A 1,153,433-nucleotide genomic window follows, 5' to 3' on the forward strand; every position below is an offset into this window, starting at 1 on the left:
CTTTTTCTTCTTCTTCTTCGTCTCCGCCTTTACCATGTTTATATGGTGTCGGCGTTCCCATCTTCAATTCTTTACCTCCACTTTATCCTTGGCGTCGTCCTATTTCCCACACCCTCTCCCTCAAATCATTTGGCATGGTCGTTCTTCCATCTGATCTTGTATCTTGCTCTCTTCCTGCTACTTCTATCTTTCTAATTCTTTCCGCACATAGTTGACGTCTCTTTGTTCTATCTGTTCAAACAATCTCAGCCTACATCCTTGAATTTTTTTACTCAAGCTTCTCCACTTCTCCACTTTAAATCTATGTGTCTCTTATATAACTGCTTATCGCTATCTATTACCTTTTTACTTTTTTTTTTCAATGGCGAAAGAGTTCAACGTTATGAGATGGAATCTATTCTTGGCATACCGAATCGATTAAAAATACTTTTCACTATCTATTACCATTTTTTATATGATAACTGTCGACAGACGGACGGACGGACACACAGGCGGACGTAGCCTTTCTATAAGGCTTCTAATACTATGCATAGCATACACTAGAAATCTAAAACTGTAGCTGTAATGGCATAGAAGCAAAGGAAAACGACAATCATGAATCATTATACAAATGCCCCGCTGTTACGTCATTTCACATGTATAACAATAATTGTTATACTCCTGTTTTTCATGTCTTCGAATCGGTTTAGTGTATTATATTGTTGTCAACGGCATTATGATCTCTACATCTTTTGAAAACCATCTACGTGTGATTGGATATGCCATTTATCTCAGTATATTTTTCAAAATTAAGCTTTTGAAAAGAAAATTCAATCCCTCGTATGTTTGTTCCCAATCGCTTTTGAAATACGCCATATCATGATCACAATATTTGGCACTAAGGTACTTCTCATTTGCACTGCACCCCCCGTCTCACTTGCATTATAAATGATGAAGAAGTCTCCAAAATTTTGATGTTTGTGATATTGTAGCATCCTTAGTTTCTAACACTGAATAGTGAATATAGTAATTTAAGTTTTTGTTTAATATGTAGATTTCAAGTGTCATCATCGGACGTAGTGGCATTTGAATCTTATGTTTCATTGGTAATACGATTAATATGGTGTATTGTAGAGTATATCAAATGATCTTCTACTGTAGATATGTGTATTGTGCAAGCTTTTTAGCATTTTACATGTATTAGATAAAACGTTACACGAGTGATTCAAGATAAATGGTTCATCCCATAAATATACAGATAGGCTCTATACCGGATGTTCTAAAAATGGCGCCTACGGACTACACATTGCTATTTTACAAATCAACATAGAGCGAAAAATTTATATAATTGTATATCTTTCGGATCCTGGTCTGGAGACGCGAATTGACTATGTGGCAAAGTCGCAAATAAACAACCACAGAGAAGATATACCAATCCATCAAATAGTTACATCGATTCTTTCCAGATGGCAGTTAAGTTGGTAGACTTATTAACGTAACAATCTATGTAACTGGTTAATGGATTCGTAGGGCAATGCTAATGGTTCCAAGTTAATCTGCAACGTTGCCACGTAGTGAAATTCTGATTTCCCATAGCAACTGAAGGAGGCCTTGGAGGTTATACCATCATATAGCATTTTTGCTTTATTTTGACCTGATTGCACTCTGTTGTCCATGGGCCCAATTTTAGAACAGCCTATTAGAACATAAGTGGATTAGGATAAGATGTTAAAATTTTCGAAAAATTCACAGTTATTTTATTAAATAATTTTAATTTTATCTTTATCAAATTTAATAATAATAATAATAATAATAATAATAATAATAATAATAATAATAATAATAATAATAATAATAATAATAATAATAATAATAATAATACATTTCATATTTCTCTTGAAAGTTAGGAAGAAAAACATTCGCATTTTTACACAAATTCAATTTTGAACATTAGAAATAGTTTCTAACGCTTACCAAATTTCTTTCACTATTAATCAAAATCTAAGGAAAGAGGGAATGAACACACATTAATTAAACATTTCTGTACTTGTTTTAATAATTGCAATATTGTACTACAATAGTAGTCAATTGTATACTACTGTAGGTACTTTGTATTTTTAGTACACATTAATAGATACATAGTTCAATAAACGTAGATACTAAGGTGTAAATAAAAAACTTGCTTAAAATCTTAAAATTGTTTATAAGAGAACTTAAAAGAAATTATACATGTATATTAAATTAACATTAAAATATGTCATATAGGCCTACTAAAAGGTTTCAAAAATATTTGTAGATCTTCAAATAAACAACTGAATTTTTCTCATAATGCACCGCAGATAACATAAACGATATGTAGTCATGTAGAAAAGGTGTAACGTCATGTAGAAAAGGTGTAAGGTCTACACAAAAAGTTATGGTGTAACGTCAAAACAAAAATGCATTTTTTATTTTTACAATGTTTGATTGAGTTTAATGGATGTTATCTGTGTAAAATTTGTAACTTTATGTTATTTTATAAACTGTCTAGTAAATAAATAAATACAACTTGTAACCAAAGGATTTTAAATTTTAATGTGTACGTTACAAGACGTTCAAGAAATAGTAGTACTCTATAAGGTTTTTAAATTCAGTCAAAATTTCAGTTTATCTCCAATAAAACTGAAGATACGATGGTGTCAAAGGGGAAAAAATATTTATTTGCTAGTTAAGTTGTTAATAATCTCCAATTTAATACTGAAGCCTTGTTTTTCATACTTCTGATGATAAGTTCTCGTAGTAATGTTTCATAAGTAAGGATTATAGTCTACGCTATTTTAATTTATTTAAAAGAAACGAAGAGTATCACAAAGAAAATGTTCATACAAATTGAAAATTATCATTCATTTGTTTACAAACACAGGCTACGAAATAGTCCTTCAATGTTTATCAGTACGCCTATCATATTCCGAACTTTTTTTTCTGTCACTTTCATACGTAGCACTTGTTTCTAGAATTATCTACTTCACTATTTTGATCATTGTTGTAAAACAACATTCCATGTCGTCATTCCACAGTCTCCATTTGATGTTGTATTGCCTCTGTAATAAATAAATAAATAAAAATGAAGGTTGTTAGGCTAGCAACTACAACACTTTCTGACCTACTAGGTGCAAATCTACAATCATTTGCTTAGAAATATGGTAATTTCTTAATCCCGTTACATTCTTGTCTAAGAACAATTGCTAACCTTTAATCAATGTATGCTTCAAGGCAAACTCCAAAAATAGATAAGTAACAGCAGAAAATACGGCTTGCTTTCATTTGTACAGAGTGGCGCCGAGCCACTTTCTCAGGAGTTCGCACTGTTCTTGGAATTTCATGTTGGACACCCAACATACTACCAGTCTCTTCAAACTTCTTCACCCAAGCCAATAGGATATTCCGATGTCGACCAACATTAAAGTTTCGTCTAAGGCATACCACTCACTGGCAACTTTCTGTCGTCAACTATCTTGTTACCCTGGCTAAATGCATGGAGTCTTATGGGAATCCGCTCACTGAGGAGACGGCGACAGAAAAGTTGCTAAGGTGTCGCCAAACAGGGCAACAGCTCGGCAACGGAACAGTTGCGCAACAACTAAAAATGCATTGAGTCTTACGGGAGTCCGATCACTGAGCCGACAGCGACAGAAAAGTTGCCGAGATCCTCCAAGCAGGGAGATTTTTTTAAAAAAATGTTTTTTATAAGTTGTTTTTTCGCACAACAGTTCGTTCCGTGTGCAGCTCGTGAAAAGAAGTGTTTGTAATAGAAGCTAATATGTCTTTAATTAGCGATGAAGGTAATGAAAAATTAATTGAGGAAATAGGGAAACGCACAGCGTTATATCTATAAAAGAAAGTTTGCAAGGATATTCATATATAAATGTAAAGAAGAAATTGTGGGAGGAAGTGTTTTTCGCTGTTATAAGAAAGTGGGATGAGCTTCGAGGGATAATTGCGTAAATCACTTGTGTAAAATCTTCCCTTTGCAATGTGTTACTGTATATAGGATGCACCAAGTATTTCTTTATTTCTTTTTTCTTCTTTAAATTCACCATTAGTAGCCAAGCAATATCACATACTTCGAAGTCCTTCGTATTGTGTCCAATCTCGCCAAATTATATCAAATGTCCAGCAACTTTTCTGTTGCCGTCGCCAGTGAGCGAGGGTGTGGCAACAAAACTGTTTTGTCTCCGTGAAGTAGCTGACTGTAGGCGACAGCGACGAGATAGTTGTGCAACAGTTTTGTTGCCAGTGAGCGGTAGGTCTAAAATAACGTTGCACTTCTGGCACATACTTACGTTAGTTTCGTAATTACTACGAACTGAGGTAGCACGATTTTTATACTCAAATGCTCCATTGCGACTGACCATAAACGGCGTTTTTTCTTTTTTCGGTTCCCACCCCGCCAACGAATATATGTTATTACGCCTGCGCAATATTCAAGTTTCAAATCTGTCCGTCGGCTCGGCGCCCCCTATTGTTACTGTACTTTCCTTCACTTTTACAAATTGTGAGAATCTACAAATCATGGAATGTTAAATTATTGTAGTGAACACTTGTGGTTTTAAATTTTATATATCTTACCCCATGACAGGGATGTCTTTAGAAAAATGGAATGAGACGTTATTTGCAAGATCGTGATTGTCCGAAGGACAACTTGCCCAAGTTTTCTAAATGCCATTCAACACTTAGTGAGTTATATCAACAAAGAGCTATACTGCAATACTTACTTAATCATAGTCACTGTTATGAGTACCATTGGAATAAGTAAGTAAATGATGATAATATACAAATACATAATCAAATGATAATAATATTAATTCAACTTATACTAATCATAGTACCAGTTGTTAAATGATTGAGTAACACCACTGATCTTAGGCAAAGTAAGCGTATGTTCTTAAGGATATTTGAGATTAAAAGAAATTTTATCTAGAAAACGGAAGCAGAAATGTCTACCAGATATTACCCCTCAGGACTCCAAATTGGCAATACAAGTTGAATCATATCTCATTAAAGTATAAAGCATGACAATTACCTTTTCAATGTATTGTTGCTTAACTTAAAGTGTCATGTATTTGATATTATAACATTTGGCAAATAGCTTACTAAAAATGATATGAAACTAGTAGCTATTTTGCTCAGATATATATTTTCAAAAGTGCATGAACAAACTTAAATAAATGTAAAAAAAAAAAAAAAAAAAAAAAAAAAAAAAACTATCGCAACTTAGAAGATACATTCTGAAGTTTTTGTACCTTAGACGCGTCATTCAGTAATAAAATGCACATATTGTACGGGTAAAACCGGGTACTTCAAGAAAATGGTTATTCAGAAAAATCGAACATTTTGGACCCGAACCGGTTACATTAAAGTTTTAAAACTTCAGAATTTTGCTTTAGAGCAAGTTTAAAATTTAAACCTAACTAAATACACATAAGTACGAGATTTCATGATAAAAATTTCTGTGTAGCTCTAATATTACAAACATTCAGACGTTATCACTTACCGCAGGATACCTTCTGGAAATCCTAAGGTTGTATGCATAACTTTGCTGAGTGCTCGCTTGGATTGGGCAGGTCGTATAAAGACATGCGTCGTCACTCATACCAGCCAATGGTAAATCTCTGAAGCTTGCCCAATATGCTTTTGAATTTGCAGTTGTTGCAGCAACATCTTTAAAATATAACAAAATACACTTCAGTTTATGCTTTATAAAATATTTTCAGAAAAGAAAAAGAAAGAAAGAAATGAAAAAGAAGACTGTAGGCATTAATATATTTAAATTACAACAAAACTTTGTTGGGAAGCAGTCGTGGTGTTCTAAGTGTTAATTTATGAACTAGGTTTCATTTGGTAATGCAAACGCTTAAATTTTATTGTAATGTGTCAGGTATGAAGGAAAAGTACTGAATTTCACTGAAAATTTTACACATAGCATACGAAGTACGCATCTGACGTTGATGCAATAAAACATGGCATTTCATCTGAAACTTTCTTATCGTCTGAACTGCTTACGATTGAAATCGGGGTTGAGTTCACCCTATTACATCCTAAAAATAGTCACTACTACAATTGTGATATATATATATATTGCTCGCATTTTAAGTTGAAGGGATGACTTTTACCCTGATTTAAATTGTATATAGCAGCTTCGGTTTCTTTTTATGAAACCGTTTTGATAGCGTTTGTTTTGTTTTGTTTGAGACTTGACACTTCTTATTTCTTTTGTGGTTTGAATTAGTCAGAGACAAGAAGTCCAAAGTGACTCTCACCTTTAAAAATGTATATTGAACTGTGATATGACCTTTCTGAAAAGATCATTAAACGTTGCATGAAATTTCCAAGGAGTCCATTGCGTGTACTAGAGATGACGAACAGACAATTTTAAAGACATTTTCCAGGGTAACTTTTGTTTCAAAAGTCCAATTACAATTTTAAAAATCCGTATATTTTTCTTTGTGTGTTAGATATAGTCTTAAGGAGAGTATCTATACCTTCGGATTGAAATTGTTGAAAGGTAAACTGATAAAAATTTTCAACTAAAAAAAAAAAAAAAAATCGGTCACAAATGAAATAGGCCATCGGGTAACTTGGTTCACGACTCTTGTCCGGGTCATCCCTCTGTGTGTCGCTTCTCAGAGCTGGACAAACTCGATAAACCAGACCCCTCCCCTCCGGAAACCTAGAAGCAGGCAGAACTTGAGTTCTGCAGCATTATTGCGAAATTTTATAGTGGATTCATGATGCCCACTACTTGAGCTCGAATATTCATTTGTTTGATTTTAAGTGTGATGTTTCTTAATTAAGGTACAATCCGCAGCAAAAGACCTGCAACATGAGCATGTAAGTTTATTGTGAAACGACGAAGTCTTTTGCTTCAAAATAAGGGTGCAGAGTAGGACGCCGAGGTTTCTCCTGGCGCGATTCGTGTCACTTACACGTTGTGTTGATTCCCTGCGCTGTTAGCCGTAGTTTCACAATAAACTTACACGCTCATGTTGCAGTTTTCTTTTTTTTCTTCTTTTTTTTCTTCTTTTTTTTCTGCGGACTTTATCATGTCAAATATTTCAAATACAATTTAATGTTTATTTGTTTTCTCGTACAGAAAAATAATACAGTGATATTTGAACATAGCATATACAAAAATATTAAACCTTGACGATCTCTCATAAGAAAAAAATATGTAGATTATCATTTCTGTGATTCTGACGTGTTTATATTTTATTAACCCTTATAGTTATCTTTCAGTGCAATGCTTTGACGTACACAGATACAAGCAACCAGCGAGAAAGAAAACTATAGATTTAGTGAGAGAAAAAACAAACACACATACACACACACAGAGAGAGAAGAGAATTATGTTAATATAATTGCATTAGTCGCCTCACAATAATCTACAAATGTATGACGACGTTTTGTCATCTCCGGGTCTGTCCGGGTCATAGATCTTTTCAGGTCACTGGGTTTGATTGGCTCTTGATCTCGAAGTTCGAAGTTCATGACCGGTTCCATGCTACTACAGTTTATAGCATCACTAATAGCAGGAATCATAAAATTAATCATCTTTCTATCTATAAGTAATTAGTTAGGAAACAAAAACTTTCAAAGAGCTTCATCTGGTTCAGAACGACTAAATTCCTTCGAGATTTATTAAGTCTACAGTATTGAGCTGAGTTTTGTGTGTGTGTGTGTGTGTTTTTTTTTTTTTTTTTTTCTGAAACACCGATGTTATGAACGACAGAACCTACTATTCATGTGAATTTTGAACTAAGATCAGCCTTTAAATTCGGTGCAGTTTAGGGTACGCAGACCATCACGTAAGATCAACTCTCACAGTATAAGCAATTCCCAATAACATTATCTCGCCTACAGAGAGCTAGATTACAAGAAACACCATGCTTCGGTCTTTTGAATGACACAAGGATGTAAATACTAATAACTTTCATGATCAAGAAAGCAGAATAAGTGAAATTATGTTAAGAGAAGAAAACGTAATTATATTTTAGTATTTAACATTTTTGTTTCTGTATTTCATTAGTATTGAAGACAAAATTAATGCTATCTTTCAATAAGAAAGGCCCAAAAAAGGTAAATTATTCTGAAGAAGACATTTATACTGAATTTTGATTTATTGCCATTTTACTGTAAGATTTTGTAAGTTATTCCTTTGCCCCGCTAAAACAGGATTCTTTAGATTACAAAAATGATTTTCTGAAAGTGCAAACTATACAATGTAAGCTATAAAACTGTGTTTTTCTCTATAAACATAATTTAACACTTGAAGAAAATATTTTTGTCATTATCTTCACAAACTTATCACTGTTTATATTATTATGAGCTATTTCATATGGAAAACTATATATATATATATATATATATATATATATATATATATATATATATATATATATATATATATATATATATATATATATATATATCTTAAGGGTCCATTTTAATTTATGTGTGAGTCAAACATCGAGGTTACCTGAGAGAATCAATTGGTAATTTACTATCAGTGAATTCAATAGAGATCTTTGTGTGCATTTTGGCATGGAAATATGTGAAAATATGCCATAGTATGATCAACGCGAGAGAATTTCTTACCGAAAACAAATCGGTTTCGAATTAGATCATCCTGCTTATTCACGCAACTTAGCCCCACTGTGATGTCTCTCTGTTCCCAGAATCAATGATTTCTCTCAAGTAACGGTAATGACATCGTTAATATCCCTATAATGTGATAGAGGAGTTTAATCGCATTAAGCGTTGCATTGTGGCACTACTAAGACAACAGCATACAGGTTGTTTCAAGACAACACTGACAACGTTCGAGAGGTGATTCCTGACACCAAGATAAGACAAAAACTAGAGACTAACCTCGGTGCACAAATACTTCCATTCGGAGTTACAGGCTGCCAAAAACATTACCAAAAAAAGAAAAAAGAAAAGAAAAGAAATTTAAATGTCCATAGCTCCAAAACTACCGAAGTCAGGTCAAAACTTCATTGAGGAACTAATATGTGCGCTATTCAAAAATACATGTTTCAGAATCCTAATAGGTACTCGCGCAACAATTTTTATAGAGGGAGTTTGGCTACAGGCATATAATTTGAAGTACTTACCAACTGCCCCTATAAAAATTGTTGCGGTAGTACAGCAGGATTTTGAAACTTAGATATTTGGATAGGGGACATACTAGCTCCTAAGTGAAGTCTTGACCTGACTACGGTAGATCCAATAGTTTTGGTACTATGGACCTTTAAAATTCATCTTTTCATATTTTCGGTAGCCTATATCTTCGACAAGAAGCATTTGTGTACCCAGGTTGATCTATACTTTTTGTCTTATCTTGGTGTCAGGCAGTGCCGGATTTACGTATAAGCTAAACAAGCTATAGCTTAGGGCCCCACTCACTTGGGTACTCACAAAATTTAAAGAAAAACTTATTGTAATATATTTTCCAAATAACAAGAAAAAGCAAATAAGATAAAACGCACATACAACAATGGTGTGTTGTATTGTTATGTACCGGTACTAGACTTTTATGAAGCAAGTAATTGGGCTCAATTTCTCAGCCCTACTTCTAATGAGAACCCTCTTATTCAGCCCCGCTTATAATGGAGGCCCCGTTTCTCAGCCCTACTTGTAATGGGTCCTTGTTTCCATTTAGATATTCATTAGGTCCATAAATTAGCATATAACATATATTCAAACCTAAAAAACGGCGACATTTTGTAGCTGAGAAAGAAAGCTTGACGTATAAAGGCCCATTTCAATAGCTTAGGGCCCATCAAACCTAAGTCCGGCACTGGTGTCAGAAATCACCTCCTTGTCGGTGTTGTTTTGAATCACCCTGTACAGTGTGGTTAATGAGACATAGCTCAAAATTACTATTAACCCTTAAGCATTAATGCTTATTTAACTACAATAGTGTCCCTAAATGGGGGATACATCAATCGATAGAGTTGAGCATGACGCCGAGCTCAACAGTAGTTTTCAAGAAAATCGGCAAAAATGGATTTCTATGACAGCTAAAAAGTATGTCGTTAATTGCTAGCAATAGTTGATATATATTGCTAAACCGGTGCTAAACTGGTAGTCGTTAAATCAACCACCTGTCATAATAAGTAGTCGTTTCAGTAACAGTTGCCAAATAACTATTTTTACCAACACAAAATTCTTTCTTATTAATGGGGCATGACTCTTATGACGGATAATAAAGTATGACATAAATTATTTATAAGTGGTTACGAGGAGCGAAATACAGGATGACCCAAAAGTAGGTATACACCCCTGCATTGATCAATTATAACATTCTAGCTTATGAATTTACTTGCTTCGGCTGCTCCGAGCTTAAGGTGTAAGTGAAAAGACATTAAGAACAAGTAATAAAGAAACTAGGTGTACCTGTTTGATAACAATAAGAAATGATATGAAATACAGTAAGCAGATCAGTACGGGACTGTATGCCTACTCTTGGTCCACCCTGTATAGTCTGCGACGAAAAGAAACATAGTGAACACAGCAGAAAGCAGACGGCAGCATTTTTACTCATAAATGTTGACAGAAAATGTATATGCTCACAAAACTACCTATATGAAAGCTTACAGATAACACGTTTTTCATTACGTAGTAAAAATGGTAAATATAAAGTTTTGATCGTAGCTGTAAAAAAATAAATAAATAAAAAACTAAAGCTAATTCTCAATATGAGTAACTTTGACATTGAGGTGGCTGTGACACCTTTGCTAAGTCATTGTTCTTAACAAATTAAATTTCGCTGGCTACTGACAAATATTATAGTTATTAATTATTAGTATCTCAATAGCTTGTCCTAGGGTGATAGTAATATGGTATATATACAAAGATCACTGTGGCTCTGCTCTACTATAGGGTTCCTTCATTCATTCACCTAGTTCTGTAAGAACGCCAAGATGTTATTTTTACATCGCTCAACACCTTCTATGTCAAATCGGTTACAGTAGGCCTGTGTTACCGGACCACTAAAGTTGAAATTAAATGCTAAAGTGTTTAACATTGAGCTGTTTTAACACTATCATTTTTGCTGTAACAATAACGCGCATATGCTTATAAATTAATAATAAATAAATACAATGAGTATTTTGAACTGTTTATGAGTTGTTTCCTTATATTTTTGCTAAAAAGTCCTACCTGGAGTGTATAAAAATTCAATACTGGCTGATCTTCCCCTTTTGATTTTGCATGGCTCATTATTTGCAGCTTCAGTACAAGGAGTAATGCTCACTTGCGAGATACTGCAATTCCTTGGAGTTTCACCTGTATACACAAAAAGAAAAGATATAATATGAGCGTTAATACAGAATAACTACCATAAAGTAATTAACGTTGACAATTATATCATATACGTAGATATGTTCCCATTTGATCTGTCCTACGAGAATGTAAAAAGAAAAAAAAATATTTAATACCTGTACTTCGGAGACAAATGAAGCATTATCCTGAATATCGCTGTATGGGTATGCCACCTTTTGGAATTTACTGACTTAGACCTACTAGTGGGATCACTAACATGTAGTGAAAGGCTCGTTTGTTCATTGTCCAAGATATGTCAGTAGTATACTGGCAAACTACCGGAGCATTGCTGTATATCAAGCATACTACAGCTTTCATCGTTTTAAACTGATTTTGTGTGAAATGCTACTGTAAAAACATGCATACGAAGCTACAGACAAATATGTACAGTAACTGTTACACTTGTAGTTCAAGTAAATAATTTTAAACTACCTACAGAACAGCAGAATATCGAAAAATAAAATTTCAAACTTAATAAAGAAATAGGCTTATAAACATGCATGTCTATTTTTATTGGCCTGAAGGCAGGGCCATGCCGTGGGTGGGGAGTTGAGCGGGGCGACGACCCCGGGCGTCGAAGTAAGGGGTGCGAAAAATTCGGGAGAGAAAAGGAAAAAGATAGGAAAAATTGCTTGGAATATACGTATGGGGGCGCCGTCGTATACTCTCGCCCCGGGCGCTGATTTTCCACGGCACGGCCCTGCCTGAAGCTCAGAATTATCGTTGATTTGGGTCACTTGTCATGTAGTGTAGGTTTAAGGTGGGGAACAATCAACGGATTCAGTAAATTCGGTTTCCGGTAGACTTGAAGAACTCCATGCATATTTAGGCATTCCTTGTAGATATATCGTTTTCAAAAGCGTCTTTGGCATTGGATTCCGGGGTTCAATTCCCTGTAGGAGCACGTGCGATTCAGATTCAACGTTAAACAGTAGGTATACGTCTTAATCCTGAAAGTAAATAGTCGAATTAATTACTCATTTGTTTCTAGAAACGGTCGAAATCGAAAAAAAAAAAATATTTAAATTTCAGTACGTCATGAAAGTAACATTCCCTATTTTACAAGTTAATAAACGTTATAAATATACAAGAAATGGAGTTGGTTAACTTTTCCTCATTAGTTAAGAATATGTAGGTTTGATATCAATTTCAAATTACACTCTTAATGAGTATTATGTTAAGGGGTATGTAACAGAATCATTTTTATAGTCAATTAAGAAATTAAAATTGAAGAAGTAGGATGAGCATTGTTGGGAACATCAACTGTTTTCTACTTCTTGAACAGCTTTCATTCTTTGTGTTGAGTAAAGTACCGGTACCGGTATTTTACATTAAGTCAAATAATTCTGTATACAACACATATATTGGATATATGAATATGCAATTCATTGTGTGTGTGTGTGTTTTTTTCCCCTCTGAACTTAAAGAATACGTTCAAAGTGAAAAATCAGCAGAGGCTTCAAAGCCTGGAAGGGGTTTCCTGCCATTGCAGATGTGATTTTCCTTTGGAGCCGCCACTGCTGCTGGAGCATGGAAAGGATTACCACAGTGAACTCCTGATCCCGTAATCGTAGCTTACCATCATTGATACTTTGTACTGTGATCTACTCCAATGAGTTCATGCAGCACTTCAAGACAACAGGCAGAATAAATGACACATGACATCATCATCCACATGGATATCATCAGATCACATGTGGCATATTACATGTATAGAGTTGTAAATAAAAGAAAGACGTTTTTTAAAAACGCTTTTTTTTGTAGAAAAAAATACACAAATCGCCGCTTTACTTCTAAAATAAGATCTTTTTCCTTAGAAATGTGAAATATTGCATGTAAAAACAAACAGAAAACAAAATCATGCTTAGAATGTGCAGAGTTAGTTTGCACAATAAAGATATATTTTTTGAGCACATTTTAACAAACAAATAGTAGTGCCACGTGAAGGAGTTTGATTTGTATGGCGTGACATTATCTCAATTGATTTTGAAACAGAAAGTGGCAAATTTTCTTTTTTCACCTCTTCCGGTTTTAGTAGAAAAATTAGAATACACATGCAATATGTTGTTGGGACCTTAATTGATCGCAGAAAACCACACTCGCTAGATATTGGTGTTTTTACTCTAGAGTGATCAACGTTAATACTAGAACGTTCTGATTTCTTCCATGTCTGGCTTGAATAGAGAATTGAGAGAAGATGGTTAGCTATTCTTAAAACGCTAAATCGATTCCCATTAAAAAGAAAAAAAAAAAAAGCTTCTCGTTATCTCCTTTCGTTTTTGCTTTATATACTTAGATCAACATTGAACCTGGAAGTTGTAATGAATCTCTGTCACTTTCAGTTTCAGCAGAGAGTTAAGGTATGGAGATGGAGGAACACCATCTCTTGGAATGCTTAATCGATTGCGTCTTGCGATCGATTACTGGTTTTGCTCTATAAAGGCGCATTTTCATGGAAGCGTCCCTTGCGTTCTTTGCTTGTGATGTGGCCGAATAGCCAATTGAGAAAGTTGTTTAAGTACGGTTCTACGTACAACTTTCTGATGGTTACACATAGAAATCGTAAGCAACGAACGCAAGGGATACTTGCATAAAAATCCATCCTAACAATAAACGTAAAAACCGGAAATGGTTGTTTTCTACCATTTCCGATTTGGATATCACTTCCATGAAGAACTCGATTTCTAACTTTGAACCCTCTATATCCTGGCCAAAATTGATGGCCATCATTCAAGATTTCTGCCACACGGAGACTGCAGCCGGATAATGATTATGCCCTGCAAGAGCTGTTCCAAGAAGTCCGCATCTCACCATTGACTCTCATATCATGTGATGTAAAATATTGTAAATGATATAGTTGGGACAAAATAATGTCAACTTGTCCAAACAACCTTCAAGTAGTGTTTATGCTAAGCGTTAATTTGTAAAGAAACAATGTAATTATTGTACTTAAAAGAAAAGTTAGAAAAAGTATTTTTAAAAAAGAAAAGAAACGGTTTTTTTTTTATTGAAAGAAAACTCTTTTAACACTAAGCAAACATGACAACTGTAGTCAATCAGCAGCTTCAATAGGAAATTCTTCCTCATCCGGCGTATTTAGCAGAGGTGGCTCCTACGGATTATTATTATTATTATTATTATTATTATTATTATTATTATTATTATTATTATTATTATTATTATTATTATTTACTGTCCCTGCGTATTATAACTTCTACGTATCCAACCCACCGATTCTTTTTTTCCGTAAAGGGATTCAACAACAGCCTTAAAGTTGGAAACAGATTCTGAACAATGCGGGGAAGTACATTAGTGATCCATTGTCTGATTAATTGAACGTTCAAACAAGAAATGTATTCATTTCTTCCAAATAGCACAAACTAATCCATCAACTCAATATATGTAGCAAATGAAATAAGTAGCGGGTTCCTGTTAAAGGTAATAATAGCAAATAAAAATCACTATGAGCTGACAATGCATCCACAAACTCAAAAGCACCGGATAACCAGTTTAAGCTCTTCATGTCTTCTTGCCAGGGAGTTTTTAGCAGTTAGTGGTTTATTCTGTGAAATTCAGTATGTTCTAATGGTAGATACTGCATGATTATTGAAAATATTTCAACTGCAAGGCCAAAATATATATTTGTTATTCGATCTACACTACTATATTCAGATCTAATACAGGCACGTAGCCAGGATTTCGTGAAGGGAAGGGGGTCCGTGACATGAAATACTGTGGTCATCACACCAGGGGCTCGATTATTCTAAACTATTTTACTGGAACATATACTGGTTCGTTTAGCCAGGATTTCGTAATGGGGGGGGGGGGGGGGAGAGACGTGACATGAAACACTGAAGGCCCGATCAATCTAAACTACTTTACAATCAACATATATTGCTTTGTTAGGACAATAAAATGAGGATATGTTACTAAGTATTTTAATAACAAACTACGAAGAAATCTCGACTAAAATAATAAAAAAAATGATTGATTGATTGAAAATGAATGATTGAATGATTGATTGAAAATGAATGATTGAATGATTGATTGAAAATGATTTTACAATATTTACGTTCTTCCTCTGATCATTCAAATATAACAATTTTCCTTTCATTACGATCTCAACTATTATAAAAAGTGCATATTCACTATTATAAAAAGTACACTCATGTCCAAAATGATTGTCGAATATCTATGACTGTCTTCTTGTAAGAATATAATTTGATAATGATTTTGCAGGGTACTTTTAATACTGATACCATGTGTATAATCGGGAAATGTATAGACCCTATTTGTGGTAAATTTCATAGAAAAAGAATTATATATACGAAAATTAGAGTGAGTAAAATGAAATGTTGCTAAATGAACAAGAAAGTTTTATTTTTTTATTGTTCTTATTTACTGATCTTTTGACAAAATTTGTCATTTACATGTCTTTGCCGATTACACACATACTAACATTGTAAGAAATACAGGGCGAATTCTTTATCAAATTATACTCCTACAGCAACATATTTATAGACTTGCGACAATAATTTTGGACATGAGTGTACAAACTCAATAATGTCTTGTAAAATATTTTACAATATCTGCGTTCCTTTCTCTGTTGAATCAAATGTTAACAGAATTTTCTTTTTACATAATTTTTTGTTTTTATTATTCCTTCAACTATTGTCTGTTCCAAATGACAGGTTAAAGGAGTAGTAGAAAATGTTTTTGAAACAACATGTTTGATACTGCAAGGATGCAATGACGAAAAATTATGATCAAAAATGTCCACGCTGTTACACAACCGGCATTATGCTTTGAGAAGCTTGAAATCTCCCTGACTAGTAGCAGAAATTCTAAGAATTTCGTAACTTCCGGAAATTTCAAATCCCATGACTCTTCCAGGATATCCCACTCACCTCGCCACCATGTATTGCAAGTAATACAAATTTCTTCATAAGAAAGAGTAACCAAAAGCTTTCTGTAGTTCTTTTTTTAAATTTTTAACGCCGATTCTTCTTTTTTCATTTCATTTCGTTTTATCCTTTCTTAATTTTTTTCATTTCTTGTCTCGAAGGGGGGATCCGGACCCCCCCCCCCCTTGGCTACGTGCCTGTCTAATAGAGATGCTCGTACAATACCAGACTGAAAAGTGTCTAGTTGAAGAATGCAAACACACTAATAAATTAAATGAATTGCTTTACGTTGTGAGTACATAAATTATCACTTTTCTAATTGGTCATTATTAGCATTTTACTGCATTCTTAACTTTCTTATGGGACGTTTTAATGCATCATTTATTCATTTTTCACATATTTCTACAATATTATTAGATTTAACGGGAAGAAAAGTGTTCAGAGACGAAGAATATGCCAATCGATGCGTTTCTTTGAGGTAAATTTCTTATTTTGTGTACTTATCCAATACCAAGCTTCTTAAGAACACAACCTATTATTAATCAAGGTTGTCTTTGAACCACGATTGGGACTTGAATCTGATGCAGTTGGGGCAAGTACACAGACCATAATCCAATATCAACTGTCACAGTATATCTCGTTCCCCACAATAGTATCACGGTTCCAACACAGCTTGATCACAAGATCAGAATGTGTGAATCAGGAATTTTGTTGCTGATAAGGTTATTATGATTTTCTGACTTATAAACTAAAGTTTCAGTACATAGAACTCGACCTCGAAATTACTGGTACTGAAGGACAAAAAAAATAATTTTGCATTTAGTACGTGTACACTTCAAATCAGTATAGAATACCAAAAGTTCAGGTCACCTCTAAGGGTCATCAATTTCTTTTTTATCAAGATACTTTCCTGTATACAGTGACCTGCTCAAGAACACCACTATTTATCAAAATAATAACAGAGCAAAGCAAAGTTACTTCGTAGTCGTTTTTATCAAGGTCACAAAGTAAGTTCAACTTCCTTTAGATTAAAGAAACTAAAATACGAAGGTTATCTGAGATAGTTGATGTTTATGGAGCAATTCTATAGAATTGCATTTAATAATAAGAATTACTTAATACTGCATAGAAGTCTTTTGTTTATATAATCTCATGTTAAATGTTTATTATTTTTTTTTTCAGTTTTATAGATAAGGCTGAAGGAGGAAAATTTACAGAGAAATAGGAAGATTGTTTTCCACAAGTTTTCCACGAAAATAAACAGGAATATTTTTTGTCCTAAGCAGTAAGACGCAATATTTTCCTTCCATATTGAATCTGAACTTGTTTTCACACCAGTGACGACGCTAGGTTTGATTTCTTTGCGGGAATGGGGGAAACAGAGGAACAAAGATTTTTGGGCGAGTACTTTTGAATACCGGAAAAGGTTATTTTTATATCATTTGATTTGCATTACAACATGTCCAGGGGACAGGGGTAGCCATTGGAAAGGCGCTCGACCTCTTTGATCCGTTTTACACAGATACATCATATGTACGTAATAAATCTGTCTATGATCATAATAATTTATAATGAAATATAGGGTGCCCAAAAATAGGTATATAGTCCCGTACTGTTCGGCTCATGACATTTTATATCATTTACTTATTATTATCCATACAGGTTAACTTTATTTCTTCGTTATTTGTTCTTAATTTTTTTTTTTCACTTCTACTTAAAGCTCGTAACAGACCGAAGCAAATAAATGCATTATCTTAATAAATTAAAATGTCATAATTGATCGATGCTGGTCTGTATACCTACTTTTGGACCACCCTGTATATTTCGTGTGTAATAAATTAATTCAATGAAAGAAACTAATTTGGAAATTATTATTGTCGTAAAATATTGGTATTACTTGTTCATGGAGATGTCTTAATTAGAAGTATTTCATCACTTGACACCAGTTGCTGCAATTTTAGAATGTTCATGGACCAACATCTTCCATTGATTAAGTAATTGATAGGTGCTGTAATACTTCTTCTATTAGAGTTATCTGTGAGATAAGATTGGAAGATGTCTTGTCTCGAAAAATTGCCGCGAAAGTGACGTGTCGTCTCGGAAAGTATTAGTTCTATTGGAAGAGATGTCTCGTATCGGAAAATCTTGAAAGTGATGTTCGTCTCGGAATGTATTTCTGTCTATATTGGGAGAACTATATCTCGTCTTGTGTCTCGTCATGAAAATTCCGTATCATCTCGTCTCGTGTGTCTTGTGGATAATCCTGAATAAGAGACGTACGCAGGAATTTATTTCGGGAGGGGTCCAAGATTCCGGGGTGGTCCAAATTCAATATGAGGATAAATTATATTAAAATTTGTAAAATGACTCCTAAAATTATACCAAATTTACAAAGGATTTCGGCAGGGGGGATTTGGACAAATAGGCTCAACCCCTGCGTACATTCCTGATCCTAATTATGTACTTTCTTCTGTTACACCATAATTACGTAAACAATGATGCCAACAGTTCTGAACATGTGTTTCGAACTAAATTGGGATTTAAATCCAGTGTAGCTGGTGAATGCACAGACCACTATGGAAGAAAACCTCACACAGAACAGAGAGGGGCATTCCCCATCACTCTATATCTCCTCCAACAGAGATAGATTAGAGGAGCACACAACAAGTCTCGGCTGGTCGTCAACTAGTTTCTTCCGTTTAGACAAAAGATTTAATTAATAACCCTTGTCAAGCGCTCTCCTTTCGCCCACCTGATTATTTCATATATAGGCCTACTGGGCATTTCGAAATAATATTGACACCATTTCGAAGATAAACCCAAATAAGGCCAGAAGTGTAGACGAATGTGGGGGTACAAATGCTTACTTTCGTGACTATGGCCAACCGAAAATTTGTCGGAAAATGTGAAATCATCAGTAATAAGAGAATGAAATGTTGGATCAACCTCGGGTTATCTTTTGTCGTAAGTACCATTAATTAATACAAAATTGCATGTAATGTAATGGTGGCGTAAGGCGCGGACTCAAAGAACCCACCCCCTGCGTACGCTCTTGGTCCATGGAGCAAATACCGGATCCGTAGATGAAGAACTCTAGCAGGGTAAAAATATTTTGACACTCTTCCCACGTAAATCGCCACATTTTGCATAACTTTAGAGAAAAGGAATTACTATATATGTGGTATCGATTTTCACTGGTGACTGAACCAAGACTTATATAATAATAATAATAATAATAATAATAATAATAATAATAATAATAATAATAATAATAATAATAATAATAATAATAATAATAATAATAATAATAATAATAATAATAATAATAATAATAATAATCATAATAATAATAATCATAATAATAATAATAATAATACAAAATTTTGGTTCGCAGTTTCTTTACTCTTTCTAGAAGAGATATTTAATTCAACTGAAGTCAACGATAACTTACTATATAACTAATGAATCAGTAGAGATAAAGCTTTTTGTTTTACTACGATACGTGTGCAAGTTCTTATGCTTTCCAAGACGGAAAATTATTTTTTTTTTCTTTTCTTTTTTTTTCATCTTAAAGAAAAAGTCCAATGTTCTAATGTGAGCATAACATTATAATTTTAACATCACTTTAGTCATTGTCCTGAATTTGTACATTTGCCTGCAAACTTGGATCAAGTTTCCGAAAATTACTTAAAACTGAAAGTCAGTTTTTACGAGTATCTTTCACTGTTAGTCGTTTTTGTTAGAAATCTGCTTTGTTTTGCTATTTTAAATGAATATACCTAGATTCAAATTATAGAGGAAAAAATATCACATGGGGAACTTAAAAAGTGTTTTACTTTGCAAGAGAATTGACGTCATTAGAAACAAAGAGAAAGGGGCTTTTTTTGTTTGTTTCTTTCTTTGATTTTTTCTCTCTTTGATAGTCAAATATATTTGAAGACCTCTGCTAACCTTACGATAGAGACTGATGACGTCATTTATCTAACATGACTCAGCTTCTTCCGCAGTATAGATCAGAATGTTTTATTTAATGTTACAAGGAACTAGGATGATCATACTTCTCGATTGATCGGGATTGTCCTGTTTTGAACTCAAAATGTTGTCCCGAATTAATATATATATATATATATATATATATATATATATATATATATATATATATATATATATATATATATATATATATATATATATATATATATATATATATATATATATATATATATATATATATATATATATATATATATATATATATATATATATATATATATATTTTGATACAAAAATATTTAGCACTATAAAACACCATTATTTTTTGTTGTAATATAATTATTACGTAACACTGCTTTATTATGATTTCAACTATACAATAAACACTATTTTGTTCCACACTTTCATTTTGAAGTACTGATGAAAACGAAATTGAATGTTTCAGTTATACGTCTTATGAGTATGCCCTGTAGACCAAAGAAGATGGTGATTATGACAAATTAATAGGGATGCGCACGACACGAGACGAGACAGAATTTTCCCGGCAATTTCACAGCTCTTCCAATAGAGAAATATACATTTTTCGAGTCGAGACAACTTTTACGGCACATTTTCGAGACAAGACAGCCTCAAATCTTGTCTCGTGCGCATCCCTAGAAATAAATGAAAAAGTGGAATGAAGAAAGTGGGAGGAAATGGGAAAAACCCAAGGAAACCTACTCACACGTTTTGTCCACTACAAAACCCACTTGGCCCAAGCTAGGGTCGAACCAGGATCGCTACGCACCAGATCGCTACTAGTGAGATCATTTTGAAGCACTATTGCAGTGTGAAATTATTAATTTGTTTAAGAATAAGCTTTCGCTGCAACCGTTTTTGATTTTCGGGGTCCCACTTTCAGTTGTAGAAATTATGATCATCATGAACAAATTTAAATAGCTGTGTGTAAATTTCAGTAATGTATATGACTACTGAATCTAAGTTTAGCTTACTGTAATGTCGCAAGGTTTATACTGGTTAAAGTTTGGAACTAGCTCATAAACATGAATTCTACTCTAGGCCAAGATAATATTCAACATATTACTTGAGGTTCTTCCAGCTCTCGATTCGATGCACTTAATTTGGAGCACAAATGTCATGGTTAATTGGTTGAGTTAGGTTTGAGCACCACTTTCAGAAGCAAGGCTATATGAGAAATGGACCTATACAGTATAACGTGGGGTCTGAACCACATGAGCTCCCGCCAAGAATCGAACCCAGGTCGAAAGTGCGTCCTCAAATTATATAGCCACGAGGGAGCTCACACAAATGCCATATAACTAAATATTTTCTTTATTTATTTCTGAAATCTAACAATTCGCACACATTTCTTTTGTATTTCTGAAAACATGATAGTAAAAATGTCTGATAGCTCTATTTGAGTTTACATTTTTAAGTGCTCATCCGATCCGCGCCCCAATCATCAAATCATTTTGGAAGTAAGTCTGGCCAGCAGTCGTTCTGGGCCTGGATTTATGAGTCTTACTGGGACCCCCCCCCCTCAAAAAAAAAAAAAACTAGCATGACTTCAACCATCTTCTTTCTTTCAATCATTTAGAAAGTATAAGTGTAGGGTCTACAGAATTTGGCTGTTGCTACAACATTAAGGATGACACGGTGACTTACTGATTGAGCGCTTACCATCTGGTGCAAGGAGTTCCTGGTTCCATAACAAATCACGTGATCTTGTGGTGGACAACTCCGTGTCCGTGGATTTTCTCGGAATTCTCTCGTTTCCTCGCACATTTTCATGCCACAAATTATTTTACAATCAACCACTTTCATTAATCATCTGCCTCCTATAGCCCATAGGGCATAGTTCTGAGACGTATAACTAAAAATTTATTTTCATTTTTTGCCCTGTTAAAGAAAAGAAAAAGTTCTTACTTACCATCTGTAGGACAATCATGGAATTGCACAACTTCTGCCGTTACCATACACAAAAGGGCAAATAGAAAAAATGCGAAATGAAGTAAGTAGCTCATTTTTCTCCTTCGGTGTTGTTAGACCTAAGAATGAAACTCAAATAAACGTTATTTCGTCTCGACTTGATAATTTAGGCTTTGCACGCGCTACTCCCAGAGACCTTGGTCAAGGGTTATCAACGATATGAAGCCTTATTGGCAAGGAGCCCATGGACAAATTGTCTCAAGTGCTGCTGCCTTCTTCGCACAGTATAACTACAACTTAACTTCTTTAATAAGTGAATGAACAAAATAAATGATTATTTATCCTGCAGGAATCTTATCGAAAAGTGAATTGCTCACATCCTGTTTTTACCAATTTTTTGCAGATACTATCATCAAAGCCAAAACTATAAACAACAACAATTCTCTTTTAGCATGTTTGTTCTGTTATAACAATTTATCAATACACCTTTAGGGGGAGGGGAGGAGCATAAGTATTTTTGATGAAGAACCAATACAAAAAGGGAATCAACCGTTTAAAATTTTATGCTTGTTTTCCAAAACGCAAAAGTTCCAAAATACAAGTAAAAGAACATATAGTATATATACTGTATAGGCTATATTTAGACGGGTGTTTTGTGTCATGTCCAGGGAAACAACTAGGACAAAATGTATCTCACTCACTCTAATAGACATTTTTCTGTGAAAAAGGAAAAGTATTGATTTATCATAATCCAGTTCTTGGATTTTCATATATATTAGGATAATGTGATGTGATATGTGCTTAGGATGTGATAAGTATTTCCTTGCCGAAAATCAAATGGACTTTTAAATATCTTAAATCACTCCAGTAGCGTAGCCAGGATGTGTGTTTTGGGGGGGGGGCAAGTGCTGTTATAGGTATTAGTTGACCAGGATAGCAGTGCGGTTTTGGGAGGATGGCGCTGCTGTTGCGTTTACATCAGTTTCTTGGCAGGCGCGGCGGGACAGGGGAGCGGAGAGTTTCATTCTGCAATGTATCCAACGGTTTTTAAAAGTAGCAGTTTGGCTGTTATGCATAGCATAATCTCTTTCCGCTTAATAAAGAACGCCGTAAGTTATGTGATTGAAGTGAACCATTCCTGCAGTGATTCAGATGTATTGTGAATAGTTATATGTGAATGGAAATTACCAATTTAAGAACAATATAGCACAATTAACAATTCAGTGAACTTCTACCGTGTATTAAGCAGATTGTATAAAAATTGATTACGTTTTATTCGATGTCATTATAAAACAGGAGCAGGCCGTAAAACGCTGCTCGCTAGTTTGTTCGCAAGTTAATATGGAGGGTGTAATTTTGTTGTAGTTGTTTTTTTGCTTGTTACTTAAGATGCTCTGCAAATAACTTCAACAACTTTTGAAACTGTTTGTCTTAACTTGAGCCAGGGGCGGATCCAGGCTGAATGTTTGGTTGGCGGCCGTTCGAAGTCAAATCAAGGTAACAGTGTATCGCAAAAAAAAAAGAAAAAAAAAGAAAAAAAAGAAAAAAAGAAAAAGTAAAACAACTTTAGAAAAGGAGTAGTAGTTATTGTGTGCAATTTCTAGAACAGAAATGGCCACCTGTGATTTCGAAGGTGGACATTTTTTTGAGCAAGAACGCCAATGTAAGTAATTTCTTGCAATTTATTGCTTTATTTGACTTCTGCAACGTAAAACAAAAAAAAAGTAGGCCTACCTATTTTAAGTTTTATTATACACTTATAATACAAAGGTGAAAATTCTTAGGTTGTATTTTTAAAATAAAAAAAATATCTTATTCTGGAAGGAGGGGCAATCGTCCCGATCGCCCCGCCCCTGGATCCGTCCCTGACTTGAGCATATGCGTGAAGTGGTTTATTACGAAGAGGGCAAAAAGAACTGTGATAGATTGATTACAAGTAATCCGGTTAGAAACACTGCTGCTTGCATTTTAGTTCCAAAACCGGCCGCCCGCACTCGTTCGCTGGTCAGGTAATACATATAGAAACATTACAAACAAAAAATATATAAACATAAAAATATATAAAAAAAATTACAAACGTCAAAGTACCAAAGTATCTACATTGTCGGACCTCTTTGGGGGGGGCGGCCCCTCTGGGCCCCCCTTCCCTACGCCACTGAATCACTCAGATGATATCTTCCTTGTCAATCTTTCCTCCAATGTTTTCAGAGACACACCCGGCCATCTATCCTCAGAAGCTCACAATGGCCTATTTTTTTAAAAAATACAATCTTCACATTTTTTTTTGTGTGTGTGTGTGTGTGTAACAAGAATGGTGGTAACGTTGCTGCATGGCGGTATCTTCATTATGCATTTGCATCACAGAAATAGATTTTTATTTTATTTTATATGTATATAAAATTAAATCAGCATTGCTTCGTTACACGTATTTTTTGAAATGTCGTAACCACGAACATTCATAAGGCCTAATGCACTTTAGGTCCCTAGGCACTAAACAAAAATACGTTAGTTTTAATGCTATTATTAGTTTTCTAGAGATGCTGTACGTTGTTGAAGCAAGCGATCCTCAATTCTCGTTCTCACTAACTTGAACCCCGAATCATACAAGTAGGATAAGTCTTTAATGTTAAATAATACACGCGTTATGTTTAACAAAAATCAGAATATTCTTACGACATTCTCAGGGTGGGAAGTTCTTTATTTACAAACAAGAGAGGAGGGCAGATTCATTCTCTTATTAGTTCCATTCCAGTCCCATCAGTATAGCAAATAATCATAAATCGGATGATGTTAGTTCTATTTACAACAGGCACGTACATAACACACACACACATGCCTCAATATGTGAAAACATGATTCATATTAAATCATAGTGTGTGTGTGTGTGTGTATTGGGGGAGAATAGCTTCTCAGTTTTCACAGACTTCAACTCCAAGCAATAAGAATTATGTAAGGAGAGCTCCTCCGTGGCTCTCCTTACATAAACGGTTAGTGTACGCGCCTTTGGCGCGGGAGACCCGGGTTCGATTCCCGGCGGGAGTTCATGTGGTTCGGATTCCACGTTAACCAGTAGGTCCACGTCTCATATAGCCTCGCTGCTGAAAAGGGACGTTAAACTCAAAATCAACTCAACTCAAGAATTATGTAAGGAGTCCCTCAATAGACTTAACATACGCCATAATGTACCAAAACGGAATAACTAATACGTACATAATCGTTGAACATAGTTTTTCAGCGGGGGGAGAAGGGTTGGGAGAAAGACAGAAAAGTTCTCCCGTTGTCGATCGATTTTCGTGCAGTGTAGATGATTGTGAAGTTTCACAAAATATGACCATATTGTATTAATTTTTTTTTGAATAGTTATCCTGGAACACTTTTTTAAAAAATAAAAGGAGAGGTATTCATTATTCATCCCCGGCAGTTTTCAATTTCAAGAAGTGAGTACTGTGAGAAAGCCTCAAAGAAGACGTTCAAATCCTAACAACATCGAATATTTTTTTTATGAAAGTTAGCATGGAACATTTCAAAATAAATCGGGGGAGGGGGTATAATCAATCATTTATCCTTTTGCAATGTTAGATCTATCCAGATGAGATGAATCGGAATTCTTAAACAATATATTCGTCAATTTGTATCGAAATCAAAAACCCTTTCAAAATAAAATTTTCGTTGGTCATATTTCTTAAATTTGAGGAAGGGAATTCACTCTTTTATTATTGACAGATCATTGAATCCCCCTTAGAAAACTATACAAAAGAAAACTGTTTTGTCAAAATCGGATAATTTTGGGGTAAATTATTCTGTAAAATGTTTTGTATGCAAATGTTCAAACTTGCAACTTGGGCACGATTTTACTCCTTTATTCTTCATGTATTTCAACCGCAAATAATAGAGATATTTCTGTGTGTTGAAGGAAGACACACACCAACTTTAGTTAGAATCAGTGAAGTTTCACGGAAGTTAACGTGAAACAATCGGACCCACAGATGGACAGGCACACAAATACCAATCGAATCGAATGGTAAAAATTGCAAGATTTGACACCAACAAACAAACTGAAAAGTAATCTAATAAAAGAATTGTAAACAGAGCAGTAAACACCCTGTTTCTTACAGCTATTGCAATATTTTGTTGATGAACATCGAACCATTGCCAATAAAATATTTTCCGTATAAATCTTTGATCCTAATCACTGAAATTTATTCTATCCATAGAAATTCATGAGAACGTTATAAACTTTTTCATTTTTAGTCCTCTCAAACAATCTAAGAAAAAAAATACTCACTTCGCCATTAATTATATTCAAACACCCAGAAATGTTTTCTAGAGAAACCCATTAAAATGTGTCCCCAATGGCTAATATTACTGCATTTAAGTTTTGATAATTGACAAGATAATAATAATAATAATAATAATAATAATAATAATAATAATAATAATAATAATAATAATAATAATAATAATAATAATCAAATAATAATAATAATAATAATAATAATAATAATAATAATAATAATAATAATAATAATAATAATAATAATAATAATAATAATAATAATAATAATAATAATAAACAGTGACGTTAAACCCTATTTTAGAAAATCAACAAATAAGTTTCATGTAAGGCATGTCTTTTCGAAACATCAACAAACTGACGTTATGGCAAATTTTGTTACTAGTATTTCGAAATATACGAAGAAGAATCAAATAAAAACCGAAAATGATTTTTTCCACTATTTTGCTACGGGGAGAATGTTTGTTGTACACTATTTTTCCACATAGTTCTCACCCAGTTCAATGGACTTTTTACGCCATTGAATAGCAATTGCTTCGATATCGCGTAAGAAAAATTCTTATTGTTAACGCTGTAGCCACTCGTGCACACCGATTGGACGTATTCATAAGACATGAACTTCTGCCATCCAAGGTGCTCGTTTAATGTGGAAATTTGATGGTGCTAAATCTGGCCAATATGGTGGATGTGGGAGGTACTTGAAGCGTAGTTGTCGATAATTTTCATGATTGTACGGGAATAATGAAGACATACGTTATCACGTTGAATCAAAACACCTGAACTCAGCAATCACCTACATTACTGGCTTCATATAGTTTTTGAGAGGGTCATTGTACAAGGTGGAGCATGAAAAACCGGCCCGGCACGCCACGAGTATATACACAAATACATACAAAGCGCGAAGTTTGGTTAGTGAACTGCACTTACTTCACTTACTTCCTTTATTTACTGAAGTGTTCTTGTGATTTTGTCTTGTCTTTTACAGTAGATGCTGAAAAGACCACCTTGTTTTTCAATGCATTTTTGTGGGCGCATTAACATGTTATTATACACTTTGCGCAACTCTACACCATCAATTGCCAAAATCTCATTACGAATATTGCCCTTCAAGTCTTCTAATGTTTTGGGATTATTTACGTATACAAGTATAGGTTTCCCTTTAGATTACCCCACAGATAAAAGTCACAAGTATCAACTTAACTAAAATCAAATCAAAAGTCACAAGTGGTTAGGTCCGGCGAACGCGGCGGCCACAATCCTTTGCTGACAGTCCATTCTTCTGTGAATCTTTCATGAATTCGTGTTAGTGACTAAGTGAAGTGTGACAGGTCGCCCCATCCTCTTGAAAGAAGGCATAGGAACGTTCATAGGGTGTCAACTGCGCGTAAAATTCCTCAAATATTCGCATATGACATCACTGTTTACTGTTGTTTCAAAAAACATGGGACCCACAATCCGACTTACTGACACAGCACTGATCGTTAAGAGATTCCTCATGAATTTTATGAAGATTGGTTGTTGACCAGTATCTGCTGTTTTGGGTGTTTACATACCGTGTCAGATAGAACCAGGCTTCATCATTCGCAAAATACAGCTTTGAGTCCAACATTCCATTATAAACCACTTCAAATGACCACATGCAGCAATTCACATGTTTTTGCTTATTCCTCTCCTTCAGTTCTTGGACACATGTCACTTTGTACTGCTTCGTCCGTAGATCTTTTAAGACACGTTGACAAGACCTATGCGAAATGTTTACTTGTTGCGGTAATTCCCTTTGGATTCTGGATAATTCTTGCTTGAATATCCGTGATAACAGCAGGTGTACGAACAGACGGAGCTCGTATCCGCACTGCACCTGTAGTGCGCCATTTCTTCACCAAATCCTGTATACTCCTCTTTACCGGAACGGAAACGCCAGGAAACTTCCTTACAAAAATGTTCTGAGTTTCTTTAAATGAACCGGTAGACACGTACGCCTCCATTATTGCGATTCTTTCTTGTAGAGAATACATCTCGCTGCGTTGTCGCAACAGTAGACAATAAAAAGTTGTCGCAACAATAGATCAATAGACGATAATGCGCAGCCTGCCTGTCTGAGGTGGGCCGGTTTTTCGTGCGCCACCCGATAGGTAATACTAGTCACTGTGGTAGGTGAAGATATGTAGTGTTTCAGAATAGGACCATTCTTATCCCAGAATACAGTCAATATGGCTTTCCCTGCAGAGGGCTGGCTACGTTTCGGTGAAGACGAAAGTCGCCATTCTTCGCTTGCACTCTTGCCTTCAGTTCAAAATAGTGCTCCCAACTTTCATCCTCGGTGACAATGCGAACTAGAAATCCTCATTCTTCTCTTCATAAAGCCTCAGCAGCTCTTGACATGTGTCAGCCCGACGATCTTTCAATTCATGCGTCAGCTATCGAGGAACCCACCTGATAGAGACTTTATGTAGCGTTCGTCATGCACTATGTGTTGTCCTGAACTGAAGCTCATATTCAGTAAGAAAATCATTTCAGAAAGTGTGATATGCCGATTTTCCTGAGTAAGTCGATCTGCTGCGGCTATGGACTCCTCTATGAGAACTCGTTGAGCCTGATCTGTACGGGAGCATCAGTTAACAAAATCGTACCTTCTGTGAATTTCTTGCATCACTCGTAGACTTGCTGGTGTGACAGATGACGTCCCCATACTTCGTCTTTATTCTCCGATAAATATCAACCAGTTTCACACCTTCACTCCATAAAAGTCGAATAACTCCACACTGTTCCTTCTTAGTGGAGTTGGTGCAACAGAATAGTGGTGCCACCATATTGAATCAGCTGTTATTCAGCTCCAGCCCCATCTACCGAGACTGACAAAATCAACAGAATTTCTTTTTCAAAGCCGCTTAAGTATTTTTCCGGTATTTTTAAAAATGTTTCCTTTAAGGCCTATTTCTCAACAGTAACATACAAAACTCACGTACATTGTGTCATATTATATATATATTGATCCCGTCGACAAGTAATATTTTCGGGATCGCTGTCTCAGCGCTAGAACATTCACATCTAGTGCTTGGGATCTCTGGTTCGATCCCAGGTCGCGTCAAGTGAACTTTGTGGTAGATGTAGAGTGTCAAAAGTTAGGAATCAAGTTTATTGAGGGAGGTGATATCCAAACCGGAAGTGGTAAAAATCAACCATTTCCGGTTATATTGATCATTATTGGGCATAAAACGGTATCTAAATTTTAGCAGTTCGGTTTTAGCGAAAAGTTGTTTCCTGAAATCGATTAAGCATTCGAACGATACATTTCAACTCCATCCTTAATTCTACTAAAACTGGGCATGATAGAAATCTGCTACAACTTCCGGTTTCAGTACATATTCACATAGAGCATAAGTGATAGGTAGGGCCCGGATAATTATGTACTAAAAACAATGAAAATATGTACATATATATGTACATAAAATCTCCATAATATGTAATAAAACCCTTCCAAAAGAGCAAAATATGTAAAATGAAAATACCAGCATTTTCTATTACGTTTTCTACATTTGATGTGGTAAATACAATATTTATTCAATTACAATGTTTACTACCTGTTACTTTTCCAGCATGATCTCCGCAACACTAAGAAACAGAATGTGTTTCAAATTTTCAATCAGAAAACTTATCTTGTTATCGCGTATAAAAGAGTTTCTATGCACTAAATGGTCGTTTCACTTCACACAAAGTCTTGCTGCATATTTATACTTTCAGAAATCATCCAAAGGTCGTTCAACTGTACATTACGGGAGAATTCTAGAACATTGGCCCGCCCACCTGTACAACAGATAGTAACCTACCCTAACATAGCCTATCCTCTCTAATCTCTAATTAATCTTAATTAACCTTATTTAGGAAGGAATTTTTACGAAAACTTTGTTTATGCCATTGTACATCTAATGAGCGTCCAGCGTTATAGAACCTTCCCGTACATTACACACTCAAAACATTTTAGTAAAAAATATCGTGAAGAACAAAATATTCTCAATTAATTTTTTCACTATTTCAACAGTCGATCTCCGTAACAGTAAGGAACGAAAATGTGTTTAAAATTTTCAAACACAAAACCTCTCCTGGTATCACGCAACAGAGCTTTTTATTGACTGAACGATCGTTCAACATTACACGAATTAATTGGTGCATACTTAAACTTGCACAAATCAGAAGGTGCGTGCTCAATAGCCACGACATGGATTTAGCTTCACTTAACACTCCACTAATAACATAGATTGTCTTATAGCCTGGATTTTTCTTCAAAACGAAAGCTATCTTCTTATTCAATGCATTCCCAACCGGTCCTTTCACACCTACCAGAGAAACAACTGTTGAGCGAACAATTTCAAGATTGTCTGAAAGGCTAGATGATGATTTCTCCAAGGATTAAATAGTACTACTGAGACATGAAAAATTGCTCTGAATGTAGGAAATATCATGCTTCAACTTCCCGTCATCAAACATTTGTTTCGCTATTTCTATGGAAGATGCATCTCCAGAATCAAAATGTAACACTTGTTTCACTGCATCAAAGTTCGTAACATAGTAACACACAGCATCAATCTACCTTCCCCACCTCGTTAGTACCGTCTGAGGAGGAAGAGTTAGTTCAGGGAACAGTTCTTTAAATTTCTCAACTCTACTGGGATCCTTCAAAAATACCTTCTTTGTATTTGAAATTAATGCATCCACTTGTGAAAATCTAGAACGAACAAATTTTGCAACACGATGAAATGCGTGGGCAAGACAAGTTAAATGTAACAGCTTCGGATACAATACTTGCAAAGCTTCTGCAGCTTTGCACGTGTACGGTGCTGCATCAGTCACTAGAAGGAAGACATTGTTATGCTTGATACCATCAGGCCACAAAAGTCCCATAGCATCATTAAAGAGTTTTGCAATGGCTTGATGGTTGCATCGCGGGAACAAATCACTAGTTAACAGGATAGGCTAGCTGACTTCATTATCTTTCAACAAACCTATTCCAACATTACCAACATGTCGCCCCTCTACATCAGTTGTTTCGTCAATTGACACCCAAATAGAACCATCATCGCTTTCCTCACGAATCGAGTTCATTGTGTCCACATATAAATCAGGCACGTAATGCTTTCTGATTGTAGATTCATCTGGAACTGTTTCGTGTGTGTATTGTTGCAGAAATTCATGAAGAACTGTATTGTTTAGTTTCAAAATAGGGGTATCAGCACATACCTTAGCACTGCACAGATCACTTGAAAACTGAGACTTCCGTGGCCCTGGACTACTTTGAGCTTGAGATTCAGTTACTAGCAACTGCTTTTGTAGTTTAGGTTTTGAAACTCGGGTCTGATGGCGTAATATGGATATGTGTTGCACAACTTGGGAATGTTGAGCGCATGAGACACCCTTCTCACAAACCTGGCAATAAAGCACTTTTCCATCTGTGGAAAAATGCTCAAACTCTTCCGTGAAATGCTTAAGTCTTATTGACAACGAGGTTTTGTCCTTTGGCATCTTGGAAACAGGATTTGCTGACAGCACAGGAGATTAAATATTAATAAAATAGCTCACACTTTCCCTACGGCATGCGTTGTGGCGGCAGGCGCTTCACTTTTGTAAATCAAGAGTTCAGTGTTATCAATTGCGTGAATGCAAACTTCCCCATCTGATTTTATATTTTTCGCTGAAGGAAAATATTAGTGGGGCGAGTTTGCGACAAAAACACGATAGGCAATCGTAAAGCCGCGTCGCGATAGTAATTCGATTGAATTATTAATTTCACGTAAGGATGTGAGCGCTACTGCCGCGACCGAGAGTGTACGATTGCTAATCAAATCAGGTTGTGTCCAACTCTCTCTACCAATCCGCCAAACTACGCTTCAATACTATTTTAAAAGGGTGAAACGCAGTGAAACAATAAATAAATAAGTAAATAAATAAAAATTAAAAATTAAAAATAAAGCAAGCACTTTAAATTCAAAGAGAAGCGACTGTTTTCTTCTTTTCAAAGTCTATTGTTGAACAGTTTCTGTACGAAAAATCCCTATAAAACATAAAAATCCCAAGAAATATGTAAAATTATGTGGTCATCAGTAAAATATGTAATTATATGTACATAAATGTAAAATATGTAAATATATGTACTTTCAAATGGGTGTTTTTAGGCACTATGGGTCACAAATGACATTATTACCCTGATTTGGTATAAAAATATAACCCCCACAAAAATATGTAATTAAATAATTATCCGGGCCCTAGTGATAGGATAAGAGATAGCGAGAACCGTTTCCAGACTATGCCAGAAGCGGTATCGAGAAGCAGTTTCCTGGAATCGATTAAGCATTCCAAGAATAGGTTCCATATCCTCCGTTAACCCTATATTCAAACAGAAGTGGTAGAAATGAATAATTTCGGGCTCCAGTTCAACGTTGATCACCACAGAACAAAAGAAAAAAGAAAGAAAGAAAAAGAAAGAAAGAAAATTGATAGGAAAACACAGCTATTAAAATCAATTCTGTGTTTGAAATAAACGTACCATAACCATCCTTAACACCCTACCAAAATCGGCCGTGGTTCTAATTTACAAGTACTTCCGGTTTCAATATTGATTTCTGTAGAGCAAAAGCGGTAAGATATAAGCGAGAAACTTTTAAAGAATCGATTGAGTGTCCAAAGACTCGATTCCATCTTGTTCATTGCGTTCTCCGGGTTCAATGTTGATAGCTATAGAACAGATACTATAGATAACTATACATAACTAGTAGATAGCGACAAATGATGTCTACCCGTATTACTCTGCTAATCGGAAGTGATAAATTTACTTGTACTTCCGGTTTCAACGTTGATAGTCATACAAAAAAAAAAAAAAAAAACTATAATAGATAGTGCGGCAAGCGATATTTTGGAATATATTCAACGTGTAAAGAAAATATACTATATTTATCCGTATTATCCGTAACATTCTACTAAAATGGTAGACATTTACCAGTATTTTCGGTTTCAATGTTGATTTATATAGAACAGAAACGTTAAGAGATATGAGGAGGGATATTTTGTTACCAATTTGACGTCCCAAGAATAGGTTTCGCCTCCTTCATTATCCCTTTATCTAAGCTGAAAGTGGTAGAAATCAACCAATTCCGGTTTCAACACTGATAGTCATAGAACAAAGACGGTAAAAGATAGTGCAATTGATTTATTCTTAAGAAAATAATCAATCTTCTGTATTTCTCTACTAATGTAAGAATAGAAGAGGCAGTAATTTACTACATAAGAGGTTACATCTTTCACTAGCCCTTTCTTCAGCTGGAAGTTATAGATATGTTTCAATATTAAATTCGTATAGTTTGGGAGTCTATGATAGTTTTACAACTGTGAAATGAAACTAACTTGTTTTGAAATCGATTTAGCGTTCTTTTAAAATAGGAATCATCTTCACTATTAATCCTCTATTAAAACCTGAAGTGCCAGAGATGAATCACTTTCAGTTTTAAAGTTAATCGCTATAGAGTAAACAATAATAATAACATATAGCGAGTAGGATTTTTCTGCAATCAATTAAGCGTCCCATGAATTAATCTATCTTCACTCTAATCTTTTTAAAACCAGAAGTGATTGAAATCCACTACCACTTCCGGGTTCAATAATAATTGAGAAAATAGCAGGCCATGAACCGAATTCTCACCCATAGTGTACACATGACACTGTTTTGTTTGTTTCCTTTTAGGTACTTTACTTCATACTATGGTATAGCAAATGTATATTTGTATTGGTCAGTTAATTTAAGAATCATTCATAAAACAACATGATGGACATATAGCCTATAGCGATGTTCCCTGGTGACTGTAAGTTACTGTGAGCCCCCTCGTGGTTAAGCGGTTAGCGTACGCGCCTTTGGCGTGGCAGACCCGGGCACAGATCAACATACCCTAACGAGCCGGGTTCGGTTCCCGGCGGGAACTCATGTGGTTCGGATTCCACGTTAATCAGTAGGTCCACGTCTCATATAGCCTCGCTGCTAAAAGGGACGATAAACTAAAATCAACTCAACTGTAAGTTACTGTATAACAAAGTAAAAATAAGAGTACTATGCTCCTTGACTGTTTTTGTACACTCGATAGCCGAAGGAGCCAATGATGACCCTTCTGATGTCAAACGCATGTATAGCACATGACGAATGAGTGATTGAATCTTTTTCTTCTCCCTTCATTTGTGTCTAGAGAAGCTTTATTGACATTTGTTATGTGTTTATTCAGGAATAGTGTCAAGGGAATGAGAAAAGTACTGTCCCAACCACGTCTCTCATTTAGGGGCGCCATTTCAGACTTCGCTTGAGGGGGACAAGAGGACCACCGACATAAGATTTTCACGTTTTGTACTAGTATATTAGTAGACAATATATTAAAGTATATGTATTCCTTAAACTCTTGGGGGGGGGGCAATTGTCCCCTCCTGCCCCCTAAATGACGCCTCTGCTCTCATTACAGAGAGGTCTTTTATTTTCGATTCACAAGCAAAACTTCGGGTGGCAGGAAAATATATATATATACGTATATTATTTTATTCTTTGATCTTATTCAGTATGTCGAAATAGGTGCTCAAGCAAATTTTCGCAACTCAATTCGACTGCTCTTCGTTTGGCAGAAAACAACATATTTAAAACTTCTGCCTTTTATACTAAGTAAGAGTTTCAACTTCTGACAAAATCGTACACGTTTACTCAAATGCTAGCTCTAATTAAAGTAGAAATATGAATATAAATTAAAGTAGAAGTATACTTCCTTTCAATTGCATTTAAGTCTACTTGTCTTTGGTATAAGTTTGAAAACTACGTATCTAAAACAGGGAAAGTTTTGAAAATTTTCCAACAAAAATGTTCGCTTCCTAATTTTATTCGTTTATTACTTGGCGAAAATGACTCGAAGACGCAAAAGAGGTGAGGCTCAACCACAGATTTAATATATGAACTACATGTTGCATAAAAGCCTGAGCCCAAGGTTCGTATATACACTACAGGTTGCGCCAGCCCAATCGTTGGATGTGTGACGTCACCGGGTAAGCAGAAGCGAGTGTTTTCTTGGCTCAGTGATGCCAGTCTTTTAACAGCAAAATTCCCGTCCAAAGCCACAAAATTTCCCGATGGGATGCAAAATTTCCCGCTAACCTAAATAGATATAGTTTTCATCTAGTAGTTAACAATTTTAAAAAAATACCGCTTTAGACGGACTATGATGTACAATGGAATTCATTCTCGTAGTATAAAAAGGTATTATAGTTATGCATGATAAGGTAAAAAACAAATTTTTAAAAAAATACTGTGTACACTTTTTTGTAACGAACACTATGCCATTCTTTATGGCTTGGAAGAGAATGCTATGTTCAGGAAAGCCAGAATTAATTCAGTTGTTTTGGCCTAAAGATTTTTGTGTTGCAGCACATTGCCTGTTCCGTCACCAAAAAAGCAGCAAAAAGGTTGTATATGAATGAGGTTGTAGAAATGAATGGAATGATTATTCACAGTTACTTCTGTCTCATTTCCCTCCTTTATTGCTATTCCCAAATAAATCTTATTTTCATGGTTCCTTTCTTGTTTAGTAAATACGTATGAATCTACATTCTATTTATTAGTCCGATGCTTAAATTTCTTCTAATTCAGTTAATTTTCGAGTAACTTTTGTAAGTTTGGGGCACTGATTAAGAATAAATAGTCCATCATAAAAGTGTTTGGCTATTGTTTAGCTTTGGGGGGGGGGGCAGGTTTTTAATTGACTTTTTTGCGATTTTCTATTAACATTCGGTTAGATTAGCTTAATAACATTTAATTCATTTAATATTGCCGAGCGAGCGTTAGCGAGTAAAGGCGGGTTAGAGTCTCGCACGGCACATTGTTTTCAGTCTTCGATAGTGTTGGCCCCCCATTACTAAACAGTTACCAAATGTTAGGTTTTACAGTTAAAATGAGAGAGTACATATTAACGAGGGTTCTGTAGGATATTTAATTCCCAAGGAATTTTTCAGTGTAGGAAACTTCTAATTTATATTTAGAAATGCGAAAATATTACGCACTCTAACCTATTTTGATTTTATGCAACATCAAGTGTTTTTCGCTACCCTCATTTTGGCTCTCACCTTCAGCTATTGATGCCTCTGCCTCTTGCGAACAAAACCCTGTGCTAACTTGTGGGTCCCATGCTGTGCTCCTGCTCTGAATCGGTTAAATATCATCCTCGCTTTTAATGGGCACCTATCGTAAGATGCTTTTCCTGCAGTCTCTTTTTAAATGATATTCGTCCGATGCGTGGTTACACCTTAGAGGTCTTCACTACTGCGTAATTAAACTACCGCTAATTTTAGAGTTTTTCTGTAATATCCTCAAAATAAATAAAAAATACCCGAAAAGTAGAAACGTAGTAAACTAAACAATACGATTTTGTGTGTGATATCGTTATCACAACTCATCTATCTGCTTTCGATTTGCAACTGTAAATAGATTTAACAGTTTTTGTGGGTTATGTAAATAGCGGCATACCAAAAACAGATAGTGAATTGTAGTAAAAGTATCACATGCACAATTGTATTGTCTAGTTCACTACGTTTCTGCTTTTCGAATATATTTATTAGTTTTGAAGATATTATAGAAAAACTAAAATTAGCGGTAGTTTAATTTCGCTGAAGTGAAGACCCTTAAAGAAAGTCCTCGTAAAGTGAATCTGCACTCATGAATGCAACTCCTACAATAAGAAACAATTTTTAAGGCATTACGAATTAATTTCGTAAAGAAATAACTACATATAACAAGATAGCACATGATCATTCCATACACATCATATACAGGCATATTGTCAATCTGTACGCAATAATCTGAGCATGCGCCAAAGTAATAACATGCCAGAACGTCTTAAGAAATCTTTTAAATCAAGAAAAGTGAAAAAAAAGTTTGCTTTTTTTAAAAAAAAAAAAAAGTCACGGAATATTCTCAATCTACGCCAATTTTGGGAAGTCGCCTGTGGTACTTAGCCCTAATATTCTTTAATTTTATAGTTATACAAAACAGATTAATGCTAGTATGCATCAAAATAATGTCAATTGCTTTCCGTGTCCACATACTCAATTTTAGTGCCACCTCATTGCGATTTTCGTTTGTTTTCTTTGATATAATGTTGGGTAGAAATAGAACAAGTTCTAATTTAGAGGTGTCAAATGTTGTAGCCAACCCAAAAGTTGCATACAACTTGGTATCATAAATGTTCAAATTCCACTTTGATGAAATATTTGATACAATATATGATGGAATATTTGTTCGTCTATGGTGTATTTGAAAAAGTTGAGAATGTCTCCATTTCCCGTTTCCAGCCTATTTTAAAGAAAAATTCCCGCATTCCCGCCAGTGCTCAGAATTTCGCATTTTACGGGAAATTTCCCACAATCTGGCATTACTGGCTTGGCTGTGCTTACCTCATGACGTCACACGGTGTTCGTCATAGTTCGTAATCTCAGTTTGCGGCGCCCCCCTGCCTGAGCCAATGACAAACAAATTTTTTCTTGTATTAATATCACGGTCAGAGATGCCAACCACACCACATTCTTCGCACGGATATCTTTGATCGTTGACCTCATTCAGTATCAATTTGCGTCAACGTAACACAAAATAAGAAATCCGTTCAGAAATTAACGATTAAATTATCAATTAATTGTTAATTATTAATTTAATCAATTAAATTTGCCGGAGTTAATTTTCAACTCATAATAGTTAAAAGAAACCCGTTAATTTTTCTCGAAAACCATGTAAAATGCATAGACTGCAAGACTTCTTTTGTAGATTATTTAAAAAATTTCACAGTTGATTCTACAACGGAAGTGAATTAACGAAGGCTTCTTTTCTCTAAATTGTCCCAAGTCGTAGTCAACATAGCAGTTATAATTGCTTGTTACATTCCTTGCATTCAGTGGCTGTTAGCAAATTTTGTGAAGGACGTTACAGATCGATTATACAATGTCATATATAGATACAATTACTATTACATTTAAAAATTCTATTCCATGGAAAACTAACAGCTATACAAAAATACTACGTATGTAAATAAACAATAAATATATTTATTGACGTTTTGTCACTTTTATGACATTTTAATTTTATTTTTATTATTATCAATTTAAATTGAAAATAGTAACTTTTTTGATTACCAGTTAATTTTCCCACATCTTTAATTTTATCTATTAAATTTTATATGAGCTTTCACATTTCACAACAATCCTAAAAATTGTTATTTTTAATTGCAATTTATTAATTTTAATTTTAATTTAACTGTTTTTCCTTAGATCAATTTTTAATTTAATCAATTATATTTCCTTTAAATTAATTTTTATTTTTAATCCGTTAAGTTTTACGTTAAGTCCTCCAATTATGGATTTATAATACAATAATTTTTGATGATGATGATATATTATTATTATTATTATTATTATTATTATTATTATTATTATTATTATTATTATTATTATTATTATTATTATTATTATTATTAAAATTTATGCTTGGGTTAGATATTTAGTATACCGTATACCGTAATATACGAGGGATGATCAGAAAGTAAGGTGCAGTGAAACATGAATATATTATATTTCATACAACCAATACAGCCAACAGGTAGTACGTACATTAGTCTCCATATCGGTTGAAGTACTTGTCGCATCGTGAGATGAGTTTGAAGAATCTCTCCTGGTAAAGTCTTGTCCTTGCGTGTTAATCCACTTTGTCACGAAGTATTTCACCTCCTCGTTTGAAGCGACGGCCTCCTAGGTGCTTCTTCCAGTTTGGGAACAATTGAAAGTCGCTTGTAGCGAAGTCCGGCCGCCTTTAGGGAGGATGGTCGATGGTGTCGCAAGGAAACTGTCCCAACGGGGTCGGCCATTGTTCTCCCCGCCGGTAACGTTTTCTCTACCAGCCGCAAACTTTCGACACCATTTTGCGGTATGCTGACGAGATATTACAGTCTTTCCGTAATACTCTACCAGCTGCTGGTGAATTTCAACCGCAGTTACATGTTTCGCCCGCAGAAATCGAATAACTGAGCAGACTTCTTTGCGAGACCAGTTTTCCAAATGAGTAGCCATTTGTGTGTTTATCTGCCAGGCCCGTATTCACAGGGGGTCTAGGGGGGTCGCCCCCCCTAAACTTTTGCTGACCCCCTAAAATTTTCACGGTAGGCTTGCAAATGAACTATAATATGGTGATGAACTACAATTATGGTTGAATCGGGCCCTCCTAACTTCAGCCGGCCTCCCTTTTTTGGGGGGCTGGCTACGGGCCTGTTACCTGCAACTAGCGCCGTAGGTGGTAGGTAGCTGAAATTCTGCACAGTTGCCAACTACATGTATTTAAATTCCAACATACTCCTCCTTCCTCTATAATAGACAAAACTCCAGAAATATCGGCCTTATAACCTTAGTTTCTGCTTCTTCGTTGAAATTAAATATATGATCATATTAAAACCAGTGCCATAATTACTACAAACTTAGTTGGCAATTTTGTTATATCCCTAGTAATGGCGGTCCTCAATTTGGGACTTTTTGGGGGGTTTCTTCCGCCACTATAGAATGCTAGGGACTAGGACATACCCATTACATTTGAAAGATACAATGGAAATGTTGCGTTCATTCCTGACTACCGTTTCCTGACTTTGTTTGTCATAACTTGTTTTTTTGTTTGTTTGTTTGTTTGTTTTGTTTTTAATATATGCATTAAAAATCTGATATTTGTCTAAATAACAGCGTGAATGTTACATTTTGTATTTCTGATGGGAAATTAAATCCTACTTCCACTCACTGCCTCTCCCGTACTCTACCCGGCCAATTTGCACGAAAATAGACAATAAAGTTGAAACATTTTTTAAAGCACTATTAAAGGTACAAATACCGCTACTTAACTTATAGGATGTCTTTATCACATAAAATGTTATAACCTAATTGATTTAAGTGTCACAGAGACATTGTAGCCAAATAATAACCTCATACATTATAATGCTGGGATTTTCAGTAACAAATTTTCAAAATACTATTTCTAGAATAATATATATCAAAAGACAGTAACTGCAATTCAAATGTCGCGTATAAATGATTATTATGAATATAATATTAGCTTCCACTTTGCTAAATTCAATTTTCCACTTTTTCATAACAAGTGAGAACATCCTTTTTTTTTTTTTTTTCAGATACTACTAAAGCAATTAACAATATTTACACAGTATGTTTGAAATGGAACGTGGTATGTATAGTTTCTGTTTCGTTTGTCTCAGAGGTAAAAGCGGACCTGAAAAGGTAGGAGGACGTCACGCCAAGGGTGTCTCTGGCGGGGGGACAGGGGGACGCGTTGCCCCGCAAACATTTTGAGTACGAGATAAATGGATCAATGAAAGTATTTAGATCTATATGGAAGAAGTAAAAACATAGGCAGAACAAATTAAAGTTATGTTTGTTCTTAAACATTAGCTTAATGTGATCAGAATGTCTGCCTGACGTGTCACTTTCAAAGAAGGATTTTTTAAAATTACGCTTCTTGATTAGTCTAAGTAGTCTCGGCTGCAAGCACGCAATTTTTTCATTGCTTAACCAGCAACAATTGGTTTCCATGACGAAAGGAGACCGGAGAAGGGAAGGGAAGGTTGTATAGAAAGTTTATCTCCGAATTAAGAAGGGAAATCTACAAAGTCAGGGAACATACAATAGAAGCGAAGGTGACAAAAGAAATTTAAAAAAGATAGAGAAATTTGAGTATTATATATGAGAGTAAATTTCATTCGAATACTGTAGAAGGGCAGCAAGGGACAACTACTATGACAATATAGAAACTAAAGATAGAAATGAGTGTTTAATGAGCGAAGTGAGTTTGTGAGAGATGGAAATAATACATTGAGAAGCCGGATGACAGCAAAAATAAGCTGTACATTTTAGACATTAAAACGGAAAACGAAGTAAACGAGGATGGTTCATTGGACAAGTTCAAAAACATACTGCGAAATGAAGAAATTATATGAGGACTATAAAACTACACTGCTGCAAATGCGTTTAAGAACACTGAGCAAGAATTCACCGGTAGGAATATCAAGGTGAAGAAATTACCTAAGAACAATATTATATATAAACATTTTTTTTTTTCGGCAAAATGGGAAAAAAAATGGTGAATTGTGTTGCTACAGATAGAAAGAGCGGATGCCATTAGTAAAGTAGATTCCAGTTTACTCATAATTTTGACGTAACTTTAGTTGGAGTCTACTTGCATTCTAGTCGTCCCCGTCTCCCCCCCCCCAATTTTAACATATCAGAGATGCCCATGCGGTCACGCCGTCCCCCGTATCTATCTTTGCCCATTGTAATTTTCTAGGAAGTGGAGGGACGCCTTAGATATTGTATTGGAAGCGGAGGAACGGCGTCCACCCGCGTTCCCCCTCACTTTTACCCTGGTTTGTCTCCGAAGAATGTTGTTACGGTATAAGCGAGTAAAATCAGGAAACATTTCTGTCGGGAAATTTTCAAAACTTCCCTGTTTTGGATGTAGACTATTCGAATGAAACATATATTCTACCGAAGGAAAGGCTATTTAATTGTGATTTAATTGAGACATAACTGGTATTTCTACTTTAATTAGAGTTTGAGTTATATGCGTTTAAGTAAAAGTCTAAGCAGGGATGTATCCATGGGGAGCGAATAGGAACCCGATCCCCTAACCGACTTCCTGCCCTCCAAATGGAGTTCGGCTGTTAGGTGTTTATTTAAACATTTTTCCTAATGCAAATGACAAACTCCTATAAAAGAACAAATAGTAGTGCCCATTATTCACTCTAAATGAATATAACATCGGAAATTTGAATATTGTAAAAAAAAAAAAAATGTCCCAATTTTCCCTTTCAGATGCGGAATTGTCGAAAACGTTGCAATGCATATTTACTGATTTTTAAAATTATTTGTTTATATATTGAACTTCACGCCTCAAACTGAAGCGAATAACCATCAATTTCTGAATAAACCATTTTAAGCATTTTTAGAATACAGAATCGAAAACTTTTAATACTGGAAGTTGTCCCCTTTAAGAGCCGAAATTTTAAAAAGCCTGAAACACATTTTCGATCAATTGCAATTGAAATTTTATGTGCCAGACCTCTTACCTCCAATTTAAGTGAAAACTCATGAAACGTGTTTAGATAAGTACCATATTATATCCAATCACATAGAAAGATTTCGATGGAAGTAAAGATCATAATGTCGTTCACAGCAATTTGATATCTCAAACCGTTCTGGAGATATGATAAACATTGTTAAAGTTTGTAACACAGCTTAAAATAACAATCGAGAACTTATTGGAATTACAGCTACCAAAAACTCCTGTTATAATGTTCTAAAAGCAAAGAGAAGAAATACACATTAGTATACAAAAAGTTTCTCCAAATACGTTGTATTGCAATCTCTACCCATGTTTTTTCATATCTCCGGAATAGTTTGAGATATAAAATTTCTGTAAACAGAATTATGATCTTTATGTCTTTTGAAAACTATGTATTTGATTAGACATGATACATACTGTCTAAGTACTTTTTCCAAATCAACCTATTCGAAAAAAGTCAAAATTTCAATTCTTTGTAAGTTTGTTCCTATTCATTCAAAATATATCATGTCATAATCATAGTGTTTGGCACTAAGGTACTTTGATGCGCATTGCACCGTCCGTTTCATTTGCACTTTTACTGTGTAAAATCCTCTAAAATTTGGATATTAGTGAAATTGTTGCGTCTTTGGTTGGCGACACTGACTAATAAGTATGACATTGTTAGTTTTCGTTTAATATGTAGATTTGAAATTACCAACACTGTATATCCAGTGATATTGCAGAGTATGTCAAACAATACCGTCGTATCAATATTTGCATTGTATAAAATTTCAGCGATTTTTATCAATTAGTTTATAAGTTACAAAGATGTTCATGTGGTTCTGATCCAACGTCAAGTTGTAGAGTAGCTCCGTCCGTAGAGTTCCTCCGTCTCATATTGCTGCTGACAGTGGTGCCCCCCCCTCATGTCCATGACGCACCCCCCTCAATTGTCTATCCGTAGGTGTTCTTCCATGAAAAAAAATCTTTTCGATTAATTTTTACACCCCCTCAAACATATTTATATAGATTTTTAACCCCCCCAAATATTTCAATGACGCAATTTGCGTCATAACCCCCCTTGTGGGCACCCCTGCTGCTGAAAGGGACGCTAAACTAAAATCCAACCAACCAACCATAAATATAATATGTAAAATCAAATACATAGAGATGATCAAGATTCAGACTGGATAAGGTGGTAAAATTTCGTCATAATTCCCTCAGAAACTCATTCTGACGTACTTGCGTCACGCTTTGAATGCATTTCTCAGTTTAATCAATGACCATGTTAAAATTCTAGATTTGACAGGTATTAGAGTACTGTACGAAGATGGACGTGAAAGAACTTAAAACGTAAAAACTCGAAATTAATTGACAATTGTATTTGTATTTATAAATGTTTTAATATTAATAGAATCAACAAAAGTTGTTTCGACACAGTACAAAAACCAGTTGAGAATGCTCCAAGAGCATTGCCAGAACGAACTTAAAAAGAATAGAGATGGAGCGGGAAGGATGACTGTGGTTGTTAATACATGTAAATCTTTTTATCCGCACTTTCTTCTCTTTGTCGCAAAATATCATCTATGACTTACAGTTCTCGAGATATGGCTCCTTAAATCTCCCGAAATTCGAACTTTTTTGGCCAATATCTGTGGAACAGTGGCCAGTTGACTAGTGGCTACCGGTTACTGTTTGGCACCAAAATATTTACCATTTTCTTAGGCATTGATAAATATCAATATGATCTCTCTGTATGATTTACGGTTCCCGAGATATAGCTCCTTAAATCTCTGGAAATCGGCCATTTTTTGGCCAATATCTCGGGAACGGTAAGAGTGACGAGAAAAAATTTCATCGTCACTTCCTCATTGTCAGATAGTTTTGGTGCTCTATCGAATGAAGGGCTCAAAATTGAAAAAAAAAAAAAAAAAAAAAAAACGTAAATAACAGACACACAGACAGAAAATTCAGTAACGAACTTTTTAAGATCGTTGAAAATTAAATAACATTCTTTCATATCGTGTTTAATTAGTGTAAGTTGACCGAGTTTATGCTATCAACAATTTATACATGAATTCATGGTCAAACAAGAGGCAATAACTACTTTGCACCCGATGACATTGCAATATGGAAGACAGTTCAATGACAAAAGTCTTATCTAAACCGATTAAAATAAAGATTGGGTGTTATTTCAAACGAAAGAAGTCTCAATGTTTTCGAATGTACAGAAGGTACAGTACTCAATGTCTGACTTATGAAGATTAAGGAGAGAAATAATGCTTCATTATTTTTAGCTAAAATTGTTAGGTTGAGCGATGTATTACGAAAAATATTCTTATGTTTTAAAAACAAACTCAATTTCTTTTTTATGGGGTTAGCACTATAGAATACAAATTATATTTACAGCAGGGAATAAATTCATGCACAGACCAAGGGGATGAGCTCCCACAAAAATTTATAGGAAGAGCAATTTTACCGTCACCAAATCGTTCAGTTGAACGCCACCTGTCTGAAATATTTAGGGATGTAATGGGACTACCTAGGTATATGGCAGAATGCCGCGTGCATTATCCTCCTAATACTTTATAATCTAACGTATAGCATATTCACCTTAAATTTACGATAGAACAAGCATATATGGAAATATTTATATATAGGGTTGCCATACGTCCGTATTTTGTACGGACTGTTTATATTTCTGGGTCCGTGTCCGTATCGTACCAAGCATGAAATAGGAAAATGTCCGTATTTGACAGTTTTTGGAGCTGTCCGAAAATTTCCGAGTCGGGAATCGCTAAAATCTCGGGCAAAAAGAATTGTTTCCATCATAGGGTATATAACTTATGTATATTACAGTTACTATATACTATTAGTAAAGTAGGTTATGTTTTTAAAAAATATCTCATTTTTCTATTCCAGCGTTTCTTTTGGATAGATTTAATATATGTAATTTAATGGCATGATTTCTTATATGTGTGTTAATAAAAAAAATATAAAACATATTAGTTTCCAATAGTGTTTTAAGTATTGCAGTAAACAATTCTGTGATAACTTATAAAGGTGATTTTTTATGTAAGAAATTTCAAAATATTTGATGGGGCAGCGTATCTTTGATGGGTCGTCATTTTAAGGCTTGTCCGTATTTTGGATCAAAAAATTATGGCAACCCTATATATATATATATCGCGCTTACTTACTTTCGTATAGGCCTATGCTTCTTCTGTCGTAAATTTTATACGTTAGACTATAAAATATTACATTGATAATATACGCCACATTCTCCCGCATAGTCCTATTACATCCCCGAATATATACTAACGGTCGAGCGTATACCTATCAAAACTTCTAGTGTTACATCACCGGAAATATTTATATATAAAAATAATTTCAACTGCATCATACACTTATGAAATGTGACTAATCTAATTAGTAGGTCTCTATTGGTTGCTTTCTTCAGTTGTCTCCCGCCATACGTTCCACATATATATAGTCAGGGATGCCCATACGCAAGTTTTAGTGCACAGTTTTAGAGTTGTGCATGTCAGGTTAAGTCCCTGTGATTATTGGAGGAGGGGGAAATTTTCATTGGAAATGGTACAAGCAAATTGGAGAATAGTAAATTTGTGGGAGAAAAGTCAACTAGGGACCAGAATAGTAAATTTTGTAGGTTTCATGCAAGCCCTTGTAGCACACCCTCTATCCAGTATTCATTTAATATTTAATTCATTAAGACCCATTATTAAATTAGGGCTATATGATTTAAGCCACCCTGTCACATCGAAATTAAACCTGGACGAGCCCTAACTCCCTCCAACCACCACACTGATAACATTAGAATTTAAGCCTTGATTTACTCATAATAACACGGATGATAAATAAGAGGCCATTGTAAACAAGTTTCATCTCTAACGACCTATCTACATCACCAGCACTCCTCCATATGCGGACAACTTGAAAAATTTCTGAACATTAAATGACTTATCCGGTTGATTAATCAAATGTCTAACTTCAAGTAACGCTTTACCCGGCTACATAACAAACTACATTAATTCCATTTTAGCTCGCGTCAAGTGAACTTTGTGGTGGACAAACACTGTGTGCGTGGGTTTTCTCCGGATTCTCCTGTTTCCTCCCACTTTCTTCATTCCACTATTTCATTCATTTCTCATCATCACCGTCCCGACATAATCGTGGGACGTAAAACTTAAGATTTCATTTCATTTCATAATTTCATTTTATTATTATTTGTGATGTAACGCAAATTGGATAAACATAGGACAGTATCCACTAAAGGCTTTTTTTTTTTTCTAATGGGGTTAAAGTAAGGCTTCCTTGACCAATAGTGTTAAGTAATAACAGTATTAAATGAAGTTGTTCCTTTGTTTCTTCATTTTTCTTTTATTTCTATTTTAATTGCGATCATCTATGACAGCTCTCAGTTAGTCATTCGTCTATCATGTCTTACTAGTTAGTGATAAAATTATAATACACTGCATCAAATAGAGCCAAACTATGAACTACGTGCTGTGCATTCTTCTGCACGGTACGTTTTCAATTCAAATTTCAAGCACTGACAGCATTCTTATCTGTTGAACATAACTTTGACTTCAGCCATTGAAACCATAAACATCATTTAAGAAAAGTATTGGGTCCATCTTTGAAACTAATATTTCAAAGTTTATATAATTAGTTTTTATTTTTACCCTTAAAGACTTGATTAAGAAAATAATAAAGATAGATTAATATGGTCTTCCGATAATAAGGTTTAATACATCAAAGTATGGCATCTCAAATGTCTGGGCCAGCACAGATAATGAATGGGCTAGGTAGTACACAATATGGATTGCCCAATCTACCTAGCCCTAATTTTGAGTTGAACTATCTAATGGCAGCGTGTTTCTTTTTGTTCCTACACCGATCTGTTGTCTGAGGATGTTCAACTTCTGATGCCTGCATCCGCTTTGCGACAGATGTTTTGATTTGCATTTTCCGGCAATTGAATAGTCACCCGGTTTCCTCGATCTAGCTATGAAGGATTTTGACAGTACGGACAGTACTCTTGTATATATAAAGTAGGCGTGGTTATTTCAAAGATCGCATCATCGACACTTGCACCAGAATCTCTTACTAATTGCATCCTATGAACAATTTTGCAGGAATAAGACTTTAGAGTTCGACAGAGTGGACAGCACTTTGATCACATCCTTTAAACATGAATGGTTGTGAGTAAATCGTGTCTTGTGTGTAGGAAAAACAAAAGAAAGACGGTTAAATCTTGCAATCAAGATTTAAGGATGTTATAAAATAGAGGATCTGCCCATACAACAAAATCGTGAAGCCATACGTCCACACCTACTCTGCCCGCTCCGCGCCACTAAGATCGCAATGTTTCGAGCCAACAAACATGGCGGAAACGAGAGTAGCCAATCAGACGTACCAGCTCAGACGATACTCAGTTGTTTTCCGGCTTCACCGAGTTCATAGGATTAAGATATGTATGGGCAGATCCTGTATTTTATAATATCCTTGCTTGCAATGGCTGACTATAATAGATCGGTAAAATAGCATTTATAACAGAGCAGAAATGTACATTCTCAATAATATTACCCACCAGAAAACAAATTTCAATTTTTGTTGGTAGCATTAGTTCACCCAAGCGATAAATCTCAAATATTGTTTTATTGAACTCCCTCGTGGCTAAGCTGTTAGCATACGCGCCCTTTGGCATGGGAGAACTGTGTTCGATTCCTGGCAAAGTTTAATGTGGTTCGGATTCCACGAGAAGCTGTTGGTCCACGTCTCATATAGCCATCCATTATAAATACTTCTATGATAAATATTTTTTAAATGTTATATCTCATCCTTCGTGGATCTCTCGTGACGTGGAAGGCTTCTAGTAACTTCTAGATGACATTAAGAGAAAGATCAAGGCGTACATTTTGTACACAAATCTACAAAACAAGATGCAGAAATTTAAAGACGAGAAGAAAAATATTTCCAAGAATCGAGACGAGACGGGAATTCGACTAAAATTTACAAGACGAGACGAGAAAATCTTATACCTTGTCTCGTGGGCAATACTAGATCTCAAGTCGTGGGAGCTCCCTGGTTCTTCGATCCCAGCTCATGCCAAGTGGCTTCGTGGGTTTATTCGGGAGTTTTCCTGTATCCTTCCACTTTTATCATTCCATCAATTCACTCATTCTCATCATCATCGTCTGTCTCTTTCAGTCTACATGGCATAACCATGAGACATAACACTGAGACTACCCTTCAAATCGTGAGAGAGTTTCCTATCAAAAATTACGGTTGTCAATAAAAATTAAATTCAAGATGACGGACTTCAAGATGGCGACCATAATCACCATAAGCTGTACAACAGTTTCCTCCAACCCCAAATTGCCGTTGCTAAAATTACATTTCTTTCTTTTTTTTTTTCTTTTTTTTTTTTTTTTTTTTTTAAATTACGGATGTCTGCTTTAGGACGACCATTGAACAGCTCGGACGAACATAAGCTAATGGTAAGCGCCACTTCTTGTGAAATTGAGTTATGAGGTGCAATGAGTAGTGATCGAACCACAGAAGAATAGGTAGTTGAATTAATTTCGGAAATGTACCTGCAGATGGCAGGGTTAGCTTGTTTGGTATGAGATGAGTCACTGCATTGAATTACATGGGAATTGTCAACCATCTTTTCCAGTTTACTCGAAATTTAGAAAATGTGACATACCATTATGTTCACCCTAGCCGATAATTTATATATAAGAAACCCTTACATTACTCTGGTCCTATTAAAATATGTAAGCTATATATACTCGTATATAGGCCTACACTACAATATTTGTAATATAAGTACTGCTTGATTGCCTTAAGTTTAAAAATAACCTAAACAAACTCAAACCAATCCAAAACTTACCATTTTAATAATTATTGACAATCAAATTGCGTCATAAGCTTAAAATATTTCTGCGTACAAATGATGACCTTTTAGAATTATTTTCTTCTGATAAGTAATGCTGCTTCACGGCTATTTCTTCAAGAACACAATGATACAACTGGATTTTTCTCACTGAACTTAGTTTAAAGATAGGCAGATGATAGGTCAAAGGTTTTCTGTACTTGTAGCTGATTAGAAAAAAAAATCTCTTTCAGATAGTAATAAAGTAAGGACCTTTGTGCTAATCTTAATGAAAGCGGTTTGTGTAATTTAATATGATGCAATGATCGAATTTAGACATTGAGTACGATTTATTTTTCTGTACATCGACGCAAATGTAACTTGGCACACAGTGTAAATGCAATGAGTCCGAAGCCAATGATAAATAATATGTAAATGATTCCACGACTTCATTGACGAATTGATAATGGTAACCTGCACTTTCTTCTACACTAATCTCTTAAACTTTGCATTTTGGTGATTCCTGAAAGCAAGGGAGCATGGTGTGAAAATCCAATATGGATAAATTTTCATATGTAGTTTCCGAGAAAATCGATAAAGGGTAAATTTTATAGCGCGAAAAGGTCTACCGTTCGTTGTCAATTAAGAATTGATACTTTTAATTGTGTTGTTCAATAATTCATTAAAAAAAAAAAAAACGGTGATTTCATAGGCCACATTGGAATATGGCCAGATGCAAAAAAAAAAAAAAAGAATATTTGCATATTTCAACAGAAAAATAAATAATAACTAAAGGAACAAACAATGTACGTTACCTGTAAAAATTGCATTACCCACTCCATACACGCTTTACATCAAGCTAAGTTGTATTGAATTAGGACTGGCCTCAAGTTTCAAAGTTCAAAAGGGCAAAGCACACACTTTTTCTGTTAATTGAAAAATTACCAAAAAAAAAAAAAAAAAAAAAAAAAAAAAAAAAAAAAAAAAAAAAAAAACACGCTTTTCTCAGAGACAGAAAGTCAGCCAGCTATGATAGCAATCGGAACAGTAAAAGTATTACAATATAATCTATTCACTCAAATATATGTTACGAGGATTATCTCGTATACTTGTAGGGTATATAAAATTTCTTAACATTTCTCTCCTTCTCTTGTCACACATGATTATTAGTCTAATTATGATTTTAATAAATGGAGTAATTAACGAGAAAACAGTTTGAGCTTCAATCATTTTCCATAAAAATTAAACAGAATAATCTTAAAACTGATAATCGGTAGACAATATAAATGGAAGAAGGAAAAAAACATAATATATGATAATTATTATCATTTAATTTAGAAGAATGAGAGAAAAGAGCATTTATAAGGAAAATAATAAGAAAGTAAGGAAAATTCAGGGATTTAATGCTGACAGTTTTATCAAAACTATGTATCTTTGATAAAATGGTCAGCATTAAATCCTTCATTTTTCCTCACACACGCTAACACAGAAACAAAAAGCTAAGAGATTGTCTTCGTAAGATTAAAGAGATTGTAAGTATGTTTAGGAACAAGAATTCAGGATGCATTAATGTTAAAAAAAAAAAAAAAAGTGAAAAGTTTAAAATAAGTTATGATTAGGAGTCAAGAGTGATGGAATCAAGGGCATACCCACGAGGGGGTCCACCGGGTTTGGACCCCCCCCCCCAAGACATTCTAAGTCAATATACATGCTTACACTTTCTTAATAAAAATATACTTGTTTAGCAGAGAAATTGATGTAGTATGAAGATTTGATCTTACACTTCATCTGTAATCTTTCTCTTTTTATAAAAAACAATCTAGTTCTGTCATTTTTTCCCTGGAAATATAGGTGGAAGTGCTCTGGTCGTCGTTTTGGGTGCAGATTAATGCGCGTTCAATACTACATAGACATTCTACATAGTGACTTATAATACTGGACCATCCCCAAACCTTGCACCCCTCCCTACAAATATTTCTGGGTGCGCAGTCTGGATGGAATATATATATATATATATATATATATATATATATATATATATATATATATATATATATAAAAGATTTGGTTAAAAGGGTTAAGATGGTTAAAAAAAGATTTGTAGCATTTACTGTATGAGAAAGACCTCTTCTAGTGGCTTTCAAGCAATAATTTTCATTGATAGGATATAACTTAAAGATGGATCATTTTTATAGTTAGCATTTGTTACCATATCTTTTCACAGCAACTGTTCAACAAAATTTTGCACATGAAACTTTATATTAATTAAACAAGTTATTAACTTTAGAAAACATATATATATATTTGCACATACACAAATATCTCAATATAATTTTACATGTATAAACTTTTTTCTTTTTTAAAAAAAAAGGTATAGAATAATACAAATCTGATGTATATACAAGGTTAATGAATATGTAAAAAATATCGTACAGATGAGAACATTTGCTATGAAAGCAAATGCGTTTTGAGTGCAATAAATAATATGCACATAATTATATATATATGTAATACATTACATACATACAAAATGAAATGCGTACGTACATATCACTTCGCTAGATCCTTATAAGTATTAAATGCTTTTGATCATCGTAAATGAGTTATACTTTTATCAAGTTAGCATCGCCTTTTATTTTCTCCCACCATTTGAATTGTGCAACACATAAAATAAAATCTACATAATGTAGATTTCATTGTGCAAAAGTAAGTGCTGTTTATTCAAGATTTTAAACTGTAAGTGCATTTTTACATTTTTTTAAATAATATTTTTTTCTATAATTTTGATCTACCGTTTTGTGTATACGTTTAACTTTGCATCAGAAACATTCTAATCTAATTTCCCCTTAACATTCTTTGGTTTAACTGTAGAAGCAGAGCCGGTCTAACAGCTACAGAATTAATCAAAACTACTACTGAATTATTTACAAATTTTATGAAGTTATTTTGCTGACACATATCTATTATCCTTCCTTCCTTTCTCTCTCAAGAAAATCAATATCAAACCGTAAGGAATTTGATAATGTAAATTCCATGTTTCATTTCCTCACGTGATCAAGCAGGAAGAAAAGTACAAATTCGATTCAACTGATTTAATTCTAAGTGGTTATATTGCTTTTTTCTATTTCATCTTTCCTTTTCTTCCGCTGAAGGAGGAACCGTACCCTGCAACTCTGTTTTAAACGTTACTGAGCAAGCAGAACTGCTGTGTGTGTGTGTGTTTGTGTTGATTAGTCAATCAGTGCGCTTTTTACTTTATTGTCTAATGAAAAAAAAAGAAAGAAAAAAACTTGTTTTTTGAAAAAGGAAAGAAGATATGAAGCTAGATTCAACATGCAGTATCATCAAGCTCTATTTTAAAACAACGTGTTTGTTTTGCCTTTTTCTTCCCGCTGGAGGAGGAAAGCAGAAGGATGAATTAGGAAAAATTCGGTATAACCATATCTTAATATATTCTAACCATTATCTCTCGAAGGGCTCAATTTCATCAAAGAAGTAGGCCAACGTATAACACACCTTACTGGTGACAAGCGGGCTACTACTTTTCTGATACAACGTATCAGCATAGCAGTTCAGCGAGGAAATGTGGCTTCCATTTTAGGTACATTACCTCCTGGAAAATTATTAGAAGAAGTTTTTCTTTTATAACTAACTGTTCAAAATTCTAACCATAACTATAAAATATGAATAAATACGGAACGTGGATAATATTACGAACACAACCAAAACTTTTTGTTATTAACATTTTGGTAACCTAAAAATATATTATTTTTTTATCACTGGGTTATTTAACTGGTTTCCTACAACAAATTTACCATGTTGATTAAAATTTTAGCAGTTCACATATTATATAAAGTACTATTTGGTCGTTCCCATCCTACTTTCCCATAAAAGAATACATATTAAATTTTGAATATATATATCAAAAATTTCTATTACATAAAGTTATGGCACAACTACAGAGTGGATTTAACGGACTTTTTGTTTTCTGAAAAATACTTAACTTAAGTATCAGGGAGGAACAAAATGAGATATTTAATCTTCAGACATTAAAAGCCTAATTACAATGAGAACGCGCTTCGTCAAGACAACGGTTATTTCAGAAGTGGAGAGCAACGACTATAATTGAATAATTTACAAAGCATTTAGTAATTATACCAAAAGTAAATATTTTTTTGCTAATTTGGTGCTAATAATATTTCAAACGAAAGAAAAAAAAGTAAATTATAAGCCTAATTGCACTATCTTTCTTATAAATCAATAATCAAAAGTTATCAGATTATAATGAATATCGTAATTCACGAAGGTAACTTGAAATTCTTAATTATTTGTTCGCCAAAATATGATTTAAAGAAATAATCAGTAAATGTACTTAACATTAACGTTCTTGCTTCAGATACTTAAAACATTACTTTGTACCTTGTTTTACGAATATTTTCCAGATTTGAATCCATTTTTTTTACTTAATTTCAAACAGCTCAAAGTATTCAGTAAATGGTATATAAATAAGAATGAAGCATCGATACGAATAAGACTAAACTTGCCGGAATCGGGTACATTGTCTAATATATAGCTTAGTATGGGTTGATCCTTTTAAATACTAGAAAACTTTTTTGTCGATTTCTAAAGCAAATTCTCAACTCGACGGTATTACTAGATATACATGTTTCGATTAAAAGATCTATAATTATTTTTGCGAGAAAAAAGTGTTCTCTTATTATTTCAATTATAAAAGGAATAAATTTGGATGGTATAAAGTAAAATAATGAAGTCCTTTTTTAAAAGGAGTTTTAGAATAGTTACAGATAAAATGTTAATATAATTTACACGAAAAATAATATAGTGTGTAAATTCAATTAAGTTAAAGAAAACTAGATACTCTTATTTACTTCCGTATATGAAAATGGAACAATAAATCCTGCAGTGGAATTGAAAACAATTAGTTACCCCAGAAATGAGTAAAAGTATTACCACATAACACAAAAAAGGTACATTGTTAATTAATATGTACCTAACGTAACCGACCACTTTTACTTAAACTCTGTAAGATCCTTTACTCGTAAGAAAGTTATGAATTATTTCTTTATTTGAAAGAAAATTTCTAGCCATATTCAAGACAAAAAGGAGTAGTTTCATGATTTGTCGGGGGTTCTTTGCGAATATGCATAATTTAAACTTTCTGCGATGAAATTTGCTTTGTGCAAAATAACTCCATTTTCATCTTTCAATTTTTTGGATTTAATAAGGCACAATTTTAAAATTTACACCACGCATTCGTTTCTTTCAAATACTTTGCAAACCATGTTCACAATTGAATAAATAATACTACATATAACTAAAACCAAATTTTAAATTCAGCACTACAATAAACTGCACTTAATAACCACGCGACTAAATTTTACTAACAAAAAAAATACACAAACACGCATCCAACTTTGTAACTTCATACAAAGCGACGGTATTTGGCAACAGTGAGCAATAGCTAACACAGACAAACCTATCTATTATTATTATTGTCTACACAAATTAAAATTTCATTTTCACTTGCTCCACACATCTTCATTTTCACTTTATACATAATTTTACAAAAAAAGTTTTAATTATATGATCTATACATAACTTTATGGTTATTTACATTTTATTTACAAAACACTTAAAAAGTACAGAGGCAGTGAGGAATGCCATCAAAGATAGGTTTACTTCAACTTCTATACTATATACACATTATATCTCTCTTGGCGGGCTAATGCTTGAGCTTCTTGCAGTATTCGTAGGCGAGGCCCCATTGGAATGCCCATCTTCTGAAGTCGTTCTTCCGTCAAATACGGCAGCTCCATAAGACCCACCTTCTCCTGATCAAATGCATTAACGTATTTCTGAAACAAGAAAAGAAAAGGAATATTAAAAATAACTATTCAAGTAAAACATTAAATATGAAATTCCTTCTAATTCTTAAATACCACTTAAAATATCAAACGAACCATTCAAAAGAGAAACAGATAATCACAATTACTTAATTGTTAAGGGGAGTGATGCAATAATTCATTCATTTTCGTCAATTAAACCGGGTAATTTGTAGTACTCAAAATAAACTAACAAATGGTTTTGAAATCACATTTCTCGCAATCAAGAAGATTTGCTAGTATTTTGTATAAATTCTTCAACTGATAAACAAGGAGTTGAAAGATGTGCAAAAAAAGCCAAAAACAGAGTTAAGGAACAGGTAATGAAACATTAGGTTTTGGGGTAAAGATGCTTCCGGCCATTACTGAGGGTTTCTATTACAAATATTTTAATTAATTATATTACTACTACAGTCTTCTTACTACTACGTTATTATCACCACTTATAACTATCTCTTTCGCGGAAGTCATGATAAATAGTAGAGAAATAGTTTGAGTCTTAATAATTTCTTATAACACTTATTCGATCATACAGTACATAAATCTGATATCATAGTTTTGCAACTGAAAATAATATGACTACATCTTCTACAAGAAAACAATAGATATTTTGTTCAAATTAATACAGGGAGTTTATAAATTTGTTGTACAAAACCAACATTTTAATTGTGAAGTAAAAAGAAAAGTGCTGATACATCCGAACTCTCATTTCATTTACTCCTACAAAATCAAAAGAAAGCTTTTCCTTTCGTGTAGGTTATGATTGAAAATGGGTTTATACAGTATTGTGGAGCGGAAAGTGTGACAGATATTGGAGCTGAACCCATTATCGTGGAGAATGTATTGATCGATAATTGCTCGGGAGATTTTATATGTAAAATGATTGATAAAGTTGGAGTAATGGATAGCCAGTAAATTTAAATAACTGTGGCGGTATAAAAGGTGTAGTACTCAGTACAGAGGTGATATATAGTATAAAGCGATGAGCTCGTATTACTTTGATACAGGCCCGTATCCAGGGGGTCTAGGGGGACCGGGTCCCCCCTAAATTTTTGCTGGCCCCCTAAAAGTTTTACAGTAGGCTTGCAAAAGAACTATAATATGGTGATGAACTATCATATGGTTGGATCGCCCCCCCTAACTTCAGCCGCGTCCTCCCTAAGTTTTTGGGCTGGCTACGGGCCTGCTTTGATATAATAGTAGTTTCGAGTTAGAAGAAAGATTTGGTAATGAATGTTCCACGTGAGGGCGTTGGTATTAAAAGGAGATTGTAAGGAAGATTTGTACATTTGTTAATTTTCGCCTAATGTCGTTTAGGCGAAGTTAGTTCTATTTAGTTATTCTGAACATCCTCATTTGGTTTATTTGGATATTTTAGACAGCGACTGTTTCGTGTTAATAGATTAAATTGTTTGCTAACCTACACCTTCACGCATGAGCGTCGGTGTACCCCATAAAATTGAACTGATCTTGAAATTTACAATTACAATGTAGTCCTACAGAGAAGAACTCATAAACATTAAATCGAATGACCGTGATTGCCGGATTTTTTTTGTGTATTTATTTTAAGATTAAAGTAAGTAGTAACCTCACAGCTTGTGATATACGCCATCCAGTGAGTGTGTTATGAACTAACGACTAGGCAGAATAAAAATTCAAGGTATACTGCATTCAAGAATGTTATTACAAAATTCTATGCGTTTTCATTCCCTTCACAAGTTATAAAATTCCTATATTTATGGTATCATAGTGGAATTATGAAATTATTAACAAGATTTCAATGTTCATTTGATGATGCATGGTAATCTTTTAAGTATTCGAATCGTCAAAAATCGAAAACTGAAGTAAAACTGTTCAAGAGGACCCATTTACAAAGTCAATGAATAAACAATCCATAGTTGAAGGTGGTGAGCTTACGACAACTTACCTCATAACCCAGCTTCTTAAGGAAAAATTGAAGAAGCGGAGGCTCATCTCCAAAAAATTTCGTCAGTTTTTTTACTCGACTTGGATTAGCAAAGGAAGGTAAAGCAGCTGCAAAATTATCCCATTCTGCAGATCCTCTCATAGCGTTTAGTCTTGGTACTGATTGAGAACGCATTGGGTTGTTTCGAAGTTGAGCAAGTTCGCTTCGAATGCTTTCCACTTCCTGCAAAAGAAAGAAAAACGTTAAGTTTATCAGCATAAAACGTAAACAATTATGAACTTATTGATGAAGTGAGGAGGAATCAATGATGTCGAAAACTAGCTCATACCATAAGGAACGAACTTTTGATATTTCGATTATAAGGTAAATGTTCATTTTCTGAACCGAAGAAGCAACCTATACTGTCTTTTACATGAAAGGGAGCATTGTAGTACCAACGGAATTAACTATTGACAGAAAATATTTCTCATACGCATGTGAAAATTGGCAGAAAATATATGTAAACATAAGAGGAGAGGCTCGAGGAATTAATTTTATTTACTTCTTAGATACATGCAATTATTTCTTATATCAAATCTAAACTGGTAACATGTTAATCTTAGGTTTTGATGAGTAGTGATTTGATACCGTAAATAGGAGTAAGTTTGAGAGACAAATCTTACCTAACAAATACCAAATGAAGTAGCTGGGCTATGATTATTAATCCAGAGAATGCTAAAAAAAAATCTAAGAGAGTGCATTTTTGATACTTTTCAGATCAAGGCCATTCTCTATCTGTTCGATGTAGCGATAGCATTTTGACTACAATGAATATTGTTGTAAATTCAATATGATATATTTTTAACGTGTCAAAACAAAAAAACTACAGCTAATAGAGCTTTAATTTGAAAGTTGTTTTGGGAAAGAAGTTTGGATAGAGGCGGGGTAAATATTAACGAAACACGCAAGAATCATGGAATAGGCGAAAAGTGGTATGATATTAGCTATATATGTATATCTTATGCGATAGCCCAACCAACAATTAGCCAGTTCAGTGTTGTTCTGTTGTGATAACAATGATATGTATAGAAGTTTAATTGTACTTTAATAAATGAGTTTTAAAGGAGATTAAATCAAGTCATTGGGTTATAAGAAGTTTATTGTTATCTCCTAGAGATGTTTATACGTGGCATTCAGTCATAAAAGAGGTTTAAAAATGTAATGAATCAGAATATGGTTAGACTTAAATAATTTACGTTTTAATATAACTAAATCTACTTGTGCTTCATATATTCTATCAAGAACTAAAAATCTACATTGAAAGGATACTACAGCAAGTATTTTCTTACGCCAACCATGACCAGATGAAACTATATCAATTTACAATTCCATACTTCAGTTTGTTATACCGGGTGTGTATCAGAAGTCCGGGGTCATAGGCCAACTCCATTATGAGTAAAGACACGAAAAAATAGAAAGAAAAAGTGTTGGAAATAGCGGTTTTCAATCTAAATTGACGGAATTATTCCAACTTCACCAGCCGTTTGGGCTTCTCACTTATAAGGCACCTTATGTTAACCTTTCGTAAGTGTGGCACGGTCTCAGATTAAGGGTGTTGTTCATTTGTTGTTTATTATTTTTTTTTCTTTGGAACAGGTGGCGGGAGTTGAACCTCTTTGTATTTTTTAATGTCAATAATTGAAATGATCATAGTTGTATGTTGATAAAGGTCATAGTAATATAATACAACCATACTTAGCTTTAGTAACGAGAAAGAATTCATAGGAGAACAAAAGAGAAAAAACGGTCTCTGAGACCAGCCACACTAAAGGTGTTAAAGAAATTCACCACACTTACGAAGGGTTAAATTAAAAAGCAACGTTATCAACTCAGCAGGCTGTTTTCTTGCGTCCTCACCACAGCAAAAATACAGCATTATTGGGAAACCAATTCGAGGTATTCTAGGTATCCTCACCTAACTATGTGCACGTTCTCCGTGTCGCTTTTGCGTGCCCTCACGTTCTCCTACAGATTACACAATGTTACTGAATATAGTGTTATTCTGTTCCGTTTCTATTTGGTTTGTTTGTCTGTGTTCCAGATTTATTTGTATAGAACTTGAATGGAACTTCTATTGCGAATCCGTCTGGTGCTTAAACAACCGCGAACTATAGGAAAAAACATTAATTTTAGTATCACGAGATTATAATGATTTATTAGTTGGAGATATCTCTTGGAAAAAAGATTTTAATCCGGAATTTAAATTAAATTACGGGAACGGAAATCGAAGAGAAACAGAATAAACGAGGTGTGAATTTGTAAAAGTAAGCATTAATCCCTACTGTCACTTACGATATTTCAGTTGAGTTTCAATATATAATTTTATACAGTATAGGAAATGAAATTCAACGCACATGTTATGGTCAAATAGCCAGAAAGAATACAATAATTTTATGTAGGTAAAATCTTATAAGACAGAAGAGAAGTACAAACCTGGATCATCACATGCTGCGTTCTCATTTCAGAAGATAAGTGAGCCACACTACGAGCGAGAGTGACAACATGCGACTCCAACCTTTGAAACCTCTTGTTAATACCCTGGAAAGAGAACAAACGTAAGCTCTCAATATTCTAAGTAACGATGCTGCTTCCTAATCTAAAATACAGAACAAAAAGCATTGCAACAGGAAAGTGAAATTTTGACGGCCTGCGTTCTGACACGAATACATTTTCTGAAAAATTAAAATACAGAAATAATAAGAGAAATGTTAAAAGTATAATCTCATCGGAATAAAATGAGCACCTAATCAGCAAGCATTTACAGGAATTGTAGTGAGGCCTACTGTATTTATGTCCGAAGACACCGTCACTTAAAAAGACTGTTTATTCTACTTCTGAATTAGTAATATTGTTCTTTGGAATCACAAACGATTTATATTTCATATTACATACACATGTAAACTAGATTAAATGGTACCTTGATATCTTTCACTTTTTTCCGTTCATCTTGTCTTCGTTTGTCCCTCACTGGGCGACTGCTCACAGAGCTTGGTAAAGAGGACATACTTCCATACAGGCGTCTCTTGTTTATTTTAGGATCCGATGGTTGATATCTACTGCCATGTTTTTTCACTCCCAGAAGCTTCAACACCTGGCACAAGAGAAGAAACAAAACTACAATTATTAAGGAAGGTGTACGTACAAAGCTCTGAATTTAAAGTAAATCCTTTTTATTTTTTAAATAAAAAGCTTAATTTTTATAAATACATTTAATCGGATATATATCAGATCAGTTGGATAATTGGATATGAAATACTTAAGTAATGTTCATTTCTTAAGACAGAAGTTTTACAGAGTTGCAATTACACCAATTTTTATTCAGCAATTGGAAGATAAACCAAGATTCGATAAAGATTTATTTTTGTTTAACTGAGTCGCAAAATAGCAAACAGCATAATCGGTACAAATAACGTAAAATAGTCTTATCAAGTTAACGTACCAAATAGTTCATGCACAGTAATCCTTGAAGTTGAAGTGTGCAGGCCTACTTTCAAAGTCAATGCACTATTTAAGGAAATGAACAACAATAGCAAAATTTCGTTTGCAAAAGCAATATAAGCTTTTAAATAAATTTTATCTCCGAACATTTTGGCACTAATTCTGTAATATCATTAAGAAGTTGGCGGTAAATTAAGTATAAGAGATTTTGCTGCAAATCTATATATCTATGCAGGCATGTAGCAACCTATCTATTCCTTTTCATTTTTAATGGCATATTTCCTTGCTCTTTTTCGAACCTGATATCAAAAACCTTTTTTCATGCATTTTTTTTGGCACCGAGAATGGAGTGACAAAGTATAGAGTTATTGTTTCATATCTTCAATTTATAAATACCCCTTTTGGGAACAAGTAATTTCCCAACTTTGATTCATGGAATTTTAGAAAGGCCTGATTACATATGTATATATCTATACAGAAAATAATATCATTGGGTAGTGTGCTCCCATTAAGTAAATTAATTATTATTTACCTCAGAATACATATTCTCCAATCCTTCCAGCTGTTTCCTAATGGCATGGGCATCTGTGGTATCAATGGTAGTACTGAGATCATCGTCGCTGGTATTTTCTGTTTGGCCATCAAGCATGGATTCCAAATCAAGGCCCGTCGTTGTTGATGTAATATCACCGTTGTCAAGACCATCTCGTAAACTACTAAACGATGGCAATGAGTCTACAACAAGAAAGAGTTCATTCAGCAACACGACACAACTAAAGACATATTTCAAATATTTGTATGTAAGAATCATGTTAATCTTACAAATGAGTCACACCTGTCAATTCCAAAGAAAATTGGTCACCTTACACAACTGGCCACTCACAGAATTGATTACATACATTTGATTTCACAAAAGCATGGGGAACTTAAGAAGGTGGTCAACTTATAGCTTTTATTCTAAACGTTTATTCCACATTTACTGCTTGGAAAAATCACAGCTCTACTAACTTTCCAAATGTTTACGCTTCGTATGATATACTAATAAGTTTATACGTTAAGACTTTATGCCTGACACTATTTAAGGGTTCTGCAATCTGTTGGAACATTTACTTTTTTTTTTTTTTTTTTAAATCGCACCTTTCATATTTTTGTAAAACCTAATTTTTAGAGAGTAAATTCGAAAATTCTGTTGAGAGCTCACATTGATACCATCGTCATTGCAGGACTTAATGTGTTAATATTATCACACTTTCTTTTTCTTTTATCGAATTTGTGCATACTTCCAGTGTGTGTCACTCATTTTATTAAATTATCTTTTTAAATCTAATTTATATTATTTAGCAACATATTCGCTAAACTAGTTTAAATTATGTACTGCAATATATGGGTTTTCTACAGCCAAAACAATTCATCATGAAATATACGTATTCCAGTACAGAGGGAGTTTAGACTAGTTTAGTGAGATTTATAAAGGTTATTTAAAAAATGGAGTGTTACAAACTTGAAGTATCCCAGAGTCTTGTGAAAAAAAAGTCTAGTTATCTTAGCATTAAGGCCAACTGCGGTAATGGTTCCATTGAGCGCTCGAATGATTTAGCGAATTATTCTGAAAAATTATAACTTACCATATACTTTCGGAATAATACCAATAAGTAGAAAACTTTAAATAAAGTTGAATCAAGCCTGCATTTATAGTCAGATTTTTAATTACCCACACATATAATGAATAAAGTAAAACTGGGTAAACAATGGAATGGAGTTTTATAGATGGAAGTTGAAGAACTATGGGGACGTCTGGTAAAATTATAGTGGAAGCAGAAGCCAGGGGCGGATCCAGGACGGACTTCTGGGGGGGGGGGGGTAATACTGCTACTTAGAGCTACTTTTAAGAGTTCCAAACTCTGGAACGGGCTTTATTAATATATAAAATAAGAAAACTTCCTCTTCTGGGGAGGGGGAAGCGATGGCTCCAATCGCACCCTCTGGATCCGCCTCTGGCAGAAGCAGTGGATTTTAGTAGCACGTCGTGGAAGTAAACCCCTGAAATATATATAATGAGGACAAAAGAAGTTAAATTCATTACTATTTAAAAAAATATGCTATACATTTTCCCAGTACCGCAGGGAAGAGTTTGCTTAGGGGCCGGTCTCCTCCTCTCTAAAACTGAAACAATATATTTCATCCCTACAAAGGAACTGGACTAGTTCATTAGAGTTTAACATTTCTTTCAGCACCAAGGCTATATGAATCCAAATACTACTTAGGTTTGTATCCGAGGCAAGCGCATCTCCCAGGAATCGAAGAAGGAACCACACGCATTCCATTCCGCCAAAAAGGGCTACATCCTTACCAAGGAATAATAGTTCATTCACTATCATCATCTTAAAGGTTACACATAAAGGTTATACAGAGTGTCCCAGAAAGAAATAGCGCCCTTTTGGGAGGTAAAAGGGAGGTGATTCTACGCAAAATAGTTTGTGTGACAATGTGTCCTATTCTCAACATTTTGAGAGCTACAGGTTGTGAACAATTTTTAACCTTATGTTGTTTATTGTTTATTGTCATTCTATAGTTATTTTACAAGGGTGAGACGTAGCGTATTTGAATGGTGGTGAAATGGCCTTTCCAACGGTATGTAGCATGTGCAATGGTGTCTTGAGAATAGAAGTTATTTAGGAAAACTTTGGAATCGGTGTTGCCATTCACTACTATCTTTAAATAATCCTAAAATATTTAATTGTTCCGAATTTCCCTTCTAAAGACACCGCTGCCACATGCTGCATTTCACCTCCATTCAAATGCGCTATGTGTCACCTCTGTAAAATAACTATAGGATGAACAATAAACAACATAGGGTCAAAAATGGTTCACAGACTGTAACTCTCAAACTGTTGAGAATACTACACATGGTCATATGAATCATTTTGCTTAGAAGGACCATTCTTATCATCTCTTAAAGGAACTCTTCCTGGGGCACTCTGTATACAGTTGGAACAAAATAATTCCAAAGTGGGAAAAATTAAAAAATAAATAAAAACGTAATCACAAAAAAAACCTTATAAACCCTTTCGCTAAAATGCTTTTTTAGATAGGAAGAGTAAAAATACAAATAAAATAAATATAAACTTAAAGAATAGAGAAAAGATGAAAAGAGTGCGAGTGAGGGCAATGCAACAATAGACCCTGCATTCCAACATGACACCCATCTCAATCTCGACGCTTCAACCTCGATTTCCCTTTCTCTTCTGGTCCCAAAGAAACATTTCACTACATTACTGTATATTTCCCACTACTTATTGAGAAAAAAAAAACAACTTAAATTTGACTCGAAATATTACTATTCCTTGACATTGTCTTAAACACGCATATAACCTGATATTTCCGTTGCATATGATGTATAATGCCATTTATATACTATATAATGTATATACACATCAAATGTCGTTTATTAATTGTACCTATAGAGATAAATTAACATAACTAGCATTAATAAAACAAAACTGCCCAAAGCATATTAATAATACTCGTGTAATAGTTTCGGTAACGTGCCTGATGAAGGTTATGTTACATTGCCGAAACTGTTACACGTGTATTATTAATATATATTTGGTGCTTTGGTCCATTTTGTTTCATTAATACTGTGAGTATTTTCAAAGCTATAATGATCAAGATACAAGTTAATATAACTATTTCATAGGTCAGGACCAAAAAGACAAATTATAAGTAGGAACTTACTCAATGGAATTTTATTTTTATTTGTCATTTGATCCTTCTTTGTATTTGGTTTCTGTTTTTCCGTCATCCCACTAAGCATTTTTCTGCTACTCCAACTGCGGTTATTATTTTGATTAGTAGTCGTATTTCCTCTCATGTGAGGCTTCCCTGCTTGAGGTGGTAGTTTCCCACTCGCTTTGGCTCCTTGATGCATTGCTTCCAGGAGATCAGGTTTATTTACATATGAAGGCAAGCTATTATTAAAGAAATTGAGATAGGACACATTTAAGTAATTAATTTTACTTATTATAACACTCAAATTGTGATTCAGCTTCAGTTTTCTGAAACTACAATATTTTTTTAAGTATATAAAACAGTATATTTTGTTTACTTGAGAAATGTTAAGTATAATTATCAGGACTTTTACACATAAATGCTTCCACCTGATATGAAACATTAGGAAAGTTCGTAAAAATGACAAAAATTTACTGAAAAATGTTCTTCAAAATGCCTAGGTAGATTAGCGTCAAATAATATTTTAATGTAGATACAAAGACATGGTTACAAATTCCATTTTGTTCACTACACGTTTTAGTATCATTTTAACGAGTCATGATAGAATATTATTATTTTCTTGCACTTTAAAGTAAATTTATTTAACTGTTGAGAGTTACAAATGTCACTCACCTGGTTCCAAGCTTGTACGATCGTATCTTTGGTGAAGCACATGGAGACACTGTTGGTGACCCCCCAGGAGACAAAGGAGGTAGGGGTGGGGTCATGGACATACTTTCACTGACTGTAGAGTTCGCGACATTACTTGGAGTTCCATGAATTGCTCCCCCTGGTAAAACTTTCGGATCCAAGATTTGGCGAAGTTCACTCTCTACGATATCTACCCATTCAGAATCATTTCCTGGTGAAATACACAGAAACTCATCAGTGGCAAGAAACAAGATGTACCCATTATAAATACATGTAATAGTATAGGTGAAATATCTATATGTATTATAAATATATATATTGTATTTATAGATAAAATAAGTACGTTATATTATGAATGGAGAGAATTACCTGGGTCGGGGGGAAAACGAATGAGAGGGTCTTAGAAATGGTGGGGAACAAAATAACAATTTTAGATATTATTAAGAAGAGGAAGAGAAACTGATTGGGACATTGACTAAGAAGGAACTGTATCATGACGGCCGTGCTAGAGGGTATGGTGGCAGGAAAGAGAGGGAGGAGACGATGGAGACTACAATTAATGGAAGATATCAAAACAGAAAAATCGTACGTGAAGACAAAGAGGTTAGCAGAAGACCATGGAGCATGAAAGCTTCTCAGTTGCGGCAAGTGACCTGCTAATAATGGCAGGGTACCTATGATGATGATATTACGATATTGACCAGATACAATTTGTATACACAACACACCTAATGTTCTGTATTGCTTCAAGAAGACTCAACGATGATAAAAAATATTCCATTCTATGAACAATACATTTATACTTATCACGCAAAATACAAAAATATTTAAGAATTCAATATATTTCTGTTACCAATCTGTCTTCCAAATAATTTACAGTCAATATTATCTTACTTTAATCTTTAGATTGATTATATTATCATCTGATAGATACGTATTTCTAATCCAATATATTGTAAAAAATTCTCTTTGGTTCATTATTCCCGATAAAAACTATTGAATTTCATTTTAAAGTGTACAATTTTCTACTGTAGTTCTTTTCGAAGTATCGCATGCTCTTAGCAAGTCATTTCCAACTGACCGATGTATAATGTAGAACAGAGTAACAAAGAAAGGGAGGGAACGAGATACGGAAATGGAATAAATTAAATGTTAGCAGTGCATGATTAGTTATGAATCAGCGTGTAGTGTATCTACAAAACCATCAACTATGCATTGTTTGCCTGCCACCACTGTCTTCTTGCTCTTTTTGTGTTGTTTACTGAGATATGAGCACCAAACTGTGATATCACAGAGCAACTAGTTAGAAATAGTACAATATTTTAAATAACTACTAACATTATCTATTTTAAAATGGAGAATACTATCTAAAAGAGTAAAATATAAGGGAAAAATGGATTAAATGTCTGAGGCGACACGGTGGTACATACAGCTATGAGAAGATATAAAACTCCTACTGCTTACATGATAATTTTAAATGTAACATGAACAACTAATAATGCTTAGATTTAATCTGAAGCAGTAATTCCCGTTATACAGACTGCCCTTTTAACTCTGTATCTATCTTATAAACATAATTAACAGAATATAAAGTCAAATTAATGTACTTAAAAAACTTTTTTTTTCATTCAATACCGAATCTTAGTCAGACCAATGCGTCACATTGAATAATAATAATAATAATAATAACAATAATAATAATAATAATAATAATAATAATAATAATAATAATAATAATAATAATAAAATATATATATACTTATAAACGTTCAACAGTGAATTAAATGAAAACTTAAGATTTAAGCTCACCATATTTTTTTTTAAAAAAAAGAAAGAAAAGTATCTAAGCTCTCCCCACACATAAGTAATATACCCACTCTACCACTCTACAATTTTTCCCATGAAGAGTTGTACTACTGAAATATCTAAAGCTGTCACAATATTTTGAAAAGCTGGCTTAGTAAATGTGGTTAAACCTTCCAAACCCAATTTCTTTCACCTTATTTTCCAAAGACAGCGAATAACATTTTAATAAAGACGTAGGTATATTTTTCAGATGTAAATTATAGACTTCCTTTTCAAATGTAATCTAGTTTTAAAATTTGCTAAAGAGGAATTGAAAAATTACTTTTGAAAAAAGTAATAACCTTATAAACATAGAAACCTCATCCCTGCTTGTTATGTAATTTCATTAAATTGGCGACATTGAACTGAAGAGTGTGTGATCAAGATATCGCCGTCTTCTTTTTCTCTTTTTTCCGGAGTCCACTACTTCTTTCTTATTTAAGTAGCTCCTCCTATTACTGACATTGGGGAAACGCTGCAACGCTAACATTATTTGGAGAGTTAAAACATGCTATCCGTCCTAGCATGAACAGATTCAGCGCTTCATGACTTAGGTGATCCCACGAGATTTGCATTAGAACGTTCACTCTATGTAAACTAAACATATTAATAAACAGCGACAAACAAAATACACGAAGATATTTCCAAAAGTTTCCGGGCCGATAGTTCAATATCACTCCACTGGTAGTAATCAGATCATGGTATATAGTGCCATCTGTGAAAGCAATAATGCACCAGTTTCAACTTCTAGTGCGTCAGTTTGTTGGAGACAGTCATCTGAGTCAGTTGCTCTGCATTGAGCACGCATACTGTATGACAATGTTCCAGTCTACACGGCTGTTGTTGCCAAGGATGCAGTGCAAAAATCTGAGCTGTAAGGTGGATACTGAGTCTTCTCGAAGCCACAGTTTATTACTATACCATAAACGGCTTATTATCAATGGCGCAATATTGCACTGTCAGGCAGGGAACTTTTGGAAACGCCCTCGTATATTTTAAAAAATTTTGTTGTGAATATAAAAAAATAGTCTATCTGAAGAATCTTTAGCCAAATTTATCAGAGGAAGTTTTGTGATTATCAGTTATTTTTATATAATTCTACACAAATATATGTGATATGCAATAACAAACACATTTTTTAAAGTGTGTTTTAATAAATAGGGAAAGCGAAAATTACATGAAAGGATGCTTTAACGCCGATCTCTAATGGAGCTATCGATAAGTAAAACCTAAAGTAAGACAATGAATAATCTTTAAATCAATGGATACATACCAATTTATGCCAATTTAACAACAATATTTCCAACTTTTCAAAAAAATTACGTTAATTATTACTTTTTTAATGCATAGATATTTTAACTGGCTCACTTACATCAAATAAACTTATTTTTCAATACTACTGTATATATACCTATTATGACTTTTGCTTTTTGATTTTTCTTCCTTTCTCAGGAAAGAAAAATTTTCTATAGTTGATTGCTTATTAAAATGTACGTTAATCTCAAAAATGTGTTACTGAACTTTTTCTATAAAATGAATCTTACGAATGAACGAATTAAATTTGATGTTAACCATATTAACAAATATTTTCTAACAGACAACAGAAGAGATACAAAGACAACTCCCTCTCTCCCGCAAACCACTCTTTTATATCAATCCATTATCTGATAAAACATAAATACCTTATGATAACCCAATATTTCCATACGTACCTTGTCGGGGGCAGGGAATATCTGACTCTGTGCTTGTATCTAATCCAGCAGCTCCTTCTGGTCTTCTATTTCCTAAGAACTGTCCACTGGGCAAGGTTCCTCTTCCTGAATCTGTCGTGTTCGACTGTCCACTTCGTTTTTCATAATCAGAACTTCCACCCGACTGGCACTGTTCTTGACCTGGATCTCTTGATGGAAATCCTTCTCCTAACTGAAGAGAATGATTGCTCATTCTCAATTTTGATTGTTCGATTCCGTCTTTGGTTTGATCTGAGTTTTTCTTATTGTTATTTGAGGTCATATTGTACACATTTGATTGTGAAGCATTGTTACCACCAGCACTTTCCTGAGAGTTAGGATGCTTATTTACACCACCATTTTGCCCCCGTTGATCATCTGGTTTATTACCGGCGTCAAAACCACCACTTTTCCCGGTCGCTTTATCACTTTCACTTTGTTTTTCACCCCCGTCTGTCCTTTGCAAGTCTTGCTTTGGAATATCTTTGTATAAATTATTATGTCCCTGATAACCTGCTGGAAATCTTTGAGCTTGATAACTGTTTCCTGGTCGGCCGCCACCATACATACTTTGGTCGGGAGCTATTCCATTTGGAGGGCCAAACCTAGGAGTATTTTGCCTTCCAGATGGATTATTTTGTCCGTTGTAAGGTGTACTGGAATATGTGGGTTCTCCAGGACTCATGAATTGTTCACGAGATGTTTCACTTAGTCGCTGCGCTTGTTGTGAATCCGACGCGAGTAATTGGTTGCTGTTGGTATTATACATGATACCACTGTAAGGTCCACGTCGCATCTGGCAATACATGCTTTCGTTTAGTTGATAATCGTCCCCACCGTTTATTAATCGTGAACCAGGAGGTTGACCCCCATATTGCCTTCCACCTTCCCCTCCCTGTCCAGAGTCTCTAAAGTTGACACCGCCTTGATTAGCACTGTCGCCCTGGTACATCCGAACTGGTAAAGGTAACCTCGAATATTGTGTCTGCTTTTGTTCTTCTTCAAGACATAAACTTAAACTGTCGTCTTGAAGATTGGACTTTTGGCTACTCTGTTGGATAGCTTTTCGAAAGCTACTGTTCACGGCTGGTTTACGTCCACCAGTATCGGGTGTTTTTGACCCAACTGCGTTGTTTAAGCTCTGAATTTCTTGATCGACATTTTTCTCATTAACACTTTCTCCATCTTGGTGTTGTTGAGATTGTTCTTGTTGCTGCTTCTGTTGTTCTTCTAATTCTTTCTGTTGTTGTTGAACAATTTTGTTGCCAAATCGGCTGGAGATCATATCTTTTATTTGGTGATAAGTACGTGAAGGAAATGCTTTACCCGGAACACCACCTCCTTTGGCATCGTTGTCTTTGTCCTTCTGTTGCAATTCATCACATTTCTTGTCTTTTAACCTTTGTTCTGCAGAACCGGATTTGTCAATTGGCTCTGATGACCTGACACTAGTTAACTCGTAGTTTTCTGCCACTTCAGGGTGTCTTGTAAGTCCTGGACTTTTTGGTGGAGGCATTTGTGCTGCATGACCTTCAGCGCTGTTTTGACCAAAGCTTCTGGCACCGTCCATATGGCCATTAGTATGACACACCTAAAACAAATAGATAAATTTCAAAATAATGTAATACATATAACGTTTAAATTAATGAATATTTTAAAATATAGTTATTAACAAATTAGTAATTTTAGCTGTTATTAAGCAATCAGTATTTCCAGTTATATTATTGTCAACATATTAAATTTCATATGGTATCAACTTTGTTTCCCCGTAATTTTACAACTCTCAAATAAAATTGTCGAACATATAAATACGATATTTATCATCTGTAACATCTCAATTTCAACAATACCAGATCATCATCATCAATCTATTCTTGTATGAATGCTACTTCATTTTTTAACTATTTATTGCTTTTAAATTGGTCTACAAGCAGTGAAATTATACTCTTTGAGAGTTAATTTGAAAGTTGTTCTTTGAGTTAAAAAAAAAAAAGGCATAAATTCAAGTTATATCACGATATAATCTAGTTACAATACAACCAGTATCAGAAATGAAATTACAGTACATGATAGACAACACAATTTTGTACTTTAAAAAAAAAAAAAAAAAAAAATTCTTAATTAAAAGAAATAGACATGAAGTCAAACAAACGTTATTTGCCAATTTATGTCACACGTCTGATATGACCTCTGCACAATTTTAAAAGTAGTATTGATGTATTTCAAACTATTTACATATACATATGAGTCACACGAACGAAATGTAAGAGAGATATTTTGGTACTTCATTTATTTTTTCTCCTCATATAACGAGCACATTCTACAAAATATTAATAACATAAGATGCAGTTATTATTAGCGCGAACATACAACAAAACGACTCGAAAACTACATTTCTGTTTGCATATCCTCTTTAGACATTGGGACTATTAAAAAGACAAAAGAAAGTGTAAAGAGCTGTAGCAACGTCTTTCTTCTTTTACCTACGTGTTCCAAATAAGATGAATTGAGTTGTTAATTTAGTCTATGGATCAACCTCAAACTTTATGTCTCTTTCAATCCTAAACTTCGCTATTCAAATTTGTGTTCTATTTGAACTTATAGCATATTTATTACACAGTAGTGATCTTTGAACCATTGTTATTCTGGAAATTAGAGTATCAAAAAACAGTTTTAGGTTTTATCTTCTAAAACCTTTTCAAGTTAAAGCTTTTCATTGAAACTTATTTGAACATTTGAAGACTGAATGTTGTAAAAGCTGGGTAAAAAGTAATGGCAACATCGTTATAATTCGTATCTGGCGTTATACACAGAAGAACACCTGTTATATTCTTTCAATGTAATCGCTTGGCATTTCTATCCTCTTGTGTCACACGTGTGGAAGACGTCGTACATCATCAGCGCGTCAATCTTTGTCAATGTCTCGTAGAGACCGCCATATGGTACATGGGCTTCTCTTGTGTAGTAGGGTTTCTCGCGAAGTTGTTCTGTCATTTTGAGGCAGAGGTCATCACGAAATCCTGGAATTGTTGTGTATTGCGTCCACGGGTTACTTCAATCTAAATGCACGTATGTTGTTCGTTTTTCCGAAACATATTGTTATGGTGATTCCATTTTCTTCTCTACTTTATGGTACTGTTACTTTTGACCAGGAGTAAAAGTGGATCCGAAAACGTAGGGGGATGCATGACGTCAGTCATCCCCTGTGCCTATCTTAGCCTATTGTAATTTTAGGAAGTGGAGAGAGGCCATAGCTATTTATAGGAAGTGGGGAAACAGTGTCCCGCCGCGTTCCCCTCACTTTTACTCCTGCTTTTGACTGAATAAACCACGGTCATTACCATTCGTCACACTTCATTGTCTCACATTCCCTTATCAGTTATGGAACTCTTGTGGAGATGAGACATATGCCTTTGACGTAAGAACAGTGTTGCTACTACTTTTTAATCAACTATGTACTATAATTTTCAGTTTTGAGGAACAAAAAATAGTTTAATTTATAAATAAGGTATATCTTCATCCTATATAGATAGACACGTGAACATTTTATTTTTCTCTTCAGTTGAAGGAATACCTATACATCAACATTTGTTTACTAAAATCTATTTTTAAAAAGCCTGTCCTGAAAACCTATTTTAAATCAGCATCAGCAGCTCGTAAGTCAGATCAAAGGAAAGTGATAGCAATATTTAATCTTTTCTACTGAGAATTAAGTGTAACAAAATCTGAATTTTCTATCTTACCATGCTTGTTGCGTTGTGTGGTCCTTGCGGTCCTTGTCCTCGAGTGTCTCTAGGATACATTCTCCCACGTGGATTCTCCGAAAGACCAAGATCCTCAGATCTGTTTGTGTTCCAATTCCTTGGTACAGCTCCCGTTGCATGACTAGTTAAACAGACGAAGAAAAGTATCAAGAATTGTAACAAACAAATTTCAATTTTCATTTACAATTTTATAATTTGAACAAAATTTCTAAGTTATAGATAAACTTTACGAAAAGCAGTAATGCAAGTGATTTACGTTGATAAGAACCTTCAAGACTTCAGCTTTATTTTATGTTGATGAGAATCTTCAAAACTTCAAATTTATTATACTACAATACTTTAAACTCAAGAAATAACACTATATTCAATCTAGCTATCATAATTTAAAAAAAATAGTGATCTAGATAGTAAGTTCAACTATTTTAAATCCTCTTACTTCTTTACAAAATTATCTTGTTTCTATAACATAATTATCAGAGTTTTTTATTTTCAATTTTTATTTTTTTTATTTTATATCTCTTATTTTTATTTTGATTTATTTTTTAATAGCACTAACCCATTCTGTGCATAGGATGAACCTTCTCCACCATTTGGCGTGCTTCCATATGGAATTCTGTACATGTCGTGATTTGGTCCTGGAGGTAATGTATGACCTCTAGGAGGCATGTCACCATGTAGCTGCATAGGATGTGCCTAGGAAAATAAATTAGTTTTGATAATATACTGACCTGTGATGTCATCAGGTTCTTTTATAGGGAGTTCAAGCAAACAGAGTTAAAACTCCTTCCGCATTGACAGCAAGAACATGTTTACTATTTTCTTGACAATATACAGTGAAACCTGTCAACTTGGCCACCTCTCTAAGTTGGCCACCTGCTTATCTTGGCCTAGTTCGTCTTGAACCTGCATTTTCCCATAAGACATTCGTTACTTACTACTCTATAAGTTGGCCACCTGTCTATCTTGGAAGTTGGCCACACTGAAGCAATGTTTATCCTATGATGATAATGATAAATTTACCTGCGTATCTTGGCCACGCAAAATACCGTTTTGTTGTTTTTCTTAACTCTTTCGAATTCCCATATGAGAGGCAGATGTTCTGTATTTGTGACTGGAGAAAAGAAGCAAGGATTCCAGCGATTTGCTTTTGGAGGTCAATATCCAGAAGACTACCCTGATAAAGTGGTGGTGAAGGAAGATGTGAATAAGAAAAAGCACGTACAGGAATTCAGTAAATGGTTGTACGTATTTTTTACCCTGTCTGTTTTGGTAAAACCATTAGCTATATCAGCTCCTGTCATCAGCTTAGTAATTCCGGAAAATTCTCAAGGTTAGAAACTAACCATCTCAATTGTCAACTATTGGCACCTGTCGGCTTGTCAAAAGATAGCGGAGTTCTTGAAATATGAATTCCCTCAAGATGTTTTCAAAACATCTTTTGCTCCGAGGGAAACACTTCTAGCTCATTAACAAGAGGTAGTTAACTACAATATTAGAATGTGCATATCTGCCAAAAATAAATAAATAAATAAAACAAATACGTCTAGAATGAACCACCATTCAGTAACAACTGAAAAGAAGTCATATAAATTGCATCTGAATTTCTCAATTTATAACAGCTTTTCTTGTTTTCAATGTGAATAACTCAGTGTGCTATAATATCAATTTCAATAACCTGTGTACATACTCTTCTATTTCATGGTTGTTTGTGTTATTGTGTTTTCAATCCGAATAATCCAATGTACCAGATTAGTTTTCAAGAAGAGAAAGGTATACACATATATTAAACATACTATAGTAATATTTTCTAGTACTGTATATTTTTATGATTACTCTATATACCTTATTTATAAGTAGCTGTCGTGCCACTGCTTATTAAAATTTTACAATCAAGTAATACTAGAAACCTATTCTAAAAATACACAAATCACACTTATTTTCTGTAAGTTGGCCACCTGTCTAAGTTGGCCGCTTTTGGATGGAACCGATAGTGGCCAACATAGACAGGTTTCACTGTATATAAAATAAGATAATTTTATTTCCTATTTGGCCGTTGAAACTGTTAATTCATTGCCAGAGAAAATCATGTTGATTCACAGAACAACAGTAAAAGGGAAGAAGGTTGGTAGTTATACTTTGCTAAAGATAAGGAAACGGAGAGAATCGGATAAAGGTTGTTATTGCCCTCTAATAAGGTGTTACTGAAGAAACCTTTTAAAGTTCATATATGTAATACATTGAAAACACTCTTTAGATAGTACTCACAGATGGCTTAAATCTGCACCTGAAGCTAATAGTACATTCGTATTTTCTACCTTGTCTCACTGTTCTGCCCGAAACTAGGATCTTACTCAATTACCTAATATATACGGGCCCATTAAGCACGTAGAGCAAGGGTAAGTAGCCAGTTCCTTTTCCATTTGGTTCAAATGTATGAAACATTAAAATTTAGGGAGTTGAAATGAAGGGAAAGATTGGGAATTAGTATTAGGCACAGAACGTATACATAAACAGAATAGTTACGGCTTCGAACATATGAATATTCACTTGAAGAAATCGATTAATATTTCTTGACTCAAACTTGCTATATTGCCAAGAAGTCAGATCACTGATCACTGACAGAACACTTTGATTATATTCTAGTAAAAGTTGTATATGCTTATTATGTTTCATCTGTATACGCTTATTATATCCGGAAATAAAGGACAAAGATAATCCCTTATGAGCAATGGCAGCGACGAACACCCAACTCAAAAGGTTTTATGACTACAAAATAAGTGTGTAATCAAATCTTCCAAGTTTTTAGTTTGATAATTTAAAATAATCGTACATTTAGTGTTACGTTAAGAATTACGCAAAGAATGAGGAAGACGAGCGTTGTTATAATCATCTATGAAAAGAACTAAAACAAACTGATTATCCTGTGTATATCATACTTTATATACTGGAATATAAATATCAAGAAGAACACACTTTCTGCAACTAAAGATTATTCAATTCCTATTGCTGAACATCATTATTGTCGATTCTATTTTAATATACAAGATTAATATATTAATCTTACTTTAATATCGTAAATAACCAAGATAATCTTTTGTTGCCAATAAGCAAATTTTCAACTTCTGGATACAATCCTTAAACTGTGATTAAAATTACGTAGGGAAGAGATTTCTAGATACTTCTTCTAGTCACAACTCAAATACGAATACAATCTTAAATACAGCTTGATCTTTTTTCTTTCTTTTTCTTTCTTTCTTTTTTTCTTTTGTTTTCTCCTTTCTCGCAAATGTGTTTTCGATTAACTTTTTTCCTTAGGTAGAATAGGGTCTTAGCAGCATATCAGTCTACAAATACAAATAAAAGTAAGTACCAAAAACATTATTGCTATTTTCACAGAATTATGCGCTTAAGAATAACATTTATATAATTTTGTTTTTAGGCATCTTTGAGAGAGACAGAGAAAGAAGATTAACAAGCAGAAATACAGAAACATGAAAGAAAGGAGAAATACAGATATTTAGGGAAGAGAAGACAGACAAGAGCGAAAAAAGCAAGAAAGAACATAATAGAAATAAATTATATTAAACGAGACAAAAGAAGATACGAAAAAAGTACAGAAAGGAACTTACAGAAGAGTTAATTATCAATTACTACAAACGTTTCACGCAGAGTATTGAGACAAATAGAGAATCTGTAACATTTAGGACACACCATCGGGATTAAGTTAGAAATATTCTTTTATTTTTTAAGGTAAAGATTGTAATCAAATAAAATATATTGTCTCAACTACGCATTGATCTTGCTTTGATACCATTTATGATTCAACCAACCTTATACACCTGATGACCCATGTCATCCATTCCCAAATTGTCAACACCCTCAGGATGACCATGTTGAATCCTTGTTAGTATCAACGGTTCACCATCACCATTTAACACATGCTGTAAGTAAGATGAAACAATGTAAAACCAATTCAAAATCACAAATCTAATATAGTATTTTTATAAGTATATTCATGTATTCGATTGTTATCCTGTTTTGGCGGTAAAACGTTTGCAATATTTCAATTTGACTACAAGAAACATATTGATATATTACAAAGTTTTTTTGTTTTTTTTTAAATACAGTTCAATTATTCACATAATAGGATAAATATACCAAAAGACAGACTATCAGAAAGGTAGATATCATCATCTTTTCATTACATGAGTTTTAATTAGAGTGGTCATTAATTGAATTGCACCAACTTTCACATTCGTGGGCGATATGGTATTATGATGGACAAATGGCATATGTGCGTGTTTTTATTTGAGGCATTTAATTTTCTCCCACTTTCTCGCTGCCTCAATTATTTAATTATGAATTAATTAATTCTATTTGATTTCTTCAAGTTAAAGCTTCGTTGATTTTGTAATGAAAATTCGCAATGACGATCAGTTTAGAATATGTAATTTTTGTTTTCAATCAAGTCTTGGCAGAGCCATTTTCACAATCATTTGACAGAAGAAGAAAGAAAATAAAGTTTAACGTGTGTAGAATACTAATAACAACGTTGTCACATTATCATCATCATTAGAATGGGAAATGATTACTAAAAACATTCCGATGAACTCTTTTGGACACCTACTAGAAGACGAAAACTAATGTATTTTTAAAAAAATATTTATCCATCACACTTTTTTTTTTAGGAACCAAGATAACGTATTTCCCCTTTTTTAATTAAATTACTTGAATATGGATACAAATAGATATAAAATAAGTTTTTTTTTTTTTAGAATAAATCGTTCTTCCATTGCTAATGTTTAATTAAAATAACAGTAAATAATTAGATTAAATTTTACTAATAAATATACAGTGTTTACTTTTTTCTTAGTAACATATAAAAACAGTGGTCTCGAGATCAACTGTGTTCTTGCTCAAAACTGTGTTGAGTATTTAACCTTCGGTTCAAAAAAAAAGTTTCTTCGATCATAACTTGCGCTCACATTTGCTAAGATACGAAGTACGAAAACAACAAGAAAATTAATTTATCTTGGTGACCAAAGTAAACGGTTACATGGTCAGAATTTGATCTAGAGACAACCATATCTAATTCTAGAATTTGACCTAGAGGCAACCATATCTAATTCTATTATATAATTATGAATCTCGATTGACAAAAAATTCGAAAAAAGAAAAAATCAGTTTCTCAATTCTGAATATACTTGAAGAGTGTAACCCAACAGTTAGAGCACATGTCTTCAGTGCGCGTGGTCGATTTCCAGCGAGAGCACAGATATTTTGGTATTAATAAAGAGTCGTGAAGCAAACTGAGAAACTAAATGAATTAAAAAGTAGCAGACTCCGGCGTAGAAGCAGCTTGAAACTTCTGAGGAAAAGCATATCGATAACAATTCATTTTATTGCAAGATACAAGATACTTAGCTCTAGAAAGCTGTATGCAAAAATTAGTACATTAGGTTAGCTTTTTTACTTTATCTTGAAGCAAAAACTTTTTAAAAAGAAATCGATGTGGCTTCCATCAAAAACCGCCAATGAAGGAGCTAATGTCTTAAACCAAGCATCACCAAGCTGAATGTGACAATGTTAGCTATAGCCTTTTAATGGGTTTTGGTGCCAGAGCTCAATATAAAGCGTTAATAATAATTGCAATAAGATACAATAACTATACCACTAAACATGCAAGTAAAACTAAGCAACACTATATTGTAAAGACAAGGATGGATACATTTAGTAAAGTCCTGAATTTCAACTAATGAAATGTTTGTTACAGTTTATTGTAGCAATACTCCTGAGTGGTAAAAACTAGTGGTGGGCACAAAAAACAGGTTTTTCGGTTTTTAGGAAAATTGAAACCGGATTTTGAAAATTAAAAAAACGGTTTTCGGTTTTCTCGAAAACCGGTTTCGGTTTTCTTCGAAACCGGTTCAGTTTTCTTCAAAACCGGTTCCGGTTTTCTTCAAAACCAGTTCCGGTTTTTTCCAAAATTGGTTCTATTTCTGACCAGAATAGTGTTTCGTTGTTCTCTAGAAACCGATTCCGTTTCTACAGAAATAGTTCTGTATTTTCCAAAAGTTTTCAGTTTTGGAGAAAACCGAAACCGGTTTTAGTGAAAAACCGAACCGGATTTTGGAGAAAACAGAAATTTCGGTTTTTATAAAAACCGGTTTTGTCCATCTCTAGTAAAAACACAAATTATTCCAATGAACAAAACCTGGATATCAGTTTTCTATAATCTATTTTTCTCCTCTGAGTTATTCATTTATCATGATTTTAAAATTTATTCATACTGATACCCATAAATAAAGATGAGAAACTTTATCCAATATCTAGGGCAACTGTGTACAACCATACTATGGTTAATATTTTGATGAAATCTCACCATATAAAACTTTTTATACATATATTTATCATGTTCTCAGTGCATACGCTTCATCACACACAGAGAGAAAAAGATTGCATTATCTCACGATAAGATGTTTATGATTTTGAGAGAATACAACACCTTCATCAAGAAATGTGTCAACTCCAAATCACACACACACACACCTACACACACACACACACACACACACACACACACACACAATTCACACTAAACATCTGAAGTGACATTTTTTCGCAACACGTGACTTCACTTCACACATCTTTTCACAGAATATTTTTTCATTCAAACGCAAATAACAACAACAAAAATAATAATATAAAGAATGTTGAAACTGAATATTCACATATAAAAGATTATAGGAGATTCAAAACATATTTTATAACATTATATCGTTATAATAGTTAATGGAAAATGTAACAATAGTATGCGTTATCTAAAGTCATTATCTTATGAATATTTTTAATTTTCCAATTAAAAAAAGCAACGATATGTGACTACAAATATTAAAATCAAATGCATATTTCTTTCTGTTTCTCTATTTCTAAGATATTTAATTTACGTTCCTCACTTTCGTAATTTAGTAGAATACTAATATTTCTTGAACTTTTGCTGAATTTATTTGTTTTGATTATATATGTAACGAGGATGACTATTATTATACATACATGAACAATATTACAACTTATCAATCTAAGTGAACTACGAATACGTTTACGTTGATATAGAAATTTACTTTTATTTACTCAAAATAATACTGTATTACTTTAAACATTTAAAATATTATTTTTTTGTAATGATGCCAATGATTAAAGGGACGCACAGTGGTTCAACGGAAAAAGCGTTTACCTCTGGAGCGATAGGTCCATGGTTCGATCACAGCGAGAGGTACATGGAGAGGTTATCCTGGATAAGACCGTATCCGTGGCTTTTCTCGAGGCTCACCAGTTTTCTCCCGTATTTGCATTCCACAATTTATTTTCATAATCATTCGCTTTGATTAATCATACATCTCTTCAGCTTAAAGGGAATAACCGTAGAGTTAAAACTGAGAATTCATTTTAATAATAACAATGTTATATATCCTTTGAAGATATATTTATTATATAGTAGAAAAAATTAAAATATATAGAATACAAATGAATTAACAGTAGTGTTTTAGAACCTTGGTATGGTCACCATCAAAAACGAGTAACTTCCCACACGTGTTCTCTTGTCAACAACTTCTGCTTCGGTACGGCTGAACCAACCTGATTGGTTGGTTAGAGTTTAGTGTCCCGTTTCAGCACCGAGGTTATAGGAGACGTGAACCTACACTTTAAGATGAAATTCGAACCACCGTAATGCGTTTAAATTCCAAGGCTCTTCCACCGGAAATAGAACTGGAATCCAGTGCCTCGAAGACGTGCACGCTAGACACTAGACCAACGGGGAAGCTGAACCAATTTGAAGTAAGGTTTTAGGTAAGTTAGAGACAGTTACATTCTTTCTGTCAAAGAAAATTGTAACATCCGCCCATTGGTTTCACAAGTACTGTCAAAAGAATAAATGTGGTGGATATCCACCACCGTTTATATGATAATATACGATTAAAGGAAAGCAGCAATTGGCTTCGGACTAAAATTACAGGGAAAATAATTTATAATGAATCAATTATATGAAGGACTTTATTTTAAAGTAAGTTAATCGCCAATGTTTTACTTAAAATATATAAAAATGCGTTGTTCCTAACTGCAAAAAAAGGATTATGTTGTCTATATACATTTTGGGAGTATTCCTTTAATCTACCTGTTTAATACGCGCCAGGCGCATCATCTTCCTAACTGTATTTTCCCCAGCAATTTCATTTTCACTTGAAGGTCAACTAATGATTGTTTTTCAATCTGTTCATGACTTTCAAAGAAACATATGAGAAGTTTTTTTGTTATGCGCATTGTCTACAGCGTGCTTCTATCCTTCTGAATATGTACAGAACGAACAGAAGATAAGACAGAGAATACATAATCGTGATGGCCGCAGGCAGTATAAACAGAGGAAAAGACAAATTCCAAGAACTATTTTACACGACTGAAAAATTAAATCACGCAAGTGTGACTCTCCAATGGCAATACATCTCACAAATACATGACATGCGTGCAGCGTTTACCTCAGTGCATAGTCAAGAAATTCTCACATGAAATATCTGCTACTTTTTCTGTAAACCACTCCCACTAGTTAACTTCTAACAACGTTCCTGCCTGTATTATTATTATTAAGTGCGTATTTCAGTGCGTGTACCCGTGTGTGGTATGTGGAAAATAATATAATTTTAGAATGAATCCTCAAACATACCACACTTGTCTTTTGAAATGAAGACGAGTTTTAACATTATGAAACACCGGAATTTAAGAGGAAATCAAACTTTATTAACATTTTCGTCCTACCTGCATCACCTTTACAATAATCATAAATATATTTAGTAGTAATCCCAGATTCCAGTTTTTAAAACGAAGACAGAAATATATATATATAATGTGAAGAGGAATTTTATCACTATAAAGCATCAGGTTAAGAAATTAAAGAGGCACTCATACTTCAGATATCGTTATCCTATTCACATTACCTTCAGAACGATCAAAAGTATACTCAGGTTAGAGTAATCACTATCTGTAGGAATCTCAGATTCCAAGTTTTAAAACAAAGACAATAATTATATTTTAATACTATAAAATATCAGTCCATATCATCTTTACATCATTGTATATTCGGTATACAATGATCAATATTTATAGGGATTCTACATGTCCAATTTTTAAAGGATTTTAGTTTAAACAAAGTCCAACCGAAACCCTGAATGTCCCGTTTTTATTGTAAAAGACAAGTATACGCATGTACAAATTTAAAACTCGTTTATATCTGGTACTTCGTTTCTTCCCTAGAGGAAAGAAAAAAAAAAGTATCCGATACTGGAACATTCTTTTGTTTTCTCCAGGTGGCTCTGCTGCCACACTACTGGTAGTTTCATTAGAAACAATAATAATAATAATAATAATAATAATAATAATAATAATAATAATAATAATAATAATAATAATAATAATAATAATAATAATAATAATAATAATAATAATAATACCGGTAGCGAAAAGCTGAGAAGTGTTACTGACTTATAGATAGTACTCCTGTTATACTTAAACAGGTATTTTATTTTAAAAACTGTGACAGACTACTTTTATCTCATTTCTATAAGAAATTAACTTTTATATTTTTATTTTTTTGTTTTTTTATTTACCCATTCTATAGCCAATTCCACTACTAGTCTTAAAATAATAATAATAATAATAATAATAATAACAATAATAATAATAATAATAATAATAATAATAATAATAATAATAATAATAATAATAATAATAATAATAATAATAATAATAAACGAGCTGCATATATACGAAATACGTGCATGCATCTAAAAACTAGCTTTCAACATTAACTTTTTTTTTTTTTTTGGAGTATCCCGATTTTCTATTTTATTAATCTGGAATATCTAATATCTGGAACGTTCTTCTTTTGTTTCTTTCGAGAGGATGTAATACTAAAATGAAAAGAAATTTTGTAGTTTAACGTCCCACGAATATGTCGCGTAGATTAAGGAAGCAAATGATTACTAAAAATGAACCATTATGAAAATGTAGCAGGAAATAGGCGAAGCCCGTGGAAACTCTTAGAAACAATGTTCTCCACCACAAACTAACATGATCTGGGATTGAATCAAGGACACCTTGTATCACAGATGAGCGCTCTACCACTGAGCCACCATACACCGTCAGGAAGAGATATTTTAACATAACAGTAAAAAAAATAACAGCAGAAACAAATAACTTATATTAAATGTAATAATATGTATGAAAATGAGTATATCTTATTGTTCTTAATTTCTTCAAATGTAGAGAATGTTTGAAGAAAAAAAGCTACTTAAAATAATAAATAAAGAGATCTGAACATGAAGAGCAACGAATGTTTAATCTGACTTCTTATTATCATCATTATTTAAAAATTAAAATCAAAAGTTCACCGAACGATCAAAGGTGAATACAGATAACAAAATAAAAGTCCATTTCCCGGTACTTCTTCTCCCAAACTTCCGGTTATAACGAAAGCGTGGGAAAAAGAACTCCCAACGAGATTCGTCATTATCATTACCATCATCATCATAATAATCAACTTCACTGTCTCAAGTCCGCCGAACTGTTGTCTTAAAAACCAGTTCTTCCTAATTTTTCTTTTCGTTTAGTTTGTTTTGGTTGCCACGCCTAATACAGAGTGAATCGAAAAACAGACGATAGATAGATCACAACTATATTGAGTGAGGACAAGAATTAATAGCCTTGCAGAGGTATGCACTTTTCCAGTACACCCGGCGTTTTTAAAAGTAATTAATTTGTGGTATATAGAAAGATACACATTAAAGTTATTAGCCTTATTTTGACCGCCAACTTGGATTCTTTTGTAAAATAAAAAAAAAAAAAAAAATAACAAAACAAAATAAATAAATTTCAGTTCGTTCATGATTTTCTAAAGTAGGGCTAATTTCAGAATAATTGGTATTTTTAAGTAATAATTCGCTTTGTTTTTGTAGTCCTCAGGGCAGTGGGCCATCTTTTTAAACAAATCCTTTGTTCTTTCGCTTTATATTACATTATATATAAGTGCAACGTTAGATTCATCAAAATTTGAAAACCAGTGGGTTACAAATCGTTTAGGATTCTAAGTTTAGACGATCTATCACTATTTATATGTGCTACTTATTTAAAATGAAAAATTAGATCATAATTTAAGATGATGAAAGATTGTACTAAAGAAGCATAACTTCTTACTAGAGCATCCTTACATGTATTTATGTGCTCACGCCGTTACCAAGAGAGTTCGATGATAAGTTGTAGTCATTAACCAGAACAAGGCCTTGTTCTCTGCAGGTTTTTCTTTTTCTCGTTTTTTTCTTTTCGCTAGGTCAATGTTGTCTTGTACTTCAATTAGTGAAAGCAATGATGTACGTATCGCAACAATATTGCATTAGCCTACTAAGAACTGCCAGGTCAAATGCCTTCAATAGGAGGAGTACTAGTTAACCTCCTCTTCTTAGTTTTCTGGAATATTATATGTAGTGGTATACATAGCATAATATTTTTTTCTTCGGGTAATAAACCCAATTTGACTTCACAGAGGAAGTCCTTTGTATACTTTATTATTCTTAATATTAGTATTACTGAGGATTTGTAAATTGTCAATATTTTATACTGTTACGAAAGGACTTCTTGCTTCAAAGCCTTCTTTTTTTTTCTTTCTTTCTTTGCCGAAGTGAAACCTACTGTCCCCAAATTGTGACATACAAGTTGTTATATGATAGGTCTATCTAGCTCATATTACTGTTTTCCTTTTATTATTATTATTATTATTATTATTATTATTATTATTATTATTATTATTATTATTATTATTATTATTATTATTATTATTATTATTATTATTATTAGTCGTAGTAGTAGTGGTAGTAGTAGTAGTAGTAGTAGTACATTTAGCATTTGAAGATAAATCATCATTCCATCTGTTAAATATTTTAAAGTACACATTTGTAAGGACGTTTCCAATGGTGGCTCTTGAGGAAAGTCAAATTGGTAAGATGTTAAACTTTATCGCTGCAATCTAAGGGAAGCTTACCTTAGCTAACAAAGATTTTTTTTTCAACCGATATGACGTCCATTAAGAGTCTACACTATAGACATGTTCATTTCCTAATGAATAAACTATTTACGTAAAACAGCTGATTTTAGATAATTACTCTGTATACTCAATTCATCAAGCCTGAATTTAAAGTGTTGAGAGTTTTCCTAATGTTTGAATGTCCTGCTTAAAGGCAGGTTCTTACCCGGTTATTCTAACATAGTTAGGTAGAGCCACTATGCACATAGCGAAGAGGTAGGGTTGGCTGTTTGTTTCTTATTTGGTTTAGAAAAGTACAGGGTGAGCAGTAAGTAACTTACTATTTTGAATTGTGAATTTTTATTGATGTTATGTGTCGACAGCAATGACAGTTATTTTGTCTTATGAAGTATGCCATTTTTGCCTATTTTTTTCTAGATCCTGTGAAGCTTTTGTTGTTCCTTTGAAGCAACAGAGATGCCAGGACGATTAAGCATTGAAGAGAGAGCCAAAATTGCAGAAAGAGTTCAGGTGTGGCAGTCTGTAATTCAGGTCCAACGGTGGTGGAGGAGTCAACATGGGATGAAAAAAACAATTAAAAATTGCCACAGAAAATTGATGCATCTCATTCAGAAATTGTAGGCCATACAAAATTTTCTAACATTTCCAGATATCTTTCAGCGTTCATAATGTCTCTCAACAGGCAGGGTTCAATAATACGGGAAGAAGTTAATCCACATCATAATATCACTTTCGGTTTGCCCTACATTTTTTTCAACTGTCTCTTTTGGGTCACCTTCTGTCCAAATGGCCGTTATGATGATTAACGAACCTCCCTACACGAAACACAGCTTCATCATTCCACATATTTTTGTTCAAACAGGCGTGGACGATCTTCATGCCATGCGAGTATCATTTCATAAAATTCAACACGGCTATCCCAATCATCTGTATACAACTTTTGAACATAAGGCTTCCATGGTCAGTAATGTAATTATTTGTGGAGAATTGTATGCACAGAATAGTATGTAATGTTACTCTCTTGCAGCCTGTCTTGTTGATTTTGAAGGACTTCGCTCGAACATTCCTCTAACACCGAAGTCGAGGGTGTAACACTTGATCTCTTAATGTTCACGACATTTCCGGTAGTAGTCCATGAACTTATTTATGCAAGATAGAGCTCCCCCTCATTACACCTTGCCTGTAAGACAACGGCTTGATAAGCGCTTCGCAGGACGCTAGATTGGTCGACGGGGTCCCAAAGAATGGCAACCGCGACGTCCAGACCTCACTCCATGCGATATCTTTTTATCACTTGACAAACCTGAGAACAAGATCCATGAGGTCATAAGTGTTACTCCTGTTGATGTCTTAGGAAGGTCATCATAATAATAATAATAATAATAATAATAATAGAAAAACAAGTAAATTTCTAATAAATGACTGGAAACAGAAACAAATGTATCTATAATTACGATATCTATCATGATTTGGCATATGTATTTATTGTTTTCAGGATGTTCAGATGAACTTAACAATACGTTAAATGATTTTTCATTATATAATGAAAATCATGATATGTGGCTCAAACAGCAGTATGTTTATGAATAGGTAAATAAATAAGCTGCAGGTGAAGAAAAAAAGGATTTCTTTTGAAAATTTCGCCATCAATAAATATTTAGACGCTTTCCTAATTGTAATTTAACAATAAAACTGATTGACAAAATCCTTTTTTGATTAACTACAATACATAAAGTGTTATACGAACGTCTTAATTTATTACCAAATCGCAGTCTGCATTGTGGATTACTCATTGTTACACACGGAGAGAGACATAATAGCCTCATTCTTGTAAAAATGAATATTCCAGGAACTAATTACAATGGAAGATTGAGCGAACGAACCATCAAGGGAACAAAAAGTTGCAATGACCAGTTCTGGTGAACTCGATCAAAGATCAAAACATCCGGTAGGGTGGTTAAGAAGTCCCAGGACACACACAATTGCTATTGTTAACTGTAAAATGAACACATATGCTTTATTTAAAAAATAAATAAATAAATAAATATATGATTTTGCATTAAAGCAATATTTGTTTTTCATTAATATTAATGATTTTTATACCTTAATTAATCATTAAAACTGAAATCTTTAAATTGACATCTCCCGATTAGGGACGTAACTGAAGGAGATAGATGGTTAATAAGAGTGAATAATTTAAAAAGAATTAGTTGAAGTACAGTTAATTACTCACAGCTTAAGCATCTGTTTAGGCCACACTTTAAAACGACTTATATTATAAGTTATTTTAAATCAAGATCAACTTATATTAGAAGAAAACATTATCTCACAAAAATTTATTCTGTTAACGAACTAGTACGATACACAGTCTGTGCAGTCAAGTGTTTTCTCTTTGCATGATTTTTAGTTTGACTCAAGCTAGGAGCATGTATGTTTCAGCTCCCATCTTAGACCGTGAGATCACATTCCATAGGCTAGAAAGCCGACTATGAAAAGAACTGAAGGGATGGTTGGTTGTTTTTTGAGTTTTACGTCCCGTTCAGCAGCGAGGCTATATGAGACGTGGACCTACTGATTAACGTGGAATCCGAACCACATGAACTCCCGCCGGGAATCGAACCCGGGTCTCCCGCGCCAAAGGCGCGTATGCTAACCGCTTAGCCACGGAGGAGCTCTGAGAACTGAAGGGAATGGAACCATCTAATATACCAACAAACAAACAACAACATGCAGAAAACTCCTCCTTTATTCAGTGAATGAGTGAAAGAATGACAACGGATAATTCAAAAATATATTAAGAACATGAAAATAACATTAAGTAGCTAAAACTGTCCAATACCGGTGAAATTTTAAATTTTTCATTCGTTAATTACATAAGGAACTTTTTCTTTTTGTCTATGAATATATATAGTTTTGCTTCTTTCTTCACCAAGGGTACATAAATCCCCCTCACTTTGTACAAGTGAGTTCAATTTGCAGAAAAATTTAGTTCTTGTGAATTATACTGTACCGTATTTGCCGGAATGTAAGACGCATCTTTTCCTTTGAGAATAATCCGAGCTCGCACTGAGCTTCGTAATGGACAAACACCGTGTGTGTGGGTTTTCTCGGGGTTCTCCTGTTTTCTCCCACTTTCTTCATTCCACCATTGTCATTAATTTTTCATATCAATGTTATTTTTAGTCTAGCCGGTATAATCGTGGGACGTAAAACTTAAAGCCTTCATTTCATTTCTTCTAAAATACACTGCTTCTTTCCGCTTCTTTGTGTGCCTTGATCAAATTCAACTGGGAAATGGTAGACAAACACTTCATTTACCCGATATTTGATTTTTGGAAGCTGAGCGCTTAACCTAAATCAGGTTAATCTGTGTTATGGATTATGGAGAGTTTGCATGGTTTTTACATATCAAAATTTTTATTGAAGGTTTCACTTGGAAAATAGGCATTAAAATTATTATTGAAGTTTACAGTAAGGGTCATTCGAAATTTAAGTAAATAGATTACGGAATTGAAGTTCATGCTACTTACTGACAATACACACAAAAATCATTCTTGCTCGAACTTTTTTTTTTTGATATAGTGTAATGTTATTATAATTATTTAATATCCTACAATATATATTTATGAAAAGGGGGCCTTTGAGGGTCTATTTCAAGGTCTTCATGTCCTTGCTGAAGACGCATGTTCTGTTGCACATCACCGATCGCGCGTGCCCAATCGTCTCATGCTACGAAAACCAGCGGCCGGAAACACATGGAAAGACCGGAAACAGACGTCGCTTCACAAGATGCACAAAATCACTGTCTTTACGTCTTCAACCACAGCTTCTGCATAGAACGTAACGCACATTCACTGTCCGTGCTCTATGTTTATCGTCTTCTTTTTTCTTTCTTTTTTTTTCATATGTTCTGTGGGTTTGTTTGGCAATTCAATTGTTCTTTCTTTTTCTTTCAAATAATCAGTTGTTTCGCTTCTTCGTTAGTACCTAAAGTGGATTGAACTGGAATCCATGGTTCAGTTGAAATATGAAAAAAGTTCATTGTTTTGTCTCTTCACTGTTTGCTTTTCTTCCTTTTTGTAGAGTACTATATTCACTATTGAAAAAAAAATTGTGATAGGTTTCAAAGTTTTCTATAGTAGTTTACCAAGACGGAAGTCAGAAAAAAAAAAAAAACAACTCAGATACAATTCCCATAACTCGAATAATAAAATTCTCGGATCATGTTCACTCACGTGTTTATGACCTATGTTAAACTGAAGCTCTTAATTTATATTAACTTTATCCACTGCTGCATCCTTTAAGCTACAAAGACAAACAATAAATACAAGTGAGTGATGATGCAAGAACCGTAGAAAAAGAGAAAGAAAAAAAGGAGACAAGAAAGAACCCCAAAGAAAATTAACGAATACTATACACATCTATACACATTACACACACACACACACATATATATATATATATATGTATACCACCAACTCACATAAACTGGATTCGAATCAGAGACTTTTCGCACCAGACGTGAATGTCCTACATTGAATCAGTTTGTCCTTGTACTACACGTGAGTATTCCAGAGGAATGTTTTCTTCAAATCAGATCATTATCTCACTAATTGCATTATGATTCATTCTAAAGCACAAATTAAGAGAATTATTATTATTATTATTATTATTATTATTATTATTATTATTATTATTATTATTATTATTATTATTATTATTATTATTATTATTATTATTATTATTAAATTTAGAAAGAATCTCGTGCACGTTTTATAAAAGCAAATGAAACCATGTAGAATACATAATATATAACTTCGCGAAACTTAAGTACATTTTCCTGACTTTCTAAGATCTTTAAAGTGACTAATAGGAGAAAATCTACTTAATTGGCAAAAGACTCAGAATAATTATTAGGCTATACAAAAACGGTGTTTCAGATGTAGTATTAATTATTCACAGATAGTAACATGAATTAATTTGAGTAATAAAGAGTTCACATAGACTTCAGATGAACTTAAAATCAGCAAGTATTCCATATAAAAGAGAAACATTTAGTGAATGCAAAAGTGAATTATTTTTTTCTCTGACATGGTCAATGATACCTTTCTCAAACTTTCTCTCTAACTTTATCTTACTAAAACGAAACTTCGCCACTTTTAGGATGAATTTTGAATGAATAGGTTATGCTTTAATGGAAGCGTCAGCAGCGTGGCTATTTTTTCCTCGTTACGAAGATCAATTTTGAGTACAGAGCTCATAGTGTCTGGTCTCTTCTAAATAGTTGAAAAGTATCCAAAAGTAAATGAAAAAGTGACCAAAATCTCATCAAAAAATAACTTTAAATTGGCTAAATTGAATTTTACGTTTTTTTTTTTTTTTTTTAATAAGCAAAATAGGGCCGGCTGGATCATAGTTGAAATACGCAATGTTTTAACAAGTTAATATTGAAAATTATTTTACTTAAGTTTGTCAGCTAATAAAAAAAAAATGGATTACTTGTGTTTAGAGGTTCATTATGAATTACATACTTTCCACGGTTTTATACTCCAACTTTGATCTAGATAGGGTAAGGCCAAATTTCTATATTTTCTAGATTACCATTAACTGGTATTAATTTTTTTTTATCTTGTATAATTGGTTTGATATAAATTTTGGCTTGGTACCACAGGATTGGTAAACATTGGTATGGCTTCTACCAACATTCCGCATACAATGAAAGTAAACTGTGAACAGGTAATATGTGTTATTCTTCTTTAACACAATAAAATCAAAGCAAATAATATGGATTGGTTTATACCCTTATTATGAACTTTTAAAATAAATTACAAGTGTTAACTAAAAATGCAGCTGCATACAAAATGCTTACAAGGGCTCTCATACCCATCTTGAGAGCTTAAGAACCCACTAACCATCCACTGTGCTTTAGAAAGAATAAAAGCTGACTTGGTTCACATGTGGCAGCAAGTACTGAAGTTTTCAGAAGAGTAATAAGTAACAAGTTTCTGCCTTGTCCCATTATTTTTATCATATTTTTCTTAGAAAACTGCCAATGCAAAACATAAATCACACGAAAAAATGAATTTACCCCCAAGAAAGTAACTTTTAATGACATATTTGAAAAGAAAAAGTAACTTTAGTGTCCAACTTGAAAAAAAGTAACTTTTAGTTAAAAAAAAAAAAAAAAAAAAAAAAGGTGACTCGCTATGAGCTCTGTGAGTACTGATATACATATTACTAGCATAATGAGTGGAATAAATAATACAGAGTAGCGAATGACATTCAAGTTTGATTTCAATAGCCAGCCTTATGATGTCCAACGAGATCTATAATGTACACTTTTACCCGATTTAAAATGATTATATAGTATACTGCATGCATAATGATTATTTTGTAGTAAGTAATGCGATCTAAGTCTTGGATGTTAACATCAAATATTGCTTTTGATTCATGACTGTATATTTCTAAATTTCGAGCTATCGTAAGTTAGTATATTTTGGAAACTTTTAAATCACGAGTATCTTTAAGTTGGATTTTATTTATTACTATTAATAAGTTCTTTCCCAACTAACAGTTACTGAAAATTGGCCAAGGCATAATTTTAAATAATAAATTTACAGCAACAGAAAAGCTACTGACTTTTTTTTAATACACCATAATGCAAAACCACGTACATTACATTCAATGTAAGTTGGTAGGAAAGAATATTTATATTTAATTCAATTTTGCCAAAGTCGAACTTTTAACAAGACTGCACTACTACATAATGCACCATACCGTATGTAGTACAAGTGTACGTCAATAATTCTAATGATTTTGGAGCGTGACATGAAATTTGCTCAAGAACGCTGCACCTGACTCATGCCTTTCATTATATTTTAAATGTCTACGTAAAATAACACGAGACAAGGCAGTAATTGAGGTTTAAAAGTTTGTTTATGATCTATGTTTATTAAGTCAAGGTCATAAAAAAAATGCGTGAGCAGAGAAAGTCTTAGGTTGACCGCACTCCACCCCTAGAAATCTGGGTCGCTATTTGACAGTCATAAAATCAACAAAGAAAAATACTGACAAATGTTAATTTTTATTTATTTTTCTAACAAAAATAACTAATACTTTTGTTTTTTAAAAAAATGAAAGAAGTTTTGTGACTTTCCTAAGTCCAATCTCGGGTTTTTTCTAATGCAAATAAGAAAATCCTGATGAACTTGTTAGGATCGTCAAAAATAGTGTGGTATTGAATCAAAGTCTGTAAGTTACGAGTTGTGTACCAACTATTTTAACGCATTAGCTCTTCATGCATTATTCACGTTAGGAAGCTGAATCCTAGATAAATTATTTTTAATCTGAATCAGAAATAAAAATATTAAATAGGCAACATTAACCTGTTTCTTTTCCTCTGTCCACGCAGGTTGCTTATTGGGAGCATCAGGTGCAATTGCAGCCTTCGGACGTCCCTGCATCTTTTTGTACTCTTGAAGGATTGGAATCTTGGCTTTGAAAGTATCAGAGTTCTTGTCACCGTTTAGGATTACTTCTCTCTCAATCTGAAAAATATTAGAAAGAAAAATACTTCTGCAATTTACTGAGACCAAACGAAAGTACGTTTACGTAACGAAACTTCCAAAGATAGTCTAGAAGATAATATTTACAGCCATTGCTGATACAGGGACATTTTAATAAAAGCTAATGATTAATCCTAAATACAATTACTTAAGGTTGTAAAGCGGGCACTTTTTAAACTAACCGTTTTCATGTACGTACATGATAACTTTTTAGTATCATGTCATCAAGGTACATAAGTGTAATTAGCTTCTGTAATTTCCAGTACTGAGTCCAGACACTGAAAGTTGATTATAAATGAAGTTTCTATTTGTTTTATTAAGTGAGTACTAATTGATGTCTTTTATGATGAAACAGTTCATTTATTTTATTTTATTAAAAGATAACTATGCATTCTACGAGGGGTACTAAAAAGTTCGTGCAGTCACCTATGACGAACTACCAACTCCCTTGGACATGCATTTTATAGTTAAGTCCTTGTATGTTAAACATACAAATGCTCACTCGTTAGAACAACTCTTGCTTTTTTTCTTTCTTTCTTTCTTTTTTTTTTTTTTTCAGGTAAAGCACTGAAGTGCAATGATTGGCATGCTTGAGGTACGGGGCGTCATTAAGTTCCTCTATCTTTAGGAGAAATAATCAAAGCAGATCCACGAAGAGATGAAAGAAATCTATGGGGATGAAAGCCTATTCTGTGAGATGGTATCCAAGTGGAAACGACAATTCCAAACTGGACACATGACCACCGCGGACGCCTCTAGATCTGGAAGTCAATCTTTCACTGATGATGCCGCCTTGACAGAGAAAGTTGACAAGATCTAATGGAAGACAGAAGGATAACCATTGGAAATGTTATGTGTGCAATAAGTATGAGTTATGGGTCTGCCTGGAATATCATTCACAACCAGCTAGCTGCATCTTCAGAAAGTGTCAACACGGTAGGTGCCACGACTGCTCACACTTTTGTAAAAGAGAAATGTTATATCACTGTGAGGTGGATGAAGAGGACTTTTTGGGTAGACTAGTGACAATGGATGAAAGTTAGGTTTATTTTCATGACCCACAAACAAAGGAAATGAGCAAACAATGGAAATACCTCGCCTACTCCACCCCTAAAAAAGGCGCGAATGCAGAAGTCTGCCGCCAAGATGATGTTTTCCGTTTTCTGTGGCTGTGATGGGGTCATTATAACTGATTACTTATCACAGGGGCAAACTATTACTAGTATCTATTATTTTCATCTCCTGACTAAATTACAAGAGGAACTGAAGAAGAAACGTCGTGAATTGGTGACAAAAGGGGTGCTGCTGTTGGCATACAATGCATCTGCTCATTCCGTCCATACATTCATGATGAACGCAGTGGAATTAAGATACAAAATATTGCCCCCACCCTCATACTCACCGGACCTAGCACCAAGTGACTTCTTTCTCTTTTCAGAAATGAACCATCCACTCAGAGGACGCCATTTTGACAATACGGATGACATCATATCAGAAGTATAACTGTGGTTTTAAAGCCAAACTGCAGACTTTTACAAAACAGGCTAATGGAAGTGAAAAACCGCTGACAAAAATATGTCGCTAGGCACAATGACTACATAGAGAAAGACTAATACCATCATGGTGTAAGATTTCTCCAGAGTGGATTTCTTCTAGGTGATTGCACGAACATTTTGATACTCCCACCAACAAGCAATTGACAAAGAATGAACAACCACTTGAGGAAAGAAGTTAAATATATAAGAAATTCATATTTCCCATATATCCCAGGGATATTTTCTGTTGTTTCTAGTAATTCCGAAACATTGCTCTAACATTTCAGAGAGGCATGCATTTAGAGTTGTCAACTCGAAAAGTATTTAGTAACAGCATTAAAACTATGTTTATTAGTAAGATAATTCCAGAATAATTCTAGAGTATCTTAAAATAATAAGTTTGCCTCAAACATAATTAATGAAACATGTAGTTCAGCTTAACTTATCATCATCCTTTTAAGTGTAATTACAGAAAATCAAATTTATGAGTAATTACCATGTAAGCAGATAATGACACAATAACCAACTAATTCTGTAGTTTAAGAAAAGTTGGAAGTTCATCACTACAGAAACAAAGAAACATTAATGACCGTCTTTATAGACATAATAGCAGTAACAGTAACACTTTATTTTATTTAACATATTTTTAATGGTAGAATATTTGTCGACTGACTTGAAAAGATTGATTTTAGTCTGCAAGTACAAGGTATAGCTTAAACGTATCAGATGTGCGTTCTTGTTGAACAAAACCTGCCTCCCATCCTCTCTGAAAAGTACAGATAGAATTCAATCAAAAGCAACTCGTCTTTAACCACTTGTAATCTTTATTTCAAGTCGTCTTAAAATGAGCTACATACGGTTGACCCCCTTCCTCCCCCCCACACAAAAAGTAGTTTTTTTAATTATAATTTATTTTAAAATTCTGAACTTACCTATTTAACATTAACACACATTTTCTTCATGAATTTCTGATGAATTGTTTTATCACTGCTCTCTTTGAGCATTTAAGATAACACACAGCTTACACGTCCTTTTGTCACTAAATTCGGAAAGCGTCAAATCGACCAACTTTTATTCAGTTTCTTTGTCATAGAAAGAACGTGATACTTTGTACAACACTGGAATCAATTTTGGGGGAGCACGGTAGCTCAGTGATAGAGCGCTTATCTCTAGTGCGTGGGGTCCCTGATTCGATCCCCGGCCAAGTAAATTTGTGGTGGACAACATCATGTCCGTGGATTTTTCGGGGATACTCCCGTTTCCTCCCACTTTCTCATTCAACCAATTCTTCCATCATCATTTACTTGCTTTAATCATCGGTCTTCCTTAGTCTAAAGGGCATAAACGTGGGACTTTAAACTGAAAGATTCCATTTCATTTTCATTTGAAGTAAATTTACTTGCAAGTTACTATTTGATAGTAATGAACATTAGTGTTTATTTTATTTTATTTTATTTTATTTATTTATTTATTTTTAACGGATGACTTAAAATGTTCGGGAAATAACTTACAAAACTTTTGAAACTGTATTTGTCATAACTCGAACATGTGCGTAAAGTAGTTTATTGCATACATATATGACAATAAGAACCGTGATAGATTTATTGCAAGTTAATGGTTGGTAACACTGATGTTTATATTTTAGTTACAAAACTGCCCGTCTGCACTCGTTTGCTGGTCTGCCTATAGTTTGTCTGTCGAAGTTTAAGGTCATTTTTCAGCATCGACGTGGATCTACACATTAAAGTGAAATTCGAACCACCGCAATGCGTTTAATACTGTTCCTCAGAGAACCAAACCTAGGACTCCGTGCACCAAAGACGTGCTTGTTAGATAAGCGGATGAGGTTTTATTAGTTGTGGTAATAAGATGTTATGGTAAGCACAAAAGAACATAACAAATTATTTTAAAAAATTGAGCCAACTCATGCCAGGGCAGTTTTCCCTTTGCTAAGCTCCCCTCTTCTTTCTGAATTTTAAATAATGTAGACAAGAAGAATATGAAAAATGTACAAAATAAATCAGATGGTGTCTACAAAACGATATTAAATAAAGCACTAACCATTTCTATTTTTTTTTTTTTTAATAGACCAGAAATTTGGATGTGCAGTTTATGACGTCATAACTGGTAGGCACCTAAATTTATACGCTATACGAAGGATCTTTTAAACCATTATTAGTTCCGATAATAGCGTTTTGTAGATACTAACTGATTTATTTTCAACATTCTTTTTATATTCTACATTGAATTTACATTATTCGTTAACATTCAAAAAAAAAAAAAAAAAAAAAAAAAAGCGAGGTGGCCTCATTGAAGAGCCTAAGTGCACGGAACAAACTCATTCTTGAATTATTAACTGATTATTTAGTTATTCTTGAATTATTAACTGATTATTTAGTTATAAATAATCTTTTGGGACGCCTCTTCTTTAGCAGAGAACGTCGTAAGATCATCGTCGACCATCACCATGCTTTAGTACATGAATCAATGGTAAATACAGATCAAGGACCTCGTGAAAAATAAACAATTTATTTGTCTAACAAGTTTGTGGGTTAGTATGATATTAGCCACAATCCATCACAGAGGACTATAGGATTGTAATTCTCTAAGTGTCTCTTTCGGAACATTGTGAAGACAAAGAGAAAAAAATTCTTAGAAGAATGATTCTATAAATATCACAGGATTAAATTTTTAAAAAAATATTTCTTGTGTATATGATAAAAAAAATATTCTTGTGCGCTGGTATGATTCGTAATAACAATGAAATCACTTACAAATAGTGAGCTTGTGTCAATTTATATAGAGAAGGACGTTACGCACTGTTTAAGAATAGTGGGACAGTATGTGGTAGTTCAATGGTAAGATTGCTTACATTTCGAGAACTTGGTTCTAAGTTCGATTTTAGGTTACGAGCGATGGACTTTCTGGTGAAAATTACTGTTTTTCGTGACTTTCTTAGCGGAACCCTAATTTCTTTTTACTTCATCTATGCATCATTTTTTAATATATCTTTTATGACCTCAGGTGCGTGGGATCTTTTGTTTGATGCTCGACCACGCAGGTTTGTGGTGGACAACATCATGTTTGCGAGTTTTCTCGAGGTTTTATTCTTTTCCTTTACATTCATATTCAATAAATCCTTTCACATTTATTTACTTTCATTTAAATCTGTCTCCTTTATTTTAAAGAGCATAATCGTGGAACGTAAAACTAAAAACTTTATTTAATTTCATTTTACATATTTTTTTATTATTTACAGTAAAATCTATTAAGTTGGTCACCTAATTACCTAAACTTGTAATTTAATGTTTCACGATCATACCATTTAGAATAAATGTTAATACAGTGAGACTAGTGTGGCCACCCTTGGTTTAAAGATAATTCAACTTGTACGAGTTGGCTCACATGAACAAAATTATGTAGTTAAAGTAATAAACTTATTATTATTCTGCAAGCACTACTTGTACAAGTTGAATTATCTTTAAACCAAGGGTGGCCACACTGGTCTCACTGTATTTACATTTATTCTAAATGGTATGATCGTGAAACAATAAATTACAAGTTTTCATTACTGTCTGCAGATGTGACTACATTTGATCTTATCAATATCAAATTAAATTAACAAAAGTCTTAAATTTATTCACACTAGTTGAGAGAAGTGAAGCTGTACTTCGCATCAAGTATCTGATTTATAAAATCAAAGAACCAAATCAACATATTCTCAAGTGAATGACACACTACCAATTTACTATCACTGATTACACGTAGTAAGTTTTGTCAACAATGATTTGCATGTGCCATAACTAAAAGAAATGATAAAGAAGAAAATAAAAAGAAATTGGAGCGAATAATAATACCAAGTAATTACGAGAGTTTTCTCAAAGTGTATTGTTTACGAATTCACGTCCATTGTATACTTATAATACCCTTTTTGCACATAAATGGCGCGAATATGGGAGAATTCTTGCATCTCCATATTGTTAAGTGTAAAAAAAAAAAAAAAAAAAAAAGTATTTCCTCCTCCTACCAATAGTCTGTCACATGGGAGCACTGACCCTATTGCTTTCAGTGTTTCATTGACTGAGTGAATGTCGTGATTTTCTAATGAGAGCCAGCCACGCAGACACAGTCATAAGTAAACATATTTTCATACATGCATTTTGTTTAAAGGTGGAAAAGGAAAATGTATGCACTTAGTGAATGAACTACAAGAGACAACGTGTATGATTATGTACGCCGTCTGCACCTTAATCTTAGCATTGAGGATAAACATGTGTTATTGTGTCTACGATTTTTTTTCAATGCTTGCCTCTTGATACCTTCTTTTTTATTAATTACTAATTTCTTTTATTTATCAGAATTGTATAACACTCCCTTCGAGGGCCTCCCCGATGGAATCAATTATATCAGGTTGTATTAGAATGTGTAAAGTTGAAGATGAGGTCTGTAGTCACTCGCTTGAACTTCTCCTGGATATAAGATATCAAAGCTGCAAATGCGCGAAATAGAAATAGATGACATCACATCGTTTCTGAAATCCCCGTGAGACGGCACCAGGCCGTATCTGGTCGCCACCAAAACGAAGGTTTGGACATAACAGGAGTAACGCATCTGAATTGTTGTAGGTTCCAAGACCTTGAGCCGAAATCCTTCATTTACGAGTTAGTTAACAACAGAGATAAACGAACAATGTTATAAATATACATAAATTTACAAAAAAAAGTTAGGTAATCACACAAAAATATTGTTTTAAGAGCTGCACAAGAAGATAGGACTTGCGAAGTAGCAGCTCTAACAACAAATACGAGAACTAATAAAACGCCATCACAACAGAAACAAATGGAAGCCATGTGCTGATATTGATAATTATTACAGGTAAATTAAACATTACGTTAGCAAGTACAGAACAAACTAAGTTGACATATAAATTATCGTCATTAACAGTTTTTTTGTTTTCTTTTACAGAATTATTCATCTCCCAGAACGATGTTAGCTGTTACGGGAAGGAAGGAAGGACGCCGTCGACGTTGTAAAAGATACTACGATGGACAAGTAAGTACCTTAGATAGGTGTTAGTACCTTAGATACATAATACGTAAGAATATAATAATACGTAAGAATTTCCGCTATTTATCAATTAGTTTCGGAAGTCTTACTTTTCGTTACTAAATATTTATTCACTTATTCTTTATTTATCTACTTATTTATTTACGTTCCTTTGCTTATATATATATATATTTCTTCCAGATGACACAAGGCTAAATTAGAAACCATACTATGACCATAACTAACAAAAATGTTCATATAGCAGATACACGACGAGTCCCAAAATAACCTTCGCAGATTTTGTTCTAACTGGAATTTTAACGGTATGTATGATTTAATCTATAATGCAGACATCGACGTGATACGAGGTGATATTAGGACCAGAAGAGTTATGATTAAATTAGCAATTCATATTATTAATATCAGCCATTACATCAATCTCAAACTTCAAACGAGAATTGTTTTGAACTTAAGTTAACTAAAATTACTGTTTATCAGGTTTCTGCAATATAAAGCCCCAGTTTCTTCGTAAATTGTAGCTTCTGCTATATTTTGCTCCGTAACTTGTATTTTCAGGAAAATAAAATGACTTGACTTTGTTTGTAGTTTTTGAATTGCTTAAATTTATTAATTTCAGGAAAATAAAATCGACTTGACTTTGTAGTTTTTGAATTGCTTAAATTTATTAAATCATTCATCAACCACGATCTGGCTTTAATTATACAGTCGCAGCACTTTTATGGAACTTAACCTATATTTCATGTAGTACAGACTTTATTCCTTTTCTGTTTTCAGATCATTAATGGTATTCGCTCCGATCTTAGTGGTCAAAATCCTGTGTAAATGACACGATCTTCAAAGACACAATTTCTTATATGCTACCGTTGGTAAGTGGTGCCATTCTGTTGAAAATAATCACTACAGAGTTTCTCATCATCCAACTGACTTATGAACTCGTGGAAGATTATTCCTATGAAGATTTTTGTATCTATTGTAGTGTCGAAAAAGATAGGGTCAATAATCGAATGGTCTCTTATCACTCCAATTTTTCCATCATGAACGGATATTTTGTTCACAGTATGAGGATTCTCAGTAGATTACAATTGTTGCAGATCAGTAATATATGTCATCTCCAATGGCATTACCATGTTTATATATATATATATATACATATATATATATATATATATATATATATATATATATATATATATATATATATATATATATATATATATATATATATATATATAACAAAGTTGTTTGTACAAATTTCATTACAAAATGGCCAATAATTTCCTTTTAAAAGTTTGAAAATCTGGGGCCGAGAACAAGTAGTACACCCTGTATAATAAGCGTATAAACTTCGGCTATTTATTATTCATGTCAACTACTCGAAGTAAAATTTGACAGTGCGTTTACAAAGAAACTGATTTTTGTCTAAAGAAGACTTATCATCACTATAGCTTAGAACAAAAAACGAAAAAAGAAAAAAAGAAAGACATAAAGGAAGGAAGAAAGGAAGAAAAAGAAAAAATTCACATTTATTTACGTATACTACTAGTATTTATGCATTATACATGTACAAAAAGGAAGCTGAGCCTGAGATAAATATTTTTCTTTGCATTAGAAATCAAGTATTAAAGAGCTAACATTACACTCAATAATGACTTTTTAATTTTTTTTAGAAAGAAAAAGTGCACAATAATTTCGCCATTGCTTGCGATCGTCGTCTTTTCTATTAACGTATTAAATAATTTATTTATAAGTATTACGACAAATAAATTAGTGTTGGTTGCTACATTCAAAAATAACAAAATTATAGTATTCAAACTGTGGTCTTTTTAATACGTGTATAAAAGATCTTACACGGTGGGTCAGTGGTATAGCGCTTACCTCTGGTGCGTGGGGTCCCTGGTTCTACCCTCGGGCCAAGTAAGTTTGTTGTGGACAACATTTTTGTGAGTTTCCTTGGTGTACTCCCGTTTCCCCCACTTTCTCATTCCACGAATTTTTCCATCATTATTCACTTGCCTTAATTATCGTAACTCTTATCCTAAAGGGTATAATCGTTAGACGTTACACTGAAAAATTTCATTTATTTTTTCCGGGGAATCGGACCCAGTACATTGAATTCGTGATCAAATAACCTCCTGTGTTCCTCACTAGTGGAACCAGAGAAAATTATTTACTCTTTCTCTCTCTCTCTCTCTCTCTCTCTCTCTTACAAACTCCATCCTAGGCAGAAATATGGCTTAGAATAAATTATTTCGATAACTCTAACATACCTAACAGCAGAGAGCCCCTATTTCCTCAGTGCCATATCTAAATATACATGGAAAAAAGCACTACTGGACTTAAATATCGATTTTCCTAATCTGAGAGAAAAAGGGACCTAATTCTTATCTATCTATTTGCACTCACTATGTGCAAGATTCAGAATAAAGAGAAGATTCCCCACTCTCTCTTTACCTACAAGACCTAACACAGTCTTCGAGCTTCCAACTAAAACTACCGCTCCCGAGCAAAAATCACTCGAGTTTATATAAAGGTGAGTAAGAAGAAGAAAATAAAAAGAATGTATCTATCTATGAGATATATGTAAGCTATTGAGAGAAAATTCCTCCCGAGAAGAAAGCGTTTGATACAGTTACCCAAAAACAGTGTTGCTAATTAACTGGCTACAATTTTAAGAGGTTAAAAAAACTTTATGATTAGTAGAAGAGTTGACTATAAAATATAAAATGTTAAATTAACATATATATATAACAAAGTAATAAATGTTCTTAACAACTAGACACAAAATTATTTTATTTAATATATATATATATATAATGAGAAATCCAACAAGTAACTCGAAGCGTCACTTGCATATGTATGTCCGATTTTTTATCTAACAGTTTCAAATTCTTGACTGCTTTCTAAAATTGGATGTAATACCAGCTACGTAAAAAAAAATAAATAAATAAATAAATAAATAAACAAAATAAAAAAGAATTTAAAAAATTAAAAAAAAAAATAAACCTACTTTTTGCAATCTCATCTTCTCCCTCCATGCATTAAAAAGTTCCGTACGTCTTTGACAAATACAGTATTTTGTTTCAAACTATAACTGAACACATTTTTGCGTATTCACTAAATGAAAGAATAAATATCGTCATTAACAAGGTATACAAATTCTAACGATGCTAACATTAAAGAAGTTCCCGAAGAGTCAGTTATATTAAAATTCACAAGCCGTTTTAATATTTTCTCTGTTGATATTTTTATTTATTTAGTTTTGAACATACAAATATATACGTAAATGCACTATGACGAGTACTTCTGTGTATTCAAGATGATTGCATGCTATCAAAAACATTCTCACGTATACAATACAATTATATTTGTCTTTCAGCGTGAATACAATCTTATTATCTTTCACCAAGTGGCAACAATAACAATTTAGTGTGTGTGAAAGTCCATTCATTTTTTTAAAACTATTATTAACTTTCTGTGGTATATCATTTACTGTGAAAAAAACATCTACTGTTTAAGCTACGATTATGAAATTTGCAGCGTTTTTCTTTCGAGGTCGAGAACGAGAGTAAGGTGACAATAAGGCTTATATGTTGGTCAAAATATATTATCAACAGTTTATCAACAAGTGTACTAGACAAATCAGGTCACACCTTTGTAGAGAATGAATCATCACACCATACCACCTATTGGGAATAGAATAGATTTAATTACTGAAATATATAGCTTGCTTTATCTCAAAGATAAAAATCAATCTAATAACACAATTCATGCTTCGTTAATAATATTTCTTTAATTAAAGAAGTAAATGTAATAAATAATTTAGAAGACTCTCGTACATAAGTTACAATCTAACCTCATTGCGAAATATTTCTTTGCTAAAACAAGATTAAGAAAAGAAAACAAGCGTGTCATTCCTGAACTGATCTTTTTACAAAAGGATAGAATTCATAACATAGTTTTATGCTCTAATGTAAATGAAAATGCCGAAATTTTACGGCGAACAAATTTTGTATTATCACAAAATTCCCCTTTTCGTTCACTTTTCTCATTGCAAAAATTGCCACAGTCTTTGGGAAGAAACACTCCTTAACAAGGGAATCTTTGTCATGGTATAACGATTGTTTTTTCTAGAACTCTACTAATTTCGTGCTTCTATACAGAAGAAAGAAAAACATATTTCATTCTTCAGCTACGGTTGAAGGAATCGCACGTCAGTTTAGTGTTCTCTATGGAGAAGTAGATTTTTTTTAAAAAATCTTTTTTACAGATATAACCGAGTGATTTAAATCGATCATGGGAAATATTGCAGAACTTATAAATGCTTGAATTTATTTTTCTTGTTAAGCAAGTCATGTCTGAAAAGAAAAGGATTTTTTTTTTTTTTTTTTTTTGTCAAAAGACAATTCCAAGAAGATCCATATTAAAATAACAGAAATTCAATTTTTAATGTTGACTTCAGCAGAAAGAGTGTTCCGTGATACTGATTAGTACTTCATTGGTTATTTGAACATTTTGTTAATCTAAGATCTTCTACTTTCAGTTGTCACATTGTATTACACATCAAATTAAAACAATTTGGGAAGACATGATTACGCTAAATAATCATTTCTTGCTAAATAAGGCTTTTAGGAGTGAGTAATAGAAACAATGTCTGAAAATAAGCATTTACACCAATTTGTTGGTGGAATACACAAGATGTATTATTATTCAAAATTATGATTTAAATATCACTTTTGCTACTAGTCTACATCCCCACTAATATGAGTATAACATTATCAGTTTTCAAAGTCTAATTTAGTGCAATTCTTATTTCTGAATTAACTGATTGAATACTATTTAGTAGTGAGTAGAAATGGATAAACCTAATTTCAAAATTCTAACACAGACATGTGATCAACCGTAAATATCAATAATCACGTTAAATCTTTTTCAATTACTGGAGGTTTCATGTCTGTTTCTAATACTAAAACTATGGTATAGGACCTAAAATTTAACAGGGAATGCACATCATTTATGTATTACAATCAAAAAGCCAACTGAAGACCTCAATAACGAAGGCAACAATACAATAGGTTGTTTTTCTAAGTTGCATCTTTTTATATGTACAGCTATTAGTTAGTAATTCATCCTATAATATGTTATTCTGATTTAATTTTTGTTTCTTTGTTGGGAAACATTATTCTAGTAAATTGGGGAATATCCATCCATTCTTCTCTCTGTCTTATGTTTATGCTTTCTGTGAATTTACTTACTTCTTTTGGAGGTTTCATTTTGTCATATTTAGAGTATTGAGTGGCAATAATTTCACCCCCTCCCCCCAAAAAAAGTTCAGTTTCTTCATCTAAATCTAATCTTCCAATGAAATGAATAGATATAGCCTTAAAAGCATGTTTTTTTGCTTTACAAAGTATTCAGACGCAGATTATAATTATATATATACACGTTCCTGTAAATTTTCAAATCCTAATAATATAATAAATTATCTGTTTCTAGGGGGCCGGGGGCATAACCGTGGGATGTAAAACTCAAAGATTTCATTTCACTTTATTATCTGTTTCTACCATAAATTTTACGTTGGACTGAATACTGCTTGATTCTTTTAATTTAAAAAAATCTAGCTGGAATTAATGGTTGTCTATCAACGAAAGGGGAAATTTCGATGTATCTCTGATACGAATGTCTAAGTTTTACGAAATGGTTAATTACGACAATTGCAAGTAGATTATTTGATAATGGACATAATCATACAACAACAACAAACCTAAAACAAGAAGAGGTTTTATGTTTATCCATTGTAGTTTTTTTCAAGAGTATCTGTGGTAAACTACTAGAATTATCCAATTCATTTGCCCACACAACTTATCCAGTCTCTCTCTTGCAAACAATTTGGCTTGAGAAATTCATAGTGTGATAAGTGAATGAAATTGAATCTTAAAAAAACAAACAATATGCATAAATTTTCGTAATTAATAGCTTATCTGTTTTAGTGCTACAAAGTTTAAATTTAAAATTTAGTACAAAAGGAAGGATAAGGGATCAAATCAAGAGGAAAAAGCAGAGTTCACGTATTTATAATACATGTAAATCTCTTTGCTTAAAAAGACGATTAGTGGGTGTATACGGAAGCTTTCCTTCCATCATTCACGACATGTACAGCACATATAACCTTTCACTTCGATTCTGAACACAAACTCAATCTAGTCTTTCTTGAAGCCAAATTAGGTGGAAGGTTGATAGATCTATTGGTAGCTTCGAAAGTAACGTATCCACTGCAACTTTTTTTTTTTCTTGATGTTCTTTGGAATTAAGGTTAGAGTATCTCTCACGCTGCTTATTAGAAAAGAAAAGAAGAAAACAAGCGGCTTAAAAACTAGACAATAACTGGGAGGAGCTGGTGCGACATGTTAGGCCTTGTTAGACATGTCTTACGCGCTTCTTTTCGGAATCATATATATTTTTAAAACATCTTGCGTTGGATAATGAGGCCACTTAGACTCTTCGCAGTCATTTATGTTGTTGGTAGGGTGCTAAAATCCTTGTAGGACGTGTTCGTGCTATAGTCTTTAGAGTTATTTTTCAGTATTTTAAGGTTACTTTATTCTTTGATAACCTAATTAGACGGATAACCGAACTGTTGTCTCAACCGCCTGAAAATGTTAAGTATATTCTGCGGGGGGGAGGGGGGGAAATAATGAAAACTAGTAGATAGATAAGCTCTCTCTTTTATAATACTACAAATGCTACAATATTAAGATGTTCTGATATTTAGAAACATCATGAAGTTACAATTTCTTTTTATATAAAAACTTTAATGTTGAAATTTACGTAAAAATTTATGAAAGTTGAATAAACTAGTCATTCCAGTATTATTTCTCTCTGGTAATAAAAGAGTAGATTAGCAGAGAGCAGAGAAATATTAGTTTATATATATTAGATTGCCTTCGATGTTTGGCTCATAAATAAAAACAAAATTGGTTAAGACTACATTCCAAGTGAAATTCCCAAATACAAATATAAAAATTCTTTCTTTTAGGAAAAATAAACTACAGGTTTAACTCCTTGTTTGCACTACTTGTATGGTATCTTTTTGCACTCGTTAACGAGCATGAAGTTCTTTTAGAAACATTAACCCGAAGACTATAATTAATCTCTCTCAATAATTTTAAAAAAACAAGACTTGAAGAAAACCTTATATGTACCTTGTTTTTGGTGTAAGAGTTTCGGTTTCGATTTCTGGTGAGAATTCCATGTTATTCGGATCCTATATTAAATTGTAAATTAACCTCGAAGATGGAGAAAAGACCTTAAACTTCCAAACAAACACACATTACAATACATCTATAAATAGGAATACGTCAAGCAAATTTATCTCACAGTGGATTTTATCTCGAATCATGGCAAAATATAGGCTTATGTTTGTGAAGCCGCATGTAACAAGGCTATTACAAAAATAATACTATTTCATTTTTATTTTTAGATTCTTTTCCTTTCTTATCATAGTATGTAGTTCAAACAATATCTATAACACATAAGATTTTACTAGTAAAATATTTCAAATTTCAAATATCCAAAACTGTAAAATTGACAGTGTTTATCTTTGATAATTGATTTGGTATTCAAGATAAGACAAGCGTTGAAATACTGTTTCATATTTTAAACTATGAGAAATGCAATCTAAATTGGAAATGGTTTTTAGCACACTGCTTAGCACAGTACAAAAAAAAAAGTAGATTAATCAGTCCCGAAAACTCTACGATATATCCAGGAAATCAATCTAACCTATAGCTACGTTGATAACTTTTGTATAACCACTGTCAAATATACCGTGAAATCCTACATGAAACGCCAAATAAACTTCTTCCTAAATTGAAGGCCTGAGAGACTAGTAAATCCAGAATAATTTTAACCTAGATATAACCATAATAAACTTTTACCAAACCGTACAAAACTCGAAATAAGTATTTCCAATGGTTGTTGACTCGTATATCACCCAATTGAAATTTTATATCGAATACGAGTTAAGGTTTGCTCGGGAAACTTGAGACAATACTTGTTAATTTATGTATTAACAGAATTTTCTATTTAAAAAAAAATGCAAAGCAGTCATACTTATAGATGACATTCGAGATACTGATCCACATAATTTAATGCGGATATCAAATTTCCACGTTACTTTAGCTACTCCGAAAACAATTAACACGAAAGATTTTTTTGTCCAATTAGAATCTCAATGATATAAAAAATAGACGAGACATGTGCAGATATTTTCGAAATATAGGTACGGAAAAGAACAGAGAAAACTAGCTTAGTCGACACAGAAAACTAATAAGGAAGAGTTATGAATAGTAATGGGAGAAAAGTACAATACTGTCGGTAATTAAAAAGAGAAAAAGAGATGAGTTAGGACATTGTTTGTAAAGAAATTGTATCAAACGGACTTGATAGAAGGTATGGTAAAACAAAAAAAGAGAAAGAAGGTAAAATAATAATAATAATAATAATAATAATAATAATAATAATAATAATAATAATAATAATAATAATACAACTGATGAATTGTATTAAAATACTAACTTCTATATCAAGATGAAAAGGTTGGCTGAGAACCACTTCTCAATTTCTGCCTGTAATTGCAGAATGATGACGACGTAACGAATCTCAAATGTAAAATTCATAGAACTACGGGCGTCTCTGTCGGGGGAGGGACGAGAGAGACGCGTCCCCCCTATATTTTGAAGTACAAAATGTTTAATATTCTATCCTAATTTAGTTTGTTTATTAACCATAGAATACCATATAAATAATAATAATTATATTAAATTGGAATATAATAATCAGGCTGTGAAACGATTATAACAGAGTTCCGTGAAGGTAAGCAGAAAGATAACGAATGGAATCGGAGGTAATAAACAGGTTGGGCTAAGTATTACTATTTAAAGCACTTTCTTTGATGTTCCCCCTCTCTAAATTTTATATGCCAGAGACGCCAGTGCATAGAACACTCATATAAATGATCAAAAATTATTTTTGAAGATAGGCAAAAAAAAAAGTCCTTGTAAAAAAGAATGGCATAAAGTTAATATACCTAATATATCAAAAGATCTGTGCCATAGGTCAATTCCTTAATGAGTAAAGATACAAAAAAAAAAAAAAAAAAATAGCAATAGGTAGTTTTCAATCTAAAACTGTGGAATTTTTTCCAGTACCACCAGTTGATTGGGCTCCACACTGGTCAGGTGCCCTATGTTAAATGAGAGAGAAAAAAGAAAAAAGCCACCAGCTCTATTAGCTGTTCTCTTGCGACCTGGCCATACTACATTATTGGGAAACGGATTCGAAGCATTCTAGCTTCAGTCACACAGCAATGTGCGCGTTCCCCGTCTCATCTTTGAGTGCCTTTACTTTTCGTTCTAACAGCCAGCTGAACTAAAACGCTGCTTTTTCATTTAACATAGGGCATCATGTAAGTGTGAAGCCATATTAAAAAAAAGAAAGAAAAGAAAACGAATCCAACGTTTTAGATTGAAAACCATACATCTCTAACAATTTTAATCTCTTTCCAGCTTTTTAGTATCTTGATTCATAACAGAGTTGATTTATAGCCCTAGATTTTTAAAACACCAAGTACACATATGCAATCATATACAAAATTAATTTATATACAACACAACCTCTTGCAAAATTCAAGTAAGAAATCTCTACAAGCCTCTAAAGTATGTTGTTCAGTTTATCTTCGCTTATAACGGGTATTCATTTCATAAATACATTTGACTCTGCTTTTCCATTATCCAACACACATAGGTGGTAAATTTGTTGCCTGATGCGAGACAAAAGATTCGCCTAATAGTATATGTTCACAGTCATATGGTCATTACATAAATTTTCCTCCCGCTTTGACACAACTACCGCATTCCTCTCGCCTAGACAAGTATAATGACCGCACCTACGCGACCGTTTCTATCCAGTGGGAAGTGGTAAAGTAGCATTTTCTTTATGCACAGTTAAAAGAAAAAGAGTTATGGTAGGTCCTATGAATCACAGCACAGCTAATGTAAATGCATAAGATGCGAATTATATATATATATGGCATAGCATGCCTACTGATACTGAGACAACTTGCTTTTCAAGTTCTAATAACGTCAACTTATCTGTTTTCATGAACTACTTAAGTGTGAACTTATTGCTCTGAGATAAATGTTGTCATTCCTTATAATTAAGCTCAAATTGATTGAATGACAGGGTTTAACGTCCCTTCTCAGCACCAAGGCTGAAATGGGACGTATGAAACAAGTCTTTTATGCAAGAGGGTACGATGAGAAGTTTATTAAGTGAATGGATAACTTACGTAGCATGGTCTACAAGTGTAAAAAACATCCAAAGAAACTTAAAACATCATGGAAAATCTGAAATCAAAGCCTGTGGGTGTGATTAAAAAAAAAAAAAAAAAAAAAAACTGCGCGAACATAAGGACGTTAGCGACTATCTTGAAGGCCGCTATATTGCATTTTCATATTTTTTTTTATTTTTTTTTTAAAAAAGTGGGAAATATGTTACGTAATTACCACCTACCAGGATTACACATACAGAAAGCAAACGCGCTAATCACTTGGTTGTAAAAGGGCACTGATTTAATACGGGTCTTTAAAAAAAAATAATAAAAAAAAATAAAATAAAAAAAGCTTAAAATACAAGCTTAAAGCTTAAAATTTCTTAACGATGTTGAATACCTATGCCATCTTTATTTATTTTCCTCACTGATTTATACGGGGAATTATTTTCTTTGAATTGAACTGGAATTTTAATGATGAAGTTGTGTTGATTTTTTTTCTTCAGGCCTAGTTAAATGTCTCTTCCTTTATCAAAATGAATTTGTACTATATATTAATCTAATATTACTTAATAAATTTGATTATTAAATATTAAAATTATACTTATCAAAATGTAATTTTCACGAGGTAAGTGACACTTAAATAGGTTTGAAGAAGAAAACAGAAAAAAAACAAACTATTAAAATTCAAGTTAATTTTAAAGAAAACAAAAATTGTTCCACATATAAATCAATGGACTACAAACCAAAGGTGTTAACCACCGTTAAGAATTAAAGTAGAAAAATGAATAGTTATCAGATTTCTTTTGGTTACGCAGTTTTGGATTATAGTTTTTTTTTGTTTTTGTTTTTTTTTTTTTTTTTTTTGTACCGAAATTGATAAAAGGTAAATTTTGGCAAGCCAAATTTGATTGAGTTCAGATAAAGACAAAAAAAGTAACTGATAAATGTTTTAAAATGATCTGAAAACAAAAGTCATGATAATAGGCCTGAAACTTAATTAAGATTCTAAAATCATTTCTAGCTAACTAGGTGAGGAAAGAACTCCCGTTACATCAAAAATAGTCCACCAAGTCACCATACTCGATGGAAACGTTTATAAACCGTACACTAACGATCTAGCGTGAAACACATATAACTTTTTCCTTCTATTATACATATTCATCTCTTTTCTTCGCATCTTCTATCTTTATTTTCTCGTCTGCTCACATAATTATTTGGCCAAATTTAACTGGAATGCTATTCATGTTATAGAGAATAAATTGCCAAAGCGAGGTAATTTTTTATCTTTTCCGATATTTGTAAATTATTCAAATTATCTTTCACAAGCTTAATATTATCACAAGGGCACTTGCAGACTAGTTTCTCAAAGAGAATCAATAGTTTATTTTAGTTTTATTTTATTTTATTTTTTTACTAACTTATGGTTTATTGCAATGTAAATGCCCACACCTTCTCCCAATGATCCTATCAAGGGACGAAAATAAACATGTATTAACCCTTTATTTATGAACCCACAAAATATGCTTCTCTTTTTCCTAAAGATTTCTTCGGCCATTCCTATCCTTCCTTTTATCCCATGTCACATTTAAGATCTTCACCAATAATAGTATCCATTTCTCACCTATCTACTCTCTGCCTTTCGATTTCTAGAATTGATACAGCTTTCTTCTTACTAACCATAATAGCTTTCGAGTTTTTAGTATGTATTTGGTATGCTAAAATACTTTTTAATTGCATTTATGAGACTTTACGTGTATAATATCTATGTATATTTAAATATGGATTACAAATACAATTCCCTTCACTTATCGTTGGTGAAATTCTTTCAATTTTTTTTATTAAAGTTAGCCATATTACACACAAATGTAGTGTAAGATGAAATACCAGATATGAGGAAATGCTTGAAAAATACACACCAGAAATCTCTGGGAAAACAATGGACCTACCGGATAACTTCTTTGGGCCATATCTCTTTATTGAGCCTAATAATTTCAGTGTTGTATTCAAATATTCGAGCTCTCGAATGTCAACAAATATTATGCTTGAGCACAACGAATCATTACTCATTTTATTACGTACCATCATTGAATCAACGTTAATAGTATTTAAGCTATAGACTAGTTATTTTGTGCTTACTTGTATTCGTGTTTGATTTTTACAAAAAATATAATAAAGGAACTTTGGCTTGTAACTTCAAAAATGTGTAATTGTCTGTATTAGGCGTATAATGTATTAGCATTTGTCTACATTATATAATGCTATTTCTGTTATACAAAACTTTTTAAACCTATACTTCTAAATAAGTATTCTTTCCAAAGAAATAAAATAATGTTTTACAATATCATTTCATCTTTTGTAACACAAAGAAACAATATCTTATCCTCTTTAATTTCTTTCTGTAATTAAAGTACAAAACATTACATAAGGGTACTATCATTAGGGGAGACCGGGGCTATTTAAGTTAAAACAAGAAAAAACATTCACTAGGCGTTTACTGTGCGCAGGAGCGTCATAAACTTCTGTTCAGTTTTTAGTTTGTTGTTCGTGTAAAAAAGTTTGGTGTTTATATCAGTCTCAATTTATTCAACAGTTGCTGGAAATGTGAAAATTTTCTTAGCAAGGTGATTTGCAACACCTATTGTCTTGGCCTTATATAATGTTATGTATATAGCAAATAAGGTGACAAAGCTGTCTGAGCGAATATATTCACTGAAGCATTTGCATATGTGTAGGTCACAATGTTTGCATATTTCGGATGCTATTTAGTTGTCTTTATCCGCAGAGGCGGATCCAGGACGGGCTTCTTGGGGGGGGGGGGTTGTAATATTGCTAGCTACTTACAGTTCATTCAACGAACCTTCTGATCCTGATGTAAACATTGCAGAATTGTATTACTCCGCCAGTCATCGGATGATTGGCTATCGGTCAGCGCTTCTTTCGAGAAGCACGTGCTTGTACTCTGTCGATGTTTTACTTATTCCCAGCATGTGGCCATATTGATAACTGTGATTCGCGCTAAAGTTGGGTCAAAACCACTTTCAATGCATGCGTATTCTCTTTTATTGCATTAATTCAATTTAGTTCTTAGATAAAGTGTTGTTTCTGTTGTCTAATTCTAAGGAATTCTGGTAATGAGCCTTATAAGCAAGGACTATTTTCTTCTGCCGCATGGATGTTCTAAGGCTCTCTAACCAATAAAATCCAACAATCACCACGTGTATTTGTTTACATGAGGTACTGAACGTTCCTTGAATAAACTTTAGAGCTATATTTAACTCTTTTAAATTCTTGCCTTTTTCGGCGTTTTTCTTGAGTCTCAGATAAGCAGCGACAGTGTCATCCCTATTTATCCTAGGATCATGGTTTATATCTCGTTTTTCTCAGAATGGAACGGCCTTTCAAACGGTACCACTTACATGTCCCTATAATATGTCAGAAGGGAATTATTTGAGGGAAAATCCGGATTTTTTTACCAAAAAAAACTTCTTCAAAGTGTGGGTACCCCTGAGGCTCTACCGGGTCTGCGCACAAACCTCCAAAAATTTGGAAAAATACTACGTAGTGTACTAATTACTTGTGACAAATTCGAATTTCCTGTCTTGAATACTAAGGTCGGGAAATTATTTTACCCATGTTGAGAGAGCATCAAAAAACGCCCCAAAATTCCCTAACATGCAGCCTACAAATTTTATGGTTCATACGTCGTTTTGTTCAGAATAGAGTAGCCTTTCAGATGGTATCACCCGCATCTCCCTCGGACATCCCTAAGGAGGGAAAAATTGAGGAAAATAGGGATTTTTGCTGAAAAATTCCGTTTTTTCCGGTTTGGACCCCTCTGGCGCGGCCCTGGGGAAACATAGAGATCCAGAAATCACTTTAAAAAATACTACGTAGTGTGCTAATTGCTTGTGTCAAATACCAATCTCCTATCTTCAACACTAAGGACGGGAGAAATATTTTCCTCTTCTGCGAATATTCCCAGAATGTCCCAGAATACCCTATATAAATTTCAAAAATTTCTTGACACGTCCCTAATTATCGTAGGATCACGATTCATACACCATTCTCTTCAGAATAGAATAGGCTTCCAGATTGTATTACCCTCATGTCCCTCGGACGTCTCTAAGGAGGGAAACATTGAGTAAATAGGGATTTTTGCTGAAAAATCCCTTTTTCCCCATTTTGGGACCCTCTGGTGCGGCCCTGGGTAAACATAGAGATCTGGAAATCACTTTCAAAAATACTACGTAGTGTACTAATTACTTGTGCCAAGCACCAATTTCCTATCTTCAATACTAAGGACGGGGCAGGAAAAATTTTTCCCTCTTCTGCGAATATTTCCGAAATTTCCCAAGGATACTATACAAACTTCAAAAATTTCCTGACGCGTCCCTAATTATCGTAGGATGATGATACATACGTCGTTCTCTTTAGAATGGGGTAGGCTTATAGATGGTATCACCCACATGTCCCTAGGACGTTCCTAAGGAGGTTACAAGTGAGGAAAATTCGGATTTTTGCAGAAAAAATCCCTTTTCCCCGTTTTGGGGCCCTCTGGCGCGGCCCAGGGTTAACATAAAGATCTGGAAATAACTTTAAAAAATATTACTTATGGTACTAATTATTTGTGCCAAATACCAATCTCCTATCTTCAATACTAAGGGCGGGAAAAATATTTTCCTCTTCTGCGAATAATTCCGAAATTTCCCAAGGATACTATACAAACTTCAAAAATTTCCTGATACGTCCCTAATTATCGTAGGATGATGATTCATACGTCGTTCCCTTCAGAATCGAGTAGGCGTTCAGAAAGTAACACTCAAATGTCCCTATCATGTAGCCGAGCGGAGCAAGAATCGCGAAAGTGGGATTTTTGGTCAAAAAATATCCCTTTTTTTTACCCTTTTGTTCCTTTTGAACCCCCCTTCTATGTTGACGAAGAGATCCGAAAAAAATTTCATAAAAACTAATTGGTCCACTGATTGTTTAGGGGAAATGTTAGGATTCTAGGATTAAAGAGAAGCTCACCAAAAAATGTTGAAGTTAGACCTCAGTAAAAAAAAATGGAATTTGTAAATTGATGACGTCATATCCCCCTATGTTCTGACGCTCGGAAGCGTATAGACCCTTCCAAGGCTTTCTTCGATGCCTCCTCTCTTGGAAAATAGAAAAAAAACGGAACTAAATAGCATTCTTAGTTCTTTTTTAATCGAATCTTTAAGACACTACAATATCGGTCGAAAACGACCGAAAAAACTTAAAAGGGTTAAGAGTTCCAAACTCTGGGATGGGTTTTATTTATGTATAAAATAAGAAAGTTTCCTCTTCTGGGGAAGGGGCGATCGCCTCCCCTGGATCCGCCCTTGTTTGTCCGTCACGTCTGTGAGTGGCAGTTCCTTATTTCCGAAAACAAATAACGGGGCTGTTTTAGCCAATTGAATTTTGAGAGAGATGTGTAGGAGCTTCGAAAAAAAAATGTTTGTGGGAAGTGCTTAATTTTTATACTCTTTTGGTTCATAACTTTCTAATGAGGAAAAACTAATTTGGATAAGATATTCTTCTCTAAAATCATTATTTCTCATATAGTTTTAATTCAGTAAGTTAGTATGAAACTTAGATTTAAAAAAAAAAAATAAAGAAAGAAAAGTACAGCAACGACTCAAATAACCATTTCAGAGATCCAAACACCTCCGTGTTTTTTTAGAAAATTCATTTTCAGCCATTTTCACTTTAATACTTTTTTCCCTGACTATTGGTTTTAAAGTAAGATTTCAGTTCTTTGCTACGACAACTTACTAATATTTTGCTATTATAAGTTAAATAATATATTGCATTTGTTTTCAGAAATCTCTATTTTTCTCTTACTATACTCAAATAGCTCCAGTCTCCCCTATTATCTAGATTTTATGGGCGAGGAATTATTAACTACTTATGTAGAACATACAGAAATGTAACTGTTCTGTAAATCATTTGTGAAAAAAGAAGCAGTAATATGTTGGTTATAATCGCTTCATCGACTACCAAATCAACAACGCACCATGTTTTTTCTACCTAACAATGACATAAATATTTTCTTAAAAGCTTGCAGTAGCTATACATTAATTAATACATGTTTAAATACCCTACTTATAGTGAACATGGTTCTTATGCAAATGAACAATTTCAAAAATCACTATCTTGCATATTGACACAACTTTTTATTTTGCTCATTAATGATTGTATAAATTCCTATCAGACAGTTTTTAATTATCGCTTGCATGGACTATATTGCCACTCATACCACTTAACGAAATAGATTATGATGAAAGTTTGGGGAAGACAGAATACGAATAACACAAAAAAGAAAGAGGAAAATAAGATTTTTGATGATACTTCTTCCAGAACAAATTGTTGATTGTACAAATTGCACTGTTATAGGCTATGGTTCGTTTGTTTGACTTATTGATGTAGCATTGTTTATCCACTTACAACAACCAATAGAGCGTTAAGTTCTATTCTATACAATTCAAAAATAAATAATAAAAATATTTCGTCAATAGGTCAACCATGATGGCAGAACAAATTGATATAACAGATCTCATAGCACGTGGCCTCTAGAGGAAGTATTACATAGGATGGCTATACACACTTGGAACCATTGGTGGTATCGTTTTTTGATGGTATGGCAGTATGCATGAATATCTTCTAGATTGGCTTGGGGAAAGGTATTGTCACCACAGACACATGGTCGCCATGTCATGTGCTTCAACTTATCAATCACACAGGAAAATTCGAAATCTAAGCATATGCTGTGAAAAAAATCAGATTTTAAGTAATAATAATAATAATAATAATAATAATAATAATGAAATTTATAGTTTTACGTTTTTACGATTATGCCTTTTAGGCTAAAGGAGACTAATGATTAATGAAAATGAATAATTATGAAATAATTTGTAGGATGAGAATGTGGGAGGAAACAGGAAAACCCACGAAAAGCTATGGACATGAAACTGCCAACCACAAACATACATGGCTTGGGATTCAACCAAGGACCTCTTGCATTAGAGGTGAGCACTCTACAACTGAGCCACTGTGCCCTATATGTATTAGATTAGCTTCGAAAGAAAATAACTACTGAACGTCTGCCCTGAAGTGATTTCAACCTTGAAAGAGTTTCCTCTGTTAGATCGTATCTAAAAAAAAATCCTTCAAATTTCATTAAGATTCCCTCAATTTTAAAATTGTATTTTAGCCTTAAGTCCTGTTCTCAAAATGAGATTTGTAATATAGTAGATCCCAAAGTTATAACGAAGTAAATTTGATTATTAACATAAGGAGATTATGGGACAAGAGAATACTGAGCTTCAAACAATGTATAGGCGCAGTTCGTTTCTGAATATATATTTAGTTTTCTGTTAAAAACAGAAATTCTGGGTTGTGCCGACGCAAATCAATATGAAAAGGATTTCTGTTACTTTTTGGCACTCAACAGATGGGAAATTTAGTATCTAACCGGGATATAGAGTTGTTCCTAATTCTGGCATATCATTTACAAATAACTTTACCAACAAAAGTATCAATATAAGCAAGATATTTGCATGCTGCAGAAGAAGTAGTAGATTATCATGAACACAAAACGGCTAAGAAACCATAAGTTATGGAACAAATGTTGCAGAAAATGAGAAAAAGGAGGGTGTTGAGACAGGCTAATACAGAAGAGGGCAGAAAGATGTTTAGGTAGTTAAACAACAAGCTAGAAGTGAAACAGGCAGAGCAAGGGAAGTGTTTTACAAAAGAAAATGTGAGGACATAGAAGAACTAGAAAGAGTTGGGAAATATAAGGAAATGTACAAGGAGGTGAAATCTATGGAATTGCGAAGGGCACAAGGGTGTGTGATGATAGCAGTAGAAAATAGGAATAGGAAGGTAGTCAGCGAGAGAAATAAAGTCTTAGAAAGATGGCAAGAATATGTTGAGGATTTACATGAGAATAGGGATAGACAGTGTAGCCTAGATGTTGAAGTAGAAAATTAAGTACGCGAAGATGATAAAGGGTTTAGGGATGAGTTTGAAAAAGTTATATCCAAGATTGGAAATGAAAAGGGAACAAGGATAGATAATATATCAATCGAACTCATTAAAAATATAGGAGACATTAGCAAGAAAGAGTTGTTCCGACTCTCCAATAAAATATATGAAACAGGAGAGTGGCCAAAAGATTTCCTGAAGACGATCATGATACCGTTGGCTAAGAAATCGAACCCAGAGAGGACTATAGAACTATTGTTCTCATATCGCATGTAGCAAACAATAATGCTTCGAATAGTGATTAGAACATTGTATGGAAGAACAAATAAAGAAGTGCAAGAGAAACAGTTCAGGTTTACTAGAGGTGAGGACACTGTATCATTAAAGGTAATCGGTGAAGGGTTTATGGAAAAACGAAAAGAATGTATGTGTTGTATTTGTTGATCTAGAAGAAGCATTTAACTTCGTGAACTGGGAAGGAAACAATGACAGAGGAGAATGAAACTCCAGAGAAGTTCGACAGGGATGTTGTCTCGCGCCAACGTTCTTTAATATATATCTAGAAGAGATAGTGAAAAAGAGCCTTCATAATAAAGACGGCATTTCAGTACAAGATAGAATGACTAGATATACGGTTTGCAGATAATATGGTTTGTTGCAGAACCCAAAAAAGAAAATCAATAAGATGTTATCTGAGGAAAGGCTGTGAAGAATATAGGGTGAAAATATACGGTAAGAGGGGAGAAAGTATAGCGGGTGACTAGATTTCGATACCTGGGTAGTATTATTAGTGATGATATAAAGTGCGAACGTGAAATAAAAGCAAGGATAGGAATGGCGAAAGAAGCATTCCGAAGGAACGATAGTCTAATTTGTGGGTCCTTGAATAAAGGGTTGACAAAAACTCATAAAATGCTTTATGTGGAGTATTGTACTTTATAAGGCAGAAACATGAACTGGACATTACGCTAAAGCGATGAATAAAGGTTTGCAGCTCTCGAAATGTGGCTGTGGAGAAGATTGGACAGAATAGACTGTATTGAACGGAAAACGAATGAGTGGGTGTTAGAAATGGTGAGGGGAGAAAAGACCAATTTTAGTTGTAAGCTGATATAAAAGAGAAAGAAAAACTGGTTGGGGTACTGGCTGAGAAGGAACTGTATCATGAGGGACGTGCTAGAGGGTATGGTGTGGAGGCGCAGTGGCTCAGTGGTAAAGCGTTCACCTCCGGTGCTTGGGGTCCCTGGTTCAATCCCAGCTCGTGCCATGTGGACTTTATGGTGAACAAACACTGTGCTCGTGGTTTTTCTCGGGGTTCTCCCGTTTCCTCCAACTTTCTTAATTCCACCATTTCATTCACTTCTCATCATCATCGTCTCCTTTAGCCTAACCGACATAACCGTGGGACGTAAAACTGACATCTTTCATTTTTTTAGAGGGTATGGTGGCACGAAAGAGGAGGGGGCGATGGAGGCTACAGTTGATGGGCGATATTACAACAGAAAAATCGTACGTGAAGACGAAGAGGTTAGCTGAAGACCTGGGACATGGAAGCTTCTCAGTTGTAGCAACTGACCTGCCAATAATGGCAGAATACCTATGATGGTGATGATGCATGCTGCATGACTTAATTCTAGTCACTGTTACTAGTATCATTTGAATAAATAAATAATATACAAATATATAATTCGAGTAAACTAATACTTACTAGAACCGATTGTTCGATGACGAACGACATTACTGACCAGGAGTAATATAAACTACTACAACTTCCTATTTCAATATTGATACCTACTTAATAATTAAACGATAGTAAGAGATATCGGGGAAACTGTACTTGATATGGATTCAGTGTCCGAAGTACAGGTTCTATTTCCAACTTTATCCCTCTATTGCAGCCGGAAATTATAGATTTTTTACTTCCGGTTTCAGAACTAAATTTGCTTAGTTTGGAAGTCTACCGTAAGTTCACAACGTGAAATGAAGTTCACTTGTTTTATTAAAGTAATGGCTACTCATCAGTTCTTTCAATCGTTTTAGACTTTAACCATCATAATTCGCTTTTCCCTTCGAAATACAGGTATGGATACTATGTAAGAACATACTATATTTTGGTTATATATTAAAGTACAAATTACTATTAAGACTATCTATTACAAGTATTAGTTAAGGAAGTTTCAAGATATTGCTTATTGCTTGCATTAGCACTCAGTAATTCAAAGAACACAATGACTTTCAATGGTATTCGATATGAACGTTCTGTATATTCTTTGCACGTCTATATTTGCACACCTATAAAATTGTATCTGTTTTTCATCCCAAGTATGCGCAGAAATGAAATGGAATACTGGACATGATATAGACAACTAATGACGCTATGTACTGTATAGAAAAATTCTAATTTGAAAGTCACAACAATCAAAGTTCTAATTTAACATGCCACGGCAAACTCACATAAACCAAAAATACATATAAGTAATTTGTATTACACTATTAAATGAGATTATAATAAAGAGTTTAGCTATGACAACAATTAATAGGTCTCATATAAACCTATACTTTAATTTAAAACATAACATAATCAGTTATCTTAAACTGTGTACATGTATGTTTAATCTTCCTTACTGACTATATTCTCGCAGCACATCAGTTAAAATTTACTGTTTTAGTCATTTGAAATCATAGACCGAGTGCGAACAATTCACTTCACTTCATACTTCGTAATTGCTAAGTCGCTTAAAGACCAATATTGATGTAGGTTTTGTCTGTTACTTCGAAAAATATGCATTTTCAAATAGTAAAATGCTAGCTTATTCACTTTTTGTTTTAGAAAAAATACGTATTAATTTGATTGTATTAGAATACATTGATAAAAATGTAAACAAAATAATCCACGTTAACATAAGTTTTAGCTTATTGATATATCAATATCTAATATCCAGAAAAACTTTTTCATAACATAACAACAAAAAATATAACTCTAAACTGACATTACTGTAAACGATTGCATAAGCCTAGAGTCTACTCAGATAGATCCCTCTGCAGACTGCAATGTACTAACTATTATATGTGTACATTCAAATCTTTCAAATAAATGTTCACATAATACGAACAAACCTACTATGCACTGTAAAAGTAGACAACGAAGTGCGCAGATGTCTGGTAAGCAAAAGTTCATGAAAGTCAGTTATAATTAGAACATAATCTTTACCGCTTTATAAAAACAATTTAACTAAATATTATGTTCGGGTATCCTTAGAATCATTTCATGGCCTACCGGTCTACAAGTAGATTATTAGTTCAAGTGAAAAAAAAAGTTATGAAATTTCTCTTAGACCATTATGTCTACCATTAACATAAAGGCACTCACTCACTAGAAATTAACTGAGAAGAACAACAACAGATGTACACACAGACTCCTACAAGTAACAGTGTAAATGTCTGCTTCAAATACTATGATAATGTATTCGTACGGAAGTATATGATAAATGACTAACAACATAACATACATTGTTAACATTCCAAAAGAGAAAGAGAGAGAAAAAAAAAGGTGACTGATGTATAGACAGGAAACTAAGGATACATGACCTCATTATGTGTTGACTCTGTAAAAGAAAACCTTCATAATTGTATCTGAGAACAAACACGTCAATCATTCATCTATTTCACTACACAGGATCTAAAACTGAAAGATGACTATTTCTACGTTCAATACATGGAGAACTATTTTCTTGTATTTTTAAGGCGTTACAGTAAGTCAGTATTATTAATGGCTTTTTGAAGGAAAATGAATAGCAAAGTATAATGTAGTTAATATTGCATATATATTTAACAAAACTTGTGGCGACACGGTGACTCCCTGCTAGAATACTCACCTCTGGTGCAAGAGGTCCTTTGTTCAATCCCTTAGCCATGTGGATTTATAGTGAACGACATTGTGTCCATGGGTTTTCTCGGAACTCTCTCATTTTACAAATTCTTTCATAATCATTCATTTTAATTAATCATCCGCCTGCTTTATCCTACAGAACATAATCGTGGGACGTAAAACCAGAAATTTCATTTCATTTCAACAAAATTTGCAAGTTTTCTCCAAAAATAAGAAAAATATTTCATAAAAATGACAGACATGACCAAGTACTTGATGGAAAATGAAATGACTTTAGACAAGTAAAAGCCCATTTATAATGAACTGATGGCTAATGAGGCACAGAACAAAATAAGAACTATACTTGGGACAAATCAAAAATAAATAAGTAAATCAAAACAATCAAACAACGATAGCTATTTAGGAACTTATCACTCAAATATTAAAACAAAAATGTTTAGTGCACAACAGAAGACCAAACATTGCTTTTAATGAGAAAACTGAGGTTGGACAAAAATCTTTTATAAGAGTTATAATATATTTTTTAGTTTTTATTTTGCGAGCCGCTATTTCGGCATCACTGTTTTAGGCGGATGATAAATATCAGTGAATGAATTGAATGAAAAGTAGAAGGAAACGGAAGAACGAGCGAATTCGCGTATTCAACGTTGCCTATCACAAGTCTGCATGGTCTAGCATCCAACCAGAACCCTTTGCACCAGAGCTGATCACTCCACAACTGAGCCACTGTGCTTTCCACCAAATACCCAGCGCCATCTCCCATCCACATCGAATAAGTAAAGCACACTTTTATTTTTATTGGATATATTTGTTTCCAAATAGGTCGTATTCTTTTAGAAGTTAACGCCCATTACATACTTTTCATTTACAGATCTTATTCTCTTAAATATATACGGTGTGGGTATACATTATTACCGCAGAGAACAATAAGATTATCTCTGCTATATAAATGCTGTTTTTTTTTTTTTTTTCCTCCTTCTGCTTAATGGTTAAAGATTTTGGTATTGCATGTTTTCTACACTTGAAAGTTAAATTACAATTACATAATACAATTATTTACACGGAAGTAATTTAATTTATAACACTATTCTGAATATCTTTTATTTTGCTGTTCAAGGCCATCTGAACATCACTCGGATTGTTTGTCCTAATGAAATGGCTAATTCATATTCTACTCTCAAAGAATTTTTACAGAGAAATGATGAGCAAAGAAAACTGCTTCGTATCTCTTTATGGCATTGCATCATTCCAATATTTCATGATCAAACTGAGTAAATTTCATAAACAGCGATATAACGATCTATATAGCATGCTAGAAATGTTTTATTCTATAAATATTATAATCTGTTCTCATTTACTTTGCTCAACTTGACTACGATTCAAAATCATTTGTCCTCAATGTCAGGCATATAGACATAATACATTTTATACAGTATATTTATATTTTGTAGTCATGCAATTTCCGGATTTGATTCCCCATGGAAGCTCGGAGCTTTCTTGTGTGTTGAACTAGCATTGTAGAGCACTAATAAACTGTGCGGCTACCTGCCCTATCTGAGGCATGATTTCCAGTCTGAAAGCGCCATAAATAGAGCTAGGAATCGATACGCTGGCAACGCATCAATATATATATATATATATATATATATATATATATATATATATATATATATATATATATATATATATATATATATATATATATATATATATATATGGAAACACTGACACACATGTTACAGAATATATATTTTTATTTAAATTATTGTCGGTAACAGATTTTTAACTTTTATGCCAATGGAACAATACAATTATTTAACATTAAATGATTTCTCATAGTGATATATACAGTTCAAAAAACCTTGAATAAGTTCCAAAGGTAAATATTCTACTTCTCCTTTCATCTTATTGATATTCCGAACAACAATTAAAAAAAAAAGAAAAAAGATTCGTGCACTGCACAGGAAGTAGTCATCACGTTCTTGAATTCATAAAATCATCAGTGTTGTCAGGTACATGTAATAAGAATACTCTACGTACCAGTATATCTTTTACAAGTTTCTAAATTTCTGTTTACAAATACATGTTATTGAATTCCACATTTTTACAGATGTAAAATCGAGGAAACATTGTATTTCATTATGTAGACTTGTAGTTCCAGAAATATCTTACTATCTGGTTACTCTTGTTTCTTATTATTTTGATATTACTTTCTAAAGGGCATTGAAAATGATTGAGAATAACATCATATTGTATCTAGTAAGCATTACAAAAATATAACAAACGGAGATATGCTTACTTAGGTTGTGTCTGGGATAACAGCTAAGAGCATAACGACAACATGAATTATGCCTGACAATAAACACTGCAATAACTAAAAGTTACGCACTATTCAGGAAAGTGGGAGGGGATAGTTCACTGAAACTTTTATTTAGTACATAATATACTTGTGCGCTTCTGCTGAATTTTGATGCGAAAAATTAAAATATGTACAAACGGATGTTCCCATAGTGAGTTTAAAACATTAGGATGATACTTTATGCTCTTAGAAGAAGATGATGATGTCACTCTAAAGGTCCCTGTACCCATCTTACATATTGCTAATGAAAATTTCACGACAGTTACGTGCGAAAAAATAAGACGAAAAAGAAGCTAAAAAAAGTAATTTCCTATCTTCCTTTAAATATTATTAAATAAAAATGACAATAATGTACTCACCGGGCTAGTTGCTCGGGACATGGCTGCATCTACAACGCCCATTCCTTACTCTTGTCTGCCAGAGTTTGAAGACTGTTTCTTGCCAAGTGTGGGAAAAGAACTGCCCGGGGATTTACCTCCCTCTACCCGACCCCTTTCTTCCTTCACAAGAACCTGACGTTCAGCCATTAAACAGCCATTGTCTTTAATGGTGCTTCAGTATCGTGTGAAAGTCGCATTTTGTGTTCACCAACAGAACTTCGGACGAGACTTATGACGGAAAAAATCATCCGCAGTTTTTATTTCAATACACACATACACACACAGTTCTTGTAAGTTTAAGTAAAATAATAAGAAAAAAAGACAACAGTTTGCAATTATAAATAAACAAATAAGAACACTGCCTTAAGGAGTTCTACAATATGTGGTACGTAAGCAGATTTTCACACGCTCGTCTGACAGAAAAGTGTTCACTGTTTTTATTATGATATTATTATATTCTGTTCTTAATCTGTCATCGTATTTATATTGTTTGAAAAGTATGGAAACAACACTTACAAAAATTGCTAATGTGTTTCGATTGAGAAACAACAAAACCTGAATCGCTGAATCTCACTAAGTAGCTAGAAGGCTATTGGAACCAGAAGCGCGAAAAGACAAATATTTTAAGGTTATCAACACAGTTTGGTGGCAATTCTTCCCCTCGAGTCATCCTGATAGCCACATATATCACATTGTCAACTACTTCACTAGTAGTAACAGTTCAACAACTTGTTTGGTGTATTAATCACACACACAAAACTACTTGTTGGGAAAATGGCATTGCACGCTTCATCTCGAAGTCTAAACCAGCCAGCCCAGCACCACGCATCAACGGTACCTTGTTCGAGAATGTCAGCTGGATCAACAAACCAGCACTGAAGAACCGGTACATAGGCCGCGGGCGGTGGTGTTATTGAGCAGCGTTCAGTCAGCAGTGTTCAAAGGAGGAGATGAGAGAAAAAAAACAGGAAGCCTCTATCATCCTTTCGCTTCAAACGATGCCCAAGTAACAACACTGCATCTTGATATAAAACTTCAACAACAATTTTTTACCATATATGTTGTGCTCTAAATATGAATTCAAGAATGACGTCATTGTTTTTTTCACCATTTATGTCGTGCTTTTGAACTTTTGTTTACTACCACCCAGCATTGATGATGACCATAATACAACGTTAACAAGGTATAAACAACGGCACTTTATAAGATTTTTTTTTTTTTTAAACTACATATTTTGCATACTGTCGAAAGCGCAATATGCTTCTTTACGCCATTTTCTTGTCGGAACACAAACAGCTATAAATGAACTTCATTATCACTGTTAGCGGGATGGCACTTTCATGCGTGTAACTGTCTTCCTTTTTAACTACTTCTTTTACAGCCTAATTTATTAATACACAGTATATGTTTATTTGAAGTGTTGCTTTTGTTGATGTATTAATTTTACTAGTATATAATCAACATTTATTTTAGTCTCGTCTTTGTCAAGGCCTCATTATTTATTCTGCACATATTCCATTGTAATCTTCAATTGGTGAGAAAACTCTTTTGTATTAACTTGTGCACAGTAAAACTTACGCTCTTCGGTAAACAACACAAAAAAGTTAACCGCACATAGCCATTACTTATATTTTTATGTATATATCAAGTCATCCTTGTGCTAATTACACAGGACAAAGTTGTTCCATTAATAGTGACAAAAATTTAGAAAATTATATAACAATCAGCAAATATTATGGGAAAAAAATTGCAACAGAAAAAGGGTACGAAGCTCAAACTTTTTTTAATACATATATATACTGACAGCAATAAAACCAGGCGCGATTCAGAAGGTCACATAGGTAAACATTATGTAATTCTGTAGCCCCAATCTAAGGGGAGAAAACTTGCCTAATTCTTGTACATAGCCTCCAGAACCTTTCTTACTTTAGTTCGTAGCTAAAAAAAAAAAAAAATGTAACTTTACTGATGTTACTTCCCTGAAGAGAAGCCACTGAATAAAACAATATTTTCTACATTAGAGATACATACAGATTGGGTCATACGTAAGTCGCTTTGACATTAGCAGTTATTTAGTTCTCAATTAACTAGAGTACCAGTAGGTAATTGGAAGTATAAAAAAAAAAAAAAAAATGTTATGATATGGTTCGTAAAGAATACGTTGTAGGAAATGATTCTGCATTTCTAATTAAGTAACTTTGCAATGAATAGAAAGTTATGAAAGGATAAACGTGTGTCTATACTTCAAAAGTGGAAAATATATGACCAGTTGGTTACCAAGATGTGATTGAGCTATTTATGCAGTATTTGGGGAATAATGAAAGACCAAGTTCCTCTTTTTTTTTTCTGAAAATATTGCAATCTAGAGCATTTAATTACTTCTGAATTCGATAAACTATCATCCAACAACGTTAGTAATGTAATAGTTTCATTTGTGCTTAAAAGATGATGGAAGATGATTGAAAATGATGAACGAATGATAATGAAAATAAATATTTGTTTTATGTGACTGAACTCAATGTTATGATGCTTTCCTAGGGTGTTTAGTGGATCTGACTACGATATTTTCAGCATTTCCAGTGCACTGCTAAAAAAAATTCTAGTATACTACGGTGAACTGAAAGAAAAAAACGAGTGCCATATACGACTATATGGTATGATACTTAACACCCTCTAAAATATGTTGAAAAACCAAAGTGTTCTTCAATATTCTATTAGAAAGAATGCACAAAAGCTAGTGGTTTAAAATAAAAAAAAAAAAAAAATTAAAAAAGTAAGTGTTTTCTGGATGTTAGTTCTCCCGAAATGCCTGTCGGAGTTCATATTCACCTTTTTTGTATGTGTGAGCATCCTCTCATGCATCACAGTCAAACCTATCCTCATATGGTTCACCGTATTACATATCTTTAATCTTTTTTTTTTTTTAATATTCTTATTACATTTGGCACAGAAACACTTCGAAGTACAAAACCAATTAATTACTAATATGTTTAATATTTATGCAAGCATATATGCATGCATGTTTAATATTTATGCTTATGCATCTAGATATCGTACTGTCTTGATACTCCACAAATATTAAATGAATACCAACTGCATATAAAATAAGTTAAAAGATAACATTTTCATGTTACGATTTCAGTATTTTCTCACGCTGTCCATCCATTTTGCACTATCCATTTGCTTTCTCGAACTTTTTAGTTTTTCAGTGGTTGATCAGTTAGCTTTATCATCACCTACACCCACATGACGGGGCTGCTATCTTGAAGGGTCTCAAAGAGAATTTTACATTTCTCCAGTGTTACACGATAATTTCCAGTACATTTTTAGTATTTCTAGTATTTCAAGTATCAGTAGACATCTTGTTTCTAATTAATTTCACATGCATTTTTATCAAGTGATTTATGGCGCACTGTACATATATTCAACGTGTAATTTATAAGATGATGACATAATTAATCCATTATTTCACTTTGCTTTCTTAAATTTTTTAAATAAACGTTAAAGCGTGATTAAGAATTTGCTAAAAAGATTTCAAAGATCTCACATAAACAAGATACACCTACAGATTAGTTACGTCATTATTTGTTGCCATTTTCCCCAAAGTATTCCCTGCTTTTAACTTAAGTATTCAAATACATATCCATAAATAATACAGAGTGGGTCAAAAGTAGCGTTACACTTAATAGGTATGCACTGGACAGTACATTTATATATATTTGTTACAATCATATTCGTTCAATACTGTTTTTATATATTCATTTAACACGTACTTTTTTCTTTTCGTTTCTTTTTTCTTTCTTTCTTTTTTTCTTTTTCTTTTTAACAAATTTAATCTCGTAAATGTCCAAATTGGTCTACTTCAATATCGAAACATGCTTCGAACCTTTTCACAACACTATAAAACACAACTTATCTGCATCGAATTCAATAAATGCTTCTGAGATGTGCTCTTTTAATTCATCCAATATATGAGGATTTTCCTTGTAAACTTTTCTTTACTATCATATATTCTGTAAGTTATATAGAACAATGGTTTGAAAAAAATAGATTAAAAAATGAAACCAATAGCGAAACAACTGTAGGGCTACTTTTAGCCCATCACTTATATTCCGAACTGACAAAAGTATTAGCAATATCTGTTTCATAATAAAATAACTAGTCCTCCTTCCAACAATAGCAAGTTTCAATAAAAGACCGCTATAACCCTCATATGTTGTCGTTGTCGATGGTCATAACACAGTGGGGGTGGGAATGCAGTTGCTACGCTTAGCACATGAATTTTTTTCATCATTTGGGCATAGTCTGTAGGCTGTGGGATGCCGTATAAAGGCAGCTGTTTATTAGTGGATTTTCTTTGTGTTATATAGTTGTTTCAAAGCAAAGTTCGCATTTTTTAAAAATGGAAATGCCCAGGATTTTTTTCTTTTTTAAATTTTTTTCGTGCTCTATGGTGAAGTTTACATTAGGATGAATGTTGTTTAATTCTACGACGAGTTGTGTAAGGTTTTCCTGGTCTTTGTAGAGGGTGATGGTGTCGTCTACGTAGTGTGCATATATTAACGTGTTTAAGGAAGGATTTAATGTTTAGGGATAAATATGAATTATGTTTTCCATATAGTTAATAGTGAGGCTTGCAAGGAATGCTGAGAGGGGTTGCACATCGGGGCGATCGCCACCCCCCTCCCCCGGAAGACGCAACTTTCTTATTTTATATATATAAACAAAACCCATCCCAGAGTTTGGAGACTTAAAAGTAGCTCTAAGTAGTAGTATTATAACCAACCCCCCCCCAGAAGTCCGTCCTGAATCCACCCCTGGTATACGAACAATCACTCAGATTAAATTATGGTTTAAATTTGTTTGAAAATTATGGTTAGTCAATAACATCATTTGTCCGGGTATTAGCGAATACAAGATACTTCTTATACAGTCATGTGTTATTTTAGTGTAATTTGTTTTGTAATTTGATAAGGTTGCAAAAGAGCTCCACTGAAGCACTTAAAACGTGTAATATTAAAAAAAATAAATAAATAAAATAAAATAAAGAGAGAGAGAGAGAGAGAGAGAGAACACAGTTTGATTGGGATTTTCTATTTGAGACAATGTCTATCCTCTCCTGTGTATATTTTTAGATTATAAAACATACTGTAACAAAATAGGTTTGCATGGAATCTCCCTCCTCCTATATGTTTTGTAATCTGAAAACATACACAGATATTGAACTGACGTGAGAGGACAGACATTATATATAGACAAAATGTCAAAATGAGGAAGATTGGTCAATCTATATTTACATATTTTAATAAAGAGAAATAAAAAGAACTTGCCCAAAATTACTTCAAACCAAGAAAATATATATCCTCCGCTAGGACTTCATAAAATAGAAGCATATTGATTATTTTGTTTAATATGGTATTTTACTGATGAATTAACCATTTGTGATTTTGTTTCACGGAATTTTGGTGTAACATTAATTTTCAACGGTTAAACTGAAAGATAACGTTTGCATTATGGGCGCAAAAGAGCAGCAATAACTGAAATACCGAAATTGTAATGTAGATTGTGATGTTTCTATGCATGTTATAATGTACCAATAAAACTATCAAATTTTAATAGTCCTACTGGCTATTATGCCCATCAGTCTAAACAATGTATAAAGAAGCTTTGTAGGTTCAGCGCAGAACAGCCATCCTAGCTGAACATTCCTAAATTAGTCATATCAGACAAATGCTACAGATATGCTCCCAATGCCGTTTCGAAGAATTTCCTTTCTTTATCTCCTTCCTCGAGTGTATACTTTCCAATTTCTACATCTTACAGCAAAAGGAATGTAAGTCGTAAAATTATGCTTTTAGTCGTAAAAGCATAATTTGACATGAGATTCAAACAAATACTCAACATGATACTCAAGCACTGAAGGATTTCCTAAGAAAAAGAGACAAACGGTTAAGACCACTAGGCTAAAGGAGACGGATGATTAATAAAAGTGAATGGTTATAAAATAATTAATGGAACGATAATGAAGAAGAAAACAGGAGAACTCCAAGAAAACTTGCAGACACCATGTTATTCACATAAATTCACATGGCTTGGAATCGAACCAGAGGCCCCTTGCATTACAGATGAGTACTCTACCACTCAGCCACTGTACTCTACTAACGACTTACTCAAATTAGTACCGCGTATATCGGAAACTATCGTTTTTATCAGAAAATACTTCATATAATTTGGAAGACGACGTCCTAATGATGTCAAAATCATCATTCTCTCAAATTTGCTAAATTGGATTTGGACATCTTTGGCTAAATGTGGAAGTTTGATCTCATAAATAAAATTGGCTAAGATTTTAGTTCCACTCTAAAAGATAATGCATTTATATAGAAGGAAGGACAACCTTTTTAAATTACTCTTTTCTTTCCTGCATTTCATTAAATAAACAATAAAAAAGTGCTGAAATATAGAAAACAAAAGAGACCTATACTTCAAAACCATCTTGTTTATTTTAATAATAAGTATTACAAGAAACAGATATATACACATACACCTTACTTGCAGTAAAAAAAAAAAAAAAAAAAAAAAAAAATGAAAGAACAAATAATAATTATATCCTCTTCGCAAACTTTCACTTTTCTTCTTTGTATACACGGAACATACAGCACAGAGTACACACAAACAGACAGACAAAATGCACTATCGTTTTCTGCTTCCTTTTACTATTTTTTTCTTTCTTTTTCTTATTTTTTTTTTATTAATATGTCATCTTCAGAGAAAGTGAACAATGACTGGTTGTAAACTTTGGAAACTCTTTGACGGGAGGCGGAGAGGGTATATATATTGTGTACCGTGCAATCCTCTTGAGAGATAATGAATTCTGAAGAGAATGCATTTCTACCGTGTTTAAGAGTGAAAATGTCAAGAAAGGCATATAGACCAACTATACTGTACGTTTTGAAATGAAGTGTTTAATAAAAGTCAAATTGCTGCAGCTTTAAAATAATTTTTCCTTTCATTTTGTACAGAAAAACATTGACACTATTTCTTAAATTAAAATTTATTTTTATGTTTAAAAGAGCGAAAAGAACAGGAGCGGAAGTACCACGACACAATGTGAAATTATTTGTTGTTGGCAAACACAGTCACTCTTTAGATTTAACAACTGTCAAATTTAATGAATAAAGATTTAAGAATTTCGTAATAAATGCTATAACCTATAATAATGTTCTTCTTGTCTGATGTAATATGTCTTAATAATGTCGTCTGAATAAATTAATTTAGAGAGAGAGAGAGAGAGTATTTGTAACTTAAGTTTTCTGTATGTTACAAGGAATTATGGAAGTTAATATCCAAAGGTACTGCACCGATGTAGAAATACGCCTCTGGGTCATTTTTCTTAACTAGTTTAAGTTAGAAATAAAAGATAGTTTAAGTTAGATTTGTATACCCGTTGTGTTTACTGAATTATTACAAACTAAACTTTCTGTAAATTATAATTTACAATAATTTTATATTTTGCTGATATATCCCAGCTTCTTCTTACATTTATATCTTATTTAAACCGAAGTTTTAAAAGAGGAAAAATACAACTTAATTAGTATTCAGGGCCGGGCCTAGGCAATTTGTCACCCCATGGAATGGCATTATTTGCCCCCTCCTTTCTCCAGAAAGAACAAATCTTAAAAGACAGAATTTTAAGTATGCTACCCCATCATGAACAACGAAGGGGAGGGAAAGTGCACTCGCACTCAGAAAGGCCTAAACATTACAAATACAATCCCGTTCTGTTTGCTTTTTTTTCTTTTTCTTTAAATAATAATCTATTAAGTTAGTGAAACATAAAGCAAACACACCAGAGAGGAAAGATAGTAATCCTTTTTTTTATAGAATTCAATATTGAGAGATTCAATCTTAATATGTCAGTTGGCAATTCTTATAGATAGATAGATAGAGATAGAAACTGACATATATATATATATATATATATATATATATATATATATATGGGGCCAACTTTGAAAGAATTCATTTCTGGGACTCAGGAACTGGATTTCGATGGTTTCCGAGTACAAGAAATTGATACAGATAGACCTCGACTTATTATTTATTTATTTTATCTTCCAGGAAAAGTTATTCAGGGATGAATTCAGGAAAGCTTATCTCCGAAAGGAATAACGATTTTGCCAAATGATATTCACAAAATGGTGTGATTCTCAGTTTCTGAAGCGAGAAAGTTATCTAAATATGGAAAAATCATTTAGAGTGACTTTTAGGGAGTTCTGAACTCAGGTGAATTCGAAATTATACTAGTCAAATTTCTAATCCAGAAGACGGAAACTGTATCTTTCACATATTATCCGTTTTTTTTTTTTTTTCACAAGAAAAACGAGACCTTCTGCTAGTATACAATATGCATATTTAAACAAGGAACAAATATATCTTCTACACGAATAACCATGACTTTCAGGTCTAATATTATACAAAACAGAAAGTTCAATAATTTGAATTAAAAAAAAAAAAAAAAAAAACTTTGTAAGAATAAACTGAACTTTTGAAGAGGCTGCTGCTGCTGCTGCTGATTATTATTATTATTATTATTATTATTATTATTATTATTATTATTATTATTATTATTATTATTATTATTATTATTATTATTATTATTGTATTACTTACCGGAAACTTGCTAGAGTGAGTATGCAGGTTGCTATTCTCTGATGCCATGGCACCTGGGATCGAAGGGTCACTCAAAGCAAACATGCTGTATCCTCCAGGATGCAATGGGAAAGGAGGCATCCGATAAGGAGGTGGATAGCTGCCAACAGGCAATGGTTTCGGTGGAGGAACTGGCTTGTATGGTCCATAACCTTCCAGTTCTGTCAAAGAAACAAAACAAACAAGAAACTATTGAGAAAATTGTAATATTAAACCAAAGCAATTGTTAATCTAAGAAACTTAGCTTACAAAAGTAACATATTTTTCAACTCAACTCCATTCCATAGCTATTCTTAACATATATAGTATACATTAACATTTTTAAAAAAATAATAAAAATTGAGCAGTCTCATTGTTATATTTTCAATGATGATTAGTTCCTTTAAGTCCCATTGTTGGCTGTTTGGATTGATGGATTATACATCATGAGCCCTTTGCTCGATTAAATAGTTCTTAGCCCTGATTTTGTAACCGTTTACACTATCATCCTTATTGTATGGACCAAGAATGATTCTTTTCCGAAAACTGCATCTCACCGCTGCTCTACTTTATTTTACAATTAGATATTGAAAGTATAGCATTTGTGCCTTTGCTCCAAACAGCAGTCAGCGTTCCCTCCAGTCTTGTGGTTAGAGCGTGTGCATTTGGTATACCTAAGTATACAACATTTCACCACACCATACAGAGATATAGGCTGCTATGAAGTCGTACAGAAAGCTAATGTTACTCTGCAAAAGATCGTTCCATATTAGATATTGCAACTATAACTTTATTTTTCCACATATGATTTAATATTAATCCAGTCGTGTTCAGTAATAATAATAATAATAATAATAATAATAATAATAATAATAATAATAATAATAATAATAATAATAATAATAATAATAATAATAATAATAATAATAATAATAATCTGTTGGAGCAAGGAAAGGTGCTAGAAATCTCTGTTATATAGGGAAGGCCTTTATCCTGTTATCATTGTCATTGTAGTCGCACCAAACAGAAGAACACATGCTACTCCAGAATGTCCTGAACAGTGTTGTTATGTTGTCGATTCTTCCCTGATTCCTACAACGGAGTATCGATGGCTCCCCACATCACGAAACATTTTATGAAGAAAACAGAAATAATTTTATATAATACACTTGTTTGACGTTTAAATGTATACTTCAATTGTTCTTGTGGGCAGTGGTGACTTCCGGAGATTTCTCCCTTGGGGGCGGGGATTTTAACACATTGGGAAGGGGGGGTGAAAAGTAGTACTATACTACGAAAGTACTAGGAATCCACATTGAGGACAATAGGATAATTAATGCTATTCCCTGAAATCATCACTGCTTGTGGCATCTTTCTGAATCTTTTAACTTAGCTAACAGTGTCTCCTGTTTCAATAATTTGTCCATGCGCAATGAAATTTTAACTACGCATTTTCTTTGCCATTTTACATTCATATCGATTCCTGTATCCGAATCACGCTTCTTAACAAAGTATATTTTATAATACTTGATTATAAAAAAATCACATTACTAAAAGTCGTAATTTTCTATTGAATAAATTTGTAGGCTACTGTGAAAAGTTTCCATAATTTTTAATGCATTTTCTACTATAATAAAATCACTCTCCAGGAATTCCGCTGTCACCCGCATTTGACAGAGTATGACCACAGAAGTAAATCTGCAATTTCCTTTTTCTTCATTTAATGGCATACATAAATGTATGAAAAGTTGTCCTATTGTGGTATTAATGTATTCTGATGCACAGACAACCGTAACAGGAAAACATTCATTTTAAGTGAAAACGTTTTCGATCTCTAATTAGCTACTAAAATAAAATAATTATGCTACACAGCATCTTAGACATGCTATCTTTATTGCCTACATTTACGAGAAATTAAGGCTAACGCATAATAAGTGTGGCTCTTGCAGTATTAAGAGATTATATAAAGTATTATAACCTTGATCAAAAACAAGGTCATTAAACAGAAGAGAGAGAGAGAGAGAGGAAAATGTAACTTCTTTTTAAATCTAGCTAGACACTTTTCTTTCGAAATCTTTCTGTTCACATCCGCAGATAGGATACTTAGTCTTAAAATAACGCTCAAACATTTTAAAGAAGATTTTGTTTCGTACGGATAAAGTAGCTTACAGGAAGGAATTCCCAATCCGCAAGACTTGAAGAAGTAAATGAAAAACTTAGTGAAAATACTAAAGAAAACAGGGGAGTGCCCAAGATTTTGATCTTCGTTCTTAAAAGTGAGCCAACCTAGTGATTGCAATGAATAGCTGTGGTGATCCCTGTGGAAATTCACATCGGTAAAAATTAAAATTTTTATAGCTACAAGTCAAGAGAAGAAAGTTTAACTAATGTACTAATGCTTAAAGGTGTAAGAAGCCGCCAATGACTCTGATCTCTAAGGACTTTTCAAAGATTTCTTCCTGGATAACTGGTTACCGTTATCGACTTGTGTGCAGAAGCTCCGGGTTATTAAAAAATTATCTAAAAAAAATCTATTTCCATTATAATCAAACGTTAACAACAAATAGTTAACTGCACTGAATTGACTAGCGAAAAACCCTTTCCCTGTTAGCCTAGTAGCTACTGCTTGTGTCTTTGGTGCAAGTGGTCTCCGGTTCGATTTCCACTGGGAGATCATTAAACGGTGGTTTGGATTCCTTCTTAAATTGTAGGTCTACGTCTCATATAGCTTTGGTGCTGAAAAAGGACGCCAAAACATTAACAAGGAAAAAAAAAACAGTAACAAAACGAAAATGACTGGATTTAGTACACGGAGAAGTCCAACGTGTAGCTATTAATGATGAATTGAACAACTCCAGTTTAAAAATGTATCATAAAAACTTTAATATTGATGATGAAAAATCAATTACTGTTAATACATATACAACTTTGTATGTGTGTGTGTGTGTGTGATACGAGTATGATACGTCCGTAGTTCGGTCATCCTCATCGCTGAACACCGAAATATAAGTTACTAGATTTCTACATGCTGAATATTTAACAAATGAATAATTGTGAAGAGTCAGACTTCTTAAGTCAGAGACTCCATGCACTTGTTAAGATATGAATTCAAAAAGATTAGGTAATAGTTGTTTGACTGGTTTGAATGTTCTTTAGAAAAAAAAAGTCAGGAAATCCCACTTTCATGTCAACAAGAAATGGATCACTTCCCGTCTTTTCAATGCAATTGATAGAAGATAAAAAAAGAAGAAAATTACACACTTTCCATTGTCTCAATCACACAATACCCTCAAATAAAGAAATCTTGTACAAATCTCATTAAAATGGAGCACACATAGGCAGCTGCTCTATAAAGTGACAATTGGTTCCCTTGTGTCAAACAACAAGGAAATGTAAATCTTATAGTACGTTAATTTCTCCTCCATTTCTTCAGATAGAATATTTAGTAAGTACTTTTATTTTATCATACAGCATGTTGGTAAATAACACCACCAACTTGGGCTCGTAACTTGTTCATTATAGCTTTGAATATATTCCACAGTATTAATAAAGTAAACCACAGTATTCCACAGTAAACTGACCAAAGCACGAAATATTAATAGTACTTGTGTAACAGTTTCGGCAATAAAACATCGCCTTCATCAGACACATTATATTTATAAGGCAATGAAGGCGATGTTACATTGTCGAAACTGATACACAAGTATTATTAAGACAGTTAGACCTCAACCGCGATAACTCAATACTTGTATAACAGCTTCAACAATATAACATTGCCTTTATCAGACACGTTATCTGAAGAAGGACGATGAAAGATAACGTGTCTGAGGAAGACGATGTTACGTTATCGAAATTGTTACAGAAATGTTATTAATACAGTTGAATTTCGATAACTCGGATTACTTGATAACTCGAATTTTTTTTTTACATCTTTCTGAACTCTCTATAATACTCAATGTTAAAATAACCTCTGTAAGTTGAATGTTTAAAAATTACACACTCAGTAGGTCGAATTTTAAGGGTTTCATAATCATAGGTCTATTTAAAAACCACGATAGCTCGAACTTTCATATCTGCAAACCTCTACGAGTCGAAGGTTACCTCTGTAAGTCGAATTTCTCTTGATATGACCTCGATAACTCGAAGCTATAGCTCTATGCTTTCCCATAATTCTCATTGTTGGTAATGTGTACTGTAATTGTGTTTTACTTATGTCTAGTATTTTATTTTTACTAGTCATCTTATTTAATATATGGAACTTTCACAACCTCGAGTTATAGAGGTTATATATTTACTTTTCATGAGGAACGCGGAACCTCGGTATCTCGAAATTTTGTTGTGGCCACCTTGTTTACTCGCAAAATTCGATAACTCGAATTTTTATCTTTTCCTTTCAGTTTCGAGTTATCGAAGTCCCACTGTGTTTATTTCGTGCTTTGGTAAGCTTTGTTTTATTAACTTTGGCAGTTGATTATACTAAAGTATCTCATAAATAAAGGTCGAAAGATTTTTCGTTTAAGAGGTACCAATGTGTCAAAGTGACAGTAACTTTAATATATATATATATATATATATATATATATATATATTACGTTTACAAGAATGGATATATTAACGGTGTTTCGCGGCAAGCGAATTAAATTTTAAAATATTACGCTTTTGATTTCCGATCCACAATATGTTTTACTAGTAGCATGTTAGTAAATGTTAGGAGTGTGTGTCACTGTTATGCTGTGTACGCTAAATAAGACGATGGTGATGAGAATGAATGAAATGGTGGAATGGAGAAAGTGAGAGGAAACAGGAGAACCTCCGAGAGAATGCACCCACACGGTGTTCGTCTACCACAAAGCACGAGCTGAAATCGAACCAGGGACCCCACACACGAGAGATGAACGCTCTAGCACTGAGCCACCGTGCCCAGATCGGAAGAAAAATGATCGGATAGTTAATACTGTATTTTTTTTGTACATATACAGATACAGGGCATAAATATACGATCAATTTGTTCCAGCAAAACTATTGATTGTTATTAGTAAGGAACGATATGGTTTCCAGCGCCATTAAAGTTCGTTTTTGTCGATTTTCTTGGAAACTACACATCAGAATTTTGTTAAATGTGATGTGATCTATCGTCTGTTACATGTATTTTCTTTGGGCAACATTATAATTAAATAAAAATAAATGTTTAAAAGAGCTGACCATAATTTTGAGCTATATAGTTACGGGCATTAACCGTACTACACACTGTCATCTTGATAGGATCATCGTGGTTTTAGTTCAGCGTCAATTTTTAGGTTCGCAAAATAACTCGCTTTTCTTAATTTTCTCGAAAACTACACATAATCTTATGCACTGGCGCATATAATTTTGCTCTACTCAGTGTATGTATTAAATTGCATACGTTTCATCTTCGAACATTTTCTTTTTCGTTAAAGGCTAATGACATTGTAGAATAAAGTTCCTTTAGACATTTGTTTCTTCGTCAAAGGCTAATAATATTGTAAAATTTAGTTCCTTTGGATATTTTCTTTTTCGTTAAAGATTAATAATATTATAAAATTTAGTTCCTTTGGATATTTTCTATTTCGGTAGAAGCTAATAATATTGTAGAATTTAGTTCCTTTGGATATTTTCTTTTTCGTTAAAGACTAATAATATTGTAAAATTTAGTTCCTTTGGATATTTTCTATTTCGTTAAAGGCTAATAATAGTGTAGAATTTAGTTCCTTCAGATATTTTCTTTTCCGTTAAAGGCTAATAATAGTGTAGAATTTAGTTCCTTCAGATATTTTCTTTTTCGTTAAAAGCTAATAATAGTGTAGAATTTAGTTCCTTTGGACATTTTCTTTTTCGTTAAAATCTAATAATATTGTAGAATTTAGTTCCTTTGGATATTTTCTTTTTCGTTAAAGGCTAATCATAGTATAGAATTTAGTTCCTTTCTACATTTTCTTTTCGTTAAAAGTAATAATATTATAGAACTTAGTTCCTGTACTTTTAAAAATAACACTCCTTTGACCTCCTACAATTCAGTTGAACTTTGACGATGAAAGTATTAACTTGCTTTTGAATTGAATCGTTGGGTGGAAGAAGAAGAATATTCTACAACATTTTACTTTTGGAAACTGGAAAATAAAATACCAGTTACTGGAAATACCGTTGCTCATACAAAATAATATTTGCATGGAACATTTGTAGCGCATGTTAGGATTTTTCATTTCCCTAAATACCAAAAACGTAACAAGATTGGATAGTTAAACACAAACTGCTATTATGGAATTTTCTCCTTTATTTTTGAATAGTCTCCTTTTCTCCACTCACCAGTTCACAGTATATATTTAAAATAAATAATGAATGGAAAACTGAAACCGTTATATTTTACGAATTAATTTATTTGGTATACACGACATGCTTTTTACAGTTCAGTTGAACACTGAGAATAAAGGAATCACTCGATTTCAGTTGCCAGAAATTAAACATTTTATAAGTTAGCACTGTACAAACGGTCTCCAAGTGTTAGTATTCTTATAAGAATAAAATGTAAGGCACACAGTACATCCCACTATCTTTCGGGAATAGCTTACATAGTGTAAAACATTTCGACATGAATTCTTTCTATGCATAAGATTTCCTTTGTTTGCCGTTTAGCAGCCGTTAGTACAATCATTCGTTTCGTTTTTCTCCAAAAGTGTCAACAACACTTTGACACGCTTCTAGCTGCTAAACAAACTATTTTTCTACCTACATTCATTAAAACTTTTTCTTTCGTTTGGTATGTTCAAATAATCATCTTGGAAAATTTGGTGACTTGATTTATCAGTGAGATATTCCTGTAAGTTCTTTCTGACATGGAAAATATTTCTAATAATTATCAAAATAATGTATGACATTAAATGGTATAACGTTTAGTTTAATTCATAACTGGAAGAAATATAACTTCATTTCCGATAGTATATTCTAATGGATTAACGTGATCAACTTCCGCGACGTGTGAACAAAATGAACAACAGAAAACTTGTAAAACAATGTCAAACTGAATATCTTGTAACTGGTATGGGAAGAGTCAAAGTGAATCGGATTGATTTTGGTTTACAAGTTTTCGCTGTTAATAATAGCTTTGCTGTTATTTTCGAAGAATATTACAATAAGGTTCCAAGTTATCCGGGCCTGGGATGGTCTCTATCATTTCACTTTGAAGATGCAACTTAGAGGAGAGGGAGGGAAAGATATTTAAAAATGATCGGAAATTATCGATGTTAGTGTCGAATCCATAGTTTTCGGGTCGTTGTAATGAACAGTGGCACTTCCGATGCCATTTACATCCAAATTCAGCCTCGCGACTTGGGGTGCGGGAGATATATAAAAATGATCGAAAATGACCGACATTAGTGCCGAATTCATAGTCTTCTGATTGTTGAGATGAGCAGTGACACTCCCGATGCAGTTTACATCCAAATTCACCCACACTTTGGGGGAGGAGGAGGTATATAAAAATGATCGAAAATGACCGATATTAGTGCCGAGTCAATGGTCTTCGGATCGTTGAGACGAACAGTTACACTTCCGATGCCATTTAGATCCAAATTCAGTCCTTTAAAAATGAAACGTATTCTCCCTGTGCGAAGAATGGGCATTCTGCTAATACATCATAATTTAATATGGTAAAGATTATACAATTCTAACGGCATATATAGAATTATTATGAAATATTCTTCATGGCATTCAACTATTCAAAAAAAAAAAAGTAATATATATTTTATTCTATTAATACCAATGTAAACTTAAGGGAATTTAAATTAATTTGATATTTTAAAAATACAAGTGTAATGGAATATGTTGAAAACATTTTGTTAAATATATAAATTAGCTTTCGGAAGGAACAGAAGATAGAATATTAATGTGGCCCCTACTCGAATAGAGTTTGGGAAACTCTACCCGCATATATTGGACATAATCATGAATTTATCATTGAAACGGAATAACCGACATTGAAATTTATCATTAAGGAATCAAAATCTTTGTTTCACAAAATTCATATTGGATTTTGCTTGGATTCATATTACTCAAGAAAATCAAAATACCAACAAATACAAAAAAGGAAAATCATCTTACCCTGAACCCAACTCGTATTATTTTCGTGAGATTTCTGCCTTTTGTGCGAAATACCAGGATTCAATGCTCGGTTAGTGTACAAGTGGTCTGACAGGTAAGGAAACGTTAAGTCTAAACATATTAAACTAAATCTTAATACCTAATGAATACATAATTACAGTATCAAAAAATTGAAGAGTATGTTGTACGCTACAACCATTTATGAAAAGTTCTAGAAACTCAACGATCTTATAATCTAGTGGCGGCCCTTGACGGAAATCACAGTAGCATACAGGAATTAAGGTAAGCCTTAGCCTTAGCCTGTTAGGTAAGCCTTCTTCCTTTAGCTTGTACCAATAAAATTAAAATGTTTACCGATGGGACTTCTCTCAAAAGCCGCCCCTGTTACAATGATAGGAGTTAGTTTTAGGTTGTTATAGCTCTAGAAACACACGATAACGAAAAAAAAAGGAAGAGAAAAAAGAAACTCAAAACCGAACCTTATTACGCGACTAGCAACTTAAGAACTTATCTTGTGCATATCATAACTAACTAACTTTATGTGACTTTTTTTTCGGGTTCAAATTAATACATGTTGCACGTTATGGAAGTTTTCTTACAATTATGAGAAATATAGTTCAAAAGAGAGAAAAAGAGAAGAAAAGAAGAAGATAATATATCCTTTAATGTAGTTCTCGTTCTTTTTTTAAATCCTTATATGTATTTGTGTGCATGCAATCATTTGTTAAGACTCTTCGGTCCGTGTCAGGATACCACGTGAGAATTTTGTAGGCCTAACACAAGTCTCTTCACTTTTCAAACACTTCACTCCTATCAAACGAGAAAATCACTGACAGTACGAGTCATCCATCAAAGCAAAACAAAAGTTAAAAATATAACAGAACTCTTCTCTTGTATATATATACACACACACTTTTAAGTGTGTATATATACTTTTTGTGGTAATATAACATTTCAGAAGAGAAATTCTTTCTTTACCAACTTCCTTCCTTATGGAGTATTTTTATCTCATCTCACGCTCAATGAATCACTCGAGTAATAATAGATAATAATTACATAGCAATCAAGATTTTTTAAGTTGAAATTTGAGTTCGAGTAAATTAGGGACCTCCACAAGAAGAAGTGGTGTTTATAACCTATCCATATACATAAGAGTTTAAGAAAGAAATAAATTAAGAAATTAATGGGAAAAAAGTAGAAGAATATCAAAAGTGCTAGCAAGCTTAATGCTTTCAAAATACACGTTTAGGAATTCTACATTTCTTACTACTATATACAGGGTGTTACAAAAATCTGTCACTTTTGAGCATAGATCCATATCAACTCCTTTTCTTATTTTGATGTAAGAAATCTGTTCCCAAAATATTGACATTTTGTAACACCCTATATATATTTTCTAACATCCATTTGTATAGTTAGTATGCTACAGTACGGATGCATAACAAATGTAAAAAGTACATATGAAAGAATGAAATGGGAGAAAACGAAATAAACTTGTACACGATGTTGTTCACTAAAATTCGCAAAGTATGGAGTCCAACTAAGCAGAATCTTTCGCTTCAGAAATAAAAGCACGTAATCATTAAGCCTTTGTACTAATGATGAGTAACTAGAAATGTCAGTTTTTAAAATCATAAACTGTGGATTTAAAAAAATACGATATTATATTTGACGTATTTATTCTTATACAGTATTAAAATTCAATTTAATAATAATAATAATAATAATAATAATAATAATAATAATAATAATAATAATAATAATAATAATAATAATAATAAATCTCCTTGTCATTTCTCACAGACACAAGTGAAAGATGTCTTGATAAAAATTGGCCAGGGGTATAATAAAGGGGATATTTTTTCGATTATTTTTTCAATATCTCGCACCGTTTGCAAAATTTGAGCCTACTTCCGGTTGGAGTTTCTAATTCATGTATGATCGGTGTTTTCTTTCTTCTTTCTCCTTCATTTTTCATTATCACTTGCCCATGAAACACGCCTGAGGAATATACAACCCCTATACACAACTATGTTGTGTTGGAATGTATAACTCGCAGAATATGATGCTTTTTAAAAATTTCTAGACTTCCAGTGTACCTCTAAAAAATGTAATAAAGAAACAACAGCCATGTTTTTAAACATCAATTAAAACTGGACAATCTACACAAAATTTGGAAACGACGAGTGAAAACGGCACGTTTGTAGCACTTGTGGATTTAGAGATCTCATTGTCGAAAGGATTGGAGACAAACATATAAACGTAAGATTTTAATATATAGACTAGCGAAAATGGCACATTTCTAGCATTTGTGGTTTTCGAGATCGTATTATCGAAAGGATTTGGGACAAACATAAACCTAGCATTTTCATAATAGGTAAGTTTCGCTGCCTAATTTCACTCAATATTAGTATTTTTTTTTTTTTCTGTAAGAAAATCTACCGCGAAGCTTTTATGATGAAAATACCACAAAAACAAATGCAAAATTACAAAAAAAAAAAGCTACTTTTGTATGTTTGTCATATAATTTTAACTTTATAGAACACGTGTTGACACTCAAAATAGCTAAAAATGTCCTTGATGAAATGTTAAATATTGTAAATTTCAAAGAACTATCTATTTGTTAATTATTTTACAATCAATTGAAAATGACTTAAGTTTATTGTAGATACAATGAATTTTGATGTAAGAATGCAAAATGAAAGTCATGAATGACAGGTACACTCCTGTCCAAAATTATTGTCGCATATCTATAACTGTCTTTTTGTAAGAGTATAATTTCATAATGATTTTGCAGGGTACTTTTAATACTGATACTATGTGTATAATCGGGAAATTTGTATTTGTGCTAAATTTCATAGGAAAAGAATTATATATACGAAAATTATAATGAGTAAAATAAAATGTTGGTAAATGAACAAGAAAGTTTTATTTTAGTTATATTGCCCTTATTTACTGCTCTTTTAACATGAAATTTGCCACATACATATCTTTGCCAATTTTACACATACTAACATTATAAGAAATTCCGGGCGAATTTGTTATCAAATTATTTTCCTAGAACAACATATTTATAGACATGCGACAATAATTTTGGACATGAGTGTACATGCCATCTGCATCAAGTCGAATTTTGGGAAAGAACAGTCCCAACAATAGCCTTTGTAGTGATGGTGTGTCAAGTGTGTAGTGTAGTGAAGGTCTTCGTATTAAGTATACAAAATGCGACACGTGTTGACCCAACGAAGGAATCGTGTTCTACGATAATGTTATTAGATAACCGAGCGGACGTAAGGTTTTGCTTTGCAATCGGTAAGTCCCAGGTTTGAATCCAGGAGACGACCAGCCTGTCAGGTTTTTCCCGGATATTTTTTTTTTATGGAGGTTCTACTAAATGAATATTATGTAATAAGCTTTGGTGATTTCAGTCTGTGAAGCTCTCTGGCCAAGCAGACGGTGAAGTTTAGCTAGGTCAATACATTGACACCCAGCATCTGCTATTTCTTAACTTTAGCAGACACATAATAATCTCACGGTTTTGGGATATCATCGAAAATTTGGTCAATCCACCAATAATTTAACCTAGGATTACGCGAACCAAAGGCTAAAAGGAAGCTCTAATAAATGTTATAGATATAATGAATTATTATACAAATGCAATTATTCAATTACTTGATTAACTAAGCCTTACAAAAATGTTACCGGTAAGTTTTCGAAAAGAGAAAAAGTCACTATTACCATCTGAAAGTTTATCAAGTAAGTTTTCTTCTCGAGTTATAGATGTTTCCTTTGCTAAGCAGTTACTACTGCTTCTTGTAAGAGTACCTGCTACGTGTTTATTCATAAACTCCATATTTTCCATATCTCTGTCCTTTTTCAAAATCTAACCTAATCACTGAAAATGAGAATAAACTATTTTCTGAAGTCATCCTTGAAAATTAAACAGCACACTGAACTTTTAAAATTTTTTACTTTCAACACCGGGAAATAAACTGTGGTGGATCTAAATTAATTAGAGTTTTGGGTAGCCAAATACTTAAATTTCTAGCCTAATAGAAGAGATAATTATGAAATAATAAAAATATATATTAAAAAATGAATGCTTGATTATTAAACAATGAGAGAGATCGAAAAAATCTATATTTAATTCTACTCGGAAATGCTTTTGATCTTAGTATCTCCTGTTACAAAAAAAAAAAAAAAAAAAAAGAACTTATTGATATAAAATCAACAGAACACCTAGTCACCTGCAACCAACCAAACTCAATCGGCTTGCGTTGTATAAACAGCAGGCGCACGATAATTATTTCTAAATAATTTTATTAATTTTTTACAGTAACGCAGTAAGCAACAACGAAAAATGTGTGAAACTATATTATTATATTGTCACTGGGTTTACGTATCTGTATAAAATTTCAGAGAAATACTGTATGGAAGTGTGAAATTTAATTTGCAACATTTGACTTTAACACATAGAAAAGCAAATTAATATACACTTTGTAATAACATAATTATTAGAATATTGGCAAATGGAAAAACTTTATACTATATATATATATATATATATATATATATATATATATATATATATATTAACTTTTAAAAAGGAATCTTGAGTTGAGGAAACCCTTATTTTCCTCTCCTTTAAATCCGATTCTGAACAAAAATTAAGCTAGTAATTAACAATAACAATATAGTTAGTTACTGTCAGTACCTTATCACCATTTCGTTACATTTACTAATTCCAGGGGACGAAATTTCAGGTCTGAATCTAGTAGTCAGATCAAAGAGTTTGGTTGTCATTTGACATTTGGCAAACAAAATAAAGGTCAAATGCCTATCGCCAAATTAAAATTTGGTCGTCAATGGCGATCTGGTGATCGGAAATTTCGATGTGTCAATTCAATGAAAGTTCTATTCTTCCTTTAAATGTTCAGAGTGGACTTTTAGAAAGTAAATGAAGTTAAAGATAATAACTTAAAAGAAATCCACGTCTTCTGGTTATATTTCAGACTTTTCGGTCTATTAGCCTCAAAAGTAATTTACAGACTAATTCCAGGTTTTTCAGTCCAGTAAATACCCTGTTATAGTGCGATGACGATCAGGAGAGGAAGGAGTCGCTTATTAATGCGAAAATTATTAAGCTATTGCTGTAATACTCTGATAGTTTAAAGAGCATATTAGTTTTTTTTTTTTTTTTTTTTTTTTTTTTTTTTTTTTTAATGGAAGATATATTGAAGACATTCTAATATTGTTTTACGACTTTGCCTTTTTCCACTTTATGATTCTGATTCTGATTTGATATGGTTTCTTTTCTTTTAAGTTTAGTTTCGTGAAAAAATCGTCAACTGTGCACAATTATCTACAGTGAATGTTTAATGAAGGAAGTATTAATGCGAATTGGAGATTTCAAGATTGGAGGGCAGATCATTAACAAGATTAGGTATGCAGATGATACGGTTGGTATAGCTAGAACCGAAGGAGGACTATAGAAGATGATTGATAAAATAGTTGATACTGATAAACTATATGGAATGGAAATCAACATCGAAAAATCGAAAGTCATGAGAATATCTCGTGGAAACGCGCCCTTACGGGTCATAGTAGAACAAAGAGAACTTGAAAAGGTCGATCATTTCAAGTATCTGCGAAGTATTTTGACGAGAGACGCTTACTGCACCAAAGAGATCAGGTCAAGAATTGCCATAGCAAAATAAGCATTCAACAAGAAAAGATCACCCTTAACTAGCAGGCTCAAAATTGGACTAAGGAAGAAAAAATGAAATGAAATCTTTGAAAATGAAATGAAATGAAATCTGTAAGTTTTACGTCCCACGGTTATGCCGGTTAGGCTAAAGGAGACGGTGATAATGAGTGATGAATGAAATGGTGGAATGAAGAAAGTGGGAGGAAACGGGAGAATCCCGAGAAAACCCACGCATACGGTGTTTGTCCACCACAAGGCCCACTTGGCGGGGGCTGGGATCGAACCCGAAACCCCAAGCACCAGAGGTGAACGCTCTACCACTGAGCCACCGCGGCCCCCCAACTAAGGAAGAAGTTGCTCAAGCGTTATATATAGGGTGGTAGGTAACTCCACCGACAAACTTTAGGAGGTGATTCCTTATATGAAATGAAAGAGAAAAGTTCTAATAAACATGGGACGAAAAACGTCTCCTTTCAGAGTTATGAACCGCCGAAATTCGAAAATCCACTTTTCGAAACACTCTGCCTTAGAAACTGCAGGACCGATCCCAAGTGGTTTAAGGAATTACAAAGGAACTAGTATGCGAACTATCGAAATATCCATGTTTTACCATCCTCCGTTATCGGCGAAACGAACTGTAAAAAGGAAATTGAGATATAGGGATACTCCTTTAAGTACTAATAACGCGTTCGTTTCGCCGATAATGGAGGGTGGTAAAACATGGATATTTAGATAGCTCGCATACTAGTTCCTGTGTAATTACTTAAACCGCTTGTTATAGGTCCTATAGTTTCTAAGGCAGGGCGTTTCGAAACATGATTTTTCGAATTTTCGGCGGTATATAACTCTGATATGAGACGTTTTTCGACGTATGTTTATAAGAACTTTTTTCTTTCATTTCATGTAAGGAATCACCTCCCAAAAGTTTGTCGGTGGAGTTACTTACCACCCTGTATATAGAGTATTGGAATGTATGATTCAGAGACTTGGAGATTACGGAAATTAGAGAAGAAATATTTAGAGAGCTTCGAAGATAAAATGAACAGAGAGAGTAACAAATGAAGATGTTTTAAAACGGATAGGAGAGAAGAGGACACTTCTATCCAGCATCCTTCGTAGGAAGGCCAACTGAATTTGACAGGTCTTGCGAAGACATTGTCTTCTTCACACCTCCATGGAAGAAAAGCAAGAAATAGGAAGAAGAACACAATTGATCGATGATTTGGAAAATAGAAGACAATATTGGGAGTTAAAAGAGGAAGTTGAAGAGCGAGAAACATGGAAGAAACATTTCCGGGCACAAATCTAAAATAAATAAATAAATAAATAAATAAATAATAATAATAATAATAATAATAATAATAATAATAATAATAATAATAATAAAACTCATTAGTCCCAGAACTGCCAAAAGGCAGAATACTTAAATAATATAATTATTATCTTCGTAATTAATTTCTTGAAATGATATATTTCTTTTATTACTATTATCATTATTTCATCTTTGTGAATCATTAATCTCTACAATAAAACACGTTCACAAACAACAAATACGTATTTATTTTCGTAAGTAATTGAGTAAACAATCCCAGTTCACCTTTAAAGAAACACTAAAAGGAATTAAAGATAAGCTTTATACGAGTGACATTATCAAGACACTTGAGTGGGAAAGAGTGTGAGAAATGACATTATTATTGTTCTTCCTTGTTTAGTGGGTAATTCTTCATGAGTACATGAAAAATTAATGTTCACCAATTTATAATGAGAAAGGTTTCTGGCTGAGCGACTGGCGGGATTAGTTTGGTTTGAAGGAGCTCATGATATGAGTGTGTATACTTAACATCCTTCGAGAAGTTCACCGACCTCAGTTACAAAGTCAAGCAAAAGAGTCGAAAAAAGGATAACAGAGATTGTATACACATATATTACTGTTTTTTTTTCGTTTTGTTTTTATGCGATTCAGAGTAAGCTAAACTCTGAAAAAAAGACAGTAAGGATGATCATTCGATATGTACCGTACGTGATTACTTCTATTTCTAGAAGTATCAATTTGTTCGGTAGATGTCAGTTACTGGAGGATGATTCCTGTCATCTAACTTCTAGCATCTAATATAATATAAATAAAATACAAAGTTAGTTTGTGTGTCTGTGTGCGGCCTGGGGACCAGACGAGTGGACCGAGTTACCAAATTTTGGTCACGGGTACCTTGGTCCAGGCCCCAGACCAAGACGAAGCGTTTTTTTTTAATTCGAACCAGGGGGTTTCAGGGGGGCGTATACCGGGACATGCAAAAATAGTCGAAAATGACCGATATCAGTGTCAAATTCATAGTTTTCGCGGTCGCTGAGATCAATGGTGAAACTCCGATCGCATTAACTTCCAAATTCATCCCATTTAGCTGCGGGCCAGGGGTCACCGGGAGGGAGGATACCGAGATATGTAAAAATAATCCAAAATGACCGATATTAGTGTCAAATCCATAGTTCTCGCGGTCACTAAGATTAATGGTGACACTTTCATTAGCGATGGCTTTTGAATTCGGCTACCAATGTATGCGGGCCGGGGGTCACCAGCGGGGGAGGGGGTGATATCGAGACGTAAAAAATAATCCAAAATGACCGATATTAGTGTCAAATTCAAAGTTTTCGCAGTCGCTGAGATGAACAGCGATACTCCCACAGGCCTTGACTTCCAAATACAGCCCCCATAGGATGGAGACCAGAGGCTTTTTTTAAAATTCGAATCAGGGGGGTCTCAGGAGGCATATACCGGGATATGTAAAAGTACTAGAAAATGACCGATATTTTTTCCTTCCGTTGTTCAGTTTGTTTACATAGATATTTTATCTGACCTATGCGAAGAATGGGTATTTCAGCTAGTTCTACAATATTATAACCTTTGTTTCAATAGTATAGAATGGGATATGGATAACCGTGTTAAGGTCAACGTTACCCGTGAAAAATGTTAATAGATTGATTGCATTAACGAATCCAGCCGAGATAATCGCTCTAGCTATCTACTGCAAATGAAAAAAAAAATAGATTTCAAAAATTCCCTTTCGTTCAAGTTATTGTGTGGAGTAACGGACGTACTAACATTACAATCTTATATAGCCCACTAGCGTGATCCTAATAACATTACCCACTAGCGTAATCCTAATAAAGCACGAGACTTGATTTTTGCTTCCTTCTCCATAAACTTCAAGTTTAGAGTGGAACTATCCATATATGATTGCACTTTGGTTGCACATATAGTCGATAATTGAGATTTTAAAAAATCACGTATATTATTACTCTAGAACACTCATATTTTCAAATAATCGATGTATGATACAGCACGCTCTTACGCTCGGAGAAACGGCAGAGAGAAATGGGTAGAGCAAAAGGGGGAAGAGGACGAAGTGGGAGGATGAAATAAACGAACGTTGACAGTGTACGTGAGTAGTGTATTTGCAGAACCATCGACTAAGCCATCAATGTCCTTGTTTGCCTGTCACCACCGGCTTCTATTAATGATAGGCTTCTTGCAAGCGCCTTGATCTTTTCCGTATGATTTACTGAGAATCGGGATAGCAAACTGTGGCGTCATAAGTTGCCAACATACGTGAGAATATATATAAAGGTTGTCCCAACAAAAACGATGGATTTAATATCCTTAATAGAATGCCTTTTCTGAAGAAGAATAACAAATATTTTTACATCATTACAATTCAAGAAAGTCTCCGAACAACCCATTTTGTGAGATCTTCCAGAGATCAAGTTAGAATCCTGTCCTTTGGCTACAACTTGTTGCAGAAAAAGAGTGGGCGCGGAAAAACGAAGTTAAGAGTGCGCTGAATGTAGTTTACTCAAGATATTCTGGTTTCTTGTAACACAATTCTGATTAAAGAAGCTTGGACCCGTTTTGTTAAAATTAATAAAGGGTGATTCCTCGTGTCTGCGTAAGGATGCCAACTGAAGCGGGAATTGTAAAGTTTATCGTTTTTTTTTTCTTTCTTTTTTAAATGAAGGGTTGTAGTGTCTTTGATTCAAATTATGGTATTACAAAAGAAAAGTCTAGTTTGTGCATTTGTAATTATCATAAGAGAAGATTTAGTTGCCTTTTTAATATAACGCTTTTTCGTTTGAATGTGTGTGTGTTTATTAAATGCAGTGTTAAGAAAATAGAGGTATATCTTTAGTAATTTCCTTTTCCAGGTAAAAGGTTTTCGATTTGTAAGTAACTGACACATGAAGATATACATTTTGTTTACACTAATACACAAGTATGTACTACACAAAGAAAAACAATATAGTAGTATTGCTTTTTGTTCCAGATAACAGTTAAACAATTGCAGCAGCATGCATGCAGTTATGCATGATTCCAAAACACACACATATATATAATATATATAATAGTATTTCGTTCTTGATAAATACATGTTTTAGGCAAATTCTGAAACTAGCTGTGTACAGAGAAACAAGATCGAAGAAAGTAATTATAATTATATTAAGGTTATCATTTGAATCCAAGTTTTGAAGCATATTTTTGGAGCTTTTCTTTCGGTATATTGTGGGCTTTTTAATGTGGGTTTTCACAAAGAAAAACAATGGATATTTTGGGCTGAGGAAAATTTGAATAGCCCTGGTTCTTGGCGGAGGGCCAGGAAAATTTTGGGTCAACACGCATGCCTTTTGATGCGCCTAATTCTGGGTTCAGTTTTCATTAAATTATAGATTATATGAACATAAACTTAAGAGATTTTCTTTTTTAAGATATGACAATGCTTTATCACATCATTTGAAGTGCATATATCGTTTTTTACGGTATGGTATCATTAGTTACTGCTGATTCTAGCTTAAGAACTACGTGTAATTTAAACGAAAATAAAATCTGACCAAAACACATTTATATTTTAATAACCAGTATTACAGTTTCAGCAATATATTATTGTCTTCATTAGACTCATAATATATTGCTGAAAATAGTAACACATGTTATTAAAATACGTACAGATGTTTGCTTTTGTCAGTTTACATTTTTATCCAAGCTTTAACTGTGGACATAAGCATACGTTGCCATCATACAATTAATTTTGGGATCAACAAATGGAAATCGTTAATTCTCATAAACGTTATCTCTTATAGAGCTATCGCACAGAACGTCTATAATTTCGGCCTAAATAAATTCGAATTCTGAAGACTCTGTGACTCGAGTTCATAAGTATCGCCCAAATCAAGCAACTCATTTTACGTTTACGAAAGACCTTCAAATACAGTACAATCAACTCAAAGTTCATTCAGTGCCTTGTTTCAAAAGCATGCTTGCGAGTAGCCAAAGAAAAAACATTATAAGTTATAGAGGTAACCAAAAATACTGGAATTGCATGATATATGGTTAAGGAAATACTCAAAATTAAATATTCGTTTAAAGGGTTTCTTATGCTGACCTACCTCTAAAGAATTCAACTAATTTGATTAACAAAAAAAGAAAAAAGAAAAACTTGCTAAGCCAGTTAGGATGGTCGGCTCAGTAGCACTCGAACAGACTTGACCTTCTCACTCCACCAGCACTGCAGGCACCGAGGTATATCACGTTGATCTCATGATGCTAGATCAACACGGAAATGTTAGCTCTACCTAAAAGTCAGTCAATCAGGAATCTATGCATTCTTGTGCAAAATATTCCAATATTCTGACTATTCATATCGCGTGTTCTTTAATATTGGTAACTCCTTTTTCGTACATAAAAATGTTTCTACGTGAGTTTAAAATGTATAAAATCAAGCTTTACAAGATTTAACCAGCATTATTTTTATTCTCTCGTAAGTCTCAACATCATTTCTTTACTATCAAAGGTCACCACTTGAGCAGAAGACATTGTTACATAGTCTAACACTTCAAAGCGTGAGATCTCTCCCATCACATAAAAAAAATCACCATTCATGTGATTCATTCATTCTTTCATCCACATGTTAATTTTAAATTTTTCACACATTCACTGAATTTGATTAACTTTGTTCACTATTGCGCGTGGGTGGAAGCATGTGTATGAACATGCATTAATCATTACAGCACCAATTGTGTACTTCCTCACAAGATGACATTCTCTTCTCTATACTTCAAGACAGTATAGAATAATATATGTATATTTATATGAAGTATTTACCAGAAAGCTAGTCAGTTCAGTGTGTAATAATTTAATAATACAATAAACGAACATGATTTTATGAAAATCAGATCTAAAAGTCGTAAAATCTTGATTTATAATATGATTAAAATGTTAAATAAAATTAAATAAAATGAAATTTTGATGACACACATGATTATGTGTTATTGGTTATAAAAGACGGGCAACAAAAGAAATTCAATGATAATTCATTAGTTCGTAGAATGGCAGGAAATGTTGAGTACCGAGAGAAAACCCATGTACTCGATTTTGTCCACCGCAAAACTTACATGGCCTGGAATTGAACTAACTACCTGCAGGTCACTGGTGATCCCTCCAACACTTAGCCATTCTGTTACCAGGCTACGAAAGTCTGTTAAAGAAAGTCTCGTAAGTTTATTTCGACATCAGAATATGAATAATCCAACTTAGTTCAGTTTAATTCCGTGATCTGATTCTTTTTCATTTATGATTCATACGTTCAAAACCCCTAATATAACTTCTTCATAAACACCTATCCTAGCACACACTCTAAATGTTCAAGCGAATTCTGGTTAGCAATATTTGTGAAGATTCAGAAGTTGCTTTACATTTTACATATTTCGTGTCTTGAAAGAAACAAGGATGCATCTCAAAATTCAAGTCCTTTACTTCAATCTTACATACGGTTATAAGATTACTGACTAGTAGGAACTTATATTTCTTCCAATATAGAAGATTGTCGGTTTACGAAAAATGTGTTAATGTGACGAAGTGTTAAAACTAGCCATAGAAAAAACTTTAAAAAATAAAATAAATTTAAAAAAAAACTGGTTTAACTTTTTACTAACACCTTGGTCATTGTGTAATAGTAACTGTTCTAATATATATTACAACAAACACAATTAAGTCAGCTACAGTAGTTTCTGCAGACTCAGGTTTAACTCCTGAAAGGAACAACTTTTACTAGTTTACAAGAAACAACCGTAAGACTAGTATATTACTAAGTTCGTTATTTTATTTTATTCTCCTCAGATGTTCCAACGAAACTGTCCACTTACACGATCAATTAACATATCACGTGTCAACGTAAGAATTGACTATTTGAGAATGACCTTAAAATATACCATGTATTTCACTCACAATACAGCTTTGCTTCAGCAGGCAAATAAAAAGATTGAAAAGTTTGTGATGCAACTAGTGGCGAATCGTGAGGGAAGTCATGTCGGTTAAAATTAAACTTTTATGGCTTTCAAACTAAGGGAAGGAAACCTACCTTATATATACAAGAACTAGTACATTAGAAAAGTTTTCTTCCCTTAATTTAAAGCGTTTAAACTTTAATTTTTACCGATACGGCATTTCCTTACGAGTCGCCACTGGTTAATACTGGCATAAAGAGTTCTAATTTAACTTTCCAGTGATATGGACCTATAGCTGCAAATAAACTTTCTTTTGTCTTTTAGGCTACTTGATGGAGCATAATTGGAATTGGATTAGGCGAAATATTAGATTCATTATGTTACTACTTTACACCAATACAGTATATACTAGTAACATACGTATAGTACTAGACAGGGAAATTAAGGTCAAATTTATTAAATTGTTATTTTTTTAATATTTTTCTCTACTAACTACATCTCTACATTAATTTTCTTTCTACTACTTGTAAATATAGGTGTAAGCTAGAACTACAATATCTCTGAAACTTGGCGTAAGTGTAGTCAATTTGAAGGTGTTTGTGTGATGTTTACGTTTCCCAATTACTAGACCTATTAACTTGAATAAAATCTAAATAGAATACATGAAATCAACATATAAAGCAACTAAAAAAAAAAAATGAACCACTCCATTTTGGCACAATTATGGTGTTCATTTGCATACCATTACGGTAATTAAGGAATTCTTGTGCAAAGAGGATTTAGGATTGAGGATTTGTCTTTAGTACTATTCTTAGCCCAATCAAGAGGATAAGGCATTGATGAAGTGTGTTTTTCATCCAAATATTCTCTTAAAAAAACATGCAATTGCAACAAAGAGATACGATACATTAATAAGTAATCAATTCACCTGGAGCTCCAACACTATGACGCCTAAGCGGGAAAAGAGACTGTGACCTTCTTAATTTGGCCTCTTGTTTCATTCGTCTGACAGTTGCCATTGTGATGTTATTAGGACCTCTGCCCACCGCCATCAGGGAAACAATTAGTCAAAAGACAGAACATCCACATAGCCGCTGCAATCACTGACACTTTCAGAATCTTCAACACATCTTATGCACACGTATTTCACATTATTTCTTAAACAACACAGACACGAAGGAGTGAGTACAAGAGAGGGACAGGAAGAGAGAGAGAGATAAAAAAAAAGTAAAGAGCACCACAATTACAGAAGCCGAGAGAAAAACTGAGACACACACATACACGCGATGGTGATGCGCGGTTGTGCAAGTAGTACTGGATGGATGGATGGCTTAGCTGGAGACGTCCAGAGACCAGTTGCCTTCGAAGCGTGCGCCTCGCCTCAGCTCCTCCTCCTCCTAAAGACTTTTCTCCCCCTACTTCCTTCCCACCTTGCATTCTCCTGTCGGAATTACTTCCAATACTTCCGTTCTACAAGTTCGTCAACAAACCACCTGTCTATATATACATATATGTTTCTATTTTATGTAATCACATCTGCATAACGGCCACTCTTAGCTGCAAAATACATCTATTTAATATATACGTGTAGTCACACGGATGCATCGCTGTCTACATTGATAAAGCTAACAATCTGTGTTTCGAAATTCTCTGTGCCCTGTGCGTTTACTTAGTTAAATATATTAAAGGAGTTTTCACTTACAAACATAGGCGCCGACATATATAATTTTTTCAGTGAATGTTCAGCTTCGGTACTTAATCGTCTCCTAGTTTACTTTTTTTTTAACATATCCAAGAGACTAATGGTTACCAAATAAGGGGAGGGGCATATATATTGGCAGAAAAATATTAAATTAATCATGATTGCAATAAAACCTCTAAAATACTTACGAATAATTTGAGTAAAAACTAAACATATCTCAATTGTCTCGTAATTTATATAAAACTATTTATGTACCTAGGTAAAAGCTTTTTACATTTTTTGAAAGACACAAAATAACGGCATCAAACTCCAAGATATTTAAAGGAAAAATTCTACAAAATTTACACTCGTTTGTGAACATGTATATTTATTATTATTATTATTATTATTATTATTATTATTATTATTATTATTATTATTATTATTATTATTATTATTATTATTATTATTATTATTATTATTATACGTAGCTGAGAAAGGACTTGCTCGATCGACTATTATAGTTTTATCAATTGCATCGTGTAGTGAAATAGAATATTTCATTGACAAAGCTTACATCAAACGGCCTTTTTCTAATGTAATTTCGAAATTAATTCCAATGCAACAATGGAATAGATACTGAACACCCATTAAAAATCTCTAATCTCTAATGGATATTTAAGATTCGGAGCATCCGTGTAGTTGGCGGTTATGGGTACAAATATGAATTCTTAGGACTTACCGAAAGACAGCGATATGCTTATAATAAATTAAAATATATATTTTTTGTACAACGTGTCATTTACAAGTACGCACTAAAAGATAATACAGTAAACCTGTCTTCAACGGACCCTTTATTAAACGGAAAACTGTCTTAAACGGAAATATTTCACGGTCCCATGAATTTTGGAGAACAAAACGTGTAAAACTCCCTTCATTAAGCGGAAACTGTGTTACGCGGACAACGGAAAGAAAAATAAACATTTATCGGAAAATTCTGAGTTCCGGACTACGGCATTTAGAAGATGTTTAGACATTCTGTGAGACATATACATTACACTGTCTGCGATAAAATGTTCGTTCTTTTGTTAAATATTTCTGGGCAGTGTAGACCTTCCCCAACCACTACTCATATTCAGCCCCACAAATTGTCCTTAATCCCCGCAACTTAATCAAGAATCACACGGAATGTCGGAAAGAAGATACCGAGTTCCAAGAAGAGTGTAGAATAAATACATATCAAGATTCTCTCAGAAGTTTAAAGGAACTGCAAAAATTTGCCTTACAAAAAAATGATTCTGATTCAGTTAGTATAATTTCTCAGGCTAAAGTGTATGCGGAAAGTCAAGCAGCCAAGCAGCAATGTACACAGAAAACCCTGCTTGGCTATTAGAAAAATAAAGAAAACGTGTGCATAGCATAATTTGTATTCATTTTATTTATTTTTTTGTGTGTATTTATTCGTAGAAGAAAGAAGCACTGTGATCGAACAATGTACGTACAGTAATATATTTTCTCAGTATGCCCCTTTATAAGCATGTATTTTTTAAGAGGAAAAGTCTACCTCCACTAAGCGGAAACCTGACTTTAACGGAAATTTTTGCAAGTCCCGCTCGATTCCGCTAAAGACAGGTTTCACTGTAGTAACAATAAATCACTTTTATGGATTCTTCTGGGAGCTTTTAAAATGTGGATGTGGATAAGAATGGAGACAATTAGATAGGTTGAGCGAAAAATGAATGAACTGTTACAAAAAAAAAAAAGTACTATATCATGAGGGAGATGCTAGAGGGTATGGTGACAGGAAAGAGATGGAGACGGCGAAAAAGTCTACAGTTGGTGGATAGTATCAAAACAGGAAAATCGTACGTAAAGACAATTAGCTGAATATCGTAAAGCATGGAAGCTTGTCAGTTGTAACAAATGATCTGTCAATAATGGCAGAGCGGATGATGATGATGATGGTGTGAGACTTCATGATTTGCAAAATAATTTTTAAGGTATTACATTAGAGACTCTACAATTCTACTTTTAATTGAAGATGCAATCATGATTAGTGGTAGACATTTGACACAAAAATGTCAGCTTTGAAATAACTACCCCATAAACAGAGTAAAATAGGATATACCCGTGATATAGATTTGATCTATGTGTGTGTATATAGGTACATATTAAACTCGAAAAAAGTGCCCAACATACATGTATTCTTATCTTTGATTGTTGCATATCCAGAACAAAATTAATTTCAGTATTTGTAATGGATTATAAGATTGAATATATTTGAAGTTAAACTACCCCAATGACTAACATTTTGGATTGATATCATAACAGTACTGAAATAATCTTTCAGGGTACATTTCCGAATGGGAAATAGGCCATTTCTATGAAGATAAGAGTATACGATGGAATGCTCCATGAATCACCTTCATCTGACCTCAAATAAGTTACTTGTTAAAATCTTTAGAGTCATTATAGTTAGAAGTCATTATAACATAAAGGTAACATATATAAAAAATAAAATGACATTAATTTTTATCTTCTATCACATCATAGCTAATTTGCTTCAATTTACGCCTGTTTAGAATCACTGACTTTCAACATTCTGCTCAATACAAACCAAATACGATGAAAAGCAGTTGGAACACAAAAAAGATTCTCATTCGGGGAAAAAGAAAAACTAACTTTAACCGTTACTTGAAAATCTTTTAAGACGTGTAAGAAGAACACAAGAGTTTAATACTTCTTGTTGAATCTGGAGCGGAAGGACTGACCTTTTTGACATTGATCGGATGTCCGTGTTTTGCATTTTCTCTCTCTCTCTCTCTCTCTCTCTACTACAACCGTTAACAATGCATACATACAAGAAACATCGCAGAATTTCTTGTCTTCTAGTTAAAATACAATCACTAAGAGAGTTAACTTTGAAGGGTCTTGCTAACACGAATTTCCTCTCTTCTCACCAACCACAACGAAAAGTAATTATACACGGAAAATTAATTTTATAAGGAATATGCTAAAATGAGACAGAAATTGCATAACATGCTGTTACATCTTCCGTGAACATGAAACATGAATTGACGTATCATAAAATGGAGTTTCTGTTTCTCAGGTTAAAGGAATAAAATCCCAAGATGTCTTAAGACATTTGGAGTTTTTGTCTTTCCTCATTTAAATATTAAAAGAAGTAACTAGAAGTTAGCGGATTTCACAGACCTCTCTGTGAGTGTATGAGTACATCAAAGGGAGTATCATGATATGACAATATATTAAGTACCGGTATAGTTTAAGCAATTCTAACTTCATTAGGATTGGAAAAAAAAAAGCAATCTGTTGAAATGTAAAAGTAACCAAGAAAGTTCTATCGCTTTTTGTACAGGTCTGTGTTCAATTGGCCCCCACACCGTGACTTCAGTGCGAATGTAGATAAGACGAAGGTCAGTTGTTGGTGTGGGTATATCCAACATACTACCTGGTTGTGGCAGTTCAGTTACACCATGAACTTTCGTTGGACAGAGTAAACATGGGACTTCCATAGAGCGTGATAAGGGCGTGTATGCTGTATGAGTTCAAAGTGGGGTCAAACGCCGCTACAGCAGGGCGGAAAATATGCTAGACCTTTGGTGAGGGTGTCTGTCGTGACTACGTGGACAGTACAGCGGTGGTTTGACAAGTTTAAGAACGGTGACGAAACAATCGAAGACGCACCGCGTGCCGGAAGACCAACACATGTACAGAATGAAGATCTTCAGGCAGCAATTGAGGCGAACAGTGACCAGACATGTGAAGAATGGAATTACTAGATGACTTCAGTGTGAGTGGAGGAACATTCAGCGGCACATCCATCAACTAAAAGTTTGGTCGATGAGTCCCACATGATATAATTCCGGGCCAAAAGGCAAAGCGAGTAGACATCTGTGTTTCTTTGCTGTCTCGTCTGAGGAAGGAGCCATTTCTGGACAGGATGTTGACATAAGATGAAAAGTGGGCCCTGTACGAAACTCCGCTGCGCCGTCATCATTGTTCGGCATCCCATGAACCGGTTCCAAAACAGTCGAAACCAGCACTGCACCAGAAGAAGGTCCTCCTGTGTGTTTGGTGTACTCTTCGCGGCATCATGCAACGGGAACTCTACCACCTAGTCAGAGCATCAATGCAACTGTTACTGTCAGCAGTCGAGCCGTATTCAAGAAAAACTCAAAAGTCTGGAGCCAACACTTCTGAATGGCAAAGGGGTCGTCCTATTACAGGACAACGTTAAGTCCCACATGGCTAGGACTATCCGGGACACCTTTCTACGCCTTTGATAGGAAACATTATTGCATTCGCCATACTTCCCAAACATTGCACCTTCCGATTATCACCCGTTTCATTCCTTGGACAATCACCTTAGATGACGCCAGTTCAAATCCCTAGTAGAGGTGCAAAATGCACTTAATACCTTCTTCGCTTCACGGCCCACCAAATTCTACTGCGATGGAATCCATGGCCTTCCAGAACGTTGGCAGAAGGTCGTCGATGTTGATGGGGACTACTTTTGATCTTCCAGATACGTCTTAGGTGGCATATCGGTGTTCGAAATTGGTAGGTGAAAAAGCAACAGAACTTTCTTGGTTACCTTGATATTAGCATAGTTGGTAAGTGAAAAGTCTACTTTAATTTTATAATTAAAATTTACTTTCTCCCTCAAATTTACTACTCTGTCTCCTCTCCCCCTCGCCAATCTACTTTTCTCTATTTTGATTGATCCATTTTCAATGAAAAATTACGTCCTCCTAAATAATCTCATAGGCGTAACCTGCGTCCAAACCCACTTGTGGGCATCTATGTAATTACGTTTCTCTCTAAGAACCTCAATTATATTATCCTCCTACTTTCGTTTTAGTCTACCCAAAGTTCTCTTTCCCCTACCTCCCGAATAGGCTTCCCGACTAGCTCTACATACTCTGCGCGTATTACACTTGAGTGCGCCATGTCTCGTCTATGATAAAGATACCTCGACTAAATTATCAGTATGATATTTCGGTGACCTTAACTATTATGAAGTTCAACGCTGCGTAGCCTCCTAAATTCACTACAAGCTTATAAAACGATTTTTTAAAATAAAGTTTAAAGAGAATTTTCTGATAGTAATACATACATTTTTTAACCTCGCACTTGCTGAAAATTTGATAGTATTTTATTTAATTTAGTATGTGAATGGGAGAATGTCGATCAGAATAAATTGAAGTACTACGTGTAATGACAGATCAAGTTTCTCTCCAAGTGATGACATTGTAGTTATATTAATAGTAGGAGGTCTGTATTTGAGTGTGTGTGCTGCAAAGTGCAGAGATTTATTCATTGCTTCGTTGAAAAGTTATCTTGCGGAATTTGTTTCAGATACTGTGATTGGCAAAAGTCTGGTTCAGCTTTCTTCATTAGACAATTCAATTCTTCATACACGAGAAGCACTAGTATAATTACTTATTATACATCTACGCACTTTGATGTCAACCAATACGGATTAGAAAGGTTTGAAATATCTCTGGAGGAAAGACTAGAGCGAAAATGGTTATTTTTAAAATTGTTATTATTGAAGGTAACGTATCAAACAAATATTCCAAATTGCCTCCTCTCCTTAGGAAGCAAAACTGAATTCAAATCTATTCACAAAATTTATTTAACTCACTAATCTTTATAGAAATATACGAGAAGATAGCTACTGGAATTGCTTACAGAAAACTGAATTCATTTTCATATTTTACAGGTAAAACAGTTGTTACGGAGTTGACTTTTAAGGACAGATACAGTGTTCCTACTTCATTTTATTTATTTATTTATTTATTTATTTATTTTGTTTTTCAATGTAATGACAATGTTGAAACATTACGATACAACACTAGCAAATCATCAAGGTCAGAGAAAGTTGGTAAAGAAAGTCCTTTCATTTCAGCAAATCAGTAAAACGAATCATAATTCTTTGGGTGCAGTAGAGTCTTTTCCTTACTGGGAAACGTAATTTTCAAGCAGCACTTCCAATTTACGTGCTCTAAAAGCATAAGGAAAAAGGGGGAAAAAAAGAAAGAAAACGGCCGTTAATTCAAAATTACATTTGGGAGGTAGGGTAAACATCAACTTGGGACACCTGTTAAAAGTTCCTGTCTTAACTCAGTTATATTGGGGAAGTTCTTCCACTCACCACCTGCTACATAAGCTTCCGTCTGATTCTCCTATTAAAATCACTAGAATCATTCAACATACTTTTCCTCTTTCTACAGTATAATTATTATCGTCTAACAGCTTAGAAGCGTAAGGCATGTTTTGCTTCTATTATTAGCATAAAGTATCTAACCACTTTCTGAAACAAACTATCAAAAGTCTTGCTGAAAAACTGAGGAAGTTTCATTTTGATACTATTGGTTCATGTACTCTGTCGTGGCAGCACCAAACGTTAGCAGTACCTTCGTAGCAATATTTGTAATTGTTTCACGAAGAACGACTACGATTCTGTGACTTTTCTGAAGCTGTGGTGGACAAACACCGTGTGCGTGGGTTTTCTCGGAGTTCTCCCGTTTCCTCTCACTTTCTTCATACACTTATCATCATCAGCGCCTCCTTTAGAATAGCCGGCATAATCGTGGGACGTAAAACTTAAAGATTCCATTTCAGTTTTCCTTAGCTGATGTGACTTTTCAAAAGCCACCACTGACTGTGATTAATACTCCGCAAATTCACAGTGGTAAAATAACACTTTAAGTTATTTTCAAGTATCTCCCTAGTAAATGTTCATTTTTTTTTCCTTGTCGTGGTCTTGTGTGTAATGAATGTAAATTATATTTCAAAAAAGGAAAAAGAACAATTATTAGCAAATGCATTAAGACTGAAAGGTTGCATCATTTATATGATATATATTCAACTGCACATCGATGAATAGCAATTTAGTAATACGACAGCAACCTCAAATATTTGACAGGATTGTTGGAAGAAAAAACGACAAGACAAACAACCCACCCACCCTAGATACGTCATCTTCAGTTTCTCATCGTTTTGACAGCTACATCATCTTTCTCTCTATCTGCCACATACAATGTCATGCTAGCACTTTAAAAAAAAAAAAAAAAAAAAATCATCTCTCTGCCTTCTAACTCGAAAAGTGGTCCTTAGAAGTCGATGATCAGCCTTGACTGGGATTTTTATCCTCCTTGGTAATTGCAGTCAACATGTTGTTTGGAAAACACAGTCTCTCTCTCTCTCACATTGTCACGTCATATTTGTACACATCGTCACGTCATCTTGTTGTATGTGTATATGTGAAATGTCTGTGACTACTATCACGTGACTGTTAACATCACGAAGAGGCCTGGATCAGCACGGAATACTAAACTTTCTCTTTGTAGATAGCCAGTGACAAATAATTTTTTTTTCAGTGATTTGAATCTTTCAACTGAATTCGATTCACTTCATAATTTGAAGGGTTATTTACTGTATTTGGATTGCATACGTAATAGGGGATGAGTATGGCTAACCAAAACGTATTGAGGTGGTACCAACTTTAAATCAATAGTTTATACTATATAAATCGTAAACCAAAATTTCAATGAGTATTTACATACGAATTACTTCAAGTTATTTTGGTTTATTTGTTTTCTTAATCCATTTAATACGGAAGAATAATAGAATGCCATCTATGCTGTGTATGCTTATTGTATAACAATTTGTCAAATCACACATGCAGAAATTGTATATGCATCACCTTATAGACAATGTTTAACACTTCCTACTAATGCTGATACACATAATTCTCTCACTCTAACTGGCAATTTACCGGGTAACATTAAGATTTCGGATTTGGCCAGTGAGAGCCGTAAGTTTCCATGTTTACGACGAGGAAGAACATCCATTCTTCCGCCATACAAAAACTGATGATCTCAAAATCTCAGTGTGACTTCCAGGAGAGTTTTAGGGGAGTGACCAGCTCGAAACCGTACTAGGCAAGCTGAGTCTTACACTAAGTCCTACTGGCAGTAATTAGGCCAGTAAATTGTTCACTTAACAGCTACACCATTGTATGTAAGATTTTCTTAAAGACATTAAATTCAAGTGCCATACAGGGGCTCTAATAAAAATTACATTTATCTAGCAGTTTAAATAAGAAGGTACGCTACCAGTGGGCATTTGCAACAGTATATTCTGAAACGTAACTAAAAATATGTTTTCAGTATGTTCAGAAGGCGCTGGGAGGAAATACAATCGTCTACAAAATATTATTTAATACTGAAATAGCTTTAACTTAAATTAATAAATATGACAATATCATAATTTTATTTTCGTCGTTTTTGCAGCTTTTACCTTATCAGTTTGCCTCACATAGATCAAACCTCTTCAAGTCATTACACATTCCAAGGAAGCGAGGAAAGAAAGGAAAACTAACAAACCTAATCCCAATTAGTAACTAATTGGTATACAGATGGCGTCCGTGAGACGGTCATATGGCAAGCCATAAAATCTACACACTAACAAGTGAAATTGGAGGATTTTTATAGGGAGCCACGAAATTTGGAAAGAGACTGCAATGAAATTTAATATGATTCATTGATTCTATGTCTTCATTACAACAACATGTTGAGAAGAGTACTTTTAACGAGCCTTGAACTATAGAAGGATGTTCGTAGTATTTAAATCGAGTCTGAATATTTGTATCATCAGTGGTCAATTTCAATTTTTTATGGTATGAGTACATTTTGAAGACTTAAATGTAGTATATTCTCATGGTGCTTGCTCAAGTTATGTATGAATTTAAGCATCGGCGACTACATTTATGATTCACTAATATTTGTACTAGCGAAGAATAGTTTTTAAAATAGTCTTTATTGTGGTGGGAATAATTAATGTGCGCTAATTTTGCAGACTTCATAGAATTTTACGTCAGTGAATCTGTTTCATTTTGTACCGTAATGTTATAGTTAATAGTTAATGTTATAGTAATGTTATAGCAAGTGGGTGAAAATGCAACTAACATAATTTTTCTTTCTCCCCCTTTTTTTCCAATAGAAATCTAAGGTTTGACATATAGTCGTTTTCCGTATTATATGGTTTGTATAGCTTTTGAGATTACGTGAATGATAAGAATGGAGGGTAAGATAAACTGTAATCAAATTTGTGCAACATAAAATGCTGCACTATGATAATGATGGAAATGTTGTTTCCAAATTGCTGTAAGCATTAGGTCTCTAGTTGGAGAAGATTAACTCAACATTTTTACCAAATAAATTCAGGAAATTGTAACTAAAATTATCATATAGAAAGTTTCCAGAAATATATACTTTTTAAAGTGCAGAATAGGTCAATGCACTAGATACTAGTAACATGCAAAATTAAGAAACCATCATTTGCCTTCTGAGAATTTATTTCTTTAAAATAACCTAATGAAATGGATTAAATAGCCGAAAACGACGGAACTGTTTATGGTATACATACCTAGATACTCTTATTTTTTGCCTCCTATGCATGTAAGTCACTCTAAAAAATGCTGAAGTTAAATTATGTTTTCTTTCATATTGGACTAGAAGAAACGCCGACTGTCATCGTTGGTATTTTTACAAATCATGCAAACAGAATTTTATGCATACAAAATCTAAGATGCTGACAGCAGAGAAATCTTTTCCTTATAACCTTATTAGATGTAGTTAAATACGATTACACACACGATTTCTTAACACGAAAAGTTTTTTTCTTCAAACAAAATGCTGCAGGTCCTCGTATAACTAAGATTTTTTTAAAAATGCTCTCTTCTACATACCACAGAAGAAAATGTTCTCATAAAATTCTGTGTGATTTTGATGAGCTCTGCTCAATCCATAACATAAAAACTGACATTGAGTGCAGTTACATTTCATCACCTGTAGCCATCTTTATATCCTGACTCATGTAATCGTGAGTAGTTTTAGTTGTCTACACGGAACACAATTATAACCTGTTTTTATAAAGAGAAACTTTAACCATAATTTAAATATTTTACTCTAAAGCGTTCCATTCTATAAAGCGAAATCTTTGTGTTGTTTTAAATGCTAGGCCTATTATTAATGTTCCTCAAGTCACACTGTTCACACGGAAAAAAATATTACTTATTGAAGAAAGACCATCGTATACTCAATTACATGTGGTAAATTTCCAAGGAATAAGAAATGTATAAATTATAACTGTATAAACAGATTGTAAAATTTAAACAAACATAAATGAAATAGGTAAACAATTATTATTGGTCTACTCTAATCATCCTTCATTTGGCTTTTCTAAAATAAAATAAAAACACTTAATCAAAAGGATAAATTGATTGGTTGATTTGGATTTACTTCCTTTGCCAGCAGCAAGGGTCTATTGGACAAGATCTAAAATTTAAAGTGGGATTTGAACCATTGTAATGCGTTCAATGCTCTTACAACGAGAATCGAACCCGGAATGAATCACAAGGATAGTGAGGATCGATGAAACTCACCTGATGTTGATCAAACTTGGCACGGTCGTAGACCATGACGAACTCAAGTATACAGTCAGCGACAAAAGTTCTTTCTATTTGATTAAATTAGTCTCGGAAATAACTTCAGAATGGAAGAATAATATTTGAGCACAGTTTTCAGTAAATTAAAATGAACGTGATTTTCTGTACATTTCAGCTACACCACCGTTATTCCCAAAACAAATTTTTACCAAACGGAAAGAACTTTTGTCGCTGACTGTACATATGAAATATTATTATGATGTGCAGGTGTTTGGTTCCTGAGTTATAAACCACAAAATTTGGGATTTAGACTTTGTCAAAATTTCGAAAAAGAAAATATTTACGCAGAAAGAAACAGTGAATTTGAAATGCCTGAATGGTGTAGTTATTATTAATTTTGTTTTTTAAATATTCGTACAAACGATAAATAAATTATACAATACAAGGAATCACTGTAAAATGAAATCGTTGAACTCTCTTTTTAAACACACTCTGAAGAAAAGTTTAAACTATGGACAATGTCGCCCTTCACCCACAGCCACTATTCAACGCAGGTACATATTATTATTATTATTATTATTATTATTATTATTATTATTATTATTATTATTATTATTATTATTATTATTATTATTATTATTATTATTATTATTATTATTATTATAAACCTCAGATTATGAGAAAACAGATTAACATATCTGAAAATAAAAACCAACACTAGGGCAACTTCAATGCATATCTTCGTTCACTCAGTGGGCGCGGTGTAACACGGGGTAATATTTCGTGTAACTTATCTATTACACTATTAGATGTTTCCTTTGAACCGTCTTATCTCTCCTTCTTCTTTACCACATTTTTCCTTCTACTTCAGTTAATATGTGAAACAACTGCAATCAGAGTAGTATCAATCTACATCACTAAAATGTACGGCCAGTCTACAAAAAAAAAAAAAAAACAGATGACAGTAAAGAACTAAAGAAAACAAGTAGCTAAAATGTTTTGTGTTATTTATAAAAATAATTCGTTACAACGGACTTAATCGTGAGCAGTAGCTGAACACTTAAAAAAAAAAAAAAAACTTTTTCTCTATCCACACAAAGGCTAAACAAATTTCATCCAACAAATTCAAGGTTAGATGGTAATGGAGCATGGCTCTGTATTTCACGCGGTCTTCACACTGAAAGAGAGGAAAAAAAGAAAAGAAAAGAAAGAATGAAAAATATATTTTGACGCAGATTCAGATTGCTGGGTTGAAATGGCATTTTAGTGTTCTGTGATGCAAGAAAAACTTGCTTTCATAACTTAATTTTTATTTGAATTTAAACATTTACTGAAATTAGAAAATATTAAAAGTAAGCAATACTATTTACTACTTACTGATAATACTTAGCCATCTCCGCTGGTCTAGTGGCTAGTGTGTGTGTCTTTGGTGCATGTCGTACCATGCTCGATTCCCGGTGAGAGCATACAAAATTTAATTTCATTATAGTTCACTTTCATTAATCATCCGTCTAATTTAGCCTAAAGGGCAAAACCGTAGGACGCTAAACTTAAAAAAATAATTTTAAGTGATAGACCCTAATACTTTACCGAATGATAATTGATTCTTATATAATGTCCCCTCTGACATTTTAACAACAAATCTCTATATAGGGCATTTCAAAACAACACCGACAACGTTTGGGAGGTGATTCCTGACACCAAGGTAAGACAAAAAGTATAGACCAACCTGGGCGAACAAATGTTTCCTTTCGGAGTTATAGGCTGCCGAAAACATAAAAATGAACTTTAAAGGTCCGTATAGAAATTGTTGCGGAAGTACCGCAGGATTCTGAAACTTGGATATTTGGATGGGGCACATACTAGTTCCTAAGTGAGGTCTTGACCCGACTACGGTAGATCCCAAAGTTTTGGAGCTATGAACCTTTAAAGTTCATTTTTTCATGTTTTCGGCATTAAACTCCGAAAAGAAGCATTCATGCACCCAGGATGGTCTATATTTTTGTGTTATCTCGGTGCCAGGAATTACCTTCCAAACATTGTCGGTGTTGTTTTGAAACACCCTGTATATAAAAGAATAAACCCTGACTGACTGACTGATCAACGCTCAGGCCAAACCGCTTAAGCTAGACACTTGAAATTTAAACAGGATTTGTGATGTAAGGTTCTATTAAGGAAGGATTTTAGGAAATTCAACGGGAAGAAAGAGTGCTGCAATTGTTATAATAAGATGGTCATATCTCAAAATCCCTTAAGATTAGAGATGACCGGATTTGGGGGCGAAGTCCCCAGCTAGACGAAGGCTAGTATGCGTTAAATTAAGCAGCGTGGGGTAGGCAATAGCAGTTGTAGGTTTCTGTAATTCGATATCTTTGGCTAAATGACTTAGTCTTCGATAATTCTGACTTTCTCGCTATTTTTCTGACAGTATCTTCATAGTGACACTAAAACGAGAGCGACTAGAAAATTACTACTCATAGAGAAACTAACACATTCTTAATATAGAGTTTTCCAGCGATCGAATGAACTGTAAATAAGAGTATACAGCGTGTATCTACCTCAAAATGTTAATCCCCTTCCCGCAGTCCCTTCCAAGATTGCGAACCAGTAGTCTAAGTCCGCTTTACTCTCGGTTTTATGGATTTCAAGTTAACGGATATTGAAAGCAAGGGACAAAATCTGGAGCAGTCATTTCAGTTTGAAAATCCTGATTTTAAACAAAGGATGATAAATTTACTGTACCATAGTGTTCACCTAGTCTTGCCATAAATACCATGCCATAAATAGTCTTGCCATAAATACAAAGTTTTAACTACATTGACATAAAATGGTTAGAGATATTTTAATATCCCAATAATATGAGTTACATGGATGCATTATAAACCAAAATCACAAATAATTATTCAAAATGCCCACCATTAGCATGCACACAGTTTTTGTGGCCACTTATCAATTGTACTACGCAACACATCAACTGGAAAATCTGCACCTTTCCAAAGAGCCAATATTAAACTTTCAATGCTGGGATGTATCTTCCATCCCCTCCCCTAAACCATCCCCTAAAGCTTGGACCACAATAAGTAGTTCAAAGGGTTTAAGTCCGGACTTGCAGAGGTCCAATCTGAAGTGTAAATGAAGTTCGGAACATTTGCTTCCAGCCACTGCTGGGTTGTCAGTGCCTCGTGTGCTGGGGATGAGTTTTTCTGGAAGCTCCAGTTCTGTCCATGGAAGAAGGTGTTGGTGAGATTCCTGACACCCCACTACACTAAGACTGAGGCAGGACGCAGACACCTCTGGATTCTGAGGGACTTTTACCAGCTTATCTAGAGGATGTGGCATATATCTTGCCATTTTGGACACTGAAAGTGTCTTCAATACTGAAAATTCTTTTCATCAGTAAAAAGCATTAGACGGTGCCCATTTTCTACGTAATGCTTAAGTAAGCGCTTTGCTCTTAGAAGTCTCTGGCATTTCAATTCATTTGTCAGATGTCCTTTTCATTGTTTGTAAGCATGGAGTCCCAGGTCACTGCTTAACGTACGAAACACAGACATTTTCGATATCTTTAGCTCATGAGCTATAACTGACTGTTTCCTAACTGGATTTCGTTAGACACGCGCCGCCATTGCTTTCACAAGTTCCGGTGTTCGAACTGTGCGTGGTCTTCCTTTCCGCGGGCGATCTTTCACAGTTCCAGTCTCAGCAAAGCGCTGGACTTTTTTTATATATATAAACGATTATATATATATATATATATATATATATATATATATATATATATATATATATATATATATATATATATATATAATTTGTAGCTTCTGGAGGGTTTTGAAAATCTCCCCTCCTGATTGGCCTACCTTGTGCATCGCTATCACGGTCACATGCCCCATTTTCATACTCGCCCCATTTCATCTTGTACACTTACTACTGACACCTCTACACGTCTTCAACTCATTCAGCGATGACTTACGCTTCACGACATCGCTCTTGACGGAGCTCTCTTGTACAGGTGGAAATGCAGTCCTCAAAATTTGGGATAGTATTTATGGTAAGACTAGGTATTTACAATGTATTGTACATGTATTTTACATTGTCACATTGGACAGTGTGCTTGATTAAAAACACGGCACTGTATTATTCCTGTTTCTTTCGTAATGTAATTCTGGATATTATTCACCTACACTGCAGACTTAGTGTTGGAACTTACGTATCATTCTCAACATCGGACCAATTTTTTCGCTTTTTATCCGTTAAAACGAGGGATGAATGTGTTCTGAAAATTTCCAGGAGTGATTTATACATATCTCCTAATATATCCTAACTTATACTACTCTGTCCCCTATGATGTATCGTAAACACTTTCCTGACTTCAGGACTGTATATTTTACATACAATTCGTAAACTTACTTCCCCTTCTAATATTTCCATTATACTTTCCCAAAGTAGAAAATTATGGGTAAGGTATTACGTCTCTAAAGAGCACTGAGAAAATTCCATGGAAATCCTCCATACGGTAGGGAAACTGTGTTGGACAAAGAGTTGGTGGACGTGGATGGTGGCGTTGGAAAGATCCAGGTCGCCTGAGCACAGTACTGATGTCAGAAATCGGGCCCCTGCCATGAGGCCCCAGAAATGGAGTCCCGGAGTTTTAGGCACAGGTCCCTTCTTATACGCGTACTAAACATGGAGTTGTTGTACAAGGGTGGTGACGTTGGACGCCCGGGTCTTCTAAACACAGCGGTGATGTTAGATATTGGGCCCTGGCCTCGAGGCCTCAGAAATGTAGTCCTAAAGTTTAGGGCTCAGGTTCTCTCTATTGGCCTATTAAACATAGAATTCTTGAACGCGAGTGGTGGCGTTCGAAAGGTCCCGGTTCCCCAAGTACATTGATGATATCACGGATTTCCCACCGTAGGAGACTCGGCTGCATGCTCTTTCGAAGATGCACTGCCGCCATGAAGAATCACACGTCTCTAAACCTCTATCTTTCTCTCTCGCTCTGCTACTTTTATCATTTCACTTTTCACTCCTAATATACATTCTACGTATATAAGCAGGGTTTAGGGAGAATGCAAATACAATACCACCCTAACGCTCGTTTCTTGCATTTAAATAGCGTAGCAAAATCCCATTTAGACGTCAAAATGTCCTTTCTTTGTTCATTCAACTACCAACATTGCTATTCACTTAAATGAATTAGCTCTTTATACTTATTTTGCAGCTATCACGCGCAGCAGCACATGAAAAGTTAAAAAAAAAAAAAAAAGAAAGAAAGAAAGAAAGAATCTGATGGAAAGCTTTGCAAATGTGAATGAAAACGTTCTGCATACATTAATTAACACATATTTTGGTACAATCTCTCATGCGTATGACCTTTTTTTTTTAATTAAGAAAGAAAAATACAAATCCTTTCTCTATATCATCTCCTTCTTTTTATTTCTTAAACAAACCATGTAAACTCATTAATAATACAAATATTTATCCAAGCAAGCAAATAATGCACGAACACATACTTAGTTTTCTTCCTTAAACACACAGATTAATAAGATTTCTAAAACTTATCCACGTGCAGCTATTATCTGGCCTATTAACTACCAAATGAAAAGTTGTTTTGTTTATCTTATACGGAATTGAAAGCTTATAATTAGGCCTACATTTCGTGCTTGTAATACAATTATAACGTATTACAGTATATTGAACAGTATATATACATAATTATATTCACATGTTAATTTGAATGTAATAAATAAAGATATGTGTAGGGTTATGCTTTCCCAACAGTTTATCTCACTGTAAAAGCCGCCATTGGACATTTTGAAATTAAGACAGCAATTTCTAAGTCTATAGCAGAATATTTCGTGTTTCTGTGTAGCAGGTCCATCTAACCATCTTTCAGTTCATAATTTATTTGTTTAGATAAATACTTGGTATATATATTTTTTTAAAATATTTTTTATCGATTTTATAAAAGCATTATTTTAAAAAGTTTTCCCGTTATATTATTATTATTAAGATTTTTCAGATTCAATCAGTTATTGAATGAATCTTAGGAGGCGGATATTGCAGTAGATACCGTACTATATAATTATATTGCTTATTTTAATAAATCATGGTTATCTGCTTTACAACCTTATGTTTCGACGACGAAATAATCTGTTTTTAATTGTGCTGGGGAAGGGAACACTTTCTTCCTTCTTATTACGAAATCTCTTGTGAATTCCCAAATGTGTTGATGTAAAGGCAACATAACGCATATTCGTCTGCAATCAACCTAACTTTTGTGAGCGTTTGGGTTGTATAAGCAGCAGGCATTCGACAATCAATCTTTTGAAGTGAAACAATAAACTATAGTTCAAATCATGTGAATATACTGTATTGTCATTGGGTTTATGTATCTGCATAAAATTTCACAGCGCTCTAGTTAGTGTGGACGTGCGAGGAACTTTCAGTTGCAAGATTTTACTCTAACCAACAAATATAAAATTAACCTAATAAACGAACCGTTAAATAAAGGGGAAGAGTATGCGAAGAAATGGGAGAACCTCAATTAAATCCAGGGACACAGATACTGTCCACGAACCAGCATAACCTCACGTGAGTTGGGAGGAAGGAAGATACGATTTCGATTTCGACACTAGCAGCCTTATGCAGAGTCGTTTTGACTATGATTAGCATCATACTAAAGCCCTGACTACTGCAGGAAACTTGTGTTAGTCGAACTCTTTAGTATGGCACTAATCACGCGTCACACCAACTCTGCGTAAGGCTCTAGCTGTTTAGGAAAAGGAAACAAAGAAAAAAAAGTAAGTATTCGTAAATGCGTGTTGATAATTGGGGTATCCAAATATTGTTTTTTGATGAAATACAAATCTCAGCTGAAATTGTCATTATTTTGCTATAATTTCTTCAGAAGATACATTTAGTGAAGTAAATCAGGTTAATTGAACCGATGTTTCACTGAGAGTAAACAGGGTTAATTAAGCCAGTTGAAATCACTACCTCGAGGTGATTTCAGATATACGTCCATACAAAAAAATATTTATGGATTCCTCAACATGGTAGCCCGAGCAAAATCGGGAAAACAATACGAAGCAAAACTTTAATATAAAATGATTCAATATTATAGGGTGTTCAAGGTGTTGGCCGATTTGCTATGGTCTACCGTATTTCCCAGGATCCCTATTGGAGTTATTTATTCACTCGGCTTCCATTACATATAGTCTTTCTATTTTTTTCGTACATTTCGTTAACTACCAATATCGAGGAATTGAAATTATATACATATTATTCCCACCCGGGCATATAGCTAGCCAGCGTGATTTTGGAAGAGGGGGAACACCACAAAGCTCTTTATTTATTTATTATTTATGGAATACATAATAGAGCTATAGCTTCTTTAACAAAGAATATACTGTACTGACAAATATTACGTTACATAAATCCAAAACTACGAGGGTTTTTAAAAAGTTACATCATTCACTTCAATTACATTGTTTTTCGTGTTATGGAAGATATTTGGTATATTTAGCAAGAAACATATCTCTCTGTGCAGAAATGAGTAAAATTCGCCCAATTTAATTAAACTTGGCAAATATAATACCAGGATTTCATATCTGGTTTTCAATGAATTTTAAAATTCTTTACAATGTTCTGAATTAGAGAGGACAGAAAATAATTTAGGACAGGTACCGTCTGCTCTAGCCCCTCAGCATGTTCCCGCCACATACTACGTATATTCCCTTTATTGTTATTGATAGTTTAGGTGAACAAAGCTTTAGTTTCAAATGCAATAAAGTCACATGTAAGAAACACACACACAATTAGATAGTGATAAGATTGGAGTTTAATGTCCCTTTCAGCAACGAGACTATGTGAGACGTAGGCCTACAATTGGAGGTAGAATCCGAACCACAGTAATGAGTTAAATTTCTCAAGGCTCTGAACTCAAGATCCAGTGTCCCCAAGGTGTGTTAGCCACATATATTAGTTAACATCTGTTCCATATTGTATCTTGTGTATTACGTTGATACTATGGCAATTAATTGTTTTGTATAGGATATTACCAACGTGCTAGAATGACGCAGCATTATTATCAAGAATTTTAGGAATGATCAAAAGCATACGATCTTGGCCAAATTAGTTTTTGGGTCCTGGGCCACAAAAAATTTTTGAACTGCCTCTAAATCGATTTTTTTTTTTTTTTTTTTTTTAAGCGACAGTTTGGGTTTGGCTACATTATATGTAGTTCTCCAAGGCGTACAAGAAAATTTTTGATGAATGAAATACGTTGAATCTTTTGAATCAGGGGCCACACAATTTTTTGAACCTAAACTAAATTGATTTTTCGTATATTTTACAGAATAAGCACCTCATACTGAGTAAAATGATAGTTTGGGTTTGGCTACACTGTATGTGGTTCTCCAGATATAAGACGTACAAGGAAATTTTTGATTGAATGAAATACGTATATTGAATCTTTTGGATCGGGGGCCACAAAATTTGTAAGCATGCCCTAAATCAAGTTTTCGTTTTTTTTTTTTTTTTTTTTTTTTATGGAATAAATATATCATACTGAGTTGAGTGATCCCCATTGGGTTGGCTACAAATTTTTGCTTGAATGTTGGATGTTTTGATCCAAAAATACGTAAAGTTCATGGATGAAAATTAGTCTCGCAAAACTGTACGTGAGGCAAATCTAGCTACTTGAATTAAGAGGTAGCGAATTCGAATCTGGAAAGCCACAAATAAGTATATACAATGGAAGCCAATACATTTCGTTTAGACCACTTCTGTTTGTTCTTACTGTTCATTTTTTGAACTCTTTATTAACGTGTCAATGAAGATACTTGAAGAAAAAATCAGAGCATTTATTAACAAAATACGAAGTGTTTAGAACGAGTAAGTTTATCACATATGTCGGTAGACTCTACTTGAAGCCTTGTACTGTGCATGATGCATGATGCACCTTGTACTGTGTATGTTCTTAGAAGACACGTATGTTTCCCTAATGAGATTTCACCGTGAATTTATCATTTAGTACTAAAATTTTCATAATAAATAAATAAATAAACTCAATATTTCGTTTTGTGATTTACAGAAAAAGAAAGTTTTTTTTTTTTTTTTTTTAAGTTTTAACGTTCTATTGTTTATCGGAACAAGAACATTTTAACGCAAGTTTATCCACTGCAAGCGAGAGAAATTGCAATTCGTTTTAGCTTCCTTCACTTCTTAATCGAAAAATCCTTTTGTTTTGTTTGCAGATGGCAAAAAGGGTGTGTCTGATTTCGTCGCGTGTAACTGAAAATCAGAAAACGCTGGAAATGAACTTAAAACGAAAGAAAAAAGAAGAAAGCTAATGAAATAAAGAAAAAGGGTCAACAACACACAACAACCAATGGCGACTATTGAGGGAAGGCACATCAGTAAACATTTAAATTTTATCACTACAAGCTAAGTGAGGAAAGTTTCATACAGTTTTAGAAAAGAATTAGTACATTTCGTACCGATAAAGTTATTTATTTTAAACGAGAACTTGCTGAAGAGGCGCCATTAGAATCAACTCTAGTTTCTCGTCAGATTAGAGCTATTTCACACGCACTCTTGTTTAAAAAAAATAAAACTAAAAGATAACAAATTAAAATTTGGACTTCATAGTGTCCTACAACTTGCAGTTTGAACAGAAGAGGAAATAATATGATATAAAATCAGTTAGTTCACCCAATTATCATAAATATAATAGTACAGTCGAAAAGAAGTTCGGATACGTTGTTTTTAACAAATAACTGAGATGCTCATAAGCAACTTGCGTCATACGGTCATAGCGTACGAATGATCGACTTATGAATTATAAAAATATATCTTTAAAATCTTAAAATGGAAGAATTGGGTTTAATTCCCAGTGTTACTTCTTGTAGTTCAGATCTCAGAAGAATAATAAATATATATTTTTTTAATTCTCCAGTTTATAGGACTTTCTAAGCTCGATTATATTACGTAAACAATAATTCTGTTAGCTAATTCTGACCTACTGGTCTAGTGATTCTATCTAGTTATGCTAGATAGTTTTGGTCTACTAGCCTAGTACTCCGCTTATTCTGCTCTAATTAGTTTAAAATTTATCTTGGGGCAACACTCAGTCACATTTTCAGCCAAAATCTGCAGACTACAGTAGTAATTCGAAAATATCACACGAGAGATAAGTTCATCAGTCCCACTACTACAAGTTGAACCCTCTTAAAAGAAAAAAAATAATGTATTTATTAATAACTATACTAACATTGAATATAACAATACACTAACAAAATCAAACATCCACTGTCTGCAGACCACACAACAAAGCATAGAGACATGTATGTTAATAGGACTCACTCTCAAAAGTAGGACAAGAATCACACGAATCAGAAACATGACAGGAGTTACGGATATTATCATGAAAATAAAGCCGTTGAAGTGGCTGTGGGCTGGAAATATTGCAAGAAGAGATCATGATGGGTAGACAACGGCAATCCTTGACTTCTCACTGAGAGACAAGAAACGATCTAGGAAACGTCCTCGCACTAGGTCATGTGAAGAATTCAAGAAATACTTAGGATTAACGTGGAAAAGAATTACCCAAGATAAATTGGCTGTGGATAAGAGCTGAAGAGACCTTCATTCAGCAGTAGGTTGACTATCATGATTATATAACAACTATCAAAATATATAATGACAGAGTACCAACTTCTGTGAGATGAATCGTTAAAGCGAACCAGCAACGGAAGAACATGAACATGCAAAAATTCAACTTAACAGCACATTTGATAAGCCTCCGAGGGAAATGTTTAGTCTCTTCCTTCCTTCCCTCTGTCTTTTCTCCTTTGAGTGGTAGACAACCTCCAGTTCCTTCTCAATTCTTCCTTCTAAACAATTTACTCTTCTCTTCTAATTGGCTTTCTCCTCCTCTTCCATCATCAAACACATAATATGAGGTCTCTAATTAACACTAATTAAACAAGAAGGTTCTCAGTTACCTTTATAGTACTTGGCAGACAAGTTTCATGGTCTTTCTCTTTGACAATGCATTGAAAGTTGGTGACATCAAGATAGGACACAAAATTTCTCTGGTAATACATATATCAACTTGGAAAAAAAAAAAAATGAAGTAGAAACAAAGGAACTATTTGCCTACTCGGCGGCGAAAGTGTACTTTTCTCACTTCTCCGAGTTCCTTTTGTCAACAACTTCGGAATTATTGACCGATTTGAGAACAGTTACAGTTCTCTTTGAATCTGACAGAATGTAGTTACCCCATAAGCATTCCGCCAGCGGGCCGCCGTAGGCCCATCGACATGCCTACGCCGCCACTGGGCGACCTGCTCGATTACACTAATTACGCCTTCGTTCTGCCGGCGGGGTGTCCGCCATAATCCCGCTGCTCCCCCGCCTTTAGCCGACAAAGAAGGACATTAGCAAGACGTAAAGTCGCGAACAAAAGAGACGAGATAAATCTTTTCCTAGAGAAACTTACAATTTTCGAGACAAAATCGCTTTTACGACACATTTTCGATCGGAGAAAGCTCCAAATCTTGTCTCGTGCACGTCGTTGGAAAGAAATCGTGCGGATGCAAATATTCGCATCAGTATAGCTTATTGCTGATACACTTTTATTTTTATTTTTTTGTGAATTGCGGATGTTCGTGAAAATTCTTCGAAAACACTAAAAAAAATAAATTTAAAAATCGGATAGTGTATTAAGCTGTCATTACCATTTTGAAACAAATAATCGCCAGAGCAATTATATTGTTGGATTGGTGTTCCTTTTTTCCTGTGAAAAATCTTACATATTATATATGAAGTGCCAACGTGGTTTCCAATGAGTTTGTTTGAGGTGTTTATTCTCAATTCTCAAGGATATTTTATCGTCACTTCAAATTTGCGTTTTCGCGTTTGCGAACAAAGATCCCTACGCAATGAGATTTTAAAATAATAGTAATTAACGATATGCTCTGAAATTATTTTACATCTCGTCAGAAGTCTGAATGAGAGGACCGTATGTAAGTACGTATTTTTCCCCACGAACTTCGTGATTTTTGTGTGCAAAAATGTTATTAAACTTTATTTAGCGTACTTGTCTTACAATCGAAAAGGACTGCATTTGAGTTTAGCATCCCGTTCTAGTGAGGCTATAGGAGATATGGAACTACAGCTAAACGTGGGATCCTAATCAAATACAGTTGCCGCCGGAGACTCCCATGCCAAAAGCGCATACATACAATCTTTTTTTTTTTTTTTTTTTTTTTTTTTTTAATATTGAGTTTCAATTTGATTGATATCAAATCATTGGATTCAAAAACTGCAAAGAATCATTGTTAAAATCCTTAAGTTGGAAGCTATTTTTAAAATCGTAACACATAAATTATAAAACAATAACATTATCTCATTATCTCCGGATAAGGACGCAGATAGAAATATTACAAATGTTACATTTTATGTCCGGGCAGAACTCCATTTATGGTGCTTATTTATAGGGAAGGGACTAAAGAATATTGTGGTTGCCCTAGTAATATGTTTGGTGTTAACAGAAGGGATTATGTGCTTACATTCTAACATTTGAATGTTTGCCATCTTTTCGCATTATTATCCGAAGGAACATCTTATTTCGGGTTAATGTCACTGTGAATCATACAGTAAGATCTATTTACTGCGTTTATTTTCTTTTTTGTTTAAAAAAGTAAAAAGAAAAATCTCATTTACAGTGAAGATAAATGAACAGCATTGGAATGCATGGTTAGATATTATAAAGTCGAAACCTGTCCCTTTAACCATAGGATCATTCAAGCATATCAAATTTGATGGTTTAAGACAAACGATGCATCTTATTGCTTCTTATATGGTAGTTTAGTTGTAGAACACTCACATTTAGTTGGAGATGTCCCTGGTTCGAATCTTTGGTTGACACAATAGTATCTGTGGGCTTTCTCTAGAGTTTTTCCTGTTTCTTTCGATTTTCTCATTCTACAGATATCTTTCTTCCATCACTATTCACTTGCATCTCCTTTAGCTCACAAAGTATAAGTGTGGGACATACAACTACACTTTATTTAATTACTTTTGCAATTATATGTTGCAATCACGACTGCGACAACTCTCTCCAAGAATTTTCGATATCGATCGAGGATCGATAGTTAACTGGAAAAAATAATTACTAGATAGAGAACTTTGATGCAGAAAGCAAGAGGGTCGTGTGCTAACCACACATTAATAGTCCTCTGCATGGCCAAGGTTTCGTATAAAGTGCATAGCAGAATATGTGATCCCAACTGTGTCGTTCAAGCTAAGCTTCAGCAGCAGACCAAAGGAATGAAATACAACGCATAACATTGCATTTTTTTTTTTAATAAGGAAAGACAGAGAAAATACAGAAAAACGGCAAAAACAAAACAGGTTACATATTAAGTCCGTTACAAAAATGATTTATTAAGCAGTTCACGTGCAATGTTGAGGAACAGGTCTTGTACAGAAAGGTCAGTTGTCATCTAGGCACGTGCCTATCTTTACTGATTTCGTTCTTCTCATTCCTTTTCTTGTAAAAAAGAAAGAAAAAAATCCATTCTTTTGTTCGAGGTCATCATGTATAGCTCACACCTCTTCACTTTTTTCCCCCCCTCCAACCCAACACATCCATCCACGTATCTGTTTGTTGTTGGAGAAATATGGAAACTAGAAAGAGAATTTTAACCTCTTCGGCACACTGCCAGAACAAGTTTTCTTTTGGGATATTCTTCTTAACACCTTCCCTCTCCATTACAGTCACCATAAATTCTTGTTCCAAGCGTAACAAATGAGCATGAAGCACAAACATGTCTCCCAAAATATGATAATAGTTTCCTTGTATGCAGAAAGAAAGAAAGGAGAATAACCATGTTTTTAATGATCCTCGTTGATTCCATCCTTTTCATATTTAAAAATATTGCGAAATTTAAATATATATATATATATATATATACAACGAAGCGTCCTATTGGTCAATTCGTACTCACAAAAGCTTTTTTTTTTTTTTTTTTTTAAATAATGTAGGCCTATCACTGATTCCAGTTCCAAACTCAACAGAACTGCGAAGCCATCTTCCCGTTCCAATTCAGTGATGGATTTTCTTCAGAACAAAATAGTGTATAACTAGTAGACACCCTTTCCCTCCCCTGATTGGAGAAGTAAATTTATGTTTTTGTCTTAGTTTGACTTTGTGCTACAAAAAAAAAAAAAAAAAAAAAGTGAATTTCATTACTATTATATGTCGGCTGAAAACATTGAGCTACGAATTACGCACGAATTCATTTTGATATCTTTCTTTCTTAACCTCATTTGTGGTTTTAGATCTTTGAGTGCAAACCTGAGTCTCAATAGCCTATATCACTGAAAGTGAAATGAAATTTATAGCTTTACATGCTACGGTTATGCCCATTAGGCTAAAGGAGATGAATGCTTAATAAAAGTAAGTAATAACGATATAATTGGTGGAATGGAGATGTGGGAAAAAGTTGGAAAGCCAGAGAGAATCCATGACCGCGGTGTTACTCGCTACAAACTCATTTCGGTTGGGATTCCTAACACCAAAACTGAGCGCTCTATCACTGTACCACCGTGATTCCCACTTATGTCACTGAGTTTTGTTCTAAATAATTGCTTTGTAATACAGTACTTTTAATGTAAAAATTAACGAAAATGATGGATGATGGTGCAAGATGGTGGATGAATCTCAGTACTCGATTTTGATGTTACACACAGACGATCGTGAGGAAGCAGGTTCGAATCCCTATGAAGAGAATGGGCAATTCTTTATTGTTCTCAAATTTCCTATGTTTGTGTCCATGTTGTTATGGTTAAAGTAGTGTAGTGCCCTTTCTTTCACCGTTCTGGTACGGCGCAGGCAATCCCACAATAAGTGTTATGGTTAACATTAGAGCATCGGACTTCCAAGAGCTGATTCGTTGCCAACGTAGGACAGGCTAACAAGGAAGGAAACAGGACCTTAGCACATCAGGAATAAATACGCAATGCATTCCATAAGATGACAATGGAAATCGAATACAAGTATCGAATATTGACCTGCTTTTATTATCATTAATGTATATAGTACACAAACAGTTGTCCTCTCATCACCTCGGTATAGTCAAGACGTTATGCCAATACAATTATATGTAAACATTCATATATCTCCAAAGTTATCCCCATTAACATCTAGGTTACTTAATAGCATTCCTGTTCTAGATCTGACTCATCCCAATGCACATAATTAATATTTATTCATTGTACATCATCAATTAATTCTTCAAATTGTCGCATTTTCATCATATATACAGTAGTATTGAAGCTATAAGTGGTAGACAATAGATTTTATTGCCCCCTTAATTGCTTTATTACCTAACCACTTTCTTGTCAATATGGCCGTGTCGGCCTTGGGGAGGTTTTAGGGGGAGGTGGTTTTATTACCCTGTTTGTTAGGTGGTTAGACGGGTTCCTGGAAAAGGTCGAGTGTTAGGAGGGATGGAGTAGTTTCTAGAAAAGAGGTTGAAGGACATGATTTTGATAGGGTTGTTTCTAACAGCTATGCTATGATCAAATTAATAAATTACTTGGAACAATTGTACTGATTCGCTTGCTAAGCAAGCTCCTTATTTATTGGATCGTTTGCTAAAGCATACTCTGCTTATTTATTGGATCGCTTCATTAGAAGCTCATTATAAAAATATTATGTTTTTCCCAAATCGTATGCTAAAGCATACTACATAGAACAACCTCTGATTGTGATTATATTAATTAATTCTCTAAATAAATTAATCGGAACATCTTATTTTACGGATTGCTTGCTAAGCAAGCTCCTTATTATTTTTCCCAAATCGTATGCTAAAGCATACACGTTGTTAAATTTGATTGTGATTATATATTAATTAATTCGATCATTTGCATAGCAACTTGTTTTTTTTTGTTCTTTCGTATTATTTATAATAATACTCGTTGTTATAAATTGGAGGGAATAATCTTTATTCATGCGGGACTTTTTTAATTTGACGGATCGTATCTTTATTTTCTCGAACACTGTGTGAGCATACTAGAAATTTCGTGTATAGAATATGTATGTATACTTCGGTACATATACAGAGCGTGGTTCTTGTACGTCTTTCGCTGGTGAACTTAAGACATGAACTGAACTTTTCGCGCGCTTTTAGGAAACTCGTTGGGCAACAGGGAAAGATGGCGTTGTTGGGTAACAGGTGCGTGTTAAAACATGAAGACAAATACAAAGGAAACCGACGACACGTTTAGTAAACATCACAGAGTGCCGACAGAGTAATAAAAACAAGTTTGGCGCCAGGGTAGGTGAATACAAAGAGGATTGACGTTGTGGTAGGTAAACATGTTGAATCATGCCCCTATGCTAATTGGTAATAGAAAAGAAGTTTTGCGCGGCGAATGATGAACACGTGATTGCCTTGTGGCTATGAAAATACTTTAAATACGGGCTATAGCGGAAAATATATATAGAGACACCATGCATCTCTTTGAGAAAGAAGAACACTACGAGGTTAACACTGAAGCAATATCCGATGATGAAACAGAAATATACGAATCATCGTCAGATGAAGAATATGATTTTGATGCAATAGATTCACCAGTGCTTACAACAGTTTCACCAACACCACCGTCATCTCCAGCAGTATTATCAAGAACATCCCGATTTTGGGGTTTAGATTGTTGTTGTAATAGTCAAAAGGTGGACCGTGAATGTATAAAGAAGGCTATTGAAAAATGGGATTTCAACGATACATTAATTTGCGATGGATGTAGAGAAGGATCCCCTCATGATTTTGCGCATGATTGTATGAATGTACACCCAGAGTCATTGGAAACCCGTGCATGGAGTATTATTGCAAGTCCTAGTGTTGAAGAAGATGTGTTTTACTTGTATGCAAACACCCATATTATTGGAATATTAACAAGAGAAAAATTCTATGAAACGTATGTGGAATTATTAAGTGATACAGACTATCTTCCGGAATTACTGGACATTTTCATAAGAAAAGACAAACGGAAAGCGAATATTTCAGATTGAAAAAATGTATTCGAATAGAGTTAGTGTTTCATGTGTGTTATGCAGTGATGAAAACATTAATGTGAACTGTGTATTAAAAACTATAAAAGTATACTTACGTAACACCAATCCAATTGAATGCATGGAATGCAAGTTAAATCTTCCTCATGATTGTACTCATCTTCATAATACTGGAACATTTGCAACGAAGTACTTATCTCTTGATAAAACTCTTAGTGAACTTTTTGAAGTTTTTGAACAAGAACATAGTGAAATCTCATTTATATGGTTTATGCGTAAAATTTGTGATCTTTTAAAAAATACAGAATTTGTTGGACAGATTATTCCGTTTTTCATTTATCACACAAATGAAATTTCACCATGTGTAAATCAATATATTATCGATATTCAAGGTTTTAAAATGTCTGATAATGAATTTATCATTCGTGAGTTTTGTTTAACTGCATGCGATGATACAGTAAATTTCCATTGCTTGGTAAAATCACCAATAGATTATAATTTATTATCATTAGGATGTCAAAAACAAATTGATTGGTTAACTTTAAATTTACATGGTTTGAAATGGAATAGCAAAACTGGATATACTGTATCATGCATACGAAACCTTGTATATCAATTATGTTCAAAGAATTCATCCTTTTATTGTAAAGGTTTAGAGAAATCTCTTTGGATTAAAAGAATATTTGCATTAGATAATGTCATTGATTTAGAAACAAAACATTGTCCACCATTAAGTGAATTATGTGCAAACACATTTAATGATTATTGTAATTTTCACACAAATATTGTAAAGAAATCAGGATGTGCATATCGTAATGCACAACAGTTGAATTATTGGTGGAAATATGAAAGATCAACAGCATTAACTAATGCATTATCAAGATTGTAATGTTTTCTTAGGAATTGTAAATAAAATGCAGGAATGTAAGTTTTAAACAAAAAAAAATTTATTGAAAATTTAAGAAAAAAAAATTGTATATATGATAAAAAAATAAAAAAATTGTAAACATATAATAAGAAAAAAAATAAAAAAATAAAAAAAAATTATTTCTGTTTTCTTTTTTTAAAAAATTTGTTGTTCACATGTTTATAAACGATATCATCATTCTTTTTCAAATTTTTCTTGTTAAACATTTTTAAACACTTTTGAAATGATTGAGTGCGGATAATATGATGCAAAAAGAACAACACAAAATACCCGCACAACACAGAATTATCATGTTGATATTGATGATTATTCGTAAAGTACATTTTAGTATTTTTCGACAAAAAGTTTTTTATTTCTTTGGGAATGTCCATAGCAAGACTGTCAAAGTAGTACCCATGTTTTTTCTTATTGATGTACACTGCGACCCAGTGGGAACCAGCAGAATCAGATGTATCAAGATTAATCACAAGTGCAGCAGGAGGTTCTACCGTTACAGGTAGTCTGTCAATAGGGTAAATTCCAGTAACACTTGCACCAGTCACTTTATCACTTAGTAACACTTTTAACAATTCGTCACTATACATGATGAAGATTATTATTTTTAATTGTAGTAGGTATGTAACTATCACTGTTATTCACATGTAAGACATAGTCATACACTTTTACATATTCACTATACAGTAATGCTTCATGAACACTGCACCTATATTGTCCGAAACGATGCTTATTATGTGCACACCGATGAACGTGAAAACTTAATGCAGTATACTTTGGACAGTTTATTTCTTCTAAATTTGTAACTTCTCTTTGAAGAATTTCTTGAAGAAAACACTTTCTATTTATTCCGTAGGTGTATATTGTTGTAGTATTTGAACAATATGATTGAAGTATTTCCTTAAGATGGGAATATTCTACATCGCCTTCGTGCCAGGTAATGCCATACACATTCTCACCTAGATATTTGTTTGTACTTACGATCGGCTCAGCTAACTTATTTAAAGGAAATGGTGGTTTAAAAATCCAATTTTGGAAAAAGGGAACGTCAGGATTTACAATGGCTAATTCTTTTACAATAAAGTCATCTTCGTTATCATGATACGCCGAGAAGTGTACAACAACCCTCATCCTACTCAACTGAATAAATTAGAAGGTGTTATCAGTATAAATATTTCTATCTTTGTCTACTTGTGCTAAAGAATCGAATTGTGCGTACACAATGCATGTAAAAGGTTCAGTTAAAGTTTCTGAAAATGATACTTTTAAATTTACAGGGGAATCGCGTACCACATCCCACGTGTTATCGTCTAAAGTTCCTGTTGGAGATAGAATAAAAGCATACAGAGCATATCCGTTTGGATACTCATCAAGAGTAACAGTATGGGAATAATTTTGATAATATATACCAGTACCTGAAATCAAAGTATAGTAACTTAGAAGATATAAATTGTTATTAAAATCAGGAGTGAGGGGGTTGGGAGGAAATGATTTTGAGCCGACTTGTAATTGCAGTTTGTTAACGTTAAAGTTTCGAAATTCAAAGGGATTAAGATGTGATTTCCCATTGAAGGCTGTGTTGGAGATGAAACCAATAACCAGGCCTTTAGGAACATTACCCAGGAAAAGATTATCAATGTTGTAAGACTTTACTTGTGCAGGTATAGTATAAGATCTTGTCTCCACTCTCGTCAGAGGTAACTTGGCCGTTTCCGAACCCATTCGTGTATTTAATTGCATAGCTAAATCTGCAGCTACATCAATACGTCGTACATGAAGAATAACTTCCTCAAGTGCAACTTTATAACTTGTATTTTCAGGAGACATTAAGCAAAAATTATCTTTACTACGATGTAGTTTTACACGTAAACTTACTTTGTTAGGAAGCATACGATCTAAACTTACAATATCAGTATGAAGACGTCCATACATTTCAAAAGATTTACTATTTTTCACCTTATTAGCACGTTTTTGAAAACCAGCATTTGTATTATCTAATTTATTAAAATTTTTTGCAGTATCTTTATGCCACAACCCACATGCTAAATGTGTTTGAGAAGCATCATAAGAATAATTTAATAATGTTTCAATGTATGCACGATAAGGATAAGATCCTGATGAGGAACTAATTAATTTATCATTTAACGAAATATCAATTTGACTAAATAAAGAATGTAAGAAATTTCTTACTGGTGCAACAGTATCATCATTAGCTAAAGTTGTACCATCAGCTTTAGTAATTTTACAACGTACATAAAGATATAGATATGCAGGATGAATAAATTCCCCTGTTTCTCCTGGAATAACAAATTCAATAGGTCCTTCTGAGGTTAATGTGGAAATAGGACGATATTCAGCATTTGTAGTTGCTTCAATAGCTGTTTGTGTCATTGGTATAGAAAAGAAATCAAATTCATTGGTACAACATTCAAAACTACTTGAATTTAGGAGCGCCATTATGAAAAGATGTCGTGTATATGTTTACGTTTTGTTGGTGGTCCAAACTTTACAATTGCAGGAGCTTTCCTCTTGCGTGACCGTCTCTTGCCGTTACCAGTTAGCAACTGCCCAACTTTATTAATTGCTTTTGTCTTTAAACTATTACCAGCTTCTTTTACACGCGCACGAACAGATTCTTTAAATGGTCGATTTTCTAATACATCACCCGCAACTTGCATACCGGTTTGTAATGCTTGACGCCCTACAGTTTTTGCACCTTGTTTAAGAAATGGTAAAGCAAAACGAAATAATCCTTTAAAGAAACTACCTATACCATGTCCCCTTTGATATACAGGTCCTGAAAAATATGGTATTCCGCGCCCACGGTGATAAGTAACACGTCTTGCTCTCATCTTTTTTTTTCTATAATTATTATTTAGCAGATGCAGGAGAGCGTTTAAAATGTAGTGTTACGGTCAGTGTCCCAGAACGAAATGGCAAATTTCGCCCTGCATGATCTTTTAATAGTATTTCAATTGTGTTAAAACAAAATTTTGCAAGTGGCATATAATGAATATCTTCAAAGGTAATTGTTTGAACTTTTCCGTATTTAATATCAGAGATTGTTGCTATACGTAATAATGGTGCTTTTGTATCACCTAAAAATTGATATTGTATAATATCTGTATATATAAAAATTTGATGTGGATATCCGATATCTACATATGGTTGTTTGAATCCACGAGATTCTTTAACAAGATCTGATTTTTCAGAAAAACCTAATTGTAAAGCTAATGTAGGCGACAATGTAACTGATTCTACACGTTCATCACATTCAACATGCACAACATTTGAAAAACTAAATTTTATAAAACTTGATATTGCGTTTAATTCCTCTAGTAAATGATGAATGGATGGATAATATCCAACAAGAATTTTACTTTTCATAGGTTCTGCATTTTTAAATTTGTACCATATAACATTTTCACCTTCAGTAACATTATAACATGTTAATGGAATATGTACTTCACTTAATCCTACATACCAATCGGATTCTGATAAACGAATATTATTTTTTAATTGATTAATAAAATGTGTTGGACTATTTGTAGGATATACATCTGTACTAGCATTTGAAACTAGTGTAATGTAAAAACTATCTTCAATACTTTCAGAAATCATTTTCGTTTAAAGTGAAGTGTTAGGTTTGAAGTTCCAAAACGAAATGGTAATTTTAACCCGTGTTCATCTTTTAAGTTTACTTCTATCGTATCAAAATATTTCTTTTCAACTTTAACATAATGTGGTGAGTGAAACACAAAAGATTTTACATGACCGTGTTGTACATTATATACACTAAGTTTTCGAACTAATGGTCCTATATTTTGTTGTTGTTTTACAATATCAATGCAAACATTAATTGTATTGGGAATATTATAATCTAAATCACATGGAAATTTTCCACGTGCTAATATTAAATCAACATTTCTAACTTTTGTGTATACAACTTTTTTAACATCATGCGTATTTTCATTAATAAATCCGAAAATGTGTTGTAATCCTGGTGTAACACCAATCATACATTGATCTTCTAATTTCAAAGAATGTTTAATAACAATTTGATTTTTATTTTTTAAATAGTGTAACATACGAGCATTTTCAGGAATTAATTGTAGAATAGATTCAATTGATGAATAATATCCAGGTGTAATTGGAACATGGTGGCGTTCAACTTTACCATCGATAACACTAGTAATTATAATTTCTTCATTTTCACCAACATTGTAAAAACTCCACGGAATATTAATTTGTGTTAATGCAACACCCCATTCCCCATCACGTAAATCAATAGGTTGTGCCAATTTAACTCGAAATGATGATGTTGTATTATTATCAAAAAGATTGCTACTTGCATTTGAAGGAAGAGTAACGTAAAAGTCGTGTGTAAAGTTCGAATTCATTTTGCAGACTGAATAGAATCTGATCTAATCCACGAATTCATACTTGATGGATATCCTAACCATTTTACATACATCCACCCATTTTTACGTTTCAATACTTTTTCAATAAGATATGTTTTCTTTGAATTTATAATTACTTTTTGTAATTCTTCTGCATAAAATATTCCTTTAATTTCTTCACCGTTCCAATCTTTTAATTTGTAAGTGACAGGATCTGACTTTATACATTTGTCAACAATAAATATTTCTTGTGACCATTTAGGTAAATATCCTTTTTCTAATTTATGTTTATACTTACTAACACGAACATAATCACCCGAACTAAATTTACAAGTTATATTTTTCGTTTTCTTTTTATTTCCGTATAATGTTTCCCACACTTGATTCACATTGGAATCATTTACTTGTGCAGGTGCCATTTTAATACTTGAATGGTATGAATGATTATAATTTTTTACAATTTGATCTAATATATTAATATAACGATAAGTATTCTTTGCAGTAAAATAACGATACAATCTTTCTTTTAATGTACGTATAAAGCGTTCTGCTAACGCACACTTAATTTCGGAATGAACACTATAATGATTAATTTCATATTCTTTAAACAATTGTTTTACATGTCGATTATAAAATTCACCACCTAAATCTGTTTGTACGTTAAACACAGGTAACTTGAAATTTTTAAAAATTTTTGTTATTGCTTTTACCATTTCAGGACCTTTCTTTGTTTTTAACGGAACACAATATGCATAACGTGAAAAAATGTCAATACAACATAATATATATTTATAATTATTATTATACTTTGCAATATTTTGCATATCTGCTAAATCCATTTGTAATGTTTCATTTGGTGCACTAACATAATACTTTTTACGTTCAAAAACTTTACGAGCTGGTGCATGTAATGTATAAGCATCTTGAGAAGCTAACCATTTTTTAATTTTCTTTTTAGATAACTTTGTTTTGCGTTGTAATGTTTGTATACTTGATAAAGAATCAGGATTTGAATAATCATAATATATTTTGGATAATTTTGTCATTTTACATACTATATTCTTTCCAATGTTTAAATAAATTAGCTACTACTGCAGGACTAGGAGATTTTCTTACTTTACGAATACGTTGTCGTCTACTACTACTACTACTACTACTTTTCACTTTTGATGCTGGCGTGCTAATAGGTGTACCAATAAATTCTTTAGGAACATTAAGATCTTCTAATAAATTTTTAAATTCATGAATACCTATAGGATTTCTTGAATATTTTCTTGTACGAACAACATCATTTACTAAATCTATAATATTTGAACCTGGTATTGTTTTTTCATGAATACGTACTGTACCAGACTTATCCCACTGAATTTTATTACAACTTGTCAACTGTTTTAATAATAGATCTGTTTTCCTACGAAGTGTTTTCGGTACTGATTGTAAAATGTCTGATACAAATGGTAAAATAGAAGTATTGCTATCTTGTTTGGAAGTTGTTGATGATGATGATTTTTCTTCTTCTTCTTCTTCTTGAATGATAGGTAAAGTAATAGGTTTATGTGAAGAAGATGTATACTGTAAATAACGATGCAAAGCTTGTTGATATAATTTCCACTTTTGTTGTACACTAAGATCACGACGTTTTAAGATGTTATTCATTTCTTCATCTAAACGTGACTGATGTGAATCTATGGATTTAAGATTCGATTGAATTTCATGTACAGCATTTTCAGGAACTAAAATCATTTTACGTAATTCTGACATATTTAACGACTAAAAATACTGCTTCCCACTGCTGCAAGAAGTGGTCCCAAGATTAACGGTAAAAGAGCACCACCTTTCTGTAGTAACAACTTTTTCTTTTTATTCAATGCAGTACGTTGCTGAGATAGAGCACGTAAGATCTTTTTATGTCTACGTAAACGTTGCTTCTGACGAGAATTTAAAGGGATGTTTCCTTTTATTGTGTTCTTAGCTACTTGAGATATTGTTCTTATTAAATCCCCTGAAGCATTTTGTAAAATTTGTTTTCGTTTGGTATTCTTGCATTTGCACAGCGCACGGAGCGTGCTGTAGTGTTGTTTCAACTTCAACATCTTGATGCAGACTAAACAAAAATTTCTGTATGCATGTCTTTTACGTTAGCGTACACATACATGATTTCATTCGGAAAAATATTTGTACGTATTCGCAATGCATCGTTTGTTTTTTGTGTCAAGTCAAATAATAAATAAGTGTGAGGCTCTCGTGTTACTTCTTCGAACACACTCACGACTTCTTTACTATACCGAGGCATAATTTGCCTTGCTAAATATTGTATTTGTAATTTATCACGTGGATTTTTAAATACTATAATATAATGTGCATTTAAACTAATATCACGTGCATGTTTTCCTTTTGGAAATAAATTTTGAATAATAAATATTACAGTTAACTTTTTGTGATGTGCATACTTTGTAAATAAATTAGCAACATCACCATTAGTTTCTGACATTAAATCATCAAGTATTAATAATGAATTTTCTTTGATTTCAAAATTATTCATGTCAGGTATTCCCTCTACAAAACGTATTTTTGCATTTGCATCTAATTTTGGTATTACTGCACCATAACACCAAACAATATCATTAAACTTTATACTAAACATTTGATCATGTTCATTAAGTAAACGATTTACAAAACAAGTTTTACCAGCCCTTGAAGGACCAGCGATTAAAATAGTAGAGGGATGTTGAAACTTTAACATCTTGTAATCAAATGAATGCATACAATAGAGACTCTGCTTTATATACACACTCACACTCATACATTGAATTTTAATATTTTCACAATCGTTGATTGTTCGGAGTATACATAGTAATGAAATGGATAAAAAATCACTGGGATATAAGATTAAAGCTGAAGTGACTAGATTATACATTGTTTGCACAGCAAACGAAAATATAAAAAGAATAAAATAAATTAAGAATAAATTAAATAAATTAAGAATAAACTAAATAAATTAGGAATAAATTAAATAAATTAGGAATAAATTAAGAATAAATATTTTCACATATGATGATGGTTCGGGGTTTTATTACACGAAAGAGACACTCATACAAGTCACATTCACTCATTCGTGGGCCTATAACCGTAAGGTACACTTGCACGTTTTCGTATTGGTTCATCGTCGGTCATGTTAGGTTCGTCAATCCGTTTTCGTTTTTTGTTGACCTCACGGTGTGTCTTTGTCTCTCTACAGCTAAAGATACGGAACCCCGGTCTACGAACGATGCTATTTGGGTTTTCTATTACTGTGGACTCTAATTGTCCAGACACTAATTTATAGAAACTCTCAAAGTTAATTTTCTGAGAGGTCCTATCATTTAGTGTTATCCCCCTAATTTTGTATATATGCCGAACATCCCCTTGGGCATTTGTTAGCCGCATAGCATAATTTTTACAGCCAAGACCAATAAAGGTTGTAAACTCCCAACCTTCAGGAATTTCATTCGTCAGATCACCCAAATAGTTTCCGAGCGGTAACAAGGGTTCCTCATCTTTTTTCTGTAAGTACATGATACTGTCAGTGTCACAGTAGATTACTCTGTCAGGTCCTACAGTCGTCAGTAGTTCGTAAAGTCTAAGTCTAGCCCACGAAGTAATAAATGCGGCTAGTATCACATTGGAAAACTCCAACGGAACGTTTTCATTTTCAATGTCTCTGTACGTGAGAATGAGATGGTCATCATCAATTGGCACCACACTTTGAATTTCATACCTTGCCGTAGTTAAATACCTAAGAAAGGTAACCTCATCACTAACGATTATACTCTGCGACATGTCTGTGCGTTGCCCCCACTTACCATACAATGAATTGAGGTATAGCATTGCACATTGCCTCAATCCCGGGTTCATCCTAATATTGTCATAATTTAATCGTATGCCTTCATGGGCATAATATTCTTCGATATATTTTTGTTTGTCTTCTTCAGTGGTGCAGTAAGCAGGAAAACCAGAGGCTTCCTGCTTCATCTGAAGGAAGGAATTCACGTAGGTCCCGAACAGCCCTCCTGAATTCCCCTCTTCAGGATCTAAAAGTTCAAATTCCCATATCTCATGTATATCGATTATTTTGTAACCTTTTTTAAGAGCAAGGTGTAACTCTGGTGTACAAAATGTTCCTGTGAGAGCACACTCAGCATCGCTATGGGTACATTCGTTAGTGTTTTCTTCTTCCATGCATGTGCGGCAAAGGCCGAAAAGTAATCGACCTCCCGCAACGTATGGTAAGATCGGAAAGTAGAGGTCCTTTGGAGGGACGATTGTGCATTTGACTACACCGTGAATACTTTCCACATCTGGAAAGTCCGGTCCCGTGTGAATCTTAGGTGATTTAACCGGCATAGGTTTACGTGCCATCACCCAAGGGTATAACGATGTTACATCGGCGTAGGAAATTCGCTCATCACTCGCACAATTGACGTAGGAACGAAAGACCTCCGTGCGACCACCGTTGTAACAGTTCTTAGGAATAAGAAAATCAGGTAGATTAGTACAACGTTCTTGAACAAACTTTTGCACTTCCTTATCCGTCTTTACCTTATTGTCCCAAGAACATTCCCATATTTCGTATAGGTTTACACCTATACTTTTCAGGTACCTACGGCGGCGCATGGTTTGCTCATATCGTTTCTCCATCGTATTGTACGAGTCCTGGGCATCGTGCAAAACCGCGTTACGGTTAAAGGGGAAGCAAAGGCGGCAGGCATGGAAATAACATCCGTAAAAGTCGAAGGCAGCGTTGAGTCCTTCGTGCCATCCATCGACCTTGTACCTACCAATATACTTTTCCCCACCTCTCCTAGCATGCTGGATTTCTATCCCTAATTGGTCTTCCATATACATAAGCCATTGCATAGCTTTTGTACTATACTTGGTCTTATGATGAAATCCCAACGCGGGAATGATAGGAATAGTATTCTCCGGTAAGTGCAAGGTACGATATGTCCGCATTGCAAGACTTGCAATGGTAGATGATGTTATGAAACATTGCAAACCCTCCGTTTTCTCTTCGATGATAGCGCTAAACTTAATGACCGCTTCTGTTAGAATTCTAACATCATTCTCACAATAAGCCAGCATATCCCTCTGCAGGTTAAACTCCTCGCCACTTTCCGCACGTTCTTGGTGCCAGGCTTCCAGTTGTTTTCTTTCTTCTGTGCTTCGCCCTTCAGGGTCATAGTACTCAATCGGAGGGTAGGGACCAACATAATTTTGATTTTCTTCAGTATTGAATAAATATGGGAAATCTCCCTTCTTTAAATTTTGACTAAGGCCTAACGTTTTTGGTAATTTGGATAATTTGACGCCAATATAAAGGTAAGAGTCGCGGAAAAAGATACGATTACCTATGCTGATATTAAAAATCTTTTGACCCTGAATAAGGACACTAGGTACAATATGCTGGTCTTCTATTAGAGTTCTAAGACAGAAGAGACCATCGTAGCGACTACCATTATGCGCGATTGCCACGATTTTCTGAAAGACAGGACGCTCTACTAACACATGGTTAATAAAAGCCGTCATTGTCTTAAAAGAAAACGAACGATTTCCAACATTGTCACCGCACGTTTTACAGGGCTCATCGATACCTTTTCTTATACAGGCGTGACAAACATGACGACAGCACACCAGTACAACTTCGTGTTCCCTTTCACCGCGATCATTCGGTGCCTTCAACATCGTCTCTACATCATAGGTGATGTACATAAACCTTTTCGTATGAAGAGGTCGCTGTCTCTGAACAAAACATGTATGGTTTGTATCAACATATACTTGCCGCGACCTTATCCTGATAGCCGAGATACGCAGCTTCAATTCAGGCGACTCCGCGCACATTACATACTTCCTCCCGTTACACAAGTAAAACATTACTTAGGAGATCAATTCAAAGAGCTAATTGAGTTCAAGTATATAAAAATGTTAATACAGAAACAATATTTAAAATAAATGATACTACATTTATTAGTAAAGGGTTATAAAAATGACGTCACGACTCAGAATCGGAAAGAGAGAAGGAAAGAAAGGAGTGAAAAGCCGGCAGCTAAGATGCGAGTCTCTTGCAAGTGTTGCAAGATTATAAACTTGAAAAATCTTATAACAAAAGCAGAGGACCAGTAAAATTACTTAATTGGTCAATGTTAGAAACCGTCCACAATGGATAGGAAATGGCTTAATAATTTTATATGATAGAGTAACTACCCCGTAAGAAACTTCATTGCCTGCTGATAAATGAAACAAAAGAAATAACGGAACTCACATGTAACTTCTGCAATTTTTGTGCAGAGAGTAACACTGCTCTGCCAAATATCATCTTCGCGCGTGCGTTAGAGTGGGTACGTGGGTGTACTGAAGCTAAAACCATGAAGAGTGTTAAGCGCGAAGTTGAAAATATGAATGAATCCGAATTATCATCTTCTCAGTATTATCGCAAACACGAGGAAGGGAAACCTCTTTAAAGTCAAGCAAAGTAAGTTGTCAACAATTTGTACGCTCGACTAAGAGAAAAATATGCAGACAAAACTATTAAAGAAATTGTTAATATGATTGTTGCCGGTTCGCTGTGGTTTACTCAGTGCCAGTGTAGAGTTGCTGTGCTTTTAGAAAAAAAAATCGTATTTTTAATTTATTGTGTGGGAGGGTGGCTGCTCGTATGTTTCTGTTTATGATTGACCTTTTCCAGGTAGATATATGAGAATAACTTCATTTCTTATCCTTTGTTACCTTAATCAATTGAAATGAATAAGCAAAATAGTTTTCATGCTCTCGGGTTTTAATTGTGAGGATTGCAAATACATGACGTACGAATTTCCAATACATTTATTACTATTGTCGTGACTTCATGAATTATTAAAACAAATAGACCAAGAAACATATTTTTCGTAAGCGGCAGGAAAAGGACGAGAAATCACCGCTCCGCGAATATCAGCTGAAACTCAGAACAGCGCCAGTTGAAACCTTGGCGATTGAGAGCCAAACCAAAACACACGCACACACATACAAAGGCTTCCCTGTGAAAAGGTTCGCGCGCCGACATGTATTAATGCGCTTGTGATGCGGCTCTCAAGTTAACATTGCGTTTAGTATAGGCTCGGCACGTTGAACAAAAATGTTCACCACACATGTGATCAGATTTTCGACTTCTCTTATCAAAGATGACGCCACAATTGATGCAGAGCTTTACATTATCACATACAGACCTAGCCGCTTTATTAGGTGTCAGATGATTATTAAAGCATTCACCTTCAGCAAACTCTCTATTGCATGCATTGCATTTAATTTTGTTTGCAGTATAGTCCCGTTCGTGAGTATGTTCGCAAAAAGTACAACGAGTTTTACACTTGTGTGCATGTGACCTTTCATCATAAGCTTCCAAACAATAATAACAATACTTTCGTGCCTTGAGGAAAGTTCTAATGTTACGAATAGGTTCGAAATGACCAATAGTGTTACCTCTTCGATAAAGGATAAAAATCTTATTTTCTGCCGGTTCTCCCGGGTAACGTACTATATATTCCCGGTTATTCTTTTCATGCTCCTCATAAACTACGATTTGATATTCCCCTTTCAAATATGTTTGAAAGAGGTCCAGATCGGAAAAGTCACAACCTTGTTTACTTTCAACGTTAACCCCTGCCATCTCGCAGAGAACTTCTGCTTTAAGAAGCCATGTATCGGAGTTTTCTCTTTTTAAATTATACAAATCATATTTTGTACCGTGGAGCTTTACTTGGCCCCATACAATGGCCATAGGGAGACAGTAAATATTTCTATTTTCAATACGAATTAATCGTTTTTCTAAGTAATCTTGATATTTTGCATATTTGTCAACGGCACTCGTTGTATTATTTCTTCCCTGGCCGTGCATACTCTCAGCGATATGGAATCGAAACAATAGTTCTTGCCCCAAAAGGAACACTTCATTCGAATTTAATACACGTTCGATTGAAGTGAGGACTGTCCTAGCAGAGAAATTGCCCTTTCTTCTAAACGGAACGTACACTGGTTTGTTGTTGGTACTATTACTACTCTCTATGTATAAGCCAATGTAGTCCGAGGGGCGTGCATTGGAGATCACATGTTCCAACGCAAAATTAACTAAGCTTTCGATATAAGCCTCTGGGTTATTAATATTCCTTTCATCACCCACAGGTCTGACGGCAATTTCATGTCCCGTAAGATGAAACTTACGAAACCTTTGTCTGCTTTCTCTTATAACTTCGAAATTACTATTTCTTTGATTATCCCCGCCATTATTATTATCACTACCACTACCACCTGTACTACCACTATTAGGACTACTAATAGTACCAGTTGTACTATTGTTGTTGTTTATGTTGCCATGTCCAACCATTGCTGGAACATTGGCATATGACGGGTTAGGCTGAGGAGTAAAAATCATTTGGTCCCCATAGTCATGATTATCCTGTACACAGTATTCAGGTGGATTGTATACAGGATTTTCTCCCTGGACTTGTTGCGTGGGTATAACCACAGCATTGTCCTCGTTTTGAACCAAACTCCTCATTTCTTCAGCTGGTATTTCATCGGAATTTTGAGTGCCAATCCCATTTACTTCATCCAAGAAAGCTAAATCTTCATTTGTTAATTGATATAGATTATTAGGACTCAAGTTATGATTTTCTTGAGGGGGCATGACTATGGCATTATTTGTGGATGGGATTAAGCACGGTTCCGAAACAAAGCGCGTGCCAAAATCAAAAAAGTCCGATAACTCTGTATCTTTTATCCTATCCACCTGACCTTCCCCACATGATAATAAATAAAAGAGTTTTGACTGCGCCGATTCGTAAGTATCACATGTACGGAAAAATCCATACAAAAATAAATCTAATATATCAGCACTGCTTACGCAGTGCTGGAGAAGTAATGTATCATTACCTTCGAAGGCACGAAGGGCGCGTAGGAGTGCATCGCATCTCCCCGAGCCCCGATATCCCAGCCTGTTCAATTTCATGATGGCTTTCCAGGTACTGAAGACCCTCGGGTACTCGTTGAAACCGCGCACCAATTCCTGGAGATAAATTTCATCAACCATATTCAATTCTTCGGATGGGCAGAAGAAATCCATCTGAAAGAAATAAGACAAAGAAAAAACTATTTTGAGTTATCAAGTTGACGTTAATATATCACTTGAATATAAAAGAGAGAGAGCACATTCAATTACTTTCAACCTATAGTTACATTTTAATGATATGTAAATAAAAAGCATTCACTTATTTTCAATCTATAGTCAAATAATGATATGTAAATAGAAAACAATTTGTTCAATTTATGAAAAGAAAAATCAGTAAAATATATTCACTTATATTCAGATGTAATCTATTCTTTTAAAATATCCAGACACAATAAGTCTCTCTCTGTTCATTAATATTGGTTAAATACAGCTCAAATATGTATAATTTCTTTCTTTTTTTAAAAAACAATAAGTGAAGAAATACACACCTTTCAAGCCTTAGTTGTTCGTTCACAACACCAGAAAAAGAAGAAAAATGTCGACTCTGTGTCGCTGTAAGGCTAAACAAAAATGTTTGGGTGTTCTATTTGTGCTGCTACCACCACTCAAGGTTCGGCAAAGCTTCAATGTCTGGAATACAATAGGCTTGAATCAATTTCTTTATACTTTATTTAATAGTATTAAAACTATATAGTTAATTAATTAAGATGTGCTAAAGCTTGTCCTTGATCTTACACGTACGCTGCCGTGAAAGGAAATGATACCCCCACACGCCAAATTCAAGTTATATCATGTCCTATCATGTATTGCACAACCACTACTACTAGTGACACCTATCGGCAAAAGTCATAATTAAAGATTAGTTGTGCGTTGAAAGTTCCGCAGTGCTGACGCGTGTGCGACAAAGTTCCGTATATTTCTCAGGTGAGTATAGTATATATGTTTTCATTGTGTAATAAACCATAGCACATGCTTGTATATTCTGTTGGTCTTAATATTCTATCAAAGTATTGAAGATCAAACGCGTATAAGTAAAACTATTGGGTTAAATAAGGAATATAAACCCATGTCTTTCAGTGACAGAACAAGTATTTACTTAAGTGGTGCGGTACCACATCATTTCTGGGATAGGAACCCCAGTCTTTCAGGGGGATAACCCCCTCTACTAGTACTGCTGCATACATTTACATTGAAATCCTAGTGCCAAAAAAAAAGACGGGATAAAACCGAGATCTCTCACTCCAAATCCATATATAAAACAAGTAACGTTCAATAATGGGTGGCATTACTCTTAAGGACGGGTATAGCCCCTTTTCTCTACTCAAAAGACTGCATTCAGTAATTAAAAGTTATGAGGGGGAATTCAGTCCGGGCATAGTGTCCCCTCTTCTCCACGCAACAGAGCGCGTTCACTATTTGGAAAAAGTTATGAGGGGAAATTCACTCCGGGTATACCCCCCCCTCTTCACCACGCAACAGAGCGCGTTCACTATTTGGAAAAGTTATGAGGGGAAATTCACTCCGGGTATAGCCCCCCTCTTCCTCCACGCAAAAGACCGCGTTCACACTGCATTGGATTCTCTTTCTGCATCCCCTAACAAGATATTTCGTATTTCATTTCATTTTTACAAAGCCAATATTTATTTTTCTCACTCATTACCTTGCTTAATATAGAGTTAGTATGTACAAAAACCATGTGACTACCATATGATTAAGATTCTGAATACTGCAACACATGTTAAAAATACGCAAGTTCATTTTTCAAATATATTCCCAACACTTCTCACTTAATTATATTCGTTTATTCGTCATGTCTTGGAAAAGATCCATTTGAGTATTCACTACGTTTCGTGATAGTCAAGCTATTCTAACACGAATTCAAAGGGAGAAGTCCACTGCTATGATCCAAAATGAATCAATAAACGTAGTTCTTTTCTTTGGAGTCTAACTGTGGGAAAGAAAAGTCTACACATTTACGTAAAATTGCAATATTCGCATGTATCTTGGAAAATTGCATCCACTACAATTGAGAACTCTTTATATAAGTACATTTTTCAGTATGAAAACACATTAAAACACTTTTTCGCGGATCTAAACACTTTTTGTTCACTTCTGAACAATTTGTGAATACATCTGTACACTTAATACTGACTGATTTTCTAAATATTAGGGATACAAGCAAGACAAATGTCTATCTTTTCTGTTGAACTTAATTATTTTACACTAAACAATATATTTTGAACATTATCTGTAGTAAATATTGAATATGTATCTGTTCTAAAAGTGTTCTTTATGTGTAAATTGCTTATTTTCCGAATAGACAATCCAATATGAATACAGATTCATGACAAATCATTCAGACACAATGTATTTATATAAAATCTACCATCAACATACTGGACAGTACGCAATTCTGTTTAATCACAATTTCAGTTATAAAGATTCAAAGAAATTGCACACTTGATTTTTTGCCGTAAAGTCCATCAGTGGCGGTTCTTAAGGGATGTCACCACGCATTTCTAAAACTATAAAGTATCTCATTGACGGGTCTTAAGGGATGTCACCATACATTTCTAAAACTATAAGTCCAACCGTCATTGGCGGTTCTTAAGGGACGTCACCATGCATTTCTAAAACTATAAAGCATCTCATTGACGGTTCTTAACGGATGTCACCACACGTTTCTAAAACTATAAAGTATCTCATTGACGGTTCTTAAGGGATGTCACTACGCATTTTTTCTCTAAAAAGATTAACACTGCCAAGATATTTTTCGTGTCCCCACATATTCTTAACTATAATAATAATGCTAGTTCCATTCTTCACTCTTTCCTGTGGTCAACTTGTCCAAAAACGCAACCGAAACGGAATCAAAACTCAAACATAGTCTTCAAACATTTTAAAAAAAAATAAAAAAAACAAATATTTCGTTCCTTCGTGGTGACCGTTCAGGAAGCTAGCTTTTCCGGTGTTGGGCGTTATGCCCCGCATGTATGGATCCCCCTGTTTGGCAAACACGGAAAGCAATATAAGTCACACGCGGTTCCCTCAGGTTCGGGGCACTATTCCCCCATGCACGGCTCCCCTCCCGATTTTCGGTAAACACGGAAGGCGTTATAAGTCAACCGCGATTCCCCTGTTTGGGGGACTATCCCTCATGCACAGCTCCCCCGATTTTCGGTAAACACGGAAGGCGTTATAAGTCAACCGCGATTCCCCTGTTTGGGGGACTATCCCTCATGCACAGCTCCCCCGATTTTCGGTAAACACGGAAGGCGTTATAAGTCAGAGGCGATTCCCTCAGGTTCGGGGCGTTATGCTCCCCACAAGTTAAAACATATTGGCAAACTCTTAGTTCGTTTCTACACTGTGTTAATTATTTTCATAAGAAAAAACAATATGTGTTAATTTTCTAGGGGAGTCCCACCATTCGATACTTATGCAAATATATCTAATCAATTATAATGATATAAAACTTACTTGAATATAATATCTTCTTTGAACAAAACACAGAAAAAATCCAGAAAAAACACTTTAAAGAAACAATGCAGAAGCAAGGCAGAAGACTTCACGAGCAAAATTGTTAATACAGGAAATGTGTACTCCATTTATATAATATATTTTTTATTTATTCATTAACATAAGGGGAATGGAATAGGGGAAGAAAAAAAATAAAGTAAATGAATTTGCCTTGTAATACAGCATTGCCTCAGTCTGCAAAGAAGCAGAAAAGAATTCCTTTGTCGGTCTCTTGCCGAATCGAAGCAAATATTTCTTTTCTATAGAGGTAATACCATGGAATTTTCACACAATGCCTAAAGTTTGAAAAACATCGCCAGCATGTCTGAATTCGTACATCAAAGACGCCAAATTGTCGTATTTTTCAGGGTAATAGTTGTTTACCAAGCAATAAAATTCGTTAACTGGGTTCCTAGATTTTAAAATTCCGGCTTTATTCAGTAAACTATATAGCTATCTGTTTCAATAACTTGTATTTTGCCGAAAAGAACAGCATAATTATTGTATGTGGCAAAACACAGAAACCATTCTACGGGTTCTTTTTTGTGTGTGTGTGTTGTTTTGCAAACTCAAAATGAAGGACAGCCATTTATTCATCAGGTTATTGGCATTGAGTACAAGGACAGCCTGGCAATACCTTGTTTGTTTGTCTGAATGGGCGGGGAAAAGGTTGTTGTTTCCAGAACCATCCACCAGAAGTGGTTTGAAGAAAACATCCTTTGTGAGGAAAAATGTGTCAGTTGTCGCGGGGTAAAATCCTGTTCACACAAGATGCGGGCAAAGAGAGGCAGTGAAGGGTGGGGAGAAAAATGTATGTCACTTGTTGCGGGTGGGAAGAGAGGGTGGGGAGCGGGTAGAAACTTGTTCACACAAGACATTGATGATGGAAAGAGAGGCGGGGACGGGTGGGTTCTCCCGTTCACTCAAACTAGAGGGAATGATTGGTCCCCATGGTTAAACATTGCAGGCGGAGCAAACTGGTTTTTCCTGGCCAATCATATCGCAAGGTTGTTTGCATAGGGTGTGAGAAACTGAACTTCATTCTTCACCCTCAGTATTGCAATAGCAGTTGAAGAAAGAACACATCAGTCTGCAAATTTCGTACTGAGCGCGGCTGAAAATGGCAAAGTTAAGTCTGTCATTTAAGAACCACGCAAGCTAAACGAAAGAAGTGCAGTTCGCAACAAGAAAAATAAATGAAAATAAATAAATATTTCTTCCTTTCCTTCCTTTTTCCCTCCCATCTTAATACTTTACTCCGTAAAACAAAGCACCATTAAAAATCGTTGCTAAACATTGGAGCTTAAAGGGTGTAATCATATTCATTATTCATAATTTTCTAGTTCAAATAAGACTGTTCAATTAGTTACGAGCTTTACAAGTCAGATCATAATTAAATTAATGGGGAAAAACCTTGTGGGAACTAGGGACCGCGTTTTAAGCCATATACTGAAGTTCTAATTATCTAAATCATAGTTTTAATTCTAATTTAATTATAATTTCAATTCAAGAAACGTATTAAATCATGTTTAAAGCTAGGAACACCGTTCAAACTCGTATCCTCAATCAAAAATCGTGTTGTTTCATGTTTGAAGCTAGGGATCGCGTTCAATGACGTATACCATTGCTCTAATTATCTAAATCGTAGTTTTAATTCTAATTTGATTATAATTTCGATTCAATAAACGTATTAAATCATGTTTGAAGCTATGAACAGCATTCAAAGCCGTATCCTCAATCAAATATCGTGTTGTTTCATGTTTGAAGCTAGGGATTGCGTTCAATGACGTATACCAATGCTCTAATTATCTAAATCATGGTTTTAATTCTAATTTGATTATAATTTCGATTCAATAAACGTATAGGAGCATGTTTCAACAAGAAAGGAGGTCATTCCACTTTTCCAAACAACCTCTATTGCACAAGTAATAAAACCACTTCCCCCAGAAACTTCCCCCAAGCCCGGGGCCGGTCTCCCCAAGGCCGACACGGCCATATTGACAAGAAAGTGGTTAGGTAATAAAGCAATTAAGGGGGCAATAAAAGCTATTGTCTACCACTTATAGCTTCAATACTACTATATACTATATATATCAATAAACATTTATATTATATTTATACTAACAGCAGAAGGATGAACACTTAATTACAGGAAGCAAACTGAATCATTTGAGATAGCTAAAACATACACATATAATAACCGATTAAACAAGTATGAATGTGTATAGGCATCTGTTGTCAACTTTGTGATGAACTTAGCAATACATATACCTTATTCTTCCTGATGCAAAAGACGTTATTTATAAACAGGAGAGAGAAGATAATCCAGTTACGGAATCCTCATGGATTCCGGCCTATTGGATCTAGTATGACATATTTAAGTTTTCTTTCTTCTGAACGACATTACTATATACATACAGCTATTTCAATTTCAATCACTAATAATATAAAAAACAGCAGAAATCTCAATTCAACAGAAGGAAAAAGAAGACAACTGGCTATAATTTCTCGGCCATTAACGCCAGTACGCCGGTGGCGCAGATTAATTATAATACAACATTAACTTATACAACGAAATAACAGAAATAATAGCATAAATGCAATACTAATGAAACTAATAAACTTTTGATGTTGGTAAGGATAAAAATAAGGGCGTATAAAGAGGAAAATAATCTTATTCTGTAATGGATATCAAACCGGTCCATTACAGTAGAAAGTTGATTAAGATTAATTAGAAGACCATGTAAATAAATGTCGTGGTTGGGGTCCCTGGTTCGATCCCTGACAATATGAATTTCGATGGACAACATTGTGTTCGTCGGTTTTCTCGGGGTTTCCTCTCCCACAACATCACTCCACCAGTTATTTCATATGCTGTCTCCTTTAGTCTACAGGGCATAACTTGCAACGCAAATGTAAAAGATTTCATTTTTTTTTTCTAAGTGAAAACACACCTGAATTGCTCTTAACTACACTTAATTGCACTCAATTTTTTCCATCTTAGCATTTAAGAAAAGAAACAGAATAACTGACTGTTGCTAGTAATCGTACAATCTTCTGTGGAATCTTATACATGGTGTTTCGAAACAACACCGACAACGTTTGGGAGATGATTCCTGACACCGAGATAAGACAAAAGGTATGGAGACCAACCTGGGTGCACAAATGCTTCCTTTCGGAATTACAGGCTGCCGAAAATATGAAAAAATCAACTTTAAAGGTTCATAGCTCCATAACTATGGGACTATCGTAAACGGGTCAAGACTTCACTAAGGAACTAGTATGTGAACTATCCAAATATCCACGTTTCAGAATTCTAAGGTACTCACGCAACAATTTTTATAGAGGTAGTTTTGCTACGGGCATATAATTTGAACTACTCACCAACTACCTCTATAAAAATAGTTGCAGAAGTACCAGAGGATTCTGAAACTTGGATATTTGGATAGTGTACATACTAGTTCCTACATGAAGTCTTAACCCAACTACGGTAGGTTCCATAGTTTAGGAGCTATGGATCTTTAAAGTTCATTTATATATATATATATATATATATATATATATATATATATATATATATATATATATATATATATATATATATATATATATATATATATATATATATTCGGCAGCCTATAACTCCGAAAGAAAGCATTTGTGCACCCAGGATGGTCAATACTTTTTATCTTATCTTGGTGTCAGAAATCACCTCCCAAACGTTGTCAGTGTTGTTTTAAACACCCTGTATATAGCATTTCACATTACTAGGACTACCACTTTCAGAATTCATAAAAGACTGAAACGTCACTGTCAATTGCACCAGCACAAAGGGAACGAAAATAAAAGTGAAGAACCACGACTTAACTAAAGTAACCCAACTCGTTACGCACTTTGGAGATGATGTCAGTAAGCCAGTGGCGTGTCGTGAGCTCCTGCAAACAGGTGCATGCATGTTTTGGTTCCTAGTGATTGCACAGTGTAAAAAAGTGCTATTAAGGCTTCAGTATAGAGTTGCTTATATATATATACGAGTATAAATATATATAAATCATTCTTTTCTTTGTCTCTTCTTCCCCACCCAGCTTTTCTTTCCACGTCAAATTAGTAAGTGGAAGGAACTCTTCTTACGACGGACATTCTTTATTATCTCTAATTTCAAGGTCAAATAAAGGATTTCTTGCTCTCTTTTGTTTCAGGCTAGCAATTAGTCATACATACACAGCTATGTCTAATATACAGATTGTTATCAAAACAGTGGAAACACCCGTGTGCTAAAATTTTTGTGAGCTAGCAATACTGTACATTATTGAAATGCAACTGGCTTTGTGTTAGTGCTGTATCGGGTGATAGTAGTACGTGAGAAGTGTAGCACGGACTTGTGTATGCAGTTGAACAGAGTTTGGTGATGCAAAACGAGAAACCATTTCCTATATTCAAAAAGAGCAAATTTTGTGGATAAACGTTTAGTTGGAACAAATGTATTCTAACCTGCCAGTGTGTAGGTTTGTCGAGATCAAGAGTGTCAAAGGTAATGATGACATTCAGAAATCTGGACAAAACATTATCAGAGAAGAATAGTGTACGCGAACCAAATCTAGCAGAGAGGATCATCAGAATTATCACAAAGAACCGTATAGTTATTGCGGCAGAATTGACTGCAGAACTCAATTAGGATCTGGAACGAGTTGTTTCTACAGTCATAGTCTGATTTTTTTTTAAAGTGCATACCTCAAAAATGACTGTCAATTGCAATTTCGATAACGCAAAGGAACATGGTGCTAATACATAAAAGAGAAATGTCGATAATTGGAAGAGAATAATATGACCTGACGAGTCTTTTCTTGTTTCCAAATATAGCCCACATTTATGTACGGCTCTGTACTTATTACTTTTATCGTTAAACATGGCAGACTGCAACTTCATGGTAAGAAGTGCGTTAGAAAACTAATGAACTTGATTTGTTTATCAGGATGGATTTTGTTTCTACAAACAAAGGAATTCCCTCCCCCTTGGGACCTACAGAGCAATTCCACGGGGATTCCTCTCTTCGTAACAGTGCGGGAAGGCTTCCGTTGGAATATCTATCAGCTCGTCGTTTAGGCTCTTCTGGATGCTATCCAAAGTACCAAAAAGGCGCTCTTTCAAGTGGTTTTTGAGCAAGGAGAATAAAAAGAAATCACAAGGACTGAGACTGGGCGAAGATGATGGCTGAGGAACCACAATAATATGTTTTTTTCTTCTTTTTTTGCCAAAAATTCATTGATGGAGACTGCCGTGTAACATGGTGCGATTTCGTGGTGCAGTATCCTAGTGTGTTAAAATATCATGGACAATAAGCACGTTCAAATTTAACTCACTTCTGATCTTTCGGACGTCAATATTACACCATTATACAACAATTACTAAAAGAAAAGTTTTATAAATGGAATTCTCTTTTACTGCATTTAAAACTTCCTCTTTTTATGTGCAGAAGATATTATTCAGGGGCTGGAGTTACTCAAGCAAGATATTTCTAATATAGGAGCTCCTGTAAATCAAGTAGCTCTTACTTTTTCTTGTCAACAATATTATCACTTAGGTGTATGCTTAATAAATAAATTGGAAGCATTTCATATTGAACTCGTGATCTGTTTTTTTTTTTTTTTTCGCACATCTTCCATTGTTTCATGAAGTGAGGAAGTCGCCGAGGCAGAAAGCGTTACTTCCTTTCATGCCCCTGTCTATCTTCAGCGGATTATTCAACTTCATTATAAATGTAATCTCGTTCCATAGATGGCTCCACCTTCTTCACGTCACGGTCTCTCGCCCCAAGATTAATTCGCTTTCAGTTACAACCTCCTAGAGTCTACCAGATAACAATGTAACTCTCGGGTGTATGATAGTTTACCACTGTCCCATTTGTCACCAATATCGGTACAGAGAAGGTTTAGCTTTCAACATTTTATTTCGAATTAAATGATGTCTTAATTAGAACTAGCTAAATCTGCGCTGTCTTGTAATATGAGGATACATCTCCTGACTTCCTCACTATATTTGTACATGTTCCTTTACAGGCACAGGTGAAGGACGGGAGAACTCACAAAGGAAGTGAATTGCTATAGACAAACATATAAACGTAGCAATTTAACACTTTCGCCACTAGGCTTATATAGCAAATTCCAGATTCCTGTCAGTGTACAGCATGTCAGGTAGTAGGAAAAGGATAGGCGTGCGAAATATACAGGGTGTTTCAAAACAACACCAACGTTTGGGAGGTGATTCCTGACACCAAGATAAGATCAAAAGTATAGACCAACCTGGGTGCACAAATGCTTCCTTTCAAAGTTACAGGCTGCCGAAAACATGAAAAAATGAATTTTAAACGTCCATAGCTCCGAAACTATGGGACCTACAGTAGTCGGGTCAAGACTTTATTTAGGAACTAGTAAGTTCCCTATCCAAATATCCATGTTTCAGAATCCTGCGGTACTTCTGTAACAATTTTTATAGAGGTGGTTTGTGAGTACTTCAAATTATAATACCGTAGCCAAACTCCCTCTCCAAAACTTGTAGTGTGAGTACCTTAGGATTCTGAAACATGTATTTTTTGGATAGTCTACATATTAGTTCCTAAGTGAAGTCGACCCGACCTTGACCCGACTACGGTAGGTTCCATAATTTCGGAGCTATGGGCCTTTAAAGTTCTTTTTTTTATGTTTACGGCAGCCTATAACTCCGAAAGGAAGCATTTGTGCACCCAGGTTGGTCTATACTTTTCGTCTTATCTTGATGCCAGGAATCACCTCCCAAACGTTGTCGTTGTTGTTTTGAAACACCCTGTATAAGAAATAATCTTTCAACATTCTATACTAAGACGAAGACAACATTTGTTAATATTGTTGGATGGAATTGCTACAATATTACCCAGCTCGTCTGTTTGCATTAAGAATCTTCATCCCGGCGAAATTAAAATACCGCTAATTTTACAGTAATTATGTGATATCTTCAAATAGATAAAAGATAATCGAAATGTGGAACAAGAGCGCCCTAGACAATATTATTTTACATGAGAAACCGTTATCACGACTCACTTATCTGTTTTCGATTTCGAGCCATTTTGAAAATCGGCATTTATTTTCGCGTTTCTAAACACCTGGAAACGGAAAGCCACTAGGTGACTTGTGATAACGGTACCTCACACAAAATAATATTGTCTAGGGCGCTCTTGTTCCACTTAACTTTGGAAAAGCATTTGACGCGGGAATTCTCATTGTAAACAAATGGAAAATAGAATTTTCAGCATTGGAAATCCCTCATCTCAACTCTACAGGCATTTAAAGTTGCTAGCATGTAAATAAAGTATTTTGAAATTCAGATTAAAGCGCCTGCAATGTCCGTCAACCCGCTATACGTAGCACTTCTACTGGTTGCCTAGAATAGTAGGAACACACTAGCAATAATGTTAATCTTGCTCATTTTTTTTTCTATTTTCAAAATTTTAATGAGGCAAATCTACACGATATTTAGAATCGACCAGCGTAAACAATACGTTTCTAGATCTTGTTGTTTCTGAGTTCCAGCTGTCGAAAGAAATTGGCCATAAACATATAGCCGTAGAATTTTAATTCCATAGCAACAGTAATGTCAATATAGGTTTTGCTTCAAAGAGGGGGGGGGGGATTATAGCAAGACTCTCCGATATAAGTGATTTCACGTTTTTAAATAGTAAGACTATATTATTATATAACTCTATTCTTTAAAATCGTCTCCCCTCTTGCACCCCAAATGGCGCCCCTCTAAAATAACTGTGCAGTATTAAGTTGACACAAATGAAACTTCAACTCTACTTGTTAGCTATGCTGAGCATTTATGCTATCTTTCCTTTTTAGCCCCATTGATTTTTATTGGAAATTGTTTCTCTCTCTCTCTCTCTCTCTCTCTCTCTCTCTCTGTGTGTGTTTTTTTTTTTTTTTTAATGAACTAGAATTTTAAGTTTGATTTTTACTTATTAGAAAAGCGCGTTAGTCTGACAAAGCGCATTTTAGCTTTCAGACGCTGTTAATAGGCAAAGCTGTGTTTATTACGCAACAGAAAACTCCCATGTAACATGTGAACAATTCAATCAACCCGGGGTTACAGCTTGGGGGAGTCTTTCATGTAAAGGTGTCATTGGCCCCATCTGTTACCCACGACCTGTATCTTAACTAGTAATTAGCACAAAAACAGTTTTTTCGGTTTCCGGTTTTAGGAAATTTCGAATATTTACAAAAACAAATTTTTCACCGAAACCGGTTTCGGTTTTCTTCAAAATCGGTTCGGTTTTGATCGAAACCGGTTATCGCTTTTCCCCGGTTCGGTTTTTTACCGGATCCGGTTTTTGGTTTTCTTCAAACCAGTTCAGTTTTTCATCGAAACCGGTTTCAGTTTTTCCGAAACTGGTTCTATTTCTGACTAGAATAGTGTTTCGTTGTTCCGGAAACCGATTCCGTTTGCACAGAAATAGTTTTATGCGTTTCCCAAAATAATTTTGGGTTTTTAGTTTCGGCGAAAACAGAACCGGTTTGGGAGAAAACCAAAACAGGTTTCCGCGAAAAACCGAACCTTTTGAGAAAATCAAAACCGGTTTCGGTGAAAAAACGAACCGGTTTTAGATAATACCGAAAACGGTTTCGGCGAAAAACCGAACTGGCTTTTGGGGAAAACCGAATCGGGTTTTGGAGAAAACCGAAATGTCGGTTTTCAGATTTTGCTTTTCCTAGAAACTGGTTTCCGGTTTTTTAAAATAAAAACTGGCTTTCCCCATCCCTAATCTTAACATGTTACGGGACATTGTTATTCCACAACTACGACCACAACATAATAATGACGACTTCTATTTACAGCAAGATGAGCCGGATCCCCATTGTAAAGAGGTATTTGGCTTATTTTTTTAAATATAACTGTTACCAACGACCTGTATCTTTTTTAACATGCTAAGGGACATTGTTATTCCACAATTACGGCAACATGACCATGACGACTTCTATTTACAGCAAGGTAGAACTCCTCCTCACTATATTGTAACAGTGCACTTTTTTTAAAAAGACATCGAATTACATGATCGTTGGATAGGTCGATGAAGACCAGCTGAATAGCCACCACGATCACCGAACCTTACCCCAATGGACTTCTTGTCAAAGATCAAGTATTTCCGAGGAAACCACGCACTATTGACAACATGACTAATTTCATAATAGAAGCGTGCTAAGAAATTAATAACAATAAAAAAAAATCTATGCTAAAGTGAGCCTGAGTGTAGGAACTAGACTGAAGGAACCCCCCCCCCCCCCAGAAGAGGAAACTTTCTTATTTTATATATAAATAAAACCCATCCCAGAGTTTGGAGCTCTTAAATGTAGCTCTAAGTAGTAGTATTACAACCCACCGCCCCCCCAGAAGTCCGTCCTGGATCCGCCCCTGATTGTAATTCCTATATCATCCTGATTGTGATATCAGAAAGTTTAATCAAGCACTCTTTAGATAATACATAACTGCTAATAAAGAAAACAAAAACTTACAACTGTATACCATGTACTATACTACTTTTGCACCACTTGTATAATAGCTGAATCATAAAAACTTGTGAGACTGCAATTAAATCCAACTAATTGCGACTTCCCTCTGCAGATGGCAGTCTGTCACTACAGCTAAAATCTTGAAACTGCTGCTGCCACCATGCGGTCTGCTACATAACTACGTGGCTGTTTCGTTTTCAAAAATTCACTAACCTTCGTGATAATTTGCGAGACTGTCGGTAGTGTAGCATTGTTTAATTGTTGGATTAAAAGAGGGATTCCCCGTAGCCTCATGAAGGGTCCCCGTTTTCTGTGTGTTCAGTTGTCTTCAGTTCATACTAGTTTACTTACTCACACACTTAGTACTTAATATATTTATGTACTTACTCACATACTTCGTAATAATTAACATCTTTATATCCAATATTATAGCACTATGATTTATTTACTGTAGTTAATAAGGATATGTGCGTTATATGAAACGTAGGCCTACAGTTCAAGACAGGGGTAAAAGTGAGGGGGAACGCGGGAGAACGCCGTTACCCTACTTCCAAAAAATATCTACGGCGTCCTTCCACTCTCTAAAAAATTAAAATGAGCAAAGATAGGCACGGGGGACGGCGTGACGTTATCCGTCCCCCTACCTTTTGAGATCCACTTTTACCCTTTGTTCAAGGTAATGCATGCACTGTACCACCGTAATGCATTAAAATTTCAGGGCTCTCCACTTGGGATTGAATTCAAGAACCTGTGTGATACACACAAGACTACCAGGGAGGACTCAGAGTGTATTGTTCAACAACAAGGCACTTATTTTAATGTGAAAACACTAGTTTTGTATTAAAAACAGCGCTGCTTGTCAGATCTAAAACTTACGTTATAAATTTTGATACTTCATTGTCTATTTTTCAGAATTTCTGAAAATAGAAAACACGATGCAACATCCAACAAACAGCCTCAAGAAAAGTTTATTAATAATCGCAATCAATGAGACTTGAACCAGGACTACAAACCCACACAACGTGTACAGTGGTTTAGACGGATCGGAGAAGTGTTCCGGAAAATATTTGTCTTAGATATTCTGCAGTTCAGTAACAAAATGGCTCGAGCGCCGTGTGTATTACACTGGGGACTGTCCCAGTAAATACTTTTTTTTTTTTTTTCAATTAAATCACTGAACGTATGAACTAACAAATCACCTACTACAGTGATCTTACTTTCTATCTACAGAAGCGCAAAAATATAGTCGCCTTCTACTTTTCTTTTAATTGTATATCTCAGAATCTTTTCTGTGGGAACTTGATTTTGCATTGCAACAACTATAATGACAATAAAACTGAGGTGCATGGCTGCATTGCATCCAGTACGAAGAGAGAAAAACACGTTTTGTAGCGTTAACATAATTTGACAAGCCAATTTCTTCTTATGCAACGTGAGAATTTTCCTTTTTTATTATCTTCCTCTATTTTTTCTTTTTCTTTTCTTTTTTTTTGTGTGTGTATTGGTGTGATTAGTATACTCAATTCAACGAAATGCCGCAAGGTGTCAGTAGCATCTTCCAACCGCGGAAAGTTTTCGAGTCTGAAACAAAATAGCTCCTTCGTCTGTGAGAAAAGACAGAAGTTACGAGATGGAGCTGTTGAGATGAGACCACAAACAGCGTGTGCTGTATAAAGAATATGATTTAGGAAAATAAGAAAATAAAAGCATGAAGAAATAAAACAGAACTCACGTAGAGAAAATGAGAACTGAAGAAAATAAAGGGTAGCGCATCTTCTATCATTTTTTTGAAAGAAAAAAAATCAACTGTTTCACTTTTCGAAACAAAAAAGGAAAGGAATGTCTTCTTTTTAATACTAAAAGGAATGATTTATTGTATCTTCTATATTCTTAATGCTGTTGATAATAAGAGACGCTTACATCTATACACAGCGATCTCTGAGCAAAACACCAAGTAATTAGTTAAAATATTGATCTATAATAGTTTTGCGAACTATTTAAACAATTGGCTTCATCAGAAACAGTATTCAAAAGAATATTTAGTTAATTGGTCAAACTGTTACACGTCAATATTTTAATTGTAAGCTTCGTGCTTTGCTCGGAGATTGTTTTTTTTTTCCTATGTTTAGCAAAAGCAAAGCCAACCTGAACCAGACGATATACGCGTTTTTTCTTTCTTTCTTTTCTTTTCTTTTCTTTTTTTCTTTTTAAGATTTTCCTCTGCGTAGCAAACTGCGAATTCGAATTTAAATTTTCATCGCAATTTATAAGTTTGAATCGTATTTTCGACAGCGAAAGGAAATATTATTATCATTATTATTTTATTTTATGTAGGCATGAAATAATGAACTTTTTTTGTGTATCACAAACGAGTATGATAATAAAAAGCATAGTAGAGGAAAAGTAATAATAATTACATTTTTAAAATGCTACAACTTCGACATTCAACAATTTGGCTAAGCTGGTAGCTGGTTTTAAAAGTGTCGATATTATTATTATTATTATTATTATTATTATTATTATTATTATTATTATTATTATTATTATTATTATTATTATTATTATTATTATTACGAGGGCCATGCCGAAAGTTTTTAGCTCTGACCACAAGAAGCATTGAACTGGAACAAAACATTTACAGTTTTTCAAAGTACTCTCCACGGACACGAATACACTTTTGCATCCTTTCGAACCACTTAGAAAACTGTTCATTCCACACACTTTCGTCTATATTGTCCACAGACTCCAAACAAGCAGCAATCGCATCATCATTCGATAAAAAGCGACGTCCACGCAAGTATTCCTTCACTTTGGGAAACACAAAAAAATCGCACAAGGCCAAGTCCGGCGAATAGGGTGGATGTGGCAGCACTCTGACTCGTTCCTGGTTCAAAAAGTCTACAGTTCTTGCAGCACTTTGGGCACTGTCATGATGCAACAGAAGATGGCCGAGTTTTGATCTTGGATGTTGGGTCTTCCATTTCTTGAACACAGTGGGAAGACAAACTGTTCAGTATCATTCAGCATTCACCGTACGCCGATTGTCAAGTACATGTCCCTTCCGTGAGAAAAAAGACGCAACCATTTTCTTTCCAACACTCTGAAGTCTCTTCACTTTGATTGGGGGATCTTCATTCTCGAAGCACCACACTTGCGACTGCTGCTTGGTAAGCGGATCATAATGATAAATCCACGTTTTGTCACCCGTGACGATGTTGTAAACATCACGACTTGCCCCTTGGTTGAATTTATTCAATATAAATTCACACCATTCCACCCTACCCTCTTTATCCCTTTCCGTGAATAAATGGGGGACCCAACGAGAACACCTTTTCATGAGACCCACGTGTTCATGTATAATTGTCTGCGCTGCTGTTGACCCAATGTTGAGAGTCGTTTTGATCTCCGGGAAAGATACATGGGGATCATCTTTCACCATTTGCCTCACATCTTCGATATTTTCGGGAGTCACTGCAGTGTTTGGCTGTTCGGAACGAGGTTCATCTTCAAGTGACGTACGACCCCTTTTAATTCCCGAAACCAATTTCCAACACTGGCTCGCGAAGGAGCAGATTCCCCAAAAAGTGTTCATCAAAGTTTCAAGGCACTGCTCTGCGGTTAAGCTCTTCTTGTAATCGTAGAAAATCATACCGCGAAAGTCAAGTCTTGACAGCTCCATAGCTAACTAGAGAATGGGTCACGCGCGCTTCCTTATCTCTCTTATCTCTGACCGTGCTATCACACTCATTGTTGCCATTGATGGCTGAAAGTCACAAAATATCAGAGTGTCGAATGCAATAAACAACATGTTGCTGTGATGTTAGATTATTGCGCTGCTAAAAACTTTCGGCATGGCACTCGTATTATTATTATTATTATTATTATTATTATTATTATTATTATTATTATTATTATTATTATTATTATTATTATTATTATTAAATCTTTGATGACTTCAAGAAAATATCAACATCAGTTTCATCTTGATAGCTAGCGTGGTTCTCGTACACCATAATTTTTGTTAGGTTTACAAATAAATTCGTTTTTCTCCAAAAATTACGCATGAGAATATACACTCACTCGTATCATTTTGTTCAGCTTAACGAGATCTATCGATGCTCTGTTTCATGTTTGGATGTGCTTTTTTCGTTAAATACTAAATAAAACATTGTAAAATTTCTTGAATAAATTAGTTGGATCAAGACAGAAGATAATCGAGAAACTGTTAGAAAAAGTAAAGGGGGAGAAAAAGAACGAGATTGGGTGTAATTTAAAATAGAGAAATAAACGGTTTTAAGATCTTGTGAAGAAAGTGTATTCTAAGGAAAGATAGAAGGCATGATAGAAGGAAAAAGGGGGAAAGCATGAGAAAAAATATTTGATGGACAGTAGCCTATTAAAGCTGTTGATTCTATCCAACGTCAAGAAGAAATTAGCTTAAGGATCGTAGAACACGGAATTCTGGGAAGTGACTATCAGCGATGTCAGAATTACTTTATGCCAGTGGTTCCCAACCTTTTTATTTATTTATTTTACTGACGACATACTTTACATAGTCAACAATCATAGTCGTAGTCATAACACATTATTCAACATTTACAGTGAATGTTTAATGAAGAAACCATTAATTGAAATTGGAGATTTCAAAATTGGAGGACAGATCATTAACTAAATCAGGTATGCAGATGATACGGTTATTATACCTAGAACCAAAGAATGATTACAGAAGATGATTGACAAAATGGTTGACACTGGGGAAGTATATGGAATGGAAAGCAACATCGGAAACGCGCACTTACGGGTCAGAGTAGAACAAAGAGAGCTTGAAGAGGTTGATAATTTCGAATATCTGGGAAATATGTTGACGAAAGACGCTTACTGCACCAAAGAGATCAGGTCAAGAATTGCCGTAGCTAAATAAACATTCAACAAGAAAAGATCACTCCTAACTAATATTTTAGTAGACTTAAGGGTCTTCACTACAGCGAAATTAAACTACCGCTAATTTTAGAGTTTTTCTGCAATATCTTCAAAACAAATAAAAATATTGGAAAAGCAGAAACGTAGTGAACTAGACAATACGATTTTGCATGTAATACCGTTATCACAATTTACCTATCTCTTTTTGGTATACCGCTATTTACAGAACCCGCAAAAAAATACTAAATCTATCTTCAGTTCCAAATCGAAAACAGATAAGTGAGTTGTGATAACCGTATCACATGCAAAATCGTATTGTGTATTTCACTACGTTTCTGCTTTTCGAATATTTTTATTTGTTTTGAAGATATTACAGAAAAACTCTAAAATTAGCGGTAGTTTAATTTCGCTGTAGTGAAGACCCTTAAGAGTGGTACACTCTGACCAGGTCCGGCGCGAAGGGGGGTCGAGCCGTGCCACCGCCCTGGGCGGCATAATTTGAAAAAGAAAATACTATCAAAATATAATGCTTCGTAATAGGTCCACATGGAAAAATAAAATTGTGGTCATCTGAGGATGTAATTGAACTTGCTTCACTCACATTCAGGAAAATACTCAATCAGGAAATTCATAACATTCCCCCTCATTTTCAATTATTCTTTTCACAGGTATATCGTTCAATATTTCCCTTGCAGCGGCTTTCCAGATTTTTCAGCTAGGGTGGATAAAATTATCAAGGTGTTTTATATATTTTTTTTTCTATTCAGCAATGTTCTAACGGTCCACTCCAAGTATACAAAAGGTACACTCCCACTAGAGATAGGCCGTTCTAGCCTACAACATCTAGAGACATTTAGGTTAAATGCGGAAGCACAACATTGGAAGAACGTAACAGAACGACTACTTGAAATAATACAGGTTTTAGGTGAACAATGTCTACCATTACACAGAGTATCAGATAAACTTTACACAAGTAATAATGGTAATTTTCTGAAACTGGTAGAACTCTGCAAAATTTTACAGTGTCATGGCCGAACACATTAAAAGAACCATGGGAGGACAAAGTAAATACCACCATTATTTAGGAAAATTAAATTATTCAAGATTTTAGTAAAGAAATAAAAGGTAAAATATTGTCTTTGTCGAGAGCTGCAAAATATTATAGTCTACTATTATAGTATATTATAGTAGACTGTATATTTTTGGTACAGAACAAATGGCAATAATCTTTCTTTTGTACAAATTACATACAGTAATGGAGAACGCCTTGTAAAAATTTGCGAACACATTCTTGGTTTCGTACCGGTAACAGAAGTAATAATTAAACAGCTAAAGGAAATGAACATGCCTATCGAAGACATGAGGAGCCAAGGATATGACAAGAGTTCCAATATGAAAGGCAAACATTCAGGTATTCAGAAGAGAATTTTAGAAATAAATTCCCGAGCACTCTATGTTCCTTGCAGATATCATTCACTAAACTTTGTCGTTAACGATGCAGGCACATCATCTCAGTATGCCGTTTCAGTGTTTTGTATAGCTAAAAAACTTGACCTTTTCCTGCGTCAGTTCAACGTTGGGCCATGCTAAGGGAACATACCAGCAGTTTCACTTTAAATCCATTAAGCACCACAAGGTGGGAGAGCCGAATTGATGCTCTGACTCCACTTAGATATCAAATAGGGGAGGTTTATGATGCCTTACTTCAAATAAATAACGACAATAGAACGGATAGAATGGTCGCCCACGATGCTCTGTGAATAGCAAACCATCTGCGTAACTAAGCTTGCTGCTCTCCGTTGCTTACTCGTTATCTGGTATGACTTTTTACTCCACACAAACATAGTAAGCAAAAGTCTCCAAAGCATTGGTTTTCATGTGTTGGATGCAATCGGGTTTCTTGAAAATATGTATTTGAGTACTTTGAGAGGAGAAGAAATTATGCAAAATTTCAATCTTACTTAGTTGATGCGATGGAGTTGGCAGGCATCAGCATTAGATATGGATGATCGACGGATAGGTAATGCAGTGGAAGCTCGAAGTCGAAAGAAGAAGAGACAGTTTCAGTATGAGGCAGAGGATGAAGCTATTGAAGATCCACGAACAAGATACAAAATCGATTTTTATTACGAAGTTCTAGATGTGATTGTTTTAGCTTGGTTGGAACAAGAGAAATGTTTGAACAACACCACAGCAAGTATTTTGATTTTATTTACGATATAAGTAATCTTGAAGATATGCCGCATAAACCTTTGTCTGAAAAGTGTACTAAACTTGCCAGCATTTTAACACAGGAAGAATCGAAAGATATTAACCTCAGTGACTTGAAAGAGCTAATCCGCTATAGCCTAATTGAGCCCAAAAGTTCACCAAAAGAGAGTTTAAAATTAATTAAGGAACATGACTTTGCTCCAAATGTCAATGTTGCACTTAGGATTTTGTTAACCTTATCGGTAATAGTGGCAGTGGAGAAAGAAGTTTTTCGAAACTTAATTTTATTAAAAATTATCTACGTTCTTCCATGAGTCGTCTAGCGATGATACGAATAGTACACGAATTGACTGAAACATTGGACTACGCGAAAATGATAAGGAAATTTGCTCATATCAAGGCAAGAAAAGTTCCTTTCAATTAAGGTATGTTAAATTTATGTATCTTGTATATATTTAGTACATTATAAGGCTTATGCTAATCACTTAGTTTTGCCGTAATATCTGATTCACTACATTATCTTCATGCTCCATACTCTTTGGAAACACCTTTAGATATAAAATAAACTTAAAAATTAAAATTGTTAGTCGTGACTAAAGCATTTTTTTCTTTTTATTTTCTGTATGCGCTGCTGTATATCTCAGGTACATAGTGAAATCGAGTATACTGAATATTGTGCCATGTAAGGAGTCGTTTAAATATTATGTAAACATTCCAGAGAGGTAGTTCAATTTTTTGTTCATCTTCCATTTCATACTTTTTTTTTTTTTAAATGGGGCATCTTACTTTTAAGTGACACTTGAACGTCTTCTGCCAAAATAAAGTTTGCGGATTAAAGGGGCGGCATGTAAAAGTACCGCCCAGGGCGGCAAAACTGCTAGCACCGGCCCTGACTCTGACACAAAATTTATTTTAACTAGTTGCTCAATAGTTCATGATTTTTTTTTAAAAAAATTTCTAAAACTTTGCTACACACCGGTCAGGAACAACTTGACATACTAGACTACTAATAGACATACTAGACGAAAAATGGAAGTTTATAGATATACACAGTATATTATAATACAAATGAAAACTTAAAAAAAAAAAAAAAAAATCGTTTCAATGATGAAACAACTTCTGTTGTCATATGTTATTTGGTCGCTCGTGTAATGAACACCCGAATTTCCTAATATGGAAATTCTAGTTTTGTTCTGTCTTTGTATATTATTGCTGACATTACGTTTGCGTTGCCAAAAGGAAGATGGGAGGGGGGGGGGGAAGCAACTACGACGAGAATATGATACAGTATATCACGTAGTTAATATCTCCAGTATATACGAAACGTGCGTATGTATACAAATCAAAGCACTATTATGAATTTTCTATGCTACAACGGAGAGGGAGGGGTGGGGGAAAGAGCAGAGCAAAAGAAGGAAAAGGCCCACTTCTTGCAGAAATTCCTCCGAGGGGCGATAGATGGCTATTTAGAACCACGCCCGTTGCGTGATTCCTCCGAGGTACAACAACATGAATACGAATGAATGAGCAGAAAAAGAAAAAATATTACATCCGCAACAACAAGCGATCTTCAAATATCAACTCTTTTAAAAACAAAAATAAATAGCGGGAAACGTTATTAATTTGCATTTAGAACTTATAAAAATAATGTCTTCACGCAGATTATGACTATATATATATATATATATATATATATATATATATATATATATATATATATATATATATATATATATAACCTTTTACAAATATGTAAGTTCACAAGATTCTGTTTTAGTGAAATTATTTGCCAACGTTCTTGTCAATTTTGTATTCTGTCATGTGTACAGGAAGCGACAAATCAAGTTGAAAGGTCACAGGACCAAATATAATTCTTCAATGTTCAAAAACATTGGGTAACTATTGTGCTTTACTTACGCCCTCATCTCCGTATCTCCTTCTAATACCTTATTTATACAACGAACGATTTTACTGGTGTACAAAGTAGTAAAGTGTCAAATTTATAAAAGATTTTATGTAACTTACGTTACATTTCAGACTTTTCGGGTACGTACTCCAGGGTTCGAATCAATGGGGAAGATGATGGGGATTTCCTTCTCTCGTCAAGTAAATCTCCCAGGCTCGGCAAAGAATAATTTCTTCCCTCCCCCATTTCATATATATGATTGACGTGTAATATATATATATATATTAGGGCCGGATCTAGGATTGTCTGAGGGGAGGTGCACCAATAACTGCCAATAACTGCCAAAATAACCAATCACACTGAAACTCTTCAAAGTGACATGTGACAATATTCTTTACCCTTGACAACGCTGATGCATAGAACGGAGGAAATTATTTTAAATAGGGTCGCAAGTGCTACGCAGGGAATAATGTTCTCTCCTTCTGGCTTGTTTTGTTTCCTACTTGTCAAATGTTATACTGTTTTGCTTTGTGAATCCTTTTCCTTCAACCTTTAGAAAATCGACTTAAACTATTGCTTTTGCAAAGCTCTGCTTTACGAAATATGATGGCAAAAAGGTTCGGAAAGTGTTGCCATTTCCACTGCTATCTTCTCATTTTAGATAGTGTCTATTTACAACGAAGGGGTAGGGGGTACACGTGCATCTTTGCATCCCTCCGAAATCCGACCCTGATATATATATCTGGAAAAGTTTCGTAGTATCCTGAAATGGATTTTTATGAGAAACCAGTTCCCACAAGCCTTCTGCTTGTCTGCAAATAGCTTGTTCGCTTGTTTCATATCTTGGTGTCCTGTAGAACGCAGTGCAGCTAGCGACAACTATTAGCATGACTTGAGAACTATTGGAAATTAGCGTGGCTGACAGAACGCGGCTTTTTGAGTTTATAACAAGGATTAAGAATATCTAAATATTTTTCGCCTAGATCTTTATGCAACCTGTAAATCTTAAATGTTTTGAAGTTTGCATATTAGCGTTATTCAAGACTGATATGTTTTGCTTTACAATGTGGATTCCAATTTTTCTTCGGCATGTAACAAAATCAGTAATGGTGAAATGACAGGCAGAGAGAGAGGGAATAACAAACTTACAGTAATGGAACACAGTAGTATGGCGCTTCGTAGTAAATTTGACATTTCCTTAAATGGATCCGAATCAGCTCAATAACGTGCATTTGTATGCAGAAGATAAAGGTATTTTGGAAGGACTGGCCTGCTTAGAGGCCAGATCTAAATCATTCGATTTCCAATGAAAGGTTCTTCAAGTTTGAAGGTGAAAAACTTCCTTAAAATTCTATACTGTACATTTGAAAACGTTATTTTCAAGTGTTTCTAATACGGAATTTTCTGATTTGAACGAATCCTAGCACCATCATCCAATTTTCTTGTTTCAGAGTGCGACCTTAGGTTAGAATATTGGTATGTTGGGTAGCGCATTGCATCCACTTGTGTACTACAATATGTGTTATTTCTCTCGACTTGGTCTGACTACAAGATGAACTACATGCATTAAAACTTTATATTCACAACGAATACTGATATATGTCTCTCTGACAGACGCGAGTCATCAACGCATATTTCACGAGATGTAATAGTTGAGTATAAACAGCAAATGATATTGCTTATGTAGATTGCCTTGTATGTAGCATTCAGTAATAGTTAGTTATACAAAATTTAACTGTTCTTCACTATATACCAAGGCAGTATGTTCAGAACTTAAAAGGCAGTCAAAGAAATGCGTAATCATCTGTAAGCTTCTGCAATTGTAACTTAACTACCGGCAAGCCCATCTATGGAAAGCTACGTAAGACTTGTATTTATTACTTTAACCATAAATTAAATTAGTCACATTGCAGGAACACTTGTTACTTCGGTTTAATGCAGAAATGACCTTGACTGAAAGCAGCAACCGTAGGGCCGATGTGAAATTTTTCATCAGGACTTTTTATGTATCCATATTCTTTGAAAGGGAAGTCTATTGCCACTCAATAACATTATAAGGGAACAATTTCATCAACCTTGATAACATATTTAACTGTATAATTCACGATAGGGTCAAATTGACCCATGATACTTTCCAAATAAGGATTTCGAAGAGTTTTGTTTCCCCGTACAGAACGTTCACTCTTACTCAGAGTTTTTATAATACTTAAATATTTCTTTCTTTTTCTAATGTGTTCTTTCGTCTTAAAAAAAAAATGTCAAAATCCAGAACATTGACTGACTTAGTCCTCAAAATGAAGTTTAAATTACATATGCATTCATAGCAAAACAATACATCAATGATTCTCAATCATCTTGAGCAAAGTATACCTAAGAAATCTTTCTGTCTTTGTGAACACCTCTATTAAATTTTATAGTCCTCCAATGTTTAAATGAATTGCTAACCAGTTCTCATAATAATCAGTTAATTTATTTAAGATACAACTGCACAAAGGATAATCATTACCACGTATTTTACCATTACTTGCAGATTATTTGTTACAAACTGAGGAACTTATATGCACTACGGTCCTTCAGATAACCTCTATGTATTCACGTGACAATTGTCTGTTCCAATTTCATCCACCAATTGTATTCATTTTCACCCTCTTCCTCTTTTTATTTCCACTGTACCTTCTATGTCACGTCGCTCAGAATGCAGTTTTTTCTCAGTCAACAATGTCTCAATCAGTTGCTCGTCCTCTTTTTAATTGTTTTTAATAGCATTCTTTTCTTTCTTACTATTACTAATTCCTTCATCATTAGCTTTCCCTTCGACCAGGCAAATTTCCCACATTCTTCTCCACATCCACAATTCGAAAACAAACCTTTTTTCGTCGTATTTGCGTAGTGTCCGAGTTTCTGCCCTATGCAGTACAGTACTTCACACTAAAGTTTTTTTTCTTAACAAAAGATTAAAAAAACGCAATATTTTTGTCAGTATCTCGTGGTTCTGGATTTTCTAAGAAGCAGACTAAGAAAAAAGATGATAATGACGTCATTTGTTTAGTGAATGATGATGACATAATTAGCGGTATGAAGATAGAGGAAGAAAACGAAAGATCTCCCAAGAAAATATGCAGACGGACTGGGATCCAAACAGGATCAGAGGTAAGTATTCTATCATTGATACTTAGTTTATCCACTCTAAATTATACATGATCTACATTATTATACTCGTAACATAGGAGGAGTTGGGAAATAAACACAATTACAGCTGATATATCTAAACGAGTGGTTGAATGTTAAAAGCTTAATTGCATACTAGTACATGCAATATTACTGCAACTATTCTCTTAATATTTCTAATAATTGGAATTGTATATATACAAAAATGAATATACAGAAGTTGTAGCAAATTTGAAATACCCTCCTCTACGACTAATAAACTCTTTCCGTCTTTTCTTCAGTGTCCCATTTTGCTGAGAAAGCAGAGAGAGAGAAAAAAAAAAAGATGAACGTATAATCTTCTTGTGGAACATATTTTCTATACGACAGACCAAAACCAAGGTTGTTCTGCTCCATTAATCAAAGGATTTTTTTTCAAACTAAAAGGAGGTTGAACATCACGACATTGTTGCCAAATTAGCCTGACTTCCTTCTCATGAGTAGCAGATAAACTTCATTCATACAACGAAACGTCTTTGTGGAAATACTTAAACTTTGTCCAACATTAGTTACTACGTCAACTTAATAACGTACTGGAATTCATTATGAAAACATCATCGACGTACCGGTACCACTTACATATGTATGAAAACAAATAGATCTTTCTACCTTTTGTCTATATCCTTTGAATTTACATGCCAGAAATATTTCTTTCTGATTGATACTTTACACTAAATAAGTAATATGTACATAATGAGATTCGAATTTAGTATTAGGTCAAGAAGACAAACGATCACCTAGTAATTGATGTTTCGTACTTGGTCTCGGAGTCAATCTCCAGTCTTTCAATCTACACAGTTAGCCTATTGACTGACATTACACTATTTTCATTTATAAAAATACTCTGTTGAATTCTTGCTGAGTCAGAACTATAGGAATTTCTCGTCTCTTAGACAATACTACTTTTAAATCCTATCAAACTTAAGGAAGGTACTGAAATACTACAGAAATATCACAATAGTGGATTAATCTACAAAAGTAGCACTAATATAGTAAGGCTGTTACATTTTTTTCAATGAATCAGGAAACGCTTTTCAACTTCAGTTGAAATGATAGTTCGATAGCAAGTTTGCCTGTCTCTTGACTTAGTTCTTATGATACTGTTTAAGGTAGAATTTTAAAAATAAATAAATAAATAAAAACAAAACTTCGAAAGTAAATTTTTCACTGCTTTATTTTGGCCAAAACAACACTGTTTTCTGTCCACCCTTTGTTAATGTAAAATTAAAAGCGGGCGGATCTTAAAAAAAAGGTGACGTCAACTTCAGTCAACACCTTAAAAGCTAAACCTATGTTTCTTTTATTTCCGCCCTTGCATACAAGTCTCCATTCATTTTCTTCTCTTCTTCTTCCATGAGACAATTTCTATAGTGGACAGACATACTGAAACAACATGCTATTCTTATGTATGTATTTCAGAATGTGGACACACAAATTTTACAAAGGAGAAAGAAAAAACAGTTCCAGATATAATAAGGGCGATGACACCATTTCATTTTCGTGGATGAGTACTACTATAGGCTATACGAAGTTACAACGCACCAACGTAATGCCAAGGAGTGTGCTGTGCGAGCCGTGACTAGCACCACCTCTCGCAAAATACATTATTATTTCTTTCTGTTCTTCCTGGCTTCCTGTCGTGGAACAAATCGGTCTTCACTGCTATTTTTTCTTCTTTCTTTTGTAATTTACTTAGTCATTTCAATTACAGAAGTAAAGCAGGTTACGACCAGTTTTATTGTTTTGCATTCGTAATTTTAATAAATTTTGGCATGAATCAAATGATCAAAAAATTATTTTCGAAAAAAAAAAAAAAAACTATAATAGAATGTTCTGTGTACAGTCTCGGATGTTCCAAAATTTTCAGCTCAATTCCAGTTGGATGAAAGCATGAAAAGAAAGGGAATCTAGTCAAATGGTTAGTATGTATGTCGCTGAGTAACATTAAAGGAAGCCTACATGATTCCTGCTGTTGAGTACTTGAATTTTCGACGTTGACAATGCATCAGGCAGTTGGGGAACTGCTTGCCAAAACTAAGCTAACCACAGGAAATACAAATACAAAAATACTAATGTTGGGATTCGATGCACTGATCACACATGTATCCAGGGGCGGATCCAGGGGGGCTATCGTTCACCCCAGAAGAGGAAACTTCTTTTTTTTATATATAAATAAAACCCACCCCAGAGTTCGGAGCTATCAAAAGTAGTTCTAAGTATATTAGCAGCATTACAACCCAACGCCCCCCCCCCAGAAGACCGTCCTGGATCCGCCCCTGCATCTATCCAGTTGAACATATGCCATCTGGCCTGCCGCATTCGCATTTCTTCATGAGCTGAACGCCAGCCGCTGCAAGTGTCGAAATTTTTATTGAACCCTCTCCGTTCCACTTATCAACTTGAAGGCCACAAGAAACATCTACAAATACACTGTGGGCAGACAGAAGGTCACAATTCCCAGACACTACTAATAAATTTTATATTTTGGACGAGGCCCAAAAATACTATAATTTTCTTAAGAGAAGTTCTAGCAGAACCATCAACTTTAAAACAACAGGTAATGATGCATGTATATATTTCCAAATGTCGCTGTTCACACAACACATTTCACTGGTGGTAGCCGAAGTTAACTGGATATTACTGGACTGTTTAGAAGGAAAATCTTGAATTTGTTGCACTGAGATATTGGAGCAAGGACGATTAAAATAATAATATTAACAAAGATGTTTCTTCGTTAAAACTAATAGACAGAGCCAGGTCAATCAATTCCAAAGATTTGGACCAACAAAAGGTATAACCATATAAGCCATTTACACCAGAGTTTTCCCATATTGTGATGTCCTAGTGCGTCTTGGATGACTTACTAGGGCGCCGAGATATATTTGAGAAGTTTCGCTGTGAATGTCTTAGTCTACTTTGTTTTCGAGCTCGACCAGAAATTAAGTAACATTCCAAGTTTTTAGTGAATTTAAAATATTTGTTTCATCTTTCGTGTACGTGTATGTATGCGCTGTTAAATGTACACTGTATACACATATATAAAAGATTCAACACATCCTAACAATAAACAGCAACCGTCTCAATCTATGCATGACGTTAAAATTCTAATAATAAACAGTCGCACTAACAGATGTCGCTATTTTGCGTAATCGCTTGCCTATGGTATTAAGTTTGGGATGATAGGTGGACAAACTAGTGTCTAAATAGAGAAGAACTAGAAGAACTAGAGAAACTAGAAAAAAATAATACTAGTGTCACGTGTACCTCGCCCGCTGAAATAAAGAGAAATTCAATTCAATTCAAACTATATATATATATATATATAAAAAAGTTAAATGTAAACAATTAGAGCTTTCAATCAAGTAAAATTAAATGTAAACAAGTAGTGCTCTAAATTCAGTGAAATTAAATGAAAACAATTAGAGCTTTTAATTAAGAGAAATTGAATGTAAACAATTAGAGGTTTTAATTTAGTTAAACTAGATGTAAACAATTAGAGCTTTTAGTTCAGTGAAATTAAATGTAAACAATTAGAGTTTTTAAGCTATAGTCTACAATGGGTTCGGGCACAATAATTATAGTTATACCACATTGAATTGACACCTAGTCTTCCGTTCCAAGCGCTGCTGTCGGCTGAAGGAATTCCACTCTCATGGCTGCAAGGCTCCCTCGCTTAGCAACAGCTGAATCCTTATTGGCTCAACGCTTGGGTGTGAGTTTAGTTCGCATTTTTGGCACGGATCAAGACATTTTGGCAGCACTATATGTTTATGATGATACCTACTTCCCACATTTCCTTAATGAAAAATTCTTTTCGTACTCATAGCCTATATTAAATATTAAAAAGAAAAAAGAAAAAGAAAAACGCTTGTATGAAGACTTCTTGTTTAAGAAAAAGTATTTAGTTAATTCTTTGCAGCCTAATGTCCCTTTAAAGAAAGTGTATAATTTGTTTTACACATCCCTACATAACTCGTCAAATGTCCCATGATTTGATTTGATTGGTTAGAGTTTAATGGGGACGTAAAGTGTTAAATATTTCAGATGGAATATTGGATTGTAGGCAGAAAGAGAGAGAGAATGACATGAAATCATTCGAAATGTGGATAGGAAGAGGAATGAAATATAGATGGACGACACAAAGACCGAAGAAGCAAATGTTAATAAAAAAGAATAGTTGGGAGAGAAGAATCTTGGGAGTAGTTAAAAGTTGAAACAATTATTTAGGATATTATTTGAAACAAATTGTTTTATTAGTGATGAAATAAGCGTGTATAAGGTCATTGAAGGAGGGAAGATTACAAGTAATGGATAATATTAAAATGTCAATTATACACATCGTTGTACACGAAAGCTTCTAAATTTATGACGAATGACGTGGCAGCAATGGCAAAATGATGGTGAAACTATATTTACATGCACGTAAGATAGCAGAACATCGAAAGAAAAAAATAATACTAGTGTCACGTGTACACTTCTACCACTTCTGATTTTAGTAGAGAGATTAGTGTAGATATGGAATATATTCTTAGAAAGCTTAATTGATTGCAGAAAACCGCTTCTCGCTAACATTACCATTTTACAGAAATTGATCCATTTATATTAAGCCGAAGTTAATGTGCAACTGTACCGCGCATGCGAATCCATCGTCACGAAGCAAGCAACAGTATCTCCTTAGTCATGCAATAGAGCAGTGTGGTCGTGTAGTCTGACGCCACCGAAACTGAATATATTCTGGGAGGGGTTCACTGTATCCCTTACCGACGCTAAAGAGATACGGTGTCGTGCATCGTAGAAGTCTTTCACGTGCTTAAGTTTCGTGTAGATCGTGAAACTGTGATTCGTATTATACGGAAATATGCGGCAGAGAGACCTGGGTCTACCACAACAACGCGAGCAGCTAGAAACCGGCCTCTTGTGAAGAGAAAACCCCTTCGCTATTGCGTGTGGTTCGCCGTTTAGTGACCTCCAAATATCTCCCCATACAGCGAGCGGTGACCAGCAAATGTCGCACATCACAGGCGACAATCACCTGCACTATTCATAGGGATTTACGCTTCGCGGTCATTCGCAAGAGCAGGGTGCATGCCCTGAAACCGTGTCATATGATTGAGCGAAAAAGGAACTGCAGCAGACTGTATGAATATCACCTCACAGGTTATCGATAAAAAGCTGTTGTTATCCTTGATGAGACGTGGATTTACCTCGCAGACTGGTAAAATTCGTGCCACTACATACTGACCAGTTGACGTCAAAGGCCGAAGCACGTTTCCCAAACGGGTTCGTGATTGTGGCCGGTTTTTCCTACAGATTTCATGTCCTGACTGAAATGTATCAGAATGAAATCCCAGCACTGTATAGATAAGACGTAAACCAGATTGAACTGCACCAAGACAAGGCATCCAACCCCAGACGAAAACATCATTGGAATTGAACAGGAAACTGAAATTTCGGCAATTACTTCTCAGGTGACGCCTATGCCATCGTCGAGTCCACATCGTCTCCAGTCTATGGAATGCCTGTAAAGAAGCCTGGGATGCAATACCCATGGTCCAGCTACAACGCATTTTCCTACAATGGAAACTTCGATGCCGGGCAATAGTCAGTACAGGTGGTCTGCAGGCCACAACCGGCGGTGGAAACACAATATTTCCTAGGGGGGTGGCACATTTAAATTTGGCTCAATATAAATGAATCAACCTCTGTACCTCTATAGTGATCAACCGGAAGTGATTGAGTTTCACCGCGTCTGGTTTGAATAGAGAATTACGAAGAAAGATTACATCTATTCTTAGAATGCTAAATCAATTTGAAAAACGATTCTTGCTATTTCTTATCGTTTCTGTTCTATTTAGATCAATATTGAAACCGGAAGTTGTAGTGGATTTCTATCACTTCCGGTTTTAGTAGAGAGTTAAGGATAGAGATGAAAAGTATTCTTGGCACGCTTAATAGATTACAGAAAACAGCTCTTCGCAATCTATTACTGTTTTTACTCTACAGTGATCAATGTTAAAACCGGAAGTGGTTGATTTCAACCGCTTCCTGTTTGGATATGACCTCCATCAACGGACTCAATTCCTAATTTTGATCCTCTACATCTTGACCATAATTTATGGTGACCTATCAAGTAAATCTTGAGATTTTCTTTGTCACCCGGACAGAGAAGGTAAATTTATAAAATAAGGTTTTGTAAACCAAACTCCTTAGGAAGTAACAGTTTAAAAAGTCATATTTCAGGCGAAAGTGAATACCTTCCTCATTAAGTGATAACTAACTATTTCTTGCAGAACAGCAACTTTCAGGAAAAAAGTTCAATATAGTTATTGTTGGAGCAGAAAAAAAATAATAAAAAAGCGGAAGACATTTCCATCTGGAATTTTTCCTTGTAACTGAATTGAGAATTAATGATGAAGCACATGGTTCTTGCCTTATCCAAGACCAATATCGGTCATACACGCGATACATTCCTTTCTATCATTAATCATTGTTACCTTGCCTTAAATGCAGTTGATTATATACGTGTTTCACTGTAAGTTCAGAGTTTCTTTTGTTTCTTTTTCGTCGGAGAAGTTTGGTCAAGGTCGTGTCAATAACTAAAGAGAAAAAAAAAAGAAAGAAAGGGTAAAAAGTAAAAAAAAAAAAAAAAAAAAACAGCTGCCCACAGAGAGTTACAGCCCCATAATAATTTGCAAACAAAATCCTACAATTTAACTTGTCAATCTGAATTCAATAGTGGTATTTTTAAATAGTGCCATAGACACGACACCACGTATCTTGCGTAATGTACGGGCGTTCCGTTGTAAACGCCTGTGACCTTCTACAAATAAGGGACTCTCATTATGTCGAACATGGGTTGATTCTCGAATACTCTCGATACAAAGCACACAAAATATACAACAGTTCTTATTTTTAAACAAAAATAGAAGAATGGTCTTTATATACTTGTAAAAAAATTATAGTGTGAAAAGCAAAAATGACAGCTGTAAAATGTTATCAGAAAGTAACTCTGATCATTTTACACTTACTGTTTGGGATTTTAAATCTATACGATAGGTAGGTAAATTTTTTAACACAATGCTAAGGTATTACTAAAAATTTTACTCTGAGGTTGTTAGAGACTCAAACATGGTAGGGATAGAAAGCAAACGATCACTAGTAATTCTTTGAACATATTTTAAAATGACTTAGAAGTTCTTGAAAATAAAGAATATTATAAATGGCGTAGGATATCCAGATATTACTAATGAACATCTGTCAATACAGGAATTATCTAAAGACATTTTGAGAAACTATTTTTTTTTTAATCAAAAGATTCATTATATTTCAATCAAACATTTTCTTGTAGGTATTATATCTGGAGAATTACATATAGTGTAGCCAAACCCAAACTATCAGTTAACTCAGTATGACGTGCTTATTCCGTAGAAAATACGAAAACCCGATTTAGGGGCCGTTCAAAAATTTTGTGGCCCCTGATCCAAAAACAAATTATTGGCCAAGATCGCAATCTTTTGATTTTTTTTTTTTTTTTTTTTTGGATCATTCCTAAAATTCCTGCTTAAAGCATATTTAAATTGGATTGCTTGGACATCAAGTAATGCAACTCCAAAATGGAAATTTTTCAATAGAGAGCTCAGGATATCTCGTGAAAAATTCATATTTATTTTATGATTACAACCAAAAACATACTTAAGAGGTTTATTTTCTAATGCTGATGAGATATGAAGTTTAAATTTCTTTCCTAGAAAAGTTCAATTTTGGAATTACATCAGTTATTTAGTATCCAAGTGGTCCAATTATCGTTAGCGGATTTCATTTTCTTCACTGCTACTACAACTACTATTATTTTTGCTGAAACTAAGACATACAAGAACTATTGCATTTACGTGAAAATTGACATTGTCTCTACATTTTATTCTCTTTTGCATTTTGCTAAAAAGAAAAGAGGCTCTCGGCCAGCTTAAACCCTGAGCCAATAGATAGCTGCATGTCAGAGTGTATGAATTTTCAAAGTTTAAAACTGCATTGCAATGTTACTGCAAAATTATAAGAAAAAAATATGAAGCCGTTTATAGAATATGTGTCCTTTAGTTAATACCAGTATTTAATATGTAAACAAAAAAGTACTATGTGTACTTCCATATGCTTGTTTCAATTTATGTCATAGTTCGTCCATTAAAATTTCACAAAATATAACAATAAATTATACTACATAGAGTTTTGGAAAATGATATGAACGGAGTCGCAGCAAGCAACTGAAAAAAAAAGTCCCCATCAGAAATATTTCTGCCTGCGCCACCGCATGATTCACGGAATCTGAAACAAACTCAAGACATTTTATTTACATACCGGTACTTTTTATTTGGACTCGTAGTACATAAATAGAGTTTGTTTTATTTATTTTTAATTTTATAATTCTTCACCTACTCTACCAGTTTTGTTATGTGAAATTTACATCGTGAGTTACTAAGTTGAATCAAAAGAAAAGTTTTGAGAAGACTCGTACATTAGAAGATCAACACTATATCCATCCATACACACACACACACATTTCGAAGATGTAATCGTATGTAAAATCTCGCATAGAAATATTAACAAGAAAGGAAAAAGTCTGGACAAAAGACAAGGGTATTAATAATATGTTTCTTTTTTTCAATTGGTTTCTCACGCAAGTCTGTATCTTTTAAAATAAAAACTGGTTGTGTGTATATTTAACTCAAACAAAATCCTACTACTTAACATGCAGCAAGCAATATCAGTTGTATTTCCTTTTCTCTTTCGAACTTCTTCCCCTCCACCTTGAAGATGACGCAAGGAGAGTTCGAAATCTTGTTAAACGTCGTAATAACATAACAACGTTTACAAGTGGACATGATTCCAAGATGTGGTGGGGTAAAGCGGGGGGAACAACGTTATACCTGGATACACTCCACCCACAATAGACTCTGAGAAGAAAAGAAAAAACTGTTGCCACATCGTCATCCGCTTCGTTTCGTACAGGATTGGACGGAATAGAACAGAGACGGATAAGAACGAAAGGAAAAGTATTCTGTTTTACAACAAACGTGAGGTCAATCACTCGAAGTAAAACTCTATCACCACAAGGCGCTATTCTTCTCCTGCTACGCGATGTACTGTACTCGGCCGCTATTCTTTCTTCCTGTCTTTGTGGGTGGCCGCCGCCTTATGATGTAGAACAGGAATATCCAACAGAGCATAATTATTCCTGCTTTTGTTATTGTACTTTACTACGTCCTTACCTAGTGTTGCAGATGATCGAAAACCATACAACCACATGATCACAAGCACTAACAAGTCTCCTTTCTCTACGAATCAAAGGGAAACCAAAAATCCATTAGTACTTTCGCAGGTTCCATGACCTGTAACAACTTCGCAAAATCTTTGGGTAAACTTCATTTTTAACACACACACAGATAGACAGAGCAACTTTTTTCTCCAGTATTCTTCTACATAGCTATACGTAAATTTATTCCTTCCCTTTTTCTTGCAGAGTGAAGTTAACGATTTCTTCAATGCGCATTATGATCCTTCCGCTTAGCCATTACCATAAACTTCTTTTTTAATCTATAGTGACGTTTCAAGTGCAATAACCTGCTTAAACATGACTATTACCTCAAGATAATTACTCGCTATAAAAAAAATGCTAGTTTTCATGTAATTGCACCAACATTTTTAAGGGCTATTCAAAATTATTTCCATATATGAAAATACTATCAGCATTTGTCCCGCTGGTGAAGTTTATCATTGAATCTACGGATTAAAACTTGAGTAACAAAATGTCAATTGTAAACAACGATTAAATATTAAAATTTGCAAAAGTTAAATGCCAAGATCAGAAAAAAGCACGACTATAATACGCACATAGAATCTGAAAATTAGTGGATGGGTTCTTCCACTTCATCGACAAGGACCAATATTCGCTCATTTTATTCAATCGTGTGGAGGGAAGAAAATATCGAATTTCTTTAATATTTCGACAATAACAGCTTCCATCTTCAGAAATTTTAGGAAGAAAACATGAAAATGAATTAGCTTAGATGAAATGAATACACACAGAACCATCTTCCCCTCCCCCTTTCCCCTACCTTCGTTTTATTTAAATTAATTTAATTTATGTGTCTTTTTCTTATCTTAAAGCTGCTGGGAAAACAGCCAGCAAAAATCAATTTTTTTTTCTATTATTCGCATAATTGTGAACTTGCCCTTCTATTTTGTTCCAGATAATAATAATAATAATAATAATAATAATAATAATAATAATAATAATAATAATAATAATAATAATAATAATAATAATAATAATAATAATAATAATAATAATAATAATAATAATAACAATAATAATAATAATAATAATAACGATTATTTACTGATTTACCATGTATAGTTTATAACTTAACTTGTTTAGAATCATCTATCAACTTGAATATTGTTGTGTCATTGCTCTTTGCAAACTATTTAGGCCAATATTATAAAATAACTCCAAGAGACCAGGATTAAATACGTACCTTTAGATTTTTACGGATAAGATCGCTGTCGCTCATTAGAAATACTTTCATTGATAACACATATAATTGCGTTGATTAAGGAGATTCAACAGACCCCCCAAAAGTGTGTGTATATATATTTATTTTATGATTACAACCAAAAACATACTTAAGAGGTTTATTTTCTAATGCTGATGAAATATGAAGATTAAATTTCTTTCCTAGAAAAGTTCAATTTTGGAATTACATCACTTATTAAGTATCCAAGTGGTTCAATTATCGTTAGCGGATTTCATTTTCTTCACTGCTACTACAACTACTATTATTTTTGTTGAAAATAAGACATAAAAGAACTATTGCATTTACGTGAAAATGGAAATTGTCTCTACATCTTATTCTCTTTTGCATTTTCCTAAAATGAAAAGAGGCTTGGCCAACTTAAACCCTGAGCCAATAGATAGCTGCATGTCAGAGTGTATGAATTTTCAAAGTTTAAAACTGCATTGCAATGTTATTGCAAAATTATAAGAAAAAATATGAAGACGTTTATAGAATATGTGTCCTTTAGTTAATACCAGTATTTAATATGTAAACAAAAAAGTACTATATGTACTTCCATATGCTTGTTTCAATTTATGTCATAGTTCGTCCATTAAAATTTCACAAAATATAACAATAAATTATACTACATAGAGTTTTGGAAAATGATATGAACGGAGTCGCATCAAGTAACTGTAAAAAAAATGTCCCCACCAGAAATTTGTATACTTATATAGAAATTTGTATATATATACTTTAATTTGTATAGATTTCTTTTCAGATGTATATATAATTAATGTCTCTTCTTACTGTATATCAATTAGAAAATCGCGAATATCCACTGCAGATCTATACATGCCACTTACCAGAAATCAAGGTAAAGTCTTTTACTATTGTAAAACAATTTAAATGTGAAATGTGGGGATATAAAAATTGAGATTAAGTATAGCCTATAGGTAAATGAAAAGTGTTACAAAATAGATTGCAGATTTTGTTTATTTGGTCTAGGAATTAATTCGTGCGGTTGGTACGCACACATTGAAGCTGTAGTACAAACAAAAAATACATAAATACCTTAAGAAAAATATTGTCCATCGCTAGCCACCACTTTCGCCCATCTGTCAGGCAATGTACGGATTCCGTGGCGAAAGAAGTCCCATCCTTGGAAGCGATCCAGTCAGAGACCCATGTTTCGATATCTTCTGAAGAAGTAAACCGCTGTCCAATCAAATCGTTGTTCATGCAATCGAACAAGTAGTAGTCCGAAGGAGCAACGTCTGGTGAATACGGCGGGTGGGGTAAAACTTTCCATCCGACATTTTCTAAATAGGTTTTGACCGGTTTTGCGACATGTGGGCGAGCGTTATCATGTTGAACAATAAGTTAATCATGTCTGTTCTCCCATTCTGGTCAATTCTGGCCAGAGCTTGCTTCAAACGCATTAATTGTCGTCGATAACGTTCTCCATTCATAGTTTCACCCGGTTGCAGCAGCTCATAGTACACCACACCTTTCATATCCCACCATATGCACAGCATAACCTTTGCACAGTGAATATCTCGTTTTGGTTGTGATGGACCTGGTTCACCTGGTTTCACCCAGGCCTTTTTTCGTTTAGGGTTCTCGTAATGGATCCACTTCTCATCACCCGTAATAATTCGATGCAGAAACCCGTTTCTGCTCTGTCGTTGAAGCAGCAATTCGCAAATGGTTTTTCGTCTTTCAACGTCTCTGTCTTTCAATTCATGTGGAACCCAATGTGACATCTTTTGAATCATTCCCATGGCTTTCAAGCGTTTGGAGACTGTTGTTTGATCAACGCCTAATGCTGCTGCAAGTTGTTCCTGCGTTTGACACGAATCCTGCTCGAGCAATGCTGTCAATTCTTCGTCTTGAAATTTTTTTGGCTGTCCAGCTCGCTCTTGGTCTGCCAAGCCGAAATCACCACTTCTAAACCGTGCAAACCACTTCTGACACGTTCGCTCAGCTAGAGCATGGTCACCATACACTTCCACCAAAATACGATGACTTTCAGTCGCACTTTTCTGCATGTTAAAGTAATGCAGCAGGACACCCCGCAAAAACACTTTATCATGCACAAATTGCGCCATGTTCACTTAACTACAAACTGGTGTTGTTGACGCTTTAATCCACTGCCCTATACTACGAACGATACGCGATGACAGGGGTTTGCAACACATGTGTGGATACACGGAACTGTGGGACGCTCCGTTCGTTGCGCCATCTCTTGTCCACCCGCACGAATTAATTCCTAGACCAAATATATTCTTTTACGACAGCATATGTTGATATACTTTTATCGTTTTTTTTTAATGACATTTATAATGCTTTTGGGGTTTTGGCGGGATATAGTTTTAAACAATAAATAAAATGGAATAATGTGACGAAAAGGTAAGAGAATTCCTGAGGCAAGAGTATTAAAATGGATTCTAAGAGAGATTTCTGAGCAAGAGTGCAATGAGTAATCTATTAAATATAATATGGTGAGGTATATTTCCGTTGAGCAAAGACCAAATGTTTTTCATGTTCTTAAGAAGTTTGATTTAAAAAAATTAAAAAAAAAACTCTTTTATATATTTACCTTGAGTGCACATGTGTGTACATACATACGGAAGACTAAAATATCTCAAGAACTACTTCATTGATCATAATAGATTTTGGCCAGGATGTAGAGGATCCCGGCTTTTGTATTAATTTAAAAAAATATCATGAAAACTACAAACTCCTTCGCGTGGTATATACATGATGCTGCTACTTGGTATATAATGTGTAGAAAACCCGAAAGAATGCACGTGCACCTTTGCACCCTCTAAATCCGGCCATATATATCCTTTAAGGACTCGCGCCAAGGGCCCTCAACTTGGCCAGCCCGGCACTGAGTATTACAACGTTAATCTTTCGAATTGAGGCAGTTATTTAATGGAAATTTATTTTCATAAATACCAGCATATTATAGATTCATAAATGAAGAGATATTGAGAGGACCAAGATAACTGGATTACAAGAGCAAACCACCAACCCTGGCTCCTAAAATTGTAATAAGCAGCATTAAAGCTTAAAATATATAAAACGATAATCATGCCTGTTGTGTTGTATGGTTGTGAAACATGGCCGCTTACTCTGAGTGAAAAATTTAGACTGAAAGTATTTGAGAACAAGACCCTGAGACGAATATTCGGACCCAAGAGAAACGGAAATAGCGGAAACTTCATAACGAGGAATTACATAATTTATATACCGTTCACCGAGCATTATTAGGGTCATTAGGGTCATCAAGTCTAGGAGGCTCAAGTGGGTAGGTCATGTAGCCAGAATGGAAGGTAGGAATGCTTTCAAAGTTTAAACTGGAAATCCAATCGGAAAACGACCATTAGGAAGACCTAGACGCAGATGGAAAGATAATATTAAGATGGATCTCGCAGAAATAGGAATACAAAGTAGACACTGGATTAAATTGGCTAAGGATAAAAGTCGATGGAGAGTTTTTGTGAATGCGACTTTGGATCTCTGGGTTCCATAGGCCATAGAGTTAGTTAGTTAGTTTAGCTTTGAAGTTACTCAGAATGCATGAATTTGGTATGAAACTATGAATGTCAACATTATATAATTACGAAAGCTCCATGACATAATTGGAGTTACAATGGCTCTGTGGTGCTGGTGGCTATAACCGAGTGGTTTCAGGCGTTCGGCTTCATATCACGAGGCACCATCCTTTGAGGATTCGACTTCCTCTTGAAGAGCATTGGCGTTATTAAATTGTCCTTAAGTTTCTGTGTTCATGTCCCTGTCGAGTCCGGTAGTGTTGAACAGTGGAAAGAAAGAGTCAGGAAGTTTTAACCAAAATGTGGTGGAGCACTCACTTTTGATGCTAGGGATTTTTGGTTTGGTCCCAGGCCATAGTGGACAACATCTTGTCCGTAGGTATTTTCGGCGTTCTTTTGTTCCTTCCCCCATTCTCTTTCTACCAATTATATCATAATCATTCATTCAATTTCGTTGACCATTCGTCTTTTTGAGCCTAAGAGCGTATCCGTAAGACACTAAATTAAAGATTTTCCTTTTTTGTACAGTATTGAGCATGTATATATATATATATATATATATATATATATATATATATATATATATATATATATATATATATATATATATATATATATATATATATATATATATATGCTTGTAATTCACTGTGTTCTGGTAATGTCACAAAGGGTGTCTCTTCGTAATCTTGTCAACAATCATTGGCTAGGAAATGGTATGAATCTCTTTAATTTTTCAATACCTCACCATTCCAAACTGTGATACCTGTCAATCTAAGTATGTGTTCATTCTACTTTCGAAAGTTTTACTCTTCAACTATATACAGCAATTTATTGTTTTTGACTGGCGTGTGAATGACAACCTGAATGGAAGTGGAAATATCGCCGATTATACCTGTCATTAAAAGGTCACGATTTTAGATTAATCAGTTTATTGCCTTATGCTACTTCATTTTCTTTCCTTTGATTTGTTACTGCGCATCAATAATAATGGAGAATTAGGACATCTTCATGCCCTAAAGCGGGTGGAAAGAACATGAAATGCTTTAATAGATTTTTCCTCTTAAGAAGATTTTTACACGCTTATTTAAGTTGTGTACTACATAACTAACAAAGGTTATATATAATCCTTAATATTGGGTAGGTTGAGTTATATTTTCATTTGGTTTCTCTTCTATGTAAAGATAAAAGAGAATCTACTGTATATTTTGTATAGCGAAAGTAGAAGTGTGTCGGCGGTCTAATTTTTTTCCGCACTAGAAGTGTGACTTGTTCTTTGTGAAAGTCAGTTCCCGTGTTTCATTCTGTTCTTTTTCGTGACAGACGGCCAATTCTCCTGTAATTTCCGTGATTATTTTTTTTATATATATAAATGCTTTATTTATATTTAACGGGTTGTTAAATTTTGTGTAAGTAGTTGTAACAAGATGACTGTGTGGTTTCTCTCGTGTCGTGTATAAAAAAATGGATTTTTATACCATGCTTAGTAATGAAGTTGTTAGTTGATTTTTCGAGAAGACAAGAGTTAAGATGGGTTAACAATGAAATATTTTTTTCTATTATACTTCGTTAGTGTGTACTTGAATAAGATATTAAATTGTATTTGTTTGGCTGAAAGGCAGTTGTACCTTTGTTGTCATTGGCATTAGCTGGTGCTACAAAAGAAATATCAATACTTTTCTTTACGGGCGTTTGATAAGCATGTGTAAACATTTTCACGCAGTGTTGGCTCTCGAGGGATGTCATCGCTACATACTAAAGGAAGAAAGCTTATCTAATGTGCAAATACTTGTATACAGTTTGCTATAGGGGCTATAGCCCCCCCCCCTCCTGACGCTCAGGTTTACACTGGATAAAGTGGGCTTCAATCCTGCTTTACACTGGATAAAGCTGCAAACTATGGTTTAGCCCCTCCCTTGATCATATCCTGGATCCGCCACTATATATATAAACTTAACACGTCAGTTGCAAAACATGATGAGTGACAAAATCATATTTTCTGTATTAAATAAATATGTACAAAACAGCCAAACAAAGTTACAATAATACTGAAACAATCAAACGTAATCGTGAAGTTACTTCGAGGCCCGTTATGGACTAGAGGCCTCTGCTAAGTACGAAGTTTTACCTGCTCACGGGGCCGTACTGATATGAGTATGGGGGTTCCGAGAAGACTTCTTTTGGAAAAACGAACTTAGGCTTCCGCAACCTTTTTGGTAGGAAGACTCAAGAAAGCGTTTGTGATCGTGAAAATTCGACCAAGGCCTACAGGTCCTGCGCCTGGTGATCCCTGCGAGGCCCCTCGGGCCCTTGATGATTGCCAAGTAGCTAACGTGTCTAGTTCGGCCCTGTGTAATATATCTATATTTCTGAATATCATTGTCTTGCGCTGCTTTGTATAAATATGTCGTGAAATGTTAATAGCACCAAAGAACATGAAACACGTTAAAAGCGCATCCCTCAAGAGGATCAACAGGATCAACTATACTCCGGCTTCGGTCAGATTTAACGAAGTATCTCAAAATAAATACTAACAAGAACTGACTCATGAGTTTACTTTTCTTGTTTCCTTGACCCTACTTTGAGATACATTCTTTTACTCTTTCACAGTTACATTATATTTGACTACACCATTCCCTCCCATCGCTCTCGACGACCAGAGGCAAACACTTCATTACGCTAAGTAATTGCAACAAGAATGTTGTACTTGTTCCTTAAAAAAAAAAAAAAAAAAAAAAAAAAAAAAAAAAAAAGAAATATTTGCATGAGAACAGCATATTCACTTTCGAAAACATTTGAATAGCTTCTCAACAGCGTTTACTCCTTACACACTTTATCATAAGTACATGAACATCTTAAAACTTGAAACTACCTTTCTACTATCAGTATCGCTAAACCACTTTTTCACTCGAGTTCAACTAAAACTTGCGTTATTTGATTCAAGATGATCTCAATACTCTCGAATAGAGACAGACAGTAAGACAGAGAAAACTGTATGGACATTGTTACCGCAGCAACGGGAGTAGGATGACAAGTTTTCTCCTCTCATTATTTTCTGGAAGAGCATAGTATATGTTTCTGCTATTACACATGTAATGTGTAAAAGGCAATGACAATCAAAGTTTGTTAGGAAAGATTAGGTAGTTAATCTTTTCAAAACTTCGTTCCGACACATCTTTCTATGAATATCTTTGTACTCTTGGAAAGTATTTTAGCGCAAGACTTTCAGTTAAAAAAAAAAAAAAAAAAAAAACTTTCAAACTAGAAACAAAAGACGATTTCACTCTCTTCAACATTGACATTATAAAAATTTAAATTATATATATCAGCTTTTATATAATACAGTGCTTAGGTTTTACTAGGAAATGAAAGAAAAAAACTGAAACAAACGTAGCGAGCGGGCTTTGGTTGTTCTCGGATATTTGATAATCCCCGAATTAAAAAAGGAAAGAAGCGCTATTATTAGAAGCTCTAATGATACGAAGTTTTTATTGCGAATTTACAAAATTTACTACATTTTAGTTATTACATTAACCATCACTTAATTTTGTATATTATGATTATATTATTAATCTCAATTATACAGTATATACGGTATTACTAATTTGATATTGTCTACTGCTTGTAAAGCTTAACAACAATAAAATATTCTATTCTAACCTACACCTTAATAAAAAAAAAAAAAAAAGTACCCACAGTTTCGGGTCGCTGCATCGTCAAAATAGTTTTAAATCTGAAAATTGCATACACATTAGCGCCATGTAGTAGCATCAAACAGGCAGCACAGGTAGTGACATCTATTAGCATGACTGTTAATTAGTAGATATTAGCGCTACTCACAGAGAGATATATATTTTGCTTTTATGATAAGGATTCATGGAATATATTTTCTACCATCACAAAATTAAATCCCTCATATGAATACTGTAAGTTATAATAACTCCTAAGAATTTACTTTATTCTTACTTATTATGTAATGAGTCCAACTGATTATTACATTTTTTTTTTTCATAAGGAAGTGATGAAAAACAATGGAATGACTACTTCAGAGATCATTAGCATTGTAAGCGAGTGCCTGCCTGATTGAAATGTGTTTGTTTACACTTGTGGGAACAACGTGAAAAGTCAACGAACCTTTTTTTCTTTCTTTCTTTCTTTTTTTTTTTTTAAAGGAACTAAACTTTTTCTCTTACTTCATATGGGACACATGAGTGAAACAGTCAATTAGAGTTAAAATATTGGCATACACATCATATGACCTTTGATTTTATAGAGTAGATATAAAAGAAGTAACAATCGATAAACTGAAATAATAACATACTCGATATAAATTTTCTTGAAATTTTCGCTGATATGTAATTAGCCATACAGACGTTCCCATGTGCCACAACCAGACCAAGGGAACATGACCACGATGATACATAAGTAATTCTCTAATCAACTAGAAAAATGAATCGTATCGCGTAAATCTTCCATTATTTTAGTTTCAGTATACGCTGATGTGCAACTTTATCAGCTTATTTTCATAATTTTATAAACACATCCGAAATAAACTTCTTTGCTAATTACAATGCTTTACAATGAAAAGACAGAAACTCAAATACGAATAACGTGTTCTAAAATCCTTTCATTTGGGATACACTACCGCCAAAGACGTACTGCAACCCAGGTGTCCACCAGAAAGGTACTTTCTAGAGGGCCCACTCACAAGTACGCTCTGCCTTCCCCCCGACAATAAAAGGGAGTCCGGGAGTGTCACTCGGATCAAGTTTTCAATTTTTGCTCCAGGACTTCGTAACCAAGGGGACCCCAAAAATGTTTAAAATTACTGAAAACATTTTCACCAAAAAAGAAACATGACATGAGTCATTCCTATATGATTCTTGGACCCTTTTGCAACATATTAAGAGGGGGCCCATCATAAGTTTTAGATAGCTTTCCCCCCACCCTTTGTATTTTCCCGCTCCAGGGCCCCCAAATGTCTTAATCCGGCCCTGTATATTTTCTATATGGAAAATAATGGTGCTCTAAAATATAAAAAATAATTTAGTTTCAAAGTTATGAAATCATTTGAGATTTCAATTTAGTTGAATACTTCAATATTAACAAAATTACAAAGCAGAGTAGGAAATCAGGAACCTTTCAAGGGTTGAATTACGAAAAATGTGAAAGGATGGTTTCGCAACAATATGGCTGGCAACCCTGATCTGGGATTAGCTGACTGTATTGCCGGTACTCAACGTGTTATCGTCCTCCGCTCCGTTACTCCCGTATACGAGGAGTACGTGACGTGTGCCTTTTTGTGCATATAGCGCTACTTAACGATACAAGGCGGAGAGCCCACTAAAAAATTCACCGTTCAGGGCCCACCAGGAAATTTCCCGGTTTTCTGACTGGTCAGTACGATCCTGTACTACCCTCATTTAATGCAGGGGAGGAAACTGATAAAATCGAAACTAGTAGGAACGAAAAAAAAAAAAAGATTAGTATTATGCGTGAATGGAAAATGAATTTACCATTCAATCGATGGTCCAACTGTATTTTGTGGATGATTGACCAATATGATATTTCCACTGCACAAGCGAAAGCAAAAGATAATATAAGTTTGTTGCACATCGTTGAAAACACAGTTAGGTTTCTAAGTTTGAAGTTGCCAATTAAAAAGCAAACATTGATCCACGTCTAAAGATAATCTTAAAATTTTCCTTTCAAGCGTTTTCAAAAATCTCATTATTAGTAAACTGAAATTCCCTGACTCTTAGCAGAATTCCCTTACTTTTCCCGGTCTAAAAAAATGGGACCTACTATCCCACTGAAATATCCTGTATAATTCTATCTGCCATTCAAAACTGGATATTATTCGTTCAGAGGATTCCTTATGAATCTGTAATTTGTTATTCGATCTTGGTTGTGCGATCAATCACAGGTAATATAGTAAGAAATGAACGCATGAGTTTAGTTAAGGAAAAACAATAATCAAAACAAAATGTCAAATCCCATCTCTTATTGACAAATAAGGACTATTGTAATCTGTTCCACCGATACAAAGAAGAAAGGAAGAGGGAGAGAAGGATAGCAGTAGAAAGAGAGCGAAAGATCAAACAATAGAAATTTCTCGCATTCCCTTTCTTTTCTTCGTTAATTCTATAAGACGATGGTAGTTCTAAACCTACTGAAATATACCATATAAAAATTTACAAATCTCTAAGCTCCTTGTCTCTTATCGAGAGGTGGGAACTCACTCATTATTGTATGAGGAAACGAAAAGATACTCTCGTATAAAGTCTCTGCGGCAAAAATTTTAGAACAAGTACTGTATACACTCAATTTTAGTCATAAAAATGTAATACGTTTGAGACACACTTCTCTCAACAGCTACAAGCCATCATTTTACTCGTTTCACCTATCAGAACTTTAATTTTCTCTTGGGAATGTAAGACACAATATTTGTCAACGTAGAAATTGAACCAGAGGCTGAAGGTATGCAAGAGAACATCAAATTCTGCTAGTAGAACCACTTTAATACACTAGTAATGACTACTTTTTCGAAATCTGTTCCCAATATGTATTATTTGTCAATCAAGAAAATGATTAATCGTCTATATATACATATAAACATATCATTAAACAGAGCTAAATTACTTCTACGTTGAGTGATAGGTATCACAGTTTTCTCACAGCACTTTATATACAAGCACAAATGATCTTTTGTTACGTAATGCTTTTCATGTCTCAGCTAAAGAAGTGAAAAATACTTCACTTTGCGATCTTCTTCTTCCAATTTCACATTTCATGTATTTTACTACGGGATGTTTCTGCCGTTTGTCTCATGATGTAACTCTAGACATCCGAAAGAGCTCCCCTTCCTTTACCCAGTAATGCACTATTTCTTAAGAACCAAGTTCACTATATTACAAGGCGCTTACAGATATAATATTTTATACATAATTCCCATGTAGTACAATTCTGAGTATTTTGCCTAGTAAATTGTTGGATCATATTACTTTTAGTCGTGTAAACGAGCTCTGTTACAATCAGTTTGCCTATTTCTCAATACATAACTAGATTCTTAGTTTTTGATCAATCAATCTTTCCATGGTTAATTATTTGAGATATCTACATGAAAAAGTTAAAATTAAGAAAGAGAAAATAGACATAAATCTGACTGAAGCTTCCACGGTAACTCTGCCTTAATACTTTTTTTTTTCTGAGTACCACAGATTTCAAAATGTTTTAAACATAAATTCTATAACGACATACAATAAAAAGTACGGAATATGTGAACTCCTGAGAAATATGAAAAAAAAAAAAAAAAAAAAAAGAGTGAGAGAGAGGTTGTGTGTCGTAAGATCTCGATTCTTTTTTTTTTTTTTTTTTTCATGGATTTTCACACATGTTATCAGCTACTAGAAATTAAGAATTAACAATGTGTGTCCATTTAGTTGATTGTGAACTTTTGTCACAACAATGAAAATGTCTTTCTTTTAACACAGGGTATTGCTTACAGAATAAGATTATTTACTGCCAGAGGTGATTTTCCTTTCTCATTTTTTTTCTCAATGAAAACATTACTTTCTCGCTTCCAGAAGCAGATAAACATCTCTCTTTATCTGTTTGAGCACATGTCAGACAACTAGTGGCATACAATATGGCCGGCTTTAAAAGAATATTAGCAGTTAACATTAGCTCAACTGCTTCTGGCTGCTCATTAGCTGATATGAACTTTGCTTAGAGTGTGTTTGTATTTTTCATATACACAAAGAAGTTAACGGTATTAGGTAACTGCTATAGCCTTACTCTCCCTCTCACTTACTCACTCCTTATACTTCACTGCCCATTTAGTTTGGCATGAGATAAAGGAAGACTAAAACTGTGTATTAGAACAGATAAGCCTACAGTGCCAAATGCAAATTATAGAAATTAGGCCGTTATTTACAAGAAAATGATAGTATCTAAATGCAGTCTAAAAACCTTTGTGCGTGTATGGTTCAGTTTGTAATGTGGCGATACCCTAAAAGACCGTACTTAACTTATATATATATATATATATATATATATATATATATATATATATATATATATATATATATATACAGGGTGTTTAATAAATAATGGTCATAAATTAAACCGTAGATAGTACACGCCAAAACTAACAAAAAAGTCTTAGTAAACATGTGTCCGCAAACGCTTCGTAACGGAGATAGGGGCTGTCGAAAGTGTGGGAAAATGGAGTTTAGAGACGATTATCTCAAAAAGTATGAATCGGACAGAGGGCGATCCAATGAATGAATATCGAAGTCAGACCTGCGCTATGCAGAAATGCATGGTTGATAACTGCAATGCGCGCGCAAGGGATTCCCCAAAGAAACGGAGGGATTCCCGGAAAATTGTCAAAGGAAAGGGGGCTCGAGATGAACATCGAGGGCGAGTCTATCCACCAGTAATTCATAAGTCGTGGTACCAGGTCGAAAGCTCGAAAAGATACAAAATGGCGGACAATGTTTACGTGCCGTGTGTGGTTGCATAATCAGCAGGAAATGAGAGAGTCAATGGAAGAAAGGTGGTGGTGCATGTTGTGAACTACTTCAGAGCACCTTCCTAAGACGAATGCACATGTACAGAGTAGTCCTTTACTGTACCAATACAAAGGTAAAACAAACGATGCGCGAAAATGAATGGAATGCCCGAAAGGAACACTGGTAGAACATGCAAACCAACTTCATTTTCCCACACTTTCGACAGTCCCTATCTCCGTTACGAAGCGTTTGCGGACACATGTTTACTAAGACTTTTTTGTTAGTTTTGGCGTGTACTATCTACGGTTTAATTTATGACCATTATTTATTAAACACCCTGTATATATATATATATATATATATATATATATATATAAACTTTCTCTGCCTATGTAAAATATTCTCCCAGTTCTCTGTTTATTTAGTTTTGAATATGATCATTTTATTAAACACAATATCAGTGAACGTAAGAAAAGGTCTGACATTTATAACTATTTTACTACAAGTAGAAAAAAGAATAAAGCAATGTTCCTAACAATAAAACGCCATTGTATGGGGTGAATCTAATAATTTAAATATATGTCATACACTAATAACCTATCTTTATTGTAAAGTAATAATAATAATAATAATAATAATAATAATAATAATAATAATAATAATAATAATAATAATAATAATAATAATAATAATAATAATAATAAGTAGTAGTAGTAGTAGTAGTAGTAGTAGTAGTAGTAGTAGTAGTAGTAGTAGTAGTAGTAGTAGTAGTAGTAATAGTAGTAGTAGTATTAGAAGAAGAAACATTATCCCACTGAAACTTAACATATTAATTTGTGAAAACTACATTTTTGATTCTCTCTCTCTCCCGACCAAACGGGATTAGATAACCCAGTCAGTTGGGAGTAATGTTTTTCCTGCTGTTTCTCCGCCAAAAGTGAAGGATGGTTGACCACAGCAATAAGAAAATCTACTATTTCCCTGTCTTTTACACTTACTATAATATCACATTATTAAGAAAATAATATTCAATATTAATAACTGTGTGGAACTAGTGGTCAAATTTGACCGGTATGAACTAGTATGGCACTTCCTACCAGTAGGAGCTAGTATGGCATACCAGTAATAAATTAGGATGCCAAAAATCATTCAAGCTGTAAAAATTTACCCAGATGTCCAAGTGTTTTACTAAGTGAATTTAATGAAGTAAGTTTTAATGAGAAGTATTTACATGACTACATAATTCCATTAAAAAAATAGCTAATCCTAGTAATTTGTTTTCGATTCGACTATTGTGTACATAAAACTAATGTTGCTAACATAGTATATTTATTTCTGTTAAGAAACTCGAATTGACATAGAGCTTATTTAGCATCACCTCTTGACCGAATACAATAACACCTTAATTTACCTTATGTAAATCACTTCTTTAGTTAAGCTGATAAATCCTGTATCGTAATATTCATAGTTACTAATCACTGAATAAAAAGTAATACTCAATAGTTACTAATGAGTGAATAAATAGAAAGGAAGGTTGCTGACAATAAAAATAAAGTTTAAAGAGTTTTCTCGACGATTAGGGGCTTGAATTCAAAAAATGAGGTTTATTTTAACATTAGAAACTTTTTTCTACATATTTCCCTCGTTCAGGTAGAAGTAACATTTATGTTCACTGAAAAGTCTATTAGTAAGGGGGGAAGATAAGATTGTATCCATTTTGTTATTGTTTTTGTTTGTAGTTGATTATTAAAATATAAACGCAAGTAAGCGCAAAATTACTGTCACGGAATAAACATCATATTTGACTGTTTAACAACAAATGCAGGTGATTTAGTTTTAATAAATCTAAGCTTGTACGTACAGTATCCAAAGGCGTTTAGTATTTCTCACATACCAAAATATTTTAGGTTACAACTGAATGAATTGTAAAACCACCAAACTGGTCTTAAAATATTATTCAGTGCTAAGTAGTAATGTTCTAACGTAGTTAGCGTATTGAGAAGTTATCTTAGCCTACTATTTTTTAAAAAATAAATATTTGGTTATTTCCTTCAGTGAACTCCTCTGAAGGTGACGGTTGAATTTAGCATGATACCTACTTTTCGATACTCCGTCTAGAGCATATTCTTAAAATACGAATACCCAATCATTCATAATACTCGTTCATGACCTCCAACAACTTCCGTGGAACAGTTATCACCTTATTTCGTATGTTTCGTAAATGGAACCCAGAATATATGTTTCTAAATGATGCCCTTGCCTTTCTGCTTTGGAATATACAATTTTTTAACGAGTCACGCATCGGTTCCCAACCGTCAATTTCTTCCAAGGAAATAAGAATTTCTTCCTATAAAAGTGCGTGCGTGGTCAGTCAGCAGGAGATCATGACCGGGCGTGACAAACATACAGCCTAATAAATTCCTTTTAAAAGAGGTCCAACATTTTCATCTTGATTCAATTTCTTCTTAAAAACGCAACTAGATGTAGGTTATTTATTTATTGAAATCTTCTTCCAGTTCTCGGTTGGTGAAACTACACGTTAATAAGGATGTGCTTGCTACTCGATTCCCATCATAGGATTTACCACCAATAGCAGATGTTCATCTTGTTCCAAGTGAGTACCTAAATAATTCCCCACCTGTTGCACCGGAAAAGGAAAGGATGCGGTTTTTACATCCCTTACTTTGAAAAAACAAATCTTCACACCCTTTTGTGTTTTACTTTCACACACTCCACCCAACTGGAACTGAGCATTCATTTTCTATCTTACGTAGAGGAAAGATAACACACCTGTTAAGACTATAATTTAGAAGTTCAACAAGAAAAATACGCTTAAAAAGGGATTTTTATAAAAACTTTATACTTCGTTAAAGATCTATAAACATTTTGATTCTTAGTGTGCTTAAAAAAAATTAAAAAAAAACTAATGCGAATGGTAAATGTGGACTAATCTTTCATAACAAAATTGGATTTACATGTTCCTTATGGGAATCAACTTGGTACACTGCATTATTCTCTCAAAATCTATACCAGTACCTATGAGCAAAGTGCTCTGTGACGTCATCATCTCACGTTTCAAGCTTCGAACAAGGTTGTAGGCCAGGCTGGACCATACAGCTGCTGGGAGAATTTTCTTACAAGACTAAAAGTTTAAGTGTTGCCAACTAATTGGGTGTACTTAATCAAAAATATTACAGCAGATATTTCATACGACTTCACTATTTCTAAGGGTAATTTTGAGTAAAACAATTGTGCACTACTGTATCAATTCTCAAAACTTCAATGTGTTTAATCACGTGGCATGAGTGGCTGGTTGTCAAAAGCCAGATGAGAAAAGTGCTCAATTTTTAATGTCTACGATTATGCAAGGGTGACGGTGATTATTGTAGAATGTATAAAGTGTGAGAAAACGGAAGAAAACCCACGCACAAGGTGTTTGCCCATTACAAAGACAACTTAGTGGGAGCTGGGATCAAAGAAGGAACCACAAGCACCAGAGCACTCTACCGCTCAAACGACATGTCCAAGTTCTATTTCTACAAAAGGAGTGTTAATATAGCATTATAGGCTATCATAATGATTACTATTATTGTAGAGACTTTTATAGTGAGTTTGTATCACTACCATTACATTTGCATAACGTTTCTCTTTTGTTTCAAAAACAGTATGTGTGTGTGAGTGTCAGCAAGTTGAGCACCAAGAGATCCATACAAGACGGTCCTCCGGAATTCTTACAAAAAAGACAATATAACAGTAAGTTGTAAGTGTTAGCAGTTGTTGTGTAGTTAGTGCAAATAAACATGTATTCATTTATCACAATTAAGTTGTTTTGTGAACATTTATTCATCAAAAGACAGAACATTGGTCAGCTCCGACCGGATCAGTGAACTAGCGTTTGATACAAACTGTGAATGTGTATGTGAACAATTGTTACACTGCTCTTTGTGTAGTTCTGTTCATGTGTGCAGTGACGTTTATTAATTCTTCTGGAACTTATGTGAATAGACATAAGTGAGAACACGTTCGTCAGTGTGGACTTGTGTGTGGACTTGTGTTTATTAGTTAGTGTGGACTTACAATATTTTTCAAGATGGAGGATTCAGACAGAAGCAAGTTAGTGAAACAACGTGGTGTGTGCAAAAGTCAGCTGACAAGAATTCAAAACTACGTAAGTAATATTAATTCAACAACTACAATTAGTCAGGTGAAAGTACGTAAGACTGCAATGATTGAGTTGTATAAAAAGTTCGATGAAGTGCAATCACAGTTAGAAATAAATTACGAACAAGTAGAGGACGATGCATATAGGGAGGACTTTGAAACCATTTACTATGATGTATTAGCGCAACTAGAGGATTTTATTATTCAGCGTAGCCAGGAATCTCATTCAAACAATTCCTCAAAAAATGAGAATCAGGTGTCAAATGATCAATTAAAATTGCCTCGTGTTGAATTGCCATCATTTGAAGGACGATACGAAAATTGGCTTTCATTTTCAGACAATTTTAAAGTTATGATTCATAATAACGATAACGTGTCAGTGTTGCAAAAGTTCCATTACCTAAGGAGTGCATTGAGGGGGGAGGCGTATGATTTAATAGCGAATCTGCAAGTTACAGAAGCTAATTATAAAATTGCATGGCAATTATTGAAAGACAGGTATGAAAATAAGCGTTTGATTGCAGCTACTCATGTCCGTAATTTGTTACATATTAAATGTATCACAAAGGAAACTACATCAGAATTAAGAGAATTTATTAATACAGCTACTAGTAACTTGAATGCATTACGAGCTCTAGATTTGCAGACACCGCTAGAAGAGGTTTTGTTAGTTCAACATTTCGTTTCACAATTAGACAATAACACTAGGCGTGCGTGGGAGTTACAAATCACAGATCATTCTTTCCCTCCCTTATCAGAGTTCTTTGCTTTCTTGGAACGTAGGTGTCAAGCATTTGAAACTATAAAAAATACACCATCGCAGGAAGTAGTGTCAAGGTCAAGGGGCGATAAAAATAGACAGAGTGCTGAACCAAAACAAAAAGAGAAAACAACCAAATCATACGTGACAACAACTCAGTCTTTCTGTAACTTTTGTAAACAAAACCTAATACATCAGTTGTTTAAATGTCCTGCATTTTTAAACGCTGAAGCAAAAGAAAGACAAGACTATGTTCGAGATAATTTATTGTGTTTCAACTGTCTCAAAAAAGAATGTAAAGTAAAGACGTGCAGATCAGGTGGCTGTAAACGCTGTTCCAAAAGGCATAATACCTTGCTGCATTATGACGTAATGTCAAAAGCAGATGAGAAAACCAGTGTTGCTAATTCACAATCAAGAAATTTTTCGAGTCATTCTAATACGAATAGGGAAAATATGACACAAGGTTCTTATTGCATTTTCAAGGGAAAACCAAATGTTACTGTTATGTTATCTACGGCTATAGTAAATGTACGAGATGCAAATGGTAAATTACATCCATGTAGAGTATTATTAGATTCTGCCAGTCAAAGTAATTTTGTGACTGAAGATTTAGTTCAAAGGTTGCGTCTAGCTAAAAATAAACACCGAGTTCCAATTCAAGGTATTAATAGTGTGATTAGTGAAACAAAGCATTGTGTAGATGTACATATAGAATCAAGAATTCGTGAATTTGCAATTGATGTAAACTGTTTAGTTTTGCTCAAAATAACAGATAACATTCCAAGTAGGCCAATAGATCATGCTGATTGGAACTTGCCGACAGACATAGTGTATGCAGATCCTAACTTTCACCAACCAGATACTATTGACATTTTGTTAGGCGCGGAAGTATTTTTGGACATTTTGCGATCGCATAAACTAACTAGACCAGGGAATTATCCAGTAGTACAAGAGACTGAATTTGGGTACATTTTAGCGGGTAAAGTTCCTACAACAAGAGATTCTAGTATACCACAAGTGTCATTTTTTGTGCAAGAAAGTAACCTTGATAGACAGTTACAGACATTTTGGGAGCTCGAAACTATACATTCAACAGTCATGACTCAAGAAGAAAAGCAATGTGAACGACACTTTGAGGAAAACACTACCAGAGATAGCAGTGGTCGATTCGTTGTACGTCTGCCAATTAAACCAAATCATAAACCATTAGGAGAATCATATAATTTAGCTCTTCGTAGATTTTACCAGCTAGAAAGACGGTTGCAGCAGTGTCCAGAAATTAATGAGCAGTACTGTAATTTTATGAAGGAATATGAAGAATTAGATCATATGAAACCAGTGAAAGAAGAACATGAAGATAATGGTATGAAATGTTATCTGCCACATCATGCAGTATTGAAACCATCCAGTACCACAACAAAGCTAAGAGTGGTTTTCGACGCTTCTGCAAAGACTTCAACGGGGGTTTCATTAAACGACATACTTATGACAGGACCAACAATCCAGCAAGATTTACATTCAATTGTCACGATATTTCGAACCTTTCCTATTGCTTTTACGACAGATATTCAGTCAATGTATCGAATGATTAAAGTTCATGAAGATGACATTGGACTTCAAAGAATTCTGTGGAGATATTCATCAGTGGAACCAGTCAAGATTTATGAGTTGCAGCGGGTCACATATGGTGAAACATCATCCCCATATTTGGCGACGGCATGTCTTCGAAAGTTAGCGGAAGAAGAAAGAAGTAAATATCCTCGAGCAGCAACAGTATTGGAACGTGATTTTTATATGGATGATGTAAGCTCAGGATGCCATAATGTCGAACAGGCGTTAAAGCTTCAGAAAGAACTTATTCAATTATTGCAAAGCGGTGGGTTTACTTTAAGAAAATCGTGTTCGAACGAGCCAGCATTGTTGGAAGCAGTGCCAGAAGAACATAGGGAAATTAACTTACCGTTTGAATTTGAGTCCGAGTCAGGTGTTTCAACATTGGGTTTATCGTGGAATCCTGCATCAGATAAGCTTCTCATCACCAACAAGTCAGTTAAAGAATGTCTCACGACCAACATACCAACCAAACGTCAAGTGACTTCGACCATAGCAAAAATATTTGATCCTTTAGGACTTATAAGCCCTGTAGTTACTCCGTTCAAGATTTTCTTACAACAAATGTGGATCCATAAGATCAATTGGGATGATCAAATACCATCAGAGCTCTATCAACAATGGTTAGATCTGTGTCATCATCTTCCAAGTGTTAATGAAATACAAATTGATAGATGTGTCGTATTGAAGGATTATGTTCATGTCGAGATACACGGGTTTGCTGACAGCAGTCAACTTGCGTACGGCTGTTGCATTTATATTAAAACTGTGGACATTTCAGGCAAAACTACTGTTAAACTTTTGGGTTCTAAATCGAGAATAGCTCCTATTAAAAAGGTAACTTTACCAAGACTTGAACTTTGTGCGGCAGTACTTTTGAGCAGGTTGTATCATAAAATAATTCCGATATTAAACATTTCAGTGAATAGTACTTACTTCTGGACCGATTCAAAAATAGTGCTTGCATGGATATCATCTCCAGCTGCCAGATGGAAGGAGTTCGTGGCAAACAGGGTTGCAGAGATACAGGAGATCACATCAGTCAACCAGTGGCATCATGTGTCGTCAATGGACAATCCAGCCGACATTATTACACGGGGAATGGATCCGAAACAGCTGAAGGAAGCAGATATTTGGTGGCATGGACCCGCATGGCTTGAATCATCTGCATGGCCCGAACAATCAGAAGTGGTAGACGAAGATGTTCCAGAAGAAAGGAAAGTAACGAGCATATCTTTAGTCAGTTATGAAGGTGACATAAGCTTTCTGGAAAAATTTTCATCATTGTGGAAACTATTGCGAGTTATTTGTTTGTGTCGTCGTTTTATTTACAATTGTAAAAATCACAACGAGAAGAAAGTAGGAACTATTTCCACTACTGAAATTAGTGATACTTTACAACAATGCATTAAGCTAATCCAGCAGGTTAGTTATTCGCAAGAATTCAAGGACTTAGCTTCATCAGGCCAAGTTTCATCCCAAAGTGAACTTAAATCTTTGTATCCATTTATAGATAATGAACAGTTGCTACGAGTGGGAGGACGACTAAAAAACTCCGACTTACCATATGATAGCCGACATCAGATCATCTTACCACCTAAAGAGCATCTCACCAAATTGATAATTGAAGCGGAACATAGAAGATTGTTACATGCTGGACCGCAATTATTGATTTCATCATTGAGGCAAAAATATTGGATCCCACGAGCTAAACAAGTCGTTCGATCTATCATTCATCAGTGTCTAGTTTGTTTTAAATTGAAAGCGTCAGCCTCAGAACAACTCATGGGTCAATTACCATCAGCACGAGTACAGCCAGCTCGAGCTTTTATTCACGTAGGGGTGGATTTCGCCGGTCCCCTAATGATTAAGCAAGGAACTAGATCTCGTAAAGTGACAAAGGCGTATGTTGCAATATTCGTGTGCTTAGCAACCAAAGCGATTCATATGGAGTTAGTGAGTGATTTGAGTAGTCAAGCATTTTTAGCAGCTCTTCGAAGATTTGTATCAAGAAGAGGCAAATTTTCGAACATCTATAGTGACAACGGAACCAATTTCGTTGGAGCTCAGCGAGAACTTAAGGAGCTTCAACAACTACTCAGTTCACAACAATTTCAAAACTCAATTCAAGATGTTGCAGTGCAAGAAGGATTTACATGGCATTTCATTCCACCCAGAGCAAGTCATTTTGCAGGCATTTGGGAAAGTGCAGTGAAGTCATTCAAGTTTCATTTAAGAAGGATAGTAGGTTGCACGATTTTGACATTTGAAGAACTCAACACAGTCATAACACAAATATTGTGTTTTTCAGATGTAAAGCATCACGGGCAGTAGCCAATGCTGTGCGATATTCTGCGCGGTGTTGCCGGATTTCGGACTCCCCTTTCCCTTCTCGCTCTTCCTCTAGTTGAGATTATTACACATACATTGGCAACATTATTCACAATGTAAATATACTATTCCAGCAAACTCAAAGATTTTGGCTGTGTATCCTAGAAGTATATATAGCAACTGAATAACCTACCTATTAACTTATTCCAGTGGAACTGCTAAACGTTCGTCTTCAACACTACTTTCACTATCGTCTATGTCAATTAATATTTCGCCATTGTCTGAATCTGACTCTTGTAAATTTTTTATTATGAGTTCCAAAAATTGTAAACACAAAAAATAATTCTTCGAGCTTCACTTCGTAGCACTTTTTTTTTTTTTAAAAGAAAATTCCGCACTTGTACTCGGTTTCCTTAAAGACATTGTCAACTATAATTTTGGAGAACAAATGAACTACCACGAAAGAAAGCAACCTAGAAACTGATGAATTCTGTTTATGCTAGAAGAAGAGAAGTTGCGTTCCTACACACACAATCAGCTCCTTTGCTTCCATGTCTGTTCCTATAATAACATACTCTTATACTTGATGTAGGTCTCACAACAACAATCCATCTGATTCGTAAGCAACACGATATGGTCGAGTTTGTTTTGGGTTACAATAATTTATGACACCACTCAGACGTCTGGTGCTTTTGCATCCCTGCTAGAGGAGTAAAGAAGGAATACGTAATTGGCCACACATACGTAAGGTATTGAAACGAAGAAAAAAAAATCATACTGCGTTTCTTCTGTCGAATAAGGAAGAATCTTGCATGAAAGCAATTTCAAAACAAGATTACGAATGTCCCATACCTTCTGTTCTTCCACATGAGCTCCCGCCGGTAATCGAATATATATATATATATATATATGAATCAAATTGCAGAGGCGTGTTATTTAATTCGATCGCTTACTATTCTCAAGGGTGTAGAAACGGGGGAAAAGAGGGCCTTGAAAATGAAATGAAATCTTTAAGTTTTACGTCCCACGGTTATGCCGGTTAGGCTAAAGGAGACGGTGATGATGAGTAATGAATGAAATGGTGGAATGAAGAAAGTGGGAGGAAACGGGAGAACCCCGAGAAAACCCACGCACACGGTGTTTGTCCACCACAAAGTTCACTTGGCGGGGGCTGGGATCGAACCCGGGACCCCAAGCACCAGAGGTGAACGCTCTACCACTGAGCCACTTCGGCCCTAAGAGGGCCTTGACTTTCCAAACTATTTCCAGCCCTGAAATGAGGTTCATCTAGTATATGTTTAGTAAACTTATTTAATAGTTAATGCAAATTAGGAACGTTTATAATAAAATAAGATTTTTTTTTAAAAAAAGAAAACATAATCAATACAGTTTCTGTACCTAATTACAAGGACGCTGATTTCTCTGTAAATTGGGGGGGGGGGTGCATTCAGATGCAGAAAGCATATATGATGATTTTAAGACAAACTGCGTTCAAATTGTGCCTAATATTGCACATTTACAAATAAAATGAGGGGCCCTGGCTCCCTCAGTCCCCCCAGGATCTCTCACTACTATATTATTGCATAATAATATCTGAGTTCATATTTTTTCGAGTTTTTTCCTTTTAGTATTTTAACCTACATAAACACAAAGTCGGATAAACAGACTGCTAGAAACAGCATTTGTTTTCTTATGAATAGCTTATTGATTTATCTCTTACAATCCGCTTTTCAACTTCAGTACTGTCAAGATCCGTCTTTTGTTAAGGTAGCATCGAGAAAACATAATATGTGTATAGTATACATGGTGAGTTAAAATGCTTTCATATTCTGAAAGAGGTCATTTGTTCTGTTTTTAATGTGTGAAAAGCTTTCCTCCCCCTGAAAGTAATGTTCCCCTAGAACAACCTGTTGGTTACACCCCTGATTATCCTTTAATAAAAGTTGAGTTCCATTTCCAAATCGAAGAAAAATCCACTGGAAATTAGACGGGACTCAACGCTCGTTTTACTAATTGTTTTATATGGAAACCTTTCAAAGCGTGTATCATGACAACCAGTTGTCATAAAAAGATGTAGTTTTCACGTATGTGTTCGTAATTCTTTTCTCTACTTCGTAAAGTGAGCAGTTAATGTGCTAATACAATATTTCTAATAAGCGCCTCTGCTATTGTCAAGATTCGCAGTAGCGCGAGAAGTCAGCGTGCAGAACTGCTTGTCGCGAATTGTCAACACCGCTCAAAGCCAATTGGACGCCGCGTAAAGCCAACTCAAGGCCATGCCGCTTCTCATCTGAAATCATTTGTAGAAGCCTGTTTGAATTCAAGACCAATCACCGCTCTATCCAATGATCCCGATGATCCTTCATTTTTGTCGCCAGGACATTTCCTTATTGGTGAACCTTTGATGAGCATTCCTGAACCAGATCTAGTAGACATTCCGACCAACCGATTATCAAGATGGAATCACCTTCAGAAGATGAAGCAGCATTTTTGGAAAAGATGGTCTCAGGATTATCTACATGAACTCCAGCAGAGAAGAAAATGGACAACAAAACAACCTAATATTTCTCTTGGAGATGTGGTTCTAATCAAAGAAGACAATTCTCCTCCATTGTCATGGAAATTAGGTGTCATTCAACAAGTGTTTCCAGGAAAAGATGGACTAGTGAGAGTAGTGAGTGTAAAGTGTAAAACAGGGACTGTTAAGAGACCAATTACTAAAATTGTACCTTTACCTAAAAGTGATAATGTGGATTGTGTGTAAGTTGATTGACTTGGTTCAATCAAGAGAGGGGAGAATGTAGAGACTTTTATAGTGAGTTTGTATCACTACCATTACATTTGCATAACGTTTCTCTTTTGTTTCAAAAACAGTATGTGTGTGTGAGTGTCAGCAAGTTGAGCACCAAGAGATCCATACAAGACGGTCCTCCGGAATTCTTACAAAAAAGACAATATAACAGTAAGTTGTAAGTGTTAGCAGTTGTTGTGTAGTTAGTGCAAATAAACATGTATTCATTTATCACAATTAAGTTGTTTTGTGAACATTTATTCATCAAAAGACACAATCAATTATAATGAGTCGGGTTGAACTTCATGTGGCTTGGATCCCATATTATATTAAGCTGCGTGTCTTATTATGCGTTGGTACCGAAGTTGAAGTTAAAACGAAACAACCAACCCATTTACATTACAAAGCATAAACATAAGACATTAAGTATGGTAAGAAATGAGTATTCAAAGTAGCAATAATCTTCTTCTTCATTATCCTTTAAATGTTAATCTTTAAAAAAAAAAAGAAAAAGAAAGAGAGAGAGAGAGAGAGAAATACGCTACGGGATAAATATAACTAGAATTGGAATCATAAAATGAATAAATAAAAATTCTCTGCATTTCAGTGTTGCACATGGTAGTACTACTGAGCCATGGATTGATTCACGCAGACAAACACATCTATTATATTGAAACAAGAAAAAAAGAAATAACAACAAGAATGTGGAGATAATTTCTGTCTGAATCTTCTTACTCATATAATTCTGTTGAAAAGACTTCTTATTCATAAAATCAAGTTTGTTATTTTTTACTCTTGGGCTTCCAATAAAGCACTGATACAGTTAAAGTACCATATATTATTCAATTAGAAAGGTGCTCCAAAAGTAAGAGACCTGTTTTTAAACCTAACTCATTCATTTGACATTTATAATATCCCCTTTTCTGGGTAAGGCATTGATTTAAAAAGTGTTGTTCTTGGTAATTAATAAATTTATAGAACTTCCTAAAAAAAATGTTTAAAAAAATCACGATGGTACCAAGGAAATTAATTCCTCATATATTAGTTGGTGGTTTTACTGATGGACAAAACAAAAAACAAAAAACACAAAACAAAAAACTAAAAAAATCGTAAAAATGGATTCAACGATTCTTCTCAAATGTTATTAAGAATATAAATCTTAATAAGAATATTAAGAATTTTATTTAGAAGAATATAAATTTAAAATATAATATCATTACTCATACAACATAAATAAGTCATTATTCATTTTGCTTCAGAAAACCGAGAAAGATATTTTTCTGTTTTGAAAATTGTAGTACTTGTTTAGTCGATTTTGGGTCTGATATTACACTCGAGCATAAATCAGTGAGAGTTGTAGTAGATTGTTTATTTGATACTGAGTCTGATATTGCACTCGAGCATAAATCAGTGAGAATTGTCGTAAGTCGTTTAGTTGATTTTGAGTTTGATATTGTACTCAAGCTCGTTTATTATCAACATAAGTGAGGATAACTCTCCAACAATAACTTAATCTAAAAGTTACCTACAGGTATGTCGATTTAAATAAATAAATAAATAAAATCGACATTAAATATAATGAAGCCTTTAGTTTAGTACATCAAGCTACAGCTTTTTTTTTTCTACAAAAGAGACAGATAACCAACCAAATTGAGTGATGATGAATGAATCATTGGAAAGAAGATATTAAGAGAAAACCGAGAGAGAGAGAGAGAGAGAGAGAGAGAGAGAGAGAGAATCTTAATTAAAATCGAATACAAGCAATCAACTTATTTTGTTATTTTGGATTATTATTGTTATTTTATTATTTTGTTGATTTAGAGAAACAAAGCAGTCTAAAATATATCAAGTTGAGCAGAAAAAGTTTTCAATGTTTTGTATTTGTACAATAACTTGTTTCCAAACTAAGAGATAACTCACGCAGCTGAAAGACGACTTTATTCAAGTGTAATCTAAGTCTATTTTTAGTTCAAACGTTTTTTTTTCTTCTTTTAAGTGTTTTCCAGTTGATTTCTTTCCAATATTCAACAACGTGACTGAGAAATAAAATCCGCTTATCTTCATTCATGTCTATTTTTTTAAATATGGTCGACTGGCTAGTTTTTCTTCTCTCCCTCTCCTCTTTGTCTTGAATATCTCTTATAACGACAACAACAACAACAACAACAAACCTTATCAAACGAGAATGTTCAGACTTTTATAGACATTGCACAAAATAAAAGTAATCCTACTTTCGATTTCTCAATCGTAGGAGACCTTCAGATTCTGCAAACAGAAGACTTAACAGAAATAAGATAGTACAAAAATAAGAAATGGTACACTACGTATTTGAAACTGGGAATTCACCTAGTTCAACCTTATTTCAAATTCCATGACCCCATGTAGATAGAATAGTTTTGTAAATGCTTTCAGTGCTTCTATATATCAAGAGTGATTAAAGAATAGAATGTACGTACAATAAAAGTTTGGAAAAAAAAAAAAAAAAAAAAGCAGTGAAGGTAATTTAACCCTTTCACTCCCAGTGAAAGACATAGTCCTTACATTTTTTTTAAATCAATACCATTGGAACTCCTTTTCATATTTGTTTTACGATTGCATATTCCACTAGTTCCGCGTATATTTGATTCTTATATCTTAAGTGTTGTGCTAAATATAGCATAGATGATGGGTACTATCTATTAAGTGGATATTTACTCTTTCTCAAAAACAAAATAGGAGAGAAAGGGTTAAGTTAGTCATTAATGTTCAGGGAAAGGCGCCCATCTTACACCATATGACAACGTACAGAGTGGCAATAGATGTTAAATATTCTAATGTAGGCATATTCAATGTCGTTTCATATACACCTTACGTGTAGCTGGATGTTAGCTCGCGTAATTGCTGGGTTCAGTACCCAGCAGAACACAAAATTTTTCAGCGTTTGTCCACCATCAGGGCGAGAAGAAAAAAGTGCAGAGTGTGCATAGATTTCTTGTGGTTAGAAAGCTTGTGCTAGAGACCTTTGGGTAAACTAACAAGGCGGGAGCGTAAAATAAATTTCAGGGAGACTGAGTAGCAATCTGCACAGAATAAGATTCACCATTTTTTGTTTCTGCAGTGATGAATATTCAGTATTTTTAAGTCATAGAGTTAGATTATTATAAAAGTTTTTCTCTTTTTTTTTTTTAATTTTAGAAACTGAAAAATATATGTTAACCATTACGTCCTTTTAATATTACTAGCTGAACCTTCGCTGTCCATACAGTGCATCATTCTAATATAAGGTTCCCAGACGTCCCGGTTTTCAATGAAAGAATTAACTGTCCCGAAAAAGGCTTTCAGGACGCCTGTTTGTCCCGGTTTTCATTCTTCAGATTGAAAAAACGTGCAAGAACTAGTATATCTCAGCTAAAAACGTAAGGTTTTCAGAAGATTTGTGTAGCCAATTAATTTTACTAAAGTAGTTTGAAAATCACATCTATTCTTTCGTCTTACTCCGGAGGGGAAAAAAATACTAAAAATATTCAAGAGGGGCATATGCTTTGGCTATAATTTCTTAAATATCACTTTCAATAGAGAAGGAAGTCTTTTTCCGGTAATGGGCTTTAACTACTAGTTATTTTATACTTCAATCGGCAGCGCAAAACTGCTTTATTGTCCAAACTTTAATCAACAATGGCGACACTGATGTTAGTCGCTGCATCTTAACAGCATTTAAACTGTTTCATCCTGTATGCCATCTTCTTAGGAAAAATTTTACAATCAAGCGTTTTATCCAATGTGTACATACCTTTGCAAGTGAAGCAAAGTAAATTGAATTTCTTTCTCCTTGTAGTGTGAAGTCAAAATTTTAGTAACCTTAGATCAAAATTCCGTTACAACTTACTCTAGCACAAGAAATAGTTGTTAAACATATAAAGATACATGTTTTGTTTAATTTTCATACTGTTTTTTTCTGCCAAACGTTTGGAGAGCATGCGTAAATCTTTAAAGAGATTTACTTTTTGTTTATCGCTCTGAATTTAGCGTAAATGTATTTTTTCTTGCTAAATGCTAATTTTGTATTTCATTTAGGATAGTGTTTCAGACTCAGACGATGACACAACAAAGAAAAAAAAAACCTTCAATCATAGATTGGAGCAGGGTGTATCGTAATTGGCGCAATATTTAGGACATGTTAAAACACAACAAATCGGAATTCGGAATAAGGGACACCAGCAGCTCTTCTTATGTTATCTTTTCACATTCTTTATACATCCCTTGTGGAGCTTCATTTGTGTTAGCTGTGTACAGATTGAACTGGAAAACTATGAATAGTGACTGGGAAACACAGGTACCGGTAATTAATTGATTCTGACCAAAAGAGCAGGAACCCTTAGCCTGAGATTAGTGTCCCGGTTTTTGGTTTACTAAATTTGGCAACCCTATTCTAATATGAAGATGAACTTCCTTCCTACTTCCTCAATATATCTGTAAAATTCCTTTATAGACACAACTGAAGGACAGGAGGATTCACAAAGAGAATGAATTGTTATAGTCAAACATATAAACATAACATTTTAATGTGTAGATGTTGAGAAGAGTTTGTCGCAAATTTGGAGAAAGGATAAATGGTGTCAATGGATTTTTTTTTTTTTTTTTTTGTATTTTTGTATAAATCAATATCCGAATACACGTCATTGGAGGTCTACAGGCCTTTCAAGTTCCCAGTACACAATAGTGCTTTGCCATTCAGATTAAAACAAAGTGCCTGCAATATCCGTCAAAACGCTATACGTAGCTCTACTACTTAGGGCTGTTCCGATAATCGAGTAATCGATAACAATTCGATAAAATTTCAAAACCTTTTCATCGAATGGCTGCAAGAAGGAATCAGTGGAGAGGTGAAGGAACCGAACTGTCCATCACTACTTTTGATAATACCCGAAACTTCGATAATACTCGAAATGTCGATAATACCCGAAACTTCGATTATACCCGAACTTTCGATAATACCCGAAACTTCGATAATACTCGAAATGTCGATAATACCCGAAACTTCGATAATTTCAAATACTCGAACGGTTTCGAGTAACCGATGACAACCCGATAAATTTTCACTCCAGAAGTTCGATAGATCCTCAGCCTTATCGAACAACCCTACTACTACTGGCTGCCTAACGTAAGGATATTAACTTCAGCAACGTCCTAGCGACAATGGTACAGTCTTATGGACTCAATATGACTTCTATAACGTTAAATAGAAAAATAACGGCACTTAACTAGTGGTTTCCGAGATCTAATTGTCGAAACGATTTGATTACAAACCTATAAATGTAGCATTTTAATATATAAATTCTTAAAATTACTTTAGGAATTCTATGAACTATTACGCCTTAAACACAATATTGTTTATTATTTGTACTACTTGCTCCTCCCAAGCATTCGGCCCACCGTACGTTATAAGTTAAAATCACCTTTAATTAAAAGCTCTTTTTGTTCACGTTTAACAATTGTATCTATTTATTTGAGTTTGTCCATCAGCCATCCCAAACTCCATATTATATGTAAAATATGCAATTACTCAAGGACTTCGTTACACATAACATTAATATGCTATTAAAAGCGATAGCGCAGGTTTTGTGACGGGTACAAGTAGCCTCAATGCTGACACCCCATTAAACCTCAATCAATAGCGCAGATAGCGCTATCCATTAGCATAACTGCATACTATGAAGAATTAGTGTGACGCTCTGAGATATTTCCCGCTTATGAATAGGGTTATTTTGAAAATATGAAGTAGCACAGCCACTGGATTACTGATTATAATGACAGCAAAAACAAATTTTGTGTATATTTTGAGTCTAAAACAGGGTAACGTAAAGTTAAAGAAAAAACATCTCTAATTTACTATAAAGTTTTCTTTGTACATGTACCTCACTCAAAATACTAGTACCTCCCTACGGGGATTCATACTTCATATACTGTACAACTTTGCATGCAAGTTATTCCAAAATTATCCATTGCTGTCCCGATTCATCTGATTTTGCACGCTATTTGTATCGAGTAGTATCTATAGATGTCCAATTAGATACAACCTCTGATGCAAAGTAGGATCAATTTTAATCGGCATTAAGAATTACTGTATTTACGTAATTGATTGACAAACGTTATGCCAATGGGTTCCTTACGGGTTCTCCTGTTTCCCCTAACATTCCCATTTAAACAATATTTCACAATCATTTACTTCCAATAATCAAGTGTGCAGTTTAATCGAAAGACATACCCGAGAGACGTAAAATTAGAAATTACATTTCATGTACTTACGTAATGTTTCATGAACAGAACAAACGAATTATATGAGAACTTCTTGGAACAAAAAGTACACGTCAACTAAACTGAATTTCTTTCGTTGTCATAAAAGGGACTAGACTGTCTTCTAAACAAAATAAAATCTACGAAAATTTCTTTTCAATAACATAACAAAATTGCTCACATCCTTTATAAAATATATATATGCTATTATTTCTTCCTTTATACGTTTTTGTGTGTGTGTGAGAGAGAGAGACAGAGAGAGTACTTTTGTTTTCCTAAGTCTTGATAGCACTCGGGTAGCAGACATGAAAATAACAAGAGTCACGACATAGTACACATGAATCCGGATTTGCCACAGGCCACCACTGAAGGGAAAAATTCAAGATTGGATAACAAAATATCATTATAATACCAAAAAAATAAGCCTTTGCTTTCGGCCGTTTTAATATAAAAACACACGCGTGACAACATTTATAATTCGCAGTAAGAAGAAACACAGGAATGTACTGGCATTCAATGGTTCATTATTTGAAGAAATCATTTATCGACTGTAAAAATTAGCTGGGCAACACTTCAAACGTCAGGTCAATGAAGTCTAGGGATCTACTTGATCATCTAGGGATCATCTAGGGATCTACTTGAACCTGAACGCACAAAGTGGGGGTGATGTATATGTTTTCCTGAAAGCTTGGATCAAGGTAAGATCAAAACCGGTTACCAAAATTGGGGAGTATCATGTATTCTGCTTGGGGACAGCACTTTACTCATTGTTATTAAAATTAAGCGTGTCCATAAAGTCCGTTGCAACCCCGAAAAATCTGAAACAGTGAGACAGATGTGAGAACAGAAAAGCATGTCTTTCATCATTTCAAAACTACAACATATCAAAGTAAAATAAATTGTCCCAGCGTCCCCCGCAGAGTCCCAGACTGGGTCCAATTCAAAATTTTTCAATGGAAAGGGGGGAGTCAACTTGCATATCGATGAAAGTTGGTGTTAAATAGATGAAGATAAATCAATTCTCGACTCTCTACGATAAGCCTGTGCAAAATAGTGGTGGGTCAAAATATCAACACAATCTTCATTGCAAAGTCTATGGGCACTCCTATTAATCTGAAACGGTGAGACAGGTGTAAAAAAACATCTAGAATATATCAAAGTAAAAAAGAAATGTCTCAGGGTTCCAGACGGACTCAAAAGTTTGAAATGCCAAGGGGTGCAAACAAGCACATCGTGTGAAAGTTCAACATGAACCCCTTTCCCATTTCAACATTTTGAGTTGGACCCGGTCTAAAACCCTGAGAGGGGACCCTGATTTTATTTTTTATTTTTTTTTTTTACTTTGAATCATTATACTCTTGAAATAATGATACATCCATGTTTTTTTTTTTGTTTTGTTTTTTGTTTTTATACCTATCCCAATGTTTTAGATTCATACGAGTGGCCGAAGACTTTGCAATGAAGATTGTGTTGATATTTTGACCCACTACTATTTTGCACAGGCTTATCGTAGAGTCAAGACTTGATTTTTCTTCTTTCATTTAACACCAACTTTCACACGATATGCAAATTGATCCCCCTTTCCATTTAAAAATTTTGGGTTGGACCCCGTCTGGGACCCTGAGGGGACGCTGGGACAATTTATTTTACTTTGATACGTTGTAGTTTTGAAATGATGAAAGACATGTTTTTCTGTTCTCACATCTATCTCACCGTTTCAGATTTTTCAGGGTTGCAACGGACTTTATGGACACGCTTAAAGATTTTAATAACAATGAGTAAAGTGCTGCCCCCAAGCAGAATGCATGGGACCTCCCCAATTTTGGTAACCGGTTTTGATCTTACCTTGAACCAAGCTTTCAGGAAATATATACCCCCCCCCTTTGTGGGTTCAGGTTCAAGTACTTCCCGGGTTAGAATCATAAATACTTGTTTTAAGTGTGTACGATTATAACACGCAACTGTAATCAAAATGTGAAATCAAAACAGAACACTTGAAACTGTGTTTGGTCTTCTCCACCAACACATTTATTCTGAAGTGACAGAACAAATCCCTTTTGGTTCCTTCTTTAATCTCGCCCTCATTCATTAAAGTGATGAGTTCTCCTTCTCATAATAGGCTTATACAAATCAAGCTAACACACAATAATAGAATGAAACAAGTACAACATACGAATCACACTCTAGTGCCCACAGGTGTTAAAGAAACACGAAGAGAAGAAATCAACAGTCCAATAAAAGCTGACAAACTGACTATTAAAGCAAAAATGTAACAAGGAAATGGAGGCAAAGGAGTTTGTATATAGAAACAACATTTTAAATAAAAAAGAACGCTGATTTGAAATGCTGATAGTAGCTCCCTTAAGAAATGTAGAGGATGTTTTGGCAAATTGCAAGTTTAAGAGGAGTAGATAGATCGTGAAAGAAATAACGTACAAGCCCAGACGACGTAACTAATGCTATAGCATAATGTTACAAAAGAAAATAGGAAAAATACCAAAGCCCTTCATAATTCACTAACTGTAAAATGCTGAAAGAATAAGATTGTTGCGATAAGAGGAGCACCTAATACATAGTATAACAAAAACTGACTTTGGCAGCGAATACATTGTAGGCGGAGCGTGATTGAAGATGCAATTTAAGAACACTGAATGGAAAACACAAGAATACATGTACGGACAGACGACTATACAGGAAAAGATGTAACGGTCAGCTTCTCCCGATGATATGAACAAACGGAAAGGAAAGAAAACTGGTTATTAGTCAGGAGTATCGAAGAAGTAGCTTACAAGTTACAATATATATATATTCCCCTTATTTAATGAGAGACTGTAACTATTACGATATTCAAAAGGTAAAATGGTGGTATTTTCATTGTATGAAATTTAGCACTTGTTTCACTCTTCGACATTAAGACTCCAAAATTGTTTTGAAACTAGTTAACACAATACTTAAAATTTCTTGAAAGGTAATTAAAATAGAAATTCGTGTCTCAAGGAAATAACGTTGGTAGTATAGGAGCTTCTTTCTGGCACATTGGATCATAAGTTCGAATCTTCGTTGTACTAAAGAAATTTACAAAATATTGCATGCTCTTCTTGAATTTTCTGTCTCTTTCACATCACAATTACACATAATGTTTAGGGAGAGACAAAATATAAAACAGTATATTTTAAACTATGCCTCGTAGAGGGCAATGGGAACAAAGATTTTAATATTTCGTGGTGTATCGAATAGAAATAGTGTGTTTAAAAATTTCATATTTCATAACATTTTGTGAAATTTTTCCCATTTAATAAAAAAAATCTGAATATTTTTTTTACATTCTGTATGTTTTGTATGCCCAATCTAAATCTTTAACTGAATCTTTAATGGGATATGCCCATTAGCGCAATGAATCGAGGACCATCTCCTTTAACATACTATCAAGTTCCACAGTATGACCACAGCAAGGCATAGTCCAACCCATTTCTGGGAACCCCTGTCTAGTACTTCAGTTTTACATGTTGAGGTACTGTGCACACTTCCGGATTCAATTGCACGCATTAATCGACCATTTGGGAGATGAGACATGCATCTCCTTGCCCTGCAGAGGCTAATCCCTTACATGGGAATTCTTGCATACGTGCTGAGATACCATTCTCAAGCTTACGTGCTGAGATACCATGTATATTCCAGAACCCAATAACATGTGTTAGCCTCGCCCATTTAGAACATCGGACAAATCTCTCTTCTCCGGTAGGGTCCCAACTCTCAAGATGGTAGCAGTTTTACATCCCCAGGGTTGTATCACTTTGTTTTATTCTTATTGATTGTTATTGTATTCTTTAAGGTATAGTGTGTATATTTAATATTGACAACGCCAATTGGTAGTCGTAAGATTTAATTATTAGAATATTGATGTGTAAACCTATGCACGATGTGTTTCAAAACGTTAATGAATAGTGAAATAAACATAAGGTGATATATACATACACATTATTATTATTTTGAAACTGTATAATTAAAATTTAATAATTTTTCGCATTTTGAACTTTCGATTTTCATATTTTCTTATCTTCATACTTTGCCTCTCTAATAATATGGAACTAATATTCATTTGGTTTTCTCATTTAACCTCCGTGTGTAGGACACAAACGTAGGATGTGAATTCCTTCCTGGGTAGATGATTATAAGCACATTAGATTCCAGCGCAGGAGATCGGATTTGATTCCCACTGGAAGCTTATATAGTTCACATCCCATATAAAGCTATAATTCGAATCTCAAGTTTCACATAGCTCGGAGTGCTGAAATTGGCGTTAAACTCGAAACTAACCAATAAATGTGCATGATAAAGACTTTATCTCACTTGATCAAAAATCATGAAACTTTTGATCAAGTGTAATAAAATCTTTATGTGTGCTTTACATTCTATCTTTTTTTATCAATAAGAAGTGCTTTTGACGATCAACGAAAGATTTAGCCACGTAATCGGTCCATAAAATTATTATTGTTACACATTAAATTACTACAAAAATGATGAAAAACGACTGAAAGCTTTCGAAATGTGGGTGAGGAGAAGAACGGAGAGAATTAGCTGGATCGAGCGGAAAACGAATAGGGTTAGAAATAGCGAGAGAGCAAAGAAGAATTTTAGATATTACTAAGAAAAGGAAGAGAAACTGACTGAAACACTAAGAAGGAACTGTATCATGAGGGACGTGCTAGAGGGTATAATGGCAGGAAAGAGAGGGAGGGGGGCGAAGGAGACTACAATCAATGGAAGATATCAAAACAGAAAAATCGTACAAGAAGACGAAGAAGTTAGCGGAAGACCGTGGAGCGTAGAAGCTTCTTAGCTGCGGAAAATGACCTGCTAGTAATAGCAGAATACCTATGATGATGATGAAGAAACTGTTACAAACAAATTAAATATTACCACGGGTCTAACAAATTTTAGAGAATAATCTGACTAAAACTGCGATACAATTTACAACAAATAAGTTTACATTTTGAGTCACTTAAGGAAAACGTTTTGAGCTATTGTTTATTTTTGTCTTATATTTTCAACAAATCTTGCAAAAAGATAACAACTAATCTAAAGCCGAACGTTTTGTTTCAGCAGCAGTAAAATTAAATTTCAAGTAGAGAAGACAAAACTTGCCACTTCTGAAGATATAGTTCAACAAAGTAAACTTTAAAAAAAAAATTAAAAGTTCAGGTGCAATGTGGTGAAAATTCTTCTATGTACCAATGTAGTATATTGCTTACAAAGGATAGGAATACAGCAATTAGCGAGTAAGTATCAAATTAGCAACTACATTACAAAATTCTTGAACACTCAAAATGCACTGCGCCCTGCTGTTGTATCATGCAAACAACGAGTCTAAAACTGGTGTAAGAATCCGAAGAATAACGCGATACTCTTTAAAAAAAAAAAAAAAAAACTTTTACAATGCATTAAACGTTAACATCCTTGTGATACTCATTGCTGTACAAACGTAATGTCACTTATGTATTTTATTTAGAATAAATGACTACCCATGTTCAGTGACTGCCAGGGGCGTCTGCCAAGATGAAAAAAAAAAAAAATAATAGGAAGACAGAAAACATTCTGACCATAAAGAGTATGGCAGCAAAAGAAACTGGTTGAACTTGTAATTTTGATAGGAACTGATGATTTCTTTGATTGCAACTGGATTGGATAAGTGAATTTCCTGGTCGGGTATAGCAACTAACAGAACGGCAGAGCAGAAAGTTCTTCGTGAGGAAAACTCTCAAACAATGATTTCCTAAACATGAACGTATTCAATCTTTCGAAATAAATGAGAAGCTTTAAAAAAAGGCAAAAACAGAACACGAAATTACAGAAAAGAACGAAACAACACTTACACAAGAAATGATTCTGCCTGTACAAAGAAAGAAAGAAAAACAGAGGTTTCAAAGAATTTACCTGCATAAAGGACAATGTCCGAACGTCACAAACGACTACATCTACATACACATTAGAACCAATAAAATTGGCAACACTGTTTAAAACAACACGTTAATCACCACATTACAACATAATGAAAGAAACGGTAAGCACGCAAAAGATCTTTGGACGACAGTGACGAAGCCGCTCAAATGGACATTTGAGTTTGTTTTTAACTCTCTCTCTCTCCCTCTTTTTGTCACATAGTCATACCAGAAGGTCAACGTTAATGTGTTTTTATAGCGGTCTTTCAACATCACTTACATGCTCTAGCAATCATGTCATCATCAATTAAACGTAATGAAGGCGACGACAGATGACAAAATCGAACAGGACGTTTTCTCTCTTTACCAAACACAATAAACCATTAATCTCGACGATTTCTCTTCTCCAGAACAGTAATGCCACTTTATAACCAATTAGTGATCACAGTTTAAAACAGTGTTTCTTGTTTGTAATGCAATCCTTAAATAACTACGTCTGGTACGAGGAGTCCCTGATTCGATATCAGGCAACGTTCGTAGTAAACACCATCGTGTCTATGAATTTTCTCGGGATTCACTCGTTTCCTTTTATTCTCTTCATTCCATCAATTTTCCAGCCATTTAGAGCTCCGTCGTGGCTATATGGTTAGCGAACGCGATATCGGTGCAGAAGACCTGGTTTTGATTCCCCGTGGAGTTCATGTAGTTCGGAGGAGGACCTTACGTTATGCTGTAGATCCACGTCTCATACAGTCTCGGTACTGAAAGGGGCACTAAACTTCAAATCAACCAATCTTTCACCATTTACTTGCCATCATCCGTGTCTTTTAGCCTATAGGGGTAAATGTTCCAAGTTATAAGACTTCCTTTGCCTTCATGTCGTGACCAAACAGCATTCCCACTTTGTTTATATGGTTAAAGTTTAATGTCATTTTACAACCTATACGAGACATTGTCGTATATTTTAAACGGGAAACTCAAATGTGTGGCTCCCTCACCCCGTGTACAAACAAACATACCAGAAATTGAACAAAGATCCATTTAGTTACAAGGGATCTATAAGATTTTTGCATTTGGTGCGATAGAGTCTGGCTCGATTTCCGGGCAGAATATTTACATGGTTCGAAACTCGTATCAAACTGGAGGCTCATGTCTCACATAATCTCATTCGTAAAAAGAGAACTTGTAAAACCTTTAGAAATTAATTTTGGCACCTTCATCAAACATTATTCTGCTAGCCTACCAATTATAATTCCAACATTGTAAATAAAACTTAAAAATCATATATTAGACGAATCTTTCTCCCATAATTTGGCTCAAGTTTTTAGTCATGCACACCAAGCTTCAATTCTTATGAAAAGAAATGAAAATGGAATGAAATTTTTCGGTTTTACGTTCCACAGTTTTGCCAGTTAGGCTAAAGGAGACGGCGATAATGAGAAATGAATGAAATGGTGAAATGAAGATAATGGAAGGAAACGTGAGAACTCCGAGAAAACCCATGCACACGGTGTTTGTCTACCACAAGGTCCGCTTGGCGTGAGCTGGGATCGAACTAAGGACCTCACGATCTATCAGAGGTGACCACTGAACTACCGCGTCCCTCGATTCTTATAGTAAAGAGAAAGGTAATACCAAGAAATTGTTGGAAGTTAATTTACATTGTATGGAAGCATTTGTTTATTTATGAAATTTTTTCTTTTTTGAAAAAAAAAAAAAAAGAATTATAAATTTCAGTTACCGTACATTCGCAACAAAGCGTTGTTGACTCGTTACTGTAATCTACACTTCAATCCCATGATCTACTTTTGGTTGAAATTGTTTTATTTATTGTCTGTGTAACATGTGCACCCAGTTTTAAAAGATGGAAATGAGAACACTGAGCGAAAATCTACCCAATTATAAAATGAAAAGATTAACAAACAAGAGAGGAAGAATTAAAAAAAAAATAATGCAATCCCATGGAAGGTGCATTCAGATGTTGTGTAATTCTAAGTACTTTAAAAGATATCTGCATCACAGAATAACATCCAATGAGATTATTACTAGAACGTAGCATAATACCACGATGTCACTGATTTACGACTCCACAATGGTGCTTATTGTTTAATTAACTTGTAAGCTGGCTATTTTTCAAACTTAGCCAGCATACTTGAGGTGTTAACGCAGAAAATCGTGACTATTATTCTGCAAGTTGGTTACTTTACAGAAGTCTTCTTTCTTTCTTTTTCTCTAAAATAACGGAACCGACAACAACGGTTTCACTGAATTTTCTTTGGCTTGAAGAAGCTAACAAGTGAGTTTCCTTTCACACTGTGAAACCACAGTAGACTCAAAAACTACGAGCATTCAAAATTGAAACCGGAAGCAGTATATCCTTCACTTCCGGTGATAACAGAGGGATAAGGTCTCAGAGATGGAACCTGTTCTTCGGATCTTGAATCCATATTTAAAAAAAAAATAGTTTCCAAATATCACTTCCAAATATAAAGGTAACCAAGAAGGTTCTGTCGCTTTTTATGGAAGTCTGCGTTTCATTGGCCTCCACACCGTAAGTTGAGTGCGAATGGAGATAAGGCGAAGGTCAGTTGTTGGTGTGTGTATATTCAACATACTACCTGGTTGTGGCAGTTCAGTTACACCGTGAACTTGCGTAAGGACAGAGTGAATATAGGACCTCCACAGAGCGTCATAAGGGCGTGTATGCTGTACGGGTTCAAACTGGAGTCAAACACCGTTACAGCAGGGCGGAAGATATGCCAGGCCTTTGGTGAGGGTGCCGTGACTACGCGGATAGTGAAATGGTGCTTTAACAAGTTTAAGGATTGTGACGAAACACTCGAAGACGCACCACGTGCCGGAAGACCAACACATGTATAAAATGAAGATCTTCAGGCAGCAATTGAGGCGAAAAGTGGCCAGACATGTGAGAAACTGGGACTACAATTCAGTGAGAGTCGAGAAACCATTCGGCAGCACCTCCATCAACTTGGGAAGCACTACTAGTTGGGTCGATGGGTCCCACATGATTTGACTCCGGGCCAGAAGGCAACACGAGAAGACAACTGTGTTTCTTCACTGTCTCGTCTGAGGAAGGAGCCATTTCTGGTCAGTGTCTTGACATGTGATGAGAAGTGAGTCTTACTCGAAGCTCTACGGCGCCGTGATCATTGGTTAGCATCCCATGAATCGGTGCCAAAACAGCCGAAACCAGCACTGCACCAGAAGAAAGTCCTCCTGTGTGTTTGGTGAACTACTCGTTGCATCGTGCATCGGGAACTGCTATCAGCTGGTCAGAGCATCAATGCAACTGTGTACTGTCAGCAGTTGAGCCGTGTTCAAGAAAAACTCAAAACTCTGGAGCCAGCACTTCTGAATCGCAAAGGAGTCCTCTTGTTAGAGGACAATGCTAAGCCCTACGTGGCTACGACGACCCGGGACACCATTCTACGCCTTGGATGGGAAACAATATTGCATCCGCCACACTCCCCGGACATTGCACTGTCCTATTATCACCTGTTTCATTCCTTGGACAATCACCTTAGAGGGCGCCAGTTCAAATCCCTAGCAAAGGTAAAAAATGCACTTAATACCTTCTTCGCTTCACGGCCCACCAAGTTCTACCGCGATGGAACCCATGGGCTTCCAGAACGTTGGCAGAAGGTCGTCGATGCTGATGAGGACTATTTTTGATCTTCGAGGTATGTGTTAGGTGACATATGGATGTTCCAAGGTGGTGGATGAAAAGCGACAGAACTTTCTTGGTTACCTTTATACTATATAGGAATCAATATTGAAACCGGAAGTTATACTACTTTTTACTAGTTCTGGTTTTGCTAGTAGAATAACAACTGGGATCTAATCTATTCTGAGAATCCCAAATCAATATCAAAGAACTATTTGTCTTATTCTTTTATCCTTTTCGTTGTACGGAAATCAATATCGGAACCGGAAGTGGTAGCAGGTTTCTACTACTTCCGGTTGCAATAGAGGCATAAAGGGATGAAACCGGAGATAGGTCATACTTTTGCTATACTGAATCCACTTCTTCTCGTTAGCTACTACCGGTTTTCCCACTGTGACAATCACTGTTGAAACCAGAAATCGTATAACACTTTTCGTTTGAATAGAGGGATAAATCTCGAGAGAAAACTAATCCTTGGGGCGCTGAATTCATATCCAAAAATCCATTTGTCACTCCCTCTTACTGTTTTTTATTATTATTATTATTATTATTATTATTTATTGGAGATTAATATTGAACCTGGAAATGTTAGTAGATTTTTTTTTTTTTTACCATTTTCGGTTGCAATATAGGATTAAAGTCAGAGATAAAACTTAGTTTTGCTATACTGAATTCATAAAAAAAAACTACTTCTCGCTATCTATTACCGTTTTTTTCGCTATGACAATTAGAATTGAAACTGGAAATCACAGATATCCAGCTCTTTTCGTTTTATAGCGGTCGACATAAAACTTCTTCTTGATACATTCAATCTTTTACTGTGTTTGCTCTATGAAGATTAATTTTGAAACCAGAAGTGAAAGTTGGTATCTCACACTTCCGATTTCAGTTGGGAAATAAGGGTAGAGATGGTGCTGAATCAATTCCAAAAGACCGCCTCTTGTTGCTATCTATTTCTTGCTCTATGGTGATCACTATTGAAACCGGAAATGATTTATTTGCATCATTTCTGGTATGAATACAAAGGTAAGGAAGAAGATAAAAAAAACATATTACTGAGACGCTGAATCGATTCCGAAACACTGTTTCTCTCTATCTCTTACCGTTTTGTTCTGATATCTGTCGACAAACATACGAATAAACATAGGAGTTCTATACAGAAATACACATGCACACCCATACAGCGGAGTACACAAGGGGAGGCTTCAAAGTTTTAACCTCAAGCAAGATATGTAAAAATAAGCATTTACCATATTAAAATATGTATACAAACACCTGAAATTATATGAAATTGCGATTGAACTACCTTGATTAACATTTGCGTGCGCCACTGAATCCACATACAAGTAATCGTATGGCACTTGTGGTATGTATTCTTTTCTACTCAATCTTACATTAAAATCTTGAGTTTTACGTTCCACGGTTATGCCGGTTAGGCTAAAGGAGACGGTGATGATGAGTGATGAATGAAATGGTGGAATGAAGAAAGTGGGAGGAAACGGGAGAACCCTGAGAAAACCCACGCACATGGTGTTTGTCCACCACAAAGTTCGCTTGGCGGGGCTGGGATCGAACCCGGGACCCCAAGCACCAGAGGTGAACGCTCTACCACTGAGCCACCGCGGCCCTACATTAAAATCATATGTAAGCACATCACCATACTATTTTTAGCAGAAATTATTTTTTAATATATACTGATACAATTTCGAGATATAGGAACAGAATCTTCGTACATTAAAGCCATTTTCAACGATAAATGGGAAGCAATATCGGCTTTTAGTGGGTAGCTTGTATTTAAAAAAAAAAAAAAAAAAAAAAAGTATTTATGGCAATGACTTCTAAACTATGTATTATCAATAATTTTGACTTGTAAGCCACTAATTACTACGAAAGAGCAAATTGTGTAACATACTCTACAACCAATTATATATTGGTAAGATTTTGTTTTTAATTACCAGACTTCAAGTCAAAACAGAAAACTTCAAAAAATAGTCATTTACAATTCAACTGGAAAAACGAGCTTATTAGTCCATTAAGGTGCCAAGAAACACTTAGGTTTACTGTTCCTTCAATGTTGCCTCATTAGGTACGTCAAGAACCTGCTTGTTCAAAATAAAAAATCTAAGAAGGAAAGGGAGAAGAAAGAAAAAAAAAAACCTGTTCTACATATCTGAAGACGTTTACACTGAACATTTAAAAAACAAAAATAAAATGTCACGCACGGAAAGTCTAAGGCTAGTGTTTTTAGGATAATGAAGTTTCTTTTGGATGTAAGCTACAACCAGTCCCGTAGCTATTGGCAATTATAATTTTAGATTTTCTCAGGGGGCTGATTTCTATACATGAGGGGAGGGGGTGGAAAGTAGTATTACGAAAATACTGGGAATCCACGTTACGCACAATAGAATATATGGCCCCAGAGGGAATTTTATGGTTCTGGGCGGTTTAGTGTCCCCCCCCTTGAAATCATCATTGACTAGAAGGGTTCAGCCTCACTGAAACTTTCAGCTGTCTATTTAGCTAAATACTCGTACATATTCAAAAAATAAGCAGTCAAGAATATAACGATGAACTCAAGTTAGCTTCGCCCCCCCCCCCCCCAAATAAAGATGTCTCACGAAAAAAAATATGCATGTGAACTAAGCTCGCACAATTAGCACAGCGCATGTTATAAACAACAACAAATCGAAGTGTAAACGGGTTCAATTCCCGGTGGAGACACTCAGTCGAAAAAAGTGTAAAACCTTTTTCAGGCCAGCCATTCTGAGTGAGGTTTTCCCTGGGTTTTCTTCGTTCCCAACAGGCAAATGCCAGGATGGTACCTAACATACAGGTCCCAGGCCGCTTCCTTCTTTTTTCCCAATCTTTTCTTCCTTCCCTTTCCTCGGATAGTGTGGTCGCCGAGGGACGTCCTCCCTCATACGTGACGGGCTAACATGGCCATAGATGCTGAAAGCCCAGAAATGTAATTCCAAATTCTCTAACAAATCAAAATACAGCTGTAGTACGTAAAACAGTGCTAGATAAGCGAACCGAAGTGGAAGAACTTATGAAAGGTAACTCCAACAACATACTTTCAATGCAGTTAAATATATTTAATTTAAACCATTGTGTGGGATAACAGTTAAAAACTCAATCTCATCATACAGTACTTAATCTTCGGTTGTTGGTTTATACTGTAAAGCAACCTCACTTACGACTGTTTATACACGTGAGTTTATTTATATGTTTAGGAGTTTCTTATTTATCATCATTACCGTATCGTGGCAAAACAATAAATATTTATGATTATTCGTGTTTCATTTATTTATGCCGTTTTGTCCCGTCATACTCACGAATAATCGGAAGTTTGACGTATATGGTACACATCAGTGAACTGGGATAACGTCGGTCCTGAAAAGATACGTTAAAATCCACGTAAACATACTCAGAAACGATTTTATACGTAATACATAAAATCATTTTACAATCCCTATAATACTAATAGTGGAAATAGTTTTCGAGTAGATGGATCAAACATATATCTCCGTCCTTTTGCCTCCTGTGGTGAAAATGGCTATTTTACCTCCCCTGAAAAACAATCAAGAATAGTAACTGCTAACTGCCTCAAGCGCCATTAAAATTAGCTTTCCAAGCTGAAAAAAATTAAACGAAGTTCACCCAAAGAATTTCAGAGGTTCTGCCTTCCATTTCCTTTTTTAATTACTTTTCGTTTTTCTAATCATGTATATATTTCAGCTTGGAGTTTGTTAGAAACATCATATACGATGGTCGTTGGCATTTTCCATCTAAAAGCTACGACGATCTAACTTTTCCACCTACCTGTGACTTTTTTTTAAAAAAATTTGTTTTAACCACCCGCAGTTTAGCCCAGTAAGGTAAAAGCGAAGACGATGACTTCAAGCAAATAGTGATTAAATAAACGGCATCGAGACAAAGAGGGAGAGCAAGAGTACTCGGGGGGCGTCATTTGGGACTGCCCCCCTGAAAACGTGAAACTCTTACTTATATCAAAGATTCTGCCTCTCCTATCTTTCCCAAGCAAAACCTGAAATAACGCTACTGTGAGAAATTCCACTCGATATTTGTCCATCACAAAAAAACTAAGTTCTTATATAGTCGAGATTTAAAGTTCTGGTCCTCAATGCTTGAGGTGAGTGTTCTATTATTATGCCTATTAATCAAATAGATGAATATGTCAATCTATAGTTTATGTGTATAGTTTATAGTTTGTGTGTGTGCGTTAACATTGAACATTTATGATCGTTAAATTTCCTTAACAATTTCAGCGCTGCATTCTGTTATGGCGCTGGGGAGATATCTGAAATATTATGGGTCTTCGCTACACTCATTCCCTGCCGTTTCGAATTTTAGGGAATTAAACGCAATGAAGAATATCAAGCATTTAGGAAGAGATGTAGATACCATATCATCATCATTATAGTCATAGGTATTTTGCTATTATTGGGAGGCCATATGCCGCAACTAAGAAGCTTCCGTGCACTACAGTTTTCAGCTAACCTCCTCGTCTTAGCATTTGACTGTTCTGTTTCAATACCGTACATCAACTACAGCCTCTTTCGCCCCTCCTTCTTTTTCTTGCACCGTATGCTCCAACATATCCTTCATGATACCTGATACGGTACATGAATAACCAGTGATGATTTGAGGGGTGGCCCAGGGAGAAATTTCCCCCTGAAGCAAATTTTCGATCATGCTCAACAAGGGCTGCCAATATTTTCGAAATACTACTTTAATCCCCTGTGCATTGAAATTCCCTGGGGATAATCTTCTAAAATCATCACTGCTATTAACTATTCAAGTATTTCCATCTCTCTCTCTCTTTTTTTTTTTTTTTCAAGAAATCTGAATGTGCAAGCAGCTTGTGACATCATACTTGTCTGGCATTGAAATTCTTTGAACTATATTGGAAGATATTGTAAACCAGTATTACCGTAGTATATTTAATAACACTTTACAGACACTTGTCTTGCTAACTTTCTAAATGTTTCATTATCTCTAAGATATACAAACTACATTTAAACAAACAAAAAAGTGGGAGTAAGCATAGCGAAAATCTGTTAAGGTATAACCTTACTTCACAACTAGAATGCCGAAAGACCATATTATGGCTTTCATAATGGGCTCTGAATGTTTATTTATTGATTTATTTATTTATTTGCTTGTATACTCACAAAAAGATGTAAACGGTTGAAACCCGGCGTAATATTATAAGTCTCCTTTTTCATTTTGAGACAAATGTTTTATTCTTAAATTTCATCTGGTATAACGTCGCGTGACGAAAAATCTAAGTAGAGATTTTGACAAAACTGACGTGGCAATGGATTTCACTTCCAGGAATATCTTGTAGCGAAAGTAATTATTTTGAGTTACGTTAAACTTGTATTACGTTATACAGATTTCCTGCAGGCTCTTGGCTCGATAGGAAGAAGTGGTCTTTCATTTAAATCTTAAAGGTTATTATGATTATCACTAAATTATATCTATTTTTAAGACATTTTATTTTACTCATTTAGAACAATTTACACACTTAGTATGTTTGACTGTGGTAACACATAAATCTATATTAAAAATCAACATTTGTAGTTTATTTATTTTTATTTATATATATTTCTGTGCATTAACAACATCTAAGCCCTAAGCCCGTCACATATGAGGGATTACGTCCCTCGGCGAGCACACTATCCAGGGAAGGAATAAAGCGTCTGGGACCTGTATGTTAGGAACCATTCCGGTATTTGTCTGGTGTAAATTAGGAAAATAACCTTACTTACGATGGCAGGCCTGAAAAAACAGGCTTTTTCGACCGAGTGTCCCCATCGGGAATCGAACCCGACACCGTTCACACAAAAGGCGAGTGCATTAGGGATTCCGCTACGCGGGTCAAAAGTTGTAAGAAGTTGCACATGTCTAGCTACAGTTCTTCAAATATTTATTTCATACACTTCTCGTTCTATGAACACTCACTTCATGACCCATGCATAAACAAGTGGAACGAGTAGTGCTTTAGGAATTCAATAAATTTACTAGACGAAATTAGTGGCGTACATAGAATTTCTTCAACGGGAGTTAATCAGACTATAACGAATTACAGGTAAAATAAACACCTATAACCAGGGATGTACGCAGGAAGTGGGTACTGGTGTTCTGGACCCTTCCAAAATTCCTACTTTTCTATGCATTTAGAGTATTTTTAGAGGTGACTTTACAAATATTAATACAATTTATCATCACGTTGAATTTGTACCTCACAAAAGCACTGTCCCTTTGGTCTAGTGGCTAGCGAGTGTGTCTTTTGTGCACGTGATTCCGGATTCGATTTCAAGCGTGTGCGCACAAAAATTTAACTTCACAATCATACACTTTCATTAATCATGCATCTTCTTTAGGTTAAACCGTTAAGACGTTAATGTAAAAAACAAATAAACACACGAGAAATACTGTTGAATTAATAGAAACGATTAGTTGCTGTTTTAGTATTTATCACTATTTAACATTAGCTGTATTTTCGTATTACACAGTGGCTTACAATTTTACACGGATACTATGACAAATTATTTGCCAATGACTGACCATTGTCTCACATTAAATCTTACAAAACAGACCCTAAAGAAAAAAGATTCCATTCAACAAAATGGACGTAGTGTATTTAAAGTATGAAGAATCAAGTTACATTGAAACAAAATTAACAAATGCATTTCTAGTATACCAGCAGCTTTAGTAATTTGATAGTACAGCCTACAGTCAGCAGCAGAACATTAAACCAGGCAATACTATATAGAGTTATGCAGAATTCTAGACGCTCGCGACTATACGGCCTAAGATTGCTCCATTGGTTACAAACTCATGGTAACTGAAACTGCAGCAAATACTGAATTACTCCATCATTACTTTGATGTTCACACAGTGAAGTATTAAAAACCTCTCAACCCACTGGACCACCCTGTACGTGGTTACATATGCTTGATTCAATAGCTTCGGTACAAGTTGAGCAATTTTCATTCAGTTAGGTGCAAGTGGGTCCCTGGTTAGATCCTAGGTCATGCGAGTTTGTGGTGGTTAGATCCTAGGTCATGTCCGTAGGTTCTCTCGTTTCCTTTCACATTCTCATTCCGCCAATTCTTTCATCATTAATCTCTTTTATTCATCATTTGTCTCCTTTCGCCTAAAGCAGGGCCATGCCGTGGAAAATCAGCGCCCGGGGCGAGAGTATACGACGTCGCCCCCATACATATAATCCAAACAATTTTTCCTATCCTTTTCCTTTTTCTCCCGAATTTTTCGCCCCCCTTACTTCAGCGCCCATGGCCGTTGCCCCGCTCGCCCCCCCCCTCGATATGGCCAGAGGCTATAATCATGGAACGTAGAACTAGAATTTTCATCTCCTTTGAAAGAAATGATTCTCCATAATGTACTGGAAAGTAAAGTTCAAACGATCAATTCGTTTAGAAAGTTATAGACAACTAAATATGTAGGTTATGTATACTCATCTTGCTGTGACTATACAATTCTTTTAGTAAAAATTAAACTAAAAGTAATTTCAACTGGCCTACGCTATTCAATATTTAGTATCCTAGTAATTGTTATTTGCTACAATTTTCTATCCGTTTCATTCCAGGCATAATCATGAAGCATTAAACTAATAATAATAATAATAATAATAATAATAATAATAATAATAATAATAATAATAATAATAATAATAATAATAATAATAATAATAAAGAAATGTTATATTGACTTTCCAAATACCAAATAGTTATAGTATCCTTGTAAAATCGACGAACTGCAGAATCTACGATAATAAAAATCAGTCTTTGCTTATATATATATATATATATATATATATATATATATATATATATATATATATATATATATATATATATATATATATATATATATATATAATTGTAGTTTTACGTTCCACGATTATGCCCTGAAGGCTAAAGAAGACGGATGATTAACAAAAATAAATCATTATGTAGCAAATAACGGAATGAGAATGTGGAAAGAAGTGGCATAACCCTGAGAAAACCCACCACAACTTCACACGATCGAACCAGAGACTCCACGTACCAGAGGTGAACGCTCTACCACTGAGCCACCATGCCTGTTCTCTTTTCAGTTTTCAAGTATAAGGTTGTAGCATCTATCATTTTTTTCGGAAATTTGTCTACTCCCGTAACACTAATCTATTCTGGTGAATTTTGCTGAAAAAAAAAATAACACATCCAATTGGTATTTCGATAAGCTGGAACACGAGAAATGATAGCCTTCACCAAAGGATACGATGCAGTGACGGCTTTAGCGAGTAGGCCGGGTAGGCACGGGTCTACCCAAATATTTTGAAAACATATAAATGCTACAAGATACAATAAAGAGTAGATATATTCTCCACTATTTATATTAATGGTAGATAATTATTTAACAAATACCATCAACCACTACTGTAAAAGTAATTTTCTACGGTCATTAATCAATCAAATGTCTATATGTATTCACAAACGAGGGAGCGGGCCTATCCAAAATTAAAATCCTAAAGCCGCCCCTGGTGCTACGCCTCTCTGAACTTGAACTCAAAAAATTAAATATCCACCCATCCATCAGTTTTGCAAAGAGTAAACATAAAAAAGGATTACAACTCCAGACAATGTTCGATTTCAATGGAATATTATGATATTTACTCTTCTGTTATTGGAAAATGGATTTCCAAAACAACGTTCCTGATCCAGCACGACGGTATTTCCAGAAAATGAAACATCTTCCTTTCTGGATATTTCATAAATATAGACGAAAGATAGATACAGATATAAAATAAACTCGGGCGAAATTTTAAGTTTTAAAAAAGAGGAGTGATTTCAATACACGGGTAAGACACTATCTCGGAGAAATATAGTGCTCATCAATTTATTAAAATATATCATATAAGAATTTTGAGCATATCTATAAGAGATGAAAGAAAGTTAATACTTACGTAACGCCATGCTTCCTAATTGAATTAATTGTTGAAAAACAACTTAAAAGTACGGTATGATATGTCTGTTAACCAGCGGCAATGATTCTCACAACAAGAACACAACAGAAAAGAGACTTAACTACCACGCTTTCACATCGAATCCAACTAATGAACAACGAGGTAGTAGTACGTACTCAAAAAACACAGTGTGCACGTACAACTACATTACTACATCTACTACATACAATCTCAAAGCTCTTGCTTCGGATCGGAAAAGACGTGACACACTTTAAAAAACGAAAACGAAAATAAAAAAAAAAAAAAAACGTGCGCCGTAAGCAAGAACCGACCAACTTTACAATTAACCGGAATATGCTTGACAACATACATACATTTTGCCTTGGTAGTTGTTGTTAAGTGACGCAAGATACAGGGGGAGTAAAAGTATGTGTGTTGCGTGCATCGTCTAAAATTGAACTTGTCGAAAAAAGAAAAAAATCTATCTCATGCATTCTCCATCTCTCCCTTCCCCTCTCTCATTCTCTCTGTCTGTCTGTCTGTCTCTCCCTCCCCCTCTCTGCTCGCACAACACACACTTACACTAACGTATGAACATGAAACGAAGTATTTTTGTTGGACAATTTTTGCTTCTTACCTGCGTGCTGTTTCTTTGCAGTTCTTGGTTCTTGTGTCTCGCCCAATTCCGAAAACAAATGTATTTCTCCAGGAAGGGACACTTCAACTGTAGAACTTTACACAATATTAATTTTCTCACCTTTGTTTTTGTTCATGAACAGGCCAAACAAATTAAAATTAAGTAAATATAATTTTAAAAAACACATTTCAGAAACAACAAACTGACAACTAATTGTAACAAGAAAATATGTTTTGAAACAAGAGTTAAGAAGCGTTCTCCAGATAGTTTTCGGTTGGTTTGTGTTATGTTATGTATGGATGGATGTTTCATCTTCCTTACCTTGGGGCATTCTTTGAGTTGCGCCTGCGTGATTCTTGCACTGGCCAGCAGCCGACGGTCTGTTGTGGGAGCTCCGTGGGGGCAATGGCGGAGCCTGGTACGGTGAGAACCCGCCGGACGATTGGGAAATGGTACTTTCAACCTGTTGCATTTCCTGTTGTTGTTGCTGTTGTTCATATTGTTGCTTTTGTTGTTGAACTTGCTGGCTCTTCTAGTCGGATGAACCGGAAACAGAAGAAAAGAAAGGAAGATTATTTTTGGACGAAATGCTTTCCACAAGTTACTAGGTGAAGTTTTTTAAAGTTTATCTTGTTAGTCTGAAAAACCAATAATGAGAAAATTAACAATATGCTAAAAGTTATCAAAAAGAAAAAAAACTGAAAATGATGTACAATTTTCATTTCTTTGAGGAATTTTGTACTTAACAAGTAACTGGTCGCCTGGATTTACCCCCAGGTATCAGCGAAGAAACAGAAAAACTACCAAGCAATTTGGCTTTTATTTTTTTTTTTTCATTTTTATCTCATATTCTATATCAAAACCTATTGTAAGTGGCTGATAATCGTCTATGTAATACCATAAATTTGTTTGCCAATAAATCTGAAGAATATTTTAATTGCAAAAGTAATATAACATTGGGGGTAAATTTTACCCCCACGTGCCTACTAAAGGTGAATAAAAGAGTGCGCCTGGTTAAAGTAGTTTAGTTACATGAGACCATATTTATCAGCCTTGGCATCTTCCAAGGTCTTGGGCACGGGGGTATAAATAATAATAATAAATATGTGTATAATATATACGGATTGTAATAATTCTATCTAGTCACGTTATGGACATTGGAGTAAGATTCGAACAGTACTCAGTTTTAAAGAAGAGGGGAATCCTGGGCTCCGAATCCGACTCAGTTGCCGAAATCACACACCATCATTCAAGATCGTACACTATCTCGCCTCCAAAAGTATGATATGTACAAATTAAATGTTGTTAGAAGAATTATTCGAAAGAATCAGACGGAATCATAAACACGTATTTTGACAAGTGGTGTTATTGGTTTTGGTAAGCGAGTGAGAGTAATTCCTATAAACATGCCTAAAACTCAGTGGGTTCCAAGATAACAGGGGTTCGAATTTCTGCTGGAAAATACTATTAGGATAGAAATTTCATTTCATGATTTTTGTTCCCTCATCTTCTCTATTTAAGTCACATATGTCTTTATTGTGGCCAAATAGCTAACGCGCGCACCTTCTGTTTGCGTGGACGCGGATTTGATATACTTTATCTCAGATACGAACCAAAGTAATTATTTGTATGGCACTTTAAAGTAATGGGTCCTCGGTGCTGAAAATGGACGTTAGCAATGAATAAAATATATTATTTTAATGAAGTGATAGCTGAACCTGCGCTTTCCACATAGCACTTCATTCATATATGAGCATGAATCTCCTGGTCATTCCTCACATCTGTACATATCCTTTTACACAGTGGTGCCCACCCCCTCATGTTCATGACTCACCCCCCCCTCAATTGTCTATCCGCAGGTGTTCTTCCATGAAAAAAAAAATCTTTTCGATTAATTTTATCACACCCTCAAACATATTTATATAGATTTTTACCCCCCCCAAATATTTCAATGACGCAGTTTGCGTCATAGTCCCCCCTTGTGGGCACCCCTGAAATTTTACAGACACAAGTGAAGGATGTCTTGATAAAAGCGGAGACAGACATCGGCAAGGGGTATTGTAAAAGAGGAAATTGTTTCAATATCTCGCACCGTTTGCATGATTTGAACCTACTTCCGGTTGGAGTTTCTAATTCATGTATGATCAGTGTTTTCTTCTTCTTGCATACAGTACTTAGTAAGTAAATACATTACACACACACACAATTAATTATAATATCAGTGATATTTGGTGTTCATTGGGCAAAACATTCCAAACAATAAAGATTCATCTGAGATTACAGAAACGATTATCCTTCGTTTTTCATTATCATTTGACCATGAAACAAGTGCCGGAGAGATGTACTAATCCCGTATACTAATGTTTGGTGTTGGAATGTATAATTCGTAAGATAAGTAATGCTTTACTTTTTAAAATTTCAATACTTCCAGTGTACCCCTAAACATGTAACCAAGAAATAACGGCCATTTGTTCTGAATATTCAATTAGAACTGAACAATCTACATAAGATTTGCAATCGATCAGTGAAAACAGCATCTTTCTAGAGCTTGTGATTTCCGAGATATCGTTGTCAAAACAATTGGCTACAAACATATAAACGTCCACAAATATATAAACTTTTCTTGATCACAAACATGTAAACCTAACTTTTTAATATAGAGTAGCTGAACCTGTGCTATTTACACAGCAAACAATCTCCTCACTACATCTGTGCAACTTCCTTTACGGACAGTAAAAGACAGAAAGACTCTCAAAGGGAGGGAATTGCTATAGACGAACATTTAAATGTAGTGTTTTAATATATAAAATGTTGGGGTGAGTTTGTGGCAAACTTGGATAAGTGATAGATTATACCAAATGCAAATATTTTTTTTTCCTTATAATTCCATATCCGAGTACGCCTCATTGTGGATTCACAAGCCTTCGAAGTTGTCAGCTTGCAATAGGTTTCCTTATTCAAATTAAAGCAAAACGCCTGAAATGTCCATCAACCCGCTATACCTAGCTCCTCTGCTGGTTGCCTTTCATAAGGGTGTCAACCTTAATGCCCTAGTGGCAATATTAAACTAAAAATAGGGTCAAAATGGCGCCTAAAACGTGAAATAGAAAAATAAAACCAAGTGTTTTTTTTTTTAAATTTGAATGAGAACCGACAAATCTACACAAAATTTGGAATCGAACAGCGAAAACGGTACGTTTCTAGCCCTTGTGGTTTTCGAGATTTTATCGTCGAAAGGATTGGCCACAAACATATAAACTTTTCTTGATCACAAACATATAAATCTATCATTTTAATAAATAGATTAGCTGAACCTGTGCTCTCTACACAGCGCATCGTTAACATATGAGCATAAATCTGTTTGTCATTCTTCACAAGGGGTACCATAAAGGAGGTTTTTTTTCGAATATTTTTTCAATGTCTCACACCGTTTGTAAGATTTGATCCTACTTCCGGTTGGAGTTTCTAATTCATGTATGATCAGTGTTTTCTTTCTTCTTGCATGCAGTACGTAGTAAGCAAATACATTACACACACAATTAATTATAAAGCCTAATGTCAGTGATGTATGGTGTTCATTGGACACATCATTACAAATAATAAAGATTCATCTTAGACTAGAGAAATGGTTATCCTTCGGGTTTTTCATTATCATTTGGCCATGCAACAAATGCCGGAGAGATATACTAACCCCGTATACATATGTGTGGTGTTGGAATGTGTAACTCGTAGGATACGATGTTTTACTTTTATAAAATTTTAACACTTCCACGAAACACGAGAAACACGATTGATTGGGGCGAACAGAGGATTAGAAAGCATAGCTCCATTCTTCTCGATTCAATTTTAATTTATTGTATAGGCACCATATTTGCATCCCTCAATCAATCGATCAAATCTTATACTATAAGGAATGGACACTGATGGAAAAGATATAGGATAGTCAGATTCGAAATCTCTTGAACCATGAAGGAAAAGTCACCAAAAAACACTTTCTCAACCCAGATCAAATTTTATACGGCAATAGTGACCACTGACAAGAAGCATAGAGTGTAATTAGATTTAGAATTCCATGCGGCATGAAGGAATAATAACCGAAAAACACTTTATCCTGTAGAGTTCAATGGAAAGTAAATAAGGCGCCAAATCATGTAAAACTGATGTCAGGGATGAAATAGAATTTTTAAATGTGGAAAATACCGGAAGCTTTAATTTCTTTTTTTGCGCATAGATTTTTTCTTTCGAGCGACCAAAGGGAAAAGAAAGTACGGAGATAGTGAAAAGAATTGAATTAAATGTTCCAATGGATTTACACGTTTCATCGTCATTATATATCGAAACATTGACTTTTGGATGTTTGTTCGTTAGTTCATCCGCCCGTTTTAGGGATTTTTTCTACTTTTTCTACCCCCCCAAAATAAGAATAGTTTTAAAACTATACTTAGTCGTTATCAATATTGATTTTAATAATAACAATCTCACTGATTTCAGAAGATTCTTTCAGGATAAGGGAAGATAGTGGATTTGAATATACAAGGATGAAAATAGTATTGCGAAATTACTGTAACCTACAACGTTGAGCAATAGCAATCAATACACAACGCATGAGAGCTCAGACGTTACGAGATTCCATTCATACTACTTATTAAAATATTCATTCTGGAACCAATTGAATAATATCCATGTTTGTAGTCATAATAAATATAAATCACGTAATTACGATAATTGCAGGAGTTTTGCAACATTCCCGAATGTTATATAATTTCAGAATGATTCTTTACTTCTATCCTAGTGCTATTTTATTATTTGTTTTAAAACATTTAGATTGTTTAAGGTTTAGTTTTCAAAATATTCTAAAAATTTGAAGCAGAATATTTTAAGAATAAAAATGACATTAAAAAAAATAATATTGTTACTATTCATTGATGTTATAATAAAAGTAAAAGGGCAGACCATAGGTGTTACAATTTCATTGACAGGAATTGTCATACTATTACATTTTTATCTCCCGAACCCACTTTTATCAGTTCTATCGACTGGAAATTCTGGATGGCATTCATATAATTCCTTTGGTAACAGATTCCTTAAACCAGTGGTTCCCAACCGGTGAGTCGCGACACACTGGCATGTCACGTAGTCACATACGTATGGTATGTCGCGAAATTTTAGAATTTGAAAACCATGAAGCAAAGCATGAATAATTAGTTAAAAACAATTATGGAACAGAGTGCACCAATCAACACCTTCCAGCGGGTGAAATAATGCTAAGGTACTGCAAAGAGTCACTACTTTACAGAAATTTGTAGTATTGTATTACAGTATTATAATTTATATTAATTTAATAATCAAACAAATGTGTCGTGATATCATGAGCGTCCAGTAAAATGTACCGTCAGGCGAAAAGGTTAGGTATCACTGCGTAAACAGGATTACACAAAAGTTTGCAATTAATGTTAAACAAAATGCTTTCAATTTACGTACATTTCCTTAGGAAGTCCCCTTTCCCTCTAGAAAAAGCAATGTCATTATACGACGAAATAATTTGTAAAGGTACTTTCCTTTAAGATTACAAATAGCTTAGCTCGCAGAAAAGAAATGGAATTTATGATTTCATTAAGATTTCTTGATTTATTTACAAGTTGAAAGGTTAGCGTCCTCACAATGAAATGCTTAAAATCCGTCCAAGTTAATTTTCCGAAAGTTAGAGACTAACAAGGAAATGGTCCCAACCTGACAAGTCCGAATTGGACGAAATTTCGTATAGGTACTAATTTGAGGTCGGTGAATAACGTGGAGATAGTCATTCGATTCGCTTTTGCGTACTTTGCGAGATATATAGGGTGATGCAGAACAGAATGCAACATAAGACAACTATGTAATCCCAGTCTGAATTGGACGAAATTTCGTATGGATACTAATTTGAGGTCGGAAAACAACATGGGAATAGACGTTCGATTCGCTTTTGCGTACTTTACGATATATATAGGATGATGTAAAACAGAATGCAACATAAGATACCTATGTAAGAAGCAAGTGCTGAAGATCTACGCTTTACCCTAATGCATCATAATAGAACACAAAGATAAGAAACTACAGTTGAAAATATATTGAATGGAAGTTAAAACTATTATCTATACCCTATCGATAGTAGTGTGGATTGCAAACGAAGTGAGTTGGACAAAGAGCCATGGAACAGTACGTTCAGATAAGAAATGCTGCTGCCTCACAATCTTCTGTTGCACATATATCATCGTCAACTTGAAATAAAGTTTGAAGAATATTTCGGAAACCACTGTTCAGTTCTGTTGTTACATATCCAGCCTTGCGCCACACATACGCTAACATGTCTTGCAGTGCAGAGGAACAGAATTGATGATAGACCACGGAATGTAATTTCACTATAAAGACTCTATCATGCAACTTTTTTGTACTATTTTCAAGAATAATCTTGTGTCGAAAGTATTCTTCAATTCTCCGAATGACAAGTTTGCACTGCCGGCAAAAGTAAGTGTCAAGTGGCTGCACAAATCTCGTAATCTTGTGTTACTATTTGTGTTGAATCGTCTTCTAGTTTAACATCTGTTGTATTTGTGGGTCGTTAAAAATATCATGACCAGTCTGTCCACTCCAGGAATCTAATAGCAGTAACGTGTCATCCGTAACATCAGAAATGAACACGCTCATCAGCCATCTTTTCACATGTAGTTTCGTGAGTTTTCCCGACTTGCTAGCGTCAACGACAAGGTTAAACGGAAGGTGTCTGTCTTGAGTGTGTTTAATTTTAGGTCTAAACTCTCCTTTCGGTTCTTGGAAACATATGTAAAATCGTGTCCCTAATGGAACCCAGTTTCCGTTCTAATGTTGACCTTCCAAGGTGCAACTGCAATTGGTAAACGGTGCGATTTTAGGGACGTGTGTCCTCAGAGACTTGTACTTCTTTTCAGGATCGCAACATCGAACACTGTTTCTCCTTTCATTTTCATGTGGAACCCGCTTTACTCAACGGGAGATTTTCCTGCGACGCCACTGAGTTCCTCATTATTGCCATGAGATTCCGCATATTCATTTTGGATTCATATGGGGCTTTCATCGTTCTATACCGGTGTATTACAGAATGCTTATATGTTATTTTATTTCTGCATCACCCTGTATATCTAGCAAAATGTTCAAAAGCGGATAGACTGACTATTCTCACGTTATTCACCGACTTCAAATTAGTATCAATACGATATTTCGTCAAATTCGGACTGGGATTACATAGTTGTCCTATGTTGCATTATATTTTGCATCACCCTGTATATCTCGTAAAGTACGCAAAAGATAATCAAATGACTATTCCCATGTTATTTACCGACCTCAAATTAGTATCAATACGAAATTTCGTCCAATTCGGACTGGGATTACATAGTTGTCTTATGTTGCATTCTGTTTTGCATTATCCTGTATATCTAGTAAAGTACGCAAAAGCGATATTCACCGAACTCAAATTAGTATCTATACGAAACTTCGTCCAATTCGGACTTGTCAGGTTGAGACCATTTCCTTGTAAGCTAAATTGTTTTCTTGTATTCGAAAAAAAAAAAAAAAGATATTTTTACAAAATTTCATGATCGTCGTAACAACTGTTTTTAATTTTAAATTTTGGCGGTCCCCAAGTGAAACACCTCAAAACATTGCTAAATTAATTTCTAGTTGTTGAGCGATATTTAAATTGCTTTCTTATATGTAAATATGGATTTTCACAAAATTTTGTGATGTGAAGATTTTTTTTAATATAAGGAAGACTTTTTTTTTTTTTTCGAAAGTTTAAATGAAATTAAATCGATTTCTCGTATCCAGAAAAGTTCTCACCAAATTTCATGAAAATCGTTAGAGCCGTTTTCAAAATAATAGGTTATCAATACTTCCTTCATTGCAATACGGTATCCCTATTCACGATGATGCCACAGTTTGTCCACCGGTTTTGTATGTTGGTAGCTATGGTTGAGATATTCGAATATTTCGTAGCTTCGGCAGTGAGGTTGATTTTCCCCCACAGCCACCCCCTAAAGTTATCACTGAATGGTGCATTTACCAATGCTATGTTATAATTTGGCTGCGGGAAAGTCTTGATTTGTAGACAGAAGTCACAATTAAGCTTATTGTCTTATTTGTATGTCAAAATGATAAAAATTCAATCATAAAAATCTACCTTACCTCATTCACACTGTTATTGAGAGGTGCTTGGTTGACATTTACATTCTTAGTCTGCATGATGGAGTGTTCCTAGTTCCCTCAACATGAGAATCCACCTAGAATAATAAAATTAATTAATTAATGCCTGCAATTAACGTAACAACAAAACAGAATTACGCACATTCAATTCATACGATACTCAAACATGAGTTTACTTTTATTTGTATGAGGATCAACGACTCTTATGAATATTGAAGCTATGTGGGATGTCAACCCACAGTTTACAGTGGAATTCGATCTATATATGAGTTCAAATTCGAAACCGAATACCGGTCTTCTAGATTAAAGCCAGGAACGTTTGTTTACATGAGCGAGATTCAATTTTGTTTTTATTTTACCGTACGTCTAGTAAAGGAAGTTTCAGGAAGTGACTATTTCTCCTTTTAAATTAAAAAAGGTAACAACAAAAATTCTTATCTATTGGTAATTCTTCTACGTATCATATCCTGTAAGTTATTCAGTCCTACAACAATTAATGTGTATGTTTCAATTGTGGCATATATTTCAGGATTTAATATTTAAGTATCTGCTACATTTAGAATCAATTTTATTACAATGCTCATTTTATTCACAGAAGAGTAGTACACAATTTATTGAATCTAAAACAGTCTCTAAATTATTTGTGAACATTTCGTCTATATTGATCAGAAAGTTTAGATATATTAGATTTAATACCAAAGTCGACGGAAGAATCTGCTGTTTTGATAACAATTAAAAAAATATATATATTTTTAAAAGACTAACCTCTTGGTTACCCGAAACTCTTAACTATCCACCCGCTTACCCTACGATACAAGCGTCTGGTTCAATGTATTGGGAAAATAATCAATTAGATATTACACAATAATTAGTTGATGTGAATACAAGCATGCGGTCCTGGTAAGCAAAAGATGACCATTCGTCTCATCCCCACTTTATCACCTTTTCAAAATATCGCAAAAATTCAAGTAACACTAATACTTCTCTGCATAATTTTCCAGAAAGTGCAAAGTACTGTCTCAGTAAACAAATACAAATTAATGTTTTGAGTTGGTCTACCGATAGCGACATTCCAAATTTTGCTTGAGGAGGGCAAGGTTGCCCAGCGATATAAATCGAGTCATGTTTTTCAATAGAATATTACAATACTAATGATTAAAGTATATTTCCCTCTCAAATACAGGGGAGGCAAATGCCCTTTCCTGCACCCTTAAATGACAACGTTATAGACTTTATTCTTGCCCAGTTTTTCATCTAATTCTACAACGTCATAATTTATTTAGATACGTGTGTTTTGACCACGTGGAACACACAATACCGATAATAGAAATACTTAACCATTTAGTGTTTCTACGTACTAAATCATTACACGTACAGAAATTTTAAGTTTTATTCTTTGATTTCTGACACATTTTGGGAAATTTGGGAAGGAAGAGCACACTTAATGCTTTAAAAAAATTAATTAATGGGAATAAAAGTCAAATTTACAGATCAGTTGAAATATTGAACGAGAACAGTGCAATATCAGACGTATTGATTCATTTCGATTTAATGGAAATATCAACAAGGAAGCTATTTGTTTGTCCTTGTCACGATAAAAGCCAACTGGCCGACACATGTTGCACATTAAAAACCCAAAATAAAACTTCTAAAAAAATAGTTTAAATATAAGTTCTACAAAATAACAGATTCAAATAAACAAAACGAAAAATTAAAATTATAAAAATAAGAACAAAATATATACATTTTTAAAAAATAGCAGTAATAGTAAAATAGCAACAAAAATTTAAAAGGAAACATCCCAGGTCACGCTAACTATTCCAATTTCACGAATCAAGGTCAGAATACGTCACTAAATACGGCCTTAAACTCCAAAATCATAAATGTTTTATGAGATCTAAGTGTTCCGGACTTTCTACAAGAATGGGCCGAATATACCTAAATATTGAGTCAGAGAAAACATGCTCCACATAGTCCCTATATTTCTCCCCTACCCTGTTCTTGACACACAGAATGAAACAGTATAGGAATTTTCATGATTTTTTTAAAGGCACGCACAATTGCCAGATATTTCGCCATGAATTTTCAAGATATTCCGTGCACATTAAAAAACACTCTAATATAGTTCTTGAATTTTCATTCTGAAATATCTGACAATTGGTGATGTTAGAATCTCACCTTTCCTTTGCAAAATATTTCCTGGGAAAACACGAGTATATTACGTTTCTGATAAAATCATTGTAGAATTCTTAAATCTTAATGATTTAGTCCTATAAATTGTTGCTAACAGCTTTACATAAATACTACGCATGAAAATGATTAAGCAGACTTCAACAAAACTTTTTTTTTACTACGTGAATCATGTACAGGCCCGGATATATTGTAACACAAGAAAAAATCCGGCGATAACGCTCCTTAAAATGTTCCTGATTTGTGTGTGTGGCTACAGTTCATTAAATACCATACAAGTAACAATATCGAGAGTCGAAAGCGGAACAGGTTAATCGCGAGGAAAAGAGACCTTTGGGTGGGCCAAGAAAAATATAGGAGAGTTCATATAAAGCTGAGTCTTAGAAAATTGGGTAACAAGAATCCAGAGTGAATTAGTTCAACTGCGAGGCTTTGTTTCTGTGGCGATGAACCTTGGACTTCTCAAGATATAAGATTAGTTAATTACTTGATATTGAATTAATGATAAATATCAATTTCGAATGTAAGGATGAAGTTAAATTATTAATAAAATAAAATGTTAAATCTTCATTGTAGAATACATATTCGAAACGATACGGGACACACACTTTTGGTACACTAACATGCAACGCTGCAGTCTTGGTTCTCAGGTAAGCCTCCCCCATCACCTTTTATGCTATACACTGCTGTAGAACTAATCCGACAAGTCCATTCCATTCGCGTACAATACATCTCTTGGAATGTTAAACCCGTTCTCGTTTCCATGCGTTTCGATCGTTCGTTTTTCTCAAGGCTGCATTCTTTCGATCTAAAGACCCTTCGAATGTTTTGATAGACCTTTTGTCATAAATGGGAGGACCTGGAGGCAACATCATAATATGACGCAGGACGTAAGAATGTTGATTTCCATAACACTCCAACGCACAGGGAAACAGGTAATATTTTATTTTATTTTATTTTATTTTTTTTTTTTAAGAGTAAATTTTCAGTTCGACTTGTATTTATGTAAAGGCACATATGTGGACATGTTCGTGATTATTTTCGGAGCCACTGAATATATTTTCATGCAATTTTGATAGAAATGTTCAAAGTAATATAAAGAAGACATAGGTCTCACCTTTCTCTATCAGAATAGGGGATACAAAAGATCAATGGAACAGTACAAGGGGGTTCCCGATTTGATTTGAGGCCATTTGAAGTTGTGACGAACAATATCGTCCGTGGGATTAATTCTTTAATAATTATTCGTTTGCGTCAATCATTCGTTTCTTTTAGCCTACAAGTCACAAAATAATCATCTTATATTTTACATACAGGATGTTCATAAAAGAAAGATAAGCAAATGAGTAAAGTGTAAGTTTCTAATATCTGCCGCATTAGAAAGAACAGATGTCCAAGTTTGAGTTATTAATTAAAGTCATTCACGTAGCATACCCATACAGTAAACAAATTTCTTCTATGCTGACGAAACATTTTCTTATGGTCTGCAGTGCACGTGTTATATGCGGTCATGAAGACCCTAGAGATATATAAGAAATGGTACTACGTGAACTGTATCTCTAATGACAACCATTTCTTAAAATATCTCATGCCATTAGATCTGTCAAAAGAGATAGTTATCGAAGAGAGAGTCTTCATGGTAGCACGAACAATACAGAGCTGTGAAAAAGCACCATTGACGAAGCACTCGCACATTTGTTTGCAAATGATAAAATAAGCACCGATCTGTTCGTAACGTATGTCAAACTTCGACTCGACTCTCTAAGTTAGTCAACATCTGTAATATTTACCTGCGACTTCATTATTATTTCGTTAATACTTTCATGTATATAGATGAAATTCCAGGGGTCCCGAATCAGTCTGTTCAATATAATTTTCGTGATGTCATTTGGTGGGAGACAGCAAGCACCATCGAGACACATAAAATAGAGATGACATGGTGTATTCCACCCTTATGTTAATAGTGAATCATAGTGTACCATATATATTTCTCTCAGGCTCCGAATAATTACAGGAACCAATTTAATGTTGATTTATGTGATCTACCAATGTAGTGAATGTGCTTTACTTTCATTACCTGATAGCCATTACTGGAAAAGTCCTACTGCAACTCCATTAGTTGGTAACTTTATAATAATAGTAAATACAGGTTTGAAGATATAAATAATAGAAATTAATAGTATGACGTGAGAGCACTACAACGGAGACAATGAGTGAGATAATGTTGATGTAATGCTACTTGATTTTGGTAATTTCATTTGGCCTTGGCCATTCAACATGAACGCCTGTAGTGAAATGGTATTGCCTGAAATATACACAACCCAATACATATAACACCTTTGTTGGGTTGCACAATATCTAGGGTATGATACTTAAGGGAGGTTCTCAAGATAATCATTACAGAAATAAAACAAGACTTCTTCTTTAACCGCTTCTCGGTCTAACCCGAGTTATTTCGTCTTACTAAGTAGGTCACTTGTGGTCGAATTTTCTTCCCAAATGTGACTATGTTGTGCTCGAAATACGTATCTCCCAGTAAATCACGAAAGAACATTCATCGAAACAAAGTGCGAATTTATTCGTGTTGGTCTAAACTGAAACAAATGCGGAAAACGTAATAGCTCGGGTTGATACGTCAGGATATGGTTAGTTTGGATAAAGTGGACCGGGAAGTGGTTAAAACGCAACTAACTGCGTAAGATCGAATACCGAAGTATTTCGTTTTTACAATATGCATTTTATGTCTTGATAGAGGATTTCAAGAATAATGTTTGCATCATATGACAAGTTTAGTATGTTTAACACAAGATATAAAAAAGAATATCACTGAAAGAAAACCATGCAATAATTCAATAAATACACTTGAGGAAACACTATTGATTTTTATGTAGACCAATGCATTATATATATTGTAATGTCCCACGTGGTGTTGTGTATAAACAATTCTTCGCGCTAGTGTTTACAAACACCACTACATGGTTTAGCAAGAGGATTTCACACACCAGATGGATCTACTATCACCTGCGACGACGGGCTGCAAGCCCCTCCCATAGAGCAGACGATAACGACGGAGCAGCAGCGCCACCGCCGCCCAAGGACCTCTATAAATTGGCCGGACGACGGCAATTCTGTACCAGTCTTCCGGTGTCTCTCCTACTGTTTGCCACGGAACATTAGGAGTAACCTAACCCAAGGTCTCTAGTCTGCTACGGAACTACGCCTATCCTATCTCCTGGCTTAGCCTGCTACGGGTCTCTGTTGGCCACTTAACCATCCCTCTGCTTGCCACGGAGCATTGGGTCCCTAACTCCACTCTGCTTAGCCTGCTGCTACGGGGCTCTGTAGAGATCCTGTCTACGACCTTACGGTCAAAGACTACCTGTAACTAACCTTGCAAACTTGATGAGATTATTTGTACATTATTTTGTAAAAATACTTTCTACAGTGGAAATTTATAATAAAAGCCGGTAGTGGGAATCGATTCCGGACACTCTTTTTATTAACGCTCTACCTATACCTATATGGGAGAAGTTTTACAATATTATATATATATAAAATCATAGGTATTCTGCCTTTATTGGCAGATCACTTGCTGCAACTAAGAAGCTTCCATGTTTCACAGTCTTCCGCTAACCTCTTGGTTTTCACATACATTTTTTCTGTTTTTTTGATATCGTCCATTAATTGTAGTCTCCTTCGCCCTTTCCTCTCTTTCCTGCCACCATACGCTTTAACACATCCCTCATGATATAGTTCCTTCTTACCCAGTGCCCCAACCAGTTTCTCTTCCTCTTCTCAATAATATCTAAAATTGTTCTTTTCTTCCTCACCATTTCTAACACTCACTCATTCCTTTTCCACTCGATCCAGCTAATTCTTTTCATTCTTCTCCACATCCATATTTCGAAAGCTTCGAGTTGTTTTCATCATTTTTGCGTAATGTCCATGTTTCTGACACATACAACACAACACTCCACACGAAGCATTTTATGAGTCTTTTTCTCCAGTCTTTGTAGAAGGTTCTATAAAATAGCATTTCTTTCTCCTAAAGACTTCTTTTGCTATTCCTATTCTTGCTTTTATTTCATGTTCACACTGCATATCATTACTTATAATACTACCCAGGTATCGAAAACTAATCACTTGTACACATTTTCTCCTCTCCTACGAGTACTTCTATATATTTACGTATAGAATATGATACGTATAGAATGTATGATATCTATGTACAACGTATGTATATAAGTTCTCCCTGTTAAAAAAGTGTTACGAGAACCGAAACGATTTATCGTTAGATTTGTCATTATCTCAGAAACCACTTTGAGTATATAACGTCACGAAATATTCACTTTGAGTATAGCTAACGATAAACACCATAAAACAAATTAAAAAATGTATTATAATTTTGTTTCATTATTAACGGTGTTGAGGACCTAGGATATCTTTATCTTTTAACCCCATTGATTTACAAAAGGAATTACTTTGTTGTTTTCTTTTGAATTAAATTATATGTTATGATTTTACTGACTTCTAACTTATATCGAGTTCAATGTCCCTTAGCTTAAAAAAATAATAACTTCCTTTATACATAAATACAGGGTGACCCAAAATGACCTCCCGCATTTTAAACGCTAATAAACCAAAAGTATTGCAGGTAGAAATCTGTTTTCCATTTTAAAAAACAGTTTGTAATCGCTTTGTTCGGATTCGAAATGAAACAATTGACGATACACTTTTAAGACGATTTCTGAAGGCTACAGTTTGTAATTGCTCAATATTCTCAGACATACGAGCACTTTTAGGTCTGCTAGATTATTAAGATTATTATTATTATTCAATATTGAGCTCGTTTATCGGAAATTCTCGATCCACTGCAAGTTAGTCTTATGTGGAATACCAAACTTTAAGCGAGAAGCACAGTCGTCACAGAACTGCTTCTTTGAAAAGCATTTCGACCAGAGGCGGATTCAGGGCGGACGTCTGGGGGGACGTAGGTTGTAATACTGCTACTTGTAAGAGCTCCAAACTCTGGGATCGGTTTTATTTATATATAAAATAAGAAAGTTTCCTCTTCTGGGGGAGGGGCGATCTCCCCCCTGGATCCACCCCTGATTTCGACTGGAAACGCACGATGAATCCCGCACCAAACCATAATGACGACTGAAAAGAGCAGGAGAGTAGTGAGTGGAAAGGATGACAACCCCTCTCACCTTTCCACTAACAGCGCTATAGCAGATAAAGAAGTTTGGGGGGGGGGATATTGGGTATTATTGACAGTATTGTAATGTCAATTGATATGTCAATTCAACACACAAGAGAACGGAGGAATTCAAACCAGTACAATGGAACTACAAACTGTTATCAATACGGTACCATTTTATATTCTCTAATAAACAAGTTTCTACCTGCAATAGTTTAGTTTTATTAGCGTTTAAAAAGTGTTTTTTTTTTGGGGGGGGGCAGCCTATATTACTTAAATTTGATTATTAAATATTAAAATTATATACATATATATATATATATATATATATATATATATATATATATATATATATATATATATATATATATATATATATATACAGTGGCGGATCCAAGGGGGGGCTATAGGGGCTATAGCCCCCCCCTTGACGCTCAGTTTTACACTGGATAAAATGGGCTTCAATCCTGCTTTACACTGGATAAAACGGCAAAATATGGTTTAGCCCCTCCCTTGATCATATCCTGGATCCGCCACTGTATATATATATATATATATATATATATATATATATATATATATATATATATATATATATATATATATATATATATATATATATATATATATATATTCCCGAAATAAGGATCACTTAAACAGATTAGAAGAAATCTGTAAAATCAAATCTCTAAAATTCGAGCTCGTTTCAAGGAAAACAAAAGAAAAAATATTTCCTTATGTAAGTGAATAGGCTAAACAAATTAAAGATGGCACATGTGTTAAATACTGTTAATAAATAGTCCTAATAATAAACGACAGATATCTTAAACTGAGCGTCACTCTAATTATAATAATAACCAGTCACGCTAATAGATGTCGCTATCTGCTCTATTAGTCCCCTATATAACTATGTCTTTAAGTAATTGCATAGTTAGAATATATATATTAAACGTAAGTAATATTTACGAGTTTTTAATACGTACGAGTTTTTAATACGAGTTTTTAATCAAGCACAATTTTAGCCTGAAGTGTACACTGGGCCGAAGGTTCGGGCGGACCAGCTATCATAGTATGTTGTTAAAATGTAAAACCTCACTCAGAACGTAAATGATAGAATTTTATGAACTAGATGAAAATTGATTGTTCAGAATCTCAGAAGTAATTTTGAGTTATGTAAAATTCAATATGGTGAACGGTAAACGCCATATTGTGAAAACAAAATCAGATTGTAAAGTGGAACGTACATAGCTTGATAGAATTTCGTGAATTACGCGTCAACAGAATCATAATAATCTTAGAAGTGGCGTCATATGACGTCGATATGTAGCGTCAGACAAAATTTTATAAAACGGATGTGGAACACCATATTGTTAAAACTTAAAAATCAAATGTAATTGAAATATTTTGTGACTGGAGATTCCTTGTATCTATATGATAAGCATAGGTATCTTCCTGGCGCCGAAGGACCAGATTCGATTCCAAATTGATAATAATTCAGACATTAACTCGGATAATAATTCTCATAAAATTCGGATACCATGGTTAAGCTGTATGTTCACGACTTACATAACATTTTGATGCTTAACAGGTAATTTAAGCGTTAAATCAGTCAACTAATCAATTTAGTGTGGTAGAAATAGCTGCTCGTCGAGAAACTCTAAAAGATGATCTTTAAATGGCATAAGTATGGCCAATACTTTTAAACATTGTTGTACAAGATTCAGATATTTAGTCAGTGGCGGCCGGTGGATTGTGGTTTCGGGTGTTGCAGTACGAACGATAAGAGACAGAAGATATAAAGTTGACTCATTGACTAATCAGCATAACTTTAGATGCAAATGCTATGTGACATGTTAAATTAAATAAAATTCTGTTTTTAAAAAATAAAAAATGCAGAATATTTTATCCGATTAATCACCTTAATTAATTAGTAAGTTCATTCTCCTCTCTTTGATTGGAGCAAATCTGTCTAATACATGCTGGTTGAACTCTGGTATTCTTATTGTCAGGTCTTTTTCGATGGAAAGCATAACCAATGGTGATAACCTTTCTTGGGAGATTCAATTCCTTGAAAGTGTCAATTCTTTCTCATGTGGAAAAAAAAAAAACTTTTCGTCTTTTGCTGACGCCATAGGTACTGTTAATATTAATTTCAGAAGCTTTGTAGATTCACTAAATATTTTTTTCTAGATTATTGCGAACGATTCATTCTAGCAAACTCAGTCCCTGACAGTGATTCGAATTCCTCTTCAGCGGAATCTCTGAGAGAGTTCGTAGCAGAGATTAGTGATATAAAAAAAAATGTACATTGAACACACTTTATTCACAGTTTATCCAGGAAAATTTAAAATAAATTGAAGAAATGTATCTGGTGGAAACAACACTACTGCCATAAGATATACTGTAAAATTAAACTGGGTTCTTTTTTTCGAACACTCTCCTGAATTGCCCTTTGCTTGTTTTGTCTGATCCTTAATTGCAATTTTTTCCTCAGTTTCTCCTGGTCAATGTTTTTTGTAACTTATTTACAGAAGTCATGGTATACAATTCATTCAGAATTTGTAGGTTATTTACAGAATTAAAGCACACACAATAAAATTAAACCTAATAATTAAAAACCAAACCAGCTGATACAAAATAGGTACTGGTATATGAATTCCGAATGTCACATATTCATACATCAACACACACACATGTGCGTACAAGAAAAAACTACATTCAAAATCATCCGTCTTGCTTGTTACGCAATGCACGATGAACAAATATACTTCCACATGATGCGAAACAATGTTTACCAATGTGATATGTTCTGGAAAGGAAACCTCGAAACCCGCCAGATGAAGGATCAGCATGCAACAGAAGCCAAAAAAATCAAAGAACATCAAAACAAACAGCACTGTCAGTTCTACACCCAGAAACTGGGAGGGGCCAAAGTATTTGAGGGAGGTCCAATGCGTCTACATAATATGGAACCTGTCTTATACTGCACCCGAAAAGACAATAAGTAATTCTTACTCACTGTCAACTATATTTTTAGAAAAAATGATAGAACGATTATTTTTATAAGAAAAGAAGAGTACATGATGAGGCGTAAAATAAAATATTTAGCATACATCAATCGTTTCTGTGTTTAAAAAAGTATAGTTTATTAAGAAAGTCTACAAATGTTAGTCGTTTCGAAATTTTTGGGAGGTCCGGACCCGGTGGACCCCCTCGTGGCTACGCCCCTGAGCATTGCTAACTAGTTCCAAATTCAATGTGGCGTTCCCCATCATACAGTTTTATGTGGAAATTATCAAGAGTATAAAACATACTTATTTTATAAAAGAAATATGTTTATACTAAAATACTATCCACAGAGGGGGGGGGGGAGCGATTCTACATACAGACTTATTAATATTTGATTCACAAATTACTGTAGAAGAAGCCTTCATTATCAATATAAGCTAAGAATTAACTTGTAAATGCGGGTCTACTTTCGTTTGTTTTCTTCTCTATTAGATATTTGCTTTCTTATTTTGTAATTTTGCAATCACTTCTTTTAATTGTCATTATATTGATTTGCTGCAGTATGATCCCGTAATTTAAAAATATGAATGCATAAAAACCTGTGGCATAGCACACTTTTGCGGCCCCCCCGCAAAGTATAGAGAAGGGGCCCTAGCTGTAAAGCCGACAAAAGTAATGTTGAAGTTCTACTTCTTTAAATCTTTATTCATCGCAAGACTTCGGGGCCTTCTATACCTCGCCCCCCCCGCACTGCGGGGGTTGCGGGGGCAGCTGCTACGCCACTGAGAAAAACAAATTCCATTTGTTAATTGCTAGTAAAAGAAAATTCAGAAATCTTATTTAGCGTAAAAAACCTTCTCGTTTACTGGAAACCGTACTGTGTTGCAGAAGCACTGCAACGACCAGTCCCTTTAACTTCTGAGATAGGGGAAAGGAGACTTAACATTTGCTCCAATTGCCGCGCTGAAGGAATCTGGTCGTTGCATGCTCGCTGCAACACAATGTAAATTAGAGAGTCTGTCACGGATTATTTTTCGCTTTTAAAAACGGATTAACGGAACGGACAGTTACAGAAGAAAAAAAGTATGTTATTTAAAGTGTATATATGCAAGTATTAAAAAGTATATTTTTCTGTTCTTTACTACTATTGATAATCATATTTTTTTCTTGAAATACTTTGGTCGTTGCGCAACGCTGCAACACTAACATTAGCCGCCACTGTATTTAGTGTTTCTTATCTTTTCCACGTTTTCCATTTTCTTAAACCTGTAAAACGTTAAGTGCTACACAAGCTATACAATCTGTGATTACATCAACATTCAAGATATTTTCATAAATAACGTAAATAAATAAAATGTACTGTTATTCGTCTGAAAGAATCCAATACACTTACTATATTAAAAGGAAAACTTAAAGGTTATTAGCATTCATTGTTTCAGACTGTGTGAATAAGACATCCTGCTCGTAAGTGGTTCAGTAATCAACCAAGACTGACAACCGGAAAGAGAGTCACTCTACAGAAGAATTGTGCTCCATCACAACCATCATCACGTTGTTGAAGCACATCTGCAATGCTCTTTCCATATACCTAGTGACAAAATAATTTTACTTTTCTTTTCTACTAAATATTATTGCATATTGTCTTTAACAACTCACGATACAATATATTTTTTCTGTACTTCGATTCTGATAGTTTATATGAGGAATACTAAAATTATCAAACATTAAGTTTTATGAAATAAAGCTACTAAGCTGGCTAGCACAAGAATAGTAGTTTGCGCTCTTGCTTTTTAAACGGGAGGACCATATTCCAATATGGTGGTCGACCATCTTAACCGTTATTTTTGCACAGATTTTCCTCAGTTCCGTAAGTTAATGCGGCTATTTACAACATTTACAAATGGTATGCATAGCATATAGAATATAATACAAGGCTTATAGAGAAATTTATTTATATCTTTCAAAACAGTAACTATTTTTCATTATTTGATAGTCAGATAATATTGCAGTGGCCGTTCACCTCTGGTGCTTGGGGTCCCGGGTTCGATCCCAGCCCCCGCCAAGTGAACTTTGTGGTGGATAAACACCGTGTGCGTGGGTTTTCTCGGGGTTCTCCCGTTTCCTCCCACTATCTTCATTCCACCATTTCATTCATTACTCATTATCACTGTCTCCTTTAGCCTAACCGACATAACCGCGGGACGTAAAACTCAAAGATTTCATTTCATTTCATTTCAATATTGCAGTGGCATAGGTAATGTTTCTCTATTATCAAAAATACAAAGTAACTTGGCATTAGCTAAGAAAAAAAGGGCAGGTTTACCGTGAGATTTTAAAGAATGCCATAAACTGAAAAAGATCGAAAAATGCTGAGCTAATGTGTAATGGTAATCTCGTCGCAAGAACAAGAAAGCTCTCCGTGGGTGGTTTCGGCAATGTCCGAACACTCGTATCCCCTTACTAGTGACATTGTAAGTAAATGTGTATCCACCAACGTTGCCATAGTTTTGGGTCTCTGTTATACTCTGATTTATGACTTACACATGTGGGTTTAAGAGGTCACTTTCCTCTCTTTCTTTTTCCCCCTTGCCGTGGATTTGGGATTCCATTTTGCTCTTTTCTCCCCCTCGCAAACGAAAGGTACATGCTCTATTTTGTGTTAATGCTAGTTAAAAACAAAAAATAAATAAATAAATAAATAAATAAATAAATAAAATAAAAAATAAAAGATTTTTAAGTACACGGCCACATCGCATATAATGCAAGAAAATTAATTAGGACGACCTATGCTTTGGTGTAGAATTTCATAAAAATAATCGATGTAATACGCGTATAATGTAATTATGTAATAAAGTAATTGAATATAATGTAATAAATGCAAAATATAATTAAAATACATTATTCATAAATTTCTGATCTCATGTTGCCCAGTGGCGTAGGGAAGGGGGGGCAGCCCCCCCCAAAGAGGTCCGACAATGTACTTTGGTACTTTGATGTTTGTAATTTTTTATATATTTTATGTTTATATATTTTTGTTTGTAATTCCTCTATATGTACCTATAACAGCACTTGTCCCCCCCAAACACACATCCTGTCTACGCTACTGATGTTTTAAGTTTTACGTCCCACGCATAAGCCGGTTAGGCTAAAGGAGACGGTGAAGATGAGAAATGCATGAAATGGTGGAATGAAGAAAGTGGGAGGAAACGGGAGAACCCCGAGAAAACCCACGAGCACGGTGTTTGTCCACCACAAAGTCCACACGGCGCGAGCTGGGATCGAACCAGGGATCCTGAGCACCGGAGGTGAACGCTCTACCAAATGATTTATGAAACACGAAAAGAAATTCGTTAGAGTAGTTTTTGAGTTTGAGTAGTTTGAGACAAATTTTGATTTTCATCTTTCAGTAAACTACTCGTAGTTTTAGAGGTGTTAAGAAAATTGGAAAATGACGCTAGAGAATCTTGTAAAAAACCTTAAGTTTAAAATTATGTCTCGATACGCTGAACCGTAGACATGCCCTCTAGGCAACCGAACATATTTTCACTGGGACGAACAGAACTCCGTTTTGAGACATGTAGGAATCATCTAACGTACAAATCCGTTTAAATCTAATTTTTTTTCATGATTGCTATACTTTCTTATTTCCTATCGTCACTCGAAAGTAAAAAGAAAATTTTGTAAAGAAGACAATCGAGACTATCTTCTCATTATCACGAGAAAACTGGTGAGCCGTTTGGAAAGAATTTTGGAACATTAGCACTTGGCTCAAACTGGACTTTCCAGGTCTCTTTCATTATAATGAGTTTCCTAAGAGGTATGTGTCCTCCACACTTAAAATGATGTTATTTGTCATCATCATGAGAAAAACGGATAGATTGTTTCAAATGGATTTTGCAAAGTAGGTAACAGTTGACTGGAGTCGGATTTCTTTCATGTCACTTTCATTAAAGGCGTATCCTAGGGGGAAAGGGTTCAAATATAGAATATGTCAAAAGCTGTTAAACAGTTTAAAATCAATTTTTGAAAATAGCACTTGGGTGGCCTAACCTTTTATAATTTAATTTCCATTTAAATACCTAAATGCGAAAAAAGGGTTCAAATATGATTAACATTTCAAATATTCTCCATAAATCTACTCTTCCCGTGAACGCCGGTTCTTCAGCCAGTTAATAAATAATTTTATGATTAGCGGTAATAAAAATAATAATTTAATGTTACAACGAAGGCAAGTTGTGTCATGTGTGGTTATCACTTGCTTTCTTTATTGTTGTTCTAGGCCAAGGTTCCCTCTTTCTTAATTCAATTATCTAAAGATGTAGATTAAAAACTGAAAATTCTGTGTTTGATCGGGAATCAATCCGAAACAAAGCATATTACATTAACTATAATAGTAAAACAATAAATATTTCCTGGTGCTAAATTTCACATTACAATTGGAAAGTTTACAGAATTATGCAACGAGAAATCTTGACAGAATTGTCCACGATTTTCGTTTTCCTCTCAAACGAATTGTGAGATACTACCTTTTACTTATTATTTGTCAGCATCCTTTCCAAAATATTTCCCCATTTCTCATTATAATGTTAAAATTCATTCAAACTATACCTAGATCACTATTAAATACGTAAATACCTCTCAGCAATAATAATAATATAATAGATGAGAATAGTTGTTCCGCTAATAACTAACCATGGTCATCCTGGGTAACTCGATCTAAACCCCGTGGCCTATACATAACACTGTCAAATACCGAAGAGAAAGAAGAAAATTTAATATTATGCCTATGTTCTTCCGGTGTCATGAGGAAAACTCAGTAAAAGAAAATTAATTTAGACGGCCTATGCTCTAGTGAAGAATTCTATAAAAATAATCGATGTAAACTATAGTGTAATTATGTAATAAAATAATTAAAAATAATGTAATTTAATAAAATGTAAAATATAATTGAAATACACTGTTTGTAAATTTTTGATATATTGTTGCCTTATCTATTATGTAAATGAGAAAGTTACTTCTTCATCATGCATTTCAGATATCATTATTCGACTAGAATTGAAGATACTTTTATATAGATTAAAATCTTCCTCGTGTTTTTTTTTTCAATAGATGCATTCATGTTTATCTTTTAAAAAAATGCACAGTCCAAAATGTGTTTCTTGCCTTCTTTGTTTATTTCATTCTTTCTATATAGAGAACAGGGAGATGAACAAACATTGACCAACTGGCAGGAAATATGGTTCGCTCCTTCTTAACGGAAGAAGAAAGATATTCTGTTGAAGTGTCAAATAACAAAACAACACGAAGGACTCGCAGCACGCAGGACTTTTTTCTTCGCCAAAACATTTAAAACATTCCATTCCTTACTCAAGTAACGGAGATCAGCTTTTACTCACCCCCTCCTATTTTAGCTGAGAGCTGTCATGGAGTTCGAATTTGTTGGCAACATCGGATTTCGGAAAAAATATCTGTTTCACTACCATGTAATGGGCGGAGAAGGGTAATAGGTCAAGTTTCTGGACCTCACCCTAAGGCCGTCATGAAATTTCCAATAGTATACCTTTACATATAGGTCCTGATTGAGTTCACTTCCTTTTCTTTCTCGCTGTTGTTGGCCTCACAGACTGCATCTGTTTGTTAAATATAAGTAAATAAGTCGGTCAAGACTCAAATATTAAAGATACCATGCCGCCATTTGACTAGTAGAAATAAGTGAAGCTTAGAAAAGAAATATGACATACTAAAGATATACCACATTGACTTGACACCTAGTCTTCCGTTCCAGGCGCTGCTATCGGCTGAAGAAATCCCACTCCCTTTCGCCAAAGCTCTCTAAGGGTTAGCAACAGCTGAACCCTTATTGGCTCAACGCGTGAGTCTGTCGAGGGTGTGAGCTTTAGTTCGCATTTTTGCCACGGTTCAAGACATTTTGGCAGCACTATAGCAGCCAGCGAGATTCAAACCATTACTTTATATACTTTTGTGATTATACGTCAAAGACCGCTGACTTCGCGTTACAATATTGATAAAATGTGGGCATATTTCCACCTGACCAATTCTATTTAGAATATACCATCCTCCTTATCTGGCTGATATACTCAAAATAGATAATAAGAATCACGGTACATGTGGACTTAACCATTTAAAATTTTAATATATGACGAGGAATGTACGCAAAACAGTGTAACGACATGTTCGGAAAATTGTCGCAAATTTTTATTCTCAAAATGAGAACAAGCCTGCATAAAGGGTGATGTATGGTAATCCTGTACTGACTTCAGAAATGATCTTCCAACAAGAAGGGGCACCCTTGTTCAAAACTTGTATAAATATCAGAACTACTCGGTCACATTTCTTCTTTCTTTTTCTCTTTGTAAGATGGTAAGTTGGTAACCAAAAATTATGAAAAGTTTGAATCAGATACTTCCCCTTACTCATTGAAAAGAAATTAGATACTTCCCCTTATTATTTATTATCTTATTAAATTCAAAAATGTTATGGACATACTTGATGTTTTAAATGCAAATTCACACAATTAATGTCACAAGATAGAAAAAGAGTAACAAGTTAAAAAAACTGCAACAAATTTACTTGTCCTTTTGGAATAATGGAAAAAGAAAGAGGAAAAGGTGTTGTAGTGTGAAGTCAGAAATAATACGGTGTACATAATAATTTGTCATTAGTCGCGGGAAAGGACTGACTACGTTACTCTCACACGAGTTCTCTTATTAGAATCAAGAACAAGTGGCATCGTCTGTTATTTTCTTTTAAAATTACATTATTTTCCTTATAAGAATAAATTACTTTCCTCTCGCCTTTTATTTTTGATCCACAGAACTATCATGATCAAATCGAAACACAACTTCCAAAGTTTTTCCTCATAGAGAGTAATGTATTTTTCAATGTCACTGTAAGAGTGTTTTTAGAAATTTGTTACAAATACTTGTTTTGATTGTTGAAGTTTAGCGTCCCGGGTTGACTTGCAGTCTAAAGTGGAACTCGAACCACTGCCATGTGTTCAAAGCTTCCCCACGCATTAAACAGAGATGGGATTTTGGTATTTATTTCATATTTCGATTTGGCTAGCCAATGTTTCTATGACAAGCAAGAATATAATATCTAGGCACAAAAGTGAGAAGCACAAAATACTGGTATGCAGGATTTCTCAAAGGATTTGAAACGATAGTGTATGTAACCAATTTCGTTTCTATTTGATTTTGCTTTCTGTTCTCATGCAACAACTCCGAACCGGATAGCACTGAGCCACCATAATACAAATTACTTCTGATGGAGTCTAAATGAAGTCATCAGAGCTCTCTACAGAAATTGAAGCCAGTGGCGTATCTAGCCTCGGACCGCAGGGGCCCAGTCCCCAAGTTTTTTGAGTAACAAAAATAACTGAAACTATCATTTTTATATTTTTGAAAATTTATAGTAAGCCTTATCTTTTGTTCTTTATTGGACATTTCTAGGATAACATTAATAGTGGTGAATTGTATATTTATACAGGATGGCCCAAAAGTAGGTATACAATTTTACAAATAGAAACTTTTAGATTACTAAGATAATTAGTTTATTTGTTTCTCTGTCTGTTTCAAGCTTAAGGTATGAGTGAAGAGAGATTAAGAATTAATAATAAAGAAACTAACTCACTACCTGAATGGATAACAGTAAAATTATATAATTAAAATATATAATTATATAATTAAAAAATATATAATTAAATATATATAATTAAAATATATATAAATAAAATATATACAATTTGTTAATTGCTAATACGTACTTCATGTCTAACTGTAACTAATGAAAGAATGATTTGTCTTTTATTCCTAGTTCCTGTTTGTTAACGAAGTTCGTAAAAGGATTTCAAATAAAAATGATTTGCGTAAACTCGTGCTATATCTATCATAATCTGGGTTTTGGCTGTCTGCTCCTCTCCGTTTCGCCTTCTAGATAAGCCACTGATTGAAGCCGCGTGTCACAATAGCGAGTTTTGCTACTACTTGAGCACACAGCTGAAATTATCACGTGTTATAATATAAATAACATTAAAAAAAAAAAAAAGGTATATTCCTTCAAATAAAATGATAAAAACAATAACCGTCCATTGGTTTCACAGTTATAGTTCTAAAGCATACCAACACCAGTACATGATTCTATTCAAAAAGTATACCGTTACTTTTACATATCCTACAGATTGTTATCTCAGCGGTACAAAATGGATGAAATGTCTATTGCAAACAAGCACGAGAGTCTCTTTGCCAGAAGAAAGTCGGAAGAAGAAGAAGAAGAAGAATGTGAAGGGGCCGTAATGACAACAGCTTAATCTTAGCGTAGTGACAGGTTAGATTTATCTGCCGTCAAACGCTGAATGGCACGCGAACAATTCCAATACTTAAGCAGGGTGGAGCCGATCATTTAATTGCTCTAAAAAAAAAAAAAAAAAAAAAAAAAAAAGGTATGAACAACTGAAACCTGCCCAAAGGCGATCGGCAATAGTGTCGTCGCCCTTTACGAAGATTTCCATCCTCTTTCTTCTCCTTCTCTGGATTAATTTAAACCTTGTATAAAGCTCTTGAGCCACAACGACTTGTTGTTTGTCATGATCACTCTATGGACATTATCTATCTTACAGTTAGATAGTGCAACACGGATATTGTTTAGGCAAGTCTGAATTTGTTATTCCAGAATGTATTAGATATCTAAAATCATACACATTTATCTTATAAAAAGATCATTCATTACTATCTAGTCACTAAAATATCTGGTAACTGGCAGACGCATTTATAGGCAGACTTCAGAAATATTGCCTTCAGCTTTATAATTAACTACCTGAAATACTCTTTCTTTTTACGACAAGAATAGGTTTACGGAAAATATTTGTAAGATGTGTTTTTCAAGCCCCTTTTCGCTTCAATCCAAATGAAATTATTAAAAACCCTGCTCGACCCAAGTGCTAATACCTAGGTTCAGAAATTCATTTCAAGCGGTGCGGTCGCTATTCTTTGTAAAAAAGAAAAAAAAGAAAAAAATAGCCAGTGATCGAAGTGAGACGGTATGCAGTGGTATGCCATAGCGCCTCTGGTTTTTCAGTAATGAAAACATACCGTCTCTGGTTTTTCAATGATCAAGACAATATTTAAATAGCCGGTATGTTGAGTCAAAATCGTAATAAAACATACCGCCTCTGCTTTTCCCCCCCACTTCGAACACTGCCTTTAGTCCGCCCCTTATGGCTACGCATTTCAATCAAAGTATAATTATGAAATCCTAGTGACCCAAGTGCTAACTTCTTTTAAAAAATTATTTAGTTCAATAGTTTCCTTGTTTTTTTACCGTTTTATGAATACATAATGAGATTTTGAAATAGTATAGAAACTGTCCATTTTCCCCTTTAGAAGCGACATTTTCTAAAACGCCTGGACACTTATTTTTAATAAGAAGTTTATACAGGGTGGTCCAAAAGTAGCTATACACCCCTGTATTGATCAAGTATAACATCCTAGTTTATGGATTTATTTGCTTCGGCAGTTCCGAGCTTAATGTATAAGTAAAAACACATTAAGAACAAATAATAAAGAATCTAAGTCTATTTGACGGATAACAATAAGAAATGATACAAAATGCAATGAGCTGATCAGTACGCTACTGTATAGCTACTTTTGGGCCACCCAGTATATAAAGTTTCATCTACCTACTTTGAGAGGTACGTGAGACACACTATTTCTGGCATAAATTTTGCATCTCTACACATTTAGAATACTATTTTAATGGAAGTGATATATATGCTATGTTCAAAAATATAATTCAAAAGGGGACACAGCAAGGTTTTGTATAAAGGACAAACAAAAATTCAGCTTTATACAGTGTGTTTCAAAACTATTTGAACGATAAGAAATCGTCCCATGAGTGTTAAAACTCTATCAACGATTAAAATTTTATTGAAATATGTACTTTCAACCACATCCTCTAGTTTTGTCTGGCACGGTTAAAGTACTTCAAAACTCTTCCGCCAGGTGTCAGAATGACAACTTACAAGATGGCTGCTTGTGGTATGCAGATAAAGCGTTTTGCATCCTGCAGTTTCACGTTAGTTGGCTTGTTGTAAGTGTTCAACGTAAGTTTCGTACAAAATTTCTTAAAGAACTCCATTAGTAAGTGGTGTTAACAATTCAAGGTAACAGAGTGCATCTGTAAGAGAAAATCATCAGGTAGGCTTTCCACGTCCGAGGCAGATGTCGAAAGAGTTCGAGTTCATTTTCAACGCATCGAGAACTTCAGATGTCTCGAACAACTATGTAACACGTAGTGCGTAAGCGTTTACAGACATATCTGTATCGAGTACAGTTGCTACACCATTTAACACCTAATGAATTAACACACGTCCCGCAAAGAACTTTTTAAGTCATTCCAAGTGTTGTGTAGTAATATTGTTGAACAAACTACGAAATCCAAACATGATTGTTTGAACAAAGTATGTTTCAGTGATAATACTACATTCCATGTGGTGAGAAGTGAACAACAACAACAAAAAGTTAGTACCTGGGGATTTAAATCTTGGTAATGGTACATGATTTACCAAAAAACATACGTGTTTTACACCATTTAATCATCCAATATGTATGATGCGTACTTCTCTCTCGAAGGAACTGTTACTGGAGAAACATTTCTACATATGCCTACTGTGTGGTTTATGCCACAGCTTGAACACGACACTACAAAGTTTATCTATCAACTTTATGGAGTCTCTTGCTACTTTTGTTGTATTGTTGGGAATTACCTTAATGAGAGACTATCACACCGCTAGATTCACGGTGCTGCTCACAATGATCATGAGATTTTATGTTGGCCACTAAGATCACCGGACTTAACCCCTGATATATATATATATATATATATATATATATATATATATATATATATATATATATATATATATATATATATATATATATATATAGTCTGTGAGAACATCTCAAAGACATTCGTCCATCCCAAGAGTCTATTAGTGCTGCAATGCAAACTGTTGATGAAAACACACTTATACAAGTCTCGGAGCAATTGGATTACCGAATTAATGTATGCAACGTAACAAAAGGAGGTTTCCATTCAGCATTTGAAAGTTACTGTACTTCAATTTTTATCACTAAAACTTGGATAGATAGATAGTATTTATGTGTAAAATTTTAAGTTACATAATCGAGTTGAAATCGTTTAAATCATTTTGAAACACCCTATATATTTGATAAAGGTATAGGTGAATACGCATACGATTACATGCCAGAAATTGTAACGCGAGAGAATAGGACTTGAAGGTTCCAGATAGGGAAGAATGAAAGAGAAGAATTAGCGAAAGCAAACCAAAGATTTTCAGACTTTATTTTGCATATTAATTTGCAGTGAAACTAATTATTTGGATTAATGAGTTCTGGACATAGAGGGGGCAAGGCTTGGAAAAACGGCTTTTTTTTAAAAAAAAGAAAAATACATGCTTTTTTAGCTGAGAAATTTTGGACTTTTTAGAAAAGAATATTTCAACTTTAATGACACTAGTACTCCTTTTCTTGTCCCATTAAAACAAGAAAAAGTATTTAATTTCTGCACTCTGAAGGAAAAAATATTAATCGATAAGAAAGAAAAATGAGGGCAAATGGATGGACGCATGGGTTTTCTAGTTCGAAAGATTTTCGGGGGGAGCTATTAGAGTAATGTTCTATGACAATAATATTTTAGTGAAAATTTAATAATAGTGTTAGTAGCAACCGTTCGGAAAATGTAGAAGTTAGATTTAGTGGAACAAAATGTATAAACTTAAATTTCAGTTTTTTTCTTTTTATTTAAAAAAGAAAAAGCTAAAGATACATTTTATGTAGGAGATTACGGAGAACAGATGCATCTATCTTTATACATAGCGTTGAATGATACTGTTAAAATTCGAGTGGGAAAAGGCTTAAGGGTCTTCACTAGGGTAACTGTCCCAATAATTGACAGTATAAGAACAGTGTTTGACAAATTGCAAGTTTCTTCACCCTTTAAATGAGCCTGGCTTATTGATCTCTCGTACAGGTACGAAGGCATCCTTCCTTCATCTATATAGACCATCATAAAAATAATAGACTAATAATAATTATTTTTTACAATATGTATACGAAAAGTTGATCATTGTACCAGTAATTGACACCAAGATTTGTGAGATTCACCAGTAATTGACACCTTGTGACCCAGTCATTGACATCTCCTAATATCTTATTCTAATGAACCATATAATTTTCTACCAACTTATCAAGCTGATTTATAAGTTTCCACCTGGATAAACATGTTTATTTCTTTCGCTAATATAGCTATTATAGTACTATTTTGCACTGTCCATAGATTTTCTGTTTTCATTGGAGAACTACTACTTAGAGGCAAATATTAACAGTGGTGTGGGATTAACAACACTGCAAAGGAAGAAAAGGTGGCAGCATTTGCTTGTACCTAGTCCCGCATTCTTGTTGCGTCGGAAAAAAGACGACAGTGTCAATTATTGGTACACTGTCAATTATTGGGACAGTTACCCTACAGCGAAATTAAACTACCGCTAATTTTAGAGTTTTTCTGCAATATCTTCAAAACAAATAAAAATATTCGAAAAGCAGAAATGTAATGAACTAGACAATACGATTTTGCATGTAATGCCTTTAACACAATTCACTATCTGCTTTTGGTATGCCGATATTTACAGAACCCGCAAAAAATGCTAAATCTATATACAATTGCAAATCGAAAGCAGAAAGATGAGTTGTGATAATGGTATCACATATAAAATCGTATTCTCTAGTTCTCTATGTTTCTGCTTTTCGAATATTTTTATTTGTTTTGAAGATATTACAGAAAAACTCTAAAATTAGCGGTGTTTAATTTCGCTGTAGTGAAGATCCTTAAAAGCGCTATACCGAAATGTCTTATTTCAAATATAATGACACGATATGAAGACAGAAAAAATGAATTGTGTAAATAATGAACTTTTACTAGACGTTTATGTCTTAGTTTTGTAAACTGAACTTATATTAGGTTCTAAAAGAATATTTAAAGTCCACAATAAAATTCTATACCACAACAAATAATTATGGGTTCATATCTCTTTCTTGGTTAATGATACCGGTACTTGATTTTTGTTTCCCCAGATGAAATGTAGACAACCCGTAAAACAAACATGGCAAGGTGTATAACTTTCAGGATATTGATAAAACGGTGAGGTAACCAACAAGATACTTGTGATAAGTTGAATTACATAACTTACACCTGTTGGCCACCAATGACATGTCAGTTCGAAAACCAATCAAGATAGCTAGTCACGCACTGGTCATAGGATTTATACATAGTGAATGTTGTAAAGACACTACTTCAATTGTAGAATCCACTACAGGAGAGCAAAGGTGATACTTGAATAAGAAAGTAATAATAAAAAAAAAAGGAAATTGCAGTTTTTTCTCAAAAAAGCCATCTTTTTATGGGAAAAAATTCACTCCAATAAACTCTGCCTTTTTTCACCTCTATCTGGACGTAATCCGGATAAATGGGGAAATCATCCAAAAACGTTCTGTTATGAGATAAAAAGTTCTCCAAAATCACTTTAGTTTAATAAAAAAGGAATGCCTAATGTATATATGTTGAAAATAAGGTCATCACCTACTTCATTTTTTTAGATACAGAAATTTTCAACTGAAGTAAATATAAATTAGGTTGGTTTAAATAGGAAATTCAAATCTTACAAAGGAATACATACAGTTTACATCTGAATAAGTTTTTTAAGTGTTTTTTTAATGATTATTTCTTGATATCACATGCGGATATTGTCCAGAAGACTGGAATTCGGATAACTGGATACTGTATCTAACAGTCACAATTATCGCATAGCCTAATTTAAAGTTAATTTTTCAGAAGTATGCTTCTTTTTTCATGTATTGTAGGACTAATAAGGATCATGTGTATGTATGGCTAACAAGAACAAAATACAATTCTAGCCACACTGATGATCGGAAAACTAAGATAAGTGAACAAACAAGCACGTTGTGGAGGGAAAAGATGATTGCACGGTTTGGGTAACAGCAACGCTTACTACTATTTTCTGAGAAGGACTTCTCTTCACTTTTCAAGCATGGAAGATACAAACGAAACATACACTGTGTAAAATAAAATGCATCAAATGCATTTTAACAATCAAAACTCGACAGAAAGACACTTTCGGTTGTCACAACTTTTAATGAGAACTCAAGAAATATATCACTGAATTTTCAATACAAAAGACCTTTGTTTCATGTTGCTACGGCAGACTTCCAAAATAATACTGAAACCGGAAGTAGTTTAATCTATCACTTCTGGTTTCAGTAGAGGGCTAAGGGCTGAGAGGGAATCTATTCTTGGGATACTAAACCCATATTTAAAAAATTGTTTTTCGCTCGATGAGGAAAACATTGAATCCAGAAGTACTATATTTCAACCACTTCCGGTTTCAATAATGGAATAAGAGCGGAGATTGAGCCTATTCTTAGGAAGTTGAGATGATGTCGAAAATCCTTTTCTTGCTATATCCTATACGTTCTGCTGTACGAAGATCAATATTCGAACCGGATGTGCTGAATTTCTACTACTTCCGGTTTTGATAGAGAAATTAGAGCAGAGACGGAAGCTGTTTTTGAGACGATTAATCCTTTTTTCTTTTTAATCTCGATATCTTGTACCGTTTTCGTTCTGATACGTATCGACAGACAGATAAGCGGGCAAACTATTCTATTTCACATTTATGCATACCACAATTTGGAAGACTAATAAAATTGGGATGGGTCAAAAGAAAGATAGTAGACCTACAAGCAGGGTTACTATAGCCATAGCCATACAGAGGGCCAACGCAAATATAGTAGTTAGGGAAATATGAGGAAAAGCAAGTCGAAACAATAATCAAAACATTCATTCCGTAAGTTACTAAGGCATTCCTTGAAATAACATATCACTGATGATTTCTTAAATATTAAGTATACTCTAAGCTTTTAAAAAATATTTTCAATTTTCAAGTTAAAAAATTATTTTAATTTCAAAAAGCAACATTATTAATAGGCTTGTTGTAAGTGTAAGTTATCCGAAACGATAGGCCAAAGTTGTTTTTAAAGGTTGTATGTATATAATAAAAATAATGACATAAGACACAGCTCTTTCATATATGCAAATGTTCCTCCTCTATTTCATACATCACTAAAGCATAATCTCAATTTCAACAACTTTAGCACAATTTTTCAGATCTCAAAAGTCGAATTAGTGCTGTCTTTATACTACCATACCCTCCATTCAGGGGTGCCCAACCCCCCCAAAGCTGATGGCGCACTCCCCCCAAAAACTAATAATCTCTTCCCTCCTCAAAACTCAAGTCCTCGAAAAACAATTGCCCAGTGTAGCAGTAGTTTTTATAGTACTAGTAATTGTTATTTTTGTTATTGTTTTTATTTCCTGTAGTAGTATTAAAGAATGCCTGTAGTAGTAGTAGGGGCAGTAGTAATTATAAAAATGGCATTACTTTTATTAGTAGTCTTGGTAGTGTACTATGTGTGTGAATGTGTGATTACATTTTCCAGGATCTGCGAAAAACGAACAACTGCCTAGCTGGCTTCACTCTGTACAATACATGGAGCTGAATATATAGAATACTATTGGAGCGACCTCTCTCGGAAAGTCTCTATTGTACACAGTGATGCCACTTTTCAGCTGGTTATCAGTTTACCGCAGGCCCTGGAAAATGTAATCGCACAAACAGAAAACTATACAAAATATTATCATTAATTCATTTATTATACATCATGTATCAATTGAACAGCATTACTTATTAAGTGTCGTAGTCTCGTACATGGTATAAATAAGAAATAAATAAATGCTCCCAGCAGAAAATGGGTAAATTACCTACACAAAGCAATAAACCGACCAGCCCATCCTTTCATATAGCAACTTGCGCGGTACTTCATTCATAGAGTTTCTAAGCAGGGGGTAGGGGGATTCATTCTCGAGATTAAAAAAAAAAATCGCATCGTGTTCCAATGTTATTCTGACGACAGCAAAATTACTTATTCGACATTAGAGTAAAATTCTTCCCCAATTTTTTTATTCCCCCCAATTTTTTTCTCGATGGCACAACTTGCACCATTCATCCCTCCTGTGGGCGGCCCATCTCTCTTAAAACGAACCAACCTTTCCTTTCATACGGCTACTTGCGCGGTACTTCATTCATCGAGTATCGAAGCAGGGGGTACGGGGGTTCACCCCGGAAAATTTTTGAAAATTAGCTTCTCAAAATCGTGTTTTAATGCTATTCCGACAGTAAAATTGCTAGTTCGAAAGTAGAGTAAAATCCTCCCCAAAATTTTTCTCAATGGCGCAGCTTGCGCCATACATCCCCCCTGTGGGCGGCCCTGCCTCCATTCAAATATTATATGAAGGCCAGCGAAGGAAAGCACGTATGAATTTAGAAAAGAAGCATGATGTGTTCAGAAAGAGGCAGGAGCCATCTGTTAGGCAAAGACTGAACTCTGTCGTTGCATCTGGGCATGGGCTGAGTCATAGCGCTTATTCTCGTTGCACGTATCTCACCTGTCCAAAACTCATTCTTTTTGTCTAATATATTTTTCATAAAACAGGATATTATTTTCATCCTTTCCTAATGTAACACTTTATCTTTTCCAAATGAGATTGTTGTTTCACCACCTCAATTAGACATAATTTCTAAATTGAAAAGTAAATTCCCACAAAACCAGAGAAAGGGTAAGTGTGCATAAAATGAAGCGTCTCCAGAAGTTAGCCACATAAGCGAAAAATCTTATCAAATAGTACTACAGAACAGGCCCGCAATCAGATGGGGCCTAGGGAGGGCCTGTCCCCCCTAAACTTCTCGTGGTCACTCCAGACCTTAACACAAAACGCTATTATTAATACAAAAAACACAATTCAGCTATTTGTAAGAGAATTTTTAATGACTTGCCCCCCCCTAACATATTCATGCCTCCCACCCCTAAACCTCTGTGGCTGGTTGCGGGCCTGCTACAGAACCACACTTGCTATTAAATTATCAATCGAGGGAAAGGTTTAGCTTCCAGAGTCAAACTGTCTAGTTCTTGTAGAGTGTTCGTAGTTTAGAGAAATTTCGTAGGTAAATTTAGCAAAATTAGAATTTTTCGATAAAACGTGAAAATTCCAGGGAAATTCTCACGCTGACTGATTGACCTTATAAATGCTTAAATACCAATACATCAGCAATAGTTTGTGTGTGTATGTGTTCAAGTTCAAAGTAGCATAATTTGCATCCATTGTGGGCTGGATTTTCTTTCTTTTTCTTTTTTTTTGTAAAGAAAACAGTGAAAGAAAAAATAAAAACAATATAAGCAAAAAGCAAATGACTAAATAATATATATACTTAAATTAATTTTATCACATAGGAACTGGACACCAAGAAACTAGGAAAAATTTGATAAGAAAAGGGAACATTTTGTGTAAATCGAGGGAACGTTTAAGAAGAAAACCTACCAACTCTGTCTTGTACACGAGAGACATCTGGCGTAAGAAGAGTACATTGCATTTGAATGGATGTTGAATGAAACGCAACACGGGCATCTCTGGCGGGGGGGGGGGTCGAGGGGGACACATCCCCCCAATATTTTGATGTCAACCTCCCCAAATTTTACATGCCAGAGACGCCAGTGAAACGCAAAGAGCACGTGGTTTTCTTACGAAAAAAAAAAAAAAAAAAAAACATTTCTTGTAAACTAAGTTGTATAGTTACACTGTCCACTTTAAATTTTATCTGTAACACTTCTTGGATGTTAAAAAGGCTCAAAAATATCTTTGACTCAAAATGTTTGGCATAAAGTCATGATTTTGCGTGTGAAGTTAGGAGGCTGACAAATGGATATAAATTCGCAAGAATATTCCAATATTCGGCCACTGGGGCTGACTGCTGGACATAAGCATATTCTGCGCGATCAGCACACACCGCTTAGTAGTTTGGAAGAAAAACGTGCTTCCTACATAACAGAATGTAGAATGATGAATTTGGATCCAGTTTTCCAGTTGTCAGCCCTGTTTTACTAAAAAGGCTGAGTAATTGCCAACCAGAACCCAGTCGTTCACTGATACTATAAATGTCTTCGTCTGTTTGTCTATAATTACAGGCCAGAGCCTACGATCATTTTTTGCTTTTCGTTATCCTACTTTTTAGCAATGTAATAGATATTTAAAAAATACCTCAATTCTGTCAAGGAAAGTAAGTGAAGGGTATATCTTGTTCTTACTCAGTCAGGAAAACCTAGAGCACATGCAAGACTAAAAGCAAGACAGAAGTAAACTTAGTCTTGCATCACTAACTTAGATTTTGTCTTTATACGTTTATCACTCATTCAGTATGGCCTTGTTTTTTACGTTTGATTAAATCAAGGGTTAAGTTCTAGAACACTGACCCGTACGTATAGGAGAAATTGGGTTACTAATTAGGTTTGTTTTCTTGTTTTATCAAAACTCAATCCTTAATTTATGCTGAGCCAGCGATAGCGACTGAATGCGGATTAGTAGCCAGGTAGTTTTTTCTTTCTTTATTACATCTCAATGGGGATAAGGGCCAATGTTCTAGAACTTTGCCTACGTCAAGTACAGAAACCTAAGTCAAATACCTAGCAAGAGCAAAAGTCACAGAAGGAATGTTTCAATGAATTAGAGCATTGTTCATCCCTATTTATCCTAGGATCATAGTTCGTATATCATTCTCTTCAGAATAGAACAGTTCTTTTAAACGGTACCATTCACATGTCTCTATCGTGTATCTGAGGCGTGAAAATCGCAAAAAAAAGCGAGTTTTTTAAAGTCACTTTTATTCACCTTTTTCCCCCCTCTGGACTCTCCCTGTGTTAACGCAGAAATCTGAAAAGAATCTGATAAATACAATCAGTAGACTGAATGTTTGTGCAAAATATTAATTTTCTAAGTGTAAAAGTAAACCCGCCAAAAAATAATAAAAATAGGCCAAACAAAAAATATTTTGTTAAAGTTATGACATTATTACCTCTTATGAGTCGACGCAGGAAGGTGTGAAACCATACGTAACGTATTCTGCAATGCCCTAGATTTGAAAAAAAAATGAAGTAAAAAGATTTATTGGTTCTTTTTTAATCGAATAATGAAGACACTACTTTAGTATCTAAAAATAGGTACTAGAACTTCAAAGGGTTAACAGTATCGCCATTCGCTTATAATGTCAAAAAAAAAAAAAAAAAAAAAAAAAAAACTGTAATAGTTTTCTTTGCGTTCCCATTTTGAACTTTATAAATGTTTTTCCAGCCTTTGGAGGCTAACAATTTCCCTGTTTTGGGACACACAACAAAAAACTGCCTCGTCCGCATCAAATATTGTGTTGTTGTAATCCAATATCTTGCACACCCATTTCTATTAAACCTACGGTAGATAGTTCTTCGTACATCAGATCACCAGAAACTGTCATATACAGTGTTCCATCATCATGGTTTATCGAAAAAAAAAAAAAAAATGACAGTGGCTACATGAAGAGCGAAACTTTTTATGAATACGTAAGTAATGGTTTTCATAAGTGGTTACTGGAGAGAAACATTACTAAACCTGTTTTACTTATAGTTAATGGTCATCATACTCATTTGACGATAGACCTCAGTAAATTCTGCAATGAAAACAAAAATATTTTTGTATGCGTTACCGTGACCACCCATAATCTACAACCCACCCACATGCTGATGTTGGTGTTTTCCGATCATTCAAATCAAAATGGAAAACGCACGTAAGAAACTGTAATTTACTGCCACAAAATGTAAATAGCGTTTTCACCAAGATCCAATTTTGTTCACTACTAGAAGTGCTCAAAACAACATGCGACCCAGAAATCATACTAAGCTTTCAGCAGTTGTGGTCTCCACTCCTGGAATCCTAACTCGGTAGACTACACAAAATGCATGCAAAATAGAGAAAGCTAGAGTCAGCTATAGAGCATACGGATTCAGTTTCAATTATTCCAACAAAAGAGAACTACTAGGCTGTGAAAGTTACTGAATACTTGAAATCGAATCTTGAAGAAAAAGCAATTAATGTTGAAGTTCTTCTGGAAATTAAAAGAGCTGCTGCTGATCTTGAAGAAAATATATCTATCATTTTAGGAACGTGTGATCCTAACCCTATTGCTTCAACCAGCCTAAATTACTTTCTGCTGGGACGGATGCTGTGTCAGTTGTTAGAAATGACATCTTGAATGAACCTGTTGTTTATGAAGTTTCCGAATACAATTGCGTTGAGGATGCTACTTTCAAACTGCCTTCTCCTTGCTTTACACGAATGAATGTAGATAGATCTGTTGTTGTTCTGTTGAAGACGATCGTAATCAAACTTTTACATGAGTGCTTGCTAGTGAAGGTTCAATAATCTTAGTCCAGGAACAAACTAAGTTTCATCAACTGGTCTTATAGAGCCTGTAAATAGACTGTTTTATCAGAAAAGATATTCCAGGGATAAAAGTGGATATGAAAAGGTAGGGGGACGCATAACGTCTCGCCGTCCTTATTCCCTATCTTTGCCCATTGTAATGTTTAGGAAGTAGGGAGACGCCACAGATATTTAATGGAAGTGGGGGACGACGTCCCCCGCGTTCCCCCTCACTTTTACACCTGTGTCTGTCTTGAACTAACAAAACAACAAATCTCTTACGCTTTCTTGTGGTGAAATGACTCACAGTGGATCGTCCACCTTGGTTTCTACAATCGGAAATGTCATAACCAAGTAACTCCATAACCTCAGAAGAAAGTCAAATAAAATCCACACCGAGCATTTTCACAATTACAGCAAGAGTTTCTTCATCTGCCTTTGATCAGTACCTTGTTTGGCCAGGTCTTATCAAAAACAAATTTACTAAAAATGTGTCCAAAGAAAAAAATCCATATGCAATGTCTCTGAGGCATGGAAAAATTGTGATATTAAAGAAAGAAAAAAAAACTAGAAGAACGTCTAAAACGAAAAAGGAAAATATCAAAGAGGAAAGAAGAAAACTTGCATAAGAAAAAAGGAATAAGGTTGTCAAGCCAAACAGCGTTAGTAGTTCAGAAGAGGCGATGCCGGGAGTTTCTGAAAGCTATGTAAAGTGTAAAACCTGCGAAGAAGATATTGAGGACGACATACTAAAAATATTAGATGTGACTTTGTGATCGGTGGTACCATTTAAAGTGCACATGTCTCAGTGAATTATCGTACGACGAAGCTGCTAAACAAGCGTTTGTGTGTCCTGAATGTGTTTGATGGACCTGGTATATAATGTGATGGATAAGTCTAAATATTTTTATTTTCTCAATTGGCTAGTCTACGCCAAGGCGTGTTTTTCTTAGTTTATGGTCACTACAAGAAGCATTTTGCCTGTATCTCAACATGTCTACCACGTACGTTTCTATCTATAGGGACTCTGTACGCAATCTAAGCGAGTGGCGATTTGATGACTACAGAATTGGTGTACTAAATCCAATCAAAATGTCAATTCTATAATGTGGCTGAGTACTGATGAAAAGTAATGGCTGACCTTCGGTTTTCAGAGGCTGAGTACTGGATTTTTTTTATTGCCCATATTTTCTTTTACCTGTGTAATTAATCATAAAATGTTTGTTCAGGGAGCACCACAACGAAAAATTTAAATGTTACTCCTTGGAATGGTCTATGCAGTAAAAATTATTACTAAAAAATTGATTTTTTTAAAAATTAACAGTTTAAAATTTCCTTAAATAGCCGACTACTAGCACGAATAGCCAGTGGCGGCTCGTGGAATAAAAGGTAGGGTGGGCAAAGCCTCAAGACAAATACTTTATGGTTACTACTACTACTACTAATAATAATAATAATGTATTATTATTGTTATTATTAAGTGAACTGCTTAAAAAACTCGAAATTGCAGCCAGAAAAACTTATCATACTAACAAATTAAGTATAATCATAGGGCAACAACACTATGTCCAGCAGTTTTGATACTTCAGAAAATGTATCTGCTAAGTCATTGTCACGCAGAAATAGTAATAAATAACTTTTGTTACTAATTATGCAAAGAATATCATTGCTCTATGCGGCAGGTACTTTGGATTTGAGCTTTTCTTTGTTCAGCATCAGATAGGAACAGGATACAACTGTTAAGTCATTTTCCGGCAAGGAAAGTTGAAAAGTGGAAAAGTTCTGAGGGTTCATCTATTGGAAACGCATGTAATACTTTCTAACACGAATACTTTATTCATTTTCGCACAACCACACGAAAACACAGGGTGGGGGATAGCACAAAAGACACTAAGAAAATGCACATCTAAACTGAGGGGTGGATACGTGGTTGATTTTGGATCCTTTCAGCAAAAGTAACACAAGAGAGCAAAGTCAAGAGACAAAACAACTGAAAGTGCGGAATCAACAACCTCTACAGACAAAACGGATTTTGGCAACAAGCAAGCTTCAAACTTTTAGTTCGGAAGGGATCGGGTGCAATCGTGTGATGAGGGCCTACAATTCCTGGCCCACGGCACCTACATTCAGGCTGGGTTTTCACGTTGTTCGCCACATGAATCAATGCGAGATGATACTAAGTCCACACTGAAACAGCTCAGGCCCTTTCTGCCTTTATTTTGTACTGACCGCGTGAATAGCGTGCTCATAAGCGTAAGTAGTACATGGAAAAATTGATCTGAAGGAAACGGAACTACTGTTTTTGGTTAAGAGGAAACCGATGGGAGAGCCGGGCCCATCCGGCCCTTTATGACATGCCGCCTCTGTGTCTATCTTAAATACAGAAATAAGTTTTACTTTCGTATATTTTATCTCATAAAATTAAAAAAATAAATAAAACGGCTTTCAGCAATTCGGCTGTTTCTTCGGTAGAAATTTATTGGGAAACAGATTTTATGGAGATGACTGGATGGTCATAAAGAGAAGACTTCACATTGAATGTAGAAAAATTTACCCCCCTCTTCCTCTTTCTCAATGTTACATTTTTATCCTATTTTGCCACTTTACTACAACATGGATAAATGAATAAAATACATTATTTAATCATAAAAGAATATTACAAATATTAATATAGAGAATATTACAAAATATGAAAAATTGCTGTAACAAACATTCGGGACGCCACAAAAAAAATAATGGAGTCTGCTAACTTTTAGTGAGCTATTTATCAGTATAGCTTTGTGGCGAAAATATTCCACGAAAAAAGGAGCAAACAATTTAGTCTATAGGACAGTCAGCAAAACGTTCAGAAAAGTAAAAAAGAGATACTGAAGTAGGACTAGTTTTATTTTTCGCGCAGAGCCACGGTGGCTCAGTGATAAAGGGTTCACCTCTGGTGCTTAGGGTTCTTGGTTGCTTCCAAACTCGCGCCAAGGAATTTTGTGGTTTACAAACACTGTGTGCGTGGGTTTTCTCGGGGTTCTCCAGTTTCCTCATTTCATTCATTTCTCATCAACACCGTCTCCTTTAGCTTAATCGGCATAACCGTGGGACGGGAAACTGAAAGATTTTATTTTTCGTCTATGTATGGTTTTATTCGTTTAAAATAGGCCTAATTCGTAAGTGATGAGGGGGTGCGTGGCCCGATCCCCCTTAGGTACGTCTCTGCCTACCTGCGCAAATGTTTCATGTTCACGCAAAACAATTAATAATAACAATAATTCACTTTGTTAATAAGAGTACCTCGCACACGTATGATGGCAAAACATGAACTGTTACAAACACTAACTATTCAACTAGCTGACACTCGTCATAAAATCAGTGACCTCAAATACTGTATCTGTATAAACTCACACATGGTCAACTCAGTTCCGAAACGCTACTCTCAGACTTGTATTTAAGAATCCCCTTCAGACAAACACGCAATACGTATCTTTTTCATACAGTACGACCTAGACTTTCAATAGTTCAACGTTCTCTGTTCTACAGGCTTCCTAAGCTATACAACCACGGGCGTCTCTGGCGGGGGGGACAGGGGAGACGCGTTACCCCCAAATATTTTGAGTACGAGATAAATGGATCAATACTGAAACTATTTCGATCTGTGTGGAAGAAATAAAAACATAGCCAGAACTGTTCTTAAACATTAGGTTAATGTGATTAGAATGTCCGCCTAACGTGTGTCACTTTCAAAGAAGTTTATATATATATATATATATATATATATATATATATATATATATATATATATATATATATATATATATATATATAAAGTTACGCTTCTTGGTTAGTCAAAGTAGTCTCACAATTTGCGGCTGCAGGCACACAATTTTTTTATTACTTAACCAGCAACCATTGGTTTCCATGACGAAGGGAGACTAGAGAAGGGAAGGAAAGGATGTATAGAAAGTTTATCTCCGAATTAAGAAGGGAAATCTACAAAGACAGGGAAATACACAATAGAAGCGAAGATGACAATAAGAATTTTAAAAGAGAAATTTGAATATTATATATGAGAGTAAATTTCATGCGAATACTGTAGAAGGGCAGCAAGAGATAACTACTATGACAAGATAGAAACTAAAGATAGAAATGAGTGTTTAATGAGCGAATTGAGTATGAGGAAGAGGGAAAGAATACATTGAGGAGCCGGATGACAGCAAGAATAAACTATACATTTTAGACATTAAGACGGAAAACGAAGTAATCGAGGATGGTTCGTTGGACAAATTCAAAAAATTACAACGAAATGAATAACAAAAAGGTAGATAATATACCTTTTGAGTTTATTAAGAATACAGAAGAAGAATGAAAATCAAAAATTCAGAATTCGCCATAAAATCAAGTATCATCGTAAGAGTTCTTTCAGAGAGTTAAGATTTTGTTAACTCAAAAATCGAAATATATAATTACTGTAAAGGTACACTGCTGCAAATGCGTTTAAGAACACTGAGCAGAGGAATTCACCGGTAGGAATATAAAGGTGAAGAAATTACCTAAGAACCATATTATATATAAACTTAATTTCTTTTCGGCAAGTAGTCTACCAGTGATGGCAGGAAATTATGATGAATCATGTTGCTAAAAGTAGAAAGAGCGGATGCCATTAGTAAAGTAGATTCCAGTTTACCCATAATTTTTACGTAACTTTAGTTGGAGTCTAATAGCATTCTAGTCGCCCCCCAATTTTAACATGCCAGAGACACCCATGTATACAACGAAATGTCACATATATCCATAGATTTATTTAATTCTGAAGCTACATATAACTCTGCACTACGACGTCATTTTTGTAAATAAACTTTAGTCAGCTATTGACAATCTTCTTGTTATCACTTACATATTGTTATTTTGTTGTTGTTTTTATTATTGCTGTCATTATTATTATTATTATTATTATTATTATTATTATTATTATTATTATTATTATTATTATTATTATTATTATTATTATTATTATTATTATTATTTCTCATCTCCTAGATTTGTTAGATATTCCAGTGTAAACTGGCGTTCAGCTCTATTTGGAATTGAGTTCGTAAATAAATAATACATTGAGAAATGTCTTCTTTTTTGAGTTACTGACAATTGTTTCAAATGTGGGATTCGTATGGGAAGTGCATCAGTGCAAACAATTCTTTCAACTTCAGGATTCGTATAACTATATTGAAGTTGAAGCAATTCCATTTCACCATTTTCCTAACAACCATCCCAGTTCATTTTTAAGGCCCGGAAAAGGGAACATGTCTGGTGTAAAAGATGTCTTGTAACCCTTATCTGTATATATGCTGTATACTAATATTGCAAGAATATTAACATTAAGAACTGTATACTAAACAGTTCTTAATGTTAATATTCTTGCAATATTCAATTTTGAAGGAAATGCAACATATCCAGCTGTAAGCGCGGAGAGAAGTAACTAAATATTTTCCCAATCGCTATTATAAAAATTTAATTGTGTAAATTATTTCTATATGTTCTTATTATGCCATTAAGATATTTGTCGAGTAATATAAAACTTTCTATGAAATCTAGAAATGCCCTCTTTTTTAAAACCTGTCATATGGTAACCTTATGACGCTAGAGGGAGCAAGAGGCGGGCGCCCTCGGGCGGATTGTCTGCCTCCCAGACATATTGTGTTGTAAGATAAGTTAAATAATATAAAATTATTATCTTCGGTATACAAAAACTAGCTTCGCCGCAAAAAAATTATCAGCCCCTCCACTTGCCCCCTCCTAAGAAATTAAAGCTAGTGTCGTCACTGTATACGTACATTTGTGTATGTGTGCGTGGCAAGTAATCACTGTCTTTGAGGTATTATTCAACCTCGTATCGTTCTTATAAATCACATTCACAGCCAAATACTCAGTAGTAAACGTTTCTTTTTTTTTAAATTTGTTGCATAGTATGGTTTCAAAAAAAAAAAAGTAGTTATGAAGCCCAAATTTTGATATACGCCTACTACTTTGATTTAAAAAGTGTGTGAGAGAGAGAACACAGTAAAAGAACGCAAATCCACAGAGATGTTCTCTTTCTGATTTTCCATTTTTCGTCGTGTTATACTCACATGTCCTTTAAATTCTTGTTAGTGTATGGCTGTATTAACAAAATCGGTTACCGGCAATTGTAATGGGATGACGTTGTTTTGCCATCTAGTAGCGATGAGTGGTACTTATCTGGTCTTCCAGTGCGTTTGCCTGCCCTCTGTTAACAGCTTATGTTACTAAAATATTGTAAAAAAGAAACATCTCCAAGTTCGCATTAATAATATTTATGAAATTAATTTTGTAATAATTCTAAAGTTTCTTCTATATTCTATGAATACGAAGAATGGAGTTAGATGTAAATTTTATATCGAAATATATTTATTTAACTCAAGAGATAATTGTGATTTATAATTCACAGCCAATTCGAGATAAAAACGCTATATTTGATGAATTCGATGTAGCAATTGAAATGAAACTTATGGTTTCACTACCCTAGATTTCTTATCTTGTAATAGATATGTAACTTTGACTTTCGTTTAAACCGTTCATTCCAAAACTTTCAACGAAATAAATACTGGAATACAAGGCGTTGTTTGCAAAGGGGGGAAGGGACTGCTAGAATTCCGTGATTGTGATATATAGATGTTTAACCTAGTCTATTTACGCAAATCTAATGCCCGCTCTTTTTTCTTTTTCTTTTTATTTGTTGTTGTTGTTGTCCAGAGTAGTAACCAAAATTATGGTGCGCATTATAATCGATAGTGTATTACATGATTACACTTGTAACTTCATTAAAATGTATCCTTTCTTACACAACGTTTTGTTGCAATTCTCGATTTTGTTACGTTTATTGTTGACCTTATCACATAGCGATCGATTGATGCGAGTTTAGCGTCCATTTTGATAGCTACAGCTTAACGTCAAATCTTTGGGAGGCTTGACGTGTAGGTCAAGCACCGCGAACAAAAAGGAAGGAAATTAGGTTCGATCGGCATTTACAGTCTCTTATATTTTTCTTCGGCGGGAAATATTAAATCAAACTTTAGAATTAACATCTATATTCAAGTATTTGACACACTAAATTCACAGTTCCATTGTCGTTTTACATCTTTGCGTGATACAGTATCCAAATTTTCCTTTTCGTTTTCTGTCAATATAATTCATCTCATTGATGAAATTCTAAGAAGGGCACAGATACTTCAAACAACTTACAGTTGTGATATTGGTTCTTCGTTTCCGATGAAAGTAATTTGCTTTGTGGAAGAGCTGAAATCTGAAATAAGTGTTCAGAATTTTTCTTTGATCTACAAGAATTTTAATTGTAAAATATGCCATTGGCATCTAGCTTTTCAGGACTTATTGAAATTAGTATAAAACTATGTGAGGAGCACAATGGGCCAAAATAGCTTAAGTAATTTAGCACTGCTCTCAATAAATGCGGACGAAGCTGAAAAAATGGATGTACGGGTGTTAGTAAAGGATTTTGCTGACAGGAAAGCAAGAAGGAAACCATTCAATTAATTCCTGCTACTCTTCATGACGACTGACGTCACTGATTGATGCTTCTTTCACATTGATCCGGCGATTTGATGTCGCCGTTTCCGGCAGTTTGCCGGATGAGAAGTGTACCCTTTTATATTACCCGGCGTTTTGCCGTGGATGAAACTTATGTGAACAGGGTTGCTGAGCAACTGAGCAACTGTGCAACTTTGTGACTCTTATCGTGTTGTGGTGGTTGCAATGGACAGATGCAAAAAGTGTCTTCTACTCACCTTGCTAAGACAGACAAAAAAAAAAAAAGTTACATATATATAGATACACTTTTTTTTTTTTTTTTTTTTAGAAGTGGTATCTTGAAGGAGATTTTTCTATACTGTTTCCATAATTGATAGACTTGAGCAAAATAGCGGCCACGTTCTAGATAGTTAAAATACCATCCCGGTATTAACCTGTTGTGACTGGAAAATACAGGATAAACTCCTTTCAGAATAGTCGGTGGATGAGATCTAGTGGCGGAGTAAAAAGGTTAAAACTGTGCGGGCTGCCATACCCCACACTATGAAAAGTATATCATGAATTTACTATAAAGTTTCAAAAATATATAAATAATAGGTAAAATTATTTTCGTCACTTTGAAAAGTGGGAGGCCTAGCCCCTCCCCAGTCCCGGGCTACATCCCAAGTCAACACTGCCAGAATCCCAATTCAACACTCAACCGCTGAGCTCAAGGCTGATCTGTAGACATTATTATTATTATTATTATTATTATTATTATTATTATTATTATTATTATTATTATTATTATTATTATTATTATTATTATTATTATTATTATTATATTTCTGGTTTATTCTTTTGTTTTAAGTGTTCCGGCTATTGACTCAAGTCTCTCTAAAGCACTGCTATGGTCTTTGTATTCAAAGGACTAGCCTATTCAAAAAATTACAACCATAGAAGTGTTAAAGATAATTATAAAATATATAAAGTACGGTATATTTATCAAATACCACATCATGAATTCTCTCTTGCTTTGCGAAAGTACATAAAGGTATTATTAGTTACTAAATATGTAATATTGCTGAATTTTTGATAGTGTATATTTCAATTTTGGGCCACCGCAAATGTATAGAATTACAAGCCCATTTGTCCAGTGCTACCCAGACATTTATTTCTCGCAATCTTCTATTACATAGAAAAAATAATAATTTATACTGATTTGAACTCTTTAATCAACGACCTAAGGATTCGACTTCGATAGTATCGGTCGTTTTCGATTATTTTTACCTGTTATATTTTGCCATATATTATATGTAACAAGTTTGGTTAAAATTTCTCCAGGTATCCTGGGCTAGAATGTAACCACATACACAAACACATTCCACACACACACACATATATATATGTATATATATACGTAAAACATACGCATCCATATTATCGCAGCCACTCTCTACTCTTTCCTGGCAACACTTGCTCCCTCCCCCAACACCCATCCGGCAGATTGCCACCTGAGTGAAACTTCCCACGGCGTAGGGAGATTTAGGAAATATTTTTTTAAGGAGGGAAAAAGGGAGATTTTACAAATATGAGATAAAATGTAGGGAAATTTAGCTTTTCAACAAATGCAATGTTACTAAGCATTGCGGCAGTATGACGGAAGATGGTGGCATTCTTTCCAGAATCCCACACACAAAGTGACAAAAAAATTTTTCCAAGTGTTCTTCGGCCTGGCTTGAGGATGTCATTATACAACATAACATTGAAGTAATAACAGATCAAAAGCACAAATGTGTGTTGTGGAGATATGAGCACAGTATACAATAATCCATACATAACCAATAACGCTTTCTTTAAACAATTATATATATATATATATATATATATATATATATATATATATATATATATATATATATATATATATCGTGAACAAAAATTAGGGAAATTTTATCATAAAAAGAGAATTTTTGAGCAATCCTGAGGGAAATTTTAACTTTGAGGACCTAGCATCACTGATTGCCGCGTATATATGAAGAGCTCAATTGCTTGTAATGTCCCGCTTGCCTATACACGGCAATCTGCCGCGCGCGGATTTTAACAGGGAGATCCCGCTGTTTTTGCTCGTCGGACAAATGGACGGCGACCGCCGCACATATGTGAAAAGCTCCATTGCTTGCAATGTCTTTCTACCCTGTCCGGCAATTCGCCGTCGCCATACACGGCAGTTCGCCGGATAATGAGAAAGGGCTCTGAGTGCAAAGAGGAAAGTCCATCTTACATTGTAAAGTTTATTGAATAAATTATATGTAATGTATATAAATTATATGTAATAAGTGGTTTCCATTTATGAATATTTAAGCCTAGTAGTTGCATGCATTTAACCATATGATTTAACTCATTATTAACAGATACAAGCAAGTATGGTTATTTATTATATTATCTCTTATCTTTCATTTCACAAAAAAATGTTATTAAGGCGGGGGCCCTGGGTATTCTCTTGCGGGGGGACATAAAACGTACTTACGCCACTGGCAGGGGCGCACCCACGCGGGGGATCCACCGACTCTGGACTTTCTCCTCAAACTTCCTAACTCAATATACATTTGTAAACTTTCTTAATAAAACTATACTTGTTTTGCAAAGACATGATTGATGTAACATTGAGATTGAGGGTAAGATTTGACCTTACACTTCATCTGTACTCCTTCTTTTCTTATAAAAACAATCTCGTTCTAATATTTTTTTTTCTGAAACTATAAGTGAAGTACTTTACGATTATTTATTGTATTTTCGGGTGCAGAATAATACGCGTTCAATACTACATAGACGTAGTGACTTGTGTACGTAGTATTGGACCCCCTTTAGACAAATTGTACCAATGTCTGTGGTATGATTCTATCACAGTCAGTTCAATGAAAATGTGTAGTATAATTTGATCTGATCATTTATATTTTGAATATTGGGATGCTTCGTTCACTTGTAATTAAAACGGGGACATTTTAGGTGTCCCGTTTGAGAATCAGAAAAAAAAACCTGAAAAAGGATTGAAAAAAGTGACCATGACAGCTAAAACAGGATGCCTGGTCGGGTCTAGGTCAAAACTCCCACACTCAGAAAATGTCAAAAACCCCACACAATCGGTCATAACTCCCACACAAATGGACAAATCTCACAAATCCACGAACGGCCATAACTCCCACAGCCAAAACTCCCACACTCAGAAAAAGCCAAAACACCCACACAATCGGTCATATTTCCCACACAAATGAACAATCTCCCAAATGCACGAAGGATCAAAACACCCTTGTACTTCTTTTTATTATTTTTAGCGTGTGAATCTTATAAGACGTGCAGCCAGGATCATTTCAAAGTGTGGGAGATTTGTCCATTTGTGTGGGTGTTTAGTCAATTTTTGTGGCGGTTGTGACAATTTCTACGTGTGGGAAATGTCAAAACGCCCACACAATCGATCATAACTCCCACACAAATGGACGAAACACCTACACATAGCAATGGTCACAATTCCCACATAAATGGACAAAACTTCCACACAAATGGATAAAACTCCCACACGTAGAAATTGTCACAACCGCCACAAAAATGGACAAAACTCCCACACAATCGGACAAAACTCTCCCACACTTTGAAATGATCCTGACTGCACGTCTTATAAGTTTCACACGCTAAAAATAATAAAAAGAAGTACAAGGGTGTTTTGATCCTTCGTGCATTTGGAAGATTTGTTCATTTGTGTGGGAAATATGACCGATTGTGTGGGCGTTTTGGCATTTTCTGAGTGTGGGAGTTTTGGCTGTGGGAGTCATGGCCGTTCGTGGATTTGGGAGATTTGTCCATTTGTGTGGGAGTTATGACCGATTGTGTGGGTTTTTTGACATTTTCTGAGTGTGGGAGTTTTGATCTGCTCCCGCCTGGGCACCTTACTTTAGAGTATCGTTTAACCGAACTCGAAGGGCCAATGGTACTTCAGTTAAATCGAAATAAAGTTTTTATATATACTGAACTCATTGTTGGTGTCGCGCACGAGTAAAGGTCTTATTTTTTTAGCGAATCGGTTAACCAAGAAATTCGGTTAATCGGGATTTGTTTAAACGGTAGCATAATGTATTATTAAATCGGAAAGAAATAACTCCAGAAATATCATTCCCTTGAATGTCGATGGTTTCTGCTGCCTGTAGCGTGTCTTTCAAAGCTTGAAGAAGACGTCAATAACAGAAAAAAGAAAAGAAAAGAAAAAGAAAGAAAGAAAGAAAAGAGAAAAGATTTTTAAGGAAAGAAAGTCACATCGACAAAAATTAGGCTTTTATCACTTCAAACAAGGGAAGAAAATTTTACTTAATCTACTGATTTTTGTATAGAAGTATTATCACATCAGGAAAGTTTTCTGCCTTTAATTTGAAGTTTAAAAAGATGATCGATGCGACTTTCCTCCGAGCTGCCATTGAACCAGAATTACCTACGAGATGACGTTATGGTAGGATTAATGCTCTGGATTCTTATTCAGCACACCTGCTTTAATTACTCAAATAAATAAATTATCTGCACTTGAGAGAGCTATGAATTTTTTAGGTTCTGAAGGTATTTAAAAGTAAAAGTATGTAATCTTCCTTTCAGGATAAGCCGCGAAGGTCCAAGGCTCCACACTTTCTCGACTACGGCACTCATTCAGGTGATGTAGTCATCGCCACGTTCCGGCCTCTTTTCCGCAGATTACCCGAAATACCCATTTCAAATTACCCGAAGTACTCATTTTAAATAGCATGGCTCCTTGTAGCGCTGTCGCTAACACTCTCGCTTTTGTTGCAAGCCGTCCCGGGCTCGATTCCCAATGGGGACACTCAGTCAAGAAATTGCAACAATTTTTTAAGACCAGTTATCGTGAGTGAGTTTTCCCGGGTATTCCTCATTCTTACCAGGTAAATATAGCGTTGCCAAAATTATCTTTGACGGTGGCTTGTGAAAAATGCTATAATTGACTTTTCTAAAAATTTAAAGACAAAGAATTTAAACCAAGGATATAGTGTAGACATGTCTTCCTTAATGTATCATATCAATTTTCATCTAGTGTCTGCCTTCAATAGCACTGTTATCAGCAAATAAAGTTACTCCACCTCTTAGTGTAAGTAGATGTTCATCATTCACATAGATTTTTAAAAGTAACGGTCACAATATGGATCCTTGTGGAACATCATATTCTATTGTAACATCATTGCTTTCTTTCCAAATTTCTAAGGCATATTGTGACCTATTAGGTAGATAACTTTTGAACCAAGAAAGAGATATGCCTCTGAACCTATATTTTCTAGCTTTTGTAGCAATATGTCATGCTTGAGTGTATCAGATACTTTCTTGAAATCAAAAAATAATCCTGCTGCAAGTATCTTGTTATCAACACACTCTTGAATTTCTACTATTATATCAGTTACAACATTCAAGGTACTTGCCTTTTTTCGTAAAACCATACTGATATGTATAAAAGTAATTTATAGAATTCGTATATGATACCATTCTATTATATACACACTTCTCAATTACTTCAGAAACGCAGCTTAATATAGATATAGGCCTATAAATATTAGGATTAAACTTACCTAATAAATAAATTGGAATGACCTTGGCAGTTTTGCATGGAGATTCACTGAAGGTAAAGGAAGAATTTACTAATTCGAATATTGTTTGACTTATAGTGTTCTTGCCATTGTTTGACATTTCACTATGTAATCCATTCCCTGTATGATGTTTCTTTCTCTTTAGAGTACCAATGATTCTAGTAATTTCAACATAAGTAATGAAGTAAAAATAAAATAACGGTTGCTAGGAAAACATATATTTAATGCTTTATTTTCCAATGTGGATGCCTTTGATGCTAATGTTTTACCAAGGCTTACAAAATGATCATTCAATACATTTGATGTGCGTTTATCATCAACTAGAGTATTTCCTATTTTCAATCTAAATTATTATCACTTTTCTCACTAGTTAATAATTCTTTAACAATTCCTCAAAATTTACTACTGTCAAGTAAGGATTCCTGCATTATTATTTATTTGACCATACTTACTTGTCGTCTTTACTTAGTTACCGTATTTCTAAGTTAATCAATTCAAGATATTTCTCTTTCATACATTTTGTATGTTAGGCACTCCTTTTCGTTATAAGTTGTATATCTCTTCCTTCTTCTTAGGCATGGTATACACACTTTACCCGGGCAGTTATTTTTTTCATGATTTTTCTGTCTGTAAATCTTGCATGTTGGTTTGTCTTCTTCGAACTTATTTGTCTAAAACAATCGGACATCGGCGTCTTTGTAGCAACTTATGTACTCGAGCCTTAGATACGTATCAACCCAATCTCCTTTATTTAAAATAGTTCAGAAATGAAAGAACAATATAATTTCTTTGTGTAATCTTTTAGAGAACGCAAAATACTACTTAATAACATCTTGTTTTTAAGATGGTCTTCGTTCTTTCTTAGTTTGCCATCTAAGCTAACGCAACCTAAACTGAACTGAAGGCTTATTCTTTGAGAATGAAGACCATATCGATAACACAAACTATTTCACTTTGTAAGAGGTATTTTCCAAGTACTCAATAATTACGTACGTCAAATTTATGATTATTTTATACTTTCGCAATATTTTGAAAATTGTGGAAAAATGGGGGCGCGATTGATGAGCATCACACAAATATCAAAATTTCACAAGGCATAAAAAATTAGTTGACCTCAAAGTCGGATAGCTCAAAAAAGCAGATAAAATATTGCCTCGCCACTGTCTGTTCATAGTCCATGTCTTGTCTGATTGCCATTAATTTTGTCATAACTTCTTAGATTTCCTAAATATTGATCAGAATGCTGCAAATTCCCCACACTTTAAATTTCTTTTATTATGTATTTTACTTCGTATTATCTTTTTCTCGTCTCGAATTTGAAAACGAGACGAAACACCCATTTTAGAGACGAGAGCATGTTTTCTTGAGACGAGATTTCTAATGCGCATTCCTAGGGGACTTGTTACTTTTATCATATATCAAGAAGATTACGTGTATTAACTGTGAAGCTCGTAACTTTTAAGCTATACCTAGCACATTGGTTATATCAGGCGAAGAGCTCGTTTCTTTCAAATATATATTAGATTAGTGGTTACAACATATCTGAAACTCGTTCCATTTAAGGTGTAGGTGCGAAGGTCATAATTTTAAAGGCACTAGACTTCAGTAGAGGAGTAGTGTTGCCACGAGACGAGACATTTCTCGTGTCCCGTCTCGTCTCGTCTCGTAAACGAGACGAGACACGAGACGAGACGGAGCCCTTTTAGACGAGACACGAGACGAGACAGACTGCTTGTCCCGTCTCGTCTCGTGTCTCGAAAATGAAAACGCTGGCGGGAATGGCCAAGATTGAAATTGCCAGTGCTCATATAGATTGCAAAAGGAAAATCCCCTTTGTGAGAAAACATGTTGAAAAGCCTTCATAGAAAAGTGTCCTCTGTCTATTGAATGAATCAATCGTGATACATGAGCTTCCAGGAATATCATCCTTAATGTCTTGTCCCCAATTCCCCTTGCTGTAAACTGAGGAATTCTCATTTTTTTTCAAATCTGGCTGGAATGATGACAAACAAAATCAAAGACAGGGAAGATTTTTACAAGGTCAAGAAACCGAACTACCATCCCATCTATTCAATTTGAAAACTGGATAAGGTCTACACTCATTACAGGCTGTAGTTGAAAGTTCTGGTTGAGATGGCGGATTCTCTGGTGGCGGTATTCTTTTTGCTATATGAACCGAAATTAACCGAAAACGGCAATTGAAGTATGTCATCTTGCAACTAATATCTTGTCTTCTCTCTCGTTCTCTCTCTCTCTCTCTCTCACACACACACACACATAAAAATACACTTTTACCATTTTACCAAACGCTCGCTTATTATACAGCAGTCATGTTGTAAAATTCACCTCTTCGTTTGGAAGGCGGGCGCAGGACAAAAAAAGCAGATATTATCTACGAACCCTTCAAATTGTTTGCTTTCAGCAAATTTATGATACTAACAATAACACTTTAAATGAAGAGGTTTTACAGGGGGACCTTCGTTTTGTTACGCGGAAATGTTTGATCTGACCAGTGTGCGAAATTGCCCTCTGCTTCCAAGGTTCGTCGACCCTACTGTTCCTTTCCTCTTTTAAGGTCGCGTCATAACTACCCTTCTTTGAAAACCGAAGATGTAGTAAAATTGTGACGTCACGGCGGGAGCAGAAACAGCTTTCGTCCAAGGTCCTTGTCATTCACCCTTGCTTGTTTCTTTGATTTTTGCAGGAAAGTGAGTGATTCTTGCTTTCCTGTATTAAGAAAACATTAATTACTGTGGTGGTCGTGTTAGCCTATAAGCATGTCGAATTCTACACTAAGTACTTGTCGCAATTATAGTAGAAATACTACGGGTTCCAAAGTTATTTATCATGTATTTCCCTCGGTTCCTTTGAGGAAAGTTTGGCAAAAGAAATGCTGTCGGAAAGACATCTTTAAAGTTGAAAACGCCAGCGTCTATTCCGATCATTTTATTCCCGAAGCTTATGGACATAATTCAAAATGTGAGCTTCTAAATATTCTACCCAAGAAAAAGTTTAAACAAGACGTGCCTTCACTAAACTTACCTTTACTATACGGAACCGTGTTGATGTAAACACTGAAAAAATTAAATGTACGGAAGTTAAGTGTTTAAAGAAAAAACAAATCAGACATTGGGGTGCAGCCAGATGAAATAACTATTGAAACTGAAATAAAAAATAACTCTTTGTTTATGTTATTTTTCGTTTGTTCTGTGGAGAGTGAGGGGCATAAACCAAAGGAAGAGCTCTCCTTTTTGCGTAAAGAGAACGAAAAACAGAAGTCTAACAGTATGTACAAAGCCAAAATAATATGTTTACAAACGAAGTTAAAAGAATTGGAAAGCAAATATAATAAAGAATTAATTTCAAAGGCCAGTTCTAAAATATAATATTGTGATCGTTTCAATAAAGTGGTTAATAACCGGTGGTGGATATATTACGAAAAAGTTTTATACAGGACCAAGTAAATATGCTAATGAATGGCAAGAAAAAACTAAGATGGATTGATTAAGATATCATTCGTGCATTAACACAACACGCCTCATTGATAAATTATACAATCACCTGTGGTTACAAGTTCGAATCCCCGTACCCAATGTGTCGACATTTCGACGTTGTATGCAAAAATTACCGTTTTTCCCGGTATTCCTACCCCAGTTTTGAAAATTTTGACTTAGCAAGGACGCTACTTAAAGAGTGTGGAAAAATTTTCAGTGCTTATATTTGATGAATTGAATGTTAATAGGCGTGTATGCTATGACCAAAACGTTTATTTATTTTTAGGACCACACAGAAATGTACAGGTGCCAATGATTCGAGGCTTAATAGATGTGTGGAAATAGCCAGTGTATTATGATTTTGATAAGACTATGAAAAGTAAAAATTACTCTTCGAAATCATATCGAAAGTTGAAGTCTCAGGATTCAAGATAGTTGCGATTCTTTCGAAGTTCAATGGTGGCAATATGAGGCTATGTGGTGGTCTCGTTTCACCTTCTTCCAGGTGGATGGAAGCAATAAAATAGTATGAAGTTATATTTCGAATATTTCACAAAAAACTGTGAACCGAAGAAAAAAAAAGAATGTGATTGGCTGACCGTTTTATGTCCTAAGAAAGACACTTCGATCTTGAAACTATTCGTCAAGGCTAAGACATACTTCAGAATTCGGTTTTTGAGTAGAAAAACACAGGAACTGCGCAGGAGGAATGTTCTTTAAGACAGTGGATGCAAAGCTGTTCTTCAAGTGATACTCAATGCTATAGTGAGTACATATTGTATCTGTATGTAATCTTTACTTTTATTGCATTTAAAAATTTGTTTTCCTTTGCAAATCGCTAAGGCGGAACATAGGCTTACCACACGATATTTGTCCCTGCTTCACCACGGTGCCGTTACACTACAGCTGGAGAAAGTGGCTACGCAGAAACAGCGAGTTATGAAGGGACCTGTAAAAGCGCGGAACAGTAGGGTCGACGGACCTTGCTCTGCTTCCATGTTGAGAGGAGGGGAATACTTCCCTTTCCTAGTGAATAATATTCATTAGGACCTAATTATCTTCAGAAATGGTTTCTTACAGAGTAGAGAACATTTGGTATAATATTCATGGAACTCCATAGAAAGCAGAAAATATCATGAGAATGATCAAAATTCGAACATTGAAGAACATAATTAACAGAAAAGAAATAGGATACCCAAACCATAATTTTAAACCTGCTATAAAATGTATATCCTATATTTTTACTAATTCCTTACTCCCATGAAAGTATCCTGGGGAGGATATTCTCTCCAATATTTTCAGACTGAAATCCTTTTATCCCGTACGATTTCGCCCCCTGACACAATACGAAAAAACAAATGCTGTTAAAATCCATACACATGACCCTTCCGGGACTCAACCCGGAACCCGGAGCCGATGGTCTATCGCCGCAGACCGCTCAGCTTGGTATGAAGATGTACGTTGTATGATTGCGAATAGATCACGACAATATAAGAAACTTTAATCCAAAATGGCCACCCAAAAATCAACTTTTTTTAGACCACTAGCTAATCTGGGTGTTCTGTCATGAGTTTGTTACACAAACGGCGCAACCACCATATAGTGGCACACACCCCGCGGTTATGGGAACAGATTTGTACCATGGAGGTGAAGACTGGCCCCAAGCATTCTTTGGTCCGATGTGTCGTTCAGCTCCCATTACTATGGCACTTTAAGTAGAGCTTACTGTGCAGTAACATATAAAATTTCAATCAAATACTTTCCATTACTCAATAAAATTATTTGGTTCCGAGCTTTTTTTTTAAAAAAAAATAATAATTGCAACAAATCTAAACATGCTAAAATGGAAAGTAGTTTTTGGATTGGTATGGAAACCTAAAGGCTGGAATATATGACAAAGTGTACACACATATCTATCTCTCTATTTATCTATATATCTTTCCATCTCTCTCTCTCTCTCTCTCTCCCTATTTATATATATATATATATATATGTATATATATATATACAGACACTATAAAGCAAGTGGGCTAATAGTATACGATAGTGTCGTGGATGGTGACACCTTTACATCGAACTTTGCTTGTCGTGTAAACATTATTTGACATTAGTGTCTTCATCTTCGACGTACCTATGAGCAATTTACTGTATATTCGTGTATTGAAACTGGTGAAACAAATTTCAATGTTTCAGAATGTAAAAAAAAAAAAAAAAAAAAAAAAAAAAGCAGGGTCGAGAAGAAACAGACAACTAACAGCAGAGATATATTATCTTTTAAAATATTTGTCCTTGCCTTGTGAGCTTATTTGAATTTATTTTTAAGACCTTTAGGCAACTTTGGCCCACCCCGAATGGATGATGATGGAAAAATTAGTGGAATGAAGAAAGTGGTAGGATACTAGACAACTTCGAGAAAACACACACATTCGAAAAATGAAATGAAATTAAATTAAATATTTGAGTTTTAGGTCCCACGGTTATGCCGGTTAGGCTAAAGGAGACGGTGATGATGAGTAATGAATGAAATGGTGGAATGAAGAAAGTGGGAGGAAACGGGAGAACCCCAAGAAAACCCACGCACACGGTGTTTGTCCACCACAAAGTTCACTTGGCAGGGGCTGAGATCGAATCCGAGACCCCAAGCACCAGAGATGAACGCTCTACCACTGAGCTACCACGGCCCCCACACACATTCGATGTTTGTCCACCACAAAGCTCACATGGCACTAACCCAGATCGAACCGACTACCACATACACCAGAGGTGAAGGCTTCACGGTGTAGTTACCGTGACATTTCTTGTCTTTGTGTTCTGGTTAATACTTGTAACTTAGTTGTATCTTGATTAGCATGGTGCAGCCTGCTACATTTAACTTTCGTTCCCATGCTGCTATATTTTTTACGAGACAAGACGAGACAAAACGAGACAAACGAGACGAGACGAGACGAGACGGGATAGAACCTCTCGAGACGAGACACGAGACGGGACGAGCACATTTTTCCGAGACGAGACACGAGACGGGACATGCTTTGCACGAGACGAGACGAGACAGCCTGAAGTCTCGTCTCGTCTCGTCTCGTGGCAACACTATAGAGGAGTTCGTAACTTTTAAAGTAACTCTACAAGTAGTAGATTAGTTGTATCAGATGTAGAACTCGTTACTTTTAAAGTATATATCAACTCGTAGGAAAATTAAATGTATCAGTGTGGAACTTACTACTTTTAAGGTATATTTATATCTAGGTGGGGCTTATTACTTTTAAAGTACTGTACCTAGGTACAGTATATATCTAGAAAACTGAATGTGTCAGAAGTGGAACTCATTACTTTTTATTAATTATTTTTTATACAATACTTGTAATGTATAATTCATTCTAACCTATTTCTACTTCTTCTCCGCCCTTCCAGACATTGTCAAGTGTAATTATTAGGCCATTACTTACACTTTTGAACATTGGACTTAATCTGCAATTTTATGCTTAATGCATAGTCATTCTTCAGTTGTAAAGTACGTCTTCAGCCATTATATCGATACAAGTGTATGTTTTGGCATTAGTATTAACTGAATGAAATTTCGTCGCTTGTTTATTAACAAAATATCATATGTATCTGGTTAAATTATTAAAATTATAAACGTGACTGAATTACAATTAATATAATATAATGAGACATATAGAAGTAAAATCTTCAGTAAACAGATGAGAAAAATAACTTGAATATTAATACTGTAAAATTGATATGTTTGTGTAACATTATTCATTTAGAGATTACTATGATAGTATGGTATCTAAGATAAATTTTCTTGAAAAAAGTTAAAAGTATCGAAAAATACGTGAAAACTACGACATTAAAATCATAAATTCGAAATTCTAAATTTGAAAATATGAATGGTATAAACCCTACTATGTGTTATGTCGTGTGTCTATATAACAAAGAGACACAGAGAATTGCAGATATAGAGTGCTAATTTCTAATGCGTAAGGGCCATGATTCGATCCCAGTCCATGGGTTTTCAGGAGATTCTCTCATTTCTTTTTTCTTTTCATAATATCAATTATATCATCAAATCATCACACACGTGGAGTTTTCATTAGTTTTTTAAAACTTTTTAGGCATTACGTAAGACGTTAAATTAAAGAATGCATATATACAACGTAACACTCAAGTTGGATACACATGTTTCAAATTAATTTTAATTGTAAATTTTCAAAAAGAAAACCGAAGTCCTTTCTTAATTAGTACAATTACAGCCGATGGAATGCACAGGAATTCGTGTAGAACCGTTAAAGGTATTCCACAGGATGTATTTTATTCAGTAACATCTCCCAACAAAGCCAAGGTTTAACTAAAAGTCTAAGAACAAAAGTAAAATTACCTTCCAGAACAAAATGTTGGGAAAAGCCTCATCCAATTCGGAAGCCCTATAAAGAGCTCATTTACCTTTTGTATACGTCATATCCTGTTTCACATGCACACCAGCTGAGAGAATATCTGCAACCGTTTCCGCTACTTTGTGGGCGTAGCTTAATATTCAAACAATGTCGCAATTCTCAGGTCCTTTTCTCTTGGTCTTTTCTCGTGTCGGCGGACGCCATACAATGATACAAGCAGTCAGTCCTCTCAAAACAATGAATGGTCTATGTAAATACTTCAATACTTCTCTCTCAACAGCACGAAATAAGAAGTCAATTCATAAACAAATAAGAACAAGAGAATGTGAAATGAATCTAGAACAATATAAGCGCCTTTGAAAGTGGCTGTTTGACTTGTCCACATCTCACTTGTGTGAAATATAAGACTGTCCTTTACAAAAGGATACTGTCCTGTTCCTGTTCTTATGAGACTTATTTCTGTATTTACCATATACATAGTGTTACAAATACTTTCTCCGACAAGGCTTTTGTTTCACGAAATTTTAATGTCGTATACGGTCTAATTTGAATGAGAACTCATCCACATTCACTTCAAGAAAAAGAAATCTTTAACTCTCGATAATTGTCGGTAGAAATCCAAGTCTTATCTTTTTCTCCTCTCAGATTCAACGTGCCTTTCTACTATTGTTACTGTAAACAAGTGCGTTGTGTAAACAAAAGCTTAAAAAGATGTAAGCAATGCAAAATGGAGTAGTGCCAATTCTTTCCCGATGATCCATGACACTAGAGAACTAAACTTCTGGCGCAACAACCCTTAGGGAGACAGGGCCTATCAGGCGATTTGTGGCACTTACGTCTTTCGGTTGATGTACTGGGGCAGCACAACGGCTCCCCTCTCATTCATACTACGTTTCTAGACTAGAGTTCGTTTCTTCTTTATTTCAAGTCACTCCCAGTTGTCCTCAAGACGCTAGGTAGAGACCACAATGTGAACAGAACTGAAAAGTTGTGTGTGCAAACTGGAATACAAACTCAGATCTCTTACACGAAAAGTGCCTCCTTTAAAACTTTTTATTAAAAAAAAATGAAATATATTCCAATACAAGCTATAAAACTATTGAAAGAAACCAAGAAACTACAACGTATGAAGATTGCAGTGGAGATTTTAGACACTTTTAAACGGTAAAGCAGCGGGGGCACGGTGATTGCCGTAGAGCGCTTACCTCTGGTGCATGTGGTTTCTGGTTCGATATCCGGCCAAGTCAGTTTGTGTAGTAGGCAATATAGGAGTTTTCTCAGGTACTATAATTTCCTCACACATCCTCATTCCACCAATTCTTCCATCGCCATTCACTTGCCTTTAATCATCCGTCTTCCTTAGCCGAAAGACATATACGTGGGACATTAAACTAAAAGATTTCATTCCATTTCATTTCTGAATGTGTCTGGTTTCAATGGCATAATATCATACTGTGCTTAATAAACAAAATATGTATTCATCTCGTGTCACACAAAAGGTTATAATACTAACCAAAACTTATAGGCTTATCTGAAAATAACAGTATTGAGAGTATGTGTTTTGGTCATAAGCGTCTCTGGCATGTTAAAATTGGAGGGGACGGGGACGCCTAGTATGTTTGAAAACCCCAACTAAATTTACCTTTTAATTATGAGTAAATTGGATCTACTTTATTAATGGGATCCCCCCTTTCTACCTTTATTAACACAATTCATCATAATTTTCTCCCATCACTGGTAGGCTACTTGCCAATAATAATAATAATAATAATAATAATAATAATAATAATAATAATAATAATAATAATAATAATAATAATAATAATAATAATAATAATAATAATAATAATTGTTTACAATATGGTTCTTAGGTAATTTGTCTACCTATTTTACTCGACGGAAGCTAATTACATCTTTGCACAATTTCTCTTCTCAAATGTTGGTCTTTAACATAATTTCCATTGTCCACAGAATCTCTTTCATATTCCAATCTCAATTTTTGCTGCGTGCGACACATTTTACTTTACTCTGTATACTTTCCCGTTCAAGCGAAATACATACGTAGGCCACCATAAACGGCAGGCTGATGTTATGTCCCTTTCACATTATTCGGCGATTTGCCGGATCCGGTTCCGGCGAATTGCCGGACGAGGTAGAAAGACATTGCAAGCAATGAAGCTCTTCACATATGTCCGGTGACCGCCAGACATTCATCCGGCGAGCAAAAACAGCCGGATCTCCCTGCTAGAATCCGGCGCGGCAAATCGCCGTGTATAGCCAAGCGGGACATTACAAGCAATGACGCTCTTCACATATACGCGGCAAACTACCGGATGGGTGTTGGGGGAGGAAGCAAGTGTTGCCAGGAAAGAGCAGAAAGTGGCTGCTATAATATGGGAGCGTGTGGTTTTGCGTGTTATGTGGAGTGTGTTTGTGTATGTGGTTATGTTCTAGCCCAGTACATCTGGAGTAATTAACCGAATCTGTATATACAACATATGGGGAAAGATGACATGTAAAATTAATTGAAAACGACCAATACTACCCAAGTGTCGAAATCAATATAAATTATTATTTTTCTATGTAATAGAAGATTGGGAGATGTCCGTGTAGCACTGGACAAATGACCTTCTATAAATTTGTGGTGACCCAAAATTGAAATATACACTATCAAATATTTCAGCAATACAGTCTTTTGCTATTTATTTTTGTACTATTTTGCTACGCAAAGCAAGAGAGAATTCATGGTGTGATATTTGATAAATATACCGTACTTTATATATTTTATAATTATCTGGCTGTAATTTCTTGAATAGTCCTTGAATTCAGAGACTAGAGCAGCTTTAAAGAGACTTGAGTCAATAGTCGGAACGCTTAAAACAAAATAATAAACCCGAAATAGTATAATAATAACAATCTAATATAAATAAAATAAAGAGTTTATGTGTCTGTCTGTCTTTGTGCGGCCTAGGGACCACACGAGTGGACCGAAAGTTACCAAAATTTGGTCACGGGTACCTTGGCTTAGGCTCCAGATCAACCGATGCGTTTTTTTTTTTTTCAAAATTCGAACCAGGAGGTCTCAGGGGGGCGTTTACCAGGACATGTAAAAGTAGTAGAAAATGACCGATATTAGTGTCAAATCCATAGTTTTCGCGGTCGCTGAGATCAATGGTAACACTACCATTAGCGATGACTTCAGCCACTATTTGTATGCGGGCCGGGGATCACCAGAGGGGGGGGGGAGGAATTTCGAGACATGTAAAAATAATCGAAAATGACCGATATTAATGTCAAATCCATACCTTTCGGGGTCACTGAGCTCAATGGTGAAACTCAAGATAGCTTTTACTTTCACATTTATCCCCATCAGCTAAGGAACTTGGGCCAGGAGATCACCGAGACATGTAAAAGATAATCCACAATGACCGATAATTCACAGTTTTCGCGGTCTGAGATAAATAGTGATACTTTCATTAGCGATGATTTTCAAATTCAGCCACCATTGTATGCGGGCCGGTAGTCACCGGGCTGGAGAATTGCGAGATATGTAAAAATAATCGAAAATGACCAATATTAGTGTCAAATCAATAGTTTTCGCTGTCGCTGAGATGAATTGTGATTCTCCCAAGGCGTTGACTTCCAAATACATCCCCCGTTGACTGGGAGCCAGAGGCGTTGTATTTTCAAAATTGGAACCAGAGGATCACAGAGGCGTTTACTTTCTATGTAAAAGTAGTAGAAAATGACAGTTGTTAGTGTCACATTCATAGTTTTTGCGATATCGGCTGAAGACCAGAGGCGATTTTTTCACAATTCGAACCAGGGAGGGGTCTCAGGGGGCGTTTACCGGGACATGTAAAAGTAGTAGAAAATGGCCAATATTTGTGTCGAATTCATATTTATTGAGGTCGCTCAGATGTATATTGATACTCCCGATAGTGTTTACGTTCAAATTCAGCCCCCATCGGCCTTCCCAATGAAAACACGTACGTTGTTGGGTACATATTCACACAAAATGTATCTAATTTTAGAAATGTTTCTTAATTCTTCTCTCATTGTTCAGTTTGTTTACATTGATATTTTATCTGACCCGTGCGAAGAACGGGCATAACAGCTAGTAATAACAATAATAATGCCTACAGACCAGTCTTCGGGTCAGTGGCTGAATGTTGGCTTGAGATTCTCGCATAGGCCTCAACGGTTGACTATCCCGAGAGGACTTTAGCCTGATTTTCTCAGTCACAACAGTTGAATACCGGAACGGTATTTTAAATATCCAGAACCGGGAAGCTATTTTGCCCAAGTTTATCAATTGTGGAAACAGTATAGAAAAATGTCTTCCAAAATACCGCTTCTCTGATAAAAAGTGCACATCTTTTCTGTATGTGGCATGTTCTCTCATTCGGTAACAAACAGGCCCGTATGTGTCTCTGACGTTTTTTTCCTGCCTGTGTCTTAACAAGGCGAGTAGAAAACACATTTTGCGTCTGTTCATTACAACCACCACAACACGACAAGAGTCACTGAGTTTTGTATCTTCAGTTGCACAGCAACCCTGCTCGCATATTTTTCAACCACGGCAAAACGCCGGATAATATGAAAGGGGCCGAAACCGGATCCGGCAAACAGCCGGAACCGGACGAGGTAGAAAGACATTGCAAGCAATGAAGCTCTTCACATATGTGCGGCGGTCGCCGGACATTTATCCGGCGAGCAAAAACAGCCGGATCTCCCTGCTAGAATCCGGCGCGGCAAATCGCCGTGTATAGCCAAGCGGGACATTACAAGCAATGAAGCTCTTCACATATACGCGGCAAACTACCGGATGGGTGTTGGGGGAGGAAGCAAGTGTTGCCAGGAAAGAGCAGAAAGTGGCTGTTATAATATGGGAGCGTGTGGTTTTGTGTGTGTGTGTGGAGTGTGTTTGTGTATGTTGTTATGTCCTAGCCCAGTACATCTGGAGTAATTAACCAAACCTGTACATACAATATATGGTTAAAGATGACATGTAAAATTAATTGAAAACGACCAATACTACCGAAGTGTCGAAATCAATATAAATTATTATTTTTCTAGAAGATTGGGAGATATCCGGGTAGCACTGGACAAATGAGCTTCTATTTATTTTTGGTGACCCAAAATTGAAATATACACTATCAAATATTTCAGCAATACAGTCTTTTGCTATATATTTATGTACTATTTTGCTACGCAAAGCAAGAGAGAATTCATGATGTGATATTTGATAAATATACCGTACTTTATATATTTTATAATTATCTGGTTGTAATTTCTTGAATAGTCCTCTGAATTCAGGGACTAGAGCAGTGCTTTAAAGAGATTTGAGACAATAGTCGGAACGCTTAAAACAAAAGAATAAAGCCGAAATAGTATAATAATAATAATAATAATAATAATAATAATAATAATAATAATAATAATAATAATAATAATAATCTAATATAAATAAAATAAAGAGTTTATGTGTCTGTCTGTCTCTTTGTGCGGCCTGGGGACCACATGAGTGGACCGAAAGTTACCAAAATTTGGTCACGGGTACTTTGGTCCAGGCTCCAGATCAAGCCGATGCGTTTTTTCAAAATTCTAACCAGGAGATCTCAGGGGGACGTTCACCAGGACATGTAAAAGTAGTAGAAAATGACCGATATTAGTGTCAAATCCATAGTTTTCGCCGTCGCTGAGATCAATGGTACCATTAGCGATGACTTCAGTCACCATTTGTATGCGGGCCGGGGGTCACCAGAGGGGAGGGGAGGAATTTCGAGACATGTAAAAATAATCGAAAATAACCGATATTAATGTCAAATCCATAGCTTTCGGGGTCACTGAGCTCAATGGTGAAATTCAAGATAGCGTTTACTTTCACATTTAGTCCCCATCAGCTAAGGAACTTGGGCCAGGAGATCACCGAGACATGTAAAAATAATCCACAATGACCGATATTAGTGTGAAATTCACAGTTTTCGCGGTCTCTGAGATAAATGGTGATACTTTCATTAGCGATGGTTTTCAAATTCAGCCACCATTGTATGCGGGCCAGGAGTCACCGGGGTGGAGAATTGCGAGACATGTAAAAATAATCGAAAATGACCGATATTAGTGTCAAATCAATAGTTTTCGCTTTCGCTGAGATGAATGGTGATGCTCCCAAGGCGTTGACTTCCAAATACAGCCCCGTCGACTGGGAGCCAGAGGCGTTGTTTTTTTAAAATTGGAACCAGATAATCACAGAGGCGTTTACTTTCTATGTAAAAGCAGTAGAAAATGACAGATGTTAGTGTCACATTCATACTTTTTGCGGTTATCGGCTGAAGTCCAGAGGCGATTTTTTCACAATTCGAACCAGAGAGGGGTCTCAGGGGCGTTTACCGGGACATGTAAAAGTAGTAGAAAATGACCAATATTTGTGTCGAATTCATATTTATTGAAGTCGCTCAGATGTATATTGATACTCACGATAGTGTTTACGTTCAAATTCAGCCCCCATCGGCCTTCCCAATGAAAACGCGTACGTTGTTGGATATATATTCACACAAAATGTATCTAATTTTAGAAATGTTTCTTAATTCTTCTCTCATTGTTCAGTTTGTTTACATTGATATTTTATCTGACCCGTGCGAAGAACGGGCATAACAGCTAGTAATAATAATAATAATGCCTACAGACCAGTCTTCGGGTCAGTGGCTGAATGTTGGCTTGAGATTCTCGGATAGACTTCAACGGTTGACTATCCCGAGAGGACTTTAGCATGGTTTTCTCAGTCACAACAGTTGAACACCGGAACGGTATTTTAAATATCCAGAACCGGGCCGCTATTTTGCCCAAGTTTATCAATTGTGGAAACAGTATAGAAAAATATCTTCCAAAATACCGCTTCGCTAATAAAAAGTGCACATCTTTTCTGTATGTGGCATGTTCTCTCATTTCGGTAACAAACAGGCCTGTATCCACGTGGGGCTAGGGGTTGCCGGGCCCCTAAACTTTGGCTGGCCCCCTAAAAGTTTCACGGTAGGCTTGCAAATGAACTATAATATGGTGATGAAGTATACTATGATTGGGTCGGGCCTCCCTAACTTCTACCGGGCCCCCTCTAAATTTTTGGGCTGGCTACGGGCCTGGTAACAAAGTGAATAAAATGCATATTATTTTGCGTTTGTCCACTGCAACCACGTTAACAAAACTAATGAATGACAATAGTTGATGCGATAGACATTCGAAAGTAATTAAAAAATTTTCCTTCGTCTTCCCTTAATTGTGGAAACAGTATAGAAAAATCAGGGTGAACAAATATGTGTCTCTGACGTTTTTTTTTTTTTTTTTTCTGCCAAGGCGAGTAGAAAACACATTTTGCGTCTGTCCATTACAACCACCACAACATGACAAGAGTCACAGAGTTTTGTTTCTTCAGTTGCACAGCAATCCTACTCGCATATTTTTCATCCACGGCAAAACGTCGGATAATATGAAAGGGACCGAAACCGGATCCGGCAAACAGCCGGAAACGGATCCGGCAAATCGCCGGATAATGTGAAAGAGGCCTTAGTGTCTGTAGAGGGCATGTCGGAAAAAACGAACGTATATAGTTACGTTTGATCACAGTGTGTGCATTCCTAAGACGACGTTAGCGAACGCCTATTATACATCTATGTGTATTCGATCGTATCCGTACACTGAAACTGTGAATGTAACTTTAAAAAAAAAAAAATCTTTGAAGGAAGCACACGTCAGGTAGACATTTTAATCACATCAGCCTAATGTTTAACAAGACATAACTTCCATTATTCTGCTTATGTTTTTACTTCTTCTATAGATCTAAATACTTTCAGCATTGATCCATTTCATCTCGTACTCAAATTATTTGGGGGAAACGCGTCCCTCCTGTTCCCCGCCAGAGACGCCCGCCGTTTTGGTGCTTAATATTTTGTGTATAGTATTAAATATGGGGTGCCCAGAGCACAAAGGCAATCAACTGCCATTTCCAAAGTTGTGAGAAAAAAAAAGACAGATTGTACGATGCGCTTAAATACATAAAAAAAAAAAAACTGTTTACTAATTATAAGAGTTGTTTACAATACCCGGAGATGAATCTTTGAAGCTCTGAAAGGAGCTTCAGATTGAGAATTTAAAGATGAAACATGCCCGAAATGACTAACAAGTGATTTGGTTCCTTTGTACACTGAACGTACCACATTTTTATTTTTATTAACTAATCCATTTTATACGTAATTTTTACATTCATATGCATGCATTTCAGAGGAAAAAAAAAACATATTTCGATTTAAAAAAAAATCTAAGTGAAGACCACTTGAGTAAACATAAAATCTTAATGAACCCGCTGAGGAAAAAGAAAGTCTCTAAAATACTCGTAACTAGTGTTGCCTACGAGACAAGATTTGGGACAGTTTCGTCTCGCCTTATGGGCTTCAGTAATCATAACTGAAAATATGTGCAATGAAACTATTCAGCAGTCAATTTTATAAGCAAGTACATAATATTACTCTATAATGCATGTTAGTACTTCAATTATTATTTTATTACCATTAGAATTTCTTAGTGTTGTAGGAGAACTAGTAGTGCAGAAGTATAGGGCTAAGGTTAATCAAGGACAATCGTCTTTACGTATTTAAACAATTTAGAAACTAACCAACTGAAAATTTAAGCTATGTCTCTCCGCCGAGACATCCTATGTAATTAAACGAATTTTCAACTTGCTATGCCTTCAAAACACTTATAATAAATACAGGGGGCTAACAAAATTTCATATACCCTATTTCTACTAACAAAACCTTAGCGAAAAAGAAAAGAAAAAAGAAATAACAGAAATTGACCGTTATGTATATCCAGTGTACGCGCTCTCCTTTCCTCTCTCACAAAGAAAGTAAAAGAAAAATATATATATATATTTCTTCCACGAAAGCCTAGTAGACAGACAGTAGTAAATGATTGTATAGAGTTTTGAACTGTCTGTCCCGCCCGACGCCAAGCCTCCCATTAAAAGCCTCGTCTCCAATCGGCCACTAAACCGATGATTAAAAGAACCAGAAACATAGTTTCATCCTTAATACATCAGAATTTCGGGACCCAAAACCTTTCATTCGCAACTTCACTTCGTTTTTATACTTTAAAATGTCGAATGGAAAATTATGGTTTACAACAACAACGGCCTCAACGAAACAGAAACAGTGAGTGGTGGCAATCATCATTTTCTCCTCTCTTCTTGGTTTAATCTCTCTCTCTTTCTCTCTCTCTTACTCACTCGCTCTCGAAATTTCCAACGCAGAGAGAGAGGGGCGGGGGGGGGGAATGCTCAAAAGTTTAATTAAGGAGAAGTAAACCATTTAGTTAAATGTCATGGCAGCAAAACCATTTTCAGAATTTCAACCCACAATTTCTTGTTTTTTTTTTTTAAATTACATATTTTAAAATTAACATTCTTATCTGTTTAAGTAGTTACACATTTTTTACAGCGGGAAAGTCCTGCAGTACGGACATTATAATACTTCCGATTGTTACATCAATACCAGTAGTTTGAGCAGAAAATCGATACAACATTCTGATACTTCACTATTAATGATAGTAAACCATTTATGTAAAATGCTTTCCATGGTAGATTATTATTATTATTATTATTATTATTATTATTATTATTATTATTATTATTATTATTATTATTATTATTATTATTATTATTATTTTAAATTTGTGGTGGACAACATCGTGTCCGTGGGTATTCTCTCGGGGTATTCCCGTTTTCTCCCACATTATTATTCCACCAATTCTTTCATCATCATTCACTTGCCTTAACTATCGCCTGTAGAATGCTAAGCTGAAAGATTTCATTTTATATCAAGGAAAGAGAGGTTAAATTACCGAACCCCTCACTTGTATGTCACTTGATTAAGTATGATAAGATACAATTCCCGATGGAAGAGGAAAAAAATATTATTTTCATAGTCATTCAATTTCATAAAGTATCTCTCTCCTTTAGCCTAAAGCTTATAAGTATGGGACGCAGGGGCGGATCTAGGACCGACTTCTTGGGGGGGGGGGCGGTGGGTTGTCATACTGCTACTTTTAAGGGCTCCAAACTTTGGGATGGGTTTTATTTATATATAAAATAAGAAAGTTTGCTCTTCTGGGGGGCGATTGTCCCGATCGCCCCCCCTGGATCCGTCCCTCGTGGGACGTTAAACTAAAAAAATGCATTTCATTTTTCAAGCATGATACAGTTTATTGGGGGGCGTATTTCACTAGTTGTTATGAAATTGTATGACATAATACTAAGAGTACCTTTGAACTAAGAAAATTTCTTTGCTGCAGCTTTATATATATATAAATGTCAGGAAATACGCAAAATTTGTTTTCAAAAGGTTATAATTGAAATTTCAATTACATTTCATTGAATACAATTTTAAAGCTGGGAAATGTCATGTATCCTGAAATTGCATTATTATCCTCTCCGGAATACAATGGCTGAAGTCACAACATAGAGAGGAAACACCTGGCAACCACAGCAGCTGTGATTCTCGTAGTTTCAAAACATTTTTTCACCTGTGCTGAAAATAGGTCAGGAAAGTTTATCGTCCACATGTTTAATACTAAAATAATGAAAGTTCAATACAGAAATTGTAAGGTTCTCACAATTCATGTTTTGTACGATGAAGAAAGATAATAATTAATAATTTTTGAAATCTTTTTAAGTTTTTTTTTATTATAGTAAGTGGATACTCACGAAGTCGTCCTGGGCTCGATTCCTATAACAGGGCACTGACATTGGAACACATTACGGTGGATCGGATTCCACCTATAACTGTAGATCGATGTCTCATATAGCCTCGATGCTGAAGAGAAACTATAAACTTTAACGACCAAACCACCACAACAACTAACCGGGCGCCAAACACTATTTATAAGAGCTACAAAGATTTGATTAGTTTACCTATTTATTTGTAAGCTAATCCCACATTACTTTACAGAAAATATTATTTCAGAAAATGAAAGATATTATTTCATAGTGGAGACATGCATCATTAATTAATGTTCTAATTTTTTCGTAGCACACTAATGGCTCTGCTGCGACACATCATTTGATTGATTTAAATGGATAAGCGGAAATTACAATAAATGTTTAGGAATAACAAGCAAATAACATGGATTTATTTCCTTTTCAATTTCAACTATGCTAATCTGAAAGTAGCGATTTCCGATTTCAGCATCACTCGTTAGTCATAACTTTCTACATATAAATCCTCAAAACCTGCGAAATGAACGAGCAGATTTGCATGATGCAACTTAAATACGAGGAAGAGTCCAAAAGTCTTTGCGCCTATTTTTTTTTTTTTTTTCGAGCGTTTAAACAATTTAATACCAAATCGAGATATCAAGCAATGCAATAAGCTTTACTTCGAACGGCTCCTATGTATCTTCCGATTTCTTCCACCACACGGCGCTGCTATTAGTTGCCAAAGATGGACGGAGTGCTCAGGATGTGCACGCCATAGGAGCAGCGAAGTGGTATTCGTCTTCTATGGTGCAAAGGATGCATCCATAGGAAAAATGAAGTCAGTATATGGAGGTAAGTGTTTAGCAGTACAAACTGTGCACTAATGACACAAAGAGTTTGAAAATGGACGAGAAAATGTCCAGGACAGTGAGCGATCGGGCCGACCTCGTTCCTCGCTTACACCAGTCAACATTACGCTCGTTGACGAAATGGTGAAAGCTGATTGACGTGTTCATGTGAAGGACATTGCAAAGGAAGCTTGACATTTCATTTGATAGTATTTATGACATTGTCCACGATTCGTTGGGATATCGCAAGATATCATGTTGGTAGGTTCCTAAGTTTCTTAATGATATCAACAAGAACAAGCGAATGGTCATGTCACTGAACTGGTCGAGGAGGGAAACACTCCTTGACATTGTCACTGGCTACGAACGCCTGCATTACACTACTGAGTCAAAACCTGGTCGGCTCGTCAGTACAAAGAAATTTTGAACAACACCATCGACCGGTAAACTGGTACTGGAGTGTTTTGGAACAGTCGGAGTCACTTGTATTGGATTTCCTGCTAGAAGGTTAAACCATCAACGCAAAACGCCACTTTCGCACACTCTACCATCTGCGAGAAGCTATTACGAAAAAACCATCACGGTATTCGGGATGTTGACGATCTGTTTTTCCTTCATGACAACGCGAAACCTCACGTAGGGAATAAAACAATCGCCAAACTTTACTGCGTGTCTCAAGAGATGTAGCGATTATGTGGAGAAATAGTCAAAAGTGCTAAAGTATATAGTGTATAGCTAGAATATAGTGTATATCTTGTTTTTCATTTATGGTTTGTAATAAATCAGTAGTCGCAAAGAATGTTCAATATTCCCTAACATCTTTATTTCAGCTAAAGGGATCCAAGAAAAATAAACACATTTTTTAAATTTTTTGTTTTAAATTCAAGTATGCTACAATAACAGGATTACGAAAGTAAAAGTGAACATTTTTAACAAGCTTTTGAAAAAAAATAATAGTAGAATTTCTTGTTCAACAAGCATTTCGTGTCTTTTGTATGTGACTTGTGTTTGTGAAAAGTTATTATTTATGCATATATTTTGCGTTCAAATATTCAAGTGTTCACTATGTATAATTCATTTTATATAATACATATTTAACCCATTCATTGTTCTCACTTACGTGCGTGACTTTCCTTGTGCTTCTTCCGTTTCCACCCACTTTCTTCATTCTACAATTTTCATTTATTTCTCATCATCATAGTCTACTTAAGCCTACACGGCATATTCGTGGGACGTAAAACTAAAAGATTTCATTTTAATTTTATTTTTACTATTCTCACCGTAATATTACAACCTCAATTACTTTGGTGTGGAATCTACACTGCGTTGGACATAATATTATTACCTCCTCGCACTTGTGCAAATCCGAGCGGATGAGGGGGACACGTCGTCTCCAATCTTGGAACTGGAGGGACTGTCCCCAAGGGCGCCGATTTCTCCGTAAATTTAAGGGGGGCACTCAGACGCAGAAGGTATATATATAGGGATGTTAAGACAAATTGCATTCAAATTATGTCAAATATTGTATATTCATAAACACATAAGGAGGCCCACATGAGCTTTGGGGGGCCCGGGCCCCCCAGGATCGGCGCCCTTGACTGTTCCCCCAATAATCCGATTTGAAATGTGCTTTTGGGGGGGAAATGTGATGACTTGTGTCCGATTGCCACAAAGGAAAGTGAGATGAAAGTGATGTCCCCCAGAATAAGCCTCAAATGTACCCGCATCCCACTGCTGAGGACAACTCTGCTCCCCTGATCCTCTACAGCATTGTTTTACAACATAAATATTTTCAACGTCGCTTACATAAAAAATGTCTTACCCCCCAATGTTGAAGACAGATTTGCGCCGCTGCCTCCTCGTACATACTCGGGTGATTCTGACATCTAATAATATGTTTTCTGTGAATATACAAAACTAATTCTGTAGTAAACACGCAATCACAATTACACGGTACAAAGAATGACTCGATGGAAGAAATTAAAAAAGGAAGGGGGTTAAAGGTGTGATTTATTTATTCATGTAATCGTCACACGTACGAGTATTATAATTTCACGGGTTATCGCTGCTGAATGTTATTTACTATCTTCTACTTATGATACTAGGCTTAATGGTTCAAGCCTAACGAGACCAAAAGCTCTACTGTAGTTTATAATATTGATACACACATCCGTACACCAAACAAATCATTTCAAATCACCCACATCGCAAGAACACTTTAAAACTGTTACATATCTACAACTCAGCACATCTACAAAAGCTGATCCAACTAATAACATGCATATACAAGATTTCGACATTTCAACAAATGTCTAAACAATCCAACAAAAACTATATAAACTCAGTTTGTTAATTCTTCTTAGACAACTATTTTTCTTATTTTCACAGGAATTTGCACATTGCCATTGCTTCTTATTGCAATATCTTCCAACAGTAATTGCTTTATTCTGTACATCTAATTGGTACTTTTGTCCTGAAATGGGTAAATAAACATATGTGAATTGCAGATATAACATAGAGCTCAAACCGTTTTATATTTATTATTTGGTAAATATCGCGAAATCCTGCGCTCGATTCCCGTGGAAGTGCACCGAAATTTAAGCGTATTACTGTGATTCGGATTTCACCTCAAATTGTAGATCCACGTGTCATACAGCCTTGGTGATGAAAAGCAACACTAAACGTCAACAAATGACAACTAACTTGGTGTCAATTACTGACAGTGTATATATTCAATTTTATAGGAATTATCCATAATCAAACAAATCCATAAATTATATATATATCTATAGAATATCTATATATCTATATATATATATATATATATATATATATATATAGTTTTATTCTCTTGATAGAAATAACCATTAAAAATGGCATTAACTAACTTAAAGACCAAGCTAAAAACTAATTACGTAGTGAGTACGTAGTTATTCAGTATTACTGTTGGTAATTTGTTTAGCTTTAAAAAAATGTAATTTGTTAGTAGTTTGTTTAGATTCATTTTTTGTCATTCTATCTAGCATATTTATAGTATAGAAAGTATTTTTTGGCACTTATTTACATATCCTTAATAATTGTATTTTAATTTTAATTTTAATTAATTGATTAATTAAATTGTATTGAGCTTTAATCATAGCACGACACACTTATCCACACTAGGATCTCCTTTACCAAAAACCTTAAAATTCAGAATATATATATATATATATATATATATATATATATATATATATATATATATATATATATATATATATATATATATATATATATATATATATATATATATATATAAAAAAGAACGTACAAAATTTTGTCCGCTCATCACGCTAATACGACTGAACCAATTTCTTTCATTTTTGGGGGGTTATTAGGATTTGGACCCTAGATGGTTTTTATCATATCACTTTAATTTTTAATTACCAGTGTCTTGAGATAATTGACCATTCAAGTGTCCATAACGTACAAATCCTTTGTTATTAGTTCATCATAGGTAAAAATAAACGTATTTATATGCAACCCGCATGACCGTGTCACTCGGCGGGTTAACATAAATGACAGGCGATATACAGCGGAAAATAGCTTGAATCTTCTGTTTAAAATTTTTTAATTGATTTGCTTATTTTTACAGACACTTTTACAATATGCCAGCACCGGGATGACCGCAGCGAAGCGGGGCGGGTTAACATAAATGACAGGCGATATAATGTTAAGATTTACTGCAATCTTCTATGGTTTTTATCATATCACTTGAAAGCGAAAAAGTAAAAATTATCTAAGTAACAAAGTTTATTGCGTTCCGGGGTGACCGCAGCGAAGCGGGGTGAACGCTGCTAGTATATATATATATATATATATATATATATATATATATATATATATATATATATATATATATATATATATATATATATATATATATATATATATATATATATTTAATTTCATTAATTTGTACACCACAGATACAAGTAATTACTAGTATAATGTGTAAGTATAGTAATATAGCTAAGTGTTATATTACTATTAAACCCATTTTTAGCTTTGTTACGTGATGACTAGACATCGAATTTTTATGCAAATAAATATTTTTTGTTTGCTTGTATGTAGCTTTGTTAAACTTGGTATGAGTTTTTTTCTAGCAACAGTAATACAACTCCAATTTAAAGATTTTATAGTGCATATAAATGCATATTTCAAAGGTTAGATATTAGTGCTTAAGAGCATATTCAACATATTCTATAAAATTTTATTTCAGATGTATGCTTATAGAATGGAATAAATCTAATTTTAGTTCGTATTTTCAATGGGTTTACATGTTTATGCAACAGAACAGAAGTGCATAAAAATCCAGTGTTTAGTGATGCCATCTGTTCCTGGGTGGCACAGTTGCTTAGTGGTAGATTCCTATAGTGCGTGGTAACCCTGGTAAAGAAAGTGGGATGGATTAAGAGTATCGTCAATTTTCTGTTCGAGTAATGCTCGAAGACTTAAATGTAGAAAGTTTGTGTGTCATGTCTTCATGTCTCAATAGTTTTTTTTTTTTCGAACAAGTTTGAAATTGGGTAATTTTTACTCGCAATCACACGGACTCTTTCATTCCACATAAGTCACTTATATAAAGAGCAGATGAGCTGTCTTCCTATCGCTGTCCTTGGAGCAAACGCCACATCTCTGCTTTCTTGACAGTTCTTCAGCTAATTCTTGTTGAGGTTGCTGCACTATACCAAGCATGTCCTAAAGCGTTTATTTCATATATCTTTGTAAGGTATGAATGTCTACTCGCTTTTCTAGAAATGGCTCAATGAGTTCCCATTCTAATTTATGGAGAAATTTCGACAAGTCTTTAACATTCCAGACTTTGTCAGTGTAAAACGAACTATACTATTTCTACCAAATTGTCCGAGAATTCCGAAATACACTCTTAGTGGCAGTAGCGTAGCCAGGATGTGTTGGGGGGGGGGAAGTGCTGTAAAAATTACAAACAAAAAATATATAAACATAAAAATATATAAAAAATTACAAACATCAAAGTACATTGTCGGACCTCTTTGGGGGGGCCCTCTGGGCCCCCCTTCCCTACGCCACTGCTCAGTGGCCACATTCTTGTAGCATGGACTGTATTGTAATTCTCACAAAGCTGATTAAAATGTGTCAGTGCCTCCTTTAGTTCTGTTGTGATCAAGAATCATTTCGGATTTTCCTGTTCAAGGAACTATTTCATCTCTACTTTCTGTAAAAGAGCCATCTCCACTTTCAACAGCAACTTTTGTAGAACATCGCTTATTTCTTATGTTGCTCATAATATTTTAGATGTAGAAGCCATTTTAGCTCATCAAATACTCTTTATATACTCTTAAAGGATTAAGCAGTTGCAAGAAACTCTCGTATAGGACTACCATAAAAACAACTTCAAATAAAACAGTTCTTGCAACATATGAAACTCTCAATTAAAATGAATCTAGTAATATTGATAATCACAAAATCGCTTCTCATCAGAGTTGCCAAATGAGTTTACAGAAAGCAACTATAATTTTTAAAATACGGAATAGTTAATAAAAGTTTCTAAAATTAAAAGTTACTTGGAGTGGAGCTCAGTGTGCAGTTCCAGGTGAAACTACGCATCAAAACCCAACTTCACGTATATTACCAAGTAAGTTGTCTAAAGAGCATTGAACCTTCGGATGTCAAAATTGAGAATACATTTACTGTGACTAGAAAAGAACATTATGAAACTATACATGCACTGTTTTCTTCGATGACCTTTTGCCACTTTTTCGGCAAAACCATAATCCCGTCGCTATAGAACTTCAGTAGATTCTGGTCTAAAAAATTGTACATGAGGTTTTAGAGGACTCTTAAAACTTAAAACCATGCAGGAAGTTCTGCAAAGATCGAAACAAAGCCTGACGATGCCCTGTCTGGCCTATACGATGGATGCATTAAAATCTCCCAGTCAAATTATCTTACATTTTGAAGGGCCGTTAAAGATGTATGCGGTCTGGCGTCGTCAGCGTGGCATACAACACCCTTTCTGTTTACCAGCCGTGGTCGTTTTGTTTTGAATTATTACACGCACTCGCGGTACTTGTCGACAGTCCAAGTCCAAGTCTATCGTTCTATCCAGGGGAGCGGTTCATAACGCACGATGCCCTTCCCATCCCCTCAAACACATCCTGGGCATCGGTGTAGACTTTAAATAGATTGTGCAGGTTCTTCTCACTTCGACCACAATCTTTATTGCACATTGTTGTAGTACGTAGGTTACTACACTTTTCATCCCCCGCCATCCACCGCTTCAGAAATTGCTCGAGTTTGTTAAGTTTCAAAGAGATTCACAGATAGAAATTCGATCAAGTAAATGTGTTTGGAATAGGTGGTGGTAGTCGTGTGATTCTCGTAGAGCATCAAGTTTCATGTTAATGAAATTTGTTCTTGCTTATTTGGTATTAAAAAAAAAAAAAAAAAAAAAAAAAAAAAAAAAACCTACACATAGGGATGCGCACGAGACGAGTCGAGACAGAATTCTCCTGACAAATTTCGAGTCGAAACACATCTCTTCCAATAGAAAAGAATACATTTTTCGAGTCGAGACACCACTTTTACAGCACATTTTCGAGACAGCCTCAAATCTTGTCTCGTGCGCATCACTAACTACACGCAAGGATTCACCCTTAGGCATGTCATTTTATTCAATTCGAGCTATCGATTACATAACAAATACAATAAAACTGAAAAAGTGAACTCTTCTTGACTACTGCTTTTAAATTTTAGTGAAGCTGTGAAATACGTAAATTCTATATACAATGTTATTATAAATGAGTGGCGCAATTTCACAGCTCTATAATAACTGTATATATTGCGATAATTTTTTTCACATACATAGAAAAACTCAAAAAGTTTTCGTTAACAACTACAAGTGTTCTATATGTGCCCCCTTAGTGATTCGACGGAGATCAAGCCGAAAATCAAGTTCTTCCCATACTCGACGCAGCATGTCCCTGACAATGAGTTCAAAAGCATTGTTGATGCTGGCTTGCAGTTCTGGCAGAGGGGGTGTGAACACTGAATCTTTCACATAACACCCCCCCCACACACACAAAAACAAAGGTCTATGCATGGGGTTAGGTCAGGAGAGCGTGGAGGCAATGACATGAAATGTTTTCTCGGCGTCTGTCGCCATCTAGCCTCACTGCTCACTGCTGCGCTCTCGTGGGAGAAATCTGAAGTACACCTGGAACAAACAAAACTTTTTGAGTTTTTCTATGTCACTGCTGAGTTTTGTTACAATATCTCAATTACTAGAGCTCAGGGGCGGATCCAGGACCGACTTCTGGGGGGGGGCGGTGGGTTGTCATACTGCTACTTTTAAGGGCTCCAAACTTTGGGATGGGTTTTATTTATATGTATAAAATAAGAAAGTTTCCTTTTCTGGGGGGGGGCAATCGCCCCGATCGCCCCACTCTGGATCCGCCCCTGCTAGAGCTACAGTGAATTTATGAAATCGCTTCAAAAATTTATAATAACCCTGTACTTTAATGTAAATACAGTTATTTTAAAAAAATACAGCTTTAGAAAGACGTACAAGAATTAATACATTCTTTAATAGCTTAAAGCGATAAAATTAATTTTTTTATTGATCTGACATTTTTCAAGATCCGTCAGTTATCTCAACTTCCCCCCCCCCCTTTTTTTAAAAAAATATGTAATTAATGTTTTAGAATTTGAGCAGACAGGAAATAACTCTAAAATTTCTATTTAATTTCGAACGATGTAAATTTTAGAATGAATGTTGCATGTCTCCACATTTCAGGCATAGAGTGGTGCAAAATACGTACATCGGTCTGATGTGTAGTTCTAAAACTTGAAAAATGGTAAAACATAATGAAAACACAAGTTTCTCATCAGTACTTTTTTCTTCTTATTATCATTCTCGCTAACAAGAGTTGTACAAAATTGTTCACTAGTTGAATAACCGCAGCAGATTACATGTACGTATTATTTATTATGTCTAGATACACGCAACACTAGCTAATTCACTTTGTCGTGACTTGATGAACTTCCGCGACCTCCGTGTCGTCCTCATCTTTCTCATACATTGTTGTGGTAACATCCTCAACAGAACCGGATGGAAATGCAGGTTTGCATCTTAAAATAATAATACATATAATAATAATAGTAATAATAATTGCAAAGCTAAAGGCGAAGTGCTTAAGGCTCAAAATAGTACCCGGATTTTTTTTTTTTTTTTTAATAAACTAAAAAGGAAGTTGTTCTTCATACGAATAGAAGATTTCTCTTCATCCCAAAAGAAAACTCTTCAGGATTAAATGTGGTGAAGAAATATTACATAGACTGGTTGGTTAGTTTGGCTCTTGACCCCGACCAATCTGTCAGAGAAAGAAATCAGCTGCCTACTCGAGAGAAAATTCAGCAGCGTTTATATTAGTTGGAAGTTCCTTTTTCCACTTGGTCAGACTACCATCCTATCCCAGCACGTGCCCTTCTTCTCCAAGGACATTTTTTGTTCATAGTTACTCGTGTAGATTTACCTTCTTGAGTGTATTCCTTCACATCCATCCACACAAGCAATAACCATTGAAAAATTAAGAAATAGAAATATAAAAATAAATACAAGCACCGGTACTTTTCAGAAGCTCTATCTCGCATCTGTCTTCTGAGTGCTTAACCGTATGCATGAAAGAAAGACTTCCTATTTTTCTGATCTTTCGTCAGTGAGTTTGGTCGACAAGAAGATCTCTCATCTCATCACTTGCGAACGAGGAAGGAATACCGTAATCTAATGTCATATGGCGAAAAAAGGGGTTTCTTTCTTTGCACTGAGCGACGAAATTACTAAGTAATGACTCTCTTATTTTTTGTAACTGTTTATATACTGTTACTGTTTCATAATATAGTCCGATGATAAACCGCAGCACTACCATTGCTTGTACAGAGTTTGTCAACTGTTACTTTAGTTTCAATTTACTTTGCTAATGTCCACATAAACAGGAGAAAAGAAAGAGACAAAAGCAGTGGCGGATCTAGGACGGGGCCGGGGGTTTCTGAGTGACAACAATAATTTAAGCTATTATTTATATATTTTTGAAAGTTTATAATAAACTCACCTATACCTATTATAGGAACCAATGTTGGGTAAACCGTATAAATTATAAACATATATTAAACAACGTTAAATAACGTTAAAAACCGGTTCTGGATTCCCCCCCCCAGTTTTTATCTTCTAGAGCCGCCTGTGTACAAAAGGATTAGGAATTAGATTTCTGAGCTTTCTGCAGTAATGGTCAGGTCATGTTAGCCCGTCATATGACGGATAAAGTTCCTTGGTGATCACACTACGGCAAATTGTGAAGGAAGAAAGAAATGGGGAATGAAGGATGCGGCCCGGGCCTATTATGTTAGGTAACATCCCAGCATTTGCGTTGTGGTAATGAGGAAAAACCTCACTCAGGAATACTGGTCTGAAAAAGTTGTTACACCTTTTCGACCTAGGGTCCCCGCCGGGAATCGAACGCGGGACCCCTCGCACCATACCATAGGCATTCAAGTTAAAATGGGTCGAATGATTAATGAAAGTAAATGATTATGAAAAATGGTGAAATGAGAGTGTGGGAGGGAACAGGAGAACTCCGAGAAAATCCACGAACATAATATCGTGCTCACTCAGGATGGCTGCCCTGAAAAAATAACCTTAACACTTTCTCGACTGTGTCCTACCGGGAATCGAACCTGGAACCGCTCAAACCTAAGGCGAGAGTGTTCACGACTATGCGGGGCTACTGCAGACTAAATAATAATAATAATAATAATAATAATAATAATAATAATAATAATAATAATAATAATAATAATAAATAAATAAATAAATAAATAAATAAATAAATAAAATTACTGAAACAAAGGCTATCCACGATCTTCACAGGATAGTTTGTGTTGTAAATTTATGATCAGTTGTTATCTTCTGGAGAAAATTATTGTTTGTTTTCTGTTTCTTTTGTTGTTGTTGTTACTTTAAAGTGTAATGTATCAAAAATAAGACACCGTAGTGAAGATCTGCTGGAGTAATTTATACTAAATGCACCAAGAAAAGATGTGATAAACGTGGATAGAAAATTGTTAGTGTAGTATTTAAAATGTAAAATGTTGCCAAGAAATTCGAATAGTTTCAAACGGAAGAAGAAAGTACCAAATAAGTAAATATTAAAAAAAAAAACAATAATAAAAAAAAGTGTCCAAAGAATCTAATAACTCAACGTTTGCGACTAACAGATAATAAAAGCCTACAAGCAAATCACGGTTATATCAGCCCTTAGTTACCTAATTATTCACTTATTTTGGTCACTATTCGGCAACTGAAAAAATACTCGTATGATTGCTTATAGCTTGAACTCAGTGATTGACTTTAGACCAAATTTACAGAAAAAGTCGAGATTTCGAGGAGAGATCTGGATCTACCGGGATCCACCCCGTGCGTACGTCCCTGTCCATGGGTATATTCAATTAAATTAATCGAAACCTTAAATCAGATTATGTCAGTGCACGAACTCCGTCACTCCTATGGCAACTCGAAGGACTGTCAACATCATTTTGTAAATCCAAGCGTGAAATATTGTTTGAGTCTTGCATATGGACTGTCTATTCTTCTTCATATGGGGTACCGTAATTCTCAGCTTGAATTTCGTCGCGCTTAACACAATGGCAAGAGATAATATCCCTATGATTGATGATCCAAAATGTGTAAAACAATAAATCAAAAAAATATTACACAGTGTCTGTCGGAACCATTGATTGTTTTTGTCATTCTTTCAATTCCACTGGCAGATCAAGTTTTTCTTGCGATCACTCTTTTCACTATGGAAACACAACTCCCCGGGCAACAAGGAGTAGTTAAACAAGCATATTATTTACCTATACAATATCAGTCGCCACCTTTAAGAATGAATCCTGTTGCTATCAGTCAAGATCTACATCAATAAACATGAAAATCTCGAGGTGTAATTTGTCCAACTTATTTAACGTCTAATCATTGTCATTTTTTGGTCCCTTTCGTTAAACCTTATTTTAGCATGAAAGTGATGAAAAGATGCCGGTTATGATGGACGGATTTTCCAGATATGAAAATATTGGTTCAATGTTCTGGGATTTCCGAATAAAAAAATTAATTACTTTTAACAAGCTGGAGAGTGGCCAAAAGCAAGTTTTAAAATTGCTATGTGGCACAGATTATTTAACAATCATATGGGAGTGGACAAATCAGTGTTGCCCTTTTTTATTTTCTTTTTTAAACATTTGTAATCTATAATTTCCCATAGTTTTCAACCATGCTTTAAAAGTGCTTGTCACATAGCACTTGGACTCTTAAGGGCACATGAATGAAAGCTTTCTGCAAAGAGTTTGCAGACGCACGGGGCACATTTCAATGCTTGCCAGTCTTGGGAAGTAACGTAACGCAAGTAACGCGTTACTTTTTAAGTAACGTTTCCTAGTAACGCGTTACATTATTTCCAAAGTAACTGTAACGGTAACGCGTTACAAATTTTTAAGTAACTTACCTAGTTTGCGTTACTTTTTTCGCGTTACATTTCGGATGAGTAACTACAATATATGTATATTTTCTTCGGAAACAAATGTTTCTTTCCTGTAAGTGAATTTTTCAGAATAGAACAATGGAGCATGAACGATGTCAGTGACCGACGATTCCTGCACTGTTCGCCTTTTCCCATTTCGCCCTATGACCTCTAGCAATGAAATTTGCATGTAAAACCTGTTATCACTTTTCGCCTTACGAACTTTATGTTGGTAGGCTTGCAAATATATTCATAGATACAATTTGATTTGTTTATTTATATAACAAAATATTGTGCCACTTACTGTTTTTTGGAAGATGAGGACAGACTCAAGGAAATAACGTGTAGTGATTGCAAGCACCTGGAAGATTTTGTCTTAGATTTTGACAGCTCCAAATCAAAACATTCAGTGAGTGAACTACGAGTGCAATGGTACTGGTAGTCTATTTTACTTTGATTGGTTTTGTTTTTATAAAGATGGAGAGCAAAAATATTTTATCGTTCGAACATATGAAAGAATACTTTTTCTTAAAAGTTGAAGATGATGGTGAACAGAATTTAAAAGTAAAGTTGTGCCCCGGCGGGAAATATTTATCAACAACCAGGGTGCCATAATTAACGACATACAGTAAGGGGTTAATATGAATAAACTGTTTTCTGATGACCAGGCCTACTTTATTGATGATATGTTGATGGTATGTAATATTAGAGTTCTTTTAGATCAGTTTGCGTATCCTAAAGTCCCGTTGATTATAGAGTTTGGAACAACTAGCTTTAAAAAACATGTATCGATTTTATAGTTATTGGCAGGTATTGATTCACCCCCAGTTCATGTGTTCTCATTTTGTCAGTTGTAATGTAATGTTTCTCTATATTCTGTATTTTTAATTTTACATAGCAACATTGTTATTATATAATTAGTTTAGTGGAATAATAATAGCAACAATTTTTTTCTAACAAGGGATGGGCACGAGTCAAGCTAAAACTCGACTCGAATCCAAGTCGAGTTTCGAGTCGAGTCAAAAGTAATATTTTCGAATCGAGTTCCGAGCCGATTCACTGTTTTTGGCGTCGAGTTTCGAGTCGAGTCGAGTTTGATAAATGGCTTGCTCGTTTTAACTCGTTTTGAAATCATGGCCTGATTACACTGGAAAGTGAAAGCCATGAGAAATGTAAGCTAAGCAGTAATATGGAATACTTTTAGTGTTGCTCACGAGAGGGGACACTGCTCGCATATCGTCTCGTCTCGATAGCGAGACTACAAGAGATTTTTTTTATATAACAAACTTACCTCGGCTCGGCTTAACTGAGCTGATGACTCGAGCCGGCTCGCTTGGGATGAACCATCGACTCGAGCTGGCTTGGTTGGGATGAGCCATCTGCTCGGTTCCACTCAACTGAGCGAAGGACTCTAGCTGACTCGGTTAGGTGAGCTGTTGGTTCGGCTCACTTCTCGGTTTGGGTCGATAGTGAATGAGCTGTGAGCCGATCTGCTCGAGTCGTTGACAAATCTAAACCTGGCTCGGCTCACTTCTCGGTTTGGGTCGATAGTGAATGAGCTGTGAGCCGATCTGCTCGAGTCGTTGACAATTCTAAACCCAAGCCGAGCAGTTTTGAAGATATTTGGCCAGAACCCTATAACTTTTAACAATGTTTGGCTCGAATACTCAACCTAGACCCTCAACCCAAATTCCGAAGCTCGTGAACAATGTCCTTGACTCCTAGACTTCACGACTACCGAGGTTGGCAATCAACTACTTTTTTAGTATTCAGATATAAACCGCCTATCTTTCATGTGTATACACAGTGATGTTATAATAATAATAATAATAATAATAATAATAATAATAATAATAATAATAATAATAATAATAATAATAATAATAGTAATAGCGGTAGTAATAGTAGTAAGGAAAACTGAAGTAATAAGATTTTTTCACATATTGAAAGTTTCGCACCTAAAAGTAACGCGTTACTTTCGAAGTAAAGTAACAGTTACTTTTTTAGGCAAGTAACGCGTTAGTAACGCGTTACATTTTAAGAGAAAGTAAAGTAACTTGTAACGCGTTACATTTTTACAAGTAACTTACCCAACACTGATGCTTGCATGTTGCCAAAATCAATGCATACTAAATTAATACATACATAATCATACATGTATACACAATCTATATACCGGTATGTTAAAATAATAAAACTTTGGCGGATGAGGCCAACAGTTCTGTGATCCAACTCTTTTTGAGGCGAAAGGGTTATTTATACCTGGAATACAATATTTGAAATGTGGCTATATTATTTAAGTCTCAACCAATTAAGAAGAATAGCATACGAAGAGATAAAAGAAGAAATAACACAACCTAGGCTAAAACATCACTGATCCCATTAGGTCTGGGGCGTCATTTCAGGTTCATATATATGCAGGGCCAGATTTAGGGGTGCACCGGTGCACGTGCACACCCTCCCTTTCGTTGTAAATATACACTATCTAAAATGAGCAGCTGGCAGAGAAAACAGCAAGACTTTCCGAAACTTTCTGCCTTCATGTTTCCGTTTAGAGCTTAAAACAGAGCGGAGTTCTACAAAAGCAATAACTTAAGTCAATTTTCTGAAGGTTGAAGGAAAAGGATTCACCAAGCAAACACAGTATCCCTCATTCACACCACAGATTCCTAAAGGCATTAAAAGAATACAAATTTAATTTGAATGTACTGGTAGTTATTGGTGCACCCCCGGGCAGAAAATTCTGGATACGCCCTGGATATATATATATATAAAGAGAGAGAGAGAGAGAGAGAGGGTGTCCAATATACAATGCAACCCGGAGTTTGGGATAGTAGAACTTTTGAACCGGAAGCGGTATACAAATAATGGTTATACCAAAATGAAGCCTTGTTCATGTATATATTTTTAAACTAGGAAGCAACGATTGAAGTACACTAGGAGCCACACAGTGCTGCCAGATGTAACCGAAGGTGTAAATAATTTTTTTTACAAGACACATAAATTGACTCATAATTCATACGTATAGATGTTCTGTCGTTAATTATCAATTTGTATAGTTGGAGTAAGTTGGAAACTATAGAATGGAAAAAAGAATTTTTCATTTCCACCGATAACTAATCGGATGAGACTTCTGTAAAGGGTTACTAGGGAAAACGTGGTTTTCATAAATTAACATTCTGAATTGGTAATAGTGCTGATGTTTAAGTGCATCAAAAGGTGTGTTAAAGATCTGTCTACATTATGCAATTTCTGAAAACAATGAAAACGAAACTTTGAAAGGATCATGATAAAACTTTATATATATACTGTATGTGTGTGAGAGAGAGAGAGAGAGAGAAAGTCACGGGCGCAATTGCTCCTCCCTGTCCCCTAAAGGATGCCCCTGCATTAGGTGTATTTTAAATTCATAGTATTAAATTCATATATACTATGGGACAAACTGGTATGATCGAAGTATTTTTTCGAGTATCTCCATTTACAGTATAGCAATATTTCATTGTTGTAAATGACACATTTAATGTTATAAAATTTTAATTTATGATTGCATTTTTATATGTAAAACATATTTTAAAAAATATTTTTTTTATTTCATGGAGAGCTATGGAAATGAACGATGCTTACACGGGGTCCGAGACATCGGAAAGATTGGGAACGCTGACTTAAACTGTGAGGGATAAACTTACATTATAGTCTGTGCATTTATCAACTATACCGGATTCAATCTCCGGTCGTGGTTCGGAGTCCACGTTATAGAATCCACTCTGACCATTCATAATGTTGTTTTATACGTACGCAAAATACAAGTACACATCAACGGGTAAGGTATGTATGGCATGCATATTTGATTCTCAATGACTTACAAAAAAAAAAAAAAAAATCTCATTCAATTTCAATGAAACCTTCATCAATATGTTCATTGAAATCTTGGAAAAGTTACAGACTAGCCAATAGCATAACGAGTGGAATAAGGCACGCCTGAAATTTGTTACAAAGAAATTTTACAATTATTACATGATGCATAAAGGCAAGTTTCTTACCAACTGTTGGACATAAAAACATGGAAGTTGGGTGTATAGAGCTTTCCTGTTTCTACGACAAATACATCACCCACTTGGGAGAACTAAATACAGTGCTCGCAGAGGAAACGGGCAGGCATGTTTTTTTGAAGAGAAGGATATGCACGGAATCTGCAATATAGAACTTGTAGGGACAGAATAACTAAAAAATCATATTCATTACACGAATTTTATAAATTCCATCCTAAATGTATATGAGAAGAGATTCGTAAGCAATATGGCTACAAAAAAAAAAAAAAAAAAAAAAAAAAGAGAGAGAGAGAGAGAGAGAACCTAGAGAGGAACTGTTGAAATAAAGGAACAAAATTTCATTTATGAGAGCTTTTTGAAACGAATATCTCAAAATGCTGAAAATTTCACCCCGAACAGATGAAAGAAAATTTATTATGACAGATATAGGGGGAGGAAGTGGGAAGAGAAATATATTTTAACCGTTGAACTTAAGAGTATAAAATTTGGTACATTTTTTGACAGACACAATAAATTAACGCAACATCTGGTTTTATGTTTCACGGTTATGCCCTTTAGACTAAGGAATACAGATGATTAATGCAAGTAAATAATTCTGAAATAATTGACGGGATAAGAATATGTGGCAGGAGATGGGGAAAACCCGTAGAAAACACACAAGACACGATATTGTTTACCACAACCTCATATGGTATGGAAGTGGTCCGAGGGCTTCAGAATCACCCTTTTTGAATTAAGATACTATCAGAAGGAATGTTTCACAGACAAGTTTTACATGTTATCATTTATTAAAATTTGTGTAGTAATTGTAAATACCAGTGCCTATCGTCCACTCACTAACTGTGAGCAATCAAACTTTGATTTTAAATTATGTAACACTTCGAAAAACAAAGACTATAATTACGTAGTTACTAAGATGCTGATGATTGTACTATGTGAAGTGGACCAGAAGTCACGAATCACTTTTTTGTTCTGAGAGAAAAGCGGCAACAAACATGCAGATCATTTCGTCTGGAAATGAAAGAACCTTTTTTTTTTTTTTTTTTTTAATTTCAAGACAACCAGCAGCGGCTGCTGGCTTAAGTCGCATGGTCGTGTAACTGTCTATTTTTACCTCTTGATTTAAAAAAAATAATTAATTAATTAATTAATTAAGGTAATATTTGAAGAAAATGCTACTTTTGTTCTTCAGTGCAGGACAATATTAATTCCTCTTTTGAGAATTCCTATGTAGACACAGAAATATAGAGAATATCTATCATTGCACGCGCATTGCAACTGGACCTGTTAACAAGAGGGTATGTTGCAAAAAGTTTCTATTTCCTAACATGAAAATGTGTATTTATACCTACATCACTACCATCTCTTATTGATGCAGTCAATCGACAAGCACAAGCCTACTTTCGTAATATGATAATTACGAATTCCTTCACTTAGCAGCCCTTGATTCAAATACCCTGGTGCAAATTACAGAAATCTTGCGGCGGGGATGGGTATCAATGAATTCGAAGAAAGAAGAGAATAGTGGAAGAAACATAAGCACGTTCGCAAAAAGGAGGAATAGAGAATTGGATTTTGATGTCTAGAACTAAATTTATTGAATGCCAGTTATTTTTACGAGGATAGAGTGAGCCTAGTGTAGACTGTGCCCGAGTTCACGTTTTTAATGCTGCTTATAAAAATGAAGTACCAAATGTTTCTGTTACAGGCACAGGAGAACATAGCACTGCTCTTCCTTTTATCACATAAATAAAATGGAACATCTGCAATTGTTACAAATCAAATTATTTTCATAGTAAATTGTAAACGCTTTTGATTTTATCCCATGTGCCTTGAGCCATTATGAGATCCATGAACTTCTACCAAGTTAAAGATCAAAACAGAAATTACTATCATACTTCATACTTTATTCCATTATTATATGCCCATTCCTTAGTTGTCACTTCTTGTTTCATCATCAACAGTATACAGAGTGTTAAGTTAGTGAATACCGAGTTATAAATTTCGGAGGTGATTCTGCACATTAAAATACGAGAAAATCTGCACATACTCGTAAACATAATCGTGTAAAGTAAGCCGCTTAGTTTTCGAGCGAGAGGTTGCCGAAATAACTAGAAAAACAACTTTGGATGACGTTTCTTCGATAAGCAATCTACGTACGACTGGCAATTCTGTTCTATCCGAAACTTTCGATGGTAAACATACACAATTACTGTGCATTGGATTTTCCCAGAGTCTCATTAGCCACATACTATCACAATATAAGCCTACATCCACTAAGGCCCTGGTACTCATTCACTCCATTTTCGCCCAGATGATTGCTCACTTGGAATGTCGTACCCTGGCCTTATCACAGCATGTGCCAGAAATATCTACTAATCAGTGTAATTGTACCGTGAAATATAAATAATTTGCGAGATTCGTTGTTTGTCTACATAGTCAATTCTCCTCTGTTATTATGCAACCACGCATAACATTTGAAACCTGCCATATCGCCTCGCCGACAACCAACTTCTATTTCCTAGTACTCGTGCGTATTTCGACCTACTCTTATTTTAGATTTTTGGGAAATCACTTGCGCAGTCATTGCTCATGATTAGTACCTGGAATTTTGGATAGAATGATCGCTTTCTGTAATCAACTCCCGGGCCGTCAGGTGTACGTAGATTGCTTGTCAAAGAAAGTTCCAAAACTGTTTTCTTTCTGTGTTACATACACAGGGGCAAAGGACATTCTTCAACTCTTCAACTGCTTAAGACTATTGTTGTCTACCATATATATTACTCTACAAACAGATAAATCATCTCCAACAAACCAGCATAAGGACAGTTAATAAAGGTTAGTGACAGGTTTTCAACCAATGTCTGCCTAGTCTGTCAACAAACATGACAACTCCCTTAGATTCCTCATTCTTATATTCAACAGTAATCATTAACGTTTATTCTATGCCTTACAGTATCTGTTAACCTTCCATTTAACTATAGGTTTTATGGTCCCCCTGCATTGGATAAGCGGAGCCTACTGTGAGAATCAATGTTTTAGTCTCTTTCTTCTTCTTGTAAAACTTTATTATTATTATTATTATTATTATTATTATTATTATTATTAGTAGTAGTAGTAGTAGTAGTAGTAGTAGTAGTAGTAGTAGTAGTAGTAGTAGTAGTAGTAGTAGTAGTAGTAGTAGTAGTAGTAGTAGTAGTAGTAGTAGTAGTAGTAGTAGTAGTAGTAGTAGTAGTAGTAGTAGTAGCTGGAGTCGGCTTTTCGAATCGCTGTCCTCCACCTGTTTTCATCTTGTATCATATCTACTGTGACACCATACTGCATCATATCGTTTTCCACACAATCTCTTCACTTTTCCTTCAATGGACTTCGCGCGATTCCCATCCAGTTCTTCAGCATTTTTCAGTGGAACGGATAATTGCATATTCCAAACGCCTTGTTACATGCCCAAACTATCGAAGTTTACTTTCTTATAGTTTTTCTATTACTTGTTTCACCTTTATTACTACTTCTTAATTAAATCCTTCCACATCATTCCACACATCCACTGAAGCATCTTCATATTCGCAACATGCAACTTCTGTCGTGGTCGTCCTCCGGCATCCTGCTCCGTATAACACGGCAAGTATCAGTACTGCTTTATAAACCTTTCCTTTAAGGGTATTGGTACCCTGCAGTCTCACAATACTCTTGCTGCTTCTCTCCATTTTGGTTGACCACTGCTAAATCTGCTGTTTAGGTCTTCCTCTATTCCTACATTTTTTCTGTAGTATGGATCCCTAGTAGACCTACTTGAATTTCTTCGTCATTACCACATCTTGTATTTTTCGATTATATTTTTCTTGGAAAAGTAATTAAAATATTCTGTCTTGATTTTACCAATTCCAACCGCGTTTTTTTTTTTTTTTTTTTCAGTGCTCCTCTCCAGGAATCCAATTCTCTTGCAGTGTTGCCTTAGCTTCTCTCACGTCACAGCATGATGTCGTCGGCGAATGGCATATTCCAAGGTACTAACTTTTGGATATCCTTTGTAAGCTCATCCGTCACAACTAGTGCTCTCAACGGGTCGGGTTGAAGACCGACCCGACCCGACCCGTGACCCGAATTGACTGACCCGAACCGTGATCCGACCTGATTGACCTGACCCGACAACCCGACCCGAGCTGACCCGAGTTGACCTGACCCGACCCGACCCGTTTGAGAGCACTAATCACAACTGAAAAATGTATGGGCTCATACTCGATCGTTGATGAAATCCCACTTTAACTGTGAACTCTTTTATTATTCCACACACGCTCCTCACTCCTGTCCTACATCCATCGTACCGTACATATCTTGAATTGCACAAATGTTTATGTTCGGGGCACACTTTTTATTCAGTGCCCACCAAATAAAGAGTGATCCCGTGACACTTTTATCGATCAATAAAAATATTCAGGTTGGTGACGTTTCGGTCAGAATTTGCGAGAAAAAACAATTTCAATATCTGGGGTCATTATCGTTGGTTGCCGTTAAGGATATAATTAGGTTCCTTATTCATATTATTACAATTTAGAAATTATTTTGGTATCTCAAAATATAAAGCAGCTTAACATGCGATCTGAAAATCTGGATCATGTTTAGCAAGTTATGTATGTCACTGGAATATGATTAAGATATTTTCCGTTTATATATTACGAGCACTCATTTCTCTTCTTGCCTCATACAGTTAAAAAGAATAAACAATAGCGATAAAAACAAACAAAATAAGTACATTATACACATACATTTACGCTGTACATAACTGAAAACAGAAAATACATTCTCTCAGAATTATTATTAACTCACTATATCATGTTTCATCAACAATTATCATTCAGATAGCCAGTTGCAACGTATTGTTGTGTCAACAATTAAATGTCAAAACAAGTAGCACCTGCAACTTAGTCACACTTCACGGGTATCAAGATCATCAAACATCCAACAGAGAAGGTGCGGATGTGGAGTGAGGTTCCCACACTCACACAGGGAACATCTCGCTCTATCCAGGATACGGTAAAGAAAAAACTTCGCAGGGTTGGTAATTTCTTGCTGAAGAAATGTTTTTAGCATACACTAACGTAAGTCTTGACTTTTTTTTTAACATAAGGCAACACAGATCTTCGGAAGCTGACAGACGTACGCCCAGAAAACGAAAAAGACGGGATATTGTCCGAGATGCCATTGCATTTCTTTTTTTTAATTGCAATAATGCTAGGGTTATTAACATTAACAATTATATATATACTGTATATATATATATATATATATATATATATATATATATATATATATATATATATATATATATATATATATATATATATATATATATATATATATATATATAGATAGATAGATAGATAGATAGATAGATAGATAGATAGATAGATAGATAGAGAGAGAGAGAGAGAGAGAGAGAGAGAGAGATAAATATATTACATAACTGTTAATGTAGTTGAAATGCTCAATTTCTAAGGAAATACAAGATATCCAGCTTTAACCGCGAAGGAATGAAACTTAATATTTCCGTAATCTGCTTTGTAAAACTTCAGTTGTATAAATTATATTTTGTCGTTGTCCTTAAGACATTTTTCGACTTAAGTATATATTTTCTCTTTTTAAAAAATATAGTAACCCTAACCACATCCGTTCTCAACCGAATGATCAACTGTGTTTCAATGCCACGCTCGTCTCTGAAGGGTTGAAGGGCAAAGTCTCATATTGTCGCAGTGCTGACAATGGACGTCAAACTTTAACCAACCAACCAAACTCATTCTTCCTGACCAGTTCACTCGTATTCTGATTGTTTCTAAGACATTTACTCTTGTTTGCTTTATATTACATTCCAGCATTTTTTTTAAGTCCGAACATTCGATTGCAAGAATAAGTGCTAAAAATAATAATAAAAAAATGTTTCTACGCAAAGTTACAGCCACTCCGGAGACTAGATTGAGGCAAAATCTTTAAAAAAACATTCCTGCAGAATATAATGTGAGTGAAATAACTATAGGAGAACCCTGCTGAAATAGGAACGAAATAGAACAAATCTGATTTAAGTAATTTCCAGAGGATTCATTACATACTTAAAATAATAATAAAAATATTATAATGCTGTATTATGATTTAGTTGTGAGAAATTAGTTTAAAAATAAATACAGTACGATTTATTTATTCTGCATAGGTTGATTCAGTTATATTGAGTCAAAGTCAATGTGCAACTGTACCGCACATGCGCAACCCATCGGTGTGAGATCACCATTAGACAAGCGACAGTAAATGTGGTCAAGCGTAGTATTAGGCCGCCTAAAATGAACAGATTTTGGGAGGGGTTCATTGTGACCCTTCCCGACGCTAAGTTCACGGTGTCACACGTCGTAGAAATGTGTCAAATGCGTAATTTTCGTGGAGGTCATGTCAATGCGAATCATATTATAAGGAAATATGCGCACAGAGTCTTGGATATACCATACCACACCGACGCGAACAGCTAGAATCATTTCCCAAAAAGATTCATAATTGTGATCGGATTCTTGTACAGACACAAACTACGTTTCCGAAAAGTGAAGCAATACGTCAAAATCAATAATGCGCACTACAAGACTCATGTCCTGACTGAAATGTATCAGCATGAAATCCCAGCATTGCACGGACAAGACATGAACCACATTGAACTGCACCAAGACAAGATATCCAGCCACACGGCGAAAACAACCGAAATTTTATCGCTGTATGGGACAGAAAACTGGAATTACGATCATTGTCTTCTCTAACATCTCTGTCAAGAGTCAAATGCCAGCTCAATAGACTATTGTGCTTTCGCACTCCTCAAGCAGTGCGGCACCTGTCCCATCGTCGAGTTCGCGCCACCACCGGCCTGTTGAAAGCCTGCAAAGAGGAGTGAGATAAAATGCCCATGATCCAGTTGCAACGATGTCTCCTGCAATAGAAATTTCGATGTCGGGCAATAGTCAGTAAAGGTGCGCTCCACATCGAACGCAATCAGTAATGGAAACATGGCATTTCCTAGGTAATTGGCACATTTAAATTTGGCTTAATAAAAGTTAATCAACCTCAGTATATTGTACTTGTACAAAATCTGTGAAATTAAAAGTTTTATATTCTCATACGATTGAATTTTTGATAGTAAGAGGTAAGCCCGTCCACCATCTAATTCGAAATACTGAGAATTCAGTGTACTTCTTTAATAAAAACTCTAAACGGTGGTGAACGATGTTATGTACGCATTTAACTAAAAATCGTACCTATTTAAATAAAGATTTCACGGCTTCAGTGAAACCTCAGGTTTAGAGACTTCAATCAATAATGTAAAACGTGGAGCAAGGTGTATAAAAATGTCAGCAATAAATAAATTTCTTTTTATTTAATTTGTGTGATTGCCTGCACGCAGAGGAAGACTTTGCTTAAACGACATTTTGCATCAAATGAAGAGAGAGAGGAGTTAAATCTACAATTCATGATTTATTAGGTCTTGTGTTTCTAGAAAAATATCGTTCAAGAGTTAACGAAAAAAGTTACTTCCAGGGGGATTTACAATATCGTTCAAGAGTTAACGAAAAAAGTTACTTCCAGGGGGATTTACAATATCGTTCAAGAGTTAACGAAAAAAGTTACTTCCAGAGGGATTTAAAATTTTTACAATATTTGTGCTGAAGTTTACCGTTTTCGAGTGCGACTTATTACCTAGGTCCTTTTTTTTTTTTTTTAAGTAGGTGTATCGTGTACACACCACATGAAGGAATGTGGTTTGTATGACTGGTATTTTCTTAAGTAATACTGAATCCGAAAGTTGTGGTAGATTATTCTACTTCAGATTTTATTAGAAAAATTAGAGCGGAGATGGAAAGTATTCTTTGGGCTAATTGACTGCAGAAAACAGCTTCTCTCTATTATTATTTTTACTCTTTAGTGATCACCGTTAAAACCAGAACTGGCTGATTTTCTCAAATTTATGGTTTTAATAGAGTGAATTACACTGGGGATGGAATACATTCTTTGGACACTTAATTAATTGCAGGAATACGCTTCTTGCTACATTTTACCGTTTTTACTCCATAATTATCGCAGTTACCACCGGAAGTTGTTGATTTTCTGCCACTTCCGGTTTTAGTAAAGAGTTAAGAGTGAAGATGCCATAACTTCTTAAGACGCTTCATTTGACTACAGAAAACCGCTTTTCGCTATCACAGTTTTTATTACATAGTGATCAACGTTAAAACCGGAAGTGGTTGATTTCTGCCATTTTTAATTTGAATAGAGAGTTAAGTGAGGGGATAGTATCTATTCTTAGAACCTAAATCGATTTATAAAAAAACAGGTCCTTGTCTCTTATAGTTTTTGCTTATATATATATATATATAAATATATATATATATAATTGTGATGAATTTTAATCATTCCAGTTTTAGTAGCAAGTTAAGGCTGTAGATAAAATGTATTCTTGATATACTTAATCGCTTCTCGCTATCATTACCGTCTATGCTCTACAGTGATCTATAAATATGTAAAAATCGAAAATAATTGATTTATTGGCTCTCCTAAGTTTTCATCCTCTACATTCTGATCCTCTACAAATCTGGCGATGATCCATCAAATAGTTCTTCAGATTTTGGTCCCCAAACAGAGTAAATACATAAAGGAGTTTTAGTAAACCGAACTCCTTAACCCTTTATTTGGCAGTGTTCCTTACAAGCAACTAGTGTTGTAAATAGAAAAAAAACCGTTCGTTTTTTTTCAGAAATGTACGTTTTTTTTAGAAAAAAAACATTGCCTCTCGTTTTTTTTCTAAATTTCGTTTTTTTTCAAATAGTCATTTCTAATGCATCTTACGTCTATTTAAGTATTAAATATTTTTATGTAGGTATAATCACCGTAAAATGCAACATAAATTAAACGCTAGATACTGATACGCTACAAATATTTTACAATTTACATGAATACCATATCTATTAACAATTCGGGTTTCAGCAGTTTCCATCAATATCAACTAAGAAACGAAAGTAGAAGTGAAATTTTGTTTTTTCGTGAAAACAGGCCTTTAATAAGTACGAAGAAATGTCACGAACAGTATAAAATTCATATAACTTGTCTAAAGATAAAAACTAATAATAATTTGCCTAATAGTATTTTTCTAAATGTCATATATAAATAATTTGTCGACTAGATACATATGATATGCAGAGCCGGCTCTACCATATATGCAAAACGTGCATTTCCATGGAGTGGCAAGTTTGGATGGTCCGGCAAAATCTGTCATAAGTATATTATTTAAGTTAAATATTTCTTGTTGGAAACAGACTTTATGATGATGGTAGTTACATTTACTAAGCTGACCTTCTATTTGAATACTACATTCATAAATTATGTTTAGGATGCATTAGTTTAAGGCCACATGGACAATGCTAAAGCAAATAGTCGAATAAATCCGAGCACAAATTGCTTGATTGTTGCCAAATGCAAGAATTCAATTCTCGAATAGTAGTGAATATCTGTTCCATTTAGTAAGTTATCACAGTTTTGATATGACAACTAGTCTTGTTTTTGTCAGAAACAAGTTCCTTATCATTGAAGATAGAAACAAGTTTTTTAGAAAATGTTAACAGATATAGAAGAGAAATCAAGAAATAAAGATAAAAGAACTAGTTGCACTGGAATTGCAAACTGATACATTGAGATTGAAGCTCGATAGTGAGTTCTATAAAAAGGATTACCATCTATCCTCTGCAGGTGTGTTTACTTTATGTTTCACTAACATAATAGATTAATATTTAAAAAAAAACACACACACACACAGCGGGATTGCATTTTTAGTGAGTATTTAACCCTTATCCGGGCAACCGGGGCCTCCCAGGCCCAGTAGCTTCATTTTTCTAAAATTTCTCAATAACCATACATATTTAGAAGACATAAAATACTGAATTCTTCTATCTTTCGTCGAAGTTAAAATCATGAACATATCGAGTTGGTAAAGCTTTTTTTTTTTAATTTGAAAATCTTTTCCTGACGTAACCGGGCAACCGGCGCCTAGGAGGCCCCGTATAACTTTAGTGAAATTCCTGTCAAATATTAGAATAAATTGTCACATAATTATATATTGAACACGTGACTATTGTAACCTTTAGTCGGAACAGTATGCGGCAACAGACATTGAATTTTGAGTGTTCTGCACTTAAAATATATACTGGGTCTGACAGTCCCCGGTTGCCCGTTTACGTTACAAAAATGTCTGGACCGGATTTGCTATTCTGTTTGGTCGGCTTACAAAAGCGTGACACGAAGTTTCGCTACTTGACAAAAATATATACCAGTACATTCTAGACTAGTCTGAACAGTAAGTGACAATAGGCATTGATTTTGTGTATTCTGCACTTAAAATTTATACTGGGCCTCACAGGCCCCGGTTGCCCGTTTACGTTACAAAAATGTCTTGCCCGGATAAGGGTTAAGCCTTTCTGAGTGCAACTGCACTTACCCTCACCTTTGTTGTTCATGCTGGAGTAGCATACTTAAAATCATGACTTTTAAGATTTGTTCTTTCTGGAGAAAGGGGGAGGCGGCAAATTATGCCATTGCATGGAGCGACAAATTGACTAGGACCGGCCCTGATGATATGTATATAAAAGACACGAATATAGGATGACTGAAATTGAAGCAATGCAGGATGTTTCAAAATTAATATTAGGGTTTTGAAACTTTGTAGTATCTATTACAATTAACTTACAATTATAAATATTATATAAAATGAAAGAGCAACTCAAACAGTTTTGTACGCACGCATGTACATGCATTGTTTCTTCTGTCTGCCGTTAGAAACAGCAAGCAGCAAAGATGTAAACTGGAGAGCAGAAAGTTTTTTGTGTTTTAATAAAGACTGAATCTGTACAGTGCAACGGTCTGTGTGAAGAATATTAAGGAGACGCTTGCAACTACATCCTTATCGTTTGCAGTTGCTACAGGTCTAAAGTCTACGGACTACGGTTTACATGCCAATTTCGTAAGTGAAATATTGCTGCATAACAATGAAGATTTTCTGGATCGTGTCGTCTTCAGTGGTAAATCGACATTTCACCTAAGAGCTAATGTGAACACTCATAATGTTTGTATCTGGACGTCAGCAAATCCTCAGGAGATGGTACACTTGAAACGAGACTCTCCTAAATTGAATATGTTTTGTGCCATATGGCGGAAAGTTTATGGGCCTTTCTCGCCTATCGACTAGATGTGTGCCATGTGACGAATGAATCTCACATTGAACACTTGTAGCAAAGACTGTTTGAGGTGCTCTTTTACTTGATGCATTGTTTATAATTGTACGTAAAATGTAATAAGTACTACGAAGACTTAAAACCCCAAAATTCATTTTGAAACACCCTGCATTTCTCACCAACAGTGTTGGAACTAAGATGTAAAAAGGAGAAACTTTTCCTTATAAAGTTATTGTTTACAACTACGATAGTATTATTAGTCGAGACTATAACTACAACAACAACATGAGTTAGTAGTAAAACAAAATGTAATCAAATGTATACTCAGTGGCCCAGGTGGCCAAAGTGGCACACATGGGTGTGTCATTTGTTTAATCCACTCCTGTGTGGACACTAATTAAGATATCGGGATATTATTCTTGCAAAATATGGTTGGACTATAGTTTATTATATTAATTTTTTTCTTCTGGTGTCGAATTTCCTTCTTAAATTTCACCCCAGTAAAAAATGCGAGAATTTTCTGATTACAAATTTCCTTTACTACTTTTTTCCCTGTAGCTTTCTTCGTTGTAGAAAGACATCCTTAAGACTTGCCAAGTAGATACCTCGGATGGATACCTAACTGATGACATCAATTGGACAGGCCTGCGCGCAGTGTTGCCAATTAGGGAAATTAAAATTTTCCTAAATTTGGGCAAAAATTAGAAATTTTTATTTATAAATCCGTACCTATATGTCCGAGTGCAAGTCAACTTACGCCAATCGAACATTTGTCCTTACTTAAGAAACGCAAGTTCAGATCGTTACAATGGGATAATTAGGAAACGCACGAAGAATTCATATTTAGGTTCTAACCCTTGATTTTTCTAATTTTTCCCTACTTTTCTGTTTACCGTAATATCTTTTTGGTAATTACAAGTTTTGTTCCTTAAATATCGTCATAACACTTGTAGAATATATTAGTGGTGTACCAATGTTTAATTTAAGATAGTTTACGTCTGTCTGGTAGCAGTATTACCAGATACAGAAAATTTTAATTCCAGATTTTAGGGGGAAATTTTGGAAAAAATATCTGTTTTGTCTCTATTATTTCCCTCTTGTTGGCTATATCGGACCAAACGTACCAGTATCTAGAAGTCTCGTCTTTGCTCTACACAACGCACTATAGAAAGTTTCAATAGGATAATTAGGGGAAGTACAGTTGAGGTTTACAGTAGACCTTGTTCTCTAATTGGGAAGATAACTGATTTTTTTAAAGGTAGAATGAGATATTTTTTATTGACATGCTTACTTTATTAGATGTCATACTACTTGTAGGATATATTAGAGGGATACCAAATCTTATTTTAAGATAGTTTTTGTGTGTGTCTGATAGCAGTGTTGCCAGATACAGAAAATTTTAATTCCAGATTTTAGGGGCAAATTTTGGAAAAAATTCTCTTTTTTATTTCTATTATTTCCTTCTTGTTGGCTACATTCGAACAAACGTAGCAGTGTCTAGGAGCCTCATTCTTAGCCTAAGCAGTGCACCATAAAAAGTTTCACTAGAATAATTAGGGAAAGTACAGTTGAGGTTTATAATAAACCATGTTCTGTAAGTGGTAAGAAAATGGTGAATTTCTGAGGTAGAATGAGATTTTTTTTTTAATTTCATGCTTACTTTGTTATATATCGCCATGATACTTGTAGGATATATTCTTGGAGTACTAAGGTTTATTTTTAGATAGTTTTCGTCTGTCTGATGGCAGTGTTTCCAGCCAAAACAATTAATTCCCGCTTTTAGGTGAAAAATTCGGAAAAAATTCCCTTTTCCCCTCTAAAATTACCCTCTTACTGGCTACATTGAAACAAACGTACCACTACCTGAAAGCTTCCTCTTTGCCCTACAGAACGCATCATAAAAAGTTTCAATACGATAATTAGAGAAGTTGTAGCCCCGGCACATTTAATTTTTGCTTGTGAGGCGTAAAAAGTGTCAAAACTTTTATGTGTATGACAGAATTTTTTCTTTCTCTCTTTGGATGGAAGCAAGCGACTACAGGATTTGACTGTACCTTGTCAACACACCAAAGATTCTTTTTGGTGATTTGAACCCATATAGCAGGCGTGGTACTACATACAAAAAAAAAAATGAAATTCGGTTAGGGATTTTTTTGTAAATTTTCCCCCCTACATTTCCCTCAATAATTTCCTACCCATTTACAACACTGCAATGCAACTTACACCAAAAAATAGTCACATCTATTTTCTAAAAAAACAAGGCTTTAACCATATCAATCGAATGAATGGTTTTTGAGCAATAAGTCACTAACTGGAAATGTAGGAAAACGCCAAAAATGACCTGGGGCCGAAAGGAATAATCACACAATTTTGCTAGTATATACGTATAAAGAAACAAAAGATTTGTAAGTTACGAGGGCTTCGACTCAAGTTCTGTTGATTATTTCAATAATCTGCAACGTAAATCAATAAATAATAGTTGCCAGAAAAAAAAACAGACATTTGAAAAAAAACATGAAAAAGAACGATGTTTTTTATTGAAAAAAAACTTCACAGAAAAAAAACCGTTTTTTTACAACACTACAAGCAACATCGCACTCTATTGCGTTATCCTGAGCTCCTTCGTGGCTAAGGGATTAGCGTACGCGCCTTTGGCGTGGGAGTCCCGGGTTCGATTCCTGGCGGGAGCTCATGTGATTCGGATTCCACGTTAATCAGTAGGTCCACGTCTCATATAGCCTCGCTGCTGAACGGGACGTAAAAACTCAAAGTCACCTCACCTCTATTGCGTTATCCGCACGAATTATAACTTCAGTGATCATTTAATTGGCATTATTGCTTCCATACAATATTCATATACATGATTTGCGGGTTGCTTCTTTAGATATTTCTAATCTTCATCAACAGGGAACAGTAAAATTTAGTATTGTAGAAGCTTTATCCCCTACGTTCCGCGAAAGTTTTTTTTTTTTATTATTATCTTTTTATTTGTGGTTTCTTGCTCTGTAGGAAGATATTTCAACGAAACTGATGCTAATTACTGAAAATATTCTTATGATATTTGACCATAATAGGACAGTGCTGCTACGACATATTTTATGGCAATGTTGCTTTGAAATAAATATCCTGTATTTTGTAACCAAAGCACAAAAATACTTTAAAAATTACGAAATTATGATCTGGAAGACATGGTTCAACCATAAAAACAAACTAAATATTTTAATGGTAATGCTATCAATGCTTGCCAATTAAGGGGTTAATAAATTGGGAGATGTTTTGTAATAAGAAACTTCAGTACTCAAACTCGCGTCCGCATATTTCCTACGCCAGAAATTTGTTTAAAATTTCAAATATTTTCCGTTACTCTTACTCTAATTGGGCGAAGAACAGTCACTTCAGCTTCAATAACGAATGTTTCATCAATGTAGTAAGTACTTTAAAAAATATATTAACCGACTTCAAATCAATAAAATTGATGCTCCTATGCGTTCATATACACAATTAGAATATTTCACATTATATCCAATGAGGTGTTTCATGGTCTAGCACCGAATACTGTAATACTCGATTAAATCGCTATGAGAGCACAGGGTGCACCTACTGTATGTTAAAGTTATGCGTAACGTGCGTACAACACACCCTATACTATGTATAAAGGATCGAATTGAGAACAACCTTCTTTTGAAGTAGTTAAAATGGCAAAAAAAAAAAAAAAAAAAAAACTACAAATAGACTTTCAAACTAACTACCTTTTCTTAGACATTGACTGGTAAAGTTTAAAAACGTAAATTTTCAAGATCGCGGCTAGCACTGCTTCATTCTCAACTACATCTTCCAATTATACGTGTACAGTATAAGGTATCCATTCCAGTAAAGGCATTATGAGACATTACCGCCAGCCCCAGCGAAGCTGGTAAGACTTATTTTTCAAGTATATTTTGTGTATGCCATAATTATATTGCCAATTATATTTGCTTTTCTGTTTGAAGCACGATGTATAAATATTATTGATGGTAGACTACAAAAATTGTATATGCCAACTCAACCAAAACTGGAATAAGTAAGTTTAATAAATGCTTCGAAAGTACGTAACTAAAGTTATTAAATCCGAACACCTAATCGCTGAATGTTATGTTAAGTAACCACACATTTGTGACGAGCGATGATGTCACAATCTTAAGAGTATACGTACTCTAGAAGGGTGTCCGGTATTTCCAAGGGCGCCCATGTTGTGGTTTCCAAGGGGGGGCAAGTATAAGCGACGTTTCAAATATAATCTCAAATTTCGCTGTAACTAATGTAAAAATTCTATTGGGTTTTCGATATTCCCAAGTATAATTTCCTCTTACGGGGGAGCGCCCCACCTTGCCCCCCTGATGGGCGCCCTTGGGTATTTCCGTTTTCAAAAGTAGGTAACCCCATGTAAGAGTATGCCTTTACGATCCGAATTAGCTTTAGCATTTTAGGTTCATCATGAGCAAATTCATCTTCAACGTATTATTAAATGAAATAGCCGATTCTTCGCTTGACAAGAATAGGTTTATGAAAGGCACATTTAAATCATCTTCCTTGCTCCCCTCAGGATGTGTATTTGAATCACATCGAAATGAAAACTCCACCTCATCTCAGTGCTATGTTCAGAAATAGTATATATTACAAGACTTCAGTCGTTACTCTTTGTGAAAACTCCATTTTTTGGGGCATAAATTTTGAACCACCTCTACCTCTTTTGCTAAGCATTTTAATGAAAATGACATAATAAAAACCGAGCGAGAGCCAATCACTAACTACTCCAGCATTCATTTCCAACGGTTCAACCGTTTTATAGTGGTAATACGGCAAACAACGTCGATATGAATGTGAAGGAATACATTATTGGAATTGTCCCTCTTCCCCCTTAGGATACAGAATTTATGAATTCCAAATAGCCTACGGTCTCTTCCCTACAGTTTCCTAGAAGTATGCTAAGTGAACGGTTTGGATTTCTATAAAATACATTAAGGTTTTCCATTATTATTATTATTATTATTATTATTATTATTATTATTATTATTATTATTATTATTATTATTATTATTATTATTATTATTATTATTATTAAGCACATGTTTTTGCATTTCGCTAAAAGCAAACCTCGTGAAGCTTGAGGCCTATCCCTAATTATACAATAGGCTATAGTTCCCACTATATCCTCACTATTTGAGCGCTCATGTTAAAAATTAACGGTAATTACACCTCCTTAAGAAATCAAATAAGTTCACTTAAGTTAATAAGTGTTTATTAGCATTCTGTGTTTATAACTTAGAAGAAATAGAAATAAAAATAGATTGAAAAACCAACTTACTTTGGCCCTTCTTAAATCCGAAAAAAGTGTATAGTAGATCTGTAATTACATTACGCGTATCTATCTGTAAATCTTTCATCCAGAAGACTCAATAATTGCCTTAGAATTTCCTACCCTGACAGGGAGACAATTGATGTTTTGTTGCGATTTCCCACGAGCAAAGGTGATGTCCCACCACAGAAGTCTACGTGAGGACTAAGAGGCTTTTCTTTTTTTTTTTTATGTATAATTTCCTCTTGTTTTCCCAATCTTATAGAGCGTGAGAGCCTAAAAATTTTGGTTTCTATCATGTCCAGCCATTCGTTGTGTTTAGAGGTAACTAGTACGAGAAAATCTTTTTCCGTCAGTAAATGAAGACCCCGTTGCGTTCGTTGCGGATGCTGCTAACTGCTTGGTGTTGTTCTTCAGTGAACATCATTCCAGCATGAACTGGAGTTTTCCTTCAAGTGGTAACCTTGAACTCGAAGTTACGCATGCACTTGAATTGTGAAACAATACTGTTTGTTTCCTCTCAAGATGATGTTTCTTTTTCCTCTCTTTCTTAACTTTAAAAATAAATCTTTCAGTTCAAAGCATGTAAACAGCATCGGATTGGTTTAAAATAGTTAATGATGTGAAGTTACTGTTACACACTGTTCAAGTTTTTCCGTTTGCCAGACCTATACGTAATGAATTACTGGCAAACACTGCCATGAAAACGTTACTACTAACTTGCAAAAAAAAAAAAAAAAAAAAAAAAAAAAAAAAAAAAAAAAAGTGTGTTAGTAAATGTTTACATTCTAATCATACAATCTAATAAACGCTTCCATTTAAAAACGGAAACGATTGAGAGAATTTACAATGACAGTTTGAGATGAATTAGAGAGAGAAAGAAATCACGTGGATTTTTGGGGGGGAGGAGGGGGGGGAGGATGCAATACAAATTGATAGCGTCTCAGATTTGCTTAATGTGGAGCTCCTACTGCACTTACGCTAAACTTGAGCTCAAATTAGTCGTTTGAGACAGACGGTAATAGTTCACCGATTTCCAATCAACGTGTCAACGAATTTCTTTTATACAATACTAGATGAAATGCCTGTTCTGCGAGAATGAAGAATCAGATTAAGGATAATACTTGAACCCCTTATCTCCTTAGGATATACATTTTAATGAAAGTAACATTAATGAAAGTAAAAGTCCTGCTTCAGCCAAGTGCCAACTACGATTCCGAAATTAATTTCCAACTCTTCAGCCGTGTTTTCGATGATGATGAGACGAAGCGAATGAGGAAGTATTACAAATAGCAAAGAAAATAAAGAATAACTTTATATTTATTTGAAAGGAAGAAGAACAAGTACCAGTGTCACAGGGAGTTTGTTTCGGGTTTTGGTAAATCAAACTTTTTTACAAAGCTAAATATTACCCAGCGTAGACATAAATATAACATTTTACCTCGGATTAAATGAAATAGCTATACTTTAAGATGAAGAGATATTTGAAGATGAATATTTAAGTCTTCAGATTTGACAAGTAGAAAGTCATTTAGTTTCGTTTTAGCATTATATTACACGGACAAATTAGTATTTTACATCCTGAGCATTATACTAACCCGCTAATCTCAACAGCACTGCGGGTAGTATATCAAGCAAGGGTGATATCCATAATTACTCCCATAGGAATAAATGAAGAACCGATTTTTGGTTTTCCATATCTTGGGATCAACTAGATAGATCACCTCCATCCACAATATTTTGACCCTCTATACCTGGTCAAAATTGATAGTGGTCCATCGAGTAATTCTTGACTTTCTGTCTCTCTCGGACGGGCACACGGACAGACAGAAAAAGTGTATGTGAGCAAACCACAAACAATACAGCAGCTCTCGGACAATGTTCGTGCAACAATATGGACACTCCGACCAGAATTGTTGACTCTTGTCATAAATCATGTGCTACACAGGGCCCGTATCCGTGATTCCTATTATGGCGGACACCTACCTGAGATTATATTCCACAAAAAAGTGTACATAATCTCCCATCCTTGGTCTTTAAGTCTGCACAAAATAAATGGAAACTAACGATAAATATAAAAGTTATTCACAGTTATAACCCACTTAGTAACTTTTGGCCCACCCTGTATGGAGGAGATTTAAATAAACCAAACTCCTTAAAAACTGGTTGCGACATTGGATGAAGAGGAACTGCAATCATGACGAGAAAGACGTCGAAAATATTGTAAGCCTGGAAGGTATGGTGGCAGAATAAAAAGAAAGAGGGGTGAAAGAGGCTACACTTGATGCACAGAATTAAAACAAGGAACCTACGTGAAAAAAAAAAAAGGGGGTTAGTTGAAAGTATTGAATGAAAACTTCTGAGTTTGCAGCAAGTATCATGTCAATAGAGGCAGAATACCTTATCTATGGTGATGATGTTCTAACCAAGGAAATTTATGTTACGAAAATGGAGGAGCACCGAATCTTGGTTGGTTAATGCTAGGATTTTCACCGTATCTGTTCACTTTCAGATGTCATGAGAAGCAAAGGCTTTGAAACTGAACCAAGAATAGGCACTTTACTGCTGTTTTGTGTTGGCAGTATCCTCACAGTATATCTATAATGTGTGAACAGGAAAGGAGATTACAAAATGAAATTAAAAGAAGAAAAAAATCCGTTTTACGTACACACATCCTTCCTTATAACATTTATTGTTTCAAATTAGGCTTTTGTTGCCTGGACACGCACGTAAGAAATATCTCACACTATGTAACATCATCATCATTTGTTTTTAACGAGTCTATTACCTTCTGCCGTTAGGCTTTTCGCGTTATTTGAAGAAAAGAATCTTCACACAGTTCAGGGAAATCACTTCGTCTTTCGTTGAATTCTGTAACAAAAACACGCATGTGAGGGTCGCTTTATTGTATTTGAGATTTTTTAAAAAAATAACAGAAATGCATTGTGACAAAATCTTCGTTCTCTGAGCGGTATGGGAATAGGTGAAAGTATATATATATATAGGGTGTTTCAAAACAACACCGACAACGTTTGGGAGGTGATTTCTGACACCAAGATAAGACCAACCTGGGTGCACAAATGCTTCCTTTCGGAGTCCCGTTTTTTCATATTTCCAAATATATGAAATATGCCAAAAATATGAAAAAAATTAACTTTAAAGACCCATAGCTCCAAAACTGTTGGACCTACCGTCTTCACCTAGGAACTAATATGAAAGTATCCAAAAAATACATATTTCAGAATCCTAAGAAATTGTTGCGGAAGTATCGCAGGATTCTGAAACATAGATATTCGGATAGGGCACATACTAGTTCCTAAATAGTCTCGAACTGACTACGGTAGGTGCCATAGTTTTAAAGCTGTGGACCTTTAAAGTTCATTTTTCCACGTTTTCGGGAGCCTATAACCAGGGCCGGCGAGAGGGGAGGGCAGGAGGGGCCAGAGCCCTGGGGCCCAGGACCCCAAAGGGGGCCCGGCGGCCTAGGATAAAGAATTACTAAATGTTGTATATTCTTATTCAGTTCGCTTCCAATCAGTGCGCTCTTTGGGTAACAATTTTTGTGTATTGTGGTCTTGTAAAGAAATGACAGTTGACCAGATCCAAGAACAAGCACTGCACTAGTCCAACGATATCCAAAGATTTAGGAGATGATCTTTCTGATGAACTGCATAGCCTGAAATTGATATATTCGGCCAATTTTGGTGAAAAAACGCTTTCACCATGGGATCTCCTAAATAACATCAAAACTTTGAATCTAGAAACTTTATTTCCAAATCTGACAGTGGCCCTTCGTATATTCGCCATAATCCCTGCTACCATTGCTAGTGCAGAGCGCTCTTTCACTCTGTTAAATAGAGTAAAAAATGTTTTACGCTCTACAATGTGTCAAGACAGATTATCAAGCTTAGGCGTGTTGGCAGTGGAGACAGAACTTGTCAAGTGTACCAAACTGGATGCTATCATTGATGAATTCGCTCTGAAAAAGGCCAGAAAGGGAATCTTGTTGTAACTATACGTAGAAAAGGATACATTGTAACTGTAACAGTTGTCTAGTAGTAATACATATAATAAATTTCTCCTACAGACAATTACTATTAATATCACATTATTAATCACATTATAGTTAATTTGAGCAATATTTCATTGAAATAAGTAAATTGGGCCTAATGCCTCATGTCTCTAATTAAGGAAGACTAACTGCATAGCTTACTTCTATATAATTATTTATAGCAACAATTTGTGCAAAGATATTCATAGTACAGGGTAGGTTGGATGGTTGAGAACATTTACTTTCTCAACTTTTATTAACTATTTAATACGTTCTTTTTGTATTTCCTTCACAAATTAGTTTGTTTTGGGCATTTGATTGAGCATTGGGGAAGAACTTTTGCTATTACAAATAGATAAGTTACTTTTTTTCTGTATTTTGATACCATTGTATTAAATATATTATTTTTTATTCATTTTAGTTTTGAAGCCTTCAAAAATCTTAGAACCAACAAGTATAGGGTCTAAACAAAATCATAAATAGTGAATTAATGAGGGTTTTTTTTTCAGCGAATAGTGAACATAGGCTAGGTTCAGAATTCTTATTAATCACTTATTTGGAGGTGTAGCAATACTGTTTAACATGAAAATTAAACGCATTAATGGTCTAATAAAGAGTTCAAAATAAGCCTTAATGTTCATTTTAGTTTACCTCCGTCCAAAGTAGTAAGTACGTAAAAAATCATAAGGGAACATGTAAGGGGCCCGGGATTGCTCAGCCCCGGGGCCCGCGACCGCTCTCGCCGGCCCTGCCTATAACTCCGAAAGGAAGCATTTGTGCACTCAAGTGAGTCTATACTTTTCGTTTTATCTTGGTATCAGAAATCACCTCCCAAACGTACGTATATATATACATATATATATATTTCACATTTTAAATATAAAAACATTGCACATTAGAATAATGTATCAAACGAAGGTTTGAGGCCAGACCCGTATCCACGGGGGGTCTAGGGGGCCGGGCCCCCCTAAAATTTTCATAATAGGCTTGCAAATCAATTAAAATATGGTGCTAAACTATAATATGGTTGGATCTCCCCCCTAACTTCTACCGCCCCCCCTAAATTTTTGGGCTGGCTATCAGCCTGTTTGAGGGCCTGCTGCATAATATACCTTTCTCATATAATTAATGTGATCAGTATGTTGTCAACGAGACAAAATATTTCTCCTCTCACCTCAAAAACGAGGCAAAAGTCGAGCCGTTTAAATTTTCAAATTAGAGATGAGACAATAAATATCTCGAATCTAGTGGGCAACACTAGTTCAAGCAAATCTTAATCTCAAACATTGTTTTCGTTTTACATGATTCATAGTCTAAAAACTATAAGTTGATAAAGTGTCTGTACGAACACAATGAAGAGCATTTAACAACATTTAAGATAGGCAGGGCATTAGACAATATACTCCAATAATAGTAAATCGATTTTTGAAGATTGAGAATTTTTAAGCTGATCCTCGAAGTAGCTCTGCGAAAAGTTACACGAGAAGTTGCTGAAAACCAAGCTTTGAAAATTCAGCACTAACGTAGCATTTGGAGAAACTAGAAAAGGTTAATAATAATAATAATAATAATAATAATAATAATAATAATAATAATAATAATAATAATAATAATAATAATAATAATAATAATAATAATAATAATAATAATAACGGATAAGTTAACAGAAAATATGAAAAACAGGATAATTTTGAACAAATGATTTTGTGACAGTTTCTTTAATTTCCCTTTCTATAGGACCGTTTCCCAACCGGTGTGCCGCGGCACACTGCTGTGCCGTGAATGGGCCGCTGGTGTGCCGCGAGGAATCGAAACAAATTTATTAATTTTTTAGCAATCAAATTGCAAAACGTAGGGAAAAATGTATATTTGTATTTTACATTACTATGATCCTCTACTAGGAATATACAATTTTTAGTTTCATACCGGGTTACTGTTCTGTACATTTCTAATGTTCAAAAAAGTATTTGTTATCATTGTTATGACCATTATTTCTTTTTTATTGTTGCATACTATTTCGTAACTTGAAAATTTAAAATATCGTTAACTTTCCACAAATTACCTACATTTGTGTTTTAAAAGTAAAAGAGATTTGTTTGTTCATTCGTTATTTAGTGATCTGCTTCTTAGTAAAAGGTTGGATACAGTTTTAAAAAAGAAAGCGTAGTTTTAAAAACCTGAGTCCAACATTTCATTGCAATTGTTTTCTGTTTTTAAATTAGAATGAAAAATAAGCATAATGATTTGCCACGGGGAAAACCCAGTGATAGAGCTTTCTTTTCTGTGAGAAGGAGATCAATAATCACAGAAAAAATACCACTGTGTTTTATATTTACAAATAATAATAATATCTATAAGTAGAGATGCAAGGGCTCGGAAAAAAACCGGCTTTTTTGGAAAAAAAACTCGGTTTTTTCTGCTTTGCTTTTTTGCTTGGGAAATTTTGGGCTTTTTTGAAAATTTTGCTTTAAATTGATAAAGCAGACTTTGTTTCGCTTCTCTACAACAAAAATACTCATTTAATTAGTGATTGATGCAGATAATGATCTGAAATCTCGAAAGATTTTTTAAAATTCTTAACATATTTACATTATGAATTCCAAAGGATTAACCAATATATGTAATAATATTTTAATCTCTTATATATAATAAGTACTTGAAAAAAATGATACACAAAAAGCTAGCAAAATTGTATGTAGTATTTTTACTTCAAAATATCACACACCCTCTTTTTGAAGCAAAATAAAGAAAAACATGAGAGAAATCTGCACAACAAGAGCTTCGTTTCGGGTGGTTCTGTACAATCTTGAAATTTTTCAGTTAAGTTTTAACTTTCATATACATTGTATGAATATTTCGAACAAATTTTTCACTGATTGATCATATACGTAATAATCTGTTACCACCTATCAGGTGCTTCGGATCTGCAAAATTGGTAAAGCTCCAAATTCTGTAATGCACTGACTGTTCCTTAAACTTGTTCAGAATCGGGAAAGTATCGAATTTTCTGTTCATGGATCATATATGTAATAGACGGTTCATCTGAGCGTATTGTTTCCTAGGCTGTAGAATATATAACCACCATCACGGTTTACCCAGTCCTGTAGGTTTCTGAACTTTTAACAAGAAAATTCAACATATCATTATGTAACTTTTTTTTTTTAACGAAAAAGAAAAAAACTATGGAATACATTTAAAAAGAGTGGAAGAATCAATCACTGTTCCAATTCACAAGAAAGACGACAAAATTGATTGTAATAATTATCGAGGCATTTCTCTTAACATTCTATTAATAAGATTTACCCCATACGCAGATGAAATGATTGGAGATTATCAGTGTGAATTTAGTCGAAATCGACCATATATTTACCATTCGACAAATACTCGAAAAGAAATGGGAATATATTACCCAGTACATCAACTGTTTATTGATTTTAGAAAGGCTTACAACTCGGTTAGGAGGGAAACATTGTACAACATTCTTACAGAATTCGGAATACCGAAAAAGCTAGATTTATTAAGTGTTTAAATGAATCCCAGAGTAAAGTCCGAGTAGAAAAATGCGAGCTTCCACGTCGAGATTGACCTGAAACAAGGATACGCGTTATCGCCGTTATTATTCAGGTTTGTTCCTGAGTACGCTATAAGAAAAATCAAAGATAGGAACCAGGGCCTAGAGTTGAATGGTATTCACCAGGTTATGGTGTATGCTGATGATGTAAATCTGATAGGAGAACAATCGAAAGAAATGCAGAGGCCTTATTAAAAACGCTTGCAGGGACATGAGTAAATGCAAAGAAATCTAAATACAAGGAAGTTCACAAGGATCGTAATACGGCAAATTATGAATGCTTTAAAATATCAATTAATACTTTCGACACAATGGATACTTTCAAATATCTTGAATCAGTATTACCAGCCCAAAATCATGCCCACAAAGAAATTAAATGTCAACTGAAATCAGGAAATTCGTGTTATTATACAGTTCAAAATATTTTGTCGTCGCGAATTCTGTCAAGGAATTTAAAGCTTAAAATATATAAAATGATAATCATGCCTGTTATGCTTTATGGTTGTGAAACATGGTCGCTTACGCTGTGGGAAGGACGCAGACTGAAATTATTTGAGAATAAAATTCTGAGACGAATATTTGGACCCAAGAGGAACGGGAATGGGGAGTGGCGGAAACTTCATAAGGAGGAACTACATAATTTATACAGTTTACCAAACATCGTTAGAGTCATCAAGTCTAGGAGGCTCAGGTGGGCAGGTCATGTAGCCAGAATGGAAGAAAGTAGGAACGCTTTCAAAGTATTAACTGGAAATCCAATCGGGAAACGTCCATTAGGAAAACCTAGGCCCAGATGAGAGGATACTATTAAGACGGATCTAGCAGAAATAGGAATAGAGTAGAAACTGGATTGAATTGGATAAGGACAGAAGTCAATGGAGAGCTTTTGTGGCCATAGAGAAAGAGAGAGAGAGAGAATACATTTAAGTTAAGCACAACTGCACAACAAACATGAGTGAGTGGTTAGCTTTCGTGCTTCTATCGTGAAGTCCGGGATTCAACCCGATTCAACCCCGCATTCGACCATTTTGACAAGAGTTTTTCTTAATTTCATCTGTGAAAGTAGAGATAGTGCGTGTACTGTGAGTCCTTGTTGACTTCCTTTATAATCGTTTTTAAATCTTTGTTATTACTAATTACCAGCAGTGATGGATTTGCGAAGAGGGTTAGGGTGGGGATGTCTTTCGGGTTGAAGCCTCTAGCCCGAAATTACGGAATTTCTAAAACAAACTAAATATTAATTTTGTCTTTACTCATAAACTTCAAGCTGTCCTCAAATAAAAAATTAGAAATTTTTAGAAAAACTAAGCATTAATAAGACAAGCCCCTCCGCCACTTTTCTAAATCCGCCACTGATTATCAATATAAAATGGTCTTCAGGCTTGTGTCTGGAAGATTATAGCTAATTATACAAACGAAACGAAATATTTGTTATATCTGTACTCATAAACTTAAGCTCCTTTTAAATAGAAGTTAGGAATTTTTAGAAAAAACAAACATTATTCAGAAAAAAACCTCCCAAATATCTTTCTAAATCCGATGCTGGGGATATTCAAGGTTGTGCCCGGAAGATTATTGTTAAATCATTGCACAGCTACAGTATAACGGAAATGTGGAAGTACGCTCTGACAGATATATATTGAAAAACGTACGCTCTGATGGATGTATTAAAAAAACATAAGTTTAATTATGTGCTAGAAGCTAGAGTACTAAGCTCTAAGAAGTGAAACACGGATGACTAAAAAGAAATGATCTAGAGAAGAAAAAATGTCGATAATTCAGAAGTTAAAATAAAGTTAAATAGCTTCTAAAACTGCCCTTTAATACTACGTACTTTATGTTTACTTTAACTCATAAAACATGTGCTCCATCCATTATGATGGAGAATTCCAGAGCGAAATATGGCATTTAGGTCATGGAATCTTATTTAACTTTAGAATATACTATAAGAAAGCTATTTAAACAGAAAAATCATGAAAATGAAAAAAGCCAAAATTTCCAAAATTCTCGTTTTTCTCCCAAAAAAGCCGGCTTTTTATGTGCAAAAAACCATCGATTCAAAAAAGCCGGCTTTTTTGCATCTCTATCTATAAGTGTGCCGCGAGAATCCAAGTAACACCCGTAGTGTGCCGCAAGTTGAAAGAGGTTGGGAAACGCTGCATAGGATGTCCGTAAAGTTGCGCAACACGAATTTTAGAGCATCAGAACTTTTGAATCATATGTGCGAATGAAATGAAACTCCCACCCAGGGAAGGCCTATGTTTGTATATATTTTTGAGATATAAATTGTGGGGTGCGATTTGACGTTCGTTCTCACGAATGCGAGAAATAGACAAAGGTGAAGAAAGATGTTTACACAAAACGTGAAAAGCTAGGAATTAAAGGCAGTTGTGTGATTTTTTTTACGGCCAAATGGGAATATTAATGGATAGGCTGGGTAGGAGTGTATCATTCTGAAACAAGAATGACACACTGACACCAAGTATTAACGTCCCACGGCCATGACAATGGCTTCACGTAAAAAGGACACTTAACTATCCTATAGATAAACAAACGAAAAAGAAACACACAAGTCATTCAGGATATCATGGCCCGCCGTAGGTTATTACAAGTCTTCAGTGATATATATTTTACCAGAATAAACATTTGAAGCAGTATCAACCAGGGTTCGAATTAACGAAGGGATGGGGGGATTTCCCCCTCTCGTCACAACTTATCCCCTGCTCGTGACAAGTAAATGTCTTCCTTTCCGGGGATATATTTTTCTCCTGTATAAATATGTAAAGGCAATTTCTAATACAGTGAAACCTCTCTAAAGCGGACAGCCGTGGGGAATCAAAAATCGTCCGCTATAGAAAGGTGTTCGCCTTAAAGAGGTTTCAATATTTTCATACGTCAATTAGTTCACAAGGTAATATGCAATTAAAAAAATATTTTTGCATGAATCATGTATTTACGAATATTACAGAAATGTTACTGTACCTGCATTATTCTCCCCCATCCAATACTCTATGTTCGAGGCACAACATGGAAATAAGATGTCATAGTTCTCTGCACTTTACACTTATCACTACTTCCTACGTTTTCAGTATGTCGCTTTAATTTGTGGGTTAATTGCAGTCCAGAAGTGTTCTTTTTGAGACAATATGCGTACCTGCGGCCAAAAAACACCAAACTTTTCTTCTGGTTGGTTAGAGATTCCAACGGGACAATAGCATAACGTCTCATCCCAAACAGCGGGCAACTGTGAATCACTTTTGTGTCTAAAACAGCTTGAGTAGGAGTGGGATGCAAGCAAATGACATAAGAGTGTTGTTAAACAGAGACGCTTCGGCGGGTTGCTGAGCAGACAGTTGAAGGGGCAAAATGTTGTCACAATGCTTCCTTGGTGACAAATGTATGAATTACTAAAAATGTATTTTTAGTATACTTTTCAAGTTGCTTCTAGAGAAAGTGTCCGTAATACGGAGGTAAATAATACCTATAAAAGACATAAAAGACTGTCCGTGTCCGTACTAGAGAGTGTCCGCTTTGGAGAGGGTTGCCAATATGTTTTTTACTATTACAATGTTTGGGGATTACAAAATATGTCCGTTACGGGGGGTGTCCGCTTTATAGAGGTGTCCGTTACTAGAGGTTTCACTGTAGTTACAATATATATAGTTACAATAGTCACAATTGTCGAAATATCATTCTACTCCTACTTGTATGTACTGGTGTTACAGATATAATGTAGCACATGTAAGACTACAATCTCATTACTACGAAGACACGACTATTTATATCGGACAGTAAATTACAAATTAAGTCATATATTCAATCATACCAGAGAAGGGAAAGAAATTAAGTGTACGTAAAGAACAAACAAAGATAATAACAATTACTTATTTTCTTCCATTCCTTGAACATTCGATGAGGTTCAAATTTCAAAATAGCATTTGAATGTCATATTTACTTTAAAAAGCAATTATTGATTTTAAAAAAAATAAACCATAAACATTTTCGAGAATCGAGACGAGACGAGATATTTTTTTATAATTCCCGTCTCGTAGGTAACACTTAATCGCTTTTGAGGAAATCGCCCAGGAAGAACCAACTGCTTGGAACTGCTACTTATCCTTCAAAACTATTTACCATATTTTGTGGTTGTTACCGACACTAATTTTTATGACATGAATAAAATTGTTAAAGCTGTTTTCGAGAAAAATCTCAAACCTTGATTTTTCACTCCAGTAAACTACCCTTATTTTTCAAGGATTGGGAAAGGTAGAAGAATTTTGTGAAAACGTTAATTTAAAATTCGGTCTCGAAACGTTGAACAGTATGGAATCTAGACTAGGGATGGCCATTTCCGGAAAAATATTTTCCCGGTTTCCGGAATCACATTTTCCATTTTCTGCTTTTCCGGAAAATTTTCCATCTTCCTTTTCCCGAAAAAAAATTGTCCTTCGTGTTCCGAAAAAAAATTCAGTATTCCATTTTTTAAAAAATCTGTCGTCCGTTTTTCTGGAAAATTTTCCGTATTCCATTTTATGAAAAAAATTCCGTCGTCCGTTTTTCCGGAAAATATTCCGTCTTCCGTTTTTCAATTTTTCGGATTCCGGAAAAAAATATTTTCCGTTTTTAGGAAAATGTGGCGGCCATCCCTACTCTAGGTAAACGAACATATTTGTATCGAGACGCACAGATAACCGAAAATACAATTTTCGGCATGTAGGGGGCTATGAAAATGTATACATCCCCTACAGAATAATGAAACTATTGTGTAATTATTTTTGACAATTTGTTTCTGTTTTCCTTAGTAAATATCATACGGTTTGATTTCTGGTGATCGTAATTTAATTTCACCTACCAACAAAACAAAACGTCTCGGAATGACTTGTATTTTTTGTCCAGAATAAATTCAAATTGTTACCATGAATGTTATCCAGGAAACACGTGGACTTGCTCACAAGCCCTTTGATATCTAATAGATAAACGTCAATGAATACAACGTTCATGTTATATACAAAGTAACAACCTGCTTTGAATATTTTAGCTCCATTAAGCAAACAAGGAACAAAAAACAATTAAATAAGCAAGACAAAGGAAGAGCGTGACTGGGATACCTCTATTTCTCCTGAAGAAGATGGCGTCACACTTCACTAGTGCCTTAGATAAATGGACACTGATAATAAGTATCTGACAATGGAATAACCACGAAAATATTTCCTAAAACAAAACTTTTTTTTTTTTTTTTTTTAAGGAAATGATTTCACGTCACTCGACGCCAAATTTTCTTCATCATTTTTTTTAAGTGTAAATTTTATGGCACAAAGATCCTGCACTACAATCAGACTTGCCGCTTTACTGAAATAGGAACGACAGAACATCTAAAGTGACGGTAATAAGAACAAAGAAGGCACGTGTCGCTTCGGAAGACAAGCACACGTTGCTGTAGCCCTTGCCACGAGTTATTACCACTTTTTTTTTTTTTTTTTTTTCCTTTTCATTGAAGAAAATTAAGCTTTTTCTCTTTCTGTACAGTGTTCGCTCAACCTCAGGAACACGAATATAAACCTAGGATCTTTTCCCATACTGGTTAATGTTAAAATTGTGGACGTAATGCAACGCAAAACATGCGAAAATCAATCAAACTGATATGACTGTTATCCTAAACTAAAAAGCACCGTTTGCATTGCGTTGACGCAAACCGTTTACTATATGGGGCTTCTATTCGTGAAATAAGAGGTAAGTATAAACGAACTTGAGAAAATATTTCAAAATTGAAAAACTTTTTACCAACTGACACCATTCCATAACAAATTAGAATACTCTGGATACTTGCAAAGTAGTTCATTATCATTAGTTCAAAATAGGAACAATGAAACCTGCCTAGATTGGCCATCTTTAGGACAACATAATGTATAATTTCTACAAATGGCTTGCCCTTGGATTAAAAGTATTCTTGAAATTGATAAAGTAGTAAATCATAAGACTGATTCCGTACCTCTCCCTCTTCGCACAATTTGCAGACCGCAATATAACTCAAATTATGCATTAACAACTTTTGGTAATAAGCTTATGGAAAAGTTTGCAGAGGATAGATTTTAAAATGTAACATTAGCGAAAACTAAAAAGTAAATTTTGTGTTGCGTTGACGCAAACCATGATATCTTCAATCCATGAAGGATTCTGACAGTAGAAAGACGGCATGTTCAACTAGATGAAGTAATGGATTGCACATCGCTTCTTACGCCATTATGACTGGCTATTTACATCTCACAGTCCTTTATTACTGAATCACTGAGCTTCTCACTTGTGCCTTTCTCGCTGATGTAGTGAGTAGAGCGCATGCCTTTATTACGTGAGGTAGCAGGTTCCATTCCCGGTCGGAGAGCGTCCCAATTGGATCAACACCAAAAACAGAGTGTCACTATACAAAATAGAATCAAGGACTAATTATATCTCACCATTTTGGCTTTAGGTAGGCGCCTTCATACTTGATTATCGTGAGCTCCTCCGTAGCTAAGCGGTTAGCGTACGCGTCCTTGGCGCGGGTTCGATTCCCGGCGGGAGCTCATGTGGTTCGGATTCCACGTTAATCAGTAGGTCCACGTCTCATATAGCCTCGCTGCTGAAAGGGACGCTAAACTGAAATTCAACTCAACTCAACTTGATTATCGTTACCCTTGAAACAAGATGGGGCAAGTAATAATGTATTCTCGTCTTGTTCTAATCTAATCTCAAAAAGCTTCGAATTTTTTCTCTTATCGGTTTATAAATATACGTAAAAAAAAAAAAAAAAAAAAGAAAAAAAGAAAAGAAAAGAAATATGAAACTGATTTAATTTCCTTAATTTCACCTAGAGGTTATATTATTAGAAGTCTTTCGCATCACGAGAGGTCAACAAAGAATATGATATAATAACATGTAAACTATATTTAATTAATTTTGGGATATATTGTGTAATGGCTTGTGCGCCTTTAAACATTCTTTAATGTTCTTTATGCTGTTAATACAATCACTTTATCAATTTATAGTTATATACTTTGTAATTATGTTAACACTGAAACAATGTCTGAGAACTAATACTTGGGTTAACTAGTGTTGCGCACGAGACGTGAAATTTATTGTCTCGTCTTGTCTCGAACTTAAAAAGGAACTTCAAGTCTCGTTTTCGACACAAGACGAGACGAGGCGAGAAATTTTTCGTCTCTTAGGTAACACTATAGGCGAGAGAAGGGGGGGAGCCATTGGTACGATTTTTACTTACCCGAGGTTTTAGAACATATCGTCAGCTTGAGAAACATGATTTTTTCAATACTTAAACTGTCATTTTCAATACTTAAACTGTCATTCTTTAGCTACATTTACAATATACAATGTTGTTTCTACTAATGTCCTACCTGGAGTAAATTACATTTTACGAAAGGTCTGCAATCTGTACCAATCTTCCCCATATGGGGGCAGATCGGTACTGGCTTGGGGCAGATTGGTACGAGCAAAGTGAAATATCACACAGACTTTCTGATAATAGAGACAACGTTTTTATTATTATTATTATTATTTTACCATGAAATATTTTGAAATATAATATTCTATTAAACTTCCACAAACTCAAGTATTTTAACAATAGGTTTAAGGACCTACAGCAGCAAAAATGCAAAATAAAAACATGTTTCATAAAAAGAATGTGAAGGTTTGTCAGAATCTTTAGTAATTCAATAGATCTAGTTCAACCTGTTATATAAAAATAAAAAATAAAATAAAAAGTCCAATGCTTGCTTGTGTTCTCATCAAAATTTAAAAGTTACGCAAGCTATTTACAAAGATAAAAACACACTATAAATGAGGTTCTGTCTCTATAAGAAAAAACAGAAGTAAATAATCCAAGCGCTACCTACAGTTTACAAAATTTTGAAATCTTTCATACCTCAACTACTAACTCGAAAAGATGTTATAATTTTTGTTCGAGCGTCCCCTTGTCTCTAAAGGAGGCGGAGCTTAGTTATTATAAACGTAACCAAGAAAGTTTTGTCGCTTTTTCACCCACAACCTTCGAACATCGATATGTCACCTAAAACGTACCTGCAAGATCAAAAATAGTCCCATCAGCATCGTCGACCTTCTGCCAACGCTGTGGAAGGCCATGGATTCTATTGCGTAGAACAGGTGGTAATCGGATGGTGCAATGTCCGGGGAGTATAGCGGATGCAGTAATGTTTCCCATAGAAGGCATAGAATAGTGTCCCGGGTCATCCTTGCCACTTGGGGTTAGCGTTATCCTGTAACAGAAGGACCCCCTTTGCGATTCAGATGAGCTGGATCTAGTTTTGAATTGTTCTTGAATACAAACCAACTCCTCACAGTACACAGTTGCATTGATACTCTGACAAACTGGTAGCAGTTCCCGATGCACGATACCACGAACATTACACCAAATACACAGGAGGACCTTCTTTTGGTGCAGTGCTGGTTTTGGCTGTTTTTGAATCGGTTCATGGGATGTTAACCAATTTTGACGGCGCCGTGGAGCTTCGTACAGGACCCACTTCTCATCATATGTCAACACCCTTCCAAAAATTTATCCTTTCTCAGACAAGATAGCAAAGAAACACAGGCACCTGCTCGCGTTGTATTCTGGCTCGGATCCAATCATGTGGAAGCCATCGATCCAACTTGTAGTGCTTCCTAAGTTGATGGAGGTGCTGACGAACGGTTTCTTCACTCACACTGAATTCTAGTCTCAGTTCCTCACATGTCTGGCCACTGTTCGCCTTAATTGCTACCTGAAGATCTTCATTTTGTACATGTGTTGGTCTTCTCGCACGTGGTGCGTCTTCCAGTGTTTCGTCACCGTTTTTAAATTTGTTAAACCGCCGTTGCACTGTCCGCGTAGCCACGACTCTCTCACAAAAGGCCTGGCATATTTTCTGCCTTGCTACAGCGGCGTTTGACCCCAGTTTGAACTCGTACACCATACTCGCCTTTAGGGCTCTCTGTGGAGGTCCCATGTTTACGCTGTCCTTACGCAAGTTCACTGTGTAACTGAACTGCCACAATCAGGTAGTATGTTGGGTATATCCACACCAACAACTGACCCTTGCTTTATCTCCATTCGCATTCAACTCACGGTGTGAGGGCCAATTGACCACAGACCTCCACAAAAAGCGACAGAACTTTCTTGGTTACCTTTATAATATTAAAGTTTCAAGAAGTTCGCCGAATAACTTTCAAATAAGTTGCTGAAAGTCGAATAAATATGACGCTTACTACACGCTGGCTTTTATCGTCCATGTACAAATATATATTTGAGGTTGATTTTGTTAGACATGTGCCTAAAATCACTCGCATGTTATGACCTGGGGGAAAGAATCTTCACATTTTTGCTATCAAAGCTCCTAAATGGTTAAACAATTTTCCATTCGAAAGTTTGTGTATCTATCGGCTATACCTATAGTTCCGGAATGTCGGAAAATAATAATAGGAAAGTTTTCTATATTATTTTGTTTAATTTATTTTTATGCTTTGATTACGGAAATCAAGCGATCACACATGAGATAACCTATATTATTAGTAACTTTTTCTATTTGATGTTAATCACAACAAAAACTGTGATACATGGGAAATGCACAAAGAGTAATCTATCCTTATAATTACAAGTGGAATGGGTAGATTGGTACAGAGCAGTGGGGGCACATTGGTCCATACCAATCTACCCCACATGCATGTGTACTAATGTGCTCCAACCGAACTTCAGGATCATTAATTCCTATAACTGAAAAATTACTACATGCAGGGCAATTGAACATAAATGAAATTATTTGTAAAGAATTACACTTTCATGCAGCATACATAAGTTTTCAAAAAACCAGTGCTTATTACAAATATAAGCTTACAAAGATATAAGTGAAAACTTACTTTTGCTCTAAGAAATAGCTTTTTTTTTTCTGCACAGTCCATCCATCAACTGTGCCTCACGATGTTCGTTTGTCACCAATGTTGGCATCATCAAACTGTTCATGTATCTCTTCACAGTGGAAACATATCTACCACGTACCTATGTGCACCGTGTACCAATGTCACCCCCTCTCCCCTACCTGATGCTTTCACTAAAGTTTAATACTAAATGTTCAGTTGAATAACCAATGATCATTCTATATTTATTCAAAGTAAGGTAAATATATTAAAGCACCTGCGATAATTTAACAGAAACCGGTACCAAATTACTAAATTTAGGGTGGTAATTATTCAACTACATTGGAAAACATATTACTCCTTATGTTAGGCAAAGATAATTAAAATGGGGCCACGGTAGGTCAGTAAAGCGCTCACCGCTGTTGCGTTGGTTCGATCCCAACTTCCACCAAGTAGGCTTTCTGGTGGACAAGCACCGTGTTCGTGGGGTTTTCTCGGGTTTCTCTAGTTTCCTACCGCATTATTTATTCCATCATTATCACTCATCTCATTATTACTGTCTCCTTTAGCTTTGGCGTGGGACGTTAACACAAAAAATAATAATTCATAAACATGTCATTTCAGAAATAGATGTACGTCAGTTCACGTAAGCTTTAGAATATAGAAAAAAAGAAAGCAAAAAAAAATTCCAAATTGTAAAAAAAAAAAAGTGAAGTAATAATTATTTTGTTCTATTTTATATAGTTTTTATGTTTCAAAAAGTTTATGTAAAGTAACAGAGGTACTGAGGCAAGAAAAAAAATATTTACTCGTCGTATTCATACATTCTAGATTTTCACCTGACTACTACGAATCTTCCATTGCCTGTTCTACAAACAAATGTCGAGGGTCTCTATTCCAGCTGCTCGGCGATTCTGTTTTTCAGTCTTATCTTATAATGACACCTGGAAACTACCAGCTGGTATATCCTATCCTACTACAGATTAATCAATGCAGTCCTGAATTTTCGCCAACTGTACCAGGACAAAAGGTGGGAATCCTCCTTACTTTAGCCCTTAACTCACAGCCAGTTTGTTTGATTGAAGGGTGAAAGCAGGAGCATTTTTTAAATCTATGGTTTAAGGATTATCCTACAATTAAAGCAAAATATATAAAAACAAAGTGTCTAGTAGGACAATATGAGGAGTATTTTACATAGAATTTGAATCCAATATACGCTTTAAAATGTTCTGCCAACGATGAGGGGGGAAAAATCGAAAAAAAAAAAAAAAAGAGAAGTCAAAATTCATTTCAAATCAGAAAATGAGAGAAGACACACATTTTCTGAATCACGTTGTCTTTTACGGACGAAAGATTGAGATAGAAAAAAAAAGAAAGAAAAGGAATGAAAAAGAAACGAAGGCAAATGAAACGCGTGGTACAGTCCTTTCGTTCCACATGTGCAGTAGTCTGTATCCAAAATTTAAAAAAAAAAAGAAAAGAAAAAAAGAAAAAAAATCCTCTAAAGGTAATCAACAACCACAGAACAGCATCTTTCATTTGAATTTTATTCTTCCAGTTAACTTGCCTCCCTTAAAATTACTGAAAAAAAAAAAAAAAAAAGAACAGAAAGAAGCTTTTACAAAATAAATATTTTCACAAGAGACTTTTAATATATTACTATTATAGCTGATATAGAGGTCATTGGCGTACTAACTAACTTATGCAAAGAGTACTATTTGCTTCCTAATTGCTATTTCGTCTGGAATATTTTAAGCCTCGTATGGAAGAGTGAGTGAACTATAAAATATTCGTTAAGTTCCCACAAGACACGCATAAAGGGGAAATAATATAATCTTGACAATAAAACGGAAGAAAATTTATCATAAACTTGATAATTTAACGTTACTAATGTTCTATTTTAATTTTGTGTTGATGGTAAATTGTTTTAAACAATATAGGGTTCACATGAAATCTAGGTGTATAGACCTACGTAAACGTGTAACAATATTATAACTCTATTTTATACCAATCTATTATACAAAAACTAAGTTACACTGTTTTATAGATCGTGTTCATTTTTAATAAATGGCCGGTGCAGTCATCGTAGTATTCAGGGAAATGTCCCGAATGTAGGAAAATTTGGTAGCAAAATTTAGAAAATACGAGGAGAAGAGGGGGATTTTCAATGCAAAACGATAGAATCCAGCAAAATAGTCGGATTGAGCTGCAGATCAAAATTTCTGGTCCTGTTTTCCTTATACAGTATTTTCTCTTAAGAAGAATCGATAAGTCTAAATTTTCTTCCGTTCTCTTCTAAATCTTCCTTTTCTTTTTAAAATCTTGCTAAATGACATCCCCTACAAATAAAATGTATTGGTTTGAATTTTAGTGTAATTTTTAATATTATATGTATTCATAATTAAGAAAAAAGTAGTTCGAAAGCATAACATTAAGGAAGCAAAAAAGAGAATGAGAGAAAGAAAGAAAAAAAAGAAAAATATAATACTTGTTTGAAATCGAGTATTCCAAAAGTGTTCATCTGAAAAAGACAAAAATATTTCCTTTCTTTTTTATTCAGGAGTTGTTTATTTAAATGCCAGTGCACACAGAGTCCAAAGACATTGATATGGCATAAAAATATATGTCAAACCTGTCCGTAATAGGGCGCACACACACATGTCGTAATGACACTAAACACACTGCCAACAATGTGAATAATATTGTCACTGAATACACTGCAGGACGACGCTAGAAATATTAATTTTAGTGGAAATAATGCTAGTTTAGTCACTAGACAACATTTAAAAGGCGCTAAATTTATTCTAACAATGATAAATGAACCAATTATTTTTGATATAAATATCCTTAAAACTTTCTAGATCAAGCGACAAAGTGCTAGATTGGTAACACTGAGAACAGGAGACAAACCGCCTCACGCTTCCGCTCATGTGTATAAATTTTTGACGTACAATTATATCACCTCAAACAATGATATAATTGCCCCAATGATCAAAACATAACATACTAATCCGCCAAAACTAATGAAAACAAGACAGTAGATCATTTTGACATACTATAGTTGCTCACATTTTTTTATGTTCATGGCGGACATATCCGTAATGTCAAAAAATCGACATATTTCCTTATGTCCATCATTAGAAGGGAATTCATTTGCACACATTAAAGTATGTCCAAATTTGAAGACATGCATTTTTGTGTCGTTTTGAGTAGTTTCGGGCTCTGTGTGTGAATTTGCAGCCCCCACCAACACTGGACATCGAGGGAAATCTAACAATAAGTAACTATTTTCGTTTTATTTTATTGCCATAAGCAGGGAAATGTCAAGTTTAATTTTATTTTAAAACCACTGCATTTTATTTCACACATTTCTTCATTACATAAGGAAATGCATCTTTCTATTATCGGTGAGCACTTTACTTTTATTTATTTATTTTTAGAAAAGCCGAAACCGGTTTACGAAAACATTTAAAACCAATTTCGGTTTTCTATCAAACCTTTTCGGTTTCAATGAAAAACCCAATCGGTTTTTGAACATAAACAAAGTCTGGCCCGGTAAAAAGACGAACCGGTTTTGAAAAAAAAAAGTTTTTTTCGACTTTTCTGAAAACCGACTTTGCTCACTATTCCCTTCTATGAGCACACGTAAACCAATACAGAAGAATTTCAATTTACAAACTAGGGGAATTTGCGGAAATTTTAGAAATTCCGTCTCGAAGATGTTGGGAGCAAGATCACATGTTTTGTTCGGACCGTTAGACAGGAAGGCACACATTTTGGTGTATGGGGTTTTTGGCTTCAGAAAATACAAGTATGCCATTCCTGGTAGGAACTCAAGATGGACAACATGTATATGCATGTGCGGATACCCTCTATTCCTAAAAAAAATATCCAGGAACTAACTTTATGGAAGCAGTAGGTATATTATTATTATTATTATTATTATTATTATTATTATTATTATTATTATTATTATTAGTATTATTATTATTATTATTATTATTATTAGTAGTAGTAGTAGTAGTAGTAGTAGTAGTAGTAGTAGTAGTAGTAGTAGTAGTAGTAGTAGTAGTAGTAGTGGTGGTGGTGGTGGTGGTATTAAAAACATTAATGTCATAATAGGAAAGCAAAAATAAAATAATGGTTATAAAAGTTTGAAAATTATGAAGTAAATTCAAAATAACTTGATTTCGACGTTTTTTAAGAAACAGAAAACCTATCGTTTTATTTAATACAACTTTAAACACCAGTACTATATGTACTGTAGTTTACTAGAAAAGCAAAACAAAAATTATTTTATTTTATTTTGAAGTGTGCACAAAAATCTCGTACATTTAGAATTTCTAATACAGCACGTAACACGCAACTCTTGTATTTACAAGTTGCTTTTTCTTTTCAAAACAATACGAACTTGGTGGGATATGCTTATAGTATTTGGCAGCTTCTTCAAGAGTTTTCAAAGCAAGCATCTTCGTGACTTTTGACACCGTGGTATAAGTAAACCGGTATTGGAATTGCATCTAATCTTGAATGCTATTCACCTTCTTGAAGGTGAAGGTGAAATTTACTAACAAGGCATGTTTTATTTTTTTTCGCTCTTAAGCAATAGTACAGGTGTCAAAACAAAACCTGCAATAGGATCTGCAATCACAACAAGACATCATCAAATACAATGATCAAAATAGTGTTAATGGTGAGAATCAAGTACTACATTATTTGTAATATGATCTTTGAAATGAAAATATTGAAAAACAATAAAAGAAAATATCTGTCTTAATGTACGTATATGCCTAAGACACTGTGCATAATATATAGATATTGTCTATACACTTAAATACAAAGTGTATAAGCAGAACATTTACATATGGAGACAAAAAAAAGTCCTTAAGTTATTCTCTAACAAATATACTCACTATAATCAACGTTTATGCTGCTGAATTGTTGGAGCAATTATTTCTTGAAAATTCCAGAATTTTTTGTTGGCAGGGATGCAAAGTTTGAGAGAGGGAGGCCCGATTCAACAAGACACTACGTCTATCTAGTATCGAATCGGTGTTATTCTACACCCAAAAAGACGATAAGTGATTCTTAAGTACTGTCATCTATATTTTAAGAATTTTTTTTTTTTTTTTTTTTTTTTTTTTGCTTTTATAAGAAAAGAAACACCACAGGTGAAGTGTAAGAGTAAATTTATATGCTACACCAGTTGTTCTCAAAGTGAGGTCCGCGAGACCTAGCCAGGGGATCCGCGACGCCTAAAAATTGAAATGTGTTGTAATAAAGAGGAACTCACAGCTGTTACGTAAGAAATATTTTTAAGATTAAGAAACTGCAGCTGTGGGCACTACAAGTACAAAATAATAAGAATTTATCAATTCCAGTGCTCAAGGATTTCATTGGTTCTTCAGGTGAAAAACTCTCTGCTAAAATGCACAAAACACTTGTAGGGCACTTACGAGCATTAGCTGCAAATTTTCGAGAATATTTCCCTATCCCATAACCTGACAATGGTTGGATTGAAAATCCTTTCACTAATGTAGAAATCCATGACATACAGGGCATGAATCTCTCCAACACAGAACAAAAACAACTATTGGAACTATCCTAGAACTTCATAGAAAATAGTGATGAGCGCAAGAGTCTTGGTCTTGCAGTTTTTGCAAGAGTCTTGCATGCAAGACCAAGACCAAGACCAAGACCAGGAATTCCGATGCAAGACCAAGACCATGACCAGGGGGTGCAAGACCAAGACCAAGACTCTTGCGCAAGAGTCTTGCACAAGTACAGGTCAGTGGTAGAGCGTTCACCTCTTGTGCTGGAGTCCCTAGTTCGATCCCAGTTGGCACCATGTGAGCTTCTTTGGTGGATAGAGACCGTGTGTGTAGGTTTTCTGGGGATTTTCCCGTTTCCTCCCACTTTCTTCATTCTACCATTTCCTTCATTTCTCATCATTACCGTCCTCCTTAGCCTCGGTGCATTATAATGGGACGTTAAACTAGATATTATATCATTTCAAAACATATTAGTGGTGTTCTTCTTCCAAAACTAAAGAGAAATGTAGTATTGAACATCGGTAATTCCGTACACCATAGGTGCCGACTACATGGGTATGGCCTTGGCTCCAAGGATCAAGCATCCGTTAGATAATTTTAATGTGTGCTCAAAAAATTAATATCAAAATAACATTTTCATAACATTGAGAAAAAATTCTGCATGTGACCGCAAGTTTGATTTCATCGGCGAGTGCTTATACGTTGAATAAGTACCTAATTGTTTATCAATATAACTTTTAGCCTTCTCAGGTATATGGCACACGAGGATTGAGCGACATAACATTATACAACAACAAATAATCCATATTCACATGTGAGAGTGATTTTGTACCGTTATTTCAAATAACTTGGAGTTTGATGCTGTGTTTTTGTATTTCTAATATAGGTTAAAAGTATTTATATAAATTGAGTTTACACAAAAGACATGGACAGTTGAGTCGTTTTCAGTTTTCACTCAAATTATTCTAAAATATTAAGAGGTTTGATTATAATAATTATTATTTTAATTTTACTCTCTCTTTTTTGGCCAATATTGCTAACATATCATCATCATCATCATCATCATCATCATCATAGCTATTATGTCATTGTTGGCAGGTCACTTGCAACTCAGAAGCTTCCATGTACGGTGGTTCTCAGCTAGTTTCTTCGTCTTGACGTACCAAATTTTCTGTTTTAATACTTTCCTTCAACTACAGTCTCCTTTGCCCCCTCCCTCTCTTTCGTTTCACCATACCCTCTAACATGTCCCTCATAATAAAACTCCTCCTCAACCAATGTCCCAACTAGTTCCTTTTCCTCCTCTTAATTACATCTAAAATTCTTCTTTTCTCTTCTACTGTTACTATTTCTAACACCTTCTCATTCGTTTTCCGTTCAACCCAGCTAATTCTCTCCTTTTTTTGAAAGCCTCCAATATATTTTTCATCGCTTTTGCGTAATATCCATGTTTCTGCATCATAGATGACATATTGGAATCAGTAAAACAAAATCTCAATATTTAATTGGAAGTTTGTTCAATACAAAGATTAGCTAATCTTGGTTGAAAATAAAAATTATCTGACGCCTTTAGAGTGTAAAAATAATTTAGCAATTCATGCTGTCTCAGTAATCTGTGCCGTCTTGATTTTCTTTCATGCGTCTTAGGGGTGGCCTCCCCAATTTTTGGGAACCAGTGGAGTATTGAATATGTTAAAAATATAAAAAGATTACGAAAGGTTGTAATTTATCTTAAAAGTGGTGAAGCGTGAGGACCCATTAAAAAAAAATAAAGGTTATCGCCTATGTTGTACACTATCATCATACTTACATGAAGGTAAAGTATATTACATTTAGAAACATACATTGTATTTCCGTTACTATTAGTGCATTATAGAATTTATCCAGAGTAAAATTTACCTATGAAAAGCATAAGAGTTCTTAAAAGCAAGACTTGCAAGACTCTTGCAACAAGACCAAGACCAAGACTGTGTAAGCAAGATCAAGACCAAGACCAAGGACTCCAGTGCAAGATCAAGACCAAGACTGGATGTGCAAGACCAAGACCAGCCGGGTCTTGGACTTGGTCTTGCATTTGCTCATCACTAATAGAAAAAGTTTTCAAAGAAAATGAACTTTGTAGCTTTTGGTTGCGTGTGCGTTGTGAGTATGAAGAGTTGTCTAAAAACACATTGCACATTTGATGCCTTTTCCTACCACTTACTTACGTGATCAGATCTTTTCTGTTCTTTGCAGTATTAAAACCTTAAAGCGAAATCGTCTTAATGTGGAATCGAACATAAGATTGATGGTGACAAAACTTATTCCAGATTTTAATACAATTATGGAAAAACACAAAGAATTTCATTTCTCACATTAGTGACCCCACATTTGAGTACATTGTTTATCAAGTGGATTTCCTAAATAAAAAATATAAAAAAAAGTCTTGAAAGTTACTGTATTTTCAATTGAAATTTCGTTCATTAGGAAACAATCATGTATATTTAAAATAAATTACTTATTGCATTATTTCTCTTGATCTTTTTCTTGTCAGTGACAATTCTAATTTATATATATATATATATATATATATTAATACCATGTGAAATTACAGATAGCATTGCAAGGGGATCCGCAGATCCCTTTCCGAATGAACAGGAGATCCGCGTTGTCGGAAAGTTTGAGAACCACTGTGCTACACCAACCATTTCTCTGCACAAGAAGTATAGTTTATTAAGAACATGTACAAATGTATTTCAATTTCCGAAGTTCTTTAAGGGGAAACTTCCGGACCCAGTGGACCCCCTGCATGGGTACGTCTCTGTATATAACGCATATTGATATAGATCTTCTTTCCCCGGCGGGAACTCATCTGGTTCGGATTCCACGCTAATCAGTAGGTCCCGTCTCATGTAGCCTCGTTGCTGAAAGGGACGTTAAACTCAAAATGGACTCAACTGAAATCTTCTATCATAAAAGAACATACTAGATCTTTTGAAGAAAAAGAGTTCAGCTTTAGCCTCATCAAAATACTGAATATGAACACAAGTTGTACTATTTTTGGCTCTGTAACTCCGAAACAATTTATTTATTCCACAGTATGTCTTTTTATGTGCTTAAATTTGATATTACCAAGACGAGCAAAGCTTGCAATATGCTTCAGTTAAAAATAAAAAGAAGAAAACGTTGGAGAAGCACAAGTTATAAAGTTTTAGCTTTAGCTAGTGCGCTTGTAGTTGTATCCACATTAGAAACACATTAAGTCTCGCCTAATATCACGAAGACACGCAACACTTCTAATTTTCTCCATCGAAATTAGTAATGCACGACATATTAAAAACTGTATGCCCTTGTTCTTTTCTACTCCAGACAGGGGAGAAAAAGAAAAGGGTAAAATAATAAATATACTACGTGATATTAAAATAATGATAATGACTTAGTGACTTTGGTTTGACTTGTAAACACTTCTCAGAGGAAAATTTAATGAACGTGACAGAGCTGTACTATAAATAGACTATTCGCTTCGCCTCTTCAAAGTTATTTCCTTGGTGCTACTTTCAGTCCCAAAAGACGAAATCATTGCCTGTGGTTATGTGGACATTTTAAATGATCAGGTGCATTTTACGGTACAAATCTTGTTTCCTATTCCTAATAGCGATGGAGTCTTATTCGAAGATTACAAATGAGGAATTTATGCAGCTAGACCTGTTCAGGCATCGCTTGAGGAAATCAGAACAAACTCCTAACGTCTCCCCTGACCAGCTCAATCTTCTGATCAGTGTTGCTGATGAGACAAGAAATTTCCTGAGTTTCGTGGACAACACTAGTCCACGAAAGTTTTAGATCTCAAATACTGTTTCATGTTACGTGATTCATAGTGTGAAAACTATATACTGATAGAGAGATTGTGCGAACACAATAAAGAGTATTTATCAACGTTTAAAGATACGCAAGTCATTACTAGACATTGGATTTTTATGCACTTGAAATATGTATGCAACTATGCTGTCAAATATAGTGCATTTAATATGCACTAACAATACAATAAAACAGAACATTTTCGAACATGCAGCAAAGTTGTGACAAAGTTTCGTATGTGAAACATACCATCGAAATTGTGTGTTTTACCTTTCAGGGACTTCTCTTCAGAATTTATTTTTATGTATTTACATTTTATATACCTCTAACTTCTTAAAACGCACACACAATATGGTATTAAAATGAACACTGGTATGAGAACATGATTTCTAGTTTATATTTTAGAGTGTATTTACTTCACACCAAGTAATACAAACCTCACTTTTCTACATGTTTTCACTGCACAGAAGAAAATTATTTTTAAGGATTTACTTCTTCCCGTAATTAGCCTTACAGTATATCACGAGATGCTTCTCTATATTTATTTTTAGTGTCAGTTTGTGACGTTTGTAGCTAGAAAATGGCGTCTGAACAAAAACAGGTGTTACTGGACAATATTTGTAGACAGAAGCAAGTGTAGTATCTATATTGTCTGGCAAGTTAAAATCTAAGTCCTAAAGATACTTTCCCATTGCTTCAATTGTTTTGTGGTCGGAGTTTCTAGCAAGAACATCCATCAATTTATTTTCCACAGAGCGCCTGATTTTACCAGGAACTGATTGGAGTTCGTGCTGAACTTCATCAACTAGACCTAAGTTTTCACTGAGCAGTATTCCTCGCGTCTCTTGTTTCTGAATTGATGTTGACATGATATTACAATAAATCTTTCTCATCAGATTTGTCTTAATGTCTTGGCAATTGTAAGTGTCTTTACTTTGCTGATCAGTTGCTAATAATATTGGTCCTCCATAAACTGGGCATTCTTCCATCCTCCCACGCGAGAAACCATCCTGCTGCATATTACATTTAAATGCATTGAAAATGCAAACCAAAACTGGATTTATCGTATGCTATAAGCATATGTCTAAAATAAAACTTATAAAATATGCTAGATATACTCTTAAGCACTAATATATGCATTAACCTTTGAAATATGTATTTATGTGCACTATAAAACTCCAAATGGGAACTGTATTATTGTTGTTAGAAACCCTTACAAAGTTCAAAGAGACGTATATAGGCAAATAAAATATGCCTTTGCTTAAAAATCCTATATCTAGTCATTACAGAATATTCTCCAATAGTAAACGTGATTTAGATGTTGTTATATTAAATCCTTCGTGGATTTCTCGTGTCGCTAGGAATTCTGATCACTTCTAAATGAAATTAAGAAAAACAAATCAGGACATAAATTTACAAATCGAGATGATAAAGGATTCTTCGAGAATCGAGACGAGACGAGATTTTTATGCCTGATTTCTCGTCTCGTCTTGTTTCGTGGACAACATTACTTCTGACTTGAGCATTATTGAAAATATGGGACTAGTTTTAGCGCAGCAAGACCGGTGCATTTTTATTCCTTCAGAAACGATGATGTAACTATGTTCTTTGCGTGAAGAATGGTCCATTGTTCTCTGGAAACTCTTCACTTGTTATATGCTCCAATTCCATAACGAATACAAACAGCAGTATACTACCTATAGCTATAGGATGAAATTAGTCCAATGCTGTATTGATCAAGTAAATATTTGTGAAGGTGTTCCTATTATTTTGATAACTATCTATAGTTCCGAAGGGGAAAAACATGGACATAACAATGAAAAAGGAAACGAATTATGGGAAAGCAGTCGATTAGAAGTCCGTTTTACAAAACTTACAATTGCTGTAAGTATGTGTGTGTTGTTAACAACGCATAAAATAATACGAAACTAAAACAGTAAACTTAATTTGTAAATGTTAATACAATCATAATACTTTTACTATGCAAAAATTGTAAAATTATTGATACTTATGAGTTCTTCACAAGTATTACAAACATGCGTGCACCCAGAAATTTTTGTTCGGAGTCTACTACGTCTATGTAGTATTGAACAAGTATTATTCTGCACCCGAAAAGATGATAAGTGCAAGTTTTCATGGTACATCAATAATTTCCCTGGCAAACTTTTTTTTTTTTTTTTTTTTTAATAGAAAGTATACAAATAGGTATATGTTGCGTTAAGAAGTTTAGCGGGAGGTCTGGACCCGGTGGACCCACCATGAGTGTGTCCCTGAGTACAAGACTGTTATTTTTGTAAAACAGTAAGAAGATAAGTGCCTTCGTAGGATTTATGAAAACGAGAACCATGAAAGGTTATAAGAACAACTACGAGCAGGATACAAATCCATAACCTCTCAATTATGGAGAGAATGCTAACCGTTTATCTGTTTCCTGTTATTGCATTTAATTGGAAATTCCATTTTTACATATTTTAGTGTGTTATTTCTCGGTTTTATTCACTTGAACTGGGAATTACTGGTGTCAAAACTGAAAATGTTATATACTCAATAAAGTGTTATGTCTATAACGCAAATGCGTTCTAAAAGTCTCTGCCCGATGCTCTTTGAGACCTGCCTATAAGTAAGACCCAAATTTATTATGCTATGAACTTTCTTGTGACCGTATGATTGATATACACACCTTCGGGGTTGGAGACATTGGTTCGATTCTTGGTGAAAGCTCGTGTTGTTCTACTCCCATGTTAAGCTCTAGGTCTATGCAAACAGAGATAGTTTTCCTAAATCATAGCTGCTGTAAAATGCCCAGAAGAGGATATCCCAACTGTCCATACAGAAACAGAGTTGGGGACGCAGAATTGTAATATTAAATGCCAATGCATCAATTTGGATACGAAATATCTTCGGAAACTTGGCTTCTTTCACTATCAGTAGCAAATTGACATATTAATTTACGAATTGTGTTAAATGTTGATATTGTCGATTTACTGTGTAAATACCAAAGATGGTATGACATTAAGCATTCAAGTGTTTTCGAATGATCTCTAGACATTTATAGTTCCCCGTAAGTTGTCTTGCAAAGTCAAACAAGCACATTGTAGAAAAGAATGAATAGAGACAATTTATACATAAGCGCTATGAATCACAGGTGCTTCCGACAAACTAAAAAAAAAAAAAAAAAAAGAACTTATTTGACCGGAAGTTCTTCCCCTTTCGTAGTATCCCACTTCCGTTCCCAACGGTATTCGTATGTTCTTTGCCACCTGTTCGTTACACAAAAAGGCTTACAGAAATCAGCTAAGGAATTAATGAAGAGAAGGGGTAACGAATAATTTGAAGTTAAAAAAGAAGCAACAAGTGCTTTTGTTGTCTACCCCCCTAACGGAATGGTTCAGAAACTGAACACATTTGAAAAGTTCTATTAGATTTGAGTGAAAATTTCCAGCGAAAGGATTTTTATGGAAAAATTAAGGAAATGTTCATAATGGCATAACCTGGTTTCCGACGTAACTTATACAGATTACAAAGTGAAACAAATACATAAAATAGTGTTATTCATCATATAATGCTGGTCTCCGTGTAAAATAGGATAATTTCGCACTTTCAGTTTTAGCTTCAATAACACAGGTGATAAGGATAAAATAATAATAATAATAAAAAAGAAAAACAAAGTAGCATTACAGTGACACGTTCAGTAAAGTGTTATATAACACACATGTATGCTTAAAAAAAAAAAAAAAAAAAAAAGTTGAACTCTCACTATAATGGAGGCGATGAAATGTTGACAATCAGTGAAATAGTACAATGAAGAAAGTGGGGATTAGGAGAAACGGAAGAATCCCAAGAAAACCCACGCACTCGGCTTATCCAGTACAAACGGAAATTTTTGCGACCAAAAAATAGGTGAAGCACAAAATCTCGGAATATTAGACGACGGAAAATTAGATGACATACCAAGTAGTCGAAAATTAGGCTACTGAAAAACAGATACCGGTAAACGGCTATTTGTTAGAACTTTATTTTTCTCAATGAACTTGTTTTGGAGTTTCAAGTTAAAGCTGTAACGAAATAACTTTTTAATTGCATAGATAAACAATCATAGAAATGGGGTAATAGTATCTTGTTTGTATAAATGAGCACAAAAATTTCGACGTTCGACATGCATAATGAATTGAATGTCGATATGGATGTTCTGGTCACTGATAGTGTTAGATGGTTACACACCAAACAGAAACCTATAAAAAGGAGTATACGTTTGAGGTATGTAGAAAGACACAGTTTTAACTGCAAAGCAATTGTGACTATGTAAATGCAATGGAAAATCCGAGACTAACTACGAATTTGATAATTATCTTTAGGATTTGAAGATCCAATCATTAATGATGTTAGAAACAATCTCGGATAGTACGTACAAATATAGGGGGGTTGCTTTCTCAATTTTCTTCAAAGTTTGTGAAGAATAAGTTTAAATTTACGACATACAGGAAAAAAATACAGAAGTGAAGAATAATTTGGATTATTCTGCTGCAAATTGCAAGAATCACATCCGGTTCGTAAAAATTCGTAACTCTTGTTACGAACGGAACGTGATGCCAGAAGCTACAGACTTTGTCAGTTATTTTAACTCTTCCTATTGTTTCAGGAAGGTTTACAAAAGTTGGGGCGGCACGTGCAGAGCTTTTTAACAGTACAGAGGAATCCTTTCATCTTTCTCCCCATAAGTTTAGAGTATAAATATTGCTGCATTTAATGCGAACTCAAAAAACGAATAATAATTATTCCAAAGTATTGAATAATAGTGTTTTCCACTTAGTTGGGTATATACATCCCTTGGTTTGGAAGCAGGGATGGAGGTCCGGAGCTAGAAAAATATGTAGCCCCTGCTTACTTCAGCTAATACATTACTATGAAAATATAGTAGGAAAGTTAAGGGAATATGTTTTATATTTTTGGTCATATTTTATTTAGTGATAATGACTATATCTTCATGATTTTTTTTTTAAAGATAACCAGTTGAGATTTTGATCTGAGTGGAGACCCGGGGCTATAGCCCCTCCCTTAATCCGTCCCTGTTTGAAAGCTTCTTATGATTCCTTCTATCTTGAAGAGAGCACGGTTGTGCAGCATTATCTTAATGCTCACGAACTGTTCTCCAAAGAAGGGGCTAAATCAGCTCCTTGTCTCAGTTGCTTATAATTTGTACAAACGGATGCCTAATTATGTGTAATTGAATATACCAATGAACATATGTATATCTTTCTTATGTATTCCCCCCAGTCTTCCACCTACAATTTTGTGTTTATCTTTGTAGACAAGAAATAATAAATCGTGTTAGTAATAAAATATTAAGAAATATTTTCATTATGGTTATTGACAAACTTCTTTAGGGTTCGGATTCTCTTCTCTAGATTCGACTATCAAATTTGATTAACGGTTACTTAGAAATAGTCTCAGTCGTCACATTCTCAGCAATTTATTACTGTACTTCACCGAATTTTGCCTCTAATTGTCGTTGTTCAATTTCCTGTCACCTAATTTTCATGCAATCGAATTAGGAACTCACGCACCAGCTCTCAACCAGTGAACAACGAGAAATTGTAGATTTTGGTTATTATTAAAACTCTACTTTAGTTGTAGGGGCCGCGGTGGCTCAGTGGTAGAGCGCTCACCTCTGGTGCATGGGGTTCGATCCCAGCTCGCGCCAAGTGAACTTTGTGCTGGACACCGTGTGCGTGGGTTTCCACGGGGTTCTCGCGTTTCCTCCCACTTTCTCCATTCCACCATTTCATTCATTTCTCATCATCACCGTCTCTTTTAGCTTAGCCGGCATAACCGTGGGACGTAAAACTCAAAGATTTCATTTTCTACTTTTGCTGTTGCTTTTGCTAGGGTACTGATGAAGTTTTTGTAGTGAACGAATGCACGGAAAATAGCAAGAAATGTACTAAAATTATTAATAAGCATAATTTCTGTTAATTAATAGATATTTATATTAATCATATATTGGAATGTATTTTGTTCTTTCAAACAGACTGGGATGATGCAAACAATAAAAAGTTGAGGGTTAGCCCCGACAAGATAGAAACAATAACCTGCCCATGTGTTCATTCAGCCAATATTCTTGAAATTGTGATTTTTTTTTTTCGTTTTCAGTTTAATATTCCACACTAATGCCCTAAGACTAAAGAAGACGGTGATAATGATAATGATTGAAATGGTGGAATGAGAAAAATGGGACAAAACGGAAGAACTCCGAGAAAATCCATGCACACGGTATTTGCCTGTAACAAAGCTCACTTGGCGACAAGCTGGGATCGAACCAGGGATCCCAGACACCAGAAGTGAACTAAATTTCAAATCAACCAACCACATAAAAAAGAACAATAAACATGTTTCATATTATGATCAGCTACATTAGATTTGAATGCTTCCTGAAGGGACCAATAAACAAAACAATAGTACATTTATTATACTTGTCCATGATACGTATAGAAGTTACTCCGGGACTATTGTGTTTCACTTAATCCACTCAAACACTTCCTCCTACACTTAGTTGTAATCTTTTAAAGAGAAACTACATAAAAATAACGGGAAAAGTGATAACTTATCTGTTGTAACGTTTAATCAAACTACGACCAAAGCAACAACTAGAATGGTTTCTTTTTCAGTTTGGTTTCATCAATACTTTCACTGAATTTAGGACTGAATGAAACACTTGCTTAAAAAAAAAAGAAAGAAAGAAAGAAAAACTTCTTGTTCCTGCACAAATCATAGTAAAGTTAAAATTTCCGATGAATTGAAATTAAACTTCAGTGATCTAATTTTGAATTATAATTAGATTTTCTAATTAAATTATCTTTCACCACATGAACTGGAAGAAGATCAATATTGTGTAATCTCTGGAAAATATTAACTTTATTTCTCCAATTAACAAGCATGTTCTAACATGAAATACAGTAATAAAACCTAACAGCAAATTAGTTATTCTAATACATATTACGCTTGTTGTATTTAATAACAGTTTCAGATACATTTCGGAAATACTGTATTACATAGTGGCTGGTCAGAAGGAAAATCTTGGAAGGCTAATAAGGCAATCAATTGTTGAGACTGTAAAAATCCGCAGTTGATCATGTATATTATGTTAATCATTCACGTACGTTCGCTTATTCCTCAATATATAAATACTTTAATATTGATATATTTCTATTAGAGGAGGGGTATATGATAAAAGAGAGCAAATATTCTGGTTACTTAACTGACACAAAGAATATAATAAATATACACCTTGTAACTGTATAAGTTTTTGAGATTACTAATGTATAAAAAAACTGGAATGTACCCAGCATACATATCATACCCAGAACTAACAAACAATTTCAATATACCGACATTAGAGCAACGTAGGTATGTTAATGATTTAGTTTTTCTACATAAAATAATAAATAATAAAATTGATTGCATAGAACTAAATTCTAATATATTTCTGCATGTTCCGACGTCTAGAACGAGGTTAAGCAATAGTAGTACCATGTACTGTAAGAAAGCACGCACTGACATCCTGTATAAATCCCCTTTATGGAGAATGAGCTCTCACTACAATAATAGTGAAGAAAAGTGTGAAATGATAGACATATTCAATATGTCTGAAAAAATGTTTAGGAACACAATTTGTAGTATGATGAGCTGAGTTAATTAATGAAACAATAAAAATTTCTGTATGTTTTTCTTCTGTAAAAATAATGATATTTTACCATATATGTAAACAAACACTGTAAATGGGCAGGACGCCTGTTGTGTTGTTACAATAAATAAATAAATAAATAACTCCATGGCTACCATCAATTTCGGATGATAAGCTTGCATATAATTTGAAATAGCTTTGATCTAGCAGTGGCAAGATACCCAGGTAATAATGTCTGATCTATGTTACGATGTAACAATTCGATAAAAGAGAATAATAACTTGTAATAAAATTATTATACGGTATAAGACATAAGATAAATCAAGTGAAAGTTGAGAAAGGACAAAGATTTTCCACATACATTTATTGGTTATAACAATTTAAGAGAGATCTCTCCAATAATGTCAACAAATTTTGCTGGATGAAAAGCAGACTTGCTCTGACAAAAATGAAAAGACTCAAATCCACCTATAAGGCAGTTTTTTTTTTCAAACGTTTATAAACAATTTCACATTTAGGGTCCTTTAATTTTCGTTTTATTAAATCGGGAATTTTTTGAATCTGGAAACCTTGAAATTCAGTAATGCCAAGCAAAAAGTTTCTTGTTTTGACAGTAGCTATAAAAGTTGCAGCTGATTTCGACATCACACTAGCGCAAACAAGCAACCTTGGCATTGTGTGAAATAAAAAGAAAAAAAGGAAGAAGAAAGAAAGAAACCTTCACAGTAGAATCCTCTTAATATAAACCTCAACACGTATTATCCAAGAGATAACTGTGTTTCAGATATTTATCACTGCAGATGTCTAGCTAGCATTCATTAATTCTGAATAAATTGGATAATTTTTCCATAAAGTTAATATGTCTGGATGAATTCTGCTGTTATGAACTTTTTTTTTAAAAAAAAATGATAAAACAGAGATAATAATAAAAATAATTTAATGGAATGAACGTAGGAAGAAAGCAGTTTTGATTCAAGTTAGTGACATCCGCTATATTTTGTCTCACGCGGGTATTGCTCCTTGGAAAGTTTCAAAGAAAAGAAAAGGGGAGGGGGAGGAGTTCTTGGTAGAACATGCTACAAGGTCATTAGACAGTCACAGATGAAAATGCTCGAGATGAATTGTGTTTTAATTAGAGGGTTCATATTAACAACCATTAAGACAAATGCAATGCCAATTGTGTATACTATAAAATACGAAAAGGTACTAATTTGTTTACATTGGTGTTTATTGTATCATGTGATGTTTGTGTGTGTCGTACCGTGACTTCTGCAGACCACCTCTTCCCATTGAAATTATTTCGTATTATCAAAGTTAAGTTCTTGGGCAACTTTCTAAGTATTAGTCTTGCATTCGGAAAGTAGCTTAAGTGTCATTGTACCGTTATAATTTTGCATACTATGTGATTATATTTGTACCTTATTTCGAATGAACATCTTCATCCAAATCTATGTGACTGTCTTAAGTGGCTTTCTTAAAAAAATATTATTTTCAGTATCAGTCTTTTTTTTTAAGACTGCGTGCGTCAATGTTAAAAGTATGTGAATCACTATATCACAATTATGACATTAGTGTGTGTGTGTGTGTGTATCACTTTTAGGAAAATGAAATGAAATCTTTTAGTTTAACATCCCGTGATTAACCCCCTTAGGCTAAGCGTATGGCTATTCGAGAATGCGTTTTTGATGCCTTACTCTCTGCAGCGAACGCGACCTAGGTGGCTACTCGGTAATTTTACTGTCGCCAGTACTCAATCATTCCCATACAATATAAAACAATTCACCGGAGGAATGTTTCGAAAGCCGCATGCCCACGTAGTCTATCTATACGCTAAGTTACAAACAACACCAGGCAAAACATCCAACGGTATCTGCACTTGTCCCATTCCATCCCGTTCTTGCAAAATGGCCGGATGGCAAAATATCCTCAAAGTATCGAAGTCTATTGTGATACCAAAAGGTGTCGCAACTCCATCCGTACGAGCATAGCGACAGCCAATGGAACCACTGAAAGCGTCCACTGTATGTGCTACATCAAATCGCGTCAGCTCTTAAGATAACTGTTTCACAAAATGCTGAAATTCTGCATTATTGCTGAGCGGCAATACAGAACAATTCAACGGTGCCACAACCAGTGGTAACGCGAAAAACGTCCTTTGCTTATCGCCTTTTCGAACCCTAAAATTATGCTCGAAAAGAGCGTACATGATCCTTCCAATTCCAAAACACGGCTCAACTACACTAGGAATTATTTGTTCCACATGCGTAGTCTTCTGGTAATTCTTCACATTCACCATTATCTTTCGTCAGCTTAAACTTGTTACTACCCACGACAGAGAGCGAACTCCCCTTTATCATTTAACGTCTTCTCTTATTCCGTGGCCTGAGATTAATCCATCGCCGACAAAGCGTTAATAATAATCTTGGCTTCTTTCTTAAATATCTTTCCATTTGCTGCTTTGTTTGCTTGTGGCTCTATAACATCAAAAACTGTTGGCTCGGAAACCCTCTTCTCACTGCTAATTGTACACCCGTAGCCTTCGTATGCTGCGCGAGACCGAATTCATTTAGGCTAAGAGAGACAAATGATTAAGGTAAGTGAATAATGATGGAAGAATTGGTGGAATGAGAATGAGGGAGGGAATAGGAGTACTTGAGAGAACACACAGACACGATGTTGTCCATAATAAAATTACTTGGCTGAGGATCGAACTAGCGACCCCACGTATCAGAGGTAAGCGCAATACCACTGACGCACCGTGCCCTCGCTGTCACTTCTAGGAGAAATCAAACAACAGTAGGTACTATCTGCTACTTCACTATAAATATTTTCATACACAGTAAATAAATAAATAAAATCTATTTTAGTAGAACAAAAAGTACTAGGCTCACTTGATCAAACTGGCAGCGAATGACAGAACTTTCTTAGTGCTATAGAAATTATTTTTTTTTTCGAAAACTACGCATCAGAATTTATACTTTTTGTTTATGTTGAACTCGATGTGATCTACCGATTAGGATTTGTCTCATCTCTGAACAAGTTATTTTCCGTTAAGCGGGCTACTGTTTGACAAGTTAGTTTCCAGGACAATTGCATATTATCGCTTGTGTGGTTATTTGGATTGGATAACATAATTAATCACGCTTCTCTCTGTGTAACTAATGCATGATTATCTCCGTATTTCACATTATGTGACTGTCATTGTTGGTTGTAAGCAAGGGTCAAAATGGAACTGACAAGGTAGGAGAACGCATGACTTCAGGTCGTCCCCCGTGCCTATCTTTGATCACTGTAATTTTTAGGAAGTGGAGGAACGTCATAAATATTTTCTGGAAGTGTCGGAACGACATTCCCCCACGTTCCTCCACTCTTTTACCTTGTTGTAATATTACTATAAGCATTTTAGTATGGTGGTAAGAGTTAAAATTTATTTATTATAATGGAATGCATTTATTATAAAATATAATATTTATTTTAAGGATTTACATTAACTGTCTCTTACTTAAAAAGAAAAGAAAGAAAGAAAGTAGTTAGAGTGCACGTACTATGAATCTGTACCGAAGCACGTATTTAGTTTAGAAATTAATCTAAGCATAATCTAAATACTAATAAAAACTTCCATATTAAATTTTATTTTTTAAACTTTCTCACCGAAGTCAGAAATGAAGCTAATCAACTTCTTGGGACGTTTGTATAGAAAGAATAATGATTTTTTTTTTTTTTAATGTACTTGACATTCAGTAGACTTCACGTCTTGATAATGTTTATGATTAATTTTCCGGTTCCGCAGTCGTAAATCCGGGTCTTTTCGCATCTTGGAGACGACTTATTTGTCATTGTTCTGCATGAAGATTCCCACTAAGAGCTTCAGATTACGTTGCAGGTAGACGCTATTTCATCTGTATTTTTTTTAAGAGACCACAAGATCCGTGCATGAAATTAGAAACGAAAATAATAACAATAAAAAAGTCTGGTAATTGTTGTTGTTTGTAGTTGTACTCAAATTCCCGGGTTTAGTTTACCTGAATGGGGGACATGTTATCATACATTGCAATCTTCAATAAGAGAGCAAAAAGTCTTCCCTGTGCTCATCCAACCGAGAAATGTCTTTGGAAGAAATCAGATAAGGAATTTTGCAGGTGTCCACTCAGCCGTGGACCCAACACCTCTCGTTATCTTTAGATCAGAGTTTTCCTAAGTGATTCCTTGTCACGCATTAAAAATAACAGGAAATCACTAACTAGTTCGTTTTTAAAATACTGGTTCCATCTCGCAGGTTATATTCCTTCTTTAATTTTCTTAATACTGATCATTGGGAATAGTTTATACAAGTATACAAATGTATTTCCGTTCAAGTTAGACTTTTATGTTCTGTTTCTTAGTCCGATTGAAGGTTTAACTTCTCTTTTCAGCACTGACGATATATGTATGTGAGACGGGACCTTAGTGGGATCCGAACCACTACTCAGGTTTGCATTTTCCTGGTTAACAATTTTAGACATCCAAACTATACTATGCATAAATATCAAAAGTCGTATAAAAAGGTTATGTCCGTCCGTCTGTCCTTCCAACGTTGATCGGCATTGGAACAAAAACGATAATATATAGCAGTGATCGAAACGACAATACGTATATACTAGTAGCTCCCGGGGACATTTTCAGTAGATCGCGTTAACGCTCTGGTTGCTAACCTTAATTTTATTTATTTATTTATTTATTTATTTTTCCTGTTTTGACTTGCAATATGGAGAGTATCTCCTATAAGTTCTACAGTTGTCATATGTATATAAAAGCAAATTGTAATTACAACTTATTACTTAGTACAAAATTATAAACAAACATCACATGTTAAATTTGTTACATCATTACATCGTATTCATACATCGTTATCATTTGCAAAGTCCTGAACTGAATAATATTCTTCCTTCACTGAGCTGACGCAACAAAGGTAAGAGGCTTTTTTTTTTTTTTTTTTTTTTTTTGTTCAAAAGAAAAGTCGGTAGTTCTTTTGGTTGTAGCTTACAGTAGGATTTATAAACGGTAGGTCAGAAGCTTCATATCCTTGGCGACCACTGATATATAGCGACAAGCTTTTTTTTTATTTAAAGAATTGATTTAGGTTTTCAAGAAAATATGTCATTTTTGCTTTTAACATTCCACTAAAACCAAAAATGGTTGAAGCTTACTAGTACTTCTGGTTTCAATATTGATTTTCATAGAGCAACGGCGGTAAGAGATATCGAGAATCGTTTTCCTGTAATCGATTAAGCATACCAGAAATATGTTCCATCTACTCAAATACTCTATTCAAATCTGAAGTGGTTAAAATCAACAATTTCTGATTTCGACGTTGATAGCCATAGAATAAAAACCGTAATAAATAGGACGTGCGTTTTTGGAAATCGATTCAGTGTTTCAAGGAATCGTACGATTTGCACTTGTAGCAATCTTAAAAACCGGAAGTAGTTCTTTTTTCTAGTTCTTCCGGTTTTAATTCGATCACCAAAGATTAGAAGCGGTAAAATATCATGAGTAATGCCTCTCTAATACAAGGTCCTGATTTGAAGAGGGTACAGGAGCAATTGTTTTCCGTTAAGTTTGAGAAACACTTTTTTTAAGGAAAATAAATTGTATATTAATATATTAACAAAGAAAGTACAACTCTTGTTTGTGGACATTCTTGACTTACTGACAAAATCTGAAATGACTCTATTGTTCTCACATGGATTCAATGTTCCGAGATTAAGTTTTATCTGTATTGAAACCAGAAGTGGATGAAATATACTTTTCTGATTTCAGCGTTGATCATCATACTGAAAATCATGGATAGCAAGAAACAGGTTTTCATATATATATATGAATTGAGGGCCACCAGAATAGTTTTTATCTCCGACTTTACTTCTACTCGTATATTGCAGGGGGCGCGGTGGCTCAGTGATAGAGCGTTCACCTCCGGTACTTGGGGTTCCTGGTTCGATCCCAGCTCGCGCTGTGCGAACTTCGTGGTGGGCAAACACCGTGCTCGTGGGTTTTTCGGGGTTCTCCAGTTTCCTCCCACTTTCTTCATTTCACTCATCTCTCATCATCACCGCCTCCTTTAGCTTTTAGTGGGTCGTAAAACTTAAAGATTTCATTTCATTTTTTTTTCGTATATTGCAATCTGAAATGTTAGAAATAAACTATAGAAGACCCTCTCAAATAAGCCAAAATAATCTAGCAAATCTGCAGTTTCCTATTCTCCATTGCACATATCTCAGGCCGTTTTAAACTTTGTGCATTGCGAAGGAGGAAAAATGGGAGGAAAGAAGTTTGCATTTCTTACACTTCATCGATTTTTAAACATTAAGTATCAGCTGCAATTTGCTGAATGGAATTCCAAATATCTTTTTTTTTTATCATTAGGTAAACAGAAATTATTAATTTTAAATTGTCTTCAATAAATTGCAGCATTGCTTTTATTACTGAAGATTCGTATTACTAGTTATATTAGATTCTATTTAAAATTTAAAATGATATACATCCACAGCAAAAGTGAATACCTGTTATTCTATCTCTAAGGCTAAAATAAGAGTTTTATTATTATTATTATTATTATTTGTAACATAGAAAGAACGTAAATCTCTCTACTGTGGAGAAATAAGTACTGCAGTTAGTAAACTCACAAAAAAAAATCAGATTTGTACACTTATTTTAACCAGTATTGTTCTGTCCTGATAGTGACAAATCTCTTAAGTCATTCCAAATGATCTATTTTTCTATTATCCAAACTAGCAACATTATTAAACAACCGACAAGACTAAATCCGTAACATTTCCGTAATTAAAATGAATTAATAAATTATAATTGGCTTTTCATAGGATTTCCTCTCAATGACTACACAATTTAATATAAAACAGAAAAAATCCTACTTTAGGTGTGAGTGCTCAGAAAGAATAGAGGGAAGGTAAGGAAACTGTGAGCCTAGGTTCCAACTCCTGTGCTCTTCCTAAATACCTTCAATAAATCACTGAATATATTCGCGATTACTGTCGATCTCGACTGTACAACTACATTTTTTTTTAACAAAGCTTTTAACATATAATTTACTGATTCATTTGTAAGATGATGGTTGGTTATATCCGTTTGTATCATTTTAGTCTACTTCTGATACCTGATCCACATCGAAACCTTGCGATAATAATCTAGCACCTATTTTATAAGTCGTGAAGTATTTTATTGAATCTCTTCTACTTCCATATGATAATGCAGTTATTTCCTTATCCTTGGAGTCTATACTTTTATAGATATCGTATTTCAACCTGTTCTAAGTAGAGTTCTATTTGAATAACAAAAATTTTAATTATATATTCCAAACGAAAACTGCATAACCGCTCACCTAAATCACTTCCAAAAGACGAGGTACCGTGACACAGAGACAAAATGCAAGTATCAGAATCTAAGCAGATAAAAACCTATCAAAATTCTTGGGAGATAGAAGATTGAAGAGGATAAAATATATTTCATCATATGATATTATATAATTTTTGGATGATATATCATTCAAAAATGAATGTAGAATCAAGCTTCAAGCAATTTCGTAGAGCATGATCATTCCAGTAACAAGAAACAGTTACAGCATTTAAGTTGCAACTGAAAATGAAAATGGACGCTACGAACGGACAGGGTCTAGACATAGCAAGAAGTTATTACATATAATTTATAGTGTGTTTAAAAGAAAGTAATACCTGATATCAATGAAGTTCCTACTATTAAGAGAGGTAAGTGATACACAGTATCAAAAGTATGTTTTTATAAATATAATACTTGGTCCTTTGACTCTTGTAATGAACTTCGAAATGGCGATGATGAACACTGTCAAAAAATATTTTCAGACTGAGTGCAAATGTGAAGGTACGTTTCTACAATTTGTCGCAGTCAGTGTAGAGAAAATTTCAAGCATTATGTTTTGAAACTTTATACAGGGAAGATGAACCATTAGGTACACGTAGTGGAGTGATTTGTGTTTAGCATTTCTAGCAATGCACAAAGTTTAAAATGGCCTGAGATATGTGCAATGGAGAATAGAAAACTGCAGATTTGCTAGATTATTTTGGCTTGTTTGAGAGGGTCTTTCGTCGAAATCAGCAACTAATTGAGGAATCGAAGGGTACTGACGAATAAGAGTAAATTCTGTGAAGTGCAAAACAGAGACTTTCAGCAATTGATTGGACATAAGCATATTGAATTGCAATCCAAGGTATCAAGAAGGACCAAGGTTTCGTAGCTACAGAGCAGACAAAAGTAAAAAAAAAAAAAAAAGAAAAGTCAGACATTATGCACTAGTCTAATTGACAATAAACCAAGGGTAAAAATGCACCTGAGATGCAATTGACGTGGATTAATTTTTGACGTGAAGTATTTTTGGCTTATAGGATCTATACCACCTTGCCTTATTGACAAATATAACTAACAAAAAAGTTTTGAGAAGAGAGAAATAAATACATTACTTTCTAAATTTTCTCTTTTATTTCTACTTTAATTCTCCATCAATAGAACCCACTTGGATTCTGTCTCTTCGATTTTGTCCATTTCATAAGCATAATGCTTGGATTTTGTCCTGCACGCAGATACAGTATTGAGTAAAGGTCTGCCACTTATAATATGATTCTTGATTTATTCCTTAATTTAGTGATGGGGTTAATGGGCACATCATAATTGAAGCATTTGTTCCCCGTCACGAGAAATTTCCCATTGTATGATGAACTATGTACACTCATGTCCAAAATGATGTCGCATGTCTATAGATATGTTGTTGTAGGAATATAATTTGATAACGAATTCGCCCGGTATTTCTTATAATGTTAGTATGTGTATAATCGGCAAACACATGTATGTGGCAAATTTCATGTCAAAAGAGCAATAAATAGGAACAATAATATGAAAATAAAACTTTCTTCTCCATTTAGCAATATTTTGTTTTACTCATTCTAATTTTCGTATTTATAATTCTTTTCCTATGAAATTTACCACAAATATACATTTCCCAATTATACACATAGTGTCAGTATTAAAAGTACCCTCCAAAATCATTATCAAAATATATTCTTACAAGAAGACAGTTATAGATATGCGATAATCATTTTGGACATGAGTGTATCTACCACTTCAACCGGATACAGTTCTGGACAAAGGAGTTTCATTTCATAGTTGTGAAGCTATACTAAACTTCCAAACTATGAGAATACAATATTGAAACAGATGTGCAACTTCCGGCCGCAATTTAGGCATAGTGAGAGATGAAACTTGTTCATGTGACGCTGAATATAGGTATAAAACAGTTTCTTGCTATGTCTTACAATTATTACCATATACAAATCAATATTGAAACCGAAAGTTCTACTACTTTTTACTAATTCGGGTTTAAGTAGAATGATAAATCTGACATAAAATATGTTCTTAGGATACTGAATCCAGATAAAAATAGTAAGTCATCTTCTATTAACGTTTTCGCTCTATCGCAATCAATATTACAACATGAAGCAATAGTATATTTCTAACATTTCAGATTGCAATATACGAAAAAAAAAATGAAATGAAATCTTTAAGTTTTACGACCCACTAAAGGCTAAAGTAGGCGGTGATGATGAGAGATGAGTGAAATGAAGAAAGTGGGAGGAAACTGGAAAACCCCGAAAAACCCACGAGCACGGTGTTTGCCCACCACGAAGTTCGCACAGCGCGAGCTGGGATCGAACCAGGAACCCCAAGTACTGGAGGTGAACGCTCTATCACTGAGCCACCGCGCCCCCTGCAATATACGAGTAGAAGTAAAGTCGGAAATAAAAACTATTATGGTGGCCCTCAATTCATATATATATATATGAAAACCTGCTATGATTTTCAGTATGATGATCAACGCTGAAATCAGAAAAGTATATTTCATCCACTTCTGGTTTCAATACAGATAAAACTTAATCTCGGAACATTGAATCCATGTGAGAACAATAGAGTCATTTCAGATTTTGTCAGTAAGTCAAGAATGTCCACAAACAAGAGTTGTACTTTCTTTGTTAATATATTAAAATACAATTTATTTTCCTTAAAAAAAAGTGATTCTCAAACTTAACGGAAAACAATTGCTCCTGTACCCTCTTCAAATCAGGACCTTGTATTAGAGAGGCATTACTCATGATATTTTACCGCTTCTAATCTTTGGTGATCGAATTAAAACCGGAAGAACTAGAAAAAAGAACTACTTCCGGTTTTTAAGATTGCTACAAGTGCAAATCGTACGATTCCTTGAAACACTGAATCGATTTCCAAAAACGCACGTCCTATTTATTACGGTTTTTATTCTATGGCTATCATCGTCGAAATCAGAAATTGTTGATTTTAACCACTTCAGATTTGAATAGAGTATTTGAGTAGATGGAACATATTTCTGGTATGCTTAATCGATTACAGGAAAACGATTCTCGATATCTCTTACCGCCGTTGCTCTATGAAAATCAATATTGAAACCAGAAGTACTAGTAAGCTTCAACCATTTTTGGTTTTAGTGGAATGTTAAAAGCAAAAATGACATATTTTCTTGAAAACCTAAATCAATTCTTTAAATAAAAAAAAAGCTTGTCGCTATATATCAGTGGTCGCCAAGGATATGAAGCTTCTGACCTACCGTTTATAAATCCTACTGTAAGCTACAACCAAAAGAACTACCGACTTTTCTTTTGAACAAAAAAAAAAAAAAAAAAAAAGCCTCTTACCTTTGTTGCGTCAGCTCAGTGAAGGAAGAATATTATTCAGTTCAGGACTTTGCAAATGATAACGATGTATGAATACGATGTAATGATGTAACAAATTTAACATGTGATGTTTGTTTATAATTTTGTACTAAGTAATAAGTTGTAATTACAATTTGCTTTTATATACATATGACAACTGTAGAACTTATAGGAGATACTCTCCATATTGCAAGTCAAAACAGGAAAAATAAATAAATAAATAAATAAATAAAATTAAGGTTAGCAACCAGAGCGTTAACGCGATCTACTGAAAATGTCCCCGGGAGCTACTAGTATATACGTATTGTCGTTTCGATCACTGCTATATATTATCGTTTTTGTTCCAATGCCGATCAACGTTGGAAGGACAGACGGACGGACATAACCTTTTTATACGACTTTTGATATTTATGCATAGTATAGTTTGGATGTCTAAAATTGTTAACCAGGAAAATGCAAACCTGAGTAGTGGTTCGGATCCCACTAAGGTCCCGTCTCACATACATATATCGTCAGTGCTGAAAAGAGAAGTTAAACCTTCAATCGGACTAAGAAACAGAACATAAAAGTCTAACTTGAACGGAAATACATTTGTATACTTGTATAAACTATTCCCAATGATCAGTATTAAGAAAATTAAAGAAGGAATATAACCTGCGAGATGGAACCAGTATTTTAAAAACGAACTAGTTAGTGATTTCCTGTTATTTTTAATGCGTGACAAGGAATCACTTAGGAAAACTCTGATCTAAAGATAACGAGAGGTGTTGGGTCCACGGCTGAGTGGACACCTGCAAAATTCCTTATCTGATTTCTTCCAAAGACATTTCTCGGTTGGATGAGCACAGGGAAGACTTTTTGCTCTCTTATTGAAGATTGAAATGTATGATAACATGTCCCCCATTCAGGTAAACTAAACCCAAATTCCCTAATTCAATTTTCACGATTCATTTCAATTACCCATCCATAATAAAATTCTTGAGTCTTGCATATTTTAATACAAACCAACGATCAAGTTACCACAGTTAAGTTATCAATTCCTAATCAACAGCTGGCAACACTGTCAGGGATGGTATCTTTTTGGTACGTACAAAAAAAAAAAAGTTGCAAACAATACGTGATGTGTTTCTAGAACTAAGCCCAGGTAACTTAGACGGGCACGCCCACCTTTCACGACATAGGGGCTCCAGCTGAAACACTTCAAATCTACTGTGCGTACTACGATTCTTCACGCCAAGTATTTCAAAGCCCAAAAAGAAACAGCAAGGCCTTCCTGATCACTACAAAGTGAAATTTAAAAAAAATAAAAAATAAAAAAATAAAAAAAAACAGATAATGTAAATGAAATTACAAAGGTAGAATAGTTCCATACATTAAGTCTGAAATTGTAAAACCGTGGGCACACCTGTAACTTGAAGCCCCCTCCCCCCAACCTTTGTTTTCGGAATCAGAAAACACCCTACTGATTTCTGCTTATTGGAACCCCTGTAACATGGACAATTATTTTGCATCTTGGACACACAAATTTGAAATAAAGTTGGACACTTGAAAGAGATACCACAAAGGTGAAGAAGAAGGAATAAACTTTTCACAGCATTATGATCTGATGATTCACGAGATAAGATTGCTGGAATTCCGAGAAGAGGTGATAGGTGAGGGAGGAGAACACATTATCTATTTTAATGAGAAAATAATTATGAAATTCCGAGAGCAAGTGGAAACGGGCCTGCAAAATGGCCAGTTGTATTTGGTGTGAGAAAATTGGTTTAAAATGTGTGGATGAAGATCAAGTTACAAAAGTAAGAAAACAAACCCTCGTAACTAACTTCTTCACAAAAAATTGAAATTCTGAAAAACAGTCGTATACTGCAGAACACCCCCCCCCCTGAATCCCTGAATGTTGTTCCCGTGTCTGCGTGTGCTACTGTACGTTACGTACATTATAAACTGCATTGCACTGTATTTATCTGTATTTATTCCACAATTCAATCCATTATTATTCTATATAAACACGTTAACAACAGCATCGTAATATGTAAGTACGGCTCCACATGATATATGTATGGAATAATAGTGTAATATTGTTTATTATGTACATGGCTATGATACAAACCTCTACCCTTTATCTTGGACAGTTTTCAAAGGAACCGAAGATGTCCAACTTAGATATGCTTCACTGTATTCGTAAGAGATCACAAAGAATATTTAAGAAGGGACAAGCCAGTATATTACATTTTCCTTTTTTACGCTAGTATACAGGATACGTACAGTCAGGGTCGTAAATAAGGGCTCCGCAGACCCCGCACTGCGGGGGGCCTCAAGCCGTTGGGGACCCCAAATTGTGAAATGGGATGTAGAGAAGGGGCCCCATGCACGCTGTCTGCGGGAGGGCCCCCAAACCTTTAGTTACGTCACTGCGTACAGTCAGTTCGGATTTCAAATCCTGTATCCCCAAGGGAAGGGAAAAAATTCAATACACAGGGATGAAAAAGTAGGAGTGCAAAAATACTGGTAATCCACATTGACTGCGAATGGAGAGATACGACTCTGGAAAGGAGGGAAATTCGTAGTTCCGGAGGAACTTTCCACCAAGATACTTTTGAAATCTTCACTACATACAGTCATTAGTAAGGTTGCCAGATTTGTTTTTTTTAGAGAAAAATATTTTTAGTGATACTGTATGTAATATTGAAAAGTACATATAATAAACACAAGAGTATAGGGTTTTACATAGTAAAGTAGATTTTTTAATTGGAAACTCGAGAATTTTATGTTGTTACCGTATCGAAACAGTGGTATATCATGAACGTTCGAAACTTAGATATAAGAGAAATGGGGTTGACAGCCGAAGGCTAAGATGCTAAACCAAACTATCCTTAAGAGGCCTCATTCCGGCGAAATTAAAATACCGCTAATTTTACAGTAATTATGTGATATCTTCAAATAGATAAAAGATATTTGAAATGTGGACCAAGAGCGCCCTAGACAATTTTATTTTGAGTAAGGTAGCGCTATCACAAGTCACCTAGTGGCTTTCCGTTTTCAGCCGTTTAGAAACGCGAAAATAAATGCCGATTTTCAAAATGGCTCGAAATCGAAAGCAGATAAGTGAGTCGTGATAACGGTATCTCATGTAAAATGATATTGTTTAGGGCGCTCTTGTTCCACATTTCGATTATCTCTTATTGTTATTTTCTCTGTGCTATTAGACAGGAGATAAGAACAAATGTTACAATTTCTTTCAGAATACTAAGTTACAGCGTTGGGTTATATATATATATATATATATATATATATATATATATATATATATATATATATATATATATATATATATATATATATATATATCACACTACACAAGTGTCCAGGCCTATCACCTTTTTCACTTATTAAAGAACAAATAGCAGCGTCATGTGTACCCTATGCGAAGGGGTTTGCTTAGAATATTGAAAGTAGCCTAACTGAAAGATATGTAACTAGCCTGACCTACAGACACTGCCTGCTAGCAAGGGGCAATTTATCTATAACAACTCTAAATTTGGGAATAATTGAGGCAAGATACCTTTGAATCAAGTAGATAGATTACTTCCATCCACGAATGCGATTCCTTACTTTTGACCCCTTACATCCAAGGGCACCGATCCTGGGGGCCCGGGGGGGCAGGCCCCCCCAAAGCTCATGTGAGCCCCCCTATTGTTTTATGAATATACATTTGGCCTAATTTGAATGCAATTCGTCTTAAAATCCTCATATATATGCCTTCTGCATCTGAATGCCCCCCCCCAAAAAAAAAAAAATTACAGAGAAATCGGCGCCTTTGCCTACATCCTGAGGAAATTGATGGTGATCCATTCAGTAATATTTGAGATTTTTGTCGGACAGACAGGATAAGCATGTAGAGATGTTTTGGTAATGCAATTCCTTAAAAACAGAGGAAATCGCATTACGAAGAAAATAAAAGCCGTATAACGTAAAACTTACCAAAAACGTTAGATCTGGCAACCCTAATCACCAGCAAAAATGGTTATAGACCAGCTCTTGAGGGAAGTTATATATCGATAAAAGTTTATCACTACAATCTAAGGAAAGAAAGAAATACCTAATGTCCGAATTCTTGTACGTAACTTCCGTCAAAAACCACCACTGAATAGGCAGTCTCTATGTTTTTCAGTCAATAATTTCCGTATAAATTGACCAATTCGAATTCAGTTTCCATTACTGTATAGAAAATTTCATCATCTCTGCATCAAAGAAAACTGAAGTGATTGATTCGTTCCAACGTTATTTAATAATAATAATAATAATAATAATAATAATAATAATAATAATAATAATAATAATAATAATAATAATAATACATGTATATCCAGTTTTGCTAAAATTGTACAAGTTTTTCAGCAACCGCATTCTAATAATCATGTACTATAATGTTTAAAAAAATGAAAGAAAACTTCGTACTCTGCGACTATCGCTGATTCAAACGGTTTGGTGCTACTTGATTATTTGTCAATCATAAACTTTCCTCGCAGTACTAAGAAATGGAGAAGAATCACTCAAAAGCTAAAAAAAATGATTGTGAACGCAGAGAGGGAAAACAAAATTTAAATTTTTAGATCACTTATTTTCCGGGGTATTAATTTCATTGATCGCACAATTTGGAAGAATAATCATAATAATACACTGTTTCATTTAAAAAATAATGACCAAAATTTTGTCACATATATCGCTCTTACGTAGCCGATTGACAGTGTAGGCCTACGTGTGAATTCCAGCTTCGATTATCGAACGGAGACACGAAATTTTCGACAATAAAATGAAATTTTTGCTTTAAACTTTTTGGGCTAAAGGAGATAGATGATTAATGAAAGGGAATGATTATGAAAAAAATGGTAGAATGAGAATGTGGGAGGAAACTGAACAACCTCCTGCTGAAGAGAAGGAGTGTTACTGAAATGTCTCAGTGAAATTATCATTTAGGAAGCAATACGTTGTGAAATTATAGTGGCTATGTTGTTCAATGTTAAAGAATACGTTTTCAAATAAATAATGACGTCATAAGATTAGATTGACCAAATGGACAAGAACGAAGACCATCTAAAGAAGCGACTACTTTACTGAACTACTTACTTAGTAGAAAATTAGGCAGAGAAATGTTTGCATTATTATTTTCATTTCTGCAATACCTTGATTCTTTCTTTTTTTTTTAAAGTTGGGTCAAAGTTGATAAACACATGTTCATTTCATGCTTGCACTAGTGGCTCCGATTTCTCTATAACGAATGGCAAGAGGGCGTTCACGTTTGTATGTTTTGTTGATAGATGTCCAAACGATGTCCAAATCCGGGAGAGGGCAATCAAACTTTATGGGACGTGCCTTTCCCTCCACCGGGATAAGCACCCATGGTTTGTACAGTGTTACCATTGAAGCTCAGGAAAGATTATGAAGCAAGACAACTTTGTTCCTTGATTAATTATAAATTCATTTTCATCCGAAGGCAAATATTAGGGGGGGAAGCAGACCCGTATCCGGTAGTAGGGGGACAACCCCCTAACATTTTCACGGTAGGCTTGCAAATGAACTATATAATGATGAATTATAATATGGTTGGATCGCTCCCCTCCCCCTTACATTTTTTGGCTGGCTACGGGCCTGGGGAGCAGATATATTTTTCTATAAATATTGTTGCTTTTAAGATTACACTGTATGTAATTTAAATTTCAAAATTTACCTTGAGAAGTTTTTTTTTTTTTTCAGGATGAAATTCCTTAGAACTCGGTCCTATATTGGGGGGCGTGGTGGCTCAGTGGTAGAGCGTTCACCTCTGGTGCTTGGGGTCCCGGGTTCGATCCCAGCCCCCGCCAAGTGAACTTTGTGGTGGACAAACACCGTGCTCGTGGGTTTTCTCGGGGTTCTCCCGTTTCCTCCCACTTTCTTCATTCCACCATTTCACTCATCTCTCATCATCACCGTCTCCTTTAGCCTAACCGGCATAACCGTGGGACGTAAAACTTAAAGATTTCATTTCATTTCATTTTCGGTCCTATATTCCTCCCTGGTTATGATATGATATGGCCCTTCATAATAACAAACATGAAAAATCATATGAACGTGTACTACAAGAATTGAATTACATCAATAGAGTCGGCTCATGAGGAAAGTCACATTTGTCAAAAATAAAGTTTTATAGGTTCAAACTAAGGGTAGAAAAGATATCTAATGTGGAAGTTCTATACAACATGTAGCACATTAGGTAAGTATTCAAAGCGATAAAGCTTTCAGGTGACTTCCTTTACTAGCCGCCCCTAATAAGTAAATGATCTTATGACTCACCTAACATTAGTCCATGCCCAGTGAAGTTTATGTCAATAAATTATCAGATGTGTCAATAAACTTATGCAACTCCATAAAACACTAGAACATCACATGTAATAAATAAACACTCACTCGATGTTTAACACTTATACTGAAAAGCACTACTCGTTTTCTGATGGACACAAAAATATTTATGTTTTTGAATCTACCAAAAATTACGCATGGATTTTAATTTCTTACAGAACGAATTCACTCGTGTATAGCACTGCATTGGTTGGGTTGTCTTGCTATGACACCTGTCTGTCGACTGGACGGACTACTGCCTTCAATTCACCAGCAGACAACTCGCTCGCTCGCTGAATTTGAAGCTCCATTGAATAGCAATAGGAGAAGGAGAGAAAAAATGAACAGCGACGTGCGACGAGAAAAAAACTTTTTGAACGAAGCAGCAATGAACACAGTTCCAGATTGTTACGTTCCGATACAACGTATCAAATCAGAGAGATTGTCGTCCAAAAACAGATAAAAATATACAGAGCAGGTGCTTTTTAAGCAGAAAACAAAGGTGAGAACTTTTGCAATGAAGGAGATACCGGCTGCAAATCGTGAGAACGTCAAACTAGGCGCGAGTAAGCACAATAATAATGAGCCTTCAGTCCGGTCTTTCCTTTACTTCGCAGCTTCCCCAGTTTACCACCGACGGACGGAACGAACATAAAAAAACCGACCCACTGGCGTGGGTCAGGATCTAGAGGTTGCCTCAAGCGAGGTCGTGCCTAAGGGAGCGAAGCAAATGAAATGTTGGATGAGTTTTGTTTCTCACTGACGTCACATAGAGAGAGAGGATGCTGGATGGATACACAAACTGGACACACCTTCTGACTAACAATACACTTAAAAAAAAAAAAAAACTCTTGCAGGAATGTATATGAATGAAATTTTGTACTTCATCCTAGCTCTATTGTTTTATGGTTTATATAGCTATAAGAAGTTTGGCGTTCAACAAATACAAAATAAGAGAAAAAGTCTAAAAACGAAGAGATTTAAATTAGTTCATAAGGTATGTTCGTTTTAGATGTACAGTTGTTGATACAAGCAGAATTGCATATTTGCTCCAATAAACGTTCTTGTGCCAAAACTTCTACACCAGTTAACCAATTAGAAAGCTATCATCTGAGGAAGATAAATTTTTATTTATTTAACGATCACCAGATACAGCTTAGAGGCCATTTTATACTGGATATCTAACAACAACAATAACAATGGAAAGGATTTGGGAAGGTATCGGCCAGGACCTGTTTAGTAGTAACCATTCCGGTATTTGTCTGCTAGAACTGAGGAAATTCCTGGAAAACCCCAATCAGGATGGTCGGCAGTGGGAATCGAACCCACAACCTCCCGAATGCAAAGGCAACGCTCTACCACTTGAGCTACTTCGCTCGGTTAATATTAAAGTAACTTCTCTGTGAGTTACAAAACGTCAATTGTAGAATTTACCGTTCGGAATCAAGAAAACAATGATCATCTTAAGTATTGAATTTTAAGTGTTTTGTTTTTTAATCCCAAGGAATTATCAAAGAAATATTGACAAATTTATATATTGGAAGAGACTCCAGTGACTCAGTGATGGACGGGTCAGCTCTGATATGAAGCGTCTTAGTTCGATTCTAGAACATATGAATTTGTAATCCACAGTATTGTGTCTGGGGCTTTCTCGGGGGTTTCTTTTTCCTCCCTATTTCCATTCCACGAATTTTTTCATAATAATTCACTTATAGTCATAGTATGTCTTACTTGGTTTTCAGGAGTAAACGAAGTTCGTTGAAGTAAAGATTTGATTTCAGTTCATTCTAAGCACTGGAAACTCAGAACAGTGCAAATTCACGAGGATCTGGACATCATAATGCCGCATGAGCTACAGGAATTACAATGAACCACATTTTGGCGAATTATCAGAAGATCCAATCACCCACATATGTAGCATTGATAGCGGCCAACGAACCACAATGCCGATCTCAGTTATATAGAATCCCAAGACGACCTACGTAGTCTCATCTACACAAACTCATGACCGTTGCGGGAACCTGCAATACTAGCAGTCCCACAAATGAATATGAAAAGAAAAAAGAAAGAAAGAATCTGAAGAAAACTAAAGATGGAAGGCATGTGTCTACTTCCAAAACTTCACAACAAGCAAGAGCCAAGGCAAAAACTCAAATTCGAACGCGATTTCGTAATAGAAATGCTAGGAACCACGTCAAACTATTAGAGGAGAGAGTCGAAACTTTCGATAAAAATCTATTATTCCTAAAATAATTCTTTATTAACAATTGTTGCGTCAGACATCGACATAAATTCAGCTATTCTTAAAAGAAAATAGGTCTATCCTTTCTAATTTTATCTCGATTTGAAACTCAATTCTGGGCTCTGATTATGATTATTAATTGGTTTAAAATGTATAAAATGTGTTAAATTCAAACAGTTTTAGGCAACTGCATTAAGTACTTTGAATATACAGGTAAAGTTTGAGTAGAATTAATAGAATTTAAGGTGAAGGTGAAGGGCACATAAATAAAATTAGGTTCTAATTTGGTAGTGAAAATTTAAGAAAAAAAAAACTATTGTGAAACTGTATTGCTACTAGAAAAAATTAGTCTATTCTTATTACCAATTGACGTAGTAAATAAATTGACTGGAGTTTAAAATTATCGTTCTTTTCAACCAATGTTGAATGAGAGAGGAACTACGGTTTAAACTAGGATTCGAACCGCTGCGTTGTTTCTATCATTCTTACCGGAAATCGAATCCGGAACCACACTCACATTAGCCACTTAACCTTGAAAGGGGACATTCATTTGCAGTATTCAGTCCTATTCACTATTTAAGTACTGATGGCAGTTCTTTTTAAATGATGGGAGTAATTACTGAACGATATTAATTTATTACTTTTTTATTTTCATATTTTATTTAGAATTGGGCCAGTTTGATATAGCTATGTAAATTCATAATTCAAACAGCGCTATAACATCATGTAAATTATACCGTACTAACTTAAAAGAGTGATTGTCGTTCCGACTAGAGTAAAGCGCCTGCAATGTCCATCAACCTGCTTTACTTAGCTCTTCTACTGGTTGCCTAGCATAAGGATATCAACCGTTGCGACATAATATCTATAATGTTAATAGTTAATCTAATGGGCTCAAATTAATTACTAAACGGTATGTAATTAATTTAATACTTCTTCTTCTTCTTCTTCTTCTTCTTCTTCTTATTATTATTATTATTATTATTATTATTATTATTATTATTATTATTATTATTATTATTATTATTTTAATGAGAACTGGAAAATCTACACAACATTTCGAATCGATCAAAGAAAATGAAACATTTCTAGAGCTTGTCGTTTTGAGATCTCATTGTCGAAATGAATTGGTCACAAATATATAAACGTAACATTTTAACATATCTGTAGATATTTTTAAGACCAACTTTCAAGTGTTTGAAAAGCAGATCACCTCGTACGGATGCAGGGGGAAAAACACATAAAATCGGAAAGAGAAGCATGGAAAAGAGGATATTGAAAGTAATTCATGCAAGGGAAGGGGACTTTTTAAAGTTTTGCCACTGAAAGTCATCATAAAATGTCTGCTTGGTTGAAAAGTACCGTAATCTAAAAATAACATGTGTACATGGGTGTCTACTTTTCTTGTCGACTGTACTATAGGAATTTATCAAATTAGTATGTATTAAATTAGATTAAATATGAATGAAATTCATATCAGACTAGCATAAAATGGGTCTATATCTTTGGATAAATAAAATCAAAATTACGAGAAACCAGAAAATATGCATTTATTCAAGAATAAATACCAACCAATTACTCATAGATTATACATCTGACCGGAAAGCTTCAACGCCCTCTATATTAGTAAAACACCTTCCTCGTTATATTTTTGTTAATCTACATATATTTCTCTAAATCAATTTCATACTACTTTTTTTTGGAGGCTTTTTCGCAGATTTCGTTCATTTTTTCGTTGTCTCCCCCACCCAGTACCATTATACTCAACAAGGAAACAATTGATGAATCTGAACAGTTTATCTAAAGTCACAATATAGTCTATAGATATTTTTCCTCCCTTCTTTTTCTTACGCCCGTTTGGAGTTTAGTACAGGTACTCATATTAGAGACTGAATTTGAAGCCACGGATTTTATTCCTGAGTCATTTTTCACCATCTTATTTTTATTTCTTCTTTATATTTTAGATTTTTCATTAATAATATTGCCAATAGTGGCAGCTCCTGAGAGAAGTTATATCGTTGAAAAAATAAATATATATCGCTACAATCTAGAGAGTTTACCTATTTTCTTAATTCCTGTATATAGATTAATGAAGCTACATGAAGCTTCCTTTCCTAAATTATAGCAATACTAGCAGCGTTCACCCCGCTTCGCTGCGGTCACCCCGGAACGCAATAAACGTTGTTACTCAGATAATTTTTACTTTTTCGCTTTCAAGTGATATGATAAAAACCATAGAAGATTGCAGTAAATGTTAACATTATATCGCCTGTCATTTATGTTAACCCGCCCCGCTTCGCTGCGGTCACCCCGGAACGCAATAAACGTTGTTACTTAGATAATTTTTACTTTTTCGCTTTCAAGTGATATGATAAAAACCATAGTAGATTGCAGTAAATGTTAACATTATATCGCCTGTCATTTATGTTAACCCGCCGAGTGACACGGTCATGCGGGTTGCATATAAATACGTTTATTTTTACCTATGATGAACTAACAAAGGATTTGTACGTTATGGACACTTGAATGGTCAATTATCTCAAGACACTGGTAATTAAAAATTAAAGTGATATGATAAAAACCATCTAGGGTCCAAATCCTAATAACCCCCCAAAAATGAAAGAAATTGGTTCAGCCGTATTAGCGTGATGAGGGAACAAAGGATTTGTGCGTTCTCTTTTATATATATAGATATTATTATTATTATTATTATTATTATTATTATTATTATTATTATTATTATTATTATTATTATTATTATTATTATTATTATTATTATTATTACGAGGGTCACTACGAAAGTTTTGAGATGTGAAATAACTTACACACTTTTGCATCCTCGAAAACCACTTTTGGAAGCAGTGTTGCCAGTCTTTTTTTCAAGTGTTGAAAGTTCATTCTCGTAAGCCACTACAGGTTCTTCAGGGCTGCAAAATCTCTTCCCACGCATGCGATCTTTGATCCTCGGGAACATAAGTTAACCACACGGGGCCAGGTCAGGGCTTTACGGCGGATGAGTCATAGGTTTGACCTCCGTAGATTCTAAAAACTGATTCTGATGTTGGCCGTGTGTGCGAACGCGTTGTCATGATGAAGCAGGATCCCGCGCAATCCCGTTCTTGGAAGCCGTTCCCGAAGCTTCTGGAACACTTTTGTTAGGCAAACAATGGTGTACCACTGAGCAGTAACAGTCCTTTGTTCTTCAAGTGGAACAGTTGCAACATGGCCAAATTTGGAGAAGAAAGTTGCGACCATCTCCTTCCCCACACTTCGCGGTCGCTTCACTTTCATGGGTGGATTTTCGTCTGGAAAGATCCAAACTGTAAACTGGCGTTTATTTTCAGGATCAAATTGATAGATCCAAGTCTAATCACCAGTAACAATGTCAGAGACGCGTCGAGAATTGCCTCCATCAAATCTTGCAAGCATTTCTTCACACCATTCCACACGCATGCGCTTCTGCTGTTCAATCAAAGTGTGAGGCACCCAACGAGATGAAACCTTCCTGAGATGAAAAATTTTCAACATTTTCCGGAAATGTTTCATCACTGCCAATGCAATTATAGAATGTGATTACTTAAATTTTATTATATAAAGTTGAAACTGAAGACCAACAACTTTGTTTATTAGTCACATGAGGACTATTAAAACTAGACCGCACATTAAGAGAGAAGGATTATTTACATATACAGTAATTGTAATTAACATGTAGGAATGTTTTGAAGTGTACTAAATATTATATTGTCAATTTGTCATTGAAGTAAGCTTTCGTTTTTTCTTTTTTGAGTTGGTTGAAATTATTTAAGACAAATAAACATTGAAAATTAAGAGAAAATAGAGTTGGTAGTAGGGACGTACGCAAGGGGTGGATTCTAGTGGTCCAGACTCTCCCGAATCCCCCATTTTTCTGTATATTTAGTCTAGTTTTAGGGATAATTTTACAAATTTTAATTTAATTTATCGTCATATTGAATGTGGACTCCCCCAAACGATTTGAACCTCCTGAAATAAATTCCTGCGTATGTCCCTGTTAGTAGATGTGAGTGAACATTTGATTTAAGGTTTTGGTAGATATGGATGAAAAATTGATTTAAATTTTAAAGAAAATCTTGTCGGCAGAAGAGAAAACCCTGTTAGTAAAGTAGTGTAAAACTTAATTTGAATTTTAAAGAAAACTCTGTCGGAAAGTTAGGTAAAAATTTTATTTAGCCTTTGAAGAAAATCGTATCGGTAGAAGTGGATAAGAAATTTACATTTTAAAGAACGTTGTGTCAAGACTCTGAGAATTGATTTAAAAAAAATCGTGTCGGCATAACAGGATGGACAATTAATATTGCCAATATAAGAAACTGGATGTAGGCAAATTAGAGTAAGGTGTAGAAAAATTTACACTCTTTTCTCCATTCCTGTAGTATCTTTACCACTAGTTTAAACATACAGTAAGCGTGCGGAAGAAACCTTTACCAGAGTACATGAGTGTATTAACATATTGACATTTGTTTTATGTCAGAAAGTTCTCAAATTGTAAAATGTAATTATTTAATGCTTTCCGTTATGTGGAAAATTTGCATCTTCTTTTTTAGTAAGGAGTGTATAATCCATGATGTCACTAGTGCTGCTGAACAGTTACCTCTTTTTTTGTTTCGTGCTAATGGGACTACATTGTTCCCACAATTTACAGTGATCGTTATGCAAATGCCTGTTAATTAAACAACACGCAATTTTGTGTTCCTAAGATAAACAGAACAACAAGTGGAAATGTTACCATATAAATACCTATTGTGGCCTTATGGCATTTGAAATTCTACAACCTTGGTACGGTACTCTCCGATAGTACAGAGAACAGGCTGACCGAAGACTATCATAAAACTTTTTTTTTTTTTAATGTCCATACATATATCAAAGTAGATCGAAATACAGAACATCTTTTTAAGTTCGTGGCCGAGAACGTGGCGAATAGACATCGGTAAATGATATAGTAGTTGGCCGAGAATGAATCCAAGCTCAGTTAGGGTCCATAAGCACACTATTGAAAAATAGCGTTTAGAAATCATATTTACTTTAATTTAATAACGCTTAAAAACGATTTACCTCCTTGGAATTTGAGTTGGAAAACATAACTACGTACTTTTAATATATCATACCATATAGGCTCTTTTGGTTGGGCAATATGTGGTCAACATTCAGCTTTCATCGATATTACCGGTACCTCTGATTTTCGAGACCAGATTTCTCAACCTCTTATTGCAAATAGCTCAATTTCCTCACAGCATCGAGTCATCATTGAAGTTCTGTGTTCCCAATGGAGATAAAACTGGAACCACGCATCAAAATCTCTGATTCTAATCATTCGAGTACATGAAAGAACGTAGCCTATATGAATATGTATGATGAAGACCGAAATGCGAGTGGTCAACTCAGTGGTAGAATGCTCATCTCTGGTGCAAAATGTAGTTAATTCGATATAAGGCAACGTGAATTTGTGGTAGACAATATCATATGAGTATCTTTTCTCAGATATCTCACATTTTAATTCCAAAATCATTTAACTTTTATTAATCAGTCATACATCTCCATTAACTTAATCGTTGGACTTTAAACTAATCATTTCATTTCATTTTTCGTAACACAAGGTGAGCTCCCTCATGATTAAATAGTTGACCTCTTGCCTTTGATGTGGTTAGTTACTCTGTTGCTGTATGTTTTGGGTCCACGTCTCATTTCAGCTTGAAAATGGATGTTAAGTTTCAAACAAGAAAGTTCCAAGACGCAAAATGCATCCATTAAAGATTCTTACGCACTGATATGTGTAATCTATCTATTTTATAAAATTGAAAGTGACTGTTTGTGACTCTTAATCTCTTGAACCGCCTGACAAATCTCTACCAAATTTTCAACGTAGATGCGGTTCTGACCTGGAAGTGTTTTTAGCTATTTACTTTGACGGTACAACTTAGGGGAGGGGGAGGAGGGGGACAGAAAAACAAATAAATAAAACTTAAAAACTCTTCAACTACCCGACCGATATTAATCAAATTTTCCATGTAGATGAGGTTCGGGACTGGGATGATTTCTATAATTTCACTTTGACGGAGCAACGTCGGGAAGGGGGTGGAGAGGGAGATATACAAAATCAATAAATATAAAAATAAAAGTAACTATGTTCGTGAATTAATTACTTTTGAACAACCCGATCGATCTCAATCAGATTTTCAACATATATGAAGTTCAAACCTGGGAAGTTTTTTATCATTTCATTTTGAGAGTAAATCTTAGGGGAGCGGGAGAGGAGGAGGGGAAATATATGAAAATGACTAAAACTTAATAATTCTTGAACCACCCTACCGATTTCGGTCAAACTTTCAACATAGATAAGGTTCGGGCCTGGGATGTTTTCTGCATTTCACTTTTACAGTGCAACGAAGGGGAGGGAGAGGGGGAGATATACGTCAAAAAAGTAAAAATAAAAGTGACTGTGACTTCATCACGTTTAAACCACCGGACCGATATTAACCAAATTTTCAACATAGATGAGGTTCAGATATGAGGTGGTTTTTATCATATAACTTTAACTGCAGAACTTAGGGGTATGATAGGGAGGGGAGAAATCTTTAAAAATAAATAAAACTTAATAACTTTTGAACCACCCGACCGATCTCGAACAAACTTTCAACATAGATAAGGTTTGGGCCTGGAATATTTTCTTCATTTCACTTTTACAGTGTAACGAAGGGGAGGGGGAGATATATGTAAAAAATAAAAGTAAAAATAAAGGTGACTGTGACTTCATCACGCTTAAACCACCCGACCGATCTTTAAAAAAATTTCAACATAGATGAGATTCGGACTTGAGGTGGTTTTTATCATATTACTTTAACGGTACAACTTAGGGAAGAGGGAGGGGAGGGAATAAATCTCTAAAAATAAATGAAACTTAATAATTCTTGAGACACCAGACCTATCTTGATCAAACTTTCAACATAGATAAGGGTCGGGCCTGGAATGTTTTCGTTATTTCACTTTTACGGTACAACCTAGGGGAGGGGGAGAGGAGATATATGTAAAAAGAATAAAAATAAAGGTGACCGTCTTTGTGACTTCATCACGCTTTAACCACAGGACCGATCTTAATCAAATTTTCAATATGGATGAAGTTCGGACCAGGAGTGGTTTTTATCATATCACTTTGACGGTAGACCTTAGGGGAGGGGAGAGGACAGATATATAAAAATAAATAAAACTTAATAACTCTTGAACCACAAAATCGATCTCGATCAAACTTTCAACATAGATGACGTTCGGACTTGGGATAATTTTCGTCATTCAACTTTGACGCTGCAACGTAGGGGGGGGGGGGGGGAGGCGGAGATATATGCAAAAAAAATGAAAGTGACTGTCTATGTGACTTCACTCTTGAACCACCTGACCGATCTCGATCAAATTTTCAACATAGATGAGGTTGGGGCCTAGGATGGTATTTATTTATTCGCTTTGATGATAGAACTTAGGGGAGAAAGTAGGAGGGGGAGATATATAAAAATAAATACAACCTAATAACTCTTGAACCACCGGACCGATCTCGATCAAATTTTCAACCTAGATGAAATTCGAACATGAGATGATTTTTGTCATATCACTTTGACAATGTAACTTAAAGGAAGGGAAAGGCATTTACAAATGATCGAAAATGACTGATATTAGTGTCGAATCTATAACTTTTGAGGTCGCTGAGATGAACAGTGACACTTCTGATGGCATTTAAATCCAAATCCAGCCCCGCCAAAACTGTGGGAGTGGAGGGGTATATATAATCAAAATGGCCAATATCAGTGTCGAATTCATACTTTTCGGGGTCGCTGAGATGAACAATGACACTTCCGATGCCGTGGCCCGCAACATGGGGTGAAGAGGGGATATATAAAAATAATCGAAAATGACCAATATCAAGGAGCGCTTTAGTAATAGTAAAATGTGACTGACTAACGAAACATAGTACTATTTTTTCTTAATTTAATCCAGCGAAGCGGGTAATTGATGCTAGTTTCACATAAATTTAGGTTTACTGTAAACCTTTAGTTTTATGCAACTTACGTATCATAGGAGTCACAAATCTATGTATGCACAGTGGTGAAGCGTAGTACGAGGCTCTGAGGCCCGGCCTACCCTGTTTTCTACCGTATTTTTTCTTTATATTTGTTTTCTCATAAAATAAAGTCAATACTTCAATATTTCGTTTTTTTTTCGGTAACAAAATAGTAGGTTGGAAACACTCGGAGTCCCTTCCGTCTGAGCCTCACCAGCTCGCTACACAGGTTTACGGGCTATGCTGCTCAGGGAGCGAAGCTATTTTCGCTTGGGATTGCACGCATTGTTGGGAAGGTGCGAAGGCTCGCCTCTGGGAGTTTAGTTTTAACATTGAAGGTATCTTTCAATGCTAATATGTTATAAAATGATTTCTTTAACACAGAGTAAGAAGTTTCTATGTACAATTATGTATTTCTGTTAGTGATAACTTGTTTAATTTAGGTATGTACTCTCAGGAGTTATTCAGAGTAGCTGTTTTTTTCCTACCTGTGGCCTGGTCCATAATAGCATATATAATATAAGTCTGATACATTAAACATATGTATAAATTTACATACGCTAAGGTACAGGAATTTACATACGCTAAGATTCCATTTCATAGAATCAGTGGTGTATTTACGATTTTGTTTCGAGGGACTTTGCTAACTTTATTCCTGGAAATGTGAAAATTCTGTAATATATAAAAAACAATAAAAATTTGCGATAAAATTTCGGTGAGTGCTTTAGTCCGGAAGTCGCCCCCTTAAATAAGTCGTTGCATAGAATACAACATTAAATATCTTGCTTTGATTCAAATGAAGTTCCTTCTAAGCATTAACATTTCCCCTGAAGTCATTATCATGTGATGCATTAATTAAATGCAATATTGTACTTACTTTAAAGTGGGAGATGCAAGTAACAAAGGTTTATCCAAGAAATTTGACAGCTAATTGTAAGAATGTATTTTCTTTTTCTCCCTCTGCATTTTCAAATATGCAGGAAATGAAAGCAGCAAGTGAAGAGGAAATTCCCTTCATCACCTCTGCAAATTCTAGACAAAAAAGAAAATTTGAACTGCACATCAAAATATCTGTAGTGGAGCTAAGTAGGAATATTCCATTAATACATATTGGGTGTTTTCCTCATGTAAATATTTGTTAAATACTACTACTACTACTACTACTACTACTACTACTACTACTACTACTACTACTACTACTACTACTAATAATAATAATAATAATAATAATAATAATAATAATAATAATAATAATAATAATAATAATAATAATAATAATAATAATAGACTACTTTCCGTTTACTTTTGTTTGTATATTCATTCTTCTTGTTAAATTAAACAACAACAAAACTACTATGATGTGTAGACCCTACATACACATAAATTCAACTCTAAACAGTTTTAGAAATACAACTAAGAAAGTTCTTTAAAATGAGTAGATTTGGTAGTTTTTTTAAACTCAATAAGGAAAATAGAATTCTGACTGTAATTTTAAAAAATTATGACACATTAAATGTTATTTGTATTATTAGTTTGTCGGGCCTACCCTACTTGTGGGACTATGCTTCGCCACTGTAGTGTGCATAAAAAACTTATATACTGTACATATACATATAAACTTACTTAATATTACACTATATTATTTGTATTACATATACACACAAAGTTTACCAAGATCGTCAGAACATTGAAATTGTGTTCTGGTAACGCTGATTGGATTGGCAAGATTAAATGGTAACAGCAATATGCAATAGTCTATGGCTAATTAGCAGAGAGAAACACAATTTAGGAAAACGGTGCAACTTGACACACAGGTTCTGGAGGTATTGCACGAAAAGTTTCCCGGGCGCGTTCTGTCGAGAAATTGTAATGTGAACTGGTCCCCAGATCATGTGATCTCTCCCACTGGAGTATGGAGGTTATCAACTCTTAGGTCTATGATAGGAACAATTCGTAAACTGGAAAGAAGTATTGAACTCATCATTGCGAATTTACCACGCAATATGTGTGCAAAAGTGGTTCAAAATAAGACCTTCAGAATCCATTGCATCACTGAAGCATAGGAGGAAATTTAAACATTATTTCAAAAACGTAATGCCATTGATTGCTTTTCACAATTTCAAAAAATGACTTGTGGTTCTCATTTTGTCTCACTCTATAGTTTTATAGTTTTAACGTTCTTATTGGTAGATTCTCGGTAGAGATCTTGCTGAAAGTTTTCTGTAGTCTTAAAATCATAAACTACTGTAGAAGTGAAAGAAATTAACTGTACATAGTCGGTTTCAGTACTCATAAGCAGCCATGTAAACACGTTCATCTAGAGTGCGCGTGATCATAACTTGGGTTTCAAGTGGGCACCAGTTTTGAAGTTCAAAAACACGAGATTCACGTGAGAAATAAACAATTATGTTATATGAAAGATTATGATATGTTTCAGTCACTGAATTTGGAATTTTTTTTGTACTGTTGGTGCAAAAAGTAATACAATTATACCAGTAGTTCCAATAGATAAGGAATAAAATGAAAATGTCATTTCAAAAATTTTTTGGGACAACAAAAAATAAAACTGAGCCAAATAATATATACACAAGATTAGTTATCAAAAATATGGATGGTGCCATGGGAAAGAGTGAACATTTTTTTGACACTTTGAAGTCAATAATAAAAACAATAAATCCTGAATATTGTATGTATTGCTTTACATGATTTTATTTTATTAAATATTCCAAAAGCTTTTTGAAAAATCCTCCCGTAACTGATACGTTCAACTGTTCAATTGGGCTTAATAATACTAACAAATACATTTTGATATGTATTGTGGTTATAGTTTGTTAGATTTGGTCTTCAGATAAATTGTGAGATGTTCCTTGTATCCCAGACCAAAGTTCATTGTACAAAAAAAAAAAAAAAAAAAAAAAAGTTCTAGAAGGAACTAAAAGAGAATTTTGAAGATGACCAGTATTGGCTCGGTACATGCACCCTATCATATTGCCATTGCCACCTTCAATTTACGTAGCCAGGAAGGACATTGAGCATATTATCTTATTGCTTAGTATATATAGCCTCAACATGTAAGGAATGTTGAAAACTAACTTTATGACCTTTACAAAAGAAAGGAAAGAAAGGTGAAAGCAACAAACCTTTTCTATCACTCTGAAGCTTTCTTTTCATGTTTGTTGAATGTGCCAAGAAAGAACCAAAGTAGTGACAATAAAATTTAGACATTTCAAAGCATTCTAGTTCAGAGAGGTACTATACAGTAGGTAAGTTAAAGAATTTTCTTCCTCAAGCCACGACGAGTCTTCAGTTAAAAAGAACGACTATAAAACATAACTGTGGAAGAGCACCCATTTGCCTTTCTAAGAAATAATCAGCTACAACAGGTGATTCTCTCTCTCTCTCTCTCTCTCTCTCGTGTCAGTGCAATGTAACTTATAAAAACATTTTTAAAAACCGTTGTTACATGAAGCGTTGTGCATATCGAACGATCCAACATAATCATCATACTCGAGAAACGAAGTTTATGGACCATGTAATTGTATGTTCTATCTAAATATTTGGTGCTAATTCGTAAACGCTGGCTTATGTCAGAAAATTGCAGAGAGACGAAAGAGCATTTAAGCATTCTGTATAAGAATGGAATGGCCTTTAAGCTTCTCGTCCGTGACGACTGCTTTTTCCATATTGTTTAATACGAATGAAATATTCAATGTCGAAATTATTTTTTCTTCTTCTTTTGTGTTTGTACTTTATTCTCATATTTGATAGCGACCCAAAGTTCACTAAATCATCAGAGCTCATACAAATAGGGCTATGTATACTGTCTTAGAAATATATTGGAACCAGGCTTATGGCTAGAGGTGGCAGAAGAAGGCTCAGCCCCTCCCCTTATGACCAACTTCAGCTGCCCCAAAATCCTCAGTTGCATTTAAAAATATTATATATGTTTTAGCAAGTAGCAGTGTCATACGTAAATCGCATAAGGAGTTTTGTTTGTATAGCGTGATATTTTCTTAACTAATACTGAAACCGGAAGTGGTAACGGATTTCTATCACTTCTGGTTTCAGTAGAGAGTTAAGAATGAAAATGAAATGTATTCTTAGGACACTTAATCGATTCTAGGAAACTGCCTTACTATCTCTCATACTTTTTTTCTCTAAAATGATCAACGTTAAATCCAGAAATAGTTTATTTCTATCACTTCCGGTTTGAATATCCCCTAAATTTCAACAAATTCAATTCTTAACAGAGTTATGTAATCAATTTTCATTTTGATTCAGTATTCATTTTGTAATCAATTTTCAGAAGCTGTTCAATGCATTTCAAATACTTTTTTTTTTCACGTAGCCCATAATAATAGGATTTATATATTAAGAAACTCAAGCTAGATCCATCAAAGATTATCTGAGACCAAGGGCGCCCATGTTGTGATTTCCAAGGGGGGCAAGTATAAGCGACGTTTCAAAAATAGTTTCAAATTTTGCTGTAACTAATATAAAAATTCTATTGAATTTTCGATATTCTGAAGTACAATTTCCTCTAGGGGGCGAGCGCCCCACCTTGCTCCCCTGATAGGCGCCCTTGTCTGAGACCCTGCCTTACGGGTCCGAAGGTTAAACTGTTAAATGAGAATTTAAGTTAAAGTATTAAGCGTTAGTAAAGAGCGTGTACTCCTAGTAAAGATTTGCTAAAATTAATGAAGAATGATTTTTTCCTCAACAGGGAATTCATTCCTAGTTTCAGTTGTAATTCACTACAAAATAGGTCTACTGCTAATCCATGCATTCAATATATGATATTTTGCTACCTCAGTGACGCTATTTTATCTACAATGAACTATGACAAGCACTGACGTATATGTTTTTATGTCTTGTATCACCTCTTATCTTTACATTACATTGAAGTAAAAGTTAAGATCATTCCTCCAGCAAATTAGAACACTAGTTTGCTCAGCTCATCCGTTCCATATCAGTAAAAAAAAAAAAAAGAGAACCAATAAAAAATACCAGTAAAAGGAAGAAGTACGTTACAGTGAGTGTTTGACATCCCTCGTTCCAAACTCGGATTTGAAAAGCGAAAGTCCTGTAGGTTCAGTCAAACAAACAACACAAAAGCCTGTGTAGTACGGTTCGAAGAGCACCATTTGGTATTTGATTTACAGGTGACTGCATACGTGGTAAATCTAATGGTAATGCTCCACAGAGCAGAAACTGAGTATTTTTTTTCCTGTCTTCAATCTCTTCTTTTCTTTATGTTTCCATACGTCACATTAGATGCAGAATACTCAATATATATCTATAAATTAAATTTTATTATAGTAGTAGTGTGTAACGAAGAAAAAAAATGTTCAGAGATGAGACATGCTTGTCGATAGATTTTATTTATCTGGAGCTGAATAAAATGATATATATTTAAGCATAAATTCTCTGCGTAGTTTCCCAAAAATAAAACTTTTTGTTTAAACCCTAAAATTTGATGCTATACGATAACCACGTTTTCAATTAGACCACAACTGATGCTAAAGTACTGCGTACTCTCATTAAGATTTCCTTATGCGACAATACACAGTATGGTTAACAAGATATAGCCCAAAATTAAGGTTAAAATACACAGTATGATTAACAAGATATAGCCCAAAATTAAGAATAAGAGATACACAGTATGGTTAACAAGATATAACCCAAAATTAAGGTTAAAAATATACAGTCCATGGTTAACAAGATATAGCCCGAAATTAAGGATAAAAATACATGGTACGGTTAACAAGATATAGCCCAAATTTAGATTAAAATACACAGTATGGTTAATAAGATATAGCCCAAAATTAAGGTTAAACATACACAGTATGGTTAACAAGATATAGCTCAAAATTAAGGTAAAAAATGCACAGTATTGTTAATAAGATATAGCTTAAAATCAAGGTTAACTCTTAATCTTTATTTCTTTGTTTAAGTATAATAGTGTCCAAAGATTAGACAAGTATCAATTGATAGATCACATCAAGCTGGACAAAATGGCATCATTGACAACAAATTATAATGCGTAGTTTTCGAGTAAAATCGACAAAAATGATTTTTTATGCCTCTAAAATAAATATCATTTCTTGCCAGTAATAATTGGTAGGTTTTATTCTACTTGAACAGATTACTTATATACATACATATGTAAAAAATACAGTATTTACTAGCGGATTGTATCCATTGTTGTTTATCTTCTTCTAATGGTGATACGTATACTCATAACAGTAACGCACGTATTACTTGTCGAAAAATGAGCACCAAACACAATATTCTTTGAGAAAGCAACAAGGCAAGACATCCAAGTGTGTGTCACAAATTTCCTTATTTGACGTTAATTATCATTCATGATTAGCATTTTCATGATTTTTTTTAAAACCGATTTGAAGAACTGGAAGCAAGAGTGACCTTTTCACGGTTTTGTTATATGAACAGAGAAATCAAAAGTAAGTCCGCCTTTATATAGCGAGTATGACGTTAGAAATCTTTCATATTTTGACGTACTTGAAGGAATGTTGTAAAAAAAACTAGACTTTTGTAGATAGGGTTGTCAGATTTAACGGAAGGCAAGAAGGTAGATCAGGTACATTTACGGAATTAAGATACGAATTTGAAACTCAAGATTTTGGTACGTTTACTATGGTGCCAAACTTTTCACAGAAAAATATAAAGGAAGATTTTAAGATTTTTAGGAAAATAAAAGGAAGATATATTAATATTCAGAATTTACATATAACGAACACATTATGGTTTCCTAAATAATTTAAATAGGAAACTGGGATAGTTTCATTAAAAATAATTACAACACATAAATCACAAAAATATATTACAATTCTCAGTAGGGCTCTTGTGGTTCCCCGTTTCATATTAATGTTGCAAAGGTGACTAAACTTAAATCCTACAAACCATACACCCTGTTCCAAAAAGAATATACGTATTACGAAGAATTATTTTGTCCAAACCATCGATCGCTGCGCCTCGGCTCGGATATTGGAGAAACTAATACATAGTCTAGTTTATATTAATAGCCGCTAGATGTCAGTTGTCTTCTGTTTTGCTTGGTAACCGTTATATGTTTAAAATGGCTACTCCGCAGTAGAAATAATTTTGTGTTCTCGAGTTTGCGAAGTGCAATTCCGTGATTACAGTGCAAAGACGTTTCAGGTTGAGGTACCAAATTGATGCTCCGAATGGGTGGAACATTCGCAGGTGGTATCGACAGTTTGTAGATACAGGATGTGTATGTAAAGGAAAGAGTCCTGGCCGCCCTCGTGGCCCATTCTTCTTTAATGGAAACACGGTTAACAATCAGCAGTATCTCGCTATGTTACAAAACTGGTTGTTTCCGAGACTGCACGAAGGAAACTTCATTTTTCAACAAGACGGGGCACCACCTCACTGGAGTCGCCAAGTGCGTGAATATCTGAATGAAACTCTACCAAATCGTTGGATTGGTCGTCAAGGAGCTGGCGACTTAGCATGTCGCGGTCACGGGATTAGGCATTCTGTCACTTCTTCCTGTGGGATTTCGTTAAAGACAACGTTTATGTACCACCACTCCCACAGAACCTGGAAGAGTTGAAGAACCGGATCCGTACTGCCATAACATCAGTGACGAAGACATGCTTGCCCCAGAATGGAAGGAATTTAAGTATCGATGTGATATTGTTCATGTCGCTGATGGAGAACATATTGAACATCTGTAATTTGAACTTTAAACTGTAATTTGAACTTGAGAGGTTCGTAAATATGTGTGTAAAATTTCATATTCGTATGTCTTAAAGTTTAATAAATATATGCATTCCAAATACGTATATTCTTTTTGAAACAGGGTGTATTTGTTACCTTTTAACTGTATTATTTTGTGAAGACTTTGTATCTTTTAACAGTCCCATTTTTTATAGGTTCAAAAAATCGTCCGTCTGGGTTTGACAATTTAAAAAAAAAATAAATTGTGTAAGAAAAAAACACATTAAACTCTTATGTCGGTGGACAATCTTAATCTCTCTTCCCCTCTCCCCCGCCAAATTCTGAAATGACGCCACTGCTTTGGTTGCGTGACCAAATTGGTTTAGAGCCAGACTTTTCTCAATATGATAATCTGATCAGACAAGGCTTGCTTCAAATGGTGAGGTCACGTGAACAGGTATAACTGAGTATATTGGGCTGATGACAATAATCATGTAACCATAATTTCTCAAGTGAATCAGCATGGCATCACACAGCATCGAATGGCACCACGTTCATTTGGATTTTGAATGGATTTGAGGGGGAAGGGTTATATGGTAGTGAAAATAGTTTATGAGAGAAATTCTCACATAGTGGATGAATTAAAAGAGTACATCTCAAAGCATTTATTGAAATTGATGCAGATAAGTTTTTTTTTTTTTTTTTTTTTTTTTTTTTTATCGTACTGTGTTTTGTAACGTTATGGAAACGTTGGAAGCATGTTGCAATATTGAAGGAAGTCAATTTGGACATTCAAAGCTTAAACTGTATGTGTGAGTGTGTGTGTGTGTGTTTGTTTTAAAGACAAGTGAAGTGTTAAGTGAATGTATATAAAAAGTATTGCAACAAATTCATATAAATGTACTGTGCAGTGCTTACCTACTAAAAGTAAGACTACTTTTGATAGCTGGATGTTTAATGAAGATATCAGCAACCTATTTGTCCCCAAGGTTACTTTTGTCCCTCTCTGTATACTATAAGGCATAAATAGGATACATAATTAATCATAGGTAATTGATTTTTAAGATCGTAGATTTAGTTCGTAGGCCCATATGAGTTCGATCTCGGGCGTCCGAAAATCTGACAACCCTATTTCTTTTTATATGGGTGAGAAGAAGAAAACAGTAGCAAGAAAGTGTTCAATTCTCATTTCATTTAACAGTGAAGATTCTTGGTTCTGATCATCAACTCAAACAAGAATACACACAAAAGATAGGGAAAAAAAGTTTAGAAGATGTTTTCGAAACATGGGCATGAAGAAGAATGAAGAAAATTAAAAAGAGAAAGAGAATAAATTAATGGTAGTTTTAAAAAAATAGGAAAAGAAACTGTAGAAGTTTGGACACTGTTTGAGTAGAAATTGTACTTTAACGGTCATAATAGAAATTAACGTGAAAAGTAATGAGAAATATGGGAAGTTAAAAGCACCACGGAATGAAATCCAATAAACAAAGAGAAAAAGAGAGATAAAGTTTGTATGATACCTGAAATACATGGAAAACTTGACTCTATTTTCTTTCATTACATGAGTTATATACAGTATCTGGACATGAATTATTCTACTACTACTACGTCACGACGAAGATGATGTTTGATTATAGCATGCCTTTCAGCAGCGAGGCTATATGAGATGTGGACTTACTGATTAACGTGGAATCCGAACCACATGAGATTCCGCCGAGAATCGAACACGGGTACCCCAAGCCCAAGGCGCGTACGCTAACCGCTTAGCTACGAGGGAGCTCTCTCACGACGAAGAGATGAGGACACCAGTATATTTAAGCTTCTCAATTTTTAAAGGTCTACACGCTACGTCGAACCTTCAATAAGGTGCTAAATACAACTACAGACGTAATCCGAGTTCCATATGTTATCCCTTTTCGTATTGCTGTGTATCCCCGCACCCTCCCCACAACAATCATTCTGTTACATGCATCCGTATGGATTCTTTTTCTGAAATGAAATCTTTCAGTTTAACGTCCCACGATTATGTCCTTGAGGCTAAGGGAGACGATGATTAAGGAAAATGACTGATGATGGAAGAATTGGCGGAATGATAATGCGGGAGGAAGCGGGAGTACCCCGAGAAAACACACGGACACGTTGTTGTCCTCCTCAAACTTACTGGGATCGAACTAGGGACCCCATGCACCAGATTTAAGCGCTCTGTCACTAAACCATGGAATCCCCCGTATGGAATCTAAATAAAAGATGAACATATGTATTGCTACGGCACCAATGTCAATTTTATATCCTTAAGTAATGTTTGCATATAGTGCCAAAGAGTGGATTTACAACACTTAAAATTATAGACCTTCACTCTCGCTTCTTAATGCTATCCATAATGTTTCACTCTATAATCTATTTATCACTTCCAACAAGAACTATCAATCAGTTTCATTACTGCAAATTACACGCTTCCTTCACTGCAGAACAAGAAAAGTAATTCTTGGTTCATTTGAAACATCCGGTGCTAACCATGGATTGAAGCTTGGCTTGTTTTGTGCTGGTATCCACCCAAAAGTCTGAGATCTTCTTTGCTAACAAGCGAGTCTGTTGAAAAGTGTGTATGGTTACAGAATTTTCACTTCGTTCTCTGCGTGATACACCTAATTTGTTAGGTAAACAAATGTGATTTAATTTTGAAGCTTTACTACAAAGACATTTCCCACGCTTAAAACACAAGACTTCCTGAAAAGCGCTGCACCAAAATACGCTTTGCACGTTTAAATTTATCTATATGCGGGATGGTGTCATACGTATATCCTCTTAGAAATACAATGGGAATTACCAACTGAATGTTAATATTTTGCATCCATCATCCAATTTCTAATTTGAATGATGGGTTATTATTTTATTTTATTTTTTTTTTTTTTTACTTTTATTTATTAACTCATCAACAAACAGCACTTTTGAGCTAAGATTCTTGACGAAAAACTTAACATTGAATTAATATTTATAGAATAAACAATGCCGCCAATTTAATAACAATAAGAATAACAATGAACAAAATAAATAAATTAACAGTGTAATTCCCTCGCGGCTATATGACCAGTGTATACCCAATCGAGCTAGGTTTGATTTCCGACTGGTGCCCATGTGGTTCCGATTCCACGATAAGTTATAGGTGTATGTCTTATATAGCGTCGGTGCTCGAAAGGGACTTTAAATACCAAATCAATAGAGCAAATCAGAAAATTTGAGAAAAGTGGTAAAAGAAACTGAAAATCTTCCAGTTTAACATCCAGTTATTATGTTCTTTAGGCCAATGCAGTGATGTAATGCTAGAATTTTTGGTAAGTATACGCTCGATCGGTTTCAAAAGTATAGCGTATACGCACCCCAATATACGCTCATTTTTTCGTAAATTTAAGGTTAGTATACGCCGTATACTCCCGTATACGCCCCATTGCATCACTGGGCCAATGGTTCTCAACCTGATTCCTATCACTATACCCATTTTATCACATCCTCTAGCCAGCAACAGCCTCATTATTTCTGGTTTGTAATAAGCTTGTGGTGGGATTTTTAATACACCTATTGCGGAAATCTCACGATATTCATCTTTTTCTATAATAGTAGAATACTGGATACAGTAACTTTCCTAAAAGCTAATGGATTAAAACCGAATTTGGTAAGTTCATTCATATTACAAATATCGAATCCGATCCTTCATACTGTTTCAAAATGGAGGTCGTTTGAAAATTTTAAAACTCCGTAACTCCCTTAATTTTGGGTCATATGATTAAAAAATAAAGCGATTTCTAATTTTGGTTGAAAAAAAACTTGGACAATTGTTTTTTTTTAAATATTTAGTATTTTAAATGACTTGATAATGTGCGTCACAAAGATTGAACTGGACACTGTCGCACTAGTGAAATCACATCATGCTCAGGGATCTTATTGGCTTTCAATTTTAATTGTATTTCAATACGCGGATTTTGTTGCGTTTGTATTTTTATGGTATTTCAATATGCAGTTCTCGTTAGTTTCATATCGTACCTCTTTCATTTATATTGATTTTTAAACAACTCTGCACTTGTTGAAAATGTTTAGCAGACCTTTTTTTTTTAATTGTTCTTAACAGTATGTATAAAAATAAAAATATCAGAACAAAATGCAAAATAATGTTTACAAATATTTCCAGTATTAGATTCTAATTATATTGATCTTTTCCGCTTATCTTCGCGACCCTCAGATTGAGAAACCCTGCTTTAGGCTAATGGAGACAATGATCAGGGAAAATAAATGATGATGGAAGAATTGGTGGAATGAGAATGTGGAAGCAAACTGGAATGCCCCGAGAAAACCCACGAACACGATATTGTCTACCACAAACTTACTTGGCTGGGGAAAGTGGTAAAAGAATAGGGATGCAAATAAATACATTAATGAGATGAAAGCAATAATGATATTGAAAGAAAAAGTGTGTCAAGTATTATTGTGTCAAGTCATTGCCTTAGGTGAAGCAAGGCAAGGATTGTATCATATATATATTTTACAACATATAGAAATTATTTCATTCTGCTTATTTTTCCAAAATCATTTTAAATGCCACTTCCTGATGTCATTTACTGTAAAAGAGGAAGTGAAAATCAATTTTATTCGTATTAGATATTTCCATTGGAATGTCAAAAAATTATACCAAACGTAATAATTAACATAGCTTCCCACAATCTCAACATCAGCCAAGTTATAGTTGACAGTGATTAATGGTATTTCTTTGAGAAACTTCTCTTCTCTTTAAAACAATCATTATAATTAAGTTGGTGTTAAGTGTGTGAAGATTATAACTTGCCATAAAATACAATGGCGCAGGTACAAACACATACCTGTACTGCACAAAAGGAGACAATATCAACGCTATGTGTTAGGTTAATGTAGAGCTTTGACACCTTAGTAATATATATAATACTTAAAAAACAAAAGAAATCTCGTATCTAACAATGTAGAGCGACTTTTACGCGATGATATATGTTAACTTTTATAAAGTCCTACTTTTCACACTAATACCATGTCATGTTTGTTTAGTAACATTTCTTTCCGTCTTTAAAGATAATTCAAAACATAAAATAATCCTTGAGAAATATCATTTTATGATTGTTTCCTGTCCTGTCAAACATAAGAGTTGCGTAATTAAGTGTTAGAAAATCACCAATACTGTTTCCAAACAGAGTGCTAAAAGTATTCGTCCATAAAGGCACAAACATTTTCCGGACAGTGACTCAGAAGTTTTAATTCTTATTTCAAGAAAAAGTACACACACACACTTATATATATATATATATATATATATATATATAAGAGATTAAAGCGAACATAATTCTTCCATTTAAATAGATCTAACTTAATCCAGAAGAACTGAAATTACAAAATGGGTTTTGAGTTACGTCACGACCTTAGGAAAATACGTACATTTAGTGGAACTACAAGGGAGGACTTCTATAGGGAGTAGTATATAGAGAGGACTTCTAGCCAATTTGTAACTGAGAAAACGACCTTGAGTCTGAAATGAAAAAGTTGAATATGTTTCTAATCCATTATCTTACCAGATATACAGACACTTCAGTTAATTAAATATTAGTATTTCCTTCACTGTAACTATAAATATATATTTTCTTATCGAAGATCCACCATAGTCTATTTTTTTAATTATTATTCACACATATGTTTCTAATTATTGATCAATTCAGTTCTAAATACAGAGAGAGGTTTTGGTTTTGAAAGTCTCTGCTATAAACCAAGCTGTCATTTACTATTTTTAGTTGTTTTTTTTTAATTTAAGAAAAAATAATATTGTTAAGGTTGATTAACTTCGAATAATTTGTGAGATATTCAGGTAAGGAAAAAGACGATTTATTACTTCCATACAATTCTCTAAAAATGACACTTTCAAATCAATTTATTCTTTTATTAAACCCTGTCTATAGTGATGGAGTAAGCTTGCCATTAATACTTAGATTCATGACGATACAAAAATGTACAATCCTTGTGAAGTGCGAAACGATGTGACTATATGCACCGTTAACTTTAAAATTCTAAGTAATATTTTATTTGGTAGTGTCATTGTTTTATAACTTTAGCCACTAATTTTAAACCTTTCTCTGTCTTTTAGATAAAATACAATACAAGTACACAGAGTACCATGCTTTTTTTTTTTTTTTTTTTTTTGAGTGTGTGTGTTCATTCTTAGACGATTCCTACCGAGTAAAGTTACGTCTTTTTCTCTCTCTCTCTCTCTCTCATAGAACTCTCTCCATTCCAGTTTATGATTTACCACCCATACCTCTTAATTCTTATTCATGTGCCAGCAAGATTTAATAACAATTTCGAGAAGGTAGGTTATTTCTTCTCTAAAGATGAATGATTTAGGAAACCACGTAACAGACTCGGAGATATAACGCTAATGAAATAATAAATTGGTAACCAAGTAGAGTTCAAAATATATTACTTTTATTGTACTCATATCGGAGAGAATAATAGAGAGCACGCTTAACCATCATACCTGTACACTGTACAGCATCTGAACGTATGTTGCTAAGATTCGACAGCAAACTATCAAACATTCCTCGACGTTAGCATTATGGTTTCTTCATAACTATAACATAGATTAATAATGAATAAACCTGGAATCAACGTGGCAGCAACAGATAACAATCAAATAAACTCTACTAGACCCTCAGTCAATTCTAACTGCAACATTAATGTGTAACACAAAATCAACATATACAACAATACGTAGACATGGGTAATACATAGCGTCGATATTTCATTTAATTAATCAATTGACATTAACAATATTACTCATATAATACGTTGATTAGCTGAGGGTATCAAGAAACAACGTATCTATGTACAGCCATTAGACCACGTGGCATCAATAAAGGATAACAGAATAATTACCATCCGATGAAAATTAGACTTAAGTGCTGATTACGATAATTAGGCTCAAAATTATAGTTTTGTAATTAGACTTAACAAATTCCTTTAGCCACAGATTTAGATCTCTCAAGAATATGTATCAGACAAGGCAATGGGAAGCTGTTTATCAGCAAACATTTCCTTCATAAACATAATATTCACAATATCTCAACGTTAGAATTACTTAACAACACTTTAATAATTATAATTAGCAGTTTTGTTAGCTTTTGAGACAAAATTACTCTTAAATTATCAAGTTTTGCCATTATCATTCAATTATATGTAAAAGTTGCATATCAATCTATTTTGTTATACTTCTAATATATAGAAGAAAAAGATTCTTCAACCAAAAATAAAGATTACTTTCCCCTTTGTCGGCCAAATATAATTTAAAACATCACTTGAAAATCTGCAAAAATAATGACATTAAATTTTGCCATTGAGATATAAATGAAAAGCACATTGCCATGAAGGAAAACCAGATCGTCAACATCCCGAATACCGTGATATATATATATATATAGTCGGTACAGATAAAGAGTAGCATGGGCCAGAAATAAAATAACTTGGTGCATATCAGAAGGCTACAGATTTCAAATAAGAATACATAAGAAAAAAGAAGTATTAAATTATTGAGCCGACACAGATCCAGAATAGAGCATTCAACAACATAAATGTATTAGAACAAAAGAAACATTGAAAACTCAAACTAATATTTAAATTAATTGCAAGTTGAAACAAACCATAATTTAAGAAATAAATTATATTGTGACGTTCCGAAAACAGAACGTCACGTGTTTAATGGACAATACACATGACAAATTTAATCCTTTTAGGATTTGTGGTAGGTAACTTTAGTTACCATGGCGTAGTATCGTCTTCGAGCTTATTTAGGTTCTATAACAAATATTTAAGCCGATTGTTTTTATTGGTAAAATCAAGGATGGACCAAAGAACATCCCACATGCGTTTTGGAACCGGGTGGTCAATTTTGCTGCTTCAAGTTGGGACGGAGGCAGGCCCATTAAGGCAAATTAAAAAAAAATCACGCCTTCAGTTTTCAAGATATCAGATTGAAACTTTGCATACGGATTGAGTGTATATTTCGGTATTTTAAAATTTTTTTGAGATCTCGACGTAATGACGTAGTAAATTTCTACAATATAGCCTATATATATATATATATATATATATATATATATATATAATTTTTCCACTTTTTGTTTTCAGATACAAGATTGAAATTTTCACACGTATTATGTACATAAACAACGTATTATTTTTAAAAATCAGATCCCTACGTGAACCCAGGTCCGGTCTAGAGGGGCGCAAAAATTTCGAAAAAAATTCTTTTTCGAAAAATCTCCCAATTTACCCGATTTTCACGTTTTTGGTGTATAATACGGACAAGCGAGTGATACCGGTGGAAAGTATGCTCTATCCTGAAAAAGAAAAAAAAAAAAACGAGGTATGAACCATGATCCTACAATAAATAGTAAGGAAGTAGTAGCTGTTTATGTGAAAGTCTAAAATTTACCTCAAAAAGTAAAAATACTAAAAGGGTTAAAAAGAATACAAAAAGAAGATTATTTGTTAATTCATCTATTTCATAAAAATATAAATAGATATTTGAGTTTTTAATTGTTCCATTGTAAAATAAGTAATAAAATGTCCGTGAAAAAATAAAAAAAAAACGCTTCTTGATTTTCATATTTTCTCATTACTCAATACTTTTTCAAAAATATTATTCAACAACAACAAAAATGTCTACAATAATCTATGGATATTTCTTGTCAAGGTGAAAAGAAATGTGGAATGTTAATAAATAAAAACTCTGTATTTAAACAAAAACAGCCCAATACGGCCAGAACAAAGGAACATATGAAAAACTATAAATAAGGCCAGGATTTAAAGTGTTAATTTCTGGAATGCTGTAATTAGTTCTAATTCACATTTTTAGAATAAAGAAAGCATGCTGAAAGTGACATCAATATTTAAAGGTAAATTCATTAATTTCCATGATTATTTAAAAACAAAATAAACATTCGAAAGCTTAACAGAATCATCTAGTTGATTTAAGTTCCAGTAGTATTCGCAGAGCTGCTTAGTACCACTCAGTATACAGGAAAATCCTTAAAAGCTGCTGGAAGTATATGGAATAACAAAAGAATATTTCATAAAATCCATTAAGGGTAAGATAAGTCGAAACATGCATTAATTATGAATATTATTTTATATTTCGTTAAGTATTCACTTGCTTTTACCCAGATTTCAAGTTGAAAGTTTGGAGAAAGGGAGGAATTAAAGTCCTAGATCCACCTCTTGAAAATGGATCTGATTTTATTATTAAAGATTAATGCACTTCTTTTTATTTTAAATATTAAATTTATACGTAGTCTGGGACTTTTCGCAATACTTTGTACAGAAGTGCTGTCAGAAAATGATAGATGTGATATGACCGTATCTCGTCATCGCAAATAATAGATCTTTGCTTTCCAGGATTTAATTTCTGTATGTCCAGCGTCCTTTACTTTAACGTTTAACATACAGAACAGTTGCCGCTATCGAAATCTTATCTATATTCAATGTTTACCATGTCTTTGTCCCTTTCCTCTTCTCCTCTTCGTTTAAGAAAAGAGAGAGATGTTTCTTCAAATTTCTTCACATCTAAGTAAACGAAACACACCTGTCTACTACGAATCCAATGACTGGCTGTCTTTGTTAAAGTGAATTGAAGCTCAGAGAAGAACGAAAACAGTCAGGCATGTTGAATAGAAAAAGAAATTATTTTATTCAACAGAAAATAGAAATGAATGCAATATTTAATACGTTACACGTCTTCATTCAGAACGATAAATCACGAACAAATTGTGAAGTATATCTAGCATTGAGTGCCAATTGTAATTATGCAGTAGTCCAACTAATTCTATTCGCTTACGTTTTACTCAGAAAGCTAAAATACTAAGAACTGTTATAATTTGGTAAAGCTCCCAAAAATATTAAAAGTTTTTCTTCCTTAAAAATTTGAATCTAGAATATCGTAATATAAGTTTAACAGTACACAGAAATAAATTTTACAAAACTATATTCTACAACGCTAAAAGAAATGTTTTGTTTATTTGTAAGACTAGTACATTTAGCCCCAAGATATTTAAATACATAATAACTAAGAAAAACCCAGCCATTTGAGTTTTTATTTTATTTTATTTATTTTTGCAAATGGAAGAGCTTTTTTTTTTACTTCAATGTACACGTATTACTCATCAAAATAAAGACAATTTCTTCACCTTAATGAAATATGAGTATTAGTTTAATAAGCGTAATAAAACTTTTTCAGAATACTACTTAAGTGTGCATAGCACGCTCATGGAACCAAGTGTGTTAACGTTATTTTAGTGTGAAGCTCCATGAGACCTGAAATGAAATGAGATTATCGTTTGCGTACAGTTTTGCCCTTTAGGATAATGGATACGGATGATTAATGAAAGTGAAATGCTTGCGAAAATATTTTTTGTGATCTCTCACCAGGAATCTAACCAGGGACCACGCGCACCGAAGCAGTATGAGATCTGCTGCACCTACAACTTAATATGGGACCCGAACCACATAAGTTCCCCCAAGTCTCCCATGAGAATGTTAACTAAAACATTGTCTTTAAAAAAAAGCAATCTATGTATAGCTATAACTACTATGTGCGTACTCCACGGGTTCTTATATTATTATTATTATTATTATTATTATTATTATTTTACTCTTCTTTTTCCACTTAAACGGGTCGACATTTTTGATGATTCACTTGCATCTTCCTCAGTCCCAAACATAATCTTGTATGAATTATTTTTCTTCTAAGCCCGTATTTTCACAAATTATCTATTTACTTTTTGTTTTCCTCTTCCTCTGCTCCTTTTGTTTTCTATTTCTATCTTTCCCACTCTCTTGTCTTGCTGATATAATCATCATTTCTTCTCGTAACATGTCCATACCATTATAACGTTTCTCTCTTGACTCCTTCGATGTATCAGTTACTTTAAGTTTCTGATCTTATCTAATTTATTATTTATTTATTTATAATTAAAGTTGTGTGCATATATCACTATTGTTGCTCATGAGGGCGTTTCCCATCAGAATGTGTCAAGCTAAGTCGTTACATTCATTTACGGTAAAGTTATTTGCAACCTTTTTGCGATTTTTGTTTCGCTTCTCACGCGATGTTCCGTAGGTTAATGAAGATTGAGCCCCGTCAGGACTCAATCGAACTCGAATGGTGCACGCTAAATTAGATTGTGCTGTAATCATTCAACCAACCGGCAACCTAAGGTATAAATTTTATTCCGTACTTAGGTATCACGGTCTGACATATTATCGACTGAATTTTATACACATAATGGACTTTTATTTTATTTTTTTAAACTAGAGTGATGCGCTGTACTCTGAATGTTATCAAAGGCTTAAAAGTGAAATTAAATCTAACTTTAAGATGGAACATCGTAGGAAAGAGGAAAATGGTTATAAATGCTAGGATACAATGAGAGAAGTGCTAGAATAATAATTACAACGTGAGCAAATGAGAGAAACCCTTAAAAAACTAAATAAAAGGAAAACAGAAAGAACACAGACATAATGCTTTTTAGTCACGTGTCTGGTGATAAACCAGCAGGGGCGGATCCAGGACCGACTTCTGGGGGGACGGTGGGTTGTCATACTGCTACTTTTAAGGGCTCCAAACATTGGGATGGGTTTTATTTATATATATAAAATAAGAAAGTTTCCTCTTCTGGAGAGAGGGAGCGACCCCCCTCCCGGATCCGCCCCTGTAAACCAGGAACTTTCCTCATTACATGTGAAGGATCTATCACTGAATCAAGAATTGGCGCATTGACAATAAAATCAATGGCGGCTGTTGAGAGAATTCATATTAGTAAAAATTTAAATTTTATCGCTATAAGCTTAAGGAAGAAAGTTTCATACAGCTTCAGAAAGAGGTTTATAATAATTAGTACATAAAGTAAGCTTTTTCTCTCTCTTAGCGTGTAGCGATTTTTTTTTTTTTTTTTTTTTTATCGATATGACTTCTCTCAAGACTAGCCACAAATATTGTAATGCCACGTGGCACTTGAACACGAGTCAAAATAGTTCTTTACAATATTTTACTTCTCTCTACGTGTAAATAAGAAATTATGACTGGCTGAATGAATGATTGATTGATTGATCAACGCCCAGGCCAAAACTACTTACGCTAGAAACATGAAATTTTGATAGTACACAGCCTTTAAGACGTAAAGTACCACTAAGGAAGATTTTTTGGAAATTCGACGTAAAAGAGGGGGGGGGGAGTAGGAGAGTAGGAATAGTTACTATTATAATAAGATGTCAATATCTCGAATACCATAAGGTTAGAAATATGACATTTGGTATTTAAACTTTTCATTTAAAGTAATTAAGCAACACATATTTTAGCGTTCACCCATAATATAATGGAAGAGAAAGGGTTGGAGGTGGTTCGCTACAATCAAGACGTTTGAATTTCGTGCGAGACTTGGGAGTTCAGACCAATTCTACAATATATGAAAGACGCGGATGGAAGAACTCAAAATATTGCCCGCAGTAATGGACCTACACGCATTTGCTAGTAGATCTCTAATATACAATTTTATGCAGTGAGGTGGCTCATTAGATTGATTTGTAATACATTGAAGTGCTGCATTCAAATTTTATTTCAGCATATTATTATTTCTTTCATCCAACATCAGTCTTGTCACTGGATATAAAACTACAAAAACTGCAACTAATGTCATTTTTTAAAAAACAATAATATTATTGTACAAGCACAAAGTACAGATTTTATGTCAAGAGTATTTAGAAGTCCAAGGTCTCAAATATACATATCTCACATACGATACATTATGATATATGCAATCTGTTCTCGTGAAGAATACTGACGCATAGTCTGCCTGTCAGATGCTCGTAGATGAACTGATGCATAATTCCCTAACAACTTCCGTTTCAATAATCAGTTCCGGCAAGAGAAGAGCGGACCATAAACACTGGGTCTACAATAATGGGATAACGAGTATCAAAAGACGGGAAAATAAAAATGCTAAAACAAGACAAATATGAGAATTGTGAATTTTTATCTTTATCAGAAATTTAACTTTTATGGGGCGACTATAAGTGAGTATTAACATTCTCGCTTTTTGGTCGGAAGATGCCATATTCGAACATCAAGGCTGTCCATCTGACTGCTTTTGTTTCAACAACCCTTACTGTAGACAGGGTCTACCTAAAAGCAAATGGTGTCATGTATGAAAAAATAAAAATTTTCTTTTAAAAAAATACTATTAAGCGATTTAATCAAAATCGCTTTTAAAAAAGCAGAAACTAAAAGTGGTAAAAATTAGAAAATAATAATAATAAAGTGCTAGAAGCCAGAGAATCATTCATTACCATTATCTATAAAAAAAATTCGAAGTCTGTGCCGAGACAAACAAATTAATGCCTAATATGAAATTACAAGGCGTATGTAAAAAAAAGCCGATATTTTAAAAAAATATAGAAGAAATTTATTGTGATCTATATACAAGTACATACCTTGGCTATTTTTCGACGTAGTCATCGTGAACCTCCATACATTTCTGGTTGTGTGGCACTACCCTCTGTATAAAAATATGCTGCCTGAGAGTGAAATCAGTCCAGAACTGATGTTTTGAGCACACCACTGTCATTGAAACTCTTCAATGCAAGCTACCTTTTCAGGTGAAGAAAAAACAAATAAATTGATGGCGCAAGCACAGGGCTGTAAGGTATGATTAAATAGTTGTTATCAAAACCTTTGAACTACCTCAACAGTACGAGCAGCTGTATGTGGACGTGTGTTGTCATGGGTCAAAAGAATTCCAGAGCGTAGCATTCCTCTCCGCCGATTTTGGATGGCATGTTGCTGATTATTGTTTGGCAATACACATCTGCTATGTTTGTTCGTACTGGTTTCAAGAATCATACCCTTTTGGTCCCAAAACACGGGTTCCAAGATTTTGTGAACTGATGGTGTTCGTTTGAATGTCTTCGCTTTAGGAGTACCACGGTATCGCAATTGCATTGGCTCCTATTTGACTTTCCAGGGCGTACGATAGCCGGGTTTTATTTCACCCCTCGTCACTATGTTAGAAAAGAGGTCATCCTATCCTCCCTCGAGCGGACCAAAAATCACGTACAGCTGTCATTCTTTGGTCTTTGTGAGCGTTTGTCAGCAGTTTTGGCACCCACGTCGCACACAGTTTGTGATAATCCAGCTTGTCAGTCACAATTCGATACTGTTTTCGCACACTTCTGGAAGCTCTTTGATAAGTTCAGTTATTGTGAACTGGCGGTTGGATCGCACTTTCTTGTGAACGCGTTCTATCAGATCGTCCGTCTGAACATTAGACCTTCCGCTATGCTCATCGTCATGAACATTTGAACGCCCTTCTCGAAACTTTCTGCATCATTGCCTAACTTCTTTTCACTCATTACTGTCGGTCTGTAAATGACATATAATTCCCGATGGGTGTGAGCTGCATTCTATCCTTTGGCGTTCAGAAATCGTATGACAGATCTTACTTCATATTTAGCGGGATTTGATATTACGAAGGCATTTTATCTTACTGCTACTCGCATATACGCAACTCATTAAAATAAATAAATAAATAATTAAAAAAAAACCTATCTGAGCACCATAGGTCAAGAAATACTTGGACTTCTTTCCACCAAGTAGTCCTTGGCAAGGAAAGTGTATTTCAAAGAAGTAACAGAAAACTTCACCAAAGTAAATGGAAGAGGAAGGAATTTTAAAGTATGATTTATTTTGCAGAAAGTTATATACCATTATTATGCTCAGAGACTAAGGAAGATGATGATTATGGTAATGAAAGAAATTATGGAATGAAGGTAGTGGGAAAAACCGTGTGTGTGTGTGTGTGTGTGTGTGCGTGTGTTTCAAAACAACACCGAGAACGTTTGGGAGGTGATTCCTGAGACCAAGATAAAACGAAAAGTATAACCCAACCTGGGTGCACAAATGCTTCCTTTCGGAGTTATAGGCTGCCGGAAAAAAAATGAACTTTAAAGGAACTAATAGAACCATAGCTCCAATACTATGGGACTTTATTTAGGAACTAATATGTATCCTATCCAATTATCCGTTTCAGAATACTGCGGTACTTCCGCAACAATTTTTTATAGAAGTAGTTGGTGAGTATTTCGAATTATATGCCCGGAGCCAAACTTCCTCTATAAAAATTGTTTCGTGAGTACCTTAGGATTCTGAAACATATATTTTTGGATAGCGCACATATTAGTTCCTTAGTGAAGTCTTGACCCGCCTACGGCAGGTCTCATAGTTTTGGAGCTATGGACCTTTTAATTTAATTTTTTCATTTTTTCGGCAGCCTGTGACTCCGAAAAGAAACATTTGTGTACGCAGGTTAGTCTATACTTTTCGTCCTATCTTGGTGTCAGGAATCGCCTCCCAAACGTTGTCGGTGTTGTTTTGAAACACCCTATATATATATATATATATATATATATATATATATATATATATATATATATATATATATATATAAGGGCGGATCCAAGGGGGACTATGGGGCTATAGCCCCCCCTTGACGCTCAGATTTACACTGGATAAACTGGGCTTCAATTCTACTTTACACTGGATAAAACGGCAAATTATGGTTTAGCCCCTCCCTTGATCATATCCTGGATCCGCCACTGTATATATCGGGTATTGCAAAATAAGTGTTACAACTCTTGGGAGGTCACTCTTGCCACTGAGACAAGAGAAAATTCTCTTGAACTTTCGGCTATCGGACATAGTTTCGGATCTACAAAGTGCCGAAAACGTGGGAAAATGACTTTCGGATGCCAATAGTTTGGAAACTATCTAACGTGAAGAGGGCGGGTAAAAAATTCACTGAAGAAGTCATACCTGCTGTATTGAATTTTGCATGTTTCACAATCCTACCATGCACGCGCAAGGGATTCCCCAAAGGAACGTAGGGAGTCCCGGATAATCTGCCAAGTGAAAATTGGTCTAAATGGATATGAATTGATAAGGTTTCTACCAGGTAACAATAATTTGTTTGTATTAAGTCGATATCTGGAACAAATACAAAATGGCGGACACCTTCATGCCTGTTGTGTGTGGTTGCATAGTCGCCAGGTACGGATATTGGCCAACAGTGACGTTCATAGTATTAAGTGTAGCGAATTTGTACTCAAATGCTCTAGAAGGACATCTGGAGTGTCGGTAGAGCACAACAGATGAAGCAGGGTGATTCACATGTGTAGAAACACTTAACGGAAAATGCCCAGAAATGCACTCATACTCAGCAAACGTGAGTTCAAAGCGTCAGAAATGTAAGGATTAGCGTCAAGAACATGAAAGAAATTACCAATTCATCAATAATATTCCATCAAACCGATGCAATATGATGTGCACGGTTGCATACCAATAAGGATGCAACAACTGAAGCCAAGTTGAAATTGTGCAAGGGGACTCACTAAGAAACTGGGTAAACTAAAGGAATGTCATTAGTGGGATCGCATGATCGATATTGAAATGTGGCCAATGAGTGTGTTGATATCGACATGTAGCCAATGAACAAATGTCAACATGTCCCACTACTGCTGGCACACCGTCCCACGTGTGAAAAATTGGAAAATAGATACTCGGGTCTTGAATCTGAGGCCGTGGGCTCCCAGGAGGATTGGAAACTGCGAGCACGCGAGCGAAAGCGAGCGCTCTAGCCCTGAGGCTCGAGGGAGCCTCACTTGCTCTGTATTAATTTCTTTGAGGAGTACCCATTTTGTTTGGCAAGCGCTCTTGTACAGCTTCCCGACATGCTTATGTGTTTCATTTTGTTACTCCTACTGCACAGTTGTAAACAATCAGAGCTTTAAGACGTTTCTTCCTATCTCTCATGTCGTTTTATTTCCCATATGTACGGTTTTCCAGCTGTAGTGTTACATGTGCCAAATTGATGCATTTTCGTATTTGTTGAGTTGAGTTGATTTTAACGTCCCGTTCAGCAGCGAGGCTATATGACCCGTGGACCTACTGATTAACGTGGAATCTGAACCACATGAGCTCCCGCGGGAATCGAACCAGGGCCTCCCACGCCAAAATCGCGTACGCTAACCGCTTAGCCACGGATGAGCTCTATTTTCGTATTTGTCTTGGTATGTGCACTGTGTGTAAGATACGAATTTCTGGAGGTATTTTCGTATATTTCGAGTACGTCATATATCCTAGAATACGTGGGACATGATACAAGTTTGTTATCTTCACGCTATATCAGAATTTGAACCATGGATTAAGAGATTTCTTTTCATATGTGTCGACTGTGGGACAATGTCCCAAACAAAGAGGAACATTGATACAATCGTGTTCTAGTTACATTCTACCGAAAAGTTTACCAGATGTAATAGCACAATGTACAACGTTATTTTCCTAGTTTTCGCACGTGAGACGGTGTCCCAGCAGTAGTGGGACATATTGACATTTGTCCATTAGCTACATGTCGATATCAACACACACATTGGCCACATTTCAATATCGATCATGCGATCCCACTAATGACATTCCTTTAGTTTACCCAGTTTCTTAGTGAGTCCCCTTGCACAATTTCAACTTGGCTTCAGTTGTTGCATCCTTATTGGTATGCAACCGTGCACATCATATTGCATGGATTGATGGAATATTATTGTTGAATTGGCAATGGCTTTCTGTTCTTGATGCTATTCCTTACATTTATGACGCTTTGAACTCACATTTACTTAGTATGAGTGCATTTTTTATGGGCATTTTCCGTTAAGTGTTTCCACACGTGTGAATCGTCCTGCTTCATCTGTTGTGCTCTACCGACACTCCAGATGTCCTTCTAGAGCATTTGAGTACAAATTCGCTACACTTAATTCTCAGAACCTCACTGTTGGCCAACATCCATACCTGGCGATTATGCAACCATACACAACGGGCATGAAGGTGTCCGCCATTTTGTATTTGTTCCAGATATCGACTTAGTACAAACGAATTACTGTTACCTGGTAGAAACCCTATCAATTCATATCCATTTAGACCAATTTTCACTTGGCAGATTATCCGGGGCTCCCTACGTTCCTAAACACCGTGTGCGTGGGTTTTCTCGGGGTTCTCGTGTTTCCTCCCACTTTCTTCATTCCACCATTTCATTCATTACTCATTATCACCGTCTCCTTTAGCCTAACCGGCATAACCGTGGGACGTAAAACTCAAAAATTTCATTTCATTTTCCCTACGTTCCTTTGGGGAATTCCTTGCGCGTGCATGGTAGGATTGTGGAACATGCAAAATTCAATACAGCAGGTATGACTTTTTCAGTGAATTTTTTACCCGCCCTCTTTACGTTAGATAGTTTCCGAACTATTGGCGTCCGAATGTCATTTTCCCACGTTTTCCGCACCTTGTAGATCCAAAACTATGTCCGATAGCCGAAAGTTCAAGAGAACTTTTTTCTTGTCTCAGTGGCAGGAGTAAGGTCCTACGAGTTGTAACACTTATTTTGCAAAACCCTATTCCGATAGCCGAAAGTTCAAGAGAACTTTTTTCTTGTCTCAGTGGCAGGAGTAAGGTCCCAAGAGTTGTAACACTTATTTTGCAAAACCCTATATATACTCGTATATAAGAGAGAGGGTTTTTTTATTCTGCAGCCATTTAACTTTTCTTATCTCTGTTACCTTATGGTTTAGTCACGAATAATTCGGGAGGGGGGCACAGGGACTCAGTGGTAGAGTTCCTGGGATCCCTGGTTCGATCCCACCCAAGTAAGTTTGTGGTAGATAATATCCTGTCCCTGAGTTTTCTGGAAGTACTGCCGTTTTCTCCCACTTTCTCATTCCGCCAATTCTTCCATCACCATTCACTTCCTTTAATCATTGTCTCCCTTAGCCTAAGGGAAGGGAAGTTAAACTGAAAAATCTAATTTCATTTTCATTTCTCATGTGGAATTTCGGGCTGTTTTAGTGACGCCTCTGGAAATTCGAATTGGTTAGAAAGCGCTGACTGAAGCACCCACTGTATATCCGGCCTTGCTTAAGCCAACATTTACATTAAGCTATTCATTCCTATCTTATAAAGATCTCAATGGTGGTTGGAACTCTGCATTAAAATTAATAATAAGATACGTGTAAAGTCTATTATTAATAGTAAGGATATGTATATTTTATAAAATTTCCCCTTCGACAAAATTTTCTTTCCACTTTGAGCGTGGGATTTTTTTTAAAAAAATATTTTGTATAAAATACGAGCAACCGCTTTATAATATAGCATATTGATGATAGGAGAGTAAGACAAAACGTGAATGAGTTGGTTGGTTAACCGTCTTTTTTCTACCTGCCTAAAACATCGACAGCCAGTGCAAAGGATCTTGGCTGACTATACCTACCTACCAGCTGTGACACTGTACCTGTCCTTGTGTATAAAGTGTGTGATACAGGAAATTCACTTCCTGTGACCCGCTTTTTGATTTCGCCCCTTTTTAATTCCACCTTGCTCGCAATAGCTCACATGCCTCTATAGTTACAAGAATTTTTAGATCTAAAATCTGCAAGCGATTGCATTAACTTCCTTTATAGTGTTCACCATATTAGGTGCTAAAACTAAAAAGCACGTTTTTCTGTGGTTTGGTTCATTTGCACGCAAACTGAAGCAGAAATTAAAAAAAAAAAAAAAAAAAAAAAAAAAAACTAATTAATTTTGTGTATATTCAAATGTTTTATTCTGTAAAGAACATGAGCAGTTGTCATACTATAAGACGAAGTCCACAATACGTGTCTTATGTAATGAAGTAGGTCAAGAAAAGAGGAAAATACTCTATTTAACCTGTGTTTATATGTGAATTCAATGTTAGAGAAATTAAATGTAAAAAATGTCAATTTCTGGTGCCCACATAGTCTATGTGTAATTTTACGGTTGAGTTCAAGATTTTGAAGACGTCTCGTATATTTTGTAGACGTCTCATCTTGAAAACCTTCCCTCTCGAGTGTTCAGAAACCTTCCGCGTCAAGAGAGGTTTACGAATAGTGTGATATAACAACGTTTGAACCATATTTAATAGTGGATTATCTTGCGTAATGACTTGCCTATTTTTAAGCGTTGATAAATGCCCTTCATTATGTTAGTACAATCAGAATCACTTTACTTCTGGCATAGTGGCTCAGTGGTAGAGCGCTTTACCTCTGGTGTGTAGGGTCCCTGATTCAATCCCAAATATGTTTGAGTGGACAACATCGTGTTCCTGGGTTTTCTCGGGGGTACTCCCGTTTCCTCCCACTTTCTCATTCCATCAATTTTTCCATCATCATTCGTTTGCCTTAATCATTGTCTCCCTTATCTTAAACAGCATAACCATGGAACGTTAAACTGAAAGATTTCATTTCAGAATCACTTTATTATTTATAGTTTTTATATGTATTGTGAATTATATAACACTAGAACAATATTTGAAACTTAGTACTTTGGATGAACTAGTGTTGCCCACGGTTAACACAGCACAGGGGCGGATCCAGGACGGACTTCTGGAGGGGGGGGGGGACGGTGGATTGTAATACTGCTACTTAGAGCTACTTTCAAGAGCTCCAAACTCTGGAATGGGTTGTATTTGTATATATAAAATAAGAGAGTTTTCGCTTCTGGGGGGGGGGGAGCGATACCCCCAATTGCTTTCCCCCTGGATCCTCCCCTGACAGCGAAAGACATACTAACGATTACGTGATCCGCACATCACTGAGTGAGTTACGTACATATACATACAGGATGGACCATTTAACTTGATACACGCTTGTAACTTTTAAACTAATTGACAAAAATCGCTGAAATTTTGTACTATGCAAATATCGGTAGGGAGACATTGTTTGGCATACCTTATGATACCACAAGATTAACAGTGTTGCGACAGGTTATTACATCTTTCAAATCTACATGAAAAAGGGAAATATATAATACTACACTTGTCACGCAGTGTTGCAAAGCAAAGACGCTACAGTATCACAAATATCGAAAAACAACCAAATTTTGGCGGATTCGGCTATACCATATAAGTGCTGAATGACTGACGGACTAATCAACTCCCAGGATAAACCGCTTAAGCAAGAAATTTCGAGTTTCGACAGCGTATAGGATTTGTGACGCAAGGAAGGATTTGTGAAGAAGAACTTTCTTGGAAATTCGACCAAAGAGGAAACAGGGATGGCAATTGTAATATTAAAATGTCCATATCTAGGAATCTATAAGAGTTAAGATACATGAAATTTGGTATTTGGACTTCTTCTTTTTCTTTTTTTAAAAAAGATAATGTTTCAATATTCTTTTTATATTAGTTTGACCTAGAAGGGAAGAAACGAGGTGAGAAGGAAAAAGGAGTGGGGATTACAATTTTTATAAATAAGATGCTCATATCTCGGAATCTCTTAGATACATGAAATTCGGTATCTGGTTTTCTCATTTAAAATATGTAATTAGATGCGTGTTTCAGGTTTTTTCGATGTTTGACCTAAAATGGAAGGAAGGAGATAGGGTGGGCAGAGAAAAGGGTTTGGAATGCAATTACTGTATTATAATAGTATGGTATTTATTGGAATCTCTTAAAGTTAAGAACATGAAATTTGTTATTTTGACTTTTCATTTAAAATAATTTAAAACGTGTTTCAGCGTTTTTCACATTTGTCCTTGAAAGAAGAAAGGTGGTGAGAATAAAAGCGGTAGGTGTTGTAATTATAATAAGATGATCATGTTTCGAAATCGCTTACGGTTAGAAACATACAGTGAAATCTATCTTTTAGACCCTTGATTTAAAATAATTAAATACCGTACGTGTTTCGCCTTTTTTTTTTTTTTAATATTTGTCCCAGAAGAGTAGAAAAGAAGTGAAAAGAAAAACGGTGTGGGGTGCTTATCTGAAATGCCTATACGAGACGTTTGATTTTTGTGAGAGACCTCGACGTCCTGAAACGTTCCTAATTAACCTAGGACCATGGTTCATAGCTCGTTCTCTTCAGAATGAAACACTCTTTCACATCGTATTTTTTAAATTTCCCCATCATGTACCAGAGGCGGGAAAATGTGAGGGAAAAGCGAATTTTCCCTTAAAAAACGCATTTTCCCCCCTTGTCGTCCCTCTGGACTTCGCCCATGTTAAAGTACAGAGCTGAAAAAATATGGTAAATACTAGGGTGTACACTGAATGTTTGTACAAAATTTCAATCTTCTAGCTGCAAAAGTAAGCCCGCCAAAAAATAATGAACTTAGGTGCAACAAAAAAATATATTTCCCCTTATGACGTCATTCAGTTATGACGTCATGACCCCGAGATGCAACCCCCCCAAAAAACATGTTCTACAATGCTTCTATGCTTGCGAAAACACAAAAAACCCGAGGTAAGCTTTATTAGTTCATTTTTAAGCCCAAAAAGAAGAGACTGCTCCATGGGAACTATAGTTCCCATAAAATTTAAAATGGTTTCATATTAAAATCACATTTAAAAGGGTTTCATAAGTAATTCATATTAAAATCACATTAAATCATACTACTTGTTATTAAGCTTATATTGAAACCCAAAGTACTCAAATGAGCACTAACCAATAAAATTCATCCTAAAGCAAAATTTTCACAAGTAATGTGTTTTTCTGTTTATTCTATCTCAGAACACACGAATAATTAGCAAAAATATTTTTTTTTATTCTCTGAAAAAAATTCGGAACTGTAGAGGTTAGTGCTACCATTTCATTTAATACGTTTTTTAAAAAATCTATTTTGTGATATGTAGACAAATCTGGTGTCAACATAGCTACTACTTTTGATTACTTTGTAACAATTTGTCATTCAATGGAGGTAGATTCGGACATATGTTCGAGTCACTTTGGTTGCAGTTGTCGTGTGAATAATGTATGCTATTTAGTATAACATAATTTCATACAAATTTCAGCTTTAAAACAAAACTAGTGGAATAGTCAACTTGGCCCATGTGCTGCGACTTTCATATTAAAATTCACAAGTTATTGAAATAGAAACAGATAAAGGAAGAGAAACAAGTTTAGGCCAGAAACATACAAAATAATCCAGTATGTCAACAAAACGATTAATTACAACTATAAATACTACACCTTCATCAGTTCAAAGCAACATTGAATCAAATCTTCGAAATGAACGTGCTAATGCAGTCCTTGTAGAGTTGAAAACGCTTGGTAAGGCGACTTGTGTTATAATAACTAAGGGTCTTTCAATTTGAAAGGTCACTATATTCTATTATAAACTCATCATTTTAAAAAAGTTAAATTGGTATAATAATCATTTGGGCATTTATTCCGAAGTTGGGCGTCCGCTTTCGCCACGTTTTTTCGCTGTTATCTCCTTTGCACACTTTCTGCAATGTGTTACTGGGTTCATTAATCCGTGCTCTTCACAAACTTTTAAAAGATTTTGTTCGTTATTAACGTATTGCTTCACAAATGTTAAAACTGTTAGTTCATTGCCCTTGTACATCCGCCATGTTGATAACATAAATCCTCGTTTCTTTCCCATAATGTAATTGTTTGGTTACCTTGCGCCAAGTAGTCCCTCCGCTCGCCGTATAGTTCCATGTTTATAACCTCTTATATATAACAAATAAACGGATTTTTCGAGACTCTTATATATTATCAAGCACACAAACGATCAAATTATCCATATCTTTCCTGTAAATTTTAAAAATTTTGCTGGAAACGGACGCCCAACTTTGGAACTTAACCCATTATTTGAACTACCATGCATATTAGTAGATATAGTAGAAACTTATTCGGACTGTTACCTATGTTACAGTGGTGGGAAGAGTCATGAAGTTTGTGGCCCGTAACCATGACGCGGAAGGTCCAGAGGCAGTCAGACGATATTCTCTTCTTTCGATTTTCTCACTAAATGTAATTTTCTTTCTTGCTTGTTGTTTGCGTCTGTATCTGTCAAAGTATTGCACTGAAAGATAACTACAAGCTTAACAATATGAACACGTGGAATGACACGTTATTTTTTCTTATGAGAGATCGTCAAAATTTAATCGAGCAAGTCTGTAAAACTTGTCATTTAGAATATAAAATATACCACTGAACCCAAACAATAGTTTGTTAAATCTACTTTGCATAGTCTATGTTCAAAAAACCACTTTATTATTTTTCAGTTTAGGAAAGCGTATAAACTTGAAATTGTATTTGAAATATTCAAAACTTGCTACATTGGTTAAGAATCAAACAAATGAATGTTCGAGCTCGGGTAGTAAATATCATTAATTAACTAACATTCTGCAGTAATGCTGCTGATTTCAGGTGCATTCGGATCGCCGGGTCTGCATAAGTCTCCGTATCAGACCAGGTCTGAAAAGCGAGACCCAGATGACCTGGACAAAAGTCGTGACCTGGTGACCCAAGACCTGTTCCATCATTGGTATGTCCGCTACGTCCTCCATTACTCGGCAAAGAACATGGTGGTTTTGAAATGTTGATAATTTAGTATTTTTAAAATATTATTAGAACAAATTGTTGCTTTGAAGAGATTTCATGCGGTACAGAAATTCGAGTATCTGACAATTATGACGTTACGAGGATTACTACGAAAGTTTTGAGATGTGAAATAACTTACATACTTAAAATCAATTTAACACTTACATTTTCTCAAAGTATTCACCATTACACTGTGCATACTATTGCATCCTCGAAAACCACTTTTGGAAGCAGTGTTGCCAGTCTTTTTCTTCAAGTGTTGAAATTTCATTCTCGTAAGCAACTACAGCTTCTTCAGGGCTGCAAAATCTCTTCCCACGCATGAGATCTTTGATCCTGGGGTACAGAAAAAAAATCACACGGGGCCAGGTCAGGGCTATACGGCGGATGAGTCATAAGTTTGACCTCCGTAGATTCTAAAACCTGAATTGTGATGTTGGCCGTGTGTGCGGACGCGTTGATCCCACGTTGAAGCAGGATACCACGCAATCCAGTTCTTGGACGCCATTCCCGAAGCTTCTGGAACACTTTTGTTAGGCAAACAGTGCTATACCATTGAGCAGTAACAGTCCTTTGTTCTTCAACTAGAACAGTTGCAACATGGCCAGATTTGGAGAAGCAAGTTGCGACCATCTTCTTCCCCACACTTTGCGGTCGCTTCACTTTCGTGGGTAGATTTTCGTCTGGAAAGATCCAAACTACAGACTGGCGTTTATTTTCAGGGTCAAATTGATAGATCCAAGTCTAATCACCAGTAACAATGTCAGAGACGCGTCGAGAATTGCCTCCATCAAGTCTTGCAAGCATTTCTTCACACCATTCCACACGTATGCGCTTCTGCTGTTCAGTCAAAGTGTAAGGCACCTAACGAGATGAAACATTCCTGTGCCGAAGATAATCATGAAGAATTTTTGTTACTGCTGGCGATCCAATGTTCACTGTAGATTCAATGACCGTAAAAATTGTTCGATGATTTTCTCGAATCATTTGTTCCACAGCGAGAATGTTTTCATCTGACACAGCTGTTGCCGGACGTCCAGCTCTCTCTTCATCTTTAAGCGATGTCCGTCTTCTTCTGAATTCACCGAACCACCGAAAAATTTTAGCACGGGAAGGAGCAAGGTCCCCAAATGCCCCCTGCAAACGGTCAAGGCTTTGTGACCCGTTCAAATCACTTTTGAAATCGTAAAGGATCATTGCCCGAAAATGTTCCCTTTCGAGCTCCATTCTAGACAGCCGAATACTGCTCACATCAACAAACAAGTGAAGGCGATACGACCACGCCATTTCATTTCGTATTAATATTATTTTATGCAACTATAAATGTATAGGTTATTCTCAGAACTTTAAGTTATCTCCCTTTCAAAATATGACAGGTCCGAAAAAGAAACTTATTTCAATAGCATCTCCATTACAGGATTGGTTCTAAGAATATTCTTTAGAGCTATTATTTTGAAGTATTCCTACATTATTCCTGAGAAGGATTATGTTAATTAAGCAGCAAACTCCAACATAATATTAAGAACTTTCTAAATATATTGAATTCATGCTACTCAGTGCCTTAATCATAGCTATCTTTCGACGAGAGAGAGGTCTCCATACTACAAATTACCTGCCTTTATGTCCAAAACGGATTAAAACAGCCACTTACAACTGGATACTCTGTGACGTCAACAGTTTGTTTATCCCATTCTGAATAACCCACGAATAAACAAGGAGCAGATGAAGAACCAGACATCAATAAAGGCAATGGTGACAAAAAAACAAGAATATGAAAGACAGAGTCGGTACTTTTGTAGATACGCCTCTCATGGACCCATAATTACTCCTACACTGCCAACATTTCTCTAGTTCCTGGCCCTTCCCCTCCCTCCCTTTGCTCTCTCTCAATCGCTGCTCCAAACAGGGATGTTCACAGAAGTTCCTCAAGGGACGGTATCTTAATATGGTAAAAGCATATCTTACTCAAGGGGGGATTCAAATCCCGAAATCCCTCTTGCATACACCACTGGCTCCAAGGTTAAAACTTCATTTCTTATACGTTAACTACTTTAAAAGAAAGGTGTAATAATAGTAAACTTTCTCTCCTTTTATTCTCGGGTTACAATTCCCTAATTCGTACAATAAGTGATATTTGTATTCTTTGTTTTTAGTTTAACATCCCATGATTATTCTCAAGATTAAGGTAGACAATGATTACTATAATAAACGAAATGGTGGAATGAAGAAAGTGAAAGGATACAGGAGAACCTCGAGAAAATATACATACGATGCTTGTCCACCACAAAGCCCAGTTGACTCGAGCTGAGATTAAACCAGGGACCACACACAACAGAGTTGAGCACTCTTTCCACTCTATCACTGCGCCACCGCAACCCTATATTTCAATACTGTGTAGCAAGGAGTTTCTCTAGAATGTAACAAATTGTGTTCCTCTGTGTCCAGCTGTTGAAAAGAAACACGTAACAATAGTAAAATTCGCCTCCTACCCAGCACCCTCTCTGAATCCTCTGTATGGGATTCATGGTGTTTAACTTTCCCCCTCCTTGATGAAATTCTGCGTATCATAATATTAAAATTTACTTCCTCTTCTTAGAAGTGGAAAATTAGCCCGTAATACTGTAAGGACAAGAAAGTTGGTCGCAGAAAAGAACAGAAGGTCTTGAGAAAAGTATTTGGCATGAAAACAAATGAAAAACAGTGAAATTAAAAAAAAAAAACTACAAAATCGATAAACAGCAACATTAGGAAAAAGAACGTTTGATAAATCTAGAAGTGGGACGATAATATGAGACAAGATCTTAAGAATGGGGGTGTAGCGACAATCCAGTGACTTTACATAAGATATCAAATAGAGAAAGTTCTCTCCCTGCAGCAATGAACTTTAATCAAGAAGGTGAAATAGTTAAGGATCATGAAACGCGTGTAAATTGTTAAAATTTCGATTTAGAACTTTTCACGATGTTATCGGGTTCTACAGGTGTGTTGTCAAATTAAACAGGTGGAGAACTGAACAAGATATAGAGTATAGCTTTTCATATATTTCTCTGTGTAGCTGAAATGTCAGATATATACCTCTATTTGTGAATTTCCAACAGGATGCTATTCTATACAACATAACATCCGGCGTTAAAACACAATAGATGCTGCTCGACTTTCTTCTGGGTACTACTCTTAAACTTAAAACTTTCACTTCTTGTAGTTATTCTTATTGACCACAATGTTTTATGCCTTTTTTTAAAGTTTAACATCCCAAGATTATTTAATTTCATATCCCAAATTATGCAGCGAGGCTAAGGGTGACGGTGATGATGAGATGGATAATAATGGTGGAATGACGATATTGGGAGAAAACGGGATAACCCTGAGAAAACCTGCACACACAGTGTTTGTCTACCACAAAGCCCATTTGGCGGGAACTGGAATCAAACCAAGTAGCCCAGGCGCCAGGTCATGGCTTGTTATCACTTACTTGTATATTATCTACATTCGCTATTAGAGTTTCGCCAGAAGGATATATGTATTTCCTCTCATTGATCCTATATCACCTCGTATCAAGTCTACATGATCTTGTATACAACAAGCTGGTTCAGTTTATCTATTAATAGTCCTCTGCTGCTATCATTTTCCAATTATGTATTTTAAAAAGGAGAATAAGACGTCCCCTTGCTTTGAGCTGTAACAAATTATGAAAGAATCAAATAACTTTCTTCCTATTCACGCCTTATTGCTTGATATACTAAGTACAGTAACTTTGGAAATTCCACTTGGAATTCCACTGTTCTTGGAATTCTGGAAATTTTTCTTCTTCCTAGATGTTCTTGGAAATTTCACTTTCTTCCTAGATGTTATATAGCCTATCATTTTAATGGAATCATAGGCTTTCTTAAAGTCTGGGAAAAATTGGCGAATTGTACCGTCATTTTCCCACATTTTTAATACGGCATCTGTCTAATGGAATATTCGATCAAATATTGACCTACTACACCTGAAGCCACATTGATAATCTCCGCTCACTTCACCACGTACATATGGATTTAATAGTGCTACAAGAGTTTTTGACAAGCAGCTGAAAGTATGTAGACGGTTTAATAATAATAATAATAATAATAATAATAATAATAATAATAATAATAATAATAATAATAATAATAATAATAATAATAATAATAATCACAAGCACACGAAGTATTATGGTGTACAAACCTTTGGTTCCCGAGTTATGGGCTGTTTTGACCTAGAAATAGATTTTTCGAAAAAGAGAAACTCTAATTGCTATTTAGAAGAAAAATATATAGAACAAATCTGTTGTTAAATGCTAACTACAGGTATCAGAAACTACATGTTGGGATAGTTGATTACTTATGATGTAAATGCAGTATGTGCTTATAATAAAGGTTTTTTAAAAAATCTCCAATACGAAAACTTACTAATGTGAGCTTTCTCTCGTTTTCCCCCGCTATGTTCATTATATCAAACCTTTCATTGAAATTCACTTGCACTTAACCTTTTTAGTCCCCAGATCATAATACAGGATTTTTTCATCCTCGCTACGTATTTATTAAGTATTTTTTTTTTTTAATGTGGACTTATATTAACGGTAAATTGTAAATTGTAGAAACATAAAATATACGACAGGAAATAATTTCTAATCTTCTGTTATTTCAAAAGTTCTAGTCCAGGTAAGCCTTTAGAATATCGGCATAGATTTAAAATAAGCTTGTTCTTCATTCCTAATTTTTGCAACCAAAAGACACTGAACTTCAAATCAAAGTTGTGCTTGGTGTCAACAAAGTATAATAATATTTTTTTCTACGGACAAAAATTTGCCATTAATGTGATTCCACGAACCAAACATAAAAAGAAATGTTTAATAAACATGTACCGAGGATGACGACAACCAGTCGTCGAAACGTATATGAATAAGTTAATAATATGGTGCTTACGAAAAGTTCAAAATTAGTATTTTATTATTAAATACACGTCCTATCAGTTCATTAAGTAAGATGATAATTATTCATATTCTATTTCTTTAAGATTATTTAAAAGTCAAAAGACAATATTCAGACTTGGGGTCTATTTTCTTACAGAACAAATTATTGAAGATTTTCACTTAAATATTGAATTGAAAGTCATTCAACGGTTGGAAGACTACTTTGCAGATATTGGTGAGAAATACCATGTGTTTCTTCACCAGTTGGAAGAATATAGCCTTGCTAACAGTCGCTTGTCAGCACATATATCTTCCATTAAAGCTAAACATAGAAAGATGGTTGAAGGTTAGTAAATGTTTATATTAAAAATATTTCAATTAAGTTGTAGTACGTTTGATGTACGAATTGGATCTTATCGTCACTCCAAGTCTACAGCGTAAAGTATTGAGCAATAAATTAAACAGTTGCTAACATAAATAAAAATTGTCATACGTTAAAGATACAAAATCTGCAAAATGTTTCGAGGCCACCCTCACCTCTTCCTCAGAACATCTTAAGAAATCGCATTGGTATTTAAAGTACACAATGTATAACTTCCCTGCTTGCTCCTCCTGTAGAATAACAGTCATGAATTAAGTTTGTAGTTTAATAGTAATATTTCCTTCTCTTCCTAACTTCTTGACTGTAGCAAATATTTCAAGTTTAAACAATTCTGTCGATGTTATTACATCATCATCAGTACAACATCAAGTGACTTACAGTTCAAGACTGTTAATTTAATGTTAGTTCAAGATCATCAGTTGAGTGTTTGTTAATTGGGATCTTACAAAGAAACACATACCGAGAACTTTTCATCACCCATAATTAGGAAGAGAAGGAAATCTTACTATCGAACTACGAACTTATCCATAAAAATAAATCAATGTTTTCATTTTTGTATAATACGATGCTATGCAAAATAATAAAGAAATAAAGACAATGTACCTTAGCGTATTTGAGTTTAATTTAAGCGTCGATCATTTCAATGTGCTACTGATATTTTCCTCTAGACGAGTAAACGTTGGTTACTTAAGCTGCTGGCAAAAAGTGGATCTTGTGATTTCTTCAACTAGTAATAATAAACTGTCCTAAAACACTATGTAAAAGTTGTTTACAATCACCAGTCCCTAGTAGAAAATACTAAAAGCAATTTTGAGTTAAATTAAAGTCTCTAATATGCAGTTTAATTACCTTGGTAACGTGGTGTTTTGAAGAAAAGTAGGTAGTAATAGTGTACATTAGTGACTTTAATTTAACTCAAAATTGCTTTTAGTATTTTTTGCTAGGGACTGTTTTTTGTAAACAGCATTTACAAAGTGTTTTATGAAATTTAAAACCACACTCAGGAATTCTATCATTCAGATTTCTAAAATTCTTGCATATTATTTGTACTTCCAAGCTGACTCCACCCTGGAGTATTGGTCACAGAGGATAAAAACAGGAAGAAGAAAAAGAAAAACATCAGGCAATAAAATGGAACGGACCTACCAAGGGAAGAACGGTGCTGGAACACAATTTGTCAAATTCAACAATCACACATCAAATGGTGGTGATGCAAGTTGCAATATGGCGGAATCGATTTGTGCACTTTTTCTTCTTTAGTGAAAAGTTCCCAGCTCATGTTGTTATTTTTGTTGCTATGCCAATGCTGTACGAATTTGGTAATTACTGCTTCCCATTCATCACTTAACCATGCCTTGTCTCAGTTTATTTTATTTTATTTTAAATTCATAAATAAATTTCAAATTCGAGTTTCTACTTCATTTCTGGCACGCAACTTTTTTTTTTTTTTTTTTTTTTTTTTTTTTAAATCTTGTAAACAGTTAAAATGTTACATCAAAATATGAGGGGAAAATATAGATTTGACTGTAGAGCTACAATACATACAGGTCTAAATACGCTAAGTACTCGTAAAGCACAAAAGACTTTTTTTTTTACGCTTATAAATGATTTCAAGAAATAGTTGTCATACTCCACAATTGGTGTATGAAGGGTGACAAAGAGAACTAATATGTCATAACACCAAAGGAAATGTAAAAGGATTTTTTAAAAATAAAGTGCAAGGGCATTCATATATTAGATTAGAATCAACCCTTTGTAAAACGTTGTGGCCAATATCAATAGAACCATTACAAAATCACATATTTTAGGCGATTCCATGAGTAAAGCCCTGAAAACTCCTGATCTTGGATTACCTATAACTTTTAACCTTCCAAAGATATATAAAGCAGACGTCCTTATTAGACCTATTATCTCATCCCACGTATAAATTGGCTGAAGGACTTGTTAACTATTTCAAGGGTTTGAATATTTCTCTTACTCGTTACGTAAAGAATAATTCTAAAGCAAAACAATTTTTTTTTTTTTTTTTTTTTTTTTGTTAATGCAAATAATATTAAGATAGCGTCAATAGACGTTACTGATATGACCCATCCATCCCTTTCAATTAGTTTTTGTATCAGCTACAACCATCATGTACAGTTAGAATCTTGGTACGCAAAGTACTCAACTCAATGAATGTTGCTTAAAATATATCTTCTTCTCTGAAGATAATATTTACCACAAATCGAAGATCTAGCTTTGGAGAACCCATTATTACCATTGTTGGCTAATTCGGTACTTCATTCAATTGAAAGTAATATTCTGAAAGAAAAGATACTAAATACAGTACGCTATCATAGAATATGGACGACATACTTTTTTGCACAGGGATAATTCACAGCTAGATTTTTTTATACAAAATAAATTGAATTGTATCCATAGTAATTTGAGATTTCCAGTTGAGAAAGAAAATCAAAGTGTACTTACTTATTTAGATCTCAATATAAGAAGATATAACAATAAGTTCATTACTTGTGTCCATCACAAGCCCTTAGCCGATACACAGCATGTACATTATAAATCTGCTCATTCTACAAGTTCCAAAGCAAATATGTGATTTTTTTTTTATTTTTTTTTTTAACGTGACATTCGAGTTACCTCTCTGAAAGCAGACTTAAAGATTGACCATTAACTAAAGCTAGGTAGTCTGAATGGACATCCAGTCCCATTATTAATTAATTGGTATTACCAGGTTAAAAGGGATTTTTGTTTCGATAGACCTGAAACCAATACGAAAGGCATAAAATGGGTGAGATTGCTTATTTTTATCAGATTGACAACTGCATTGAATAAGATCTATACGCAGTAAGATCTCCGTACAGCTTTGAAACCGCCCAAAACCTTAGAAAATAACATCACTCAATTTAAGAGTTATTACAATCTAATGAAAATGCAAAAAAGTGTGTCTTTTCGAAATAAAATGGAGTTACATGGCATGAGAGTTATATAGGCAAAATCAAAAGAAATCTAAAAGTTCGTGTCAAAGAATAAATTAGGGATTCACATGTGGAAAGCCCGGTGTCAAGTCTGTCGAAACATCTAAAAGAAACAACACAAGATACAAGATTCAAAAAATATGTTGGGGGCCAGCCAGAAATGAAGTAAAAACTCGAATGTTAAAATTTATTTATTAACCTAAAAATTAAATTAAATTTGGACAGGGATGGTTAAGTGATGAATGGGAAGCAGTAATTACAAAATTCGCACAACATTGGCGTAATAACAAAAATAAAGCACGAGCTGGGAATTTTTCACTAAAGCATAAAAGAGTGCACAAATCGACTCCGCTATATTGCAGCTTGCATCACCACCATTTGATGTGTGATCATTTAACTTGACAAATTGTGTTCCAGCACCGTTCTTCCCTTGGTAAGTCCGTTCCATTTCATTCACTGATGTTTTTATTTCTCGCCTCCCTGTTTTTATCCCCCCGTGACCAAGACTCCAGGGATGAGTCGAAAGCTCAGAAATACAAATAATATTCATGAATCAAACAAATCTGTAATTAGAATTATGTTTTAGGAAGGTTTAAACCATAAGATCAACATGTAAACTTGTCAGCAGCTCAAATAACTTAGATTTACTAGTCCAAAAGAAAATATCAGTAGAACATTGCGATGATCGACGCTTAAATTAAAATCAAATACGATGAAGTACGTTGTATTTATCACTTTATTATCCCATCACTTTCATTCTACAGGATGGAGAAGAAAAGAAATAATTCATTATATCTTTTATGTAACAATAAGTTTCTTAAGATGCACTGAGGAAGATGTGAGGTGCCTTCGGAACCGGTAGCAGATTGCCTTTTAACTTGTGAGAATTTGTATGCACTAGAATTCGTATGTATAATATGCATCGTATGGTATGGGTAATTACACAGCTGTTATTTTATGGCCTTCTAAGTATATACAATGAAATATTTTTTAATTAATGTCTTTAGAGACCAATAGTGCTTGATGAAAAACATTAAACAATAAGAATTCAATTCCACTCAACCACATTAATTTGAATTGTATTCGAACATGAATATTAATTCGGAATTTGATTCGTTACTAACATTATCACATGAATCATTTTACTGTCGAAGTAATGAAATATTACGTCACCATGCCTTATATATTACTACAAATCAAAAGTCAGACGGTGCGGAAATGTATTTGTCCGTTTGTTTATTTTTAAGGACTACTCGGAAACTTACATATATTAGATCATCGAAGCAGTTGTATTATCAAAGAATCAAAAACATACAGTGTACTTGAAATGATTAACTATTGCTTTATCTCTATCTATTTTAATATATTTTAAAAATGAAAAAGATGTCGCCTGTTATATCTCAATGGAAAAAAATTTGAATATAGTTAGCACCATCCTTGAGCCAGGTTTTTACCACTTAATGTCACTTTCATTAAAATAGTAGCCTAAAGGAGTTGGAGGGGTTTAAAATGTATGTCAAAATTAGAGTATTGCATGAGCCTCTCGTTCTAGGGAGATCGAGCTTCATTTATAATGTCCTTTAATAAAAGCAGATGGATACCTGCTGCAGTGTTTTGGGAATTCTGAACTTAAGGCAGGAGGGGATAATTGTTATATTTTTCTGTCTGTCTTATTCCTACAGGAAGACGGGTGGATCGTTCGAAATGAATTTTTGAACATAGTTACCAGTTGGCTTCAACTGTGATTTTATGATGATACTTTTATTAAAACGCGTATCCTAAGGAGAGCAAGAGGGGGTAGGGGTCAAAATGTATTCCAAAAAATACACAGTATCTTATAAGCCTCTCATCTTAGAATAGTGAAACTCAACACATAAACTCCTCATTAAACTTTTGGGACCACGCAATCCATCGCTTTCGAAAAATTCCACCTCTAGGGGAAGGAGGGGCGCAAAGAGCCAATTTCTGAAATAGTTCAGTTTCCCATATTTTAATCACAAAATGACAAAAGCGAGGAAATGTTTCAACTGTTTAAAATGAATTTTTGAACATGGCACTTGGGTCGATCTGGAATTTTCGACTAAAATGCGTATCCTAAGGACGGGAAGAAATTTTTCCCAAAGAATAGACTGGATCGTCCTAAATGCATTCTTAAACATGGTAAGAACTTGGGCCGAGATGCATTCTCACTTCACTTTGATTCAAATATGCATAATTAAGGAAAAAAAATCAAATATAGCTTTCAAATATTTTCCAAATACTTTTTTCTTCCCGTGCGAATAACGAGAATTATAGCTAATCTTTAAATAATCAAAAGTAGAGTAAAATAATTTGAACCGTCTCATAAAACATCTATCATAAACAAATGAAAACTAATATTATAATCAAACTTACAGACTTGTGACATATTCCTATGATGACGAAAACTTCTCAAATGGTCTGGATATTTAAAAAAAAAAAAAAAAAAAAAAAGTATTGCTAGAAGTAAATAAATTATTTTTGTCTGTTAATACAATTGGCGTTATCGTTACGTATTGTTATCTTAGAGTTTTTAAAATTATTTTATTACTTCCACTCAAATTACAGCATCTTAGGTGCGACCAACTTTCTGCGTATATTGTATAAACCTGTCTACCATTCCTGAAAAAGGACAATTGTCCGAAATATCCAGACTATTTGGGAAGTTTTGGTCATCATTGGAATATGTGATAGGTCAATAAGTTTGATTACGATATTAAATATGTTACTTAATCTTTATAAGCAATTGAAGATCAGTTTGAAAATATTGTAAATTAATAATTAAATATCTTAGTTTACCGCACACGTAAAATATCTAGAAAAATGTTTTGAGAGCTATATTAAACGCCCATTCAACTCAGATATGAACTTATCTTTTCATTCTTTTGTGTGATAAGAATATTGCATCATGTAGCCTCGGTGCAGAAGAAAAGTCAAATCCATCTTATCAACACCAACCAATTAACCACTTGTCACTGTTCGCTGTCTAATTTTCCAAGTGACAACATTCACTACTAGTACTACTACTACTAAAAATCAAATATGCTATTTGTTTCTAGTTTGATCATACGTCTTCATAATTATTAAACTACCGCAATGCTAAAAATTAATTGTATAATATCGACTAAACAGCGTTATACTTTTTTATATATTTAACTATTAATCAGTGTCACAAGAAACTATCAGTATAAAACTAATTTCAGAACACATCTTCTATTACAAACTATGTTCCACAAACTTCTAGAATGTTTCAACATTCTACTTCTTTCTCTTCTTCTCTAAAAGAAGGCATGTGCACCAAAACTATAGCAGATTCTGCCCTAACAATAATCTTAAACTAAACTAACTCTATGGCCTATGGGAGCCGGAGGTTCAATGCCTCATTCACAAAATCTCTCCATTCATTTTATGCCCTTAGCCAAGTGAATCAAGTTTCTAATTTATATTCCTATATCTACGAGATTCATCTTAATATTATGTCTTATCTGTACGCCAAGGTCCTTATAATGAACTTTTTCCGATTGAGTTTCTAGCTAAAATTTTGAAAGTGTTTGTATTTTCTTCCATGCTGATTACATGACCTGCCCACCTGAGCCCCTTAGACTTGATAATCCTAACAATGTTCGTTAAATAGTATAAATTATTCAATCTTAATAATAACTCATTGCCTTAATAAAAACATAATTTACAATTTATGGTATTCATTTAATTTTATTTAGAACGCAAAATCATGGGTGGAGTTAGGAATTCTCTGCTGGGGGGCAGACCTTTTGCATTTTTGTGGGGTCAGGACTTTGGCATTTTTAATTTTTGTCAAAAAGTTAGGGGGAAATGCCCCCCATAGCTCCGCCCATACATAGATTTTACATAAACCAATAAGTGTATGATTTTTTATTAATAATTTTCTTTGTCATGTTAGCTATTTAAAATGGTTCTAATTCTAATCTGCTTGAGTTTTTAATTTGCTTGAGACACTTCATAAAAGTTATATAAACACTACTTTATTTGAATCTTGTATTTCGGTTTATCTAAAAGTGTTTACTTATCTTCTAGATTATAAAGTGGAATCAGAGGAAAACTGGAAATCCAAGATAGAAAATCTGAAGCATGACATATCAGTCTTAGATAACAGAATAGCAAGTCTTCGACACGAACATGAAGAAACGGAGAAAAATATTCAAACATTCAAGTAAGTAAACTGTAAAGAAAGAAAGAAAAAAAAAGAGCATATTTCTATGATATTGAAATGTTCAAAACATAGGGTTGTAGTATTCTATTGAAGAGAAAGTTCCAAGAGATCCAGAGCGTTGTAATATTTAAAATTACTGGAACCTAATACCAAGTCCGGTGTAATTATGTAAACGCAATTGGAGTACCGAATAATCTAACAGAGACATACAGCAAGAATCTAGGAACAGAGCTGGACGTAGCCAAATGTAAGCTCATACTGCACATACAAAAAAGAAAAACTCCAATACTAATACTAATTATTATTATTATTATTATTATTATTATTATTATTATTATTATTATTATTATTATTATTATTATTATTATTATTATTATTATTATTATTATTATTATTATTATTATTTATTGGTGAAAGTGATACCACAGTCAAAGTCTTGATTTGGTCACATAAAAGAGAAAGATACATGAATAAACAAGCCACGACAAGTATATTGCAGAAAATTGAAAAACATGCAAGAATCAACATAAATCAGTATTTATAAAACACAAAAGTTATGTAGATTTTAACAATATAATATACGGTGCTTGCATAGAATTGTCCAAGAAAAAAGAAGAAAAAATTATATAATACTTTGATATGCTGATTTAAATTACAAAAATTGTTCATAATAATAATTATTATTTATTCTTTACTCATTATTGAGAAAAATAACATACAACTAAAGCCTCAATTGATCACATCAAAGTAAGAAAAAGATACACAAGTAAAAAAAATAATGGAAAATATTTTCCACAAAAATTAAAAACATGAAAAAATTATAAAGTAATAATTAATAAAACATAAAACTTAATAGAAATTGACAACAAAATATACTATGAATACCTAAAATTGCCCTAAAAAGAAAAAATGACTTATTCATTAGTAATACTCTTGATATATTGATATTTCATTTAAAGAAACTTTTATTAAAAATATCAAGTATTAAAAGTTTCTTATTAACCGTTTGAATACGTACTTCCATATATTGGAGTACCAGCCAAATAGAAAAAAAAAACTCGAATATTTTTAGGGTTATAAGATGGAGTTCTGATGTACAACAAATTGATGAGATCAATCTTTTCATGTATTACACTATGAATAAATTTGATCTTGTGTAAATTTCTTCTTTCAACGGAGGGAAATTAAATTGTTTCAAAAGAAAAAAATGAAATTTTTAAGTTTTACGTCCCACAATTATAACGGCTAGGCTAAAGGAGACAGTGATGATGAGAGATGAATGAAAATAGTGGAATGAAGAAAGTGTGAGGAAACGGGAGAACCCTGAAAAACCCCACGTGCACGGTGTTTGTCTACCACAAAGTTTACATGGCGCGAGCTGGGATCGAACCAAGTACCCCATGCACCAGAGGTGAAAACTCTACAACTGAGCCACCGCGGTCACGAGTTTCAAAAGAATAGCATCATTGGTTAAGGTATTAAATTTAAATTTAAATCGAAGCCAAGTTACGAACGAAATTTGAATAGCCTTAATAGCTTGGGAGATCGAGATCACGTTGCTATTGCATATCAAAACAACATACTTATTAATTATTATAATTAAATAATTGCTGAGCAAAGCAAACCAATTTTATTATAAAAATAAAATATCTTGTGACTAAACATTTAGCTTCATCAGATACTATCGAGGATGATTTAATTACTTATTATAACAACTTGCAGAAGAAATACACAGGAAATAAATAAAAGTACACTGACCTAGCGATTGAAATTAGAGATATGTGCAAACAAGAAATTGTAACGATAGTCGCATTCATAATATCTTCCACAGGACTTGAACGAGACATTCTGAAGACAGAACTGAAGAAACTAAACATTGTACAAACTAAACAAAATTTATAGTGGTAGGAAAAAAATATCTGTGCACCCAACTCTTGGTCTGGTTTAAGTGATTCTTAGACTTTTTTTTTTTTTTTTTGGTGTAAAAATCCATTTAAGCATTAACTTCAATTAATTTACAGAAAATTTTTCCTCTTACTGACTTGGACTTCAACTGCTGTTAATACACTAATTTCTTTCTAAGTTTTAAACTTTTCATATAAAAAAGTCATGTCGATTTTAGCGTCTAAACCAAAGGATATTTATATATACACAGAGATTCAAGAGACTTTTAATAATAAAAATTAGGAATTTTTGGTCAGAAAGTAGGAGTAAATATAATAAAATAAAACTGCAAAGCACCAAATACATATTAATAAGACTTGTGTAGCAGTTTGAGCAATGTAATATCGCCTTCATCAGAGATGTTATGAAACATCACTCTAAGAATAACAACTTTCATATTAACAGAAAATGAAAAGAGGACACGCCCGCTCTTCCCGGATTTAATCAAGTTTTCCCTACATTTTTAAATCCATTGTACAAAATGTAAAATTTTAATTAGATGCTTGTTCTATACTCTCCCTAAATATTTGCATAACTGTACTGAATTTGGACATCTGACAATGTTGTTCACTCCTACAGCTTCTTCACTTCAACCCTTTTTTATCTATTTTGTCCAACACTGCAGTCCATAAGTCATGAAATTTACAGATGAATGCAAAAAGTGAAAAGAAAACTTAATTGGGTGTGTTATCCTTTCATTTCTGTTTATATTTAAGTTGCTGTCCTTGGACTGATATTTCATAATGTATCTGGCGATATTACATTTCTGAAACTATTACGTAAATGTTATTAATGTATATTTAGTGCTTTGGTCAGTTTTGTTTTATTAATACTGTGAATATTTTTAAAGCTATACTGAACAATATACTAGGAGTAAACAGGATTATTAGTATGCAGCCTCTCTACATACTTGAACTCTTTTTCTGATACTTGTGAAGTGGTTCCGTAATTTACATAATGTTTTTTAATTGTTATTTTTCCATGATGTTCAATAATTAATATACGAGACCTGTTGGAAAAGTAGCCGAGCATGGTCCCGGAAAACCAATACACTGAACTGGCATTTTCATTGTCCGAATCCTTCAAACTACAGTAGTACTCTTCTGTTTCCACGCACTGAGGTTGGTGGTATTTCCACAGCTCGAAAGATGCCTGACAGCCCTTATCGGGAAGTGCTACGACAAAAGCTGTTGCATTGCACCACATCTCCTCTCAGGTGCGAAAGCGAGTTTCTATCTGTTTTTTTTCGATTTTCGCAAAAAAAAAAAAAAAAGTCTCAAAAGGCTATACCCAGAGAGTAGGGAGCTTGACAAAACATCGAAATTTTATCCTGTGCTGGACAGGACAAGCACATGAACTCCATGAATGAAATCATTACCCTGGTGCAGTGTCTGGTCATTTCGGACAAAAGGCGTCACATAAACTACGGAAAATGTCTAAAAGAGAAGTCCTTTGTAGCTTCATGTCCTTTCTTTACGTATTCATGACGCACATTGCCACGGCAATCGAAGAACATAATCAGCATTGGTTTGATTTTACTATGCACCTGGCGATCTGCTCTGGATCTTCGCGAGCTTTGTCAGGCCTTGGCGAGGTCGGATGTATCCACGGTGTTGGTTGTGATTTCGTTCTCGCATCCTATCCGTACACCCATGTTTTTACCGTTTTAGCCGTATCGAGACCAGAGAAGAGCACCCAGCATAACCACTCCTCCACAACAGCAGATGCAAATGAAAGTAACAAGTAACGCCGTCTGCAGGCTAAAGACGACATGGATTCCTCTTCCACGACGCAAAATTTGGGCAACCTACGCCATGTAGTTTTCTCAAAAAAAAAAAAAAAAAAAAAAAAAAAAAAAAAAAAAAAAAAAAAGAGGTCGGACACTTTTTTTTTCGACAGACCTCGTATATTGAAAATGGATTATATATATATATATATTTATTTATTTATCTTATAATTTTGCAGAATTAAAAAGGATTTATTAACACACGAATATGAATTGATAATGGATAAACTAACTAATGCTATTTTAGAGAAGTCAAACAAAAAGAAGGAACTAACTGTGTTGACCAACAAAACAAAATGTTTGAATAATGAGGTAAGTAGTTAACCATGTAAGACCACAGTTTTGTTTGAAGGATTTAGTATTTATAATTTGAAGTCTTTCCTTTTGTACCGAAAGTAGTTTTTTTTTTTTTTTTTTTTTAAATATGTGTGCTCATATATACAAACACATTTACATACAAATATACAATTCAACACCTACTCACCCTTATACATACAGTACATACGTACATATATATACACATATATATACTGGTGTGCAAAACTTAAGGACGAAATAGAGCAAGACAGACGAATAATTTTATGTGACGTCAGCATTATCGTAGAGCCGAATAGTTTGTTTCCCAAACATGAAGCAGTTAAGTAAAAGAAAAGAGACAGTGTGTGGCAGTCAAAGAGTTGTTAAAGATGCATTGTGGTGGTGTTACCTTAGCAACATATTCCAGAGACAACATTTGGCTGACTTCACACGTTGAAGAGTCATCGGGAAAATGAAAGAAAGGCAAAGTGAGTCGAGTGTGGTACTTTCGCTTATGCTTAAGGAGTATTCTGAACCACAGACAATGATGTGCAGGGGCGGACTGGCAACCATAGGGCCCACCCTGCTAAACTGAAATGAGGGCCCACTGTATAAAAATGTAAAAAATGTACTTGGCATTCTTCATATGTATTACAATGGAATAAGGGCATGTAGCCTATTCAGGGCCGGCGGCAGGGCCCCAACTTCTCTTTTCATATGAATACCTACTTTGCATACCACAAATAATTTTTACATTTTACTACACTTTTATTTTAAATTAACTTTAAATAACTAAAGAGAAGTTAACATTTACACGATATACACACTTATTTGACTGACAGCATAAGTGTTCAGCATTTTTAGAGTTTACACCAACGCTTACTGAGCCCAGTGCCGGCAGCTAGTGCTCTCACAGGGGTCAGGTCAGGCTTCATCGGGTCAGGGCTCGAGTCGAACCTTCTTAGGTCACACTTCGGGTCAGGGCTGCTCTAGCCACAGGTCGGCTCGCTCAACTTTCTTATGCGTCGTTTTGGCTAAAACCTATTCGGGTCATGAATCGGGTAGGGTCGACGTTAAACTCGACTCGACCCTCTCGACCCGAGAAGGATTTAGCCGGAACTGCCCATAAGAAAGTTGATCCGAGACGACCAGCGGCTAGAGCAGCCCTGACCCTAGCGTAGGTGACCTGACCCGACCCGTGTCTCAAGCAGGCTTGACTCGACCCCTGACCCATGAAAGCCTGATCTGACCCGTTTGAAAGCACTACGCGACAGCAAACAGTTCAGTTAATTTCGTGTTCGCCTGTTAACCTTTATTTTACGGCTTGTCAGTACACTGCCAGAATAGTAAATCCGTTCTTTCCCGCGTGGCACTGTACTGACACAGGCGAAAGGTCTACTTTGACCCGCGAGCACACCGGTTGAGAACCAACGTTTTTGGTTCCTTTCACTATGGACTATCTCTTCATACAATAAGGCACATCATTTAAAAAAAAATATGTGTGCTCGCGGGTCAAAGTAAACATTTCGCCTGTGTCAGTACAGTGCCACGCGGGAAAGAACGGATTTACTATTCTGGCAGTGTACTGACAGCCGTAAAATAAAGGTTAAAGTTGTGTAATTTCAAGTAAAAATAGCCATAAAAGATAAGCTAAAATTGACTGAAATCATCCAAACACGTGGTGTATACATTATAATTTATAAACACCTTAGACAGAAAAACAAAACAAAAAAATACCTGGCAACTGTCCTGCAGTACTCGAATGAGTCACATCATGCTCATTTGTTTCTTGGGGCTTCACAGATTCAAATAGCCTACGTTGTTTTGGGTCAGATGCAGCTTTTTGTAAATCACATCTTCGTTTGTGATCTCGCTTTTTAGCACCACTTTTATATTTTTTTCTTTACAGTAATCTTAGAATCACTCCTACCATCCATACTGACACAACCACATCTGTCTTCTACGACAAACTACACGTAACTGGTGATCCAATAATTGAATTGCTGCTATCGGATTTGCTCTTCGATGTAATATACAAATAAAACACGAGCCGAGGGCAGCAACTTCATAGTAATTGTTTGAGGTCTGTATAAAATAATCGTTGATAGTGGCGACTAATTTATTTTCGCTTTACCGCACTGAAAAAAAATAACCCAACGAAGCCTGATCCAATTTCTTTCTTCGAAGCTTGGTCTGAGGACAATGGAGTTCACAAGAGTTCCGGCTCCACCTCCACTTTCCACAATAACAATAGTATATCTACGAAACTATTGTTTCTTTAAAACACCGCCACTCGCCGGTTTGTAAAAGGACAGGAGTAGGGAATGGTATCCAAATCCAATAACAGCTTGAAATCTACTGTGTTTCTTATATTTAAAAAAGTAGTAATTAACGTGCTCGTTTTTAACAGCTGCTGTATCACAAACCCCGCAATGTTTTAGGGCCTGATTGTTTCATAGACGGAATCTTTTCAAGTCGATAAACGTGAAGAAGAATAAGGTCTATTCATGAAAGTTTAATTTTACGTCTTTTTTATGCGTTTAATTGGGCACATCTTTTTAAAATTGGTAGAGGGGGCCCACCTGTTTGGGGGGCCCACCCTGCATTTGCAGGGTAGCAGGGTGGGCCAGTCCGCCCCTGATGGTGTGCGAAGGAGAGGTGGTAGTCAGCCACGGTCAATTAGAGCAGAGAATGACTGTCACATTGTGAAACAGGAAAGAAGAGACTGACGTCAAACAGCAAGTGCAATTGCCGACACATTTAAAAGACAGCAAATCGCCCAATCTCACCCTTCACAATGGTACGATATATCGACTGCATGAGGGTGGTCTCTTTGCACAACGGTCATCATTTTGTATTCCATTCACATAGGGCCGGATTAAGGGAGGGGCTTAGGGGGCTATAAACCCGGGCCTCCACTCTGATCAAAATCTCAACTGGCTATCTAAAAGTAATCATAAAGATACAACCATCAGGCACGTAGCCAAGAGGGGGGGTCCGGGGGTCCGGACCCCCCCTTCGAGACCAGAAATGAAAAAATTAAGGAAGGATAAAACAAAATGAAACGACAAAAAGAAGGATCCGCGTTAAAAATTAAAAAGAAAACTACAGGAAGCTTTTGCTTACTCTTTCTTATGAGGAGATTTGTGTTACTTGCAATATGGTGGCGAGGTAAGCGAGGTATTCTGAAAGAGTCAGGGAATTTAAAATTTCAAGAAAAGTTATGGAATTCTCAGAATTCCTGCTACTAGTCAGGGTGATTTCAAGCTTTCGAAAGCATAAGTGCCGTTGTGTAACAGCGTGGACATTTTTAATCATAAATTTTCGTCATCGCATCCTTGCAGTATCAAACATATTATTTCGAGGACAATTTTCTGTTGCTCGTTTAACCTGTCATTTGGAACCGACAGTAGTTGAAGGAATAAAAAAAAAAAAAAAAAAAAAATATGTTGAAAGAAAGTTCTGTTAGCATTTGATTCAACAGAGAAAGGAACGCATATATTGTAAAACTAGTTGAATATACACATGCTTCGCACAGGGGCTGTATTTGGAAGTCAACGCCTGTGGGAGTATCACCATTGATCTCAGCGACCGCGAAAACTATGGATTTGATACTAATATCGGTCATTTTGCGCTATTTTTTACATGTCTCGGTATCCACCCCGCGCTGACTCTCGGCCCGCCTACTTGCAAGTCACCGCTAATGGAAGTGTCACCATTGATTTCAGCGACTGCGAAAACTATGGATTTGACAATAATATCGGTCATTTTGGATTACTTTAATATGTCTTGGTATCTCACCCCCCCCCCCTCCGGTGATCCCCGGCCAGGAGCCGAATAGCATGAATTTGGAAGGTAGTGCGACTGGAGTTTCACCATTGATTTCAGCGACCGCGAAAATATGAATTCGATACTAATAGCTCAAGAGGTAGAGCGTTGGCTTCGCATTCGGGAGGTTGTGGCTTCGAATCCCGCTGTCTATAATCTTGACTGAGGTTTTCCAGGGTTTCCCTCAGTCCTACCAGGCAAATGCCGGGATGGCACCTACTAAACAGTCCCTGGCCGATATCTTCCCAAATCCTTTCCATTGTTAATTCAATGTAAAATGGCCTCTGAGCTGTAAATAAATAAATAAATAAATAAACATCGGTCATTTTCTACTACTTTTACATGTCCCGGTAAACGCCCCCCTGAGACCCCCTGGTTCGAATTTCGACAAAAACGTTTAACTCTGGTCTGGAGCCTGGACCAAGGTATTCGTGACTAAAATTTGGTAACTCTCAGTCAAATTGTCTGGTTACTCTCGGTCCACTCGTCTGGTCCCCAGGCCGCAAACAGACAGTCAGACAGACAAACACACAAACAAACTCTTTATTTTATTTATATTAGAAGATAGTTTACAAGACAGTATTCAGTATGTACTTTTTATAATAATTGAGGTCATAACGAAAGGAAAATTGTTATATTTGAATAAACAGGAGAAGGACGTAAATATTGCAAAATCTTTTTCAATACTTTTTTTATTATTATTTTGCTCGAAATTCCTTCATAGTTTGTTATTAAAATACTTGCCAACATATCCTCATTTTATTGTCCTAACAAACCAATATATGTTGATAGTAAAAATGCTTGCCAACATATCCTTATTTTATTGTCCTAACAAACCAATATATGTTGATAGTACAGTAGTTTAGATTGATCGAGCTCCTGGGCCTTCAAGATTTGATGTCACTCCCCCCTCCCGTTACGAAATCCTAGCTAAACGAACCAATATATGTTCCAGTAAAATAGTTTAGAGTGATCGAGCCCCTTTTGTGATGACCACAGTATTTCATGTCACGGACACCCTCCTTCACGAAATCCTGGCTACGTGCCTGCAACCATCATCATAAAATCAAATATAACCAAAAATATAAAACATATTTTCTTAACTACTCTACTGTATTTTTACAGAAATGTATTAGGTGAAGTCACCAGGGGCCACATATTTTTTTTCTAGCCTCGGGCCTCCAGATGGGTTAATCCAGCCCTGCATTCACACCCAAACATCGGTTGCATCGCTTGCATTGGTGCCAAGAACATCAGAACTGGACAGAGGAAGAGTGGGATCGCATTTCCTTCTCCGATTCTAGATGTACACTAATCTGGCGAGAGTGGAAATACACAGTGAATCCAGGATCATTGCTAAATATGAATATTTTGCTGCTCAGTGTTCTTATGTGGGGAGGCTTAAAGTTGTATGGGCATACCGATCTCACAATTTTTGAACGCAGTACACTCACCTGTCAACGTTATTGTGACACTGTACTCCTCCACGTGCATATCTTCAGAAGTGCAGTCGACCCCAACTTTTTCTTTACGAATGATAATGCGCGGGTGCATCGAACAGCGCAGGTGGCGGAGCTCTTAAAACGAAAAGATATTCAGCGAATTGACAGGCCTGCCTGTTCCCCGACTCGAATCTCATCGAGCAAATTTGAGATGCTATAAAGAGACGTGTTACAGCACGTCCAGCTTGTCAATAACGCTGGTGTAGTAATAAAACTTATTAAAACAACTCATTACTAACGTTGTGAACAGCACGGTGGCACGTTGTACAGCATACATCGCTGTCCGTGGTTATCACACACCCTTTTAAGGATCATTTTCATTGATTCTGTAGTGTCAGGAAGGGGCATCATGAGTTGCAGTGCTTTCAGTGTAAGTTATTGTCTGTACGGTATATAAAAATGCCATTCTTCTTCTACGAGGGCTACTATTTATATTTTGAGCCTTGGCAACACTGATTGTAGTTAGGCGTTATCTTTTGTTTACATAGAAACGTTTGACATTGTTGACCATAACGTAGTTCAAATGTTTTGTCAATAGTTTTATTTGTGTTGTTTACTTTAACTTGAAGATTGCGTGACAACAGAAAAATGGAATTAATTCGTGAAAATCTTCGTGCGATGATTTATTACGATTTTCAACGTGGATTATCAAGACAAGAGTGCATCAATCAACTTACTTCCACATTTAGCGATGAAGTCCCATGTTTTGCCACTGTGAAATGCTCGTATAACGATTTTACTCGTGGTCGCCATTCGCTCACTGACGAAATTCGCGAAGGTCGTCTAAAATCAGTTGTAATTCAAGAAAACATTGATGTTGTGCAAACCCTAATACTGCAAAATCGTCATGTGACATACTGTGAGATTGAGGCAACCCTAGGCATTAGTTCCACCAGCATATATAAAATATTACATGATCATTTAGCTGTGAGAAAGGTTTGTTCTCGTTGGATCTCACATAATTAGACAGACACTCAAAAAGAAGCTCACGTAGATTGGTGCACACAAAAGCTCAATAAATACAATGGCGGTGCTTCATAAGACGTATATAAGATCGTAACAGATGACGAATTATGGATATATGCGTATGAGCCGGAACGTAAACAGCCGTCGACTGAATGTGTGTTTCAAAATGAACAAATTCCAACAAAAATTGTTCGCGCTCGAAGCACATCGAAACAAATGGTCGCCTGTTTTTTCGGGAAAATGGTCATGTGGCAACTGTGCTTTTAGAGGAACGTAGAACGGTCAATTCTGATTGGTATACAACAATTTGTTTGCCGGAGGTCTTCGGTCAAATACGGAAAACAAACAAGCGCCATCGGATCATTCTTCATCAAGGCAATGCGAGCTCTTACACATCTCGTCTAACAACCGACTATTTGAACACAAAAAATCGAATTGATGGGTCATCCGCCGTACAGTCCTGATTTGGCACCCAATGACTTCTTCTTGTTCCCGAATGTCGAGAATAAATTGCGTGGACAACGATGTTCGTCGGCGGAAGAACCCGTTGATGCATTCAAAAACCATATTCTGGAGGTGTCTCAAGAAGATTGGAAAAAATGCATTAACAAATGGTTCGAACGAATGTAAAAGTGTATTGATCATAAAGGAGAATATTTCTACAAACAATAAATCAATTTTCAATGACAAATTACTGTTTTTTCATTGTTAGGCTCAAAATATAAATAGTGGCCCTCGTAATTATGTGTTTCTGTTGTTTCTTATATCATACTGTAGCAGTACTGTCTATGTATGGTGCAAGTTTCACCAATCTATGCCACTTGAGAGTGACACAGCATGCGAAACTTACTTTCATCTTAAGTTATCCACACTAGTGTATATCCAGGTAGAACAAGTGGGTTTTGCGGTGAACAAACACAATATGCGTGGATTTTCTCGGAATTCTCCTACTTTCTCGATTCCACAATTTCGTTCATTATCATAATCACCCTTAGCTTTAGTGCATAAACGTGGTCGTTAAACTAATACATACATCTGAAAAAAACTCTCTCTGTACCATTGAAGTTTTCATGCAGAGCTTTCCAAAAAATAATTTTAAAAAGTGCGTGTTTACAAGCTGTTTTCCTATGAAAAATAAAGAGGTGATTCATTTGTCGACTGAAGGAATATTCAATATTGAATAAACAAAGATAAAAACATTTGATAAATGTTTCTAGGCCTCTTTCGAAGCTTGTGAATGTAAAATGCAAACACAAATTGACCGCTGTAATAATTTTATAGACATTTTCTTTATCTCTGAGAAAGCAACAAATATGACTGACACAAATTTCCTCACTCTATAGTTTGTGTACGGATGTGGCCAGTCGGCTGGTGTGATCAGACCAGAGATTCTCACCAGCATTATTTTTATTTTTGTAGATTATAGTTTGAATCTCTTTTCTTAAATAACTATTTCCTAATTGCCTCAAGATGCCGAATCAATACGATACATAATATATAAAATTTTGTATATTATAAATAATGACTAATAGCAAATGGAATACATATTATCAAACAATATATATATATATATATATCATAAATAATTTGTAGACGAGAATGTTCTTACATAAGCAATAACCAATGTCATCAAATCTTAGAAAATCCATTTCCTTTTAGTCTTAAAATGGATATAGAAATCGGAAGATTAAGAATACAGCTTATCAAGCTTTACTGTATATACATGATGCATATAGTTACATCTGTAAGTCTTAAGATCAAATTCATTCAAATTATATTATATTACCCCAAACCTAGTTATCAAAGTGAAATTCAACTACTTATATCTGAGGATCACAGGATGAAATCTAAATCAAGAGATTGGTTATACAGGAAGAGAAAGTAAACCTTGAACCATAATATAATCAATAATATTTTATTCAATTATTTGTTACCTTAATTACTTGTCTCATATTACATGTCTAATATTACATACGAAAGCATTGAAATTCCATTACAAAATCCTTTACACATTTTATTGAGCTGAATATATATGATTATAAAATTTTCCATAGTAAGACTATTCATGGCTTTGGATTAATTGTTTTAACAAAAGAGACACTGACCAAAGCTTAAAACTTTACTTTATTTTAAATTATAATTTGTAACTGTTTCGGATATCTAGCATATCCTTCTTCAGACACGATCGAAATTAATGAAAATACACAAATTATTTTATATGACGGTGTACACATATACACAAATTTTATAAAAATGAATATATATATATGACGGTTAAAGAATTTAAACTCTGTTATAACAACATTTATATATATGTCTGTATTTTCATTAATTTCGATCGTGTCTGAAGAAGGATATGCTAGATATCCGAAACAGTTACAAATTATAATTTAAAATAAAGTAAAGTTTTAAGCTTTGGTCAGTGTCTCTTTTGTTAAAATTTTCCAAAACAATGATATACGTATTTAAACAAATGTTACAATATATGTATATATATATAAAAAAAGAGTAAAATAATAACTAAAAATGATTAAAAATTAATAGATTAGTTCTTATTGGGTTACCTGAGGATTACCATTGTAGTCATAGGTAACATTAAATGATAATAGGTGAAGAAATATAAGAAGAAAAACGTCAATATAATAATGTATTAATGTATGCTAATATACAGAAGCTCATTCGGAGCTTAAGAAAAAAGAGTATTTGTAATTACAGATGGAGAAATATGCACTAGAAATAGCTTATTTGAATAGCCAATCAGACGACTTGGAGAGAAAGTTTCAGCAAAATCTGAAAGAAAATGAGAGAAAGCTAGTTCAGTTGACTAATGAAATACAACAAACATCAGTAGAAAGGAAAATAAAAGAAAAGTAAGTATACTTACTATCACATTAAGGAAACATACTATTAGGTATTTCTGTCAGATTATATTTTTAATTAAAAATAATTTATTTTGTGTTATTTATTTTCAAAAGAACCTGCAAACAGTAGAGGTTGCTTTTAGCAAATACTCGTCCAAAAATAGCTCACTTTTTGTGTCTCTTTCTTATAATATTCTTCACTATTCGTCGAGGCTATATGAGTCGAGGCCTATTGTTTAAAGTTGGAACCGAACTACCACTCGAACAAAGGAAAATGTAACTTTTAAAAATGAATTGTTCATTTACATTTTAATTACTGCGTCTAAAGTAAACAGTGACTACTGTACTGTTCCGGTGATCTCTGTCGTCTTCCTCAACAGTTCTGCATAGCACAATAAACTCTTGTCACTTTTCAGACTCCCATCTTGCATTATTTATTTATTTATTTTTGCGTGTGCCCAGTTGAAAAATGAATAAGTTAAAACACTTATTGATGTAAATCTTTTGAACTCGAACAATTCTTTTGAAATATTTTTCTTTCTTGTTGCTGCGAAGCTATAATGAATAGAAAATAGTAAAATGTTTCTATGTGCTTGGAAAGGAAACTTTGGAGAACGTAGATTAATTTTTACCGGTGTAACTTCTCTTACGATCCGCCTCGAGCCAGTACGATCATTGGTGGTAATTGTAGATTGGTACCAAGCATTCCATCGAATACATCTCTCTGTAGTCCTTGTCTACAGCACCCTAGAGGTACCCTATCCGATATTTTTTATATTTGACATTCTCTTTTTAATTAAGGAAGTTGTTAATCTAATTGTTAATCAAGATGTTTGTTTATCAGTCGCTTCATTTGTTTATTTCATTTCAGATTGTGGATACTATTGACACCATTCAATTGAATATTTTTACTACATTCGTTGAGTTGCTTCATTTACTCTGAACTACGTTCATTGGTTGTTTTTGAACTAGTCATGCCTAGTTTCATGACTACAGAAAGATGCGGCCGATAAAATGCTTGGTACACAACTATAATTACCACCATAGACTACACCAAACTGCATGCCACATTTGAATTATCTGAATTCACGCAGAATGCAGAGCCATCTTTCCTGATCTCTTGCACAGCATGAGTCGAGAAAATGTTTTTAAGACAAAAGATTGGTACTGTTTATCACATATTATTCTGGAATGAAACGTGGGATCTCCCAATTGAATTAAAGAAACCTTAGTGAAACTAGTTTTCACTGATAACTGCGTCATCTATATATTAAGAATCGAAAAAAAAAAACCGTTTCTAATAAAATGTACATATTGTTTTCTGTAGACTCCGAATCTGCAATAAAAAAGGTGACATTTAAGTTGTCACCCTAGTTTGTCACCTCACCCCAGAGGTGGCAAGGAGGACTAATTGTATCAAGGGTGGAATTTTTCCCTCCAAAATATTAACATTTTTTGTCGGACATGTTTTTTTTTTCGTTATTTGCTTATTTCTCCAAATATTGTCCAGTCTCAAGTTAAAAAAAAACACTGTATATATAGAAATAATTAAATTTCTACATGCAAAGTCTTCTTTACTTCTTTAAGAAAATAAATCAATAGTTTGCAGGACCTATTAATTTCTTTCAGTTGTTAAGTTGTCGTCGCAACTGCTAAAATTTCCACTCAAATGAAAGAGAAGAGGAAAATAAAGTTCCAGTCATACTATTTCTTCTAAAGCACACTTTGGCTTCAACTGCAATATCTACCACCGAGTGTGATTCTCTCAGTTAAACCGTATTGGCACTTCGTCTAGTCATCTATGCTTGTAAGGTCAAATTGTGCACTAGCATTTACCATGGTAGTAGAACCGCGTCTCACATAGTTTAACCGTAGCAAATGTATGGATTCATGATTTTTCAGGGGCCGTCATTCTGCAGTTGATACCGAAAGCAAGAACGCGCTCTAGAGACGACATAGTACGTAAAAGCGTAGAAGGTGTTGTAATAACATATTCATGATAAGTACTGGTATAATTTCTTCCAGAGAAAAGCATGATAATATCTATATTAGTTACATCTATCTTTAGATAGATAGATATACCAACGAAAAACTGATAATCCCTAGTAAGCGATCACTTCTTTTAACGATCAGTTTTCAGTAAAAATCATGTAATAAAAGTTTCATTGTATATGTATGTATATTGACTATCTCTTTCTACTCTGTTCATGCGCACATACAAAACACAAAGTTACCGAGTGACAATTTGACATATCTGTATGTATCGATTGTCATATGATTTACTGTATAAGACAGGCGTCTTTATTTCCCAACGGTATGAATCATATGAGTGGAATAAATGTATAATCAGTGAATGCATAAAAATATTAAATAAAACTCATACGTTGCATTCAGAGAAATGCAGCAAAGAATATAAATATATAAGAGGGCACTGGCTTAGGGGTAGAGGAAGATAGGCTACATTAAGTAGTAGGTAACTTTATAATAGAGCACTCTAAAATTCAACTTCAGGCAAAAGCTTTGAATATCGATAAAGTAAACTCAAAGTGATTTCTAAACAATTAAGCTTTCTACGGGAACACGCTTTTTTGTTTAGAGCGATCTATGCTCATGTTGGAGACTGAACACTGACACAAAATTTAGATTATGTACAGTTTTTTTTTTTCTGTTTAATTAAGAACTAGTGTCTCACTTGTAGTTTTTTGCACTAGCTGCTAGTTATAGAATTCTTACTTATTTAAGGACACGATGCGTTGTCCTTCAATGTTTATTTATTTATTTATTTATTTGCCATCAACACAACAGGCATAAGCCCAATTATAGTGTTGGTGTATTACATAATACATTTACAATAGTTTTCTTAAACATAGAGTTCATATTGCAGATGTCAATTTCTTTGTGTTTGATACATATTTTGTTATAAGTAGAACACATTCTCCAAATTGGTGATTTCAATAATACGTTGGTCCTTGCTTTTTTGCAATAAAACAGACCAGAGTTATTAGCACGAGTTTTAAGTGTTGGGACATGAAAATTTAATGTTGATATGAGATCTGTACAATTAAATTCGTTTTGTACTATTTTATGGAGAAAAATCAAATCTGTCACATTTCGCCTTTGTTCAAGTGTAGGGATACAGAAGTTGTCTATTAATGTTAGATAATTTTCATAATATGGATAGATTCCAGTTGTCTTGTACGTCAAGTATTTGATAAATTTAGATTGGACCTTTTCCAGTTGGTGTCTGTATTGCTGTTGTGATGGGTTCCAAATCACAGCAGCATATTCCAGTTTTGATCGCACATAGGCATAATACATTTTTGTTAGTGTAGTACTATTGTTAAATTCCTTTCCAATTTAGAAAGATCAAACATATTTTCACTTGTTTTCTTTTTTCATTCTCTCTCTCTCTCTCTCTCTTTTTTCCATTTTTTGACCCAAATATGCGTACTTTTCCGTAATAGTTTTAGTTTTGACATTTTGTCATCTCCATCTCGAACGTTTTGTTAAATATCAAGAAATTTATTGTTAAATATCGGAGTTTGCAGTAAATGCTCCAAAGCTGTTCCCAGACAAGAACTGAATCTGAAAATGCAATGCAAAGCTTGTAAAAACATATATCATGGTACTTGTGTTAATATCACGGAAGATGATATTAAATTTCTTCGATCGAATGATCAAGCTTGGCGTTGCGACAATTGCGATGGAGCTAGGCGTTCTAATATAGATAATGACAAGTTACTGGAGACAACAACACAGTGTCCTTCGTTACTTGAAGTTTATCAGTTACTATTATCTATTAAAGAAGAAATTAGTGATTTGAAAAAGTCGAACAAGGGAGTCAAAGATTAATTAAGAAAGTTGTTAAACTTAGCACACGAAAAATTAAATTAAAATTCGAAGCTTCTCAAAAATCAAAGTGAATTGCTAAAAACATGCCAGGAAACTATCGATAATTTAAAAAGTGAAAATTTAAGGTTGCAAAAACAAATAGATAAAATGAAGTTACAAATTGATGAGTTGGATCAATACGGACGACGTAACACGTTGGAAGTGTGCGGCGTTCCTGAGCTACCAAATGAAAACATATTAACTACCGTAAAAAATATAGGTCGTGCTCTAGACGTAGATATTAATGACAACATGATTGATGCGTGCCACAGAGTAAAAAAGAAAACATCCCGGTCAGGATGCTGCTAATATAGTTGTTAAATTTGTAAGAAGAATAGATAAAGATAGGTTTTTACATAGAAGAAAGGTTAAACGTAATTTTAATTGTAAAGATATTGGCTTTACTACAGGGGGACCTATTTACGTAAATCAATGTCTCTGTACAAAGGAAAATTGTATTCAGTGAGGCGTGGAAAATTAAACGAGAAAAAAAATTACGAATATTTGTGTGTCGATTGGTCTGGTAACATAAAGTTGAGAAAAAGAGTAGATGACTGTAATTTATACACTTCGTACAGTGGAGGATATTCGACAACTAACATAATTTATGAGTAATAATGACAGAGTGATTTCAATGTTACCAGAATGTACGAGGAATTAATATTAAATTAAATGAAATATATGCTAGTATTTTAACATAAAAATATGATTTCATTGTATTGACAGAAACATGGTTGAATAATAGTGTATTTGATAGTGAATTCATTGATGACAGATATATTGTATTTCGACAAGATAGACTAAATAAAATAGGAAGAGGTTCAATTATAGCAGTATTAAAAAAGTTTCAAGTGCAAGAAATTAGGATAAATATTGAACATGTACAAATTGTCTGTATTAAGATAATAACAGGAGGTAGTACTTATATTATTGTATCAGTATGCTTTCTACCTAACACAAAAATTGAATCATATTATGATTTTGTTTTAGAAAATTTGAGGAGGTCACTAATTTTCAGTTCTATAATATTATTATCGAGGTGACTTTAACATACCCTCAATTACTGATTCCAGTTTTAATCTTATGACTGGAGGTCATATTTGTGAGGTGCTTGCAAACTTTTTATCTGCTTAATCTTCAATCATACAATAATATAAGGAATAATAATGGAAGAACATTAGATTTATTATTAACAAACTTAAAAGATGTTGATATTACTAGAAATAATTGTCCTTTAGTGACTGAGAACTCACATCATCCCTTTTATTAATTGAATTCTGTACTACATCTAAATATTTACAAAGTTTAGTCCAACTATAACTATTGTAAAGCTGACTTTTACAATTTGTATAAGGATCTACATAAAATGGATTGGGCTCAGATAGATCAGTATGATAATCCTAATAATTCAATAAATTATTTTTATAAGAAACTTGCCGCTGTAATTAATAAGAATTTCCTAAACGAAAAATAAATAAAAGATCTTATCCATGTTGGTTTACAGCCGAGATAATAAATCTTATAAAACAGAAAGAATATTTTAGAAGAAAAAGGAATCATTCCAGCTTTAATTTCCTCAAATTTGTTGAATTATGCAAAAAGTTGAAAGGTATGATAAGTAGATCTTACAAATTATACATTAGTAAGGTAGAGAATAATATAATTGGGAATCCAAAAACATTTTGGAGTTTCATAAATAATAAAAAGAGGAATAACAGGAAACAGAATCAGATGACTTGTGAAGGTAAATTGCTTAATTCCAGTAAAGAAATTGTGGATTCTTTTGCAGATCATTTTAAGAGTGTTTATTCTTCGGGTTGCTCTTCTTATGCAATTTCTGAACCGAGTTATCATGAAACAACACACTGTTTAAATATTTCTACTATCGCTGTAAAAGATTACGAGGTCTCTGTAAAAAAAATTAAAATCAAGTAAAGTGAGTGGTTATGATGAAATACCTACTTATATATTTAAAGCATGTGGGGAAGTTCTTCGTGTTTCTCTTTTTTATTTATTTATATATATTATATATATATATATATATATATATATATATATATATATATATATATATATATATATATATATATATATATATATAATAGCATCTTGAAATCTCAAATATTTCCAGATATTTGGAAAATTAGTAAAATTGTATCTATTTTCAAGTCGGGCAATCCATGTGAAGTAAAAAATTATCGGCCGATTTCACTTATATCTGTTCCTTCAAAAATATTTGAGAAAATTTTATACCAGAAAATTTTTGAGCATGTTAAATCTTATATATCAACTTATCAACATGGCTTTTATCCAAAAAGATGTACTGTTACAAACTTGGTTACATTTACTCAATTTATATCTGATTCTTTCAATGATGGTTACTCTGTGGACGCAATATACACTGATTTTGCTAAAGCATTTGATAAATTGAATCATACCATTTTGCTTCAGAAGTTGTCTAATTTTGGTTTTTCTTATGGATTACTAAAATTAATTTCTTCTTACTTAAGCAACTGGAAGCAGTTTGTAGTATATAAGCAATTACACTCTTTTATGTTCAATGTGAATTCAGGTGTACCACAGGGATCCAATTTGGGACCATTGTTTTTTCTATTATTTATAAATGACTTACCATGTGTTATTAACTTCTCAAAATGTCTGTTATTTGCTGACGACCTTAAAATTTATAGGAAGATTAACTAACCTTATAAGAAGATTTATAAGATTTTCATATTAATTTTTCTTTTTTAAAAAATAATAAAATAAAATAAAAATAAATAAATAAATAATCTTTTATACCTCATTTGAGGTATTTTTGTAATGCGGTGCATTCCTTTTGTCTGTTTCACCAATGACACTAAATAATGATTTTGAGTAGACTTGGGTTATAAATAATGTTAAAACTGTGTCCAGGCCTCTTGTTTCATTCATTTATGTTCCAATTAATTGTGTTATTAATAAACTGCATAATGAATGAAATTGTGGCATTGCCAATTTTACAAAATCATTTTGCTACACCATTTTCTAGAGACTTCGATATAGTACAAGTTTTCTTTATTATCGGTAATTTGTATTGCTTATGTATTATACGAGTCCTCAGTGTCTATAACTAGGATATGCTTAAATTTTATTCTGAATGTTATATTGTTCACTTTTGAAAAGCGTAAACACAGATTCATTTCTCAATGAGGAAACAATTACATTAGTCCATAAGGTACAAACATGTGAGACGTGAATAGGTGTTGTTTATCCACTATTTGCAATATATCATTAACACGTTGTTTATCATACGTTATTACATGCAAAATATATGTTAATCGTGACTAATAAATTATTGACTATCAATTATCATGAACTACTTTAAAATAGTGTCTATTGAATTTTGAAGTTTTTTTTTTTTTTTTTTTTTTTTTTTTAAGTTTAAATTATGTTAAACTTCTAATTTAATTCGAAATTAAAGTTTATGAGTTGTTACTGAAATTTCCGTATTATATTTTCAGCAAACTCAAAACACTTTACGCAACCAACGAGTCGAACAAGAAAAAAATTGAATATCTTCAGCAAGATATTAGAAATCTTCAGAAAGATATTTTCGAAATAGAACCAAAACTCGCTGAGATACTTAAACAGAAGACTAAGCTGGCGACAGAATTAGAAACGCTTACTAGCAACAGGTGATTTATTTTTGTACTTTTTTTTTTTTTTTTTTTTTAAATATTAGGCAACCATACAGAAGAAATGTAATATTCTTGTATTTATGGTTATAAAGAATATATGATGAGTTAATGTCTACTATAGTATTTTTCTGATTTTTTTAAAATCATAAAGCTCTGATCTCTAAACACTTCGCATGTAAGTAGCTTTCTGTTACTTTTAAGAGTTCTCTTTTTGTAACTCAAATATGTTAGTCCCATAGTTTTGTATTTTTCCTATTTGTATTTTTTTGTTTTTGTTTTTGTTTTTGTTTTTACTATGCTTCACACGCTATGTAAAGTATTGCTCAGAAAAAGGCCATCCACCTCTCTTTAAAAGGCAATATTTTCACAACGTACGTAGAAAACATTTCCCTTAAAGTAAATATCTTAATTGGTCCAAAAGCATTCTTATTTTCTTCATTTAATTCTGTTTATATGACTTTTCAAAGAAAGTCCGGTGGTGACCATTTTTTAAAAAAATTCTTTTTTCTTTAACAAGACACTACGAAAGAAAGCTTAATAGGATTCCTTACATGCTACCCGTCAAGTGGCCCTTAATTAATACAACAACCGTCATTATTAAATTTACAAAACTACTAGTTTAAAACATACTGTATGTTACTGGATGCATTCTTCACTAGCCTTTCTTCTTCTTTTTCTTTTCTCCCTTCCTCTGTAACTATTAAAAGAATGATGCCTATGTTATTTATAGTTGATTTATTAGAAGTTTGAACCGAGGTAAGGGTTAGTTTTAGTAATGCTAAAATTGTCTTGGACAATAATGAATTAAAATTCACGAAACGCAAAACCACATTTAGAGAACTGGGGCAGGACGCTGTTGAGAAGTGATGTAACATTACAGCTATTAAATAGTGAATAACATCACAACTTTAAACTTCCTTGCAAAATTACTTCTCAGTATCATAACTGACTTAATAGCGGCTCTTTAGGTAGTCATATGGTTAAAAATTCAACTTCTATTGTTTCAGCCTAAGAGGAGGAGACTTGCCTAATGTACTAAGTTTTCTTTCCTTAAATTGAAGCAATAAATTTGAATTTTTAATGATGTGACTACTCCCAAGAGCTGCCAATGTTATGGCTTCTATTATACGGTACAGGGTGCGAAATTTTACAATTGATAGAGGCTTCTCTCCAATAACAATTTTATCTAGATGATTCAATATATAACTAGAAAGATTTTTCATATATTGGTAAACTTTCTCAGCTGCTATTTCGAAATTGATCTTTTATCCATTTCTGATGACTCTGCTTTATATATTCGGTTAAGTTATACTAGTACACAATGAACCATGTGCACTTGCATTTCCATAGCGTTTTTTTCTTTTTTTCTTAGAAATATATCCAGAAAAGAAATAAAAGAAAAGTTTAAATCTAGGCTCAAAGCTGGCGAAATAAGGACCTTCATCGTAGTGCTCTGGCGCTATAGCACTGTACTGATTCGAAACTAAGCGATTACTAAACATAGCGATAAAAATATCAAACACAACATTACAGGTATATACCTGTAGAATATGCATGAAGGGCATTTATAAGTGTCTTATAGCATTGGTTAACGTATATTTTATGCAGTATTTTGTAAATATGTATATTACAAAAAGTTCTATATTATAATTATTCTTTTCAGGAAGAATCTTGAAGAAACATATCGATCTCTGACAAGTAAAAATGACTCTTACGCAGAGAAGAAATTGTTACAAATCCAAGAGGTACTGTAATTATACCAGATTATATTTGATCCATGGACCATGATACTACTCTCACTATATAATTTAGTTGATTTAGTAAAACAAACATTTTACTCAGTTTCTTATTATTTCTTCTAAATTCAAAAGATTTATTGGACGACATCTCACTGTTGACGTACAGTTTTCTGTTTGAAGAATAAATTAACTGTATATTTTAAACTGAAGGTCTTGTCTAGTACAGTGTCGATACGGAAAGGGGTATTAAACTTTAATTAATTAATCAAATTAAATAAAAATGAATGGAATACAAACTACTTTGATACCTTTAATAAACCTGGTTTATTGGATTGGTTCTCAAGAAAGAAGTAAATGTAATATGCAGATGAAATATCAATATTCATTCTTTAGACGCAACTTCTTAATTTCCCTTCAATATAACAGACAATTTGTACTCGGACAAACCTTCATTTTCTTTACTCAGAACATTGAGAGTTCAATGATTTTTTTCTTTCGAAAATATAGAAATAAATTACATTAGATAGGAATATCTCCTAACCAATCTTTCTTTGTTTTCTTCATTTGTAGATACAGAATGAATTTGATAATTTGCAAATTAAGCATAAACAGATGCTAGAAGAAAAAGATAAGTTGATTAGAGGTATAGTAAAATCTTTTTGACTTTAAGTAAATTAATTTAAATTGTAGAAAATTGGATTTTATAATCAGAAAAATATAAATTGATCTATGCTATCGATAAACAAAATGGGGAGTCGCGGAGCTTAGTAGTAGAGTGCTCAATTCTAGTGGATGGGGTCCCTGGTTCGATTCCAGCCCGCGCCAAGTGAACTTTGTGGTGGACAAACACCGGGGTTCTCCCGTTGGGTACTGCTTGGATTTTCTCGGGGTTCTCCCGTTTCCTCTTACTTTCTTCATTCCATCATTATGATTCATCTCATCATTATCGTCTTCCTTAGCCTCAGTATATAATCGTGGGACGTTAAATTAAAATAAGACTCTTCAAAGTCATATTGTTATACTTCTAAATTAATATTGTAATGTACGGTAATTGTTTTCTTAGCCGTACGAATGATGAAGTTGCTGAACTATGCATAAAACAAACAACATACGCATGCTTCTATCTTGTCTACTAAAATAATTGATTTAATTAAAACAAAATTTTCGTTGATATTACTGTATCTTAAGCATTATCAAGAGAGAAATAAAAAAGTAAGAACTTATAGTAGTGAGGACAGGTAAAATATGACCTAAAAAACTAATATAAAAAATGCGCAGCATTATATGCAACACACATACATACTTATGGGATTTGTTGTGTTTCTACAGTGTAGAACATTTGACGCAAATGTTTCTCTTCTTTTATTGCTCTTTACGGTTGTGACAATATCGATGGTGTTATTGCATCTTCTGTTCAGAGAACCCAGGTCGGAGTTTAATTTTGATTTTTTGGTAGGGATAAAACAAAGTGTCATATATTTATCTTATTATTAAAATAAATGATGAAGACTTCTTAATGACTTGTATTTGATTATTGTCATGTTTCGAAACTTAAGGTATGAACTGGCGGAACAATATCACCGATACTCGTACAAATGGTGTAATATCATCAACATTGACATATTCGAAGCTGTCAATAACAACAGGCGAAAAACAAGTGCGTAAAATATTTACATTGTTCGAGCTGTTAAATACAACCACAAGCTACCCGCGTATACATATTATATATAGTGCTGTTAGTTTATTTTACTTCATATTATTCTATCTTCATTAACACGTAGTAGTTCTTACCTTTTATCTTGGTAATGTTAAAATGATAGAGAAAATGAAGTTGACAAAACAAACAAGTTTAGTACAAGGGATTTTTTTTTTTATATTTGTAAGATTTAATCACTTTACATCAAGAAAAAAGATTACACTCTACAAACTTTGTAAACAAAATTATATTCTAATTTTCTAGCTTTAGTAAATTATATGATGCATATACTAGCCGAATTATTCGTACATATATTAAGAAGCTCCATAAATAATTTGATAATTCTTAATTCTTCAAAATTAAAAACATTAAAGCTACAAAATTCTATATGTTTAACTCGATATCTTTCTGTTTCCTCAGATGGAGTAATTTAAAACAAGTATTTTAAAATTCTTCTTAGTAGCACTAGGCATTTTAGATATTTAAATTATTATGTTATAGTGTGATATTTTTACATGGATACCAATACAGAGTTAATTACTATTAACTATTTGAACTATATGGTTTGCAAAGGCTGAGATGTATGTTTAATTTGTTACGTAAAGAACAAATATGTAAGAGAAATGCAGGAAAATAGACATTTACTTCCTAATATCAGACTTTGATGGCTATTTAAATTTATTCTTTCAATTTCTAGATTTAAATACAACACAAGAAGCAATAAGTAACAAAACATGTGAAGCAGAGGAACTGTCACAATCAAACCAATCTTTAGAATCCAAGCTTTTTGAGTTAAATGCTGCAATAAACAAAACGAGAGTGGACATTGCTACTGCTGAACGAGATATTTTTAAACTAACATTTAAGCGTAGGTGAGTTTTTTTCGTGCATTCTTAAATTCTTTTCCAAATTTTTCATCTTACATAGGGCTATTTAAATCATGACATTAGATGTAAATTGTTATTTTAATAATCTCTGATGATGTTCCCATATTGTATACGTAATAGTGTGAATAACTAATACAACCAATAATTGATGGAAATAATTTTTGAGAAAAGGTTGCTGATAATAAAAGCAAAAGTACTAGGTAATTCAAACTATACCAGATACCAGCCACTAATCTGTTACGTGCCCTTTAATTCCTTTGCTAGAATAATTTTAGCGACTAATTCTGTAGCTGTCTTCAGCCTAACAGTTCTTTAAGGTAAAATTGGATGAAGATAGCAACAGAATTGGTTGCTAAAATTATTCCAGTAAAGAACTGTTACTGGTTATTATTCTTAACAAATAAGTGTCAGATTACCTGTAATATAGTTGAATCAAATCATATTAGGTTGAAACTTGTGTTTATTGGACTGTGTATAAATTAAAAGATAAATAAAAAGTATTTAGTAATAATTTCAACATAATCAGATGAACATATATAACGCACGTACAGTATATTTGTGTATAATACTGAAATGCACGAAAATATATTCGGGCACAACTTCAAACATGGGTTAAATTATTGTGACCAGACATACTGATTTTTTCGAAGAATATTATTTTTCGAAGAGTTGTCCTGCGTGTTGCGATGACACCTAGGAAATCGAGAAATGTTCTTTTTTAGAATGTCCTGCGAAATGTCATTATTTAACTAATGTCCAGCTTGAAAGACACTAATAAATTGTCAGGAAAAGAAACAAAAGAATCTTACTTGTTTCATGGTATTACAAATGTAAAGAAGTGTGCTACTTCTGAAAAAAATATTAAAGAATGAAACACTGCTCAAATCAGGGTAGATTCAAGATGGAGTGACTTATTCAAGCATTTTGAAGAAAATTTCATTCCATATTTCCAAGTATGTAATATTGTGGAGTTCAGTATGCACCTTCCTGCCACAAATGCTTCGAGCGAGAGGATATTTTCTATAATGAATACTTTGTGGACTGGTGAGAAAGCTCAGTTGAAAACTGAAACTCTTAAACACCTAATAACAATAATAATAACCAAATACCTGTAGTGAATTCCATGACATGATTTTGCAAAACATCAAGTTACTGTGCGCTATACATTCAAGTGAAAAATACGTCACAAATCACTGTGTTGATGTTTAGGTAAACAGATGTCACATATTGATGAAAATAATTTTTAACATTTTTGTAAAAAGTTTCCAAGGTAATGGATAAGTAACCGTTAAGACGAACGAACAATTTTTATATTTCATTAAAATTTTGTTTCAACATTTTTTTTTTTTTTTTTTGCTTCATTAAAGTGACTCTTTCGTGTTACTCCATCAAGTTGTTTTAAATTGTTTCATCAATCTTGTATTTGTCATTCATGAAAGTATTTGGAGTTTTTTTTAAAGCAAAACTGAAAGGATAACTCAAGATTAACGTTAAATGAAATAAGGACATGCGTATTGTCAATGCACTAGGCTATCATTTACTATTATACTTGTGGCCTCATTTTGCTTGCCAGAATCTGGTCACCCGAGTTACATATGATTAACATTAAATATTGTCTTTACTTTTCCTTCGTTCTTTTATAAACTCTAATGATGAGCCACAATCTCGAAAGCTTATTACATATACATTGAGTTCCTATAGTGTGTTTTTATTTGTAACTATCATGGAAATATCTTTCAATTTAGTTTACATTTTCAGTTGCTTATGATTGTATTCTTTTGTTCTAATCATAGATATATAGCATAGCCTTCGAAAATGTGAGTTGGGCCGGAAGATCCGAGCAAGCGTACCTAGCAATTCAGTTTGGACTTATCTGTTTATATATATATGTATTTCAGTTTTCTGGTGGATTAAATTGCTGCCTTGAGCATACTAACATTTAGACACTGTTTCTGCAACTACCTAAGATTTCCTGTTTTGTGCATTATGTAAACTGAATGGTGTTCGATAGAGAAGATACGATCCTTAAAAAAAAAAAAAAAAAAAAAAAAAAAAAAAAAAAAAAAAAAAAAAAAAAAAAAAACTTAAAAGCTATATACAAACTTCACATCATATATTTGGATCACGAAAAATTAAATCCAACGAAATCTTTTTTACGTATTTATTTATTTATTTAGTTATTTACTTCCATTAAAACCATTACAAGTTTTTCTTTTGTGAAGGTTTTATTCAGTCAAGTCTCTATAACAAGAAAAATATGAAATTCTTCAACAAGTACATATAGCATGTTTTAATTGTATCTATAAATCTTGACCCAGTGAAACTTAAATACAATAAAAACATGCAGTTCTTCAACAATTGTACATTGCATGTTTTAATTGTAATTATAAGTTCTACTGAGTCAAGGTTTATAGATAAAACATGCAGTTTTTCAACAATTGTATGCCGCATGTTTTAATTGTATCTATAAGTCTTGACCCAGTGGAACTTAAATACAATAAAAACATGCAGTTCTTCAACAATTGTACACTGCATGTTTTAATTGTATCAATAAGTTTTGACCCAGTGGAATTTAAATACAATAAAAACATGCAGTTCTTCAACAATTGCACACTGCATGTTTTAATTGTATAAGTTTTACTGAATCAAGATTTATAGATTAAATAAAAGCATGCAGTTCTTCAACAATTGTATGCTGCATATTTTAATTGTCTCAATAGAACTTACATAGAAAATTAAAACAAGATGAGATATTGTATAGAGAATACTTTCTTTAGTATTATGGCACTAGAAAATAAAAATGAGGGCATTAAATACGAATATATGGATCCTCCCATAAGCAGCTTTAACTATAAATTTTATTTAAAAAAAAAGCGACTAAAGCAACAGAAATAATCACGATTATAGTCCATTTCATACGGAGTATTGATTTTTAAATACTACTCAAGAATAAAAAAAAATGATAGCTTCAATTCCTGAAGGACACTAATGTAAGAATCAACCTTATCTTATTTGATTGTATTTGTATCATGGATTGGTATTGTTAGCACTGTAAATTCATCTTTTCTTCTATATTTCTTTAAAAGCACATTCCAACATAAAACAGAAGTGTTAAACATTATGCAAATGGTTATCAAAATAACGGAAACACTAGTAGTTTGCAACACATAAGAAGTAAGCTGGTAATATTGAGAATGTGTTTGCAGTGTCTGTCTGTTGTTAGTAGAATAAGAACTCATGGTAATATAACATCAGTGTAGGGTAATAGTGGATGGAAAAGAATACTCAGTGACAGATAGCCGAGCATTGAAGAGGATTGGCACTAAGGACCGTAAGCGAATGTGGCAAATCAGTCAGTACCTGGAACAGCCTATTGCGATATTCACAGTCCAGCGCAAAGTGCATAATCTGAACATCAACGGTCGCTTGCAATTTCCAAACACTGATCATCACCAACTACGCTGTAACGCGAAGAAAATGGTGCCGAGTACATGCAAAAAATGGATCCCTGATGATTGAAAATGAGTAACATGGTTAGATGAGTTCTTTTGCACCTTATTTCCACAACAGGCCGTGTTTATGTGCGGACACCCAAAGAAGCTCATGCTCCGAACTGTCCTCTCCCTATCGTGAAATATGGCAGTGGTTGTGTGATGCTGTGAGCCGAAATTTTCTGATATTCCGTGGATACTATGAATATTTACAGAACGCATTATTGTCACTGATTGTGTGGATTTGGACAGTTTTGATGTCCATGTACACTCTGGTCCAGATGTTGATTCCAGGCAATGACACGATTTTTCAAGATGACAATGCGCGCCTATTCACGCGCTGGAACTGTTGAGGCTAGGTTTTATGAACATGAGAATAAAGTGTCCTGGTCCGTTCCAGACCTCAATATTATTGAACACCTGTAATCAGTTCTGTAGCTCAGGCTCCTAAGTTGACTTCACTACAAAGTTTTAGACATATATACAAGATTTGTAAATGAAGTAATGAGACTTTGAAAACTGACTTTTATTTATAATATATATACATTCGCATTCTGTAACCTTCGAAATAGTTCCCTTGAGTAGCCACGCAGCAATGAAGACGTTGCTTCCAGTCTTCATAACAATGCTGAAACTAAGAAAGTGCGATGGCCTTCAGTTGGTTGATTACAGCCTCTTTGATATTTTCTGTCGTCCCATAATGATAGTCTTTGAGATGTGTTTTCACAATTGGAAAAAGAAAAAAAAAAGTTGCAGGAACTCAAGTCAGACGAATACGGAGGCCGAGCAACAACAGGAATGTTTTTCCAAACCGAAACATCACAACTGAAAGCATTGTATGACAACGAGTATTGTTGTGATGCAGCATTCAGCTGTTTAAGATGTCTCGCCGCATGTGAGCGATCTGCTTTCGCAGCTGTTCAAGAACTTTACAGCAAAAATATCTATTAGCTGTTTGCCCTTGAGGCATGAATTCTTTGTGGAGAATGCCTCTGCTGTAAAAAAAAAAAAAAAAAAAAAAAAAAAAAACTTGACTTTGAGCTTTTATCGGCCGTAGTGAGCTGGGAATGTGCCACTCTGTCTTTTGAAATTAGGTTTAGGGATCGTACTCAGATGCATGTCTCGTCATCTATGTTGAAATTTTTCAAAAAATCTGGTTTATTTTCAATCCACTCCAAAAGATCACGGCATATAAGATCTTCACTGTTGTATTTGTGTTCAGGAGTGAGATTTTTCTGTATCAATATCGTATTTTCTCATCCTCAGCTCGCTCGTCAAAATCTGATAAACAGTCGTGTGATTCAAATTCAATTCGTCTGCTATTATTCTGGTAGTTAACTGTCAATTAGCCCACACAAGGTCTCGAATTTGTTATAAATTTCTGGACGTTGTTGGGTTTTCAGAGCGGTGCTCATCTTCCACTGATTCTTGGCCTTCGGAAAATCCCATGATCCATTTAAGCACCTGGTATCGCGACAAAACAGCATCGCCGTAGGCTTTATATATATAGTCTCGGTCATGTTGCACCCAAATTTCAAGCAGACCTTAATGTCACACCGTTGCTCGTAACTTTGTTCGCTTATTTTCGTGACGCGGTATAACAGCTCGCTTGAAAACACGAGCTCTTCTACTTCACCTGCTAACACGACGGACTCATCACTCATACTGAGTCTGCATGAGATGTTGACGCTTGTGCTTTTTGGATATGAGGTAGGGGTGGGGGAGTCACGCAATGTTGCCAGTTTCGTGGTACATACATACCCATATACTACACACCTCTTCTATCCTTGCTGACTGAACTGAATGCTAGTAGTAGAAAATGGATCGATCTGGAACAGACCTGAGCCAGTTTTAGCCAACTCACAAGCCACTGAGAAAATGACCACCGTGCACCGTGAGCCCACGGTCTTTTACGACCTCCATTTTAGGGGTGAATTCGTTCCCTTTTATGACCACTTTTAAGGGGGTGTATTCGTTCTCTTTTACGAGCACATTTTAAGGGGTGAACTCATTTCCTTTTATGAGCACTTTTCCAACCCATATGTTAATTACGAACACATAGAAGAACAGATAACACATAACACTACGTAACACACAGCAGAACAGATAACAGATAAGAATATGAAACATAGAAGGGGTGTACTCGTTCCCTTTTATGAGCATATTTTCCAACCCCTATTTTAACATAGGAGATAACACATACGATTACGAACACATAGCAAAGCAGATAACACTTAACACTACGTAACACACAGCAGAGCAGATAACACATAAGACTCGTACCCTTTTATGAACACTTTTTCAAGGGTGTATTCATTCTCTTTTATGAGCATATTTTTCAACCCTTATTGTAACATAGGAGATAACACATACGATTACGAACACATAGAAGAGCTGATAACACATAGCACTATTTTAACATAGCAGAACATAAGACTACGTAACATAGCAAGGGTGTACTCGTTCCCTTTTATGAGCACTTTTTCAACCCTTATTTTAACATTACGAACACATAGAAGAGAAGATAACACATAAAACTACGCAACACACAACAGAACAGATAATACATAAGAATACGTAACATAACAAGGGTGTATTCATTCTCTTTTACGACCTCCATTTTAAGGGGAACTCGTTTTCAACCCCTATTTTAACATGGCAGATAACACATAAGATTACGAACACATAACATAGCAGGGGTGAACTCGTTCTCTTTTATGAGCATATTTTCAACCCTTATTTTAACATAACGAGCAAGGATTACAATCGAACACCCACGGTCTACAGATAATCATTTTAGATGGTGTATTCATTCATTCTCTTTGATGACCATTTTTCCACCCCTAATGAAATTACATAGGAGAGCAGATAATACATAAGATTCGTTCTCTTTTACGACCTCTATTTTAAGGGTGAACTCGTTCCCTTTTATGATTACTTTTTCAACCCCTATTTTGAACATTTGAACATAGCAGAAATGACATAAGCATGTCCTCAAACTACTGGCCATCGTGAACAAAAGGTCAAACTCGAAAACGAAACAACATATTGAGGTGCTGTTTCCAAATCTAGTAACTGGTCATCAACTACTACAAGTTCCAAAAATAGTGGTCATCGAGGTCAAAGGTCACAGTACTTAAAACCTAATTACTCGAAAATGGAGCCACATACTCAGGTGCTGTTTCCACATTTAGTAATCGGTCACCAACTACTACATGTCCCAAAATTAGTGGTCATTGAGGTCAAAGGTCAAAATACTTAAAACCTAATAACACGAAAACTGAGCCACATATTGAGGTGCTGTTTCCACATTTAGTAATCGGCCACCAACTACTACAAGTTCCAAAATACTGATCATCGAGGTCAAAGGTCAACATACTTAAAACCCAATAACTCGACAACTGAGACACATATTGAAGTGCTGTTTCCAAATCCAGTAATACGCCATCAACTACTACAAGTTCCAAAAATAGTGGTCATCCAGGTCAAAGGTCAAAATACTTAAAACCTAATAACTCAGAAACGGAGCCACATATTGAGATGCTCTTTCCACATTTAGCAATTGGTCATCAGGTACTACAAGTTCCAAAATAATGATCATCGAGGTCAAACGTCAAACTCGAAAACGGATCCACATATTGAGATGCTGTTTCCAAATCTAGTAATACGCCATCAACTACTACAAGTTCCAAAAATAGTGGTCATCGAGGTCAAAGGTCAAAATACTTAAAACCTAATAACTCAGAAACGGAGCCACATATTGAGATGCTCTTTCCACATTTAGCAATTGGTCATCAGGTACTACAAGTTCCAAAATAATGATCATCGAGGTCAAACGTCAAACTCGAAAACGGATCCACATATTGAGATGCTGTTTCCAAATCTAGTAACTGGTCATCAACTAGTACATGTTAAAAAGTACTGATCATCGAGGTCAAAGGTCAAACTCGAAAATGGATCCACATATTGAAGTGCTGTTTCCAAATCTAGTAATTGGTCATCAACTACTACAAGTTCTAAAATAATAACCTTCCAGGTCAAAGGTCAAATATTTAAACGCAAATAACTCTTAAATGGATCCACGTATTGAGGTGTTATTTCCAAATCTAGTAACTGGTCATCAACTGCTACAAGTTCTAAAATAATGACCATCGAGAGCTTGTAAACGGAGCAACGGATAAGTTTTGTACAAAGCAGAAAAAGTGAAAGAGGAATAAATTTGAGTGGTCTATTGAATTTTGTACCAACGAGAAATGTCATTTTTTCTAGACCATGTTCTAATATTTAAACAAACGAAGGGTGAATTTGAGGGACCTATTCAATTTTGCATCAACGAGAAATAATTGCGTATTTTAAACAAACAATCGGATAAATGTAACCGGCTCAGAAGCTCAATACTATTTTGTACTCTTGAGTGAGCTTTCCAATTTTGTAGCAAGAAGGACCATTTTTTAAAAAAACTAACTCAGAATTTCATTTCATTTTTGTAATACTCAAATTTGGATGAAGTGTTTAGTTTTGTACGAACCAGAAAAACTTGATTGGATTATTTCCTTAGGTACCAACTGGAAAAAGTGAAGGACCATTATTCAAATAAACGAAGGAATAGAGTGTTTAGTTTTTGTACCAACTAGAAAAAAAGAAGTGAAGTATGAATAAAATTTAGGTGGACTATTTTCTTTTGTATCAATCAGAAAAAAAACGAAGAAGAGCCATTTTAACAACTTCATAATTTCGATGTTCTACTTTTTATACCAACGAGAAAAAATGAACTAGCTGAATATACGAAAGAATAAATTTAAGTGACCTATTCAATTTTGTACCCATGAGAAATGGCTCAGCAAAAGGCGAAGAAGGGCTATTTTAAACAATGAAGTATTTAGTTTTGCACCATTTTGGAGTATTCAAATAAACAAAGGAATTATAATTTGTGTCAACTCTAAAATCAATTAAACGAAGTAATGCATTTGAAAAACCGAAGTTGAGTATTTTATACCATTTTGTATTATTTCAACAAACAAAGGATTAAGCAAAATAAAGGATCATTTTATATCATTTTAAACTAGTCTATTTAATTTTGTAGCAACCAAAGGATTTTCACGGAAGAACAAAATTGTACTAATCAGAAAAACCGAAGAAGACCCATTTTAACTAACTGAGAATTTCTGTACCTTTTTGTACTATTTAAACAAACGATGGGATTAATTTGAGTGACCTGTTTTTTGTACTAACCAGAAAAATCGAAGAAGGTACCTTTATACTAGCTCAATGAACGAAAGAACAAATTTGAGTGTTCTACTTTTTATACCAAACAAAGAAGAACCATTTTGTACTAATCAAATAAACGAAAGAAAAAAGTGAAAAAAAGACCAATTTAACTAGCTCAGAATTTATATACGTTTTGTTTAGGTGTCCTACTTTTTGTACCAGCGTGAAATGTCTTTTTAACCAGCTCAGTAGTATTCAAATAAACAACTAGTTCAGAATTTCTGTACTTTTGTGTCATTCAAACAAATGAAAAAACCAAGCAGGAAAAGAAAAGAATTTGTACTGACCAGAAAAGGTGAAGAAGGATCATTTTATACCTTTATGTGCTATTTAAAGAAACGAAGGAATAAATTTGAGTGATCTATTCAATTTTATACCAATCAGAAGAAAAGCAAAGAAGGGCCATTTTAATTAGTTGAGTATTTTTGTGCTACACAAATCAACAAATGAATAAATTTGAGTGACCTATTCAATTTGGTATCAACAAGAAATACCATTTTAAATAACTCAGCATTTTATATCTTTTTGTGCTATTTAAATAAACGAAGAAAGCGAAAGAGATCCAATATAGCTAATCAAATAAACGAAGGAATAAATTTTTGTAACCTATTCAGTTTTGAAAAACAAGCAGGAAAAGGAAAGAATTAACATTTTGTACTAATCAAATAAACGAAAGAATAAATTTTGAGTGGCTTAAGCAAAGAAGGTCAATTTGTACCTTTTGTGCTATTAAAACTGAGTGACCTATTCAATTTTGTTTGCAATTAAAAAAAACGGAGAAGGTCTATTTTATGTACATTTTGTACTACTCAAATACCATATTCTGCTACTCAAACAAACGACGGAATAAGCTCAGAATTTCTATACCTTTTTGTGTTATTCAAATAAACGAAGAAATAAATTTGTGTGACTTATACCAACCAGGAAGGTCCATTATACCATTTTTGTAACAATCAGAAGAAAACAGCTCAGAATTTTATACCTTTGTGGTGTTACATTTGGTATATGTCTGTGCCATCCAGAGAACAATTTAAATTGACTCTCACTGACAATTCAGTTGCCACAGTCCAATGTTTGTAATATTACAGTACTACAAATTGATCCAGTTAACAGTTCAAGTTCTTCTATTCATTCACAAACAAATGCATATGCTACAGTGGGCTCAGTGTTCATTTACAGAATTAAATAATTGTTTATCTTTCTCTAAAAACATTTCTACTATTTTGTTGATATAATAATCACACTCTGTAATGTATTCATATACCAGATTAAATTTTTTCTCCAAAGTATAAGTGTTCTTAATATTACAACTTTTAAAATGCTTCTTTAAATAAAGTTTATAGATTTTCTGGCTCAGAATTTGAGTTGTCTATTTAGTTTTGTACCAACCTAAGAACAAGGGCGAAGAAGGACTATTTTATAATTTTACTACTCAAATAAGCAATGGAGTATTTAGTTTTGCACCATTTTGGAGTATTCAAATTAACAAAGAACTTATAATTTGTGTCAACTCTAAAAACGGCCATTTTGTATTATTTCAACAAACAAAAGAAAAAGCAAAAAGGACCATTTTAAACTATTTAAATAAACGAAGGCATAAACATGAGTGAGACCAGAGAAAAACCGAAGAAGGTCCATTTTAACTAACTGAGAATTTCTGTACCTTTTTGTACTATTTAAACAAACGAAGGGATAAATTTGAGTGATCAGAAAAATCGAACAAGGTACCTTTATACTAGCTCAATGAACGAAAGAACAAATTTGGGTGTTCTACTTTTCCATTTTAACTTGCTGAGTATTTTATACCATTTTGTACTACTTAAATAAACGAAAGAAAAAGCGAAAAAAGACCTTTTTAACTAGCGCAGAATTTCTGTAACGCAAAAAATAAGTTGGATGGAGTAACAAGAAAGAAAGCAAATATATGCCATATTAACTATTTAAATAAACGAAGGGATAAATATAAGTGATCTATTCCATTTTGTACCAAGGAGAAATGTCATTTTTATCTAACTTAGAATTTCTAGTGCATGTTGTATTATTTAAACAAAACGAAGGGCTAAATTTGAGAAAGCGAACGTGAACCATTTTACTCAAAATTTGGATGGAGTATTTAGCTTTGTATGAACCAGAAAAAAATGTAAAGAAGAACCATTTTAACTAACTCAGATCTTTATACCATTCTGTACTATTTTTTGTACCAATCAGAAGAAAATCAAAGAAGGGTTATTTTAACTAGCCAAGCAGAAAAAAGGAAAGAATTAACACTTTGTACTAACCAGAAAAGGAGAAGAAGGATCAGCATTCTATACTTTTTATGCCATTTATTCGGGTGTCCTATATCTTTTTTACCAACGAGAACCATTTTTAATTGACTTAGAATTTTATACCTTTTTGAAAAATTTGTATCAAATCGAAAAAAGCAAGGAAATACCATTTTAAATAGCTCAGCATGTTATAGCTTTTTGTTTTTTTGGTCTACCCAATTTAAACAAACAAAAGAATAAATTTGTCTGACCTATTCACTTTTATAGCAAGCAGAAAAAGGAAAGAAAAATTTGAGTGGCTTAAGCAAAGAAGGTCAATGGTAACTAGCCTATTGAAGAATGAATAAATTTTGTTTGCAATTAAAAAAGCGGAGAAGGTCTACTTTCTATACCAAGCATAGAAAAACAAATTTGTTTGAGCTATTCACTTTTATAGCAAGCAGAAAAAGCATGAAAAAAAAAGGGAAGAAGGTTCATTATAACAAGCTAGGTATTTTTATACCATTTTGTATTACGGGTGGTCTATTTCATTTTTGTAACAATCAGAAGAAAACAGCTCAGAATGTTATACCTTTGTGATGTTATATTTTTGTATCATCCAGAGAACAATTTAAATTGCCTCTCCCTTCACTAAGAAAGGCTCATAAAATATTGAACGTGAGATTTAACAAACCAGAGTTGAGTCATAATTGTGTAGAACAGACTCCATAGTTATTTCCGTAACATCATGCATGGCCATTTTTGATCACAGCAGAAGAAGAGATTATATCAAAGTAAGAAAAGCAGATATTTAAACAACGTTATGAATGCGTTACCTAACAGGTGTATTGCCTATTGCTCAACGATTCAATTATTTATAGACTTTCTTTCCTCGTCTAAGTCAAAAAAGACAAATATATATTTTTGCATTTATGTATTTTATTATAATGGAATATAAGTTTATGGAGTATATTTGGAAATAATAGAACATACATCACGATGTTGTATTGTTTTGAAACATATTATTAAACACGGAGAATGCATAGAATGCTTTTTTTCTAGGTATATAAATAGATGTATCACACTTGATTTGTTTTTGCTGAAGAGCAGAAAAAATGACTAGCAAGGAGATTGTTTATGTTTCACCTAGAGAAAAAGAAATTCAGCGTGAATACGAGAAACCCATACTGTTAATCGAGCCGTCTGACCCCGATTTGCCAGATGAATTACGTGATAAAGTGAGAATAATATATCCAACACAAGAAATAGAAGAAGTGCATTATTTTAGACGCTATAATAGATATAATGATGAAATACTCCCGGAAAGTGATGATGACAGTGTTTCAAATATTACCTGTTTTGAACTGGAAGCTAATGAGTGCGACTGTACTAGTGAAACTATTAGTGATACATGTGTTATACAATTATTTAATGAGTATACACCAAATTCAGTATTATTATGTGAAGCATGTTCTAAACATAATGAGAATGAAAAAGATCACAACTGTTTGCTGCAGTATGATTACGAATTATTGCAAAAGGTGTGGACAATCTTGATTAAACGTGAAATGAGAGAGAAAATCTATAAACTTTATATAAAGAAGCATTTTAAAGGTTGTAATATTAAGAACACTTATACTTTGGAGAAAAAATTTAATCTGGTATATGAATACATTACAGACTGTGATTATTATATCAACAAAATAGTAGAAATATTTTTAGAGAAAGATAAACAATTATTTAATTCTGTAAATGAACACTGAGCTCACTGTAGCATATGCATTTGATTGTGTAAGAATAAAAGAACTTGAACTGTTAACTGGATCAATTTGTAGTACTGTAGTATTAAGAATTTAATAGATAACTAACATTGGACTCTGGCAACTGAATTGTCAGGGAGAGGCAATTTAAATTGTTCTCTGGATGACACAAAAATATAACATCACAAAGGTATAACATTCTGAGCTGTTTTCTTCTGATTGTTACAAAAATGAAATAGACCACCCGTAATACAAAATGGTATAAAAATACCTAGCTTGTTATAATGAACCTTCTTCCCTTTTTTTTCATGCTTTTTCTGCTTGCTATAAAAGTGAATAGCTCAAACAAATTTGTTTTTCTATGCTTGGTATAGAAAGTAGACCTTCTCCGCTTTTTTAATTGCAAACAAAATTTATTCATTCTTCAATAGGCTAGTTACCATTGACCTTCTTTGCTTAAGCCACTCAAATTTTTCTTTCCTTTTTCTGCTTGCTATAAAAGTGAATAGGTCAGACAAATTTATTCTTTTGTTTGTTTAAATTGGGTAGACCAAAAAAACAAAAAGCTATAACATGCTGAGCTATTTAAAATGGTATTTCCTTGCTTTTTTCGATTTGATACAAATTTTTCAAAAAGGTATAAAATTCTAAGTCAATTAAAAATGGTTCTCGTTGGTAAAAAAGATATAGGACACCCGAATAAATGGCATAAAAAGTATAGAATGCTGATCCTTCTCCTTTTCTGGTTAGTACAAAGTGTTAATTCTTTCCTTTTTTCTGCTTGGCTAGTTAAAATAACCCTTCTTTGATTTTCTTCTGATTGGTACAAAAAATAGTACAGAATGGTATAAAGATCTGAGTTAGTTAAAATGGTTCTTCTTTACATTTTTTTCTGGTTCATACAAAGCTAAATACTCCATCCAAATTTTGAGTAAAATGGTTCACGTTCGCTTTCTCAAATTTAGCCCTTCGTTTTGTTTAAATAATACAACATGCACTAGAAATTCTAAGTTAGATAAAAATGACATTTCTCCTTGGTACAAAATGGAATAGATCACTTATATTTATCCCTTCGTTTATTTAAATAGTTAATATGGCATATATTTGCTTTCTTTCTTGTTACTCCATCCAACTTATTTTTTGCGTTACAGAAATTCTGCGCTAGTTAAAAAGGTCTTTTTTCGCTTTTTCTTTCGTTTATTTAAGTAGTACAAAATGGTATAAAATACTCAGCAAGTTAAAATGGAAAAGTAGAACACCCAAATTTGTTCTTTCGTTCATTGAGCTAGTATAAAGGTACCTTGTTCGATTTTTCTGATCACTCAAATTTATCCCTTCGTTTGTTTAAATAGTACAAAAAGGTACAGAAATTCTCAGTTAGTTAAAATGGACCTTCTTCGGTTTTTCTCTGGTCTCACTCATGTTTATGCCTTCGTTTATTTAAATAGTTTAAAATGGTCCTTTTTGCTTTTTCTTTTGTTTGTTGAAATAATACAAAATGGCCGTTTTTAGAGTTGACACAAATTATAAGTTCTTTGTTAATTTGAATACTCCAAAATGGTGCAAAACTAAATACTCCATTGCTTATTTGAGTAGTAAAATTATAAAATAGTCCTTCTTCGCCCTTGTTCTTAGGTTGGTACAAAACTAAATAGACAACTCAAATTCTGAGCCAGAAAATCTATAAACTTTATTTAAAGAAGCATTTTAAAAGTTGTAATATTAAGAACACTTATACTTTGGAGAAAAAATTTAATCTGGTATATGAATACATTACAGAGTGTGATTATTATATCAACAAAATAGTAGAAATGTTTTTAGAGAAAGATAAACAATTATTTAATTCTGTAAATGAACACTGAGCCCACTGTAGCATATGCATTTGTTTGTGAATGAATAGAAGAACTTGAACTGTTAACTGGATCAATTTGTAGTACTGTAATATTACAAACATTGGACTGTGGCAACTGAATTGTCAGTGAGAGTCAATTTAAATTGTTCTCTGGATGGCACAGACATATACCAAATGTAACACCACAAAGGTATAAAATTCTGAGCTGTTTTCTTCTGATTGTTACAAAAATGGTATAATGGACCTTCCTGGTTGGTATAAGTCACACAAATTTATTTCTTCGTTTATTTGAATAACACAAAAAGGTATAGAAATTCTGAGCTTATTCCGTCGTTTGTTTGAGTAGCAGAATATGGTATTTGAGTAGTACAAAATGTACATAAAATAGACCTTCTCCGTTTTTTTTAATTGCAAACAAAATTGAATAGGTCACTCAGTTTTAATAGCACAAAAGGTACAAATTGACCTTCTTTGCTTAAGCCACTCAAAATTTATTCTTTCGTTTATTTGATTAGTACAAAATGTTAATTCTTTCCTTTTCCTGCTTGTTTTTCAAAACTGAATAGGTTACAAAAATTTATTCCTTCGTTTATTTGATTAGCTATATTGGATCTCTTTCGCTTTCTTCGTTTATTTAAATAGCACAAAAAGATATAAAATGCTGAGTTATTTAAAATGGTATTTCTTGTTGATACCAAATTGAATAGGTCACTCAAATTTATTCATTTGTTGATTTGTGTAGCACAAAAATACTCAACTAATTAAAATGGCCCTTCTTTGCTTTTCTTCTGATTGGTATAAAATTGAATAGATCACTCAAATTTATTCCTTCGTTTCTTTAAATAGCACATAAAGGTATAAAATGATCCTTCTTCACCTTTTCTGGTCAGTACAAATTCTTTTCTTTTCCTGCTTGGTTTTTTCATTTGTTTGAATGACACAAAAGTACAGAAATTCTGAACTAGTTGTTTATTTGAATACTACTGAGCTGGTTAAAAAGACATTTCACGCTGGTACAAAAAGTAGGACACCTAAACAAAACGTATATAAATTCTGAGCTAGTTAAATTGGTCTTTTTTTTCACTTTTTTCTTTCGTTTATTTGATTAGTACAAAATGGTTCTTCTTTGTTTGGTATAAAAAGTAGAACACTCAAATTTGTTCTTTCGTTCATTGAGCTAGTATAAAGGTACCTTCTTCGATTTTTCTGGTTAGTACAAAAAACAGGTCACTCAAATTAATCCCATCGTTTGTTTAAATAGTACAAAAAGGTACAGAAATTCTCAGTTAGTTAAAATGGGTCTTCTTCGGTTTTTCTGATTAGTACAATTTTGTTCTTCCGTGAAAATCCTTTGGTTGCTACAAAATTAAATAGACTAGTTTAAAATGATATAAAATGATCCTTTATTTTGCTTAATCCTTTGTTTGTTGAAATAATACAAAATGGTATAAAATACTCAACTTCGGTTTTTCAAATGCATTACTTCGTTTAATTGATTTTAGAGTTGACACAAATTATAATTCCTTTGTTTATTTGAATACTCCAAAATGGTGCAAAACTAAATACTTCATTGTTTAAAATAGCCCTTCTTCGCCTTTTGCTGAGCCATTTCTCATGGGTACAAAATTGAATAGGTCACTTAAATTTATTCTTTCGTATATTCAGCTAGTTCATTTTTTCTCGTTGGTATAAAAAGTAGAACATCGAAATTATGAAGTTGTTAAAATGGCTCTTCTTCGTTTTTTTCTGATTGATACAAAAGAAAATAGTCCACCTAAATTTTATTCATACTTCACTTCTTTTTTTCTAGTTGGTACAAAAACTAAACACTCTATTCCTTCGTTTATTTGAATAATGGTCCTTCACTTTTTCCAGTTGGTACCTAAGGAAATAATCCAATCAAGTTTTTCTGGTTCGTACAAAACTAAACACTTCATCCAAATTTGAGTATTACAAAAATGAAATGAAATTCTGAGTTAGTTTTTTTAAAAAATGGTCCTTCTTGCTACAAAATTGGAAAGCTCACTCAAGAGTACAAAATAGTATTGAGCTTCTGAGCCGGTTACATTTATCCGATTGTTTGTTTAAAATACGCAATTATTTCTCGTTGATGCAAAATTGAATAGGTCCCTCAAATTCACCCTTCGTTTGTTTAAATATTAGAACATGGTCTAGAAAAAATGACATTTCTCGTTGGTACAAAATTCAATAGACCACTCAAATTTATTCCTCTTTCACTTTTTCTGCTTTGTACAAAACTTATCCGTTGCTCCGTTTACAAGCTCTCGATGGTCATTATTTTAGAACTTGTAGCAGTTGATGACCAGTTACTAGATTTGGAAATAACACCTCAATACGTGGATCCATTTAAGAGTTATTTGCGTTTAAATATTTGACCTTTGACCTGGAAGGTTATTATTTTAGAACTTGTAGTAGTTGATGACCAATTACTAGATTTGGAAACAGCACTTCAATATGTGGATCCATTTTCGAGTTTGACCTTTGACCTCGATGATCAGTACTTTTTAACATGTACTAGTTGATGACCAGTTACTAGATTTGGAAACAGCATCTCAATATGTGGATCCGTTTTCGAGTTTGACGTTTGACCTCGATGATCATTATTTTGGAACTTGTAGTACCTGATGACCAATTGCTAAATGTGGAAAGAGCATCTCAATATGTGGCTCCGTTTCTGAGTTATTAGGTTTTAAGTATTTTGACCTTTGACCTCGATGACCACTATTTTTGGAACTTGTAGTAGTTGATGGCGTATTACTAGATTTGGAAACAGCATCTCAATATGTGGATCCGTTTTCGAGTTTGACGTTTGACCTCGATGATCATTATTTTGGAACTTGTAGTACCTGATGACCAATTGCTAAATGTGGAAAGAGCATCTCAATATGTGGCTCCGTTTCTGAGTTATTAGGTTTTAAGTATTTTGACCTTTGACCTGGATGACCACTATTTTTGGAACTTGTAGTAGTTGATGGCGTATTACTGGATTTGGAAACAGCACTTCAATATGTGTCTCAGTTGTCGAGTTATTGGGTTTTAAGTATGTTGACCTTTGACCTCGATGATCAGTATTTTGGAACTTGTAGTAGTTGGTGGCCGATTACTAAATGTGGAAACAGCACCTCAATATGTGGCTCAGTTTTCGTGTTATTAGGTTTTAAGTATTTTGACCTTTGACCTCAATGACCACTAATTTTGGGACATGTAGTAGTTGGTGACCGATTACTAAATGTGGAAACAGCACCTGAGTATGTGGCTCCATTTTCGAGTAATTAGGTTTTAAGTACTGTGACCTTTGACCTCGATGACCACTATTTTTGGAACTTGTAGTAGTTGATGACCAGTTACTAGATTTGGAAACAGCACCTCAATATGTTGTTTCGTTTTCGAGTTTGACCTTTTGTTCACGATGGCCAGTAGTTTGAGGACATGCTTATGTCATTTCTGCTATGTTCAAATGTTCAAAATAGGGGTTGAAAAAGTAATCATAAAAGGGAACGAGTTCACCCTTAAAATAGAGGTCGTAAAAGAGAACGAATCTTATGTATTATCTGCTCTCCTATGTAATTTCATTAGGGGTGGAAAAATGGTCATCAAAGAGAATGAATGAATACACCATCTAAAATGATTATCTGTAGACCGTGGGTGTTCGATTGTAATCCTTGCTCGTTATGTTAAAATAAGGGTTGAAAATATGCTCATAAAAGAGAACGAGTTCACCCCTGCTATGTTATGTGTTCGTAATCTTATGTGTTATCTGCCATGTTAAAATAGGGGTTGAAAACGAGTTCCCCTTAAAATGGAGGTCGTAAAAGAGAATGAATACACCCTTGTTATGTTACGTATTCTTATGTATTATCTGTTCTGTTGTGTGTTGCGTAGTTTTATGTGTTATCTTCTCTTCTATGTGTTCGTAATGTTAAAATAAGGGTTGAAAAAGTGCTCATAAAAGGGAACGAGTACACCCTTGCTATGTTACGTAGTCTTATGTTCTGCTATGTTAAAATAGTGCTATGTGTTATCAGCTCTTCTATGTGTTCGTAATCGTATGTGTTATCTCCTATGTTACAATAAGGGTTGAAAAATATGCTCATAAAAGAGAATGAATACACCCTTGAAAAAGTGTTCATAAAAGGGTACGAGTCTTATGTGTTATCTGCTCTGCTGTGTGTTACGTAGTGTTAAGTGTTATCTGCTTTGCTATGTGTTCGTAATCGTATGTGTTATCTCCTATGTTAAAATAGGGGTTGGAAAATATGCTCATAAAAGGGAACGAGTACACCCCTTCTATGTTTCATATTCTTATCTGTTATCTGTTCTGCTGTGTGTTACGTAGTGTTATGTGTTATCTGTTCTTCTATGTGTTCGTAATTAACATATGGGTTGGAAAAGTGCTCATAAAAGGAAATGAGTTCACCCCTTAAAATGTGCTCGTAAAAGAGAACGAATACACCCCCTTAAAAGTGGTCATAAAAGGGAACGAATTCACCCCTAAAATGGAGGTCGTAAAAGACCGTGGGCTCACGGTGCACGGTGGTCATTTTCTCAGTGGCTTGTGAGTTGGCTAAAACTGGCTCAGGTCTGTTCCAGATCGATCCATTTTTTACTACTAATGCTGTATTGGATGAAGACTTAATACTCCAGTTCCACGATGGATGAATCAGAGCTCTTTTGCAGGCTAACGGTCTCACGTCATATCAATCAGGCAAGTTGCATTTTCTTAAGGTGTTTCCATTGTTCATTATTGTGATAACAATATCCTATATATAAAATTCTCTTTTGCAGCGAAACAACAACCACACTTCGAAAACAATCTGAATCTCTTAAGCAACAGTTGACAAAGTATGATCATGACATAAAATTCGGTAAGATTCAAAAAGCTCAAATTGACAAAGCAATTCAGGATGACCTCAGACGCCATGAATCATTTATGAGCAAAGCGAATAGGGATTTAGAAGAATCACTCAAAGAACTAGATATATTAACGAAAAAGGTAATGTTACTCGTATCTTTTTATTTATTACTATTTATGAAAATGGGTGTAAATTTGTAAAACTAAACAACCTTGATTTGAATTGAACTGTGAACATTAAGATAATGGTGTCCCGTGTTTCTTGCTATAATGTCATGATTTGGAGAGAATTATTTGAATCAGGAAGTTGCGTGGAAAGTGCAATATAATTGGAAAGGAATATTATTGTGAATTTAGCCAGTTATACTGAGACAAGAACCAGTTTTAAAGATGTTTGCGTTATTATACCATATGTCTACTATGTGCATAAATATTTACTGTTAAGTATAACTTTATGAGTATGATCATTATCACCAAGGTAAACTATTAATTCTCCATTTAAATTTAAATATTTTGCTATAATATTTAGTCCAGTCCACGAAGGGAAAAAAAAGCTGATTAGAAAAAATAAATTTTGTAATTTGGATTGTAAAAGTGTTCAGATAACCTTCCAAAAGAAAACCTCATGCCTGTACAACAATATACAAAGGTAATAAGCAATATCGTGCCCAAACACTATCGCTTGGGGTGTCTGCGCGGGCGCGGAACGCTCTTGTACCAGTCGCTTACGTGTTGCATCTTTCATCTTGCTTAGTTCTACTAACGCTCCGAACGTGTGCAGACGTAGCCTGTGTGTATAGCGTTCGTGCGTTATACTGACATTATTACTAGCTACTAAAATGAAAATGAATGATTATTTTAATATTTCGTATTAGCACCGGAATAACTATTAAAGTTTAGAGAAACTTACAAACAGAAGAAAAGTTTTTGATAGAAAAGGTACTTATAAATATAGATTACGATAAATATTGTTTACATAACATTGGCTTCAAAGTTCCAAACCACAGTATAAAATGTGAAATCTTAAGAAGGTTGACTCATTCTTTTGCGTGATTTGACTGATTGTTTTAATATGCTGACTAGCAACATTCAACAAGATGTAATTTTAAAACAACTTTTAGTTTATTCTTTATTTATACGTTCGGTTTTAAGCACATTGAATCTAAAAGAGTTCTAATGTTGTAACAATACGACAAAGAACTTATTCTGCTTTAATTGACCGTCATTTTCCATTATATGTTATGTTATGTTTTCACTTTTTTTATTTTTCTTTATAATGATACTGTATTAGTAACGAATTACCGTACGAATTTCTGTATTTTTACTTAAAGCTGTTCACAGCACTATAATAAAGATTATTATTATTATTATTATTATTATTATTATTATTATTATTATTATTATTAATAATAATAATAATAATAATAATAATAATAATAATAATAATAATAATAATAATAATTTTTCAATAAATATTTTATATAGTAGGTGCAGTATTTCACTGAGTTCGATACGAAATCAAAGCATGTAAACAGCGCGATTGTATGAATTTTCTTAAAATATTGCATTTTCTACAAATTTTTATGACTACAAATTATTCATAGGGCCGCGGTGGCTCAGTGGTAGAGCGTTCACCTCTGGTGCTTGGGGTCCCGGGTTCGATCCCAGCCTCCGCCAAATGAACTTTGTGGTGGACAAACACCGTGTGCGTGGGTTTTCTCGGGGTTCTCCCGTTTCCTCCCACATTCTTCAATCCACCATTTCATTCATTACTCATCATCACCGTCTCCTTTAGCCTAACCGGCATAACAACGTGACGTAAAACTCAAAGATTTCATTTCATTTCATTTTACATATTATTCATTCAACATTAATTATTAATTGATACGATGGAATGGATATTATTAATAGAAAATAGGAATTCTCACCCGTTAAAACATCCAAAAGACACGGAATCTACGAATAATCTTTAGGCACTCCTCCTCAGAACATCTAGTACCAAAGACATTTTATTATCGTAAATTAGGAAGAAAAGGAAATTTTACTATCAAACTACAAATTTATCATAATTGGTTATTGAGCGTATGGAACACATGATAATAATAATAATTACAACTAACCTGAACAATTACAACTGAGGATAATATTCCCTTTCAGCCTATATTTTAGCTTATATTTCCAGTACTTCCCACCGGCACTCTTCTTCGTTAGCTTAGGCTTAAGACTATCTCTATGCTAGTCTTCACATAGTGCTTTTTTCCTTTCTTGTAGCAATAGTGGTGAGTTGCGTAAAGAAAAATATACAAATTTTTCAATCTATATATATATAAAATTGAAAATCACTATGTTTGTGACTCTAAATCCCCTGAACCGCCCTACCGACCTCGATGAAATTTGCAACATGGATGAAGTTCGAGGCTGGACTGGTTTTAGGCTATTCACTTGGATGGTAGAACTGAGGAATGGGGGAGGGGGAGTTGGTATAAAAAATAAATAAAACTTAACTCCTGAACCACTCGACCGATCTTGATCAAATGTTCAATATAGATGAGATTCAGGACTGGGGTTGTTTTTATGATTTAAATTTAACAGAGCAACGTAAGGGAGGAGAAGGAGGGGGAGATATATAAAAATCAATTTATATAGACTGAAAGTGACTATTTTTGTAACTTAATAACTCTTGAATTATAAGACCGACCTCAATCAAATTTTCAAGATACATGAGGTTTGGACCTGGAAACATTTTTGTAATTTCACTTTAACGGTAGATCCTAGGGGAGAGGGGGGAACGTATAAATAGAAACTAATAAAACCTAATAAATTTTGAACCACCCAACCAATCTCGATCAAATTTTCAACATATATGAGGGTCAAACCTTGAGTGTTTTTTAACGTTTCACTTTGACGAGCCAACGTAGGGGAGGGGGGGGGGCGATATATATGTAAAAAAAATAAAATAAAAATGACTGCTTTATGACTTCATCACTCTTGAACAATCCGACCGATCTCAATCAAATTTTCAACATACATGAGTTTAGGGGGCAGGGATTACTTTAGGCTATTCACTTTGACGATGCAAGTAGGGGAGGGGGGGGGGGAGAAATTTGAAAATAATCAAAACTGACCGATATAGTGTTGAATCCATAGTTTTCGAGGTCGATGAGAGAAACAGTGACACATTCATGCTGTTTCAATCCAAGTTTAGCCCTGATTGTTGGGAAGAGGGAGGGTGCAACGTAGGGGAGGGGGATAAACATTTAAAAATTATCGAAAATGACTAATATTAGTGTCGAACCATAGTTTTAGGAGTAGCTGAGATTAACATTGACAATTCTGATGCCGTGTGCAGCAGTACGGAAGAGGGGGAGGGGGAGCTATATATAATAATGATCGAAAATAACCAATATTAGTGTCTAATCCATAGTTTTCAGCATCATTCAGATGAACAGTGATATTTCCGATCCGGTTTAAATCCAAAATCATCCCCACCACTTGGGGGAGGGGGAGAAAGCGAGATATGAAAATGATCGAAAATGACCACTATGTGTCGAATTTATAGTTTTGTGGGTCTTTTAGATGAACATTGATACTTTCGATCCCGTTTAAATCCGAATTCAAACCCGCAACTTGGGGGAAGGGGAGGAAGAAATATTTAAAAATAATCGAAAATGACCGATATTAGTGCTGAATCCACATTTTTTGGGTTGCTTGGATGAACGGTGACACTTCCGATGCCATGGCCCGCAACATGGGGGAGGGGGAAACATATATATAGTAAGACTATCCATGGCTTTGGATTGATTATTTTAACAAAAGAAACACTGACCAAAGCTTAAAACACACTTTATTTTAAATTATAATTTGTAACGGTTTCGGATATCTAACATATCCTTCTTCAGACAATATCGAAAATAAATGAAAATACAGACATATATATATAGCCATTGTTATGACAAAGTTTAAATTCTTTAACAGTCATATATATAGTCATTATTATGAAAAAGTTTAAATTCTTTCAACAGACATATATATAGTTATTGTTGTAGTTTTTTTTTTCCCTTCTATTTGCCGAGGCCTTTAGCCAATCCCGTAAGTCTTCTTGTTCACTTTCCAACTAATCACATTCCGTCATTTTTTGTTCTTATAAGGGCCTTTTTTTTATCTTCTTGTCTATGCTATCCAAACTTCCTTGCCATAATTCATTAATAAGTAAGCCTTCTGTCCAGTTCATTAGTTTATCTCTTCCTACCTTCTTTATTCAATCTGCTTCTTTCCACTTCCTTATTATCATTATTTTCTCCATCTCCAATACTTCCGTCTTATCCCAATTAATTCCGTGATTCGTCTCCTTAACATATTTATATATGGCATTGGTATATTTCTTCCTTCTAACATCATCTTCATGTTGTTTTAATCTTTCTTTCACTCTCTTTCCTGTCTCTCCTATATATGACATATCGCAGTCCTTACACCATACCCTCTAGATAATTCCTTCTTCCTCTTCATTAATCTTTTTAGTTCCTTTTCTATTCTTCTTATTTATTGATCTTAATAAATTTCTCCACTCTTTCTATAAATTCTGACTCCTCCATTCCTCAATAAATTCTTCAATTTCTCCGTTTCTTCTTCCATACTTTCTATACCATGCCATTTTCCACTCTCCCTCTCTTCCTCTTCCTGCGTTCTTCTTCCTTCTCTAATCCTTTTTGCTGTAACCGTTCTTCTCTAATTGTCTGTAGAATTTCTGTATGATCTCCTTCCTTCCTTCCTCTTCGTCCTCCAGCATTTCTATTCTTCTTATCATGTTTGTTACGAAATTTCTCTTTGTACTCCTATCCACGTCGCTCCTATCATGGCAGCCATATATAAACATGTTAAGGAGACGAATCACGGAATTAATTGGGATAAGACGGAAGTATTGGAGATGAAGAAAAGAATGATAATAAGGAAGTGGAAAGAAGCAGATTGAATAAAGAAGGTAGGAAGAGATAAACTGATGAACTGGACAGGAGGGTTACTTATTAATGAATTATGGCAAGGAAGTTTGGATAGCATAGACAAGAAGAAAATAAAAAAGGTCCTTATAAGAACCAAAAATGGCGGAACGTGATTAGTTCGAAAGTGAACAAGAAGACTTACGGGATTGGCTGAAGGCCTCAGCAAATAGAAGGGGAAAAAAAGTACAACAATAACTATCTATATGTCTGTTAACAGAATTTAAACTTTTTCATAACAATGACTATATATATGACAGTTAAAGAATTTAAACTTTGTCATAACAATGACTATATATGTTCATAAGATCATAATGCATAAATAGCTTATATTTTTCATATCTGTAATTTCTTGCTCTGTATCTTAATAATATCATTGTAACATTGGGGTTTTATATTTCCCATCTAAATGTGCTAAAAGTCTTTCACCTGTGCTCTAAAACTCTTTCTGTGATAGAATTAATTTTCATGTTATTTCGTAAGCTTTGCCATTTTGTAAATCATATAATTTAACAGGTAATAAAGTTACTTTTGTAGTAAAAAAAAAAAATGACTATATATATGTCTGTATTTTCATTTATTTTCGATAGTATCTGAAGAAGGATATGTTAGATATATATATATATATATATATATATATATATATATATATATATATATATATATATATATATATATATATATATATATATATAAATGGTCAAAAATGACCGATATTAGTCTTGATTCTATAGTTATTGCGGTCGCCGAGATGAACAGTGACACTTCGGGTGCTCTTTAAATCCATTTTCAGCCCCGACACTTGGGGGATGATGAGGGGTGACATACACAAAAATGATCGAAAATGAGCAATATCAGCATTGAATCCATAATTTTCGGGGTCACTAAGATGAACATTGAAACTTACGATGCAGCATAGATCCAAATTCAGGCATACAACATACAAAGGTGTGCATTTAAATTATTTATTTCAACCCAGCGAAGCGGGTAATATATGCTAGTATATTATAATTTGTTAGTGCTCTAACACTAAATCAAATCTTATTCTATATTCTTTACAATCAATTCCTGTAATATTCTGCGTTGCATATGTCCTTCAACATTATGTAAGCTTAAAACCTTGTGTACACAATGTTACCATATTAAACACTATTGCCAATTGAAGTAAAAACTTAACACTTCATCTGTAATCTGTATGTCTTAAATGTCTAGAATAAAGTATTTAGTCTTAATTTTTGTTTTTATTAATGTGATTTGTAACCATCATGTCCCAGTCCTTCTTAAGATTCCCTTTTTCGGTATTCAAAAGTGGGTCTTTTGTCCTAGTATAATAAGTTTCAAATACGTTCCTTTCAATGTTAGTAGTGGCTCGATGTAACACATACCTTTTGTACAGAATGTTTTGTAGTTTGAAGATGTTCCCATAATTCTGAAACAGCTTCCTTATTCTCGCGCTCTCTAATGTTTCTTTAATCTAGTGCCAATATTTATTTTGGTCTTTCCAATATAGGAAGCGTCACAAGATCGAAAAACATGATATATGCCACTTAGGCTGATTTTGTTCAAGAAATAAGTTTTGTAATGACCTAAAATTCTTTCCATTTTTGGTGGGACTTAAAACTAACCTAAAGGTTAGCAATTTTCTTTAATTTGCTAACCCTAAAGGTTAGCAATTTTCTTTTAGCAATTTTCTTTAATTTGTACAATATTCCTGGGTACAATGGAAATGAAACCCATGGATGGTGTCTTGTTCACGATTTTTTCAAACTCATTTTCCCACTTGTTGAAAAATAGAGTGAGATTTATATTTGAATGTTTTCATCATGGTGAGACTGCAACTACTAGTAGACCATATATTTGATTTTCTATTTAGTTCTTCATCCAAATCCCCCTGAAGTGATACCAATCTGAAAACACTTATAAACAAGATTATTCAGGTTAGTTGTAATTATTATTAGTACAAATTTATCCTCTGAATTTTATTCTACAGAATGGGCAAGCAAAAAATTTCATACCTCAGATCTTCTTTGTAGCAACAAGTTTTCTTTAGATTCACTGAGGAAGAAGTGAAAAGTGCCTGGAAACCGTTAGCAAATTTTGTCTTTGGGATGTTTAAAGGTATAAACTCTCATTTAACATTTCTTTAGATTTGTCGTCATCTAATTTACAAATCATAATTGCTGGACAAATTTTCATCTGATAATATCGCTTTAAAAAATATTCACTATGTGAAAAATTTTAGTAATAAAAATTACTGCTATTGAATAGAAACATGCTATTCTACAACTAAATATAAATACGTTGAAATAGAAATGATATACTGAAGAAATTTATGTCCTCCATTTATCAAATATAATTACTCTAATTTTATTCTAGCGCCAACGATTAGATGAAGAAGTACTCCACGAGAGTAAAACTATCTCAGACTTGGATCATAAGTATAGTGAATGCTCACAACTTCACTCTGATGCCGTAAAGGCACCTTTAGGATACATAGAATCAGAAAAGGTAGTATACATTAGAAACATATGAAATTCAATAAATATTGCCTTTAATTATACTAAATTTTTAATGAACTTTCGAGTTATACAATTTACGAATAAACTCTATATTTTTGAGTATTTGTAGAAATCAAAATTATTATCTTTGTAAAGCAACTTATTGAGTGTTAAAGTGCATTTTAAATTTTTTTCCCAACTACTGAGAAGAAAAGATAAGAATAATAAACTGTTTATAGAAATATAAGAAGCAAGCAACATCGACATCTTAAGGGTGATTACGCTTTTTTTTTTTTTTTTTTTTTTTTTTTTTTTTACCAAATACTATATCATAACTTTTTTCATTTCATTTCAAGTTTTATTATTTGTAGATCTTTTATCTAATAATTTAAACAGGATTTTATCTTCTACATAGATTACAGCGTTCTACACATTGATGTTGCTAATTTTAACTTAGAGTTGTTTTGTAGTTTCTACCGATGTCACTTTATTTTATTTTATTTATTTATTTATTTTTGTTCAATAATAGAGATTCGCCTTATACATATGCATAGATTCAGAGATATATTTTAGCTTACGTACAGGTTTGTTCTGCATGATTTCTAATTCTTTCCTTTCCTTTCCTTTTCTTTTTTTTTTCAAACTTCTCTTTCACAAATATGTTTTTCACCATTTTCCTTATCTTTATTTTGCTTCTTTTCACAAATGTATTTTTCTCACTATTTAGGCTTTTCTTTCTTTCTTTACTTATTTTTCATAGATGAAATTTACTTTTATAAAATCGAACACCATCACAATACTTCTTTTATTTGAATTTAACTCGATTTATACCATCACCAGACATTCATTCATTATTCACAGATGTTCACACACACACACACACAAAGGGAAAATGGCTAATATTTCAAGTTAGTTTGCTGCTGCTTTCGTCAAAGCCTAATTACGATGAGGTAGCAAGTTGGTTAAATAAAAGTGCGGATAACTAAAATTTTCATCTGAGGAGATTGTAGTACTTGTTATGTATGTTTGAACTAATCTCTCAACTCACAAGATGGTAAGCTAAAATATCAATTTACAAGAGATACGATTTTTTCCCGTAGCAAGCAGAACTTAAAACTATCCACATCTTTATTTAACTTTTTAAAAAATCTCTATTCATCTTAAAATCCGACGAAAGCAGCAGGAAAGAAAGAAGTTGAAACTTTGACCAAGTTTTTCATTTTATGAACACTAAAGTAAGGATTTTTAAAAATATTTACAAATTATTTAATTCCATTTTTTAAAATCCTATAATACTGGGACCAGTGGTAGAGCATTCACATCTGGTACATGGGATTCTAGCTCGTGCCAAGTGAGTTTTATGGTGGACAGACACCGTGTGCCCTCCCACTTTCTTCATTTCACCATTTCATTCATTTCTAATTATCACCGTCTCCTTTAGCCTAGCCGGCATAACCGCGGGACATAAAACTTTAGAAGATTTAATTTTTTCTTATAATGTAAAATATTGAATTCCTCGCTGGTGAGCAGTATGTCTGTAATAGAACTGAGATGTCATAAACTTTGATAACATACTGTTATGTTTTATTTGCCTGAAATTATGTGTTTTTACAGCAAATAGATTCTATTCTACTTCAACATAATATACACATTAAAAAAGAGAAAGAAACTAAAGAATTACACGAGACACAAAAATATTTAAGAACAGTAATTTTAAGATGAACAATACCTTTGTAAATAACTGTCAGATGAATATACATTTTATGACACCTAAACTATATTATAGACATACCTCCCAACAACGAGGAGTTCAATATTTCTCATTATGGGATTTTAAAGAATGTTATATAAATAATTTGTAAGTGTTTTGAAATAAATAAATAAATAAATAAATTGAAACTTTCTTCTTGAGTGTTCATAAAGTGAAAAATTTGGTCAAAATATCAACTTCTTTTTCTCCTCATGCTATACTACACATATTCATCAATATATATTCATCAGTCCGTTTTTTTCATAGAACATAATTCGTTTTGTAAACAGGAGTTTATTACAAGAGCCATACTTATTAGTTATATTATAACATTTTGTTTCAGCAACTGATAGAAGAGCTAACGAAAAAATGCAGGGAACTGGAAAAGCAAGTTAGTTCTGCAAAAGCTGTTCTTGAAAGAAAAAAAAGTGAAGCAAGCAAAAAGAAATCAACATATGATAGTATGCATTCACAGCTGAAAGGTATTAAAATCTGAAATATTTTATAACTTTTTTTTTTTTTCAATTTCAAATCAACATGCATTGAAGAATTTATATTCTATGAATCTTGTTACAGGTTCTTTACATTGGTGAATATTATACATGATATTAAAAAAAAAAATAAAACCTGTTACAAGTAATTCTAGAGAAGAAAGAATAATTGGCATAATTTGATTGAAATTGCGTAAATAAGCAAGGATAGATTCAATGATCAATGAAGGAAATCTGCTGCCCTAGATCCTAATTCTTTGTTATATTCTCTCCCCTACTTTTTCAGACAAATAACTACAAAAATGTGTTTCCTATTGTTACTAAAATATTTCTTGTAGTTTACTTACTCAACAATCAAATTTTACATAATTTTGCTTTAAAAAATTTAAGTTCACTGATAAGGGATATCTTGATATAGAGTAATTTAAGGAAATTGGATTACTAGATTTCTTTTATAATAATTATGTCTTACTATTATCTAAATAATTTTAAAATTAAAAAAAAATGCACTTTAATCTAAAATAACCTTTTAAATAGAAAATGTAATCATTACATTACGGGTTTTAATTGTGTAAAAACCAGTTTCCGTTTTATTTATAGGGTTAGAGGATGAAATAGAACTTGAAAAAAATCAAATTAAAGCCTTAAAGAAGACACAAAATGATCTTCAAGAGCGCATAGTAAGTAGAGATATCTAGTGATTAAATCAAGCACTTAATATAAATCGAAAATCGAGAAAATTATATATATATCGATTAGAACTAATAAATAAATGAAGCTTTTTAGTAGTTTTTGTTCTTTCAATGATCAAGCTTCTTAGGAATGCTGCATGCACTTTTTTTTTTTTTTTTTTTTTTCGAGTTCAAATCAATGAAATTTTCTCTTCAATGCGTTCCTTAATTGATGGAAGATATTTGTAGCAGGAAGGGAAATAAACATGTTAGTGTTAACAAATTTGTAATATTAATATTAGTAGAATAATTTAAGTTCTTATAATAATTAAAGGGGGCTGCGATGGCTCAGTGATAAAGCGTTCACCTCTGGTGCATGGTGTCCTTGGTTCGATCCTAGCTTCTATCAAGTGAGCTTTGTGTTGGACAAACATCCTGTGCGTGGGTTTTCTCGGGGGTCCTCCCACTTTCTTCATTTCACCATTTCGTTCATTTCTCATCATCACAGTCTCCTTTAGCCTAGCCGGTAACCGTGGGACGTAAAACTTAAAGATTTCATTTCATTTTTATGATTGTAATCGACTGCAATCAGCTTTAATTTCCGTACATTTACATAGTGTCATTGATAAGAGACATTTTGGTATAATAAATGTCGCAAAAAGCTTTTTTTTTTTTTTTCCTATACTGTGAAAGCCAATCCATAAAGAAAAGTTCAATGCATTCACACATGTAAAATATAAAATGCATAAGTGTAATTAGTGTTAAAGGTCATTTCGAAAGTTCTACATGCTTTCTGAGAAATATCCGGCGAACGATATTTATCTTTAAATATGTTTTCAAATTCAGAAACGTGGACTTGCCGCAAACGTTCTCATTACACAGCAATAAATCAATCAAGTGATATGGATTGTCAGTACTAATCATCATAATTTCCCTAGTTTTCGTCTAATATATGCTTGTTTACATTACAAAATCATGCGAATACACATACATGTAAATATTAAAATAAAAACTTATCGTAATAGTACGAAACATTTTTTTTCTAATTTGATTTACTATTTGATAGTATTCAGATAAATCTATTTAATTTTATATTTTAGAGATGACAATGTTTGTTTTAAATACCATCATTTTCTTTGCAGAAAGAAGGGCGAATGAAGCTAGCTGGCATGGATAAAGAATACGCAGTCCACAATGAGCAAAGGTGGGATGAAATATTGTCGGCAGAAAAGAAGACCTTAGCTTTGCAGAATAATTTCCAGGATATATCTACAACGAATCACCATCTTCAAGACGAAATTGAAAGGTAAATACAAAATCATACAATATTTGCAGGTATTTGTCGCCGATAACCATATCCCAATGTTTCATTCGATTCCGAATACTATAGTTATGATTATCTTCAATGTTATATCGGGAAGCTTAACAATAATGAGTCTTTTGTGCACGAGATGGCATTAGTGTCCCAAATATCAGGGTATATGAGTCACAGTAGATTAGGTCAGGCCTAACGCCATTTAAGAGCTGACAGTAGACCCTAGTAGATATGCAAAAAGTGTTTAAATTCTTATAATCAAATGTAAGATATTGCACCATGACGATGAGTGAACTTTCCAGAAAACGGCGCTATATTTTATAATTTTATTTCGATAAAGGCGGAAATGTTATACAGGCTTCTGAAGAAATTTATACTGTTTATGAATAGGATACGTTATCAAAGGCAACAATCGCTTTCGTTCTGGAAATTTGGATGTCCAAGGTGCTTCTTGAAGTGGACAACCAATCACAGCAAAAGTGGACAATAGTCTGGCTAAAGTCGATCAAGACCCGCGACATTGCCAATGATCTGAACATCCATTTCCAAACAGTTTTAAACGATTTGAAGAAAGCTGGATACAAAACGAAACTCGACATTTACATTTACTTGGTTGAATTTCCTTTTGTGAATCTCTAACGAAACATAATGAGGCGTGGGTTTTCTCGGGGTTCTCCCGTTTCCTCCCACTTTCTTCATTCCGCCCTTTCATTCATCTCTCATTATCACCGTCTCCTTTAGCCTAACCGGCATAACCGTGGGACGTAAAACTCAAAAATTTCATTTCATTTTCAAACATAATAAGCTCGAGTCATTTCTGAAGCGGGTGATCAGGAGTCATAAAAATGAATAACCTAACCTACGACAACAATTTGCGAAAATGATCGTGGGTAAAGTGAAGGGACGCTTTACAGTCTATGGCAATGCCCAAATTGACGCCCAGGAGATTATGCTGTGTTTGGTGAGATTGGAAGGGCATCATGTATCACGAGCTACTGCCGCCGGGCCTATATTGTCAGGAGTTAGCACAAGTGCACCTAGCAATTCAAAAGAAACTGCCGGAACTGGTCAACAGAAAAGCCACCATATACTACTCTGATAACGCTAGACCGCATACATTTTGAGCTAAGGCTAGTAAACCAGCTACAGAAACTTCGAGTTGTGAATGCGGAGCATTAGCCTGGTCAAACATTTCCGCTGGTACGCAAAGTTCGTCAAGATTAAATGATGTCGAGGATACTCACAAGAATGGCTGACTCTCAACCAGTAATATCAACGGAGATATCGAGAGTTCTGGAAATGCTAATCGTAAATCGATTATGTCATTTAGGATAATAGTAGGTCCGATTGTTAGTAAGGATATAGAATGTGCGATTATGATTTAAGATTTTAGGAAATGGAAGATTTGGGTGTGCTTTATGTTTCATGTTTCGACAGATGAACAAAGGGAGGAAAAAGTTCGTGTTTCCGAGATTTGATCAGAATGACTACAATAATCAAGATTTTAAAAATAATAACTGGCAGTGAGTCGACCTTGCTGCGAAACGCCAATCATTGATGTGTGTTGGCAAAAATTTTCCATAAGCGAAAATTCGTTTTCGTAAGTCCAGAGTCAAGAGAATGCTTTTCATTATTTACTAACTGAAATGCAAATTTTTCGCGCCAGGAGAATAAGTTTATAAAAAATATTTGAATTTCCTTTCCCCTCAGGATACGTATTTCAATGAAAGCGTAATAATGAAAATTCCTAAGATACTCTATTTTTAGCATAATTTTGAAACACCTCCTGCCCTAGAATACATCCTTTTATCAAAGTAACATAATAAAAACCCAGCTTGCTGTAGGTATTATCTATGTTCCAAAAGTTATTTCAAACGGACCAGCCATTTTCCCAAGCCGAAAAACTATGGATTCAACTTTAATTTCAGTCATTTGGGATATTTTATTTTTCACCTCTTCTTACCCTTCCATGTCAATGAGGGCTGAACTTGGTCTTAAATGGCAACAGGAATGTCACTATTCGTCCTAGCAACTCAAAACCTACGGATTTGACACTAGTATAAGTTATTATCGATTATTTTTGCAAGTAACCTCTTTTCACTCCCAATCTTAGGGGTGCTAAGGGTGTCGTACTCACACTCTTTTTTTTTCAGATTGTAAGTAATTTGTGTACCAAGTACGGTTCAAATCATTCGAAGCGTTCCAGAGTTATGCTGGAACATACATAAGCACATTTATTTATATATAAATATTGACTGCAAATGTAATGTGCGCAGGAAATTTCCCCAGAGGATAACACAATAACTGACAGTCTACAAAGAAGTTATAAATTCGACATATGAAACCCAGTAGCGTCATTTCCGATTTGGCTTGGGGGTGGGCAAGACCCCTTGATATAAGTAAAATTTCGCGTTTTTCACTGACTTACTACTATTCTATTGATAAAATCTATATAAATATCAAACTCAGGGGGGTAAATGCCCCTCCCTGCCCCCCTAAATGATGTCCCTGATGAAACCTCAGCTAGCGGAATCAATGACTGGTCTCTGTGGCATTATGATCCACTCAACCACAAGGCAACGTTATACAACAATTTCTTGAACAAAACATGTTGCTGTATCAACCATTCTCCTTATTCCCCAATGTCAAGGGACAACATTTCGCGCCTATTTCTGAAATCGGAAGAATTGACGGGTGAATTATAGAATACCAAAAGAATAATTGTTTCATCATCATCATCTAAAGGCCAAGCATTGTCGCTACAACCATAGATGTCTCTCTGCTGTTACTTTTTTTTCATGTTACAGTACGATGTGCAAGATGACTTATTCCACATGTTATTGATGTATAAATGTCTTGGTCATTCTCTATGTTTCCTTCCATAATGTTTGTTATGAAGCACTTGTCTTATCAGATGGCCGATCATCTTACCTTTTCTCTTCCCTATCATGCCCAATACACTTCCGTTTTAATGAACGTCTTTCAGCACATCACGTTGCTCTTCTTCTTTGCCCAGCTGTTCTATTCAATCTTCTCCAGAACTATATTTCAGCAGCTTCTAACTTGCATCGTTCTTGCTTCCCAATGTCCATATTCCGTTTCCATACATCAAAACACTCCTAACATGTTTATAACAATTTTCTGGTTCGAAGGCTCAAATTCTTATTCATTAGTTTTCTCTTATTTTGGAAGGCGAAATTTGCCATCATAATTCTTTTCTTCACTTCTCTCGTACCCAGGGGCGTCATTTCAGACTTCGCTTGAGGGGGGCAAGAGCGCAACCGACATAAGACTTTCTCGTCTTGTACTAGTATATTACTAGACAATCGCTTAAAGTATATGTATTCCTCAAACTCTTGGGGGGGGAATTGCCCCCTCCTGCCCCCCCCCCTAAGTGACGACCCTGCTCGTACCTCTATTTTCATTGGTGATACAGCTGCCAAGGTAAGAAAATTTATCCACTTGTATTCCCTTCAATTCTTATAGGATCGCTTTCTCCCCATACATTTCCTGTATACTTCTGTGGTCTTAGTTTTATCGTGCTTATCTTAAGCTTAAATTTATTCAAGATTATCCCTAGTATTGAAGCATTTTGTTAATATATTTCTCTGCATCTGAAAAATAGCCATGTTATCTACAAAACGTAAACTGTGAACTTTTAGCTCATCTATTTTAATACCTTTTGTTTCTTTTTTCATTTTACTAATTGACTCTTCTACAGACATGTTAAGTAAATAAGATGAGGGTGGACATCCTTGTCTTACGTCTCTTCTAATCGCTGCTTCATGATTATTCTCGTTAATGTTGATCATTGCATTTTATGTTCTGTATTGTGCCAGGATCTACCTTCTATCCTTCCAATCTAGATCAATATTCTTAATTGTTTCAAAAAAGCAGCTTCCAATTGCATTGTTAAATACTATTTCTAAATCTATAAAAGTTACAAATATTTATCAATTTACTTCAAGTCACCTTTCAAGAGTAAGTTGCAATGTTCGAACTGATTCCCCAGTTCCTTTTCCTGCTCTTGATCATCGTCTAAATTTTCTTCAGTCTTTCTATTATGGTCTTTAAGATGGTTAAAATTTTAGAGACATGAGAAAGAAGGAATATTGTTCTATAACCTAAACATTCTGCAGCATTCATTTTCTTGGGCAGTGTTATCGTTTTATTGTGCGAAAAGTCAAGAGGAACTTCTCCTTTTTCATAGCTATCTGCAGTAATATTGTATAGTATCCTTTTCATGCCGTCTCCAGTGTTCTTCAACAATTCTGCACCTGGAAGCATATAATCTGGCCCAATAACCTTTTTGTCATGGAGGTAATTCTATTCTACCGAAGAAACAGGTGGACCTTTTCAACATATCCTCTTATGTTCCTCAACTTCATTCTCTTCCTCAACATATCCTTCTCCATCATATATAGTTCTTCAAGTATTCCTTTCAGCATTTGCTGAACAATTCTTCATTCAACAGCATTTTAGTGTCTTTATTTTTCTGGTATTGGTTCTTGTTCTTGATTTGTCTCCATTGCTTGTATCTAAGCATGTGCCTTGTCTGCTAAGCTGCACTTCGTTACGTTCACCATCCTTACATATGCTTTTCATCCATGTGCAACAGACCTTGGTCTTGACTCTGACATCCCTTTAAGTAGTAAGAAAGACACAATTTTAACCTAGTGTACAGCGGACCGAAGGCGGGGAGAGGGACGAGATAAAATAGCAATAATAATAATAATAATAATAATAATAATAATAATAATAATAATAATAATAATAATAATAATAATAATAATAATAATAGACATGTAATACAATAATAGCATTTACTAAAAGACTATTTTAAAAAGCAATTGCGTGCAAGTCATACTGTTTCTCGAGGGTTAAAAAAAAAATTAAGTTAAGAGTGATCGAGACTTCAAATACAGAGATATAGTAATTGTTTGAATATTGCTCATACTGCCCTTTGAAACTATGCATAACTTGAAAATAAGATATAATCGAATACTAATCTGTGTTACAGTTTTGGCAATATGTCTTCATCAGATACGTTATACTATATAATGTGTAATACTAGTATAATAATAAACGGCAATAACGGCAACTGATTAGATTTTGTTTTTATTTTATTAAAAAAGTGATTCTTTATGTGTAAATATTGAGTGAAATAAAAATCATCTTTGCATATTGGAAATGTGGCAATTATTGCTAAATACGATTTTTTTTTTTTTTTTTTTTTTGCAAATGTGGCAATTATTGCTAAATACGAACTTTTTTCTAATTTAAACTAGAGTTTTTGTGCACAACCTTTCATCTTTTACTTGTACTTGAGCTTCCTTAGTAAATTATAATGTAAACTCAACTTATAATTCAAAAGTACTTAAAAAAAACTTCTTTTTTCTAGACTCCAGCACGAGATAGATGATTTGCAGAAAACTGAGAAGTGTATGCCCCATTACTTGAATATTCGGGAGAATGTTAGTACTAAGCTAGTGAATGAAATCAAAGCTGAAAACAAACAACACTCAAAACTAATTCAAGTAAGTAATTTACAACTATATCTAGTTTAGACGAAAGTATTGACACGAGTAGCGTACGCGAGGGGGATATTAAGATATCTATACAAAAATCCTGAAACGATATTAACTTGCAAGCTTGATTCCCTCCTCCCTCTCTTCATGAAATTCTGTGTATGCCACTGTTCTTTAACAACTGTCTCGTATTCAGTGCTATGTACTTAACCTGTATTCTTAATTTTTTCCATCAAGATTCTGCTCCTGCATATAAAGCAAAGTCAATTCAAACGCGGTTCCAGGAACATGTGCCAGAGAATCATGGTATCGAACAAATAGCTGGCTGGCAACCTTTGTTCTCAATTCCTAAACTATTATGTGGTCCATGTCAGGAACCAAAGTATGTTCTAGCATTCTATCATTGCTTATTTGAAAACCCTGGAACGTACAGTGTTGAAGTCTTTCTCTTCATACTGACATATAACACTTCCCAGGTGTAACATTCCGATTTTTATAAAATTTAGCAGGTAGATACTACACATGATATAAACAAATACGTGTTTTTTTTTTTATTTTCTGCGGAAAAACGGCTTTAGGGGCCAAAGTCCCCATTCAAAATTTTGAAAGTTGACGCCCGAAAGGCAAGAAGAAGTGGACCGACGTGAATGAAATTGTACACAGATATTGTAGACGTAATATATATATATATATATATATATATATATATATATATATATATATATATATATATATATATATATATATATAGAGAGAGAGAGAGAGAGAGAGAGAGAGAGAGAGAGAGGGAGAGAGAGAGAGAGAGAATCGGTTGTTAAAAATTAGAATAGCACCACTGAACATACTACCTGGTTGTGGCAGTTCAGTTACAGCGTTAAGTTGCGTAAGGACAAAGTGAACATGGGACCTCCACAGAGCGTCATAAGGATGTGTATGCTGTACAAGTTCAAACTGGGGTCAAACGCCGCTGCAGCGGGGCGGAAAATATGCCAGGGCTTTGGTGAGGGTGTTCTGAGTACGCGAATAGTGCAATGGTGTTTTAACAAGATTAAGGGCGGTGACGAAACACTCGAAGACGCACCACATGCCCGAAGACCAACACAGGTACAAAATGTAGATCTCCAGGCAGCAATTGAGGGGAACAGTGGCCAGACATGTGAGGAACTGGAACTGCAATTCAGTGTGAGTGGTGAAACCATTCAGCAGCACCTCCATCAATTGGGAAGCACTACAAGTTGGGTCGATGGGTCCCACATGATTTGACTCCGGGCCAGAAGGCAACGCGAGCAGACACCTGTGTTTCTTTGCTGTCTTGTCTGAGGAAGGAGCCACTTCTGGACAGGGTGTTGACACGTAATGAGAAGTGGGTCCTGTACGAAGCTCCACGTTGCCGTCATCATTGGTTAGCATCCCATGAAATGGTTCCGAAACAGCCGAAACGAGCACTGTACCAGAAGGTCCTCCTGTGTGTTTCGTGGACTGCTCGTTGCATCGTGCATCGGGAACTGCTGTCAGCTGGTCAGAGCATCAATGCAACTGTGTACTGTCAACAGTTGAGCCGTGTTCAAGAAAAACTCAATACTCTGGAGCCAGCACTTCTGAATCGCAAAGGGACCCTCCTGTCACAGGACAATGCTACGCCCTACGTGGCTAGGATAACCCGGGACACCATTCTACGCCGTGGATGGGAAACACTATTGCATCCGCCATACTCCCCGGATACTGCACCGTCCGATTATCTCCTGTTCCATTGTTTGGACAATCACCTTAGAGGACGCCAGTTCAAATCCCTAGTAAAGGTGCAAAATGCACTTGATACCTACTTCGCTTCACTGCCCACCGAGTTCTACCGCGATGGAATCCATGGCCTTCCAGGACGCTGGCAGAAGGTCATCGATGCTGATGGGGACTATTTTTTATCTTCCAGGCACGCCTTAGTTGACATATCGATGTTCGAAGGTGGTGGGTGAAAAAGTGATAGGAAAACTTTCTTGGTTACCTTTATATTTTCAAGATGAAGCTCACAAATACCATAATGTTATTGGTTATCTACCAGTTTTTTCTCCAATCAAACGCATCTATTTAATTTTCGATTCAATATCACTTACTTCTTTATCAATATGTTGTTTCAGTTAGTAACTTTGTATTTGAATTGTAAATTTAAGAAGTCCGAAAACATTTATGAATGTTGAAATAATTCATAAAAAATCTTATATTTGAAACTAGACACAAATCACTAAAACAAGGATTAAATTAGATAATGCTGCAAAGCTATTTTGTTATTTTGGGGACTAATGTATACTTTAGCGAGAAATTGCATCCTTCAAGGTTGCACTTTCTACCAACTACCCGCTGGTAGAGTACCTTCTTATTTTAACAGCGAGATATTAATAGAGTTCCTGCATGATACTTGAATTTAACGTTTGCAAGCAAAATGTTTTCTGTAATGTGTATCAGTTAAGTGAATGTGATAGCACATAAATTTCTTTCCCACTAACCTTTCTATTGATAAACTAGTGCCTTCCTTCTGTTGGATATATGGTGGAAAAATGGACATTCTTTCTGGTCAGAAACATGGAAATTTACGGCTTTCGATGTTCAAATCTGAAATCTTGATGATATGGTAAATTTACAGTTGTAGTGAGAGAATTATGAGGGGCGTTCAGTATGCTCTAATACTCACCAAGAAAGCAAAATATAATAGAAATGAAAATATGTTTATTTTTCAACATAATCCCCTGCCCTTTCAATGCACTTAGTCCATCGCCGCTCCAAAGCTTCTATACCCTGTTGGAAGAAGATGTCCTCTTGCTCCTGCAACCACGTATTAACAGCATCCATGACAGCATTGTCATCCTGAAAAACATGTCCACGGAGATGCTGCTTCAAATGTGGAAACAAGTGGAAGTCACTTGGGGCTAGGTCAGGTGAATAAGGGGGATGAGGCCCAATTCAAATCCATCTGTATGAATTGCAGCCATGGCAACACCGGACTTGTGAACGGGAGCATTGTCCTGATGCAGCAACACTCCACGCGCCAACATTCCTCGTCTCTTGCTCTTTATTGCAGCTTGCAATTTTGGTATAAGGTCAGCATAATACTGGCCCGTCATTGTGGTTCCATGTTCCAGATAATCCACGAGCAGTATTCCCTTGGCATCCTAGTAAACAGTTGCCATGACCTTTTTGGTTGACTGTTGAACGCGAAATTTCTTCGGGGTTGGGGAGCTGGTGTGCTTCCATTGCATTGAGCTTTGTTTGGATTCGGGGTCAAAGTGGTGGACCCAGGTTTCGCCCACTGTCACAAACCGTGTCAAAAAGTCCTCTGGATCTGCACGTGTCAAATTGTGTCAAAAAGTCCTATCCAAAAGTTGCATTGTAAATGTCACTCTGCTCCTCTTCTGATCAGCATTTAGGTTTCGCGGGACCCATCGTGCCGAGGCTTTCTTCATATACAAATGATTGGTCAAGATGTTATGAACTGTGCCGGTTGACAACCCTATATTCTCTGCTAAATACCTGATGGTAACTCGTCTGTCTGCCATAACCATGTCCAGGATCTTCGCAATGTTTTCTTCGGTGGTCACTGTTACTGGTGGCCCACCTGCATGGGCATCTTCGCATGATTGTCTGCCACATCTGAACTCACGGCACCATCTCACAACTGTAGGATATGATGGAGCAGACTGTCCTAATGTTTGTACCAAGTCGTCATGAATTTCCCTTGGCTGTAAGTTTTTCAATTGCAGGTACTTGATGACCGCACGAACCTCACTATTTTCCATTTTCACAGAGTTCTTACAGATGCTCTACTGCAAACACATGGAAAGAAGAAAGTACATGGTCAAATAACTTGCACTGCGGCATAAAGTCATCATAAGATGTCTACTTTCTACACATGTTAAAATCATGATCCTACATGAGGGGTCAGTATTAGAGCATACTGAACGCCCCTCGTATCTGTATTAGTATTATATAGTAGGAAGTGTTAAACACTGTGTATATATAATGCATATATAATTTGTAACTTGACAAACTGTTATACAATAAACATACACAACATAAATGACATTTTATTATTCTTCCGTGTTAAATGAATTAAGGAAAAAAAAAAAACTTGAAATAAATTGATGTGAATACTCATCGAAATTTTGGTTTACAATTTATACATTATAAATTATTGATTTAAAGTTGGTTTCAGTTACAGTATTTACGAAAACACAGAAAAACATACATTACAAGCACATCTGAGCTGTCGACAGTGGAACAGACTAAAGTGTTGATAAAGAGGTGAAAATATATTGATAAACACGTCCCTGCTTCTTATTCAGGTCAAATATTCCAAGAACTTAATCATGCACAAGAATTTAATTACACCGAAGTTTGTTTTCTCCGAATCCTCGTTGTGAATATGTGCCCTCTGCATTCTGTTTCTGCTATTCATGTACGTAGGTTACTCAGAACATTTCTTGAAGAGTTACTTATAATTTTCTTTCTCATTTTCAGAATTATTAGACTTTTGGTTACAAGACTGCTCTGTTCGATATAAACAAGTTCAGTTATACCCACCATTTATGTTAGTTTTCATTTGCGACAAGAAGGCATAGTTATTTGGATCGACGACTTGGAATCGAACTCTTCATCTGTACAATGCACATGTGAGCGTGTTGTAGAACAGTCTTTAAGTTATATAAATATTTAATAATATTTAATATAAAACAGTTCTGTTACACATTGGTTTTCATTGAAATTTTGTACTTTCTTTTCTTTAAAGGATATTGTCCAACAAGATGAGAAAATGGTCAAAACTTTAGACAATGTTTATCAAACTATTAGTAAGAATGATATTTTGTCGGAAGAGTGGCTTAAAATGTTCGAACAACACTGCAAGAAGTTTTCGTCATTTATACAACAGGTTGAAGACTGTAGACCGAGTGATACAACAAATGAATAGAATACATGACGTTAGTGAAAATAATTGTTAAAAAATAAAAACACTAGTATGTATAATGAATAAATGCATTGTGTAGAATGAAAAATGTTGAGTTTGATTGTTGGTGAAACAGAGTAACTTTTGAGCGTAACACACATAAACAATACTTTGATCGAATCTATACTAATGTATAAAATAATATGTATACAGGATGTATCAAAAGTCCCTTGACATAGTGTAACTGTGTTATTATCAGAGTTACAACAAAATGTAAGAGGGAAAACTGTCTCCAAATATGATGTTTTCAATGTAAAGTAAAAGATATATATATATATAATATATATATATATATATATATATATATATATATATATATATATATATATATATATATATATATGTGTGTGTGTGTGTGTGTGTGTTTTAAATCGGACAAGCCGTTTGGATTGTACACTCTTTATGTGCCCAATGTTAAATGAAAATGCAACGTTGCCATTTATCTGGACCCACAACATAAGTAAATGAAGTAAATGAAGATTTACGCTAACGTGTCGATGGCCAGCGCCCGTTTCAAACAGTGCAGGTGGAATTTTGTACCATGCATATATCAGCAGGGTGATATTGTTTGCCATACTTTTTTACCTTTGTTTTTTGTCCAATAGTTTAAGAGTTACAAGGGCGTATCAAGATAAATGATCCATCCTGTATATTCATTCGTTCTGGTGTAACGAATGCACTAGATGTTTGTCATCAACTGTATATGATTATAGACATCTGAATTCTCAGGTATAACTTCAAAAATATTTGATTAGGATTAACTTTAGTATATAAAACAGAAAAAGACAGAAGATTCATTATTACGGATATCTGAAATCAAGAATCATCTAAGTAACAAAGTGGTCTGTCAACAATTCATTCATAATGCAATATTTTGTTGCTACTTTTTTTCGCATTTTCTTTTCATTTTTACGTTTCGAAAACGAGTTTCTAAAACACCTGAACCTATCTAAGAGACTATTTGTAAAGTTATTCTAAAATCATTCTTCACTATTAAATCACTGAATTATTTTTTGCGATCGCTTGGACATATCAACAAGCTGGTAAGTTAATTCAAATGAACAAAACCATCATTTCACATTAAGTTGTTTTAGAAAGTAAAGCTTGAACAGATCAATAATACAAAATATCAACAGATATATTTTAATAAATTTATTTTAATCAGTGTGCAAGGCTTTCAGTCAGTACAATGGAAACTTCGCCTTTTTATATGTAATTATCCTATTATCCTACACAACGCATCAGCTCATTTTATATATACGATCATGGGCGACGATTAGGGGCGCAGTTGTCCCCCCCCCCCCCCGACATGACTCATTAACGTATATAGTTTCATTTGGAAATGTAAAGTTTTTGTATGTATCAGTGGATCGTAGAAAAAATGGTGCCATATAATATTTGCCGTCGCGTGAGTACGTATTGGTTGTCTTCCCGTGGAGTAAAGAAAGCCAAAGGACTTGCGTTTTAATTGCCACGAAAAATGACCCAAAACTTAACCTATTGGAGTGCAACAATTCGAGCGTACTTTCATTTCTTCTTCCAAGGGCTTGATATGTTAATCAGCCGCTTTGAAACTAATTGAGATTGCATTTCGCAAAAAAAGACGACTTTCACAAGTTATTCTTTAATTGCACAAAAAATGACAGTTCCTAAAATGTTTTTTCTTCTTTCTAATAGTATGGAATATTTTGATTTGATTTTTTTTTGACTTTAACATCCCGCTCAGCAGCGAGGCTATATGAGACGTGGACCTACTGATTAACGTGGAATCCGAACCACATGAGCTCCACCGGAAATGGAGCCCGGATCTCCCACGCCAAATGCGCGTGCATTAACAGCTTAGCCACGAAGGAGCTCAGTAAGGAATATTAATTAAAAAGAACCTCTACCTTCTCCATTGTTTTGCAGTGTAATATACGAGCGAAGTGGTGTGTTCAGGGGTGGGTGTACCAATTGTATAGACAATAAAATTTAGTGAATTCAACATAATTCTAAGTTTTAGGAATATTTTGTATAACTGGAGTATGGAGTGATTCTAAGTTTTGTTGAGTTTTGATGTATACCAAGAAAGTGAAAACTGCACCTAATGGCAACCAACATGTTTTGGGAAGCTGCAAAAGTAAGTATTTCTTTAAATGTCGTAGCATATGCTTGTAGTATCTACTGTCTTTCTAAGAGTAATAACATACATGTAATAGCATGCGTGGAATTAAAAATTTAAGTTGTTCATTAATCCCCAGTTTCACTATAACTTTTGCGAAACAAGCCTCATTATTAATTACTATGATTAGTATTATCCTTTCTACTTATTTGTTTTGCAAATTTATTATTAAATAATCTGATCACACAAATTTCCAAACAGAATTTTAAGTTGTGCATGAGCAAGGAATCAAATCTCTTCTTATACTTTCGTTGTTGAAGAGTACTAAGAGCTAGTACTTACTCGCGTTGCTCTTGTAAATTTACTTAATAAAATATGAAATACGATATACGGTATTTTAACTGAAAAAGATAGTATCCTATTAGGTATACAAGCTTTCGTCAAAGTGTCAAAAGCAATCAGGGAAACTAACATTGCTATACAAATATTCAGATCATGTCTTCCCCCCCCCCCCAGCCTTGAACCTGGCTCTTGAGTCTTCAACCATTATAGGCAACTTCAATTAAAATAGTTTTAATTTTAATTTAGAAAACATAAAAAGTATAAAATAAATGGATAAAAAATAAAAATAAAAAAATGCACAACACAGTACATGGTAACATTATTGGCATGGTAACATTTAGATGCTTTTTATTTGCAAAAATAATTTAGGTAATGACAAATACAACTATTACATTGCGTTAGTTTCGAAATATATTCTGATTTTCCTTACGCTTTTTTTAAAAGTCCAACTTTTCTTCTCAACTCACTTAAATCCCACAGACGAACTCAAAAGATTGGTGGTCCATTATTAAAAAATAAAATACAAGGTATATACAATAAGATTATTCTGCTTTTGACCAAAACATTACGTATACCGCTATGGTTTTTACCCACGAGTGAAAACAACGGTATAACTAACGATTTACTCGAAAGCAGAATAATTTTATTTTCCACTGACATAATAGTTTATAATCACACTTTTCTTAAGAAACTTATACGATCATCCAACAGTCAACTTTAAATTCGTGTTTCTTGGAAACAAAATTTATGCACCGCCATTCAATTATAATCTTGTTCATGCACATTTTATTAATCTGGCTTTTTAGTTTGTCCAAACTTAGTTTTATATAATAGTGTTGTAGTTTACTCTTACGATGGCGTAGGCTACGGACACGTTTCAAATATACAGTCCGTCAGAAAAATGACTACACAATTTAACAGAAGGTATCTACTATTATTCTCGAAGTTGAATTGGATTATCATTATAATCTGCAGTGTGGTGTATCCTCAACGGATGTTGGTACTCTCGCGATCGTAATATGTTACGTATGATGTATGAGAATAAAACAAACTGGCTGGTGCCTTGATATTTAGAATGAGAATAAAACAAATGGCACCCTTGATATTTAGGAACGGAAGTCAATTTTAAAAGTGGTATTTCAAGTTTGAAAATGTCGCTAAAGTTCAACGTTCGTGGAGGTATGAGACTGAAACAATGTCCTGCACGCGTGACAATTACAGGCTTTATGACAAGTTTGAGATAAATAGTACCTTTGTGCTATTAATCTCTGCGAACACATTGACTGACGTTGCTCAAACAATCGCTCGCTTATGTGGTATACATCTGGCCACTAACAGTAACCATTTTAAGCACCTCCAGCAACTATACAGCTGCAGAGAACTTGTATTGTACTATATCATATATATTAATGTTAAATTTACGATGAATATTTAAGGTGAGCATTAACAGACAATATAGTTTTTTTTTTTTTTTTTTTTTGTTAACCTGTGTAGGCTATATATTTTTTTGATAGATTTTCTCTGTTTTTTATAGACATAGATGTAAAGATAAAATAAATAGTAATATTTAGAGGTGTAATTTTAGGTGCAAAATTTTGGTTAAAAAGGTTCAAACGTTTGGTTAAAAAAGGGTAAAATCTTGGAAAACAAGTGCTAATTTCAAATTAAATATTCGTACAAACAATACCAAAACAAATGACATCCTATATAAGATCTCAAAATGCACTGATGTATTAAAAAGTGTCCCTAAAACAGGTCCCAGAACACAATGTTATTAACGTCATAAGTTCAGGAAAGTGTTAAAACTAATAGTAATTAAAATTTTTTTTTTCTCTCCCTCTTTTTAGTGAGGTTTCATCTGTGGTCACTAATTAAGGCTCATACCTATATGGTTAGCGCATGAGGCGCGGGAGACCCCGATTCGATTTCCGGTGGGAGCTTATATGGTTCGGATCCCAGCTTAAGCTGTAAGTCTACATCTCATATAGACTCGGTGCTAAACAGGATGCTGTTAAAGTCCAAATTAACCAATCAATCAACTCATCTGGTCACTAAGTAAATATTTGTATGTGCAAAAACACTGAAAAATACCGATTAACGATAGTGGTAATTGGGTCAGTTTGATGTTGCTACTTAACCTCTACTCTCTGTTTAATAGCTTTCGCGTAACGGGAATGCATTGAAACGAAAGTAATGTGATGCAGCACACGCTCGATGTCCCTTGTTTAATTATTATAGGCATAAAATGCGGAATGGGAGCTAAAATAGTGCAAAAACGTGATGACATTGAGAAAAGGTGCTGCTTTGAAAAAAAGAAAAAAAAAAGTGCATTCAAAGTAGAGTTAGAGGAGTGGTTATTTAATGTTTTCTTTGCAATACAAGCTAATTTGGGCATTTTAATAGGGGAAAAAATAATAAAGTGGAGCACTTCGAATTCCTAAATCTAATAATATTAGTGAAATAAGTGAGCAGAATATTGTATTTTTAGAATTGCTGGATAACCTCTGGTTTCAATCACTCCAGATCATCGTTTCATTGTATTGTTACAGTGGCCACATATACCAATTAAACGTGCAGTAGAAATCAAATATTTACATAAGAAGAACTTGTAATTTTTAATACGAATTTATTATCAAAAAATGTATACAACTATTTACAATATATATTATATTATTATATGGAAAAAAAATATTACGGTTACATCACATTTGCGACTGTTCTTCAACCCAGTATTTCTGAAGCCGTTGCAACCATGTATGCCAATATTTACTGCATTCTGATTTGTGAAGATGAAACACATCTGCTGGTGAACCATCACTGTAAGATATTACTACTAAACCACCTTCAACCTACGCCAAAAAGAAACAAAATTTGCCTAAGAAAACATGATTTCAAATGCAGTGGAATAAAAACAGATTCCATCAGGTAAGTTAAAAATTTTACTATAGCCACATTATATCCCACGTTAAGCACACTATAACTATTAGGAATAAGGTGGAAATTTAGTATCGAGGCAAATTAGTCTCATAAAAAAGTGAACAAAAATTCTTTCTCTGATAAAAGGTTAACATTTAATTTCATTGATCCACTGCAGAAAAAAAGTAAGGTCCAGTATTCATGCAAGTAAAAAGAGGAAAACAGTATGTCCCAATAACTTGTAGGAGAGTAAAAAATGGAATATACAAAAAATGGAAGAACGTCTTTCCATGCAAACAATTTCATTTTTTTGCTCTCCTTCAAGTCAAATGAGAAATCTTAGGAAGCCATGTTTGGTATCAGTTAAAAGATTATTACATTTCTGCATTAGAATATCCTACTAAATAAGCGTCACTGAAATCTGCCTTTCCTATAACACCCAATATTAACCGTTACAAATTTGCATCCTTCATTTGATTTTACTTTAAAAAGTGCAGTAAGCGGTAAAACAAACAGTACTGAAATTCGCGTATCGGTGTCGCGCAGACGCAATCCAGGTACGACGTGGTATAAGCCATGAGCGTCGCCTGTGCGTGGGTTAGCGTAGTGTAGAGTTGGCGCGTAGTTAATGTTACTCACAACAGAGGAGAATGTGTTTGTTGTCGAGCACTATTTCCACTCACACGGTGTGAAGCATCAGAATGCAGCATGAAATTCGTGAAAACTCATTTCATGGAACGATCTCACAAGACGGCGAACATATAATTTCCCCCCTACCGAAGTTAAGAGTGCAGCAACCCGTGTTCACTAACAAGTTCATCAATCTACAGGACCACTGTAAAGAATGCACGACATAATGATCAACATTTTTAACACATTGATGTACACACGCAATTCCTCTTAAATTTACAATATATGTTAAGTAACATTCAGTTGACATCCATTTTACAATATTTCTTATATTTCATTATGTTGTAAAACAAAGAAATAAAAGTACATGTCAACGATGTGGTTTCAGTGCTGTTTCTTTTACCGCATACTGTACATGTCGTATCGCGATCGACGAAACTCATTCGATCTTGACCGAATTTAGTATGGAGGTAGATCTTTAAGATTGGGCATAAATTTTCACTTAGTTACTCACTTGCACTTGCACTCACACATAAACACAAACTCTTATTGCTATTCAGAAACAAAATACATGGAACAAACCTGTTATTAAATGTTAATTTTGGGCATAAGAAAGTAAATGATGAAAAGATTGATTAGCTATGTTGTAAATGTACTAAGCACTTAATTTGCTAAAATATTTGAAGGACCTTTTTTTTTTTTTTAAACAACAGAAAAACTTACTAGTTCAATTACTCATGTGCCACGACGGGAAATTTCTTGTAGACTCCTCATTTCTCGATTAATAGATTTTTTTTTTTTTTTTTTTTTTAAATCCTTTACAATTTTATTGTAGGAACTTCAACAGCTTTCATGTTATAATGTAATACAATGATTATTAAAAATTTTCCACAGAACTCAAAGTAGTACTGATTTGAACTTTTCTCTACTACGATAAGTCTTTCATTTCTAAATAATATATGTAATTCTGGAGGAAGAAGAAACGAATATATAATATGAAGTTTATTTTATTCTTATATTTCAAATGCAAGCCAAGTTTACAAAATAATAAATAAATAAATAAATAAATAAATAAACGATTATAACTTTAGGAAAGAAAACAAAAATATCCACGTAATCTTCCTGTGCCTATATTATGAAAACTCTACGGCTAATTATCGAGGAGCAATTAAAATTTAGACGATGCACTATCCTACTACTTTCAACTCTCGTGTGGAGGATGTGTGTACTTATCTCTATAAGGAATTAACATAAAATGAGGATCGCCATCTAGGGGGAACTCTAGACAATACGCATCGATGGATAACTCGTTCCAAGTCCGGAAACTAGAGAAGCTGCCATCAAATTATCACTGCGTGGAAATGAAGCTATCAGATTCAATCATCAATAAAATAAACTCCGAAGTTCATTTAAACGTGCTCAATGTACGTAAAAGCAAATAAAATGGCATTTGACACTGTTTGATGTAAGAGAGCATAATTGAAATTATGTACAAAGTTTATTACACCACTCCGATTTTAATATTTAAAATTATAACAACGTTAATCGAAATTCCAAATTTCTCTTTCAGATTACAGTCAACATGTGGTATGATTCTCTTCCATGCAGAATAAGACATCCAGGAGTGAGTATATATATATATATATATATATATATCCTAATGTGGATAGTACATATATTAGATAGTAGCTAGATGCTAGTACAGTAGTAGTAGTAGTAGTAGTAGTAGTAGTAGTAAGTTGATGTACAATGTGCCTGTGCGCAGAGGTTTGTTTCTTAGCAGATAGAGTACGAATTCATCGCTTTATTATTCCTTAGAATAATTGCCTCCTTGTTATAGTTAGAACGTAAAATGCTAGTGTAGAATAGAATTAGTTTATGATAAAGCTTGGTTCTGTTTCAATCGCAATAACTATAGCTGTATGTATTGTTTTGTATTTACTTTTATCTTATCCTAAATTTTTCCTTAATAGTTTTCTCCATTATTTTATTTTATACTTATGATTATTTATTCCCTTATTTATAACATAATTCGTACTCTCGTAGCTTAATTATCTCTGTTATTTTATTTGTATTATTCTTTACACTATAAGTAGTTTTGCCATATATGTTACTCCGATATTATTAGTCCTTTCATTACCACTTTTAAAGGAGACAACAATATGCACATTCCAATGTTAATAAACAGCAACGCACTTCTGAACTACAACTGCCAATGCATGTAGATAGATACTGCAAACTATATATATCAATTCTGATAGAACAAAACTTTCTAGGATTTCTCCTCAAATTTTCATGTGACATTACTGGAATTGTGGTGAAATGCAGTAAAATTTAATTTATTTCACCATACATCGATATTGGATAGATACAAGAAGTTCTAGATTTAATTATCTATATTCTTACTATTTTCCATAACGGTAAACGATAAAACAACTACTTATAATTATGAGTACCTTTTATAGTAAGTAACTCTGATCACAAACATGAACTGTAACAAATAAAACTCCTTAATAAATTAACTGAACATTTGTTATTCCTACTGATGTACTTTCACTTTTTTCCAGACTAAGTCGGATAATTAAAGTTTGTTACTTTTCGTTTGAATCAGCAGACATTTACAGTAATTTTTCGAACAATTCTATTATAATTAAATTCTTTATTTTCTTTTTCAGTTAAAACTACTATGCGTTGTTGATGATGTTCTTTCTTACCAACTTCCAGTAATTCGAATAAATCATTTACATTTAATGAACATATTATGAACGATAAAGAAAATAAACTTTAGAGCAAGTTACTAACAATTGAATGTCGTACATTTACCAATTAAACATGAACTATAACAAATAAAACTCCTTAATAAATTAAATGAACATTTGTTTTTCTTGTATAATTTTGTAATGGTGCTTAAGGCGATCTACTACAATGATACACATTTCAGTAAGTAAGAATGGGGCCCATCCTCTATAAGTAGAGTTTGAAGAAATGCTATATTCCAAATTTGAACTGAATTAGTCAGATAGGACCACACTTAAGAAGCCAATTCGTCAAACTTCCTTCCTACTTATTGCTATCTAATACATAAAAATAAACTACTGCTGTGAGTGATCGAATCATTAAAAACCAGCCGAACTCTTTGAACTGAACTGTGGAATAGTCATCACAATTCAATCACATCATCAATTGGGCTTTTATCACATCAATTTGATTAAAATGCGTATCCTAAGGGGGCGGGGAAGCGGAAGTGATAATTCATAGGAAAAATATCTCATGAGCCCATCAAATTAGGAAGATTAAACTCCGCATATAAACTTCTCTCTACAAATAAGCAAACATGTGCCCAAGCATTTTTGAAAATTCACGTTTTAAGGAAGCGAGGAAAAGGGGTGGCAATTTCTATATTTTGTCGCCACATTGAAAGCTACGTTGTCTATTGTTTATGATAGCATCACGGTTGAACTATTTTGACATCAATTTTGGAACATAGTACCTACCTCGAGCTATGTTGTATTTTTGTTTCTTTTCATTCGAGGGCGTATCCTAAGGGGGACAAAGAAAGGGAGGGGCCAAATTTATGGGGAAAACTGAGTATGTCACAAGCCCCTCAAGCTAGAAACATGAAACCTAGTATATAAACTTCATTAAAAATAAGCGTACATCGTACATATGCCCCCAAGTTTTAGAAAATTTCTATTTTAACAAAGGGGGAGTTTTTTTTTTTTTTTATTATTTTTTCGCTACACTGAAAGTAATGTTGTCTGTTTGTGATCGCATCACGGGAAAAAGGCTGATTTGTCTGAAAAGAATTCTGGAACATAATTAATATAGTTAATAATTTCCTTAGGCTGGCTTTTTACCATTTCACTTTAATTAAAGGGCATACGAGGTTCAAAATGTAAGTGAAAAATAGAATATATTATTTTTTGTCACACTTCCACTGAGACGCGTATTTTAATGGGGTTCAAATATTTTCCGCAAACCTATTCTCCCCATGTTAAGAACAAGCATTTCAGCTTGTACTCTACAACAGAAAGAAACACGATTTAATAAAGGAAAATTCAAGTATAAGTACTAGAGAGGTTCCAGGAATGCCTTCGGGTCTCATCCTTAACGAAGGGAAAATCCCAACCTACACCTCATCGCGGGAGAAAGCGGCTACTGTAGGTGGGGACCGCCTGACTTCCGGAATAAAGAGTCAACCTCTACCAGATACCTACGGCCTCCTCGGAGGGGGAACTGTCCTAAAAGACAAATGAGCCACACGGTGGTCAACGACTTGGAGATGTAGAAAGGAATGACTACATTATCTTTTCCCCAGGAGGGACAAAGGAGAAGAATAAATATAATAATGGTTCTCCCTGAGGTAAAACATTTCGGAGGTAAAATAGATCCCCGTTCGGATCTCCGGGTGGGGACTACTCCGGGAAGAATCATCATGGGAGAAAAAAAAAAAAAAAAAAAACTTTCATTTCAGCATAGGAACCTGGTACTAACCTTACGACGACGGGTAAACTTGAAAATTTAAAAGTGGAAATGGATAAATGTAAAATGAACATAGTGGGCTTGAGTGAAATAAGACAAGTCAGAAAAAGGTGAGATAGTATCGGGAAATTACTATTCAATTCGGGTGGCATTAAGGCCGAAAATGGTGTCGCGGTAGCAAATGAAGAACGAAGCAGGAAGAAGCGTAATCAAAGAAGAATGCTGCAGTGACCGCTTGATATTTGCACAACTAAGTGAAAAACCAACGGATATTGTGATAATTCAAGTGTATATGCCAGCAACCGACCATGATGACAATGAAGTAGAAGTAATAATAAGAAGATTAGTGACATATTGTATCAGGAGGAATGAGGTAAGATTACGACATAGTAATGAGAGACTTTAACAGCGTAGTAGGAGAAAGAGCCGCGAATAAGGTAGTGAGGCCATTTGGACTACGTGGAAGAAAAGCTCGGGTTCAAATGCTTATCGACTTCTGTAGGCAGATGGTGACGAATACGTGCTTGAAAAAAACAAAGAGCTGTACATGTGGAAAATCCAGGAGGTAAAAAACGTTACCAAGCCGATTATATGCTTGTCAGGCAATTTCACGAATAATGTACGAGATATGAAAAGCGGGAGCGGAGCGGAGATTGATTTGGATCACAATCTCCTAGTGGCGGAAGCAAACCTGGTAAAAGTCAATCAAGAAAAAAGGGAGGAGAAATCAAAAATGGAATTTAGAGCGACTAAGAAGAATAGATAGTGATGAGAAAGAAGAGATTGAAGAAAAATTCTGTGCAATAGGCGATATGGTAGACAGTGTCAAAAACAGTTGGGGAAAAGTTAAACAGATTCTCCTAGACACATTCCACAATAACATGGGAAGGATGGAAAGAGCACCGAGAAAACCATGGATAACTAAAGCGATGCTTCAGAAGATGGAGGAACGCAGAAGTGTAAAAACCATGGACATCAAAGAATACAGAACGCTGAATAATGAACCACAGACAAAGCCAAAGAAAAGTACATGGAAAGATATGTGAAGAAATAATGGAACTTTAACGGCACAGGAGATAAGATCTGATTTATCAGAAAGCACAAGAATTACGAGATAAAGCTAACAAAAGAATACGCACATTTGAAATCGAAGATCAACAAGGTCATGTAGTCACTATCAAAGAATCCTTAGCATCTGGGAGGAACACATAAAAGATCTGTATGATCAGAAAAACAGCTCCAAAGATATTGCGATTGAAGTAGAGGGAGAAGTGGATGATGAAGAAAAAGAACCCAGTATATTGAAAAGTGATGTAGTACAAGCCATCAAAGACATTTGCTCACGAAATTAGGAGTCAATTCAATGAAAGTACTGACTTCATTTATTGACAGATCTATGTCAGTGGAGAATGGCCAAAGGATTTTCTTGATGTTACAATGATTGCATAATCCCCCTCCTTAAAAAAAAAAAAAAAAAAAAAAAAAAAAAAAAAAAAAAAAAAAAAAAAAGGAGCGATAACACGAACCATTAGCTTTATTTTCCACACTGGAAAAATTATTGCGCGCATACTGAACAGGCAGCAAGAAGGTAAGAGAAAATACTTGAGAAGTATTCTGACTAGAGACGCTTACTGCATCGACGAGATCAGGTCAAGAATTGCCATAGCCAAAGAGGCATTCATCAAGAAAGATCACTCTTAACTAGCAGGCTTAACATTGGCCTAAGGAAAAAGTTAGTCGAGATTTGGACATTGTGAAAGTTAGGGTAGAAATATTTAAAGAGTTTCGAAATGTGGTGATGTGGTGTTGGAAGAAGATAAAAATGGCAGAGAGAGTAACAAATGAAGAAGTTTTAAAACTGATAGGACAGAAGAGGACGCTTTTGGCCAGTATCCTTCGTAGGAAGGCCAATTGGATTTGACATACCTTGCGAAGAAACTATCTTCTTCATACCTCCGTAGAGGAAAAGATGGAAGTAAAGCGAGGAGTAAGAAGAACACAACTAACCGATGATTTGTAAAACAGAAGAAAATATTGGGAGTTACAAAAGAAAGCTGAAGACGAGAAACGTAGAATAAACATTTCCAGGCCCGAATCTAAGAAAAACAATAATTAAAACCTCATTAGTCCCAGGATCTACCAACAGGCAGAATACTTAATAATGCATCAATATTTAAATCAAGACATTGATTTCGATTCATTTAGTTTCTTAGTTCGGCAATAAAGAAGACAAATAAAATTAAGTTGTCAGATAGAATAATAAACATTGTGGCTACATTAAGTGTAGGTAGTTATTAGCTTAAAAGTATGATGCGAATATTAATATTTGTTAGAAGATGGAAAGGAAAGTTCAGTTGGTCTAGTTTGTTGATATTGTAATACGATTAAATGGAGACCAAAGAAGTCAAATGTTGAATTAAAAGGTTAGATAGTAAAGGGAACGGACCAGGACCCGTAAGACTGATGTGCAGATCTAATATTGAAGAGAGGAAGTTAATTATATGAAGGTGTTTTCTGGCTTAATTCAGGGGGTATAGAAGGAAAACTTACTAAATCTACTTTTCAATTTTGTTAGGAAACGAAACTAAAGTGACTCCCTTATGTTTCAATATTGTTGAACAATTGTTTTTCTTTAGTGGTAGATTTCAGTCATCTGCATTAGGTAGTGACCACATGATAATAATAATAATAATTAAAAAAAGATCTGAAACATAAGGAAGTCACTTTTGTTTCGTCTCCTGATAAAACTGAAAAATGGATTTTAGCAGGTTTTGCTTCTACACCCCTGAATTATAACTGATAGTAAAAGTAAAGCTTACAAGAAGTATTATATTATTACGTTGTTTTTTGTTATTTGCGTTGCACCAAGAGAGTACGTTTCCTACAGTTAAAGCATTGTTATGGAATATTTACTGGATACAGAATTGATTCAAATTACTGGCACTTATTAGAAGTTATCAGATGCCAATGGGAGCAATCTATTGTGATTTGATAATTACTACGTAAGAAAAGTAGAAGAGGTAGAGATTACATTAAGGTTACCACATTTTCTTTCTTTTCCTTTCTTTTCTTTTTTTTTTAAATAGAATCCGGTAGAACACACAGCTCTTCCATTAAAAAAAAATATTAGCTTTTATAAATTGACATATTTACTAAACTAGTTTAAATTCTGTATTGGAGCATATCCAGTATACCACTAAATAATAATACTAACTCATTTTTATAGTTTTGACAGTAGTAGTATCCTACTGTCTTCATTGGCGCACGTGAAAGGATAAGTAGCATTAAACAAATCTTTTTTCTTTCTTTTTCACACGTTAAATTTAATGAAGAAAATACTCACTGTACCTAAAACAGAACAAAGAATCCTTGACAAAATTTCAACTGTATCTCTGTGTGGCGGTATTCATTTATTATCACTATTGTCAAATGAAGTTTTGTACCTGAAGAACACTTTAAAATTGTAATTTGCGAAAAGTCGAAACTATTTTATTTATAAATGGCTCTATAATCATGTTATTTATTTTTGTTCTCTCACGAAACTCTTCATAATATTTGAATCTTTATTACATGTACTTACATCCATTTTTTTTAATACGGAAGAAATCAGGTGCATGTCTTTCCACTTATGATGATTTATGTAAAATTATTATATCAGCAATTTTATGGCTGTGATCAAATCGTCCCTCTCGGGACAAAAGGGCGTATCTCATTATTTTTTCAACTTTTCCAGGAGACAAGTTTAAAGATTTTTTTCATAATTTATTTTATCGTGTTCTGTTAAAATTTACTTTGATCTCGTAAATTATATACCTGAAACGAAAGAGATCAAAACTAAATTTTAAAAGAAGACAATAGAATAAATAATGAGAAAAAGTTTAAACTTGTCCTCTGGAAAAGTTAAGAAAATGAGATACGCCCTTTTGTCTCGAGAGGGACGAAATAAATATTTTGCAAGATGAAGTTGTTTTCTTAATTTAACCTATATTTTACTAAAGAACATTATCCATTCTTTCACAATCTCTAATCAAGACAGCAAAATACTAGCTGTCGAAATGATACGCATCTATTACAGTACGTTACTTTTACAAGTTAGATAGGAGGGCAAAGGCAATATGCGTACCTTCGGAAAACCCAAGACAAAGACAGGATTCTGTGGAAAAACAGGACTTGAACATGAAAACATATGTATGGGTATATCATTTCAGCCAAACTATTATTTATATTTTGTATAAAGATTCAAGTGAACCTTCCTAATATTCATTTGTTTTGTATTTTCTTACGAAACTGCATATCACTATTTATAAATATACATAGCTTAAAACTTATTACTTAGCTCTTTTTATTTTTTTAATTTCTTAATTTTTAATGTTTTGTGTGTTAAATTTTTTACTTGAAATTATAAATTATAATATCACTAAAACTACACAATACATTTAACAACTGCTCACAAGAAGTTACAGTGGCACTTACCTGGAAAGCATATCGAGGATCGTAATTCAAAGCTCCTAAATAGGCGCAAACTTGAACGGGAGCGTCATACGTTAATTCAATTTCTGACTTAGGTTTATCAGACTTCTTCCACTCGATTAACACGGGCATATCACTATGAGTAAAAACAAAATTTTGTAAAGTAATAAGAAAATGTCTGACAGATTTCGTTAAAATGCAATATTTACCCACCCGTTATATTTAACTTGAACAATTTAGAAAGGTGTTTCTGGTTTCTTCTTTAGATATCTTTCAAAGTGATGAAAGCAAGTTATTAGGAATTCACATGTTTATGTTATATGAAATTTTAATTGCATATATTTTCTCAGTTCGATTTATTCATTTACTTATTTTTTCAGAACAAGTTAAAAATATTGACGTAAGATTTAGTTCGAAGAGTTAGTTAGATCTTAACATAAATATGTGAATTTCTGGAAACCTACTTTCATTACTCTGAAGTGCGACTGAAGAAGTAGCTTCCGGAATCTTTTTTAGCTAAATATAACAGAGACTAATAACAGGTAAGTTACCGTTTCAATGCACCTCTAAGTGTTAACAGAAAATAAAGCAAATTTGAACCAATCAGAAACGCACCACATCTTGGTCGAAAATTTAAAAATAACATAATTTACAGTCTATGTGGAAGTCCACATTTACCGCACATTAATAAACATTTAGTGCCTTCTGACTGCCTGAGATTGGTTGATTTTTATCACTTAAAATGCCTAACCTAATTAAGTTATGTTGAATTATTCGGGTAAATTTACATGTACTGGAATTATAAAAAATGCATACAGTCAGTAGTACAAACCAACTTTTGAGCATATACGAGGATGAATCAAAAATTATCTACGTTTTCGCCTAAACACATCCTCAAGGTTATCATACTGTCTCTCTTCTGCGCGTGCTTGCTTAGAGTTAGTAAGACTGCGGCCATATGTGAGAAATTTGATCCGGATCGCGTTATTTGCCTTCTGGTATGATGTAAACATGTCCGCTCCGCTGTAGTTTGCACTAGGTAGGAACAACGAGCAGTGATAAGATTTCTCTGGATGGAGGGTGTGAAAGGAACTGAAATTCATCATAGACTTTTATCAAAATACGACTTCATTACACAAAAGTGTTTTTTGGTGAATCTAGAGGTTTAAATGCAGCCGGATAAGTGTGATGCACGAAAAGGAAGCAGTACGCTTGTCAGCTTCCATCACCGACGATAAGATTCAACAAGCTCGAGAGATGGTTCTGTCGAATAGGCGAGTTACCATTGATGAGATAGTGTCTTCTTTGTACATCAATCATGGTTCTGTCCACAGACTTACACGTGCAAGCGGTGCAAAAGTGACTTCGCGACCAACAGGAAAACTTCTCGGAAGGAATACGCAAGTTTGTGGACCGCTGAATCAAGTGCATTGACAAGGAAGGTGACTATGTAGGAAAACAACTTACATGTTGAACCCCTACTTTTGTGTAATTAAATAATCTTTGACTCATCCTCATATCTATCAATTGTGAGCAATCAACTGACATGAAGATCTGGAATTGGTTTCTCCGAAAGAGCATGTTTCTTTTCTTACTGTAAAAGTCATAGTAAGTAACTAAATCTATAGGTTAATAACACTATCACAAAAATCCACTGGATAATATTATCTGCTAAAATCACTCCAATCATTTTTTTTTTTTTAAATTGACGTCCCACGATTAAGCGTCAAGGATAAGAGAGACTGGTGGATGATAATGATGGAGCGAAGGAAGTGGGAAGAAACGGGAGAACTTCGAGAAATTCAACTCACACGATATCTGCCCACCAAAAAGCCCACTTGGCGTAAAACGAGATGCAATTTCCTGCTTCACAATTACCAGTATATCTGTATAACTTATAAAACTAAAAGCTCTAACGTTACTGAATAACGTATCTGAGGCGCAAACTTGACCAGTCACGCATGACCTTTTGTAAGACATAATTCACCCGTTTTTTAATGTGCTGGATCAATCAGCAGTTTTGTTGGTTGGTTAACTCAGTTTGTATTGTTAATAAAACAACAGCCTTTTTAATACAGATAGTTAGAAGCCATACTATACTATAGTATAGAAAACTACATATAAAATTATTTCATATGGTTTCCCAACTTATTTTGTCTACTGTCTCATATCGCCTACTTTTTGAAGAATATTTTAGAAGACAAACTTTGCTTACTAAAACGGAGGCTTTCCTTATAAATTCTCTAAAGTTCTATCTAATGATTTCACTGGCGGCTTCAGAGTTCTACAAAAGGGAAGTCATATCAGCAGTCGCAGTGAAATCGACTTTGTCCTCCTCCCCAAGCAATGCTTTACAACGATAACCTGTATTTACTTTGTTTATTTCATTTAATATGTAGTGCAAAAGTGCTTTAACGCATGTACTCGCTATACAATAGAAGAAGAAGAAAATGATACAATGTCATGAATAATCTTATTTCGTAGATGTTTTATTTTCTGTCGATAGACATCAATGTTTGTTGATTCTTTGTTAAGGACAGTAGTCCGGTTACTATGATAACAGTTCCGTTGCCAGACTTGTTTACTTATGCTTACTAAGTCAGAATGCAAGAGGACGCCAAATTATTATGCAGAAGTATATTGAATCGCTGTAAAACAAATAATAAGTATTCTAAAATACACTGCATTTAAGTGATTGCAAACAGTGTGTAATCAATATATACTTATCGTAGTAAGTAGCAATCATATTTTTATATATGAATTACTAGTATGAAAGTAAAACCGAACTAAGGCAATATAACTTTATCGTTACATTTTTGAGGCTTTCAGTGATTTTTTTTTACTTTACTTTGAAGGCAATCTGTAAATTATGGTGTGAGGCAAGAAATGTTAACGAAAAACTACAATGAATTTGCTATTACATAATCATACTTAGGTATATCCAATGTACGTCATACATACAGAATATTGAACTTAATTTTTACATATTTTACTCAGCACAAAGAATTATTCAAGTATGCACTCTATTTTAATTGTTTCTACAGCGAATGAGTAATTCATTCGGCCATTCATTTTCAGTACCAAGATGTTCAGACCAAACCTACTGATTAAAATAGAATATGAATTGCACGTGCTCCTACCTAGAACCAAGCCCTGGTATCCATGCCGAAAGCTCGTTTGTTAACCATATATTCACGAGGAAACTTCTAAATATGCGTGAAGTTCCACAAGTCTAATGGGGGCGATTTACTGAACTATCCCGTGAGTGTTCTTCGCCTTCCTTAGATGACTAGGCAATTGTCTCAAATCCACGATAATTAATAACCTTAAGGCTAGTAAAAACAATAGAAATTCAATTTTTCGATTTAACTATCATTATGTAAATTAGAAGTGCAACAATTACACATTTGTCTGTGGATTCGTCTGTATGCTTTCACAGTAACATTTTAGAGATAAATCAGTTTAAAATGTGGTTCAAGAACACTTATTAGTTCCCGAAATGCTTCAGAAAAATGACATAAATACACATCAGGTATTATTAAATTCCGAAATTGTAAAAAGCAATAAAACATATTTTATTTTTTTCTGGTTAATATGTATATGACCGTCTCAAGCATAATGCATAGAAAATGTAAATATATACCATTTGGTTTGGTTCTAAAAACAAAGAAGAAACAGATGATAACGATTACACAACAGAGAATTAAAATGTATTTGCTAGCCACTCATGAAGCACTAGATTCACCTACGAATTTTATTTTATTTTATTTACAAACTTTTTTCCACATATAGTTAGGAATTAATGAACAATATCAGAGCTAAAACTCCAATGAATTATGCATACCTGCAGATTTATGAAAGAATGTCTTTCGTATTGTGCCATCTATTACAATGCCAAATCTCTTTACTTACTCATTAAAGAAAAAAAAGCTTGCTACTATGACACTTAAATAATGGAACTCAATTTTAGAATTATTTGTAAGACCATGGTTTATAGCATTTCTAGTGGCTATCTATCATCTGCTTTCACAATTCAGTAGTTTTAATTTGAAAGAACACATTCCAATAATTACCAGAGCACTTGTTTGTTCATAACAAGTCCCACGTAAGAATCCTTTTTATAATAATTGACTTACTGCTTATGACAACTTCCTTAGTTGTATTTATTTGTGACATGACATAATATATAATATTATTTTTTGTGCTTACGTGATAAACTCACGGAGAGACAACCATATAATCTTGGGACCTGCGGCTAGTGGTTTTACTAGAACCCAATATTGGTGGAGGGATGTCCATTATATAAACAGAATAGTATTGCGTTTCAGCATCAAAATTCCAACAGTTTCACTACAGGAACTCCGAGGACGCCAGTTGGAAAATTACAAAGATAAACTTTGTATGGGTAAAATCGAATTCTCATTTCCAGATTTTGAAGTAATATTATTTTTTAAAAAATAATATCGACATTCTGTGCGATTTATAAACTCAGGAGAAATTGTATAGAATTCAAATAGAGTTAATTATAATAATAAAATTCTTGAATGTCGATCAAACGTCAAGTTTTCTCACCATTACATGAATAAGCCATTTTCAATAAGCTCGAAGTGACAAATATTATTATGCTCAAAAGATTAACAGAATTTGTTGTATTTAGGAGTGAAACAAATTAAGTATATGACTAGTGAAATACTCTCCTGTAAATAATAAAAAGAAAGCTTCCTCTAATAATATACATTATTATTTCACTTGAAGGCTCCTACTTACATATGATTATACTTTACTTTAATGACTTCCACTTTAATAACAACTCTACAATATACTGTAATCAAAAATAATTCTTACTTGTAGAAAGCAACACAATCCACGATACCACGGTAGTACAACTGAGGATGAATGACACTGCTCTCAAGTACACGAACGTTGCTAATGTATGGGAATACTGAACATAGACTTTGCCAACAACCTTCAATTGCTGGTTCCAATTTCAGATCTTTTTCTGACACACCTCTTAAGAACGACTGAACAGCACTGTGGAACTGACTTCCACGGTCAAGCAGCGCTGCAACAGAAGAAAATAAAATAGTGTTAACTTATTACTAATGGGTTCATCAAAATATTATGTACACTGAAATAAGTAAAGATGTGTAAATCCTTTTCACAACGGTAGTCAACTATTATACAGGGTGTCCGAGAAGTCCTTCCTTGATTACAGAAATTGATAACTCAGGCTAGAAATAAGATAGAAATATGAAACTGGTGTTGAATTGTTTACAAACTATAAAAGTTTTGGTCACATCAGTACACTTCCACATGAGCACCCTTGGTAGCACGTAGCACATCTAGGCGATATTCAATTTCCATCCACACATTAGCCAACATCACTGGAGGGATCGATGCAACGACTGGGGTTATTCGTTGCTGCAGGGTTTCAAGATCTGGTACACGTGTTCGGTAGACCTCATCCTTGACATAACCCCATAAAAAGAAGTCTAATGGGGTTATGTCAGGAGAGCGTGGAGGCCAAGCTGTTGGTCCATCACGACCAATCCATCGCCCAGGAAATGTCCTATCGAGATAGGCACGGACGTCCAAACCCCAATGAGGTGGTGCACCGTCTTGCTGAAAAACGACATCGGGGCGATACTGAAGCAGCTGAGGAACAGCATACAGCTGCAACATATCCAGGTACACTGCAGATGTGATGGTATCCTCAGCGAAGAAGAATGGCCCGATAATTCGATCGTGCAATAACGCGCACCAAACATTCACCTTTGGACTGCCTCTGGTGAACTCCCTGACCTCCCTGGGGGGTTCTGAACCCCAAATGCGTACATTATGGCGATTCACTACTCCACTGACAAAGAATGTCGCTTCGTCGGAAAAGGCAATTCGTCTGAGATAACCATTATCGTCCTCAATACGTGATAGCATTTCGACCGCAAAGTCATATCGACGTGTACCGTCGTCGGGAAACAAGGCCTGAACGAGTTGCACTTTGTAAGCACGAAACAATAAACGTTTGTGTAAAATGTCATGGATAGAGTTTTTTGGCATCTGTAATTCACGTGAGGCCCTGCGCACCGATTTCTTAGGACTTCTCAGAAAAGACTGCCGCACAGCCTCCACCGTGTCTGCTGAGGTTCTTGGTCGACCAGACCTCGGAAGGTCAGCAACCGACCCTGTGTTCTTGAACTTCTCATACCAAGCTTTAATGCTCTTGACATCAGGTGGAGTCCTCCCAAATGTTGTCTGGAACTGTCTCTGCACCGTGGTTGGTGATCGTGTCTCATGGTACCACAGGACACACTGTGCCTTCTCCTGGTTGGTTGGCATGGCTTCTTGGGCTTCTTACTTACGTACTACAAACCTAAAACAAAAAAAATTGAGACTTGGTAAAACAGAACAAACCTAACACAGACAAAAACTTTTATAGTTTGTAAACAATTCAACACCAGTTTCATATTTCTATCTTATTTCTAGCCTGAGTTATCAATTTCTGTAATCAGGGAAGGACTTCTCGGACACCCTGTATATAGTAGAGTGCGTCCCTATCAGTATCGAGGCTATATGACATGTAAATCTATAGATCAACATGGAATCAGAACCAAATGACTTTCTCCGGGAATCGACTTTCATATTCTGAGTTTTAATTATCATTTAGAGAGAATTAAGCTCTCGGTTTTGTTTTAAAGTGGTGTTTATTTATCTTTTTTATATACATCCAACATTTCCCTAGCTTCTTCAGCAGGTAAAACATATTACCTAAATGAACCAGTGAAACGATCATTGGGATAAGATAAAAAGACACAATATTATATATATATATCTAAGATAGAGATGCCCAGATATTAGCGCACGCAAAAGCAGTGTCGTTCCATCTGTGTTTGACAATGAAGAGAAATAAAGTGGAACAACGGGCCTCCGTAGCAGAATATCAAGCCAGTATTATGTAGAGCTTGGATAAGAGTGCTTTGCCCTACCTAACTGTTTCATTCTGAGTCTATCTATTGATTGGATTGGAATTTTGCGTCCCTGTCGCAGCGTGGCTATATGAGATGTGGACTTACAGTTTAACGTGAGATTCGAATCACATGAACTTCCACTAGGAATCGAACCAAAGGCCACTGGATCTAGACATTCAAACATGGACGCGAAGAAACTAATGATCTGACGTGCTGTAGACACCTTGTGTAGATTTACACCGAAGTGCCAGTGGCTTTGGTCGAACAGTGCTGAACTGTAAAGGGATTATCTATACATACGGGTATTTCTGTGTTGGCTATGTTCCGCATTTTACGACAGGATCTTCAGATCCGGAAGATTTGTGCAAAAATTTGAAGAATACTCCATCTGCACGAAAAGTCATACTAACAATACTCTGGGACCAGAAAATTTGACAGATTTCGTGCAACAGGGAAAAGTAATCACTTCACATGTACTCTGTTATACACTTTCAAAACTAAATCGTGCCGACGACGTGCCTCCAATTTGTTACAAGAACTTTCCAACATTTATGTAGCCACATTAACCCCGAGTGTAGATGAAGCGATTGGAGATTACAAGTATGGCTTTAAAACAGAGCAGCAGACGAACTACTCCACATCAGAGAGGTTGGAGAAAAAGTGGGAATATGCAGGTTACAGTCACCAATTATTCATGGCTTTAAGAAGTCTATGATACTGTTACAAGCATTATTGTGTAGGTCTTATTCAAAAGAAGAGGAGTACTGAAATCTTGAACATTCTTCAAGTATAATTATATGTCATAAATTCAAACTGTACTACACCTTTAGATTATGAATTACGGGGAACTTTATAATTAAATCTATTAAGAATGCCTAATAGGAAAGTGAAATGAAATGAAATTTTGAGTTTTACGTCCCACGGTTATGCCGGTTAGGCTAAAGGAGACGGTGATAATGAGTAATGAATGAAATGGTGGAATGAAGAAAGTGGGAGGAAACGGGAGAACCCCGAGAAAACCCACGCACACGGCGTTTGTCCACCACAAAGTTCACTTGGCGGGAGCAGGGTTTGAACCCGAGACCCCTAGCACCAGAGGTGAACGCTCTACCACTGAGCCACCGCGGCCGCCTAATAGGAAAGAGAAACATAAGCAACAGGTATTTCGAAAGGTACAAAAGGCTGGACAAACGGCATCACACAAATCCCAAATTCATCACATTCTCTAATAATAATCGAAAACTTACTTAGTAGCTTCAGAACAAACTTTTTTTTTGGGGGGGGGGGGGTAAGACGTTGCAATTAGTAATTTCAGATTAATGCTTCATGTTTTATGTAAACTATCACAAAGGAATTTAAAGAGATGGATAAAATTAGTTTCTTTCAAATGGACATTACAGCTGGATGAATCCGGCGTTAAAGTGATCAGTTCTTGTTTCAGAAATAAAATTTTTGTCATTCTTTTTCTTATGGACCTAGTCTTTACACTGCTCCACAAAAATTAAGCAACTCGAAGAAAGTGGCAGAAAATAAAACGACACGATCACTGCACCAAGTATAATGAACAAACAGACGGTCCAGATGCACAATGCAACACAAGTGAAGACGAACAATACAGTTAGGATGTACAGAGCGACCAAAAAGTTAAGCACAACGATACCTCAACAGGTGAAGCTGGATTGTGCGAGGGCATAGGCAGTCAATATGGCGTGTGACCACCACGAACAGCTATACAGGCACGACATCTGGCCTTTATGCTGCAAATCAGAGTGTTGATCAAGTCTTGCGGCAGATGGCGTCACTCCTCGAGGAGACCTGTTTGCAGGTCAGGGAGAGTGCGTGCTGGTGGACTGCGCTGCGCTATTCGCCGCCCAAGAGCATCCCACACATGCTTGATGGGATTCAAGTCCGGTGAACATGCAGGCCATGCAATACGCGTAATGTCTCCGCTGTCCAGATACTCGGACACAAGATGTGCACGGTGTGGGCGGGCATTGTAATTCATGAACAGGAAGTCTGGGCCAAATGCTCCGAGGAGATTGCGCACATGTGTATTGAGAATTTCATCCCGGTACCGTTGTGCTGTCAAAATGCCATGTTGCACAATATGGAGGTCCGTTTTCCCATCCAGCATAATTCCACCCCACACCATAATGGAACCACCGCTATAGGACGGCAGTTCAGCAATGAAGTTTGGATGATAGCATGTTCCTGGCTCTCTCCACACTAAAGTCCGACCAGAATCAGACGACAGGCTGAATCTCGACTCATCGGAGAACATGCGCCCACTGGTGTTCCCCCCATGCAACATGTTCCTGACACCATATTTAACGCGCACGTTTGTGCTCCAGTTTCAATGGCACACACAGCACAGGCCTTCTTGCATACAGTCCTGCTCTATTGAGCCGCCGACGAAGTTTCACAACTCACGCGTTGTCCTGTAGCCTGAAATAACTCATTGACCAGTTGAGAGCATGAAGCTTAACGGTTACGTTTGGCAGAAATTGTGAGAAATCGGTCATCGACGGCCGACGTCTTCGGACGGCCTCCTCCATGACGTCTACTGACTCTACCTCCATTTTGGAAGCGACTCTACAGCCTCGACACAACACTTTTGTTCACGTTGAATTCCTGCGTCACTTCCACTTGCGATCGGGCCCAATTATTCGCCCGCGGTCAAAGTCACTCAAATGTCGTCTACCAGCCATTGCAAGGTGTGTACGCCTTATGGCATAATTTGTTCATCGCGCTTGCAACGGTGCTGCTTATGCGATCGAGTGGGTGCTCGCCTTGCCTGTGTGTCTCTGTGTATGTGCATGTCACTAATCAGTGTTGAATGGGCCTCACACTCACTTATACCACGTTCTCTCGGGTTGCTTAAGTTTTGTGGAGCAGTGTATATGTATATTTTTTTTCCCCATCTGAACGTTAATTCAAGAATGTCAAATTTATATTAAGAGAATTATGATGTGATAGCAAAGAAACACCATTGCTAACTGTATGGTTTTCGTTCAAAGGTTACCCATTGAAACTGTACAGCTATTTATAATATACGACACTTATCAGGTAAGTCTTATATTATTATTGGCGTCTATTTATCACCTTAAGCAAACCATCATATTCATATTTAAATTAACCCAAACTCTCATAACTTAGTATCAACGTAAGAAAAAAGTACAAAGCAAAATAATAAATATTTTTTCCAAACAATATCGTCCATTTATAGCGATATCGGTCGTGGAGAGAGGTAATACATAAGAATACATCGATTTTAGAAGTAAAAGCAAATATATTTTTCCAAAAAGAATATATATATATATATATTTAAATATGCCTTACCTCTATAGTATTTCAAAAATTCTTCTTCTCCTAATTCCGAAATCATTTTTTGCCGCCACCGTTTTAATGCTGCCTTTGAGCTGTCTGACATAGTAGCATTCAATACTTTACTAACAGAAGGATAGAGTAACTCACGTTTCTTACTGCCTTTGATATTGTCTTCTACAATAGTTACTACATCTTCAACCGGTAAAGATTCTGTTAACGACTTTTTCTCTTTATGCAGCATCGCAAAACTAGTCATATTCCTAACAACTATAGCAGGTAGTTTAAGCTTTGTAGTTGTTTTATTTTGCGGTGCAGTATTGTATATTTCAGTTACAGTTTTCGTTGATGGATCTGCCTCTTTAGAATCTGATGTATTTTTAGTAGAAGGGGAAACAGTTCTTTCCACACTGGATCTTACACTATTCACTTCACGCTTTTTATTAAACTGGGAAGGCTTTCGTATTTCAGTTGATGTATTAGAAGTAATTTCTTTACTTAGAATAACAACATCCTTCGACTTCTTAGTCACCCATAGTAGCTCTGTCTCGTTCACTACAGTGGGAGATGAAGTTTCTGCAACAGTATCATGAACTTTTTTTGATAAAGATTTCCTTCGTTTACCTCTGGTTTCTAGAAGATCTCCGAAAAGACTTTTATTTTCTGTATTAATCCGTTTTATGATTTTCCCCAATTCTGGGTCTTTTGATTTTAAGCTTTCACTTTTTTCTCTCGAAATGATAAACAAAGAAGAACTCTGCGGCCAAGCAATTAATTTTGGGAACTTCCTTTGGAATACAGCAAAAATAGCCATGTTTCACTAGCACTACGGGCTCCTAGAAAGTAAAAGAAAATATTTATAAATTATTTGTGTAAGTTGCTTACTTACACTACACCGCTACATGAAACTTCATCAGGTCTCCAGTAACAAATTACCTATCACGTCTGCTTTCAGAGCGTGTAGTCTTGAATTTTATTCCCTGTGAAGACTTACGGTTCAGAAATGAAATCTCTAGTTTAATGATCCAAGGTTATGCGATGATAAAATAATTGGAGGAAAGGATGAAAAAAAAAAATAAATAAATAAATAAATTAATGGGCTTAACACACCACAAGCTAACATGCCCTGGGATTAAATCAGCGACTTTTCGCATCAGTGAACTCTATTACTTAGCCATCGAACTTCTATATGTAATTCAGATTCCGCGTTAAACTCAAGGGTCCAGGTGCTGAAGTGAGATCTGACCTATAAGCAAAATAAAGAAAAACACGAGAAACTAAATAATTGTAATTTTAATGGAATAAGGTTAAAATGATGAAGGAAGTTGCTACCTTCAAATTCGTGCTCAGTTATTAGCTTCCGGTGCAAGCATACGAAAACTTATAGTTTTACTCCAGAGATAGGTAGGTGTGTGTGGTATTTTATTTCTCGGTAACTACTGGGTAAATCTCAGCCAAATTTAGTGAGCAAATATCCCATAGCCAAATAAATAAATAAATAAATAAATAAAAAGCTATATTAGGTGCTTGTGTCGGACAGGAACATCCTCATATAGGCTCGGCTCGGCTGGATTCGTCTTACATGTGGTACTTAGGTAACTACTGGCCGAATCAAAACGTAGTTTGGTGGACAAGTAGCCCATCGTTTAAGAAATGAAGATCACTATATTTCTTATCCAAGCTCGTCTCGTCTCGCCTTTTATGTGGTACTTTATGCCTCGGTTATTACTGACCACATCTGAACCAAATTCGGTGGGAAAATCGCCCATGGTCAAAGAATAAAGAATACTATATTTGGTAGCCCTGCTAAGCTAGGAACACGCTCGACTCGACTCGCCTTGCATGTGATATTCTATTTCTCAGTAACTACATGGTCAGGTCTGAACGAAATTAGATGGAAAAGTAGCCCATCCCCTAGGTCAGCGTTTCCCAACCTTTTTCAACTTGCGGCACAGTACGGGTGTAACTTGAATTCTCGCGGCACACTCATAGATATTATTATTATTTGCAAATATAAAATCCAATGGTATTTTTTTTTCTGTGGTTACTGATCTCCTTCTCACAGAGATGAAAGCTCGATCACTGGTTTTCCCCTATGCTAATTCATTATGCTTACTTTTTTATTCTAATTTTAAAATGAAAACAATTGCAATGAAATATAGGACTCAGATTTTTAAAAATACCCTTTCTTTTTCTAAAAATTGTATCCAACCTTTCACTAAGAACGAAGATCACTAAATAACGAACGAACAAACAAATGTCTTGTACTTTTAACTTTGCTGTTTTAACCAAAACCGGTGCATATTATTCCAAATACAGAGCTTGCGATGCGTCGAAGTCAAAACACAGCTGTTGAACGAAGTGTTGTTCTGTCATTCACGTGCGAATGAGTGTTCTACGAACGTTCTCTTGACGCGTACCGTACAAGTGTTTCCATTTCTCGTGTTAGTATTACTCTCAATTGAAGCGTAACATAGCAGTTAACCGTGGAAATGTGTACGAGCCGAAATACTGTCTGCTACACAGTAATAAATGTATAATAATATATTACAATTACAGTAATTTTTCCATGGTAGAAATTCATAGTAATGTGAAATACAAAAATGTACATTTTTCCCTATGTCTTGCAATTTGGTTGCTATAGAATTAATAATTGTGTTTCGATTTCCTCGCGGCACACAAACGGTCCATTTGCGGCACACCGGTTGGGAAACGCTGCCCTAGGTACTAAAGATCGCTTATTTGGTGCTCAGGCTTGGCCAGAGACAGGCTCGGCTCGACGACAGCTTTCCACGCCGAAAGCTTCTGAGTTTGGTTCATCTCGGCTTGTTTATCAGGAAGTATAAGACTTACGTACAGCTCGTCAACTTCTGCGGAATGCACAGAAGGGCAGAACCAAAAAACAAAAACAGACATCACAGAAATTTATTCTTCCTATATTCAACATGCCTAGAAGAAAAGACAGTACTAAGAATAAATGTAAATAAATCATAATAATAATTGAGATTTTAGGCAGGGATATATATATATATATATATTGAAAGGAAAAACAAAGAGCTTAAATTGATATAATGATTTTACTTTAATAAGTATATCAATTTAAGCTCTGGGTTTTTCATCATAATTTTTAGCGGAGGAAAAAGCAACCTTTCTATGGAAAGAACCATTAACGTATTACTTAGAAAAAAAAAGAAGAAAAGAAAGAAAGAAAAACACGGTTCAGCTACTTCATTTGCATCACCCTTCACACAACTCACTCGTGGGGGGCACTACATCTGGTCATCGAAGTTAAAAGACTGACAAGAGTTAACCTTAATCACTCCTAGTTTACTCTCTCTCGAGCAGAGATATCTAGAGTTTGAAACTGCAACTACTTTTGAATTTCCAGTGGCACAACCCTCTTGTTGCGCCGATTGAAACTCTCAGCTGCTACTTCGACCGAGAAAAGAAAATGGGAATGTAGGAAAGATTCAGCTCATTCGTGGTTTGAATCAAAATCATCTACCACTTAAGATGGCAAACGCGAATTCCTCTCCTCCGACGATCTCTTTCTCTTTTACAGAGCTAGCATTACCGTATGTGCAATACGTGCATATGCATGGGGCGGTAAAAACTGGCATAAAGTATACAAAACTGAATGATGTGAAAAATGTATTATTTAAAATGCGTAATTATAGTTCAAAGTTAATTTCTTACAAGCGTACAAATGTACTGTAATTTTGCACATTCTCACTACCTACAACTTTTTATTAATATTATTATTATTATTCGCTGAATATTATGTTATCCGTTGAATATTCTACTATAATTATGATGGGATACCGTACTCATCACGGCTTATAAAGTATGTTCTTCCAAGGGAAGAGGGGGGGGGGGCGATTACATGAGATAGACCTGCTCTCTTATATAGGATTGCTGGTCAACAACCAGCACCTGTCCGCTTTTGAAAACTTTAAAATTACAAAAAAAATAACAACGTTTAAGTGTAATCTCCTTCGAGAAGCTGTCGGAAGAGAAAAGTGGATTGAAGTCTGTTTGAAGGCTGAGGGCTAGTTTTCTATCTTTCTTTTTCTCTACATATGAGCGGCTCGGGGCAACATAATGGTATGCCACGTTTTTTAACTTACGAGTAAATTGTAGGAAAAGAAACAAGAACACTGAACAAAATAAATAATCAACAAGTAATTAGCTAAATGATTGAAGAATGAAATATATTAATTAACTAGCAGCGTTCACCCCGCTTCGCTGCGGTCACCCCGGAACGCAATAAACTTTGTTACTTAGATAATTTTTACTTTTTCGCTTTCAAGTGATATGATAAAAACCATAGAAGATTGCAGTAAATCTTAACATTATATCGCCTGTCATTTATGTTAACCCGCCCCGCTTCGCTGCGGTCATCCCGGTGCTGGCATATTGTAAAAGTGTCTGTAAAAATAAGCAAATCAATTAAAAAATTTTAAACAGAAGATTCAAGCTATTTTCCGCTGTATATCGCCTGTCATTTATGTTAACCCGCCGAGTGACACGGTCATGCGGGTTGCATATAAATACGTTTATTTTTACCTATGATGAACTAATAACAAAGGATTTGTACGTTATGGACACTTGAATGGTCAATTATCTCAAGACACTGGTAATTAAAAATTAAAGTGATATGATAAAAACCATCTAGGGTCCAAATCCTAATAACCCCCCAAAAATGAAAGAAATTGGTTCAGCCGTATTAGCGTGATGAGCGGACAAAGGATTTTGTACGTTCTCTTTTATATATATAGATTACCCGGCCGAGGATTTTCTTTAATATATTTAATCCCATCATACACTGATTAAATATAGATGCAAATAACAGTTTCTTCACGAAGAATAGTGCATAGTATATGGAACAAAACTTATTTTTTTAAAAAATAAAAAAAAGCTCATGAATATACAGGGTAGATCATTTAAATTGTCTCCTACTTGTAACTTATAAACTTAGTGAAAAAGATTGATAACAGGCAAATAAGTAGCTTGATATAGTCGGTAATACCACCACATTAGCAATATTATCAATTGTATTTTACATAACACTTGTATCTGCAAAAGTACACTTTTGTATTGTATTTAAACCGTTGTATTTTTGCAAATGGCACTACGTCCATTATTTAATTACATATTTCAAATAACCATGTAAATATAAAATTTTAAAAAAATGAAGAAGATAAAAAGAAAAACAATTTTAGGAAAACTAAAAATGGATCATGGCCAATAATTAGTTTTTGGATCAAGGTCCACAAATCGATTTTTTTTTTTTTTTTTTTTTTTAAACGGAATAAGCACATCATACTGAGTTAACTTATAGTTTGGGCTTGGTTACATTATATGTAGTTCTCCAGATATAAGGCCCACAAGAAAATTTTTGATTGAAATATATTGGATCTTTTGAAATACTGCCATGTGAAGGCAGTGATCATAGAAATGTCGCAAAGCTGTGCTACACACAAGACATATGTTTTATACTATATATAGTGTTTTTCCTCTATCCTCATTTATGCGTATATCTACCATCTCTGACGCGCCTATTCCCTACGGACAGCGCCACTGCTGCGCTCCTGCCCTGACTCAGTTAAAGCTGTTCGTGCTTTTTGAGCTGTATCGCCGAACCAATTATAGAAAAACTTCCAGATGTACTGGATAATTTATTTTAGTTTATGATGAAGACAAAGTGAAAGTCAGGTGAGGGGAATAGTTGAAGTTAAGAAAGTTCTTGTTGTTCGTTGTTTTCGATGTTGTAAGCGCCACTATATGTGAAGGCGGAAGGGGCTCTTTGGCGGAGAGATACACTTATCATTTATGGGAAAGGTAGTGTGGAAATGGTGCGTAAATGACAATATTGTCAAATATTGTGTTTGAGTCTTACTGAGTGGTACAAAAGTTAGGTCTAACAAACGAACACTCTGTTGTAAGTGTAAACGAATTGAAACTACAGAAAAGAAGAGGAACAACTAATCAAACCTAATTTAGTACATTTTTAGATGACTGTCTCCCCCAAAGCTGTGCAACAAATAAATCATGCATTTTATGACATATAAAGTGTTTTCCCACTATATTCGTTAATGCGTATATCTACCGGCCCTCGCTACTGCTCGGATATCCTACTGCGCTCCTGCCCCGATTTGGTGAGATAGCATTCGTGCCTTTTAGTAGCCACCTAGCACAAGTTGGTATTGGTTCTAGTTCGCATGCCATACGTCCATACTGTATTTCGAACAATAATCACTACAAAGTGTGCCAGGGTCAGAAGGTGTGTTTTTAGGGAAAAAAAGTTAAATAATATTCCCGTTTTTCGATTTTCATGTGCTCCGGAGATACAACAGTAACGCCCTTTTTAGCGACTAGCTAGCACAAGTTTCTTAGTGTCTTTTGCATAGTACTTCTTACAGTGTACATACACTGAAGTCATCCTAAGGTGAATCTACAGAGAGAAAAGCAAGTCCACACCTCAAAAATGATTGTTTAAGGTGTAGAGAGTGATTTACTGAAAAAAAAAAAAAAGGATGCATGCAATCAGGGTTGGCTGGTTTAATATTGTTTCGTTTTAATAATGTTTACTATGTATAAATACATCGAAATGTCGTGCTTCTTTTATTTTTTTAGGGGGGGGGGTCATATAAACCCTACGAGAGGTATTTATTGAAATCAGAAGTACCTTTGGTATCTATTTATGTATAAATGGTTCACAACCAAAGTGGACTCAAATAATTCATATCTTTATTCACTCTTCTCACTGATATTCAAATTAAGTCGTTGTGTTTCTTTTACTTGGGTTAATAACAGTCGTAGTACGGTAAACTAACTTGGACTAAATTAATTCTGTACTCTACAGTACTTTGAAATTGTTTATACTTAATTCTGTGTAATGGTTTTACTTGTGCAATTGTTGAAATCTTTCTGTCCTTCTGAAATGACTCTTGACAATTATATTAACAATTATGTAGAAACCACTACAACGTATTTAGATCAGGAGTACTTCGAGAGTGAGTCGGCAGACGTTTCGCATTTGTTGCCAATTAGTCCCGGTTTCGAGTTCAAATAGAGAACAATTTTTCTCGGATGTAAGCAGAGAAGCGGTTTGGATTCCTCTTTAAGCTTGTGTGACCCCTTCCAGCATAATCTGGTTGTTGCATAATAACACCAAGTTGAAACAAACTTATTTCTATCCATATGTGATACAAATACATAAGCAAATTATTTTAAAAAAAATGTTTAAACAAAAAACACAAAAAAAAAACGTTTTTTTTTTTCAAGAAAACCATGGTTTTTGCCAACCCTGCCTGCAATATAGTTACGTATGGGTCCGTACAATAAATCTACTTCTAAATAACTTTCCAAGATACTTACCTATACGTAAGCCTGAAGATAATTTGCATGGAATTTATATAAGAAGCCAGTGATTATATCCTTAGTTAAAGATATCAACCATTATATATATGTTCAATGTTTGCCATAAATTATTGTTGTGCCGAAAGTCATATTAGGAACTAAATTACGTACATTTACTCAAACCAACCTCAATAAGTTTAGAGTTGTCCCTCCAGTTTCAAACCTACAAAAAAGTAAAAACATTAAAATGTGCAATTTTATTATACAGATCCATAGTATTATGCGTGAAGTTCCAAAGTTGGGCGTCCGTTTTCAGCAAAATTTTTAAAATTTACAGGAAAGATATGGATAATTTGATTGTTTGTGTGCTTCATAATATATAAGTGTCTCGAAATATCTGTTTATTTGTTATATATAATCGGTTGTAAACATGGGACTATACGGCGAGTGGAGAGAACTACTTGGCGCAAGGTAACAAAACAGTTGCATTGTGGGAAAGAAACGAGCATATATGTTATCAACATGGCGAATGTACAAGGGCAATGAAGTAACAGTTTTAACTTTTGTGAAGCAATACGTTGATAACGAACAAGATCTTCTAAAAGTTAGTGAAGAGCACGGATTAATGAGCCTGGTTAACAAATTGCACAAAGTGTGCAAAGGAGATAACAGCGAAAAAACTTGGCGAAAGCGGACGCCCAACTTCGGAATAAATGCCAGTATTATTATTAATAGTCCCGCAGGGGTTCGGCCGGTTCTGTTCTCGACACAAAATGGGCATGCTGTTGAATCATGAAATCTTCCACGTCTTGCAAACCAACTTCCACACATCTTTCCTCGTATTAAACATAACTTTATTAGCAAACTTATACATCTAAACATCACATAAGAACTTCAAATCATAATTTCTTACCTCATTTCTTCTGTACATTTTCCTAATTTTTATACAAAACGGAGGGGCAACTCTAAACTTAACCGCCAAACATATTTAATTTTACGTATGTTCTGAAGTCAAATTCTATTAATAATTTGTATCTGTATTTCATACCTTGAATAATGATTAATTACATTAATATGTTGCTTCCTTTAATATAACCGTATCAATTTAATCAACAATATACAGCTATATCACACTTGCACTAATTTTATAATTTACCGGTAGTGTTTTCATTTGCCTTCTTTTTCCTCTTCTTCTTGTTGATGGTTGTCATGTCTTGTGTTGTCGTAGACCATTACCGGTCAAATAAGTAGGTGCACCAGCTCGCTAGTAGTGTGTGCTTTGCAAAATTGTCAAATGTGTAGCTTAACGAAGGATTTAGCATTCCGGAACAAAATTGAGTAAAATACAGGACACAATCGGGAAAAAAGTCAAAAGCGGGAAAGAAGTTCAGACAGTGAAAGAGGGCTGAAAGTTAAGTTGAACAGGGCAAAAAGTTAGAGGAAACTGGGAAGTGGAAAATGAAAAAGAAAGAGTATTTCAAAAAAGGGGATGTATGTACGTGTAAATGTAACAGAAAATGTGAGTGTAGTGGAGATGTATAGAAATTCCCACTGAACTCTCTTCGCGACAGAGCATCACCACACACGAGGCACTCGCCGTTACAAAAATTGAATTTTGTCTTATTTTCAAGTTTTTTTTTTTTTTAATATGTATAATCTCTGATTCTTATATGGGTGACTGTTTTTCTGCCTAAATAAACTAAATGTTTGTAATACTGCTTGTAGACGATCCAAGAAAGCTTGAACAAAAGTCTTGTTCAAGACCATTTTAGACTATTTGATGAAAAAGACGTCAACACTGACGTCATTTTTGTCTTGAATTCAATAGTTTCGTTCAAGAAATTTCGTTTCGGTCCTGTTCTAAACAATCCAATTCAAGAACGTTCAATAGCCAATCAGCGCTAGAGTTGAGTGGAGGAAAATACGAAAGAACTATGATGGCGTTGTGACAGAACGGAAGTTGTTGAATAAATATATTTAACTCTCTTCCATAATTATCTGATGTTCAAAGTGTGCTTATAATAATAAACGAAGTCTAATATCTGCGCTCGAAAATGCAGTATTTTTGTTGGTAATACACACGATTCATGTAGTTACAATGCTTGCATGCCCATAACAATTGTTAAATTTTGTGGCAATGATATAAATATTAATTTGAGAATTTAATATACAAGAATATCGGGTGTAGATTAAGAAAGAAGAGTCCATCAAATAAAAAACATACACCTGACTTTTCTTGCTTTAATCAGACGTTTTGTACTGTTATTAATCTGGTATAATTAAAAAAAATAATTGCGTACAGACTGATTATATGCTCGCAAACTGAAGTACCGTGGAAATGACTACATGTTATCCTATTATGAGATTACAATTATTTTATTACGGAATTCACACGTAGCATTTCATAAGTTACTTCTTGAGATATGATTTGCTTTCATGCGTGCAGGTTAATTTTACGAGGACTTTTCCGTAAGGTACAAAAGCGCGTCAGACATATGCCACATATACGAAAGTGAAAAAAAACCCACTAAAATCGAGAATACTATTTAACAGAACCAGGGCAGGAACATAGGAAGGGGCCCACGCGAGACTACGACTGTAGGGAGCAGGCGCGTCATCGACGGTTATACTGCAAGAAACATAAGAATAAGAATAGTGCAACAAACCCTTCAGATCGTATTCACTCATTTGAACTTAACTATAGTCCTTGTAATGATTTAATACTGGTAACATTAAACTTCTAAACATAAAATGCTATTTTCCTACATTACAAGGCATGTTCCGACAGTGGAAATTATTATCCCAAACAGTCCTCTTTCGTACGCACTCGCACATTCTAACAATAAAATTACTATTTGTTTGACAGGTTGTTCTTACCACTACCAAATATGGGATAGGTTTGTGAAGAAAGTGTAATGCAGATATGGGCGGTAAGTCCAGTGGCTGAAAAAAAAATGTTATCATTGCTCCGTTTGGTTTTTGTGCGTTTTCAGCCTTTTCTCCAAACAGTCTTAGATGCCATAGTAGTATTAACTTCTAAAGGTGGTCATTGCCTCGTGATACAATTTTGGGAAACAGTTAGATTTTTTCTTTTTGAGTATGATTTTGCCATCAGTACGCCATTTGAAGAATCAGATTTTTAAAAAGCTAAGTACAGGGATTTTATATCTAAGCAGCACTTTACTGTTTTAACTTAAGCTAACCTAACCCACATTTCATATAAAAGGAGCAAAATACTTAGTGAAATTCGAATGGGGTTGCTACAAAATCAACTGACCTGTTTTCTAAATGATTTAATATACCGGTAATCTATTAAATTCCAAATGCTTGCAGAAACTTAGGAAAAATATGCTAATATTATATTTATTCATGCGTAGGTCTGAAGTAGATCAGTACGCAGTTCCGCTTTCATTTGTTTTCATAGTTTCAGTCACTTGTTTTGGACTGCCACCTATCAACAAGTATATAAAACATGATTCAATACCTCTATGATCGTGTTAAAAATTGTTTCAAGACCATTCGAGACTCTCGTTCAAGTGTCTTGAACAATACTCCTTTGAACGTGTAAATTTGAGGTATTGAATGGTTTTGTTCAAGCTTTCTTGGATCGTCTGCAAGAAGCATAAGAAAAGCAGAGAGCTTATCACACCGTACTGTACTTGGTGACATTGCTACAATTGTAAAATTTCACCTTCTGTATGGAGGGAATCTGAAGGAAATTTTGGAACTGATTTTTCTATTTCAACATTCATCTTAAATGCATGCAAAATAGAAAAAGATGAGGATTGGTATTTGCAGTATTGCATGTTCAGCTGTAACATTTCAAAAAAAGAAAAATCACAGAAATGTTTCTTCTTTGGGAATGCGCAGAAACATTATTTCCTCTGTATTTCAAAGTAGCAAATGAAAACCTGTCGTGTATTGTGTATATTGTTTGATTTATAAATGTGTTAGCTAGTATTTATTATCTCTTTTTATGGAGGAGTATCAACTCCTTTAAGAAGGAGTATCAGCTATGTAGTGCTAGAATTTTTAGTAAGTATGCGCTCCACTGTTTTCAAAACTATAGCTTATATCGATCCTTATTCCACCTTACATTTCTCAATTAAGTAAATATAAGCTGAACTATAAAAACATTAGGTTGGTTTATTCCGTATACTCTCGTATACCCTTCTCGATAGGTTTGTAGTGTCAGGTTTTCCTAAAATACTTTTTCAATACTATTGAATCTAAGGCATGTTCGATACGGCAACATTTTTCGGAAGATTTATTGTGAGAAAAATTTTATCATTTGGCTAGTTTTAGACGGAAGCATTTATCGCAGCAAAAATCGTATCATCGATATCCTACCGTGTAAAGTAGCAAATGCTATAGTATTTCCCATGCCATGGGATATCCTATGGCATGTCTTGTCGAACCTGGTCTATTTTGTAGCATTTTCCCCAGCATTTCTAGTCCGATTGCAGCGCCGTGGTGTGTTAAAAAGTAGCGAAAGATTTTGTGCCAAATATCCACGCTCTAGCTTTAGCTAACTCACGCTTAATTTCGGAGCCATAATTGCGCTCTTCTAGAGTGATTTGTTTGCTACGTCTCGACAGATCCTTATCAAAATGCTACCGTTTAAAAGCACCATGTGCTTTTGATGCCATAGAATATTATATGAAATTTTTGGCAGCACATCTTCTACGATAAATGCTTCCGTCTAAAACTAGCCTTATCCTGTTTTGTATAAGATTTTATTGAGCGATTGCAAACTGCTGTGTATCTTTTAGTGCAGTCATAGATTGTGAAAGTTAAGAATGAAGTTAGAACATAATCGACCAAAGTTCATTATGATCTGGAGGTGAAAACTAAACTGTGTCAAAATTTCAAAGTATATTTAAAACTATAAATATATACAGGGTGCGAATTACCGGGGGGGTGAGAGGGATTTTCCCCCTCAATCACATTTTGTTCCCCTCCAAAGAAGTCAGCTGAAGTATCCCCACCGGGATGCTCGCTTTCCCCCTCAAACTATGCTTAGTATAACTCCAAATTTCACTGATTTTTGTTATTTCTTGTAAATTTAATCTTCTAGCTGTATTTCGAAATGATCGATGTCAACTGTTGAGTTTTGGTCATTTCTACTTACCACCTAATTACCCACTATTTTCAACGTTGTTTAGTAGAACTATATTATTATGACTACGGTTGTTACTTGCAACTGTACCTTCGTACCCTTCAGTTCGTCATCGTTTGTGAATTTGAATGTACTAATTGCGTATAACAAAGCCACATATAGATTTATAAATGTTCTTAGCGGTTGGCCAAGAAGAAGTAAACAAATAGCTTCTTCTACCATACTTGGCGAAGTTCGGATATGTCATATTCATCCTCTATATTTGTATCGATTATCATCTTATTTTAATTTTTGTTATAACATGTTATTTCATTTTCCAGTGTACTCTTTGTTAGCACATGGTCTTCATTCCCTAGTAGTTTGTGTGTATGCAATTCAAAAGTTGCATTTAATTTGTGATAATTAGCATAGTAATCACAGCCTTTTACAGTTTACGGAAATAAACTTTTAAAACTGTACTCAAAATCTGAGATATAGGTATTCTCTCGTAAGTATATGTTAACGTACACGCTGGGGGGATACGCTCCTAGTGAGCAGACATTTTAATGAAGGTGATTTTTAGGTGAATAAGCGAATAATTCAAGATTTGTTTCAGCATTTGTTAATACGACTGGTTCTCCGTGTCATTGTCCGTGTCTGTATAAGCATTTCAACTGGGGCGTTTTTTTTTAAAAGTTAACCCTTCATTTTTCCATCTTTTCGCTGTACAGTTTGCTGTCCACGCAATTAATGTTGTCTGAAAAACTTCAGTGTAATGTTTTACTTTATTTGAATAACGTAGCCCATAGTGAATCAACTCATCTTCAACCTAACAGTAAAGTAATTTTTAAGTGTTGACTTTCTGTGCCCATCACGGAATCGATATTTGGAGAAAAAAAGTCGTGATGAGCACAGCTTTAGCGGGAAGTAGAAGCACAAGCTCGAAATTTGAATTGAGATATTTTTAATATTTGGCCTTCGATTTGACCTTGATGTGAGAAATCGGGACCAGCAACAATCCATTTCTTATTTGATAGGCTAATATCTAGATTTTCTTAAAATAATAATAATAAAAATAAAATGTCCGGTTTAACTTATAATTTTAGTGGTTTTCACAAGACTGAAGTAGGTTTCTTTTCGCAACCTGTATGTATTAATGCAAAGTGGAAGCTTTCAATATGAGTGGAAAAATTAACATATGCTTGTGATCATGGCTATCGCTCGAGCCGAATTATTAACTAAATAAACCTTAGAGAGCTACGAGGACAAGAGTGAGTACAACATTAAAACACGTTCAGAAAGGTTTAGTGGGATGTGTGTATGTCAGACAATATATATGTGCATAGTTATTGTCGGTAGATTTATTAAATTAATAAATCTCTTATTTATTACAGATGTCACACACACACACACACACACACACACACATATATATATATATATATATATATATATATATATATATATATATATATATATATATATATATATATATGGGGGTAAGGCATTTATTGTCTCATTTTGAAATTTGAACCTTCAGACTATGTCCTTTGGCCTAATTTTACCCCCCCCAATATAGATTATCTAATTCGCACACTGAATATATATAACACATTGTGTAACCAGTGTGGTGAAATAGTTGGAAATTGTATTTGCGAAATAGTTAAGGGTGTCGAATAAATGCACATCATAAGGCGTTATTACAGAACAGTTACGATCTTCGTCTTCAAAACTACTAACAATTAGAATAGGTGCCTTAAACATGTTTTCGTATAGGCTACAAATGTGATGTTTTTAATGTATACCTCACAACGAGGATTTTTAAAATTAAAACTAATTTTTCCATGTGTTAGTGGTTCTGATTTCTGGATGGCATGAAGGCTGAACTAGAAATCTGAATCGAAATTTGAATTGAGATATTTTTAATATTTGGCCTTCGATTTGACCTTGATGTGAGAAATCGCGACCAGCAACAATCCATTTCTTATTTGATAGGCTAATATCTAGATTTTCTTAATAATAATAATAATAATAATAATAATAATAATAATAATAATAATAATAATAATAATAATAATAATAATAATAATAATAAAATGTCCGGTTTAACTTATAATTTTAGTGGTTTTCACAAGACTGAAGTAGGTTTCTTTTCGCAACCTGTATGTATTAATGCAAAGTGGAAGCTTTCAATATGAGTGGAAAAATTAACATATGCTTGTGATCGTGGCTATCGCTCGAGCCGAATTATTAACTAAATAAACCTTAGAGAGCTACGGGGACAAGAGTGAGTACAACATTAAAACACGTTCAGAAAGGTTTAGTGGGATGTGTGTATGTCAGACAATATATATGTGCATAGTTATTGTCGGTAGATTTATTAAATTAATAAATCTCTTATTTATTACAGATGTCACACACACACACACACACACACACACATATATATATATATATGGGGGGTAAGGCATTTATTGTCTCATTTTGAAATTTGAACCTTCAGACTATGTCCTTTGGCCTAATTTTATCCCCCCAATATAGATTATCTAATTCGCACACTGAATATATATAACACATTGTGTAACCAGTGTGGTGAAATAGTTGGAAATTGTATTTGCGAAATAGTTAAGGGTGTCGAATAAATGCACATCATGAGGCGTTATTACAGAACAGTTACGATCTTCGTCTTCAAAACTACTAACAATTAGAATAGGTGCCTTAAACATGTTTTCGTATAGGCTACAAATGTGATGTTTTTAATGTATACCTCACAACGAGGATTTTTAAAATTAAAACTAATTTTTCCATGTGTTAGTGGTTCTGATTTCTGGGTGGCATGAAGGCTGAACTAGAAATCTACATTACATGTTGGGCTCTGTACAGAGAAATTTTTATCGTCGTATTAGAAACACGTTCGTGAAGTTAACGATTTATATAAAAATGTCAGCCATGACTTCTCTGCAGATTGTTCAAACACAATGGGGAAAATCTAGGTACGAAAGATATATTTTCTCTTACAGTGATTTCTCTAATTATGTTTAAATAACCTTGCGTGGTTGGCCTTCCTCGACATAAATCGTTAACATCTCGAACGTGTGTCTAAGTGCGGAAGGTTGCCACACGTGTTTTCCTCTTCTTTTGTTAAGCGCCATTATGCGACGTAAGAAATATTGCCACAGTGTTGGACAAGACTTATCGGGAATTTACAAAAGTAATTAAAAGCGCATAATGTAAAAAGTTGATTAGTAGATAAAAGGTAATCAGTAATAAGGAAGAAAAAATAATAGATAATCTGCAAAGCAATAATTATGGTAAGGTAAAAGGAGGGAAAAAGTAAATTTCATAATCGGGAAAAAGACCCACAGAAGTGAAAAACCAAAGTAATCCAGAAACTACTCACAATTAGAGTAAAAAGAAGAGGCAGTAATTGAGACAAAAGAGGGCTATACTTTGGTTAAGTCACGGAAGCAAAAGAATAATGATCATCAAAGAAGGAGGTTACTCCCCGATCTCATAAGGAAGAACCAAATCAGCCAGGATGCTACGGCTCTTTTCAGGATCAGTCACTTACAACAGCAGCAGTAGAAACAAAAGGAAACCAGCTGAAGAATCATCGACAGACTACCAAGCATGGACAAATTACTTTCCTGCAAAGAAGTGAGAGTGATGTAGCAATTGTAGTTTTCAAACCGGCAAGTACAACTCAACCATGTGGAAAGGACAATACGTTTACGTGTGTAGCTATTGGCGTATCCATCAATCTAGACACAAATATAATTAAAGCAGACCTTACAAGAAGGAACCTGAAGATCAGAAACATAACCGGAATTAAGACAGATAATGGACCTGCTCTTCTTTTCAGAACCTTCACGGACGATCTGACACAAGCCAACAACCTAATATCTCACGGAATCAAAATTCAAGACAAACACTATAGAGTGGAAGCTTCCAGAATACTACCTCGCCCAATGCCATTGCATAGTTGTTACCAGAACGTTCACCTCAAATGCCATTGTAGACAATTCAGCATTTGCAACTGTTGTGGCAAATCTCACGTAGAAGAATGCAATGAATCAAGAAAGAACTTTTATGTCACGTACATCAGTGACAAAAACCATCCTGGCAGTAGCACTTGCCCAAAATTCCAAATTTCAAGAAAATCACCACCATTACTAACAACTATAGACTTAGCAGCAAAAACAAACAACCACCCTTTCCAAGACGATCAGCCAACAAATCACGAAACCTATAGCAATACAATAGAAGAACCCACCAGTGAACTGAAACAATGGATAAAACAGCAAATAGAAGCCACAAACAAAATTATTACCTGGACTACATGTACTAACAACAATAGAAAAATCTAACAACAGCAATACATGCAGGGGCCTATGCAGAGTCATCCTGACTCGTGATTAGTGTCATACTAAAGAGTTCGACTAACATATGCTTCCTGCAGTAGTCAGGGCTTTAATATGGCGCTAATCATACCTCAAAACGACTCTGCATAAGGCGGACAGCGTCTAAGAAGACCTTCAACAGCACAACTAATGCAGTAACAACGTCAACAGGACAACTCTACGGCATTCGAACATTTACAGAGGTTGTAAAAAAAAAGCTTAGACAACAAAAAGCAAAACAGAAGGAGCAGCGCGAAGAAGTACTAGGTGGACAGGAAAGAAAGTAACTAAGCTGTGGCTGTTCCAAACAGATGACTAGGTGAGGCCATGGGATAACCGATTTGCATGCTTAGATATCACACTAACAATACACTTCCTAAATACTGACAAAACAGACTTGCATATTAACAACAGATTAAGTTAGGTTTTTGTAATATATTAAATAATTTATTAAATTATTAATGCAGACATTTTTGCATGGATTTATGCCATCTCTTCTCAGTGTTCTTTTGACATGTAAATCACCTATTGCATGCAGCACAACCGATTAAGTTTCTTCTTGGTTTCAGGTTTTTTTTCTTATCCCTCTATCAAAATAAAATAACTCTTCCCTCGCACTTTCCTATCTCCTTATTTACCCTTCTTTCTTCTTATCTATACATTGTAACAGCCACGCGTGTAAATGTCTTTCGTTCAAGATAGAAACCCGCGGCAGATGCTTTAGTGCAATAACTGGATGTGAGGGGAGGCATGTAGATAGATGGTTGATGCCTTACTTTCTGTCAGGACGCGGACTTTCCTTGGGGGCGTCCTTATTTATAACTTTTCTGTTTTCTTTTCTTTCTTTCGACGGTCTCTTCACTACTGTCCATAAAGATGAATGCAGTGTCTATTTTCAGAACGTCGGATGTCAATATATTCATTTTGCTGATTGCCCGAGAAGACTTACTAAAATCACGTCGCCAGGAAAAATTCAATTATTTCTTTATAAACAAAATTGTTAGAGCTGTTTTCGAGAAAAATCGCAAGTTTCGATTCCCCTTTCCCCCTCCATCATAAGCGGAATTAGGAATTGTCTGCTGGAGCAGACCTTTTGATCGGTTTTGGACCTTTCATTTCCGGAATAAAGATGGTAATGATTTCAGGAATAAAGATGGTGCAGTTGTCAAAAGTTGGGGAAGGGGGACAATGACCCCCTATACTTCCACCCATGCTCTCCAATAAACTATTGTTAGTTTTTGACATCTGAAAAAAAAACATGAAAATTCTCCGAAAGAATCTCACGGAAACTTTATTTCAAACTTTGACTCGACACTATATAAAATGTGAAGTTTTGTTGTAGCCTATATGTACTAGGGCGGAACAAATGGAGAAATTTTCGAAAGTGTACTTTGCTGGATGTAGGTCCCTAACGTGCAAATCCATTGAAAACTTGAATTTGAGTTTTATTTATAAACACAGGAATTTCTTTATTCTATTGTCGTTCGAAAGTAATAAATATCGTTAGGACAAGTCGGAACAACCAGAAAAAAATGGTGCAGATTTATTGCACGGATCCACACATAAATTCATTGCATAGGGGGAAGTCGGATAAAACCGGGACCTAGATTTTCTGGTTATATTAGTGTCACTATCTGTCGGTCAACGCATGGAATTAGTTGCAAACAGCCGCCACGTCATTCTTTAAGAGAAAGCCGAGTAAGTGGCTCCTTTGTCATTGGCGATGTGTTGAAGAATTTGAATAGAAAAGTTTTGATTTGTCTCCCGTCGACAATATACTGCTGTTCCTAACCACAGGAAGATTGACTTATGTAAGTATACAACTTATAATAATAACTCTTCCTGCTGTTATTTCGTGTCTTGAATCAGGATTTTTGTGCTCTTTGAGAGGTGCTAGGCCTGTAGTTCTGAATAATGGCGTAGTAGGATAAAACCGGGACATCAACAGACAGACAGAACCGGGTAGTAGGTCTACAGTGTAAATATGAGAAAGTTAGATACAGTGTCTTAACTGTAAAGGATGGGCACACGAAACTTGTAGCAATGTGGACGAATATGACGAGACTTTAATTTGTGATTAATGTTTTTAGATTTAACAAAATCGTGACCTAAAGTTATTTTTTCTGTTATTGGTCTAATATAGTCTAGCCCTCTATATTTTCCGTACTTTTTAAGCTCATATTTTTTCAGTTGTATTGATTCATACTGTACTAGTTCTTGAAGTAATTACATATTTTTCTTCTAAAAGAAAAGTTTTTCGTAATTATTTTATGTGTACCCTTTAAAAAATGTTTTTGCTCTCAAAATTCACCAGCTTGTTCCACTGAAATAAACATTTTTGTGTCAATAACAAATCTATTTAGCTTTTGAAAACTAACTAAAGCTATACTATCCATATAGATGCTGAGGAACAAGCATAAATATTTTGAGTCCCGGTTTTGTCCGACTTTCCCCTATATACTTCTTGTTCAGTAAATTGAGTCTGTGTCTTAAATAATCATTTTTTGACGGTGGATCTGTATTCTTCTGCGCAGATTCACTTTAAGAAGGCTTAAGAGTACGTACATGATAAGAATTATTTTGCAAAATGTGCTAGATGGCTACTAATAAGCACGAATGGTATGTAACCAAGTCAGAGCAGAGAGCCTCGCGTGGGGGTGCAGTCGTAGGGATCAGGCATGTCAGCGACGGTGAGTATATATATAAACGTGGATAGCGCAAAATACTGAATATGGCATAAAACACTTACCTTACCTGCAGGTGCACCCAAAGAAAATTTTCTAGAGGGCCATCTCACCGGTTGCTATATTACTTTTGGTATTCTGTTTGTATTAGGAAATTCTTAAGAAATTTAGAAATATACATTATGCATTTTCATGAGACAGAGGGCGAGGCGCCCTGCCCCCCTTCGGGCGTCCATGCTTACCTGTTCGACTATGTATTTGTACGTTACTAAGAACATCATAGATAATATACTGATATGTTTTCGTAACATAATATTACTAATGTATATTTCACAAATAGTAAATCCCATAATTCTCGAACACCTCTATGGTTACGCGTCATGAGTTAGCGCACTGACTTCAGATATTTCACTTCACTTCATATACAATGGTTACTGGCTAGCTTATAGGTGAATCCTTGCTTAACAGGTTAGATTTTCATTAATTTATCTCTACGTAAGTAGTAGAAAAATGATCGATCTGGGCCAACATTTGCCATACTAGAACAACTCAGGAGCCCCTGAGAAAATGACCACCGTGCACCGTGAGCCCACGGTCTTTTACGATCTAAAATTTAGGGGTGAATTTAATCCCTTTTATGAGCACTTTTAAGGGGGTGTATTCGTTCTCTTTTATGACTACTTTTAAAGGGTGAACTCGTTCCCTTTTACGAGCCCCCCTGGGAATTGACCACCATACAACGTGAGCCCATGGTCTTTTACGACCTCCATTTTAGGGGTGAACTCGTTCTCTTTTACGACCTCCATTTTAAGGGGTGACCTCGTTCTCTTTTACGACCTCCATTTTAGAGGGTGTACTCGTTCCCTTTTATAAGCACTTTTTCAACTCTTATTTTAACATAGGAGATAACACATAAGATTACGAACACATAGAAGAGAAGATAACACATAACACTACGTAACACACAGCAGAACAGATAACAGATAAGAATATGAAACATAGAAGGGGTGTATTCGTTTCCAACCCCTACGAACACATAACAGAACATCAGACTACGTAACATAACGAACATACAGCAGAGCAGATTGAACTCGTTCCCTTTTATGAACACTTTTTCAGGGGTGAACTCGTTCTCTTTTATGAGCACATTTTTCAACCCCTATTTTAACATAGGAGATAGCACATAGAAGAGCAGATAACACATAGCACTATTTTAACATAGCAGATAACGAACACATATAAGAGCAGAAGACTACATAACATAGCAGGCCTCCATTTTTAGGGGGGTGAACTCGTTCCCTTTTATGAGCATATTTTAAGGGTGAACTCGTTTCCTTTTATGAGCACTTTTCCAACCCAACACAGAACAGAGCATGGCTTATTTTCGTACATAGCAGAAATTACACTGAGACTACGTAACACACAACATCCTCCATTTTAGGGGTGAACTCGTTCCCTTTTCTAACCCTTATTTTAACATAGCAGAAATTACATAGAGCAGATAATACATAAGATTCGTTCCCTTTTATGAACACTTTTTAGGGGGTGAACTCGTTCCCTTTTATGATTACTTTTTCAACCCCTATTTGAACATTTTAACATAGCAGAAATGACATAAGCATGTCCTCAAACTACTGACCATCGTGAACAAAGGTCAAACTCGAAAACGAAACAACATATCGAGGTGCTGTTTCCACATTTAGCAATTGGTCATCAGGTACTACAAGTTCCAAAATAATGACCATCGAGGTCAAAGGTCAAAATACTTAAAACCTAATATCTCGAAAACGGAGCCACATACTCAGGTGCTGTTTCCACATTGAGTAATAGGTCATCAGGTACCACAAGTTCCAAAATAATGATCATCGAGGTCAAAGGTCAACATACATAAAACTTAATAACACGAAAACTGAGCCACATATTGAGATGCTGTTTCCACATTTAGTAATCGGTCACCAACTACTACATGTCCCAAAATTAGTGGCTATCGAGGTCAAAGGTAAAAGTACTTAAAACCTAATTACTCGAAAATGGAGCCACATATTGAGGTGCTGTTTCCACATTTAGTAATTGGTTAGCAACTACAACAAGTTCCAAAATAATGATCATCGAGGTCAAAGGTCAACATACTTAAAACCTAATAACACGAAAACAGAGCCACATATTGAGGTGCTGTTTCCAAATCTAGTAACTGGTCATCAACTACTACAAGTTCCAAAATACTGATCATCGAGGTCAAAGGTCAACATACTTAAAAACTAATGACTCGAAAACTGAGCAAAATATTGAGGTGCTGTTTCCACATTTAGTAAATTTGTGTGATCTATTCAATTTTGTATAAAGCAGAAAAAAAGTGAAGAAGGAATAAATTTGAGTGGCTTATTTACTTTTGTATTAATGAGAAAGAAATCAAAGGAGCACAATTTTAACTAGCGCAGAATTTCTGTACTTTTTTGGGCTATTCAAAAGAAAGCAAAGATATGCCGTATTAACTAGCTATGTATTATTTAAGCAAAACGAAGGGCTAAATTTGAGAAAGCGAACATGGACCATTTTACTCAAATTTGGATGGAGTATTTATCTTTGTATGAACCAGAAAAAAATGAAGAAGATCCGTTTTAACTAGTTCAATATTTCTGTATAATTTTGTACTACTCAAATAAACGAAATTTTATTTTTGTACCAATCACAAGAAAATCAAAGAAGGGTCATTTTATACCTTTTTTGTGCTATTCAAATAATAGAGGGAACAAATTTCAGTGGTCTATTTTATTTTTGTACCAATCAGAAGAAAAGCAAAGATATACCATTTTAACTATTTAAACAAATGAAAAGATAAATTTGAATGACCTATTCAATTTTGTACCAACGAGAAATGCCATTTTGTACTACTCAAATAAACAAAAAAAACGAATAAGGATCATTTTAACTAATTCAGACTTTTATACCATTTTGTACTACTCCAATAAACGAAGGAATGCCAACCAGAAAAAAAAGAAGTGAAGATTAGGTGGATTATTTTCTTTTGTATCAATTAGAAAAGAGAAGAAGAGCTACTTTAACTTGCTCATTATGTACTGTTTAAACAAACGAAAATTGACCATTATGTAACTTTTGAACTTACTGAAATGTTCTATTTTTGTATCAATCAGAAAAAAACCCGAAGAATGATCATTTTAAGAAGTTCATAATTTCGATGTTCTACTTTTTATACCAACGAGAAAAAAATGAACTAGCTGAATATACGAAAGAATAAATTTAAGTGACCTTTTCAATTTTGTACCAATTTGAAATGTCATTTTTAACTGGTTCAGAATTTTACTACTCAAATAAACAATGGAATATTGTACCATTTTGGAGTTTTCAAATAAACAAAGGACTTATAATTTGTGTCAACTTCAACAAACAAAAGGAAAAAGCAAAAAAGGATCATTTTAACTAGTCTAATAAACGAAGGCATAAATATGAGTGAGCTATTTAATTTTGTAGCAACCAGAGGATCATTTTATACCATTTTGTACTACTCAAATAAACGAAAGAATAAAATTGTAGTAACCAGAAAAAGCGAAGAAGGCCCATTTTAACTAACTGAGAATTTCTGTACCTTTTTGTACTATTTAAACAAACGATGGAATAAATTTGAGTGGCCTGTTTTTTGTACTAACCAGAAAAAGCGAAGAAGGTCCAATTTAGCTAACAGTGTACTATTTAAACAAACGAAGGTCTCTTGAGTGAGATTTCCAATTTTGTAGCAAGAAGGACTATTTTCTAACTAACTCAGAATTTCATTTCATTTTGTAATACTCAAATTTGGATGGAGTGTTTAGTTTTGTTCGAACCAGAAAAATTTGATTGGATTATTTCCTTATGTACCAACTGGAAAAAGTGAAGGGCCATTAATCAAATAAATGAAGGAATAAATTTGGGTAGAATATTTAGTTTTGTACCTAGCAAAATAAGAAAAAGAAGTGAAGAACGAATAAAATTTGGATGGACTATTTTCTTATGTACCAACAAAAAAATGGAGCACCAGCGACAAAAAAGAAACCGAAGGAGGAATAAATTTGGGTGACCTATTCAGTTTGTACTAAGCAGAATCAGCATTCTATACTTTTTTCTGCCATTCATTGGGGGTGTCCAATTTCTTTTTGTGCCAACGAGACCATTTTTAACCGACTTAGAATTTGTACCAAACAGAAAAGAGCTACACAAATAAACAAAGCAATCAATTTTTAACTAGCTCAGAATTTCTAGACCATGTTGTACTATTTAAACAAACGAAGAGATAAATGTGTGAGACCTATTCACTTTTGTACCAAGCAAAATAAGAAAAAGAAGTGAAGAACGAATAAAATTTGGATGGCCTATTTTTTCATATACCAACAAAAAAATGGAGCACCAACGACAAAAAGGAAACCGAAGGAGGAATAAATTTGGGTGACCTAATCAGTTTTGTACTAAGCTGAAAAAAGCGAAGAAGGTAAAATTTAAATAGCTCAGTATTTTTGTACTACTAAAATAAACGAAGGAATAAATTTGGGTGTTCTACAGAAGAAAACGGGGAAGGGCCATTTTATTTAATTTTGTAGTACTCAAAATATACAAAGATATAAATTTGTGTGACCCATTCAGTTTTGTACTAAGCAGAAAATTTGTTGGCTTTTTTAGAAAGACCATTTTATCTTTTTGTGCTCTACAAATAAACAGAGGAAAAGCAAAGAGAGACCATTTTATGTGCCTTTTGTAACGAAGAAACAAATTTGAAGGAGGTTCATTTTAACTAATCCTGCTGCGAGTAGATCAATTAGTATATAGTGAAAAAAAAAACAATATGACATTATTGCGACTTTCATTTTCGAATACATACGGATTAAGCCACTATGGCAAAAAATACTACTCTCTCCTTATGCTTATTTGGAGCAGACTTAAGAGGACCAAGCATTAGAAACCCGCTAGTAGGGTGTCGATTCAGTAAACTCGTTATACTTTAGAAAACAAAATCCATATTGGAGTATACCTTTTATACAACAAAACAAGCTTCTTAGCCCCACTCCAGAAATTAGAAAACAAATTCTTTCTTCTACGGTCTTCGGCATGCATTTTAGACCAAGGGCAGCAAGATTAATATTAAATAACACTTCTGCTGGATAGAAATTCGATTCTCTCGATCTTCTGCTTTATCTGGCAACTCCAATAAGCATCTGTAAATATTCTTTGATGTGTAAAATTGGATCCACTCATCAGTATAGTGGTTAAAGATAATTGCTTCACATCTCGTAATACCCTGTAAACGCTTGTCTGAACAATGAAGAAAATCAATTAGATAGTTGTAAATTTTAATGGCAGAATTACCTGTATTCTATCTAAGACAATCTACACCCACGGAATCATCGTTATTACAAATAGTGTTAATAGGCATGTTTTTCCACCCCAAAATTAAAATAGAAGTTCTGAAATTTTTCTATTGGCACATCCTAGTACTTCTTAGTTATATCTCCCAAATACTGTACATCTCTTGCCCATTTAATTTAGCCTTAAATCTGAGAAATTGGATCGTATAAACGTGTTCGCAGAATGGCGGTGTAATTGTTATCTTTACCTAATAACTCTCTTAGAGATCATTATTGCTGGTAGACTACAATACACCTTTAAAACCTACTCTCATTCGAAAAATAAACTGCACTATTACAGACTATTATAAGTGCAGTACAATACCGCTATTAATTGGAAATTCTTACACAATTTATCGTTCTTGTTATCGAAGTCTACTCCAACTAAGCATAAGGAGAAAGTAGAATTTTTTTTTGCCATAATGGATTATTCTGTATGTATAGCTTTATTGTGAGAAAAACCATTTGTTATTCTTTTTCACTAAGTTTCCAAATACCGCGAGGTCCAACAGATAGGTATCAGGAGATACCGCAAAAAGGCCAGTTTTACCACATCGTGTAAAGCAACCAAGTAAATCTGCAATCTGGATACTTGGCCTGAACTCGCACACATGATTCCAAAACTTTAATAACTCATCCAAAGTGTCCTGCGTTCTCCCATAGCGAGAGAAGCGATAATATCTATCCATCAAATAATTCTCTACCACATCGTTATAGTGTGCATTATGCTCAACAAAACATGGCCGTATACCATTATGTAATCGAAAATATCTAATTGTAGACCATTACGTTGTACCACAGGGAAATGAAAGAACAGTAACTCACACAACCACGTATGTGTTAAAGTTTTTAGTCGTTAATACAAAAGTAAAGAAGCCTTAGTACAAAACTAAATATTCTACACCTTCTCGGTGGTACTAAATAGTACAAAATACTTAAATTGATACAATGGTACAAAACTAAATTCCTTCACTTTTCGCAGCTGGTACAAAAGAAAATATTCCATTCAAATTTTATTCATTCTTCACTCCTTTTTTGCCCGGTACAAAACTAAATTCCTTCGTTTATTTGAGTAGTGCATTTCCATACATTTGTTTAAACAGCACACGATAATATAATAAAATGGCAAATCTTGTTCGTACATATGCCACTCAAATTCATTTATTCTTCCCTTTGACCTCTAAAATGATAATAATGATTTAAAATTTAATTATCCATTTTTTCACACTCTCTCTTTATCTTTACTTAATTAAAAAAAACTATCGTTTTTACTACTACAGTATTTACCCATATGGAACTATCTCAAAATTATCTATTCGTTTTCTTTTGCTAGATGTAACCTGATAAATTCTAAGATGTGGATAATTTCCAAGTAAAGTTGCCGGATAAAGCAGAAGATCGAGAGAATCGAATTTCTATCCAGCAGAAGTGTTATTTAATATTAATCTTGCTGCCCTTGGTCTAAAATGCATGCCGAAGACCGTAGAAGAAAGAATTTGTTTTCTAATTTCTGGAGTGGGGCTAAGAAGCTTGTTTTGTTGTATAAAAGGTATACTCCAATATGGATTTTGTTTTCTAAAGTATAACGAGTTTACTGAATCGACACCCTACTAGCGGGTTTCTAATGCTTGGTCCTCTTAAGTCTGCTCCAAATAAGCATAAGGAGAGAGTAGTATTTTTTGCCATAGTGGCTTAATCCGTATGTATTCGAAAATGAAAGTCGCAATAATGTCATATTGTTTTTTTTTCACTATATACTAATTGATCTACTCGCAGCAGGATTAGTTAAAATGAACCTCCTTCAAATTTGTTTCTTCGTTACAAAAGGCACATAAAATGGTCTCTCTTTGCTTTTCCTCTGTTTATTTGTAGAGCACAAAAAGATAAAATGGTCTTTCTAAAAAAGCCAACAAATTTTCTGCTTAGTACAAAACTGAATGGGTCACACAAATTTATATCTTTGTATATTTTGAGTACTACAAAATTAAATAAAATGGCCCTTCCCCGTTTTCTTCTGTAGAACACCCAAATTTATTCCTTCGTTTATTTTAGTAGTACAAAAATACTGAGCTATTTAAATTTTACCTTCTTCGCTTTTTTCAGCTTAGTACAAAACTGATTAGGTCACCCAAATTTATTCCTCCTTCGGTTTCCTTTTTGTCGTTGGCGCTCCATTTTTTTTGTTGGTATATGAAAAAATAGGCCATCCAAATTTTATTCGTTCTTCACTTCTTTTTCTTATTTTGCTTGGTACAAAAGTGAATAGGTCTCACACATTTATCTCTTCGTTTGTTTAAATAGTACAACATGGTCTAGAAATTCTGAGCTAGTTAAAAATTGATTGCTTTGTTTATTTGTGTAGCTCTTTTCTGTTTGGTACAAATTCTAAGTCGGTTAAAAATGGTCTCGTTGGCACAAAAAGAAATTGGACACCCCCAATGAATGGCAGAAAAAAGTATAGAATGCTGATTCTGCTTAGTACAAACTGAATAGGTCACCCAAATTTATTCCTCCTTCGGTTTCTTTTTTGTCGCTGGTGCTCCATTTTTTTGTTGGTACATAAGAAAATAGTCCATCCAAATTTTATTCGTTCTTCACTTCTTTTTCTTATTTTGCTAGGTACAAAACTAAATATTCTACCCAAATTTATTCCTTCATTTATTTGATTAATGGCCCTTCACTTTTTCCAGTTGGTACATAAGGAAATAATCCAATCAAATTTTTCTGGTTCGAACAAAACTAAACACTCCATCCAAATTTGAGTATTACAAAATGAAATGAAATTCTGAGTTAGTTAGAAAATAGTCCTTCTTGCTACAAAATTGGAAATCTCACTCAAGAGACCTTCGTTTGTTTAAATAGTACACTGTTAGCTAAATTGGACCTTCTTCGCTTTTTCTGGTTAGTACAAAAAACAGGCCACTCAAATTTATTCCATCGTTTGTTTAAATAGTACAAAAAGGTACAGAAATTCTCAGTTAGTTAAAATGGGCCTTCTTCGCTTTTTCTGGTTACTACAATTTTATTCTTTCGTTTATTTGAGTAGTACAAAATGGTATAAAATGATCCTCTGGTTGCTACAAAATTAAATAGCTCACTCATATTTATGCCTTCGTTTATTAGACTAGTTAAAATGATCCTTTTTTGCTTTTTCCTTTTGTTTGTTGAAGTTGACACAAATTATAAGTCCTTTGTTTATTTGAAAACTCCAAAATGGTACAATATTCCATTGTTTATTTGAGTAGTAAAATTCTGAACCAGTTAAAAATGACATTTCAAATTGGTACAAAATTGAAAAGGTCACTTAAATTTATTCTTTCGTATATTCAGCTAGTTCATTTTTTTCTCGTTGGTATAAAAAGTAGAACATCGAAATTATGAACTTCTTAAAATGATCATTCTTCGGGTTTTTTTCTGATTGATACAAAAATAGAACATTTCAGTAAGTTCAAAAGTTACATAATGGTCAATTTTCGTTTGTTTAAACAGTACATAATGAGCAAGTTAAAGTAGCTCTTCTTCTCTTTTCTAATTGATACAAAAGAAAATAATCCACCTAATCTTCACTTCTTTTTTTTCTGGTTGGCATTCCTTCGTTTATTGGAGTAGTACAAAATGGTATAAAAGTCTGAATTAGTTAAAATGATCCTTATTCGTTTTTTTTGTTTATTTGAGTAGTACAAAATGGCATTTCTCGTTGGTACAAAATTGAATAGGTCATTCAAATTTATCTTTTCATTTGTTTAAATAGTTAAAATGGTATATCTTTGCTTTTCTTCTGATTGGTACAAAAATAAAATAGACCACTGAAATTTGTTCCCTCTATTATTTGAATAGCACAAAAAAGGTATAAAATGACCCTTCTTTGATTTTCTTGTGATTGGTACAAAAATAAAATTTCGTTTATTTGAGTAGTACAAAATTATACAGAAATATTGAACTAGTTAAAACGGATCTTCTTCATTTTTTTCTGGTTCATACAAAGATAAATACTCCATCCAAATTTGAGTAAAATGGTCCATGTTCGCTTTCTCAAATTTAGCCCTTCGTTTTGCTTAAATAATACATAGCTAGTTAATACGGCATATCTTTGCTTTCTTTTGAATAGCCCAAAAAGGTACAGAAATTCTGCGCTAGTTAAAATTGTGCTCCTTTGATTTCTTTCTCATTAATACAAAAGTAAATAAGCCACTCAAATTTATTCCTTCTTCACTTTTTTTCTGCTTTATACAAAATTGAATAGATCACACAAATTTACTAAATGTGGAAACAGCACCTCAATATTTTGCTCAGTTTTCGAGTCATTAGTTTTTAAGTATGTTGACCTTTGACCTCGATGATCAGTATTTTGGAACTTGTAGTAGTTGATGACCAGTTACTAGATTTGGAAACAGCACCTCAATATGTGGCTCTGTTTTCGTGTTATTAGGTTTTAAGTATGTTGACCTTTGACCTCGATGATCATTATTTTGGAACTTGTTGTAGTTGCTAACCAATTACTAAATGTGGAAACAGCACCTCAATATGTGGCTCCATTTTCGAGTAATTAGGTTTTAAGTACTTTTACCTTTGACCTCGATAGCCACTAATTTTGGGACATGTAGTAGTTGGTGACCGATTACTAAATGTGGAAACAGCATCTCAATATGTGGCTCAGTTTTCGTGTTATTAAGTTTTATGTATGTTGACCTTTGACCTCGATGATCATTATTTTGGAACTTGTGGTACCTGATGACCTATTACTCAATGTGGAAACAGCACCTGAGTATGTGGCTCCGTTTTCGAGATATTAGGTTTTAAGTATTTTGACCTTTGACCTCGATGGTCATTATTTTGGAACTTGTAGTACCTGATGACCAATTGCTAAATGTGGAAACAGCACCTCGATATGTTGTTTCGTTTTCGAGTTTGACCTTTGTTCACGATGGTCAGTAGTTTGAGGACATGCTTATGTCATTTCTGCTATGTTAAAATGTTCAAATAGGGGTTGAAAAAGTAATCATAAAAGGGAACGAGTTCACCCCCTAAAAAGTGTTCATAAAAGGGAACGAATCTTATGTATTATCTGCTCTATGTAATTTCTGCTATGTTAAAATAAGGGTTAGAAAAGGGAACGAGTTCACCCCTAAAATGGAGGATGTTGTGTGTTACGTAGTCTCAGTGTAATTTCTGCTATGTACGAAAATAAGCCATGCTCTGTTCTGTGTTGGGTTGGAAAAGTGCTCATAAGAGGAAACGAGTTCACCCTTAAAATATGCTCATAAAAGGGAACGAGTTCACCCCCCTAAAAATGGAGGCCTGCTATGTTATGTAGTCTTCTGCTCTTATATGTGTTCGTTATCTGCTATGTTAAAATAGTGCTATGTGTTATCTGCTCTTCTATGTGCTATCTCCTATGTTAAAATAGGGGTTGAAAAATGTGCTCATAAAAGAGAACGAGTTCACCCCTGAAAAAGTGTTCATAAAAGGGAACGAGTTCAATCTGCTCTGCTGTATGTTCGTTATGTTACGTAGTCTGATGTTCTGTTATGTGTTCGTAGGGGTTGGAAACGAATACACCCCTTCTATGTTTCATATTCTTATCTGTTATCTGTTCTGCTGTGTGTTACGTAGTGTTATGTGTTATCTTCTCTTCTATGTGTTCGTAATCTTATGTGTTATCTCCTATGTTAAAATAAGAGTTGAAAAAATGCTCATAAAAAGGAACGAGTACACCCTCTAAAATGGAGGTCGTAAAAGAGAACGAGGTCATCCCTTAAAATGGAGGTCGTAAAAGAGAACAAGTTCACCCCTAAAATGGAGGTCGTAAAAGACCATGGGCTCACGTTGTATGGTGGTCAATTCCCAGGGGGGCTCGTAAAAGGGAACGAGTTCACCCTTTAAAAGTGGTCATAAAAGAGAACGAATACACCCCCTTAAAAGTGCTCATAAAAGGGATTAAATTCACCCCTAAATTTTAGGTCGTATAAGACCGTGGGCTCACGGTGCACGGTGGTCATTTTCTCAGGGGCTCCTGAGTTGTTCTAGTATGGCCAATGTTGGCCCAGATCGATCATTTTTCGATCGATGCTTACCTGTTGGACTATGTATTTGTACGTTACTAAGAACATCATAGATAATATACTGATATGTTTTCGTAACATAATATTACTAATGTATATTTCACAAATAGTAAATCCCTTAATTCTCGAACACCTCTATGGTTACGCGTCATGAGTTAGCGCACTGACTTCAGATATTTCACTTCACTTCATATACAATGGTTACTGGCTAGCTTATAGGTGAATCCTTGCTTAACAGGTTAGATTTTCATTAATTTATCTCTACGTAGATATGCATCTCAGAAGTAAGATCATAGCTTTATGTACACACTGATCTTTTAAAATTTTATTACTTATTTGTTCTGATTTTTTTTTCAAATATGTGGATCCGGATAGTAAATCTGCACGAAAGTGAATTCTCAAGAAATCAGGTACTTTCAGAGTTTATGAATACTAATTTCAAGTCTAAAAGAACTTTCACAAGAACCAAATTTTGTCAATATATTTTAAATTTGTTTCCATGTATTATTACTAATAGATTTGGACAACATGAATGAATATTATTACTAATAGATTTGGACAACATGAATGAAGTTATTGGACAAAATGTTTTGAAAATTTCTCAAAGAAGAAAAAGAATTAATCTTTCTAAAAGAAAGAAAAAAATGATTGGAATAAATATACTGCAATCTTGGTACAATTACTTTACCACTTCAATTCCACCGGTGATGGAAAGGGGGTATGATTTTGATATAAAAATTGAATTTGATAGTTTCGATTTATAAAATCTGGAATTTAAGGGTATAATATATAGTAATTATTACATATATCTTATAAGATTAAAAATTATACCAGAGTATTGATAATTATGATTTTACCTTATAAGAATTTGTTAATTACAATAGTAACTATGATTATACTATTATAAATGGACAAACATATTTAAGATAAATGTTGTTGCAGCGCTGGACTACTTTAGATCCACATTTTTTTTTTAGATATTTTATTGATAACATATATTATTTCACTAAGAAACAGTATTACTAAGGAACTTATTTCTCTGCAAACGACATGCCTTTAGTAGGGATGTGTACGAGTGAGTTCCAGCGAGTTTTCCTTGAAACTCGACTCGACTCGAAAGAAAGATCTTTGAGCTCGACTCGAGAACTCGGCTCGAAAAATTTCCTTCAATTCGACTCGAATTTCGGGTCGAGTTTCGAGTTAAATCAAGCCAGAACGAGCCAAATCCTGTCTGTAATTTCAAGTACTCTCTTCAAGTATCCTATTTAGACAATATACTTATTATTAGTGCTGTCGAAATCGGTTTTTGAAAAAACCGAAAACCGGTTTTTGAAAAAAGTGAAATTTCATAAAACCGAAATGTCGGTTTTGAAAACCGCTTTTGCGGTTTCGGTTTTTAAACCGTTTTTTTGCGGTTTCGGTTTTGACAACCGCTTTTGCGGTTCCGGTTTTGAAAACCGTTTTGTGGTTTCGGTTTTGAAAACTGTTTTTGCGGTTTCGGTTTTCAGAAAACCGATTTTCTTAAAAACCGAAAACCGCAAATGTCACAAAGGTTTGACAGCACTAATATTAAGTAACGACGAGAAAACAGCTAAGAATCTTTTCCCACTTCGTCTTACAGTTGCCAGATGGAGGGAAACTTCCCTCGGCGTAGGGAAAAAATGCTCAAAATTTGCATAGGAGAAAGAATATATTTTTTCTTAAAATGTCTTAAAGTGTAGGGAAATTCTTGTTGAGTATACTTTTACAATTGGCAGAATAAAAAAATAAGTTGCAATTTCTCTCAAAGAGGCACGGCTATCATTATTGGGAAGTAAAAAAATACAGAATAAACCATGATCGGTGTTTCCGTCACGTATGAACTATTGCAGGTGTCTGGGACTTGCGATAAGAAACCAGTCAACACATGCAAAACCACAACATTCACATTTATCGGAGTGGCAACAAGTCAACAATAACATTGTGTATTGCGATCTAAATTTTCTTTCTCTTTTCTTTTTTTTTAAGAGGGAAGTGGTGTTTTTTTTTGTTAAGAAAAGAAAGAATGGCAGTACTATTTTTAAAAACAAGGTGAAAGAGTAATGATAATATAAAAGATCCCAGCCTAAGTGGATGAGATTTCAAATTTAATTTTATGAGTTGCATGTAGAGCAGGGGCGGATCCAGGGAAGCGATCGGGGCGATCGCCCCCTCAGAAGAGGAAACTTTCTTATATTATATTTGGTCTAGGAATTAATTCGTGCGGTTGGTACGCACACATTGAAGCTGTAGTACAAACACAAAATACATAAATACCTTAAGAAAAATATTGTCCATCGCTAGCCACCACTTTCGCCCATCTGTCAGGCAATGTACGGATTCCGTGGCGAAAGAAGTCCTCATCCTTGGAAGCGATCCAGTCAGAGACCCATGTTTCGATATCTTCTGAAGAAGTAAATCGCTGTCCAATCAAATCGTTGTTCATGCAATCGAACAACTAGTAGTCCGAAGGAGCAACGTCTGGTGAATACGGCGGGTGGGGTAAAACTTCCCATCCGACATTTTCTAAATAGGTTTTGACCGGTTTTGCGACATGTGGGCGAGCGTTATCATGTTGAACAATAAGTTTATCATGTCTGTTCTCCCATTCTGGTCGTGTTCTGGCCAGAGCTTGCTTCAAACGCATTAATTGTCGTCGATAACGTTCTCCATTCATAGTTTCACCCGGTTGCAGCAGCTCATAGTACACCACACCTTTCATATCCCACCATATGCACAGCATAACCTTTGCACAGTGAATATCTCGTTTTGGTTGTGATGGACCTGGTTCACCTGGTTTCACCCAGGCCTTTTTTCGTTTAGGGTTCTCGTAATGGATCCACTTCTCATCACCCGTAATAATTCAATGCAGAAACCCCTTTCTGCGCTGTCGTTGAAGCAGCAATTCGCAAATGGTTTTTCGTCTTTCAACGTCTCTGTCTTTCAATTCATGTGGAACCCAATGTGACATCTTTTGAATCATTCCCATGGCTTTCAAGCGTTTGGAGACTGTTGTTTGATCAACGCCTAATGCTGCTGCAAGTTGTTCCTGCGTTTGACACGAATCCTGCTCGAGCAATGCTGTCAATTCTTCGTCTTGAAATTTTTTTGGCTGTCCAGCTCGCTCTTGGTCTGCCAAGCCGAAATCACCACTTCTAAACTGTGCAAACCACTTCTGACACGTTCGCTCAGCTAGAGCATGGTCACCATACACTTCCACCAAAATACGATGACTTTCAGTCGCACTTTTCTGCATGTTAAAGTAATGCAGCAGGACACCCCGCAAAAACACTTTATCAGGCACAAATTGCGCCATGTTCACTTAACTACAAACTGGTGTTGTTGACGCTTTAATCCACTGCCCTATACTACGAACGATACGCGATGACAGGGGTTTGCAACACATGTGTGGATACACGGAACTGTGGGACGCTCCGTTCGTTGCGCCATCTCTTGCCCACCCGCATGAATTAATTCCTAGACCAAATATATATAAATAAAACCCATCCCAAAGTTTGGTGCCCTTAAAAGTAGCAATATGACAACCCACCGCCCCCCAAGAAGTCGGTCCTGGATCCGCCCCTGATGTAGAGTGATCTTAAGTAGGGATATACCTTATTTTCTATTTAGCTTAGTGTTGTCATATTACCCGATTTTAACGGGTACCACCCGATTTTCAGGTTCTATATTCGTCCCCCGCTTAAACATATCTTAATCACACACACACACAAAAAATCGATTTTTGGGATTGGAGAAAAATCTAAGACGACTTAGTTGATAAAGTGGTGGTATATTCAACGTAAACCGCCACACCTCTGACAATCTCAATCGCGATTGAGTTAAATTTGGACTCGCGCTCAGGCTCAGGCTGTGGGCTATCTGAGCAGTGCGCGTGTGCAGGTACATTTATTAATAAGAGATCTGCTCTAATGCACAATGGTTTTCTTTGTGTAGTTCATGTGTTTTAATGCAATGTATTGGAGGTTCTATACGAATGTAGATGTTGTGACAAACATACTTGAATTATTCATGCCTTCATAAGCTAAAAGAATGCCGAACGACAATTTGAAGTTTAACTTTAAAGACTCTTATAGATGCGAATTTACGTATGTTAGCCAGGGCAGAACTCAGTTTGAAGCAAAATGTACACTCTGGAAAACTCAGTTTCGTTTGAAAAGTAGGCTGCAAAGAAGCAAAATGGATCCCACCTGATTTTTATATATTTTGTAAATTAGACCACGAGGAACACGAATCTGAAGGAATTTTGACATTCCGAATTTCGGAACTCGAGATATTCGAACATAAAGTGACCACGGAAGCAAACTGGACTCCACCTGATTTTTATATACTTTGTAAATTAGACCACGAGGTACACGAATCTGAAGGATTTTTGACATTCCAAATTTCGGAACTCGAGATATTCGAACATAAAGTGACCACGGAAGCAAACTGGACTCCACCTGATTTTTATATATTTTGTAAATTAGACCACGGGGAACACGAATATGAAGGAATTTTGACATTTCGAATTTCGGAACTTATGATATTCGAATATAAAATGACCACCGAAGCAAACTGGACCCCACCTGATTTTTATATATTTTGTAAACTAGACCACGAGGAGCACGAATCTGAAGGAATTTTGACATTCCGACTTCCGGAACTCGAGATATTAAAACTGAAAGTTTAATATAGACCAAGGGCGCCCACAGAGGGGGGGGGGTAAGAGGCGGCAATTTCTCCCCCTTGGATTTTCGAAAAAAGTTAACTTTTATAGGCTCTTCTGGTGACAAAAGTTTGAGTTTAATTGCTTTCGGAAGCCGAAGATGCTTTTTTTTTTTTTAATTCTGTTAATGGTGTAGTGTTCAGAATGTATATGACTTTTTTTACTAAGAGGCAAAAAGGTCAGAATAGCGTTGTCCGAATTCCGGAATCAAGCAAGTTGAAAGTAACAGAAAGAAAGCTAGGTCCTATATTATCTTTCATCTTTTTCTGCACAACACATATCTCTTCGAGGTGATAAATCAAATTCGGGTGTGTTCCTTACAGCCCTTTCTCATTTGGCGGCGAACTGCCGCGCGGCGGCGGCGAATTACCGCGTAGGGTAGAAAGACATTGCAAGCAATGGAGCTTTTCATATATGCACGGCGGTTGCCGCAAATTTACGCGGCGAGGAAAAGCAGCCGCCTCTCCCTCCTAGAAAGCGGCGCGGCAGATTGCCGCGTACAGCCAAGCGGGACATTACAAGCAATGGAGCTCTTTACATGTAGGCGGCGATCTGCCGCTTGGGTGTTGGAGGAAGGAGCAAGTGTTGCCAGGAAAGAGTAGAGAGTGGTTGCGATAATTTGTATGTGTGTGTTTTACACACACACACACACACACACACACATATATATATATATATATATATATATATATATATATATATATATATATATATATATATATATATATATATATATATGTGTGTGTGTGTGTGTGTGTGTGTGTGGGTGTGTGGGTGTTTGTGTTTGTGTATTTGTGTATTCGTGTATGTTTTTATGTTCTAGCCTAGGACACCTCGTGTGCTTTTAACCAAACTTGTTACATACAATATATGGGGAAAGATGACATGTAAAAATAATCAAAAACGACTGATACTACCGAAGTATCGAATCCAAAGGTCGTTGATTAAAAAGAGTCCAAATCAATATATTTTTTTTCTATGTAATAGAAGATTGGGATAAATGTGCGGGCAGCGCTGGGCAAACGAGCTTCTAATTTTATAAATTTCTGGTACCCCAAAATTCATTACGTGATATTTGATAAATATGCCGTATATTATATATTTTATAACTATCTAATCACTTCTATGCTTGTAATTTCTTGAATAGTCCTTTGAATTCAGGGACTAGAGCAGTGCTTTGAAGAGACTTGAGTCAATAGTCAGAACGCTTAAAACAAACGAATAAACCCGAAATACTATATTAATAATAATAATAATAATAATACTAATAATAATAATAATAATAATAATAATAATAATACGGATAATACGGTAATAATAATAATAATATCAACAGAACAGCCTTGGGTTCAGTGGTTGAGTGTTGACTTGGGATTCTGGGATATTTCTCAACCACCGACTATCCCGAAAGGACTTTATTCTGGTTTTCCCAGTCACAACAGGTGAATATCGGGATGGTATCTTAAATATCCAGAACCTTGCCGCTATTTTGCTCAAGTCTATCAATTGTAGAAACAGTATGGAAAAATCTCCTTCAAGATACCACTTCTCTTAAAAAATAAAATAAAATAAAAAGTGAACCCATATGTTTCTCTTACTGTTTTCTTTTTAATTTATTTATTTCTCTCTGTCTTAACAAGGCGAGTAGAAGACACTTTTTGCATCTGTCCATTGTAACCACCACAACACGATAAGAGTCACAAGGTTTTGTTTCTTCAGTTGCACAGCAACCCTGCTCGCATATTTTTCATTCGCGGCAAAACGCCGCGTAATATAAAAGAGTACACTTCTCACGCGGCAACGGCAAATCGCCGCCTCAATGTGAAAGAAGCGTAAGACCTTGTCGAGCCTGGAGACACTCCGCCTTGCGCAGAGTAGTTTTGACGTATGATTAGCGTCATACTAAACGCCTGACTACTGCAGGAAACATAGGCCTATGTTAGTTGAAATGTTCACGGAGTTCACTGTGTACAAAGAACACATTAAAGGACGATCGGCAATGCGAAATAAGGCCTATACTTCACAATGAATTCAAAATGAATTGATTGCAGTTTGTGAAAAGGAATTGCTTTAGTTAACCCAAAATAGAAGAATTCCTTGGTTTTGTGGCTGTACAGGAACTTAATGCAAAGGTAATTATAACTGAAGTTTTATCCTTTTTGTCAAAATGTGACCTTGATATGTCGAAATTATGTGGACAGAGTTATGACGGATGCGACACAATGGTAGGAGCGAAAGGTGGTGTGAACAGAATAATACGAAAACAATATCCTAAGGCGTTATTTCTTCACTATACTAGCCGTAAATTAAATTTGGTTATTAATGACAATAATGAAGTTAAACACATTCGAAATTCAGTTGCAACTATGCAAAATATAATCAATTTTTTTCGTGAAAGGTCTGTCAGGTCTGTCTTGTTCATAATGTGCCTCTCTTCTGTGAAACATGGTGGTCTGCAAAAAACAAAAACATCACAATATTTTTGAAAAAGTCTCAGAAATAGTGAATTGCCTAAAACAGCTGTCTCCTGGTGGATACAGAAGCTCGCGACAAAGTACTCATTACGTACTTACATTCTTCAGTGTCATCTGGTACATTAATATCAATGCACATCATGGCCAAATACAGCGCTATTTTAGAGCCAACTACAAATGCTCTACAGGGAGAGACAATAGATCCTTCCAAGGTACAAGAATACATTGAAGTTATTTTAGACATGTTTGAAAATCATCCAGATGTCACCAACAGCTTTCACCAACTTTCACATCTGGTACATGGGGTGCTCGGTTCGATCCCAACTCGTGCCAAGTAAACTTTGTTTTGTACAAACACCGTGTGCGTGAGTTTTATCGGGATTCTCCCGGTTTCTCCCACTTTCTTCATTCCACTATTTTCATTCATTACTCATCATTACCGTCTCCTTTGGCCTCTCCGGCATAATCTTGGGACGTAAAACTTAAAGATTTCATTTCATTTGCTTTCACCAACTATACACAGCTACAGAAGCCTCGGCTGTCACTGTTGGGAGTGTAACAGAAATATTCCTTCCCCTCCCAGCGACTACTTGTACAGTAGAACATTCATTTAGTAGTTTAATGAGACTAAAAGCTAGAGGAAAAAAGACCCAGTGGACTGTGTATTGTAAAACTTTGTGTAAATTCGTCTCATATAAGGAAGAGGTAAAGCAGATAATAAAAAGAGTGTCCGGAATCGACTCCCACTACCAGTTTTATTATAAAAATATGAGTATTTGTACAAAATACTATACAATTTGGTCTCTATTTAAAAGGGTGAGTAAAAGGTAGTCTTTGACCGAGTGGTCGCAGACAGGATCTCCAACAGAGCCCCGTAGCAGGCTAAGAGGAGTGGAGTTAAGGAACCAATGCTCCGTAGCAAGCAGAGGCAGGTTAAGTTGCCAACAGAGCCCCGTAGCAGGCTAAGCGGCTGAGGTTGGGATACCCAGACAGAGCCCCGTAGCAGGCTAAGCCAGGAGATAGGATAGGCGTAGTCCCGTAGCAGACTAGAGGCCTGGGGTTAGGTTACTCCAAGAGTCCCGTAGCAGACTAGTGGAGGGTCACCAGAAAACTGGTGTCGAGTTGCCTTCGTCCATCCAATTTATAGGGTCCTTTTGGGTGGCGGTGGCGCTGCTGCTCCGATGTCGTCTTCTGCTCCGTGGGAGGGGCCAGAAGCCGTCGTCTGCATGTGATTACAGGTCCCTCTGGTGGAAGATCCTCTTGCCGAACCATGTGGTGTTGTTTGTAAACATTGAAGCGTGGAACTGCTTGTTTACGACATCACATAGGATATTACAGTATATTGTGTCCACCGAAAATATGTGCTTGTAAACAAGAAAGTTCATACATCAAGCAATTATAAGATTGGATGAGGAGGGTCATCGTCGACTAGAATTTCTGTTCAACGAACACCAATGAATGAAATGTAGGCTAAGTAGATTATTTGTGTTGTGTCTTTCCTGTCAATGCTATCGTAATTCTAATCTGTTGACTTTTTATATATGTTTACTATATAGGCTAGTTAATGAAGATATACTATGTGCTATAATAATTGATCAGTTCGCCATGAAGGATGACGTGTATACGTATTTTGATGTGAGAGTGGGATATATATATATATATATATATATTAGGGATGGCCAAAATTTTCCGGAATCCGGATTCCGGAAATTTTGTTTTCCGGAATCGGAAAATTTACTTTTCGGAATTCGTAAAAAATCCGGAATTCAGAGAATTCCGATTTTTTCTAAATTCCGGATTTTTTCCGAATGTCGGAATTTTTCTGAATTCCGGAATTTTTCCAAAATCCGGATTTTTCCGAAATCCGGAATTTTTCCGAAATCCGTAATTTTTCCGATTTTATTTTCCGGATTCCGGAAAGTAAAAATTCTGGAATTGGCCTGGCGTGGGAGACCCGGGTTCGATTCCCGGCGGGAGCTCATGTGGTTCGGATTCCACGTTAATAAGTAGGTCCACGTCTCATATAGCATCGCTGCTGAAAGGGACGCTAAACTAAAATCAACTCAACTCAACTCTGGAATTGGCCATCCCTAGCTAGTAGCTGTTAAAAGAAAAACACAATAATGAATATATATATATATACTGTATTAGTTTCTTGTAGTTGGATATGTCTTTATTACTTACGTAGACAATTGCTACTGCAGTTATTTACTGCTTTATGAGGAAGGTCTTATTTTCACACAAAAAAGTCGCCGGTATGTCTCAAACATTATCGCGTTCCCACCTACAGCTGCTCCAAAGCACTGCAAACTGCTTTTTAACCAGACGAAAGGCAGTAAAGGAAAAGAAATCTCAACAAATATTCTAATAACATTCGCTTATTGTCAACATACCTATGTACAGTAAATACAAATTTATAATTTTTGACTTTACGAAGTGTAATTGTTCAATAATTGTTCAATAATTAACATAACCAGGCATTCATTAATTTATATTAATATAATAATTAATAAAACTAATAAGCGGGTGATTGATGACTCAGTGGTAGAGTTTTCATCTATGGTATTCTAACCCAGGACATGTGGGTTTTCGATGGCTAATTTTGTGTTCGAAAATTTTCCCGGCCTACTCTTGGTTCCCTTTCTTATATTGGTTCCATCATCACTCATTAACGAATTTAGTTTATCAAAACTCTATAGCCATATATTCATTCTGTCCGTCAGTGAAACAAACAGTCTCAAGAACTAACTGATGGATTACCATCAATTTTGGCCATGATGTACAGAGTCAATAGTTAAGAATCGAGTTCCCTGATGAATGTAATATTCAAACCGGAAGTGGTACAAATCAACCATTTCCGGTTTTAACGTTAATCATTATATAGTAAATATGGTAATAGATAGCAAGAAGCGGTTTCCAGTAATCGACATATATAATATTCATGTAGATAGAATGTTACCCAATTTGTGCATCTGCTGAAAATAATGAGCTTAGGTATTTAGAGAGCATTTTCCGCTTTAGAAAATGTGTGCTTGGTAAAGAATGTAGAGAATTAGCTGAGTCAGGCACGTAGCTAGAATATGGTAATAGGAAGGAGGGTCTGTCACGAAATACTGTGGTTATTTACCAGGGGCTCAATCATTCTAAACTATTTTATTGGCAACATATATTGGTTCGGTTAGCCAAGATTTCTATTCTAATGGGAGGGATGATATGAAATACTGTGGTTACACTAGAGACCTGCACGGGCCGGGCTTGGGCTGGCCGACTCTATTATTTCTTTGGGCCGGGCCGACTCTGATTTCTCTTCAGGTCGGGCCGGGCTGGGGCCGATTAATAGCAATTCTTTAATAATTATTGACATTCGTTAAACGATAATTAGAATAAAGGCAAACTTTGAAGAAGTGTGCCCGTTAAAAATGTTACAAAATGAAACTTCGAAAATTTATCGGGCCCGGGCCGGGCTTGGGCCAAGAATTTTTAAAAACTTATCGGGCTCGGGCCGAAAATCTCCAAAACTTTTCGGGCCCGGGCTGGGCCGGGCCTACGTACATTCGGGCTGGATTGGGCTCGGGCCGAAAAATTCGGCCCGTGCAGGTCTCTAGGTTACACACCAGGGGCTCGATCAATCTAAATATTTTAGTGACAACATACCCATATTGATTGGTTAGGACAATAAAATGAGGATATGTTAGTAAGTATTTTAATAAGAAGCTATGAAGAAATCTCGAGTAAAAGAATATTAAAAAGTATTGAATAATATAGTCTTCCGAGGTCATTCGAACGGTGTCGAGAATTTTGCGCCTGGGAAATTTGCGTCCTACCTCAAGAACAGGGAAAATTGCGCCTGCGATGTACCTCCACCGGGAAGTTTGAGCCCTGCGAAATAAAAGAACCTATTCGAGCTTACGCATTTGCTCGGAGGGGCTGACATTACAGCATAAACAATCCTGCCCCCACAACCATGCCATTTGTGATTTATTTTCATTGTGGCTATATAAGGGGAGAATAAACTTCAATATAAGCCAAAAGAACACAACGGATCAACGCAATCACTGCTTCTTTCCGAGATGATTTTGGGGGAACACTGGCCTCCCCAGAGCTCTCAGAGTGTCCCCTCGGAGGAGACCAAAATAATACGTGTATAATATAATAATAAATAGAATAGTACCAGCAGTGACCCCTCTCCGGAATACTAAGTGTGCCCCCCGGAACATTTTTTCTGAAAGAACGACTGAACGCAATTGTGTGTTTGAAGTGTAATTCCAGCAAGTAAACACACTGTACATAGTTTTCTTGATAATATTACTGAACTGACTTTACATTTTCTTTTCTATATTTTGTGTCCTGAAAAGCCAAACAACTCGCAAGGATTGTGAACAGAGATATCTGGGTAGAGCCAAACAACCTTTTGTAGATTAAATTATACTCTTTGATTATATTAATAAATAATTATATATCAGTCATTTATACTTTTATTGTAAATTTTGTAGTATAATGAAAAATTGTATTTGTATGGATTGCCCTTTAGTGAACTAAAATTGTATTCTTTTCATTTGTTCGGAATATTATAACGGATGGAGTAACTCACTGAGACGATGAGAGGCAAGCCTAGTTCAAGTGTGAGTGGAAGTTACTTTACACAATACAAAAATAAGTTGAATTGTAGGGCTCTAACATCCCAGTGCAAATATATAGCCGGCGCATTTTCCCCTCTTTTTGGGGTAGGGCGCAAACATCCCAGTGCAAATATATTGCGAGCGCATTTTCCCCTATTTTTGTGGTAGGGCGCAAATTTCCAGGGCGCTAAATTTTCGCATTCAAGGAAAATATAATGTCCGTGAAGTTGACAAGCCACTTATGTCAGACCCCAATTTCGACTCTAAACGTCGCTAGTGCTACGTTAGTGTTCGATAGTAACGCAAATCAATAGTACAACACAGATAACGTGTGCTTTTTAAATAATGGATATAACTGCATGCCAACACGCCCACTTCTAAGAATCATCTCAAAAATGAGGTTAACCGTTAGAGCAAGTAAGTGCTCATTAGTGCCATTAACATTAACGTTAATGCCTCCATCGTACGGCTCTTTGACTAATAATAACACCACGCTCTTTGCTAGAGTCTCAGTGCGTCCCTATATTCTCGCGAACATAATGCGCAATGTGGATGTCCCCTGACGTGCCCAAGTTAGTTACTTTTTTTTTTTGCAACTATTGTTTATCTGTTATTGTTTATTGTTAGTCTGCAGAGTAGTCCTTACATTAATGTGCCATTGTCCTTGATAATCATTGCGTATTTACAAGCAGTTTGTTATTACTGTTAGAAGATATCAAAAAACAACAGATAAAATCTACTACTTAACGGTTCATATTTTTCTTTTACAGTACATAAGCGATTAATAATAATAATAATAATAATAATAATAATAATAATAATAATAATAATAATAATAATAATAATAATAATAATAATAATAATTCCAGCATAAAAGTTATCAATTCCATCACACTGGCAACAAGCGACGCATATTTTAACTTCATAAAAATTCGTTTCTCACGATTTTCTGGAAAACTACGTATGATAACATCTTTATTATGTCAAGTTGTTTACCTCAGTGTGATATATGTCTTGCCTCTGGACAATATCACAGTAAAACAAAAATTAAATATTAGGAGTACATCGTACTTTTGAACTACATCTCATTAACCACGGGAAGATTGAGTAGTGTATACTTTAGGATGTAAGTTTCAGCTTAACTTGCATCATACATGCTTAGGATTACAAAAAGGAAATTTGTTCGTTTGCATTTGAACAAAATTCTTAGGATTACAAAAAGAAAAAATAATTTTTCCGAATTCCGGAAATTTTCCGAAATCCGGATTTTTTCCGAATTCCGGAATTTTTCCGAAATCGGATTTTTTTCAAATTCCGGAATTTTTCCGAAATCCGGAATTCTCCGATTTTACTTTCCGGAAAGTAAAAATTCCGGAATTGGCCATCCCTAATATATATATATATATATATATATATATATATATATATATATATATATATATATATATATATATATATATATATATATATATATATATATATATATATATATGTATGTAAGTGTGTGTGTGTCTTGCCCCTCCTTGGAAAAAACCTGTGGGCGCCCATGATATAGACGCTAAAACACTATATTCTCTATACGAAACATATGTCCTGTGAGATATATAAAGGTAACAAAGAAAGTTCTGTCGCTTTTTGTGGAGGTCTGTGCTCAATTGGTCGTTAACACCGTGAGTTGAATGCGAATGGAGAAAACGCGAAGGTCAGATGTGGGTGTGGGTATCTCCAATATTCTACCTACTTGTGGCAGTTCAGTTACAACGTGAACTTGTGTAAGGACAAAGTGAATATAGAACCTCCACAGAGCGTCATAAGGGCGTGTATGCTGTACGAGTTCAAACTTGGGTCAAACGCCACTGCATCGGGGCGGAAGATATCTCAAGGCCTTTCGTGACGGTGTCGTGATTACGCAGACAGTCCAAGGGTGGTTTAGAAAGTTTAAGAACGGTGACAAAACACTCACGAAAGACCACCACGTGCCGGAAGACCAACAATTGTACAGAATTAAGATCTTCAGGTAGCAATTGAGGCGAACAGTGGAGAGAGGAGGAACTGGGGCTAACATTCAATGTGAGTGGAGAAACCATTCAGCAGCATTTCCATCAACTTGGGAAGCACTACAAGTTGAGTCTATGGGTCCCACATGATTTTTACTCCGGTCCAGAAGGCTACGCGAGCAGACACCTGTGTTTCTTTGCTGACTCGTCTAAGGAAAAATCCATTTCTGGACAGGATGTTGACATGTTATGAGAAGTGGGTCCTGTACGAAGCTCCACGGTGTCGTCATCATTGGTTAAAATCCCATGAACTGGTTCCAAAACAGCTGAAACTAGTAATGCAGCAGAAAGTCCTGTGTGTTTGGTGGACTGCTCGCGACATCGTGCATCGGGAACTGCTACCGGTTGGTCAGGGTAGAACATCAATGTGACTGTGTACTGTCAGCAGTTGAGTAGTGTTCAAGAAAAACTCAAAAGCCTGGAGCCAGCACTTGTCAATCGCTAAGGGGTTCTCCCGTTACGGGACAACGCTAAGCCCCACATGGATAGAATGACCCGGGACACCATCCTACGCCTTGGATGGGAAACACTATTGCATCCGCCATACTTTTCGGACATTGCACCGTCCGATTATCACCTGTTCCATTCCTTGGACACTCACCTTAGAGAACTCCAGTTCAACTCCGTAGTAGAGGTGCGAAATGCGCTTGATGCCTTCTTCGCTTCACGGCAAACCAAGTTCTACCGCGAAGGAATCCATGCCCATCCCGAACGTTGGCAGAAGGTCGTTCATACTGATGGGTAATACTTTTGATCTTCCAGGTACGTCTTAGGTGTCATATCGATGCTCTAAGGTGATAGGTCAAAAAGCGGCAGAACTTTCTTCGTTACTTTTATACATACTATATAAAACTACTGTATAAGTTCTAGTATCTCGAGTTCGTCAGAATCTCAAAATTCCTTCAGATTATTGCTCATTTTGGTCTAGTTTACAAAATATATAAAAATCAAATGGGGTCTTTTTGCTTCCGTGGTCACTTTATGTTCGAACATTTGGAGTTCCGAAATTCGGAATGTCAAAATTCCTTAAGATTCGTGTTCCTCGTGGTCTACAAAATATATAAAAATCAGGTGGGGTCCATTTTTTTTCCATGGTCACTTTATGTTCAAATATCTCGAGTTCCGACATTCGAAATGTCAAAATTCCTTCAGATTCGTGTTCTTCGTGGTCTAATTTACAAAATATATGCAGGGGTCCAGTTTGCTTCCCTGCAGCCGAAAAGTACATTGGAAGTGTCCAGAGATGGAGTGGGTCAGTGGGTCAAGTTTTCTGGGTGGGTCAACAGCATGTGACCCATTGTGACCCACCACCCACCGTGACCCACTGCGACCCACCACCCACCATGACCCACTGTGACCCACCACCCACTATGACCCACTGCGACCCACCACCCACCGTGACCCACTGTGATCCACCACCCACCGTGACCCACTGCGATCCACCGACACAGTATGATCTACCGACCCACTCTGCTCACTGCACTGTAGACAGTATCTTCTGAAGACTGATAAATTTGTCTTCGTTTTACTTTCAAGACCTTCATTTCCACTTGTTTCTGTCTACTTACCTGAGGTGAGTATATCTAACCAAGTGAAAAAAGAACTTCAGGCACTTTTGGATATTTATATTTTTAATAGTAATAATAGCAATAGGGCTTACACTACTACTTGGCTTTCGAGACCTGTGGGTTTTTAGAGCTAACTACTGGAAAAAATACATCTTTGAATCACTGTAATATATAAATTATTATATAAAAAAAACTGAATGTAACTATGTGTGTCTGATCATCACGGTCAAATTGCAAAGTCAAATGAAATTATTTTTGGTATATAGTTAGGCCTTAATCCAAATTGGGATGTTCTATTGTTTTTATTATAATGCATATTATCGTAAGGAGGTAGTGAGGATCCGAATTTTTGCGGAAAAAAATGAGTATCTCGCAAGCCGTTAAACTTACAGAGATGAAATTCAGTGTATTAACTCTTTACTGAAAATAAACAGTGTGTATTCTAGCATTTTTTAAAATTCTCCTTTATGTGGGGGGGGGGGACTTTCTATATATGGACAATTGGTAGTGAGTTCGTTTGTAAGAATGATCGAAAACGATCGATGTTATTTAAGAAAAAAAAATTAGAAACAAAAAATACAGTGCTTGGCTTCGTATATCCATTGCTTTCTGTTATAATAATTGCTCAAGATTATGTTTATTATTTGGAGCGCTTACAGCACAGGGCAATCAACCCATAAAGTTGTGAGAAAAATAGGCATAAAATTTGTATTGTAAGCTTAATTACACGGAAATTTGAAGTTTGGATTGTACGCATAATTGTATGGAAAATTTTACACTTTCTCTCCCTTTATGTTGGTCTACTTACTTTGATTTGGAACTTTGTAATTTCATCTTTTTTTTTCCACTGAAAAGTATTGATAATTCAACAAGGAAATAATTATACTATGATAATTTAATTGGAATTCATCGTAATTTGGCACATGGCAAACAGCAGTGTGGTAATTGAAGTTGAAGAAGAAGGGAAATTATCATTCAACTCTGAACACTTTCCAGGAACCTCGTTCCCTTTCGCTTTCTAGACGGGGGAGGGAACTTGGTAATGGCATCAAACCTTCATGTGTAATTACAAAAATTAAATTTATAAACAAATAAGAAATCATCAGTTTATCAGGCTTTAATTGATAATTTATTCACAAGATTCCCTATCAAAGGCGTGGTAGATGAAGTTTCATTTCTACATAGGTCGACATTGCCAACTGACATGGTCGATATGGAAAAGATGTATGGTGATAGAGAGATGATACTTCTTGCTGAGTATTTCAAACCTAACCAAGAAAAATCCTTATCAGACTTAAGTCTAACAAGTACATTGTCGATGAGAAGTTGCAGAAATCGGGTAGAAATATTATCAATTTCCACGACAGAGTGCGAACGGGAATTTCCCCTTATGAATTTACAGATGACTAATATTAGAAATACACTAAGTGCTCAAACATTGTCTAGCTTGTTGCTCATCAATGTTAATGGCCCACCGCTAGACAAGCTCAAAGTAGACGAGCTAGTTATTTCTTGGCTGAAGGATGGACATCATTCCACTGTGGATGATTTACCACGAAAAAGTTACCAACAGGAAATAAATCCGATTTCAGATTTGTTTTAAGGTGGAAAATTACGTGTTACGGAAAATGTATACTTGTATTACTAATGGCTTATTTGTGTTATTCAATTTTGTACCTAATTTTTAGTAAGTCTCTTCTTTGCTTTAGGTAAACTACTTTGAATAAATATTCATAATAATTGCAATTATGCATATTTGTAACTTCAATTTAACGTGGTGTTTTAGTGATTACACAAATTACAATTATGAGCATACTTCATGGAGATGCTCTCACAGAGGGTAACCGAGCACCTTTATACCGTATGAACAACTGATTTTTCAAGTCTTTTGTGAGAAAAATACTGTGAACTGAAAAACCATAACCTTTTTCATATTGTACAGGGGTATTTTTCTGCGAATAGAAGTTTCTTGTGGAATGCGTTCAGAAATTAACACTTGCAAGAATACTCTCTTAGTACAAGTATATTTTAGGCACACACTAATTTCCCCCCACCTTGAACTGTTTCAATTTCCTCACTGACAAACACTTTACCATTTTATACCTTAGGTCAGATCCACTGTTATTGTAACAGAGTGGTGCTTGAGCGATTGACTAGAAATTCAAACTCCAATTAGTGACAATTTCACAGTCTTGTTTTATTACAAGTGTAAACTCTTTAGTCAGTTTAGAAGAGGCAGTGGATCGTGTTCAGAGTTGATGACGATGGATTTTGGTGAGTCAGAGTAGGTCAAAGTGGATGAGAGTGGTTCATAGTGGGTGGTGGGTCAGAGTGGGTCACCGTGGGTGGTGGGTCATGGTGGGTCACAGTGGGTCATGGGTGGTGGGTCAGAGTGGGTCATGGTGGGTGGTGGGTCAGTGGGTCGTGGGTCACGGTGGGTGGTGGGTCAGTGGGTCGTGGGTGAAGTTTTCATTGACCCACGCCAACTCTGGAAGTGTCATCGAAAAAATAACTAAAAAAAAGTGCGAAGGATCCCAGGTCAGTATTTGTAACACACAAGTTCACATCAGTCCGTATGGTTTAGAACCCGCCACTTTTCTGATTTTAAAATATGGCAATCCGAATTTAGCTGTGACTTGTACACCCATCGAACTATCCCTTTCCCGCAGTGCTGCACATATAACCGTAACAGTCTTGGAGCAAATAAAAAAAAAAATTAAAACACACATATAAATCAGTACAATTGTCTCGATCAATAGATGCTTTCACAATTGTTAAAAGGAGTATTTAAAAACAGCAAACATTGTTTCTGCTTTGAAAAGGACAAACATGGTTTCGCTTATAAACCCGCATACACGGTTTCGGGCGGCTTTCGCTTTCGAAAAGAGCTTTTGCGGTTTCGGTTTCGAAAACCGCATTTACGGTTTCGGTTTTAGAAACCGTTTTTGCGGTTTCGGTTTTGAAAACCGTTTTAGCGGTTACGGTTTTGGAAACCGTTTTAGTAGTTTCGGTTTTGAAAACCGCTTTTTCGGTTTCAGTTTTGAAAACCGTTTCTGCGGTTTCGGTTTTGAAAACCGCTTTTCGATTTCGGTTTTGAAAACCGTTTTTGCGGTTTCGGTTTTGAAAACCGCAAATGTCACAAAAATTCGACAGCACTACTTATTATCAATGATACCTACTACAACTTCTTCTTCTTCTTCTTCTTCTTATTATTATTATTATAACAATATTGTGTATAAATATGAAAGATAGGTGCTTTGTATCTGAATACTAAAAGAAAAAAAATACTTGACTGGTGACCTTGGTCGTCAAGAAGCCTTCAGCAGGCAAGGGCATCGTCTACGAGGTTCTGGGTTTGAGTTCCGAAGGAATAAGCATTCGAGCTCGAGCCAAAAATGTTCAAAGTTAAAAAGGGCCGATCAAACATATTCAAAACTGTTCACACCGGGTTTAGAGGTGACGACGGCTCCAGGGCTTGGCTCACAGCTCATTTACTATTGAGCCGAACCGAAAAGTAAGTCGAGTCAAGAGCTCACCCAACCGAGCCAGCTCGAGCCGATGGCTCACCTGAGCTGAACCGAATCGAATCAATGGCTTATCCGAACCGGTTCTCTCAAGCCAACGGCTCAATTGAGCAGAACGGATTGTTCGTTCCAATGAAGCAGGTTCGAGCTGTTCTCTTAGTTGAACCGAGACGAGCCCCTTGACATCACTACCTGCGTTGCGCTTCTGCTTGAGCTAAAAAACTCGACTGTGCAAGTCTCAGCCTTGATCATAAGAACTGCAGTATAATTATACTTATATTGTTGCTCACGCCATTTGAAGCTGCCTTGTTATAAAAATCTACGGTTGTCTCGTTATCGAGATGAATCGAGATGCGAGCAGTGTCCCCTTTCGTGAGCAACACTAATATATTCCACATTACTGCTTGTATTTATCATGGCTTTCGTTTTCCAGTCTAATTAGGCCATTATTTCAAAACGTGCTGAACGAGTGAGCTATTTATCAAACTTGACACGACTCGAAACTCGACCTCAGAAACAGTGACTCGACTCGGAACTCGACTCAAGAAAATTAATTTTGACTCGACTCGAAACGCGAATCAAATTCTTGTCGAGTCGGTTTTAGCTTAACTCGTGCCCATCCCTAGCCTTTAGTAAAGCAGAGGTGTATGGAAGGGTGGGTTTGGGGTTTAAACCTCCCTTGAGAAAGATATTATGGAAAAAAGAAACAGTTAAAATATGTTTGTTCCAGAAGTAAATGAAATTGAGAGTTTTAAGCTTCCTTGAAAAAAGAAATTAACAGAGAAATAGAAATAATATCAATAGTGTAACCCTCACTACCGTGTAATTTTCTGTAAGAGATATACATGCTAATAAGCCATTTTCGAGGATTCTCTACATACTATGAATCTCAAAAACTCATCTGCATCTTAGGCACCTTAACTTTGTGTGCTGATCGTCTGCCTCCTTTGTGGTTCTTCATTTTTCATTGGGTTACACTGGATTGCTAACTACCTGTACATTAAAATTTTACATGATCTACAGCAGAGACGTAGCTAGGGAGAGGCACGGGAGGCACCGGCCCCCAAATCTTGGTTTGGCTCCCTCAAATATTTATTTAAAAATATGTTACAAATTGTTTTTGTCCGACAATAAATGAAAAAAATATCCATAATAAACTGAAATTATTCGTACTTCTAAGAAAAGGTTATTTTTTAAAACCCATTTATAGGCTATTTCTTAAACATTAAGTGAACGATAATGTGAGTATAAGACCAGTAACTATGGGGCTGGGAGTCGTCATTTTTAACATTGCTAGGTTCTTCCAGCCCATAGTGATTCCAGCCTTATAGTCGCCTTGAGGTGCCAAGGGCTAAAAATCTATGCGAATGCACTTTTTATAACCGACTAACAAGTAAAGGGTCCAAATGGATGAGTTGAGATGCAGGATGTGACATAGTGCAACCGATAGAATATGTGAAAATATTTTTATGTGCAAAATTATAGCGGCTGAGCGCCATAAGGAACGGAGGGAGTCAAATTTGGTGGGAGAAGGGCTGCGTTATGTTATAGAAATATATCAAATAAACTGTTGAATCGTAAAAATAGTGAAAGATAGACAATTCAAACAGTGGTAGTTTCACATATTGACAAGAGAAAAGTGGGCAAAGTACATCAGGAACATCCTCCGCTATTTTGCAATCCGTCATTTTGAAATATGTGATTTTTTTTTTTTTTTGAAATGGAAAGGTACTCACGTGATATATCAATTAGGGCCAACATGTTCTTAAACAGTCAATTATGAACTTTAGTGATCGTTATCTGTACTTATTTGGAAAATTTAGGACCATCTTTATAGTTATTTACGAAAATTTAGGAGAATGATGACAACACTGTGAACGAGTTTCTCAGAAAATTCTGCAAGGAAAATATATCTGTAATTGGTGGCATTTAAGCATGTCATCCTAAAACAAAACTGTTCTTGATGGAGGTGGCAATGGAAGAGTTTGCTACGCAATTCGAAATAGACTTTCCTGAATATGAATTCGTTATTGTAAAAATTACGTAGAATCTCTTATGGAGAAAGATTTTACAAATATCTCGTACCTGTTCTGCCCAAGGCAATTTTCCCCCAAATTACGAATTTGCTGGAAATAGTCTTGACGCTACCTGTGTTATCAGCTTCTTGTAAGTGTTCTTTCAGCGCGCATAAGACTCTCAAATCCAGTGGCGTATTTACAACTTTGTTTCGGGGGCTTTGCTAACTTTAGTCCTGGAAACATGAAAATTCTGCAAGATATGTAATTTACTTTAATATAGTAAATAAAATTTCGTGTGGAGGGCTTAAGCCTAGAGCCCCCCTAAATACGCCACTGATTAAATCATATCTTCGTTGTAAGTCTGGTCAGGACAGAACATCAGCATTAGCCGCACTTGAAATAGAACAAGAGATAGCCTCTAAGCTTGAAGAAGATAAAATTATTGACCAAGGCCTATTCAGAAAGTCGTCGCAGATGCGCTACAGTTTGTGTCCAGCAAGTAATTTGTAAATGCAATGTGGCAGAACCTTGTCAGATGGATGCAAGAACAGCATTAAAAGTGGTGGTGTAATATTAGACCAATTTTTTACCAATTATTATTTTATATGTACTTCGTTGATTAGATTTTTTATGCTTACGGACGTTCAAGTATTGTAGGCCTCTTTAATATTCATATGTTTGAGACGCACGGAAGACGTTAACGATTTTGTGAACAATAAAAATGTATATGAAGGAACTCAAGATCTTTAATAAATGCTAAAGCTTGTTAATGCTTATTAAATTTACACGATAGTCAGTTGAAATTATATTGAAGTTTATTAGTCTAGTATAGGCTATAATGTTTCTTTAACTATGTAGAATATAACATTTTAACGCAAAAATGTGTCTTGAGAGCTTGTGTGTTCAGTTTAGGTAACCTCATGGAAGTCATGTCACTTTTTTTTTTTTTAGGGTAGTTAATGTATTACTTGTTACCTATTACTTACTATATTGTTTGTAGCTATTTTCTCAAGCTACAAAGTATATAAAGGTACAAGGCAAAAATGTACAGTATATACAGGGTGTTTCAAAACAACACCGACAACGTTTGGGAGGTTATTCCTGACATCAAGATAAGGCAAAAAGTATAGACCAACCTGGGTGCACAAATGCTTCCTTTCGAAGTTATAGGCTGCCGAAAATAAATTTTGAAGGTCTATAGCTAAAAAACTATGCGACCTACCGTAGACGGTTCAAGACTTCACTTAGGAACTAGTATGTGCTCTAAACAAATATCCAAGTTTCAGAATCCTGCGGTACTTCCACAACAATTTTTATAGAGGGAGTTTGGTTACGTGCATATAATCTGAATTACTCACGAACTACATCTATAAAAATTGTTGTGGAAGTACCACAGGATTCTGAAACTTGGGCATATAGTAGTTCCTAAGTGAAGTCTTGACCCGACTACTGTAGCTCCCGTAGTAATGGAGCTATGGACCTTCAAAGTTCTTTTTTTTTCATATTTTTGGCAGCCTATAACTCCGAAAGAAAGCATTTGTGCACCCAGGTATGTGTATACTTTTTGTCTTATCTTGGTGTCAGGAATCACCTCCCAAACGTTGTCAATGCTGTTTTGAAACACCCTGTATAAATGTATCAAAAAGTATTTATATGAAGTATTGCGTTTCTTAATGTTCTAGTTGGATGTCCTTGCATAAGTAAACAACTATTGATACATAGTTTTTAAATTATCGTTTCATTATCGCATTTCGTAGGGGAGGTTCACTTTTCTTTTCTAACCCCCGAAAGAGTAGTTAAAGTTTAATTTAAAACAATTTATTGGTGAGTTCTCCATACGATGTTTTCGTGTATATATATGTTATTTCATTTGCAAATATAGCCCTCGCAAACGCAGAACTCTGGCTACGTCCCTGATCTACAGTAAATCAGTGCCATTACTTGTTTTTAGCATTAGATATCTACCCTTTAAAAATGACAAAGAAATGGCTACGTTAAATACAACAAATATTACTTTTATTTAGTGAGGGTATTTATTAATAGTAAAAATATATGATGAAGGGTTTTAAAATACATTGTTTGAAGTCAATTCTTATAAAAATATCTTAAGACTTTATGTACTCAAAGGAATAAAAAAGATATGTAAAGCATTCTCTTTATCGTTGAACGGGATTATCCAATGACGATTTTTAAAATTTTTTGCAGCTTTCTTCCCAGAGTTTTTAAAATGTGAATTGCTCTAGATAATGCGTGGTTACATGTTACGATAATTTATATTTGACATTCTATACTTTTACAGGTCTGGATTTAGGGATGTTGCGCCTTGTACCAACTGTAGTGCAGAAGATTTCCAGAAACCTTTTATTCCAAAGCACGAGGGAAGCACATGATCAATGTAAGAGTAAATCTGCAGTTCAGTTGGGTGTGCTCGGTGTACCATTGTACCTAGGTCAGGCAAGTGTATAACGACTCTATAGAAAAGCGTCGTCAACCTGGTTCGTCTTGTAAAATATCATTTACGAAGCGATAATTACTTTTCTTTATGCAAAAATCAACTCAGATATTCAAAGATTATTAGTCTCACCTTTATTGCTTGATATGTCTTAAATATTCTTTTTAAGACCGTAAAATACATAAATTTACTCGACTAGGTCAACACATAACATGTACATAGCCACAACTATCCCATAATAATCTCTTACATATATTAAAAACATTCTTCTTTTCTGTTAATTTAAAATGAACATTCTACTAAGTATATTACATATTTATGAGCACTTTTTGCCCACGGTACAGGTAAATATTATACAAACTAAAGTATTTCGTTATAGAAAATGTCGCCCGACAAAGGGACTGAATATAAAAGTCATGAGTAGGCTTGGCTTTTATATTCAAGAACCACTGGTCTGATTAGATTAATGTTCGTACATTACATATGTTCTTTATATTTTGATCACACCTCGTATATATCTTCATTATTTTTTGGTTAACCCTCATATATATATAAAATATTAGTTATTATCATTCACATAAATACATTTACAATAAATCTTTGATTTCATTAATATTTCTCTTTTATTACATTATTATTTATTCTTTATCATTAAAAAAACATCGTCGCTTAGGAATATAATTAACGAGGGTGAAACACAAATTATCAAGATTACTAGTTTCGATCATTATTACAAACGATGATGTGACAAATAATATTTGTTCTTTTCGGGCGCATTGTATAACAAATAAGTTAGATGTTGCAATTGTAATGTATACATAGTAGCACTAAGATGTCCAAAATAAAGAAGAATTTCACTCAAGGTAGTCATTGAATAATTGATTTTATAGAATGGATCTTATTCTTAACATAATCTTTGATAATTAAACACAAATCAATCTGATATAAAATAATTTTTGCCTTTAACTAATTATAAATTGAATTATGATTCTTCACATTAATAAGAAAGAATAAAAATTAAACATAACCTACGTTTGAATAATCAAATGGAAGTAAATAAATTTATTTTACAGAAACAAAAGACACCTTTTTGTTATTAAATAAACACATTTTTCATTACTATTGTTATTTTTCATTCTTATTTATTTGATCAAGAATGTTGGGTGCTACTAACTCTTTAACTAGATGCATCCATTTTTCCTTTGTATACGGAGTAGGCTTCCAAACCTTTAACTCATCTATGTTGCGAAGTCCAATTGACATCCCCGTTTTAGCGTTTAACAATTCGAAGACTTTAGGATTTATCTCCTTAAAACATAAATAAGGACCTGAGAAAATGTCACAAAATTTGTAGATTTTCTTTAACAACATATTACTCTGCGGATGTTGTTTAACGAAAACTAAATCGTTGACCTTGATCCGATATTTTCCTTCTTGTAACGACTCTACTTGCGAATTACGTTTCAAAAACTTGTTGTGTCTTCGGATCTTAACCATGTTCACTAAATTGGATGAGTCTATAATTGTCGAATCTTCTAATTTGACATCAAAATGTTGTTCCACAGGGAAAATTACATCAGAGCCATTATGCACCTTGGCCGGAGACACACCTAAAGTGTCTGATATAGAATGGTTCAAAAGGTACGTAATTTGGTTGACATGCTTAATCCATTCAGCATGTTTATCCTTACAAAAGTGCCGAAACAACATACCGAAATTGCGATGTACATTTTCTACTACGGAGCTACTTGGGTGGTACGGAGTCACAAAATGAATTTTAATGTTGGCCTTATTCATGGCTTTGAGAAACACATCACTTTTGAATTGTGAGCCGTTATCGCATAATATATGCTCGATAGGGCCACAATGTGGAATATATACATTTAGAATTTTATTCACTATAGCAGCGGAGGTTGCTTTGCGCAAGGGGTAGGCTACCACATATCGTGAAAAGATATCCATTGTTGTTAACAAATAAACTTCTCCAGTAGCTGCTCTGGGTAACGGTCCATATAAATCAATCGATAGGAATGAATGTGGTCTCTCCGGTGTTATTGAAAGCATTGGTTTTTGTATAGCCTGATAATTATGCTTAATTTGCATACACTCGATACAGTCATTGATATAATTTTTGACCTGAGCTCGCATTCCTTTCCAATAAAAAGATTTATTAATCAAGGCACATACCTTTACATACCCAAAATGTCCAAAATCGTCATGGTAGGCCTTTAAGATGCGTGCTGTTAACGTAGGTGGAATACAAATTTTGTTCCTAGATTTGAACTTAAAATCCTTAACGAGTAAAATTCCGTTATTTAATTTAAATCTGGAATTCCAGTGCTTGGGACAACTACATCCATCGCCACATGAAGATAAATGTTCCATGATTTGTTGGTATTCATGATACTTCATTTGATGTTCTCTTAAATCTTCTATTGAAATGGTAGCTATTTCATCTTGTAAGATCTTAAATTCATTAATAGACAAAATATGTTGCTCTTCTCCAGGAAACAGGCGTGATAAAGTATCTACGGGTCCATTATCCACTCCTTTAATGTGTTGCACTTCGAAATCATAAGCTTGCAGATCTAACGACCAGCGAAGTAATCTGTTATTATACCCCTGTACGCTATTAAGATATCGCAATGAATTATGGTCAGTAAGTACTATGAAATGACATCCGCTCAGATAGGGAGCGAATTTTTGTATAGCAAAACGTACAGCCAAAAGTTCAATTTCTATTGTAGTGTATCCCTTTTCAGCTTTCTTTAAAGTACGGCTAGCGCAATGTATAACAGCTGGTTCCTGCATAGTTGGGTTAGGCTGCCAGAGTACTGCAGAGATTCCAAGTTGGGAACCATCACATTGTACGTAAAAAGGAACGTCGTATCTGGGGTGATTCAAATGGATATTTCGTTTTACGCACTCCTTCAATTTATTAAAACTGTGTTCCTGGATCGGACCCCATTGCCATGGTATACCCTTCTTTATGATCATAAATAAAGGCTGGGCTATCTCAGCAAATCGCGGGATGGCTTTGCGAAACCAATTGAAGAGTCCCAATATTTGTCGTGTCTGTTTCACATTTACTGGAGCAGGCAGATCTTCTATGGCTTGAACTTTAGATTGACTGAATTGCAAACCAGAGGCATCAATTTGGTACCCAAGAAATTCTATAGAATTCTGCAAAAACTTGGATTTCTGTAAATTGATAGTAAGGCCTGAACTTTCCAATCTGTCTAAAACTATATCTAAATACTTCAGGTATTCATGTGGATTTTTCCCCATGATTAAGATATCATCAGCATACGTTATCACGTTGCTACGCAAGTCTTGACCTAGAACTTTGTTCAAGCAGGATGCTAATGCTGCACTACCATTGATAAGCCCAAAGACTACACGATTGTATTCATACAAGTGACCTTCAAAACTAAATGCTGTAAATGGTTTTGAATCTTCGTGTAACTCGACCTGATTATACGCCATTACTAGATCTAAATTTCCGAATACGGTGTTCCCTTGTAAAGAAGCTAGTATTTCTTCTACTGGAGGATACCTCACTTGTTCCAGATCAATGTGACCGTTAGTTCGCCTCAAATCTAATACCACACGTAGAGAACCATTTTTCTTTGGAACAACATGTAATGGATTAAGGTGGACGCTCCTTGAAGGCCTAATGATCCCATCTCTTAACATATCTGCTATTTGTTGACGTACATTCTCTCTGTATCTATATGGAATTATATAGGGCTTGGTTACTATAGGTTTATCAGTTTTAACTTTAAAAGAATAAACAAAATCCTTGCAGCATCCAGGACGTTCTGAAAAGACCTTTCTATGTTTATATAAAATGTTCTTAAAGTCTGCTATTACGGTATTATCAGCAAAATCAAGGCTGCTTTCGAGAGATTTAACATGTTCAGAAAATACTACATCATCCTTTACATCCATCAAATTTTGTGTCTTTTCCAATCGTTGATCATTTAATTTATCACCTTTTTCACTAATAGCAACATTATTCACTATAGGAGACAGATCATTATATTGGCAAGCACTATTATCTAATTTTGGAAGCAGTTTCTGAACAATTTTCTGAGGTATACCCGGTATCGTCAAAGTTTGGTTTTTAAAATCAAGCATGACTCGTAATTGGGATAGTAAATCTAAGCCCATAATTAAGTTCTCGTTAAGATCTTTTATAACCAGAATAGGGATTGATATTTCGAACTCTTGAATAGATATTGACACACGGGTAATTCCTGCTACTCTCTTTTTATGTTTACCGGTAAAATCAACTATAATAAGGTTCTCAGCCTTTTGTAGCTTAGGATTCGAATAATTACTAGTGATTACTTTCCACCATGAATACGATAATAGAGAGGCATTTGCTCCCGTATCGAGTAAAGCTTCGGTACTTAATCCATTGACTTTAATAGGTATTTTAGCAGTACTGTATGATTTTAAAAATACAAAATTTTCTTCGATATTAAAACCATCATTGACAGTATCATCTTCAAACCAACAACGATTTACAACAGGTATAAATTGATATTGACACCTGTTAATTGCTATTTCCGAATAGTTATTCACAGAAACGTCATAGGAAAGATCATTTTCATAATTAGCATGAACCGGTAAATTGGAAGATAAATGTTCATAGAAATTATCCCTTAAATTTTTAGACAAATGCTCATGAGAACCTACAGCTGACATGGGTTTAACCCCTACCATATCAGCCGCAATTAGTTTAAATTCATACTCGAGTAGGGTTCCAATAGGGTACACTGTACAGCACAATCATGATTATGTCCTGTATTATTGTTTTGTACAGAAATTACTTCAATACCTGGATCTTGATGTGAAGTGCCATCTCTTATCCTTCCATTACTTCTATCCACGTAGTTCGCTGCGTTGGTGGAATTTCTCCATACATTTCGTCTATTTTTAAACCTATTTTGACTATATGGTCTAACATAGGAATTATTACGATTAATTAGGTTAGGCGGATTCCCTACATAACCTTGTCTATTTTGTTCATTTTGATTGCTAGAGTATACTCGTCTTAGGTTCGGTTCATTATTATTCACACTTCGGATATTCAAATTCCGAACAGGGACCAAATGATCTGAATTATTCTTATTTTTACCCATTCCTGATTGTGTTAGATTCATAGCATGGTATTGAGTTTCGTAGCATTGTACAAGCATTAATAAATGACTGAAACTCATACACTGTGTGGAAAATAAGATCTGCTGTAATTTAAATGGAAGCAAATTGCGAATCGATGCAATTATTCTTGATTCCGATTGCAAGGGATTAACGACCTTTAATTCATTATAGACATTTACAACAAATTCTACAATAGATTTGTGCAATCGAGGATTGAAATGTTGATTTCTAAGAGTGGCATCTCTGTTTGCCAGCAAAAAGTCATTTTCGTAATTCGCGATCAATGCCGCTTTAAATTCCTCATATGTACTAATGTGATCACGTATTGCCTTAAACCATAAGGAACAAGGTGGGAGTAATACATGGGGTATTAATTTCATGTATTGTGATCGGTCGATAGACATTATATTACATTCGTCTTGGAACTTCTCTAAGAAAGAACTAGCATTTTCATTGCACTTACCACTAAATTTACTCATGGCTTTGATTTCGCTCATCTTGACACTTAACTTAACCTTTCTTTTCTCACTCCTTGTTCTTGTGGTGTGATTGTTCCGGTCCGTAGCGTGCTGTGTCATGATACCATTTATATTTCGTTCATCAGTGATCTTCGGGCAATTTTCCTCTAATATAATATCCTCCTCAGATTCCGGCGAAGGCGTACTTATATCCGGTGATCGGGGAAACTCGAAGCGATCACTGCCCAGATTATTGCGATAAATGTTATCTCTCGCCTGTAACATTTTAATTTCTTCCTGCATAGTAGCCAACTGGATCTTTTGATGTTTAACGGAAGATTCTATTAACGTTAAATCCTTTTTTACAGCACAGATTTCATGATTTTGATGATCGTGCTTTTCTTGACACTCATCGGCTAACCTTTTTAACTTCTCTTCAAACTGCGAGGATATGTCGTTCATCACCTGGACGATTGTTTGTTTCGTATCGTCTGATTTCAGTTCTATCCGTTCTATTCGTTTACTTAATTCTTCATACTGCTTGCTAGCTTCGTTAAATTTCAGTTCTATCTTCTTTTCCATGGTCTGGTTAGCTTCATAGAACTTCTGTTCCATGGTCTGGTTAGCTTCATAGAACTTCTGTTCCATGTTTGTGTTAGATTCATTGAGCTTCTGTTCCATGGTTTGTTTTATCTCAGTCGTCATTTGCATAATTTGTCGCTGCACAGCTAACAAAAGTCGATCCTCAGATGACAAACTTGGTGTTGCACTAATTTCACCTGGATTACTGGTATTAGATTCCTGTTGCACTATTTCACTATCCATTTTTCGTTTGATGACCTTACCGCTTCGTAATACGGTTAAGTTCGTATTCATAAATGGTAATATCCAAGTAAATTCAGCCCTACTTTCCTTCTTCGGGAACTGAATTTTCAAAAGTCCCGGGTTTGGTAAACCAAATTTTTATAACGACTCTATAGAAAAGCGTCGTCAACCTGGTTCGTCTTGTAAAATATCATTTACGAAGCGATAATTACTTTTCTTTATGCAAAAATCAACTCAGATATTCAAAGATTATTAGTCTCACCTTTATTGCTTGATATGTCTTAAATATTCTTTTTAAGACCGTAAAATACATAAATTTACTCGACTAGGTCAACACATAACATGTACATAGCCACAACTATCCCATAATAATCTCTTACATATATTAAAAACATTCTTCTTTTCTGTTAATTTAAAATGAACATTCTACTAAGTATATTACATATTTATGAGCACTTTTTGCCCACGGTACAGGTAAATATTATACAAACTAAAGTATTTCGTTATAAGTGTTCAGAAACTGTTACAGAAATGTAAACTGGCTGCATAAGATAGTACACGTTTGACATCGAAAAAATCTGGACGGGAATGTTCTCCGTTTGTAGGCGACCAAATGTCAGGATAGTTTTGAATCTTTAACTACGAAACGTGTCCCGGCTCTGAAATTTCTTGTGTCCTTGTCGATTTTTAGTTATTTCAAATTCAAAGTGGGATATCATAGCATGCCATCTTAATTCCATTTCAGAAGACTCGGACGAATGGGTGAAGACAGAAGTACACGAGTCAAAAGAACCCTGGTGACCCGGCATCATAAGGACCCGGATTAAAATTGCTCGACGCTATAAGGGCCCAGGTCATAAAGGACCGCACCCATGAACTCGGGTCGACATGGCCCCATCAGAAGGGTCTGGGTCGAAAAGGTCCCTCGTCAAAAGGGGTCTGAGACCAAAGTATCAAGTAGAAAAAAAAAGAATGAATGAATGAAAAAGAAAAATGATAAGAAAGAAAAAAAAGTAATTGTGGATAATGCTTATTTTATTTGTGTTGAAAGTATTTAAAGTGCCTCTGTGTATGTTCTTGTTCCACTTTCGTTGTTTTAAGAATGTTTGCTTACAGTTTTAGTGTTTTCCATGTAACTGAACTAATGTTCGAAGGAATAAACAGGTATGCTCTTTTGTATATTTAATTTTACTTCACTCTACGCAGTGGTTTATGACGCCCTCCTTCGTAAACTCTGCATACTTCATGCTCTCCTCCCCAGATAGCACAGAAAATGTTTTAAAAATGTTTAAAAATTTGCAAAGGCAAACTAAAAAATTTGCAAAAAACTTGCCTTTTCAAATGAGAAAATTTGCCGAAAGTTCAATGCAAATAACGAAGTTGACGCTGGCTGAGTTTGCAGCAAAGTTGCCTCAGAAAATGAAAACATCTGCCAATACAAACGAAATGTTTGCGACTGCACAGCAAGAAAGTTTGCCAGGACTTTGCTGCAAATATTTTGTGCAAATTTTCTTTGACAAAATTTCCGAAAATGAGCTGATAAATTTGGTGAAAATATTAAAAGGTTTGCAGCAACATTGCAGAAAGTGTTTTCACGATCGCAAGATCATGTTTGCTGCAAATGTATCAGATAATGTTGGCTGCAAATTTATAAAGTGAAACCTAACTTTATGAAACATCAAAATTTTTATAATGTGGATCCGTCTTTTCTTAGTGGCAAGCATTAAACATCTTTAGCTACTTGCCAAAGATAAGAAACTTACGAACGATAGACGCACAGACAAAGGATATCGCAATTTATCTACTTACTCAACGATCATATCCCTGTATTTACTTTCACACACATTCACAACATAACGCCAGGCTGCCTGGGTCAATAAAAACATCTGATAAGAGACCAGTTTAGTTTATTCTGGAGTCCTCTGGTGTATTGTTTTTTCTCGATTCTCACTTCCCGCTTGTTTTGTCTCAGTTGATGTAGCGCAGTGAATTCTGGGTACGATGCGCGCGCACTCGGTAATACCATCACATATTTGCTTTCAGCAAGTTTTTCGAAACAAGTTGTTTACAGAGTTGCAAACTGTTTGCGATGGCAAACTTTCAACTCTATATTTTCAAAAAAGATGCAAGTTAATTGCAATGGTGAATTTATTTTTACAAATCAGCGAAAATTTGCAGATCATATTGAAAGCTTTTAATAAATATTAAGAAATTTTGCCTTCGTAAACTTTCAGATTGTTTGCTCCACTAAACGAAGCAAAAATTTGCCGCAAGTATTCGTGCTATCTGGGTCTCCTTCCAGGTCGTTGGTCATAGGTGCTTTTTGTCTTACCCTTCTGCGAATTCAAACGCAGCATCATTGAATTCTCAGTTGTTCTCTAACTCACAAACTCAGAGGTCTCACTTGCAATCTCGAGCTCCGCAAGATGTTCTTTGAACACAAATAAAATTGGTACCGTCCTTAGAATAAGTCTTCTTTTTTCTTTTCCTTTCTTTCTGATTTTAGTCAGTATATGTACTTTTGATACTTTAATCTTAGGCTATAGATTTCAGACTCTTTTAGTGCGCGGCGTTTTAACCCAGAATATTGTGACCAGGGCTTTTTTGACCAGGTCCCTTCTGAATCGTGAGCTTTTCGACGAGGTACTTTTTGACCAGAGTCGTTTTGACGCTCCTTTTGACTCAGACCCTTCTGACTCATGGCCGTTTTGATGCGCGGAGTCGTCTCGATGTAAGGCTTTCTGACGCGGGACCGTTTTACCCTACCCCTTTTGACGTGGAGCTCTTTCGACCCTTTTTGTCTTGGTCATTCTGACATGGAATCCACTGAATGTTACACTATTATTGGAGAAATATCTCACAAGCGTATGCAAATTAACAATATATACATACGTGATACAGGAGTACGTTTCGAAAGGCTTTGAAGATAGAGCGGAAAATATTTTGAACAAAAAATAAAACTTAACCCTCTAAAACATCATTTATTTTTTGTCTATAATATATATAAATTTATCACTTATTATCACGTGGTGTTCGGCAATGGTATCAAGAGGTCTAAATGGGTTCTACTGGATTTCCCGAAAAAAAAGTTCTCGGCGTGGAACAGAAAGAAATTCTGGAAATCTATTCCGGTTCCAGAACTGAAACCGAGTAGAACTCATTTATTCTAGAGCTCCTTCGTGGCTAAGCGGTAGGGTATGCGCCTTTGGCATGAGAGACCCGGGTTCGATTCCCGGCGGAAGCTCTGTGGTTCGAATTCCACGTTAATCTGTAGGTCCCGTGTCATATAGCCTCGCTGCTGAAAGGGACGTTATACTCAAACTCAACTCAACTTCATTTATCTCTATCGATTCTATTACCGTTAACAACTCTATGTTCAACGTTGTATATTTTGGAATTTATGCATTGTGGCGGACATAAGTATTTGACCAGGTAATGGCGACTGCTTTGAAACAAATGCAGAGTATGAGGCGTTTCAAAAAGTCTTTCGTATTTCTTTTATGATCATATAAGTTAATAATCTTCGGCAAAGTTTATATTAATAACATGAGTTGTTGTTAAACCTTTGGTTCACAAGTTTGTTTCTTCTCCAAACGGAACTACGAATATGGCAGATTTAATTCTCATACTCTGCATTTGTTTCAAAGCAGTCACCATTACCTGGTTAAAGACTTATGTCGCCACGATACACATGTATGGAAGAGGTGCTCATCTTTATTAAATTAGTTGAGATTCGGAAAACAGGAAGTTTAGGTGTGAATTTATTGATCTCGCTAATATGTTTCGTTACAGAGAAATCAAGGCGTAGCTTGTGCTCCACAAGCTCTTCGTGATGTAGGACTGATTGAAGACTTAATGGATGCTGGTAAGTAGTACGTATCTACTTACTACATTTATTACGCACAGTTACTTTATTTGGTTTGTAGAGTCACAAATATGGTGTTCACGTGGTGTTCGGCAATGTTGGAATTAAACTTCTGGACAAGGGGGATAAACAAAAATGGCATTATATATATATATATATATATCACATTAAAAATTTCATTAAAGAACTATTTCAAGAGCGTGTTTGCAGTAATGACATTGCAATATTAGAAATTGTCTTCACATATTTACACAGGGGGAAAATATATCCCGGCAAGGAAGATATTTACTTGTCACGAGCCGGGAATAAGTTGTAACAAGAGGGGGAAATCCCCCTTTCCTCCCGTTAATTCGAACCCTGAGTGAAGGGGATGTTTTCTGCACTTTACAAGGTTGCCAGAATATAAGAGCAGTAAGTAGACATAGTCCATTTCTCAGTTTGTTTGGTTATTGTATACGACAGTTGTAATGATTATTATTTGAAATGCTAGAAAAATGGCCACAAAAGCAATTCTACCTTATGCTACGAAAACTATATATAAAATATTGAAGGTCTGTAGAGAACAAATACCCTACCTTGTAGACGTAATGTTTTCTTAAATAGTCTTTAATCTTCAAAGTTCTTTTTTGATATAGAACAATTGAGCTATCAGTTATCTAGATGATTTAATGTTTGGATCCATATTAATTCGTTTTACATATTCAAAGTAAAAGAACTTAAATTATGTACAGTACCGTTCTCATACAAATTTCAATAGATTCAACTTACTGATCTGTTTTCTTGAAAAACAAAATGCGTATGTAAGAAATTTTACGTAAAAGCAGTACTTCTGACAACACGTTGGAAACAAGGATATTAGTTCGCGATCTTGCAACCTGTAAAAATTTATATCAGACTCGCAATATGCATTAGATAGTTTTCTGAATATAATAATAATATTGTAAAAGTCCTTCCCTTTGAAAGGGTAGGTAGAGTTAAGTTGAGTAAATCAGAGTTCGGATTATTCGCCCCCACTACCGGTTTATTATAAAATCTTCTAATATAATACAATATTTACAGAAATACTACAACATAACTTCTCTAATGCCAGGTAGCCCAAGACCTTGTAGCATGAGGCAGGATCTCTATAGAGATCCGGGCAAGCTGCGTAGAGTGGTGTAGGAAACCCCAATGCTCCGAAGCAAGTGGCTAGGTGATCAAGAATCACAGAGCCCCGAACAGGATAAGCAATTGAGGTTGGGATCCCGACAAAGCTCCGAGCATGCTAACAAGCAACGTACAGAACGAGGCAGGATCAGATCCGACTCAAACTTCGCCCAGAGAACACATAATAGAAAAAAAGAAAAATGCCAAATTTTAGCTGCCCATATCCAGAAACACCGGAGATATGCTCCGCAACATAACGCACCACGCGACAATACGATATAAGGTGAACGACGCAAGATACCCATTTATGGTCAACGGAAAGGATGGACAGCACCAAAATGATATTAAGATATTTGATATGCTATAACACTGACTTGGCAGCCATCTTGAATACCACGATCTTGGATATAGCGTAAGGTATTGAAATGAGAAGCGGGATGTGTGATATATCAATGTAAGGTAAAATGCAAAAGGAAAACGAATAATGTAACTGCGAAAAACCTACCTGTATGTGTAATTGTCTGGACGGGACGAAGTGTGGAAGACTCGGGCAAAACAAACGTGTATTCGAAGGACAGAATAATAGGGCAAGACCCCCACGACAATGATACGCGACAAGTAACTGCAAGTGCCTGTGCATGAAAGTGCATCCGCCTTGACAGATTATGCTTTTCGAGGAGGAGGAAATCGAGGATCGAGGATTTCGAGGTTATAACTGTGGTTTTCACCGTTCCAAACCGAATCCCAATCCTCGAAAAGCATAATCTGTCAAGGCGGATGCACTTTCATGCACAGACACTGTTGCAGTTACTTGTCGCGTATCATTGTCGTGGGGGTCTTGCCCTATTATTCTGACCTTCGAATACACGTTTGTTTTACCCGAGTCTTCCACACTTTGTCCCGTCCACATCATTGTACATATGTTTTTCGCGATTACATCATTGGTTTTCCTTTTGCATTTTAACTTACATTGATCCCGCTTCTCATTTCAATACCTTACGCTATATCCAAGATCGTGGTATTCAAGATGGCTGCCAAGTCAGTGTTATAGCATATCAAATATCTTAATATCATTTTGGTGCTGCCCATCCTTTTCGTTTTCGACATAAATGGGTATCTTGCGATGTTTATCTTATATCATATTGTCGCGTGGTGTGTTATATTGCGGAGCATATCTCCGGTGTTTCTGGATATGGGCAGCTAAAATTTGGCATTTTTTCTTCTTTTTCTATTATGTGTCCTCTGGGCGAAGTTTGAGTCGGATCTGATCCTGCCTTGTTCTGTACGTTGCTTGTAAGCCGAGTGTAAGGGAAGCCTAGAGTTCCGCAGCAAACTAGAGGTTTTGCGATTGGATTTCTCCTAGAGCTCCAGACAAGTTAAAGGAGAGGAGACCAATCGCAAACTTCTGACTGTCCGTTGAATCATCTTCATTATATAGGTGCTCCGGGCGGCGGTGGCGCTGCTGCTCCCATGTCGTCATGTGACTTGTAGGTGATGCTGGTGCTTCGTCGTCTTCTTCTTACAGTAATCCAACGTGAAGTGTAGTACTCCATCGTAAATACATGTAGTTGTTGCTTTCAAACAGGAGCACGCGTGATTGTTTATAAACACAAGCACGTGGTACATTACAATATTTTTTATCTTAATACAAACTATAAATGAGCGGAAAACGTAGAAAGAACAAATTGTAATAATAATAATAATAATAATAATAATAATAATAATAATAATAATAATAATAATAATAATAATAATAATAATAATAATAATAATAATAATAATAATAATACAATTATAGTGTAATATTGAGCAGTTACTTTGCCTTTGGGGCTTTTATTGTAATACAAGGATCTTCCAAGTTGACCGGGACTTTTATTTCTTCAGAGGAAACAGATAGCACAAGAAGGACCAAACTATGTCAGCTTTTCAAAGTATTCTCCATGCGCGTCGAGGCACCGTTGCCATCGTTTTGACAGCTCCCTGATTCCTTTGGCGTAGAAATAACTTGGTTGTCGTAGCCACTGGAGGAGATCGTTCTGCAGTGCTTCATGTGTCCACTTCTGATCAAATGTCAGCTGGCGGGGAATCCACCTTGCACAGATTTTGCGGAAACATAAGTGGTCATGAATGATTATCTCAACACTCCCGACACTGATATTCACCTCAGTAGCAATATTCCGCACTGTTACTCGCCGTTTCTCAAGAATCATTTGCTCAACACATGCGATATTCACTGGTGCGACTGCAGGCGGGCGATTGTGTCCATGCGCTTCATTTGTCACCAGCTCCTGTCCTTCGTGAAAATGTTCACATCATTCGTACACTCTTGTCCGTGACATCGTTTGTTTACCATACTGTGCTTGCAATCTTCTGAAAATCTCAGGTGGTTTAACTTTCTCCTTCACAAGAAATTTGATTATACACCGCTGCTCTACAGCCACAGACACACTGCTTGTCGTCATATTCGCTACAACTGCTGCGCATCCGCCGAATACGTCATGCCGGGCGCTAGTTACTCGAGAAGGAATACATTACGTCACCCGCAAGTTTCGTCATGATCCGACTATTCATCGATTATTTACGTACAAAAATCCCGGTCATCTTTGAACGACCCTTGTACATTTGAAATAATGAGAAGTTTTTTCTTAAAGACAGTCATAAAACTAATTACAATGTATATAAGCAGCTGTTAAGAAAAATTAAACTCAACTAATTTTCTTGGGTATTTCTCATTACACTTGCAATCAAAGACTAAAGGAAAATGTACATTAAACTGAGACTATTTTATTTTATTAACATCATCGACGTTTTCACGATTGTTTTTTTTTTCACCAGAATACATCATTTACATTAATACAAATCAAATTTAACTATTTTAATTCGAATTCTAATTAAGAAATAATTTTTGAAATAATTATTTGAAATAATTTGAATTTTTTCTACGAATTTAATATTCAATGATAGACAAAGAACTTAAATTTTTAAAAAAAGATACTTTGTTGATTTAATGAATATTCGATTGTCAAATATTGACAAATATAAATGGAAGTAAACTAGAAAGTAGTTGTGTTTCTATTTCGCACTCATTGAGGAAGTAAGATTGTGATAATAATTACGACTTTTTTTATTTAGAATTATTTATTTTTTATCTTAAAATTTAATTTATAAAAACGAAAAAATATAAAAATAATTACTTATCTGTAGGATGTGACGTGTGTGACTATGGTGATGTTGAAGTAGAATGTGGAAGAGGACAAGGAGGTAAAGAAATAGAGAATATGCGTCAAGCGGCAGCTATATCTGCGTATTCCCAGAGGGTAAGTGCTTATATATAATTAAGTTCCACTTTCAAAATGCTGTAAAAAAGAAGAAGAAGAAGCACTGGTCAGAATGACATCAAATTTGAACTGAATATACTTGAAGAAGAGGGAAACGATATAGTATAAAAATTTCCAAATGTATGACAATAGATGGGGCTGTAAGCGGCATAAAGAAAGTGGAGTCGGCTATTAGTGACATTTTAAATCGAATATGCTTTTTATGCGGTTTTTGATCCAAGTACAATAAAAAACCGAATGATTATATGTGCTTTTTATGCGCTTTTTGGCCTAAGCATAATTGAAGGATTGGATGCATGAACCAGGTAAGTCCACTTTTAGAAATTTTTCTGGAGCTGCCTGTTTCTTCTTCTAAGTTCACGATGGACACTGTATGTAGTAGGTACCTCCCTTGCATTATAACACTGAATATAACGGATCCACGTGATTCTTGCACACAATGTAAAGTGATTTGTTTCCTTCTGGAACACGTGAAAACCTCAAATTCGCTAAAAAAAAAAAGGAGACCTATCTGGTTCTTGCATCCAACCCTCCAATTAAAAACCGAGTTTTTCCATCCATTGTGGTACGACCTTGCCCTGGTTGATGGGCTTACCACTAACAGTGCCACAACTGTTGAATGACTTCTTAGAAGTCATTTTTTTCTGTCACAAAAGCAAAACTATCATGCGCATTGAAAAGTACAGTTGGTTTAATGTGCAACTCATGTCAAAGCCGTATTTCTATTCAAAATATCACTTGTAGCCTAATCCACTTTCGTTATGCTGCTTACAGCGCCATCCATACCGTTTTCCCATTTTTCAAGCATCAGTTCAAATTTGAAGTCATTGTGACCAGTGGTTCTGTTTTTCACAGCATTTTGAAAGTGGGACTTTGAAATAACGTATTTCATTTCATTTTCGAACGGAATTATATATATACTATATAGTGATTATTGTAATAGAACAATGCAGAAGCAGTAGACCCTAATGATTTTAACTTTCCCTCGGCAGAGGACACGTTTCAATGTGCGAATGGTGAAAGTAATATTTCAAAGATATATTCTTAACCGAGTACTACCGGAGATATGGCCGGGGAGGGGGCTTGTTCCTGAGTCACCCCCTGTAGAAAGCGATTATTATTATTCACTTGAACTTATCAATTTTACTTTTAAACCGACCTAAACAAAAGGAGGAGGTTCTCAATTTTCCGGTGGTCCCACGTAAATTTCATTAGGTTCTAATGAGAGAATTTGACGATGAAACTCTTCAATGGGTGAAACTGTTAATATCGTAATTCATTTATGATCAAGCACAGGAGCACTCGCAGGATTTTTTCCAGGGATTGGAGAAGCAAAAAATTGATTCCTAGAGGAGGCAACAGGCAGTGCCGTGCAGTGGGGGGCGAGCGGGGCGATGACCCAGGGCACCGAAGTAAGGAGGCGCAAAATTCGGAAGGAAAATTCATGTCCATATATAAAATGGAAGGAAAAAGTAACAAAAAGTGATCAAAATCAAGGAAAAGCAGGGTTTATTTTTGAAAATTTATTGCGTTTCGCGCCAACCATGATGGCGCTTTGCGGCTGGTATGTTGGCCTTACTCATATGTACGGTGGCGCCATAGCATATTCTCACTCCGGGCGCTGATTTTCCACGGCACGACACTGCAATAGACTGACACACAAGCACAGTCTCCGGTTCACACACACGCACACTATGATGCATGTGTACACATAATACGATTCCTCCCTGTTTCGCCTTACATCCTTAAGCCATATTAGAAAACATGTTGATAAGCATCTTATCTTAAGGCGAAACAGGAATTCCTGTTTCGCCTTAATGTATGATGCAACACGAAGCAAAATTTTTCAAAGGGGAATTTTCTGTTCACATTGGGAATTTCTACAAACGAAGAAACGCAAACTAGAAGATACTCAGTATATTTTCAGATACTCAGCAAATAGGGCTCTTGAGTGAAACTGAGTTCTTAATGTGCTCTTTGATCTTTTGAAATTTTGTTAATATTAACCAAATTACTCCTTAAAAGACACAGCAGTAGGCAAATTTCACTAATATTCAAACGCTAAAACAAACAACTGCTATTATTTAATATTCTCTTATATACTTTTATATAAACTCTATGCACAAAATTTTGTATGTAAACAAATACCTGTTTTGTAGTGTGACAAATTATATAAAAATGAAAGTGACTATATTTGTAACTTAACAACTCTTGAACCACCAGACCGATCTCAATAAAATTTTCAACGTAGATGGTGTTCGGGCCTAGGATGGTTTTTATCATTTCACTTTGAAGTTGCGACATGGAGGTAGGAAGGGGGATATATATTGAAAATGGCCGATATTAGTGTCGAATCCATAGTTTTTGGGGTCGCTGAGATGAAGAGTAACACTTTCGATGGCGTTTAAATATAAATTCAGGGTCGTACTTCATTGAGGGGGAAGGATCGATACATAAAAAGGATCAAATATGACCGATATTAGTGTAGAATCCGTAGTTTTTGGAGTCGCTGAGATGAACAGTAACACTTTCGATGCCCCTTAAATCCAAATTCAGCGCCGCACCTAGGGGGAGGGAGAAGGGCTAAATACATAAAAATGATCAAAAATGGCCGATATTAGTGTCGAATCCATAGTTTGGGGTCGCTGAGATGAATAGTGACACTTCCGATGCCGTTTAAATCAAAATTTATCCCTCATCAGGGTTCTTGAAGGGGGAGAGTGACATGTAAAAGTAATTGAAAATAACATACTAGTGTCGAATTCATAGTTTTGGGGATTCCAGTTCATTGGTGACAGTTTTGGTTTCCTTTATGTCAAAAATCAAATGTATTCTCCCTGTGCGAAGAACGGGTATTTTGCTAGTATTTAATAATAACGAACGGAAGTTTCACACGTTAATTTTTTTAAAATATATTTCTCGCTGCTCAAATTTACACTTGTGCGGTGTATAAGTATGTGTAAATAAGATCATTGCTTTTTCTGAGTTGTTTGAAAAATATACAAATAATGAAGAGGGATCTTTTACCAGAAATCAGAAAAATTAAAAAATAAAATTAAAACCTGCTGCTTTTTGTACTTTTCCCGCTAGCGAAATACATTTTGTATACGCTACAGACACGCTACAGCAAATAAGATTAACATCAGTAGAAGAAATAGTTTTTAAATTAAATTTTCCGGTTTCTGCCGACATTCCCGAAAGATTTTTAATGAGTTCAAAATTTCCGGCTCCATAATATACAGATGGTGATCAGAAAAATGGAAACACCTGAACGAAATTGCAACTTACTAGATTAATATGGTGTCGGGTCACCTTTCGCCTTCAGAACAGCCTTGATGCGACGTGGGATGGAGGCATAGAGGTCGTGAATGGTAGCAAGTGGAATTTTACACCATTCCTCGTGCAGGAAATCGGCCAGTTGTGTGAAAGAGGATGGAGGTGGAAATCGTCGCCAGAGTCGTGTTTCCAAGACGGACCACAGATGTTCAATTATGTTGAGATCTGGGAATTGGGCGGGCCAGGGGAAGTGTTGAACTTCATCCCGATGTTCCTCAAACCACACTGCAACAACGCCAGCTGTGTGAATGGGTACATTATCATCCTGGAAGATGGCGTCATTGTCCGGGAACAACATCCGGATCATGGGATGCAAGTGGTCTCCTAAAATTGCGATATAATCGTTGGCAGTGATTCGTCCGCTAAGTGTGACCACAGGACCCAATGAAAACCATGTTATGGTGGCCCACAGCATCACCGAGCCGCCGCCATGTTTCACAGTTGGGCGGAGACACTGCAGATCATAAGCTTCTTTGGGCGTTCTCCACACAAACACGGCCCGTGGTTGGGAATAGAGTGAGGGATGACTCATCCGACCATGTCACACATTTCCAGTCCACAACGGTCCAAATTGCATGGTTGCGGCACCATTTGCGGCGTGCGAAAGCGTTATGGTCCCTGATGAGCGGTTTGGCCCGTGCAACACGACCCTGTAAGTTCATGTCATGTAATTCGCGGCGGACTGTGATTGTCGAAACAGGGTGGGGGAGGTGCTGATTGAGTTCCTCCGTCACTTGCTCAGCAGTGGCACGACGGTTCTGCGTGACAATGCGCTTTAATACCCGGCGGGACCTGTCACTCATGATTTTCTTCCGCTCACTGTTCCGCTTCCCCGATTCGGTTTTCCTGTGTGTTATGTAGGCCGTCATCACCTTCGACACTGTCCCACGCGACACACCTAACACAGTAGCCACTGCCGTCACACGCACTCCACATAACCGCGCACCAACAATTTGCCCTCTTTGAAAATCTGAGAGGTCTTCCATTTTACTTTACCTCCGTCTGCTGCAGCCACTGGACACTGCTGTTCCACTGCGCCTGACGTAGTTTGGAGACCGACCTAATACACCACCACCAGCGGTCCGGCGCTGCAGGCGCCACGACACCACTGCCAACCCATACGTCTGACGTGTTGCCAACTACAGGTGTTTCCATTTTTCTGATCACCATCCGTATATTTGATTTTATTTTTATTTATATTTATTTATCCATAATATATATATTTGATTTTAACATAGGGTCTACCTTATTAACTAAAATGATTCTGGCCCCGTTATTATAACACTCTCTGCCATAAAGCTGGAACTTCGTAAGATTCCTTAAGATTTAAATGGGTCTCTTCATAAATTAATTTTATTTTAGTAGCCATTCTATCACGGTGCTAACATTAAAGGAGTGGTGCACATATATTTGTTGACACAAATTTCCCCTATTCTAATACAAGAAACATAAGAACTCAATGATCTTAACTGTAAACTAGTAAATATATTTTTTTTATTTTAAAAGCATAATGTAGTAAAATAATCGAAAATTTCAATTTTTTCAAATTTTCGGTTTTTCCAAGCTAGGGGAAAAAATGGCAAAAAACGGTAAAAAAAATAATTTAGCTATTTTCTCCGTCGAATTTTGTATATATATGCTTCTGTACATTTGTAATTTCCAGTATACTATTGTAATTTTTCTTCTTTCTTTCAATGAATTTCAAATAGCTTTGTGAGGTGAATTACCTCTCTCTTAGATTGTAATCCTAGTAACATTCTTCTTTGAAACTAATTTCGTTAAATGATTGGTTTTCTATAGTGGTTGGACCAATTACGGCCTGTCTTCTGTAAGCTTAAGATAATATACATTAATAACAATTTTGTGAGGTGAACACGGGGCGGGGACAAAATTCAGGAACTGTGAAAAGTAACTATGATATTATTTAACTATGAAAGTAACTGAGATTATTAGGATGCCCATATGATTCTTTTCCTTGGATTTTGTACTGCACTCGGTGAAGTTCAGCTGTGTTTGATTTTTCATGTTTTTAGTAACATTCTTCCTTGAAACTAATCCCGCTGAATCAATAGCTGCAGCTTCCTATACTGTGTAGACCAATCATAACCATTTGTAACTTTAAGAACATTTTCGTTTTAATAATAATTTTGTTGAATGAATTATCCCCTTAAAAATACCCTTATTATATGAAATTTCCCTTCAAATTGTAAGGCGAAACAGGAAAAGGCAAAACAGGAATTCCTGTTACGCCTTAAATCAAAGTTTGATCTTGTTATGTTGGTAAAGATGCCAGGGGGCAGAAAAAGCTGGAAAACTTGTGTTAAGGCAAAACAGGAAAAGGCGAAACAGGAAGACACCCATAATATATCATATAAAACAATTACTTAAGCACTATCTTAAAATATATTAATGCTATAGCATGTGAGAGCAAGTTAGTACGTTTTGACTATTTTTAAGAACTGAACGCCGTTCGAAAATCCAGGCCATGTTCCTTTTGTTCCCTGATGGCCATGACAAGGCATAACTTCAATATAGGTGTTTTGATGTTGATGGCTACTTTTGTTATTGTTGATATTCTTTGAAAGAAGGTACTTTCTCAGGTTTTCATGAAAGTTTCATTAGGACGCAAGATAGCAGTGGCATCGGGTTAAGTTTAGAGTTACCCCTCCGCTTTTTATAAAAATCAGGAAAATTTACAGGAGAAATGAGGTAAGAAATGATAATTTGAAGTTTTTATTTGATCTTTAGGAATGTAAGTTCGGCAGGAGAGTTATGTTTAATACGAGAAAAGATATGTGGAAGTTAGTACTATTTGCCGAATGCGGAAGCATTGCGGAAGGTTTCAGTAGCATGGTAGTTGTAAAATATGGCGAACAGGTGTAACGGATGCGCAAAAATAATGAAGAAAACCTTTTAAATGTTTGTGAAACACACGGAATACTGAAGTTAAGTGAAATATAACAATTTTTAATACTTTAAGCACTGTTTTTTGTATGTTACAAAGTCCAAGGGCAACTTCAGACTGGAGGGGCAACTCTAAACTTAAGCCGTGGCATATTTTGTGGGCTACTGGAGGCAGCCCTAAATACGAAGAAAGTTAATATAACACATTAACTCAAGTTTACAATTTATTAGCTTCTTTTAATAGTACAAATTTCTCTAAATTTTTCGCAAACTTGTGCACATACTAGGAGACAGTCGTTTCAGCTTTGTAGTTATTTCATGCGACTCGCTTTCTTACAAGGCTCACGACGTGACAACATTGTAGAAACCGCTATCATAAATGCCGCTTCCTACTGTCAGATCATATGTACTACGCTTGCCCCATAATAACAGTGTACTGATGGGCTCTTCTGATTGCCACTGAACAGGACTAGCTCGGGAGAGTAATGCTCCCGGAAGTAGAAACGACAAACACATTTCTGATTGGTTGGCGTTATCCACTTCTTGCCACGTTGTATTCAAATAGCAGACAACAAACACTTGCTGTTGTCGGCCTCAGTGGCCGAGTGGACTAGCACTATATGCTAATAATAAAATCCTTTTTTGGCGCGAGTTCAAACCCCGCCCGAGGAAGTTTTTTTTTACATTTTTATAACACTTATTAAATTAAAATAATATGAAAATAATACTTAAAAAAGTGATTTATTTATTTTTATGCAGATAAGTAGTTGTAGTACTTATGCCCTTGTACTCCATGATATAGGGTCGTTTTGTTCCCCTTGTACTTCATGATATAAATTTTGTGCAACTTAAAACAACTGGCTAGGATAGCGCGTAAAACAGTTGTCTAGAGTAGCGCGCGGAAAAACGTACTTCCGGGAGTATTACTCTCCCGAGCGGGTCGTCACTGAACTTATCGATTTCCGTGGGTGTGAGCGACAGTGTTGAAAGATGAATTAGGACCTCATTCCGTAACTGCGGAAGTTGGAAAATTTGCGTTTGGCGACGAATACATATATTGCAAGATGTAATGAAAACTGCTTTACCGGCTATCGCAAACTAAAAGGTGAATTTTGTGTAACATAAATCACTACAGAATGAGGCTCGTGGAATAGCATCTAGAGAAAAAGTTAAGTACTGTGAAGAAAAGCGCCATTTTTTATTTTTGAGAGCATTTGTGTTATACTGACAAGTAAACCTTACGTTTGGGTGAATCGAGTTGCTGACTGAGACATATATGAGAAAGTAGTACTAAATGTGGTCAGTATTTCAGTGAAGTTGTAGGTGCGAAGCTCCAGGGGTTTAGGAGATACAGCTACCAAAACATCACATGCAAGTACAGAATAGTCTTCATACAGTTGGAGGTAAAAGCTCTGTAAGACCTCTTGTAATGACAAAAGGTAAATAACAAATATATGGGTATATATTAGGACTAGAGGGAAGTCATATAGTAAGGGTATACCTGACGGCGGCCATCTTGAAATCCGCCATTTTGAATTAAGGTTAAGTTTTTAAAATAGGAATATGGTCATGTGATACATGATTTAAGGCGCAAATTTAATCAGAAGAACAATGCTCACGTTAATTTTGAGTTACGCACAATTGGTAAAAAGTTACAGGGAAATTAATTATTGTTGCAGCATATGTATTAGTCCTTTACCCTACCTTGTAAATTTTGTTTTAATGATAATAATTAAATAAAAAGCAGGTGGATAAATATTAGGTCTATGGTAAGAGCTGCCTTGATGGCGACCATGTTCAAATCCGCCATTTTGAAGCAGACAAAAGTTTTAAACAAAACGCATAACATTGACACCTTATTAATAGCAAATTTTTACCATAAATCCAACGGTATAACCATTTTTGCTTTATCATTAACCAGCATTTGTTATCGCATAAACAAGTTGCTAATTTAAGGAAAAATGTCCAAAGAGGAATTGAGTCATAATTGCACTTGGGTCTTTCTTCCAGAAAAGTCCTCAATTAGTACAATCAATATGTAGTTCAGAAAAGAGTGCATGACTTGCACACCTGACAAAGGCAATCGAGTTACACTTGACACATCTGTCGTTAACAATTCCGTCAAAGCAGTAGTCGTAAGGAGCGATCCATTTAATTTTGTGCTGGTTAATGATAAAGCAAAAATGGTTATACCGTTGGAGTTATGGTAAAATTTGCTATTAATAAGGTATCACTGTTATGCGTTTTGTTTAAAACTTTTGTCTGCTTCAAAATGGCGGATTTGAACATGGCCGTCATCAAGGCAGCTCTTACCATAGACCTAATATTTATCCACCTGCTTTTTATTTAATTATTATCACTAAAACAAAATTTACAAGGTGGGGTAAAGGACTAATACATATGCTGCAACAATATTTAATTTCCCTGTAACTTTTTACCAATTGTGGGCCGCGGTGGCTCAGTGGTAGAGCGTTCACCTCTGGTGCTTGGGGTCCCGGGTTCGATCCCAGCCCCCGCCAAGTGAACTTTGTGGTGGACAAACACCGTGTGCGTGGGTTTTCTCGGGGTTCTCCCGTTTCCTCCCACTTTCTTCATTCCACCATTTCATTCATTTCTCATAATCACCGTCTCCTTTAGCCTAACCGGCATAACCGTGGGACGTAAAACTCAAAAATTTCATTTTTACCAATTGTGCGTAACTCAAAATTAACGTGAGCATTGTTCTTCTGATTAAATTTGCACCTTAAATCATGTATCACATGATCATATTCCTATTTTAAAAACTTAACCTTAATTCAAAATGGCGGATTTCAAGATGGCCGCCGTCAGGTATACCCTTACTATATGACTTCCCCCTAGTCCTAATATATACCCATATATTTGTTATTTACCTTTTGTCATTACAAGAGGTCTTACAGAGCTTTTACCTCCAACTGAATGAAGACTATTCTGAACTTCCATGTGATGTTCTGGTAGCTGTATCTCCTAAACCCCTGGAGCTTCGCATCTACAACTTCACTGAAATGCTAACCACAATTAGTACTACTTTCTCATACATGTCTCAGTCAGCAACTCGATTCACCCAAACGTAAGGTTTACTTGTGAGTAATTGGGGATTTCCGCTATCTTTAATAATTATTGTAATTAAAAAGAACAGCGTGTGGAATAGACTATATTTCTTTCTTTTATATATGTAATATAACGAAGTAAATGACATTGAAAAGTTCTTTAAGCTCCTCGAGTTCAGAAGCGTCATTTCAGACTTCGCTTGAGGGGGGCAAGAGCAACACCAACGTAAGACTTTCACGTTTTGTACTAGTATATTAGTAGACAATCGATTAAAGTATGTGTATTCCTTAAACTCATGGGGGGAGCAATTGCCCTTCCTGCCCCCCATTAATGACGCCCCTGCTCGAGCTGTGATCGACCCCGCGCCATATTTCAACTGAAATGACGTAAATGGAGCCCAAGAATCTATTGAAAGTTTAAAGGGTTCCTTGGATATAAAGTAAATAGAGGGAAGTTTGATTTCTTTTTAATTTGAGAAATATTGCAAACTCCTTATAATATTTACTTTGTACCACCTACGTTAAAGTAAAGTAACTTATGTAAAATAATAATAATAATAATAATAATAATAATAATAATAATAATAATAATAATAATAATAATAATAATAATAATAATAATAATAATAATAATGGAAACAAATTATGTTACTGTACTAGTTTGAACCTCCTCATTACAAAGAATATTTAATCATTCCAAATACAAACTTCAAATAGCCGAATTAAATTTATTTGAAAAATTTGTTACAAATTAGCTTTGCACAACCGCAGTTAATTTACATTGGTTTTCATTTTAAGTCTCTATTTCACGAAATATTATTTAAATCATAAAGACCACAATTACTACTACTAAGGTATATATATGCACAAAATGCACAAAATATACAGGATAAATACACTATTTCACTACGTATAGCTACATTTGATATTCCAAAGAAATGGAAGGAAATCTTTCACTTTTACATTCCAACTTATAAAGTACATGCTAAAAGAGACGGTGAGGTCGAGAAGGAATTAAATAGTGGAACGAAGAAAGTGGAAAAGAAACAAGAATAACGTGAGAAAATCCACGCATATGATGTTTGCCCACTACAAAGCTCACTTAGCACGAACTGGGATCAAACCAGAGGCCCCACACACCAGATATGAATGTTCTACGACATTTATATATATATATATATATATATATATATATATATATATATATATATATATATATATATATATATATATATATATATATATATACGTATTTTACAATAGATCTTACAAAAATGCACATGGGACAGTGAATTAAACATTTTAAGATAATAGTTGTAAAGTAAGATTGAACAAAAATAGAATAACAATACACCATTACATCGTGATGCCACGTGTTCATCTAAAGTGTAGCCCCGCTTAGCATAGTCGCTAATTCTTTCCCCTTTGGTGCCTTTACGAACGCCGATCTGCTTCAGATCATTAGATTGAATCTCTAGTCTTGCTTGTTGCAGATCTTAATGCCTATCACCGGCTCTGACGCTCTCTTCGCACTGGCGATCGTGGACGTCAGATAACAGACTTTCTTGAAGAGAGTAAGTTGCTATTCTCAATGATGGCAGTCCGACCCATTTCTACACTGCCCATGGTACGTATTCCTGTATCGATCTCTCCATGTGCAGTGCTGGTCTGTAAACCTTATTGATGTGGAGAGTGCATGTGGTATCCTCTCCAACGTTTCAATCTGAAGCGTGCTGACTGGCCCAACTTCCGTGCGCTCAGAGAGTTCCATTGCTGTTATGATCTCTCTGTAGTGAGGCTTTCGAGTAGTCTTCTCAATGCTGCTCATAGTTCCGTTCCAGAATACGATGACAACGGTCGCCGCCGGCAAGCACCTTGATGGTCTGCTTAAATCGTAAGACTTCGGCGGTCTCTTGATTTTTTTAATCGTCACCCAACTGGCGAAAATCTTCAGCAATTTCGTGTTCTACGTGCTTGGGCTCAACGTCTTGTAAAACCCTCGTAGCGCCAAAGGAAAAAATTGTTTCGTCTGTCAGTTGTCGAACGCCCTTGTCTAAAGTGTGGCGTCGGGTTCGCACTCTTACTGGTAGTAATTCTTCTGTTGCTGTACTTGCATTATGTGTGAATAGTGTATTGGAGACTAACCCTTCAGAGATGGCTAATACTTTGTACCACCACTTTGCGTCTATCTCTGAGTCTGCACACTGCCCTGCAGCGTTTGATCGTTTTAGGGTAAGGTTTGGGTGGAATCCGTTAAACTTCCGGACCACCAACAGCTTGCACTACCATGCCTCTCTCACGTTTGTTAAGTTTGATTCTGCTCTCGCGACAATGTCGTTTATCACGAAAGGCAGATTCATGATGCTTTTTTCAACGAAGAACATCTTGTTGCATTTTTTTTCGACTTAGAGAAGAGACATCACATGGCGTTACGCTATATTGAAACAATTATGACTGTAGTCTTCGTGGGCATAGAGCTTACTTCATTGTGAATTTTCTTCATGAGCGACATTTTCGAGTGCGTGTGGGATCTAGTCTTTCAGAGCGCTTTGTCCAAGAAAATTGTCTTCCAGAAGGCAGTATACTTACAAGAGAACATTTTATATTGATAGTAAAAACAAAGTGCAATCGATAGAGGAGTGAAGAAAAGTGAGAAATCCAAAGTTTTACGGGCCGACACCCAAACACAGAGGAAAGAAAGATCGAGAGTCATATGAAAATAGCAATGCAAAAGATACACTGATACAGAAAGAACTTCAAAATGATTAAAGTAATCAAAATGACGTTTACACCAAGGATGTTATAAAATAGAGGATCTGCCCATACAACAAAATCGTGAAGCCATACGTCACAGCTTCGCCACACCTACTCTGCCCAGTCTGTGCCACTAAGATCACAATGCTTCGAGCCTACAATTATAGCGGAAACGAGAGTAGCCAATCAGACATGTCGGCTCAGACGATGCTTGTTTGTTTTTTTTTGGCTTCATTGAGTTCATATAATGAAGATACGTATGGGCAGATTCTCTATTTTATAACATCCTTGGTTTACACAACAGTATAGTAAGCAAATATTGTACCCACAGACATATGTAATGTAGTATTGCCAACTGAGAAGAAAATAAAAGATTTGTTAAATGGTCTTTCATTGTGTTGCATTCCTGACCACTCCTGTAAGCCTAGTCTTCGAGGTAGGCGGATTTATGAGTGCTATGCTCCTCGTCCTTGTGCTACACGCCAATGGTACTGTACATTCGTGCGTGTAAAGGTTTTCTCTCTGACGATTTTATGTGACCCTCTCGCTGCTTCGGTTTAGTGCTGTACTCCCATGGCTGCTTTATACACCAGACCTGACTTACGGTTGTCTACACATTCGAAACAGCACGCTAGTTCCCAGGTATTTCCGCAGGATTTTGCAGCATTATTAGAGGAGTACTTTGATTTTAGTGTTTTATCCGGACTGTTCTAAGGATGGGAATTCTGTTGGTTGTGCCTTTGTCACTGACGAGAGCGGCTCAGAATTCAGTTTCCATCACCTGTGTTCAGTATATACTGCAGAATTAACAGCAATTAAGCTTGTCCTCGACCATGCACTTACGCTTTCGTTACATCCTGTGCTGGTTTACACCGACTCACAGAGCGTAGTTATGAGCCTACAGAATATCGTCAGTAAGTACGCGATCGTTCAAGACACTCATCTGAGATGCCATCAGCTACAGTAACAGCTGTTTCGTCGTTGATAACGTGACAGGCTTCAGATCTTAGATGCCGATAATTCCTAGAAATATGTATAAATAAATAAGTTGACAACAATAATCATGTATTATGAAGATGAATGGTAGCCCAAGACGTCAAACCAATATACGCCACTCAAAATTTAAAGTTTCTAGCTTAAGCGGTATGGGCTGGGCATCGATCAGTCAGTCTCTGACTCAGGACTTATCTGAATTAAACCTATTATTTTAAATTATTTTCACCTTCATTGTCACATTGCCTTGAGCATTTCGAGGCACACCGATTGAGAAAAAACTGCTCTAGGTCATAAAATGAGTTTGTATAAACTTTCATTGTGCTGTCCACAATAAGAAAAAGTTACATATCAACAAAACCTGGATTTTAGTGATGACTATTAATTCATGAACTGTTAAATTTATTCTGTGTTATTTTCTGTTAATATTGAAGTTTCATAACAATAACAACTTATTTGGTTTTTGGAACTTCTTTCTCTGGCGGTTCTTCAAAGAAGTTACCTACTACTACCTGATGGAATGTTTTGATAACAATATTGCGTAAGTAACTGCAAGAAAGGAAAAAACACAGGTAAGTCAACTATTTTTTAAAATAATTTCCATGGAATAATTATCCCATGACTATATTTTTGGAATGTAATAACTTTACATGACTTTTTCTTCCTATTTTTTCCCATGTAGTCGTCTAGCGAGGTGCAAAAAATCATTAAAGAAGGAAGAAAAGTACTAACTATCGGTGGAGACCATGCAGCAGCCATTGGAACAATTGACGGCCATGTGCAAGCAATGAATGGTAATGTAGCATTGCTATGGGTAGATGCTCATGCTGATATCAATACCGCATACACATCGGGATCTGGAAATATGCACGGGATGCCAGTAGGTCTTCTGATGAAAGAGATGAGACAGTATTGGCCAGATCTTCCAGGATGGGAGTGGCAGAAACCAAGGTAAATGCCGGTGCTTATATTATTTCTTACAAATGTGTTTATTCACATAATACTAATAGAAAATGAACAAGTAACTGCTGGGTACAGATTGATTGAGAGGTAAAAAGAGATTTGATTAACTGGCTTCCTCATGCTATAAGAAGTCAGTGTCATACATCAGTAAAATATTAATTGACGTGTGCAATTGAATATGTATACAACCTTGTTCAAGAAATCTTTGCTATCCACCTTGCTTTAGAAGGCAAGGTATGTAAGAAACTCTTTTTTTTTTTTAAATCTAAATAAAGGTCACAATTGGACAAAGAAAATCGGCAGTTGATTGATCCAATTCCGACTGTAAATAAGAATACAAAACTTTTAAAAGATATGTGAGTGGTCACACTGAGAAAAATCCGTTATCCGGACATCGATATATTGTACAAATATACGGAATACTTATGTTTACTACAGAAATAAGCACGGAGCATACGTTATCCATATGCATCATACTTTTCCCGCTTGTATGTTACATCATGCTATTGCAGGATGTAAGACATATCACAGTCTTCCGTATATTACATACATATAAGTATGTTAGATACGTCAGCTATATATCACATACGTCCATTTGTATGTGAAATCCTGACCGCTGACAGTTCTTTCCTTCGTGCCGAAAGTATGTTTATTCGACACACTTATACGGAAAATACGTATAAAATATACTTTTTCAGTTATATTAGGCCAGAACTATACGAACGTAAAAAGCGCACCACTAGCAATGCTGTGTTAACGCCGACCGATTGGGGTAAGTCAATTCGTTATCCAAGATTGTTATGTTTACTCCCTGAGAAAGAATGGAGAAACGGTGCACAAAAGAGCCTAAGTGAATTTTTTTTTTATTCTGTTCAAGTAACATTTTCTGAGGATGCCAGTAGGAACGATCGACGATAGTGTTGGGTAGAAAGTATTCGCTGAGTGTTGACCAAATCAGAGAATGTTATCAAGGAGAAAGAAGAAACTGTTGTTGATGCCATTTTCTAAAAGAGTACAAAATGTCATTACGCCTTTGTATTTGTTGGGAATAGAATCAAGAATGATGATGTATAACTTATGTATAGAAGCACAAATTAATATTAGTTAAAGCTATTCTATTTGCTTTAGAACCTCAAAAATATTAAATTAAAATGTAAAGTTGATTTATCTTTTAGAGAGGGAAACTTGAAAGTAGGAGAGTTCTTTGTAGAAGACGGAGCGATGAGACTAAACGATTGTAATGTCATGCAGTTTAGATATTTGAGTACCTTTCTATAGTAATCGAGACATCTTCCTCCAGACCTTAGCCCTGGGTATAGGGATGACAAACCGTGTGGATGAAGAATATTTATAAGGCTATTTTAGCTAAGTAGATATAAGCATTTCTATGTCATTAAAAAAAAAAAAAAACACCCATTTAAAAGTTTTAATCGTATCAATTCAATAGAACAATATATATATATATATATATATATATATATATATATATATATATATATATATATATATATATATATATATCGTCTTCGTCCTTATATTGTATTAACATAATCCTGATGACTCATTTCGTCAAACAAAACTACACACACACACACAAACATATATATATTTATATACAGTGGCGGATAAAAGGGGGGACTATATGGGCTATAGCCCCCCCTTTGACGCTCAGGTATACATTGGATAAAATGGGCTTCAATCCTGCTTTACACTGGATAAAACGGCAAAATATGGTTTAGCCCCTCCCTTGATTATATCCTGGATCCGCCCCTGTATATATATATATATATATATATATATATATATATATATATATATATATATATATATATATATATATATATATATATATATATGCAGGGTGTTAATGAACTATACCGACAAACTGTAAGAGGTGATGCCTCACATTGAAATAAGAGAAAAGTTCATATGGACCTATGGCGAAAAGTGCATAGTTTCAGAACTAGGGCTGTCCAAAGTCGCGAAAAAGCTAAATTTCAACAGGCGCTATTTCGAATTCCTGAAACTGTGCATATTTCATCAATTGTCAATTGGGGTAGAGGGTATTCCCTACAGGATGTAATTCTCAGATATGTATTCAATAAAGTTTTCAGATATGCCCTGATTTCAAGAAAGGTCCAAACTAGGCAGGAGGTAAACCTTGACAACAATGAGCATCCAATGCTTTGGAGAGAAGGCTGAAGTGTTAGGAATAGGCAGCTCCATGTTTCTTTGTGTTCGGAATAACGTGTGATGAATGATGATATGTATTTCGTCACGGTATATTTCACGTTTTCTTAATTTATAAGCGTGAAAGAAAACATTGCACCATGCGTTTTCCCGAGTACGAGAGACCATGCTGCTGACGATCCATAACACTTCCGACATCGCACCGAAGGATTCATTGTTTACTGATATCAAGGCTTGTCGTTTGCCTGCTTTGGACCAATCATAAAGCATATCTCAAAATTCGGTTGATGTGATATCTGGGAATTTCACCCTGCAGGGGAAAATCTGTACATCCATTGAACATTAATGAAATATACATTTTTGGATTGCGTATGCGTGACTTCCTTTACGCTGAAAAGGACCACCATCCACAGTCTCTCGAATTTGAAATAGAGCCTCTTAGTATAGTTCATTAATACCATATATATAAAACTGAAGAAAAGTTTCAATTGCTACGGTTAATGTGTATTAAGTGAAGAAACAGAGATGCAAACAGTCTTAGATTCACGTAATTTATGTACGAATTTTTACAATAAACTAAGATCTATCGCAAGCAAGTATAAAAAAGAACCAAAAAATTCGAAAACAAAAAGATACTGGTTTATAATACTGCAATGCAAAAACCCAATTACATAATACGATTTATAAATACAGTACAGAACCTTATACTATTACAACGCCAAACTCTGCTCAGGATAGGAAAGTTTCAATCACCGTGAAGTTTCAATTTCGTCCGTTAGGTGTCAGCTGCTGGAGGATTTTAGGTGCCTTCTAATAGCCCAATGTGTAACTTCCAGCATACTACAATTATACAATTTTGTTTCAAAAGTACAAGATAGGTAGGATATGTATAGCAATCGTTAAAGTCACCTTTACCCATGAAGATGTTAGTTAGTACATTGACTTCTTAACAAACTCTACTTAGATAATCACTCTAGTTCTCTATTCCAAAAAAAAGTAGAGTGACAGACATGTACGTAGCACTAGCATTACAATCTTATAAGACCCATCAGCAGTGATGAAAATTTTCCAGAAAATTTTCCGATTCATAAAATCATACTCCACTTATTCCTACATCGTTGTTTAGCCGTGATGTGAGGTGGAAAATTTTCTTCTATATTTTTCCGGAAAATTTTCCGTTCTTAACAAATATCAGTGATCTAGTAACAATTAATCAGTATTCATAAAATTGATTGAATCCATGTATAGAAATGTTAAAAATTGAAAGATCGTTTAAAGAATCTGAAAATTTTCATGGCTCAGACAATTTTCAGTACTATGGAGGAACAAGTGAAATAATTTTTCAGGAATGGAAAAATTGTCTGTCCTGTACAGTGAAAATTTTCCGATTCATAAAAACATACTCCACTTATTCCTACATCGTTGTTTAGCCGTGATGTGAGGTGGAAAATTTTCTTCTCTATTTTTCCGGAAAATTTTCCGTTCTTAACAAATATCAGTGATCAAGTAACAGTTCTTCAATATTCATAAAATTGAAATCATGCATAGAAATGTTAAAAAGTGAATGATCGATTAAAGAATCTGAAAATTTTCATGGCTCAGACAATTTTCAGTACTATGTAGGAACAAGTGAAACAATTTTTCATGATTCGAAATATTTTCTGTCTTGTATGGAAAAATTGAAGAACTTTTTATGAGTCAGAAAGTTTAATCTTTCACTCAGTTTCATCTCGGATCTTTCACTTTTTAACATTTTTGTACATGAATTCAAGCATTTTTTTTTTTTTTTTGATTGCTGAGGAATTATTACCTGATTACTGATATTTTTGAGAACGGAAAATTTTGCGGAAAAATATAGCGGAAAATTTTCCGCGGAAAATAAAATTTTCCAACTCACATCACTACCCACCAGTGTGATCATAATAACATTACAATCTTATAAGACCCACTAGTGTGATCATAATAACATTCAATCTTATAAGACCCACTAGTGTGATCATAATAACATTACAATCTAATAAGACCCACTAGTATGATCGTAATAACATTACAATCTTATAAGACCCACTAGTGTGATCATAATAACATTACAATCCTATAGGGGAGAGGGGGCAAGTGCGACAGGGAGGGCAAGTGCGTCCACCCCCATTTCGCCAGTAAGATATGATTTGTGATATCTTGGACGAGGCTAGAATTCAATGTGAGACTGTTGTTTATCAAGTTAACGTCGATGTGCAGATGTCTGCCCGAAATTGAAATCTGAACAGGTAAATTTCTATTTTCATTCAATTTGAAGTAAGCATATTAGCATATTAAAGTCCAGAATAATCATGACTGTAAATGATTTGATTGGTAATAGTCAATATATGTGGCAACACGAAGGTTGAGTTGTCACATGGAAGCTTGGCAGAAGTGCAGAACTCCTAGCCTCGTGAGCAGGTGCGAAAAAAAGACTGAGTGCACGGTGGGGCAAGTGCGACCAGGAAAAAAATGAGTGGATGCACTTGCACCCATCTGCTTCATGCGCCCATGACGAACCATGCAGGAAAGAGAGTAAGTATACATGATATGGGTCCCATTATAAAGAACGCATTTCTACGAGTTTTCACTTCTAAGAACAAGTTATGTGGGTCCGAGAAAGACGGCATATTTCCAATGAACCCAAATATTTTTGAGGACAGCGAGTTTGGAGCATCGAATCATATAAGACAGACTTTAGAAGAGAGGTCAAATGCTGCAGCTCTTAGTGTACGCAGGAGAAGTCGTTAGCAGATGATGATGGTAGCACCAGCAATCTACGAGAAGAACATCAGGAAAACAGCGTAGGACTTCCTTCTGTGCGTGTTGGTACTGATCGGCCTACTGCAGGACCGAGTACTTCGTACGTTCCCCTTATTGCGATATCCCCTTGCTAACCAAGAAGGACATTGCTTCTAGAAGGAAGTGCAGACCTATGCAGCGTGAAAGGTCTGAAGTGATAACCAACTATCCATAAAAGAAAATGTTGGAAGACAGGCAACGATCCAAACAAGCGAAATCAACGAAAGGTTCCACAGCCGTGATGAACCCCAACCGTGATGACAAGCCTAAAACCGAAAGAAGGAAAGTGCAATTTAATGAAGGCCCCACTTCTTCAATTGCAGCTTCTGAAGAAGACAACACATTGTGTGTATTGCAACGAAAAAATACGCCGACATTAATATGGAGATGTGCATAATATGCGTGAAGTGCAATCAATGGATGCATGAGGAGTGTACTGACAATGAACCAGGCATGGATAATTTTGTTTGCGGCAATTGTTGTTAGTTTCTCTCTTCCCTACTCTGGACAGAAGGGCAGGTGTGTATGATTATTATTATTTTTTGTTGTACTGATGAAGAATATGGGATGATAGTCATAGGCTTAATGTGTAGCCATGTTGGTTATAATAACGTAGCATCATTTAGAACGCAGTAAATGTTCATTTAATGTTTAGTAATGCTTATGTCAGTAACAGTGACATGTTAACAATTCGTTGTTCGTATGTAATTTCACTGTCATATTATAACTATTTTCTTTTTTATTTGTAGTGAAGAAAACATTGGTGGACTCCCTTGCCCCACTAGGTGGGGCAAGTGAGTCTTCTTGGTATGTCTTCTGTTTTCTTATCTTATTAAATCACAATAGATTAGCAGTCACTTTGCATTATTCATTAGATATCAGCAGACACTACTATTTAGTTTGTCACAGGTTTCGTGCTTCTAATGGTTATAACATGCACGTTATTGACGCTTTTGTCTTAACGTGTCTCACTTGCCCCACCCTCCCCTAAGACCCACTAGTGTTATCATAATATTACAATCTTATAAGGTCCTTTAGTGTGATCCTAATAACATTACAATCTTATAAGGACCATTAGTGTGATCCTAATAACATTACAATCTTATAAGGACCATTAGCGTGATCTTAATAACATTACAAACTCATATGGACCACTAGCGTGATCCTAATAATCTTAAAATTTTACAAGGCTCACTTGCATGATCCTAATAACAGTGAAGCAATAGTTAATTACTTAATTTGTTTATACCTCATTCACTAGATGTCTCTCAAATTAGAATTTAGAATGTAATACTATTTCTTGCTTTAGATGTAAGTACCGTTCATAAATTTTACTTACATCGGAAATTTCATATATAAGTTTGAATTTACGCAACTCGAGGATTGTCTGTGTTGTCAGATATTTGGGGTTGAAAAAATTATAAACACAAAACGAGATAAATATATGAGAGTCAATTATTTATTTATACATTGTTATTTCTTTATAATGCTGTAGGTTAACGGCCAGAGACGTCGCATATATTGCCCTCCGCAGTGTTGACAAGTACGAAAGGTATGAATTAGTGTTTTTCCATATATTATTTATTTACTCTAGTATCCATTTTTAACTAACTTTGATTCAAAATAATTCCAATTTAGGTCTATAGCTTAAGTACGTGCAGCTAAGTAATTTCATTTGGTATAAAAAATATTAAAGATGAAAACGAGCGCTAAGAAGACTTTGAGCAAATACCTGAAGAATTTACTTCTTTTTTTTTTTTTTTTTTTTTAACATTTTAAGTCAGAAACAAACTATAAACTTAAGAATAAAACGATTATTGTATATCCAGCTATTAGAGGGGAAATCCTACATACTAATCTTTAATGTAAAAATGAATGTTTAAGTGTTTATTTGTCTGCTATACAAATCTACGTTGTTAACGTGGCATACTTCAGTGATTTTATCGAGACCATATACATACTACATACCATTCCTATCCTAAAGGGGAGCGGAAGAGGCTTCAACGAGGAAGAGGAGGTTTAAAATTTATGTAAAATAAAAAAAAATATGGAAATCTCACTAATTTCTCATGTTAGGAAGATGAAACTTGGTATGCGACCTTATTTCTAAAAACAGGTTAATATTCACATATCACGTACAGCCTAAAAAAAGCAGTGTGGGGTTAGATACCCCTAGGTGTTGGGAAGAGGGTGTCGTAAAAGTATTAAAAATGACCGATATTAGTGTCGAATCCATAGTTTTCGGGGTCGCCAAGCTGATTGGTGTCATTCCCAATAACATCTAAGCCAAAGTTTAGTCAAGATCTTCGGAATTGACGGGCAATACCAAAAGCGTTGCTCATGGTTATTTATTTACTCAATTCTTTACTTGTAAAATGGATAACGGCGAATGAATTACTTGCCGTTTCTAATTCTACTTGGTTCCTTATTTTCTGGCAGAGGCAACGCCTAAGGCGTTAGTTGTCATTATTTATTCAATTTAGTTCTTTCTTTTCATATATTATGAATAAACATAATTTTTTCCTGTACAACGCCGGGTATTTCAGTTAGTGTATAGCTATAATTTACTAATTTGTTCGGAACGTACATTATAAAGGTTCTTAATTCCCTACGTCAAATTCTTAAAATATTCAGAGTCGTCAAATTTAAGGAAATTTACACAATATTTCAAGAATGATCTCAACTTTGCTATTGTATGGAAGGATAAAAAGGGAAACTCCTTAAGACTAATTCACACCTAGCCTTAAGCCGTTCGCGTCTCATGCTCCATCCGTACCATGGCTACGACTATTCATACTTACTGTTCCCTCGGGACGTTACTGTTACTGCTTTCTAAAACATTTCAAAGATAGATTGCAAGGAGGAAGACATTGTTATTGGTTCTGGGCAACTTTGTGTCGCTTCGAGTGGCTCTCAGGCCAAAGTTTTGAGTGCCTACCAGTTAATGTACTGGTCGAGGCGGTCCTGCTAACGAGTCAAATCCTCCCATGCTCTGCAGGCATGGTATCCGAGCGTTAAGGCAAGCTCACCTCCCGTCCATGCTCGCTTATACCAAAATTCATAAGTACACACATAAGCTACTGAATCTCACGGCATGGCTACGGCCTGACAGAGTCCAACCCAATCCGGGAGCTCCAGGCATGCCTGAGGGGGTTTGTTCACTCCTTGCTCTGCCCACCTCTATCCATCATTGGCTGCCACCATTTGTAGAGGTACCGCGTACGCGTCGAGATACTCCTATATCTCATCCCAGATATAATGGTACGTGTTAAGTCACCAATTGATTGTGATGCCAGTCCCTTATCCGGTACAGCTTCCTTCCTTTTACTGGGATCGAAAACCGTTATCCAGAATCTGGGATTCCCACTTTCCCCCGTCACTGATCTGTTCCCCTGCAGGCAGTAAGCTGACCGTCCCCGCTCGGTAGAATTCTCCAAGCAATACGGAGCTTCCTCTAATTACAGTAGATGTACACCTTACATTACCAGAACCAATGACTGATGTAGACCGTTTGCGTACAGACATGTTCATTTGGGAATTGGGAAATCTTCCCTGGTAGGCTCGCAGAAGCAATACAGGACTATCTATCTTACACCTCATAGCTAAACTACGTACCTTCAGAACCTAATCGTATATGTAGGTCACCATTGGGAGGGACCATCACACTCTTCCGCGGAAGGGCCATTCAAATATTACAGAACTTCATCTGTTTACGGAAGAGGTACACAGTACTTGACCAGATCCAATGTCTGATGTAGGCTGTCTCCCTTTAAAGACAGTGACCATTTTCGAACTGATAAGGTCGTGGATTCTGTACCCAGTAGGGAATATCAACAACCTTGGACAAAGGATTAATTCCACTACCTCATTTACTTGTGAAATCGAGAGAGTGCGTTAGAATACGAGTATCCCATTCCGGACAAAGAACACACACTAAATGCTCATTGATAGCTTTTGCCACTTCATACCAATAGAATGTTGGATCCATCCTACCGGACATACCAACTACCCCTTTTCATATGTGGTGGGGTACCACGTAATCTGATCACCCAAACTCAAGGGTCGACCTAGTTACCTATTTTGGAGGATAGCTAAGGCCTCTCCTCCGGCACTAGGAACGTCAGTTCTTACTACCTACCTCGGCAAGACCGTAACGAGGTCACATGTATTTCCCAGATCCAATTTCATGGTTTAGTCGCTCATTTCAGTGGATACATCTAGCTCTACCTCTTCCGGTAAGTTGTCGTTCAGTGATGATCTGTAGTCCATAAATGGGACAGCTTCACGCATCCCCCAAGTCCTATCTCCCCTTCAAGGGGTTACAACGCAATGCACGCGAATAGCACCTACTTACTATTTACCACCTTCTGTAAATTGCCATACCTCTTCCTCCCAAGGACTAAGTTAAGAAATCGAGAAGTTGTTCCATTAATTCCTAGTCAATAAGTTCGAAGTTAGGAAATTAAGATGCAGAAAGATTCGAAACTGTATCTCCCCAGTTAGTTCCAATGAATAGAAGAACTAACATCAATTAAGCAACTCCTTTGTGTTGAAAATCTACACATCTGCAAAGACAGTGATTTAATTACTATTAATTCAATGTTTTGTGCATCATTTGGACTTGAACTCAGTACATGTTAAATGCATCCTTCAGCGACGACTATTTAATTCAATACACAGCAAGTAGTTGGAATACAGAGAGTTTTGCCATCACAGTTATTGTAACTTATTTTTTGTGCGTGAGATTGTTGATTCTTTTTCACCTTAGCTTAGAATGTTTTCGGAGTTAAAATGTTGTAGTTTCTCCTAATACATTAACTCATTCCTTTTTGGCTTCACACAAACATCTGGAAATAAATTGAAATAGTTTCTTGCTGCTAAAAATTTGTATTTTTTTTATGTAAATGTATAATTTCGAATCTCCCACCACCCAGGGAAGCTCTATCATGATATATATGAAAAACAATTGATATACGAAACTTTCAACATAATTATCAAGTTACAGTTATCAAACTCAAAGAAGCAATAACAAATTATGTAATTGGTGTGATCTGAAACTTTTTTAGAAAATAAAACAATATACAGTATGAGTATATCTGCCTAGTTCAATCCCCTTTGCCTTTGTTGCGATTGTTTGGAAGAAAATTATGACAACGTTATGCACCACGAAGAATACTATAAATTTATCATTTTTTGGCAAAACTTTAATATTGCGTGTATATATATATAGAATGTACATGAACAGAGAAAATTGTTCTATATTATTACCCTGCTTATTATCAATAGCACATAAAAATATATAACTGATCTCTTTTGATTTTATAACTCTCTATCTTAGCGTAATATCTTGAAATGAGATAGTAAATGATTTTCTCCGATGTTATGAAATATAATAAAATGGACTGACTTAATTTTTAAAAAAATGGATGGAAGTATCGGTAATGGTCATAATTTTAGTAAAGGGTCATTCTCTCCAATTCCTGCAATTACAACTTGAAATATTGCCACTGGTTTGAACTAAGATAATATTAGTTGGTATGATACTGCACTGCCTCTGTTTCTATTAGTTGAAAGCATGTCAACAACGGAAAAATGAAATCTTCCAGTTTAACGTCCCACGTTTATGTCCTTTATGTTAAGAGAGGCGGATGATTGAGGCAAGTGATAGAAGAATTGGCGGAATGAGATGGTGGGAACAAACGAGAGTGCCCCGAAAAAAGCCACTAATACGATGGTGTCTACCACAAACTTACTTGGCCAGAGATCGAACCATGATACCCACGCACCAGAGGTAAACGCTCTACCACTAAGCCACTCTCCTTCCCCCCATCCCCGTCAACACCAGAAGTGAGTAATATAGTTCAAGTTAAGTTTTTCCTTTTTCGTCTTCATACTACATCCAGGTTATGAAGCGTGGGGTCTACTATTAACATGGGCTCCAAACAGTGACCAGGGCTTGAATTTTGTACAGTTGGCAGGTTTACATACCATCATGGAAGATTAATCCTAATGGTATAAACTGTTCCCCACGACAATATCTCGACTTCAAAAGAGCAGGATTACAAAACCATGCCACCAACCAAAGATTGAAGTTCCTATTGAGGAATCTTCAAAACAGATTTGAAACTTTAAAATATTTTAAATGCCTTTTTTTTAGGCGGGAGGAAGCCACATTTTCATCACTGGTATCTACAGACAAAATATTAACGCAACATCTGCTTAGAAAAAAACACACATACACAAACACTTCGAATAATCATATAAACAAATACTCTTAGCGTAGATGATATTAGTTTCTAATTATCAAAAGTTAGATACTTGTTTAGTAGGTTGATTCATTAATATGGTGCCGTTTGAAATCAATGGATAATTAATTTTTTTTATGTGAGGGTTGAACTAATCAGTTGCATCACTAATGTATTCCCCCACTTTGTTCACAATTTATTTATCGACGTTCAGGAACTTTTGGATACCTTTATGAAAAAGAAAAAAAAACTAATTTGGATACATAGAAGCTATCAATGAAATTTTTCAGCTGCTCGTCGTTTTCGAACCATGTGTCGCAGAGTGCATTCGATAGGAACAGGAAAAGATGGTAGTCTGTAAGAGCTACATCTGGGAGATACGCCAGATGAGGAAGTTCTTTCCATTGAAGCTGCTGAATGACAGAAGTTGTCATGTGTGTTAAATGTGGTCTAGCGTTGTCGATGTGAATGATAATGCCATTTTTATTTATTTATTTATTTTATGAAGTGTTATATAAGCACCTTGCTCTTGATCACAGTATTCAGCAGCAGTAATGGAACGATTAAGGGATAGGAATTAACTCTGAATAATTCTTACCATGTCCCACCAGGCACATACCATTATCTTCTTAGGATTCAAATCTTGTTTGAGACATGGTGTTCGCTTTATGTTTGCGCTGATCCATCCCTTTCTCTGCTTCAAGTTCACGTGCATGCACCATTTCTAATATCTGGTAACAATACTGGAGAAAAAGGACTGATGTAAGCGACAGGATTCATGACGGTGGATAAGCAACACATGTCAACATATTGGTTCTTGTCTACAATGAGCGAATGAGGTATCCACGAAACCAGTTTTTGAATATTTTCTACACGTTGAAGTTGTCGTACAACAGTTGTCTATCCGCTGCTCATCCCCGTGGTAATTCTGTGGTGCTTTGAAGAGGATCACGATGGATAAAGTGGTTCAAACTGTTCCCATCAAAGTGGAATGAGCGACCAGAACCTGTTGCACTGCTCGGGTCAAAATTCCACTTCTGAACCTGTAAAATCGTTTTCCCGAATGGTTCTATCAGCAATAGCGTTCTCTACATGCACTGCATAGATTTGTCTGGATGTATCTGTTGCATTAGAACCATTGTTCACATGAAAACATGTCGAGGATCACCATTCTTTTCAACTTGACATCCCATAACTTGATCCTGTAAAACAAAAATTGATCAGCTTCAGCAAAATCAGAAAAAGTGATATACTGATAATATAGCTATAGTTTGATATATTCCATAGTGCTGCCATCATCACTAACGTTTGGCAAAATACTGTATTCCTGAAAATGAACGGCACAAATTAATGAGTCAACCCAATATTAAGAAAAAAATATACAATTAAACTTCTTTATTCAATGTAGAGTTGTATTCGACAAATTCGGGATTAGAGCATTCAGCATGGATGAAGTTGACACCTACGGCATTAAAGAAGTCACAAGGCTGGCTTTGTCTATTATTAATCCAAATAATACACGATCTCTTCATGTGTCGTTCGACATCGACGCTGTGGATGCCTTAGAAGCCCCAAGCACAGGAACTCCAGGTAAGTGCTGGAAGTAAGCACTGAAATTTAGATGGCATTATAGAATTTGTTAGGGACAAGTGTTAAATATATATTTAAATCTATATGAAACTTGCTATCACATTTTAATTTCTTTCTTTGTTAACAAAGTTCTAGATAAAGTCAGCATGAGACCATGTTGAGCTACAACGCCTTTGATGGAGTAATTTAAAGTTAAAATTCTCTTGTTATTCCCAACAAGTGTATCGCGACAAGCGGTATGTCGCACAGTCTCATAGGGTGTATCGCAAAATTTTAGACTTTAAAAACCATAAAGCAATTAATGATTAGTTAAAATAATTTTTGACTTAGACTGTAGCAGTCAACGCTTCCAGCAGAAGAAACAATACTCAGTACAACACAGTCACTATTTTACAAAAAAACATACACTATTATATTTTATTCTTAACAAAAATAAAATAAGTTTGTTGCGATGTAGTGGGCGTGTGCCGTCCGTCAAAAAGTCGGAAGTCACTGATCTAGGTCATAGAAGACGGGACCTATTGCTTAAAGAGGAGTCCGAGGAATCACTACTAATCCGGTTTTTATCCGATGTAGAAATTTCCACCGGGAATCGAATCCGATATGACACCCGTTAGCCACTTGCCCACGAATAGCCATTTTCGGCCTATACGTTCAATATACAAGGTGACTGGTAATTCGATGCATTCCTTGCAAGGGATATTCTACAAGGGAACACTTTCATCTATATGAACCGGGAGTCGCAAATCAATAGTTTCTGAATAATTTACACATGTGTAATTTCCTTCAAATTTGCCGGCTAACGAGAGGTCCATGAGAAAGTTTTCCCCTGACCCACTTCCAAATACCATAGAGCGATTAAATTTTACGTGTGTAATCTGCGTAGGTGTAGGTCATGTGGTAATGTACAGCTCGTAACTCTGCACCGTTGCTGTGTTGTAAATTCAAACGCAATGTAAGGTGTAGTGGTCTAAAATCTATTACTGCACCTCAGAAAGCAGTGTGGCAACAGCGACAGAAGTACTTACCATTAGAAAATGACTGCATGGTTGGAAAGAAGTGGATCAAGAGAAAACGCGAACTCTGACGGATTTCATACACAGGGTCATGCATCTATCTGGCCAACATTCGAGCAGTGAACGGATGCGTTGTGTTCCAGGAGGTGAACACCTTTTGCCAGCATGCCACGCCCTGGGATTTCACAGAAACCCGCAACGCACGCACTAGTGAGGCATAATATATCCTGGTAATTGGGATACCCTTTGCATGGAAAGCAAGTAGTAATACCCCATACTGATCCCAAATAAACGCGGTCATCACTTTGGTCGCACAGAGTTGAACACCGACTTCATTTTATGGTGGTTCGTCTGGCCGCTGCGATTGGTTTGACTAGGTGTTCCCTGGTTGTTTTCTTCACATCCACCAGGCGAGGATGGGGATGGTATCTTCTAGAAGGCCCGTGCAGGTTCCTTCCCAAATCCTAGACCTACCTACGAGACCGATATGAACCGGAGTTGGAGGTCCGAACCCTTCCTTGAGTCATTACCTTGCATTCTTTAAAAGTCTCTGAACAAGCGATTAAAAAAAAAAAAAAAAAAAGGATGAGGTTGTTAGCCTCGTGTCGAACTAGTATTGTTAAAATTATTCAAATAATTTTTCTGAAGTTATTTGAATATCCGAGTATTCGTGTTCAAAATCTGGATACATATTCGGATATTTGGATAATGAGTCATTCGAATTTTAACAACACTATGTCAAATCCCCAAGCTGGAGGACATCCTTTTCTTATTTAATATATTCGCAACTAACTGAACGGCTTCTCGAAGCGTTCGCAAAGCGTTTTTATTGCTTATGCGTACGTCTCGAATACGCTAACCATGTCTTTAAATGTGGATGGCTCTTCACAATGCGCTGCAAATGCGAAAGCAATGAAAACGGGCAGAAAACATCGGCTCGAGCGTATTTGGTGCGTTTCAGAACAATAGACTCCTGCTGTTTAAAATATATCTAAATGAAGGGAAGATGTGTTCCGAGGCAAGGGGATTTTTAGCAAGAAACAGTTGATTGGAAGATGCTTTGTACAGAGTATTGGAACTCTGCTATTATAGACCTAGACCTGGCAAAAAAGACCTGGAAACCCTGACTGGCTCACAATATGATTTATAACTCTGGCGAAAGTAAAATTACCGAGTAGCCACCTAGGTCGCGTTCGCTGTGGTGGGTAACGCATCAAAAACGAGTTCTCGAATTGTCTAACCCTAATCTTCATATCTAGGGGCCTCTCTTCTCAATCCAAAATCAGAGGACGCGCCGTAATGTGATAATAGGAACCCATGTTAATTTTAGAATATTTAGGAAAAGTAGTGAATAATCATGAGTTCCTTTTAAATTGAAGTTTAGCGTTCTATATACTGTATGAGACGTGAAGTTACAGTTTAAAGTGGAATCCGAACCACCACGATAGTTCTCTGAATGTTCTCCTATTGGCAATCAAATCCTGGATCCTATGCGAGAAAGACGCGCAAACTAACTACAAGCCCAGAGGGAAGGGCAATAATCTTGAATTGTTTTAGTGAATTCCTTACTATATATTTTTACTAAATGCTGTTCTATTGGGACTATTTAAGACTTAAGAAATAAGTGTAGAAATTAAAAATAGAGGAAGAAAATATTGTCAACATGGGTTGTTACTCCTTTAAAACCTGAGTGGAGTGTAGCCTTAATTTAGGTAGAGCGAATTTGAGCGAACCCAGATTGGTGACATTAGCCTAAGGCACATCCTAAATTACCTTATCTTGCTAATGTTTTTAAAGGACGCACCTATAATGTGCTTTCAGTATAGAGCTTGGGGCTTCTCCACCATTGTTTTGAGACGGCAAAACAGTATTCTATTTAGAATTTAGTGTGTGAAGTGTGTGTTTGTGTAGCGAAATAAAAGTTTTGTAAATTTAGGTGGGTGATCAATTCTCAATGTATAAGTAGGAAAGGTTAACTGGTTCATACCTGCAACTTGATGACTTCAGACCTCCAATTTACGAAAGATCCTCCCTGCGTAATGCTGCAGTCTTTGGAGTATTTCGACACCAAATCCAGCTCACTAATGGTCAGCGACACGATTGTTAAGTTATTCTTGGAGTTCCAATATCTTGCTAATTGTTCGACAATAAGTGTTATCGCTGTTCAGTATCCTGACTGTTGACTGTCAACGAATTCTTCACGTCTCACTCCTTCACTGACTCGACCAAAAAGACTGGATTATCAGCGGCGTAGAGTAAGAGAACGCCGGTATGCCCGGCATCCCCTGTTAATAAGAAAAAGTACGTATTTCATTATATATAAATTGTTTGCTTGTAATTATCACAATTATTTCCACTGCAATCTTCTGGCGCTCTCTCTCGACTTACTTTGACAAGAGGAACCTACGCATGCGCGTCGCTCAGATGCACATTTTCTGTCTTTCCTCCTGCCGTATGCTATTTTCCTCGGGCTTCCAGGCCTACTGAAAGCATCGGGAATGTCGTCTGCTTTCTGTTGAATGCGCATGCGCAATACTTCCCTTCTTACTCGTAATCATCCCTTGCAACCCAACATTTGCTTTAGATATACGCTGGCATATTCAAGTATTTCCAACTGTATATATTTTGAACTAAGCTATAGTTTCTGAACAGAACGTACGAGTCCTAATATAAAGGAAATAGAACAAAATGGAAATGGTTAGTTCAACGTATTTTTGAAGCATGCCGGTTATGTAAATAATAGTATTAAAATAGTTATGCCTTAATCACAACTAAATGCATCGTAATTGTAATCTTCATCGTAAAGGAGCTCAAAGACACAGGCATAAATTCTGTAGAATTACGATCACCGATCTGGTAGGACAAGAGAGCCACCACTCCCCGTCACTCGCAAAGATTGTGCCAGGGCCCTTCAGTCACTGGCACAAATCTCGGGGACATAAGGGGAACATGTTCCCTACAATTTTGTCCACCCCCCCCCTTAATAATCCGATTTGAGATTGTGATGATGATTTCTATCCGACTGCCACAAACGAAACTGATGTCCTTTGACTTGTTTCATTTTTAAAAAAGAATCGTATTCTTTAATATTTCATTGTCATTAATTATTAGTAGTCTATTTTCAACCATTTGTTTAATTCCTGTAACAATTCCTATAATGCTATTGTGGTAATCATAATTTTGCTCAGATAAGAGTATTGTTGCGCCAAATATAGGCCTGATTGATTTTCTTTCATAGTTTTGGGGAAGTCATTATTTGTATTGTTATAAAACAAATGTCCTAAAATTTTAATATGGATCATTTGGATGCGTAAGTAGAAACATGTCAATTATTATTATGCATATATTCAAATTTCAGAATGTGCTCACGGCACTGAGTTGTAATAATGATATGTACCACTATTTCATCTACATCATTTGGTATATAATATACGAGTACAACAGGTTTACCTCAGAAATCTGATTCATCTACTGTAATATGAGTCTCTTCTCCCCTCCCCCCACAATAAGCCTTAAAATGTACCCTCCTGCCGATGTTATAGACAACTCTGATTCCCTAATCCTCCACAGCATTTTTTTTAACTTCATAAATATTTTGAACATCGTTAAAAAAGGAAAGGATTATGGGAACAATCTTACCCATCCCACGAAAGTTGAAGACAGATTTGCGCCCTTGACTTCAGTATCTGGATACAGAAACAGGCCCCAGAATTGGTTTAAGTTCTTTGTATTTACATCTTCAAATTATATATACAATCAGGCCCATATTCACGAACGGGCGTCTGAGTTCCGGACCCAAGATGACAAATTTATAGGGGCGATTTTTTTTTTTTTTTGAAAGAACGAGATTGACGTGTGGTATGTGAAGAAAAAAGCCGCCCACGAGAAAGAAATGAAGGGAACGATGCTGGAAACAATGTTCATACAAAAGTGGGGCCTAGTTTTCTCGTCACAACGGTAGTAGCAAGAAGGAGCTGAGACAATTGGTTTTTAAATTCTAACGTAATCCACGCATTCGCTTCTCTATGCCCCACTAGACCTCCAATTAGGGGGCTTCCTCCTAAATTTTGTATAACCCTATATTTCTATTCGGAATAGCTATGTATTGCTGCTTGCAGTAGTACTATATCGCACAAATGACTAACTTTGGCATCCCCCTTTCGGAATATCACGCTACGCTACTGTAGGATTATACAACCAAAGATGCGTGCATTACAGCAGATGGCTTTCAAAATTCGGGTCAAAACCATACACGTGCATATGAGATTTTCTGAAGAAATGTGCGTTAACCAATTCCTCTTAAAATGGAGCGTCATGTCAGCACTCTGTATTTACATAACTTACATAACGCTGTCCGATGCAATGTGTAGCTGTGAAACATTAAATTACAAAAATGCTTACAATCACATAGACAATTTACATCATTTACATTCGCAGACTATGTTTTCAGACATTACACATACCATAACCAAAACAAATAATCTTCGAGAATTATTACAGTTTAAGATTAAAATGAACAATGTTTTAAATTAATAAAATGAATTATTAAGATTCCTTGACAATATAATGATTCAAATTTTAATATTTCTTTTAAATCCTGCAGAACGTGGAGGCTTAACCCTGCGAGAAGGTATTTGGATAATGGAACAAGCTTTCAAAACGAACAAACTAACAGTTGTTGATATGATGGAAGTGAACGCTGCGGACGGAACGGACGAAGAAATTCGTGTTACAGTTGACGCTGCTAAATATCTTGCAATCGCTGCCTTTGGTAGAGCCCGAGGAGGCAGGGCTCCTCCAGGAGTTACTGATGTTCCTATACCGGAGAAAAAAGGGAAAAAGAAGAGAAAATGTTGAAAACCATTTAGTGTCATCGTGCTCCATAAATTATCAAGTATAATATGCATACCTTTGTATAAATCAAGCCAAATTGTATTTTGTAGAAAATTATATATATTTTTTATAATTCTTTTGTCAGTTAAAGTATATAAATAATAAATTTTCTTCTATTTTTTAAATGAAAATGTTATTTACAGTTGAGCGTGTGACGAGAGAAATTACTCTCTTTACTACTTTGTGTATGCTTCTTCACTTTTCTTGACTAGAAGGTAAAATCAAAGGTGTTGGGTGTAATATATACAGTGCCGGATGTACGTATAAGCTAAACAAGCTACAGCTTAGGACTCCACTCACTTGGGGCACAAACGATTTAAAGGAAAAACTGATTATAATGAGGCATTTGCATTTAACACATGTTTCACGTTATTTCTCGAAAAGTTTGCAACACTGATCTGCCTTACCATCTCTTTTGTGTTTATTTTCATTGTTGCTTCCAATGATGATATCCAATTTTGGTCATTCGATTTACAAAAACAACTTTTCCTGGATTGGCAACACTGTTCACCTGACGATGATCGTCAATACACGAGCAGTTGTCCTCTTTTCTCTAGTTGTTTCGTGCAAAGTTTCATTTCTCTATCTCTTTCGGTTTCTTCGTTATTACAGTTGGACATTCTAAATTAGACTTATAATATGGGAACGTCATCTCATGACTTTGTCCTCAAATCGGCACGGGTTAACGTTTTCGTAGGGAGTTGCTATTTCACTAATGCGTGTTTACAGTCACATAGAATACATTTCGCGTGTGCATTTCCCAACACGAAATTACCGTATACAGGGTGTAACATTAATGCATGTCCAAAAGTGACGAGGTGATTGCGGACATCCAAATAAGTAAAAATCATCCTATAAACATGGGCCCGATGCCGCTTCGTTTCCGAGATACAGGGTGTTCAAATGTCGAGTCCCTCCAATGGCTCACTATGGGAAAGTAAATGGAAATGTTCAATATTGTAGGAATAATACAATCAAGTGAAATTATCCCAGTGCAAATACATTTACACTAACACAGAGAATGAAACTGGTCAACATTTAAGGTTTTTGGGTTGTCAGTGTTGCCAATCTGGTACAAAGTATTACGTTTCCAAATAGCACTAGACGTCCACATGTTAGCATATGGTTACTGACATCAAAACATTCCTAAACTTGGGCAGATCCCGCTTCATTTTCGAAAGACAAGGCATCCAAATGTGAAGTCAATTAACGTCCCACTATAGGAAACAACGGTTCATAGATCAAAACTCTTGCATGAAAGTGTTATTGTGTCGTTACAAATGAATGCACATGAGAATAACTTACGTGTGAAGCCACAAAGTAATTAAATGTCAAAAGCCACGAAGTAATGTTATTGAGTAATAATGTTGCCCACTTCGTGTGGACGCCTAGTACTATTTGAAAACATAACACTTTGTACCAGGTTGGCAACGCTGGCAACACAATTACCTCAAATATTGATTAGTTTCATTCTCCATGTTAGTGAAAATGTATTTGCGTAGGCATAATTCCACTTGATTGTATTATTCCTGTAATATTGACCATTTCACTTCACTTTCCCATAGTAAGCCACTAAAGGGACTGGACACATTAGAACACCCTGTATCTCGGAAGCGAAGCGGCATCAGACCGATGTTTATAGGAACATTTTTACTTATTTGGATGTCCGCAATCACCTCGTCACTTTTGGACATGCATTAATGTTACACCCTGTATAAGGAACACCCTAATATATATATATATATATATATATATATATATATATATATATATATATATATATATATATATATATATATATATATATATATATATATATATATATATATATATATATATATTCCGTTTACAACGCTTGGGAGAAGAATCTACACGTGAAAACAAACAAAAAATGTTTGTGACATTTTGTTAAATTCCGCGTCCGCGCGTCATTCCCGCGCTACAACCTTTCGCGAATGGCAGCAAAACGTGTGACACTCTTCATTGTAGACAAAGGAAAGGTGCAACAGCAAGCGGGCACAAACAGTTTAGAGAAAGTAATATCTGAATGGTGTCAGAAGCCGCCCTGGTAGGGACGCGGCGCAAGGAATTTCTCAAAGGTGGGGTACTGATGTGGACAGACTGACATGCGGAAAATGGATGCAGAAGGCGAGAAACGGTGAACCAGAAATGCTGTGATACATAACCGAAACTACCGCGAGTGATCAGTGGCGCTGCCGCAGGGACCAAGGGACACTTGCCCCCAACAGGAAACTTGTTCTCCGAAAAAAAAAAAAACGGTGTACTGGAGTACATTGGTAATGTGAGCAAGGTGTTAGCCAACCATAACCAGTCTACCTCATCCCTAGACAACCACTGCCAATGCCAATGAACGCTCGTGAGTTTTGCCGAAATCGTTTGCAAACGAGAGCCGTGAGAAAGTCGATTCGTACTGGCCGTAGGGCGAGAAGGAATGAACATATCATAGGTGGGTAAAAGGGAAATACAGAACGTCGTACCTGAAGAAAACAATGATGTAAACACTCGTGAGCAGTCTAGAGTGCGCAGAGAACTCATCAAAGAAACGGCGGAACCCTCGGATAAATGATGGAGAGAAACGTTGGATAAACGCACACAGTGACAGGCAAACAGTAGTACCTAGTAGGCACAGTAGAAAGGCGTTAGCGAACGTATAACCCATTGCATTACACTACAGTTTCATCTATGTTCATGACAAAAGAGTCAATCCGCAAGCATTCTAAACCACGGACAATCGAGGCAGGTCATTAGTCCTACTACCGAGCATGGAAGAAACAAATACGGTTGAACTATCAGACATGGGAAGCAAGGAATAATAGTATCATGGTGGAAGGTATTATCCATGAACAAACACTTCACAGTTCAATCCAGAAATACATAAACACTACTACTGTGTCTTGAGCACGTACGCACCTCACAGATGTTGTTGAAACTATCCGACATTGACGTCCATACAGAGATGGCATCGGTGAAGTAAAGAGTTTCTGGTACGAGCAAACACATCTGGAGAGTCCCCAATTGCCCCTGATGATGCAATTATATGAACAAGGAGGTCTTCTTCAGTTGGCATCAGGGTCTCATACACCAATCGTTTCATTTCTCCCTACAGAAAAAATCCAAGGGTGTGATGTCGGAGGATCGAGGTGGCCACGGTACAGGTCCACCTCGGCCAATCCAACGATCCGCCAAACACATTGGCAAAGAAGGCCCAGTAACTTTGCTTTCTTTATACGTCTGTGATTTTTTTTCTAATCCTAGAAATACGCATGTTGACACTTACATAATTTGAAAATAGCATTATGAAAACACATATGCACCATTTTGTTCGACGACTTTCTGCCATGTTTCCGGACCTAGAGAACTTCTGTGGTTTCTGGTCAAAAATTGTGACACATGGTTTTCACAGGTCTCTTTTGAAACTAACTTATTAACAGCATTCAGAGAGTTCTGCAGAAATCGAAACACGCGATAGTTTGGCGATACAGGTCCGGGCTATACGGTGGATGCATTAAAACCTTCCCACCCCAGCTGAGTTCCCTCAGTATCTAGCGGGTATCTATCCTTTCTATAGACAAATTCCCACCGCTTCTTTTGAATTGTTAGGTACTCACGTTAACTCTCGATAGTACAGACAGTCAAGTGTATCGATATCCCCTGGGGCAGGAGCTCGTGATTCATAGTACCCTTCCAATCTCACTAATCGCACAGCATAACATTTCTGGGAGCCAGTGTGGGCTTTGCCACAGATAGTGGAACTTATCGCTTCGACCATGATCTTTCTCGCACATTGTTGTTGTAGGTTGTCCGCTTTTCATTACTCCTTATCAAACACTTCGAAAGTGGCTCGAGTTTATTACGTTTCAGTAGAGATTCGCAAATGGAAATTCGATCGGTTATATATTTATGAGAGTTCATGTGGCATCCATGATGTGAACATCTTTTTATATCCAGCTTTCTCCAAATGGTTTACGGTAACACTCTCTGGTGATTGATGTTTAGATCATTGGCGATGTCATAACTGTTTATATGAAGGTCTTGCTCAACTTTTGCCAGAATATTATCCACTTTTGCCATGGTTGGTCACCCACTGCGCAGAGCACTTTAGACATCAAAATTTTCAGAGTAAAAGCAATTAAACCATCTTTTGACTCTTGCTCTTGATAACGTATCTTGCCTATAAGCAACAAAAATTGCTTCAGGGGTCTGTGCAGTATTTGTACCTTTATCGAAATAAAAATGTAAATTGTAGCACAGGCTTGCGAAAGGTTCACTCACATGGCGAAATATTTTGTATCTGTTTATAAGAATTAAAATGGGAAAGTCGTTTGGTATCGGACAGCGAGTTGTATCGAACAAAAACAGTTTTCGTTATTTCCCGCTTAAGGGAATACCTGTCAAAGCATACAGTGAGTTGATCAGAATGAACTAGCTAAGCCCACGCCATAGTGGACTTGTCTGATGAACGGTGTGTCTCGAGCTTCGAGGTTTTTGTACTTTTGCGAGTGATCAGGTGCACGGAGATTTTCAGGATTTGTGCGGCTGCAACTTATTACAAAGTAAGTGTATTGATATATTATTGCTATCACAGCATTTATTAGTGTGTATAAATTATAATTTAGGCGTATAGTGCCATTCGTCTTGTTACAAGCCGGTAGATAGCCATTCATACTTTGCAAGTCGTTCGGCTGGTATCGGACAAAGTGGAATCGGGTTGTATCGGACATTACATTGGTAAATAAACTTGACGTTTTTAAATTGTTTCTGGCTTTTTCAGGACACCATGGGGAAAATACCTTGCAACTGGGATAAAGAAAATTTGAAGTTGACCATGAACAAAGTTATTTCACTTGTTCACTTGGCCATGAACAAAGTTATTTTGCTTTTAGTTAAACACACTTGGATCTCTGAGAGTCTACTAACTTCATTCGTCATTACCTTTTTCCATTTCTCGGGGACACTACCTAGAATAAAGCCGCGCTAGAATTTTTCTACTTCTTCACCACAGCTTCTTTTATTAGGTCTAATGTAGATCCATCTTCTTCTTGTGCTTTTCGACGTTTCATGTTTTTAATAGTGTATGCAACAACATACCGTGTAACGTGGGTTCCTGTCACCACGGCATGGCGCGTCCTCAGGTTGCGGATCGAGGAGAAGGCCTCTAGATATAGAGGTTAGCTGCGAATATACTGAATAAGCAGTCGCGGACAGACGACTAGGAGTGGTCCTCCAGCTTGGGGGTTTGGGTAAGGCTAACACCCTCATCCTGTAAAAAAAGGTACTTGTTCAGAAACATTCACAAAAGCCTCGGACAAGGACTGATAACTTGGCACGACATCAGCAAAAGAAAATGGACATGAGATTTGGAACATGGAATATTAGAAGTCTTTATAGGGCAGGCGCGTTAAAATCTGTAACGAGTGAGTTAGAGAAATACAGGATGGACTTAGTAGGAGTTCAGGAAGTTAGGTGGGAAGGAAATGGATCTGAGAATTCCGGAAATTTCACGTTCTTTTACGGGGAAGGAAATAAAAATCACCAGTTAGGAACAGGGTTTTTCGTTCACAAACGAATATTACCAGCAATTAAACGGGTTGAATTTGTTACTGACAGACTTTCTTTTATTACTCTTAAGGGACGGTGGTGTGATATTATTGTTTTAAATGTACATGCTCCAACTGAAGATAAGGGTGACGATATAAAAGATAGTTTTTACGAAGAAGTGGAACGGATATTTGACCAACTCCCGCGATACCATATGAAGATTCTATTAGGGGATTTCAATGCGAAGGTAGGACGAGAGGATATTTTCAAACCGATTATAGGGAACGAAAGTTTGCATAAGGAAAGTAATGACAACGGTGTTAGACTCGTGAACTTTGCAACATCCCAAAACCTAATCGTGAAGAGTACAAAATTTCCACATCGCGACGTTCATAAATACACTTGGACATCACCAGACGGAAAAACACATAATCAAATTGATCACGTTTTAGTAGATAGAAGAAGACAATCTAGCATAATTGACGTCCGGTCGTTTAGAGGGGCTGATTGTGACACTGATCACTACCTGGTAGCAGCGATAATACGGGAGAGATTATCGTTGAATAAAGGTAACACTCAATGTCCGAAAACGGAGAGATTTAATTTAAAGAAATTAGAAGAGAGCCAGGTAAGAGAGGAATACCAGATTGAAGTTTCGAATAGATTCTCGGTTTTAGAAGACTCGGAGTGCACTAGTGTTGAGGATACTTGGATTGAAATTAGAGATAGCATTAAAAGTTCAGCAGTAGAAAAATTGGGACACGCGGAAATACGTAGGAACAAACCATGGTACGACCAAGAATGCATTAAACTAGTAGAGAAGAGAAAACAGGCAAAATTACGGTGGCTACAGAATCCGAATGAAATAACTACACAAAATTTCGCAGATATCAGGCGGGAAACTTCCAAAACTTTTAGAACAAAGAAACGGGATTTTTTGAAAGCTAAAATTAAGGAACTTGAAGATAATAGTAAAAATAAAAATACTCGGGACATGTATAAGGGGATCAGCGAATTTAAGAAAGGCTATCAACCTCGTGCTTATATATTAAAGAAATCTGACGGAACAGTTCTCACTGATACGGATAGCCTCTTAAATAGATGGAAAGATTTCTTTGACGATTTGCTGAACACGCAGCCAAAAACTAATGTGCGTGGAGAAAAGGAGATACACACCGCAGAACCGTATATTCCAGAACCCAATCGAATAGAAGTGGAAGCCGCTATAAAGAAATTAAAGAAACACAAATCTCCGGGTGTAGATGAAATTCCGGCTGAGTTAATTTTAGCTGGAGGCGAAAAATTGTGGAACAAGATACACAAACTCATTCTCCTTATCTGGAACAAGGAAGAATTGCCACAAGAGTGGAAAGAGTCAATCATTGTTCCAATTCACAAGAAAGGCGACAAAACTGACTGTAATAATTATCGAGGCATTTCTCTTCTGTCAACATCCTATAAAATCCTTTCAAATATTCTGTTAGCAAGATTGACCCCATACGCAGATGAAATTATTGGAGATTATCAGTGCGGATTTAGACGAAATCGATCAACTATCGACCAAATATTTACCATTCGCCAAATACTCGAAAAGAAGTGGGAATACAATACCCCGGTACATCAACTATTTATTGATTTTAGAAAGGCTTACGACTCGGTTAGGAGAGAAACATTATACAACGTTCTTACAGAGCTTGGAATACCGAGAAAGCTAATTAGATTAATTAAGATATGTTTAAGTGAATCCCAAAGTAAAGTCCGGGTAGGAAAATTTTTGTCCACGAGCTTCCACGTCGAAAATGGCCTGAAACAAGGAGATGCGTTGTCGCCATTATTATTTAACTTTGTGCTGGAATACGCCATAAGGAAAATCAAAGATAGCAACCAGGGTCTAGAGTTGAACGGCATTCACCAGGTTATGGCATATGCTGATGATGTAAATTTAATAGGGGATGATAGGAGAACAGTAGAAATAAATGCAGAGATATTATTAAGCGCTTGCAGGGACATGGGTTTAGAAGTAAATGAAAGAGAAAACTAAATACATGGAAGTGCGTCGGGACCGTAATACTGCAAATTGTGGAGGCGTTAAAATATTAAATAATACTTTTGATAAAGTGGATACTTTCAAATATTTAGGATCAATATTAACAGACGAAAATTATATTCACGAAGAAATTAAATGTCGACTAAAAGCAGGGAATTCGTGTTACTATTCGGTTCAAAATCTCTTGTCGTCGCGAATTCTGTCGAGGAATTTGAAGCTTAAAATATATAAAACGATAATCATGCCTGTTGTTCTGTATGGTTGCGAAACATGGTCGCTTACTCTGAGGGAAGAACATAGACTGAAAGTATTTGAGAACAGGATCCTGAGAAGAATATTCGGACCCAAGAGGAACGAGAATGGGGAATGGCGGAAGCTTCATAACGAGGAACTACATAGTTTATACGGTTTACCCAACATTGTTAGGGTCGTCAAGTCTAGGAGGCTTAGGTGGGCAGGTCATGTAGCTAGGATGGAAGAAAGTAGAAACGCTGTCAAAGTCTTGACTGGTAGACCCATAGGAAAACGACCATTAGGAAGACCTAGGCGCAGATGGGAGGATAATATTAAGATGGATCTCGCAGAGATAGGAATACAAAGTAGAAACTGGATCCAATTAGCTAAGGATAGAAGTCAGTGGAGAGCTTTTGTGAACGCGGCACTGAACCTCCGGGTTCCATAGGCCATAGAGTTAGTTAGTTTAGTTAGTTAGTTATGCAACAACATAAGCAACATCATTTTGCAGCGCTCTTTTAACAGCCTTTGCTGTTAAGGTTGTAGAACTTAATGCTGTCTTGTAGACACGAGAGCTTAGATTGTCGGATACCGTCTTAACTTCAGCATTACAAAAGAATCAGTAATCACTGTGATGCGCAACATATGTAGTACCGTTGGGGTGTAAATGTTTAGTTTGAAATACTTGGAGACCATCTCATTGAGCCTGTTTTCCTTGAACCCAGAATTACGGGAGAACTATATTTGAATTTCATTCAAAATGAGTTGACCCTGCAGAATTAGTTGGAAGACGTGCCTATTCAATTAGTCATCAAGCATTGGTATCAATGACAGCGCCTCACCGCATCAAATTCTCCTTGTACGACAATATCTTGATGCAGTGTATCATGAACGATGGATTAATCATGCCGGTTCTATCGCATAGCCACCATGATCTCCAGAGTTAACCTCTGTTGATTTTATTTGCGGGGGGGGGGCATTAAGGAGCAAACATTTAAAATAGAACCTAAAGCCGAAAGATTCTACAACAAAGGATTATTCATGCTTGTGTCTCGATGTCACCAGCAATGCTTCGAAGAATACATGCCAATACACGGCAACCTTTGATTCAGTGTAGCAGGCACAATGGATAAGCCTTTGAACACTTATATTAAAATAAAGTTATAAACATTTTTGTCTTGCTTTATCAGTTTCAATTGTACGCACCTCTGGACATGTTTCATTACAACTACAGACACACAAGTCATTGAAAGTTGATAGACACTATGTGATGAAATATAGTTACACACAAAATTATGACAATTTCTTATTATTATTATTAGTGTTACATTAAATCATGTAATGATGTCTGATATGATAGTTTACGGTCCATTAGAAAATTTGATTCAGTTTGGTAGGTTTTATTTGCTTAAAAATTAGAAATGTTTCCAATGTTTGTTAATTCGGAAAATAGACCTAAATTATTTTGAACGCATGTGAATTCACGTTTTGGAAGACGATGAATGTAAATAGATATAGTTGATTTTATTCTTGAGATTTTATTGAATGATGTTTTAGTTACATTTACACTGATAAACACAATGGTCTTTAAATGACTTAATTGTATTCCTAATGTTCTTATTGATGTGTTTGAAGTTATTAGGAGATTTTGTAAATTAGTTGAAAGTGAAGATTTAGATATACAGTATAACAAGAGATAGGTTATTTATTTTAGATGGAAGTTGTCTTATTTAGTGACGATTTTGGAACCTACTGATTTTTCTAATTTGAAACTACAGCTGTAGTTTAGATTGTCTAAAATAAAATGGTTTCTTCTGTTTAATTGGTGAACAAATTAGATCAAGCTTTGATTACTAAGCATTTGATTACTAATTGTTTTAGTATATTATTCAGGAATTTCGACTAGACTTCATTAGAAACACTTGTTCACGATTCATGCTGAACAGGCCTTTTATTATGGAGCTGGATTCCATAATAAATTGCTGAAGCACAACCTGGTAGAGCAGCCATGGCTGAACCTCGCCCGCTTCAATAAAGACATTTTCATTAGCAATTTCTTTTCACTTGGACTTTTAGGTTATTTTAATTTTTTTTACTTCATTGTTATTAAATCTATGTTTCTTGAAAGAGCGATTGATTTCTAAACAACTTCCACGTCTCTTATGGTATACGAATATAACTTTTTTTTTTTTTTTTAAGTATCGGTGACAGTCTCACATGATACCTCCAATCAGTGTTTCTTCCAGGCATGTTTTTAGGGGCACTCTCCCCGGAGAAGACCAAAAATAATACGTCTTTAATATAATAATAAATAGAATAATAGTAGCAGTGCCCCCTGGAATACTAAGTGTACCTCCCGGAACATTGTTTCTGAAACAAACACTGCCTCCAATATAATTCTTAAATGTATGATATACATTTTTTTTTTTAATGTAAAGACAAAGAGCTTTTGTAAGCATGTTACCCCTTGGATCCAGGCAACACTATTTACTTCACTGTATGGTTGGTTGTCCAATTTCACTAATTGTACGGAGCAAATGGACCACGTATATGAAGGTAACATACATGGAATCATAAGAAAAATTTTACGTCTAGCAAGATAGCCCCTCGACTTTAGAAAATTGAAACAAACACTGCCTCCAATATAATTCTTAAATGTATGATATACATTTTTTTAAATGTAAAGACAAAGAGCTTTTGTAAGCATGTTACCCCTTGGATCCAGGCAACACTATTTACTTCACTGTATGGTTGGTTGTCCAATTTCACCAATTGTACGGAGCAAATGGACCACGTACATGAAGGTAACATACATGGAATCATAAGAAAAATTTTACGTCTAGCAAGATAGCCCCTCGACTTTAGAAAATTGAAACAATGACTAGGTCATTCATTTGTACTATGTTTGTTCCGTTTGTACCTAAAATATTCTCGTTTGTACCATTTTCCTTATAGAGTTACTAGAGAGGTCAACTGGGGTCAGCCCCCCGTATCACAGCACAAAAAATTGAAATACACCATTCGTTCGAAAGCAAATCATTTGTACCGTTTGTACCGAAAAAAGTTTTGTTTGTACCCTGAGAGTTTTAGAGAAAGAGGAGATAACATTTGGGGGCTATCTTGGCGCCAAGATAGCCTCCCGTATCAAAACACAAAAAAATTGAAATACACCATTCGAAAGCAAATCGTTTGTAACGAGAAAAAAAAATGTTTGTACCCTGATAGTTTTCGAGAAAGAGATGATATTTGGGGGCTATCTGGTGCCAAGATAGCCCCTCCCCGTATCACAGCACAAAAAATTGAAATAACCATTCGAAAGCAAATCGTTTGTACCGTTTGTAACGAGAAAGAAGTTTTGTTTGTACCCTGATAGTTTTTGAGAAAGAGATGATATTTGGGGGGGCTATCTTGGCGTCAAGATAGTCTCCCCGTATCACAGCCCCAAAAATTGAAATACACCGTTCGAAAGAAATCGTTTGTACCGAAAAATGTTTTGTTTGTAAACTGATAGTTTTCGAGAAAGAGGAGATGACATTTGGGGGACTATCCTGGCGCCAAGATACCCCCCAAATGTTATCCCCTCTTTCTCCAAAAATATCAGGGTACAAACAATACATTTTTTCGGTATAAACGGTACACCGATTTGCTCTCGAATGGTGTATTTCAATTTTTTGTGCTGTGATAGGAGGATATCTTGGCGCCAAGATAGCCCCTTCCCAAATGTTATCTCCTTTTTCTCGAAAACTATCAGGGTACAAACAAAACTTTTTTCGGTATAAACGATTTGCTTTCGAATGGTGTATTTCATTTTTTTTTTTTTTTTTTTGTGCTGTGATACGGGGGGCTATCTTGGCGCCAAGATAGCACCTCCAGTTGACCTCTCGACTAACCCTATAAGGAAAATGGGACAAAAGAAAATATTTTCGGTACAAACGGTACAAACGTAATACAAACGAATGACGTAGTCATTGTTTCAATTTTCTAAAGTCGGGGGGCTATCTTGACGTACATGAAATTTCGATATTGTTAAAAAATGTTATAAGTCCTCATGTTATAAGTTTGAGTTGATAGGCTGATCAGACCTCGAATATATGGTCGTTAGGATTATGACTCTTCGTAAAATTATTGATTTCTTGTAATCATAAGTCGATGTTTGCCATAAACAGTGAAAAAGAGTTTAATTCTGTTTTTATTTTTTACGATCACCTAATACAAAATTTCCAAAATCAAGTATAGAAGCTTTTTTTTTTTTTTTTCAATCAAAATAAAATAATAACTGACTTCACTAAACTCGTTGAGGTGTTTCATAGTCCAGTTCAGAACACTATAATCACATCCTGATTAAATTTTTATATATCCATCAGAGAAGCACCATTCTTTCTTCAAACAAACAACAATGATCGAATTCGGTGCATCTATTTCAAGGTTGTGTGTGAACATATCCAAAACCTAAATATATAAATGGAACAAATTGAGAATTTATTTTTTTTTCTTTTTTAGCCGGATGCATTATGTTAGTATTAGCACTATGACTTTCTGGAACATTTAAGAACTTGTTGAACCTTCTCGATCTTTATAGAACTTTCTAGAACGTTCTAGATGTTTCTAAAACTTTATGGAATCTTCTTGAACTTTATAAAACTTTCTAGAACTTAGTAGAAATTTCTTGAAGTACAAACGTTGGTTTAGAACCGGATGTGAAATCCTAGGACGATGGGAGGGGGAAATTGCCCCTCGATTAATATTTTTGGAATAAAATTCCCCTTATTAATAATTTACTGGGGGATAAATCGAGTGACATTATTGTCAGAAGTTTGCAAATTATTAACAGTAATTCATATGTAATTGTTTGTTTGTTATAGTTTAATGTCCTTTTTCAGCATCAGTGCCGTATGAGACATTGACCTACAATTTAAGATGTAATCTGAACCACCGTAGTGGTTCAATTCTCTCCTACCGAAAATCGAACCAGGGATCTCTTACATCTAAAGAACGCACGCTGACCACAAGACCAACGGGGAGAACTCGTGTGTAATTATAATTACTTCTGTACTATGCAGCACTCTGTATAACATATATTTGCAGAATCCCAATCTCCATGTAGTTTAGTGGATATTCAAATATGTGAACTTTCCATGTCGAAGCAACGAGTTTTTCTTCTATTCCTGTCTACCCTTACACCACACTTGGACTGTGACTATCTTCCTAGACTACGTAAGCTTCCTGATTGAGCAACGCTAATTGTTTTCCATGTAAACGGCGACTAAGTTACAAAGAGTTGCAACATCAATAACGTCCTTGAAGCATTTCCAGAAACAGAGAAAATAAAAGGGTCAAGAAGTTCGTCTGGTCTTTGTGCGATATAGAAGAGATAAGTCAAACGCGAACTTTAGACTTGTGTCCTCCTCCTTTATGTTTTCGAAGTCTCTCACATCATCGGAGCTCAATTTGTGTTGATTACATTTGTTTAAACATAGTCTGCAAACTTTAGAATGTGCATAATAGATTAGTACAGTTTGATCTACAAATAGTATTCTTACAGTGTCATGTAAACCAGAAATTGATTTAACTTCCAAACTCTGCTCGAAAAATATTTATGTGATCCTTAGTTTATAACAAGAATGTTACGTTGTGTACCAGTTATTCTTCAAAGAACTTTGAGAAGTAATGTACTTCAAAATAGGAGGGATAAACACCATACACCTGTTGGAATAATAGGAGTTCCACTATATCTTGGACAGGTATGATTCTTGGGTTAGTTTTTATTTATCAATAAGAAGTGTGCAGTTTAATTAATCTCTCTCTCTCTCTCTTAAGTGAATTCTACGATTGATTGGATTGGATCTCAGACGTTCCATGTTAGAGACGTTGGACAATTGTTTATCTGAGGAAAAACGTGACGACAATGGTGATTTCATGGAGAAATTTCGTGGTGGGACTCGGTGGGGAAAATTTCCAACGGAGTTACAAATTCTCCCATGGAGCAATGTCTCTATTCAAGCTCAATGTGGATTACAAGTACATTAATAGTATTATTTTTCATCCACCCCTCGGAAAAATCCTCTGAAATCGCCACTACGTGACGGACAGAAGGCGGGAAAATCTTCAGACGTTGAAGGTATTATCTAAATATTTCTGCAGTTTACGATTTTTTTAATCTAGGAAAAATTCCGTACACGTTAGACATCTTTGATAATTTAGCTCTAGGTTACGAAATATTGTGTGCCTATTTTACCCATATTTTCAAATGTTCTCACAGAATCCTATGATTTGATATTTTACGTAAGATGATTGACTGGGTGGGGGCGCGGTGGCTCAGTGGTAGAGCGTTCACCTCCGGTGTTTGGGGTCACTGGTACAATCCCAGCTCGCGCCGTGCGGACTTTGTGGTGCACAAACACTGTGCTCGTGGGTTTCCTCGGGGTTCTCCCGTTTCCTCCCACTTTCTTCATTCTACCGTTTCATTCATTTCTCATCATCACCGTCTCCTTTAGCCTAACCAGCATAAACGTGGGACGTAAAACTTAAAGATTTCATTTCATTTTCATGATTGACTGTTACTGGATTCTTGTTTTCTAACAATATATCGTTTAGCGTACATGAGCTATATTGAATTTTACATGATATCATATTCTCAGATTACTTCCCATATTATGATGAATCCATCGATACCTCACTCACCAAATTCTATCAAATGATTTATATTCTACATGGAAATAAATCATTTCCAATTGGTTGCTCTGTGAGGTCACAGTTTGTTGATACAATTCTTACAAAGAACGGACATGAACCTGTCAACCGGACATCCGAATCAAATCTAGTCCATAAACATAACAAAGATATGTTCATGCACAATATATATATATATGCTATGGACAACGGGGTAAGTCCCTGGGGCCCATTTACCCTGTTAGTATAAAGAAAATCGTTTATACTTCATTCTCTTCATCATAAAACAAGCTTTCCAGAGGTGCTATGTATTGGGGCCCATAACGTACTTGAACAGGGAAAATTGGGAGAATGTCGAGAAACCTCCCTCCAGAAATCCCTCCCATCAACATTGGACCCCTCTGAAATGGCCCCGGGTAAAAGCACACAATCCAAATGTATCTCGAATAATACTATAGTGGATATGTAAGGTGTGTACTAAGTTTTGTTTCGATAGACGGAATAGATACGAGTGAAAAGCTTGTATACCAATAAACGCTTACCCCTACACTATACACCCAACCAATAAACGCGAATCATACACTTCTTTGGACGTCTCTGTAAATAAACATAACTGGTTTGAAATAAGGTGGACGATTACTCATTCGAGTATATCACGCGTTTGCTGCCATGAACGGTCCATGCTACATGATTGCGTTACCTGATCATATGGCGAGGTACTAAAATGTTATGGTCCTTCATAATTTGTTTCGCCTGTGCAACACGACTACACATGCCCATGTGTTATAGCTCAGGGTGCACAGTGATTGTCAATGTAGGCAGTAGGAGGTACTGCTTAAGGTCATCCGTCAATTGCATCGCAATCGCACAACGGTTTTGAGAACGGTTGATACGTTATAACGCTCACCGAGATTTCTTTCAACCACTGTTCCTCTTTGCCGAAGTGTTTTTGCAGTGAGTTTCGCAGGCCATCACCTTGAACACTGTTCCTCGCGACACACACAACACAGTTACCTTTCCGTCACGCTAGCACCACAAAATCGAGTGCCAACAATTTGCCCTTTTTATAATTAGAGAGGTCGCCCATTTTACACTATCACCGTCTACTTAGTTCACTACACACTACCGTCCTACTGCTCCTCACGTAGGACAGAGCTTACTGTAACACATACTTTGACATGGGGACAGAAGCGAGATAAATATAATTAGAGATTTAATGAGAAGATAGACACACACACACACACACACACACACACACACACACACACACACACACACACACACAGAGAGAGAGAGAGAGAGAGAGAGAGCGAGAGAGAGAGAGAGAGAGAGAGGAGAGAATCTTCGTCTCTGATTCACACCAGGTAACGGGGCTGTGCGAGTCATATGGTCATGGGTCTCTTCAAGCTAGACCAAGTCACTCCGGTCATGAATCTATCACCGCGGAGATTTTAGCAGACATTTCTCCGCAGACAAAACGAAAATTCACGTGAAAAATTACTCTTTTGGCCATATATATATATAGATAGTACACATGTGTGCATATTATGTGCATATTAACTTAAAAACGTGAGGCGTTATTGACTTTGCACTAGAAATAGAGTGATTTGATTTCGATAGTATACATTTAAAATGTATACTGGCAACCCTGTGAATATTCGTTTTGTCTGCGAACAAATGTCTGCTAAAATCACCGCGGTGAATCTATCTCAGTGTTTTATCCAGTCCCCTCGCTTTTGTGAGTGAATCTGAAGTTGTAGGGGAGGAACCCATTAAAAATGTGGAAAGTAACCATATACCTTATGCAACCCATTCCTTTATTAACACAAGTGAACTTAAGTGGTCTGGTAAGTATTTGTCTTAATTTTGTACAAATTCGTGCCATACTGAGAATGATCTTTCAACTTTGCAGGTACCTATAGGACATACGCTTAATATGGCAGCTAGATGTCGTAGTGTAGGAAAACCGTCCCCAATATCATTCACTTGAATTTTACATATCAGTCAACTTCCTATTCTTCTCTGCATACTTCTTTAAGATTGAATAAAACAAATATTCAGTTGCGTACTCTTCAAAATTCAAAGAAAAAAATCACAAAGATTTGAGTTTTTGTTTCGCAATATCCATAGGCATAATGTCACCACAGTTGAACACTTGGGACGATAAATAAATTTTGCCAACGGTATCCCCCAAATCTTCTATCAAATTTTTTTAGTAACGTCATCACATATGGCCGCACAACTTCATTATGGAGCTTATCAAAGTCTTCAAAATCTGTCTTCAGAAATGCGTACAGACTTTCTTCCATCACTTTCTTGTGATCAGGGGCGGATTAAGGTTTCTGGCGCCCCTAGGCACTCTGACATAAGGCGCCCCCTCCCCAACATACACCTACGCACTTCTCATAAAACACCAGCACAACTCATGTTTAATATATACATACCAGTATACAAAAACTCCGTTCATCACATTACATAAAACACATTTATGACGCTTTGAATCTTACAGTGGCTACATCTTTACATGTCATAATTTGGACGGTAACGCTAATTTATCTTTAAACATCAAGTGTCTTATGCAGAGTCGTTCTGGCGCGTGATTAGTGTCATAACTAAAGAGTTCGACTAACATATGTTTCCTGCAGTAGTTAGAGGTTTAGTATGACACTAATCATACATCAAAACGACTCTGCATAAGGCGGCAACAGTGACTGGAAATAGTATTATATTTGTTACAGAGTACAATAGTCCTTCCTGGCTTTAGCGTCTGCAAATAAACTAACAACTGGTTCAAGATCTTTCTTAACAGTTCGCTTTCAATACGCATTTTACTAAGAGCTAAAAGTTTTTTGTTGTGCATCCTGGACCGTAAATGATTCTTAACGCGTTTTAACAGAAAAAGATCTTTCCTCTGAATAGTTTGAAGTTGGTGTAGACTCGAACATTCGTACGCAAATATCTACATTACCCAGCAAAAAATGAGGTGTTGTAACAACACGAAATGACTATAGTCCAGGAATTTTAGCATTTTTCTTCGGAAAAATTAGAAGCCAAGGTTTTTCTTCACAAAAACGTTCATTAGGTCATTCTAAATGACATATCACAAGTCCCCGACTTTCTGATGTACGCTTCCCCTTTTTTCGGGGGGTGGAAGTGGGGGGAGGAAAACGCAATTTAAAATACAATCAAATTCAGCTTATTTGCATGTTGACCTAAATATTCCGAAAAAAAAAAATTACCGGGAACGCTTAGCGCATTCGCTCGTAAATGTTTCACAGGAAATCCCAAAGCATATCGGGTCGGGTTTCGGAAATATGACGTCATCAAAATGGCCGACACAATAATTTGTAGTGTTTTGTGGGAATGGTTATAACTTTCCGCAGAATAGTGGTAAAACCGTCGTTTTTGTTTCAGATTGAAGATAATTAATTACCAAATGTACGAAATGAAACGTACTGTTTATATCGTTAATTTCTTTCGAGATGCAATAACAAAAAAGAAACGAAAAAAGAAAAGAAAAAAGAAAAAAGAAAGAAAAGAAAGAAACTAGTTTTTGAGTACCTGGTTTTAAGTGTAAATGCAAATAACTCAGTAATCATAAAATATTTCAAAATATATCTTCAAACATGATAGTTGTAGAGCATTATAAAGCCTTTTCAACGGTACCTGTACCTGCATTCTTTATTATTATTATTATTATTATTATTATTATTATTATTATTATTATTATTTTTTGAAATGTAAGGAAGGTATGTTTTTCTATTTAATAGACCGACTCTTGTAAAGACAATAAAAGCCTACTTTTTTTTTTTAATTTTGAAAATAATTGGATATAAGATTCAATATCGCATTAGCATCATCCGTAAGTCACACACACCCCAGACACATACAAAAATGAGGATTTACAATTCGGCGATAGATTCTTATCGTTTGTAGAATAAGAAATGTCAAATTCAGAGTAATACTGAATAAGAAATGTAAACTATTCAACTTACGCTGAAATGGTTTACTTATTGAGTTCCTTTGCTGATTGATAAATAATAATTGTAATTATAGCAGGTCCACCTGGTTTGTCACCTCTTTTTCTTCGGCGTCCAAGAATATTTCACGTTCAGAGATTCCTTACGTTGGAGTGACATTCAAACAGGATTGTCCGTGACAATTTGCATAAGCAAGAGAGCAGAACAGATCCAGCTTTCGACATTCACACACATTGCCACATCCTTTAAAACATGAACAGAAAATCAGTTTTAAAAGGGACGGTGGAGCAGGTGGCTGCGTTGATTGAATTGGTACTAACAAACTGTCTTTCATAACCCAACCCCATTCCTCAGGATTTAGTTGGTTTCCGAGCCATGTTTGTACGTGGTAATAAACCCGAAACAAATGTTGTTGTGCTGCAGCTGAAGTCGGTGGTAGGGCTTTTAAATCGACAGACTTATTTCTCTTCACTGATTTGGTGAAATAATGATAACGGTAATCATTTAGTGAAGTGTAATTTGCAGATGCACCGTATAACCCCCCCCCCCCAAAAAAAAAAAAACTATATGCCATTTTCAGTTATTTCTGCATGGGAAACATTACTTCGATTAAAAATTCCTACGACATGTTTTAAATCTTGACGTTTTTTGTAATAATTTCAAACAAGCTGATTTTCCCTTCTGAAAAATGGCAGATGTTCCATCACAGCCTGAAAAAGCATGTAGAAATAAAATGTGATTTTTGCATACACCTTCTAAACTTCTTGATGAGTAAATCTTCGGCTCTGTCTTTCCTTTTCGTGGCTTCAAGAAAAAAATTCTCAATTCGGCGGAGTTTGAGCTGTCATGATTACTAACAAATCAATATCCTCACCAACAATAACTGAGAATTAGAATTAATTTTTGATATCGTGAGTGCGGTTTCTACAATGAGGACATCAGCATCATTCTCTGCTTGTTTGACATCAATATTGGTAGCCATGAATTTATCAGTGAGCAAACCAATCAACCTACTTTTGTTGTTTGCATTGGCGAGAAGGTTTTCTTGGCTCGTAGTCGCAACCATGTTTCCATCAAATTTAATTGTTGTTGATGCTGCTTTCGAGCACCGTCGAAGTTGCTCCATGCCTTTTACATTTTTCTGAGGATTATCATATCCATCAAATACGATGACAGTGTTTTGACCGAAGTGTTTTTCCACATATGCCACATATTTATCACAAATATCCATGAAAGATTCGTTTTGACGCCACACCACTCGATGAAGGAGGAACCCTCCATCAACGACGTAGTTTGCGTTTCCGAGATCAGGATGAACATTGGTCGGGTTGAAGATGTTGAATAAGGATGATTTCTTCGTTTTTCTCATTCCAGTTTCATCAAAAAGAGCCATTGGGTAAGGAGCCAGTTCGAAATTTAAACATGCTCAAAGGTCTCATCTGATCTTTTGATTACGCTGAATCGTTGAAACAGCAGCAGTGGATCGACAGGCACAGTAACATCATGTGCCGTAAGGTGACTGTTCACTGTTTAAAGAGAAAGAACCCTATCAGTACGAGAATATTTTATGTCATGAAACTTGTCACCAACTTTTCTTTCCATCATGGTTGTTCCAATGTTCAGTGCATCGCAGCAGTTTATCTTCTCCACATTACCTGTGCCCCTGTTGCTATAGACATGATCACTTGTACATTTGGGAAAGGGTTGTGGGCACTGAACCACTCTGATACTTTCCTAACATCTTCTTAGTTCCGTTTGATTCGAGATTCTCGTGCATCTACATGCTGTTCTTCATTTGCAAACGACATCCCACAAAAGTTTTCTAGTCCTTCAGAAATGTTGCTCGCACTTAATAAACCAACAACAAACGTAGTTAAAACATTCTCTTTTGTACTTCTTCCATGCACAAAGCCTCTTCGTATCTTTGAAGACTTCATGAGTGACTGTTCTATTACCATATCTGTTGAAGTTCCACTAAAAAAATTGTCTGATCGCTTAACGGTGAAAAAGTCTGCAGTAAATTTTCTATAGATGTCTCCATCCATTAAGTTCTCCAACTTTACCATGTCTTTGTCAAACAAGTTGGCACTTTTAGCGTACAAAAAATGTCCTGCGGCGTGGAAATACGGAATCATCCTCTTCACTGCAGACAAATATGCCTTCCAGTCTCCCATCCTCTTTGCCCTAATAAACTCTTTGAGGATTAACACAATGTCTAAATACTGCTCCCATAATTGTGCAGTTGGACCTCTCTCTTTTAGTTGGTTTTAGTTACAAAAAAATGCAGGTACAGGTACGGTTTGAAAGGCGTTATAATGCTCTACAACCTTTATTTGAAGACATATTTTGAAATATTTTATGATTACTGTCTTATTTGCATTTACACTTAAAACCAGGTACTCAAAAACTAGTTTTTTGTTATTGTATCTCGAAAGAAATTAACAATGCAGACAGCACGTTTCATTCCGTACATTTGGTAATTAATTATCTTCAATCTGAAACAAAAACGACGGTTTTACCACTATTCTGCGGAAAGTTATAACCATTCCCACAAAACACTACAAATTCTTGTGTCGGCCATTTTGATGACGTCATATTTCCGAAACCCGACCCGATATGCTTTGGGATTTCCTGTGAAACATTTAAGGGCAAATATGCTAAGCGTTCCCGGTAAATTTTGTTTTTGTTTTTTTATTCGGAATATTTAGGTCAACATGCAAATAAGCTGAATTTGATTGTATTTTAAATTGCGTTTTCCTCCCCCACTTCCACCCCGAAAAAGGGGGAAGCGTACATCAGAAAGTCGGGGACTTTTGATATGTCATTTAGAATGACCTAATGAACGTTTTTGTGAAGAAAAACCTTGGCTTCTAATTTTTCCGAAGAAACACCCATTTTTTGAGTAAAGTTCCTGGGCTACTACCACTTTAGCGTGTTACTTGTGTGTCAATTCAACTTTTTCTTTTTTTAATTGCAAGCCAGAGGCTTGCCACCTTTTAGAGGGCTACACCCTCTTCCTCAGTTGATAAAACAAACAAACAAACAAATACCAAAGAACATATATATGGATAAATCGAACAAATAGTAAAAAATAATAATAGTGAAATCAAATGCAAGTAAAGGATTGAGTAAATAGTAAATTAAGTGCAATGTGAAATAAATAATATTGTAAATATAAATGTATACGTCGAAGGCAGAAAATAGAATGAGAATGAGGGATGAGGTGAGGTGCAAACATGCCACAGGCACGTAGCCAGGATTTCGTAATAGGGGGGGGGGGGTCCGAGACATGAAATACTGTGGTTATCACACCAGAGTTCGATTATTCTAAACTATTTTACTGGTAACATATATTGGTTCGTTTAGTCAGGATTTCATGATGGGGGGGGGGGGGGAGTTTGATATGAAATATTGTGGTTATCACACCAGGGGCTTGATCAATTTAAACTATTTTACTAGCAACATATATTTGTTTGTTAAGACTTTAAAATTAGGACATATTAGCAAGGGCATATCGATTTCTCTGTAAATTTCGGGGGGGTCCATTCAGATTCAAAAGGCATATATGAGGATTTTAAGACAAATTGCATTCAAATATGCCAATATATTGTAGGCCCTATATTTATAAATACAACAAGGGGGCCCACATGACCCTTGGGGGGCCGGCCCCCCAGGATCGGCGCCCATGCATGTTAGTAAGTATTTTAGTAACAAACTATGAAGAAATCTCGAATAAAAGAATATTTATAAAAATATGTTTTTTAAAAATTACAATATCTACGTTTCTTCTATTCATCCAAATATGACAATTTTCCTTTCACTATGACCTCAACTATTAAAAAAAAAAAAGTACGTATCCAATAATGTCTTGTAAAATATTTTATATCTGCGTTCCTTTCTCTGTTGAATCAAAGTTAACAGGACTTGCTTTCCACATAACTTTTTTTGTTTTTATTATTCCGTCAATTACTGTCTGTTAATGTCTGTAAAATGACAAGTTAAAGGAGCAGTAGAAAACTGTTTCTGAAATAACATGTTTGATAGTACAGGGAAGCGATGATAAAAATTTATTTTTATTTTAGCTTTATTTTTATCTTTATTTTTAACGCTTATTCTTCCTATTTCTTGTTTCATTTTGTTTCGTCCTTCCTTAATTTTTTTATTTCTGTCTCGAAGGGGGGGGGTCCGGACCCCCCGGACCCACTCCTTGGCTACTTGCCTGCATGCCACAACACAAGATGAAAGCTGGTTAGCAGAACGAATGTAGTTATCTTCTGTCTAGGGGCTGCTCTAGGCTGATTATGACGAGATAAACCCTGTTAGTCAAGATGAGATCACTGTGCAAATAATGATGGGAAGTTGGGCATACAAACGATAATCTTGAAGGAGAAGGCGGTCCAATTGGTCTGGGGGAATTGTATAATAATAAAGTGTAAAAAGTAGATGAAGTGGGATAAAGTGATACCGTGGGGGTGATGAATAAAGAGCAAGATAACACATGGTTTCAAGAAGAAGAGGCTGATGAGTTGTGTAGCGACCATTTATGAATTTCAGACGGAGGGCTTCCAGGTGATAGTAGAGTGTGTTCAACACCAACCACATCGCCTTCAGAGCATATCAGAAATATCTTGTGACTGGCTATGAATATTTGCATTGTTTTTTATTGTTTGGTATGAGCAAAGCTTTGCGAAATACATTTCGCATTTAACATTCTTTGTTTTCTGTTATCGGTCACAATAATATTGTTGTAAACCTGTGAATCATCTGACAATAGTAACACAGATAGCAGTGCTTCCATCTATTTTCTTTATTTGTTATTCCTGTCTTAGCACGTATGAACAGAAGATGGCAGAATTATTGCCTAAGTTACTGCTGTCAGAAGATTCACAGGTTTACAACAATATTATTGTGACCGATTATAGGAAACATAAAACATTATTCGTTACTTGACGTAAGTGCCAAATATATTTCTCAAAGCTTTGCTTATATTAAGCGATAAATACCAATGCAAATTTTCTCATTTAGTAACGAGTTATTTCTGATATGCTCGGAAGGCGAGGTGCTTGGTGCTGAATTATCACACAAGTAACACATTAAAGTGACAGTTATTTTGTGTCGTTTCAACACCTCATTCTTTACAGTGTAGGAAAGATGGTTTCGAGTTTCTTCGTCCGAATATATTTCAACATTTCAGATGCAGTTTTGATGGTGTAACCACACGCTTTCAAGTGAGCTTTGAAATGAGTACAGTCATTGTAAAAACTGTCATTTAAGTCATCTTTGTAATGGAGTACAAATGTGCTCGCTTCTGCTTGGATGGTTTCATAGTCCACAGTATCCAGTTTTCCGAAGAAATGAAGTTTTGATAATTTCTTTCTTAAACCACTTATACTGATTCAATTATCGATACGACGTGTGCATAATAGCAACGTAACCATAGAACTAGATAACACTATCTTGTTCTTTGTTATGCGGGTATACTTGAAACAAACATTTCAGTGCAGTGCTCCATCTAAATCTTTTATGAATCCAAGTCGACAGTGCTTTCTGTTTAGTTTTTTAATCTGCTAGAGAACAGAAGGAAAGCGAATACGATGTGTATACACAGGTGGGTCCTTCACCAAATGAAATCGATGCCTTATTGCCAACAAAACTGCATAGCACTTTTAAAAAATAAAGTGCAAGTGCAACATTAGATTAATGCTTTATTCTACAATTATAAAATAAGCCTATCAGGTGATTTTTGTAAACAAAGACAGTTTTCTCGATAACTGATTTTTAAAATATATTTTTTCTTGGGCACCCCTTCAGCGCTGGTGCTCTAGGCACGTGCCTACTGTGTCTGTGCGTTAATCCACCACTGCTTGTGATATTTGTGAAATGCTTCCAAATAAGTCGATGAATCACTCATAATATCCTTCAAACGAGAGGTTGTTACTGATACTTTCATCGGTAAATCACTACGAGTAAAATTAGAGTTAAGGAATTAATTGGTTTCAATACTTTCAATATAGCGCACAATAACACCGTTAGCTTTTTGTTCTGGACTACTAACAACAATCTCCCTGCCTGTGATGACCAATCTCCGCAATATGTACGTATTTCCTGTAGAGTTACTATGATTGGTGCCAAACAGTCAACAAGGGCTTTGACAACTCGAAAGTGAGACGTCCAACGACCGTCTCCTACCCTCACAAGCTCCACATTGAGATCATTCATGATCAAGGGCGCAGATTTCTCTGTAAATTTGGGGGGGGGGGCACTCAGACGCAGAAGGTATATATATGAGGATATTAAGACATTCATTCAAATTATGCCAAATGTTGTGTAAGTTATTCATAAATACACTAGGGGAGCCCACATGAACTTTGGGGGTGCCCGGGGCCCCCCGGCCCCCTGGATCGGCGTACTTGTTCATGATAGCTTGTAATGCTTTAAACTTTGTATGATTCTTCGCTGACTGATGAAAGAACTTCCATAGGCTTCTTTCATAAATTTCCGATTCTTCAAATAATTCTATTATAAAGAAATATAACATTCCAAGCGTTACACCTTAAAAAGCACAAATACACCACATTAAAACCCGATCAACACACTGATTTTTTTTTCTGTCGTTGCTTTGTGCTGATACATATTGCTTAGTGTTCAGCCTCTCAGATAAAAGCGAATTTTGCAGAGAATTTTAGCAAGCGTTTTCTCGAAATAACAAAAAAAGTGTCAAGTCGATGTGACTTTGTATGGAATATGAAAAAAGACACCGACTGAAAACTCGCAAATTGGATAAACTGGACGTTAAATTTGAAACTGGAAATACATATTGGGGGGAAATCTACCAACAATTTTTGGGGGAAATTCTACCACTTTGGGGGGGGGGGATTTTCCCTTCCTAAGATGCCTGAATAAAACTCTGATCTATCTGCATCACCAGGTCTGTTGAGTCATGGGTCTGATTGCCTCTAAGCCTTTCGGTAACGGTCACGAAGTTCCATCATTCCTAGTGACACGCGTCAAATCGCCATACATATTATTTAAAAAAATAGCTTGTTGATAAGCAGAACCACTCAACATGAAGTGGTAAATGCTTCTTCGACTTTGTTAGTGAATAAGAGGCTAACGTGACTTCGATTCCTGATAAAAGTACTTGCTTTTATTACAAACAGTGGATCGCAATCCTCTTTAAGATTGCGTTCCATCTCATATAGACTTGGTGCTGAAATGGAAGATAAACTCTAATCAAGAACGAAATGGCTAAATAAAACCCCTTTAGTAAGTTTCTTTTAAACTGAAAAACCTTTTTATTCTTCCTTTATTGGACGCAAGGATGAGGGACGTAAAAATAGAGAAAACTATAAATTAAAAATTTTTGATTTGCATATTCAAGACTATGAATAAAAGAATGGTATGTTGTACAGTCTTGTTCAAAAAATCTGGACATCCAACTCTATCTCCTTGAAAACGTAGGTATGAAATTTTAATACTTCAGCCTGAAAAAAAAGGTATCGATTGACAAAAGAAGTTTCTTCCTTACTTGAATTAATTCTACTTATGGATAAAGCGTATACCTGCGAATTTACCTATATACCGTTTTTCAAAGTCAAATGGATGTCCAGAATTGTTTAAACAAGACTTCATTTCTCTCTTTACACAGTAATGCGTAAAGTCAGGACTTCCATCACAAAACACTGTAGCTCCAACTCTGGCACAACACCATTTATATCCACAGGCGCTGATCAGGGGAACGTAGGGGGAAGCAAGGAGATTTAAAAAAAAAAAATGTATGAAAAGGAAACTGTAATGAATTATGAAGTTCTTCCAAGGAAGGGTTACGAAGTCGTTCCGCTGAGATACGAACGAGACAATTGTGTTTGCGTTTGATATGTTATAACTAGAAGAATCCCAAAGTTATACGTGCCACCGGGCGGAATGTCGTGAGTTACAACATATTTTGTAATGTAAAACTACAAAAAATTACCTGAAAGAATAGTTAAAATCGAGTCATTTGTTCGGAAACGGTTGGATAAATGGAAAATTCGGCGAACACATCATAAAACATAATTTTCAAGGACACGCTTTTGGGGTAAAAAAAAAAAAACAGCCCCAGAGTCCCCCGCAGGATCCCAAACGGGGTCCAACTCAAAATTTTCAAATGGCAAGGGGGTTAAGTAGCACATCGTTTGAAAGCTGTTCTAAAATGAATGAAAATGGAGCAAGTCTCGACTCTCTACGACAACCTTGTGCTAAATGGCAAAGGGTAAAAAAAATGTAAACAAAAACTTAATTGAAAAGTCCATTGTCACTCCTATAAATCGGAAACGATGAGACAAATGTGAAAACAGGAAAAGAAGTGTGGTATTATTTTTAAAGTACAACGATTTAAGTTAAAACGTCTTCTTCCAGGGTCCCCACAGGGTCCCAGATAGGGTCCAACTAAAAAGTTTCAAATGGCAAGAGGGGTTAAGTAGCACATCGTTTGAAAGCTGTTGTTAAATGAAAGAATATGGAGCAAGTTTCGACTTTCTACAACAACCCTGTGCAAAATGGCGGCGGGTCAAAATTTAAACAAAAGCTTAATTGAATATCTATGTCCATTTTGAATCCAAGATAGCCGCTTAAAACCTATATTGAAAGGATAGGCATACCAAACTGCTGAAGCTAGAAAAAACAAATTTGCCATGAATGTTGATCAGTAGACGACGAAAAGATGTGAAATGTTCAAAAACGCGACATCTTGAGTTCAAAATGCCACACTATGTATCGAACACATGTCCAGCTCAAACCACTGGTGTTGCAGAAGCGAAATGTGGTATTTACGTTTACGGTTAATAGCATATATTTACAAGATATCAAAGAGTATCATCTGTAATCCAATATGGCTGCCAGCGTGAAGAGTGAGTTTGTATATAAATATGCTATTTCTTGGAATATTGGGACAAACCAACAAAGTTTGCGCAGCTCGATGCACTGAAATGATTTACTCGTGGTTTGGTACTGCTCACCAATCTTGTAAATTAATGTTTTGTGTATATTTGATATTGCTTGAAATCTTGTGATCAACCCAACGAATGGCATACAAATATAACCATCACGAATACGATATAATAGAGCCCCCAACCTGACTGGTGCATCAAGTCCTTTATGTATGAACTACATATGACAAAATTAAAAAAATACCCGAAGATAGAGTAGGGTCGGATAGTATGGGACGGCGTATAGTATCGGACATAACAGATTATTCTGAAATTAATATAATTAGAGTCTGCTGGCAGGCAAGAAGTGTACACCTGTTACTGTAGCGAAGTCTGGCAGTAATTTGCTTTGAGGCTGGTGAACCAGGTAAATGGAAGCGAGCGTGACTGCATTTCCTGATCACTCTCTGTGTATTCAAGAAATTGTCGGAAGTATGAGTGTAAAACAGGTAAGAACAGAGAGACTATTGTACCCATTATATGAAATGCACATTATGTGGGAGTAAGTTCATATATTAACCTTTTGTTCAAAACTAATATGTGCGACACAATTAATGAATAACTGCAAACGTGTGAATCGGATAGTATCGGACACTTTATTGGCGTGTCGTATCGGACAAATGGAAAGTCATTAAATTCATAGAAAATAAGCTGTTCTTCATTCCCCAGATTGTGCTATCGTTATAATATGAGAACCTCTATTACAGGCATGAGTAATGTCAAGATAAGGAAAGTAAAAAAAAAAAAAAAAAAAGTATAATTGGAAAATGTTAGGAAACAAATATGAAAGCCGCTGTGGTCACATGTGTTGTACAAACATATCATAACCAACGTATTTTCCCATCCAACATCGTCCTAGAGTCCGTCTTGCAACTACAAAAGCTCGAAACACGGAGAACGGCAGATCCAGGTCTATATCAGCCAAAGAAGTCAATGTAAATAAGCAACGCACTAACCGAAATGGATCCCAGGAAGAATCACAGGAACCAGCTCAAGATGACGAAGATACGTGTTGCATAATTTGTGGAAAGTCATTTCAAGAAGATTGGATACAATGTTATCGTTGCAGTGGGTGGGCTCATGAAAACTGTACAAATCTAGAGCGTTGTCCAGAGATTTACGTATGCAACAACTGTGAATCAATGTCTTAGAAACGCATAGTTCTATGTTTTACGAACTTAATTGTAGGTATGAATAGTATCCGACAGAGATGGAGTGGGTCATTGGGTCGGTGGGTCAAGTTTTCTGAGTGGGTCAGTGGGTCTTGGGTCAACAGCATGTGACCCACTGTGACCCACCACCCACTGTGACCCACCACCCACCGTGACCCACTGCGACCCACTGTGACCCACCACCCACCGTGACCCACTGCGACCCACCACCCACCATGACTCACTGCGACCTACCGACTCAGTATGATCTACCAACCCTCTTTGCTCACTGCATGGTAGACAGTATCTTCTGAAGACTGGTAAATTTGTCTTCGTTTTACTTTCAAGACCTTCATTTCCCTTCCTTTTCCACTTGTTTCTGTCTACTTACCTGAGGTGAGTATATCTAACCAAGTGAAAAAAGAACTTCAGGCACTTTTGGATATTGATATTTTTAATAGTAATAATAGCAATAGGACTTACACTACAACTTGGCTTTCGAGACCTGTGAGTTTTTTGAGCTAACTACTGGAAAAAAATACATTTTTGAATCTCTGTAATATATAAATTATTATATAAAAATATGAATGTAACTATGTGTGCCTGATCATCACGGTCAAATTGCAAAGTCAAATGAAATTACTTTTGGTATATATTTAGGCCTTAATCCAAATTGGGATGTTATATTGCTTTTATTATAATGCATAATATCCTAAGGAGGTAGTGAGTATCCGAATTTTTGCGAAAAATAAATGAGTATCTCGCAAGCCATTAAACTTACGGAGCTGAAATTCAGTGTATTAACTATTTATTAAAAATAAACAGAATGTGTCCTAGCATTTTTTAAAAATTCTCCTTTATGTGGGATGGGAGGCCACTTTCTATATGTGGAAAAATTGGTAGTGAGTTGGTTTGTAAAAATGATCGAAAACGATCGATGTTATTTAAGAAAAAAATCAGAAACAAAATCAATACAGTGCTTTGCTTCATATATCCATTGCTTTCTGCTATAATAATTGCTGAAGCTTATGTTTATTATATGGAGCGCTTACAGCACAGGGCAATCAACCCATAAAGTTGTGAAAAAAATAGGCATACAATTTGTACTGTGAGCTTAATTACACGGAAATTTGAAGTTTGAATTGTACGCATAATTGTGTGGAAAATTTTACACTTTTTTCCCTTTACGTTGGTCTACTTACTTTGATTTGGAACTTTGAAATTTCATCCTTTTTTCCACTGAAAAGTATTGATAATTCAACAAGGAAATAATTATACTATGATAATTTAATTGAAATTCATCGTAATTTGGCATATGGCAAACAGCAGTGTGGTAATTGAAGTTGAAGAAGGAGGGAAATTTCCATTCACCTCTGAAGGCTTTCCAGGAACCTCGTTCTCTTTCGCTTTCTAGACGGGGGAGGGAACTTGGTAATGGTATCAAACCTTCATGTGTAATTACAAAAATTAAATTTATAATCAAATAAGAAATCATCAGTTTATCAGGCTTTAATTGATAATTTATTCACAAGATTCCCTATCAAAGGCGTGGTAGATGAAGTTTCTGTTCTACATGGGTCGACATTGCCAACTGACATGGTCGATATGGAAAAGACGTTGTATGGTGATAGAGAGATGATGCTTCTTGCTATTTATTTCAAACCTGACCAAGAAAAATCGTTATCAGACTTAAGTCTAACAAGTAGATTGTCAATGAGAAGTTGCAGAAATCGGGTAGAAGTATTATCAATTTCCACAACAGAGTGCGAACGGGGATTTCCCCTTATGAATTTACAGATGACTGATATTAGAAATAGACTAAGTGCTCAAACATTGTCTAACTTGTTGCTCATCAATGTTAATGGCCCACCGCTAGACATGCTCAAAGTAGACGAGCTAGTTAATCCTTGGCTGAAGGATGGACATCATTCCACTGCGGATGATTTACCGCCAAAAAGTTACCAACAGGAAATAAATCCGATTTCAGATTTGTTTTAAGGTGGAAAATTACGAATTACGGAAAATGTATACTTGTATTACTAATGGCTTATTTGTGTTATTCAAGTTTGTACCTAATTTTTAGTAAGTCTCTTCTTTGGGTAAATACTTTGAATGAATATTCATAATAATTGCAATTATGCATATTTGTAACTTAAATTTAACGTGGTGTTTTAGTGATTACAGTGGGCGCGGTGGCTCAGTGGTAGAGCGTTCACCTCTGGCGCTTGGGGTCCCGGGTTCGATCCCAGCCCCCGCCAAGTGAACTTTGTGATGGACAAACACCGTGCTCGTGGGTTTTCTCGGGGTTCTCCCGTTTCCTCCCACTTTCTTCATTCCACCATTTCACTCATCTCTCATCATCACCGTCTCCTTTAGCCTAACCGGCATAACCGTGGGACGTAAAACTCAAAGATTTCATTTCATTTCATTTAGTGATTACACAAATTACAATTATGAGCATACTTTATGGAAATGCTCTCACATAGGGTACCCGAACACCTTTATACCCTATGAACAACTGATTTTTCAAGTCTTTTGTGAGAAAAATACTGTGAACTGAGAAACCATAACCTTTTCCATATTGTTCAGGGGTATTTTCCTGCGAATAGAAGTTTCTTGTGGAATGCGTTCAGAAATTAACACTTGCAAGAATACTCTCTTAGTACAAGTATATTTTAGGCACAAACTAATTTCCCCCCACCTCGAACTGTTTCAATTTCCTCACTGACAAACACTTTACCATTTTATATCGCAAAGGTCAGATCCACCGTTATTGTAACAGTGTGCTTGAGCGGTTGACTAGAAATTCAAACTCCGATTAGTGACAATTTCACAGTCTTGTTTTATTACAAGTATAAACTCTTTAGTCAGTTCAGAAGAGGCCCTGGATCGTGTTCAGAGTTGATGACGATGGATTTTGGTGAGTCAGAGTAGGTCAAAGTGGATGAGAGTGTTTCATGGTGGGTGGTGGGTCAGAGTGGGTCACGGCGGGTGGTGGGTGATGGTGGGTCACAGTGGGTGGTGGGTCATGGTGGGTCGTGGGTCAGAGTGGGTCATGGTGGGTGGTGGGTCAGTGGGTCGTGGGTCACGGTGGGTGGTGGGTAGTGGGTCGTGGGTCAAGTTTTCATTGACCCACGCCAACTCTGGACGACAAAAGTTTAGAAATACTTCAATTTTGCCTATTTTCGTTTTCCTTACCTGAGTGTGCAAATGAACGTTTTCCATACGGAAGTTGCATGTGTTGTTAGAATAAAGTTTGCACTTGATATTTAACTAGTTTTCAGTTTCTACTCCAAATCCTATTAAATTTATTTTGAAACACTCTCAAGTGTCCGATACTACCCGATCCTACTCTATTCAACTTTTATTTAGCAGTATGAATAGCAGGCCCGTGCTGGCCCACCGGGACATGTCCCGGTGCGCCGTCCGAGTTATTATTGATAAAGAACCTGGGCGCCCTTTACGTATGTGTTATTATTGATCATGATAAGTACAGTGCGATCTTTACATAAGACGCCTTTGCGAAAACATCAAAGATAAATTGTTTCATTTATTCTTCTGTATGGCACAGTTCTGTACCATGAATACATATTGTTACTTTTGGTAAAGAACTCATGAAGGGTACAGTGCACCCTTTGCAAAGGCGCCCTTGCGAAACCACATCAAAGATAAACGGTTTCATTTTTGTGTGTGGCATACTTCTGTACAATGAATGCATATTGTTGGTAAAGAACCCGTGAAAGGTTCAGTGCGCCCTTTACGTAAGGTGCCCTTGTTATGTAATTATTCCTGTGTGTTTTAGAGCAGTATTGGAATAATCAATGCCTATTGTATTTCTAAAATATAGTTATATTGATTTATTAGTATGTATATTTAGCTTCATTTTGTTTGACAAAAAATTCTTACAAAAACTAAAAACCGTTTCTCTAGTAAAGAAGTTTTCACAGTTTAGCTATTTATGTTATTAAATAAACTTTGCGTTTTAATACATAAAATGGAGCCAGTATATATACAGGGTGTAACTGAATTAACATAAACTTTAGGAGTTGACTCCTGACACGGATATAAAACGAAAAGTATACACCAACTTGGGTGTAAAAAGGCCTCCTTTTGGCGCTTTGATCACATGAAAATTTGTCGGAAAAATGTAAGAACAGCCATAACTCAACAATAAAACATCGCATCGAAGTCGGGTAAAAGAGAATGTCCATTATTTTTAGTCGTAAATCCCATTAGTGTACATTCGGATATAATGCAGTGGCGACGCAAGGGTGCCTCCCAAAGAAACTACAGTATTCTTTCGACTATTTTATCAAACGTTGAATGAGGGCAATGAACAACAATCAAGTACAAGATTTCAGCATCGTTCAAATGAAGACACTTAGAATTCGAAAGAAAGAGAGATACACATGTGTGATTAACCTATTTCGACTCAGCACAGAATAAACTCTCGGAAGAATAATATAAACGAAAAAGAAGTCTTTAACGTATCACAGTTATATCTTCTAGGCTATTGATAACGGATGATAAATAAACGGCTTTCTGTCCAAGTTACGAGTGTGTGAAAATGGAAAAAATAACTTTGACACAGATTAGGTTTAAAATTACTGTGCATAGGACAGTCAGGCGGCATATAAAGAAACATAACTGTCCTATGCACAGTAATTTTAAACCTAATCTGTGTCAAAGTTATTTTTTCCATTTTCACACACTCATAACTTGGACAGAAAGCCGTTCATTTATCATCCGTTATCAATAGCCTAGAAGATATAACTGTGATACGTTAAAGACTTCTTTTTCGTTTATATTATTCTCCCGAGAGTTTATTCTGTGCTGAGACGAAATAGGTTAATCACACATATGTATCTCTCTTTCTTGATTTTGTCACTGGCGGAACATTTTTTTTTAAGAAGAAAATTGTTTCTAAACACATGCAACAAATGGTGGAAAATATTTTTTCGACGTAATCTATGTACTATGGAGGTGGATGAAATGCCTACACGGAGGAAAGAGAATGTGGCACTTTTGCTTAGACGTAGCAGCACTTACAGAATTATCGTCCCTTCTGTGCCCCTTGCGAGTGTTTCGCGGAAGGCTGTATTGCAGTTTTGATGTGGAATGGCATAAATTACCGTGGCTGTGTTATAATAGGCATCTGACGCAACTTGTGAGTGATATACAGAGTCCGATGCTCTGATGTTACGTATGGAATTGCTGTGCAACAGGATAGGAAGTGTTGTGTACAACGGTAGAGTGTTGTGTTCAGGTATTCACGGTCGTGTAAAACTGTAGACGTTGGTGTTTAAGTAAAATTAATTTTGTTAATCTATATTTGCCTGCAAATGGCAGATTACCCTATCCACGAGCTGGCAGATATGCACCTTATTTATGGAAAGGCAAGGGGAAATATTTCAGCGGCAAGGCGTTTATATCGTAACCGTCTCTCTCATAGGAGAGTAACTTTCCCTATATTTTTTTCCACGCCTCCATATTCGCCTTGCCGCCATTAGGGTCTCTTCAATTTCCAATGCGTGAAGTCGGAGAAAATCGCACCATGTGAACAGTTGAATTTGAAGACAGCCTACTGAGAATGATCAGACCATCCTGAAACTAGCAGTAGCTATGTGTAGGGCGTAAAAATCCACACACAACTTTAGTGAACTATCAGCAGAGTGATTTAGTGTGAGCGCGCGGTGCAGTATAATGGAAAATTTTGTGGTAGGGTCTTATTTATTACCGGCCTGCCTGTGTGGGAGTACGTATAATTTATTTTTACGTAATGTTCTCCCAAAATTGTTAGAACATGTGCCCTTGAACATAAGACAGCATATGTGATTCCAGCATGACAGTGCACCTGCATATTTTGACAGGTATATGCAGACCTACTTAAATGAAACATTCTCAGATAGTTGGATTGGGAGAGATTGACCTGTGTTATGACCACCTCTTTCACCCTATCTCACGCCCCTTGATTTCTTATTTGGGGCGTTATGAAACGCCTTTTTTATGCAACACTAGCCACGACAGCTGAAGAATTTGCTGCTCGAGTTAGCATAGCTGTTAGCATAGTTCGAAATTTCAGGTGTGTTTGACCGCACACGGAAAAATTTGCTTCGCCAATGTCATCTTTGCAATGCGATCAACGGTTGACAACATCAGGCTGTGAACTGTTATTCTTCACAGCTATTTCGTGCACACGTACTGCATTGCCCAAATACTGTATAAGGTACTTCTGAGTGTTTCACAATTATCCTCCTTTGTACGAAACAGAATAAATCGGAAGTTCTGTATTTCTTTGTATAATTGTGCAACACGCGCAACAGGTTGTGTTTCGTTCAGTTTCATTGCTTCTATGCTCGGAATTATAATCTTCCACGGAATTACGTATTACCAGGAGGAAACCTTTTAATGCAGCCTACTTTTGTCCAAACTGTATTCACGTAATTTGTGAAAAATCACTGTTATCATGTCAGGGATCACTTGATCTCTCATTCATCATACATGATCTTTGCTTCCTGATTGTCGTTATAAACCTAATCTGGTTCAAAGTTATTTTTTCCATTTTCACACACTCGTAACTTGGACAGGAAGTCGTTCATTTATCATCCGTTACCATTAGTCTATAAGATGTAATTGTGATACGTTAAAGTCTTCTTTTCATTTAAATCCTTTTTCCGAGAGTTTATTCTGTGCTGAGACAAAACAGTTCAATCACGCATGTGTATCTCTCTTTCTTTCGAATTCTGTGTTCTAATTTGAACGATGTACTATTACTTTTGATTGTTGAAATCTTGTAGGTATACTTGATTATTGTTCATTGCCCTCATTCAACGTTTGATAAAATAGTCGAAGGAATACTCCAGTTTCTTTGGGAGTCACTCTTGCACCGCCACTGCACTACATCCAATTGTACACTAATAGAATCTACGACTAAAAATAATGGACTTTCCGTTTTGCACGATTTCGTTCCGACATTTTGTTCTCGAGTGTGGCTGCTGTTGCATTTTCTCAAAAATTTTCGGGTGGTCATAGCTTAGAGGCATTTCTACACCCAGGTTGGTCTATACTTTCTATACTTTTCGTTTTATCTCCGGTGTCAGGAATCACCTCCCGATGTTTAGTATATTAATTAAGTTACGGTGTATATATATATATATCCATTCACGTTTGTATGGGCGCCCTTTTGATAGACACTTGTCCACCGCCCTCGTTAGTGACCCAGCACGGGCCTGATGAATAGGAAGTCAGAGTTGTGTGTTCATCGCATATTCGTTATATTGACGTAAATGATATCGAGAGAACCGTGACGACGAACGTGCGTTAGGAACAAAACATATATGTGTTGTTACACAACGAAATAATTGTTGAAGTGAATCGAAATTCAGTTGCTCTTTAGTCTTCTTCTTGTTTCTAAATACATAATAGTAAAAAAAAAAAAAAATAGATATTTAGATTTGTACTTTTATGCATGACATAGGTTTTAAGCGGCCATCTTGGATTCAAAGTAGCCATAGATTTTCAATTAAGCTTTTGTTTATATTTTGACCCGCCGCCATTTTGCACAGGTTGTTGTAGAAAGTCGAGACTTGTTCTATCTTCTTTTATTTAACAACAGCTTTTAAACGATGTACTACTAACCCCTCTTGCCATTTGAAACTTTTTAGTTGGACCCAACTTGGGACCCTGTGGGGGTCCTGGAACAAGACGTTTTAACTTAAATCGTTTATCACACTTCCTTTCCTGTTTTCAGATTTGTCTCACCGTTTCCGATTTATAGGAGTGACCATGAGCTTTTCAATTAGGTTTTTGTTTACATTTTGACCCACCGCCATTTTACACAGGGTTGTCATAGAGAGTCGAGACTTACTCCATTTTCTTTAATTTTACAACACCTTTCAAACGATGTGCTACTTAACCCCTCTTGCTATTTGAACATTTTGAGTTGGACCAGGGAGTGGAAAGGTGTACAAGAAGTTGATAGGAATTGATCCGCTCAGCCTGATACGTTAGTCTACTACTTACCACTGAACTACTGTTTGTGAAAATTGAAGCGTCAAGAACAAATAACGGGAAAACGTCCAAATTCATAGAATTTGCATGTATGATATGACGTCTGAACGAATACACTTTCAGTATTATAGTATACACATGGGCTCAGCAGCATTCTCGGTTCAATATTGAGAATAATGCGAGAGGGCAGCTTAAGCAGCACACAAGTAGTGGAACATAGAAAATGAACAGAAAACATGTGGGAAAGTGACACTATGCCTCGCCAACTTCAAAAGGCATGATATAAACAGACAATTGCGTTTAAACAGACTGCATAATCGGCCTACAGGAAAACTGCTTTTCGTACTGCAACTGCTGCATGTGTAAGCATGCCGCAATGACAGTGATGCATGTATGGAAACCAAAGATAAAAGAGTACTGTACTCATAATGAACCGTCCAATGTGATTACAGCGCGAACTAACATACACTTTATCTAGTTCATGGTGAAGAACGGTGTAGTGTCGCTATAATGTTCGTTCGACGCTGGAGCATAATGAAAGCTGTAAATTTGTTTCTAAAGGCTTAACTGGCAGCACACACATTTTTACGTTAGGTTCCATTGATCAAGAATCCTAAACGCCTCAGGGTAGAATGGACACATGAGATGCTGAGAGGCAAATTGTTGTGTTTCTGATGGACAAGACCCTATTCAATCTGACCTCAGTGATAGTCGTGCACACGTTGGATTCTATCGTGGTAAGCGAATCTGTCATTTTCCAAACAAGAGGAATGGTGATATAACTAGTGCACCATTTGGCACAACATGCAATCTTGATTGCTACACACTGAAGCAATGTTACCAGTATCCGCTATATGATGGAAGTTCTACAGCCAAATATATATACTTCTTACGACAACTCCTGATACCTGGATAATGCCTAGCTTCACGTATTCTCGGATATGTAAACTTTTTTCAAGGAATGACGAGTGCCGCTACTTCTCTGGGCTACGTCATCGTCTGACACATTGTCCATCGACATAAGATATCGATATATTGTCCATCGACATATTGTGTGGCATAAGATTGGTCGGCGCCCTGTTCGTCACGGTCCTCCAGTGTCGTTGTCTTGAAGACTCGCATTAGACTTGGTAGGAGATCCCTCAGGAATACATGCATGTTTCCAGAGCCGCAAAATTTGAACCAGTTTTTGTCACACTCCAGTCTGGATATTTCTTGGAGCACAGTCTCCAGCTCAGGTAGAGGCGAATGAAGTGGAAATCGACACCGAACCCTGTTTTGCGAAACTGCTGACACAGGCTCGATGCTATTAAGTTAAATCTGTAGACTAGGTGAGACAGCGAAGATGTTGAACCTCTTCAACATGATCTTGAAGCCACTCTTGAGCAGAACCAGTAAGTGAATGGGACCATTATCATCCAGGAATATGGCATTTCCGTCTAGAAAGAAAGTTTGCGCTATTGGTTACCCAAGGATTTTCTATATACTGCTTCTGTGACTCGACCATGCATTGTGAGAAAGGGAGCTGTCTGACATAATAGCATAGATCCCCAGACCATAATAGAGCCGCCCCCGTGTTTGACAGTCGGGGATACAGAATCCATCGTATGCTTCAGTATATCTTCACTATACAAACACGCGTCCAGAAGTGGGATAGAGACTAAAGAGTAATTTGACCTTTAAAAAAACACGTTGCCAGTCCTCCAACTTCCATTTTCTGTGAACATTGCACCATGCACGTTACCTCTGTACATTTGTGCCATTTATTAGGGCTTGGCAGTAACAACACGCTCATGGATGTCCATTGTGTTGGTATCGTCTTCAACAATCTTGGTCTACTAATGTATTATTTCGTTGTTCTGTGTTCTTTCAGAAAGACAAGGGTGTGGCCTGTTCACCTCAAGCTCTTCGAAAAGCTGGACTTATTGAAAGCTTGCAAGCTGTAGGTATGTATAATACTTAATATTATTCCTTAGTAATAAATGTTGGTTCTCATCTCCTACTTAGATTAATCACAAAATTTTACAGTATTTTGGGGGTATAATAAAATATGTGGAAACATGAGATATACTGTATATACCAATTAATAGATCTCATTTACACGAAGAAACTGATATGGATAAGTGTAAATCTTCATGCGCAATTTTTGAGAAAAACGAATCTGGTGTAAACTTGAAAGTTTATGCTGTACGAATAATCATGCTCCTTATTACAATGAAACTTATACTAAACCATACTCTCATCAAGTTTTCCATTATGGCGCTAATAGAACGAGAATACAGATGATTAATGAGATATTGCGCAAAGTTATTATGATTAGCTCTGAAATATTAGTTTTTGTTTAACTATAATATAGTTTAAAAATGAAATATACGCATATATCGACCGTCAGATAACATCGAGTTGAACTATGGTATATAAATATTTGAAAGTAAATTCTTATTCACAGTTTTAAAGAAAAACGAATTTTTATGACACTAAAAAGTATGTTGTTCATTGTCAAATAACTGATAGTCTTTTCTCTTAATTCTCTACCCGAACATGTTATTTATTTATTTATGTGTTGTAGATACAAAAAATCGACTTTAACTAGCACATTGTATCTATTGGTTTGTCTGAACGGTGACGTACAGCACGCCGTGTTCACAAACCAAAATCAACTGTTGAACGATGTTTCAACGTTAAGACTCGATCAAGTGGTGGATAAACTAGATATAACCTTGAACAGTCAATTTCCGAGGTTTAACTTCGTTAATCTTGGTTCGCCTATAGTACTACTGAAATATACTGATCTCATATTTTCAATGCTAGAAGAAAATCCTTGAACTACGTTCAAGTTAGAAAGTTCAATTTTTGAACTCGTTTACATGAACGCTCATTTGAACTTCGTTGGTGCACACGGTCATTAATAAAGTCCAGATTTGTAATTAATCTATTAGAATAATTATCGAGTAAGTTAATCAGTTTAAAATTGTGTTATTTTTTAATTAAACAATTAAATTTTTCAGAGCTTAATTTTAAATTGATAATCGTTAAAATAAAATATGATCAACGTGACGATTAAAAGATTGATTGTTTTTTTCCTCCTTAAGAACTATGTAAAGTAAATATTTTTCAGATTTATGATACTGATAAATATTATTTTAATTTTAATTAGCTGAATCTGCGCTCTCTACACCATTCATATATCATCATATATCATCATTCATATATGAGCATAAATCTCTTTGTTATTCCGCACATCTGTACATGTCCCTGTATAGACACAAGTGAAAGACGGCTTAATGAAAATTGGCAAGAGATACCATAAAGGGAAGATTTTTTTCGATTACTTTTTCAACATCTCGCACCGTCTGCAAGATTTGAGCCTACTTTCGGTTGGAGTTTTTAATTCATGTATGATCAGTATTTTCTTTCTTCTTGAATGCAGTATGTAATAATCAAATACATTACACATACAATTAATTATAATGTCAGTGATATATTGTGTTCATTGGGCAAAACACTCCAAACAATAAAGATTCAACTTAGTGTGCAGAAATGGTTGGTTATCCTTCGTTTTTTATTATCATTTGGCCATGAAACACACCTGAGAGGTATACAACCCCCATATACAATTATGTGGTGTTGGAATGTATAATGCATAGGATATGATGTTTCAGTTTTTTTCTAATTTCAACACTTCCAGTGTATCCGTAAAAATGTAATAAAGAAATAATGGCCATGTGTTTTAAATATTGAATTAGAACTGAACAATCTACATAAAATTTAGAATCGATCAGTGAAAACATCATCTTTCTAGAGCCTCTAGTTTCCGAAATCTCATTGTCGAAAGGATTGGCCACAAACATATAAACGTCCACAAACGTATAGTTTAAAAGAACTCCAAATATGGCAGCATAATTCATTTGCATTGATTTTGGAAAAATCTTATTAAAATCCAAAGGCTTTGCACAATAATTAAAAAAGAAAACTTTCTAAAAAAAAGTCTATTTAAATAATTTATTTAAAGTACACATACTTTAAAACATTTGTCTTTGTTAAACGTGAAATCACAAATAACCGTAAATCAAAGGTTTGAAATCCAAAGTTATAGGTTGGAGCTCAGGCGTTTGTCTTATACTTCGAACCTAACTTCTCTTGTAGTAAGTTACTGTACTAAGCTGTGATCAAGTATTGCAAACGTACTTGTGAGAACAGTACAGATACTCTACTTAGAAGTCTGACAGAAGATCCTCATCTTCTGGAGGGTTTTACCTTAAATTTTGAAGGACATTGTTGTTTCCACGCTCTGACCAACTGTTTCGTTGCTTTGCTTGGGCTGTACCCCTTATCCGAATAGGGTTCTTTTCACCCGTATAAATATACCTTATGCGGTGCACATTCTTTATTGCACCATGCATAAGCTTCCAGCATTAGTTCAAGGTCCTACACCTAAACCCGTGACGGATGCCAAGCGAGATCCCCGAAGTAATCGGCGTAGCCGGCAGTTATCGGAGGGTAGTCTAGAGTCTGTTGAGAAGAGATCCCGCTCTCGTACTCCTACCTTTCTCAAATGTCCAGAAGATCCAGAACCGATGCAGACCACCGCATCAAATCCTACCACGTCCACTGTTGCTATGCAACAATCATATGCAGCCACCCTTGCTCGACCAAAACTATATTCATTTCTTCTGACCATTTCGATTCCAAGTATAGTAACACTCGCCATATCTTTAACCAAATCATCAAATACCTATCACGAGCCAGTATTCACCAGATTGTCTTCACCAGGGGTGGTGTCATTATCAAGTCCGAAGATGAACATTTTGGTACAACACTTCGTAATAAGGCGAGTTACGAAATTTTCGGTAAAGCTGCACAATTATCGAAGCTTCTAGATAGAATCAAGCAAAATCCTCCACCTCCTAGAACACCCATGATGTCGGTTGTTATTAGAGGAGTGTTACCGGAAATAACTGATGAAGAAGTGCTTGAGGAATTAAAGGCTGAGGGAATTGAGATGTCAAAATGTATTCGTATCAAAAACAATAACGGATCAACATACATGATACGAGTTCTGACCACTTCCCAATCTGCCATTGATACCTTGTTACAAGAGGGCGCGTTTATCTTTAAAAAGCGTCACAGGGTAGAACCATCTCGTACTAACCTACCTCTTCCAGTCCGGTGCGAGCGGTGTCAAGTATACAATCAACATGTGACTGCTAAATGTCCTAATGTTGCAAAATGTGGATACTGTACTGGCAATCATGAGACCAAAGACTGTCCGAATACATTAAAACCTCCACAATGTTCTACTTGTTCAAGTGACAAACATCCGACATATAGCTATAAATGTAAAGCTAAACCGCCAGCCAATCCGGATCATCCTGAGACCGCTCCGTACCACAGATTCAACCGTGCCTGTATCGCAATCTATTACATCTCCATTAATTGTTGAAAACTTTCTTTGATACAAGTAGTAGTGGTCCCGTTATGGCCAGCCGAGTCAGCAAAATTTTTTGTGACGTCATAGGTCAAAGGTCAATGACCTTGGCCCGGGGTCAATGACCTAGGGGTACCTAGGACCACCCCCTCTAAATTTTGGCAGGGGTACCTTGGCCCACCCCCTAAATTTTGGCAGGGGTACATAGGACCACCCCCCTTAAATTTTGGAAATTGCCAAATCTAAAAATTTGGTATGGTAGCCTAGGACCATAGTATGTACCTCTATCAGTATTGGGTGTCTATGTCGTTCCCTTTCATGGGTAAAAAATTGCCAAAAATTGAATTTTCGGAGGTTTTTGACCTAATTTATCTCCTTGGATGAGGTGTTTTTACCCTATATGGCTATATGGGCGTATACAGGGGTCCATTAGCTTTCATAACGTATGGGTATATTAATGCACCCCTTGAAAAATTTGGGAGGGGTACCTTGGCCCACCCCTTCATTTTTAGAAATTGCCCAATTTAAACATTGGGTATTATAGTACAGGACCCTAATATGTATCATGATAAATTTGGGTGGTCCACCTCGTCCCCTTTTAGGGGTACAAAATTGCCAAAAATATAAACGTAAGCAATACGTTATACCACGTGTTTGGTTTTCGGCCTAATTTATCTCCTTGGATGAGGTCCTATTACCTTATATAGTTATATGGGCGTATACAGGGTTACATTCCCTTTCATAAGACATGGGTATATTAATGCACCCCTTGAAAAATTTGGGAGGGGTACCATGGCCCACCCCTTAAATTTTGGAAATTGCCAAATCTAAAAATTGGGTGTGGTAGCCTAGGACCATAGTATGTACCTCTATCAGTATTGGGGGTTTATGTCGTTCCCTTTCATGTGTAAAAAAATTGCCAAAAATTCAAATTTCGGGGGTTTTTGACCTAATTTATCCCCTTTGATGAAGTGTTATTACCCTATATGGTTATATGGGCGTATACAGGGGTCCATTAGCTTTCATAACATATGGGTATATTAATGCACCCCTTGAAAAATTTGGGAGGGGTACCTTGGCCCACCCCTTAAGTTTTGGAAATTGCCCAATTTAAACATTGGGTATTATAGTACAGGACCCTAATATGTATCATGATAAATTTGGGTGGTCCACCTTGTTCCCTTCTAGGGGTACACAATTGCCAAAATATAAACGTAAGCAATACGTTGTACCACGTGTTTGGTTTAGACCTAAGTTATCCCCTTGGATGAGGTCCTATTACCTTATATTGTTATATGGGCGTATACAGGGTTCCATTCCCTTTCATAAGATATGGGTATTTTGTGCACCCCGGGAGGGGTACCTTAGCCCACCCTTAAATTTTGAAAATTGCCCAATTTCAACATTTGGTATTATAGTACTGGACCCTAACATGTATTATGATAAATTTGGGTGGTCCACCTCGTTCCCTTTTAGGGGTACAAAATTGCCAAAATATAAACGTAAGCAATACGTTATACCACGTGTTTGGTTTTTTGAACTAATTTATCTCCTTGGATAAGGTCCTATTACCTTATATGGTTATATGGTTATGTATAGGGGTTTATTTCCTTTCATAAGACATAGGTACATTTGTGCACCCCGGGAGGGGTACCTTGGCCCACCCCTTAAATTTTGGAAATTGCCCAATTTAAACATTTGGTATTATAGTACTGGACCCTAACATGTATTATGATAAATTTGGGTGGTCCACCTCGTTCCCTTTTAGGGGTACAAAATTGCCAAAAATATAAACGTAAGCAATACGTTGTACCACGTGTTTGGTATTTTGGCCCAATTTATCCCGTTTGATGTAGTCTTATTACCTTATATGATTATATGGTTATGTATAGGAGTTTATTCCCTATCATAAGACATAGGTACATTTGTGCACTCTGGGAGGGGTACCTTGGCCCACCCCTTAAATTTTAGAAATTGCTCATTTTATATATTTGGTATTATAGTACTGGACCCTAACATGTATTACTATAAATTTGGGTGGTTCATCTCGTTCCCTTTCACGGGTACGAAATTGCCAAATTTTAGTACAACCACGTGTTTCGTTTTTTGACCTAATTTATTCCCTTGGATGAGGTCCTATTACCTTATATGGTTATAATGTCATGTATAGGGGTCTATTTCTTATCATAAGACATAGGTACATTGATGCACCCCGGGAGGGGTACCAATGCCAACCCCCTTAAATTTTGGAAATTTTTCAATTTAAGCATTCGCTATCATAGTACATGACCTCAATATGTATCATGATAAATTTGGGTGGTCCACCTTGTTCCCTTTCATGGGTAAAAAAATTGCCAAAATATAAACATAATCAATATGTTGCATCACGTGTTTGGTTTTTGGCCCAATTTATTCTGTTTGATGTGATCTTATTACCGTATATGGTTATATGGTCATGTATATAGGTTCATTTCCTATCATAAGACATGGGTACATTGATGCATCCTTTAAAAATTTGGGAGGGGTATCTTGGCTCATCCACTCGGTTTTAGAAATTGTTTAATATAATCATTTGGTATCATAGTACAGGTCTCCAATATGTACCACTATAAATTTGGATGGTCCACATCGTTCCCTTTTCATAGGTAAAGAACTACCAAAAATCAAATTTCGGAGGTTATTGACCCCTATTTAGCATGTTATATGGATATGTACAGAGGTTTATTACCTTTATATGTTTATGTTCCCTTTTAAATTTGGGAATTATCAAATAACAAAATTCGGTAAACGTTTTCTAAGCCCATTGTAGATGTTGATGTTCCTCTTATGGTCAAATATTCAAAATTTAAATGTTATTGACCGGCTTTATTATTGAATAAGTACAGGATTTATTACTTTTTCATAAGACACAGGTGTATTTGTGTACCAATCTTAAATTTTGGAAGGGGTACATTTCTTATTGTCGTATCAATAATTGGTAATTGTTCTTAAAATTGGATAGTATCTTATTCATTGGGTAAATCATTATGATCACGTGATCAGTTATTGACCTATGATGGGATTAGGAGTCCAGGACATTGGTACATTGAAACTTTGTAGGATAATTTGATAATGCGTCATTGGTTTTGATTATTCCCGCCAAATATAAACGTAAGCAAGACGTTGTACCACGTGATTGTCCTTGATGAGGTAGTGTACAGGGATTCATTTCCTTTGTTGTGGTACTTCTTAAGTTTGAGTACACACACACACTTCTAGAAAACAGTTGGTTCTACTCAGGTAAACAATTGACGGACATTATTGACCTTATTGAACATATAATGATATGATTAACTCTAAGACTTAGGTATATCAAGAGAAGTATTCTTTAAATTTGGGAATGGTGATAAACAGAATTTTAACATAAGGTGCGAAATTTGAAACAATACATTGAACTTTAGTCACAGCTCATAGTCTAAGATCATTGGTGGTGATTGATTTGAAATCTGATAGCTAACCTTATTGAATCTTATGACTCATAGACGAAAGGCAATACATGCTACAACACTGGCAAAGTTATTGTTAATGCAATTTGATTGGTTGATCACTATCTTTCGTGCAATGTGATTGGTTGATGATTTTCAAATCTTTGCTGTATTCAGTTTTAAGTTTTGTTTAACATTTAAAAATCTTGGTTTCGTTCAACATTTTGCACTCACTGATAAATATGATCAAAACCGTTTATTTGTTAATCGAATAGTTAAAAACCGGATAAAGTTTGACGGTTAACCGTGAAACGTAAAAATTTTTTAGTTTGAAATTTTTTTGCTTGAAATTTTTTTTGTTTTGAAAATTTTTTCGTTTCCAAATTTTTTTGTTTCAAATTTTTGTTTGAAATTTTTTCGTTTGAAATTTTTGTTTGAAAAAATTTTTTCTTTAAAATTTTTTCGTTTGAAATTTTTCGTTTCCAAAATTTTTTTCTGTTTAAAAAATTTTTGTTTGAACAGTTTTGTTTGGAAAATTTTGTTTCAAATTTTTTTTTGAAAATTTTTGTTTGAAAGTTTGGTTTGACATTTTTAAAAGTTTGTGCACTCATTAGTAAAGAACTGGAACTGTTAGAACTAAAACCTCTGGCAATATTGTGGTGCAATAGTACACGTCAGAACATGATAATGCAACGTCATCCGTTTTGCATCATATATAAGTATCGTTCGAGTTAGTATTCATGATAACATCATCATGGCTACTTGTCTGCAGTTTCTAAACACACGTGATGTGATGAAATCATTTACCAAGATTACTGATTTACAACAGAATGTACCTCATAGAATCTTAGCTAGCCAAAAAATCCCTACAAAGTTTGGATTAAGAATCGTAGTGAAGCTTGAAAATGATAAGAATATAATTTTACCAGCAAGATATTTACCCATGGAAGCATCAAAACAAGAAGAACTGCTGCGTTTCTTAAATACTGGATCTGTATCTTTATGTTACAAAGGATTCTTGGGTCGAAGTCATCAATTTGAATTTAGTACACAGCCAGATTCGTCAGCAAATCATGAATCAGCACATTAGACGTAGTTGTATGAATTTGGTTGGTCGGCATGACGTCAGTAACTGTGATGAAATCATGAATTCAAACGTCAGCACATTCGACATCAGCAATAACTATAAACCAGCAAATACAGTGTCATCCCACGAAATCATTTGAGCAAGTGCTTTTCAGGAAGAAAGATGTGTACTTCTAACGATAAAGAGTTCATCTTCGCAAGCTATTATCCAATAAACAAAACATGTGATGATTGGTATCAGTGCTAGAACATTTGAACCAGTGATTCGATTGGGCAAAGCAGAACAATTTGGTGTACAACTGACCTGTGAAGAATGGCACGAATCGACCAAATGAACGATTATTTTCATGATGAGCTAAATGTGACCATAGTCAAATCATTAGGCTCAAATCATGAAGTGGTGCTGCGTACAGTCCTCGAAGAGAAGATGGTGCTGTTACGTAAAAAGAGTACATTCCATGTCCCTCGCAACATGGTGTATCTAACACAAACGGAATGGAACAAATTTATCAGCGTATTTCAGTGTGTTAAACATGCAGTGGAAGTGTGCAACAAAACAAGTATATTCTTGAAAAAGTACTATTTTGAAAAATGTGTTATGCATATTGTACAACATGTATCTAGATATTGTGATGGTTGTCAACATCGTTCGTGGGTGCATACCTGTATTGATAAACAGTTTATTTGTGATCAAATGGACATTGAGTTTCCACCAATTGATATTGCAATAGACCTTAAAAGACTTCAACTGGAATTAAAATTATATGCTAAAGACAAACTAGTGCAAGAAGTTCAAAATACATTGTATCGACAATATCCAGAACCACTATCTAGTATGGATGTATGTGGAGTGTAATAAAATGATCCATTTCAATGAATTGTGTTTTTTCATTTCACGTACAACCCCAGGTTCTGACGTGTACTATTGCACCACAATGTTGTCAAAGGTTTTTGTTCTAAACAGTTCCGGTTCTTTACTAATGAGTGCACAAACTTTTAAAAATGTCAAACCAAACTTTGAAACAAAAATTTAGAACAAAAAATCTTTGAAACAAAATTTTGAAACGAAAAAAATTCAAACAAAAAATTTCAAACGAAAAAAATTCAAACAAAATTTTCCAAACAAAATTTTGAAACAAAAAATTTCAAACAAAAAATTTGGAAACGAAAAATTTCAAACAAAAATTTTAAACAAAATTTTGAAACGAAAAAATTTCAAACGAAAAATTTTTAAACAAAAAATTTCAAACGAAAAAATTCAAACAAAATTTTGAAGCGAAAAAAAATTTCAAACAAAATTTTGAAACAAAAAAATTTCAAACAAAAAATTTGGAAACGAAAAATTTCAAACAAAAATTTTAAACAAAATTTTCGAACAAAAATTTTCAAACAAAAAAATTTCAAACGAAAAAATTTTCAAACAAAAATTTCAAACGAAAAAAAAATTTGAAAAAAAAATTTGGAAACGAAAAAATTTTCAAAACAAAAAAATTTCAAGCAAAAAAATTTCAAACTAAAAAATTTTTACGTTTCACGGTTAACCGTCAAACTTTATCCGGTTTTTAACTATTCGATTAACAAATAAACGGTTTTGATCATATTTATCAGTGAGTGCAAAATGTTGAACGAAACCAAGATTTTTAAATGTTAAACAAAACTTAAAACTGAATACAGCAAAGATTTGAAAATCATCAACCAATCACATTGCACGAAAGATAGTGATCAACCAATCAGATTGCAGGAAAGATAGTGATCAACCAATCAAATTGCATTAACAATAACTTTGCCAGTGTTGTAGCATGTATTGCCTTTCGTCTATGAGTCATAAGATTCAATAAGGTTAGCTATCAGATTTCAAATCAATCACCACCAATGATCTTAGACTATGAGCTGTGACTAAAGTTCAATGTATTGTTTCAAATTTCGCACCTTATGTTAAAATTCTGTTTATCACCATTCCCAAATTTAAAGAATACTTCTCTTGATATACCTAAGTCTTAGAGTTAATCATATCATTATATGTTCAATAAGGTCAATAATGTCCGTCAATTGTTTACCTGAGTAGAACCAACTGTTTTCTAGAAGTGTGTGTGTGTACTCAAACTTAAGAAGTACCACAACAAAGGAAATGAATCCCTGTACACTACCTCATCAAGGACAATCACGTGGTACAACGTCTTGCTTACGTTTATATTTGGCGGGAATAATCAAAACCAATGACGCATTATCAAATTATCCTACAAAGTTTCAATGTACCAATGTCCTGGACTCCTAATCCCATCATAGGTCAATAACTGATCACGTGATCATAATGATTTACCCAATGAATAAGATACTATCCAATTTTAAGAACAATTACCAATTATTGATACGACAATAAGAAATGTACCCCTTCCAAAATTTAAGATTGGTACACAAATACACCTGTGTCTTATGAAAAAGTAATAAATCCTGTACTTATTCAATAATAAAGCCGGTCAATAACATTTAAATTTTGAATATTTGACCATAAGAGGAACATCAACATCTACAATGGGCTTAGAAAACGTTTACCGAATTTTGTTATTTGATAATTCCCAAATTTAAAAGGGAACATAAACATATAAAGGTAATAAACCTCTGTACATATCCATATAACATGCTAAATAGGGGTCAATAACCTCCGAAATTTGATTTTTGGTAGTTCTTTACCTATGAAAAGGGAACGATGTGGACCATCCAAATTTATAGTGGTACATATTGGAGACCTGTACTATGATACCAAATGATTATATTAAACAATTTCTAAAACCGAGTGGATGAGCCAAGATACCCCTCCCAAATTTTTAAAGGATGCATCAATGTACCCATGTCTTATGATAGGAAATGAACCTATATACATGACCATATAACCATATACGGTAATAAGATCACATCAAACAGAATAAATTGGGCCAAAAACCAAACACGTGATGCAACATATTGATTATGTTTATATTTTGGCAATTTTTTTACCCATGAAAGGGAACAAGGTGGACCACCCAAATTTATCATGATACATATTGAGGTCATGTACTATGATAGCGAATGCTTAAATTGAAAAATTTCCAAAATTTAAGGGGGTTGGCATTGGTACCCCTCCCGGGGTGCATCAATGTACCTATGTCTTATGATAAGAAATAGACCCCTATACATGACATTATAACCATATAAGGTAATAGGACCTCATCCAAGGGAATAAATTAGGTCAAAAAACGAAACACGTGGTTGTACTAAAATTTGGCAATTTCGTACCCGTGAAAGGGAACGAGATGAACCACCCAAATTTATAGTAATACATGTTAGGGTCCAGTACTATAATACCAAATATATAAAATGAGCAATTTCTAAAATTTAAGGGGTGGGCCAAGGTACCCCTCCCAGAGTGCACAAATGTACCTATGTCTTATGATAGGGAATAAACTCCTATACATAACCATATAATCATATAAGGTAATAAGACTACATCAAACGGGATAAATTGGGCCAAAATACCAAACACGTGGTACAACGTATTGCTTACGTTTATATTTTTGGCAATTTTGTACCCCTAAAAGGGAACGAGGTGGACCACCCAAATTTATCATAATACATGTTAGGGTCCAGTACTATAATACCAAATGTTTAAATTGGGCAATTTCCAAAATTTAAGGGGTGGGCCAAGGTACCCCTCCCGGGGTGCACAAATGTACCTATGTCTTATGAAAGGAAATAAACCCCTATACATAACCATATAACCATATAAGGTAATAGGACCTCATCCAAGGAGATAAATTAGTTCAAAAAACCAAACACGTGGTATAACGTATTGCTTACGTTTATATTTTGGCAATTTTGTACCCCTAAAAGGGAACGAGGTGGACCACCCAAATTTATCATAATACATGTTAGGGTCCAGTACTATAATACCAAATGTTGAAATTGGGCAATTTTCAAAATTTAAGGGTGGGCTAAGGTACCCCTCCCGGGGTGCACAAAATACCCATATCTTATGAAAGGGAATGGAACCCTGTATACGCCCATATAACAATATAAGGTAATAGGACCTCATCCAAGGGGATAACTTAGGTCTAAACCAAACACGTGGTACAACGTATTGCTTACGTTTATATTTTGGCAATTGTGTACCCCTAGAAGGGAACAAGGTGGACCACCCAAATTTATCATGATACATATTAGGGTCCTGTACTATAATACCCAATGTTTAAATTGGGCAATTTCCAAAACTTAAGGGGTGGGCCAAGGTACCCCTCCCAAATTTTTCAAGGGGTGCATTAATATACCCATATGTTATGAAAGCTAATGGACCCCTGTATACGCCCATATAACCATATAGGGTAATAACACTTCATCAAAGGGGATAAATTAGGTCAAAAACCCCCGAAATTTGAATTTTTGGCAATTTTTTTACACATGAAAGGGAACGACATAAACCCCCAATACTGATAGAGGTACATACTATGGTCCTAGGCTACCACACCCAATTTTTAGATTTGGCAATTTCCAAAATTTAAGGGGTGGGCCATGGTACCCCTCCCAAATTTTTCAAGGGGTGCATTAATATACCCATGTCTTATGAAAGGGAATGTAACCCTGTATACGCCCATATAACTATATAAGGTAATAGGACCTCATCCAAGGAGATAAATTAGGCCGAAAACCAAACACGTGGTATAACGTATTGCTTACGTTTATATTTTTGGCAATTTTGTACCCCTAAAAGGGGACGAGGTGGACCACCCAAATTTATCATGATACATATTAGGGTCCTGTACTATAATACCCAATGTTTAAATTGGGCAATTTCTAAAAATGAAGGGGTGGGCCAAGGTACCCCTCCCAAATTTTTCAAGGGGTGCATTAATATACCCATACGTTATGAAAGCTAATGGACCCCTGTATACGCCCATATAGCCATATAGGGTAAAAACACCTCATCCAAGGAGATAAATTAGGTCAAAAACCTCCGAAAATTCAATTTTTGGCAATTTTTTACCCATGAAAGGGAACGACATAGACACCCAATACTGATAGAGGTACATACTATGGTCCTAGGCTACCATACCAAATTTTTAGATTTGGCAATTTCCAAAATTTAAGGGGGGTGGTCCTATGTACCCCTGCCAAAATTTAGGGGGTGGGCCAAGGTACCCCTGCCAAAATTTAGAGGGGGTGGTCCTAGGTACCCCTAGGTCATTGACCCCGGGCCAAGGTCATTGACCTTTGACCTATGACGTCACAAAAAATTTTGCTGACTCGGCTGGCCATAACGGGACCACTACTACTATACATTACCCTTATACTGCAAAATATTTTTCCTTTTCAACGCCAACTTATTCTCGATCATGTTATTACAGCAGCAGCAGCTATCTTTCAAGTCAATCTGTATGCTACTTACTCCGGACCTTATGTTCATTCTCACATCGTACCCACAGACACAACAGTCTAACTCCATAACGTTGTATGTAAATATGGCTCTTACAATTCTTTTTATGAACATTTGCTCCCTAGCGTCACATTGTATACTATTTGAACAGTTACTGTTAGAGGAGAATATCGATATCTTTCTACTGAATGAGACTGCGCTCAAACCAGCCACATATATCCGCTTTCCTCGCTATAACTTTCTTCGCTGTGACTATTCAGACAATAATGCACGAGCCCAAGGCGGTGCTGCAATCGGAATACGCCATAAAATCATTCATAGAGATCACTCCATTGCACTGCATTAGCAGTTTCCAGAGCACTTACTAACAACAGTTTACCTACCAAATTTTGTATTAACCATGGCTACAATCTACGTCCGTCCCGGTCATATCATTCCTCTTGAGTTTTTCACGTACTTGTTTCAACAATTTCGACACCTAATTAATATTGGCTGACATTAATATCCATAGTCGTTCTGTCCGAGATAAAGTACTTTTTCTTGACCATATGTCACTTAATTTACATGGACATGTTCATCATTTACCAAAACATACGCGACCAAGGAGCCAGACGACATGTTAGTTCGGCGTCTACATATTCACTTCTTCTACAATCAAATTCCTCTACACCAAACTGGTTTTCGTCCTAACTACAGTCTCAATGATAATCTACTCAAACTTACCACTATTCTTATCAACCACTTCAATAGCATCCAACATGCCTCTTTATTATTATTTGACTTGGAAAAGGCTTTGGATTCAGTTTGGCACGATGGATTACTTTACAAACTTCATCTTCTACGATTACCATTCGCATATATCAGACTAATTTATCACTACCTCACCAATCGCGTAGCATATGTCTGCATTAATTCATCATTATCATTTCCTATTTTCGCACTTAGTGATGTACCCCAAGGGTCAGCGTTATCGCCACTCCTATACATACTATATGTTCGAAATTTGCCTGTTCCTCCTGACCCTATCCACACCTTTTACCTTTGCAGATGATACTGCTTATCTTGCCTGTGGAAAATCTATTCAGCATATCAATACTATACTTCAAGAGGCAATAAATAAGTTCTGTGACTGGTGTAATACTCAGCGACTCCGAATCAACTCCACTAAAACACAGGCACTTGTCATCATACCATCTGGACACACCAGTCGGATTCGACGCAATAGATCTCTTTTACATCTTACTATAGCTGGCACACGTATTTCCGTCACACGTACAGCCAGATATTTGGGCGTTATCTTTGATGACCATCTTTCATGACGTGAACTCCTTCAGCATCGCATAACTCTGGCGCAAAATAAACTAAACCTTCTGAAGAGATTAGTTGGAACTTCCTGGGGCCTTCATCAAGAGACTGTGTTAAACACTTACAAAGTCTTCTTGCGACCATCTATATTCCATGGACACATCGCATGGCTTAATGCAAGTAACAAATTCTACACCCGCCTCCAGATCATTGAAAGACATGCATTACGCCTTGCATATCGCATCAAACTGCCTAGTCCTACCCAGCTACTCTATGAGCGTATTCCATTTCCACATCTCCTTCTTCATTTAGAAAAACTGCGTACCAGATACATCACTACTCGTTGGTCTCAAGGCCATCTCATGCTTCACAGTTGTATATGTATCGATGCCGATCAAGATGTTCCACCCCGTCTACAATCTACACAACTCAGCACTTAGTTACACTGTATGTTCTTACACATCCTGACGAACAAATAGATGAATTTCTATTAGCATATCAACCACCAGACTTATCACCAAACATTTATTCATCGTTTGCAGTTTAATTCTCACTAACAAGGACATCATTGTGCCTCTCATCATGTGTCGAGTCGCCCCGGCACAAGAAGATAACCCTTCACCTGTCTAACTAATAATATCACTGTGTTGTGGTGTCTAACTTGCACCTCATCTTTCATCTCATCACACATACATCTTGATAGATGAATCTTTTTTTTGTTTTTTTTTGTTTGAAACATCACATGTCAAGTTTTGGCCGAAATTGAGTTAATACCATTACTATGTTTGCTATACGTAGACAAATAGTTTGTGAGGTAAGTACACATGTCAAGCCTTTTCTTGTCTTTATATTGGTATTAAAATTTTCGTTTTTAGGTGAAAGTACACATGTCGTCGTCATGTGCACTTTCTACTTGAAACGTTGTACTGACGGGAAATTGCGCTGTAGACTGTCAACTGTTGTAGTTTTAGCAAACATGTCGGAAGTAGTGTGTATGACTGCAAGTATGCAGGAAGACGTTGCAGAACCCCGTCCTTTATCTAAGCGAGAAAAGATTAAAAAGGCGAGACTGAAAGGTGAAGCGTATACCAATTACAAAGGCAAACTTATACCGCAAATAATAACAGGGAGAGACTGTCAGTGTTGCAGCCATTGCTTTCCACGTGTGAGTGCAAGTGGCAGGGAAGATGCTCTTCGTCAGTTTCGAAATTTTTGCACTAAAGACGACCAAGATGCGTTTTTGCAGGGCTTGATGTCACGAAAGCAAGTCAAGACTACGCGCCCTTGTCATGGTGAAAATGAAAAACCGAAGGGCAATAAGTTTGTGTACAGTGTAAAGACAAGTATCGGCAGAACCACTGTATGTAAGAAAGCATTTTAGGTTTGTCTGCAGGTAGGCTACGTAGTATTTGTCACCTTGTCGCAGTGAACAAGCCCGCTATTGATAAGAGAGGTAAATCTACTCCTTCAAATGCAAATCCAGATGAAATAATAGAAGCCATTATGAATCACATCAGTAGTTTCCCTACAAAGCAAAGTCATTACACCAACCAAAATGTGCAGTATTTAAGTGCAAAGCTTACTTTAAAATTAATGCATAAGTTGTTCCTTGAAAAACATCTGATATAAAGGTTTCATACAGTTTATATCGTACTGTCTTTAAGGAGAGATTTAAACTGCGTTTTGGTCGCCCTCAAGTGGACACTTGTTCTCGCTGTGAAGAACTCTCTGTAAAGATAAAGAGTAAAACGCTCAACGATGATGCAAAACGAGCTGCAAGTGCTGACTGGAGGTGCACAAGAGACGTGCCAACAAATTCTACCAGAAATAACTGACGAAAAAGTCTTACGTTAGAGGAGCTTAAAGCCGAGGTCATAGAAGTAGCGAAATGTCTTCGGACCAAAAATAACAATGGCCCAACTTATATGGTTCTATGGTTTTGACCATGTATCAAACTTGGATCGATACTTTGTTGCAAGATGGTGCTTACATCTTTAAAATATATCGTGTTGAGTGATCACGTACCAGTTCACCTCTTCCAGTTAGATGTGAAAAATGTCAAATCTACAATGACCATGTTACTTCCAAATGTCCAAATGTTCCCAAATGTGGGTACTGTGCAGGACAACCTGAAACAAAGGACTGCCCAAATACAGGGAAGCCACCACATTGTTCATCATGTTCAAATAATGCACATCCTACTTACGGTTATAAATGCAAATCTAAGTCAGCAGCCAGACCGGATCACCCGGAAGTGACTGTTCCGCTCCGTACAATAGACGCTTCTCTCCCTTTTTTCCAATCTATTGCTTATCCTCTCACCGTTGAGAATTTCGTGCGTTATATCACTCTTATCTTACAAAATATCTTTCCATTTCAACGACAGCTGATTCTTGACTATGCTATTGCGGCGGCCTCAGTTATATTTCAAGTTAATCTCTATGCTACCTATTCTGGTCCGTATGTCCATTTTCATATTGTATCACGTGATACTACAGTTTAAACGCAAAGCTTTCAGTTTCAGTATGGCTCTTACTATTCTTTTTATGAATATTCGGTCGTTATCTCAACACCGAATACTATTTGAGCAGCTACTCTTAGAACAACATGTTGATATATATTTGCATTGAATGAGACAGCCCTTAAGCCCACAACATCTATACGCCTTCCTAGATATCAGTTACTAAGACATGATTACGCAGACACTAACGCTCGAGCACAAGGCGGCACTGCTATTGGAATCTACCATAAAATAACTTACAGAGCTCATTCTATTCCATCACGTGTCCCCTTGCCTGAACATTTGGTGACAACTATATATCTACCAAGTATGGCTCTCACTGTAGCTACAATCTATGTCCGTCCAGGGCATGATATTCCGCTCGATTTCTTCCAGTACGTATTCTCGCAGTATCGTCACTTATTAATACTAGCGGATATCAATATTCACTGTCGATATACCAGGGAGAAAACTCAGTTTTCTGATTATATATCCCTAGGTCTGCATGGCCATATATATCAACTACCCAAACATACCAAGTCGAGTAGTCAGACTACTCCTGGCGTTATCAGTAGTATAGCTAAAACTTCTATCACGGTTCTTGACTGTATCGGCAGCGATCATCTACCAGTAAAAGCGATAATTAACCATGCACGTCCACCATCGTCTTCACAATTAACAAGAACTATTTTCTTATATGATAAGGCTAACTGGGAACAATATTGGACTGATATCAATACCGCAATGGATCAGTTACAACCACCAACCTCTGAAGCTGATCTGAACAATGTCGTTCATAGCATTACAACTGCTCTTAACGACAGTGCTGCAAAGAATATCCCTACGTAGCATGGTAAAACATATCAGCCAATATTACCACCGCAATATCTTACACTCGTACGAAAATCCAGGCAGTATTTTCGTGAATATGAGAAGGCACGAAATCCAGAATTATTTAGCCCAAGCACGTCGATGGCAACGCACAGTTCACAATTATATAGTTGCCCATAAAAGACTTACATGGACTAAAACGTGCAACAAGTTGAACACCAAAACACACCCCACAAGATACTGGAAACAGTTTTACCTGTTAACTGGGCAAAGTCAGTACTTCTTACTCTCTTGTCCAGGACGATCAGCCTTTGCACACTGATCAGGCGAAAGCGGATGCTTTCGCATTTCACTTACGAACAGTCTTTACGCCGCCTCTATCCACACATCGTTTAAGTCCCCCCATATCTGAACCAGCAATCAACCAACTGCTCCAACCATCAATCACTCATGAGTTGAATACTTCACATTCTTTAAATCACGAAATTATCTGTGAGAAAATAAGAGATGCTTTAAAGCGGAAACGTAATACAGCACCTGGTTTTGATCATATATCTTATCGAATCCTCAAAGAGTGCTCACTAGTTTTTTCTCTTCCTGGCAACGATTTATACGTTTATTTTAAGAACTGGATATTATCCACAGGACTGGAAGATGTTTAAAGTTTGCATGTTCTTAAAATCAAACAAACCACCTCACTCCGTGAAGTCATATCGGCCCATACAACTGACATCTACTTTAGGAAAAATATTTGAGAAAATACTGGTGCATTGTCTCCATCCATATCTCAATGATCATCACCATTTACCTTCTCATCAGACAGGATTTCGTCCATATTACAGTCTCAATGATCAATTATTCCGTCTTACCACTATCATTACAAATCATTATAACAAAGCACTACCGTCCTGCCTCATACTCATGGACCTTGAGAAAGCATTTGATCGTATCTGACATTATGGATTATTCTATAAATTGCTTAAGCTCGGTATTCCTCTAAATTATCTTAGAGTTATCTACTCTTTTATATTAAACCGTATTGCCTATGTTAATATCAACGGCTCTCTATCACATCCGATCTTCCCCCATACGGGAGTGCCACAAGGGTCAAGTTTATCACCTCTTCTGTATATCCTATATGCCTCCGATTTACCATCTCCGGTACCTCACACATATCTCTTCCAATATGCGGATGATACTGCTTTTTTTACACTTGGTAAAACAATTCAGCAGATTACCGTCAATTTGCAGACTACAATTACGGACTTTCTTCGCTGGTGCAATAAGTGGAGACTTACTGTTAATGAAGACAAGATACAAACTTTAGTTATTTTACCGCCCAATTGTCGCAGTAAAGTCCATCGTAATCCGAATTTGCTTGAGATACGTGTTGGCGATCATCTCCTCCGACCAACTAAAACTGTTACTTATTTAGGTGTCATTTTCGATTATAAATTGCGATGGTCAGCACAACTACAGAAACTTGTTACAAAAGCCAAAAACAGACTTCATCTTCTTCGTCGCCTTGTAGGTCAAACCTGGGGTTTAAACTTTACATTGCTACTGAACACTCATACAGCATTTATGCGGAGTATTCTCACTTTTGTTACTTCATGTCACCTGGTGTTCAGCCCCTCAGAAGTTTCATAACAGATTAGAGATACTCGAGCATCATGCCTTTCGGCTAGCATTTCGCATCGAACTATCTTACCATAATCAAGATCTCTACGACAAGATAAACTTTCCGCCGCTTGTACATACATTGCCCACTTACGTAGAAAATATATAGCTAAATACCTTCACGACTACAATGATATTTTTCTAGACACTATATTTATAAATTTGGAGCAAGAATCACAGTTCAGATACTGTTATACGCCACTAAGCATCTTCCTTTCCATGTATGCTCGCACTCTACCGGATGATCACCATCATGTCACATTTTTCCAACGACAACTCATTCATCATCTTTTTCCATTACAGCACTGTTTATTTATCACACCACTAACAAGGGCTTCCCAGTGTTTTCTCATTAGTCTTGAGCAGCCCCAAGACAGAAGATTAACCTGCATTCGTCATACTTACAGTGTTGTGATGTCAAGTGCACTGCATTCATCATCATCACTCAGCTGTCGTTCTTTCAAATTCGACCTTATTTGAATTCCAATATTGCTGTATTTGTACATTCATTTCGTCGCATTCTTACCACCTTCACTGTTCTTTATCATTTCACTTCATTATATATTTAATATATATTAGTTATATTTATCTTCATTATATATTTCTTATATATTAGCTAGTTATATTTATCTTTCATATGTTAATTTCTCTTTATATTTTTGTTTTCTCTTAATTTATCAATTTATATGTTGCTGTAATATATTAGTTTCTTTGATATTTGATAATTATTAATCACCAGTATATCTCTTTACAGCTCAATGCCTCACTATAAGTAAAATAAAGGCACAATTGATGCAAACACATCCCATGCCACGAGAGAGGGCGAAACCGTCTAGTGGCAGATTAATATCATCTTTTGATTTTGAAACAATAAAGATGTTCCCCAAACCTGTCTTCCTATATATATATAAAACGTTTGTGTTGCTTTTGTAGCATTTTAATAGATAGATTACTAATTAATTTTAATTTTAATATGATTTTAATTTGCTGGTTTGAAAACAGTAATTATTCATAATAGTACCGTAATTTTCCCATGCCCTTTAACTTTACCTATAAATTTTTCATTAACTTTCATAGGTCAAAACAATTCTTATGGCAAGGCCCATGGCTTAAGACATAGTGGTGAAAATGGCATTTTTAATCTTAATCTTAATCAATTAATTTTGAAGTTAATTTTAATTTTGAGACTTACCTTTTTAGCCTTAATTTTAAACCTTACTTATATATATAAATTGGAGGCGTTAATTTTGCCGCAAGTGATGCAAATCCATGTTGTAGGCCTGCTTATAAACGCAAGATTGACATGCACTTATTTATGTATTAAGAGTATGGTGTTATGACATGTGATATCCAAAATTAGAATATTGTATACAGTGTGTTTATATAAACTGAAAGTGAAAAAATAAAATCAAATTCACTGATTGTAGGTTGTGATGTGCGAGACTATGGTGACTTGGAAGTTGAACACCCAGAAGATTCTGCAACCGAAGATGTGCAAAGTAAAAATGAAATGCAATACATATCGGCTTATTCAGAGAAGGTAAAATAAAAAAGGAAAAGATATTGTTTTATGAGAATTAATTCTATTCTTATGAATATGCGTTATTAAGTTGATAGTGCATATTTTTGTCTAGTCACAATTCAGACAGGAAAATTGATACGTAACTTGGAATTTAAAGTAATTTAAAATTATTTTTAATTTTTTCTAGTACTCATATGAAATGATAAAACCAAAATATATTGCTTTTGCGCATAACATCATAATTGACAAATAAAAGATTTTTGAAAACAATGTACAATGTCTCAGCACTCATATTTTCTTCAGAATCAAAAATAACTGGGAGATTATTGTCTCAAGACTTTTTGAGAGGAGGGTTTATCTATTAAAATAAACTCTGCTAAAAGGTAGTAAAAATGCATTACGCCTGGAAGCTTCAATTTCTTCCGGTAGATGGCCAACAGCTAGGGAGTTTAGATGTCATTCTACAATTATACACCTTTGTTTCAATAATTTAAAATGGGATATAGATAATCATCTTTAAAGTCACCGTTACCCTAGAAGATGTTAACGAATTGTGTCTTCTAAAACTCAACTCAGATATCCGCTCCCACTGTTGAATTCAGACTTTTGTACAAGGGGGGGCAATAAAACTTCGAGGGGTACATTAAAAAGACACTTCCGGACAGGCAAGTCCATTCTAACGAAAGACTTTCCTTAGTTCCACCAGGCGAATGCCGGAATGCATAAAAAGTACAAAACACGAAACACAATAGAAGAGGAAGGGGGATTTTAGGTGGTTGGATATAGCACCAGCGCCGCAAATCTGTCTTCAACATTGGGAGGAGGGGGACGGATAAGACCGTTTTTTAGCGATCAAAATATTTATGAAGTTCAAAAACAATGCTATGGAGGATCAGGGGAGCAGAGTTGACTTCAATATTGGAAGGCGGGCAGATTTGAGACATTCTGGGGGACATTAATTTCATTTCACTTTCCTTTGTGGCAATCAAGCACAAATCATCCCCCAAAAACACATTTCAAATCGGAATATTGGGGGGACAGTCCCCCCAGTTCCAAGATTGGAGGGGACATCACTCATCCCCGCCGGGATTTGCGCCAGTGTATGGCACTGTATATTAATCCAATATTTGCTGCGGTTGGCTACCCGCTCTGTTCTACCTGTAGATTGCAATAGAGCAGTAGGAATCTATCGCAACAAAACTCGCGACTTGTTATTCTCTGGTCGGTTACAATAACTAACGTTTTGTCATTTTCCCTAACTAACGTTGTAAAGCGTTTAAAGCGTCTCTACCTATTTTTCAAGCTTTAATTTAACTTCGACTTTGTACAAGAATGCGGCTCTACCGACATCTGCTAATAATCCAAAGGTTGATGGTTCGCGCCCATCCTGGGGTACATGTTTTTTTACTTGTTTAAAGTGTTTTTAGACTCACCTTAATGTAAACACATTACGCATGTAGGCGATTTAACATATTTGGGGGGAGTAATTTTGTGGTTCATTAACGCTTACGACATGGGGAACATACCTAGAACATACAGGGTTTGTCCGGAAAGTAATAGGACTGAGTCGATTTTAAAAAAATGATTGAGCCAATAGTTACAATTCTTTAAAAACTTTCAAAATAGGCTCCTTCTGTTGTCGATGCAGCGCTGCCAGCGCGATTTCCAAGCATTGAAGGCGTCACGGAAGTCATTCTCCGGAATAGCCTTGAGAGCCGCGGTGCAAGCTGCTTGGATCCCCTCTGTCGTCTCAAAATGCTTGCCTTTCATCGAGCGTTTCAGGCGAGGAAACAAAAACAAGTCCGGGGGGGCACATCTGGGCTGTAGGGCGGCTGCGGAAGCGTTGGGATGCCGGCCTTGGTCAGGTGCTGTTCACAAAAAGGCGGTGTGAGCCGGGGCGTTGTCGTGGTGCAGCTTCCAGTCCGCTCCGATGTCTGATCGGACGCGATTGACCCTTCGTTTGAGTCTCTTGAGCACTTCCACGTAAAACTTGGCGTTGACGGTTTGTCCAGGAGGAACAAATCCATGGTGGACGATGCCTTTGATGTCAAAAAAGACAATGAGCATTGTTTTCACTTTGGATTTGCTCATTCTTCCCCTTTTTGGGCGAGGAGACGCCGGCGTGTGCCACTCGGAAGATTGCCTCTTTGTCTCGGGATCATACTCAAAGATCCATGATTCGTCACCCGTGATTACGTTATTCAAAAATTGGGGTCACTTTCAGACATGTTCAAATTTTCTTGGCACAATTCCACTCGCCGCAATTTCTGGTCGTCAGTGAGCACTTTTGGGACAATCTTCGCACACATCTTGCGCATGTTCAAATGCTCCGTCACAATTTCATGAACCACAGTTTTTGGTAAATTTAACATCTGGGCAATTAAACGAATACTTAGTCGACGGTCTGAGTTCAAAACTTCGCGCACACTAGTCACATTGTCGGTGTTTGTCGAAGTCGAAGGTCTTCCAGCACGTTCTTCATTGGCGACCTCTTCCCGGCCCTCCGAAAAGGCCTTGTGCCACCGAAACACCCCACTTCTTGCTAAAGCATAATCTGGGTAAGCCTGCTTGATCATATCAAACGTCTTTGTCTCAGATTTACCGAGTTTAACATAGAATTTAATCGCGTATCTCTGCTCTAACGAACGCTGCATTTTCGGCTTGCACCACTCACAGAAACACGTCGCGCGAAAAGGCCTGTCCTGACTCTCCGTGTTCTCGGAGACAACTGACCAGCCGCTCGTTCGTTAGCTAGGAACGCCCTCTACCGGATCCAGTCGGTGCGCGCACGCTCCGAAGTACAATCATGGCGGAATAAAATCAGCCCTATTACTTCCCGGACAAACCCTGTACTAAGCACGTTCCCCAGGTACATGTCAGGCATGTGCCTAGGGGCAGACAGACTGTGACTATCACTTGCCATCCATGTGATTTCTCTCTCATAGGTACATAACGCCCATACTAGACACATTCCCATGTACCTGAGCGAACATGATAGACATATGCCTGCTATATAATTGTGCTGTTAGGGAATAATAATACCTAATATTTCAAAATCCACTTTCGTTTCAGTGGTCTCTATTCGCACCTACAGATAGTAAATTTTGATGCATATGGTAACGAAAAAGAGTTGAAAAAGATGAATATAATATACCTAATCTGTTGAAATGTGTTAGGTCAAAGATATAGCTTGCAGGACGGAAGATTTTTTAAAAAAGAATATGTCAGTATAATGCTTGTTTTTTTATGTTAAATATGCTATATATGCTTGAGGTGAGTCAGTCCACTGCTTGCGCCACTGATTGGTTAATTATCAACTTTGTATCATTAATCTAGCCTGATGTACAGAATTGCGATTTTGTTACTTTACTGTTTCATAAATACCTGAATGATCTTATTCTTTCCACTTTGCCAATTTTTTCACTCATCTAAAGGAGAAGCCAAACAAATGATATTTCTAAAACTAATTTTCTTTCCGTATGAACAGTTTATTTATACATTTCTTACAATCTCTAATTCTGATTGTGCATGTCAAAACCCACGTTTACATTGCAAATAATAATAATAATAATAATAATAATAATAATAATAATGAAGTATATAGTCTATGCATGGCGAGTTATTAATGCTTCACATTCTAAACCAAGACTTTCGGTTCGCTTATAGTATGCAAAGCTCTGTCACCCCTGAAAAGTCATACCCCCAAGAAAAACTCCACATCCCCTCTGTATAAGATTTTTTAAACTTTGTTTCTGAACTTGGTTGCACGAGATAGGCTTTTCTTCCAAACTTGGCTATACGATATATAGCGGAGTCTTATTGGATAATACGAAATATTGTATAATTTGAATTCAAACAAAAGTTCATTCTCCTTGAAAACTGTATTAAAAACAATAATTAAATATAGCACGTAAATCAAACTTTTGAACCTCCTGTTTTTGGACAATTCCAAGCAACTAAAGTACAACTTAATTCTTGGGAAACACAAGAATTCAGTTCTCAGTTACCCAGAGGCAAACGTAGGGAAAAGCAACACAAAGGGAAAAAGCGTGGCCTAATTTATGACTGAGCAAAAATCGTTTGTTTGCGATATTGAATCACGCAATGTTTCCCTGAAGCTAAAGTGTACTGCAAATAAATTTGTTTTTCGCGTACCGTATTTTTGTTTGCTTGATTTTAGGTATTTGAAAATACACGTTCTTGGATATTTTAAAGTTTGGAGAATTCGATTTTTTTTTTTTGCGTTTCCTTGGATTCCAATTTAAAAAATGCGTTCCCCTGGACTTCGAATTAAAAAAAATGGTAGCTTTTATTACGAATTCATTGATGTAATGTAGCTTTTGAATGGAGAAAATGAAAACGGAAATTACAAGGATCATTACATTTACTTTTATCATTTTAGCCCTTTATTTTATTTACTGTTGATTCGTCAAATAATTTTCCTTTTTCTTAATGATAGTCATCTATTCAAGTGGAGAATATCCTAAAAGAAGGTAGAAAATTACTTTGCCTTGGTGGAGATCATGCTGGAAGCATTGGGACTATTGACGGCCACATGCAAGCTGTAGATGGTAATATTTCAGTATTATGGGTAGATGCACATGCAGACATCAACACGTTATTCACATCACCAACGGGCCATGTACACGGAATGGTTTTGGCTCTTTTACTCAAGGAACTAAGTGACTATTGGCCTCATCTTCCTGGTTGGGAATGGCAGGAACCAAGGTAAATATGTTTTCTTACAATATGAATTCGATCATGTTCATGTGAATCACACGACGAAATTATCTTGTTTTATAATATTTTGCAGTGTAGACTTTGCAAGTAAATAACCTAACAAAAGCACAATGAAAATTTGAGGTAATGAAGAATGATAATTTTCCAGGTTTCTTTCTTTTCTTTTTCTGTATCAGATTGAAACAGAGCTACATCAGAAACAATAACGAAAATAAAGAGAAATATAAAGTTCTTATTGTTGTTTCACCAAGATTTCGAAAATTTCTGAACAAATCGTTTAACGGATTCTTAGTTTTCGTTAGAACTCAAAATGAAGTCTAGATTTCAATTTAATATAAGCCACTTATTCATGTACCCAGTGGCATAACTAAAGATTTGGGGGCCTCCCCACAGACCGCGTGGAGTGGGACCCCTTCTCTACGCCCATCTTCACAATTTGGGGGCCCCTGATGGCTTGAGGCCCCCCGCAATGCGGGATCCTTATTTACGCCCCTGCATGTACGGTATTTCATGAAACAACTTGTGTCCTTGTATCTTGTTCGCTAGGGATACTCTCTGTGATCATTGGAAAATGATCACTGTCGCAGATATACGAATGCATTCTTCATGTAAAGGAAGCAGCAAGAAGAAGAAGAAAAAAGAAACAGTATCTACACAGGGAGAGGTCAATGCTTGAGTAGGTACCGAATCCACTAGAAAAGTGAGAAGCACCATCTTTAAAGATGACCATTCCAATCTCATCGAGGAATTACGTCACCTGATGGCCAGATCGTTGGTTCGAATAGAGCCCTATAAGCGATGATATGCACTCAGATCTCCGACAATCAACGCAGGCGGCTCAAGTTGATTGTAAAATTGAATCAAGTCGGCCACCAAAAAGACTTCAGCATAAGGAATATACAACGCATAGATGGTGATTGGGCGAGGAAGGAACGCACGCACCGCAACTGCTTGCAAGCAGGAGTTAAAGTCCATATACGAGAATGAAAGTCACAGAATACAGCAATGGCTACGCCATTAGGAGCGCGATTATCAATATGTTTGACCAGCAAATCATGTAATAATATAAAACAGATGACTGAGTAGGCTGGAAATTAGTTTCCTGCAAGCAAATAACAGATGGTGAGTGGTCAGAACCAGCTATTTCAATTCCTCAAGATAATTGTCGAACGCATTAAGATTACACTGTATAAGTCCATAGTTGGAAAGAAGCGTTTAAAATGAGCCTTACCTCGTGAGCTGATTACCGTCCACTCACTATCGATCACTTCATTCTCCACTATATCCGATTTTAATGAGATCGAAGGTGGCTTGAGAACTGTCGGAGATTGTGATTTTCTCGCTGAGAGGATAGGGTCATTAAGACGAGGCCGAATATGGTGCTTAACTTGATGCCAGGAATATACAGTGTGTGGCGATGAGGTGGCGTTAGCTTCAGACACGGTGTGTTTTGAAAGGTTCGGGAGATATTGTTGATAATTGTGGTTTACAGTTCAGTGCTCTTAGCTGAGAGCTCAGTTTGTTGGAAACGTCAGATGCAGAGGGATTTACGAGCATAGCAGCAAGAGAGGAAAACAGAACAGGAAGCAAGGTTGGAATGCTCTCTTTTAGACGTCGTTTTGAATCGACTGCAGAAACCTTTTCGACAACCATAAGCTCTCGGATATGCTTTTTTTTGTTGAAAGCCTGGGCAGTTTTTAGGATCAAGCAGAATGATCACTCTTAGACACAAGGCTTGGTCGCTGTACAGGGATCCACACTATGACTTTCCACACTATACCCAAAATGCTGACATTTAAAACGACGAAGAGGGTTAGGAATGTAATATCGCATTTTCAGTCGATAATATCCAGCCTTTGTGAATTTCAGGAGCGTAGGCAAACTGAAAGTAAGAATCAGTATCTGAGTTAGATGCAGTTTGCCTGACTTCTTACTTTTAATTTGAGCTTTTTCTACGATACGTTGGACTGCCATTTCAATTTAATCTTCTCTTCAGTGGTGTTCAAGAGATTCTAACATGAAATCACTCCCCAACTGACATTCAGTAGAAGGTGAAGTTCTACTGATATGGGAACTGGTCCAATGTTATCCAATTTAAGTAGCTTCGCAGTTTGTTTATCGTCTATTGTTTCCACTAACAAAATTCCATTCCGTAACTTCTTTAATATCTTTAACTTCCGCGGCGTTGTAGGTAACAACTTTATTAATAAAGAAAGAGGACAAACTCTTTAACATCACTCGGACAGATAGTTCTGCATTGGCATTATCAACACTTTTGTCTTTTATTACAAGATATCAGACTAGACTCACGATACTTGTATTTTCCACATACACTACTTGGAGAGTGCTTAGATCACTCTCACTTGTCCTGGACTTCTTACGAGAGGATGACCCCGGACCTGTATTTAATGATTTTTTACCCATAAAATGTGGTTGATAAGCCTTTACAAATAAAAGCAGTGTGTAAACTCTGCTAACTTCACACCAAGACGCTTACAGAGAGAATGCTACTTCCCTAGCAATCCCTTGGGCATAGCATGGAGCCAACATGCCAAGGGGAATGAGAGGTGCACCAAGCCATCATCCCCGTCGACAACTAAAGGTCTCGCAATAATAATGATTCAAAGTAATTTTAAAAACATGAATTAACTAAGCATAACACAAACAAACCCAAAACAAGTAACGAATAAATGTGTATCTTTTAACATTTAAATTTTAAAAAAGACTTTATACAAAATAATAAACAAAACATCGGAGTCACACAAAAGTTAGGACACAATGGTACATCTCAAATTATTGAAGATGAATTGAACGTAAAGTAGATTTAAACGTATTGCAGATTCGCTTCGTTGGCCCGTTTAATAATTAATAGGGTACATGTAGCATCTCTTGCCACTTGCTGTAACAAGTTAAATATTATTGAAAAAAAAGGAGATGGAATGATCCTATATTTAATTGTGAAACAAATAAGGTTACAAAGTTTTGGAACACTCATCTTAAATGAATTACTACCACTATGACAATAACTTAGCTATTGTGTGGGAATATAACATTTGCAAATCTCTAAGAGCTGTGAACTTTTATTTCTCATATTAACATGGAGAGTTGTGTTAATTTATATTTTTATTTTTCACAGATTATCCACAAGAGATGTTGCATATATAGGACTTCGCATGGTTGATGAATATGAGAGGTAAGTATTATACAGCCATTAATTAAAAAAATATTTTTTAAAAAAGAGGATAATATACCTTTAGTCTGGAATCATAATATACTTTCTTGTATTTTTCATATTTATTGTACGTTTATCTTAGAATCTATCAAAAGAGCATACAACGTTTGCCCTAAAATTAAAAGTTTTTTTTTTTTTTTTTTTTTTAAAGAAACGAAACATTTGTTGGAGAAGATACGTAACAGTGGACATTTACGTAAGACTACCCTAGAATGAATAATCGATAATGGTCTCTGCTACGTACCAGTGCACTGACGGAACTATTCCTGATGCTGGAGTTACTAATTGGTAAAGTCCTCTTTGGCAAGGCGTAAAGCTTTAATACTACGTAGCATTGCATGCAGTAAATTATTGATGACATCCTGACGAGAGTTTGTCATTCATGAGAGTACCTTAACTGTTGGTTGTTTGCGGGTCTGTGCAATTTTAGTTGTAGAGGTAAAGCATTTTCTACAGGATTCATGTTCGGGTATTTTCCGGATCTCGCTAGAGTTTGAATCCAATTTAGTCTCTTTCAGTGGGTGGTCAACTTCGCCCTATGACATGGTGCCTCTCTCATCATCCATCAAATTTATGGAGTCTCGCACCAATTCGTCTCTTTCAAAGAAGCATAAGATTCAATCTTACAATATCTACATGTATTCGGCACCATTGGTGCATAGCAAAAACGTAAGTTACTACAACCATCTTTTAATGCACTACACACCATGACAATTATACCGCCGTATTTCGCCATAGAGTACTTGACTTTTTTTTTTAGTTTAACGCACAAAGATTATGTACGGGGTTCTTTTGATGAAGAAAGTGCGAGGAAACGGGAGAATCTCGAGAAAAAATCCACACACGGTGTTTGTCTACCACAAATTACTAATCGAGTTGTTGCAAATGGTGGTGTATCAATCGCTCCTTCCACATTCACTGTTTAAGAATTGGTAGACTTGTCTTTCATCGGAGAATGCAGTATGGTCCCAAAAGTCTTTTGCAAATCTCGGTAGCCCAATTGTGTCTCCGTATCATTTATGATTTTATGACAAAGGCTTCATTTTAACGTTATGTGCGGTACATTTCCGAACTATACGAATACTGTTGGATGGTCCGTGCTGATCTATGGACATTTGATGCACCTTGAGCAGTCATTGGTTGTATCGGACAATAGGGGAGTTTACGAGTTGTAGCACAAATAATTTCTATTGCACAAAATCATGTTGCCTGCAGATATCTACTTTCGAAGATGCTATCGTAGGAAAACCCGTATACTTATATAATGTGTACCTAAATGAGCACAGATACGTAAGAGAGGGATGACAATACTGTAAATTGAAAGCGAATGACAAAACATTTATGGAGACAAATTTATTTTTAAGATGCATAGCATATCACACTGCGTAGCAGTAAACACATGGATGTTGTTGCATACAAAGTTTAATGTATCATATGGTGTGCTCTGACAGCAATGCGCAGTATACAATACCCCAACATACTATGAACCAGAATATTAGTGTGTTAGAACTACGGAATAGCACCACTTGCATCCATAGCTCTGGTGGAGTTCGGAGGATGACGTTCACTTAGTTCAAAGCGTGTTCAATCGAGTCTAAGTCTGGTGATATCGCAGGCCACACCAAAGACCTAATATTTTGTCTTGAAGTTATTCACAAGACCGACTGAGTTTGCGAGATGGGTATTATTGTCTATAAAGAGAACTTCAATTCCATTGTTCTCTACATTTATAGAATCACATCCCAATAGATTTGTCCAGTTAGGATATGGATGATCCATGTAGACATGGTGATCAGAAAAATGGAAACACCTGAATGAAATTGCAACTTACCAGATTAATATGGTGTCGGGCCACCTTTCGCCTTCACAACAGCCTTCATGCGACGTGGGATGCAGGCATAGATGTCGTGAATGGTAGCAAGTGGAATTTTACACCATTCCTCGTGCAGGGCATCGGCCAGTTCTCTGAGAGAGGATGGAGGTGGAAATCGTCGCCGGAGTCGTGTTTCCAAGACGGACCACAGATGTTCAATTATGTTGAGATCTGGGGATTGGGCGGGCCAGGGGAGGTGTTGAACTTCATCCCGATGTTCCTCAAACCACGCTGCAACAACGTCAGTTGTGTGAATGGGTGCATTATCATCCTGAAAGATGGCGTCATTGTCCGGGAACAACATTCGGACCATAGGATGCAAGTGGTCTCCTAAAATTGCGACATAATCGTTGACAGTGATTACTCCGCTAAATGTGACTACAGGACCCAATGAAAACCATGATATGGCGGCCCACAGCATCACCAAGCCGCCGCCATGTTTCACAGTTGGGCGGAGACACTGTAGATCATAAGCTTATTTGGGCGTTCTCCACACATAAACACAGCCCGTGGTTGGGAATAGGGTGAAGGATGACTCATCCGACCATATCACACGTTTCCAGTCCTCAACGGTCCAAGTTGCATGGTCGCGGCACCATTTGCGGCGTGCGAAAGCGTTATGGTCCCTGATGAGCGGTTTGGCCCGTGCAACACGACCCTGTAAGTTCATGTCATGTAATTCGCGGGGGACTATGTGATTGTCGAAACAGGGTTGGGGAGGTGCTGATTGAGTTCCTCCGTCACTTGCTCCGCAGTGGCACGACGGATCTGCGTGACAATGCGCTTTAATACCCGGCGTGACCTGTCACTCATGATTTTCTTCCGCCCACTGTTCCGCTTCCCCGATGTGGTTTTTCCCTGTGTTGTGTAGCCTGTCATCACCTTCGACACTGTCTCACGCGACACACCTAACACAGTAGCCACTGCCGTCACACTCACTCCATATAACCGCGCACCAACAATTTGCCCTCTTTGAAAATCTGAGAGGTCTCCCATTTTACACTACCTCCGTCTGCTGCAGCCACTGGACACTGCTGTTCCACTGCGCCTGACGTAGTATGGAGACCGACCTAACATACCACCACCAGCGGGCGCCACGACACCACTGCCAACCCATACATCTGACGTGTTGCCAACTACAGGTGTTTCCATTTTTCTGATCACCATCTGTATTTGCGAGGTATAAGAGCTCCTGGCTTAAGCCACCTATACTAGGATATAACAACTACCGAACTTAAACCTTTCAAAGATGTTCTCAGGGATCCCCGTGTACTATGTCCGTTCCAGATGTACACAACTAACAAGACAGTCTGGAGAATTTAGGCTCGTTTGAGAATAGCAGATGGCCACGCAGCTCTTCACTTATCAGAATGCATCAGGCCAGCTAATAGACATAACCCATGTTCAGGCAGGCATTAGGCCTGAGTAAAGATTGGTTGAATTGGAGTTTTGTGCCGTGGATCTATGAGACGTAGACTTACAACTTAACGTGGAATCCGAACCACATAAGCGCTTGCCGAGAATCGGTTTCAGGTCTACCGTGTATGGCAACCATATAGCCAAAAGGAAACTCTGCCTGTGTAAAGATGTATGTTCAATACATGAACAGTATGAGGATATAACTTAAAGTACGGGACAAAACTAATTACGATTTTGATCGCTTATTTTTGTCCGTACTTTACATTTGCACTGGTGAATACTGTAAGATCACTACTAATCTCTTTCTGGTATACAGGGTGGCCCAAAAGTAGGTATACAGTCCCGTGTAGATCAACTCATTGCTTTTTATATAATTTCTTATTGTTATCGGGCAGACTTAGTTTTTTATTATTTGTTATTAATGTATTTTTACTTATAACTAAATCTCGGAACAGCCGAAACAAATAAACCTATAGGCTGGAATGTTAGGCCTATACTTGATCAATACAGGGGTGTATACCTACTTTTGGGCCACCCTGTATATTACACTGGAATTGTCCGATAACTACTGACAGTAATCTGCAGCATTGTACTGTGTGACTATCCTGAAGCTAATGCATCAACTTCCTAAAACTGCACTTTATGCAACCTTACAAGTCCTTGAGTCTTCCCCGCTAGTCTAATGACTAGCGTGTGTGCCGTTGGTGCATGTGGTCCCGGGTTCGATTCCCGGTGGGAGAGAAAAAATAATTTTATAAACATTTAATTTAATTAATTATCGTCTCCTTTAGCCTAAAGGGCATAAACGTGGGACGTTAAACTAAAAAAAGGTTTCACTTAAATTTCCCAAGTTTTTTAATAACTTACGCTGGGTTTGAACTACTTCAAATCGAGTGATGCATTCTCATTGAAAGTCTGCAAGATAGGCTTGATGGACCATATCCCCCTTGCAAACAACACGTTCATTGCGTGAATTTCTCAAGTAGTGTGATGTCTACTTCGCTTTTGTCACGAGTTTGTCTGACCCTCCCAGCGCCACATGTCTCCTGATACCAATAAAGCCGAAACGTATGACAATGAAACAAGGAAATTCTCTTTGATCCTAAATTATGAACAGGTGTGTATGTAAAATGTTTTTGTATCATATTATTTAGAACTAAGTACGTTAAAATCTGAATATGTCCGTTTCTACCCTGTTTTATTATTGATAGCCATTTATTAATTTATTTTTTATAGGCTTATGTTAGAAAAACTTGGACTCCAGGCATTCTGCATGGAACAGATACAAGAATACGGAATTAATGAAATAACAAGGAGAGCATTGGCTGCTATTAACCCAAACAATACACGATCTCTTCATGTTTCTTTCGATATTGATGCTTTGGATGTTTCTGAAGCTCCAAGCACTGGTACTCCAGGTAAGTTTGAAATCAAAAGGTTTATTTATCTGGATCATTATTTAGCGTAATTTGTTACAGTATGAAGTAGGCGTTAACAAAATTCGAAATGGTTGTGTAACATTTTCGTTATTTAAAAAGATTTTTTAAAGAAAAATGCTACAGAATTTCTACTAATGTGATGAGTATGTTTATTTTTATAGTATTTAGTTTAGCGAGTAAATAAGGCGAACATACCGAATGATTCAAATGAGATGATACCAGAGCGTTTGCCAAGAGAAATATCTACACTAACATGAAATACGTTAGTGATTTTTTGGTGGCTAATCTATAATTCCAGACGAAGCATCTTTAACATTTATTGGAGAATGTGAAATAAATTGCTACAATGGATCCGATCAATTACTGCAATAATAATGATTAGCTGGTTTGATCTTTAATCTTGATATTAGCTCTCGTACTTTTATCTGCTAATGAAAAAAAAAAGCATCGTGCCGTTGGGGGCCGACGGCCCCAGACGACGAAGTAAGGGGGGCGCAAAATTCGGGAGAAAAAGGAAAAAATACTTGGAATGTATGTATGGGGCTGGCGTCGTATACTCTGGCCACGGCACTGCTAACTACTAACAAAAAACAAATGTATAGGTGAAAATTAAAGTATACGCCATTTAAAAAATGCCTAGTCCCGTGGATGATAAGATTTCTTTTGTCAAGAAACTTATAATGAATTTACTAGTTGTAAGACAACTATCACTTCCATCACAGATCATTGTATTCATTCCTACATAGATTCTTTGGAACATCCTTTCACGACCTCACACGATATCAACGTAAGTTGAATGGGCGAAGATATGACTATTATATCAAGTTTTGATGTAATATCGAAGATAAGACTAATATACCTTGTTGGTAATACATTGTCATTACCGTAGATTGCACGAATGGCAGGGAAAATGGGATCAGCAAGCATCGTTAGGTACTTTTCTTCAATTACAATATTGTCAAAACGGCAAGGCCCAATGAGTGCCCTAGGAGATACACCATACATTTACAACACCAGGCAAGTTCACAGCCTTTTCAACAGTAATGTGGGGAATATCTTCAGTCCAGTACACACAATTATACATACTGACAGTTCTAAGTTTGAATTATGTTTCATCCAACCAAACAATGTTACCAATAAATCCCAGTTTACGTGTGACCATGTCCTGAACCCATTCACAAAATTGCATCCTATGATCTGAGTTGTTGTCACTTAGTTGTTGCACCAGGTAGGAATGTACACAACTTACCTTTCTTCAATATGCATAGCACACTACTAGCACTTACACCGCTCTCACGGACCCCTGCCTTGAAGAATTTTGTGGTGAACAGTGGAACAGTTCCAGCACTGCAACTAAGGATTCTATGCGAGGTCGCTCTGATCGGCCTTTTTGCACATTACACACTGTTCTACAAAGCTCGAATTTGTCTCGTAGACACGTAATTGTTAAGTTACCCTTGAAGGCGGATCAGTCCCACACTCGCTGAACCATAGCAACATTCTCAAACTTCCAGTATTACTTAACCTGCTTCCGCTCTTCAAAGATCAATCCACCATGCTGATATTAGTTTCTTTAGAATCGCGCAGCTAGACCGACAATTCTGCTGCAACCTGTTGAGGAAACAACGTTACTTTTCTCTAGAAATTTAACCTTGTAGGTTGGAAAATACATTTTCTATGACAGTTCAAAATTTTTGTACATTTTTTGACGCACTCGGTGTATATTATTTATTAATTACCAAAGAACTCAGCATAGATTGGCCCATTCATTCCAAACGTTTAGGACAATAAATGTTATCATACTTTGCACCAATTAAACAATTTCTTGTAAGCATTTGCTGTTGAGTTCCTGCCGATTCTAAACCTATCTGTAGATGTTTTATTGTTTATTTCTTTCTAGTTATTTGTCATTCTATTTAAAAAAAACTAAAATTATGATTTTTCAACTCTGTATAGATTTAATTTTAATCAATTTTGTTTTATTTAACAGTACGAGGCGGCTTGACTCTACGAGAAGGAATGTTCATATTGGAACAAGCATTCAAGACGAACAGACTAACTGCTGTTGACATAATGGAAATAAATGCAGCGAAAGGAACGGAGAGAGATATCCAGACTACACTTGAAGCTGCTAAGTATCTTGCTACAGCTGCGTTTGGTGGGGTTCGTGGAGGAATAGCCCCCAAGGGAGTAACAGAAATCCCGGTATACGATCCAAAGAAAAAGAACGAATGAAACTCAACATAAAAACCTAATGTAAGAAGTTAAATAAAATACATCTTAAAAAAAATATCAATAGAACTTTTAAACAAACTTGCGTTTCAACTGAGATTTTATTTTTTGTAATTTATCTTTTATTTAAAACGCTCATATTTCTTTTTAATGAAGTTGAATATAATCTCCAGCTTTTTTAAAAATGTATCAATATATACTTCCTTACATAGCACAAATTGTATTGTACAGCTATATAGTCAAAACACCATATCTTGACCTGATGCAAAGTAAAGTTTGCTATTTGCTTTCAGTTTATGATCACACGATTGTGCTCTGAGACTACGGAAGATGGTAAAGATAATGAACAAATCGGTGGAATGAAGGAAGGGGAAACAACGGGAGAAAATCGATACATGCTGCATTTGTCTACCAAAAAGCCTACTTGGCGAGAACAGAAAAGTCAAGCGTCTCGGCTACAAATTAAGGTTAGTGGAGTTCGAATCAGGCTTTCATACAGGGGCTGAAAGGTTTCAATATGGAGGAAACGCAAAAGGAACAGTACGGCGCAGCATAGAAACGTAAAGTTGCATAGCAAAATACTGTTGTCTAAATGGCACTGAAAGTGAACCAATTCTGAGAAGGCTACATTGTACCACTTGTAGATGCACACTTCAGTTGTTTCAACATAAAGTGTCAAGAACAGAGATCTGCTATTGGACACTCTCGATCCCGGACTATGCATCACTAAGCCATATCGAATTCCAATAAAGCTGATACCACCAGCGTCGCGCTGAATAAAGAAACCACCACCACACTGTCTATGTCAACCATTCATTCATCATGCCATCCAGAAGAACTTAAGTCTTAAGGTTGTCCATAAGGCAAATGTTTATGCGCTAAAAGTCAACCACATCGTGTAACGGAAAACTAACTGCAGAAAGGTGTATGAATGCCACCTGACGGGAGATCGGTGAAAGTTTGTAGTCATCCCACACGAGGTGTGGATTATGAAAAAGTTTGACCAATTACATACAGAAATGTCAATGCAGAGAGAAGTAATTTCACTCATTTTCAAAGTAATTCGTGCTATTTCATACACGAATCTTGATACAAGGGAAATTGCAGCATCTCTCCAGGATATTCTGCTAGGTTTTTCATGGTCAAAGAGTTGGAGCGGCCGATGTCCTCCATCACTTGATTGATGAAATCTAGCCGTAGCTGTCCCTGGCAGTCATGCCCTCGACTGTACCTTTGATGATGGTGTTAGTGAGTCCCTCGCAAGATTTATAAAACCTAATCAGGAAATAAGCTCTAGCATAATTTTTCAAATTGCTCCTAATATAAGCCCTACAACATAATATCTTTCAGTAGTTGCAGAGCTTGAAACCGGTTACTTTTTTCTATATGCATTCACTGAAAAGTTAGTTTTTATTCATATGTTTTGCAGCTTTTGTGCAAATATTCCAGTCTTATCTTCGTTTTTATTCATATGTTTTGCAGCTTTTGTGCAAATATTCCAGTCTTATCTTCAAGGAAGCACTATGCCACGTTACTAATAATCTGAAGATCAATACAGCATGTTACCAGGAACATGGATTACAATACCAAAATCCCCGCGGATACTAAACGGGTGAAACTGCATGAGGACAAAACATCAAACCACACAGTCAAATCATAGCTAGCATTGTACAATGAGTGGAAGCTTGGCCCGGAGTTTGTGCTATTTCCTTCACCTAGTGAAGAATCCCAATGTCAGCCTAATGAACTACTGTGCCTTTGGACTTCTCAAACTTCGCTCTTCTTCTCGTAAGATATGCCCATTCTCCGGCTACTGGAAGCATCCCAATAGGAATGGAATAAAATATCCCTCGTACATCTGGAATGAAGTCTTAAATTTATCATATATTATTGGAATAAGAGTTCAAAATTTACTTTTCATGTATTACACGTGAGTTATGTATGTACGAGGGTCATTCGGAAAGTAAAGAACGTTTTGCGCTAGCGCGTGCGCGTGTTTCCCCAACCCCGCTGCCGCTGGGTTATTGACCTGGGCATGCTTTAGCCTTAGTCTGGCACCAGCTGCGATCCGCTACGGTCCGTTATTGCTTCGCTGTGCGACTGTAAAATGTGCGATACAATTACTGATCCCGCCAAGTGTGAGGTTCGTAGTGTGATAAGATTTTTGAATGCAAGAAAAGTGCGTCCGATAGAAATTTATAGACAAATCACTGAGGTATATGGAAGTATTATTACGGGACAGAATCCTCCCTTCTACGGACACAGTCAGTGAAAGCTTCTTTAACGGAGAGATTTTAATGTCTCGGAAAAGGAAAATATATACGTATTATTAGACGGGACAGAACCTCTACCTTTAAGGATACAGTCTTTTTCCTGACCCTGAAAGTTTAGTTACCTCTCCGTAACGGTCAGGAATTATTTTCAGTTTATACGTATTTTGCGTACATAATACTTTCTTTAAGTTTAAAATAAATATTTAAAACAGAACACTAAATAGAAAATCCCTTCCCCACAAAATGCCTTTATTATAATTCAATGACCTAGTAAACCACCACATAGAACAACTAGAAGCTGTACCTGAAATTATTATTTTTTATAAGGGGCAGATAACATGTAACTTGAGAAAAGAAAAGAAAAGAAACCCCACCGTATTTGGCATTACATGCTCATATCAACACGCCCCCCCGAGTATTTTCCTTTCTTTACAGAGGGATTTATGAGGGACTCTAATCCCTTAGTAATTCGAACATTGAGTACAGTATTTCAATTGCTGCAAGAGCTGGGAGTAATCTAAATGCCCGCAACCTCTCCGTTACGGACCTCTCTCAGTCTCATCGGTGTCTGTTGAGAGGTTTCGTTGTATTAATATTTTCAGATCAATATTTACAAAACAATAAAACTATTTCGAGAAAAGCGTGACAACTTCTTTCACAAAGCTATCAACTCCGCTCAATTTTCATGTAAGTAGAAAAATATAAAGTTACTAACTACATTTACCAATTATTCTCCTTCTGAAATATACTGACTGAGTAAAGTAACAAAAATTTTTATTTGGAGTTTTCACTGTACAAGAGTATATTTATACAAATCACAACAATTTTGTACAACGCATCACTTTAAACATACGGCAAACCACATAGGATGCCAACCACTGGAAATTTACTCGCTTTCTTTCCTTCTATTCAAGAAAATTATTTCGGTCCCAACATTTCTTGTGGTTTGACCCATTCATTGAATTGCTCCTCGGTTAGAATTCCAAGTTTAATTGCAGTTCCCTTTAATGTACCTCCTTCCTTATGAGCAGTCTTTGCAATTAAAGCAGCCTGAAAAGAGAGTAAGAGTGAATTAATGTTAGATACAAGCACTAAACAACAAAGTAAAATTTTGTTCCATCTATCACGCAAATACGCAAGTTTTGGATGTCAAAATTTGGAAACTAAATTACTACGGAAGAATTATTCTGTGGATTCAGATTATTTTAGAATCCCTGTAGGTTATCACTTGGGAAAGGTTTTTATGACCATGAACTTTTGGAAACAGCATCTCCAACATAAAAGGAAGACGGAGAAGCCAGAATTTTCACGTGTTCCTTTGAATTGCTGAACATACAGACAGTATGTGGGAGCTTTCTGAATTTGTGGGAACATAGAGACAGAATACGAATTTTTTATTTACGTGTGGGAATTCAATATAGCACGCACAGATGAAGAAGAAAAAAGAAGAAGAAAGAAGAAAAAGTTTTGGCACCTTTGATGGTCCAACTTTCGGAAACATGTTCCAAGCACCACATCACAAAATCAGCCATAAAAGCCTCTAGACACACTCAATAGATGCCTCGGTTACTGTAGCAGTCATATCTATAAACTTTAAACTTTGTGCGTAATATGGCTGCTATGACATGTAGCAATTATGGCCACACATGAATGTGGCTTATATGACCATATAGCTTAAGTGACCGTAGCGTCTATGATCTGTGGCAACTGTGTCCAGTGGCTTTTATGACCGATTTTGTGATTTAGTGTCTGTGACTTACACCCCAGCTTCTAAGTTAAAGTTATTTTGATGATATATATATATTGTATAATGTTATAGATAATGAATTGGTGGCTATTTGTGTTATGCAAACTTCTTGAAAATTAATCCATAAAATTAAGGAAGTAAGGTGTGAAAAATCTTATGTAAAACGAAAAGAAAGAAAGAAAAAAAACTAATTTTCTAAATTGTATTATCACAAAAGCAATTACTTTGTGGATCTCGGTGATTTTCGTAAAACAGAAATTTGCCCCAATGAGAAACTTCTGTGTGGGGAAAGGGAACATTTACTATCATTACAAGTTTCATTTGAACTGTTAGGTGTATAAGAACATAATTTGGTATAATGTAGCCTCGCGATACATAAAGTATGAATGTCATTTATCTGAATGAATTCAATAGGATATCGCAAGACGAAGGGAACTATTATTAATGAAACTACAATCCGTATCATCATGGGAAATTTTACTTGATAAATCGCGATGATTTTTGATGTCATGAAGGATACCAAAAGAAAGTAAATAAATAAAATAAAATATTCGAACTTGAATGGAAGGAGCGAGGAAACTCTACTATTTCGTTTGAACCGTTTAATACAAAGGTTTTGGTTGGGGATTTTTACTTCAGAAAACAAGATATACTTTACTTGCCCAAATTAAATATGGAGGAGGTGGAGGAAGAATATTAGCGAAAAAATATTGTTCATGACAACACAGAGCATATTTGCTAGTTTCAAATTAAGATTAAAATTTTCCATTGTATACTTGGTAACAGAGAACTGAATTTTCCATTGTATGTTTGGTAGAGAAAGTTAATATTAAAATAGTTTGTGAAATGACTGAGTATCTATGAAAACAGTTTATTCCTTCTCCCACTATCCGTTCCTATTACTTTACTTTTTCGGGAAAAGACGGATTACTAAGATATTTTCATTAGTTCCTTTACTTCTTTAAAGAAACTAAAATCAATAACCACTACTCCTAGTCTGAAAATACGCAGGTCCTACTTGCTTCATGTTGAAACCAGTATCAACTTCGCTTTTTAACTAGCTTTCCAACTACGTTACAACTAATTCATTTTTAATAATTACTATTGATTTTACTCATACATAAAATATAAATCACTTTCGTATACAAGGATTTGTATTACAAAAAACTAAAGCATTTCAAATTAAGCCCATCCATTGCTGAGCACTAATTCAGGTGTCTTCCTGAACAAAGGTTCCTCGTTCATAAATTGTTTTCTTGTACAGTATACCGAATTTTTATTCGTTTACGAGAAAAATGAATGTTATTATTCGAAAATTAAGTAGTTGTGACAAATTGAATAAAATATAACTCTTATGTCAATTCCTCCCAATAATAAACAAAGTAAAAGGTTCTTGTTATCGACCTCTTTCGATGCTAGAAGCAGTTAGGGGATTTTATTTGTTCATTTGGTTTTGAAATAGCTTTCATGCGCAGTTATTGTAAGTAGTTCTGACCGTTTTTGGAACTTAGTTAAAGAAGGTGTTACATTTTCTTTCGCAAAAGAAGTAAACAAATGATATATGAGGAAGTTTGTTTCAATAGGAAGACCTTTTTAACGATGTTTATTATTGGTCAATGTGATATCCCCACATAAATTATCTGAACATTACCTTCTACACTTAAGAACATTACATACTCTACTACTATTCTTTACCATTCTAACGTTCAATACTTAAGACGCCAAAAAGAAAGGAAATTCAGTTACTTTTTTTGTTTTGCTTGGTATAGTGATAAGAGTTTATAAAGGAAGAAAGAAAGAAAGAAAAAGTATTTACCTTATCATAGCCAATATGAGGGTTAAGGGCGGTGACGAGCATCAGAGATTCATGAAGTAGTTTGTCAATTCTTTCTTTATTCGCAACAATTCCACTTACGCAGTTTTCAGAGAAAGCTTTACAGCTATCGCCAAGCAATCTAATAGATCTGAGAAAAAAAAAAAAAAAATGAACACAAGACCAATCGACATCATCTTACAGCCTCTAACATAAATTAATAAGATACATATATTAAAACTATGATTTTCATTAATTTTCAAAAGAAATGCAAATTCAAATCAAAAACACGTAATAAATATTGACGCTTTGGCTATAACTTACCCAGTTTGTCACGACACGGATTTATCCTACAAAAACAATACATAAGATTACTACACATGATTGTTAGGGATTTCAATGTGGTACCACAGCAATTGACACCAGGACTGAAAGAGAGGTCTTGCTATAAAGTTTTGTACAGTAAACTTGTCATCCCTCTTCAGTAAAATGTGAGTTTCGCTCCGAATCATTCAATGTTTTTTTTTTTTTTTTTTTTTTTTTTTTTTTTTTTTTTTTTGCTTTATTTTAATTTGGGAGCAGGAATGACTATTGTATGGTTCTGAATATTGTATATTCCCCGCGATAACCAACAATGCCATGTATTTCGTTTAAAAGTAATCTTTGATCCGCAGTCGTATCCATAGTAAATTTCTGGGTACAGGTAATTTTTATATATGCTAATGTTCAGCCGTACAACGGTTGCACTCACAAGAACTTTTACATCAAACGTCTTTTCCCATATTTGTGTACTGGCCGTGCTTTGAACTCTTTGACTAAGAGTCTCTGGTCCATTCGGAAGTCGATAGGAGGAAAAACTTTCAGACCAAATAAAGAGTTATACGAAATAGAATTTAACACGGCTCTCATACTTTATGAATTATGAAGGATTCGTAATAAACACAATGGCAGATATGTATGAAAAAAACATATGCTGATGCAACTGGATATGTAAGCATCTAGAATATATTTTTGAGACTTCGGACAATTTAATTTAATAGCACAAATAAGTGACCGTATCTTAAAATCCATTATTTATTATTTTGTGATAATCTGCCAAACATTAATTTCAATCAACTACAATATTGTATTTTAGCAAACGATCGACTTATACGAGGATTTATGGCCTTTTAGTTTTAAACGTAAAACAAATGAGGCGTATTGTTTGCATGTTTGTAATTAATCTTATTAAATTAACGATTAAACTAATCAGTTAAAATTTTTGTTCATTTTTAATTTTAGTCAATTTTTCAGCAGTTAATTTTTAATTAATAATCGTTATCAAACCATAACAATTTAAAAAAAAATATTTCTTCTCGAAAATCATATGAAACTTTTTGTGCATGTAGTGTAAAAACTATTCCTCATAGAACAGATGCACAAAAATATATTAAAAATGCACACTTTTCATGATTTTCTCCAATTTTATGAAGTTTTATTTTTATTAATTATCAGTTTCGTTTGAAAACAGCAACTTTTCACAATAATCGATTAATTTACGCATGCACTTAATTTTATCCAATTTATTAAATTTTATAACTCAACTCAATTCTCGTTCCATAATAGTGAAGAAAAGACAATTCTCATTCCACAATAATGAAAACTGTCATATTTAATTTTAATCGATTAATTTTGAAGTTAATTTTAACTATAACCTTTTTCTGACATTAATTTTTAATCATTCATTTTGAGAGCTCTCACATTTGCAGGTGTCCCATCAGTACGAGAACCAAACGGATGCAGTCCTTCAGACGGAAAAAGACCAGATGGAATGACTTTAGTGCCCTGGAAAAAAGGGAAAGCTCTAGTGTGGGACTTCACCTGCACAGATACTTATGCTCCCTCCAATCTTTCACATTCATCATCACGCGCAGGTCTCGTAGCTGCTCGTAAGGAGACCGACAAGAGGAATAAATATATTAATCTCGTTGATAAATATTGCTCTGTTTCAATTGCCATCGAGTCAAGTGGTACTTGGGGTCAAGAAGCAGCTAATTTTATCAAGGAAATCGGCCATCGTATTTCACATATATCGGGAGATAAACGATCTAAATCTTTCCTTATTCAACGGATCAGTGTCGCAGTTCAACGTGGGAACGTGTTAGCCATTTTGGGTACGTTACCCACAGGTGAAGAATTACAGATCTTTCTCATATAAGGAAGAAAATAACGACTTGGTTTCTGAGTACCAACGACGGAAAGATATTTTAAACAATATGCACTTAAGAATTTATATCATCATAACTGTCATCGTCAATGAAAGATACATTTTCATTTTCACGTTTACTATCCCAATTTGATTCTAATGTATATATTTCTTTTACCATAATTTCTTGTTATTTTGCCACAATTTCGTCTTATCTTGATAGTATTTGTTTTTCTATTAATTCTGTTAAGAGCTTATGATCATTATGAATTAGTTTAAGTTGATCATATGTGTAAATAAATATGTATGAATTATTCATAATAAAAAATAAAAAAATAATTTAATAAATTATTTTTCTTCATCTTAATTTTTAATTTTAATTCGTTAAATTCTTAATTAATTTTTCCAACTTTATGATTATTTGTTGAACTAATGAATTTCTAGTAACTTTTTTTTTTTTTTTTTTAAATATACAGTACTATGTTAATGCTTCCTTACAGTATGATGGTATATTTTGATAAATTATTCTGATGAAGGGGGCATCGATATAACTCTTTATATAAACGTTTGTAGTATCTCTGAAAGAGAAAAAAAATTACATCTCAACTGATGATTACTAGATTCAAACAGTAACATTGGGAGAAACATGTAATGTAATGTGTTTCTTAATAAGAGTTAATTCTTAGGCACGGTCCGTTTGTGAATATTTGAAGTTTCGTGTGCCCTTGAAATGAAAGCGCGCTCAGGATCCTGACATCCCTTGAATATAATCGGACCCAATTTTCATCACAGTGTCTTCGTAGTTTTCATCAGAGTGAAGAATTTAGGATTTAGATTTCTGGGCTTTCGGCATCTAAGGCCATTTAGCCCGTCACGATTTGAGGGATGACGTCCCTCGGCGAGCACACAATCCGGGGAAAGGGAAGGAAGAAAGGAGGCGGACTGGGACATAGAAGTTAGGTACCACCCCGGCATTTGCCCGGTGTGAATGAGGAAAACCTCATTCAGGGTGGCTGGCCTGAAAAAGCGTGTTACACTTTTTCAACCGAGTGACCCCACCGGGTTCATCACAGTGTAAATGTGATGTTAATACATTTGAGAAAATCAAGCAGATTGCCAACTGTGAATAGAATCTGTCATCCGGTTTCTAATAGCAAGAAACATGACAGCTACCAATATTCATCGCGAGACATGTCAGGCATATGGTGACAAGGCAATGAGTTTACAGAAAAATTCGAAAATGGGTCAGCAGCTTGTTCAGAGTAAGATCGAAAAAAACTGTCAGTCACGAATTATGCTCTGATCGGCCATCACTCAAATCGGAAGAAATTCTATCGTCAGCTATATAGTTCAGACTTTGTGCAATCTGAAAACCCTCCTGCGCGGCAACTGTTTAAGATATTTATGAAAAAATGAAAACGATCATAAACAACTGGCAATCATCACAGGCAGTCGAGTCCTATGAAAAGGGAGTTCAAAACACACTTGTTCGTTACGATAAATGCTTAAACTGGAAACGAAATTACGTAGATAAATAGCGAATTCAGAAAATGAATAGCTTCTTGAATAATGTTTACTCGTTTCATTTCTATTGCAAAACGGACCTTACTTAAAAATTAACTGTATATAGAAGGGAAAGTAATGTTAAAAAAAAAGCAATAAAATAAGAATGAATAAACCTAAAATTAATCTGATTCACAAGACTGAAAACAAAATGGATAATACCTGTTTCCATTACTTGATGGATTTTTTTTTTTTTTTTTTTAATTACGTATGATCTTGAGCATATTATCTTACAGTGAAAATATTTGAACATTGAGATGTATGTACTGTCCTGTGCTTACTTCCTCACTGCTTATCAAAAGTGTCAATTACGAATGATGGATGAAAAGTATCCACTACTATTGAAATTTAAAAGCAGTTCCTGACTTACCTCAAGACGTTTGATACAATCAGCGGCTTAAACACATTCAATTCAAAATGACCATTAGATCCTCCAATAGTAACAGCTACATGATTTCCCATTACTTGTGCAGCTACCATGGTAATGGCCTCGCATTGTGTTGGATTTACCTTTCCTGTATAACGAAAATCAAATTTACTAATTTGTAGAAGACACTAAATTATTTAATGATGCTACACTACACTGTGAGACATTGGTATAATTACTTATAATATGGCTGGGAAATGGAAACTAATGCATGCATGTGCTGAAATATATGTATTGAGATGGTTCAATATTTTTCTTCTTTGTTACTGTCACATTTTACTTCAAGAGGAAATAATTGTAAAATGTCTAAAAATATTAACAGAATAAAATATACTTATATTATTGAAAGAGAAAGTTGATTTTGTGTATTACTATTTTTATAACATTCACATGGAAAGACTAAAATACAAAACAATTTAAAACCAGTAGAAATTAAGTCCCTTTCCCACTTCAGAAGCGGAATTTTTGAAAACCATTAGACAAATATTCATTTATTTTTAATTAAAAGTATACATATATCGAATTTCATCTGTCGATTTAAGCAAATCCTTACATTGAGCATTTCTTGAACAAAGAATTGGAATTTTACTATAAATATTATCCCCCCCTTTTCCTCGCAGAATCTAAGTATTGGTTCATAACCTATAATTTTGTTTATATATATACTTTAATCAGTCATCTTATATACTTATATACTTATATACTTTAATATATATACTTTAATCAATCATATATGACAACTTTAATCAGTCTGTGCTACAACTTTCTTTTTTTTTTTTCTAAGACCAGTTATGTAGCAACTATACACTTAAATGATTGACATACAGTGATAGCCGAGTGGTACGTTACTTATTGCCTTCCGAGTATTTTTGGAGCTTGGAGATCTACCTGTCGAAACTCTTCACGGTCTCAGTTTCTTCTTCATCACGACAATGCACGGCGACTCACAGCAGAGAAAACTTTAGAGTTTCTACAGGAAAGTGGAGTCCATATTCTTTCGCACGCGGCTTATTTTCCAGATTTAGCTCAGTGTCATTTTGCTTTTCAAAAGTCAAGAAAAAGCTCCGAGAATGCCACTTTTGAAGAAGTGAAGAAACTATCGCAGCATATAATAACGAAATTTCTGATCTTTAAAAAGAAGTAATTTTAAAAAATATTGGGTAACAGTTTAATGTTCATAAGATTGGTAATAATAGTATTCCATTTACTATTCAAATTCCCTTTTTAAGTGTTTAGTTTACGATTATTTATCTTAATGTAATAAATCTCAGAATTTTTTTTCCTTTTCAATCATTGATGTTGAACGATGTAAAACCATAATATTTTACACACTTTTTTTTTTTTAAATTACACAACCCCAAAATAGCTTTTTTTTATCATCTTGTGACTCCTTTAGATGTTTTTTAGTTTGGTATTGCTTTTCCTTTCGGTGGTACAAATGTAAGTATCTAGGCACGAACAAGATACCTTGTAAATGCCGCTACGATAATTTTTATCAAAGAAACAGCTTTTGAATTGATTGAAAGGCCTTTCATGTTTAGATGGTTTTAGGCGAACTTTTAAGTTATGCTTCACTGCAATTTTTCTTAGGCTATACAAGATAGGAAATATCGGAAAGGAAACACATTTATCTACTTGTTTATCCAGTATTTTAGTTTTAACATTTTGAAACTTTCTACAATATTTAATGCTTTTGTCGCCAATCTTTCATAGTGAGCCCATTGTGTCCATTTTGAGTCAGTTATGTATTCGATTTCGTAGTTTAAATTAGTGCTTAAAGTCACTAATCAATAAACTCTGATGTATATATTAATCCATATGTTCGCCTTAATCTTCCATGGATGTACCGATTTTTAATGCACACAGAAGTTACTAGAAGTAGGTTTCCAATAAATTTTTGGTTGGAAATTATTGTAAGCCTGTAAAAAATAAAAATCTAACTATGTTCTTTCTCGTACATTGTTGTTGTAGGTTATCCATCTTTTATCACTCGTGATCAACAGCTTCAGAAATGGCTTGAATATGTTACGTTTAAGTAGAGATTCGCAAGTAGCAATTCGATGGAGTAAATATTACTAAGTAAGATCATGGTGCTTAAATGTCGATGTATCCAGCTTTCTCCAAATCATTTAACACTGTTTGGTGATTGATGTTGAGGTCATTGGCGATGTCGCGGGTCTTGTTTGACTTTTGCCAGAATATCATCCACTTTTGCTGCGATTGGCTGCCCATTGCGAGAAGCAATCTGATATCGAAATTTCCAGATAGAAAACGAATAAATCATCTTTTGGTTGTTACTTTTGACAGCGTATCTTGTCCATAAACAGCATAAATTTCTCCACGGGGGTGTGCAGCATTTGCGCCTTTACTGAAATAGAATTGTAAAATGTACAGCACTTTTGAGAAAAGTTCTTCACGGCGCAATAACCTCCGTCTGATTGTAAAAATTCGAACTTTTTGCATGTCTATTAGCTTGAACTGTAAAGTTGTAAAATGATGTTAGGCCTGACCCGTTGCAACTCATATACACTGAAATTTGGAAAAATGAAATGAAATGTTTACGTCCCATGGTTATGCCGGCTAGGCTAAAGGAGATTGTGATGATGAGAAATGAATGAGATTGTGGAATGAAGAAAGTGGGAGGAAACGGGAATGCTCCGGGAAAACCCACGCATACGGTGTTTGTCCGCCACAAAGTTCACTTGGCGCGAGCTGAGATTGAACCAAGGATCTTATGCACCAGAGGTGAACGCTCTACAACTGAGCCACCGCGGCCCCACACAGATTTGGGACACTAACGACATTCCATGCGCAAAAGTCTACCTTTTAAAATACCTGATAATATTATTGAATTTCAGGTTAAACTTAAATATGACTACTCATATAGTACAGCAAAATTAATACTCTTCTGTTGGATTACAGGACACATAAAAAATCTGAATGGGAAATCATGAACGAAACCAAGCCACTTTAGTAGTATAAAAGTAGAACATTAATGATTAACACTATTTATAAGTCAATACTAACAGCTTTCACAACCTCAACATATCATTCTCTTATTCTCTAAAAATCCTTTTTTTTTTTTTTTTTTTTTTCCCTGAGTAGTGCTAAGATTAGAACAAATTTACTTCCGAAAGTCATTCACAAAAGAAGCAATTTACTAACATATCTTGGTTACTTGACGATTGTTTGGAAAATAGATCTACAGAATATACTTTTAGATTTTAACAATGTCCATCCTAAAATTAATTTCGCCATAGAATTGGAAAATAATACTAAAATTATTTTTGGACAAGTTAATCAACTGACTGAATAACAAATTTTACGTAATATCTACAGAAAAATGAACCGAGTCATGTCTACATTAAAAAAAAGCGCATTCTACATAAATATATATATCGAATTATTTTTTCCTTAGAGTTTACAAAAATTGTCTCCAGAATAGCTACAATAAATACTCGTTGGATCTTAAGGAACCAAAAGCTCTAACTACATACAAGTATAAAAAGGAGCAACTTGATAATAATAAAACAGAGGAAAAAGGGTCTCTCTCCCGTTATAGCATTGTCTTTCCTGTGGAATGCAAAAATTGCACAAAAATTTCTAACACAAGTTGGTATGTAACTGTGACCAAACCCAAATAGGAAGGATTCAACGAAACATTGATACTAGACTCAAGGAACGAATTAGATATTGTAAGGATCAAAATCAAGTGGTCTCTGGATTATCTTAACACCTAAGTGAATCGAAAGCATATCATTAAACACATTTTACACAAATATTTCTTGTCTATAGATACACAAGATTATGAATCTTATTACATTAAAGACCAAGGACCCAAAATTATATTTGGATAAAGATAGCTTAGAGAAGCAATGTGGCTACACCATAAACTACAATAAACATAGAAATCCTATACTTTCCAATAATGCAACAAAATGTCGAATTAGTGAGAACCTTACAACCTCTATCTAATTCAGTGTCAATGAATATGGAAATAATGTTTGATAAACAAAAACGGTAGCTGCTTTACATTTGTATAGTGTTTTGTAGTTCAAATTACTCATTTTCAGAAGCAGACAAGCTTACAAAGCTATTAATTTTGACTCCAACTCGTGAAGATATTCTTTTCCTGCACAACAGAAGAAAAACTAAATTTGGAATAGAAGCTGCTCAAGCAATGATCCCAAAGTAATAACACGTCTGACAATGTTGACAGAAGTCAAATAAACGAAATATTGCAGTTTTTTTTTTTAACGCACAACGCACCAATGAGGGAAAGTCTTTTGCAGAAAATGGTACATTCAAATGTGTGTCTTACCCAATATCAATAAAGCAACATAAAATGACCTAATCTACTTCTTATATTTTTCTATATCATATATAAACAACATATTTGGTATAGAAGTTTTCGTTTATCAATATTACTCACCTGGCATAATACTACTTCCTGGCTCGTTTTCTGGAAGCAGAAGTTCTCCTAATCCGCATCGCGGCCCGGAACCTAAAAACCTGATATCATTTGCAATCTTCATTATACTACAGGCAACTGTGTTAAGAGCTCCAGACATCTCAACCATTGCATCACGAGAAGCTAGCGCTTCAAATTTATTGGGTGCTGTTACAAAAGGTAGACCTGGGGAAGAAAAATAAAATAAACTCTGGCAAATACAATAAAGAGAATCACGCGAAACTCATATTTATGAATGAAACTATCTGGTAGTTTAAGCAGTTAGTATCATATCTTCTTCTACTCCAAGCATCTCGGGTTTTAACGTCACCAATATTTTTGAGGTAAAGAGTGGTTCATTGTGAGGTGCATTTTTTCAATAAGGATTTTTTAATAGGTCACACGTAACTAGTGTCAAGCGTCATGCAGCGTGACTCAGTATTGAATACCACTTTACATGTAAAGATTTACACCAGAACATCGTCTTTAAATTGCGGAGCTGTGTTACGAAAATCAGCGCTCTGTGAAGCAATTTCTTCGTGAACTTGAGCAACTTATGATCAAAATAGTAGACCCACCAAACGCACTATAGCCTACCAAACTATTTCGAACCGAATGCATATTATTGGACGGTCAACGACCGAAGAGATCACGTCCAGCACGCAGTGAAGAAAATAACTAAGTTTTACGTCCCACGATTATGCCGGCTAGGATAAAGGAGACGATGATGATGAGAAGGAATGAAAAAGTGGGAGGAAACGGGAGAACCCGAGAAAACCTACGCACACGGTGTCTGTCAACCATAAAGTCAACTTGGCGCGAGCTGGGATCGAACCAAGCACTCCATCCACCAGAGGCGAACACTACCACTGAGCCACCGCATTCCGAGCCGAGTTCCATTTCTGGCAGAGTCATCGGTCCATATTTCTTTAAAAATGAGGATGGCCGGAACGTAACCGTCAATAGCCCCCGCTATAGTGTCAAGATAACAGACCATTTGCTACCTGAAATTCAAGCCTGTCTTGTCGGTGATACCTGGTTTCAACGAAACGGCGCTACTTGTCATACAGCGCGAGAAACAATGGATTTATTGAGAAATTATTTCGGTGAGCAGCTGATTTGACGTTTCGAACCAATGCCATTATGTGATATCTTGCACTATTGCATTATTTTCTTGTAGGGTTACGTGAAGTCTCAGTCTACGCGAAGAAGTCAGCTTCGATTGAAGCTGAATTGAAAGCAAACATTACCCGCGTCATTTGCCAGATTCCAGTCTATGTTCGAACGAGTGGTTGAAAATTGGATCTTTAGAATGGGTCCCTTAAAACGTAGCTGTGATCAATATTTGAATGAAACAATCTTCAAAAAAATATATGATACCGATTGTTCTTTCGGTTCATAATCAAGTTTGCGCCATTACATTCAATTTTGTGTGTTTTATTTCAAAATGTATTTCTGAATCTTACGATGAATCACGGTGTATAAGCAAAGAATCTTATACTTGAGGTTAAGCTGATGCCAAACAACAACCGTCTAGGCTTTATATCCTTCCATACCTTAAGTAAGTCAAGTTTTAACTTTACAAATACTTTTTGAATAATAATAATAATAATAATAATAATAATAATAATAATAATAATAATAATAAATTAATCTCTGCAAACCACATGTGTTTGGCCTGTTTAAACAACAATACTCTTGGCTTTATATACCCTCTCATACCCCGGTGAACCTCAATATTACTTTCTGAGCTTTAAACAAAAAAATCTGTTAACCTCGAAAACCATTTCGAATTCATGACATATTTGACCCTTTAACAAACAAACATAAAACATCAGCACATGGGACACGGATACCCACCGTTACCCATGAAGATATTAACGAATTGACTTCATTAACGAACTCAAGACGAGATAAACGATCTACCTGCTTATTTAAAAAATGCATTCGATCAAGAGTTATCGTTTGAAGTAACGTAAGTACGCACTAACACTACACCTTATAAAGCCCACAAGCATGATTATTAATATTATATATATATATATATATATATACACTGCCGGAAAATAAAATTACAACACCACGAAATTGTTTTCCAATCTGAACCACATTTATTCTATATCCTGCACATGGTATAAATATGAGATATTACAATATTAGCTCCTTCAGTACATTGTTTTGTGAGCGGCACGTCTATCACCACACTACCACCACCACTTTAGTACCGTGTATACCCTCTACGAACTGCAATACAGGTACGGATTCATGCATGAATTCGACCACCGAGATGACGAATAAAGTCTTGCGGTACATTCTGCCATGCCTGCTCTATCTGGTTGCGCAAATCAGCAACAGTTATAGGTAAACGTGGAGCAGTTGCCAGTTGTCGACCCATAATGTCCCATACATGTTCGATAGGATACAAATCTGGGGAGCGAGCTGGCCAGGGAAGTCGGGACATACCTTGCAGAGCACGTTCTGTTGCACGGGCAGTATGTGGCCAGGCATTGTCTTGCTGAAAGAGTACAGGACCCTCCTGTCGCAAAAAAGGCAGTAAAACCGGTTCTACCATCTGTTGCACGTAAGAGGTGTTTGTCAATGTCCCATTCACGAACACTAAAGGTGAGCGAGAGTTGTAGCTGATTGCACCCCATACCATAACAAGTGGGGTGGGACCACTGTGTCTTACACGCACGCACTGTGGGAGCAGACGCTCTCCAGGTCGACGTCACACTCGCAGTCTACCATTACTTGCATAGAGAGAGAATCGTCTTTCATTGCTGAACACAACGGAACGCCATTCCCTCCTCCAGGTGCTTCTTTGCTGATACCAGGCCAACCGTGTACGTTGATGATGTGGCATCAGTGGCAGACGGGCAATTGATGGGTATGTCTGAAGTCCTGTCGCTAGTAATATGATCCCAATAGTGCGTGTGGAAACTTCAGGGGCCACATTTGCTCAAATGTTGGACGTGGTAGCTGTACGGTCTGCCAATGCCGCCCTCACAATACGGCGATCTTGGCGCACGTCCGTGTTACGAGGACGTCCAGAACCTTCTCTGCGGGTGTGAGAATGGGTTGCTATCCATCGCTGCCAACACCGCTGCATCACAGATGCGGCCAACGTGGTTGTCTTCGACGAAAGGATGAACCAGCCTCTCTAAGGCCCACAATACGATCCCGTTCGAACTCTCATTTGACTGTATGGAGCGCGATTGCGTCGTCGTGGCATGTTGTCTTGCTTGTGTTTACTGTGTGAGTCACTTTCATGCACCTGCTGATCTTCGGCCTCTGCTAATTCACAACACACACTCGGCACAGGTGGCTCAAATGTCCCTCTGTGGCGCTGCCATCTGTTGGCCGAAAATGTTACACAGTTAATCATCTACTTCACTATCACCAAAGAACCCAATACTGGAAGCACATCAATCTTCCTCATGTTTTACAGGGTGTTGCAATTTTATTTTCCGGAAGTATATAAAAGAGGGCAATCATTGCATCACTAGATGAAGCAGTTTTGAAGAAATGAAGACGCAGTTTCGAAGTGAGACCCACACACACTTTGTACCTATGGAAAATTCGTTAATTTTCCAGTACTTTAATAAAAAAGATATCTACTTTTTTTTTTCAAAAACAACAAGTTTATTAAAATACCAGATTTGAATTTTTAAGGAGTTTGGTTTACCAAAAATTCGCTTTATATATTTACTCTCTCCGTCCGTGTCCGTCCGAGAGATACAAAATCTCAAGAATTACTTAATAGATCACCATCAATTTTGGCCAGGACAGGATGTAAAGTGTCAAAAATTAGGAATCGAGTTCGTTGATGGACGTGATCCATCTAGTTGATCCCAAGATATACACAATCAAAAATCGGTTCTCCATGTATTCCTATGGGAGTGGTTATGAATATCACCCTTGCTTGAAAGACTACCTGCAGTGCTATTGAAATGAAATGAAATCTTTGAGTTTTACGTCCCACGGTTATGCCGGTTAGGCTAAAGGAGACGGTGATGATGAGTAATGAATGAAATGGTGGAATGAAGAAAGTGGGAGGAAACGGGAGAACCCCGAGAAAACCCACGCACACGGTGTTTGTCCACCACAAAGTTCACTTGGCGGGGGCTGGGATCGAACCCGGGACCCCAAGCACCAGAGGTGAACGCTCTACCACTGAGCCACCGCGGCCCCTGCAGAGCTATTGAAATCAGCAGATAATTATACTTGTTCAGGATTCCAAATACTAATCTGTCTGTGGAATTCAACGCTAAAAGACATTAAGTGGCTTTTTCCGCGACGAATCTAAAGACTTAAATATTTTCTGTTTTTAAATATTCATTATCTTAAAGTATATTTAATTTAATTTAAGGTAAAATACTATACTTAATCCTAGGCCTGGTAAAATTTAACCTGTTACGGAGTTTGGTTTGCCAAAAACCAAACTAAATTACTTCACGTGGTGTCAATACTGTGACACTGCTACTTATGCAATCGTAGAACCCAAGCATCTAAAGACAAACATGGTTTCATTAAGGATTCGATATTTACGTCAGTGAGATAAACTGTTCAAAAAGGCCATAGAATAAATGGCTGAAGTTGCTCAAGAAAACTCTTATAGTCGAAATAAATAAGATAGATCCATACTATCATTATTTTCTTAAAAATCGCATTAAAAATTTGACAATTTTTTTTTTTCACCTCAAAATTACAAAATTTAAGTAAAAATACTTTTACATGTCCAATCTCTATACTATTTCGTGCACTAATAAGAGCTTTGTGTTAACTGAACAACAAAGTTGAAAACAAACCTGTGAGTTCAGATATTTTGGCTGCTACTTTTTCTGCAAAACCTTTCCGTGTATTTAATCCAGTGCCGACAGCAGTTCCTCCGGCCGCCAACATGTATATTCTGGGCAAAGCAGCATTAATTCTGTCAATAGCAAATTCCATCTGTTGAACGTAACCACTGAATTCTTGGCCCAGTGTCAGCGGTACAGCATCCTGCAGAATAATATAATCATAAATTAAAATAAAAAAAAGTAACGGTAGGACAGGTAAAGGGGAAAGACGGGAGAGATTTATCCCCGGGAAAAGAAAATTTTCACCCCTGGTAGGGATTAATTTTTCCCCTCTCCAGAATTTAAAAAGTAGGTATATAGTTGTAGTACTGCATAACTTGCTGTTTGTAACTTCTGTTCTCTTTTTCTTTTCAGATATTTTGATTCCTAACAATCGCATCAGGGACACATTTGATGACACAGGTTTCGTGGTTAATGCACCAAAAACTGGATGACCTAATACTGCAATGACAGAGGATAATGGAAAGACAGTTGCACTGACATTTGTCAACAGCTCAAAAAAATCAACGCGGCTAACATCCCTGGAGTTTTCCGTATCAGGAACGCCGTTACAAGTTCTGTGTCGTAATGGTGTTGTAGCCTTCTGGGCACGTTTGAAGGATGTTGCAATATTGGAGGACATATCAAACTTTTACGTGACGGAAAATTATTAAAATTTAGGTGTCACTGTATACCTCCTTTTGGGCACATGGGTGAAATTCACTCCTCCCCTGGAAAATATTAAATTCGTACACTGATAACAATTTAATGTTCGGTTACATAGTAAGAAATATGTAAACCTTTCTACGAATTTTTACTATATTTTAATATTCTTGTTTCAATTTCTATTGTTTTAATTCCACCCGCTTCGTGGATTATAATAATATACATAATCCACGTATACTGATTACGGGTCATTCCATGTGAAATCAACAAAGCCTACAACCCGACCATCTTAGATTTTTACCAAATTTTAGTATTTCGTAGGGATGGTCGATATATGGAATTCTGCAAAATTGTAGCTTCCTGTATGACGGAGTTTCTGAATTATGGGGGCTCAAAAATACGAAAAAGTCGTCAACTTTGGTACATACACGAGACTTTCGGACAACACTGCTCTTGATCTAATTGGCGTAGAGAGCTGATTCTTGTTTTGTTTGAAAGAGCATAAAATAAGCTTTCCAACGATATATCGCATGCCTAGTTCTGAAAGAATGTCTATTTAAGATCACCCAGTATGACCTTTTGACCTTGAACTTTTGAGGATGCATATCTTCGATTTTTCTAAAACTCGCATATAATTTACACACAGCTTACTCTATAACATAACGAAAATAGAAGTTGGGACAGTGATGGGAACTTTCAATAAAATTGTTTTCTTAGTAACAATTTGTTTGTATCAGACAGTTTTAATGTATAAAACAGTTTGCATTTAATGTACTACTAATAAAAAAGCGACAGCTATCGTGTCCAAGCTGGAAAAGAGTTAAAAAAAAAAAAAAAAAAAAAAAAAAAAAAAAAAAAAAAAAAAAAAAAAAAACGTACTACGAAAGCCACAGGAGTGACGCTTCCGCTTCGTATTCCTTATTAGTGACATATTTTAAGTTCATATGTTTATATATTTTGCCATGCCCAATTATATAATTATTTTGGTGTTATTATCTGGTCACTATAAGGTCTTTTCAAACTTGCTCTTGCAGCAGGTCTCTTTCAAGTTTCCCGAGTCCATCACACGTACTTTTTCCATGTGCGGCGAAAAAAAAAAGCAGGTACGGAAAAATTGCTTTAATGTATCTAATATTGATGAAGTTCTTGTGATTTTTGTAATGAGCTGCTGCTCCATCGGAGAAATAGAATAATTCTGTTAAATTTTCAGAACCGAATTTCTCTCTCAGAAAGGTAATAAGTATTTTCTGCAATAGGTGCACTAAAATTGTATTATGTTTGAGACAGTCATATACGACGATCACATTGTCAGTTATAACTGTACATGTCTGGAGATTTCTGGAGTATAAGCAAAATAGTTGCTTGACCGTTATTCCAGTGGAAACCTTGTGACGCTTCTACGAAAACGAACGAATAATTTTCTGCAAAATCGGAAAGAACAATGTACTGTTTATCAAGAAGTTTTTCTTTCAGATCCTTCAGATATGAAGATTGTTGATGAGTAAGTTATCTTACTTTACGAGCCATGTAGTTAGTGCAGTGAAATTCTTGCTGATGTTTTCTGACAGGTCAACTTTTTGGAAGTACAGTTAGCAATTTTATTTGCACACTTCTATCAGTTGTTCGAATTTTTCTTTCAACTGCATTATAATTTCACTTTCTGCTGCATTTTGCTTCCCACACTGTAGAAATGTCTAATAATTTTGTGATCTTTTGGGCTGCGGTTCAGAGATTCTAACGCACTTTCTTTGACGCACTGCTCAATATCACTATTTCCAGCATCGGTGCTGCTAATCATCACATTCTCTGTTATTACAGGAGTCCCACCCGCATTACAAGGTGTTGCTAGATTCTTACGACAGGAATCACCAATTTTAAATCCATCTTTTAGCGATGAACACTTTGAAATCATCCATGGCATCATATTTCTCAAATTTCTTTTGACATTCTCATGATCTTCTATATTAAATGGATTGCAGCAAACTTTCTTCTTAAATCTCGACGATGGCACTATTCTGATATAATAATTCGTTAAATAAGATGACCATTGGAACATTGACTTAACAGACACCGCAATCAAACTTCTGTTTTCAAGTATAAAGTCAGCACCAGCACATAAACACCTCAATCGTATATTTGAACGTGTGGACTCAGTCCCCTATCAACACATTCCTCTAACTAACGTATCCACATCTCTCAATCTTCCAAACCTTTCTGTAGCAGATGACTGCGTAATCTATCATGCTGTTGTGCAATGTTACAGTGTTGCAAACTGCTTTATGCATTAAAACTCTGTCTGGTACAAACAAATTGTTACTAAGAAAAAATTTTATTGAAAGTTCCCATTATTGTCCCAATTTATATTTCCGTTATGTTATAGAGTAAGCTTGTTTGTAAATTATATGCGAGTTTTAGAAAAATCGAAGATATGCATCCTCAAAAGATCAAGGTCAAAAGGTCACACTGGGTAACCTTAAATAAATACTCTTCCAGAACTAGGCATGCAATATATCGTTGGAAAGCTTATTTTATGCTCTTTCAAACAAAACAAGAATCAACTCTCTTCGCCAATTAGATTAAGAGCAGTGTTATCCGAAAGTTTCGTGTATGTACCAAAGTGGGCGATTTTTTCGTATTTTTGACCCCCCATAATTCACAAACTTCGCCACACAGGAAGCTACAACTTTGCACAATTCCATATCTCGACTATTCCTACGAAATACTAAAATTTGGTAAAAATCTAAGATGGTCGGGTCAGAAATCCCTGTTCAATTTGTTGATTTCACATGGAATGACCCACAGAATTGCAAATGACCGTTCAGTTATATATTAACAATTCGACTGATACAAACTACTTACAGAATTAATAAGATCTAAAATTTTTAGTCCTATCTCCTGTTATCTCTCTCTCTCTCCCTCACTGTCCCCTTTTTTCTGTCCTTCCAATACTTTAACGTCAATCTGCTTTCTGTAAAGTCTAAGAACGTACCTCAACGATCTAGAGAATCCGTAAATAAAAAATAAATATGTCGCAAGAGCTACAAAGATCCCAATCTTTGCTGCTTGACCAGTGTTTACGTTTCTAGGAATATATGAAGTCCACACGCTCCTAGAGCATTTCTTGTCCGACAGATCTTCACATTCACTTTGAAATTCTTCTACTTAGAAAGTTTAAGTTCAAATTTGGCCCATCCATGGAAACTTCTACTTTATCAAGTCAATGACCCAATCTCTTTCAGAAATTTTTCCAACAAAATATCTGCAGAAGTGCGATTTAGAAATACACTATTTTAATATCTAAACAGTATCTCGTTCTTTTCAGTAAACTCGCCAGAACATATCACAAACTTGCCAACAAAGCATTCCAAAACATTAACCCTTCTGCAGATGACTGAGTTACTGCTCCTACCTAAACCGTAACAACCACTGGTAAAATCCACTGGTACTTTAACTGTTTGGAAACCTGAGTTTAAAGATTTTACTAAAGTTACTACAAGAATAAAGCGACACTTTCTGGTTTGCTCAGCTTTAGTTATTTCATCTTTCAGAATATCCGGGTTTAAGTTCTTGATGCGCTTAATGTTCATCATCTTCAATTTTCATTTGAACTTCTCCATCGCTGGATTAGCAGTCGGACAGATTTTTGACTGAGCTCTATTGATAGACCAGCCCATCTCAATTTATCTGGCAATTTTTGAATATTATTAGTCTTAAATATGCATCTTCTACCTACTAGCAGCATGTTTTAGCCTATTTTCAGTTTCTTAATTCGTAAGACACATATTTGGTAAATTCTCCTGACTACTTCTGTGCTTCGCTGACCAAATGTCGTTTTTCTGACTTTCCAGAAACCCTGAGAAGTTTTGCCAAATTATCTGATTTTACTTGTAATTTAACATATTTTGTGCAAACTTAACGTTTTCTTTTTATAGGCGACCGCTCAAACTACTTATGGAGAATGAGCTTAGGTAAGATTTCGTAACATTAATATACGACGTACTTTTCGAGAAGTTGATACACGGATACACAATTCAGAAACTGATAGTTTTAATGTTACAGATCCACACAAATCTTTCCATCATAACTGGGATCTGAATTTAGGGTTTTATCTATACTTTGTGCCTTTACTAGTTATCGAATCTAAAATCAAGAACAGATCGTTTACAAGTAGATACCATTTTCACTAGTAGAATTATTTATTTTGGAAGAGTTAGTAAGGTAATACAAAATCTGGTTCCTCTGACTCTCGAAAGGAATTCCATTTCGTATATGACATGAGCTTTATTTTACAATTATAATGTGATCTTCTATTCTAAACTATAGAAAGTTAATACAGTAATTTATATTTTATAAACATTTCTTTCAATCGGTGTCAAATGTTATTGTTTAGCAGAATACGCAATATAAAGTATATACATAACTATAAATATTATATTTAACCATACTTTCATGTTACAACGAATTACAACGTTTATTCAAGAAAGAAAACCTCAAATACTATCTATCACACAAATAATTCATAGAATTAATATTTTTAAAGAAAAGTAGACTGGCAAAAATGAATTCGACTTAATAACTTCTGAGAAATACATGAGGTAGAAGCAAATATATTCACTCTGTTACGTTATGTTTAAAGAAATGTCTATCTTTATCAATTAAGTTGTGAACAAACTGACCAATGCTTCATGTTATAAGTTACGCCATTTCTTTTTAATTTACAGAAAACCATACATATTATACCACTCATTTAAATGTTATTAGAAAAATATCTCAGGGATCACTTTTGAAAGCGACTATATAAGCTACTACAAAAGGTTTCGTGACGTGTTCTTTTTATAAACTAAAGGAATTTTTTTTAAAAAACAAAATGAATATATCGTCTTACCTGAGTATGTGTTCGTCCTATTTTGATAATGCATTCAAATTCCTTTCCTTTCTGACATAGAGCATCGTGTAGCGTCTTAAGCCCTGGCAACAAAGTATTATGGACCTCCATCGCTACAGCAATATGCATCGCCGTTGGAAAAGTATCATTTGAACTCTAGAGAATAAAGATACAATACTAAAATAACTAAGTAATTACATGCACCGCCTCTTAAAATTTTACAATATTGACAATGAACGTTTCCTTTACTTTGATTTCTTCTATTTGTCATTTTTTTAAAAGATTATCAATAATCGATCTAAAACGTCCCTCGTATTTATACCTTCCTATGAGATTTACGAATTTTCGATATTTTTTTTACTGTTACTACAATTTTAAGTAAAAATTGTTTTAATAGCAGACAATAATTAACAATCAATTAAGATACAAAATATTTTGAAATAAATACTCGTCGACAAACCAATTTCAATTGTTTTCGTCTATTCCTTCATTAATTTTTTCCAATAATAATAATAATAATAATAATAATAATAATAATAATAATAATAATAATAATAATAATAATAATAATAATAATAATAATAATAGGAGGCGGCGGAGGAGAATTACCACTACCCTCTTTGGACCTCATGTAAGATCTTTCTTACAGTTCCCTATGAAAGGATTGCAGAAACCTAAAATCCTTCTCAACCGTCTTTTAAAATGACAATAGGTAGAAATAGCAGTGCTGGGCAAAATAGGTAAGCAAACCTATTTGAAATACAAAATAGTATCACAAAATGTATTTAAAATACAAAATAGTTTTCATAAGTGTATTTAAAATACAAAATACATACTTCAAATACATTTGCAAAATACAAAATAATTGTCACATTTTATACATAGTCTGCAAAATATTTGTTGACTATGGTTCATGTAATAGTTTAGACACCAAACATATTCATTTTCTTTGCACTAACCTACATCAAATACTTCCATTAGGCGTACATCAAACACGACTCTTTCATTTACGAAAATGCTTATTCGCTTTCAGCAACAATTGTTTCTCGAACATTTTGTCACTCCTACTCATTCTGTGGGGTCTCAATGAGGCCCCCAAATGAGAAAAGTCGCTCAACAGCTGCTGAACTTGGCACACATGCATTGAACTTTTTAAATAATTTGAGAACAAATGGGTACTTCTCCAGTACATATAGTGAAGTATCTGAATCCACACGATATTGGAGACACTGTAACTGAGAAGCATTGGTGGACGCAAAGATATTCTTCTCGTGATCGCTAGTGTCCGATTCGAACAAATAATATTGTTCATCATTAAGATCATCTGCTCTCTCTCTCATTTGATGCCACAGTCTTATCGGTTGAGTGTTAATGGCGAATCTCTTCCACCATAAATGCATCTTTCATAGATCTGTTCTCCTTGGTGTTGGGTATTGAATAGTGGGGGATGTCAAAGTTGGCAAGGAATGACTAGTGTTTTAACGCTAGGTACGTCGAGTAGTAGAAAAGAATGAAATGTAGGTATTTACCTGTGGTTATAGTGAGTTTTATAATTGTAGTGGGCAGCAAGATTCATGTTACGATAGACTGTGATTTTAAGATAAAAGTATAGCATTGTTCTCAGTGTATTTAGATTATATTCAAGTTATTAATTGAATAAATACGATAAGTGATTAATAAGAGTTCATGGTAATTACATTAGTAATTTAACTACTTCGATTTGGTACCTGATCAGTGGATCTAGCCAATCTTTGATAAGTCCTGTTTCACCTTTCATCATTTGGAAACCCATCTAAGTTTAAAAAACGGATGAGTGACAGAAGCAAGGATTGCATAATTTACTGATGACTCCAAGGTTAAATATTCATGGTATCTTTTGTCCATGTCCTTTAACAATACCTTCAGTAGCAGATTACAGTACTTTAATAAACGGGTTTTCAGTTTCTCCAGAACTTCCTTCATGCGAATAAGTTCTGGGATGAGGTCGCCATAAAAGAAAGAGTCAGACGATTGGAGTCGATTAAGTCCTTGTGCTATGGGCTCCATACAATTTAAGTATCCGTTGAGAAATTCCAAACTCCTTATCTTTAAAAGTAGGAATTCCCAATGCAAGACATGCATCATTTAACTTACTTTTTACGTTTTGAATCTTCGTTAAATCATCAAAATTACAATTCGGGAGACACACCAACAATATCTTTGAAAACTTCACAAGATTTCGGGAATTTCGACAAGTGCCTGGGAGTACTGTCGACAAGTACTGTACTGTCGACAAGTACCTTGCAAAGACAGTGTGTTTATGTCTTTTTTAGTTCTCTCCACCTACTTCCTTGGAAGCATCTTTACTATCAACGGATTCAACAAGGTTAACACTATGACCACAACAATGCTGATGAGCTGGCTATGTAAATGAAGTACTGCGTTCTAAAGTTTCTCTTACATCCGACGATTCCACCTCGTCATCATCAGATTCATCACTAACATTTTTTTCCACTTCAGATGGTCCATTCCTTGATAGTGTGGATGCATCGATAAAAGCCGGAAATTGGTTACTAAACAGTAGATAATCTACAATGGTGCTTCCACGTAATGTTCCTAACTCTTAGTTTCTAGTATACCGTGTGGAGGTTAGTAAACTGCGTAATACTGTATTGCCTTGCCAAGATCAGACCTATTTTGTATTTTGCATATTATGCAAAATAACAAAATACACTACAAAATCTATTTCAAATATAAAATACAAAATTATATTTTGTATTTTAAATAGGTATCTGAAATACATTCATTTGAAATAGATCCCAGTACTGAGAAATAGTCTTTTAAAAGTGATTAGTTATCGAGCAACAATGCTGATTGTTTCACTCATTCTCCCACGCTGATTTAAGTTAGGAGTTTCAAATTTTAAAGTATCTTAGAAAACAAAGATCATGGCATCCCATCTTTCTCAACTTCCAAATTACTGACCGAGGAAGATGGAAATGCTTACCGAGCGACACAACATTAGTTTCCTTTTTCAGCACAGAGGTGAATGACATTGTCATAAAGTATTCTGTGCACCAAGTACGACAAATAATTATCTACCATTAACTTGAATTAACTTTGGTATAAGTGTACCATTTTAAATTACCGAAATTTTCAATGGAAATTCCCATCTCGAGCAGCGCGCTATTTTTTCTTTCTTTTTCTCCATCTATTGTAAATTCACTATATGAAACGGCATCAATCGTTGTGATATATGAGTATCAAACAAAAGTATACTTCTCGTAATAAAAACATATACAAATATCTCAATACTGATGTGACGAATTTGCAAAAGAAGATTTACGAAAATGTCGCTGATGAAGACGGGAGGTTCAACTGAAAATTTCGTCAATTAAAATATCACTATTAATTCAAGTTAATTTCTGCAATCATGCGTCAGTTTAGCTCTTCAAGTTGTTTACCTAGAATTGAGATGAAACTTTATCACAAAATTCCTTTTATAGCTTACATTTTTATCCGTTCATTTCACATTCTTTGTCAATAAATCACCTTTACCTGCTAGAACAACGATTCCTTTAACATTTTAGTGAAATTAATAGCTTAGCAAATAATGAAACTGTTTTGCATTTAGGTACTAAACTTAAATGGTATTACTGCTTATTCCTTGAAGTATGATCCTAAAATTTTCCTCTGGGTCACTGCATGTCAAGTGGACCTCGGGTCCCAGTTCGACTATCTCCAAATTTGGTGAAAAGATTCTACCTAGGTATAAGGACTTAGATGGTTATGTGCCAAATGTAAGTTTAATATCTTTTGGGTTGCATTTTTATGGCCTTTTAAAGAGCCAGCTGCACTCCGCAAGCGGGTACAAAAGTGGTGTCAACTTTGTCTAGCTTTTTTTAATTTGTATTACACATACCGGCCTTTGCTCTTTCACATTCAGACAACTTTTTGAGCTACATCAGAAATACATTACTGATTAGTATTGAAATATATCTGAGTTAAGAGGTACTTGTTGAAAAGTAGGTAAAAAATCTATGCAATCGAAATTTTTTGTTGAATGCATTGATTCAACCAAGACTTAGTGACGTGATAAAGATCTATGCTGTCTATATGAATTAACTGCAATAGTCGAAAAACAGAAAAAAAATGTAACAGTGTTAGTGTTACAATATATCTAAAAAGGAATGCAGCATGCCATAATACATTTTGTGTGACGTGATATTATGATACATACATTGGATGCTAATATTCTGTACATAATGCATGTACATTCAAATTATCTATATTATTATTATTATTATTATTATTATTATTATTATTATTATTAGTATTAATTTACCTGACTTTTGTTGACATGATCATTTGGATGTACGGGATCTTTGCTTCCAAGCTGTCCTCCCAAAATTTCAATAGCACGGTTACTAATAACTTCATTGGTGTTCATGTTTGTTTGGGTACCTGAACCTGTTTGCCAGATGACTAAAGGAAAATGTTCGTCATACAAATTACCACTGATAACCTGAAAGATAAGATTACACTATATTTAATATTTCATTAACACACTTTGCATGATAAATATGAATTTTAACTTCTCATAAATTTAAGCTCACGACTCACTGACCAGATCAATGAAGACTATGAAAATGTCTCATAGTAGGTAATTGAGGGCTCCAGTGGTAAAAATACACAAGTAATAATAACTGCAGACAAATAATCACTTCTTCAGCATAAACGTCTATTCAGAAGTGTTTTCCTTTTGTAATATTTTAAAACAGGAACGGTAAAACTATAGTTCAAGATACTACTGCAAATTAGCAGAGGCTACGCTCATAATAATATGCTCCGTGGATAATGACGAAGAGAGAATTAAATAGATTCCATGTAACGTAGACGAGATTCTTGGAAAGACAAGAAAAATCTAATAAGAAATGAAATAATGAGGATAAACTTAAGAGTGTACGGGAAATAGTTAAAAATTTTACGCTACGATGGTATGTACAAGTCTTATTCGAAAAATCCTAGCCCTTAATGTCTTATTAAAAAGCTGTGGTGTTATATAAGTCCTTGCACTTTTGTTCTAATCATCTGTAGGTTGGTTGTGCTAGTTTCTGCGCTCACAAGCCGGTAAAAGGGGCCTTTGTCTTCGCTTGGGGCAGGTTTCAGCGTTATCACTCAAGCTCGCTTGTGTTGTTGTTAAGTAAACATGGCGACGCCACTATTAATTTGCACCATGGAAGAATAGCATTTTGTAATCCGTTTTTTCTGTTCTAAAGGTGCTCAAGTCGACCAAAACTTTTAGCACAATGTTTTATCAGAGTGAAGTATTTAGGAGTGGATTGAGAAGTCCAAAAGCGGTCGAACAAGAGCGAAAATAACTGTGACAAAGAGACCTTTCTTTTTTCTTAGATTTTTATTTCAAGCAAACATACTAAATTATACTGCATATTATTGTGATAATAGCCTTTTAAAAACAGGCAAGTGATCATTTTCCTTTTCTCCTCTTTAAGAAGACGTATATGCAGAAAGAACGAAAGGATTTCTATCTAAAGGAATTTCTGCATTTCAAGATGGAGGAAAATGCCATACAAAAATGAACAAACAGATTGTAAGATAACACAACAGTCCTCAAACGACGAGCTGAGAAATTTTATAGTTTAAAAATCATGAAGCATTTAATAATTAGTTGCAATCAATTTTGAGGCAGACTGTACTGCTCAACGCTTCCAGAACAACAACAATGGTCAGTACTACATACACTCACTACTTTATAGAAACTTATAGGGTAATCTTACACACTCATAAATTATATTATTAATGAAACAAGTGCGGGTGTTGTAGACGTTAAGTAAAGTGTGCAAGTCAGTCAGTCTGACAAGGCTAGGAACCACCGGAATAAATAAAAGGATGTAGCAAGAAGGGAAGAATGATATTAAGAACCAGGATGAAGAATGATGGCGGGAAAGGAGCTAGTGATGAGGTTTCTTACACACAGAATGCCGTAACCAAAAATTTATGATGATATATTGGACGAAGATTAATAGAACAAATATATGTGAAAATATGTCCTGTTACCAACGGTTCGAGTTGAATAAATTATAATCAACGCCAAGGTGGAAGTGTTAACAGTGGAATCTCTTTTCTTATTATATCACGGTTAACCCCTTATAACAAGGGATGTTTGAATATCCTTCCATTATTAGCAATGGATGTATATAGCACATCACATAGTACATCCTGTGTTGGTCCTGTAATTCTCGATAATCCTATTAATAAACTACGTCAGTTGTTAAAAATCCACATAAGAATACGCGCGGTAAACGTAATACCAGACTTCCGAACTCTGATCTACCGGACTCACTCTGCTGTACTGAGACAACTTTCACTATTCACAGCAGATCGGCTTGCGTGACGATTGCGGTATCACTTTGAAATCCACATGCTTTTCCTTTCAATGGGCAAAACAAGCATATAGTTATATATATATATATATATATATATATATATATATATATATATATATATATATATATATAGAGAGAGAGAGAGAGAGAGAGAGAGAGAAAGAAAGAAAGAAAAACTTTACTACCTATGTCTCGCACACAGATGAAACTGAATGAAACAAATTGTCCAAATGGGATCGCTGTTTCAAGCACAAACATTAAAGTTCAATACATATGGATAGAGGAATATGGCCTATTAGAGAAAGGTGGGTGACCAGGATTATTTGAATAAGACTATACGTATAACGTATGTGTTATGTTTTTGGGACTTTAAAATTGATTGTTCTTATATTCCTTCACCGCATTCGATTTAAACTCTATATTTCATTAAGAGGCCTTCTATCATTGAGGGAACGAAGAAAAGTCGTTACTTAAATCGTATACCTATGCATCAAGATTACTTTCAACATTTTCTTGCCTTACATATTTAGTTGTTTTTCGTTTTCCTTCTTTATTTCAGTTTTTCGCCATTTCGGTAAGAACTATCAAGTACAGAGTGGCACACGATATGATCCATTATTTATTTATTTATTTTTTGATAAAATATTTACTAGTAAACATGAACAAGAAATCTTCTAAGCTCCATCAAATTTTTAAGCGGTGCAGCACAGAAGATTTATTGTTCAAGGTTGCAGTGACATTACTGAAAACGTGCAGTTGAGCAATGATTAACATTCATGTTTACTTAAATGAAGTTCAGAATCAAAATGGAGGTTGTATTTAACACGTTCTGCATTAGAACATGTCCCCACAGTATTTTGTTTCTTTTGATACTAGTTTTATTGTAATATTCTGACTAATAAAAGTAGTCAATATAATGTATATAGGGCGAATTATTTATCTTTGATATGACCTCAAATTTCAACTTAATAGACAAAATAGACTGAAATTTTGTACCAAGGAAACGTCGATAGCGGGACATTGGCATACTCTGTGATAGAACAAGATTAATAGTGTTGCAATCCCAACATAAAGTTGTAGTTTTACAAATTACATTACAGCAGATTATTATATATACTTCAAATTTACATATAAAACAATAACTTACAATACTACACTTATCATACAGTGTTGCAAAATAAGTAAGTATAGTAAGAGACGCGTACTATAATGATTTACGCTGTTTTTCCAGACATATTCATACAGGAAACAGCAATTGATGTGCCCACCTTCTCAATATAATCTATCTTTACCTTTATGCACTTTTGCCAGCGGTGTGTCAGCTTCAGAAGACCCTCCTAGAACAAATTGTTTGGAGCCCACGCACACATGTTTGGACAGCGTGTTTAAGTTCATAAGCATTTGCAAACCAACAACCATGCAGGTTTTTTCATTGCGCCGAACAGGTCATAAGCCAAATTCGGAGAGTAGAGAGAGTGTGGCAGCACTGTAAACTCTAGTTGGTCAATGGCACCAGTGGTTTCCCGGTTGGTTAAGACGTGCATTATTATGTTGCAGAAACACTTCTTTTGCCCATTTTCCTGGTCGCTTGTTTTGATTGGCAAGACATGAGAGTATGAGGTCTCCACATACGCTGCACTATTAATCGTAGCTCAACTTTCCAGCCAATCGATCAGGATAATGCCTTTCGGGTCCCAGAACAATGTAGCCATACGCTTCCCAGCTGAAGATGTTCGCAGTTCATTGATTGCTTCTTCGTCGTCAGCTCATGGTAATGGAGTCAGGTCTCATTACCAGTCACAAGCCTAGACATGAAATTTTCGGGATCATGATCATGGCATTGCAAAAGTTTCCTGCACACGTCCACACGACGTTGTTTTTGCTCTGCAGATAAAAGTTTTGGAACCCATTTTGCACTGACCTTCTCCAACTGTAAGTGACAGTACACGATATGCTGCAGGATATTTCTGGTTAATGCTGTGGCAAACTCCATTCCAGAGAATATGATGCATTTGTTCTCTTGAATTGTTCTCTCTACCACGTCGATAATGACTGGTGTTGTCTCTATCACTTTCCTTCCAGAATTGCTCCTCTTTTTCGTCAAGCTGTTACTTTCCAACCATCTACTCAGTTGTACATTGTTTTCCGCGACGGTGTATGTTCTCCACATATTGCCACAAATCACCTATGGTTTCAGCAGGCGCCACGCCCTCTTACATAGGAACCACCACGTCCTGCGCTGTCTTCAATAATCACTTTCTATGTTGTCCATTAGTAACACTCACGGGAATTCAAGAAATGGTGTTGCTGTCCTCTCTGTTGCAAGTGACGCTCTCAATTGACAGACTTAGGTGCCCGTGACTGCCTTCCCAACTTCACTGGTCCCCTGCACTTGTAACGAGAGAAGTGTAAATCTTTATAACATGCCCCTCGTGTATATATAAGTGGATTATTTCGTACATCACCCTGTCTCTATACACTAAACATGTAAATTTGAATGATTCCATGTCAACAGTAAATGTTGTGTATAAAAAAAACACTACAAGTTGATAGAGTGAAAAAATTTCCTCTGGAAGTGTATAAAAATAAATAGAAAATAATACATCTACTACTCAAGTACTCAACGCCTTCCCTGTCTATAGAACCTCACAAAAATATAAATACCTCATCCGCTGCTTGACATATAGCGTCTGCAATTTTTGGATCGAGTCCGAATTCTTTGTTTACTATTGCTGCCGCCTTCTTTAATATTCCCATGGCCTTAATCACTGGAAGCTGTAACGTAACAATATACCAAAGGACATTAGAAAAAAACTTAAAGATCTAACAACATACATTTCAAAATACATACCAAAAGCTTATTATCAGAACATCCTTAAAAATAATCTGAAATATTCAAGAAATCAAACAGACAATACATCAATGTGCGCATATTAACGCATTAATTTATTTAAAAGAGCGAATATTGTTACGTGTGTGTTGTGTCAAGGTTTATTATTTCCCTACTATATATTTCCCAAAACCTTCTGTTTACGAAACAATCCGGAAGACATGAACGAGCAAGCAGTAGAGTTTGTGAAATATATAGTAGAAAAATAATAACCCTTAACACAACATACAGGTAACCAGTGACGTAACTAAGCGGGGGGAGGGAGAAACGGAGCTTATGCCCCGGGCGCCAGTGGGAGGGGGGCGAAAAACTGGGCAAATATTTATTTACACCACTATACGGCAACCACAGGAGTTTTAGCAAATTACAGATCACGAAACATTACCTCAGAAACTTAATAAGACAACAACGACTAACAAACCTTAGCATCATATCCATAGAGCATAAGTCAGCTTCAAAGCTATATTTTGAGGACATTGTAAAAAAAAAAAAAAGTTTGCGGCCAAAAGAACCCGCAAGTTTTAGTTCCAGCTTTTTGTGTTTTCATTTAACTTACATAGATTTGCAAAATGTCCGAGTATAATATCCGAGACAACAACTTGACTGTTTATCATAATTAAATACACTATTCTAAAGCAACAGACTGTTGATTTATTCTACACATGTGCACATCCCGATATAATTCCAAAAACATTGCGATTTGCAGTTATGATAAGATTATAAGAATATGTCAAGCATCCTAATCTCAGATTATCTGGCAATTAAATATTAATTAATTCGGTGTTTTATCTCGTACTAAAAATTAAATTATGCATTGCAATTTTAAAATCAAACTTTATTACTTGAAGAAAAAACGGAATAGGAGAATTACTGTGTGATACCAATATCAGGTATAGTCGAGGAGCGTTTTGGTTTGGTTGGTCAGGCAGGGCGCTAAGACGAAAGCTCTGAAAGCTCTGAGTTTTACGTCCCACGGTTATGCCGGTTAGGCTAAAGGAGACGGTGATGATGAGAGATGAGTGAAATGGTGGAATGAAGAAAGTAGGAGGAAACGGGAGAACCCCGAGAAAACCCACGAGCACGGTGTTTGTCCACCACAAAGTTCACTTGGCGGGGGCTGGGATCGAACCTGGGACCCCAAGCACCAGAGGTGAACGCTCTACCACTGAGCCACCGCGCCCCCACGGCGCTAAGACGAGTTCTTGTCCCGGGCGACAACTAGCCTAGTTGCGTCGCTGCAAGTAATAATATTCAATCTTTCACACAATGTTGTTATTGAACATTAAAGAGGACTCAAAAACCGTGAAACATAATACAGAATGTACGGTGAGGAATTGATGTGATATTTGAAATCAGTGAAACAATGCAATTCGCAAAATATTCGTGAAATTATGGCATTTCATTCCTGTTTGAAAATTCTAAAAACAATTTACGAAATTTAGCTAATATTTAAAAGTTACTCACGAAAATAAATATAAAAATACAATAAAATAAACCGATCGATACAGGGTAAATGTAACTGTACTTCATGTTCACCTCATAATTGCAAAATACAAACTACGTGAACTCGGTAAAAACTAGATAACTATTCGTTACACACACTGGTATGGAATTAGCTAGCGACACTGTAAAGAAGAAATAAACGCCTCAAAAATTAACGTCTTCGAAGAAAGAGCAAAGCAACTCGCCGATTACAGAATAGTGAAATCTTAAGATATAATTCGGTCTACCTACTGTAAGAGAATTTCATGGGAATCGTCAATCTCTGAAAGAAAGAAAATAATAACCAAAAACATATTGGAGCCTCGAAGAAAATGAAGAAGTAAACACTGGTTCGCGCGATTGAAATGGCCGTTTTTACATGTGGAGGGAAACCACCTTCCATAACACAACCATGGAAAGACCGAGGTCATGCGCATAATGTCACAAATCCCTACATGTAAAAAAAAAAAAAAACAGTCAGTAAGTTGCACAGGGTCGCGCGAAAATGCATTATGGGGAAAACAATACCGAATGATATTTCCTTTCGGGTTTAAATTGTAACCTTCTACATATCTACCCGCAAAAAACTATTAATAGTGATTTGTACCAGAGTGGTAAATGAACGCACCACAAGTGACATTTCGTTCTAGTGACACAACAGTGAAAAATGTGCCTCGCGGCCACCGACCACTACAAAGTTCTGGTGAGCTCCTCAAGAACACCGTGAAAGTTGATTCACGGGGAAGTGTTTGTGCGACGAGTTAGGTATACACCATATTAATTATTGTCGTTCGGCGGCTCTACACAACACGTAATTGGTGAAAAAGTTGGATGCCACGTTGAAAAAGTTGAAATTCATGGATGCCACGTAAGTTGACACCCGTTAACGGGAATTGCCGTCTGAAAGTGTCAATTCACTGACTGTACGGAATAACTAGAAAGGTTTTCTGCTTCGAATCGTTACTTCTAATGAAAAGTGGATCTGGCTACAACAATTGTAACCCATCAGAACAGTGGCTGGATCGTGATCAGCGTCGAGGACGGTTTCAAAAACCACCCCTCTATTCACAGAAAGTTTGCTGGTATGAGTTTTTATGATTGGGGTCAAGTCTTTCTCCGTCGAGGTGAAACCATTACTGAGGATCGTTATAGTATTGAATTCCATGAAACGAATCACGAACATCTCCAAGTAGCCAGCAAAGGTCAACGAACATAGTTTCTTCAAGTTGCACGACACACATGGTTAAGACTCTTCATAAGTATGAAACATTTCCTCATCCATCGTATTCTTCTGATGTCTCTCCTATCAACTTCCATGTCTTTCGCCGTCTAGAGCATTACTTGGAACGGAAGAACTTACCGTTATGACCGCGAAGTGCAATATGTGGATGAGGATTTCTTCGTATCGCGGACTGCGGATTTCTTTAATCATGGAATGCAATCATCAGCTGAGCGATGACAAATGAGTATGGCTTAAGTCTGATATTATTTTGACTAACACAAATACTTTCCTCTCAACTCTAACGGGTTATAAATACGAGAGAAAGTCAAAAGGTAGAGGGGCTTTTGCAATTTCTCGCACTAGGGTTTAGTAACATTGCTAATATCCAGCGCTGAATTAGTGTCGTCTGCAACACTTCTATGCAACGTGACACTCTTATTCCCACGTTAGCCGTTAGAGTGTAGCAGACCATTACACATGACAGCTTCACTGTCGATCTGCACCAAGGAGAAAATAAGGGCAGTGATTCGCTTTTTGTTTGCGGAAAGTGTTAAACCTGTGGAAATTATTCATCGAATGCAAGCGCAGTATGGTGACAGCTGTTTATCGCGAACCAAGATCTACGAATGGACAGAGCTTTTCAAACAGGGAAGAACTTCTTTATGTGACGAGGAAAGATCGACATCAACGACTGAGGCCAATTTGAAAGTCTTGAGAGTATGGTGATGGAAAACAGACGAATCACAGTGGACGAAATCGCCAATACTTAACATATCAGTCATAGTTCAGCGTATTCCATCTTACAAAAGGAATAGTGCTCAGGGAAAGAAGATTTGCAACCGATGCAGAAGTCATTGATGTGGTGCAAAATTGGTTACAGGTGAAACTGATTTTTTTTTCTCAGACGAAAAAAAAAAAAAAAAAAAAAAAAAACCCTTATGAAACGTTGAGAAAAGTGCGTTGAAATGTAGGGAGATTATGTAGAAAAATAACGTATGTTTCAGTTTTCTCGTATTTTAATTCGCATCTCTAAAGCCTAGTCGATTATGTCACTGAGTTTACTAGTTTCAAAAGTCGTAGCACATGCCACAACCAAAATGGCATGGACATCAGTTGAAAATTTAAAATGGTACTGTTACAAATAAATGATACTGGCGCTAAATATAAATTTGCTTGATCTACATATTATAAAAATCAGAGCAAAATATACATTATCTATAGTATAAATTGTAATAAATATAAGTTTAAAACTTTGATACTTATCCGTCCGCAATTTTGTGAGATCTCGATTAACACGGGAAATAATGATATACCATTAGTGTATATAGTTATTAACTTATTTCCTAATGCTATTCACATTAAGTCCTCATATTCTTATTTTCACCTTGAAAATGTTGACAGAATAGTAAAAATATGACGAACGAATGATTTTCCTTCAATGAGTTGATGATATGATACAGAAGATCAAAGTGAGTATCATTCGAGTTTATTTATAAGATACCACTTCAAGAGGCTTGCATTAACAATGTCAAAAACATATCATCTCAAATGCCCAAGTAGTATGGTCTTAATAATTTTCGGCAAATCAACTTTTGCCTTTGAGAGGTACATTAGGTTAGGGGCACTTAAATCAAGTTTAGGTTAAAGAAATATTGGGAAACTCGAAAATGTAATTAATTTGGTATATCTAGAAAAGTCAACAAAATTGTGATGAAAATATTATTTTCATTTGTCCATGATAATTGGAAAAAGTTATAATTTATTTAGATGTATCCTAGGTGCAATCTGAGAAACTAACTTATTTAACTGATTCCTAACCACATAACAAATGTAAATGAAAGATTTTCATAAAACCAAAACAAAGAGTAGTGTGTTCTTTCTTAAAGATAACCCAGTTTTTATTACTACTTGAATATGTAAGATAAGATTATCTTATTTTACTTAAATACTAGGAAACTTACCGGCATTCTCTCAGTTGGTCCGCCAATTGGAAAATTCATAACTGATCGAAGAGTTTGAGCGCCATAATATTTGCTTTTAGGTACTTGCAGTTCACCAAAAGTATCAAATTCTTTCCTGAATTCCTCCTGAAAGAAAAGCAAGAAATTCTTTATTCAAAATATGCTTGCAAAATTAAAGAAATTTGGTTCGCTATAGGTACCTTGTAACAATATAATTTTAAACATATATAAATAAGGCAGGACTATGATATAAATGGGTTTTGAAAACATCAGAATTTGTGCGGAAACCTGAATAATAATTCTTTGTATTTCCGAATTATAGTTAGCAAACTCATTTCATATATTGTTTTTTCTTATATTTATTACTGTTCGCCATCCACCTTTCTGTGCGTGCAGACACACGTTCGTACTATTTTGTAAATATAGATAAATTTAACTCTGTTTCTGAGAGGCAAATGAAGATTTTTAGCAAAATATTAAGTTCTTTTGAAAAAAAAATGAACTGAACTAAAACCAGGGTTGGCTGGTTTAAAACACTTTTTTTTTTAACCAGATGTTTTTTTAATTAAGAAAAAAAGATCAGAAACTGAAAGGTACACGAATACTATAAGACAAACACTTGTTATTTTAGGATTACGATCCTAATGATATTAAGACCTCTGCCTGGAAGAACAAGATGAGAGCCATTTATTTGTATAACAAACTTCAAGATACAACCTGCTTGCCCAATTTACAATGGAACTATTAATGGTGTGTACTGTTGAAGCGAGCGATCCTCCCTTTTTTCTTTCAATAGTTTTAACCCCAAACCATAGGAGCAAATCTACAATCTCCAACAAAACACATATTGCGTTTTCGAGAATAATTCATACCTTATTATGGACACCCTTTTCAACTTCAAGCAATTGAGACGATCGAAAATTGTACGAAGAAAACACGACATATTCGATCAAAATCGATATTTTTACGAACGTTATTATCATGTGGTGGGTGGAGGTGGAGTAATCCAATTGGGATTACGGAAAACAGTTAAAGAAAATATGTTATATTTAGGGGGCACGAGTTTTTCGCACTAAGAATTTGATAATTTTGCGTTTCGCTTTTCATATTTCGCGTTTTGTTGCATTTTGTAGCTCTTATGGAAAAGACCTCTCTGGCATTTTTACAATTGTTCCTTTTATATATACATCACTATAAAAATAAATTAATTACCGATCCCTAAAAACAAAATACACTGAATATTTCACTTGATATTGTCAATTTCACTTATAGAAAAAGGAAAATCAGTAACTAAACTTACTATGAGTAGGAAAGTTTTGCTGACTTCTGAAAAAACATAGGCACAAGTTACATTTAAGCTTTAAACATAAGCATGATACATGTTTCCACATTTTCCTACTTCATTGTTGTACGTTTGTCACTTATCACCAGTCCATACTTGTACAAAAAAATTCTCACAACTGGCATTGCTTGTTGGAAGCCACACATATGTAAGTGCATTTACAACTAACTTCAATCAATCATTATTTCGGAAGTCCCCACCCAGGTGGGATGGTGATAGCTAACGCGCAACATGTTTCACATAGCCGTGTCCGAATCATTTAAAATGCATCGTTCTTGCCACGTTCTATCGTTCCGTCAGCGGAAAACTAGCGTTTTTAACGTAATGAAAAAGTATTTTTAAAATTTCGTGTTATATCGCGTAGTTAGAAATTTCGCGCAAAACTGCCAATTTCGCGTTTTATCGCGCACCGGAAACCAATGAAAATACACACAGAATATTATAAAACGTCAAGAAACTTAAAATTACTTAATTCTGACGCATTTCGTTTTATCGCGCATTGCGAAAAACTTGTGCCTCTAGTTATATTGTATCAGAATCACATGCATTTTTACAAAGACTCCACTCCCCCCCCCAAAAAAAAAAAAAACATGGAAACGTAAATTTACTTTTAACTCTACGCAAAGATGATGATTGGGAAACCTTAAAGAAAACGTACGACAAATTACACCTAAATCAAAGATTATTTAACGGTAATTATCGTGGAATATATATTTTAATTGCGTTGGTTGATTTGGAGTTCAGCGTCCCGTTCAGCAACAAAGATATACGAGACGGGGACTTCCGTATATCACGCTAACCATACAGCAGCGAGTTTTTAAAATTTTATTTGAGGGGTGAGAATAAATTCAATCTTTCATTCTTAATTCACTTTAAACCCAAGTAGTACGGATGGTCAGAATGTTCTAAAGAAAGTACACAGTGTATTTTGTTATAATCGCATATATTTTTTATATAGTTGATGTTGGAAAATTATCTTACATGTATAAGTTTAAACTGGAGTTATTCTTGATGAATTACAGCGTCCGCGCTGACTTAGTGGTAGAACGTTCACCTCTAGTGCGTGGGACTCTTGACTATCTCACCTCTCCAAGTGGGCTTTATTGTGGACAAACACCGCGTACATGAGTTTTCTTGCGCGTTCCACCGATTCCTCCCACTTTCTTTATTATACTATTTTATTCATTCTTATCATTAGCGTATCCTTTAGCCTACACAACATAAGTGTGGGCTATAACACTGAAATATTTCATTTGACGAGTTACAAGCAATACAGATATTTCTGTCAAATTGAAGGAAGGCACATACCAGATTTAATTAAAATCGGATAAGCTTTACGAGAATTATCGTAGAACAGACTGATGAACAGACACATAAATGCTGATCGAGTTGAATGGTAGAAGCTGTGCTACGCTTGCTTTAAATCAATGAGAAAGGAACAAATCGGTTAGTGTCTATATTTAACAGTACCATCTCAGTACTCGACTGTCAGGATGGGTGGTCACCGGATTCAAATTCACCAGCTACTCCTGGTGAAGCAAGAACATTAACTATTAGTCTGCGCCCGCTCAGCTTATGCCGTTCGGAATGTATCGCACAAAGCCTTATCTATAGGTACAATCACGGCTGCTAATTGTACGGGTTTTTTATTCAAAATGTAGGAGTGAATTAATAATTTTGACACTGATATTCTTTTATTGGTTTAAAAGCAACAATTCGATCAGTTGTTATCATTTAGTAGAATAAATAAATAAAATAGTCTTATCTGCCTACCCTATTGTGATCAGAACCACAGAATGAGATACGAACAGCGGCAACTTTGTATAAGCCCAATAGTCTAGCTCCCATTCAACCAGCAATTCTGTTTTCCGATGTTGAGTTACGTGGCGCCACTGTAGCTTTTCCTAGCATGACATTCTCCCGCGTGCGGCCTACTTACTCTTCTGTTCCTTTCTGATGAAATACGAGTGCTATTTATTATTTTATGCCTATACTTTTTTATTACGATCTACACTGTGCAATCTGTGTGTAAGAAATCTGGAAATCTGCTTTTATTTTTACGTATTTATCATCATTATTAGATACTCCAAAACAGAAGTCAAGTATCTATACAAAACTGAGATGACTCTCCCAAGTCTTACTAAATAAAAGAAATAAGGCCTCGGAATGTAATACTGTATTTTCAATAAATAAAATCAGATCAGGTTATCCGAAAATAAATTTTATAAAGAAAACCGACAGACGACAGACGATACGCGAACATGAAGATTATTTGCTCCCTTCATTCATTTTTTTTTTTTTTTTTTTTTTTAAGATAGAACAGAAACTCATTTACTACGGAACGAGATTTCTGTTATTTAATTAATGCCTTTAAAATGTATTAGTTAATACTTCATAACAACGTGTATTCTCATATTTTATAAATCACAAACGTGGTTTAGTTAATTACACATTTAATTTGATATTTAGTAACAAATAGATATTAAAACGTACTGAAAAATTTATGGTAATCCATAAATTAATTCAAAATCTACATTCGCTTTAGATGCAAATAGAAGTGCTGAAATTAAAATCTTGCAGCATGTAAACAACAAATATAGCGAATGAGGGCAATAATATATATATATATATATATATATATATATATATATATATATATATATATATATATATATATATATATATATATATGAATTCTCTGCTCGGAAAAACCTGGCTTAAACCATAAATTCCTAAATTTGAACATTGTTAAACTCAGTAACATCTGAAACTATCAAGGTAAGTCTCAGATGATGCTGACTGTCTGTGTAATGAGACTTTGCCTGCCTAAATTTATCAGGATTATGCCTAATTATTACATGGGCAACTTTTCTTTTATTAAGTTCAATATAAATGAGATCAAACTGCCTTAGATTTGAGTGGAATTCTTTTATGTTACATGTATATGTATTCCACGTGGTATGAATTTATATTAAGAAAATGTGGATTACTCTGTGTGTTACTGGATTACTGTGTGTGTGGTAGAGGCAGACAAACGAGTTGAGTTGATTTTGTGTTTAACGTCCCTTTCAGCAGTGAGGCTATATGAGACGGGACTACTGATTACAGTGTAATCCGAACCACATGAGCTCCTGCCGGAAATCGAACCCGGGCCTCCCACGCCGAAGACGCGAACGCTAACCGTTTAGCCATGAAGAAGCTCGGCAGACAAACGAACAAATGTAGATCAAGTCATCTAGAAGCCTGACTGACGTTCGCCAAATATGAATACCAAAAGGGGTCTATTAATTTAAAACAAAGATACAATTCATGTTGTATGAAATAAATAAATGTTTCAAAATGTCTTATATGAAACAAACACCTCCCAAAGTAAAATAAATGGCTTTACTATTGAAGTTCACTTCCGATACTTTGTGCGTTCAATCACGGGAATTTCTCGTGCGCTTGTTGCAAGACGGTTCTTTCCTAATAATTAATTTAAAACAATTAACAAAGATGTAATTCATATTTTATGAAGCAATTGTTTCAAAATGTCTTAAATGAAATTAAATATCTTCCAGCGTAAAATAAATAGTTTTATTGTTGAAGTATTCATTTCCGATGCTCCTGCGTTCATTTCCGAGTGCTACTTTCAAAAGGCAGATTTTTTCCCCGAAAATACAGGTTTCTTTACTGTACATCGAAACTTCCACCAGTACGGAAATTTGAATTCAGCACTTTAGTCTTCAGAACTCCGAGCATTAAGCTTCTTAAATTTGTCAAGATTTTTTACGCTATTGCTGGTGTTGATTCTACAGAATGCTTATTTGGAGAGTAGCAACAAATGACTGAACTAAACCGTTGTTGTTGGAAAACCAAATTATACTGAAAAATACTTGTATTTTACATCAAGTAAGAAATAATATTGTAAAGGTTTCTCGGGTAGAGCAAATAATGTACTCGGGATTTGGACTTTTCCCTTCACCTTTTTATTACAAAAGTTTTATGTACACAAATTATAGTAAGAAATTCCTCTAATATTTAGGAAAGATTAGATAGGAGCCCGGTGACCAAGCGTCGTGGGCTTTGGGGTTAGGTACTCTCGGTGACCGTGCGTCGTGAGAGGGGTGTAGATTAGGTTTCTCTTTCTCGGTGACCGTGCGTCGTGGGTATAAGGATAGGTACCTCTCGGTGACCAAGCGTCGTGAGAGGGGTTTGTGGTGTTGTGATCAATCCGTGAAGATTGATGTTGGTCGAGGTGTGCAGGTCCTTTTTATTCTGTCTTGTCGGCTTCCATCGTGGGTACTCGTCCTTCCGACTGTTGGCGATGGTGATCGGCTCCTCTTCGGGAACGTTGTCTGTTTGTTTGTGTTTATTATCAATTTCACACGTGGTTATTGCCTGGTACGGCAACGTGGGGATCCTTACAATATTAATCGTTTTATAATGTATTTATATATTTACTAATAGTACCGGCACCTATGGCCTTAATCCCGTCAAACGTATGAGTGATAACGTCCCTCGGTGTCGCCGAGACCACGAGCACACTATTTACGGCAAATATTTTCTAAAGTACAAAATTGCATATTTTACTTCGAATAGGCTATAAGCATAATCCATACATTAATTTGTTCTATAACTATGCCAGGCTAAGTTTTTTCCCCCTTTTTAATTCATCCAGTGCATTTAGAACTTTATAAAGGTCTTATGTTGAATGTTGTATACTCTAACGTGAAAGCATCTAATTCTCTCAAGAAAGTCTAAAATCTGGTAAAAATCACTTTTAATGTGATCACCTTAGTTGCACCAATAATATACTAACAAAAAGCTCAAAAACCCAAGCGGATTTTTTCAGGTGGGCCCAACCCGAAAAAACCTACCGGGTTCCTTCGTGCTGGGCCCACTTGGGTAAACCCTGGGGGAGAGAGATTTAAAAATGATCGAAAATGAAAGTGACTACCTTTGTGACTTAATAACTCGTGAAAAAGCCGACCAATCTCCATCAAATTTTCAACATGGTCCGTGCCTGTGATGGTTTTTATCATTTCACTTTAACGGTGCAACTGAGGGAAGTGGGGAGGCAGAAAATATAAAAAAAATCGAAAATGACCTATATTACTGTCGAATCTGTAGTTTCCGAGGTCACTGAGATGAATAGTGATACTTCAGATGTTTAAATAAAAATGCAGCCCCGCAAGTTGAGGGAGGAGAAGAGATATAAAAATGACTGATATCAAGTACCGAACCTATAGTTTTCGGAGTCGCTGAGATGAAGAGTAACACTTGCGATGCCGTTTAAATCCAAATTCAGACCCTCAACTTGAAAAAGAAAAGATCGAAAATGATCGACATCGGAGAGCGGTTCAGTAATAAACTAATAAATTGGTTTCATTCGCTCAGGGATTGCTTTATAACTTTTAATATTACAAAATAATTTTATATAGGACGACGGCTTATACTTCCGCCGATCTGTCTTCAGACAGTAAGCGAGTCTTTCAGTGACATGCATGCATATATATATGCTTCATTTATTTGTTCTTTCTATTCGATGCTTTCGGATGGTGGATGGTATTCTAACCTTAACCCTTCTCTAGGTAGCCCTGAATATTTACAATGTTTGTTACCTGTTCAAGACAATAACACACATTAATTTTCTCCATGTCAATCCACACACTTCTTTTCAACAACTTGCTTTAAACTGACGACTATCAACATAACACAGTGCTCAACACACCTAGAAGCCAACAAATCTAATTACTATGATAGAAGTAATTACTGTCTTTAAATTGCTGCCTCAATACAATATTAGTTATAAAGGCGTAGACGAAAGAAGCTATTCTATACTATCATTTGCGTGCAGGACAAGCTTAGGCACACCACTCGAAATAATTGTAGAAAAATTATAATTCTTTTACAATTTGAGGTTAAGTGCTGTATTGCCGGACCAATTTTAGGAACTTTACGGGGTCAATTGGAGAATTTACGTTTGTAAGGAAAAATGAGTGAAAGTCAGGTAAGGGGAATAGTAAAAGTTAAGAAAGTGGTTGTATTTGTTGATCGTTTTTGATGTTATAAGCGACACTGTATGTGAAGACGGATGGACTATTTCGCGGGAGGTACACTGTGTTACTATACGGATCCATAGATTGTAAAATGTACAGAAATATTTGTGTAAGTCTTTCATTTGCCCATTTCATGTCGAGAACAGAACCCAAGCATCCCATGCGGGACTTCTAACCCGTTCCTCCTCCTCCTCCTACTACTACTACTTCTTCTTCTTCTTATACTATGGATTTGTATAGTAATACTGCACGCTTAATGTAAGGTAATCTAACGTAACTTGCCAAGAGTTTACTCTGTGCCAAACAGTGACTGGAAACGATTCAACGATTCATCTGACTCGGTTCCCGGAACAGTTCAGAGTTCTCAAGAACGATTCGATTCATCGGAGCACTCTCGCTACCACTTCCTCGAAACAGACAACTTCTTACGTGCAACTTACTGCCAGACTACTTCGAAGAATCAAAATATACTTAAGAACGACTAGCTCAACTAATCCGGAAACCTTATCAGATGAATCAATTATAACCGACGCGTATCAGTTAAAATAATAAGCAGCTTCGAAACTAGCTGAACTTAACCTAACCACACGAAATTAACAACAATTTTACACAATAACATCTGTCAACTAACAAAATTAAACAAAACACAGAATAACGAAGATTATTTTCTAGGCTACATGGAAGGATATCGCCCCCCAAAACCCCCGCTAAAAACGTCAGTACAATAAATTAAGTAACTCGTAATACATTTTGAACGATTATTTTCTAATCTACATGGGTCTGCCTTCCCCAAGCCCCTAATAGAAACTTCACTGGAAAAAGGAATAATCTTATAAAAAAAAAAAAATAAAAATAAAATAAAAAAAAACTTCCAAAATATTACAAAAAATTCAAATATTATTCACCACTAATGATATAGCAAACAAGCATGTCGAACAAATAAAAAAATATTGTTTTCCAATTGATAAACCATCACAAAATTTCTAAATACCGTACTTAGATTTGTATGACCGAAAAATGCTCCATTAGGCAAAGAAATACATTTCTAAAACAACCACAATTACGATTAAAACATACAAGAGGCATTATTAATCTGCCACACACATCATATGTCGGACATAGGTTCATCCTACGATCACAACCATTATATTTTTTTCTCAATTAAACTGCACAAAACCGGAAAACGAAAACAATTCACATCCGAATTCAAAAATATTTTTTTAAGAAAGACGAGTTAACACGCTCCTCATTAAATTCATCGAACGCCTTTTGAAGTTCTAGAACTAACTGTGGAGTCGCCACGAGTGAAAACTCTCCAAATAGACCATCACGAAGCGGGCATAACACACTAACACAACCTCAAACAACTACGAACTGCCCGCTTTATACATTAGCATTGTACTAGAGAGATACCTTATGGCAAAAATCGAAAGCACCAACAGCACACACAAAGGAACATAGTTCGATTCCCTCCAGTGACTCGAATCACTATTAATCCGCGCCAAAAGTCACTGTTAAGAACAAAAGGAACTCTTACTCGTAACTTAAATGTAATCCAACGAAATACAACCGAATGCAGTACATTTTTGTACTTTTTTGAATTTTCAAAGTGGTCCGGCGATACAGCACTACCACACTTTGCGTATAGATATACAGCGTTCGTATATATGGCATAAAAAAAACTGTGCTATGTGGCTACTAAAAAGCACGAATGCTATTTAACCGAGTCAGGGCAAGGCCAAGCAAGTAAACCTATGCGGCGTGTCAGCGATTTTGGATATACGTGTAAACGACGGTAGTGAAAAATTGTTTTCGCAATGAACCAAGTTCTTATAGCACTTCTAATGGTTTCACACTATTGTGTGTTTCAGATAACAAGCGACATGACCTTGTGTTGGCTTCACACGGCGTCCGATTGGCTTTGAGCAGCGTTGACAATTCGCGACAAGCAGTTCTGCATGCTGACTTCACGCACTACTGAGTCTTGACGATACCAGAGGAGCTTATTAGAAATATTGTATTAGCATATTAACTGCTTACTTTACGAAGTAGAGAAAAGAATTACGAACACATACGTGAAAACTACATCTTTTTATGTCAACTGGTTGTTATGATACACGCTTTTAAAGGTTTTCATATACAACAATTAGTAAAAGGAGCGATGAGTCCCGCGTCTAATTTCCAGCGGAATTTTCTTCGATTTGGAAAGAGAACTCAACTTTTATTATAGGATAGTCAGGAGTGTAACTAGCAGGTTGTTCTAGGGGAACATTACTTTCAGGTAGAGGAAAGCTTTTCACCAGAGTTGGCAAAAAGCATGGCTTACATCCGAGAGAAATTGTTCTCCATTTGGACTCGAAACTGGCATTACCACTGGAAAAGGTAACAGGTAAGTAATTTAGTTGCTATATATACTTCTAGGATGCACAGTCAAAATTCTTGAATTTGCTGAAATAGTACATTTATATTGTGAATAATGTTGCCAAAGTATGTGTCGTAATTTCCACTGGAGGAAGAGCGAGCAGGAAAAGGGGAGACCGCAATCTGGCAACACCGTGCATCACTGGCTACTGCCCGTGATGCTTTACATCTGAAACACACAGTAGTAACTTACTAATGATTTCACACACCTATAAAATACAGCTTTGTATACTGAGCAGAAATATTCCGCCGGCGGAAACTAGTATCTAATAGTCATCTTTCAGGCAAAGCGCACTTTGGGTATAACATTATAAAACCTACTATAACATAACCTATTACGTACAAATAACAGTGATTCTATTCTTCTAATGCCACATCATGTAACAAAAAATTTGAATGTTCTGCTCCAAGTGCACTATTACCCTATTTCATATGCCTGCCCCCACTTATTTTAACCTTCGTAAAGCACTTGTAATGATTTTACAGGGGATAATTTTTGAACGGGGCGGGGAATCAGGTAAAATCACCATGTTTACAGGAGAAATGAGTTGTTACGTAAGTGTAAGTGTTAGATTAGTTAGTTAATAAGTACTAATCTAACCTAACTAAACCATCAAAAAACATAAAATATACGAAGAAAGTACGTATTTTAAGCGAAGAATTCTGGCCCCCAAATTCAAATAACCTAATCTAACCTACCTAAACCATCAAAAAATACAGAAAATATAGCAAGCAAGCACGCAATTTAAGCAAAATACTCTTGCCTCCCTCCCAATTTCAAAAATATGCCTGCACTCACTTATTTTAACCATCGTAAAGCACTTGTAACGATTTTACAGTAGTAATCCTACACTTGTGAACCTGAAATATAGCTGTATTACTATTTAATTAAGTCGCCCGCAGAAATTTGTTCCTTATAAACATATCTATCCATGCAGAGAATTGAATTTTACCTATTTATTTTGCAAAATGTGGTGTGGCTAATCTTGACCAGCACAATTACCTGTTTTACATCTACCTCCAAATTATCGTGCACCAAACTAAAAATTAATGTATATGATAGGCTAACAATCTTTCATTGCTTAGTACTCTACTGTAACAACATGTGGATGTACAAGTACATTGCCAGTTGATATATGAACTATATAATATATGTTCATATATTATGTTCTTTGCACATTAAAATCGTATGAATGAAATACAAGACGTTTAAGCATACTTCAATATAGACTGCTATGTGTACAATCATTTTACATCAGGGTAAAGTTTTAATTTTCAGTAGATTCCTACTACTCGTACATTCGATAAATTAAGTGTAAAGTACAAGGATTAGAACAGCATTTTTACAGATGTTATAGCATCATCTAGTTCTAATAAAGGGCACACTATAGTTAATCATGTCAGTTTTCAACATAAATTCAAGCAAGTTATGTGTAAATAAAACTATTTTCCTTCTAAGGTGAGTTACTCTTGAATCATAAACACTACTTATACGAACCATTCTGGGACTAGTAGCTGTCGGGATATTATCCCTGTTAGAAGTATGAAAATTCACAGCATAAATTCTTGTGGAACACCCTAATGCAGGCTTTAATTGCCTTGTGAGGCAACTTGCCCTATTGGGTAGGAAAATTTTCACAAACATGTTTAGGCTGATCTTTGACCTCCGGCTAGTTCAGACTCGACCTTCTTTTTTTTCTTTCGTTTAAAAAAAGAGAATAAGAACCAAAGCACTGTTGCTTAGGTTTATTTTTATCGCGTCGTAGACGATCGGTAGATCCGTATGAACATCTGTAGTAAGAATAGGTAGTTTTTAGATGGCAGCACCTGTCACACAAGCAGACTGTTTGCAGCTCTATGCAGAAAAGCGTAAATTAAGAGCGTGGGAGAAAAAAAAAGTAGTGGTGTTGTATTGAGAAACTAATGTCTTAATCAACTCAAGACTTCGGTTTATCTAAGAATGATGATTATTTGCTACAGCTGATTCAAGGTAAGAATTTTTATTTTTTTTTCCAAGAAAATGAAAACTAGTGTCACGAAGTTGCCTTATGCATATTTATCTATTATTCTACGTTTAACATTAATTCTTACGGAATTTCCAATTTGCCTTGAAGAGAAAGAAAGAAGTATTATTTTTTAAAAAAGTTCTAGTGCCATATTATATTAACTAATGAATCGTTAGTAGTGTTAGTTGAAAGTAGGCGTTTTCGCAAGTTCCCATGTTGTACAATTTTTCTATATCCAAATACAAACAGTTACGTAATTCGGTATAAGACTTGGTTGGTTGTGGATCATTACAGGAGAAATTACTCATTGCATTTAACACAGGAAAAAAGTAGGCATTGGTACCCGTGGACTCTATACGTAATACAGGTTATTATAGTTTATTTTCTGTTGTTTATTCCAGGGTTAAAATAGAGTGTAAATAAAAGAACTTCTCAAGTTCGGTTTATCGGTCTTAAAGGTCCCGTGTCAGCATTTATTTAGATACCATCTCTTTCCTTTCACTGCCGAAGGGCATGTTCACACGTTTTCGGTTTTTATGTGACTGGTGATGAAATCTTCTGCTTATGAAATATTCCACCGATATCTGAGTAAGACTAGTATAATTTCCTAAGTTATGAACGTGTATTTCCACCCGTTAAATTACAATATATGATTAAAAATTATAAGTAGGAGGTCAAAGTATATTACGTAGTAATTAAGTGCAAGGCTAATTTATTTATTCCTAACTTATTGTTGTATTAGTGTATTAATAAGGCTCGGGGCCTGTTTATTGTTTTGGGAGAAGACATTTCACAATAAGCAAAAATAATAACGGACACATTTTCTTCAAAATGAACATTTAGACCTATACTCATATCGTGTATTTGTCTAATACTACAAAGTTTGGCCTATGTTTAGCAGGAGGGGTCTAGCTCTTTTCTCTATAAAATGTGTCAATTTTGGTAATTTCTGTTCATATTCGGTTAGCTTAGGGTAGGGTTGGTTAGTTTGTTAGGTTAGGCTAGTTTAGGTTACGTTAGGTTAGTTTAGTTTGTGTTATATTAGTGTAGGAGTCTCGCATAATCCCCCCCCCAAATGATAGAATTTCGCTTATTTCTACTAATATTACGTCAGTTTAGGTTAGTTCAGGTTAGCTTACGTTAGTTTATGTTAGGTTAGGTTAGATTTGGTTACGTTATGTTACGTCTAAGTACTTGCATCACTCATTTCTCCTGTATATTTTGTGTTTCTTACGTGCTTCTGGACCCCTTGTACTAAACATACCCCCAAAATTTAAATGTGTGTGTGCAAATTAGTTGTTAGGTCTTCTACATTTTTGAATATATTCTTGATTAATTTTGCGGTTTGTTTGGTACATATTCAGAATAGGGACCCAAATACAAATTTATCACATAGAGTTTACAGTTCCTTTTTGAGAAAACCCACTCTTCCAGTATTTTCAAGAACTGCTTTCGTGGACAACTTTACATTTCTGTTTTTAGGAAAGCATAAGCGTTATGGCTATAAATACAACGTTTCCGAAAAAAATGAATCTAAACCCCCTGAGGACAAGTTATCCACGATTTGCTAGGATTCTTGTACGAGGGTGATTCATTTCTTTACCCACGCGCCGGAGGCAGGTGGGAGTGGGGGCAACTCCAAGTGCTTTACTCGTTTGCACTTATTTCGTTAGTAACTGCGATTTCGTCACTTCGCTACATAGTTTACTTTCCAGTTGCACGCGTTTAACCCGCGATACTTGTTCCATCATTTACTTACAGAATGTTCTCTCTTCGTAGTTTACGCGTATTTACAAGTGGTGCACTTGTAGAGTTCCTTCAACTCTGTTGCTTGTATATTTTATCTACTTACTTAATACTCATTTACATAAGTATTGCACATTTCTCCTGTAAATTTTCCAAATATTCCATCGCTATCGTTTATTGTTCTCCTTAAATCAGGGATGCAAATAAGCACAGAATTTTACTAGCCCAAGAAAAAAAAAAAAAAAAAAAACTACTAGCCCACATCCCCAGAATAGAAGTAATTTTACTTGTCTTTCAAATGAATAGATAAATAAATAAATAGTGATATTAAAAGCTCGCCCCGGGCGAATGGTTAGTTGCATCCCTGCCTTAGATTAATATTAACATTGAACATACTATTTGCTAATGAATGCTATATGGTGTGTCATAAGTAAATAGTAATTACCTTGTATTCAAAAAATAATTGTAGTTTGTATAATTTCGGTTCTCCTTCGAATCTTCGTAAATTACGTTTCTTCCAGTTGGCCTCGCTCTCTTACATATCCTTTTCGAAGAAAGGTTTTCTGGGAGATTTGAAGAAAACATAGTCATCCAAAGAGGCTATTGAGTTTATAGTATCGCTTGTTACTCTCAGTACTTATTCATTTAATAGAATTCTCTTCTTGAAATTTCAAACTATGAATATCTGTGATTGTGTGCAGCAAACTATTTTACATATAGATGAAGATAAAAATGCGGTCTTTCATTTTAACGATAGGTCGTGAATTTTTATGTACGGTAGAAAATTGAAATTGATATCGTGGTTTTCGTCGTGGTTAGAATTGACTGTGAGGTGTATGCCACACTCCCTTTTACTTTACTTTCTCTCTACCTAATTTATTTTCCTCTTTCTTTCGTTTTTGTTCCAGGCGCGCCTCGATAAACCACGAATTCACCTATATCTATACCCTCGCCAAGCCCGGGGCTGGGAAACGGTGGTCGGGAATATAAGTACCGTAAAATAAAAATAAAAGTATGTACTTGTAATTAAACATAGACATGCACAACAAGTTAAAGATTAATTTTACGTGCAAATGATAAAACCTGATTTAAAGTGTATTACACATGTAATAACATTTAGCAATGATATATATATATATATATATATATATATATATATATATATATAGGTATGGTACATTTAAAGTATCAATAAAATGTCAAACAAACGATTCTCTACCTTATGACGTTCACCGCTTTTAATTTTAATTTGAAAAGTTCGTGGTGACTTTGTAACAACAATAATTAATTCGAACCAAATTCTACTCGCAGTGGTCTTCGACCGGTCAATTAATCCAATGTAATCGCCGTCCTGGTGTCGAGTCCCGGCTGGATATCAAGGCTCAGGAAAGGTTTCACAAATGGTAATTTGAGCTGATTTGTATTGATTTGCTTACAGTCACATTGTGACTATTTTAGAGTTGTAATTGTGTGAAGTTTAAATACCACACAATTATTTAACACAGAGAGGTATAGACGACTTGCCAAGCCTACGAAACAGGCGTCACATAACGTAGAGTATTGCTACCAACGAAAGACAAATGTGTTCTTTTTAATTTCGATTTTCATTTATATATAGGGACCGTAACTTGATTTTTAATTGTTAAGTTAATTTTGATGCTTGACCCATCTGGGGAGCCCGCTTGATACACTTTTTAAAAATAAAGCACTTTTCAAGAGCACGGACTGTTCAAGGGTCCGGGTTTCAATAATACAAGCGCGCGAATCAACTTAGGACAGCATGCCCCACTTATGATCAGGGGCGGCCTACAGAGCAACGATCAACACGGATCGTGCGTTGACGCGAGCAGAAACACCACTGGAGATTTTCTTAACTGACTATGGCGTTTTTAGATATAGCCCAGCGTGGGTGGAAGGTGAGAGTCCCGAAAATCAGATATAGAGAGAATCATTGTCCAATTAACTCGTAACTATAACAGTGCGTGGGCGACAGGTGAGTGTTCCGAAAATTAGACTCAAAGAAACAGTTACCACAAATGTAGTGATTACGTGGTTAAGGTCCGCATTTTTAACCATATATGCTCATAGGATTGGAGCTATGCACACTAACATATGTACAAAAATATACCAAAGCGATGGGAGAAGGCTTCAGGATCTTTTTTTTTCGTATACTAGGCTTGGTCAAAGTTCAAAATTAACGTTGTCTTTTTCATTTTGCTCAAATGCGATAAATGGGCTTGGGGTCGGTGATAAAATGTAACTTTTCGTCACATAATTTGTTGACGTAAGCACTTACAAGAACTTACTTTTTCTTGTAATTTTTCTTTTCAGTAAATGCAATAATGTTGAATACGTACATTAGGGTGGTTGTGCGTCTTCGACCACCACCTAGTTGCTGACCACTTTTTCACTTTAAAACCATGTATTAGGCTTATTTTCTGATAAAAAAAAAAAGCATGATTTTCCGTTATCATTGAATTGTAGCTTATGCTGAACCAATCCTAAAGATACTGTCAAAATATATTGCACATGCATTCTGTAATAGCCAATCAAATGTATGCCTACAGAAGACGCGCTGATTTTTCGACAGCTTTAATCTGTTGCAAATGAGAACGACAGCGCCCTGTTTTTCGTAGTTTTATCTTTTGTCTACGGTCACTTTTGTTATTACTTTTGTGACGTATATCTTCCACCTCCGCTTCGTTGTACCGTAAAAGTGAAGTGAAGTGAACACATACGGAACTGTTGAAGCATTTCAAACAACCGAGTATCGTGTTCGTAAAGCCGAGAAGATCAGCCGTACACAGATCTCGTCAGAAAGATAGTCTGTGATATTAAATCAGAAGACTGTATGCTGCGGAGGTGCAGTAAGTGTCCTCTGTACAGAAAGATAGTCTGTGATATTAAATCAGAAGACTGTATGCTGCGGAGGTGCAGTAAGTGTCCTCTGTACAGAATTTCACCGACTACTTGGATACATTAGAAGAACAGGCTTACTTAGAAGATATACAGTCTGTACAAACAATGGGTTCACCCTCCTAATTTTTTTATTTGTTAAAGAGGAATACCAGAGCTACTTATTTGAAAATTTGAGGTTGATGTTAGGTGGGCCTTTTTCAGAAATAATTGCCAAATTTTGACATTATGTTTTCTTCTTTATTCTCTTTGATAGTTAAATTCATATGCTTAACCCCACTTGGGCAGTTCATTACTACAATGTTTTAAATCCTACAAATTCTAAGATTGTTTTGGTGAAAACAATTTTCAAAGAGCTTCAGTATCTTCAGAGATCTAGCGGTTTCAGTATTTTAAGTCGAGAGCGGACTCTTACAGGACTCTTCTTTGAGGTAGAGCTGTAATATTTTACAGATGTGTTATGTTTGGGTACCACAACATTTATACAAAATATGAAGAAAATCTAAAACATATGAGTCGCCTTGATTTGTTGATTTCGTATGGAATAGTCCAAGATCAAAGATAGTACATGTTCTTCTGACGCTGAATCAATGTCAAAAAACCAATACCCGCTATCCTTTACTGATTTTGTTCTTTTTGAATAATGATTAAATATAAAAGTCATAAATTTGGACCACTTCCGGTTTGAATAAAGGTTAAAGGAATAATTAGAACATGTCCTTGGGACGCTGAATCGATTGAAAAAAACCCTCTATTTTGTACATTTTTTTTTCTCTATGAAAATTTAAAATAAAAACTACTAGTAAGTTCAACTACTTCTAGTTTCGATGTAGCGTTGCGAGTTGTGATGAAGCATATACGATTGATACGTTGTGTCGATTGCGGAAACTATTTGTCGCTATCTGTTATCATTTCTATTCTATGGTGATAAGATGTGAAACCGGAAATGATTAATTTGAACCACTTCCGGTTCGAACAGATGATTAATAGAAAAGATGGAATCCATTCTTGACAAGCTGAACCGATTGCGAACAGCGCGTCTCGATATATTTTACCGTTGTTATTCTATAGAAATATAAGTAAGCAGCCGGAAGTACTAGTAACTTCCTATTGTGGTAGAATGTTGTCAATAGTCATGTTATGTTGTCTTCAGACACTGAATCGTTTGTGAAAAAATTGCTTCTCATTGTTACTGTTTTCGTTCTATGGCGATAAACGTTGAAACAGGAAATGGCCTATTTGAACCACTTCCGTTTGAATAGAGCTTCAACGGAACTTTGAACCTATTCTTGGGACCAGGGTGCGAAATCATTTGAAAATGGTGGGGGGAAGAAGTTCAGCGATCCACACTAATGCTTCGTGGAGCCTCCAAAAAATTGAAATATTAATGGATTATTATTATTATTATTATTATTATTATTATTATTATTATTATTATTAATAATAATAATAATAATAATAATAATAATAATAATAATAATAATAATAATAATAAATGTTCAAACTAGTCGTAATTGTTATTTAAAAATACTTTAATGTTATTTATTAATTTAACCAAAATTGGTAACTTATCTACTGCATAATATACACTTCGGTGCATATGGTCCAGGGTTAGACTCTAGTGGGAGCACAGTACCCTTGTGTTTACCATTATATTGAAGATTACATTCGTGAAAATAGCAGTAGAGATATATAAGTCAGAAATAATAGTCCCTGAGAACCGATGTCCTAACCAAGCATTAGAACTACTAACTTGAAGCACTTCACCTGGCAAGCCATAGATCCTCATGAGCTGTAGAGTCAGAGTATAGTTTTTATTATTATTTATGAAATTCTCGTTTCTTCGCTACGTACGTAGTGTTTCAGTTTGGTCGTTCAGATATACGGTCACCTTTGTAAGTCTAAATAATACTATGTATCTATATTATATTATTAGCAAGAATATATTATTATAAATAATGATTTCAATACAAATACTTGATAGACAACAAAAAGCCGTGTTGCCTCAGTGGTAGAGCGCTCACCCTAGAATCATCGGCTGGATTCTAGCTCGCGCCAAATTCTGCTTGTGGTATACAAACAATTGTGTGGGGGTTTTCTCGGGGTCCTCTCGCTTCCTTCCACTATCCTAATCAACCATTATAATTCATCTCATCATGACCGTCTTCCTTAACCGTGATGAATATTCATAGGACGTTAAACATTAGAAAATAAAAGCACAAACACTATAATACGATTGATTTGCTGAATTAAGTTTAATGACCCTTTTCAGCAGCAAGGCTATGAGATGTGGACTTACAGTTTAAGGTGGAATCCGAACCACGGTAATCGTTCAAATTTTTGTCCTGCGGCATCTGTGACTGTCGCGATACTTTTAAGTGTTGCAGCTGTAGATGACTTACTGAACACCTGGTAAAGTTTGCCTAACAAACATACAAAGTTGTGAACAGCACTCACAACACCAAAAACTCTTTCAGAAACAAGATCGATTCGATGTGCCATGCAGTGTACGCTAATTAGGCACGGGTTGACATTTCTTCTAATTTGAGCAGCAACACCTTCGTTTCTTCCAGTAAACACTGCATCCCCGTCCGAACTAAATCCAACCAGTTTTTCTTTAAGATTAAAAATATCTATGCCATCTTCGGAAAATGCTTGAATAATTTTCTCTTATGGGATTTTGCATCGGCATTTTCTACAAGCACTAATTTATAAAAACGACAACAAGGTTTATTTTCTTCGTCCACATATGTTCATATAACAGCAAGTGCTTATCCGCAAAGCTGTTTGTAGGTTCGTTCACTGAAATTGAAAAACAATCTGTTTGTTTGAGAAATTTTACCAATTTTGCATGCAACTGGTACGCTAGAGAATAAAGGTCTTCATCTCGTCAACAACCGAACAACCGAAAAAGTTAAACACCTGATCCTTTTACAAATAAACTACGTTTTTTAAAACAGCATGCATTTAAAATTATTGTTTGTCTGAAAATTTTCTTTATAGACCTACTTATATTTTCCTATTAAGGTGTCCCCCCTTACAAATTTTGGTGAGGGGGAAAAGGAAGTGTAAAATTTTTGGTGGGGGGGAAATCCCTCCCGTCCCCCCCGGGATTTCGCACCCTGCTTGGGACGCTGAATCGGTTTTGAAAATCCGCTTCTTAATATTCTTTATCGTTTTTACTGTACGGAAATTAATATTGAAACGGAAAGTAATAGTAAAATTCGACCACTTCTGGTTTTAGTAGAAAGTTGTGGATAGTCATGATATGCTGTCTAGAGATGAAAAAAAGAAAAACGATTCCCGCCATATATTACAGTGTTCGTTCTGTGGCAATAAACGTTTAAACAGGAAGTTGCTAATTTTAACCATTTCCGGTTTGGATAGGGCTTCAACGGATGGAATGACACCTATTCTTGGGACGCTGGATCGATTGCAGAAAACCCTATCTTGATAGTATGTGCTGTTTTTGCTCCACGGTAATCAGTATAAAAACCGAAAGTAATAGTAAATTTGAACCACTCCCGGGTTTGGTAGAGAATTTGCCTTGCGCTGAATAGTTTGCAAGGAACAGCTTTTCTTTATATGTTAGCATATCGTTCTGTTGCAATAAACGTTGACACTAGTATTGAAACCGGAGTAACAGTAAATTTGAGCCACTTTTGATTTATATAAAGTGTTGTGAATAGTCATGATATGCTTTCTTTAGACGCTGAATTGTTTGTCAATAAAAATTATTCTTATTGTCTGGTACCGTTTTCGTTCTATAGCGATAAATATTGGAATCAAAAATTACTAATTTGTACCAATTTCGGTTTGAATTGAAGGATAACGGAGGAGATGAAACCTATTCTTGGGATGTTGAACCGATTCAAAAAACTACATCTCGATAGCATTTATCGTTTTTGCTCTACTGAAACCAGTATTGAAGCTGGAGATAATAGTAAATTTGAACCACTTCCGGTCTTGATAGAGCGTTATAGATAGTCATGATATGTTGTCTTGAGACTCTTAATCATTTGCAAAAATTTGCTTCCCGCTGTCTTGTTACATTTTTTGTTCTATAGCGTTAATTATTGAAACCGGAAATGGTTAATGTGAACCACTTGCTGTTTGAATAGAGGGTTAACAGAGAAGGTGGAACATATTCTTGGAACGCGGAATTGATTGAAAAAAAAAATCTCTCACCGTTTTTGCTCTGATATCTGTCAACAGACAGACCGACAAAGTCGTTTTGTAAGACCTCCGACAGTCGTGCATAACATGGGTTGGAAGTCTAAAAAGGTATCAACTGAATAAATTAGTTCTTCAAAGAGTTTTTTTTTTTAAAAAATCACTTTGCAAAGATTATTGTTGCAGTAAGCTTGCTCTAGAGAAATTTGTCATTAATATATCCCGGTGTATCAATTTTGCATAACTAGTTTTGAAATTGGGTCAGTCTTTTTGATAACCCTGTATATTAAATCATCTTAGGTAATATACAAACTCTCGTTATCTATTGTTGATCTGGGGATTACTTTACGTGATTTTCAGAATTTGATAGAAGAACTTATCTTCTCGCGAGAAGAGTAATAAAACTTCGAAACGTAATTATCTGTTCAGTGTACTACGATACTTCGCTTCAAAATATGAAGCGTCGTCAGGTTTCGGCTATTCTGTTCTGTCACGTTATTTTAGCTGTATCGAATGTATGTTGGGATGGCTTTCCGATGAAGGTCGGGGCTACAAGTATTTATTTGAATATTCCGTACTTCACGAATACAGGAAATATAATTTCATGAAATAAACAGATATCGTAAATTATTTGTCAGCGTTGAAGGGTACGACGAGGAACTCTGGATATTTCACACGATATATGATATCCTTTCGATATATGAAAGATTTTCGACAGTGTCTGAAGAAGGATATGTTAGATATCCGAAACTGTCACAATTATTATATTATTATTTTACAATAAAATGTTGCTTTGCTCAGCATTTGTATTTTAGTGTAAGATAATTAATCTATATATGTAAAATACTAATAAATTTATAGAACAAAACTTGCAACAGGTGAGATTTCCAGTTACATTGGAGGATAACTCGGGACATTACTGTGAAAAGATTTTAAGATACCGTTGTAATGAAACTTTTAATACCTAAACATCATAAAACACGTTAAACTGAACTTTACTCTTTACAAAACAAACAATACTTCTATCTTGAGACTCAAAATATGATTTTCAAGTAGCACAGAATAATAAATTTGAAAATATATTGTTTTTATTATGAAAAATGTGTGTATACGGGGTGTCTCAAAAGTCCCCTAACTTAAGGTAACTCTGTTATTATCAGAGTTACAACAAAATGTACCGGTAACAGGGGAAATCGTCTCCAAATATTGATGTTTATAATGTAAAGTGGGGGATTTTTTTTTTAATCGGACGAGCCGTTTGAGCTGTACATTCTTTATGCACCCAATGTTAAATGAAAATGCAACGTTGCCAATTACCTGAATCCACAACATAAAGTGAATGGGGGAATGTTTGAAATGAGGGCTGGCCATCGATAAGTTAGTGTAAAAGGCAGTCGCTTCATTCATTTATGTTGTGGGTCTAGGTAAATGACAACGATGCATTTTCATTTAACATTGGGCACACAAAGAGTGTACGGTCCAAACAGCTCGTTTGATTTAAAAAATTCCTTCACTTTAAATTGAAAACATCATATTTGGAGACGGTTTCCCCTCTTACATTTTGTTGTAACTCTGATAATAACAGAACTACCCTATGTTACGGGACTTTTGAGACACCCCATATATTGATATATTGCTTAAGAGTCTTCACTACAGTGAAATTAAACTACCGCTAACTTTAAAGTTCTTCTGTAATATCTTCAAAACAAATAAAAATATTCGAAAAGCAAAGACGTAGTGAACTAGACAATATTATTTTGTATGATACCGTTATCACAACTCATCTATCTGTTTTCGATTTTCAACTGTCGCTAGATTTAGCATTTTTTGCGGGTTCCGTAAATAGCGGCATACCAAAAGCAGGTAGCTGAATTGTGGTAACGGTATCACATGCAAAATCGTATTGTCTAGTTCACTTCCTTTCTGCTTTTCGAATATTTTTATTTGTTTTGAAGATATTACAGAAAAACTCTAAAATTAGCGGCAATATAATTTCACTGTGGTGAAGACCCTTAACACTGTTAGCGAAAAGAAATTAAAGTCTCTGATTACATTGTTCGTATGGTTGCTCTATTCTTGAGAACTGACAATAAGGAACAATTTCCTTATGCTATCTAATAACCCTATTTATTTATTTATTTATTTATTTTTTAAGTGTTGTACAGGATGGCCCAAAAGTAGGCATACACCCCTACATTGATCAAGTGTAATATTCTAGTGTATGGGTTTATTTGCTTCGGCTCTTCCGAGCTTAAGATGCAAGTAAAACACATTAAGAACAAGTAATAAAGAAACTGTCTATCTGATGGATATATAAGAAATAATACAAAATGTAATGGCCGGTCAGTACGGTACTGTATACCTACTTTTGGGCCACCTTGTATATGCTGTTTCAACTTCAGGATAATAAAGTATGCGAGTTTCTTGCTTATCCAATATACCTTTCACATGTGAATTCCTCTTTTCCTTGGGACCCTAAACATAATTTATGATACTATGCAGAGTTAGTAATGTATCCGAGTATAATTTTGAAGATATGGCTTCATAACATGGTTTCTTTAAAATCGCACAAATGGTGTCAGCAAAATTATTGAGTTAGGAATATCAGCGTTTTTTTTTTTTTTTTCTCCGTACTGTGCTTGTTTGTTGTTAAATTTTACGATACTTCTCATTCTGCTTGTAGCTACAATATTCATTGAATCAATCATTACTGGTTAGCATATTGTCGACGACGATGTATCTTCTCAGAGGTTTTAGCTTGAGACAGTGATAAATAATGTTAATTTTTTGGTAATACTCTCATATCTATCAGATGAGATGTAGCCTTTTCTGAGATATAGGTTTTTAAAGCTACCCTTGACATTCCCTTTTTCATGACTTTCAGTATTTCTGCCATAGTTGTTGCATGTTTGATACTTCGATTCTCCATAAGCTTTTCTTAATGTCCGAGGTATCTGCTAGAATGCGATTTCAAATCGTAAGTGTGAGCGAACTGTCTTTAAACGTCCATACTAGCCCCACTTTTTCTATCCGGAGTTCCCCACTTTGCATAATAATGAACAGTTACCCACTATATCCAATAGGTAGAACCGAAATTGCTTGAACCTATATGCATGTGTTGTCAGTGCACACATGTGGCTTTTAGCGAGGAACCACGAAAATGATTAAAACTACCGGTATTGCTGTATTGGCTTATTAATGAAACTTCCACATTTGTGATATTGGTATATTTGTCAAACCGATATTCAGCTACTTGTGATGTTTCAATTGATTTCTCAGCAACAACAATACGGCAAATTATCAAACAAAAAAATAACAGGAAAAGTGTCAGTATCCACACTCAACTGAAATAAATCCTATTACTTCGGGGCCTGAGCACAATTGCCAAACGTTACCTGTGTTCAGAGCACCCCCTACCACACTCTGTGTTCTAGAGACCATAGATGGGTTGTGTTGATTTTGAGTTTAACGTCCCTTTCAGCAGCAAGTCTATATGAGTTGGGACGTACTGATTAACGTGGAATCCGAACCGCATGAGCTCCCGCCGGGAATCGGACCCGATTCTCCCACGCCAAAGGCGCGTACTATAACCAAGTTCTTTCTGCTGTTCAATATGGTTGATTTCCCTTCATCTTTGTGTTCTATCATCATTGGCTGGTACGCAGTTAACATCAGAATTGTAGAGATAATCAGCTGACTTTAATAAAGTTTGAAGTTTTCAAATCCGATGAGCATATTGACTTTAAAAAAAAATCTGTAGCCTTCATTAGATTAAATATAGTCCCGGGTTCGATTCCTGGTGGGGGTACTCGGTCGAAAAAGTGTAAAGAGCTTTTTCAGGCCAGCCATCCTGAATGAGGTTTTCCTGAGTTTTCGTCATTCATACCAGGCAAATGCTGGGGTGGTACCTAACTTATAGGTCCCAGGCTGCATCCTTCCTTCCCTTTCCCCGGATAGTGTGCCCGCCGAAGGACGTCGTCCCTCAAACGTGACGGGCTAAATGACCTTAGAAGCCCGGGAGCCCAGAAATTTAAATCCTAAATCCCTGGATTAAATGTAAATTGTTAGTTATTTGTGCCATCAAAAACTAAGCAGTTTTTGGATTTATTTGGAAGAACTCCGAGAAAATCTATGTACACGCATTAGTACACCGCAAAGCCTACTTGATCGGAGATGAGAAGAAACCAAGGAACTTTGCTTTCTTCTAGTAGATTTTACAAACAACCATGGGCGTCTCTGGCGGAAGGGACACGTCCCCCCAATATTTTGAGTACAAAATATGCAATATTTTATTCTAATTTAATGTATTTACTAACGACAGAATAATATGTAAATAATAATAATTATATTTATTTGGAATACAATATTCATGCTGTGAAATGATTACAACGTAGTTCTTGATATGTCTCAGGAGGTCCGTGAAGGTAAGAAGAAAGGTAACAAATTGAATCGGAGATAATAAACAGGTTGGGTTAGGTGCTAGCATTTAAATAATTTTCTTTAATGTCCCCGCCCCCCAAATTTTACATGCCAGAGACGCCAGTGCAAACAACATGTCTACAACGTGCAGTATTTTTCAATCCTAGGCTCGATCTGGGACTAACTAACTTGCATTTTTTTTTTAACTGACATTGTATTGCATTGTCTGCAAGGTTAAGCTATGAAACCTAACTTAAGATTTCTATAGTTTGGAATGCCTAATTGCATTTTCCAGTATATATATATAATCTTGTAATTTATGATCGTTTACGGGAGGCGCAGTGACTCAGTGATAGAGCTCTTACCTTTGATGCATGGGGTCCCTGGTTCGATCCCTGGCTAAGTAAGTTCTTGGTGGACGACATTGTGTTCGTAGGTTTTCTTGGTACAATTTCCTCCCACATTCTCATTCCACAAATTATTCCGTCATCGTTCACTTGTCTTAATCATCCGTCTATCTTAGCCTTACGTGCGTAATTGTGGAATGTTAAACTGGCAGATTTCATTTTCACAGCTCTTTTGTTACCTAAGTTAAAATTTAAACCTAGAAATTATCTTGAATAAAGGAACAGAAACATGGAAGTAACTAAAGTCACACAATTGCTTTGGTATAAATTTATGCTTGCGCCAGGTTTTCATTTAGGAAACTTTTCTACAAGCTTCAAGTAATCTGTTAGAAAAGTCTGATGCATGCTTCATTCGCAGAATTAGAGAGATAAACTACCATTTTGGATTTTTTTTTTAAGTCTACCAGAGTAATAAATTATGCTTATTCACACAATGCCTTTGTTTGTAATAGAATTCTTAAGGAATAGCGTAAAGATAAAAAGAAAAAAGCTCATCCTCTTTGAATTTTCATATAAAATATAACTTGAGCTCTTGAAATATATGATTCAGTTGTGTTTTAGCTCATACTTAAATTGTAAATGATAATTCAGCTTTTTTTTATTCCGTGTCCTTGCATCTGTATCTCTGATAAAAAGTAATTCGAGCGGAAGTAAATTATTTTAAAATATTCCCATCCTTTTTTGTTTCTGGTACAAGTGATTTTATGTTTCGCTGTTATCCACTGTCGTCTGGCATTTGCAGAAAAATTAAAATCTGATTCGCCCTTGGTAGTGCATGTATTCAGAATCCTTCCCTTGTTTTAAAGCTACACGGAATATATGAATGAAGGAGAGTGCTAAAGAGACACTGCAAATAATTACAACTTGGAAGTTCGTGTATGACCCGTAGTTTAAGCAGCGTCCATTTAAAGTAAAATTTTCCTTTAGTATGATCTGGGAAATGTCAATAACCTTTTCACTCTTAGTTCGATCTCAGGCCACTCGATTTTGTGGTGGACAGCATTGTGTCACTGGATTTTGTCGAAGCTCCTCGTTTTCTCATATTTTCGATCGTAATAAAATTAACATTTTTTACTGTCTCATCAAGAACGTTTTTCATTATGGAGGGAATATGGTGTGCAGTTTTATTAATCCGAATAGATATGTTGGACCAGGTACGACTTGCGAATTAAGAGCTTAGGATCTTCATGCTGAGATGAGTTTTACATATATCTTTCAGTCTTAGTTCGTGATTTTCTTATTTCTTTCTTTCCTGTCCTTTTTGTATTTTGTTACACGAATATTCCATGTGTAAGCATCATAATAATAAATGAAAAAAATAATTGTCCCGCTGACCTTCCTTTAAATCTCTCGCAGGTCCCCGGGTTCTACGGACTCCATAGTGGGAAACACTGATTTAGATGTTTCGATCCCCATAGGTTTAAGATCTACGGTAGTTTTTCGGTGAAACGAAGTTTACTAGTTATTAACATGACGCAGTGGGATAAGATTGTACTGTTAGTATATCCGTCCGTTATTCGGTTTTGAACGAAAAAGGAATTTTGGAATTCTGCTTTTTATGATAGAGAGATTTTCTCCGTCGAGTGCAGTAAATCCGTTAACTTCTTCACGGATAATGGTGACGTTAACGGTAGCTATCTATATCCTGTATTCAGTTAATAACATTCCCTAGCTTCTATGCAATCTGCACAACAGCAAAGAAATGTTAGTTGCCTATATTCACATATGGCATGCGTGATCCTCTTTACTGTCTTTTAGCAGAATTTATTACTTATATTAATTTTCAGCTCGAACATGACAGTTTCTCATGCTTCTTGATATATGAAAAAATCAGTTTGTTATATCGAAGAATATATAATTGCTATCTGTATAACAAAGCCATAAAAACTCAGTTCTTGTTCTTGTATAGAGGATATCTCTTATCCTACTTTTGTTTATCCCTTCATTCCATATTTCGAATTTCTCTTCAGATAATGAACAAAATTGTTAGTGATCAACAAAATAAAAAAACTAATTGCAGTAGACTATATCTGTTGCATTTTTAAAAATATATATACGGATCGATGTTAAAATCTGAAGTGTTTGATTTATGCCATTTCCGGCATGGATAGATGGTTGATAGAGATGATGATACCTATTCTTAGACAGATAAATCGGTTTCAAACAGCTCGCTATCTTTGCTCTAGAGTGATCAACGTTAAAACCGGAAATGATTGATTTCTATCACTTCCGGTGAATGGATAATGTAACTTTTGACTATATCCTGACCAAAATGGATGATGATCCACCAGGTAGTTCTTGAGATTGTCTGCCGGACTGATGGACAGACACGATAAATATCTACCTATATAGGAAAAAATGAAATTGACTATGTTTGTGACTGATCTCGATAAAATTTTCAGCATAGACGAAATTCGGACTTAGAGTTCAGGATGTCAGATTTGATTCGGAACAGATGCCAAATCTAATTTGGGTCCAAAATCGCCACATCAAGTGATACTGATTGCGGCTATGTAGTCCATTTATCACTTAATGTTTACTTGAAAACTTGTATTATCTTTTATTTTTAAGTAAAACATGAAATTCGAGCAACAAGCAAGATTTGATTGTTACAAAACTTAATTGTAAACAGTTTGTGACTATGCTTAGTACTTTTGTAAAATAACCTAAAAGATTCTTTTTACGACTGACTGAAAGAATTTCTATCCTGAAGAAAAATGTGTCTGATGAAGCGTGATTAAAACGCCAGGCTGCGTGTCGCGCTTAAGATGATATCGATCGTGTTAATGTTCCCCTTGGAGAGCAACAATTGATTTCCGTGAGGTCTTTAAAACGTTGAAACATCTATCGCTTTTCAGGCCATTTTTCTTAAATGTATGCTGATTTGCAGTTGCAAAGTCGACAGTTTGAAAGAAGTTAAATGATAGAACAAAGAGTCGTTTAGTAGCACACATAAGCATTTTATTGTTACATTTTCTTACAAATTAATGGATTCAACCAATTAGTTTAACTCATCAGACTACAAAAGATATTAAGAAAAGTCGTATATTAATTGATTATATATTTCTTGTGCAGCTTTGGTTTGTTGACAGTAGTGAGTTGTCGAGTGAGTAGGACCAGTGGTCGTAGTTTGAGGGAAATTTCCCTATTCTTGGGGGAAATTTTGTAGGTAAATTGAGCAAAAAGGGAATTTTTCGCTAAAACGAGAAAATCCAGGGAAATTTTTACACTGACTGGTTGACTATTTTTCTTTGCTCTTCAAAAATAAACCAATACAATAGCAATAGTTTGTGTGTGTTCAAAGTACCATAATTTGTACCCATTTTTGACTAGGTGTGTTTTTTTTTTTTTTTTTGTAGAAAGAAAGTGAAAAAATTAAAAAAATATGAGCAAAAAACAAATTAATAAAACAAAATGTGGTTGGCACTTTCTTTAATATAGCTAAATTAATCTTATCACATAACTTTTCTCATAGGAGTTGGACACTCAACAAACTAGGGAAAATTTGATAAGCAAAGGTAAATTTTCATAAGGAAACCTGTACGAACACTGAGTAGGAAGCGTGCAATTTTCTGTATGTTCGTGGCTTCTGATTCGATTATTGGCAGAAAGTACATGCTTCTCTGTTCGTACTATTAATTGTAGTTTTTTTTATATATATATAAACTTCAAACTCAAACCAATAAACGTACAATTGGACAGGGACGCCCACAGGATTTTTTTCTAAAGGGGAACAAAAGATCGACACACAAGCACAGTCGCGAATACAAACTCACTTTGATGTACGCATCCACATAATACATCATATAACACCACAGTTTTTTTACGCACATATTCTTATTAACCAGTAAATAAAACTATAACACTATAGTATGTAAGAGCAAATTAATGTTTTGATACTATTTCCAAGAACTGGACATTTTTTGAACATCCAGGGAGTCACCTGCCCCCCTTTGCCTTCTGCTGCGGCAAAGGCATATTTTAATTTCGATTCTTAAGTTTTGTTACTTCTTCCAGGCAGTGGTGGAATTGATCATTTGTCACAGAGTTACTTGGGTCACGACTTTTGTCCAGGTAATTCGGATCTGGGCCTCGCTTCTCAGACTTTGTATGACCCAGTGATCTAAAGAGCCGAAATGACATATCTAGATTGATTAATGATTTTCATTGTGTGAGCTCGAACATTCATTTCTTGGATTCGTGGTGTAACATTTTTAAAGCATAAACCATACCTTGAATATTTCAAATATAATTTTATGCTTATTTGTCTTCCCACACGTGGTTTGTAAATTATAGCCTGTTTGGGCTCAGCGGTATATTTTATATTTTAAACAATAAGTTTTACAGATTGATTAAACGTTGAGATCCCTCATAAGAAAAATATATAGCTTTTCTATTATTCTGACGCGCTGGTACTCTGACAAATCTTGTAGTTATCTTTCAGTGCAAAGTTTGACACACACAGACGCAAGTAACAAGCGAGAAAGAAAATAGTGAAAAGACAATAAAAGACGAGATAAGTTTATCAGAATTGCATTAGAATGAGTTAGAACGTATATGATGTTTCGTCTCCGAGTCTCACCGAGTCATGGGTCTGTTTGGGTCACTGCTGCTCATGGATCCGTCCGAATCACCGGGGCTGTTGGCTCATGGATCTTACTGCCTCTGGATGTTCCGGGTTACAAAGTTTGTGACCCATTCCATCGCTGCTTCCAGAATTTGTTGACAATCCACTTTTTGGACGCTGTCGCTGCCAATACAAATGCAAATTGATGTATTGGTAAATGTATTAAATTATATTACCACAAGGGAAATTGCATGCCTTAAGTTTTTTTATTTTCTTTGGTCAGTGTCAAGTGTCGAATTGGGTCAATATGACCTAGTGTGGCCTACCCTATCGGTTGGAAATGCACAGAACACAATGTTGGAAATCACACAGCTTATAAAGATTTAAAGTAAGTTTTACTAGAGGATGTAGCAGAAAGATCTTTCCTATAAGGGAAACAAATAAATTCAAAACCAAAGTTAATAGGCTTTATTTATTTATTTATTTATTTTAATTATTTTCGGGAACTACACACAGGACTGTAGTCAGACTAAGAGTTGTAGTCGGGCAGGCGTCATTTCGGGTCGGCCTCTAAATATTTTCTTAAACACTAATAAAAAAATGCACATTAATGGTTTAGCAGCGTAGGAAACAACTACAAATTATGTTCAAACAATTATTATTAGGTTTACAAATGTTACTATAGACCCCTTACATTTAGTATTAAAGAGAACGATGTTTTTACATCATTGAAGAGTTTTTGTTTGATTCCTTTTGTAAACAAATCTTTAATACTTATTTCTAAAGAGTAATCAATTTTTCTCAAAACAGTCATGAAAACAGGAAATGTGAAGTAGCTACAATTTGGGAATTATGTGCCTAAAATGTCATTGAATTTACGAAGAAATATTCAAAGTTGATTTATTGTAGTCTTGCTCCCCCTCCCCCCAAATAATCTATGTGTCGTTGTTAGCTTCTGTGGTCTGTTGGAAGCTGTAAGAACAGAGAATGTTGATTCGCACATTCCAATCCTGCATCCAAACGTGTTATATATTTTTGAAAGCAGCATGTTGCTTGAATATTTTCCGGAAGATATTGTCACTTCCTTCCTACGATGTTCTGCCTCAGTGCATATTTCGTCACAGTTCTTTGGACTGACGGAAGATTCTTAATGATGAAGAAAACTTTTTTTTCTTTCTTTCTTTCAAGATCAGTCATAGACTCTTTCAACTGCTTCAGTAAGTTCATTGTTTTCATCAACTTAACTCTCGAACTCAATAATCTATTGTTCCATAAGACATTCTCTTTTGAAAATTTTGTGGGGATTCGCAAGAATGGCGTAGAATAATGTCAGTTATAATAAAATTATCCATTATCATATTCGTTCTGTCTCTTCATTGCAGTTTCGGTTTTTGCATTCCTCTTCTTGTCCAATAAAGAAATTATCCATTTCTCTTAGCAAAGATCAAAATTTCTCTGGAGAACCAAGATGACTAATTTCCTTTTTGACAGACTGAATGATAACTATGACAACATCTGTCAAACTAGAGTCACGACTTTGTAGAACTTCGTAGGATCTACTGTGCTTAACGTAGTGTTTATGAATACGACACGAAAACGAAATGCCGAAGTTATCACTGGCACCAAATGAGTTAATTCTTGCAAAATTGTTCCTATTTAAGTTTTGTTTCTGACATTTCCTAATACTTTCATTATTTCACTGTTTTTCCTTCTTAAACCGATTTCATTAGCACTAGTCTCTTCGATTATTAAAACAATAGACGTGGGAAATTCTTTTCCCAACTTTTTTTGAGGTAAATCTTGAACTCATCCTGTCTTGCCACTCATGTTTCTTGCTCCGTCATAACATCGACTGAGTGTGATTTGAGTCCAGATTATAGTTTTTAAGAATTCTGAATGTTAGATTGGCGAAAAAGCAGATTTAAATTTTTTGTCTTCATATCAAGCCGAGACTTGTAGTGTCCCGGAGACGATATTTTCTCTCTCTCTTTTAATTTTAGAGTGAAATAAATCGGGTGTTTTATTTATTTGTACCGTCTTTCAAATGATTTCAATAAAGAACTCTAGAATTTTATTTCTAATTTCAAAAGACACTAGTATAAGTGAGATCTGAGATGTTTTATTTTATGCAGCCCTCCTAAGTAGCACGAGTCGCTACTGTTTCTAACTGAAGAAAGAAAAAAAGATGCAAAAGTTGGTCGATTATTATCAGGCACGTAGCCAGGATTTCGTGAAGTGGGGGAAGGGCGTGATATGAAATACTGTGGCCATCACACCAGGGGTTCGATCATTATAAACTATTTTACTAAAACATATTGGTTCGTTTAGACAGGATTTCGTAACGGGGGAAGGGGAACGTGACATGAAATTATGAAGGCTCAGAAGCGTGATCAATCTAAACTACTTTACTATCAACATATATTGGTTTGTTAGGACAATAAAATGAAGATATGTTGGTAAGTATTTTAATAACAAACTATGAAGAAATCTCGAGTAAAATAATAATAATAAAAAACGTATTGAAGATTTTACAATATTTACGTCCTTCCTCTGTTTATTCAAATATAACAATTGAAGGGTAAGGGAAAAAAGAAGGAATGTCACAAAACTGCATTTTCGAGAAAACTGTGTTTTAATATTGAAAACCGCATAAAAGGAATAAGGTTAGTTAAATTTTTGCCCCTTTTTACATGGACATTTCTCCATACGCATGCATGGCATATACAGTCAAATAGTACCAAAAGTCACCAACAGATAGGACAAAGCACCCAATAAAGCACATACATGGACATTCCTTGTTTTTTCCCCTTACCCTTCAATTTTTCTTTCATATAACCTCAACTATTATAAAAAGTACATATTCACTATTATGAAAAGTACATACTCAATAATGTCTTGTAAAATATTTTTACAATATCTGCGTTCCTTTCTCTGTTGAATCAAATGCTAACAGAACTTTTTTCCATATAAATTTTTGTTTTTATTATTCCGTCAACTACTGTCGGTTCCAAATGACAGGTTAAAGGATGAGTAGAAAATTGTTTTTGAAATAACAAGTTTGATACTACAAGGATGCGATGAAGAAAAATTATGTTAAAAAATGTCCACGCTGTTATACAACGGTACTATGCTTTCGGAAGCGTGAAATCTCCCTGACTAGTATCAGAAATTCTGAGAATTCCGTAACTTTTCTAGAAATTTCAAATTCCCTGACTCTTCCAGGATATCTCGCTCACCTCGCCACCATGTATTGCAAGTACAGTAGGAAGTCGAAAATCCGAACTAATTGGGACTACAGGTTGTTCGGATTTTCTAAAATAACCAAGGAAGTCCCGATGACTTCCACATTTCTCAAAGATATAGAAGTCTCTGTCGGTAGCCTCTACAGCGAAGGTATGCATTACACAGTGAAGACTGTTCTTACGTGAATTGTGATTTTAATGATACGTCTTATACATAGAAGTCGCCAAGTGAAAAACTGCGTTTTCTTCTCAGATGTGTTGATTCATTATAGATCGTAAAGAATACAAAATAATAATAATAATAATAAAATAAAAAAAAAATACTGTGGTCATTGGCTACTCATGTAGTCGTAAGTTCAATGATAAATTTTGATATTAAAGGTCAGGTCGTCGGAAGGTCATGAGGACAATGTCTTTTGCATATTTGAGATCCAAGTAGTACAGATTATATGCTAAGGAAAGGAAGAAACAAATATACCCGATTAATAATTATGATATTACTGTGTACAAAGAAACGAGATTAATTTTATACAAAATAATAAGTTGGAGATAAAAGCGCTACGAATAGAAAGTTAAAAAAAAAAGAAAAATGGTACAATGTGTTGCTATATAAAATGTTATTTACTTTCAAAGGACAGTGTTCCAAAACAGTAGGACGTCGATAATCCGAACGTCAAAAATCCGAACGCGTTCCCTGGAAACTTTTCAGTGTTTTCGTACAGAAAAATTATAGTACAGTACACTAATTCAATTTTCTTTGTGTGAAGTCAGTGTTTTTACAAAAGCTCATTCATATGTAATTGTTTGTCATACATATTTTTATTTTCCCTTAGGCTTATACAAGTTAAGTTCGTCGATAAAAGAGTAGGGTGGTTGTGCCAGTCTTCGACCACCCCCTAGTTGCCGACCACTTTTCACTTTAAAACCATATATTAGGCTTATTTTCCGATAAAAAAGCATGCTTTTCCGTTATAATTGAATTGCAGCTTATTCTGAACCAATCACAAAGATACTGTCAAAATATATTGCACATGCATTCGGTAATAGCCAATCAAATGTATGCCTACGGAAGACGCACTGAATTTTCGACAACTTTAATCTGTTGCAAATGGGAAGGACAGCGCCCTGTTTTTAGTACTTTTCCATAGTTTTATCTCACCAGGTAAGAAATACACATATTATTCTGTTACATGGAACTGTAGAGCACATTTTAGTAATTAAATTTTAGTGATAACTTTCAGGTATGAAGAATAAATCAATAAAATGTAGTGGTCGGACACTGACTTATGAAATATTCTGTGTTAACTAGTATTCGACCACAGGCTGGTCGAGAACTAAAAAATTGTAGAAATATCAATAACGACTAATTTTCGATTCATCTGAATGAAATGAGTTCCTAGTTACCAATTCTGAAGTTATAATGGAATACGAAAACATTTACTAGTGTTCGACCACTACTTTTCGTAATACATCTGTACTGGTCGAAGATTAGCTGTTTCTTTCTCAGTGTCCGGCCATACTTTGCGTTTGTATTTTCTCGCAGAATTTCTTGATTCAAACACTCATTCGGTGATCAATTTACATTTGTATAATCATCTGCTGAGTCTTACCGTTAATACATGAATATTCACCTAATGGCCGTAGCTCAGTGGTAATGGTGAAGAGGTAATCCATTGAGAGTTCGAATCCCTCTCAAGAGCAAGAATATTTTTAATTGTCCTCGATATTTCTGTGTTCGTGTCCCTGTCAGGATTGGATTACCTCCAATTGGCTCGAGGAGCATTCAGGCTTAATGTCTCGGCTGAGACGAACTTTCGCATTTCGAACTTCGGAAGGTCCTCGGTTCGATCCCAGCGGTCGACCATCTTGACTGAGTTTTTTCGGGTTTTTCCTCAGTCATACCAGGCAAATGCTAAGATGGTATCTTCAAAATAGGCCCTGGCCGTCTAACTTCCAACATCCTCTCCCCCATCCTATCCCGGTCGGAACCGTAGATGCCTAAAGGCCATAAAATAAATTCAAATAACTGAATATTCATGTAGTTTTCCAACATTTTCATGGAAAATTAACGGCACTGTTAGGGTATGAGATTTCATTTGAATAATAAATTTATTATATTTGATCTAATTCGTTTAAAACTGAACTACACTATTCTCGCTTCGTCGTGGAACGCATTCAAATATTGTTAGCGGAATAGCAACTATCAGCTTACGTCTGGAATACATATGTTTTCCTTGCATGTCCTTAAGAATTTTTGTTTCTTTCAGAGATAATGAGTGAGTAGGCCTAAGCTTAAACTGCCAGCTTATTCAGACGAGGATCTACAAAAAGCTCTGGAGGCTTGTCGAAAAAAAAAACGCTCCATACGAAAGGCATCAGTAATCTATGGAATTCTTCGGGTAACGCTGATGGATAAATTTCATGGTCACAGTCCCAAAAAGCGAAAAATAGATCCAGAACCACACCTAACACAAAAAGAAGAAGAGGGATTAGCAAACTGGCTCCTTAATACAGTATGAGCAAAAGGGCTTTCTACAGAAGAATTACGATCTTCTGAACAGTGTTAAAAAATTGTCGATTCAGAAAAACGCAAAACGCCGTTCAAAGACAATCGAGCCGGTGAAACCTCGTAGAGGAGACACCCACAAATCGTGTTCCTGAACTTTGAACAAAACGCGATATGCTGTAACCGAGGGAAACATTCGCTTGTGGTTTTAGGAACTTGAGAAATACTTGAAAGAAACGGGACAATGTGGTATTCTAAATGATTCTGAGCGAATATTTAATGCTGATGAATCCAGCTTTTAACTCTGTCACAAATCAAGAAAAGCGTTGGGGTCCGAAGCGTGGAAAAATATGTACGAGATGAAGGGCAACGAGAAAGAAACATTAACACTGCTTTGCACTTTTTCCGCAGCAAGAGAAATTGTATCTCCGATGGTCGCTCCTGTAAGAGATCTTCCAAAGGACGTTATCAGTGCAGTTTCTTCAGAGATTTTCATAGGCAGGTCAGGTCAGATAGCGGCTGGATGCGAAGTGAAACACTACGAATGGATAGCAAACGGTTTCCTACAATGGGTGAATGATCCCTCTATTAAGAAAACAGTCCTTCTGCTAATCGACGGCCACAAGACTCACTTGGCAATGGAAGTCAACGAATTTTCCATGCTATAGTACTCTACTGCCTTCCACCAAACAGCACACATATTCTTCAACCCTGCGACGTATCAGTGTTCATGAAATGAAATGAAATCTTTAATTTTTTTACGTCCCACGGCTATGCCGGTTAGGCTAAAGGAGACGGTGATGATTAGAGATGTGAAATGATGGAATGAAGAAAGTGGGAGGAAACGGGAGAACCCCGAGAAAACCCACGAGCACGGTGTTTGTCCACCACAAAGTCCACACGGCGCGAGCTGGAATCGAACCAGGGACCCCAAGCACCGGAGGTGAACGCTCTACCACTGAGCCACCGCGCCCCCCGTATCAGTGTTCAAATCGTTTTCGAGAGTTCTACATGGAAACTGAGTAAAATGTTACACGTGTTATTTCTGCACCACCAATTAAAAGAGTGATATACAAGGTAGCAACACAATTAGTAATTAAAAACGAATTTAGAAGATGGGGTTTATACCCCTTCAACCCAGAGAAGACGAAGCATGTTTGGTGCTACAATCCACTGAATCTTAAATGAATTTGGTGGTCCCTTTCTTGACAAAACTATCACAAAATTACTTAATCTCAGCGACTATTGTGCGAAAATGCGAAGTAATGCCTGAAAAACTAGTGATATAACATCTACAGATGCTATTAGTTTGGTAAAGTTATGCTTTAGCCTTCATACTGTAATTAAAAGCACATTAACCGAGTAGTGGTCGATGACTAAACAGTAGGCGGTCGAACATTAACGAAAAATGGTCGAACACTAAAATAAATCAGTTACTGGTGTTCCTCCGCCTAATATTACATAAATGGCATAAGTTATCTCAGTTTTGGATAAAGTATAGATAAAATATAGTTTTAGGAACACATGTGAGCTACTTGCATCCTCCTAAGTTGTTCCATTGACTGAAAATCGATTAAGGATCATAAGAAAATGAGTTAGGTGGTCGAGGACTGGCACATTAAGTCTAAATGGCATTTTTTTTTGGTCATTTTCAGAAATTCGAACAATTTGGAAATCCGAACTAGCTGTGGTCCCAATTAGTTCTTATCTTCGACTTCCTACTGTAATTAGTTTTTAAAAAAATATTTTTTGTGATTTTTATGGAATTAATATGTTGCTTTCTGACAAGCACTCTGTGTTCGTGACTCATTGGTAAAGTCCTGGTCTTAGAAACCTAGACGGCCCGTAAAGAAACTAAGTCCAAAATATGAATCCAGATCCTTGAGAATTTCCTTTATGTCTGGCTTATAGTATTTTCCCTGAAATTCTGTCGCAGAGAGGGGTTAGAAATTGAACGATAACATTACTGAACTGTAATTTTGTTTCCTGTACTTGTAGATCATGACTACGAGGGTAAATTGGAAAGTTCGTGGCTTGACAAGGAAGGAAGCAATTATTTTATGTTTGTATACATTATGTGCGTAGCTGTGTCCATTGGTAATTGCTGTGTAAAATTTCATTTTGCTATTACAGTAGAGTGTCGATTATCCGAAGTAATTGGGGGACATGGGTGTTCGGAAAACTGATTTGTTCGGATAATCGAACTGTACATGTTTATTTGCCAAAAAGAAGTATTGTACAGTAAATTTATTCATAAAAACAGGCATCTCTTTAAGTATTACGAAGTAACGTACAAAGACAACTTTAGTAGGAATATATAGTATGTGGTACAGTTTATTAAACAAAAATATGTACATATTACATACGCATTTTGCATGAACAATACACACAGTACACAAAGTGTGCTGATTGTTGAAACACAGCGACTGGCGGCTTGGCCGGTCAGCAGCGCCTTATGAAGGCCTCAATAGAAGCAATGTTCCGCCAGCGGTAGCTCAGTGCGGCGACTACTGTGGGAAACTTGGTTTGGGAGTGAGGGGGATGATGGACGGTAGGGTGGGAGAGTAACAGGTGCGAGCGAGTACACAGTTCGGCTAAGCGGTCGTTCGGTTGACCGGCGTTCGGATAATCGACGCTCTACTGTACTTCAAAGTGAGGAGTTTATAAGGCGGAAGTGCGGATATTTGTGACATGGAGAAAATCGAGCATAAAGCTGTTATTAAGTACTTGCATAAAAAAGGGCTTAACACCACAGGAAATTCATATAGATATGGTAGAGACATTAGAAGACTACAACGTCTTCGTATTCCATGGTGAAAAAGTGGGTATCTGAATTTAAGCATGACAGAAACAGCATTGAAGATGACCACCTTAGTGGCAGGCCTTCAACGTTGACCACTACAGAAAATGTAAATAACATTCGTAACCCGATTTTGAATGATCCCAGAATGAAAATCCGAGAAATGGTTGAGACTGGGTATTTCTTATGAACGAGCACAAAACATTATCGTCCGCGAGATGGGTACCCAAGTTGCTTTCAGTTGAACATAAACAATCGATTTACCGTTTCCCGTGATTATTTGGAACTGTTTGAAAGTGATCTGGAGGAATTTATTGGCAGATTTGTGACTCTGGACGAGACATGGTTGCATTATCATATACCGGAGTCAAAACAAAATTGAAGCAATGGAAATGACCTGAATCTCCTGTCCCAAAGAAAGCCAAACAAGTTTTGACTGCAAACAAGGTTCAGTCATCATTTTTTTTGGGATGCTATGGATAGTATCGTGATTGATTTCTTGTAAAGGGAAAGACTGTCAATTGTGAATACTGCTGCATCCTTCCGCGCTGTTTGTGTGAGGAAATCTTAATTCCGAGGGTCGTTCAAGTCAACCCGGTACTTAAAAAAAAAAAAAAAAAAAATAGAACAAATTTCAAAGTGTGGAAAGTGGATTTATTTTTCCACATAACCTCCAGCTAGAGTTATACACTTATCCCAGCGTTCATCCAGAATCAGCTGCTCCACGCGCTGTATGTTCTCAGGACTATCATGAGCTGTGATCACCACGACCGGGATCGTCAGTAATAGAGATACGGCCATCTTTGAAGCGCTTACACCATTCTAATGTCTTACTGCGACTGAGTGTCTAATCACTGTACTGAGCCTGAAGTCTTCTGTAAATTTCATGCCACTAAAAACTTCATCACAACACGCTGTTCCACGTAGACGTTCACACACTTGTCCGCCATCTTGAATAATGGTTTATCCAGAAGCGCGGGAAATGAGCGCCGTCTGCGTGTAACAGAACACTGGTGACAGTTTTTACTGCATCCAAAACCTCGAGCCTAGGCGTCCATTTAAACCTGGAAAGAAAAAGTCCCGGATTTAGTTGAACGACTTTCGCAAAAGGCCAGAAATGTTGCGAAGAAAGAGGTTGTTTCACCGGGACAGTGCGCGCGTTCACACGTTCCTTGGCATCCGTGGTAGAAATTTATTCTTGTGGGTTCGAACTGTTGCTACATCCGCCCTCTTGCCTAATCTGTCTCCTCTCGGATTTTCACTTGTTTAAAAATCCGAAAGTTTTTTTTTGGGGGGGGGGGTCAGCTATATTTTTTCGGATGCAGATGTGAAAAGTACTGTACTGGGATACAGGGTTCGAGGATTTTTTTTTAAAGTAGTATAGAAGCGTTATCGGAGGGGTGGCGTAAATGTATCTCTGTCGAGGGAGATTACGTGGAAAAATAAAACATAATTTATCCAAATATTTTCTAATTTTGTTGGTCAGGCCACGAAATTTCCAATCCACCCTCGTATCTACCATGCACGAAAATACGGCAAGTTTAAGTCAAGTATTTAATATATGGTTTATATTTTTGATCTAGAACTATTAAAAAGACCGACATAGAAGTAGAAGCAATATCATAACTATAAATAGACTACAATGATTAACCATCCATTTTCACGTGATTTATTTCTTGTTTCGCTGCCAGTTCGAGTTACGCTAAAGCATGACCTTGCCCAGTTAGCTTTATTGAAGGCAAACTAAGGAGCAATTTATGAAATGTCTATCGAAATGGCAGGTTAAAAAAACAGAATATTTGAAGAAATTATACTCTTTCCTGGTAACATGTGATTCATCGAGGACGTACGCAGGAATTTATTTCGGAGCGGGGGGATCGAAAGCTTTTCCGGGGGAACCAAATTCTAGTAAAGTTTGTAAAATCGTTCTTAAAATTACGCAAAAGTTGCAGAAAAGTCAGGGCTTACACTTGAGAGCCCATCCGCTACGTACGTCCCTGACGAGTTCATTTTATTTTCTTTAACAAGAGAACCCACAGGACCTACAGCAAAATTTATGTAAAGACCGCACATATCCCATGGGACCTACGCTACTTTTTCAAAAGGAAATCAGTCGATCTTGGTGAGTTGTTCCCAATAGAATCCAACGACGGAACCTCGATGAAAGGTTTTCTGAAAACGGTGTAGTAAATTAATCTTTTATTTGTTTTCGTATCGTTTTTATTTGCGGTTCATACAAAAAGTTTAATGTAAGTCCACGCGATTTACGTGACACGTAACTGTTTCAAAAATATATTAATATTACACTTCTTGATGCAATGCATTATCCTGAATGAATTTTTGCGTTGCGAATCTTTGTTCCTTCTTGAAGTCAGTTAATTGTATTCAGGGGCCTCTTCTGTATATCTCGCTCGATGGCACGTCCTCGCGCAACTCCTTTATTATTATTATTATTATTATTATTATTATTATTATTATTATTATTATTATTATTATTATTATTATTATTATTATTATTCCTTTTATGTAACCCATAAAAACTCTAAACCAACCAGATCTTTTTTTCTGAAAAGACTGACCTTCCAGAACGAAATGCCAGTAATCCCAACAAATTTGTCTGTCGCTGAAGTTTGCCTAAACAGAAAGCCAGTACAAAAATTTGTTTGGACTTTACCTCTGTACTTTCTCGTAGGGGAACCTTTGTTCAGTTCCTATTTTAATAAATCCAGTTAATTGTTTTTATTCATTATTAGAAAGAGGATTAAATGAAAACATCCTCTAGATATTTTGGCAATGTTTATCCATTAATTTAGTAGAGGTTTGTAAAACATTGTGGTAGCATGAATAGTACTCTGAAGAACATGTGAACAATGTACTGTATGTGTTATTGAAATTCAGTATTTGTGGAGCTAGTAATACCTTTTGAAAACAAACAATAGCAACTTTCGCCCGTTTACAAAAAGAGAAAAAAAAGCAAGTAACAAATCACTACGAAATACTGATTATCATTACGTTTATTATAAAATTAAGATGTAAGAATCAAACATTTTAAAATCATTTTTATATATATGTACGTAAGATTTTTAGGTTACAAGGCTGCAGGGATATGCTATTGAACACTATAATTATTATTGTTAGTAATAATAATAATATCCTGAAAGGTATGCAACCTTTTAACCATTATGAACCTCAGGTACAGCGTACCGATACTTTTAGTTTTATAAATAGAGAGAGAGAGAGGATGGACAAAAATATGGAAACACCTAACACCTGAAAAATTGCACATTACCTGTATTAATAGCAAGTAAGACCAACTTTGGCACGCAGAACAGCCTGCAGTCGACGGGGAATGGAAAAGTACAGGTCGCGTATGGTTGTCAAAGAAATGTTATACAATTCTTTCGCCAAAGCAGCTGCAAGCTGTTGGAGAGACGACGGTGGAGAGACCGATCCTCTTGATCGGTCCAATAAACTAGAACCAAAAATATCCAAATGATAAACCTTCATCAGTACCACTCATTTTGATTAGGTTGTGCCAGGCTTGTCAGATTGGATGGGCTGAGGAAAAAAAAAGTGTTTTCGGTTTCCTAACGGTGTTAATGAACTATACCGACAAACTGTAAGAGATGATTCCTCACATCAAAATACGATAAAAAGTTCATATGGACTTATGGCGGAAAGTGCATATTTTCAGAGCTAGGGCTGTCCAAAATCGCGCAAAAGCCAAATTTCAAGAGGTCCTATTTCGAATTCTAGAAACTGTGGATGGTGGTCCTTAGCAGCGTAAAGGAAGCCACGCGTACACAATCCAAAAGTGCATATTTCGTCAATTTTCAATAAGTGTACAGGGTGTAATTCTCACATATGCTCTCAATAGAATTTTCAGATATACCCTGAATTCAAGGATGATCCAGAGTAGGCAGGAGGTAAGCCTTCACAGCTATGGACATCCAGTGCTTCGGAGGGAAGTCGGAAGTGTTAGGAACCGGCAGCTTCATGTCTTTTTGTGTTCTGAATAACGTGTGATGCGGTGTATTTCGTGACGGTATATTTCACGTTTTCTTCACTTATAAGCGTGAAAGAAAACACTGCAGAATGCGTTCTCCTGCGTACGAGAAACCATGCTGCTGACGATCCTTAACACTCCCGACATCGTGCCAAAGAATTCTGTTCACTGCTATCAAGGCTTATCGTTTGCCTACTTCGGACCAATCATAAAGTCAGAGCTTATCTCAAAATTCCGTTAATTGCCTGTCTGGGGATTTCACACTCTATGGAATACTCTGTACACCCATTGAACATTAATGGAATATGTATTTTTGGATTGCCTATGCGTGACTTCCTTTACGCTGATTAGGACCACCATCTGCAGTTTCTAGAATTCGAAACAGGACCTCTTCAAATTTGGCTTTTTTCATGATTTTGGACAGCTCTGGCTCTGAAACTATGCGCTATTTGCTATAGGTCCACATGAACTTTTTCTCTTATTTTGTCGTTATAGTTCATAAACACCCTATATATATATATATATATATATATATATATATATATATATATATATATATATATAATATAAACATTTCTCTGGCTGCTTGCTTCAAAATTAAATTATGTCGTCGTTCAAGTAGATACCATTACTTCATTTTTTATTGAATTGGAAGAAAGCATCAATGTTGAGGTTTGCATTTCATTGGATTCATGTCATAATTATTGACGTAATGTGTTACAAGTTTAGCCGATTTGCTTGGTCATTGTTCACCGAAGAATAAAGGACATCTTTGTTTTCTCAGACCTCTTGACCTTTTGGAAAGGAGCCAATGTACCTTATCCTAGTCTGCCATCTTGAATTTATTCATAAGCGGAAAAAAGAAGTACATACATTAGAATTACAATGATCGAAAAATCTGGTTGAAAAAAAAATATGAAAGAGGAATAAATGAGAAACGGGTGCTATTGTCATCCTGATAAGTGTGTAGATATATTAATAGTATGTAAGCGTATGATTTTGTATTGAGGACCCCAAACTGTTTAATTTCCATGTTGATATTTTTGAGTGGAATACTCTAGAAATAAAGTTTCAACTTTAATAATAATAACAACAATACGTAGTCCATTCTACAAAAACGTGAGAAATAGTTCCAGCTTGAAATTTACTCAATTGTGGATAAATGGTTACTGTTCTCTCTTGGCTGTAGGAAATCTGGATTCGATCGGAGCAAAGTTGTCATGGTTGTCATGTTTGAGCATGGTTGTCAAAGGGATGTTGTACCATTCTTCCGCCAAAACAGTTGCAAATTATTATGGAGACGACGGTGGTGGTAGCAGGCTCTCAGCTTCGTCTCCAAAACTGACCACAAGGGCTAAATGATATTGAGGTCTGGCGATTGTGGAGTCCATCTCACAAGGAACGGACATGAACGTGTCACTTGAACATCAGAATCAAACCTAGTCCATTCGATAAATATAATAAAGATATGTTCATGCACAAAAAATTAGGTGCCATGAACAACGGAGTAAGTCCCTAGGGCCATTAACTCGGTTGATAGAAAGAAAATGATAAAATCGTTGATGCAATAGCTATTTAACTGCGAGTCTACGATTGTCTTTATATTAACAAGGTTAAAGGCCCTAGGGACTTACTGCGTTGACCATGTGCATGAACATATCTTTGTTATATTTATCGAATGAACTAAATTTGATTCTTATAACACGTTCATGTGCGTTCCTTGTCAGATGTGACACTTCATCTTGCTCATCAAACCATTCTGGACGATATGAACTGTACGAACAGAGGCGCTGTCATATTGAAACACGACATTACCATCTGGGAACAAATTTTGCACCATGGGATGCAGCTGGTCACTCAAAATAGTTATGTAGTCCTTGGCAGTGACATGTCCATGCAGGGTGATGATTTTTTCAACAGAATACCAGGATATGATATAAATGAACCACCACCATACTTCACTTTCAGTAACACAGTCTGTATCTTGCGATTGTGCTGGCGTTCTCCACACGTAAACTCGGCCCGCCGTTGGAAATAATGTAAAGGAAGACTCATCCGACCAGATGACAGTCTTCCACTAATTCATTGTCCAGTTTTTATGGGTGTTGCACCAAGGTTTCCGTATAGCAGCATGGTTAACAGTCAGAGTAGTTTGGGAGTTGCAGATCTGCCATAAATACTCTGCTGTCTGCTTGTGGAGTTCTCTTCTGATCGTTTTGACGCTAACAGGATTTGTAAGCACTGTATTTAGCGCCGTGGTGATCTGCTTAGTCACAATCTTACCCAATGTACGTCACGCAACACAGACTTGCGTGCACACTGAAGCGGTTTTTCCGGAACATACTTGAGAGTTTGGCTCTTGGTATACCAAACATTTCCGCTACTTTTGTCATGGAAGCTCCCACCACACGAGTACCCAACTTGCGAATTTGGCTCTTGATTATACCAAACATTTTCGCTACATTTGTCATGGAAGCTCCCAACATACGCGTACCCACAATTTACCGTTTGAAACTCTGTCAGCTCAGACGTGATTCACGATAACCTGCACAGATTGTAGCTGAACTGTAACTGGCTCATCTTTTTGATTGGCCAGGTTGTATACCTTACAGGATGTGCCGGTGACCACAGCGACACCTACCATTCAGACGCAAATCGTGTTTGAAATGGCTGCCTCTTTTGTCCCAGGTATTTCCATATTTTTGTCCATGCTTTGTACATAAACTATCCTGAAATTTAAATATCACTATGGCATTACATCACGAAAGAGTTTGGCTAGCAAACATGAAGCGCAGGAAATATGAAAAATCTAAAAAAGAGAGAGAAATGTGTAAAGTCTAGTGAATGATTTTATTTAAACAGGAAAAGAAGGGAGGGGGGAATCGGCAGTCACAAATTTTCATAGATCTTTAAACATCATTTTGAATTATTTCCCAGGACAAATTCTTCCACCTGCCTCTGACGTGCCTACATTGAACTGCCTTTGATGGCGACATTGAACTAACACGTTACTAGAATAATGAAAAAGTTGTAAATATAACAATGCGTGTATACATGTTTTATTACACGTTTTCAGAAATTTAAGAGTTCTCAATCCACAGTATCAATTAATATGTAATACTAGTGTTAATTATCATAATATATCATTAGTTCGATGGGCCACATGTATAAGTTTGGTATAAATGTCATGTTTAAATGCTATTTGAATGGAGAAACCACTGTTGTGTAAGGACCTTATGGGAAAACATCCCGTGCTACGTGATACTAGTATCGTTAGTGAGTATGTAAATATTTATTCTGACGTTGGGAAATTCTTAGCGCATTGAATTGTTAGTTTAATAGATACAGTAGCTTTTCTTTAACTCAAAGGTGTAATAGAAGGTATGTGGACGACATTTTTTTTTTATCAAGAACTAAAATTTTTAGTGATTTGTTTCGATATACAGGATAACATTATATAAGTACATAAGGATGGTCGCCACGACGAAGCGAAGATGAGAACAGTGTTTCTTTCAGAAGAAAATGTTCCAGGGGGACACACTTATGATTCCGTAGCACTGCTGGTGCTATTCTGTTTATTATTATATTATATATACGTATTATTTTGGTCTTCTCCGGGGGGCAGTGCCCCTCCCCCCCAAAAAAAACATGTCTGGAAGAAACACTGAATGAGAAGATAATGAAAATGCAGTCATCACTCTTATATTAAAACAAAGCAGTTGAGAAAAATCTAAACAGGCGGCGGGATGGAAGTCAAGTGATCTTAAAAAATAGTGTTCTATCGCTTGAAATTAACAGAATAAGGGTTATCTAATGTATTAATTGTTGTGTACAACAATGGAGATTTCCGCTTTTTTTAAATTTTAATTTGAAAACAGCTTGCGAAAAAATAAAATATTTATTTCTTTTATGTATAGGTCTATGTAGAATTAACGAAGTAAAATATCCTATGAGCTTCGCCTACTGAAAATGACCCCACGCCATATTTCTGCGGAAATGACGCAAGTGATACTTAAGAGTTTCGGAAGTCTTAAGAGATTCTCTGGATATAGAGCAAATAGAGGAGCTATATTTTTTCGGTTCTTATTTGAGAACATGTAAAATTGCATGTATAATAATTCTTTTTACCACCTGTGATGAAGCACAGTCATTCTTACCGTAAAATAATAATACCGTAAAAGCATCCATGATTTCCATGACTGAATTGGGTGAGTTTGATAGAGTACATTATGTTCTCCTAATTTTACAATTATAGAAACAAGTTTAAATTATATTACTATTATGAACCTCCTCTTTGTATGCAATATTTAACTATTCCAGATACAAACTGAAGACTTAGAATCAAATCTATTACGAACGATTTGTTAACTAATTAGATTCATATTACCACAACTAATTTATATTGGCTCCCAGTTTAAGCTTTTATTTCATGAAATATAATATAAATCATTAAAAAAAAATACAATTATTACTAGTATATATCAGTTTACACTATGCATAAAGTGTACAAGACAGATGCGAATACTTTACCACTGAGCCTCTGCGGCCCTTGGCAGAGGCTCGAAATAAGTAAGACCGATAATCAAATAATAACGTTATTTGAGGTTGTCTTTGAACAAATTCTAAACTTAGGTAGCTAGTTAATTTACTTCTTCATAAAACGAAATGCAATTAACTAGTTTAATGTCCCAGGGATATGCCCTTTAGACTAAAAGAGACGGATCATTATTGAAAGTGAACCCCACACCACGTGCATTTAAGGCACACGTGCTGATACTAGACCAGCAGAGAGGCCATGGCGTCTATTAGTTCAGATTGTGTGGATAATGAACTCAATACATCTGCTTTAGTACTCTTCATATTTTCTCTTTTTATTTAAGTTCCATAGTAATCGCTCATGTGATGGATCCGTTTTCGGATATCCTCCTTCCCTAGCTATATAAATATCTGTTGTCACCAGTTTCGTATCAAGATATAATTATGCAGTTTTGCATACTATCTATGTTGGGCAAAGGCAGACATCGACTGCAGGGACATCCATTATATGGACTAATTAGTGATGAGCGCAAGAGTCGTGCTCTTGCAGTGTTTGCAAGAGTCTTGCATGCAAGACCAAGACCAAGACCAGGGATCCCGATGCAAGACCAAGATCAAGACTCTTGAGCAAGAGTCTTGCACAAGTACCGGCATTACTTGAATTTTTTTTTTTTATAGAATGTAAAAAAGGAGATATATTTCTTGGCTTCAGTAAAAATGCTGCTGGAGTGAATGTGTACCCTGTAGTTTATGCAATCCGTGTGAGTCGATCTGCCCCTGTAGCAAATAGCTGAATTGGTTGTTCGCGTTTTCTGTAGATATTGCTCCTTTTCAAACCACACAGGTGTCATCTTGCGCCATGTGAGCTTTTTTGGTGGACAAACACTGTGCGAGGATTTTCTCGGTGGTTTTCCGTTTCCTCCTCCTTTCTTCATCCACCATTTCAGTCATTTCTCATCATTACCGTCTCCCTTAGCCTTGGTGCATAATCGTGTGACGTTAAACTAGATACTTCATTTCATTTCAAAATATATTAGTGATTTTCTTCTTCCAAAACTAAAGAGAAATGTAGTATTAAACATCGGTAATACTGCACACCATAGATGCCGACTACATGGGTATGGCCTTGCTCCGAGACTCAAGCATCCGTTGGAAAATTTTAGTGTGCGCTCATAAAATTAATATCCAAATAATATTTTCATGACATTGACAAAAACTTCGTGCATGTGACCGCAAGTTTGATTTCATGGGCGGATGCTTATACGTTGAATAATTGTTTATTAAAATAACTTTTAGCCTTCTTAGGTATACGGCACATCGAGGATATAACATTATACTGCAACAATAAATCTATATTATAAAATTGAAAGTGACTATTTTAGTGACTCCGTATCTTTTGAACCATCCGACCGATTTTCAAGATAGACGAGGTTTGGGTCTGGGAGTGTTTTCATCATTTCAGATTGACGGTAATACTTAGGGGAGGGGAGAAAGTGGAGTTATAAAATAATAAATAAAACTTAACTTTTGAACCAAACGACCAATCTCGATAAAATTTTTGACATAGATGAGGTTCAAGCCTGGAATCTTATCTGCCAGTTCACTTTGACGGAGAAACGTAGGGAAGATGCACAAAAATCAATATAAATATAATCAAAGTGAGATTATGATTATAGTAATCCATATTCACAAGTGAGACTTCAAAAAACTTGGAGTTTGATGCCGTTATTTTGTATTTCTAATACAGGCCAACAGTATTTATATAAATTGAGTTTACAGAAAAGACAGAGAGTTGAGTCGTTTTTAGTTTTCACTCAAATTATTCTAAAATTTTAACAGGTTTGATTATAATAATTATTATTTAATTTTCTCTATCTCCTATTTTGGTCAATATTGCTAAACATTTCATCATCATCATAATACCTCTTCTTCCATTATTGACCGGTTACTTGCTGCAACTGAGAAGGCTCGACGTTCGGTGGTCCTCAGCTAGGCTCTTCGTCTTGACGTAGCAATTTTCTGTTTCAATACCTTCCTTCAACTACAGTCTCCTTTGCTCCCTCCCTCTCTTTTCTTCCACCATACCCGCTAGCACGTCCCTCATAATACAGCTCCTCCTCAGCCAATATCCTAACCAGTTTCTCTTCCTCCTCTTAACAATATCTCGAATTCTTTTTTTTTTCTCCTGCTGCTAATATTTCTAACACCTTCTCATTCGTTTTCCGTTCAACACAGCTATTTCTCTCCTTTTTTCTCCATGCCCATGTTTCGAAAGCCAGCAATTTTTTCACCGCTTTTGCGTAATGTCAGTGTTTCTGCCCCATAGAGTACATATTAGAATCAGTAAAACAAAATTGCAATATTTAATTGGAAGTTTGTTTAATACAAGGATTAGCTAATCGTGGTTGAAAAAAAAAAAAAAAAAAAACTGACGCCTTTAGAGTGTAAAAATAATTTTGCAATTAATGGTATTTCGATAATCTGTGCCGTCTTGCTTTTTTTTTTTTTTTCATGCGTCTCATGGGTAGCCTCCCCAGTTTTGGAACCAGTGGAGTGTTGGATCTGTTAAAAAATATAAACAGATTTCGAAACGTTGTGATTTAGGCATATCTTATAAGTAATGAAGCATGGGCGCCCATTAAAAAAAAAAAAAAATAAAGGTCATCATCTATGTTGTACATTATCATCATACTTACACGAATTTAAAGTATATTACATTTAGAAACATACATTGTATTTCCATTTCTATTGGCGCATTGTAGAGTTTATTATCCCTTTTATTCATAGTAAAATTTATCTATGAAAAACTTGAGATTTCTTAAATGCAAAACTACTCTTGCATGCAAGACCAAGACCAAGACTGGGTGTTTAAGACCAAGACCACCCCGGTCTTGGTCTTGGTCTTGCATTTGCTCATCACTAGGACTAATAAAATTGCTTTTTTTTTTTTTTCGAGAGAGTCATACAATATTTCTTTCTGATACCTCCAAATATTGAAAAATATTTGAAGAAATATTGTAAGAGGAATTTTATGTTGATGTTTATTTTTTATTTTAAATGTTAAATCTGTATTTTAGTAGAAATTCCCATTGGCACATTAAGAAATTTTTCTTCTTTTAGTTTCAAGCGAAAAAAATAATTTTTACTGGTGTGATTTCCCTCACGAGCCACCTCTAAATCTAAATGAAGCAAATAATTATATATATATATATATATATATATATATATATATATATATATATATATATATATAATTGTGGCTCCGAATATTCAATAATAATAATAATAATAATAATAATAATAATAATAATAATATGTAAATAGTTGTTAACTCACCAGTGCATGAATTTTTGATATTTTTATATGACTTTATTATGAAAGCCCGTAACACGGAGAAATAATTTTAAAATTCTCTTCTTCCATTATCGTAATTTAATTATTGATTTTACGAAATGTTTAGATAATCTCGCCTTATTTTTAGAAATAATACCACAACACCTTTACTTCTGCTTCTCAGCCACTAAAATTTGCGGGGGAGAACAAAAGAACCTTCCATTAGACGGTGTTACCATTTAGTGTCTACGCACTACCAACATTCAAATATATGAGATCTAGTGGAAAAATTTGCAATTAGAACCATAGCAGAGCATAATAAATGTATGATATAGCCGTTTGGAGTTATATTATTGCGGCTATAGCAAGATGTATAAAACGTAGCTAAATGGCAACACCATGCTCTGGAGGGGTAATTTTTTTTTTAGTATTTTCATTCCTAAAGATATAAATTGTAAATCGTGCAAGTAAGTCAAGGAAAGTACTCATCTTGTTACACAATTTAAGATTTCTGTCACATAACTGTAATATATTTTCTGAATTGCATTTCGTAAATAGTTACTGAACTTAACAAAAGAATACGTGTTTGATTTGCCTTTGTTGGACTCCTTCATAGGCCCGTATCCAAGGGGGGTCTAGGGGGTGCAGGTCCCCCATAAATTTTTACTGCCCCCCTAAAATTTTCACGGTAGACTTGCAAATAAACTATAATTCTTCCTGGGAGCTCGAATTTCACTAGCATATTAGGCTCTACCATTAGACTTGAATATAAACAAAAGGAAAACCAGTGTTTGTGTGTGTTCCAGCACAACTCTGGAACACGTGGAGCAATTTCAGCCAGACATCCCACACATATGACTTATAACCTGAAGAAAAATATTCTGGGAGGATAACACATCCCTGGATTGGGATGACATGTAAAACTAATTGAAAAAAAAAAACTAGATTAGTGCCGAATCGATAGTTTTCGGGATCTCTGATATGAATAGTGACACTTCCTATGCGTGTACGAGACCCGTCGCACCCTTAGAAGGTTGGAGTGGGAAATTGTGACATGTAAACGACCGATATTAATGTCGAATCCTCAGTTTTCGAGGTTACTGAGATTAATAATGACACTTGTGATGCCGTTTAAGCCCACCACTCTTCGGCTTGGGGTGTGAGGGAAGATAGAGGAAGACATGTAAGAGTAATCAAAAATAACCGATATTAAATGTCGAATCCATAGTTTTTGCGGTCGTAGAGATTAATAGTGACACAGTTGATGCCATTTAAGTCCGATTTCAAGCCTCATTGGCATGGGGTGAGAAAGGTGAAAATAAAATGTCCAAAATCGACGTTATCTGTTTTAGTTCGCATCACGGGAAAACGGCTGACCCGTTTGAAATGAATTTTGAAACTTAGTCCTACCTCAAGCTTGATTCTTATGTTACTATGATTAAAAGGGCGTATCCTAAGTAGATAGGGGAGTTGAAATATTTATGCCATCAATACATTATCTTACAGAATTTCATTATTATACTTTCATTGAAATATGTATCCTAAGGCGAAAAAGGGATTCAAATACTTTCCACAAACCTATTCTTCCCGTGCCAAGAACGGGCATTTCAGCTAGTATAGAGCAGGATTAAAAAATACCTGAGTCAGTCGTCCTGACAGAAGGTTCCTTTAGTTTTTCTTGAAACATGCCAGGCAAATATTGGGATAATCATTGGGGTCAACACTATCCAAGTATAGTGTTGAGAAAATAGAGGTATATCTTAATTTCCACTGTCAAGTGTTTTCGATTTGTGATTAACTGATATATGGAGAAAGATATATTATTTATACGTAAGTATGTACTACAAAAACAAAGGGAATGTAGTTGCAGTGCTTTTTGTTCCAGATCACAGTTGAATACTGTTACAGCGAATTTGATCCAAAGCGAACAATATTTATGGTTACAGCTGGCAAATACTGGGATCAAACTCTTAAATATAAGCCATTTCCGATTTCCGTCCACTTCCTTAAAATTGTTGATATATTGTTAATATTTCAAGTTAAATTAGCCTTAGAGTTTCTGTCTGGAAATTTGTTAATTAAACAATCAATATAATAATTTTCTAATATTGTAAGATTGGAGTTTGCTTATTGAGAGCTTGACCAGTTGAGATTATATCATACCTACATATACCTCTCTTCAGCAAACACTTCTTTGACTAAATAGGTGGGTATAATCGTGATTTAGCCCTACCGACTGGCCTAGTTGATAGCGTGCGTTATTTTGGTGCACAGGGTCCCGGGTTTGATTCCTGGTGGAACGTCCTTCAGTTTGAACGCATTACGGTGGTCCAGATTTCGTCTCATCTAGACTCGGTGCGAAAGGAGTGTGAAACTAATTTATAACTTTGATTTACTGCTTCAGACGTATTTTAAGAAACTGTTATTTCGATGCAAAATGTTTAGCGCAAAGAATTACATCTTAATGATAATGTGATGTCGTTTATTATCCCATAGTATTCGAGATGTTTATATTTACCTTATTCAAGTCTGTAGTTCACATAAAGAGGCCACGAGCTTGTCTTCGATCAATATATAGATTTTGAACTTATCTACTCGCGAAAAGAGAGCGATTCAATAAAGAATATCGAACAGCATTTTAATTATTCACGTGTTAAGAAAAACATAATGTCGGATGTAGTGTCTAGTAGCAAAACTCAACAATTTAAAAATAATTCAAGACTTGCATTAAATGTGAAAGGGCGAAGGTGTGTAAGGTTATACGAAAATGGACGTCGTACGTAAATACGATAAAAAGTTCCTTTTGTTTTTTATTCACACCACTTTACTAATGCAGGGTTTCCACAGGTTTTGGGTTGATAGTTAGGGGATGTGTAACTTGATGGTTCCATCCATTCAATTTATTAGAATTTATATATTTCAAATTAATTAATTAATTGGATGACAATTACGCTGTACTCATTTTCAGTAATCCGTATAGTGATCGTAACATGCATACAATAATATAAAGCACCATCTTTTTTGAGTGAATATTTAAAATACTGTGAAGTTCGATCATAAAAATATATATATCTAAATTACATTCCACTTTTAGTAATCAGTTATATTAGGAACACATACTTCAAATAGATGACATGCTGAAAACATCTACTCTCTTTCTGAGTTAGTAAAATTATGTTTTGCGAGACGAATTTGCTTGGTTACTTCGATTTTCTTGATTAATTACATTTTTGGATTTAATTTTATTATGAAGGATGGAAGATAAATGTAGCTTTCCGTCTTTCGTTAAGTATTTCAAGAGAGTAATTTTCCACTAGATTCTTAAAATTTTCTCAAATTTGTTTTCATAAATACTAGGTATTGGTTTGGTGCGATTGAAATATGAATTTAACATCTGTGGGAAAACTATCGTCTGAAGGCAACTAATGAACCGAGGTCTGGCGTAGGACGTCACAATCTCCGTACACGTTGAGGAAGAAAGGTGGGATGTCCAGTTAATTTGGAGGCAGTGTGTTGTTGAACAGGGTGGTGTGAAAGTAAGTGCACTGTGAAAAACACACAATTACGAGTAATTTTCTTTTACGAATACAAATTGAGACATCCTCATCGCTAAAAAATATCAATAATGCCTATGATCAGCAGTGGTGAAGAATGAAACACACGTCGTTGATTTATAAAATTTCTGCCAGTGATACAACTTGAAAAAATGAGACCCACGGCCACCGATTAGCAGGGTGTTCTGATGAGTTCTTCAGGAGTACCGTGGAAGCGGACATCATATATCATTAGGGATGCTACTTTCAAAGTTAACTTGTGATATAGAATTCGAAACATTTGTAGATTGGACCTTTCCTTTTAGCTGAACAGTCTGTACCTGCATAGATGGTAACATCTCACTGGATTACCTGGATAAATATATATTAGAATACCGAAGAAAATCATTCCCTAATTAGATTGATTCTCAGCGAAATGTCACTAAGATTTAAATAGGTAGGTGCAGATCTCATAAGCCTCAGTACTAAAAAGTGGCGTATCCCTAAATAAGCAACTTGCGTAAATTTCTGTGGCTTTTCCTCTGTTTTCCTTATCACACAATGTCTCAGAGTATTGCTTATCATTCATTTGTATTTCACATTGCCTTTATTTGCATGTATAACAGAATCCAGGTTGTCAAACTAAGTTAATCCTAAACAGTGATTTTGGTGCGTAGTAGATTTCGTATAGAGGTTTTCAAATCAAAGCATAACTTTGTCTCGTGACATATGTCTTGGCGCAGTGTTGGGGCAATGTGAATCACATATTAAATAAGATTACTCACAACCTGTGGGTGCAATCATGGAACAACTTGTGATGAAATTTCTTGTGAATGAGAAGATAAAATAAGCAAATAAAGGCTCCATACATTACGGTTATGAGACGCTATCCAGAGTAAAGCACTTGAACAGTGCAAGCTGCCGACGGTATGAATCGGAGACCACTTGAGTCGTTCTCGTGAACATTCTACGCGTAAAATATCTGATCTTTTAAAATTAACGGATAACGACCAGCTTAAGGAAGAGACATCGTTCTTTGCGACAAGCTTAAAGAAGAGACGTTGTTCACCATTATTCATGAACGTATACAGTATTGTTCAGAATATTATTTCACATTGGGTAGCGAAGCAGCAGTGTCATTGACCATCAAGAATGGTCGCAAATCCTAGTGTTAAAGGAATGAGTTGCCGTGGAAGGCTATCCACTTTCTTGATCAGATGGTTCCCTGTGCATAGTTTCACTTTCACCTCTAAATCGAGTCGTTCATGCGAGAGGTGGAAGCATGAAGAATCACCAAATCCTTATTAAAGAATAAAAAAGGAAAAGAAAATATCAACATGTAGTTATTGCTAGCACTTTCGCGAACGAGATTAGCAAAATTCAAGTAAATTTTAGTCTCCAAAGTGCCACCATGAACAGCGAGTACTACAGCAGGTTGTCAAAGATGCCCGAATTGCTCTTAACTAAAAACTACATGATTTGAGCTTTAGAGACAAGGCAATGTGCATCCTTTACTGCATAACTTGTACTTTGCAGGAACTCATCTGGGAAGTACTGCCACACCCTTGTAGCCGCCCCTTCACTTTGCTGGGTCACACCTCTGGACATCACCAAGGCAACACGAGACGGTTCCAAATAGATTAATATTTTTTGTTTTGGCCCGGATATCACTAAATATGCTGCCAATTTCCCTGGTCGTGGTCCGTTGTTCTGTAGAAGTACTGTGTACTTTGTAGTGTGTAAAACCCATACGTCTAATTGGAATGTCGGCCATGAGATGATCATTACAAGAAGATAATAATTCAATATAAGGATGAGTAAATAGGAGATATCGTATTATATGCTACCTAGTGTCGATCAGGCTTCTTAACCAGGGCCACAGACGTGACTACTATGAAGAGAACGATACGCTGTAACCAATCATAACGCGGGCTCTTCAGCACCAGCACCAACATATTGCAGCATTGCCTCTATTTTATACATTCGTGACATTATTGTATACACCTGACGATTATACGTAGTCAGTAGCTATCAAAACATACAATACCCATTCACCAGGTAATCCTAAGGAAATAGAAGTAACTAAGAAAACCAAATCTACATATAACAACAATCTGTATATATTTAAGCTGACTGTCACCAACGACATGACTGGTAACTAAATTCCATCTATAACACGAAAGAGGATTGGGGCATTATTAGGTGAGGAGATCTGGTTAGGGATCTCAACTACTTACTTGTACATGGTAATCTACCATCCACTATTTCAATCGAAAAAACAGAGATACGTGGTTTAAATTATATGTTTTATATATAATATTAAATATGGAATACGAACAACTAGTATAATTCCTGTTAGTAAATATATTAGAACAACATACATGTTTTGTAGTAACTAAAACGTAATTAAACTTTTGAAACTAATTTTCATAACATTTTTTAAACCTCCATGTCAGTAAATTCTGTCACTACAAATTTTTTCTTCTTTACATAAATTTTTCATTAAGAGTTCGGTTTTCATTAAAATAACAAAATTGTAGGTTGGATTTCCAAAGGGTTACAATGGTAAAATTTATAATTATTTTGTTACATATTTTGAAATATATTTAATTACAAAATTGGATATTTATTATATAGTTCATTATTCCGAATCTGCATATTTACTAATAAATTGAACATCTAGATATAAATAATCTTTGAAACAACGACGAAATCGATCAAATAAACAAACTATTTCAACCTTTCAGATGCAGATAATGTAGGAGTTGACATATTGGATTTCTATTACAGCATAGATTTACTGTAAGGACCATGTGTCAAAATGATCCGTTTCATTCCTTGCAACTCGGATTGACTTCAAGGGATTTACGTGGCTGCTTTCATCAGTAAAGATAAGGTGAAACATACAATATGATCATCCTCATCCTTCTATGTTGCTTGTTCTTAAATACTAGTGAAACGCTGGAATAAATGCGTTAGTGTAGAAGGGGATTATATCGAAAAATAAGGAATTTCCACTCACCCTAAATTCGTTTTGTTGTTCTGACGAAATTGTGGTTTGATTTGAATACCCCTTGTAGAGTATATCATTGAATAGTCTTTAATTCTTCCTAATGTATGCTGACAATGTTAGTTTCGTTGATAATGATATTAAGAAGATACAAGAATATATTTAGCAGCATTTAAAGAATTCGTTCAGGAAATAAAGGTAGAGATGTTGAAATACGTGTAAACAGGTCTGAATGTTATTCGTGAAATTAACTGATGTCATGTAATCAAGGATATTCCAGATGCGGAGGAAGTCCTCGAAGTATTTGGCAATCAATTGTGGTACTTGAAATCTGAAAATATATCAGTGTATTATACACTAGTTCCTAATTTATATATATATATATATATATATATATATATATATATATATATATATATATATATATATATATAACTGACGACATACTATACTGAACACTCATGACATTGCGATACACTTGTTTGATTTTTTTTTTTTAGTATTAATAATACACATTATAATAGTGCAAGCCAGTAAGTTCCTATATAAAGTTGTAACTCTATATACAGGGGATGGACAAAAATATGGAAACGCCTGGTAGAAAAGAAGTTGCCATTTCAAATACGATTTGCATCTGAATGGTAGGTGTCGCTGTGGTTACCGGCACATCCTGTAAGGTATACAACCTGGCCAATCGAACAGATGGACCAATTACAGTTCAGCGACCGGTCCGTGCAAGTTACCGTGAATAATGTCTGAGCTGACAGAGTTTCAAAGAGGGTAAAAATTGTGGGTACGCGTATGGTGGGAGCTTCCATGACGAAAGTAGCGGAAATATTTCGTGTATCAAGAGGCACAGCAAAGTCTAGAAGATCATGACTGTGTATCAGTGTTCGGAAAAACTGCATCAACGAAGCACCAGCGTGGACGCAAGTTTATGTTCCGTGACAGAGACAGACGCAAATTGGGTAAGAGTGTGACCAAGCAGATCATCATGGCGCCAAAAGTCACAGCTGAGCTGAATAAATTGCTTACAAACTCGGTTAGCGTCAAAACAGCCAGAAGAAAACTCCATAAGCAGGATATTTATGGCAGATCTGCAATTCCCAAACTATTCGTGACTTTTGACCATGTTGCTATACGAAGACAGTGGTGCAACGCCCATAACAGGGTTCCTACTGGTCAGGTTATCTCAGGGAAAAAAGACTGAAAATCAGGGAAATTTTATAAAATATATTTATTCTAACATTAATTGTACACCAGTTTCAGTTTAGGCAATCGTTATAATACCTGTTTGGTAAGGTAAGTGGAATGTACATATGAGCAGTTGATTACTATTTGTCTCTATAGAATAAATGTTCTCATATATAAATATTCACTGTTACTTATTACTTATTTATACATAAACGTCATCCGACACCTGTCATTAAAGTCAGGGAATTTCCTGCGAAAGATCAGGGAAAGTCAGGGAAATAGATTTCTCCAGACCCTGCATTAACCCTGCATTAAAAAAAAAAAGTGGACAATGGAGCAGTGGAAGACCGTCATTTAAGTCTTTCTTTACATTGTTTCTAATTGGTGACTGAGTCTGTGTATGAAGAACGCCAGGACAAGCGTACAATACAAACTGTCTGTTACCAAGAGTGAAACATGACGGTGGTTCAGTGATGATTTGGACAGCCGTATCCTGGTATTCTACCGGATCCATCATCACCCTGCGTGGCCATGTTACTGCCAAGGACTACGCAACCATTTTGAGTGACCAGCTGCATATGACAGAGCCCCTGTTCACACATCCCACATTGCCCAGGACGTTTGATAAGCACGAAGATGAAGTGTCACATCTGAGATGGCCTTTCAATGTCATTGAGCCCTTGTGGTCAGTTTTGGAGACCAAGGTGCGAGCCTGCTACCCACCACCGTCACCTCTACAACAACTTGCAGCTTCTTTGGCGCGGAAGAATGGTATAACATCCCTTTGACAACCATATGCGACTTGTGTTTCTCCATTCCCGTCGACTGCAGGCCGTTCTGTATGCTGAAGTTGGTCCTACTCTCTATTAATAAAGGTAATGTGCAATTTTGTCGATTCTCTATAGTACTGAACATTATTTCTGCTGCTGGAGGCGTTGACTGGTACACAGTTTGCAATTAAAAAGTTGGGTACACCCTGTATGGATGTCACTGGTATAATGAATAGCCAGTTTACAGAAGCATTTGATAGGTGGCTCCTCCTTCCTCCCTCCCTAAGTGGGTATTTGTGTTTGTAACCGGTAATAATAATACGAATGAAGATGACTAATCTATATATATAAAAGAGAACGCACAAATCCTTTGTTACCTCATCACGCTAATACGGCTGAACCAATTTCTTTTATTTTTGGGGGGTTATTAGGATTTGGACCCTAGATGGTTTTTATCATATCACTTTAATTTTTAATTACCAGTGTCTTGAGATAATTGACCATTCAAGTGTCCATAACGTACAAATCCTTTGTTAGTTCATCATAGGTAAAAATAAACGTATTTATATGCAACCCGCATGACCGTGTAACTCGGCGGGTTAACATAAATGACAGGCGATATAATGTTAACATTTACTGCAATCTACTATGGTTTTTATCATATCACTTGAAAGCGAAAACTTCCGGGGTGACCGCAGCGAAGCGGGGCGGGTTAACATAAATGACAGGCGATATAATGTTAACATTTACTGCAATCTTCTATGGTTTTTATCATATCACTTGAAAGCGAAAAAGTAAAAATTATCTAAGTAACAAAGTTTATTGCGTTCCGGGGTGACCGCAGCGAAGCGGGGTGAACGCTGCTAGTTTTAAAATAACTAGTCATGTTAGAGCGATGTTCACAAGGAAACTGACAATAGAATAATGGTGTTGAATAAATGCGCATTTTTGTTTCTTTAGCGTGTTGTTTTAAGTGTAAATTATTTTGGTTTTCCGTAAAATGAACTGGGATTTTAATGATTTTGTTTCACTGATTTTTTTTCTTCAAATCTAGATCTAATTCCAAACTTCGTGAAAATTAAATTTTATTATGTATGATGTTAATAATTAAATTTAACTAATATTAAGTTAATATATTAGGTGAGTTTTTTAACTAAAGACTGCCAAAATATGTGGAAAAGTTAGTATCAGACGAAAAAAAAAATGTTCGAAATAAAAAGTTAATATTCTGGAGGGGAAATTCAACTGTAATAAAATTAGCTTCCATCGACCTTACTTGAGCTGGGGCGAGAGGCAGCTTTGAAAACTTAACTTAAAGGGGCCCTTTAGAGGTATATATAAGTTTTTTTTATTATTATTGCAGATTCGGATTCTACGGGAAAAAGTAAATGAATTTTATTGGAAACATTTTTCTCGATCGGTGATAGATTATGCTGTAATCAGTGAAAACTATCACTTGGGACAACCGGAGACTAAATCTGAAATAAATATTACAAATCTTTTGTCGTTAGCTTTTCTCGACTCGTGATAGGGGATTAAAAGATTTCTCTATATTAGACATTCCTTTCCTTTTCTTTGATTTAATGTTCCTTTTCAGCACAGAGGCTGTATGAGACGTGGCGTACTGTTCAACGTAGGACCAACCAGTGCTTAAGTTAACATAAAGGCTGTTAAAATTAATTTAATATTTTTTTGCTGTTATTCGAATATCCAAACATTCGTTTTTAATATTCGAATAATGAATTATTTCAGCAATTATTCGAATAACGAATTTTGTTCGAATATTTGAATTTTAACAGCACTAGTATGCATCCGATTCAAGTACCCCAGTAGAGAACCGAACCCCGAACCTAGCATATGGAAGATGCACGTTAGGTACTCAGGCATGAAGAGGGAATACTATTAGGGATAATTGCTATTCAATGGTTTGCAAATATATTTTGGTGAACATTATTAGATTATTTTTAAGAAAGATATTCAGTCGAGCTTTGAGACAGTACTGTGAACGATTTCTAAATAAAAATCGGAGTTGCGTGGTATAAAAAGACTCGATAACGCTGTATTTTTTTTCTTTTTCTACTTGCGAACAGTCAAAATATTTTATGATTTAATAACTTCGAGTGCAAAGGAAAGGAATTTCTCGTCAGTGTGTTTTTTTTTCTTTAAAAAATACCACTATTATTACATGATTATTTTTAGGTCGCAACCAGGGATAGTGCTGTTAGTTTATCGGGATAACTAACATTTCAGGACACAAGGTAATTTATTTTTTAAACCTACATTTTCATTGCTATTTAATCATATACTCACATGCCATCTATATTCGTTTTTCTTAAATAATTCATTTTCCATTTCGTGTATCTTCAGCTCTTTGCATACCATTAAAATTTACGGAAATCGACTGTGAAGTATGGAAAGAATAGTGTTCACTCTGTTCGTGATTGCTGTACTCTGATTTTAACATTTCACAACCAGAAAGAAAATATTGTGCTCGTCATGTCAAAATTTTGCTTCAAAGTAAAGCGATTCACATATTTCTTAATCAAAATCAAAAACTATTTCATTGAAACATGAGTACTGTGTACATTCGAGAAATTTGTCGAGATGTTGACTTTGAATGATTATTATTATAAACCTCCCATGCTTGAAACATCTTTCTTATTCATACCTATAGTGTCCAGGATACACACTAAGCTTAGTCAACTTATCAAACGTATACAGTAGCTTTGAGAAGAATATTTTACTACTGTCAGCCCGCATATCGAAACATTCGAAAGCAGATTATTGGGTTAACGTTTGTGGGCCTTATAAGATCATAGAGCTTCCTCGCAGTTATATGCTTAGCGTACACGTATTAGGACCGGAAGACCCGTGGTAGATTCCCGGCGGGAGTTCGTGTGGTTCGGATCCCACGTCAGACTGTAAGACCTCGTCTCATGTAGCATCAGTGCTGTAAAGGATGCTCCAATCGAGGTTATAAGATACGCCCACCCGTCCTTTATTCCACACGATAACACTTGAAGGAGGGCATTTTTTTTAATTCTGCTTCTTTTTCTGTAATAGGTAGTTATACTGCTTATCTCGGCCGATTTCATTAATGGAGTCAATCCGTTAACACATTCACGAGTAACGGTGACTTTAACGATGGCTGCCCATATCCCATTTTCTACTATTGTAACAAAAGGTGTATAATTATAGAATACTAAAAGTTACACGTCGCATCGTTAGATGGCAGAGAACATTCTCTAGCGGTTTAGAAATAACGTTGAGTTGATTTTGACTTTAACGTCCCTTTCTTCAAGCGAGGCTATATGAGACGGGACCTACTGATTAACGTGGAATCCAAACCACATGAGTTCCCGCCGAGAAATTTAGGAGTAATGTTTTGCATGACCCTCTTTACTGTCTTTAGCAGAGTTTACTTTTTCTCGTGCTTTCTGTACACGTGGTTCCAGATTTCGATCTTTGGGTCACCAAACCTCAGGTATAGTCAGAGTGGTTTCAGTATAACTTTTAAGTAGCAATTACTGTCTCAGATATCAACCGTGCTGAGAAGAGACTTAACACTTCATGAATCAATGAATCCTTCACTAATCGTAAAAATTCCTCTACAGTTAGGATTTAGTGCGGTCGTATCGTCTCACGTGGTCCTCTGTTGGATCCTGGTCGAGGTACAGGATTTTCGAAATTCATCCAGCAGCATATACAGGGTGTTTCAAAACACCGAAAACGTTTGAGAGGTGATTCCTGACACCAAGATGCTTCAGAATCCTGCGCAACAGTTTTTATAGAGCTAGTTGGTGAGTACTTCAAGTTATACGCCCGTACCCAAACTCTCTCAGCAAAAATTGCTACGTGAGTGCCTTAGGATTGTGAAACGTGTATTTTTGGGTAGGGCGCATATTAGTTCCTAAGTGATCTTGACCCGACTACGGTAGGTCCCATAGTTTGGGAGCTATGAACCTTTAAAGTTCAATTTTTCATGTTTTCGGCAGCTTATAACTCCGAAAGGAAGCATTTGTGCACCCAGGTTGCTCTATACTTTTTTAAATTTTATCTTGGTGTCAGGAATCACCTTCCAAACGTTGTCGGTGTTGTTTTGAAACACCCTGTATACGTACATTTTTCTTTAATTCTTACTATGCTCATAGATCGTTTTATACTTCTGTTGTCGAGTAAATGCATTATATTGGCTTTGGTTCTCTAAGACGTGGAAAGTCTGTTGTGACTTAGGTCGTGATGCAGTTGAACAACTTATTGAATGAAATTACCGAACTCTACTCTCGATTCTGTGAGCAGCGCTAATGGAAACCAGTATGAAAACCGCAAGTTGTCCAAATGGGGCCGCGGTGTCTTAGTGGTTAAGCGCTCACCCCTGGTGCGTGGGATTCCTGGGTCAATTCCAACTCGTGCCAAGTGGGCTTTGTGGTAGACACAGTGTGCATGGGTTTTCTTCCACTTCCTTCATTCCACCATTATAATCCTTTTCATAATCATCGTCTCCCTTGGTCTGGGTGCATAATCGTAGGACATTAAACTAAAAAAAAGAAAACATTGTACAACAAAAGCTATTTGACACGTCTAGTTATGTCGCTTGAGATAATCAAGAAATAATCTATCTATTAAAATGCTACAAAAGCAATAAAAATGCCAGAGCTCCAACCTCTTAACGTTTGATTTCAAACCTTTGATTTACGGTTATTTGTGATTTCACGTTAAAAAAAAGACAAATATTGTAAAGTATGTGCACTTTAAATAAATAAAATAAATAGATTTTTTCATCAAGTTTGTTTTTAAAATTAGTGTTCAAAGCGTTTGTATATTAATAAGCCTTCTCCAAAATCAATGCAAATGAATTGTGTTGCCATCTTTGGAGTTCTTTTAAACTATACGTTTGTAGACGTTTATATGTTTGTGGCCAGTCCTTTCGACATTGAGATCTCGGAAACTACAGGTTCTAGAAAGATGACGTTTTCACTGATCGATTGCAAATTTCGCGTAGATTGTCAGGTTCTAACTGAATATTTTTTTAAAAAACATGGCCACTATTTCTTTATTATATTTTTAAGGGTACACTGGAAGCATTGAAATTTTTAAAAAAGCATCATATCCAACGCATTATACATTCCAACACCACATTGTTGTATATAGGAGTTGCATATGTCTCAGGCGTTTGTTTCATTGCCAAAAAATAATGAAAAAGGAAAAATGGAATGAAATCTTTGAGTTTGACGTCCCACGGTTATGCCGGTTAGGCTAAAGGAGATGGTGATTATGAGAAATGAATGAAATGGTGGAATGAAGAAAGTGAGAGGAAACGGGAGAACCCCGAGAAAACCCACGCACACGGTGTTTGTCCACTACAAAGTTCACTTGGCGGGAGCAGGGTTTGAACCCGGGATCCCAAGCACCAGAAGTGAACGCTCTACCACTGAGCCACCGCGGCCCAATGAAAAGGAAGGATAACCATTTCTCCAGTGCAAGATGAATCCTTATTTTTGGAGTGTTTTGCCTAATGAACGCCATTTATAACTGCTATTATAATTAATTGTGTACGTAATGTATTTGCTTATTACATACTGTATGCAAGAAGAAAGAAAGCACTGGTCATGCATGAATTAGGAACTCCAACCGGAAGTAGGCTCAAATCTTGCAAACTGTGCGAGATATTGAGAAAAAAATAATTGATAAAATCTCCCCTTTATGATACGCCTTGCCGATTTTTTTTTTTTTTAAATCAAGATGTCTTTCACTTATGTCTGTAAAGGAACATGTACAGATGATGTGAGGAATGAGAAGGATATTTATGCTCATATGCAAATGATGCGCTGTGTAGAGAGCGCAGGTTCAGCTTGTCTATATATTAAAATTCCAGGTTTATATGTTTGTCCCCAATCCTTTCGACAAATAATATTAATATTAATATTAATATTAATAATAATATATCGAAAATCACAAGTGTTAGAAAGTTGCCGTTTTAACTAGTCGATTCCAAATTTTGTGTAGATTGTCAAGTTCTCATTCAAATTTTCAAAAACCGCGTCGTTACTGTTCTCTTCAACATTTTAGGGACCGTTTTGAGCTCATAAGATTAACATTGTTGCAGGACGAAACTACAGTGTTAGGCAACCAGTAGAGAAGTTACGTATGGTGAGTTTACGGACATTGCAGGCGCTGTGCTTAAATCTGAATGACAGAACTTATTGCATGCTGGCAACTCCAAAGACCTCAAGAAACGCATTGAGGCGTACTCGGACGGATATGGATTTATTAGAAAAAATATTTCCATTTGATATCGTGTTACTTGTACAAATTTGCTACAAACTCACTCCAACATCTATACATAGCAATTCATTCCTGTGGAAGTCTCCTACCCTTTACTCGTGTAAGTAAGGAGACATGCACAGTGGGAAAGAGGTTCATGGTCATAACTAGGGCCCGGATAATTATTTAATTACATATTTTTGTAGGGGTTATATTTTTATACCAAATCAGGGTAATAATGTCATTTGTGACCCATAGTGCCTAAAAACACCCATTTGAAAGTACATATATTTACATATTTTACATTTATGTACATATAATTACATATTTTACTCATGAGCACATAATTTTACATATTTCTTGGGATTTTTATGTTTTATAGGGATTTTTCGTACAAAACTGTTCAACAATAGACTGAAAAGAAGAAAATACTCACCTCTCTTTGAATTTAAAGTGCTTGCTTTATTTTTAATTTTTATTTATTTACTTATTTTATATTGTTTCACTGCGTTCCACCCTTTTAAAATAGTATTAAAGCGTAGTTTGGCGGATTGGTAGAGAGAGTTGGACACAACCTGATTTGATTAGCAATCGTACACTCTCGGTCGCGGTAGTAGCGCTCACATCCTTACGTGAGATTAATAATTCAATCGAATTACTATCGGGATGCAGCTTTACGATTGCCTATCGTGTTTTTGTCGCAAACTCGTCCCACTAATATTTACCTTCAGCGAAAAATATTAAATCAGATGGGGAAGTTTGCATTCACGCAATTGATAACACTGAACTCTTGATTTACAAAAGTGAAGCGCCTGCCGCCACAACGCATGCCGTAGGAAAAGTGTGAGCTATTTTATTGAATATTTAATCTCCTGTGCTGTCAGCAAATCCTGTTTCCAAGATGCCAAAGGACAAAACCCCGTTGTCAATAAGACTTAAGCATTTCACGGAAGAGTTTGAGCATTTTTCCAGAGATGGAAAAGTGCTTTATTGCCAGGTGTGTGAGAAGGGTGTCTCATGCGCTCAACATTCCCAAGTTGTGCAACACATATCCACATCACGCCATCAGACCCAAGCTTCAAAACCTAAACCACAAAAGCAGTTGCTAGTAACTGAATCTCAAGCTCAAAGTAGTCCAGGGCCGCGGAAGTCTCAGTTTTCAAGTGATCTGTGCCGTGCTATGGTATGTGCTGATATCCCTATTTGGAAACTAAACAATACAGTACTTCGTGAATTTCTGCAACAATACACACACGAAACAGTTCCAGATGAATCTACAATCAGAAAGCATTACGTACCTGATTTATATGTGGAAACAATGAACTCTATTCGTGGGGAAATTGGTGATGGTCCTATTTGGGTGTCAATTGACGAAACAACTGATGTAGAGGGGCGACATGTTGGTAATGTTGTAATAGGTTTGTTGAAAGATAATGAAGTCAGCTAGCCTATCTTGTTAACTAGTGATTTGTTGCCGCGATGCAACCATCAAGCCATTGCAAAACTCTTTAATGATGCTAAGGGACTTTTGTGGCCTGATGGTATCAAGCATAACAATGTCTTCCTTCTAGTGACTGATGCAGCACCGTACATGCGCAAAGCTGCAGAAGCTTTGCAAGTATTGTGTCCGAAGCTGTTACATCTAACTTGTCTTACCCACGCATTTCATCGTGTTGCAAAATTTGTTCGTTCTAGATTTTCACAAGTGGATGCATTAATTTCAAATACAAAGAAGGTATTTTTGAAGGCTTCCAGTAGAGTTGAGAAATTTAAAGAACTGTTCCCTGAACTACCTCTTCCTCCTCAGCCGGTACTAACGAGATGGGGAAGCTGGATTGATGCTGTGAGTTACTATGTTACGAACTTTGATGCAGTGAAACAAGTGTTACATTTTGATTCTGAAGATGGATCTTCCATAGAAATAGCGAAACGAATGTTTGATGACGGGAAGTTGAAGCATGATATTTCCTACATTCAGAGCAATTTTTTATGTCTCAGTAGTACTATTTAATCCTTGGAGAAATCATCATCTAGACTTTCAGACAATCTTGAAATTGTTCGCTCAACAGTTGCTTCTCTGGTAGGTGTGAAAGGATCTGTTGGGGATGCAGTGAATAAGAAGATAACTTTCGTTTTGGAGAAAAATCCAGGCTATAAGACAATCTATGCTATTAGTGGAGTGTTAAGTGAAGCTAAATCCATGTCGTGGCTATTGAATACGCACCTTCTGATTTGTGCAAGTTTAAGTATGCACCAATTAATTCGTGTAATGTTAAACGATCGTTCAGTCAATACAAAGCTCTGTTGCGTGATAACAGGAGAGGTTTTGTGTTTGAAAATTTGAAACACATTTTCGTTCCTTACTGTTACGGAGATCGACTGTTGAAATAGTGAAAAGATTAATTGAGAATCTTTTGTTCTTCAGGATATTTTTTACTAAAAAGTTTTGAGTGTGTAATGTACGGGAAGGTTCTATAACGCTGGACGCCCATTAGATGTACAATGGCATAAACAAAGTTTTCGTAAAAATTCCTTCCTAAATAAGGTTAATTAAGATTAATTAGAGATTAGAGAGGTTAGGCTATGTTAGGATAGGTTACTACCTGTTGTACAGGTAGGCTGGCCAGTGTTCTACAGCAGATTTCAGATGAGAAGCGGCATGGCCTTGAGTTGGCTTTACGCGGCGTCCAATTGGCTTTGAGCGGTGTTGACAATTCGCGACAAGCAGTTCTGCACGCTGACTTCTCGCGCTACTGCGAATCTTGACAATAGCAGAGGCGCTTATTAGAAATATTGTATTAGCACATTAACTGCTCACTTTACGAAGTAGAGAAAAGAATTACGAACACATACGTGAAAACTACATCTTTTTATGACAACTGGTTGTCATGATACACGCTTTGAAAGGTTTCCATATAAAACAATTAGTAAAACGAGCGTTGAGTCCCGTCTAATTTCCAGTGGATTTTTCTTCGATTTGGAAATGGAACTCAACTTTTATTAAAGGATAATCAGGGGTGTAACCAACAGGTTGTTCTAGGGGAACATTACTTTCAGGGGGAGGAAAGCTTTTCACACATTAAAAACAGAACAAATGACCTCTTTCAGAATATGAAAGCATTTTAATTCACCATGTATACTATACACATATTATGTTTGCTCGATGCTACCTTAACAAAAGACGGATCTTGACAGTACTGAAGTTGAAAAGCGGATTGTAAGAGATAAATCAATAAGCTATTCATAAGAAAACAAATGCTGTTTCTAGCAGTCTGTTTATCTGACTTTGTGTTAATGTAGATTAAAATACTAAAGGGGAAAAAAACTCGAAAAAATATCAACTCAGATATTATTATGCAATAATATAGTAGAGAGTTCACACGGTGAGCGTCCAGTTAGGGAAATAAGAATATAAAGCATATAATTAATGTTAGTTATTTTAATTAGGCAAGGGCGTAGATCCTGGGGGACGGAGGGGGCCAGGGCCCCCCTTATATTATTTGTAAATTTGCAATATTAGGCATAATTTGAATGCAATTTGTCTTAAAATCATCATATATGCTTTCTGCATCTGAATGCCCCCCCCCCAAAAAAAAAAAATTACAGAGAAATCAGCGTCCTTGTAATTAGGTACAGAAACTGTATTGATGATGTTTTCCTTTTTCTTTTTTTAAAAATCGTATTTTATTAAAAACGTTCCTAATTTGCATTAACTATTAAATAAGTTTACTAAACATATACTAGATGAACCTCATTTCGGGGCTGGAAATAGTTTGGAAAGTCAAGGCCCTCTTTTCCCCCATTTCTACACCCTTCAGAATAGTAAGCGATCGAATTAAATAACAAGCCTCTGCAATTTGATTCATATATATATATATATATATATATATATATATATATATATATATATATATATATATATTCGATTCCCGGCGGGAGCTCATGTGGAAGAACAGAAGGTTTGGGACATTCTTAATATTGTTTTGAAATTGCCTTCATGCAAGATTCTTCCTTATTCGACAGAAGAAACGCAGTATGATTTTTTTTTCTTCGTTTCAATACCTTACGTATGTGTGGCCAATTACGTACTCCTTTACTCCTCTAGCAGGGATGCAAAAGCACCAGGCGTCTGAGTGGTGTCATAAATTATTGTAACCCAAAACAAACTCGACCATATCGTGTTGCTTACGAATCAGATGGATTGTTGTTGTGAGACCTACATCAAGTATAAGAGTATGTTATTATAGGAACAGACATGGAAGCAAAGGAGCTGATTGTGTGTGTAGGAACGCAACTTCTCTTCTAGCATAAACAGAATTCATTAGTGTCTAGGTTGCTTTCTTTCGTGGTAGTTCATTTGTTCTCCAAAATTATAGTTGACAATGTCTTTAAGGAAACAGAGTACAAGTGCGGATTTTTTTTTTTTTTAAAGTGCTACGAATTGAAGCTCGAAGAATTATTTTTTGTGTTTACAATTTTTGGAACTCATAATAAAAAATTTACAAGAGTCAGATTCAGACAATGGCGAAATATTAATTGACATAGACAATAGTGAAAGTAGTGTTGAAGACGAACGTTTAGCAGTTCCACTGGAATAAGTTAATAGGTATGTTATTCAGTTGCTATATATACTTCTAGGATACACAGCCAAAATCTTTGACTTTGCTGGAATAGTATATTTACATTGTGAATAATGTTGCCAATGTATGTGTAATAATCTCAACTAGAGGAAGAGCGAGAAGGCAAAGGGGAGTCCGAAATCCGGCAACACCGCGCGGAATATCGCACAGCATTGGCTACTGCCCGTGATGCTTTACATCTGAAAAACACAATAGATTTCTCCCGTAATGTACAGTTGAACGACCTATGGATGATTTCTGAAAGTATAAATATGAAGCAAGACTTTGTGTAGAGTGAAACGACCATTTAGTGCATAGAAACTCTTTTATACGCGATAACAAGATAAGTTTTCTGACTGAAAATTTGAAACTCATTCTGTTTCTTAATGTTGCGGAGATCATGCTGGAAAAGTAACAGGTAGTAAACATTGCAATTGAATAGATATTGTATTTACCACATCAAATGTAGAAAACGTAATAGGAAATGCTGGTATTTTCATTTTACATATTTTGCTCTTTTGGAAGGGTTTTATTACATATTATTGAGATTTTATGTACATATTTTCATTGTTTTTAGTACATAATTATCCGGGCCCTAGTCATAACTGAACGAAGTTCAGCTAGTGTTCTATTAAAATCACAATCCCTGCATTCGAATAAGTATCACTGGTGACTAAGGTTTACTATTACTTGTGAAGCTAAACCTTTTGACTATTTAAAAGAGAAATTAAGACATGTCTATTTGTTTGAGAATATTTGCGGATGCCTGTAATGGTTTTTAGGTTATTAGAATGTAGTAATAAAAATTGTGAATGAATGTACTTCACATAATCTTCGTGCTCAGCTCTAAAATACTTTTAACCCATTGGCATATACGTTTTCTGGAAATCAAAATGTGTTCAGGAAGGTTTTCTAAGTGATTTTACAGAAAAAAAATGACACTACACAAATATTACATACAGCCGCGGATCCAGTACATAATCAAGGGAGGGGCTAAACCATAGTTTGCCGCGTTATCCAGCGTAAAGAAAGTAGGATTGAAGCCCATTTTATCCAGTGTATACTTGAGCGTCAAGAGGGGCTATAGCCTTTGGATCCGCGCCATATATCATTCAGGACTAATCGTAAATCTGCCCTTTGTTCTTTTTGTAAGTCATCAATGGGTTAACTGCCGTAAAGTAATTATAATTTAGATCTTTATAGCCACTACTATATTTAATCAAAATAATGCCTTTTAGGTATAATTAGCTTCAAAAAATTCGTTATTACGTATTTTTTCGGACTCCATCAGCATACTGTCGCGTCCATGAGTTTTCTCAAGATACTCCCATTTCCTCCCACATTTTTCCTTCTATCAGTTCTTCCACCATCATTCACTTCCCTTAATCATCCATCCTCCTTAACCTAAAGGGCATAATTGTGGGAAGTGAAAGTGAAAGATTTCATTTTCAACATACAAATCCAATAATGAAAATGAACGGCAATTAAGACTCATAAGAACATATTGAGAATTATGTAAAAATGAATATGTTATCAGAGGGTGGAGTGACGCACTGCATCAATCAAATCAATATATTGACTGAGAAAATTTCTTTTTCTCATGACTGAGAGAAGCAATTGTTCACTTGTCTGGATTTGTTATTATTGACTAGCAGCGTTCACCCCGCTTCGCTGCGGTCACCCCGGAACGCAATAAACTTTGTTACTTAGATAATTTTTACTTTTTCGCTTTCAAGTGATATGATAAAAACCATAGAAGATTGCAGTAAATCTTAACATTATATCGCCTGTCATTTATGTTAACCCGCCCCGCTTCGCTGCGGTCATCCCGGTGCTGGCATATTGTAAAAGTGTCTGTAAAAATAAGCAAATCAATTAAAAAATTTTAAACAGAAGATTCAAGCTATTTTCCGCTGTATATCGCCTGTCATTTATGTTAACCCGCCGAGTGACACGGTCATGCGGGTTGCATATAAATACGTTTATTTTTACCTATGATGAACTAATAACAAAGGATTTGTACGTTATGGACACTTGAATGGTCAATTATCTCAAGACACTGGTAATTAAAAATTAAAGTGATATGATAAAAACCATCTAGGGTCCAAATCCTAATAACCCCCCAAAAATGAAAGAAATTGGTTCAGCCGTATTAGCGTGATGAGCGGACAAAGGATTTTGTACGTTCTCTTTTATATATATAGAAGATAGAATAACATTGTAAAGGAATAACGTTAGCATTCTATATTTACAATTGTGATTTGTTAAAGATAAACTTCTCACGAAATTGCTAGCACATATTGTTTCGGTTAGCTCAGTGACTACGTGACAATATTTGGTATGTCGAAACACAAATTGCTGCTGCTGCTGCTTTGAAATAAAGTCAGTCACAACGATGTCGTAAAGTGTTTGAAATTTTCCTATGAAGAATCAAAGCACTTCATTTTAGGAGATTAATTAAATTTGTTTCGCAGTACATACATTGTTTTGTAAGTTGTACAGCATTACGCTAGTAAGGAAGGTATTTTTTTGTTGGTGGTTCTATTGGTTGTTTTTGATACTGTTTTTACTCTATCGCATTGAGTGCATGTGCGTGTTGTTAGACCATGTTCTACTGTCCAAGAACAGAGGAATGAAGTTGCATTTTAAAGGTACTATTCTTTATCAGGTGTTAATAAAGGAAGGATCAAGGGTAAAAACTCAATCTGAACATTCTTGTGGTATCGATGTTCTCTTTTGCAGTGTTCCGTACATTTATCAATGACCTTACCTCCCTCGTTTGGACTTTTGGTCGTTGATTCTTATATTAATAGTCCACGTTTCTAAAGCATGTTAGAACATAAAGTGACACTAAATCACAATTTCATGATTATTTTTATGTGAATTTCTGTGTTGGTAATGTTATACTCGTCCTCTGTGAACTCCAATCTTTTAAGTAAGTACTGTATTTGTAATTTACAGAAAATATTTGAAAAAACAATCGAAGTTTTTATGGACTCAAATTATAACAATTTATTAATTAAACTAAAAACGAATGCTCAAGAATTAACGAACTATGTGCTACCCTGATAAACATTCGTGCAAATTTTATTTACTTGTTTTTTTTTTAAGTTTGTTTATTAGAATAATATATAAACAATAAGTATTTGTAAATAATATTTTGTTGAGTAAATTAGGATATTTTTAATTTTCTAATGAGACTTTATATGTAAAAAATGCCTAATTTAAGCAGTGGTTCTCAACCTAATTCCTACCAAGACCCCCATTTTATCACCACTTTTTCTCAGCGACTCCCTTATAATTTTTGGTTTGTAATAAGCTTGTGTGGGATTGTTAATATACCTATTGTAGAGATCTCACGATAGGCATCTATTTCTATAATAGTAGAATCCATTTCTTGTATGTAGTGGATACACTAGCTTCCCTAAAAGCTAAAACCAAGTTTGGTTAGTTCATTCATATTACAAATATCGAATCCGATCCGTCATACACAGAAAAAAAAAAAAAAAAAAAAAAGAGGTGTTGAAACAACACAAAATGACTACCACTTTAGCGTGTTATTTGTGTGTCAATTCAACACCATGCCTTCAGAGCATATCAGAAATACTTCGGTACTGGCTGTGAGTATTTGCATTGTCTTTTATTGTTTGGTATGAGCAAAACTTTGCGAAATATATTTCGTATTTCTGACAAGTTACTAATAACATTGTATGCTTTCTGTAATCGGTCATAATAATATTGTTGTAAACTTGTGAATCATCTGAAAACAGTTACACAGATAGCAGTGCTTCCATTTATTTTCTTTATTTGTTATTCTTGTGTCTCAGCACATATAAACAGAAGATGGCAGAACTGTTGCCTATGTAACTGTTGTCAGACGATTCACAGATTTACAACAATATTATTGAGACCGATTACAGAAAACATAGAGCATTGTTCGTTACTTGGTATAAGTACCAAATATATTTCGCAAAGCTTAGCTCATATTAAACGATAAATACGAATGCAAATTCCCTCAGGTAGTAACGAGTTCTTTCTGATATGCTCGGAAGGCGATGTGCTTAGTGCTGAATTAACACACAAGTAACACGCTAAAGTGGTAGTCATTTTGTGTTGTTTCAACACCTATTTTTTTACAGTGCACTGTTTCAAAATGGATGCCGTTTGAAAATTTTAAAACTTAATAACTCACTTAATTTTTGGTCATATGATAGAAAAAATAAAGTGATTAGCTATTAGAATTATCGTGTGACAAGTCCTTGCAACTGGTTTTCTGTAGCGAAGACAAACGAGTTCTGCCTGAAGAGGAAAGAAGAATATCCTGGTCTGGTATCTGCTGCTTTAAAAGTAATAATTGAAGCGTTTGGAGGATAAAGGTGTCATGTTACATTTTTTGAAAGTTGCATTCTGGTGGTTCATGCACGTGTTATATGTTAATCATGCTACGTAATACATTATTTAGTGAGTCCTCGTCTGGATGCAGGTATTTAGAAAGGATGAAGGCGGCATGTTAACAGACAAAGTTGTGAAAGTAAATTTTCCCGTCATATTCAATTTGTCACATAACACCTTTATCCTCCAAACGCTTCAATTCCATTTGATACACCGTACCTGTGCGGAAGTGGTTTTTCTTAAATGGTAAGCATTAAAACAAAGACAAGAAATAGCTTATCAGTTGAAAATGACTTGATAATGTGCGTCACGAAGATTGAACCGGACATTGCAGCACTAATGAAATTACACTATGCTCAGATATCTCATTAGCTTTCAATTTTAATTGTTTTCCAATATGCAGGTTTTTTTGCATTTGTATTTTTCTGGCATTTCAATATGCAGTTATCATTAGTTTCATATGGTACCTCTTTCATTTAAATTTATTTTTAAACAGTTCTGCGCCTGCTGAAAATGCTTAGTAGACCTATTCTTTGTTGTTTTTGACAGTATGTATAAAAAGAAAAATATGCCTTTTAGAACAATTAACTAACTAACTAACTAATTCTATGGCCTATGGAACCCGGAGGTTCAATGCCGCGTTCACAAAAGCTCTCCACTGACTTCTATCCTTAGCTAACTGCATCCAGTTTCTACTTTGTATTCCAATCTCTGCGAGATCCATCTTAATATTGTTCTCCCATCTGCGCCTAGGTCTTCCTAATGGTCGTTTTCCTATTGGTCTTCCAGTCAAGACTTTGAAAGCGTTTCCACATTCTTCCATTCTAGCTACATGACCCGCCCACCTAAGCCTCCTAGACTTGACGACCCTCACACACCTAAGCCTCCTAGACTTGACGACCCTCACAATGTTGGGTAACCATATAAATTATGTAGTCTATCAAAACAATTCAAAATAATATTTAAAAATATTTTCCGGTATTAGATTCTAATTATATTTTTCTCTTCCGCTTATCGTCGCGACCCCCATGAAACCCTCTGGCGACCCTCCTAGATTGAGAAACCCTGCTTTAGAGTAATGTTTCTCGTAACTTAACTCTTCGCTCCTTATGTAAGTAACTTACTGTCTTACAACGTACTATATAAAATAATTCAGTTTTTTCAAGTATCTGAATTATTCTTAAAATGTACGAAGAGTGACTGAAAAGTTTTAAACCTTGAGGAGACTATAAGAAATACAGATTTAGTAATACCTTTATTTTTCAACATAATCCCCTTGGACAGCAACACACTTACTCCAACGGTGCTGCAGTACTCATCCCAGTAGAAAAAAAATCTTTAGGTTGTGACCACGGAAACTCCGCCACGACTATCGTGACGTCATTATCGTTTGCAAAACGTCGTCCTGTTAGAGCCTTTTTTAGATTAGGGAACAAGTGGAAATCTTGGGGTGGGGGAGATCTGGAGAATAAGGTGGATGAGGAACGAGTTCAAAGCCGCATTCGTGAATAGTAGACATGGTAACTGCTGATGTGTGGCCGGGAGCATTGGCATGATGATAGAGAACGCCTCTAGACATCATTTGTGATCTATTTATCTTGAATTTGCACTCTGTTTTTCCAAAGATCACTATAGTTTTGTCCTGTTGTGGTATGGCCCCTTTGCAGGTAACCAATGAATATCACACTGGGAGTCCCAAAAGCAGGCCATCACTTTGCCAGCGGAGGGGTCACCTTTGCATTCTTGGGGAAAGGGGAGGAGGGGTGCTTCCATTGTTTGGATTGTTGTTTTGTTTCTGGCTGGTAATGGTGTACCCAACACTCGTCCATAGTAATGAGTCGACAGAGAAAATTGTCCGCGGATAGGAGGTACTGAGTACGTTTTTGTTCGGGAGTCGGAAGACGTGGGACCCATCGAGCAGAAACTTTTGATAAACCAAGCTCATTCTTCAAAATATGATCTGCCCGCTCCTGTGATATGCCCAGCCTGTCTGCTATCTGTCGAGTTGACAATCGGTGATCTTCCATGACATATCAAATACCAGGCCAATGTTTTCCGTGGTGGTAGTACTTGATGGTCTTCCAGATCTCTGCTCATCTTCAACACTCTGCCTACGACGCTTGGATTCCTGCACCCATCTTTTGATGGTGGCATATGAAGGGGCAGATTCACATACAGTATTGACCAGATGTCTCGGATGTCAGGAATCTATAGTATATTTCCTGTACAAGGGAAGAAAATGGATTAGGATTACAACTGTTAAAATAAGATGGCCACATCTCCTGAAGGTTAGAGACATGAAATTTTTTAATTAATGACGTGAAATGTGCTATTTTAAGGCACATTTCACCGGTTTTCTTTTTTAAGTTTTCCTTAGAAGGAACGATAAAAGAATGGGAGTTACAGTTGGTGTATTAGAATGGACATATCTCGAAATCCTTGAGATTAAAGGCATATTAGGGATATGAAAATTGTTATATAATCTTATTATTCAAAAGAAGTGTCCGTAGGCAACAGCGTTTCCAGAGATTGCGCCACAACATTCCCGGAAATCCCGCTTTCAACGAGAGAAGAGGGACAATTTCTACTTCTTCTCTCAGTACATGCCTTCAAAGTTGTTAGTCTAATCATCACTGAAAAACGAGTGATCCATTTGAAATGAATGAATTAAAACCCATTGGGCACATGGGTCGATACGTTTTTTTTTTTTAAATCATTCTAAGGGGGAAATGAGTTTAACTTTTTCGCAAAGAATAATGCCATAAACGTATTCTGCCGTGGGAAGAACGGTTAAAATGAGATGCGAGGCCGTAGTCCGAGCAAACGCAGGGGTTTGCGGCCGAAGTGTCCAGCTAGTCAAAAGCTAGTAAATAAATAAATAAATAAACAAATAGTAGTTGTGACTTTTGCTATGACTCTCGTATTTTTCTTTATGAGCATTACCGCATCTACGGTATTAAGTTTGTCACGTATGAGGGATAATGTCTCGGCGAACACACTATCAGGGAAGGAAGGAAGCCGCCTGGAACCTGTATGTTAGGTACCATCTCGTCATTTGTCTGCATGAGGAAAACCCATAAAAATCTCTTAGGATGCTGAAAGGGACGTTAAACTCTAAACAAACTCAACTCAACTGAAAGATTGAGTGTCTACCGGAAATCGAGCCCCAGATAGATTCAATTACTGTGCATAATACTTGAATCATAGAGGTACATGATTCTGTACCATTCATAGGGAGCTCGATTTAACAATTATTAATTGGAACTTTGTATGTATCAAAATCAACTGAGGTTAGAAGGAAAAAGATAATTTTTGACAATCTTCTTCACCACCCTCCCAATGAATCCGCCACTGAATGTCCTAACCTTAAGGGTATTCGAGATATAGACATACTATAATAATTGCCGCCCCGATTTCAACATCTTCCACTTCAAATTCCAAGTTATCCTGTAGTGGTCATAAATCGTGTATACAGTCCAAATTTCAAAGGTCTTTGCTTAAGCAGTTTGACCTAAGAATTGATTAGTCTGGACAGTTTCTTTCATATGAAGAGATTAGTTTTTAAAATATTCTATTTCATTTTTAAATAAATTAATCAACATGATCTTTCATTAACAAACCATAGTCTAAATGACCTAGACTGTCACTGAGTACTTTTATATAGCCTCAGAAATAGAAAAATAGTAGTGGGCACTGCACCGCAAATCTCTCAGGCCCGATCCCAGGCAGTGGAACCTCTATCTAGTTCCCAGATCTCGCATGCAACTTAGTCTACTAAGAAACATGCATTGGTCAGGATATTTTACTTCCCGGTTTCCAGCACTTGCGATAAAGTATTTATCAGGATTCTGAAAGCAAAGGATGAAGAAATGGACTAATGGCATTAGTGAAGTTTGAAGGATGGAGATGGGTAAAACTCAGCAAGCTGAGAAAACAATCTCACGTCTAGATTCCCGCGGGGTTATCCTCAAGAAGTACGAGAAGTAGTCGTAAAGCTTTAATTATCACCTCGAAAAAATCAAGCTGCGACCATGAAACTTGATGATAGTGTTAGTCCTCTGCATATTTACCCATCAATGTGACTCAATTTTCCCAACGATCGATGACTTTGCGGATATCTTTCTTGTAAAAGTCTTCATTTTGGCTGTTCAGGAAACGTTCCACGTCCACCTAAAAAATCGCCGCGCGTCATTACGAAAATACCTGCCATGACATGGTTTCTTCATCCGCGGAAAAAAAAAAACTGTCTCTAGGTGCTACATCTGGAGAATACGGGATGTGAGGCAAAATTTGACAGCACAAAGAAACAGCGTATGCGACTGTGTTCTGTGCAGAATTAAGTGGGGCGTTGTCGTGGAGCTAAAAGACGCCCCTGACCAGCTTCCCTCGATGCTTTGTCTTGATAGCCTCTCGTAACCTCGTCAGGAGATTTTGATAGTGTGCTGCTGTGATGGTTTACCCTTACGAGCGAAATCTATTAGCACCATACTGTGACAGTCCCAGATATACTCAGCATCACCTTGCCGACGATCATTGGATCTTTGCCTTTCTCGACGGTGGGAAATCCACATGTTTCCACTGCTTTCTTTGCTTTTTTTTTTTTTTTTTTTTTTTTTTTGTCTCAAGGTGTACATGCAGCACTGGTCCATGGTGATTAGGCGTTTTCAAGAAGCCATCTGGATTGGCTTAACACAGCTGCAACATTTCCACTCCTGGCTTGCTTCGGCGAGGTTTTTGAATGAATGTAAACAGTCACGGAACCCAGTGGGCGGCATTCTTTGTCATGTGCAAATTGTTGTGCAAGATATTGAAAACTGATCCATAACTGACTTTCACTTTTTTCCACTATTGCCCCGATTGTGGTACGCCGGTCCGCGAGCACCAGGACCTCCATCTCTTGCAATTTCCGTTATTCACAGAAAGATGGCCTGCCACTTCTTCGTCATTCGCACTTTTCTGACCTCACTGGAAGCATATGCGCCACCTATTTATATGATAGTACATTGTTGCCATACACTTCCACCAATTCAACATGGATTGTCGCAGCATTCTTTTCCTTCAAATGCAGAAAACGAATTACCGCAAGATATTCCACTTTATCAATGAGGCGCGCCATTTATTTTGACTTCTAGCGGCGTGTGTCGATACTATGGCGCGCAGATTTCAATGTGTAACAGGACTACTGACATGTACCTACAAAAATAAATAAATAAATTTAAAAAATTAAGTACCTTTTTTTTTAATAATTTTTATTTTATGAGTTTGTTTATAAAATTTAACGAAAGATGTGTAAGTAATCTTTACCCTCTTGGTGGATAGGAATTTGCTTCTCGTAGTAGAGAAGGAATAGTGAAAGAGTAACAAATGCAGGACAACTACCTCTATGCTAGGACTGTGCGATATGTCGATATATCGATATCGTCGATGTCGATATTTAATATTGATATCAATGTTGTCGATATCGATATTGATATTGTCGATATTCGATATTGGTGTTTGACACTATCTCGAAAAAATTTCGGCGGGTTTTGCTTTATATATGTGTATACCGCTTTTTGGCTCGCGATAGCAGCTGCATTTGCATTTCTTAACCGAATGAAACCAAATTGCACGATACTCGTATGAGACAGAAAAATGCCCCGTTCCAAGAGTCAAATTAATACCGGTATAGGGTTTGGGTACTATGTCCCCAACATTCTATGTTAATATTTAATCTCCGCTGTTGACTGCATTTCTTAACCAAATGAAACCAAATTTACACAGGATTAAAAATTCGGTTCCTTTTGAAGATATGCCAAATCAGTGGTGGGATAAGGATGTTTCTACGTCTCATTTAACTTGTATTATCGGCTGCACTTCTTCACCGAATCAAACCAAACTTTGTGCAAAAATTGTATGGGACAGAAATTCTGTCCCTTCCGAAGCAGTGCAGAGCCGGGAGCTATGCCCTCCAAAATATTTATCATCATTAACATGGCTGCATTCCTTAACCGAGTCAACTTTATATCCTCACTACAATTAATGTTTGTGCTGTATTGCCATTGCGAGTGAAAAATCAAATGCCAGTGCTAATATTTGCTTAAATCTAAACAGACAGGGAAACAAGAATTTACTCGTTTTTTGTGCAAAGTAGTAATTTTCCGTTTATTTGTATATAGTTACTAGATGTAAGTTGAACCACATAACTCAGCCCACTAAAACAAAAAAAAGCCTCCATTCTGTCATTTCACTACACAGACCAACATATTCTGCTTAGGTAGTATCAACACTTCTCTATTTCTTTGGATTTGCTTAGTATTAGAATATGCATTATTATGTGCACTATTATTAGGAATGACTTAGAACCTTTCTAAGTTGATTTCATAAGCATAACTGAATAATGGTATAAGACGTAAGCTTTAGCCTAAATTTAATGAAAACATCAACACTTTTAGATATGAGTTTGCACAAAACCAATAACAAGAAACCTCTCCAGTTCATGTGGGAGATGTCATGTCTTTGCGTAAAGCTCTTTAATACAAAAGATAATCAATTTAATAATAACATGAAAGAGATCCCGATTGATCGCGTCCTTTTTCTAATTAAATATTAAAATAGAATACTACAAAAGAATAAGTCCAAGTGTTAAATTTGTAAAGCCAACGGACTAACTTAGAACAACACAAACACATACATCGCACACAATGAACAATAACTGTCTTGTTTAGAAATATGCCTATTAGCCCTGAGTTTTCAACTAGAAATTTATGTTGCATTAAAGTTCATGACACTGCTATTTAGGAACGAGCTTTTTATTCATGGAAAGAAAATAAGTTGTTTCGCATGGTCTGCACTAAGTGATGTATGAGCATCAATTACGATATTGCATCCACAACTAAATACTTTTTCCAATAGAACGCTGGTACCCTACACAAATACTTACGAGCCAGAAGGGCTAATTTTGAAATGTCACTCTCATGAGATTTCTTCAAGTGAAGGAGGTTTTCTTCCATATCTGTAGGCAGTGGTGCTATTCTAATCTTTTAGCAACTGATTATATATATATATATATATATATATATATATATATATATATATATATATATATATATATATATATATAATATGAGAGATAGTAGATGGGTAGATAGAAAGATATCTCTCTCCCTCTCTCTTAGGAAACAAATCATACAAGATAGACAAAAGCAAATTTTTTACTGGATACCACAAGTGACAAATAGAGACCTACACAGGAGCCTAATATAAGGTGTTCTGACGAAATTAGGTAGCACTGCGAATATCTTGGAAACGAATTATCCAAAATAGATGTTTGTCAAGAAGTATTGGAAACACCTTAATCCAGCAATGGATCAATAATTGTTGATAATGGTATGTATGCGTTTCAAATGTAAATAACCCTCACCACTGCACTCATGTAATCCCAGTTCTCATTCTTGATATCTAACCAGCCCATTTGAAATAATCGCTTATACCGTATTCTGAGAGATCATATATTTAACCCGGTAGCTGTAAGAATTTCTAAGAACAACGCTAAACAAACTAAAACTTGCTCGTTCTTGGGTATAACTGGGTAAAATTTACTGTTATGTCTGGGTATAACAAACGGTTTAGCTTATCTTCACGGTCCCCCTGTTATATCAAGAACTCTGTTTAATTGTTTCACAGCCTGAATATTATATTCCAAATAAACATAATAATTATTATTTATGTTATTCTGTCGTTAGTAAATAAATTAAATTAGGAAAAAAATATTGATTATTTTGTACTTCAAAATATTGGGGGGACGCGTCCCTCTCGTCCTCATCGCCAGTGGCGCCCGTGGTTTTCTGTGACTAACAAGTATTCTGAGATATCCCCCATTGAAACGTTTTGAGACCAGTTTGTCTATATCAACATGAATATTCAAGACCAATCAATATGTTGAATATCCATATTTGATGTTGTCGATATCAATATTGTATGTTGTCGAAATTGATATTTGATGTTATCGATATTCGATATTATCGATATCGATGTCAGAAAAATATCTGTCTGTAGATATTGATATCGCACAGCCCTACTCTATGCCTCCTAATCGACGCCACAGTTGATATTTTATTATATCCGTTGATATTGATTTTTATATGTTGTTCTGAAAAATAAATTAAACGAAATGAAAATATTTACATAACTCTGTGTTCATTTTATATGATCACACGCTTGTTAGTATAATTCTTTCAAGTAGAAGTTTTAAGAACTGATGTTAGTGACATCGTATCGAAATATAGTTTAAAAGTTTCCTTCTATATGCTTGTGATTCTGGTACTATATATATTAATGTATTCAACTATATATATATATATATATATATAATTTCTAGTTGAATATTTAGATTATTACAGGGTATATTCATAAGTCTTGCAATATCCTGATATACGATACCTATATTACATTACAATGAAAGCAAGTTCACATTCAAAGTACAACCCCTCGTTATTGGACTGTCTACAGCTAACGTCCTCCAGTTCCTCGATTCCACGTCAAGCAAAGAAACCAGTCACTACTGTTTCTACCTCCTGTTGGTTGGTAAAATGTATTATGAACCAAAACAAAGGACAAGATCAGGACTATACCGGGTATGGCATCAGTTTGTTGCAAACGAGTATCTCAATTTTCTGTTGCGTTTTTCGAGCTGGGTGAAGTTTTGTGTTGCAGCAGGGCGCGCTTTCGTTTCACGAAAACAGAATATTTTTGTCGTAGTGCAGCATACGCTCCAACTGATCGGAATAAAGGTCGACATTGAAGATATGACCGTTAGGAATGAACTCGAAGTAAATTACCTTTTCATAGTTTCACCACACACACAGAGCGCAACTTTGTTCGAAACGGTTCTGATTGACAACTTGTTCTCAAAGTTAGTCCTTGCTTAACCACTGATTTGCACATTCGGATTTCAGAAAAACATTCACTTTTCGTCACATTTGACTGTGTGTTTCAGGAAACTCACACTATGCGATTTTGCAGCAGTTGTCGGCACACATTCACTCTCCTTTGAGCTTGAGTTGAAGAAGGCAAACTCAAATGGCATAATACGGCCGCTCCTGATAGTTTTTCCAAGATCATGAAGGTGACGTACTACTACAGTGGGTTGGGACATGTCAAGTTAGTTTGAAAATTGTCATGTGTGGTGGATCGATTTTCCTCAATGGTGTGCCGTATCACCTTATAACCTATTACTTAGGGACAGCCAGGCCTTGTCTGTCTGATCTTCGACATTTTTACAACCTGCACGAACTTTCTGTAACCAACGAGTTGCTGTGCTGTGGTTCATTTCACCTTCCCCGTTTGCAAGACATACGTTTTGGGTTGCTGTTGCCGTGCTATGCCCAAGTTGGAATTCATACAATAACAGTTAAGTATCAGATGTTGCAGAACACTCATCGTCACTGCCACTATAAACTAACTGAAGATACTGACGGAATGGCAGGCTCCCTGTTAAATAGTCAGAGTTGTGGAAACATTGCAAGACTTATGACTCTACCTTGTAAAATAGTAACTAATAAATTAATAAACAGAAAATAATGTGATTTTTTCTCTCTTTCTTTCTTTAGAGCTGTCTTCATGATGGCTAGAAAAATCTAGTTAAATGGCCAATCTTTTCAAATCGAAGAACAGGCTTCTATGATAATATCCTGCTGTTCAGGGATCCAACAGCAGCTAGCCAAATATGGACCATTACAGGTAAACATGTTTGTTAAGGCAGTAAATACATTCTTTTAAATAATTTATTACCGAGATAAAATTTTAATCGTAATTAAAGAAACATCTCTGTTTTTTGCATGTTTGCTGTATTGAAGTAATTTTGGACTTCTGTTAGGCACCCTGTCTAAAGATTGTAAGTGCAATAATAATTTAAAAATGTACTCATCTGCAGCACAGTGACCTACTTTCCGTTATTTAATTATTTATTTGTTTATGTGTTACATTTATAAAACTCTTTTTTTCGTTCCCAGCGACTTTCAGCTAGCTGGGAACTTCACCCCCAGACCCTCATATTTACCATATCCATAATATATCTCTAATTTAAAAGGATTTTGACATATGGTCATCTTATTATAACAGTTGCAATCCCCACTCTTTTTCTTCCCTTCTAAGAGAAACATCAGAAAACGATAGACACATCTTTAATTAATATATCTTTACTCTTAGGGGATTTCGAGATATAACTGTTATTTCAACAGTAACAATCCCCACCTTTTTGTCTTTCGCTCTAAGGGAAACATGAAAAAACGCTGAAACATCTGTAATTATTTTAAATTAAGTCTTAAACACCAATTTTCATGCGCTAACCGTGATTTCGAGATATGACCTTATTTTAACATTTAATACCTCTAGTCTTCTTTCCCTTTCTTCTTTCCTTGTACGGGAAATATCAAAAAATGATGAAACACGTCTGTGATTGTTTAAAATGAAAAGTCAAAATATCAAATTTCATGTCTCTAACTTTAATGGATTTTTAAATATGGCCATCTTATTATGATAATTGTAACTCCACTTTTTGCTTCTTTCTAGGGCAAATATTAAAAAAAACGGTAGAAAATATGTTTAATTATTTTAAATGAGAAGTCGAAATACCGAATATTACGTTTCTAAGAGATTTCAAGATAGTAATTGTAATCCCCATCCCATTTTCCTTCTCACGCCCTTTTCTTCTCATCTAGGTCAAATACTATTTAAAAAAACACTTAAAAATGTGTCTAATTATTTTAACTGATACTAATTTTCAAGTCTATAATTATACTAAATTTCATGTCTCTAATCTTTAGAGATTCAGAGATCTGGATATGTTACGATAATTTCAATCCCTTTACCCTCTTCGTCGAATTTCCAATAATTCTTCCTTAGTGGGACCTTACATCACAAATCCAATCCCGTATCCAAATTTCAAGTTTCTATCTTAACTGCTTTGGCCTGTGCGTTGATCGGTCAGCCATAAGTTGCGGGACTATTTCGAATAAAATAGTTAATGCCAGAAACAGTTAATACCACTTTCATTTTCTGCGTACATCCCTTCCCACCCCATAAACTATTGGAACCAGTCGAAGAGGTTCTAGGACTCCCTAGGAAAGTCGTTGACTGGAATGCTGTTCAGTACCGCCGTCACATTCACTTGGCTTGATGCAATATTCTCAAAATGCTTCCCTTGAGAGCAGATTTGAGCTTAGGGAAAAGCGTGAAGTCCGCTGATGCGAAATCAGGCAAATATAAGGGTATTCAAAGACCCTAACTCTTCACCAAAAACTACTGTGTGCCAGTGCACTTTGCTTCGACTGAAACAATCATATCCATACAGTTTCAATAGCGGTTTTACTGCATTTAACACAACTTCGGTTTTACTGCGTTTAACACAACTTAATTGGAGCACATTGTTTCACTTTCTGAACGCTGACAACCAAGGAAAAAGAGAATGTGACGGGAGTACTGAACAGCATTCCAGTGGACGACTTTCGTAGGGCGTTGCAGAGCTTCTACCACCGGTCCTGCGAGTGTATGGATTGTTTCCGATGTCCATTAAGTGGAAGTCCATATAAAACCGAGGGATGAGTGTGCTTACATTCCTCGCTGTCTCGAAAGGGATAATACAAAGGGTTAATCAATAACACTAGTTAACAAATTTAAACTTTTTGTTTGTTACATGAGAAAAATCACCTGATCTTAAAGGAACTTTTTGCGCTGAATTCGAATATGCACTCGGTTTCTCTCCATCACGTACAGTTTTCCCGTAACAGAGGGATTTTCGGGAAATTCCCTCAAAAATTCCCTTTTTCAGATATTTTATTCCCCTAGCTCCTGTCCCCTTACATATAGTAACATAGAAATTATACCTAAGTATACCTTGATTTATATTTAATAAACCCTAAAAGTTTCGTAAAAATCGCTTTGTTCTTTCTAGAGAAATAAATATATTTGTATGTATACTGTGTGCACTGTTTATTGCACCTGATAGCAATGTGAACTTAATGACCTAGTCCGTGATTTGCACCTGACAAAACAAGAGGCGGAACTTCTGGGATCAAGGCTCCAGCAGTGGAACTTATTGGATGCAGAAACGAACATATCAGTGTACAGGAAAAGGCATGTTATATTTTCAAGCTATTTCTCAATGCAAGATAATGTGTGCGTATGTACGGATATAAATGGGTTGATGGCGGAGCTAGGAATTCCTTACGTTCCAGAAGAATGGAGGTTATTTATCGACGCGTCAAAGGTCAGCCTTAAAGCTGTCCTTTTACATAATGGAAATAAAAAACCTTCTATACCACTTGCGCACTCAGTGAAGATTAAGGAATCCTATGACACCATGTCAACTTTGCTAAATCTTATAAATTACAAGGACCATTGTTGGCAAATATGTTGTGATCTCAAGGTAGTTGGTATTTTATTAGGACTGCAGTGCGGTTACACGAAGTACCAATGTTTTTTATGTTTATGGGATAGCCGAGCTGATGACAAACATTATGAAGTAAAGGAATGGGAACCTAGAGTGAATTACGTACCTGGAGAATGCAACGTCAAATACGCTCCTTTGGTAGATCCTAATAAGATATTACTACCGCCACTTCATATCAAGTTAGGACTTATGAAAAACTTTGTCAAAGCCATGGACACATCTGGTGAAGGTTTCAAGTATTTGCGAGATAAGTTCCCTAACCTGAGTGATGCTAAGATTTCAGCGGGAGTGTTTATTGGTCCCCAAATTAGGAAATTAATGCTTGATGATAGCTTTGACAGCAAGTTAAACAGTGCTGAGCTAGCTGCCTGGACAGCATTTAAGTGTGTTGTGCACAACTTTCTGGGCAATAACAAAGCTGAGAGTTACACAGAAATCGTACAGGACATGATACAGAAATACAAAGAGTTGGGTTGTAGGATGTCTTTAAAAATCCACTTTTTGCACTCCCACCTCAGCTTCTTTCCTGCTAACCTAGGTGCTCTCAGCGACGAACAGGGGGAAAGATTCCACCAAGATATAATGGCAATGGAGAAAAGGTACCAGGGACGATGGGATCCTTCAATGATGGGGGACTATTGTTGGGGTCTTGTTAGAGAATGCAACATTTCTTACAAAAGAAGGAAGTAGTGTACGTTTTTGTAACCCAATGGAAGTTTCATATATTGTGATATTTTTAATTGTCTTTTCATGACCTTTTGGTACATTTGTATTATTGTTTATTGTAAATTGTCACACTTGTAAATTATATTGTATTATATTTTATATATGTGTTTGTGGTAATAAAGCAAAACGTTATACCTCAACTTAAGAGATCTGAAAGCATTACTATAAGGTGCAATAAACAGTACACACAGTATACATACAAACATATTTATTTCTCTAGAAAGAATAAAGCGATTATTACGAAACTTGGAGGGTTTGTTAAATATGAATCAAAGTATACTTAGGTATAATTTCTATGTTAGTATATGCAAGGGGACAAGATCTTGGGGTGTAAAATAAACGAAAAGGGAAATTTTTGAGGGATTTTCCCGAAAATCCCTCTGTTACGGGAAAATCGTGCGTGATGGAGAAAAACCGAGTGCATATTCGAATTCAGCGCAAAAAGTTCCTTTCAGAACAGGTATTTCCTTTTATGTAACAAAACCTTTGTTAACTAGTGTAATGCATAGTCGAAGATACTACTTCTCCTCCCACTTCTTATTTTGGGAAATAACTCAACAAGAAATAATTCAATAATAAGAATTCAACAATATAATAATTTAGGAAAGCAGGATATTTGATTCAAAATGTTATTGAATGACATAATTGTTACTTAAGACTTTTTTATATTATGCAAAACTTTTTGTGCCAGACTATTTAATTGTCAAGGCATGTAATCAGATTTCTGGCCGTAAGAAAACGAAAAATAAATGTTAATATTAATATTAAAAATAAATATTAATTTATTAAACAACTTTTATAGGTAATATATGAGTTACTTCATAACTTTTTATTATTCTTAAGTCATTCAATAACTTCAACATAATTAATAATAATAATAATAATAATAATAATAATAATAATAATAATAATAATCTATATATTAAAATGCTAGGTTTATATGTTTGTGATCATGAAAAGTTTGTCTCCACTCTTTTCGACAATGAGATCTCAAAAACCACAAGCGCTAGAAACGTGCCGTTTCCGCTGGACGATTCAACATTTTGTGTAGATTGTTCAAAACACATGGCTGTTATTTCTTTATTACATTTTTAGGGATGCACTGGAATTGTTGAAATTTAAAAATAAATAAATAAATAAAGCATCATATCCTACTACGAGTTATACATTCCAACATCACATATTTGTATACAGGGGATGTATATTTCACAGTCATTTGTTTCATGGCCAAATGATAATGAAAGACGAAGAATAACCATTTCTGAGTCTAAGATAAATCTTCATTGTTTGGAGTGTTTTGCCCAATGAACACCATTTATTACTGACATTTTAATTAATTGTGTGTGTAATGGATTTGCTTATTACATACTGCATGCAAGAAGAAAGAAAACATTGATCATACCTGAATTAGAAACTCCAACCGGAAGTAGACTCAGTCTTGCAAACGGTGTGGGATATTGAAAAATAATGAAAAAAAAAAATCCCCTCTTTATGGTACCCCTTACCGACTTTTATGTTAACACTCGGGTTCATTTAAAGTTAATTAGTTAGTTAGATATGAATTTAGCATACCTTTCTGCAGTAAGACTATATAAGACTTGGACTTAGCTTAACGGGGAATCCGAAACACACAACGGAGAATCCGAACCACATGACTGGGAATCGAACCCTGGTCTTCCACACCAAATGCGCATACGCTGTCCACGTAGCCAAAAAGGAGCTCGGATTCGTTTGAAAGTTGTGTAGAAATAGAATTTGATATTTTTTCTTTAGAAAAGGTGTCAATTAATGGGATGATTCCATGTAATTTTGATTTACCGAATAACACTAATGCCAGATGCATTATCAGAATTGTTTTAAAAATTCGTCTCCTACCATGATCATAAAATAGTCTAGAAATGTGGGGTGTTTACCGTGATACGCCCACATTTCAAACAAATTTTCTATCCATCATTTTGTGTTTGTTACATGAAAGTGATAATGTAACTTTAAAAAAGTTTACTGTAACACGAATTAATACACTTTAGCTCAGTACACTTGCATATTAGCGCTTCTGGTGGGACGAACAATATCTAATCTGTAATCTTCTCGCCATGTATTATACAGCACTTCTTGTATAACAGAATTTATTATTTCTCTTATTTGATGTTTTAAACTCAACTTTTATACATACTTAACCCGATATGGAAAAATCCAATAGAATAGTGTCGGGAGGAACTTGGAAGCCAAGAAATTAGTCCACCGCGCAGCCATTCTAATGTTTGGGGAATCTGAGATTTAAAAACTGTCAGACTTGAAGGCTTTAATGTAGTGGAGCACCATCTCGCTGGAAGTTTTTCTGCTGCATGTATACTTCTCCAACATAACCAAATAAGAGGTAAGATACCAATTTCCTCTTGAAAGAAAAATAGCTCCTCAATTTGATTGTCCATATCACCTTACCAAACATTAACTTTTGGAGTATCTTTCATGTGTTCTACGAGTACATGAGCATCTTTTGAATCCCAAGCTCATACATTGTGGCGATTTACTTTCCTCAATAGGTGAAAGTTGGCCCCATCTGAAAACATTATGCAAAATAGAAAGGTATTATCATTAGTAATGCATCCAGTATAACAACTGCAAATGTTTCGCGCACAATTTGCATATGTGCAAGCAAAGAATTTTGTTAACTGTCTACCTTTTCATTCCCAATTCTCTTTGCCCAATTGACTTACTTGGACTTTATTCGAATGATCTCTGCTCATTTTCTATAATCTCATTGTGAATGCCGTGATTTCCACCGTGTTTTTTTTTTACAACACTACTGGTTACAAAAAACTGATCATACCACTTTCTTTATAGTATTGAATGTCGTACGGTCCTTCGTGTTGACACGATGAAGGTTGGGTGCATTTGTTATGGAATTTGTTTCTTCAATACCACCACACAGCCTGGAAACGCTCATTTTGGATCGCCATTTTAGAAAAAATTTACTGCTGCAGCGCCACTATGGTTCTAGTGCGAACGACGTAAACTTGTTGAGTTTCTCTTCTGCTGGTATGAAAATGCCTACAATATTGCCTGAAATGAAAAAGAAATATACTTTCATAATCATGGAGTCTTACGGTGGACACACTGTAACATCACTGAATGCGCTTTGGATCCTGTGGTTGTGAAGCTATAGTGGCTTAAACAACATAAATTAGATTGGGAAAAGGGAAGTATTTTTGCTAGATATAGTCTGTTTGTGCGTTCGAAGCAAATTTAATGCAAAACCCATAGCATGAATTAGTTACCTTATTTTATTGATTTTTTTTTTTTTTTTTTAATATATAGGGGACGAGTAGGAATCCACACTTACATCGAATTGGGCATTCATATTCAAATGCAGCGAGGTTTAAAGTACTCGAATACCTCACCAATCGTTGTAGTAACTGAAACATATGGAAATTGAAGGTCTCATGCAACATTCGATGTGTAATGGAATGTTTAATGCATATTGTTAAGTTTAATGTAAGAACTGAAGAAGAAATATTTAAATCTAGGTATACGATTCTCCTTTTGTTGTTTCATGGCTAGAAGATGCTAGGGCAGCCTATTGCTTTGTTGGTTCTGCTAAAGGGGAAATTATCCCTAAAATCTGATACTTGCAATATTGTAATAATCTAGAAATATATGGCCACAAAGCTTTGTTAACACATGTTAATCGTATTTATTAAAAACTAAGAAAGAAAAAAAAACCATTATAAACTCTTAGTACTTAAGACATGTACTTTACAGGTTACCATGAAAAGGTGAAGTGTTTGACAGTATGCTGTATAAGACTTGGTTATTTAACGAAGAGAGAAATGTCTTTACTTCTGTAAATGTGTTAAATTTAATATGTACCTCTTGGATTAAACAGTATTAACAGTTGAGGAATCTGTACGCTGGTGATAAAGTTCTGACATGTGTTTAATTACGAAGTAAGTACAGTTTATTGTAGAAAAGTTACAGCGCACATCGTTTTCATAATGCTGCACTCTGAACACTAACGTATGATATAGAATGTAGAGAAATTGTAATTATAGTTTGGGTTGAATAATCCTGATACTATTTCGTACATCAATCCATTCTAAATCATACTTATAAAGACATCCGTTTCCATCCGAAAAAAATAAAATCGTTAGTTAGCTAAGATACTTCACCCCGCCGCTATCAACGATGCTCAATTTATGGTCACCGCTATGGACTATTGCACGAAATCGCGATTTCCACGTCAGCAGACTTTGTTGCAGCTGTACCAGGGATATATTATACATTACTGCAGGCTTTCCAGGATCAATTTGCGTGTGAACTCGATACGATTAAAAATTTCATCTGAGAAGTTTAAAAGCACAGTAACTCATTGGATTAGCGCCTGAACTTTTAACAGAATTTTCCTCGAAGTGAATAGGATGGATCCAGTTGCAGTTGCCATGAGTAGACAGGAGGCCAGCAATGGTTTGGCCGTGTGACTTGAAATTTTGTCCTGGTGCAGTTCCGCACGATGAGTTTCATCGCCCAATGCTGCTATTTCGTTTGTGTCAATTTTCTAATAGAACATATTCTTGGCAATAAGCAGCATTCCTTTTGACACCTTTTTCGACTTTACGAATCTTGAGCTTTCCTTTATAGCAGAAGCCAATTACAACCATAAAACCTTTCGAGAAATTTTGTATGGATTGTCGCACAAAGTTTATTTATTTATTTATTATTATTATTATTATTATTATTATTATTATTTTTTTTTTTTTTTTTTCATGAACACTTGTGTAGGTGATGACCTCAACTTTTTCACAGTCATTTAGGAAGATCCGACTACTGCTTTGTTCATTGTCGCAACAAATTTCCAGCGGTCACCAGTTAGGTGGCACTCGTATATACCTATGCACGCTTGTCTTGCAAACAGTTTGCAGCCTCAATTTGTGATGGATTGGACGACTCATTGTTGATAAGACCAGATATAATTGTTTGGCCATAACACACTGCTAATGGATTCTCACAGGCCGCCATATCCCTGATCATCTTTAGCACAGGTCTTCAGTTTCATTGATGCCCTCTTTGATTGCGATTTCGTTGGTTATGTGGCTTGTAGAGAATATTTCTGTCCATAATGTTTAATTATAATACCAGTAGTGGGCCATTCTACGGCAAGCTATCGTTCCGATATTGTTCTACTATGCGGGAATTGCTGAAGTTTGCATGGGAAGTATCCGTAACGTATTATTCCCAAAAGCCATTGTTTCGCCTTCGTTTTGCCCACTAGAATACCTTCTCTCTGTTACCAGCAGCTGAGAGACTGGGTAAATATGTACATTAGGGTGCATCGATTTTCCACTTTTTTAAAATTCAGCTTACCCTTAGTGATATTTTTTTGCGAAATGGATTCCATATAACGTGTAAAAAAATTGCAAGTCGATTGATCAATATTTTTAGGTGCCACCAACGGCCGAAAATTTTAAAATTTTGTTAATTTTAAAAGTATAAAAAATGCACTTTTATGAAATATGGTTATCCTATGTGGTTTTATTTCTGTAGAAAGTCTATATTTTACGTGAAAAAAAATCAGCTTGATGAGTCAAGTCATTCAGATGCTACCAGTGGCTTAAAATATGGACAAATGTGTTCCTACTTGTTTCATTTCTTAAAATAAGTTGCATTGTTCGTGATTCATCTGGATCGTTAATTAAATAAGAAAGATTTTGTTCTACATCTGCAGCTCTTTGCTTATTTCTAAACATTAATGATGGAAACCCAAACATTAATAACCCAGAACTCACCACGAGGAAGTGGCTGCAGTTCGAGTTCCGCAAACCCGCCCACCAGTATATAATAATGTTGCAAATGTTAGTGCAAGTTCATATCGTTACTCTTTTACCTCATTTTTTAAAAATTCTGGTATGTTTTTTCTTGATTGTAGTGTTGCTAGGACAAATCTATGTCGTGCTTCTTGCCCACATACCGCTGATGCCGCTTATGTCACCAACTTCACCATTCTTTCTACAGCGCAAGTGTGACAGGGTAAGGATGTAATAGATTCATCAGCCATTGGAGCCGTCTTTTTACTTTTTGTCTTAGCTTCTGCAGGCTCAAGTGTTTTGTCAGTGGTGGCTCCGTCAGCGTGCATGTTGACCAATTAATCATATCAACATAGTTTGTCGCTTCTAAGTTGATTTCAGGGATGATGAATTCTCGTACCGGTACGCGACCACCAGATTGGGTCGTTTGTCTTGCTTTTAGGACTCGCCTTCAGCCAAGTTCTTGTACTTTAGCATCTTGGTCAGTCAACATTGATAGAAGTAGGTTCTCAGGATGGCCGTACCACGCATTTCTACGGATCACTGGATCAGTTATTTTCCTGTATTTTGCTTCCATGTGGCGAGAAGTCGTGATGAGTTGCCAAAAATGACGAGCTCCTTCTGCCCACGATAGATTACGGATCACAGCAAACCAGAATTGCGCGTAGACCATCATGATCTATTGGACGATGATTTTAAGTTCATTCGTGGGTTCTTTTGTTCCCACGTACAAATGTAAGACAGTAACTATTTGCTGTAGTTAGCCATCTAGCTTGATGAATTTTACCAGGCTTCATGTGAGCGAACCCAACGGGGCATTCTCCTGAAGAAACCGCTTGGCAGATATTCATCAAATATTTTTGATCCGTGCTTAATGAATCCTCAATGAAGTTGAGGTCCCACTAGGAACGGGCTGAAAACTCTGGAGTGGCAACTCTTCGCAGGTTGGAAGTGCTGATCCTATTGGTCCTCTAAATGTATTTGGTCCAGTAGACTTGCCGTCTATAAATTCAATCAAATGTCGAAATGGGAGCTCATTCGTGTGTATCATACAGACGATTCTCTGAAAGGGTGTGTTCAGAAAGACTTCAATATGTGCCATCGTACCATTCTTCCAACCAGTGTTGGTAACAGTACTGTCGCAACCCAAAACAACCAGATCTGACAGAGGGATATTTTGATCAACAAAGAACTTTGTGATGGCAGCCCGTATGCTCTCTCCTCTTCTAGATGAAGGAGGGACGTGGCCAAGATAGTTCGATCCTGGCTCCTGTAGCGGTACGTAGTGATCTTTTTTCATTATTCGGTGGTTGATGCCATCTTTAGTCTCAAGGGTGAGAGTGATTCTTTCTTCCGTCGAAGTATAACGCTTTTACTTCGGTCGATTCAAGCGATGCACTCGCCTCTTCAACGATGGTGTTTCCTAAGGATTTCTTCTCTCTCCGAATCTTGCTTTTGTCGATCACCTTCTACTTATGAACTGGGGTAACCAGTCCGATATCTGCCAAAAGCTACAAAGCGATAATTGCGGCCTTGAGGTCTGATATATTACATCTATATACTGCATGGGAGAATGTCGGCAACCTAACTCTCATTTGTTTAGAAGGGCTAGTCTTCTCTCTTTTAAGCGCAGGAAGAAACTCGACAGTGGAATCTGACTCTTCTCCCGATTCATTTTGTAAAGGGACACTATCGTTTTGTCTTCCGGAACTACTAGGTTCATTTTGCTTTGGTTGATTTTTCTGACCTCGATTTTTTCGCAATAAATGTTTGACACGTTTCTGTGTCTCCTTTCTATCAAGTCCTGCCATACCTATCTGTCGGGTGGTTCTCTGGTCAATTAAAAATGAAACTTCCAATTTAGGCACTTTCTTCTCTCTCGCACAAGTGCAAGCAACCGGGTCGATGCATTTACAAGAAGCGATATCAAAGTTTTGCTGGCGAACGCCTGGAATTCTGCAACTTTGGAAGCCAATGAAACGGGTTTGTCCTTTGAACTTTTGCAGCTGACGGACCTTTTTATGATAATGTAAAATCAACGCTATAACCCGTTGCTCGCTCAAAATAGCTGCACCGCTGATTGATGACTTTTCCCAAATTTGAATTACTTTCCTTGCCACTGAATGAACTAGCACTTTAGCAGAGGCGTCCTTCTGAGATGCTGCTTCTCATTTCGTGTTCTCTCTTTCCCAAGAATTGCTTAAGAATATCCGCGATTGTTGGAAGCTGACTAAAAGTGAATTCCGCAGGGGATCCGATGACATTATGGACAAAGTTCCTTACATTCAAACGTGACTTTTTTTTAGGTGACTTCTTTACGGACACTTGATAGTTTATTCACCGAAACCAATTTTGAACAGTCAGATACTTTTGTCAACGCAAGATCTCAAAAACTTGTCTCATCATTGGGATGACGATCTGACACATTCAATGACTGCTGAGAAGCACAAGTAGGACGCAATCCTTCAAAAATGCATACAAATGCACACGTATTTTCACTTAAACACAATCAGCAACGTAAACAGTTTCCACATCAAACACCACTTTTTCCGTCTAGAAAGCAACGCAAAATTACTCCTAATCTCATATGCAGACACACTAACAATGAGTCACTTATTTTCATTTCTCTCGATGCTACTCCACCTAATTTTACGACAAACACACTTTTGGGCGACTTCATTCTATGCAGTGCAGGTGTTTTATCGAAGGAAGTTTTATCTACAAAAATAATCACTTGTTATTTTTTTCGCGCTACGAACATAAGCTGAACAACTACCGGTGTCTTATTTGTTCGTTCTACTATAAAGGTTTTTTTTTTTTTTTTTTTTTTTTTTACCTTGATTGCCCCATTTCTTACCTAATTAGCTGTTTATAAGACGAAAACTCGATTTTTAAAATTTATTCTTTTAATTTTTTTTACTTATTTATTTATTTTACAAAACTAAATAAAATATATTTTTGGGGCGTTTAGTCCAAATTTTAAGACGCTGGTGGCACCTGAAGGACTTAACAGATCAAGCTGAATTTTTTTCACGTAAAATATGTAAATTTCTGACAAAAATAGCTACTAAGGGTAAAATGTTTTCGTAAAAGTAAATATGTATAATTTGTTTTTAAAAAATGTATTTCTTAAACTTTTGCAACTTTAGGCCGTTAGTGGCACGCACTAAACGGCGTGCGATTTTCTATATGACATAGAGATCATTTCACAAAAAAAATTTCGGTAAGGGTAAGCTGATATGAAAAAAAAAAAAAAAAATCGATGCACCTAATGTACATTCAAGTTCGTTGTTCTGTGAAACCCAGTTTGACAAGTTTTGCTGTCTTCAAGTAGCTCAGATGGAAACGGATCATATTCTGTGAAACTTTAAAAAAAATCAACAGGTAGTAGTATGTCTTGCAGATAAAATATTTGTTATTTGTATAAGCCCAGTAGAAGATAGTAGCACAGATACCGAGAATTAAACTAACAAAGCCAAAGAAGAGAACACTGATGCGGTTTCTTTGCATTTACAATAATGTACCGTCTTCAGTTTCTGTTGTGTCGAACTGTCAATAAGAATTTGAGATGGTTTAAAATTGTAAAATTGAACTCGCCTAATTCGTATACGTTTCAACGACTTCTCATCATCGTCTTCAGTACGTATCCTTTAAGGAATTATTTACTTTCTTTTCTAGACTCACATTACTGGTAATATTCCTACCCATCGTTCCGTCACTGACAAAGGAGGAACAAGATAAAATTTAAACATTGGGAACTTGAACAAGTTTTAACTTTCGACTATTATTCAATAGAAAACAAAATATAGAATGTTATTCAACTATAAAAAATAATAGTAATAATAATAAAGTGAATGTTTGGGCAATAAATACGGAAGGTGTGTGCGTAATGTTGTCTTAAAATCTGTTACGTTATCAGAAAGCGAATATTAAGAATCATCAGAAGTACACAAAGGAGCTCATTCTCATTACATATATTCGAAGTCAAGTTGGGGTAAGCCTATGGGCACAATTTCAAAAAAAAATAAAAAAAATAAATAAAAACTCTTTTCATCCCCGAGTTTGAACCAAAGGTTATACATTAAAAAAAAAGCAATACAACATGGAGATCGTGCAGTACGAAGTATAATAATGATTTTTCTACAATGCAGGAATATTATCGGTAATGTAAACCTAAAAAGCAACGTAAATAGTTCCTTAATGGATTAGTAGTTAATATAATTACAAGCAGTGGTTGAAACTATACGGACAAGTTTTAAAAACAGATGCGTAGGTAAGTTCAGTCATATATATATATATATATATGGTCTAGGAATTAATTCGTGCGGTTGGTACGCACACATTGAAGCTGTAGTACAAACACAAAATACATAAATACCTTAAGAAAAATATTGTCCATCGCTAGCCACCACTTTCGCCCATCTGTCAGGCAATGTACGGATTCCGTGGCGAAAGAAGTCCTCATCCTTGGAAGCGATCCAGTCAGAGACCCATGTTTCGATATCTTCTGAAGAAGTAAACCGCTGTCCAATCAAATCGTTGTTCATGCAATCGAACAAGTAGTAGTCCGAAGGAGCAACGTCTGGTGAATACGGCGGGTGGGGTAAAACTTCCCATCCGACATTTTCTAAATAGGTTTTGACCGGTTTTGCGACATGTGGGCGAGCGTTATCATGTTGAACAATAAGTTTATCATGTCTCTTCTCCCATTCTGGTCGTGTTCTGGCCAGAGCTTGCTTCAAACGCATTAATTGTCGTCGATAACGTTCTCCATTCATAGTTTCACCCGGTTGCAGCAGCTCATAGTACACCACACCTTTCATATCCCACCATATGCACAGCATAACCTTTGCACAGTGAATATCTCGTTTCGGTTGTGATGGACCTGGTTCACCTGGTTTCACCCAGGCCTTTTTCCGTTTAGGGTTCTCGTAATGGATCCACTTCTCATCACCCGTAATAATTCGATGCAGAAACCCCTTTCTGCTCTGTCGTTGAAGCAGCAATTCGCAAATGGTTTTTCGTCTTTCAACGTCTCTGTCTTTCAATTCATGTGGAACCCAATGTGACATCTTTTGAATCATTCCCATGGCTTTCAAGCGTTTGGAGACTGTTGTTTGATCAACGCCTAATGCTGCTGCAAGTTGTTCCTGCGTTTGACACGAATCCTGCTCGAGCAATGCTGTCAATTCTTCGTCTTGAAATTTTTTTGGCTGTCCAGCTCGCTCTTGGTCTGCCAAGCCGAAATCACCACTTCTAAACCGTGCAAACCACTTCTGACACGTTCGCTCAGCTAGAGCATGGTCACCATACACTTCCACCAAAATACGATGACTTTCAGTCGCACTTTTCTGCATGTTAAAGTAATGCAGCAGGACACCCCGCAAAAACACTTTATCAGGCACAAATTGCGCCATGTTCACTTAACTACAAACTGGTGTTGTTGACGCTTTAATCCACTGCCCTATACTACGAACGATACGCGATGACAGGGGTTTGCAACACATGTGTGGATACACAGAACTGTGGGACGCTCCGTTCGTTGCGCCATCTCTTGTCCACCCGCACGAATTAATTCCTAGACCAAATATATATATATATATATATATATATATATATATATATATTATATTCAATATTTTTCTTATCAGTTCATTGAGTAATTTGTTTTATAGTTACTCATTGAAGAGCAAACAACAAATATAATTTTCCTGCTTTTCGTAGGTTCAGATAGAAGTACAAAGAAAGGGATTAAGTTTTCATGTATTAAAAACTGTTTCGAAGTTTAATACTGAACGCCATTACCGTTTTTAACTAATTTTAAGTTTAAAATTGTTTTTTTACATTTGGGAAATATCTGAACATACTGGATACATTCTTAAATTTATTAACAGAATAAACAGTAATGTACTTGGTGATCTTTCCATTGGTTTGGCGAGCCTACTCTTTCCTATCCTGAGTCAGGCATTAATTTCGGTATACTTTTTCTTGCCTACATCTTGTGTTATTTGGTCCATATATTTGAATAGTAGCCTTTCTCTAGGTATTTCTTCTTCTGCCATTTCTTTATAGTAATAGAGTGATTCCTCGATGTCTCATAATGTGTCCAATCATCGTATAAATTCTTTTCTGTATTCCTCAATATACTCTTTTCCTCTTCTACCATTTCCAATACTTTTTCATATAATATCTTATTCGAAGGTTTCCATTCTCCGTTTTTCCTCTTCTAGAGTCCATGCTTCACATCCGTACAACACCAAACTCCATGCATACTTTTATCAGCATTTTCTTAAGTTTTATGTCAATATTTTTGGTTAGAAGCTGTTTTATATTTGAATGCCTTCTTCACCTAATCTTTTCTGGATTTTACATCTTGTTTTCGGCTATTATAACTTGTTGTTTAACTCCCTAAGCAACACGATTCCTACACCTCTTCCATCGGGTGATCCCCTAGATTGATCTTAATTTTTCTTGTTGTTTTATTTCTTGCGCATCTCACAAATTTTGTTTTGTTCTTGTTAATCTTGTTGAATTTATTGCTAAACACTTGGTGCATTCCATTTAGACTGGTCTCTAATTTTTTTTTTCCTCACTGCCAGCCAACACGCAATATCGTCCGCAACTCTGATCATTTGTGTTTTCTGTGTATGAACAACTATTCCTAGACTTAAGACTATCTTTTATTTCTTTTATTGCTTCTTCAATGTAGAAATTAAACAAAATTGGTGATAATGAGCATCCTTGCCTGCCTTCCTTTTGCGTTGTTGCTTCTCTCTCTCTTTCTGCCTCAATTGTTGAATTCTGTTCTTTGTATAGGTTATATATTATTCTTCGGCTCTGATAGTTTATTGCTGATTCCTTCAAACTTTTCAATATTTTCTTCCATTCAACATTATCAAACGTATTCTCCAAGTTTACTTTTCCCACTCAAATTATTTCTTTTATCATTCCTCTTAAAGTAAGTATTGCTTCTCTTGTTTCAGTATTCTTCCTGAAACGAAAGTAGTCCTCTGGTAGTACTTCTTCTATTGTGGTTTTTAATCTTCTATAGATCATTTATGTCAAGAATTTTGAAGCATCAGCACCTTTATCTTTCTGATTCTCGTGCTGTTTTTAGTATTGTCACACTTTTGCGCTTCTGAAAGTCTAGAGGAATCTTCTCTTCTTCATGAATGTTGTTACTTAATTTATGCAACCTGTTCTTGAACATCCTGTTCCGCAGTTCGAATGATCTTTGCTAATATCTCATCTACAGATGGAGTTTTTCCATCTTGTAATGCTTTGTCGTACTCAAATATGAATATCAAATCTCCTCTTGTCTCTACTTCCTCTGTTTACTCCAGTTTCTCTAACTGCTTGTCGCTTCCATAGCTATTTGTGGGTCTTCCTTGATCTTTTAGTGCATTGTTCTTTGTTCTTTGTGATTTGAAGTTGTTAATCTTCTTATAAACCACATGTACTCTTCCTGTGTTCATATTCTTTCCGATTTCTTCGTATTATCATCTTGTTCACTTCTCTTTAACAAAACTGCATTCAATGGGGAAAATGGGGGGGGGGAAATTTGTGGGGAGGGCATTTGTTTACTTCATTTATTTTACGTCCCTCGATTATGAAGTTAGACTAAGGGAGGCGATGATGATAATGAACGAAATGGTGGCATGAAGAAAGTGGAGAAAACGGGAGAACTTTGACGAGAGTGATTATTTTTAATAGTCATTTAATCGAAATTGAATGGAAGTTGATGCACAATGTAGAGCAGTATTTGTAACCTTATTTCAAATAAGGATATGCCCATCTGTATGTTTTCATGCTTTCTGCATTTTCCTGGAATCCTTTCCCTTGAAATTCAGAATCTACCTAAGTATAACACTCAACTTTGGTGAATAGACTGTCAAAGGAAGTCGAGTAGTGGTGGGCACGACAGCCGAGAAGTGGTAGATAATAATCAGTCACAATGAAAGACAAACACTTGTGCTATTACAAAAGGATACAAGAGTAAGTACTTAGTTCTTTCTTTTACCTGATCCACGATGATAGGTTAATACTCAATTTTGAAATTTGAGTACACTCTTATTCCTGTGTTCACATCTCATTATATTTGCATCTAGAGTAGAGAATAGTACTGCTGATGTGTACTAATCATATGGTGATAAGGAAAGAAAATATTAAGAATAATTTGTTTTTGTCTATCATAGGTAATTTATTTTTGTGGTTTCTGTATTTTTACAGGATTGCATTCCTATGCAAGTGTTTTTTACGGGTAATTTTTGTGATTGTCAACAACATGTATTGCATCCCAACGTATGTCGTTTGGATGATGATGTTTTTTCCTCTCAAGAAATGCCATCCGGAGCTTTATTGGCGAATTGAAGGCTATTTCTTCCATTGGCTGCTTGCTATGGTCAGTATGTGGAGTTGGTCTGCTGGCTATGACAGTAAGTGCTTTTCTTTTTACTTTCTACGTTCGTTTCTCTCTTGTAATTACTAACTAATTATACTGATAAAAGTGTAATTGTGCAACATTGTTAGCGTTTAACGAAAAACATTTTGTACAGTCCGCAGCAAAAAACCTGCAACATGAACATGTAAGTTTATTGTGAAAGGACGAAGTCTTTTGCTCCAAAATAAGTGTGCAGAGGAGGACGTCGAGGTTTCTCCTGGCGTGATTCGTGCCACTTAAACGTTTTGTTGATTCACTAGGTTGTTAGGCGTAGTTTCACAATAAACTTACATGCTCATGTTGCAGGTTTTTTGCTGCGGACTATACACAAATAAAATATATATATATACCAATCGATAGCTCTTATTGAGCTGAACAAAATTATACTCGTGAGAGTAAAAACTCATATGTAGTCTTAAAGGAAGTGGAGAATAACCAATTAATTTGTAAACTTTAAACTTGATGCTGTACGAGAATAGTGTTACTTATTGAGGTGAAACTCATACTGAAATATACATTTCTTAAGCTCTTCATTATGATACTAGCAAGGCGACAGTATAGCTAGCTAATGAGATATAGTCTAAAATGGTCATTAACACTTAAATTTTAATTTTTGTTTAGCTAAAATGTTGTTCAAATATAAACATATATCAGTCGATAGGTCACATCTAACTGAACAAGGTAACGTGCTTGAGGGTGAATTCTTATATCTAGTTTTTGAGCAAATTCCTCCAGCAAAATAAAAACTCTGATACATTACTGGCAACAAAGCACATACTTTTTAGCGACACAAAAATCCACCACATATTTCACAGTTTTTAATTTTGCTGGAAGAAATTATTTATTTACGTACTCTATACTGTTAATTAGGGGATTGTATTTATTATTGTTTGCCATTTTTTCACTGTAACATCACATATATGCTCCTTATGGAAATACTACTTGTAAATAAACATTTAGCATAAAAAGAAACAAGTGTACCGAAAAATATGTGTAACAAAGTATTATGTACAGCATTTTAGTATTTCTTTAGTCGAAAAGTGCCTTAAAGACTGCATAAGCTTTTACGTAGAGATATATTGCATTCTATTAAGGGAGTGGCTGGTTCTTTGTTCACTGTGCTTATATCTGCTGCAATGTCAAAATAGTAAGAATAGGGAAATACTGAGATACAAAGAACAAGTCGAAATTTAGAATTGACAAAAGAAAGCATTCACAGTCTTGATTAAGAAAACTGGAAAAATCTGAACAAAAACACCAGAGGTGCAAAAAGTGCAGCCAAGTTCGTCAGCATCCGGAAGCGTGAATTCACATTTAAACTGCGCCTCTGTTGTTTGACGTGACACGAATTAAGCAATTCATAACTAGCCACAGCTCAATCTTGCAGTAATTTACTTTACTCAACTCTTTATCAGAAGTAATCTTAACAGATTCATCTTAACTTGTGGAACAAATCTATCATCTGTGGGGGCACTCAGTCGGAAAAGTGTAAAACGCTTTTTCAGGCCAGGCACCCTGAATGAGATTTTTCTTCATTCAGACCAAGCAAATGCCGGGGTAGTATCTAACTTACAGGTCCCAGGCCGCTTCCTTCCCTTTCACCGGATAGTGTGCTCGCCGAGGGACGCCATCCCTCAAACGTGGCGGGCTAAATGGACTTCGATGCCGAAAGCTCAGAAATCTAAATCCTAAGTATCATCTGGCAGTTCAACTTACACACTTATTTATTACTCTTTACTGCACGACCCCGTTCGCTCCAGATCTTCGTACAGAACTGGTTCTTCAAAAACAATAAATATAAACAGAAAACTCTCTTAGTTGCAACAACTGGATCGCGCAATTTCAAACATACTTTAACTGATTATTTTATTTCCTCAATATCTACGAGACAAGAGTTAAGACTATCTCGTCTCGAAAAAAAAAAAAAGTATCCTAAATGTGATTTCTCGTTTTAGAACGTACATCTGGTTCTATTGGAAGAGCTCTGTCTTATCTCGTCTCTAGGGCAACCCTGATTCCCCCCCCCCCCTCCCCAATGTTGCGTCGATTGTATGTGGTACTTTATTTTCATTCTATGTAAATTAATTTTTAAATAGGTATAAGAGATAACATATACTGTGTTCCACAGCTTTGCACACCGGGAGCTTTTGAGTTCGGTCCACCGACTGTGTTGTATCCTTGTTTAGGAAATCGTAGCAGGTTAGCATTGATTGCATATTTGCACTGCAGAATTTATAACTTTGTAACCGGTGAAGGATCGGATTCTTTGAGACAATCGAAGGCTTTACTCATAAGTCGGAATTATTGACGGAAAAGTGTCAACTGCTGTGCATACTTTTTTAAATTCCGGATTGGAACAGTAAATACGCTATGTGCTCAATAACGCTATGTATAGGCTACTACTGCCTCATTGGGATCTGAGGAATATGTTCGTGGTCTTTCACAGTCAAATGACTAACGCACGTGGTGAGGTGCTTGCCTTTGATACAGATCCGAGTAGCTTCCGTGTCATATGGTCCCAGTGCAGAGAACAGGTTACACAATAAGAACAGTATTATCTAATAAATGAATACATTTAAGTATCATCTTTTGTAGTGTATAATCTTAATTGTTTCCTCTAAATCTGTGTTGAATAAGGTTGGCAAAAGGCAGTATTGCTTCCAATTACACTTCCCTCACCTAAATAAACAAAACCTTCAAAACATATGAAGCCTCTAAAGTAACAAAGACTTATGTGCCAACACTACTTTCGAGCGACAAAATGAGAGAAGAAAATATGGTGGTCGTGAAAAAAAATCGAGTTAGAGGTTTCAAAAGATTTACACACGTTTTATAGCCCATATCGGAAAAGTGATTTTTCAATATCTTTCCGTCTGTTGTTCAGAAAAAAAATGTAAGAGGGACATTTTATTCTTGTTTTTTTTTTTTTTTTTTTTTTTTTTCTTCGGACGATTTTCTCAGAAACGACTCACGCGATTTTGTTAACATTTCATTAATAACTTAACAGTATAGTATAACTCGTTTGAGCTGAAAAAGTTTACGAGGGGTAGTTTATTCTTGGGTGTGAGTGTTTTCAGATGATTTTGTTTTATTTTATAAATAACTATTTCATTAATAACCTACAATATGACATAACTCATTTATCGTGAACAAATCTACGAGGGGTAGTTTATTCTTGGGGATGAGTTTTCTTGGGACGATTTTGGCGATTTTGTTCATATTTCATAAATAAATATTTCATTAATATCATGGCAATATTACATAACTCATTTGTTCTTGAAAATTTACGAGGGATAGTTTATTCTTGGGGGTGATTTTTTTTTTCGGTCTATTTTCTCAAGAAACGATTCAAGCCATTTTGTTCATATTTCGTAAATAAATATTTCATTAATATAACTATAATGTGTAAATTATTTCTCACGAAAAATTCACAAGGGATGGCTCATTTCTTGGTGATGAATTTCTTTTCAGACTACTTTCTCCAAAATTACTCTGGAGATTATGATCGTATTTCATAAATAAATATTTTATAATGTCGCGTAAATCACTTCCATGAAAAATATCCACAAGGGCTAATTTACTCTAGGGACAAGTTTTTTTTTTTTAATAATTTTACTCCACTTATGTAATTTTGTTAGTATTTTAAACACATATATTTGATTAATAATATGGTATGTGGCATTAATAACATGCCATAAACATATGGCATGTTACTTCATACGGAAAAAATTCATACTGCATACCATATTCATACGGAAAAATTCTGCATTCCCTTTAACTTTTGGGAATGAGTGAAGTTTTCCGAAGTTGCTTTATAATTTTGTTCGTATTTCACAAGAAAATGTTTCATTAATAACTGCAGTACTATATAATTCAGTTTAAGGAATTGGAGCTAAAAATTTTAGTTCGGTAGCCCATACCTTTTATTAGATTTGTGTTAGTATTCTATTAACCCCGTATAATCACTGAGAGTGTCATTGGATCGTACATCGCAAGTACGAATGAAATTTCAGTTCTAATACAAGCAGTATTGACTCTTACGAGCTGCTTGTGTCTTCGTATTCATAAGTAACAGTTGTGAGCAAGTCGTTGCTATTCTCAGCGACCTGATGTACAAGTTTGTTTTATAGTCTTACACATACATATTTAATGTCCGCTATACAAATACACACCATTTGCTTGGTATCATAATACTAAATTTAGAAGCGTTAAGGTGGATGAAACTATAGTAACTTTTAATCTGTTTTGTCAAATAAGCTAACTGCTTGTGATTTCTTTTTTGTGCAGTTGTGGAGATGGGAGATGACATAACAGTTTGTCTTGAAGAGAGAACACTAGTCATAGCAAATCATCAATCAACGGCAGATGTACCTCTGTTGATGGCGACATTCAATGCAAAAAAGAATATTCTTCCCAATTTAATGTGGATTATGGATAGAATATTTAAATATACTAATTTTGGAATAGTATCTGTATTGCATGAAGACTTTTTTATTGTTTCTGTAAGTATAATGTGGCAATGAATTTTGAATTATGTAGATGCAATCTAGTTTAAAAATTAATAATACATATCCTAGTCCATAAAATTTATCATTTTAAATGTGCTTTTTGTGCGCGTAGACCCGAGTTTGACCTCCGGTAAAATTATTTGCCTGGAATATAAACCTGAGAAGTGGTTCGGATACCACTGTGAACAATGAGTTCCGTCTCACGTACTATTAATGCTGAAAAGGTACGTTTAAAAGTTCAATCAACCAACCTTTCTGAGCAGGCAAACTATTATTGTATTATAAAGCGTAGTACTTATATTCTAAAATCTGTTTTAAGATGCTGTAGCAAAACATGGATGATGATTTTGTGTTAAAAGGAGGGGGAAAAACTGTTTATATTTAATGAACTTTAACTGACATTCGAATGTACGTCTTTTTTCATATATGTCAGACAACAATCTTATGAGAATTTGTCCAATCTTGATGTCGTTTCTTGTGATTCCACGGTTTTTATTAACTAGTAGGATAGTTGCGTTAAAGTTTTCATTCACGTTCACATTTTATGTGAACCGGGTTCATTATTCTTGATAGTGATTTCAAGGGGACGCGGTGGCTCAGTGGTAGAGCATTCACCTCCGGTGCTTGGGGTCCCTGGTTCGATCCCAGCTCGCGCCGTGTGGACTTTGTGGTGGACAAGCACCGTGCTCCTGGGTTTTCTCGGGGTTCTCCCGTTTCCTCCCACTTTCTTCATTCCACCATTTCATTCATTTCTCATCATCACCGTCTCCTTTAGCCTAATCGGTATAATTGTGAGACGTAAAACTTAAAGATTTCATTTCATTTTTTTTATAGTGATTTCGGTATTTTAATACGTGTAGTTTATAATTGTGTACTTTTAAATATTATTTATAATAGGTATCACATTACAGATATTCAGAACTTAAAATATTTTTTTATACCCAGTCGTGCTATAAGTTCTGTCGCTAAGTTCACCACTAGCTCCACATGGCCAATTTGACTGATGTTCGCGACCGGCTTCGTTCACAGAACATCGTGGCGAATCTGTAGGACCAAATCAGTCCCCAGTTTGTGTCGTTTACTCGTCTAGTTAACATGGAGTGGGGCATCAAAGAGAATGGTATCGCTGTGATCGTGTTGCATAAGTCCAACAAGTCGTCGCCGGTAGAGATTTTCATTCTTCTAGAGTCTTTGCAAATTACGCAAAAAAATGTGTATCGGTGCATCAAACGGTTCAACGACACCTCGATCGATGACAGCACTTAAAGTGGCCGCCCGCGCACTACAAGGACGCCAGCAGCTGTGAAAGCCATAGCTGCGTGAATTCATCGAAATCTTCTTCGAAAACAGAAAATCGTGGCACGGAAAATAGCTATACCGAAGAGAGCGATGTCCCGCATCATCAAACAGGATCTTAAGCTTGGGGCTTACAGAAGAACCACAAGACAACTGTTGACACCAGTTTTAAAGAAGATACGAGCCGCAAGAGCCGAAAGTTTACTCGAGTGGTACGCGAACTGGAAGCACGGGCGAATCCTGGTCACCGATGAAAAAATATTCACTAAAAAAAAAAACTGGCAAAATGACAGAATTTATGCCCACAGTTCTCGGGAAACTGCTGAACAAATTCTTAGAGTTCAAAGAATTCTCGCTGTCTGTTACCGTTTTTACTCTGTGGTAATCAACGTTAAAACCAAAAGTGGTTGATGTATGTCACTTGATTAAATAGAGCTTTAAGAGAGAAGATTGTACCTATTCTTAGAATCAAATAAATAATTTAAAAAATACACTTCTCGGTAACTCTCATCATTTTTGTTCTATGTAAAATTAATATTGAAGTCGGAAGTTGTAGTGGATTTCGGTTTTAGTTGAGAGTTAAGTATGGAAATGAAATGTATTCGTGGGAGACTTAATCGACAAAGTGATAACCCTTATCCAGTACCTTTCCAAATATTTTAAAAGAAATATCTGTTTCATCTTGTTGAATTGTTACATAAGTCATCACAAGTAGAAAGATTAACTTTCACACCATAGTATATCAAAACAAATCTAAGTCAAATGCTAACCCGGGAAATGTTAATATATGATTTAATCGATTGGTTTAATTAGAAATTACAATAATCAAACGGTGGAGCTGAAGCTTGTGTGATGTCTTGATGCCAATTCCTAATTGTATGGTTTATAGAAGTACAATATTAAAGAAGGGGCTACCATATAATTTTCTGAAACCGCTGTACTTTCCGGAGGTTCAGGACATTGGGATAGGTAAATGAAAGAAGCCTTAGCTATAATTGCAAAAAGGCAGCAATCTCAGCAGACACGTTGACTATCAGTTTAATCTCACATGGATTTTCTTAACCAGAAGATGAGCCAGCGACCAATCATAGCCAGTCTTCGTGTGGACATCTGATTAGACGATCCACCAACCAATCGTAACCCACTATGTTCACACAGTTGCTCTGTCCGGCTTTTTAATATTGACTCTGAAGATGAGAACAATTTTTGTCCTCAAAAGTTTGGACAACTAACACGTGGTTCGTACCCCCAGACCAGTTGTTTACAGTGTAACAGTGGTTTGCAACACAATTCAGATTTGAAGGGGAAGTTAACATGAAGATAGGAAGCTTGAAGGAAAACTGTAAAGAACATGAGACGAAAGTAATTTCTAAAAAAAACAAAAGCTATGGTCATTGGAACAAAGCGGTCTGTATCAACTATACAAGGTAATCTATGATGTGCTCTGGGAATCCTACAGGGACTTTGATGTTTCTGGTATGATTTTAGCAACCAATCCTGTTGCTTTCAACGGCTAGACAATAATATTTGTGAGCTCAAAATTACTTTTAACTTTTATTCCACATAGTCATTTTCCCACACACACAAGACTAAAATCAACAATAAGTTATTGGTAAGAATTAGTTAATCTTAACAAAATCTGCCAGATAGCATCTGTGTTAAAATATAGCGAGATAATGTTATTAGTGCAGATAGAAATGCAAACGAGAAATAAAAGCTATGATAGGAAAGGTATAAACAGCATTTAGAAATAAGAAAAATAGATGTGGATTATTTTACTTTGCGAGGTAGAACTGTGGACACTATGTAAAAACGATTAAAAATGATTAGGGGCTTTCGAAATGTGGGTATGGAAAAGAATTGAAAAGTTAACTATATCAAACAGAAAAGCAATGACGAGTTGGTAGAACTAGTATAAGAAGAAAAGAAAAATGCTATAGATAATGTTAAAATAAGAAGAAAGTGTTTAGGACATTAAGAAGAATTTGCATTCTAAAGAGTGTTAAAACGTATGATGAGGATGAAAGACTTGCGGGGAGAAAAATGGAATTGCTTGACAGATGAAGCACTGGTTTGGAGGACGAAGAGGTTAGCGAAAGAGTGCATGGAAGCTTCTTAATTTGAGGCAAATGATCTTCCAGTGATATTGATGATGCTTTGGAATTTAAGATGTTATATTGCCCAGTAACATTTAATTGTACGCCATTAATTCTGAAATTTCTAGTAGATTTTTTTTTTTCAGTTCGATTGTATTTCTCCGTCTTAAAACTTATTTTACTCAAATTAAGTTTTCGTGTTAAAATTGATGTGAGGAAACTGAAAGTAACGAAGTGATAAATTGGGAAAAAATTTTTCATCATTCCACGCATCAAAAACAATAATACAATTTTCTTTCAATGTCTTCATAGTATATGTAGTTATTGTATGTTATTATTTTCTCCATTAGAAGTTTGGTACCATTTGCTTGATGTGAACTAAATATTTAAATACTGTCCTCCTAACTTCGTTTTCATATATATATATATATATATATATATATATATATATATATATATATATATATATATATATATATATATATATATATACTTGATACACTATACGGGGGCAAGTCAAAGATTATCTACGCTTCTCGTTCTACAATTAGTTTACACAAAGGCAGTTGTTAAACATATACATCTCTTTTCTACATAGTTACCTCCCTTGTTAATTCACTTAGTCCATCCAGCAGCTAGCTTACGTATTTGTTCGGAGAAGAATGTTTTCTGTTGGTCATGAAACCACTTTTGCATCGCTTCCTGTACGTCTGAGCCTGTAGGCAGAATCATGACTAATGTTCAGAGAAGACGCTCCCTAATAGATTTTAAGTCGCCTAATCGCCAGAACCATGTATCAAGCTTTGTGAATTATGTCGTTCGTCGTGGAAGTTGACGGGCGTCCTGCTTCCTCTTTATTCGTCACACTCGCCTGGTCATTTTAAACTTTTCGATTCACGAAAAATCCCTTTTACGTGATGAAGTATTGTCCCCGTATTGGATAAAAGTCAACAATAAATTTCAGCTCTTTCACACCCTCCGATCAGAGAAATTTTATCACTGTTCGTTGTTCCTCCTTGGTACTAACTGCCAGCGCAACGGACATGTTTACACTGTAATAGCCGGAAAGCAAATTATGCGATCGGGATCAAATTTCGCACAGAGAACGCAGTAGAACTGACTCGAAGAACTCGTGCGCAGAATGAAGGATGACAACCTTGAGGATGTTACAACGAAAGTGTAGATGATTTGCTAAGTCAGTAACTACATAATAAGAAATAATATAAAATGAAATAAGTATATGAGTTATTTACATAGTGGAAGTGTTAACGACGTTTCTTTTCTTTTTCCATAGGGCAGGGACAAGAGAGACGCATCACTTCTAGAGCTTGTTAAACATTTAAATGAAGTCTACGTTCCTCTCCAACGTCGGTGGATGGTACTTTTTCCTGAAGGAGGATTTCTACGGAAACGTCGAGATGCCAGCCAAAGGTATACAATGTATTGCAACCTTGTGACTGAATTTGAAAATCTGAAGGAAGTTTCAATAAATATTCTGAATCGGAAAAAAATATCAAATTTCAGGAGCATATTGGGGAAAGATCGTGTCTCCTTAATTTAACAAAGTACCGATACACTGTACATTAGTCAGTAAATTAAATATAAAAGTCAAATATTGCATTAAGTCGAGAAAAACAAAGAAACACTACCACATTAATACGCGCGTGGTTGTGTTGATATTTGAATTTTATCTTTAAACTAGATACCGTATCATTTGATTTACTTATGGTAGTTTCTCCTAGATTAAAGGACAGTCGTACTTTTTCTAAAGTTATTATTTCGTTTTGTTTCTGTAACTGAATATTAGAATAGAATGACAACATTGTTTTCCCTTGTATCATACTTTGTTTACATATTTTACTTACACACACACACACACAAAAATAAAGTAGTTAAATGTTTACTTTGCTATAAGTGGCAGTAGGCAGAGAACAAAAATGGAGTAACAGAAAAGTCTAACTGGATTGGCTGGGATTCGAGCCGCGATCTCCCACTTATGAAGCGGATACTCACAATTAAATTATTGACAACATATTCAGTTTCCTGCATACTTGGGTTCTAATGCCTACCAGTCCTGGTCAGATTGGCTAGACTTTTTGTCTAACATTATTTCATCTTTTCTAAACTCTTTTTTCATTCTGATGAAAAGATTTATTCCTTGGAAGTAAGTGCCTGCCAATTTGTTGTTATAATACATTTAAAAAAGGAAAATTTTATATGTTTTAACATAAAAGAAAAATTAATTTTACGTAATATATATAAGAAACTTAACACTGCTTGTTTTATGTGATAATTTGAGGAACGTGATGCTATGGTATAGAAGCCAACAAGTCATCATTAAGGGACACAGTGTTTTATCAAGGGTGTAGCTCTGTCTTGATATTCATGTACTACCAATGATATTTGAAGTCATTCTCAAATTACGGAAAAAAAAAAAACCTTCGGAACCGTGAACTATACTCCTTTGTTGAATTACACTGAATTACACAATTCTTTTTCTCGGTCTTATTGTAGTCGTTTTGATTTACAAGCTAGATAATATATATCCTTCGAAAGATACATAAATACATACAACTTTGAATTTGATTGCACATTTCCAGCTAAAGATATTTTTTTAATATTGAAGAGTAGACATTTATTGATATATTACAAATTTGAGATCAAAATGTGTATATTAGAACATCGGAATAGATGAGAAAATATACAAAACCGACGTGGCTTTGCAATGGGAACTCTAAAACAGAACCTACAGGTTAAACTGAAATGTTAACAATAATGGTCACATAATCCAAATATTAACTTCTAAATTATAAACATTATGTATCATTAGATATTAGAATATAACTTATTGTTACAAATATTAGTTAAATTTGACTAGTACTATCAACCAAGAACTACAGGCATATTCTTTGTGTGCCCAGCCTCCAATTGACCTCTCTGTACTTTCGTGTTGCAATGCGAAATCCAAATATGTTAAGAAAGTTTCAAAAGAAGAATATAAAATAATGCCACTTTATAGCAAGGATTCAGATAATCAGGATAACAAATCCTTAGTGTAGAGGGCTAATAATAACTTAGCTGATGTACGAAATGTTATCTGTAGCAGTTTCCTTATTTGGTTTTATTTTGTTAGGAGAAATGTATATGTAAGGGTTTGAAAGACCTGAGAAGGTCAAAGTGAACAAAATCGTTATGTAGCAACGACAAAGTGAAGAAGGTCGTTATGTAGCAACTTCCATACTATTAAAACTATAATTGTTGACAATTGAAGGGATGAGGGATTAGTAACAAATTTGAAAGTTTACAAGAGAGCTTTTGCTTTCTTAATTTCCATTTCTTTTACAGATTTTCTTCCCTTACTTGGTTTTTGTGTGTATATTTATAAGCTTATCTTTATTGTTTCGTATACTTGATAAGCTTTGTGTGAACATAAGTTCATATCCATAGTAATTTATGTAGTAAAACAGACTGAAAACAAAATGCTACATAAGTCCTTATCCAAATCAGCCCTTCAAATATAACGAAATATGTACTTTTCTGTTTGCTTTTGTGGAGCTCTCTAATCTAAGAGTACGATTTCTCAAAACAGTTCGAAGGAAAGTTTAGTGGGACAAATTTAAATAGTGGAAAAAATGAACGTTAAGTGGAGAAAAAGTTAAGAAATATTGCAACTTCATGTGGTGTCCGTAACACCGTTTGAAAATGTGCCACAATATTTTTCTCATCAAAATTTCCTTTCGTACCGGTCTTCTTAAGTCAAGGACTTCCAGTCGAGATCATGTAAAGAACAAATTAATATAGAAATTCTAAAAGTAGGTACTGTTAAATGTAAATATTTAACCTATTCATCTACACATTTGTATTACCGTTCTATTTAATAACAGTTGTATTATTAAAAATCTAGATATTATGCTCTCTTTTTCGGAACAATGCTTACTTCGAGCTTCATAGCGACTTGTATAACATTTTATATGCCTTAAAGTTTTATAGATTGATTTCTTTCGTAGGTATGCCCTGAAAAACAATCTTCCCGTTCTTCAACATGTGTCTTTGCCTCGAGTTGGAGCTTTTAAGACTATCGTTGATATTGTTGGACCTACGATAGTTAACCAACAGAATTCAACGATGAATAATGCTACATGTGGAGGTAAATGTAAGGAACATTTCAAATTTATTTATTTATTTATTTTTAGAGATATACACATGCTCACTCTTTCATTTTGAGTCAGTTTTATTTATTTATGTATTTACTTTTTCCGCATTCAAAATGATTAGCATTTGTAGCAGCTGATTTGCTTTCTTCCTTTCCTCAAAATTTGGCCTAGGTTGGATACACTCCTGGGTACTGAAGGTACTCCAGGCTATTCAGCCATAACTTTAATTGTATTTGCGCAACGGAAACAAAAAAAGAAAATAAAACGACATCTGCAATAAGAAAGGAAGAATAAAAACAAGTAAAAAAAAAAAAAAAAAAACACTTTCGATGAATCAGGATCTTTCTCCTGTTGAAACCACTACGAGAAGCGCTGTAACTGTTAATAATAGAATTCATGTTTATCTCTTTCATGCTAAATACCACTTGCAAAATATTATTTATTCAACCTATAACTAAAGAATATTTTGATCTCATAAGGCAATGACTATTACTTAATAAAGGACAAACTGACTTATTGTCACAAGAAAGAAAGAAAAAAAAAAACTAAAACGACAGAGCTCCCCTTCCCGCACGGGGAGAAATAGACTGAAACACACATTGAAAGTTGTAATAAAAATAAAAATTAAAAAATTAGGTTTAGAATTTTGTCTTAATTTCAGTTCTCAATTCCGATTTTATCTTCACCAGTCTTAAATTTCACAACAGTTTCGACACAACAGAACAAATTTTAATGTGCCTCCTAAATTTCCAAAGAATGGATTTTGTTAAGGTTAGGGTCAGCTAATTGCGTACAGTATGAATTCTGTTTAGTTAATTCAGTTTCTTAGTATAAGCGCGTTCCAAAAATTCCAAAGGTTTTAGTCACATAAGATACAGCATAATTCCAATTATATCGACTTGACTTATAAACAATAACGAATTATTGAGATGGCCAAATTAAACTTTGTCACAATTTAGTATTAAATTTCACAATTAATTTTTAAGCTTGTATTACATCACTCCTACAGAAAGGGAGTGGTAACATTTCCTTGGCCTGCTGACATACAATAAGGATTAAAAAAAAAAATATATATATATATATATATATATATATATCACAAATTTTCACATCGTAAATATTAGCTTGGTTCACAAATTTAAATACAATTTCACCCAACAGCTTTCCTAATGGCGGAGCACCCTATGAAAGTGGGAGCGGTGGAGATAGAGAATGGCCAGGCCTACAGAAACACACTGAAGAAATGAAATATAATTCTCTTCCGTTTCAGGCGCAACACATCTTTGAACACATACATTCTCCAGATATTTAACTATTTTCGTCCATTAAATTGCAACTTCTCCAGTCTCACTCATTTATAACATAATTTTCAACTACTGATTATATCTGCCCAGTTAGTATTTCTTTATGCCACGGGGTGAGTGAACAAGCTTAATGTAATTCCATTACTAAAAGCATTTATGTTAGTAACATGTCAGCAGGGTAGAGAGAGCAGTGAACGAACTAAACATCACCCGGATTTATCCCTCTATATGTGGAAATTACTAGGAGGATCGTAATAATATTAAACGACAGAGCCAACTTTAGAACTTTGTACGTAATCATTAACAATACTAAAACTAACCTAACCACTATAACTAACAAACAGAGAAAATAAATTCACATAAAAAAAAAATTAAACACGGATTTGACATGGAGAAGTGCTAACCTACACGTAAATTCAACATTTTAAATTCTGACAGATGCAAGTGAAGTGGAAGTGAAGGGAGAGGAAGGACGAATTCTATCACCCAGGCGACTGAGGACCCATGCTTGACTGGAAATTAGATACTTTAAGCGATCATGTTTTTAGTTTCCATTATTTACCGGTAACATAAACCATTCTTACTTCAAACTTAAATTAGCAATAAGCAGGCAGGATTACATTAGATTTTATCCTCCCTTTTTTCTTTTATTTTGTGAACTGCCGAAACTGAAATTTTAGAGAAGATTTGTAATTCTAATTTTGAAAATTTTATAACAATTTATAGAATGTCATCTGCCAATTAATCCAAAACCAAAATTTAACCAGCAACATTCACTTTCCCTACGCCTGGAACCTTTTCAGTCGCATGGCCTTCTTAGTTTCATCGCCTGATCCTCTAAACATGTTTCAGCCGCATCCCAAATGAAAAGAAATTAATATTACCTTTTTATCTTGGGTGCTACGGAATCGAACTTGGTAACTTATAAGCCCTTCCGAGGATCCATTTTACCACGGTAGAAAACTCACTTTTTGGCAGGAAGGAAAACTCCGTAGTATCCGTCAACAGTTTCTAATTAAACATTTCGCTAGTATCCTATCTTCACATGACTACAGCAATTCAGTGGCCTCCGTGTGTATATATATTGCTGTAACTGTTATGTCCAGCACCCATAGGTTAAGTTCGTATCACGCCATGTTTTCACCTATATAACAACACCATCTCAGGGTATTGTTTAAAAAAAAAAAAAAAAAAAAAAAAAAAAAAAATGAATATCAGAATTGTATGGACTTAAATTTCTGAACATTATTTGAAATCATAGAATCAAATTTTATGATTTATTTTATTCGTGCCAATCATCAAACAATTACATCATAATAGATATAAAAAAAAATTGTTTCATTAAACATTTGCCTCCATCATGGTATGTCAACGACAATTTATCGACATTTTGTGAAATTCTGTTGTTACAGCGATCTAACATAACACATTGTCTAGATTCTCGACATATTTTCGTTAATACACACAGAAATTCATTACCACTCAAAGAAATGGGCGATCCATCCTCTCTACTTATGTATTTCCAAAAGAACTCTATTTGGGCGTTCATTGCTTATAATATCGCTGTCATTCTTCAAATAAAATGCAATCATAGGCCGTATCATCGCTACTACATTTTCATTTTAATTTAAAAGTAAGTAAGTAGCATCATATATTACTTCACGTTAGCCTATGCATCATTCAAATAATACATCTAATATGAAAGCACTACTATTAATGGAAAATGACATATTTACAAATGTCTAGCGAAAAGAAAAAAAAAATTCTACATCTACTCGACAGGGTCCAAATATTAGAACGCCTTTTTAAGAACTATTATCATTATTATTTTTGTTCACAACTAGTTAAACTTGAAGAGGGATGGATACGCATAATAAGTCCTACTCTATTTAAGACTAGCAAGTTGAGTGACATTTCAACTGTATCGGTTTCCGATGAGGCAAATATATGTTCAGTGTGTAGGCACGAACATCTAATTTCACACTGTAATAATGGTACGTTTAAAGTAAACATCTACCTAAACTATAAAGACAGAATATAGCACGAAGCGGTATTTTTAGAAATAATATTGAAATCCGGAGGTATGTCCAAAGTAAAGTTTTACGGAATCGACACAAACCGATTATTCGCACCTATATCATTATGCAGTATCAATAGCGAAGAACACATTAGTTTGAAATTTCCCTAACCTACACAAATATATTACAAGAAGAAGAAAAAAAAAAAAAAAAAAAAAACGAAAGAAAATTTTCAAGTTACTAACTTATATTATGAGATAATATGAAAGAGCACACGACGAAATATTGAGAAACACGTTCAAAGTACAATTTTACCGAATCTGCACGGATCAAACATACAGAGATATATCACGGAATAATAGCAAAAGGCACATTAAGATTTAGTAGCATGTACGAAATGGAACTTTTCCCTAACCTACACAAGGTAACTACCTATACAAATATGATGTTAAAAGGACACATTGATATATATAGAGGCACTCTCAAAGAAATTTTACCTTAACATTTACAACAACATATATCACGGAGCAATATTAAAATCAGACGAAATGTACCATGAAGCAATTAAAAATTCTACCCTAAACCGTCAAATTATCTTCTGAAATAATATACTGAAGGCACACTAGCGGTCCGCTCAGAATAACATTTACCGTATCATTCATAGACGAAATATTCAAAGGTGCATTCAAAGTAAAGGTTTCCCTAACAAAAGCAACACATATCACACGACAATAAAAAAAAAAAAAAAAAAAGGCACATATTAGATTTAGAAGCACGGACAAAATTAAATTTTCTAACCTAACCGATATAAAAGAAAACATGGTATATTATGGGGCACACATTCAAAATTAAATCTCACCTAACCTACAAGAAAATAAAGGATAAATATTACCCGTTCAATAGTTTCCACAGAAGATTATGTAAGTCCAACCTTCAATCCACAGGGTAGGTTTCATCTACCTGCTTCCTTAAATATCGAGAATTGATGTTCCCGGAATACCAGCTCAACTTCCTACGGTTGTAGGATGTCGTTCTTGTAGACCGCCGCAATCAACTTCGACAACTATATCTCCCACTCCATTACTCTATCTGACTAGTAATGGCGGAAATAGTACTCGGTGGCCTTCTGCCTAAAGTGTTGATAATTAATTTTGCAGTCAGGCTCCTCGGTTCTTTTCTTTTAAATCATAACTCACGTTGATCGAAATATCAATTTAAACAAGGTTTACTTCCGAAAGATTGTTTTAGCTATGAAATTTCCGAATTTTAGAGGAGCTCTAACTCAGGCCACCTTTACGTATATTAAAACATGGTGATTAACTGCGTCATATCACACTCGTAACCAGGCCTTGATAAACGCGGTTTTAATATTACATAGTCGACTACGAACAAAAACAAATTTATATCCTTTCTGTTACAATACAAGAACCTAGCCACATAAGCAGTCGTTTTATCTATTGAATGACATTTTCTAATTATTGGAAATGATTACATAATAAAAATTCTAAAGCTCACCTAATCACTTCTCGTAAATGTTGATTTGTTGCCACAGTGATCGCCGTTTCCGATGTGTGAGGAAGCGCCATTATTATTATTTTAACTTCACGTATAGCGATTCAAACGCCCTCTTGCAGTAATAGCCAGAATGATTAACAAACGAACGACGTGTAGCAATACAACTGAATATCAGTAACAGTCGTATTTAGAATTGTAAGTTCCGGACCTAAGAAAAATACTTCTATCAAGTAAAGTAAAAGTGTAAATTAAGTTTAAATATATATTAAGCTCGGGTTCTCTTAAGGCTAACATATAACAGGAGTGAAATTATTACGGTAACGAGAAGCAGTTATAGAGAAACACTTCGAAATTTTCGGAGTGAAATTATTGGTGTGTTTTTGCGTATTTCATATAAAATTAAGCACATTTATTGCTTCCTTTTGTGCCAATTATTTTACTAGCAACGAAAACAAGTTAACATTAGAACGAATCTATACCACTAGGGTACAGTATCACAATACGAGAACCAACTTTAACGCAACATAAACAACCGGTAAACATTACAATACGGGAGCCAACTTAAACAAAATGTCAACAACCGGTAAACTTTACAATACGGGAGCCAACTTAAACAAAATGTCAACAACCTGTAAACAGGCTGTTACACCTAGCACGTGCAAAAATCTTTGTTCCGGGCGAAAAATAGCTTGGTGCGGTGATTAAATTTTAAAATCTTAGAATACTTATCGTCCTATTATAATATACTAAAACACCTATAATTAAAGTAGAAATATCTAAATTATAATTGCTTTCCAAATATTTTGTGTTTTACAAAATATTTACTTGATTATTTTTTTTTATAATTTCTCTCCCTAGGCGTCAGCACAATCGCTCACAGCAAGGACTAGAAACAAACTCTCAATGTTGCTTTGGGTCGAACTCCCAAGAGGGACGCCATTTTGGGTCCTCAAACTCCCTACAATCTTTTGTTAATTTTAATTATTATACATGAGCGGAAAAGACCGTCTCACATTCTCTCATAATTCTTGTATTTCATGTACTGTAGAGCGTTAAAAAATTTTCAGGATAATTTCAGATTTATGAGCCCGAATTTCGCGGTAGAGAAACCAGTAACAGTTTTTAAGTTGTCATTAAATTGTCACAATTTTAAATTTTCACACTACTGGCATCTGTTGGCATCAGGCAGGGAGCACACGTAGCGAAGCGGCGAATATTAATTATTAAGAAATAGTTGCTCATAAATTGAGATCTTCTCCTTTCATAATAAGAATACAGGTGTATGTTAACTAAATTCTTGTAATTGGGAAGTAAGATAGTTTGTCTAAGGACTCATCATTAACAGGTCTTTGTATCTGATCAAATACCTCATAATTTTAACCAAAAAAGGTATTGTAAAACATTTTCTGAACACGTTACTAGTTCATAAATTTCTGTCTTTTTTAAAAGTAATACAATTGAACTTGGAAGCAATAGAGGATTGCTATGAATTGGAAAGTGTCATAGAAACTCGTATGTTTTTATTTTCTTTCTTCTAACTAATCTTTTAGTTATTATTTTTTCGTGTTTTTAGTTACATTTTTGGTTAATTTCCTTTGTGATGTTAAAATTGTATGTTCATGTTGAAGGAATAGTTTAGATGTGCTGCTGGAGAGAAATTAGTTAAATAAAAAGGGAGAATCGAATATGATATAATAATGCACATTAACAATGATCAATAGCAAGTATGTAATGTGTATTGCTTGATTAGAGTCGCCCGGTGGGGACACTCAATCGAAAAAGTGTAACAGGCCAGCATCTCAAGTGAGGTTTTTCCTGGGTTTCCCTCATTCACTCCAGACAAATGCCAGGATGGTACGTACCTAACATAATGGTCCCAGCCTGCTTCCTTCCTTCCCTTTCATCGAATAGTGTGCTTGCCGAGGGACGTCATCCCTCATACGTGACAGACTAAATAGCCATAGATGCTGACAGCCCAGAAATCTAATTCCTAACGCTTGATTAAAGTCGATGTCTAATTTAACGTCTTATTATTTTTCACCATAAGAAAACTTGTGTAAATAGGCTCAAAATGTTCTGATGGAGTCTCAGTGATGTTATGAGTATTCTTTGAACTATCAGCTTTAAAATATGTAAGGAGAACTAGTATGTAGATTATTATGGCAACCAGTAGGCATTTTTCACCAAAGTTTAAAGTATTTGGCAGTATCATAAGATGTTAGTATACGCACTGGTTCTTGTGAAATTAAATCTCTGATAACATCTTAGTGAAAACGACGGCTTTTCTGTGACTAAGAAGGCATAAAATGGTTCAGATCTATATAAAGGCATATATGAAAGTTCATTTGCTGTTAACATATTGTTGCGATTAGTAAGAGTGATTTATTCTATGCTAATAATGTGTAGGTAATTGCATATAAGTATAAAGTTTGTTTTTCGTCTTTGTACGATATTGCTTTATTTTTACATTTACTGATTGCAAATTTTCATTTTTGTGATATTTATGTCTTTTAACCGCCATTCCTTAATCTATTTAGTATTTTGATTTCATAATATCCTATGTGAATATTGACCAAAATGTTCCGATTTTGGGAGATTTAAGGAGCCATATCTCGGGAACCGATATTGGTGTTGATCAATACCAATATTGATTCAATAACAATACAAGTTATTGATTCAATAATTATTGCGTCATTAGTTAATTAAATGAATTTAATATACAATTTCATATAGATTTCGAAAAAATTAATTCTTTTTAAGTTCGTTCTTGCAGTGCTCTTGGAGTATTCTTTCTTTGTAGTCAGCAAATTGTTAGATATTTGCGACTTTAGAATAGAGGAGGGGATTTGTAGATATGTCCAGCACGATGAATGTGATGATTTGAATAATAATAATAATAATAATAATAATAATAATAATAATAATAATAATAATAATAATAATAATAATTATTATTATTATTATTATTATTATTATTATTATTATTATTATTATTATTATTATTATTATTATTATTATTATTATTATTATTATTATTATTATTATTATTATTATTATTATTATTATTATTATTATTATTATTATTATTATTATTATTATTATTATTATTATTATTATTATTATTATTATTATTATTATTATTATTATTATTATTATTATTATTATTATTATTATTATTATTATTATTATTATTATTATTATTATTATTATTATTATTATTATTATTATTATTATTATTATTATTATTATTATTATTATTATTATTATTATTATTATTATTATTATTATTATTATTATTATTATTATTATTGGACATGTGATAACGAACTGAAATTCTGTAAAAACGACAACATTATTTATTTGAAATCATAGTCATCGAATTTTCTTTATCAGATCGATGTTAAAATTATATTCTAAATTTTTATTTCTTTCAGTACAACTTACAGCTCCTTTACATATTCAGACAAAAGAATTCTTAATTTTGTGTTGACTCTTTCCTTTTATGTATTTCTTAATGAACAGACATACAGATTGTGCCTCTGTCCGCATTTGTAAAGATCATCTTATCTGACGACACCCTACACGTATTTCATTTCATCAGCTTACCTTTGATTCATTGAACCAGGAATTTAATGACCGATGCCTTAGAACAAAACTACCGAGAACACGTAGTTAGACAAAGTTGACCAACGGCGGCGATGTAAATAGGACTTTCCGCGAGACTTGATTTTCGATACCTAAACCTTACCCATGTTAATAGAGGTAACACATGTTGCGTATTGTTTTATCAACGGCAAGTAGTGATTTTGTTCCTAGAAAGCGTTCGTACTTCCAGTCATACCACCTATAAGTTTATCCTGATTTTGTTCCTTCTGTGCTAAGCCTCTGTTCAAGCTGTTTGGCCCTCCATAACCTAGACTCCATGTTTCTGAATATAGACGACAATACATCTAGAGAATCATCAATGGAGGAATGGTAATGTCTCAGATATTTTTTTTTATTTTTTCATAGATATTTTTTTATTTTTTCAGAGGTTGTTGGCAGGGGATCAAAGTCTCTCCATGCCCTTCCCCCCCCTCCGGTAACTACGGAGAAGCTCTCCAGTCATTCATTCATTATATTGTAATATCCCATGTGAAGTTGTTTACAAACAAATCCACGCATCAAGTGTTTATAAACACCACCACATGCTTCATCAAGAGGAACTTCCACCAGGGGGACCTGCAATCACCTGCAGACGACATTTAGCCCCTCCCACGGAGCAGAAGACGAAATTGAAGCAGTAGCGCCACCGCCACCCAAGGGACGCTATAAATTGGACAGAAGAATCCAGCTCAGTACCAGTTTTCTGGTGACCCTCCTTTAGTCTGCTACGGGACTCTTGGAGTAACCTAACCCCAGGCCTCTAGTCTGCTACGGGACTACGCCTATTCTATCTCCTGGCTCAGCCTGCTACGGGGCTCTGTCTGGGAATCCCAACCTCAGCCGTTTAGCCTGCTACGGGGCTCTCTTGGCAACTTAACCTGCCTTTGCTTGCTACGGAGCATTGGTTCCTTAACTCCGCTCCTCTTAGCCTGCTACGGGGCTCTGTTGGAGATCCTGTCTGCGACCACTCGGTCAAAGACTACCTTTTACTTATCTTTTGAAATAGAGATCAGATTGTATAGTATTTTGTACAAATACTTTATAGTGGATTTTATAATAAAACTGGTAGTGGGAGTCGATTCCGGACGCTCTTTTTATTAACAGCTCTACCTCTTCCTTATATATGAGACAAAACTACACAAAGTTTTACAATATAAATAGAAATACAGTCTTTTAGGCAACATACCCTCACTGTATTTCAACATTTAGATAGTCAGTCGAGCCAGCATGTCGAGTCAGAATCGTAATAAAACATACCACCTTTGCTTTTTTCCACTTCGAACACTGAAGGCAATACTTCTTTCCTCTATTCTATCATTAGCAACGTTCTTCAGCAATATTTTTGAGTTCATATTTTCTCTTTATCTTGTTGAGCACTAATTATTAAGTAGCGTAATATTAAAATTATTCACTTAATATATTTAATATTCTGGTAGCGGGTAAATTTAAGAATGATAGTGATTTTACTTACTTGTAATTAATAAACATTTTATACATTATTACTTACGTGTAATAATAAACATTTTATACAATTTAACATGACTTTTTTTTTTAAATTAGGTTGTGGATATGCCTACAAACTGAAATGGGTATTAGATATCACGATAGCATATCCGGAAGGAAAGCCTCTGGATCTGCAGTCCATTGTAACAGGTGCCAGAGAACCTTGTAAAACGTTCCTTATTTATAGACTTTACTCATGCGAAGACGTAAGTACACGAATGGTTTTGAATGTTACATTTTACATTTGATATGAAAAATGCTACTTTTATCTTTTGACATGAGGAATAATTCATTTGAAGATTCAAGAATATTGTGTTGATATAGTACAAAAGGGAAGATATACGAATTCATATTAAATACCCCAGATAATCCTCTGTACACTACAGGGAACGATATATAAGAATCAAAAAGTAAGGTGAATATTCTATTTATTCATGAACGTGAAGGAGTATTATCTGTGAAGGAAGTAAATGTACACCTATCAAAGCTCTGGAATACATTACATAAGAGGGGTGAAGTTGTAAATGCGAATAATGCATAGTGTAGATGAGTGACATCAACATAAGAAAAATACGAAAGAACCTGTGAATCAAAGAAAAATATCAGAAAACTCTAATTGGGGATACAAAATTCAATTGCTGTAAAGACATCGATGACAATGCATTAAGGGCAAAGTGGTCGGGGAATAGTTGCGGCAGCCCACTACGAATCTGAAGGGTCATAGTTCGAACCTGCTCAGAGTTCTTCCATTTTTGTTTTCCTCTCACGATTCTTGATAGTGCAAACGTTTTAATATTTTACTTTAAAGTAAGGAGAAATGTCATCACCGTTAACGACATAATTTTGACGATGAAATCTAAGTTTATTTGATCATGAAAACGTAAATGTCTAGCTAGGGAATAAAAATTAGGGGGCTACACGTCAAACATGTTGTTTACAACATATCGTCCAAAACATTCATCCTGACAACCAAAGCCACCTAGCTTGCCTTGTCCGTGTGGTCATCAAGAATTGACAGTACCTCAGAGTTTGGTGAAAAAAAATGTGGGTCGTGTGTTACAAGGCCAGAATGCATCTCAAATCGCGAGAGTATTTGGTTGTAAGCGACGAACTTTTCGCAGATGTTTAGATCAACACCAAGATGATGGAGTTAAATCGGCTAAATCCAATATGTCATAGACCGTCTTGGGGAACAAGGCTGTAGAGTACAGCTGTTCCCATGCAATCATGTGGGAAAGGCTTAAGACAGCTTGCTTGAAGAACTGTCATCCTGACACCAAGACCTTTCTCACAGCGGTGCATAAAGCGAGGCGATTAGAATGGCACAGCGGAACATGCTCTCAGAGGCATATACTGGGTTCCGTTATATGGATTTATGAGAAGGTTTCCTGTCCGATCAACAAGGAAGAATCATCCTATCACGGTCACGAGGGACAAAGGTATGTGACTTAACATGTAGTACAGACAGAACATTCCGGGTGGATTGCGGCACACTTAGTCTATATGACAGCCGCTGGCCAATGTCATGAGTCGTACATTGCTAGGGATCTGACAAACTTTTGAATTTTCGTGATGTCAATGACACCATTAGTTTGATTGGAGTTTCAATTGTGGCTCGTACGACTTTCCCCATATTTCATTCAGCGTAATGATACAGCGTAAGAAAGGTCTCCCCTTCCCCCTTCTTGCGTTCCAAGTGAGTATGAGCAGCGTCGTATCGTAGCCATTTCTGCATTTCCGTCAACTCATGCGGAATCCATCCCAGAGAAATTTTTCACATGCGTAAGTGTTCCTTCAGAATATGCAGAACAGTAGTATGCGCTAATCCTTTCGCTGGGGCCAGCTCACGAATAGTATAGCACCGATTAGTGTCCAGTAACGTGGTAACAACATTCACGTTTTCTCCACTGACATGTGGACGACCAGGAAGTTGCATGTCTTCCACTTCCATCCTTGAAGGCTGGTATCCACCTTGCCACTATTCTGGAGGGCAATGCAGATTCCCCGTAAGCCTCTTGAAGACCTTGATGACACTCACGTGTTGTACGGCCTCTTGCACATTAAATTTTTATCCAGCTCCGTTGTTCTTGTTTCAAAAACATTGTAAAAACCACCTTGCCTTACACCACTCACGTACGTGTGTATGTAACATGGACCATCCGCTACACGAGGTTCTGTTCTTCTCGTCTACTGCTCTTGCGCGTAATATCGGAAGGAAAAGTCCATTTGCTCTGAGGTAAGGTAGGTATGTAACTAACATCTGATACGATGACATTATTTGATTCCGTTGTGTAGCATCTCTAAAGCAATGTTGCCACTATTGAAGTTATAACCCTCGTATTACCGTATAAGTGATCATACAATCTTAATTTTCATCGTCCATAACAATAGCATGTCTGTCTTTAGCGTAAAATATTAAAACGTTTGGTATCGCCTATCAAGCACCGCAAAAATTAAATTTAAAAGAAGTCCCTTCTATGGAGTCAAACTGCTGCCCTTTGGATTGGTAGTCTGTTGCTTCAACCATCAGACCACGATCACTTCACCCTGAAGGCGCTGAGATTGGCGTCTTCACAAGCAATTCCATTCTCTGTTACTACTTCTAATCTACACTGTTTTTCTTTTGTTTCGTAGATGTATTCCTTTTTTTAATGTTGTGACTTATCTCCGCTATGCATAATTTGTATTTACAACTTCTGCCTCCCTTAAGCGTGTGCTTCAGAATTTCATTGTTTCCCTCTACCGAACTGTACAGATTTAACTGATTTAATTCTCGTATTATCCATATTAGTTGGTGAAAGGATGTGAGACTCACAAGCAGGTGTACATTACTTCCTTGCCAAATAGTACAAATGTGTAATTTGTTTTGCATGTGGTATAACACTTACATTTCATATAAGTCTCCACTGCAGACCAAACATTTATCCCAGAAGATCAAATCGTATGTACCAGTTGCCGAAAATTCTTGCTTCAAGCTCGTGAGTTAGGTAATCATAATCTCTTTCACTGCTTCATGTGTGTCAAACGTCAACGGTCGTATTTATTCAGGAATCAAAAATATAAGTCAAAGGGGCTAGATCAGGACTGTGTTGAGGATGTTGTCTCCTCTCTTTACGGATAATTTTATTTACTGACACATATGCTCATCCGTCACATCATTTCTACCACTAGCTAACACGTTACACCACACATACTTCTCTACGTGTTGCCACATTTTCTTCACAAATATCTACGAATTCTTGATTAACTTCTATTGGCTTTTTCTCGTTAGTACACAACAATCGAATGATACCATGCCATCGCCTTTATGTAATGTTCAGGTGCTGCATCATGGTTTCGACTAATCTAGTCAGCAGAAAGACCAGGCGATGCGCTCTAGTGGTTGTCAGATTTTTACTACACCTCGACACCTAGAACATACAAAAATTACAATCATACTCTTAGAAAATACTGAATTGTACAAACTAAATTCACCTTATTTTTTTAATTCTCCTTTATATATATATATATATATATATATGTTTGTGTGCTTGTATTAATTCCAATTAATGCTTATGTGTTTTGAAATAAATAAATAAGTTAAAAAAGCATACCATGGATAGTGTTACAGCTGAATATTTTGGCATGGTAGCAAACTCATACGCACCAAACGTTTGTTTTAAACTCCACATTGGCATTTTGCCTGCCAAACGATACAACCATCAAGCAATCAAGTGACTGTAATACATTTATATGTCGAGATTGAGCAATTTTTGCAAACATAAAACGGAACGGATTTCTGATTCAACTGAATATTTTAAATCTCGTAATGTAATCCGTTTGAATCATCGTGTCCGTGGGTTTTCTTGATGTTCCTCTGTTTCCTATCACGTTCTTAATCCAGTAAGTATTTTATAGTCATTCATTTTCATTAGTCACGCGTCTCCTTTAGCCTAAAAGGCATAATCGTGGAAATTAAAACTAGAAATTTAATTTCATTTCATTTCGTAAGCCACTTGAAGACGAATGACATACTCTGTATAAGTAGTTTATATATAGTGCGATTTAGAGGTCGCCTAACTGAGTTTAAAATGTAATAACTGGAAAGTTCGAAAATATTTACGAATATTCTTGCTCGCGATATTTGTGAGGGAGTTTGGAAAACGTTTTGTCATCACCAGATAGTAGTCCCAAGAGACACTGTATGCGCTAAAAGTTGGCAATAAGTCAAGAACCCAATTGTGGACCCAATTTTTCTCGACACAACTGTAAATTCAGGCATGTACGCTAAAATTGCTATACAGATCGTAGCTATGTTTGGATAAGTTGATTGTTGTTGGTTTCAACGGGACAGGAAGAAGACCCATTCATCAAACATGAGTGTGGAGATATCCCGCGAATTTTTCCAATAACAACTGATACCAAGAGATTTGGACCCCCTCTCTTACATAATTTAAGTCCACCTGACTTTTTATCTATGTAGTTATCTGAAGAATACAATATACCACAGCAACCTCATAGTTCTCCAAGATTTGCAATACAACATGGTCGCAGCTTTGAGTAGCTTCCCAGCTAAGAATTGGAAGAACAGTTGCAACCAATATAATGTCACCGGGTCAGTTTGTGCCTTGAGGTTAAGGAAGGACATTTCAAACATCTTTTGTAAAGGCAGAGTTAAAATGAAAGTAGAATGTGTTTCGTGAAAAAGATATGGATAAAAATGTTCATCATCACTTTTTTAAAAGATAATTTACTATTATTAAACCAATACACCGTGATCATTATGAACTCAACTAATTCTTTCGACATTTTCCGAGTATATCATATTTGACTTTTGTTTTCATTACGTAATAAGGAAATTTTTGGAATCTCATTCATGCATTTCGATAAACATTTATTTCATGTAATATCTGCCACAAGGTTCTCATAGTGTTACTATAATTTACCCAGACTGTGTTTATTTGACTAAACATGCTTTTTAAAGATCGAATCGTGTTTTTATTAAGTGTGTGTTTGTGTTTATTCTTGTCTTAATTATACATTTTTTATAGTTTCGTGAATTATTAGTAATTCATTAGCAATTTTGTGATTTTATCTGAATACTTTTCCATTCGCAGGTCCCACGCAATGATGAGGAAATGACAAATTGGCTTTATAAGCGGTTTATAGAAAAGGAGAAACTTTTGGACACATATTACAAAACTGGCGAGATACCAGTTACAGAATTTTGTACGTCGCCTGTTCCCTCACAAGTAGTGCAACAAGATTGTCTAAGGTTTATCATTCTACATCTTTTCTTCATTACTTCAACATATTTTCATTTCCAACTCTTATGGTATATATTCTCATTTCTCTGGTAGCCACGACCTTCAATTACTAGCTCAATTAATCATCATCTCCCTCCACAACCAAGAGAAAGCGATCCTAATCGAAAACTTAAGTCCTACCCGACGTTTCGGAGCAACTTGGATAAAACAAAAGCTTTGTGATTCTCTGACTCGCTGCATAGAGCAAGAGATGAAGCTAGTCACGAATATTCCTACCCGAATTTTACAGAATGAAAGAAAATAAAATACCTCTTGAGTTGAACCGATATGAATGATTCCGTAAACTCTAGTAACAAAACACTAGATTTGAGTTCTGTATCGAAGGACAAAAAATAAAGCCAGCAACTCCCTCTCCCTCTGAACGACAGGAAGAATGTTATTGCTGTGATGGGAGAGTGTCGCATTCAAGTGGATCAAAGTGGTTTTAATTGTGTTGCGTTTGTGTTATTACGAATCAGTACGGATCTGTGTGCAGTTCCAACAACAAATAACCATGACACGATACATTCCACTACTAATAAGCTATTTTTTGAGTTTTAATTAGCGAGAAAAAAAATTAGTGAACAGTATTTTACTTGTTACATGAAATTTAGTTTTAAATTATCCTTAGCATTTATGTGATAATCATGTACATGAATTCCTCACAATTATCAAAGTTTTAGATAACAGATATTGTCTTATTTAGAGATTTAGAATAGGTAATAACTTTTGCCAGCATTTATTCATAGTATCCTATACCAAGTATTGTGGACATATTAGGGGAAAATAGTAGTTACAGATGTGTGCCATATGTCATGCAGAATAATATTCAGTAAAATAAGTATGCGAGGGAAAAATCGAAAGATCCAGCTTGAACCTCAAATGAAATTTGAGATGGCATACGATAGATAATTGGGAAGCCATATGTCCTACTTTGAGTGCAATTTTAATTAGAATATATAATTGTGTTCAGTCACTAGTGTGAATATTTGTAGAAGAAGAAAATGCTTCTTTTTTTTTAAGTACCTATTTCTAGATGTCAGTTTCGAGATTAAGTGTTAGTGTGTGAAGCACGACATTGATACAATATTTGCTCGTTTGAGTACGTTTGGAACAATTAAACCTTCAATTGCTTGCCTTGCTATCAGTTGCATAATAGTTCCTTTTTATTATATTTCTTCGGAGGCATTATATTTTGTCTTGTATCGTATTGTGAATGTGGTAATTATCTTGAAAACTGTCAAATTGTGAGTGTAGTAATTCGTGTTCATTGGTAGCCATACTACCAGCTGCTAACTTTGTGAATGTAATTTTATTATTATTATTTCTAATGCCAATGATTTTTCATTCATATCTTAATTTTACGAATATGTGTGAAACAAATGTGAATTTGGAGTCACGTAAAAACAATGAGAAAAGTTTTTCATGGCTGTGTTGCAGTTTTATTTTATAATAATTAATTAATACAGCGCAGCTTTTCTCTCTATATATGTATAATATTATAGTCATTTTTTTCTGATGAGATCGAAAAGCATTGCGTGAATGTATGAGTGTTGTGGGTTAGCTCTATTATAATTGCCTTACATTTGACATTTTATAATTCCATTTTGTCCTTTTAACTGTGGTAGCATATAATAATAATAATAATTATTATTATTATTTTTGCTTATCGCATTATATGTTAATTTAAATTACAAATGTTCAAAGATTATCATTAAAAACAGCTGAATTCGCTTTTCTGTAATTCTGTCTAGTATTTTTTTTCCTTTTTTTTTAACTCATTCTTTTTCATAAATGATAAGGCACTATTGCTTCTCGCAATCCGTTTCATAGTTTTCACTTACATGTTCTACAAATGCCTCATAGAATTTCTTGCAATTGTGTTGTTGGTTCGTATGTTGCCATACAGTTTTTTAGGTCTTAACACAATTTGGAATCGTTGTTAATACTTTTTATCTTATTGTGGTTTTATTCTGTGTATATTATATATTTATTTGAATTTTGTGCAATTGTAATCTAACTGAAACAATGACTACGTAACATTATTATTCATGGTATTTATTTTGTACTGAAATGGTAATTTTTTTGCCTTACGAATTTTTTTAAAAATTATTTTACCGAAGACCTTTAAAATGGCATAAACATATGCTGTAGTAAATACATAAACAAGAAGAAAATAAATTTTAGGGATACAAATGAATTTTCTTGGAACATTTGGGTAGTTCTGCTGTGAGTGTATAAAATTACCTAGGAAACGGGGTAAGACTGATACCCTGTTCCTTTGCGCTGAATTGAGGTGGGAAGAGAAAACAGTATGTAATTGAAAGAGGTATGGGAAGAAAGTCACTCTTAGTGAGTAGGAGAGACCCTTCCCTGAATTATTCTATTTAAGTTGAATGTTAATACAAGGTGAGGCTATAGAGTTAGAAGAGATTTGATTCTATTCTATAATTACAGCCTAGCATAAAGTCAGACGACAGTTTGAGCAGTATGTCAAAAGCATGTTGGCTCATATCATCTCTACATTTGGTTTACTAGACAAAGAGTTCACAATCTCTTAATTCAGTTAACCTCCTCTAATAGTTCTTGGTGTTCTTGCCAAGAATCAAACTCAAGACCGCGCGCATCAAAGAAAGTTGTATCGACCATTCAGGAGCATTATAATAAATAACAGTACAATGTAGGAACTTGAAAGCTCAACGTCAGAGAAATTAAAGCCTACAGTTGAATCCTATTCTGTATCATACCGATCCAATCCACTAAGCATTATCTAAGCTAATTAGGAATTTATAGATCATTAGAATGAAGAATTTTGAACCTACTATATTTTTAAGACCTATTGGTAACCTACCTTCTTGTTACTGTTTCGTATCCATTATGTTTACTTTCTTCTTGTGAACGTTGTGGAAATTAATTACAACTATTATTCAATTAAGTTTAATCTCATCTTGCTGAAGATAAAAACAGAATGTGTCTGTGATAAGTCTTTTATTAAAATAAAAAGAAAAACAATTTCTTTTAACATTATACTGCATAATTCATAACTGTGCATCACAATAATAGAAAAAGGTGATATATGTATGACGAATTGTTTATGCAGTGAGAATATTTCAACACACACATAACGTAATCTATGAATCTGTGATGATAGTTTTATTTCCTTAGCTAATTAAAAATAAAGCTGCTGTATATAGGAATGAATTTGCATATGTATACATTTTTTTGTTGACACATCTTTAATTGTAATTATTTTCTGACTATATTAAGAATATATTTATATACATTTAAAACTTAATAATGTATTGTAAATCCGTGTGCAATCAAATTTCCAATGCTTTCAGGACTGAAAGTTTAACACACTGCCACCTGCCTTTTTCAAATTGTCTTTGTATAAATAACACTGATCTGATAAAACATATACTGGAAAGAAGAGTAATTTTACAAATACTATAGTTTTGATTATAAAACATATTTGAACGAATAAAGTAATGAATAGTAATTAAAAATAAGTTTTTGGGGGTGTGCTCATTATTTACGCGTGCGAGGACTGAAGGATGTAACTTGTACAGTGAATGTATTAAGTTTTTGTAGTATGCACTTTGGATTTGATATTTTCACCTTTGGCTTATGAGGACGGGAACAGGAGACAAAACAAAATACAAATCTTTATATCTTATTCGTAGTTTACAATCGTATTAACAAGGTGAACACTCTCCTTCCCATTGAAAGTTCTGTACTCGCTCAGCCCGTACGTGGGATGAGTTGAAGGCTAGCAAAAAAGGCTTCAAAGAATGATAAGAATATATGCCTTTATTTCAGCCTTATCTAAAAATAGGGGTGTATAGCTTCTAAGAGAAAAGTAAGTGTTCATTTCCTTTAACATTATTGTATGTACTACGAGAAAGGAATAGTTTTCTTTTCTTTCTTTTAAAATAATGTGTGAGGGGTAAGGACTATATCTGCTGTTAAGGGAAAGTGAAGCCATGCTGTACAAAATTAAGATAAAACTGTACATTTAGGGGAAGATTCCTAATCTGTATGAAAATATCATAGTATTATAAAACGTAATTTGAGATTAGTTCGTAGACGTTCAAGTACAATAAAGAGCTTTCGAGCATATGACTTCTACTTTATATAAAATTTCATTTTTGTAAATGTAATTAGAATATTAAGGACCAAATTTCCCGTTGATTCCTCTATAAATTCTATGCATATAACTTGTAAATAATGTTCGCAATGAGTGGTTTCCCGCTATTTAATTGTTTCTATAGCTCAATTCAATCTGTCAAAGAAACTTGCTTAATTAAACGCCTAATAATGCTATATTCACCTACGATTTCAGAGGATAACTTCCGTCATCTTCAGGGGTTGATGAAAACCCTTAAACCCTATTATGGGCTGTTATTTTTAACTTCTTTGGACGAAAATCGATTACTTCTCGACTTCAAGAGCGACCATTCATTTACGTCGACGTGTTGAGTTTCAATTTCTGGAGTTGCCAGTTCATATTTTTTCGGTTGTAAGTTAGAAAGATTAGTGCAGACATTGAAGTACGGTTCTACACGTACCAAGACGTTTGAAATTAATGTCTGACTTTTTAATTTAATCGTTCCCTTAGTGAAACTTCCCAGCTTTCAACAAATGGTTCTTTTTTCCTTATCAGTTTTCAGCAGATTTATTTTATTTTGTTTATCATCAGTACCGAGTGATCAAAGGGATACAAATTTTCATCCATATGAACAGTAAGTTTTTGTTCCAACAACATTCTGTAATTTTGTTTATTTGTTTATGGAAGTTCGGCGATCCTTTTCGGCTCCGAGGTTATATGAGACATGAACCTGCAGTTTAAGATGAAATTCAAACCACCGTAATACGTTCAGTACTTCTCCACTAGGAATCATACACAGGACAACGTGCATAAAGGCAGGCGTGCTAATCATTAGATGTGTGGGGAGGAGAGCGATCATTCCACAAAGTGATATGTTTTACAGCTTAAGTATTGTCACCACGATTGAAAGTGACGGTCTTTTTGTTGAAACCGTTTGACCTATATAGTATTAATGGCGTTTAATTAAATAAAGTTTTTGACAATTCAGATCTTTTTATCACTTTCAGCTATCAATTCAAGCTGCTTATTAATGCATGGTTTTAATGTTTTCGGTATAGTTTATTCGATTTTTCAAATGATACGATGGTTAGTCGTTACATTGAAAATTGTCCAGCGTAAAATAATCAATGAAAGTGGGATAATGTTTTTAAAGTAATATTTGTTCATTGTATCAGGGTAATGGTTTGTGCATACTGGTGAAAGCACTTTTGTTCTTTAATCATGCTATTTTTTACGAGGAAGGTATTGCAGCAGTTGACCAAATATTTCTTGATCTCTCTTTATTTGCTACGCTTGTTTTGAGTTTGTGAGATGTATATTGTAAGTATGTATATGTTGTTGGACTAGCAAATAATCAGTTGATTAGAACAATGAACAACTTTTTTTTTTTCATCATGCAAGTAGTAGTTTTTTTGTGACTTGGCTGTGATTTCAAACTAGTGAAAGTATACGTTTCATTTAATTGTGTTACTTAAGAATAAATAAATTAGTTAATTTCTTTTTTCCCATTAGTATTTATTGTGAAACAGTTCACAATTTAATTACTACTTTTATTTTTTACGAAAATAAATAAAAGTGTCATTTAATGTCGTATAGTGAAGTTCGTTTTGTTGTGTTACCGTTGTTGAGTAGTTACCATGTTACTAACCTGTAGTCCTATCACTGTGAATGAATGATCCAAAGGTGGCATATTTCTCACATGCATTAATGCTATTCATAATGCTTTTTCCATTGAGTTGTATATAGTTTTATATGTAATTAGAGTTTATTACTATTATAAGTTTTATTTAGCAAGCAAGTGTAGCGTTTTATTATACAATTATAATTGTAGCTTTTTTGTGACCCCTAATTGCAATAGTTTCTACTTTGAGAAATTAGTTTAATTTATTTTGTTCTGTCTCGTATTTTAATTAGCAACTGATGGTTGGACCAACGTCAATCTAAAGTCGTTAAATGTTTCGTATTTTATGACATGGCCGTAGTAACTCTGATATTTGGTCCAAGGACCCCCCATCTTTCAGGATCCAAATGTCCTAAGAGTTGTTTCGCAATTAGCAATGGAAAAATGAAACAATATTCTCATATTGATTAATGTATAAGATTCTGTCAGTATACAATAGATAGTAGGATACGACCCTCACTCTTCCCCTCAATATGGGTGAATGTGTTTTGTCTACTTGTAAATGATGATGGACCAACCATCACGCTAGTTCGAATAGCTATAAAATTAACTTTTATAAGAAGTAAAACATAGTTTGTTATTATTGTAGGTTCAATGAACAATTGTCATATTTTACAAAACACAATTTTAATGTTAAGGTCGTAATTGTCACCTCAAGTTATATGCATTTTATTGATGCTATTTTAATATATTTCGAATGACAAAAATTTTGACATTGTTGTTATGTATTGTACGAAAAAAAAAGGTTGCATAATTATATCTCTAGCTATAGACTAGATTGTGGCGTAGAAGCTTTATTTTAGTATAATATTTGTGTATAATTAAGTTTTCTAATCCTATAAAAACAAACAAACAAAAAGAACTATGTTTTGTAAGTAGCTTTTGTAAAAATTAGAGAGAAAGTAGTTCTGAAGTGTTTTATTGAAGTAAGTCTACCAAAGTAGTATGTTAAAGCACCTACCAATAAACAAATAACTTAATATTATATAAATGTGATATTTTCTTCTTGCCGAACTCTTGTACGTCAGAGTTACGTACTGATATTTTGATGTATTTTACTTCTGATTTAATTTTATTGTTTTTAATTAGCCATTTTTCTCAGGATTATTTTTTTCGCAGTCTTTTTTTTCTTTTTTCTTAATCTAAAACTAAGCTACCGTTTATTGTGAGTTAAGCAGTCGATTGATGTAATAAGAAAAGAGTAACGTACTTGTTAGCCTTCAAATAAGAGTCTTGTTTAACAGTAATACACTATAATTTTGGTCTGCTTTTCTCCAAATAACTTCAGTACGTAAGAATAGTTTAGGTTATAAATGTTAAGAAATTCAGTAACCTAATAAAGGAAGGTGATAAACGAGGAAAGGAACGGAAAGGGAAAGTGAAACGAATTCTTATTTACACTCTGTCATCAATTACTATTACACTGTGTCATAAATTCCCTATCACGTGTAACCTAAACAACTTGGAATTACCGAGAATGATTGCAAAAGAATAAACTAAAATAATGTGTGTTAGTGTTCATTAAGACCGTCATTTGTCATTAATTCTTACTTAACTTTGAAATATATGAAGATACGTACCTAGATAGATATATTTTTTCAGGACTGTAAAATCTAGTGTAGTGGTGCAAATCCCAAGTTACACTTGTTTTTAAACATACCTGTCTAATAGAAAGTGTTACATCTGCCAAAAGATTTTTGAGTTCTTGACAACATAACATTCGTTCTATATGTTAATTATTTTTTACGTTAAAACATTTATCACATAACAAATATATCGTCGTTTGCAGTTTGATGAAGTTTGGGATATAAGAAAGATGTTAATAAGTGTAAATTTTAAACAGTAATTCCTGCAACGTAATGATCTAGATGAACATGATATTGTCGGTAAGCAAAGGTTGTTTTACATAATTGAGAAACAGACCTTTCAAATTTACTGTTTTAGATTAGAGGCTAGTTTCGTTGATGATCAGAGAGATGTATTGTACTATACACTTGACAAGAACTAGCAGAACGTTTCTATAACTATGTTGTTGTGAAGTCACTTCGAACCGTTGGGTAATAATATCAAATATTCTTTATGGCTCTTCTCTGCATTCGTCGTTCTGTTTTCTGAATCTTTGTAAGCAATGATATAATAACAGATAATAATTAATAACTTAAAAATTAGCTTTTTAAATAATACTTTCAAAGTATTAATTGTTGCTTCCAGGAATGTTCGTACATAACGTACATTTTAGATCCCTACAGTTATATTATTATAAGCTGCATCCTCTTAGTAAGTACTTATAATTATTTATCAATTCAAATAAAATAATAACATTTTCATATTAATCGTGCGCACTCTTATGTAAGTATATAATAAATGGAAAGTATTACTTTATGTGAGAAAAAGACGTATATTATTATTATTTTCCAAAATATAACATTTCGACTCCTAATGGTGCTGGAAAAAATAAGTTTTCTCAGTCTAATTCTTAAATTTCCACAGATGTAGGATATACCATAGTTTAAGAAATTAGAGGTGTATAATTCCAATTAGCAGTCAAAATTTTCTTCTAATATTATCAACCCCGACGAAGATTCTAGCACCAGTGAGAGTCAATATGATAATTTAAGGAAAACAATAATAATCAATAATAATAATAATAATAATAATAATAATATACTCACATAAAGTAATAAAAACTCTTTATTTATTACATATTTATTATTTTATTTAATAGAATTTTATAAGTACTAGACTGCTTACTTTTTTGACTTCCGATGTGTTAATTATCTGCATTATTTATTAAAAGTAACAAATTGGCGCGAGGTGTAATGCACAGGTTATTGTACACTTTGAATGATCCATTACGAACCGAAAAATATACCTGCCTTGAATAAAAGAGCTTACAATTGTTGAGAAACCAGTTACAACATACTTAACTGGACAGTTTTAAAGTCACTTACAAAGCAAAATACTTCCATCGTCTTTTTCACTTATATTAAGATTCAGAATACGTCCAGTTTCAGATTATTTCACGTGTTACGTAAATCTGCTTTAATAATAATAATAATAATAATAATGAACACTGTATTCCAGTGAAAGTAATATAAGAAGGATTTGTATCAGTTTAAGAGTTCGTTGATTGGATTGTTGCTTAGCATCCATTTCAGTATCGAGGCTGTGAGAGACGTGGACTTACAGCGAAATGTGAGATCCGAACCACATTAGCTCCAACTGGGAAGTGCGTGCACGTTAACCATATAGGTTCGAGGGGACTCTCATTTCAGTAGTTGTAGGTGTGTTTTGATATCAGGGTACTGTATTTTCTTCAATAGTATTAAATATCTGAAATATACATTTCAACATAGAAATATTTTATTATTCATTACTGGCAATACAATAAAAAAAAAAAAAGTTAAAGCAACACGTGTTTAGAGGTCGTACGTATGTCTTGGCATTTTACAGGGACAATGATTTAATGTTTTTAGTATGCGTGTGTGAAAAAAGTGTAATGTGTAAGTATAAACTGAACAGACAATATTCCCAGCGAAGAATCTGACGTGCTAGTGTGTTTGCTTTTGCTTTGTGTTTTGTCTTTTCAAGTTAACATAAAGTGTTGGCTTTGATCCCATCCTTCATTACCTTTCTCTTGCATAAGTAAACTAAATTCACAAGTTTATCTGTATTTCGAAAATAGTTTTCTTCATCGGTAAATTTCTGGATTGGTTTCATTTCATTCTTTTCTAATTAAAAAGGTATAATGAACTAAAAGGTAGGTGCTTTAATTTTACTTTCATTTTCACAACAGGTGTTTTGCATATGTGTGAGTAACTGCTTGTTCTTGGAAGATTTACTTGCAAAAATAATAGGGAAAAAATCAGGGATAACAGGCGTACATCCTATCCACGAGAAGATAAATAAGTCAATGAACTTGCAAAATAAGATTTCCCCATTTCCTTCATCTAATATATTAAATTATTATTTTTTTTCAAATGTTTACTTGAAACTACATCATCATATACATCAGCATTACTCACAAGTAAAGAAATTCAATCTGCTCTTATTAAAATTGAATATTTTTTCTCTTCTTGGATGGGGTGTAAGTCTTAATAGTATATTAGCTTTTGATCTTTATGTTACTATCAAATTGCTACATAATGCTTTTATCGAATTAATTTGCACTCTTAAGTAACATTGTACAAAATAGTAGGCATAGCGATAAGGTATGTGAAGTGTACCATATCAGTTGTAATGTATAAAATGGACACAAATTTGAGTTTGTCCAAGTGTAAGAAAGGAAACAGAACATTGTTGAATAACATCATGTTTGTTACACATGTAAAGTAAAGTAAAAAAACACTCGTCCATATCTCATATTCTGAACTGAAAACTAGCTGGTGCAATTGCCGAAGTAAGTAAATGATTCAGCATAATAATGCTGATTAATATGTAAATATATCAGTAGTTACAGCGTAAGCCTGTACAATAAACTTTCGTGAAACATAATAAGTTCTTATTTTTTTATTGATGCCCATACCTGTTCTGGCGACTTCGGAAACTATTTATTTGACACTAATATTCGTCTTTCCGGATATTTTATCCTCTATAACATTTATATAATATTGGTTGTATATAGGCACGGCGTTCTTAGAAACAGCGAGAAACTTCTATACAATTTGACCCCGCTCCACAAATTTCTCGGAGCCGAAAATCAAGAATAAAATGCTTCATACGCAATTAGATCTGAAGATCATCTATCTTCGTATAAAATTTGGTGGCTGTAGGTGACTCTTTTCTATGCTAAGAGTTGATGACATTATTTTATATTATTAAAGAATTTATTTTCGTGTATTTTTATTTTCTAGCAACAATGGGATAAAGGAAAAAAGGTAATCGTGAAAATAATCACATTCAAGATTTCCACGTTTTATGGTTCCTACGTGCCGACAAAGGGAGTTTTAGATGTGGCTTGCTAGTGGCTTCAATAATTTTGACAACAGAATCAACAAAGAAGGTGGAAGGCTTCTTGAATAGTAGTAGCAATTCTCCAGCCAAGCTAAGAGTAGTCCTCACCATCGCTATAATAAATCTATTCGAGGGATAAGCAGATAGTGGCAAAGTGTATGCAAATAGCGCACCTTCGGAAGCTACCAGTGTGTCTTTCCTGGCTGAACAAGTTTGTGGTAATTTATCAAGAGCCGTTTCAATTTCTTGTAATATACTCATCCTTTTATCTCAGGATCGAAACAATGAAAATAGGTAATTCATTGCATTTATTACTTTCTTGACTACCGGCGAAGATTCAAGCTCTAAGCCAAGCGAGTTTTAGCAAGTGAGCTATGCAGTGAACGAATATCATTTTAAAAAATTCGCGTTGCAAGAAAGCTTGCACATCTTTGTTTGCCACCGAAGATACAAACGCCATCAAGTAATGCTGCAGCCAAATTTTTCAATGACAAACTAATATTCTGGATTTCCTTTACAATAACTTGTTATATCTTCGGCCTTAGCGGAGCGTAAATGTACAGCATACATGAAAATCTCTGCATATGACGAACGCACAAACTTAAAATTAGTCTCCTGTTAATGTCAGTACATTCGTCTGCCATCAGTGCAAATTCTCCGTAGTTTTTGAAGATGTCTTTCTGAGTAGCAGTGACAGTAAGCACATTTAAGATGTGTGTGATTGATTTTGCAGACAAATGGTGAGCATTCTATGGAGAAGACACTATGAACGATAGAAAACTGGTGTTTTTTCCTCGAAAAATAAGGAAATTTCAGCACAAAGAATATTACATTTGAATATCCACTCAAAATATAACAACCCTGAGAAATAACTGTAAACTTTTTGAATATTAACGTCTTCTGATGACACGTACAGTAATTCAATTTGATGTTCAGCTACTCTATAAGTGGTCACTTAAATTTCGTTGAATTCCAGATAACAACGTAGGCCCCCCTTAACACAAAATTCTAGTTTAAAAATATTTGTACATGCCGTTTCTGAAGGAAATTTCATGTTTTACTCAATTTGTATGTAAACGAGAAAGGTAATATTCAAATTCAAGTTACCTCTTTGGTATTTAAGTTCTTGAATGTTGCAATCACAACCTTATAGCCTTATTAATACACAGAAGTTTCGTTCAAAATATTGAAAAAGTATACTTTAGCGAAAGTAAAGAAATTTTCATGTCTTTTTGTGTGTATGTGTGGGGGGGGGGGATCATAATGTATGATAAAGCCATAGAGATCAAGTAATAGAGTGGGAATCCTCCCCCCGACATTTGAAGCTGGAACAGCCGGGGGGACAGAATGGAACAACCAATCACGTCGCGATAGCACTGAGGTATGAATAACGAAATAAATAAATGTATTTTAAAAATAAATAAATGAAATAGGGAGGAACCACTTCTTGTTTATTAGTTGGCCTAATAGAAATTTTTTCAATGCTATCCATAGGATGGGGCACTCCTTTGTCGTGTTTGTCTAGTGACCCTTTTTCTAGATTATTCGCCCATAATATATTCATTTATGCTTTGACAATAGCAACGAGGTAGCAGCTGTTATACGGCTTTCTATTTAGGTGAGGTAACGTTATTTGGCTTCAGAAACTGTAAATGGAAATTATATGTGAGTAATGGCATTTCGCAGCACGTCAGTCCTTGTAGGAAATATTAAGATTCATAATGTTACACATATGGTGGACCAGTTATCTACATTACGTTCTTGTCCTCTTGAGGTGTCATTTGTCATAAAATAAAATAAAATTTTTAAATGTAATACAAATAATAACGGTTCTTTCCTATACTCAAGTCTTGAAACGGCTGTGTTGGGTAATTTCTTTTCGCAGCAATTGCGAAATGCATATTTTCCGCGATCTTTTATTAACTTAAAATTAAGGGGCCTTATGCAGTGTCATTCAGACGTGTGATTAGTGCCATATTAAAGAGTTCGACTAACATGTTTCCTGCAGTAGTCAGTCCTTTAGTATAACGCTAATCACACATCTAAACGACTCTGCATAAGACTCAATGCGCCTTATGCAGAGTCGTTTTGACGTGTGATTAGCATCGTACTAAAGGCTTGACTATTGCTGGTAACATTTTAGTCGAACTATTTAGTATGGCACTAATCACGCTTCAGATTGTCTCTGCATAAGGCCCATAGTGTCCAAACATTTCGTTTGTTTTCGTGACATGTTTAATTGTGAATTTCATAGCTTCATTAGTCATAATTTAGGCAGCCATTATAGTTTACATTGTTGTTTACATGTCTACGCTGAAAATAATCGACCTATTGTGTATATGTAAACTTAGACTATCGATTTTTACGCGTGGACGCAAATCACTGATTTATATTAGGAAACGAAAGTAAATTTGTACTAAGTTACTCCACTATCTAAAGTGCGAAGGGAAGGTAGTAGGTTAGTTGGAAATTAGATATCGTTCTTCTTCCTCTAATAAGCATAAGGGCAGAGAAAGAGTTCTCTGAGAGCCAGGCAACTGTATTTCTGTAAAGGCCTCTTCACGTTAATGTTTGACTCTCCACTTAAGTTGGTCAGGCTACACCACTGTAACAGAGGAAAATAAAGCACGGGACTGCCCTGCGTTTCATTTTTAGACACCATCTTACGAGGAAGGGTGTGATGTCACTCAGAGATAATTGCACCAAATTTGGTGTAGGAGTAGGTAATCCGAATAAAGAAGAACGTGTGGAAGCAGGCGTTTGGAATCAGAAATAATGGGCCCTACAGTTATGGAGAAGTATAGCCTATCAATCAGATATTGATGGGATGGAGCGTTTGCTCGCTGTTGCGACCAATGCAGAAGTAATTAAATAAAGTAGAATGAAAACAAAAAGGATGAGCTGAACAGAAAATGTGCCAATGTCCACCCTCAGTCCCACCAAGCGAATGCCGGGATACTAAATCTATCGACCCCTTACCATTACCCTTTGGGTTTGCACTCGGAAGTATATTCACTCTCTGAAAACTCTGAGTTAAAATGTGTTACACCGGAATAGTTTATATTTCCTCCGTCGTTGAAAAGGGGAGAAACCTCCGCGGCCGGAGTTTACAGGTTATCTTGTTCAAAATTCCAGTGACCACCTTCTGTTTGTTTACTTCCAGGAATCAGGAAGATGTACATTTTTAGTATCTTTCGGAGATAAACTGAACGAAGAAAAATGAAGATGATAGGTGTAACAGATGTTTTTTTTTTTTTTTTTTGTGTGTGTGTGTGTGTGTGTGTGTGTGTGGACGGACGGACGGAAATGTGACAATGAGTAAGGAAACATTGTCAAATCTTCTATATAAAAGGTATCTCCTTGATAAAATCATTAGACGAAATAGGAACTATCCAAATGCGAATTCGAATTTTGCCTAAATGACGTACGTGATTTTTGTGAATTAATGACAGCTGATAAAGTATTAGGCGAATTGACGAATGAATCATAATTGCTAACTGAATTTCTGAAAGCCAGAAAGACTATTGAGTTGGTGTCTTGAAGAACAAATTCAAATACTTAACGATCGAATTCAATTTAAAAGAATATAACAGTAAACACACGACACCCAATTTATTTGTCTATATTTATTGTTAAGAACATTTATGTAACACCATATCTATGATGAGTTTAAGTGGATCCCAGTGGATGTATTAATTTTTAATACTAAACTTGATTGCACAAAGCAAACTATTATTTCTTGAATCATGAAGTAGAATACATTTATGACAATAAATTAGCAGCTTAGAAATGCAGAGCTATACTGTAAACTAATAGACACTTTGCGATATGATGAAATTTAATGATTTGAAGTTTATTAATGATCGTAGTTTATTTGTTATTCTAGATATGGATAGCGTGAAGATTTCACAAGATTCTACAAGAGAAACAACGATGTCGAGACCAAAACGAGTCAAAAAGTTGAAATATTTCAAACATGTCGACGTCAAAGGAAAAATGGGAGTCCACGTTGCGGCCGAACAGGTTCAAAGTTAAGGCAAATACTACCAAAAATATGTGAAACAAAATCCCAAGTGCTGGAACAAAAATCTATAATTTCGTTCCTTTCCCGTGGTTCTTAATAAGTATTACTTGAGCCACAATATATGTAAAAGAACATTAGAACGTAAATATTATTTATTTTTATCTTCGATTAGTATTCAGGATACAAACTTTTAATTCCTTTAACATCAATTGTTCTGATGACTTCCTAATCTTCTAAACATCAACTTTCTATTTATATAATTCAATACCGTAACTAAGGAAAGAGAATAATAATTAATAAATTACAATTTCCTTTTATTCCTTTACAAAATCTGCTCCGTTATTGCACCTCTGATCTTATTCCTAAGACCAGTACAGATAGATAATAGTACAACATAATAATGAAATATACAACAACATACAACATACCGTTGTATATGGCGTCACGAACATGGATTTCATTTATTTATTAACAATAAATGAAAAGAATCCTGGACCGTAATACAATATACATTTTGAACGACCCTTGTATATATCTAAGATTACATTTTACATCAATATCACATATATTAATCTCATAATTAAGCATATTCTTTAGCCTCACGATATAATATTGATAACAAGGTGTATCAACTGAAAAATGACAATCATGATACGGTCCACAATTATTTTTACATTCATTGGGATATATTTAATATAAGGTATATAGTTTAATGCATGAAATTGAGTATAATTACAAAGAGTTAAATATAAACATATTCTCTATTAAAATTGGTCCATTTTATCATTAGGATGTAAACACGAAATAAACATACTACACGAATATACATATAGAACACATAAAGTGATTATGGAGTAATTATAGTTTTGTGAACGCAATAAAACAATATAGTATACATTAACAATGAAAGAAATAATTGCTATACTAGATAAATAGTTAAAGATAAAATAACAAAGAAAAATACAATAATTAAGTTATATAACTATAAAATACTGCGTTTATCTCATTTGAGATTAAGTTCCCTCTTTCAGACATTATTTATATTAACTTATAATCTCAGGAGGGACTACATTTTTGACTAAGTCCATCCATTTCTTTCTAGTACTTTCGGTAGGCTGCCATAACTTTATTTCATCGACATTTCGTAATATTTCACAATTGCATATGTTTTAAACGTACATTTTAGTAATAAATTGAATGAAGAGCACATTAACCATAGACGTAAGCAAAGGTCAATCTAATACAAATCCGTCGGACTCCTTTTTAATAGTTCAAGTTATACGTTCAAAGGGCGCATTTAAGCAACATTGTATAGCACAATCTATAGTACTTCTTTGTCTTTCACAGGATGTTACCATATTTTGACTTCTATTTACAGAACTCCTGCCATTTGCAAACCGATTTTGTGAAAATCGTCGATGATTATTGTTCCTACTGAAATATCTGTTGCTGTTTCTAAAATTCCTAGTTCAATTTCTGTGATTAGATTGCATTCGATTACTGGTATCATTATAGCCATTCATTCTATCATTAAAACTAAATTATAGGCACATTAGAATTATTTCCAGGTTGTACATTTATATTACGAACTGACGCATATTGAGTCTGATTACGTCCAGAATTACCCTGAGCTCTATTGGGATTTTTATTGTTCTTCTGCATTAAATATTGGCTTTCAAAGTTTTGCACCAGCATGACCATATGACTAAAATTGACGCATTGTGCAGACATCAGCATTTGTTGCAATCGGAACGGCAATAGGATGCGAATAGAAGCAATTATACGCGATTCGGGATGATTAGGATTTAAAGCTTTTAATTCATTATACGTCGATACTACAAATTCAGTGACATTCTTGTGGCTTCGCGGATCAAAGACCTTGGTACGTAATAAAGCATCTCTGTTGGCAAGCATAAAGTCATTTTCATAATTGGATAATAAAGCAGCTTTAAAATCCGAATAAGCATGAAGATTTTCTCGGATTGCTTTGAACCACGTTAAACATGGTGGCTGTAGGACGTGCGGAAGGATCTTCAAGAATTTTGACTCCTTTATTCCTATTAGTTCACATTCGTCCTCAAACTTTTCGATAAATACCCGTGCAGGAATATCATCGGGCCCACCACTAAATTTTGTGAATGATTTTACCTCGCTAAATCGCAAAGGTCTGTCAGTATTATGGAACTTTAAATGTTTATATTTACCATAATATTTTGGATTCCTATATGATTAATATTTCTTTCTTCTTCCATCTTCGGTACTTCCTTCGCTATATCCCGACGACTCACTGTCCTCAAAAACTCGACGAGGTGTTACTGGTTCTGGTTCCTTAAAAAGAGGCTGATTTCTATATCCACCATCGTGATGGGTTACTGGTTTTGATCCATTATGAGGGGACTGATGTCTATGTCCAACATCGTGTTCTTCCTTAGTAGAATTGTACCACTCTTGAAAACAATTCATATCCTCTCGAAGTTCTTGGATGTGAAAGGTGTGTTCATTAATTACAGATTCCATTACTTTAACCACATCCTGTATCTCTGTTTAATTTTGGGATACTCGTTCCATCTTTTGATCATAATGCTTAAATTTCGTAGAAATTTGCTCCTCCAATTGACCTTCTATTTTGCATTGTAACTGGTCCATTTTATCTTCAAGTCGTTCCTCGATTTTAAGTTGTAGTTGTTTTATTGAGTCCTCAAATTGTTGGTGAGTTACTATTTTCTGCTGAAATGCCTCAAACTGCTGATGAGTTACCATTTTCTGCTGGAATTCCTCAAACTGCTGATGAGCTACCTACTGGAATTCCTCAAACTGCTGATGAGTTACCATTTTTTGCTGAAGTTGATTCATTTGACAAGATATCTGCTTTAAGAGATCTGTCATACTTTCAGGAGCAGGAATCTCCCTTTGCATAAGTCTGTCTTGGCCGCCTTCGGTTTCCGACATACCTCTGTGTATTTGTTTACCACTTCTTAGTACGGTAACATAAATATTGGGCTCAATTGTGTTCGTTGTTACTCTACTTTGAAACGATACACTAATTCCTGGTGTGAAGGCACAATTTAAATATGGAACAAAAATCTATAATTTCGTTCCTTTCCCGTGGTTCTTAATAAGTATTACTTGAGCCACAATATATGTAAAAGAACATTAGAACGTAAATATTATTTATTTTTACCTTCGATTAGTATTCAGGATACAAACTTTTAATTCCTTTAACATCAATTGTTCTGATGACTTCCTAATCTTCTACCCATCAACTTTCTATTCATATAATTCAATACCGTAACTAAGGAAAGAGAATAATAATTAATAAATTACAATTTCCTTTTCTTCCTTTACAAAATCTGCTCCGTTATTGCACCTCTGATCTTATTCCTAAGACCAGTACAGATAGTACAACATAATAATGAAATATACAACATACCGTTGTAGTGCAAGGTTGCAGATGTGGCAGAAGTGAGCTGGATTACAGCTCTGTCAGATATCTGCAACAACTAAACTAGATTATCACAGAAGAACTGCAAGACATAATAAACGCTTGCTTACCACAGCCAATATTGCTAAACGGGAAAGTGGGCAATAAACATGATGCAACACGAAATTAACTTTGATCGCCAGGTAATTTTCTCTGATGTATCCATATTTTCTAAATTTTATCTCCCGCACTCATATGTGTGAAAACAACACCTTCAAGAATTTCACTTGGATCGGTAACAAACCAAAGGTCAGGCATGAAGAGCCATTTGGTGACTGATAGTGTGGGGTGCCATTTCGAACTCTGGACGTTCCAAATTATTGGAAGCTCAATAGTGTTGGATAATTTGACATTTTGTAGAGAGAGCTGATATCTATATTTCCCTCTCGGTTACTTCCAAAAACAATAACTCTATTTATGAAATGTGGCTCCTCTTGCCAAACTGCCAAAACACCCAAATTTGGCAGACACAAAATGATAACCAAGGATCCAGTTGAACATGTCTTGGCTATTCTAGATCGTGTCATCAGACTGCGTCCCCAAAACCTGCTTTCTGTGTAGAATTTCTCTAATGTTTGAATGAAAATTGGGCGATAATCTCTCAGGCCAAAATCACAGGACTCATTAATTCTATGCTTCAGCGGTTAAGACTTTGCTTCAAGCAAAAGACCGATCAATAATATGTTCATCTGTATCTTTTGGATAACATTTGGTTTCTGTTTCAAGTGGATACAGTTCAATAAAGGGAAAAGTTTATAAATAGAAGTGTCTATTTACTTATGTTGTATAATCTATATACTCTTTTTTCGTATATTTTAGTTAAAAATAAAGGACGGGTTCCAGTTGGAACCTGTTTAGTATTAGGAAGATTAATGAGGCAACGACAACGAATGATACGGGGTCGAAAAATCCCTGATACCATGTTGCATAGTGGCCAGAACTCGCAGCTAGCTTTTTTGTTATTTTTAATCTTAGTATTCTCATTTATTAACTGCCAGTAGTTCTGATTTTTATGTACTTGGATGAATTAAAACAAATCATAATAAATTTGTTATACGTTTCAAGGTTCTGAATTTACCTTTAATCTCAAATACATTTAATTCACCCAGAACAATAGACAATTTGTATTTCAGTGCTCAAGCTACAAAACATATACAAGAACATATAACAATAATTTAATGTCAAAATTTATAGGTCTATATATTAAATTGGATTTTCATTTCCGTGATGCCTGGTTTAAAGAGCTGTTGCCTCATTATTGTCAGAAGAGAAAATTTTTTTCGAGCTCTACTAATTACTCATACCATTACTCTGCATCAGTAGTTCCTGATCTTGGATACCTAGCGCTCCCCTTCGTAAACTCTGCATAATTCACTCCTTTCTCTTTCCCATAACAAACATGCAACGTGTGTGAAATTAAGTTTCAGAGGGCTCATCCGCCAGGTTGGGGACCATTGCTCAACATTGGATAAACACACATACCATAAACGTTTATTAAACTTATCATCATGATATTTTGATTGCTAAATGTCAAGAATGCGCACAGTTGTATCCAATACAACATATTTTAAGTAAAACTGATTATCTGAAATTCGGAATTCCTTAACTTTCACTATTTGACATTTTTGTTCCCTAGAGTTGCAAGTCATCGATTAATATTAGTTTTAAGCTTACACAATGTTGGATCAAAGTCCATTGTTTGCTTACTACGCCCCAAGTTTCAAATTGTATTGTAAGGAATTTTTAAAATTGTTTTGTGTTCGAGTTGATTGCATTAAAATATAAAGCCGAATTTTTTCTTAATATAAACAGCCGCTTGTCAGCCAGTATACTCAGATTTCCATCCGGCTCATTTTCAAGCCTTTACGAGAGTGAACGGTAGGCGTGTTCAAATCTGCATGACCTGTAACTCATGAGGGTAGTGTATTGATAGTGTGTGTATATAGATAGCTTGAGTGATAATGTATTTCGGCTTTCAATGGCCCTACATATATTCACATAATCTCTGCTGACAATCACAAATTCCGTAGCTAAATTATTTGCGTTCGTGTTTTCGACGTAAGAGCTCATATGGTTCGGACACCACGTTAAACTGTATATCCGCGTTTCAAATGGCCTCTGTCTAGAAAGGAACTCAATTTTCTAACGATAACAAAGCCCGCAGTTAGAACAAATTTCAACTTTAATCTGGGTGTGGGACCATAATCAACACCATGGAATTAATTCATTGGTCATATGCCAATAATGTTCTTGAGAATCTACTAATTTACTCGTGAAAATTTGCCGTAACGAAACACACGAAAAACTTTAAGAAAAATAATATTTTGCTATCTAGAAATGATTATGAAAATAAAGGAAGACGATAAAATAAGACATGCGTGTTTCTTCTTTGTGATCATAGACACAAAAATAAGATTAAATTCAGTTTAAAGTGCTCGATTTGACCTGGGAAAAGATGCATTTGCTTGAATATCATTAGTAGACTTCGGATCGATATGCACTAAAAAACGGCAAAATATACATGCAAATATGCGCTAAAAATCACGAAAATATGCACTGAAAATATGCAAATATGCACTAAAAAAGTAAATATGCACCAATCAAAAGCTAAAATTAAATGAGAAATTTTATTATATTTTAAGAAAAAAGTTACGTTACTTGAACTGCATATACTTAGTGTATAACTATGATGCATTCAAGCATAATACACAACTATGTAGTTTTCGGTATTTTCTGGCAAAAACCTGCATTTGTCAGTTAAAACATTACTGTACATCGAAAATGTTCCTTCCGTGCCACGAGTCGTTAAGGGACAGTATTTCAAAGAAGCAATGCTACTTGCCGATAAATCTGAAATTCGTACGTCGTTGTTCCCAGGAACACTTTATTTACATTAGACAAGAATTTTATGCCAGGATTTTTCGAGTCTATTGACTGTGCTTTTAGAAGAAACGCTTGTCCGATTGGTCTTGGAGGAGTCTGTTTCGTTATTGAATGAAACAGTTCAAATGCACTACGAAGTCCTAACTATCGCTCTACTAATCTCATTTTAATCTTTGAAATTGAACTGGAATGAGTATTGATAAACGCAAGTTCTCTTTTAATGTATACAGCTCCGCAAGTGTCCACGGCTTCTTGAATACATTTGGCTTCTTTTCGTTCAAACAGCTCGGTATGTGAAATTAAAACAAACAAACAAACAAACAAACACACACAAACACACACACACACACACACACACACATATATATATATATATATATATATATATATTAACAAATAAAAAAGACTAGAATGCGCCAAGTATCTGTGAATAAAGAATAAATATACTCAGAGAAGTAAATAAACATTACTGACATAAGCATTCAGTTAAACCTGACTAGCGAAATTGTCGCAAAAATCTCCGCAAAGGTTTTAAAGTTAACGAAGATAGATCTATGCTTTAAAAAAATAAATAATGTACACTCATGTCCAAAATGATTGTCGCATATCTATAATTGCCTTCTTCTAAGAATATAATTTGATAATGATTTACACTGCACTTTCAATACTGATAATATGTGTATAATCGGGAAATGAATATTGGTGTTAAATTTCATAGGAAAAGAATTATAAGTGCGAAAATTAGAATAAGTAAAACAAAATGTTGTTAAATGGACAAGAAAGATTTATTTTCGTTTTATTATTCTTATTTACTTCTCTTTTGACATGAAATTTGCCACATACACGTCTTTGTCGATTATACATATACAGTACTAACACTATAAGAAATACCAGGCGAATTCGTGGTCAGGCGGTTAACCAGGTGATAACAATTATATTCCTACAACAACATATTTATACACAAGCGACAATAATTTTCTACATGAGTGTACATACATATAATGAACATAGTGAGATAAAATAAAATGTTGTACATACAGTATTCAATTACAGTATTTATTTATGCTTCTTCGAATTAATACTTTTGCTGTATTGTACTGTGGGGTTACAACCACAGTTATTTGCTTAATTATTAGTTTTTTACTGAAAGAATGTGGGGATAGCACTTTGCATGGCAAGAGAGAAAGTACGTGGGGATTTGAGCAGTACAGCGCTGAAGTAATTAATTGGGGATGAATGAAATGAAATGCATGTTTTTTAATAGAAGAAATTACAGAGACGCAAAGGTTAGGAAAGGAAAGGGTTTACTGTACCTTAGCCATTTTGATGTGATGAGCCTTTTCAAATATTGGGTGAATCCTTATCCTCTAATCCGTTGAGTGGTTCCGTCTGGAATTGATCTTGGACCTCACGTTTGAGAGTGAAGAACCTCTCGACCTCAGGGCAACAGCTCCCAGATGTCCTGGCCTCTTTGGAATGACACCTCTGTCATGCAATGGATGGTGAGGGCCCAGGCGTGCCGACCGTTTCTCGCTGCTAGCTGCTAGCACGACTCTTCTGAATAGGGGTCCAAAGTGTGTCTCTGGCGGCTTTTGTTACACTTTTCACCTGGAGGGTTCCGTGTCCCCTGGTTTTGTTTTACTTTCTAGCTTTCGCTTCTTTCTGGTGCTCCGCACGTGGATGACTAGCTCATCACAATTATTTTGGTTAATAGGGAAGTTTAATTGCTGAAACGGCGTGGCTGAACTTGTTTTGATGAAGTTACGGAAACTAGGAAGAGAATGGTAAGCATGAATTTGTATTGGGATGAGGTGACAACATAGGGAAGTCTCTTTTTTATTATTTAATAATTACAATTTCTTGTTTGAAGAACAATAACAACATACAGGGAGAATTTAAAATAGGTGCTAAGCCTGATATCCTCTACAATACACAAAACTTACAGTGAACAAAAAAAGCCCATATACGGTTTCCAAGGCCAACACATGAAGTAGTTGATATACCCTTTTCAGCGCTCCTCCCGCTACTTTTGGCTCACTTTTGATCTATTGTGTACATTATGCTCCTTGTTCCATGTTTCTAGACCAGCTAGAGAACGAGTTATTGGTATTTGGAAATTACTATTAAATTGCAATCCGTTCAAAAACTCGCACGGTATCTAGGGCCTTACATAACGGTAGATTAAAGGTTAAATGTGTAAGTAGGGTAACAAGAAAACGAAGACCTTTACAGGCAACGTAGTTCATGTACCTAAGCTCTCACAGAATGTCTAAAATTTTCCTAAACGCTGCATTCCGGAACTTGAAAATTTCCATTAAAAAGCACATTTTAACATCCGTTGTTCGCAGCACAGGTTGCGCCTAATGAAGAGAATTTAACATATTTCTTCTTTTACCTTTCAATTTATGGGGCCGTGAAATATTTTCGTTTAATACGGGGTCCGTTGAAGGCAGTTTTTACGGTATTAAAAGCCTGTATTCAAAACCTTATGTTCTTGTTTAAAAGAAAATAAATCCAGTTGAAATTACTTTTTGTATCCGATAATGTGTACAATCTAGAACATTTTCTTTTAGCGTAACATTATCCGTTTCAAACAGTAATAATTTACAATTGTAGACATAAAATGAGAGAATACGTGTTTCGTATTTTTCTTTTTTTTAAAAAAATAGAAAAAAAAGGTTGGGTGGGACACAGATCCTTCCAAACCGTTGATTACGAAATATCAAAATTGCAAATAAGTATAAGTCAGAAGTTGCTGAAGGATATGAAGAATTGCAGTGAAAATTCGTGTAGGGACAATACGCAAAAAATATGTGAACACGTGTTTTTAGTTTGTGCGGAAAAACAGTGTTGGGGCCAAAGCCCCCTCTGAAAAAGTAAATATTACCATAGTAGCACATGAAGGAGTAAACCGAAGCTAAAGAAATTATATGTAGATATTATATCTATGTAAAATAAGGCAATTTGCGTTTCCCAAGTGTCCCCATCCGATTTGCTTCAAGTTTGGCACATCAATAGTAAATAGAAAATAAATCGACACGTGTTTTTGTTTAGGCAGAAAAGAATTGTAAGGGTTAAAAGGTGCCTCCTGAAATAGTGTGAAATACTCTATACTGTTTGTGCTTACTGTTGATGTGCCGCATTTGAAGCATATTGGATGGGGACACTTGTGAAATATCTATTGCCTTATTTAACATATACAATATCTATGCACAATTTCATTCGCTTCGGTCTACTCCTTCCTGCGCTGCTACGGTAATATTTACTTCTTTCGAAGGGGGCCTTGGCCCCGACAGTTTTCCGGCACAAACAAATAAAAAAAACACGTATTCGCTTATTTCTTGTGTGTTGTCTCTAAACACAGTTTGCATGTCATTTAGGTACTTCTGACATATAGTTGTTAGCACTTTTGTTTGTAATCAAAGGTTTGAAGAGTCTGTACCTCACCCACTTTTTTTTTTTCAGGAAAATACGAAACACGTATTCCTTCACTTTACATCTACAATATCTGGGCACAATTTCATTCACTTCGGTCCACTTCTTCTTGCCTTTCGGACATCAATTTTCACAATTTTTGGGCGGGAGCTGTTGGCCCCTAAAACCGTTTTTCGCAGAAAATAGAAAACACGTATTCGTTTATTTCATGTGTAGTATCTACCTTCCAAATTTTATCAAAATTAGAGTATTACACTTGGGAAGTATTACATGTTAGTAAGAAAGTTACGTTTCAAGAGACCGAAGTGCATATCAAAGCAACACGAGCTTATATTTAAATACTCTCATAAACTCCTTAAAGAAAAACTCGGGAACTTATCTCCTTATCTCAGAAAGTAACTGCTGTGACAAGTTTTAGATTTTGTAAAGCAAATATTTAAATTAATTGTAGAGCTCATTTTCAAAAGGTTTGTTCATTTTTTCCCGAAATACATTTTTCAACGGTTTCTTTTTAATGAACTCTGTCGAGTTTGCAAAAAAAAAAAAAAAAAAGACATCTGGGTTGTTTTATAGTGGTGTAAACTCCTTATCAGAGTTGCAATTGTTATGAAAATATGAGAACGCCAAGAAATAGGGCGCTGCTGAAGTTCGAGCTTTTGCTGTCGGACAAAATGGAAATGTCCTCTCCTGAAAACAAGCTTACTTACTTTGAAAATATTACTTGCTTAACATACACTTTGCAAATGTACTATCTTCTTGAATTGTTAACGTCTCTCGACTTCAATCCATTGTTTCAGAAGATCAGTTCAAGATTTTTCTTTCGGTATTTTATACTTAGGTACTGCCACAGGACCACACAATTTCAAATCTACACACACGCAACAATAACAACTTTAACTTCCGAGATGGGTGACAGAAATTTTGTTTGTAGGTGATTTGACAGCGTTATTTATATTTTCTCATAAAAAGATGACAGTTATGCATCATTGCCTTGCCGGGAGTCACTCACTCCTTTCTTATTCTCTTTTCACATGACTTTGGAAGATATTCTAAACCAACAATGAAATATTTCAAGGTCTTGAGTTTATATTACAAACTTGAAATTCCATTTATGAGGGAAGTTGTTGGACGTTAAAAATTATCATTTCGGTCGTTCCTCTAAATATGCATTTATATGCAATAACGACATAAACATGCACTAACCTCCGAAATATGCAAATATATGCACTATTAAACTGTGCTATTTTACCCCAAAACAGCTGGAACGAATTTCTGTTTAAAGATCATATCAATATCACATCAGGAATAAAACATGCAAATATGCAAAAATCCGAAGTCTAATCATTAGCGTTAAGCCCCCACAATACGGCAACCTAGATATATACATGTGTATTGTTGGTTGCATAATTCGTGCATACGGAAGTTTGCTGTTATATATTCTATAGCTGCGATTTTTAACCCCTTCAGTGCGTAATTTTCAGATGCGAACCGCTGTAAAAAGTGTAGTTTTTTTTTTTTTTTTTTTGACTGTGGATGTTGATTCTAAATCTGTTTCAAAATCACTTACATCAGAATCACTAATTAGTAACTCTTCCTCGATGTCAGCATCGTTCAAATATCGTTTTGAAGCCATTACTGTGCTGTTTGCTCTCAAACTAAACAAAGAATGAAAACTGTATTTGACGAAGCCCAAACTCTATTTTAATTTCTTTCTTTTTCCTCTTCTTCTTTTAATTAAGCAACAATTGAAACCAGCTGAGCGCAAACTCGCTAAACATTGTCGGGATAACATTACTCATACTATGGGCAAGTATATTCGCCATACGCAATACAAAATAGCCAAAGCAAAATGAAAGCGTATATATACGTCATCCGCACAGCAGGTGCATTTTGAAGACACGAGTTAACTCACCACCCACACTGAAGAGTTAAGGTTAGTTTAAAGGGACAAGTTTTGCCGATAGATGACACTACAGTCTTCGTATCTCTCTAATGTATTTGTTACCTCTCACGAAAATTTACAATTTCTCTTACAAATTTCAACCTACATACTTCAAATTTTTAGAGAAGGAACTTCATAACCAATGGAAGGCAACAATCCGTGCCGATTTTTTATTTAGAATTTTCTTCATTGTTGAAACAATTCCATTGTTAAAGATTTCGATATCCATTTCAACAATCAAGCCATTTCGACAACGAAGAAAATTCTAAATAAAATCGGCACGGATTGTTGCCTTCCATTGGTTATGAAGTTCCTTCTCTAAAAAATTGAAGTCTGTAGGTTGAAATTTGTAAGAGAATTGTAAATTTTCGTGAGAGGTAAAAAATACATGAGAAAGATACCAAGAGTGTAGTGTCATCTATCATCAAAACTTGTCCGTTTACACCAACCTTAAGCTCTAGTCCGAGAACTCCTGGAGATCCTAAACTCAAACGAAATTATATTGAACTTCGTTAGGAAAAATACGAGTGTAATAATCATGTGGTGGAATATAATTATGAAATAACTTTTTGTTATTAATAAAGATAGTTTTCGGAATAAACTTGAGATTTAACAACTTGTATAGTGTACTCGTAGATCGTATTCATGATCTTGTACTTTTTTTTTTTTGAAGAACCCATCAAAATAAACACCACACCAAAGAAATTTGGTTCTCAATCATTATAAAAAAGACCGTTCTAGCGCTAAATATGTTTATGCATTTTTCAAAAAACAAAATATACTGTATGTAGTGGCTTAGCGCTTACCGTTAAAATCAAATAGTGTATTCACCATTTGTGGTAGGTTGCTTTTGAATTGGTCATCTCCTGTTCTAAACTAACCCAAACTAGAGGGTAGGAAGACCGCAATTCGTACAGTGTATTTTACAAATTACGTTCAAACTAAATGTTTTAGAGTAGGGTCGCGGTGGCTCAGTGGTAGAGCAGGGTCCTTGGTTCGATCCTAGCTCGTGCCAAGTGAACTTTGTGGTGGACAAACACCGTGTGCGTGTGTTTTCTCAGGGTTCTCCCGTTTCCTCCCACTTTCTTCATCCCATCATTTCATTCATTTTTCATCTTCACTGTCTCTTTTAGCCTAGCTGGCATAGCCGTGAGATGTAAAACTTAAAGATTTCATTTTCATTTTTTAAAATGTTTTAGACTTATATCTATCATATAAAAATGCTATTTGCATGTCAGCATTTGGAAAATTATATTATCACGTATAAACTATTTTATGAACTGGCCTGGTATAGAATTTTATGAACTGAAATCTCTGAAAATTCCACTGTAAAACGGCGAGGGGAAGGAAATGGGAGGTTTCTACTATGTTCAAATGTTAATTGCAAAACCATAGACATAAAGAGGACGAATTTGCTATTTGGATACTGTTTTATACATTTGAGCAAATGTGGTGGATGCAGCAAGGAGTGAATGTTTTGCACTGCTATGTCCAATTTCGCTACTCCTATAAATAAGAAAATATCTAGTTATTCTCAGTACACTTTCTCTAGAAAAAAAGGTGCTGGTATTCATGACCAATGTGTTCCTCCGACATACGAGGCTTAGTTTTTTTTTAATTGGGACTGTTTTGCGTTCACGTTGGCAACACTGCGTGCTTGGCGTTTTGCTCCTGTGCATTAGTTATGGACATGTTTTGCACATAAACAGTCACCATTTGTACATTGTAAAATGCTGGGTGTGGTTGTAGTGAACAATGAAAGTGGTACAGGTGATTGAAAATCCCACGGAATCTAAGATAAGATCTGTTATCAGGTTTTTGACTGCAAAAAATGTGAAAGTAGCAAATATTTATCGCCAGTCACATGAGATGTATGGTGAGAATGCGATATGTGATCGCAACGTGTGTAAGTGGGTACGTCTAATAAAGGCAGGTCGCACGAAAGTTAAAGCAGCGACTTCCAACAAGAATGTCATTTTCACCGTTTTTTTTTTTCACAGTTGCTCATTGATTCATTTGACTCATTTTCCTCGGATTTCTCCTTTAAGGTACACGGTAGAACAATGGGACATAAAACTGAAATATTTCATTTTATTTATTTATCTCGAAAGAGTTGTATTAGGAACAGACTAACATATGAGCATTTATCGTCACTTCGGATAATCAATGCATCCAGTTTGAACCAGATTATGAGGAACTCTCAGAAATGCAGTCACTATTTCATTAACTACATTCTCCTTCATATCTCTCAGTCATTAATATGATTTGCATATGCACTAAAATATGCAATTGTTGTTTTTAATAAAATATATTGACCTGCCTAAAGTTTTTGCTTTGGCCTCCTCTTAAAAAAGTTTGCCCATCACTGGTTTAAGATAATACTAATAGCATATATAATTGCTTATTGCATTATTGCGTTGCATTGTGATACGTAAACTTCGGGAAGACGATTACCGAATGAGATTTCAGATGCCACGATCACTGAGATTGTCAAGGAAAGCATGTGTTTCAATGTATTCTTGGGTGCATTTGAATTCCAGAATCCTGTTGATACAGAAATACGTATACAGAGGGCGTATGGAAGGATAATACAAAATGTAATATACAACCAGATTGACAGGGAAGAAGGAAGCGTGATTGGATAGGAAAAACGTAGGAAATACCTATACTAAATGTAAGTAATCGATGTAATATCTGTGATGTCTGTAGCATAAAGAAATATTGTCTCCTCCCGCATTACTTTTCATGTTACCAGCACGGAACATATTCATCTTTTAATTGAGATTGTGAAAATAGAGTTGGCACACAAGTAACCATGTGGTGTTGTCTGGTATCGAGTTTTAGTCATGATTATGTACATCTTAGAGCTAAGAGATCTCTTAGAAAGTTTTGTATTCTATCTCTCGCCAAATACAATGATCTATAAGTACTCTCTTTTTTACTTCCAGCGTTGTGATCCACCATGACTAACTAGGGAAGGTTGCGAGGTGTTACTCTGACTTCATATCGATACTATGCTCAATGACTCGTTTTTACAGATGAAACGATTACGCAAACGGGGAAATCCTCAATCGTAAGTGTGTTCGAATTACGAGCGTTCAAAGTTCAAAATTGAACAGATTTTGCATCAACATCAAAACTGAATAGTTTGAAATCACCACTTTTTGAGATAGACACTTCATTTTTGGTATTGAAGTGTTTTCTTGGGTACCCAACACAGTGGTGAGGTAAAAACATACGCAATTTGCAAGATAATGGAACGTATTGGGGGAGGGGATGAAGGGTAATGACGTCTTACAACTTGCGAATTGCCTTCTGTTTGACACATAGTATCGATAAGCTAATAAAATGTATTTGCTACCCCTATTCGACTGTATTATCATTCAAATGTCACTTTCCTGTGTGGCTACCTTCAAACTGAACAGTGACATTTGTCTTCTCCGAAACGCTTTGCCAGGCGTGCGAAATTCATGATATTCATAATTAATCTTGTGGTGATGTATATTGTGGTGTTCTTTCTCTTCTATAGGTAGGAGTAAGACCAATATTTTGTTAAAAGGCTCTGTCACCAATGTGTTGTTTTGTCCAGATCAGCTGTCCTATAAAAAAATTTGCAGCACTGGGACGAACAACACAATATCATATATGGAAAACAAAAATCAGTTTATTGTTAAAATGAAGTTAATCCAAATAAATTATCCACCACAAGCTGGCACTGACAGTGAATACGAATGTCAGTTTACACCACCGGCATTTCATTTGTAGTCAATCGAGCGGAATTGGTGCTTCAAACTAATCGCGCTACACCAGAGCGATCGGCTGCGGAACTATCCTGAGCAGTACTCCGAACCCTGTCGGAATATGCTTATGAATTGCAGAAGACGGTGTTTCAATACACCATCGCTTGCCATGTTTTTCAGTTTTCAGCGAATTGAAATGCCTATTATGCGAAAATGTTGGTCAAATTCCAGGAAAAAAGAAATCTTCAAGTTTTACGTCCCACGTTTTTGCCGGTTAGGCTAAAGGAGACGGTGATGATGACAAATGAAGGAAATAGTGTAATGAACAAAGTGGAGGAAACGGGAGAACCCCGGGAAACCCCCCCCACACACACAATTTTTATCCACCATAAAGCAAATTACAGGGAATATTTCAAGATATTCTGCGACATAATGGGCCGAAAAATTTAAAAAAATATATTAGGGGGAATGTGTGCTCAAAATTGTGAAAAAGGTGGCTTTTACTATGGAGAAAACCAGTGTTTGCATACATCGTCGCTAGCTAATTTTTGTTTTTTTGGCCACATTTGACCGATTATCGTAAAATGTTTCTTGAAGTTTGGTCACTATTTTCCTACAATAACCATTAAAATCCGTTGACAAATTATATAACTGTTAGCGATGAGGTATTGAAATACCATCTTTCACAGAGGCCGACTGGATTCAGAGTCTTGTTCACGTTATTTCCGCGGTCAACCGTTAGGAGACAAATGTCATTTTTAAATTTGAAGGTGGCCACACAGGAAGTACCATTTGAATGACAATACAGTCGAATAAGGGTGGCAAATACATTTTACCAGCCTATCGACCCAATGTGCCAAACAGAAGTCAATTTGCAAGTTGTAAAACACCATTACGCTTCACCTCCTCCATAATAAGTGTCCTTATCTTGCAAAATGCGTACGTTTTGACCCCACCATTGTGCTGGACAGCCAAGAACCCCCTCCCCCGATACCAAAAAATGAAGCATGTATCTAAAAAAATCGTACTTCAAATGTTACTTCAAATCTTTTGCAATATCTGTTCAATTTTGAACTTTGAACGTTCGTAATTCGAACACACTTACGATTGAGGATTTCTCCGTTTGCGTAATTGTTTCATGTGTAAAAACGAGTCGATTGAGCATAGTATCAATATGAAGTCAGAGTAACATCTCGCAACCTTCTCTAGCAAGTGGTAGAAGCGAGCTTCTGAGGACCTTCATTCTATTCTCTCTCTTACCAACAACTTCTTTTTAATACGTACCGTTAGCGTCGTGCTTTACTTACATTGCATACTTCGTACAATATAGGACACTGGAAATAACAGTATATTCCCCAGAGTCTCAGGTACGTATGTTTTCTATAGACAACTCTCTACGTTCGCTGCATGATGTTGATCGCTTGGTTACCAGATTAACATACAATCCCTCCAGATTGCAGGGTATTTTTTCTCTTTCTGTGAATGACGACCTCGAAGCAGCCATCTGTGAGTTCTGCATATTTGCTAGAGTTAAACTCTGCAAGAGTTGATCCTATTCTCCTGATGAACATCATTTTTCTGTGTAAGCAAAGATTACCTTACTATAAGATTCATCTGAGAGAACCTCCTTTCACATTCGCTGGAATAGTATTGCAGTTGTTTCTGCGGCACAAACTTGGAGATATAAACAAATGAAAGAAATGAGCAAGCTCTACCATTTATTGATTTCGTATTATTTTTTCTAAATGTATGTGAAATTCATATTTCAGGTTTTAGCGATTTAAATTAAATATTTCGTTTCATGAATACTAAAGTAAAAAAATGTCTAGATAAATAGCAAATTTTTAAACTCGAGAAAAATGGTGTCAGCAGATTCGCCCATAACCTCTATCGACCCAAAAATCATCTACAACTCGAATTTCAGTGAAATCTTTTGTAACACTTTGCTTTGAGGTTGAATACCCAAAAAATATTTATTTTTTCAAAATATTTGTATTAGTGGCCTTCTGACGTCATGTAGCATAGGTGCTACAGTGGGTCGTAATGATGATATTTTAAAATACTTGCACATTCTAATAAATAATAGTATCGAAAGCGTTTTAAACCTTTGATATTGTAATATTTAAATACATCTATTTGGAGTGATAGCTGGCATAAAATAATAATTGTTTTCAGCTTTTACATTAAACTTTACCCATTTAGTGTTTACATTAAACATTTATTTATTAAACTTATACGTATGTATACATTGTATGTTGATGACGGCATGTTGAGATACTCATCAAACTTTAGAAGAAGAAGGAATTTTTAGGTATGAAAGCTCCTGAAACAATTTCTGTTTGCATCAGGGGTAAAAGTGAGGGGAAATGCGCGAGGACGCCGTTCCCTCACTTCAAAAAATATCTGTGTTCCCTCACTTCCAAAAAAAAAAAAAAAAACACAATAGGAAAAATCAGGCAGGGAGGACGGCATGACGTCATCTGTCCCCCTACCTTTCCAGGTTCCAGGTCCTAGAATTTGAATCAGATTTTTCAACTTTTAGGGATGTATGGGCTCTTCTCATTGGATATTCAACTCTTCAGCAAATACCATTCTGAATTCAAAGTATCAAGAGTATCTTTCTTCGGCAATCTGTTAGATTTGAGATACTCAAGCCATGCCGCAGCAAGTGAGAAGTCAAAAAATGTGGTAGATAACTCCTCTAACTATCCACTTATTAATCTTTGCTAGCATAGCATACTTTGAAATAATCCTGTTCAAGAGATCAACCCTATGTTGCTGTTGTAATGATTTATCATCTGATCGCCTATTTGGTTGTCTTCTTCACCCTCTGAACTGGTTTCATTCTCGTTTTGGCTTGAGATGTAATCTTCATCAGCATAACTGATTTCAGATAATTAAAGCTCAGAAATATTCCCGTCAATAATATCCAAAAGGTCTGGTATGTCAGTATCTGACACAACTTTGAACAAAAAAAAAAAAAAACAAAAAAAATGAATGCTGCTTAATTTCTCTGCGATTGCCGCTAGCGCTTACTGTGGCTTGTTTATGAACTAGTATACTGCGTGAATCAAAACTTCATGTATTTTGCTACAAAATGACACCAAAACCATATAGTAAATGAAGGTTAAAACTTTAGGCTCGCAATAGCTAAACAAATGAATACATTTATGACTTCACGAAAAAAAAAAATATTGCTGTTTAGTGTCATGAATGAAACACGCCTATCAACATTGCTTTACTACGTAAAATCGTCGCTAGAACCCAATGTAGCAGCTGTGCTACGAACAAAAAAAAGTAACAACGCGCAAAGTCTATTTCTGTCAAATTACACCAACAATCAATTTCTACACTTTCTACACTACAAGTGGTCATTCGCACAACCAAAGCTTGGGTCTTTCAGCAAAATAAAATAAAATCCAGATGTAGCATAGATGCTACATGGTCGATAGAGGATAAGGCGCAGGATAAAAGTAGGGGACCTAGGCTTTGGAAGGGTTATCAAGAAATATTTTTGAAAAAAAGCTTTCAATTTGATTTTTATAAATCTGGAGAGCCCTCACAGAAAATTTATCTCAAAGCCCATGAAATCTATAAGTAACTCTGGTGCTGACACTGCGTTAAGTGCATTCCACTAGAGGAAAGCACCGGATATATTTATTAAAAAGAAAGCTCTATCTATGTACTTATTGAATATTCAATAAAATATTCAGGTAGGTACTTACAATCTCTTAATCATAATCCTCTTTACAGACCTCAATTGCTCTATTAGATTCTTTCGTAATATCTAGGGAGTTACTTAGTAATTGAAACAACGTATATAATTTATAGTGAAATCTGTTTGTCGTAAGTAAAGAAATAGAGGGAAAGAAACAAGCGCGCAGCAATTTAGGAAGCAGAAGCAGCTGCAGGAGTCGTGACTTGGAACACTAAATAATCCGTGTGAACATTTGACTCCGCAGGGCGTCGATTGCAGAGAGCTTATAATCACAACCACGTGTAGGTACCATGGCGGAAACGATTTTCTTCTTGTTTTTTTTAACTTCCTTTTTTTTCATGATTCCTCCTCAAAATCGATCGTTGTGTGTGACGCAGCACTTAATATCACAAGAATTTCAATCTGAAACTCTCGAACAATCCAGTGAGTATGCTACACACTCTATTCATGTTACAGCCTGTATAGGATACCAGGTGGTCCATTTGCGCCGTACAATTAGTGAAGTTGGACAACCAACCGCGCAATGTTGTAAGCAGTGTTGCCTGCATCTAAGGAGGAACATGCTTACAAAAGCATTTTGTCTTCGTTAAATAAGACATCTTCCATCTAAAATAAATAACAGCTTGCTACAAGAGACGGATCTAGCCCGGGGCCAGGAGGCCTAGACCCCGCAGTTTTTTGAGTAACAAAAGTAGTTGAAGGACTTACTTGCATATTTTTGAAAATTTATAGTAAACTCATAATATACCTATCATAGTCTGGGTTCTGGTCAGCCCCCCAGTTTTTATCTTCTAGATCCGCATCTGCTTGTTACATATCTAAATCTTCTATAGTGACAAATTCACAAAATCTCCTCTTTTATTTAACTGACTTAATCCAGATATGCCAGATAATACTTCAAACACATCAATGAAAACTTTAGGAATGCAATTAAGTCATATAGAAATCGTCTTGCGTATCAAAGAACAATTTCAAATCACACGACCTTCATTTGCCGAACGTTCATAAGGAAGCATGCACACCGAAGTGAACGATAGAAAATACTAGCAAACAAGTATTTGGACAATATTCATAGATGTTCATTACCATTCCTTTCTTCAAAATCCGTGCGTCGTTTACACCACCAACAATTTAATTTGAATCAGTATTGTCACAGACAGGTGTCGACATATCATGCACAAGTGACTTTCAAATTGTACACAATTTACTTCACACACAGGTTGAATTTATAATAATCTATACTACACAATGTTGAACATTTATGTTCATCCCATTTACAAATACTAATTAATTATACTAGTATGTGCACAGATATAGGAATGTCGATGATTTGTATTAACATAACGAAGAAAAACAATAAGTTAAGCTAATATGCTCGGAACAACTCGGAAAGATAGGAAAAGGAATCCATTGATCAGGACGATGACAGAATATAATCGCGAAAATAAAGGTATTAAAAAGTCAATGGACGGGACAAATTGTATCATAAGAAGAACTGATGGCAGGTGGACAAAAGCAATCCTTGACTGAATACAAAGAGTAAAATAAAGACCTAGGAAACGTCCTAATACAAGGTTATGTGACGAAATTAAGAAGTATTGTGGGCTAACTTGAAAATGGACTGCCCAAAACAAATAGTTGTGGAGAAATATTGGAGAGACCTTCATACAACAGTGGATCGACAACAGTTCATAATGATGATGAATAACAATAAAAATCATCATAGATAAGAGCTGTAAAAATAACAAATAGACCTACTAGAAATTTATTAAATTTTTGGTAATTATAAAGACAATTAATTGTGTGTGCAATTATGTTCAAATAAGCAGAGAAACATTAAACACGGAACTGGCGGTAATCGAAGCCCACTCTCCTCCATGTTGGATTGTTGCTTTACCACTAAGTACTGATCTTTGATCAATCCTTGCTTTTCATGCGTGCATTATTCGTTTTTCATATCTTGCCAAAGTCTAGCAACACTGTAGTCTCCAACAAAACTTCATGTTTTCCTTTTCGTGTTCTTCCCAGTAGGAGGTGACCAAATGTTTGTACACAAAAAACACCACGTAAATATGTTTTCATATGTTTGGTCATTTTTTGGTTTTCCAAGTGTGTACGCATTTTTCTATTTTTCCAGTTAGAAACCCGTCTGACATCTGAATCTAACATTTCATATGAAAGTAAGTTTACGAGTATTATTTTCTAAGTTAATCGTCATCTGCAATTTCGAAGCCCATTTTCAGTTTCTCGGGATGATACCCAACGAGAAGGAAAATAGACAAGATAGGGATCCAGCTGTGCTGGGCAACAGCTTCAGAAAAATACATAAGCAATTTACTTTAACAGCATCTGAGTGAGGGTTCGATAGAAAGGATATTTTCTCGAACCAGTTGTAAGATTTAATTCTTTTTGGCTACAACAGTGAGAGAGAGAGAGAGAGAGAAGAGAGAAGAGAGATAGAATGAGAATGAAAATGAAAATAAAAATGAGAACATCTTAAACGATAAGAATTTTCCTGATTGTGTTTGTTTTAACACGTCAGGGTCGTTCAGGAGTTGTTCACGAAAGAGTGAACACTGCATGCTGAGACAATTGCGTCATGTGAAGACATGTGCTGTTATTTAATGTAATGTAACACGGCATTTTAAATGAAGTTTGGCAAAATATTACAGATTAAGCCGCGACATCTCTGGGAGCACCGACGCACACTTTGACATTCATGGATTATTTAAGCATAACCGTCAACTCGCAGTAGTTCATCATAGTTAAGTGCGACGCCTTAATTACCAAGAAATATAACCAACCATGACAAAATAAATACCATTACATACTTATTATGTGTCGGATGTTCCTAAAGATAACCAACCACTCTTTCTGCAGTATCGTCTTTGTCACGTACTGGACTATGTCTTCTTGCTTGCACTTTGTGTAAGCCGTGTGATCTAAGTGTGAGCGGTGTATTGTAAGTCTTATTTTTGTACGTCTAAATACATGTGATGACGGTAATAATCGCATTGGGAATCGTGATGCATTTCGCCGCGTTACACCATAGATAAGAATCATGTCCGTGTGCTTCTCACGTAATGACATCTGACATCTGAATCAACACCACCGATCTCCAACACCACCGATCTCGTCAGAAATGAAGTCACTTACTACTGATTACCGCTACTAGTGCAGTTTATGACCATCATACAGAAAAAAGCTCAAAACGAATAAAGAAGTTCCATTTAGGGATTATGCATACATAGTTTACTTTTCGTTAATATTCGCATCCTAGGTGAACCGTAAAATTAGACAACTGCTTTTTCACGTAAGTATTGTTGGTCATCTACTTACGTATTGTACTGCGCAATTGGACCACCTGATGTATATCAAATTTAAATCAAATTTAAAGTCTACAAAAAAAATTAATAAAAGATTTGATTTCTATACTACGTTACTTTTAAAATCAATGTGCTCCCTTTTCTAACCTCGGAACTACATATAACTTAAAAATCTGCCCAAAGGAAACATTTGTAATTACTAATTTGTGTTACAATTTCGGCATTATACCATTTCCTTAATCAGATAACGTTTCTGATAAAAGCAAAGACATATTGTCGAAACTCTAATTCGAAGATTAGTAATAAAAAATGTTACTTTGTTCAGATTAAAAAAAAAACTTAAGTTGAAATTGAAGGTTCAAGGTCACAGATTTAACTATTTGTACCACTTCCCTCCCTAACTTCTACTTCTTCCCTAACTCGTTATAAAATAGTGATGGCTCTAGATAAAGTTAATTAATCTTTTTAGGATTTCCACTTTTTGAGATAAATTTTATACTTCCACTCAAACAGTTACTGCTTCCTTACTGTTTATCATAGGATCATGGTTCATACCTCGTTTTTTCAGGATAGAGCATACTTTCCAAAGTGCTACTCGCTTGTTCGTATTATACATCAGAAAAATCGGTTAAAACCTGAAAGTTTTCTAAAAACAAATCACCTCCTCAGAATACTTGCGCTTCTCTGGCCCGGCCCCCGTTTCGTATAGGAATCTCAAAAAATTGAGAAATACCCTAAAATATGCACACAATCCGTATGCAAAGTTTCAATCTGATATCTTGAAAACTAAAGGCGTGAAAAGTTTTTAAAATTCGCCTTAAAAATAATAAAAACGCTTCTGGGGGTTCTTTTGTCCATCCTTGACTTGACCAATAAAAAACCCTGCTTAAATACCTGTTATAGAACCTAAATAAGCGGTCAAAGACGATACTACGCAATGGTAACAAAAGTTAGCAAAAATCCTAAAGGAGTTAAATGCATGGAGCCCTAAAAGCAAAACTTAATATTAATCGCACTGCTACAGATAGGGAGAGGCCACAGCTGACTTAGATCGCTTTCTCAAGCTTTCAGTTATTTCTTCAGAGACAACTATGCATTCAAAACTATTTTCAGTACCTGTTAAAATTATATTAAGCAGTACTAACTGTTCAATGCACTTAAGTGCTTTTGTTTTTATAGAGCTTAAAACGAAAATTGTATTTAATAATAATAATAATAATAATAATAATAATAATAATAATAATAATAATAATAATAATAATAATAATAATAATAATAATAGCATTTATAGACTAAGAAATTGTGTATGTAAGATGAACTGGAATTTGCTTACTCCTCAAATGATCTTTAACCCTTATCTTGCAAGGCAGGGTACCTCGGTGTAACACGCCGATTGTGATGAAACTGCACAGACATAGAGAACATCGAAAAAGAAGCGACACGTATTTTTTTTTATATCGGCCAACCAGCGCATTAAAAGGTCCAAATAGGGACATTAAAATGGGGCAAAATGAGATTATATGGGATATAGCAAAAACGAGAAGAGATATCGGAAAAGGTTAAATATACGAAATACTACTCACAGTCGACGCAAGGCAATGAGGTAGAACATAACCATGCGAAGAAAGCAGAGCATCCGGAAATGGACCAATTAGGTGTACATCATTTTCGCAATGTGTTACGGAAATGAGCGAAGAGGGTACCAAGGAGCAGGAAGAAAGAAGGATCGAAAACAGAAAATACATGTTTTTGCTTTGGGTGCCTATGTCGCCCGTATTGAAATGAGACGCAGATTCATCTCAAGGCATGAAGATGTAGAACACGCAGGAATTATGCAAACGCCGTTCGTATAGACAGTCAGCGAGACTGTACTATACAGCGGGTTGCATATATCGCGTAATGGGAACAACGATGACAGATTTTAGAAACGAAAATGTGTGTAGGCAGTAGTAGCACAAAAACAAAAACGTTACTATTACTGTTATGTTGTACGCGTATTTTCGTAGTGATGTAATGTTGATACTCATGCGTGGTACTGACATGCGTTGCTGTTTATTTTACGAGTGTGGACCACCTGCATTCTACATTCTACTTTGCTATTCATTTTCCCCATTACTCGATATACGCAACCCACTGCGCAGTGCTGTATCTCTGGCTGCCTATACGAACGAAGTTTGCATCCTTCTTGTGTGTTTTCCCATCTTCGCGCGTTGAGATGAATCTCCGTCTCTTTCGCATACGGGCAACATATACACCCAAAGAAACAACACGTATTTTCTGTTTTCGTTTCTTCTTTCTTCCTGCTCCTTACCACCCTTTTCGCTCATTTCCGTAACACATTGCGACAATGTTGTACACGTGATTGGTCCATTGCCGGATGTTCTGCTTTCTTCGCATGGTTGTGTTGTATCTCATTGCCTTGCGTCGACTATGGGTAGTATTTCGTACATTTAATCTCTTCCAATATCTCTCCTCGTTTTCGCTATATTCCATATAATCTCATTTTGACCCCATTTTTATGCCCCTTTTGACCCTTTTAATGTACATGTTGGCCGATATATAAAAAAATACGTGTCGCTTCTTTTTCGATGTTCTCTATGTCTGTGCAATCTTATCACAATCGGTGTGTTACGCCGGGGTACTCTGTCTTGTTAGTATTTGGACTACAGGTCTATCTTGTATACTTCTATTTCTGCCACACATCTGTTTCGGCCAACGTAATACCTAGCTTAGTTCTGGAGTCCTCACTTTTCCTATAGAATCAGTGTGAATTAAATCAATATTTCATTTTATTTTAAATACCTTTTATAATGAACTAACTGAAATGCCCTTTCTTCGCACGGGAAGAATATGTGAATGGAAAATATTTGAAAATCTTGCCAGATACGCATTTCAATGAAAGTGTAAGATAAAAGTTATTAAGATAATCTATTTTTTCAGGCATAAGTGTTTGAACTCTCTTATCCATTTAGGATACGCCATTTAATTAAAGTGATATGTGAGCTTGAGATATGTACCATGTTTCAAAATTTATTTCAAACGAGTCAGCCGTTTTCTCGTGATGTTACCACAATCAATAGCTAAGTCTATTTGATTTGGGAAATTTTATCTCACCTTTTCTCGCCTTCCATATCGATCCGAGCTGAACTAGAACTACTCAGTAAAATCACTATTCATCTGAGTGACCCTGAAAACTGTGGATTGGACAATAATATGAATTGTTTTCGATTATTTTTACATGTTCCCTCTTCCCAACCCTATGTACAGGGGCGGATGCAGGACGGACTTATGGGGAGGGCGGTGGGTTGTAATACTGCTACTTAGAGCTACTTTTAAGAGCTCCAAACTCTGGGATGGGTTTTATTTATATATAAAATAATAAAATTTCCTCTTCTGGGGGGAAGCGATGCCCCTGGATCCGCCCCTGCTTCTGTAATGGTGCTTGAGGTGTCTCGGGAAAACTTATGTAATGAAGATCTAAGTTAGACAATGGTCCACTTATGTAAAAAAAAAAAAAAAAAAATCAAAATCGCTATAGCGGGCTAGGGGAATTTGGCGGTCTAAAAACATAGCTACATTCATTAAGGAGTTTATTATACCAAAACTCATATATATAGCTAACTGCATCCAGTTTCTACTTTGTATTCCAATCTCTGCGAGATCCATCTTAATATTGTCCTCCCACCTGCGCCTAGGTCTTCCTAATGGTCGTTTTCCGATTGGTCTTCCAGTCAAGACTTTGAAAGCGTTTCTACTTTCTTCCATTCTGGCTACATGACCTGCCCACCTAAGCCTCCTAGACTTGACAACCCTAACAATGTTGGGTAAACCGTATACATTATGTAGTTCCTCGTTATGAAGTTTCCGCCATTTCCCATTCCCGTTCCTCTTGGGTCTCAGGATCTTGTTCTCAAATACTTTCAGTCTATGTTCTTCCCTCAGAGTAAGCGACCATGTTTCGCAACCATACAGAACAACAGGCATGATTATCGTTTTGTATATTTTAAGCTTCAGATTCCTCGACAGAATTCGCGACGACAAGAGATTTTGGTAAACTAAATTCCTTAAAAATAGAACTTCCTCTGTTAATACTGATCCTAGATATTTGAAAGTATCCACTTTATCAAAAGTATTATTTAATATTTTAATGCATTCATAATTTGCCGTATTATGGTCCCGACGCACTTCCATGTATTTAGTTTTCTCTGCATTTACTTCTAAACGCATGTCCCTGCAAGCGTTTAATAAGACCTCTGCATTTCTTTCTATTCTTCTCATAACATTCCCTATTAAATTTACATCATGAGCATATATATATATATATTAAATATATATATATATATATATATATATATATATATATATATATATATATATATATATATATATATATATATATATATATATATATATATATATATATATATATATATATATATATATATATACCCTGCCTACTTTCTCTCTCTCTCTCTCTCTGTATATGATGTGTGTGTGTGTTATGTCCGGGAGATAAAAAATCTCAAGAACTATCTATTAATAACCATTAATTTTAGCTATGATGTAGACGGTCAATAGTAACTAATCGAGTTCGTTGACGGAGAATATATTGAAACAGGAAATGGTAGAAATCAATCAATTCCGAATTTAACGTTGATCGCTATAGACCAAAAACGGTAATAGATAGCGAGAAGTATTTTCTTCTTTCTTTGCAATGAATTAAGCGTCTTAAGGACGTATCCAATTTCTACGCTATCTCTTTACTAAAACCGGAAGTAATAGAAGTAATTACCACTCCAGGTTTCATTATTAACTTAGAAAATATCACGCTATAGAAACCAAGCGTGTATTCATTTCATTTCCAAGTTTTGGTCGAATCGAATGAATTCACGTTTACGATATGTACTGTAATTGGGATTTCATTTTTTTAAAATAAAAATCAAATATAAAGAACTAATTTTTTATTTATATATTTTCTAGCAGAAATGCTCGTTTTTCGTGCTGGGGAAAATAATGTAAAATATTTGAAGGATAGGGGAGAATGGGGCAATGGTGGTCGCTGGGAAATGGCGGTCACTACATTTTTTTTATTATTAAATATGATTTGGTAGAGAGGCTTCACGATAGATGTTGCACTTTGCCACTAGTGGACTAACTTGAATTAGTTAGCGGGGGCGCGGGGGCTCAGTGGTAGAGCGCTCACCTCCGGCGCTTGGGGTCCCTGGTTCTATCCCAGCTCGCGCCGTGTGGACTTTGTGGTGGACAAACACCGTGCTCGTGGGTTTTCTCGGGGTTCTCCCGTTTCCTCCCACTTTCTTCATTCCACCATTTCATTCATTTCTTATAATCACCGTCTCCTTTAGCCTAACCGGCATAATCGTGGGACGTAAAACTTAAAGATTTCATTTCATTTTGAATTAGTTAGCGCGCCGTTTCTTTGTTGGCGCGTGAAGAAATAGGAGCCAAAAGAAACTGGAAGTTGAGATAAGTAAGTTGGGATATGTGTAAATTCAGAATTTCTGCCACGATTAGACTCCTATTATAATCTCAGATTAATTTTTAATGTTAATGTTATTTCGCTGTAGTGTTTGTTTCCAGATAAAGAAGTGTAACATGTTCGACCATATCATTTGGGGCAATGGCAGTCAACTGACGGAACTTTCCCACATATGATCGACATTCCCCATATTGGAACTTTTATCATTCCTTTCTCTTTTGATACAGTAAAGAAGAATTTTACTAACATAAGCAATAGCCTGTATCTTTCGAAATGGTCCAAAACTACAAAAGGACTACTATGAAAGATCATGGACACAAAAGGACTTCGAATGTGCACTACAAAACATAATGGAGAGAACATTGCTTTGTATTAGTGGTAAAACTACAGGAATTCCTTTCAATATCTTGCATGAGAGATGAAAAAAAAAGTGTCTTTCTTGGGGTAACATTCAGATTTCACGAAAAATGAAGAAGAAGCAATTGCAGGTAAACTGAAATTATTAACAAATCTGATTACTGTTTAAGTCCGAATGATCTTCACTGGTCAGGATTTAATTTCGTTAAAAGAAGCAACATTAAGCACAACTTGAACTGAATGGCTGGGAAAGAGTTGTTTGTAGATCAAGATTTTCCCGAAGCACTTGATCAATTGAATGTTGTCCTTGCGTCCTTGAAAAGTTCAGATTCTCTTTAACATAAAAATAACCCTTCCGATCCCCAACCATCGAGGTAATATAAAGACCTAAAAGTGTCCTGATGCGAGATCTTTGATGGTATCGAACTCGCATATATATCGAATCGATTCGCCATATTGGAAATGGAAAAATAGGTATTTTCACGTAAAGTTCCATAGTAATGTACAGTGTGTTTGTTTTATTGTTGATTGTCTGTGTTCCAAGAAAAAATTGTACGACGAAAAAAAAATCAACGTTCTTTGGAATTTCATAATATATCACAGATAATATATTTTCTTTCTTCTTTAACACTCTAAGAGTCAATAATATAATGTGGTTGTGTAGTTGTAATAACATAGGATGAATAGGCATGTGCATTGCATTTACACTGTCAAAAGGCTCGTAAAGACTACTATCTAGAGAATTGTCAAATTATTATTAAGTTTACTTATTTATTGAACTATATGTTAATGAGTTGGAAATTTTGAGAAAATTATGTAACGTACAAATGTTTTGTGACACCTTGGCAAGACAACTGTTTGGTTGTGGAGGGAGTAGGCCTATTTTGCCTACCTTAAAAATTGCTAATGATGGCAATTACTGCATAAAATAATTGCAGCATAAGTTGTTTCATATTTTATGCACTGTAGTTTTTATGCCGTAAGTCCACACTGACTTTATACAGAGCTCTCCTGAAGTCAATCTGCAACTAGTAATGGAGCTCTTCATTTAGTGTATGCTCTGCCAAAAGTAATACAAAGATCTAACCTACCCTGAAAATGTAAGAAATGTGTCAAAATTTGGTAGATCCGTCTGCTCGAATAATGTCAATATAAATTTTCTGTTTGGTAGAACCACCTACTAAAGTGAATCTCCATAGTTTATAACAAACATAGTTTAATTTTATTCTACTTTTGTATTCATTCACGCACGCATATTGAAGCTGCCTATGATAATCGAATTGCATACACTAACACCATTTTGGTTAACCAATCTTTATTAAACGTTATCTGATGCTTGTATATGTGCGTTGTGTTTGTTTACGTATATCAGCTGACTGAAACTTGTGGAATACTCCATCTTGGGAGTGGATATCTCGAATCGAACGCTACAATCGAGACCACGCTCGAACCATTATTGCGACAAAAGGAAGGGCACCTCTAGGTCTTTTATATTATCTCAATGCCCCCAAGCTAGTACTTCTTCAGTTGTTGATGTGCCTTCTGCAAATATTTCGCTTTTGCTTTCTTTACCTTCAAATAGTGGAACTTCCACATAGTGTTAAAGAATAAACATAAGTAAGAAGCACTCTGAAATATTGATAAAACACCTACGAAAGAAGTTTTGAAATCTCATAAAGAAAAGAAGAAAAACGCAGTGACCAATTAGAGGGGATATCATTGTAATGATTAAGAAATTCGTGTGTCGAAAATAGGAAAAAAGTTATCTACGAGTTTAGATGAAAAGGTTGATGAAACCACGACTATCTGCTCTTAATACTTTACGAAAAAACGATGCTTTTTGTCCTCCTGAAAACGCGAACTATGTAATTTGTGTAGCATTTGGTAAGGATGATAAATTGCGGTATTGCTGTAAACACTGTGGTTATTGGGTTCACGAGGAATGTAGTGGGTGTGATTGGTATTTTTAACAATAGCTAATGAGATTAAAAAGTAAGAAATAGATTAGCTTAGATCAAACTTATAAGTTTTTAAAATAAACCTTTTAAATATAAAATTAGAAGGTGGCTAATGTGAGTCGACGTTGGTCTATTGTAATTCATTACACAGCGAAGAATGTATCAAGTGCATTTTGCACCTATACTAGGGATTTGAACTGGCGTCCTCTAAGGTGATTGTCCAAGGAATGGAACAGGTAGCAATCGGACGGTGCAATGTTCGGCTAATATGGCGGACGCAATAGTGTTTCCCATCTAAGGGGTCGTAGAATGGTGTCCCGGGTAATCCTAGCCACGTAGAGCTTAGCGTTGTCCTGTAACAGAAGGACCCCTCTGCGATTCAGAAGTGCTGGCTCCAGACTGTGAGTTCTTCTGAACACGACTAAACTGCTGACAGTATACAGTTGCATTGATACTCTGACCAGCTGGTAGCAGTTCCCGATACACGATACAGCGAGCAGTCCACCTATCACACAAGAGAACCTTCTTCTGGTGCAGTGCTGGTTTCGGCTGTTTTGAAACGGGTTCGTAGGATGCTAACCAATGATGACGCGCCGTGAAGCTTCGTACAGGACCCACTTCTCATCACATGTCAACGCCCTGTCCAGGAATGGCTTCTTCCTCAGTCGAGATAGCAAAGAAACACAGATGTCTGCTCGCGCTGCCTTCTGGCCCGGAGTCAAATCATGTGGGACCCACCTTGTAGTGCTTCCCAAGCTGATGGAGGTGCTGCTGAATAGTTTCTCCACTCATACTTAATTTCAGTCCCAGTTCCTCACATGTCTGGCCACTGTTCGCTTCAATTGCTGCCTGAAGATCTTTATTTTGTACATGTGTTGGTCTTCCGGCGCGTGGTGCGTCTTCGAGTGTTTCGTTACAGTCCTTAAACTTGTTAAGCCACCGCTGCACTGTCCGCGTAATCACGACACCTTCACTAAAGGCCTGGCATATCTTCCGCCCCGCTGTAGCGCCGTTTGACCCCAGTTTGAACTCGTACAGCATACATTCCCTTATGACGCTCTGTGGAGGTCCCATGTTCACTCTGTCTACGCAAGTTCACGGTATAACTAAACTGCCGCAACCCGGTAGTATGTTGGACATACCCACCCCAACAATAGACTTTCGGCTTATCTTCATTCCCATTCAACTCTAATTGAACACATACCTCTAGAAAAGGCGATAGAACTTTCTTGGTTACCCTATAGGTATTGCGCCCAAGACTCCGACCTTCTGTACACCATAAGTAAAATCGTGCTTAATTAAAAGCTCCGAAAGTTTACATTTCACCAGCCAGCTCAAATCATATTTTTATGCAATTACTTAAGGATTTTTTTACACACAGCTATCCAGCTGTTAATAAGGCAAGTGATTGCGCAAGTAGCGACATCTATTAGCCCGACTATTTACTTATTAGGAATAAAAGTAATCCACTGAGACGTTTGCAGTTTATTATAAGGAATTCTCATTGTTCCCTCTAGTCTTTTTACAACCAGCATTACACGTCTCTTAAGCAGGGTTGTCTAAATTTTCAGGATATTAGTGTTTCTCACAGACTTACAAAATAAATTTAATATTTTATTTTGCGTTTGCCATTCTAGCACTCCAAACTTCATATCATATTTGTTCAAATATTCAGACTTCGTTTACATACCAATGATGATACAACTAGCGACATCTATTAGTATCTTTATTATTGGAATTTTTTTAACGCATCTTACAGGTTGAAAAGTTAGCCATTTATTATTTTGATGAGTATTGATTGCACGTGTTGAAATAAGGTTAACAACAAAAGTAGTTATAAATTGGGAAAATGTTATTAGGGTAACGTACTTTACAGCATTCAAAGTGCGAAATAATCCACAATATGATTGGTAGAGGGCATCGAAAACATGAAAAAGGACGTTAAAAAATGAAATGAAATCTCTAAGTTTTACGTCCCACGGTTATGCCGGTTAGGCTAAAGGAGACGGTGATGATGAGAAATTAATTAAATGGTGGAACGAAGAAAGTGGGAGGAAACGGGAAAACCCCGAGAAAACTCATGAACACGGTATTTGTCCACTACAAAGTTCACACAGCGCGAGCTAGGATAGAAACAAGGACCCCAAGCACCGGAGGTGAACGGTCTACCACTGAGATGAAAAAGGACGAAGAGAAGTGAGGTGCTATGCTATACAATAACCAGTGAAATGTGAATTCTAAAGGAAACTACTTTTTCCTTATCTTTCTGGAATAATACATACAGTTTTTTTTAAAGGAGTCTTTAAACTCCTTTTTATAGATACATTATATTGAGCCTTGTGTTCGTGCGACCCCTTCGCTTGGGAGACAAAAAAAAAAATCTTAAGAACTACTTTCGATGGGCCATTATCAACTTAGGTTAAGATGTAAAGAGTCAAAAGTTTAAATAGAGTTCGTTAATACAGGTAATACTCAAACCGGAAGTGGTAAAAACCAATCCTTTCCAGTTTTACAGTAGATCGCTATGAGAAAGTATTTCCAGAAATCAATTAAGCGCCCGAAGAATATATTCCATCTCTACTAATAAGTCTCAACTAACACCGGAAATTATAAAGCTTCCGGTTTCAATATTGATCTACATAGAGCAAACATCATAAGAGACAGCGAAAGGTGTTCTTTTCTAATTCATTCTGCGTTCTAGAAATAGATACCATCTTCTCTCTTTAACTCTCTATTGAAACCGGAAGTGAATCTAATATCTCTTGTAAGACCGGAAGTAGTAGAAATCTGTTACAAGGTCCTATTTCAATATTAATTGAGAAAATATTCCCCTATGTGTTGTACACGTGACACTGTTACTTGTTTTAGGTAAAGGGGCCGCGGTGGCTCAGTGGTAGAGCGTTCACCTTTGCTGGTTGGGGTTCCGGGTTCAATTCCAGCCCCCGCCAAGTGGACTTTGTAGTGGACAAACACCGTGTACGTGGGTTTTCTCGGGGTTCTCCCGTTTCCTCCCACTTTCTTCATTCCACCATTTCATTCATCACTGATCATCACCGTCTCCTTTAGTCTAACCGGCATAACCGTGGGACGTAAAACTCAAAGATTTCATTTCATTTCATTTTTGTTTTAGGTAAGAACTGCTAAGTATAAACAAAAGCTGACCACTTGAGTCTCTTTGAACAAACCCTGTATTCTCATCCGTAAGTATAGCCCTGGACATGTGCATATTTGATTTCAGTACTACTACTACTACTACTACTACTACTACTACTACTACTACTACTACTACTACTACTACTACTAATAATAATAATAATAATAATAATAATAATAATAATAATAATAATAATAATAATAAAGACAATTTTACTCGGAGTTCAATTCCCTAAAGACTTTCTTTTCACTTTTTTTTTAATTTATTGAACCATTCCCTCGTCACGAACAGAGTTCCCTCACTCCATTCTGGTCATGACCCACAAAATTCACGTGAGCGTTAGGAGACTGAAAGCGTCACGGGGGGGGGGGGGAAGGGATTCTCTTTCTCACACACTTCAGTAGACAATCGGATTTAGGTTTTCCAATTACAATGCTATAGATCGAATTTGCTGACCACCTTTTAGGCCTTACATTGAAATCGTATTGTATTTTTTCTTCCCCCTCTCCTTCTCCTTACTTTCTACGTATATCCTGCTCCCTCGACTCCTAATTTAGTACTTGACATTTATTGATTGTCCTCCTTTTTGGATCCCTCTTTCTTCATTTTGCATGTTCTCTCAGGAGCACCAACTGACACACTATCTCATTTATATAATTATAAAATGAACAGAAATCTCTTGCACTAACTAAGCACGGAAACGATAAATTAATATTTCCCCTTACAAACTAAAAGATATTGATTTTTTTTTTAAATGTCTTAAGAGTGAATTTCAAACATAGAAAACATATTTCAGTTACAATCCATGACCATTCCTATCTCTAAGTTACAATGTACAGACGTTACAACGTCTCAGTTATGATTCATAGCGTTAAATGCCTTAACTACCTGGTTTCGATTAAATTCCACTAAAATACGTATGTTTGTACAAAACGAGCAAATTTACGAGTTCTTACGTAAATTTAAAGTACTCGCATTAGTCCCAAGCATACCGAGTTTGGAGTTCTGTATTCATTCATATTTCGAGCTGAGTTCACAATGAAAATCAGACTGAATGAATTTTTAGTCTTTGAATCTTTCATTAACTGTGTGACTAAAGCGTCGTTACATTTGTGAATTGTAAAGTCTAGACATTGTAATGTTGAACTAGAATTCCAAATTCGACAACTGTGCTGCAGTTTTTGAGCCCTGCGAATGCAACAATTTAAATAAAATGTGCACATTTTTCACTCTTAATATAGACTAGTGATCGCCAAACTATCGATCGCGAGTTTACTAATAGCTTGCGCGGACATTTTCGGTAGATCGCGTTAACGCTCCGGTTGGTTAACCGTGATTTCTACACTTCATAGGTAATAAACAAAAGTAAGATTTTTAAAAAAGTAGGTAGCTCACAGTAAGATTTAAAAACGGTACGCAGCTCAGAAGCTTTCATAAGTTTGAAGACCACTGATATAGACAAAACAAGATTGTGATTAAAAAAAACAAACAAAAAAAAAACACATTTCTTTAAATACATGTCGTTAATTGTAAAGCGAAGGCTTATTAACAAAAGTGCTCACCTCTGATATGAAGGGTCTTTGGTTCCACCCCACGTTACTAAGCATACTAATCATGTTCTATATTTTGTTGAGACTTTTCCGTTTTCTTCCTCTATCTCAATTTCACAAACATTTCCATGATCCGTTCATTTCTGCATTTACTTGTATCGTCAGTGTTCTCCATGCTGGTCTAATAGTTAGCAAGTGCGCGTCTGGTGGGTGTAGCCCCGTGCTCGATTTCATGTGGGAGAGAGCACTACAAATTTTAATGTCCCAATCATTCACTTTCTAGAATCATCCATCCTCTTTACCTTAAAGGGCATAACCTTAGAACGTTGAAGTAAAATTTCATTTCATAAGAAAGATCTTTAAGGTGGATCACTACTCGGAAGTCAGTACATATTTTAGCTCATTCCCTTAACTACTGCGCAATGAAACGTTACATATTATAAATATTGTACTATAAGATAAAGTTATGTTTCAGCTACAATACAAGACACTAATTCATTTATTTGTATCTTCTGATATCGAAAAAGGGAACATATAAAAGAAAATACTTGATTCGTTTCATAATGAGCACACAAGATGGTACTTGCTGTTAGATCTTACTAGAAGTGCTCAATTTTATGAAATGTTTAGTTGTATGTGTAAATTATTTTAAAGTAACGATTTTATTACGAAATAGATATATTGTTTGACCGTTTTTCGTGTTATGTTTCACATTTTATTTAAATATTAATTTACATTTAAGGAAATAGATTTTGAGACGAAACTTGCGCAGAATGCCATAATGCGTTGGTGCCAAATTTGTACGTTTAATTCCTGGTTTCTAGTGTTGCAGTTTAAGAAGCGAAACTTAGCCGTGAATTGCGGTAAGGATCGAAAACTAATTTCTTCAGTAAGTATCCAAACAGAATTCCATGATTACTTTTTTTTATTATTATTATTTGGCACCAGTAAGCACTCGACACTACCTGGCAACGCAGCACTATTCAAGCAGCGTTTAGCATAGGACCGAGAACACCTAGTGATCCACCCTTAAGTCGTATCATCAGTGTTAGTCAGCATTTATCTAAGGACGTACCTGCGAGACATTAATTTCCTTTAAAAAAATATTTTATAGGTTTCTTAGTCATATTTTATTTCTGAGAGTGCATTTTTCATATTTCTCTTCTGAAATGTGCTAAGATTATCTTGTTATTCACTTAAGAGAACATTCTATTTAAGATATACTGATTAATCCATAGTAAAACTACAGATGAGGAAAACAGATTTGCATAACAATCGAAATAGAAACGGTCGGATAAATTAAAATTTTATATTCAGTTATTGATTCCAAAATTTTGCATTTTTTGATTTTATCTTTACAAATATGAATTAGATTGAACTCTGACGACCCTGAGTATGTGAACATAGTTATATGTGACATTTAACCTTTGTCTGGGTTTCTTACGGTGCTTTAGAATAAAGTGTGACGTTTTGGCGCCTACGAAAGAAAGTTTATTGGCGCCTGCAACTATTTTATTTCTCTTGACAGCTGTTTCATATAGAACTGTTTTTCCCACCGACATCAAAAGTCCACTAGAACCAATCTCAGCGCACTGCGGCTAGAACAGACAATAAAAGAAAAATGTAGTGTATTAGGAAAAAGTGTTATATGTTCGATTCCCACTGTTAGCCATTATGATTGGTCACTTCTGTGTCCTATAGTGTACTTTACAGTGCAAAAGGGGTCTCTTCATCACTTTGACGCAATGTTTCTAATACGACTGAAGAATACAATCAAGTTAAACACATAATATACATAACAACTATCTTTCCAGAATAAAGAGATTTATTAATCAGTCCGTCTTGTCTATTATAGATATGTCTTCCTTTTAATGTTGCAAATGGAACGAGACAGGTATCTACAAATTCAAGACAAGACGAGAAGCACGGAAAAATCTTGTTTTATTTTCGAGACGAGACAAGAAACCCTACAATTCTTGTATTTCCGAGAAGAGACGAAAAACCCTAAAAATTCTCCTTTTATTTCTGAGACGAGACAAGAAAATCGACAATTCTTGCCCTATTTCCAAGACGAGACGAGAAACATGACAATTCTTGTCTTATTTCCGAAACGAGACAAGAACCACGGCAATTCTTGTTTTATTTCCAAACGAAACGAGGAACACGACAATTCTTGTTTTAATTCAAAGATGAGTCGAGAGAAAGGTAATTCTTGTATTATTTCCCAGACAAGACGAGAAACACTACAATACTTGACTTATTTCCTAGACAAGAAAAATACACACTACAATTCTTGTTTTGTTTCCGAGACAAGACTAGAAACACTATAATTCTTGTTTTATTTCCGAGACGAGACTGTAAACTCGACAATTCATGTTTTATTTTCGAGACGAGAATAGAAACACTAAAATTCTTGTCTTATTTCCGAGACGAGACTAGAACAACTACAATCCTTATTTCCGAGAAGAAACTAGAAACTCGACAATTCTTCTTTTATTTCCGAGACAAGTCAAGAAACACTACAATTCATGTTTTATTTTCTAGACGAGACTAGAAACACTACAATTCTTGTTTTATTTCCGAGATGAGACGAGAAATATTACAATTGTTTTTTATTTCCGAGACGAGACTAGAAACGCAAGAATTCTTGTTTTATTTCCGAGACGATACGAGAAACACTACAATTCTTGTTTTATTTCCGAAGGGAGACGATAAATTTTTCGAGTCTGTTTTTGCAATACTAGTTCACCCAAATCTTAGATCTGAAACACGTTCTAATGTTACATGAATAATAGAGTAAAATCATATAAATTAATAAAGTGATTATGTAAACACAATGAAGAGCATTTATCAATGTTTAAAGATACGAAAGTCATTACACATAATACTTCAATAATAAATATGGTTTAAATGTTGTGGGCCTCCCATGATGCGAAAACATTCTGATAACTTTCCGATGAAATTAAGAAAAAATGGGGCATACTTTTTGAACATTCGTAAATTTACAACACGAGGAGATAAAAAAAAATCAATGACGAGACTAGAAAAGTTTTTCGAGAATCAAGGCGAGAATTTCTTCGAGAATTCAGACGAGACTAGACTTCTACAAAAATTTGTGAGATGAGACGAGATAGCAACGTTACCTGTTTTATCAACGTTGGCTCTAGCCCATTTGCCAAGGGAAGATACTTGAAGACACTAAGCGCATAGAGCACTGATAAAATCAGTTTTTCCTTCAGATCTTCCGATTGGGGGTGAAACATCGCCAAAAGTCAAATGAATACTACACGAATTCTTCATTTTGAAAAGAAAATCAAATAAAATCTTTAAGTTTTACGTCCCACGATTATGCCGGCTAGGCTAAAGGAGACGGTCTTCATTTTGTAAATTGATGTGTTCCATAATATTTAGTATTTACTATTACAAGAATTTTGAGCTTCATTGTTAATGTTAAATGCATCACTGTACTAATATGTAATTTTGAAGTTCTTTGCCTAGTCTAAAATAATGAAAAAAGAAAAGAATAAAGCACTGTACATGAATAATTAAAGGAAACAAAATAACCATATTTAGCTGTATATACGGTATTTAATTAAAAAGATATATATATACGTACACATGCAAACAGATATTAATATAACAATCGCATTCAAATGGGGAAAGTAAACTTTGTGTTACAAATCAGTCTTGCTAGAAAATAGAAATAACAAGTTTCGCATGTGGAAAATTAAACAGAAAATGACTCTTCTTTCCAGTGTTTTTAATTAAACGAACGTCAAATAACTCAAGAGAAAAACCAAGCCAAACCAAGGATTTTTTTAAAAAGTAAGATCTCTCATGTACGGTTTTTGCTATTTACAACGTGTGGTTGAGTAGAACTGTTAGAAAACCAGAGTTACAAATTAATCGAGAAGCATCTTAAAACTTACTCGCCACAAAGACAGAACGATCAAATGTATTTGACAGAAAAGACTGTTATTAAAATTGTAATTTTTGTTTTAAACTGACGTGAAAGAACCATTTATGAAGAAATAGGTATATTAAATAATATAATAGAACCATTCATCAAGAAATAGGTATTTTAAATAATATTTACGTAGTTTCAAAGTAACCACTAAGCCTATAACTATTTAAAAAAAAAAAACACTTTAGTAAAAAAATATATAGATAGAACCTAAAATACTACTGGTACTACTGCTAATAATACTAATCATACGAGGGGAATTCAGAAAGTAATGCCTCAAAGTCCACTACTTGGCCAATAGTACTGCGAACATTCTGAACTGTTTATCGTTAATGCACTGACACCTAAGCTATAGAATGTCACTTGTTTCACCTTTTTATCTCAGAGTAATACAGCAACTCATGGCAGCCAGTGGTGACGTCCGGTTGAAACAGCGGGCTGTCATTGAATTTCTTACTGCGGAAGGTTGTGCGCCCAGGAACATTCATCGCCGGCGACGAGTCGTGGATACACCATTACGACCCGGAAACAAATCGTCAGTCGATGGAGTACCACCACACGTCCTCTCCTTGGTCAAATAAATAAATAAATAAATAATAAAAGTTTTCCCATCTGCTGCAGTGTTGACATTCTGTCTCATCCTACCTATAGTCCGGATCTTACACCCCGCGACTTCTGACTCTTCCCCAAATTTAAGCATCACCTTAAGGATCAACGCCACAGTTGTGACGCAGAGGTGGAAGCAGCAGTTCGGCAGTAGCCGCCACAATTCTTCGCCGCCAGCATGAAAGACCTTGTTTTCACGTTGGCGCAAGTGTGTTGTACGTAAGGGAGATTATGTTCAAAAATGATGCCACTATTTGTAGCTGGCATTCCAAGCTTTCCATTGATACCTGTATCGGTGCTACCTGTCAAACACAAATAAAGCTATCACCTTGGAAGCATTACTTTCTGAACCACCTTAGTAATATCAAAACTAGTTTGTAAGGATTCTACTCTGAGTATCCGTGTATGCGTCCGTCCGAGAGAGAAAAATCTCAAAAGCTACTTGATGGGTCATCATAAATTTTAGTCAGGATGTGAAGGGTTAAAAGTTAGGGATCGAGTTCGTTGATGGAGGTGATATTCAAACCGGAAGTGGTAGGAATATACCATTTCCGGTTTCAACATTGATCGCTAAAGAGCGAACTCGATATTACCATATAACGAGAAGCGGTTTCCTGTAATCGATTAAGCGCCCCAAGAATACATTTTATCTCTATGCTTGACTATATACTAGAACCGGAAGTTTTAGAAATCCACTACGACTTCCGGTTTCACTATTGATGCGAATAGAACAAATACAATAAGAAATAGCAAGAACTTATTTCTGTGGAATCGATTTAGTGTTCTAAGAATAGACACTATCTTTTCTTTCAACCCTCTGTTTAAACCGGAAATGTCACAAATCAATCACTTCCGGTTTTAATATTGTTTTTTGTTTTAGAGGAAAAGCTGTAATAGATAGGAAAAACTGATTTTCTGCAATCAAGCGTTACAAGAATATATTCTGTCTCCATTCTAATATCTCTATTAAAACAAAAGTGGTATGAATCTACTGCCAGTTTGAGTTTCAATATTAATTTTAGGAAATATCAAGCCACACTAACCAAATTCTTTCCCATGGTGTACACGTGACATTTCTACCTCTTAAATAATGTAATGCACTTTTTGAATTAATACAAGACATATGTTATATAGGCTGAATATTAAAAAAATATGGAACCATTATTTTAAAGAACTTATAAACAGCACACAGCAGATGGCTTGACATGTATGTCACTATTCTAGGATAATTTCTCGAATGTTCCATTACATTAAAAAAAAGATATGTTTACATTTAAGTATGGTATACAATAAGTCATTGTTTATTAAGTGCCCAGTAAATGTTTCTATCATTACATATACCCAAGATAATAGATTATTATCCGTGGAAACAACAACAGGTTGATCTCAGCTTTACAAATATATACAGACGTGTTCAAATTATTACACTCACGCTCGAAAAATGGAAAATTGGTGTAGGAGTCCTAATTTCGGAGTTCTAGAACATTTAATTTAATGGTTAAACCACCAATATAGGATCCTTCATTTGTTTACTGTACAGTTGAACTGGTGATATCACCGTTGAACAGCAGGTGGTATTAGTGAAAGGGGAAATTCTGAAAGTGGTGTTTCAGTTGTATATAGCTATTGTGGTTCCTATCAACAAGTTACAGTCCGAAGTGTTGTGGTTGCTGTCGTAAGAAGTTAACGACATTCAAAGCGTTCAACAGTTCGAATGGACCAGTTTAAAATGATCGTGACGCGTTTCGTGTATCAATCTTTTATTCTGTGTAGTCCTGTAATTGCAGCATAATGGGAAAAGCAAAAGACCTTTCTCCGCGTAAAATGGAAGTTAACAAAATAGTTCTGGTGGAAATAAGACATACACGGCAATACATTGCTAGTAGAGTTAGGATAGAACAAAAATCTTGAAATGAACAAGAGCCAAAATTGGGTTGGGAAGTGTGGGCGAAAACCAAAGCTATCGCTAAGAGGTATCAAGGAACTAAAAAGATTGGCTCTGGGAAACAGAAGTGCAACTTCTAATAGACTTAAGCATAAAAATGGCTGAGTATGGCGCAGACATTTGGCCTGAAAGTGTTCGAAGTATTCTTTGTGCCGAGGGAATAAAAGCACAGGTTTGGGTACGGTACAAAACCTCGCGGCCAGAACCTCGCGGCGACAACCTCGCGGACCAAAACCTCGCTTGGCCAAAACCTCGCGGCCCAAAATCTCGCCGGGCCGAAACCTCGCCTGGCCAAAATCTCGCCGCTCAAAACCTCGCGGGACAAAATCTCGCCTGGCCAAAACCCCGCCTGGCCAAAACCTCGCCTCCCAAAACCTCGCGGGCCAAAATTTCGCCGGGCCAAAACCTCGCCTTGCCAAAACCTCGTCTTCCAAAACCTCGCGTCCCAAAATATCGCCGTACCCAAAATCTCGCCTGACCAAAACCTCGTTGTAATGATCTCGCGACACAGAATCTCGCCTGGTCTAAATTAAGCGAGACGTAGTGTCGCGTGGGAAGAAATGTCGTCAGGATAAAACCTCTTCACGACGATTTCTTCAGTGTAGAATGTTCTATATATTACTATATGTATATATTTAGTAATAACACATAATTACATTAAAATAATGACAAGAAAAATTCTAATGCATGCTTTGGAAATCTATGTATATAAAAATTAAATGACTATGTTTGTTACATTATACCTCTTGAGCCATCCTACCGATCTCAATCAAATTTTCAACATAGATGAGGTTCGAGCCTAGGATGTCTTTTATAATTTCACTTTGTCGGCACAACAAAAGGAAGGGGGAGTGGGAGATATATATTTGGCCCGCGAGGTTTTGGCGGCGAGGTTTTGGCCACGCGATGTTTTGGGTGGCGAGGTTTTGGCCCAGCAAGATTTTGGGCGGCGAGGTTTTGGCAACGCGAGGTTTTGGCCAGGCGAGATTTTGTCCCGCGAGGTTTTGGGCGGCGAGGTTTTGGCCACGTGAGGTTTTGGGCGGCGAGGTTTTGGCCCGGCGAGATTTTGTCCCGCGAGGTTTTGGGCGGCGAGGTTTTGGCCACGCGAGATTTTGGGCGGCGAGGTTTTGGCCACGCGAGATTTTGGTCGGCGATGTTTCGGCCGCGAGATTTTGTCCGTATCCCAAAAGCACACGGTCAAGAAAGAAAACAAAAAATAGAGTCTACTCCAATCATGGCAAAGAAGTGCCTCGAATGGGCACGAGGCCTAGAATATTGGACTGCTGACGATTGGAGAATATTGTGTTTCAGTGACTTATCATATATCTTTGTGTCTGATGAACGTTCACAATATGTGCGACGTGGGAGGAATTCAAGTTGGAATGTCTTTAATAAGCTGTGAAGCATCCTACTTCTGTCATGGTCTGGGGTGTGATCTCTGTCTTCGGACCTGGACGACTGTATATAGTAGAAAGGACAATAAAGCACTACCAATAACTACAAGTTCTTCAAGAAGAATTGCTTTCCCAGACTGCATTCTAGTTTGATGACGTACAATTCATCTTTATGCATGAGGAGCCCCATGCCACCGGGCCAAAGCTGTGACAAAATTCTTCGAGGACAACGAAATTAGTGTTCTTCTGTGGCCAGGCACTAGTCCTGATATGAACCCGATTGAAAACTTTTGGAACTTCATGAAAGAAAAGCTAGAAAAGGAGCACATTAGAACCAAACTTCAATTGATCAAGGATATCAACAATTTGTGGTATCACGATGTTGAATTGAATGCAAAATGTGCTAAACTCGTACATAGGATGTCACAAAGGATAAAAGACTTAATAAAGAATAAGGGATTTCATAAGAAATATTAATCTTTGTGTGAGAGAGAATTTTCTTGTAAGTATTCCTTCATTTTTTGTTTCCAATTTGGATATACACACTTTATAGTAATTATATTTGAATGCTACGTACGCATTTGTTTTATTGATATTGAAAATCATATGCAACACCCACTAGAATTTAGAACAGAGATACAAAGAAGTAATTTGGACTAAGTTCGAACGTATTTTCTCATGTACTGTAAGAACAGTAAAATATTCAGAAAATGACTGTTGAGTATAATAATTTGAACAAGTCTGTATATATATATGATCTACGTATAGTAATGCACCTTAGTGATGGTAAAACAAAAAATATTATTTCAACGCAAGTATGGGTAAGAATATATAAAATGGGCATTACGACGATTGTTATAAAACTGTGAGACCCACACTTCGTGGAAATTGTTTCCTCATTGGTAGTCTATACTCTTCTTTCGTTGGAGCATGCCGATACTTCACTTGGAACAAATAAAGTTGAGAGGCGGGACAAAAAGTAATTGTTCAAAACTTAGCTATAATTCATTCAATGCCTTCTAGACTCTTATTTTCTTGGCGTTTGCTCACCAACTGTGTACAGATTTCTAATACGTCTGCGCTACAAGACAGTACCTCCTCGTAATGTAGCCTAGGTAATGCTAACAGTGTCGATTTGCTGTGGTTAGTTTATTGGAGTTACTCGTACTTATTTGTAGAGGGCGGGTTCATTCACCATTCACATCCACCCTTTCCTTTGCATGTTATTTGCCTGCTCCCTAAGCTGTGAATACTGCTGTTTGACTCGCAAGTGGTTGATTGGAGTTTTGTATAAGGATGAGTGGACGTCTTCTTCTGCTTGAAGTAGACGCGCACCATCCCGACATGCTTCTGCCTGAGTCCAATGTTTTGTTTGTTTTTATTTAGAAAAACTTAAAATAAATAAATAAATAAATAAACAAAATATATAAAAGTAAACAAGAAAGTTCTGTCGTTATTCCACCCACCACCTTCGAACATCAATATGTCACCTAAGACGTACTTGGAAGATCAAAAATAGTCCCGATCAGCATCGATGACTATCTGTCAACGCTCTGGAAGGTAATGGATTCCATCGCGGTAGAATTTGCTAGGCCGTGAAGCGAAGAAGATATCATGTGCATTTTTGGCCTCCTCTGTCCTCTAAGGTGATTTTCCAAAAAACGGAACAGGTGATAATCCTACGGTGCAATGTCTGAATAGTATGGCGAATGCAATAGTGTTTCCCATCCAAGGCATAGAACGGTGTCCCGGGTCATTTTAGCCATGTAGGAATTAGCGTTGTCCTGTAACAGCAAGACCCCCTTGTGATTCAGAAGTGCTGGCTGTAGAATTTTGAGTTTTTATTGAACACGGCTCAACTGCTAACAGTAGACAGTTCCATTGATGCTCTGACCAGCTGGTAGCTGTCCCCGATGCACGATGCCTGATGAAGGCGCCGTGGAGCTTTGTACAGAACCCACTTTTCATCACATGTCAACACCCTGTCTAGAAATGGCTACTTCCTCAGACAAGACAGCAAAGAAACACAGATGTCTGCTCGCATTGCCATCTGGCCCCGAGTCAAATCATGTGTGACCCATTGATCCAACTTGTAGTGGTTCGCAAGTTGATAGAGATATTGCTGAAATTTTTCTCCACTTACACAGAATTGTAGTCCCAGTTCCTCCCATGTCTGGCCACTGTTCGCCTCAATTGCTGCCTGAAGATATTCATTTTGTACATGTGTTTGTCTTCCGACACGTGGTGCGTCTTCGAGTATTTCGTCACCGTCCTTAAACTTGTTAAGCCACCGCTGCACTGTTCGCGTAGTCTCGACACTCTCATCAAAGACCTATTATCTTCCGCACAGCTGCAGCAGCGTTTGACCCCAGGTAGTACTCATACAGCATATACGCCGTTATGACGCTCTGTGGAGGTCCCATGTTCACTCTGTCCTTACGCAAGTTCACGGTGTAACTGAACTGCCACAACCAGATAGTATGTTGGATATACACCAACAAATGACTTTCGTCTTGTCTCCATTCGAATTCAATTCACGGTATGAGGGCCAGTTCAACATAGACCTCCACAGAAAGCGAAAGAACTTTCTTAGTTACCTTTATAAAATGTTAAGAAAAACTAGTCCTTTTTTTCTTACCTGTATTTGATTCCGGTGGTATGTGTACTTGTTAATATTGGTTTCATTCTCCTTCTGTTTCTATTTTTATTCCGGGCTCATGTTCTTTTGTCGAAGGGGATGCTGTTTTGGTGCATCTGTCTTGATCACGTTAGCCCCACCTGACTATCGATGATGGTGTGCCCTCAGGATTGTTAGAGAAGAAGCGTCAGTTCTTTATGTGAACGTCCAGTGGATTCAATTACACACTGTTTTCTTTTAAAATATGTTTAAGTAAATCTAACTTTGAAAGGGTAATACATTTTGGATCCGGGCTCATTTTGTCCTAAAAAGCCCAAATTTGATGTGGGCGAGTCCGAAACCGTACTGTACATAATGTGGGAAAGACAACGAGTCTCCAGTATCGAGATTCCTGGAGATTGATATCTTGTAATTAAAAGAAAAAAGAGCTAATCGTACAACTGTCACCTATAAAGCCGGACATATTAAGGACATTAAAAAAAATACGAAATGGCATGTTGTAGGTGGAAATGAGTGATCAGAAGAACAACCGGAGAAGCTACTCAAGTTAGCTAATATTGAAACAATTCTACAAAGAACGTCGAGGAACCATACAAATAATCAAAATAACAAGTAGTAGAAGATATAATACATTTACAGTCCATTTGATACAACTTGTCCCTTCTGATAGTTGGTTTCTTTTGTTTTATCCTTCCTGTATGTGGTCATAACAATCAGGCAAGAAGAACTGTTTCTATGGCAACAGCACGTTCAGCCAATTATAGTGTCTTATTTCTCTTGCTCTGCAATGGTAAACTTTCCACCCTTTCCGCACGTTGCCAATTTGAATATAAACAAATGCACACTGTTTCAATCGAATTTCAACTTGAGTAGTGGACCTGTTGGTTATTGAGAGCATTCTTTTTAGTTCTCTTTCGTGTTATTTAATTTTATAAAACTGTAATTTACTTGCAGTGAATAATTTCGTGTTTCAATACCCGACGCAAAAGCTGGCAACACAGCATTGAGCACCATTTGCGCGCAGCGAGCTGTCAGAAAGGACAAATAGTATCAAAGTATAAACCATTATTAGACATCTCAAGTCATAGAAAAATAAAATGGGTGATAGAAATTCACCATCTATGACCATAGAAAAGATCCTAAATAAGAAGCTACATATCTTATTAACCATCATGTTCTTGCGCTAAATAACGAAAAAAGCACTGACAACGATCATAACAGACATATCTAACAGTTTATATAGAAAATAAGCACATATTAATAAATACACCTATAAACATAGCCTGTTGAACAAGAAGAAAAGATCCAGCATCAGGCCCGCAACCAGAGGGGGAGTCTGGCCCCCCTAAACTATCCGTGGCCCCTACAGACCTCAATACAAAATGCTATTATTAATGCAAAAATCATAATTTAGGTATTTGTAAGAGAATTTTTAATGACTTGCCCCCCTAACATATTCATTCCCCCCCCCCAAACCTCTGTGGCTGGTTTCGGGCCTGTCCAGCATAGTGTGAGAGAGAGTGATGGAAAATGATCGGAATATATAAAGATATATATCCACTGCTTTTTAGAACCGAGAAATAAGAAAACGCTATTATAACGTAAGATTCAAGACGGTAAACACAAAAATATCCAGATTCTACCTAGGTTTGTTATTACAGTGGTATAACCGGATCGTTCCACTGTTGAAAGACGTAGTCGATCAAATTACCAAAATGTATAGAAATGTAGCTGTCCTGAACCAAATAGCGTGAGCTAGACATTCTTCTAATTCCACACACTCCACAAGAATAAGTGAAGGAATAACATTAACCTGACAAATATCATTCAAGCACCTAAAGTATAATCCAGATTTAACAAATGTCTTGGGGATTTTTTCCTTAAATAGGGATTTGCACTATATTCTAGTTTCATGTAAAACAAGTGCGCATCGTAAAGAATATCAATAATACGTATACATAGTATAATGAGATTTTCATATTTTAACACATTTTGTATTTTGAAAACAGTAAATTCGAATGGTCTTGATCTGCGCTTTTAGGACATGTTCATTAAAAAATATACCAAAATTAACATAAATAAGCACTGGAAACAAATTACTTCAAACAGATTGTTAAATAACAGACCACTGAATCTAACGTACTCGTTTTAAAAATGTGTACATTATCAGTGCTTTCACCTTCTCAAGACTAAAAAATACAAAATTCCAATGTGAAAGTGATCAAACATATCAATGTAAAAATTAACAAAATAAATAGAAGAAAATGAATTGGTAACATTAACAATTTAGAGCTCAAAACTATAATACTCATGGTAGTGTCACTCGATATTGGAAAAAATGGGACTAGTTCTTGCCAATATTTATCAAAATACCCACACACAAGTGGACTTAATAATTCTAAGAAACATGTGACGTCCCATGAGCAACGTACGTCAATGTGCATTTACTAATGAGGTTTCTTCTGCATTATAGTATTTTGAGTTAATTTCGGAAAATTTAATAATATGGGTTTTCCTTAAATTATGATGCTTACTTTAATTGCAATATTTATATAGCGTTACTTTTCGGGACAAAACTAATCTTTCGTTAACTCTGACAGAACCCAAAAGGGAGAGCTATAAAATGTCCATGCTTTTTGGGTTTTGAACCTTGAATATTTTTGACCCCCTTCTTCGTATTTTTTATTTTGTGTCAGTAACTGTTCGTCAGTGAGAATATTAGTTTCTATGAGACAAATCTTTATCTTCTGTTTTCTTTGTGAACAATAAGAGAAATTCTGATAGTGAATACAAAATTCCCCATGTTCCAGATATGGACCTGAATTTTAGGATTTTTTTGTTTAGTTACTGTGAACTGGGAGAAGAGTACTGGAAACATGTATTCATATATAGTAGACAAATGATTGTCTACAACTTTGCTATTAGCAGTGGAAAGTTATACTATTTTTGGAGCACACACACACAAATACAAAATGTAGGTGACGTACACTCTATCCAGCAAAAAAGGTAAGTTACATGCGTAATTCCTGTAGTTTTTGGACTTAATGTACAGCAAACTTATAACTGAAAACGAATGTTTTATAATACTTTCCGTATAAGTGTTCCATCTATTCGTACTTTCCATATGAAACAATGTAGGCGGAGAGGATCTCACATACAAATGGACGTATATAACATATAGCTGAAGAAGGTAACATACATATATGTATGTAATATAAGGATATAAGGAAGACCATTACATACCAGACATCCTGCAACGGTATGATGTAACATCTAAAAGCAGTGCGTATGTAGCGTAGGATAACGTATGTTCCGTACTGATTTCTGTAGTAAGCAAGAGGATTTGTGCAATATACCGCTGTCCGGAGAACGGATTTTTCTCAGTGCAGTTTTTGTAAAGTTTAAGTGTTATGCTCTTCGTACAACAAAATAATGAGTAAATGAAATGAAATAAAATCTTTCAGTTTAACGTCCTTCAATTATGCCCTTTAGGCTAAGGAAGATGAATGATTAAGTGAATGATGATGAAAGAATCGGTGGAATGAGAATATGGGAGGAGACAGGAGTGCTTTTAGAAAACCTACTGACACGATGTTGTCCACTACAAACTTATTTGGCCGGGAATCAAACCAGGGATACCACACACCAGAAGTAAGCGCTCTACCACTGAGCCACCGGTAGATAGATAATGAGTAGATACTTGTCGGAAAGGGAAATAGCAGAGGAACTTTCTACTGATGTGAGTGAAAATAAAGAGGAAGATGGTCTAGAAGAAGCGATACGTGTGTTTGACATTAAAGCTGTTTACGATATTGATAATCCAAACGAGAACGATAATAAAATAAGCACATATTTCTGGAAAGTTCATAAGCAAATCGGATAGAGTGTACGTTGGTAGTAAAGTGTTAGACAATTCAATATATTATATAAGTATACGGACAATCAAATATAATATATAAAAAGACTGTATTTCTTAATTAATCTAAATTTCATACCAATAAAATATCTTTTCAGTACAACATTACAGTGATTACTTTTACCTCAACTTTCTCCACCACACTGAAATACACTGATGTTTGGTCTTGCGAGAGTTTAATGCGAGAACATAACATCTGGACTATACTGGAATACTGTATACAGAAAATTTTCAGCATGAGGTAGTCTGTGCTAAAATTACTACTTATTTCATCAGAGTCTTATTTCGTTTCTTTCAAACCGTTACAGTTTTCCATTAGATTTTCGTTCGCAATTGCATTTATGAGGGAACAAGGATTAACATTATCGCTTTCCGAAAAATAAATAAATAAATTTAAAAGTCTATTTAACTCTATTTTTGCTCAGTAAAGTATTCAGGAGCACTTTTTGTATTCTTCTGATTATTACGTTCAGAAAATTGTACAATATAAAAAGAATTGACACATAATTTTGTATCATTATATGTCAATGACGGGAACTTTCACAAATGTATCAGTCCTTAAACATAAAAACGAACACAGAAAGAAGATACAGAAAGATAATGGGAAAACCTACAAAATACAATTATTTTACAACGTTTAATGCGTTAGTTACTACTATCCATTTCATAAAGATAGGCCCCTGACTTCGTGGTGCTGCCATGACGTTCAGTCAAAACTTATATTGCATTGTCGTACCTCGTTGGAATTGCTGGAATGTTGTCTTTTCAATACTTAAGACATAAAAATTTTCTTTGTACTATGTAGTGAGAAAAAAATAAAAATTAATGAAAAAGTGCGTATTTTTTCGTACTTTTTTGGTAGATCAATGTTTATAGGACTATATCTCAGAAAAGAGATCACGTGAAATAATTTCCTGTGTACAATATGTAGATGCATCCATTAACTGTAAGTTGTGAAAAATTCAATTTTCATCACTTGATACTTTTTGTGTAATTAAAACAAATGTACGACGCTCTGATCTCCTTTACCATGGTAGGTAGAGAAACGTACAAAACACTGTTCGAAAATTTGGAAGTCTAGTGTTCCAAATATTTGAATCTATTAACAAAAAAGGTTTAGTTGGTAGAGTATTTATTTTTTTTTTTAATTTTTTTACTTCAACATATTCTCTGCGTTAAGCGGTGAGCCATGTTGCAGCCCAACCTTTAAATTCCCCGCGCTTATATGAAGATACAGCATACAGTAAGTGGAAGTGCGGCACCGCTGTCGTACAGTGTTGTCGCGTTCAGGAAGCCTGTAGCGCGAAGCCTACTTCATAAAGAATGTAATAGGAAAAAATATTTATTATAATCTTTCACAACATCATAAAAATAATAATAATGCATTACACATCTCAATGTAATCAAAATAAAACGTTGAAGTAAAACATCCAAAAACTCATCTCTTAATCTATTTACTTCATTCACTTTCGTAATGGGTTTGTTGACTCATCACTGCTCCTGCTATCTTCCTAAACACTTATTAACTATGGCTCCATTTCTACCGCAAGATCTATCAGTATACACTTTCCAACTTAGGAACATGTTAAAGGTTAGAAAGAAATGTAGCCTTGGCAATCACCTGTTCACCCAAGTTCTGCGATCAATTCCCCTGCCGAATGTACAGTAACACAGAATGGGTCCTTTGTTTTCTTTCAACGAAAGAAAACAATGCAATGAGTAGCTGACGAGGGCTGTATTTGCGTCTAATCACGTCGCACTGATTACGTCTTCAACACTTCCCTTCGGTTCGTAGGCGTCAAAAACTTACACACGCTTATATATATATATGGATATTCCTTTACGAGCGGCGGTATTACAAAAAGAAGAGGCAAATTTTTAGCGATAATGGAATTGCAGAACTGATGAATGACTCCGACTTAGACGGTTATGAGTTAGTAATGAATAGTAATGACATTGATTATTCTGTGCTCAGTGGCGTATTCGGGGGTGAACAAGGTAGTAACTCGATTTCAAGTGAACCTGAGACTGCACCGGGAAAGAGAAAAAAACGTGTCGTTCCTATTCAAAGACAGATTCTGATGTAGCTTGGAGCGATAAAATTCAAGTAAACGCAAAACCCCTCTTTAGTGGTGTCCCGGGAATTGATCAAAATGCTGGGCTATCTACAGAGTATTCTGCATATAAAGTGTTTCAGCTGTTTTTACCGATGAAGTTTTATAGTATTTTAATAAAAAAAAAGTTGAGTTGATTTTGAATTGAACGTCCTGTTCAGCAGTGGGGCTATATGAGACGTGGACCTACTGATAAACGTGGAATCCAAACTACAAGTACGTAGCATCCGCAAGGTGAAAGGAAGTTTTTAATAAATATTAGCGTTTATTGCAGGAATACAAATAACCACTCGCCCGGGGCGTATGGTTCATCGGTGCGGGCGAGTATTTAATATCATATGGAAGTTAAGTAAATTATTTTTATTATGTGATGTGGGCTAGTAACTTTTTTCTTGGGCGAGTAAACTTTTGTTGCTTATTTGCATCCCTGGTTTATTGCCTGATATATAAAGTTGGACTTTGCGTGGGAAAGTGCTTCGAAATGTACAACACTAAAGAGAAGTACTGGGACTCCTAGATCTGAAAACAGATTTTCTGTGAAGTGTAAACTCAATATTACATATCAACTAAGGTTGTGTCGTATAATAAAGTTTGTGATTGTATTTGTTTCTGTGCAAGTGTATTTTGTACTGCGTGCAGTAAGTGAAAAACTGACAAAAAGCAACAAATTTTCGCGGACCATCACATGCAAATCCAAACAAAATAAGAGTTCGCTTTTCTAATTTTGAACACTTGGCACATTTACTGTATAACTTGTTAATTTCTAAGAAATTGGTTCAAAATCTGTGGAGACATAAAATTTTAAAAATATCTACATAAAAAGTGCCGGACTGTGTGCATGACAAGTTTAAATACCCGTCCGGCTGAGAGTGTATAGCGCCAGGAAAATGTGGCAACGTAGCACTCCGTATAAACTGCGATAGGAAAGGGCGCAAAGCTGAGAAAATCATAATGTCATATTTGTGATTGTTTATCTTTTAAAACAAGTCAAAACAGTTTGGTTGAAAAAGCTACTTTAAGATCTTTCTAAAAGTTTTTTCAGATTGTAAATACACCGCAGCAATTCAGAGATAATGATGTCTCACTTTTTACTGAATAACAAGAAAATTACTACGTGTTGAGTAATGAAATTTTCAGAACTTACAGGTAATATATGCATCTACATATCGTGCACAGGAAATTATTTCATGTTATCTCCTTTCCGAGATATAGTCCTATAAACATTGATTTACCAAAAAAGTACGAAAAAATACGCACTTTGTCATTAATTTCTATTTTTTTCTCACTACACAGTACAAAGAAAATTTGTATGTCTTAAGCATTGAAAAGACAACATTCCAACAATTCCAACAAGGTACGACAATGTAATATAAGTTTTGACTGGACGTCACGGCAGCACCACGAAGTCAGGGGCCTATCTTTATGAAATGGATAGTAAGTGTTGGGTCTAAATATTGTAATAACCTCTCAACCATTTGCAAAATCCTTTTTCAGACAGTATTTAACAACCTTTTAGTTTCGATTGTTCTTAAGCTTCATTAATATTTCAATAAAACGATATCCACATACAGAACCGTGCGTTTTCACATAATAAGCAAGTTAATCACAGCTAACACATAAGCAAGTTCAACACGCATGTGAGTAGATTTGAGTTTGGAAAATTAAACAATGAAATGTTGTCCGAAAGATCTCAACTTGGAGTCATGGACCTCAGCAAGGCGTAATTTAGATACGAATGTGCCAACACTTTTTCTACTGAGTTATCAAGTTGCTGTGTAATATGTAGTACTACATCTTGTATAGCCTATTTGTGCTCTTGTAGGCATAAATTACATTTGAGATATAGGTCGTTTAGGCTGAATTTGTACTCATTCTACAGACTTTACGAAGCCTGTCTTACCAACACGAAGCAACTAATTTTAAAATTATGTTAGTGCGCAAATATGAATTCGAAAGTTAAGTCCAATTTCTGTCAGTATACATTTGCTTATATGCGTAAACAAACTAAAAATGTTATATTTTATGATTTTTTTTCTGTTTAACTTCCCACGTTATGCCTTTTGAGTTAAGGGAGAGGATGATTAAGAGCCTGTCTTACTAAAAATAATACAAAATTTACCATTTTTCTTTTGCTAGTTTATTCATCACTGAAAGGAGATAATGAAATGCAAGTCATCACAATCATAGATAATGCTATTCTACAACAGAAAATATGAACCTGAAGAATGTTCAGTGTTGCAATCCATAGAAATTACAGTGTTGCCAGAAAAACAATTTCCCTAAAATCTAAGTTAAGACAGCGAGTAGAGGAATGAACTCAACTGCATTTGATTATGTATCCTATTGTTTTGGTTTCTTGTGAACTACTTTTTAATTAACATTATTATTTAGTTTTAATAACTGTATGTTAAAATTATTTTGTTTATTACAAACAAATTACAACTATTATTTAAAAAGTAATTCACAGGAAACCAAAACAATATGATACGTAACCAAATGCAGTTGAGTTCATTCCTCTACTCGCTGTCTTAACTTAGATTTTAGGGAAATTGTTTTTCTGGCAACACTGTAATTTCTATGGATGGCAACACTAAACATTCTTCAGGTTCATATTTTCTGTTGTAGAATAGCATTATCTATGATTGTGATAACTTGCATTTCATTATCTCCTTTCATTGATGAATAATCAAGCAAAAGAAAATGGTAAATTTCGTATTTTTTTTTTTAGTAAGGCAGGCTCTTAAGGCAAGAAAATGATGGAATGAGAATGTGGGAGAAAATGGAAGTACCCGAGAAAACTCTCAGACATTATGTTATTCACTACAAACTTACTTGACGGGGTATCGAACCAGATATCCCACACATCCAAGGTAAACGTTCTGCATACCTATGTAGATTATGTGGTCATATACAGTTCACAAATCTGCACCGTTGCTGTGTTATAGGTCTGAACGTGAAATAAAATGCAGTGGTCCAAAATACATTACTGCACCTCAGAAAGCAGCGTGGCAACATCGCAGAGGTACTTGCCCCTGGGAAATGACTGCATGGTTGGGAAGAGGTGGAATGAAGACGGTGTGCAGTCAAGAGAAAACGTGAACTATGACGGATTTCATACCCAGGGTCGTGCATCTGTCTGGCCAAGATTCGGGTAGTGAACGGATGCGTTGTTTTTCAGGAGGCAGTCACATTTTGTCAGCATGCCACGCTCTGGGATTTCACAGGATCCTGCAACGCATGCAGCAGTGATGTATAGTATATCCTGGTAAGTGCTACCCTTTGCATGAAAAGGAAGTAGTAATATCCCATGCTGATCCTAAATAAACGTGATCATCACTTTGGTCACTCAGAGTAGAACACGGACTTCCTTTCCTAACTTTTCCCTGGTTTTTTTCTCCCACCAAGCTAAGGCCGGGATGGTACCTTCTAGAAGACCAGGGCCAGTTCCTTCCCAAATTCTAGACCCACATAAAAGACCGATGTGACCCTGGAGTTGGAGGGCCGAATCCTTCCTTGAGTCATTCCATTGCATAAATACATGCATAAAAACCTAGTCAAACCAATGACAGCGTGCCGACGTATCACCGTCAAAGGAGGTTTGTGTTCAACTCTGAGTGACCAAAGTGATGATCACGTTTATTTGGGATCAGCATGGGATATTACTACTTGCTTTCCAGGGAAAGGGTACCACAATTAATAGGATATACTATGCCTCAGTGATGCGTGTGTTACAGATTCTGTGAAATCCCAGAGGGTGGCATGCTGATAAAAGGTATCCGCCTCCCAAAAAACAACGCACCCGTTCACTGGCCGAATCTTGGCCAGACAGATGCACGACCCTCATAGTTCCGCGAAATCCGTCATAGTTCGCGTTTTCTCTTGATTGCATACCATCTTCATTCCACCTCTTCCCAACCATGCAGTCATTTCCCAGGGGCAAGTACCTCTGCGATGTTGTCACGCTGCTTTCTGAGGTGCAGTAAAGCCACGTTTCCACTTTACATGAATCTTGTAGCTGTCATAAAAAAGACCTTGCTACCCGATCTTTCTATCTACTGTTTAGATTTTACAACTTCTTGTAAACAAGAAAGGTATCATCACCCATGCAGCACTGCAGTCTAGTGGACAAGCAATCAACCTCCTCATTAAAAACGTGTATTTTGCCGCACTCTCCCTCCCTGTCAAAAAGAACCCGTTGTTTCTGAAGCGGCGAAACTGGTTTTTCCTTTATGTCAGCGGGCGGGCGATAGCAGGTAGCAAGCAAGACGTCTCAGAAAGTTGGACACTGTTCGACTCCTTGCAAGATGGAAAAAATGTTTTATGACTCTTTCAAGACTATGTGTACACGGTGAAATATGGTAGGGTTTCAAGATTTTTTTTATAACAACTTCAAGTTCTTTTATCGTGGCTACCCATCTTAATGGATTCTGGACCACTACACCTTACTTCACTTTCAAACCTATAACACAGCAACGGTGCAGATTTGTGAACTGTACATTACCACATAATCTACGTAGGTATGCAGGATTACACATGTACACTTTTATCACTCTACGACATGTGGAAGTAAGTTATAGTAAAAGCTCCTCGCGCACCTCTCGTTAGCCGGCAATTTCAAAGAAATCACATACGTGCAAATAACTCAGAAACTATTGATTTGCGACTCTCGGTTCATATAGGTGAAAATGTTCCAAAGTATTTGTAGAATATCTCCTTGCAAGGAATGAATCGAATTACCAGTCACCCTGTATATATATATATATATATATATATATATATATATATATATATATATATATATATATATATATATATATATATATATAGTTGTATTATGTGAACGCATGAACTTTCTATTATTTATACTTTTTTGATACTGTATCTCAAATAGAGTAACTTATTCACTTGAACGAATATTGAAAGTCGCACCACGAGGGATGGATGTAGGATTTCAATACGGTAGACCTAGAAAGATGGACATAACTTTAAAACAAAACAAAAAAAGTATAAAGAAGAACAAAATTTTGCAAACAAGCAATTTGTGAACAATTGTGTACGTTTTTTTTTCTTGTTTTTGTAAGAATAGACACATCTCATTCACTTTTACGAATTTAGGAAATTTTCCAACTATGAAATGCGGGAAAAGGGGATAATGAATTTTTTTATACCTATATTCCTGGTTTTTTCTGTTGAATCATTGCATATAAAATCACCAAATTTGGCACTGTGTGTTTTCTGATAATTATTCAGAATATGTATATTTCTTATTCTATAGTTCCAAGTTTAGAAGCTACAACCGAAGGAGTTGGGGGGACGAATTCAACGTTTTGGACGCAGGTGGAGGATTGTAATTTTTTCCCGAACAGTTAGACATTAAGCACGAAAGTTTTTATTATGTATGTGATTTTTAAAACATACTGTAGAATACATATGTATATTCAACTCACTTGTAAGCATTTAGAGAAAACTCCATTGCGAAGAAACAGAGGGAAGGAGTCTAAGTATTGTGTTCTGCATCCTTATGCAACATCGTTATTACGTAAAACGAGGTCTATTATTAACGTTGCCTCCAAACAACGACCAATCCAATGCAGTTAGTGGGAGCACAAACCATCATGCAAGATCTTCCTGTTCCCTACCTCACTAACTCGCCTCCAAGATAGCTACATCTAGGTATTAGGTTGGGGAAAGATTCTTCTGAACCGTTGAACTTAAAGGTATGAAATTTGGTGTACGGGACTTTTTCATAAACAGATTAATTATTGCATATCCTGTTCATTACATGCCGAAGGGGTGAAGAAATGGTAACACATTCAACATGGTGAGCGAACGGTTTAGGGATCTGCATTCAGTCAATGGATTGATAAGGCAGCTTGGAAGTGGCGAAAGTTCGAAAACTCTATTGAATTCGATGTTACTTTAAAAAGGTCATCGTGTCAAGGTGGAGTTGTTTATTCCAATATTTTTCTTTGATTAAATCTAGTTTGAAAGGCATGGAAGGATAATGGGCGACTTCAACTAGTCGATAATAAAGCAGGATATTCGAGAGTTTAATAACCACACTGACTGTATTAGCGATAGGATCTAATTGCGAACTTGAACCTCATAACGATAACATTTATAAATAAGTGTATGTTGGTATGGATAACAGTCTGTAACGTATGATAGCAATTTCTTCAATGGTCAGACCTGAACATTTAGCTTGCTAAGTTTTGTGGCCAAACATTTTTTAAGGCAATTGTCATATAGTACGTAAAGATACTAGATAATAATAGTAGATGCATTATAAATATTAATAGTAGATGTATTTTCTATTATAAAGAAGTAATTTTATTAAAAAAAATAAAAGGGTAAATGCAAAAAAATATTCAAAAAATACACCGGTTTAAATATATTTTATCTTGAGTGTTATCACTGAATATTTAGTGAGTAAACTACATTTTAATTAGTTTCAAAAGTAATAATATAACGAACGTAGGGCTAATATATAGGTGTTATAACCTTAGAAATATATAGATGGTCCTAAGCTATAGGGTGGGTAATGAATTACTCTTAATATTTTCTTGCATAATTTGACATGTCATTACATTTTTGTCAATAATTTGAAAGAAATGTTCTTAAATTTGTCATATAGTTTACACTTCCTACTTTTCTACGAGTTAGAAATTCGGTCCTCTAACTTTATCTGGAAGACCTGAGATGAACCGTCGATGAAAATACAATTTCATACAATACAAAGGCTCCTATCAACTTCATGTTTTCGTAACGTACTTTTACTAAGTTACAATACTTCTAACTTATAATAAAGATTTCAGTTTGTCTCCAGTTCCATCGAATTCAGAACAGGGAGCTTTCTAAACAGAAATTCGTGTCGCTAGGTTTTCTTGAACACGATTGTAGATAATAGTCCACATCTCATGAAACATCAATGCTGAAAAGAGGACACAATACTTCTAGTAAATAATTTAAAAAAGTGTACCTTGAACTAATTACGATTTAATATAAAATATGTGTGTATTTTTGTATGACATACCTGCCTTTAAAAATAAATTGAAATCATTTCTTCAGTTGGAACTCTTAAAATATGTAGAGGCTGTTAATAAGTTATCTCCCTACCATGGAGAGGATTTGTAGGGGATAATATGAGAATTTGATTCATTTTTAAAAATCTACACATGTAGTTGTATGATTTCGATTGATGTCTAGTTTCTATGTCAGTATCTGCCTTCTTGAAGTAGAAGTATGGTTGGTACGCCTGGTTTGACGTGTTGCCTCCATTTTCATGTGAGACGGTTTAGTTTTCGTATCCCTAAACACGTAATGTGGCGTGCTCCGAATGCGGTCATGTCCTGATTATAATTCACAGAGGCAACGCAGATCGACGTTCAAGAACTTGGGCTGAGACAGACATTTTTTTTTTTTTTTTTTTTACAACAAAGATATGAAACAAGGAAATAAGAAAAAGATAAGAATTTGGTGAAATGAAAGGAAAGAAACGGCTAAGTCAACATTTTTATTCTATCAATCGATAATTTACTTACATTGCCATTCGTAAAACGTTTTTATACTTTAAAAAGTTAAATCAAACTATCTCCTATATCTTTAATAGTGACCTTCTTACTCATTCACATAAGACTCATTAACCATTTTTGATGGTGCTTATTCAAAATTAATTTTAAAAAGATTTTAAAAAATATAGACATACAAAGTGAAACATTAAAATTATAAGCTTAAACCTCCTTACTTATAATTTGTACGTATGTAACGTTAGGAGAAGCTGTGCCATTGTTAAGTTGATGAGTGTCACTGTTAGGAGCAGTGGTCGAAGTGAGACGGTATGCGGTGGTATGCCATACCGCCTCTGGTTTCTTAGTGATGAAGGCATACCGCCTCTGTTTTTTTCAGTGAACAAGACATACCATCATGGGAGAGTAGATGCTAAATACCTTTAATAAATCCATTTTTATACACAGTAACTGACAAATAGCTTTGCACGTACACAAATATTTCTTATGTAGAAATAATTTCTAAGTTGACAGCACCGACGTTTTTGTTATCTTTTTCCTACCGTTTGATTTTAAAATGAGGTGTCTTCAAAGACGTTCATGTAGTTTATATTTTGATGTGCCATATTGGATTGTTTCTTTCGTATGTATGAGTGTGTGTGTGCGTCTCTTCTAGTCTTAATTCATATAAATGTTGTGTTTTGAGCATGGGCGAATTTAGGGCTTGTCTGCTGTGGGGGCGATTCTTCCGAGGGTTTGCAATACCCCTCAGTCGAGTTGGGGGGTCTGGGAGCTATGCCACAGGAAATTTTTAATATAAAAACTCGTTTTTTGAGCATTTTCGTGAATCATTCTTTATAATACAACATAAAGGGATATTCTTATTTTTTTTTAATAGAAAGTTGTTGGCGAGAGATCAAAGTCTCTCCATGCACGCCCCCTCTCCCCGTAGCTAAAGAGAAGCTCTCCAGTCATTTTGAGTTGTTATGTAAATAGAAATGCAATCTTTTAGGCAACATACCCTCACTGTATTTCAACATTTAAATAACTGGTATGTCGAATGCAAATCGTAATAAAATATATCGCTTCTACTTTTTTCCCCACTTCGAACACTGGTTAGAAGAGTTTAAACAACAGTAGATAGATCTCGTAGTTAACAGAAGGGTCGGATTTATCATTGGGCCTACTAGGCCCGAGCTTAGGGACGCATGTTGGAGAAAACTTAATAAACAAGAAGGAAATCTTTCTTTCAGCTTAACGCCTCACGATTATGACCTTTAGGCTAAAGGAGACGCATGATTAAGGCGAGTGAATGATGATGGGAGAATTGCTAGAATGAGAATATGGGAACAAACAAGAGTACCTTGAGAAAACCCACGGACACGGTGTTGTCCACCACAAACTTACTTGGCCGGGGATCGAATCAAGGATACCACGTACCAGAGATGAGCGCTCTACCTCTGAGGCACCGTGCCCCCAGTAAACAAGAAGAAAGTGCTAATGTTGAATAATAATAATAATAATAATAATAATAATAATAATAATAATAATAATAATAATACAATGGTAGAGTAATAATAGTAATTAACATGACTCAATTCAGAATAAATACCCTCCAAAAAAATAATTGCACCACTTGGATATCAAATGGTGTACTTACAAAATTGTAATTTTTCAGGAGAGAACTTTGAACTTCAATATCTCAAGTAAATCGCATCAGGAGAATGTTATTTACTACCAGCATTAGAAACTAAACTTCATTAATAATATTAAACTTCATTAGTGCGACTACAAAAGAAGTATGAATTTTTCATGAGATATTGATATTCAAAGTTCTGTCGTGAAAAATTTGCATTTTGGAGTTTCACCATTTGCCATCCAAGTGGTAAAATTGAGGAGAATTTTTTTCAGGCGTATAACTGCCTTTTGAAAAAAAAAAAAACAACCTAAGTTTCTAGCCTTTTATTATCAAGGTAGAAATTAAAATTTTGAAACATCAAGTACATGACCAAATTTGAGCTTTCATATTTATAGTTCTAATGTTTTAATAGAATAGTTTAAGAATGCGTTTTCTGAGCAGGCTACGTCTTTGCATTTATCGAGTTTTGAAAGAGATACTTCTCAGTTCCTTCAACGAGTCTATTGACTTCAATCATTGGTGTTTGAAATTGAGTGTAATTTTAATGTTGTACTTACATAGGCTAAACAATTGGGCATGCCTGTTCTCTTGGTGCACTGTGCTACACACACTCCCCCCCGTGGCGAAGTGCTCCTGCGCATGTGTGCCTCTCAACACCCTACCACCATATCAAAATTCATTAAAATTTGTAGAAAAAATTTCAAACAAAGGTATGCATAAAATAAGTTTTGTTTAATAGTATCTCTTAGTGGGTCTTGTAATGTTACTAGGATCACGCTGGTGGGCGTTTTAAGGTTGTAATGTTATTAGGATCACACTTTTAGACCTTATAATGTTGAAATGTTATTTGGATCACGCTAGTAGGCCATGTAACATTGTAATGATATTAGGATGATGCTAGTGAGACTCAGAAGATTTTAATGTCAGTTAATATTTTTGTGTACACGATAACTCTTAAACGAAAGCGAATTTTTAATTCCCTTTTCTTTTCTGTCTTTTTCTATTTCTTGCAATAGATACTTAGAGCAATTATTTCGGTTGAGTTCGTTAATTTAATCAACCTGATAACATTACGAGTAATGGCGACTTTACCAGTGGCTATCCGTACCCCATATATTCATAAGAAGATGTACGTCTAGAGCTATAAGCAACCCTTAAAACATAGAAGAGTTACGGGTTGCATAATCACGTATGCGAAAATATTAATATATCCTTAATCCTTATTAGCGGGTCTATACGTATAAATGCAAGTCCAATCACTCATAAATACGTTTCGTGTGTGTGTGTGTGTTTTTATTTTCTTTTACTAGAAGTTGTTTTTATGATGTTAAAATAATTTTGTACCTCGGATATGGAGCAACCAATTCCTTTCAGTTTAGAGGCTACAAACATCTTTCTACTTATGGGCGGCAAAACATTAAATCCAGCCTTGACTAAGAATTTTTTTTTATACATATACCGTACATAATTAAACGGGTTCGGGGAAGGAAGGATGGGACGGGAGGTGGACAAATATTGTAAGAGTATGGTGAAGGGGGGCATGTTTGAAATGGGAGCTGGCCATCGACACGTTAGCATAACAGACAGTAACTTCATTCACTTATGTTGTAGATCCAAATAAATAGCAACGTTTCATTTTCATTTAACATTGTCCGATTTAAAAAAAAAAATCCTTCACTTTAGATTGAAAACGTCATATTTGGAGACAGTTTCCCCTTTTATATTTTGTTGTAGCTCTGATAATAACAGTAGTTATCCTATGTCAGGGGACACTTTTGAGACACCATGTATATGTTTCAACTTTGGACACTATTGTAATTACCAAGAAATTAAAATTTTAAGATCTAATCATAATTTTTTGGGCCATATCTCATTAACCATAATTTATACTGTCATTTTATAATGAAAAGCTTGTTGATGAGAGTATACTTGAGGGAGAGGCATGATTATGATTCCTGTACAGCTATCAATTTTTAGGTTTACAAACAAATTCACTTTTCTCGATTTTCTCAAAAACTAAGCATGGCTTTATAAACTTACCTATATTACTTGGTTCAGTTTAATTAGATCTATCACTTTATATACAGTATATATATATATATATATATATATATATATATATATATATATATATATATATATATATATATATATATCAGCTTTGGATATTTCTTCCTCGTGAAATGGTAATAAATATGTGGAGACTAACAAAAATTTTATAAACTAAATAAAAATGAAGGCAAACATAAATTTTTTAAAAAAATCCTCATTTTCGCTGAGCTTCTAAGTATCTTTCTTCTTGATGTGATTCTTCAGAGTGTGACGTACTACAATAGGAGTTATTAATAAGATAACTAGGCTGATGCATATAATGCTCGTATATCATGTACCATTGAAATTTGGTATTCTGTAAAACACAAGCTCACTCACTCACACACACACCGAATCATTTTAAATCTCATTTAATTGCAAGTTAACAAATTCACATTTAAGTGAAAGTAATGAAAATTAACTCTTGAAAGTTAATGTGTTGAAAAGGGTTATGAAAAGTATTCCTACAAGTACAAGCACAAGTAGTACAAGTATTCCTACTCTTAGAGTAACTACTATGAAAGCAAGCATTTCTTTTCAAACCTATTAGATAGAATATAACGGTTTCTAATCTTTACTCTTAAGGGGGTTAATTAATTCAATAAGTTGACAAGCTATTAGTAAATCAATATTACCTAGGACTCATGTTTTTCACTTTTGAGGAAATTCTGCCTGGTTAGTAGTGCAGGCCATGGTCAACCCAATTTCTTACGGAAGAAATGGATACTTAGTGGGAATAAGTCAAGAACACCACAAAATTGATTATTTATTTATTATTTATGAAATATATAAATTCATAAAGAGGTTTGTCTGTCTATGAAAAACATATACAGTCAAAACTACAAAAGAATTTTCGCGGTTTGCAGGGAATATAATTGCGATCAGTTTCTGCACTCGGGGGTAAGAATTTCTTTATCAAAACTATCTCAAACGTATAGATTGTTATCAATACATAGCTACATATTTTATTCGTGGGTAAATAAAAGCAAAAGCAATTGTTTCTGATCTATTTACGATAAAAATGATTAAAACTCAATTAACCTTCGATTTAACTTCACCTGTCTATGCTATCTTCGAGTGTTGGGGCATACATGTGCCTCTTTGGTCTTTCATAAAAGCCATCTTTGTTTTGTGTTTTTGCAAATTATTTAGTTGTCACAATGCTTTTAAGGGATTAGCACGTATTTTCTGTCCTTTTTTCTGTGAGTTATAAACCGTTAACACAATAATGTACAGTATAAAGGGAAGATAATTCCCACCAGATAAACATCAAAATAGATGATATTGATATTATTATTATTATTATTATTATTATTATTATTATTATTATTATTATTATTAATAATAATAATAATAATAATAATAATAATAATAATAATAATAATAAATAAAATGTTTTGGGCCTTAAGATTAAAATGGAAATTCTTGATCGTCTACGTCTTGGTGAGACGTGTACATCCATATCTTGCTCTTTTAATATCAACGAATCTACGGTACGAAGTATCAAAAAAATGAAGGAAAAATCAAGAAAACTATATCTTTGATTCAGTAAAAAAAAAAAACTGTCCGTGATCCAGCAATTGAAAACAAGGAAGCCACATTAATACTATGTACTGAAAATCTTAATCAGAAGAGAGTGCTTTCCAGTGGTTTAATAAATCGTGAGAAAACTAAACGTATTTACACGCTTTTCAAAAAATCTACCACTAAACATCCGACTTAAAGTATCAGAAGGTTAGTTTAAGAATTCAAAGTGCGACAGACACTCCACAATATCAAAATTGTGGGAGAAGTTGTAGTTGAAGACTACAACAGTGGTAGCATATCCAGGTGAATTTTTGAAGTTAGTTTCTGAAGATGGACACGAAGCTGAAGAGTTTATTGCAGATGAAACAGGTTTTTCTTTCTGAAAAAGATGCTAAATGAAACCATCATATCGAAAAGTTAGGCACCAGACCTGGATTTAATGGAGAGAAGAAAGACAAAGTTATGTTGCTGTTTTACTCTACATATAATTAAATCCTCGTGCTTTAGAAAATATATATATATATATATATATATATATATATATATATATATATATATATATATATATATATATATATATATATATATATATATATATATATATATATATATATATATATATATATATATATATATATATATTAGTGTTTCGGAGCGCAAACAAGAGTGCGTGGTTTACTGCGGTCATTTTCAAAGATTGCTTTCAGAATGTTTTGTTCCGGAAGTTAAAATTTATTTAAAGAAAAATAATTTAAATTCCAAGGTTGCTCTAGCTTTGAATAATGCACCAGGTCATTTCCATGACATTGAAGTCGCTCATCTAATATCAATCACTAAATTACGTCCTCACTTTACCTATAGAACAAGGAATAATTCAGGTCTTTAAACACTATTACGTAAGGAAAGACCTTAAAACCATACTTGACATTGCTGAAAATAATCCGAACATGAATATTATGAGATGTTGGAAATATTTTAATATGATAAAGTGCATTGTTCGCAAAAAAAAAAAAAAAAAAAAAAAGGTCATTGCAGGAGTTGAAGCATCCATATTGGCCTACTTTGACTTGACAAATAATAATTTCATATTAATTGCAAAAACAGTGACTGAAAACAATGTTCAAATTGTAAATACCATTGAAAGAGTTGCTTGAATCGCAAAATGGAAAAAAAATGAAATCTAACTGTAAGAAATGCTTAACATCGATATTAGTGAAGAAGAGCCGAAAACCAATGCGAAAAAATTTACATTGACTGTAAGAAAATGAGCGAAGGATAATGAGCGTTAGGAAAATAGCTAACAATCTCTTTGACTGTTTCATTAAAATTGATTCGTCTATGGCAGTGCCGTGCTATGGAAAATCAACGCCCGGTGTGAGAGTATACGACGGCATCCACATATATATATTCCAAGTAAGTTTTCCTATCTTTTCCCTTTTTTACTCTCGAATTTTGCGTCCCCTTTACTTTGGCGCCCGGGGACGGTACTGGTTTATGAAAAAAAAAAAACTTTCTTTTCAAAAGGTAAATTGATCAAGCTAACGCCGAATACCAGATCTGTTAAAATCAGCGAAACAAAATAAAATACCTAACTAAACTCTTTAAGCTATTGCCTAAGACTGATAATTAACTAAGTTAATTTGCTAAAAAAAAAACTTAAATTAAAATCATTTGTATCATTAAAGATATTTTAATTTCATAAATTTGGAAGTATCTTCTATAATACGATACATTTTCCCATTCCCTATTCACGGTTTCCTCCTTTGCTGCATACTTAAAGAACGTGACCTCTGTGAATAAGGAGTTTTGACTACACTGTAATGATAAATATTACGGTTCGCAAATCCAAGAATACAAAGGTTTATCATTGATGGTACACAATTCAATTCAGTTACATAATTTTATTTGGTGCTTCTAACTAGAAGCATATCAGTTTACGCAGAAATCAGTAAAATGTGCTAAATAGAACTTAATTTGGTAAACACAACTAGAAGAATGTCATATCTAGTTTTAAGTCAATTTAAAAATTCTCTACAACGTTTTGTTTTATAGGAAGAAGACAAGATCGATACTGGTCACTCTAGCCCCTCCATGGCTCTGGGATACACGTTCACCAGTATAATTACCGTATTAGTCAAATTTAGAGTACGATCCAAAAAAGTAAATTAATGATAGCTATTCCTAAGCTTTCAAACCTCTAAAAATCCAATAAAATTTTAGAGAAATTAACATTTATCAAGCTTATCTGTGGTAAATATCTATGCCTTTTAGATCTACTAAGAAACTGAATGTTTCAATAAATAAATAAATAAATAAATAAATAAAATAAATCCTTAAAGAAACCACATTTGTCAGAAAATGTTTTAAAACAATTGCACTTTTTTACTTTCTATTTTATTATGTTAAACCCAACAGAGTATAAAGTGTTCCTGATTGCACTTTGTTTTATATTACAGAACAGGATTTGAAGGAAGCAGTTTTTACGTGTATCATCTTATCTTGGTACAGTCTCTGCAAGACACCGGAAGAAAAATTACAAGCGTTTTTATTTTTCGGTGGCAGGCAGCATAATGATGAGCGAAAAAGGGGATTATATTCAGGTACGCGGAGGGATCTTCCGGACTGCCAACTTTCCTAAACTAATTATCTGAACCAGCGGTGAAGCTGTAATTTGCGGCCTTAATACCTGCAAACCTTCATTCACACACACACATACGCACAGAAAACACACTAACACATACAAACAACTTCCTCTTGCTAATGGGATAAATGCTTCGAGAGATGAAGGCACTGAACGAAGGTCACACGCCTATTACTTGGCGTGGGTTTAGCTATCCTGCTACATAATGTTCCGTCAGATGAAAAGCGTGCTTCACTTCCTCCCTTTTTTCAATATTGCCTATATACATAAAAGGTGGGTCTTTTTCTAATTGCAACTGCGTAATAACTTCTTTTTTCCACATTGCAGAAAATGAAATTCAAATATTTGCTTAATTAAAGAAAGTAATGTGCAAAATTATCAACTTGACAGTGTCGGCATTTGTTGACTAAAATTTAAAATAACAGTAAGACGCAATATTCATAATATTACCATTTTCTATGATTCTGAACCATCTTCATTTAGAAAAATAAGTAGGTTCTTAATTAAACTCGTGCCTTGATATATATATATATATATATATATATATATATATATATATATATATATATATATATATATATATATATATATATATATATATATATAATTAATTTATTTAGTATCTGATAGAAATCTTCAGAGCTTAGACTACGAAACACCTTAATTACGGCAAGTAACATCCTTATAGGTAACAATACATTCTTTAGCATGATTATGTTTGCATAACAACACAGGGGTTGTACTGCAAAGTTTTAGAACATATAATGTAACATTTTAAACAAGTTGATTACTAGCAACAAATCGGTTATTACTTTTTTTTCGGTAAACATTTCTATAATTATTAACATAATACAATAGTCGTTTCCTAATAGCTTGCTGTCTAGTAATCAAGATTAACTATAGTACACGTCACACGAAATGACATTTAGCACGAACAAATAAGATTGCGATGCGCTAGTCCAAAACTTCCGGTGAGTAATTTTCTTTCAGTTGTCGAATATTTCAACATGTTGATAAGATACTTGTCTCACTGAGAACATAGTGCATTGACAGGCGTATCAGGTAGCCAGAAAAAACCCGAGCTACTTTTCCGGAAATTAGATCATAGCAAAAACACTAGATTTCAGTATGTTTTCTACTTTTTCATAGCGTGGATTTGTGACGTAAGATACTATTTGGTCTAGGAATTAATTCGTGCGGGTGGACAAGAGATGGCGCAACGAACGGAGCGTCCCACAGTTCCGTGTATCCACACATGTGTTGCAAACCCCTGTCATCGCGTATCGTTCGTAGTATAGGGCAGTGGATTAAAGCGTCAACAACACCAGTTTGTAGTTAAGTGAACATGGCGCAATTTGTGCCTGATAAAGTGTTTTTGCGGGGTGTCCTGCTGCATTACTTTAACATGCAGAAAAGTGCGACTGAAAGTCATCGTATTTTGGTGGAAGTGTATGGTGACCATGCTCTAGCTGAGCGAACGTGTCAGAAGTGGTTTGCACGGTTTAGAAGTGGTGATTTCGGCTTGGCAGACCAAGAGCGAGCTGGACAGCCAAAAAAAAAAAAAAAAAAAAATTCAAGACGAAGAATTGACAGCATTGCTCGAGCAGGATTCGTGTCAAACGCAGGAACAACTTGCAGCAGCATTAGGCGTTGATCAAACACTTGAAAGCCGTGGGAATGATTCAAAAGATGTCACATTGGGTTCCACATGAATTGAAAGACAGAGACGTTGAAAGACGAAAAACCATTTGCGAATTGCTGCTTCAACGACAGAGCAGAAAGGGGTTTCTGCATCGAATTATTACGGGTGATGAGAAGTGGATCCATTACGAGAACCCTAAACGAAAAAAGGCCTGGGTGAAACCAGGTGAACCAGGTCCATCACAAACAAAACGAGATATTCACTGTGCAAAGGTTATGCTGTGCATATGGTGGGATATGAAAGGTGTGGTGTACTATGAGCTGCTGCAACCGGGTGAAACTATGAATGGAGAACGTTATCGACGACAATTAATGCGTTTGAAGCAAGCTCTGGCCAGAACACGACCAGAATGGGAGAACAAACATGATAAACTTATTGTTCAACATGATAACGCTCGCCCACATGTCACAAAACCGGTCAAAACCTATTTAGAAAATGTCGGATGGGAAGTTTTACCCCACCCGCCGTATTCACCAGACGTTGCTCCTTCGGACTACTACTTGTTCGATTGCATGAACAACGATTTGATTGGACAGCGGTTTACTTGTTCAGAAGATATCGAAACATGGGTCTCTGACTGGATCGCTTCCAAGGATGAGGACTTCTTTCGCCACGGAATCCGTACATTGCCTGACAGATGGGCGAAAGTGGTGGCTAGCGATGGACAATATTTTTCTTAAGGTATTTATGCATTTTGTGTTTGTACTACAGCTTCAATGTGTGCGTACCAACCGCACGAATTAATTCCTAGACCAAATACTAAGGAAGAATTTTTGGAAATTCGACAGGGAAAGGAGGAAAATGAGGATGATAATTATTATAGTCAAATGTCCATATCTCTGAAGGGCAGAGACATAAAATTTGGTACACGCACTTCCCATTTAAAGTAATCAGACACGTCTTTCACCGTTCTTTGATATTTCCCCTAAAAAAAGGAGAGAAAAGGAAGAATAACAGAGTCGGGGTTCCAATTGTTAAAATAAGACTGTCATTTCTCGAAATTCCTTAAGGTTAGAGACATGAAATTTGGCATTAGACTTTCCAAAGGCTGAAATAAGAGGCACGAGGCCATACACCAAACAAATGCTGGGGTTTGGGGTCGAAGTCCTAAGCTAGCCGAAGGCTAGTACATAAAAAGTGACGGAGGGCGTAGTGAGGACCCTTAAGAATGTACGAAACTTTCTAAGAGATATTCTTAGAAATTTCGAATATTATTATTAGGCCTATTTATTTTTAAGAAATTTGTTAAATGACTGTACAGTATATAACGACCCACAGTTCATATATTTATGTATAATGTGACGATGTGCAGACTCTTTTCAATTATTTAGCTCGTTTTATTCCACCATAATGTAGAGATCTGCTCACGCTAATTCTGTAGCGGATGTCACAAAGAAATATACTTAAATTACACCATTATTTTCATGGGAAAAGGTGGTTTTAATATAGGGGAATGACAACATTATTTATAAAAAGTAAGTTTATTACGTAACTAAAGTGGTAATATATAACAACATTTGATTTAGTGATTCAACAAAAGAAATGGAATATCTGATAGTTCATTTGATAGATTGATACCTTAACTTATATATATTGATTGACAGGCTAGAGATTGAAATATTAAGTTAGAAGAAACGGAAGATGAAATACAAGTATGTGACAACAGTTCTTAATCTTGAAAGTTTTATGGTAGGTGCACAATTCATTTTGAAGTACCGCATGACATCTCTAAACTTGAATTTTATGATGCAACAAGAGATTATACATACCTTATGGTAGTATTCTTGTAACTCTTAGAAACTTTGACGATGATTCTGTCTGGTCACAACCGACGTCTCGAATTTCTTGAACCTCTGGACCTCGGAACTTTTGAACTTCTCCACCTCTGAACAACCGTTTGAGACCTTGAGGTTCTTTTATATTATTCTCGAGGGTCACACCCAAGCCTCACATCCGTCAGTACATCCGTTTTATCATCTCCACAAATATGGAAACTTATTGCTCTTTTGCATTCTGATTGGCTCTTAGAGACTGCCGCACCCAAAATACGTGGCGTGACACACATGTACATACGTGTACTGTCACAGCCGGAAGAATTAAATAACGTGATCTCTAGACTTATCTATAGATTCATATCTATATAACCAATTTCAACATATTAATGCGGTGTCACGTTGCCAAAATCATGATTATGTATCCTGTAGGATGTCTATGAGTAACCTTCGACATGTAAACTTCCTACAAAATTGCGCAGTAAAAGCAACATTAGTCACTTTCAGAAAGTTTTACGTATTTCCTGTTTCTGTTGCTAGGTTGTAGCAAGTCAAGAGAGAGAAAATGTCTTTTAAAATGCATATGAATCAAAATTATCTTTTTCAATTCCTTCAATAAAGAGCAATGTAACCATATTTTTGAACTCAGCGTCACATTCCCACTGCTTCATAATTTTCGACCTCGAAAATCATCAAGAAGCGAGGTTAAAGCTGGAACATGGGTAATTTACTTTCCGAGTGCCCCTCGTAAAAAAAATTATATTGAAAAAAAAAAGTTTTCACAAAGTGAAGAAAGCATAGGTTATGTATACTTATGAGTCTGTTGTCAGCATAGTCGCATTTCATCTTTTCTTAACAATAATACAGAGAACGTTTATAACAAAATGGTGTCTGTGTTCCTTCACATAACACAACTAAAATGGAAATACATTTGATTATGAATGAGTTACATCTACTAACAAGAATATTTTAGTGATTATGAATGAGTAACATCAACTAACAAAAATATTTTAGCTTGACACATCATATAACATTACTGATGTACTATATCAAAGTAAAGATGAACTACATTTCAATGTGCTAAAATTTGCAAGAAGTCACTTGAATGAAATATTACACTAAAGTTGAAAAGTCAATGACATATTGAACATGCTACATTAAGAGAAAAAGTCAATTTCCTCAATTATCATAAATGCTACGATTGCAAGAATGCAACAGGAGAACAACCTACATATGTTCATCTTGCATAAAAACCTTAATGACAAACATCCACATTTTATTGGAATTGTAATATATGCAAAAAGGACAGAGAATAAAGTAATGACAGAGAGTGAATTAGACTACTGGACAATAACAGAGAACCGTTCGGTTTATCATTCTAACGGTGATTTTGTAATGTTCAGCACACTATCTTAGATTCAATTCAGTTTCTTTAGTACAGTAGATTCACTAATGGCAAATTCTGAACTTTAATAAAAGTAAGTATTAATATACGGTTACGTACGTTAAATACTACAATCTAGTGAGATGTGTACTATCTCATATTCAACGAAATAGGGTCCCATTAGAAATTTAACGCTACACAAGTAAGTAAGAAGTATTGTTATAATTAGTAACAATGTAATATACTCAGAAGCACAATAGTTTGCATTATTTCATTACATTGCACACATATTTTAATTTCAATATTGTGCTTATGAAGTGATTGAATGAAGTAAGAGAACATAAACCATTGATTAAGAGATTGGCACCTAAGATGAATGGAAAAGAAGATATGCCAATACATAAATTGTGGTAATTACATAGCAAGACAGCCTTGTTTTCGTTGTTTACAAGGATAAATGAATGATTACAATTTAGTCACCCCAAGTAATTGGTAATGAGTAATTAGTAACGTCAACTATTAATGGGGTTTAAATAGAGATCTCTACAGTTACATAGCTCGTAGAGATTTGGTTACATAAGGATTCGAGATATCAACAAGGGTTGAATTACTATTATTGACTACCATTGATTTGTTAATTTATTATAATGAATTCCCAATATTTAAGTGCATGTAGATTCAAGGAGGAACTACCGTCAAACTGTTGATATTGTGATCTTGAATTTTAATTTACTATAGGTTATATTATTTTAAGCGTGACAAACAACGAATAATAATTCAATATTGAGTTGACTCGTAGAAATTGCCTTGAGTCTACATGTCATGAATTTAAAATTCATTGGAACCCTGTTTCGTTTTAAGTGATCCTCCAAAATAATGAGTAATCATCTCTTTCCTTTCTCCTTTTTTTTTTTTTTTTTTTTTTGTGCGTTTTAAAAAGTTTACAGGTGTATTCAAAGGAGCGAGGAAGGAAAAGGATCCTTTGTTGTTTTTCGGGAACTTCGGAGAATCGAACCAATACTTAGTTAGATTTGGGACCTTCACACCTAGTGGTTTTTTTACTTCCGCCTGGTCATGGGCGAGTTTTATTAGGTATACCGAATTGAGCCAATTAAAGAAGTTTAATCATTCACATATTATTAATTTCTTGCTGGCATTAAAGTATATTGCCACAGGCGATTATTCGCAATCTTAGATTAAGTAAAACCGCAGGCATTTCCTGTTTACTGTCTACAATTTGCATAGACAGGAAGCGTGTGCCAATTCAGCTAGGAAAACGTTTACAAAATTTCCAACTGAATAAGAAGTAATGCTATATTCCTTTTTGTTTTTACTGTTGGAACCCACAAGAATCAGGGGCTTAATTGTGAGTGTTATTGAGTGTTCATAATTCACAAATAAAGTGTCGGGTTGGATACTCCTTATTCGAGTTAATGTTCTAAGGATGACGCCATACATCATATAAGGAAAGTAATAGGTGTCTCAATTCTTTTTGGTCTATTAATATAGCGGATGGGTGGATGCCGGATATTTTGTATTATACAAAGCTTGTGACCACGTAGTCAAACGTTGGTAATTCGCGGATTGACATGCACATCGTAGTTACTCTTATTCTTGAGAGTCGCGAAGTGATCGTAATGTAGGTATTTGTGTGAGTGTTGTTTAAGTAAGAAATGCATTGAATGCAAGTACAACAATTCTTACTAAAATATAAAAGTTTGTTTAATACTACGGGTAGTTAGGGATTTAAATCATTTTGGAAATATTATAATCGCGTCGGCGTGATTTACTTCAGCATCCTACCTATGGATTACCATAGGAAAAGTGTGGTAAGTAGAAACTATATTCTGACATAGTATAATACTCTAACACTTGAATGTAATGCCACGTTTTGAATTAAATACACCACTATACACCATTAAAGACAATTACTTCCTGAAATTATAGTCTGATGTCCGAAGTACAGTAAGGATTTCCAAATTATTTCCAATTTTACAAATTACAAAATTTACTCTTCTTAGGCATTCTTCCATTTTTCAAGGAACAGAACTCGCACTCAGAAGTCAATTAGATCCATGAAAATAGAATAAAACACGATTAGTTTATAAATTACCATTTTCAATTAAAAGATTTAAATAACTAATAAATAACTAAATAATTTCTCCATTTAACTAAAAAAAACTGATATGATACACCATAGTATAAGCAGAATTTCCTAACGCAATGTTGATAAAAATTATATAGATATATTAAGTAGTAAAAAAAATGAACTTATAGTAAGGAAACAAAATTAAAAGAAAAAAGTATTTGGAGCAAAGAAAAATAAAATTCTTTGCAATAGTAAATGGTAGTTACAACGATTAGAAAGTCTCACTAATATAAGGAGGGAGCGTATCCAATATTGGGCGCACAAGAAATACGCACAGGAAGCTATGCAAGTAGTTACAATGGAAGTAGTGGTATTAGAAGAAGGTATTCAAATAATATTTGTTATAGGAAGTAATACTTGTTTTATACAATAATTGTTATAGGAAGAGTAATGAGGGCAATTGTTATGTTACATGTATATTCTTCAATTGAACGTAACGAATTTAAGTAAGTGGGAATCGATGGTAATTTAGACGGCGAATCGAAAAGTGAATAGCTTATATATACTCATTAGTATTACTATTTAACTTAGATGACAGTACAAATCATATGTATTTTATCACTGTTATTATTATTATTATTAATATTAGCATTATTAGTATTGCATGAAAACTTATGGGTAAGGTTGCTGCTATTCAACTTGACCTAATTCCAATAGTAGAACTAAGAGTGTGTGCTGATAACAATCGAGTAAGGAAGTAGATAACTTACTTCCGGAATGCAGAAGCTATGCAAGAGAACATTATTACATAATAGCAGATAATACTGTTATGAAGTAAGATCGTTGAGGAAAGAAACAATATTTGATTTAACAAATATGAAGTATATAACAATATTTTATTTAATAAATATGAAATACATAACAAAACATATACTTGATTGGAGAGAGAGACCTTTAAAAAGGGTACAGAACGTTGCAGGATCAGGCCGGAAATAGACTGAAAAAAAAAGTAAAGGGGAAAGAAGTCGTCCTAGCTTCGTAACAGAGTACTATACCTACATTCATGCCAATCAAAAAAATAAAGAGGGGGTACACAGGTATTTCGGGGCTACCTATAGTGCTCACGCAAACGGTGAATTGTGAATCGTCATCCATCTGCAATATTTGTAATACAATGATGTATGTAACTATAATACCTTTTTATAGAATATACTATAATGTTGCATTGCAATAATACAAACAAAACAAGACGTAATTACTTACGACCAATGGCAATTAATAGAGACTTTTATCTGTAAAAGGAAGCAAAACATGATTATACAAAATTAAGATTGTTGTCGCTCGTGTTCTTTTCTTGTCTTTGTTTTTGTTTTCAAATGACAACTACGTTCTCACTGCTTCATTATATAATGTTCTAGAGTAAAATAATACTAATAGAATTATGGAATTGATTACTAATAATGAATTGCATCTGCTTATAAAGGTAGTAGGCTACTACTTGAATAAGATAGGTAGTCAGTGTATATGAAATTTATAACCTATATTTGCACATATCATAAAAATGAGAGTTCCTAATATAACTAAGGAACAACTTATACTAAGCTAACGAAAACTAATAAGGGTACATACAATGCCATGCAATAATATTATATACATAATATTCTATTCCTTTATTGAATTTATACTGACTTCATTTACTTTTGAAGAACATAAGAACACTTAAAGCGAATAAGTACGCAAAAAAAATCTTATTTCCTGTCGCATAAAATAGAAAAGAGAGAGAACAACTTAGCTAATCTCGCATAGTTGAGATAGAGACATATGGTATAATAAGGAAGTGCGTTTCTAATTTACAAGCAATTAATATTTACCGTTGTAACAGATAACATTAACATTTTAATTCCAATATATAGTTCTATACTCTAACAACGGGTGTCTACAAATTACACATTGTCGAGTTGAGTCTGCACAGTAGGTGCACAGGCTAAATGATTACAATGATTTACGTATAGTAAATGTATATTGACATATACATACATTTATTTACAGCAAGCCTACTATATACATAGTGAAGACTATACTGTTGCCACTTGAATTAATCATGATTGAATTAAACATTCGCATTGCACTAGCTTTTGTGCACGGATGTCTTTTGAATAGTAGTCTCGAATCATACATTCCAGATTCTGTTATAGATTGGTGGCGGGGAGTAATATCCCGTAATCGAAGGCAACTTAACCTAACTTATGAACTTATTCATGCTTCTTCATATATTCTAAATGAATATAATATATGATTTATGTTGTTTTGTTTTCGTGTGCCTTTTTTTCAGATTATGGAGGTTATCTGTAATAATTAAGGTCTGGTGGATCGAATTCCTTCTAAAGATATGTCCTGCGTGAATTTTATTTACAAAATTCAAATTTGTCGAATTCTTGAAAGTGAGGGGAGGGGGTACCAATACACACTTGAGATTTGGGCATTATTAGGAATTTCTACATTTTAAGTTCTACCTACATTACTGTTCTGTCTCTCCCTATTAAGGCGTCTTCTAGAATGTCGTCCCTCTATTATGCGGCTGACCTCTATTATTATAATAACCTCTTTTACCACGACCCTTATTATTATAGTATCATTGTTCTCCACGATTTATCAATACACTCTGTCGATTGATTTTAACTTTGGTTGACTACATTCCACATTATGGAGCTCCAAGGGAGCATCAGAGAGGGCACGTAAACCTGCTTGAACCTTAGCAGATTCATACAATTTAAGTAGTCTCTTAACTTCATTTACACACGACCTGGCTCACGAGTAAAAATAACTTCCAATACACGGGGTTCAAACCATTTTTAATATGTAATGTGTACTCATAATTAACTCTAGTTTGTTACATGCTCTTAGAACTGCATACTTAATTCGAAAACGTTCATAGGGTATTTTATTCCGTCTTGCCAATAAGGCAATGGTTCACTAAGCTCAGATGAGGTTGCATGGGCAAAAGCCTATCTGGACCTACAAAGTACAAAGGCGTATCCTGTTTTTAATTATTATTCTCTCCTTGTATTAAAATATCTTTTTTAATTATATTCTCATCAATGCGATTTTCAATCCTTCTAACGGAAGTTTTACCTTTAGCAAATAAAAATAACTTTTGTTTTTCTAACCACTTCTCTTTTTTTTCTCTCTCTTGGTGTTTTGTTTGTCTGTCTGTCTGTCTGGCCATCGGTCTGTCTGTCAACACCAGGAATATAATACCTACGCAAGGAATCAAACTGTTTCCTTAGTTGTATACATATATACATATATTCTTCTTATTCTCTTTTCTTTTTATTCTTTTGTGGCAGGGTTTCCGACCATATATGGATTTAAACTATCTTGTACTTCTCTATACTACTCTTTTCTCTATTTATTCCTTCCTATACACATAGATGTAATTACTTAATTGGTTAGGTACCTATTTTCTTATTTATTTATTGATTGATTTATTTATGTATTAACGTAACATTTCTTTCAGAAAGCCTGCATCAACATTGAATTTCACGTTAGAAGTTCCTACGCCTATCGCGATAACTTATTAAAATAACATTTTTAATTTGACTATGCAGTGTGGGATGATCTAACAAAATCGATCAGGTTTGGAACTAGAGAACTTAGATAATATAATTTCATTCGTTCAACATTAACTTTCTTTGGCTGATCTTCCTCGTTTACATTTAAGAAATAACCCCGGCTTAGTTGCCAAATTTCTAATGAAGACTAAATCGTTTTCCTTTTACGTATGGGCTTTCCTACACTTATCAATTTTTTTTTTTTGCTTTTGTTTTTACTGCTGACTAATTAAGGTCTTTTGAGCTAGTTTTCTTATACGACTAAGATTCTTTTTCACGAGTTTCCCATACAGGGTTCGACATGGTGTCTCGACTTCGATACCTAATACAGCCTTTCTACCAAACACCAATTCAAAAGGAGAATAAGGATGGTGTTCGTGTCTCGCAGTATTATAAGCGTAACAAGCAGTTCTAACAAATAGAGGCCAACCTTCTGGAGAAGTAGACACATATTTCTTCAATTAGTTTGCCAAATTATGATCATATTTCTCGACTATGGTCTGATATTCATCAAGGAATCTAGTAATAGATTCTTTAGGACTTCCTTTAAATTTCGGCAATTTCAATACCGGTACACTGGCTACTCGATCTCCATTTTCTTCTCTTGCACTTGATTCATCAAGGTTTTGTCTATTTTCTATTTGGGGTTCTTTCGGAGGGGGTGAATTAACTTCTATTGCCTTATTCTCGTCCAAGGGTAATGAATCCTCTGAGGGAGTTTCACTTCATGATTATTTAAAAATTTTTGCCTAATATTATTATATAACAAAAATTCAAGTGCGTTATCGACAGTGGGGGAATATTTCATTTGAGGAGGGTGAGAAGCAACTTGCGGATATGTAGGAAAACTTAATACAAGGTTCTTCATTTATAAACTCTTTAAGTTCTTCGCCTGAGTCATATGAGAAAGGACTTGGTGTTAGTACGTCACGTGCAGTCTTTTCCTGATAGAGCACCTTCTTTGCCAATTGTTTAATTTCGTCATTGGAATCATATTTACTTGATTCTGGTGGTGAATTTTCTGGGAGTTGACCCTCCAAGTTTTTTTTTTTTTTTTCACGTGAGGTGGTATATCAAATGGAAAATAAACTTCATCCTCAACTATTTGCTGCTGTTCTTTTTCTTTAAAGGTGTTGACGCTAATGTAGGGTCAAACTCAAAATCACTCGTCATAATGCCAGGAGACTCTTCGGATGAGCTATCTGCACCTTCATTAGAAGGGTTAGTAAGTTGTTCTGGCTTAAGGAAAATTGTGCGTTTCGCGACCACTGATTTATACTGTGTACTGTCCAAAGGAGTCAAGGATGGCATTTTATTACAAGTTTCTTCAAACTTAGCTAAATTTTCTTTATAACGCTGCGTTTGTGTTATCGGTTGCCTATCCACAGGATCCGGTAAACTATACTGATGTGGATGGTTTATACGCGGTTCAAGTAAAGTAGGCGAACTGGCTACTGGGAAACTGGCTTGCTGCACGGGCAGATCTGTTGCTTCTTTTGCCAGGGGACATACTTCGGAGCGCAAAGCCTGCGTAAGCACGGCGTTCTGAGCAAGAGTTTTTCTGCAATATTTGCAACTTGCTTCCCCCGATTTTACAATATACCAAGCATGAAATTTTGGTGGGGATTCCTTAGGGTTGAAAAAGGGGAACCAATGGAAAGATGGGGGCTCGTCCAAAGCTTTTCTTCTTTCTGTTTCATTTTTCGGGACGAAAAATTTTGTGGTGCTGCTATGACATCTTTCCTTTTCTATTCTATGTCTTATGTTATGTTTGGTATTTTGTTCATAGTGCATGATAATTTAAGTGAATTATGTAAGTTGTCGCATTACTGCAATTGTGTTATTGTGGATTCTAATGTCAATTAGTGATCTGATTATATTACTCATAGTGAAATATCCCCCCCCCCATTAAATTTTTCTGATTAGAGAAAAAAAATAGTGAAAACAGTAATTCAAAATTATCTTTCCATTGGTTCCCCTTTTTCAACCCTAAGGAATCCCGGACGAGCCCCCATTTTGTGACGATGTGCAGACTCTTTTCAATTATTTAGCTCGTTTTATTCCACCATAATGTAGAGATCTGCTCACGCTAATTCTGTAGCGGATGTCACAAAGAAATATACTTAAATTACACCATTATTTTCATGGGAAAAGGTGGTTTTAATATAGGGGAATGACAACATTATTTATAAAAAGTAAGTTTATTACGTAACTAAAGTGGTAATATATAACAACATTTGATTTAGTGATTCAACAAAAGAAATGGAATATCTGATAGTTCATTTGATAGATTGATACCTTAACTTATATATATTGATTGACAGGCTAGAGATTGAAATATTAAGTTAGAAGAAACGGAAGATGAAATACAAGTATGTGACAACAGTTCTTAATCTTGAAAGTTTTATGGTAGGTGCACAATTCATTTTGAAGTACCGCATGACATCTCTAAACTTGAATTTTATGATGCAACAAGAGATTATACATACCTTATGGTAGTATTCTTGTAACTCTTAGAAACTTTGACGATGATTCTGTCTGGTCACAACCGACGTCTCGAATTTCTTGAACCTCTGGACCTCGGAACTTTTGAACTTCTCCACCTCTGAACAACCGTTTGAGACCTTGAGGTTCTTTTATATTATTCTCGAGGGTCACACCCAAGCCTCACATCCGTCAGTACATCCGTTTTATCATCTCCACAAATATGGAAACTTATTGCTCTTTTGCATTCTGATTGGCTCTTAGAGACTGCCGCACCCAAAATACGTGGCGTGACACACATGTACATACGTGTACTGTCACAGCCGGAAGAATTAAATAACGTGATCTCTAGACTTATCTATAGATTCATATCTATATAACCAATTTCAACATATTAATGCGGTGTCACGTTGCCAAAATCATGATTATGTATCCTGTAGGATGTCTATGAGTAACCTTCGACATGTAAACTTCCTACAAAATTGCGCAGTAAAAGCAACATTAGTCACTTTCAGAAAGTTTTACGTATTTCCTGTTTCTGTTGCTAGGTTGTAGCAAGTCAAGAGAGAGAAAATGTCTTTTAAAATGCATATGAATCAAAATTATCTTTTTCAATTCCTTCAATAAAGAGCAATGTAACCATATTTTTGAACTCAGCGTCACAATAACTAAGGCTACTGATTTTCATTAAAAAAACATTTACACACGGCACCATGATATTACCTTTTATTTGTAAGATGTGACACATTAAACTTTTTACACCTTAAAAATTGTACATATAGTGTTCACAAAATGAATCCGCAATTATGCATTATTTATTTGGTGTTGCTATGACAACCAATTTCACATCTGAGTTTCTGAATGACCCTCATATATATAAAAATTACAATTCGCATAATCATATCTCATATTTTACTTCTATAACAAAATTATTTTCATATTTTATCTCAACTTCTTAATTAATTTTATTTCAAATATTTATATACTTTAACGTCAATAATATCAGGGTATATTCAGATTACGGCATAGATGTTATTTAATTTTAAGGTCCTTTTGTGGTCACTAATACATAATATAAGTTGAAGTTAACAAAATTTATATCATTTTATCGGGCAAAACTGGAAAGATTGCTAAAAGGATATTGTTATGACATTTACATAATTGCTCTTTTAAACAAGAAAGGATCAAATATATGATATATTCAAACAAAATATAAATTAAAATTGAAATATCGACAATATCCAGGACAAAACACGATAATTAACATCATAACAAAAACTAGTGTTACGGTTTATATAAAAGTTGTTATCAAGATCATGAATATACGAATTGCTCCATTTGTTGATTCATTGAATTATCTTCATAGAATTCAAATGAAATGCAAATAACAAACGAAATCATAACGGCATTTACAGTGAAGTACAACAATAATCAATTGAATATGGTTTTCTCGGACGCCGTAACTTCAGCTTAAGTTACATGACCAACAAATTCATTCAAGTTGCATTGAAAGTCATAAACCGGAATACAGTCTTGCGCGTTATTTACTTCTACAGTTATTTTGTTTCTTATTTTGAGAATTTGTGCCATCTATGAAATTTCTACGAAATCCAATTAGAGGGAAATTAGATCTAATGATTACATGCTTTTTAAGTGTAGTGCGATTGCAATTGCTGTTACCACTAGGATTAGGTTCGGTTACGCGATTACTATTACTGTTACTACTAAGGTTAGGTTCGGTTATCTTAGCGGTAAAATTAGGTTCAGTTCTCATTCATTTTACTGGTGGCGAGATGTCGTGTCTCCTAACAGATCTGTACCTATTCTTTCCACAATATTCACGGTAATTTGTCCTACCACGGTTTTTGTTTCCTCTGCAATTATGTTCGGTTACAATACCGGTAGATGTGAATTTAACATCACCTTTTCGATTAAGGTTAGTTTGATTCAGGTTAGTACTGTATTGCACCATTGATAGATTTTCAAAATTTTGCAATGTCATATCTAGATGATTGAAATCAACGCACTGCATCACGCTCTGTAAAAGCACCATCGGATTGTTTACTACTATCATTTTGGTCTTTTCGGTCAGTGAACATTTCAGCAGATTCAATTCAATCAGCCAATCACTACAAACATTGGTAGGAACATACGTTTCTTTCTGAATTTAATGAATACTGGGATCAACTTTCTTCTTGCTACATGAATCAATGTCATGTACATATTATTGAACGGTTTTATTACCATTACTTCATCTTCGGGATTAATATCATATTGAATATATCGTAAATACAAGCAGTCAATAGCACTCACTAGACGAAGATGATCATAACGTTTCGCACATTGATACATACCAAAATCTTTATTACACACAGTATCAGTAAGGCGATCAAAAACATTCGAATAAAGAGAAAAGTTGGAATAATCTGATCCAACCAATACTGCAGTATGTTTTTGCGAAAACTTAGTAAATTTCACCAATGCAAATTCAAGATCTGCATTTTCTGTTGTTTCTGTGGAAGGTTCAAGGTCATTTGAAGCACACATGTTAACCTGTGATGACATTTCTTCGGTGAACTACGTAGTAGTTGTCCCATTTTAAGGTCGCTTTGTTCCATTCGTAGATTCGTCTGGTCGATTTTATTATCGAGTTGTTTCATCTGTTCACCAAGATCTTGCTTTAATTGTCTCATCTGTTGATCGATTTTACTGTCGAGTTGATTCATTTGTTCCGTTTGTTGATCAATTCGGTCACCAATTCGTTCCATTTGTTGATTCATTTGATCACCAAAATCTTGCTTTAATTGTCCCATATGTTGATCGATTTTACTATCAAGTTGGTTCATTCGTTCCGTTTGTTGATCCATGCGATCACCAAAATATTGCTTTAATTGTCTCATTCGTTCCGTTTGTTGATCAGATCGGCTAGGTCAGAAAAGTTCATTTCCCTGTTAAAATTGATTATGTTGCATTTTCAATGTCAGGACTACTCATTTTGACATTTCTGAAAATTTTTGTGCCATTCCTTAATAAAGTATACTCCGTTTTGATATTTCTTTTAACAAAATCACTAAGTAGCCTTAATGTCAATCTGCACACATGGAATTTATTATTTAGGAGATTGTCTACTTAACTTCATACGAATCTCCTAAGATCTTGGCGGCAAACCACCAAATTATATAACGACAATCCTGCGGCGAGGACCACCAAATTATATAACGACCCACAGTTCGTATATTTATATATAACTAAGGCTACTGACTTTCATATATATATAAAAAAAACATTTAGGCTACACACGCACCATGATATTACCTTGAAGTGTCATGTGACACATTAAACTTTTTACACACCTTAAAAATTGTACATATAGTGTTCATAAGATGGATCCGCAACTATGCATTATTTATTTTGTGTTGCTATGACAACCAATTTCACATCGTCGAATTACTATATTAACAAAGTAGCAACGTATAACAACTGAAAGAGAAATTACATCTATATCCTTTTTTTCATATTCTTCTTCTTCCTTTCTTAAACAGCTTGTGCATAATTTAAAAGTGAATTCTGCCCACAAATACAAGTAAGGATTGAAATACAAGTATAAATACAAGTATCGTTGTAAGTATTTATATATTTACACTATTAACTTACAGGTACTTTTCAAATTTTCGATACTTCTATGAATTGTTTTTTACTCCTGTAGGCTAAAGGAGACTGATAATTAATGAAAGGAAATGATTATGAAAGAATCTGTGAAAAGAGTATAGGAGAGAACCCGAGAAAACCCCACAGACATGACTTGTGTGTTGTGCACTAACAACTTATATGACTTGGAATCGAAGCAGGAACCTCTTACATCGGAGATGAGCACTCTACCACTGATCCACCATAGACTCCTCACTGATATTTCTTTAGATCAGAACTACAACTAGGAGGGGAAGGCAGTGTATCTGTTTTGAGCGCTGTGCTGAAAGAATATCGATAAGGTATGCATGGCATTAAAGTCAGAGAATTCAAGATAATAAAACTAACATCTAATTTGTTTGTTATATATCTAAACAAACTTATTAGTTTTTTTTTGTTATTAATGCTATAATATGGCAGAGTGCTTGGTGTTATTGGCTGGTTTATCAACGTAAAGATTTTGGTTGTTAAGAAATGAAAGCTTATATACTTAGATTTTGAACTGGTTTATTTAGTTTCAAGCCAATGTAGTTGTTTTACTTTGTGGACTTCTATTTATTTAGCTGACGTCGGTGAATCATCAAGCTTTTGTTTACCAAAAAAGAAAGAAAAAAGAAAAAGAAAAAAGATTTCTTCAGTTCAAAAACAACAAAATGCAGATATAGTCATCATAACAATTAATAACAATTTCTCTTCGTTTTTTTTTTCTGGGATGGGAATGCAGAAAATTCAATTCCATGTACACTCATGTCCAAAATTATTGTCGCATGTCTATAAATGTGTTGTTTTAGGAACATAATTTGATAACGAATTCGCCCGGTATTTCTTATAATGTTAGTATGTGTATAATTGGCAAAGACATGTATGTGGCAAATTTCATGTCAAAAGAGCAGTAAATAAGAACAATAAAACGAAAATAAAATTTTCTTGTCCATTTAGCAACATTTTATGTTACTCATTATAATTTTCGTATTTATAATTATTTTCCTATGAAATTTGCTACAAATATACATTTCCCTATTATACACCTAGTATCAGTATTAAAAGTACCCTGCAAAATCATTATCAAATTATGTTCTTACAAGAAGACAGTTATAGATATGCGACAATAATTTTGGACATGAGTGTACATACAATTCCTCTGTTTGGAAATTAAATAAGCAATAGTAGCAGCTTCCTTACCTTTTTTTCATGGTTTTCAGACTGGATATGCGCTGAAGATACAGGAGAAAGGCAGTTTTGTCAAATTTTTTGCAGTAACTGGAGGCGATGTTGAACACTTCTTGAACTATCTCACCGTGTGACTCGCTTGCTTTATGTGTCTGTGGATGATGGTGACAAGTTGCCCAAGTCAATTCAATAACATATTTATCATCGTTGTGTATTCATTTTATAATAGGCACTCCTTACAGTAGTAAATCGTCCTTGTCATGTGTTCTTTTAAACTGTATATCTATTATAATATTGGTCCATAATTCAACAAATACAGAACGTAGCATTTGAGGCAGGCTGTTTTCAGACAGTAGAAACAGAACGTTTTAACGTATTAGAGGCAGGATGTTTTTAGACACTGATGACATATATATATATATATATATATATATATATATATATATATATATATATATATATATATATATATATATATATATTCGTGACAGAATATGTTTTTAGACATTCATGACAGAGTGTTTTCAGAGATCGGTGACAAAGAATGTTTTCAGACACTGGCGACACAATGCTTTTAGACATTGGTGGCACAGTTTCTTTTTAGAGACCGGCAAGGCGCCTATGTTGTGGTTTCCAAGGGGTGGGGGACAAGAAAAATTGACATTTCAAATATAGTTTCAAATTTTGCTGTAACTATTCTAAAAATTCTGTGGGTTTTCGATATTCCGAAGTACAATTTCCTCTAGGGGGGCGAGTGCCTCCCTTGTCCCCCCTGATGCACGCCCTTGGAGACCGGTTGCAAAGAATGTTCTCAGACACTGCTGACTGTCTTTTTCTCTAGACGTTGGTGACAAAATGTTTTCAGATTGTTGTAACATATTATATTTAAACTTTGCTGACATAATGTTTCAGTCATTGACGACAGAATATTTTCAGATTAATGGTGATAAAATATTTTCAGACACTGATAGAGAGAATGTTCTCAGTTACTCGTGATTGAAGGCTTTCAGATGACAAAATATTTTAAGACAATCGTGGCAGAGTACTTTCAGACATTAGTGACAACGATTACAGTCATTTATAGTAGAACATTTTGAGACATTGGTGACAAAATATATTCAGACATTGATAATATAAAATTAAATTTGCAGTTTTACGTCCTACAAATCTGCTGGGCTAAAGGATACGGATGATTTATTAAAGTGAATTATTATCGAAGAGTGTGTGGAATAAGAATGTGGAAGAAAACAGAAGAAATCCGAGAGAACCCATAAAGATGATGGATGTTGTCCACTACAAATTTACATGCCTGAGGCCGAACTAAGGATTCCTCGCACTAGAGGCGAGAGGAACACAATGTTTTAGGCATTGGTAACAGAATGTTTTGAGATACTGATGACTTCAACATTAATATGCTCTACATCACGTATTCAAATAACACTTGATACTTGTTATCAAAATATTATATAAGAATCCCCTTTTTAACAATTAAAAATGTTTCATTATTCTATATATCGTTCTTCTACTTTTTAAACCGACTTCGAAAAAAAGAGAAGGTTTTCAATTCAACCCATTTATATATAATAAAACTCTTCGACGGCTGATCAGTGTTAATACCGTAATGACCTGACCTCATTCTGTGGATGTTCACGCATAACAAAAGCCGGATTTAGGTTTGATAAGGTCTTAAGCTATTGAAGGTAATAAGGCCATTTATATGTGCAACTGTTCTTTGTCAGCGACAAATTGTCACTGCTTTTATGTTGAATATATGCCATATGGTAATTTATGGATCTAATAGGTATATTAATTTATTTTAGGGAACACGTTAGCAGGAGAGCCCCGATTACTTACAACACAGGGTCCCAAATAACACAGAACACTGTTGCTGTATTATTGATTTTATTTTGTTCATTTTCATCCTGTATTTTGGAAATGTATATCTAGTTTTTTCCATTAAATATTTTCGAAGCCCCGAAGAGAGTGGGGCCCTGAACTATACGTTGTTTAGCTTATACATAAATTCGGCATTGTGAATAACTTCAACCTATATGTACCAATTTTCATTATTATTATTATTATTATTATTATTATTATTATTATTATTATTATTATTATTATTATTATTATTATTATTATTATTATTATTATTATTATTATTTACTTTCAAAATTATACTTGCTCCCACTTTCCATATACATTTTATCAGTGCTGTATTCCTTATATTATCGCAAATTATACACAGTTTTATGAACATTTATGACTACCATAAAAGACATATATAATAATAGAGAAAGCATGTTTTAAAGTTAACAATTTAAAACGCATTTATGAATAATTCCATTACAATATAAAGGCTGGGTTGCTCTTCTATAGTCTAAGATCATTCTATGCTATTTTCTTGATGACACTTCTTAAACAAATCACTCCATTAATAACATATACAGTGGGTATAGGTAACAGAAGAAACCAGAATATCGCGTCTGATCACAAGAGGGAATTAAGATAATTTTGGTGAGGATAAGAGTCGAAGCACGAACAGGAAGACAAAGCTTTCGTATTGATATTTACTGATTCAAGCAATATGAACTTGGACAGAGACAGAACTGACATATCTTCTGATTTTTCTTTCCCTTCCTCTCCTTCTCTTGTGGTCACAGAGTAGTCAGAAAAAAGCTGATTTTTTTTTCTTACGACCGATATACTTGAGTATTGACTAAGAATAGGATAGATAAGAAAATGATATAGTTACTTTATCACTGGATTCATGATCGAATTAAATAAACAAACAAAAACGCAATAAAAGTACTGTACGCTTTGAAGGAGAAAGTATACTCTAACGACTAAGATTAAGAGGATAGACGGCGTATACCGCCACATACCCTCGACTTCAGGAACCCATGACAGTATTTAGAATCAGACCACGAAACTCTTCAATAACTGATAGTCATACTATCATGTGTATGTTTACATATAATTTCGTAAGACGTAGACCAATTTAAACAAATATATTTGGTCCAGGGCCATAACTTGTGGGGGGCAGGAGGGCAACTGCCCCTCAGGGAAGCTCCCTGCCGTTTGAAGGTGGACCACTTTAAGACAAAATTCTCTTACTCCATTTACGATACGAACATGAAATTATAAATGAAGCATCAAACAGGTTCACTACATTACATAAACAAAACAGCACACAAAAGATAAATAAAAAATGGGTCTTGGGCCCATTTAAATAAAAAAAACATGACTATCATTAGGGGCCCTGGAAATAATATTTATTCATATGGATTTGAGATTTGTCAATATTGTTCCTGTAATTAATTTGTCGTGTATGGAACGGAACAGACCCAAGGGCGTAACTAACGGCCCCACAGACCCTGCTGTGATGGAGGGCCCACAAAGAGTAAGAGAAAGATGGAAAGAAAAGGCCTATTTTCGAATTTTGGGTAGAGACAACTTTTTCTAAGGGGCCCAATTATTAATGCTTGCCCCTTTCAGAAAAATCTAAGTTACGGTGCTGATTTGGTCACATATGTTTCGTAGGATCCATTCTATACGAAGTTAGTGTTCTATCTTTAGTTTAGGTATGTATGTTACTGTGTTAACGAAAAGTGAAAAAAATAACTAAACAAAAGAAATAACAGACTTCTAAAATGCACTAAAAAGCAGAAATAAAAAGCTTTTTGTTAAAAAAACATTATTAATCAACTTTAACAAAAGTGCTGAAAAATAGAAAATAATTTTAAAAAACGCTAAAAAGCAGAAAATAATTATAATAAAGGGATTAAAATCAGAAAATAATTCATTAATGTTATCAATAAAAAAAATCAAGTCTATGCAAAGTCAAATAAATTAATGTCTCATAAAATTACCATCCAAACTAGTTTTTATATTAGGCAGTAATCTGTTTGGCTTGACACAAGCTTTAAAATTTTTTATAGGTAAGTCATGAATTATTTTCTGCTTTTAATCTCTTTATTATAATTGTTTTCTGCTTTTTAGGATTTTCTAATTATTTTCTCCTTTTCAGCACTTTTGTTAAAGTTGGTTAATATTGTTTATTTTTAAGTTTATTTTCTACTTATAATAAAAATAAAAATAACTCCAATTTCAGCTTGTCCGTTCAACCTTTCTTGTCCATTTTCTAGTCTTTCTATTAAGATATATTTAGGTTCATTTTGAATTTCAAACACTCTTCACTTTTGAAATTTTATAAATGGTGTGACATGGAATTACCTATATCTATTTAAAAGCACAAATATAGCAGTCAACTACTGGAGTACGCTTGAATTCCTTTTTAAATAAACTACTGGATCTGGTACTGCTTATTATAATATTAAAATTGTTTTCCCTGAAACTTCAGAATCATTTTTCACAAGTTGACATAAGTTGACATACTATATTTTAACTTCAGAGAGAGTTTTTTTATAGTAGATAAAAAGAATAAAAGAATCATTACATTAAACTCGAGACGAATAACTCTTTGTATACATCCTACTCATAAATATACGAAATTATTGAAGTGTTTCAAAGAAAAATCAACCTTTTTTTATATTACTTTTTCAGACTGAAACAGAAGTCGATTACAACAGTAGGCACTTGATTATTAAAGAAAAGAAATCAAGTGTTCAGATTTGTTTTACATTCTGCATTGTTTCTATATAGAAAATTGATGAGTTTGTGCAATAAGCGTAGGAATAAAATTAAAATTCAAGCTTCATTACTTTTTCCAATTTTAATCAAAACAAAATGTAGCAAACCCAGAACAGACAATAAAATGTATAAAACTACTGGATTTTGTAACTAAGGTTTGGTGAAAGTAAATTATTTTCAGGAAATGAACATGGAAATCTAGACAAAGTCTTAACATTTATAGGTCTAGCATAAAAAAAAAAAAACATACGAAATCAAACATATAATTATCTTCTTCTTCTTCTTCTTCTTCTCCTCATTTCAACAATTTTTCGATTGGTTTGACGCAGCTTTCCGGGTTTCTCTATCCTAGCTAGCCATTTCATTTCCATGTACGTTTTTGTCTCTACATCTCGTATTACTGGGGTCCGTATATTTTAACCGCGACCTCCTTATATGTATTTTTCTTTCTACTATTGCCTCCATAGCTAACAGATTATCCATTTCTCATAATGTCTCTTCATTTCCTCGTCATTTCTCAATTTCTGTTCTTTTCGAAATGTTCTTCAGTATACCTAAGTATTTCTATTCTCCCATACCATTTGCAATACTCTTTTATTTCACGCCCTATCCACCCATCTAACTTTCAAGATTCTACAAATTATAACCTGAGTTTTTATCGCAAAAATTTGCGATAAAAAATCCCACCTGGTCCCTGGAATAAAAACTCAAATTATCAATTATGTGCCAATTCTCATTGCTTGTCAATAATTAACCTAAAACACACCTGCTGGCAGGGGCCGCGTTTCTGTCAAAAACACCCATTTTACAGAGGCATTAAATAGCCTTTTTACATGGCAACACTGCATGAACTTTGTCACATTTTTGCACCAATGGATAAATGTTGATGGATACTGCACATATACACAGAGATTCACCCGTAGAAAATCAGTTTCTACAACTGAATATTGATTTTCTTCATTTTTTACATTTTTTATTTTACACTTTCGGTACTTTCTTTCATCACTACTCAAAAACGTTACAAAGTCCAACATTGGTCATGACCTCTTAATGGTCATGATCTCTATCTCTACCACCTACGGAAACGTCAGAATCACGACTTTCAAAACGTACATCCGGTTCAGAATCTTTACATGTATCCATTGACGTTGGTGGAGAGGGGATTGGAAGCCCTGGACCATGAGGCACAGGTCTAATCGCTGATTCTAAGTTCGGATAAACGATTTTGTTCATGTTGTTCTTGTTGAATCCCGTTACGTTGGTCATACAGAAGTAACAGTCATCCACATGGTTTTTCTGCACACGCCATACCATGGGAATAGCAAAATTCAAACTTTTCAATTTGCCCGCACTCCACATTCGTAATTGCTCCACGCATGTATGACAGACGATGTGTGGAGCAAACGACTTGTCCTGATCTCCGAGCTTCATTTCAAAATAAGCAAAATATGCTTTTCGAACAAATGCCAATATTTGTCGGCGTCTTGAACTGATCACGTAAACTCCACATATGTAACAAAATGTATCAGGGATATTAAGACACTGTCGTCCTGACATTTTACAAACAGCACTTCGAAACACAAACAATTTCTAGATAAACGAAAAACACCACTGGCAATCAGTAACGCAAGCACCTTCTTCCCGCCCTCATACACATTGTTTGTTTCCGAGTCGATAACGCAGCAATGACAGTGTTCAGTGGTAGTTTCCCCATTTCCTTCCCCTCCCTACACATAAGCGATGTTGCCGCATTTAAAAAATGAAACTCTATAAAGTCGATTTCACAGTCTGTTTTTGTGGTAATAACCTTGAATAGGTTCGGAGAGGGGGTAGGTGTGCAGAGAAAACTGAGGGTGATGGAAAAAAAACTAATGTCATTCTTGTGTTCAGGGGTGCCAAATTAGTAAAGAAAACCCCTTACTTTCCAAACCCCATAACCCATGTCGACCTGTGATTGTGTTACACTATATGGCTTGATTACTTGTTTTGTATTTTTGTTGTTTATCAACAGCGAGGCTAGTGAAAAAACGTACACTTTAAAATTAGATCTGAAGCATTATTGTCCGTTAGGTTCTCTCCAACTGTGAATCGAACCTGAAGCCTCGTGCGTGCCGCATTATTGAAAGATATATTGATGTTAAGCTATGCAAAAATTCTATTTAACAATTAATTGTGAATAAAGAAATATAATTATCACCTATATCTTAGCTTAAGTAGAGTCCGTTTACACTGGTCGATTCGAACTAAATTCTCACCACAGAATGTGCACACCTATGACTATTAAATCTATACTCATATTAGTTACTGTTCTTCTATAAGGGCACCGTGAGGGAAACTGATTGACGTGATTGTAGAATGCATGTTGAAGGTTGTCAGAGAACAATCAAAAGGTATTTTTTGTGGGTTACAGTCCTTGTCTACAATACGAAGGGACTTTACAATTAAGGGATTTCGAGTCTGGTAATATAATGAGATTTTGAGAAGCCAGAAAATGTTCCGCGGAGTTGCTGCTCTCTCGGATGTCAGTAACCCATCAGTGACATGTACGATGGAGGGAGGATTCCAACAGCAGAACTAATGTTCCAATCCTGGGAGTGCCTACTGAGAAAGATTATTGGGGCGCCTTAACTGACGTGCAGGTGAGAGGGAAAATCCAGCATGTTCTCAATCGCAATATATGATTCACATCTGGAACTCTAGCATCGAAGAAGGAACAGCTACACATTTCTACAGCCTCTGATATTCATTTAAGGGAGTAGACGAGCATGTCCTACATAGTGTGACTTTGTCTTTCCTGTTCTTCGACCTTATCTGGGCTTCGTAGGGATCTCATCTTAGGACTCTCATCAGTACCGGATCTAGAAATTTCGGACCGCCCCGCAATAAAATTTGAAAGGGCCCCGTCTATAATCAATACTTTTTTAATACTACATTTTAATGAAATATTCTTAGTGTTCTATTTGCTATGCAATAGAGAATCAAATACTTATGTTTTAGAAGAAATCCTTCCTCCTCAACTTCATCTCTCCAAACTCCCGTATAAGCTATCTCTCTTCAATGGTCGAAGCCCTCTCATGGTTGATTGCCAACATTCCCAAATCGCCATTCTCTCCTGTGTTATGGAACACCTTAAATAGCTCTTGATCCTCTTTAAGCTTTGAGAATGACCTTTCACAAGCCACAGTTACGGGTAAAGTCAGGAATAAAGCAAGAATAGTCAAAACTTCAGGATAACTTGGGGCAGTAGTATTAAACTCGACATATATAATACCACTAATTCAAAAACAGTGTTGATCTTTGAATTGTGGTTTTTCATTCTAATAGTAGTGACAGACCGATGTATTGGTGGTACTTCTTTTGTATCTGGAAGTCTATTGTAAACATTAACCTTGAAGCAAGCCTCGCTGTGTCCGAAAACCAACGATCTTCTACCAGTTCATCGAAGCGTTTTTTTCCACTTTGGGTTGCGATTTGCAACGAACACAGGGTTGACTTTCCACTTTGTAGCAACAGCTGTGGCCTCTTGTTTTATTTGATAATATTTTTCAATTTCTCTTGGCTGTCTTCAAGAGTGCGTAAAGGTTTCTTAGGTCAATTTGTTTAGTTTGGAGAAGTTGCGATGCGGTGTTCAGTTGGGAAAATATTTTTGACAGCACCACTGTCAGAAACACAAAATCGAAGGAATACATGACTTTCGCCAATCACTCTGCTTCTGATACCTCGTTAGCCTTCTTACTTGTCAGTGAAAATTTTTTGAGTATTTTCACTACATCAGCATACTTCATCCTGATAGCTACAATGGACTGATACCGTAAAGCCTATCTGATTGGATTGAACTTTTTCAAAGTGACATCTGATTCTCCTGTCAATGATGATAGAATATCCCACCTATTTATATTTTGGCCAAAAATATATACAAATCCTGGAGCGTTGTGAAGTAACTGGCAACTTCTATTACGCCTTTGACGGTATCATTAATGACAAGATTTAAATTATGTACCTTGCAGTGAATAGGCCTATATATAGCTCGTTCTTCAATTTTTTGAAGTCTCTTTTGAAGATCTGAGTCAGCAGACTCATCATAGCAGCGCCTTTATATCCCTGCCCTCTGAATTTTTTCAAAGACAATCCAATTTCTCAAATGACTTAACACCCGAGCTGCAAGTCTGGATGCAGTTGGATGTAAAAATCTTTAAAACACTTCAGCAGTGTTGCAACTCTTGCAAGAGGCACAATGTACGTATAAGTTTATTTTTAAACCCCTCGAAAGTAAGAGACATCTCCTGCGTCGTTGTCAGTCATGGTATCTCATTACTTGGTTCTAGTTAAACTATTGTGAAAATATTCTTTTTCAAGTGTTTAAGAGAATAATATTTACAGGCAAAGTGCAGGGGAATCTTTAAAAGCCCTTGGACCCCTTAGGGTCCGGATCCCCCCGCACCGCGGGGTTTTGCGGTTTATAGATCCGGCACTGACTCTCATCTTCTTGCAGAATAACCAACGTTCTCGAAGCACCAGGATAACACATCGTAATTAGTTGGTATACGCATTGTACATTATTAAAATCTCCAGATCTAACAATTATTGAGTATGTGAAATATGGCGAGAAGTGTCAAGAACGATTTAGCGAGAAGAAAATTGCGCCAAGAACATGCAAAGTGATCACCAATAATTGAAAATGCGTACTATTGTCTGATGAGTCCTCCTTCATCTTCCACCAACAGACCGTGCTTATGTATGCTAATGTATGTGAGAAATACAAGTAATGTATGTGACAAATACGAACGTTTGTCTCATGTTATCCACCATAGTAAGGGAGATAAAAGACCATGGGAATGGTTATAAACAAAAACACAAGTGACTCACTTGACCACTAATATACGTATGCCGTCTGAGGTGTCTGACAGAGCAGTCCTTGACGCGGAGCATGTTGTGATTGCTGAGCCACGAGATCATTCTAGTTCATAATAGGCAGTAGTAGCGGTAAGAGTGAAGATGATGGTGTTTGCAAACACAGAAAAAGCCGACATGATCCTGACCTATGGAGAATACAGGAAGAATGCCTCAGAAGCCTGCCGTATATATGCAGAGAGATAATCGGACAGACGGCAGCCATCACTATATTTTTTTATAAGATTTTTGTGAAATTTAAGGGACACTGGAAGTATACCACCACGACAAGCCAATTACAAGTAAGGTATATGCAACAAATGTTCTAGCCCCATGTTGCTGTGAACCCACACAGCACATAAGCTCCCGTGATGTTGCCAGGAACGATGGTATGAGTAAGCGAAGTGTTATGCATTCTACAAACACATATGTTTCATCCATATCATATCTCCATCCATCAGGAATTATATGAGAATGATTCTGTGAACCGTGTTCGTTTTTGTGTCGTTACGACACGACACTCTAGATTTGTATCGTATTCCATTCACCGATGAGGCAAACTTTATCAATCAGGAAACGTTAATTCAAGGAACATGCACTGATGGTCTGTAACAAATCAACATTGGCTTCACCAAGTGGAAAACTAGAGCCCATGGAAGTGTTATCGTCTGTTGTGGAATAGTGGGTGAACATCTCCTTGGGGTCTTTTTGGATCAAGAGTTCCAATTTCAATCAAAAATTTTCTTGTACGCCTTATATCTGGAGAACTACATATAGTGTAGCCAAACCCAAACTATTACTTAACTCAGTATGTGTGCTTATTCAGTAGAAAATAGGAAAACTCGATTTAAAGGCCGTTCAAAAATTTTATGAATCCTGATCCGAAAACTAATTATTGGCCAAGATCGCAATATTTTGATGTATTTTTTGATCATTCCTAAAAATACATGGGACACCAAATACTGACCAATACATACACTTCCTAGAAAATGGACTGTCAATACTATTAGAGCATATAGGGTGTGGTATCAACATGAAGGATGACCATCTCATAATGTACGACGCACCACAGCATAATTGAATAATATATTTTCCAATCGGTGGATAGGACGAGGAGAACCTGTCAAGTGGCCAGCTCGTTTTCCAGATTTCACGCCCTTAGGCTTTTTACTCTGGGGGAAAACTGAAGGACATTGTCTTCCGGGATGTGTCAACAACACCAGACGGTATGCAACGAAGCAATACTGCAGCCTGTAGGACCATTCCACATCCAATGCTATATTCTCTATAACGATCTTTACATGTGCGTCTTAAGCACTCACTTTGACAGACATGTTTACACTCATTGCACATGTCAATCTCTATGGTTCTTCGACATACTGTTATGCTTATTGTCATTACATTGTCAAGTAAATGATGCTGACGATGTCTCATATTTTCTTCTTCCATCTCGAACACTGTACGATCGTGTTTCTTCGTCTCTTCCAGAGACTTCTGACAACTCATACACATTCGTTGAAATCGTATATCGGTAGTGTTTCTCGTTTCTTTGATATTTCAGGTGGTACTTTTGGATGTCTCACGCTGCATATTTTTGAGAGGATGCTTGTGAACGGTTTTGGTTTTCTCACCACATGATCATGAGGTAAGATAGGATGATGCATTTGAATATAATCTCTAAGGCCTTTATGCAGAGTCGTTCTGACGCGTGATTAGTACCACACTAAAGAGTTCGACTAATGTTTCCTGCCTTTAGTATGACGCTAATCATATGTGAATACGACTCTGCATAACGAGGTAATAGTTCACCTTGCAAAAGTTTCTCTTACACTTTTAATTAGAAAATATTTAAGCAACTATGTTTGGTGCGTAGTTAAAAAAGTAAGATAATAAAGCTGTTCACTTTAGGACAGGGATGCAAATAAGCAACAAAATTTTACTAGCCCAGGAAAAAGACTACTAGCCCATACCCGACAATAGAAATTATTTATTTACCTTTAGTATGATGTTAAATAATCGCCCGCATCGATGAACCACTCGCCCCGGGCGAGTGGGCGAGTGGTTATTTGCATCCCTGCTTTAGGTTGAAATAATAGTAGAAGAGCAAAGGAGTGGTACTGTTATTGGTTAAAATAAAACAATGACAAAAGAATTTCCTCAAGGAGGCAATTGTGTTAACTCAGCGATTTGCAGTCTGTGGAGTCTTATTAGGACGTAACAAAAGAACATCGAAATTAGTTGATGCTTATGTGCTTTTTCGACGTGAAAGAATCCTGGCACGCGAAGAGCATCGGGAGTCGTAAAAGTTGTTACACACAGACACACATGCACACACGCATATATATATATATATATATATATATATATATATATATATATATATATATATATATATATATATATATATATATATATATATATATATATATATATTTAAAAGAAAGTACTACGACGCTTGGTTTAATATCTTACGTTGACATGGAGATAGCCATAACTAGATTAATGAAGCATATTTTTTTTTAAATTCTCTTCGTATATCTCGTTACCCCTTTCCATATTTTTCGTATTGTTTTACTACACTTTTCAATCGATAAAGTGACATCAGCTAGAACGTGATTTATACGTTTATTTGTGGAATTCAATTTTTGCCTTCACTTCCGGGAAATATGAGCTCTCTGTATTGCATGTCCACAGAGACCGTTAAATATGAGATTTGTGCAACATTACCTCCAATTATATCATGACTTTGACAAATGTTCAAATATTTTACACTTGTTCGAGTTCATGTATCAACATGAAATTTTCTGTCTTTGTCTACAAAAACAAGTCTCTTGATTTCCTGTCTTTTTGTGTAGCACCAGAAAAAATATTTTTTAAAGTTGTTTTTAAAGCTTTTACCTCGATAGAATTTCCATATATATTGGCTATTTTTTTTAAAGCAGTAGCTGATGCAGATGAGTAGTTGAAACGGAACCTTATCCTGTCCAATTTGTATATAAAGGTAATATAACGTCATGTTTTAAATACTTCTACTAGCGACCAGTCAAAATTTAATTTTATTGTCTACGCCAGGCTTTTCAAACGTATTTCATATCCATTTTATCACATCCGCTTGCCAGCGACCGTCTATAAGTAATTTTCTATTTGTAATAGCTTCTTGATTATTTCTGCTTATCGCTTACAGTAAGCCTTGCACACATATATGGCTACAACTTTGCAAACAATAACAAAACAATCCCAAGCGAAACGAATCCATTTTAATTGTCTTTGCTGTATTTGGCAATAAGAATGGAAATAAAAGTATCTCTATCAAAATAAAATATTTAAAAATATGTGTTTATCTTTTCATCTCCACTCTCACGACCTCTTTAGGAGTCCCGACCATCAGGTTGAGAAATCCTAGTCTACCTAGATAGTCCACCTTTGATTAGGACAGTGGCGACTCATGAAGGAAATCACATTGATAAAAAAATAAGGTTTTATCACTTCAACTAATCTACTACTAATCACCTACCTAATCTATTTATGCTTTTATACAAAATTACATTACGTACATTTATACAAAATTTATACATTACGTAACTTTCTTCTTAGTTTAAAGTGATAACACTTTACCGATGTATCTTCCCTTACTTGCCACAATTGGATCAGAGTAAATAAAACTGCTGGCGTCCCTCAAAATACGCTATGTTTTCTGTTAGATATTAACCTTGTACTTATAGCAAGTCACATACTTAAGTTTATTTTGCTTTAGGTTTGTAATCTTGTCTTATTTGTATGCTGTTAGATTCACACGCACTAAAGGCCCATGTGCTAATAGTTTGGCTGCTCCTATTCAGTCAATATTGTGATTAGTAGGTAACACCTGACTTTCGCAACATTAGCTCCAGTCAGATGCGATTACTTTTTAGATCTGATCCAATGTTTTCCTTACTCATAATATTCAAGTTATCTGCAATAATATTAAATCAGTTTCCCTAACTGAGTACCGCGGCATCCTGATGTGCCTTACAAAGGCGCCACGAAATACTCGGAAAATTTCACTGAACTGATACCTAGCTTTAGAAATGTGGTAAATATGATGATATTTGGATTTTGGATTTACATCAACAGTTCCAAAAGGCTTACGTTAATTCGCGACACATTAATCGTCCAAACAGAGTTTTCTTTCCCGTATATTGGTTCTCTACACGATATGCATACGGTCAATTTGTCGTTAGTAAAACATGTGCCGCCGTGGCTTTGTGTTTGTTATTTATTTTCTTAACATGGTATGGTAAGAGGCAGCAACTACCAACTCGTATGATTTTGGCTTTAGAGTTGGTGTGAACCGAAAAAGTGTGGAAAGCACTGGCTTAAATTGAGATAGAAAGTAATACATTCATACATTCTCAATAAAAAAAGTGACGTTGTATTGCTTTAGTAAAATTACAAGGAACAATAGACAAATTTCCTGTAACAAAATTATTGTTATACTAATACTAAGTTTATCCCTAAAAGTAGGATATAAAATTATAACTTGTCACCGTTATTTGGAGCAAGTTTAAATGAATGTAATATTCATTTGTGTGTCTGCATGTTGCACGGTAACTCTCGTATCATCTATTCTACTTCAATGAAATATGGTGTTTGATTTCTCTAAAGCAATGATGATAAATTGGTGGCTCGCGAATACGTTTCTGAGAGCTAGCCAGCAAATAAAAATGAAAATGTATGTTTTGTTCCTTGTTTACCAATTAAAATAATTTAACTGAATCAAGATATGACTTTTAAGGTGGATCACTACCCGGAAGTCCGTACATATTTTAGCTCATTCCCTTAACTACTGCGCAATGAAACGTTACATATTATAAATATTGTACTATAAGATAAAGTTATGTTTCAACTACAACACAAGACACATTCATTTATTTGTATCTTCTGATATCGAAAAAGGGAACATATAAAAGAAAATACTTGATTCGTTTCATAATGAGCACACAAGATGGCACTTGCTGTTAGATCTTACTAGAAGTGCTCAATTTTATGAAATGTTTATTTGTATGTGTAAATTATTTTAAAGTAACGATTTTATTACGAAATAGATATATTGTTTGACCGTTTTTCGTGTTATATTTCACATTTTATTTGAATATTAATTTACATTTAAGGAAATAGATTTTGAGACGAAACTTAAAATCGTTGTTGCCAAATTTGTTCGTTTAATTCCTGGATTCTAGCGTTGCAGTTTAAGAAGCGGAACTTAGCCGTGAATTGCGGTAAGGGTCGAAAACTAATTTCTTCAGTAAGTATCCCAACAGAATTCCATGATTACTTTTTTTTATTATCTGGCACCAGTAAGCACTCGACACTACCTGGCAACGCAGCACTATTCAAGCAGCGTTTAGCATAGCACCGAGAACACCTAGTGATCCACCTTAACTTTGAACATATTTCCTTTAACCTTTTGGTCACCAAGTTCTTCTGCAAGATAAGACCATTTGTACCGGGTCGATTTTCAGAAAAGTGCAAATTTCATATTCTGTAGTTACTTTCAAATGAAAATAATTAGAGCATAACTAGCCTAGACATATGTAACAAGAAACATGATACGCACAATTATACGTGCCGTTAGACAGCGGACACGGGGGATATGTTTCCTCATATATTTTTTGTGTTATTTCTAAGGATCCTAACTTTCGGGTATTTTACCAGTAGGGAGACATTGTTGCTAGTTTGTTCTCGGTGTAAAAGAGTCGAGACGAGAAATATCTTTTTAATTTCGAGACGAGAAATATCTTTTTAATTTCGATACGAGAATTGAGTCAGTACAAGAAATTTCTAGAGTCTCTTGGCCGACATTACTTCATTCGTCTTAGATCTCAAATGCTATTTTAATCTCACACGATTCATAGTATAGAAACTATGAATTCGTAAAATGATTGAATACAATGACATGGATTTGTAAACATGTAAATGTACGCAAGTAATCACATAAGATACTCCAATAATAAATATTGTGTAAATGTTGTTATATTACATTTTCCGTGGATCTCTAGTGATGCTGAAGGACTTTGTTAACTTCTAGATGAAATTGAGGAGAAATAAATTAGGACATAAATTTTTGTACATACATTTACAAAAAGGGATGATAAAAAAAATCGAGACGAGAAGAGCTTTTCGAGAATTTAGCGATGTATCTACAAAATTTATGAAATGAGAGGAGAAAACTCGATTTCTTGTCTCTTGGACAATGCATCTTGCAGGAGTGTGCCTAAGATTTTATTTCTATTTTTTTTTTTTCAGAACACATAATTGTCTTCGAGTGTTGTTTGTTCTCGTATTATAGTCCAGTACTTAGAATGTATTTTACGTATTTTGTGTGGAAGACGGGGCCTCAACACTCCTGCCTTCACCCTTTTATGAACGATAGTTTTTTGTTCTACATGAGCTATGATAAATCAATAAATTCCTTTCTTTCAAATTAAATTTAAAAAAAAACATAGTACGTAATTAAAAAATGACTAGCGAATGTGAAGTGTAGAATATCTCCCTCAATATTTAGAAGGTAACGACACCAGTACCTAGAATGGAATTAAATTTTAAACAAAGGAAAATGGCTCCCAAATATGATTCTTAATTTGTCCTGGTCGGCAGTGTGATTTAAAATTACCACTAATGCTCTAAAGCATTTCAAATTGGCCTGTTTACTTGTGCTTGAAATTAACCATGGATACGGGGTAAATATAAACTAAGTTTGAATGTATAGCTATATCATTATCATGTGATAACAAAAAGTATTCAAGACAACTTCAATAAAGATGGTTCCATTGTGATAAAATATGATCATGGTGCAACTGCCCTTAAGAAGCCAGATCTTTCTATCCGGCTAGTGGCTATTGGAGCCTTTGGGGTAATGTGAGGTCAGCACATCATATACCCCTCGTAAATAAATGCCGTCTTCCTAGACCGTAGTTCATTAATCCTTTTTTTCAAGCAGCTTCCCAATTGTTCTCAAGACGCTAGGTGGATCCCGCAAAGCCAACACCATCTCATGAGTACAAACAGTCACCCAACTTTACTCTGACACGACATGATCCTTCTTGACTTCACTAATCTTACGAGAAGCTCCATTTCATTGCAGTTAAGGCGTATAAAACATATATTGCCCGATAAACTTCGTAATACATCTCTGATTTCCACGAAGCACATCATACATTTTCTCTGAGACGTAACAATTGTTTATAATGATTAGTATTGAAATTTGTCATTGAAAGGAAGGGAAATTCAAATTTAAAAAAATGAAAAGAAACCCTTAACTTTCCTTTAAAAAACTACTGGATTTCCAAGAAACATAGCGGAGTTTTCTTTAATTATCTCTAAAGGAATAATGCTAAGCAAGTTCATGAAGAATATGTGGAATTTCAGGGATCAGATGTTTCTAATCTAATAATATGTAAAAAAAAAAAAAAAAAAAAAAAAACTGAGCGTATGCAATATTTTTCAACAGACTTCGACATTCTTTTGAATAAGATTTATTACTTTGTGGTTGAAGGATAATAGTTTAATTTCAGCTTAGTGTCCCTTTCAGCAACGAGGTTATATGAGACGTGGACCTACAGCTTAACGTGATATCCAAACCATGTGAGCGCCCTTCGGAAATCGAACTCAGGTCTCCCACGCCACCAATTAGCCAAGAGAGAGCTCAAAGATGATAATGGTTCCATTTACGCAAACTTTAAAAAAAAATTAAAAGTATTTTTCATAAGAAATTATTTTGTTACAGGCAAGGATAAAGAGTGAACGTCAATATATAAATACCACGCCACTACTAACTTAATATCAAAATTTAAAAGTTAAAAAAAAAGCCTGGTCGTGTTATAATGTATTACAGTTCAACAATGTCATCACAGCACATCATTGAAGTTTTTCTGGAAAACATTACAGTGAAGATAAAGCCCAGGCAATCAAGTTAAATCACTGAAATATTAAAATGGAAGGGGAAAACACTTTGGGAAATGTCAGTGTTTGTCTGGAATACGATACCATTGTTGTTGACAATAGCATTGCATCATCCAATGCTTTCGACCAATCAAACTGAAAACTACAGGCAGCGTTTTAGAGGTTAATTAATAGAACACAATGTGTAACCTACTCCTATCAACAGCATCGTACATGTAAACACATACACGTAGCATAGCATACGTCACACATATGCACTCTTTCGAGAAACGTTGATGTATAATTAATTAAAACCATTTGTTTCTTCGTTTTTCTGCTTCGATTTTAGTCATTCGGTTGCAACCAACCAGAAGTCATGGGGTTTAGTCAATGAAGCTTATACTGTGCGTTGCGAGTGGGGTAGGGGGGGTCTCTCTGTGTGTGTGTCTGTATGACTATCATTCTACTACGCTGCACTGTGCTGTGAAGGTTGATAACCCATGAAATAAGATTAATGTCACCTGTTGCCACCACATTGCTTCGTTTTGGTTCGAATAGTTGGACCATAAAATCGTAACATGTAATGAGAGTGGAGTTTCCAGTGAAGTTTTAACTATTATTACGCTCTAGGATGAAACAGTGTATGTGACATTTGATACAAAACAAATACACACACGTATATCTGTGCATAAATACAGTATATCGGTTTATAACACGTAATTAATAAATGAGAGGTTTTAATGTTACTGTTTCACATTTCACATAAACAAGAGTTGAAGAATTTAGCAACAAAAAAGTGAGAAATTCCAATTTCACAAACGATGAGCAAATTGAAAGTCAAGAATTAATTCTACTAGAATTCAATTTTTTGTATATGTAATATCCACTCATTAACTCATAGAACAACTTTACCTTTGCAATACAACAAAACAAAATTCTGAAGTGGATCTACTTGTGTTAATGTGAAATGAGGAAATTAGAGTTATTTTCATGAATAAATATAGTTTAGAGAAATACTCATTCTTTTTACAATATTATTAGTGTTTAATGAGATAAAAATAGTGAAAAAGATAGGGCATGTCAATTAATAGATCTCAACAAAGAGATGTGCATGACTGTAAAACCTCATATGCGGGAAGTGCTCAGAAAGTAAGGTTACAAATGTGTATATATTATTTCATACAACCAATACAGCCAACAGATAGTACATACATTAGGTTATTTTTACGTAGTCTTCATATCGGTTGAGGCACTTGTTGCATCGTGGGATGAGTTTGAAGGTTCTTTCCTTGTAAAAATCCTGTTCTTGCGTGTTCAGCCACGTTGTTGCGAAGTTTTTCGTCTTCTCGTCTGAAGCGAAGCGACAGAATCCGAGGCGCTCCTTCAAGTACGCTTTCGAACGACATTCCCGCTTGTGCCATCAGATACCGCAACGTGACCTTCCTGTTGTCCTGAATCAGCTTCTCCACGCGAGCTGTGTTCAAATCTACTGATGCTGTGCTGGGTCGGCCACTGCGCTCGTCGTCGGTGACGTTTTCTCTACCAGCCGCAAATCTTCGACACCATTCTGCAACATGCTTACGAAACATTACAGTCTTTCTCCGTAATACTCTACCAGCAGATGGTGAATTTCAGCCGTGGTTACATTTCGCCCACAGAATTCGAATAGCTGAGCGGACTTGTTCGTGAGACCAGTTTCCCAAACAAATCGTCATTTTTGTGTTCACCTACAACTAGAGTCGTAGATGGTGAATGGCTGAAACTCTACCAGTTGCCAACTTCAGGTATTTCAATTACTATAAATTCCTCATTCCTGTATAACAGACGAGACGCTAGAAATATAGGCCTTGTAACCTTAATTTGTGATGCTCCTCCGTATCATTGAAGATAGATTGCATCGAATTGACGCGCGTGAGGGTTAATTATCTTGAGTTGTTTCGAGAAAATCAAGAAAATCGAATTTTGTAGCGCTAAATGTATTTCATTTGTTTTTCAATAATAATAAACACTTTTAGTTCTGTTGAAACTAAGTATTAATTATTTATGTATTGTATATGTAAAAAAAAAAAGCATGGCATTTACTAGGAGACCGTATATTGTGGGTATTCTCCTAACGATGCATACATACTCCTAACAGTGACATAAATACTTCTTACAATTACGCACACTTTTGTCATGAGCTGCTATTTTATATCTGTACCAGAACACATTACATGGTATTTTGAAAGTTGTCAGAGTGTATTTTGTGAGAGCCTTTTTATTTATTATGTTGATTATTTAGTTAATTTTCTACTACTGATATAATTTGCATTATACTGAATATAAAAGTTATGAAAATTTAATTGAAGTTGGCAACAAGTGTTTTAATCTTTACCTCAAGATTTAAAAAAAATCGAATCGAAAAATTATATATATATATATATATATATATATATATATATATATATAAAGTGTTAAAGTGTTGACTGACAGTTAGATATTAAGGAAATAAGTCTGTGATTTTGAGGGTACGAATATGCATCTGTAGAGAATAAAGGCCTAGGTTCAAACGTTTTATGTTAAATAACCAACTGTATCTAAATTGTTAAATTGGATGACAACTCAAATATTTAGTTAATGGAATATTTCAATATGAAGTAGTTATTATCATTATTATTTCTGAATATATATATTAAGTAGATAGAATTACATGCCTCACTGTGGGAGTTTCTACATCCGTGCACCTTTTGTACAAAATCCAACCTCTTTTACATTAATTTGCAATGTTAACACTGAAAGGTAACCTTACCACAAATTGGGCGTAAATGGTTAAATCGTAAATTAGTAAATCCGATGCAGTGGAGCTAGAAAACTCCAGTTTATTTTGAGAATGGTTATTTCGAAAGTAGGTACACCTACCAGAAAGTAAGTGAACTATGCTTATAATAGTTACGCCTATTCTACTTTTTAATGATTCCATCTTGTTTAAGAATACAAAAATTAAATTAAACCATTCATATCCTCAAATTTAAATACTTTACCAACCAAGTTTCACCTTTCTTGTGCCACATTGTCCTGTTTCACTTTATTGTAGAAACACACTTAATTATTCTCAACATTATAATTTTACCTGTTTCATCATATCCTTAATATTTTCGGCCTTAAGTGATAGTGTGTAGTAATGATAAACGTGCTGAAGATTATTGCCGCCTTTGAGCTTCCAGAAAGAGGAAGCGAATTTCATCCATATACTGTCAAGCTTGTGTATATGGCTAACGAAAGAACAGAATTTATTCTCTTTGATAAGGAAGAATAATACTAAAAGTATCGAAAATAAAACTGACCACCATTATTTAAACAGTAATTTCTAGTAATGCATTATTGTACTGTTTATTTCTGCTGAGAACGTTCAACAGAGTAAATTTGTTTTACGTTCTTGATCAACAATGACATCATATAGAAGGGGATGATGAAAGTAGGATCTGAACTACTATTTTTTTTTATCACTGACGATGCATTTATTCGGGATTGGCTTACTCTGCATACACACACACACTAAAATCAAGCATTCCAGTCATGAGGCTACAATAAAATTCAACCATTCTAAGAAAATTTAGCTGTTACTTTTACGGTTAATTATTTATAAAGCTTCCTAACAATGGAGTGAGCATGCGTTAGTGCTGGTGATACTGATTTAATTCCTGGTATAAGCACAATTTTCGTTAATCTATATGAAACTTACAATTTACAAATACTGTAGTGTGCATATTTTAATATTAAGGCATCCGAACAGTCTTGAAGCGTCCATAATAAACGTACGGTTATGTAGTTTTTGTGATTTAGAAAAAAAAAGAGGAATGAAAAAAATGACATTAGGTATACTGTACTATATTTAGGTTTTAAAGATTCTACTGACAATAACTGAAATACAGGTAACTGTGAATATGAAACACTGTAGAAAAACATTCTTTGGATTTTATATGTTAATACGTTCATTTTATATGTTAATACGTTCTCCAGTAACCCAGATATTGCTGCTATCCTAGAATGGCAATCTATATTTAAAGGTAAAATGGAATTATAAGGTCGATTGATGAGGCTACTAGTTTGTTATTGACAGGTGCCTAATGACCATTAGTTGATGAAGAACAGTGTACCGGTAGTATAACATCCTACGGACGGAACATCGTGCCTTATGGACAAAACTTCACATCATAGCTGATGACAGTTTGCGAAAACCCTAACGATGCTGCAACCCACCGAACAACATATTATTGCGGGTTGGCATACATTCCAGGGTTACTTATCTTCCCAAATTATTTTTGTCTTGATTTGTTTGTACTTTTTCGCTTTAATTAGTCTATTTAGAGTTCAAGAGCGCAACAATTTATTTTTCTGACCGTTTACCTGTGCGCAGTAGACAGCCCCAAAAATGGGGCAGTGGGCAGCGGAGGATAGGTGAGATGAAAAGTACTAGTGAAGGCTAACTGCACTTTTAGTGTATATTTACAAGCAAAGAAAGAGCGAATTTAAGCATTTTGTTCTATTTAGCACTTTATTTCTTATATTTTATAAACTAGAGTAAAAATATTAATAGCATATAATTTAGAGAAAATGTATATATGTGTTTGTACATATATGTGTGTATACATAAGGTCATTGTAAATACACACCCCTAAATAATGTAATTAATTGATACATTGCTATAAGCAGACCAGTAGTGGATCCAAAAATAATCAAATCAGTTTTTTAAGTACCAAAAATAATTAAAGCTATTATTTATATTTTTGAAAGTTTATAGTAAACTCATGATATACCTATCATAGTCTGGTTCTGGTTGACCCCCCTCCCGTTTTTACCTTCTAGATCCATCTCGGAAGCAGACACGTGCATCACGATTCGTAACTCCATCAATCTTTAGGAGAGAAAGTTATGAAACAATTAGCATGAAGACTGACATTACGCTTTACACATGCTTTAGTATTATTTTTATGATACTCTCTACACCTTTTTTGTGTTACACTTTTTCCTATTGGATGTCTGACCTTGTCTAGCCGAACAGTCAGGAATACGATTGTTGGTTGCCTTCCGGGTTTCTTCCTAGAGATAGTCGTTCTGTATATGTTCCTTTGTATGATTAGATAAGTGTTCCTATACATGTCAAAAAGTCCGTGCTATTCCTTTACCTCCCACTATGTGTTAACTTGTATAAATGATACGAGTTGCATATAGTTACATTGAGAGGATACATTCGAATTGCTGGTACCATTCCTTCATATGAATGTGGACTCTGTAAGCAGCAATATTTTCATCTAACGTGTCAAGACCCCTATCAACATATGTATACTGCAGTGTTAGTTGGTTGACGTATATCAATTTTTCTTTTTAGTGCTCCACTCCAACGCTTTGCTTTCCCTAATGGAAATACGAAAAACTTATTTATAGCAGCATTAAAAATATTATTATCTCTGTGCCTTAAAATTGTTACTTCTGATACTATATCTGTTATCTAATTTTATGAGTCACTTAACACTTTCTTCATTTTTTTGCGGTTGTTTTAGAGTTGAAATAATAAAGGGTTGTAACAAAAAAAATATGGAACGTATTGGGTGTGATTCCATAGTAGTTTGCCTTGACGCAAAGCAAAATCTGTTTTAGTTTGCGTAATCGTAATGGACATACCTATTATAATTGTTTGCGATGTGTTGCAACACGCAAATTTTGTGTTGACTGATACGGAATGTTGTCTATTATTTCATTTGTGTGTGTGCCTAAGCTATCTAAATCGTAGGCAATGCAGATACAAGAATCAAATATTGTAAATATCGTTTTCTATTTACATCCAGATTGCAACTATCAGGTAATGTTATGCACACCAACAACTTCTGTAGCTTATACTCCCACCATGCCTACAGTTCCCATTGCTCCATTATTATTGGGGCGTCTGACTTTTACGTTAGTTAACAATATAAAGCTATAATATACATAGAAGATATATTGTTTCTGAATATGAAATGACCTACTACAATGAGCAAATGAAATCGATCAAATTTAAAATACTAAAAGATGGAAAAAATAATTAACTTTTTCCGACTCGATATTTTGTTGAGTTTCCGCCAAATTCACTCCTTCCCATAAGCACTAAATAAATAAGTGACAAACGGAAATTGCATGTCCTGTGTTGTCCCATACCAAACCCATCGAACAGTACAATAATTACTTTTAAATAACATAATCGGTAAAAGGAAAAAAAAATAAAATGTAGACTTCCCCATTTTCGGGGCAATGGAAAGATATGGGTTAAGTTATATATTGCAGCAATTAAAGTTCACAACTGTAAACTCGAGTACATTTATCTGAGCCTCGTAATTTTTGTTCCGTCCGTAGCCACTATGGAGTTTTAAAAATAAATTTGCAAAGCAACAGAAAGATAAAAGTAAAAATTTACACCTCTGAGAGTACTGTATCACTACGAATACAATCGGGGCTCGGATAATACAGTTTCTTGCATATAAGCAGTACTGTCCATACGGTACTAAAGGTGTCAAGTACTCAAATTTTTCTACAGAACCATAGTCAGATGGTGGACTAATACACGCCTGACCGTTTGAATTTGTAAAAGTCCAAATTTTTTCGACGGACCTACCGAACTGTAATAAATGTCAGAATACTATCACCATTTGGAAAATAGAAGTAATAGTTGTAGTTTTGTCCGCTACTATTGCAACGTAACGGACATCTTTTATCTTCTTTATAATATCATCATGGTGCACATCCAATATGCACTGCACCTAAATATAAACCAATCAATACATTATGCTTCTCTTCACTCTTCCGTCTCTTTAATTCTTATAAAATATTAACGAAATCGTGAAAAAAAATTGTAAGCCAGCATTTAAGTGCCTTGGGTATTTAAATACCTGGCAGTGAATATCTGATCGGTGTTCAATATCAATATCTACGATATTTTTGATTTATATCTGGAGTTTTTTCTTTCAAAATATCTAGAATTTTAATTATGTGTCCTTTTGCTTTTCCAAAATAAATTTGCATTATCTATACATTAAAATGCTAGGTTTGTATGTTTTTCTCCAATCCTTTCGATATAGATATCTTGAAAACAACAGGTGCTTGAAACGTGTTGTTTTCATTGGTCGATTCCAAATTTTTTGTAGATTGTCCAGTTATAATTTAATATTTTAAAAGAAACATGGCCGTGACTTCTTTATTGCATTTTAGGGGTACACTGGAAGCGTTGATTTTTTTTAAAGTAAAGCATGATATCCTACTAGTTACATTCCAACACCATATAATCGTATACAGGAATAATATATATCTTAGACGTTTGTTCCACGCCCAAGTGGTAATGAAAACAGAAGGATAACCATTTCTCCAGGCTAAAATGAATCTTTATTGTAAAAAAATGAACAACATATATATCACTAACATTATAATTAATTGTGTGTGTACTATATTTGCTTATTACATACTGCATGCAAGAAGAAAGAAAACCCTGATCATAAATGAATTAGAAACTCCAACTGAAAGTAAGCTCAATTCTTGCAAACGGTGCGAGGTATTGAAAACAAATAATCGAAAAATCTCTCCTTTATGATACCCCTTGCCATTTTTTTTTATGAAGACATCTTTCACTTGTGTCTGTAAAGGCCCAAATACAGATGTTGTGAGGAATGAGAAGGAGATTTATGCTCATATGTGAATGATGCGCTGTGTAGAGAGCACAGGTTCAGTTAGTCTATATCAATTTAATAATTACTTTAGATTTGATTATTACATATTAAAATTGTATGTAGACCCTATACAAGTGAAATACTCATAATCGTAAAGAAAAGATCGTCCGTTATGACATTTTATTCGGTCCAAGGCTGACTTTTAATTTCTACTTCAACAATATTACGTTTTTATGGTATTGCACCCCAACTATTGATTTAGAGCTTTAGCATAAATTAGAAACGAAAAAACCTGTACAATATATTGTTTCACAATAGGGTCTAACTAACATGGAACATCCGCAAAGTGTTGCACGCCGATTTCAACGAAATGTCTCATGTAGATACTAGACATAAAATAAAGTGACCCGTAATTTTTCGTTTCTGCGGGAAAAACAGATTGAAGGGGCCTAAGCCCCTTCCGAAGTATTTTCAGCAAAGTTCGAAATCCCCAAAAGGGCACAAACAATTTGCAGAAAAAGGCGTATGTACGTACATACTAGATAGAAAATTAAGGAATACGGGCTTTTTTCCTTTTCTGTGAAAAATGTTGCAGGGGTAGCAACGGCCCCCATTTAAAAATCTCCAAATAATATGACAAAGGCCAAAATAGACAAAAGAACACAAGCGATTCTGAGGAAACTATGCATGCAGATACTAGACGTAAAAGTAAGAAATACGTATTTTCTTTTCGTTTATGCGGAAAAACGGTTTGAATAAGTCTAAGCCACTTCCGAAGTATTTTTTTAAAAAATCTCGAAATCTCCTAAAAGATACAAACAATTTGCAGAAAAAGGCGTATCTAGAGATAGACGAGAAGACAAATGACATTATACGTTTATCTTTCCTTCTGGAAAACAGTCAAGGGGGTACAATGGATCGCAATGGAGATGTTCGATATATATTCAATAATATTCCCAATCCACAGAGGAACACGCGCGATGAGATGAAACTATGTATGCAAATACTAGACGTAAACTTGCGAAAGATGTATGCCTTCTTGTCTGCGGAAAAGTATGTGGAATGGGCCTAAGGCACTGGCGAAAATGTATGACATTTGGGAATGCTTGTAAAGAGGGAGTACGCATGGAATATTCCCATGATCCTGACCACTTCCAAACTTTCAATGTCTTTTGCACATAAATGTATGGGTAACTATATGCACGTTACAGATATTTGTTACCTTAGTCACATGCTGATGTGTATCCCGAACGGGCTTGGAACCCACAACATAATATATTTCTGGGGACGGGTTTATAAAGCACTTGAAGGTCTATCACCATTCTGAATGTGATCACGATCGACTGAGTTCGGTATTCGAAGCTTTGTTTTCGAAAATACGACTCAAAATTTGACTGCCTATAACTTGGGAACCGAAAATCTGGACAACATGATAGTGCATATTCTTTTACAACAGGTCAAGCTCTATCATCATACAATGTTTGATCCCAATGGATGATTTCGGTTGAGCTCGTACTAAATATAATGTTCTTGGTTTTTCAGGAAAAAGTAACGTTAAGAACAAAATTTAACTTTGACGAAGCAAGAGAAATTTGAGTAGATTTGAAGAACAAATGAGTAAATCCAGCTCAGTAAAATTAGATTAAAACTCTAGTAAATTCATTCTATTCCCGGTGGGGATACTCGGTCAAAAAAGGGTAAAAACTTTTCTAGACCAGCCATCCTGAATAAGGATTTCCTGGGTTTTCCTCGTTTACACCAGCCAAATGCCGGGATGGTACCTAACATATAGGTCCCAGCTCGTTTCCTTGCTTCCGCAATCCTTTCTTCCTTTCGTTTCCTCGAATAGCATGATCACCGAGGAACGTCATTCTTTATAAGTAATGGGCTAACATGGTCATAGATGCCAAAAGCCCAGAAATTGAATTTCTAATCCTAAAACTCCAAATTATGGGCTGAATGGGCTGAAAAACAAAGTTGCCGCAGGTATCCAACATCATTTTGCAGCCAATAGTGGGTTGAAAAAATATTAGAGACATAATCTTGCTTGAAATAAATTTTTCATAAAAATATGAGTTTAACAAGTTCTTTTGATCAAGTTTTTTCTTCCAATGATTAACACTGAATCACCATCACTGACATGTTTTATGCTTATCAATTATTTTTCGTTTGCTCTTAACAGAAAACAGAGATCGTTGAGAGAAAGACGTAGATGACGAACCGTGCATACTAGTATAGTGTAACTCATTCGCTTTAACTGCATGGATCTATAAAGCGAAGAGAGGAAGAGAGAGAGAGAGAGAGAGAGAGAGAGAGAGAGAGAGAGAGAGTTTACGGCAGTATTCACCAGTCGACATTCACCATCGATTGGCGCTCTTAGCTATCTGTACTTAATTTGGGACACGGTTTGACGCCTATATGCTATTTTGCTATTTTCCAAGTATTCAATTCGCCCGAACCGAGCCGTGCTGCATTAACAAAGCAATAATTGTTTTAATGAATGCCTGCAGTTAAACTAAAGTTACAGTCTCTCTCTTTTGGTATATATATATATATGAGTGTGTGCGTGTAATCTGGTTGAAATTCTACAGAGCATGGCATCTCTCATTCGAATATTTAGCTAGAGTTGCGTTTTATGGCGCATAATCACAGACACATAATTTCCTGTTATTAATTAATACCTGCACGAGGAACATGGTAATTTTATCATCATGAAGGCATTATTGACATTTTGTTGAACAACCACACTTCCTGTTGTAAAGGACATAAGGTTGATGTTTGTTAAGGGAGCTCCAAACGTTTGATTATTTATTTAACAGTATGAAAATGGATGAACAGTGTTGAATGTTTTAAATACTAATTAAAATGTTGTCAATTACTTTTTGCTTTCATGTGAAATCAATTTGACATTATGACATTTTCACCATGAATTATTCTTGCGGTAGCTTGCTTATACTTAATTGCAAAGCTTATTGTCAGTCATAATATTGAACTATCAGTAATGCGAACAATGTTGTATGTTCGTTGCTACTAGTGACACGATCAATTTTAAAAATACTTATATATATTATCCTGTGTGTTCGTGTGTGTGTGTGTGAACATCCGTTCAGGAGACCTATCAGGTAGGTAGAAAAAATACTTCATGGATGCATATCAGTTTTTTTTTTTTCAGGAAGTAACGGGTGAAAAATTAAGAACTGAATTCATTGATGGAAACTGAAAGTGGTAAAAATCAACCATTTCTGATTTTTAACGTTGATGACTATAAAGCAAGAATGATAATAGAAATGGCTTGATGAAATTGATTAAGCGTCTCACCATTGTGAAATAAAAATGAAATCTTTCAGTTTAACGTTCCAGGATTATATCCTTTAGGCTAAGGGAAACGGATGATTAATGCAAGTGAATTATCATGTAAGCATTGGTGAAATGAGAAAGTGTGAGGAAACAGGAGTGCTTCTAGAAAAACCCACGGACACGATGTTGTCCACCACAAGCTTACTTGACCGGAGATTGAACCAGGGACCCCACACACCAAAGGTTAGCACTCTAGCACTGAGCCATCGTGTCACTCACGTCTGAAGAATACATTTCATTTCCACTCTCTACTAAAACCGGAACTGATAGCAGTCTACTACCTTTTCTGGGTTCAATATTAATTGAGAACACATTACACCATACAAACCAAATTCCTTCGCGTGGTATACACGTGACACTGCTACATGTTTAGATTTCCATTCAGTCTGTACTATGTATGAGTATGATAAGCCGTCCAGGACGATACTGTCCGACTTTATGTCTGTAGACAGGTATCAGAGCAAGAATGGTAAAAGATAACGGAGAAATTGTTTCTTGATACAAATTCACCAACTAAAGGATAGTTTACATCTTTGCTCTTATTCCTTTGCTGAAACCGGAAATTGTAGACCTACCAATTTCGGTTCCAATATCGATCTCCTTTATGGCAAAAACGATACAAGCTAGCAGCAAGAATTTTTCAAAATATGGATTCAGCACAACAACAACTTATCTTCTTAAGCTCTCTCCATTGGCCTAGTTCCTAGCGCGATCTTCTATTATTGGAATCTTAGGCCATATTATAATGACATTAATTTCAGGTACTCTTATTTTGAAATTATCTCGTACCAAAGCATAAATAAAGCCTACACAATGGTGCCCTCCAAATTCACCTAATCCCATATCGCCTAATGGTTTATTAGCTACTGATTTCTCGAAGGTAAAAACAATAATTCACCATTTTAGGCGAGATGGGAATTAACAAATTACCTAATCCTATCTAATCTAAAATGATGACGAAGGAATTTCTGTAACAAAGAGAAACTTTCAGCACTAGATTATTAACATCAACACTATGAAATAGTAAAATCATAAAGGAAGTCCTTTTGTTGTCGATATAAACCATAAGTAAGTATTCTAATGAAGGGTGTAATCTATTGGAGAGGTGGCTTCCATACTGACATTATTTAAAAAAATGTAAAAACATGTGATATTATATTTTCAACATCTAGAATAAACACACTTCAAAAGAATAATTACAGTTGCAGGGACTAATTACAGTCGAACATATTAGTAAAAGTTTTCAGCTATATAGTTCAATTTACAGTATGTCAAGGATAACTAGCACTGAACTAAGTATAACGAAATAAGATCTCCCATTCACCAAAATCATTCTATTTTGATGCAGTATCATGTTTGTTTTCTTCTAGGCTTCCCAATAATCTCCACTGCTTTATTTCAAAGTCTGTCAAGAATGAAAGGGTGAATTTTTCTTTTTATTCCTTCCATCTTTTCCTTCCGCTATCCTCTCTTTTCCTTTCCTCTTTTAAACAATATCATGCAGGATAATTTTCGTAATATATATATATATATATATATATATATATATATATATATATATATATATATATATATATATATATATATATATATATATGTTTGACTTCCATACAATATGGTACACATTTTCTTTGGACTTCTCAGTGATTCCCACTGCATGAAATTAAAAACCAAGTGGAGAATAAAGGAGAGGATTTCCTCCTCTTCAAATTTAAAATGTTTGTTCTCTAATAACTTTCGTAAAGAAAATATATAATTTTCACTTGGGACTATATTTTTTAAAGCTTTCTAATCATACCCCTCACTGCTTGGTTTTAAAATCAGTTGACAGTGAGAGAGTAAAAACACCCTCTCCCCAGGCGTCATTTGGAGCAATTACCCCCTTCTGAGTTACATTTACATGCATTCTAATCCTTAAGATAGTAAACTACCAACGAAAAATCTGAAAATCTACTAACATCTAGGGTTTTACTCTCCCAAGCAAAACCTGAAAAGACGCTGATGCCTCTCTCCCATACGCTCTAATTAAATGTGTTCCTCGATAACTTACGTAAAATGTAACTGATTTTGATAACATATAATGTATATGTTTTATGAGGCTTTTCCACAATCACAACGTTTAGATTTAAAACCAGCCAATAATGAGGGAGTAAATGTACTACTTCTTTTCCTATTAAAAAAAATATGTTCCGTGAATCTTCGTAAAACTTGAAATTATCATAATATGCCAAACATGGCTAGAGAGTCTTAAAAAAAAGCCAATGGTCAGTTCTACAAAACAGAAAAACACCGTCTTTAACTGTTTGCCCATCATCTTTGTTATTACTTGCAAGATTTATTGGATCTCAAACTGCATATTTTGCAAATTTGCTGCTTGTTTCTTCTGAATGAAAATAGGAGAGATGATAGTAAAATATTATAATTGTAAATTTCCTTTGATTTATATGTTTCATGGCTGAGAAAAAATTAATATCTACCTGTATGTTTTTCAGTTGGCTATTTTCTCATTCATCCATTGATATCTATAATACTAAATAGCAAGTTTTAAGGCTTTTTTATAAGACTCTAGAAGTAGATTTTTGCCTTTCAGTTGATTCTGGCCATTGTAAGATGTGCACATTATACACACTGTTTTGGTTTGGATCATTCGATCCTTTCTGCTCTCCACATCAACTGTGTGATTTAAACATGTTATTCAAATTGCTATCTCACTTTCCCAAATACACAGGAGACGAGAGAAACGCTTTCTTTCTTGTGTTTGCGATAGAGCCCCATATTACCTTTGAAGTCCCATCACTTTTTCCCTATAGGCGGACTGCAGCTAATAACTTGGTAATTAACTAACTACTTGACACTCGTTAAGGATATACAACTCTTATTGCGAAACTCGAGTCCTGATATCGTACCCTCTGCTTGTAAGAACAGGGGTAATATATTGTGAAGTGAAATCAAAATTCTATTTACTCAAAGATAACTATGATAATTCTATTTACATTTTAGAAATCAGTCTTTCATAGCGTGGCTGACAGAAGCTGCCAATATTGAAATTAGATTATTTGTTTTCATATGTACAGACTCTGATAGAAGATTATAAATAGTGTAGATTTTTTGAAATATGTTTATGATTTCACGATTTCCTAGTGCTGCCGGTTAACAATGTAGTAGAAGAGTTCCATTACCATTTCAGGGGAGATGGGATCAGCGTTGCCAGACTCACAGCTCGGAATTATTCCAAAACCTGATCGAACTTATGCTAGATTCGGTCAAATTATGCTAGATCCTCATAATTACTAATTCAGGAGTTAAAAAAAAAAAAAAAAAAAAAAACAAAGTTGAGATACGATAACGTAACTTAAAATACACAGAGAGCAAGAATGCATGGATAGAACTCAATACTTCACGCATCAAAATTTTAACTCAACTAAATTACTGCAGTCGTTGCCAAACTCAATGGCGTATATATCGTATAAATGAATGCAAAGTTTTTGTTTACATATTTTGAAAGAAAATTACTTCGCAGCATAAGCGCAGTTGGGAATCGTCTGCTGGGGGAGGGGGCAGATTTTTGGTCGGTCTCGGAGCTGTCATTTCAGGAATAAATATGATCATGAAGTCAGAAGTAAAGATGGTGAAGTTGTCAAAAAGTTGGGGGGAGAATGGCCCCCTTAGCTCCGCCCATGCCTCGGAGTTAAAGGATTAGAAAACCCTGAGTGGAGCCACACACACACACAAAAAGCCCAAAGCCATTCCGAACTTACTTAGGAAAATAAGACTGCCTGTATGGTTTACCGAGTGTATGAATCAATGGAAGAGGATACATTTCTGCCGTTCTTTTTCTTCCCACGACCAACTTCTCCAGGTTTTACGGCTTTTTGATAACTTGCTGAAATTGTGCTAGATTTGGGCAGGATGCTAAAAGCAAGATGCTAGGTTCTAGAGACATGCAAATTATGCTAGATCTAGCATCATTATGCTAGATCTGGCAACGCTGGATGGGATCAGGCAAGATTGTAATTCCCATCTCTCCTAAAATGGCGGAAATTCTTATCTTGGAAAAATCAGTGGTTGATAAACCGTTAGGCGAAATGGAATTAAACTATAAACAACAAATTGACAATGATGATACTTTAAAAAAATAATTAATTTATTTTCTCAATCTTAATCTCAATCGAGGCTTTGTAATTTCAAATGCAACCCTATGTTCCAGTCATTTTATCACTAAGAATTGTTATTTATAATTGTTTTGTAACACAAGAATTTTAGGAATGATTTAAAAAATGGATCAAAAGATTGCGATCTTGGCCAATAATTACTTTTTGGATCAACGGCTACAAAATTTTTGAATGGCCCCTAAATCGAGTTTTCGTTTTTTTTTTTTTTTTTTTTTTTTTTTGCTTAATAAGCACATCATATTGAGTTAGTGATAGTTTGGGTTTGGCTACACTATACGTAGGTCTTCAGATATAAGGTGTACAAGAAAATTTTTGATTGAATGAAATATATTTGATATTTTGGATCAGGGGTCACAAAATTTATGAACGGCCCCTAAATCGAGTTTTCGTTGTTTTTTTTTTTTTTATGGAATAAGTACATCATACTGACAAGTAGTGTTGTAAAAAAACGGTTTTTTTTCTGTGAAGTTTTTTTTTCAATAAAAAACATCGTTCTTTTTCATGTTTTTTTTTTTCAAATGTCTGTTTTTTTTCTGGCAGCTATTATTTATTGATGTATGTTGAAGATTATTGAAATAATCAATAGAACTTGAGTCGAAGCTCTCGTAACTTACAAATCGTTTGTTTCCTTGTACATATACGAGCAAAATCGTGTGATTATTCCTTTCGGACCCAGATCATTTTTGGCGTTTTCATACTTTGTCAGTTAGTGACGTATTCCTCAAAAACCATTTACCCTATTGATATGGTTAAGACCTTGTTTTTTAGAAAAGGAATGTGGCTATTTTTTGGTGTACGTTACATTGCAGTGTTGCGAGCGGGTGGGAAATTACTGAGGGAAATGTAGGGGTGAAAATTTACAAAAAATCCCTAACCGAAATTCAAGATTTTTTGTATCTAGCACCACTGTTGTCATATGGGTCTAACTCACCTAAAAAGATCCTTTCGTGCCTTGACAAGGTACAGTGAAAACCTGAAGTCGCTGGCTTCCATTCAAAGAGAGAAAGAAAAAAATCTATTTCCATACACATGAAATTTTGACACTTTTTACGCCTCAAAAGCAAAAATCAACAGATATGCCGACGCTACAGCTTCTCTAATTATTCTATTTGAAACTTTTTATGGTGTGTTCTGTAGGCTAAAGAGAAGGCTTTCAGGTAGTGGTACATTTGTTCCAACGTAGCGAGCAAGAGGGAAATAATAGAGGGGAAAGGGAAATTTGCCGAATTTTTCACTTAAAATCGGGAATTAATTGTTTTGGCTGGAAACATTGCCATAAAACATACGTAAACTATCTGATTGTAAACCTTGGTACCCTAAGAATGTATTCTACAAGTATCATTGCGATATTTAACAAAGTAAACATGAAATTTAAAAAAAAATCTCATTCTAACTCAGAAATGCACAATTTTCTTACCATTTACAGAACATGGTTTATTATAAGCCACAACTGTACTTCCCCTAATTATTCTACCGAAACTTTTTATGGTGCGCTGTGTCGGCTAAGGACGAGGCTTTCAAACAGTGGTACGTTTGTTCGAATGTAGCCAACAAGAGGGAAATAATAGAGACAAAAAGGGAATTTTTCCAAAATTTCCTCCTAAAATCGGAAATTAAAATTTTCTGTAGCTGGCAACAGTGCTAGCAGACACACACAAACTATCTTAAAAGAAGCTTTGGTATCCCTATTATATACCCTACAAGTATTGTGACGATTTCCAATAAAGTAAGCAGATCATTAAAAAATATTTCAGTCTACGTAAAAAAAATCAAGTATCTTTCCACTTAGAGAACAAGGTCTACTGTAAACCTCAACTGTACTTCCCCTAACTATCGTATTGAAACTTTCTATAGTGTGTTGTGAAGGGCAAAGACAAGACTTTCAGATACTGGTACTTTTGTTCCTATGTAGTCAACAAGAGGGATATAGTAGACAGAACAGTAATTTTCCCCTAACATCTTGAATTAAAATTTTCCGTAGCTGGCAACACTGCTACCAGACAGACGAAAACTATCTTCAAATAATCACTGGTACATTACTAATATATCCTACAAGTATCATGGCGATATTTAAGAAACTGCTTGTAATTACCAAAAATATATTTCGATAAACAGAAAAGTAGGGAAAATCAAAAGTTAGAACCTAAATCCGAATTTTTCGTGCGTCCCCTAATTACTCCACTGTAACGATATGTACCCGAGTTTATTCAGTAAGAACAAATGTTCGACTGGCGTAAGTTGACTTGCATTGGGACGTATAGGTAGGTTTATAACAAAAATTTCGAACTTTTTGCCCAAATTTAAGAAGATTTTAATTTCCGTAGTTGGCAACACTGCGCGCAAGCCCATCCAATTGATGTCAACAATTAGGTATCCATCCGACGTATCTACCTGACAAGTCTTAAGGAGGTCTCTCTACAACGAATAAAGCTACAGGGGAAAAGTAATAAAGAAAATTCGAAAATTCTTGAATTTTTGACGGGTGAAATTTGAGAAGGAAATTCGACACACAGAAGAAGAAGAAACTAAAATGATAAACTATGGACCAACGATATTTGGCAAAACAATATATGCCGATATCTTAATTAGTGACCATACAGGAGCGGATTAAAAAAGTGACACACGCATATGTGCCACTTTAGCCATGTGGGTCCGAAAGGGTTACGAGTGTACATTTAATTACATTTTTTTGACTACTAACTTGTGTTGTTGTAGTAATTATAGTCTTGACTAATAATAATAATATCGTTGTTGTAAACAATCATAATCTCTCCTTTTTACATCTTAGTTCCAATACTGATGCTGAGAAATTCAGGGTGTTTCAAAATGAATATCGGGAAATTAAGTCTTCGTAGTACTTATTACATTTTACGCACAATTATAAATACATCAAATAAAAGAACACCTCAAACAGTTTTTGCTTCAAGTGTTCGATGTGAGCTTCATTCGTCACATGGCACACATTGAGTCAATAGGTGAGAAAGGCCCATAAACTTTCCGCCATATGGCACAAAACATTGAATTCATACAGGCGGTTGCACTGTAACTACAGATTCAGTCTTTGCAAGGTTAAAACACACAAAGCTTTCTGGTCTCTAGTCTCCATCTTTGCTACTTGCTCTTTCTAACGGCAGACGGAGGAAACAATGCATGGCATGCGTGTGTACAAAACTGTTTGAGTTGCTCTTTTATTTGATAATACTTATAATTGTAAGTTAATTGTAATAGATACTATAAAGTTTCAAAACCCTAATATTCATTTTGAAACACCCTGCATTACTTCAAATTATGTTATCCTATATTCATGTCTTGTATGTACACTCATGTCCAAAATTATTGTTCCATGTCTATAAATATGTTGTTCTAGGAATATAATTTGATAACGAATCCGCCTGGTATTTCTTATAATGTTAGTATGTGTATAATCGGCAAAGACATGTATGTGGAAAATTTCATGTCAAAACAGCAGTAAATAAGAACAATAAAACGAAAATGAAACTTTCTTGTCCATTTAGCAACATTTTCTTTTACTCTTTCTCATTTTTGTATTTATAATTCTTTTCCTTTGAAATTTATCATAAATATACATTTTCAGATTATACACACAGCATCAGTATTAAAAGTACCCTGCAAAATCATTATCAAATTATATTCTTACAAGAAGACAGTTATAGATATGCGACAATCATTTTGGACATGAGTGTACATATCATCGGGCCTGCCCTAGGCAATTTGTCGCCCGCGCAATGATGTAATTTGCCGCCTCCCTCTTTCTCCAGAAAGAACAAATTTTAAAAGTCACGATTTTAAGTATGCTACTCCAGCATGAACAACGAAAGGGAGGGAAACTACACCCGCACTCAGAAAGGCTTATATACTTACTACAAATACAATATTGTTGTGTCTGTTTTTTTTTCTTTAAATATTAATCTACTATGTTAGTGAAAGATAAAGCAAATACATCTGAAAGATGGTAATCCATTTTATAGAATTCAATATCGAGTTTCAATCTCAACATATCAGTTTGCAATTATAGTAAAACTAGCTCTTTTACCTTTATTTCTTGATTTTCCTTCTACATCTGTTATTTTTTTTTTTAAAGTGTTTCCACCTTCAATGATAACGATCCTATTTGCGACAAAGACAAGAGAAGCTCTGCTAACTAACCAAAGGGGGCAGGCATTCGAGAATTGAGTTCCTGTATTTGACAACAATCAAGCAGTTTATTCTGGGATTTATTTTACCATTTGCTTTGGCACTGATCATGAGACTTAAACTAATGAAACCTAAACATAATTTATGAATGTAGTATTCAAATAGAAGGTCAGCTTAGTAAATTTAGCTACCATGATCATGAAGTCTGTCTCCAACAAGAAATATTTATTTTAAATAAAATACTTATGACAGATATTGCAGCCTCGTGGAAATGCACGTGTTGCACATAGGATAGAGCCAGCAATGCATATCATATATCAAGTCGACAAATTATTTATATATGATATTCAGAAAAATATTAGTAGGCAAATTAGTTTTAGTTTTTACCTTTAGACAAGTTATTTGCGTTTTATACTGTTCGTTATATTATTTTCGTACTTATTAAAGGCCTACTTTCACGAAAAAAAAATGTTCATTTCTACTTTTATTTCTTCGTTGATATTGGTGAAACAGTACAAAAACCCGGATTCTTAGTAGGTACACTACTCATATAAATTGTAAAATATTTGTACCGTATCAGTTTCTAGTGTTTAATTTATGTTGCATTTTATGGTAATTACACCTACATAAAAATACTTCAGACTTAAATGACGTAAGATACATTACAAATGACTATTTGAAAAAAAACGAAATTTAGAAAAAAACGAGAGGCAATGTTTTTTTTCTAAAAAAAAACGTACATTTCTGAAAAAAAACGAACGGTTTTTTTTCTATTTACAACACTACTGACAAGGAAGGGTCACGCAGTCGCCCCGCTAAGATCCGAACGAGACAATTGTGTTTGCATTTGATATGTTATAACTAGATGAATCCCAAAGTTATACGTGCCATCGGGCGGAATGTCGTGAGTTACAACATATTTTGCAATAGAAAAGCTACAAAGCTGGCAGAATAGTTTGAACCGAGTCATTTGTTCGGAAACGGATGGGTAAATGGAAAACTCGGACAATACGTATCCCATCATTTTCAAGGGCACACTTTTTCGGATAAAAAAGTTTATCCCAGGTCCTCGCAGGGTCCCAGACAGGGTCTAACTCAAAATTTTCAAATAGTAAGAAGGGTTAAGTAGCATATCGTTTGAAAGCTGTTGTAAAATGAAAGAAAATGCAACAAGCCTCGACTGTCTAAGACAACCCTGTGCAAAATGGCGACGGGTCAAAAAGAAAACAAAAACTTAATTGAAAAGTCCATGGTCACTCCTATAAATGGGAAACAGTGAGACAAATGTGAAAATAGGAAAGGAAATGTGGCCATAGATTTTCAAATAAGCTTTTGTTTACATTTTGACCCGCCGCATTTTTGGACAGGGTTGTCGTAGAAAGTCGAGACGTGCTCCATCTCCTTTCACTTAACAAGAGCTTTCAAACGATGTGCTACCTCTGTTGCCATTTGAAACTTTTTATTTGGGCCCCACCTGGGACCATATGGGGACCCTGGTACAAGATGTTTTCACTTAAATCGTTGTACTTTGAAAATAATGCCACACTTTCTTTCCTGTTTTCAGATTTGTCTCACCGTTTCCGATTTATGTGGGCGACCATGGACTTTTCAATTAAGGTTTTGTTTACACTTTGACCCGTCGCAATTTTGCACAGGGTTGTTGTAGAGAGTCCAGACTTGCTGCATTTTCTTTCATTTTACAACAGCTTTCAAATGATTTGCTACTTAACCCCCCTTGCTATTTGAAAATTTTGAGTTGGACCCCTTCTGGGACCCTGCGGGGGACCCTGGGACAAGGTTTTTTACCCCAAACAATTTGTCGTTGAAAATGATGGGATATGTGTTGGCCGAGTTTTCCACTTACCTAACCGTTTCTGAACAAATGACTCGGTTCAAACTATTCTGCCAGTTATTATTATTATTATTATTATTATTATTATTATTATTATTATTATTATTATTATTATTATTATTATTATTATTATTATTATTATTATTATTATTATTATTATAGTTCTTACATTTCAAAATATGTTGTAACTCACGATACTCCGCTCGGTGGCACGTATAACTTTGGGATTCATCTAGTTATAACATATCAAATGCAAACACAATTGTCTCGTTCGGATCTTAGCGGAGCCATTGCGTGACCCTTCCTTGTGAGCTAAGTGATAGTTTTAGTTTGGCTACACTATATCTAGTTCTCCAGATGTAAGGCCTACAAGAAAATTTTTGCCTAAAATATATTGGATCTCTCGATCTAATTATAAATTCACTTACAAAAATTCATGAAAATGGTCAAAAAATTGATGGAGATCAAACACGGCTTTTCAATATGAAAGAACCTTAGTTCCGAAACAACAATTTATCTTAGTCCATATATCAAACTAGTATTAGGTATTAAACAATAAGTCTTTATTGACAGACTAAATATCAACTCTTATTTCGGATTTTTTGCTAGGAAAGAAAATTGTTCACTAATTTAGGTATAGCTTTAAGTTTTGTAATTAATTTTTACTTTAATATAGATGTAAGACGTTTAAACGGTAAAATCAGAAAATTTCCACCTAATTCACTCAAGGTTTTATTTTCTTTTTCTCAGGACTTCATAAGGAGTAGAAGTATTTGGGCAAGAACTCAAAAATTCTTGCCCTTAGAAAAAAAAATGTCTTTCAGCTGATAGCTGAGGTGGAAACTTAACTTCATCGTTTGTCGACATGTTTTCCGTAGTTTGAGTGTCAATTTTCGTCCCAAATAACAGTGAGAAGGAGTCCTTTATTGACAAGTTGTTCATCCTCACTGGATACACTCTCTCGTTCTCTCAGAATGAGAGGACCACTTTCTTGTCTTTTTTTTCCCCATTCTTTCTTGTTTTTGGTAGAACCTCTTCTGGACTCATCTACTACTTGAAACCGAACTGTCAGCCGGTATTGTTGATTGACTTTGTGGCGCATTGCAGTGTCAGACATGCAGGGTGTTCCGAAAATATTGGTACATTTTTGCTCATACCCAGACATGTTATTTGAGCCACACCTCTGTTATCGATTAAGGTATGATTCGTTTCCAAATTGGACATCTCTTTCTTTTGTAATATAATTTATGATGATGATGTCTGTTGACCTAGCTGTTCATTGTTGGATTTTGAAAGACGGTACACTACATATGATGCATCAGAATTCACTAGAACATTGTAATCAACAATGTAAAGAAAGCGACAAAGTCAGATATCTATTTGTAAGCATAATTTTAGCAAATAAGAATTCAGTCAGTGAAGAAATAAACGAACATTAAAACAGTTTGAAATGCATCTTACTTATTATAGTTTAATTACACGATACTTACACAATAGGTATATGTACTCTTTAACATTGGGTTGGTGTAATCGAAATGTTGCGAGTGAAAACACCATCCTTTATACAATCAATAAATGGACCAAGTTCACACGTACGACATCATAAACTCCGTACATGTTCAGAAAACAGGCTATGGTCCTCAGTCATATCTTGTTGAACAGGGTCGTGTAGAAATGCACCATGAAGAACATACAACTGCTAGTGGTTTTCCTTCCTGTCTTCAAACTAGGACATTCTGCACATAATCTCTACTTTTACCATACTAAATTCTTCCTCTTTCCTCACACCTTTGGAGCTAAAATCTGTGATCTCTAAGATCATAAAGAGAATAAGTTGTTCACCTTTAATTCACGAAAAAGCTCGTACATAACGAGTTTCACAATACTGTCCTAAAACGTAAAGTGAAAGAACTAATAATATCACACTTGGTCCCTTATTATACTCCTGTTTTCCACAAATCATGCAAATGAACGAAAGATTCTAATTCTACTTATCAAAACGCCCACCTAAATTTGTAGATAGGGGTTCATAAGCAACATACAGCACCCACAGATTACGAGAAACAGTTTGAAATATCGACTTTTCAGGTAAATCAAAAAGACCTTTGCATATAAAGAAACTTCATTATTTTTCTGTTTAAGGAAATTGTAACTTTGTTTCAATATACAGCGTGTTACTGAACTCTTAGGAGATAGCTACTTAATATTAAATGCAAATAATGATAATAATAAAAATAAAATAAACAAACAAAAGATAAACGTTAGTCTAAAACGCCTCTTTTCAGATATGTAAACTGCCGAATATGTAAATCACCAGTTTTTGAAAGTTTCTGGTTTGAAAATTATTTGTTCTCTCACAAATAGTACAAGGAATTATGCTGGAATTAATTTGCGCTTTGCATTAATATCCATGTTTCACAATCCCTTGGTACTCACGCAATGGATATTAAATTAGTCTACTTAAAAGCGTATTCATGTACCCCAACTTACTTTATACAATTCATTACTCCTTTATCGGAGGATTGTGAAACTTGAATATTTAGATATATCACGAATTGGTTTCTGTGTAATGCCTGGAACCGCTTGCGAGCAATCTCATGCTTTCGTAAAGTTTATGTCTGCTCGATTCTATTCGGAAGAACATTTTTCTTGCACTTGGGGGATTGGAGTGCAAATGACAAACCAGAACACTATACGTCGTTTGCTTCCAATAAAGCAGCGAATGGACTTCTTAGACTTACCAAATGCATTTCTTTAAATTTTTAAAAGGTTTTAGAATAACTAAACCTTACTTAGTGGCACAAAACGGAGGAAACACGCTATCTGATCTGTTCTATGGAGAAATTATCACTGTTACTAATTTTCCATTTATAGAAAGTGGATTGGAAAAGGTATTGTAATGCTAGGACTGGCACAATTTCACTCGTAGTTTCAACCTAAGTGGCGGTTTTGTATTTAAAAAGTAGAATTGAAGGTATATGAATCTGATATAGATAGGGTCTACAGTGTGACCACCGCTAGAACTTCCGTACTAGATCTCGTACCTTTTATAATATTTTAGTGTTCTAGTACGTTCATCAGTAAACCTAGTACTGTATTTTTCTCCTCCTCTTTCTTTTCTCATAAATACATTTGGGGGAGAAAAAGGAATCTCATGAAAATTTGGCAAAGTACGAAAATTTCACTGTTCCTGGTAACGTTTCTCCGCCGTTTGTTTTCAACAGTGGTATTTATAAGACCGGAAGTGGAACATAGGTGCTATCCGGTCGCCTCATCCAACGAGAAGGAATCCTGGAAATGGCTAGTTGTTTCTTGCTTGATAATTCATAGAGTTTGGGAAAGGCAATGATAAATTTAGTGCTTCTTTATGATTCGCGACAAAGCTGAATTTTACGAAAGAGAGTAAAAAGAAAATTTAAAGACTTTGAATATTTGAAATTTAGATTTGGAAGCGAATGGAAATGATCAATTGGATACAGACAAATTAAAATGCTGAAGAGAGCAGACGAATTACTGGAAACAATAAAGAAGTTGGGGGTTCTTTCAAGAATAGGGATCACTCCCCACCCACAGGGGAGAGGGGGCTGCTGGAAACCTTCTAATAAGATGTTAATATCGTAAAATGTCATAAATTTGGTGAAACGGAAGCAGATAAAATTTTAATACTTTTTCCCCAGATCTAGTACCTTTTTTCTGCATAGATTAATACGAAATATTTTTGCTCGGTTGTTAACACTGTATAAACAGAGTAAACACAGAAAATAACATAATTAAGAAGTGACGCAACAATATATTTAGAACTTTAAGTAATGCATGAGTACCTCAAGTATGTTTGTGTTTTCCTAGAGAAATGACATGTATGGGAATCACAGTAAAAAGGGAAAGATTCATGCTTGCTTCTTGATGCTTGATTCTTTCTCACTTAAAGTTGATGGTAAATCAATTCTCTAATGTTACACCATCTATACGATGCTATTTAAAATGTTGAGGTCCTAGTAATTGAAAGAGACATACATGGAAACTTAGGGTTCTATTATCTTGTCTCCTGGACGTGAATGAGGAATTTGTATATGTTCAATTATCTCAGAAAATATTAAGTTGGTAGCAATGTATTTAGTAGTTTCTAGTCAACCTATGTTAACGATCTGGCTTTTCGGCACTAGCTATCAAGAGTGCCTTTTATTGAAGGAATATTACTTGACGTTTGCAAGTTAAAATCTAAGTAATGAAGTCGTAATTATTATTTTTGAATAGTAGTTTCCCAAATTTTATTTCTCATTCTATATCTTACCATCAGTTCCTTAATGTCAAGATCATTTACATCCCACAAAATGCCAAAATAAGGTCATACTTGACCCTTATATGTTTCTCGCAACAAAGTAGTATGTTTCCCTAACTAAAAGCAACACAATGTTAACTACTTATTTTGGGTAAAGGGAGTTAAGAGTGCGTAGCTGTCGAAGAATACTATTGCTTGCTTCCAAAGATTAGAACACTGATCGCACTGATCACACTACCACCACAGAAGTCTAGGACATCTTAGAGAATCACATCATACAATAGTGATGGGGCAAACCTTTTTAACAGAGGACCAAAAGGTAGGACAATATAATTTATTACAAACAACAATGGTATATTTTACAAAATTCTTGTAATACTGATTAACCTTTAAATAATTAAAGTATCTCATAATCTACTTAGAACCGGGGCGCATTGATTTTCTGAAGTGAAGTTAGATAAATGTTCACCTTCAGTTTGTCTCTAATACAATATTTTTGAAGTAACCCTATTCTTCTTTCCATTCGTCAGATTACGAATCATGTAGTGAGCCAGATACAACCTTTCACGGGGTTGCACTTGGCCCTCGGGCTGTACTTTACCCATTGCTGTCATGGAATATCATGATCCCGAATACCATGTATAAAGGCAACCAAGAAAGTTCTGTCGCTTTTTCACCCACCACCTTCAAACATCGATATATCACCTAACAAGTAAGACGTACCTGGAAGATCAAAATAGTTACAATCGGCATCGACGAGCTTCTGCCAACGTTCTGAAAGACCATGAATTCCATCACGGTAGAACTTGGTAGGCCGTGAAGCGAAGAATGTATTAAGTACATTTTGCACATCTACTAGGAATTTGAACTCGTGTCCTCTGGGGTGATTGTCCAAGCAATGGAACGGGTGCAATGTCCTGGGAGTATGTGGGATGCAATGGTGTTTACAATCCAAGGTGTGGAATGGTATCCCGGGTCACCCTGGCCACGTGGAGCTTAGCGTTGTCCTGTAACAGGAGGACACCTTTATGATCAGAAGTGCTGACTCCAGATTTTTGAGTTTTTCTTGAACACGGCTCAACTGCTGGCAATACACAGTTGCATTGATGCTCTGACCAGCTGTTAGCAGTTCCCGATGCACGATGCCGCGAGCAGTCCACCAAACACACAGGTGGATCTTCTTCTGGTGCAGTGCTGGTTTCCGCTGTTTTGGAACCGGTTTACGGGATGCTAACCAATTATGACGGCGCCGTGAAGCTTCGTGCAGGACCCAGTTCTCATCACATGACAACACCTCGTCCAGAAATGGCTCCTTCCTCAGACGAGACAGCAAAGAAACACAGATGTCTGCTCGCTTCGCCTTCTGGCCCCGAGTCAAATTATGTGGGACCCATCAACCCAACTTGTAATTCTTCCCAAGTTGATGGAGGTGCTGCCGAATTGTTTCTCCACTCAGACTGAATTGTAGACTCAGTTCCTCACATGTCTGGCTACTGTTCGCCTCGATTGCTGCTTGAAGATCTTCATTTTGCACATGTGTTGGTCTTACGGCTCATGGTGCCTCTTCGAGTGTTTCGTCACCGTCCTTAAACTTGTTAAACCACAGCTGCACGGTCCGCGTAGTCACGACACCGTCACCAAAAACCTAGCATTATCTTCCGCTCCACTGCAGCAGCGTTTGAGCCCAGTTTGAACTCATACAGCATACACGCCCTTATGAAGCTCTCTGAAGGTCCCATGTTCACTCTGTCCTTACGCAAGCTCACAGTGTAACTGAACTCCCACAACTAGGTAGTATGTTGGATATACCCACACCAACAACTGACCTTCGCCTTATCTCCATTCACATTCAACTCACGGTGTGAGGGCCAGTGGAACACAGACCTCCACAAAAAGTGAGAGAAATTTCTTGGTTGCCTTTATAGTTACTGTAGGTAACCAAAAGATTTTTTGTTGTTGGTTGGATAAGATCTTTCAGCACCGACGTGGACCTACAGCTTAATGTTGGATTCAAACCACATGAGCTCCTACTGCGAATTGAACCCGGATTTCCTGCACCGGAGGCGCGTACGCTAACCAAATATCTTCCTAAAGGTTTCTCTCAATACTGGTATAGTATTTCGTATGAGTAACGTAAGCATTAACACAAAGAATATCATGATAAATTGGTAGTACTGAAAGTCATAAAGAATAATTATTATTAGATAACATTCGCGGTGCACAGCGAAAGTACGTGCTGTTTTGTTCTAACGTCAACATTTTTTGACATCTCAGGAAAGCAACTGTAGCGTTTGAGACCTCCATGCTTCGTGTCTAACCAGTGCAGGTTTTGCTTATTAAGAGGCAGCAGTTGAATTATAATGCCTGCACGAGTAGGACCTGATTTCTGATATTGCTCAGGGGCATGGAATTTTCGGTTGAAGAGCAACGGATAATTGTTAAATTTCTTACCGCAGCTGGATGTTGTGCAGCCGATATTCATCTCCAATTGTGGAGTGTGTGTGGTAATATTACTCTTGCAGAAAGCACTGTTAGGAAATGGGTGCGTGCGTTCAAAGCAGAGCGAACCAGTGTGAAAGATGAGCAGAGGTCTAGTCGTCGAAAAACAGATCAACAGGTGCTTGCCTTGCCTATGTTGGCAATTTCATCATGGAAGATAGGGCAGGAGATTTGTGATACACTGAGGCTAACAATGGGAACAATAGAACGATAAATACTAATATACGTAACATACGAACTGCTCTTAAGAAAGTTTCTTCTCGCTGGGTTTCACGGATGTCTAATGCCGATCAAAAGGAGGTAAAAATTCAATCAAGTGTGGCAAATTTGACATGCTTCGGAAGAGAGTAACGCAGTTTCCTATTGTGATAATGGATGAATCACAGATTTCATTATTCAACTCAGAAACAGTCGATGCAGAGTAAACACACAGATTCCAGAATCCTCTCCCAAAAGTTCGCCAGATAACATACAATGGGAAGGTGTTGTAAACTATCTTCTACGATTTCCAGGGAGTGATATTGTCCCTCTCTGTTCCGAAATTTCATACAATTACGGGCGAGTATTTTCATACACTTTTGGATTTAGAATGGTTTCCGAAATTGATTGAGAAACTAATATAAATGACAAATGGCATTTCATCCCCAACGGATAATGCGCCACCACATCGTGCTGATGTTGTGGCCTCATTCTTGTTTGACTACGGTATTGAACTTTTGCCACACTCACCTTACTCAGCCGATTTCGCCCGAATGAGTTCTGCTTTTTCCCAAACATCAGGGATTCTCTTCCTGGATGCCATTTTGCCAATAGAACATCCCTCTGAAATGCTACTTTCCAGCGTCTGAAGCATACCCTCAAAGATGACTATGCCACATGCTACACAAAATGGCTGGAGCGATGGCAACTGAGTATTAATAAAGAGTAAGAGTTTGTTTAGAAATAGACACATGTTAATTCCCTGTATTTCGTTGTGTGTATTTGTTGTACTTTTGGTGTGCATCTCGTACATGTATGGCTGTGCTAGAGCTCAGACCCGGATGAATCTCTTGCATCCAGGGGGGTCTAGGGGGCTGGGCCCCCCTAAATTTTTGCTGGTCCCGTAAAATTTTTACAGTAGGCTTGCAAAAGAACTATAATATGGTGATGAACTATCATATGGTTGGACCGGCCCCCCCTAACTTCAGCCGGCCCCCCTACATTTTGTACTGGCTACGGGCCTGTTAGAGCTATCAGTTAATGGCTGAAAAGTTTGATAGGAGAGCAAAATCTCTTCTGCGTATGTTATCCAAAATTGCGTACTCCTCTGCGTATACAATTCTTGGCTACCGATGCAAAAATATGATTTAATATTACTAAATAGTATGAAGTGTTGAATAGATTGAATAAACCTCCAAGATTTCAGCTGTCATATAAGTGTGTGAAGGATCTGGAAACGTAACTGCATATTTGTGGTAGCATGCAGTACTTGTGTTATTGTTGTTGCGTGCTGAAAGGCAAACAATAGTATTGCAAGAGAAATTGTATAATGCTTCTCTGCCACAGCATTCGAGCCATAAACTTCAACATATGATCTGTACTACTTTAGTTCGCTTTAAAATGACCACTCTCTTGCCCTAAATCCCTTTTACCCTACGTATTTATGTCAACTGACTCATTACGTGTTTATTTTTTGACTGGTCACGCCACCTAGACATAACATTTTCGAACTATAAAGTATTGGTTGGAAAAATAATAATAAAAAAAATCCTTGGCAAGAGAAATGAAGTCTTAGAAAGATGAAAAGAATATGTTGAGGACTCAGAGTACGGATAGACTGTACGGCCTAGACGTTGAAGTAGAAAATGAAGTACGTGAGAATGGCAAAGGATTTCGTATTCTTCGGGATGAGTTTGAAAAAGCTATATCTAACATTAGGAATGGAAAGCTAACTGGAATAGATAATATACCAATGGAATTCACTAAGAATATGGGAGACAAGGTCAAGAAAAAATGTTCCGACTCTGGAATCAAACATATGAAATAAGACAGTAGCCAAAAGACTTTCTGAAGACGATCATCATACGGATGGGTAAGAAATCAAACAAAGAGAGATGTGAGGATTATAGAACTATTAGTCTCATATTGCATGCAACATAAATTTTTCTTCGAATAGTGAACAGAAGTTTGTATGGAAGAACAAATGAAAAAGTTGAGGAGGAACAGTTCTGGTTTAGGAGAGATAAGGGCACAAAAGATGCAATTGGATGATTAAGGATGATCAGTAAAAGGTTTATAGAAGGGAAGGAGGTGTATGTTGTATTTATTGATCTAGAAAAGGCTTTTGACCCCCTGAATTGGGAATTATTGTTATGAGTTCTAAAGTATCTTGGATTGGAATGGGATGGGAATGTTGGGCTGGCTGGGATCCATAAGTAACAAATGTATTAACCAACAAGTAATTGTTAGAATAGGGGAGAAAATGGCAGGAGAATGCCATTGGAAAGGGAGTTCGACAAGAATGCTGACTCTCGCCAACATTGTTTAATGTCTATTTAGAAGAGATAGTGAAAAAGAGCCTAAATAATCAATCAGGAATTTTGGTAGGAAATAGAATGAGTAGATGTGGGTCGTTCAATACATATAACAATATATATATAAGTTTCCCTAAGCTGTAAAATATTTATTTTTAAAGACACATTTGTAAACTATACCTACATGTATAGGTGGGACCTTCCTCTCTTCTCCACATAATCAAAATTGAGAGTCAGGCATTTGTCTTACCGTTGCACCAAATTATTCAAACTCTTTGCAAAATATCAGGGCTCAGGCTATTTATTCCATTCTTCTCTTATTTCGCTTCACTTCTTCATCTGTTTCGAAATATTCACTTGCAATGTATACTTTAACACCGGAAAAAGATGGAAGTAGCTGGAAGCTAAATTGAGGCTGTATAAAGAGTAGGGAAGATCTTCCCATCCTAATTCTTCAATTTTATGTCTTGTTTGCGTGCTGAGTGGGGATGGACGTTATCGTCAAGAAGAAGAGACCAGCTTGTTTATATATGTTGAATTTCATTTCTCTTAAAAAGAGGTTACGTTCGACATAAGCGACCTGGTCTAATGTTAACTGGTGATGAAGATGTGAAGCGGAATGTGACAAGAGTGCTAAATATCCAGAGCAATAATTTTTAGCAAAGGGTTTGGATACTTTGGTGCAACGGTGAGACAAATGTCTGAATCTCAATGGGGATTATGTGGAGAAGTGAGGAAAGATCCACCTACTATGTATGCATAATTTACAAATATATCTTAAAAATATTTTTTTTACAGCTTAGGGAAACTTATACATTGAACGATCCACGTATATCGTTTGCAAATGATATGATACTTAGCAGAATCTAGAAGGATAATCAATTAGATATTAGAAAATTTGGGGATAAGGCTGTGAAGAATATGGAGTGAAAATAAATGTTAGAAAGATAAAAGATACGGTGATTGGAACGAAGCAGTGTGTCAAATATAGAAATAGGAGAGAGGCAAGTAGAAGAAATGACTGGTTTTCGATACCTGGATAATATTATTAGTGATTATATGAAGTGCGAATGTGAAATAAAAGCAAGGATAGGAGTGGCGAGAGAATCCTTTAGGAGGAAGAAAAGTCTGTTTTGTGGGACCATAAAGAGTTGAGATAAAGAATCATAAAATGCTTCTTATGGAGTATTGTACTCTATGGGTCACAAACATGGAAATTACAAAAAAAAAAAAAAAAAAAAAAAAAGATTGGAAGCTTTAGAAATGTGAATGTGGTGTAGAATGAAGAGAATTCGCTGATTGAGCGAAAACGAATGAGAGTGTGTTAGAAATAGTAGGGAAAAGAAAACAATTTTAGACATTACTAGCAGCTTCGCTGGGTTAAATTAAGAAAAAAAATAGTAATATCTTTCGTTAGTCAGTTACTTTTTACTATCACTATAGCGCTCCTTGATATTAGTCATTTTCGATGATTTTTATATATCCCCTCTCCTCTACATGTGGTGGCCTACGGCATCGGAAGTGTCATTGTTCATCTTAGCGACCCCGAAAAGTATGAATTCGACACTGATATTGGTAATTTTTATTATATATATATATATATATATATATATATATATATATATATATATATATATATATATATATATATATATATATATATATATCCCCTCCCACAATTTTTGAGGGGGCTCAATTTGGGTTTAAATGGCATCAGAAGTGTCACTGTTCATCTCAGCGACCTCAAAAACTATAGATTCAACATTAATATCGGTAACTTTCGATCATTTGTAAATGTCTTTCCCCTCCTTTAAGTTTCATATTCGAAGCTGTGTTCTTGAATGTAATTGGAAATGGAACGATGGTTTCTTGGTCACATTCCATCACATTAGCCAATTCACTGGTTGTCTGGCGTGAATTTTCGCGAATCCAAATGTTTAAACGTTTCTCATCAAAATCGGATGGTCTACCTGTGCGTCTACCATCATGCAAATCAAACTAATTCGCTTTAAAACGAGGAAACCATTTCCTTACTGTGCTTTCACCGACGGCATTAATTAGTTCCGTACACTTCACAGATGTTGGTAGCCGCATTTGCTGCGCTTGAACCGTGCTTAACAGCAGAATATTTAGGAAATGTTTTTTCTCGACTTGACACTCCATCTTCAACAGCGAAGAAATAACAATCGTTTGTAACAATCTCGCTGACAACTCGAATTCCAGAGGACAACACTCCAAAGTAAACAGTGACAATCTAAAAGCGGTAAACAAATGAACAGCAATGTAGTGTTTCCAGATCAAATCAGAACGCTACGATATTGTGCCTCAACCCAATATATTCAAACCAGAAGTGGTATAAATCAACCATTTCTGGTTTTAACGTTGATCACTATAGAACGAAACCGGCAATTAATATTTGGCGTATATTAATTAAGGTGATACTTATACTATTAATATATATACTTGTATATACCTTTCGAACATGATTTTTTTTAGTGGTAAAAGTTATACAAATACTAACAAAGATTTTACACACTTTGACCATTCTGATTGTTAAGTATACAATTATGAAAGAATGTCAATTGATACCTCTGTGACTATACGGTAATACTTAATATTGAACTATGGATTTTGTGTAATTAAAAAAAAAATCTCGTTTCAGTTTAAATTTATTTCTATTTTTAAAATATGAGTAAAATAATGGACGGTGTTTATTTTTTAAAACTGAACATTGAATAGTTATATGTACTGTTATTAGGATTGCAATTCGTCCCGGAAACTCTAGGACTGTCACGGAATCGAGATCTGCGCCCCGAAAATATTTCTCGCGACGCTTAAATGTCTCGAGTTTCAGCGAAGAAGAAAGAAAGGAAATATAGTTTGCTTTTTTCACAGGATTAGGTATATAATTATTCCCTTAACAGAAATAAAGTAAAAATTCAACGAAAGAAGTTCTTTGAAGATAACAAACGCCACCAAAACATATTGCCAATGAATTAACCGTTCTAAAAAAAAAAAAAAAAAATACAACACGAACAGACAAAACATGTGAAAGAGAACATCATACCTTGAATGAAGTAAAACAAATTCTGAAAGTCACGAAACACAACAGATCCTGAGAAATTAAAAAAAAAAAAAATGCTTACCAGGGGGAGGCGGTAAATCATCTGCTTACGTTTGCTTAACTAGGGAGGAGAAGATCTACTAAAATAAGTAAAAATGTGATTACGTAATACTTGAACAACTCTATCTAATGGAAATTAGTATATAACACTTATTTTCATTTTAAGTATTTCAAAGATTCTCGTAATTTAGTAGCGTCCCGGATTTTCATTTTTGAAATACTAGCAGCGTTCACCCCGCTTCGCTGCGGTCACCCCGGAACGCAATAAACTTTGTTACTTAGATAATTTTTACTTTTTCGCTTTCAAGTGATATGATAAAAACCATAGAAGATTGCAGTAAATCTTAACATTATATCGCCTGTCATTTATGTTAACCCGCCCCGCTTCGCTGCGGTCATCCCGGTGCTGGCATATTGTAAAAGTGTCTGTAAAAATAAGCAAATCAATTAAAAAATTTTAAACAGAAGATTCAAGCTATTTTCCGCTGTATATCGCCTGTCATTTATGTTAACCCGCCGAGTGACACGGTCATGCGGGTTGCATATAAATACGTTTATTTTTACCTATGATGAACTAATAACAAAGGATTTGTACGTTATGGACACTTGAATGGTCAATTATCTCAAGACACTGGTAATTAAAAATTAAAGTGATATGATAAAAACCATCTAGGGTCCAAATCCTAATAACCCCCCAAAAATGAAAGAAATTGGTTCAGCCGTATTAGCGTGATGAGCGGACAAAATTTTGTACGTTCTCTTTTATATATATAGATGGCAACCCTAAGTGTTGCGTACATTTTTCTTTTTGTTATATATGATAAATTGTCCAACCACAATTGTCTAGTTTTGTATTAGAAGTAAATTCACTTTATTTTCCTTTCGTTATCTGTAAGACAAAGTATTAGTTATTGCTTAATGTACTGAATAAATCTTACTAAAGACAGTAAAGAAGATCACGCGGAACCTATATTTATGAATGAATGAGATATTGATAGCTATATCATTACCCGTAAAGCCGTTAACGGGTTGTTTCTATTAGCAAGCCCGATCGAGATAATTACGCCAGCTATCTATTGCAAAAATAGAATTCAACTATTCGCTTTAATTCAAGAGTTATTCTTTGAAGAACATACGTACTAACATTCAAATCATAATGACCCACTAGTGTGATCCTAATAACATTACAATGTTATATGTTTCACTCACGTGATCCTAATAACATTACAATCTTATATGGGGTACTAGTGTAATCCTAATAACGTTACAATCTTGTATGACCCACATGATCCTATCCTAATAATATTACAATCTTATATGGCTCACTAGTGTGATCCTAATAACATTACAATTTTGTATGGCCCACTAGTGTGATCCTAATAACATTACAATATGATATGGTCCACTAATATGATCTAATAACATTACAATCTTTATATGACCCAATGGTAAGATCCTAATAATATTACAATCTTATTTGGTCCAATAGTGTAATTCGAATAACATTGTATTAGAAGGAAATTCATTTTATATTCCTTTTGTTATCTGTAGGACAAAGTATTCGTTATCGATTAATATACTGAATAAACTCCGATAAAGACAGTAAAGAGGATCACGCGGAACGTACATTTATGATTGAATGAGTTATTGACAATCTTATAAGGCTCACTGGTGTGATACTAACAACATTATACTCCTATATGGCCCAATGGCAGACTGGCGTGATTCTAATAACATTATAATCTTACATGTTTCACTCACGTGATCCTAATAACATTACAATCTTATATGGCTCACTAGTGTGACCCTAATAACATTACAATCTTATATGGCTCACTAATGCAATCTTAATAACATTACAATCTTGTATGGCCCATAAGTGTGATCTTAATAACGTTACAATGTTATATGGCCAACTAGTGTGATCCTAATAACATTGCAATCTTATAAGACCCACTTCCGTGATCCTAACAATGGATTTTTATTAGCCACAGGATGTGGTGTAACTAAGAAAAGTTTAAAAAAACAGATTAACATAGAGTAATAAAGTATAAGAGATTTCAGCTGATCTTCCCGCTGAAACTGTGGAGACTGTGGTGCCGCCACTCAAGGGCTTTGGGTATCACGAACTATTAAAAGCAAGAACGAATCAAATCATTCAGAGTGCGTGAGTCTGATAGAATTAGCCAATGATACACTTAGCTACTGCCAGTAACAGACGATGCAGTTAGTTACAACTCTAGCCGGTAGTGTCGCCGAGTCACTTTCTTTGCATTGTGAGAACGTTTTGAATTTCCATTAGGAATATAGGGAGTGGTTCATCAGGGTAATAAATGTTGAGCAATACCTCTTTTTGCTCTAGATATCCGATGATGGAGAACACGGTGGCTTATTATTTATTTATTTATTTATTGCCTTTTTTCTACAGCAGCGAAGTTAATGTTAGAGCGCTCACCACTGGTGCAAAGAGTCCCTGGTTCTATCCCCGGCCACGTAAGTTTGTGATGGACATCATATAGGTGAAGTTTTTCGATCTTCATCCGTTTCCATCCACATTCTCAATCCACCAATTATTTCATAATCAGTAGCCTATACGACATAAATGTGAGGCTAAAATTTAAAATACTAATAACAATATTTTCATGTCTGTGACAATGGCTATCCCTTACTATACCTCGACATCATATGGCTAAAGTTACAGATCTACACGAACTCAAGCAAATTTGGCAATGAAATGAGCAATAAATTCCACACATAGCTTGTTGCTGATTATCGTCAGCAACAATCCGTTTGAAGGAAATTTGGAAATGCTCCAAACTCTACGTGTCAAACATGGTAATAGAAGGGGACGCAAAGTAATGTTTTGGGAGTGTCATTACATCATGTTATAGCACGCCTCTTCTGTAGAGCCGTAACAGCCGGTAGTACAAATGGTAAAAAGCACCGTGACCCCTGGCGAAGGGGACTCCACTCCCGCTGTTTGAAGCTCAAACCTAAATTATCCTATTATCCAGTTTGTGTGATATGTGCATTATAAAATTTCAGATTAATAAACAATTTATTTTGATCTCCTCTACCATATTAAAATGCAAGCAATGTTCAAAGAGTAAAAATCATTTAAATAGACTCGTGTCGAAGCGATTAAAACATCTCGCATTTTATGTGCAATACTCAATACTCAATAGGGCAGTCAGCTTAGGCTGAGAGTCCTTAAATACAAAATAGTGAGACTTCCTGAAACACCGTTATCAGTATATCCTTATGGTAACTTTATAGGTAATATGTCTTTGTTGAAATCAATCGAAAGATCCAATATGCTGACGTGTTTTGTTTCATTGGTGTTACCTGTCCATAGTCTTCAGAAGGAAAGGGCAGGAGATGAAACTTCAACGGTTACATTTTGAAAGTAGTTTGCTGGTGAAGAGGAAGGAAGCCTCTGCTGCACTGAGGCTCTGAAGAAATTTGTGATGGTACTGCTCTCCTGATAATTCCGTTCTCGTCTATAGCTCTTACAATGAGAAAAAAAGGGAAAAAATAAATGAAATCTTTCATCCCACGTTATGTAGTTTAGGCTAAGAGAAACCATGATTAATGTAAATGAATGATGATGGAAGAATTTGAGAAATGAGAAAGCAGGAGGAAAGGGAAATACCCCGAGAAAATTGACTGACACAAAGTTGTCCATCACAAATTTACTTGACTGGATATAGAACCAGGGACTCCACGCACCAGAGGCAAGAGCTTAACCACTGAGCCACCGGGGCCCCATAAAAAAAAAAAGAAATTCACAAGTCATGTACGAGATTTGTATATAACGGAAAGAGTTAATTAAATTAATTCAAACTTTGGTTTGTAGAATTCTTTTCTTAATACATTACAATTAAATTACAACTTTACGTCTTGTCGTGTAGATGATGTCTCGCTAAACACCAAAGATAGAATTAGAAACAAATTACTTCTTTTAAAAAATGCCTGAGAGTCCCTGTTAAAAAAAAAATCTCAAAATTCATCCTTACGCTTCAATGAATTCAAGGAACTGACTCTCATAGCCATTACCTTCAAAACGCACCTCTCGAATAACAGAGAAGTCTCTTAACTAGTAACAATTTTCAGAAGATAACAAAAAGTTTGGGCGAGAAGTTACGAGTTGCGAAAAAAAATACAGTTCCCATAAATGTATACACTTGCAAAATTAGTTCTCTGTGATGCTATCTCCTTCAAAATAGTTCCTTTCAGCTTTCACACACTTCTCTCTCTCTCTCTCTCTCTTTTTTTTTTTTTTTTTTTTTTGTTGCTGTCATTGCTGGAACACAGTTGTTGGAAGGCTCCTCAGGAACTTCTTCGTTTTCGTCTGAACATCTATAATTGAGGAAAAATGGGTTTCCCTAATATAATACTTAACCTTAGAAAAAAAAAAATCTTCACATGGAGCCAAATCAGGTGAATAAGGTGGATGCTTCATCACAGTAATGTTTTTGCTGGCAGAAACGGCATCACACCATTCCTTCTTTACCTACCGTATTCTCCCGATATCTCTCCCACTGACTAAAGTCTGTTCCAGCATTTCTTGAGAGGGAGACTTTCTCTCATGATCGATCGGTCAATATGTTGTTGAAGAATTCTTCGCATGGCAGGCTCCAGATTTCTTTCGCCACGGAATCCAGTTGTTAGGTGAGCGATGGCAAAAGTATGCGGTTGCTAACGGCCACAAAACGGCTTAACCAAGTTTTGTAGTTTACATTATTATTATTGTTTTGCTCTTTGCAAAGACGTACCTGGTCCGGATATTTGATACGCACCAATTTAACATACAAATTTACTTATAGTACGTTGTCTCAATATTTGTAGACTGACTATAAAAATCCGTGCTAAGTGCCAAATTGAAGACACTTAATAATAGCCCAGATTTTACTTCAGAACTGATACCACATACGCCCATGCGCATTCTTCTGGTGATTATTTGAACTACTTCCACATCGACATGAAGGAGCTATAGAACGTGCAAACCTGTTGAAATCTCGAATTTCTTTCTTTCTTTTCTCACAATCACCTTTTATCATCGTTCGAAAGTTGAAATTGGTCTTCGAAAGGTGCGTGTACGAAAAATGAAACGTAACGAAATCTTTCAGTGTAAAGTCTAAAAGTGCGTAACAAAAAAGAATAGAACAAATAAGCTCCATTCTGGTAACTGCTGGACGGATGAAAAAAAAATGTGTGGAATAATAGATAATAATAAGTTGGAGATAATTATTATCAAGAACAGGAAATGAAGTTAGTTAAGGTAGGACAATATCTGAGAAGAAGTTATATCTGGTTGGTTAGTTAGACTTTGACGTCATCTCTCAGCGCTGATACTATGAGAGGTGTAGACATACAGCTTTGCGTAGAGTTCGAACCATATGAACTCTCATTAGCAAACGAACGGAAGACTAGAGAGCTACGCATGAATCACAATAAATTAATAAGTTGTATTGTGAGGGAAATGATATAAGATATAAAAAGTAGGGTATAATTGATAAAGAGGAAAGAAGACAACTTCAGGCAGGAAAAATAGGTTAAAAGAGGATTGTGGACTCTAGTTCAATGAGGATACAAACCAAATAACAAATAACGTCGAATCTAGCACTCCACTTAGACTCACCAATAAATCAATCATTAATCTCTATGAATGAAAACTTGAAGCTCGTGATATCAATATATCCAGAGACACTAAATAGAAATAACGTGTTGAGTACCATGGCTATCTTTTATTTTGGGAAAGGGGTATTTTTGTTTCCTTTCAAATGAGTTGGAGTTTTAATGATGCGATTTTACTACTTTACTAATTACTACTAATTAAATGCTCCTTACTTTTTCAACATGAATTTGCATGCCAGTAGTAAAACAGTGGCCACGCTTGGATTCATTTCTAATTGCAAACTAACTTGATGCTGAATCTAAAAGGAACTACGAGGGGCGCGGTGGTTCACCTCCGGTGCTTGGGGTCCCTGGTTCGATCCCAGCTTGCGCCGTGTGGACTTTCTGGTGGATAAACAACGTGCTCGTGCGTTTTCTCGGGGTTCTCCCGTTTCCTCCCACTTTTTTCTTTCCACCATTTCACTTACCTCTCATCATTATCGTCTCCTTTAGCCTAACCGGCATAACCATGGGACGTAAAACTTAAAATATTTAAAAGGAACTACTTTTAAACATATGCTTCCATGGGGTGAGTACTAAAGTGAACTCAAATTTGGGATCTAAATAAATATAAATATCAGTCGCGTGAAGTTGGCCCAACCACATCGTAGAAATACAAAAAAATTTATGTCAAGATTTAGTGCTTAATTAGTGCTAATTAGTGCTCAAGACCGCAGAATTAGTGCTCAATTGGTTTTCGAGATATATTGATTATTAAGATGGTTGGGCCAACTTCACGCTTTCTAAAAGTTGTTTCAAAATTCAAATTAAACGGTATAGGTAGTTAGTGCTTAATTAGTGCTCGTCATCCCACATGGTCCCAGAATTAGTGCTCAATAAATAAAGGTATACGGGGCATATGTATTTTTGGGGTAAATGTGAGTTGGCCCAACCACTTCGAAAGAAATCAAAAATTTTCATGTCACGAATTAGTGCTTAATTAGTGCTTTCAATCCCGCATGGTCCCAGAATTAGTGCTCAATTTATTCTCGAGATATATTGATTATTAAGATGGTTGGGCCAACTTCACGCTTTCTAAAAGTTGTTTCAAAATTCAAATTAAACGGTATAGGTAATTAGTGCTTAATTAGTGCTCGTCATCCCACATGGTCCCAGAATTAGTGCTCAATAAATAAGGGTATACGGGGCATATGTATTTTTGGGGTAAATGTGAGTTGGCCCAACCACTTCGAAAGAAATCAAAAATTTTCATGTCACGAATTAGTGCTTAATTAGTGCTTTCAATCCCGCATGGTCCCAGAATTAGTGCTCAATTTATTCTCGAGATATATTGATTATTAAGATGGTTGGGCCAACTTCACGCTTTCTAAAAGTTGTTTCAAAATTCAAATTAAACGGTATAGGTAATTAGTGCTTAATTAGTGCTCGTCATCCCACATGGTCCCAGAATTAGTGCTCAATAAATAAGGGTATACGGGGCATATGTATTTTTGGGGTAAATGTGAGTTGGCCCAACCACTTCGAAAGAAATCAAAAATTTTCATGTCACGAATTAGTGCTTAATTAGTGCTTTCAATCCCGCATGGTCCCAGAATTAGTGCTCAATTTATTCTCGAGATATATTGATTATTAAGATGGTTGGGCCAACTTCACGCTTTCTAAAAGTTGTTTCAAAATTCAAATTAAACGGTATAGGTAATTAGTGCTTAATTAGTGCTCGTCATCCCACATGGTCCCAGAATTAGTGCTCAATAAATAAGGGTATACGGGGCATATGTATTTTTGGGGTAAATGTGAGTTGGCCCAACCACTTCGAAAGAAATCAAAAATTTTCATGTCACGAATTAGTGCTTAATTAGTGCTTTCAATCCCGCATGGTCCCAGAATTAGTGCTCAATTTATTCTCGAGATATATTGATTATTAAGATGGTTGGGCCAACTTCACGCTTTCTAAAAGTTGTTTCAAAATTAAAATTAAACGGTATAGGTAATTAGTGCTTAATTAGTGCTCGTCATCCCACATGGTCCCAGAATTAGTGCTCAATAAATAAGGGTATACGGGGCATATGTATTTTTGGGGTAAATGTGAGTTGGCCCAACCACTTCGAAAGAAATCAAAAATTTTCATGTCACGAATTAGTGCTTAATTAGTGCTTTCAATCCCGCATGGTCCCAGAATTAGTGCTCAATTTATTCTCGAGATATATTGATTATTAAGATGGTTGGGCCAACTTCACGCTTTCTAAAAGTTGTTTCAAAATTAAAATTAAACGGTATAGGTAATTAGTGCTTAATTAGTGCTCGTCATCCCACATGGTCCCAGAATTAGTGCTCAATAAATAAGGGTATACGGGGCATATGTATTTTTGGGGTAAATGTGAGTTGGCCCAACCACTTCGAAAGAAATCAAAAATTTTCATGTCACGAATTAGTGCTTAATTAGTGCTTTCAATCCCGCATGGTCCCAGAATTAGTGCTCAATTTATTCTCGAGATATATTGATTATTAAGATGGTTGGGCCAACTTCACGCTTTCTAAAAGTTGTTTCAAAATTAAAATTAAACGGTATAGGTAATTAGTGCTTAATTAGTGCTCGTCATCCCACATGGTCCCAGAATTAGTGCTCAATAAATAAGGGTATACGGGGCATATGTATTTTTGGGGTAAATGTGAGTTGGCCCAACCACTTCGAAAGAAATCAAAAATTTTCATGTCACGAATTAGTGCTTAATTAGTGCTTTCAATCCCGCATGGTCCCAGAATTAGTGCTCAATTTATTCTCGAGATATATTGATTATTAAGATGGTTGGGCCAACTTCACGCTTTCTAAAAGTTGTTTCAAAATTAAAATTAAACGGTATAGGTAATTAGTGCTTAATTAGTGCTCGTCATCCCACATGGTCCCAGAATTAGTGCTCAATAAATAAGGGTATACGGGGCATATGTATTTTTGGGGTAAATGTGAGTTGGCCCAACCACTTCGAAAGAAATCAAAAATTTTCATGTCACGAATTAGTGCTTAATTAGTGCTTTCAATCCCGCATGGTCCCAGAATTAGTGCTCAATTTATTCTCGAGATATATTGATTATTAAGATGGTTGGGCCAACTTCACGCTTTCTAAAAGTTGTTTCAAAATTCAAATTAAACGGTATAGGTAATTAGTGCTTAATTAGTGCTCGTCATCCCACATGGTCCCAGAATTAGTGCTCAATAAATAAGGGTATACGGGGCATATGTATTTTTGGGGTAAATGTGAGTTGGCCCAACCACTTCGAAAGAAATCAAAAATTTTCATGTCACGAATTAGTGCTTAATTAGCGCTTTCAATCCCGCATGGTCCCAGAATTAGTGCTCAATTTATTCTCGAGATATATTGATTATTAAGATGGTTGGGCCAACTTCACGCTTTCTAAAAGTTGTTTCAAAATTCAAATTAAACGGTATAGGTAATTAGTGCTTAATTAGTGCTCGTCATCCCACATGGTCCCAGAATTAGTGCTCAATAAATAAGGGTATACGGGGCATATGTATTTTTGGGGTAAATGTGAGATGGCCCAACCACTTCGAAAGAAATCAAAAATTTTCATGTCACGAATTAGTGCTTAATTAGTGCTTTCAATCCCGCATGGTCCCAGAATTAGTGCTCAATTTATTCTCGAGATATATTGATTATTAAGATGGTTGGGCCAACTTCACGCTTTCTAAAAGTTGTTTCAAAATTCAAATTAAACGGTATAGGTAATTAGTGCTTAATTAGTGCTCGTCATCCCACATGGTCCCAGAATTAGTGCTCAATAAATAAGGGTATACGGGGCATATGTATTTTTGGGGTAAATGTGAGTTGGCCCAACCACTTCGAAAGAAATCAAAAATTTTCATGTCACGAATTAGTGCTTAATTAGCGCTTTCAATCCCGCATGGTCCCAGAATTAGTGCTCAATTTATTCTCGAGATATATTGATTATTAAGATGGTTGGGCCAACTTCACGCTTTCTAAAAGTTGTTTCAAAATTCAAATTAAACGGTATAGGTAATTAGTGCTTAATTAGTGCTCGTCATCCCACATGGTCCCAGAATTAGTGCTCAATAAATAAGGGTATACGGGGCATATGTATTTTTGGGGTAAATGTGAGTTGGCCCAACCACTTCGAAAGAAATCAAAAATTTTCATGTCACGAATTAGTGCTTAATTAGTGCTTTCAATCCCGCATGGTCCCAGAATTAGTGCTCAATTTATTCTCGAGATATATTGATTATTAAGATGGTTGGGCCAACTTCACGCTTTCTAAAAGTTGTTTCAAAATTCAAATTAAACGGTATAGGTAATTAGTGCTTAATTAGTGCTCGTCATCCCACATGGTCCCAGAATTAGTGCTCAATAAATAAGGGTATACGGGGCATATGTATTTTTGGGGTAAATGTGAGTTGGCCCAACCACTTCGAAAGAAATCAAAAATTTTCATGTCACGAATTAGTGCTTAATTAGTGCTTTCAATCCCGCATGGTCCCAGAATTAGTGCTCAATTTATTCTCGAGATATATTGATTATTAAGATGGTTGGGCCAACTTCACGCTTTCTAAAAGTTGTTTCAAAATTCAAATTAAACGGTATAGGTAATTAGTGCTTAATTAGTGCTCGTCATCCCACATGGTCCCAGAATTAGTGCTCAATAAATAAGGGTATACGGGGCATATGTATTTTTGGGGTAAGTATGAGTTGGCCCAACCACTTCGAAAGAAATCAAAAATTTTCATGTCACGAATTAGTGCTTAATTAGTGCTTTCAATCCCGCATGGTCCCAGAATTAGTGCTCAATTTATTCTCGAGATATATTGATTATTAAGATGGTTGGGCCAACTTCACGCTTTCTAAAAGTTGTTTCAAAATTCAAATTAAACGGTATAGGTAATTAGTGCTTAATTAGTGCTCGTCATCCCACATGGTCCCAGAATTAGTGCTCAATAAATAAGGGTATACGGGGCATATGTATTTTTGGGGTAAATGTGAGTTGGCCCAACCACTTCGAAAGAAATCAAAAATTTTCATGTCACGAATTAGTGCTTAATTAGTGCTTTCAATCCCGCATGGTCCCAGAATTAGTGCTCAATTTATTCTCGAGATATATTGATTATTAAGATGGTTGGGCCAACTTCACGCTTTCTAAAAGTTGTTTCAAAATTCAAATTAAACGGTATAGGTAATTAGTGCTTAATTAGTGCTCGTCATCCCACATGGTCCCAGAATTAGTGCTCAATAAATAAGGGTATACGGGGCATATGTATTTTTGGGGTAAATATGAGTTGGCCCAACCACTTCGAAAGAAATCAAAAATTTTCATGTCACGAATTAGTGCTTAATTAGTGCTTTCAATCCCGCATGGTCTCAGCATTAGTTGTCAATTTATTCTCGAGATATATTGATTATTAAGATGGTTGGGCCAACTTCACGCTTTCTAAAAGTTGTTTCAAAATTCAAATTAAACGGTATAGGTAATTAGTGCTTAATTAGTGCTCGTCATCCCATATGGTCCCAGAATAAGTGCTCAATAAATATGTGTACACGGGGCATATGTACGTTTGTTGTAAATGTGAATTTTGCCCAACTACTTACTGTTAGAACAGAATAAAAATTTGTCATATCAGCAATTAGTACCTGATGTTTGCTCTCAATCCCGCGAGGTCCCAGACTTTTTGTTTAATAAGTAAGCACATATGCGGCATATTTAGTTTGGGGGTATATATGACGTTGTCCTAAGCACTTACAAGAAAATATAAATTTTCACGTTAAGAGTTTTTGTTTGATTAGTGTTTTGAATCCCACATTATTCCAGAATGCTCAATGAAGAAGTGTACCGGTATACTGCTTATATGTACGTTTGGGGTGAATGTAAAATTTGGCCATCCGCTTAGAGGAAAATGAAAAATTTTCGCGTCAGGTTTTAGTGCCTAATTTGTGCTTTCAATCCCGCATTGTACCATAATTTGTGTTCTATAAATGAGGTCATAAGTGTCACATTTATATTTGGGGTGAATTTGAAGTTGACTGAACCAGTTACAAGAAAATTAAAATTTTGCACGGCAGGTGTTAATGTATAATTAGTGCTTTTTGTCCCAGATAGACCGAGAGTTAGATCTTAACAAATAAAGGCTTGGAGGGCATTTTTATAGTTTCGACATATGGGTATGTTACCCAGCCAATTTTGGAAAAAATAATGTAAGTTTTTCTCAGGATTTAGTATTTTTTTTAGAAGTCTTTATTTAACACTAGAAGCACGGAAATTTTGAACCCCCTAGAAGCACGAAGCAGTCAAAATGACTGCTTTCCATTTCTGACTAAAATATAGGGTAATGATGACACAGGATGAACGTTTTTAATGACATTCGTAATGAGTTCCATTCATAAGTAAGCCTAGGAAGTATATTATTTATTTTATTAATTCAATTTATAAGCATTAAGTGCATTATTTTGATATATTAAAAATATTTATGAATGAAATACTTTCGATATAAGTATTTTTAAAATAATGAAAAAGTAATCAAAGATTACTCTCAACTCTTAGATATTAAATGTTTATTGCAAAATAACATCTCCTCTGATATCTTTCTAAATATCGTATTAGGAGGAGATCATTACAAAGTCACCTACACTTGGCAAAGATTATTCGCTTTCAGATCTCTGTAGTACACATTCCACAAACATATTCGACATTTGAAGCATATCTCACCGGTTTTGCTATTTTATACAATCGTAGTCGACGTTGTCACGTGTGTGTGGAAGGAACTTCATCGTCTTCAGATACACTGTAATTGTCATCAGCGACATTGACCATCAACTCCTCGGCTAAACGTTGGAGATATTGTCGTTACTGATTTACTTTCCGGTAGCTTCTCTGCATATCATCCAGGAATTAAAACATGCCAAATCAACCATGTTGAAGAAAACGTACTTTAGCCACCGTCTACACGCACATCTCACAGTGTTTTGTTCCGCTTACATTTCTAGATAGTTCATGTAATACCATTCTGATCGCAGGAAACATCTCAGTGAAGTAGATGCTTTTTTTGGGGGTGGGGTGGGGGTGGGGTTTGGGAAGCAAGTAGTGGTGGTGCTTTAGGAAACTCTCTCCAGTTTTGCTTTACTGTCGCAACCAAACTAGTAGAGCTGAACTTATAGCCCTAAGAGATTCAGCAAGTTTCCTTGTAAAGACGTTATCACATGTCACATTTATTCTTTGTTTTAGTAAAAGGATTTATCAAACTAGGCACTACAAATTCACCTTACTCTATTCCAAATCCTTGCCTAGGTATGGACAGACATTGATGTCGGCAAGTAACCAGACCTTGATGCCAAATTTATCTGATTTATGTGGCATATATTACAGAATTCGACATCTGACTTTCGTAGAATAGAGTTGCTTGTTAACAGTCACGTTGTCATGTGGTTTGCAACATTTTGTGTAGTTCTCAAGAAAGGAATCTCACAGTTCGGATGCGGTTGTGAATTTGTCCGTTTGAAGTCTTGGAGATCTTGTCACCTTTTCATCAAATCTCAAGTACCGTTTTATTTCATAGAATCCATCTCTATTCATTGTTTTCCTATAAATTGGTGACCCGGTTTTTCTCTCTAATACCGTAATGGGAATTGCTGACGCACCAGTAGCACTTTGGTAAATAAAAAGGCCCAAATAAGATTGTAGTTCTGAAAGAGCTAATGTCCATGTTGTTGACTTCAGTTGCCTATTTGCTTCAGGAATGTAGCACTTTAGGATATGATTCATCATTGAATCATGAAATAGTAAACGAAAAGAACTACTACATTCTTCCTCAGACAGTCATCGCTTGGCAAACACTTTCAGTCATGGGGCTTTGTGAATGTCATCTTCCAACAAATCCAGTTTTGTCCACATTGTTCCATCCGGAGCAATAAATTGTCACCACTACTGGCGTTGTCTTCCCATCACTGTCTTCCACTTCTTCATCACTTGAATATAAAATGTTCTCTTTAGGTTGAGAATCATTTCAGTTTCCATCTTCACTCCAAACCTTCAAATTTTCATTTTCTTCAGACTCATCTTCTCACAGATCATGTAAAATACGAAATATTTCTTGAGGTCTCATCGTAAAATATCACATGTACGAAGTTCACCTCAACCAACTACACGTACAAACTAAGATGAATATATTGGGCACATGTATCTGAACTAATTTGTTTTTCGACGAAAAATCATTGCGAGATATCTTGTAAGGCAATGGAAAAACTTCTATAAAGTTATTGTTGGAACTGGATATCACAACAAAATAATAAGTTATCTTAATTTTTTCTGCTTCAAATTACAATTAATATAAGATTTCAATATTTCTTTTCTCCGGAAACAAGAAGTGTTTAAAATTGCCATTTGTAAATCAGATACAGATACACTACATTTCCATATTCTTTATAAGGCAATCAAAATGACTGCTTCGTGCTTCTAGGTATAACTGACACTAGCGCCCCTGTTGAAAGGGACATAAACTTACTATTAATACTATCAACAAGTAGGCACAAAAATATTAAAAGTCAATGAATTTCAGAGCCTTAGCGGAAACATTACAGAAGTTATACGAAATTATATTTCTCGAAGCAGTCAAAATGACTGTTTCGTGCTTCTAGTGTTAACTTCCTTAGAATTAGTGCTCAGGAAGTAAGAGTTTATCTGGCATATTTATGGTTTGGATTTACGTAAAATTAACCCCACTGTTGTTAGGATGTAGTACTGATTTGGACCGAGGTGCTTTGCTCAAATAATGAGGTAATCGTAATAGCTTTGTTTAAAGTATTGATTTTTAAGTTGTTTATGCAAGTTGTCATGTTTTATGAGGCATCAAAATAATTTACACTTCACTTTACATACGAGAATTTATAGTTTCACTCTAGATTTATTTCTTGATGGCTACTGACAGAATCTAAATGATTTGTAGGGCAAGTAGTTCATCGTCTGGGGGATGAATCTTGGTGTGCATTTAGTAATAATGAGACATCTTCAAATTTCGATTTAAGTAGCTCAGAATTTTGTTGTTTTTGTACCTTTTTGTACCAAAAAGAAAAGATTTAGTATCATTCAAATAAACGAGGGAGGACTATTTCTAAATATTGGCCACTTCGATCACTTTCAGTGCAACGTCTTCAACTTCGAAATTTTACTTGGTTAGAATTTTGTACTATTTTTGTGCCTTTTCATTCCACGAAGAGACAAAAGGATACCATTCAAATAAACGAGGGACAGCCATTTCAAAATTTTTAGGGCCGATTTAGTTGTAGTGCGACATCTTCAAATTTGAATTTTAACTAGCTCATATCTTTGTACTGATTTTGTACCTTTTTGTAGCAAGCATAACAATTGTGCCATTCAAAGAAAGGTGGGAGGGCCATTTCAAAATTTGGACTGCATTTAGTTCTAGTGCGACATCTTCAAATTCGAATTTGTTTCTTCGTGGAACGAAAAGTTACAATAATAGTACAAAATTCTGGTCTACTAAAAGTTCGATTTTGAAGACGTCGCACTGAAAATGATCGAAGTGGCCAAAATTTTGAATTTTTAATGATGTATACATTTCCTAAATTTTCGGGAACGCCTACTTTTTCCTATCAAAAACTTATCAATTATTTCCTGATATTAAGGTACTTTTCAGTAATTTATCCTACTTTCCGTGATAAGAATCAAATTTTCTAACATTTCCTGTAGGGGCTCCGTAGACAAAATAATAGTAAAAAGTTCTGAGCCAGTCAAAATTCATGTTTCAGATGTCATACTACAACTAAATGTACTCAAAAAGTTTTGGATTGGCCTCCCTTCGTTTATGTAAATGGAACAGTTTTTTTCTTGGTGGTACAAGAAGCTACAGGAATAGTACAAAATTCTAAGCTAGTTAAATTTAGAATTTGAAAATGTCGCACTACAACTAAATTCACCCACAAATTTTGAAATGGCCCTTCCTCGTTTACTTGAATGGTATCATTTTGTTTTTCGTGGAAAGAAGAGGTACAAAAATAGTGCAAAATTTTGGGCTAGTAAAATTTCGAATTTGAAGGCGTTGCAAAGAAGGTGATCGAAGTGGCGAATATTTTGAAATAGTCCTCCCTCATTTATTTGAATGGTACAGGTTTTTTTTCTTGATGGTACGAAAAGGTACAAAGATTGGACAAACTTCTGAGCTAGTTAAAATTCGAATTTGAAGAGATCACACTATAGGTGATCGAAATAGCCCAAATTTTGTAATAAGCCTCCTTTGTTAACTTGAATGTTACAAATTTTTTTGTTGATTGTACACAAATTGTACAAAATTATGAACTAGTGAAATTTGAATTTGAAGATGTTGCACTACAACTAAATGTAACCCCAAAATCTTAAAATGAGACACCTTTTCGTTTATTTGAATGGTACATTATTTTCTTGGTGGTACAAAAAGGTACAAAAATTGGAAAAAATTCTGAGCTAGTTAAAATTCGAGTTAGAAAATGTCGCACTACATTTGATCGAAGTGGTTCAAATTTTTAAGAGAGCTTCCTTTGTTATCTGAATAGTACATTTTTTTGCTTGTACAAAAATATCCAAAAAATGGACAAAGTTTTGAGCTAGTTAAAATTCGAATTTGAAGATGTTGCACTACGTTTGATCGAAGTGGCTCAAATTTTTTAATGAGCCTCCTTTGTTTATTTGAATGGTACATTTTTTCTTGGTTGTACGAAAATGTACAAATAATAGACAAAATGCTGAGGTAGGTAAAATTCAAATTTGAAGATGTCCCACTACAACTAAATATTCTTTAAATCTTGGTATATTTGATAGCTGAACACGGCCAGACAGAGTTTTGGCTCGAAAGGAGAGGAGGTATTCCATAGCTCTGCACGTCGGGAGCTTCTGAGTTCGGTTCATCACAGCTTGATACATTTTATATTTGTCTGGTTGTTTCACTTTTATTCTTATGATGTTGTTCTAAAAGTAAATGTTAAAATGTGTGTTGCTCACAACTGTGTAGCATAACACGGAAATTTTTGTTGGGAAGGTTTCGATAATACAAGTCACTATGTATATCTAGTATATCTAGTATCTAGTATGTATATCTAGTATCTAATGGGTATTATTCAACAGCGGAAAACAAAAATATAAATAATTTTTAAATACTAACAGCTATACTTTCACGAAAAATGATAAAATTAGATTGTTTTTATCAGAAGAGAAATAGCACAGATGATGAGTAAGGTCAAATCTTTAGCCTATATCAAGGATTTATCTGCTAAGCATGTATAATTTTATTAAGAAAGGGTGCAAATGTACACAGTATGTTGGAAAAATAACGTAACTTTTTAAATTAAACAAAATGAATTAAGTATTTTACCAATTGTACTTTTTTAATTCAAAATACATCCCTTCCGCATCAATACACCGCTGAGCACGTTCAACCAATGCTAGCATAGTTTTTAATGTCCTTTATTGGAAGCGCCTCAATGACCGTCGTCACGGCAGACTGGGAGTGTGTAACATTGTCATAAAAGGTTCATTTTATGGCCAATTTCAATTTTGAGAATAAGGAATAATCACACAGTGATAAATCAAGCGAATACGGAGGATGCAGAAGCAAAGTCACGAACTGCGACGGTTCTGTGACATGGTGCATTGTCGTACAATAAAGACCAACTGCCTGACGCTTGACACTCGGACCTTACGCGAATGATTTGCTTCCACAAACGCTCCATAACACCCAGATAATATTACCATTAACGGTTTGACAATGTGGAACGAATTTCCGAAGCATAATACCTTCGGAATCATAAAAATAAATAAAAATGAAAAAAATGAAATGAAATTTTTGAGTTTTACGTCCCACGTTTATGCCGGTTAGACTAAAGGAGACGGTGATGATGAGAAATGTATGAAACGGTGGAATGAAGAAAGTGGAAGGAAACGGGAGAACCCTGAGGAAACCCACGCACATGGTGTTTGTCCACCACAAAGTTCACTTGGCGAAAGCAGGGTTTGAAACGAGGCCCCATGCATCAGAGGTAAACATTCTAACAATAAGCCACCGTAGATCTAAAAAAAATACGCGTGTCAAGTTAGACCAACCACCAACACTAAAACGACCGGAACATATCTCAGAATTATGGGCTATTTATGGGCTAATTAGTTGCTCTAATCCCAATTTTTGGGCTCCTAATGTTTAGCGGGAAATCGGATTCAAAATGGGCGAGTCTTGCTTGATATCAAGCTAGAATCCACCATATGATTACAATGGTCCGATCGAAAAAATCAAACGCCAGAATTATGGGCTAATTAATTGCTCTAATTCCAATTTTTGGGCTTCTACTGTTTAGTGGGAAATTGGATTCAAAATGGGCGAGTCTTGCTTGATATCAAGCTAAAATCCACCATATGGTTACAATGGTCCGATCGAAAAATCAAACGCCAGAATTATGGGTTAATTAATTGCTCTAATCCCAATTTTTGGGCTCCTACTGTTTAGTGGGAAATCGGATTCAAAACGTGCGAGTCTTGCTTGATATCAAGCTAGAATCCACCATATGGTTACAATGGTCCGATCGAAAAAATCAAACACCAGAATTATGGGCTATTTATGGGCTAATTAGTTGCTCTAATCCCAATTTTGGGGCTCCTACTGTTTAGTGGGAAATCGGATTCAAAATGGGCGAGTCTTGCTTGATATCAAGCTAGAATCCACCATATGGTTACAATGGTCCGATCGAAAAAAATCAAACGCCAGAATTATGGGCTATTTATGGGCTAATTAGTTGCTCTAATCCCAACTTTTGGGCTCCTAGTGTTTAGTGGGAAATCGGATTCAAAATGGGCGAGTCTAGCTTGATATCAAGCTAGAATCACCATATGGTTACAATGGTCCGATCGAAAAAATTCAAACGCCAGAATTATGGGCTATTTATGGGCTAATTAGTTGCTCTAATCCCCATTTTTGGGCTCCTACTGTTTAGTGGGAAATCGGATTCAAAATGGGCGATTCTAGCTTGATATCAAGCTAGAATCCACCATATGGTTACAATGGTCCGATCGAAAAAATTCAAACGCCAGAATTATGGGCTATTTATGGGCTAATTAGTTGCTCTAATCCCAATTTTTGGGCTCCTACTGTTTAGTGGGAAATCGGATTCAAAATGGGCGAGTCTAGCTTGATATCAAGCTAGAATCCACCATATGGTTACAATGGTCCGATCGAAAAAATCAAACGCCAGATTTATGGGTTAATTAATTGCTCTAATCCCAATTTTTGGGCTCCTACTGTTTAGTGGGAAATCGGATTCAAAATGGGCGAGTCTTGCTTGATATCAAGCTAGAATCCACCATATGGTTACAATGGTCCGATCGAAAAAATCAAACGCCAGAATTATGGGCTATTTATGGGCTAATTAGTTGCTCTAATCCCAACTTTTGGGCTCCTAGTGTTTAGTGGGAAATCGGATTCAAAATGGGCGAGTCTAGCTTGATATCAAGCTAGAATCCACCATATGGTTACAATGGTCCGATCGAAAAAATTCAAACGCCAGAATTATGGGCTAATTAGTTGCTCTAATCCCAATTTTTGGGCTCCTACTGTTTAGTGGGAAATCGGATTCAAAATGGGCGAGTCTAGCTTGATATCAAGCTAGGACCCCCATATGGTTACAATGGTCCGATCGAAAAAATCAAACGCCAGAATTATGGGCTAATTAATTGCTCTAATCCCAATTTTTGGGCTCCTACTGTTTAGTGGGAAATCGGATTCAAAATGGGCGAGTCTTGCTTGATATCAAGCTAGAATCCACCATATGGTTACAATGGCCCGATCGAAAAAATCAAACGCCAGATTTATGGGTTAATTAATTGCTCTAATCCCAATTTTTGGGCTCCTACTGTTTAGTGGGAAATCGGATTGAAAATGGGCGAGTCTTGCTTGATATCAAGCTAGAATCCACCATATGGTTACAATGGTCCGATCGAAAAAATCAAACGCCAGTATTATGGGCTATTTATGGGCTAATTAGTTGTTCTAATCCCCATTTTTGGGCTCCTACTGTTTAGCGGGAAATCGGATTCAAAATGGGCGAGTCTTGCTTGATAACAAGCTAGAATCCACCATATGGTTACAATGGTCCGATCGAAAATATTCAAACGCCAGAATTATGGGCTATTTATGGGCTAATTAGTTGCTCTAATCCCCATTTGTGGGCTCCTACTGTTTAGTGGGAAATCGAATTCAAAATGGACGAGTCTAGCTTGATATCAAGCTAGAACCCCCATATGGTTACAATGGTCCGAGTGAAAAAATTCAAACGCCAGAATTATGGGCTATTTATGGGCTAATTAGTTGCTCTAAGATCGAATTTTTGGGCTCCTACTCTTCAGTGGGAAATCGGAATCAAAATGAGCGAGTCTTGCTCGACATCAATCTAGAACCACCCATACTGTTACGGTTACAATGGTCCGATCGAAAAAATTCAAACGCCAGATGTATGGGCTATTTATGGGCTAATTGATGCTGCAATTCCAAGTTTGGGGCTGCTACCTTTTAGCAGGAATTCTTTATACTATAATACTCCGATGAAAAGAATCAAAACGTCGGAATTATGGGTTATTTGCATGCTAAATTGTTGCTCTAATGTCGAGTTTTTTTCTTCTATCGTTAGCAAGAAATCTCATCCAAGATTGATATTGATATTTAGATAAGGTGGTATGATACTTTCAAAGTTGCAGTTAGAAAACATCGATGTTTATTAACTGAAAATTGATTTATTTGCACTCTCCGCAAATGTAAATCTATATCTCTACTAGTAAATCTATGAATTCTTTTTTCACGTGTTTATCTTCATTATGTTTGCAAGTAAGTAGTGTGTATATATAGAATTTATCTAGTGAAATATCATTATTTTTTAAATAAATTTTTTGTGCAAAAGAAATGCTTCTTCGCCGTTGCTGGGGGCACAGTAGCACAGAGGTAGAGCGTTTACCGATTGTGCGTGTGATCCCTGGTTCGATCCCAGATCGCGCCAAGTGATCTTTGTGGTTGACAAACACCATGTGTTTAGGTTTTATCGGGGCTCTCCCATTTCCTCCTACTTTATTCATAATGAATATAATGAACATAAAAACGTGAAAAGACAATTCATGCATTTACTAGTAGAGATATATATTTGCATTCGCTGAGAATGCAAATAAATCAATTTTCAGTTAATAGACATCGACGTTTCCACACTGCAACTTTGAAATTATCATCCCATATTATCTAGAAATCAATACCAATCTTGCATGAGATTTCATGCGAACGATAGAAGAACCAAAATCGACAATAGAGTAACTAACCAGCACACAAATAACCCATAATTCCGGCATTTTAATTTTTTGATCGGAGTATTATAGCAGTGAGTTTGTAGTTAGAAGTTAAGCCGAATCCCACAATTTAATGAATAATTCCTGCTAAACGGTAACACCCCCAAACTCGTAATTAGAGCAATAATTAGCCCATAATTCTGGCGTTTTAATTTTTTCGATCGGACCATTGTAACCATATGGGGGGTTCTAGCTTGATATCAAGCTAGACTTGCCCATTTTGAATTCGATTTCTCGCTAAACAGTAGGAGCCCAAAAATTGGGATTAGAGCAACTAATTAGCCCATAAATAGCCCATAATTCTGAGATATGTTCCGGTCGTTTTAGTGTTGGTGGTTGGTCTAACTTGACATGCGTCCAAAAAATAAATCAACATTGTCTTCTCACGTGACTTTTGAAAACGCAATGTTTTTCACATTCGGACAATTTAGGGACTTCCAAGTAGCACTTTAGAGTTTTATTTGCGAGTCGTACTTGAAGCATGAAGTCTCGTCAGCAGTTACAATCGATTTCAGGAATGTTCTGTTCCATCCGGCTGTTTTAATCAGGTCCTTGCAATGTTCAACGCGAGCAATTAAGGTGTGCGGAACAAATCGAGCACAGACTTTTCGTTTCTTTAAAGCCTTTGGTAAAATTTCGTGAACCATGTCTTTTGTTGTATTTAACCCACAAACGCCCCTTGTGCCACCAGTGACCCACTTTATGTTTCACTACGTTACATGGGCTATATCATTCATTTAGGCAAAAAAAAAACCGTTGTTCCACTTCAGGCACACTACCCGTTCTCTTGTAAGAGTTTCGTTCACTTCTCTTCTCAGGTTTTCGATGTAACACGGTATTGTTCAGGCAGTTGCTAGTGTATGCAAATTTTTGTTACCTAACTGGTCTTGGGGGGCCGCGGTGGCTCAGTGGTAGAGCGTTCACCTCTGGTGCTAGGGGTCTCGGGTTCAATCCCTGCTCCCGCCAAGTGAACTTTGTGGTGGACAAACACCGTGTGCGTGGGTTTTCTCGGGGTTCTCCCGTTTCCTCCCACTTTCTTCATTCCACCATTTCATTCATTACTCATCATCATCGTCTTCTTTAGCCTAGCCGGCATAACCGTGGGACGTAAAACTCAAAAATTTCATTTCTAACTGGTCTTGGGCGTTTGTGGGTTAATTCCTCCGCCATCCATCTCACAGTCAAATTCGCATCGTATACGATCATTTCTCGCACTTGTTCCACCAGATATTTGTTTTCCGGTCTGCCTGATTTTAGGACGTCTTACAAGGACTCACGACCGTCCCAAAATCGCGTATACCTCTCGAACACACGTATACGAGATAAACACTGATCGCCATACACTTGTTTCATCATTTCCAATATTTGTGTAAATGATTTACGTAGCTTGAAACAAAATTTAATATTGGCTTTTTGCTCCATCGTGTTTTTGTAACAAGGTGATACCAGATACACTCACTTTTCTTGCTATAACTTGAGACTGTTAATTGGTTCTCATGATTGCAGTTTTGTTGAGCAGATAAGTTGCTTCAATAGATGGAGTTAGTGGTTATCTGTAAAGAAAAAGTTCCGTTACCTTTCCTACATATTGTATATATTAAGTTACGAAGTTTGGGGGAGGTTCGGACCCGGTAGACCCTCCGTAAGTGCGCCCTTGCAGTGTATTGTCTGTCTTTCTAAAGTTACATGTTTTAAATTGGTGACTTTGGAGAATGAAATATGATAATTTAACATTTTCCTAACTCTCCGTCGTAAAGATGGGGTGTATTACTTATATAGTTGTAACTACTAGATGACTCCACGGGTAGGAAAGCAAAAAAGCAAAAACAGTCAATAATATAATAGTAAAATCATATAATAGCAATATTATATCCCAACTCATTAGAAATGTGCTAAAAATATAGCCAAAGCTATTTGAGGTGATGGGGTGCAATACACCCCATCGTTCAGTGGCGTTGCGCGAACCTACCTTTATAACGGAGGGTTAGTTCTGGGGTAAAATGTTTTATGTAAATTTTTGTCTAATCATCTGTAAACAAACAAAATGCAAGTATGATTAAGACTGTTTTATTTGTGGTACTGTATTATTGTGTGTGTGAAGACGTACTAAAGGAACTTAATGAAGGACGACAGATCATGAAGATAATAGGAAAAAGAAGAAACAATATGCTTGGCCATCTTATTCGGCAATCCGCTGGGATCATCCTGTGGATAGTGCGAAAGGAAAAAGGAAAACGAGGAAGAGCAAGGAATCTAGATACAGTTACGACCTTATCAAAGTATTAAAAAAGCTCTCGTAAGGGAGAGAAAAGTTTTAAAATTTCCATGTTGCCCACCAATCTATGGTCGAGGCAAGAAAGAAGAGAACACTGTATTATAAAAAAATAATCATTTTTATTACTTTTATAATTAATTTTCGTTATTAGATACTGAATTATAACATGAATTTGGGTAAGCTTTTATGTAGAATAATGAAGACCTACCGGTACTTCGTTTTATGAAAATTTATTGTACTGTATTATAAGAATTGGAACATTTGCATTCTGAAGTATGTCTGGTAACATAAAATATAACCAATATTAGGGAGTTTTTTTCTAGTGCTATTGCACTGCTAATATTTCACTTACTGTATAAGTTATGATCGTTCATATATCCTATTATGTTATAAAAATCTATTTTTTTCTACTAGTCTCTAGTGTCTATTTTTCTTTTCATTTTCTTCCACTGTCAGACATCATATTATAGTAATTTTCCTTTCATCCTTTTTACTGTAAGCTGAAAATTAAGCAAAATTCTGATAATGTCGCATTCATTTTTCAATACTGTTAGCGTTTTAAGCGTTTCAAATAAAGAAACATAGCAAAACCAAATCCAATTGTTGGAGCAATGGAAGCATGTAGTAACAATATTGTTTTACTTAATGTAAGTCATGGAGTCCTTTTCCTTTCCAAATACCTCATACTTAAAAAATAATTAGCGTTTAGATGTCAAATGGTGATGATTCTTATGCTGCAAATGCATAACAGAATGCAACTGTGATCAGAATAAAATACTATTTCTAATGCAATTGTAAGTGAACTGTTGGCAGACGTAATTGTTTTTGCAGGGTAGGGGGAGAAAAAATTAAATGAAGATAAAATATCGTTAAACTGCTTTTGATTCAATAGTACATTCTTGAGCTGAAAAACGCTGACTAAGATAGCAAAGGTACCGATGTTGATAATTGTTTCTAGTTTGATTTGAGTTTAGCGTCACTTTCAGCAGCAAGACTATATGAGACGTGGACATATAGCTTAACGTTGAATCCGAACCACATAAGTTCTCGCCGGGAATCGAACCCGAGCATCCCGCGCCAAAGGCTGTTGCTCATTGTTATTAACTATCCTCACGTATTAAGTCGAACTATCCGATTCTTATTGTAGGCACTTCTATTAGAAGTGACACGTTTTCTTACAGACGTCAAACGCATAACCCTAAATCCAGGCCCACACCCAAAAATTTTGTTGGGAGGGGTTCAAAGTTTTCGGGTCAAATACACGAGGCACTATATTTAGCATTGAGTCGGTGTTATTATAAAATCCTAAAGACAATAAGTTATTTTTAAGTGTTGGTACCCAAATTTTTATATAAAAAATATGTAACTTCATGCAGAGGTGTTCATTTTCGCAAGGGTGACCCCCTTGAGACCATCCTCACCCTCAAATTTCTTTGCCCACAATGACGCGAGTGCGGGGGTACACGAGGGCGAGGACAAGCTTCGAGAGGGAGGGCGAGATTGCACGAGGGAGAGGACAAATTCCCAACACAAGGACATGGGCGAGGAAGGGCCCCAGACAACTCCCTTCGCGAGGGGGAGGGTGAACGAGCGTGAGGGCCACTGCGAGGAGGAGAATACGCAAGGACGAAGACAAGTTTCCGTACCCCAAACAGAGTGAGGGCAATGAATAAATTTCCCCGCGAGGGAAAGGGTCAACTGCACTGCGAGGACGGAGAAAGGTCGCAGTACATCATCTATGGGTACAAGTTTTTTTTATAAGAAAAGAGATACTACAAATGAAATGTATGAAAAAATCTTTAGGTTACAAAAATATTTTCTATATGTTTAGGAATATTTTCTATAGGAATAAGTATAGCTTAATTAAGAAACTTCAATTATAACCCAATTCTAAATATCGTCCGTATGCCTTTATTTATTGAGCACTAATTCTCGACCATGTGTGATGAAGAGCACTAATTAAGCCAACTACCTATTCTGTGAATTTTGAAACAATCTTTAGAAAGAGTGAAGTTGGACCAATCATCTTAATAATCAATATATCTCCAGAATAAATTGAGCACTAATTCTGAGACCATGTGGCATGAAGAGCACTAATTAATCACTAATTCGTGACATGAAAATTTTTTATTTCTTTCGAAGTATTTTGGGCCAATTCATATTTTCCCCAAAAATACATATGCTCCGTATGCAATTAAGCACTAATTACCTATATCGTTTAAATTGAATTTTGAAACAATCTTTAGAAAGAGTGAATTTGGACCAATCATCTTAATAATCAATATATCTCCAGAATAAATTGAGCACTAATTCTGTGACTATGTGGCATGAAGAGCACTAATTAATCACTAATTCGTGACAAGAAAATTTTTTATTTCTTTCGAAGTATTTTGGGCCAATTCATATTTTCCCCAAAAATACATATGCTCCGTATGCAATTAAGCACTAATTACCTATATCGTTTAAATTGAATTTTGAAACAACTTTTAGAAAGCGTGAAGTTGGCCCAACCATCTTAATAATCAATATATCTCGAGAATAAATTGAGCACTAATTCTGGGACCATGCGGGATTGAAAGCACTAATTAAGCACTAATTCGTGACATGAAAATTTTTGATTTCTTTCGAAGTGGTTGGGCCAACTCACATTTACCCCAAAAATACATATGCCCCGTATACCCTTATTTATTGAGCACTAATTCTGGGACCATGTGGGATGACGAGCACTAATTAAGCACTAATTACCTATACCGTTTAATTAGAATTTTGAAACAACTTTTAGAAAGCGTGAAGTTGGCCCAACCATCTTAATAATCAATATATCTCGAGAATAAATTGAGCACTAATTCTGGGACCATGCGGGATTGAAAGCACTAATTAAGCACTAATTCGTGACATGAAAATTTTTGATTTCTTTCGAAGTGGTTGGGCCAACTCACATTTACCCCAAAAATACATATGCCCCGTATACCCTTATTTATTGAGCACTAATTCTGGGACCATGTGGGATGACGAGCACTAATTAAGCACTAATTACCTATACCGTTTAATTTGAATTTTGAAACAACTTTTAGAAAGCGTGAAGTTGGCCCAACCATCTTAATAATCAATATATCTCGAGAATAAATTGAGCACTAATTCTGGGACCATGCGGGATTGAAAGCACTAATTAAGCACTAATTCGTGACATGAAAATTTTTGATTTCTTTCGAAGTGGTTGGGCCAACTCACATTTACCCCAAAAATACATATGCCCCGTATACCCTTATTTATTGAGCACTAATTCTGGGACCATGTGGGATGACGAGCACTAATTAAGCACTAATTACCTATACCGTTTAATTTGAATTTTGAAACAACTTTTAGAAAGCGTGAAGTTGGCCCAACCATCTTAATAATCAATATATCTCGAGAATAAATTGAGCACTAATTCTGGGACCATGCGGGATTGAAAGCACTAATTAAGCACTAATTCGTGACATGAAAATTTTTGATTTCTTTCGAAGTGGTTGGGCCAACTCACATTTACCCCAAAAATACATATGCCCCGTATACCCTTATTTATTGAGCACTAATTCTGGGACCATGTGGGATGACGAGCACTAATTAAGCACTAATTACCTATACCGTTTAAATTGAATTTTGAAACAACTTTTAGAAAGCGTGAAGTTGGCCCAACCATCTTAATAATCAATATATCTCGAGAATAAATTGAGCACTAATTCTGGGACCATGCGGGATTGAAAGCACTAATTAAGCACTAATTCGTGACAAGAAAATTTTTGATTTCTTTCGAAGTGGTTGGGCCAACTCACATTTACCCCAAAAATACATATGCCCCGTATACCCTTATTTATTGAGCACTAATTCTGGGACCATGTGGGATGACGAGCACTAATTAAGCACTAATTACCTATACCGTTTAATTTGAATTTTGAAACAACTTTTAGAAAGCGTGAAGTTGGCCCAACCATCTTAATAATCAATATATCTCGAGAATAAATTGAGCACTAATTCTGGGACCATGCGGGATTGAAAGCACTAATTAAGCACTAATTCGTGACATGAAAATTTTTGATTTCTTTCGAAGTGGTTGGGCCAACTCACATTTACCCCAAAAATACATATGCCCCGTATACCCTTATTTATTGAGCACTAATTCTGGGACCATGTGGGATGACGAGCACTAATTAAGCACTAATTACCTATACCGTTTAAATTGAATTTTGAAACAACTTTTAGAAAGCGTGAAGTTGGCCCAACCATCTTAATAATCAATATATCTCGAGAATAAATTGAGCACTAATTCTGGGACCATGCGGGATTGAAAGCACTAATTAAGCACTAATTCGTGACAAGAAAATTTTTGATTTCTTTCGAAGTGGTTGGGCCAACTCACATTTACCCCAAAAATACATATGCCCCGTATACCCTTATTTATTGAGCACTAATTCTGGGACCATGTGGGATGACGAGCACTAATTAAGCACTAATTACCTATACCGTTTAATTTGAATTTTGAAACAACTTTTAGAAAGCGTGAAGTTGGCCCAACCATCTTAATAATCAATATATCTCGAGAATAAATTGAGCACTAATTCTGGGACCATGCGGGATTGAAAGCACTAATTAAGCACTAATTCGTGACATGAAAATTTTTGATTTCTTTCGAAGTGGTTGGGCCAACTCACATTTACCCCAAAAATACATATGCCCCGTATACCCTTATTTATTGAGCACTAATTCTGGGACCATGTGGGATGACGAGCACTAATTAAGCACTAATTACCTATACCGTTTAAATTGAATTTTGAAACAACTTTTAGAAAGCGTGAAGTTGGCCCAACCATCTTAATAATCAATATATCTCGAGAATAAATTGAGCACTAATTCTGGGACCATGCGGGATTGAAAGCACTAATTAAGCACTAATTCGTGACAAGAAAATTTTTGATTTCTTTCGAAGTGGTTGGGCCAACTCACATTTACCCCAAAAATACATATGCCCCGTATACCCTTATTTATTGAGCACTAATTCTGGGACCATGTGGGATGACGAGCACTAATTAAGCACTAATTACCTATACCGTTTAATTTGAATTTTGAAACAACTTTTAGAAAGCGTGAAGTTGGCCCAACCATCTTAATAATCAATATATCTCGAGAATAAATTGAGCACTAATTCTGGGACCATGCGGGATTGAAAGCACTAATTAAGCACTAATTCGTGACATGAAAATTTTTGATTTCTTTCGAAGTGGTTGGGCCAACTCACATTTACCCCAAAAATACATATGCCCCGTATACCTTTATTTATTGAGCACTAATTCTGGGACCATGTGGGATGACGAGCACTAATTAAGCACTAATTACCTATACCGTTTAATTTGAATTTTGAAACAACTTTTAGAAAGCGTGAAGTTGGCCCAACCATCTTAATAATCAATATATCTCGAGAATAAATTGAGCACTAATTCTGGGACCATGCGGGATTGAAAGCACTAATTAAGCACTAATTCGTGACATGAAAATTTTTGATTTCTTTCGAAGTGGTTGGGCCAACTCACATTTACCCCAAAAATACATATGCCCCGTATACCCTTATTTATTGAGCACTAATTCTGGGACCATGTGGGATGACGAGCACTAATTAAGCACTAATTACCTATATCATTTAAATTGAATTTTGAAACAACTTTTAGAAAGCGTGAAGTTGGCCCAACCATCTTAATAATCAATATATCTCGAAAACCAATTGAGCACTAATTCTGCGGTCTTGAGCACTAATTAGCACTAATTAAGCACTAAATCTTGACATAAATTTTATTGTATTTCTACGATGTGGTTGGGCCAACTTCACGCGACTAAAATTGATAACTGGTATATTTAAAATAGTTTATTCAAATTCACTCATATTTCATCACATACCACTAATCAAATGATCTCTTCAATGTGTACTGGGAATACCCTGTGACCTCACAAGGCGGAAGATGTTGGTTTTGATGATGTGGCTAGCTATAAATATTTGTAGCTTGCAAGTAATTATTATTTTCCTTACAATCATATAAATGCAGAAGGGTTCGATGATATACGTATTTAACATACTGATTATTATTTGATTATTTTTAAAAATGAATCTAATCCACTACGTTGGAATAGGTCAACTGTACGACGTAAAAAAAAAAATAGTTCAGGCTTTTTGTTCTACAAATCCTATTGCAAAATGCTTTTTCACATTAACAAAATGGAAAATTCTATAAATGTTTTATTTATTTTATTCTTTTTTTTTTTTTTTTTTGCAGGAATTTGTTCTGAACCTTTTTCAAATCACACAACCTGGACGTATGGTTCATTTGAGGGAGTTCCTTCACCCGCAACTTTTGTTTCTCTCCCCCTCCTCTCCTTCCCCCTCTCTCTCTCTCTCTCGCATTAAGGGTTATGCAAGTGCATTTAAAACGGAGGGGGAGACAGAAAAGTTACAAAAAAACAAACCTTTAAAAGACAAAGGAGAACATTTCTAGGCCGAAAGATGGCTTGGGAAAGGGCAGGAGGAAGAGGTGGTATTATTGTAGTCGAATATTGATCCAAACACAAATGGTGCGTGACTACAGGATAAAGTCTGAAAGTTCCAGCTGGGCGCCCACAAGTCTTCCAACCAGGACACGAACGCAAGACTCACAGAACTGAAACCAATGCATTGTTTTCAAGTGCGGTAAAAGTTATTGCTATGTTTTGCATCTACAACTCTCAGCATTTTTTTCTTTACATAGGCTATGTTTGTATTGCGAGAGTATGCATGCATCAGCAAATACAAGAATTTCAAAGATATTCCAATGTATTTATATGCTGTGCGTTTGGACTTTAGTATACAGTATGTATATTGAAGTTGTAATCTATAAAGTTACTCTTGTTAATTCTATTATGATTTCGAGAATTTACAAAATAACTGAGCACAATTAGCAATAGTCTCTAAACTTTTAACATTTAACGATGTTGAGACTCTACATCATCGCTAAATCAATGTCTACGCTTTTCAAACCATTGATTTATATATGGAATTATATTTCTGTTTACTTTTAAACAGTGGCGAATCTAGAAAATAAAACATGGGGATCAGCCAGAACTCGGATTATGATAGATCATGAGTTTACTATAAACTTTCTAAAATACATAATAATAAAATAATAATAATAAATAATGTAAAATATATAAATAATAGCTTTAATTGTATTTGTCACTCAAATAACTGGAGGGGGCTGAGGCAGACCCCGAGCTATATCCGTCATTGCTTTTAAATGAAGTGTGGTGTTAATTACTTTATCTCATTAGTTTCTTCTTTAATTTTTTTCTAAATGTACCCTCATTTAGTGAAAATTAAATATTGTTATATATAATTTTAATAATTAATGATTAAATTTAATTTAGGCACCATTTAATTTAATATAGAACATGTATACCGCAAATTCATTTTTAAAAGACAAGTGACATGTAACTAGATTGGATCGTTAATGATTTTATTTGTCTGAGTTCTTTTTTTCAAATATTCTTAAATATTCTTTATTTCGTGAAAGTTAAAACAACTAACAATCATGCCCAGGGCTGGATTAAGGAGACTTAAAAAGGCTGTAGACCCCGCTCTCCAAGTGGGCGGGAGCCTTCACTCTGATCAACTGGCTATCTGAAAAGAATCATACAAGATACAATCATAATCATAACATTAAATAATGCGAAAAACATGAAAAAATATCTTCGTTTGTCACATCTACCGTCTTAATAATTGAGCATAAATCGTTTTTTTTTTTAAAAAAAAAAGAGATCCAATATAGTGCATGATAATCGTGATTCATATTTTCTCGTTGGCGAACATAAAGAAGGCAGTCAGTCAGACGACAATTGCAACCATAAAAAAAGATTGTTGTTGTGAAAAATCGAAAATTCTGTGTAATACACTAAGCATAAAACGAAACTGACATGGGGAGGACGAATTTTATCGAAAAAAGCTTCTATAAAAACTTGCAGGTCAAAGAACTGCGGCAAGACAGTGACACTGCAAATTGCATCCAAATTCCTACAGAATACGACATAAACAAACACGGTCTATCGCTGGGACTACCAAGGTTTCACAAAATTACCACGATTGCTAAGTCAATCTGCTGAACGATGTGTGGCGGAAAATTGTACACTCTTAGTGGATAATTCACCATATTTATAGCGTAGTGCTATACCCTTGCAGATTAAAGAAGTGGATCTCATAGCAGCCAAAATGAGGTACCACAACTTTTGTACCAGATCGTCGAGCTGAAATTGTTCATGGAAGAAACATACCTAAAGATAATTCGTTGAAGGCGCACTCTGTGCAGCAGGCCCGTAGCCAGCCCAAAAATTTAGGGGGACCCGGCTGAAGTTAGGGGGGCCCGGCTGAAGTTAGGGGGGGGGGCGATCCAACCATATTACCACATTATAGTTCATTTGCAAGCCTACCGTGAAAATTGTAGGGGGCCAGCCAAAATTTAGGGGGGGCGGCCCCCCTAGACCCCCCTGAATACGGGCCTGCTGTGCAGGTATGTCGGTACCGGTAAGTTTTTTGGTTATTGAAACAGATTTACTGTTACTGCGAGCTTTTATTAATCACCACCAACAGGTGTGAGTTCCTTCGTGGCCGCCCATAGCGGGAATGCTACATTCCAAGACCTTAGATTTACCTCATCTCTCATGCAGTTTATATTTACCCTTTTACTTGGAATTGTTACGTAAATCCTCGGAAATTATCCTATCAAAAGGGAAAGAACACTGATGAATCTTTTAAGACTGATGGCTGGAGGTCATCACCGCTTTCGACAACACAATCATACATTACTGTTTCTAATTCAAATATTTGTGAATATGAAGACGAGTGGCCCGTACGGTTGAGCAGAGCTTTTAATTCTGTACGGCTTGTGAGATATATATGACCGTTATGCCTAGGAGCATATGTTTTGACATCAATCATGGTACAGCTGAAAAAGCTGAACAAACATCTTGCGTTAAAAATTTGGCGACACGGGTTTCCGAAGACTTGGACCTGTATTACTTGCAGCTAAAAGGATAAATATAAACTTAAAAAAGGAGATGAGGTAAGTCTAAACTCCTAGAATGTAGCAATTTTGCCGTGGGCAGTCAGGAAAGAACTGCAGAACTGCAGAACAACAAGTATTTTTAAAAGAACATAATGTAACCACACAACAGTAAAATTATTGATTATAATAATTACTTATATCATGGACCAACAAACCATAAAACCATCCTGGGTGGTTTCTCGGTACTGGAAATCTGTCTATAACGAATGAGAAAATCAACTAGAATAACTTGTTATCTATAGAAAAATGCTCGTACTTCCTTGATAATCAATTATTATGAACTCTGTGAAGACTATATAATACATATTTCCTCTGCTGTTATTTGATGGATCAAGAAGGAACTTTCAGTTTAAGTTGAATATAAAATAGAACACATAAATACACTTTATTATTCACGTAGTTTGCAGTGTTGCCACGTAATAGCTGTAGATTGACACAAAGTCATACTCGTACTTCCATGGAAATCAATTATTATGGACCCTGTGAAGACTATAAAATACATATTTCCTTTGCTACTATTTGAAGGATCAAGACTAAATTTTCAGTTTGAGTTGAACATAACAGAACACATAAACACATTTTATAATTCACCTAGTTTGCAGTGTTGCCACGTAATAACTAAAAGAATCGCAAGAAGGGATTTTTAAGGGATTTTTTTTCAAATATCCCTCAATTATTTTTCCTTCGTACAAAGAAATCTCCCGTTCATTACGTAAACTAAAAGTCTATAACCTTACAAATCGATCGAGGTATAACTTGTTCCAGTGCTGCACTAACGGTCTGATATACGGTCATTTAAAGAGATTCCATCGATGTCTGTAAATATGTACGTCTGCTAAAGGGTTAAGGGCCACAGAATCCAGGTGTTGCACTTATATGTTGACCAACAACTATTTTTTGAGTCTAAGAATCCTAAGGAACATTTCTAATATAGTGGAAAAAGTTCCCTAAGGGGGGGGGAGTTATCACCCCCTTGGCCCTTGGTCTAATCAGTCCATGGAATCACGGGGGGGGGGGGGAATGACCTCAAAAGTTGGAATCTTTGAAAGTATCGGTTATGCAAATATTATAGTTTCCACGCTTCGATACATTTCTAATTGCGCTTTATATGCTAATTTGAAAATTCTATTTCCCGTATTGTCTTCAAGCATATTTGTCTATGGAGTTACGAGAAAAATTACCTCATAAATATCCTAACTCTGACAAGCAACATACAGAACAAGGCACGATCAAATCCGACTCAAACTTCGCCCAGAGAACATATAATAGAAAAGAAGAAAAAATGCCAAATTGGAGCTGCCCCCCATCCAGAAACATTGGAGATATGCTCCGCAACATAACGTACCACGCGACAATATGATATAAGATAAACATCGCAAGATACCAGTTTATGTTGGAAACGGAAAGGATGGGCAGCACCAGGATATCAAGATATTTGATATGCTATAACACTGACTTGGCGGCCATCTTGAAAGCCGCCATCTTGGATATAGCGTAAGGTATTGAAATGAGAAGCGGGGTGTATGATATATCAATGTAAGGTAAAATGCGAAAGGAAAACCAATGATGTAACCGCGAAAACATATGTGTAATGGTATGGACGGGACGAAGTGTAGAAGACTCGGCCAAAACAAACGTGTATTCGAAGGGCAGAATAATAGGGCAAGACCCCACGATAAATGGTACGCGACAAGTAGGCTAACTGCAACAGTGTCTGTGCATGGAAGTGCATCCGCCTTGACAGATTATGCCTTCCGAGGATATTGGTGCCTTTCTCTGATATTGTGACTGTTTGGGACCGTCGTGAAACAGTGTAGCAAACCGTGCAAAGGAAAAGATGTAAAGAAATGTAAGCTAGAACAGGGCTGGCCTTTCCCATCCGTACGCACTTTGTTTCAGATAGTGTTGTTTAAACAAACGTGGGCCGAAATGTCTCTTGTTCACATGAAACAACAAGAAAATTGAATAAGAAACATACAAAATGGTGTCCAGGAGTGGGCTTCAATCACAGGTAGGTCGCGCTTTTGATCACCAATCCAAAATGATATGTCCTACTCTCCGGAGTGAGGTGCCGAATTGCTGTTCCATAAGAGGTAGTCCTTAGTGCTTTGTAGATTATGTAGTCTCCAAACGAGTGATCGTATCGCGGGTTGCAATTGTGGTTTTCACTGTTCCAAACGGAATCCCAATATCCTCGGAAGGCATAATCTGTCAAGGTGGATGCACTTCCACGCACAGACACTGTTGCAGTTACTTGTCGCGTACCATTTATCGTGGAGTCTTGCCCTATTATTCTGCCCTTCGAATACACGTTTGTTTTGCCCGAGTCTTCTACACTTCGTCCCGTCCATACCATCATACATATGTTTTTAGCGGTTACATCATTGGTTTTCCTTTTGCATTTTTCCTTACATTGATATATCATACACCCCGCTTCTCATTTCAATACCTTACGCTATATCCAAGATGGCCGCCAAGTCAGTGTTATAGCATATCAAATATCTTGATATCCTGGTGCTGCCCATCCTTTCCGTTTCCGACATAAACGGGTATCTTGCGACGTTTACCTTATATCATATTGTCGCGTGGTGCGTTATGTTGCGGAGCATATCTCCGGTGTTTCTGGATGGGGGCAGCTCTAATTTGGCATTTTTTCTTCTTTTCTATTATATGTTCTCTGGGCGAAGTTTGAGTCGGATTTGATCGTGCCTTGTTCTGTATGTTGCTTGTCAGAGTAAGGATATTTATAGTCGCGTGAAGTTGGCCCAACCACATCGTAGAAATACAATAAAATTTATGTCAAGATTTAGTGCTTAATTAGTGCTAATTAGTGCTCAAGACCGCAGAATTAGTGCTCAATTGGTTTTCGAGATATATTGATTATTAAGATGGTTGGGCCAACTTCACGCTTTCTAAAAGTTGTTTCAAAATTCAATTTAAATGATATAGGTAATTAGTGCTTAATTAGTGCTCGTCATCCCACATGGTCCCAGAATTAGTGCTCAATAAATAAGGGTATACGGGGCATATGTATTTTTGGGGTAAATGTGAGTTGGCCCAACCACTTCGAAAGAAATCAAAAATTTTCATGTCACGAATTAGTGCTTAATTAGTGCTTTCAATCCCGCATGGTCCCAGAATTAGTGCTCAATTTATTCTCGAGATATATTGATTATTAAGATGGTTGGGCCAACTTCACGCTTTCTAAAAGTTGTTTCAAAATTCAAATTAAACGGTATAGGTAATTAGTGCTTAATTAGTGCTCGTCATCCCACATGGTCCCAGAATTAGTGCTCAATAAATAAAGGTATACGGGGCATATGTATTTTTGGGGTAAATGTGAGTTGGCCCAACCACTTCGAAAGAAATCAAAAATTTTCATGTCACGAATTAGTGCTTAATTAGTGCTTTCAATCCCGCATGGTCCCAGAATTAGTGCTCAATTTATTCTCGAGATATATTGATTATTAAGATGGTTGGGCCAACTTCACGCTTTCTAAAAGTTGTTTCAAAATTCAAATTAAACGGTATAGGTAATTAGTGCTTAATTAGTGCTCGTCATCCCACATGGTCCCAGAATTAGTGCTCAATAAATAAGGGTATACGGAGCATATGTATTTTTGGGGTAAATGTGAGTTGGCCCAACCACTTCGAAAGAAATCAAAAATTTTCTTGTCACGAATTAGTGCTTAATTAGTGCTTTCAATTCCGCATGGTCCCAGAATTAGTGCTCAATTTATTCTCGAGATATATTGATTATTAAGATAGTTGGGCCAACTTCACGCTTTCTAAAAGTTGTTTCAAAATTCAATTTAAACGATATAGGTAATTAGTGCTTAATTAGTGCTCGTCATCCCACATGGTCCCAGAATTAGTGCTCAATAAATAAAGGTATACGGGGCATATGTATTTTTGGGGTAAATGTGAGTTGGCCCAACCACTTCGAAAGAAATCAAAAATTTTCATGTCACGAATTAGTGCTTAATTAGTGCTTTCAATCCCGCATGGTCCCAGAATTAGTGCTCAATTTATTCTCGAGATATATTGATTATTAAGATGGTTGGGCCAACTTCACGCTTTCTAAAAGTTGTTTCAAAATTCAAATTAAACGGTATAGGTAATTAGTGCTTAATTAGTGCTCGTCATCCCACATGGTCCCAGAATTAGTGCTCAATAAATAAGGGTATACGGGGCATATGTATTTTTGGGGTAAATGTGAGTTGGCCCAACCACTTCGAAAGAAATCAAAAATTTTCTTGTCACGAATTAGTGCTTAATTAGTGCTTTCAATCCCGCATGGTCCCAGAATTAGTGCTCAATTTATTCTCGAGATATATTGATTATTAAGATGGTTGGGCCAACTTCACGCTTTCTAAAAGTTGTTTCAAAATTCAATTTAAACGGTATAGGTAATTAGTGCTTAATTAGTGCTCGTCATCCCACATGGTCCCAGAATTAGTGCTCAATAAATAAGGGTATACGGGGCATATGTATTTTTGGGGTAAATGTGAGTTGGCCCAACCACTTCGAAAGAAATCAAAAATTTTCATGTCACGAATTAGTGCTTAATTAGTGCTTTCAATCCCGCATGGTCCCAGAATTAGTGCTCAATTTATTCTCGAGATATATTGATTATTAAGATGGTTGGGCCAACTTCACGCTTTCTAAAAGTTGTTTCAAAATTCAAATTAAACGGTATAGGTAATTAGTGCTTAATTAGTGCTCGTCATCCCACATGGTCCCAGAATTAGTGCTCAATAAATAAGGGTATACGGGGCATATGTATTTTTGGGGTAAATGTGAGTTGGCCCAACCACTTCGAAAGAAATCAAAAATTTTCTTGTCACGAATTAGTGCTTAATTAGTGCTTTCAATCCCGCATGGTCCCAGAATTAGTGCTCAATTTATTCTCGAGATATATTGATTATTAAGATGGTTGGGCCAACTTCACGCTTTCTAAAAGTTGTTTCAAAATTCAATTTAAACGGTATAGGTAATTAGTGCTTAATTAGTGCTCGTCATCCCACATGGTCCCAGAATTAGTGCTCAATAAATAAGGGTATACGGGGCATATGTATTTTTGGGGTAAATGTGAGTTGGCCCAACCACTTCGAAAGAAATCAAAAATTTTCATGTCACGAATTAGTGCTTAATTAGTGCTTTCAATCCCGCATGGTCCCAGAATTAGTGCTCAATTTATTCTCGAGATATATTGATTATTAAGATGGTTGGGCCAACTTCACGCTTTCTAAAAGTTGTTTCAAAATTCAAATTAAACGGTATAGGTAATTAGTGCTTAATTAGTGCTCGTCATCCCACATGGTCCCAGAATTAGTGCTCAATAAATAAGGGTATACGGGGCATATGTATTTTTGGGGTAAATGTGAGTTGGCCCAACCACTTCGAAAGAAATCAAAAATTTTCTTGTCACGAATTAGTGCTTAATTAGTGCTTTCAATCCCGCATGGTCCCAGAATTAGTGCTCAATTTATTCTCGAGATATATTGATTATTAAGATGGTTGGGCCAACTTCACGCTTTCTAAAAGTTGTTTCAAAATTCAATTTAAACGGTATAGGTAATTAGTGCTTAATTAGTGCTCGTCATCCCACATGGTCCCAGAATTAGTGCTCAATAAATAAGGGTATACGGGGCATATGTATTTTTGGGGTAAATGTGAGTTGGCCCAACCACTTCGAAAGAAATCAAAAATTTTCATGTCACGAATTAGTGCTTAATTAGTGCTTTCAATCCCGCATGGTCCCAGAATTAGTGCTCAATTTATTCTCGAGATATATTGATTATTAAGATGGTTGGGCCAACTTCACGCTTTCTAAAAGTTGTTTCAAAATTCAAATTAAACGGTATAGGTAATTAGTGCTTAATTAGTGCTCGTCATCCCACATGGTCCCAGAATTAGTGCTCAATAAATAAGGGTATACGGGGCATATGTATTTTTGGGGTAAATGTGAGTTGGCCCAACCACTTCGAAAGAAATCAAAAATTTTCATGTCACGAATTAGTGCTTAATTAGTGCTTTCAATCCCGCATGGTCCCAGAATTAGTGCTCAATTTATTCTCGAGATATATTGATTATTAAGATGGTTGGGCCAACTTCACGCTTTCTAAAAGTTGTTTCAAAATTCAAATTAAACGGTATAGGTAATTAGTGCTTAATTAGTGCTCGTCATCCCACATGGTCCCAGAATTAGTGCTCAATAAATAAGGGTATACGGGGCATATGTATTTTTGGGGTAAATGTGAGTTGGCCCAACCACTTCGAAAGAAATCAAAAATTTTCATGTCACGAATTAGTGCTTAATTAGTGCTTTCAATCCCGCATGGTCCCAGAATTAGTGCTCAATTTATTCTCGAGATATATTGATTATTAAGATGGTTGGGCCAACTTCACGCTTTCTAAAAGTTGTTTCAAAATTCTAATTAAACGGTATAGGTAATTAGTGCTTAATTAGTGCTCGTCATCCCACATGGTCCCAGAATTAGTGCTCAATAAATAAGGGTATACGGGGCATATGTATTTTTGGGGTAAATGTGAGTTGGCCCAACCACTTCGAAAGAAATCAAAAATTTTCATGTCACGAATTAGTGCTTAATTAGTGCTTTCAATCCCGCATGGTCCCAGAATTAGTGCTCAATTTATTCTCGAGATATATTGATTATTAAGATGGTTGGGCCAACTTCACGCTTTCTAAAAGTTGTTTCAAAATTCAATTTAAACGATATAGGTAATTAGTGCTTAATTGCATACGGAGCATATGTATTTTTGGGGAAAATATGAATTGGCCCAAAATACTTCGAAAGAAATAAAAAATTTTCTTGTCACGAATTAGTGATTAATTAGTGCTCTTCATGCCACATAGTCACAGAATTAGTGCTCAATTTATTCTGGAGATATATTGATTATTAAGATGATTGGTCCAAATTCACTCTTTCTAAAGATTGTTTCAAAATTCAATTTAAACGATATAGGTAATTAGTGCTTAATTGCATACGGAGCATATGTATTTTTGGGGAAAATATGAATTGGCCCAAAATACTTCGAAAGAAATAAAAAATTTTCATGTCACGAATTAGTGATTAATTAGTGCTCTTCATGCCACATGGTCTCAGAATTAGTGCTCAATTTATTCTGGAGATATATTGATTATTAAGATGATTGGTCCAACTTCACTCTTTCTAAAGATTGTTTCAAAATTCACAGAATAGGTAGTTGGCTTAATTAGTGCTCTTCATCACACATGGTCGAGAATTAGTGCTCAATAAATAAAGGCATACGGACGATATTTAGAATTGGGTTATAATTGAAGTTTCTTAATTAAGCTATACTTATTCCTATAGAAAATATTCCTAAACATATAGAAAATATTTTTGTAACCTAAAGATTTTTTCATACATTTCATTTGTAGTATCTCTTTTCTTATAAAAAAAACTTGTACCCATAGATGATGTACTGCGACCTTTCTCCGTCCTCGCAGTGCAGTTGACCCTTTCCCTCGCGGGGAAATTTATTCATTGCCCTCACTCTGTTTGGGGTACGGAAACTTGTCTTCGTCCTTGCGTATTCTCCTCCTCGCAGTGGCCCTCACGCTCGTTCACCCTCCCCCTCGCGAAGGGAGTTGTCTGGGGCCCTTCCTCGCCCATGTCCTTGTGTTGGGAATTTGTCCTCTCCCTCGTGCAATCTCGCCCTCCCTCTCGAAGCTTGTCCTCGCCCTCGTGTACCCCCGCACTCGCGTCATTGTGGGCAAAGAAATTTGAGGGTGAGGATGGTCTCAAGGGGGTCACCCTTGCGAAAATGAACACCTCTGCATGAAGTTACATATTTTTTATATAAAAATTTGGGTACCAACACTTAAAAATAACTTATTGTCTTTAGGATTTTATAATAACACCGACTCAATGCTAAATATAGTGCCTCGTGTATTTGACCCGAAAACTTTGAACCCCTCCCAACAAAATTTTTGGGTGTGGGCCTGGATTTAGGGTTATGCGTTTGACGTCTGTAAGAAAACGTGTCACTTCTAATAGAAGTGCCTACAATAAGAATCGGATAGTTCGACTTAATACGTGAGGATAGTTAATAACAATGAGCAACAGCCTTTGGCGCGGGATGCTCGGGTTCGATTCCCGGCGAGAACTTATGTGGTTCGGATTCAACGTTAAGCTATATGTCCACGTCTCATATAGTCTTGCTGCTGAAAGTGACGCTAAACTCAAATCAAACTAGAAACAATTATCAACATCGGTACCTTTGCTATCTTAGTCAGCGTTTTTCAGCTCAAGAATGTACTATTGAATCAAAAGCAGTTTAACGATATTTTATCTTCATTTAATTTTTTCTCCCCCTACCCTGCAAAAACAATTACGTCTGCCAACAGTTCACTTACAATTGCATTAGAAATAGTATTTTATTCTGATCACAGTTGCATTCTGTTATGCATTTGCAGCATAAGAATCATCACCATTTGACATCTAAACGCTAATTATTTTTTAAGTATGAGGTATTTGGAAAGGAAAAGGACTCCATGACTTACATTAAGTAAAACAATATTGTTACTACATGCTTCCATTGCTCCAACAATTGGATTTGGTTTTGCTATGTTTCTTTATTTGAAACGCTTAAAACGCTAACAGTATTGAAAAATGAATGCGACATTATCAGAATTTTGCTTAATTTTCAGCTTACAGTAAAAAGGATGAAAGGAAAATTACTATAATATGATGTCTGACAGTGGAAGAAAATGAAAAGAAAAATAGACACTAGAGACTAGTAGAAAAAAATAGATTTTTATAACATAATAGGATATATGAACGATCATAACTTATACAGTAAGTGAAATATTAGCAGTGCAATAGCACTAGAAAAAAACTCCCTAATATTGGTTATATTTTATGTTACCAGACATACTTCAGAATGCAAATGTTCCAATTCTTATAATACAGTACAATAAATTTTCATAAAACGAAGTACCGGTAGGTCTTCATTATTCTACATAAAAGCTTACCCAAATTCATGTTATAATTCAGTATCTAATAACGAAAATTAATTATAAAAGTAATAAAAATGATTATTTTTTTATAATACAGTGTTCTCTTCTTTCTTGCCTCGACCATAGATTGGTGGGCAACATGGAAATTTTAAAACTTTTCTCTCCCTTACGAGAGCTTTTTTAATACTTTGATAAGGTCGTAACTGTATCTAGATTCCTTGCTCTTCCTCGTTTTCCTTTTTCCTTTCGCACTATCCACAGGATGATCCCAGCGGATTGCCGAATAAGATGGCCAAGCATATTGTTTCTTCTTTTTCCTATTATCTTCATGATCTGTCGTCCTTCATTAAGTTCCTTTAGTACGTCTTCACACACACAATAATACAGTACCACAAATAAAACAGTCTTAATCATACTTGCATTTTGTTTGTTTACAGATGATTAGACAAAAATTTACATAAAACATTTTACCCCAGAACTAACCCTCCGTTATAAAGGTAGGTTCGCGCAACGCCACTGAACGATGGGGTGTATTGCACCCCATCACCTCAAATAGCTTTGGCTATATTTTTAGCACATTTCTAATGAGTTGGGATATAATATTGCTATTATATGATTTTACTATTATATTATTGACTGTTTTTGCTTTTTTGCTTTCCTACCCGTGGAGTCATCTAGTAGTTACAACTATATAAGTAATACACCCCATCTTTACGACGGAGAGTTAGGAAAATGTTAAATTATCATATTTCATTCTCCAAAGTCACCAATTTAAAACATGTAACTTTAGAAAGACAGACAATACACTGCAAGGGCGCACTTACGGAGGGTCTACCGGGTCCGAACCTCCCCCAAACTTCGTAACTTAATATATACAATATGTAGGAAAGGTAACGGAACTTTTTCTTTACAGATAACCACTAACTCCATCTATTGAAGCAACTTATCTGCTCAACAAAACTGCAATCATGAGAACCAATTAACAGTCTCAAGTTATAGCAAGAAAAGTGAGTGTATCTGGTATCACCTTGTTACAAAAACACGATGGAGCAAAAAGCCAATATTAAATTTTGTTTCAAGCTACGTAAATCATTTACACAAATATTGGAAATGATGAAACAAGTGTATGGCGATCAGTGTTTATCTCGTATACGTGTGTTCGAGAGGTATACGCGATTTTGGGACGGTCGTGAGTCCTTGTAAGACGTCCTAAAATCAGGCAGACCGGAAAACAAATATCTGGTGGAACAAGTGCGAGAAATGATCGTATACGATGCGAATTTGACTGTGAGATGGATGGCGGAGGAATTAACCCACAAACGCCCAAGACCAGTTAGAAATGAAATTTTTGAGTTTTACGTCCCACGGTTATGCCGGCTAGGCTAAAGAAGACGATGATGATGAGTAATGAATGAAATGGTGGAATGAAGAAAGTGGGAGGAAACGGGAGAACCCCGAGAAAACCCACGCACACGGTGTTTGTCCACCACAAAGTTCACTTGGCGGGAGCAGGGATTGAACCCGAGACCCCTAGCACCAGAGGTGAACGCTCTACCACTGAGCCACCGCGGCCCCCCAAGACCAGTTAGGTAACAAAAATTTGCATACACTAGCAACTGCCTGAACAATACCGTGTTACATCGAAAACCTGAGAAGAGAAGTGAACGAAACTCTTACAAGAGAACGGGTAGTGTGCCTGAAGTGGAACAACGGTTTTTTTTTTGCCTAAATGAATGATATAGCCCATGTAACGTAGTGAAACATAAAGTGGGTCACTGGTGGCACAAGGGGCGTTTGTGGGTTAAATACAACAAAAGACATGGTTCACGAAATTTTACCAAAGGCTTTAAAGAAACGAAAAGTCTGTGCTCGATTTGTTCCGCACACCTTAATTGCTCGCGTTGAACATTGCAAGGACCTGATTAAAACAGCCGGATGGAACAGAACATTCCTGAAATCGATTGTAACTGCTGACGAGACTTCATGCTTCAAGTACGACTCGCAAATAAAACTCTAAAGTGCTACTTGGAAGTCCCTAAATTGTCCGAATGTGAAAAACATTGCGTTTTCAAAAGTCACGTGAGAAGACAATGTTGATTTATTTTTTGGACGCATGTCAAGTTAGACCAACCACCAACACTAAAACGACCGGAACATATCTCAGAATTATGGGCTATTTATGGGCTAATTAGTTGCTCTAATCCCAATTTTTGGGCTCCTACTGTTTAGCGAGAAATCGAATTCAAAATGGGCAAGTCTAGCTTGATATCAAGCTAGAACCCCCCATATGGTTACAATGGTCCGATCGAAAAAATTAAAACGCCAGAATTATGGGCTAATTATTGCTCTAATTACGAGTTTGGGGGTGTTACCGTTTAGCAGGAATTATTCATTAAATTGTGGGATTCGGCTTAACTTCTAACTACAAACTCACTGCTATAATACTCCGATCAAAAAATTAAAATGCCGGAATTATGGGTTATTTGTGTGCTGGTTAGTTACTCTATTGTCGATTTTGGTTCTTCTATCGTTCGCATGAAATCTCATGCAAGATTGGTATTGATTTCTAGATAATATGGGATGATAATTTCAAAGTTGCAGTGTGGAAACGTCGATGTCTATTAACTGAAAATTGATTTATTTGCATTCTCAGCGAATGCAAATATATATCTCTACTAGTAAATGCATGAATTGTCTTTTCACGTTTTTATGTTCATTATATTCATTATGAATAAAGTAGGAGGAAATGGGAGAGCCCCGATAAAACCTAAACACATGGTGTTTGTCAACCACAAAGATCACTTGGCGCGATCTGGGATCGAACCAGGGATCACACGCACAATCGGTAAACGCTCTACCTCTGTGCTACTGTGCCCCCAGCAACGGCGAAGAAGCATTTCTTTTGCACAAAAAATTTATTTAAAAAATAATGATATTTCACTAGATAAATTCTATATATACACACTACTTACTTGCAAACATAATGAAGATAAACACGTGAAAAAAGAATTCATAGATTTACTAGTAGAGATATAGATTTACATTTGCGGAGAGTGCAAATAAATCAATTTTCAGTTAATAAACATCGATGTTTTCTAACTGCAACTTTGAAAGTATCATACCACCTTATCTAAATATCAATATCAATCTTGGATGAGATTTCTTGCTAACGATAGAAGAAAAAAACTCGACATTAGAGCAACAATTTAGCATGCAAATAACCCATAATTCCGACGTTTTGATTCTTTTCATCGGAGTATTATAGTATAAAGAATTCCTGCTAAAAGGTAGCAGCCCCAAACTTGGAATTGCAGCATCAATTAGCCCATAAATAGCCCATACATCTGGCGTTTGAATTTTTTCGATCGGACCATTGTAACCGTAACAGTATGGGTGGTTCTAGATTGATGTCGAGCAAGACTCGCTCATTTTGATTCCGATTTCCCACTGAAGAGTAGGAGCCCAAAAATTCGATCTTAGAGCAACTAATTAGCCCATAAATAGCCCATAATTCTGGCGTTTGAATTTTTTCACTCGGACCATTGTAACCATATGGGGGTTCTAGCTTGATATCAAGCTAGACTCGTCCATTTTGAATTCGATTTCCCACTAAACAGTAGGAGCCCACAAATGGGGATTAGAGCAACTAATTAGCCCATAAATAGCCCATAATTCTGGCGTTTGAATATTTTCGATCGGACCATTGTAACCATATGGTGGATTCTAGCTTGTTATCAAGCAAGACTCGCCCATTTTGAATCCGATTTCCCGCTAAACAGTAGGAGCCCAAAAATGGGGATTAGAACAACTAATTAGCCCATAAATAGCCCATAATACTGGCGTTTGATTTTTTCGATCGGACCATTGTAACCATATGGTGGATTCTAGCTTGATATCAAGCAAGACTCGCCCATTTTCAATCCGATTTCCCACTAAACAGTAGGAGCCCAAAAATTGGGATTAGAGCAATTAATTAACCCATAAATCTGGCGTTTGATTTTTTCGATCGGGCCATTGTAACCATATGGTGGATTCTAGCTTGATATCAAGCAAGACTCGCCCATTTTGAATCCGATTTCCCACTAAACAGTAGGAGCCCAAAAATTGGGATTAGAGCAATTAATTAGCCCATAATTCTGGCGTTTGATTTTTTCGATCGGACCATTGTAACCATATGGGGGTCCTAGCTTGATATCAAGCTAGACTCGCCCATTTTGAATCCGATTTCCCACTAAACAGTAGGAGCCCAAAAATTGGGATTAGAGCAACTAATTAGCCCATAATTCTGGCGTTTGAATTTTTTCGATCGGACCATTGTAACCATATGGTGGATTCTAGCTTGATATCAAGCTAGACTCGCCCATTTTGAATCCGATTTCCCACTAAACACTAGGAGCCCAAAAGTTGGGATTAGAGCAACTAATTAGCCCATAAATAGCCCATAATTCTGGCGTTTGATTTTTTCGATCGGACCATTGTAACCATATGGTGGATTCTAGCTTGATATCAAGCAAGACTCGCCCATTTTGAATCCGATTTCCCACTAAACAGTAGGAGCCCAAAAATTGGGATTAGAGCAATTAATTAACCCATAAATCTGGCGTTTGATTTTTTCGATCGGACCATTGTAACCATATGGTGGATTCTAGCTTGATATCAAGCTAGACTCGCCCATTTTGAATCCGATTTCCCACTAAACAGTAGGAGCCCAAAAATTGGGATTAGAGCAACTAATTAGCCCATAAATAGCCCATAATTCTGGCGTTTGAATTTTTTCGATCGGACCATTGTAACCATATGGTGGATTCTAGCTTGATATCAAGCTAGAATCGCCCATTTTGAATCCGATTTCCCACTAAACAGTAGGAGCCCAAAAATGGGGATTAGAGCAACTAATTAGCCCATAAATAGCCCATAATTCTGGCGTTTGAATTTTTTCGATCGGACCATTGTAACCATATGGTGATTCTAGCTTGATATCAAGCTAGACTCGCCCATTTTGAATCCGATTTCCCACTAAACACTAGGAGCCCAAAAGTTGGGATTAGAGCAACTAATTAGCCCATAAATAGCCCATAATTCTGGCGTTTGATTTTTTTCGATCGGACCATTGTAACCATATGGTGGATTCTAGCTTGATATCAAGCAAGACTCGCCCATTTTGAATCCGATTTCCCACTAAACAGTAGGAGCCCCAAAATTGGGATTAGAGCAACTAATTAGCCCATAAATAGCCCATAATTCTGGTGTTTGATTTTTTCGATCGGACCATTGTAACCATATGGTGGATTCTAGCTTGATATCAAGCAAGACTCGCACGTTTTGAATCCGATTTCCCACTAAACAGTAGGAGCCCAAAAATTGGGATTAGAGCAATTAATTAACCCATAATTCTGGCGTTTGATTTTTCGATCGGACCATTGTAACCATATGGTGGATTTTAGCTTGATATCAAGCAAGACTCGCCCATTTTGAATCCAATTTCCCACTAAACAGTAGAAGCCCAAAAATTGGAATTAGAGCAATTAATTAGCCCATAATTCTGGCGTTTGATTTTTTCGATCGGACCATTGTAATCATATGGTGGATTCTAGCTTGATATCAAGCAAGACTCGCCCATTTTGAATCCGATTTCCCGCTAAACATTAGGAGCCCAAAAATTGGGATTAGAGCAACTAATTAGCCCATAAATAGCCCATAATTCTGAGATATGTTCCGGTCGTTTTAGTGTTGGTGGTTGGTCTAACTTGACACGCGTATTTTTTTTAGATCTACGGTGGCTTATTGTTAGAATGTTTACCTCTGATGCATGGGGCCTCGTTTCAAACCCTGCTTTCGCCAAGTGAACTTTGTGGTGGACAAACACCATGTGCGTGGGTTTCCTCAGGGTTCTCCCGTTTCCTTCCACTTTCTTCATTCCACCGTTTCATACATTTCTCATCATCACCGTCTCCTTTAGTCTAACCGGCATAAACGTGGGACGTAAAACTCAAAAATTTCATTTCATTTTTTTCATTTTTATTTATTTTTATGATTCCGAAGGTATTATGCTTCGGAAATTCGTTCCACATTGTCAAACCGTTAATGGTAATATTATCTGGGTGTTATGGAGCGTTTGTGGAAGCAAATCATTCGCGTAAGGTCCGAGTGTCAAGCGTCAGGCAGTTGGTCTTTATTGTACGACAATGCACCATGTCACAGAACCGTCGCAGTTCGTGACTTTGCTTCTGCATCCTCCGTATTCGCTTGATTTATCACTGTGTGATTATTCCTTATTCTCAAAATTGAAATTGGCCATAAAATGAACCTTTTATGACAATGTTACACACTCCCAGTCTGCCGTGACGACGGTCATTGAGGCGCTTCCAATAAAGGACATTAAAAACTATGCTAGCATTGGTTGAACGTGCTCAGCGGTGTATTGATGCGGAAGGGATGTATTTTGAATTAAAAAAGTACAATTGGTAAAATACTTAATTCATTTTGTTTAATTTAAAAAGTTACGTTATTTTTCCAACATACTGTGTACATTTGCACCCTTTCTTAATAAAATTATACATGCTTAGCAGATAAATCCTTGATATAGGCTAAAGATTTGACCTTACTCATCATCTGTGCTATTTCTCTTCTGATAAAAACAATCTAATTTTATCATTTTTCGTGAAAGTATAGCTGTTAGTATTTAAAAATTATTTATATTTTTGTTTTCCGCTGTTGAATAATACCCATTAGATACTAGATATACATACTAGATACTAGATATACTAGATATACATAGTGACTTGTATTATCGAAACCTTCCCAACAAAAATTTCCGTGTTATGCTACACAGTTGTGAGCAACACACATTTTAACATTTACTTTTAGAACAACATCATAAGAATAAAAGTGAAACAACCAGACAAATATAAAATGTATCAAGCTGTGATGAACCGAACTCAGAAGCTCCCGACGTGCAGAGCTATGGAATACCTCCTCTCCTTTCGAGCCAAAACTCTGTCTGGCCGTGTTCAGCTATCAAATATACCAAGATTTAAAGAATATTTAGTTGTAGTGGGACATCTTCAAATTTGAATTTTACCTACCTCAGCATTTTGTCTATTATTTGTACATTTTCGTACAACCAAGAAAAAATGTACCATTCAAATAAACAAAGGAGGCTCATTAAAAAATTTGAGCCACTTCGATCAAACGTAGTGCAACATCTTCAAATTCGAATTTTAACTAGCTCAAAACTTTGTCCATTTTTTGGATATTTTTGTACAAGCAAAAAAATGTACTATTCAGATAACAAAGGAAGCTCTCTTAAAAATTTGAACCACTTCGATCAAATGTAGTGCGACATTTTCTAACTCGAATTTTAACTAGCTCAGAATTTTTTCCAATTTTTGTACCTTTTTGTACCACCAAGAAAATAATGTACCATTCAAATAAACGAAAAGGTGTCTCATTTTAAGATTTTGGGGTTACATTTAGTTGTAGTGCAACATCTTCAAATTCAAATTTCACTAGTTCATAATTTTGTACAATTTGTGTACAATCAACAAAAAAATTTGTAACATTCAAGTTAACAAAGGAGGCTTATTACAAAATTTGGGCTATTTCGATCACCTATAGTGTGATCTCTTCAAATTCGAATTTTAACTAGCTCAGAAGTTTGTCCAATCTTTGTACCTTTTCGTACCATCAAGAAAAAAAACCTGTACCATTCAAATAAATGAGGGAGGACTATTTCAAAATATTCGCCACTTCGATCACCTTCTTTGCAACGCCTTCAAATTCGAAATTTTACTAGCCCAAAATTTTGCACTATTTTTGTACCTCTTCTTTCCACGAAAAACAAAATGATACCATTCAAGTAAACGAGGAAGGGCCATTTCAAAATTTGTGGGTGAATTTAGTTGTAGTGCGACATTTTCAAATTCTAAATTTAACTAGCTTAGAATTTTGTACTATTCCTGTAGCTTCTTGTACCACCAAGAAAAAAACTGTTCCATTTACATAAACGAAGGGAGGCCAATCCAAAACTTTTTGAGTACATTTAGTTGTAGTATGACATCTGAAACATGAATTTTGACTGGCTCAGAACTTTTTACTATTATTTTGTCTACGGAGCCCCTACAGGAAATGTTAGAAAATTTGATTCTTATCACGGAAAGTAGGATAAATTACTGAAAAGTACCTTAATATCAGGAAATAATTGATAAGTTTTTGATAGGAAAAAGTAGGCGTTCCCGAAAATTTAGGAAATGTATACATCATTAAAAATTCAAAATTTTGGCCACTTCGATCATTTTCAGTGCGACGTCTTCAAAATCGAACTTTTAGTAGACCAGAATTTTGTACTATTATTGTAACTTTTCGTTCCACGAAGAAACAAATTCGAATTTGAAGATGTCGCACTAGAACTAAATGCAGTCCAAATTTTGAAATGGCCCTCCCACCTTTCTTTGAATGGCACAATTGTTATGCTTGCTACAAAAAGGTACAAAATCAGTACAAAGATATGAGCTAGTTAAAATTCAAATTTGAAGATGTCGCACTACAACTAAATCGGCCCTAAAAATTTTGAAATGGCTGTCCCTCGTTTATTTGAATGGTATCCTTTTGTCTCTTCGTGGAATGAAAAGGCACAAAAATAGTACAAAATTCTAACCAAGTAAAATTTCGAAGTTGAAGACGTTGCACTGAAAGTGATCGAAGTGGCCAATATTTAGAAATAGTCCTCCCTCGTTTATTTGAATGATACTAAATCTTTTCTTTTTGGTACAAAAAGGTACAAAAACAACAAAATTCTGAGCTACTTAAATCGAAATTTGAAGATGTCTCATTATTACTAAATGCACACCAAGATTCATCCCCCAGACGATGAACTACTTGCCCTACAAATCATTTAGATTCTGTCAGTAGCCATCAAGAAATAAATCTAGAGTGAAACTATAAATTCTCGTATGTAAAGTGAAGTGTAAATTATTTTGATGCCTCATAAAACATGACAACTTGCATAAACAACTTAAAAATCAATACTTTAAACAAAGCTATTACGATTACCTCATTATTTGAGCAAAGCACCTCGGTCCAAATCAGTACTACATCCTAACAACAGTGGGGTTAATTTTACGTAAATCCAAACCATAAATATGCCAGATAAACTCTTACTTCCTGAGCACTAATTCTAAGGAAGTTAACACTAGAAGCACGAAACAGTCATTTTGACTGCTTCGAGAAATATAATTTCGTATAACTTCTGTAATGTTTCCGCTAAGGCTCTGAAATTCATTGACTTTTAATATTTTTGTGCCTACTTGTTGATAGTATTAATAGTAAGTTTATGTCCCTTTCAACAGGGGCGCTAGTGTCAGTTATACCTAGAAGCACGAAGCAGTCATTTTGATTGCCTTATAAAGAATATGGAAATGTAGTGTATCTGTATCTGATTTACAAATGGCAATTTTAAACACTTCTTGTTTCCGGAGAAAAGAAATATTGAAATCTTATATTAATTGTAATTTGAAGCAGAAAAAATTAAGATAACTTATTATTTTGTTGTGATATCCAGTTCCAACAATAACTTTATAGAAGTTTTTCCATTGCCTTACAAGATATCTCGCAATGATTTTTCGTCGAAAAACAAATTAGTTCAGATACATGTGCCCAATATATTCATCTTAGTTTGTACGTGTAGTTGGTTGAGGTGAACTTCGTACATGTGATATTTTACGATGAGACCTCAAGAAATATTTCGTATTTTACATGATCTGTGAGAAGATGAGTCTGAAGAAAATGAAAATTTGAAGGTTTGGAGTGAAGATGGAAACTGAAATGATTCTCAACCTAAAGAGAACATTTTATATTCAAGTGATGAAGAAGTGGAAGACAGTGATGGGAAGACAACGCCAGTAGTGGTGACAATTTATTGCTCCGGATGGAACAATGTGGACAAAACTGGATTTGTTGGAAGATGACATTCACAAAGCCCCATGACTGAAAGTGTTTGCCAAGCGATGACTGTCTGAGGAAGAATGTAGTAGTTCTTTTCGTTTACTATTTCATGATTCAATGATGAATCATATCCTAAAGTGCTACATTCCTGAAGCAAATAGGCAACTGAAGTCAACAACATGGACATTAGCTCTTTCAGAACTACAATCTTATTTGGGCCTTTTTATTTACCAAAGTGCTACTGGTGCGTCAGCAATTCCCATTACGGTATTAGAGAGAAAAACCGGGTCACCAATTTATAGGAAAACAATGAATAGAGATGGATTCTATGAAATAAAACGGTACTTGAGATTTGATGAAAAGGTGACAAGATCTCCAAGACTTCAAACGGACAAATTCACAACCGCATCCGAACTGTGAGATTCCTTTCTTGAGAACTACACAAAATGTTGCAAACCACATGACAACGTGACTGTTAACAAGCAACTCTATTCTACGAAAGTCAGATGTCGAATTCTGTAATATATGCCACATAAATCAGATAAATTTGGCATCAAGGTCTGGTTACTTGCCGACATCAATGTCTGTCCATACCTAGGCAAGGATTTGGAATAGAGTAAGGTGAATTTGTAGTGCCTAGTTTGATAAATCCTTTTACTAAAACAAAGAATAAATGTGACATGTGATAACGTCTTTACAAGGAAACTTGCTGAATCTCTTAGGGCTATAAGTTCAGCTCTACTAGTTTGGTTGCGACAGTAAAGCAAAACTGGAGAGAGTTTCCTAAAGCACCACCACTACTTGCTTCCCAAACCCCACCCCCACCCCACCCCCAAAAAAAGCATCTACTTCACTGAGATGTTTCCTGCGATCAGAATGGTATTACATGAACTATCTAGAAATGTAAGCGGAACAAAACACTGTGAGATGTGCGTGTAGACGGTGGCTAAAGTACGTTTTCTTCAACATGGTTGATTTGGCATGTTTTAATTCCTGGATGATATGCAGAGAAGCTACCGGAAAGTAAATCAGTAACGACAATATCTCCAACGTTTAGCCGAGGAGTTGATGGTCAATGTCGCTGATGACAATTACAGTGTATCTGAAGACGATGAAGTTCCTTCCACACACACGTGACAACGTCGACTACGATTGTATAAAATAGCAAAACCGGTGAGATATGCTTCAAATGTCGAATATGTTTGTGGAATGTGTACTACAGAGATCTGAAAGCGAATAATCTTTGCCAAGTGTAGGTGACTTTGTAATGATCTCCTCCTAATACGATATTTAGAAAGATATCAGAGGAGATGTTATTTTGCAATAAACATTTAATATCTAAGAGTTGAGAGTAATCTTTGATTACTTTTTCATTATTTTAAAAATACTTATATCGAAAGTATTTCATTCATAAATATTTTTAATATATCAAAATAATGCACTTAATGCTTATAAATTGAATTAATAAAATAAATAATATACTTCCTAGGCTTACTTATGAATGGAACTCATTACGAATGTCATTAAAAACGTTCATCCTGTGTCATCATTACCCTATATTTTAGTCAGAAATGGAAAGCAGTCATTTTGACTGCTTCGTGCTTCTAGGGGGTTCAAAATTTCCGTGCTTCTAGTGTTAAATAAAGACTTCTAAAAAAAATACTAAATCCTGAGAAAAACTTACATTATTTTTTCCAAAATTGGCTGGGTAACATACCCATATGTCGAAACTATAAAAATGCCCTCCAAGCCTTTATTTGTTAAGATCTAACTCTCGGTCTATCTGGGACAAAAAGCACTAATTATACATTAACACCTGCCGTGCAAAATTTTAATTTTCTTGTAACTGGTTCAGTCAACTTCAAATTCACCCCAAATATAAATGTGACACTTATGACCTCATTTATAGAACACAAATTATGGTACAATGCGGGATTGAAAGCACAAATTAGGCACTAAAACCTGACGCGAAAATTTTTCATTTTCCTCTAAGCGGATGGCCAAATTTTACATTCACCCCAAACGTACATATAAGCAGTATACCGGTACACTTCTTCATTGAGCATTCTGGAATAATGTGGGATTCAAAACACTAATCAAACAAAAACTCTTAACGTGAAAATTTATATTTTCTTGTAAGTGCTTAGGACAACGTCATATATACCCCCAAACTAAATATGCCGCATATGTGCTTACTTATTAAACAAAAAGTCTGGGACCTCGCGGGATTGAGAGCAAACATCAGGTACTAATTGCTGATATGACAAATTTTTATTCTGTTCTAACAGTAAGTAGTTGGGCAAAATTCACATTTACAACAAACGTACATATGCCCCGTGTACACATATTTATTGAGCACTTATTCTGGGACCATATGGGATGACGAGCACTAATTAAGCACTAATTACCTATACCGTTTAATTTGAATTTTGAAACAACTTTTAGAAAGCGTGAAGTTGGCCCAACCATCTTAATAATCAATATATCTCGAGAATAAATTGACAACTAATGCTGAGACCATGCGGGATTGAAAGCACTAATTAAGCACTAATTCGTGACATGAAAATTTTTGATTTCTTTCGAAGTGGTTGGGCCAACTCATATTTACCCCAAAAATACATATGCCCCGTATACCCTTATTTATTGAGCACTAATTCTGGGACCATGTGGGATGACGAGCACTAATTAAGCACTAATTACCTATACCGTTTAATTTGAATTTTGAAACAACTTTTAGAAAGCGTGAAGTTGGCCCAACCATCTTAATAATCAATATATCTCGAGAATAAATTGAGCACTAATTCTGGGACCATGCGGGATTGAAAGCACTAATTAAGCACTAATTCGTGACATGAAAATTTTTGATTTCTTTCGAAGTGGTTGGGCCAACTCACATTTACCCCAAAAATACATATGCCCCGTATACCCTTATTTATTGAGCACTAATTCTGGGACCATGTGGGATGACGAGCACTAATTAAGCACTAATTACCTATACCGTTTAATTTGAATTTTGAAACAACTTTTAGAAAGCGTGAAGTTGGCCCAACCATCTTAATAATCAATATATCTCGAGAATAAATTGAGCACTAATTCTGGGACCATGCGGGATTGAAAGCACTAATTAAGCACTAATTCGTGACATGAAAATTTTTGATTTCTTTCGAAGTGGTTGGGCCAACTCATACTTACCCCAAAAATACATATGCCCCGTATACCCTTATTTATTGAGCACTAATTCTGGGACCATGTGGGATGACGAGCACTAATTAAGCACTAATTACCTATACCGTTTAATTTGAATTTTGAAACAACTTTTAGAAAGCGTGAAGTTGGCCCAACCATCTTAATAATCAATATATCTCGAGAATAAATTGAGCACTAATTCTGGGACCATGCGGGATTGAAAGCACTAATTAAGCACTAATTCGTGACATGAAAATTTTTGATTTCTTTCGAAGTGGTTGGGCCAACTCACATTTACCCCAAAAATACATATGCCCCGTATACCCTTATTTATTGAGCACTAATTCTGGGACCATGTGGGATGACGAGCACTAATTAAGCACTAATTACCTATACCGTTTAATTTGAATTTTGAAACAACTTTTAGAAAGCGTGAAGTTGGCCCAACCATCTTAATAATCAATATATCTCGAGAATAAATTGAGCACTAATTCTGGGACCATGCGGGATTGAAAGCACTAATTAAGCACTAATTCGTGACATGAAAATTTTTGATTTCTTTCGAAGTGGTTGGGCCAACTCACATTTACCCCAAAAATACATATGCCCCGTATACCCTTATTTATTGAGCACTAATTCTGGGACCATGTGGGATGACGAGCACTAATTAAGCACTAATTACCTATACCGTTTAATTTGAATTTTGAAACAACTTTTAGAAAGCGTGAAGTTGGCCCAACCATCTTAATAATCAATATATCTCGAGAATAAATTGAGCACTAATTCTGGGACCATGCGGGATTGAAAGCGCTAATTAAGCACTAATTCGTGACATGAAAATTTTTGATTTCTTTCGAAGTGGTTGGGCCAACTCACATTTACCCCAAAAATACATATGCCCCGTATACCCTTATTTATTGAGCACTAATTCTGGGACCATGTGGGATGACGAGCACTAATTAAGCACTAATTACCTATACCGTTTAATTTGAATTTTGAAACAACTTTTAGAAAGCGTGAAGTTGGCCCAACCATCTTAATAATCAATATATCTCGAGAATAAATTGAGCACTAATTCTGGGACCATGCGGGATTGAAAGCACTAATTAAGCACTAATTCGTGACATGAAAATTTTTGATTTCTTTCGAAGTGGTTGGGCCATCTCACATTTACCCCAAAAATACATATGCCCCGTATACCCTTATTTATTGAGCACTAATTCTGGGACCATGTGGGATGACGAGCACTAATTAAGCACTAATTACCTATACCGTTTAATTTGAATTTTGAAACAACTTTTAGAAAGCGTGAAGTTGGCCCAACCATCTTAATAATCAATATATCTCGAGAATAAATTGAGCACTAATTCTGGGACCATGCGGGATTGAAAGCGCTAATTAAGCACTAATTCGTGACATGAAAATTTTTGATTTCTTTCGAAGTGGTTGGGCCAACTCACATTTACCCCAAAAATACATATGCCCCGTATACCCTTATTTATTGAGCACTAATTCTGGGACCATGTGGGATGACGAGCACTAATTAAGCACTAATTACCTATACCGTTTAATTTGAATTTTGAAACAACTTTTAGAAAGCGTGAAGTTGGCCCAACCATCTTAATAATCAATATATCTCGAGAATAAATTGAGCATTAATTCTGGGACCATGCGGGATTGAAAGCACTAATTAAGCACTAATTCGTGACATGAAAATTTTTGATTTCTTTCGAAGTGGTTGGGCCAACTCACATTTACCCCAAAAATACATATGCCCCGTATACCCTTATTTATTGAGCACTAATTCTGGGACCATGTGGGATGACGAGCACTAATTAAGCACTAATTACCTATACCGTTTAATTTGAATTTTGAAACAACTTTTAGAAAGCGTGAAGTTGGCCCAACCATCTTAATAATCAATATATCTCGAGAATAAATTGAGCACTAATTCTGGGACCATGCGGGATTGAAAGCACTAATTAAGCACTAATTCGTGACATGAAAATTTTTGATTTCTTTCGAAGTGGTTGGGCCAACTCACATTTACCCCAAAAATACATATGCCCCGTATACCCTTATTTATTGAGCACTAATTCTGGGACCATGTGGGATGACGAGCACTAATTAAGCACTAATTACCTATACCGTTTAATTTTAATTTTGAAACAACTTTTAGAAAGCGTGAAGTTGGCCCAACCATCTTAATAATCAATATATCTCGAGAATAAATTGAGCACTAATTCTGGGACCATGCGGGATTGAAAGCACTAATTAAGCACTAATTCGTGACATGAAAATTTTTGATTTCTTTCGAAGTGGTTGGGCCAACTCACATTTACCCCAAAAATACATATGCCCCGTATACCCTTATTTATTGAGCACTAATTCTGGGACCATGTGGGATGACGAGCACTAATTAAGCACTAATTACCTATACCGTTTAATTTGAATTTTGAAACAACTTTTAGAAAGCGTGAAGTTGGCCCAACCATCTTAATAATCAATATATCTCGAGAATAAATTGAGCACTAATTCTGGGACCATGCGGGATTGAAAGCACTAATTAAGCACTAATTCGTGACATGAAAATTTTTGATTTCTTTCGAAGTGGTTGGGCCAACTCACATTTACCCCAAAAATACATATGCCCCGTATACCCTTATTTATTGAGCACTAATTCTGGGACCATGTGGGATGACGAGCACTAATTAAGCACTAATTACCTATACCGTTTAATTTTAATTTTGAAACAACTTTTAGAAAGCGTGAAGTTGGCCCAACCATCTTAATAATCAATATATCTCGAGAATAAATTGAGCACTAATTCTGGGACCATGCGGGATTGAAAGCACTAATTAAGCACTAATTCGTGACATGAAAATTTTTGATTTCTTTCGAAGTGGTTGGGCCAACTCACATTTACCCCAAAAATACATATGCCCCGTATACCCTTATTTATTGAGCACTAATTCTGGGACCATGTGGGATGACGAGCACTAATTAAGCACTAATTACCTATACCGTTTAATTTGAATTTTGAAACAACTTTTAGAAAGCGTGAAGTTGGCCCAACCATCTTAATAATCAATATATCTCGAGAATAAATTGAGCACTAATTCTGGGACCATGCGGGATTGAAAGCACTAATTAAGCACTAATTCGTGACATGAAAATTTTTGATTTCTTTCGAAGTGGTTGGGCCAACTCACATTTACCCCAAAAATACATATGCCCCGTATACCCTTATTTATTGAGCACTAATTCTGGGACCATGTGGGATGACGAGCACTAATTAAGCACTAATTACCTATACCGTTTAATTTGAATTTTGAAACAACTTTTAGAAAGCGTGAAGTTGGCCCAACCATCTTAATAATCAATATATCTCGAGAATAAATTGAGCATTAATTCTGGGACCATGCGGGATTGAAAGCACTAATTAAGCACTAATTCGTGACATGAAAATTTTTGATTTCTTTCGAAGTGGTTGGGCCAACTCACATTTACCCCAAAAATACATATGCCCCGTATACCTTTATTTATTGAGCACTAATTCTGGGACCATGTGGGATGACGAGCACTAATTAAGCACTAACTACCTATACCGTTTAATTTGAATTTTGAAACAACTTTTAGAAAGCGTGAAGTTGGCCCAACCATCTTAATAATCAATATATCTCGAAAACCAATTGAGCACTAATTCTGCGGTCTTGAGCACTAATTAGCACTAATTAAGCACTAAATCTTGACATAAATTTTTTTGTATTTCTACGATGTGGTTGGGCCAACTTCACGCGACTATCAATTTTGTCGTATCATAGAACAACAGGGAGACGAGATAGCTATGATGTATTGTCCGAAAAAATCACGGTTTATCAATCTGGAATAACCAAACTGTGTGAGTTCAGAGTATCTACACCTAAGATTCTTAACTGATCTCAAAGTACAGGACGTACGCTTACACATCGTTTAAAGCTAACTCGTCATGAGCAACCAAGAATCTTCTCCAGAAGTCCTCGAGCAATAAGCATTAACAAATCCCTTTCATGGATGAAGTAGGGCTGTTACATATTTCGATATATCGAACGAATCTATTAGAAAAAGTTACTGATCGATATTTCTGAAATTTTGATATTTTATATACCGGAATTTTTCAATATTTCGATATACCAATGAAATTTCGATCGGACCCCTAAACAAATATTTGGCAATGTTTATGAAGTTTGAATTACATAGAAGGGGCTTCGTGGGTGACAATCTTAAAGCTCATAGTCCGCCAAGATTGGCTACTCTCCAACCTCAATTTGAATACTGAACTACATTTTGGGCCCGCGGTGGCTCAGTGGTAGAGCGTTCATCTCTGGTGCGTGGGATCCATGGTTCGATGTTCGATCCCCGCTCAAGCCAAGTGAACTTTGTGGTGTACAAACCCCGTGTGCGTGAGTTTTCTCTTGGTTCTCCGGTTACCTCCCACTTTCTTCATTCCACCATTTTATGCATTTCTCATCATCACCATCTTCTTTAGCCTAACCAGCATAAACGTGGGACGTAAAACTTAAAGATTTCATTTTATTTTGAACTACATTTTGTTAATCAAAATTTACTTTACCTTATTCAGAGTTTGCAATGTATAAAAGACTCCTTGATATGAACTGTAGCTAACCTAAATGTTAGGGTAATGTATCTCTCAATAGATTAGTGGGAGCAAAGTCTAAAAGCCTGTATAAAGACAAACGGAGGGTATATTGAATAATATGATGTGCATTGTGTTTCTATAGAGATGTTTTTTTTTTTAAAGAAGTTATTATGTGTTAGGCTAAAGTCGCATTTTCATTTTCACCCTGTTATTTCATTTCAAACGTCTGACAGAACTTGCGATACGATTAGTTATATACTTTGAAAAGTATCTAAGTATGCCACTTCCACTATAAATGTCTAATTTGCAGCAGTGGCCAGCTTACTAATTCGTAGTTTCAAAGATGCGTGGCTAAAAAATGTACCTGACCAAATTAATAAGGTACCGTAGTCAGATCAACAGGCTTTATTTTTTTTCTATATTTTGTAATCGTTGTTTAATTGGAACAGAATCAGTGCTCCCAACTCTGTAAAGGGAACAAAAGCTAGCGTTTGTACTAACACAAAACATGGTTGTTCTGAGACATGCATATAGAAGAAAGTGTGTTATGGATACATCCAAGCGAGTACAATGTAATGCGATTTGATTCATGTGCAAAGAAACTGCTTCGGTTATGTGAAAATCTTTCTTCGTGAGTAAAGTACGTGGACGCATATTTGAAACAAGACACTGTGCTCAAGTGGTATAGTTTAGAAGAAAAATATATGAATAGCGGACAAACGTGGGACGTAAAGCTCAAGGATTTTTATTTTTAACAAAAAGTGCACACAAATACACCCAACCAATAATGGGTGCAAAGTATGCTACTTTGAACACACACACACACACACACACACACACACATATATATATATATATATATATATATATATATATATATATATATATATATATATATATATATATATATACATTCTATTGCTGTTGTATTGGTTTACTCCTGAAGAACAAAGAAAACTTTAAGCATTTATACTGGTTAAGGAGTCAGCACGAGATATTCCCTGGATTTTTCACGTTTTATCGAGAAATTCCCTTTTTGTTAAATTTACCTACGAATATTCCCTAGATTGCGGAAATTTCTCTCAAACTACGAACATTGCCTCCCAATGTTGAAGACAGATTTGCGCATATGACAGTGATACAACGTTGAAAAAAAAAAGATTCTAACCTGACGATCGTTATCTTAAGAGCAATGTTATTTTTGTAACAATGTATAAGGAGATATATAGATTAACGAATGCCACTGCAGATATAACATTGATAGTGGCGTCAATAACGCCTCTACAACGTGGGAAATCTCGACTTTATGCCCCTCTCAAGTGATTGGTTTCCTACTATGCTTATTAACTTACCAGCAGCCCGAAACTCAGGGAAAATCCTGCAACGGGGAAGGGGAGAGAAGAACCAGTTTCATCGCCACTGATCACTATGACCCGGTTTTCTGTGCCTCACCTATTTATTTAACCACGAGCCGCCTTCAAGACACCAATAGTCAAATCCTATTTTATGCGGATATGATGGTACGATTTTTTTTGCTAGCCCAAAGGTAGCCCCACCCAAGGGTTACGACCTCGATTCGGGAAGAAGTAATTAGGAAAATGGAATATGGAGTAGTTTTGTTGGGATAAGTGACATTTGTCCATTTATTTATTTATTTATTTATTTATTAACATTAATTTTCATTGGATTTTATGATTTTGTGATCATAAACATAAGCATAAGGTAAATATGGAATGATTACGAGGTATGAAAGTAATGAATACGTGCAATACACATCACAACACGTAGGTGAGGATAGAACAAGTGAGGTTATCTTCTCGCCCCGGGGCATTGATGTAAGACAGTTGGTGCCCTATTAGTATAGTAGGATTACTGTGGATGATATGATGGAAAGACGAAATGTAAATGAATATCGAGATGAAATGCCTCGAGAGGAACAATGTCGGGATGATCCGGACGGACGATGTGGCGATATAGAGTAAAAAAGCAGAGAGATGGTCATTTTATGAAGATTATTTTACTTTTAAAATACAACTAACAGTCAATTGAAGACGCATACTAGTAAATATAGACACATACTTTGTAAAGATTTAATATCGTATGACAGATTTTCTACATTGCTTAGTAAGGAAATTTAAAGATTTCAATTGTTCATTAACTATTTTTCCTGATTGCTGGATTACGAAGATTGCTGCAATTTGATTGCTCGGATTGCCTCTGTCATCTGTGACAGAAGTTTGTAAGTTGTTTCCGAGAATATTCTTTGCATATCATACATGCTCCGAGAATACGTTATTTTATTTTTGCATATAGCCTAGTCTACATGTATACAAATATACCTACGTAGAGAGAGAGATGCGTGACTAGTGGCAATAAAGTTTTGTGGTGCGTAGTTAAGAAAGGAATTAAGAAAAACTTGGTCGGCCGACTGTAATGATACAGGGAATTTTACTATGTATAGAACCTACTGCAAGATTTAAGCGTGCTTTATATTCAAACAACACGGGCGAAATAGCAGTAGAGGGCGGTTCAGTGTTATTTTCTCTTTTGTATTGTTCCATTTTCTCTTGCACCCACCCTTACTGAATTTATCCCTTTTCTCCCCTTTCTTTCCTTTCCTTTCCTTTTTTTTACCTTCTCTTTCCGTGTAGAAGATCTACTGAAATTGTAGAATGTGTGTTGTGAATATTGTTTGCTTTATTGCTCCCTACAGCGCTCAATCCAATTCTCTTTCAAGGTAAAAGGCAAAAGAAATAAACCGGGGACGAAGAGGGAAGAATGATGGGGGAAAGAAAAATTTGTAGAAAGAAGAGTAAAATAAAATAGAAGATGAATAAAAAGAAACGGTTCTTATCTGATTATTCTTTTGTGATCTTTCTTTTGCTGCAAAATACGAATTCTGCCATGACATTATAGCAATAAAAAACAAAACTTTTTAATGAAATGAAGCAAAAACTTTATTGTTTGCACGTTTAATGATTATGTTCTGCACGTCAAAGAAGATATGATTATGATGAAGCGAATGATTGTGGAAGAAATAGTGAAATGAAAATGTGTGAGAGGAAACAGGAAATCTCAGAACAAAACCCACGGGCGCGGTGTTGACTTGCCTACCACAAAATTATATGACCTGAAACTGAACAAGAGACCTCTCGCACTAGACACCAGTACTATCACTGAGCCTCCATACCACTCAAATTAATTTTCATATACAGGGTGCAAGAAAACAAAACCAACAAGCTTCATGAGGTGTTTCTATAGCTAAAAACAAGAAAAAAAGTTCAAATAAACATAGGTCTAACGCGGCAGCTATTTTGAAAAGTATCCGTGCGACGTTTCGCCGAACACCTTCTTCTAAGTGCAATATCTGCCGAATAAATAGAGATATTGACGTCGGGTCAAAAGAAAGTCATATAACACCAAAACGATGGCGCAAACAGAAAGGAGCAGAGCTAACTGCAAGCGGACTCTCCAAAGGGTGTATTCGTTTGTGGTGTATTCTGACGTATACCTTGCTCCCGACGCTGCAGTGGAAATCCTCATTTGCACGTTCCAATCGATCATTCAGTACGTATGCTAAACATAACCAGGTCACTTTACGTTTGTACGTTATATTCATTTTCCCCTCCCCTATTGCATCTCATTTGATGAATCCCATTCTCCCTTTGAAGAGTGCTCTTTGCAGTTCCGAAACTAGGCACTTTTGACCCCAGGTTCATATGAATGTTTTTCTTATTTTGATGTAAGGAATCACCTCCCGAAGTTTTTCAGTGGAGTTCTAACCACCCTGTATATACCCTGTAGATCAACCTGGGTGCACAAATACTTCCTTTCGGACTTATATGCTCGCGAAAACATGAAAAAAATGAAGTGTAAAGGTCCATAGCTCCAAAACTATGGGACCTATCGTAGTCGGGTCAAGACTTCAGTTAGGAACCAGTATGTGTCCTATTCAAAAATCCATGTTTCAAAACCCTAAGGTACGCACGCAACAATTTTTATAGAGGCAGTTTGGCTACGGGCAAATAATTTGAAGTACTCACAAATTACCTGTATAAAAATTGTTGCGGAAGCACCACAGGGTTGTAAAACTAGGATATTTGAATAGAGCACATACTAGTTCCTATATAAAGTCTTGACCGACTACAATAAGTCCCATAGTATTGGAGCTATGGACCTTTGAAGTTCATTTTTTTGTTTTCCACAGCCTATAACTCCGAAATGACGGATTTCTGCACCCCCGTTTGTCTACACTTTTCGTCTTATCTTGGTGTCAGAAATCACCTCCCAAACGTTGTCGGTGTTGTTGGGTTATGAGATAATGAGGCTTAGTGTATGGAATGAGGCTTGAGTAATACTTTAAGGCGGAAAGTATTTTAGTGTCAGAACTGTATCAGAAAAAGAGATAGAGAGAAGAAGAAGTGGGAATGGCTGCTATGAATGTCAACAAGAAGTTACTTAGAGTTATATGTTTTAGAATTTAAAATAAGAAATTTATGGAAGTTTGAGAAGTATGTATATGTAATTAGATTGTAGAAAACAGATAGCATCAATTGCGGTTGGAATAAAGAGTATCTGGAGAAATTTGTGGTTAGTTGATATATAGTTTGATGACCAGAAAAGTTACTTAGTTTTAAATGAAGTTGTATTGGTCGTAACAGAACGTTAAATAAATATAATATTCATTTCAAGATTAAAAAAAAAAAGTTTAACAATTGTCGCAGTCGGTAAAGGATTTCAGCACAACATTTTGTTTGGAAGATGGCATTCTTTAGAAATTTTGAACCTTTCAACGTAGAAACGGGTCGAATTCAAATCTTCATTGAACGCTTTGAGCAAGTTGCAGTATCATTTGATTTGCCTGAAGAGAAGAATGTGACTACCTTTTTAGCTGTGATGGTACTTCCGCATATGAAGAATTACGAAATTTGTGTACGCCAGATAAACCTACAGACAAGTCGTACAACGAATTGAAGAGGTTTATGTTGTGTCTTTATGGAATCAAGACAAATGAAATTGTTGAGAGATTCAAGTTCCATCAGTTGAGGCAACTTGAGCATCAAACAGTGGCTCAGTCTGTTATAAGTTTAAAGAATCAAGCTGCTTACTTCAATTTTGAAAATTGTTTAGATCACTCCTTACGTGACCAGTTCGTGTTCGGGATGAAGAACAATGTTGCCAGAAGACATACATTAACTTCTACTTCGCTTAATTTTCAGCAGGTTATAGACATAGTAATGGCTGTTGAAGATACCGACAATCAAATGTCTGTATTTAGGACTTCTAATGAACAAAATACTCAGTCCATCTATCTTATGCAAAGCAGGGGAGGCAAAAACAAAACCAGCAGACAGAGAAGATCAGACTACCCATATAATGATTCCTCATCTAGTAGTACAAAGCAGTCTTCGATACATGGAGGAACTTCAGGAGAAAATGGAAACCATGTGATCAGGTGTAAGAATTGTCATTGTTGGTATGAAAGAAGTAAGTGTCCAGCTTTCGGTAAAAGGTGTTTTAAATGTAATGGATTACATCATTTTGCTTATGCTTGCACTCTACAAGAGTTAAATGAAGATATCAAAGAGCTTAAACTAAATGAACAACCTTCTAACAATGAACATGAAAGCTTACGACAGAGAAAAGATGAAAATTCTTCGTTATTAAATAGAGACCAATTACAGGATTTGTACCAAATGTTAATATTAGATACTCTGTTTTATCAGTCGCAAAATGAAGTATCTTCAGACGCTTTATCAAAGCCATTAATTGAGGGTAGTGATCAATTATTACCTAAAGTAGAAGTACCTCAAACTTCAATACAGCGTAAGAAAAAATTTTCTAATCGTAGATTCACTCCAAGAAATACGTCTCTTACGAAACATGGGAATATTGAGAGTTGTTGTTTATTATCTGAAACAGAAGAAGAAATAGTTACAAAAAAGGAGCATAAAAGGTGTAAGTTTCCTCAGGAAAAGGAAGATGTTATGAATTTAAGTCATGCCCATTATAATTTGAATACAGAACCAGAAACACAGAACCGTAAGGACAAGTATCATAAGGCGTCTGTTCAGTTACCGACCAACACAACTTCCTTTAAAACTAAGTAACTTTTCTGGTCATCAAACTATATATATCAACCAACCACAAACTTCTCCAGATACTCTATATTCCAAACACAATTCATGCTATCTCTTTTCTACAATCTAATTACATATACATACTTCTCAAACTTCCATAAATTTCTTATTTTAAATTCTAAAACATATAACTCTAACTAACTCTTCTTGTTGACATTCTTAGCAACTATTCTCACTTCTTGTTCTCTCTATCTCTTTTTCTGATACAGTTCTGACACTAAAATACTTTCCGCCATAAAGTATTACTCAAGCCTTATTCCATACACTAAGCCTCATTATCTCATAACCCAACATCCATCCATATATATATATATATATATATATATATATATATATATATATATATATATATATATATATATATATATATATATTATATGCTGTGATGTATGTGATGCATGAAGTCTTTTTTCAGAATTTTTACAAGTTGACATTTTTCAACATCAAATATGTTCAATTTTAATTTTTAACCAATTTTAAAAATTACCAATTTAATCACAGTTTTTAACAAAATGATTTATTATTATCAGAAATGAAGAATTTAAGTTTCGTTGATGGATCTTAATTAATGTTAGGGGGTGCGGTGGCTCAGTGGTAGAGCGTTCACCTCTGGTGCTTGGGGTCCCGGGTTCGATCCCAGCCCCCACCAAGTGAACTTTGTGGTGGACAAACACCGTGCTCGTGGGTTTTCTCGGGGTTCTCCCGTTTCCTCCCACTTTCTTCATTCCACCATTTCACTCATCTCTCATCATCACCGTCTCCTTTAGCCTAACCGGCATAACCGTGGGACGTAAAACTTAAAGATTTCATTTCATTTTTTTTAATTAATGTTAAATACTCTATAAAACGTTTTAACTTATAAGTATTATGAAATTTTAAGAATTTTGTCCTAAAAACATTTACATCTTTAAACAGTAGTTTATAAATCTAAGGAAGATAAAATACAAAAAAAAAGAAAAAAAAGAAAAAAAGAAAAAAGAAAAAGAAAAAAAGAAAATCGGCATTTATTCCCAAGTTGGTCGTCCGTCTGGTTTTTTGACACACACACACAAAAGCATAATAACAGATACGAAAATGTAAATAGCATCAATTTTTAGGACCGCTTTAAAATTATATAATTGAGTAGTGTATTGTATGTATTGTATAGTAGAGTAAGGTAGGGGTAAGTAGGGTCGGATTAGCTTGAGATTAGGGAAGTTTGAACCCATTTTGTGAATAGAGAGTAATTTCTAGTTTCTTCGTAAGAATACTAACTGGAACGTCTCTGTACACTTGCAGCCATGTTTAGAATACAAATGCTCGTTACATTTTCCCACAATCTAACCATGTGGTAACCATGTGCGAAATTGTTCCATTCTCTTGCCAAAATAGTTTCATGTTAATAACCGTTTGTAAAGGAAGATAACCACAACTTCCGCTCTCCTTACATATTATCAAACACACAAACAAGCAAATTATCCATTTCTTTCAGGTAAATTTTCAAAATTTTGCTAGAAACGGACGACCAACTTTGGAACTTAACTCAAAAATTCAAAATACAATTATTGTAAGTGACTGATAAAGTATTGACTTATTAGTAACATTATCAACGCACTTAAAAAGTTAGTTACTGAATTCTCTATGTATGTGTGTCTGCCTGTCTGTTATTTGCGATTCTTTCAATTTTGAGCCCTCCATTCGATAGAGTATCAAAGACTATCTGAGAAAGTGATGGATTTTTTCGCGTTACTCTTACCATTCCCGAGGTATTGGCCAAAAAATGATCGATTTCCTGCGATTTTAGGAGCTTATGTCGGGAATCATAAGCTATAAAGAGATGATATTGGGGTTGATCAATACTAAAGAGGATTGTGAATATTTTGGTACCAAATAGTAGCCGGTGGCCACTGTCCAACTGGTCACTGGTTTGGCCACTGACCACTAGTTAATATCGGTACCAAAATGTTTACCATCCTCTTAGGTATTGATTAATACCAATATCATCTCTTTATGACATACCGTTCCCGAGATATTGGCTAAAAATAGTTCCAATTTCGGGAGATTTAAAGAGCCATATCTCGGGAATTGTAAGTCATACAGAGATCATATCAGAGTTGGTCAATACCCAAGAGGATGGTGAACATTTTGGTACCAAGTAGTAATCGGTGCCCACTGGCCAGATGGCCACTATACCCGAGATATTAGCCAAAAAGTTCGAATTTTGGAAGATTTAAGAAGCCATATCTCGGTAACCGTAAACCATAGAGAGATTATATTTTGCGAATTTTTGCGAGAAACAGAAGGTGCGGGAAAAAGATTTACTTCTACATGTAGGAACAATCAGTTATCCTTCTCGCTCAATCTCTCCATTCTTTTTAAGTTCGTTTTGGCAATGCTCTTGGAGCGGTCTCAAGTGTTTTTTTTTTTTTAAATTACATTTTAACAAGACTAGTGTCATATCAAACTTGAAATATTTAGTGAAAACTATGGACTAATTCTTCGTCATTCTATATTAATTGAAACTTTTAATAAATCTTAAACATTAATAGCTTAGTAGACAAAATGGACTTATGTCTATCCATTTGTATTATAGCTATTTTAAAATGTATCTAAGAATTATAAACTATGTATAGCAAGAATTTGTTGTGGCAGACAACATAATTTGAAATAAACTAATCCAATAGATAATTATAGAAGATTACATAAACAGTACAATTTTCTTAATAACGAACTGAGGGTACATAGGACATTTCAGGATAATAATAGTGTGGTAATATAAGTATGTAGTCGTTATGGGATTTGTCTAAATTTTAAAAGATTTAACAAGCCGAAGTGAACCGAACTCATCAGCTCCTGCCGTGTAAAACTATGGACCACAACTTCTGTTGTCGAGCCGAACCAGTCCCTGACCAACCAAGGCTACAAAATATAATGATCTTTAGTTGTTAGGCGATAGGTTACTTGTCCACCGAATTTCGTTCTGATCCGGTCTATAGTTACCGAGAAAAATAGTACCACATGCAAGGCCGGTCGAGCTGATCCGAACTCGACCCTGGTCGAACCCTGCCACAAACATAGCATTTTTTATTCATTTTCCCATGAGCTATTTCTGTTGTCGAGCCGATCCTGTCCCAGGTCAACCCAAGCTACCAAATATAGTGGCCTTTAGTTACTGGACGATAGGCTACTTGCTCACCAAATTTAGTTCAGATCTGACCAGGAGTTACCAAGAAATAAAGTACCACACACGCACATACACCTGGAATGAAAATATGAACTCCCGCATGTATACGAGTATGTCAGAAGCTAAAAATAACACCCGAATGGTCACAGATACGGAGGTAAAGGACTCTGTAACATCCTCATCGATATTTAAGCAATAGTGTGGATATTCTTGCATACGTGGAAATTGCTTACCCTTGTTTTGTATGTATTATCGATACATTACTATCTCGGAGTGGTAACAATCACATTAATCATTTTCCGTAATATATTACCGTTAATAGGTTTAAATAAGTAATAATTATTTTTGTACAGATTCTAATTATCTTACTTTTAAGTGAAATTTTGTGTAATTTTATACTTATAAAGTTATTTTGAAACTTATATAATTTCCATCCTAATGTGTCTTCTATCTACAATTATTTCGTTATTGAGAACCGAGATATGACTAGATGTAGTTAAACTTAATTACATATCAGTCCACAAAACTACAGTTAAGTAGTAATTTAATAATAATTTTTATATAAGGTGGGTTATAATCCATATTCTGAATAAAGCAGTAGCATAAATAACAAACTTATAGTCACGAAATTGTAAACAGTGACGTAAGAGACAGTTATCAAATAGCTCATAACATTTAATAGAAAATTACTTTGAAATTGTTCTTTTGTATTGAATCACATTTTATGCCCAGCAGAATACTAGCACGAGAAAAACAAAGCGGAAATTCGTCATAAAAACTAAATGGTATCATATGTTCGTGAACCAGCTTCGAATGTGGTGTACTGTTGAGAATTTAATATTACGTTCTAGAGTTCGTACATTGATTTAATGTAGACATATCCAAGTTTTATTGTTATTTTAATTTTAATGTAAAAATTTATTTAAGTCATAGAAGCTTTTAATAGAGAAAATACAATGTGAACTTCGCTCTTTCTCAAAAGGTTAATAAATAAGTTAATACCTTCTGGCAGGCTGAGAATAAAATTTCAACCTTTACACCTTAACCACGCCATCTTTCGATTGATCGCTTTAAAGAAGACACCGCAAGAGTTCAAACTAACTTTTAGTACCTTCTAAACAACAGTATTTATTCTTGACATTGTCCATAAGACAGTGTTTATATGGATATAAGAGTGTATGCCTTCACAACAGTAAGACTTTATTATTAGCAATATATGGAACGTTTGTTACGCTTTATCAATTACGAAACATCTGAGAGAAAATGATTTGAGACTGAAAATGTTACGGAGATTTATTAAATAAACAACCATGTAAAATATTTTTGCTTTCCGACTCATAGTTGATCCTTTTTTTTTTTTTTAAAAAAAGTGAAACTTATCAACTGAATTTAGGAGGGTATGTAGTGAACCAAGTGAGAAAAGTTATGTTAATTTGCCATTGAAATCAAAACTAAAAAAACTCATACGACCCATCAAATATTACTACGTACAGTATTTGATTATAATTTAGCTGTCTTTCTAGCAATAAGGCTAAAAGAAACTTTGTCAAGCAGTATATTTATTTGGATTTTAATGTCGATTTGCAGCACTGGAGATTAGCGTGCGGAAATCCGACAATGAGGAGAAGAGGCGTTTAAAATTGTCTTAAAAACTTGTAGCCAAAAATTAGAGGAAACAACTAGTTTTAAAAGTCCCCTGTAATAATTTGGTACCATAAAGATTTTACAAATTAATACAAATTGAAAAAAAGATTCATTAACATCAGAAGAATCTCAAATGGCTTAGCAGCAGCAATTTTCATCCTTTAGTTTAAAAGTAGATTTACACATTAATGATCTGAATTATATGAATTTCCAGAAGGAAGAAAAAAAAAAACAAACGAAACGGTTCTCATATGAAAGGTTGTTATATATAGATTACTCCAAATAATAACTTTCCTTGCTGAGTAGTGGATGCTACTGATGCTTGTCGTAGTAGATACAGTTTTCATCAAAAGTGATAGTTCAATGCAGGAAACTTTCCTAGGTATTCTTTACAATCAGAGAACTGCATATCTCCAGACGGCGATTCTTGTTGTCAGATATCAACTCATGTAGCATCATGAGTTCAACTCCTTCAACTTACCGATTGCACGAAGCTGCTGAATAATGTATGACTAAGTCGTGTGCAATGACAAAAACATTTTTCCTAGGGTCCACCTCCACGGTGTTCGTGAGGAGATCATCCCTATATTATATTAGTGGGTGTCCATGCGGGTCATTTCGCACTGCTGTGTCACCAGATCGAAATTTGACAAGCCAGCAGCGAATGGTGCGTCCATTCTCCATTGTCGGATCAAATATATTTTTAATATTTTATTTTATGGCCTGGTGTGCAGAATGTCTCAGTTTGGATTCGTAAATAACACTTTCATACTACTTTCTGTCTCCTGACTGTGTGGATATCCCAACTTCTTTGCTGGACGTGTGCAGAATATGTGAGGTTAGAGGGGGGGCATTTCATTCGTACCAACCTAATATACTTACAAATAAGAAAGAACATATGCCATGTCTAGAGAAAATGTATTAAAGATAGCTTAGAAGACTAGTAATCTGTTTAAATATCACCCTTATTCAAGGAAAAAAAGATACGGATAAAGCCGAAAGAATTCACGTAAGGTTGATGTAAGAGTTGCTGTTTAAGGTTGCTTCAGGCTGCGGGAAATTTGTATTAATTAAAGAAGCCTCGCAGTTCTATATAATGCGAATATGAGGGAATAGTGTGCGTAAAATATAAGGAAGTAACACATAAAAGAACATGTAAGGGGTATGTTTATTAGTAGTGTGGACGGGATGAAAAGAGAGATATGGTGTACGCATTCAGGAGGTAAAATCTGGTGAGGGTACAGTGCTTCAGGAACGAATTATGTTCAGAATGCTTCGAGTGGTGCATAAGAATCGGCAAGAATCTAACGTATAAGTAAGTGGTGAAATCTGAAAAAGCGAAATGGAATATGTGCCATGAGGAAATCCAGGCTGGAAAGTCTATGCAATACTGGACAAAGGAACACTTTATAGGCATTGAGCATAATTTGTATTCGTGTTAAGCGTCGGAATATTTGTTCGTATTTCAAACTTCAGGAAAGTTGTGAGCGTGTTCAGGTACCTTGATTGAGACACATCTTGAGTTTCTGCATATGATTTTATACAAATTAAGCGAAATACACATGAAGAAGATACTATAGAAACCACAAAATTATGTGAATGTTTCGTTATTTTATCAGTATCTTCATTAGATACTATGCTTTCTTAAACGTTCAAAGTTTGTCACCTATGTTTTGTTATGAAGGAGACATGCCTCTCCTCAATTCGTCAGAAATCTAATTTTTCTTAGATAGCTACTTTTAATTGGGAGATCACTTTCACTTTTCTAACCAATGACGTTTTTGTAACTGGGGGATCACTTACATCTACTGTTAAAAAATATTAATACTTGGGTTAATCTTTCCTATTGACTTTCTTGTTTTCTCCTATTACTACTACTTTCTCGCATTTTCTCTTGATGGTAAGACCTGCATTCCAGTTTATAACTGTATATATATCACTTGCTTGTCCAGCACCTTGTATATACGTATTTACACATATACGTATTTCTTCTCTTTTCAGGTTTACATCGTATTTGATTTATTTTACTCTGTTTTCTAGTCTCTTCTTTGTTTCTCTTACGAAACACATCTCAATTCTTGTATGCAAGTATACAACTCCTTCTTCCTGCTTGTAATCTCTGTGTCATCATCTTCTTACCCTTTCCCACTTATCTAGTTGCTTGCCCGCGCACCTTTGGTGTGCGGGATATTGGTTCGATTCTCAGTAGAAGAGTCTTGAAATTTGAACACATTACAGTGATTCAGATTCGATTTTAAACTATAGATCTACATATCATTTAGCCTCGGTTTGAAAACGAACCCTAAATTCCAACCAACTCCAAAATTCATCAACTTCTTCTTCTTTTGTTTAAACGCAAACTCTTGCTCTTCTTGTCTGTGGATTTTAATTCTACCTTTCGCGTAGATCTGCTTGTTCCTTTTTGTAGCTCTTTTCATGCTCCCTATCCTATGCAATCGCATCTTCTTCCTTTTTTCTCTCTCTAGTACTTTATTTTTTTCTCTACCTCGTCCATTCTGCTTGAGCTGTAACCAGAGTATCTTCACGTCATGTCATTTTTTACTATATCAATTCTCTTCTGCATATTTCTGACAAAATTTGTTTTATTCTTTAATGGGTCATTCCATGTCAAATCACCTAGAGCACTGTGCTTCAATGTCTCAAATTCTCTTCAAATTTTTTCATACATAAATACCAACGAAATTATGATAAACTAATTTTTTCCGATTTTTTGGATGACAAATGGGCCGGGGAGAAATTTTTAAAACGTGTGAATTTTGCTTCAATTTCACTATTTGGCACTCAGCATCATGGATCTAAATTACCATAACTTCCTTATTTTTGAAGTTATTGGGCTCATCCAGGTGTCAAATGAAAGCTCAATTTTCGCTCTTTCAGTAGATCTTAAGTAACCTTGCAAAAGGCTACACTGTCAAACATTAATGGACATACAAACAAATTTTAGGTTTTTTTTCCAAATTATGCCATTGCTCAAAAGTTA

At 35.2% G+C, this 1,153,433-nt stretch overlaps 8 protein-coding genes across 30 annotated transcripts; 4 read left to right on the top strand and 4 right to left on the bottom strand.

Moving 5' to 3' along the window:
* Positions 1-2,162: 2,162 nt before the first annotated feature.
* LOC145695075 (MD-2-related lipid-recognition protein-like) lies at positions 2,163-22,330 on the bottom strand. The gene is made up of 4 exons (XM_081771931.1): positions 22,171-22,330; positions 11,182-11,307; positions 5,513-5,679; positions 2,163-3,059 (listed from the first exon to the last, which is right to left on the bottom strand). The coding sequence occupies exons 1-4, from the start codon at positions 22,262-22,264 to the stop codon at positions 2,979-2,981; spliced, it is 468 nt and encodes a 155-aa protein (XP_081628057.1). The 5' UTR covers positions 22,265-22,330; the 3' UTR covers positions 2,163-2,978.
* Positions 22,331-51,793: 29,463 nt separating this feature from the next.
* LOC145695076 (uncharacterized) lies at positions 51,794-438,542 on the bottom strand. 7 transcript variants are annotated; one of them, XM_081771932.1, is made up of 16 exons: positions 437,888-438,542; positions 290,474-290,568; positions 282,599-282,809; positions 132,464-132,663; positions 92,041-92,202; positions 76,401-76,511; positions 73,127-73,263; positions 72,550-72,691; positions 68,789-70,397; positions 65,214-65,442; positions 64,548-64,780; positions 61,345-61,547; positions 60,292-60,465; positions 59,808-59,912; positions 57,336-57,557; positions 51,794-55,381 (listed from the first exon to the last, which is right to left on the bottom strand). In XM_081771932.1, the coding sequence occupies exons 2-16, from the start codon at positions 290,528-290,530 to the stop codon at positions 55,214-55,216; spliced, it is 3,963 nt and encodes a 1,320-aa protein (XP_081628058.1). In that variant the 5' UTR covers positions 290,531-290,568; positions 437,888-438,542; the 3' UTR covers positions 51,794-55,213. The 7 variants fall into 7 exon arrangements, with proteins under 7 accessions (XP_081628058.1, XP_081628062.1, XP_081628060.1 ...); XM_081771936.1 differs by lacking the exon at positions 92,041-92,202; XM_081771934.1 differs by lacking the exon at positions 76,401-76,511.
* Positions 293,439-559,826, top strand: LOC145695077 (uncharacterized). Of its 5 annotated transcripts, none has more exons than XM_081771942.1 (16): positions 293,439-293,616; positions 485,556-485,744; positions 492,827-492,962; positions 496,872-497,004; positions 506,001-506,155; positions 513,538-513,711; positions 515,378-515,459; positions 516,024-516,096; positions 517,847-518,021; positions 537,460-537,667; positions 544,897-545,028; positions 547,112-547,250; positions 547,860-547,939; positions 549,073-549,236; positions 554,647-554,782; positions 559,548-559,825. In XM_081771942.1, exons 2-16 carry the CDS (start codon positions 485,735-485,737, stop codon positions 559,725-559,727), a joined length of 1,977 nt encoding a protein of 658 aa, XP_081628068.1. In that variant the 5' UTR covers positions 293,439-293,616; positions 485,556-485,734; the 3' UTR covers positions 559,728-559,825. The 5 variants fall into 5 exon arrangements, with proteins under 5 accessions (XP_081628068.1, XP_081628070.1, XP_081628071.1 ...); XM_081771940.1 differs by lacking the exon at positions 293,439-293,616 and adding an exon at positions 478,866-479,181 and having other exon boundaries at positions 559,548-559,826; XM_081771944.1 differs by lacking the exon at positions 485,556-485,744.
* A 4,990-nt stretch (positions 559,827-564,816) lies between these two features.
* Positions 564,817-593,654, bottom strand: LOC145695078 (uncharacterized). Of its 4 annotated transcripts, none has more exons than XM_081771947.1 (5): positions 593,512-593,654; positions 585,009-585,829; positions 579,550-579,766; positions 574,708-574,840; positions 564,817-565,055 (listed from the first exon to the last, which is right to left on the bottom strand). In XM_081771947.1, the coding sequence occupies exons 2-5, from the start codon at positions 585,805-585,807 to the stop codon at positions 564,909-564,911; spliced, it is 1,296 nt and encodes a 431-aa protein (XP_081628073.1). In that variant the 5' UTR covers positions 585,808-585,829; positions 593,512-593,654; the 3' UTR covers positions 564,817-564,908. The 4 variants fall into 4 exon arrangements, with proteins under 4 accessions (XP_081628073.1, XP_081628072.1, XP_081628075.1 ...); XM_081771946.1 differs by having other exon boundaries at positions 593,404-593,569; XM_081771949.1 differs by lacking the exon at positions 593,512-593,654 and adding an exon at positions 593,269-593,394.
* A 9,885-nt stretch (positions 593,655-603,539) lies between these two features.
* Positions 603,540-687,104, top strand: LOC145694161 (arginase-1-like). 4 transcript variants are annotated; one of them, XM_081770277.1, is made up of 8 exons: positions 603,540-603,664; positions 639,293-639,447; positions 649,690-649,762; positions 654,113-654,225; positions 667,984-668,252; positions 674,770-674,826; positions 680,928-681,109; positions 686,729-687,104. In XM_081770277.1, the coding sequence occupies exons 2-8, from the start codon at positions 639,307-639,309 to the stop codon at positions 686,980-686,982; spliced, it is 1,089 nt and encodes a 362-aa protein (XP_081626403.1). In that variant the 5' UTR covers positions 603,540-603,664; positions 639,293-639,306; the 3' UTR covers positions 686,983-687,104. The 4 variants fall into 4 exon arrangements, with proteins under 4 accessions (XP_081626403.1, XP_081626402.1, XP_081626401.1 ...); XM_081770276.1 differs by lacking the exon at positions 603,540-603,664 and adding an exon at positions 616,629-616,707; XM_081770275.1 differs by lacking the exon at positions 603,540-603,664 and adding an exon at positions 616,658-616,769.
* Positions 687,105-700,243: 13,139 nt separating this feature from the next.
* On the top strand, positions 700,244-770,011 carry LOC145695081 (arginase, hepatic-like). 2 transcript variants are annotated; one of them, XM_081771959.1, is made up of 8 exons: positions 700,244-700,599; positions 725,508-725,580; positions 746,760-746,872; positions 751,314-751,582; positions 754,731-754,787; positions 759,355-759,536; positions 761,548-761,813; positions 769,371-770,011. In XM_081771959.1, the coding sequence occupies exons 1-7, from the start codon at positions 700,480-700,482 to the stop codon at positions 761,790-761,792; spliced, it is 1,059 nt and encodes a 352-aa protein (XP_081628085.1). In that variant the 5' UTR covers positions 700,244-700,479; the 3' UTR covers positions 761,793-761,813; positions 769,371-770,011. The 2 variants fall into 2 exon arrangements, with proteins under 2 accessions (XP_081628085.1, XP_081628084.1); XM_081771958.1 differs by lacking the exon at positions 769,371-770,011 and having other exon boundaries at positions 761,548-761,858.
* On the bottom strand, positions 764,820-812,177 carry LOC145695079 (fumarate hydratase, mitochondrial-like). Of its 2 annotated transcripts, none has more exons than XM_081771950.1 (10): positions 811,880-812,177; positions 800,578-800,703; positions 795,687-795,797; positions 790,961-791,140; positions 786,637-786,792; positions 781,056-781,248; positions 776,230-776,433; positions 771,741-771,885; positions 767,626-767,773; positions 764,820-765,112 (listed from the first exon to the last, which is right to left on the bottom strand). In XM_081771950.1, exons 1-10 carry the CDS (start codon positions 812,024-812,026, stop codon positions 764,981-764,983), a joined length of 1,542 nt encoding a protein of 513 aa, XP_081628076.1. In that variant the 5' UTR covers positions 812,027-812,177; the 3' UTR covers positions 764,820-764,980. The 2 variants fall into 2 exon arrangements, with proteins under 2 accessions (XP_081628076.1, XP_081628077.1); XM_081771951.1 differs by lacking the exon at positions 811,880-812,177 and adding an exon at positions 807,523-807,573.
* A 37-nt stretch (positions 812,178-812,214) lies between these two features.
* LOC145695080 (acyl-CoA:lysophosphatidylglycerol acyltransferase 1-like) lies at positions 812,215-939,827 on the top strand. Of its 5 annotated transcripts, none has more exons than XM_081771957.1 (9): positions 873,278-873,363; positions 884,411-884,540; positions 891,739-891,923; positions 902,007-902,212; positions 906,505-906,719; positions 911,412-911,548; positions 914,125-914,264; positions 924,314-924,462; positions 929,353-939,827. In XM_081771957.1, the coding sequence occupies exons 3-9, from the start codon at positions 891,907-891,909 to the stop codon at positions 929,593-929,595; spliced, it is 1,107 nt and encodes a 368-aa protein (XP_081628083.1). In that variant the 5' UTR covers positions 873,278-873,363; positions 884,411-884,540; positions 891,739-891,906; the 3' UTR covers positions 929,596-939,827. The 5 variants fall into 5 exon arrangements, with proteins under 5 accessions (XP_081628080.1, XP_081628082.1, XP_081628083.1 ...); XM_081771952.1 differs by having other exon boundaries at positions 873,280-873,363; positions 914,125-914,270; XM_081771954.1 differs by lacking the exons at positions 873,278-873,363; positions 891,739-891,923 and adding an exon at positions 812,215-812,371 and having other exon boundaries at positions 914,125-914,270.
* The last annotated feature ends 213,606 nt before the right edge of the window (positions 939,828-1,153,433 follow it).

Source organism: Thermobia domestica, chromosome 9 (assembly GCF_964235325.1).
Source record: "Thermobia domestica chromosome 9, izTheDome1.hap1.1, whole genome shotgun sequence".
Taxonomy (NCBI): Eukaryota; Metazoa; Arthropoda; class Insecta; order Zygentoma; family Lepismatidae; genus Thermobia; species Thermobia domestica.

Bases quoted from the DNA above. Each gene is read 5' to 3' on its own strand.
- LOC145695078 (XM_081771947.1), bottom strand. From the start codon at position 585,807: ATGGCTATTTTTGCTGTATTCCAAAGGAAGTTCCCAAAATTAATTGCT. The intron at 579,767-585,008 runs GTAAGGCATATT...CTTCTGTTGCAG, and splicing joins ATTTTTGAAATACTATAGAG to CGCTGCTTGACCGTGGAAGT. The intron at 574,841-579,549 runs GTAAGAATTATT...TTTTACTCATAG, and splicing joins GATTGTGTTGCTTTCTACAA to TGATATGCCCGTGTTAATCG.
- LOC145695077 (XM_081771940.1), top strand. From the start codon at position 479,061: ATGTCAACAAAACGATTAATTACAACTATAAATACTACACCTTCATCA. The intron at 537,668-544,896 runs GTAATGTTACTC...ATTTTATTCTAG, and splicing joins TAGATATATTAACGAAAAAG to CGCCAACGATTAGATGAAGA. The intron at 545,029-547,111 runs GTAGTATACATT...ATTTTGTTTCAG, and splicing joins GATACATAGAATCAGAAAAG to CAACTGATAGAAGAGCTAAC.
- LOC145695079 (XM_081771950.1), bottom strand. From the start codon at position 812,026: ATGTTTGTGAAAATTTTCCTACCCAATAGGGCAAGTTGCCTCACAAGG. The intron at 776,434-781,055 runs GTTTGTTTTCAA...TTTCTTCCCCAG, and splicing joins CAAAATATCTGAACTCACAG to GTCTACCTTTTGTAACAGCA. The intron at 771,886-776,229 runs GTGAGTAATATT...TTCGTTATACAG, and splicing joins AGGAAGTAGTATTATGCCAG to GAAAGGTAAATCCAACACAA.
- LOC145695075 (XM_081771931.1), bottom strand. From the start codon at position 22,264: ATGAGCTACTTACTTCATTTCGCATTTTTTCTATTTGCCCTTTTGTGT. The intron at 5,680-11,181 runs GTAGGACTTTTT...TATATTTTAAAG, and splicing joins TGAATTTTTATACACTCCAG to ATGTTGCTGCAACAACTGCA. The intron at 3,060-5,512 runs GTAAGTGATAAC...TATTTATTACAG, and splicing joins TTTCCAGAAGGTATCCTGCG to AGGCAATACAACATCAAATG.
- LOC145695080 (XM_081771952.1), top strand. The intron at 906,720-911,411 runs GTAAGTATAATG...CTTTTTCCATAG, and splicing joins AAGACTTTTTTATTGTTTCT to GGCAGGGACAAGAGAGACGC. The intron at 924,463-929,352 runs GTAAGTACACGA...TTCCATTCGCAG, and splicing joins GACTTTACTCATGCGAAGAC to GTCCCACGCAATGATGAGGA.
- LOC145694161 (XM_081770277.1), top strand. From the start codon at position 639,307: ATGTTGCGCCTTGTACCAACTGTAGTGCAGAAGATTTCCAGAAACCTT. The intron at 639,448-649,689 runs GCAAGTGTATAA...GTTTCGTTACAG, and splicing joins TACCATTGTACCTAGGTCAG to AGAAATCAAGGCGTAGCTTG. The intron at 654,226-667,983 runs GTAAGTGCTTAT...TTTCCCATGTAG, and splicing joins TATCTGCGTATTCCCAGAGG to TCGTCTAGCGAGGTGCAAAA.
- LOC145695076 (XM_081771932.1), bottom strand. From the start codon at position 290,530: ATGCAGACTAAGAATGTAAATGTCAACCAAGCACCTCTCAATAACAGT. The intron at 57,558-59,807 runs GTTTGTACTTCT...TTTCTTTTGCAG, and splicing joins CGCAGCATGTGATGATCCAG to GAAGTGGAAAGCATTCGAAG. The intron at 55,382-57,335 runs GTAAGTTGTCGT...TTCTTGTTTCAG, and splicing joins TTAAGAAGCTGGGTTATGAG to AAATACGTTAATGCATTTGA.
- LOC145695081 (XM_081771959.1), top strand. From the start codon at position 700,480: ATGTTACGTTGTGTACCAGTTATTCTTCAAAGAACTTTGAGAAGTAAT. The intron at 746,873-751,313 runs GTAAAATAAAAA...TCTTAATGATAG, and splicing joins TATCGGCTTATTCAGAGAAG to TCATCTATTCAAGTGGAGAA. The intron at 751,583-754,730 runs GTAAATATGTTT...TATTTTTCACAG, and splicing joins TGGGAATGGCAGGAACCAAG to ATTATCCACAAGAGATGTTG.